General features: G+C 31.8%; 87 protein-coding genes, 3 long non-coding RNA genes and 7 other non-coding genes across 146 annotated transcripts; 55 read left to right on the plus strand and 42 right to left on the minus strand.

Moving 5' to 3' along the window:
• Nucleotides 1-1,227: 1,227 nt before the first annotated feature.
• mbo (members only) lies at nt 1,228-68,559 on the plus strand. Its single transcript, XM_001809235.4, has 8 exons — nt 1,228-1,497; nt 42,556-42,719; nt 65,360-65,485; nt 65,531-65,785; nt 65,836-66,206; nt 66,258-67,098; nt 67,145-67,207; nt 67,310-68,559. The coding sequence occupies exons 1-8, from the start codon at nt 1,291-1,293 to the stop codon at nt 67,332-67,334; spliced, it is 2,052 nt and encodes a 683-aa protein (XP_001809287.2). The 5' UTR covers nt 1,228-1,290; the 3' UTR covers nt 67,335-68,559.
• Nucleotides 68,560-70,672: 2,113 nt separating this feature from the next.
• CBP (sarcoplasmic calcium-binding protein) lies at nt 70,673-75,070 on the minus strand. Its single transcript, XM_964891.4, has 4 exons — nt 74,865-75,070; nt 71,455-71,613; nt 71,237-71,404; nt 70,673-71,188 (listed from the first exon to the last, which is right to left on the minus strand). The coding sequence occupies exons 1-4, from the start codon at nt 74,937-74,939 to the stop codon at nt 70,817-70,819; spliced, it is 774 nt and encodes a 257-aa protein (XP_969984.1). The 5' UTR covers nt 74,940-75,070; the 3' UTR covers nt 70,673-70,816.
• A 2,324-nt stretch (nt 75,071-77,394) lies between these two features.
• LOC658436 (zinc finger protein OZF) lies at nt 77,395-80,358 on the minus strand. Of its 2 annotated transcripts, none has more exons than XM_008196676.3 (9): nt 80,132-80,358; nt 79,733-80,076; nt 79,540-79,685; nt 78,786-78,891; nt 78,448-78,582; nt 78,092-78,251; nt 77,911-78,040; nt 77,688-77,858; nt 77,395-77,619 (listed from the first exon to the last, which is right to left on the minus strand). In XM_008196676.3, exons 1-9 carry the CDS (start codon nt 80,234-80,236, stop codon nt 77,615-77,617), a joined length of 1,302 nt encoding a protein of 433 aa, XP_008194898.1. In that variant the 5' UTR covers nt 80,237-80,358; the 3' UTR covers nt 77,395-77,614. The 2 variants fall into 2 exon arrangements, with proteins under 2 accessions (XP_008194898.1, XP_008194896.1); XM_008196674.3 differs by having other exon boundaries at nt 77,395-77,636; nt 80,132-80,356.
• A 3,079-nt stretch (nt 80,359-83,437) lies between these two features.
• GABA-B-R2 (metabotropic GABA-B receptor subtype 2) lies at nt 83,438-120,449 on the plus strand. The gene is made up of 11 exons (XM_064358380.1): nt 83,438-83,657; nt 83,704-83,804; nt 87,181-87,318; nt 87,371-87,549; nt 87,628-87,976; nt 94,064-94,446; nt 94,495-95,005; nt 97,376-97,486; nt 97,536-97,940; nt 97,992-98,188; nt 119,530-120,449. The coding sequence occupies exons 1-11, from the start codon at nt 83,522-83,524 to the stop codon at nt 120,251-120,253; spliced, it is 3,234 nt and encodes a 1,077-aa protein (XP_064214450.1). The 5' UTR covers nt 83,438-83,521; the 3' UTR covers nt 120,254-120,449.
• Nucleotides 83,784-83,954, plus strand: Mir3049 (microRNA mir-3049). The gene has a single exon (NR_038696.1). It is a non-coding gene; the product is annotated as a microRNA mir-3049 (primary transcript).
• A 3,448-nt stretch (nt 120,450-123,897) lies between the features above and the next one.
• ND-B17.2 (NADH dehydrogenase (ubiquinone) B17.2 subunit) lies at nt 123,898-124,558 on the minus strand. Its single transcript, XM_964621.4, has 3 exons — nt 124,387-124,558; nt 124,202-124,320; nt 123,898-124,148 (listed from the first exon to the last, which is right to left on the minus strand). Exons 1-3 carry the CDS (start codon nt 124,479-124,481, stop codon nt 123,937-123,939), a joined length of 426 nt encoding a protein of 141 aa, XP_969714.1. The 5' UTR covers nt 124,482-124,558; the 3' UTR covers nt 123,898-123,936.
• Nucleotides 124,559-124,676: 118 nt separating this feature from the next.
• On the plus strand, nt 124,677-139,002 carry LOC657971 (uncharacterized protein). Its single transcript, XM_964390.5, has 3 exons — nt 124,677-124,823; nt 137,181-137,567; nt 137,616-139,002. Exons 2-3 carry the CDS (start codon nt 137,183-137,185, stop codon nt 138,743-138,745), a joined length of 1,515 nt encoding a protein of 504 aa, XP_969483.2. The 5' UTR covers nt 124,677-124,823; nt 137,181-137,182; the 3' UTR covers nt 138,746-139,002.
• On the minus strand, nt 124,880-133,657 carry LOC658131 (uncharacterized). 3 transcript variants are annotated; one of them, XM_008196670.3, is made up of 8 exons: nt 133,485-133,657; nt 130,632-130,723; nt 129,869-130,059; nt 129,586-129,815; nt 129,373-129,530; nt 129,146-129,326; nt 128,953-129,093; nt 124,880-126,056 (listed from the first exon to the last, which is right to left on the minus strand). In XM_008196670.3, coding segments are annotated over exons 2-8 (1,944 nt in total). In that variant the 5' UTR covers nt 130,634-130,723; nt 133,485-133,657; the 3' UTR covers nt 124,880-125,015. The 3 variants fall into 3 exon arrangements, with proteins under 3 accessions (XP_008194892.1, XP_001809098.1, XP_008194893.1); XM_001809046.4 differs by having other exon boundaries at nt 130,632-130,733; XM_008196671.3 differs by lacking the exon at nt 130,632-130,723.
• Nucleotides 133,880-135,289, minus strand: PGRP-LB (Peptidoglycan recognition protein LB). Its single transcript, XM_964463.5, has 2 exons — nt 134,816-135,289; nt 133,880-134,568 (listed from the first exon to the last, which is right to left on the minus strand). The coding sequence occupies exons 1-2, from the start codon at nt 134,856-134,858 to the stop codon at nt 133,988-133,990; spliced, it is 624 nt and encodes a 207-aa protein (XP_969556.1). The 5' UTR covers nt 134,859-135,289; the 3' UTR covers nt 133,880-133,987.
• Nucleotides 139,003-139,821: 819 nt separating the features above from the next.
• Nucleotides 139,822-146,059, minus strand: LOC657890 (calcium release-activated calcium channel protein 1). 3 transcript variants are annotated; one of them, XM_008196665.3, is made up of 4 exons: nt 145,795-146,059; nt 142,128-142,241; nt 140,176-140,791; nt 139,822-140,124 (listed from the first exon to the last, which is right to left on the minus strand). In XM_008196665.3, exons 1-4 carry the CDS (start codon nt 145,795-145,797, stop codon nt 139,886-139,888), a joined length of 972 nt encoding a protein of 323 aa, XP_008194887.1. In that variant the 5' UTR covers nt 145,798-146,059; the 3' UTR covers nt 139,822-139,885. The 3 variants fall into 3 exon arrangements, with proteins under 3 accessions (XP_008194887.1, XP_969411.1, XP_064214446.1); XM_964318.4 differs by having other exon boundaries at nt 145,886-146,056; XM_064358376.1 differs by lacking the exon at nt 145,795-146,059 and having other exon boundaries at nt 142,128-142,447.
• Ald1 (Aldolase 1) lies at nt 143,205-155,982 on the plus strand. 3 transcript variants are annotated; one of them, XM_064358374.1, is made up of 3 exons: nt 143,205-143,378; nt 152,229-153,113; nt 155,522-155,982. In XM_064358374.1, the coding sequence occupies exons 1-3, from the start codon at nt 143,260-143,262 to the stop codon at nt 155,748-155,750; spliced, it is 1,233 nt and encodes a 410-aa protein (XP_064214444.1). In that variant the 5' UTR covers nt 143,205-143,259; the 3' UTR covers nt 155,751-155,982. The 3 variants fall into 3 exon arrangements, with proteins under 3 accessions (XP_064214444.1, XP_008194890.1, XP_008194891.1); XM_008196668.3 differs by lacking the exon at nt 143,205-143,378 and adding an exon at nt 149,219-149,393; XM_008196669.3 differs by lacking the exon at nt 143,205-143,378 and adding an exon at nt 149,947-150,081.
• Nucleotides 155,983-156,860: 878 nt separating this feature from the next.
• On the plus strand, nt 156,861-167,402 carry LOC657732 (citron Rho-interacting kinase). The gene is made up of 5 exons (XM_015980999.2): nt 156,861-158,555; nt 160,959-162,962; nt 163,015-163,502; nt 163,552-163,835; nt 166,173-167,402. The coding sequence occupies exons 1-5, from the start codon at nt 157,107-157,109 to the stop codon at nt 167,300-167,302; spliced, it is 5,355 nt and encodes a 1,784-aa protein (XP_015836485.1). The 5' UTR covers nt 156,861-157,106; the 3' UTR covers nt 167,303-167,402.
• Nucleotides 167,403-167,530: 128 nt separating this feature from the next.
• LOC107398900 (uncharacterized) lies at nt 167,531-169,462 on the plus strand. The gene is made up of 2 exons (XM_015984459.2): nt 167,531-168,289; nt 168,336-169,462. Exons 1-2 carry the CDS (start codon nt 167,531-167,533, stop codon nt 168,606-168,608), a joined length of 1,032 nt encoding a protein of 343 aa, XP_015839945.1. The 3' UTR covers nt 168,609-169,462.
• Nucleotides 169,463-170,841: 1,379 nt separating this feature from the next.
• Vps29 (Vacuolar protein sorting 29) lies at nt 170,842-172,288 on the minus strand. Its single transcript, XM_964028.5, has 4 exons — nt 172,136-172,288; nt 171,872-172,063; nt 171,586-171,821; nt 170,842-171,170 (listed from the first exon to the last, which is right to left on the minus strand). The coding sequence occupies exons 1-4, from the start codon at nt 172,136-172,138 to the stop codon at nt 171,053-171,055; spliced, it is 549 nt and encodes a 182-aa protein (XP_969121.2). The 5' UTR covers nt 172,139-172,288; the 3' UTR covers nt 170,842-171,052.
• Nucleotides 172,289-172,422: 134 nt separating this feature from the next.
• On the plus strand, nt 172,423-178,838 carry Rad9. The gene is made up of 6 exons (XM_064358189.1): nt 172,423-172,606; nt 172,648-172,889; nt 172,938-173,208; nt 175,552-175,732; nt 175,785-176,133; nt 178,306-178,838. Exons 1-6 carry the CDS (start codon nt 172,573-172,575, stop codon nt 178,516-178,518), a joined length of 1,290 nt encoding a protein of 429 aa, XP_064214259.1. The 5' UTR covers nt 172,423-172,572; the 3' UTR covers nt 178,519-178,838.
• Nucleotides 176,149-177,210, minus strand: LOC135266911 (uncharacterized). The gene is made up of 2 exons (XR_010335117.1): nt 176,915-177,210; nt 176,149-176,869 (listed from the first exon to the last, which is right to left on the minus strand). It is a non-coding gene; the product is annotated as an uncharacterized LOC135266911 (long non-coding RNA).
• On the minus strand, nt 178,531-193,373 carry LOC657420 (small G protein signaling modulator 1). Its single transcript, XM_008196664.3, has 10 exons — nt 193,217-193,373; nt 193,020-193,166; nt 192,532-192,968; nt 187,794-188,134; nt 187,405-187,745; nt 183,298-183,944; nt 182,911-183,252; nt 179,803-179,927; nt 179,297-179,754; nt 178,531-179,252 (listed from the first exon to the last, which is right to left on the minus strand). Exons 1-10 carry the CDS (start codon nt 193,230-193,232, stop codon nt 179,164-179,166), a joined length of 2,943 nt encoding a protein of 980 aa, XP_008194886.1. The 5' UTR covers nt 193,233-193,373; the 3' UTR covers nt 178,531-179,163.
• Nucleotides 193,374-196,003: 2,630 nt separating this feature from the next.
• On the plus strand, nt 196,004-196,803 carry PrBP (Prenyl-binding protein). Its single transcript, XM_008196660.3, has 4 exons — nt 196,004-196,162; nt 196,208-196,391; nt 196,435-196,571; nt 196,622-196,803. The coding sequence occupies exons 1-4, from the start codon at nt 196,116-196,118 to the stop codon at nt 196,701-196,703; spliced, it is 450 nt and encodes a 149-aa protein (XP_008194882.2). The 5' UTR covers nt 196,004-196,115; the 3' UTR covers nt 196,704-196,803.
• Nucleotides 196,804-199,963: 3,160 nt separating this feature from the next.
• On the plus strand, nt 199,964-210,887 carry LOC657271 (RING finger protein 207). 3 transcript variants are annotated; one of them, XM_008196658.3, is made up of 9 exons: nt 199,964-200,117; nt 200,157-200,342; nt 200,387-200,535; nt 200,643-200,746; nt 200,797-200,976; nt 203,231-203,435; nt 203,488-203,742; nt 203,786-204,316; nt 209,790-210,887. In XM_008196658.3, the coding sequence occupies exons 2-9, from the start codon at nt 200,173-200,175 to the stop codon at nt 210,704-210,706; spliced, it is 2,511 nt and encodes an 836-aa protein (XP_008194880.1). In that variant the 5' UTR covers nt 199,964-200,117; nt 200,157-200,172; the 3' UTR covers nt 210,707-210,887. The 3 variants fall into 3 exon arrangements, with proteins under 3 accessions (XP_008194880.1, XP_968832.2, XP_064214512.1); XM_963739.4 differs by having other exon boundaries at nt 199,981-200,117; nt 200,186-200,342; XM_064358442.1 differs by lacking the exons at nt 200,157-200,342; nt 200,387-200,535 and having other exon boundaries at nt 199,982-200,117.
• Nucleotides 210,888-212,681: 1,794 nt separating this feature from the next.
• LOC657193 (uncharacterized protein) lies at nt 212,682-282,530 on the minus strand. Of its 5 annotated transcripts, none has more exons than XM_008196652.3 (6): nt 282,379-282,530; nt 244,227-244,530; nt 219,589-220,135; nt 216,533-216,879; nt 213,265-213,522; nt 212,682-213,213 (listed from the first exon to the last, which is right to left on the minus strand). In XM_008196652.3, the coding sequence occupies exons 2-6, from the start codon at nt 244,440-244,442 to the stop codon at nt 213,082-213,084; spliced, it is 1,500 nt and encodes a 499-aa protein (XP_008194874.1). In that variant the 5' UTR covers nt 244,443-244,530; nt 282,379-282,530; the 3' UTR covers nt 212,682-213,081. The 5 variants fall into 5 exon arrangements, with proteins under 5 accessions (XP_008194874.1, XP_008194875.1, XP_968757.2 ...); XM_008196653.3 differs by lacking the exon at nt 282,379-282,530 and adding an exon at nt 247,824-247,972 and having other exon boundaries at nt 216,533-216,852; XM_963664.5 differs by lacking the exon at nt 282,379-282,530 and adding an exon at nt 247,824-247,972 and having other exon boundaries at nt 216,533-216,855.
• Nucleotides 236,138-237,062, plus strand: LOC103313425 (hypothetical protein). The gene is made up of 2 exons (XM_008196650.3): nt 236,138-236,321; nt 236,491-237,062. Exons 1-2 carry the CDS (start codon nt 236,183-236,185, stop codon nt 237,000-237,002), a joined length of 651 nt encoding a protein of 216 aa, XP_008194872.1. The 5' UTR covers nt 236,138-236,182; the 3' UTR covers nt 237,003-237,062.
• Ccdc114 (Coiled-coil domain containing protein 114) lies at nt 248,049-251,473 on the plus strand. Its single transcript, XM_015980994.2, has 3 exons — nt 248,049-248,208; nt 250,040-250,672; nt 250,720-251,473. The coding sequence occupies exons 1-3, from the start codon at nt 248,122-248,124 to the stop codon at nt 251,401-251,403; spliced, it is 1,404 nt and encodes a 467-aa protein (XP_015836480.1). The 5' UTR covers nt 248,049-248,121; the 3' UTR covers nt 251,404-251,473.
• On the plus strand, nt 251,247-264,881 carry LOC656607 (centromere-associated protein E). The gene is made up of 10 exons (XM_064358190.1): nt 251,247-251,370; nt 253,241-253,429; nt 253,473-254,753; nt 254,800-254,903; nt 254,953-255,135; nt 259,609-259,685; nt 262,968-263,113; nt 263,158-263,973; nt 264,017-264,582; nt 264,632-264,881. The coding sequence occupies exons 2-10, from the start codon at nt 253,331-253,333 to the stop codon at nt 264,813-264,815; spliced, it is 3,456 nt and encodes a 1,151-aa protein (XP_064214260.1). The 5' UTR covers nt 251,247-251,370; nt 253,241-253,330; the 3' UTR covers nt 264,816-264,881.
• LOC135266952 (uncharacterized) lies at nt 255,769-256,964 on the plus strand. The gene is made up of 3 exons (XM_064358444.1): nt 255,769-256,537; nt 256,581-256,684; nt 256,735-256,964. The coding sequence occupies exons 1-3, from the start codon at nt 255,887-255,889 to the stop codon at nt 256,916-256,918; spliced, it is 939 nt and encodes a 312-aa protein (XP_064214514.1). The 5' UTR covers nt 255,769-255,886; the 3' UTR covers nt 256,919-256,964.
• Nucleotides 257,645-258,695, plus strand: LOC107398091 (uncharacterized). Its single transcript, XM_015980996.2, has 3 exons — nt 257,645-258,255; nt 258,302-258,405; nt 258,455-258,695. The coding sequence occupies exons 1-3, from the start codon at nt 257,683-257,685 to the stop codon at nt 258,636-258,638; spliced, it is 861 nt and encodes a 286-aa protein (XP_015836482.1). The 5' UTR covers nt 257,645-257,682; the 3' UTR covers nt 258,639-258,695.
• Nucleotides 258,686-260,500, minus strand: LOC656860 (centrosomal protein of 120 kDa). The gene has a single exon (XM_008196655.3). It carries the CDS (start codon nt 260,444-260,446, stop codon nt 258,713-258,715), a length of 1,734 nt encoding a protein of 577 aa, XP_008194877.1. The 5' UTR covers nt 260,447-260,500; the 3' UTR covers nt 258,686-258,712.
• LOC656523 (uncharacterized) lies at nt 266,974-272,477 on the plus strand. Its single transcript, XM_963049.4, has 3 exons — nt 266,974-267,963; nt 271,638-272,203; nt 272,255-272,477. The coding sequence occupies exons 1-3, from the start codon at nt 267,061-267,063 to the stop codon at nt 272,436-272,438; spliced, it is 1,653 nt and encodes a 550-aa protein (XP_968142.1). The 5' UTR covers nt 266,974-267,060; the 3' UTR covers nt 272,439-272,477.
• LOC103313427 (coiled-coil domain-containing protein 42 homolog) lies at nt 274,938-276,288 on the plus strand. The gene is made up of 5 exons (XM_008196656.3): nt 274,938-275,122; nt 275,177-275,378; nt 275,444-275,617; nt 275,665-275,817; nt 275,870-276,288. Exons 1-5 carry the CDS (start codon nt 275,010-275,012, stop codon nt 276,239-276,241), a joined length of 1,014 nt encoding a protein of 337 aa, XP_008194878.2. The 5' UTR covers nt 274,938-275,009; the 3' UTR covers nt 276,242-276,288.
• RpLP2 (Ribosomal protein LP2) lies at nt 280,340-281,372 on the plus strand. Its single transcript, XM_962817.5, has 4 exons — nt 280,340-280,481; nt 280,647-280,818; nt 280,981-281,073; nt 281,243-281,372. Exons 2-4 carry the CDS (start codon nt 280,647-280,649, stop codon nt 281,314-281,316), a joined length of 339 nt encoding a protein of 112 aa, XP_967910.1. The 5' UTR covers nt 280,340-280,481; the 3' UTR covers nt 281,317-281,372.
• Nucleotides 282,531-282,892: 362 nt separating the features above from the next.
• Nucleotides 282,893-307,645, plus strand: Chc (Clathrin heavy chain). Its single transcript, NM_001293583.1, is given in 11 exon segments — nt 282,893-283,085; nt 283,358-283,764; nt 286,990-287,254; nt 289,271-289,860; nt 292,747-293,878; nt 297,335-298,630; nt 302,447-303,166; nt 306,069-306,350; nt 306,407-306,632; nt 307,473-307,562; nt 307,565-307,645. Coding segments are annotated over 10 exon segments (5,053 nt in total). The 5' UTR covers nt 282,893-283,040; the 3' UTR covers nt 307,565-307,645.
• Nucleotides 307,646-308,420: 775 nt separating this feature from the next.
• LOC656108 (uridine diphosphate glucose pyrophosphatase NUDT14) lies at nt 308,421-309,140 on the plus strand. Its single transcript, XM_015980997.2, has one exon. It carries the CDS (start codon nt 308,421-308,423, stop codon nt 309,051-309,053), a length of 633 nt encoding a protein of 210 aa, XP_015836483.1. The 3' UTR covers nt 309,054-309,140.
• A 276-nt stretch (nt 309,141-309,416) lies between these two features.
• yrt (yurt) lies at nt 309,417-322,220 on the plus strand. 2 transcript variants are annotated; one of them, XM_008196649.3, is made up of 8 exons: nt 309,418-309,726; nt 309,849-309,996; nt 310,049-310,225; nt 316,404-317,220; nt 317,267-317,514; nt 321,094-321,200; nt 321,281-321,646; nt 321,733-322,220. In XM_008196649.3, exons 1-8 carry the CDS (start codon nt 309,577-309,579, stop codon nt 321,898-321,900), a joined length of 2,181 nt encoding a protein of 726 aa, XP_008194871.1. In that variant the 5' UTR covers nt 309,418-309,576; the 3' UTR covers nt 321,901-322,220. The 2 variants fall into 2 exon arrangements, with proteins under 2 accessions (XP_015836478.1, XP_008194871.1); XM_015980992.2 differs by lacking the exon at nt 321,281-321,646 and having other exon boundaries at nt 309,417-309,726.
• Nucleotides 322,221-325,784: 3,564 nt separating this feature from the next.
• LOC655944 (serine/threonine-protein phosphatase 6 regulatory ankyrin repeat subunit A) lies at nt 325,785-336,064 on the minus strand. Its single transcript, XM_015981001.2, has 9 exons — nt 335,890-336,064; nt 334,621-335,843; nt 331,245-331,641; nt 329,251-329,658; nt 328,983-329,196; nt 326,855-326,942; nt 326,576-326,805; nt 326,363-326,525; nt 325,785-326,318 (listed from the first exon to the last, which is right to left on the minus strand). Exons 1-9 carry the CDS (start codon nt 335,914-335,916, stop codon nt 326,063-326,065), a joined length of 3,006 nt encoding a protein of 1,001 aa, XP_015836487.1. The 5' UTR covers nt 335,917-336,064; the 3' UTR covers nt 325,785-326,062.
• A 504-nt stretch (nt 336,065-336,568) lies between these two features.
• Nucleotides 336,569-424,480, plus strand: LOC103313422 (GDNF-inducible zinc finger protein 1). Its single transcript, XM_015981004.2, has 6 exons — nt 336,569-336,591; nt 418,668-418,788; nt 418,839-419,275; nt 421,162-421,929; nt 423,655-424,272; nt 424,322-424,480. Exons 2-6 carry the CDS (start codon nt 418,684-418,686, stop codon nt 424,446-424,448), a joined length of 2,055 nt encoding a protein of 684 aa, XP_015836490.1. The 5' UTR covers nt 336,569-336,591; nt 418,668-418,683; the 3' UTR covers nt 424,449-424,480.
• On the minus strand, nt 337,268-338,964 carry LOC103313423 (spindle assembly abnormal protein 6 homolog). Its single transcript, XM_008196648.3, has 6 exons — nt 338,773-338,964; nt 338,566-338,729; nt 337,898-338,516; nt 337,709-337,852; nt 337,458-337,659; nt 337,268-337,412 (listed from the first exon to the last, which is right to left on the minus strand). Exons 1-6 carry the CDS (start codon nt 338,893-338,895, stop codon nt 337,348-337,350), a joined length of 1,317 nt encoding a protein of 438 aa, XP_008194870.1. The 5' UTR covers nt 338,896-338,964; the 3' UTR covers nt 337,268-337,347.
• On the minus strand, nt 340,714-411,174 carry Cngl (Cyclic nucleotide-gated ion channel-like). Of its 7 annotated transcripts, none has more exons than XM_015981006.1 (17): nt 411,019-411,174; nt 400,037-400,268; nt 362,049-362,230; nt 358,429-358,548; nt 358,033-358,099; nt 357,310-357,984; nt 353,302-353,432; nt 353,163-353,246; nt 352,833-352,891; nt 352,678-352,772; nt 349,624-349,785; nt 349,327-349,565; nt 348,798-349,274; nt 345,497-345,808; nt 345,194-345,448; nt 344,327-345,146; nt 340,714-341,586 (listed from the first exon to the last, which is right to left on the minus strand). In XM_015981006.1, the coding sequence occupies exons 2-17, from the start codon at nt 400,184-400,186 to the stop codon at nt 341,245-341,247; spliced, it is 4,170 nt and encodes a 1,389-aa protein (XP_015836492.1). In that variant the 5' UTR covers nt 400,187-400,268; nt 411,019-411,174; the 3' UTR covers nt 340,714-341,244. The 7 variants fall into 7 exon arrangements, with proteins under 7 accessions (XP_015836492.1, XP_015836491.1, XP_015836496.1 ...); XM_015981005.1 differs by having other exon boundaries at nt 344,276-345,146; XM_015981010.1 differs by lacking the exon at nt 358,429-358,548 and having other exon boundaries at nt 344,276-345,146.
• Nucleotides 392,702-393,783, minus strand: LOC655688 (sodium/potassium-transporting ATPase subunit beta-1). The gene has a single exon (XM_962249.4). The coding sequence runs from the start codon at nt 393,701-393,703 to the stop codon at nt 392,759-392,761; it is 945 nt and encodes a 314-aa protein (XP_967342.1). The 5' UTR covers nt 393,704-393,783; the 3' UTR covers nt 392,702-392,758.
• On the plus strand, nt 416,643-417,417 carry LOC107398086 (uncharacterized). The gene is made up of 4 exons (XR_010335239.1): nt 416,643-416,913; nt 416,960-417,031; nt 417,084-417,173; nt 417,222-417,417. It is a non-coding gene; the product is annotated as an uncharacterized LOC107398086 (transcript).
• Nucleotides 424,481-426,629: 2,149 nt separating the features above from the next.
• Alg3 (ALG3, alpha-1,3- mannosyltransferase) lies at nt 426,630-428,160 on the minus strand. Its single transcript, XM_961995.4, has 2 exons — nt 427,820-428,160; nt 426,630-427,773 (listed from the first exon to the last, which is right to left on the minus strand). The coding sequence occupies exons 1-2, from the start codon at nt 428,067-428,069 to the stop codon at nt 426,647-426,649; spliced, it is 1,377 nt and encodes a 458-aa protein (XP_967088.1). The 5' UTR covers nt 428,070-428,160; the 3' UTR covers nt 426,630-426,646.
• A 2,308-nt stretch (nt 428,161-430,468) lies between these two features.
• Nucleotides 430,469-442,454, minus strand: LOC655371 (two pore calcium channel protein 1). 3 transcript variants are annotated; one of them, XM_961911.4, is made up of 11 exons: nt 442,299-442,454; nt 439,302-439,406; nt 438,944-439,047; nt 434,616-435,220; nt 434,469-434,568; nt 434,238-434,418; nt 431,958-432,176; nt 431,783-431,902; nt 431,397-431,736; nt 430,937-431,345; nt 430,469-430,883 (listed from the first exon to the last, which is right to left on the minus strand). In XM_961911.4, exons 1-11 carry the CDS (start codon nt 442,327-442,329, stop codon nt 430,707-430,709), a joined length of 2,391 nt encoding a protein of 796 aa, XP_967004.2. In that variant the 5' UTR covers nt 442,330-442,454; the 3' UTR covers nt 430,469-430,706. The 3 variants fall into 3 exon arrangements, with proteins under 3 accessions (XP_967004.2, XP_015836474.1, XP_008194865.1); XM_015980988.2 differs by lacking the exon at nt 439,302-439,406; XM_008196643.3 differs by lacking the exons at nt 439,302-439,406; nt 442,299-442,454 and adding an exon at nt 439,097-439,248.
• A 251-nt stretch (nt 442,455-442,705) lies between these two features.
• LOC100141952 (uncharacterized) lies at nt 442,706-447,887 on the plus strand. Of its 2 annotated transcripts, none has more exons than XM_001807238.4 (2): nt 442,706-442,795; nt 447,081-447,887. In XM_001807238.4, exon 2 carries the CDS (start codon nt 447,109-447,111, stop codon nt 447,844-447,846), a length of 738 nt encoding a protein of 245 aa, XP_001807290.1. In that variant the 5' UTR covers nt 442,706-442,795; nt 447,081-447,108; the 3' UTR covers nt 447,847-447,887. The 2 variants fall into 2 exon arrangements, with proteins under 2 accessions (XP_001807290.1, XP_008194866.1); XM_008196644.3 differs by lacking the exon at nt 442,706-442,795 and adding an exon at nt 443,011-443,148.
• LOC655284 (uncharacterized protein) lies at nt 442,797-452,278 on the minus strand. Its single transcript, XM_961813.5, has 2 exons — nt 450,996-452,278; nt 442,797-443,886 (listed from the first exon to the last, which is right to left on the minus strand). Exons 1-2 carry the CDS (start codon nt 452,080-452,082, stop codon nt 443,171-443,173), a joined length of 1,803 nt encoding a protein of 600 aa, XP_966906.2. The 5' UTR covers nt 452,083-452,278; the 3' UTR covers nt 442,797-443,170.
• A 2,616-nt stretch (nt 452,279-454,894) lies between these two features.
• On the plus strand, nt 454,895-459,474 carry Golgin245 (Golgin-245). The gene is made up of 3 exons (XM_008196642.3): nt 454,895-455,122; nt 455,175-459,238; nt 459,286-459,474. Exons 1-3 carry the CDS (start codon nt 454,981-454,983, stop codon nt 459,307-459,309), a joined length of 4,230 nt encoding a protein of 1,409 aa, XP_008194864.1. The 5' UTR covers nt 454,895-454,980; the 3' UTR covers nt 459,310-459,474.
• Nucleotides 459,475-461,963: 2,489 nt separating this feature from the next.
• Nucleotides 461,964-462,470, minus strand: Arpc4 (Actin-related protein 2/3 complex, subunit 4). The gene has a single exon (XM_961644.5). The coding sequence runs from the start codon at nt 462,468-462,470 to the stop codon at nt 461,964-461,966; it is 507 nt and encodes a 168-aa protein (XP_966737.1).
• Nucleotides 462,471-462,588: 118 nt separating this feature from the next.
• On the plus strand, nt 462,589-465,504 carry ND-23 (NADH dehydrogenase (ubiquinone) 23 kDa subunit). The gene is made up of 4 exons (NM_001170844.1): nt 462,589-462,691; nt 462,783-462,905; nt 464,923-465,137; nt 465,198-465,504. The coding sequence occupies exons 1-4, from the start codon at nt 462,652-462,654 to the stop codon at nt 465,456-465,458; spliced, it is 639 nt and encodes a 212-aa protein (NP_001164315.1). The 5' UTR covers nt 462,589-462,651; the 3' UTR covers nt 465,459-465,504.
• Nucleotides 465,505-466,674: 1,170 nt separating this feature from the next.
• LOC654999 (proteoglycan 4) lies at nt 466,675-482,477 on the minus strand. Its single transcript, XM_015980980.2, has 6 exons — nt 482,350-482,477; nt 475,277-475,956; nt 469,442-471,804; nt 468,947-469,215; nt 467,098-467,249; nt 466,675-467,047 (listed from the first exon to the last, which is right to left on the minus strand). Exons 2-6 carry the CDS (start codon nt 475,946-475,948, stop codon nt 466,865-466,867), a joined length of 3,639 nt encoding a protein of 1,212 aa, XP_015836466.2. The 5' UTR covers nt 475,949-475,956; nt 482,350-482,477; the 3' UTR covers nt 466,675-466,864.
• Nucleotides 482,478-499,120: 16,643 nt separating this feature from the next.
• On the plus strand, nt 499,121-523,984 carry LOC654936 (uncharacterized). Its single transcript, XM_064358191.1, has 12 exons — nt 499,121-499,395; nt 499,457-499,512; nt 502,855-502,945; nt 502,993-503,099; nt 509,811-510,327; nt 512,508-512,641; nt 512,696-513,674; nt 513,723-513,885; nt 513,938-517,491; nt 518,463-518,910; nt 523,205-523,479; nt 523,534-523,984. The coding sequence occupies exons 1-12, from the start codon at nt 499,372-499,374 to the stop codon at nt 523,621-523,623; spliced, it is 6,438 nt and encodes a 2,145-aa protein (XP_064214261.1). The 5' UTR covers nt 499,121-499,371; the 3' UTR covers nt 523,624-523,984.
• TRNAC-GCA (transfer RNA cysteine (anticodon GCA)) lies at nt 502,621-502,692 on the plus strand. Its single transcript has one exon. It is a non-coding gene; the product is annotated as a tRNA-Cys (tRNA).
• LOC654879 (alpha-tocopherol transfer protein) lies at nt 523,846-536,561 on the minus strand. The gene is made up of 6 exons (XM_064358235.1): nt 536,430-536,561; nt 532,041-532,372; nt 531,833-531,992; nt 528,467-528,588; nt 524,285-524,526; nt 523,846-524,243 (listed from the first exon to the last, which is right to left on the minus strand). Exons 2-6 carry the CDS (start codon nt 532,198-532,200, stop codon nt 523,998-524,000), a joined length of 930 nt encoding a protein of 309 aa, XP_064214305.1. The 5' UTR covers nt 532,201-532,372; nt 536,430-536,561; the 3' UTR covers nt 523,846-523,997.
• A 4,260-nt stretch (nt 536,562-540,821) lies between these two features.
• Nucleotides 540,822-540,916, minus strand: Mir980 (microRNA mir-980). Its single transcript, NR_038740.1, has one exon. It is a non-coding gene; the product is annotated as a microRNA mir-980 (primary transcript).
• Nucleotides 540,917-547,829: 6,913 nt separating this feature from the next.
• Nucleotides 547,830-555,108, plus strand: Pgm1 (Phosphoglucose mutase 1). Of its 2 annotated transcripts, XM_064358232.1 has the most exons (7): nt 547,830-547,983; nt 548,039-548,291; nt 548,343-548,781; nt 550,882-551,078; nt 552,597-552,862; nt 552,920-553,373; nt 554,855-555,108. In XM_064358232.1, exons 2-7 carry the CDS (start codon nt 548,049-548,051, stop codon nt 554,942-554,944), a joined length of 1,689 nt encoding a protein of 562 aa, XP_064214302.1. In that variant the 5' UTR covers nt 547,830-547,983; nt 548,039-548,048; the 3' UTR covers nt 554,945-555,108. The 2 variants fall into 2 exon arrangements, with proteins under 2 accessions (XP_064214302.1, XP_064214303.1); XM_064358233.1 differs by lacking the exon at nt 547,830-547,983 and having other exon boundaries at nt 547,992-548,291.
• On the minus strand, nt 554,975-566,002 carry LOC663404 (uncharacterized protein). Of its 6 annotated transcripts, XM_008196634.3 has the most exons (5): nt 565,867-566,002; nt 565,759-565,817; nt 563,763-564,000; nt 555,563-555,814; nt 554,975-555,509 (listed from the first exon to the last, which is right to left on the minus strand). In XM_008196634.3, exons 3-5 carry the CDS (start codon nt 563,997-563,999, stop codon nt 555,093-555,095), a joined length of 906 nt encoding a protein of 301 aa, XP_008194856.2. In that variant the 5' UTR covers nt 564,000; nt 565,759-565,817; nt 565,867-566,002; the 3' UTR covers nt 554,975-555,092. The 6 variants fall into 6 exon arrangements, with proteins under 6 accessions (XP_008194856.2, XP_064214307.1, XP_064214306.1 ...); XM_064358237.1 differs by lacking the exons at nt 563,763-564,000; nt 565,759-565,817; nt 565,867-566,002 and adding exons at nt 559,188-559,646; nt 563,491-563,640; XM_064358236.1 differs by lacking the exons at nt 563,763-564,000; nt 565,759-565,817; nt 565,867-566,002 and adding exons at nt 559,188-559,646; nt 563,436-563,588.
• A 134-nt stretch (nt 566,003-566,136) lies between these two features.
• On the plus strand, nt 566,137-567,619 carry LOC103313420 (hypothetical protein). 2 transcript variants are annotated; one of them, XM_008196636.3, is made up of 4 exons: nt 566,137-566,290; nt 566,398-566,550; nt 566,597-566,720; nt 567,036-567,619. In XM_008196636.3, the coding sequence occupies exons 2-4, from the start codon at nt 566,405-566,407 to the stop codon at nt 567,165-567,167; spliced, it is 402 nt and encodes a 133-aa protein (XP_008194858.1). In that variant the 5' UTR covers nt 566,137-566,290; nt 566,398-566,404; the 3' UTR covers nt 567,168-567,619. The 2 variants fall into 2 exon arrangements, with proteins under 2 accessions (XP_008194858.1, XP_008194860.1); XM_008196638.3 differs by having other exon boundaries at nt 566,138-566,290; nt 566,797-567,619.
• A 2,611-nt stretch (nt 567,620-570,230) lies between these two features.
• Nucleotides 570,231-596,509, minus strand: LOC663368 (tyrosine-protein kinase transmembrane receptor Ror). The gene is made up of 10 exons (XM_008196640.3): nt 596,134-596,509; nt 595,970-596,080; nt 581,019-581,697; nt 580,606-580,970; nt 575,825-575,969; nt 575,688-575,773; nt 575,516-575,634; nt 575,057-575,467; nt 574,774-575,006; nt 570,231-570,998 (listed from the first exon to the last, which is right to left on the minus strand). Exons 2-10 carry the CDS (start codon nt 596,016-596,018, stop codon nt 570,383-570,385), a joined length of 2,703 nt encoding a protein of 900 aa, XP_008194862.1. The 5' UTR covers nt 596,019-596,080; nt 596,134-596,509; the 3' UTR covers nt 570,231-570,382.
• On the plus strand, nt 584,932-596,451 carry LOC103313421 (uncharacterized protein). Of its 2 annotated transcripts, XM_064358230.1 has the most exons (6): nt 584,932-585,299; nt 585,407-585,424; nt 585,560-585,648; nt 591,800-591,954; nt 592,006-593,140; nt 595,690-596,451. In XM_064358230.1, the coding sequence occupies exons 1-6, from the start codon at nt 585,235-585,237 to the stop codon at nt 595,959-595,961; spliced, it is 1,734 nt and encodes a 577-aa protein (XP_064214300.1). In that variant the 5' UTR covers nt 584,932-585,234; the 3' UTR covers nt 595,962-596,451. The 2 variants fall into 2 exon arrangements, with proteins under 2 accessions (XP_064214300.1, XP_064214301.1); XM_064358231.1 differs by lacking the exon at nt 585,407-585,424.
• Nucleotides 596,510-601,306: 4,797 nt separating the features above from the next.
• Nucleotides 601,307-602,079, minus strand: LOC658291 (uncharacterized protein). Of its 2 annotated transcripts, none has more exons than XM_064358182.1 (2): nt 601,769-602,079; nt 601,307-601,725 (listed from the first exon to the last, which is right to left on the minus strand). In XM_064358182.1, exon 2 carries the CDS (start codon nt 601,680-601,682, stop codon nt 601,356-601,358), a length of 327 nt encoding a protein of 108 aa, XP_064214252.1. In that variant the 5' UTR covers nt 601,683-601,725; nt 601,769-602,079; the 3' UTR covers nt 601,307-601,355.
• A 360-nt stretch (nt 602,080-602,439) lies between these two features.
• LOC663313 (chitinase-3-like protein 2) lies at nt 602,440-605,936 on the minus strand. The gene is made up of 5 exons (XM_064358234.1): nt 605,796-605,936; nt 605,616-605,749; nt 604,710-605,571; nt 602,781-602,938; nt 602,440-602,577 (listed from the first exon to the last, which is right to left on the minus strand). The coding sequence occupies exons 1-4, from the start codon at nt 605,846-605,848 to the stop codon at nt 602,881-602,883; spliced, it is 1,107 nt and encodes a 368-aa protein (XP_064214304.1). The 5' UTR covers nt 605,849-605,936; the 3' UTR covers nt 602,440-602,577; nt 602,781-602,880.
• Nucleotides 605,937-605,984: 48 nt separating this feature from the next.
• LOC103313405 (uncharacterized) lies at nt 605,985-606,633 on the plus strand. Its single transcript, XM_015980973.2, has 3 exons — nt 605,985-606,119; nt 606,167-606,366; nt 606,419-606,633. Exons 1-3 carry the CDS (start codon nt 606,081-606,083, stop codon nt 606,612-606,614), a joined length of 435 nt encoding a protein of 144 aa, XP_015836459.1. The 5' UTR covers nt 605,985-606,080; the 3' UTR covers nt 606,615-606,633.
• A 1,162-nt stretch (nt 606,634-607,795) lies between these two features.
• Nucleotides 607,796-612,407, plus strand: LOC100142506 (hypothetical protein). Of its 3 annotated transcripts, none has more exons than XM_008196632.3 (3): nt 607,796-608,122; nt 608,208-608,482; nt 611,659-612,407. In XM_008196632.3, the coding sequence occupies exons 2-3, from the start codon at nt 608,303-608,305 to the stop codon at nt 612,397-612,399; spliced, it is 921 nt and encodes a 306-aa protein (XP_008194854.1). In that variant the 5' UTR covers nt 607,796-608,122; nt 608,208-608,302; the 3' UTR covers nt 612,400-612,407. The 3 variants fall into 3 exon arrangements, with proteins under 3 accessions (XP_008194854.1, XP_008194852.1, XP_008194853.1); XM_008196631.3 differs by having other exon boundaries at nt 607,797-608,122; nt 608,190-608,482; XM_008196630.3 differs by having other exon boundaries at nt 607,796-608,482.
• On the plus strand, nt 608,490-610,277 carry LOC135266865 (uncharacterized). The gene is made up of 2 exons (XR_010335068.1): nt 608,490-608,680; nt 608,734-610,277. It is a non-coding gene; the product is annotated as an uncharacterized LOC135266865 (long non-coding RNA).
• Nucleotides 612,408-614,857: 2,450 nt separating the features above from the next.
• LOC103313419 (uncharacterized) lies at nt 614,858-615,657 on the minus strand. Its single transcript, XM_008196628.3, has 3 exons — nt 615,517-615,657; nt 615,138-615,470; nt 614,858-615,089 (listed from the first exon to the last, which is right to left on the minus strand). The coding sequence occupies exons 1-3, from the start codon at nt 615,577-615,579 to the stop codon at nt 614,931-614,933; spliced, it is 555 nt and encodes a 184-aa protein (XP_008194850.1). The 5' UTR covers nt 615,580-615,657; the 3' UTR covers nt 614,858-614,930.
• Nucleotides 615,658-615,725: 68 nt separating this feature from the next.
• LOC663231 (lysine-specific demethylase 4A) lies at nt 615,726-625,431 on the minus strand. Its single transcript, XM_969288.5, has 6 exons — nt 625,064-625,431; nt 624,911-625,010; nt 624,167-624,866; nt 620,990-621,329; nt 619,052-620,936; nt 615,726-616,187 (listed from the first exon to the last, which is right to left on the minus strand). Exons 1-6 carry the CDS (start codon nt 625,093-625,095, stop codon nt 616,092-616,094), a joined length of 3,153 nt encoding a protein of 1,050 aa, XP_974381.2. The 5' UTR covers nt 625,096-625,431; the 3' UTR covers nt 615,726-616,091.
• A 1,058-nt stretch (nt 625,432-626,489) lies between these two features.
• Nucleotides 626,490-633,928, minus strand: Rad23. Its single transcript, XM_969264.5, has 5 exons — nt 633,685-633,928; nt 633,557-633,635; nt 633,372-633,510; nt 628,599-629,119; nt 626,490-626,953 (listed from the first exon to the last, which is right to left on the minus strand). The coding sequence occupies exons 1-5, from the start codon at nt 633,748-633,750 to the stop codon at nt 626,754-626,756; spliced, it is 1,005 nt and encodes a 334-aa protein (XP_974357.1). The 5' UTR covers nt 633,751-633,928; the 3' UTR covers nt 626,490-626,753.
• A 9,670-nt stretch (nt 633,929-643,598) lies between these two features.
• apolpp (apolipophorin) lies at nt 643,599-671,169 on the plus strand. The gene is made up of 13 exons (XM_064358229.1): nt 643,599-643,755; nt 643,954-643,980; nt 644,031-644,227; nt 644,273-644,989; nt 648,570-649,251; nt 653,880-655,178; nt 657,404-657,709; nt 657,756-662,807; nt 666,276-666,494; nt 666,541-667,050; nt 669,248-669,765; nt 669,812-670,234; nt 670,291-671,169. The coding sequence occupies exons 1-13, from the start codon at nt 643,680-643,682 to the stop codon at nt 670,312-670,314; spliced, it is 10,050 nt and encodes a 3,349-aa protein (XP_064214299.1). The 5' UTR covers nt 643,599-643,679; the 3' UTR covers nt 670,315-671,169.
• Nucleotides 671,170-681,580: 10,411 nt separating this feature from the next.
• On the plus strand, nt 681,581-685,543 carry LOC103313418 (zinc finger protein GLIS1). Its single transcript, XM_008196627.3, has 4 exons — nt 681,581-681,730; nt 681,784-682,512; nt 682,634-682,795; nt 685,164-685,543. The coding sequence occupies exons 2-4, from the start codon at nt 681,784-681,786 to the stop codon at nt 685,476-685,478; spliced, it is 1,206 nt and encodes a 401-aa protein (XP_008194849.1). The 5' UTR covers nt 681,581-681,730; the 3' UTR covers nt 685,479-685,543.
• A 7,629-nt stretch (nt 685,544-693,172) lies between these two features.
• LOC663127 (cytochrome P450 307B1) lies at nt 693,173-695,816 on the plus strand. Its single transcript, XM_969187.4, has 3 exons — nt 693,173-694,334; nt 694,382-695,161; nt 695,217-695,816. The coding sequence occupies exons 1-3, from the start codon at nt 693,977-693,979 to the stop codon at nt 695,540-695,542; spliced, it is 1,464 nt and encodes a 487-aa protein (XP_974280.1). The 5' UTR covers nt 693,173-693,976; the 3' UTR covers nt 695,543-695,816.
• Nucleotides 695,817-698,495: 2,679 nt separating this feature from the next.
• Sirc (Sid-1-related C) lies at nt 698,496-711,305 on the plus strand. Its single transcript, NM_001105658.1, is given in 10 exon segments — nt 698,496-698,723; nt 698,774-698,972; nt 699,016-699,284; nt 699,334-699,417; nt 705,406-706,116; nt 708,547-708,664; nt 708,709-708,948; nt 709,003-709,241; nt 709,305-709,415; nt 711,080-711,305. Coding segments are annotated over 10 exon segments (2,307 nt in total). The 5' UTR covers nt 698,496-698,564; the 3' UTR covers nt 711,257-711,305.
• Nucleotides 711,306-716,779, minus strand: Fancl (fancl). The gene is made up of 5 exons (XM_001813649.4): nt 716,479-716,779; nt 715,864-716,428; nt 711,546-711,883; nt 711,423-711,491; nt 711,306-711,373 (listed from the first exon to the last, which is right to left on the minus strand). The coding sequence occupies exons 1-5, from the start codon at nt 716,629-716,631 to the stop codon at nt 711,332-711,334; spliced, it is 1,167 nt and encodes a 388-aa protein (XP_001813701.2). The 5' UTR covers nt 716,632-716,779; the 3' UTR covers nt 711,306-711,331.
• Nucleotides 716,708-716,784, minus strand: Mir125 (microRNA mir-125). The gene has a single exon (NR_036293.1). It is a non-coding gene; the product is annotated as a microRNA mir-125 (primary transcript).
• A 111-nt stretch (nt 716,785-716,895) lies between these two features.
• On the minus strand, nt 716,896-716,973 carry Mirlet7 (microRNA let-7). Its single transcript, NR_036276.1, has one exon. It is a non-coding gene; the product is annotated as a microRNA let-7 (primary transcript).
• A 58-nt stretch (nt 716,974-717,031) lies between these two features.
• Mir100 (microRNA mir-100) lies at nt 717,032-717,107 on the minus strand. Its single transcript, NR_036291.1, has one exon. It is a non-coding gene; the product is annotated as a microRNA mir-100 (primary transcript).
• Nucleotides 717,108-749,927: 32,820 nt separating this feature from the next.
• LOC100142105 (membrane protein BRI3) lies at nt 749,928-813,944 on the plus strand. Of its 2 annotated transcripts, none has more exons than XM_064358578.1 (3): nt 749,928-749,938; nt 810,829-810,942; nt 813,689-813,944. In XM_064358578.1, exons 2-3 carry the CDS (start codon nt 810,849-810,851, stop codon nt 813,874-813,876), a joined length of 282 nt encoding a protein of 93 aa, XP_064214648.1. In that variant the 5' UTR covers nt 749,928-749,938; nt 810,829-810,848; the 3' UTR covers nt 813,877-813,944. The 2 variants fall into 2 exon arrangements, with proteins under 2 accessions (XP_064214648.1, XP_001813407.1); XM_001813355.4 differs by lacking the exon at nt 749,928-749,938 and adding an exon at nt 798,464-798,591.
• LOC103313417 (UPF0669 protein v1g209471) lies at nt 760,655-761,655 on the plus strand. Its single transcript, XM_008196626.3, has 4 exons — nt 760,655-760,908; nt 760,960-761,084; nt 761,138-761,254; nt 761,307-761,655. The coding sequence occupies exons 1-4, from the start codon at nt 760,882-760,884 to the stop codon at nt 761,569-761,571; spliced, it is 534 nt and encodes a 177-aa protein (XP_008194848.1). The 5' UTR covers nt 760,655-760,881; the 3' UTR covers nt 761,572-761,655.
• Nucleotides 763,748-775,784, plus strand: LOC662966 (uncharacterized protein). 2 transcript variants are annotated; one of them, XM_008196624.2, is made up of 6 exons: nt 763,748-763,806; nt 763,858-764,058; nt 767,300-767,396; nt 767,441-767,901; nt 772,516-773,387; nt 775,212-775,784. In XM_008196624.2, exons 2-6 carry the CDS (start codon nt 763,867-763,869, stop codon nt 775,420-775,422), a joined length of 1,833 nt encoding a protein of 610 aa, XP_008194846.1. In that variant the 5' UTR covers nt 763,748-763,806; nt 763,858-763,866; the 3' UTR covers nt 775,423-775,784. The 2 variants fall into 2 exon arrangements, with proteins under 2 accessions (XP_008194846.1, XP_015836464.1); XM_015980978.2 differs by lacking the exons at nt 763,748-763,806; nt 767,300-767,396 and having other exon boundaries at nt 763,923-764,058.
• On the minus strand, nt 775,891-778,494 carry Phb2 (Prohibitin 2). Of its 3 annotated transcripts, none has more exons than XR_511508.3 (6): nt 778,269-778,493; nt 778,104-778,224; nt 777,596-778,055; nt 776,358-776,435; nt 776,102-776,306; nt 775,891-776,054 (listed from the first exon to the last, which is right to left on the minus strand). XR_511508.3 is itself a non-coding variant. In XM_969008.5 (6 exons), exons 1-6 carry the CDS (start codon nt 778,399-778,401, stop codon nt 775,969-775,971), a joined length of 975 nt encoding a protein of 324 aa, XP_974101.1. In that variant the 5' UTR covers nt 778,402-778,494; the 3' UTR covers nt 775,891-775,968. The 3 variants fall into 3 exon arrangements, 2 of the variants coding, with proteins under 2 accessions (XP_974101.1, XP_008194845.1); XM_969008.5 differs by having other exon boundaries at nt 776,210-776,306; nt 778,269-778,494; XM_008196623.3 differs by having other exon boundaries at nt 776,176-776,306; nt 778,269-778,494.
• LOC107398083 (uncharacterized) lies at nt 779,657-780,367 on the plus strand. The gene is made up of 2 exons (XR_001575045.2): nt 779,657-780,061; nt 780,104-780,367. It is a non-coding gene; the product is annotated as an uncharacterized LOC107398083 (long non-coding RNA).
• On the minus strand, nt 780,664-784,472 carry Gmppb (GDP-mannose pyrophosphorylase B). Its single transcript, XM_968980.5, has 2 exons — nt 783,826-784,472; nt 780,664-781,325 (listed from the first exon to the last, which is right to left on the minus strand). Exons 1-2 carry the CDS (start codon nt 784,355-784,357, stop codon nt 780,763-780,765), a joined length of 1,095 nt encoding a protein of 364 aa, XP_974073.3. The 5' UTR covers nt 784,358-784,472; the 3' UTR covers nt 780,664-780,762.
• Nucleotides 787,813-796,181, minus strand: LOC662823 (uncharacterized). Its single transcript, XM_008196621.3, has 9 exons — nt 796,050-796,181; nt 795,813-796,003; nt 795,648-795,767; nt 795,368-795,610; nt 795,136-795,300; nt 788,581-788,775; nt 788,397-788,528; nt 788,117-788,353; nt 787,813-788,057 (listed from the first exon to the last, which is right to left on the minus strand). The coding sequence occupies exons 1-9, from the start codon at nt 796,093-796,095 to the stop codon at nt 787,893-787,895; spliced, it is 1,494 nt and encodes a 497-aa protein (XP_008194843.2). The 5' UTR covers nt 796,096-796,181; the 3' UTR covers nt 787,813-787,892.
• On the minus strand, nt 805,802-807,079 carry LOC135266852 (uncharacterized). Its single transcript, XM_064358192.1, has one exon. The coding sequence runs from the start codon at nt 807,077-807,079 to the stop codon at nt 805,802-805,804; it is 1,278 nt and encodes a 425-aa protein (XP_064214262.1).
• A 2,378-nt stretch (nt 813,945-816,322) lies between the features above and the next one.
• Nucleotides 816,323-818,196, plus strand: LOC662772 (thiamine transporter 1). 4 transcript variants are annotated; one of them, XM_015980968.2, is made up of 4 exons: nt 816,323-816,675; nt 816,725-817,100; nt 817,146-817,350; nt 817,399-818,196. In XM_015980968.2, exons 2-4 carry the CDS (start codon nt 816,795-816,797, stop codon nt 818,169-818,171), a joined length of 1,284 nt encoding a protein of 427 aa, XP_015836454.1. In that variant the 5' UTR covers nt 816,323-816,675; nt 816,725-816,794; the 3' UTR covers nt 818,172-818,196. The 4 variants fall into 4 exon arrangements, with proteins under 4 accessions (XP_015836454.1, XP_008194841.1, XP_973943.1 ...); XM_008196619.3 differs by having other exon boundaries at nt 816,323-816,671; XM_968850.5 differs by having other exon boundaries at nt 816,323-816,671; nt 816,762-817,100.
• Nucleotides 818,197-820,469: 2,273 nt separating this feature from the next.
• On the plus strand, nt 820,470-820,975 carry LOC100142306 (odorant binding protein 3). The gene is made up of 2 exons (XM_001813324.3): nt 820,470-820,584; nt 820,627-820,975. Exons 1-2 carry the CDS (start codon nt 820,531-820,533, stop codon nt 820,945-820,947), a joined length of 375 nt encoding a protein of 124 aa, XP_001813376.1. The 5' UTR covers nt 820,470-820,530; the 3' UTR covers nt 820,948-820,975.
• Nucleotides 820,976-821,143: 168 nt separating this feature from the next.
• LOC103313402 (uncharacterized) lies at nt 821,144-821,619 on the plus strand. Its single transcript, XM_015980965.2, has 2 exons — nt 821,144-821,218; nt 821,284-821,619. Exons 1-2 carry the CDS (start codon nt 821,144-821,146, stop codon nt 821,617-821,619), a joined length of 411 nt encoding a protein of 136 aa, XP_015836451.1.
• A 3,879-nt stretch (nt 821,620-825,498) lies between these two features.
• Nucleotides 825,499-825,940, plus strand: Obp56b (Odorant-binding protein 56b). Its single transcript, XM_001813173.4, has 2 exons — nt 825,499-825,561; nt 825,620-825,940. Exons 1-2 carry the CDS (start codon nt 825,499-825,501, stop codon nt 825,938-825,940), a joined length of 384 nt encoding a protein of 127 aa, XP_001813225.1.
• Nucleotides 825,941-831,558: 5,618 nt separating this feature from the next.
• Nucleotides 831,559-832,705, plus strand: LOC100142238 (uncharacterized). Its single transcript, XM_001814349.3, has 3 exons — nt 831,559-831,767; nt 831,817-832,048; nt 832,094-832,705. The coding sequence occupies exons 1-3, from the start codon at nt 831,603-831,605 to the stop codon at nt 832,687-832,689; spliced, it is 993 nt and encodes a 330-aa protein (XP_001814401.1). The 5' UTR covers nt 831,559-831,602; the 3' UTR covers nt 832,690-832,705.
• Nucleotides 832,706-832,842: 137 nt separating this feature from the next.
• LOC662549 (mitochondrial-processing peptidase subunit beta) lies at nt 832,843-835,872 on the plus strand. The gene is made up of 6 exons (XM_968639.5): nt 832,843-833,000; nt 833,124-833,217; nt 833,264-833,394; nt 833,441-833,903; nt 835,048-835,331; nt 835,386-835,872. The coding sequence occupies exons 1-6, from the start codon at nt 832,935-832,937 to the stop codon at nt 835,779-835,781; spliced, it is 1,434 nt and encodes a 477-aa protein (XP_973732.1). The 5' UTR covers nt 832,843-832,934; the 3' UTR covers nt 835,782-835,872.
• A 240-nt stretch (nt 835,873-836,112) lies between these two features.
• LOC662515 (clavesin-1) lies at nt 836,113-838,317 on the plus strand. Its single transcript, XM_968606.4, has 4 exons — nt 836,113-836,438; nt 837,649-837,835; nt 837,885-838,061; nt 838,110-838,317. The coding sequence occupies exons 1-4, from the start codon at nt 836,164-836,166 to the stop codon at nt 838,305-838,307; spliced, it is 837 nt and encodes a 278-aa protein (XP_973699.1). The 5' UTR covers nt 836,113-836,163; the 3' UTR covers nt 838,308-838,317.
• Nucleotides 838,318-840,284: 1,967 nt separating this feature from the next.
• On the minus strand, nt 840,285-849,379 carry Pur-alpha (Purine-rich binding protein-alpha). Of its 3 annotated transcripts, XM_968574.4 has the most exons (6): nt 849,239-849,374; nt 848,848-848,892; nt 848,467-848,582; nt 848,239-848,341; nt 844,689-845,221; nt 840,285-841,414 (listed from the first exon to the last, which is right to left on the minus strand). In XM_968574.4, exons 1-6 carry the CDS (start codon nt 849,279-849,281, stop codon nt 841,370-841,372), a joined length of 885 nt encoding a protein of 294 aa, XP_973667.2. In that variant the 5' UTR covers nt 849,282-849,374; the 3' UTR covers nt 840,285-841,369. The 3 variants fall into 3 exon arrangements, with proteins under 3 accessions (XP_973667.2, XP_008194839.1, XP_064214415.1); XM_008196617.3 differs by lacking the exon at nt 848,848-848,892 and having other exon boundaries at nt 849,239-849,379; XM_064358345.1 differs by lacking the exons at nt 848,848-848,892; nt 849,239-849,374 and adding an exon at nt 848,652-848,768.
• Nucleotides 849,380-851,994: 2,615 nt separating this feature from the next.
• LOC662411 (transcription factor Clamp) lies at nt 851,995-858,460 on the plus strand. The gene is made up of 4 exons (XM_968508.5): nt 851,995-852,261; nt 854,956-855,919; nt 857,360-857,795; nt 857,936-858,460. The coding sequence occupies exons 2-4, from the start codon at nt 854,980-854,982 to the stop codon at nt 858,207-858,209; spliced, it is 1,650 nt and encodes a 549-aa protein (XP_973601.1). The 5' UTR covers nt 851,995-852,261; nt 854,956-854,979; the 3' UTR covers nt 858,210-858,460.
• Nucleotides 858,461-858,733: 273 nt separating this feature from the next.
• Nucleotides 858,734-863,191, plus strand: LOC662377 (uncharacterized protein). The gene is made up of 2 exons (XM_968476.5): nt 858,734-859,530; nt 860,434-863,191. The coding sequence occupies exons 1-2, from the start codon at nt 858,944-858,946 to the stop codon at nt 863,102-863,104; spliced, it is 3,258 nt and encodes a 1,085-aa protein (XP_973569.2). The 5' UTR covers nt 858,734-858,943; the 3' UTR covers nt 863,105-863,191.
• A 1,037-nt stretch (nt 863,192-864,228) lies between these two features.
• Nucleotides 864,229-865,521, plus strand: Mdh2 (Malate dehydrogenase 2). Its single transcript, XM_968440.5, has 3 exons — nt 864,229-864,451; nt 864,503-864,672; nt 864,719-865,521. The coding sequence occupies exons 1-3, from the start codon at nt 864,389-864,391 to the stop codon at nt 865,494-865,496; spliced, it is 1,011 nt and encodes a 336-aa protein (XP_973533.1). The 5' UTR covers nt 864,229-864,388; the 3' UTR covers nt 865,497-865,521.
• A 477-nt stretch (nt 865,522-865,998) lies between these two features.
• On the minus strand, nt 865,999-867,012 carry LOC662302 (large ribosomal subunit protein eL22). The gene is made up of 3 exons (XM_008196614.3): nt 866,867-867,012; nt 866,384-866,530; nt 865,999-866,330 (listed from the first exon to the last, which is right to left on the minus strand). The coding sequence occupies exons 1-3, from the start codon at nt 866,873-866,875 to the stop codon at nt 866,040-866,042; spliced, it is 447 nt and encodes a 148-aa protein (XP_008194836.1). The 5' UTR covers nt 866,876-867,012; the 3' UTR covers nt 865,999-866,039.
• A 91-nt stretch (nt 867,013-867,103) lies between these two features.
• Nucleotides 867,104-871,372, plus strand: LOC662263 (uncharacterized protein). The gene is made up of 5 exons (XM_968374.5): nt 867,104-867,254; nt 868,053-868,759; nt 868,811-869,243; nt 870,883-871,140; nt 871,199-871,372. Exons 2-5 carry the CDS (start codon nt 868,054-868,056, stop codon nt 871,335-871,337), a joined length of 1,536 nt encoding a protein of 511 aa, XP_973467.1. The 5' UTR covers nt 867,104-867,254; nt 868,053; the 3' UTR covers nt 871,338-871,372.
• Nucleotides 871,373-872,110: 738 nt separating this feature from the next.
• LOC662226 (putative fatty acyl-CoA reductase CG5065) lies at nt 872,111-883,032 on the plus strand. Of its 5 annotated transcripts, none has more exons than XM_008196612.3 (6): nt 872,111-872,246; nt 875,836-876,206; nt 876,368-876,622; nt 879,484-879,961; nt 881,626-881,830; nt 882,036-883,032. In XM_008196612.3, exons 2-6 carry the CDS (start codon nt 875,964-875,966, stop codon nt 882,439-882,441), a joined length of 1,587 nt encoding a protein of 528 aa, XP_008194834.1. In that variant the 5' UTR covers nt 872,111-872,246; nt 875,836-875,963; the 3' UTR covers nt 882,442-883,032. The 5 variants fall into 5 exon arrangements, with proteins under 5 accessions (XP_008194834.1, XP_973431.2, XP_008194832.1 ...); XM_968338.5 differs by lacking the exon at nt 872,111-872,246 and adding an exon at nt 872,253-872,423 and having other exon boundaries at nt 875,782-876,206; XM_008196610.3 differs by lacking the exon at nt 872,111-872,246 and adding an exon at nt 872,253-872,423.
• A 1,760-nt stretch (nt 883,033-884,792) lies between these two features.
• LOC662158 (regulator of microtubule dynamics protein 2) lies at nt 884,793-889,743 on the plus strand. Its single transcript, XM_968275.5, has 5 exons — nt 884,793-884,927; nt 884,972-885,053; nt 885,104-885,612; nt 885,670-885,817; nt 888,883-889,743. Exons 3-5 carry the CDS (start codon nt 885,413-885,415, stop codon nt 889,555-889,557), a joined length of 1,023 nt encoding a protein of 340 aa, XP_973368.1. The 5' UTR covers nt 884,793-884,927; nt 884,972-885,053; nt 885,104-885,412; the 3' UTR covers nt 889,558-889,743.
• Nucleotides 889,744-892,326: 2,583 nt separating this feature from the next.
• On the minus strand, nt 892,327-913,092 carry Rph (Rabphilin). 2 transcript variants are annotated; one of them, XM_064358450.1, is made up of 7 exons: nt 912,908-913,092; nt 905,125-905,269; nt 900,337-900,748; nt 896,276-896,321; nt 895,984-896,215; nt 892,890-893,494; nt 892,327-892,713 (listed from the first exon to the last, which is right to left on the minus strand). In XM_064358450.1, exons 1-7 carry the CDS (start codon nt 912,982-912,984, stop codon nt 892,413-892,415), a joined length of 1,818 nt encoding a protein of 605 aa, XP_064214520.1. In that variant the 5' UTR covers nt 912,985-913,092; the 3' UTR covers nt 892,327-892,412. The 2 variants fall into 2 exon arrangements, with proteins under 2 accessions (XP_064214520.1, XP_064214519.1); XM_064358449.1 differs by having other exon boundaries at nt 900,319-900,748.
• Nucleotides 913,093-916,126: 3,034 nt separating this feature from the next.
• Nucleotides 916,127-952,047, minus strand: LOC662086 (uncharacterized protein). 2 transcript variants are annotated; one of them, XM_008196608.3, is made up of 6 exons: nt 951,723-952,047; nt 936,317-937,057; nt 932,248-932,473; nt 931,823-932,190; nt 920,592-921,565; nt 916,127-916,694 (listed from the first exon to the last, which is right to left on the minus strand). In XM_008196608.3, the coding sequence occupies exons 2-6, from the start codon at nt 937,036-937,038 to the stop codon at nt 916,294-916,296; spliced, it is 2,691 nt and encodes an 896-aa protein (XP_008194830.2). In that variant the 5' UTR covers nt 937,039-937,057; nt 951,723-952,047; the 3' UTR covers nt 916,127-916,293. The 2 variants fall into 2 exon arrangements, with proteins under 2 accessions (XP_008194830.2, XP_008194829.2); XM_008196607.3 differs by having other exon boundaries at nt 920,592-921,568.
• A 3,941-nt stretch (nt 952,048-955,988) lies between these two features.
• On the minus strand, nt 955,989-966,815 carry Glys (Glycogen synthase). The gene is made up of 5 exons (XM_968173.5): nt 966,379-966,815; nt 964,379-964,824; nt 964,219-964,327; nt 960,643-961,661; nt 955,989-956,353 (listed from the first exon to the last, which is right to left on the minus strand). The coding sequence occupies exons 1-5, from the start codon at nt 966,647-966,649 to the stop codon at nt 956,123-956,125; spliced, it is 2,076 nt and encodes a 691-aa protein (XP_973266.2). The 5' UTR covers nt 966,650-966,815; the 3' UTR covers nt 955,989-956,122.
• Nucleotides 966,816-967,885: the final 1,070 nt, after the last annotated feature.

The raw sequence follows: 967,885 nt of genomic DNA on the forward strand, positions 1-967,885 counted from the left end.
CTACTTGATTTACTATGAAAATTACCAAATAAAATCAGTTTTTGTGATTTTTTTCAAAAACTGTAAGAGATAGTTATAGGACCTATTTATAAAAGTGACCATAAATATCGATATATTTTCGATTGCCTTAAGAAAATAGGGTCGTTCCATTTGAAAAAACTGAGTTAGAGCAGTTTTTTGATAACCATTTTCAAAAAATCATACTAGCCATGAACTTTAAAAGTCAACAATTTTGAAAAATATAGAAAACTTTTCAAACCTTCGGTTATCGAATGCAAAAAAAAATAGTCACTTATCGCAAAGGGTTCAAGGACTATGATATCTTAGATAAACCATTTCAAAAAAAAAAAACAAAAAAATTGACATATGTCAAAAACTTAACAGATAAGTACCAACAACTAGGGTAAATTTTACTCAACTTGAAAAGGTGAATTCAAATATGCAATAAAATCTGTAGTTACTACTTAAAATTTCAAACTTGACGCCATTTTTTTGTAGTTTCGAAAGCTCAGTTATTTTGAAAATAATTTAGTTGAACTTAGACTGGTCGATTTGGGTCGTATACAAAATTTTAAAGCCCCAGCTATTCTAATGTAAGCCTTAAAGAATCACCCTGTATAGAAAAGTTGTTATGAGTTTTATGTGGAGAAATGAACACCCGTATTTCTGATACATCCTGTATATGCATTTTGCATATTTTCCGAGCTGTACTAGTGATACTTTTTTTTGTAACCCTCGTAATAAAATTGTGGATGAGCCGCCCGGCCCCCGCCGCCTATATTGAAAAATCCATCTCTTTGAGAAAGGGCGCCCCAATTTGGATGTTTAATATTTAAATAGGAGTTATCGAAGAATAGATATCGCCTCAAATGTTCGTTTATAATACATGGGGAAGTATTCAATTTGTATACGCGAGCGGATGGAACCTTACTCGATTCATAAATATGCGAAAATACCAATAAGGTGCCGTCTCCCCGCGCAAATTACCTCTTCAATAATACAAGAAAAAGCCCCCACACTTCGCGACACAATAATTTTATCAGAACTTTGCATAATTCCCGACAACTCTTAGAACAACAGAGCCCGTACACCAAAACCCAGACATATTTACCGTCCAAGATAAGGCTTCATTCATTATTAAACTTATTATCGTGCTTATTATTATGCTATTATCTTCGAACTCGCTTCCAACTCCGGCACAAAAACGTTCAAACTAGGCGCTATTTACGGCGGGCGGTTGGCACCACTGTGGCACGTGGTTCGCTCCAAACAAGCCCGTTGCCGGTAATCATGGATTCTACCGATTATTTAGGGCTAAGTAAAATCAAAATTTTAAAAAATGTGCGTGAAGCAGTGCCGGAAAAGTTAAAAAAGTCAATCAACTTGCTTGCGGTCAAATACGGCGTGCTTTTCACCTGGGATTTTGCCAACAATTGTGTCCTAACCTTAAATATTAAAGCTGCAAGAAGCAACGATGGGGATAATGTTACGCACCAAGTAAGTAAACATCGCTTACCTGCATGCTTTACCCGCATTTACCCTTTTTGCGTGATAAATCGGCGAAATCGACGAAAAAAAACTAGAAAACAGTAAACATAACCTCAAAATGTCACTGCTTTTTACCGGTTTTTTTTCGGTCAAAAAAGCGTTTTTCGTGGTGTTTTTCTCAAATCAAGGTAAATTTTTTGGTTAAGAGGGGTAATAATCTGTAATTATAATTACATCAAAGTGGCCTTGACTTTAATATCTTGTTTCTAATTTCGTCACAGCTCACTTTGATCAGAAATCAGGGTACGTGGTGTATTAGAAGGGGTAGAAATTAAATGTACAGTAAAAATAATAAATGAGGATTTGAGTTTTTAAGGTGTAGAAAAATTGCATTCTCCTTTTTTTATGTTACTGTGCTTTTTATTATAAACAAAAAATCTAGTTTTGTGGCTAAAAAAATGGGCCACAAAAAGGGTCTGTAAGGTATTTTGTTTAAAAATTGTTTCTCGAGTATAAGGGAAGATTTTTTTTTAATAAAATAAAACATAAAATTTTGTTTCTACAGTCGAAAACTAACGGGCTGCGGTTTTGGACAATGCCACTTTTTAAACTTGCACTTTTAGAGCCACAATTAGAGGAGATAAAAGTCTGAAACCTCTAATTTTTACATTTTTTTGCTGAATTGTTTTAATTTATTTGAATATTTTTTTTGCATAATAGATCAGGTGTTGCTATTGGTGGGACATTTAAATGATATTTAGCTCTTTGAGCTGTTTCTTAATAAATAAATAATTAATAAAAATTAATTGTTTGCACTTTTGGTTGGAATTGTTTGGAAGTATTTAAAATTTTTAAAATTGTTTTTGTAATTTATGGAATTTTTTTTTATTACTGTAATTTTTTTTGGATTTTCCTGCGTTTATTTAATTGTACACCATATTGATAACGCAGTTATTCAATTTTTTTGGAACTACAAAATTTAAGTTGGAATTTCGCGAATTTGGAATTTTGGTGGATTTTTTTGGAATTACTGGATTTTTGGGGAATTTTTTGGGATGTAAATAATTGTACATATTATTTTAAGTTAACAGTTTTTCGAGGATTTTTTTTATTTTTGAAATAGGAAAAAAGTGATACATTTATCACTTTTGCCTTTAAGTGACTTAATTTTTAAATATGGCGCAATATTTGATAATAGAATTAAAATATGAGAAACGTAGGGCCTGTTTACAGAAAGCGAAATTAAGATTTAACTTAGTATTAAAGTAATTAATTAAGTTGCTATTTAAAATGCATTAACAAATGTTAAGTTAATGTAGAATTAAAATTTTGATTGTAATTAAAATGTTCTGTAAACCGGCTCTTTAATGTCCCAACTCGATGTGATTTAAGCTTAATCACTTTTTCCGAGTTTTTTTTTTTCTGAAATGAAGGGTTCTGTGGTACAATAATCTTTAGTTATAATTAGTAATTAATTTTTGAAAAAAAAAACAGATTGGAGTTTTTAATATTTTTTTTAACAACGGGTATTATGTTACTGTGATTTTTTTTGTTGCTGTTGGTGGGACATTTAAATATGACATATGTAATAAAATGTGGTGGTATCATTACCCTCTTTTGGGTATCGAGGAAAGTATTTAAAATTACTAAAATTATTTTAGTAATTTATGGATTTTTTTGTTGGATTTATCCAAGATTATTTAAATGACTATAATGATACGCAGTTATTCGATTATTTTGGAATTACAAAAGCTAAACTGGAATTACACGAATTGATTTGAGATTTTGATGTATTTTTTGGGATTACTGGATATTTCGTGGATTTTTTTTGGAATTACATGTATCTATTATTTTACGTTAATGGTTTCTCGGGAAATATATTTTTATTTTTAAAAACCAAGTAATAAATTTATTTTTTTTTGTAAAATTTTGCAGCAGGTAAAAAATCACGGATTCAAAATATGTTTCTTGCGTAAATGTATTTTTTATAGGTGAAAAGTAATAAATTAATTGACTTTAATTGTCCTTTTAATTTTTAAATGAACAAAATCTGGAAAAATTTGTTTCCATTTCTTTAAAAAAATAATCATTTTTAAAGTTGTCGCCAAAGGTTGCTAAAATCCTGTTATTCATATTTTTTGGTGGCACTTTTTATTGTGGCTTTTCAGGCATTTAGTTGTTTCATAATATACTATAAAAATTTTAATTCGACTTGTTATTTTTTGTCCTTGTATCCTGAAGAAAATATAACAATGATCCTATCCTACAATACCTGCCTTCAACAAATCCTCAATAAAATTTTTAGTAATTTGATATTACCTGATTATTTAACAATTATTGTCACGGTGTTAGAACGTAAAAAATAGTTTTTTCTTTCTAAATTTTGGCTTCTATAAAAAATCACAGGTAAATAGTTATAAAAAATCGAAGTAAAATTATTATTACTTTGTGTATATTTTGGAGACTGGGTTTAAAAATGTGTTCCGTCCGTATAAAGCTTTTCCCGTCCATTTGTCCGCCATTAAAATTTTCCACGACAATAATATCATCGTCTTGTTGGTAGTTAAGCCCGTCCCTTTTCTGAAGTTGGTCTCATAAAATAAAGTCTCTCGGATAAGTATCTCAAAACTCATATAACTAATAATTATTTCCTGGTGTCTTGTCTCGTTAGTAGCGCCACCTTCCAACAATCTTAGCTCTCTCGCAATAAATACAATAACAATGGAGGTCCGCAATAAAATACAACCGAGTGCCGTTTGCTTGTCTACAACTCTGTAGGACGTAAATTATAATCATAATACGGTCCCGCCGGTATATTAGGACCATCTCCCGGTGGCGGCGGATGCCCCAAGTATAAAAGCGGAGATCTCCTCGAGCGGAACCTGTCGGGAAGTCGACTCCCGAGTTTCTGAATCCAGATACTACACTTATTACCGAAATGTGACAAGAACTGGGAGTTTATCACGAGTTGAAAAAGAGAGGCACACGCCGCCGCCGCCGCCGCCTCCCACCTGCCGTCAAGCCATTCACATTTAAATTCCACCGAAAACACTAAATCAAAAATACAACGACGAAAGAAAGAAAGAAATAACCCCAATTCCGAACAATATAGCACTCAAATGTTGTATTTGTCACCTTTCAGATGCAAAACTGTCGAGGGGCAGGCGACTTGCTGATATTTTTCGCATATACACTCGTCAAGGGTGCAATTCGGGGTAATTTATTGCTAAATAATGTCAATTCCGAGACGCCAACGCGAAAACGGCTTTCAACAGCGCGCAGACATTCGCCAAATCGGTCGCTTGTTCTCCACGACCCTTCGAGACATTATTTTGGATTTTTTTAATTAATTCCATGTCCGGCATTGGAGCATAACACGGAGTAGGCCGGGACAATTCGATTGTTTTAACCAAGGGATAAATGCAAATCAGCCATTGTTAAGTTCTTTCAATTGTATTACTTAAAACGGTGTAACGCCGTTCTGATTTTTTTGTATGAAAGAATTGTATTAAGGGCTCTATTGTTTTACTTCGTTACGGTGACTCGATTTAAGCTCTATTATGTCCCGTTCGGAAACGGCTCAAAAATTTATCGTTTTTTATTATATGAGGCCGCAGTCGGATAATTTCCGAGAGAGGAGGATCTCCACGGCGATATTGAATCGGATGGCAAAAGCGTGTGAGAAGAATAATTATTATTATTTCCGGGTTTTTATACCCGAGACATTAGAATAACCCCACGATATTCTTTTAATAACGCCAAAAATGGATTAGGGGGGGGAGTTTAAGGCATATTTAAAAAAACGGTTAACCCGTTGGTCAAGTTGACCGGCAAATTAACCCGGGTTAAAGCACCAAAATGCATCAAACCAACAATTATGTATTTGAATATTTATTTTAGTTTGGTTAAGTCTAAATCAGAGTTTATTCTTACGTCCGGTATTTCAGTTGACAGTTAAACCAAAAATATTTTGGTTACCAATATTTTTCCTGGTTTGACTATGATTTAACCTAGTTTATAATCTTTACCGTAGGAAATATGTCGGATTACCAACTTTTTCAGGGTTACTCATATACTCATGCGCAGTGTCCCTATTTTTTCGCGAGATATCAGGCAATTTAACCCAATTTTTACTAAAGCACTGAAATACACATTCAAGGTTAAAAATTTTTTCAAACACTGAAATACCAAGAATTAGACTTTGGAATCGATCCAGTCAGGTCAAGTTAGCAGCTTAACTCTGGTTAAGAAAATTAAAATTAAATTAGGAAATGGAACAAACAATAACAATATGATTTTTGACAAAATTACTTACTATTTATCAAAGTATCATGAACGGCAAACAACAAGATTTACCAAACTTTACCAAAAATATATATTTTTGACAAACAAATTTTTCATTAATTTAAAAAAAATATTATTTGTAGACATTAAAACAGATTCTGAATTATTTTCCATATGAAAATTTTTAGTATCAATTGCCTGAATTTTATAACATCAATAAAAAATTAAAAGTATACCTACCTGATCTTTTACTTTAACTAATACTCTCGAGTAACATCTAAAACTAAACTTCGCACAAATGCATAGGGATATTCTGATTAATTTAACCGTTAGTTAAAATTAAGCTTCTATTTGTTATTTAAAGAATAAATTGCATTTAAGCATTATAGTTGAATGCATTTTGCAACCAATAAAAAAATATAATGTATAAAAAAATAAATTCTTGAATATGTTCAGCTTTTTTTTAACCATCCCTATTCATTTGTACACAGTTTGTTAGCTGTAGATTAGAAATACAAACAGTTTCAAAATTTGGGCATCTCTTTATAAGGAAAATTTACTTTTGAATTCGTTTGATTTTTCACATTGCTAGAAAAAATTTAGGAGTTCGAAAGTTTTTTGTTTTTGAGAAATTGATTTTTAAAGAATCTCTCAAACTTTAATAGAACTATCGATCATAGACAAAAAAAATTAAAACAGATTCAGAATCTTTGAATAATTTTGCATATGAAAGCTGAAGTATTAATAATTGACTGAACTGTCTAACTTAAGTAAAAAGAGTTAACGTACTGAACTCTTACTTCTTTGATTGATTGATTAATATCTCAAAAAATGTAAGCTGTGGGTCAAAAATAACAACATTATTGGAATTCTTACAGAATTCTCTATTAGAAAAGAAAGTCTTAGATTTGGGACGTCTTGGTTCTTTACTTTAACCGAAAAAATCTATGTTTAGAAGTATTTTTAATTTTCACTATTTCATCAAACTTCGACTGATAGTTTAGAAACTAAAACTCGAACGAAAACAGATCCAAATTTTTGAATAATTTTTCATATGAAGACTGGAGTATTAATTGTCAGAACTGTCTAATTTTGACTAAAAAACTAAAATTACGTGTATATATCTTCTAATCTCGAGGAACTAAATTTGCCTGATATCTAAATAAAAAACTGTTGGCTGTAGATAAAAACAACGACAGTTTTGGAATTTTCAGACATTTTTTTATAAAAAAAACTTAAACATAAAAAAGATTTGAGTCTCCTTTTTGTTAGAAAAAATTATATGTTCCGATGTGTTTTTTTACAATGTGAATTTTAACCAGCTCTTCAGACTTTAACTGATATCTTAAAAACTATCGCTCATTCTTAAATAATTTTTTTATGAAAGTTGAAGTATTTATTGCCTGAACTTTCTACGTTTAATTAGAAAAAATATCAAATACCAGATTTTTTACTCCAACTAATACTGAAAGCATCTTGAGGAACCAAAGTTTCACCTATATCTCAAAAACTGTTAGCCGTAGACTAAACATTACGACAGTTTTGAAATTCTCAGACACTCGTCGATAAGAAAAATTTACATTTGAGTTGATTTCATGCTTCACTTTGTCATAAAAAATATATGTTTAGAAGTGTTTGTTTTTTTAGTTCCTGAAACTTTAACTCATGATATCTTGAGAACTACCGCTCGTAGACAAAAAATAAAAACAGATTTCCAATAAAAACTGGAAAGTCTTAATTGTCTGAACTGTCTAACTTCAATAAAACCAATTTTATGAGCACTCATCTCTTGCTCTAAACTTTGACCTATATATCACAAACTATTGGCAGTGGACCAGCCATACCGACAGTTTCGTAATTTTCAGACAATTTTCTATAAGAAAAACTCACGTTTAGAGTGGTTTGATTTTTCATTTGCCAAAAAGAAAAGAAAGAAAATAAAAAATACGCATTTATTACATTAACAAATACTAAGTATCTTCAGAAACCATACAGTTCAGACAATTTTCTATAAGAAAAACTCACGTTTAGAGTGGTTTGATTTTTCATTTGCCAAAAAGAAAAGAAAGAAAATAAAAAAATACGCATTTATTACATTAACAAATACTAAGTATCTTCAGAAACCACACTTTGACCGATATCTCAAAAACTAGTAGTTATATTTTCGGAATTTTCTGACAGTTTTTCTTAAGTCTAAGTTAATTTGACTCTAGATTGTACTAAAAATTGCTTATCAATTGACATCTAAATTATTTCTTACTTATTTTGAATAAAACGTTCTATGGGTCAAAAAGCCCTCTCTTTTGACTGGAACAGCAACACACACTTTGTCCTAAAATATTGTCTGTAATAATAATAATAATAATAATAGTAATAGGTTTATTGATCCAACAGAATTACAGTAATTCCAATTACAGGATCACAATGAATATAAAGATTTACAAAGTACATCACTCATTACAAAAATTACTTATTGGCATAATGAATTTGTGTAACAAATTATAATTTGAGCACATTAACATTACGAAAGAATACATATGTTGTCTTGATTTCGATAAAGGATTTTTGAAGCATACAGAAATTTTGCATTTGACACGTTGGACATTAAAACACAAACACGAGAGCAAGAAAGAACAGTTAATAACATTATTAACAAGCTTACACAAAAACACTGACCATGAACAATTCTACAAAGACTAAGGCGTTCTAATTCAAATTTATCTAAGAGCTGATTATAAGGATAATGCCTTGGTTTGAGTCCTGGAATATCTCCCTTCCAGCTTTTTTTTAAGTAGCATTCGGGTCACTTATTGATAAATGCAATTCCGGCTCGGCTTGTTTGAAAAACTCTCTTTTGCGTCTCTCGGGAGCGGCGATCTAATTTTTTCTTCTGTTTATCCATCTTAATCCCGTCGTCGTTTATAAATATTCCTTCGGCGTGTGAATCCCCTCGAAAGCATATAGAGATATATCTGTCCCTTCCGCGTTTCCTCCCGTGTATCATTCATTCCCGTGACGGAAAGCTTCGCCTTCCACAATAAACAATGTATCGAAATTTGTCTTGATCAGAGCTGAAAGTAAGCCATTTTTATAATGCAATTTTCTTTTCGCCGTACGTGCGCCACGAGACCGGTAAAAAATTACCAATTTGTGTGTGGCAATAACAGAGTAGGTTCTTGCCGGCGGTTTCGTCGATATCGCCTTACAGAGTTATGGGACACAACAGCAAACTCGCCGAGAACGGTTTTAAGCAAGAAAAAGCGGTATCGGGATACGACGCCGTGTTTGCAAACAACAAGATTTATTCTCATTTTTATTGACGGTTGTAGAAAAAGTTTAGTATGCGCCGTGTCACGTCCTAACCGCCACGTCCTTGTCCCTGTCAGCCCTTCCGGCTAATCTCATTTGTTGATTATCCAGCAGAATTAATTCCAATCATCGCGATATCTCGCATTATTCGATTTGAAAAGACTGTCTGGTGTCGTGACTTATGCACGTCACGTCTCCCCCGCTCGTTCGAAGTCTCTCCGGTCATTTCTCTGGTACAGAGTCGTAATGACGTTGTCCTGGGGGATGCTATGATGGAGATGGCCAGCCTCCGTCCATTTTTCTGCCGTCCGACTTTTCCTCCGCCCCATTTCCTCCGTTGTGTTTTTCTTCTTATCACTATTTTATTGGCTTATTTATATTTGAAATGGTGTTCTTCAATCAAACGCTGGCCGGGGTGTTGAGGGGCACCTGTTGCTCACGGACGACCACCGGTCATTTACACCCCCGACGAAAGGGCGGCCTTTCGGCCCCAAGACCTCGCCGAATCTTAATCATTCGAGGGTCGGACCCGAAAACGCCTGTAATTTCCACGCGCTACAACGAAATCTTTGTTTATAAGTGGCGGGACGGCGGTATTAATTTTCTTACTTGGGTTTGCCGAAATCACCTGTGCAGGGCTTTGTCGAAAACGGTTTTAATTAAAATCTTACGAAAATCATTGTCGGGACGGCTGTTGTGCGATTGTCATTTGTTAACAAGATCGTGATTGTGTATTGTTTCGGTTTTGATGGAATTCGCGGGATTTTGGGACGCACGCAACGGCCATTGTACAGATTAAATGATTTACTTTATCAATTATTTCGACGATTATAAATTTAAACGATTGTTTTTATTTTCTTACTACCCCCATCTCTACCGTACTCAAGGTTGCCAAGTTCATACTGAAAATCTGGTATCTTTAAGTATTAAGTTTATTGGCACCGTAGTAACTTTTAATTAGCAGTTGTTACAAAAAGCTAATGAGTTGTATGATTAAAAAAATATATTTGTTTTTATTTGAAGTACAAGCAAAAAATTTAACAACTTGAAATTTGGTTATATTCGGATAGTCATAAGGATTTTTTTGTGTGAGACTTATTTCTGAAGTTATTGACTTCTAAAAAATTGACGAAATTTTGAGACACAGTTTTTGGAAACAAAGACCAAATTTTTTAAATGGTATTTTATACATGTGTTCGCGAAGTCGAAGCCTTTTGTTTCTTAATTTTAATTTTATTGTTTATTTGTGTGTAACATTTTAAGCCTTTTTTTATCTAGGATTGCTATGGAAACGTGTTTTAAATCTAGGAATCTAGGATTGCTATTGGAAACGTGTTTTAAAATAATCATAAACACTATTTTAAAACACGTTTCCGATATTAAATTGTGAATTATTTTTTATTAACGCTAATGGCTTTTTGATTTCTTGTCAGACTTTAAAAAGTTATAAAAATAAAGTAATTGTATCTTCGTTTATTAAGGTGTTTTAGGCTAAAATTCTTAAGGACAATGCGTGCTATTACCTGTTAAGAAGGAAGTCTCAACGTCGTGAACACGCTGTATAGAAAATTCTCTGTTTTTTTTTTAATTCTGACATTAGATTCGAAGTTTGAAATTTTTTTCGTATAAAAAATTGGAACTAAAATTTCAAACTTCGACCAGTTTATTTATTTTTTTTTCAAAAAATAGTTTACAGGATGTCTAGATTTTACACTAATTAATTTTTTAGAAGTCAATAACACGTATTTACATTCATACCTTTTAGTAGAACCAATAGAAGCAAATTTAGACTATCGCATTTTTTTGTTATTTTTTTTACTTGAAATGCCTCAGCTTTGATTTCGTGACTTCGTCAAAAAACTGTTTAAAATTGATATTTTTATCAATTATAATATAATTAAGCATAAGCAAATATACTAAGATGAAGGAGAATTTTTCTTGCTTTAATGTAGACATTGTTGAATGGATGAGGATAACTAACAAGTTCTTAGAAAATCAAATTAAGATTAGAAAATGTATCAAAAATGAAAATATTTTTTAGAAGTCTCGGTTATCTTGGTTTTCAAGGAAGTGTTAAATATTTAAAAAATTAAAAAAATTGTAAAAAGGTATAAGAGGGATGTAATAATTAATAATTAAAATACTCAAACAGCGTCATTCTTCTGCATTTGCTTTTCTAGACTATTTTTACTCTCACTCAAGGTAATAATGTTGACTAGATATTAACTATTTTTACTTTATACGGGAAATAAAAAAATAATTTTCCTGAAATTTTTATTTATGTAAAAGTTAATGCTCAGTGATTACTACAGAGTAAATGCTTCTACTTTATGTAATTTTTTCGTAGTTTTTTGTCAGATGTTTGAATTAGCTTTTTATGTTTATCCATTTTTCTGCAAAATTGTTTCATTCGTATTGTTTGTTTTGGTTTGAGTTTTATATTTGCGCGATTTTTCTTGTGTATTTTTTCGTTTATGGATTCGAAGCCTTTTTGCATTATTTTGACGAATCTGCCACTATGACGGCATTTACAATTTAAATTAAGCGGCACTTTCCGATCAAATTTCATTTGATGGACTTGATTGACAATCATTTTTTAACACATTGTATATAACACAAAAACATACAATGATGAAGAGAATACATCTATGTTTTTAAATTGTCTAGGTACTATTTTTCAATAGTGATTAAATCGTATAACTATAGATTTTCATATTATTAAAAAAAAATTTTTTTGTTTTTTTTTAACTAGGAGATTTTGGAGAATAAAATAATGAGAAGTGATTTATAGTCTTACGTATGTGTAAATCACATGCTTTAAATACACCTGAAAAGAAAAGGACCACGTTTTCAGACTTTTTAACTTGTGTTTGAAAAATGGTGGAGGCGCCGGGTTAGAGGCCCTTACTACTACAAAGTGGAATAAGCAACTTTTCCTTATTTTGTCGTTTATTTCTTATTGTTTTCCAATGTCTTTTAAGTAGATTAAGTAAAAATCTTCCTTTAAGTTAATAAAAAACACGTGAGGGGATGGAATTGGAACACTTGCGTAAATCCGTTTCTTTCGCCTAGCCGTCAATCGCGGCTTCATTTATCCTTTTTTGTCAACATGGGCGTACCTCATCAATTACATAATTGTGTAGCCATCGGTCTCGTGTCGATCCACATGGCGTCGTTGATAACATCTGGCATGCCACCTATCATCCTCACACCTCACCTAATTATAAAAATTGCATACACGACCGGTACCTGTGTTTACACGATAATAAACCGTCGCAACAAAAAATAATTTTCCTCATGACTGTACTGGCGGCTAAGAGAATTTCAAAGTAAATTCTATTCTCGAAAGGTGAATGATTATAAAAATGGTGCACAATTTTTCTCGAGTTTTAAGTTGAGCTCCGTAATTATTTCGAGATCCCTGGGGGTAAGTACGGCAGTTCGGCAGTTCTTCCCTCGATAAAATTCGCCGAGAGTCATACTCCACCTCTCTGTTCTCGGCTAAAACGCGCTATTTGGGGGAAAAGGAAGGAAAAGGGAGGACGCCGCAGTTTATCCGACTCTTCGCTGTTTTACATAGCTAATGGTAATGTGTCCCAGTAGATGTATCGGGGCGGAATTATATTTTAGCAGTACTTTGTATTTGTATTTACTAATTTTTCTTTGCCGTTTTGTCTCTCTCCTCCCCGCTCTTCTATCAAGTTTTTATTTTGGAACGTCGCTATTAGTATGCAAGACGAGCGGAAATATAATTGATACGCGCTCGAACGAAACGGAAACGGTAATTATCATTGATGAGGAAAAATCTTAATAGATTATCGATTCCGGACCCCTAACGGGCAATAGCGCGATAATCGGCCTGTCATTGTGGCGTTTTTGTATTTTATTGTTTTTATTAACTTTTTTATTTTCTTGCGTTATTAATTGCATCGAGTCAAATAATTAATACAGGTTTAAATTTAAATTTTCTTTTTTATGAACGTTCTGTTTAGTTTTATTTAGTATTGGTTTTAATTTTATTTTTGTCCCGGCGCATCCACCATTTTTGCCAGAAATAACAAGTGTTCAATAATTGTTCTGGTCGTGGTTTGCTGTGGTTTTCTCTTTCTAGCATGAATGTAGGTTGCGGGATAAGTTCATATGGTTTGCTGTCAACTGTTTAAACGTTGTCTTATTTTTGCACTTAGGAGTTTTGATAAAAATCACATTGAAAATTATGATAATTGAATGCAGACGTTCAAGAATTTACTCTGCAAGCTCAGTTAAACGTCTGAATTTTTGGCCTGACACTGACAGCTGTCATCTGTCATAGTTTTGTAATGTTAACCGAGACATACGTTTTTTGTGACAATTGCCACACATAGGCGATCTGACTAGAACAATTATTGAACACTTGTTCAGTTATTGTTTTGGGGTGTGTTTGCATGCGAATTTTCTCTTTAGGAACGTACTGTTTTACTTTATTTTGTATTGGTTTTAATTTTACCTCTTCTTAAAATAAGATTTATATCTGTCCCGGCGCCTCCACCATTTTTACCGGAGAAATTTTCTGGAAATTGTGACTGCGAGCGGTTGATTATTGTTTTTGGGGTGTGTTTGCACGCGAATTTCCTTTTTAAGAACGTTTTATTTTAGATTGTATGGTTTTAATTCTACGTGTTTTTAATATAAATTTTGTTTCTGTACCGGCGCTTCCACCATTTTTGGCGGAGGAAAATTTTTGGAAATTTGTACCGCGAGTGGTTGATTAATATTTTTGGGGTGTGTTTGCATGCGAATTTTCTCTTTAAGAACGTTCTGTTTTTATTTTGTATTGGTTTTAATTTTACGTTGTCTTAAAATAAGATTTATATCTGTCCCGGCGCTTCCACCATTTTTGCAGGAGAAAATTTTTTGGAAATTGTTACTGCGAGCGGTTGATTATTGTTTTTGGGGTGTGTTTGCATGCGAATTTTCATGTCAAGAACGTTTTATTTTATATTGTATAGTTTTAATTCTACGTTTTTTTAATATAAGTTTTGTTTTTATTCCGGCGCCTTCACCATTTTTGGCGGAGGGAAATTTTTGGAAATTTTTACCGTGAGCGGTTGATTAATGTTTTTGGGCTGTGTTTGCATGCGAATTTCCTCTTTAAGAACGTTTTGTTTGATTTTATTTTGTATTGGTTTTAATTTTACGTTTTTTAAAAAAAGATTTAAAGCTGTCCTGGCGCTTCCACCATTTATGTCTTAAAATATTTTAGTAAATTGTTACTGCTAGCGGTTAATTATTGTTTTTGGGGTGTGTTTGCATGCGAATTTCTTCTTTAAGAACGTTCTGTTTTGTATTGGTTTTAATTTTACGTTTTTTAAAAATTAGTTATATTTTTATCTTAGCGTCTCCACCATTTTTGCTCGAAAATATTTTTGGAAATTTTTACCTTGAGCGGCTGATTATTGTTTTTGGGGTGTGTTTGCATGCGAATTTTCTTTTTAAGAACATTCTGCTTTATTTTATTTTGTATTGGTTTTAATTTTATGTTTTTTTAAATAAATTTATTCTTGTCTCGACGCCTCCACCATTTTTACCTAAAATATGCTTTGGAAATTTTTACCGCGAGTGGTTGATTATTGTTTTTGAGGTGTGTTTGCATGCGAATTTCGTCTTTAAGAACATTTTGTTTTATTTTGTATTGGTTTTATTTACATTTAAAAAAAATATAAGAATTTTCGGTCCCGGCGCCTCCACCATTTTTGACCAAAAATATTTTTTGGTATTTTTCTGCGAGCGCTTGATTATTGTTTTTGGGTTGTGTTTGCATGCGAATTAAGATTGATTGTGGACAATTTGGGGCACAAAATGGCCCCCAAGCTGTTAATTCCCCCAAGTCTTGTGTTTTCGGACAATGGCCGAATATTGTAAAATCCTTGTCGTGTCCGTGGACAATATCCACGTGCCTCTCACATACATAACGTCGCCAATACGCTTCGAGTACAAAAGATGACAAATTTCGTCATTAGAGAAGTGTCGCTTGTGTGCGATATCGCGTTTTGTGAGGACCCGACCACTTTGTCATCGCCGGAATGTGTCCGGGTAATTTCCCTCATTTTTATTTCGGCTCCGTGCATATAACATCTGATTACCTTACATTAGTTTGGCTAATTTGCCTCCTTCAGTGGTAAAAATTGACGGACGCCACTGGCGATCTGGTTTTTCTGTAATTATCAAGCGGAAAATGCGGCGATCGGGGAAAGTCGGGAAATCCGCTTATTAAGTGGAACATAAAACAAAAGTATGCATCGATAATAAGATCCTCCTGACAATTTTCCGCGAGACTGACTCGTTTCGTATTGGATTTTCTTTTTTCAATCAAGCCGCCGGTACAAGTTGCCTGCTTCGCTTGTTTTTATTGAAAAATTATTCAATTATAAAAGTTTTTAAACAGATTGGAAATCATACGGTTCGCTGAGGGGATGAATTTTGAGGTTACGATTATGGATATCCTCGAGGTAGGGATTTTTATTATTTCGTTTGAGGGTCAAAAATTAAAGGAATTGGCGAATTTTTCGTGGTTTGCGGTGGTGTGACAGTTCTATCCAAACAGGAAACTGAGACAAACCGAAGTCGAGATAAAGAAAAACGAGTTCGTCGTTTGGTCCGTCATTAATTCTACTCGGTTCTTTATTAAAGCAATCCGTCTCTGTAGGTAAAAATCCAAATCAAAAGCCAAACTTTGTTATTTCATCAATCATTACTAAATCTCTTAATCTCTTCGCCCTTCTTACCCATCATATCCAGAAGAAAAATCGATGCCGACATTACGCTAAATTCGATTCGGGAAACTTCGTCCGAGCGAAATTAATGTCGCATTAGATAAAAACGAGCGCTCTTCTGAACCAATGATCTATTACGGAATCGTTGGATATTTTTTTTGCAAATTGCCGTTTAGTTCTGACAAACGATTAATAACGGGAATAAATGGGTCATAAAAAGCTGATTTATGGATGTGGGCAATCTGGATATTCCGCGAAGCGAACGCGATTTGCCGATACCCGAAAGTCTTATACAACATTAAAATTAACTCAGCGAAGGGGAGAAATATCGAAATTATCCTGATTGCGGTCCCGCGCATACCTAATGTCTTCTTTTTATGGGCGTGTTTTTGTTCGGCCGGAAAATTGAATGGGTTTCCTTTCCAGATTAAATTTTCGTTAAGTACGCAGATGTATGAAGATGATCGCAGATTGCTGCGAAAAACAAAAACGACCGAATTCAATTAACTAAGGCGATAAGGGAAACTCTTCCACAAAAATATACACCCTACGAATATTTCAAAGCACTCGATACGTTTTTTCTCATAAAAAATACATTGATTAATGATGAATGATCAGTATGTAGTTATTTTTTGCATGCTATTGCTTCTTTTTTCGTATCCGTGTTTCAAAAATTTAAGAGTGAAGTGCGAACATTTCTAATTGATGTAGAATTATGTATTCTTCAAGTACGTAATATCTTGTAAGTTAGACATAATTACATTACTTTTGTTATATAATTATATTTATCTGTATATTCTAGTGATAGTAAAGAGTAATCTACTCTATTTTGAAAAGCTTTTATTTACCTTGCTTTATTGTCTGTCTGTCTCTTTCATTTTTTTCTAGCCAAATGTGAGAGAATTTCTGTTGTCCGAATGAACTGAAATCTTGCATGCTTACGTAATCTACGTGATAAAAAAATGTAAGAATATGTTTAAAATCGCTTTTATTTAAAAATGCACTAATAAAGAAAAATTAATGTTTTTCTATGAAACGAGAATATTTTTGCTTACAGCTTTCTTTGATAGAAAAGCATTACTTTTTTTAGTGCATCTTTTAAATAAAAGCTTTTTTATGTTTTTTTATTTGTATATACGTTTTAGTGATGGTAAAGTGTAATGTACTCTATTTTTAAAAGCTTTTTATTTTTCTTGCTTTATTGTCTGTCTGTCTCTTTCATTTTTTCCTAGCCAAATGTGAGAGGGTTTCTGTTGTGCAAATGAACTGAAATCTTGCATACTTACGTAATCTACGTCACAATGCATTTCTATAATACTTAATTACCCGCTTACAACGCAGTGAAATTGTAACTCTAAGAAAAAGCCGATTAGAAGAAATAAGTGATAAAAAAATATAAGAATATGTTTAAAATCGTTTTTATTTAAAAATGCAGTAAAAAAAGAAAAGTTAATGTTTTTCTATAAATGAGAATATTTTTGCTTACAGGTTCCTCTGATAGAAAAGCATTTTTTTTTAGTGTATTTTTTAAATAAAAGCTTTTTTATGTTTTTTTATTTGTATATACGTTTTAGTGATGGTAAAGTGTAATGTACTCTATTTTTAAAAGCTTTTTATTTTTCTTGCTTTATTGTCTGTCTGTCTCTTTCATTTTTTCCTAGCCAAATGTGAGAGGGTTTCTGTTGTCCGAATGAACTGAAATCTTGCATACTTACGTAATCTATGTCACAATGCATTTCTATAATAGTTAATTACCCGCTTACAACGCAGTGAAATTGCAACTCTAAGAAAAAGCCGATTAGAAGAAATAAATGATAAAAAAATATAAGAATATGTTTAAAATCGTTTTTATTTAAAAATGCAGTAAAAAAAAGAAAAGTTAATGTTTTTCTATAAAATGAGAGTATTTTTGCTTACAGGTTCCTCTGATAGAAAAGCATTTTTTTTAGTGTATCTTTTAAATAAAAGCTTTTTTATGTTTTTTTATTTGTATATACGTTTTAGTGATGGTAAAGAGTAATGTACTCTATTTTTAAAAGCTCTTTATTTTTCTTGCTTTATTGTCTGTCTGTCTCTTTCACTTTTTCCTAGCCAAATGTGAGAGGGTTTCTGTTGTCCAAATGAACTGAAATCTTGCATACTTACGTAATCTACGTCACAATGCATTTCTGTAATAGTTAATTACCCGCTTACAACGCAGTGGAATTGCAAATCTAAGAAAAAGCCGATTAGAAGAAATAAATGATAAAAAAATATAAGAATATGTTTAAAATCGTTTTTATTTAAAAATGCAGTATAAAAAGAAAAGTTAATGTTTTTCTATAAAATGAGAATATTTTTGCTTACAGGTTCCTCTGATAGAAAAGCATTTTTTTTTAGTGTATGTTTTAAATAAAAGCTTTTTTATGTTTTTTTATTTGTATATACGTTTTAGTGATGGTAAAGAGTAATGTACTCTATTTTTAAAAGCTTTTTATTTTTCTTGCTTTATTGTCTGTCTGTCTCTTTCATTTTTTCCTAGCAAAATGTGAGAGGGTTTCTGTTGTCCGAATGAACTGAAATCTTGCATACTTACGTAATCTATGTCACAATGCATTTCTATAATAGTTAATTACCCGCTTACAACGCAGTGGAATTGCAAATCTAAGAAAAAGCCGATTAGAAGAAATAAATGATAAAAAAATATAAGAATATGTTTAAAATCGTTTTTATTTAAAAATGCAGTATAAAAAGAAAAGTTAATGTTTTTCTATAAAATGAGAATATTTTTGCTTACAGGTTCCTCTGATAGAAAAGCATTTTTTTTTAGTGTATGTTTTAAATAAAAGCTTTTTTATGTTTTTTTATTTGTATATACGTTTTAGTGATGGTAAAGAGTAATGTACTCTATTTTTAAAAGCTTTTTATTTTTCTTGTTTTATTGTCTGTCTGTCTCTTTCATTTTTTCCTAGCCAAATGTGAGAGGGTTTCTGTTGTCCAAATGAACTGAAATCTTGCATACTTACGTAATCTACGTCACAATGCATTTCTATAATAGTTAATTACCCGCTTACAACGCAATGAAATTACAACTCTAAGAAAAATCCGATTGGAAGAAGTAAATGATAAAAAAATAAAAGAATATGTATAAAATCGCTTTTATTTAAAAATGCACTAAAAAAGAAAAATTAATGTTTTTCTATGAAAGAAGAATATTTTTGCTTATATTTTTTTCCTCTGAAAAAAAGCATAACTTTTTAGTGCATTTTTTTGCGTTTTGTGTAAATTATTTCCATAGTTTGCAATTATTTTCCGTGGTAATTTTTGTATTTTTAATGTGGTGTGTTTGTCGAAACGAAATAAACCCTAAACGGTGTCATAAACACTTTAATTTTATTACCAGCACCATCAATAAACCTCTCCCTGTATGTGCCATCCTTTTCGAATGATTCAATTTTTAATTAACGATAAATAGTCAGTTTGTTTGTTGTGTTGGTGATAAAATGTTCGATAAACTCGTAATTACCATTCCGCCTAATGAAAAAGCAAATTATAGACTATCCACTATTGTTTGATAAATACATAAAAACTCTCGGGTGGCCAACCTCACCCCCTTTCGCATTTAATTTACGACTGATAATAATTAAAATTGAAACCGTGCATCTAGGCAAGGTCACGAAAAAATCCCTCGATTAACGAAGGAAAAAACACAAAAACTCAACAAGACAAACAACGGGCAATTAAAACACGACAACCCTTTTTCTGAAGATAATATACAGATAACAAGAGAGCATCGGGATAAATTCGAGCCATTTGCGAAGCAAGCCATGAAAAAGAGCCCCATTAAAAAGTTAATTTAATTAGCAGTTATTGGTGTAAGTCGGTTTAGTTTTTTTTTATCTCTCGAACACGTGATGGGACCGGAATTAATCTGAAGATAGGGGAGAAGGGGCTAATTATATTTCGCGGGGACGTTTATGAAAGGGGTGTCTTACGAGCTAGACTGAAAAAGGAACGCTCAAGTTTTTTTTTATTGATGTAAAGTGAAATTAAGCGCGCCGTTTAGTTTAAAAGTTTTTAATGTCGGCGGAATTCTATTTCGAATTATTTTTTCGCTTTGATGATGTAATCTAAAGGAAATTAAAGTCGTAATGAAAATATGCACGTTCGGGTAAATGAAATGTATGGGCGGGTGGGGCGTTTTGTTTCCGAACGCTTGGTGAGATTCTTTGCCATTTTTGACGCCACAAGTTTTTCATGCCAAAAAAAATAAACAGCAATTGATGCTCATATGTGTTTCGAAGCAAAAAATAGTTAAAACAAGGTGGACTCTAATCAAAATTATAGAAGAATTTTGAAGAAGTGTTTAGAAGAAAGCATGGACTTGGATTTATAAAATAATCCAAAGAAAAGTTTAGTTGTTTCAAATCTATAGACTTATAAAATAATAGAGCAGAACTTAAAAAACAATTACAGAAGGATACGGAAATAAAAGAATAATGTGGAAAATTTTTAAAGAAGTATACAAAAGAAGTTTGAAAAAACAAAGTGTTTGAAGAATATAGACGTTTCTATAAAATAATTTTAGGTAGAATTAAGAAAATAAGTCAAAGAATCATTTGGAAAAGAATTTATTAAAGACAGTAAAGATGGATTTATAAAATAATGTACAGGAGTCCTCATTTCAGATCTATAGACGGTTTTAGAAAACAAACGAAGGACTTAAGAAAAATTTAGAGGAGAGTACAGAAAAAATGCTATAACATTTTTTTCAAACTATTAAAAAAAAATTATAAGCCTCACAGAGTATACGTTAATACAGAATTTAGAAATTTGAAGAATATTGATGTAGTGTTTGTAAAATTTAATCTAGAAGATAATTTAAAGAACCGTTTGTAAAAAAAATATAAAGGAATCTAAGGATGGATTTATAAAATAGTCTAAAGCTTTAAAGGCTCGTTGGCTTATTTTTCAGTTAAAAACGCAATTATTTCGCAAAATTTCGTTCACAACAAAGCAAATTAATAATTTAATAATGCAAATTAATTTATTAATAATGTGTATTAAATATCTTGCTTTTTTGAGGTTTTTTTTCAAAAATATATTAAAAACCACAAAATCCTATCGAAAAAAACTTATTTTTTGTGAAATTTTGCTAAAACAAACTGAAGGATATCGAAAATAAGTCGAAAATTGCAATACCTTTTTTATTTATCAAGTTGAAAATTATCATTACTCTTTTCATAAGTATATCTAAAGTCGGCAGTTAGTCAGGGACGAATCTTTAAAAAAATAAGGAGAAAAACAGTGCTAAAGAATAATCTGGAAAAATTCTAAACGAAACTTTGAACGAATTTTGAAAAAACACAGAGTATATGTTAAAAGATAATTTAGAGAATGTAGATGAAGTGTACATAAAATAATTTTGAGTAGATTCTAGAGAATAATTTAAGGAGGCAGTTTTGAATGAATTTATGGAAGAATCTAAAGATAAATTTATAAAAAAAAATCTAAAGTTTTTATTTCATAGTTAGGGAGGGCTTTAGAACAAAGTCAAAATAAAGAGAAGAAACCATGCTAAAGAATAACCTGTAAAAATTCTAAATAAGACAATAAAAGTATTTTGAAACGACAATGGAAAGAAAATCTGTTTGGAGTTTGGAGAGCATGGTTTAAAATAATTCTAAAGAAGAATCAAGACAAGAAATTATATAATAATCTTAATAAAGATTAATGAAACTATAAAAGAATTTTCAAAAAACAGCGTATAATTTAGAGAAAAATGGGAAGAAAGTAGAATTGTTTATAAAATAATTTTGAAAGTGGCGTCTAGAAAATAATTATAAAGAAGATCAGGAGAAGAATTTACGAGTATAAGAAAATCTAAAGATAAATTTATAAATTAATCAAAAATTTAATATCTTAAAATCAAAATTTTTTACTTTATTTTTTTTGGATGTTTTTACCGCATGTGGTACTTTATTGAGAAGTATAAGTGCAGATTACGGGAAAAATTTTGAAAACATTTCTAAGGTATTATAAAAAATCTAGAGCTAGAAACTTATAGAGTTAACTTCTTGAGTTTTCATTATTGTTTAATGCTTTTATGTTTCACACTAAGTAAATCGTTTTCTAACAAAACAATGAATAATTATTTTTATGTTTTCTGAGACTTTAGCAGTTTTTTTAATTTAAAAAAATAATATTTATCAAAAAAATCACAATGTGTAGTTGTGCCAACACTGGGAATTATTTTTTATTTCCTTCCAGTAATAAATTATTTTTAGTGTTGATCAAATTTTATTGCAATTACGACTATCAGACAACGTTGCCATATATCATTTATCTAAAATTCGTTACTTATCAATAACTTTAATAAAAAAATGTTTTTGCTATTTTTATTTTTATATGTAAGTAGTTCTCTACCACACACCATTGAGTTAGTGCGCCAATTTTGAGCACCCTGTAGAGTGAAATGGGTCAGGTCAGGTCAGGTCAGAAGCTGGATAGAAATGTTTGTACATAACTTGCTTAGCACTCTGTTAAAAAACTTCATAAAGAACTGACAAGACTACTTAGAAAAGTAGTTTAAAAGTGGAGAATTTGGTATTTTTTTCACCAAATTGTTAGTGTTACGAATCAAAGTGATTACAAGTTGCTTGAGCTTGTATCATAAATTGATTGACTTTTTTATGCTGTTTCACCAGCCAGTGGCCCTTTCACCCCTATGTGTCCACTTCCTTCTTAATTTTTTCTTGACCACCGGTCGAGCTCGCCTTGGTCATTATTCAGCTAATAGACATTATGGATTATTATCGTATAGGGGCAGATGATTAATTTTCATAAAGTCATTACAGGGTTGATGTCATTTATTCATGGCACACCCTGATCGCGTGTTCGGAATCAATGGCAGCTAATATTGTCTCCCCAATTATCTTACCGAGCCCGTTTGTTATTAGAATTTAAGATTTCTGTCAATATTTGAGTCCAATTCCGGTAATGGAAGTTTGAAAATCGTCAATTGAAAGAAATTGTCGCGTCATCAATCCACGTCTCGCCAAACATATTTAATTAAGAGATAAAGGACGCACGATATATCACGTGGAATCGCGAGATTAACAACGAAAATAAATAAATACGAGCTTTATAGATGTCTGGTAATTCCTCGGGGGACTTTTATTGGCCGTGCAGACGCGCTTAATTGTGATTCTGAGAAAGAAATTCGGAAATTTTTCAAGAGCCACCGGCATGATGTATACAAAACAGTAGTTTACACTCAATTATGGAACAATTAGAGCCGAATACAATTAATGGCCGGGACACGCCTCTCGTGTTCTTTTAATTACATCGAAAATTGCTCTTTTTGAACCGCAACGTCCTTTCATTTTTCGAGTGCGAGCTGAAAGAGGAGCGTTCGAATACGACGTGACGGACGAATTTTCATTGCCCGACGACTATTTATGGTTTATTCGAGAGGCCCGCATCATTAAAGCGACTTGTCAATTATATCATTAGTAAGTCGTAATTATGCGCACGAGTGTATAATGGGCCCTTGGAACGGGAGCTGACAGGAAGTGGGCGAGATTTTCACCGAACGCTTTAAAAAAAGATTTTGTAAAATTGGTCATTTGGGACGATTATGTCCGTTTTTTTGAGAAAATCATTTTGGCCAAAACTGCATCACGCTATCTTTTTTTGTTGACATTTTAGTGGAATCTTAAAAAAATCATATCTTCCTTAGTATAAAAGATTCACTTTTGAAACACAGGCACTTTTTACAGAGAATTTATTAATGTTCAGCGATTTTTTTTAAATGGGAATCGTAGATGGCTATGACATTTTCGAAAAGCTTATTTTTTTTCTAAACTGAACATAATACAAATACAGTTTGATATTTTAATATACTTTTGATGAAAAATATATTTAAAATATTTGAAATTAGTTGGCCATGGAAAAATTATTTCACATAGAAGGAGTGAATGATCTAGAATTTTTGTGAGCGGTAATTAAAGTAAAAAATGTGAAGTTGTCAAAATAAGCTATGTTAAAGTTATTAAAAGTTTTTATTTAACATGCTTTGTTGTCTGTCTGTCTGTTTCACATTTTTGGAGCCAAATTTGAAAGGATTCCCGTTGTTCCAATGCATTGAAATTTTGCATAATTACTTAGTCTGATTGACAATGCAATACTATATGGCTAAAGACCCTCTAAAGGGGTTTTGCAGTTTAAGGTTATGTTTACAAATAGGTTTTCAATGTGTACAGGGTGCTACATTTTGGATGTTCGAATACGGGATTTCCGAAATTTAGAGGTTTAGAGAAAAACGAGTAACACATTCTCGGGTTCGTTTTTTGAGAAAATATTTTTGATCAAAACCGCATCACGCTATCGTCTTTTGTTTTCGATTTATAAACAGAAGTTGATGTTTTAGCGAAATCTTAAAAAAATCATATCTTTCTTATTATAAAAGATACACATTTGAAATAAAGACATTATACAGGCACTTTTTTTCAGAGAATCTAATAACGTTATCAGTGATTTTTTTCAACCATTTGTTTAACTGTAATAACATAAACTTGTATTTTTTTAAATAGGAATCATAGTTGGCTATGACATTTTCGAAAAGCTTACTTTTTCCTGATTTGATATGTCTATTTGTGTAATACATTAATTTTAAATATTTAAGAAAAAACAAAACATTTCGCTTTTTCTTTATAGTAGGCCATGAAAATTTTTTGGATTTTTAATTAAAACTATGAAAATTGTATTACCCAACAAGTATTTATAATTTAATGATTTTTTAATCCCTAATTAATTCAAAAACAGATAATAAATTTTTATTAGATCATATTTTTGTCATTAATAAAAATTATTTGCTTTTAAATTTAAAATGGCAAGCTTACGTTGTCATTCTATTTTTCAATTTTAAACAAGAATTGTCGGAAGAAGATAAATTATAGTAATTGTATTATTCCGTATCAATAAAATTTTATTTTACAAATAAATGTGAATTCAAACACCAAAATCAAATTCCATCTGCGGTAAAACAATACACAACATTATCATAAAATACTGAATCATAAAAAAAGTGGCATCAAATGATAGTGACCCATCGTTTAGCTTATTTTTATAATTTCACATTTTTTACTTTAATAACCGTTTACAAAATTTCTAGGTTATTCACACCTTTTATGTGAAATAATTTTTCCATGGCCAACTACTTTCAAATACTTTAAATATATTTTTATCAAAAGTATATAAAAATACCAAACTATATTTATATCGTTTTCAATTCAGAAAAAAATAAGCGTTTCGAAAATGTCATAGTCAACTATGATTCCTATTTAAAAAAATACAACTTCATCTTATTACAGTTAGACGAATGGTTGAAAAAAATCGCTGAAAACATTATTAAATTCTCTGTAAAAAAGTATCTGTATAATGTCTGTGTTTCAAATGTGTATCTTTTATAATAAGGAAGATATAAATTTTTAAAGATTTCACTAAAATGTCAACTTTTGTTTATAAGTCTAAAACAAAAGACGATAGCGAGATGCGGTTTTAACCAAGATTATTCTCTCAAAAAACGGACCCGAGAATGTGTCACTCGTTTTTCTCTAAACCTCTTAGTTTTGGAGATCGCCTGTTCGGACATCCAAAATGCCTCACCCTGTACATACCGTAACTTTTACCAAGATTAACGGTATGTTGGTCATTTGGAAATATATTAGTACCTAACAAATAGTTAGGTAAAAATTTATTATGTCTCGTTACAAACAAATGTCGTAATTTTTTTTAAATCCATTTATTTTGGACGATAGAGACTGGTGTGTAAAATTACAGGATTTTCGTTTTATTGGAAGTCGCGATTTTCTTGGGTGCGCGATAAGGTTGCCTCACCCGGTATATTTTTCTTGGAAATCTTCCTTTCTTTACAAAATATTTGGGCGCAAACGTTTCGCATAAACAGTATAAGATTTCACCAAATGAATCTAAATCAGAAATAATGTTATCACTTTCATTGTGTGTGTTTCAATCGGTCATAGATCGCCGAATCCACCCTCGAAAGAACGGCGTGAAATCATGGTTTATGACCGCACATCGTCAAATAAATGTCACACATCCCGAATTTTTCCCGTTCTAAATGTCACCATTGAAAAAAGCCGAAAGGTTTCGAGGTCGATACCTCACATCTCGGCTGAAAGGTCCATTTCTTCATTAATGAAACGCGACCTGCTCTCGCTGCAATTCCGGCATTCCGTGCCGCCGTTTACAGGATAATCAGGGGGCGAAGATGGTCGTCCATAAACATGCCGTTTTGGTCGTTTCGTAATTACGTAATTCGGGTGTCGGAATTATAAAAATCAATCCCAGGTGAGGTGCCGACGGCCCGTCGTTGCGCAGAGTTTAAAGGCGGGTTGGCTGTGTGTCGCCGCCTCCTGGACGAGGCTTACGATGGACGTTGGGGGTGTCTCGAGGGGGTCGAAACGTCGTGTCGAAGACGGCACGCCGCTGACTAATACGTCACCGCGGTCAGGCAGTTACGACGTGTGGAAACGGCGTCGGGACGGTCGCATTGAGGATGGTAGTTAACGGCGGCGAGAGCTTGTAATTGTTGCCGATTCTCTGGAGATGGACGCTTTACAGAGAGCACTGTGCTAAAGGATGATTGGATCATAAAGGAGGAAATGGGAATTATGGGTTGGAACGAGTTATGGGACACCGATGGCGATTTGTTGACTTTTCAGGAAAACGGAAGCACTTCCGGGACGGTTGTAAATATTCCGACAAGATTTTTAAGAAATTTTCACCGTTGGTTTTGTCACGCATCTAGCATACATTTTTAAACGTCGAAGACTTAATTAACATTAAATTATTTTTAAGTTAATTACACAGCTTTGCGATGTTTGTGTTTTATTTTTAATTTTATTATGGAATAAATAGTGAAAAAATTTCAGCACATGCTAGTTTTTTATCCGTTCAGATGACTAAAATGCAAAATGAATCGTGGAATTTACCTGCTTTCCTCTAGTAGTATCGTAGCAACGTTTTCTTTGTACACCATACAGTTTTACAACAGATAATGGTGTTTAAAATAGCAACTATAAATCACACAGCAAGTTTGCCTGAGTAATTAGCTTCGGTTTGGGGTAATCATAATAAAAATTTAATGGTGTACAAAGAAAACATTGCTACAATAGAGGATACGATTTTAGGTTGTTCTTCACCTATCAGTTTATCGGATGAAACTTATGTTTTATCAAATACAGAGTGTTTCAAAATTGGCGAATTTAGAGTTCAGAGCATTTTAGAGAGTCACTTCAGTAGTCTAAATACAAAAACAAAATGAAGATTTAGGGCTTGTTTGCGAAGATACATTGGTTTGAAGATCATTCATTGAATAGTGTTTTCTTCAAATGCAGACTAAAAATTTCAATGTATTGTTATTTATGGTGTACGCTTGTGGAGAATATTAATATAAAACAATGGAAAAAGAGTAAAATAAATCTTGGATTTCTAGTTTGCCGTTTCACTTTAAAAAAAATACAAAAATTCAATTTTTTTGCACCTGAAGTGCACCTTAAAACCAGTGTATCTTTGTGGGAAAGCATCGAATCTTTATCGTGTTTTTATGTTTGGAGTAGTGAAGTGATTCTCTAACTTATTCTGAACTGGGAAATCGACAATTTTGAGACACCTTGTGTAACACTTCAAGAAAAAAAAATGCGGCTTTAATTAATTCACAAAAAAAAATTAAAATTAAAAATGAAAATTATTTCTCATAAATGTCCCGTAGTAGACTGACTCTACAGGATGTATCCTGTAAATCATTTTAAAAAATGTTACTTAAGACGGCTATAAACCTTTAGTTTTTTAAGTTTTTAGTGTTCTTTTCTGAATTAAATAAAGCATTGACTGGATTTTAAAAGACTTTTTTCCCATAGCTTGAGCAAAAGAACGGATTCTTTAACTAAATTTCAAAAATATTACTAAAAACGGCTGTAAGTCACTGAGGAAAATCGCTTTTTTATGCAACCCATCCGCTATACACTCTTTTTCATATCATATTTGATAAAAAATAAGTTTCGTTTAGTAAGCAGGTGGGTGAAGGACGGCCTTAATTCAGGTCTTAAACTATTGGACTTTTGGTTTTCGAATTACGATTTTATTTGTGAAAAACTAAAATTGTCTTTGTAATCAGACCGTTGTTCGGAGCAGCTCCGAGCTTTTACGAGAAGATTGATAAACTAAGTCGCATTTTGATTTTTTTTTGGTTTTTGCTTTAAGTTTTATTTTTATTATCCGAGCAAAACGCCAAAAATTGTTGAAATTGTTATTTTTTTATTTTTTTCAATTACTGATTACGGAGAAACTATTGGAGCTGGCGAAAAATGTCAAGGTCCCTTAAAACCTGTCTAAAAGTTTCTACATAATAGCATATGTTTTAAGGGAATATCTCGGAAAAAATTAAGTTGGCAAACGCGGATTACTCGAAACTAAAAGGGCACATCAAAGTTTTTCTAGGGACCCATTTCTTAAACTTACGGAAAATATTCTCGTGGGAAAATGAGAGGTTTTTCCTTGGGAAAACAAAATTGCTATTCTCAAGAGTTCCTATAGTATAATATATTTGTGGAAATTATGAATTTTGAATGCTAACTCTTTGTTCATGTGTATTTAAAATCGGTCAATTACTGTTTCTTTTTTTTAATTTTATGGTTTATCGAGTTTTTTATATTTTATTTTGAAATTTTTGTTTGTTTGTTTTGTTCAAAAACTTTGCTGTGGCGAATTTTGAAGACACTTTAAAACGTAATAGCATTAGTCCTTCTAGAACTCATTTTCAATCAGCTGATACATTTGTAATTGACTCGTAAAGAACTCATTGTTTATTAGATTTTTTCGCATAATAAGATATTTGGTTCATAAAGGAATAACATATGTGACTGTTCTTTAAATAAGTAATATCCTGCAAGTTGAATAAAAAGTGCTACTAGTCTTTAAATTTTAGTCATTAGCGGTTACCAGGCTTTGACATCTCGAGCAATAGATGAATTAAGTAATGCTCCGAATCGGCCGTAAATTTTAAATAACTTTGTCAAGTTTTTACATACGTTGGAAAGACTTAAAGCAACATGCCAGCAATTTTTTGTTTCTTATGGTACACCGAGAATTATCAAGTCTTGTAGCAATTTTTTTACTTTTTTATTGACCTGAGTGAATTGTACAAATTCATAAATACATACTTTTCTTAAAAATATTTTCTAATTAATATTGGGTTTCGAAAATCTTATGGGAGTTTGTATGGGATTTTTACCATGGGAAAAAAGTCTTATTGAAAAATTTATTCATAAGTTTGAGAATCTGGTTCCAGATAGGATTTCAAAATCAGCCATGGATATGGAAACGAAATTTTTAATATTTTTTAAATTTTCTTAATGTCGGCAAAACTATTTACAAATATGGAACTCTTTTGATATAAACTTACGTAGAATTATCCAGGGAATCGACCGGCGTCGAGAAAATTGCAAAATTCATAATACTTTTTAAGTTATTGTCCGATAAATGCTTAGGGTACCAGAAATAGATCAAAATCTCGACAAAAATCAGAAAAATCAAAAATTTTAATATCGATTTATTTGACGTTTTCTTGCACTTTAAAGGCTTTTAGACAGTTATAAAGGTACAGAAAAGGAGACGGAACATTTTTGGAGAGTGTTTTTAAAAAAACGTGAATTTTCGAATAAGAAACCTTGAACAACTTTCTAAAACGTTCACATATAGTTTACGAATTTTCGAGAAGTCGTTCAATGTTAAACTTTTAAACAGCTTTTTACACTAGTTTGTACGTATTTAGTTGAAAACTAATAGTAAATAAACAATAATAATAATAATAATGTTATCGTATTTGAAGGATTTTTTTCAGTATTTTTGGTATTGTCTTTAATTAATAGAATTTCGTTTTCGTTAATGTGTTTGAAATTTTTCGCCAACTTGGAAAGAACTAAAACTGAAAACTCTTGCTTTGCCAGCATTTAATCGAATAACTATCCACTCTGCAAAACTTCCATATTTTAAGTTTTTCTTATTATTTCCCTCCTAAATCTTGGCCGAATCCCAACTTTCTTTCTTTTCCAAAGTGAACTTTTTTAATTGTTCGGCGCGAATGCAGTTAGCAAATTGCTCGTTTCGTCTAGTTGGAACTTATGTTAACACAGCAGTTCGATATCTGACAGTAATTAAGTATATTTATGCATGCGATGGCGCTGTGCCCACTAAAAATTAAATATGGTAACTGATTAGTATTGCCACTAATGGCTCCGGCACACCCTCGATTAATACTACATGCCACCGTGACAAATTTTACATGTTTTATTCATACCGATCGAAAAATGAAACGTAAAAAGTGCCATCGGCTTTTATCTCCTTCCCACTGCATGCAGCAGAAAAGGAGGCCAAAGGCGAGGTGGAGCATTTTCACGGCAGATGGAGGGCTAGTGTGAATGATACCTTGTATTTATGAGTTATTAGAGATATTAAAAAATAACTGGTCGAGTCGCTTTTATCAACGAGTTTGATCTGCGTCTAGATAACGTCACTCTTTCATTTTCGAGAGTCGCTGCCGGTGAATTGCACAAATCAACAGCACGAGTCTTTAATGATTATTATTTTTGGTGTGAAAAAGTGTGGATTTTTAATTATTTTCGCTGATTGGAGCTAGATAGGAGCGTCGCTGCATAATTTGGCCCTGGCATGAGATGGCATCGCTGCATTTCCGTCCGCCGTTAAATTAATCATTTGATTTTAATTTAGCCGGACTATTACTAGAGTAATTTACACGTAGTTAACTGGAGAAAAACGCTCGACTCGAAACGAGCAAACGACAATTTTTTTCCCGACTTCGGCAATTAAATATCTAATTAAAATCATCCACTATCTTTACGGTTGCGTCGTTCGCGCGCGAATTAAAACCGTCGCGAAAAAACGCCTCCTTCGACGTGTACGTACGAAGATGCAATTAATAAATTAATTAACGGTGGAATTGTTGCACGGCAAACATTTTTATAATTAAGTTCGTTTCCGGGCGTGTATACTAGCGAGATGAATTATTAAAAATGCGCGCCTTTTCCCGGACTCGGAAAATTAACCGAACGTCATTTAATATTTCATAAATTCAGTATTTGTTCTTTCATTTAAGAAAACCCGGGAAAAATACAAATTGACATCGCTAAAGAACAAGCTAATTTTTATTTATTTTTAATTGAATAGCTAATAAGGCGATTTTCCCTCGACGAGATGCCGTCGTCGCCGACGAAAAGGAGATATTTTTAAATATCGCGACTTCACAACTTAATTTTCTCATTGAAAATTGAAATGAGAAAAAATAAGCTGGATTTCCTACGAACAAATGTTTGTTAATAAAACACAGACGGCGAAAATGAACATTATTAATTCAAAAATATGATGCGAACCTAATTACGAGAGAAAAAATCGAGAACCATCGCGGAAAAAACACACCCACGGAATATCGCAATTTGCGCCTCTTTGTCGGCTTCAACACTCGTAAAAAATAACTCATTGCCTAATTTGGGAAAATTAAACTACTTTACTGACACTTAAACACTGCAGTTCCAGCCACTAAAATCACCTCTAACGCATCATTTCGTGTCAAATTAATTGCCATCAAGCGATTATTTTTTAAGGATACAACAATTCTTAATTTTTCTAAAAAAAAATCTTTTTTGTTCCATCTATAAAAGGCAAAAATATACCTTTTTTATATTTGTCATTAGATATTTTTACTAATTATTTCTGCCGGTCTTTGCTGGATTTTAAGATTTTTTTGTCGAAAAATTTGGGGAAAATTATACAAGGGCGGATAACTCTCTGAATTTTTGGAAGAATATTATTTATTTTACCAAAATTCTCTTATTGGCATTGTCTAGTCTCTTCTCATTTGAACCGTTCCTGAACTGTATTCTTATGATTTAGTGTTTTTTTTTGTTGAAAACTAGGACACCCTGTACAATTTCTTTGAAGGATAGTTTTTACTTTATTAATTGTTTTATTTGTTTATGTTTTTTATGTTTTATTTATCTTTTGTTATGTTATGTTTGTTTTCGTTATTTTTTTTTCTCCGAATAACCTGAACAAAAAGGATAATAACATTTAACTGAGTGGTTTAAAAAAAATATTTTTTCTATAGTATTTATCTATAGTTCAACTATTTCTTTATTATCTTTTTTAGGTAAAAGATATAGCATTTTAACCGGAAGGGTGGATAAAATGTTTTTCTCTTATTATTTTAGTTATTTTTTTTATCTTGCTATTAGAATAAAGTGGCCTTTCGGTGATTTTTTTTATTTTATTGGTGAAAAAATTTTACAATGTACCTTCAAGAGAAAACGTATTATACACGTAAGAAAAAGTTGGCAGGTAATTAACAACTTTTCTTTACTTGTATAATAAACTACTATAAATTCATTTATTCAGTTAAATTTACAAATTTGTACATTACTAATTTGTGGGTTTAACGGATTAACTACAACTTTTTTTTATTATATAAACAATAGATTTTTTTATATTTTTTTTGTAAGTGTTGTATTATTACACCTGACAATAGATTGTTTATGAAATAAGTTTAATCGTAACTTTTTCACTTTTTAACTTAACTTTTTCACTCGGAAATAAACAATCTCTTTATTGTCTTGTAACGTGAGATCGAAAATATTCTAAATTAGAGCAAGCTGTGCCTGCGGAACTTTAGCCACATTTTAGACGTTTATTTACGACCGCACTTTTGAGGTTATATTGTCTTATGGTGATTTTTACACACCATAAAATGTGACTAAGGTTACACTTCACTTTCAATGCTTGCTCTAATTCAGTAAAATTTCATTCGCATATTATATTAAATGACTATTATTTCTGTGTTTTTTGCTCGTTTTTTTCTCCTCTCTACAGCAGATGTATTATTTTTTGGTTATTGTATTCGATAATTTTAGCGTTTTTTTATAGAAAATTTATCCTAAATGGATACAAAAAATCTGATTTTTTAAATATTTTTTTATTATTATTATTTTACCAATCATTTCTGCAACTTTGTTTTTCGGTATATACCAGTTTTTTTATTTTTTTTTGTTGGATAATCTGTTACCTGCTTCGGTTAAGTAGTTTTTTGTTTTTTTTAATAATTTGTTTTCTTTACTTATTCTTTTTGTTTATGAAGTTTTTTCCCTGTGACGTGTCGTTTTATTATTAGCTATTTTTTACTAAAAAATCGAAGAAAGAAGAATAAAACTCACTGAATGTTTTTGAAAAATATTTTATTGTTTTTTATTGCTGAAAAATTTATATGATACATATTTTTACCACTCATTTCTGGTTTTCCTCGATTTTGCTGGGATTTAATAGTATTTTTGCTGAAAAATTTGCCAGCTTTGCATCGTCTCTAGAGCAGGTCAGGTAGCTTTTTTTAGTTTTTCTGCTGTGTTTGGTCATTTTAGTAATTTTTTACTAGAAATTTGCTAAATGGATACAATAATTATAAATCTTAGAGATTTTTTTGCTCGGCTTTGTCTCATTTCTAGTGAAATTTTATCGCTTTTTTTTTAATTTTTTATTTAACCATTTTTTTGCTCGGCTTTGCCTTGCCTTGATAGCAGATGTGTTTCAATTCTTCTCTGTTTCTGTGTTGTATTTTCTCTTGTTACCTTCTGTTTTTTTCATATTTGTGTTACTTTTATCTATTCGTTTTGTTCGACTATGCCTCAGTCTTTCCAGTGGATGTGTTTCTTATTTTTTTTGTCAGTTGGTGTGCTGTCGTGTGTCGCTTTAATAATTTTTTGCTGAAAAATTCGTCTCAGGAGGTGTCAAATTGGCACGTAGCAATATTAAAAATCGTGAGTAAATTCCTTAATAAAAAAATCGTCCACGTAGCACCTACTTAAAATTTTCCACCTTGTTCATCTCAAATATCTGCAAATAGCTTGTGTAACGTCGTCCGCCCCTCCCCGTTCTTAATAACCTCCCTTTATTTTTAATTCTCGCCGAAAGCAGACATCACATTTCAAGCCTTATTAATCTCCGCGGAATATTTTCAAGAATAAAAAATTAAAACCCAAAGCATAATGTTTTGTGTTAACGGGGGGTAGTCGAGGGAGCGCGGCCCCGGTCGGCCACCCCCTGAATATATTAATTGAACGACTGTGCATTTTTCTTTAAAGCGCGACAACAGTTTTTATTGTTAATCTCACTTAATAACTCACGGAGCGGCAGTTTTCCTCTTTTTCTCTCTCAGCGTTTTAGAGGTGGCGAAGACGAAAGAGAGGGCGAGTCCGGAACGTTTGGGGTTTTTTCCGGAGCGCGGCGAAATAAGTTGGTATGAATTAGTCAACAACTTTTAAAGTCGGCAAATGTAAACTGCCACTTTTTATTTGGCATGCTCGAATTATTTGCATAATATTGTTCGCAATCCTCTTTTAAACTCGGGGAGTGACCGTTTTTACCCATTCGACGTCTTTGTTTATTCGAGCAATGAAAGAAATCGGTACGAGAGGGAACGACGATCTTTCGGATGCAGTATTTATTAATGACGCCGTGTTTTACAATTGCAAACAATGTTTTTTTACGAAACGAGGGCCCTCGCTCCCGTATAAGGCTTTGTTTTTTACCAAAGTACGAACGCTCACTTTTTGAGGATTGAAACGCTTTTTGCCACACTCACACGACTTTTGCCATTTCAATGAATAAAACCAAGCAATTAAAAATTGCATTCTAGACGATTTCTTAAAAATGGTGGATGCGCCGGGCTAAAATATTCCTTGTATTTTTTATCAAAATACGTTTTAATGTTGAAGTTATGCTCTTATGATATTAGTAGCGAATGTAAAAACTACATATTGTATGTATAATATTTACAAGAGTGTCAAAAATAGAAAAGTTACAATTTGAGTCTCTTCTAATTTACAACAGTTAACAATCTTTGTTTTTGAAGACTGAAATTTTTTTAACTACGCTCGTACGTATACCTTTTGCAATTGCAGTGAGTAAAACCATTTATGTAATAGGTTAGTGTTTGACTGAAAATGGTGGATGCGCCGGGTAATTTTTTTTTTTAATATTTTTTGCTGAATTAAGTGTTAATGTTGAAGTTATGTTCTTGTGATATTAGTAGCAGATGTAAAAACTACATTTGACACAAGAGTGTCAAAAATAGAAAAGTTACAATTTGAGTCTCTTCTAATTTACAACAGTTAACAATCTTTGTTTTTGAAGACTGAAATTTTTTTAACTACGCTTGTACGTATACCTTTTGAAATTTCAATAAGTAAAACCATTTATGTAATAGGTTAGTGTTTGACTGAAAATGGTGGATGCGCCGGGTAATTTTTTTTTTTTAATATTTTTTGCTGAAATAAGTGTTAATGTTGAAGTTATGTTCTTGTGATATTAGTAGCAGATGTAAAAACCACATATTGTGTGTGTAGTATTTACAAGAGTGTCAAAAATAGAAAAGTTACAATTTGAGTCTCTTCTAATTTACAACAGTTAACAATCTTTGTTTTTAAAGACTGAAATTTTTTTAACTACGCTCGTACGTATCCCTTTTGCAATTTTAGTGAGTAAAACCATTTATGTAATTGGTTAGTGTTTGACTGAAAATGGTGGATGCGCTGGATAATTTTTTTTTAAATATTTTTTGCTAAAATAAGTATTAATGTTGAAGTTATGTTTTTGTGATATTAGTAGCGGATGTAAAAACCACATATTGTGTGTGTAGTATTTACAAGAGTGTCAAAAATAGAAAAGTTACAATTTGAGTCTCTTCTAATTTACAACAGTTAACAATCTTTGTTTTTGAAGACTGAAATTTTTTTAACTACGCTCGTACGTATACCTCTTGCAATTTCAATGAGTAAAACCATTTATGTAATAGGGTACTGTTTGACTGAAAATGGTGGATGCGCTGGGTAATTTTTTTTTATGTTTTTTGCTGAAATAAGTGTTAATGTTGAAGTTATGTTCTTGTGATATTAGTAGCAGATGTAAGATCCACATATTGTGTGTGTAGTATTTACAAGAGTCTCAAAAATAAAAAAAGTTACAATTTGAGTCTCTTTTAATTTACAACATTTAACAATCTTTGTTTTTGAAGACTAAAATTTTTTTAACTACGCTCGTACGTATACCTTTTGCAATTTCAATGAATAAAACCATTTATGTAATAGGTTAGTGTTTGACTGAAAATGGTGGATGCGCCGGGTAATTTTTTTTTTAAATATTTTTTGCTGAATTAAGTGTTAATGTTGAAGTTATGTTCTTGTGATATTAGTAGCAGATGTAAAAACTACATATTGTGTGTGTAATATTTACGAGAGTGTCAAAAATGAAAAAGTTACAATTATAGTATCTTCTAATTTATCAGTTAATAATCTTTGTTTTTGAAGATTGAAATGTTTTTAACTACGCTCGTACGTATACCTTTTGCAATTTCAGTGAATAAAACCGAACCAAACAATTAAGAAATAGCATTTAGGTGAATAGATTATTTTTTGGCTAAAATGGTGGATGCGCCGGGTTAAACATTTTGAAATATTTTTTGCTGAAATGCATGTTAGTGGTGAAGTTATGTTTTTGCGATATGAGTAACAGATGTAAGAACTACATATTATGTATGTAGTATTTACCAGAGTGGCAAAAATAAAGAAGTTGCAATTTGCATGTCTCTTAATTTACAACTGATTATGGGCTTAAGATCTGCATTTATCTAACGGAATTTGCGAAGACAGTGCTACTGCTTGAAGAAAATAGCAACTACTTGGATGCTATTTAAATTCATTTAATTAATTGTCAACTGATGGATTGTGAGGATGGAACAAAGAAGCATGAAAATCTGGAGAAAAAGGCTTTGGCAGCAATTGTGTTTGATGTCAAATAACATATTTTATGGAAATTACAGAATTGAAAACTGGTAAAGAAGTTCAGGATAAACTACGGGATTGAGTGAAAAAAAATTATAAATTCCAAGCTTTGTCTAGAGTTGCATCTTTAATACAAAAGTTTATTTTTTATAGTGATATCTGCGGTCCAGTGAAAGTGAATTGGCGTATTTTTTTTACTTCGACCGACGATCTTACAAGAAAAACATTTATTTTTTAAAAATATGTTGAAGTTTTTGAAAAATGCATGAATTTCAGTTGAAATAAATCTTAAAATAAAATGTCTACGCACAGATAACTCTAAAGAACAGGTAAATTCTTCGATGAAGGAATTTTTGAAAATGTTCTGAATTCATCTTCAAAGAAGAGTTGAGGGCACCAGAATTTAGTTGAAAAAGCGAGAACTATGCTACAGGATACAAATTTAATTCAAAATGTTTGCAAAGAAGCTATTAATACAGCTTGTTATTTGAAAAATAGAAGTTTACTGTAACAATAAATAATTTGGCTCCAGAAAAAGATACGACAGGATGGAAACCAGATTTAAGTGGATTAAGATTTTTTGGATGTGAAACATTCAACCATATATCAAAAGAAAAAGGAACTAAGTGGGATTCTTAATCAAAAAAATTAAATTTTGTTGGATATTATGAAAATTCTAAGGCCTACGGATTAATTGAGGAAAAAAGTAAAACTGTGAAGAAATCAAGATATGTTATGCTTGCAAAATTGACAACATTGAAGAAAATAAAACCAGATACAGAAGATCTACTTTACGAAGATGAAGAAATTTCTGGCTCTTTTCTTGAAATTTAAGAAGCAATGCCCGAAGAAAAAGTGCCAGAAGATTCAGGACAAGAAAATTTTGAAATTTAAGAAGTTATGCATAAAGATGACAATGCAAGACAAGAAAGAAGATATTCAAAACTTAAACATCAAAAACTTGTACGATTTAAAGATTCTATTTTTATGATCAATCGATGAAACTGAATCTTTAGAAGATAAAAAATCAGTATCTGAAACTTTACCCAACGGTGAACAGTGGAGAAAAGCTAGAATTGTGCAATAAAAATTACAAGAAACAAAGTTTGAACACCTATACAAGCTGTAGACAGATAGAGTTGAAGTTATCTTGTCATAACCTGAAGAACCAGCCCCAACAAGTTGGGGTGTTAAAGTTTGTTCTATTTGTTAAAAATGGTGGATGCGCCGGGCTAAAATATTTTTCGTATTTTTTGTCAAAATATATGTTAACGTTGAAGTTACGTTGTTGTTTTATTAGTAGCCGATGTAAAAACAACATAATAGTATGTGTGTAGTAATTACGTGAGTGTCAAAAATAAAGAAGTTACAATTTGAGTCTCTTCTAATTCACAACTGTTTTCAACGTTTGTTTTTGAAAATTGTAATGCTTTTAGCCAAGGTCATAACATCTTTTACGATTTCAGTGAATAAAACTGAACCAAACAATTAAAAAATTGCATTTATGTAAATAGATTAATTTTGACTAAAAATGGTGGATGCGCCGGGTAAAAATATTTCTTATATTTTTTTGTTAATAACTTATCAACCTTTGTTTTTGCTTGACCACCTGAACCAAGCAATTAAATAGTTGTTTATTTGAAAAATGGTGGATGCGCCGGGTGAAATATTTGCTTATCGAGTCCCGCCTTGTTAAAATTGTGATTACGAAGTTGCGAATCGAATTTTCCTCCTCCTGAAGTTCGTCCAAGTTATTTAAAACAGCATGCATGTTATCATTTACCAAAGATAATAATAAGAAAAGTTAGCGACGTTATTATCGACATGAAACCGGAATTTTTTCGGCAAATAAATTGCACCCTCCGGGCAAAAATCCTGGCAATTTGCACGTTATTACGAATGCAACGTGCCTTGAGAGTCCGTTCTGCACATACACCGACACCTGTTCGCTATTGCTCAAATTTACAAATAAATTGAGCTAATCATATCAAAATTTACAGTGAATTTCTCCAATTTGTGAGTAATTTATTCGAACGTAGCCGCTGCGAGTGACTGTGTCACGTTTACGTTGATTGCACGAAAGAATGGCCGCCATTTTTGGCGAATTGCATTTTTTTTCGCGATAAATTTGCACTATCGTTAATTTATGTGCAACGGTGGGACTGTTTCACGATATAATTTTCTCTGTCTACCCCTTCGTTAATACTATTGCAATAAATTTACGAAGACACTTTCACCGTGCTACATGTATTCAGTATGTACAAAAGATTGCTGGTGGAGTCGCACCACGCGTTGCATCTCTCTGTCCTTCTCCCTCTCCATTTGAAAGTGTGTGCGGGAGAGAGATGGGTGATGGGGGGCGTCGTGCGGTCGACGCACCGATCGTGTATAGGTTGTATGTTATCGTGTGTATGGAATTTGTAATTCTGCACGGTGGTGTTAATTTTCACGGCCTTATTAAATACTATATTATGTTTTGATGCTACCTTGTGGTATGCGCTTTCAAAAATTCCATAATTTATGGTAGTTCGCTCCTGAATTAATAACTTAATAGAGAGCACACGAGTTAATTCCGTTTTCCGGTGTTTGGTAAAAGGGGTGATTATTGCTTTTGTGTGGCAAAAATTTATTTTAAGAGCGAAGAAACGCAGTGATGGGTTAGGTGATAGGACAGTTCGAACGATTAAAACCGGGGGCCAATCAACGTCCTGATAACGGGCGAGTGTCGCAAGGGTTGTCGTTATCTCAGATGTGATTCCTATGCAAATCATTCCGAGGCACTTTTGATTATTCCGCTACTGATGGGCTCTATCAGTTTCCTGGAAGGGTTAAGGAGCCGAAGGGAGGTTGCAGACAATTAACGCATTTGCGAGCAAAGACTGTCTTAAAAAAAAGCATTTTATTCCCAAATGCCTGGAATGCAGTTTTTTTCAGTTGTTGAAATTATCACGATTGAAAACTGTGCAAATGTTTTTTATTTTTTTCATGTACATTTTTTTATATTTTAACTGGACTTTAAACATTAAATTATTATTTCATTATTGTAAACCATAATTAATATGCACGTATCTGTTACATACAATTGTCGCTCCAAAACTTAAAAAAATATAGTAGTAAATTTTGTGTTTTCTTAGATGAATCACCTGGTATATCCAACGTTCAAAGTAATTTTACTAAGTCTGTTTCTGTATATACAAAGTGGCACACATTATTTTACATTTAAACTTATAATATCATGTTTAAGCAACACGTATTAATATTGCAATCTGATGAAAATTTAATAAAAAATCGAAACGTCGTGAAAAATATAAATACTTATTACTGCCTTTCTAAACATCCAACAGATCTTTTCCGGTCAAATTGTCAAATTTTCAAGGGCATAATTGTATTTCAAAATTTCAAATTACTTATTTTGCTTTTTTACTGCTTTTTCCTTTATTTTATTTTTTTTACGTAATTCTTTCTTTATTCTTTCTTCAGTCTTAAATTTCTGGTGTTTCTAATAGTAGCAGCAATCGTTCTATTTGTGTTTAAAACAGAGCTTTGTAACCCAAATCAATAAAATAAAAAACAAACCAAAAATAAAACATACAGCGAAAATATTTCCATACATTTTTATTTAAATTTCTATCGTATAAATTTATAATATAAATAATATATTTATAATATAAATATAAATCTTCGAATTTTTTTGCATTTGCTTTGTTTTTAGTTGTTTGGCTTAATTTGTTCTGTTTTTTTTTATTGCTAATTATTTTTTTGTTGTATATTTGCTTTTTCTTGAATAAATTGGAATTGAAAAAACAATAAATTTGAGTTTTTCTTGGATAGTGAGGTCATTTAGAGTCTACCTATTTATAAAGCAAAACAAAATTTCTAATTGCTTGTTTTTTTTCGAAATAGAGTTACCTAATATCATTCTCTTGATTGTAAAACGATTTGTTTATTTAATTGGACCAATAAAGCAATAACAGCAAAATTTTTATATTGTCTGCTTCTCTACGAACAAAACGAAAACTTCGTTTCTGATTGGCTAAAGCATTGAGTTATTAGTCGTTCATAATATCATTTAAAAACTTTGTTTTTTTTTATTTTCATACACAAACGGTGTATAATTTTATGCGCTCTAATTTTAGAGTTTTAGTGTTTGGAATTCTTTGAATTTTTTTTTTATTTTTGATTTTTATCTTCAATTTTTTTTGGTTACTTTTGGTTCATTATAAAAATTTTGATTGTGTTTTGTATTCGCTGTAGTACTTTTTTACTTTTTTATTTTGTTTTTGTTACAAAGGTTTTCTTTTTTCTTTTTGGATACTTTGGTATTTTTGTGGCTTCTGAACAAGAACAAAAAATTTGGGATTTTTTTTAATATGTGCTAAAGTAAAGTTGTTGAAATGCTGCAAAACCAAAGCATAATTTATGAAATTCCATTTGATTCTATTGATGGAAACCAATTTGGTTTTTAATTAGACCTAAGGCAACAAATGCAAAGTTTTTATATTGACTGCTTCTCTAAGAATAAAACGAAAACTAGCTCCAAATTTGCGTTATTAGTCTTTAAAAATTTCCGTTAAAAACTTTTTTTCTTTGCTTTTTTTTACACAAAGGGTGTATAATTTTATACTCTCTGTATTTTATTTTCGTGTTTTAATTTTTTTTTAATTTTTTTATTTTTTTTCTACTTGTTTTTCTTTTTTACCATTTTTAATTTCTAGTGCTAGATTTATTTATCCTCAATTTCTTTTGGTTACTTTTGGTTATAGTAATGTGTCTTTCGTCAGTGAAGTGTTTCTTATTTCTACACTGTTCAGTATCTTTCTGAATTTCCTTTGAACAAGGACAAAAAATTCGGGATTTTTTTTGATTATGTGCTAAAGTAGAGTTATTGAAATGCTGCAGAACCAAAGCATAATTTTTGGAATTTTGTTTGATTTTTTTGATTGAAAACAATTTGGATTTAGTTAGACTGTTTATCATTTATTAATTTAACAAAGCAAAATTGACAGTTTATTTAGGTACTTTATTCTCGTTAGTGGTTAAGTTTGTTAAAATATTATTTCAATAAAAGATTCTAACCGGCGCAAAAATGGATTTATCTATCATTGTAATAATTTTATTTATTTTTTATTTATATTTTTTTTACTTTTTTTTTGCATTTGTTTTACATTTGTGTGTTTTCGTCTTAGTTTTTAGTTCTTTACACTTTTTTACTTATTGTTAATTTCCTGACTTTTGCCAGAAATTTTTGCCCGAATTTTATTTTTTAATGTCTTAAGCAATGTCAATCCGATAACTGTTCTTTCGATTGAAAAGGATTTATTGCTTTAATTATGATTTTTCTTATTGTTGGAGATCTTCATCTGGATAAGATCCCCCATTAGCGTAAAATTTCCATTCCGTTGTCCTCTCCGATACACACAGGGGGCGTTTTTCCTCCTCTTTCCTCGTCGTGGATCGGAGGGTGTGTGCAAGTCGTTCGTTAATTTTAAATCTATTTTTACGAGACCGAAAAAGCCTCCGGCCGTGGAAAAATAGCTCTTAGTTAACGGCAAAACGGTCGTGGATAATAGCTTCTTTGACTTCTTAGATGGATTTTTTAATATAATAATTTCAATAATTTATACGCTCGCTTTTCCCGGGCCCGATTTAAATTAGGCAATAACCGGGATTAGTACGGGGCGATCTCCTTATTTTTTATGCATCAATATCAGGATATAAAACGATGCGGTCGCGCCACCCGAATTTTTCCACTTAATTGCACCTCGTTTATCAAACGAGCGCAAAAAATAATAAATAATTTTCTTCTTCTTCTTTCACAGAATCTCTTCCCCGTACTTCCGGTCATGTTCCAACCGGAGTTATTGCTGGTCAACGATACCGGAACATTGCTGCTGGTGGCCGGCCCGTCCGGAATCATAGTGATGGAGCTGCCGGCCATGCACCTGCTCTATGGGGCCGATAGCAGAGATGTGGTGTTCTGCAGGTGACTAGTTTAAATTTTTACGAGAGAGAATAATCATCGCGAAATCTGGCCGGAATTGAAGCGGCGCGGAAGGAACGGCTCTCACACGCCATTAAACAAACTGCTACTATATTTCTAATTACTTTCCGTGGGATTTTTTAATTTTTTATCGCCGGTCTCGGTTAGTTTTACTATTGGACGGGGAATGAATTATTTTTGGGGATGGAAGAAATGCACTCTAAATTAAATAGGTGTGGGAAAAAGTGAGTCGTTACTGCGAAAAATTAAAAAGATAACTAATCAAAAAGTTTGGCATGTAATACGACGCCGTTATTTACATAATAACAGCTGTGCGTTATGGCCTTTTTAACATGATTAGGTGTCTCTTTATCGTTTCTTGCGGGCCAGTCAGCGGTCCCCAAACGCTTTGATCTCGCTGTGGTTCGATCAATTCGCTCGTAAACATTCAAGGGTCGTATTGATGGCGCGAACGCAGCCAAAGGGTGACGACGCTTCGAGTGTGTTTTATTGTGACTATTATGCAGATTAGCGAAATTGTTGAGGCACTGTATATATTTGGTACTGCTGTTAATCCGGTGTTATATTAGCGAAGTTTGTTGGGAATACATTACGTGGCCTATCCGCGCGCTTCCAAAGTGGCATTATTTAAAGTTCCCTCGTATAGAAATATTTTATAATTTATTGTAACTAAACGTTTGCTCCTAATTGCAGTTTGGGAAGTTGTGCGAGTGCGGATGCCACCGCCGTCTGCTTCAAGGTGCTCATCCCTTTATGCCACCTTACAGCTCAACGAATAATTACTTCCGATACGATATAAAAACACACTTTGCTGCTACTTTTACATAATTACGGTTCTCAGGGACGCTACACCGGCATAAACTATTCTTAAATCCTCAAAATTGATAGTAAAATGCTCCACGACCAGTACTTTTCGAGTTATTTTGCTGGTTTGAGCAAATATTTCTGATCGATGGTTTACCCAAAATTTTTCTTTATTATTTTAACAAGTCGAAATTTTTAGCTGAAGCTTTAACTTTGGTCGACTCAGGGTTTTCACCAGTCGATGGATAATTGTAAAGAGATTTTTTTACAACAAAATTATTGTAACGTGAGATCGAAAATAAAATGAATTAGAGCAGGCAGTGTGCGGAATTTTAGCCACATGTCAAAAATTAACAGATCAAAATTTTTTTAAAACTGATTTCTTGTTTAATATAAATTATTCCGAAATGGTGACTTCCACCACATAAAATGCCTACATTGCAGAATGCTATTTTTACAAGTAAAAAAAATTGCGGAGGAATTTTCTGTAATAATTTTTCAACTGGTTATTTGCTAACATGGAAACAGTACTTTTATTTCTTCTTTTTTTCTTTCTTCTATTTTTGTAAGTTATAATATTTGTTTGCAAAACGTTTCGAAAAATCTGTTGATGTGCAGGAAATCCGGAAATTCTAAATGACAACTTAATTGGAATTAGTTTAAATCTGAATAAAATTTTAATTTCGCTTTCTTTCTAACGACAATAAACTTAATAAAGTTATCTCCGTTAGTTCCGGAGTTATTGCCCGATAAATCGCAAAAACATGTGGAAATATTCACATACTCACATTTCAAATGTCGATTGCGGCAAAATTATTTGAAGATGTGAAACAATTTTAATGTAAATATATGTAGAATGATCTTAGGAATCGACTGGCGTTTAGAAAATCGCCAGTTCTCAAAAGTTTTTAAGTTAGAAATTTTTGTTCAGTTTTTGCTTTTGTGTGTTATTTTTCAAAAACTATTATTCGGAGAAATAGATTGTTTAACAAGTAAAGAAAACTCACTTTAATACGAAATACGAAAAAATTTACCAACAGTTTTGTAAGTGGAGAAATGAAAAGAATGTGGAGGGAGCAAATGAAAATATTCTAATTATTGAAAAAAAAAGTTGCTAACAAGAAGTCTCAGTTTTTTTAATTATTTTTGGTTAAATAATGTAATCATTTTCTATTATAAAAAAATGGCATTTTGGAAAAAAACTTACTAAAAAGCTTTCTAATGATAATAAACTTTATGGAGTTACGTTTAATAGTTTCGTAGTTACTGCCCGATGTCAAAAATGTCAAAAACATGGTGAATTATTCACAGACTTTTTGAAAAAGTGAAATTATTTTGATCCAGATTTTTGTAAAATGATCTGGGGAATCGCCTGGCGTCAAAAAAATCGCCAAATTTTCAATGATTTTTGACTTATTTTTTTTATTTGTGATTTTTGTTTGCATTTTTCTTGAAAACTATTATTTACATTTATAGTTATTGCCGAATTTTGGCTCCGGATTCAGCAAATTGACGATAAATTTGAAAAAATCGATAACTCTATAATGCGACCCTTTTTATAGTTCTATAGTTTTTAAATCAAGTTTTAAAAAATCGCTTTTTAAGTTATGAAAGTTGTTTTTCTACGTTAAAAATTTCGTGACTCGCTTGCTTAAAATGCTCAACGACCAGTATTTTTCAAAATGTGAAGCTAATTTGAGCATTTCCGTAAACTGGTCGTAAATAATAAAAAAAACTAAAAGAACAGATCGATTTTTAGGTAATTATAATTACAAATAACTTCGATGATTTTTACTTTTTTGTCCACAACAGTGATTAGTTGTCGAGTTTTGTTTAAAAAAAAATTGTTTTTAACAATGTTTTCTTTGTACACCATAATGTTTTATGACAGATAATGGTGTTTTAAGATAAGGAACTCTTACAATAAGATGTTTTGACAAGGGTGACCTGAAAATATTTACGATGTCGATCGGTTCGTCTGAAAAACTACAGCTTGTCTGCGATATATCACACAAATTCTTGCGGTTTGGAGAAATTATAATAAAAATTTAATGGTGTACAAAGAAAACATTGCTACAATACATATGCTGGTTTCTGTGTATTTTTTTTGGGTTATCTGATATTTACAAATCATTTTAAGCAAATAGTTCTTTTGATATACATTTTTAAAATTAAGCAGGACTTAACAAGGTCCGGAAATTTTTGTAATATTTTGATTTTGCTTGTAGCTCTGGTTATTTTTTCTATCTGTATTTTTTAACTACGCCCGTGCGTCTTCTAATATTTATCCCAATCAATTTTCGTGCGCCATGAACTTCATTACTGTTAATAATAAACTTATATGATTGGTGACATTTTGCCATATACCAAGGATCAAATGACTACAACTTTTTATTAAAAAAAATGTAAAAAGTGTTTTGTAAGTCAGGTTTGTGTGGCGTACAAACCGCATAACTTTTGTTTAATATGAAATTTGATTAATGCACAGTTGCAATGTGGAAACTAGTTTGGTTTGAAAACTTTAACAAAATAATTGACCTGACCTGATCTGATGTAATTTGCCTTGGTCGTCTAGTATTTTTATTGCAGTTTGTGACTGTATTCAAATGTGATTTTTCGGCGATTTTTCATTAAAAAATGGCAGAAATCTCGCGCGCCCGTTGTAACACGATGCCGCTTTTAATAAAGTTGTCGGAAAGTGTCGACGTAATTTTAAAGTATATAGCAACACCTGTATCTAAATTTTCAAAGAGCCATTAGCAGTGTCATAGAAACGACACAGTGTATTATAGCCCTCGTGATATATTCCGGAGACAATTTAAACTTTGCGTAATTTCTAGCGTATTTATGCGGCGTTATTTCATTTCGTCTTCGAAAAGTGCATAGGCTCGGCGGGAAATATTGTTCGTCCGGTCGTTAACCGCAAGTTATCAAAAATTCAACTCAATCCAACAAAAGGCGTTAAACAAACATTTAATGAAGGCCAATCTGAAGTTTGCGCCATAAAAATAGGCCAATAAAAGTTGGGGAGGATTTTAATACTTCGACGCGGGCGTGTGATTGCCCACCGAATTTTTCATTAGGACGGACTTTTTACAGCGCTTGTGTCGTACATCAAATGAATTCCTCAGGTGTTTTGGCGCACTTTACTGCCAAAGACGACACGAACGAAGAATTAATTTTTGCATTAAGCTTTACGAGGTCCGAGGCGAATTAAAAGTCGCTTTTTCGCACCCCCTGCATCGATATGTGGCGCCCCAAGAGGGCCGTTTAGCCACCGATATGTGCCTCAACCCTTTTAGAGAACAACCTTTTCGTTTCAGGTCTTAGAACCTGACTGTTTTACACTCGGAGGCACAAATCGTGCGATTGGCGTGAGTTTGTGAGCGATCGGGACGATCGAAGTGGGCGGGGCCGGGCGCCGGGCGCGGTGATTGGTTCACGTGACCGATCGCTCGCCGATCGCTTGTCCCACGTGACTGGGGCGCGATTCGCGTTTGCGGCGCGACTTTTGGCACGGAGTGTACACTCGACGATGACATCTCTCGGCGTGCACTAAATAATCATTTCTGCGGTGTTAATTCTAATGCCCGTCTCCTGTTCGCATCTTTCCATTAGCCTTGCCACGGCCGCCTAACTTTTTAATGTCCCAGTCACTTAACCGACGACGCTGTGCGCGCGTTTTGGCTCCTTTACAGGGCCGGCTTGGCGGAAATCAGCGCGGTTTAAAAATTCGGTTTTAATAAAGGGGAGGAGCGGTAAGTCCGACCGGACGCTTAGTATTCATGAAGGTGGGATAATACAGCATTATACACAATGTAGAAGTTAATATTTCACACAGATGTGTTCTGGAAATAAAATGAATTATAACTTTAATGGCCTGATGGAGATACGAACTAATGGCGTGTGCATGTTTGATGCTTAAAAATTCACGTTCGAGAGGAATAAAATTACGAAAAATGTCACCGATACGATTTCGGTAAAGTGTTTCATGTCGAGTAGTCGTTCGTTCGTTCGACCATGTTGGACGACTTTACGAGCCGCCCCCTCCGCCAATTGCGAACGTGAAGAATTACGACGTGAATATTTCAATATCAGGAGAGACGTGCGCTCATCATTGAATAAAAGACCATATGAGAAAATTTTCTTTTTGCCAAGACAGACTCTTCATTGATGTCAAACACTCGACGCTGAATTATTTAAAAAGAGCAACGAAAATATTCAAGCTATTGCTCAAGTTCTTGTGCGAGACGAAACAGATTAGGAGAACCCTTTCATGTACTGGATTATATTCGCAAATGAGTATGCAAGGAGTTGACTGTTTACTTACATCTCGTTGTACATGCGATGCTAAAAGCACAGGAGATAATTTTACGTTAGACAACATCGGTTTGACGCTTGTATTACTTGACAATCGGACGAATTACAAACAATTCACGCGGTTCGAATCGGGTGAAATCTGCTCGAAACGCCAAGGTATTTTAATCAACTCACCCTTTTGTGACTGGGTGCACGAACAACCAACGAAGTTCTAAGCAAAGTATTTTTTGGGTTTTCATCACTTTTTTTATTAAATCAGTGCTAATATATCAGTCGATTTCCTTGTCGATGCAGAAATTACAAAGCAAGTTTCAAGTTTGTATTTTTTTAGCATATTTAGTACGTTATTTTAGTTGAAAAAGATGAATTAAACTTTTGCAAAAACTTTTGAGGTGGGCCATTTTTAATGTTTTGTTCACTCTGTTTTTTTCGAAAGAATTGTTCAAATTTTGCCAGAAATTTTAAGATTGTTTAGTAAAAACTCTTACTACTTTAAGTGATACAGAAAGTTGCAAAAACATATGTTAAAAATTTAGTTTTCTAACCTACTTATTTGTTTGGTTTAATTTATTTTTTAATAATCCGCTTTTATTAAAAAAATAGATTCTCTACACAACAATCTGACCTTTTTTTCGTTCAATTAGTGCGAAATATTGCATGTCGAATTGTTTGAAAAAAATATCTTATTTCGAAGATTCTTTTTCTTGTCACATGAAAAAAGTCAGTTCAATTTATACAAAAATAAACATTCAAGTGGGTTTTTTTGGCTTGATTTTTCCAAATTTTTCTTGAAAAAAAATTGTTTTTATTTTATTGAATGACACTGCAAGAGGGTTTAATAAAAACGCCTTTTATTTTAAATGATGCAAAAGTTACACGTTACACAAAAGTAAACTTCGCCCATACAAGGAGAGTCAATAGTCGACTATTTCTATATTTTTAATATGCAACTAATCTTTAAAACAATTTCAAAATTTATCCACGATTACGATAAAGATAGTATTTTGGTTATATCGTAGGACAGAAATAACCCACTATTGACTCACCCTGTGTAAGAAACTAAGATTAGTTAGTCACAGAAAACCATAAAACGAGTTCTAAGTTGATATTTTTCAACAAGTGTTTGTTCAACGCATCTTATTTTTACGTGAATTGTTGGCTTTAATAAAAAAATTGCACAATTTATGCATAAATAAACCTTGAAAGTCAATGCATTTGTTTGTTTTTTTTTTGTTGAATACCAGAAATTGACGAACTTTTCCACTTAGAATTTTGCTTGTTTTGACATATTTTTTTAATCTAACCAGAAAATCTCATAAAACTTATATGTTTCTGCAAGATAGGAACTTGCCATGTCAGGTCAGGTCTGGTCAGGTCATGGAAAGCTATGAATCACTAGTTTAGACAATATAAATTCTTGAGTGGTCCAATTAGCAAAACAAAAAATACGAATATACAGAGAAAATATATAAAATGAGAAAAAACTTGCAAAGAAATAAGAAATACAGTGGAACTCGGTTATAAAGAACACCCAAGGACTTAAATAAATATCGTAAAATTAGTTAGTCACAGAAAATCACAAAACGAGTTCTAAGTTGATATTTTTCAATAAGTGTTTGTTCATCGCATCTTATTTTTACGTGAATTGTTGGCTTTAATAAAAAAATTGCACAATTTATGCATAAATAAGCCTCGAAAGTCAATGCATTTGTTTGTTTTTTTTTTGTTGAATACCAGAAATTGACGAACTTTTCCACTTAGAATTTTGCTTGTTTTGACATATTTTTTTAATCTAACCAGAAAATCTCATAAAACTTATATGTTTCTGCAAGATAGGAACTTGCCATGTCAGGTCAGGTCTGGTCAGGTCATGGAAAGCTATGAATCACTAGTTTAGACAATATAAATTCTTGAGTGGTCCAATTAGCAAAACAAAAAATACGAATATACAGAGAAAATATATAAAATGCGAAAAAACTTGCAAAGAAATAAGAAATACAGTGGAACTCGGTTATAAAGAACACCCAAGGACTTAAATAAATATCGTAAAATTAGTTAGTCACAGAAAATCACAAAACGAGTTCTAAGTTGATATTTTTCAACAAGTGTTTGTTCAATGCATCTTATTTTTACGTGAATTGTTGGCTTTAATAAAAAAATTGCACAATTTATGCATAAATAAGCCTCGAAAGTCAATGCATTTGTTTGTTTTTTTTTTGTTGAATACCAGAAATTGACGAACTTTTCCACTTAGAATTTTGCTTGTTTTGACATATTTTTTTAATCTAACCAGAAAATCTCATAAAACTTATATGTTTCTGCAAGATAGGAACTTGCCATGTCAGGTCAGGTCTGGTCAGGTCATGGAAAGCTATGAATCACTAGTTTAGACAATATAAATTCTTGAGTGGTCCAATTAGCAAAACAAAAAATACGAATATACAGAGAAAATATATAAAATGAGAAAAAACTTGCAAAGAAATAAGAAATACAGTGGAACTCGGTTATAAAGAACACCCAAGGACTTAAATAAATATCGTAAAATTAGTTAGTCACAGAAAATCACAAAACGAGTTCTAAGTTGATATTTTTCAATAAGTGTTTGTTCATCGCATCTTATTTTTACGTGAATTGTTGGCTTTAATAAAAAAATTGCACAATTTATGCATAAATAAGCCTCGAAAGTCAATGCATTTGTTTGTTTTTTTTTTGTTGAATACCAGAAATTGACGAACTTTTCCACTTAGAATTTTGCTTGTTTTGACATATTTTTTTAATCTAACCAGAAAATCTCATAAAACTTATATGTTTCTGCAAGATAGGAACTTGCCATGTCAGGTCAGGTCTGGTCAGGTCATGGAAAGCTATGAATCACTAGTTTAGACAATATAAATTCTTGAGTGGTCCAATTAGCAAAACAAAAAATACGAATATACAGAGAAAATATATAAAATGCGAAAAAACTTGCAAAGAAATAAGAAATACAGTGGAACTCGGTTATAAAGAACACCCAAGGACTTAAATAAATATCGTAAAATTAGTTAGTCACAGAAAATCACAAAACGAGTTCTAAGTTGATATTTTTCAACAAGTGTTTGTTCAATGCATCTTATTTTTACGTGAATTGTTGGCTTTAATAAAAAAATTGCACAATTTATGCATAAATAAGCCTCGAAAGTCAATGCATTTGTTTGTTTTTTTTTTGTTGAATACCAGAAATTGACGAACTTTTCCACTTAGAATTTTGCTTGTTTTGACATATTTTTTTAATCTAACCAGAAAATCTCATAAAACTTATATGTTTCTGCAAGATAGGAACTTGCCATGTCAGGTCAGGTCTGGTCAGGTAGAGAAAGCTATGAATCACTAGTTTAGACAATATAAATTCTTGAGTGGTCCAATTAGCAAAACAAAAAATACGAATATACAGAGAAAATATATAAAATGAGAAAAAACTTGCAAAGAAATAAGAAATACAGTGGAACTCTGTTATAAAGAACACCCAAGGACTTAAATAAATATCGTAAAATTAGTTAGTCACAGAAAATCACAAAACGAGTTCTAAGTTATTTTTACGTGAATTGTTGGCTTTAATAAAAAAATTGCACAATTTATGCATAAATAAGCCTCGAAAGTCAATGCATTTGTTTGTTTTTTTTTTGTTAAATACCAGAAATTGACGAACTTTTGCACTTAAAATTTTGGTTGTTTTGACATATTTTTTTAATCTAACCAGAAAATCTCATAAAACTTATATGTTTCAGCAAGATAGAAACTTGCCATGTCAGGTCAGGTAAGAAAAGCTATGAATCACTAGTTTAGACAATATAAATTTTCGAATGGTTCAATTAATAGAACAAAAAAACAGAAATATAGAGAAAATAGATCTAAAATGTGAAAAAAACTTGAAAGAAAATAAGAAAGGAAAAAAGAATACAGTGGTTTTCAAGTTAAATGTTTAAGTTTGAAATAAATTCAGGAAATAAAGTATTAGGTAATCTATTTCACTATTCTATTCATTTGCTTACTTTATTTTACTTTTTTATTTTTTGATTATTGTTCAAACGACGAAGAGCTAACGATAGATAAAGACTACATTTCCGATGCAAACAAAATGTAATTTTTTTTGAAATTATAGTAACTCTACATTTTTTATAAGTTTCGATTAAAGTAAAATATGCACCTGTTACACTAACTCTTTTAAATCTTAAATTTGACTTTTCTTGTCTTTTAAAAAAATCAAGTTTGCTTTGTATCTTACGAACAAATGAAAATAGAAATTTGATAAACGTCTGAAACGTATGCAAGGTTCGTTTGTTGGTTAAAAATAAACCGATTTGTTACTATTCTGCAGGACATTAAAACGAGGCTTTCAGTTTTATTCGTCATATCCGAAAGCCGGGTTCGTTATACCGGAGTTCCACTGTATTTTATTCATATAAAAATAAGGAAATCATTATGTGTAAACAATTTACTCGGAACATTGCATTGTTTTTTAGTAAAAAAAAAGTCAAAGAAAGGAAAGGAATCTTGTAAATTTTCATAAAAAAATATAATTTCAATAAATGAAGCAAGATTTGTTGTGCGATATTTTTAGAATAAATTGTGTTAATTCTACTCATTTTCCTTCAAATCTAAAGACTTTTGTCTATTAAAGTTCTTTGACTTGATTTTTAGAAGTGTTAGTTTTTAATTTTTTTCTTTTTTTTTCTCGGGCAATTGTTTTTTTTAATTGCTCTGATTCTTGTCGATTTTCATGGGATGAAATCGGCTAAATGTTTAATGTTTAATGATTTCGCACACATAGCCGCACGCAGATCAGCATAAGTGATCAGTTATTCCGTCGCATCCGCAACGTATATCAACAACCGGCTGAGGGCAATAAAGCTCGCCATCAAAGGTGGATGTGCCTGATACATAATAAAGTAAGTTAAAATACGCCCCCTATCTGCGGCAGCCGCAACCAACTATATCTTATAATCAAACCTAGCCGCACACTTTATTATTTATTCATTAATTAATCTATACGTACCCTCGGTCGGTGATGTGTTTTCGCGTCGTGTTTTATCTCTCGCTCTCTTTATTATCCGCACAGAAGCGCGTGTATCTTTGAAATGTACTTATTTTAAGGTGTCGTTATTTGTGTAGCAAGGAGGGATTAGGTGCATGGTCGAGAGATGGACGGCTAATCCGTTTGTTTGTTTTAATATTCGGATGTTTTAACGTATGCACAGCCGCACATTCATATAGACGTTAATACATCTTTTATTCGTGTGTCCCGTCAGACGCGAGAAAAGGGTTGGAAATTGTATAAAAGTTACCCGGCGAGAAATAATTGTGACGTGCCAACTAAAAGGCTATGTGGGATGTAATTTTACCTCATGCCTAATGTTCTTTGCTGTCTGTTATAAAAGGAAAACGAATACCTCCGCCGGGGCGTAATCCCCTTTGCATTTTTCCTTGAAAAAAATCATTATATCGATGGTCGAATTTAACGCAAAAGTGAAAAATCCGGTCGGCATAAATCACTCGGGTCGTAAAAATGGATATCGCAACGACCGACCCGAAAACAAATACCGAAAAATTAAAACTGTTATCGACCACGTATCCAAATATAATAATTCAAAGGAGTGTATCGCCATTCCCGATGGACCACTAAAACGTGGAAAGACGGAAAAATACACATTCAGCACGACCGCTGCTCGGACCTGATAAAAAATCGACGCTTCAACGTTTGCACATCCGCACACGCATACATCCGCAATTAGCGAAAAGAGGGATAGATGTGTGTGGATGTGTTCGAATTATCATCGGCAGGTCGGAAAGTCGATCCAAAAAACATTTGGTTGATGGACGCTGATTCAATTAACAGCAAAACGAGATTCTTTCAGTCCCCCTTCGGAAAGTAACTTACACAATTAACACAAGAGGGATTTGTTTTACTCGAATTATGTAGGAAACTAGCAGTCACTTGTGACTTCGTCCGCGTAAATTTTAATATAGACTGATTATAAATGTTTTTTTTTCATGGAATTTTTTGTTTTATTGCTTATTGTAGTTTCTGAATATTGAAACCTCTATCAACTAATAATATGATTAATAATGAAGCTTTTTTTTCTTTGTGTATGTCTTTGTAAAGTTGTTTTTTTTTAACGACAGAAAAGCTCAACAATCTAGGGCACAAAATAACAAGCAATAAATTTTTCAAATATGGTTTTAAAATTTTTGGTCAGGTCAGGTCAACTAATAATATGATTAATAATGAAGCTTTTTTTTCTTTGTGTATGTCTTTGTAAAGTTGTTTTTTTTTAACGACAGAAAAGCTCAACAATCTAGGGCACAAAATAACAAGCAATAAATTTTTCAAATATGGTTTTAAAATTTTTGGTCAGGTCAGGTCAACTAATAATATGATTAATAATGAAGCTTTTTTTTCTTTGTGTATGTCTTTGTAAAGTTGTTTTTTTTAACGACAGAAAAGCTCAACAATCTAGGGCACAAAATAACAAGCAATAAATTTTTCAAATATGGTTTTAAAATTTTTGGTCAGGTCAGGTCAACTAATAATATGATTAATAATGAAGCTTTTTGTTCTTTGTGTATATCTTTGTAAAGTTGTTTTTTTTTCGACAGAAAAGCTCAACAATCTAGGGCACAAAATAACAAGCAATAAATTTTTCAAATATGGTTTTAAAATTTTTGGTCAGGTCAGGTCAACTAATAATATGATTAATAATGAAGCTTTTTTTTCTTTGTGTATGTCTTTGTAAAGTTGTTTTTTTTTTAACGACAGAAAAGCTCAACAATCTAGGGCACAAAATAACAAGCAATAAATTTTTCAAATATGGTTTTAAAATTTTTGGTCAGGTCAGATCAGGTCACGTCACTGACATGGGATATACAGTAATTTGGACAAAGGGGCACAGCTCATTTTTGAGCAAAGAGTGTGTTTGAAATTTTCGTACAATAATTTTTTATTTTGACAGTTTCAGAAGTTTCAAAATAAACACCCTGTAGTAATTCAGATCAATCAAACTTAATTAATAAGTCTGTTAGACTTTGTTCAAGACGTACGTACTAATAATGTCATCAAAAAGGCACATTTTCTATTTTTTATTAATCTTTAAAACGTAGGTGTTAAGTCGATATTTTTTGTTTTTATTTTTTTAAAGAATAATTCCTACACCGATTAAAAAAGAACTTCAGTGACATGTAAGAAACTATAAAGTCATGCTAATGAAAACTAAAAAATAATGGCAAGACATTAAAAAAGTATTATTATAACGTCATACTTTTTTTGAAACACTTTGTATGATCAAGAATATTTTTCTGAAATACGTCCTACCGAATCAACTACAAAATATCAAAAGTTCACCTTTACTAATAACTGAGCTACAGAAGACGGGAGCTGAGCTGGGCCACCCTGTATATCTATCTTTGAGTTTTATGATTTTGCGATCTTTTTTTAAGTGGAATTAAATAATAATGCACTTTTTTTAAGGTTACATTGCTGTAAATTTCAGACATACTTATTATCAAAAATTGAATATTGTGTAACATCTGTCTTCTGATTTTTTTCTTTAAATTTGCAAATTTGATTAACGACGGTTTTAATAATTAAAAAAACAAATTATTCTCTTTTCTTTATATTCTGCCTTGTACTAAAGTGCTTGAGGTTAAAACTTTTAAGAAAAATGTATACCATCATATTTTAAAAGTAATGTCTCAACTTGGCGAACACCCTGTATGACTTCTACTTAGCCTCATTGCGATCCAATTTCCAAAAACCTTAGAAATATGATACAAATATAACTTGATAAATGGTATTTTTATATTTAACTTTTTTGGGGATAGAATTTCCAAAAATTCTAAAACACTTGTCTATTTTTTTTTTGAGCCGAAAATTCAAATAATGGATTTTTATCAAATTTTGACACGTTATTTAACCAGAAATCCTGATATCAAATGTTTCTCCATTTTAAATCGAAAATACAAATACAAATTTTTATGAAAATAACTTAAAAATTGACGGATTTAATTAACTCACTTGGAAGTGGTAATTCTAGAAATCCTGAAATACACGTTTCTTCTTTTTTGCCTGAATGTTCAGTTTTTCTTATCATTAGTATTATTACTTTAGCAAATGAAAGATTTAACCTTTTTATCGGTGGAATTTCCAACAAACGTACAAAAAATTACATTTTTTATGGTTAGAAATTACGGGTTTTTATATTTAACTCCTTTAATAAAAATAGACCTGTTTCAGGATTTTTTAATTTTTTGCTTATTTTCGAAGATATTCAGGGTGGCTTGTTTTTAAAAAATCACCCTGTATGTACATTATTAATTTATCATATACACCAATTATGCTACCGATATCTTTGTTTTTTTTGGATTAAGTATAACTATATTATATGTATAGTAAATAAAAAATTAAAATCCAGGAACGCAGTTTTTTTTATTTTTACGCAGTAATTTTTAACCCAGCTACGGGCCTGAATGCACTTTATCACCAACAAACTGGAGAATTTTCAACCATATAGCCAAAAACTTCTTAGATCACTTAATTTGTTTTGTTATTATGTAACATAACCATACTTAGATCACCGATATATAAACTAAATCCAGCATACGCTATATTGCATCACATACATAACCGTCATATAACCTTTGCTGTATACGCTAGACACAACTATGGTTAGATAACTGATACATAACGGTTACCTAACCATAATATAACCATGGTTACATACGCTAAACATAACCATGGTTAGATAACCGTTACATAAGCTGGGTCTAACATAACCAATGGTTAGATTTGTGTGTTGCGGTTATATAACGTTATATAACCGAAAGATAACTCAGTAAAATTGTGCTACTAGGGTTGGGTTAATCTAGAAACACGCTTGTCTTCATTTTTAAATGAAAGCTTAAAATATCAATTTTCATCTTATATTTAACCTTCTTGCTTCTAAAAATATAATTTCTTGATTTTTCGCCGAAATCCCAAAAGACAATTTTCATGAACAAAATTCAAAAATGACGGAATTTTAATAATATATCCTCTTTAGGGGTGGAATTTCCAAAACTTAAGACACCCGTTTTTTATCTTTAATCGACCGATACGTCTTTTTTTCTTGTTTTTATTAAACCAGAACGCAAGAATCACTAAATTTGGTCGAAAATGACCAAAAATTTATCTTTTCTAAGAGTTTGTTATAAATAAATCACAGAATTATGTCAAAAATGACATTATTTTTGCTAGATCTGTGGATTCAAACACGTATTAGGTCAAAAATCAAGTTTTTTTCTGTTTTTAATTAACCTTGAACGAAAAAAAATCACTAATTGTGGTCAAAAATTATCAAAAATTGACTTTCTATGCATTTATTAGAAAACTTAAAACTTGATTTTTTTTTAATTTTTTTTTTTTTTTGATTTTCATTAAAAATTCAACACTTTATTTAAACTCCTTTGGAGTTGATTTTTCGAAGATCAAAGACACGTGTTGCTCCATTTTTAACACAAAGCCCAAATACAATTTTCATGGACATTGCTTAGTAGGTAGTTCTGTTAAAATGGGGGATTTTTATTCAAATTTTAACACCCCATTTCATCTCTTTAGAGACTGATTTTCTTAGAGGAATTCTACACCATCTAGGGAACGTATTTTTTAAATCCCATGTTTCTAGATTTAGTAGTTTAAGCTGTAAGTTGTCTGTCAGTCAATCAGTCACGGAACTGTTTTATATTAGAGTTTATGAAGCTTGTAAAGAACTATTTAAGTAAAGTTGTGTTCGATCGTTGCCCCGAAGTGGGTCCGTCCGGTATTTAAAAGTCTTTTATTGCCGGTAAATCTGCACCGCAAAAATTAAAATTCATTGTGCGCCCTCGTACGTCATGATATATGACTTGAAAGGGGTAGGAAAATATACGGTAATTAAGAATCCTCCCTGTATGCTCTCGAAAAAATACTAATATATTTCGGCTGTATCACTTTTATTTGCGTTATCTTCGTGCACGCCACTCTTCTCGTCTCTTTCTTTTGCCCGTTCGGCTCGGAGGCGACGTAGGCGTCGTGACGGTCGCCGTCGAAAATTACGTTTAAAATTGTAATTTTTATCATTTTGTGTGTTCTTCGGGTCCCAACGGAGACGTGCTTCATATATTTTTTAAAAAGGTCGAATTAATATGATGCCGTGGTTTTTTCACGTTTATGTATGAGTTTGTGTGTAATAATTTTTCGAGGCGGTTGTGTGTATGTGTGTGAGGAGAGCCGGAGGGCGATGAATATTCAAACTTGCCTCGGGTAATTAAGAACACATAGGTTATAATGCGGAATTATGTGATTCCGCAAGCGAGCTTTAAGATTTTACCGAATTTGCATAAAAAAGCAATAAAATTATTGCCGGATTAAGTTTTGGCAGTGCGAGCGAGAATCCACGTATCTCGACGGTTTACCGGAATAATGCCGGAGGAAAACTCAGACGGTTATGTGTTTAGTTCGCGAGGAGGTCGCAAAACTGCCATGTCCACCTAAAGCGTCAAAAAACTATAACTTGATCAAAATCTGCAAGCTCAAACTAGAATGGCCCAAAAAATGGATAATACGCTCTGTATCCTAAATTTATTTTGTCGAAATAAAATGATTTCAAAAAAGAAATTTTATATTTACGAGTAGGTGACACATTTTTTTATGTTTTACATAAAAATTTGTTACAATGCTTATAATAAAAATTTTGAGAAAAATTTACATAATGAATGACACAAAAAAGGATTTGTTTAAAAAAAGGGAAAGACGGTTAAATTAATTCGGTTAAAAATGGAAGGCAAGAAAAGAGGAATGCTGAAAAGAAAAAATATTTTATTATGAAAAAAAATGAAGAAAGATGTTAAAGAAAAAAATCAGAGTTAAAAAGGACAAAGAATAAATCCGATTATCTATTCCTTCTGATGAAATAGTCGCTGAGCAAAAATGACAATAACTAAAATAACAGTACCGATAGATATATTGAATAATATAACTCATTTTTTGTATAAAAGTTAAAAGGCTGACAATTGTACAGGGTGATTTTTTTAAGTCCTACATTAGAAACTTTTTTACTTCTAATAGAGCAAGGGTTGGTTTATAAAAAGTTTCATTAAATCTTAATTCGTTGTTAGAAGTTAACTACGCGAATGTACCAACCAAATTGTTTCAATTTGGTCACGTGATCAGTTAATCATGCATTTAATCGAGGATTAAATTAATGACGCTTCTATAAACCGGCCGCTAGAGCTTTAAAATTTTGTATACGATACAAATCGACCATTCTAAATTCAAATAAGTTATTTTCAAAATCGCTGGGCGTGTGGAACTACAACAAATTGGCGCCAACTTTGAAATTTTAAATAGTAATCCAACATTTTTATTGCATTTGTGAATTCTTCTTCTCAAACTGAGTAAAATTTACCCAAGTTGTTGGTACGTATCTGTCATACTTTTTGACACATGTCACTTTTTTTGTTAAGGGTTTATTTAATAAAATATCACATCCTTTGAATTCTTTGCGGTAAATAAATAATTGTTTTTGCATTTGATAACCGAAGAATCAAAGACTTCTATCGGCAATTGTCGGTCTTGTCAAATAGTCAAATTGCTATGATTTTTTGAAGATGATCATAAAAAAAAATCTTAGGGTACATTTTAGTCAGGTTAAAAGGCATTAAAAATTGTTTTACTATTTAAAATTTTCAATTTGTCATCGTTCCGAGAGTTCAGTCATTTAAAAGTAATTTAGTTGAACTTAGAATTGTTGATTTAAATCATATACACAATTTTAAAGCTCTAGCCATATTAGAAGTAAAAAAATTCTAATGTAGGCTCTAAAAAAATGCTGACTGTATAATTAGGCGAAAGAAGGCCTGAAAATATGTGAATGCTTAGGCCAAATATAAAAACCGTATTGGTGGGTTTTCTAGTGGAAGAAAAGATATAGAAAGTTGAAGAAAGTGATAAAAAAGATAAAAGTGTCGAAGCTTGATAGTAAAGTTAGAAAAAATGAAAGAAGAAGAAAAAATTAGTTAATAAGCATGAAACCAAAAATAATTAGTAAGCAGAAAAGACATACTATGTATTAAAATAACTGTTTTTTTTTGTTTTTTTTTTGTACACATAAGTATACAGTATGTGGTGTTGCATTCTACAGGGTGATTTAAAAGTGTCAGACAACCTCTCGGGAAGTGTTAAAGAACATCAAATTAAAAGTACCTATTACATAAATTTTTTGAGCTTTCTTTCACAAGATCTAGCTCAAGTTTTTGGTGTTTTAGATAATATTTTTTTGACTTTTGTTAGACAGCTCCTACAACATTTAACAGATACCAGCTGAAAAAATAAACCAATAAACCAATAAACGTCATATGATGTGAAAAACACTTAAAAAAACTTGCAAATTCAACAATAAATTAAATTCTACACCATAGGAAACAAAAGGACAACCATCGATATCGTTGCTAAGGAAAACAAATTAAAAAATATATAAAAATTAAGTTGATTGAAAAAAAATTGTGCTTAGCTGAACGTCTTCTATCACCATTCGAGAGTTTTGAATAACCCCGTATTTTCCCACTAAAACTCGTATGATAATAAATGTAATAAAGCTCCAATCGTTAAAGAAATTGTCATTATTGGTATTTTCATTTTTTTTGCGTCTATTTTTTTACAATGATCGTACTTTTAATAAAAGTAGAAGTTGGCAAAATTTTTGTAAATTCGCTTAATTGGGGCTTCCTTGAATATGCATCTGTTTGAGTTGGGCCTTTTCTCCCCTCAAGCACGCCGGCAAAGAACCCGAATCGATCAGCCCTCCTAACAAAAAACCCTCGGACACAACCCTTCCATTCCATACTGACCGCCGTTGTCAAAGTCAATAAATCTTTTCCGTATTCGGCGCGCCGTCGAAAATTCCCCAATCAAAAATCAGCCCCCCGATCCTCCTTAAAAGGGTGAATAATGGTACATTAAATTTGCATCTAGGATTCTACGTGATTTTTCACGAGGGAGAGATATTAAGCCGCTTCGAAAACACAACAAAATACCGACATCAGGTATAAAAATTTTCGGGGGATGAGTGAAGGGGGCGGCGTCCAAGAGGGAGGCCGAAAGGGTTCGGAATCGGCAAAATGCAAACGACACTCGTGGCCTCGCTCGCTCTAATAAAGCCAAAAGATAATGTCTCGCCTGTAGGAATTATTAAAAGTCCGGCAACCCTTCACTCTTTCCCTATAATTCTTCCAGCGCTCGAACCCTTACGGTCACTTATTATTCAACGTGTGCGAGCCGGTCTTCGAATAAATAAAACGCACCACGGAATTATTGTCTACCTTCAAACTACCAGACGTTTCTTTTAATGGCGCATTAAAACAAATATTATAATCCCAATAATTGCACTTGAAGCGCTGTACTTCTAATCCCGAACAACTTTAACCATTTCAGTTCAACTCCCTTAACCCATCCACAATCGTTAACTTTATCACCTGATATACAACCGACTTTTTGACTGCTACCGTAAATTTTTATCACACAAATACACACGCCCGCGCCCAATGCGACATAAATCACAACAAGGGCGTAAAATGCTTTATTAAGCCACTGGTACAATTATTATCCCTCTTTCGAGCAATAAATTCTTTAAATTAACCTTATAATGTAAAATGTAGGTTTTTCGAAACGAAGCTTTTGCCAAGTTGGTGAATTTTAAGAATATTTGGTGAACTTTTAGACTCGTATTCGAAAACATATACCAGCAGAATTTTGATAGAATATTATTCCAATATTTTGTTGATAACTGTAAGGATACTGTGGGAGAAAGTACATTTTTGGAATGAGTCAACTATATTTATTTAAACAATGCTAAAGAATAATCTAGAAGAATTCTAAATGAAGCCATTAATAATTGAGTTTGGAAAAATAGCAGCTACAATCTAGAAGAATATGAAATATTTTTCTATACAGTTCACAAAATAATTCCAGAGAAGAATCTAAGGAAAAATTTGTAAAAAAATCGAAAGATGGATTTAGATAATCTTAAAAAAATTAGTAAAGTGTACAAAAATAATCTGGAAAAATAAACGAATCTATGGAAGAATTTTGAGAAGACGCAGAGTGGAATCTAAAAGAAAATTTGGAGAATATGTAGAAGAAATATTTATAAAATAATTTTGTGTACCATCCAGAATCTTTCTGGAAGAAGAATCTATAAGCGAATAGATTTATCAATTATTATTTCAAAATGTGTCTAAATTTGAGATCTCAAAACGGTTTTAGAAAAAAATCAAGGAAGAATTTAATTAATAATCTAAAAAAAAGTAGAAAAACAATCCGGAAAATTTTTAAACGAAACTATCTAAGAACTTTGTAAAGACGTAAAAGTAAGTTTTCGATAATGTAGAAAGTGTTTATAATAATAATTTTTTGTAGAAAATAAAATATGTCAAATGAAAAATTTAAAGAATTAATAAACCAATCTAATAAAATACTTTATAAAGTGAAGTCCAGACTTCACATTTTGAAATGGCTTTAGAAAAGAATCATAAGAAAAATCTAAAAATGTGTACAGAAACAATGCTAAAAATAATCTGGAAAAATAAACGAATTATGGAATAATTTCGAGAAGACATAGAGTGGAATCTAAAAGAGAATTTGGAGAATATGTAGAAGTGTTTGTCTACAATCTTTCTAGGAGAAGAATTTGTTAACGAATCTAAAGCTAGATTTATCAGTTAATCTAGAGGTGAATTTATAAATTATTCCAAAGAAGAGTTTAGACTTTTTATCTAGAAAAGAAAAATTTAGGGAAGAATTTATAAATAAATCTACAGGTAAATTTATAAAATTCTATCAAGAAGAGTCCAGATTTCACATCTAGAAATGACTTTTGAATAGAATTTTGGAAAAATCTATAGAAGAACACGGAAATAATGCTAAAATATAGTCTACAAATTATTTTCAAAAAAAATTTAGGGAAGAATTTATAAATGAATCTAGAGATAAATTTATAAGATTCTATAAAGAAGAGTCCAGATTTCACATCTAGAAATGACTTTTGAATAGAATTTAGGAAAAATCTATAGAAGAACACGGAAATAATGCTAAAATATAGTCTACAAATTATTTTCAAAAAAAATTTAGGGAAGAATTTATAAATGAATCTAGAGATAAATTTATAAGATTCTATAAAGAAGAGTCCAGATTTCACATCTAGAAATGACTTTTGAATAGAATTTAGGAAAAATCTATAGAAGAACACGGAAATAATGCTAAAATATAGTCTACAAATTATTTTCAAAAAAAATTTAGGGAAGAATTTATAAATGAATCTAGAGATAAATTTATAAGATTCTATAAAGAAGAGTCCAGATTTCACATCTAGAAATGACTTTTGAATAGAATTTAGGAAAAATCTATAGAAGAACACGGAAATAATGCTAAAATATAGTCTACAAATTATTTTCAAAAAAAATTTAGGGAAGAATTTATAAATGAATCTAGAGATAAATTTATAAGATTCTATAAAGAAGAGTCCAGATTTCACATCTAGAAATGACTTTTGAATAGAATTTAGGAAAAATCTATAGAAGAACACGGAAATAATGCTAAAATATAGTCTACAAATTATTTTCAAAAAAAATTTAGGGAAGAATTTATAAATGAATCTAGAGATAAATTTATAAGATTCTATAAAGAAGAGTCCAGATTTCACATCTAGAAATGACTTTTGAATAGAATTTAGGAAAAATCTATAGAAGAACACGGAAATAATGCTAAAATATAGTCTACAAATTATTTTCAAAAAAAATTTAGGGAAGAATTTATAAATGAATCTAGAGATAAATTTATAAGATTCTATAAAGAAGAGTTCAGATTTCACATCTAGAAATGACTTTTGAATAGAATTTAGGAAAATTCTATAGAAGAACACGGAAATAATGCTAAAATATAGTCTACAAATTATTTTCAAAAAAAATTTAGGGAAGAATTTATAAATGAATCTAGAGATAAATTTATAAGATTCTATAAAGAAGAGTCCAGATTTCACATCTAGAAATGACTTTTGAATAGAATTTAGGAAAAATCTATAGAAGAACACGGAAATAATGCTAAAATATAGTCTACAAATTATTTTCAAAAAAAATTTAGGGAAGAATTTATAAATGAATCTAGAGATAAATATATGAAATTCTATAAAGAAGAGTCTGGATTTTAAATCTAGAACTGACTTTTGAATAGAATTTAGGAAAAATCTATAGAAGAACACGGAAATAATGCTAAAATATAGTCTACAAATTATTTTCAAAAAAAATTTAGGGAAGAATTTATAAATGAATCTAGAGATAAATATATGAAATTCTATAAAGAAGAGTCTGGATTTTAAATCTAGAACTGACTTTTGAATAGAATTTAGGAAAAATCTATAGAAGAACACGGAAATAATGCTAAAATATAGTCTACAAATTATTTTCAAAAAAAATTTAGGGAAGAATTTATAAATGAATCTAGAGATAAATATATGAAATTCTATAAAGAAGAGTCTGGATTTTACATCTAGAACTGACTTTTAATTTTAAGAATAATCTATAGAAGAACACGGAAATAATACTAAAATATAGTCTACAAATTATTTTCAAAGAAACATTTAGGGAAGAATTTATAAATAAATCTAGAGGTAAATTTATAAAATTCTATTAAGAAGAGTCCAGATTTCACATCTAGAACTGACTTTTGAATAGAATTTAAAAAAATCTGTAGAAGAACACGAAAATAATCCTAAAAAATAGTCTACAAATTATTTTCAAAGAAAAATTTACAGAAGAATTTATAAATGAATCTAGAGATAAATTTATAAAATTCTATAAAAGAGTCCAGATTTCACATCTAAAAATAACTTTTGAAAAGAATTTTAGGAAAAATATAGAAGAACACGGAAATAATGCTAAAATTTAGTCTACAAATTATTTTCAAAAAAAAAAATTTAGGGAAGAATTTACTCGTACAAATGAATCTAGAGATAAATTTATAAAATTCCCTAAAGAAGAGTCCAGATTTCACATCTAGAAACGGCTTTAGAAAGGAATCTTAAGAAAAAATCTATAAAAAATCACAGAAATAATGCTAGAAAATAATCTGTAAAAATCAAGTGTCACAGTTGATCTTTTGTTCTTTCTCGTCGAAATCCGTCCCTGTCCCGCGCTCGAAACCGTATTTATATCGGCACAAAATCTGAGAAGTTTTCTCCGACACTTAACCCAACTTATCCATTACCGCTGATGTAAAAACATGTCGCATTACCATTTCGAGCGAACGGCGGGAATAAAAATCATAAATCCTCTAGTTTAACCACCGTCGACTCTTATTTTCCTAATTAGAATTTCTTTTCATTACCGTCCGGACATTTATTAGAAGCTTACGGTCGCATAATTAATATGCGACTTTTGTTACGACGAATTTTCTTTTGCAGAACGCACACGCTCGACGAACGCCTACTTATCTGCAGCGACGTCGTCCAAGTCCGACAAGTCCGCTTCCATCCGGGGAGTCCCCGGAACACGCACATCGTGGCCCTCACCTCCGACAACACACTTCGGTACAAAAAACCGTAAAAACCACACAAACCAATTGAATTTTTCAGGCTCTATAACATTGAGAACCGGAGTGCGGTAAGTGTGTCGAAGGTCACAATCGGGGAAACACCGATTGGGGTTTTCCCCGGAACGAAAACGTCGTTCTTGGCCGCGTTCGGCGAAGTCGGCGTTGATTTCGATTTCGGCCAACCGGAAATCACGAAATCACCGACCAATGACGAAACACAGGAGTTACAATGGCCGGTTTTTGTTTTAAGAGGGGATGGAAGTGTCTACAGTGTCACCGTCCCGCTCGAGCCAAAGTAAGTGACTTGACCTGACCTCCCCACAATCAGTCAAGTCACCTTTTTAGGGCCAAATGGGCGGTTAAAGGCCCGCTTCCGCAAAACACCCCCGAGGGGAATCCCCGGATGGAAGCATGCGCTATCATTTGTTTGAACACCAATCCGGAAGTGGTCTGCATAGCCAACTCGAACGGTACAATCCTCCATTCGATTGTGCTACCACTAGACCACGAAACTAGAGAATTGCTTTGTTTTGAAAGTATTGAACTCGAGCTGGGACTTTCGACCACAACCGATGACAATAGCTACACTTGTCCGATTTTTTTGCACAAAGATGAGTCGAAATCTGGGCGCTTTTGCGCCACACACTCGGCCGGTGTCCATTTGGTCACAGTTGGCTGTGTTAAAGACCTCCAAGAGTACGTAAATGGGCAAAATGGTGAGTGACCTTGAGCGGTATCCTTGCCCCTATCTAACGTAAAATTCGTAGAGGAGCAAGCGCTCGATGAAATTTTCAATTGCGAAAGCAAGGCCGAATATCTAGTTTGTACCAAAACTTCAAATTCGGAAAAAACGAACCCGGTTATAGGTTTTTCCCTGTATTACGAGCCCACTTCCTTGATTGCGATTTTAGCCGATGGGAATTTGGTCACGCTGGGGATTTTAACGGCCGAAGTGTTGCCCCAAATCGGGGATTTACCCCGTGAGGGTGTCAAGGACGAGGCGACTTCTCCTTTAAAAAAAATGTTGCGTGAGCCGGTCGATGTCGTTGTTGAAAGATTGTTGAAACGGAGCTCAAATCAGCCGATTTTGAAGCTGGGAGGTGACGGCAAACACAGCCAAAAGGACTGTCACGAGTTGCTTCAAAGAGCGTCCAAATTCTTCCGCGAGTCGTTCGAGAACCACACCCGCGCTCGGGAGGAAATCGAAAAAAGGGCCAAAGTGCTCCAAGTGATGATGGAGTTCCAGTTGAAGCAAATCCAGCGAATGAACAACGAGAAACACCAAGTTCAGGCGAAGGCTGAGAGTTTGGCCGAGAAGTACGAAGATATCAAGGACAAGCATGACGTGATTATGAAGAGGTGTGAGAAGATGCTGGTTTTGGTGAGTCAGAAGAAGGCCGAGCCGTCCGATGCCGAGAAGGAGTACTTGAAGGAGCTGGAGCAGTACATGGAGAAGATCGAGAAGTACAAGAAGTCAATCGAGAAGTTGAAGATGAAGATGAACTACCAGAAGATACAAATCGCGAATTGGAAGGCACAGGAGGAGAAGAAGGTGCCGGCTTTGAGCGAGACGCACTCACTCACGATTAAGGATAACTTGAAGAAAACGTAAGTGCTGGATTTTGTGGGGCGAACTTAATTTTTGGGGTTTCAGGAGCGAAAAAATCGCGGAAATGGTCAAGGAGATAAACGAGTACAAGGAGCGGCTCAATTTGAAGTAATTTTGTTTTGTGTGGGAATTTTTTAATTAAATTTTGCTAATATTTTGTCGTTTTATTCACATTTTTCTAGGTTTTATTTAACTTGTTTTGTTATCAAGTTTCAGAGTTATCCGAACGAACTGAAATCTTGCATACTTACGTTACAATAATATTAAGGTTAAACAATTATTATCAATGTCTGGGCTCCTATCTGAAATACGAAGATGAAACAAACGCCAGTGGTTAAAACAACAAATCTACAGGGTGTTTGTGGAGCAAACTCAATTTTTGGGATTTCAGGAGTGGTCAAGCACAAGGAACGGCTCAATTTGAAGTAATCATGTTTTGTATGAAATTTTTTTAATAAAATTTTGCGAATATTTCCTGGTTTATTCACATTTTTTTGTTTTATTTAACTTGTTTTGTAGTCAAATTTCAGAGTTATCCGAACGAACTGAAATTTTGCATACCTACGTAATTTTCGCAACATTTCAATAATATTAAGGTTAAACTATTATTATGAATATCTCGGCTCCTAACTGAAATACGAAGAAACAAACGCCACTAGTTAGAGGAAAAAAATCTACTGGGTGTTTGTGGAGCAAACTCGATTTTTGGAGTTTCCGGAGTGCTCAAGTACAAGAAACGACTCAATTTGAAGTAATCATGTTTTGTATGAAAATTGTCTAATAAAATTTTGCAATTATTTCGTGGTTTTATTCACTTTTTTGAAGTTTTATTTAACTTGTTTTGTTGTCAAATTTCAGAGTTATCCGAACGAACTGAAATTTTGCATACCTACGTAATTTTCGCAACATTTCAATAATATTAAGGTTAAACTATTATTATGAATATCTCGGCTCCTAACTGAAATACGAAGATGAAACAAACGCCACTAGTTAGTGGAAAAAAATCTACTGGGTGTTTGTGGAGCAAACTCGATTTTTGGAGTTTCAGGTGTGGTCAAGTACAAGGAAAGGCTCAATTTGAAGTAATCATGTTTTGTATGAAAATTTTCTAATAAAATTTTGCAATTATTTCGTGGTTTTATTCACTTTTTTTGAAGTTTTATTTAACTTGTTTTGTTGTCAAATTTCAGAGTTATCCGAACGAAGTGAAATTTTGCATACCTACGTAATTTTCGCAACATTACAATAATATTAAGGTTAAACAATTATTATTAATATCTCGGCTCCTAACTGAAATACGAAGATGAAACAAACGCCACTAGTTAGAGGAAAAAAATCTACTGGGTGTTTGTGGAGCAAACTCGATTTTTGGAGTTTCCGGAGTGGTCAAGTACAAGGAAAGGCTCAATTTGAAGTAATCATGTTTTGTATGAAAATTTTCTAATAAAATTTTGCAATTATTTCGTGGTTTTATTCACTTTTTTTGAAGTTTTATTTAACTTGTTTTGTTGTCAAATTTCAGAGTTATCCGAACGAAGTGAAATTTTGCATACCTACGTAATTTTTGCAACATTACCCTAATATTAAGGTTAAACTATTATTATGAATATCTCGGCTCCTAACTGAAATACAAAGACACCATTGGTTAGAGCAAAAAAAAATTTACAGGGTGTTTGTGGAGCAAACTCGATTTTTAGAGTTTCAGGAGTGATCAAGAAGGTACACGTACAAGGAACGGCTCAATTTGAACTAGTCATGTTTTGGTTGGGAATTTTTTAGGGAAATTTTGTGGTTTTATCACAGTTTTTTTAAGTTTTATTTAACTTGTTTTGTTGTCAAATTTCAGAGTTATCCGGATGAATTGAAATTTTGCATACCTACGTAATTTTTGCAACATTACAATAACTAACTGAAATACGAATATGAAATCAACACCAAAAAAATCTACTGGGTGTTGTAAGAGTTAAACGACTCCCACAGTGACAAAGATAAATGTTTTAATCTCCGAGATGAAATTTATTGACTAAAATTAAACGAAAACTACAAAATGTACTACAGAACGAAAGAGACTTAGTTTTTTGAGTATAGCGATAATTTTTGGACAGCATCGTTTCTTTCAGTGAGAATAGAATAATAAAAAAAATATTTATTTCAGTGAAAAAAAATTCTCCTGAGAAAATAGAATAAAGAAATTAATAGCAAACGCTCATTTTTGTATAATTATTAATTTTTAAGATCCTGTAAAAATATACTTTTAGTAAACTCTCCCTGTATTTTTTTGAGTCTTTTAGTAAAATTTGGTGGAAAAGTGGATTTCTCTGGTTCAGAAATGACTTTGGTTGAACATGCGGAAGTAGGCTATGAAGAAATAAATAAAGAATATATGGATGAATAAAATATTGTTTTATTCTTGTGTTTACATTACCTTTCCTTTTTCCCATTTTAAATACTTTTCGACTTGCAAAAAACTGAATTTTTTGTTCGAAAAAAATTATTTGACAAGAAATTGGGTGAAATAACGTAATTTAGGCGTAATTTGGTGACTTCTAAGTTCGTCTGACAAAATTTCATAAACGCGTTTTTGAGTAAATTGGTGGTTTTATTCAGTGTTTTAACTTTTATTTAACTTGCTGTTTTCTCAATTTTGAGAGCTATCCGAATATGCTGAAATTTTGCATACACACGTAATTTCCGCGACATAGCGGAAATTTGACATTAAACAATTAACCTTTGTTGAAGCAATTATCAATAACTCGGCGCCCGACTGAAATACACCGATTGGTTAGAGCAGAAAAAATTTCATAAGCAATTAAAATTTGTTTTAAACAGTAGTAATTAATACAGTAAAAATAAACTAATAGCAGACTCTTCCTGTATTTTTTATTTGAGTCTTTTGGCAAAATCTGGCGAAGAAAGTTAGTTTCTGGATTAGGTTGAATTCTTGAAAGTAGATAATAACAAATTATTTGTTTCTACTTTGATATGTTTTTTATTTTTTTGTGTTACCTGCCCTTTTTAAATGCTTTTCGACTTGTTTCATCAAAATTTTCCAAAAAAGGTTTAAATCACTCAAAACTGGGTGAAATAACACTATTTTACGCTTAGTTTAGTGATTTTTGATATTGTTAAGACAACATTTTATAAATGCATTTTAGTGAATATTTGGTGGTTTAATTGGTAGTTTTGGGACTAAATTTGGTATTTTTTTCATTAAAGCTGCTTAAAGATTTTATGTAACTTGCTGTTTGTTTAATATTTTGCAAAAGGTCCAGTTATCCGAACTACCTGAAATTTTGCACACATACGTAATCTTCGAGACGTTACAGTAATACATGGTTTAAATAATAATTTATAAGCAATTTACTATTAAAAGACACCGATAATTTTTATTTAAGTCTTTTGGCATAATTTTGTGAAAATAGGTAGTTATCATAGGTGATAACGTATTTGTCTGTACTTTGTTATATTTTTCGTTTATGTTATCTGTACTTTTTAAATACTTTTCAACGTGTAACGTGGTTTTTGCGCTCGTTTCGACAAAATTTAGCATAAATACGAATGAAACAAGACGACAAAATAAAAAATTGTTTTATTACGTATTTATTGTTACATTCCTAATAAGTTTTAAAATATTGATTTCGGCCCTCTGGCGGCCCCCTTGTCAACTCTCCCGTTCCGAGCATCGTCTCGAGATCGCGCCACTTGTCTCGTTTCAAATCAGTGCTCCATCAAAGGCCCGAAAAAGTATTTGCTGATTTTATTCTCATCTTCCGTAATTAAAAACTCGCGTCCATGTTTGACAAACTCCTTCATCGTCACCACTCCGTCGCCATCTTCGTCCATGCTGCGAAAAGCCAAAATGGCATCCTCCTCCTGAAGACCCAAACATTGGAAAAATAATTTAAACTCGTCTTCGGAGATCTCGCCCGACTGGTCTTTATCAAGGGCGCGGAAGAGATAGGGCAGGAAGGAGTGCGCCCTCCGCACCAGGTGCTTATCGTTGATCACGTGGTGCATGTCCTCGAGGAACTGCTCGACGGTGACGAGGTTGTAGGGGTTGATGGGCCCCCAGCGCTTCTCCCACAAGTCCTGCAAATTGGGTTATCGCGAGTTGCATACTTATTTTTTTCTACAAACTTTAAGCAAATTGCGGAACTCGTGAGTGTGTTTCTCGCTCAAGTGGCCCAGTTCGATGAATCTTTCAGCGAGTAGTTTGAAATCGTCGTAGGAGATGACGCCGTCTTTGTTCACGTCGAGGATTCCGTGGAAAGTGCGGATTTTGCGGCGCCAGAATTGTGTTTCTCCCTGTGATATAAAGTTAATATAATTTTTTTGCGGGTTGGGAAAAAAATTACTCGGTGTCCTGGCGGTTCTAAATCGCTGTCGGATTCCGATGAGCTGTATATGTTTTTACTTTTGATTTTTTGGGCATGGTCCACCCCTGCGGGCGCTTGGAGGTTCGAGTGGAGGCGGATGGTGGCGGCTAAGGGGGTGGCACATCGGCAAATATTAGCCTACAAAAGAATAAAGGAATAAACACAATCTATACGCTTTCGGGCTAAAATCTTCGGAAATTAGTTTATTTGAAGAAAATCGTTTATTTTTTGTAAAATAAGGCAATTCTAGCCATTTCACAACTGTGTAGTGCTTTTTTGTTTTAAGAGGAATTATTAAAGAGGTTATTATTTTTTTAATAAATCGTTGGAAATGAAGGGTTTCAACAAAACTGGTGCGTATAAGTTGTAATTTTTTGGTCAAAATAAGTATTTTTCAAAGCAACTTGACGTCTTTTGAACTGATGAAATGTTGGAAATCAACTTATTTTAACTCCATTTGTAAAAAAAATTATAAACCGACAATCATTTTTATTTTTTTATATATTTTTTTTCATTTCTTATTTTCATTTTTTAGCGAATCATCTGATTTTTACAAAAAGCATAGATTCTGTAAAAGGTACTGGATTGCGAAAAAATAATTAACCAACAATGGCTCTTAGGACGTTCATGAATTTTTTTTTGAAAATATTTTGACATTGGCTTGTGTCTAGACCAATTATTTTTTGGAGATTCTTCCCGAAAACAAAGCTTATCCAAAGGGCTTTTGATCTCGAAAAAATGGTTGACAATAACTTCTTAAGGCCTTAATCAATTTTTTTTTTTTTTAACATATTTTGTCATAGGCTCTTTTCTAGACAAATTATTTTTTGGCGAATCGTCTGAAGGATTTTCCTGATTTTTTCGAAAAACGAATACTTTTCAAAGAGATTTCGACTGGGAAAAATAGTGAATTGACAGTGACTTCTAACAATCCTAATAAATTTTTTGGTTTTCTGAAAATATTTTGTCATTGGCTTATTTCATATCTTTTTTTTTTTGAATCATACATCAACTTTTACTGATTTTTGCCGAAAACAAAGCTTAAGCCTTCGAAAGGGCTTTCCATTTCAAAGGAATAGTAAATGGAAAATAACTCCGTAAGGCCTTAATCAATTTTTTTTGGTCTTCTTAAAATATTTTCTCATAGGCTTGTTTCTAGACGAATTGTTTTTTGACAAATCATTCGTACTTTTTTTCTGATTTTTGCCAGAAATAATGATTGTCAAAAAGGCCCTATAATGTTTTCTTAAACCATTAATGAATTTTCTAGTTTTCCCAAAATATTTTGGCTTTGGCTCGTTTCTAAACGAATTATTTTTCAGCGAATTTCCCTGAATTTTGCAGAAAACAAAGTTTACTTAAAGGGCCTTCGATTGATCAAAAATAATGAATTGACAATAGCTCTTAAAGGCCTTAATACATTTTTCGCTTTACTCAAAATAGTTTGTCATTGGCTCATTTTAGACGAATTTTTTTTAGCGAATCATCCGTCAAGTTTTACTGATTTTCCCCAAAAACAAAGCTTATCCAAAGGGCTTTCAATCTCAAAAAATTGGTGAATTGACATAACTTCTTAAGGCCTTAATCTTTTTTTTGTTGGTCTTTTTAGCATATTTTATGATAGGCTCGTTTCTAAACAAATTATTTTTTGGCGAAACATTCGTACAATTTTTATTATTTTTGCAGAAAACAAAGGGCTTTCGACTGCAAATAGTGAACCACAAATCAATTTATAAAGTTTTAATAATTTTTTTGTTTTCTCAAACTATTTTAGCACTGGCTTGTTTCTAGCGAATTATTTTTCAGAGAATCATTCGTAGAATTTTACTGATTTTTTCGGAGAACAAAGCTTTTTTAAAGAGCTTTCGTTTGCGAAAAATGGTGAATTGACAATAACTCCCAAAAGACTAAGTATATTTTTTGGTTTTCTAAAAATATTTTGTCATTGTCTTACTTCAGAGCTTTTTTTTTCATATCATACGTAAGTTTTACTGTTTTTTGCCAAAAACAAAGCTTAAGCCTTCCAAAGGGCTTTCGATTTCAAAATAATAGTGAATCGACAATAACTCTGTAAAGCCTTAATCAATTTTTTGGTCTTCTTAAAATATTTTGTCAAAGGTTCGTTTCTAGACGAATTATTTTTTAACGAATCATCTGTAGAATTTTACTGATTTTTTTTGGAAAACAAAGCTTTTTTAAAGAGCTTTCGTTTGCGAAAAAAGAGTGAATTGACAAAAATTCCTAAAAATCTTAATATTTTTTTGTTTCCTCAAAGTATTTTGTGTTTGGCTCATCTCACTTTTTTTATTCAGCTTAAGCTTTCCAAAGGGCTTTCGATTTAAAAATAACAGTGAAACGAAATTAACTCCGTAAGATTTTAATCAATTTTTTGGTCTTCTTGAAATATTTTGTCAGATGCTCATTTCTAGCTTGTTATTCGACGAATCATTTGTACAGTTATTCTGCTTTTTATCAGAAATAGTGATTGTCAAAAGGGCCTTGAGTTGTAAAAAAAATAGTGAACCAATAATCTTTTCTCAAACCTTTAATGAATTTTCTAGTTTTTCCAAAATATTTTGGCATTGGTTCGTTTTTATTTAGGTGAATAATTTTGAGCAGACCAACGAACTGGTTTAATAAAAAAAAACAAATCTTATCAAAAAAACTTTTGTCTGTGGGAAAAAATAGTGAACCGGCAATCATTTCTTAAAATCAATTTTTTGATTTCTCCAAGAGGGAAAAATTATTTTTCTTGTTTTTCCCAAAGTTTCCTCCGGTTCTCTTTATTTTGTACACTGATTTCCTCAAAAATATTAATATTGTAAGACTTAAAGGTCAACACTCGACCAAACCACTTCAATAATTTCAAAAACACTCGTGCATGCGTTACTTCTCGTAACATAAAAATCAACATAACGCTACTTGTACTTGTGGCGAGAATAAATTCTATTTTCATGTATTAATTAATGAAAATAATATATAAACTCAAACGAATCCAAGTGTATCACCTGCTTCCGGTGCCACTTCCTCCCAAATTTATCTAAACGCATTTGGGAAAATGACCCATTTAAATAACAATAAATGCAGGCATCAGTCCAGGAGAGCCTTGACCTCGAAACCATCCAAATATTTACCTGTTTGTGGTAGTTTGTACTTTCCCTTTTTCCCCAAAAGTGGGCACGTGCCCACCAACGATCAATATTGAATCATTGACACCAAAAAACCCGATAAAAATTGATAAACACGCCGAATCGTGCGTTGTTTGTAAATACAACAATGCAGCGAGATGCACGCGAGTGACCCCAACTTGCAGGCCAGTAATTAAAACCGTTTCGAAAATGGAAATAAAACAGCCTGTAACTAATTACCCGTTAATTGCCCCAACTTACCACATTTTTGGGCGGCTTTAGGGCACACACACTCCTGGTGCACTTTACAACACTTCTTAGCACGGAGAACGCCATCACTGTTAGTTATCTGGAAGTCAATTTGGTTCTGGTTCGGGTCAAACTATGGGCCGTATCATCAACAAGTTGGCTTTTTTACATCGAGACGACTGTCTCTGTCCTTCCTATCACTTCTTTTATTTTCTTTTATGGGTACCCTCATGCGACCAATGGGAGCGTGGAAGTGGTGTTTGGTACCGAGTCGAAGGCAATATTGTCGAAGATTTGGTCAAAACATTATTATTTATGTTTGGTTTTGCTGGGTTATCTGATCGTGATAAGGTGGTCAATTAGTGTGTTTTGAAGTTTGAGGATAAGGAAGTTTTAGACGATTGAGGGAAAAATGCACCAAATGCAAGCAAAGCTATTTTTAGTGCACGAAAAATACCTTATCGCTCCGATATTATTTATAAAAATTTTGCTCAACGCAGTAATTTGTGATAGAGTTAATTACAAAATAAACGAAAAAATAGGAAAAATTTGGCTTTATTAATAATTTATTTAAAAATACCAAAATTAAATTCGTCGAACTTGTGCAACAGTTAATACAAAAAAATTGAAAAATACAATGTGTGCAAAAATGATTGTTCGTCAAGTCACCTTTGAAATTTGAACGTGATGTGCCGCTTAATTTCAATTGTGAATGCACAACAAAAATGACGGAAATATAAAACCCTACACTTGAAACAACTTTTTCGAAAAATGCCAAAAAGCCAAAAGCTAATTTGTCTGATAAATTACAAAAATCATTTGGACGAAGTGGCACATTGAATTTGAGTAGCATAGTCAATTTGATAAACAATCATTTTCAAACACTTTGTACTAAGCCGTACTGCACTCTGTTTTATTTTGATGACGAAAAAAAACACAAAATTTCTTGTTTTTACTTTTATTATGGTTATATTAGCTGTTTCAAAACTATAAAACTATAGATTTGTTGTTTTTGTTTTTTTTTTTGGAAAATTAAAATCCAAAATGATTGCTTGTTTATCTTTTCAGTAATTTAAAAAAAAGACCAAGAGTTGCCATATTAAGGTTTCAAATTGGGAACACCCAACGTAATTACAAAAATCACAAGTGACCAAAAATACATTGTGTTTTTAAATGATTCTCATCTAGTCGACTGTGAATTTCTCATGAAAAAAACAGAAATGCCGCTTTGTAGAACTAATGACATGCATTTAGACACCAAAAATTTATTAAGTCTTCGATAATAAAAGTGTTTTCTTGCGAAGTCTAACAATTTAATTGCATTACAACGGAATTATTAAATTTAATTAATTGACACTTTTTTAATTGTACAAGTGACAGTTTGAAGACTTATTAAACAATTGAACAGAGCAGCACAATTTTATTTAAATGTAAACTAATTTCCAAGTTAACTAGATGAGAATCATTTAAAAACACATTGTACAATAAAAAATATTTATATATATTTTTTGAATCTACTATACTCTCTGTTTCAAAACTACGCAACTACGGAAATGGCTATTAGCTGTTTCAAAGCTATAAAAACACCAACCTCGCAATTTAAAACTGCTAATTTGAGAGCAAATGCGACGTTGGCATTTTTATAGTTTTGAAACTGCTAACACGTTGTATTTTACCGAATGATTTTTTTAAATAAGATTGATAAAAGTCAAAAATAATTATTAATGATTAGAACTCTTATTGAAACTATAATTACATTAGCTATTAATTTTTTGAAGTGTTTGATTAGTTTATTATAACTCAGTTTGAGAGAAAATGCGTCATTGTTTTGAAACAGAGAATATCTCTTATTAAATAAAGTTTATTTTTTATAATCAAATTCCAAAGAGCCGTCATGTTGGCATTACCGTAAATAGTATTTTTTTTTTAATGGAGAGGTTGGTACCAATTTTTATCTGGTAAATTGATATAAAAAAATTATTAAATCTAAATTTTCAAAAGTTCAAGAAAATCGGTTTTCTTCAAACTTAATCTAAGAAAATTTTATGAACTTTCCTGTCTCTAAGTTCCAGAGTGTCGTCGGTGTGCAAAATCTCCAATAATAACAAACTTTTCGGGTGAACAATCAGAATTTTGAATTTGTCATTTGGTAATAAAAAATGATCCATAGTAAATATACATCTTTATTTTGTTTGTTTGAATACAAAAATTGTTAAATACAGACATTGGAAAATTTGTAACAACTATTTATGTCATTTGCTATTTTTTATGTAATAAAAAAAACTATTGACAGTACTGATTTATTGGAAATTCTTTTACTAATGACAGACAAAATATAAAAAAAACTTGCCACGACTTATTTCAAATTTGTAACCATCATGAAAAAATATAAAATATGTAGTCTCTGTTTCAAAACTATGGAAATGCCAACGTCGCAAACGCGTACCAAATTTTTTTTTTTAATGAGGTTGACAAAAATGATTAGATCTCTCAATGAAACAATAAATTATTCATGATTTGGGAGAAAATCAAACTACAATTATTATTTTCAAGGTTTATTTGTTTAAATACAAAAATATATCTTATTATATTACAATATGGCGTTATGTGCTGACGTCACATGCGTATTAAACATGGCTTGGCTGCTAAAGCCCTTCTCACACACTGGACACACATATCCTATTTCTCTTTTTACTTCCTTGTTATGTTGCTTCATGTGTTGTTGCAATCTGTATTGTGTAAAACAGGCATAAGAGCACGACTCACACTGAAACGGTTTATAACCTACAACGTAAATTTTTTTCATGAAAAAAAAAACACAGTGACTTAATTAACCAGAATGCCTTTGTAGATGCGAAGTTAGCAACGATTTTAACTTAAACGCCTTGTGACAGTAATGACATTCAAAAGGCCTGACGTCACTATGCGCAGCATTCATATGTTCCGTCAGATGGCTCTTCTGCTTGAACGCTTTACCGCACTCGGTGCACAAAAACGGCTTTTCGCCTTCAATAAAAAACACAAAAAATAAACTTTACGTTGTTAACCTAATAACCACCTGCATGTTTTCGCAAATGTAACTTAAGCTCTGACGGCCTACAAAATCGCTTCTCGCAAATATGGCACGCCTCTGGACGCCCTGTATGCAACTTCATGTGGGTGTTTAAGCCACTGCTTTGGGCAAAACCCTAAACAACTTTTCAAATTATTCGAAAATTCACACAATACGGAAACATTACTTTTCCGCACACGGAACAAATGAACGGTTTTTCGCCCGTATGTGTCCGCTCGTGTTGGATCATAGTAGCCCTGTCTCTGTGGGGCTTCCCACAGTAGCTACATGTATGGCGGCCGTCCGATTTGTGCAGTTTCAAGTGGGTTTTCAGCCCTGATTCAGTCCTATAATAATTATTTTGCGAAATATGTTAAAACTCAAAACTATAAAAACGGCAACGTCGCATTTAACCCAATTATTTTTTTTTTTAATAAAGTTTATAAAAATATAAAATAATGCATGAACACTTTATAACAACTAACTTTTACAAAAAATGCGACCTGGGCATGTCTATAGTTTTGAAACAGTTAATATACTCACTTTAATTCTTTTGTACAAAAATGACAAATGTGGGTTTTGGGGGCACTGGTTTTTTCGTGTAATTGGCTGTTATGTCTCGGGAGACTTCTCACTCTTTTATTACATATTTGGCAAAATTTTCGCTTAGTTGTGGCTCTAAAACAAGCCATTTATAATTTGACAGGTACAGTCACGACTAAAAAGAATGCGAGCCCTACCAACCAGGCCGTATAGTAAAAGCTACTAAGACCTTTTAGGTCAAATTTTAAACAAACTCCCTAGTTAGCTTAGACAATATTAAAATATTGTTTTAGGGGTGTCATTCTTTTTTGATGTCACTGTACTCACAGCCAACTTACATGTCATTTTTCATTTCATCCGAGTGTTTTGTGCTATAATGCCACTGCAAGGCTGAATATGTGGCAAATTTATTGGTACAAAAACAACACTGAATCGTTCTAATCCCTAAAAAAATACAAAACATGAAAAACAAACAAACGATGGTGTAATAACATTATTAGCTGTTTCAAAACTATGAAAACGCCAACGTCACATTTTCTCTAATAAAATAATGGCTAATGTAAATTACACTTTCAATGAGAGATCTAATTATTAATAGCAATTTTTTGTTGCTAACATTTTAAGCCTTCTTGTTAATATCTAAATCCTAGATTATAGCACCCATAGCAACGTGATTTAAATTAAAATGTTCCAACAAAAAAAAAATTGAATAACATTTATGTGAACACGCTTAAAGTTCTCGGGTGTCTAGATATGCAACTCGCTTACGCTCGTTGCATAACGACAGCCCTCAAACTTTTTTTTCGTACTCGAATTATTAATAACTATTTTAAAATTGAATCAATCTTACTTAAAAAATAATTGAAAAAAATTAATTCTTAAAAAAATAAAAAATTACAAAAAAATAAAAAATTAAATAATTAAAATTAATTATTAATTAAAAAAATTGAATAACATTTATGTGAAAACGTTTAAAATTCTCGGGTGTCTACATATGCAACTCGCTTACGCTCGTTGCATAATTTTTAATAAATAATTTGGTGAAATGCGACGTTGCCATTTTTTATAGTTTTGAAAGTAATAATAACCCACCAGCGTGTGCTTTCAAGTGCTCTACGAAATATTTTTTTGCAATTGTTTTCTCACAAAATGGACACGATTCAAGTAGTCTATGGTTATGTTCCGCCAAATTGTCAAATGTTTGGTTACAGATATGACACCAATTAGCGCGCACATCTCTACAATTTTTTAATAAAATTGCGATAATAAATTGATACAAAAATACTTGTGTTTCATTGACATGTGGCCTGAAAGAGCCCTAAGCGAGATTAAGACATAGTTGCAAACAATGCACGTATAAGTGCCCCCTTTCTGTCTCTCCTGGTACTCGAAAATCGCTTTTTCGACCTCTTCCACCGAAATTTGTTCGAGGTGTGATTTGTTTTTGCCCTCACTTTCACTCTCATCATCAAAATCGTTCTCTTCTTCTTTAATTTCACTTTTTTCTTCAATTTCTTTCAATAAAATCGCATGGCTTTTTTTGCATTTTTCCAAAAAAGTGTGACACTTTTCCAGAGTGGTTTCGCATTCGGGGCACAAACTAGACGCGATGTTTTCATCCCTAATCCACTGAAAGCCCAACTTGTAGGTTTTAATTCATCATTTTGCCAAAAACCATGCTAACCTCAAACTTCGTTAGAGATGTGTACATTGTCGCCAAGGGATCTCCGTGTGTTACATGTTTCATGTTCTCGCTAAAACCTAAACACACCCTACATTTGTTTAACATATTTAAAAGATAAAAAAAGCAAAAATAGAAATTATATAACTGATGACCTTGATAAAGTACAACCAAACGTAAACAGTAAAATTGCCAGGTGTGTACACCAGGTGGTGCCCCAGTCGGATTATTGACTTCTTTTGAAAATAGAAATTTTAATTGAAACAACAATCGATTCTTATTTGTAATCAAGGAAATTGTATTCATATGTGATTGCAGCATTAAAATTTACGTCAAATTGGAACTTAAAAGTGGCGTGAAGGTGCTTACAAGATGGCGCTTTTTAATTTAAATGAGTGAAGATTCCTGCAATTGATCGGCTTTTCAAAAGTTTAGATAACAATTTTATCTGTTATTATTAAAATAGATGAACTAAATTTTTAAACGATCGATTCACTAATAAATGTCTCGTGTCCGGTCTATTTTAAGTTTTGAATAGTCAAAGCTTTGATTACGTCACAATTATTCATTATTGAGAGAAGGCATCAAGAATTTACTTTGTTGGACGCTTTAACAAAATAAAAGTAAACTATGTGACAAATCTGGGCCTAAAAACAAACATTTAAAAGAGAAAAATAATATAAAACAAAATTTTTATTTAATTCTTAAATTTGCCAAAATTGCACTAACTGTGAAAAAATTTACAGTAGTAAAATCTTTTTGAATCACCCTGTATTACGCTTCATTTAACAATCTTCCAATAAAAAGTGCACATTAGAGCATTTTTTGAGTAAGTTGGCAACTCTACATATCGTTCATACCTACATTTTAAAAGTAATGTTGCCAATCTAATTTGAAAAAATTTTATAAAACTTTTTTTTATAAAGGTCAAAGTATGTCAAAACTTGTTGCAGTTGTATTATTATTTATTTATAATTTGACACTTTTAAAATGCCAGAATAGCAAGTTGTTATGTTATTTTCTTATATACTTCTGTGACGTTAGAAAACAGATTTTTTTATTTTAAACTATACAGGCTGATTCAAAAGTACCGGATAATCTTTCGGGTGCTGATAAAGGACATCAAACTGAATTGAAAGTTCCTCTGACAAAAATATATTTGAGCCTTTTTGCAGGAGATACAGCTCTTCAAAATTAAATTTTTTAAGTTAAGTTTTTGGTGCTTCAGATAATATTTTTTGACTTTAGTTTGCAAAAAAATCTGACTTTATTTTTTTGTGCTTAACTCAACGTTTTTTATCACCATAGGAAAGTTTGTTCGTCACTTTTGAATCAATGTTTTAATTGGTTTATAAACCTGACTGGGTTATCATGTAATCAAAAATAAAAATATTTTGCGTTACGAGAAAGAATAGTTAAGTAACATTTTTGAAACCGATTTACATTTCTGCATACATTCTTCTACTCTGACTGAAAAGGAGAAAATCTTTTAAAATGCGGTCACTGTTTTATTTAATTCTGAAAAAAATCTGAAAACTGAAAAAAAAAATCTAGTAATTTTTGACCTGACTTGACCTGACCTGGCCTGACCTGACCTGACTTGACTTGACCACCAGTAAAATAACTCGAATCCTTCGTTGCGTCTTAGAACTCTGAAGAGTTTTAAACAGTTTTTTAAAACAATTTAATTCTCTAGAATTTTTTTTCTAACGTTTTTCTTGGATTTTTAACCGTATACGCAACATTTTGAAAAATATAGGAATGCGCAAATTTTAAATTTCAAGTAATTTTTTCATGTTTTTTATAAAAATTTTAGCCGTTAATTTTTTTGGATACTGAAAATTTAGCTATTTTGTATTTCGTTTCGTTTCCTAACTCATAGTTCTCCGTAGTCGCAACAACATGGGCGAAATAATTGACAAATTGTACTAAAAAATAACTTCGAAGGGAAATAACCCGGCGCAAAACTGAAAATTTATAACTTTTTGACCTGGCCTGACCTGACCTGACCTGACCTGGTCACCGGTAAAATAATTCGAATCCTTCGTTGCGTCTTAGAACTCTGAAGGATTTAAACCGTTTTTTAAGACAATTTAATTCTCTAGAAATTTTTTTATAACGTTTTTCTTGGATTTTTAACCGTATTTGCAACATTTTGAAAAATATAGGAATGCGCAAATTTTAAATTTTTAATAATTTTTTTTATGTTTTTTATTAAAATTTTAGTCGTTAGTTTTATAGGTTCAGAAAATCCTGCGATTTTGTATTTCGTTTCGTCTCCTAACCCATAGTTCTCCGTAGACGCAACAACACAGGCGAAATAATCAACAAATTGTACTAAACAATAACTTCGGAGTTAAATAACCCGGCGCATCCACCAAAACTGAAAAATAAGAACTTTTGACCTGACCTGACCACCGGTAAAATAACTCAAATCCTTCGTTGCGTCTTAGAACTCTGAAGGGTCTAAACCGTTTTTTAAAACAATTTATTTCTCTAGAATTTTTTTTAATGTTGTTCTTGGATCTTTAACCGTATTTGCAACATTTTGAAAAATACATAGGAAGGCGCAAATTTTAAATTTTTAATAATTTTTTTCATGTATGTTTTTTATTTATAAAATTTTAGTCGTTAGTTTTTTGAGTTCAGAAAATCCTGCGATTTTGTATTTCGTTTCGTCTCCTAACTCATGGTCCTCCGTAGTCGCAACAACACGGGCGAAATAATTGACAAATTGTACTAAAAAATAATTTCGAAGGGAAATAACCCGGCGCACCCACCAAAACTAAAAAATTAGAACTTTTTGACCTGACTTATTCACCGGTAAATTAACTCGAATTCTTCGCTGCGTCTTAGAACTCTGAAGGGTCTAAACTGTTTTTTAAAAATATTTATTTTTCTAGAATTTTTTTAACGTTTTTCTTGGATCTTTAACCTTATTCGCAAGATTTTGAAAAATATAGTTATGCGCAAATTTTAATAATTTTTTTTCATGTTTTTTATTTATAAAATTTTAGTTGTTAGATTTTTGGGTTCAGAAAGTCCTGCGAATTTGTATTTCGTTTCGTCTCCTAACTCATAGTTCTCCGTAGTCGCAACAACACGGGCTAAATAATCGACAAATTGTACTAAAAAATGACTTCGAAAGGAAATAACCCGGCGCATCCACCAAAATTGCGTTAGCATTTTTAGCAATATTTTGATTTTTTTGGTTTTCTTTCTCGTTATTATCGCCTCTACCTGTGGGTGCTTGCCCCTTAACGCCTCCCCACTAAATAAATCAGTCGGCGTTGCGCCGTAGCGCACCCAGCACCAAAATCAATACAGCCCCAGTGTAAGCGTGCACTCGAAAATGTCCCAGCGCGTCGGAGCCCGGGCCTCGGCCCCCTAGTGATGCTTGTTTGCGTGCGAGTGCTAGCGCTGCTGTGCCTCGTGGGGGCGCAGCGGCCCAACCTGGACGCCCGCCGCCACGACGTCTACATCGCCGGCTTTTTCCCCTTCGGCAAGGGCGTCGAGAACTCGGAGACAGGTAGCGCAGCCCCTACAGCCCCCATTTTCTAGCCCCAGTGTTGTAGGGCGCGGGGTGATGCCGAGCGTCAAGCTGGCCTTGGACCACGTCAACGACCACTCGATCCTCAGCAATTACCGCCTGCACATGTGGTGGAACGATACGATGGTGAGTGGGGGCGCAGGGACATGGGGGCGCCACATGGGGTCGGGAAGACAGTTGCGGCGGATTTCGTTTTTTCAAGTCCGTTCGCTGCATTCCCAGCCCGGTGTCGTGCCGAGGCAGCAAGGGGGCGCTCAGGCTAGGAGGTTGTTTACACCGGAAGTTGAAATTGCGCAAACAGGAAGGTTGTTGGCGATTTTTTGAGGTTTAAAAAAGTTGTGCTCGATTTGGAGTAGGGCAAGGTCAAAGGTTTATAAATTGATAACAAGGGTTGGCTTCAGTCTTTCATTTATTTTATCAATAATGAAAAGGACATGGTATTTTCACCTGTAATTTGTACCTAATTTTAGGCACAGTTAAAGGCGGAATTCAAAAACAGTTTTTTTAAAACTGTTTCCGATTTTACATTATATTCAGTTGTGATATTTTTCAAAATTTTCCCGGCGCATCCACCAAAAAACGCGATCTATTTTAATATTGAAATATTTGATGTTAATTGTAACAATTTTTGTCTATCGCTAGAATTTTCTACCAAAAAAAAAACTAACAAATTAATGCACGTTTTAACCAAAAAAAAAAAACTAACAAATTAATGCACGTTTTAACCAAAAAATTATATTCACATGTTATACGCTTTTCTATATTTAATCTAATTCTACTATAACATGTAACGTCTTTGATTAATCTTCGACTTGAAGGTATTTTTGCAATACATTCCCTATTTTCTCAACAACCAATCCTAGAAAATATCGTTTTTTCGATTCCTTTTTGCGTACTTTACATTTTATTTTTACTTTACATCTTAAGAGTTTACAGTTTTCTTCACCGAACAAAATCTTAAAAAAAAGTGAGTTATTTTCCCGGCGCATCCACCAAAATTGAATATGGTATATTATTTTTTTAACATTTGTTTGAACAAATAAATCTGGAACGTTTTAAGAAAATTGTTTATTAAAGGCTGAGATAGAAGACAAAAAATCTTCAAGGCTTTCTGGCACTTTTTTACCTTTTTGAGGTATTTGTAATTTAGCTATGTATAATTAACAATTTGTTTTGGCGAAAATTTTAACGTGATGGAGATTATAAACTGTCGTTATTTTCATAGAAAGACAATTAGTTTAGTAATAAACTTCTTTCTTCCAAATTGTGAAATTTGCAGACCTGGGTAATTACTGTTTAATTAAATATTATAATTATCATTCTAATTACCCTACGCATTCATCAAAGTTAATGAAGAGGCTTTTTTAATTAATTTGTGTTTAATTATATTGATCATTTTGTAGAAAAAGCGCTGTAATATTTAAATGTACAACTAAACTGACGATTTTATATAAATATTCTAACTAAAATTGCGCAAGTTTCAGATTGATTTTTTTGTAGCAAGAATCTTCGGTAAAATGTTAAGTAAAAAGCTCAATTTTTTTATTGTATTTTGTTCTTATATTTTGAAACATTTCATTCTTTCTGTCCCAGTAATAATATTCTACTTTCTAACTAGATCAAGGAGGAATAATAAAAATTATTATCGTATCAATAAACTTTGCGGTGATTTTTTATATTAGTGATGAATTACGATACAAATTTTTATTTGCTTGCACTTTTAGAGCTCGTATGAATCGTAGGTAACAAATTACTTTTCAATTTTTTTTCTTTCTCTTATTTCATTTGAAAAGTTATTTTTTTTTACAAATCTGTTACCAACTTTCTTTCATTGTAATGTTTTTTTCTTGTGTATTTAAAATGAGAATTGATTAATAATATTTATTTTTTTATCTTCGCAAATTTTGTTGTCCCATCCGTTCTTGAAAACATTTAAATGTTGCTCTTATTTGTACGTCATTAAACGAGACCAAGAAATTTTAATTTCCATGATCTAATTTTGATATTTTTTAAGTCTTTTATAACTAAACCCTGTCTGAATAAATTTTTTAGAGTTATTTTCTTACACAGAATTTCTTGTCCCGTCCGTCGTGTGTAAAAGTAAATTAATCGGAAGAACAAAGTCCACCTTTTACTCCAAAAATAATTGTTGGATTTAAAGTTTTTTTTAATTAACAGAATTTTATAACGATTGAAATGTTGAAATTTTTTTGTGTCCTGTCCGTCATCAATTTGTATTTCGTTTTCTTGCTCGTATTTTTAATTTTAGATATAGGTTCCAATTGTGGGTTGCAAACAGTTTGACTTGTACTAAGTTTCTTTAAAGAAAAATTGACTTCTACTAATATTGTTCATAAAAATTGAAAATAAAATCAAGAAATTTGTGCAAAGTGTCGTGTCCCGTCCGTTATAATGGAATGGCGATGTTTTATTATTTTTTACTTGAAATTTTTAAATAACCACTCAAACTAAGTTGTAATTTTTATAATTTTTGTTTTTATATGTAGTCTATTTATTATTTTCATTGTTTCAATTTCATCGGTAGGGAATTTTCTAACTTTTCTGTACTCAAATAAATACCGACAATTCTTTATCAAATCTTACAAAATCTTTTTATAATTCTTTAGAAAACTGTTTTTTTATTTACGATTTTATTTCGAGATTTTATCTCATTACACAAATACCTTTTTACTGCAAGCATAATTTTTTTAGTTTCTATATTTATTAAATTTTGGTTTTTGTTTGGTTCACCTCTTTCATAAGCTTTATAGTTTTTTCTACTATTAGGCTATGTTGAATAAATTTTAATTTAATTCTTACACGTTTTCTTTTAAATTTGTGTTACTTTTTTAGGGCTCATTTGGAGAAAAATTAATTAAGACAGACAAGTGATTTTTATAGTTTTTTTACGTGTCTATTTCATTTGTAGGTGAATACCTACTTATTAAAACATTGAACTTTTCTTTAAATTCGTCGTAAGAAATTATTTTTTAAAATCAACAATGTTTTTAATTTTGGTGGATGCGCCGGGGAAAAATTATTCGATCATTCCAATTGTAAAACTAGATAAAGCAAAGGAAGATAAAACATTAATTTATTTTATCTTTATTTGCTTTATCTAGTCTTACAATTGGAAAGATCGAATTCTTTTCCCGGCGCATCCACCAAAATTGAATACTACACAAAATTTAGAAAATGAAGTTTTCCGATGAATTTAAACGAAAGTTGGATATTTCGCTTAACAAAAGTGCTGATTAATATTATTTCCTTGCCGCCTTTCGCCCCCAATCTACGTCACTCGTCCATTAAACCGAATTTGAAAGAATCCGCTCACATAACCCGATTACGCCTCGAATTCGAGGCACCGCCTTCACCAAAATTATTTTTGGCAATAAGCCCAATCTTTGTTTGTCACAAAACAACCTTCCTGTTTACGTTCCATTTTTGGCGTCACTCGAATCGATTTCTCTCTCAATCTCTCCCTAACTGTCCACTTTTCCAGTGCAATGCCGCCGTGGGGGTCAAAGCCTTCTTCGACATGATGCACAGCGGCCCCCACAAACTCATGCTGTTCGGGGCTGCCTGTACACACGTCACCGACCCCATCGCCAAAGCGTCCAAACACTGGCATCTGACACAAGTAATGAACTAACTAATCCCCAAAAAATCAAAATTCACGAAAGATTTTGCAGCTGTCGTATGCCGACACGCATCCTATGTTCACTAAAGACAATTTCCCGAATTTTTTCCGAATTGTTCCGTCGGAAAACGCCTTCAATTCGCCAAGACTGTCACTTTTGAAAGAATTTAACTGGACCAGGGTTGGCACCATCTACCAGAACGAGCCCAGATATTCGCTCGCGCATAACAGGTACAAGTGGGCTCTGATTTTGAAATTAAGTTGGCACTTCGATGTAATCAGTGTCACCAACTTGATTTTTTCTTACAGATTAGTGGCCGAGTTGGACACTTTGTCCTATTCGGTGGCCGAGACTCAGAGTTTTACAAATGAAGTCACCACAGCGCTGAGTAAACTCAAGGAGAAGGATACGCGAATTATTTTAGGGAATTTTAACGAAAGGTGGGCGCGTATGATTTTTTGTGAGGCCTACAAGTTGGAAATGTATGGGCGGAAGTACCAGTGGATTATTATGGGGACTTATGGGCATTATTGGTGGCGGAAAAATGACAGTGATAGTAATTGTACGTTGGAAGAGATCGAGACGGCCTTGGAACAGACTCTCCTTACGGATTTGCTCCCTCTGTCGACGAGTGGCGAAATCACAATTTCGGGCATTGTGAGTAATCGATGAATACTTGTTGTCAAAATTGTCAATGATTTTATTATTTTATAAAGTACAATACAAAAAAAACTTGGTTCCAAAAAATAATTAATAAAAAAAACTTGTTTATTTTAAATGTGAGAATTCGGGAATGATTTTACCGAAGACTGAATAAACGGATGTCTGATCATCACATTAAATCTTTGTCAAATTTTGAAATTTTTGCACTTAGTCTCAAAAGTGTGAATCATATAACGATTGTTTAACGATAAAAATGTTGAAATGTTGAAATTTTGTTTGTGTCCGCCCGTCATCAATTTGTATTTTATTTTTGCTGCTTGTATTTTAAATACACAAATACTTATTTTCTGTAAGCATTATTTTTTTAGTTTCTATTTTCATTAAATTTTTGTTGTTGTTTAATTTACCACTGCAATAAGCAGTACAGTTCGTTTTACTATTATCTTATGTTGATTAGATACTAATTTAGTTCTAACACGTTTTTTTTTATTTGTGTTACTTTTTTTGGGCTCATTTGGAAAAAAAAATAATTAAGACGGACAAGTGATTTTTATAGGAATTTTGACGTGTCTATTTTATTTGTAGGTGAATAACCTAACTATTGAAATATAGAACTTTCGTTTAAATTTGTCTTAAAACTTTATTTAAATTAACTTTGTTTTTATTTTTGGTGGATGCGCCGGGAAAAAGAATTCGATCATTTCAATTGTTAAACGAGATAAAGCAAAGAAAATAAAATAAACTATTGAATTAATGTTTTATCTTCTTTTGCTTTATCTTGTTTTACAATTGGAATGATCGAATTCTTTTTCCAGGCGCATCCACCAAAATTTAATATTACACTGAATTTATAAAATAAAGTTTTCGATGAATACTTAATGTCAAAATTGCTAATGATTTTATAAATTTATAAAGTAAAATACAAAAAAAACTTGGTTCCAAAAAATAATTAATACAAAAAACTTGTTTATTTTAAATGTGAGAATTCGGGAATGATTTTACCGAAGACTGAATAAACGGATGTCTGATCATCACATTAAATCTTTGTCAAATTTTGAAATTTTTGCACTTAGTCTCAAAAGTGTGAATCATATAACGATTGTTTAACGATAAAAATGTTGAAATGTTGAAATTTTGTTTGTGTCCGCCCGTCATCAATTTGTATTTTATTTTTGCTGCTTGTATTTTAAATACACAAATACTTATTTTCTGTAAGCATTATTTTTTTAGTTTCTATTTTCATTAAATTTTTGTTTTTGTTTAATTTACCACTGCAATAAGCAGTACAGTTCTTTTTACTATTATCTTATGTTGATTAGATACTAATTTAGTTCTAACACGTTTTTTTTATTTGTGTTACTTTTTTTTAGGGCTCATTTGGAAAAAAAAATTAAGACGGACAAGTGATTTTTATAGGATTTTTTACGTGTCTATTTTATTTGTAGGTGAATAACCTAACTATTGAAATATAGAACTTTCGTTTAAATTCGTCTTAAAACTTTATTTAAATTAACATTGTTTTTATTTTTGGTGGATGCGCCGGGAAAAAGAATTCGATCATTTCAATTGTAAAACGAGATAAAGCAAAGAAAATAAAATAAACTATTGAATTAATGTTTTATCTTCTTTTGCTTTATCTTGTTTTACAATTGGAATGATCGAATTCTTTTCCCGGCGCATCCACCAAAATTTAATATTACACTGAATTTATAAAATAAAGTTTTCGATGAATACTTGATGTCAAAATTGTTAATGATTTTATAAATTTATAAAGTACAATACAAAAAACTAAGTTTCAAAAAATAATTAATACAAAAAACCTGTTTATTTTAAATGTGAGAATTCGGGAATGATTTTATGTTGGTAACAGAAAACCACGGAAAACTGAATAAATGGATGTCTGATCATCAGATTAAATCATCGGCAAATTTTAAAATTTTTGCACTTAATTTTCTAAGTCTCAAAAGTTTGAATCATATAACGATTATTTAACGATAAAAATGATGGAATGTTGAAATTTTGTTTGTGTCCCGTCCGTCATCAATTTCGTTTTTGCTGCTCGTATTTTAAATACAGGAAAAATACCTATTTCCTGTAAGCATTATTTTTTAGTTTCTATTTTCATTAATTTTTTGTTTTTGTTTGTTTTACCACTTTAATAAGCAGTACAGTTCTTTTTACTATTATCTTATGTTGATTAGATACTAATTTAGGTCTAACACGTTTTTTTTGTTGTTTTTTTTTTTGGTGGATGCGCCGGGAAAAAATGAAAAAATTATTTGATCATTCCAATTGTAAAAGTAGATAAAGTAAAAGAAGATAAAATAAACTATTGAATTAATGTTTTATTTTGTTTGCTTTATCTTGTTTTACAATTGGAATGATCGAATTCTTTTTCCCGGCGCATCCACCAAAATTTAATAAATAAAATTTTCGATGAATACTTGTCAAAATTGCCAATGATTTTATAAATTTATAAAGTACAATACAAAAAAACTAAGTTCCAAAAAATTATTAATACAAAAAACCTGTTTATTTTAAATGTAAGAATTCGGAAATGATTTTATGTTGGTAATAGAAAACCAATCCGGAAGATTGAATAAACGGATGTCTGATCATCAGATTCAAATCTTCCTCAAGTTTTAAAATTTTTGCATTTGGTTTTCTCAAAATTTGGAATGAAATAGCTAAATATCTCATAGTAATTCACTTTTAAGTCAAGTAAAGTGTGTTCTTTTTATCGACAGACTTTCTCAAGTCAAAATTCTCGTGAAAAAATTGGCACATGTCTACAAATTTGATTTGTTTTTGGTTTTGTCAAAATTTTGTGAATTTTGGATTTCTGTCCAGTAAACGCGTTGAAATTCTCTGCTTTTTAATACAGACGGACAGACTGCACGTTAGTAGGTGCAGTCACGAGCAAAAAGAATGACACCTTTACCAAGCTGGCTGGTAGCAAAAGTCCGACAAAAATCTTTTAGGTCATAAATTTCAACAAACAGGGTAGTTTATTAACTGTAACACATCGAAAAGATTTGTAGGGGTGTCATTCTTTTTGAATGTGACTGTACAGTGTTATGGGAAAAGCTTTTCGTAAAAATTTTATTAAAAAAAACGTTTATATCAACGTTTATATCAAAAATAGTTATTCGCTGAAGGATCCAAAGAGGTGATAGGAAGATTGAGTTTAAATTTTCTATTACTTTGTTTGTCAGCTTAGTGTTGGAGGTCTTTCAAAATTTTTTTTCAGCTATAGTTTCTAAATTAGCACTTTGTTTATTCTTTCGTAAAATGCAACAAGACGTCCTTATATACTACTTTATGAAAATTTGTATTTTTGTCACTTTTTACTATATTAAAGAAACCTGTACGTATTTAATACTCTAAATTCTATATTTTCAAAAACTATTACCGGAATATATTTCTGTATTTTTTGTTTTTAGATTTTATTGAACAAATAAAACTTTGTCATTTTCCCTCATTAATAAATGAATTAGTAATTATTGTTGTTAAAGCAGAAAATTTTATTTTGCTGCTTTGAAAACAAGTATGTGGTTTGTTGCTTTATAATCCCGATTATAAGAGTAATAAAAAACCAAACAAAATATTATTATGTGCTCTGTTAAATAACTAATAAAAACCGTATAAAAGTTGCTAGAGTACTAACAGGAAATGAAATAAAAATGAAAGTTTCATTTTATTCACACCCCAAGTTTTTAATTACTGATTTAATCTTAGAATTTAAAGTTTTAAATTAAGAGTAATATTTAACTCGCAAATAATATGAATTTAAGTGCAGCCAAGCAGTGAGCTTAGAGCATATATTTGTTTTTAACGTAAAATGAAGCGTAGAATTTGCTGGAAGAAACCGTTGTGTTCTAAGCCTTTTAGTTTGTGAGTTATAAATTTTTTTAATGAAGAACTAAAAATGTCTCTGTAATCGGAACGGTTGGCTGGCGCAGGTTTTTACGTGGAGATAGATAATTTATTACGCATTTTCATACTTTTTTGGTTTTTGCTCTAAGTCTTATACCTACCCTGTATATCCTACAGTTGTAGAATATACAGTTGTACACGTATGACCATATTTTTATTTGAGAACTTATAAAATGCTGTAATATTGTTGATGAGAATAAATCATAATTATTATTATTATTATTAAAAAATTTCAAAAATTCATAGGTAAAAAATCAGTATAGTACGTAAAATGAAGCATAGAATTTGGTGGAAAAAACCGTTTTGGCCTTTTAGTTTGTGAGTTATAAATTTTTTTAATAAAGAACTAAAAATGTCTCTGTAATCGGAGCGGTTGGCTGGCGCAGGTTTTTACGTGGAGATAGATAATTTATTACGCATTTTCATACTTTTTTGGTTTTTGCTCTAAGTCTTATACCTACCCTGTATGTCCTACAGTTGTAGAATATACAGTTGTACACGTATGACCATATTTTTATTTGAGAACTTATAAAATGCTGTAATATTGTTGATGAGAATAAATCATAATTATTATTATTATTATTATTAAAAAATTTCAAAAATTCAAAGGTAAAAAATCAGTATAGTATGTAAAATGAAGCGTAGAATTTGCTGGAACAAACCGTTTTGTTCTAAGCCTTTTAGTTTTTGAGTTATAAATTTTTTTAATGAAGAACTAAAAATGCCTCTGTAATCGGAACGGTTGGCTGGCGCAGGTTTTTACGTGGAGATAGATAATTTATTACGCATTTTCATACTTTTTTGGTTTTTGCTCTAAGTCTTATACCTACCCTGTATGTCCTACAGTTGTAGAATATACAGTTGTACACGTATGACCATATTTTTATTTGAGAACTTATAAAATGCTGTAATATTGTTGATGAGAATAAATCATAATTATTATTATTATTAAAAAATTTCAAAAATTCAAAGGTAAAAAATCAGTATAGTATGTAAAATGAAGCGTAGAATTTGCTGGAACAAACCGTTTTGTTCTAAGCCTTTTAGTTTTTGAGTTATAAATTTTTTTAATGAAGAACTAAAAATGCCTCTGTAATCGGAACGGTTGGCTGGCGCAGGTTTTTACGTGGAGATAGATAATTTATTACGCATTTTCATACTTTTTTGGTTTTTGCTCTAAGTCTTATACCTACCCTGTATATCCTACAGTTGTAGAATATACAGTTGTACACGTATGACCATATTTTTATTTGAGAACTTATAAAATACTGCAATATTGTTGATGAGAATAAATCATAATTATTATTATTGTTATTATTATTAAAAAATTTCAAAAATTCAAAGGTAAAAAATCAGTATAGTACGTACAATGAAGCGTAGAATTTGCTGGAACAAACCGTTTTGTTCTAAGCCTTTTAGTTTTTGAGTTATATATTTTTTTAATGAAGAACTAAAAATGCCTCTGTAATCGGAACGGTTGGCTGGAGCAGGTTTTTACGTGGAGATAGATAATTTATTACGCATTTTCATACTTTTTTGGTTTTTGCTCTAAGTCTTATACCTACCCTGTATATCCTACAGTTGTAGAATATACAGTTGTACACGTATGACCATATTTTTATTTGAGAACTTATAAAATAGTGTAATTTTGTTGATGAGAATAAATCATAATTATTACTATTATTATTTAAAAATTTCAAAAATTCAAAGGTAAAAAATCAGTATATTACGTAAAATGAAGCGTAGAATTTGCTGGAACAAACCGTTTTGTTCTAAGCCTTTTAGTTTTCGAGTTATAAATTATTTAATGAAGAACTAGAAATGCCTCTGTAATCGGAACCGTTGCCCGGGGCAAGTTTTTACGTGGAGATGGATAATTGCGTATTTTGGTGCTTTTTTGGTTTTTGCTGGAAATCTTATACATAGTTTCGCGAAAAACGCAAAAAATATATCAAAATTTTCACTTTGGCCAATTGCCGATTACGGCGAAGCTGTTGGAGCTGGCGCAAAATTTAATATCAAAAACTAATATAAAACTTTTAACAGATCTAGTATCAAATGACGAAAAATATTATATTTAAAAAATATAAAAATTTATATTTTTTTTAATTAAATCAACGTTTCGGTAATTGTGTGGTTCCCCAGACGGCCGACGAGTACAACATGGAGTACGACTCTCGCCGTGGCAACGAATACTCGCGTTTCCACGGCTACACCTACGACGGCATCTGGGCTGTAGCCCTGGCCATCAAGAACGTAGCCCACCGGATACGCGTCATCAAGCGCAATCTAACAGTTAGCGACTTCCGCTACCATGACCCCATCTGGGAGAAGCTCTTCCTGGACGCTCTACGCAACACAAGCTTCGAAGGAGTGACAGGTCCAGTCCGTTTTTACAACAACGAACGCAAAGCCAGCATTTTACTCAAACAGTTCCAAGAGGGCCAAGAGGTCAAAGTTGGCGAGTACAGTGCTGCCACCCAACATCTCGACTTGACACTTGGCGCGCCTCTTAAATGGATCGGAAAGTAAACGTGGTTTTGGCACTTGGCGCAAATTTACGATTTTTTTTGTAGACACCCACCCAAAGACCGAACGTTGCTCATTATTGAGCACACGAGGGTCAACAAAACCGTCTATGCCATTTTGGCCACGTTGGCCGTGTGCGGTATTATCATGGCCACCGTTTTCCTCGCCTTCAATATAAAGTACCGCAATCAGCGCTATATCAAAATGTCAAGTCCGCAGCTCAATAACTTGATTATCATTGGATGTATCCTCACTTATACGAGTATTGTGTTTTTGGGATTGGACTCGGGTCTGTCGAGTATCGAGGCCTTTCCGTATATTTGTACAGCGAGGGTTTGGACGCTGATGGCGGGGTTTTCGCTCGCTTTTGGTGCAATGTTTAGTAAAACGTGGCGAGTTCATTCGATTTTTACCGATGTTAAGCTCAATAAGAAGATTATTAAAGATTATAAACTGTTTATGGTGGTTGGTGTGTTGCTGTTTATTGATTTGGTGATTATGACCACGTGGCAGTTTGCCGATCCGTTCTACAGGGAGACCAAGCAGCTGGAACCTTACGTGAGTAGCCCACGAGCACAATTTATATTTTTTCTACCACTTCTTTTAAGTTTAAACTTTAAAAAGGCCAAACACAAGGCGACTAAAATTTGTTTGAGCGTAGGACCTCTGATCACTGTTTTATTGAATCTTTTATTTACTTGATGTAGCAAATTTATTTGACCGGAGAACTTCTGGCTATTGCCTTAATACAGCTTTTCGTGCATTTTTGTTAATTTTAAACGGTAGAGCTTTTATGTAATACCACAAATTACCGGATTTTTTGAAATTACCTTTATTTTATAACTGTTTACTGCTTGATTATTTGTTACGACAAAATAAACAGTCTTGCAATCGTGTAATTTTATAGTGTTGTATTTTTGCTTTTCTCAAGTCTATGCTTTAGTTATGCTAGTTAACGTACACCTTACAATAAACCTGCAGAAATCTAAGCTCATTTCTACTAAGAGACGAATAAAATTTATTTGATCGTAGGACCTCTGGCCACTGTTTTATTACAGCACTTACTTCATTCGACGAATAACGATTATTTTTGCATAATTGGATTTTACACAAAAAAATAATGTAACTTTATATAAACTATCATGGATCTATGTCTTTTCGTTTCGGAATTATTCAACTTTTTCTTATAAAAAAGACCAATTTTAGTGAAATCTTAAAAAATTCGTATCTTCGTTATTATAAAAGATACATAGTTGGCTATGACATTTTCGAAAAGCTGATTTTTTTCTGAACTCAAAACAATATAAATATAGTTTGATATATTTATATATTTTTGATAAAAATATATTTAAAATATTTAAAAGTAGTTGGCCATGGAAAAATTATTTCACATAAAAGGTGTGAATAACCTAGAAATTTTGTGAATGGGGTTATTAACGTAATGTGAAATTATAAAATAAGCTGTCTTAAAGTTATTTTCAATTGAACAAATATACGAGCGTCGCAGATTTTAATTACATAAAAAATGTGCAGAAAATTGCAAACGATGTGTCACTACCATTTGATGACACTTTTTTATGATTTACTGAAGTGCAATGGAGGTGACGTTGATAATGTTGTGTATTTTTTTACCGCAGATGGAATTTCATTTTGGTGTTTGGATTGACATTTTTTTGTAAAATAAAATTTTAATGATACGCAATCATACAATTAATAAAATTTTTCTTCTTCCGACATTTCATGTTTAAAGATGGAAAATAGAATGACAACGTAAGCTTGCCATTTTAAATATAAAAACAAATAATTTTTATTAATTGCAAAAATTTGATCTAATAAAAATTTATTATGCTGTTTTTGAATTAATTAGGCTTTAAAAAATCGTCAAATTATAAATACTTGTTGGGTAATACAATTTTCATAGTTTTAATTAAAAATCCAAAATTTGGCCTTTATAAAGAAAAAATTTTCATGGCCTACTATAAAGAAAAAGCGAAATGTTTTGTTTTTTCTTAAATATTTAAAATTCATGTATTACACAAATAAACATATCAAATCAAGAAAACAATAAGCTTTTCGAAAATGTTATAGCCAACTATGATTCCTATTTAAAAAAATACAACTTTATGTTATTACAGTTAAACGAATGGTTGAAAAAAATCGCTGATAACATTATTAGATTCTCTGAAAAAAAGTGCCTGTATAATGTCCTTGTTTCAAATGTGTATCTTTTATATTAAGGAAGTTATGATTTTTTTAAGTTAAAATGTCAACTTTTGTTTATAAGTCGAAAACAAAAGACGATAGCGAGATGCAGGTTTGACCAAAATTATTCCCTCAAAAAACGGACCCAAGAATTGTTTTTCTCTAAGCCTCTTAATTTTGAAGATCCCGTATTCGGACATCCAAAATGCAGCACCGTGTACAGAGTGTGCCAAAACGCAAAAAGTTGAAGAACTCATTTTTTTCAAATAGAACACCATGTATTTCTTTACACGATGTAATGCTTTAATTTTTTTGATTTATTTATTTTTCGAAACTGGGCGCCACCAACTTTTTCCAAAAAGTTGGAAAAGAACTTATTTACCGCTTTTATCCTCGTTTACACTACGTAAGAGTGCCTTTTCGACTGCTTTTATATAGTGGGAGTGGGGAGGTTCGATTTCAATTAAACACAGTTGATTGAAAAGATAAATTTTATTCAATAACCATAACTATAGTAACAAGAGATAAAACAAGTAACTTTTACAAAAAATTGAACTTTGGTTCACCACCCTGTATACAACACCCTGTGCTTAATAAATATATTTTTAGTTTGTAGATTTCTTGCATTTCTATTGAGCGTAGGATCTCAAAGCTATTACCTTAACAAAGCTCTTTGCATTTCTGGTTAATTATAATTATTTAATTCTTCCAATCTTTTTTCTTTAGCCCCACCCTTCCAGCGAAGACATCTTCATCATCCCCGAGAACGAATACTGCGCCTCGCAGCACATGACCATCTTCGTCGGCTTAATCTACGTCTACAAGGGCATCCTCATGGTAGCCCCCTCTCCTCTTAAATTCCCACACAAACTCTCATTTTTCCTAGATTTTTGGGGCCTTTCTGGCTTGGGAGACCCGGCACGTGTCCATCCCGGCCCTGAACGACAGCCGTCACGTGGGCCTCTCCGTCTACAACGTCGCCATAATGTGCATATGTGGCGCCGCCGTCGCTCTGGTGCTCGACCACCAGGACGCCCTCTTCTTAATCATAGGAGTTTTCGTACTGTTTTGCACCACTGCCACTTTATGGTTAGTTTTCGTACCGAAAATGGTCGAGTTGAAGCGAAACCCGGGAGGTTCGATCGACAAAAGGATTCGAGCCACGCTGAGACCGATGTCCAAGACTCGGAGAGACTCCAGCGTCTCGGAACTCGAGACGAAGCTCAAGGATGTTAAGGCGCTGAATTCGAAATATAGAAAGACTTTGCTTGATAAGGAATCGGAGCTTCAGGTGATGATTGAATCGATTTGGTTGTGAATTAATGTTATTTTCTGTTGGTAGATGTTGATAAGGAGGCTGGGGAACGAAGCCAAGGAGATCCTAGACTCCAGGACCGACTCGATGAGTGATACGAACAGACTTTCGGTGCCTCTGTTACGGAAGGAAGCACCCAGTGCGACCGAAACTAGCGACATCACCTCGCTTTGCAGTCTCAGTTCGCAAGACTTTGCCTCGTTGCATCGAGCAGACAGCCAGAAGTGAGTACATGTGAAAATTTCACAAAAAAATCTTGATTTGTGCTCTTTTGCTTCTTTTTCTGACTTTTTTCTGATTTATTTCTTCTTCTGACTTTTTTTTTCACTTTTTTCGAATAGTATATCGCAGCCATTTTATGAAGTCGGACATTTTATGAAATGTCTGGACTTTGTCACTAATTATTGAGGCGGAGCAGCAATTTGAAGCTAAATAAACGCTGGCTTTAATGCTTTTCTTATAGTGTTTACGGAAAAATTAAATACAGCCAGAAGTGAGTACATGTGAAAATTTCACAAAAAAATCTAGAATTTATGCTCTTTTGCTTCTTTTTCTGACTTTTCTGGCTTCTTTCTACTTCTGACTTTTTTTTCACTTTTTTCGAATAGTATACCGCAGCCATTTTATGAAGTCGGACATTTTATGAAATGTCTGGACTTTGTCATTAATTATTGAGGCGGAGCAGCAGTTTGAAGCTAAATAAACGCTGGCTTTAATGCTTTTTTTTTATATATAGTGTGTTTACGGAAAAATTGAATTCCATTATATTTCGTCCAATATCTCCGAAACTACGAATCGTGGAACAAAAACGAGGACAGATTTGGAATTCTAAGACAATTCTGTGTCAGAGAGTCGTAGCTTTGACATAAATTCTCGGTTATTGTGGCCTTGATGATTTTTTATTGCTGTATTTTGGTAAATAAAAATTTTGTCAGTGTTTTTTTTTCGGATTATTTGAAGAATTTTGACTATATTGCCACAAAACTTTGCTCAAAAATAGATAATTAAGTGGTAAAAGAGGCTACAAGTCGCTTTAGATCAATTTCTTTTTTATTAATTTTTTATTTATTTTTAATAGAAAATCCTTTCACATACATTTCGGTTATTGATGTGATCTTTGATTTTTTATTGCTGGACAGATAATAAAAATTTTGACCAAGTTGTTTTATTCGGATCATTTGAAGAATTGTGACTCGATTGCCACAAAATTTTGCTCAAAAACTTGATATTTCCCTAGTAAAAGGGTTTACAAGTTTCTTCGATTTAGTTTAATTTTGAATGCTTTCTGTAAACCGACCCTAAATATTTAAGGATTGCTCTAATTAGTCAAATTAATAATTAATTTGTCCAGCAAGAACCACGTGGAGGTTTAGAGCATTCTTGCCAGGAAAAAAGGAAATAAGGATGAGGTAGCAAGACATTAAAAAACAACATCAGTAAAAAATCTTTATTTGCAGAAAATTACAATAAGCGATTTTTATCAGTATTATACAAAATAAAGAATACACAATAGGTTATATTATATGGCACTCAAATTATTAAATTCAACACCGCACAAGATAAATAGAAAAAAAATTAATCTACCTTCATATCGCTTTTACGTTGGCTACTGTTTGTAGCAAGACATTAAAAAGAAATAAAACAACACCAATAAAAAAATCTTTATTTGCATGAAAGTTACAATAAGCGGCTTTTATCAATATTTTAGAAAATAAAGAATACGCATTAGGTTGCAATAGACGGCACACAAATTATTAAATTCAACACATCACAAGATAAATGGAAAAAAAAAGAACCTACCTTTGTATCGCTTCCACGTTGGCTACCGTTTGTAGCATTTAAAAAAAATTAAAAACAACGCCAAAAAAGCTTTATTTGCATTAAATTTAGAGCAAGCCACTTTGATTCATTGAAATTAAAGAGAAAATTATTAAGTGGCATTAAATTGTTTGAGTGTTTTATTTTATTTAAGTTACTGAATTTAAAACGCGTCACTCAAACTATGACTTTTCAACACCGTATTTAGAGCCGTTGTACACAACATTGTAATTGCAATTAAATTTTATGGAATTATTCGTTTGTGAAATAAATAAAACGCAACACACAAATAAAATGGTCCTACCTTTCGTATCGCTTCCACGTTGGCTACCGTTTGTAGCATTAAATAAAATTAAAAACAACGCCAAAAAAGCTTTATTTGCATTAAATTTTGAGCAAGCCACTTTGATTCATTGAAATTAAAGAGAAAATTATTAAGTGGCATTAAATTGTTTGAGTGTTTGATTTTATTTTAGTTACTGTATTTAATTAAAATGAGTCACTCAAACTATGACTTTTCAACACCGTATTTAGAGCCGCTGTACACAACATTGTAATTGCAATTAAATTTTATGGAATTATTCGTTTGTGAAATAAATAAAACGCAACACACAAATAAAATGGTCCTACCTTTCGTATCGCTTCCACGTTGGCTACCGTTTGTAGCATTAAATAAAATTAAAAACAACGCCAAAAAAGCTTCATTTGCATTAAATTTAGAGCAAGCCACTTTGATTCATTGAAATTAAAGAGAAAATTATTAAGTGGCATTAAATTGTTTGAGTGTTTGATATTATTTAAGTTACTGTATTTAAAATGAGTCACTCAAACTATGACTTTTCAACACCGTATTTAGAGCCGTTGTACACAACATTGTAATTCCAATTAAATTTTATGGAATTATTCGTTTGTGAAATAAATAAAACGCAAAACAAAAATAAAATGGTCCTACCTTTCGTATCGCTTCCACGTTGGCTACCGTTTGTAGCATTAAATAAAATTAAAAACAACGCCAAAAAAGCTTTATTTGCATTAAATTTTGAGCAAGCCACTTTGATTCATTGAAATTAAAGAGAAAATTATTAAGTGGCATTAAATTGTTTGAGTGTTTTATTTTATTTAAGTTACTGAATTTAAAACGCGTCACTCAAACTATGACTTTTCAACACCGTATTTAGAGCCGTTGTACACAACATTATAATTGCAATTAAATTTTATGGAATTATTCGTTTGAGAAATAAAAAACAACAACACACAAATAAAATGGTCCTACCTTTCGTATCGCTTCCACGTTGGCTACCGTTTGTAGCATTAAATAAAATTAAAAACAACGCCAAAAAAGCTTTATTTGCATTAAATTTTGAGCAAGCCACTTTGATTCATTGAAATTAAAGAGAAAATTATTAAGTGGCATTAAATTGTTTGAGTGTTTTATTTTATTTAAGTTACTGAATTTAAAACGCGTCACTCAAACTATGACTTTTCAACACCGTATTTAGAGCCGTTGTACACAACATTGTAATTGCAATTAAATTTTATGGAATTATTCGTTTGTGAAATAAATAAAACGCAACACACAAATAAAATGGTCCTACCTTTCGTATCGCTTCCACGTTGGCTACCGTTTGTAGCATTAAATAAAATTAAAAACAACGCCAAAAAAGCTTTATTTGCATTAAATTTTGAGCAAGCCACTTTGATTCATTGAAATTAAAGAGAAAATTATTAAGTGGCATTAAATTGTTTGAGTGTTTTATTTTATTTAAGTTACTGAATTTAAAACGCGTCACTCAAACTATGACTTTTCAACACCGTATTTAGAGCCGTTGTACACAACATTGTAATTGCAATTAAATTTTATGGAATTATTCGTTTGTGAAATAAATAAAACGCAACACACAAATAAAATGGTCCTACCTTTCGTATCGCTTCCACGTTGGCTACCGTTTGTAGCATTAAATAAAATTAAAAACAACGCCAAAAAAGCTTTATTTGCATTAAATTTTGAGCAAGCCACTTTGATTCATTGAAATTAAAGAGAAAATTATTAAGTGGCATTAAATTGTTTGAGTGTTTGATTTTATTTAAGTTACTGAATTTAAAACGCGTCACTCAAACTATGACTTTTCAACACCGTATTTAGAGCCGCTGTACACAACATTGTAATTGCAATTAAATTTTATGGAATTATTCGTTTGTGAAATAAATAAAACGCAACACACAAATAAAATGGTCCTACCTTTCGTATCGCTTCCACGTTGGCTACCGTTTGTAGCATTAAATAAAATTAAAAACAACGCCAAAAAAGCTTTATTTGCATTAAATTTTGAGCAAGCCACTTTGATTCATTGAAATTAAAGAGAAAATTATTAAGTGGCATTAAATTGTTTGAGTGTTTTATTTTATTTAAGTTACTGAATTTAAAACGCGTCACTCAAACTATGACTTTTCAACACCGTATTTAGAGCCGTTGTACACAACATTATAATTGCAATTAAATTTTATGGAATTATTCGTTTGAGAAATAAAAAACAACAACACACAAATAAAATGGTCCTACCTTTCGTATCGCTTCCACGTTGGCTACCGTTTGTAGCATTAAATAAAATTAAAAACAACGCCAAAAAAGCTTTATTTGCATTAAATTTTGAGCAAGCCACTTTGATTCATTGAAATTAAAGAGAAAATTATTAAGTGGCATTAAATTGTTTGAGTGTTTTATTTTATTTAAGTTACTGAATTTAAAACGCGTCACTCAAACTATGACTTTTCAACACCGTATTTAGAGCCGTTGTACACAACATTGTAATTGCAATTAAATTTTATGGAATTATTCGTTTGTGAAATAAATAAAACGCAACACACAAATAAAATGGTCCTACCTTTCGTATCGCTTCCACGTTGGCTACCGTTTGTAGCATTAAATAAAATTAAAAACAACGCCAAAAAAGCTTTATTTGCATTAAATTTTGAGCAAGCCACTTTGATTCATTGAAATTAAAGAGAAAATTATTAAGTGGCATTAAATTGTTTGAGTGTTTTATTTTATTTAAGTTACTGAATTTAAAACGCGTCACTCAAACTATGACTTTTCAACACCGTATTTAGAGCCGTTGTACACAACATTGTAATTGCAATTAAATTTTATGGAATTATTCGTTTGTGAAATAAATAAAACGCAACACACAAATAAAATGGTCCTACCTTTCGTATCGCTTCCACGTTGGCTACCGTTTGTAGCATTAAATAAAATTAAAAACAACGCCAAAAAAGCTTTATTTGCATTAAATTTTGAGCAAGCCACTTTGATTCATTGAAATTAAAGAGAAAATTATTAAGTGGCATTAAATTGTTTGAGTGTTTTATTTTATTTAAGTTACTGAATTTAAAACGCGTCACTCAAACTATGACTTTTCAACACCGTATTTAGAGCCGTTGTACACAACATTATAATTGCAATTAAATTTTATGGAATTATTCGTTTGAGAAATAAAAAACAACAACACACAAATAAAATGGTCCTACCTTTCGTATCGCTTCCACGTTGGCTACCGTTTGTAGCATTAAATAAAATTAAAAACAACGCCAAAAAAGCTTTATTTGCATTAAATTTTGAGCAAGCCACTTTGATTCATTGAAATTAAAGAGAAAATTATTAAGTGGCATTAAATTGTTTGAGTGTTTTATTTTATTTAAGTTACTGAATTTAAAACGCGTCACTCAAACTATGACTTTTCAACACCGTATTTAGAGCCGTTGTACACAACATTATAATTGCAATTAAATTTTATGGAATTATTCGTTTGAGAAATAAAAAACAACAACACACAAATAAAATGGTCCTACCTTTCGTATCGCTTCCACGTTGGCTACCGTTTGTAGCATTAAATAAAATTAAAAACAACGCCAAAAAAGCTTTATTTGCATTAAATTTTGAGCAAGCCACTTTGATTCATTGAAATTAAAGAGAAAATTATTAAGTGGCATTAAATTGTTTGAGTGTTTTATTTTATTTAAGTTACTGAATTTAAAACGCGTCACTCAAACTATGACTTTTCAACACCGTATTTAGAGCCGTTGTACACAACATTATAATTGCAATTAAATTTTATGGAATTATTCGTTTGAGAAATAAAAAACAACAACACACAAATAAAATGGTCCTACCTTTCGTATCGCTTCCACGTTGGCTACCGTTTGTAGCATTAAATAAAATTAAAAACAACGCCAAAAAAGCTTTATTTGCATTAAATTTTGAGCAAGCCACTTTGATTCATTGAAATTAAAGAGAAAATTATTAAGTGGCATTAAATTGTTTGAGTGTTTTATTTTATTTAAGTTACTGAATTTAAAACGCGTCACTCAAACTATGACTTTTCAACACCGTATTTAGAGCCGTTGTACACAACATTGTAATTGCAATTAAATTTTATGGAATTATTCGTTTGTGAAATAAATAAAACGCAACACACAAATAAAATGGTCCTACCTTTCGTATCGCTTCCACGTTGGCTACCGTTTGTAGCATTAAATAAAATTAAAAACAACGCCAAAAAAGCTTTATTTGCATTAAATTTAGAGCAAGCCACTTTGATTCATTGAAATTAAAGAGAAAATTATTAAGTGGCATTAAATTGTTTGAGTGTTTTATTTTATTTAAGTTACTGAATTTAAAACGCGTCACTCAAACTATGACTTTTCAACACCGTATTTAGAGCCGTTGTACACAACATTGTAATTGCAATTAAATTTTATGGAATTATTCGTTTGTGAAATAAATAAAACGCAACACACAAATAAAATGGTCCTACCTTTCGTATCGCTTCCACGTTGGCTACCGTTTGTAGCATTAAATAAAATTAAAAACAACGCCAAAAAAGCTTTATTTGCATTAAATTTTGAGCAAGCCACTTTGATTCATTGAAATTAAAGAGAAAATTATTAAGTGGCATTAAATTGTTTGAGTGTTTGATTTTATTTTAGTTACTGTATTTAATTAAAATGAGTCACTCAAACTATGACTTTTCAACACCGTATTTAGAGCCGCTGTACACAACATTGTAATTGCAATTAAATTTTATGGAATTATTCGTTTGTGAAATAAATAAAACGCAACACACAAATAAAATGGTCCTACCTTTCGTATCGCTTCCACGTTGGCTACCGTTTGTAGCATTAAATAAAATTAAAAACAACGCCAAAAAAGCTTCATTTGCATTAAATTTAGAGCAAGCCACTTTGATTCATTGAAATTAAAGAGAAAATTATTAAGTGGCATTAAATTGTTTGAGTGTTTGATATTATTTAAGTTACTGTATTTAAAATGAGTCACTCAAACTATGACTTTTCAACACCGTATTTAGAGCCGTTGTACACAACATTGTAATTCCAATTAAATTTTATGGAATTATTCGTTTGTGAAATAAATAAAACGCAAAACAAAAATAAAATGGTCCTACCTTTCGTATCGCTTCCACGTTGGCTACCGTTTGTAGCATTAAATAAAATTAAAAACAACGCCAAAAAAGCTTTATTTGCATTAAATTTTGAGCAAGCCACTTTGATTCATTGAAATTAAAGAGAAAATTATTAAGTGGCATTAAATTGTTTGAGTGTTTGATTTTATTTAAGTTACTGAATTTAAAACGCGTCACTCAAACTATGACTTTTCAACACCGTATTTAGAGCCGCTGTACACAACATTGTAATTGCAATTAAATTTTATGGAATTATTCGTTTGTGAAATAAATAAAACGCAACACACAAATAAAATGGTCCTACCTTTCGTATCGCTTCCACGTTGGCTACCGTTTGTAGCATTAAATAAAATTAAAAACAACGCCAAAAAAGCTTTATTTGCATTAAATTTTGAGCAAGCCACTTTGATTCATTGAAATTAAAGAGAAAATTATTAAGTGGCATTAAATTGTTTGAGTGTTTTATTTTATTTAAGTTACTGAATTTAAAACGCGTCACTCAAACTATGACTTTTCAACACCGTATTTAGAGCCGTTGTACACAACATTATAATTGCAATTAAATTTTATGGAATTATTCGTTTGAGAAATAAAAAACAACAACACACAAATAAAATGGTCCTACCTTTCGTATCGCTTCCACGTTGGCTACCGTTTGTAGCATTAAATAAAATTAAAAACAACGCCAAAAAAGCTTTATTTGCATTAAATTTTGAGCAAGCCACTTTGATTCATTGAAATTAAAGAGAAAATTATTAAGTGGCATTAAATTGTTTGAGTGTTTTATTTTATTTAAGTTACTGAATTTAAAACGCGTCACTCAAACTATGACTTTTCAACACCGTATTTAGAGCCGTTGTACACAACATTGTAATTGCAATTAAATTTTATGGAATTATTCGTTTGTGAAATAAATAAAACGCAACACACAAATAAAATGGTCCTACCTTTCGTATCGCTTCCACGTTGGCTACCGTTTGTAGCATTAAATAAAATTAAAAACAACGCCAAAAAAGCTTTATTTGCATTAAATTTTGAGCAAGCCACTTTGATTCATTGAAATTAAAGAGAAAATTATTAAGTGGCATTAAATTGTTTGAGTGTTTTATTTTATTTAAGTTACTGAATTTAAAACGCGTCACTCAAACTATGACTTTTCAACACCGTATTTAGAGCCGTTGTACACAACATTGTAATTGCAATTAAATTTTATGGAATTATTCGTTTGTGAAATAAATAAAACGCAACACACAAATAAAATGGTCCTACCTTTCGTATCGCTTCCACGTTGGCTACCGTTTGTAGCATTAAATAAAATTAAAAACAACGCCAAAAAAGCTTTATTTGCATTAAATTTTGAGCAAGCCACTTTGATTCATTGAAATTAAAGAGAAAATTATTAAGTGGCATTAAATTGTTTGAGTGTTTTATTTTATTTAAGTTACTGAATTTAAAACGCGTCACTCAAACTATGACTTTTCAACACCGTATTTAGAGCCGTTGTACACAACATTATAATTGCAATTAAATTTTATGGAATTATTCGTTTGAGAAATAAAAAACAACAACACACAAATAAAATGGTCCTACCTTTCGTATCGCTTCCACGTTGGCTACCGTTTGTAGCATTAAATAAAATTAAAAACAACGCCAAAAAAGCTTTATTTGCATTAAATTTTGAGCAAGCCACTTTGATTCATTGAAATTAAAGAGAAAATTATTAAGTGGCATTAAATTGTTTGAGTGTTTTATTTTATTTAAGTTACTGAATTTAAAACGCGTCACTCAAACTATGACTTTTCAACACCGTATTTAGAGCCGTTGTACACAACATTATAATTGCAATTAAATTTTATGGAATTATTCGTTTGAGAAATAAAAAACAACAACACACAAATAAAATGGTCCTACCTTTCGTATCGCTTCCACGTTGGCTACCGTTTGTAGCATTAAATAAAATTAAAAACAACGCCAAAAAAGCTTTATTTGCATTAAATTTTGAGCAAGCCACTTTGATTCATTGAAATTAAAGAGAAAATTATTAAGTGGCATTAAATTGTTTGAGTGTTTTATTTTATTTAAGTTACTGAATTTAAAACGCGTCACTCAAACTATGACTTTTCAACACCGTATTTAGAGCCGTTGTACACAACATTGTAATTGCAATTAAATTTTATGGAATTATTCGTTTGTGAAATAAATAAAACGCAACACACAAATAAAATGGTCCTACCTTTCGTATCGCTTCCACGTTGGCTACCGTTTGTAGCATTAAATAAAATTAAAAACAACGCCAAAAAAGCTTTATTTGCATTAAATTTTGAGCAAGCCACTTTGATTCATTGAAATTAAAGAGAAAATTATTAAGTGGCATTAAATTGTTTGAGTGTTTTATTTTATTTAAGTTACTGAATTTAAAACGCGTCACTCAAACTATGACTTTTCAACACCGTATTTAGAGCCGTTGTACACAACATTGTAATTGCAATTAAATTTTATGGAATTATTCGTTTGTGAAATAAATAAAACGCAACACACAAATAAAATGGTCCTACCTTTCGTATCGCTTCCACGTTGGCTACCGTTTGTAGCATTAAATAAAATTAAAAACAACGCCAAAAAAGCTTTATTTGCATTAAATTTTGAGCAAGCCACTTTGATTCATTGAAATTAAAGAGAAAATTATTAAGTGGCATTAAATTGTTTGAGTGTTTTATTTTATTTAAGTTACTGAATTTAAAACGCGTCACTCAAACTATGACTTTTCAACACCGTATTTAGAGCCGTTGTACACAACATTGTAATTGCAATTAAATTTTATGGAATTATTCGTTTGTGAAATAAATAAAACGCAACACACAAATAAAATGGTCCTACCTTTCGTATCGCTTCCACGTTGGCTACCGTTTGTAGCATTAAATAAAATTAAAAACAACGCCAAAAAAGCTTTATTTGCATTAAATTTTGAGCAAGCCACTTTGATTCATTGAAATTAAAGAGAAAATTATTAAGTGGCATTAAATTGTTTGAGTGTTTTATTTTATTTAAGTTACTGAATTTAAAACGCGTCACTCAAACTATGACTTTTCAACACCGTATTTAGAGCCGTTGTACACAACATTATAATTGCAATTAAATTTTATGGAATTATTCGTTTGAGAAATAAAAAACAACAACACACAAATAAAATGGTCCTACCTTTCGTATCGCTTCCACGTTGGCTACCGTTTGTAGCATTAAATAAAATTAAAAACAACGCCAAAAAAGCTTTATTTGCATTAAATTTTGAGCAAGCCACTTTGATTCATTGAAATTAAAGAGAAAATTATTAAGTGGCATTAAATTGTTTGAGTGTTTTATTTTATTTAAGTTACTGAATTTAAAACGCGTCACTCAAACTATGACTTTTCAACACCGTATTTAGAGCCGTTGTACACAACATTATAATTGCAATTAAATTTTATGGAATTATTCGTTTGAGAAATAAAAAACAACAACACACAAATAAAATGGTCCTACCTTTCGTATCGCTTCCACGTTGGCTACCGTTTGTAGCATTAAATAAAATTAAAAACAACGCCAAAAAAGCTTTATTTGCATTAAATTTTGAGCAAGCCACTTTGATTCATTGAAATTAAAGAGAAAATTATTAAGTGGCATTAAATTGTTTGAGTGTTTTATTTTATTTAAGTTACTGAATTTAAAACGCGTCACTCAAACTATGACTTTTCAACACCGTATTTAGAGCCGTTGTACACAACATTGTAATTGCAATTAAATTTTATGGAATTATTCGTTTGTGAAATAAATAAAACGCAACACACAAATAAAATGGTCCTACCTTTCGTATCGCTTCCACGTTGGCTACCGTTTGTAGCATTAAATAAAATTAAAAACAACGCCAAAAAAGCTTTATTTGCATTAAATTTTGAGCAAGCCACTTTGATTCATTGAAATTAAAGAGAAAATTATTAAGTGGCATTAAATTGTTTGAGTGTTTTATTTTATTTAAGTTACTGAATTTAAAACGCGTCACTCAAACTATGACTTTTCAACACCGTATTTAGAGCCGTTGTACACAACATTATAATTGCAATTAAATTTTATGGAATTATTCGTTTGAGAAATAAAAAACAACAACACACAAATAAAATGGTCCTACCTTTCGTATCGCTTCCACGTTGGCTACCGTTTGTAGCATTAAATAAAATTAAAAACAACGCCAAAAAAGCTTTATTTGCATTAAATTTTGAGCAAGCCACTTTGATTCATTGAAATTAAAGAGAAAATTATTAAGTGGCATTAAATTGTTTGAGTGTTTTATTTTATTTAAGTTACTGAATTTAAAACGCGTCACTCAAACTATGACTTTTCAACACCGTATTTAGAGCCGTTGTACACAACATTATAATTGCAATTAAATTTTATGGAATTATTCGTTTGAGAAATAAAAAACAACAACACACAAATAAAATGGTCCTACCTTTCGTATCGCTTCCACGTTGGCTACCGTTTGTAGCATTAAATAAAATTAAAAACAACGCCAAAAAAGCTTTATTTGCATTAAATTTTGAGCAAGCCACTTTGATTCATTGAAATTAAAGAGAAAATTATTAAGTGGCATTAAATTGTTTGAGTGTTTTATTTTATTTAAGTTACTGAATTTAAAACGCGTCACTCAAACTATGACTTTTCAACACCGTATTTAGAGCCGTTGTACACAACATTGTAATTGCAATTAAATTTTATGGAATTATTCGTTTGTGAAATAAATAAAACGCAACACACAAATAAAATGGTCCTACCTTTCGTATCGCTTCCACGTTGGCTACCGTTTGTAGCATTAAATAAAATTAAAAACAACGCCAAAAAAGCTTTATTTGCATTAAATTTTGAGCAAGCCACTTTGATTCATTGAAATTAAAGAGAAAATTATTAAGTGGCATTAAATTGTTTGAGTGTTTTATTTTATTTAAGTTACTGAATTTAAAACGCGTCACTCAAACTATGACTTTTCAACACCGTATTTAGAGCCGTTGTACACAACATTGTAATTGCAATTAAATTTTATGGAATTATTCGTTTGTGAAATAAATAAAACGCAACACACAAATAAAATGGTCCTACCTTTCGTATCGCTTCCACGTTGGCTACCGTTTGTAGCATTAAATAAAATTAAAAACAACGCCAAAAAAGCTTTATTTGCATTAAATTTTGAGCAAGCCACTTTGATTCATTGAAATTAAAGAGAAAATTATTAAGTGGCATTAAATTGTTTGAGTGTTTTATTTTATTTAAGTTACTGAATTTAAAACGCGTCACTCAAACTATGACTTTTCAACACCGTATTTAGAGCCGTTGTACACAACATTATAATTGCAATTAAATTTTATGGAATTATTCGTTTGAGAAATAAAAAACAACAACACACAAATAAAATGGTCCTACCTTTCGTATCGCTTCCACGTTGGCTACCGTTTGTAGCATTAAATAAAATTAAAAACAACGCCAAAAAAGCTTTATTTGCATTAAATTTTGAGCAAGCCACTTTGATTCATTGAAATTAAAGAGAAAATTATTAAGTGGCATTATATTGTTTGAGTGTTTTATTTTATTTAAGTTACTGAATTTAAAACGCGCCACTCAAACTATGACTTTTCAACACCGTATTTAGAGCCGGTGTACACAACATTGTAATTGCAATTAAATTTTATGGAATTATTCGTTTGTAAAATAAATAAAACGCAACACACAAATAAAATGGTCCTACCTTTCGTATCGCTTCCACGTTGGCTACCGTTTGTAGCATTAAATAAAATTAAAAACAACGCCAAAAAAGCTTTATTTGCATTAAATTTTGAGCAAGCCACTTTGATTCATTGAAATTAAAGAGAAAATTATTAAGTGGCATTAAATTGTTTGAGTGTTTTATTTTATTTAAGTTACTGAATTTAAAACGCGTCACTCAAACTATGACTTTTCAACACCGTATTTAGAGCCGTTGTACACAACATTGTAATTGCAATTAAATTTTATGGAATTATTCGTTTGTGAAATAAATAAAACGCAACACACAAATAAAATGGTCCTACCTTTCGTATCGCTTCCACGTTGGCTACCGTTTGTAGCATTAAATAAAATTAAAAACAACGCCAAAAAAGCTTTATTTGCATTAAATTTTGAGCAAGCCACTTTGATTCATTGAAATTAAAGAGAAAATTATTAAGTGGCATTAAATTGTTTGAGTGTTTTATTTTATTTAAGTTACTGAATTTAAAACGCGTCACTCAAACTATGACTTTTCAACACCGTATTTAGAGCCGGTGTACACAACATTATAATTGCAATTAAATTTTATGGAATTATTCGTTTGAGAAATAAAAAACAACAACACACAAATAAAATGGTCCTACCTTTCGTATCGCTTCCACGTTGGCTACCGTTTGTAGCATTAAATAAAATTAAAAACAACGCCAAAAAAGCTTTATTTGCATTAAATTTTGAGCAAGCCACTTTGATTCATTGAAATTAAAGAGAAAATTATTAAGTGGCATTATATTGTTTGAGTGTTTTATTTTATTTAAGTTACTGAATTTAAAACGCGCCACTCAAACTATGACTTTTCAACACCGTATTTAGAGCCGGTGTACACAACATTATAATTGCAATTAAATTTTATGGAATTATTCGTTTGAGAAATAAAAAACAACAACACACAAATAAAATGGTCCTACCTTTCGTATCGCTTCCACGTTGGCTACCGTTTGTAGCATTAAATAAAATTAAAAACAACGCCAAAAAAGCTTTATTTGCATTAAATTTTGAGCAAGCCACTTTGATTCATTGAAATTAAAGAGAAAATTATTAAGTGGCATTATATTGTTTGAGTGTTTTATTTTATTTAAGTTACTGAATTTAAAACGCGCCACTCAAACTATGACTTTTCAACACCGTATTTAGAGCCGGTGTACACAACATTGTAATTGCAATTAAATTTTATGGAATTATTCGTTTGTGAAATAAATAAAACGCAACACACAAATAAAATGGTCCTACCTTTCGTATCGCTTCCACGTTGGCTACCGTTTGTAGCATTAAATAAAATTAAAAACAACGCCAAAAAAGCTTTATTTGCATTAAATTTTGAGCAAGCCACTTTGATTCATTGAAATTAAAGAGAAAATTATTAAGTGGCATTATATTGTTTGAGTGTTTTATTTTATTTAAGTTACTGAATTTAAAACGCGTCACTCAAACTATGACTTTTCAACACCGTATTTAGAGCCGTTGTACACAACATTGTAATTGCAATTAAATTTTATGGAATTATTCGTTTGTGAAATAAATAAAACGCAACACACAAATAAAATGGTCCTACCTTTCGTATCGCTTCCACGTTGGCTACCGTTTGTAGCATTAAATAAAATTAAAAACAACGCCAAAAAAGCTTTATTTGCATTAAATTTTGAGCAAGCCACTTTGATTCATTGAAATTAAAGAGAAAATTATTAAGTGGCATTAAATTGTTTGAGTGTTTTATTTTATTTAAGTTACTGAATTTAAAACGCGTCACTCAAACTATGACTTTTCAACACCGTATTTAGAGCCGGTGTACACAACATTATAATTGCAATTAAATTTTATGGAATTATTCGTTTGAGAAATAAAAAACAACAACACACAAATAAAATGGTCCTACCTTTCGTATCGCTTCCACGTTGGCTACCGTTTGTAGCATTAAATAAAATTAAAAACAACGCCAAAAAAGCTTTATTTGCATTAAATTTTGAGCAAGCCACTTTGATTCATTGAAATTAAAGAGAAAATTATTAAGTGGCATTATATTGTTTGAGTGTTTTATTTTATTTAAGTTACTGAATTTAAAACGCGCCACTCAAACTATGACTTTTCAACACCGTATTTAGAGCCGGTGTACACAACATTGTAATTGCAATTAAATTTTATGGAATTATTCGTTTGTGAAATAAATAAAACGCAACACACAAATAAAATGGTCCTACCTTTCGTATCGCTTCCACGTTGGCTACCGTTTGTAGCATTAAATAAAATTAAAAACAACGCCAAAAAAGCTTTATTTGCATTAAATTTTGAGCAAGCCACTTTGATTCATTGAAATTAAAGAGAAAATTATTAAGTGGCATTAAATTGTTTGAGTGTTTTATTTTATTTAAGTTACTGAATTTAAAACGCGTCACTCAAACTATGACTTTTCAACACCGTATTTAGAGCCGGTGTACACAACATTGTAATTGCAATTAAATTTTATGGAATTATTCGTTTGTGAAATAAATAAAACGCAACACACAAATAAAATGGTCCTACCTTTCGTATCGCTTCCACGTTGGCTACCGTTTGTAGCATTAAATAAAATTAAAAACAACGCCAAAAAAGCTTTATTTGCATTAAATTTTGAGCAAGCCACTTTGATTCATTGAAATTAAAGAGAAAATTATTAAGTGGCATTATATTGTTTGAGTGTTTTATTTTATTTAAGTTACTGAATTTAAAACGCGCCACTCAAACTATGACTTTTCAACACCGTATTTAGAGCCGGTGTACACAACATTGTAATTGCAATTAAATTTTATGGAATTATTCGTTTGTGAAATAAATAAAACGCAACACACAAATAAAATGGTCCTACCTTTCGTATCGCTTCCACGTTGGCTACCGTTTGTAGCATTAAATAAAATTAAAAACAACGCCAAAAAAGCTTTATTTGCATTAAATTTTGAGCAAGCCACTTTGATTCATTGAAATTAAAGAGAAAATTATTAAGTGGCATTAAATTGTTTGAGTGTTTTATTTTATTTAAGTTACTGAATTTAAAACGCGTCACTCAAACTATGACTTTTCAACACCGTATTTAGAGCCGTTGTACACAACATTGTAATTGCAATTAAATTTTATGGAATTATTCGTTTGTGAAATAAATAAAACGCAACACACAAATAAAATGGTCCTACCTTTCGTATCGCTTCCACGTTGGCTACCGTTTGTAGCATTAAATAAAATTAAAAACAACGCCAAAAAAGCTTTATTTGCATTAAATTTTGAGCAAGCCACTTTGATTCATTGAAATTAAAGAGAAAATTATTAAGTGGCATTAAATTGTTTGAGTGTTTTATTTTATTTAAGTTACTGAATTTAAAACGCGTCACTCAAACTATGACTTTTCAACACCGTATTTAGAGCCGGTGTACACAACATTATAATTGCAATTAAATTTTATGGAATTATTCGTTTGAGAAATAAAAAACAACAACACACAAATAAAATGGTCCTACCTTTCGTATCGCTTCCACGTTGGCTACCGTTTGTAGCATTAAATAAAATTAAAAACAACGCCAAAAAAGCTTTATTTGCATTAAATTTTGAGCAAGCCACTTTGATTCATTGAAATTAAAGAGAAAATTATTAAGTGGCATTATATTGTTTGAGTGTTTTATTTTATTTAAGTTACTGAATTTAAAACGCGCCACTCAAACTATGACTTTTCAACACCGTATTTAGAGCCGGTGTACACAACATTGTAATTGCAATTAAATTTTATGGAATTATTCGTTTGTGAAATAAATAAAACGCAACACACAAATAAAATGGTCCTACCTTTCGTATCGCTTCCACGTTGGCTACCGTTTGTAGCATTAAATAAAATTAAAAACAACGCCAAAAAAGCTTTATTTGCATTAAATTTTGAGCAAGCCACTTTGATTCATTGAAATTAAAGAGAAAATTATTAAGTGGCATTATATTGTTTGAGTGTTTTATTTTATTTAAGTTACTGAATTTAAAACGCGTCACTCAAACTATGACTTTTTAACACCGTATTTAGAGCCGGTGTACACAACATTATAATTGCAATTAAATTTTATGGAATTATTCGTTTGAGAAATAAAAAACAACAACACACAAATAAAATGGTCCTACCTTTCGTATCGCTTCCACGTTGGCTACCGTTTGTAGCATTAAATAAAATTAAAAACAACGCCAAAAAAGCTTTATTTGCATTAAATTTTGAGCAAGCCACTTTGATTCATTGAAATTAAAGAGAAAATTATTAAGTGGCATTATATTGTTTGAGTGTTTTATTTTATTTAAGTTACTGAATTTAAAACGCGCCACTCAAACTATGACTTTTCAACACCGTATTTAGAGCCGGTGTACACAACATTATAATTGCAATTAAATTTTATGGAATTATTCGTTTGAGAAATAAAAAACAACAACACACAAATAAAATGGTCCTACCTTTCGTATCGCTTCCACGTTGGCTACCGTTTGTAGCATTAAATAAAATTAAAAACAACGCCAAAAAAGCTTTATTTGCATTAAATTTTGAGCAAGCCACTTTGATTCATTGAAATTAAAGAGAAAATTATTAAGTGGCATTATATTGTTTGAGTGTTTTATTTTATTTAAGTTACTGAATTTAAAACGCGCCACTCAAACTATGACTTTTCAACACCGTATTTAGAGCCGTTGTACACAACATTATAATTGCAATTAAATTTTATGGAATTATTCGTTTGAGAAATAAAAAACAACAACACACAAATAAAATGGTCCTACCTTTCGTATCGCTTCCACGTTGGCTACCGTTTGTAGCATTAAATAAAATTAAAAACAACGCCAAAAAAGCTTTATTTGCATTAAATTTTGAGCAAGCCACTTTGATTCATTGAAATTAAAGAGAAAATTATTAAGTGGCAATAAATTGTTTGAGTGTTTTATTTTATTTAAGTTACTGAATTTAAAATGAGTCACTCAAACTATGACTTTTCAACACCGTATTTAGAGCCGGTGTACACAACATTGTAATTGCAATTAAATTTTATGGAATTATTCGTTTGTGAAATAAAAAAACAACAACACACAAATAAAATGGTCCTACCTTTCGTATCGCTTCCACGTTGGCTACCGTTTGTAGCATTAAATAAAATTAAAAACAACGCCAAAAAAGCTTTATTTGCATTAAATTTTGAGCAAGCCACTTTGATTCATTGAAATTAAAGAGAAAATTATTAAGTGGCAATAAATTGTTTGAGTGTTTTATTTTATTTAAGTTACTGAATTTAAAATGAGTCACTCAAACTATGACTTTCAACACCGTATTTAGAGCCGGTGTACACAACATTGTAATTGCAATTAAATTTTATGAAATTATTCGTTTGTGAAATAAAAAATACACACAAAAATAAAATGGTCCTACCTTGGTATCGCTTCCACGTTGGCTACCGTTTGTAGACTTCTTGAAGACCGTTCCATTGGCACTAGCACACACTACACTAACCGCGATCACCGAATTTAAAATTTAAACCGAAAAATTTAGATTTGCTCGAGCACACGTCCGTTCGCGACAACGGCAAGTGACAAACTGAATAATTTAAACGAAACGGCACAATAATTTAAATATACCGCCTCTCGCGCTCCCGAAGTGACCCGTGCCACTGCTCGATGCCGACTGAAGCGCTCTCGCCTACTGCGACGCACACCTAACCTCGGGACACGTCACGGACGTGACGTCATTATATGTCTAAAACAGTTCATCACCAGAAACATACTTTCACATAATTCGTCGAAATTAGAAACATTCATACACAGAATTATTCAAAATAGAACAGTATTAACCTAGAAAAATTAATTATCACAAATGTATTTGTCTAGAAAAGTATGAAATTATAAAAGTTTCGCATGCAGTTAATGGAAAAATGAAAATGAATGTTGTTATTTAAACAGAACCTGGCAATGTGAATTTTGGTGCGAAAATTAGTGGTATCGCAATGCGTATATCCACAAATTGTTTGTTTGGTTTGTTTTGTTGAAAATTCGGTAGGTTCGAAAAGTAGGGTTATGGTGTTACCTGGAAATGACAAAATTTACACTTTTATCAATTTCTGCCCTTTCAGAGCGTTATGATAGGATATTTAGTGCAGAAATAACTACCTTGCGTCAAAAATTTATGTGCTATTGCTAGACAGAGACATAAGTTGAGAAAGTAGGGTTATGCTCTCTTCTGAAGTGTTAAATTTTAACTTTAATAGATTTTGTGTGCTTTTCTGCTCTTTTAGAGCGTTATTAATTGTTATTGAATATGTTTAAGGGCAGATAAATCTACCTTGAGTTAACTACATAAACTTTAGTGAAATTTATTAAAATGTGTAGGGCAAAAATGAACTTCTCGTGTTAAACATTTTGATGCAAAAGGGCATTTAATCGTTTATAAATGGCGTGTTAACGTGTGTTGTTAAGTTTACCACGTAATAAAACATAAAGTACAACAACTTTTCTATAAGAGCATTTTGCAAAATTCTTATTTATTATTTTCACTATTTTCCTCATTTTATTTTTGCAAACGAGCTGCTGATGTGAAATTTTGGTGTGTAAATTAGTGGTATCGACACAAATTTGTTAGTTTTAAGTCTCCAGAAAATTCGATTTTAAAAGTAGGGTTATGTTATCATTTGGAAATGTGAAAACTTTAACTTTTATGGATTTTGTGTCCGTTTCCGCTCTTCTAGAGCGTTAATAATTATTATTGATTATGTTTAAGGGCAGACAAATCTACCTTTAAGTCAACGATATAAACTTCAGTGTGATTTATTGAAATATGGCAAAAATGAACTTCTCGTGTTAAACATTTTGATGAAAAAGGGTGTTTCATCGTTTATAAAGGGCATGTTATACCGTTTGTTAAGTTTACCACGTAATAAAACATAAAGTATAACAACTTTTCTATAAAAGCATTTTGCAAAATTCTTATTAATTATTTTCACTATTTTCCTCATTTCATTTTTGCAAACGAGCTGCTGATGTGAAATTTTGGTGTGTAAATTAGTGGTATTGCCACAAATTGTGTTAGTTTTAGTTCTCCAGAAAATTCGGTTTTAAAAGTAGGGTTATGTTATCATTTGGAAATGTAAAAACTTTAACTTTTATAGATTTTGTGTCCGTTTCCGCTCTTTCAGAGCGATATTAATCATTATTGAATATGTTTAAGGGCAGACAAATCTACCTTGAGTCAACGACATAAATTTCAGTGCGATTTATTGAAATGTATAAAGGGCAAAAATTAACTTCTTGTGTCAAACATTTTCATTAAAAAGGGCATTTAATCGTTTATAAAGGCCGTGTTAACGTGTGTTAAGTTTACCACGTAATAAAACATGAAAGTACAACAACTTCTCTATAAAAGCGTTTTGCAAAACTTTTATTCATCATTTTCACTATTTTCCTTCTTTTCTTTGTGCAAACGAGCCGGTGATGTGAAATTTTGCTGCAAAAATAAGTGGTATCGCCACAAATTTTCTTAGTTTTAAGTCTCCAGAAAATTCGGTTTTAAAAGTAGGTTTATGTTATCATTTGCAATTGAAATTTTTACTTCTATAGCTTTTGTGTCCGTTTTTGCCCATTCAGAGCGTTGTGGTAGGATATTTAATATATTATTATGGGTACAAATTAAATTAAAATAGGCTGAAGGTCGTTTTAAATCAATTTCTATTTTATTGTTTTTTTTTGCAAATATTAAGCACATATTATTTTTAATTAAAAACTCAAATAGACCGTAAAACGAAAATGGCACTATTATAGCATTATTGTAGAAATTTTTAAAAGTTTTCAGGGTAATCATTGTCTTTTTTTAATGTGATAAAACTGATAAATAATAAACCTGGCATGACGTCAAAAGCAGCCAATCAGGCGAAGAACATGTTACACCACATGCAAAAAAACTCTAATACCAACATTTTCAATTATATTGTTTGTAGTGAAATCTCCAATAAGCGGACACCGGCCGTGACACGTTTATGTCCGGTTAATGGAGGTGTCCTCTTAATAGATACAATAGACACAGACTAAAAATAATGTATTAAAGGGTTAGTACATGATACTATTTAGTACAATATCGGCTATTTTTTGAAAAAGGAAATTTTTCTTCAAAACTTGTTACATCTTGTTGGTAAAAATTCGCAGATTCGCCAGAAATGTAGGTATTTAGAATTTTTTTTTCATTTAACAATAACCCAAAACTTTAACCTATGTACCCACTTATGTTATTCCCTGAATTTTCTGCAGGTTTGTTATAATAACACATACTGTCCGCTTAATGGAGAGATTTTGCATTGTCTGCGTCCGTTTATTGGAGGGTCCCAAACCGGGGCTAACAAAAATGTCCGTTGGTCGGAGGTGTCCGTTAAGAGAAATTTCACTGTACACACTATTAGATAATTACATAAAATTCGTTTTTCCAGACGTAAGAAAAGCCCCGTCTGTGAATCCCCCAACCTCGAACCCAACGCACAACCCCCCGACCCCAAGCCCACCCAGAACGGCGACGTCCCCCCTCAGCCCGACCCCCAGCCCCGGCTGGAGTCCCCCGAGCCCAAGCGCCCCCCCAACCGAACCCCCGAGAAGCGTCGCATGAGCATGCGCACGGAGATCCCCGAACACGACGAAATCTGCCACCGGCGCGTCAGCGTCCCCAGCAACCGCACCACCCCCAAGAAGAAGCCCGAGTGCGGGACGCACGTCGTCGCCAAGAGCGAGCTCTGGGACACCGGCAGCCAGCACCGCTGCATGAAGAGCCACCAGAAGAACCGCGTCAGCATCTCGCAGGAGGAGGAGGACGCGCACATGCACCGGTCCGTCTCGGAGCGCAACCGGCACTCGCAGAAGCGCGAAAAGTCGCCGGTCGCCAAAAAGGACGTCAACATCTGCAACCAGCAGTGCAACAAATTGGGGTACTTCCAGTCCACGCCCAACGTGGCGGCGTTGAAGACCGCGGCCTGCCCGCCCAAGCGGGACAAGTCCATGTACAATGCCACCTCCGAGAGCGAGCTGCTAGATCGGGAGATTCTGCCCATCTTTCAGAAACTGCTCACGGAGAGGAACAAAAGCCAGCATAATATTGATTACTCGTTCGGACGGTCGTGTCCGAATATCTCGATCAAGTGCGACATCGTTGAGTATTTGTAAGTGTCGGCCAGCCTAAGGACTAGTTCCGCTTTTTATACTAGGTGTTTGAACTAAGGAACACTTGGTGTTATACGACAGACTTACTACAGTCGATAAGATCTCCTCATGGTTGTGTTAACGTTAGTGCTCTATGTTGTACAATTCTAAATCTTAGATTATTAATGTTAACTATAATTAATAAAGAATTAAAACACTGCGGGTTGTGCATTTTTATCATTATTTTTTTAAGTTTTTCACCTGTCATATTATCCAAAAAAACTGAAAATTTGCAGATACACAATCGTTTTAAGAAATTAAACTAAATTCTCATTTTTTTTGTACTTTTCCAGCGTTCTAGCACGAAAAGGACAAAGTCGTAACATTTAAGTTTTGTCCTAATTAGTCAAATTGATAATAATAACTATTTCGTCCAATAAGAACCGTCTGGAGATTTAGAGAATTTTTGACAGGAAAAAGGCAGTGAGGTTGAAGTAAACAAGATTATAAAGGAATTCGGAAATAAAATTAACTAGACGCCCTCTGGTGATGACTTTTGAACTATGTCGAAAACAGTAAAGAAATTTTCGTAATGCCACATTTAATTGACATCTAATAAATTGTTTAACAATTTTGCGTGTATAGTGTTAATTGCTTACATTGGAGAGAATCACTTTAAAAGTACGTGGTGGTAAATACTAGCTGTGACTTTAGTTCTGTAGTTTTTCGTGGTATAAAGTGTTTATTGTTGGAATATGAAAGTGGATAAAAAATGAAAAATATTTAAATTTTGATTACAAAGTGTTAATCAAACAGTTGTCTACTTAAAGACCATAAGTAATGGATCACAGCGAACACAAAGTTTGGCTCAAGAAACCAATAAATTAGTGAAGTGTTATGAATTTTAGGTTAGAATTTTCCACTGAAAAAATCATGAAATGCTGCGGTAAATCTACAAAACTACAATAAAGATTAACAACTGCTGATACATTTAAACGTAAATTATGCCAAAAGGTAGGCTTTTCAATGTCTTTGTAATAATTTTCTAATAAAGAAAGTGAACCAATCAGTCATTCGTTATTCTTTTCCTCGTTTTCCTCGTCATCTCTCATTTGTCAACATAAGTTTCTTGTATCAAAGATACAATAATCATTCCGCATAGGCAATGTAATAATTGTGAAGCCCCAAAATTCGTATAACGCTCAAAATATCCGAATAAACATTTTCCCGCCATTTATGGTTACTGTTTTTGACCTAGCTCAGTGGCGCCCCCAACGGTAATTTTACTTCCGAATTAGTGGTATTGGTTTGTGAAATGAAAGTAAAAATTTATGAAATAAGTCCACAAGAAAAAACTTCATTCCGAAAAAAATTGCCCACTTAGAAAAAATTCCACAATGGAAAAAAGTCTATCCAGAAAAGCCCACGGAAAAAATCTCAGAGAAAATTAAATCACAGGGAAAAAACAATCTGTGCTGTCGTGGATGAATCTATTAATCGATAACTTGAAGACTAAACGAAGTTTGGTGAAACAATTTTTTATTTAATAACGTAAATAAATAGGAAATATTGATCATATAACTAATATTTAACGATTTATTTATCGTTGGTGAATCCGAAAGTAAATAATGTATCTATCTATTTTTTTGAAAAAAAATTATTACCTAAACATCTCAGAAACTGTACAACATATCTATCAAAAATAAAAATGAAGTAGTTAAAGGACTCCACTTCTGTATTTTTTTTTAATTCTTATCACTTGTCAATCCGAAGCCGCCACCCCGCTGTTAAATATTTGGAAATTTTTTGATTTGGTGCAATTTTTTTTTGGGCAATCTCAACTCAGTTTTATTTATGACATGGATAATAATAACTACGATGATTCAACCGGGGTAAAAAAATTAAAATGTGGACTAGTTTCGGTTTAATTAATTAAACCATCTCCAGTAACAGGTGATAAAATGGCTAAAAAGTCATAAACTAAAATTTAATTATATTTTAAAATTTAAAAACTGGCTTCAAAGTTAAGAGAATCGCAGACAGAGGGTAATAATACTACGGTGGTGTTAGTTTTGGTAAATTGAAAATGGGTATAAATTAAATACACAGTATTTTATTTAAACGACAAGAATTTTTGCTAAGTAAAAATAATAAATGCACAATAAAAATGATAGATGCAAAGTACAAATAATAAATGCACAGTAAATAATAGCATCTCAAAACTAGAGAGTGTAGAATTCCATACTTCGAGTTTAATCATTCGAGGGGTATATTTCCTTTTAGGTCGCTGCAAGCTAGCTACTGAGCGTTTATTATTTAAACTGTGCAAACTACTGGGCAAATTTTAATAAAATACTGTGCGTGGTTTACTTGTCATTTAAATTTTTTACTGTGCAAAATGAATTAAATACTGATCATTTATTATTTTTTATTGATCAAAATCGAATTTATTACTGATCGCTTTATTAGTACACATTGTAAATTGACAGGAAATGTTATCTTTAAAGTAGAGGAGGAAAAAAGAAAGACTTTAATATTGATTAGAAACTAAAGGGGAAAAGGAAATTAAAATTAGTTATACATTAAAAAACTTATACTGAGTTTCTTTCACTGTGGGTTCTTTGTATTGTGTTTTTTGGTAAGTGGGTATTTTTCTATGTGAGCTTTTTTTTCTTTGTTAGCATTATTCCGTGTGAGCTTTATTGGTCACCGAAAAAACAACTCAATAATTAACTTTTCTCACTCTTTAATCCGTATTGTTTCCTTCATTTTCTCCTTGAAAATCCATTCCAGTAGGACACGATTTTAACACTTTTAAACCGCAAAATTATGATTTAATTTATGAGACATCCGTTTACGACAACAAAAAGTCACAAACTGAATTAAATTAGACGGCGTAACAATAATTGTATAAGATTATGGATAAGACATCAACAAAAAAAAAATTCAGGGATAAATAATAATCGTTGCAACGTAGAATACAGAGGTTTGTGTGATTCATTGATTTTGTTACAAATTCGTCACTTTATTTTTTTTAATACAGGATGATAGTATTTTTGTCTTGTTTGACGTTTATAGCACCTTTTTGAGTTAAAAGCCCAGTTTATATTTTGTAAATTATTTGAACGCTTCAATACTTTTCATGGAGAAAATGCAATCAGGCCCTAAATTAGGTGATACTTTCGACTTTTTACGGCATTTGTGTACTTTTTTTATACGTTTAACAGGTTTTACATCTAGAAAACAGTTGTTTCTGCACTTTGAGAATTAAAAATATTCATATGGCACAAAATTCGTAGCAACTGAGACGAGCTGTTGCCAATTTTTTCGTTAAAATTAATTAATTAAACTAACCATTCACGTGAAATTATTGAATGAGTTCAAAAATTCAAATTCATTGGTTTCTCACATTATTATAATGGACCAATCACATCCAAAAATGCAATTTCTCAATGAACCAAAAAATCTAGAGTGATTGGTTTTCTCCGTAATTCTAATGGCCGACCTCAAACGGCCCAATCAAATTGCTACAAATTTTACACACTCATTACGCCCTTTACGTTAACACACAACATTAATGGACAGTGTCTATCCGAATTATTGTGTTTCCAACTTTTTTTTAATATTTAATAACTTCCAGTTGTGCACAACTGATTGCATAAGCAATGTAACAGCTAATTACACACTTTATTACACAATTTTACAAATTAACATCTTTTTGTTGGAATCCAAGGCTCGATCTTGGGCCTGGTCGTCGAATACGGCATATACTGGCCCGGAGTGCCACTCAAATTCTCTGTATGGTCTAGCATCCACTTGTACTTAGGTCTGAAAGGTTCCTGGTCTGGTGGCAAGTCGGTTTTGTAATGCAACCAACCAAACCACTCAGCTGGTACTTGACTACCGTCATAGTCCAAATCTACGAAAAAAATTTGTTAGGACGCAAAGGGGGCCAGTTTGGGGCTCCGTTACGGTAATATGGTGCGTACTCGATCCAGCGGTTCCTGCCATAGAAAAACCGCTTGTTTTCGTAATATTTATTCCCGTACTTGTCGGTTCCCACCAAAGTGCCTACTTTTAATTCGTCCATTCTGGAAAAAAACGGGAAAATTGGAAGACATTTTGAGGTTATGTTACATAACTGTCAGGTCACCTACCTGAACATTTTGTACAGGGAGGCTCTAAGGCCCCCATTCTCTTTAACTATATTAAGGACCGAGAGAACCTTGTCAATTCCGAGGAATTTTGCCATTTTTTGGCTTTTTTATTTGGGTACAAGACACAAATGTCAAATTGTAGGGCCGCCAACCGTCACCAATCGCTTGATATTTTTCCAAATCCCGGGAATAATACCAAAAATATTATAAAACCAATCGATTCGTAACGATATTTAATAACAAATAAAAAACTAATTGTATTATTTCCATAAATTTGAGTCGAAACTGTTCTTAAAACAGTAATAAAATATTATTGGTTGGCACCTCTGTCCTGTTAAATGTTTGTGTTGTGTTTTGATTTGATTTCTAAAAATAGTGAAAAACGGGGTATTTTCCAAGATTGTGAGTCGTTGTGAGTGAAATTGGCCCACAATTAGGTAAGAAACCGATTATTCAACCCGCCTGTAACATTCCCAACAGTAAAAAAGTGAGGTTATTTAAGCGATCACACTTTATTCTCATGAGTAATACATCGTCCATGAATAATATAAAAATTTCAATTTCGCCTAAACTAAGCACGTTAAAAACATCGTCGTTTTGTCCCAGGCCCTGCGGGCCCCCCGGCCCCCTTACCCCAGTTCCGCCAGGACCGAGTCCAAGTCCTCCTGCAAGCCCGCAGTCAACTCCTTCTGCTTGTTCAAATCGTCCTGCAGCCGCTCCGCGTTGGTTTTCATCATCAGGTTGCCTTTCTTCAAGGCTGCGAGTATTTTTTCATGCCGGGTGACCCTAACCGAGAGATTTTCGCGTTTCTTCTCAATTGGGGCGTCTTCAGGCTCGCTCTGGCTGCGTTCGGAGTCGCTATCATCCTCGCTTTCCTCCGTCTCGGACTCCTCGCTGCTCTCTTCCTCTTCTTCCACCTCCTCTTCGCTTTCCTCCTCTTCCTCTTCTTCCTCGTCGTCGCTCACGTCTTTCATCAAGGCGGCCATCTTGTCCACTTCCTTCTGGAGCGCTTTGTATTTCTTCTTTTCCTCCTTGATGGCGATCTGGTGCTTCTTCATGATTTCCCGCAAGGCGACGCGTTCTTTCTTCGCGTTGTCTTCCTTGTTCTTGAAATTGCGCAGTTTGTTTCGCAGTTGCTTCAGTTCGCGTTGGGCGCGTTTCTCGCGTTTTTCTTCAGTGTCTTCGCCGTCGCTCTCTTCGCTCTCTTCGTCGGCGAAGCATTCGTCTTCGCTTTCTTCGCCGTTGACCATGTCTTTGCTGATTGATGTTCGTTTTCCCTGAAGGGCCTCTTGCAACTTCTTCTCCAGGATTTGGTTCTGTTTCTTCTGTTCTTCTAATTGGAATCGCGTGTTGTCTAACTGTTCGGTCGCTTCGGCGAATTTCTTCTCGACTTCCTCGGAGGTTTTTCGCGCCTGTTCTGATTCTTTTCGAAGCGATTGGATTAGTTTTTCGTCGCTTGATTTATCACTGGTGTTTGTGGATTTATCACGGTTTCGTTCTTTTTCTAACTCAGCTTCTAGATTTTGTATTCTGGCAAGTAAACGTTTGTTTTCTCGGATTTGGGCTTCCTTGTTTCGTAACTCGAGGGCTAGCATTTGTTTGGTGCTTTGTAAGTCGTCACGGACTTTATCAATGTCGTCCATTTCGTCAACTTCATCTTCGATTTCTTCCTATGGAAAGAAATTTCTGGAGTGCGTGATAATGTACACAAAAAAACGTTATAGGAAACGTTTCAGGAAATACTCTAAAATATGTAATAAAAAATGCATCGTTATACCTCTATTTCAATTCTTGTGGAGTAGTTACATTAAACAGTTAAATTCATAACTCGAAAACTAAAAGTCTTAGAGCAATGCGGTTTGTTCCATTGAATTCAGCGGCTCATTTTCTGTATTATACCAACTTTCAACGAGATCTGACATTTTAAAATTTTTTGCTAAAAATTAAGATAGGTATTTTTTATAGTAGAAAATTTTATTTAACAAAAAAATTCATAACTCGAAAACTAAAAATCGTAGAGCAATGCGGTTTGTTCCATTGAATTCAGCGGCTCATTTTCTGTATTAAACCAACTTTTAACGAGATCTAAAGTTTTACAATTTTTTGCTAAAAATTAAGATAGGTATTTTCATAGTGGAAAATTTTATTCAACAAAAAAATTTCATAACTCGAAAACTAAAAGTCGTAGAGCAATGCGGTTGGTTCCATTGAATTCAGCGGCTCATTTTCTGTATTACACCAACTTTCGACCAGATCTGACATTTTAAAATTTTTTGCTAAAAATTAAGATAGGCATTTTCTATAGTGTAAAATTTTATTCAACGAAAAAAATCATAACTCGAAATCCAAAAGTCTTAGAGCAATGCGGTTTGTTCCATTGAATTCATCGGCTCATTTTCTGTATTATACCAACTTTTCACGAGATTTAAAATTTTCAATTTTTTTGCTCAAATCATAAATTAATAAAAATTTCCCTAAAACCGCAGTGGTTACTCTGGTCTTTGTTAGAGACGTTAAACAGATGAAGAACCTCTTGTAGGTGCTGAGATCTGTTTAAGATTCCTTACTGCAAACATCAACATGACCAAAATAATGACTACGGATTTGGGGAGGTTTTTATTGGTTTATGGGAGACATAGCAAGTTATGTAAAACTACAACTATGAATTTTTTTCTAAGTTGACATATAAATGTTTTTGCTTTTTGGACAATTTTGAAAATTTAATGTTGATAGTTATTATCAGTAATTTTTAGTTTCGTTGACGTGTAAGAGCAGAGGAACTCTTTTTTTGGTTCTTATAACCGATTTAAAATGTTTCAAGAAATTAAGAAAAAAATTTCTACTTCTTATATGCATCTTAATATGCTAAGAATAATTGAGAGGGATTTTTTTTTATTATTTTTCTGGAACGTGTTCTACAGGCTGATTCTTTAGGGCCTACATTTTTAACTACTAATATAACTAATGTAGTCTCAAAAATTAAATAATTAAAATATATAATCATCTACTAAAGAACTGTTTAACGAGAATTTTAAAACAGTAAAGTTGAAATTAAAAAAATATTTTTAGTGAAAAATGTTTTTATATCATGTCAGAATTTTTTTCTACAAACAGTGTGATATAAAGATATTCTAAACTAAAAAAAAACAAAAAAAATATTTTTACAGATAACGTTTTTATTTTTTGTCTTTTATTGTGTGTTTATATTGTGATTTTAGAGTGTACCGAATTTAATATTAACATGTTATAATCATTTAACATGTTTTAATCTTATTCTTAAGTAAATCTACTTGTATCTATAATATTTTTGTATTCTTGTATTTTTTGTGACATGTTCTTTGCCTAATGGATTTTTGTTCTGAATAAATCATATTATTATTGTTATTATTATTATTAGAGCTTTAAAGTTTTGCATTCGATCAAAGTCGACGATCCTGAGTTCAACTAAATTATTTTCAAAATGGTTGAACTTTTGGGTCTATAAGAAATTGGCGCCAACTTTAAAGTTTTATTTAATATAACCAACTATTTTAATTACATTTTTGAAACTGAGTCAAATGTACTCAGTTGTTAGTACTTGTCTGTTATAGTTTTTGACGTATCCCAGTTTTTTTATGCAATTTTTTGGATTTGCAGGGGTTTATTATAATATCAAAGCTTTTGAGCTTTTTCCAGTAATTGAATTTATTATAATTATTTTATCAACTGTTAAATTGCAATGCTATTATGATTTTTTGAAAATGATGATCAAAGAAATGATTAAAACACAGGTTTTTGAACTGATCTTAATTTTAGCTCATTATTTTCATTTTATTTTTAATCGAGGTGACTTTTAAAAAATACGATAAAGTTTTGCTGTTAATTAAAAAAATGTTCGATTTGTCCACCATTTCTTTCGAGAAATTCAAAATTCAGTGGCAGACTGATTGAGTTACTTTACATTATTCACTAAGTTATAATAAACCATAATTAAATATTATTGTTCTAGTGCTTATTCGATAATCAACGAGCTAAAAATTAAAAAAATATTGTAGTTTAACAATTGTTGACCATTTTGCAAGGTCTACTTGATTAACTATGAAAATTGCAATGTAAAATCTATTTTTTGTGATTTTTTTCAAAAACTGTGGGAGATAGGTATAGGACGTATTGATAAAAGTCACCGTATCGATGTTCTTTTTCGATTGCCGTTAAGAAAATAGGGTTGTTCTATTTGAAAAAACTGAGTTATAGCAGTTTTTTGGTAACCATTTTGAAAAAATCATTCTAGCCATGAATTTTGACAGTTGACAATTTTGAAAATTTTAGAAGACTCTTCGAACCTTTGGTTATCGAATACCACAAAAAATTTCTTTTTTTATTTTTTTATTGTTGTTCTGGAAGATCAACCATTTTGAAAGTAATTTAGTTTACCTCAAAATGGTCGATTTGGATCGTATAAAATTTTCAAAACTCTAGCTTTATTAGAAACGTTAAAAAGTTTCTAATGTAGGCCCTGAAAAAATCACTCTGTATAGCGTACTGAAGAGCTTTGGGCCAGTTTGTCGCCACCCTGTATAAACTTACCGGTGGCATACTAGCCATTGAGACCGATTTCTGAATCTGCTCTTCTATAGTCATCTGTCTTCTAAATTTCCTCAAACCCTCCAACATTGGTTTACTCCTATCATTCGTCTTGACTTTCTTCAAACGGATACCGTCTTGGATCTGAAACACGAAATCAAAAATTGCCAATTTCTGATCAGAAAGCACGACTCACTTGTTTCAAAAGTTCATTATGGACGTTATCTTTCTCACTTTCGAAGACAAAATGTTCAGTAGCTTTAGTTTTGGGTAGGAGAGGTTGTGACCGATCGTTGCATTCTACATGTTTCAATTTTTTATTACTTTCGATTTCTTTTAACATGGCGGTCCAATCGGGTCTCACTTTTGGCCGTGATCTAGAAGAAAGTTCTAGTGATTGTATTTTTTTGGGAAAACACTCACTTGAGCTGTTCCAATTGTTCCTTCTGTTTAGAAGTTAGATTTTTCTTCGCTCCGGGCATTGCAGGCGCTGGGGGTGGCATAGGGGGCGGCGCAGGCGTTTGCGAAAGCTTCCTCATGCTCTGTTCTCTCACTAACGCGTTTCTTGTCACTGGTGTAACCTAAAACCGGCCCAAAATAGCACAGTTTTGGCCCCAAGTCACTAGATGGACTTACTCGATCTATTTCTTCATCTCTCGAAGGTGATTTTTGCAGGGGTTTTTTGGCTTCGTTCTTTTGTCGTTCAGTGACACTGTTGAGTTTGACAGGCGGTAGGGTTTCTTTTGGCGGTTTCGTTTCTTCTTTTGGTGGCACTGGACGCAGTTGTGGTCGTTTGAAAGTGTTTTCTTTGCCGTTTTCTTGCGGCTCTTTGGTGGTGACTGAGGTTTTGCGTAGCTGGACTCCGGCTGGAATTCGAGGGTGGAAATGAGTGTTTTAGTGAGTGAGGGGGCGAGTGTACCTAAGGGGTTTTCACTGGGTGTTTCTTTGGTGCTGTCGCGGCGCGTGTTTTTGAGCGTCCAGGGGGCTGGGGGGACCGGTAAGGGGTTGGGGCCCTCCTTCACCCACGGGGGGCGGAAGGTTTTACGGGCGGCGGGGTTCGAACCGCTCGCTTCGCTGTCGTTGCCGGAAGGCATGGCTTTTGTGAACACCCTGAGTGGAAGAGAAAGAGATAGAGCAAGAAAGAAGGCGAAGAATCAGGAAATTTTTAGCTTTTTTATGGTGTTCAAAGTAACAAGACTTTTAATAGAGTCGTGTGGAATTTTTAGCTTTTTTATGGTGTTCAAAGTAACAAAACTTTTAATAGAGTCGTGTGGGTGGTTTTATGGTTTTGGAATAAAGTCTACATTGTCGTGTGGTTGATTTTCACGAAAAGCTAAAATTTTCCGCTCCGTTTTGCAACAATTGGTTAGTTTCGTTCGGTTGTTGTCTGTACACAAGTGTGGCCGGATGCTGGCCGCCCCCGCGTCCTTTTCGCGTTTTCTTCTATTTTTATCGTGCGTCGTCCTTGCCGTTCGATGTTAATCGTGGGCTCATGTCGATCGTGATCCTGATTCTGCGTGGAATATCGCCGAAACGTCATGTTGATTATTGGCACGAGGCGTTGCGATGACCCAATTGCTTTTATAATTAGACGATTTTGTGCATGGTGCATGTTTGTGTGTGTGTGTGTGATGCGTGCGGAATGAGCTAAGACACATGCTTTAGGAACAAAGATGACTTACATGATTCCCTATTTTTGATCTCTACGTGGCACTATCACACTACTAGAGCGGGTTTAGGGATTTTTTGAGGGTTAATGGATGCCACTAAGAGCCTGAAAAATGCTGAAAGAGATTAAGTGAAGCGTCTTTCAGGGGGGGTTTAAGCGAGAGATGAAAATGAGAGAATTTGTGAAAAGTGGGACGAAAATGTTTTTTTTTATTGTTTTTGCCGTTGTATTTTATTTCGACTATTGATGAAAAGTTTTTGGCACTTATGCCAACCTTGCCTCAAGTGCGATGGTTAAAATAAAATTGGTTTCACAAAATCTGTTTAAAATTTTAGCGCAAAATGAATTATTTTTCTACAATGTGGCTCGCTAGCTGATGGAAATAAGTAAAATTTATATTTATCTAAAGCAATATTATCTAATGTTATCTTAAAAAAATACGGTGCGTTGAAAAAATCTTTAGGTCAACTCTTGCTGTGGAATTTAGATCGACAGATTTTTGTTGTCTTTGATAGATTATCGTTTTATTCTGTTTAAGTGTTAACGCGTTACTTGCGATTTTCTCCAACGCCAGTATTTTCATATGTAGTAATCAAAAGAAATCAAAATACGTTCAAAATTTCACAGCAAGAGTTGATCTAAAGACGTTTTGCTGTGAAAAAATATTCTACTTATTATTTAAACTTATTTTTAAATATAACTTAAGGCCGATTCAATCTTGTTTGGATTTTTTTTTACGTATTTCACCGAAAAAGTGAGTTTTTTATATGAAATTTTGAGTTTTCGACTTTTTTCAGATTCGGAGTGTAATTTTTTGTTAAATTCTATCTAATGTGGTCATTTTTAGACAAAACTTTGCAAAATAAATGGAACTCTCTCTTAAAAAAGTTTCATGAAAAGCTAGAATTCACGTAATATAAATTTTTCGATCTTGATTTGTGATTTTTTTAGTCTGCTCTAGCGATTTTATGCAAAATAACTGAAACGACGTCATAAAACGCTTGAAAAGGCAAAAATAATGTAATTCACGACTTTTATTTAAGACCTTTCGGCTTATTTGAGCAAAATTTGCGACTTAAAGAAGTCAAAAGAACGTCATTTGGTCATTTTTGACGAAATTTCTTACAATAGCACGAAATAATGTCATTTTCAACTTTTCTTTTGTGGTTTCATTTTATCTTACTTTATGAATTTGTGTGAAATAAATAGTCTTTTGGGCAAAAATACTGTAATTTATGACTTTTATCTAAGATTTTTCGGCTTATTTGAGCAAAATTTGTGAACTAAATATCATTCTGGAGAAGGGAAATGAAATTAATTTGGTCATTTTTGACGAGATTTTTTACAATAGCCAATTTCTTATTGCAAAAGAAAATAAATTTAACGCAAAAGTCGAAATAATGTCATTTTCAACCTTCTGTAATTTCTTTTTATCTTGCTCTATGAATTTGTGTGAAATAGTCTTGGCTGAAAATTTTTCGATCTATTTGAACAAAATTTTGCACGATCTGTGCGTTGTCAGCTTTAAAATGTCCTTAAAATTTTGAAATAAATTGGAAGAAATTTTACTAGAAAGTTACTGTCATTTTGCAAAGTAAGTTAGTTTTTAGCTCAAAATTTTATTACAATTTTGAAAGTATGTAATTAGGTTTATATTTTGGCGAATTTTGACAACATCACTCTAAAGAGGCAAAAAGTGATCGTCATTTTCGATCTAATTTAGTCACTTATGATAAAATTTCACAAAAAAATGTTACTTTCAACCTTTATTTTTCGGCCTGCTCTAGCAATTTGTATGAAAAATGTGCTAAAAGTTACAAACGAACAAAAGTTGAATTTTAAGTTTTATACATAATTTTTCAGATATGTGAGTTTTTTCGTAAAAAAGGCAAAAAATAACGATTTACTCTCGTGGGTCTTTGTCAAAAATGTCTCGAAATTTCGAATAATATAAGTGAGATTTTAATAACTAATACGGTATTTTTCAACGTGAGTTTTCGGCTTGTTTTAAGAAAATTTCGTTTTATGTTTCTGCGTTTTATTAGAACAATAATTTGTCATTTGGGTTTGAGCCATCATAGCTCAAAAATAAACATAAAACTGGTTCTGTAAATGTATTAGCTATTTACCTACCTAGAAAATTGTATCTTCAGTTTTAATTTTTTAAAATTACAATCGAAATTGCTTTAGACAGTTAAATTTATTTATTTTTTTTTATTTTGTTGAGAGAATTAAATTATTTCGAATTTGTTTTTGATATTTGATTTTACAAAATTTTGTTCACATTCACATTAATTTTGGTTTTTATACATTTTTATACTTTCTTCATTTTATATGCGACCCATTTTTTGGTTTTGATTGACAATAGTGTCCTATTTATAGTCCAGCAAGCTGCATCAAATAGTGCCAAGTTTGAGTGAAATCAATCAATCAGACTTTACTTTCACTATTTGTGTTTTTAATCAAAATTTTAAATTTTATTTGTAAAAAAAATTAGGAAAAATAGAAATTTACTCAATTTCGATCGTGTCTTGCTTTAATCGTAGTTAAAAAATCAATCATCACTGGAAATCATCGAAAATTGTTTTCGCTTCCCAATCTATTTATAAGTGATGGGCAAAGAGCGTCGTAAATTGTCCGATGGACCCCTCCTAAAAATAGCTTTTGATTGGTCTACGATAAAAAATCTTGTAAATAAACCTCGAATTGCAACAATAATATCACGCGCGGGGCTGTGAGGGGTCCTCTTCGCTGTAAATTCCCCGGATTTTGCAAGTCACCGACAAATAATCGCACCGTCAAGGGGCAGAGGGGGACAAGCCCCCCCATCGTGTGTCTTTTGTTCTCGTGTTATGCAACGACTTACCTCAAAAAATCACTGAAAAACACTCACTCTAACACGGAAAAACACTATTGCGAAAATTTTTCGCCGATTTCGGTTGTTTTTCAGTGCAACACGCACACGTTTCCAGTGTGGCATTCGCGTTCGAAATAGCTGATGGCTATTTCAGGCGTCGTGACGTTTCACGACGCCCAACCGATTCGAAATATTTCGGCGATTTTGTAAGAAAACGACGAAAAACGCGCCGACGTCTCGACAAAAGTCGGGATTTTATTTTGATTTTTGATTGAAAAAAAATTGGGTGGTTCTCCTCAAAGGACCACTTTGGTACCTATTCTGTTCATACTTTTTATACGAAAACCAAATGGTAAATGGTAAAAAAGTGATGGTTTTTCAGGAGTTTTCAGGAAAAATAAAAATTCATTCAAAGCTATCTTTATTGAACACATTTTCTTCGACCACTTGTATTTATTTTGCCCAACCAGTGCTACCAACCGTTCACCAAACCAAAATCAGAACGACCCCAATCAAGACTTGTGTTTGAAAAAAAAAAGTTTATTGTCTTCAACCCCATTGTTCTCTTGCCTCCTCTCTCCCTTGACCCCAAAGTGCTCCCACGTGGAGATCTCCTCAAATAATCTATCCCCCGGACACTCCGTGTCTCTCACTTGTCTGTGCCCCAATAACTTGTAATCCTCCCTAATGTACCCCTTTTCAACCCCAAACGCGATCAACTTATGTACAGTGTTTAGTTGATTTTCGGGGGGTAGTTCTTTCGTCCAATCGCCGATAACACAGATTCCTATACTTATATTGTTGTATTTGGGGGCGTGTGCGCCCACTTTTGACCACCCCCGCCCTTCGTAGGCGTTTCCATCACCCCCTACCCCAAAACTGTAACCAATATCGTTCCAGCCGTTTTGTAATTGGTGCATATCTTGCATGGTTTGCATTGATTGGACGCATGCTTCGGGGGTGTGGCACGCGGGCGGGATGTAGCTGTGGTGGGTGATGACGAAGGGGACGGGATTGGCCATTGGCTCGGTGGCGGTAGGGGGGCGGGCGTGCCAACCCTCACGGGGGACCACCACCAACTCGCTCATTTGTCCTAAAAAACCACGTTAATTTTGTCAGCAACTGTACTTTTTTGTATGTTGGAAGTATTAAAAAATAAGTTATTTATTCCTGATAACTGCTATCGAAACAATTCGAAACAGTCATGTCGCCACTTAAATTTCCCGAATTTTTCAAAATTGTCGTCACAAAATTGTGATAATTGCTCGATTTTTGTCCAAAACCTTGACAAAAAATCTAGACACTTGTTTATCACACAAAATCACAGGTTTTTGACTTACCTGTGGCCAAAAAAGCTGCAAAACAGAATAGAAAAGTGTACATTTTTGTGGCCGATTTTTTCGTGGAAAAATCACGCTTCTAAATGAAAGCCATCACGATAAAGTTGTGATTATAAATCTAATTTTTCGATAAAATTTTTATCATTGTTGGCACAGTTGCCACTGATGCGCCACGCTGACTTGATTATATACATAATTCATAATTGACCGGTGAAAAAAACTAATCGGTTCACACAAAATACATTAGTGGCTATGGGCCGGTCCGGAAATAACACTCACTTAACACTAGTAGTCGAATTTTGACACTTTTTGATTATAGTTTTTTTTGACTAATTTTTTTGGGACTAAACTAAAATTTTGAGTTGTGTTTCGTTTGGTTGTTATTGATTTGAATAGTGGTTACTGTTTGGACCACTCTGTGGCTAGTGAGTGGCTTGTTAGCAGTGTCAACTTGTTTTGAAGCGGATGTTCTTCGGAAGTATTGTGATTCCCCTTTCGCTGCGTTTCACTGACGCAATAGGTGTTTATGGGGGCAAAATGGAGCCAGTTTTATTTTTTTTTTATAATTTGAGACATAACTACATTTTTAGTCACTCACTTTTAGTCAGCAAATTTTTCCGGAAATGAGATCATTTATGACAAAAATTGTTGTATAATAGTTGTCTTTTTTACCCCCAATAATAATTATGTAATTAAATTTTTTGTCAGATTGTGTCCGACCTTAAGATGGGCATGACAACAGCTTTTAGTCTTACTTTTATGTTTTTTCTGTCAGATTTTCTAGATTACAATCACGATTGTGCTTTTTTCTTTATTTCTTTTTTTCTTTCTTTGTGTTGTGTTGTATTTTTATTTATTAATTTTTCTGTTTTTTTAAGTTTATTTATATAAAGTTTATATATATTTTTTTATTTATTATTTATATATTTATATTTTATGTTTATATATATTTATCTATAAATATATATGTCTGATATGTTTTAGTCACTCTGTATATACTTCAAAACTTTTTATTTTTAAGGACATTTTTTTTTCACATGCTCATTAACTTGTTTTTATTTATTTTATATATTTTTATGATATTTTGAAGGTCCTGTCTGTTTTTTGTTCTTATTTTCTTCTTTTTTGATTTTTTTACCGAATATGTTGGTACAGTTTTTAGTTTGTGGAATTTCTTCGGTATTTTTATGTTTTTTTGTAGTAAATATGAATCAGTAGTACAATATAATAAGTAATAACTTGCTTATTATACTTATAACTTCAACAAAAAACATGGAATAGCTGTCTAGATAAGATAAATCATTGTGAAATATAGGCATCAGATGGAAAAACAAAAAGAATCGAAATTATGTTTTGATCTTGAGATTAACTTGATTCTTGTGCTTTTTGCTTTCTTTAGTTTTTTTCTTTTTTGGTGTTGTATTTATGTATTTTTATTTATTCATTTTTTTATTTTTCTTTAATTTAATTATATTTGTATAAAGTTTATATATATATATTTTTATTTATTTACTATTTATCTATATTTTAACAATCATGGTATATATTTTCTTACACTTCTAATTTTTTTTATTTATTTATTTTATACGGGGCTCCGACATGTTTTAGTCACTCTGTATATACTTCAAAACTCTTTATTTTTAAGAACATTTTTTTTCATATACTCATCAACTTGTTTTTATTTATTTTATATATTTTTTTTTGTTTGTTGTTCTTATTTTCTTTTTTTTGACTATTTTACCGAATATGATGGTACAGTTTTTAGTTTCTGGAATTTCTTCGATATTTTTATGTTTTTTTGTAGCAAATATGAAGTTAACACTGTATAATAAGTAATAACTTACTTATTATATTTACAACTTCAACGAAAAACATGGAAAAGCTGTCTAGATAAGATAAATAATTGTGAAATGTAGGCATTAGATTGAAAAACAAAAAGAATGGAAATTATGTTTTGATCTTGAGATTAACTTGATTCTTGTGTGTTTAGTGCGATAAAAATCTTGAAATGCGATGGTATCGCATTTACGTTAAAACGATGCTTTTATTGATTTCTATTACCTTTCTATTTTATGAGGGAAAAACCTTTATACCCACCAAGCTGTGATTCCTGTTTTATAATTCTGGTAAAAATGATTCGTAATCACAATTTAAACAAACACAAACCACTTATACCTTATTATTTCTGAACAAACACTTGACACCAACTGCGTACATATGTTTCTTAAAATTACAACCACTTACTTTACATTTGCAATGTTTATAATACGCCGGAATTCCCAATTATCTTTATCAAAAAAATAACAAGACAAAAAATTTGTTTGTGTTTGGTGGACTTTTTCTATTGAAGATGAATTTGTTCAAGTTATGGCACGAAGGCCACCCCCTAGCCACCGAATCCGCGTGGAAAATGAGATGATCAGACGGCGGGAAAAAGAGTTTTGTCACGACCGTCTATGGAACGGTCAAAGACGTTACTACGAAGATTTTGAAAGGAAGAATACAAAATATGATGAATGGACGTCACCCCGATATTACGAAAATCAGCAAAAACTTATGGAAAAAACGAAGAAAGAACGCGAACATGAGGAAAATCTTGAGCGGAGGAGAGCAAAATTGAAGAAATTGCTTTATGACGAAGAAAAGTTACAAGAAGCTGAATTGCAGATTCGCAAGGTCAGAAATATGACCTCTGTTAGGTCGCCACGACCTAACGAGATACCAACTGAAATTTTGAAGGAGCTCAATAATGGTAGTTTGGTGGTTTGCAGTTTGAAGATTTATTGTTTAATTTTTGTAGGTTTGAAATTGGAGGAAGAAGAAAGAAGAAGACACCAAGCGGAACTCAAGTTGTATCACCAATGGAGGAGTAGTAACCCCTTCTTAAATCATTACGAAAGGATGCAAGCCAGTCGGGATTTAAAATTGTCTTGGTTGGACCAACAAATCGAAAATCGGATGAAGAAGGAGAAGGAAGAGGAAGAATGTCGCAAGTTGCTAAAAGAACGCGAGAAAATCATGAAAGAAGAACAGGAGAAGTTTGATCAAGAACAGAAAAGGTTACAATTGAAGAAGGAAGAATTAAAAGCGAGTCTGGAACAACAAATTGACGAGATGCGTCTAAAGACGCAAATTAGTGAAGATCTGAAACGAAAAGAAGATGAAGAAAGGAGGAAGAAAGCCGAATTGGATGAAATCGCACTGAAGCGGATTGAGGAAGAGAAGAAGCGACTTGAAAGAGAGTGCGCTCTTGATAACATCAAGCAACACAAACTGAAATTAAAGAAGAAAGCCGAAGATGTGGTGAAGACTTTGGATGAAGAGCGTTACTTGATTATGAAATTAAAAGAATTGGAAATCGCCGAGAGACTTGAAGATGAAATGAAGAAGATTGAAGTTAAAGCCGCACTAGACCAGTTTTTGGCCTTGAATGAAGAACAGAAGAAACTTGAGAAGATTCGCCAAAAGAATTTGGATTTTTTGTTCGATTCAGAGGCCAAGACAATGTACGAGCAACAGGAGAAATTCTGGAAGGAAGAGGAAGCTTCCAGGGCGAAGTTATTGAAAGATGTTATTGATACGATTCAAGGACAGATTCAAAGTAACATTGAGAAGAATAGGAGAAGACAGTTGGAGGTGATTCAAGAACGGGAAGAAATGCTCAAGAAGATTGAGGAGCACAACCAGGAAATGGCGCGTTTGAAGGAAGAAGAGGAAACGAAGAAACGGAAAATGATGTCGATGCTTAAAAATGATCTCGAAATGAAGAATTTGAAGAAGAAGGCGAAGGAAAATGCCGAATTGAGACGAATAGATGAAGAATTGGAACGAGTTCGCAAGGAGGAAGAACGTCTCAAACAAGAAATACTAAACATACAACGGAGGCAAGGACCTATAAAGTCCACAAGAAGTAAGTCTTTTTTCTGCTAAACTAATTACAAATAATAACAAGGTTGCTGAACTGTGAAAAACCGTTTTACATTTGCCGAAAAAATGCTCGGAATGTTGGTATTTCCTCCGTCATTGTTTTTAATAATTGTAGGTTTCAATATTTGGTTGCATAATTTTTGTAATATTAGTTGGTTCTATTTTGAGCCAAGGTTCTTTCTTTTGTTTTTTTTTTTTTGTTTTTATGGTTGAAATGCTAAAATGTGATTTTACTTTAATACAAATACTCGACGAAACCATATTGTGGTTTTATTTCACACATTTTTCAACACTTTTCTTAAAATCCCAAATTTTGACGTGACGAAGAACAGAAGAAACTGGTGACGAATTGTTAGAAGAAAAGGAAGATTTTTTTGAAGATTAAAATAATATCTACAAGATTAAGAAGTAATTCAAGAAGAGGAAAAAAATTTTTTTGTCTTTGAGTTGGTTCTATTTTCACTCAATGTTTTTTTTTGTTTTTTATTCTTATTGCTGAAAGGATTTATCGCAAATTTTTGCTTTGCTTGAATTCAAAAATAAATTTAACCATTTTGTCTCTTTAATTCTTTGACTATCTTTTACTATTTTCTTAAAAATCCAAATTTTAACTTGACGAAGACCAGAAGAAACTGGTGACGAATTCCTAAAAGAAAATGAAGAGTTTTTTGGAAGATTGAAAATAATATCGCCAAGATTAAGAAGTAATTCAAGAAAAGGAATAACATTTTTTGGTATTTGTTTAGTTGGTTTTTGATTTGTCTTTGACTTGACAATGTTTTTTTTATTTTTTTTATCCTAATATTTTTTTATTGCCGAAAGAAATTATCTTAAATACTTTCTTTGAATCCAAAAATTAATTAAACCATTTTGTCGCTTAATTTCTTTCACAATCTTTTACTACTTCCTTAAAAATCCAAATTTTTTATTTTTAATAAACAACAACAGAAGAAGATGAAATAAATCTAACTTTTCAAGAAAGCCTGGAAAATAGCATTTTGAAAAAAAAAGAAAGGGAAAAAAGTCGACTTGTGAGGATTGATAAACTGGAAATAGTTTTAAAAGAAGAGCGTCTTACGTACAAAGGAAGCATTTTTTATTATAATTTAATTAATTTTAAATTACAAGAAATACTGGTTATAATCACACAGGACTGGTAACTTCGTCAAGATGTTTTTTCATATTTTCTAACTTTTCCATGTCGTTTACTGAAGCATTGCATTTGTACACAACAAGTGAATGGTAGAAATGAACAGCAAACAAGACGAAAGTTATCAATACTGGAATAACAATAACAGTGGCGGCCGTCGCTGCCGTAAACGAGTAGTCCCAAAATTTGACCCAGCAAAGAATGGCTACTTCCACCAAAAACAGGAATAGACCTGAAAAAATTTACTTAAAACCAAAAAATTCAAATTTCGCCGCCAAACTACCTAATACTGTTGAAAAAGCCCACGCCAACTCGATAAACCCCCGCATGCGTTCATGCGGACTCTCAGCCACCATTTCACATATTTCTAACTTAGCAACAGCGTCAATGTTTGGCAAAATATACGTCGAAATCATAAGTGCAAAAATATGCACTGCTACTAACACAGTGGTACAAACAGCGAAAATCACAAATAACCATTCGGGAACCGCCGTGTCGTCATTTATCTGCAATTCGACCATTGCGACCATCGCAAAGCCCGAAAGAAGTTCGCTGGTGGTAGCGGTGGCTTTGAGTTTGGCACGTGACATGTGTAGGCGGCGCCATGACAATCCTTGCGTGCTATTGGCGGGGATACGCCGGCAGTAGATGCTGTCATTGGAGCATTGACACGAAGGGTCGGGCTTGTAGGTGGGGGAAGAGGTGGAGGCAACGCTCGAACTGCAGGAAAAGGGCGGAGTCCGCTCGCGCGAGATGGAGCCCAAGTGGAGATCGCTCACGGGGAGGGGCAGGCGCGACAAGGGGCTGTCCGAGTAGTAGATGATTTTGGTGCGATTGGTCAGCGGGTCGGGGAAGTTGAGGGATTTGGGGCGGGGCATCGACACCTTATTCGAATTATTCTGAAAAGAAAAAACAACAAATAACGCAAGAAAATATTTTTCAAACGTAGTCGTGATGATGATAATTGATAAGGAGTAAAAATATTTGTTCGTAATGTTCGCAATAATACAAATCCTTTTGACAAACAAATAATAAACTTAAGCGCTTTTTCAGGGAATGATAGTGTGAGTAATTTTGATTTGCATAACTAAAATAAAATAATAACAAGGTTTCTGAACTGTGAAAAACCGTTGGGAGAAATGCTCGGAATTTTGGTAATTCCCTGTCATTGTTTAAATAATAGGTTTCAGTCTGTGGTTACATAATTTTTGCAATATATTTATTTATCTATCAGTTCTATTTTGAATCAAGGTCAATGCTCATTATTTTAATTTTCTATTTACATACAAAACTCGATTGATAAAAAATCGACTCAAATCTCAATTCTGTTCTTCAAGAAAAATATTTAAATAAATTTTTGAAAAACTTGAATCAAAGAATAAATACAATGTTAGTAATTCGAAGAATCATTTTTCTTCAAAATTGGCTTAATCTGAGATTTTTTAATTTTGTTATGAAACAAGTGGGAAAAATTCCTTTGGAACCTCGTGGATTATTTATAAACTATTATATCACAAATCGTTCTATTGAATCAAAAAACACATTGATGTTTACTGAGGAATTACCTTTAAAGCAATTTATTAGTTTCAATTAGCTTAATTTGCGGCTGTAAAAGCGAGTGGAGAATAAATACATTTTAAGAGGAATTTTTAAATATCAAAGTTTGTTTAAATTCGAAGGATTTTGTAACTCGCTTTCCACAGAACTGAAATGTTTTTCTTGTGAAAATATTTATTTACTATTACATCACACGTGAGTATAATCAAACCACAGAACCGCCCACATATTTTTTAACAATAGTGATTTTAATAACTGCCATTCATTCATCAGTTCTCAAAATTGAACCCATCTGTTCATAATTAAAAACTGGTTTGGAGTTCTCTGAAAAAATCCGCCAAACAATTAGCACTCAACCACCAGCAATTTACCAACCTTCACTTATAATAATTTCCTAATTTAAATTTTTTATTTGAAAATTTCGACCGAAATCATCTTTGAAACAGTCAGAAAAAAATCGCATTTGAAGTGTCTCAAGGCCTCCACGACCATTTCCTTTCACTTTCGAGGCCCTTTATCCGTCTCCCATCGAAAAATCAAATAAAATCTATTGTAGGACGATTTAAATGTCAAGTCAATGAGGAACAAACATTCCACGCAATGCCAATGAACTCTTTCAAGTTCCGGAAAAAAATTCAAACACCTGTCTAACTACTCCGTGCTCTTTTCTATACTCACCCAAGTATTGCTATGTCCTTTGTTTGTTGCGTACAAATCGGCCGAAGTGTTGTGTCTTCGCATTTTTCGGACAACTATAGGAAAGTCGACTTGGGTTGATTGGTCCATTTTCGACTGAAAAATTGCGTTGTTATTAACTATTCGTCATTTCCTATTGACAATTATTTGAGGTAATTTATGGTTGCGTTTCCTATAGCGGGGGTCACATAAAAAACAATGCGATAATTAAAAAATACGATGGATTAAGGACAAATTATTGCTCCGACAATTTTAGGCGAAATTTTTCAAATTATTCTTAAAGCAGTAGCTGGAAACTTATCGCTGCTTGAATGCATAATTAATTAATTACTCAAAAAGCGAATTTTTGGTCGAGTTTTTTCATCATCTTGTGATGTAATAATCAATTGTTAAATTTTTTAACATGTTACTGTTAGTAGATCACTCTGTATGTGATAAATTTGTAAAACTAGCCGGATAACAAAAAAAAATAAAATTTTAATAAACAAAGGTTTTATTAAAAAAAACTTAGAATTTTAAGAAAAAAAGACCAAACTTCCTTCTTTCTATTCAGTTTTTTTTTGGTTTTGTAGTTTAAACCCTTCAAGACATTATTTCACTATTAATTTTTTATGTAATTATCTTCTCAAGACCATTTTTTTCCTTTCCTTGACTAACACAAGTACTTTTCTAGGCTCGACCTCCACTTACAACCTCTCTTATCTGATTAAACCCATAATTTTTTCAGCCCTTTTTAAATATGATTTATTAAGGTTTTTTTCATCGCCGAATATTTTGAAAATTTTGGTGGAAAAAATGGGGGTTAGAAATAAATACTTGACGGTGGAAGAAGAATGGGCCAAGTCCGGCCCTGGGTCAAGGTAAGTCCAGGAAAAATTTATTACACTCATATTATTACCATTATTATTATTAGCGATTTCACGGTCATGGTTGTCAAATTACACGCGAAATTTCTTCGCTTTTTGTGTCAAACCGGAAACAGTGATTGAAATTCCGTGTCATTAAAAAATAATTAAGTCGTCCAATTGTGTATGATTTTTGACAGACAGTCGCCGCCGCATGTCTGTCACACAATTTTCGAAAACTGTCAAAATTTTGTGAGTGCCTTTGAAAAATGGAAGAAGAAGCGCCCGAAGAAAGAATTGCGAAGATCGAGAGATGTCAAGCCAAGTTGGCGGCGGCGAAGGCGGGCCTGCAGGCGAGACAAGGGGGACCGCCGCCGGGGGCCGTATCGTATGTCTTTTTATTTACTTTCTAGAGAAAACGCCACTTTTTGCAAAAATTTTGTCCCTTTCGGGCGCCGTAAATTAATGCTCGATTTTTGGTAAAGCTCAAAATTTTGAGACTTTATTTTTTGTATTTTTTAAATTCGGAAAATTCGTAACAGCGGGAAAATAGTTATTAATTCTTCGAATCTTTGCGTAATTGTGGTATTTTTTTGGAAACTTTCGATTGTTATTATTTGGACTTTTTTTCGAAAAATGTTTTTTTATTGCTTTAGTTAGTGTACTAAAGTTACAAAATTTTTATTTTCACGAAAAAATGCTTTCCTGAATCACCAGCTATAGTTAGCAGTAGTTTATTTCATATAATGTTTGGTAAAGAAGTTGAAATAAGCTACTTCTTTTTGTCATTGAAAACTCAAAATTTTGGGACTTTGTTTTTCGTATTTTTTAAATTAAGGAAATTTTGAAAAAAGTAAAAGTAATAATTAATTTTAATTCTTCGAATCTTCTTTCTTTTTCTGCAAACTTTTGATTGTTTTTGGGACTTTTTTTCAAAAAATATTGTTATAGTCTACTAAGGCTACAAAATATTTATTTTCCCCGAAAAAATATCTTCTTGATTTGTTCTCTTTATCACCAGACGTAGTAATGTAGTTTATTTTGTTATTTCGAATGAAACTTTTTTTGCCAAAAAAAGGTAACTTTGGGCGACTTTTAAAATATGTTTAATCTTTAACCCACAAACTTGTGTGCTCCATTTTTTTTGTAAAAATCAAAATTTTTGGACTATATTTTTCATATTTTTTAAATTAAGAAAATTCTGAAAAAGGTAAAAGTAATAATTATTTTAACCTTTGCGTAATTGTAATAGTATTTTTTTGCAAACTTTTGATTATTATTGGGCCTTTTTTTTGAAAAATATTGTTATTTTATTGTTAAAATCTGCTAAGGCCACAAAATTTGTATTTTCACTGAAAAATGGCCTTTTGTATCACCAGCTGTAGTAACAGTAGTTTATTTCATATAATATTTGGTAAAGAAGTTCAAACAAGTCACTTCATTTTGTCATTTCGTTTGAAACTTTTTTTACCAAAAAAGGTAACTTTAGGCAACTTTTGAAATACATTTAATCTCTAACTCATGAAAGGCTATAAGTTCTATGTGCTCCATTTTTTTTTTGTAAATATCATAATTTTGGACTTTATTTTAGGTATTTTTAAATTAAGAAAATTTTGAAAAGGGTAAAAGTAATAATTATTTTTAATTCTGCGAACTTTTGCGTAGTTGCGATAGTATTTTTTTTACAAACTTTTGATTATTATTGGGACTTTTTTTCGAAAAATATTGTTATTTCATTGTTATGGTCTAATAAGGCCACAAATGTTGTATTTGCACTAAAAAATGCCCCCCTGAATCACCAGCTGTAGTAACAGTAGATTATTTCGTATAATATTTGGTAAAGAAGTTTAAATAAGCTACTTCATTTTGTCATTTTGATTGAAGCTTTTTTACCAAAAAAAGGTAACTTTTTGGAGACTTTTGAAATATGTTTAATCTTTAACTCACAAAAGGCTAAACTCTATTTGCTTAATTTTTTTTATCAAAATTTTGGGACTTTATTTTTCGTATTTTTAAAATTTTGAATATTTTGAAAAGGCTAAAAGTAATAATTATTTTTCATTCTCCGAACCTTTGCGTAATTGTGATAGTGTTTTTTTGCAAACATTTGATTATTGTTGGGACTTTTTTTTGAAAAATATTGTTATTTCATTGTTATAGTCTACTGAGGCTACAAAATTTTTATTTTCACCGAAAAAAGACCCTTTAGGGTGTTCCATTTATCAACAGATGTTTATAATAATAGCAGTAATTTATTTTATTTAATATTTGGTGCCATTTTGTTGTTTCTCAATTATTTTCTAATGCAGCAAGCACCGAAGTTTTGAAAAAAATGGCACTTTTTTAACTTAGCGTGGAGTCAAAGTTGGTTGTTTGATCAAGTAAAAAAAAAACGGTGAAGTGCCATCTCACTGGGTCCGGTACACTGAATAATTACTTCTAGTTCAGGGCCATTTTTTACCAAAAACCAATACATTATTTAGGAAAACACTTCAGTTTTCGCGTAGTCGGTACTCGAGTATAGCACAAAAAGTAGTTTTTTTTTAATTGGAGATGAATAATAATTTTTTCTTCGAACTGAAGCTGGGTTTACATAACACCGTACTTAAAATAAAATCAAGAAGTGACGCTTAAACCGGACTTAATTGATTTTTTTTACCAAAAAAGAAAAAAATCTAAAATGGTAAGGTATGTCAGTCCATATTTGTCTCTAATGGCTCTATTACGACGAGTTTAATTTGGTCGTTTTATGGCGAAATGTGGTACCGCCAAAAAATAAAATTCTTGGTTCCCGTGGTACCTACCATGTCTTTGTTAAACTTTTTAACCGGATCAATCCGATTCGAACTCTCGCATAACTCGCCCACCTTGTTCCCAAATCGCAAAATCACTCACCGAAATCTCTTTGGTACTTGAAAAAATGGCACTTGGAACACAAACCGAAAACCAAACGAACTAGACGGTACCGCGGCAGTACCGCGAGTGAATTCACGGTCTCACCTGTCGGTACTGACCTACAGTGGTTTTTTAAAGTCGGTCATCATCCAAACCGTCGTTCGCACGAACTTTGGATCTTTTTCCTCTCTTCGTGTGTTCTTCGGATAGGAAATTTGTGGTCTTTGGACTTTGGACTCGTAAAACGATGATTTATTATTGTCTCATCGATGAAGGACGATGAGGAAAATTGGAAAATTAGGGAAAGTGGGACGATTGTGAAAAGGAGAGGGCGTCAAGTGGCGCTCTGTGGCACGCCTTACATATTCAATTTTTTGTCAGTTTTTAACGAAAAATCGGTAAAAACCGAGTTTGCTCACTGGATAAAATCGATGAAGGTTGTTTCGGTCGTAAGAGCTATTGTTTTGGACTGATTCAACGAATTTTTTTTATTTTGAATGCGGAACTTACAATTGTGTGTTTTTTCATCTTTCATTGGAAATATCAAAACTAATAAAAAAAAAGGTTACAAATTTGTGACAGTTTTGCCCCTAATTTAAGAATTTTGAAAGTTTGGCGGAACTGCGCAGTGGCTCTATTTTTTTTTGCCGGAAAATTTGAATTTGACAAAATCTTGTCTCTTAAATCTTAAGAGTAGGCTCTAGATTAAGCTTCAATTTTATGAAACAACAAAATATATAAAACTTTAAATAAATAAAATAATGTAATTTAAACCACTAAAAAATTTGGTCGAAAAAAGGTTTACAAAAGTGCCACTTTTAAATAATTTTAAATACAGGGTGTGTCCACTAAAAGTATATTTTGTGTGTTCGCACAGAATTCAGCGTGTGCTATTAAATACTTTGTATTTTTTTCTATGACTGTAATTTTTTTCAGAATTTTTGAACAATTTCTTTTAATTAAAATTAATTCATTAATGTATTAATTAATTACGATTACGTAGCTGCAAAAAATTATTACCAGTGTCATCTGAGAACAGGCAATGCTTAAATCTTGTTTTGTGATAAAAATCCGTAAAAAATGTTAGTAGCTCCAAAAAATAATTACTTAAGTAAAAATAAAAAATTAAAAGTTTATAATAATTTTTTTATGAATGTTTAAGTTTTGTTATTTTTGATTAACTCTTGATATCATAAAATTTCGATTAAGTGATACTATTTTTATATTTTTATTTATATTAATATTTGTAGGACTGAAGACAGAAGCGCCATTAATTTAAGGATAATTTAAGGATAGAAAAATCATGAAAAAAAGATTACGTACAGAGCGAAAAACATTTGAAACACTTTGTAAAGTAATCTTTTTATATTTTTTTTATTTTATTTTTTTTAATTATTTTTTTTATTTTTATAGTATAACAATAAGGCACTAAAGGTAAATTTTTTATTACGAAATTATTACTTCGGCTCCATTCGGATCACATAGGGTTTATTCGGGTGTATTTGGGTCTAGCCGAATCTATAGTTTGTTCTCCAGTATCAAACGAGTAGAATAATAGTACGAGTACTGAGAAGTACTATTTTATGAAGAAACTATTTCAAAATAGTTTTTTGCGTATAATTTTACTTTTAATTTTGAAGTAGCATGAGATTTTGCCAAAAAAAACTGATTTTAAGGTACATTTTTGTAATTATTTTTTCATGTTTTATTGGATACCTAATCACAATATTTATTAAAATATAAGTTAATCGCAGAAACATCTTAAATGATTTAGGAAAGAATAGTTCTTTTTTTTACTAAAAAGCAGTTAAATTATGGGATGTAAGTATATTTGAATTTTTTGCTCTTCTTTCAGGAGTCCTAAATTTTGGTCTTTGAAAAATTAAATACAAGCAAAGTGATATATTATTAATAATAAAAATTTTATAAAAAATTATGTTATAATAATAAAAAAATAATAGTAAAATATTAATTAATATATTTATTATTATTATTATTATTATTATTATTATTATTATTATTCTTATTATTATTAATTTTTATTATATCTTAGAAAGCGGGAAATTTGAATTGATTTTTTATGGTAATACGATGGTCTCTACAACTGCCAAAGAAAATTGTATTCTAGTTAACAAAATTCGAAGTTTTCGGGATTGAGTACCTCCTTAAAAACGAAAATAGCGAAAATGAGTCACGACGCCGATAAAACTGAAATAATGGAAACATGTTCCAAACAAAATAGAAACAATGATAAAAATCACGTTTTACGTAAAAAATAATTAGATGCGTTATTTACGTGAAACACAATTTTTATCGCCAGCATTTTGATACTAAAATTAAACACACACACGCTGTTATCTAATCTATTTATTTATTTATTAGCCATAGTCTCGTGTATAAAAAATGCAAAATTGATAAGTGATTTTTCAAGGGCGTGCAATTAATGCCTCGGGGTCGTAAAATCCCAATTTGAAAATTCCGTTCCTTGCAGGATTCCCTCCGTGGCCAGCTTTGACCCGGAACCAGGACTAAGCGCCCAACCACCAAGGAGGAGTTTTAGATTTGCGCACAACAGGTATTTTCGAGAGGCATTCTTTGTACGTCCATCCATTCTGCGAATATTTCTAAGCCGAACTGTATTATCTAAGAGAAAAAAATTATAAAACGTGAGCTGACGTCAACTGTAATTGCGCTGTCGTAAATAGAGAGAGACTCGTGGCGAAATAAAGTCCCTAAATTTTGATTTGAGGCCTTGTGGGGTTTTCCCCCAACCTAGATTTAGTGTAAAAATGTGGTATCAATGCCTAGGTTAATAATGATAATGATGGTTGCCCTTCAAGTGCGGACATCAATCTAGGAAAATTAAAGGGTCGGGTGTTTCTATTGCCTTGTCATAGATACTTTTTGTTATTAAATTACCGTTACTTCGAACAGGCAACGTACTCGTAAAATACTACAAGCAATTAACATATTAATTTGACAACAAAAGAAAAAACAAAAGTGGAGCACTATTTTAAGAATCAAATCAGTTATGGTAATTATTTTATTTGTGAAACAATTACAGTTGATTAAGTTGTAAGCTGAGGAATGTAAACTAATTAAACATTTTATAAATAATTGAAATAACATGCATCAGAGTTGGCGCCGCAGAACGCGCGTCCTGTGGCGCCACCACTTCTCCAACACTCATACTAGCCCACTTCCAACACAGTTTTCTGTAACCATACAGTAATTTTCACAATGTTGCATCAAGTAGCCTAATGTGGTCTTTATGATACTGTAATGTAAAGGCTAAAGTCCGGACGTGATCACAGAATTGTAAAAATTCCCTCACGTCGTTACATCACTCGTACCACGGCTCGTGCTATAAAAGAAAAGGACGCACGATATTGTGACGTTTTCGACGTACTTTTCGACTTAGTCGACCTTCACCGTCCTCTGTGTGAATTTTTCAGTTACACCCCGACGTTGTTGCTGACAACAGTTATCGATAGTCGTTTGTTTATCAGTGAGTATTTGATACTTTCACTTGTTTTCTTTGAAAAATATTTGATTTGTTGTGAGGGCGAAGTATTATTGATCGTTTGTCAATTTTTTCCCAATTTTTGTGACCAATTTTTTGAGTATATTGTTTTGTTATTTGATGTGTATTTTGAGTTTATTTAAAGGTCACATTTTCGAAAAATTCGCGCTTGTTTACAAAAGGTCACGCTCAATGTCACTTGGTTTAAATTGACACATATTGCATCCAATTCATGATTAAAAAACGCAATTTTAATTGATAATAATCTCAAGATGTGTCACGAATTTTTCGAATTTTATTTAGATAAAAATAAGTTTTTGGCGATTTGAAATTGGGGTCAAAGTCAATGACACCGCATCTACTGTCTTACTTTTTACTTAATATCTATACATAATTAATAATAATTATTATTATCTCAATTAGAAAATAACAGTTTTTATCAATATTGAAAGGTCTCTTTTGTTTTTTTTAATATTGCTTATATCACAAGTTTATTATTATATTTTATCGCTTTATTTTTCTGGAAATTGTTTTTTTGATCAGGGGACGAGCCTCCCAAGATCCAAGTCCAAAGTGTAGAGATAAAAGCCGGAATAACATTGATTGCGGTTTATTTCAGTCTATTCAATCAAAACTGATAGAGTGACTTAAAAATAAGTTGCGAAGAATTAAGGTAGGCTATGAATTTTCTTGGCGTTATCGCATTCAAAGCTTGCCCTGATCTGTGTTTTTTTTTAATTTGTGTTTCCTGCTTTTACACTGATACTATAAATACCGGTATTTTTATTACAGGAATGTGAAAGTGTCTTTATAAATAAATTAAGCGTTCAGGTTATATGAATGGTCTAGTACCAAAAAAGTTTTTTTTTTGAGAGATTGGCTTAAAAAAACATTTTTCTGTTGTTTTTCATAGCTGTGCAGTTAATTACGTTGGTAAAATTCAAACGCTGAATTTCTTTAGTCATTTGTTATTCATTTCCAAAGCTGACTCAGTTTAATATCGCCAATAATTCGGGTTGCCATTTTAAAGTTACAGATTATTTAATCAGAAAAATCATTTGAATTTATAATTAGAGTAGGCTTTATTAGTTTTTTAACATGTATGAAAACGCTGATTATCAAGCTGAAGAATCAAATACAGTGGAACTCGGTTATAACGAACCCAGCCTTTAAAAAATGCTCGGATATAACGAATAAAATTGAAACAATTCGCTTTTAACGAACAAACGAACCACGCTTACAACGAACACTCAATTTAACGATCATTTTTTTGAAATACTCTATAAGAACATATTCTCTTATAGTTATAAACAAATTCTGAAGTCTCTTGGGTGTTCGTTATACCCTAGTTCCACTGTAAAAAAGTTTCGAAAAGTAATGCTATTTAATTGTTTCCCTCAGTTTGTACTAGTTTATCAAATAAACAGAAAAAAACCGCCTACTCTAATTATAAATTCAAATTATTATGCTTACCTATTTTGGCCCACTGACGCCATTTTTTCTCTTTTTTATTATAAAATGCAATTTTCAAACATTTTTTATGTTATCTTTAGAACAATTAATTGTTATGGCATTTAGATCTTTTCATGGCAAATGTTATTAAAAATAAAATTTATTTATGCTTTCGTTGAGATATTAATAATAACAGTCTATTTATTCTGGCGTAGAACACCTCAAAAATATAATAATATATAAACAATATAACAAATAAATATAAACTAATGACGTCCATAAAAAACACGCCTACTGTGCATTTTTTCATTTATTTTACAAGATTTGATCAAAAAACGTCTAAAACCCACCAAATAAGTCCAAATGGGTGGTGTTTCCGTGTTTCCACAAAATAGACCTCAAATCACAAGAGTAAAATAAAACTGATGTTACTTTTATTCGTTTGTTTTTGGGTCAAATTTCGTCAAGAATAGGCTGGAAAATGACAACATTTGCTCAAAAAATGTGTTTTTTAAAGCTTTTAGACACGTTTTTTATTTTATTACCATTAATAAAGTGCTTTCTAAAATAGGTATTCAATAAATAACTATAACCATTTTGTTAAACCGAAAAGAGAAAAAATCCTCTATCTTTTCAAAGGATTTTTTCTGAAAACTAGGTTACGCGTCGTGGACGCGTCATTTTCATTGTGGGTAACTGTACATACATACAATATTTAATAAAAGAAAACAATTTTCTCAAAGTTTATTTGCGAAGAATTTTTTAGGGTTATATTGCTCTTCTTTAATAATATTTCTTTGAGTTTTGATTTAAAATCTTATTTGAACATATTTTTTCAATAAAAACTATAAATACAAATATACAATTATTACTTTCAAAGACTCTTCGGTTTTTATTGTTTTGCATGATTTAAATGAAGGTCAGAAAACATAATCTCGACACCCGTTATAATTTTATTTTATGAAAATTTCAAATATCACAGCTAATTAATATCTGTTTTTAATTAAAAATTGCAACAATTGCATAATTAACACTGTCGGGTTGCAAAATTATAGTTTTTGAAGCGCAGTTAGTTTTGTTATAAATAAAAAACCGGTTTTATCAGATCTTCTATTGCATAAAATCGATGCTATTACATATCCTTTAATCAGAAAAAACATCAATTAGAGAAAATTACATCCGTCACGTGTACTTTGATAAAAATAAGCCACAGCATCTCATCATCATCATCGTGATTAAAAATGATCCTTGACTTTGAAGTCTCCTTGACATTGTCAAAATGCCTTCTCTAGCATTCTGCCTCGATTTCAAGTACTTTCCCTTATTCCACCATCCCGAGGAAATTGTAAAATGTCTCCTTTTTTATAGAAGCGATAAAGTATTCAAAATGGCCACCCACTTCAACTACCCCGACCCCGCCCTTCAGGACGAACTCCGCAAAATTGCCAACGCGATCGTCGCCCCCGGAAAGGGCATCCTCGCGGCCGACGAATCCGTCGGTACGATGGGAAAGCGCTTGGCCGACATTGGCCTGGAAAACACCGAAGAAAACCGACGGAAATACCGCCAGTTGCTCTTCACCAGCGACAAAACAATCGGTGATTACATCTCCGGCGTAATCCTCTTCCATGAGACTCTCTACCAGAAGGCCGACGATGGCACCCCATTCCCTGAACTCCTCAAACAAAGAGGGATTATTCCCGGGATTAAAGTGGACACTGGCGTTGTCCCACTCTTCGGCACGCAAGACGAGTGCACCACTCAGGGATTAGACGATTTGGGCAAACGCTGCGCCCAGTACAAGAAGGACGGGTGCCATTTTGCAAAATGGCGGTGCGTCCTTAAAATCAAGGACCACACTCCCAGCTATCAGGCGTGTCTCGAGAATGCAAATGTTCTAGCAAGATATGCTTCGATTTGTCAGGAGAATCGTATTGTGCCCATTGTGGAGCCAGAGATACTCCCTGATGGTACACACGATATTGAACGTTGCCAGAAAGTCACAGAGACGGTCCTGGCGTTCGTCTACAAGGCGTTGAATGACCACAATGTCTTCCTTGAAGGCACACTTCTTAAGCCTAATATGGTCACGGGGGGGATGAGCCACCCTGTTAAGTTCTCCCCCGAACAGATTGGGAGGGCCACAGTGACGGCGCTTTCGCGCACTGTGCCCCCAGCTGTCCCCGGAATTGTGTTCTTGTCAGGGGGGCAGTCCGAGGAGGAGGCCACTGTTAACCTCGACGCCATTAACAAGTATTTATATTATTTATTTATATTTATTTATTTATATTATCCGTTCACGATTGTTTTAAATTCTCAGCAGGCGAAGATATATTTTTGTTAGGTTGGCCTCAGGTCCTGTCAGGTACTGTCTTTATGACATTATCTTGTCAAAAATTCGCTGTGTTGTCAGTTCTACTGCTTATTAATTTAAAATGTCGAAAATAATTTTTGTTGATAAGAAAGTGTGTATCAAAAGATGCTTTGAAGGATGCAAAAAAAACAGACCCGACTTTTTTAACTAATAATAATGAGTAGAATAACAATAAAAACGTATTCAATTATTTATTTAAAAAACGAAGCAAACTGACAACAGTCCTTGGTTGTCATTAATTATAACCCAAAATAAATTTCTTATGACAACTCACAGTACTGCCAAATAAAATGTCAGATTTTCATAGATAGTCCGAATTTAAAACAATCGTGGACGGTGAATACAGTGTTGATGAAAATAAATTCGTCAAATTAGTATCAAAGTCACCAGATCTGGTAACTGTTTTTATGCAGCAGAGGCCATTTTTTTGTTTTACAGGCGTTTTAAGTAACGTTTTTCAAAGTTATTTACAGGATACATTCTTCTATTTGGGCTGTAGGGGTGAAAGTGTTTTAAAATGATATTAATGCTTTATTTAATTCAGAAAAAAATCCTGAAAATTGAAAAAAAAATGTGTTTTCTTGTTGAACATTTTTTCCCTTTAATAATGAGTGTTAAAGAGAAAATGAAATACTTTTGGCCTTGTTGTGGGCTCTTAGGAATAAAGTAGATTTTGTTTTAACTTGAAATTATCAATCGTTAACTTGTAAGACTCTTAAACTAAACTTACGGTTGTTTGGCGGTTGGTATCAACGATTCACATTCGCACTTATTCTTATGAAAAATTTTCCGCTGAATTTGAATTTTAAGTTAGTTTTTTGATTTGGAATTCACTTCATCATGAAAAGGACGTTTTGTCGAAATTTTTGAAAAACTTAAAATTGCTCAAATTTTGTGTTTATATCGTCATATCTTCCTTCTGGGTAAAGCTACAATCTTCATTTTTTTTGCAAAAGATTGCTCAACGAATGTAGTTTTTAACGCAAATACACAACTTTTAGTTTTGAGAAAAGAAAACTGGGAAAATTGGGCAAAACTACGAGTACAAATGGAACTTTAACTTGATGGATATCCAAATGATTCTTAAAATAATAATTAAAAAAATGATTATAAAACAGTTTTTTTAATGGAGTGACCCTGTTTTTTCAATGACAGTCAACCTAAATTAATTTATATGTAGACTTTTATTAACACCTATCTCTTAGAGTTTTTGAAATAATCGCAAAAACAGAACTTTAGCTCATTATTTTCATTTTTAATCAAGTAAACTTTCGAAAAATATGATAAAATGATAAAAAATATCTTATTTGTTCACCAATTTGGTCAAGAACTTCAAAATTTGATGGCAGACTAAATGAGTTACTTTACGTAATTCACAAAGTCATAATAAAGTATAATTAAATATTATTGTTTTGCTGCTTAATCGATAATGAATCAGCTAAAAACTAAATGAAATATTGAAGTTTTACAATTGTTAACCATTTTGCAAGGTCTACTTGATTAAATATGAAAATTACAAAGTAAATTCTGTTTTTTGGATTTTTTTCAAAAACTGTAAGAGATAGGTATAGGACGTATTGATAAAAGTTACCATAAATATCGATATTCTTTTGATTGCCGTTAAGAAAATAGGGTCGTTCTATTTGAAAAAACTGAGTTATAGCAGTTTTTTGATAACCATTTTGGGAAAATCATACTAGCCATGAATTTTGACAGTTGATAATTTCAAAAATTCTGGAAAACTTCTCAAATCTTCGGTTATCAAATGCAGAAAAAATTATTCACTTATCGCAAACGGTTCAAGGGCTGTAATACATTAGATAAGCCCATGCAAATGAAAATTTTAACTAAAAAATTGACATTTGTCAAAAACTATGACAGATAGGTACCAACAACTTGGGTAAGTTTTACTCAGCTTGAGAAGGTCAGTTCAAATATGTAATAAAAATGTGGTTACTATTTAAAATTTCAAACTTGACGCCAATTTTTTGTAGTTCCGGAAACTCAGCCTTTTCAAAAATAATTTAGTTGAACTTAAAATGGTCGATTTGGATCCTATACAAAATTTTAAAGCTCTAGCTGTATTAGAAGTTTAAAAGTTTCTTAAAAGAATCAGCCTGTATAGGTAAAAAATTCTCGCATTTCGAAAATTTCACTAAACGTTCAAGAAAACTGCAATTTTCTGAGTTTTCTTTTGTTAGTCATAAAACTTTTGACTATTCGTTAGAATCCATTCATTGAAAAAAAAATTCCAAAAAAGGAACACAATTATGACGATTTTTGGTAGGTTTCAGGGCAAGAAGCCGTGGGTTTTGAGCTTCAGTTACGGACGGGCCCTCCAGGCGTCCGTTTTGAGGGCCTGGGGCGGTAAAGACGCCAATGTGCCAGCTGGACAAGCCGAGTTGATGAAGAGGGCCAAGGCGAATAGTGAGGCGTCTTTGGGGAAATATGTGGCAGGGAGTGTGCAAGGACAAGCCGCCGATCAAGGGCTGTTTGTCAAGAATCATGCTTATTAAGGGGGCTGTCTCGTTTTATTACACACATGATATATTTATATAGAAATAAAAATGTTAGATATTGTTGTCGATTTATATACTGTCATTTTTTATTTATATCGTGGTTGTAGATTTTAAAGGACTGAAGTCATCGCCATGTTTTGATTTTAGCGTCATGTAGCGGTTTACTATGGAAATGTACAAGTCGGTGGATATTTTATGTAACAATGTGTACAATAAAAATTTATAGTAACTTGCTGTTGTGCAAACACTGCGTACAGGGTACATTACGTGGTAGTTGTTGTGTAACATGTTTCTAATAAATTAACACAAACGATAAGTCAGCCATTACATTTTAAGGGACGGGACACTGCAAATTTTCAATTTTATTTTCCTTTTTTTACGAACAGTATCAGTAGTCAAATTTTTTGCAAGCTACAATTAGAGCCACATTTTTAAAATTTGAAATACGAGCAGGACAAATAAATGCAAATTAATGACGGACGGGACACAACAAAGATCTCACATTTTTTTCGTTGAACAATCGCTTCTGATTAATTTACTTTTTGCTTACACATGACGGATGGGACAAAAAAAAATTTGTGTGTGAAAATTGCTCTAAAAAATTTATTCAGACAATATTAAAATTGGACAGTGGAAATCACAAATTTTTGGTTTTGTTTAACAACGTAAATAAGAACAACATTCGATGATTCTGATAAGTGATAACGGACGGGACAGCAGAAGTTATAAAGATAAAAAGTAATACATATTACTAGTCAATTTACTTCTTCCCGACGTCCATTTTTTAAACTATAAAAAACTAGAAAAATATTCTTCAAAAAATATTCATCAGTTGTAGTATGTCAATATTTTACTGAAATATTTTTTTAAATAAGTTTCATATAATTGTAAAATAGTTTTTAACGATTAGATTGAAAGTATAAATTACATTCATTAGTTATTATTTTTTTGAAGTGCATGAAAAATTTATAACAGCTAATTTTGATAGGAAATGTGGCGGCGTTTTTATAATTTTGAAACAGCTTATACAAACTGAATCCAGTATTTTGAAATGCATGGTGGGTTGCATACCCCACATTAAACTGTATTTTCTTGCAAAATGTTCCAAACATGATTTTTATACGCAATAAACACCAAAATCGTTATTTGAAGTCTACAATTTTGCAAAAATAATGCAACTTTGTTAAATAGTGCCCTTTTCGCACCGAAATTCTGGTGATTTTGTCGCTTGTGATGGCACCACTTTCGCAAACCTAGTGTCAAGAGTGTAACGGTTTTTTCAAATTTCAATCAAACCCGTGTTTACTTTCCACTTTTCCGTGTTTAAAATGTGTGTATGAGTGTGTTTTTGTCATGGAAGCGTCCCAAGAGTCCATCAGTTCCCGAAGGGACAAACTCAACACTCAAATAATCGGCGACCAAAAACTCACCCTCATCAACCGAGAATGCCTCCTGGACGCCCTTCAGGCCCTTTACGACGAATGCAGTCTGGACGCTTTGCAAAAATACGACAAACAAATCGCCCAATTTGTGAGCAAGTACAAAAACACGCTCCTTGAGGTGAAAAAACTGCGTGTGAATGAGACCGATTTCGAGATAAAGGATGTGATAGGACGGGGGCACTTTGGGGAGGTGCATGTCGTGAAGGAGAAGCAAACTGGGGATATTTACGCCATGAAGACGATACGAAAGTGTGACAGTTTCGAGAAAACTAACTTTGATGTTGAGCGAGATATAATGGCCTTTGCGGCTTCGCCCTGGATCACAAGTCTCCAGTACGCGTTCCAGGACAGTGTCTACTTGTACTACGTGATGGAGTACCACCCTGGGGGCGACTTGCTGGGGCTCTTGTACCGCCAAGGGGGCACCTTGCCCGAAAGCGCCGCCACCTTCTACCTCGCCGAAATTGTCCTCGCTCTGGAAGACCTGCACTCGATGGGGTTCGTCCACCGGGACATCAAACCCGACAACATCCTCCTCGACCGCTGCGGCCACCTAAAGTTGGTCGACTTCGGCTCAGCCGCCAAACTCAACCAGCAGGGGGCCGTGGACAAGGGGCTTCCGGTGGGCACCCCCGACTACATCGCCCCCGAGGTGCTCCAGTCCCTCGAGCGCAACTCCAAGTCGCACTACGGCGTGTCGTGCGATTTCTGGTCGTTGGGGGCCCTCGCCTTCGAGCTGGTCGTGGGCAAGCCCCCGTTTTCGGGGCAAAACACCTCAGTCACCTACTCGCGGATAATCAACCACTCGAACAATTTGAAATTCCCCCAGGATGTGTGCTTGACACAAGCCTACGTCTCCCTGGTTCGGGGTCTCCTGACTGAGGCGAAGGCCCGCCTGAGGGGGCCCCAGATCAAGAAACACCCCCTTTTCAAGCACATTCATTTCGATTCGTTGCGCGATCAAGTGCCCCCCTATGTCCCCAAAATCAGCTCGATGGAGGATACGAGTAATTTTGCAGACGTGGGGGCGAAGAAAACCACCCCAAGTATGGAGAACTTCAAGAAGAAGACGCAGTTTTCCGGGAGGAATTTGCCCTTTATTGGGTTTACGTTCACCCCAGGGGCGAGCTCTTGTGGGAGGGAGTTTGATCGGAATTCGAGGGCCAAGGACGAGATTATTAGGAATATGAGGGAAGAGTTGGAGGTGGTGAGGAGGGATTTGATGAAACGGGAGGATTTTGAGGAGGTCAAGTTGGTTTTGGAGAAAAAGATTCTCGAGAAAAACCAGAAGTTGGAGAATATTGAAAGTGTGAGGGAGAAGTTGGAGAGGGATTTGGCTGCAAGCATGGCCGAGAGTACGGTAAGGATTTTTTTTTTCAATAATATTTTATTGCATTTTTTGTTCTAATATGACAAGAATGGGATTTTTTTAAGGTTTAGTTTTCACTTTCTTCATTTTTTTGCATGTTATATAACATGAGATCGAAAATATACTGAATTAGAGCAAGCTATGTCTGGAACTTGTAGTCAAAGTTACACATCACTGTCAAGGCTTGCTCTAATTGAGTACATTTTCGGTCTCATGTTATTTTCTTTCTTAATTTTTATTTGTTTTCAATAAGTAATTATAAACTTGCTATAAAGGCAACTTATTTTTATCATCACGGTTACACAAGGTAAAAAGTTGTTTCAGTATTCGTCCACTTATAATTTTGTATTAAATATATTTTTTATTTAAGCGAAATTTTATGATTTATAGTGTTATCCTATATTTTCCTAATTTCTTGATAAAATTGTTGCTTGCTTTAGAATTACGTTTATTTGAATTTGAAATTTTTACTTCTTTTATTTGTTCTTTTTTTCTCATAACAACACTTAAATATCGCTTGTCTCTACAATGACACTGATTTTTTGCAGCGATTTAACATTAATTACTCAATAATTACTGATTTTAATTATAGAAAAATTCTGAAAAAAATCATGTCCATAGAAAAAAATATTAGGTATTTTATTGCAAACACTGAATTCTGTGTCTGTTAATTTTTGAGATATATAGTAGGTAAAAATATTCTTTTAGCCTAATCAGGTTGTATTAATAACCGTTGAAATCACTTTAATAATTCGTTTAATTTCTTTATTATTTTGTAATGTTTTTCTTCTGTTTAACTTCTGTTTGAAATAGAAATTGGCAAGATATGGTTATTTTTTTCAGTGTAACAATAGCCTTCTTGATATTAAAAACAATTTCAAGTAAACCGTTTAATTTAGGTTTCAGTTTTAATTTATTTTATTTTTTATCTTCTCATTTTTGTTTCTAATAAAGTTTGCAGTTCTTTCCGTTTTTTATTTTCGTACTAACCTTCTGACTGGCATACCTAGGGATTAAGTAATTCGTTCACTTTTTTTGTTTATTATTGTTTTATACTTTTACATTACTTTTATCTGATTTTTTCATCATTTTATTTTTAAATAATACAAGTTTTGCATTGTTTCTCTTTTTTTTTTATTAATAATAACCTTGTTGGCATACAAGCGTGTAATGATTGCTTATCGTTTTTTATTTTTTTGTATTTTTTATCATTCTTTCTTTCTAATAAAGTTTTTATACTCCTTTTCTATGACTCTAGTAATATCATATTCCCCGTATCATTGAATACCTAGTTATTTATTTTAAGAGTTTTATGTAAATCGGGTGCTTTATTTCACTAGTTCAAATAAATAAATGAACCAATATACACGAAAACGAGTTGAATACAACATTTTATTCGTCGAATTAGATTCAACAAGACTTAAAATTGCTATAAATTTGTTCAAAATAATGTGACATTTCGTGTTGAGACTGCCAAACACTTCTCAAAACTTTCTTACACAAAAGAAAAACCGTAAATGCCAAAGAATATAAGGAAGTGCTGAAAAATTATGAAAAAAGTTCATGTTCTTAGAAAAAAATATAAGGTATTTTATTCCAAACGCTAAATTCTGTGTGATTATTAGTTTTTAAAATATAGTAGATAAAAGTATACTTTTATCATAATCAGCTTGTATTAATAACCACTGAAAATTTTTAATAATAATTCACTTAATTTGTTTATTGTTTAGTAACGTTTTTCTTGTTTGAAGTACAAATTTGGCGTTATTTGCAATATTTTTTTCAACGTAACAAACGCCTTGTTGAAATTTTACTTTTTTTTACTTCTTTTACTTTTTGCCTAGTCATTTTTGTTTGAAACAAAGATTGTAGTTTTTTTCTGATTTTTATTATCAGTATTATTTAATGTTCTAAAACCTCGTATTATCCTTCTGGTTGGCATGTCTAGAGATTAAAAAATTCTTTAATTTTTTTAGTGTTTTATACTTTCCCATTATTTTTATCTGAAGTTTTTATCATTTATGTGTTAAATACAAATTTTGCATTGTTTCGTTTTTTTTAATAATAGTAATTAACTTATTGGCTCACAAATACTACAATAACCGTGTAATAATTATTGGTTATCGTTCTTTATTTATATATTCTTTATTATTGTTGGTAATACAGTTTTCTATTTTTTTTTACGTGTTATTAATCTACTCGTATTTCTCGTGGTATTGAAAACTATTCTAAATATGGAATTCGTTTAATTTTTCATCACTTACACTTTTTTAGTATGTTGTTCAATTTTGTTTCTTTTTTTTTCACTACCCAACGATTATAACGATTAGTTTAATTAATGTGTTGCGTATTTATTATTTCATTTATTATTATTTTTGTTTACTCCCTTGTTAGGCATTGAAAAGAACTCTCGAAATCGAGCGAAAAGACCGCGCCGAACTCGAACGCAAAGCCCTCGACTTAATAAAATCGGCAAAAATCAAATGGGAAACATCCGAACGCAACAAAATCGAATCATTAAAACTAGAAATTGAGCAACAAAAAGAAAAAATCGCCCAACTTGGAACCACCAACAAAATGCTAAACGAACAATTACAAAAAGCTTTCAAAATGGAAAACAAACATAAAGAATCGATAGAAGCAGTCGAACACTTAAATCGGCGAAGCGTAATAGGACTTGAGTCACGAATTGAAAAAGTCGCCTTAGATTCGAAACAAAAGATTATGAGTCTTCAAGCCACCTTAGACGAAACAATTAAACAAAAGAAGGAGTTAGAGTTTGAAATTGAGAAATTAAAAGACAGTGAGGACGAATTGAGGAAAAAACTGTCGAAATCTTGTGATGATTATACTGTTCTGAATGGAGCGGCTCTCGAGGCCGAAAAACTCGTTAAAGAACTTGGGCAGAAAGTGGGCGATTTTGAGCGTGAATTTGAAAAGGCGGAAAGCTACAAAGCGAAGATCAAGACTTTAAGTCGGGAAATTGACGATTTTAAGGCGAAAATTCGTGATTTGGAAAATGCGAATTTGTTACTCAAAGAGGAAAATAAGAGTATTGAAGAGTTTAAGAATCAGATAAATTCACTAAAAGACACTAAGGTACAAAATGAGCGAAAAATCAACGAACTGGAGAGCAAGTTACAAGAAGAGGAGCAAAAATGTGTCACACTGAAGAAAGAATTGGACAATTCGCAAAATCTAATCAACGAGAGTCAACAGTTGAAGGAATTGAGGGTAAAAATGTGGAAAATGGAGAAGGAGTTAGGTAATGCAAAGATCGACAAACGAATAGTTGAGCGTGAACTTAAAGATGCAGAAAATGAAATAAAAAATCTCAATGAAGAAATAAAAAATTTGAAAGATAAGATAGAAGAGAATCGGAAAATTCACTCCGCCGCCTTGTTAGAATTGAACAATATTAACGAAAACCTGTCTTTGGAAATGGTCAAAGTCAGGGAATCCCACAAAAACTTGGAAGAAAACCTCGAAAGTGAGAAGAACCGAAACGGTGAAGAGAAACAACTAATCGTCCAACTCAGAGACACTATCAGCGAAAAGAACAAAACAATTTCCACAATCCAGTCCCAACTGCAATCTTCCAGACACGAACTCGCAACCCTTGAAGAGAAAAACCAGAAATTGCTCGAATCAAACCTGAAAAAGTCCAAACAATTTGAAGAAATCTCGAACGAAAAAGAGAAATTATCAAGGGAAGTGAACGAAACGAAGAGACAATTAGAAAACGCCCAAACGAATCTAGAAGCCTTGCGTGAGGCTTGCCTCATCATCGAAAATCAAGTGATCGAGTACGAAAAAATCAACTCTTCGATCCAGGCCGAAAAATCGAGTCTTGCCGAAAACACCGAGAAACTGATCAAGGATTTGTGCAAAGCCAAGGAGGAAATCCAGGAGGCGAAGAAGGCCACCAATGAGGAGAAATCGCTGCGGCTATTGGCCGAAACTAAGGCGAAACGATTGGCGGAGGATGTGGAGTTGTTGCAGAATGAGTGTGAGGCTTACAAAGATCAGTGTTTTAAATTTAAAGAGTGTTCGAATAATTTGAGTGAAGAGCTGACGCTTTCGGAGGAGAGGGTCTCCGATTTGGAGGTTACCCTCAAATCGTACGAGAGGCAAATTGAGGATTTCGTCTCCGAAAGTAACATCTTGAAAGAGGAGATTTCGCAATATTTGACTCAAATGGCCGCCCTCAAAGAGTCGAATTTCAAACTCAAACAGCAAATTCAGGACTTGAAGGAGGCGCGGAATGTACTAGTGGAGAAGGTTGAGGAGTTGGAGAGGGTCCTCAATGGTAAAGTCAACTATTACGAAGAACGGGAGATGAAGAACGAGTCGATTATTAAGCAACAAACCAAGCTGATTGAGTATCTCCAAGTTAAGGTAAGTAGTGTTATTAAGACACTCGTTTGAGTGCTGAAATAAATTTTATCAGATTGACGAACACAACAGTAAAAAACGAACACTGACTGATAAATTGTTCGGTTCGAAGAAAGAAAATGTGCAACCTTTGGTCCTTCCGGTCAATAAAGACCTGGAAGGACAATTGGCGAAACAAAAACAAATCAACAAAAACCTACAAGAGGAAATATACAAATTGAAGGCGGAGCTTAACTGTCGCACACCAATCACAAAAGTGCAACGTCACAAATCGGAAATCGTGTCACCTAAGACCAGATCGCCTCAAATAATATCACACAAATTTATACTAAAGCTTTGTAAAAACTTGACACGTTGTGACCACTGCGCCAAACAAATCATGGTGGGCCGTGACGTCAACACATGTACGAAATGTCACGTCAACGTGCATCAAAATTGTGTCAGTTCTGTCAAAAGTACTTGCGGCTTGCCTAACACATGTGTCAAAAACCGTAAAAGCGAATCAAATGTCGTAATTTACGAAGGTTGGATTAAATTACTTACGTGAGTGTGATAGTAGTGGTAATAATTATTTGATGGTGTTTTGTTTTAGTAAAAACAACACTTGGGACAAAAAATACGCTTGTTTGACTGATTCCAAATTGAATGTTTATTTAACTAAAGATAAGAAAAGTCTGACGGAATCGTTTGATTTGAAATTGCCAAATTCGAGGAAGAAAGTTGTTTTGGAACCGCTGCCGTCTGAAATCGGGGTGAATGTTGCCAGTACGGACCTGCCGTTTGTGATGAAAGTGGAGGTTTTGGTACAGGGTGGGCCGATGGTTTCGATGGTTTTTATGGCCTTGTCGGTGGAGGAGAGGAATCAGTGGTATAAAGGTAGGTTTTTCATGGCCCACGGGGGCAACAAATTTCTTTTCTAAACCATTACATTAATAATAATATTTAATATAAAGGAAATTTCGAAAAAGGCATTCTTTGGCAAAAGTAATAATTAATATTATTCGCACACCATTCGCATACTATTTGCGTTTTTTTGCAAACTTTTTTTAATTTTTGAAGAAGTGAAAAATGTATGCTAAAATGTTAAAATATGTTCAATTGCCTGCAGACTTTTTATTGATTTAATTAATACAGGTATTCACAGTCTTACTTGAAACAGTCTGCAGATTAAAGTTTCGATGTGTTTGAAATTTAAAAAAAAATAAATCACAAATAACAAAATTTAGAAAAGTTACAAAAGGTATTCTTTACCTTTGAATAAAGGTGCTATTTTTTATAAATAGGTACACTTTTTTATTTTTTATAAAGGGTGTATGCGCAATTTTTTAATAAACCAATTAATCATCAGTTTTGCACTCAGCTTTTCGGACTATAATAAATAAAAATAAGAAAATAATAATAATAATAATAACACTTTATTTGCACATGCGAAGTTCAGATGAACAGCAAGCTGCTGTTTTCTGCTCTTCCCCTCCTCAAACCTTACAAAAAAGAAGAAAAATATATCAAATAAATAAAAGAAAATAAACAAACATAACGAAGAAGTACAAAATAACTAGTAGATTTCTATGCCCCTGTTGTTCAGTTTTTTATATTATGTTTCGCTTATTAGATAACGCAAGGCAACAATAAAAATGTTTCGGATTCAAAAACATCTATTTCCGAAATATTTTGACTAACATAAAAAGTTTTAATTAGCTCCTATTTTCAAGGTACAGAACTTATTTAAATAATTAAAACTCTTCTATGACTGGTTTTTGGGAAATTTATTCTCAAATTAATTCTATGATTGACCTTTTAAGTTAAGTTTCAAAAAATTTAACATTTAATTTTGCATTTAATAATAATAATAATAGTCCGTCTTTATTAGAATTGTAAATACAACTCGGGAGACGAAGTCTAACATTTAGACTAGAACTTAATCCCCTTAACAATTAAGAACTAAATGAACAGAAAAATATATAAATAAATAAAAGAAATGAAAATTACAAAAATTGACTGTTCAAGACTAAAAAAAATTAAAGGAACATAAGAGAAAATAAAATAAGCAGAAAATAACAAAAAGCAAAAGGAATTCCGGAGAAAAAATTGAAGATTACAGAAATATGCTTTTATTTTATTGCGAAAATTGCACATCGAGAGTTTTTCTTAAAACAAATGACATTTATTGTATTGTAAGAAAGTGATCTTTCAAATATTGTTGTTTTGAAAATTTGTTTTTAATCATTTTTTTAAGCCGTACTTTTATAAAAAATATTACACAAATTATTGTCTTCTTAAATTTACGAGCTGTTGTCTTTCTAGAAAACAAGAGCTAATCAAAAATTTTCATGGCCATATATTTTTTTATTTTTTCTCGACCCAAAATTATTGAGATTTAGCTATTTAGAACCAGATAGCAATTCTCTGCTTCTAGGATTCGGTTTTTAGGCTAATATGCCGTTCTTATTTTATTTTACATAAAAAATTAAACATGTGATAATAGGGAAATATGTGTTAAATTTTTTACCGATTTTTAAACTAATTTCATGCGTCTATTAGCATGTTTTGAAATAAAAAAATAATAGTATGAAAACGATACAATCCGAAAATTATCAAATTATCTCGAAAAAAAACCATACTTTATTGCAGATTTTTTTTTAGATAAGGACGCAATTATTAGTCAATAAATTATTTCTGATTTTTTCGAGTAAAAACTTATGTTTAACGCAAAACAGGCAGAAAATTCACAACAAACTCAGGTTGTTTTTTTAAGCGAAAATAACAGTTTTTTCGTTAGATGGTTCAATTTTCAGATTTTTTTAACTTTATCAAATTAAACTGAAAAAAGTTTTTACATTTTTTAACGTTAAATTACATTTCTGAGCTAAAACTGGCCGCAAATTGCAGAATCATACCAAAGTAGGCATTTTTTAAAAAAGTTTTGAGCTAGATTTTAGCAAAATAAGCTGAAGAATTACCATTTTAGGTTGCAATAACATTCTTTTGACTTCATCGAGCGTTTTAATAATTGGTCTATCAGCATAAAAACATAAAATGTGGTCAAAGTGTTGTGAAAATTATAGTTTTTTAGTCATTAATTACGTGTTGTCGAAATTTTGTTAAATCAAACAAGTTGTAGGTGCTGAACATTTTTTTGATAATTTAGATTGTGTTTACTTAAAAATAAGTTCTACGTGTTTTTTCAACGCAAATCGAAATAATGTCTCTCAGCATTTCAAGAGCTCTTCGACGAAGCCGCCGGCCAACACCTGGAGGCCATCTTCACCCTCCCTGACCAAATTTACGCCAACTGCGTCCTGGATCTCACCAAAAACATCAAAGTTTTAGGCACCGACCAAGGTCTATTTTCCTACCACAACGATCAACTTGTACATATCGAGGGCCCCACCGACATACATCACATATCAATAATCCCCAACTCTAACACCGTGGTCATGATCTCAGACCTAACTAGCATTTTAATCTCATGTGACTTAAACCACCTCATTAATTTAACCCAATGCGCACCTTGTACTAAACCAGTCCTTAATTATCGCACAATCAATATCAAAGAAATGGACGGTTTTCACTACTTGCAAACGTCGAAATTCCCCAAACACCAATTATTTTGTGCCGCGACTTGTCGCCAGTTGGTAATCGTGAAATACGACTGCGAAAATTACGAATTCGTTCCGTTGCGGATTATGGACACGGCCGAACCGCTGGGGTGTGCGTTATTTACGGAACACTCGCTGATTGTGGGCGCTGATAAATTTTTCGAAATCGATTTAGCCACTTTCAAGGCCGAGGAATTCCTCGATGGGTCAGACGCGAGGTTGAAATTCGCAGTCAAGTGTCACAAAATGCAGTCGTTTCCGGTCGCAATTTTGGAAATTTCGCAAAATCCGAAGGAGTTTTTGGTCTGTTTTAACGAATTTTCGGTGTTTGTGGACGAGTATGGGCGGAGTTCGCGCGAGGAGGAGTTGAAAACGAGTTATCTGCCAATTGGGTTCCACTTTGTGGCGCCTTTTTTGTATATTATTCAGTACAGTGGAGTGGAAGTTTTGAAAGTTGGTGGAAACGTGGCGAATGTGACGGTTGATTTGAAAAACATGCGGTTTTTGGGGGAAAGCCCGAACGGGATTTATCTCTATCATGACGGAAGAGTTAAGTTGTTGGAGGGGCGCAGAGTGGTTGATTGTGACGATGTCAGTTCGGTCAGCCAATCGGAGGCCGGGGATGAGGATAGGTTTAGTTTTACGAGCTCGATGGTGCAAAGTCTCGATGGGAATTCCAGCGATTTGGAGAACAGTAGCGAGGAGAATGTGAGACGGGTTAAGTTTTCACAAACTAATTTATAAGTTGCACTGTACTTAAGTCTTGCCCTGTTTTATGTAGTATTTATTTTATTTTTCGTCACGTTTTGTACGGTTTTTATTAAATAAAGTGTCATTTATCAAGTGTTTTTGTACGGTCATCAAAATTAAATATTAATACGGAAATGGTTTATTATTATAAACCCATTTCCGCTACTCTTGAAACAAAAAAAGCACTGATCACATCTTTCCGTTACGGTAAAGTGTGTCAGTATGTCCAACTTGAAGAAGCTCAAGTTCTTGTTGAAACTGGGCCAATTGTTAGGGTTGGCACCTGTCAAGTTTTACGTTCAAAAATTCTACGTTGTGATTTTGGCGTTTTTGCTAACAGCAGGTGCTATAATTTCGCTGGTGTACCAAGCACCGGTTTACAAAGAATTGACGGACATTAAACTTGTCCTAAATATTTTATCAGACGTGACGTTATGGTTGTCAAATGTCAATTCTTTGACACTGACCTTGAAACGTAAAAAATGGAACTTACTTTTCAAAACTTTGACTCACGATGAACCTCGCAAGTCAAGTTTGGTGCAATTAATTCTGACACAGGCCATTTTTCTGATGTTTGTGTCATACAACATTTACGTGTGTCAAACCGTGTCAAATTTCGAATACTTTCAAAGAAAAATTCTCCTAATGATACAACTGTACTACCTGTATTTCGACGTAATTGTCATTTCTACGTTCCTCCAGTTGTTTTTGGAACATTACGAAGTCATAAATAGACAAACGCTTGACACTGCAGATGTCAAAACTTTGACAACAGTCGTCGAGAAAGAGTGTTACAAAATGAAAGTCACCATTGATGCGTTTAATGATATTTTCGGCTGGTCTTTCCTACTTTTTACGCTATATTCCAGCCTTTTACTTCTCGACTACGTCAGTTGTGTGGTAAGGAATGAATATAAGTACAAATCGGACAAAATGGCCGAAATCATATCATCAGATTTGCTACAACTTTGCATTTTTTTCGTAATTTTTTTACCCAATTTTTTCAAATTTTCACAATGTGTTTCAGGTCGCCCTGATTATTTTGATATTGCAATGCGGGAGAGTACGATCAGAAGTCGTAAAAATCTTAAATGTGCTTAAGAAAATTGCTTTAAGGCGCCAAACAACTAATGGCGACTTGGACGAACTTATCGTCACGCTTTCAGCTCATTATTTTCCGGTTTTCAGCGCTTGTGATTATTTCACGATTGAAACTAAGACCGTGTTGGATGTTTTGGGGGTCACTGTGACCTACCTCATCGTTATTATACAATTTGACGATAAAATAGTGCAAGTTTAGGCAAAAAATATTATTCTTACTAGTTCTACGCTCAAATAATTTTATTTGATTTGTTTTGACTGTTTAAAACTTGCCACAATTATCAAAAATAAATAAATGACGTTATTATGCAATTTAGTGGTGATATAGTACACAGATATGGTGGAGATTCGGGCAATTGACAAAAACAAAATAATTACGATTTTCAGTGCTTTTACATAAACTGTGGTGCCCAAGTTCAGTGTTTACACGGTTTAATTAAATTCAAGGAGGCGGATATTTTGACATTGACACGGGCTATTTTAAAAATTTCGCAAAATCCGAAGGAGTTTTTGGTTTGTTTTAACGAATTTTCGGTGTTCGTGGACGAGTATGGGCGGAGTTCGCGCGAGGAGGAGTTGAAAACGAGTTATCTGCCAATTGGGTTCCACTTTGTGGCGCCTTTTTTGTATATTATTCAGTACAGTGGAGTGGAAGTTTTGAAAGTTGGTGGAAACGTGGCGAATGTGACGGTTGATTTGAAAAACATGCGGTTTTGGGGGAAAGCCCGAACGGGATTTATCTCTATCATGACGGAAGAGTTAAGTTGTTGGAGGGGCGCAGAGTGGTTGATTGTGACGATGTCAGTTCGGTCAGCCAATCGGAGGCCGGGGATGAGGATAGGTTTAGTTTTACGAGCTCGATGGTGCAAAGTCTCGATGGGAATTCCAGCGATTTGGAGAACAGTAGCGAGGAGAATGTGAGACGGGTTAAGTTTTCACAAACTAATTTATAAGTTGCACTGTACTTAAGTCTTGCCCTGTTTTATGTAGTATTTATTTTATTTTTCGTCACGTTTTGTACGGTTTTTATTAAATAAAGTGTCATTTATCAAGTGTTTTTGTACGGTCATCAAAATTAAATATTAATACGGAAATGGTTTATTATTATAAACCCATTTCCGCTACTCTTGAAACAAAAAAAGCACTGATCACATCTTTCCGTTACGGTAAAGTGTGTCAGTATGTCCAACTTGAAGAAGCTCAAGTTCTTGTTGAAACTGGGCCAATTGTTAGGGTTGGCACCTGTCAAGTTTTACGTTCAAAAATTCTACGTTGTGATTTTGGCGTTTTTGCTAACAGCAGGTGCTATAATTTCGCTGGTGTACCAAGCACCGGTTTACAAAGAATTGACGGACATTAAACTTGTCCTAAATATTTTATCAGACGTGACGTTATGGTTGTCAAATGTCAATTCTTTGACACTGACCTTGAAACGTAAAAAATGGAACTTACTTTTCAAAACTTTGACTCACGATGAACCTCGCAAGTCAAGTTTGGTGCAATTAATTCTGACACAGGCCATTTTTCTGATGTTTGTGTCATACAACATTTACGTGTGTCAAACCGTGTCAAATTTCGAATACTTTCAAAGAAAAATTCTCCTAATGATACAACTGTACTACCTGTATTTCGACGTAATTGTCATTTCTACGTTCCTCCAGTTGTTTTTGGAACATTACGAAGTCATAAATAGACAAACGCTTGACACTGCAGATGTCAAAACTTTGACAACAGTCGTCGAGAAAGAGTGTTACAAAATGAAAGTCACCATTGATGCGTTTAATGATATTTTCGGCTGGTCTTTCCTACTTTTTACGCTATATTCCAGCCTTTTACTTCTCGACTACGTCAGTTGTGTGGTAAGGAATGAATATAAGTACAAATCGGACAAAATGGCCGAAATCATATCATCAGATTTGCTACAACTTTGCATTTTTTTCGTAATTTTTTTTACCCAATTTTTTCAAATTTTCACAATGTGTTTCAGGTCGCCCTGATTATTTTGATATTGCAATGCGGGAGAGTACGATCAGAAGTCGTAAAAATCTTAAATGTGCTTAAGAAAATTGCCTTAAGGCGCCAAACAACCAATGGCGACTTGGACGAACTTATCGTCACGCTTTCAACTCATTATTTTCCGGTTTTCAGCGCTTGTGATTATTTCACTATTGAAACTAAGACCGTGTTGGATGTTTTGGGGGTCACTGTGACCTACCTGATCGTTATTATACAATTTGACGATAAAATAGTGCAAGTTTAGGCAAAAAATATTCTTACTGGTCCTACGCTCAAATAATTTTATTCGCTCGCTTGTTGATTTGTTTTAACTGTTTAAAACTTGCCACAATTGTCAAGAATAAATAAATGACGTTACTATGCAATTTAGTGATGATATAGGGCGGAAATTTCGGGCAATTGATAAAAACAAAACGTAGCATTAACAAATGGTTTTATTCAAATTTCTGTGTATAAAATAATAGATTCCAAAAATTAATATAATTAATACACCTTGATGAATTTCGCAAATTGCAAAAAAAATATTCTTTTTTCTAAATTTACAAATAATTATTTGATGTATAATGAGTTTATAAGAAAAATTGTACTTATAAATAACAAAATTTACACATAAATATAAAATCCGGTTTAGTTCTTTTTAAATTCAATCCTTTCTACTTTAACTTCGTCACCGACAAGCTGGTAAACGTACGTCACAACAGTGGTATTCTGTATATCCATTAGGACAAAAGACGGCGTTACAGTTCTAAAAATACATCCTGTAATAGTTTTTTATTACCGGGGAATAACTTAGGAGACAAAACGAGATTCAAATTCGCAAAATTTTCTGAAAAAATTGTACGACTAATTACTTGGAAAAAAATGCAGGATATTGTGCTTTGAAATTTTTTTAAATACAGTATACGACACAATTTTTACATTATTGAGAATTTAAAGCTCTGCCTGCCTATTTTTTGAAAACTTAGACGGTAATGGAACAAGTGCGCGCTCTGGCGACATTAACGGAACTATCGAGAACGGGAACGTTTTATTTGTATGACGTTTCATCTCCTAACCTTTAGACATCCGTATTTTTTACTTTAAAATCAAGTAAGGAAGTATTAAAGACAAAATGATTGTTTTATCGCTTACAGTTGATTGTAAAACCAAAAATTACTTACATATCAAGTGCATTGTAAGCCCCCGTAGCCGACCCGGGGTTTATGTAAAATTTACTCTCATGTTCGTACGCTTCAAACTTATGAGTATGTCCCGAAATAAGGATATCCACATCTAGCTGTCGCTGAATCAGCGCTAGTGACTCAGGGTCCCCCCATGGCACCACTTGATGTCCATGCAACAACCCAATTCGAAACTGTCCCACAGTCACAACTTTCTGTTCAGGATAATTCAAATTCTGAAAAATCAAGCATAATTTTCGCCAAATGCACAAAACCACGAATGTACATCATCAAAATCGCCCCTCACAACGTGCACATCACTGGCTAAAGTTTTGAGATAATCGTACGACTCCTTCGTACATAAATTCCCCGTACAGAGTATGTGTTGTATGCGGCCGGGGAGTAGCAGTTTTTTAAACTTAGGGGGTAAAGTGCTACATCTATGAGGAATGTGTAAATCGCCCAAAACAAGGACCAACTACAAAAGTTAGGTTAAGTGGAAATTCGCACAAAGTGGGCCCAAACTATGGCCTGGCGTTTAAATAATTACCATTTTTAGTGCTTTTACATAAATTGGGGCACCCCAAGTTCAGTGTTTACACGTTTTAATTAAATTCAAGGGGGCGGATATTCTGACATTGACACGGGCCATGCCGGTAAAGCAGAAATCGTGCAGAAATTCGTAACTTTGTTTAGAAACAAATTGAATAGAATTGGAACGATGGGCTTGAACTTGCCCAAAATGCTTTACTATCATCTTTCGACGTTGAATTTTAATTAGTTTAATTAATTTCGGCTACGTCTTTCACCAATAATGATAATACAATAAAAATGTTACATGCCGGTAAAGAAGGAATTCGTAATTGTCAAACACCCGGCTTGTCAATTTGAAAAGTTGGGGCTTCAGATTAAATGTTCATTTTGATAAAAACACTTATTAGCTTCCAATTTATTGACTAATGTGCGGTTATTTGGCTCGAAACAATTATGGACTGCATAATTCCGGGGACAAACATGAAAGGTAAAAAAATGTGAGGTTATTTTTTACTTATTTTATTACAGTTTTAGCCAAGGCCCTTCAGGCCCTTTCTAAAATCGGCGACGAATTGTTCATAGAAGCAAAAACTGATGGTTTGGCTTTCATAACTTTAAATTCGAGCAAGACAGTTTGCTCCCGCTTTACGTTCCAAGAGGCGTTTTTCAGTAGTTATGAAGTGAACCAAAATGATTCAACTGAAGACATCAGTTGTAAGATACACATGAAGATATTCCTGCCCCTTTTTAAGGGAAATCTAGAGAAAAAAGTGAGACGTATAAAACAAAAAAAAGTATATTTACGGTTTTTTTTTTAGCTTGAATATTTCAAAGTTGAATATTTGGTAGATAGCGATTTTATCATTTTTAAAATGAAGTACAAATGTGACGATATTGTGATGGTGCACAAGTTACGTCTGATGGACACTGAAACGTTATCAATTGGTGTTACCACCAACTCAGGGTGCAATAACGTATCAGCTTCCAGCTCGTTTTATAATCAACTGCTTTCAATGTTTAATCTCACAGACGATGAAGTTACGTTTGAAATCACAAAAGCCAAGGTTGTGGCGCGAAATTATTGCTTAGGTGAGTACACATTTTTTATAAAAAAATCGTGGGCTACAAAGTCAAAAAAATTTTTGACTTTAACTTGAAGTTTAAGTTAATTTAAAATTTCGCAAAATTATTCACCAGAGGGCGCCTTTGATTGAACCACAGCCACAGCTTTCTTGATCAATGAATTTGAATGAACAGAATGGATTTTTATTATACAGATTGAACCAAAACTAACGTACAAAATTTATATCTTTGTTAATGGTTGTGGTTAATAGTGACTTCCAAAAAATTTTTTTTCGAACAGGTCGATTTTAGTTTTAAGTAGTACAGTCACGATCAAAAAGAATGTCATTCCTATAAGCCTGGCCTACTAGCATGGAACAAACTTAAACTGCAGCAGTAAATCTTTTCATCAGCTTGGAAGCATAATTTTGTGGTGTTATCTTTGTAACATCAACGATATTTTAATCGTGTTAATTACTGAATGTATTTAATTTATACAAAATTATTTAAACCGTATTAACGCAAATTAGACGAGGAACTATTTGATATCCGTTTTAATTTTCTAATTAATTTAAATACTTTCTTTAGATTTTTAACGCAACAAAGTGATTATCTAAATTGTTCTTGAAATTAGTTACAAATTAAAATTTGTTTAAGACTATAAATGTTGTGTAATCGGGTTCTGGATTTTAATTTTGATTAAAAAAATAACATTGTCCTTGACATCGCATTTTTGCACTTTTCTTCGTCCTGCTTTGTTATTATCATAATCAGCATAGCTGTTTTAACCAAAAATCTGGCAGTAGCGGGCGCTGTTGGTAGTTTATGCACCCTTGAATGAGTGGTGGAAAATGGGATAAAAATGACGAATTTCTGTGAATTACACAGATTTTGATATGTTATTTAAAAATTGTATGTAATGTTATAATAATATATTATTATACGAGTTTTATATAACGTTGTGTTGTGGCACGAATGGTTTTGGAGCACAACAAAGGAGTGTAAAAAATTAAACAAAAAAAAAATTAAAAAATATTAGGAATAAATTGGTGATTAAATTTTTCGATTTTTTATTATTTCACTGTTTTCTTCCCTTTCTTTCCAATATTATTCCATTTACCTTAACCTCCAATTTAAAAATAGTTATTTGTTTTTAATTTTTAAATTTTCAAGATAGTGTTTTACGTTAAACTTTAACTAAACAGCAACGAAATAAATGCATACATAAATGTAAAACAGGTTTAAATTAAATTGTTGAAGTATAGTAACGAGAATTATTTTTCAAACACTTTTTTGGATTAAAAACTAAATAACTAAATAATACTAAACAATATTTTTTCTTTTTTTTAAGCATTTTGGGACGTTATTCAGTCAGAAATCACAGTATGGCAATTATTTCGCCAAATTTCTAAATTTAGCCAATAATTTCCCTTTTTTCAACCTTTCTAGCACCTTAATTTCGATCAAAATAACTCCAAAGGTCGAAAAGACACGCAATGTTGCCTGTTTTAAGCGTTGTTTTTTTTTGTATTTCACAAAATTTTTCGAAATGCAGCAAAAAAATAACTAAATTGCATCGAAAATTATATTATTTTGCCCTTTTCGGGTATTTTAACTCAGTTGCGTGGATAAATTTTCACCGAAAATTAACAGAAAAACCTAAAGATTAGTGCAAGAATACAACAGTTTTTGGATTTTTGTTCGTTTGAGGACATTATTGAAAAAAAATTCGCAATTTTGATAAACCACGCTCAAAAATTAATAAATGGGATCGTAAATGATATGGTTTTACCAGTTCTGCACGTTTTTAATAAAAATTATTCAGCTAATATTAACCCAAAAATCACTGAATCAAGACATCTTGCGCTTAAACTCGATTTGTGCGAAAAATTCACAAAACTGCACAAAAAAAATGACATTATTATAAAGTGTTTCATCCAGGAACGCAATTCTTTTGCGAAATTTCGATAACAGTATATTATTATACGAGTTTTATAAGACGTTCTATTGTGGCACGAATGGTTTTGGAGCACAACAAAGGAGTGTAAAAAATTAAACAAAAGTAAAAAATTAAAAATCATTAGGAATAAATTGATTAAATGGCTTTATGGTTTTCTTCCCTTTTTTTCCAATATTATTCCATTTACCTTAACCTCCGATTTAAAAATAGTTATTTGTTTTTAATTTTTAAGTTTTCAAGATAGTTTTTTACGTTAAACTTTAACTAAACAGCGACGAAATAAATACATACATAAATATAAAACAGGTTTAAATCATTTTACTTGAATTATGAATTAAATTTTAATAATCACATTGTTGCGTTGGACATCTAAAAAAATTAGAAAAACTAGGAAAGATAAATATTTTCAGGCACGCCGTGTCGTCCAAAAATGATGCGAACTCAAATCAATTTAAACTCAACCGAATTTCTGACGTACTTCATTACGAAAACCTCATCAATTAATTTCTCTTTGAAACCATTTCGTACTCTAGTCCATTTTGCCGAAACTTTTAACCTCAACGTGGATTTAAATTTTGAAATCGGAGGAAAGTACGTCAATTTATCAATCAATTTAGCACAAATAAGTCAATTTGATTTGTAGACCGTTATCTATGGTTTTAAAAAACCCAACTTTCGAAGTCAGTTTCATCGTTGCAACGCTTGATCCATATTCCGACACAAATTCCTCAATTGCAACTGTGAGTTCGCCTAAAATTGCCACGAAAAAACCGCCTAAAATTACCGACGAAGCGGACGATTTAACGAGTAAAGAGAGTAGTTTTCTCGAGTTGATGAAACAAAGCGAGAATGTGAACGACATTGACGTCATACCAAAATCACCCGAATCTCCCCGAAGTAAGAAAGCGAAAACAGTATTCGGTCGTTGCTACGACCCGACGTTTCACGAAACAGTGTTAGGGGAAGTCCTGGCCGCCAATAGCGATTCCGAGTGAAACACACAGTAGTATATTAAATAATTACTATATTTGGTACAACATGAGATAAGAAGATTGATATGTTCTATTTACATTTCGTTAAATCATCAGATAAAAAAGCTAAGCGGGCCTGCTTTGGCACTGTTCGCAATAAAGTCCCGCTTGAACTTTGTTACGTCTTGATACGGATAAAATACTGGTGAAAGATGCTTAAAAAAGGCACATTTAAACATTCATACATGAAAATAGTGGTAAGTTAAGACGTTGTAATATTTGTATTTGGTAATAGTTGTTTGTTGTTAAGTGTATAAACTACAGAATATAGAATTGAATTCCACCTTCCCTAACTTTTTATAAAATATATATTCATATGTATATTAATATTTTACACAAACTATCTTTTTTAACAAAATAAATATCGTATCTTACAAACTGTTAACACTTTAGAATCCAAACGTTGCGAAAAAAACGCCAATGCAACAACAATAATATAAAAATATGAAGCACATTTAACCAATTATTTCCAAAAACTGAAACATTTGGCACGCTTTGTTGGGTTAATGAAACAATCACCTCGCCCGAGACCTAACATTTTAAAAATAATGAGGTATTTTTGATTTCTCCTCCATCTAGTACGTAAAATAGTGACACTACATCGAGTTCTACTTGTTTTCAATCAACAGTTGCAGTTGGAGCACCAAATCTCTGGCCAGAGACAGAACGGCTGAAGCGTTGTGTCGTTCAGCCATTTCTGTAAAAACTCTCATTTTTCGTGCAATTGATTGAATAAACTTACCGTTAAAAAACTTGATTATGTCGGTGAAGTCCATACAGTTGGACAGGATAATATCTCGGTACGTTCAGAAGTTTAGAGAAAAACGAGTAAGACATTTTCGGGTCCGTTTTTTAAAAGAATAATTTTGGTCAAAACCGCATCTCGCTATCGTCTTTTGTTTTCGACTTATAAACAGAAGTTGAGATTTTAGCGAAATCTTAAACAATTCATATCTTCCTTATTAAAAACGATACACATTTGAAACAAAGACATTATAGGCACTTTTTTCAGAGAATCTAATAATGTTATTAGCGATTTTTTTCAACCATTTGTTTAACTGTAATAACATAAACTTGTATTTTTTTAAATAGGAATCATAGTTGGCTATGACATTTTCGAAAAGCTTACTTTTTCCTGATTTGATATGTCTATTTGTGTAATACATTAATTTTAAATATTTAAGAAAAAACAAAACATTTCGCTTTTTATTTATAGTAGGCCATGAAAAATTTTTGGATTTTTAATTAAAACTATGAAAATTGTATTCCCCAACAAGTATTTATAATTTAATGATTTTTTAAACCCTAATTAATTCAAAAAGCATAATAAATTTTTATTAGATCAAATTTTTGCAATTAATAAAAATTATTTATTCTTATATTTAAAATGGCAAGCTTACGTTGTCATTCTATTTTTCAGTTTTAAACAAGAAATGTCGGAAGAAAAAAAATCTTATTAATTGTATGATTGTGTATCAATAAAATTTTATTTTACAAAAAAAATCTATCCAAACACCAAAATCAAATTCCATCTGCGGTAAAAAAATACGCCACATTATCAACGTCACCTCCATTGCAATTAAATCGTAAAAAAGTGACAATAAATTGTAGTGACACATCGTTTGCAATTTTCTGCACATTTTTTATGTAATTAAAATCTTCCACGATCGTATATTTGTTCAATTGAAAATAACTTTACACGACTTATTTTTATAGTTTCTAATTTTTTACTTTAATAACCGTTCACAAAATTTCTAGATTATTCACACGTTTTATGTGAAATAATTTTTCCATGGCCAACGGCTTTCAAATATTTTAAATATATTTCTTATCAAAAGTATTAAAAATATCAAACTGTATTCATATTTTTTTAAGTTCAGAAAAAAATAAGTTTTTCGAAAATGTCGTAGCCAACTATGATTCTCATTTTAAAAAAATACAACTTTATGTTATTACAGCTAAACGAATGATTAAAAAAAATTGCTGATAACATTATTAAATTCTCTGTAAAAAAGTGCATGTATAATGTTTATGTTTCAAATGTGTATTTTTTATAATAAGAAAGATATGAATTTTTTAAGATTTCGCTAAAATGTCAACTTTTGTTTATAAGTCGAAAACAAAAGACGATAGCGGAATACGGTTTTCACCAAACTTATTTTTTCAAAAAACGGACCCGAGTTGATGAAACAAAGCGAGCATGTGAAAGACATTGACGTCATACCAAAATCACCCGAATCTCCCCGAAGTAAGAAAGCGAAAACAGTATTCGGTCGTTGCTACGACCCGACGTTTCACGAAACGGTGTTAGGGGAAGTCCTGGCCGCCAATAGCGATTCCGAGTGAAACACACAGTAGTATATTAAATAATTACTATATTTGGTACAACATGAGATAAGAAGATTGATATGTTCTATTTACATTTCGTTAAATCATCAGATAAGAAAGCTAAGCGGGCCTGCTTTGGCACTGTTTGCAATAAAGTCCCGCTTGAACTTTGTTACGTCTTGATACGGATAAAATACTGTGTGAAAGATGCTTAAAAAAGGCACATTTAAACATTCATACATGAAAATAGTGGTAAGTTAAGACGTTGTAATATTTGTATTTGGTAATAGTTGTTTGTTGTTAAGTGTATAAACTACAGAATATAGAATTGAATTCCACCTTCCCTAACTTTTTATAAAATATATATTCATATGTATATTAATATTTTACACAAACTATCTTTTTTAACAAAATAAATATCGTATCTTACAAACCGTTAACACTTTAGAATCCAAACGTTGCGAAAAAAACGCCAATGCAACAACAATAATATAAAAATATGAAGCACATTTAACCAATTATTTCCAAAAACTGAAACATTTGGCACACTTTGTTGGGTTAATGAAACAATCACCTCGCCCGAGACCTAACATTTTAAAAATAGTGAGGTATTTTTGATTTCTCCTCCATCTAGTACGTAAAATAGAGACACTACATCGAGTTCTACTTGTTTTCAATCAACAGTTGCAGTTGGAGCACCAAATCTCTGGCCAGAGACAGAACGGCTGAAGCGTTGTGTCGTTCAGCCATTTCTGTAAAAACTCTCATTTTCGTGCAATTTATTGAATAAACTTACCGTTAAAAAACTTGATTATGTCTGTGAAGTCCATACAGTTGGACAGGATAATATCTCGGTACGTTTCCAAAAGGGCCAAGGCCAAAAACAGGACAAAATGACTTGAGGCAACGTGTTGTGCGGCCCAAATCACCTCCCAAGTCGCGTAAACATCCGAATAAACCAGCTCTCTTTTAAAGTCGAGCAAAAACCAGCGGTAGCAGAAATAAAAGTGTGTGTAATCGCCGTGTGAGTGCATCAGCTCGTACATTTCTGAGTCGAGGATTTGGATCAGAGAGCGCATGTTGGCAAAGTGGCAGTCCATGGCATTGCCGTTTGGGAAATTTTCAACCATTCGTTCCATCAAATGGCAAAAGCAGGCGTAAGTTAATGATTCGTCGTTGAAAATTACTAGTAAAGGGGCGACCAAGTCACACATTCCTTGCATGTAGCCAATGTCCAAGTGTTCCCAGACGTACCTAGAAATTTGAATTGAAAAATTCGGTTTTGGGTGAGGTGGGGCTTACGTGCACATGACGTTGCGTAGTTTTTCGAGATTGTCGACTGTGAAATACCAATAGTTGCGGTCGCATCGCTGCACGTCTTTTTCGATTCGGTGCAGGTTCAGGCCGAAAGTCTCGAGCAGTTCTTGCTGAAAGCGGTATTATTTGTGTTATGTAATAGATGATTTGTGTCCTACGCTCAAATAAATTTATTCGCTCTCTTGTTGATTTGTTTTGAGTGCGTAAATCCGTCACAATTATCAACAATAAACAAAAGTAACGTATATGAGAAATACAGAGTGTCTCTCCTAAGAATTTCAAGCTTCAATCTCAGTTATTTGTCAAGGGATATTTGTGAAATTCAAAATCTAGATTACAAAATTTGGATCAAGTTTTTAGCAACAATATCTAATTCTTTCGTTTGATTTTACAAACGATTTGGTTAATTTTTTGTGTGGACATCTATTTTTCAGAATTTAATTATCTAATAGTAAAACGTGTTAAACTTTTAACTTGTGGTCATTTTTTTGTTCGTAATTGAAAAACCACCTCCCAAATATGTATATTCTGAATTTCATAACAATCCGTTTTAGATGAGGCACCCGAAATTAAGAAGTTTAGAGAAAAACGAGTGACACATTTTCGGGTCTGTTTTTTGAGAAAATAATTTTGGTCAAAACCGCATCTTGCTGTCGTCTTTTGTTTTCGATTTATAAACAGAAGTTGACATTTTAGCGAAATCTTAAAAAAATCATATCTTCCTTATTAAAAACGATACACATTTGAAACAAAGGCATTATAGGCACTTTTTTCAGAGAATCTAATAATGTTATTTTTTTCAACCATTCGTTTAACTGTAATAACATAAAGTTGTATTTTTTTAAGTAGGAATCATAGTCGGCTATGACATTTTCGGAAAGCTTATTTTTTCTGATTTATGTCTATTTGTGTAATATATTAATTTTAAATATTTAAGGTAAAACAAAACATTTCGCTTTTTCTTTATAGTAGGCCATGAAAAAATTTTGGATTTTTAATTAAAACTAAGAAAATTGTATTCCCCAACAAGTATTTATAATTTAATGATTTTTTAAACCCTAATTAATTCAAAAACAGCATAATAAATTTTTATTAGATCAAATTTTTGCAATTAATAGAAATTATTTGTTTTTATATTTAAAATGGCAAGCTGACGTTGTCATTCTATTTTTCAATTTTAAACAAGAAATGTCGGAAGAAGAAAAATCTTATTAATTGTATGATTGCGTATCAATAAAATTTTATTTTACAAAAAATGACAATCCAAACACCAAAAGCAAATTCCATCTGCGGTAAAAAATACAGAACATTATCAACGTCACCTCCATTGCACTTTACTAAATCATAAAAAGGTGGCATCAAATGGTAGTGACACATCGTTTGCAATTTTCTGCACGTTTTTTATCTGGTTAAAATCTGCGACTCTCGTATATTTGTCCAATTGAAAATAACTTTAACAGAGCTTATTTTTATAATTTCACATTTTTTACTTTAATAATCGTTCACAAAATTTCTAGATTATTCACACGTTTTATGTGAAATAATTTTTCCATGGCCAACGACTTTCAGATATTTTAAATATATTTTTTATCAAAAATATTAAAATTATCAAACTGTATTTATGTTGTTTTGAGTTCAGAAAAAAATAAGTTTTTCGAAAATGTCGTAGCCAACTATGATTCTCATTTAAAAAAATAGTACTTTATGTTATTCCAGCTAAACGAATGATTAAAAAAAATTGCTGATAACATTATTAAATTCTCTGTAGAAAAGTGCATGTATAATGTTTATGTTTCAACTGTGTATTTTTTATAATAAGAAAGATATGAAATTTTTAAGATCTCGCTAAAATGTCAACTTTTGTTTATAAGTCGAAAACAAAAGACGATAGCGGATTACGGTTTTCACCAAACTTATTTTCTCAAAAAACGGACCCGAGAATGTCTCACTCATTTTTCTTTAAATTCTTTTTTAATTTGAATTTTAATTTTTTAAATTTATTTGCTCTTTTGTTGATTGGTCGTGACTGTTTATAATCCCTCACTAGTCACTATTATTAAGAATAATAAAACAAACGTAAATGACAACATTTTCCAATATTGCAATAAGTTTTGTCGTCATAATAATGCAAAATGATTGAAGACACCATCAATTTATTTACGGACTTAATTTTTTTTTTGAATCAATTGTTAAAATGTTAATTGTGGGAGAGCCTACGTTCAAATAAATTGATTCGCTCTAAATAAATTAGAGTCAAATAACTCCTGAGTAAACACTTCTACCGCTCCTTTGAGCTAAATTAAAAAAAAATCTAAACTAACTCAAGAGTCAGGTTATTTTTCGAGATTTATTCATTTGTTTTGACTGTTTATAACCCGCTGTAATTATCAATAATAAACAAAACAAATGTAAATGACAACATTTTTCAATATTGCAACAATATTTTGTCGGCTTAAGCCAATTATACAATGTGATCCTTAAACATACGGACAAAATTCTACCCATGGTAGTATCAAATAAGTACTTTCTGAAAACAAAAATTGTAAAAAATTCTTCCTTTAAAGTTATATTGGTTATAATGCGTACGCCACTGATGCGTTTGTAGGTAGTATTATGCAGTGTATTATCAATTTTCTTGATAAAATGGGGCACTTTTTTTTCAATACCACAAGTTTGAAGTCATTCAAAATAAAAACGTACTTTCGGTTTACTTTCATAAAAACCATTATGGTGCAAATGACTAATCTGTCACCATGACAACTCATATAAAAGTTAATGCCAAGAGAACGCAATTTGCACCACAATGGTTGTTATGAAAGTGAACCGAATGTAAATATGGTACAGATCATTTTTACTTAATCCTTGGAAAGCTGTGATAAAATTTTGTCGGTTTGTTTAGTATCATGCTGTACATAAATGAAATTTATTAGTTACGTTAAATGATAACCCTCCTATAATAAATAATAAATAGTTAAAAATCGCACCTTGGCATAGGTCCTACGTTCAAATAAATGTATGAGATGTTTGGACGGTTTAAACCCGCCACAAGTATTAGGGATCTACAAAATACGACATTTACACATTATTACTTACACTGTACACCCCTCCATTGGAGCTAGCCGGGGAAACACAGGCCGACCTAGCCGGTGATGCCAACCCATGCGCTTCAATACAGGCATCAAGTGACGAATTTTCTTCAGCAACCGCATCCAAGTTATTTTTATGACTTACATCGTTATCATTACCCAAATTCCCCATATCCACGCTAGCGTTAGTCACAATAACATTATGTATAAAATCTTTCAACTCCTCATGTGTATTAACTTGTACTTCATCTTCTGCCACTTCCCCATCGCTCTCATACCTAATAGTGTTCCGTCGTGTTTGTGGCGGTTTTTCCTCCGAATCCTCATCACTTAACATATCTTCGAAAACCTGGAATTGCTCATTAGATGGGTCACTTAATCGCCAAAGCACTACTTCATTGCTTAGGTCGCGCTGGATCTGAGCTGGCACTTGCTCTCCACTCATACTTTCACTGCTCAGTTTTGCGATAGCATTGGCTTGCGTTTCTTTATCCCGTTGTCGCACGATTGCCTCCACTGCCAGCCACTCGGACATGGTGTTTTCGTACGCTTGTTTGGTCTCTTCGCTTAGTTCTAGTCGTTGCTGGGCTGTACTGCCGAATTTGTAGTGGCCCAGGAGGTAGGGCCAGAGCTCTTTGCGGAGGTCGTGGGCTACGCCCCCGAAGTAAGTGAGACGGTAAACTTCCTCATAGTCACTCACTACACCGTCGATGCACAGTTCGTTCCATTTCTCTACGGTGATGCCGTCACTGGCACCCTCTCCGTTGACGATTTTCGAATTAACTAATCCGCTAAGGTGGGTCCTGACGGTGGATAAATGGCGGCAGTAAGCCAGCCAGCCGTAGAAAGCCCTAGAGATGATTTGGCGTTTCATGGAATCACAGACTGCTTGAATACAAATACTTGGCGGACTGTCGGGCGCGTTTTGGTCTATACTAAAGCTCTTGGTTGAGCTTTCGGAACTTGTACTTGTGCTGGGGAGTTGGACGCGGGCTTTAGGCGGCAAGGAAATGTGCGTGTCCATTAGTTCGTTTCGTTTAACTGAAAAAATTGGAAGGTTTTTAAGGACGAATTTTGAAAAAATGCTAAGAAAAATAGCACAGGAATAAGAGTATTCAAATCAAGTAGAAATAGAAGAGAAGGCTATGAAGATAAAAACGAGAAAGCAAAGAAATTAAGAATTGACAGATAAATAGTTCTAGGACAGTGGAGGTTACGTAAAAATTTATACAAGTGAAGAATAAGTTTTTAAATTTAAAGTATCGAAAATTATTGTAAAAGATAAAAAAAATCGCTTTGACGAAAACGAAATGAAACAAAGCAATCGAGGTATAAAGATGGTACCTATCCCCAAGATTTGCTAAAAAAGATTTTTTTTTATATGAATAGAGACTTCAGAATATTGATGCGCAAAAGATATTTGGGAAATTTTGAAGAAGAAATGTCAGAGGAAGCTTCTTAAAATATGGAGTTGTTAAATTAAATTGAGTTGATAAAAGAAATATATTTCTAACTGGTCTTATAGCAACCATGTAAACTCTGGAAGAAGGATATGGATAAAAGAAGGATTAATAAAATGAGAGAAATTAAGTGAGAAAGTAGGGTGAAAATAGAAAAAAAAAGAAATTCACAACAAGAAACAGAGGAAAAAAGAAAAGAATCAGAAGAAACACAACTTTTTGGCATAAAAATATAAATGACAGAGGAAAACATTGAAATAAATGAATATTTTAAGAAAAATAGATACTACTACTACCTGTGTTGTAATATGCTAATGCAGAAACACGGACTTAAAAAATCTTCTCTAGACTCCAAACAAAAGTTAAGAAGTTTTAAAAAAGAAATCAAGTGTGGATTTGCAAAAAACAGTTGAACAAATTAAAGATATATTCTTTTTCTTAAAGTTTTCTAACTGATTTTCCACAATAATTTAAACTGAGAAAGGCAAATGATAATGAAGAAAGAGAAACAAAATTAGAATTTTATTTTATTAAAAATCGGAGAGGAAACAGTGGAATAAGGAAGTTAAAATCAAGGAAAAATGAAAAAAAAAAGGTCCAGGTTTTTTTTAAGTTGGGTAAGAAGGAAAATAATGAAAACAGGAGAAATGAGAGCAAAAGAGGTAGAAAAGAGTAGAAAACAGTGAAAGAAAGAAATTTAGACCACAAAGAAATGGGAAAAAAAGACCAGAAACACAAAATTTTGATTTAAAAAAGTCGATAATTTAGAAGATAAATAATAATAGTTAAAGGAAAATAAATACTACTTCCTTAGATGTAATAATATACTAATATAGAAATATCGACTTAAAAGAAATCTTTAGACTTAAAATAAAAAATAAGAAATTCTGAGAAAGAAAACTTTTTAATAATGTGTTAGTTATTCTAAAATATAGTTGCAAAAGACAGCTGAAGAGATAAAAGAAATATTCCTATTCTTAAAGTTGTTTTACTGGATTTACACAATGATTTAAATTGAGAAAGAAGGATTATAATAAAAAGAGGAAAAATAAAATGAGAATAAAAGAGTAGAAAGTAGGGAGAAAACAGTGGAAGAAAAAAAATTAGACTACGAAGAAATGGAAAAAAGGACCAGAAAGATAAAATTTGAGCGTAAAAACGTCATTGAGTTAAAAAATAAATAATATTTAAAGAAAAATATATACTACTGTCTCAGTTGCAATATGCTAAAGCAGAAACATTGATTTCAAGAAAATCTCTAGACTTTAAACAATAGATAATTTTGTGGAAAAAATTCTAGAGTAGATAACATTGAGGAAACAGTGGAATAAAGAAATTTGGATTACGAAGAAATAAAAAAAAGATCAGAAAGATATAATTTTATCCTAAAAAAGTCGACAAGTTAAAAAATCAGTAATAATTAAACGAAAATAAATACTACTTCCTTAGCTGTAATAAATATTGTTATCGAAATATCGACTTAAAAGAAATCATCTTTAGATTCGAAATAGAAAATATGAACTTCTAAGGAAGAAATCTTGGAGTTTTAATAATGTGTTAGTAGAACTATTTTAAAATAGTTTCAAAAGACAGCTGAGGAAATAAAAGAAATATTCCTATTCTTATAATTTTTTACTGGTTTTACACAATGATTTAAATTGAGAAAGAAGGATAATAATAAAAAGAGGAAAAATAAAATTAGAACAAAAGAATAGAAAGTAGGGAGAAAACAGTAAAAGAAAGAAACTTAGTCCACAAAGAAATGGAAAAAAGGACTAGATAGATAAATTTTAGCTTTTTTAAGCTAAAGTTTTTACTTGATGAGTTAAAAAATAATTTTAGCTTAAAAAAGTCGACGAGTTAAAAATATTTATTTTAAATATTTAGTTAAAGGAAATTAAATATTATTTCCTTAGCTGAAATAAAATTGGAGCTGGGGAGATAAAAGAAATATTCTTATACTTAAAGTTTTTTTACTGATTTTACACAATTTAAATTGAGGAAGAAGGATAATAAAAAAAGTAGGAAAAATAAAATGGGAACAAAAGAGTAGAAAGAAGGAAGAAACAGTGGAAGAAAGAAATGTAGAGCACGAAGAAATGGAAAAAAGAACCAGAAAGATAAAATTTTAAGTTAAAAACGTCGATGAGTTAAAAGATAATAGTTATTTATTTAATGAGTTTGAGTGTAAATCGGACGCTTTATTTCACGAGTGGATTTTTAAACCACGAGTGAAAACGAGTGGTTTATCATCCACGAGGCGAAATAAATGAACCGATTTACACAAAAACGAGTTGAATACAACATTTTATTCTTCGAAATGGACTCAGCAAGGCTTAAAATTGCTTTAAATTTTTTAAAAATAATCTGACGTTTCGTACTGAGAAATGCCAAACAGTTGCCAAAACTTCCTTACACAGGAGAAAAACCGCAAATTTTGACAGTGTCGAAGAATAAATAATATTTAAACGAAAATATATACTACGACCTTAGTTTTAAAGAAAATCTTTAGACTTCAAACAACAAAAATTTTGTGGAAAAAATTCTAGAGTAGAAAGCATTGAGGAAACAGTGGAATAAAAAAAATTGGATTACGAAGAAATGGAAAAAAGGATCAGAATGACATAATTGTAGCTTAAAAAAGTCGACGAGTTAAAAAATAAGTAGTAATTAAAGGAAAATATACACTACTTCCTTAGCTGAAATAAAATTGGAGCTGAGGAGATGAAAGAAATATTCTCATTTTTTAAGTTTTTTCAATGGTTTTACACAATTCTTTAAATTGAGGAAGAAGGATAATAAAAAAATGAGGAAAAATAAAATGAGAACAAAAGAGTGAAAAGGAGGAAGAAACAGTGGAATAAAGAAATATTCTCTTTGAATAAATTGAAAAAGAATCTGAAAGACAAAATTTTTGTCTAGTAGATGCGAGAGGAATAAATATTGAATTAAAAGATAAATAATTAAAGGGAAATAGAATTATATACTACCTCGATTATATAATTCCAACAATTTTTATAAGTTTACATTTTGTTACTTACGCATGTCTTTATGGGTGCTGTTATCAGCAATCCGAAAAACGTAATCTTTGGTGGTCTCCTCCGTCTCGGAAAGAGCCGGAAGAGGCCTTCGGCGTTTATTGGAATTAGTCCCCGACCTCTGCGACCACAAGGGCGGATCCAGACGCCCCCTTGGCAACAACCCCGTCTCAATACAACTGAGAAAGGCCAACATGTGCCCCCCTTTCGGGAAATGAATCGGTGGTCTTTGCACCCCATCCTGGCCCACTAGAATAACAGTGCCTCCAGTTTCACTGTCCTGGTGACAGTGCACGTAGACAATCTCATCGAGGCGCACTTGCAAAGCATAATCCCAGTACACACTGTTTGGAAAATAATGAGGATAAAATTATCTGGTTTATTTTTTCTACCTTTTATCCTGGACTTCGTCAGTGAAGCCGTTCATTAATTGATTAGGCGTCCATTTGATCGTTAAACCGCTTGCGGTTTGGTGCAGACTGAGGTAGCCGGGCATAGGTTGGGAAACATCGGCGTTTACAGGCAATACTAGAACGTTGTTTTTGCCGAATAGTAAAGTGGCTCGAGAGTTTTGGTGCAGACTTTCGACGTAGTCTTTAGCCAAGTGCTGGGTGTTGGTTCGATTTGTTATCGAATCGTCGGAACTGGCGTTGAGGGAACGCCGGAAATTGAGGATTGGGCGACGGACTGATGGCGGGGTTGAGTGCCCACTTGAAATTCGATGTCTTTGAACCTAAGGGTTTTTTCAATTTTTTTTAAATCGCTTTATTTATTTAATTTTTCGCAAACCATACACCGTTCTAACTTAACTTCTCTCAAATCACAACTAAAAAAATGAAATATAAACTCAAAAATAACTAAAACTAGAATAAATGCAATAAATATATAATAATAAATAATAAATAAGTAATAAATTTGAAAAAAAGTATAGGAGTCCTTGTAGTAATAGAAATAATAATACAAAAATGCAAAACAAGATTGCAAAAGAACAGTTACTGAATTAATAAATATTCCAACTTTATCTGTTTTTTATACAGGGTCGCTAAAAAGTATGGATACAGTTAAATATTATAAAAACTATTCATCAAAACTTATTAAAATTTGGTATATGCGTAAGAGTATATAAATTGTATCGTTTCAGATGTTTATTAAATTTCTATCTCCATTTGTTCTTCAGATACAAGGCTAACTTGATTTTTTTAAATAGCAACAAGGGTTAAATTTAATATTTTTGAGAAGAGCATTTTTTTCTGAGTTCTATGGTATCACACATGCATACCTTAATTTAATCGAAAAAATTAAGAATTTTGAAAAATGTAAAATTTTGTTGGCCTTGGAAATGTTGTCTTTGCCTATCGTTAGCTCATTAACCAAAAAATAAGTAAAAGTTAAAAATAATTGTTAAAATAACACTTTTAACTAAAAAAGAACACGTTTTAATTAAGGAATTTTAAACACGGAATACTTGATTTTTATGCTACAAACGATGTTCAAACTGATTTCCACTAACTTCTTGGCTTTCTGCCTCCATGATAAACCAACATGAGAATTTTTTTCGCTCAGTTTTACTTAAATGTGCCATTATTAAACTAATTATTGCACCCAAGTTTAATTTTTGGCTAAAATACAAGTGACGGATATCGCTAACAGTATTTTCAAAACTAACTTAGTTTTACTATTCCAGAAAATTTTTGAATTTTTATTTTTTTACATTTTAATTAAAGTAAAGGTGGGTATCATGTTACATCATTGAATTAAAAAAAATGCTCTTTTAAAAATGTTAAATTCGACCCTTCGTCCCATTAAAAAAAATCAAGTTAGCCTTGAATTTTCAAAATAAATGACGATAAAAATTTGAGAAAGCTCTCAGATGATAGAATTTAAACACTTTTAACTGTTCCCCAAATTTCAAGGTTTTCTGTTAAACCGTTCTGAAAATATTTAACTGTATCCATACTTTTTAGCGACTCTGTATAAGTTTACTGGCTGTAATACAGTGTTTGACAGAGTTTTTTTTTAATTTGAAATTTTTACTAAAAGAGGGACATGGCTTTTGAAACGCAATTCTTGATCAAAGGCAACGCCCAGTAGTTTTATACTTTTGATAATTTTTAATTTAGGTTCGAAAACTATCATCGAGCACTTTTCTGTGATATCGATTGTGTCTTCTCATCTTTTATTATTTTTATTTTTTTTTATTTTTTTTTTATTTTTTTTTATTATATATTATTATATACAGGGTGCTCAAAAAATGGCGCACCAACTCAGTGGTACGTTGTTGAGAAGCATGTGTAGATCACGGGAAAAATCTTGAAAAAATTCCTAAAGTCATATTTAAAAAAATCTGGAGCTACAAACTTATTTTGTTAACTTCTTCAGTTTTCATTATTTTTTAATGTTTCTATGTTTCACACTAAGTAATCGTTCCCTAACACAACGATGAATAACTATTTTTAAATTTCCCATAAGACTTTAGCAGTTTTTTTAATTTAAAAAATTAAAATTCATCAAAAAAATCACAGTTTGTAGATGTGCCAACGCTGGGAGTTATTTCCTAGGAAACCGTTTCAAAAATAATTTATTTTTATTGTTGATCAAATTTTATTGCGATCACGACTGTTAGACAATGTTGCCACATATCATTTATTTAAAATTCGTTGTTTATCAATAACTTTAATGCAAAGAATTTTTTTACTATTTTTACCTTTATATGTAAGCAATTCTTTACCACACTCCATTGAGTTGGTGCGCCATTTTTTGAGCACCCTGTATTATTATATAATATTATTACATATTATTATTATATATTATTTTATTATTATTATTTTAGTCGAAAACGGTTCATTTTCGAAAAAAAAATAAAAATACGGGAGACAAAACACTTCTAGAAACATCAAGACCAATAAGTCAAACAAAGTTTTAAAACAATTCTATTTTAACAAAAAATTTGATAAGTATTTTTATACATAATTTTTAATCTACGGTTAAGATATTTACACTTTTTCGCAGGACAACTGCTCTGTAAAATATGATAAATTATTATCTTTATTATCCAACAAAAACACGATCAAGGGTAGTCAGCAGACGTTGAATACAAGGGAGAATTTTTAAAATTACATAACCAATTATGAGAGAAATTTTTACACAGACGCTAATTCTTTAAACAAAAAAAAATTGTAAATTGCAATCATTGTTGTGTAAAAAATGAGTCGCATACATAAAGTATCAGTATCAGTTTTGTAATTTAACTAAAACGATCGATTATTCAGAAATAAAGTCGCAGTATATCATAAAAGGGTGTGTTATTGTTTGGGATCTTTTAATAGTGTCACAAATTATTAGGTTTATATCAAATAAATGTCTCTTATTTTATATAAAGATTGATTAATCTAACGTAACTAAGTAAAAAAGTAAAAAATTTAAAAAAAATTAGAAATGAATTGATTAAATTGTCCGATGTTTTATTATTTTACTGTATTCTTCCCTTTCTTTCCAATATTATTTCATTTACCTTCAGTTTAAAAATAGTTATTTGTTTTTAATTTTTAATTTTCAAGATAGCGTTTTACGTTTTAAACTTTAACTAAACGGCAACAACATAAATGATTACACCTAAATGTAAACAGGTTTAAATTACGCAGTAATAGTATAGTAACGAGAATTGTTCAGTCAGTTATTTGAAAATATTTGTTTGGATTAAAAATGGTTTAACTTGTGTCTTTTTTCGACTATTTAAACACTTCAGAACCAATTTTTTTGTGAAATTTTGTTAGAAAGAAGTGTGAAATCACTAAATTATGTACTCAACTACATTTTTTCTCATTTTTTAAGCATTTTAGAACGTTGCTCACCCAGAAATTAGAAACGCAATTAGAAGTATTTTGCCAAAGTATTATAAGCTGAGTCAAAAACTTAATAATTTTTTTCTTTTTTCAACGGCTCTAACACGTTCAGAAACTTTTTTATTTCAAAAAAATTCTCAAAACACAACAGAAAAATCACTAAATTGATAGAAAAAAAGAAAAAAAAATATTTAGTCGTTTTCGGAAGTTTCAGCACAGTTGTTTAGTGAAATTTCACCAAAAATTAACAGATAAGTCTCAAAATTCATAAAAAATGGACCAGTTTTTACCGTTTTGATCGTTTAAGCACATTGTTGAGAGAAAAACGTAGTTTCCTACGCAATTTTGCTAAACTGAGCTTAATAAATTGGATAGAAATTATTTTTAATCAAAAATTGCAATTGTTCAGCAAAATTTCGTCAAAAATTATCCAAAAAATACCAGAATCAGGTCGAAAATCGTATTATTTCGACTCTTTTCTTGGCGTTTAAACATGCTTTGGTTAACGTACCTTTTGTTCACATGAATAAAAAAATAACATTATTATAAAGTTTCATCCAGGAACGCAATTATTTTGCAAAATTTCGTTAAAAATGAACCCAAAAATTCACAAAAATCCGCGAATTCCATTGAAAATGATGTAACTTTTGCTTCTTGAAGCGCTTATTAAGCACGCATTTGAAACAAAAACTCGTTATTTTAGCAAGATTTTCTTAAACCAAGAAAGCAGTAAATTGATAAATAGTAGTTTATTATACAAGTAAAGAAAAAGAAAAAAATTTTTGTTAAATTGTTTAATTTATTTAAATTTTTCACCGATAGAATAAAAAATCACCAATAGAATAAAAAAATCAAAAATCAAAAAATTATTAAAAATAAATAAATTAATTAATTTCTCAATTTGCCCTTTTAAGGCGATATGAACTACTTTTATACTCGATTTTGACACTGACAATCGTTTATAAAAAAAGACCATAAGAGAATGAAATAATATACCATAGTAACCAGTTGTAGAAAAAAAATGTACTACCTGTACTCGTATCTATGGAAAAAGCAATCACATTATTAATCCCTATAAGAGAAACGATATTATTATGAAGTATATCATCCAGGAATGCAAGTATTTTGCGAAATTTCGATAAAAATAAATTAAAAAAATGTTGCTTTTACGAGCGATCATCATATTTTTCATTCATATAAGCGATAACTTCAACTTGGATTGATTTTAAAATACTAGTTTTATTTTGATGATATAAAAAATAACCGATAAAAAAATTTGATTTCTTACCAACTCGTCAGCTGGTGGATCCGTCCAGAAATGGTCCGGTGTCTTAGTCCTGGAATAATCCAGAGCACAGGGCCCCACTAGCAGCGAGCTTAATATACTCCCATAATCTGGATCAGCCACGAGCGCATCCTTATCGTAATACTTATTAGCATTCGAAACCAAATAATCTATAATTTTCGCCAACTGTTTCTCGAACAAAGCCAGCCGAATCCACAAATACTTCGGCAGCGGGTTCGAGGGCAAAGAAGCATTTTTCTTCAAAGTTGGCTTATTCATACTCTCGCTACTACTCGACGACCTTCTAGTCGGATCCGCATTTTCAATTTCCTGCACCCTTTTGGAAATAATCGCCGCTTCCTTGCAATGCTTTGCGATTTTGTGCAAGAGGGCCGTCGTTGACGAGGTTTTAAAAAGCCCCAAAGCGCGGCGTCTCAACCCTTAAAAAATAATTTTCATATAAATGGGGAAATAATTTTTTTCAATCCCACCCTGGGACAAACACGCCTCCACGGCCGCACACAGCGACGTCACAGAGCCACTTTCTTCGTGGACGAATTTTCGAGTCACCGACTCCTCCATCACTTGTTTGACTTCCTTTTTAACGGCGGCAATGAGACGCCCTTTGAATTCGTTTTCTGGAATTCGAGTAAAATTAGGGAAAAAAATGCGTTTGGAAGATTTGTACCATTGTTTGGAGCCATTTCACTGATTGCAGCTCACTGATTAAACCGAAAGGAAATTGTGCGATAACCGATTAGGGTTTTATTGTGGCTAAATGCGCCACGTCCGTGCGAACCCATCAAATTTTTTGACTACCTTGAAGGAAAATCGATGCGGAAATTGCCACTTTTGCGCAAGTTCGTCGGGGATTTACACCTGGTGCGCCACTGGGCGCGATTACAGGGTTCTGTAATCCAAAGACGAAAACAAATTTTGATTCACTAATTACTTGGAATAACATACAGAATTGTTGAGGTTTGCTTTCTTAAAATCTCCCGGGTGCTGATAAAGGACATTAAACTGAATTAAAAGTTCCTATGACAAAAAATTTTTTGAGCCTTTTTTCACGAGATACACCTCTAGAAAGTTACATTTTTAAGTTAGGTTTTTGGTGCTTCAGTTCATATTTTTTTGACTTTAGTTAGCGGAAATGACAGCAACTTATTGAAAAAATCAACAATTAGTGTCTTGTATTGCGCAAAACAATTAAAAAAAATGCAAATTCGACAATAAATTAAATTTATATATATATATATATATATAATATATATAATTAATATAATTAATTTACCTAATAATTGTACCTAAACCGATGAAGATAAAAATATGGTCTCGGACCTTTTTACATTACATTTTTTTTATATTATTTTCGACAGTGTTTGCATTATATCTTTATGTCTGATTATATATTAAGTTTTTTTTCCAATTAGTTGCTAAGGTAGTGCGTATCTGATTAGCGTTGCTATGTTTTAACTGACGTTTAAATTTAACTCTCCGTTAAATATGTTTCCAGAAGCTTTTACTTTCGATTTTTTTAAATATTTAAATAAATAAAAAAAAAATTAAGAATCTTTATTTTTTCACCCTTTTTATATCCGTCCATTTTTTTTATTTTTGCAGGAAATTAAGCCCTTTGATAGTCTTCGACTATAAAAAAATCACATTTGGACAAACACCCTTTGAGACCTTAATGAATTTTTAAAGGTTCTTTAAGATTTCCCAATTTCGCAAACTTTATTTTTTTCACTTTCTTTATATCCTTCATTTTTTTTTATTTTTGCAAGAGATTATGCTCTTTGATAGGGCCTTTGATTGTAAAAAAATCATGTTCTGACAAACACCCTTTGGGACCTTAATGAATTTTTAAAGGTTCTTTAAGATTTCCCGATTTCGCAAATTAATTTTTTTTCACGTTTTTTATATGCTTCAATTTTTCTTATTTTTGCAGGAAATTAAGCCCTTTGATAGGGCTTGTGACTGTACAAAAATCATGTTCCGACAAACACCCCTTGGGACCTTAATGAATTTTTAAATATTCTTTAAGATTTCCCGATTTTGCTAACTTTATTTTTTTTCACCTTCTTTATATCCCTCAATTTTTTTTATTTTTGCATAAGATTAAGCCCTTTGGTAGGGCCTTTCATTGTAAAAAAATCATGTTTGAGCAAACACCCCTTGGGATCTTCATGAATTTTTAAAGATTCTTTAAGATTTCTCGATTTCGCAAAGTTTATTTTTTTCATCCTTTACATATCCTTCAATTTTTTTTATTTGTGCAGGAGATTAAGCCCTTTGATAGGGCCTTCGACTGTAAAAAAATCATTTTCCGACAAACATCCCTTGGGACCTTAATGAATTTTTTAAAATTCTTTAAGATTTCCCGATTTCTCAAACTTTATTTTTTTCACTCTCTTTATATCCTTAAATTTTTCTTATTTTTGCAGAAGAGTAAGCCCTTTGATATGGCTTTCGACTGTAAAACAAATCATTTTCGGACAAACACCCCTTGGGACTTTAATGAATTTTTAAATTTTTTTATGATTTCCCGATTTCGCAAACTTAATTTTTTTCACTTTCTTTATACCCTTCAATATTTTTTATTTTTGCAGGAGATTAAGCCCTTTGATAGAGCCTTCGACTGTAAAAAAATCATGTTCCGACAATCACCCTTTGGGACTTTAATGAATTTTTAAAGATTCTTTAAGATTTTCCGATTTCTCAAACTTTATTTTTTTCACCCTCTTTATATCCTTCAATTTTTCTTATTTTTGCAGGAGAGTAAGCCCTTTGATATGGCTTTTGACTGTAAAACAAATCATTTTCGGACAAACACCCCTTGGGACTTTAATGAATTTTTATTTTTTTTTTATGATTTCCCGATTTCGCAAACTTAATTTTTTTTCACCCCCTTTGTACCCTTCAATATTTTTTATTTTTGCAGGAGATTAAGCCCTTTGATAGAGCCTTCGACTGTGAAAAAATCATGTTCGGACAAATACTCCTTGGGACCTTTATGAATTTTTGAAAATTCTTTAAGATTTTCCGATTTCGCAAACTTTATTTTTTTCACTCTCTTTATATCCTTCAATTTTTTTATTTTTGCAGGAGATTAAGCCCTTTGATAGGGCCTTTGACTGTGAAAAAATCATGTTCGGACAAACACCCATTGGGACCTTAATGAATTTTTAAAGATTCTTTAAGATTTCCCGATTTTGCAAACTTTATTTTTTTTACCCTTTTTATATCCTTCATTTTTTTTTATTTTTGCAGGATATTATGCTCTTCGATAGGGCATTCGACTGTGTTTTTTTTTCTTCTTTAATTCATTGCCCAGTTTTTTTGTATGTCGTTTCATATTCTAATCTTTAGTAATGCGTAAAATAAAAAAAACATTATTATCATTAATTTAGCACTTTTTTCAAATTGAATTAATAATAGTTACGGAAAAATTCGAAAAAGTAGAGGACGCGCTGATCGTGTCATCACTGTCAGCTGTCAAAACTTTGCTTTTTTGAGGTTAGTTTCTATGTTTGCCTCAAAATCGCATCCAAACAACGAATTCGCCCCTTGCCTTCTTCGGGAGAATGTCCGAGAGCACTCGCGCCGAAGAGATACTTAAGGGTTTTCAAGTGTGAGTATCGTTTTTTTTTGGGGGCAAATTTGAAAAATCGCGTAGGAATTGGGTTTGTTTGCGTGACGCCGACGGTGGGACCGTTTTCTGGCAAGGTTGCGAGGACTTGAGCTTTCCGGACGTGGAACATGAAGCTCACGTACCTAAAAACATCCTCAAATGTCGTGCAGTATCTCGAGAGTTTAATTTTAGTTCCAAAGAACAAATCGAAAAATTTCGTCTGGAGCAGGTAACATGTGCAAAATAGCGGTGTTTTATTGGCTTGTGTGCAGAAAGTATTGTTTAAGGGACGGTGTCTTGAAGAGTGGTACTTCGAATTTGGTTTTGTTATGCCAGAATCGACAAATACATGGCAATCGATCATGGAGGCAGCACCTGAGTCTGAAATGATGCCCGCGTCCGTCCTCAAGTATAAATTGCCGCAAATCAATCGAGTTTAATCAATAATTTCATTTCCAGCGGCAATGTTGTCATTGAAACGAAATTCTATGACGACGACTTGCTAATTTCCACATCGAGAGTGCGTTTATTCTACGTTTGAATCAAAAGACACCAACGGGGCCACTGTTGCGTTTTGTTACCTTTGTGTGTGATAATAACAATGTGTGCATTTACTTTATTAAATTTTTCAATAATAAAAATTGTTTTATTTCGCAAACCCTAACACCAGCAATAATGGGAACACAGAGTATATAATTTTATATACTCTGTATAATGGGAGATTGTCCGGTAACAGTATCGGTAATGTAGAGCGCTGCAAGCGTGACGTCACTCAGTATGCTGTTTTAGCCGTCTAACAAGTTACGAACATAAAAATAATGAAATATGCTCGTATACAGACACAAAAATTCATTTATTACTCATTAAAAAATGGTTTTTTATTGCTACATTTTGTAATCATACTGACATTTGTCAGTCTTAATTTTTTTAAATAACCGACATTTATGTTGAATGTCTTATCTTACTTGTAATTAGAAAAAAAATGAAATTAGAAATTAAAAAAATAAATCTAGTAATAAAAATAAAAAAATACTGACAGTTAATGATAATTGGCTTTATCTTTTTGTTTTTTATTTATTTTATTTTCGGTACTAAACATTTATATTTACAAGATTTAACAGTTAATACATTTTTTACAGAACGTTTGTAAAACACTATAATATCTTTCTCATATTTCTTAATACAGACAAGAACTCTATTAGCTTTTGCGATAGCATTTTCATTGTGATAGTTGAATAAGAATTTATTATCATAAAAAAATGCATCAAGATTTTTTACTACTAAATTATTATTATTATTATTGGCAACACTTTCGAATTAAGTTTGTAATTTGGAGTTGAAGGTACTATTTTTTCACGAAGGTCATCATTTGGCATTTCTCAGTATTTAGAAGCGTTATTTTATAAGTGTCAATTGTTCTTTAAAGTTTTTTTCGAAAATTATCATGAAAACATTTAACATGACAACTAAACACAAAAATATAAACAAAAATAAAACATCATCTTTTATAAAATAAAGTACAAACGAAGAAATAAAGCTTTGTGTCATATTCTTAATAACCTACCTATCTTTTTTGTTTTATTTTCTCATTTTTGAATTTTTTTTGTCGAGTTTTTTTTACTTTTTTTGAAAATTATCATAAAAACATTTAACATGACAACTAAACACAAAAATACACAAATAATTTTGTATAAACAAAAAATCATCCTTTTTAAAATAAAGTAAAAACGAAGAAATAAAGCTTTGTGTCATATTCTCAATAACTTATTACGTATCTTTTTTATTTTATTTTCTTATTTTTGAGATTTTTTTTGTTTTATTTTTTAATTTTTTTATACTTATCAGAAAGATAAAATTGTGTACTGTCTAAAACACTAACGAAAAATGAATGACGTCAGAATTAAAAAAAAAATAAATTGACTTTCTCGATGGCATTTTTTACAATATATTAAAAACTAATAACTAGTTGTACAGAAATCAGCATGTTTTTTTATTATTTTCTCTCTATGCGTGCGAACTTTTTAAAAAAATTTCTACAGTTTCTTAAAATAAATATACGTTCGGTTCATTTTCATAAAAATCATTATGGTGCAAATGACTAGCCTGTTACCATGACAACTCTAAAAAAAATAATGCCAAACAAATGTACGCTATTTGCACCACAATGATTTTTATGAAAGTGAACTCTGTATAAATTTATTACTTAGTTAAGTAAAAAAGTTTCTACAAAAAATACGTAAAAAACTGTCTTTAACCCCTAAAATTCAAGCATTTAATCATCGTTTGTTTTAAAATAAATAAATAAATAATAATAGTAATTATTATTATTATTATTATTATTATAAAGAACACAAGAAAGGGAAAAAAATGATTAATCAATATTTCAGTATTTTTAATTAATTAATTAATTCTGCTTAGGAGTAGGTGTTTTTTTTCTTTGATTCTTTTTTCTTTTTTTTTCTTTGTTGATAATTTAGTGCAAACTGAGAGAAAAACTGTCTTCTGAATTCTAAATAAATAATTGTCGTTTGAAATTTGATTATTTATTTCCTCAACTTGGTTAATTATTATAAATTGACGTTTTCATACAAATTAAAAACTATTAAAGACTATTTAAGTACTCTAATTAGAAATTCCAATTATTACATACTCTAAATACAGGCTGAACCAAAAGTATCGCGCAAAATTAATAACCTTGTTATGAGTTATTATTATTATTATAATTTTTTTTAACAAGTCGATTTTATGTTTTAAATGCTACATTTTGACACCATTATGACATCATTTTTAATTTAAATAATTTAAATAAAGCGAAATAAAAATAAAAAAACAAAATAAAATAAAACATTTATAAAAGTTATTCAAAGTATTACACAAAAAGCTTTATCTTTTCGTTTATGCGTTATTTTATAAGGGGTGATGGTTTTTTGCTTATTTGTTCGTTTATTTCTTTATTTATTTGTATATTTTATTGTGTTTTCAAGCTAATAACACAGAAATAAATATTAAAAAATCAACTGTCGCTTATAAAATTTTATAACTTTATTTTGTTTAATTGTTTATCAATATTTTTTATTTTATTTTTTGTTTGTTACCAAAAAGATAAAAATAAAACAATAAACAAATGACATCATAAATGTCACCATAATGTGTAATTTAAAAAAAATGGCCTGTTCGAGGATTTTTTGATTTTTTTTGTTTTTGTTTACCTTACTTTTGGTTTAGTCTGTAATATTGTATTTGCATCATAACTGATAATTATATTTTGAATAAAAAATATTTATAAAATAAATAATTGTTTATCAAGCTTGTAAAGTTTCGGAAAGTTGTGTTGACAAAAAACGGGTCAAATAAATGCAAAAATTTTACAAATGGAATAAATGTTCATATTTGTAAATATTTTTTATCGACCAATAAAAGATTAATTCAATGCTTATATTTGTTTAATAATTAATTTTTAATTAGAAAAATTTAATTACTGCATGTATTAGCTGTTTCAAAACTATAGTAATGCCAACGTCGGATTTTCCCGAATATTTTTTTATTCATGAATTATAAATTATTTATAACAACTATGTACTGTTAGAGAAAATACGACGCTTTAAACGAGCATTCCGAATGACGTAATTCGCGCTATGTGCTCCTATTGGCTAAGCCTTATCAGACAACCTTCCATCTTGTTAGAGGTTTATGCGATAATAAAATATTAATTAAACTATATCGTTTTTTAATAATAATAATTTATTTCTCAATTAACCCCTAGGATGATAATCGTAACGCCACTAAAATCCCCAAATTCTTTGGGGGTTGGGGGTGGTTTCCTAAACCGAAAGTAGGTCAAATGCGGCGCCTGCGCCCCGCTTGGGTGGGGATGGAAATAAAAAACATTAATGGCAACCCTCTTGTAGCTCCAAGGGGTTGAAATTGCACTTTTCGGGATTATTTACTTCGTCAGGTGAGTGTTTGTACTCTGAACCAGCAAAACCCCTTCTAGTCACTGTAATTTCGAAATGGAACCACCAGGGATGGAGACTATAGACTTCCCCAAAAACCCCCTCTTGTGCCCCATTTGCCACGACTATTTCACAGAGCCGTGCATTCTGAGCTGTTACCACACGTTCTGTGCGCGCTGTTTGCGGGGGCGCGAGCAGGACCGGCGCCTCGTGTGCCCCTTTTGCAGGTGAGTGGCGCGCCCCCGAGCCCCCCTACAGCCCCCAATTGCAGGCAACCGACGCTGCTCAAGGACGGCTCCATGCTGCCGCCCCCCGACAGCCTCATGCGGCAGCTCATTGATATTGCGAATAGTGAGAACCCCCCGTGTTCAAATTGCGATAAAAGGGACAGGGCCAACATGTACTACTGCAATACGTGCGGTATTTTTCCATCCAAGCAAGTGTTCAATTAAATTTTTTATCAAAAAAAAAATTAATTGAATGATTGCTTGATGCTTGTGGAAAAGTGTTAAGGGTGAGGGTTTTAGGGCAAGCGCTGTGTTCCCACTGCCGTGACAATACACACCGTGCGAAAATGTTCTCAAGTCATGATATCGTGCATATGACGAAGTGCACCAAAGAGCCGAAACGGGTGAGTTGGGTGTTTTGGTGATTTTGGTTTTAGTAAGTTGGTGAGTTTAGTGTCCGCAACATGGAGAACAGTACATTATGTATTCGCCGCTTCAGAACAATATGCTGTGTGTTAATTGTTTCCGGGATTTACCGAATGAAATAAGAGCACAGTGTGTTGATATTGACACTGCCCATAGTCAAGCTGCGAAGCGATTGGAGCGCGGGCAAAATGCCATCATGGATTTGCAGGTAAATCCCCGAATGCGATTTTTTGGTGACTTCCTGCATTATTTTTTATCATTACGTGTTTTTTTATTTGAATACGCAAACATTCAGTAGATAAGTGTTAATATTTGAAAGATTTCTTCAGTTTATTGTGTGGTAAAAATGGTGGATGCGCCGGGCTAACCTTAAAATAAAACCAGTTTTTAAATGGAAATGAGTTAAATCGAAAAATGCACAGTTAAAAGAACAAAGTAAAATTAATTTGAACGAATTTATGACCTAGGATAGGAAAAAAATCAACAGAAAAATAATACAGTGCAGATTTTTGGGTATAAACTACGCTAAAAATGGCTAAATTTTAGACTTTTTGGCTAAAATAAACTGCACCGTATTTAAGCGTTTAAAGTTTATTAAATAATGCTAAAAACATATCTACAAACTCAATTATTTCGATCAATTTTAGCAAAAATTTGCAGAACTACCAAATTACGTCGAAAATAATGAACTTCTTTATTAATTATTTTTGCATTATTTTTTATTACTATGTTTTTTTATTTGAATACGCAAAAATTGTGTACATATGTGTTAAGATTTGTTTAGTTTATTGTGTGATAAAAGTGGTGGATGCGCCGGGATAACTTTAAAATAAAACAGTTTTTAATTGGAGATGAGTTAAATTGAGAAATGCACAGTTAAAAGAACAAGGGAAAATTAATTTGAACGAATTTATGACGTAGGATAGGAAAAAAATCAGCAGAAAATTAATACAGTGCAGATTTTTGAGTATAAATTACGCTAAAAATGGCTAAATTTTAGACTTTTTGGCTAAAATAAACTGCACCGTATTTAAGCGTTTAAAGTTTATTAAATAATGCTAAAAACATGTCTACAAATTCGATTATTTAGATCAGTTTTAGCAAAAATTTGCAGAACTACCAAATTACGTCGAAAATAATGTACTTCTTTGTTAGTTATTTTTGCATTATTTTTTATTACTAGGTTTTTTTATTTGAATACGCAAAAATTATGTACATATGTGTTAAGATTTGTTTAGTTTATTGTGTGATAAAAATGGTGGATGCGCCGAGATAACTTTAAAATAAAACCAGTTTTTAATTGGAAATGAGTTAAATCGAAAAATGCACAGTTAAAAGAACAAAGTAAAATTAATTTGAACGAATTTATGACCTAGGATAGGAAAAAAATCAGCAGAAAATTAATACAGTGCAGATTTTTGACTACAAATTACGCAAAAAATGGCTAAATTTTAGACTTTTTGGCTAAAATAAACTGCGCCGTATTTAAGCGTTCAAAGTTTATTAATTAATGCTAAAAACAAAAAAAAAAACTCTACAAATTCGATTATTTGGATCAGTTTTAGCAAAAATTTGCAGAACTACCAAATTACGTCGAAAATAATGTACTTCTTTATTAATTATTTTTCCATTATTTTTTATTACTATGTTTTTTTATTTGAATACGCAAAAATTATTGTGTGATAAAAATGGTGGATGCGCCGGGATAACCTTAAAATAAATCCAGTTTTTAATTGGAGGTAAGTTAAATCGAAAAATGCACGGTTAGAAGAACATGGCAAGATTATTTTGAACGAACTTATGACCTATAGGACAGGAAAAAACCAGCAGAAAAACAATAGAGAGCAAATTTTAGACTTTTTGGCTGAAATAAACTGCGCCGTATTTAAGCGTTTAAAGTTTATTAAATAATGCTAAAAACATATCTACAAACTCAATTATTTCGATCAATTTTAGCAAAAATTTGCATTATGTTTTACATTAAAATGTCCCAACAAAAAAAATTGAATAACACTTATGCGAAAACGTTTACAGTTCTCGGGTGTCTAGGTATGCAACTCGCTGGCGCTCGTTGCATAAACACTTGAAACACTTTTTTGACTTTTTTCATACATTATTTTTTATTTATTTTGTAAATACTGTACGATTTTATTTAATTGTTTATTAATTTAAGAATTTTTTTGTTGCTAACATTTCTTTTTAATATCTCCTAGATTATATAAACACTTTTTAAAACACGCTTCCCATAGCAACGTGTTTTAAATAATGTTTTCACTATTTTAAAACTTGTTTTAAATTAAAACGTCCCAACAAAAAGAATAACACTTATGCGAAAACGCTTAAAGTTGTCGGGTGTCTAGTTATGCAACTCGCTGGCGCTCGTTGCATAACGACAGCCCTCGAACTTTTTTTTTTGTTAATTAATAGTTTTTGCAGTATAGTTTTGTAAATAAATTTATTAGACCTCAGTCCGCGACGGCATAATCGCCCTCAAAAGCATGATGGACGAATTACGCCGTAACATGGACAGCGAAAAGCACACAATTAACACATTCTGCCAAGGAATGCAAGAAGCAATGGCCAAAACGCACGCCGCCATGATAATGGAAGTGCAACGACAATACGAAAGCAAAGACCGAATCTACCGCAGCCAACTTCTAGTCTTAGGTCCCTTACCCCCCTCAAACCCCCTTCACAATAACTTCCACCTTAATTCCAGGCACCGTGATGCCCGTTTTACAACTCCACCTCGTTCTGTGCACAACTTTCACTGCCGCCGCCAACAAGTACCAGTTCCTCGAGCTGTGCCCTTCGCTCCTCGAGCGCCTCTCGGCCGTCGGCCAGCTAAGCCAGCCGGTGCGTTCGCTGCAAAGCTCCACCATCAAGACCAACTACCGCAGCGAGTTCGCCCAATGCCTGGAGCCCTGGATCGGCCCCGCGGCCGTCACCCAGCACCAGTCCGAAGTGGCCGCAGGTGAGCCCCCGGCGCATCCGCCAAAAATAACCCCACGTTTCAGCCTCGCGCATGTACGACAGCGCGCCCCCTGCCACCAAAAAGCAGCAAACGGCGCTCAAGAACAAGGTGCTGGAGGGCGACAGCTCGTTTTCGGCGCATTGTCGCTCGTTCGAGTCGCAAATCCGCGACCTGAACCAGCAGTTCAACGTGGTTAAGGAGAAGGTGAGCGATTTGCATCGGGACATAACGGCGCTGAGGAAGGCGCAGGCGCCGCCGCTGGCCGCGCGGTACGATATGCTCATGAGGGAGTGTCTGCATCTGGAGCAGAATCTGGAGCGGCAGCAGCAGGAGCTGGACAGGATGGCGGAGAATTTCGACGCTAGTTGGGAGGAGCAGCTGTGGAGGTTGAGGGTGGAGCAGGAGGTGTTCAGTTGTCAGAGGGCCGATGTTATGACGTTGAGGAACGAGTTGAAACATATAAGTCAACTGGTGGGGCAACTTGAGCCCTATATTAGGAGTCTTACGCCAGCACAGCAGAGTGAGAGTGCGGCTGAACATAGTCAACAGATGCAAACGCTTCTTGACCATTTTAGTGAGTATTGGGTTGATTTGAAAGTATTATTTGGTTGGAATTGGATTAAATTGGGTTTTATTTTTACTATTTTGAGTGTTTTTCAGTCGAAAACTTGTTTTCTCAGTCTAGAGTACTTAATTCTTTTACAAAATATTCATAACTCGAAAACCAAAAAATTGTTTGTTTCAGTGGATTCTACGGCTCATTTTGCGTATTATACCAATTTTTTACAACAATAGTTTATTTGAGAATAGGATTATAAAATTATATTTATTTAAAAAATGGTTGAGGCGCCGGGTTATTTATTAAAATTTATATCTCAAAAATTAAAAGTCTCAGGGTAAAACGGTTTGTTCCAGTGAATTCTGCGGCTCATTTTGCGTGTTGCCCAAATTTTTTTACAACAATGGTTTATTTGAGATCAGGATTTAAAAAAATTATTTTTATTTAAAAAATGGTGGATGCGCCGGTTATTTATTAAAATTTATAACTCAAAAACTAAAAGTCTTAGAGTAAAACGGTTGGTTCCAGTAAATTCTACAGCTCATTTTACGTATTATACCAATTTTTTTACAATAGTTTATTTGAGTACAGGTTTAAAAAATATTTTTAAAATAATGGTGTTTGTGTCGGGTTATTTATTAAGAAATTCATAACTCAAAAACTAAAAGTCGCAGGGTCAAACGGTTTGTTCCAGTGAATTTATCAGCTTATTTTGCGTGTTATACCAATTTTTTACAACAATAGTTTATTTGAGAACAGGTTTAAAAAGATATTTTAAAAAAATAGTGGATGCGCCGCTATTCATTAAAAATTCTTAACTCAAAAACTAAGTCTTAGAGCAATGCGGTTTGTTCCATTGAATTCAGCGGCTCATTTTCTGTATTATACCAACTTTTAACGAGATCCAACATTTTAAAATTTTTTGATAAAAATTAAAATAAACATTTTCTATAGTGGAAAATTTTATTCAACAAAAAAATTCATAACTCGAAAACTAAAAGTCGTAGAGCAATGCGGTTTGTTCCATTGAATTCAGCGGCTCATTTTGCGTATAAAACCATCTTTTAACAAAATGTCAACTTTTAAAGTTTTTTGCTAAAAATTAAGATAGGCAATATCTAGAGTGAATAATTTTATTCAACAAAAAAATCCATAACTCAAAAACTAAAAGTCTTAGAGCAATGCGGTTTGTTCCATTGAATTCAGCGGCTCATTTTCTGTATTATACCAACTTTTAACGAGATCCAACATTTTAAAATTTTTTGCTAAAAATTAAAATAAACATTTTCTATAGTGGAAAATTTTTTTGTTGGTAACATTTCTTTTTAATATCTCCTAGATTATATAAACACTACTTTAAAACACGCTCCTCATAGCAACGTGTTTTAAATTAATGTTTTCACTATTTTAAAACATGTTTTACATTAAAATGTCCCAACAAAAAAAATTGAATAACACTTATGCGAAAACGCTTAAAGTTCTCGGGTGTCTAGGTATGCAACTCGCTAGCGCTCGTTGCAGAAACACTTGAAACACTTTTTTGACTTTTTTCATACATTATTTTTTATTTATTTTGTAGATACTGTACGATTTTATTTAATTGTTTATTAATTTAAGAATTTTTTTGTTGGTAACATTTTTTTTTTAATATCTCCTAGATTATATAAACACTACTTTAAAACACGCTCCTCATAGCAACGTGTTTTAAATTAATGTTTTCACTATTTTAAAACATGTTTTACATTAAAATGTCCCAACAAAAAAAATTGAATAACACTTATGCGAAAACGCTTAAAGTTCTCGGGTGTCTAGGTATGCAACTCGCTAGCGCTCGTTGCAGAAACACTTGAAACACTTTTTTGACTTTTTTCATACATTATTTTTTATTTATTTTGTAGATACTGTACGATTTTATTTAATTGTTTATTAATTTAAGAATTTTTTTGTTGGTAACATTTTTTTTTTAATATCTCCTAGATTATATAAACACTACTTTAAAACACGCTCCTCATAGCAACGTGTTTTAAATTAATGTTTTCACTATTTTAAAACATGTTTTACATTAAAATGTCTCAACAAAAAAAATTGAATAACACTTATGCGAAAACGTTTAAAGTTCTCGGGTGTCTAGGTATGCAACTCGCTGGCGCTCGTTGCATAAACACTTGAAACACTTTTTTGACTTTTTTCATACATTATTTTTTATTTATTTTGTAGATACTGTACGATTTTATTTAATTGTTTATTAATTTAAGAATTTTTTTGTTGGTAACATTTTTTTTTTAATATCTCCTAGATTATATAAACACTACTTTAAAACACGCTCCTCATAGCAACGTGTTTTAAATTAATGTTTTCACTATTTTAAAACATGTTTTACATTAAAATGTCCCAACAAAAAAAATTGAATAACACTTATGCGAAAACGCTTAAAGTTCTCGGGTGTCTAGGTATGCAACTCGCTAGCGCTCGTTGCAGAAACACTTGAAACACTTTTTTGACTTTTTTCATACATTATTTTTTATTTATTTTGTAGATACTGTACGATTTTATTTAATTGTTTATTAATTTAAGAATTTTTTTGTTGGTAACATTTTTTTTTTAATATCTCCTAGATTATATAAACACTACTTTAAAACACGCTCCTCATAGCAACGTGTTTTAAATTAATGTTTTCACTATTTTAAAACATGTTTTACATTAAAATGTCTCAACAAAAAAAATTGAATAACACTTATGCGAAAACGTTTAAAGTTCTCGGGTGTCTAGGTATGCAACTCGCTGGCGCTCGTTGCATAAACACTTGAAACACTTTTTTGACTTTTTTCATACATTATTTTTTATTTATTTTGTAAATACTGTACGATTTTATTTAATTGTTTATTAATTTTAAAAAAATAGTGGATGCGCCGCTATTCATTAAAAATTCTTAACTCAAAAACTAAGTCTTAGAGCAATGCGGTTTGTTCCATTGAATTCAGCGGCTCATTTTCTGTATTATACCAACTTTTAACGAGATCCAACATTTTAAAATTTTTTGCTAAAAATTAAAATAAACATTTTCTATAGTGGAAAATTTTATTCAACAAAAAAATTCATAACTCAAAAACTAAAAGTCGTAGAGCAATGCGGTTTGCTCCATTGAATTCAGCGGCTCATTTTGCGTATAAAACCATCTTTTAACAAAATGTCAACTTTTAAAGTTTTTTGCTAAAAATTAAGATAGGCAATATCTAGAGTGAATAATTTTATTCAACAAAAAAATTCATAACTCAAAAACTAAAAGTCTTAGAGCAATGCGGTTTGTTCCATTGAATTCAGCGGCTCATTTTCTATATTATACCAACTTTTAACGAGATCCAACATTTTAAAATTTTTTGCTAAAAATTAAAATAAACATTTTCTATAGTGGAAAATTTTATTCAACAAAAAAATTCATAACTCGAAAACTAAAAGTCGTAGAGCAATGCGATTTGTTTCATTGAATTCAGCGGCTCATTTTCTGTATTAGACCAACTTTCACCAGATCCAACATTTTAAAATTTTTTGTTAAAAATTAAGATAGGCAATTTTTATAGTGTAAAATTTTATTTAACAAAAAAAAAATCATAACTCGAAAACTAAAAGTCGTAGAGCAATGCGGTTTGTTCCATTGAATTCAGCGGCTCATTTTGCGTATAAAACCATCTTTTAACAAAATGTCAACTTTTAAAGTTTTTTGCTAAAAATTAAGATAGGCAATATCTAGAGTGAATAATTTTATTCAACAAAAAAATTCATAACTCAAAAACTAAAAGTCTTAGAGCAATGCGGTTTGTTCCATTGAATTCAGCGGCTCATTTTCTATATTATACCAACTTTTAACGAGATCCAACATTTTAAAATTTTTTGCTAAAAATTAAAATAAACATTTTCTATAGTGGAAAATTTTATTCAACAAAAAAATTCATAACTCGAAAACTAAAAGTCGTAGAGCAATGCGGTTTGTTTCATTGAATTCAGCGGCTCATTTTCTGTATTAGACCGACTTTCAACCAGATCCAACATTTTAAAATTTTTTGTTAAAAATTAAGATAGGCAATTTCTATAGTGGAAAATTTTATTTAACAAAAAAAATTCATAACTCGAAAACTAAAAGTCGTAGAGTAATGCGGTTTGTTTCATTGAATTCAGCGGCTCATTTTCTGTATTAGACCAACTTTCAACCAGATCCAACATTTTAAAATTTTTTGTTAAAAATTAAGATAGGCAATTTTTAGAGTGGAAAATTTTATTCAACAAAAAAAAATCATAACTCGAAAACTAAAAGTCGTAGAGCAATGCGGTTTGTTTCATTGAATTCAGCGGCTCATTTTCTGTATTAGACCGACTTTCAACCAGATCCAACATTTTAAAATTTTTTGTTAAAAATTAAGATAGGCAATTTCTATAGTGGAAAATTTTATTCAACAAAAAAAATTCATAACTCGAAAACTAAAAGTCGTAGAGCATTGCGGTTTGTTCGATTGAATTCTACGGCTCATTTTACATATTATATCAATTTTTCACAAGAATTAAAAATTTAAAATTTTTTGCCTAAATTTAGGGTAGCCATTTGTCATAGTGGAAAATTTTATCCAACAAAAAAATTCATAACTCGAAAACTAAAAGTCGTAGAGCAATGCGGTTTGTTCCATTGAATTCAGCGACTCATTTTCTGTATTAGACCAACTTTCAACCAGATCCAACATTTTAAAATTTTTTGTTAAAAATTAAGATAGGCAATTTCTATAGTGGAAAATTTTATTCAACAAAAAAAATTCATAACTTGAAAACTAAAAGTCGTAGAGCAATGCGGTTTGTTTCATTGAATTCAGCGGCTCATTTTCTGTATTAGACCGACTTTCAACCAGATCCACCAGTTTAAAATTTTTTGTTAAAAATTAAGATAGGCAATTTCTATAGTGGAAAATTTTATTCAACAAAAAAAATTCATAACTTGAAAACTAAAAGTCGTAGAGCAATGCGGTTTGTTCCATTGAATTCAGCGGCTCATTTTCTGTATTAGACCAACTTTCAACCAGATCCAACATTTTAAAATTTTTTGTTAAAAATTAAGATTAAAAATTCATAACCCAAGAACTAAAAGTTATATTGGAAGGTTACTTAACGGTTATACAAGTGTGCTCCTACTGCAGCAGTCGGATGAATGGTGTTATTTTAACATGTTTTTTTAGATCTCGATTACAAATCATTGTTAATTGTGTATTTTATAGAAAAAAGTTGTGGCCCCGTGATAGCTTAGCTTATAATGAATTTGACACTTTATTTAAACACTGGCCAAGTTTCAGGAACTTTTCCATGCCTTGTAGTTAAGCCAAAATAAAAAAAATCTTCTTCACTCTTAAATTTGTGATTTGAGATATAATTTAGTGGCTTCCGAAGAAATGATGTTTCTCTAGTTCGCCAATTGTCCAAATCGCAAAAAGCTCGATGTAGACATTTTCAGATGTTTTACAACAATCCGACGCTAGTTTGGGCAAAATCCCGCGCTCGCGGTCGCGCGTTTTAGGCCAACTCTTCGAAAAAGTCCGTCCAAATATCCAGGAACGCGAACGGAGCAAATCCGCCGGCCAGACGGACAAGCCCTTAAGCACCCCACTCAAGCCGAAGAAGCCCTTCATCCCCTCCACCCACCAGATGAACATCGAGCGTCTGGAGGCGCACCTGAAGGAGAAAATCCACGAAATGGTGTGCCGCCGCCAGTCGTCCTCCACCCCCCAGTCCAAGTCCGACCCCGAGACCGAGCGCAAGCTCAGCAAAACCGACCTGGACTCCATCAGCAAGCTCGGCACCAAGCAGCGCATCATGTACAAGAAAATCGGCAAAAGCTGCGACAAAATCAACACCTGCAGCAAGTCGGACGGCGACGTCAAGAAGCGCGCGGAGTCGGACTACCAGCGCATCTCCGAGGCCACCAGCCAGAGCGTCAAGGCGCTGGTGCACAAGGAGACGCGCTCCAGCCCCAGCAGCCCCAAGTGCAAGGGCAAGCCGAAGCCGCCGCCCAAGCAGCGGAAAACCCCCAAGGTTTATCCGTACAGTGATGGCGAGGACAACGTTTTCTACTCCCTGCACGACTCCGCCGACTCCATGAGCACGTCCAGCCGGAGGTCGAGCTTCGAAGGGCCGGACAAGACCCTGGTGGTGGTGATCAACAAGCGGAGCAATAACATGACGATGGCCCAGAAGCAGCGCAGTTGGGAGACGTTTCCGCCGAAGCGGCGCCACCACATGTGCCACAAGCTCTCGGCGCCCAACCCCATGCCCTTGCGGAAGGCGGACAGTTTCGAGGGGCACGAGGAGGCGGTTAAGAGTTTGGTGGCGGCGGTGCAAGAGACTAGACGGAAGCCGAAAGGGGGGAATTAACCCGAGTTTGTTTACGAGGGGTTTTTGTTGTATTATGTTGGAAAGTGATCGTTGGCCTAATTTATTATTAATGTTGCTACTGTTCGACTAGCTTAGAATTGTGTATCAAGTGACTAGATTAGGAATTTCGAGTTTGTGACGAATTTGGAAATATATTGGGCGAAATAAACGTTGAATTATTTGGGGTTGGTTTGATTTTTTCCTCCTGGGTTTCAAAATAGCAATACGTAACTGTTTAAATTAAAAATATCGTAATGTTTGACGAATCAGGTTGTTGAAATTAAAATTTTCAATATTCGAAAGATCAGTTTCCTGCAATTGGATTTCAAAACAGATTTCTGTTAATGTATTAAGGTATTACAGTTTTCTGTAGTTTTCTTGAATACAGATTTCTGTAATTGAATTTTAAAACAGATTTCTGTTAACGTTACAGTTTCCTGTACTTTTCTATAATTACAGTTTTCTGTAATTGGATTATAAAATAGATTTCTGTTAACGTACTAGGGTGTTACAGTTTTCTATATTTTTCTATGAGTACAGATTTCTGTAATTGAATTTTAAAACAGATTTCTGTTAGTGTATTTGAACGTTATAGTTTTTTGTACTTTTCTATAAATTACAGTTTTCTATAATTGGATTTTAAAATAGATTTCTGTTAAGGTATTAGGCTCACATGAATATGAGGAAGTTTGAGATACTTTTAAAAATTAAATTTTACCGATTCTAAGGAATCAGGAATTAGTATCAGAATCATATGAACACGAAGAGGACTCGAACAGTTGAAAAGACTTGATGTCTTGAAAAGACAGGATTTGGTATTAGGATCATATGAGTGTGAGGAGGTCTTAAAGAGTTTAAAATTCAAAATTTTTATATATTTGAAATATCAGGAGTTGGTATTAGGATCACATGAACGCGAGGAGGTCTTGGAGAGTTTTAAATTTTAAAAAATAAAATTATTTGAAAATCAGGAGTAGGTATTAGGATCACATGAACGCGAGGAGGTCTTGAAGAGTTTAAAATTTAAAATTTTAAAAAATTTGAAATATCAGGATTTGGTATTAGGATCACATGAACGCGAGGAGGTCTTGGAGAGTTTTAAATTTTAAAAAATAAAATTATTTGAAAATCAGGAGTAGGTATTAGGATCACATGAACGCGAGGAGGTCTTGAAGAGTTTAAAATTTAAAATTTTAAAAAATTTGAAATATCAGGATTTGGTATTAGGATCACATGAACGCAAGGAAGTCTTGGAGAGTTTTAAATTTTAAAAAATAAAAGTATTTGAAAATCAGGAGTTAATATTAGGATCATATGAGTGCGAGGAGGTCTTAAAGAGTTTAAAATTTAAAATTTTTAAATATTTGAAATATCAGGATTTGGTATTAGGATTACATGAATGCGAGGAGGTCTTGGAGAGTTTTAAATTTTAATAAATAAAAGTATTTGAAAATCAGGAGTTCGTATTAGGATCATATGAGTGCGAGGAGGTCTTGAAGAGTTTAAAATTTAAAATTTTTAAATATTTGAAATATCAGGATTTGGTATTAAGATCACATGAATGCGAGGAGGTCTTGGAGAGTTTTAAATTTTAAAAAATAAAAGTATTTGAAAATCAGGAGTTGGTATTAGAATCACATGAACGCGAGGAGGTCTTGAAGAGTTTAAAAATTAAAATTTTTAAATATTCGAAATATCAGGATTTGGTATTAGGATCAAATGAATGCGAAGAGGTTTTAATTTAAAAAAATGTAATTTTTAGTTCAAACTTACAAATTTCTGTATTTATCCAAATTACAGATTCCTGCACTGATTTGACTTACAGGTTGCTGTAAAGATGTCGATAAAACAGGTTTAATTTGGGAGTATGTTTACCCCCTTCGGATAGATAGCAAAAATTAAACATTGGTAGGTAATGTTTCATTTTGCGAAATTACTGTTTGGGGATTATCGGGTTGAATAAATAAAGACACTCTTTGATAAAATAGTCTATTTACAATTTATTAAATCAAGGTAACAGCATTAATTAGCATCGGACGGATTAAATGCACTTGAGATTGACTTTTAAAGACCAAAACGTGTTTTGGTAACTAAGTTAGATCTAAAAATAATTAAAAATCTCTATGTAAATAACTACAATACTTAAAAAACTCTTTAAATCACAGGATCTTGCTTAAAATTATTCGGTGGAGAATTTGCAGAAATCAAAGTGCGATTCGACAGATCACAACGAAAAAAAGCAACATTTTAAAACTACAAAGAAAAATCACAAACGCAATCCAAAATAAAACGAAAATGTAGAACTGCACCACGTTGCAAAAAAACTCAGATCCGTGCAAAGTGAATTCGGCAAAATTCTCCCACTTGTTGGAATGCTATCGAAGGAAGAAACTCAGGAGTTTTCTTCGAGGGGGCGCCACTGGCGTGTGCACGATTTGCTTCATGCTGACTTCCTGCGAAGTGAGTTTGGTGCGCAACTGTTCGTCCAGTAGCTCCTGCATGTCCATCTACGCAAAAAAAAATCAAATAAAAAGTTTGAGATAAAATTAAAAACAGACCTGCCACTGCTCGAGTTGTTGACTTAATTCCACTTTTTGCTGGATGGCTTCCAGTAACTGGCTGTTGGCTTGCATCAACTCGACTCTGGTCTTAGCCAACTCGACTTCAGCCTTTGTTTTTCGTTGGACGGCCAAATCCCGGTCTTCTCTCGCTTTAATCACGACATCTTCTTGAGCCAGCGAAGAATTTGAAGCGTCGTTTCTCGCCCTATCTCGTTCCTCCATCGCTGCTTGCAATTCCACTTCACAGACTGAAACCTAAAAAAAAATATTTGAACGGCCCCTTAGCGAGTGCTGCATGAAGTGCGAATATGGGAAATTGCTTCATAAACAAGTTAGGTACCATATTTTTTGTAACAAATCTCAAAAAAAAATATTTTTTATAACATTTTTTAATTTTTAGAAAAAAAATTTAAAAGTTTACATCTTGTTAAAAGATGGTTTTATACGCAAAATGAGCCGTTGAATTCAACGGAACAAACCGCATTGCTCTACGACTTTTAGTTTTCGAGTTATGAATTTTTAAAAAAATAACTCGGCGCATCCACCATTTTTCAAATTAAAATAAAATAAATTATAGCTAAACTATTCGAAAAAGTGAAACTATTTTAGTTCATATCTATGCAAAATGATCCGGGGAATCGATTGGCATCGAGAAAATTGCCAAATTCCCAATAGTTTTTTGGTTATGAATTTTTTAAAATTTTACCAATTTTTGCTTTTATTTGCAATTTGCTAGAAAACTGTTAGTCGGAGAACAATAATCTTTTTTGAAAAAAATAGATAATTGAAAGAGCTTTCCAACGATAATACACTTCATGGGGTTATCTCTAATAGTTGCGAAGCTATTGCTCGAGAAATGTCACGGGTACCCAAAATCGACAAAATTTTCGACGAAAATTGAAAAACTCAAACATCAAAAAATCAATAAAATGAATTTTTTGTGGACTTTTAACAACTTTAGTGGGTTGTTAAGACCTATAGAAGTCCTTAAAAATTTGCTGGAGTGAGTTTAAAAAAAAATTTTTTTTCATCACTTTGAAGGTAAGTGTATTACTCAGGAAATTTTAGCAAAAAAATTGAAAATTTTAAATCTCGTAAAAAGTTGGTATAATACAGAAAATGAGCCGCTGAATTCAATGGAACAAACCGCATTGCTCTACGACTTTTAGTTTTCGAGTTATGAATTTTTTTGTTGAATAAAACTGTTCACCATAAATAGCTACGCAAAATTTAGGAAAAAAATTTTAAATTTTTTATTCTTGTGAAAAATTGATATAATATGTAAAATGAGCCGCTGAATTCAATGGAACCAGCCGCAGTGCTCTACGACTTTTAGTTTTTTTTTATGAATTTTTTTGGTGAAAAACTTTGATCGCCTCTGTAGCCGGAACCGTTGCCCGGAGCGGCTCCGGGTTTAATCGAAAAAATAGAGAAAATTAAGCGCTATCAGATGATTTTTTGCTCGTTGCTCTAAGTCTTACAGTTTCCGAGAAAAACGCAAAAAAAGGTTTCCATTTTCGCTTTTTTTCAATTTTCAACCGCCAATTACGGCCAAACTATTAGAGTTATCGAAAAACGGAAAAATCGAGGACAACCGGAATAAAAAGCTCTACAAAATAGCATAGGACTCAAGGCGATATCTCGCAAAAAAATTTTCAATTTTCAAACGCCGATTACGGCCAAACTAAAAGAGCTAGAAGAAAACGCTTTTTTAGATTGGAAAGAGCACATCAAAATCTATAAGATAGAATCGGTTTCATTTGATTTTGAGACACTTTAAAAATTGACCGATTTCTGACGGGGGGGTGTTAACTTTTTTTTATTTTTTTTAATTTTATCATTTACGGCTAAACTATTCTAAAAAGTGGAACTATTTTGATTCATACCTATGCAAAATGATCCGGGGAATCGATTGGCATCAAGAAAATTGCCAAATTCCCAATAGTTTTTTAGTTATGAATTTTTGAGTATATGATCTAATTTTTGCTTTTATTTGCATTTTCTCGAAAACTATAAGTCGGACAACAACATTTTGTTTTGAAAAAGATAGATAATTTAAGGAGCTTTCCAACGATAGTACACTTCATGGGGTTATCTCTAATAGTTCCGGAGCTATTGCTCGAGAAATGTTCCGGGTACCCAAAATCGACAAAAACTGCGACGAAAATTGAAAAAATCAAACATCTAAAAATCGAAAATATGGACTTTTTGTGGACTTTTAACAACTTTTGTGTGTTGTTAAAACATAAAGAAGTCTATAAAAATTTGCTGAAGTGAATTTAAAAAAATTTTTTTTCATCACTTTCAAGGTAAGTAAGTGTATTTACTCAGGAAATTTGAGCAAAAAAATTAAAACTTTTAAATCTCGTGAAAAGCTGGTATAATACAGAAAATAAACCGCTGAATTCAATGGAACAAACCGCATTGCTCTACGACTTTTAGTTTGCGAGTTATGAATTTTTTTGTCGAATAAAATTTTCCACTATAAAAAATACCTATCTTAATTTTTAGTAAAAAATTTTAAAACTTTAGATCTCGTTGAAAGTTGGTATAATACAGAAAATGAACCGCTAAATTCAATGGAACAAACCGCATTGGTCTACGACTTTTAGTTTTTGAGTTATGAATTTTTTTGTTGAATAAAATTTTCCACTATAAAAAATACCTATCTTAATTTTTAGCAAAAAATTTTAAAATGTTGGATCTCGTCGAAAGTTCGTGTAATACAGAAAATGAGCCGCTGAATTCAATGGAACAAACCGCATTGCTCTACGACTTTTAGTTTTCGAGTTATGAATTTTTTTGTTGAATAAAATTTTTCACTATAGGAAATACCTATCTTAATTTTTATCAAAAAACTTCAACATTTTAACTCTCGTTAAATGTCGGTATAATACAGAAAATGAGCCGCTGAATTCACTGGAACAAACCGTTTTGCTCTACAACTTTTAGTTTTTGAGTTATGATTTTTTTAGTGAAAAATTTTAATTGCCTCTGTAACCGGAACCGTTGCCCGGAGCGGCTCCGGGTTTAGACGAAAAAATAGATAATTTTAGTCGCTATCAGATGATTTTTTGTTTGTTGCTCTAGGTCTTTTAGTTTCCGAGAAAAACGCAAAAATTTTCCATTTTTACTTTTTTTCAATTTTTAACTATTAGAGCTAGCGAAAATCGAAAAAATCGAGATAAATATGGTTCACAACCTTTGTTTGTTTGTTTTTAGTAATTACCTCATTTTAACTTAAAAAAAAAACTCGGACCCTTACTTTAGTGCTCAGCTCCATAATTTTCTCGCTCCTCCTTGCCAGCTCCGCATCCCTTTCTTGTATTTCCCTTCTCGCTTGTTCAAGCCTCTCAAGCAACCGCACAACATCAGTATCTAAAACTAAGCCGACTAGTTCTTGGGCAACTTCGCTCAAAAGTCCCGCTGAAAATTGGGCGTTTTCTTCAAACGATGTGGTGGAACAGTCGGAGTGTAATCCGCTGTCATCGTCGTTGTGCGATTTGAGTTGTTGGACCAAAGATCTCAACTGGCGGTAGACGGACATACATTCTTGCGATAAAGTCGGTTCGCTTATATCCATTTCTGCTAAGAGAGATCGTTGTTCACCGGCTGTCATAATCATACACAAAACGGTTAGTTCAGTTAGTAGATGAGTTTTTTCGAGAGATTTTTTGTTAGTACGGTAATTTACGTAAGGAGGTATTTACAATCTTTAGGAACAATTGACTTGTGGGCGAGAAACAAACTATTAAATTAACTGGGGGCAGGAACGTATTTATAATTCAATTCCAAGTCATAAAATTATACAAATACTTATTAATAAACTAATACGTGTTTCAAGTTGAGATTACACTAGTCTACAACGAAATCCTCCCCTAAAAAAACTTGTATGAAAATACTGAATCTATATAATTTTTTTTAATAATCTAGTTGATGGCAAAATAAAAAAACGAGAACTACCAGGAAATCATTCGAGATTTTTTTTTATGAAAGTCTGAAATATGCAACATTTTTTTAAGTTTCACTTCTATAACCTTGTCCTTATTAATCTTAGGGCAGTATCGATAAATACGAAAAAAGGTGTCATCAAGACATACAGGGTGTCCCAGCGAATTGAAAAAGTCTAAATAATGATTGATAAATAAAAAAATAATTCATAATCAACATTTCCCTTGGCCGCCAAATTTTTTTTCAATTTTGACTGATTCAAGTAATAAAGTGTTATTTTCGAGATGAAATTTTTATTTTTTTTTAAGTGCCGACGGTGTTTTCTGTAAATTATTTCCTGACTTGAAAGAAATAGATGATGAATTCTAAAGACAAAAGAAAAAAAGTCAACAAAAAAGTATAGCGCTTTCGCTATACAGGGTCGCTAATAAGTATATGGACACAGCTACTCGTATATATTTTTTTTTATTAAAATGTATTCGTTTAACAATAATTATTACTAACTTTAACATATTTTTGATCAAAGTTCAGGCGGCAAAGAACTTAGATAAAGGTAACATTTCTAAAGCTATCAAAATTTTATTAGTACGATATATATTTATTTAAATAACACAGCACTAAACTCAGAAAAAAATGTTCTTCTTAAAAGTATTAAATTTGACCCTTCTTGCCATTAAAAAAAATCAAGTCAGTCTTTTAGGGCCTACATTAGAAACTTTTCAACTTCTAATACAGCTAGAGCTTTAAAATTTTGTATACGATCCAAATCGAACATTTTGAGTTCAACTAAATAATTTTCAAAATAGCTGAGCTTCTGAAACTACAAAAAATTGGCGCCAAGTTTAAATTTTAAATAGTAACCACACATTTTTATTGCATATACGAATTCATCTTCTCAAAGTGAGTAAAATTTATCCAAGTTGTTGGTACTTATCTGTCATAGTTTTTGACATGTGTCAATTTTTTTGTTAAAATTTTGATTTGCAAGAGTTTATCTAAAATATCACAGCCCTTGAACCCTTTGTAATAAGAGAATAAATTTTTTTGTGTTCAATAACCGAAGGTTTCAAGAGTTTTCTATAATTCTCGAAATTGTCAACCGTCAAAATTCATGGCTAGTCTGATTTTTTCAAAATGGTTATCAAAAAAACAAGTGACACATTCTCGGGTCCGTTTTTTGAGAAAATAATTTTGGTCAAAACCTATCTCGCTATCGTCTTTTGTTTTCGACAACAAAAGTTGACATTTTAGTGAAATATTAAAAAATTCATATCTTCCTTATTATAAAAGATACACATTTGAAACAAAGACATTATAAGGCACTTTTTTACAGAGAATTTAATTATGTTATCAGCGATTTTTTTTAATCATTCGTTTAGCTGTAATAACATAAAGTTGTATTTTCTTAAATGAGAATCATAGTTGGCTATGACATTTTCGAAAAGCTGATTTTTTCTGAACTCAAAACAATATAAATATAGTTTGATATTTTTACATATTTTTGATAAAAAATATATTTAAAATATTTGAAAGTAGTTGGCCATGGAAAAATTATTTCACATAAAAGGTGTGAATAATCTAGAAATTTTGTGAACGGTTATTAAAGTAAAAAATGTGAAATTATAAAAATAAGCTATGTTAAAGTTATTTTCAATTGAACAAATATACGATGGTCGCAGATTTTAAATACATAAAAATGTGCAGAAAATTGCAAACGATGTGTCACTACCATTTGATGAGACTTTTTTATGATTTAGTGAAGTACAATGGAGGTGACGTTGATAATGTTGTGTATTTTTTTACCGCAGATGGAATTTGATTTTGGTGTTTGGATTGACATTTTTTTGTAAAATAAAATTTTATTGATACGCAATCATACAATTAATAAGATTTTTCTTCTTCCGACATTTCATGTTTAAAATTAGAAAATAGAATGACAACATAAGCTTGCCATTTTAAATATAAAAACAAATAATTTTTATTAATTGCAAAAATTCGATCTAATAAAACTTCATTATGCTGTTTTTGAATTAATTAGGGTTTAAAAAATCATTAAATTATAAATACTTGTTGGGTAATACAATTTTCATAGTTCTAATTAAAAATCCAAAATTTTTTCATGGCCTACTATAAAGAAAAAGCAAAATGTTTTGTTTTGTTTAATGTATTACACAAATAGACATATCAAATCAAAAAAAAAAAAAAGCTTTTCGAAAATGTCATAGCCAACTATAATTCCTGTACATATACTGACTTGGAAGAAACAAAACAAAGAAAAGTTATCGAAAAAATATAGCGCATTCGTTTGAGTCACTCGCTTCGTTTGTACAATTATACACAAAACCACCACAATTAACTTAAGCAACTTACCATTCAGTCTATCTTCAACGGATAATTTCTCCTGTGGCAAGGAATAGTCTTTCAGCGAGTGCTGGTACCTTAAGTCTTGCTCCCTGGCATGTCTCTCCAACAGCAAAATTCTATCAGAAGCTTCTTCTAAGGCATTGGCTAAACTATCTCGTTCCGCCGCAGCCATGTGCAGTCTCCTCTCCAGTTCTTTATTTTTTTCCGTAACCAAATCTAACTCATCTCTTAGAGTGTCAACACTGCTCATATGTTCGTGGAGATTCGTTTTGCCAACGGCACACTCTTGTTTTAAACATTCGATTTGTTGTTGCAATTGGCTTTCAACAGCTGCTGCTTCTTTCAGTTGGGATGTAAGACGGGCGTTTTGAGCGTTCAGTTCCGCCACGAGATTGCTTTTGTCTCTGTCCCATTGTTTAAGTACAGATTCTTTCGTTGCTAATTTATTCGATAGTTCGGTTATGTCGTTTTGTAATTCGAGAATGCGCCCTTCGAATTCCGATTCTTTATTGGCTAGTTTACGTTTTAGGAGATGACGGTCTTGCTCGACAGCCTGAAAGGGAACATCGATATTTTTCACAAAATTTTAAATTCAATTAAATAATAAAAAAAAATTAAATAGTCCCTGATAATGTTCCAATTAATAAGGAACGAAACTAGTTCAAGGTTCACCTCCACAGTGTTAATTATAATCCATCAATAAACTCAATGAATAAATAATACGAAAAAATAGGTACATAAATACATGTACAGTCGAAATCAAAAAGAATGACATCCCTAAAATTTATGGCCTAAAAGGGTATCATTCTTTTTGTTCGTGACTGTACCTCGTCTCGTCACAATACCTGATAAAATTTTATCTTACTATTATTATTATTTGTTCCGTTCAATCCAAGTTTAAAAATATTGTTTTCAAATTTAATAAATCGTTTTTCTTTTAGCCTATTTTGTTTAGTCAAATTAACTTTAAAAAAAATGGCATTATTTGACAATTTTTTTTTGTTAAAAAGAAACGTTTCAAGTTTTCGTGAAAATTTACGAATCTATAATTAGTTTTCCGTTTTATAAAAACATATTTAAAAACAAAGTATGTAACAAACATTTTAGCTAAAGATAGAAAACTGATAAAAGCTGACGATAAGCGAGTAATGTATTATTGTGTTATTTAGTTGTTAAGGTTACATTTCGAATTCTGAATTTTTACCTAAGCAAAAATACTAATAAGTGATAAGTTAAGAAACAATAACAAACAAATTAAGAAATTTCTTATTTATTCTCCATTTAGTTTTTACTTTTTAACTCTAGATTAAACTATTTAATTATTAATATTTTTTACCAAACAACAGATTATTTAAATTTACAAAAATTGTAGAAAACAATTTAAAATGTATACAACTTTTTCCAGCTAATACCTTCGTTATAAACAGACTTCTTTACTGAATGATGAAATAACAGTGACAAATAACAAGAAAAACAAAAAACGCAAAAAATGAAGGAACCCTGTTTTGATTTAAAATATTTGTTAGTGACTCAAACGGTATAATATCAATACATACTTTAGAATAATACTGTAGAACAGAAACTTAAAACGAACCTCAAAATATTATAAATTTATTTGTATAATAACATTCATAATTTTTATCGAAAAATATTTATTTTTATTAAACTCTTTGACGTTTTTTTGGCTTATCCTTGACAATTTTTGCGAAACAATAAATTACTTCTGCATCATAAACTTGAATAACTGAATAATGTTATGTTAGACCCAATTATTAGGTCATTTTTTAAAAGTTGTAAAAACTCAAAAAAGTGTTTAGAAGCTTGAAAAAGTTAAAAATAACTCCTTTTTCCCCTTTTTCAAATTATTTTCGACGAGTTTTTTCAAGTGAAACCAGTAAAGTAACATCAGTTTTATTTTATTTTTGTAATTTTGAGGCATGTTTTTGACTAAATCGTACAAAACGAAATTCAGGTTCAAAAACAAACTCAATTGATCGAAATAACATAATATTAATATGAATTTCGATCAAATTTGGTGATTTTTTAGCCAGTCTTGACAATTTTTTTTGAGAAAAAAATTTAGTCATTCAAAAAAATATTTTAGTATAATTTGATTTAAATTAAATTTTGCGAATATTTCCATTTCTGGACAAAAAAAAGGTGATGAACACCCAAAAATGACAAAAATTGTGTAGTTTCCGAGTTAATTTGCTGATTTTTCACCATCATCTCTAAACTTAAAATTTTAACTCAAAAACAGAATATAATTTTAGACTTATTTTGACAAAGTTTTGCTTAAAAACAAACTAAATTGAAGAGAACTAACATCAAATTTCATCTTTTTTTGGTTGTATTTTGACAAGTTTTTGCAAAATAAATCAGTCTAGACCTAAAAAATAAAGATTGCATCAATTTCGATCTAATAAATCAGTATTTTTGATCCAATTTTAGATAAATCTTTCGAAAAAAATATAGTTTTTATATCAACAAGCCTCAAAAAATGCTAAAATGATATCCATTTTGCAAAAATTTTCATTTCTGACTGAAAAACGTGCCCAAAAAAGGCACAACTCGAATTTAAATTGGTGATTTTTTGCTTTTTTTTACTAAATCACGAAAAAAAAAACAGAGACTTTAGCTCTAAAACCTGCTTAAAAGCTTAATTACTTTTGACCAAAATCTATTAAAGTAATTCTTATAATTACAATAAATAAATCTCTGGTTGAAAGCTGGTTGAAATAATCAATATTTACCAACTTTCAGTGAAGTTTTTCTTTAAAAAGAAAGAGTTTTGATAAAAACGTGTTAAAAACTTGGTAAAATTTCAGTTTTTTTTAATAAAATTCAGAGAGATAATTCCTTTACTCGCTGTAAACTTTATCAAAATATTCAAAAAAAAAGAAAAAAAAATATCCGTCTAAATTTAGTAATTTTTCAGTGCGTTTTTCACAAAAAATGAGAATATAACTTCAACACGACGTGTTTACTTACTAAAAAAATATAAAAAGAACACTTTTTCGACCAAAGTTAATAGTTTTGTGGCTTATTTTTTCATAAACTTCGCTCAAAAACAAGCCAAACCGAGTGAAACAATCAAATAAAGCTCAATCATGATCTAGCAAAATAAAGTTCAAACGCACAAAATCGCGTAAAATAACATCAATTTAGAACCAAATTTCGCAATTTTCCCATCCAGTATTAGCAAAATTAATCGGATAAAACATCGTAAAAACAAAATTTTGGGCGCATTTCGTAAAATAAAAAGGTTTCCGGCTGGAAATTTTCCAATTACGATACAATACATCTGAACAGTTTTGTTTCATTGAAAGTACACACAATCCCTTTCTCTCAATGGAAGGAAGAGGATGCCAAGGGAGCGGCAAGGGCCAGGTGCGTGGGTGTGCACACTTCCGCTTTCGAAACCACCCCGAAACCGGAAACCGATTGGACGAAAAGTGCTCGAGAAAATTTCACGCTGGTTATCACAAGGCCGGCTGTGGTAGCAGTTCCAAGTATTTTTTCTAGCATCAAACATTGCAAAAAACTTAACAATGGAGCAGCAAATTCTGACCCGTGTTTACACGAAAATGACAAGGTCTTTGACTATCTTCGTTTCGGTTGGTTTCCGTTATTTCGCGTGATTTTTAAAGCGTGGAGGCGTTCGTAAATTAGTTTATACAGCAGCTACTGGCGAAGGTGTGCGTGTCCTTCGCTTTTTATTTGGCTCAAGTTGGCGACCTTAAGTGGTGATTTCACCAGCCAACGAGATCTAATCGCAAAGGAAGCCCATTTTGAAATTACGAACAAAAGCAGTAAAATAGAAATTAATCGAGGCAAAAATTTGGCCCACTTGATGTAGGCGTTCAGTGATATGAGATCAGCATAGCTATGACAAGACAAGTTTATTTCAAATTCACTTTTTTCGCAACGACTTAGTCATTTCGTGCCAATGACTGACAAAGAGGACACTTTCTGAGACTGTGTAATTGTTTTATTTCAAACAGTGTCATTTTCTACAGGGTGTTCCAGCCCAGCTCTCGTCTTCTGTAGCTCAGTTATTATTAAAATTGAATTTTTAATATTTTTTAGATGTTATTTATACTCTAGGACACATTTCAGGAAAAAATTTTTGATTATAAAGAATGTCTCAAAAAAGGTAGGTATGACGTCATAATAATAATTTTTTTTGTACGGCATACTATAATTTTTTTGTGGTCATTATGATACCGCTCAGTTATTATTAAAATTGAATTTTTAATATTTTTTAGATGTTATTTATACTCTAGGACACATTTCAGGAAAAAATTTTTGATTATAAAGAATGTCTCAAAAAAGGTAGGTATGACGTCATAATAATAAATTTTTTTGTACGGCATGCTATTATTTTTTTGTGGTCATTATGATACCGCTTTAGCTTCTTACATGTCCCTAACATTTCTTTTCAAATTGGTTCTAGGATTAGTGTTAAAAAAAAATAAAAACCAAAAAAATAGGTTTTACACGTTTAGTTTTAAAAATCATTAAACAGTAGAAACAGTGCTTTTTTGACGACGTTATTACCACGTAAGTGTTAGGCAAGGTTTACCAGATTTATTAAGTAAGTTTGATTGATTTGAATTATTACAGGGTGTTTACAATTTATTGCCAAACTTTTTAAACTTTAGAGCTTTTTATTTTGCTTATTTCAAATGGCAACCCCTGTATATTTTTATACCATTCGATGCAAAATTAAAAAACTAACAACTTTTTATATTACAACCCTAACGTAAATTCTAACACATTCGGAGTTATTTACAAAAAACTTGTTTTTGTCTGCTATTTTATTAACGTATTTAATGAATAAAAATCGAAGGTGGCTCCGACCCTGTTTATTTTTGCATCATTCGGTGCGGAATTAAAAAGGCAACAATTTTTATTATCACAACCATTTTGCAGATCTTAACACTTTCGGAGTTATTTCCCAAAAACATGTTCGACTTTTGTCATTGACTAAACAAGTTTTTATCAAATAACTCTGAATCTGTTAGGATTTACGTTAGGGTTGTAATATAAAAAGTTGTTCGTTTTTTAATTCTGCGCCGAATGGTATAAAAATAAATAGGGGTTGCCATTTAAAATAAGCAAAATAAAAAGCACTAAATTTTTAAAAGTTTGGGAATAAATTGTAAACACTCTGTAGTAATTCAGTTCAATCAAACTTAACTAATAAGTCTTGTTCAACAGGTATCTAGTAATAATGTCGTCAAAAAAACACTGTTTCGATTTTTTAGTAATCTTTAAACCTAAAGGTGTAAAATTTTTTTTTTGATTTTATTTTTTTTAACAATAAGTAAAAAGTTTTTGCAAAATAAGATCTTATAGTTTTCGAGAAAATTGGAAAAAGCTAGAAGCAACCGTAATTTTTTTATTTTAAAATTTTTCTAATTTGTTAACAAAAAAATTTTTGAAAAAATTGTATAATAGGTAAAATGAAGCAAAAAATTTGCCTAAATAAACCGTTTTGTTCTAGGAGCTTTCGTTTTTGTGTTACAATTTTTTTAATAGAAAAACTTCAAAAAAAAATTCCGAATTTCTAAATAAAAAACATGATGATAAAACAAAAAAACGCTAAAATAAAACTCATTTCGGATTTTTCAGCTTTGATTTACCAATGTTTTCAGCTTTTGGCAACCGTTACGGCTACACAAACATTTAAAGTTTTTCTATCAAAAAATTTATAACTCAAAAACGAAAAGTCCTACAATAAAACTGTTTCTTTAGGCACATTTTACGCTTCGTTTTACATGTTATACATTTTTTTAACATTTAACGGTAAAAAAAATCTAATATTGACTTAATAACTTGGTGATTACTGAGCTTAAATTTGACGTATGAGAAAAATAAAACTTATGTTAGTGATTTTTTGATTTTGTTCAAACTTTCGCTCAATATAATTTATTATTTTATTGATTTTTTGGCGTATTTTTAACAAATTTTGTCGAAAATATTGTATTGGTAGCTGAAAAACTTGTTAAACTGCTAAAGCACATTACAAAAGTTAAGAAATTATATCTTTTTGACCTAATTTAGTTAAGCAAAATATCCTGAAAAAACCTAATTTCTAGTTCAAAAACATTGTCAAATTGTTTAAAAAAAATAATTGATTTTTTGTTTTCTTTCAAAGAAAATCGTCAAAGTATTTGATTTTTGCGCCCTAAAGCACTCAAAAAAAGTAATGTTCAAGTAATTTCTCCAGTTAATACTCGATATTGTTGGAATTTGCTCGTATTTTAAAATATATTTAAAGCGAATGCATAATTCCATTGTCGTGGCACTCGTGTCAGCTGATTAACAATTAAAATTAGTAAAATTGAGTATGCATTCAAGCACAAAGGACTTAAGGTCGAGGACTAGCCAATTTAAAAGAACCTAATTGCTTTGTGCCCATTATTGTTATAACTCGGAACACAATGAATACAACAAGTGTAATTTTCTAGTTTCGTTAACACAGAAAATGACGAAATTTTCAACCAACTGACGTCCATTTCTTTGACAATACTCTAAACAATTAAATGCCAATTACGCTGTGAACTAGTTAAATTCAATTACAACAACTGGTAGATGAGCCGAAAATAACAAAAATCGATACAATTTCCGGTGAAAGCTAAAACTTATGAACAATTCCCAAGCTGTGACCTTTGGTTTCGGCTATTGAACAGTCTTCAACTTTGCGGTCACAAAACCCTCTCCATACGTAAAAAATCGTCGCTCTAATTACTCGAAAAATTACGAAATTTAATGTAATTACTTCCTACTAGCTGTACTCGTGTTTGAGCTTCAGTAATTCCCACCCAACCGGAAGTTTTCGTTTTTATGTTTTTACTTATTCTTGAAGAATCAGTTCTTAAATATCAGTTTAGAAACGATTTGTTACAAAACAACTGGAATGGCATGAGTCAGATGGAAAGGTGGTATTATAGTCGTAACAGGGGATTTTTAACTTTACGTCCGTTAACCTTGGTTGAAAACTTATGGTAAAATCCGGTACCGACAGTTTCACATTTTCTTCGTTTGCCTAATCATTATACAGGGTGTCCAGCTCAGCTCCCGTTTTCTGTATCTCAGTTACTATTAAAGTATTTTGTAAATGTTATTTATATTCTAGGACACATTTCAGAAAAATATTTTGGACTATACAGTGTTCCAAAAAGGTATGACGTCATAATAATCATTTTTTGTATAGCATGCTATTATTTTTTGTGCTTATTATGGTACATTTTTAGCTTCTTACATGTCCCTAGAGACTTGTTTAAATCGGTTCAGGAATTGTTGTCAAAAAATAAAAACCAAAAAAAATATGTTACACCTTTAGGTTTAAAAATTACTAAAGAATAGAAACGTTTGAAAAGAAATAAAAAAGTGCAATTTTTCGACTTAAGTTTGACGAAATTTTCGACATTATTAGTCAAAATTTTGCAAAAAACATGCATTTTTGTTATCTAACACGCTAAAGTTGCTTCAATTTGACGATTTTTTAGAGAAATCTTCCGCAATAATTGTGATTGTGGCTGAAAAATTTTCAGCCGATTAACATATCCGTTTCCAGCTGAAAAACATACTGAAAGACTCTTAAAGGTAAGACTTGTTCAAAACTTCGCTGAAACTTTTCGGAAAAACAAAAATAACACCATATTTGGCATCACTTTAGTAATTTTTCAGCTTTTTTTAAAGAAACTTCATAAAAAATGTGATTTTCTGGCTGAAAAACATCCTCGAAAAGTGAAATAACAACAATTACGAAACAATTCGGCGATTTTTGTGCTATTTTGTCAAAATTTCTTCAAGTTTCTAAATAAAAAACATGATAAAAAACACAAAAATGGTAAAATAAAACCCATTTCCGATTTTTCACTTTTTATTTAGCAAAGTTTTCAGCTTTTGGCAACCGTTGGCTACAGAAACATTTGAAGTTCGTTTTATAAAAAAAATTATAACACAAAAACGAAAGGTCCTAGAACAAAACGGTTTATTTGGGCAAATTTTCCGCTTCATTTTACATAATATACATTTTTTTAAAATTTTTTGTTTGTTTGTTAACAAATTAGAAAAATTTTAAAATAAAAAGATGACAATTGCATCTAGTTTTTTGCAATTTTCTAGAAAACTATAAGACCTTATTTTGCAAAAGCTTGCCAAAGGACAGAATACAGGAATTATACTATACTACAAGGTGTTTTTTCGTTTCTTCTCTCTTCTCCTCTTTCGTTATTTTTCTGTTTTTTTTTTACAAAAACATAAAAAAAAGAAAAAATATTTTGTATTCTCTTCTCCTTCATCGTGCTCCAAAACCATTAGTGCCACAATAAAACGTCTTATAAAAGTCATATAACAATATACTATTTTAAACATTATTGCGTTCTCATATTATTTTTATTAGTCCTTTCATAAAATAAAAAATTATAAGCAAGCCCTTTTCTCGTGACCCTGAATAAAAGAATTTAAGGCAATTTTTTTCATTTGGAAAAAATATATTTCCATTTTATTTTTATCGTGTGTTTTTTAATACTTATCCTGTAGTTCCTCTATCATTTTCTAGTAAGACCACAGTGTTTTCAAATTAACTTACGTCATAACACTAAAATATTTGAAGGACATAACTTTAATTTTTAACCTTTTGTCTCCATCCGGTATTTTTTTTGGTACATCATTTCCTTTTTCTTTTCTTGTATCTTCCCCTTTTTCGTTGTTTTTCCGGTTTAAAACATCCAACAAGCATAATTATTTGTGTTTCCTTCTCTTCGTGGTGATTTCGATGCTTTAAAAAAGCCCAATCTACAGTCCGGGACATTTCTATTTGGACACAAAAAATTTGAATTTTCTGACATTTATACGTATATTCAGCGTCTATGTGAACAAAAAATGTTCTCTCTCTCATTCTATGGTCCTTGAGCTTTAATAACAGGGACATTTTTTAAATTGGTAGCATTAGAAAATGACAGTAAACAGCTGACTGATGTAAACAATAACACAATAACAAAGGAAATGTTATAATTTTAATCTATATAACCAGTGGCTGCTGTAAAAGTGTGTACTAATGGGATAATAAAATATTTACGCAAGTATTTTTGAAGGTAGAAACATTATTTGTCATATAACAATTATAGATTATATGATGAGACGGGAATGGCACAACACAGAATTGCAGTCAGTGATTGTGCTGGAGAAAGCTGCTGTGACGTACTGACAGTAGCGACTCTTGTTTCAAGCAGAATGGGTGTAAAGTTAAAAATAATCCCATAAAATTGTTAATATAACTCCGTTGCACTGGCATGGGGTATTTGAAAACTTACGTTTAACAAATACGTCACAAAGTCTCATTCATCGTTGAAAAACATAATAAGGGCTTTATAACAACAAGCGCTTTCTGATTTTACTGTGGACGTGTGGAAGAATAGTGTGAAATATTGCGAAAAACCAACTTTTACTCTTGTTTACATTTTTGTAAGTCTCTATCTGAGCGTAGTCGTCTTTTATAAAAAATATAGCCTACTAATAAAGGAAATTAAAGTGTTTTTATTTCTGGGTTGCCTCCAATTCCACTTTGCCCTTGCCTGATAATCAAGTCACTGATAATGAAATTGGTGTAAGTGCATCAAATACAAACGTGTTGAATAGATGAATAAAAGAGAGACAACTGCTTTTTTCAAAAAGGCCATTTCAAATTTATTCAAAAAGCACACCCCCATTGAAAAGGGTCCATTCACGATGAAGTTTGGCTTCCTGCATAGGTCTCGGGCACCAATCTCACTGTAAATGGTCTAAATTGGTCTTGCATCTCTAAGACATGGACTCACTGAGAGCGACTTCTGCAGTAGGCTTGAGACCTGCCTGCCTGTCTCGCAAAAATCTCTGCATTATGATTCCAAATCATTTTATAAAAAGCCATGATATGAGGCATGAGGCCGTCTCAGTGTATGTCTTGTGGTGTACATTGAAACTGTTTCTTAAAGAACCCATTCACAATGAGATCTGCTTCGCTACATGCGGCGCGACAGGACTCAAAGACTAATCCCAAAAGACACAAAAAAACTGACACAGTTTCATCATTTTAAGCCATTGACAGCGTTTTCGAATGTTGGTGCAAAGACTTGTCGCGAGGCAAGTTTCAGCCTTCCGCCAACGTCAGTCTCAGTGAAACCCTCTCAAAGTGATCTCAGCGAAAACCATTCACAATGAGATTGGTCTATGAGGCCTATGTCGTGCCGCATGCAGCGAGATATGTCTCATTGTTAATGAAAATAGGGCCTTTTTTGTTGTTTAAAGTCGTTTTTTAAAACTTTTGTGGCAAATTTTACTGATGTGGCAGAGAGGGGGCATGCAATTGGAACATGAGGATGACTACCCTAAAAGGCACTTCGAGGCTTTTATGGCCTTTTTAATGCAAATTTCAACTTTAAACCTGACAGTCATACCAAGGTCAAACATAACCTCAACAGTACTCCAGCAACGGTACTTCAAAGCATTTGAAAGTTTCTCCATTTGTTTTTAAGTGTTCTAGTTGGTACATTTTGCTGTACTTTACTACAATAAAGAAATATTTAAATTTTTATTATTGTTTACATTTGTCATCTATCAAACACATCAAACAACCAAGTTCCCTAAATTTGAGCTCTTATCTAGTTTTTGTGCTCTATATAGTCTCGCGTCAAGGTATGCGGTATGACGTATCTCATATTGAAATGTCCCGGACTATATCTCACCTACTGATTACAGTATTCTTCTTGTTATTGCTAAGATTACTAATACATCTGAGGAAAGTTAATCAGTGCTTTCCACGACTGTACGGTATTATGTGTTTTGTTAGTAGTAATTTGTGTAATTCTATCGCAATACGTCGTTCCACTCGATTCCACTCATTACACTAAGCCTGTTATTGTTCCTGCTTCGTTACAAATCAAAATTAAGTTGGAGAAAAACTCTCTATTGTTCACGTTTATTCCCGTTTATAAAAAAATGTTCCACAAAAACTTATTTATTCATACCATAAATAATAGATTTTTTCGTTGGGATTCCTTTCGTCTGAACTAGATCTTTGAGCCGGAATTTAGGTAAATTTTGTTTTGTTGCTTCTTTCCCACAGTCTACTCCCACGCTTAAAGCCACACATGATCATTATGTGTAGGTGATTAGCAGGCTATTTCCTATTTTTAACGCTTCATCATTAACTCGAAATTAAATTGTTTAAAAGATTAAAAAAAAATTTAAAACGAAAAATTCACCCAATTTTCGATCTATTTTGGTAAAAAATCGAAGAATTCTTGACAAAATTTTGAGACATAATTTCATTACTGGTTGTAAACCATATCAAAACACTTTTTTCGACTAGATTTTGTAATTTTTTAATCTGTTGTTAATTTTTTTTTATTTAACTTGCTTTGATGTCTGTCTGTCTGTTTCATATTTTTGGAGCCAAACTTAAAAGGGTTCCCGTTGTCCCAATGAACTGAAATTTTGCACACTTACGTAATCTGTGTGACAATGCAATCCTATGTAGTTAAATACCCCCTAAAAAGGTTAAATGGGGTTTTAAAATTTTAAGTTATGTTTACAAACGGGTTTCCGATGTGCACATACCGTAACTTATACCAACATTAACGGTATGTTGGTCATTTGAAAATATATTAATACCTAATAATTTTCATTACATTTCGTTACAAACAAATGTCGCTATGTTTTTTAATTTATTTATCTTGGACGATAGAGTGTAGACACAGAACAGAGGTTAGAGTGTGCTTTCAGTGCTAACAGCTGTTTTCTATCACATACCACTAAACAAGAATGCACAAATCAGCAAAATAATGGTTTTATAATAAAACGGCGAGACTAAATCTCAGAGAAAAAGACGTTTAGAATAAGTAAAGACTAAAAAGCAATAAATAAAAAAAAGCTTTTATTTAAAAAATGGTACTAAAAAGTAAAAAATGTTTTTCTATCACAAAAGAAAATTTTTATATTATATTATACATTATATATTATATATTATATATTATATATTATATATTATATATTATATATTATATATTATATATTATATATTATATATTATATATTATATATTATATGTTATAACAAGTGCTCAATAATTGTTCTGGTCATATCGCCTATGTGTGGCAATTGTTATAAAAAACGTATGTCTTGGTTAACATTACAAAACAATGACAGATGACAGCTGTCAGTGCTGTTAGTGTCCGGCCAAAAATTCACACGTTCAACTGAGCTTGCAGAGTAAATTCTTGAACGTCTGCATACAATTGTCATGATTTTCAATGTTATTTTTATCAAAAACTCCTAAATGCAAAAATAAGACAACATTTAAACAGTTGACAGCAAACCATATGAACTTATCACGCAACCTACGTTCATGCTAGAAAGAGAAAACCACAGCAAACCATGACCAGAACAATAATATATAATATATAATATATAATATATAATATATAATATATAATATATAATATATAATATATAATATATAATATATAATATATAATATATAATATATAATATATTATATATTATAACAATACGGCATTACAAAATTACTTTCTTAAATTGAGCACTGTTCCCAAAGCTTTTATACATTTGTAAGCAAAAATATTCACTTCTGATAGAAAAACATAATTTTTTATTTTTTAGGGCATCTTTTAACATTTTTTTTTATTTTTTATTTTCTTATTGCATCAAGTTCAGCTTCAGTTTCAAACATTTCACAGCTTTTTCATCAAGGAATCGATTTTGCAACCCGCAATGATTCATTAACATTTGCCACTTGCAATCCTCGTTAAAGTCCTCCAAGCGTATCAAATCCTCCAGGCAATAACGTAACGATTCCACCGCAAAAAATCACTTTCCCATTGCATTACAGCAAGAAATCAGACCAGATTAAAAGGACGAATGAAGCGAAAAAAAAACTCCAATTACAAATAATAATCTATTAAAAAATTCTACCAACAAATTGGAGCAATGCCGCGATGATAAAGGTCAAGGTGTGGAAAATCATACTCGAGCCATAAAGGTTACCGAAATGATAATCAGAACGCGCTGTGTGCTACTTGTTCTCCTTTTGGAAGATCTTGGACCGTTAGCAATGAAAACAGCACCCACATGAAGAAAACGCGACCTACAATCAAGTGAGTCATTTTATTGAATTTGCTTGGATTTTTATCGCTGCTGATAAGCTTTATTTGCCCAGCGATGGGTTCGCATTTTCGGATTTGTTGGTGCGTTAATTGGATAATGCACAGTTATTGTCATGCTTTCGCTTTCCATGTTGTGTCATTCAGAATTTTTTAAATGCCTTAATTTGCCGTTAAATTTTATGCGATTAGGACCAACAGTTGTGAGAAATATTGGTAGTTTAATCAATTTATTTATTTTCATGCTGTTTACATTTTTCCGCCTCCTGATCGAGGTTAATTACGATTTATTGTAAATGGTGTAAAAGCATATCGGATTGTTGCACACTTTTAGGAAATCACTGTCTAACAGATATCATCATCTCGGAGATTTTCACATTTCTATCACGTCTTCAATTAAGTGACCAAACTGGCCTCTGAATTTGAAATTATTTGGCAAGATTGAAAAACTTTTCTCGAGTGATTTGAAAATAAAAAAAATTAAAAAAAACAGCAAGCTGGACTGAAATTTATGTAATTTTCTGTTTCACAAAATTAAACAATGCCTAAAGAAAATTTTGTCCGAAATAAAGCAAAAAAATTCAAATTCTAGTTGAAGGGCGTGTTATTTTCTACTCTTTCAAGGTCATAAGTACGTTTTTGTATTAACATTTTTATAAGATTTTGATAAAACAGACCAAAAAAGCAGCAAAGTAAACTGATAATTTACTATATTTTTTTCAAGAGTTTTAGCTGCTTTTTTTAACTAAAAACACCAAATTTCTTTAAAAACAAGTTCACAAATCACCAAAAATAATATTAAATATGCTTTTCTCGAATGTTTAGCCCCTTTTTGAGAATAAGTATTTTTTTAATTCTAAAATTTGCAAAAAAACACCAACTGTTTCATTAGACTTGATCCGTTTTTTTAGAAAAATATTTAATTTTCTAAGATTTTGTTAAACCTTGCCTAAAAATCACAAAAAGAAGAAAAAATTTAAGTTTCGTTTATTCTAGTTGTTTCTGGAGAAAAATCTCTCCAAAATAAACAAAAAAAATCAAATTTTGGATGAAAGTACTGTTATTGAGTAAAAAATTGACCGAACAAATCACTAATTAAGTCGCTAATTAATTATTACTATTGTTTTTCGAACATTTTAGCTATTTTTTTTAAATAGAAACACAACATTTCGTTAAAAACAAGTCGAAAAATCACTAAAAAAAAGATAAATGTACGTTTCTCGAGTGATTAAAACTCTTTTTGAAGATAGATTTTTTTAAACTAGACCAAAGTTTATGTAATTTTCTGTTTCACTAAATCTGACAATACCTAAAAATCACTGATTAGCGCAAAATTTTGTCCAAAATAAAACAAAAAATGCAAATTTTAGTGGAATAAAGTGTAATTTTTTACTCTTTCAAGGCTTTAAGTATGTTTTTGGAATTATTGCTATTGTTTTTCGAATATATTAGCTAATTTTTTAGGTAAAACACATCAAAAAGTCGAAAAAAAATCACTAAAAACGATATCGAATGTGCCTTTGTCATCAAACTCCTTTTTGAGGATTTATTTTTAATTCTGTTAACACTAAGAAAAAACACCAAGACAGCCTAAAATTGTTGAAATTTTGACCTGTTACATTCATTTTTTTTTCGCAAGATCTTGTTAAGCAATGCCTAAAAATTAAGAAATTAAATCAAAATTCATGTTTTACTCAATTTTGTCCAAAATAAACTAAAACAAACTAAAATTTTGGTTAAAAGTGGTGTTATTTTTAACCCTTTCAAACCCTTGAGCACGTTTTTGAATCCATATTTCAGGGCTAAAAAAAACCAAAAAGACAGCAAATTAAGACGATACTAACTTTTTTTTTCGAGCATTTTCCTACTTTTTTTAAGTAAAAACACAAAAATTTGCTAGAAACAAGTCGAAAAATCACAAAAAACTATGTCAAAAAACCTGTCTCAAGTGCTTTAACACTTTTATGAGAAAAAACTTTTTTTTTAATTGCTAAAATTGTCAAAAAAATATCAAACTAGACCGAAATTAATATTTTAACCTGTTTCACTAGATTTGATTTGTTTTTTAAAGAAAGTCATTTAATTTCGCAAGATATTAAACAAAATATCACAAAAACAAATCGAAATTCTCCAAAATAAACCAAAAAAAATTTGAATTTTAATTGAAGTCAGTGTTATTTTTAACTTTTTGAAACTTAAAGCACGTTTTTTAAATAAAATTACAGGGTTATTTTCACTATTTTGCTCAAATATACCGAAAAATCAACAAATTAAGCCGTAATAACTCTATTTTTGTTTTTATGTGTATTTTAGCTACTTTAAAAACACAAAATTTCGTTAAAAATGACTGAAAAAATGAGCAAAAATGTTAAATGTGCCTTTCATTCATGTTAAATAATGTCTAAAAAAAACAGAAATAAATCACAATCGTTGTGTCACTCGATATGAGTCATTTCTGAGCACAATTCTATCTAAAATTAACCAAAAAAAACATTAAATTTTGATTAAAAATAATGTTATTTTTTAATTTTTCAAACACATATTTGAATTAAAATTTTCGAGTTTTTGTAAGACTTTGCCAAAATTGGCCGAAAGGTCGACACAAAAGTTAAAAACAAGTTGAAAAAACCACAAAAAACCACAAAATTCAACCAAAATTAATGGTATTTTAATTTGTTTATAAACTTATTTATATTATTAATCAAAAATAAGTCAAAATTCACTCAATTTCAGTCATTTCTCGAGCAGTTTTATTCAGAAAAACCTCAAATTTTCTGGATCGCAGTTTCAATTTTAATTAAAAAAAAGATTATTTTTTCTTTTCGAACGTTTTAGTTGTTCTTTTTAACTAAAAACATCACCAATTTGATAAAAAAATCAAAAACTATATTTAACTCACAATGAGCCGTTTCCGAACGAAATTTTCTCCAAAATCAATAGATTGAATAATTAATGGAATAGTGACAGGAAAACAAAATACGTACATAGTAGAAACAATCACATTATTCTTCTTTATTTTCAATTATTATACAAGTTATTAAATTTCAACATTCTTTTAATTAAATTACATCACATTTGTTGTTCAAACAACCAACCATTTGAATAAATTAAAATTATTATTTAACAACTTTTACTCTTTGTTTGTCGTGGTTCATACCAATCTCCAATCTGTAAATTGTTTATTTTTGTAATTTTCCTTCCACTAATTTATTTCCTTCAATTCAATTTCTAATAGTGTTACAAATTTTTTCTCACCTTCAACTAAGTATACATAATTCAGTCGCTTTCTCTGCTTGTTGCATTAATGTATTCGTCAAATTGCTCCTCAGAGTATTCAAAATCGATATTTTCCCTATTTTATTTTATAAACAAACAAGTTAGTATCACACTATCTTCGCTTTCCTTGACATTAATGCTGTCACGCAATGGCGGCAAAAAATCTCCGCAAAATTCAAAGTCTCTTAAGTCGAAATTATTGCAAAAAAAGCGACACATCCTCAATTTGGAACTACTTCAAAAAAGGAGACAAAAAACCGGCTTTGGAACGGTGCAGAAAGAGACAAGGTGAGGTCAATTACCAACAGCATCACCGCGGAGGCAAAAGATGTCACGAGAAGACTTCCGTCCACCAAACACATCCAGCACATTCATTCCGTTCCACTCTCACTAATTAGCCGGTCACGCACACACTGGCCCATAACTAACCCAAAAAATCAACAATTCCCACTTCCAGTGCGTCGGCAAGACCCCGACTTGAGCGCGTTCGGAGGCCAGGCCTTCAGGACCTGCGGGAAAGCCTACGTGGTCCAGAGGGACGTCATTCCCCCAGGAGGCGGTGAGCACAGCGAAGAAGACAGAGTTCTGATGAAGATTGAGGCCGATCTGAGCAACAAAGACAATGTTTGCGACCCCATGCCGCCGTTCAAAAGTGTGGAACAACGAATGATTGATTTATCAGAACGGAAACTGCACCCGTTTTACAAAAGATTCATGTCTTTGCCGAACAAAAATTTCGTCGGCGAGGAAACTCCGACTGGTTTTGCGCCGTATAAGTGTAAATCAGGGCCGGTGAAACCTGAAGAAATACCGGAAAATTTGCAGTTCAATAAACAGCTGTTGGAGAGGAAGAATATTTTTGCGGATTTCAAGCGCGTGGAACTGCCAAAGCAAATGGTTGTGAGGATTGTGGAAATGGAGCAAAATCGGAAACCCACACTGGAGAAGAAGGGCAAAAAAAGCGATTAAATCCATGTCGAAATCTGGTTTGTTTATTAATAAAGCACTCCGGAACCGGAACAAGCACCATTGTGGTGGATTTTTTGTAAAGTGTGTCGGACGATTTCGTAAGATTTTCGGTGCGTTGAACAATGAAGTTTTCTTTTTATGACTTGAAGCGTTGCGTGTGCAAGTGCAATCAAAGCAACTGGATGGAAAAATTCACGATTGTTTGCAGTAAAATCGGCTTTTTGGTGGTTCAAAAACAGTAGGCTTGGAGCTCCTTAACTGATAATGATAAGACGCAAGTAGTTTTCGTAACGTTTGCAGGAAAATTTATTATTATTATTAACACTTGGCGCACGTAGATTTTGTAAACAGTCCCATTTCCACAACTTTTTCCCAGTCGTTGCGTTAAATGTTTGATTATAGCTCTTTCATAACAATAAACACAATTGTGTTTCATTATCATATGGGCGTTGATTTTTCGTTATACACAATTTGAGATAAAATTACACTTGATAATAATACAGTAGAATGCTGTACGATAATAAACCACACTACAAACTATGGTCCTTCGAGCCGGATATGTTCCATTAAATTGAATTTAATTAAGAAGAAATGTGTTTAACCCCATGGTTATATAATAACTAAAAACCCTTTAAAATTACACCCGATAATAATATGGTAGAACGCTGGACGATAATAAACCACACACTACAAACTATGGTCCTTCGAGCCGGATATGTTCCATTAAATTGAATTTAATTAAGAAGAAATGTGTTTAACCCCATGGTTATATAATAACTAAAAACCCTTTAAAATTACACCCGATAATAATATGGTAGAACGCTGGACGATAATAAACCACACACTACAAACTATGGTCCTTCGAGCCGGATATGTTCCATTAAATTGAATTTAATTAAGAAAAAATGTGTTTAACCCCCCATGGTTACCCTTTTGTTGAGTTTACGTTGAATGATATGTTTTGAGAGTGTTCAGTTCCGTGAACAATTTAATGATTATTTTCAGACAATTAGACAATTGGCTAACAGACCACACTTTCCTTAATTACTCAATTTAACCTGCAGATAGGTTTTTGCGGTGTGCTTGGCTTTTAAATTAACAGAATGACTCAAAATGAGTTAAAATTTCTGTGGAACTCATAGAGAATTTAATTAAAAGCATTGGCAACTTAAAATAACTTATTCTGCTATCAAGGATAAAATCGTATTTTATCCACAGTTTAATTCATGGTAAAACGGAATTTGGTCGTCTAGAATATGGATATCTAAAGGTTAGGATATGAAACTAAGCATAAATAAAATGTTCTCGTCGTGATAATTCCGTTAATGTCGCCAGAGAGCGCAGTTATTCTATTACTCTGTAAGTTTGCAATGAATTAAAAAAATCTTGTATGTGTATAACAGTTAACACATAGCAAACAAAAACAAAACAAAATGCAAAAATTTTATCGTGAACTATATTGTAAAAAAAATTCAAACTTTTACCAATTTGCTCTCTGCCTCATATTTTTCAAAACGCTGCGAATACAGTTACAGATGCAAGAACAATGTTATTAAGAAAGTTGTAGAGAATTAAATTTCCTACAAAAAAGTCCGCGAGACCATATCCCTATTTCCAACCATTTAGGCCCTAAAGTCGTTCAAAGATGCTTAAACGACGGATTTGCTTCATTTTGCCGGTGGTCAAGTATTGGAAAGTTAATTTATACTTAAACCGTTGTAGATAGAAATATGGTGTCGCGGACTTTTTTGTAGAAAATTTAATTCTCTACAACTTTGTTATTAACACTTTTTTTGTATCTTCAACCGTATTCGCAGCGTTCACAAAAATATGAGGTGGAACGTAAATTGATAATTAGAAGCAATAATACTTTGCTCACCGTCGCATATTTATCAAAACGCTGGGAATACGGTTAAAGATATAAAAAAAATTGTTGGAATAAAGTTGTAGAGGATTAAATTTTCCACAAAAAAATCCGCGACACCACATTTCTATCTTCTATAGTTTAGGTATAAATTAATTTTCCGTAACTTGATCACCGGTAAAATAGAGTAAATCCGTCACTTCAGCGTCTTTGGGGCCTAAACCGTTAATGATAGAGATATGGTCTCGCGGAAAATTTATTTCTCTACAAATTTCTCCTTAACATTTTTCTTGTATCTTCAACCGTATTCGCAGCGTCTTGAAAAATACGAAAAGAAGCACAAATTTTAAGTTATATATTTTTTTTTCATGTTTCTTATGCAAATTTTAGTCGTCAGTTTTTCTCAGTCTGTTAAGAACATAAAGCTCAACATTTCTGCATTTTTTTCCAAGTAATTAGTGAATTGGTTGGATTTAAATTAATTTAAAATTTTCGAAGCGCCCTCATTTTTTTTGGGTTCAGAAAATCCTGCATCAGATGCATCGTTTCGTCTCCTAACTCATAGTCCTCCGTAGTCTAGAGAAATGTGGTTCACAACCATTGTTGTTTTTTTAATCTTTTTTTGTAGAATTCTTTGACGTTTATAATTTTATCGTTTCGTAAAATCACAGTGCTTTACAAAAGTGAAAACCGTTTTTCTGTAGCTGCTCTCTAACTCCAGTTACCAGAATCAGAGACTTAAACTTAATATTTTTACAGTTATTAATCAAAAAATCAACTAAAATTATTAAAAATGCTGTAGATCTAACATACATACATAAAAGAAAGTGAGAACATTTCCAGTGAAATCGGAAATTCAATAAACAATTAAAGTTTAGTCCAACAATTTAACCTAACAAGCTTAATTATCTGAGAAACTCGACCATAATTATTTTCATTCATGGGGAAAATATATCAACGAGTTGTTCATTATTCCTTTACTCAGACTCACTTCCATAAAAAGTGAGTGAATCGAGGAGGAGGAAATACGGACCTGACATTTACTTTGTTATTATTAGTCATAGTTATAAAATAAAATTTATTGTTGCGATTAATAGTTTAATGGAAAGATTATAGTCATTACGAACTTTCAAGGACACTCTGTCTTGATTTATTGCCAACTATTGTCTCATGCCTTTTTCGTAACTTTAGTCCGTATCACATTTTGTAATGTTTGCCTTATTCATTCAACTTTCCTGAGGTCACGAAGCCTCAGTGCCACTGAATTTTGCAATCCACCAAAGTAAAGGTTACAATTAAAACGTGAATTTTCCAAAAAGCGACTTTCACCGAGGGATGCATTTACAAAAACCAGAAATTACGTCACGGTACACATGATAAACGATGCTGAAAAACAAAGAAAATGCGTTCCAACGACCCCGCAGTACTACTAAAGCAGTCTTGGGTATCTGAGCTGACATGATAATATTTATAATGGATGTCATTTGCATTGTAAGCAGGCATAAGTTTCTCTTTGCTGTTAAAAAGTCGACGAAACACGTTGGGGTCTCCTTATCGTACAAACAAGCCTGATTCACACTAGCCCAAGGCCTACTCAGCATCAAAAAGAGGATATCCCATTTTTTAATTGGCTGACGCAACCTCAATCTTTAATCGATTTTCTCGCATGATAATTTAATATTAGTTGGACTGAAGGTCATTATTCTCTAAACAATACACATTTTTGTGCGTTCATTTAATTAATTGGCTTTCCCTGAAATTGGATTATAGTTTTATGGCTACGAGGACATCTCTAATAGGGAAACAATGGCGGAAACTTTTAATAATCAACTCTTACACTTTCTATAAATCGTGACCAATTTACAAATCGTTGGTGAAATAAGGAAAATGCGAAATAAAACTTGGAGAGATGACGCTCGATCGTTTTGAAAATTTTTCAAAGCGAAATTTCATGATTTATGTGCAGTTATTTGCGTCATTGATAACAGCTATGCATCGGTTGTGCCAAACAATTCGCACGTGTGGACGTGCCATAAAACTGTGGTATTATTATTGCGATCGTATTTCCATTTTCTTAACCTTAACTGAGGTTAGTTGATGCTATTTTAGCCAATTCCACACGGTTTCAATAAATTTTTTTATGAGATTTCATCAAAAATATGGCGAATTTGTTGGTTTTTATGCAAAAGTGCGTCAAAAATAAACCAAAAAACACAAAATTTTCTTATCAGAGATTGTGTTCCCTTACCTTTTTAGCCTCCAATCTGAAAAATCACGGAAATAGACCGAAATTATTTTAACTTAAGTTTGTTAAACTTGTACAACTCGTACAAAAAACAATGAAAATTTCGTCAAAAATGTTGTTAAACCCAGTTTTTTGCAAAATTTCGCTAAAAGAAACAGCAAGTAACTCTAGGATTACAGGATTCTTTTTTTTGAGTGTTTTAGCACATTTTTTGGGGTAAAAAAGTCAAAAACTGATAAAATTTAGTGGAAAATTTGTTATTTATTTGTTATCTATTTGAGAGAAGCAGTAAAAAATCACTAAATTTAAACGAATTTTTCCTTTTACGAATATTTTGACAGTTTTTGAGTCAAAAACGAAGTTTTTTTTTACGAAAAATTCCCTAAAGGTAGGTAAGAAGTAGATTATAGATAGCAGCAAGCTTTCAACCAGAGATTTATTTATTGTACAAGAACTTTTTACAACAATTAATTTTAGGCTAAAGTAATGTTATTTCTGCCTTTCTTGGGCATTTAAAAGCTTGAAAATTACATTTTAGAGTGCTTTAGGGCAAAAAAATCAAATACTTTCAGTACTTTCTTTAAAATAAGACAAAAATCACTAAAATTATTTGTCGGGAATTTAAAAATAATGCTTTTGAACTACAAGTTCAGTTTTATCGAGAAATTTTGCTTAATCGGGCTAAAAAAAACCAAATTAGGTCAAAAACGATGTAATTTCTTACCTTTTTAGCAGTTTAGCATATTTTTCAGCTATGAGTTTTTTCAAAAATAAGCCGAAAAATCAAATTAAATTAACAAAGTTTTGTCATGTTCATTCATCAAAATTAAGCTAAATAATCACCAAATTAAGTCAACATGAAAGCAATTTGTAAATTTTTATAACGTCCAAACTGATTTTAAAAAGTTTATTTTGAGAAACTTCGGTAAACCAAACTTCAAAAATCAAAAAATGGGTTTTATTTGGCAATTTTTGCGTTCTATTGTAATGTTTTTTTTTATATAAAAACTCAATTATTTTGAAAAAAATTGTCAAAAATATAACACAAACGTCACCAAATTTGGGCGCACCTGATGTTTCTGCGTTTTATTTTTGTATGATACAGAAATTTTTTTCAGCTTTAAAGCTAAATCCTAGTTTTTCTCAGAGATTTTGTTAGAAAAACTCAAAAAATGACAAATTTAAGTACGAAATTATTTTACTTTTGTCTTTTCGAGCATGTTTTTCGTCAGAAACGCATTTTTTTCACAAAATCTCGTTAAAAATACTAATAATACTAATCTTGGATAACTTTTCGGTATATTTTTAACGAAATTTTGCGAAAAAATTGCGTTTCTGACTGAAAAACATGCTCAAAAAAAATGCCCAAAGTATTATTTTAGCCTTTTCCGGGTCTTGTTGAGGCAAAAACTAAGTATTTTTTGAAAATTTTACCTAAAATTGGACGAAAAATCACCGAATTATATAAAAATTGATCTTAATTTATCTACTTTTAAGTAGAAGCTGATTTACTTTGCCAGTACTTGTCATACACAAATAAAAAAAATCATAAAATAAATGTAATGTTTTTGAGTGAAATTATTTGAGTTTTTTATATAAAAACCCAATTATTTTGGAAAATTATGTTAAAAATAACAGAAACGTCGCCGAATTTGAGCTAACTTGATGATAAATCAATTTTTGTATAAAAATACTTTAAAATAAGCTGAAAAATTACTAAAATTATATTAATAGCTTGAAAAAATCACTGTCATAAATAAGTCATATTCAAGACCACTAATAAAATTTACCAAAAAATTACGTATCATTTTTTAATAAAACTCATTTTAAGAAATTAAAAAATGAGGTTTATTTCGTTTTATTTTTGAATGATACAGAAATTTTTTTCAGAAAGTTCAACTTTAAAGCTAAATCCTAGTTTTTCTCAGAAATTTCACTAGAAAAGCTCAAAAAATGGCAAATTTAAGTATGAAATTATTTTCATTTTCGTTAAAAATACAAACAATACTAATCTTGGATAACTTTTCTATATTTTTACCGAAATTTTGCGAAAAAATTGCGTTTCTGACTTAAAAACATGCCCAATGTGTTATTTTAACCTTTTCCGGGTCTTGTTGAAGTAAAAACTAAGAATTTTTCGAAAATTTTACCTAAAAATGGACGAAAAATCACCGAATTATATTGAAATTGATGTTAACTTAAATATAGGCAGATTTACTTTGCCAATACTTGTCATAACACAGATAAAAAATCACAAAATAAATGTAATGTTTTTGAGTAAAATTTCGTCAAAATAAGCCAAAAACCAAAACATTTGGTCGAAAATCAGTCGAGTTAAAACTTTAAATTTAGAAATGTCGCTAAAACAAGCTGAAAAATCACCAAATTAAGTCGAAATTTTGGACGTTTTTTGGCCAAAAAACTAAATATTTTGCAAATTTTATTCAAACCAAGGCCGAAATAAAATGTTTAACGCACAAAGTATTCATCTCTCAACCTTCCAGTAATTGCCCAAGGAGCTTCATTTTACTCTCTTGAGGTACACAGACAGGTTCGTATACCTGTTCATCCATTCTATTCAAAAGTTCATGCAAATCAGTCCTCACCAACACACTCGAACGCCAAACCAACAGAAACCGCAAATAAACGTTGTTTTTCATTACCATGAAAGTAAATAGTAATACATGTTCCACGACTGAGTCATTTTTTACATAATTATTCCGCTTTCAACCTATTAGGAAGAGCTGAATCACATTTTTATTTTAGACATGATAATCGAACACCGTCAAATCCGGATGCTGTTTTATTGATTTTATGAGTAAGAAAAACCGATATAAATAAATATTGTAACACAATCATCGCGTTTTTTATTGATCCAATTTGCCCGCCCATATGTTACTTCCTTTTGGCAACACTTAATTGCGTTACGAAATTTCCTACCTCATTAAGAACAATTAGAATTCGGCCCCATTTTTCGTAAAAATCTCCCAATTGTTTATGTAACCACTGTTCCGCAATACGCGATTTAATCTAGCACCACTTGATATTATTATTACAGGAGAATTAATCGTCCGTAACTGAATAATTTGTCACCTTTCACTGAAACATAACATACCTCCAACTTTTTCGAATAGTCCTCAATGACGGCGTCGTGCTGCTTTTTCAGTTCTTCGTTTTTCTCCAAAAGGGCTTTGCCGAGTTCGGCGGCTAGTAAGAGATCGTTTTCCTTTTGCTGTAATTGGGTCCAGACGTCTTCTGTGGGGGGTTGGGAGTGGTCCATGGCACTACGATTTTCCATATCTACTATGTAATCTTCTAGGGATTTCAGCATTGCTGAAATTACAGGGTTCGAAGCCGGTCGATCATCCTGGGACGGTAGGGATAAGGCACCATTTTGATACTCATTTTTCAGGACACATCTGGAACAAAACCGGAAGCTCCGAAGTTGCATCAGATGAATTTTAAGAACAATGTTAATTAAAATACGTAATTTAATGCAAAGTAGCCAGGAAGAAATGAACCGAGTTTAATATTAAATATGTTGCTTTTACCCACATTTTTCGGTGCTTGAATAATTCTTGCTCTTGTTTCATTAAAATATAACGTTTTAATGAGAAGCAAGCATAAATCAGAATCTTTTTATCGAGAATATAGACAGAGTCGTATGGTCATTTCCGGCCATACTTGTTTGATAACTGTAACTTTTGACATGTTTCCTTGGTCCAGCATTTACAATAACAGTAAATAAATTGAAATAAAATAAATAAACACGTTTCCTACAACTAATTGTTTTTCGAGATTCAATTATTAAAAAAAAAAACGAAAAGTGAGATTGTTTTAATTTCTAATCCAATCAAAATTGCATTTGTTATTTTCATTACTGACCCAATTAGTACCAACTTAATTAAAGAATTTCTCAACAATACCGAGAAGTAAAAAACGGTGTTTTTTTTCGTTTTTCCAAAAGATGGTCAAATTATCAGTGTTTGGTAAATACTGGTAAAAATATATTTAAAAATCAAGTACGTAATTAAAATATTCGAAAAATTGGTTTATAAAGCTTACTTGATTTATTATCTTCAAACTAATTGGCAAGGAAAATCAAAGTTATTCACTGGGTTTTTCTGAGTTTACATAATTTTGGTAATTTTTAATCAAAAAAGGCTCAACTCTGTTGAATTTTTGAGCGTAAAATTGACTCTTTTAAGGACACTAATCTTCAAAAATAAAAAATACTTAGACCTATAACCAGCTAGAACAACATTGTTCTTTAGGAATATTAAACGTAGATAAACATAAATTTGAAAACAAAAAAACAGTTCTTTGTTTCATTTTTGAATTCTTAATCTTGCAGAACAATAAATTATTGTTATACATTACATGAATAAAAGGAATTGTTACATGGAACTCTTCTTTTTTTTACAAGAGTATAAAACTTACACTGAGAGCATTATTTTTTCGTTTCTTTGTGTTTCCAAGACAAAAGCTAAAAAGCGATTATATATTTTACATACATTTATAAATACTTATAGTTTTTAGATTACGAAAACAACTTCAAAATTAAAAGATATTTTTATACAAACTGTTCAAAAATGATTGTTCAACAAATCACTTTTGAAATTTGAACGTAATGTAACGCTTAATTTAAATTGTGAATGGCATCAAGATGATGCAAAATAAGGCTACCAATTTAAAAACGAAAGAATACATAACAAAAATAAAAGAAAATATAAAAAACAAATAAAGACAAATAACTTTTCTGAAAAATGCAAAAAAGTGAGTAGAAAGCTATTCAACGATTTGACAGAGATGACAGTAATAAAAACTACAATAGTCATTCAAACAAAGCGGCACATTGAATTTGAATTCCATAGCCGACTTGATAAACAATCATTTTTGAACACAGTAGATTGTGTATACAGGGTGCGTTTGAATCCATAAGATTCGTATCTTTGGGTAATTTTAGTATTTATTAATGACAACCAAAATTTTCAAAATAAATTAAAAATAAATAAATAATGAAAATAATTTTTTTTACAATTTCACGCAAAAAGCTTTATCTTTTTGTTATCACCATGTTTTATAAAGGGTGGGTGTTTTTTAATAATTAACATAAAAACACGAAATCTAAACACAAAAAAATAAATAACAACATTTATTCGTTTCCGATAAGTAAGTTATAATCCATAAAATTCGTTCTTTGTTATGGGTCAAATTTTTAAAAAATCTCTGAAAAGGTCAATTTTATTTTTATAACGCTAGGTTTTGACACTATAGCAACATGTAACAATGATGTCATTTTTATTTTTTTTTCCAATTAATAATAAATTAAAACTTAAAAAACAATGTAACTAAAAAATGTGAAAATTTTACGCAAAAGGCTTTATCCCTCTGTTATTACCTTATTTCATATGGGGCGAGTGTTTTTTCATAATTATCAAAAACTTGAACCTAAACACTATATTTGATGCTATATTTTGACACTGTAGCAACATGTGAGATTTCACTTTTTTTAATGACAATCAAAATTTTTAAAATAATAAAATTAAATAAAAAAAAGCAATACAATTTAAAAAATTGATAATTTCACGCAAATTTTTTTATCTTTTTATTATCGCTTTATTTTATAAAAAGCAAGTGTTTTTTTAATAACGAGCATGAAAACACGAAACCTAAAAAAATAAATGAAAAACATTTATTCATATTTTATAAAATAAATCCAGAACAAAAAAATAAAACTTGAACTGGAAAATTATGTCTGTTTTTGGTTTATTCTTTTTCCAATGTTCTTAGTTAATTTTTTTATTATTTTACGGATACCAGAAAGACAAAGCAGAGTACTACTAAAAACAGTAAACAGAAATGTCGGTTGTCACTTACAAAAATACAAAAAAAGATGTCATGTCTCAAAATAAATTTTGAAATAATATCTGTTTCAAGATTTTTTGAATAAGTCATAGCTTATATCAAAGATATCAATTTTATGCGTTACTTTAAATTCAGTATGTATAAACAGTGTTGCCAAATTTTCTTCAAAAAAAAAACGGAAAATGAATATCGTTCTATGGATATGACATTTTATTTTATATATCTAGAAGCCTGATTATATTATAGTGCAAAAAAACCTTAAGAATCAATGACATTTGATCGATTTTTGATTTGAACAGTGTTGCCAGATTTCCTCTTTTTTCTCTTGTCCGAATACAGTTTGTATATGCATTTTTTCTTTTTTCTCTTATAGTACTTCTGGCCAAAAAAAACCTAAATTTGTTTCCGCAATCTTTTGTTTCCAGTATGTAATAGAGAGAAAATCTTGAAAGAAAAACATGATTAGTGATTTATACACGCTGTGGCGATTTTAATTGCAATGAAATTAGCGAAACGACTTGTCGGTAACAACAAAGAATGCCGCTACCTCGAAACCAAACCACCATTCTGTTACAACACTTGATTTTGACAAGCCATTGCAGTGTTTAAATGCCACAGTAACCATGGCGACTGGTTTGTTTGCCCTTCGTTTAGCGAAATTCCTCCGATTTTCCTTCACAATATGCGTTTTTAAACCGTTACAAAACTTCAAAAACAAACAGAACGTGGCTTTTATCAGATGAATCAAGTGACCTGGTGCATGCCATGCCGTCTTGAAACATTTAAATGACGAAATTTCGACAAGGCCTTGACTCAAAATACCGTTATCTTCACGCCCACCAACCTTTTGCAAAATCCAAAAATTTCCAAAATTTTGACAACACAAGCGCACAAGAATTTTTAACACAACACCAAACAACGAACGTAAAAATAAAACAAATGAACGGAGGTACTACACTGACACCACCTGTCACGCAGCCGACGAGGAACGAAACGAACTGGCGTTTGGTTTTCAAAGGCACCGCGATTCGCACCTGGAGCATGCGCAAAAGGGTGGTATCTATGGTTTTCGGTAAAAATATTGATTGTGACGTCATTAATTTACGACTATTGATACGGTGGTGGTGGTGATAAGAATTGAAATGGACAAAATGAGGAATCCGATGCCTGCTGACCAGCTGGATATGGAGATGATGGCCGAGGCGGAGTTGGCCAGACTGCAAAGGCAGGTCAGTATAAATTTGAAAAAAAATAAATAAATAAAATCAATTACGACATCAGCACGGACATCCCAGTGTTTTCTTAATGAAAAAAATGGTTCAATTTCTTCGTTAGTAAAATTATTTAAATGACAAGCGACATTTTTGTTTATAATAAGAAAAAAAATAAAAAAATGACAAAATAAATTTAATAAAATAAAAAATATACCAATTAAACAACGTCAATTAAACACATATTTTATAAGCGGTAATTGTTTTTTGTAATTTTTTTGTAAAATTAACATAGAAATATTCAATATCACATCTAAATACCAAAAAATAAACAAAAAACCATAACCCTGTATAAAATATAAAGCAAGAACGAAAAAATAAGACTCTTTGTGTAATATTCTAAATACAATGTGTTCAAAAATGGTTGTTTTTATATACTTTTATAACTTTTTTTATTATATTTTGTTTTTTCTTGTTTTTTTTTGCTTTATTTTTTTGATTTTTTTTTACTTATCAGGAAGATAAAAATGTGTACTATCTAAAACACAACTGAAAAATGTCAGTCGCCATTAAAAAAAAATTCAAAATAACATCATTACTCAAAAACGCATGACGTCAAAAATATCATTATGGTGTCAAAATGTAGCATTAAAAAAAACTACTTTTTTGAAAAATGACTCATAAGAAAGATAAGAATTTTGTAAGTTATTTTTGATTCAATCTGTATATTTCTCAAAATAAGCAAATTTTTAGTTCAAAATATTGTAATTTTGGAGGTAATTAGATATTTTTTCAGCGCGTTTTTAAGGAAATTTTGCAAAATAACTGAATTTTTCGCTTTAAAACAATATAAATTAAATGAAAAAGACTCTTATAGTGGTATTTTTGACTTTTATTTGTGTTTTTTGTCAAATTCTAGCAAATTTATGCAAAAAAACATATAAAGAAAAAAGGCAAAAAGTCTGCAGTTACTGTTCATTAATAATTTCTCGGTTTGTTTGTTGAAAAATTTCGCGAGAAATTTTAACTAAGAAACATGCTTATATAATCATTTGAAAAATCACACTTTTAAAGTAATTATACGATTTTCGACGTAATAATACGATTTTTCAGTGTGTTTTTACGCTAGTTTGGTGATATTTTCACTCAAAAACGAGTCAAATTACGCTTAAATGATATTTTCCACCTTTTAATTTTGCCAATTACAACAATTCTATTTAACAATACAAAACTATTTTGAAATAAAATTATGTAAAATGATCCGGGGAACAGATTGGCGTTGAGCAAATTACAAAACTCATAATTTTATTTTTGCTGTGAAGAGCAATTTTTCCAAAAAAAAAAAAATCGTTGAAAAAATTCTTAATTGTTATCAACTAAAAGTTTTTTTTCAAGGAAGGTTCAACGTCACTGTTCCTCTCGCTTATCTTTTATATCAATTTTTATAGATATATCAATTTTATTTTATTTATTTTATTTATTCCATTTATTTTATTTATTTTATTTATTTTATTTATTTTATTTATTTTATTTATTTTATTTATTTTATTTATTTTATTTATTTTATTTATTTTATTTATTTTATTTATTTTATTTATTTTATTTATTTTATTTATTTTATTTATTTTATTTATTTTATTTATTTTATTCATTTTATTTATTTTATCTATTTTATTTATTTTATTTATTTTTTTATTTTTTATTTATTTAATTTTTATTTTTATTTTTTTATTGTATATTTATTTTATATAATTTTTTTAATAAATTCTATTCCTGTACTTGTTTTTTATTGGTCCCACAAACCAATTTAAAAAAATAAAAATTTCCCAATTTTAACCATTTTCTCTAGTACCGCATCATGGAAGGCGACCGCAAAGCCTTCCTGGACGAAGTGAGCAACAAACTGAAAAAACAACGAAAAATCATAACTCGTTTACGCAAGGAAAGAGACGATTTAATGGCCGATATCAAAGTTGCGACTTGCGACGGCCAAAAACGCAAAGACTCAAAAATATCAGCAAAGCTCGAACTTCTCCTTCAAAAGCACGAAGAAATCGTTGCTCAAGTCCAGAAAGAAAAATTTCGACTTGAAGAGCTTGAGCAACAAATACGAAAAACGGAAAAACAAGTCAGAAAATTGCGACTTAAAGACGTCACTGAAGGTGAATACCAAGAACGCATCAAATCTGGTCAAAAATCGGTCAAAATGCTGGAAAATAAGCTTGAGACCACGCATAAACGATTTTGCAGCGTGCTGACGGAAAATAAGCAGATGAGAGATGAAATTGATCATTTGTTGAAAGAAAGAACTCGGTTTAATGCCATTTGGGAAAAACTCGTTTTTGATCTAAATATGGGTAAGAAATACATGTTGGATTTGATAGAACAGGCGACTTTGGCGTATGACCAAAGGGAGGAATGGTGTTCAAAATTGCAAGCTTTGAAGATTCGAGCTCACAACGATGTCATAACACACACTCAGGTATTTACGGTAGGTTAAGACAGTGAAAACAGTCAAAAAATTCGTAGGAAATGAGGGAAATGCAACGACAGTTGGACCACGATGGAAATCTAAGAGAATTCCTGACAATCAAAGGCCAAAAACGCGTCATGAAAGACTTGGAAGAAAAGGAAATGAAGAAAAAAGAACAGGAACGGGAGAATTTGCAAAAACAAATCAAAATCTACCAAGAGACACTTGACAAAATCAAAACCTTTTGTGAGGAGGAAGACGTTGAGAGGATCGCAGCCAAGTATTTGAAACAAGAAGAGGAGAACTTTGCTCTATTTAATTACGTCAACGAACTCAATCACGAATTAGAGACTTTGAGTGACTCTATTGAGGAGCTTGAAGGGAAAATCAACGAACAGAAGCAGATTTGCGAACAGAAAGCCCAAAAAGAGAAGGATTCTTTGGAAAGTTTGAAGCGAGCTTTGGAGGAAGCCACCCAACAAGCAAACCAAGATGAGGCCAACTTGGCACAAACTGAAGAAGACTTGAGGTTGATACTGAAGGGAATTAAAGACGTGTTTGAGCTGGTGGAGTGCGATTGTGCGCCGATTCTTGACCTTTTGGGCGAAAATCCCGACGTTAATGAAGACAACGCGTTAATTTATTTGGGGCTAATTGAAAAAAAAGTATCGAGTTTGATCACCACAGCCTACTTTAAGGAAAAATCGGTACCACTCATTTTTATCGACTCATTCTTTTAGGGCCTACATTAGAAATTTTTTATACGATCAAAATCAACCCTTATGGGTTCAATTAAATTATTATCAAAGTGGCTGGGATCCAAAAATACAAAAAATTGGCGCCAAGTTCGAAATTTTCAATAGTAACCACACATTTATATTTTACGATATTTACAATATTTATATATTTATTTACAATATTATATTTATATTTATATTTATATTTATATTTATATTTATATTTATATTTATGTTTATGTTTATGTTTATATTTACATTTACATTTACATTTACATTTATATTTATATTTAAACTTATACTTGTATTTGTATTTTTATTTTTATTTTCCTTCTCAAGCTGAGTAAAATTTACCCAAGTTAGCGGTCATAGTTTTTGACAAATGTCAATTTTTTTGTTAAAATTTTAATTCAATTAAATTATTATCAAAGTGGCTGAGATCCGGAAATACAAAAAATTAGCGCCAAGTTTGAAATTTTCAATAGTAACCACACATTTATACTTTACAATATTTACAATATACCTATTTTTATTCATTTATTTATATTTATATTTATATTTATATTTATATTTATATTTATATTTATATTTATATTTATATTTATATTTATATTTATATTTATATTTATATTTATATTTATATTTATATTTATATTTATATTTATATTTTGATTTTTTATTTTTATTTTTATTTTCCTTCTCAAGCTGAGTAAAGTTTGACGGTTCTTATCAGTCATAGTTTTTGCCATACGTCAATTTTTTGTTAAAATTTTCATTTGCAAGAGTTTATCTAAAATATCACAGCCTTTGAACCCTTTGCGACAAGTGAATAATTTTTTTTGCGTTCGATAATCGAAGCTTTCAAAAATTTTTTAATATTTTTGAAATTGTCAACCGTCAAAATTCATGGCTAGTATGATTTTTTCAAAATGGTTATCAAAAAACTGCTATAACTCAGTTTTTTCAAATGGGACCACCCTATTTTCTTAACGGCAATCGAAAGTATCGATATTTACAGTGACTTTTATAAATACATCCTATACCTATCTGTTACAGTTTTTGAAAAAAATCACAAAAAACGGAATTTACTTCGTAATTTTCATAGTTAATCAAGTAGACCTTGCAAAATGGTCAACAATTGTTAAACTACAGTTTTTTTTTAATGTTTAGCTCGTTTATTATCGAATAAGCAGAGAACAATATGAAAATGGTGAACAAATGAACATTTCTTTTAATTAATAGCACATTTTTATCGCATTTTTCGAAAGTTTACTTGGTTAAAAATGAAAATAATAAGCTAAAATTTTGTTTTTTGTGATTATTTCAGATACTGTAAGAGATGGATATAGAAGATGTTAATAAAAGTCTGCATAAAAATTGATGTTTTTTTGATTTACATTGAAAAAACAGGGTCATTCCATTCGAAAAAACTATTTTATAATTATTTTTTTATCATTTTAAAAAAATCATAGTAGCCTTGCAGTTTGTCAGTTGATAATCCTGAACATTTTGGGAAGACCCTTCGAACCTCTGGCTATCAAGTGCAAAAAAAATTATTTACTTATTGTAAAGGCTTCACGAGCAAATAAAAATTTGTATAAAAAAAATTGACATACGTCAAAAACTATGACAGATACACAATTAGGGTACAAGTTGGCGCAAATTTCTCGTAGTTCCTGAAATTCAGCCATCTTGAAAAGAATTAAGTTGAACTTAAAATGGTCGATTTAGATTGTTTACAAAATCCTAAAGCTCAAGCTACATTATAAGTTAAAAAGTTTCTAATGTAGGCCCTAAAAGAATCACCCTGTACAGTGTATATTAACAATTTTACTTTCAGCTTTTAAAGAAGAAAGCTCGCACTTAATCCGATAGTTTCTGGCCAATTGTCATTTTTGTCATTTTTGTTAATCACGTTTTTTTTTGTACCATGTCTTCCGGCTACAAAATGCGCAAACTTTCAGACGAAGATAAGTACCAACAACAGCAAAAACAGCTGGAACGCGAGTTGGTTTCGCTACGTCGAGAGGTCCTCTAACTAACTTATTGTCAAAAATAACGTAAAATTCCAGTTTGCCACCTTAGAACGCGACAGTTCGCAATTCAACAGCTTGAAAAAACTAAAAAAGTACACGAAAGTGTTCAACATTTTTAAGAATGAGTACGAGAACATTGTCACGAATTTGGAAGTGGCCGCAGCACCTGGTTACGAACGCAGGGACAAAATCATGTACGAGGAATTATCCCAGCGTTTGCACGACTACAACTGCTATCACGACGGTGAAATCCTCAAAAAAACTCAAATGAAGGAGCTGGAAGGCCAGATTCGGAACGTGTCAAAAGCGGTCCAGTGTTTGCGGAACCAACAAATCACTGATCGGCAATTCGAAGAACGAGTCCACAACGCTCGCCAAACTTTGGAAACTTTGGAGAACAAACTTGAAACACAAATGACCACGTTTAACCTAATAGTGGCCAAAAATGGGAAATTGAGGGAAGAGATCGACCATCTCCTGTGGGACAGACGCAACTTTTTGACCATCTGGAACCGATTTATCAGAAAGTTGAACACTGGTAAGAGAATTTTGATCGACTTGATCGAGCAAGCGACCATTGCCTACGACCAGAGGGAGGAATGGTGCAACAAACTGCAGTTGTTGCGAAGTAGTGCCCATCGGGACCTTTTGGCAAACATTGACCAGATGAGAAGTTTGAAGCAAAAAGTGGACAATGCCAAAAAACTCGAAGAGTTTTTCACCACAAAAGGCCAAAAGCGAGTCATGAAAGACCTGATGAAGAAGGAGAGAGAAAAACGGGAAGAGCGCAAAAAGAAGCTTGGAACAAAATTGCAACATTATGAGAGTCTAATGAACGAAATATTGGATTTTTCCCAACATGCTGAAATCAAGGACATTGCCCGGAAGTACTACAACCGGGAGGCCCAGAACTTTAGCGCATTTAAATTCATCGCAGACACGATCAACAACATGGAAATGATCAACGACCAGCTTGGTATTTTGCACTTGGAAATCGATGAGTTGAAAGCTGTGCACGATCTGAGGGCCGAAACCCAGCACGAGACAATCGATAATTTGGAAACAGACCTGGTTCAGGCGAGTGAAGAGACGAAAAACGCACAACAAGACTTGGAAGATTTAAACTTGCATTTAAAATCCGTGATGCAAGGAGTCACCGAACTGTTCAGAATGTGCAAATGTGACAAAGATCCGCTTTTGAAGCTTTTGGGTGACAATGCCACCATTCACGAATACAACGTTTTGCTTTTTCTACAACTTCTGGAGAAGACGATTCAGATCTATCTCATCACAGCTGGTTACAAAGATAAAGTTCAGGTTCGTGTTTAGATTTTTTGTTTACATTTTGACCATTTATTCGCAGGCTGAGAAACGGTCGTCAGGGAAGGCAAAAATTTTGGCTACGGTTGACACCACCACGTTTATTTACCCAATTGAGAGGATTGTGAGAGCTGATCCTTGCTCTTTGTATATTTTGGAAACTGATTGGTTAGTAGATTTTCAGTTTTGGTTTCAGGTGTATTGAGCATGAGATGGTTTCTGATGTTATCGATGTTGTACAACGTCCTTGGACTAGGAAAGAAGCCAAAGAAATGCTTCAACAACGGTTGGATTTGCCAGGTGCTTCAACCAAATTGCACACGGTTTCCAAGTGCTTTTTACCGCAAGCTCGACACATCAAGCAAAAGAAATACTGTTAGCCGGATTGACAATTGTAGATTCCAAGTTGTTTAAGAATAAAGAAAAATAAATTTAAACATGATCCCCTTTATTTTCAAAATGACACAAGTTCAGTTGGTTCGTCTAGAATACAAAGATGATCCAACTCTTCCCTACGTTCCCGCAACTGATTTTGGAGTTGTTTGTAGTCTTCGGTTTTCAAATTGTAAATTTCTTGACACGCTCTCTGCCACTGTTCCTTGAAATAGGTTTTTGTCTGCTGTGCCACTTCGAATTTTTCTTCCAAACCTTTCAATTCCTGCAAAAGGTTGGTTGTTTGTTCTTTGGTTAAAGCAGTCTTCTCGATATTCTCCAATTCTTGCTTCTGTTCGCTGATAATTTGCTTCAAATTTTTGTTATCACTTTGTAACGTGCTGATGTAATCAACCAACAATTCTTTATCACAGTCGGCAAATTTCTTTTAATTTTCGGCAATCACCAAAACTAGGCTTGTTGACGATTGACGTTTTTTCTTCAATGTTTTTGACAGTATCAATTTATCAAGTTTCTCCTGAAGCTCCCCTTGTAGTTCCTTGTATTTTATTATGTTTTCGTTTAGTTCAGATTTTTTCCTTTCTATCCCCTCACGATCTTTTTCCAATTCACTTTTTTTCAGGATTTGTAGTTGTTCCCCAAACTCTACTTGCTGTCTTTTTTTCCATTCTTCCAGCACTTTCATATGCTCCTCAGTAAAAAATAACAACTGTTGCTATATTTGTTGCATTGACCAGATGAGAAGCTTGAAGCAAAAAGTGGAGCATGCCAAAAAACTCGAAGAGTTTTTCACCACAAAAGGCCAAAAGCGAGTCATGAAAGACCTGATGAAGAAGGAGAAAGAAAAACGGGAAGAGCGCAAAAAGAAGCTTGGAACAAAATTGCAACATTATGAGAGTCTAATGAACGAAATATTGGATTTTTCCCAACATGCTGAAATCAAGGACATCGCCCGGAAGTACTACAACCGGGAGGCCCAGAACTTTAGCGCATTTAAATTCATCGCAGACACGATCAACAACATGGAAATGATCAACGACCAGCTTGGTCTTTTGCACTTGGAGATCGATGAGTTGAAAGCAGTGCACGATCTGAGGGCGGAAACCCAGCACGAGACAATCGATAATTTGGAAACAGACCTGGTTCAGGCGAGTGAAGAGACGAAAAACGCACAACAAGACTTGGAAGATTTAAACTTGCATTTAAAATCCGTGATGCAAGGAGTCACCGAACTGTTCAGAATGTGCAAATGTGACAAAGACCCGCTTTTGAAGCTTTTGGGTGACAATGCCACCATTCACGAATACAACGTTTTGCTTTTTCTACAACTTTTGGAGAAAACGATTCAAATCTATCTCATCACAGCTGGTTACAAGGATAAAGTTCAGGTTCGTGATTAAATTTTTTGACATTTTGACTATTTATTCGCAGGCTGAGAAACGGTCATCAGGGAAGACGAAAATTTTGGCTACGGTTGACACCACCACGTTTATTTACCCAATTGAGAGGATTGTGAGAGCGGATCCTTGCTCATTGTATTTTTTGGAAATTGATTGGTTGTCTAGATTTTCAGTTTTGGTTTCAGATGTATTGAGCATGAGATGGTTTCGGATGTTATCGATGTTGTACAACGTCCTTGGAGTAGGAAAGAAGCCAAAGAAATGCTTCAACAACGGTTGGACTTGCCAGGTGCTTCAACCAAATTGCACACAGTTTCCAAGTGCTTTTTACCGCAAGCTCGACACATCAAGCAAAAGAAATACTGTTAGCCGGATTGACAATTGTAGATTCCAAGTTGTTTAAGAATAAAGAAAAATAAATTTAAACATGATCCCCTTTATTTTCAAAATGACACAAGTTCAGTTGGTTCGTCTAGAATACAAAGATGATCCAACTCTTCCCTGCGTTCCTGCAACTGATTTTGGAGTTGTTTGTAGTCTTCTGTCTTCAAATTGTGAATTTCTTGGCAAGCTCTCTGCCACTGTTCCTTGAAATAGGTTTTTGTCTGCTGTGCCACTTCGAATTTTTCTTCCAAACCTTTCAATTCTTGCAAAAGGTTGGTTGTTTGTTCTTTGGTTAAAGCAGTCTTCTCGATATTCTCCAATTCTTGCTTCTGTTCGCTGATAATTTGCTTCAAATTTTCGTTATCACTTTGTAACGTGCTGATGTAATCAATCAACAATTCTTTATCACAGTCGGCAAATTTCTTTTGATTTTCGGCGATCACCGAAACTAGGCTTGTTGACGACTTGCGTTTTTTCTTCAATGTTTTTGACAGTTTCAATTCATCGAGTGTCTCCTGAAGCTCCTCTTGTAGTTCCTTGCATTTTATCATGTTTTCGTTTAGTTCAGATTTTTTCCTTTCTATCTCCTTACAATCTTTTTCCAATTCACTTTCTTTCAGGTTTTGTAGTTGTTTCTTAAACTCAAGTATCTGTCTTTTTTTTTATTCCTCCAGCTCCTTCATATGCTCCTCAGTAATAAGTAACAAAAAACTCGAAGAGTTTTCACTACAAAAAGCCAAAAGCGAGTCATGAAAGACCTGATGAAGAAGGAGCGAGAAAAACGGGAAGAGCGCAAAAAGAAGCTTGGAACAAAATTGCAACATTATGAAAGTCTAATGAACGAAATATTGGATTTTTCCCAACGTGCTGAAATCAAGGACATTGCCCGGAAGTACTACAACCGGGAGGCCCAGAACTTTAGCGCATTTAAATTCATCGCAGACACGATCAACAACATGGAAATGATCAACGACCAGCTTGGTATTTTGCACTTGGAGATCGATGAGTTGAAAGCAGTGCACGATCTGAGGGCGGAAACCCAGCACGAGACAATCGATAATTTGGAAACAGACCTGGTTCAGGCGAGTGAAGAGACGAAAAACGCACAACAAGACTTGGAAGATTTAAACTTGCATTTAAAATCCGTGATGCAAGGAGTCACCGAACTGTTCAGAATGTGCAAATGTGACAAAGACCCGCTTTTGAAGCTTTTGGGTGACAATGCCACCATTCACGAATACAACGTTTTGCTTTTTCTACAACTTTTGGAGAAGACGATTCAAATCTATCTCATCACAGTTGGTTACAAGGATAAAGTTCAGGTTCGTGATTAGATTTTTTGTTTGCATTTTGACTATTTATTCGCAGGCTGAGAAACGGTCATCAGGGAAGACGAAAATTTTGGCTACGGTTGACACCACCACGTTTATTTATCCAATTGAGAGGATTGTGAGAGCTGATCCTTGCTCATTGTATATTTTGGAAACTGATTGGTTAGTAGATTTTCAGTTTTGGTTTCAGATGTATTGAGCATGAGATGGTTTCGGATGTTATCGATGTTGTACAACGTCCTTGGAGTAGGAAAGAAGCCAAAGAAATGCTTCAACAACGGTTGGACTTGCCAGGTGCTTCAACCAAATTGCACACAGTTTCCAAGTGCTTTTTACCGCAAGCTCGACACATCAAGCAAAAGAAATACTGTTAGCCGGATTGACAATTGTAGATTTCAAGTTGTTTAAGAATAAAGAAAAATAAATTTAAACATGATCCCCTTTATTTTCAAAATGACACGAGTTCAGTTGGTTCGTCTAGAATACAAAGATGATCCAACTCTTCCCTGCGTTCCCGCAACTGATTTTGGAGTTGTTTGTAGTCTTCTGTCTTCAAATTGTGAATTTCTTGGCAAGCTCTCTGCCACTGTTCCTTGAAATAGGTTTTTGTCTGTTGTGCCACTTCGAATTTTTCTTCCAAACCTTTCAATTCTTGCAAAAGGTTGGTTGTTTGTTCTTTGGTTAAAGCAGTCTTCTCGATATTCTCCAATTCTTGCTTCTGTTCGCTGATAATTTGCTTCAAATTTTCGTTATCACTTTGTAATGTGCTGATGTAATCAATCAACAATTCTTTATCACAGTCGGCAAATTTCTTTTGATTTTCGGCGATCACCGAAACTAGGCTTGTTGACGACTTGCGTTTTTTCTTCAATGTTTTTGACAGTTTCAATTCATCGAGTTTCTCCTGAAGCTCCTCTTGTAGTTCCTTGCATTTTATTATGTTTTCGTTTAGTTCGGCCTTTTTACGTTCTATCTCCTCACGATCTTTTTCCAACTCACTTTCTTTCAAATTCTGGAGTTGTTCCTCAAACTCAACTTTCTGTCTTTCTTTCCATTCCTCCAGTTCTTTCATATGCTCCTCAGTAATAAGCAACAACTGTTGACTTATTTGTTGTTTGGCTTCTTCCGTGTAATCACCACAAGCCTTCGAAACATCCGGCTCTAAATTAGAAACCAAAGCAGGTACCTCTTCTCGGTTTTTTACCAGATAAATTTCAAGCGAGAGAAAGGGTTTTCGACCGTCATTACCAACAGGTACGATACCATTAGGTGACGGAAGTCTGAAGAAACATGCAGGCAAAAGTAGCTTTTCGTTCAAATTACTCAAATCATCAAAGCTAACAGTTGTCAAACCAAGAAGATCATTGCCGCAGTTGAAACCCACCTCAAACTTTTCCTCACTAAAGAATTGTCTCAGCACCGTGATATTTGAAAGCAACCTCACAACAATTCTCTCCTCAAAAATGATTTTGTCGTGTAAATCTTTCGAAAACTGTTTGGTTTTGATCGGAATGCCAAAAATTTTAAAACACATGCAGTACTTGTTATTATTTTGGTGGAAAACTAAAACTTCCGGTAGCAACAAATCGAGACTTGACGCCGATTTAATGTGGATATTAAGCGAGTAATCTTCGGTACATTTCAATGGGTCCCCCACCACAATGTACCCATCTTCCAGATATTTGATAGGAATTGAACCTTCAGCTCTGGGTTCAGGTTCCCAGATATCGTCAGACGACTCCTGTGGTTGTACCTCCAAGTGGTTACGTATTGTAAGAGACACGTACAGCTCGGGGACACAGTTTCGTTTTTTGTTGCGAACTCCTAGCAGTTTGTGCCACCTGAAGGACACCTGCCGGTCTGGCTCTTCGACAATTTGGGCGCTGCGTAGATCGAGCAAAACGTGGCCGAATTTCTCTCGGCGATTTTGATTATCAACGCTCAAACATTCGACTCGGAGAGGCTGATTCGAGCTGCGGATTTTTCTCAAGTCTTTCTTCTCAATTTCCCAAATTAAGTTTGTGTTGAAAGCAGGACAGTCTTCAGCGTTGACTGGATCCGATTCTAGGATTCTTCCGTTAAAGTTTGCAGAAATCAACGTTAAATTTTTAATGGAATCCATCCCTTTTCCCTCCTGAATTGTGAGGACCACATTTACTACTTTTCCTTTAAGTTGATCCATCTTTTAAAATCTTGTCAAAATTTTGACACAAAAACAACAACTTTGATTTATTGAAGTTTATCACCAAACAACAGAGTCACTATTACAGATAATACAGGGTGTCTGAAAATTAGCAAGCCTTGTAGAAAATCACTTCAGTAGTCCAAATATAAAAAAATTGCTTTATTTTGAAGTAAAAAAATCTTAAATTTTTGTAATTTCTCTTAAAAACGAAACGGCAAATTACAAAAATTTAAGATTTTTGTGTAAAATAAAGTTAATTTTTCTGAGAAATTGTTCTAAATTCTCGAGAGACTTTGACCTAAAGCACCGAAAACCTACTTACTTATTTCAAAAATTACGTAATTTTTGTATTTTCGAGCGTTCTATCACCTTTTTTTTAGCTGAAACGTCACTTATTTATTGATATTTTCACCAAAGAATTCCTATTCGGTCCACAATCATAGCTATTTATGCGTTTTTACAAAACTGAACCACGCTTTTGAGCTAAAAACTCACTTTTTACATAAAATTTGACGAGAAAAGTCCAAAAATTATGTTTGTGTTTTTTGGTAACGTTTTTTATCAACTAAAATTCAAAACACTTTGATCTAAATCATCAAAAATTTACTTTTTTAGATTCAATTCACATCGAAGAAAACTCTTCTTTTGTTGTTAAAAACTCACTTTTTGTGCTAGATTTTACTTCTACTTTTGTATACATTTTATTTTCCTAAGCCGTAGATACTAACCCTCTACCTCACCAAAATTATTTTCAAATACAGAGGGTCTTTCTGAAATGAGCTATAATACAAATTTATGTTCAACTTAAACTTAAGTTTGTTTTTTTGCTATTTTAAAAAACGTTTTTCACCCAAATTCTCGGGAGTCTTTGACCTAAAGCACCAAAAACCTACTTACTTATTTCGAAAATAACGTAATTTTTGTATTTTCGAGCGTTCTATCACCTTTTTTTTTAGCTGAAACGTCACTTATTTAATGAAATTTCCATCATAAAATTCCTATTTTGGTCCAAAATGGTAGAAATTTATGCGTTTTTCGAAAACTGAACCACGCTTTTGAGTTAAAAACTCACTTTTTACATAAAATTTGACGAAAAAAGTCAAAAAAATTTAATGTTTATGTATTTTTTGGTAACGTTTTTCATCAACTAAAATTCAAAAGACTGATCTAAATCATCGAAAATTTCCATCAAAGAAATCTCTTCTTTTTTTTGCAAAAAACTCACTTTTTTGTGCTAGATTTTACCACAACTATTGTATACAGGGTGTCCCAGCGAGTAGGTAAAGTCCATTATTCACTTCTAACCCTCTGTCAAAATTATTTTCAAAGATACAGAGTGTTTCTGAAATGAGCTATATTATAAACTTATATTTTTTTAAATGTAACACCCTATAATTTTTGCATTTTTTAATGTAGCTTTTAAAACTAATCATCTTGACTTAAACTTTTATTGGTCGATTTTGCTTGGTTTTTGAAAGATTTTATTTTCTATAAAAGTTTATTACTCAAAAACTAAAACCTCTAGAAAAATAGGACTTTCACCACTTTAAAGTAAAACGTTCAAACATTAAAAATGTGTCTTTTTCTTAGCTCACTTCGATCAAGAAAATAAAAAAATTTGAGGTTTGTTAAAATTTAAACAACTTTAAAATTTCAAATGCAACACCCTATTTTTTATTTTTGTATCTAAAAGTCCACTAAATTGTCAATCTAACAGTTAAGTGTCCCTTGTTGATTACTTCAAAGATATTTAATTATAAACATTATAAAAAATCATTAAAAATTATTAAGTATTGTTTCAATAGTCGAAAAGTGAAATTTTCAGCTAGTAATAACACTTTTTACAGTGAAATAATAAAAATTTAAATATTTACGGCGAATTTTTAAATCTTCGTATGAAGAATTTTAAACTCAATTTAAAACTCATTAACTTTTTTGAAACTTTATGTTTTTAGATAAACAATTTAATAATCTTTGAGAAGCAAAAACAAAAAATGGGGCGTTCCATTTAACTTTTTTGAGTTACTCAACTTTTAACAAACTTCTCAAATTATTTACGTTCCTTATTGCATTGCGCCAATCAATTTATACAGGATTTAAGTTTGAACCCTTTTCTTTAAAGTAGTGAAAGTCCGAGTCTTAGTCTAGGAGTCTTAGTTCCTGAGTTACACATTTTTAAAAAAAGCTTGTTTTTTTTAAAAAAATAAAAAATCAACCAATAAAATTTAGGTCAAAATCATTAATTTTAAAATTTTAAAAGCTTCATCAGAAAATGCAAAAAATATAGGGTGTTCCATTTAAAAAAAACGTAAGTTTGTATTGTAGTTCATTTCCGAAACACTCTGTATATTTGAAAATAATTTTAGGTGCAGAAAGGGATTAGTATCTATGGCTTAGGAAGAAAAAGTTATTCCTTTTCTAACATTTAGAGATGACTAATCGACCAATTCGGAACACCCTGTATAAAATACCGAACAGTTTTACACCTGAGATGATTTCTGAGTTGTCTGTCAATTTTAAACAAACGTCAGTTATTATTTTACTTCCACATTTTACAAACATATTTTTGTGCTTAAAATGTATCGAAAAAAAGTTTCTGATGACGAAAAAAACTTCCAAAACCAACTACACCTCGAAAAAGAATTAAACGCCTTGACACGCCAGGTAACACCAATTCCCAAACTTCCCAACTCATTTTTCTCTTCTAGTATCTAGTTCTAGACCGGGATTGTACCCATAGTCAATTTTCTAAAGGCAGTTCTTTAATCAAAGGCGACAAGGTGATTGCAATTTTCCAAAAGGAGCATGTGAACGTTCTGACTGACTTAATGAGGGCTGCAGCCCCTGGTCGCGAGAAAGAAGACGAAAAACTCTTCGACGAATTATCCAAACTCATGTACGAAAACCGCTTTTACGCCGACCAAGTCGATAAACACAAAATCTATTTACGAGAAATTGAAGGCGAGATAAAAATCTTCCAAAAATCGGTTCACCAACTTCGCGAACAGCAAACCAGCGACAAACAGTGCGAAGAACGCGTCTGGCATGCCATGAAAACAGTCGAGGCTTTGGAAAACAAACTAGAAACGCAAATGAAACAATTCGGCACACTTTGCAGCAAAAACAAGGAATTGAGATACGAAATCGACCACTTACTGTGGCAAAGACGCATTTTTCTAAACCAATGGCAAGGCCTCATTGACAAATTATCAGACGGTAAAAAAATAATGCTGGATTTGATCGAACAAGCAACGATTGCCTACAACCAGAGGGAAGAGTGGTGCAACAAGTTGCAGATTTTGCGCACCAAGGCACACCACGATTTGCGCAACAACATCCAAGAAATGCGCGAAATCAGGCAAAAATACGACCAAAGTATGAAACTTCGCGACTTTTTCGAGACCAAAGGCCAGCGTCGAGTCATGAAAGACCTGGCGGCCAAAGAACGGGAAAAGCGGCGGCGCATGTACGAAATCCTCGAGGAAAAAGTCACCAAATACCACAACATGTTGACCAACATCCAGGTTTGGTAACGAATCAAACGCAACGAAATAAAGCCAGTTTTAGAATTTTTGCCGCGAGAAAAACCTCAAAAACATTGCGGAAAAATTCGCAAAACAGGAAGAGTTCAATTTATCCAAATTCAAGTTCGTTATTGAAAGGATCCAAGAAATGGAGTCGGTGAATGATAGACTGGGCTTCCTGTATCTGGAAATCGACGAAGGTTTTGCCCTTCATTCCGAACGTGACGAACAACAAAAAAATAAGTTATTGGAACTTGAAACCAGCTTGGAGGAAATGCAAACTGCGGCTCAAGAATCCCAAGAGAAGTTGGACGAGACTGACAGTTTTTTCCAATCACTTTTGCAAGGAATTTCGGGTCTTTTTCAGTTGTGCAAGTGTGTGAAGGACCCGCTGTTTCGCCTCCTGGGGGACAATACCACCGTCCAGTTCTACAACGTTCAGCTCTACACCCAGATTTTGGAAACACGGGTGCAGGAGATGCTGATCATTGCTGGTTATAGGGACAAGAACAGGAAGCCGGGCGATAGGAAAAAAATCATCGATGATCGAAATTACAATAATAAAATTTATGATATCGATCAGATTGTTCAAACTACGCCGTGTTCTTTGTTAGTGGAGAGGAAGGCCGAGGAATGGTTTGTTAAAAGTGTTTTTTAGATGTGTTGAACATGAGATGGTGTCGGATGTTATGGACGTGTTACAACATGTGTTGTCACGTGATGAAGCTAAGGCGAAACTTTGTGAAAGACTGCAATTGCCTGGGGGGACAGTGAGGCTTCATACGATTTCGCATTGTCAGTTGCCCAAAGCCAGGGAACTTATTCAGAGAAGATACGAATAGTTTTATTTTTTTACTGTATATTATTTTATTAAGTTTTTTAAATAAAGAAAAGAAAGTCTGTGGAAAGTCGTTTTTCAACATTTTTTTAACCTGAAACCTGAAATCAAAAATAAGCTGAAAAAATTAGTCAAAAAAAAGTTGTTTCTACTTTTTGCAAGCTTTTAAATACGTTTGTCAGTTTGTTTTTTTAAGAAAGAAAATAAAGTCGTCAGTATAAAGTCGATTTTAAAAAAAAATCGTCGTACAAAAATTTTTCAAAACAATTTTTGAAAAATTTTGCTACAAAAAAGATCGAAAAGACTAAATTTAGCACTACATAATTCTTGTTTCCCGAGTGTTTGATCGAAATTAATATTAATTGTATCTTATTTCAGTCAATTTAGTTTTTTTTAAACCTGAAACATCTATTTTGTAAAATCTTGTCAAAACACGCCTGAAAATCACAAAAAAAATAAAAAAAACAAGTGAAAATGATGTTATTTTGCCTTTTGTTTGTTTTTTGAGAAATTTCGTCAAGAATAAGTCGAAAAAAATTGGTCGAAAAAAGAATTTTTTGAGCTTTGAGTTTTTTTTTGGCGTTTTTGAGTTTCATACCCGGTTTCTTACCTGAGAAGTCATAAAAAATCACTTAATAATAATTGGGTCAAAACTCAAAAATAACATTTTTTGATTTATTTTCTTAATACAGAAAACAAAGTCAAGGTAAAATCGTTTTTCAACAAGAAATTCATTTTTTTCAAAATCACAAAAATAAAATAAAAATGATATTTATTTTGCCTTTTTTACTCAATTTTGTTTGTTTTTTGAAAAATTTCGTCGAAAATAAGTCGAAAAAACTGGTCGAAAAATGAGTTATTTTTACTTTTTGCAAGCTTTAAATACGTTTTTCAGTTTATTTTTTTAATGAAGAAAATAAAGTCATCAGTCTAAAGTCGATTTTAGAGAAAAAATCACCGTACAAAAATTTTTGAAAACAATTTTTGAGAGATTTTGCTACAAAAAAATAGGAAAAGGCTAAATATAGCACTACATAATTCTTGTTTCCCAAGTGTTTGATCGAAATTAATATTAAATGTATCTTATTTCAGTCAGTTTGGTTCAAGTGATTGATCGAAATTAATATTAAATGTATCTTATTTCAGTCAGTTTAGTTCTTTTTTGAACCTGAAACATATTTATTTTGTAAAAACTTGTCAAAACACGCCTCAAAGTCACAAAAATAAAATGAAAGTGATGTTATTTTGCCTTTTTCACTCGATTTTATTTGTTTTTGAAAAATTTCGTCCAGAATAAGCCAAAAAAATTGTTTAAAAAGAAATTATTTCTTTATTACTTAAACTTTTAACCAAGTTTTTCAGTTTCTTACTTAGATAAATCGACTTAAAAAGTCACCTACAGTAAAACCTCTCAACAACGGACACCGATGGGCAATCTTTAAGTGTCCGTTGTAGGTAGGTGTCCACTTATAGGAGCTGGGAAATTTTAATATACAGGGTAATTTAAAAGTGGCGGACAAACTCTCGTAGGATGATAAAAATGTTCAGTTAAGCACAAAAATGAAGTCAGATTTTTTTTCAAGCTACTTAATTTTGATATATTTTTTAATTTGTTTTCCTTAGCAACGGTATCAATTTTTGCTCTTTTGTCTTTAGATCATAGGACATTAATTATTGATTTTTTTCAACATGTATGTGTTTAATGTTCCGCTAACTACAGTCAAAAAAATATGACTGAAGCACCAAAAACTTAACCAAAAAATTAAATTTTGAAAAGCTATAACTCGTGAAAAAAGGTTCAAACAATTTTTTGTCATAAAACCTTTTCAATTTGATGTCCTTTATCAGCACCCGAAAAATTGTCCAGTGTTTTTGAATCACACTGTATAGATTTGTTACATTCCTACAAAAATGTCCGTTGTGAAGAGGTGTCCGTTATTCAGAGATGTCGATTAAGGGAGGTTTCACTGTAATACCCAATTGAGTCAAAGCTCAAAAATATTTAATTATTTTGGAAAAATTGTTCAAAATAAACCAAAAATTCGTTGAAAAATCAGGTAATCTTCTATTTTGTTTAAGAATCCGTGTTTTTTATTTCCTACATTACATTATTTGACCTTCTCTCAAATAATCGAAACTTTTTTATGCAAAAAATCCTCTCATTATTGCGACAGGATCGACTTGTCATTTTGTGATGTAACTGACATTGTATTAATTCCGCGTTTCGAGTTAGGGATAATTTTTAAGCCATGCCTCGCCAACCACTGGCTCCTCTCACCGAGGAGGAAAAATTCAAATTACACGAACAACAAGAACAAGAACTTGGTTGTTTACAGCGCCAATACACCCTTCTGGAAAAAGACCGCGACCAAATCGCCTGTGGCGCCAAACTGATGCGCTTTGATCGAGTTCTCTCAATTTACCAAAAAGAGCACGCAAACATTGAAACCGATCTAGAAGTAGCAAGTGCTCCTGCCAAGAAAAACCAAGACCTCAAAGACTCCAACAACCTATCACAGCTGATCGTAGACCACGAATTTTACGCAGACGAAGTCAAAAAAGAACGGAAATACATACAAGAAATTGAGGGTCAAATCAAAAACGTTGAAAAGCAAGTGACGCAACTGCGATCGCAACAAATCACAGACAAACAACACGAGGAGCGAGTCTGGGCCGCAATTACCACAATCGACCAACTGATGAACAAACTGGACGTTCAGAACAAAAAATTCGGGGTACTTTGTGCCAAAAACCGCGACATGAAGCTGGAAATTGACCGAATGTTGTGGGAACGAGACGTTTTCATGGGCATTTGGAACAAGATGATTGATAAGTTGGTGATGGGGAAAAAATTTATGATGGATTTGATTGAACAAGCGACCATTGCTTACGATCAGAGGGAAGAGTGGTGTTCCAAGTTGCAAGCCTTGAGGCTTAAAGCACACCACGATTTTATTCTTCACGTCCAGGAAATGCGAGAATTGAAACGAAAACAAGACAATGATAAAAAATTGGAGGAGTTTTTTTATGTCAAAGGACAAAAGCGGATCATGAGGGATCTGATGAGGAAGGAACAGTTCAAGAGGATGCAGAACAAAATCAAGCTCAAAGACCGGCTGAACGAATACAAAAAATACATGAACGAGATTTTGGTATTTTCATTTATATACTCAGGGTCATAGAAATTGCAACACCAAGAAGGAATAGGATTTTTTTGACGAAACTTGGCACAAAACCAAACTTTCTTCATTATTTTCCAACTTTTCATAGTTATTCCCTTAGAATTGAGTGTTTCTAACGTAGAATGAACGGCGAAATCCAAATTTGCAAGAACCAAGTCGCTGCAACTAACCGTTCTGAAAATATCGTCAAAAATTTAGCCTCGGCAAAATTTGTCGAAATCAAACTTTCTTCATTATTTCCCAACTTTTCATCGTTATTCCTTTAGAATTGAGTGTTCCTAACGTAGAATGAACGGCGGAATCCAAATTTGTAAGAATCAAGTCGCTACGACTAACCGTTCAGAAAAAATCGTCAAAAATTTAGCCTCGTCAAAATTTGTCGAAATCAAAGTTTCTTCATTATTTCCCAACTTTTCATAGTTATTCCCTTAGAATTGAGTGTTCCTAACGTAGAATGACCGGCGGAATCCAAATTTGCAAGAATCGAGTCGCTACAGCTAACCGTTCTGAAAATATCGTCAAAAATTTAGCCTCGTCAAAATTTGTCGAAACCAAACTTTCTTTATTATTTTCCAACTTTTCATAGTTATTCCCTTAGAATTGAGTGCTTCTAACGTAGAATGACCGGCGGAATCCAAATTTGCAAGAATCAAGTCGCTACGACTAACGGTTCTAAAAATATCGTCAAAAATTTAGCCTCGTCAAAATTTGTCGAAACCAAATTTTCTTCATTATTTCCCAACTTTTCATAGTTATTCCCTTAGAATTAATTGAAAGTTTCTAACGTAGAATGACCGGCGAAATCTAAATTTTCAAGAATCAAGTCGCTACGACTAACCGTTCGGAAAATATCGTCAAAAATTTAGCTTCGTCAAAATTTGTCGAAACCAAAGTTTCTTCATTATTTTTCAACTTTTCATAGTTATTCCCTTAGAATTGAGTGTTCCTAACGTAGAATGACTGGCGGAATCCAAATGTGCAAGAATCAAGTCGCTACGACTAACCGTTCAAAAAAAATCGTCAAAAATTTAGCCTCGTCAAAATTTGTCGAAATCAAAGTTTCTTCATTATTTCCCAACTTTTCATAGTTATTCCCTTAGAATTGAGTGTTCCTAACGTAGAATGACCGGCGGAATCCAAATTTGCAAGAATCGAGTCGCTACAGCTAACCGTTCTGAAAATATCGTCAAAAATTTAGCCTCGTCAAAATTTGTCGAAACCAAACTTTCTTTATTATTTTCCAACTTTTCATAGTTATTCCCTTAGAATTGAGTGCTTCTAACGTAGAATGACCGGCGGAATCCAAATTTGCAAGAATCAAGTCGCTACGACTAACGGTTCTAAAAATATCGTCAAAAATTTAGCCTCGTCAAAATTTGTCGAAACCAAATTTTCTTCATTATTTCCCAACTTTTCATAGTTATTCCCTTAGAATTAATTGAAAGTTTCTAACGTAGAATGACCGGCGAAATCTAAATTTTCAAGAATCAAGTCGCTACGACTAACCGTTCGGAAAATATCGTCAAAAATTTAGCTTCGTCAAAATTTGTCGAAACCAAAGTTTCTTCATTATTTTTCAACTTTTCATAGTTATTCCCTTAGAATTGAGTGTTCCTAACGTAGAATGACCGGCGGAATCCAAATTTGCAAGAATCGAGTCGCTACAGCTAACCGTTCTGAAAATATCGTCAAAAATTTAGCCTCGTCAAAATTTGTCGAAATCAAAGTTTCTTCATTATTTCCCAACTTTTCATAGTTATTCCCTTAGAATTGAGTGTTCCTAACGTAGAATGACCGGCGGAATCCAAATTTGCAAGAATCGAGTCGCTACAGCTAACCGTTCTGAAAATATCGTCAAAAATTTAGCCTCGTCAAAATTTGTCGAAACCAAACTTTCTTTATTATTTTCCAACTTTTCATAGTTATTCCCTTAGAATTGAGTGCTTCTAACGTAGAATGACCGGCGGAATCCAAATTTGCAAGAATCAAGTCGCTACGACTAACGGTTCTAAAAATATCGTCAAAAATTTAGCCTCGTCAAAATTTGTCGAAACCAAATTTTCTTCATTATTTCCCAACTTTTCATAGTTATTCCCTTAGAATTAATTGAAAGTTTCTAACGTAGAATGACCGGCGAAATCTAAATTTTCAAGAATCAAGTCGCTACGACTAACCGTTCGGAAAATATCGTCAAAAATTTAGCTTCGTCAAAATTTGTCGAAACCAAAGTTTCTTCATTATTTTTCAACTTTTCATAGTTATTCCCTTAGAATTGAGTGTTCCTAACGTAGAATGACCGGCGGAATCCAAATTTGCAAGAATCGAGTCGCTACAGCTAACCGTTCTGAAAATATCGTCAAAAATTTAGCTTCGTCAAAATTTGTCGAAACCAAAGTTTCTTCATTATTTTCCAACTTTTCATAGTTATTCCCTTAGAATTGAGTGTTCCTAACGTAAAATGACTGACCGGCGGAATCCAAATTTGCAAGAATCAAGTCGCTGTGACTAACCGTTCGGAAAATATCGTCAAAAATTTAGCCACGTCAAAATTTTTGGAAACCAAACTTTCTTCATTATTTCCCAACTTTTCATAGTTATTCCCTTAGAACTGAGTGTTTCTAATGTAAAATGACCGGCGAAATCCAAATTTACAAAAATCAAGTCGCTACAATTAACCGTTCGGAAAATATCGTCAAAAATTTAGCCTCGTCAAAATTTGTCGAAACCAAACTTTCTTCATTATTTCCCAACTTTTCATAGTTATTCCCTTAGAACTGAGTGTTTCTAACGTAAAATGACCGGCGAAATCCAAATTTACAAAAATCAAGTCGCTACAATTAACCGTTCGGAAAATATCGTCAAAAATTTAGCCTCGTCAAAATTTGTCGAAACCAAACTTTCTACATTATTTCCCAACATTTCATAGTTATTCCCTTAGAACTAAGTGTTCCTAACGTAAAATGACTGGCGGAATCCAAATTTATAAGAATCAAGTCGCTACAACTAACCGTTCGAAAAATATCGTCAAAAATTTAGCCTTGTCAAAATTTATGGAAACCATACTTTCTTCATTATTTTCCAACTTTTCATAGTTATTCCCATAGTTATTTCATAGTCGAAACGTGTTGTGTTTCAAAATAAAAGTTTGATGAGTCAGGCATTTTGGACTTCATTTGTTTTTTTAATGTATATTTTCTTTTTCGCGCTGTCTTAGGCCTTCTCTAGTCTATGACTGATAACATTGTTTAATGGTACTTCGAATTCTATCCAAACGACTAGCAATTTCTCTAATTGAAAAAACCCTATTTGAAGTCCAAAAATCATGCCTCTTTCAAAACTGCTTAATTGTTAGTAATTCTGATTTTGTCGTCTCCAGACCTAACTTCGCTTTAAGAACACTTAAACCCAAACGAATTAAAAAAAACACAAAAAAATAGTCAGAAGAGAAAAAAATTGGAAGAATAACACTTGCTGGTAAAAGAACTCAAATGTCAAAAACTCCCTTACCACTTGATTAAAATCGTTCAAACTTTAATCATTTATTACTCGCTAATAGTCGACCATTTGTGCCAAGTTTCGTAAAAAAATGCAATTTCTATGAGATTGAGTATATTTTGCGTAATTATTGTTACGTATTTTGTTAGGAGTTTGCCAACGAGCAGCAAGTTCAAGAAATCGCACGAAAATACTACGCACAAGAGGCCGAAAATTTCAGTTTGTTCAAACGCCTCAACAATCTCATCCAAGAACTGGAGTTTCTTGGTGACGAACTAGACACAGCTCAGACAAGCATTGACCAAGAGAGAGAACTGCATAATGCGAGAGCCCAACAACAAAAAAATAATTTGCAAAGTTTGGAAAACACCTTACAATTGGCCACTCAAGAAGTAGAAGCAGCCGAGCAAGAACTCAAAGGTGTTGAAGGCTATATTAACCAAATGTTAACCGGGATTGAGACGCTTTTCAAAATCTGCCGCTGTAATAACGATCCTGTTTTGCAACTTCTGGGCAACAATGCAACCATCAACGTTTACAACGCGTTTTTCTACCTGGAACAGGTCGAAAAAGCCGTTCATGAAGCCCTGATTGCGGTTTATTCCAACGAAACTAAAAAGAAACTTCCAGGAGCGCAGAGAACCGTCAAGGATAACAGGACTAAAGGAGAGCTGCGAAATGTCGAACAGTTTGGAGTGTCAAATCCTTGTCCTTTGTACCAGTGTTTTTCTTTTATAGTTGTTTTACTAATTTTTTTCATTGCTAGGTGCATTGAATACGAAATGGTGGGTGATGTAATTGACTCCTTACAGCACGTTTTGACGAGAGATCAAGCCAAAGCAGCTCTAGCCGAGCGTTTGAAATCGCCGGAAATGGCCGAAAAATTGCACAATGTTTCCGCTTGTTATTTACCCAAATCGCGAGAAATTATCCAGAAACGGTACCAGTGACTGCGAGCTGGCTTTAGTTAATAAATTTTGATCAAAGTTGTTGGTTTTTGTGTTCAAATTTAAATTATTTTCGCAAAGCAAATCGAACTTTTTTCGATAATAATAATAATAATAATAATAATAATAATAATTTATTTGTGGCAGTAAAATAGTGACAATTAAATTAGTTACAAAAAAAAAATACGATAACAAAATTAAAATTTTCTAGAAGTTGTTGCTACCACAAATTGGACCAAAAGACAGCAAGGGTTTGGCCCAGACAATAAGTAGGAAATAATAAAAAATAAAAATAAATAATGTGATTGAAGAAAAATAAAAAAAATATAAAAACATTTCTAATTTTATATAACAAAATTATAGAGAGAAAAAATAAGAAAATAAAAAAAATTATGTTGTGAGAAACATTTTATATTTGTGTTTAAAATTGCTGATAGTTTATTTGTGGCAGTAAAATAGTGACAATTTAATTAGTTACAAAAAGAAAAAAAATACGATAACAAAATTAAAATTTTCTAGAAGTTGTTCCTACCACAAATTGGACCAAAAGACAGCAAGGGTTTGGCCTAGACAATAAATAGGAAATAATAAAAAATAAAAAAAATATAAAAAAAAAATTCTAATTCTATATAACAAAATTATAGAGAGAAATAATAAGAAAATAAAAAAAATATGTGTTGTGTTGTAATAAAAAAATATCTAATTCTATTTAACAAAATTAAAGAGAGGAAAAATAAGAAAAAAATAAAAAAAATCATATTGGGAGAAACATTTTATATTTGTGTTTAAAATTGCTGATTTTAGAATTTTTAATGCCAGAGAAAATTCATTGTAGAATAAGAAGATATTATAAAAAACCTGGCTCAAAAATGCAAAAATTTCGTTATTGTCGATATAAATAAATAGGTTTTCGCTATTTCGGTGCTTTAAGTCAAAGTTTCTCGAAAAGTTTGACAAAAAAACGTTTTTCAAAATTGTAAAAAATTAAACTATTTTCGACAACAAAATTATTTTTTTTCAACTTTCTCGCTGAGAATTTTAAAGAAAATTTTTTTGGCTCAAACGCATTGTGAAATTTTGGAAACACTATTTTATTAAACCCAAAGAGCAATTTTATGGTTTGCTATTTGTAAATCTGGATAAAAAAGTAAGTTTTTAACAAAAAACAATTTTTACGAGAAAAGATGCTAAGACACTCGAAAATACAAAAATTAATTTATTTTCACTAGAAAGAGATAGATTTTTGAAAAAAAAACTGTGTTTTTAGCTCAAAAGCATGGTGAATTTACATGGAGTGCCAAAATAACAGCAGGGATTTAATAATCGTTTGGTATGACAAAAGCTCACTAAATACGTAAGATTTTAACACAAAACGGAAAAGACCTTAACAAAAAAAGTATTAAGACGCTAGAAAATGCAAAAAATATAATATTATCAATATACAGGGTGTTTCAAGTTTTAGCGCCAAAAAAAAATACTTCTAGTTGCCCATAAGACAAAAAAAAAACTATCGCAAACGATAGAGTTTCTAACAAGCTATAGTTTGATGCTTTAACGTTTTCCAAAATTTTCATGGTATAAATGTATAAAAACATTTTTTTTTTCAAATTATTGCAATCGTGCTTTCGTAATAAAATTCCTACCTCCTACTATTTTTTAAGTGAGAATTCCGAAACAGAAATAGTAAAAAAACTTCCATGCATCATGGCAAAAAGGCAATTTGTGCCCGAAAAGAAATTTTCTACAAACTAAATAATAACTAAGTACTGGCTAATAGACGGCAATGACAAAAAAATCATAAATAAAATTGTTAATTAAAGCTCTACAGAGGATAAAACATTCATAGTTGGAGCTCAAAAAATAAAGGTCTTCAGATTTCTACAACAATATGAACACTAGTTTATTAGCTGTCAAAAACTGTCAATAGCTTCGGTCTCATTTAATTTGACAGATTATTTAACAATAATAAATTTACTAATAAATAATAACTTAAATAAGTAGATTATCGGCTATTTAAAAAGTAAGTAAAAAATATAACAATTTTGGACCTAAAATAAGTAAGTTTTTAACAAAAAACAAGTTTTATAACTCGAAAACGTGTTAAAACTCTCGAAATATATGTTTTTTACAATCTTATAAAAACGTGATTTTACTAATTTCGAAAAAAACGCGTTTTCCAACCTTTTTCGAAAAAACTCAAGAGCGTGGCAAGATTTTCACGAATAATAAAAATAATATTATCTTAGACCTAGATATAAAATTTATAATTTAATGTGTCGAAATCTCGATAAATAAAACAAAAAAGAATTTTTGAACTCAAAAAAATAGGTAGGTTTTCGTTGATGTTAAAAACTTTTTGTGAAGAAACAAAATTGCATTATACTAACAAAAAATTAGATTTTAGGACCTTTTTCCTTGAAAACTTTTGGCAAAAATAAGACCTAAAGTTGTCAGCAACTCAAACAATTAAACCGAGAATCAATAATCACATAGTAACCCTAGTAACCTTATTTACATGTCATTTTAATCTGTTAGCTTTTTTAACTCGCGTCCGCGTTTTTTTTTCTCGATTCGATGGCGAAAACTGAAATTAAAAAAACGTTAAACTTGACTTTTCCGCGTCTTGAACCATACCGTGTCGTAGGAGATTTTTTAAAATCGAAAGATGAACTGCATTCAGTTCAATTGTACCTAAACCACAAATCCAAATTTTACAAAATTTAAGTTATTGTAACTTTAAGGCCTGCTTTTCAATGGGATAAACCTCGACAAGACCCGGATTTATATTTAACAGAAGCTCGTCGGGAATACGTGTCGTTTGTGGAAGCTTTAGGACGGAAGAGAGAGTTTTATAAGGAAGAGAGGAAATCACTCGACCGACAATGGGATCATTTGCTGCAACAGGAAAAAGATTTGCAGGAGAATTTTGTTAAATTAAGTTCGGTAAGTTTGCAAAAATGTTCTTCAAAATGTTGCCTAAAGTATTGTTAACATTTGGTTTATAATAGTTTATAAAAAGCAATGAAGAAAAGCGCGCAAGAGCTATTCAAAGATGTAAAGAGGATCGAAAATTGTGTGAAGAACGTGACAAAGACATCGCAAAAATGAGAGAAAACATAGATTTGTTAGAACACGTCAAGGAAGAAATGGATAGGGAGATACGCCACCATATTTTATACGAAGTTCCTCAAAACATAATTCCATAATTTTGTCTAAAAATTTTTTTCAGAAATATTTAAATTTCGTTGTTGGCGAAACTGTAGATTTTCGGAACGCCGCCGACGTGATAGACCGATTCGAATCGCTAATGACTACGAAAAACGAGTTAGGACTCCGCCAACAAAATTACTTCAACCTACTTGAAACCGCTAAAAGCCAAACTGTACAAAAACCAAAAAATTTCCCCAACTTTTCGCTAAATTCTGCAATTTCAGGCAAAGATGGCCGATGAAAACACGTTCAGAATTTTGGGACTGAACACAATAGCGGCTGGTTTACGCACCCGATACAAAACCGCAGCTAGCAATAGCATGGCTTGGGAAAAAATTGTTTGGAGTATTAAGAAAAATGCTCTGCAAAAATACAAGGAAATCACCGAAGTGAAACTGGGCTGCAGGAACACGTATTTGTTGATGTGCAAGCGGAAAAACGAAACGCCGAAAATATCAGACGGTGATTTTGAAAGTCAGCTGAATTATATTAAGAAGACGCTTCAGGAGCTGAAAACTGTGAAAGGGGAGGCTGAAACCACGAACAAAAAGACTTTCAGCTCCATGAAAGGAGAGGTTTCGAAAGGGTCGAAATAACTTATGTAATTTAATTAATTATTTAAATAATATATCAGTACTTATAGCGTGGTGTTTTTGAATTTTTGAAAACCGAAAATAATTTTTGGTAGCTATGCCTTATCTTAGGAAGAGAAGTGAAAAAAATTGAAAAAAAATGCGTTAGATAGAGCATTAAATTCTTAATACTAACACATAAACATCGTGCCAAAATTTTATCGTTATTCAAAAAAAAAATCAAACTTTTACCACCCTGTCCTATATTTTTCAAAACGTTGAGAATACGGTTACAGATGCAAAAAAAATGTTAGGAAGAAAGTTGTAGCGAATTTAATTTCCTACAAAAAAGTCCGCAGAACCATATCTCTATCTTCAACCATTTAGGCCCCAAAGTCGTTCAAAGACGCTTACGCGATGAATTTGCTTCATTTTGCCGGTAGTTAAGTATTTGAAAGTTAATTTATGCCTAAACTGTTGAAGATAGAAACAAGGTGTCGCAGACTTTTTTATAGAAAATTTAATTCTCTACAACTTTGTTCCCTAAACTTTTTTTGTATCTTTAACCGTATTCGCAGCGTTCGCAAAAATATAAGATGGAACGTAAAATGATAATTTTTCGCGCACCGTCGCATATTTATCAAAACGCTGAGAATACGGTTAAAGATACAAAAAAAGTGTAAGGAACAAAGTTGTAGAGAATTTAATTTCCTATAAAAAAGTCCGCGTGACTATATTCTTATCTTGAACCATTTAGGCCCCAAAGTCGTTCAAAGACGCTCAAGCGACGGATTTGCTTCATTTTGCCGGTGGTCATTAGAAAGTTAATATATACCCAAACCGTTGAAGATAGAAACATAGTGTCGGGGACTTTTTTGTAGAAAATTTAATTCTCTACAGCTCTGTTCCTTACAGTTTTTTCGTATCTTCAACCGTATTCTCAGCGTTCGCAAAAATAGGTATAAGATGAAACGTAAAATGATAATTCTTTGCGCACCGTCGCATATTTATCAAAACGCTGAAAATACGGTTAAAGATACAAAAAAGTCTAAGGAACAAAGTTGTAGAGAATTAAATTTACTATAAAAAAGTCCGCGTGACTATATTCTTATCTTGAACCATTTAGGCCCCAAAGTCGTTCAAAGACGCTCAAGCGACGGATTTGCTTCATTTTGCCGGTGGTCATTAGAAAGTTAATATATACCCAAACCGTTGAAGATAGAAACATAGTGTCGGGGACTTTTTTGTAGAAAATTTAATTCTCTACAGCTCTGTTCCTTACAGTTTTTTCGTATCTTCAACCGTATTCTCAGCGTTCGCAAAAATAGGTATAAGATGAAACGTAAAATGATAATTCTTTGCGCACCGTCGCATATTTATCAAAACGCTGAAAATACGGTTAAAGATACAAAAAAGTCTAAGGAACAAAGTTGTAGAGAATTAAATTTACTATAAAAAAGTCCGCGTGACTATATTCTTATCTTGAACCATTTAGGCCCCAAAGTCGTTCAAAGACGCTCAAGCGACGGATTTGCTTCATTTTGCCGATGGTCAAGTATTGCAAAGTTAATTTACACCTAAACCGTTGAAGATAGAAACATGGTGTCGCAGACTTTTTTGTAGTAAATTTAATTCTCTACAACTTTGTTCCTTACACTTTTTTCGTATCTTCAACCGTATTCGCAGCGTTCGCAAAAATATAAGGTGGAACGCGAATGCATCATTCTAAGCGATAATTCTTTGCGCACCGTCGCATATTTATCAAAACGCTGGAAATACGGTTGAAGATACGAAAAAAGTGTAAAGAACAAAGTTGTAGAAAATTAAATTTCCTATAAAAAGTCCGCGACACCATATTTCTATCTCCTACAGTTTAGGCATAAATTAACTTTACCTTCCCTAATCACCAAAAAAATTGAACGAATCCGTCAATTTAAACTTCTTTTAGGCCTAAACTGTTGACGATAGAGATATGGTCTCGCGGACTTTTTTAAAGAAAATTTAATTCTCTACAAATTTCTTCCTAACATTCTTCTTGTATCTTTAACTGTATTCGCAGCCTTTTGAAAATTACAAAACGAAGCGCAAATTCTAAATTTTAAATAAGTTTTTCTTATGTTTCTTATGGAAATTTTAGTCGTCAGTTTTTCTCTAACATTTCTGCATTTTTTTCCAAGTTACGTTTAAATTAATTTAGAACGATTAGGCGCCAAAACGGTACAACGTTCAAAGCGCCCTCAGTTTTACTCAACGGTACTGTGTTTTTGGGTTCAAGAAATACTGCGATTTTATATCTCGCTTGTCTCCTAAGTTATAGTCCTCCGTAGTTTAAATATAATGGATATTCTGTTAAAATAATCAGATACCAACATGACAAACATAAATCCCAACTCTAGGACACAAATAGCGACTTGCTACTGTATATGTATAATATGTATAATAACTGCATAATAAAAAAAAATAAAAAAATTGGTGCTATGAAATTTAAGTGGGTTATTAAAAAATGTCTTTTACATTTTTGCTTTTATTTATTAGAAGCATATATGAATACACCTTTGGAGATTTTTTTCTTATAATGATGTTTCTTATCTTGTGTGTATTTAAATGTAATTTTTTTTATTCTCTTTTCTTTCTTTTTTTACGAGCTATACAGTGTTTTTATATATTTTATACTTTAGCAAATAAAGTATACTATTATTATTATGTTTTTAATTTTTGAATATCTGAAACAATCTTCTGATTTTTATGCCTTCCTTCTTAACAATTGTGCTAACCCCACCTTAAAGAAATAAATTATCCCTTTATATGCAACCCCTGTTGCTAGGGTGGTTTGTCTCATTGATCCGCCGATGTCAAACGTGGTTAAAAGTTAAAAAAAGTATTAAAACATTTTTTTTACGTGGGACACTCTGTAGTGAACAAATAGGAGGTTTACAAAATTTGCTTGATTTTCAGTACGAAAATCAGCTTATTTTCCCCAATTATTACTCCATCAACATTCCATCACCGTACGAAAAAATGGCTGTCATTGCCAACATTGTACAACCATCAAGTAACCAGACAAGAATGTATAATGTATTGGTATTTTCTGGCTACTAGATGCGGAATGTTGGCAACGATCGCCTCCTTCCCTTAAAAGTGGAAAAGTTGCAAGTTTATCTCTGGATTATTGAAATTATTGTTTACCATGTGAGTTAATGGGGGATGGGCTTCAGGTAGAACTGTTGTTTTGTTGGCTTGGTTTCACCCTCTACGAATGGACCCCTTACTTGCTGAATATCCGAATCTTGTAAATTGTAAGTATATGTTTTATAGTTTTTTAGCATTGTCTCGCTTTTTACTAACCCCTGACTTGTTGTCAGGTTGGCAATTGCAAATTTTAGCGATTAAAATAACCAAACTGGTGAAAAACACAAAGTTGATCAAATAATAGGTTAGCCATTTCTCTAGGAGCTGAAGAGGTTGCAAAATCTTTTAATTGCGCTAACTATATACCTAATAATAGTAATTCCTTCAAACCGAATAAAGCTTAGTAGAAAAATTATTTGTTTTTTTGTCAGTAAATTTTGACTAATTTTTTTTTCTTTCTAGGTGAGTATCCCTTTTTCGTAAAATGTGCCAGGGCGGAGAACAAAACCGATGCTTATTACGCATTTCTGCGAACTTGTCATGCCTCATCATTGGTTCTCAGTGTTGAAAATTACAGTTCGGTTACAAATCAGCCGTACTGTCGATGGCGCGTTTGTTACGTAATTATGAGCAATGCTAGTGCTAGTCGCCGTCTTTCAAGAGGAAAAGGAAACCCAGATCAACTTCCAAAAATTTGTGGTGCCAAGCCAATTAATACTAGAATTTTGAGCAAATATTTTCGGGAGCGAAATGTAGCAGTTGTTGAATATGGAGTTGAAGCTGGGTGTAATTGCCCAAAACAGGGCTTTTGCTGGACGATGGAAACACCAACGAACCCCCAAGACCTCGCCCAGCTACTGAGCAGTATGAAGATTGAAGAAAACGACTAAAGAGCAAATGTGTTCCTATATGATGTATATTTAACGAATTAAACGATTTATTAATTTATAATTTTATGTATTATTGATGGAAATTACTCGACACAGAAAAAAAACCGAACGAGTTTGAGAAAAAAAAATTAAAACGATTCAAATTGCCCACCCATTGCACGTGGCGCCACCACTCTTCCACAGCGTTCTTCGCAATTTTACATTTTCACAGTCAGCACACGTTTCGTGTCGTCAAGACTTAAAAAGTAAGTAAAAAGTGTGATTTTTGTACAAAATATTACGTAAAACACAACCAAAATTACGAGTTTTTGCGTTTTTGGTAAAAAAAATTCGGGAAAAAATCGTGATTAGTGAAATAATCGCCGATTCAAGTTTTGAGGTTATGTCATTGTCACCCCAAACAATTTCAGATGCGTTACGTGGCTGCTTATCTTTTGGCCGTCCTTGGCGGAAAAGCGTCCCCAGCTTCTGGAGACATCGAAAAGATCCTCAGTTCGGTGGGTATCGAAGTCGATGGCGAAAAACTCAAGAAAGTCCTAGGGGAACTCAATGGCAAGTCCATTGAAGACCTCATCAGCCAAGGTGAGTCTCCCGGGGATTAACACGATTTAAGCGAGTCAAGTGATGATTTAATAACCATCTTTCGCATGAATCCGTGTGATTAAAACATCAGAGTCTGATTTTTTTAACAATCAGACGAGATTGCAAGTTTTTGGCGCAATTTCCACGTGTTTTTTGCTCCAGGTCGTGAGAAACTCAGCTCGATGCCTGTAGGAGGCGCCGCCGCTGCGCCTGCGGCTGCTGCAGCTGCCCCAGCCGCCGCGGAGGAAAAGAAAGGTTTGTATAATTAAAAAAAAATCTTTTTTTAATAAACCGAAGTGATGATTACAATCAAACACCATCTTTCGCCTGAGAAAATCATGCTGTTAGCTTAATATCTGAATGGCAAAATCATCCACAATAATTTTTTTGGCAAGAGTTTTTTTTAATCGGTGTGTTTTTGTAGAATCGAAGAAAGAAGAGAAGAAGCAAGAGTCAGACTCAGAGGATGATGACATGGGCTTTGGTCTTTTCGACTGAGGGGATTATAAATATAAGTTCAAACTTTGTTTTATAATAAAGACCTTTTGACACAATTCTATTTTTTTTTTCACTCACATTCCACAATACAATAGAACATGGCCTCCTTGATGTATGGAGACAACTTCGTTGTCTCTGTACATCAAGGAGGCCATGCCAAAGAACAATAACCCGCTAAAAAACAAGATAAATTTAACTTCCATTTGTTTTCCGTTGGTCTATCTTTCAGGAATTTACTACAACGCGTCTAAAAATTGGTGAATTCCGAAAAATAATGAGAATCAATTGATTAAAAAATTAGCTTTATTTTGGAGTATTGTTTATGTAATTTTTCTTAAACATGGAACGGCAAATTACAAAAAATTAAGATATTTTTACTCCAAAATAAAACTAAAGGTATAGATTTTCCGAATTTATCACTTAAACGAAAAAAAAGAAGCTACTCTGAAAATATACAGGGGTTTCCACTTTTAAGCAAAATAAAAAGAAAATTGTGAACAGCCTGAAGTATAATTCATAATTCAGATTGTTTAGACTTCGTTAACAAGTCTGTTAGACCTTATTTAAGACGTACTTACTAATATGTCATCAAGAAAGTATCGTTTGTATTTTTTATTGATTTTTAAAACTAGTAATAAAAGTATAAAAAAGTTTTTTTGTTTTTATTTTTTTAATAGTAATCCCTGAACCGATTAAAAAACCATTAGGAACAAGTAAGATGCTAAAAAGGTATCCTAATAAGGACAAGCCATTAAAAAAATATTATGACGTCATACTTTTTTTGCAACACTGTGTATAATTAAAAAAATTTCTAGACTTCGTCTAGAGTGTAAGTAACATCTATAAAATACTAAAAGTCCAATTTAATAATATTTGAGCTACAGAAGAAGAGAGCTGGGCAGGACCAGTGACCACCCTGTATATTTTTGTTAAAACCACAGTCTTTTAGTGAATTCTTCAAAAATTCACATTTTCCTTCACTATTATAAAGCATACAGGGGTTCGGCATTCACTGCATATTTTGAATTCGTTTGAAATGGAGACTTAACAAAAATTACTAACCTTAAAATCCAAGACCGGCCCCCACTACGGTGACTGCTGCGAGTGTGTGATTACCACATTTTTGATAAAGTTTTGGTTTCCGCCCTTTTGGCACTTAACACACGATAACATTTTTTAGGACCGGCAAAAACGAAACGACGCTCTTTGACACATGAACACATGACGTCATGTCAACGATTATCCATTGGTTTGTTTGAAGGCGGTCGATTTGAAATATGCAAAAATCGTTCCATTTTCTCAAAGTCCAGCACGGTTTGACAATCATACACATATCACAGAGCAATTTTTTAGGAAAAAACAATATCTTTGTAATTTTTGGCTAGTAATTTGCGCTGTAGTGAGTGATTTTTTGGCCTGTTTTACGAAATTCCACTTTTATGGCCGTGTTCACGCATTGTGGGCGTTTTTTCGGCCAGTGGCAAAGCTAAATGCGCCAGATAAGATAAGAGAGGGATTAGGAGTAATGGGATTTCGGTGTGGTGAGAGTTCCAACGTCTACAAGCAACTCGGCGCCATCTTGGGTGTCGCAGTTTGACTATCTGTCAGTGTCAGTGTAGCTTTGTAATTAGTCATTCTGCGAAAAAAACGGTGAAAATTCAGAAAAAGACTGAAGAGTGTTTTAAGTTTAGTTCCGTGCTTGCTGTTGTAAAAATTTCGGCAGCATGACGCAACAATTACTCCCGATAAAGTTCCAGGAGCACTTGCAGGTAAAATACACCGCTTGGAAAATACGCCCCTTACTCGTTCCGGCTCCAAAACGACGAGAACATGACCCGGTTTCGTGCCCACGGTGCCTCACTCACTCCCTATCGGGTCGATCGATTCGACCGGTTTTTTCCCCGAGTGTCGATTTTTCGCTGTATCAAAAATGGAGGCGTTTTTCCCCATTTATTTTTAGACGTTATTGTGCCGAATCGATCCGAAAACTGCGCATTTTGTTATTTCGGCCGCAAAATAACGATTTTGTCTGTTACCACAGCTCACAAATGTCGGGATTAACGTGGCCAACATCTCCTTCGCCACTCTCACCATGGAGAGCGACAAGTTCATCTGCGTGCGGGAGAAGGTCGGGGACACGTCCCAGGTGGTCATCATCGACATGGGGGACACCGCCAACCCCATCAGACGCCCCATCACCGCCGAGAGCGCGATCATGAACCCCGCCTCCAAAGTGATAGCCCTCAAGGGCAAAGCGGGCGTCGAGGCCCAAAAGACCTTGCAGATTTTCAACATCGAGATGAAGTCCAAAATGAAAGCACACACCATGTCAGAGGACGTCATCTTCTGGAAGTGGATCTCGCTAAACACCTTGGCTTTGGTCACCGAAACCTCGGTGTATCATTGGTCCATGGAGGGTGACTCTACACCTGTTAAAATGTTTGATCGGTAGGAGTCTTATCAGCGTTCATTGTTGCCTGGCTTTGTTATCTATTTTGGGATCAGCATACATGAGGGTGGTCAACCGCGGAGCATTCAAATTTAAATGAGAGTGACTCACGATTCTCGTACATTTTTCAATTATTATCGATAGTTTTTTAAACTTGTAGTCATTAACCAAACATTGTAATTAAAATGCAATGAAAGTTATTCCCACATGACGTAATTACGCGGTTTGGTGTTATGTTAATAGATACAGGAAATTTGTCCGTTAATTATTTGAAGGAAAATGAATGAAGGAGACGTAACAGTCTACAATAATTTATTTTGATGTCTGGGTGGTGAAAACCATTCAAAAATGATGAACTGCTTGTTTTTTTACATTTTATCTTGTGTTCAGTTACATTTACCGATAATGACAAATTTAAATACGTTTGATTATGATAATAAAGACAATTTAATCCAAGCAAAATATTCCATTTATAAAATAACTTTTTTATTTTTTTGGACGAAGTTAAATACACCCCCAAAAAGCGAGAACAATTTTTATAGTTTTTGTCTTCGTCGAATCACTGAGCGGGCAACGAAATATTTTTACGACTTTAAGCCCTTCTAACCCTAAATTGTATTGAATACTTATTAATTTGTTTATTGAATTCTCAATTAAATAACATAGGGATCAGATGAATCACTCGTTCTTTAAACTGTTTCTAGTTTTGAATGTGTATTATTGAGAAATATTGTTGAAAAATAACTTTTCAGTTAGGTTTAATCGTGGTTTATAATAATTTAAATAAAAACAGTATTTTTTCCAATTCTAAGCCTTTGATTTGTGAAGATAAATGATTTGGATTGTGAGAGAAGATTGAGAACAGTTAGAGTGAAATTTTTATGTTGTTTTATTTTTTACTGTTCGGCTAATTGAATTTTTTTTAACTAGAGAAGAACAGAATAGAATGAAACATTATTAAAAAAAATACTCTACAATGGCGCCGAACAAGTCAAAAATAAAAAATAATACTGGGAAATAAATAAATAAAACAATACATTTAAAAAATTAAATACTATATCTAGAATATAAAACTAATGATAAAAAACCTAATACTACATAAACTATTTGAAAGACACACTTACAAGTATTTAAAACATCAATTGTTTCATTATAAAATTCACTTAGAGTAAAAATATTTGCTTCGTAAATAAATCTTGAGACGTTTTTTAAACTTTAAACTACTATTCATAGTTCTCTTTATTTATTTATCAGAGGAATAGTTTTAGTTGAGTTGAGTTATAAATAAAAATTGTTGATTTTAAATTTTTTTTTGATGATAATTTAACCAAATAGTATTTAAATTTTGAATAGAAAATTGTAAATGAAGAAAGGTTTTCGTGTTTCGTGGAAAATGATTAAACCTGGATATTGTATTCTCTGGAAATAGATCCCTCATATTCTTATTAGGCTAATTTATTCATTGAAATCTTATACAGTAATATCTGAAATGTTGAAATGTTTTCTACATTTGAACATTGGCTTTAATCGATTGTTTAAATAAAAACAAACAAGCCAACAATTTTCTTTACAATTAAACTAAAAGTATGACGTGGATTATTTATTTAAGTAATCATATTTGACTTTGTTATTAAAAAAAATACACCAGCTGGATTGACTTCTTTGTAATAATTGTAAGAATTGCATTTGAAGCTGTAGTTTAAAATTATTTAATTTTTTTGGAAAGAAGTTACACATAGTGAAAGTTCGATTGAATTCTTAAGTTCTGTGTTTTATTTTTCAAAATACATTATTTATTATTTTGTTTATTGAAATCTTAATAAAATAATTTACGAAAAATTTGGAATGACTTACATTTTGAAATGTTTCTACTTGTATGTGTATTTATGAAAAAAAAATTTAATATTATAACCATTTTTGTTGGGTTTAATCATAGTTTATGGTATTTTAAATAAAAATTATATTTTTTATCTTTAAGCTACTCTGACTTTAAATTACATTTATTAGAAAAGAATAAATGGTTGGGATTGTGAGGGAAGATTAAGAAAAAGTAGAGTGAAATGTTGCTCATTTTTTGTTGTTTTTTTGAACTATAATTCTGTTCTCTTTATTTATTAGAAAAACAGTTTTAGTGGAGCTGAGTTATAAATCATTTATAAATGAATAATTAAATACTGCAGTATTCAAAAAATCCTTTTTTTTTAATTTATAAAATTTTCTTAGATGATAATACTACATACAACCAAATAGTGTTTAAATTTTGAATAATAAATTTAAACAAATGAGTGGTTTTTCTTGTTTTCTGGAAAATGATTAAACCTGGATATTGTACTTTCTGGAAATAGAATCCTCATATTCTTATGTCAATTTATTTATTGAAATCTTAATAAAATAATAAAAGAATCAATCTATTCCTTGAAATGTTTTCTACTTTTGAACTAAAAATATGTCGTGGATTATTAAAATAACAATTTCTGGATTTCTCATTAAAACTGAATACACAAGGATTTTCTTCACCTTGCCGTAAATTATTTACATTTTTTTGAAAAGAAGCAAAAGTTCGGTTATCCATTTTATAAACACGTTCTTTATTAGTTTGTTTATTGCAATCTCAGTAAAATAATATAGGAAATATATGAATCACGCATCTTTTGAAATGTTTTCACTTTTGAATGTGTAAAAATAACAAGATAGCTCTAATGAAAAATATTGTTCAATATTCGATATTAACATTTCTGTTGCATTTAATCATAGTTTATAGTATTTTAAATAAAAACAAACATTATCTTACAGAATGTTTACTTGAATTAGTGTTAACAAGTTGGTGATATAATTTATCAATATTACAGCACAATTGAATTTTGTGTTAAATATCTACTATTACTTTAATTGATTGTACAACTATCTACTGCTATAATTTCCGTCCAACAATTTAAAAAAATTAAATGTAAAAACAAGTGTAATATGAACCATAGAATCGGCTGAAACAAAATGTTTTGCCCTAAGACTTTTAGTTTTCGATATTATGAGTTAGTAATTTTAGTGATGACCACGACAATTTTTCAAGAACCTCAAAAGAAATTCAGGTTGCAATTTTGAGCAATATAATTCAACTTATCTTTATACCAAGTTGACCGTTTAAAAAAGTTAGAGGGTGCCAAATTTTTAAAGTAATTTTCGATTTTTTTTGGAATAATTCTAATGGTTTTTGTATTATATTACAGTCACTCATCTCTGAATGGCTGCCAAATTATAAACTATCGCACTGATCCCAAACAAAACTGGTTACTATTGGTGGGCATTAGTGCCCAACAGTCTCGTGTTGTGGGCGCAATGCAACTTTATTCCGTCGAAAGAAAATGTTCACAACCGATCGAAGGTCATGCTGCCTCTTTTGCCACATTCAAAATGGAAGGCAATCCTGAACCATCGACACTTTTCTGCTTTGCCGTAAGAACAGTACAAGGAGGCAAACTCCACATCATCGAAGTAAGTTCTTCAGTTTTTTTACTGTAGATACACTAGTTCACAGTATATCTGTTACCTAAATTTTTTTCTATCAGCTCTGGTTTTTGGGATATAGGTAACTCAAGTTAGCATTTCTTTAAAAAAAAGAACACAACTTTATACACAGTGTGGTGAATCAAAGTTATATTTTTTTAAATGGAACTTCCTGTATATTTTTGCATACTTGGATTCTACGCAAAAAAATAATGTATCTTTATAAAAGCTATTATGGGTCTAACTCTTTTCGTTTCTGAATTATTCTACTTTTCGTTATAAAAAAGACCAATTTTTGAAAAATTATGCGAAGTCGCCTATGAATATATAAACAAAAGTTGACATTTTAGTGAAATATTAAAAAATTCATATCTTCTTTGTTATAAAAGATACACATTTGAAACAAAGACATAATAAAGGCACTTTCTTACGGAGAATTTAATATTGTTATCAGCGATTTTTTTAATCATTCGTTTAGCTGTAATAACATGAAGTTTTATTTTTTTAAATGAGAATCATAGTTGGCTATGACATTTTCGAAAAGCTTATTTTTTTCTGAACTCAAAAGAATATAAATATAGTTTGATATTTTTATATATTTTGATAAAAAAATATTTGAAAGTAGTTGGCCATGGAAAAATTATTTCACATAAAAGGTGTGAATAATCTAGAAATTTTGTGAACGGTTATTAAAGTAAAAAATGTGAAATTATAAAAATAAGCTAAGTTAAAGTTATTTTCAATTGAACAAATATACGAGCGTCGCAGATTTTAATTACATAAAAAATCTGCACAAAATTGCAAACGATGTGTCACTACCACTTGATGACACTTTTTTATGATTTAGTGAAGTGCAATGGAGGTGACGTTGATAATGTTGTGTATGTTTTTACCGCAGATGGAATTTGATTTTGGTGTTTGGATTGACTTTTTTTTGTAAAATAAAATTTTATTGATACGCAATCATACAATTAATAAGATTTTTCTTCTTCCGACATTTCATGTTTAAAATTGGAAACTAGAATGACAACGTGAGCTTGCCATTTTAAATATAAAAACAAAAAAATATTATTAATTGCAAAAATTTGATCTAATGAAAATTTATTATGCTGTTTTTGAATTAATTAGGGTTTAAAAAATCATAAAATTATAAATACTTGTTGCGTAATACAATTTTCATAGTTTTAATTAAAAATCCAAAAATTTTTCATGGCCTACTATAAAGAAAAATCGAAATGTTTCGTTTTTTCTTAAATATTTAAAATTAATGTTTTACACAAATAGACATATCAAATCAGAAAAAAAATAAGCTTTTAGAAAATGTCATAGCCAACTATGAATCCTATTTAAAAAAATACAACTTTATGTTATTACAGTTAAACGAATGGTTGAAAAAAATCGCTGATAACATTATTAGATTCTCTGAAAAAAGTGCCTGTATAATGTCTTTGTTTTAAAGGTGTATCTTTTATATTAAGGAAGATATGATTTTTTTAAGATTTCGCTAAAATGTCAACTTCTGTTTTCAAGTCAAAACGCAAAACTTGAAAAATTAGTTTTTTTATTGGAACTTAATGTATTTCCTTACACGTATCGATAGCACTTTTCATAAGCTTTCTAATGATATGCGGTTTGTATAACAAATTTGAAATATTTCTTTTTTTATTTATTTTCTTATTATATTTCTTGATGAGTAAAATTCATTTATGTATCAAGTAATAATTAGATTACTTATGTAATGAAGCACATTAGTACATATCAAAAAAATAATTACTATTTGACTTTCAGATATTAAGCTAACAAATTTTCTTGTAATAAAACATATAAATAATATATTTATATATAAAATAATATATTAAAAATATATATTTTTATATTTTGGACGTCAGATTTGAAATTTACACTTCAAAAATCAACTGTTATACAGTGTGAGTCAGTGTTATTTTATTATTTATTTTTATATTTTTTGTTATTTGTTACAATATTGTTGGATAATTTTGAAAGGTGGGGCAAAGTCCGGCCGGCAACCAACCATTCCCCAAGAAAACCGTCGACGTGTTCTTCCCCCCTGAGGCCCAAAACGACTTTCCCGTAGCGATGCAAGTCTCGGCAAAATACGACGTCATCTACTTAATCACAAAATACGGCTACATTCACATGTACGACATCGAAAGCGCCATCTGTATCTACATGAATCGTATCTCAAGCGAGACAATTTTCGTAACAGCTCCGCACGAATCCACCGGTGGTATTATCGGTGTGAATCGTCGCGGACAAGTATTGTCTGTTTCTGTCGACGAAGACAGTATTATTCGATATGTGAATCAAGTTTTGCACAATCCTGATCTGGCTTTACGTATCGCCACTAGAAATAATCTCGCAGGCGCTGAAGAGCTGTTTGTGAACAAGTTCCAAATGTTGTTCACGAATGGACAGTATGCTGAAGCGGCCAAAGTGGCAGCCAATGCGCCGAAAGGGATTTTGAGAACACCAGCTACGATTCAAATGTTCCAACAAGTGCCCACGCAGCCGGGACAGAACAGTCCACTGTTGCAGTATTTCGGGATTTTGTTAGATCAAGGGCAGCTAAACAGGTAAATAATTATCTTGAACAAAAATTAATCAAAAAAATAAAAAAATGTTTAATGGTGTTGGTTTTCTTCTTTTTTTTAACTCTGTTCTGTTACTTTATGTTTACCTAAACTTTTCGATACTAATCTAACAACCATGCTTACTATTACTATTGCAATAAATTTTATAATATGTTGCCAACTAGTTTTTGTAATTTACCTTTATCTATTTTTAAGGGGAATCTTAAAAAGTTTTTAATTGTGAATTGTCCTTATGATTTTGAAGAAAATTTTTGTTGCAGTTTCAGTAACTGGCAAGTTTTATTTTTAGTATTTTTCTTATTTCTTACAACTTATTGCAAAGAAATTTCCTACTTTATTTTATTTTTCTTCAATTCTTTTTCGTGTTTTTTCCACTTCTTTTCTTAGGAAAAGAAAAGGCTAATATAACAATAACATACAATTTTATGACAATGAAATAAAAAATGTAATTAAATTATTTGTTTTCTTTCTTTTTTTACTCTGGTTCGCTGTTTTAAATTTTTGATTGGGGGATTAAAAAAGTACTTATGATTTTTTCATTGGGTTTTTACAATATTGTGAATTAATTTCCAATGAAATATGACAGCTCACTGATCAAAAACTATTTTTAACCAATTTTGTTGTTCTTTAATTTTTGTAGCTCTTTTCTGCTATTTTTTCGACTAATTTTCTATTCTTTCTTTTTTCTTTGAAAATATTTCTCTACTAATATTACTTTTATTTTACTTATTTTATTTTTGTGTATTTTGTTTTTTTTTCTATAACTTGTTTCATTGCTTTTCTGGAAGTTTTCTACTGATATTTTATTTTCCGTTCTTGACAGAAATGAAAAACTAATACTAATCTAATCACTGATAAAATTCAACAATTTGTTGATCACAAGTTACGTGGCCAGTTATTAATTTCTGTATTTTTTTTTCAGAAGAGCTTAAAAAGACTTGATTGTTTAATTGGGTTTTCAAATATTTTTTCAGTCTAATTTTGCAATGTAGAGAATAATTTATGGAATGAAAAAATGTTTAATTTCGTTTAACTAACCTTGTTTTACTTCATATTTAATTTATTTTGTTGCTTTTCTTCTAAATTTTTATGTATTTTATAAAATTGTGCTTCCTCTATTCTTTTTTTTTGTTTGAATTCATTCAATTTTTTTTTAAATTATTACTAAATCAATTTTCTCATTACTTTATTTTATTTTTGGCATTTTTTTTTCTTATTTCTATTTTTATTTAATTTACCTTCAATTTTTTTAAACAAAACTGAAACCATAAGTATTATAATGATAATAATATACAATTTTAGGATAATAAGATAATAATGATAATAAAGTTTCTGAAGTTCTTCTCTTCTAAATTTTGTATTTTTCACTGTCATATTTAGTTTTTCATCAGAATTTAAAAAAGTACCCTTGATTCGTCATTTTTTTAGTTCTTTACGTAACATAAACTTGACTTACTTAGAAAAGGTGGAAATGTTAAGAACAACCTAATAGAGAACTACAGTTCGGTGTTTAAAAAATATTAATTTTTTTCTTTTTAACCAGATTTTTTTAATTATTTGTTTTAATTTTTTTCTCACTCTTTTTGTTATCTTTTCGATTTTTTCTATTGTTTTTTTTAATTGTGTTCCTTTCATTTTTATTTCTTGTTTTTAGTTCTTTAATTTAATTAATTAAAATTTTTACTTTCTTTTTTTCTTCTACAACATCTTGCAAAATCAATTGTTTCTTTATTTACCTGCAAGTTTTTTTCTTTTTAACTGTCATCTTTATTTTTTATCAGAAAAATTTAAAAAATATTTGTTTTTTTTTTTTGATTTTTTATTAATACTGTGATTTGATTTGTGAAGAAAAATTGGAATATTTGGGAACAGCTTAGTAAAGAACTACAGTTCTATGTTCAAAAAATATTTCCTTCTTTTTATTTCTATTCGAGGTCTTTAATTTTTCATCAGAAAAAATAAAAAATTACACATAATTCTCGATTTTTTTTATTTTTCATATAGTAAAGATATACAGTTCGATGTTCGAAAAATATTTTATCTACTTTTAACTATTTTTATTTTTTCTTATTAATTATTTGTTCTTTTAATGTCGTCACTCTTTTTTGCTATTTTTCCCATTTTTTTGTATTCTGTTTTGTTTTTTGAAATTGTTTCTTTACTATTACTTTAATTTTTGTGTTTCTTGTCTTCTTATTTTCTACTCTAAATCTTTATTTTCTTCTTTCTTCTACAACATTTTGTAAAATCACTAGTCTTTTTGATTACCTACCATACTTCTGTTCATATTTAAATTTTTTTTAATTTCTTAAACAAAATTGCAAAGATTAATGAAATAAAAAGTACAACAATTCTGTGACAATAAATAATTGGTTTCTGGGCTTCTTCTGTTTCTGCTTTCTTTTCTTCTCCGTTCTCTGCAATTTTTAATATGAAGCATTAAAAAAAGAACTCTTGATTCTTCTATTATGTTTTCACACCATTTTTTCTCGACAATTTTAAGTACAAGCCCGTTTTCCCACCTCATTTTTTACTGAATGTTTTTAAATTTTCTCGCCTAATTTTTTCCGAATCTTTTTTTACCTAATTCTGTTCGCTTACAAAACATAAACGAAACAGAAGTATATTAATAGTCTAATTAAATACTACGAGTACTTGATACAATAATTCATGATTAAGTGGACAGTAATTTGTTTTTTTTTGTTTTTCTTTATTTGTTGTTTGTGTTGTTTTATTTATTCTTTTCGTACTATTTTTAAATCTAGTTTTTTTCGAAATACATTGGCTTTAAAAGACAATAACTAATCAAAACACACTCTACTATTCATTTTTATGTAAGCAATGCTTAGAGAAGGCTCTTTTTTCCAGATACGAATCGCTGGAATTGTGCAAACCAGTCCTCTTGCAAGGCCGTAAACAACTTCTCGAAAAATGGCTAAAAGAAGACAAACTCGAATGTTCGGAAGAATTGGGCGATCTCGTAAAACAAGCCGACTCAACTCTCGCCCTTTCTGTCTATCTCCGAGCTAACGTCCCCGCCAAAGTCATTCAAAGTTTTGCCGAAACCGGTCAGTTCCAAAAAATCGTCCTCTACGCCAAAAAAGTCAACTACACACCCGACTACATTTACTTGCTGCGCTCCGTCATGCGGACAAACCCCGACCAGGGGGCGGCTTTCGCAAGCATGCTGGTTGCCGACGAGGAACCACTAGCCGACATCAACCAAATTGTCGATATTTTCATGGAACAAAACATGGTGCAACAGTGCACGGCCTTCTTGCTGGACGCTTTGAAGCACAATAGGCCGACCGAAGGCCACCTCCAGACGCGCCTCCTGGAGATGAACTTAATGTCGGCGCCGCAGGTCGCCGACGCAATCCTGGGCAACAACATGTTTACGCATTATGACAGAGCCCATATTGCGCAGCTTTGCGAGAAAGCCGGGCTTTTGCAGAGGGCGCTGGAGCACTACACCGACTTGTACGACATCAAGCGGGCTGTGGTCCACACCCACTTGCTGCCAATGGATTGGCTGGTGAATTTCTTCGGGACTTTGAGCGTTGAGGACAGTTTGGAGTGTCTCAAGGCTATGTTGACGGCCAATATAAGGCAAAACTTGCAGATTTGTGTACAAATTGCGACCAAATATCACGAACAACTTACAACGAAAGCGCTGATTGATTTGTTTGAGAGTTTTAAGAGTTATGAAGGGCTTTTCTATTTTCTGGGTTCGATTGTGAATTTTTCACAGGATCCGGATGTGCATTTCAAGTATATTCAGGCGGCGTGTAAGACCGGACAAATCAAGGAAGTTGAACGGATTTGTCGAGAGTCGAATTGTTATAATCCGGAGAGTGTGAAGAATTTCCTCAAGGAAGCGAAACTGACCGATCAATTGCCGTTGATTATTGTGTGCGATCGCTTCGATTTCGTGCACGATTTGGTGCTGTATTTGTACAGGAATTCGCTGCAAAAGTACATCGAGATCTACGTACAAAAGGTAAAATAATTATTTAAGTTGAGTCGGTTCACTGAAAAACTATTTTTAAAATTTGCGCTTCGTCCCATATTTTTTAAATTGAAAAATGTTGGAAAGTTTATAAATTTTTTTTTTGGTGAGTTTTTAAAACTGTATTATAGAAATAAGGTTTTTACTACTGTAGAGAAAAAAGTTCAAACTTGAAGCAATTAACAACGAAACCAAATTAAGAAATTTATTAAACATTAACTAACTTAAAAAAAATACTGGGGAACACTCGAATACCTTATTTGCTTTTCTACTTCGAAGTTTTTTTCCTGATCTTAGAAAAGTCCATAAAACTTTGCTACAGTGCATTAAAAAATGATGGTGTTTTTTTTACTTTTTAAGTCCCGACTACGACGAAAAAACTTACACAATGGCATTTCTATCAAAAGATAAGGACAAATTTAAATATGTTTGATTAGAATAATAAATAAAATTGATATTAAGTAAAATATTCCATTTATGAAATACAATTTTTATTCTTATTCTTATTCGCAGCCCCTCAAAGTCTAAATTGTTTTATATTGATTAGAAAAGATAAGTGATGTAGATTGTGACGGAAGATTGAGAACAATTGGAGTGAAATGTTTCTCATTTTTTGTTGTTTAATTTTTTGCTGTTTAAGCTAATTGCGATATTTTTTAAAAAAAGCAGTTTTAGTTGAGTTGATTTTATTTAGTTTTACTTGAATTTTGAAACAAACTATTCAATCTTGACTCATAATGTCTTCAATTTTAAATACTGCAGTATTTTAATTTGTAAAATTTTCTAAGATAAAAGTGTCACAACAACGAAATAGTAATTAAATTTTGAATAAGAATTCTAAAGGAGGAGAGGTTTTTCTGGAAATGTTTAAACCTGGATATTCTACTCTATGGAAATAGATTAATAATAATAATAATAAGAATAATAATAATAAATAGTCTTTATTATGGGCGAAGTTTAGCTGAAGCTACTCCAACTTAACCCAAACAAAAAAATACAGGAAAATAAAATAATTATAGTTATGCTTAAACAATAAAAATTGAATGTAATAATAAACAAAATCAAAACAAGAAAGGAATATGAGAATATGAGAATAATAATATCAGAATCCTTGTATATTATTCTTATTAAGTCAGTTTATTCATTGAAATTTTAATAAAAATAGTATAAGAATCAATCAGTTTATTGAAATGTTTTCTGCTTTTGAATGTTAGGTTTAATTGTTTAAATAAAAACAATACAACAAATTTTTACAAGTAAAGTAAAAATTGTCATGGATTATTTGTTAAAATAATAATTTGTAATAATTTTCTTATTGAAACAGGATACAGGAGATTTAAGATCTCTTCAGCTTGCAGTAAATTATTTTTTTATTCGTAAAAACTGTAATTGTAATGTAATTTAAAATTATTTACATTATTTTGGATAGAAGTCACAAACAGGCAAACTTTGATTGAATGCGTAAGTTTGTTTATCTATTTTTAAACACGTTCTTTACCAATTTATTTATTGAATAAAATAATAACATATGAATCACTTATCCTTCGAACTCATATTTTTTCACTTTTGAATGTGTAAAAACTAAGATAACACCAATGAAAAATATTGTTCAATCTGCGAGATAAACACTTGTGTTAAGTTCATAGTTTAAAACAAACATCTTACAAAATGTTTGGAAATGGAATTTGTATTAACAAGTTGGTGACATAATTTATCATTATTACAGCACAATTGAAAAAATATAATAAAAAAATTGCGATTACTTCAATTGATTTTACAATTAGACAAAAAGATTAAAAATTTATACGTTGAAATAAAAATAAACCGTAGAATGCACTTGAATAACCGTTTTGTTCTAATGTTTTTAGTTTTTGAACTATGAATTTTTTTGTTGAGATTTCACATTTTTTTAACTTTTCATTACCTGTTGTTAATTTCAGGATGGTTTGATTATTTTCAGTTTCACAAAATTTCATGCGATCATTTTCAAAATTTTTGTTTACTTATTTTTATCTACACTTTTTGAAATAACAATCGAAATAAATACTTATATTAATATTATTTGTGTATGATTTAGTTAATTTTTGGGATAGCAAACAAGATGCGATTTATTAATTTTTTTTTTATTTATTACTACAAACGTTTCGTTATCTTTTTTTGGGGCTTCTTCAGGACGACCAATAATAAGAAATTATTTTGTTAAACAGATACCAAACACAAACATGAAACAGACCTTAATATAATTATATTATTCTTAAAAAAAATTTCTTTACTTATAATTATAACTTAAATAACAAGATACGCATTGATAAAGAAATCGATTTAAAATTAAATTTAAGCCGATAATAAATTCTGTTTAACTTTTTTTTTATAAAAGTAGAACATCATGTAACTTAAACTTGATTTGTGAAGAAAATTTGGAAATGTTAAGGACAACCTAATAAAGAAAAAAAAATAATTTCTTTGTATCTAGACTTTCTTAATTATCTGTTTTTATTTTTTTTTTCACTCTTTGCTATCTTTTCGATTTATTGTATTTTTTTAATTATTTCTCTACTATTCCTCCTATTTTTGTGTTTCTTGTTTTCAGTTTTTTTTTTCAATTGAAATCTTTACTTTCATTTTTTTTTTACAACATTTTGCAAAATCAGTTGTTTTGGTTGTACAAGTTTTCTATGTACATACATTGTAATAAAATACAATTTTATGATTATAAGTAAATAAGTACCGTTAACAATTGGCTTCTGAGTTTCTTTTCTTTTCATTTTTTTTTATCTATTTTTTTTTGTTTTTTATTAACATTGTGATTTGATTTGTGAAGAAAAGTTGAAATTGTTTCAAATAACTTAGTAAAGAACGATCTTCGAAAAATAATTAATCAACTTTTAACTAGCTTTGTTTTTTTTAATGTTCTCACTCTTTTTAATATCTTTCTGATTTTTTTTTTAATTATTTCTTTACTATTACTCTGATTATTGTCTTCTTATTTTTTACTTGAAATCTTTATTTTATATTTTCTTCTACATTTCTGTTTATATTTTATTTTCTTTAACTTTTTTCCAAAAAGCCGATAATAAATTCTGTTTTATGTTTTTTATAAAAGTAGAACTTTAAAAATTAATACAATTTAAGTGAATTAAAGAAATAATTTCAAATTTAAATATTAATACAATACATTACTTCATGTTTTAAACGAAGCTGTCAACATTAACACACTTTAACACAAAAATTTTAAGTTGCCATTATTTTTACAAACGTCAAATTAATCCCGAATTAAAATTTAATTGCGCTTATAATGTTCTGTAAACTTGCCCTAAATGTCTATCAAACTAATAAATTCCGCACAAACCTTAAAGCGTCTCTACAACTTTCTTTCCAACATTTTTGCATCTTTAGCGCAAATTGCTCCAAGTTTGCGCTTTGTTATAAAAAACCTGTTTCCTTCAGGTAAATCCCAGCCGTCTCCCCGTGGTCGTCGGCGGCCTCCTGGACGTAGACTGCGCCGAAGACATCATCAAAAACCTGATCCTCGTCGTCCGTGGCCAATTCTCCACCGACGAACTGGTCGAAGAAGTGGAGAAACGCAACCGCTTGAAACTCCTCCTACCATGGCTGGAGAGTCGCGTCCACGAGGGCTGTGTCGAACCGGCCACCCACAACGCCCTGGCCAAAATCTACATCGATTCAAACAACAACGCCGAACGTTTCCTCAAAGAAAACCAATGGTACGACTCACGCGTCGTTGGCCGCTACTGCGAAAAACGCGACCCCCATCTCGCCTGCGTCGCCTACGAGCGCGGCCAATGCGACCGCGAACTAATCGCAGTCTGTAACGAAAACTCGCTTTTCAAATCCGAGGCGAGATATTTAGTCAGACGGCGGGACCCGGAATTATGGGCCGAAGTCTTGCAGGAAAGTAACCCGTACAGGAGACAATTGATCGATCAAGTGGTCCAGACAGCGCTGAGCGAAACGCAAGACCCGGAGGACATCTCCGTGACTGTCAAAGCCTTCATGACTGCTGACCTTCCAAATGAATTGATCGAGTTGCTTGAGAAAATCGTCCTGGACAGTTCGGTTTTCTCCGATCACCGAAACTTGCAAAACCTCCTGATCCTAACGGCGATCAAAGCCGATGCCACCCGAGTCATGGACTACATCAACCGTCTAGATAATTACGACGCTCCTGATATCGCAAATATCGCAATAAATAACCATTTATACGAGGAGGCGTTTGCAATTTTCAAGAAATTCGACGTTAACACTTCAGCCATTCAGGTTCTGATCGAGCAGGTGAACAATTTGGATCGTGCGTATGAGTTTGCGGAGCGTTGTAATGAGCCGGCGGTTTGGAGTCAGTTGGCCAAGGCACAGTTGAATCAAGGGTTGGTCAAGGAGGCGATCGATTCGTACATTAAGGCCGATGATCCGTCGGCCTATATGGCCGTGGTGGAGACGGCGTCCAAGAATAACTCGTGGGAGGATTTGGTGCGGTATTTGCAAATGGCGAGGAAGAAGTCACGGGAGAGTTATATCGAGTCGGAGTTGATTTATTCGTATGCCAAGACGGGACGGCTTGCCGATTTGGAGGAGTTTATAAGTGGGCCGAATCATGCCGATATACAGAAGATCGGCGATCGATGTTTTGATGATAAAATGTACGATGCGGCCAAGTTGTTGTATAATAATGTCTCGAATTTTGCGAGGTTGGCGATTACTTTGGTGCATTTGAAGGAGTTTCAGGTGAGTGGGGTGGGTTAGTTCATTTAAAAATAATCTTATTTGAGAGCTCAAGTTCAGCTTAGTATGAAATTATAAAAAAATAGTATATTATTATACGAGTTTTATTGTGGCACGAATGGTTTTGGGGCACGACGAAGGAGTGCAACAATTATTTGTGATACCAAAGAAGAAAAAATAACACTTTGAGACTCGATTTTTAAAACAGACAATTGATATTAGTAAATGTTAAAAATAATTTATTTAATTTAATAATCGGTTGGTCGAATTCTGAATCTTTTCTGGACTGTAATTAACGATTTTGAAAGAATTTTTTTCGATTTTTTAAACATCGTTATAGTTCGCAAATATTGTTACTTCAAGAGTTATTTTTTTGCGTTTACATTTCTATATTTCATCAAATCATTACTTTCGTATTTACATTATTTTTTAAAACTCTGGTCGAAAATTTAAAAATTAAATAAAAAGTGTTATAATTAACTTGTAACTTGCAATAATTTGCAAACTTAATGTGTAATTTATTGTTTTTTTTTGTCTAAAGCAGTTGGTTTATAATTATAAACGAAAACCTTCTGTATCGCAAATTTAAAATTGTATTTCTTAAATATTAATATTAAAAAAATAGACATCTAGTCTGGATCAGAATAAATTCTGATTTGTTAAATTAATTAAATTTTAATTGAATCATCCTATTTATTTTTGTTGGCAAATTTATTTCTACATAAAAATTTCAAACGAAATCATTTTAATTTAACAGACAGATTTAACTTCACTCTCTTTAAAAGTTTTAAATAATTTTCGAGAAGAGTTGTCGATTTAAATATTACATAACTAGAAAAAATTTTTTCAAAAATGTTTATTATTTTATTCTGTTACTTCTTTTTTCTGTCTTTTTTCTGTTTTATAATCTTTTGTTCTTGTTTTTTTTACTTAATAAATTGTCTTAAAAATAACGTAATTTCGTGCTCCCTTGGAGTTTATTTAGCATATTTCAACAAAATCTTCTAAAGTCATTGAGTAAGTTTTTGTCTTATTTGGGTTTTCTCTTGGACAAAAAGCTAAGTTACACAGAATCGACCGAAGTGACGTGAAATGCAGGTCTACTTTAAATGAATCAAAGGTTTTTTTTCTTTTTACATTGTTTTAATGAATTTTTTCGAAATGGTTTCAAATAATGTACTAATTTACTCAAAATTCTTTCATGAATTTTACAATACGAAGATTTTTTTAAACAGATCTAAACATCCAGACAAATTGTTCATTTTATTTTGATATTTGGCTATTTCTTTAAAAATGTCATATTTCCATTTTTCTTTTCTTCTTTATTTTATATTTTTTTTCTCAACTCAGAATTGACTAGAATTACATGGTTTCACAATACAATAAAAATTGCTGATGTACAGAGTGAGTCTGCTAAAGTATATTTTACAGAATCATACAGAAATTAACGTTTGCTATTAAATTATATTATTAATTTATTCTCTAATCATTTGAATTTTACAGAATTTTTGTGCAATTCCTCATAATTAAAATTAATTACCTAATTAAGTATTTGAAAAAATAGTTTTATTGACATTCTAAAACAAACAATGCAAAAATTACTTTAAGTAAACAAAGTTTATTCATTGTGCAGCTCGTCACAGGATTTTAATCGTTATAGAATTTTAAACTTTATTAATTAATTTGCAAAAATTCTTAATTAATTTGAGTTTTGCAAAGTGAATGACAAAATTATTTCCTTGTTTAAAGTTAATTAATCACGAATTAGAATTTGACTTTCGATTTGACTTTTTCAATGTCCCAAATTTTTTGGGCAGGTTATCTCAGGACCACTCTGTTTAGAAATTACTATTTGCTGTTAATACTTAAATACTTAATTTTTTTCTCTGTGCATGTGAATTTTAACAGAATTATTCTACAGTTCCTTATATTTAAAATTAATTACTTAATTAAGTCACTGAAAAAAAATTCTAATGATATTCTAATACAAAAGATGCAAAAATTACTTAAAAAAACATTGTCCCTCTAATTCCAAATAAATGAATATTAAAAACAAAGATTATTTATCGTCTTATTATTACTGTTTATTTATTCGCAATTACTTTATGTTTTTTAAAGTGAATATTAACAAAATTCCATTGAACACTATAATTACAATTAATTAATTACTAATTAAATCAATTTGAATTAAGTTGCCATTTACTTGATTAAGATTAAATTTACCACGAATTAAAAATAATTAAAAATTGTTTACAATTAAATTTAATTGTTTTTTCAGCGATTCAATATTTATTAATTAATTTTGTATAAGAAATTTGAAAAAATTCTCATGTATTGACAAATAATTATGCAATTATTAGTGTTTCTAATTTGTTTAATTTTGATATTTGAATGCTTTTTTATGGAAATTATCTTCTCTTTTTTATTTCTTGTATAAATTTTTTGCTTTATTTAAGATTGTTCTCTAAAAAAGAGCTAAACAACTCAGACTTGACTAAATAACGTAATTCAAACCTAATTTGGTATTTTTTTTACCTTGTTTTAACAAAACCTCGCGAAATAAGTGAGTTTCTGGGCCAAGATCGATGTTAATCGCCCAAAATTGTTCAAATTAGTTCGAAATATTGTAATTTGCTCGAAATTCAGAGTGTTTTCGACAAAGAATTCTTTACATACACATTAATACAATAAAAGCTTCTAGAAAAATTGTTTATTTTATTTAGATATTTGGATGTGTTTTCTAATGAGTGTTAACGTTTCTTTTTTTTCTTTTTTAATCTTCTCTTAGTGTTTAGTTTAGTGTTTTTGCCTCAGAACAGAACTAAACAACTCTGAATTGACTTAAATACTTACTTCAGACTAAGTTTTTTTTAGTTAATTCCAACAAAATTTCGCAAAACAAGTGAGTTTCTGGCTCATATAATCAATCTAAATGACTCGAAATTATCTGAAATAATCTAATTACTCGAAATTCAGGGTGTTTTCAACAAAGAATTCTTTAAATACATATTAAAACAATAAGAGCTACTAGAAAAAATGTTTATTTTATTTAGATATTTGGATGTATTTTTAATGAGTGTTGACATTTCTTTTTTTTGTAATCTTTTCTTAGTGTTTAATTTAGTGTATTTGCCTCAGAACAGAACTAAACAACTCTGAGTTGACTTAAATACTTCAGACTAAGTTTTTTATTTTTTTAGCCAATTCCAACAAAATTTCACAAAACAAGTGAGTTTCTGGCTAATATAATCAATCTAAATGACTCGAAATTATCTAAAATAGTCTAATTACTCGAAATTCAGAGTGTTTTCGACAAAAAATTCTTTACATACACATAACTACAATAAAAGCTTCTAAAAAAATTATTTATTTTATTTAGATATTTGGATGTGTTTTTTAATAAGTGTTAACTTTTCCTTTTTTTGCTTTTTTAATCTTTTCGTAGTGTTTAGTTTAATGTTTTTGCCTCAGAACAGAACTAAACAACTCTGAATTGACTAGTTCAGACTAAGTTTTTTATTTTTTTATCTAATTCCAACAAAATCTAACAAAATAAGTGAATTTCTGGCTCATAATCAATCTAAATGGCTGGAAATTATCTGAAATAATCTAATTACTCGAAATTCAAAGTGATTTCGACAAAAATCTTTACAATCACAAAAATATACAGTATCTTGAAAAAAAATTGATATATCTTTTTTCTTTTATAATCTTCTTACCTTGATAAGCATTTGCTTCAGAACAGAGCTGGAGGTCTCAAAATTGCGTGAAATAATGTAATTTAGTGAGTTCCTGTCCCAACTTTCGTCTTTTATTTAGGGAGCTGTCGACAGCGCCCGCAAGGCCAACAGCACCCGCACCTGGAAAGAGGTATGTTTTGCGTGCGTGGACGCCGAAGAGTTCCGTTTGGCGCAAATGTGCGGAATGCACATTGTCGTCCACGCCGACGAACTGCAAGATCTCATCAACTACTACCAAGACCGCGGCTATTTCGAAGAGCTCATCGGTCTGCTGGAGGCCGCCCTAGGTCTCGAGCGCGCCCACATGGGCATGTTCACCGAGCTGGCCATCCTCTATTCGAAATACAAGCCGGCGAAAATGCGCGAACACCTGGAGCTGTTCTGGTCGCGCGTCAACATTCCCAAAGTATTGCGCGCCGCCGAACAGGCGCATCTCTGGGCCGAACTGGTCTTTCTCTACGATAAGTACGAGGAGTACGATAATGCCGTTTTGGCCATGATGGCGCATCCGACGGAGGCATGGCGTGAAGGACACTTTAAAGATATTATCACTAAAGTGGCCAATATTGAGTTGTACTACAAGGCGATTCAGTTTTATTTGGATTATAAGCCGTTGTTGTTGAACGATTTGTTGCTGGTTTTGGCACCGAGAATGGATCATACGAGGGCTGTGGCGTTTTTCACAAAGACGGGACATTTACAACTTGTCAAGTCTTATTTGAGGTCGGTGCAGAATTTGAATAATAAGGCCATTAATGAGGCGCTAAATTCGCTATTGATTGAAGAAGAGGATTTCCAGGTTTGTTCAATTTTTATAAATAATATAATATTTAATGTCTCAGCGATTTGAAAAAGTACAATTGACCTTTAACTGTTTAATGCAAAATAATTCTTAATTTCATAAGGTTCTAAGTGCAATTAATCATTACTGGAGCGACAGTTGCGTATTTCAATCTGTTTTTTGTCAAAAAATAAAGATACAGAGTGTTTCTAGGAAATATACAGTCTTTGGTCACTCATGTGTGCAAGAAGTGGCCAATGTTCATTCGAAAATACGATATTTAAAAAGGTGTGATGTTTTGTCATCGAAATAATTTATGCATTTTACCAAAAAAATGTTGAAAAAATAAAGTCTAAAGAGTTTAGAAACTGCGAAAGCACAGCAAATTGTTTTTTTATTACAATTTTCACAATTAGAATTAATTATTTTAGATTGGTTATAAAATAATCCACGATGAAAGCAAGTAACTATCAAAATCTGTATAAATTCTATAAAAAATATATAAATATTTAAATGTTCCTACCAGCTACCAGACAATAAACTTAAATACAAGAAAAATAAAAAGTATAAAGTTTAGCTTTAAATGGTTCCTTACAGAAGACAAAAAATACATGGAAATTTTTGTTAAAAATAAATTTTGTTACTTTGAACTGTGTAGTCTTATTGACATCGAAATGTTTTTAAAGCCATAAGGTTCTAAATAGAAAATGTGTGAAAAGTTTGCTTTTTTTCTTAATTGTTGAACGGTTTTTCTTGCTCTTGAATTAAATCATTACATTGGTTAGGTATTATTTCAATTTAAATATTTGTAACCAATTGGAAAATTCCATAGTTTTTTTATGAAAAAACCTAATGTTCAAATCACGTGAAAAAAATACAGGAACATGAATACATTATCTACTATCCCCCAATTTTTTTTATAAAAATTGTTAGTTCAGTTTAAAAAAAAATAATAAAAAGGTCGAAAATAGAGTTTTTTTACAGTAACAGTAACATGAATACATTATCTACTATCCCCCATTTTTTTTATAAAAATTGTTACTACAGTTTAAAAAAAATAAAAAGGTCGAAAATAGAGTTTTTTTACAGTAACAGTAACATGAATACATTATCTACTATCCCCCAATTTTTTTTTTATAAAAATTGTTAGTACAGTTTAAAGGAAATAATAAAATGGTCGAAAATAGAGGTTTTTTTTCATAATTTTTAAACTACGAATATTTTTTTCATTGAGTACAGTTCAAACGTAAAAAATATTAGGATTAAATGTAAAATGGATCTTTTGCTTGTTTATAAATTAAGACATAATGATGTGCATGTTGCAGATTATAATATTAATAATAATTAAGAAAACAAAATAATGACAAATTGTGAAAATATCTGTTAGATGGAAACTTATGATTTTCATGTTGCGACAATAAAAATTTTTTTTTGTTTTTTTTTAATGGTATACCCGAAATTTTATACCATTTTTGGATGTAGCTTTCAAGATTGATGCTTCTGTTCAATTTTTTGGAAATAGTTTGATTTTATGACAAAAATTGCTTTTTTGCTTTTTTATAAAATTTATTACATAAAAACTAAGAATCTTAGGAAAGTGCTACTGTAAAGAAGAAAGTTAGAACTTGTTCCAGTTTTAAGAATATACAGGGTACTCAAAAACCGGCGCACTAGTATGTTGTTGAGAAGCATGTGTATATAACAGGAAAAAACTTGAAAAATTCCAAGTCATATTTTAAAAAGTCTGGAGCTACAAATTTATTTTGTTAACTTCGTCAGTTTTCAATATTTTTTATGTTGTTATGTTTTACGTTAAGTAATCGTTTCCTAACACAATGATGAATTTTTAATTTTTAATTATTATTAAATTTACTATTAGACTTTGAGAGTTTTTTGAATAAAAAAAAATTCTCAGATAATTACGATTTACAATTTGTAGGTGTACCAACACTAGGAATTATTTCATAGGAAACCGTTTCAAAAAGAATATTAATTTATTTAAAAATAGTTTTTTTATCAATAACTTAAAGAATTTTTTGACTATTTTTATCTTATAAGCACTTTTCTGTCGCATAACATTGAGTTGGTGCGCCGGTTTTGAGTACCCGCTATTTTTATACCTCACTGCAATCAAGATGATAAAAAAATTTAACAACTTAATAATTGTAAATAAAACACTATTTTTTATTTTCGCATGTAAATTTTTAATGGTTTCTCTAAAAAAATTAACAGTTAGATGTTTATTCAGATTACTCAAAAGATATTTAACTCAAAACATTAAAAAATTATTAATATTTTTTCAGTACTAGTCAAGAAGTGAAATTTTCAGGTAACAATAACTTTACTATAATCAGTATTTCTACTTCAAAAGTTTTTGAAGTTTTATTTTAAAGGAGCATTAAATTAAATGTTGTTTATAATGTGCTAATTACTATGGATTTGTTGACAAAAATTTCACATTCTAAATCACCATTAACTTTAAAGTCCTTTTACATAGTTTCGATTATGAAACTGGCCCTTAATCATTTAATCATCATTTAAGATTTAAGCTTGAACTTTCTTTTTTAAAGGTGGGAAAGCCCTAACTTTCTAGGATTCTTAGTTTTCTTGTAATATATTAAAAAAAGCGTTTTCGTCAAAAAATGAAATTATTTACAAATTTAGAGCAAACTATCAGTATTATTGGCTACGCCCAAAAGTACAATAAAATTTGGAGTTTTCCATTTAAAAACACCATAAGTTTGTATTGTAGCTCATGCAGGAGGTTAGTACCTTTTTGTATTAAAAAAAAAAGATAAATTTTCTAACGTTTAACAGTTAATAATGGACTTTTTAAATCGTTGGGACAACAAATGTCTCAGATTTTAAAGCCTGACACGAACGAGTGCTTTAAAATATTTTTATATTATTATTTTGGCAGGGTTTGAGAACATCGATCGACGCATTCGACAATTTCGACAATATCGGCTTGGCCCAAAAACTCGAAAAACACGAACTGACCGAATTCAGACGCATCGCCGCCTATTTATACAAAGGCAACAACAGATGGAAACAGAGCGTGGAATTATGTAAGAAGGATCGCCTTTTCAGAGATGCGATGGAATACACAGCTGAATCCAAAAATCAAGAATTGGCCGAAGAACTACTGGCGTGGTTTTTGGAACGAAAGGCCTATGATTGTTTTGCAGCATGTCTCTACCAAGTACATTAAAAAAATTTTTTTTCGCATATTTTAATTTAATTGTTTATTTTTTGTAGTGCTATGATTTATTAAGGCCTGACGTAATATTGGAACTAGCCTGGAGACATAAAATCATGGATTTGGCGATGCCTTATTTGATTCAAGTAACGAGAGAATTAACCACAAAAGTGGAAAAATTGGAACAATCGGATGCACAAAGGCAGAGCGAGGCCGCCGAAGAAACACACAAGCCGATGATGATCAACGAGCCACAGCTAATGCTAACGGCAGGACCTGGCATGGGTAATTGACAAAAAAAACTGTGATTCTAAAATTATTTTTGCAACACTGGATAATTATCATATATCTTAGACACCAACTTTTCTATTCCGAGTGATATATACAATTTTTTTTAAGCTCAAGCGCACAAAATTCATTTGATCGCTTTATTCGTGACACGAAATAATTTTTATTTGATTGTAATTTATTTATTTTGCGAAATGTGATAAAAAATTATCTTAACCAGTGTTTTCTAGCTTTGTGACCTGACCTGACTTAATCGGAAATATGTTTTGTGGACACTTAAAGGATTTAATTTTTTTGAGAATTTTTAAAAAGTGACATTTAGTACTAATTTTTTACGAAAAAATTACGGCAATTTTGCAATTTCGGACATTCACGAAATCAGAAAATTAAATTCTCTAAAATGGCCAGATTGAATAATGAAACAAGCCAAAATAATTCATTATTAGCATATTTCTGTATAAATTGAACATTTTGTTTCAATGTGGGCTCAAAAAAAATAACTTCAATCGAACAAAATATGAAAAAAAATACAACTTGAGAACTTGCTTTGCGATTTTTTTTAACAAATCGGCCTATTTTGTGATATCTTTTCTGGAAATAATTCCACAGAAAAAGAACAACTTATAAAAAAACATGTCCTACCATCTCTTACAGTTTTTGAAATAATAATTATTGCCTAAACTTGTTTGTATTTTTTATTTTACTTGTATTCAATAAACCAATTAAAATAAAGAATAAACTATTATTACTTTAATTAAATAATTAATTAAATTAATAATTATTAATTATAATTAATAGTAATTAAAGTAAGTGGTATTATTTTTGTGTGAATTGCAGGTATTCCACCGCAGGCGTACGTCCCCCCGCAGGCCTACGCCCAGCCAGGCTACGCCCCCCAGATGCCGTACGGCGCTTACCCGGGCATGTAATATAAGGAGAATTTTAGCCAGCGTTATGATAATTACAAGTTTAGAAGAGGAAATGGTTCAAATGACGCTACTATTAATAAAAATCTTTTTTTATTTTAATCACAAAGTTTACTAAATAAAAAATTAATGTTATGTAATATAATACAAAGAGAGCAGTAACTTTGGTTCAAACAACAGCCATTAACTTTACGAATTAGAACAATTGTTTTTCGTTTGATGTCGCGCTATAAATAGTCACTGTAAAGCTGTACAGTGTAGCAGAATTTGTTGATAATTTTAAACCCATTACACGAAACTGTTGATTGTGGAAATTCGCCGGTCGTAGAGGCTTTAAGGTAATTAGCTAGTTCGTACAAGTTGATTTTGTTGGTCATTATCGTACTATTTTTTTTATTTAACTTCCATTGTAAATGTTAGTGTTTTATGAGTAATTTTGTTATATTATTTGCAAGGTGGGTGCCTTTTGTTACAATGTACATAATTGTAATATGTACCGGGCAAAAGTACACTGTATATACCCTTTCGGAAGTTGCTACTAGACCTCATCCAACACCCACCGCACGTATTTCTACTCTGATTTATCAATGTTTATCATTCCCATTTATAGTGTTATTTAAAATCAAATATATGTATTAAGTATGAGATCGTTTAACTTATATATTGTCGCACCTTTGACTAGGTTTTAGCAGTTATTTTATTATGATTATCAGCTGAAATAAACAAGTACTTGCCCACCAATCTCTCATTCAAAACCTGTTCTACGGGACAATAAAATAAATTAGATAATTATTGATAAATACAGTCCCAAAAAGTGTGACATAACCTCAATTTATAACCAGTGCATTGCGCCCCAAAAATGGAAAACCTCTCCGACGTCCACCTCACAGACTTCATCCCCTCAATCTACACCACCCCCTGCACCCTGCGCTACACCCAAAACGGCAAACCCCTCGAACGTGGCATTTTCGCGGAGCGCAACGGGGTCCTAATCATAGTTTACAACAAAACGCAAAACGCGCTCACTCTCGTGCGCCAGTTCAGGCCCTCGGTCTACCTGAGCCGCATTCCGCAGGGGGACCGCGTCGGCACGATCGACACGGGGAAGTACCCGGCCAGTCTGGGCATAACTTTGGAGTTTTGCGCCGGTTTGGAGGACAAAACCGCCCCAACGGAGCAAATCGCCCGCGAGGAGATCCTAGAGGAGTGCGGGTACGACGTCCCGCTCGAAAAACTGGAAAAAATCGCGACTTTCAAAAACCTGACCGAGACCACGGGGGCCCGCAGCACCATGTACTACTGCGAGGTCACGGACGACATGAGGGTGGCCCAAGGGGGCGGCGTCGATGACGAGATTATCGACGTGGTTGAAATGCCCGTGGAGGAGGTCCTGGAGTATGCCCAGCAAGGTTATGTCAACAGCCCCATGAACTTCATGTTCGGGCTACAGTGGTTCCTGTACCACAAATACAAAAGGCTAGGCCCAGTTTAAACTCTTGACACAGATCTTGATACAAGAAAGTGGTTTATTTATTGATAAATACAGTAAAAAATAATCAAAATAAACATGAGTCATCTATCTATTTTTGTTACTTGGTGGACGATTGCTATCTTTGTCGTACACGTGGCGTTGTTATTGCCACCCTCTCTCGTACGTGTGGTACTTTCTTGGGGGCAAAATCACAAAATAGTTTGCTATAATTGAGTTGATTGAGCCACTGTTGTTTAAACAACGCTAATATTAATAAATTAATTAAAAAGAAATAAACACAGACTATCTATTTTTGTTTCCTTTGGGGCATTTGTCGTCCTTGTCTGACCCACGTCGTGGCGCATTGCCTCTCTCTCTCCACTTGTTGTGTGTCATTTCGTCAAGTTGGTGGTAGCATGGCGGCTGTTTGGTGTGTGTGTGTTGGAGTTAAAACCCGTAATTATTTATTAAATAGCCATTAGTTTGAGCAAATGTTGCTTAAAAGTTGAGTTTGGTCGTTCCAAGTACAAAAATCCAGTGAGAAATGTTCCGCTTCCTCAGCGGCCGAAAAAATCGGACAAACACCCGCACAAACGGAGCCTCCGAAATAAAACCGACGAAACTAATAAGCAAGAATTTGATTTTGTGCCGTGTTATCCTCCTGGATGGCACCGACCTGTCGGTGGAGTTATCGGTAAGTTTGCGTGGGCGTGGGCACACTGGTGCCCTAAATTGAGACAATGCTGGGAAGTGTTGATTAGATCTCGACTTTCCAATTTCCCGTGTGAGCAAGTGGCGATTAATCGCTTGTTGCAGAAAAAGGCCGAAGCCAGGGATCTCTACGAGCAGGTCTTCTACTCCCTGGACCTGATCGAGAAGGACTACTTCGGGCTGCAGTACACGGACGTGAACCATGTTAAGCATTGGCTGGACCCCACCAAGTCCATCAAAAAACAAATCAAAAGTAGTAATGTTCGAAGGTTTTATTCATGTTGAAGCTACAATTTTACTTGTAGTTGGGCCCCCTTATACTTTGAGATTGAAAGTCAAGTTTTACTCCTCTGAGCCGAACAATTTAAGGGAGGAGTTGACGCGGTACCAGTTCTTCCTGCAGCTTAAGCAGGATATTTTAGAGGGGAAGTTGGAGTGCCCCCATCAGACTGATGTTGAACTGGCGGCCTTAGCGCTACAGTGTAAGTAAAATCGATTTTTGTTATCACCTGTACTTCCGTTTACCGGTGAATGACCTGAATTCAATTTTTTGAAAAATGGAAGGAAAATTAAATTGCTCTTATTTTTTCTTACGCGCGATTGAAGGTTTGGAGCTAAAGTTCAAGGGTTATTAAAACGATCGAGGTCATAAAATCTATTCTTTGAAATGTAAATTACGTTAGGAGAGTAATGTTAAAGGTTTTTGTCCTTATTTATTTTATAAATATGGAAAGTAGTGTAAGTTGAGTAAGGTTATAAATATTTTAAAATATTCCAATACTAATATTTCATGTCAGTTTATTAATGGGAACAGCTGAAGGTGTTTTACTTTTATGTACAGATTTATTTGGATTTTTTATTGGAGTTACTGAATAATTTGAGAATTTTGAGTTCTTTTGTGTTTTATAAATCAATTTTGGGATTTTGGGTCGTCTTTCTTTAAAGGATAATAACTGATTTCATTAACGTGTTTAATATTTCACAATTTTTTAAAAAATAAATATGTATTTCATTTTAAGTAATCAAATAATATTTTTATGTTTTGCCACCTAGTAAGCAATTTATAATATTAATCACACTCATAATTATTATAACATTATAAAAGTAAGACTTTAATGCTTCATTAGTAGAATAACAGAAAATTGACTTTGCAAATAAAACTATTTCCAGCCAGAAACTTTATTATTTCGCAAAATTTGCTTAATAGCAAGCTTTAAAATTACCAAAATAGGCGAAATTGGTATTATTTTTTTCTTTTTGAGGTCAATGATTTTTTTATTAATTTTGCAAGCACTGGTTGGAAAGTCACGAAATTTGATCGTAATAACTTGCTGTTATTTTGAGTATTTATTATTTTATTATTTTGCAAGATCATGTAAAAGCTTTGTTTGATTTGTTTCACTCGATTTAGGTCGTTTTTAAGCGAAATTTCTTCAAAAATAAGCAGAAAAAGTATTAAGTTTGGTCGAAAAATGTTGACTTTAATACTTTTCAAGAAAGTAAACAGGCGTTTGAAGTTATACGTTTCTTATGAGAAACCGACTGAAAAATCGTTAAATTTAGACGAATAAAATATTATTTCTTCTTCTCCGAATGTTGTGATACGTTTTACAGTCTTTATAAAGAAATTATCGCTCTAAATATGTAAAAATCAAACCGAAATTTTACCTAGTTAAGCATAAAATTGTGTGAATCCTACGTTTCTTAAACCTTTTTTTTAGTAAAAACAATTTTTTTTAATTAGAAAAACTTTAAAAGTTGGTGAAAATTATATGATTTCAACCAGAGATTCATTTTTTTTAAAGAAATATGAACAATAACCAATTTTGCTCAAAAGTATTGTTTTTCCTGCCTTTCTTGCGCATTTAAGCACGTTTTAGAGCTAAGATCTCAGTTTTTTTTTCTGAGATTTTGCAGAAAAAAACCGAAAAATCACGAATTTAAATCCAAAATTATCTAATTTTTGCTTTTTGAACACGTTTTTCCACCAGAGACGCAATTATTTCGTTAAAAACAGACAGAAAATTCATCCAATTATTCCAAAATGGATCTTAAATTATTTTTTGTTGGGTCCTAATTTTGCTAGAAGAGACCAGAAAATTACTAATTTAAAATCAAAATTATCTTACTTTTGGCGTTTTGAGCCAGAAACGCAATTATTTCACAAAATCTTGTTAAAAATAGACCCGAAAAGCCGTTTTTATACTAAAATGGGTGTTATTTTAGTCCTGTTGTGGTTATTACTGAGTTATTTTCGAAAATTTAACTAAAACTTGTCACAACACTCCTAAAAATACAAAATAAATGGAAATTGATGTTAGATTTCCTCGATTTAGCTCGTTTTTAAGCGAAATTTTATCAAAATAATCAGAAAAATCTTAACGTTTGGTCGAAAATTATGTTCTGTTTCTGAATTAAAATTTATAATCTGGTTTAAAAAAAAAGTGTACTAACCGTTTAATCCGTATCTTTGTAGAAGTGATTTCCTCCATTTCTTCCCACATTTGGCACACAATAATCACTCAAAATTTAAAAAAACACTCAATAGTAAATGTTTAATTAGGCACCGGAAAATTTACAACACTGTTTTGACAATTTAAATTAGCAAAATGCTGATTTTTATTTTATTGGATAAATGTGTACGGTGTTTTCGCTAAAGTAACAAGTGACGAACTGAATAAAATTAAACGACACATCAATAATTATGTAAGGATAATTTATCATTAACAAAAAAAAATATAATCTGTTGCGAACAAAGAGGTCTGATTCTCGTAAAAAAACTCATGTACTTAACATAAAATAAAGAAAATGAATGAATTAACAAAGAATTTATTACAATAATATTCGCCAAAGTAATTATGCTAATTTAACAAAAAATGTTAAAATTACTCGACCCACAAAATTACACACTAACATTTGATTTTATTTCCTCTACAAAGAAAATGAAATAATTTTGATTAAAATAAATTTGAAACAAGCAACAAGATTCGAAATTAATTCTAATTTTAGAAATATAATTTCAACGTTGTAATATTTGTGAAAAGTAGAAATTATACGTCGTAAATTGTAATAATTATTTATTCTATAATTTTCATCTAGTTCAAAACTAAAAATACCGTATTTTCTATTTCCCTAAATCCGCTTCAGAATAGAAATAAAATTCTTAGGAGTTGTAAAAATGAAATCTGAATTGAAACACACGTTATTGTACAATTTCTTAATACATACAATGGTTTATTGAGAAAACTATTTTCACTTCTGCGTTTATGTGTAAATATATCACAAATTATGTATTTAAGATTACTACACTATTGAAGCAGCTGTTTTGAAATCCTTTGGTCTAAAGTACAACGTTAGTCAAAATTAAGAAGTAAAAACCTATGTTGCAAGCTTGCAGTTAATAAATTTGTTATTTTTTTAACGGACGGGACACTGCACACATTTTTAGATCTTATTTCTATTTTATTTTATGAACACTCAAGCTGTTTTCAACCTACAATTGGAGCCACATTTGTAAAATTTGAAATCATGATTACAAACGGGACACAAAAAAAGACCTGACATTTTTATCGTTGAACACATGACGGATGGGACAAAAAAATCTTGTTTGTGAAAATAACTCTAAAAAATGTATTCAGACAGGTTTAAAATATTAAATACTTTAACAGTATCAAAATTGGACTTGTTTAATGACGTAAAAATAAGAGCAACGTTTATATGTTTGCAATAACGGACGGGACAACAAAATTTACGAACAAAAAAGTAATACTACTGATCAATTTATTTACCGATTTTTATTTTCTAAACAACCAGAAATTAAAAAACACTCCTCAAAAATTATTCAACACTTGTAGTACGTCAGCTGTTATCGCCGGCAAGGCAGTATAATCTAAATTTTCGAATCCAATGAATTACTTCAATTTAAATCCACAACAAAAAACTCTTTTTTGCAAAATTCCTTTCACATACATACTAAAATTAGGAGACATTTACAAAACTATTAAAAAAAGCAAAGTTTAATGTTCAAGACTTGTAACAAAAAAATGTTCTGAGGAGGAATTCTTTTGCTTAAAAAAATATTTATGGAGTGACTACTTATAAAATCGAGAAACAAAAGTTTAAACAACTTTACTAATTTCGGTGAAAATAAATCGAAATGTTAGTTTGAAAGTGGTTTTTGACTGTTTTTTTGCAGATTGTAGTTAAATCGACCAGACCGATGGTCGAAAACATAACTAAATTATGTTAAAAATTACATAATGTTTGTTACTTTTTGGGTTTTAATACATTTTTCAGCTAGAAATGCTATTCTGGCGAAGAATTTTGTTAAAATGACACTGAAAAATCTACAAATTCTTTCATAACGTAGAAAGTGACATTAACTTTTCTATTTTCGAGCATTATAATGCTTTCAGCCAGAAACGCAAAAGATTTTCAAAATTCCAAAAAACTTATCAAAAGTGGCGTTATTTTTGCCTTTTATCTATGTTTTTGTACGTTTTTTAATTCTTTGCAAAATTCGTCGAAAATAAAACTGGAATGTAAGTCCGGAAAAAAAGTAATATTACTGATCAATTTATTTACCGATTTTCGAGTCCAATGAATTACTTCAATTTAAATCCACAACAAAAAAAATTTTTTTTTTGCAAAATACCTTTCACACTAAAATTATTTGAAATTTCGCTGACGGGTTGCATTATCCTTGCATGGTATTTTTGGGATTTTGGGTCGTCTTTCTTTAAAGGATAATAACTGATTTCATTAACGTGTTTAATATTTCACAATTTCTTAAAAAATAAATATGTATTTCATTTTAAGTAATCAAATAATATTTTTATGTTTTGCCACCTAGTAAACAATTTATAATATTAATCACACTCATAATTATTATAACATTATAAAAGTAAGACTTTAATGCTTCATTAGTAGAATAACAGAAAATTGACTTTGCAAATAAAACTATTTCCAGCCAGAAACTTTATTATTTCGCAAAATTTGCTTAATAGCAAGCTTTAAAATTACCAAAATAGGCGAAATTGGTATTATTTTTTTCTTTTTGAGGTCAATGATTTTTTTTATTAATTTTGCAAGCACTGGTTGGAAAGTCACGAAATTTGATCGTAATAACTTGCTGTTATTTTGAGTATTTATTATTTTATTATTTTGCAAGATCATGTAAAAGCTTTGTTTGATTTGTTTCACTCGATTTAGGTCGTTTTTAAGCGAAATTTCTTCAAAAATAAGCAGAAAAAGTATTAAGTTTGGTCGAAAAATGTTGACTTTAATACTTTTCAAGAAAATAAACAGGCGTTTGAAGTTATACCTTTCTTATGAGAAACCGACTGAAAAATCGTTAAATTTAGACGAATAAAATATTATTTCTTCTTCTCCGAATGTTGTGATACGTTTTACAGTCTTTATAAAGAAATTATCGCTCAAAATATGTTCAGCTAGAAATGCTATTCTGGCGAAGAATTTTGTTAAAATGACACTGAAAAATCTACAAATTCTTTCATAACGTAGAAAGTGACATTAACTTTTCTATTTTCGAGCATTATAATGCTTTCAGCCAGAAACGCAATAGATTTTCAAAATTCCTAAAAACTTATCAAAAGTGGCGTTATTTTTGCCTTTTATCTAATCTATGTTTTTGTACGTTTTTTAATTCTTTGCAAAATTCGTCGAAAATAAAACTGGAATGTAAGTCCGGAAAAAAAGTAATATTACTGATCAATTTATTTACCCATTTTCGAATCCAATGAATTACTTCAATTTAAATCCACAACAACAAAATTTTTTTTTTGCAAAATACCTTTCACACTAAAATTATTTGAAATTTCGCTGACGGGTTGCATTATCCTTGCATGGTATTTATTTGTTATTCGGAAGTAAAATTACCGTTGGGGGCGCCACTGAGCTAGGTCGAAAACAGTAACCATAAATGGCGGGAAAATGTTTATTCGGATATTTTGAGCGTTGTACGAATTTTGGGGCTTCACAATTATTACATTGCCTATGCGGAATGATTATTGCATCTTTGATGCAAGAAACTTATGTTGACAAATGAGAGATGACGAGGAAAACACGAATAACGAATGACTGTTTGGATCACTTTCTTTATTGGAAAATTATTACAAAGACATTGAAAAGCCTACCTTTTGGCATAATTTACGTTTAAATGTAGCAGCAGTTGTTAATCTTTATTGTAGTTTTGTAGATTTACCGCAGCATTTCATGATTTTTTCAGTGGAAAATTCTAACCTAAAATACACACACTTCACTAATTTATTGGTTTCTTGAGCCAAACTATGTGTTCACTGTGATCCATTACTTATAATCTTTAATTAGACAACTGCTTGATATCACTTTGTAATCAAAATTTAAATATTTTTCACTTTTTATCCACTTTCAAGTTCCAACAATAAACACTTTATACTACAGAACCAAAGTCAACGCTAGTATTTACCACCACGTACTTTTAAAGTGATTCTTTCTATTGTAAGTAATTAACACTATACACGCAAAATTGTTGAACAATTCATTAAATGTCAGTTAAATGTGGAATTACGAAAATTTCTTTACTGTTTTCGACATAGTTCAAAAGTCATCACCAGAGGGCGTCTAGTTAATTTTATTTCCGAATTTTCCTTGATTTTGTAGCGGAGTTGGGCGACTACGATGAATCCCAACACTCTGCAGCAACCGTTTCGGAATTCCGTTTCGTTCCGAACCAAACGGAAGAAATGGAAATAGAAATTTTGGAAGAATTCAAAAAACTTCGCGGTTTAACTCCAGCTCAAGCCGAACTGAGCTACTTAAACAAAGCCAAATGGCTCGAAATGTACGGTGTCGACATGCACACCGTTTTAGGAAAAGACGGAATGGAATACCGCCTTGGTTTAACACCAACCGGTATTTTAGTATTCGAAGGCAGCCAAAAAATCGGTCTCTTCTTCTGGCCCAAAATCGGAAAACTCAACTTCAAGAAAAAGAAACTAACTCTCGTGGTCGTCGAAGACGACGACCAAGGTCGGGAACAAGAACACACTTTCGTTTTTCGTTTGCACAACGAAAAGGCGTGTAAACACCTATGGAAGTGTGCTGTTGAACACCACGCATTTTTCCGGTTACGAGCACCGGTTAAGGGACCTTCAGCTCGACAGAATTTCTTCAGAATGGGGTCGAGGTTTCGGTATTCGGGACGAACCGAATACCAGAGCACACATCATAACAAGCCGAGACGAAGCGTCCAATTGGAGCGAAGACCGAGTCAGAGGTACGGACGGAGACAGAGCCATGTGTTGAGAGAGAAACAGAAGCAGGAACAGGCCAATGAGACGACGGAAAAAACCGCCGAAAATAACGAACCGAGTTCGAGTAGGTGCAGTGTGAGGTCCAATGGGCCAGAGTCCTTTGGGAAGGAGTCAGTGGGGCAAAATTCCTTCGGGAAGGGGTCCATAGGGTGCAATTCCTACAGGTGGGTTTGGTAATTTTTGTAATAGAAATTCAAGGAAAAATTTCAGTCCTGTTTTGTCTACTGGTAGTAAAAATGGGACCTTGAAGAGAAATTCGACACCGACAAGTCCAACGACTCCAAGTAACGACATTCAGCTTGATTTTCTGCTGAAAAGTTTGGCGAAAGAAACGTTCAGTGGAATGCAACGAGATGAGGCGAGGAATGAAATTAATAATAAAGATGTGAAGGATGACGAACCGAAGAATGTGGCGAAGCCTTTGCCTCCAGGACAACTCAAGTGTAACGTGCTCAAAGGTAATTATATGGCTTTTTTCTTAACAATGTCCTAAATAACATAGAAATACAAAATAATACATTAGGAGACATTTATAAAACTATTAAAAAAAGGAAAGTTAAATGTTCAAGACTTGCAACAAAAAAACGTTCTGAGGAGGAATTCTTTTGTCTAAAAAATATTTATGGAGTGACTACTTATAAAATCGAGAAACAAAAGTTTAAACAACTTTTCTAATTTCGGTGGAAATAAACCGAAATATTAGTAGTGTTAGGTTTTATTTTTTCCAATCGTTTTTACTAAATTACGTTAAAATTTTGATACATTTTTCAGCTAGGAATGCTATTCTGTCGAAGAATTTCGTCAAAATGAAGCTGAAAAATCTACAAATTTAGTCAAAAACAGTGTGGTCTTTGCCTTTTCCAACATTTAACTACGTTGTAGTGTTTTGGTTATTTTAAAGTAAAAGAAATTTTGAATAACCAGCTAAAAAATCACCAGATTCTTTCATAACGTAGAAAGTGACATTAATTTTTCTATTTTCGTGCATTATAATACACCTTTCAGCCGGAAATGCAAGGGATTTTCAATATTTCAAAAAAAACTTATCAAAAGTGACATTATATTTGCCTTTTATCTTTGTTTTTGTACGTTTTTCAATTCTTTGCAAAATTTCGTCAAAAATAAGACCGAAATGTAAGTTCGAAAAAAAATTTTTGCAGAATTTCCCTAAAATTTCTTTAAAATTAGACGGAAAAATCCACAAATTTGGTCAAAAATAGTGTAGTCTTTACCTTTTCTAAAATTTAACTACGTTGTAGTGTTTTGGTTATTTTAAAGTGAAAACTCAAATTTTTGTAAAATTTTGAATAACCAGCTAAAAAATCACCAGATTCTTTCATAACGTAGAAAGTGATATTAATTTTTCTATTTTCGTGCATTATAATACACCTTTCAGCCGGAAATGCAAGGGATTTTCAATATTTCAAAAAAAACTTATCAAAAGTGACGTTATATTTGCCTTTTATCTTTGTTTTTGTACGTTTTTCAATTCTTTGCAAAATTTCGTCAAAAATAAGACCGAAATGTAATTTCGAAAAAAAATTTTACAGAATTTCCCCAAAATTTCTTTGAAATTAGACGGAAAAATCCACAAATTTGGTCAAAAATAGTGTGGTCTTTGCCTTTTCTAAAATTTAACTACGTAAGCCAAACTCACATTTTTTGCGAGAATGTGTTAAACTGGACTAGAAATGCCTTTCTTTTTGTATTTTTTTTGCTTATTATTTTAAAGTAAAAAGTTTTTGCAAAATTTTGAATAACCAGACGAGAAATCGTTTTTCTTTGCAAAATGTCGTGAAAAGTAAAACCAAAATGTTCGAAAATGGTGTTTTGATGCATTTTTGTGTTAAAATTTTTTTTGTAAAAGATCACTAAATCGAACCAAACTTTTCTGAATTGTATATGTTTCGGCTAATGTGTAAATTTGGCTAGTTTGTAAACTGGCTGGTTAGTTTGTAAACTAAACTAGCCAATGCATTGGCTATTTTAATAGAAAACTAACTAAGAATCTTGGCTAGTTTACGAACTAACCAAGAATCTTGGCTAATTTACTAATAGTTGGATAGTTTATAAATTTTCCAAGACGTTCTCTTTTTAATATTTTGCTTTCTGCAAAATTTTGAATAACTAGTGGAAAAACCATCAGACTTTTCCTTTTTCCATTTGTTTTAGCGTAAAATGAGTTTATTTTTTTTGTATTTTTCAAACATTTTAACACATCTTTCAGCCAAGAACGCAAATGATTTTCAAAACAACATATTAAAAGGGGGTTATTTTTCTCTTTTATTTATATTTTTGCACGTTTTTCAGACAGAGTCCAATTTTTGCAAAATTCCGTTGAAAATAACCGAAATGTATGTTCGCAAATAGTGTTAAATGTTTACTTTTTCGGGCATTTTTGAGTTAAAGACCGAGTTTGTTTCACAGAATTTCGCTAAATCTGTCCAATCATTACTGAATTAATTTGTTCTTGAGAATGCGTTTAACCGAAACAAACAACTGGACCAGAAATGCCATTATTTAATTTTTTTTATTATCTGGAATTAAAAACTCAAGTTTTGTTGCAAAATTTTGAATAACTAGTGAAAAAATCACCAGACTATTCCCTTTTCCATTTGTTTTAGCGTAAAATGAGTTTATTTTTTTGTATTTTTCAAACTTTCTAAGACATCTTTCAGACAAAAACGTAAGTGACTTTCAAAATTTCATTAAAGTAAATGACGAAATTTGGTCAACAACATATTAAAAGTGACGTTATTTTTTCCTTTTATCTTACCTATATTTTTGCACATTTTTCAGACAGTCTAATTTTTCCAAAATTTACTTTTTTCGAGCATTCTTTATTTGAAGACCCAGTTTTTTTCACAAAATTTCGCTAAACCTGACCAAAACATTACTAAATTAATTTGTTCGTGCGAATTCGTTTAACCGAAACAAACAACTGGACCAGAAATGCCATTATTTTTGTCTTTTTTTACATCATTTTGAGATGATTAATACTAATCTAGTCGAAACATGATCAGGTTAACTTTAATATGACTTAATTTTTCCAATTTTAAGCAAATATTTGAGCTTAGAGTAACAATTTTTTGCAAGATTGACGCTGTTTTTCCTTTCTTCCGAGCGAGTTTTAGCATGTAGTTGAGCCATAAACACAATTATTTGCTGTTTTTTGTTAGAAGATCGTCTTATTTTTGCATTTTTTCTGTTTTTTTTTGCATAATTTTATTCGTTTTTCAGACAAAACTCAATTATTTGTGTAAATTTCCTTCAAAATAAGCGAAATGGTGTTATTGTTTCGGTGGTTTTTGCAGTTTTTTTTTGTAGAATTCACTGAAACCATCACAAAATATTACTAAATGTTAAAAATAAATTAATTTTTGCTTTTTTGAACTTTTTAACACGTTTTTCAAACAGAAACACAATTTCCTCGACGAATGTATTTAAGACCAAGTTATCAAACCTATAAATTTGATCGAAAAAAAAACACCAACCTGATTGAAAATTATTTGTTTATTTTTATAATAATTTTAGTTTCACTTTCAGTTAATTTAATATTTGCAATGTTCTAGTCTTTAAGCACGTTTTTAATCTAAAAGCGCAAAATTTTTTGAAATATTGATACTTTTCTGTTGTTCTTATTGTGTTGTGCAAAGTTTTTGATCATTCACTACAATTTTTGTCTTTAGTTTTCTTTTTTTCTCTAAATATCACGCTGGGAAAGAAAACCAGTAGGCGAGACATTAAATAATATTTAAAAAAAATACAGGTTTGAAACGACACCAACCTTGCAACAAAATAATAAAAAATAATAGAAGAATAAAAAATTGAAAACAGCCTAAAATTTTACCAGTGCTGTTCAAGACAGAAATCAAGAACATAGTCGGAAATAAAAGATTCAAGTTTCTCTAACCTTGTAAAAAGTAAGGAATTTTTAAATTAGAAATAATGCAAAAAAATTATCTAATTAAAGAAAATACAACAGACAGTCGCAATAAGTAGAAAAATAGAAAATTTTCAGTAATATTTCTTTTCAGCAAAACTGGAAGAAGGAACGAAACTGACAAATCAAATGTTTGTGGCAGCTGTGAACAACGACGAGGCGAATTTAAATTCCTTGAACGCCGCAACCTTCGTATCGGTGGTGAGCTAAATTCTGATTAATTTACTTATTATTGCTTGATGTGTCGTCCGCTTCTAATGCCGATTTTATTCGTAAAACAGGGAGGCGATAAATTAACATTATCGGTAACAGGTCCCGCCAGTAACCCTATCCTAAACAACGACGACAAAAAACGATGCGCAACCCCTGTAACTGTAACATTTTTCGGCCATAACGACAGCGGTAAATTAGAAAAAGTCATGTTAAACAATCACGAAAAACAGCCATTGAGTCTATTAAGCACCGATTCGCAAGTTAGTGATAGCGAATCGACCGCTTCCACAAACAATTCCAATCCTTTCGCGACTTACTTGACCGACAACAGCACCAATCCTTTCCAAGGTCTTAATCCTTTCCTTACTAACAATCCCTTCAGGAACGAGGACGAGAAAGACGAGGAAAAATCCGAAGTGGATGAGTCGATTAAGGTCAGTGTGCTTTTGCATGTTTTTGGCTAGAAGGCAGTGTTTTTTTTCTGAAAGTCCTCAATTTTTATTTGGGTAAATAATTTTAGAGCGTCGATGAGGATAATAATGTGAAAACACCAACAACTGTGACACCGCCTTTGAGTAAATTATCACCGTGGCTTGTGTCCCAGGAGGTCGTGTCTTCACCCGTTTCTAAAGTAAACACCACTGAGACGACAATTATCCGAAAATCGGTCATCACAACACAGTTATAAACAAATTGGTGCTTTGTTTTCTCTACAATGTGATAAAATCTCCTCTCGCAATATTTTAAGTACTTAATGTTTTTTATTTTGTATATTTTTGTAGGTTTAAATTTTTTTATCATTCACTTCCATTTCTTAGACTGTGCCTTTCAGTATTTCATCAATACTTCCATTACTAACAACACGAGGACCAATTGTGTGATTTTTAAAACGGTAATTGTAAAGTGCCATTATTTTATGAAAGTTTGTATTCAATTTTATGAACCGATCCGTCCTTTCGATGAAATTATAGATTCTTTATGATACAAATAAATATTTATATAATGTTAGACGCCTTCAATCATACAGCCACCCGTACCATTTGTCAGTGCCTTTATTTTACATTTTTTAGCCAAAGATTTCAAAACAAAACGTCGAAAAATCAACAAATTATAACGCAATGTTTTCAACTACAAGTGTAAAAAGTAGCCAAATACAGTCAAACTTTTATCTATCTCACGAAATTTCGTTGAAATAAGTTGAAAAATTAGTTCGAAAATTGTTTCAATTTTCCGAACCTGAGGCAACATTTTAGCAGGTTTTTCAACCAGAAATGCATTTTCTTGAGCGAAAAATCACCAAGCTAAGTCTAAGTGACACCTTTTTAGCTTTTTCGTGTCTCTTGGCATGTTTTCCGGCCAGAAATGAATTTATTTAATCAAAAAGTAGTCAAAAAACCTCTACATCAAGTAGAAAATGATTACTTTCTGGCCTATTGTAAGTTTTTCAGTCATAAACGCAATTATTTCTCGGAAAAAGTATTAAATAGATAAAAAATGGTAAGTGAAATCTCCCTTAACGGACACCTCTTCAGAACGGACATTTTCGCAAAACCTATATATTCCACCTCCCATTAGCGGACACCTCTCCACAACGGACACTTAAAGGTTCTTTTACGAGAGTTTGATACGTTTTTCTGTTAGAGCTAATTAATTCTAAGTGGTGTTGTTTAACTTCTTTGAGCGTTTTTGAGGTGAAAATTACTTGTTTGTATAAAAATTCCTTTTTTTGTTGTTTTCCGAATAACAAAAAATTACCAAAGCATATTTAAACGACCGTGCTTTTGTGTTTCTCAGTCAGATACTTAATTGTTTCGCATTATTTTATGAAAAACTCGTCAAAAATGACTAAATTAATAGAAAATTATATTATATCTTGCCTTTTATGAGCATTTTCCCAAGTTTTTTGGAGCAATTATTTCTCGAAAATTCAGCTAAAAAGCGTTAAATTGGATAAAGACGAGGAAAAATCCGAAGTGAATGAGTCGATTAAGGTCAGTGTGCTTTTGCATGTTTTTGGCTAGAAGGCAGTGTTTTTTTTTCTGAAAGTCCTCAATTTTTATTTGGGTAAATAATTTTAGAGCGTCGATGAGGATAATAATGTGAAAACACCAACAACTGTGACACCGCCTTTGAGTAAATTATCACCGTGGCTTGTGTCCCAGGAGGTCGTGTCTTCACCCGTGTCTAAAGTAAACACCACTGAGACGACAATTATCCGAAAATCGGTCATCACAACACAGTTATAAACAAATTGGTGCTTTGTTTTCTCTACAATGTGATAAAATCTCCTCTCGCAATATTTTAAGTACTTAATGTTTTTTATTTTGTATATTTTTGTAGGTTTAAATTTTTTTATCATTCACTTCCATTTTTTAGACTGTGCCTTTCAGTATTTCATCAATACTTCCATTACTAACAACACGAGGACCAATTGTGTGATTTTTAAAACGGTAATTGTAAAGTGCCATTATTTTATGAAAGTTTGTATTCAATTTTATGAACCGATCCGTCCTTTCGATGAAATTATAGATTCTTTATGATACAAATAAATATTTATATAATGTTAGACGCCTTCAATCATACAACCACCCGTACCATTTCTCAGTGCCTTTATTTTACATTTTTTGACCAAAGATTCCAAGACAAAACGTCGAAAAATCAACAAATTATAACGCAATGTTTTCAACTACAAGTGTAAAAAGTAGCCAAATACAGTCAAACTTTTATCTATCTCACGAAATTTCGTTGAAAAATTAGTTCGAAAATTGTTTCAACCTGAGGCAACATTTTAGCAGGTTTTTTAACTAGAAATGCATTTCTCTTGTGGGATTTCTCAAAACTGAGCGAAAAATCATGACACCTTTTTAGCTTTTTCCTTTCTCTTAATGTTTTCCGGCCAGAAACGAATTTATTCAATTGTAAAGTAGTCAAAAAATCTCTATATCAAGTAGAAAATGATTACTTTCTGGCCTATTGTAAGTTTTTCAGTCATAAACGCAATTATTTCTCGGAAAAAGTATTAAATAGATAAAAAATGGTAAGTGAAACCTCCCTTAACGGACACCTCTTCAGAACGGACATTTTCGCAAAACCTATGTATTCCACCTCCCATTAGCGGACACCTCTCCACAACGGACACTTAAAGGTTCTTTTACGAGAGTTTGATATGTTTTCCTGATAGAACTAATTAATTCTAAGTGGTGTTTCGAGCGTTTTTGAGGTGAAAATTACTTATTTGTATAAAAATTCCTTTTTTTTGTTGTTGTTTTCCGAATAACCAAAAATTACCAAAGTATATCTAAACGACCGTGCTTTTGTGTTTCTCACTCAGAAACTTAATTGTTTCGCATTATTTTATCAAAAACTCGTCAAAAATGACTAAATTAATAGAAAATTACATTGTCTTGCCTCCTTCGAGCATTTTTTCAAGTTTTTTAGGAGCAATTATTTCGCTAAAAAAACATTAAATTGTATAAATAATCGTTTTGGTTTTGCATCTTTTAAGTTTTCGTCTTGAGATTTTACTAAACCAGGTCAGAAATAACTAAATCAGATGAAACATTTTCCTATCAAAAAAAAAATAAGCTGGCAAATTAGTTCGAATATTGTGTAGTATTTTAACCTATTCGAGCCAGAAAATTAATAAACTATGTCAAAAATTACACATTATTTTGCTGTTTTGACCATTTTAGCACGTTTTTCAACCAGAACTGACAGAAAAAAGTAATTATTTCATCGAAAAGTAAGTAGCTACAAAATCTGTACATCAAGTAGAAAATGATTAGTTTTTTTGGCATTTTCAAGCAGAGACGCAGTTATTTCTCGAATCGAAAAAAGCGTAAAATGGAATGAAAATCGATATTATTTTTTAATTTTGCCACGTTTTCGCGAAATTTCGTTGAAAATAAGCCGAAAAATTAATATTGCTTTACTTTTTGTAGCGTTTTTGAGTTGAAGACCCAATTTTTCTGGCGATTTGGCCGAAAAATTACTCATTTGTATAAAAAACTACACTTATTTTTTTGTGGTTTTGAGCCTTTTTCGCACGAAAAACGACATTATATCTCAATGGCAATGTTTTTCAACCATAAATGCAATTATTTCTTGACTATTTTTGACTCAAAACACGTTTTTGAGCTAGGAAGTTGAAATTTTTTGCATAATTCTAGCAAAAAAGTCAGCAGCATTTTATCTAAGACATTATCTTCCCTTTTCTCGTGGGAGTTAACACATTTTTCAGCAAGAAAACTCGCCAAAAGATATATTTTTCTCCGTGTGTTTTAGCACGTTTTCAGTCAGTGACTTAATTATTTCGCATTATTTTTGGAGCTTCGACACGTTTTTCTGCCAGAAACTATTATTTTGCGGCATTTTCGTGAAAATAAACCGAAAAATTTGTAAAAAAATCGTGAAGACAAGAATTAAAATTAAGCGGAAAAATCACTAAACAAGTGTAAATGTGCGTTGCCTTGTATGTTATTTAATCAGAAGTAAAGTATGAATACTTCAGAACCAACCGTTCCTTTGCTGAAATTGATTTTTTCTATGAGGAATGTTTTTCAAATAATACAACCCGTTTGAGATGATTTTATTAAAAACTGTAAAATGCAATAAATACTACAAGTCATACCAAAATTGTTATTTGAACACTTTGTTTCTTATAACAAAGAAAAAAGCGACTAGTTGAGTTATAAAACGAGTTAAAATAAGTACACAAACTGGCCACTGGTTCCAACTGGTTGTAAAAAATAGCACCTCACCAGCAGCTAATTGGTAGTGACATTAAGAGGTAAAATACGATATAAAAAGCAACTTGTGATAAATGTGTAAAGATCATCGATCACAAACCCTCATTGTTCATAATGTATATGAAAATCTAAGGCTGTACTATGACCATTGTACTGGCGTCTGAAACCGTCTTTGGATAACTGAAATTCGGGCAAATTCTCAAGAATTAAAGCTAGACATTGAGCCACGTTCATGTTGGGGGCACAGCACAAGGCCGGTGTCAAGCCCTCGTTGTCAACGGCCGACACGGAAGCCCCTTTTTGGAGCAGTTCTCTAGTCACGTCCACCAAGCCATTGCGGGACGACAAATGAAGCGCCCTAAACAATTTTTCACAAAAAATCAAATTTAATTTTCCACTTACGTTTTCCCATCATTATTTGCAAGATTAACAAACCCAACATCATCATTCTCGAGCAACAACAACGCTATGTTGTTATATTTGCGATAGCAGGCCCAATGCAGCGCCGTATTGCCCTGCTTGTCACTGGCCGTCCTGTCAATCCCCGAGCAACCCAATAAATATTCTTAAATTTTTTTATTAGTTAACAAAATTACGAAACAATCGTCCAATTACCAACGAAAGCCACTTGTCCGTATTGCGCGGCTGCGATTAGCGGCGTCCTTCCGTCCTCATCGCAGCTCTTAACATCGCCCCCTTTTTCCACGATTAATTTCGCGCACTCGACGTGTCCGTGCAAGGCGGCGATGTGCAAAGGGGTGCGGTCTCGGGTGTCCCGCAATTGCGTTATTTCCGGTCCGAATTTGTGCAATAATAGTTCTAAACAACGCTCCGAACCTGCGAATCTGGAAAAAAATATTCAGACGGGTTCGAGTTTAAGAGGCGGTGGTTTACGCTGCACAATGAGCGGCTGAGAATGGGTTGCCTTCCATTTTCTCGCAAACGTTGTTTTCCAGCAGGAATTCGAGGCAGTTTGCGTTGCCTGTAATAAGAAGTGTCAGTTGTTGACTAATTTATAATAATAACTAATAAAACGTAATTATTTCGCGTCAAAAATCTGCAAATTAAGTCGAAAATGACAAAAAAAAATTTTTTGTTGGGCGAGAGTTTGTTCATTCTGCGCTGAAAAATTAGCAAATTAGACCAAAAGTTACATTATTTTACTCTGAAATTATTAATTCGCCAAATTTCGCTGAAAATAAGCCGGAAAATTTGTTAAATAAAAAAAGTGTTTTACCTTTTGGAGCAGGATTATGTTGAAAATTACAGCTTTTTTTGCTTTTTTTGGACATTTTAATATATTTTTTATCTAGAAAAAATGGTGTGATCTTTGTCCATGTTTAAGCACGAGTAGGAACTCGGTATTTTTCCAGTTTGTACTAATAAATTTTGACAAAACAAGTCCAAAAATCATACAATTAAGTAGAAAATTACCTTTCGTTCGAACATTTCACGACATCTTTCACTCCGAAATGTAATTATTTTGCATTATCTCCTCAGAAACTAGCCAAATAATTTACCAAAATAGACATTATTTCTTTAGTTTTTCAGCATTTCAGTACGTTTTTCAACCACAAACGCAATTATTTCACGAAAATTCGTTAAAAGTAAGGTGAAAAAGCACTAAATTAATTCAAGAATTGTGTTATTTTTGCATTTTAAGTTTTCATCGTCAGATTTTGCTAAGCCTGGCTAAAGTGATAAAATTACGTCAAAAATTGGCGTTATTTTTGTATTTCTCTGTAATTTTAACCGAGAGAAAATTATTTCAGAAAATGTTTTTAAAAATAATAACGTTTTTGAGTTGAAAGTCTCGGTTTTTGCACGATAATTATATTAAAAATTACATTATTTTTATTTTTTGCAGCCTCTTACCAAAATTTTTTATCAGAAACGCAGTTCTCGTAAGGAATTTTTGTCAAAAAAAGCAAATTATACCTCTCTTTTCCTTTAGCGCATTTTTTGCCAGAAACGTAATTAGTTTGCATTTTTTCGGTGAAAAATTCACAAAATTATGTATTTTGTTTTTCGGTTTCGAGCATTTTAGCTCGTTTTTCAGCCATGAACAATTTTTTTCTTGGAATTTTGTTAAAAGCACAAAACTAGGTTAAAAACCATGCTATTTTGGCGATTTTTTTAAGTTTCTTGCGCCAAATTTGCCCTCGAAATTGCTTTAAAAGTATAATTTTGTACGTTTTTTTGAATGGAAGTTTCATTATTTCGCAATTTTTTTTTTTTTGAAAATGAGTTCGAATCTGGTGTTTTATTTTTTCGAGCGTATTTGAGCTGAAGGCTACACTTTGCTAAACAGCCACTCCTCGGTAATTAGCAACATTCGCATAAATTTTGATCTGAATTATTTTAAAAAATTTCTTAATGTTCCAAAATATCATTAAAAATACGTACTTCGCTTAGCTTTTGCCTGCACTAAAAAGATTCATTGGTACAAAGTTCGTTCAAATAAAATAATAATAAATAATGCTAAAGTATTTCTTCTTATTTTTGTTAAAATTTTCGTGTTATAATAAAACTGTTACTTAGCATAAATTTTTGTGTCTCGTCCGTAATCTCACTAATTTTTGTTTTTATCACACATTTCCGCTGTATTACCTACTTTCATGAAAAAATATTCACCATCTTTCTTATTTAAACATATCTAACATATTTGCATTATTTTAAAAATATTCGCAGATTTTTTTTACTTATTCTAGACTCAATTTTTATTAGCCAAACAGTTGACGGCATGTTAAATTTTTAATCATGCCTGCTTAGTGGATGTTTAAATTAATATCATTACTTTAACTATTACTATCATTAGATAGGTCATTTTGAAAATAACAGTTGACAACATTGTGTCCCGTCCGTAATCACAGAATGGCTGTAAACCAAGTCAAAACAAAATTATGTGAAAATAAGTTACATTATTTTTTTAACCAGAAGAAACATTGATTTAAGTCGAAAATCGTCTAATTCCTGTTTAAAAAAATATCTTGACTTGTTGATTTGTCGAAGCAGTCTTTACCGTTATAGCACGCCCAATGCAACGCTGAACACTGCTGATTATCCAAGACCGCTGTATCTTTTTCGGTCAGATAACCAACAATGGTTTGTAAGCAAACAAGATGACCACAAGCAGCCGCCAGATGTAGCACACTTTTCCCATAAATATCCAAACTATCTGCTTTCGCATTATTTGATAATAACAATTGCACCATACTGTTCTGCCCTGTAACTACCTGAAATATTACAATAGAAATAATTCCGTTCGTTTGAATAAAATAACTACTCACAGCCCTAAACAAACAGGAATGTTTATCATCATCGACAATATTCGGATCGGCTCCACACTTCAACAGAGTCTGAACGCACTCGATGTGATTCCCCGAAACCGCCAACATTAGAGCGGTTCGTTTGAACCCATCGTGCATATCAATCACGTTTTTATCTTCGCTGTTGTGTAACAGCAAAGTGAGAGATTGCGAATGGCCATTTTTGGCACTGTAATGCACTGCCGTCATGCCGTTAACGTTATCACAGAGAGCCACTTTGGCACCGAATCTGAGCAGGATATTAACGCACTGCACGTGACCCTCCCTCGCTGCGAGGATCAAAGGCGTCAAGCCCTGCTCAGTTTGCAAATTCACGTCGTGGTAGTAACTCAAAATTGCACGCATTACGTTAATATTGCCCAGTTTTGCCTAAAAATAACACAATTCAGAAATAAAATTAACTAGACGCCCTCTGGTGATGACATTTGAACTATGCCGAAAACAGTAACGAAATTTACGTAATGCCACATTTAACTGACATTTAATGAATTGTTCAACAATTTTGCGTGTATAGTGTTAATTACTTACAATAGAAAGAATCACTTTAAAAGTACGTGGTGGTAAATACTAGCGTTGACTTTGGTTCTGTAGTTTTTCGAAGTATAAAGTGTTTATTGTTGGAACTTGAAAGTGGATAAAAAGTGAAAAATATTTAAATTTTGATTACAAAGTGTTATTAAACAATTGTCTAATTAAAGATTATAAGTAATGGATCACAGCGAACATAAAGTTTGGCTCAAGAAACCAATAAATTAGTGAAGTGTGTGAATTTTAGGTTAGAATTTTCCACTGAATAAATCATGAAATGCTGCGGTAAATCTACAAAACTACAATAAAGATTAACAACTGCTGATACATTTAAACGTAAATTATGCCAAAAGGTAGGCTTTTCAATGTCTTTGTAATAATTTTCCAATAAAGAAAGTGAACAAAACAGTCATTCGTTATTCGTGTTTTCCTCGTCATCTCTCATTTGTCAACATAAGTTTCTTGCATCAAAGATACGATAATCATTCCGCATAGGCAATGCAATAATTGTGAAGCCCCAAAAATCGTACAACGCTCAAAATATCCGAATAAACATTTTCCCGCCATCTATGGTTACTGTTTTCGACCTAGCTCAGTGGCACCCCCAACGGTAATTTTACTTCCGAATTCGGAAATAAAATTAACTAGACGCCCTCTGGTGATGACTTTTGAACTATGTCGAAAACAGTAAAGAAATTTTTGTAATGCCACATTTAACTGACATTTAATGAATTGTTCAACAATTTTGCGTGTATAGTGTTAATTACTTACAATAGAAAGAATTACTTTAAAAGTACGTGGTGGTAAATACTAGCGTTGACTTTGGTTCTGTAGTTTTTCGTGGTATAAAGTGTTTATTGTTGGAACTTGAAAGTGGATAAAAAGTGAAAAATATTTAAATTTTTATTACGAATTGTTATCAAACAGTTGTCTAATTAAAGATTATAAGTAATGGATCACAGCGAACATAAAGTTTGGCTCAAGAAACCAATAAATTAGTGAAGTGTGTGAATTTTAGGTTAGAATTTTCCACTGAATAAATCATGAAATGCTGCGGTAAATCTACAAAACTACAATAAAGATTAACAACTGCTGATACATTTAAACGTAAATTATGCCAAAAGGTGGCTTTTCAATGTCTTTGTAATAATTTTCCAATAAAGAAAGTGAACCAAACAGTCATTCGTTATTCGTGTTTTCCTCGTCATCTCTCATTTGTCAACATAAGTTTCTTGCATCAAAGATGCAATCATTCCGCATAGGCAATGTAATAATTGTGAAGCCCCAAAATTCGTACAACGCTCAAAATATCCGAATAAACATTTTCCCGCCATCTATGGTTACTGTTTTCGACCTAGCTCAGTGGCGCCCCCAACGGTAATTTTACTTCCGAATACTGGAAGGGTTCATATGGTTCATAAACCCACCGCTAGATGGAGTGGAGTCACATCGGGCATGTCTGGCTCTTGGAAAATCATCGAATTGTTAATCACTCCCAACAGGCGGCTAACTCCAGCTATGTTGCCTCCAGCCAAGGCATAATGAATTGGGGTGAAACCACGCCGATCCTTGACGAAAGGATCGGATTTGTGTTCTAGGAGGTATTCAATGCATTTGCCTTCGGTGTCGTAACCACAGGCTAAGTGTAGGGGAGTACAGCCCTCCATGTCAACAGCATTTGTCGAACTTCCGATACCAACAAGTGTGAAAACACACTGGTAGTGGCCTTGGGAAGCGGCATAGTGCAAGGGAAGACGGCCGATGTTGTCTTTTAGTTGAAACTTGGCACCGTTGCTCACAAGCAAATCCAAACATTCCACCGAACTGGAATTTGAATACACATTTTTGGAAGGACTAAAGTTAATAACTAATTCTGTATTGAAACAAATAGTGTTTTCTGGGAATGTTAAAAAAATAATCGAAAGGAATCTTAAAAAAAAAATCAAGTAATAAATATACTGAAGCTCCGGTTTCTTCAATGAAAGTTGAATTTATTTCCACAGAAACGATTGTTATAATCATAATAACTGTTCCTTTTTAAAAACAAATAATTTTCAAAGAAATACATTTTGAAGAATGAACAAATACAGGAGATCTGTAAAAAAAGTTAAAAATTTTGAGGAGTGATTTTGTCTTTACAGAGTCTTAGGTTAAAATAAGAAAAAAAAGTTTCTATAGACCTATGGTCGGAAATGTTTTCTGATTTTCTTTGACTGAGAGAACAAAGAAAGAAAGGAGACATGAAAGATAGCAGAAGTGGGATTTAAGGAAGAAAAGAAAACGGAAGAAGAAGAGTAGAAAACAGCGATGCACAAATCAAGAACATTAGAAATAAGAAAAAAATTTCTACAGACGAATGTCCATAAAAACTTCGTGATTTTCTGTGACTGAGAAAACAGAGAAAGGAAAACAGTAAACAGAAAAAAGACAGTAAGTAAAGAAGCCGTGAAAGATAACACAACTGGAGTTTAAGAAACGAGACAATGGAAGATAAAAAAATTGAAAAAGAAGAAAAAAGTGTAGAGAACAGTGGCATGCAAATCAAGAACACAATCAATAAGAAAAAAAGTTCCTCTAGATCTACGTCCACAATTATTGCTTCCTGATTTTCTTTGAAAACCGAGAAAGGAAGGCAGTGAATAGAAAGAAGTAAGTAAATAAAACAGGAGAGATAACAGAAGTGCAAGTTAAAAAAGAAGAGAGAATTGAAGATAAGATTGAACAAAGAAAGAAGGAAGGGGAAGAAAGAGAGAGAAAGTGGAACGCAAACCAAGAACATAAAAAAATAAGTAAAAAAGTCAAAGAAAATCAGAAACCAGAAACCAGAAAAATCTGGATATGGGTCTATAGATCTATGTCCGGAAATGATTTCTGATTGTCTTTGACTGAGAAAACAGAGAAAGGAAGACAGTAAACAGAAAAAAATAAGTAGTGAAAAAGACAGGAATTATAACAGAAGTGATTTAAGAAAGAAGAAAGAAGGAATAGGAAGAAAGGAAGAGTAGAGAACAGCGATACGCAAACCAAGGACATAAGATATAAGAAAAAATCTTCTATAGACCTATGATCAAGAATGATTCTTGACTTTCTCTAACTGAGAACAGAGAAAGGAAGACAGTAAAGAAAAAAAAATAATGAATGAAAAACCGAAGAAATAACAACTGGGATTTAAGAAAGAAGAGAGAAGGAAGAGGAAGAAAGGAAGGTAGAGAACAGCTATATGCAAACCATGAACATAAAAAAATAAGAAAAAAAAAAGATTCTATAAACCTATGTCTAGAAATGCTGCATGATTTATTTTGACTAAGAGAACAGAGAAAGGACAATAAAAGAAAAAAATTATAAGTAAAAAAAGACAGGAGGAATAACGGAAGCGGGAATTAAGAAAGAAGAGAGAAGGAAGAGGAACATAAAAATGAAAAAAAGTTCCTATAGACCTATGTCCAGAAATTCTCCTTGACTTCCTTTGACTGGGAAAAGAGGGAAGGGAAGACAGAAAAACATAAAAAAATAGTAAATAAAAAAAGACCGGAATGACAACAGCAGTGGGATTTGAGAAAGAAGATGAAGGAAGGAAGAGTAGAGAATAGCGATATGCAAACCAAGAATACAAAAAAATAAGAAAAAAGATTCTATAACCTATGTTCAAAAATGCTCTCTGATTTACTTTGACTGAGAGAACCGGGAAAGGAGGACAGTAAATAGAAAAAAAAATAAAAAAGACAGGAGGAATAACAGAAGTGGGAATTAAAAAAGAAGAGGGAAGGAAGAGGAAGGAAGAAAGGGTAGAGAACAACAATACGCAAACCAAGAACATAAGATATAAGAAAAAAGTTTCTACAGACCTATGCCCAGAAATGATTCCTGAATTTCTTTGGCTGAGAGAACATAGAAAGAAAGAGGGTAAATAGAGAAAAAAATAAGTAAAAAAGACAGGAGGGATAACAGAAATGGGATTTAACAAAGATGAGAGAAGGAAGAGCCGACTACAGCGATACATAAACCAAGAACAGGAAAGATAAAAGTCTGATAGAGAATTGAACATGGAAATATAAAGAAAAAATTAAAAAGATCAACAAAAAATAAGTGAGGGTAGGAAGTAACCTATAGACGAAAGAAAAGAGAAAAACAGCAAATCAGAAGAAAAAACCCGTTTTTGTATAAAATAGTGCGTCGTACAGATAATAACAAAAACAACATTTTGTAAAGAAAATTACCCAATAAATCTAAAGCTGCCACAAAAATTTACAAAAAGTTTCTTCCAAAACAAAATTTTACGCCTCTTGAAAAAGGACCCTTGTCCGCAATCTTCAGGAGGCTTTACCCCTCTCAAGAATATTTCAGTTCTTAACAAAAAATGGCAATAACGTATTTGTATTCTTTGGAATAATATAAAGCACAAATTCAGAGTTTCTGTATAAGAAAAGAATTCTCTGTTAAACAGAATCCCAACAACAAATTTAAAGCTAAAAGAATTCGAAGAGAAAAATAATTTTGATAATAACATTTGTTGCTTAAGATTAGAAACAGTCTATTTGTTTTTTTTTCCTTTTCTTTTTTCTCATTTTCACATAAAGAATCTCCATAGCATCATCCTCCATAGTATAATAATTTTAATTTAATTTTTTAATCAGACTCGTCAAATCTTGAAGTTTTCTTTTCTCGATATTTTTTATTTAATTTTCATATTTTATGTATTCGTTAATTATATTTAAAATTTTTACCTTTTGAAATACATATTAATAATTACTCGTATTACTCGTAAGTTAAAATCAATCCATTATTTTTTTCGACTATTCTTACCCTTTATACGCTGCGCAATGAGTTGGCGTTTTCCCCGAATCATCCACAGCGTTTAAATCCACCCCAGCTTGCAGTAACTTCCTGCAACACTCTACATAACCGGCCAAACAGCACATATGAAGGGGCTGCCTCCCTTCGTAGCCCCTCTGTGAGGGATTAGCCCCATAAGACAACAATGTATTGGTCAACAAATCGTGCCCATACCTCGCCGCAATATGCAAGGGGGTACAATCATTCTTATCGGGACAATCAATCGTCGCCCCCTTGTCAATCAAAATCTTACTCCTCGTAAACCTCCCATGTATTGCCGTCATATGTAGCGGAGTCCTACCATCGAGACTCTGCCTATTAATATCAACCTTTTGCGTCAATAACAACATCATGCAATCAACCCCATTCGTGCTAACCGCAGCGATATGCAGGGGCGTCTGCCCCCGATAATTCACCGCTTCGATATCAGCCCCCGAGTTGATCAACTCCTGGCAGACCAAATGGTGTCCGTTGAGACACGCAATATGCAAGGGGGTGTTCCCGAAGACATTCTGCGCGTTCACGTCAGCCCCGTGACTGATCAAAAGGCGGCACACGGCGTCTGTGCCCCCGGCCGCCGCCACATGCAAGGGGGTGTACTGGTTCCTGTCTTTAGCGTTAATCTCAGCTTTGTATTTTAACAACAGCTCGATTATGCTCAAGCTGCCCACCTGCACCGCCCGGTGCAGGGGGCGGCAGTCCTTCTTGTCGTACGCGTTGACAATACAGCCCCCCGAAATGAGGAGTTCCACGCAATCGGCCATTTCGCTGTAGGCGGCGAGGTGCAGGGCCGTGCGCCCCCCTCTGTCGGTGACGTTGGGGTTGGGCACGTGGTTGAGCAACTGCTCGATGCATTTGTACGCCCCGTTGGCCGCCGCCACGTGCAGGGGCGTCTGCCAGAGCTTGTCTCGCGCGTTGACGTCGGCGTTATTGTTCAACAGAATGGACACTGTCTCGCTTGAGCGGATGTAGCAGGCTTGGTGGAGCGGCGTCAGCCACTTGGTGTCTTTCGCGTTGACTCGGGCCCCGTTCGAGAGCAAGACGGAGGCGATTGCGGCGTCGCCGGTGAACGCGGCCGCGTGCAGAGGAGTGCGCTTTTTGCTATCAAGGCAGTTTACGTCCTGTTTCGATTTAATCAGTTCTTTGTATTTCTCGGGCTCGCAGCCCGCGAAGATGGCCTTGACGATGGGGGGCTGACAACATGGTTAACATAACCTCACTTGGGGGGACTTCGCTTACCTGTTCCTCCAACTGGTACAGTCCCATTGTTAGTTACTTGCAACTTAAGGCGAAACATGAAATAAGGGGGAAGTGGTTAAACCATTGCGGAATAAATTAAAATTATCTACGTAAACTTAAATGTCAAAATAATGTCAGACGTCAAATGGTTGGTGGGACTGTACTGGGGTAAAATATTAACAAATTAATTAATTTTTCTGCAATTATTGTTTAAATTAAACTGCTTGCTTAATGTGGTTTTGTTCCAAAAATTTCATCAAACAGTAACAAGTTGGTCGATTAAAAGTAACCACCACTTTTTAGTTTTTTTTTTAGAATAATGTCCAATATTCATTCAAAATTCATTAGTGGTTTAGATTTTCCATCAGTTGGGCCTTTTTAAATACCTCAGATAATTAAAACATTCACAAACATTCAAATTGTTTAGTGTTTTTTGCAACTTGCACTGTCATGTTGGTACGTGATATTGTAATCATCCGCCGATTGTGCGCCGCGTCTGTTTTGTGATTCTAGAAAAATTTGAATTCAAAAGTTGTGTAAGAGATTTAGGTTTGTTTTTAAAGCGTTAATAATCGCTGTTAGTTTGTGTGTGAATAATTATTATTGACTATTGTGGCAGTGTAAGTGAATATGACCATAATATGACCGTCTCCTGGAAATTTGAAGACGCCAGGATGCCGAACATGTTACAACAATCCTCAGGTAAATGTCCTGTATATTTTTATTTGTTAATTAACGAAACTTTAAACCTAAACACTTGACCGGCTCAAAATGCGAAATAAAAAACGTAAAACTTTCAATTTTGTGGCGTACTACTTGTCAGCGCGCAATATCGTCGTAAGTTTTATTTTACCAATTAATTACTCGCGAAATAATCGTGTACAACTCTAATTACAAACACACAATACAGTTTTATTTTCGCTGTAATGGTATCTGAAAATCCAGCTATATAAACATATATTGCATCCTTTGCTTCAATTTTGTAAAAGCATGATCAAAGCATGGCCAACTAATCAAATGTAAGTTAGCGGTGGCAAAAGATGGCTTTGAAATCAAGAAAAACAGTGTGGCCAACATGAAGCTGAACAAAACAAATCTTAATGTTAACTTCAAATTATGAAAAAATTAAAGTCGACAAAATGAGCACTTTACTAATAGAAAACGGTTCAGTAAAAAAATTGTGCAAACTCAATATCTCCAAAACTATAAATTGTGGAAGAAAAATGATGACATATTTGGAATCCTCAGACAATTTTACGCCAAAAAGGCGCACTTTTGATATTGTCCTCTTGTTGATTTTTTTATTGGGATATCATATTGACTTAGTTTTATTGAGATTATTATAGTACCAAAAATAGATAATTAACGAGGTACTAAGTACTTTCAATTAATTTAATTTATTACCACACATTTGTAACATTTTTTATTTGTATCAAAAATTAATAACAAAATACAGTACTACGAGAGAAAATTCCTTCGTGGAAAATCAACTGACGCCAGTTTTCTCGTCAGCAGCTCATTCACTGAAACCACTGTTTAAAATCGTAATAGTACCAGAAAAAACTTACATTTTGCAGTTTCCCGGTTAACTTTTTCCACGTCTTCGACCTTTTTATTGGCAGTAAACAATTCATGCGACAATTTATTGATTCTTTCCGCATTAAATTCGGCTTTATAATCCTCAAATTCTTTACACAATTCGTGAAACCGGTGGTTTTGTTCTTGCATAATTTTTTCCTGACGACTGATTGAATTTTTTAATTCGTCAATCTGCAAGCAAGACACAACTGAATCACAAAAATTGATACGTTATTAGTACCTCTTGATTTTTCGTGTCCAATAAATGATTGAAATTTACAAGCATTTGATTGGCTTTGACAACGTCCCTTGCCAGTTCTTCATTGGCTGTGGTTTTTTGTGCAATTATCAGCGTGGCTTGTTTTACATCTTTTTCAAATTCGTCCTGAAACATTGATTATTAAACGCCTCCTGAAATCAAAATTATTACTCTTTGTTTCTTCAATTCCCTGAATTCAGCTTCCCGGTTTTGCAGCGTGTTGTTCAAATCTGCGATCATTTTTTCATTGCTGAGCTGTGTTGATTTTAAATTACAATTTTCCCGTTTTAATTCGTTCACAATTTTCGATGTTTCAATCGATTCAAGCCTCAAATTTTCCATGCTTTGCAATAAACGCGCACTTGAGTCCGATTTGAGTAGAGATTCAGCTTTGACTATCTCAACATCTTGGTATAATTTTAGTAACTTTTGAGTTAACGCTAGGATTTTAGTGATCAGAAGAGACGAACATTCTTGCAATTTTGTGTTGAAAACACAATTCAAATGTTGCAAGTCTTTAAGGAAACGCTTTTCCAGCTGTTTATTGATCAGAATGAATTTCTCAATCTCACTGTCTTTGTCTCTTAGCCGGGTTTTGGACAGTTGTAGTTGCGAAGTTAGATTTTTGTTGGCTGTTTGCAGCTCTAAAATGTTGTTGTTCATTTCGTTAAAAATCTCCTTCTGGTTTGTTATTTGTAAATCAATCGTTAAGAACACAATTGACTTGATCTTAGATTTGCCATAAAAAACTAATTTACCCTGATTGTGATCAATTTCACATTTCAAAAACCTGGAATTACGTAAATTGTCTTGTCAGCTAACACACAAAAAAAACTTACATATCGTGAGTGTGCACCTGTTGGAACATATCAATTAAATTCGACCTGAACTCATTGAAATCAATATCTAGACATTGCTCACTTCTCATCAGCTCAAAGTGTCGTAAATCAATGTGAGACGTGTAGTTAAAAACAAAATCGGAGATGTCACGCACTTTCATATGCTAGAAAACACATTTAACGGGGAAATTGGGGCACAAAACTTACAATATATTCGGCCGATTCTGTCACGTTTATATTCAAGCATCTGTTCTCGATAAAACCATTTTTATTAAAAATTTGCAAATTGTGGTTGTGGTCGTATAAACAATGACCATTTCTGTGTGCCATTACACATAAAAAACACAAAAAACATTCGGCATTTGAGGTTATGTCGAGTTTTTGAAACTGACATGGGGTATAGTGCTACCAACCGTGCAAACTCCCAAATTTTAACCAACTAATTTCAAAAATTTAAATGAAAAAATATGTGGCTCAAGGTTTTTCTTACAAAGAATTTAATAACGTTATGAAGGTTTTTTTAATCATTTGTTTAGCTGTAATAATATAAAGTTTTATTTTTTGAAATAGGTGTCGTAGGCGGCTGTGATATTTTTGAAAAGCTTATTTTTTTCTAATTTGATATGTCTATTTGTGTAATACATTATTTTTAGAAATCTTAAAAAAATATAACATTTTGCTTTTTCTTTACAGTAGGCCATGAAAAAATTTTGAATTTTTAATTAAAACTGAAAAATACATTACCCAACAAGTATTTATAATTTAATGATTTTTTAAACACTAATCAATGCAAAAACGGCATAATAAATTATTATTAGACCAAATTTTTGCTATTAATAAAAATTGTTTGTTTTTAGAGCTATAATGGCAAGCTTACATTGTCATTCTATTTTCTAATTAATCATGAAATGTCGAGAAAAAATCTGTCAAAAAGTGAAAAAATAAAAATTATTACCCTTTCAGCCTTGAATCCTTAGATGACTTACTTCTTAAGTTAGAAGAAAAATTAAACGAAAATATTTAATTTATCTCTAAAAAATTTGAGTTAACTGAGTTTGTTTAGTGAAGTTCCGAAAAGCGTTGTCTAGAAAATACACAAGTTTGGTGATTTTCGGTCAAAAACGAGCTGAAAGTCGCAAAAAAGGTAAAAACAATTTTAAAATTGTAGAATCAACTTATACGCGCGTTATTTTTTGATGAAATCTGGTGAAAAATTAGAGAATTAGATTGAAAAAAAGTGGAAGAAAATGCTTTCTCGAGCTAATTCGCCGCCTTTTGAACTGAATGTATTTGCGTTTTAGGTGAATTATTGCAATTATATAGTTTGTTTTATTTAAAAAGTTTGTGTTAAAATATCTGCAAAAGACGGTCAGTACCTGGGGCCCGGTGGCCCAGTGGTATAAACGCCACTTACGACGGGGGAGGTCGCGGGTTCGAACCCGGATCAGGGCAACAATTTTTCTATGAAAAAAAGTGTAGAAAAGGTAAGTAAAACAACACGTAAACAAAAATAATAGATTGAAAGAACACATAGACATATAAACGTAAAGCGGAGCATAAAACTGACAGAAATAAGAAAATAATGCGGCAAAAGGTAAAAGTACGTAAAGGCGCCAAATTGTAAACGTAAGAGCACATCCTAATCAAGGGAAAATACCTTTTGTTTTGAGACCGTAAAGGTGAAACATTACTTCAAACTTTAGCGTTGAATCCTTAGACAACTTTTTTCTTGAATTATAAAAAAATTAAACGAAAATATTTAATTTATATTTAAAAGTTTTTAGTTAACTGAGTTTGTTTAGTAAAGTTTCGAAAAATATTGTTAATAAAAATCATGGCCATAAAAATATAAATTATTGCCAAAAATAGAGATGAAGGCGGAAAAGATTTTAGATTATATGATGGCGTGAGTGACTGTTAAGAGTGCAAAGCTCAATATTTCTGCGTTTGTTTCCACGTAATTAGTGAATTAAAACGAGTTGGCGCCAAGACGGTTTAACGCTTTAAGCGCCCTCATTTTTTCTCTGACGTACTATATCCTTGGGTTCAGAAAATCCTGCGATTTTCTCTCCTAACTTACAGTACTCCGTAAGTTTGTCAATTGGCAATCGTCGAGATATACGGGGTGGTTCAAGAAAAGGACATTGGTGTTTTCAGTTTTTGATTTATTTTTAATTTGTTATATTTTATTTTACAATTTTATTACTAGTTCATATCATCATTCGTATCTACATAAATTTCTTTTAGTACTTTCTAAAATGGTCAATCTCTATTTTAAATTATTGAGTGTAGTGAAAGTGGTATTGCATTTTTCTAAGATTATTAAGCGCACAGCTCCACATTTTTGTCTAAAACATGTGCAACTATGGCCATATCTCGTTAAGTGTTGTGTACATATTAGTTGTCAAAAATAGTCGCCTTTTTCATTGGCACGTTATAATACTTTTCGATACATCTTAGATCAATTTTGAGCATTTACTTGGCACAATTCTGTTCGCACTCCACTGTCAATAGCCTCGCCCAACGCCTCGGTTAGTTTGGAGAGATATGTAATTCGTTACGATTAAAACTTCATTTTTTGTGTATACAAAGGTTAATAAAAATGTCTCTGGGCGAGGGTATTGAGTTGTTTTTCTTTCACTAATAGACGTCTATAATGACGCGAAAAATTCGTATATATCAGTCATTTCTTGCATCGGCACTTCCTCCTCTTGTGAATCTTTTTCGCAAAGGTCTTGCTGTGTTATAGTCCAGACTTGCTGATCGTTTTTCGCGCATTTGAGCGGCCAACATTTCGATTTCCCAGTTGTTGCTGTAGTTTTCGTAGTCGCCGGATTGTTCCGACGAATCGCCTTCAGTGTCGGTGGTTGAGTCGATGTCCAAGACGGTGTTTTGGGGAGGGCGCCAGCTGTGCATTGGAGTCAAGGGGTGTTGGGGTAACTCTTGCAACTCTTCGGCTTCTTCGTTCGTTGGCTCTTCCCACGACTGGTGCTCTCGACTAATAACGGTCTCGAAGGAATCCTAAATTTAATTGAAACGCACGATAAATTACTAAACTATTTTAATTTATCTTGTTTAAAATTGGCGAAAAAATTCTTACGCATTTAACATTTGCCGAAGCAATCCTAAAAATAGTTGTTTCAAGTTTGAATAGTGCCATTTTAGCAAAATTTGTCCGGTTTTTCTCATTTTTAGCTTTTTCAGGGTTCGTTGAAAAAATTATATTTTTACCTAAGCAAGCGTCATTTTCAGTCTGAATTACCTTATTTTACTCAATTTCCAAAAATTTCAATTCACTTATTTAAAAAATAGGGAGATATTTAGCATACTTTAGCATACTTTTTTAATTTTAAAATTAATTTTTTTAAGAGATTTTGTGGAATGAATAGTCTGAAAATCGTCGCTTTAAATGTAAATTAATTTGTTTCTTTATCCAAAAACCAAAATTCAGTTTCTGGCTAGAAAACCTTTTACAAAACTAAATTATTTATTAAATTATTTTTTGAGTCAGGATTTTTTTTTGTCGAAACTTGTATAAAAATTGTCGTTTTTAAGAGATAGTTAGCTAGCTTTTGATTGAAAAGCTTATTTGTTTGATGGGATTTTTCCAAAATTTGCTTACAAATCTTTGCTTTAGGTTTAAATTATCCTGTTTTTGGTTAGTTCTGAGTGACTTAATTCATTTGGTTTATAGCAAAAACTTCCATAATTGAACAGGTTTTTTTTAACTGGCTAAGCATTTGTTGTCTCAAGTTAAATTTAACTTGTTTTTGAGCTAGAACATCACAAAAAACTTCAAAAACCTAGTTAATAAAGATTGAACTCGTATTCGAGACAAAAATCCATGGCTTCAGGTCCATTTATTATGTTTAACAAAATTCTGAGTAATTTAGCTTGTTTTTCTAACTAGAGACTTATTTATTTCAAGAGATTTTGGGTAGAAAATCGTTATTACAGATAACTGAAAACAAAATATTATTTTTTTAAGTAAGAAGTTTCCTAGAAAATCGTCATTTTTGGTTTGAATTAATATTTTTCATCCAGTTTGTCTTATTTTTTACACATTTCAAAAGATTTTGCCAAAATATTAATAAAAATAACGAGAGATACAAATGAAATACAAATATAAAAGAGACAAAGATACAGATTTTTAGCTAGTTTTTAAATGAAAAATTTATTTCTTTGAAGAGGTTTGAGTAATTTTACACGTTTTATAATTTTATTTTTTGATGAGCTTTTTTATTATTGCTTAAAATTGGATGAATGGGAAAGATTGAGTGTGTTTTTGGGTTAAAAACTAATGTATTTGAAGAGATTTTGTCGCAACAGGTTCCAAAAACACCGCTTTAAACCTGAGTTATATTATATTTTATTTAATTCTGAGCCTGTGTTTAGAAAAAATTCACATATTTGAATAATTTTTTTGTAAAAACAAGCTAAAAAATATTCGGTTTGGTCTGAAAGATTACGCTGTCTAAGCAATTAAAAACGTTTCAATTTTTTTATGAAAAAACTAAGTTAGTCCTTCTCAATAATTCGTATTTGTGCCAGAAGCTTATTGGTTGGAAGGGATTTTTTCGAGACAAGTGCAAAAGTTAATTTCAAACGATTTCGTTCGTTTTTGACTCTGAAATTCACTTTTTTAAATAGATTTTGCATTAACAAGTTTGAAGATTATCATTTTGACTCTGAATTATATTATTTTAGCTAAATATGATTGTTTCTGCTTGTTATTAACGGTTTTTCAGAACACAAAATTAAGATTTAGCTTAATTTTGTGCCAGAAACGAAACTTATTTATTTCATAAGATGTTGCCTAAGTTGCTTAAAAAGCCAACAAATTGTCGCTTATTTTTTAACCAAAAATTCACTTATTTCAAACCGAAACATGTGCAAAAATAGTTATTTTATAGAGATTTTTAGCTGATTTTTTAATGAAAAATTCATTTCACTGAAAGAGATCGTGCCCAAGTATAAAAGTCGTCGTTTTAGAGTGATATTTACTAGCATGCTTTATTGCTTCGAACAAATTTTACCAAAATTTTAGTGTTTTTTTTATAAGAACATAATTGATATTTTTTTGTCAAAACAGGCTGGAAAATTGTCGATTTTAAGACAGGAACTCATTTATTTGAAGCACTTTTGCCGAAACGGGTTTGGACTTCGTCGTTTTATGTGAAAATTCTCCTGTTTTAGTCACTGCTGTGTGATTTAGTTTTCAATCAAAAATATTTGTGGCAATTTCTCGTAGAAAAACAATGTTTTGTCATTAAATTATTAAGAGCGATTCAGTTTTTTTGAACCACAAACTCACTTGTTTCAAAAGCTTTTGCCGAGTATCCGAGATAGACGCAAAAATCTAGTTAAAAAAGGAAATATTTGAAGACAATTTGGCGAGACAGGTCCGAAAATCATCCCAACTTAGCTTTTTTTGTGTAAAATTACTACCATATTTAAATTATATTATTAGTGTCTTTCAAATAATTAAATGCGATTTATTAATTTTTTGAGTTGGAAAAATTTGAGTTAAAAGATTTCGCCCAAAAAATATGGTTTTACGTTCAATAGCATTGTTTTTATTTTCGCCAACTCCGAGCGATTGAGTTCGTTTTGGAGAAGAAAATCGAATTAAATTCAAATAAATTTCTAATTACTCTAGTTTATTTTTTTTAATCAGAACTTGAAGGTTGAAGTAATAAATCGAACATACAGGGTGAACACAAAAGGCATGCAAGTACTCATCGGATTTCCGTTCACTCACTCCGATCGATTCTTCTGCACTTTTTTCCAATTCCCAAATATGTGCCTTGAGTTGGTTTATAATTTCGTCTTTACTTCGAACTTCCTCCTCCAACCGTTCAAACCGCTGGTAAAACTTCTCTTGCAGTTCCTGCAGATGTGCACTCATCACTTGCTTAATCGCCAATAGAATATCGGCGAAATACTGCTGTTCATCGTCTAACGTATTTTTAATTAATTTGACTTGATTATTCGGTTTATTAACAATCTGAACGCCGTTTTTATGATCCACTGCAGTTTCATTCTTCTCCGAAGGTGAATTGACAAAAGTAAAAAGATTTGGTGATCCGATCATCACAGCACTGTTTGGGGGACTTTGCAACGTGTCTCGATTAAAAGTAACACTTTTGGCTAATTTGCTGTGTCGCGCGGCATAGCCCTCGATTGTGGGGGCCCTCATCAGTTTCCTAAACTCGGTCGAGTCGATTTTCTTCGGCATTGTTGCGACTTGCGACTCCAGTTGTGTTTCTTCGGATAGTTTTTTGAGAATCGAGCGAAGGTTTCGACGTTCGGGCGTTTCGTTCGATTCGTTACTCGAGTTGAGCTCACTTAGGGGCGTAGCCAGGAGGTTCTTGTCGTGGTGCATGGTCGACCCTTCGGACTGCGAGCGCGTCAAAGTGTCCATTTCCATGGGCGTTTGGCTCGAATCGGGAATATCTAAACTAAAACTACGCGTTTTCATCACAGTTTCCAGCTCTTCGAGCTTCTGTCGTTCGTTTAAAATCTTCAGTTTCTTGACGAAGGGCAGACCGCCGTATTCCGGTGACAGATCGTCAATCGACCTGAAATAGTAAATAAAAACACGGGGAAAAATTATTTACTTGTCCACCTGTAGTGTTTGGTTCGTCCGGTGAGGACTAGTTTGGGTTTGGGGTTTTGTTGCACTTGTTCGGTGAGAGTGGCGGTGTCTTTGGAGGGCGGAGCACTGGTGGATGGATCGGAGGGGTCGCGCGAAATCGCCGCTTTCTTCAGTTTGCTCCAAGGGGGCTCACTTTTGTCCGCGTCACTAACACTATCACTTGCACTAATGGACGGTTCTTTGACGTCGTCTTTTGGGGCACTCGAGTGGAATTTGAGGCGCTCCCTGTTAATGTTAAGAAATTAGTAATAATATTTGTAATAGAGTGCTTACCGGAACGATAATTTGTTGCTTGTAATTTTCGAGGAGAAGGAGCCTCTGGAGACTGAGGTTTGAGGTGTGGGGCTTGTGGGATTACTGGCGACTGAGCTGGCTCGTGACAACTTTGGTTTTTCTTCTTTAATCGTTCCCTCTTTTCCCTTAAGCATGAGGATTCGCTGTAGTAATGGCAGACCAGCTCCTATGGGCTCATTAGTGTCCTCTGGGATCGGTGGAGGACTTTTAATACTGGAAGACGAAGGTGACAGGATCGGGGGGGTGGCGCTTTTGGCACGTTCTTCATTCTCTTGTTTCTCTTTCAATAACCTGTGAAAGTTACAGGTGTACAGATTCTGTCCTTGCAAAAGTCTTTGTTTACCTCAAGGGAGTCTTAAACGTACGTTTTCAAGATTTGCTTTAAGTACGTAACTGTACTATTGACAAATTTCAGTAGGCACTGTTTTATACTACAGTATGTTTCAAAACGAAAAACAGTTTTTTAATATACTTTGCTTTTTTTTCTTGTCAAAACTTAGTTTTCAAGAGCAGTTCAACATTTTCATACTTACCATCTTTCAATTACATTAGATTGAAACTGATAAGTTTTTAGCATGTTCCAATCGGTGTTGGAATTCGATATTCATATATTTTACAATATTTGGTCAAAAAATATCTAAAATCTATAAAAATAACTCGATATTGATTGTTTTAATCAAAATAAACCAAAATAAACACGGTGCTTTTTTATTGTCAAAAATTATTTTTCCCTTACTTTTTCAAATTTCCTAGCTGAAAACTAATGAAATTAGATCGAAATTGGTTTCATTTGTTTTATTTTGCTCGATTTATATTGTTTTTCAACAAGAAATTCATCATGCAATAATTAAAAACATGTTGTTAAACTTAGTTTTTTTGTGATTATTCGCTAGAAGAGAACGAAAATGCAGCAAGTAAAGTAAGTAATTCTTGTCTTTGAAAATGTTTTAGCACATTTTCCAGTCAGAAACATAATTATTTCGCAAAATTTTATTATGCTACAAATTTAGCCGAAAATTATCTTTTTCAAAAACAGTTGAATCACATTTTTTGAAGTCAAAACAATACTTTTTCTATAAGTTTCGCTTACGCTAGCTGAAAGATCACGAAATTTGATACAAATTGATGTTTTTTTAGCTTATTTTACGCGATTTGGTGCTTTTGAACTTTATTTTGCAAGATCTTACCAAAGCGTTCTTTGATTTGTTTTACTCGATTTAAAATAAACCGAAATACTATAAAGTTTGTTCGAAAAATGTCTTATTCTTTTTTGTTTCAAGTAAATAAACACGTGTTTGAAGTTATATTCTGTTTCTTGTAAGTGTAAAGTAACTAAGTTTAGCCGAATACTTAATTTTTTTTCCTTTTTCGAGTATTTTGATAGGGTTTATAGGCAGTAAAGAAATTATCTCTCAAAATTTTGTAAAAAATCAAGACGAAATTTTACGAAGTTAGACTAAAAGTTGTGGGAATTCTGCGTTTTTCGAATTTTAAAACACGTCTTTGAGAAAAATTTCGCTAAAAGTAGTTGAAGGGTGGATTATTTTAACGTGTATCTTTAAAACTGAGATTTGTTCACAGAACAAGAACTTATTGCCCTTTTTGAGCGTATTTATTTTACAAAATTTTGGAAAAAACAGACCGAACTCACCCAGTTATACTAAAATGAGTGTTATGTTTTCCTTGTTTGAATCTTGTTTTTTTTCGAAAAATTGTTTAATGAAATATTACAGAATAGCATCGAAATTGATGTTATCTATTTTTTTTAGATGAAGACTGAGGGACTTGTCGCATAAACCTGTTAAAACACACTAAAAAATCACATATTAAATAGAAATTGATGTTAGCTTTTTTTGACTTGGTGTAATTTTGAGCGGAATTTCGTCAAAATACGCGAAAAAATCACATTTGGATCTAAAATTATGTTGTTTTTCAGCAAAATTTTTTTAGAACTGTAGCTTAAATAAATCGAAAAACCACCATATTAAGTGTAAAATTACATAATTTTTGCTTTTTAGTGTGTTTCATTCGTTTTTCAGCCAGAAACTGAAATATTTTGAAAAATTCTATTCAAATAAAACCAAAGAGTTGACTAAATCATTAAGCCGATGTCAATTGGAATTTTTGCTTTTTTCAAATCATTAACACATGAAACTTTCTCTCTCGAATAATTTCGCTAAAATTGGCAGAAAAATCACCAAATTTGATGAGAATTGATATTAATAATCTTATATCAGTCAATTTAGTTCGTTTTTGAACCTGAAAATCATTTATTTTGTAAGATTTTGTCAAAACACATCTCAAAAATTAAAAAAATAAAATGACACTGATGCTACTTTGTTTGTTTCACTCGGTTTAGTTTGTTTCTTAAGAAACATTTTTTTCAGGAATAAGCTGAAAAAACAAAACTCACAAATACCATTTTTCAATTTTTTTTTTAATTTGTAAACTATTTTGCTTATTTAAAATATCAGTATTTCTGATTTCAAAATGTTTAAATAAAAAAAATAACTTAATGTATTTGTGGATAACTGGTTTTTGCAACACTTGCTCTATTTTAAGCACTCCGGCTATGCAGTCGTGCTCGAAAAATTGCACGTATTTTAAAGATCTCAATATTCACTTATACTTTAATATACTATTCTTTTTTTTTCTGTGTAAGAAAGTTTTGACAACTGTTTATCATTATTTTTTCAATAGAAAACGTCAGATTATTTTAAACAAATTTAAAGCAATTTTAAACCTTGTTGACTCAAATACGAAGAAAAAAATGTTGTATTGGGCTCATTTTCGTGTAAATCGGTTATTTATTTTACCTCGTAGATGATAAATACTTGCTTTATTTCGAGCACTCCGGCTCGTCGTGTCCGAAAAATCGCGCGTGTTTTAAAGACCTCAATTTCTACTTATACTTTAATATACTATTTTAATTAACTTAGAAAAACACTGCGACTACTTGTGATCGAGACAGTTGACAACAGTTTTAAACAATTTGAATTTATTTTGAGTGAAAGCGTTGTAAAGTCCATTTTTTGTCTGGAGAGTTGAAATTCACTTCTCCTAGGGACATGATCACAAACTGTTGGGTTTTGAATTTGAAAAAGTGGACAAACTTATTGTTTCACAATTTTTTTTCAAATTAGGCAATTTTTTAAGTACCAACATGAAATAAGTCTGTTATATTTTTTATATATTAATTAGAAAAAAAAGCAAGCTTTAGATATTTAAATTAAAAATTAATGTTTTGAAGCAGCGGAAAAGATTTTTTGGGGCATTTTACCTTAATCTGTGGAGGAGGGGCAAACCTGCACCTAGCGGCGAGGTCACCGGTTCGGCGCTCACTTCCTTCTTTTCGTTCTCCTCCTGGCTCAAATCGTGCGACTTGACCCTCGACATCCTCTTCAGCGTGCCTTTATTATTGTTATTCGTGGGTGTATGCAAGGGTTGTAGTTCAAGCGATTCATCCGATTTTCGATGCGTCCTCGATTTCTTAAGCGCATTTCTAAGTCCCTTAGCTTCATTCTTAATTTTATCGACGAGACCTTTGGGGTCAGGCACGTGGGGAATTCCATGATGATGATGTTCCTTATGATGTGGTGGATTTCTCGCCGAGGCTTTAACTTCCATCAGGCGTTTGCGACCCAACGCTTGAAGGATTTCTTGAGCTTCTGGATAGTCTTTCATCGCGGCTAAAACATCTTCGCGAGATAAAGAAAACAGTTCGGAGTAGCCGACCGAACGGACGTCAGCTGTCCTTCTATCGATTGAAAGAGAATCAAAGTTAGGCTTTGAGGGGTGAATTTACTTACTTATTGAGACCGTCCAGATTTAGGATCCCGATTTCGCCGAAAAAATCGCCCGCTTTCATCGTGGTTAAAACTTTGCCATTTTCGCTAATCACTTCGAGGATTCCGTCAGCGATTATGAACATTTCGCGGGCGACTTCGCCCTTGCGACATATCGAGTCGCCGGGGGTGAAGATGTAGGCTTTCATTTTGAGCACGAGGTCGCGGAGGAACTCGGGTTGGCACTCTTGGAAGATCGTTACCTTTGTTTTTTTAAATCAGACGTTTAGTTTTATTATTTTGGTTTTGAGTAATTTGTACCTTTTTCAAAACGCTGAGATTGACGTGGAGGGCGAGCTCCGTTTTGAGCTTATCGGGGAGAAGGCCTAGGGCCGTATTGATATCACCACCCCCTTGTATGCGCCCCCTAGACCAGGAATAGTCGTACCATCGCAATACGCGACGTTTCATTCCACCTGGGACCTGGACGGAAATAGACGTTAGGAGATGAGGCGATCGATAAAGGATGCGGAATTTCGACTAAATGTAAATGGTTAAATTGGAGCACAGAGGACACATTGTGGCCATTGTGGTTAAAATGTGGGGTCAGCTGAACGCTCTTTCAATTAATAAACGATAACATACGTAAAAGTGTGAAAATTTATGGCATTCGCTTAAAAACAAGGATTACAGGAATAATTTCAAAATGGAATTTTAAATTGATAGTTTACACGGACGTTTACGTCTCCTAATTAAAAAACTTTCTTAAGACCAAAATAATCAAACAACTGAAGTTTATAAAACTCATAAAACTCCGGGGAACATTACCTATCAATCATATTTTTTCTAGATGTGTTTTAGTGTGTTACAGTAGCTTTTTCATATGGTTGTTGTTATAACAGACCTTTTGCCAGCTGACACCAAGAGCTAAAGGTTGTCTGAAGGGGGTTAACCCTTATAAGGTTGAGGAGATCTAAAGAGATACGAACTAGTGACGAAGAGAAATTATGACCCTCTGCGCTTTTTTATTGGTTTTCTTTTCTACAATACACTGCGATCTCGATAATGTGAATTAAATGTTTATTCTAAGAAACCATATAACCAAAACATTTGGTAACATCGTAAACATTAGTTGAAATTGCTTTAATGTGGTCTTTTTTACTATATTTGATAAATTTATAAAGATTTGTTTGTGGGCAAAACACACTTTGATTTTGTTCTAGAATTTATTAAGCAGATTAGGTTTTACGACTGTTTTGAAAAATGGTGGATGCGCCGGGTTAGACATCACTTGGTTTCTCAAGAATATGTTTGTGAAAAGTGCTGTAAGCATATCAGTTAATTTAGCTAAGACATTATAAAATACTACTTGTTTTTGCAACAACTAAATATCAAAAATATTGTACATCTGCAAACAGATTGCTTTATTTTATTATTAGGTGACTTTCAAAGAAATGCCACAATTGAAGACTAATTTTGTGACGAGCGGGGAACACAACTTTAATGATATACTAAAAATTACTTTAGAACTTAAAAATTAAACGGATTTCTAAAAAATTTTAAAATAAAACGGATTTTCTAAAATATTTGTTTTTTTTTCGTATTTCGTTGATATTGCGATGTAATCTTTGAAGCAAATTTATGAAATATTTTATTTGCCGTTTTTCAATTCAAATGGTTTCTCCTAAATGTTAGAGCTAGTTTTCCAAATTCTGAGAGTTCTATAATACATAAAATAAAAATTTTCGTATTCGACATTAATAGGAGTATCATTTAATAAAACAAAGTTCTCGTTTATATTTTTACATTTAAAATGATACAAAAATTGGAAACTTTATCAGGAAATATTAAAAATGGTGGATGCGCCGGTTTAGATAATCTTATTTTCACTTCAAACAACATGCACTATTTTATTCGGAAACGTAATTATTCACATAAGTTGATATAAAATGTATAAAGATAAAAAACTAGAGTGAATTTTAGATATGTTGTGCTCTTGCTTTAGCTATATTCACAAGAGTACGCACATTTCAGTTTGGTATTTTACAAGAGATCGCTGTTCTTCAAAACCTTGAAGAATTTTTAAATTTTTTTTTCTACAGGGTGTTTCATATCATTTTACTAGGTCTGGGCCTTTTATGATTTACTAAAAGAATAATAAACATTTTGTCATTTGCCATTCTTCCAACCCTTCAGGTCTAAAAGAAATTTTGTTAAATATTTTTAATTGTCTTTTTGTAGAGAGTGTTTCATATCATCTTACTAGGCCTGCGCCTTTAATAATTACTAAACAAATAACAAACATTTTTACGCACAAACTAAATGGATTTATGAAAATTTAATTCTTCAAAAATAATCTCACATCTATTGGATATTATTAATTATTTTCTGAAATTATTAAGGCAAAAAATGCTTGCTTGATACTTTTGCCGGGCCATGTACGTATTTCATAAGTGACGAATTTTAAATTTTTGATATTTTCTCTTTATTTCGTTGATATTGCAATATTTCGTTTTTCAAATCAAATAGTTTCACGTAAATTTCAGATTTAGTTTTCCAAGTTATAGCAATTCGAATATACATAAAACAAAAGTGTTCTAATAAGACATTAATAAGAGCAATATCTCATAAAACAAGGTGTTTGTTTAATTTAAAATCAAATTGGAAATTGGAAACTTTATTGAAAAAATGGTGGATGCGCCGGGTTAGTGAATAATATTTTCACTTCAAACAACATGGTTTGAACATAAATGGTTTAATGCGGTTTAACTAGGCTTGCGCCTTAAAATGCCATCAAAAATAGGTACATAATGCGATACCAACTCAATTATAAATTTTGAAAAATTGTATAGTCTTCTGTAGTTTGTTTACTTCTTCAAAAAATCGCAACGTTTTTAGTTAATTGGTGATTAAGATAGATATATTATACGTACATTAGGCTCGGGCTTTGTAAAGTTAGGTGAGACATTTATTTTACATTTCTTTTTAGTCTGTTTTTCGTGGTTAAAATTGATAAAAGCAATATTTATTAGGCACAAAAGTACAACTTTTACCTGTGACATTCTAATATTATTTTTAATTAATTAATTTTAATTAGAAAAAATTGTAGAAAAAAATTGAACAAATTTTACATGCATAGAGAAAAAATGAAATAACAATCGCTGACTTATATCGTGTGATTGGTAGTAAAAATACTTGTAGCTGATTTACTTTTTATAATATCTTTTTGATAGATAGTGAAAAATTTTCTGCAAGTTTTTCAAATGCAAAATGGAAACTAAGTTTCTTAAAGAGACTCGCATGTGTTTAAATTGATGCAAAATACGTTTGGAAAAGTTTTCTCGTTATCTGGTTCTTCTCATTTTAAAACTGTACCTTATGGTGTCTCATGTAGGTCTTTGCTCCGTCTAGAAGCCGTTCGAATTCCAGACGGTTCGCATTGCGATTCGTTATCACGTTACCAACTTGCCCTGTAAAAAGTCGAGTAAATTCGAATGTTAGAAAGTATTAGGCGTCGAAACTCGACTCACCAACGATAGTGGCGAAAATGAACACTCCGATGAGATAACTGACTATCGTGAAAATGTATCTGGAAACGGACGTTTAAAGCAAATTTAAACAACAACAAAAAAAAACACTAGGGAAGACACTCATAGTTTTCGAACAGACAAACACCTTGTTCACGTAAAAATCGATGGGAGACGACGGGCCGCGGCAGGACTGGGCTGTTCGAGAACTGTGAGCGTTTGTTTGTTGCATTGGTGGCGTAAAAACACGTCTCGGAGGGTGAACAGCCCTCCAGTCCTGCCGCGGGGTGCCGGCAGACATACACATACACGTATGTGGTGGGTGGGACGTACCCATTGTTTGTGTTGAACTGCAACAGGCGGGACTTGACACCTCTGCGCGGCAGAGACCGAGGGCCGTCCACCGAGTCCGTCTTCCTGCACCGGGGAATTACTCAAAACGAACGAAACAAGTACTAAAATGATAACTCACTCGGCATTGGTTTCGGGAGTCGGGAGATCCCCGATGGTGGTGAGGGTCAGAGTTGACCAATACAACGAACCTAAATATTTGCGGGTCAAGGTAGCGTAATCGCCAGGACGGTACGGATACACCCAATCACCCTGAAAACCACAATCATCGTAATGGCGGAGCGTTTTTGAACTTTCGGAAGTCCACAAGTCACAATTTTGGTGTTTTATTAAGTTGAAATTTCGTCAAAATTCAGTTTTTTGTTCCTTTGAACGAGTTATTGTCGAATAGCTGAGGATAAATTGATATTTAATGAAGTACTTTGTGTCTAAAGATGAAGACTATAACATATCTATACAAAATTTAGTAATAGATAAGGAAGAAACTAAAAAAGGATTGTTTAAAAAATGAAAATCTTAATAAATGATTTAGACAAGAATTTAAGGAAGTTATTTAGAAAAAGAACAAAGAGGCTTAAGATCTAGATAATGTCTTGACGGAAGAGTAGCTAATGAAGAATCTAAAGAATCATGTAGAGAAATGTAGGGAAAAAAATCTAAAGAAGAAGTTACAAAATAATCAAAGAAGAATCAAAAGAAGAGTTTATAAAAGAATCTATAGATGGATTTAGAAAAGAATGAGAGAAGAAAAGAATGTAAAAGAAAGTATAGAAACAATACCATAGAATAATCTACAAGAATTTCAAACGAAACTATAAAGAATTCAAAAAAGAAGCAGAGTGCTTATAGTTCAAAAGTGATTATAAATAAACTTTGAGTAAAGTCTAGAAAATAATTCTAGAAAAGAATTTATAAAAGAATCTAAAAGTAGCTTTACGAACTAATTTTAAAGTGTTCAGAAGGTAGACTTCTGGATTGTATAAAAAATGAAAATCTTAATAAATGATTTAGACAAGAATTTAAGGAAGTTATTTAGAAAAAGAACAAAGAGGCTTAAGATCTAGATAATGTCTTGACGGAAGAGTAGCTAATGAAGAATCTAAAGAATCATGTAGAGAAATGTAGGGAAAAAAATCTAAAGAAGAAGTTACAAAATAATCAAAGAAGAATCAAAAGAAGAGTTTATAAAAGAATCTATAGATGGATTTAGAAAAGAATGAGAGAAGAAAAGGATGTAAAAGAAAGTATAGAAACAATACCATAGAATAATCTACAAGAATTTCAAACGAAACTATAAAGAATTCAAAAAAGAAGCAGAGTGCTTATAGTTCAAAAGTGATTATAAATAAACTTTGAGTAAAGTCTAGAAAATAATTCTAGAAAAGAATTTATAAAAGAATCTAAAAGTAGCTTTACGAACTAATTTTAAAGTGTTCAGAAGGTACACTTCTGGATTGTATAAAAAATGAAAATCTTAATAAATGATTTAGACAAGAATTTAAGAAAATTATTTAGGAAAAGAACAAAGAGGAATAATTAAAAAAATAGTTTAGACAAACTACAAGAAAAAAACTTCTTGAAAAAAACTGCGTAAGAAGTTAATGAAAAAATTTTAAAGGGATTAGAAGGAGGTTTAGAAAACAGCTGTATATACGAAAAATATACAAAAAATAGGAAGAAATATACGGAAGAATCTTCAGAATAGTTTGGAAAAGATTCTAATGAATTTTAAGAAGAGTTGACAAGATAAGTTTAGAGATGAATTTAAAAAAGACATTGGATAAACGTAAAGAAATAATAGCAAAGATTTTTATATAAAAGCAGTATACCTTGACTTATCTAGATTTTTTTTTAAATTAATAAAATCTAAAGGAATGTGGATAAGAATTTAAAGAAGAAATTTGGGAAAAACTACAAAAAAGTTTCGAGAAGAGCTTAGAGAAGAAACTAAAAATTATAGAAAAACTTAACGCTAACATTTGGGGAAGAAGAAAAATGAAAAATCTTCAGAAGAATCTAAAAAAGGCTAGATGGACCAGTAACTAATGAAAAATCTAAAAAATAATCCCGAGAAAAGTAAGTTAGAAAATAAAGAAAGAAGAGATGAAGATTTAATAAAAGAATCTAAAGATGTATTTCGAAACGAATCTGGGAACTTCTTATTCCTTGATTCTACGGGAGAAACAATAAAATAAACTACGAAAATTTCTAATGAAACTGTAATGAATTTAAAAAGGAATCAGTGTTTATAAGTTTATTTATAAAAGAATTTTGAGTAAAGGTTAAGAATTATTCTTGAGAGTCTGGTAGACTGTAAAGAAGAAGTTAGAAAATAATTCAAGAAGAATCAAGTGGCTTTACGAAATAATTTTAAAGAGTCCGGATGGAGAACTTTACTAATAACTCACAGAAGTTATTTTTAAGGAAAAACCTGATTTAGAAAAGAATTAATGATTATAATAATTTATTGGTGTTACACGTTAAGAATTAGATCAAACTAAAAAATAATTTAGAGAAAAAGTTAAATTCAACATTAGAACTAATAAAAAATCAAGAGAAGATTTTGTACAAGAATCTAAAAATGTATTTTGAAAAGAATCAAGAAATTTTCTGGTTCTACAATGCTTTAGAATAATAACCTACAAGAATTCAAACGTAGCTTTAGAGATTTTAAAAAATATAAAATAGAATTCGTGTTTATAATTTTTTTTATAAAAGAATTTTGAGTAAAGGCTTAAGATCTAGAAAATGTCTCGTCGAAACAGTAGCTAATGAAGAATCTAAAGAGTCATGCAAAGAAATGTAGAGAAGAAGTTAGAAAATAATTAAAGAAAAATGAAAAGAAGGGTTTATAAAAGAATCTATAGGTAGATTTAGAAAAGAATGAGAGAAGAAAAGAAACCAAAAGAAAGTATAGAAACAATACCATGGAATAATCTACAAGAATTCCAAACGAAATTATAAAGAATTTAAAAAAGAAGCAAAGTGCTAATAAGTTCAAAAGTGATTATAAATCAGCTTTGAGTAAAATATAGCAAATAAATCTAGAAAAGAATTTATAAAAGAATCTAAAAGTAGGAAGGAGGACTTTACTAATGAATCAGAGAAGTTTATTTTAAACAAATATCTAAATTTAGAAAAGAATTTGATCAAACTAAAAAAAAATTAGAGGAAAAGTTACAGTAAACATTTGGAGAAGAACATAGAAAAAAGTCTAATCGGAACAGTAACTGCTGAAGAATATAGAGAAAACAATAAACAAGAGAAAAGTTTGTAAAACACAGAGAGAGTACGAAAATAATCAAAGAAGAAACAAAAAATATTTTAGAGAAAAGTCTTGGTGAAAAGCTTTTTGATTCGAGCCTATGAAATAATTCTAAGGGAGAATTAAAAAAAGAGTTTATAAAAGAATCTAAAGATGGATTTAGACAAAATCAGAAAAAAATATAGAAGAGATTGTTAAAAGAACGCAAAAGAATATTTTAAAAGTATTTCACACAAAACTATAAAGAACACAAAAAAGAAACAGATTGTTTCTAAGTTTAAAATTTTAAATAAAGACAAAAAATTAAGTTTGGGGAAGACTTTATTAATAAATCAGAGAAGATTAAGACAAATTTATAAAAGAGTGTAGCATGCTATAAGGACTAATCTTAGAAGAATGTCGCAAACTAAAAGAGAATTTAGAGAATCTGCAGGTGAACTGATTGTTAGCAAGTAAATGTTAGCTCCTCTCACAAAAAATTTAATGAATAAAGGCGTCCATACCGAAAAACTTATTCGGCGAAAGAATAAACAGGTGTTATAAAGACCGAGTTTAAATTCCCTGTAATTTATTGAAAATAAGCTCACAGTTAAAGCAAGTTATATTTTTCTTCAGCTTTAGTTTCAAAATTGACACATTTTAGTCACTTTCTTTCTAAATATTGGAGAGTTATCTACATGCTTAACATAGTTGCGTCTACATTTCGACGGTGATTTCTAAATTTAGAATTTAGAAAAATTGTTATCACTACGTAATTTGTCGGAAATTCAGAAAAAGTTCTGTCTTTTCCGCGAGGGTTTTTGCTGCCAACATTTTTTATTAAAATTGCTGGTCCGTTTGAAAAAATAATTAGGTGTTAATTACCTGGAAGCCTTCGGCTTCGGAGAGTAGAAAATAAAAACACCCAAACCAGTGCGCTAAAATAAGAAGAATGTGTATCAAGTTGACGACCCGCCAGAGGTTCGGCCAGACCGTCCTCGACTCGACCATGTAATAGTAATTAACGGCACGGTAGACTTTGAGGAATCTCGGACACCTGAGCAGCGGTTGTGGTCCGAGCCTGATCTGGAGCAGATCGAGAGGACAAAGAGCAGCCAGGTCTAGGAGAAAGGCACGTGAGCGCAAATAGTGGCACGCCAACTTCTTGGAGTCGTAAACCATAAGGCCTTGCTCCAAGTAGCCGGTCCTCAGTTGCACTATCAGATCCAAAATAAACACCAGATCACTTAGAGAATCACAGCTCAGCCAAAAGTTCGAGACCATACTCTGGAGCTCGGGAAAACTTTGGCGAACGATTAGAGTCCACATGTTGTAAAGCACACAAACGGTCAGCACCAACAGCCAGTAGAAGTAGAAGTTTTCGTCGGGGTTGACGACAGAACGCGGTTGCTTGCGTGGACGTCGTCGCCGGCGGGGCGCCGAGTGGCTGTCGCCACCAGGTCCCTCGCTTCCGGTGTCTTCGACGGTCTCCTGGGTCTCGGGGATCTGACGCGATGAGAAGCGCTTCAGAAAGGAGTCTTCACGTTTCAGGGGCGGTTTCTGGGAAAAAAGTGAAATAAACGGAACGTTAAAAGTCATAGGGAGTACCTTCTGCATTGCAGACGAAATTTGTACCGTCGTCCTCAATTTCATCCATCGTTGGTTGGATTTCGTCCTGGAAGGGAGAACAGGATTAGCATTCGATGCGAGGAAAAATTCCAGCACAATGCTCAAAACCGTCTCGAAAAAACATCAATTAGAACAGAAATGAAGTGAACAACTAAGTTGTATTTTGACGGTGATTCTACCAAAACATGCAAAATACAACTTCTAAAAATTCTACGACAACTTGAACGGTTGTCACACCAATTATGATAAATAACACAGAGATAGTCTAGAGAATTACAGCTCCTACAGAGTCTGCAAAGGAGATGAGACCACCAAACATTGAATAGAATCAACTGTAGGAAAGAATTACAAAATTGCACAGTGTTAGGAATGAACCTCTTGATTTTGCGCAGCGAGTGGTAGTACGCCATAACGGCTTTGAGGTTCTTCCAGCTCTGCGATGCCGCTTTGCCGCCCTCTTTCTGATGCTGATGGTCGTCTTTGCCTTTCTTGCTTCTGCAAACATCATCGTCTACTCTAGTTTCTAATGGTCACATTCAGTGCACAGTGCAAAAGGACACAGCGACAATTAAACACATTGCCTATCATTTATACAAAAACAATTTCAAAAATAAAATTCTACCACCATAAAAATTACCTTCCGTGTTCAGTCAAAATTTGGGGCTTCGTCATTTTTACTAGATCTCAAAAACTAATGAATTGAACAGAATTTAGCGTTTCTATTAAATATTTTATATTTTTCTTTATGCTTGTGATTTTTTGCAGAATTTTTTTACAGTCGCTGCAAAAATTATTATTTCTTGTGTCATTTTAGAACGAGCGGTGTTTTGTGCAAAACAAAAATTAAAAAATGTTGCTAGCCACAAGAATAATTAAATACAATGTTTTTCTCTTGGTTTTCCATTTTTTGTTATTTTCACAATTTCTCAAAACTATTATCTATATTTTATATTGTTTCAAAACTGTAGAAATGCCGACGTCGACCAAATAATTTTTTTTAAATAAGGTTGCTAAAGAGCTATTCCATTTTGACGGACAAATTTTTAGATTTTATTTTCAGTTTTTACGAACAGTATCAGTAGAAGTGAATTTTTCTTTGTAGGAACTTAGTACCAGTCAAATTGTTTGCAACTTACAGTTATAGCCGCATTTTTAGAATTTGAAATTTGAGCAGAAAAAATAAATACAAATTGATGACGGACGGGACATGGCGGACGGGACAAAAAAATCTTGTGTGTGAAAATAGCACTAAAAAATTTATTCAGACAGGTTTTAATTATAAATGACTTTGACAATAATAAAATTCAACAGTGGAAATTTGGAAATTAAAATTTTTTGATTTTGTTTAATAACGTAAGAAATAAAAACAACATTTGATGTTTGCGATTACGGACGGGACAACAAAAGTTTTAAATTCTATTTTCATTTTCTAAACTGCGAGAAACTAGAAAAATATTCTTCAAAAAATATTAATATACCAGTTGTAGTAAGTCAGTATTTTAAGTTATCGCCTACAAGGCAATGTTTGAAAATTTTAGAATACAAAGAATTACTCCAATTTAAATGATATTTTTTTCCAAAAACTTTTTTCTCGCAAAATACGTATAAACATTTGGCATTTTTGCTGAAATAGCTATAAAACTAAAAAATAGTTATGTTTCTTAATGAGTATATCACTCGTTGAAACTATAAATTACATTAGCTTATTAACTTTTTAAAGTGCACGAATAATTTATTACTAAATTTTAGAGAAATTGAGGAGAACCTTCAGAAAAATTAAATTAAAATTTTAAATAAACGTAATTTTTGAAGCTGGTGACAAGAATTTTATTAAGAATTTTATACGTAAAACATCATTTAAGCATCGTTGTTTTAGAGTAGAAATCATAAAATTTTGATTAATAATTAAAATTTTCATATTTTCTTGATGTTAATATTTATAATTAATTAATTTTAATTATGAGTAGTTGTTGCAAAATTGTGAAAAAATTCTGATTTCTGGGCTGCTATTAGTTTTTGAGATATTCTAGTAGAAAATACTTTTAATATTGACCATCCTGTATACTGGTTCTGATAAGAAAATTAAAAAAAATGCTATTTTGACTCATGAAGTAGGTCTTTATTTGTTATTTTATATTAAGGGTGATGGCATTACCACCATACACATATTTTTATTTAATTTTTTTATATTAGGGAGCGTCTTTTTTTAACATAACAATTAATTGAACATATGTAATTCGTTCTCTTTTTGAGATATCAGCTTAAAAACACCTAACAAGACCTGACGGCATTAAGAAATAATTTTTTTGGCAGACTATTAGATAACATTTGTGTACACGTAACATTTTTTGAGCTTTAAAACGTTTAGCACTGTTGAGAAAATAAAACAGAGTTTAAAGAAATTTTACTCTTAATTCATAGTTTTTATTTTTTCACTACATTATTGGAACATTGTCTTCTATAAACTCTCAAAAAATGAGAACACGTAATTTCTTTGGTTGAATTTCTCGTCTTAAAAGGATATTACATTTTTGAAAAAATAACATAGTCTGAAAAACATGCCATTTTTAACTGGTTGTTTGAAACAATAGTATTTCTTCAATACATTATTCTTAAAAATATTGTTCTTTAACATGTTAACAAGTTGCGATGTAATTATTTTTTTCTTTTTTCTTTCATATTCTTGAAAAAATTAAACAAAGTCTGAAAGAATGACCATTGCTCACTTGACCATATTAAGTAGAAATCTTTTTTCTTCAGAAAATTATTATATTTTTTTTTTCGCATTTTTTATCCACACATTTAACATTTTTGACAAAAAAGTTTGATAAAAATTCGATTTTACACCTCATGGCATTTTTAGTACATTAACAACAATTTTTTTTCAAATATCAATAAATTGAAGATCCAGAATTTTTTCTTTTTTTAACATGATGGTTGTGGAACATTTAACATTCAGGGGAATTTGGAATAATATTGTACTTAACGCAATTCTTTACTGGAAACATTCTTCTTTAACATGAAGATATCAAAATATAGCTAGATGCTAAAAAATATTTGTTTGTCGCCTTAATTAATTTCGTAATACATTGCGTAAATAAATTTGATGCGGGTCAAAGTTACCGAAAGTTGATAACCCAGAGTTATTCAGCCCACAATACGTGGTAAAAAGTATTAGTAGGATCCCTGGCTCGGAGAGACATTTATCTCTTGTGTTGGAAGCCTAGCCTGCGCTCCCGAGATAATTACGTTCAAGGTGGGTAATATTTTCCAGTACTTATTGATTTTCTTACCAAATTACCACATACTTGCCGTAAATGAAACCTACAGTGAGGATTTATGACGGCAATTGATCAAGTTGACGATGAGGTTTTACACGAAATTTTCATAATCCCCTGTGACAATAAAATAGAAGCGGAAACGCGTTTTGTTTATGTTGTGGCACCTAGTCGCCCGATTTAACAAAAGGATCAAAGGGAGTCGACTTCAATCAAAGAGGAAACGGTGAAAGCTCCAATCAGGAGTGGAGTCGAGTGCCTGCCAGATTGCAGAAGCATTTAAACACACGCTGCAATTTAGCCAACACGCAACAATTTTCATGTTTTTTAAGTTGTAAATTTGCTAAAACAAATTGTCGTATTTATGGTACGAGCGGTAATTGTGTTAGTGGAAAATTGCTCTATTGTATATTTAGTTCTCCAACCCACAATGTTTAAAACTACACCATTTAACCCTGCAAGAACAGAACATGATGAAAGGGCAGAATTCCGTAATAAAATCGCGAAGAGTTTGATGCAAGCGCTCGGGGAAGTACTTACTGTGTGATTATAATTTACTATCTACTGTCACCACTTTTATGACTGTCGTTAAAATGTCGTGATTTTGTGGCGCTCTAATTTAGTTTTATTGTTTTATTATAAGGGTTTTATTTGGTAATGGGTGGAAAAGCACGTCCTGAAGTAGTGATTTTTTTTCCCGCTCTGCTAATTATTTACCTTTGGCTCGGACTCTTGCATTCTGATTCGTTTGCGTTGGAACTGTCGTCTTCTTCTCGGCTGGTGTTTTGTGAACGAGGTGACTGTAGAGGTGTATTGGCATCGTCTGAACTTCCATCGTCTGCCATCAGTCGATTGTTGGAATTACGAGCATTGTGACCACTGTTTGGTGGTGGGTCAATCTGTAATAAAACCACAATAATATAATGATGGTTCAGGTGATTTAGGGGTTGATACAGGGCAAGACGGCCGGCCGGCGCCTCCGAACAACCCCTATCGGAATTAACTTATCTTTGGAGTCATTTGTTTCCGGTTTAAACATCGATCCATGTCGTACCGTGCCATCAATTATTAAGGTTTCCCAACGTAAATAGCGCTGTTTATTAGCGTCAAATTGTGATCATTAGCTATTATGAGAGATGTGGTTTGGTGATAACGTAACATATGGGGTTTAACCGACTGTTAAAAGTTATTGTTATGGGATACTACCACTACATTAGGCGTGATTGTTATTGGCCACCTACTAATGGACTGTGCAAATAAAAGTTTGCCAGGGCAGTGCGACATCTGACTACACAAAATAGTATATAAAGTGCAGTATTTAATTATGTTATATTTTAGAATATTTTAAATTTTTTGCTCTAAATGAATTTTCTAGGTAATAAATGACTTACTTTAGTCTCTGTAGACAGAAAATAAAATATCTATTTTAGTCTCGGAAAAATAGCGTATACCTCGGGACCAAAATGCCTAAATCCCTTGAATGGTTGTTAAATGCTGCACTTTAGACCCTCTATATATAATATACTATTTTTTAAATGGCACTCTAGTATGGGGATTTTTTCAAAAAGATTATGCTCCAAAAATGAATTCTAATTCAATAATTTTGTTTTAAAATGAGTGTTTTTTAATAAATTATTAATAAATAATTAACTAATTTTTTTTTCAACTGTTACCATTTTTGGTGGATGCGCCGGGCTAGTATTAATTTATATATTTTTATAAATAAAAAAATACAGCTTGTCAGCTGATAAATCACGAAATTAGGTCAAAATTAGATGTAATTTAGCTTATTTGAAGCGAGAGTAATGATTTTTACCGTTATTATTTTTGGTGGATGCGCCGGGTTAGTATTAACTTATATATTTTATAAATGCCTAATTTCCCCTCTCAATACATATCAAATATTTATATTCGTAATATAATCAGGTTTAGGGCACCGATATAGAATCTGAATCTAGCATACGCTATATTGCATTACAAACGTAGCAGTTATATAACCGTTATATAACCTTTCCTGTATACGCCAGACATAACTGTGGTTACACAACTGATATACAGACATAAACTAGCATGCACCGTATTCCATCCAAGACTCAACTGTTATTTAACCGTAATACAACTATAGTAAGACAACCAATAACCAATAGTTAAGTTACTGCAATATATACCTCAATCAAATTGTGCTACTAGAGAAAATTTTATTTTAATTTTTCATTGATAACTCAAACACTTTTCAAATTTAATAAATAAAAAAATACAGCCTATCAACTGAAAAATCACGAAATTATACTAAAATTAGATGTAATTAAAAGCGTATTTAAAGAGAGAGTTACGATTTTTACCATTACCATTTTTGGTGGATGCGCCGGGTTAGTAATAATTTTTATATTTTTTGTTAAGATTTATATTTAAACAATTGTCTATTTAGCTTGAAATAAAATTATTATAGCTTTTTATTTAAACCATCTTTTAGAAATGCCTAATTTCCACTCTCAATACATATCAAATATATCCGTAACATAACCAGGTTTAGAGCACCGATATATAAAATGAATCTAGCATACGCTAGATCGCATCACAAACATAGCACTTATATAACCGTCATATAACTTTTGCTGTATACGCCAGACCAAACTATGGTTACATAACCGATGTACAGACAAAATCTAGCATGCGGCATATTGTATCCAAGACATGACTGTTAAATAACCGTAATATAACCATAGTTAGATAACCGTTATATTAACTTGGTGAAATATAACGAATGGTTAGGTTAGTATAATAATTATACTTCAGTTAAATTGTGCTACTAGAGAAAATTTGAATTTAGCTTTTCAACGATAAGTAAAACATTTTTCAAGTTTAATAAACAAAAAAATATAGCCCTCTAGCTGATAAATCACGAAGTTAGATCAAAATTAAACGTAATTTAGCTTATTTGAAGTGAGAGAAACGATTTTTACCATTATCATTTTTGGTGGATGCGCTGGGTTAGTATTAATTTTTATATTTTTTGTTAAGATTAATATTTAAACATTGTTGATTTGGTTTGAAATCAAATTATTATAGGTTTTTTATTTAAACCATGTTCCAGAAATGCCTAATTTCCACTCAATACATATCAAATATATCTGTAACATAACCAGGTTTAATTGTCATATAACGATTACGAAATTAGATCAAAATTAGATGTAATTTAGCTTATTTGAAGCCAGAGTTAGTATTTTCATTATTACTATTTTTGGTGGATGCGCCAGGCTAGTATTAATTTTTATATTTTTTTGTTAAGATTATTTTAATTATTTTTTAAATGATTTAAATAATTGTTTATTTAGTTTGAAATAAAAACATTATAGCTTTTTATTTAAACCATGTTCCAGAAATGCCTAATTCCCACTCTAAATCTATACGTAACATAACCACGTTTAGAGCATCAATATATAAACTGAATCTAGCATACGCTAGAATGGATCACAAACGTAACAGTTATACAACCGTCTTATAACCTTTGCTGTATACGCCAGACATAACTATGGTTACATAACCGATGTACAGACATAAACTAGCATGTGCCAAATTGCATCCAAGACATGACTGTTATCTAACCGTAATATAACCATAGTTAGACAACTAATAACCAGTAGTTAAGTTAGTGCAATATACCTCAGTCAAATTGTGCTACTAGAGAAAATTCGATTTTAACTTCTCAATGATAAGTAAAACACTTTTCAAGTTTAATAAGCAAAAAATTTAGCCCATCAGCTGAAAAATCACAAAATTAGATCAAAATTAGATGTAGTTTGTCTTATTTGAAGCCAGAGTAATGATTTTTACCATTACCATTTTTGGTGGATGCGCCGGGTTAGTAATAATTTTTATATTTTTTGTTAAGATTAATATTTACATATTTGTCTATTTAGTTTGAAATGAAATCATTATAGCCTTTTATTTAAACCATGTTCCAGAAATGCCTAATTTCCAGTCTATATATATACGTACCATAACCACGTTTAGAGCATCAATGTATAAACTGAATGTAGCATACGCTATAATGGATTACAAACGTAACAGTTATATAACCGTCATATAACCTTTGCTGTATATGCCAGACATAACTATGGTTACATAACCGATGTACAGAGACAGAAACTAGCATGACTGTTATCTAACCGTAATATAACCATAATTAGACAACTAATAACCAGTAGTTAAGTTAGTGCAATATACCTCTGTCAAATTGTGTGACTAGAGAAAATTTTATTTTAACTTCTCAATGATAAGTAAAACACTTTTCAAGTTTAATAAACAAAAAAATACAGCCCATCAGCTGAAAAATCACAAAATCAGATCAAAATTAGTTGTAATTTGTCTTATTTGAAGCCAGAGTAACGATTTTTACTTCTGCCATTTTTGGTGGATGCGCCGGGCTTGTATTAATTTTTATATTTTTTTTGTTGAGATTAATATTTAAATGATTGTCTATTCAGTTTAAAATGAAATCATTATAGCCTTTTATTTAAACCATGTTCCAGAAATGCCTAATTCCCACTCTCAATACATTTGCGAAATTGGAGTGAATAATGTTCCCTGAAGTGCAATTTGGTAAACTCTTGCGGCTACGCCTGAGACGGAAAACTCGTAATCGTTTTCTTCACGCACAACTTTTTACGATAAAATCGTCCAGTTTAAACGAAACAGCAAAATAACGTGAAAACTGCTGAGCTCAATGGAAATTGTCATTAATTCTTCATGTTTCATAAATTTATAATTAAAATAAATTTGGAATCACTGAATCGATGTTTAAAAACTATCCATTATTAATACTTTTTGTTAAAGATAAATGAAGGAGGGACACTTACAAGTTTTTCCTTGTTTTTTGCGTCAAACATTTTTGGACATAAAATTATGTAAAAATGCGCCACCATTGAGGGTTTGAGGGCTGAATCTGTTTTGTTTTAATACACTCACATTAAGTATGTAAACATTTAATGCAGCATTAATTTTAAAATCACCATTCGCTCAAATAAACCCACCTACGTTTTATCGGGATTGTATCAATATTCCATGTTTGCAGTAACGATTTTAAAATTGTTAATAAATTGTTTGTTTGCGCGTCCTTTGTGCAAATTGATACTTATTAACACCATGCATTGTTAAAATTAATCCGACAATATCGAATTTATGAAATGGACAATAGTTGGCACAACATTTTGAGTAAAATATTCCTTCGGCTTTTGCATCGTGATTTATAAAGTGCGAGTATTCGCGCCGTCAATTTGTGTCTGATCCCGTTTTGCTCGCTCGAGAGATTTATGACGGAGACGCAGTACAAGATCGTGTGCGTGAATGTTTTTCGAGAGGGAAAAAAAATACAACTCACCAAGGGTTTGGCAAATGTGACTTTGAGATAAGCCATGATGTGGAACAACACCAAGACTGAAACGAATTTTCGGGTCGGACCCCATTGTCCATTCGTTCAATATCCGATCGGGTGTTTTATTTAGAACCAATTTCTTGCAGTAAACCAAAATTAAATTTTAAAATTTGATTATTCTGTGGCTATAAATCTTCGGACATGAAACTGCTATTAAATGTTTCGCCCAGTTTTATGTACTCTGATGGGCCAATTTTACAGGAGTGGAAAGAAAGTGGTTTGGTTTTATTGTCATTACAATATACATAAATTTGTTTCGCTCGATCCGGTCTCGTATTGGATTTCTTGCGCGTTGTAAACCCTTTGCTGCACGTTTCGTTGAAGCTTAAATTGAAAATCTAACATTTTGCATCGAACAACCCAATAATTCCAGTCGGTTATTTAATATCACCTCTGAAAAAACCGTATTTGCATCCTTATAACTCTGGAATTGGTTTCGTTATATTTCCACTCGATTTTGAATTTAAGTGAGGGATTATTAAATTTAATGGAAGTCATTTGTGGCCGGAATAAAAGAATCAGGTTCAATTTTTGTGGCACTTAATGCGAATTTATCGTCAGAAGCGTCACGAGGCGGGATGGAAATTAGTCCACAAATCAACTTGGCCATTTACATATTAATTGTCTTTTGGATAATAATAGAATGCTGGTAATTATCGAATTGGTTGCTAAAAGATTAAAACAGTTAGTGTTTACTGGGTCTAAGAATTTGCCGAGGACGTGAGATCGATTCTGATGGGAAGTAGGGAAACTGGATAGAATGTCGAGGGAGTCTTTTTATTTCAACTCTGTTAAAGTTAATTTTATGTATGTTTACTCAAGTGTCTTTTTTGTTGCCTTGATGAGACCGTTTACTCGTCGAGAAGTAACTGATGAGGTTACAAGGCTTTGCTTTTTGCAATATTTATTCTTTCGTTTCTTGGCCTACATACGTAGCAAGGCTACAGGCGAGGAATGAAATTTTAACAGAGAGATTTTTTGTATCGTCACAGGAAATATGATAACAATAATAAAATTATAGACATTTTTTTGGTAATTTCTGTCATTAATCTTAATAATATTTGGCATAAAAAAATGAAAAAATTAATAACTGAAGGTTATTTCTTTATTATTTCATTTACTGAGAAATTTTTTTTACCAAAGACTTTTTTCACCAAACAGCACGTTTATTTTGAACAATAACAAAATTTTGGCTTCAAATTACAATTTTTAGACTAGTTTAGAGGCGATTATTACGGTTTTCCAACGATTTAAAATAAAGTCTATTGGCTCAAATTGCTTTATTTTTGCAAGTAACCACGATTTTCTACCTGGTTTTGTCAACTTTCAATAATTCTTCACTTAAAAACCAAAAAAATTGTCTTGAAATATTTTATTTTGACAAAAAAAAACTAATTTTTAGACTGTTTATTTAGAAATTCGCAATGACATTTTGCTTATTATAACTTGCCCAATAATTATCAAAAATAACCGTTTTTTTACTTTTGATATTTGAAATGAATATCAATCGTAATTGGTTTTCTAAAACTGCGTTTGAAATCATCTTTTTTGACAAAAAAATCTCAAATTATTAGCGAGATTTTTGGAATCTTTGCAAAAGAAAGACTGAATGGCAGGGATGGTACAGTGGTGAAGACGAAATTTTGGACACCTTTGACATTTTCCATACATAAGATATATGGAATACTCCAAAAATGACAAAAGTGTCCGAAATTTTGTGCTCGCCATAGTAATTTACGCGTAAAAAACGCTTTTATTTAACCTGCTTTGTTGTTTGTCTGTCTGTTTCATATTTTTGGAGCCAAATTTGAAAGGGTTCCCGTTGTTCCAATGAATTGAAATTTTGCATACTTACGTAATCTGCGTGACAATGCAATCCTATGTGGTTAAATACCCCCTAAAGGGGTAATTTGTACGCAAAAATATTTTCCTTTGATAGAAAAACATTATTTTTTACTTTTTACTACATCTTTTAAATAAACGCTTTTTTCTAAAAAAAAAAAATTTTTTTTAATTTTTAACGTGTAAATTGCGTATTTTTTACATGAGTTAATTTACTCGCTCATTCCTACTGAAGATACAGTCACGATCAAAAATAATGACATCCTTTACATCACAGCTACAAATCTTTTCGCTATGATACGGTTAATGTGTATATTTGACCAATTTATAAATCAGCTAGATATTATGTAAACTAGTTATCCGGCTCGGTTAATAAAGTTGTAATTTTTTTTGACTGTATATACTCGTACTTTACAGTTCTCGAAATTGCAGGAATTATGTAAAAGATAATTGTCAAAGAATAATGCAGTGGTTTTAAAGGATTCTCATCTAGTTAACTTTGAAATTGGGTTACATGTATAAAAATATGTGCCGCTCTGCTCAATTGAATTCTCAATCAATAAATAATTTAATTATATTCGGTGTCTAAAGGCCTGTCATTGGTTTGATAAAGCGGCAATTCTGATTTTACATGAGAAATTCACAAATGACTAGGTGAAAATCATTCTAACACACATTGTACGTTGTTCCTTGTGTTTACATTATTTTGCCGGGCTTTAAAAATAATAATAATTTATAATAGGCCCTCTTTATTACTTAAAATAATTAAAACAATGGTTTAGATTTGAAATGTTGCTCATAAAAACATTAAAACTGGGTAATAATTCTGTATGAAAACAGCGAAATATATCAAGTTTTAACTGAAATATTAGAATAGATGAAGATAAACTACGTAGTGTGTATTTTTCCGCGAGCTTTGTTAAGCAAAGCAAAGTTCAGGCATATTAGAAAAGTTTGTTGTAAACAAAAATATTTTTTCTCTTATGTGTAAAATAATCAATTTTTTTCGTCACTCGAGTTCAATAGTAACATAAAGGTGTTTCAGAAATGACTACAATACTACTTATGTTTATTTTTTGCTATTGTTAGGTAATTGTTATTGGTAATTTGGGAGAGGGAAAAGGGAAAATTAACTGTAACTCGTAAATGAATTTCGTTGTTAATTTTATTGCATTGTTAACTTTTTTCAATTCAATTATGCCTCTACAGATTGGGAACAGAATGGCAGTGTGCGTTTATGGCCCATTTTCATCAGCTCGCTTAGTATTTTCCACATTATCTATGCTCATTCTCCCGAATCCGGTGGTCGTCCATCCACTTGACAATTTCATTGCGTAAAATTCCTCGCAATCGCTTATGTAACCCGTTTTCAAAAGCACGTGTTTCCACTAGCGCACAACTAATCCTAAAGGCTGGCATGTGAACAAAAGCGTGGCATTACCTTGATAATTACCCGACCCTTGTCCAGCATATTATCTCGTTATAGTGACTCTTATCCCGTTTGGACGTCACCGTTGAGACGGCTTTAGCTAAACCCTATAAAACTTGCAATAGTTTGGTATCGATTGATCGAGAACTAAGAGGGGATGAAGTGCTATTTTTGAGCATGCAACCACCACCGTCAACACACAGACAGTCATCATCATCACTACCTTCAGACGAAATCCGAGAATGTTGCTGATCATTATTATTTCACCGCGAGGTGATGATTTTAAACGAAATGCGATACCTTTGGATAGCGAGCGAAAAAGACGCCAGATACATATCGAACGGGCGTCGCGACGCTTGGGATGTTTTCTCGTTCAGGTGCGAAGGCAGACTGATGGAATTCGGTCGGAGGACATAGGCGGTACTGATTAAATTAGCGATTCCACGTGATGCTTTGTATCGATTTCGAATCATCTGGCTCAAAGTGTGACCTCACTCCCATTTGGTTTTACGTACAACAAGGGTTTTTTCATTTTTTTGGAACACGCGGTAGAAATTTTTATTTTGGTAAAAACAAAAGCAACATAAACGCTCCGTAACCATGCTTTCTGTAGTTTTTCCAAGACTTTTAAATCAGCAATAATGTAATAAATAATAATTTAATTAACTGTTTTAATAAATATCATGTATTTGCTAACTGATAACATGGGTATATTAACGGTAGATCAACAGAAAGAGCTATATTTAACTTTATCCAACATATAATTAACTTATTTGAAAAGAAAAATATTCTGATATTATGCTTTGCAGTTTTGTCTAATACTTTCGACTTATTAGACATCGAAATTTTATTGAATAAATTTCAATTACTGTTTAAATTAGAAACTAAAACAGGGGTCTCTCAAGGCAGTGTAATTGGCCCTTTCCTTTTAATTATATACAATGTGTTTTTAACTGATTCTCATCTAGTCGCTTGTGAATTTAATATGTTGCACTTGTGTAGAAAAATGCAAATTTAAGTTGGAAATGCGTGACTTGTGCGGAAAATTCTAATAAAACAATGTGAGATAATTATTCGTTTCTTTCGACAGTTCAACCGATTTTGCCAAAATGTGTTAGAAAATCGCTAATTTTAGTAAAAAAATGTATCACTTTTTATTTATTTAAGAACATATTTCAACAATAAACTTACAAACTTTGAAAGGTTCCTAAGACGAGCGGAAAATTGTTAAAGTAGGTTCAAAATGTATTATTTACTATAAATTTGTTAGTTTTTCTTCAATTATGATCCATTATGACTAATTGTCGGTCTAATTGATTTAACAGATTTAGATTTTTCGATCTGCAATTAAATTAACTAGGTACACTTTAAGGAAAACTGATCTAATAAGAACAAAGTGAAATAACTCATTTTGTTTTTGTTCGAATCTAGTTAGCTTAATAATTTTAGACCGATTCCGAAAATTATGTGAATAACCCTGTATAAATCGTGGAAAATGGCACAATTTAACAAGCTCGCTTCGCTCGCATTTTTATAGTTCTCTATTAACGAAAGACAGTTTGATTTATAGATTTCCGTAAAAAATAGCTCGCCCAGCCCTGTGCTGAAAACATATTTTAGAGGCATTGGCAACTTATTCTATATATTTTGTGTTTTAACGGAAATTGAAAATATCGTTCGTTGTATACCATTAGATTTTTTTCAAAATTTGCAATGAGAAATAAGCGAAATAATCTCTTCAAAAGGAAGAAACCGTGATGTAACAACCAGTTAGCTTACTAATCTTAGTCAGGTTTGGAGACTTATGTGAATAACCCTGTATAAATCATGGAAAATAGTGGAATTTAACGAGCTCGCTTCGCTCGCATTTTAAATTTTTTCTGCTAACGAAAATATTTTTATTTATAGATTTCCGTAAAAAATTAAATATTTTAATCAAATTGTTTTAGGCTAAATAACGACGAAAATCTACGGGAAAGTAGTTCAAAAATTCGTTTACTGTATAGTACATAACAAGTAAAAATCAATAATTAATTGCTGTTATTATTTTAATTTGAAATAACAAAATTGTATTTTTTTTTTCATTTACTATTCAGTTTTACTGCAAACTGTTTATTTTTAATTATTTTAATAACATTTTATTAACATAACTGAAAAAACAGTTGTAGCAAATAGGGAAAGCAAAATTTAAATTTTATTAGGGTGGAATAGTAAAAGCTAAAGCAAAAAATGTAATATTTGTAAAAGTCGTTTTATTTCCGTCTCTTCTACCAAACAGCCTACAGCTTTTATTGTATATTATGAATATGATTCAGCCCAACATTGGATATTTTTCATCGAAATATTGTGCTCCCAATTTATTTTTTTTTAATTAAATTGAATAAATATAGTAATTTTTACAAGGTTAATATTTTGCATTGAAAATTCAATAAACCGTTAATCGAACAGCTGCAATGTTTGCAAAAGCCGACAATTGGAAATTTTAAAGAGCAATAGTTGCCGCAAAAATGTTTCAAAGTATTGTTAAAATCGTGGCACAGTTTTGTTCCTACGTCAGATCAATTTTCCTCGCTTCAATATTTGATGCAAGCTCTCCACCTGCATGTGACATTTGGTATGAAATACAAAAGGTCGAACGATAGTCACAAATGATCAGAAGCCGCCACGTCCTAACTTATTTAGTAAAGGGGGAAATTTCCCTTGTAGGACACGTCTTGTGTCACCTTTCATTTCCACTTCAATTAATATCGAGGGTATGAAAGGAGTTTGCCATTAATCTCTAGGACAAACACGATTTCCACTATAAAACCAGCCTTAAAGGAAAAATAGGTCCTGTGTTCATTTACGTTTGAAATGCGATTGATTCGCTGGAGATTGTAAAATTCAATTTGAATTATTTGTAGCGTCAAGCTATGCAGAAAAGAGTGTAAACAAAGCATCTATTTGACAAGTGCCAGAGGCACAACAATTTGCCGATATTTATTTTTCAAGCGATTTTCGTTGTTCTGCTAACAACTAGATTATTAATTTGAAATTGGAATCAACAATTGCTCGCCTGTTTTATAATTTTTAGTAAACTTTAAAATTGCTTTTTTCGTTCGTTTTTGCCGCCAAAACGATTAGAACCCTCTGGCTTTAGAAACATTCCCTCGTAGTGCAAATGCACTACTGTTACACCGGTCGGTATTATGTCGAATCAGTTACCTCAGCCTCCTGGGGTTTATAATTCCCTAAAGTTGGAAAGAAAATCGATAGGTCTCGAATCGAGCACGGATTGATGCAGGATCTTGCAGGCTTACAAAAGGATAAATCTCCCGGCGTCAAGAAAATACATCATTGAGATTAATAGCAATTTTGTATTGGAAAGTTGTTCGATTTTAATCCCTGTCATAATCCTTCCATTTGGTTGAATAAAGTCATTAAATTTACATATGTGCGTTGGTTCGGTTTATAATTGGAAAATGTAAATCATGACCGTTCAACACCTTTGTTCCGCGGGGTGAACCGGCCTAAGCCTCCAATTTATACAATTTTGATATATCGCTGCATCGTATTGGTGAAAAGTAATAAAACAAATATTTTTTATTACATCAAGTCTTCCAAGCAACTAATTGACCAGGGAATTTGGATCAACTGGGCTTAATCCCTTTGGATTTCCCTGTGGGGAGTTTATGAACGAGGGTTTTCCCAACGGAAACCAAACGAAAAAGTATAAGGAAATCATGACAAGTTAAGGTGAAAAACAGAGGAAAAACAAGACATGAATTGATTTTTACGATAGATTAGCGAACGAGTTTTTTAACTAATTTCTCATAAATTTTCGTTGTTATTTACCCTGAAACAGTAAAATTATGCGTTTTCGCACAGGATTGGACGAGCTACTGTTTCAAATGTTTTTTACGTTTGAAACACTTTTCAAAAACCAATTTAATTAAGACATAAACATCTTGAAAATAATGGGAAAATGTTTTTATGTTAAAAGAGAACAGAAAATGCGAGCGCAGCGAGCTTGTTTAATTGTACTATTTTACACGATTTATACAGGGTTATTCACATAAGACTCTAAACCTGATTTGAATTTTTTTATTATGATGTAATAATTAATTAATATTTACTTGAATTTATTATTTTATTTTCAGATTTAGAATCTGAACGTTTCTTTTGTAAAATGTATGTGGCATTGGTTTTTTACTTGTCATTCTCAGAGTTCTATTGAAATAACCCTGTACTATTATGTCACGTTTAAGAAATCTGTAACTATTAATAAAAAACTATAAGAAATGATTAAAAGATGATTTTATTAAAAAAAAATGCTCAAAAAAGGTAAAATTAAGTTTTTCTATTAAAGAATACTTTGGTTTACAGTAATTTTGTAATGGCGTGTTGTTATATACTTATGACAATTCACAAAGTTTTTATAAATTCTATAATCTTAACGTGTAAGCAAAAATATTTTTTGACCCAAACATATTATTTTTTTAATGCATTTTTAAATAAAAGCTTTCTTTAAGACATTTTTTTTTCTTTTATTTTTTTTTTATTCTAATCGTTTTTTTTTTTTCACTTTTACTGTCCTGTAACACCAATATTTAATTTAAATTTAAACGTAATGGAAATGATTAGGTATTAATATGTAATAAGTGAGTGAACAGTGCACCTTTTATACACATACCGTAACGTCATAATGTCCAACATACAGTGTACACTCAGCGTGTACAAATTGGACATCCCTTTTTAATCTAACCTAGAACTCTAACACACTATTTAACCCTTTTAGGGGGTAATTAATTATATAGAATTTCATTGTCTTGCATATTACGTAAGTATGCAAAATTTCAGTTCATTCGGACAACAGCAATTCTTTCTTGCATATTACTTAAGTATGCAAAATTTCAGTTCATTCGGACAACAGCAACTCTTTCAGATTTGTTCCGGAAAATATTAAACAGACAGACAGGCAACAAAGTAAGTTAAACTAAAGCTTTAAAAAAATACGAAAGTATCAAAGTATCAATGAATTACTTTACTTTGTTTTTTTAGATTAATCTTTTATAATAGTGAATATCTTGTATAAAAATTTAAATATGTTAAAACAACTAAATTTAATGGATTTATTGTTGAAAGTTTCTTCTAATTTGTGAGTTTTTAATTAATAAACACCCAAAGTCATATAGGAAATAATACACTTCGGACCTACTTTAACAAAAAAATTTGTAACGAAGCGTCTGAAGATGGTTTCAATCGTCTTATTTTGATCCTTCGTTTTCTGCACCAAGCATTTACCGGATTTTAATTTTTTCCATCAGACCATTAAATTTTGAAAATGGGTTACAATTACAGTTACAATTTCTAAATTCCTTGTTGAAAATAGAGTTAAACTGGCGAATTTTATTTGCAAGAAAAGTGGTGGATGCGCCGGGATATTTTTTCCGCGAAAAGTCCGTATTTTTATTGTACTAAACTAAACAAAACAAATCACGACAGCACATCCGCAAAACAATCGCATGAAACAAGGAACTTGGAACGTTTTTTAAGGTATTTTGAAAATCTCCTATCATTTTGGCATTAATTCGCTTAAAAGATTCTCGCTGATCTCTTATCATCATTTTTTGCATTTCGTGACGACGGTTGCGGTTAAATAATAACGGCCCAACTTTTTCCCCCCGATGCTTTAGAATATCCACAATTTGAATACCAAATTCTATCGATCGTGTTTATCCCCTCATCTGGACCTCCCTTTTGTTGGAAAATAGGTCACCGTTTTGGTGTCCATCCGGTGTTGAAAAAAAATGCGCCCCTACGTCCACTAATTAGACTTCCTTCAAATCAAATTAACTCCAACGCGGAAAAACTTTCGTGTGACTAAATCCAATCGGAAAAAACAATACAATCAGCGAGATGCTTTTAAATAAATGCCCTCTTCCTCGTTAAAATTGTTTCCAAACTCGCTTTATCTTAACATCATTAAAACAAGCAGCCACTCTTATTTGCTTGCACACACTTGCCGGCCGGAAATGTCCATTTCACACCCGATAGCCGAGTGCAGGTCGAGTGGCGTTAAAATTTTATTTCATCAGGTTTCAATTGGCAGATGCCACACAAAGCGCATCTTAGATTCGAGTAATGTAATAACTAGGAGAAGAAAGGTAGGATTCTCAAGGGGTTCGTGTTTGTTCACGGAGATGACCTAAAACAAAAGTTGTACTTTGATAGAATCCTTTGCTTGACCTGAAACTTCAGCAAATCTCGTGATTACTTTTTCAATAATCCGGTGCAACACAACGAAAGCCCGGGACAAAATTTATGAGCAGTGCAATTAAAAGCCTTATTGCATCGACGATGGGAGTTTTAACACTTGATTTTCATCTCATGAGTGATTTTTTTTCTCTAATTTATTAAAGAGGTCTCGGTATCGGTGCATCCGATCGTTTCCTCAGGTGGACTTGGTGATAAAATCAACCCTTTGGAGGAATATTCCTAGACCAGGCGCCACCGAATGGAGGGAGCCCGGCCGTTGTCATGGAGACATTCATCGGCTCGGCGGTTTCCTCTGATTTTCCTTGCACCAGGAGCTGATGCACCTTCGAAAACCACCACTTTGGAAAAACTTTCTCGTGATGTACTATTTGCTATTACGTGTGTAAGAAATGGATGAGATAAATTCGCACGACAGCGACGTGAAATATGTCACTTTCACATCGTCTGTTCTTCGCATTTCTTTCATTTTTCTGTCCTACGTTGGATGGCTTCTACAGAAAAAACGACCTGACGTCGCACGACTAGATGAAAGTCCGAGGTCCAAGAGAGGGTTATCAAACAAATGGGGGGGTGATAAAAACTTGGATTTTTCATAAAATACTACAGAAGTGGAAAGTCAAGGGAAAACTAAGTGTTTTCGGTGGTGTTTTTGTTCTTCCAAAAGTAGATTTTTTTTTAATTTTAGAAAACCTATTATGGGGTAATTAACTATCTAGAGTTGCATTGTCACGCAGATTACGTAAGTGTGCAAAATTTCAGTTCATTCGGACAACAGCAACTCTTTCAAATTTGGCTTCGAAAATATGAAACAGACAGACAGACAACAAAGCAAGTTAAATAATAGTTATTTAGTTATTTATTCATCGAGTAAATTTTTAAAGTGTCAAAGAATAATAGAATATTAAAGTATAAGTGGATAATAAGGTCTTTAAAACACGCGCGATTCTTCGAGCACGACGGCGCTGCCGGAGTGCTCGAAATAGTCTACGAATATTTTACGTTATTTTTTTATTGGTACACTTTGATATTATAAATACTGATATTATTATTACAAAAAGTGGAAATAATGTAATGTAAGATCTTTGTCATCGAATTGATTGCCATTATAATTAAAAATCATTAAAAAGTTGCCAATTATCTTCACGTTTCTTTGGTTGTAGTTAAATAAGCAAAATAGATGACCGATGACCAATAAAAAAGCTTTTAAAAACCTTTTAAAAAGCATTAGCAGTGTATATTCAACTTGTTTTAATAGAAAATACAGAAAAATACAGAACCGAGTTTGTTTTATAATTTTCATAAAATTGTTAGTTTGTGGTTGGCTTTTCAAAACAATGAGCGGGCAAGAGTTTTCAACTAGAAGTTTGCATTTATTGATTTTTCATTTGATTATCTTTTTATCATCATGATACCTTTTACCTTTTTTTTACTTTTTGTTTATTAATTTATTTTTTGACTAGCGCTTAAACGTGAAATGCGTGCCAACGCCATTGGATTAAATTAAACTGTTCATTAAACTTGAACAGTTATTATCGTGGTAATTTATGTAAGGTAGTTTTATACGTGTTAATTAGGATTAAACTTAGATAAACTAACTTTGAAGAACCACTGAATTATGGAAGATATAAGCGCTTTCGAGATGGAGACGCTCTTTGTTTCAACGTGATTGACTTTGTATGCCACGTCGTTACTTGGTTGCTTGTTAATTATTTTAATTAAGATTTAATACTTGCGCTGCTTTTGTAAAGGACAGCAGAATACTAAGTTTCAAAGACAAATTTATTTGAAATGAAACGAAGCGAACAACAATTTTTTGAAAAATGCGTTAACACAATAATTATAATACATTTTTTGAGGTATCAATTTCAGGCATATCGGGACAATTTAATCGCAAAGTAGTGTAAACTCTGCTTGAACTACTTAGAGTTGTGTGACACTTTAGCTAATCTGTGAATGCATTAAATTAGTGACTAAACTTACGCAAATAGCTGTGTTTGTGATAGAGGTGTCCACTGTAATTAATGCATTTGAACTCCAAAGTTTAAGATTTGTTTTTGCTACAGTGTAATGTTTGTGTGCTAATTTCCACTTTTACTTTTATAAAAAATGCTTCAGAAGAAACTTTTTCGAAAAAACTCTTTCTTTGCTAATTGACTGTTTCTAGTTCTTTGGAATTTTTTTAAAATTATGTTATTAACGTCAAGTGTCATTTGTACGTAGAAAATTCCTATTTCTTCTTCATAGCAAGTTATATAATTTCTCCTGACAACCTGGTCGATATAGGAATAACCGGAACTTCTCTTTTTCTGAGAAAAGTCGGATAAATTTGTTATCGCCTCAGATAATCCGGACTAATTAAAATTGGTCGTTAGCTTTGGGATAACACAGAATAACGAATGATGAGGAATCGGATAATCGAAGTTCCAAGACAATCGCAGTGATTATTACAAAAGAGTGCTGATTAATTAGCAACAACCTCAAAAAGACAGATTTGTTACTTATTGAACGATTTAATTGTTGGTTTGCTCTGTTGTCTCCTCACAATATACCGTCATACATCCCCTAATCGGGCATCTCCATTCAAACAATCCCGCCTTTAGTGAATAACAATCTCGCCAGGAGGGAACAATTAGTACAACGCGCTCTTACACGGTTGAGGTAATTGGAAGGCATCGCCTCAGAAAATGCCCTCAGAAGTTTCCCTGTCATTTAATTACTATCAACACTCAACAGCAAACAACTACGACTGTGTCTTGCATGCAAGTTCTGCATTTCAAACGAACTTGCGCCAGTGTGAAGTTAGATGGTATCGACAAGCAAGGAGATGTTTATAAAGTGGGAATACCGAAGCATTGATCGTTGCTATTTACTTAATCAGTTGATTCACATTTGAATTACCAAACAATTAAAGTTTCTGACTGCACGAGATATTGGCACAATATTTTAAAATCACTGTTTAGGAATTAAACAGAAACTAAACCCATCTTCCGGTTTTTCACCTTTCTGGGAACGCAGACAAGCTCCGGTCGATTACTTCCTCATCTAATTAAGACTCAGAGAGGGACGGTCTATTTTTTTATGACAGTGGCAGATGATAATAAATCTTCGTTAGGGTTTTTTCGCTGGTGCAGACATGTAATTTGACGAGGGTGCACTGAACACGTGAAGTGAATGAACTAAACCGTCGACCCATGAATCCGGAGATCTTAGATCTCAAAATTGTTTACAAAAATTTGTATCGTTCTACGAAAATCTATGCTCAGTTCGAGTTTTTAAGCTTTTGCTTACGTAAACTCGGGTTAAATTTAAACTAAGTTTAAACCGTAGTTATGTTGCTCAGTGGAAAGTTTAGCTAAGATGCGCTGAAGTTGTCACTTATGCGGTATAAAAAATACACATTTGAAACACAGACATTATGCACTTTTTTTCAGAGAATCTAATAATGGTACCAGCGATTTTTTTTAACCATTCGTTTAACATAAAGTTAATTTTTTAAATACGAATCATAGTTGGCTATGACATTTTCGAAAACCTTTTTTTTTCTGATTTGATATGTCTATTTGTGTAATACATTACTTTTAAATATTTAAGAAAAAACAAAACATTTCGCTTTTTCTTTATAGTAGGCTATGAAAAAATTTTGGATTTTTAATTAAAACTATGAAAGTTGTATTAACCAACAAGTATTTATAATTTAATGATTTTTTAAACCCTAATTAATTCAAAAACAGCATAATAAATTATTATTAGATGAAATTTTTGCACTTAATAAAAATTATTTGTTTTTATATTTAAAATGGCAAGCTTACGTTGTCATTCTATTTTCCGATTTTAAACATGAAATGTCGGAAGAAGAAAAATCTTATTAATTGTATGATTGCGTATCAATAAAATTTTGTTTTACAAAAAAATGTTAATCTGAACACCAAAATCAAATTCCATCTGCGGTAAAAAAATACACAGCATTATCAACGTCACCTCCATTGAACTTCACTAAATCATAAAAAAGTGTCATCGAATGGTAGTGACACATCGTTTGCAATTTTCTGCACATTTTTTATTTAATTAAAATCTGCGACGCTCGTATATTTGTTCAATTGAAAATAACTTTAACATAGCTTATTTTTATAATTTCACATTTTTTACTTTAATAACCGTTCACAAAATTTCTAGATTATTCACACCTTTTATGCGAAATAATATTTCCATGGCCAACTACATTCAAGTATTTTAAATATATTTTTTATCAAAAATATATAAAAATATCAAACTATATTTATATTGTTTTGAGTTCAGAAAAAAATAAGCTTTTCGAAAACATCTTAGCCAACTATGATTCTCGTTTGAAAAAATACAACTTTATGTTATTGTTATTATAGCTAAACGAATGATTAAAAAAAATCGCTGATAACATTATTAAATTCTCTGTAAAAAAGTGCCTGCATAATGTTTTTGTTTCAAATGTGTATCTTTTACAATAAGGAAGATATGAATTTTTTAATATTTCACTACAATGTCAACTTTTGTTTATAAGTTGAAAACAAAAGACGATAGGGAAATGCGGTTTTGACCAAAATTATTCTCTCAAGAAACGGACCCGAGAATGTGTCACTCGTTTTTCTCTAAAGCTCTTAGTTTTGGAGATCGCTTATTACGACATAACAGTTTTGACAGTTCTGATTTTGAAAAGTTATGTTAAGATGGAATAATATTATCATTTATTAATATTTATACATTAAAGGAATAATATCGCTATAACAAGAATTTTAAGGTTTGTAGCAGCTTCTCTACATCTGTCTGGTGTTGCATTAAATCTTAGTGCAATTTGGGCTTATGTTTTATTTTTTAAACGAACTAATCAAGTATCTTTTTTACAATCCATTGTTAGTTAATAATTTTGAAAAAAAATTCTTTGCTCTTAAAATTACTACTTCGGTTTTTTATTCATCTGTTAACGATTTCAATGAAATTATAGAGTTATGTATATTAATAACGTTAATATTAAAAACGTTTAGCGATAAGCCAATGCCAACATCGACCGCTTAGTTAAACCAATACTAAGCTTTAGCTTAGTCGATATATCGTAACTGAGCAGCACTCGGTGTCGGCTTAAACTTAGTTTATAGTTAAACTCGGTTTAAGCTCGAATTGAGCTTTTTTGTATCGATGTGCACTTTTTCAAGGCCTGAAAAAGTTTGTGAGTAGGAAAGTGACTTTTAATAGAAAGCATTAAGCTAAATACATATTTGAAGAGGCTCGATTAGGGCGGTTGATTAAATATTTGGGAGACACTCTGAGGTAATTAGGTCGAAAGGAATAGTGTTCAGATGTTGGGCATTCATTCGACATGCGTTCAAGTTAATTGCTTTGAGTTGGTTCAACACAACTTTAAATTTACAGATTTTAAACTTTTCTCCCGGCGCATCCACCAAAATTGTCTCCTATTAAATTTTTTATTTATCCACTTTTTCTTTCTTTAAAAACGAATTTCGCATCTGGATCATTAATATCCTCGTTTCCCAATAAAAAATGTAGCCGTCTGTACTTGTCGTAAATGGGCAAGATAGGGAACACTTGTGCAATATGTCAATGCGACTCTCCCGCTATAAATTTTCGTTAAAATCATGTTTCTCCGACTATTCCCTCTTTGTTTGAGCGTGTAAATCCTTCAGTTGGGATCTCATAAACCTTAGTCTTTACCTCGTCCCATCTGTGCCATCGAGAGTGGAACATAAAATGAAATAATGTCGGATCCGTTAGGAAAATTTCATGAATTTTTTAATAAACTCTCATATTGTTATTGATATGAGTCGGAGATTTTCGTGTTTGCATATTTTCTTATATGGCTGCTTGGGCTCGGATCGTTGAAAATCTTTGCTGGAAATGAGGATTCGACCGCTGGCTTGGAAAATTTACGCGAGATCTTCACTTTAATTGGGCATAGGGTACGGCAGGGCAAGTGGGGACACGGGACTTATTAACACACTTGAAATGTCATTAATTTTTACCTAGTTTTTAAATACTTTTAAATACTTTTTTTTCTCTACACATTTAAATTTTTCTATCCTCACTTTTAATTAAAATTAACTAATTAAAAAAATATTAAAATATTAGTTAATTAATATTTTAGGATTTCTGGTGTTACACTGAAACAACGATGTTTTCAGCACACAATTTTTTAAAAAGTAAATGTATTTAATAGGAAACACTGAATTTTTGAATTATTTTGTTTTTGACATATAGTAAAAATTGACTTTTAGTAAACTTACTTTGTATTTTATTTAAAAAAAAATTTGATTAAGTAATCTAATTCACGAACAAAAAATTATTTCGTATTTCATTTTTTGGTGGTTATGACGAAAAACCCCGCGGCTTTGCTTACCTGGACTGACCCTATACTGTGCATTTCGCCGGCTCGAAGCAATTTGCGATCACTTTAAAGCATTATTTACACAGGAAATTTTCATTTTACACTACTTTAAGCAGGTAGACTGGCTTGAAATGCCTCAAGGATTGCGGGCTAATGAATAAACAGCAGGTTTAGCGTGTTCAAAATAATTAAGAAATTTAATCAAAGCTAGTAGATTGAAGGCGAATTATCTAAACGTTTCAATATTATTATAGACGGATCGATAAGGTCCGTTTTAATTAATGAACTACTTCCACTAATTAAACTGTTTAATTTAACTTCCCCAAATTATTGTTATTAGAAAAGTGAACGAGATTTATATGTTTTTTTCTTAGCTTGTCACCACATAGTTAATTATATGGAAAAGTTGGGCACGTTTTACTTAAAACGTTTGCAAATTTATGAGCACTCTTCTCCTTTCTGTCGTAAATTCTCCTAAAGCCTCGTTTGAGATAGTATCATGGGGGCGGTGTCTAATTTCTCAGGCCCAAGTTTGCAACGTTGACACTTTCATTTTTCCTTTGCCTCAATTAGAAAACCCTGAATTACGATACGAACTCATCTCCAATTCGCTCATAATCACCGGTTTTTTACCGCAAATGTAACACTTGGGTTAGTTGGAGTTGTCCGATAATAAATAAACTTGCAACTTGTGAAGTTAAGAGAAAGTTACTTTTTTATTTACTTGTAAATACTTCAACTGCTGTGCTATTGACACGTCGTAAATTTTCTCGAGTTTCGGATTTATTTCAGCATACATTTAAAAGGCCTTAGCGATTCGTTATATATACTGAGTGTCATAAAAATTGCAACACTAAGAAAGAATAGGAATTTTTTGATAAAACCAAGTTTCGTCAAAAAATTCAAATTAATTCTTGGTGTTGCAATTTTAATGACATTGAGTATATTTAGGTCTGGCTGTTGGCCAGCATTTAACTGATTTATAATTTATTTCGTCCAAATCAATAGTCTAGTTTGGGCAATAAAATAACCATGATCGGCGCTCCCGTTTTTTTTATTTTATTTTTAGAATTAATTCAAACACCTGTATTAATGCGATGCCACTCAAAATTGGCATGACGTTAAGCACCCTATCAGCAGCTATTATCTATTCTAGCAGCCCATAACTAGCAACAAGCTTTATACGCCTTGTACTAAATGAATCACTCTATCAGACACGACGATCCGTCATTTTGACGTTTTATACCGTATGTGCAAATATTCGCTTAAGCCGCTATCTATCAACAAGCACTTTGCGAACAGCCATAACTACCCTAAATAATGTTTCATCAAAACCGCATCAGACACACCTCTAAGTAACCGTGTTTAATTAATTACCAGCCGATTTAACACCGCCTGGTACACATCTTCGAGGCGGTTAAACTATCACTCGCATTAACTAAAAGTGGGGCGGCGTTTTTATTTTCCTAAAGGAAATGAGTTTAATTATTGGGACGGGCGTTCCAGAAAATCCGACGGATAACGGAAGTGGAAACCGACAGCGCCCAACGGGATTTCGCGGCCGAATGAAATCCCACATTGTTATCTTCGAGGCGGTTAAACTATCACTCACATTAACTAAAAGTGGGGCGGCGTTTTTATTTTCCTAAAGGAAATGAGTTTAATTATTGGGACGGGCGTTCCAGAAAATCCGACGGATAACGGAAGTGGAAACCGACAGCGCCCAACGGGATTTCGCGGCCGAATGAAATCCCACATTGTTACACTCTAATTATTAATTGAATCCCGAAAAGCTCAAAGGTTTGATGAATTCTACAAAAAGGAGTCGCAGTGATTTTTTATTAATTACGTGCATTATTTTATTTAATTGATTCGGAGCTGGCGCTAAATCTAAGATGCACTGATTGAATTTAAATGGAAATGAAATCTTTTTAAATCCTGAGAGTTGACTATTCATCGACTTCTATTTTATTACTTCGACGGCAGATTTATTACTCTTTTTTTAACGGGGGCCTGGCTAAAAAACTAAAATGTTTGCAAAAATCTAACTGAAATATGACACAATTTCGTGATCATTTTTGAAAGCTTTTATTTGACTTGCTTTGTTGTCTGTCTGTCTGTCTGCGAAATAATTCCGTTTCTGACTAAAAAACGTGTTTTACACTCCACAAAAATCAAATTTATAAAATTTTTGACTTAATTTAGTGGTTTTTCGGTTTATTTTAGCGACATTGGCCCGAATTCTTATCTCATCATTAAGGATGTTATTAGCTAAATACGCTATGAAACTAAACATAAAACGATATAGATTTATGTAAATCTAATGCTGTAGAAAGAGATGCAAACGTTGCCATGGAAGTTAGAGACGTTATTAAATTTAATAATGGGATAAGAATTCGGGCCATTATCTCTAAACTTATATTTTTTAACTCAAAAACGATACATACTTTTCGTCTAAATGTTGTAGTTTATCGGCTTATTTTGACGAAAATATTTTCAAAAACAATTTATGTCGAGAGAAAGTTACATCTACTTTTATTTATTTTGTCATTTTAGGTGTGTCTTGACAATTTGTTATGAAATAAATCAATCTTGACTTACAAAAGATAAGATAACATCAATTTCGATCTAATTCGGTGGTTTTTCATCTAATTTTAGAAAAATTTGATTTTTTTATTTGAGTTTTTTTGGTCTGTTTTTAACAAAATTTTGCAAATTATAACGTTTCTGGTTAAAAAACTTGCCCCAAAAAGCAAAAATGAAAGAATTTTGGATATCTATTAAACTGTCGGAAAAAATCTTAGATACTTTTGAGCAAAATTTATTAACGTAAAAAATTCTTGTACAACAAGTGAATCTTTTGTTGAAATAATCTAATTTTCACCTACTATTAACGAATTAAAAAAGACTAGCTTTTAACTTGAAAACTTAATTCTGAAAAGGTAGGATTTACCCAATTAACTTAAAAATTAAAATTTCGTTGTATTTTTGACAAAATTTTGAGAGATAATTCTATTACTGGTTGTAAACCATATCAAAACATTCTGGAAAGGAAAATGAATATTTTTTGACTAGATTTTGTAATTTTTCAGTCTGTTTTTAAAAGCTTTTATTTGACTTGCTTTGTTGTCTGTCTGTCTGTTTCATATTTTTGGAGCCAAATTTGAAAGGATTTCCGTTGTCCCAATGAATTGAAATTTTGCATACATACGTATTCTTCCTGACAATGCAATGCTATGTGGTTAAATATCCCCTAAAGGGGTAAATGGGGTTTTGAAATTTTAGATTATGTTTACAAATGGCTTTTCGATGTGTACATACCGTAATTTATACCAACATTAACGGTATGTTGGTCATTGGGAAATTATTTTTATTACGTTTCGTTACAAACAAATGTCGCTATTTTTTTAAATTTATTTATCTTGGACGATATGGTACAGACACAAAATAGAGGTTTAGATGTGATTTCAATGCAAACAGCTGTTTTCTATCACATACCACTAAACAAGTTTGCACAAATCAGCAAAATAATGGTGTTATAATAAAACGGCGAAACTAAATCTCAGAGAAAAAAACGTTAAGAATAAGTGAAGACTAAAAAGCAATAAATAAAAAAAATGTTTTATTAGAAAAACGCTTTTATTTAAAAGATGCACTAAAAAGGAAGAAATAAAGTTTTTCTACAATTTGGATTTTAACATTTATAAAAGCTTTACTTTCTTAAATTGAGCACTGTTTCCAAAATTTTTAGAATTTTTAAAATGTTAATTTGTAAGCAAAAAAATTCTCTGATAGAAAAAAATTATTTTTTACTTTTTTCAAAAAATATTTTTTTATTTTTTTATTTGATAGTTTATTGTTCGTTGGCGAGAAAAGTCTCAATATGTAACTTTTTTATTGACGCTCTCGTAACTAATTAGTAATTACACACATATTTCTTTACAGGCAGTAAAATGAATCAACTAACTTTTCTATTAAGTTTAAATTAAAATTTTCAATTCTTCAAGTTTTCAATTCTTCAATTTCTGTGAATATTATGTGATTTCCCACCAGACCCAATTATCACAATTGATTATAACATTAATTAGTTCCGGTTCGTATGAAAAAATTGGAATCCGGGTCCCAAATTTGCAGTAAATTGACGTTACAATCAAGTTTGTCGTCTCGCTTTTCCAGTCGATTCTCTAATTAATTCGCTGTTTGTGCCCGTTGATCTCGTGCAAATTGAAATTTATTAAGTGGAAAAGTTTGGTGACTTTTCAGAAGCATAAAACCGTCCTAATCTCTTCACGTCGACTTCACAAATACACAACCGAGAGAGGAATATTACGAGCGATCAATCGATGATGCTGCTGCTAAAAAACATCTCACTTTTTGGACGTCTTACGGAAAAAATAAGGTTAACGACATCATATCCTCCCGGATTGATCCGGAAAGTAACAAAAGGATTAATACAGCCGGAGGAAACGTCAGACTCGATGAAACAAAAGGAAATTCGGAGGGTTGTGAGTGGTGGAGAATTGACGAGTGACGGAATGAAATGTCGAATGATTTTTTTTTTGAATGAAATACCTATTCATTTATTTTACGAAAAAATTTACAAAAATAACTCCAAATTTTTGTGCTAGAAATAAACCACAAGAAAACATTGTTAACAAGCCTCCAAGCTGAAACATTACTTAATTTAGCTCGTTTTTGAAGAAGAAATTCTTTGGTCTAACATTTTCCTAAACAAATTTTGGTTAAAAATTTTATAAAACACAGTTTTTTTACATAAAAAACTGCATTATCCTTGTTTTTTTTTGGATGTTTTTTCCAGCCAGAAACCTAATTATTTCGCAAAATTTCGTTAAGAGTAAGCCGAAAAAAAGACAAAATTTGGTCTAAACAGGAGTCATTTCTGCTTTTTTTATTTATTTTCTTTTTATTCAGTGTTGCAAAAGACTTGGAAAAATGTTAACGTCAACGTTAACCTCTCGAAATCTGTTCTAAGTGTTTTCTTTTCTTTATTCAAATTTATGTGATCTTTCTATATTGCCGATCCTTGGCACGAAAGCATCATTTTTTCGCATCATTTCCTCCCCAATTGCGACTTTATGGCCAATTTGAAATTTAGAGTTTTTTAATAATAGAGTTTCCACAATGCCTGTGATGATAAAAATATAAAAGTTGAACTAATTTCCCAATCGGGTGGCGTATCTGTTCCCAAATCCCTCTTATTTATTTTTACTGCTTCTGGAACCGTCGAAATATACATCACAACAGCGAAATAAGCGCAATTGCTCAAGTATTTGTATTCACATATCATCCTGTCCCCGCTTTCGATAGAGTTTCCAACTTACGCCGAGCTTTTTACACGACGGAGACGCTGTTATCGCAAATGCTTCTCTCGTGCTTTACTCAAATTTCAGCAGTAAACATTGTTATCTACTTTTTAAAACATTTTCTTCACGATGCATTCTGCTACTTGACACTCAAATAATAATAACTGTTTTAAGAGAGAAACAAGGAGTTTTAGTAACAAAAACGGCGATTTTCGCTCTTGTTTGGGTAAATCTACGGATATCTAAAGGTTAGGATACGATATGACCTTCAAATAAAACGGTCCCGTTCTCGATTGTTCCGTTAATGTCGCCAGAGAGCGCAGTTATTCCATTACAGACGCAAGAAAAATGTGGCAAGGAATTTAATTTAATAAAAATTTGAAAAACATAAATTTGCGAATTTGTGCATAAAAAAATCGGTGATTATTAAAAGTTTCCGTTAATATCCTGTCACCATTCCCATGTCTCATGTTAACATGGCGGAAAAGTTGCATCGTAAAACAAGTGAATTATTTCAGGTACGTGACCTGGCGAAAATCGGGCAACTCCCTTGAAATTTACGACACGTTTTATGCAACGTCCAAAGTGAACATGGCTTCGTCTTAAATCATATCGGGAAGAGGGGGCGGATTAAAATTTTACGAAGAATGTCGCAAGAATGTGTCAGAATAGATAAGTTCTTATGTGCAATTACAAGTTTCTTATTGGCGTTCAGGTGGTCGATAAAGTTAAACTTTAATTAGATGCAAGATGTTATGAGACAAGTAATAGCTTCTATTAAAACTTTATAACTGCGAGTTTTTGCTTCAACAAAATTGATCACAACGCTGAACTTGTCACGAATTAATGAAATGCTGTTAATATTGTAATCAAATCGGTTTATCACCGCCCGCTTTCGAACTTATTTAATTCAGTTTATTGCACATAAAGCTCAGATTTGAGCCCTTATTGCACACTTTAATACAGATTTGACATTTACGTTTTGTACTAAATTTCAAATTTATTCAACGCGACTTTATTTTTAAAAGCTTTTATTTCACTTGCTTTGTTGTCTGTCTGTCTGTTTCATATTTTTGGAGACAAATTTGAAAGGGTTCCCGGTGTCCCAATGAACTGAAATTTTGCATACTTACGTAATCTGCGTGACAATGAAATACAATGTGGTTAAATACTATAAAAGTTACTAAGCACTAATTTATCTGATAGAAAAACAATATTTTTTACTTTTTAATGCATCTTTTAAATAAAAACTTCTAAAAAACATTTTTTTTATTTTTTTACTATGTTGAGACGCATTAAAATTCCAGACTAGTTCGTAGCTGGATTACCTAATTATTTTACCCCTCTATTCTTATCTCAGAACCAGCCTCGCATATTCAAAGTAGCAAGAGTTTGCGAAACTGGCGAAATAAGACGGATTAAAGAAAGGAGAAGCGAATTTCGAGCACATACCGAATGTCAATTCGTTACATTCGGCAGTGTTGTATTGACCGAGTCGATATGAAGGAGAAAGACTTATTGTGAATGAAAAGTAAAGCTCCCACCGTGATGATACTTTTTCGATCCTGCTTTTGTGCAGAAAAAATCCGCAACTAAAGGCACGATATTCTGATTAAAATGATTAATGCTTCTCGGCCACTTTGTCAGAGTTTGAATTTTAATTGAGTTATTAATGAATTTTTTCTAAAATCTCGACTCGAAATTAAACTCAAGTGGAAGTTACTAACGAAAAATGATGTTGATTTATGCACATAAAGAAATAACTGCGGGGGTTATGATGCTCAAAAATCGCTTTTTTATTCTTGTTATCGGATATGAGCACCTTGGGTGATAGCTTCGCGGAACAGGAAAATAAAATTTTACGAGCCTTCCAAACAGGAAGTTGACATTTTTCCCAAATTAAACAAAATAAACAAAGACTTGGCTCGTGCTAAATTGGCCAAAAACTCACTGGAAAATGAGACGTTAACAAAAATTCCATCTATTTTGTATTGGCTTGAAACGTGCAAGCTGTCGGTTGAAATTTCAAGCAGAAATGGCGTGTTATTTACGCTCATCCGGATTAATTGTGTTCTGAGAGACTTCTGTGCAAGCGAGGCAGATGTTGAATGTTCAGCTTTATGGTAACAAGTAAGTGGTGCGTTAATTAAAGCTAGTAGGGCCCATAGTAATTTAATACCTAATGTTGCAATCAAAAAACTGAAGAATTAGTTTATTCCATCAAATTCAAATTAATACAAAAAGTCTTTGTAACAGGAGTTCGGTTCAATTTTAGTTACAAACTAAAAGTAGTTAAATTTACTATTTTGTATTTCAATTAAATTCAATTTAGCATGCGGATATTAGCACTCACTCATTTGTCACATTATTAGACACGTGAGCCAAGATATGAAAGGAGATATTCTGGGAATAAACACCACAAAAATTAGGCGTTTCAAAAAAAAATTGCAGCTTTAAAACGAGTGAATTAAATTATAATCAAAGGCTTTTTGAGTTTGACAAAGTGCCAGTAATTTAAAATCTGAATGATTTCTTAATGCAAAAAAAAATCCAGTAAAGCAAATGTTATACAAGACGATAGAGAAATTGTTGATAAACAGTCTTTTTCGTCGTGTATAATGTATAATACATTTTTTCTATAGCAGGAATTAATAGCTCTACACTTGTGGTTAAAGAGTTATTTTAAATCTGGATGATTTCTTGATTCATGGAATAAAAAACCAGTGGAGGAAATATTATACAAGGATAAACAGTCTTTATCGTCGTGTATAATGTATAATACATTTTCTTCTATAGCAGGAATTAATAGCTATTTTAAATCTGAATGATTTCTTGATGCAAGAAATAAGAAACCAGTAGAACAAATATTATATGATACGATAAAGAAATTGTTAATAAAGTCTTTATCGTTGTGTATAATGTATAATACATTTTTTTCTATAGCACGAATTAATAGCTCTATTCTTGCGGTTAAAGAGCTGTTTTAAATCTAGATGATTTCTTGATGCGAGAAAGAAGAAAACTAGTAGAGGAAATATTATACAAGACGATAAAGAAATTGGTAATAAACAGTCTTTATCGTCGTGTATAATGTATAATATATTTTTTTCTATAGCAGGCTTTTATAGCTTTACCCTTGCGGGGTAGAGGACTTGATAAAAAATAGTTCAACACCAGCTATAGAAATAAGATTTATTGTTACCTTGACTCGAAAAATTAACTATTTCCTCATAAATAAGCTGAAAAACTTTAGCAGGAAAAGAGTAGTCTTCAGATACGCTAAGAATTAATTAGATTTGAAAGCGATTTTTAATACTAATTGTAATTAATGGCCAGTTTTATAATCATTTTAAAGTAACTTTAACTTTTGAAAGTGACTTTAATTTATAAAGTGCGTTTCAAAATACTTTTTTAAAATTAAGAAACGACTTAAAGTACCTTTACTTTTTTACCCTGGAATTTTAATTCGATAAATATATAAATATATTCTCAGAGTTATTTGAATTTTTCAAAATGAAAGTTTTCTAGATCGCTTTCTTCGTCTCTTGAAGAATATGTATCGCGAAGACGAAAAATTTATAGGAAAATAATAGTTATTTTATATGCCGTGTGCATAGAATGGATTTTTGAGCTTGAGCTTGAGAGAGTTCAAAGAAACAGCTTTGCGAACGTAATACAGTGTGTGCAAAAATGGTTGTTCATCAAGTTGACTATGGAATTCTAATTCGTCCAAATGACCATTAGTTTCTCTGTAAAATCTTTGAATCGGCTGTCTTGATTTGTGTTTTACTTTTCCGTGATTTTTGTTGTGTATTTTTTGGTTTTTGGATTCAAAGCCCTTGTGCATTATTTTGACGGATTTGTTACTTTGACGGTAATCACAATTTATATTAAGCGTCACATTACGTTCAAATTTCATAGGTCACTTGATGAACAATCATTTTTGAACACATTGTATTAACAATGTTTTTTCTACAATTGCAGTGTTTTAAACTGCAAATTAATTAAATATTTATTCTGGCGTTTATTAATTTAATAATTTCAAAATTTGGACGTTTTGTTTTCCTTAAAATACTTATTGGGTGTTGCTCAATGTTGATTTAGTTTTTTACGAAAATCTTAAGAAGGGATTCAAAAACTTTGATTTTGCACATTTTGATAAGGAATTTTTTGAACAACAGTCTTTTGTCATAATTTCTTTTATGATGATATTGTTCCTGCACGTCTCTTTGTTTCCTTATACAGCTTTTCTCTACCAAGGTTTTATCCAATAAATCAATAGAAATTTTCTTTTGTTTTGATTCTGTCGGAATTTCTTCTTTGGATTAAGTTTGAATTTTTTTGGAGTACTATATTAATTCGAATTTGAAAATTTTGAGGCTTTATGTTTATCACATTTTTGATGAAAGAAACTTTTTGGGCTGGGAAACTTTATTTTAGGAGTAGTTGTTTTACATTCAGCAACATGTTTGTATTTTTCTCTCTTCTAACAAACAGATTTCGTCTTCTTTTGAAAAATTTGCTGATCTATCGCGCTTTTGGTTGTCTATTTCAAGTTGTCAAGAATATAGAGCGTAATTTTTTATTTTACCAAATGGAATAACTTTAAAGTTGCTTTAAACCAACTTTAATTTTTAAATATCCTTTAACTTAAAGGAAACTGGGCGTAATTATCGGTGAAACTTAAAAAATTCAATAGATTTCAACCTGTACTCAAATTACTGTCTCTTTATTTTGTGCAAAAAATAACAAATAAATTACACGTTTCTATCAATTTTTGGAGTCCACCAAAATCTCAAAATGAACGGATCCCTCTCGATGGTTGTTCCCGCCATCATAGGCGATGTTTCTAGCCCAAGCCCTACATTCGATATTGACAATCACATTCGTTTTAACATTTATTTGTACAGCGATAAGTGGACTGAGATAATTATCGTTATTAGTGTAAGGGAAATAGTATCCGGGAAACCCCCTACTTGGAAAGTAATCGAACCCAATTACATGTTCTCGATCAAACGGATTTTCTCCCGCACAACTTATCCACACTTGGCTCTTATTATTCGAAGTGGCGTACGTAATAATCTCTTTTAAATCATCAGGCATTTCACTTTCTGGCTGCGTTACGTAATCGGGAACCCATCCAAAAATCCGGTTCAATTTTAGAAAAACACAAGGCGAAGTTGAATTGAACCCGTAGTTGTTTTCAGCAGTGCATGGTCCGAATTTGTCCACTTCTACCGCACACACGTGCCCCTCTTTGACCGCAATTTCGTAGTCGCATTGTTGGTAGTTTTTGCCGATTTGTTGCACTTTGTAGGGTTGTAAGAACTGGTCCACAAGTCGTACCCACTTTTGTGTTGTTTGCACGTCTTTTAAGTTGTACCAAATGAGGGAACCTTCTTGCGTGTTGTTGGAAATTGGCCGAAAACCCAGTCCTGGACTCGTCCCAATTAGGCTTTCCTCAAGCTTCCATTTCGGTTCTTTGTCGCTTAAGGTCGCAGTCAAGCCTTTCATGCAAATTGCGAAAAGGGCGGCAAGGCATATGTAGAAAATCGAGTAGAAAACTAGCAATTGGTACCAACTTTTCTTCGTTCTTCCGAAAATTTCGTGTGTTGAAGGGTCGTAAATTACTTTCTGGAAACTCTCCCATTTGGTGGTTTTCGGGATCGAATGGAACTGAAATTCCTGGACTTTTGGGTTTAACTTTTCGGTCATGGTTGTGACTGGGTTTATGATAACAGGGAGATAAGCACAATATGTGCTAGATTTTTACTTTAATCCATTATTAGATACTTGTAAAGTAAATAATATTATCTACGTTTACTTGCGTCACCCAAAAACGTAAGTCATTGGTTGGATAAGTTGTGCACAAATTATGATAAAACATGCTAAAACTGTCTTTGATAATGATAATTAAAACGACAGCAGAATTGTATCAAATTAGAAATATTTATATGTGTTGATAAGAATAGTTATGGCTTGTTAATAAATTTTGTGTTACACAGTGCAAGCATATTCCAGTTTGAATTATACAATGTTTTAAAAAATTATTGACCAATAATAGATAAAATATCAATTTTTATCTGTTGCCGCAATTTAATAATAATACTATATACAATGTGTTTTTAAATCATTCTCTCTCATCTAGTCGTCTATGGATTTCTCATGTAAAATCAGAAAACGCCGCTTCATATAACTAATAATAGGCATTTAGTCATAATTTTCGATAATAAGTTATTTTTTGCACAGTCTAACAATTTGGCTGCGTTTTAACGAAATTTAAAAAAAAATTAATCTAATTTCCCAACTGACAGATTTGACATTTATTGACAGAGGATTCAATTGAGCAGAGCGGCACAATTTTTTTTACATGTAAGTCAGTTCCAAAGGACACTAGATAAGAATCATTTAAAAACACTTTGTAAAATTATATTAATTAATTTTATTTTGAAAAAAAAATAAAAATTAGAAAATTTTTAAGGTAAAAATGATTTATTTTTAATACATAATTTCTTTTAAAAAATGGTTTATTTTTATCAAAAAAATTCAGACATTCTCTTTTAATTAACTTGAAGTTTATCAAAATGCAAAATTGCAAAATGAATGGCAAACTTAATTCGAATTAGTTTAATTCTGAAGTAAATATTTCGCTTTTTCCAAGCCGGGTAAAATTATCTCCGAACTACGTCAAGTTTGCAATCCGTTAAGCAGGCGCTGGTTTATTAAGGAGTGATTTTCACTTTGTTTGACTGTACCTAGATCTCACAAACTTGACGAAAAAATCTTTTGGCTGTTTTGAAATCAGCATCCAACAACCATTCAACAACTTACTTTTTAATGCTTATTTGAGTTACTTATATCTCAAAAACTAGAGCTGATAGAAAAAATCTGTTTGCAGTTTTTAAATCAGCTCCGACAATTACAAAACAACAGCAAAAATATCTGAGGCAGCAGATATACTGTAAATTAGTGTAACAGTACAAATTTTTTTTTAATGTAACACTCTATACTTTTTTATTTGCATTTTTTGGTGTAGTTTTTATTACTTATGTTTTTCAGCTAAACTGTTATTGGCCGATTTTGCTTAGTTTTTGAAATAGATAGTTTTTTTTAAGGAAACATGCTTTTTTTAATTATTTTATAAAAACTGAGACTAGTAGAAAAAAAGTATTTTTACTCCTTTACAGAAGACAGTTCAAACTCAAAGGACATAATTTTTTAATTCATTGAAGTTAAGAAGATAAAAAGAGGTTTCTTGCAAGATGAGTAACATAAATTTTTTAAATGGCACACCTTTTTTATTTCACACCAAAAAGCCTTTAAATTATTTTTGTAAAAACATTATCAGTTAGTGTTAGTTAGTGTTTTTTGTTGATTACTTGAAAGATATTAAACTTTAAACATAAAAAAAATTAATAACTATTTTTTCAATAGTCGAAAAGTGAAATTTTCAGCTAATAATGCTTGACCATTGTCATTTATTACAGTGAATTAACTAACATTTTATTATCTGTGGCAAATCTATAAATCTCCGTATAAATTAAAAAAAAATGTGCATTGTGGCTCAAATTAAATTTTAACGTCCAATATTTTTTTACTTAGAAATATAAAAAAAGATAAACAATTTAATAATGTCTGAGAAGCGAAAACAAAAATTAGGTGGTTTTCTTTCTCAAGTTATTCAACTGTTAAGAAAGTTTTTAATTCCTTTACGTGTCCTAATTGCAATACGCTAAACAATTGGTACAGATTTAAGTTTGAACTTTCCACTTTAAAGTGGTGAAAGTTTTACTTTTCTACATTCTTAGTTTTGGAGTAATAAATTCAAAAACTAAGCAAAATCGACTAATACAAGTCTACTAGTTGTATTGTAGTTTATTTCTGAAACCCTTTGTATATTTTAGATGATTATTTTTCAATTATTTAAGCCCATGAACTCGCTATGTTGATCGATGTTTCATCTCTAGCAATTTAAATTTTTTCACGTTTAATTATCTCCTTTTTGATATAAACGTTGCCGAATCATCTTAAACTCTTCATTAAGTTTCACAAAAGTGTGGTGTAAAAACGCGGTGATAAATGAACCTTATCGTTCCGGGCTGGTTTTCCAGTAACCCTTCGACGACAGTTAATTAATTTCTTGCTCCAAAAGCTAACAAAACACAACATCGAGTCACCTACAGTTTCGTGTTTGGTCTGTTTCCAATTTTTACTCAGCGGCGAGTTTGTGGAGTCTTTAGTCCAAACAATGTCGAACGATTCTACCGAAAACGTTCAAACAAATTCCGAAACTTGCTAACAAATGGGCTCGTCTAGGCGGCGCTTTCGCAAACAGGGGGAAAACAACGGGTTTTTATTTTTTAAACACGTTTAAAATCATTCATTTTTCAAATTGATTGCTTTTTTCCCATTTCTGTTTTATGTTGAAATTCGTTTGAGCCTTTTATGTGTCTACGTCCATAAATACAAACATAAGAATTAGAATGACACGAGTTTTTATTTAGTTGTGGTGTCTCAACTTGCATCGTAAAATCTAAATCAATATTCCAGCATGTTTGTCAAACTTTTTTTCGAGTTTTTTACACGACTGGCATTCTTAAACTATTTGAAATTGAAAAAGTTAAAATAAAAATCTGTTTTCGTTTAGAAATGCCTTTTTGGGCAAATTGGCCCACTTCCAGCAGTTGCCATTAAAACACATTATACCGGAACTAGTCTTTTCGGGATAAAGCGGTCGCGAGTGTGGCATCAGTCTTTTTTTGCGGCCTCGGAACGTTAAAAGCGCATTTTTGACAGTTTGCAAAGAGGATTTAACGTCAACAACATTTACATAAACTAAACTGGTGCCTCCGTCATCCGATATCTGAGATTAGTTCGCCAGCTGGGAACTTGGCCAAAGCTCGAAATTATACAATACAACAATAACGGGATGATAATGTCGGAAATTTCCGCCCGGCGTTTAAATCTCGCAGTTAACGGATACTTTTTTGGGGGATTAAGCGACAAGGGTGGATATTTCCTTGTTCCGGGTTTTTGTTAGTATCGAAAAAATGAGCGACGACTTGTTAAAGCATCACAAACACGACATTTGTTTGTAATTGCACGCGAGAATGATAATAAAGGCGCAAGATGTTACCAACCCTTCAACGAATTCGCTAATTGTCAATTTTCCAAGTTTGAAACTGTTTAAAAAAACGTGAAAGTGAAAATCGTGAGATTATCGAAGTCGGAATTGTAAATTAAAATTTGTCGAAGTAGTGCATCCATCATTTCCAGCAAGTTGTCAATAACTCAGCAACTCAATCAATCATAATCACGATCGGGGGAAAAAGATGTTACGAAATGATTTACTTCTTGAGCTGGCAACTCGAGTAGATATGAAAGGTGGATTATAACAAAAATGTTTTCATATTAAAATTTTAAGAAAAATGATAAGCCAAGAATTGTATGGTTGTGAGATATTTAACTGGCTGCTTCGTACAAAAAAGAACGCTGAGTAATGCTCAAGATGAATAAGGGGAATAATAAATTCATAAAAGTTTTAACAAGGGTTTCTCCCAATGACTTCTTTTTCTCTTTTCTTGTCACAACTAAAAGTATTTCAATTAGAGCGCGTTCTAATTTTCACACGGCTCCTGAAAACTATCAACTATCTTCATAGATCAGGAGAAAAAAAATGATTTATGGACAACTTCATTGTAAATATGCATCCAAAAACTGAACCCGATACTCCTTTAGAATTTTTTTTCTGAATGACAATTTTCAAATTTACCGCTTTCAAAATTTAATTGGTGGCAACTGCCACCAATAGTTTTGGAGGCGCCACAATCGTTTCCGGTTGAAAGTGTCGACAACTTGTCAAATTTCTTGTTAATCTATAAAACTATTTAAATAACTTTCAAGTTATGTAAATTAACGTGGGAAAAAGTTCATTAGTTGAGGATTTTCCAGAGTAAAATAATGTTTAATTTTGAATCTTTTCCTGAAAGCGATTTTTCATCATTAAGTTTTTGAGCTATGAGTGAAAATATTATATAATAAAATAAATATATAAACAATTATGGGTCTATTTTTTTTCGTTTCGGAATTATTCAACTTTTCGTTATGAAAATAACCAATTATTGAAAAATAACTGCAAAGCCGCCTATGAGTATTTTCCGAAAAATTTACAACAGAAAAACTAAGACTACTTTGTAGTTTTAACAATAGTCGACTTTTACTTGAAACACGCAGATAGTATACAGAGTGTGCCAAAACGCAAAATATTGAATAACTCATTTTTTTTAAACGGAACACCATGTATTTCTTTATATGTATCGCTAGCACTTTTTATAAGTTTTCTAATGATATGTGGTTTGTATAGCAAATTTGAAATATTTCTTAAAGTGTTCAAAAAATTTTTTTCTTTTTTTATTTATTTTATTATTAATTTTTTATGAGCAAAATTCATTTATGTATCAAGTAGTAAGTAGATTACTAATATAATTACTCATATTAGTACATATCAAAAAATAAATTACATTTGACTTATCAGATTCTAGGATAACAAATTTTCTTGTAATAAATTTTTTTTTTAAATCCTCGAAAAATATTTTAAATTTGCTATGCAAATTCTATACAGTTAGAAAGCTTATCAAAAACGCTATTGATACATGAAAAAAAAACAGGGTGTTCCATTTGAACAAAATGGCTTATCCAACTTTTTACGTTTTGGCACACTTTATATATTATCTGCGTGCTTTAACTAAAAGTCGTCTATTTGCTAAAAGTATCAGGATTCTGAATTTTTTTGTTACAAATTTGCCGGAAAATAATCATAGACAACTTTGCAGTGATTTTTCAAAAATTGGTCTTTTTTATAACGAAAAGTTGAATACTTCTAAAACGAGAAAAGATAGATCTATGATAGTTTATATAAAGCTACATTATTTTTTTGCGTAGATTTCAATTATGCAAAAATATATAGGTTGTTCCATTTAAAAAAATATAACTTTGGATCAGCACGCTGTATACAACACCCTGTGCATAATAAAAAAATATTTTTAGTTTACGTCGATCTATCGTGTAATAAAAACAGCATTGCAATATTTTACGATTATTTATTATCTTTGAATAATTGCGTTCAAAGTCTCGATGTCGATTTCAGCATTCTCACGCCACCTAGCGGTGAAAAAATTATTAAATGCTTCTATAACAACCGTTTAGTTCGAATTATGAAAACTCACAGCCTGAGTCATCTCCTTATTTAATAGAAAAATTTGGTGATGCCAAACTGGAACTAGGTCGTTTTATTCATAAATCGATAACTTGTGGGGCATTCAAATTAAAGATAATCAGACCAAAACGATTTATGTGTGCAAAGCCTCAAGTTCCTTTAAAATCCAAATAAATTCATCTCTTCAAAGTTTACAATCGGAAACTTAACCAAAGATTAAGCGAGGCAACAACCCCATAAACATGGTTACAAATTAAAATTTGCAAAAGCAAACGTTTGACAAAAAAGAAACGTTTGATTTTTTGCTCAAATCTTTCGTCTTTCTTATTACACCCTTCTCTTGTTTGTTCGTGTAAATAATTTAGCGTTTTTCTTTGGAAAAATACCTCCATTCACGTAATTAAAGAGTGCATTCTCTTTCCAGCGTTTCCTTTGTTTTGCAACAATCTCGATTGATTGATCTGAGTTCAGACACGTGCCTGATCGTCTAACTCCGGCTACAATTCTTCGGATATTAAGACGATAAAACAGCGATTTTACGACAAGATGGATCGCGATCATTATTCTTAATTATTTGGCACAAAAGACTGATAAAAAATTTGACTTGATTCCAAAACATTTGTTTAATATTATATAAAGCGCAAAAATAACCGTTCTGGTTGGTTGGTTGGTTGGAAAGCGAGGGTCAAGGCATTAGGATTTTTATTGCCATCACTTTGGCGAAAAGGGGCTGTCGGGGATAAAATATCGTCGCGAGTCGTCATAACTGTTGCTTATCTTTTCAATTTGTTGGCGCTGTGTTGACGTAACTGTTTTACAATAATTTATGTTACCTGAAAAGCTGAACTTGTGGGTAACGCCAGTGGAGGCGCGTGCTGATGTGACGAAGCCGACGTTGACCCATAATTAAGCTGATAAGCAGTGTCCAATATCTTCTTATGGGCGGAAGCGTGGGCTCTATACGCCGAAACGCTTAGCTTCATACTTTGCTCACACAATGCTCCCACTAGCTCGCTGGTGGCGGCAGAAACCGCCTCTCGACGTTGGCCCGCCCACCCGAGTTGCCTTTCAAAAAGGAAGAACAAATAATGGTGATTTTTTTACATTTGTAAAAATATCTTTTAAAATCTCGACGAACAAAGCCTGGGGCCGTGTCTTTTATCGCAATCAAGAGTTAATTTTATTGTACAAACATGCATAATCAGCTCATGAAAAATATTTTTAAATTTTGTCGTAACTTTGCTTTATTGTCCCGGCGCATCCACCAAAAGTATTAGAGCCTTATGCTCAATATTTGTTATTTACGTATTTATTTGCGCCCTAAGTGAGCTTTTGCTTTAATATTTTATTTGTGAAATATGTGAAATTGTTCTAGCGATCAGTCAACATTTTTTTTAAAGAGGTAACTGTGAAGCTGTAGTTAAAAAATAGGAAAAACCGTTCTTTGAAAGGGCAAAGGTTTTTTTAACTACAAGATTACAATAATGTTTAATATATGGCTTTAGACGCGGTGTAGGCGATATATATATAAAGGGCGTTTGCCAAAAAAGTATTCTAATGGCGGAATTTTATAAAATGGCTAACGTAAAAAAATTACAAAATAATAAATTTAGATAAATTTAACACACAAAATTGGCAACAGCTCATTGTCTCTGTGAACTAAAATTGTTTTTGTTTAGTGTTTTTCTTTAAAACATGAATTATGTTTTCTATCGAACACCTGAAGATAGGCATTATCGCTTTGTGTCTATGAAAACAGAACTCAATGCTTAATAGTAGGAACAGACATAATATTGTATTAAAACATTATGGACAAAAAACATGTTTTCGTACAAAAATTTTAATGAAAAAGCACGCTTCTACTGCAAAAAAACTCATTTGTCATAGGAAACTATAATTATATGTTATGAAGATTGGCTATCAGTTTTCAGTAATTTATTTGAACTGTAATGGGCTCGAAGTTAGAGCCAGTTCTAAATTCGTCTTTAGACTTAGTTAAAAAATATAATTGGCACTTTTTTATTCTTTCGTATCATTTAATTGTTTTCTGTCTCATGTGATTATTTTGTAATTTTTTGTAAAGAATAGGAAATTGCAGTAATAAGTAAGCACTTTTTGTATTTACATTTGCATCAAAAACTGTTATCTGATACGTAATTTGACCCTATTTTTGTGTTTATCTATCGACATTTTCATAGAGAATTTTTTTGCTAATACTGATGACATTTTTTCAAAATAAATCAAACGCTGGACCTAACTTATTTTACTAAAATTATTCCGGATGAGTTGGTTATAGGACTAACGTTAAAACTATTTAACAAAACCTTCCTTTGCAAAAGTATTTACTATAATCTATTCCCAAGTTTAAAATAAAAAAATAAAAAATAAGTATTAAATTATCCGTTTTTTATTAATTCGAATTCATTAACATTCATTCAGTTCAAAAATTTAAATTTAATTCGACATTAAATTACTTTAATATCAATAATTATTATACTAAAGTAGCTAATATACCGGCGCATCCACCATTTTTCGTACATGCGTTTGAAATAAACACCCTCGGATCTTTCTCAATTGCATAAAAATTACCCATTTATTTTGCGATATCAAGTATTAAGCACTTTTTTTGTTATCTATGTAATTCAATCGAGTTATTTATTAAACTAACCAAAAACAAAACATTATGAAAACATTTGGTGAAAGAAGCTTTGATTATTCTTCAGAATGTCTTACAATTAAGTTCAAAAATTTTAACCTTAGTTTAAGCATTAGAAATAAATGTTTTTTTCTAAAAAAGTGCGAAAACTGATTATTCAGAGCCATAAGATGATTGCTTCAAAGGATGTTTCCCAGATGTTGTAAAAAATATGTAGAAAATATTTAGCGCACTCAACATTTTTATATCATATTTACTTTATATTTATCCTATTTTAAAGATTTGTGTCCGAGTTTTAACGATTTCTAGAACGATTTGTCGTTAAAATTTATCTAACAATAACTCGTTTTAGAAACCGGAGGTAAAACGATTATTCATTTTAATGCCTTTATGAAAAAAACAACATTTAAATATTATTGAAAAAATACAACAGTATCAAAAACTTGGGTGATGGCCAAAATGGTTTTACTTTATTTTTAAATAATGCAATTTTTTCTTAATGTTAACGTATTGTTGCTAACGCCATCAGCAAGGTTACAGTAATTTTTATGCAATTTGAACGTAAGTTTCTTATTTAGAATAATAAATCAATCGTGTTTTTATCGCATTCTGTTCTGAAAACCGGCTCTTAAACTCGGTTACAAAAATTTGATTAATTAGGATTTAGGATCAACATCCAGTTGTAAGAAAAAACATTTTGTTTATTACTTTTCTAAAAAAATCAGTTTCAAATTTCACGTTTACACGTTTGTTTGAACAGTTCTCCTTCAAACATTCTCACTATATTTCAACCTGGTTAACTTAAACAGAAAACTCTTTAAAGTCACAGATTTTTCCTCGGAAATGTTGCAAAAAATGTGGAAAATTTCTGGCGCATCCACCATTTTTGTAGTTATTTAAAAATGTATTTTTTAACGTTTAAGTTATTATTATCAATCAACTATCGGTGTAAAATTTAAACAAAACAAACGCATTGTTATTTATTAACCGTCAAAACCAAAATTTTGAAAAAACTTAACACAGCTCGAGTTAATCAATTTTTATTTTCAATTAAACCTTGGCAAAAAAAAACAATTCGAGGTGTTTTGGACACTTACTTGAAACAATATAGATATCAACATTTTATTTTGCTCTTTAGTACACCATTCAATCGAATGTTTTTAAGCAAATCAAAACAAGTTATTGTGAGAAAAAAATTGACAAAAAAATACAAAATGACGAAAGATTCTTGCTAGGTTTTATCAAAAAGTAATTATTTTTGGATACAACATTATAAAGTAATAACATAGAGGCATAAGAATTTTGAGCATACAAACATTTGTCGGTAATATCCCGGCGCATCCACCATTTTTGCATGAAAATTTATTTTGTAATTTGAAATATGATAACTTTTTTACTGTTGCTTAAGAGAATTATCAAATCATTAAAACACTAAAAATCGATTCACACCGTTGCTCTAAATTGCGAAATACTTTCAAAGCCAAATAGGCAAGATACCTTGCTAGAGGAGGAAAACTAATAATTGGCCTTACACACGCTTAAATTCTTATATGTTAAGACTTTTCCTGACATTAACAACATTCCACTAACCTGATTGTTACCATAAACTTTTGTACATGAAGCCTTGAGTTTCAACACGTTTTAGCTTGATTTTTTGTATTCCTTTGAGATTTGGTCAAACACACATCAAATTAATGGTATATTTAGTGTTGTTGATAATAAAAAAAGCGTATTCTGTGAGACGTAATAATAAGGCGAGTCGTAAAAGTCCGAACTCTTATCGACCATTATTGGTGTTTAATTTATTACGTGACATGGATGCTTAGTTTGGCCCCACGTTCGCATCGCAGGCCTCGGGCTGGGATTTTCGTGTCAGAAATTGGATATCGACGTGGCAACAAATTTGCAATTATTATTGCAAGAAATAAAAGTTTAGTGAAATGTGGGTCATTGCTAAAATTGAAAAAACAGCCATTGTTGTCAGGATAATAGAGCTAATGGAATGTACTTTTTCAACTTTGCTGAAAGTATGTCGCGAAATGTTCAAGTTTGGAGGTTTGTTCTGGAAGGAAGATTGATTTTTAGTCATACTGTTATTGTGTCAGTGGTTTCTTTTATTGTATTCTTGCATTTTGTAAAACTTGGATTTTCTACGGTGGTGGGACGAAATTTATTGTATTAACTTTCATTACTTTATGTTCTACGAAGTTAGCAAGATATATCGTTTCAGGCACTTTTCGAATTAGTGTAATAGGATTTATTAAGAGGAAATTTTGCTGCCGTGTAATTAAGTTTCGATAATTTTCCTCCTTCCTTACCGACATAATATTCGGCGGAAGTTTCGTTTAGTTTCGTCAGCGGTGTGAAACAAATAAATTAAAAAATTATTGGTTTAGATAAAGATTGGAAAAGTAGTGGTAAACATCGAATGTAGTAGATGGAGAAAAAATGCGATTTGGCTGAAACGAGATTAGCGTCTTTGCGAAAAAACAACAGCGTCGATAAGGGGTAGGGGCGAATAAATTTTCGACGAATTTATTCAGGATGAAATTTTTAAAAGTTGGGTTTGAGTTGAGGATTTAAATTTACATAAAGTCTGATGATAGGTACAGTCGCTCGAAATGAAAATGTCGTCTCCATAAACACACGCCTACTGAGATCGTAAACTAGTTTTGAGTGAAGTTTGACATTTCACGAATAATTGAGGATTTTTTGTTAGGAAACAAATTTATATTTGTAACGAAAATTAGCGAATGTATATTTTAAAAAACGAGTATATTTTGAAGACATACGTTTGTTTTGTAACTGTTTTTTTTTTGTTTTGCTATTTTTTTTTGGTCCAAACATTCAATTGTTAGTCAAATTAGTGAACAAAATTGAACATTAATTAAATCCTTCGACGCTTTTTCAGCTTATTCTTGATATTTTTTGCGAAATAGGTACGTCTCTGTATTAAAAACCTGCTAATACTCGTAAAACTAAAAAATTGAAAAATATTACGTTTATAAGTTTTGACACAATTACTACTATTTTTCAACTCGATTTATTTAGACAAGAAACTCAAAAACTTGTCCAAAAGTTTAAAACTAAATGGGAATATCATTTTTTTCGACCACATAGTGTTATTTTTTAGTCTACTCTTGACTAAATTTTACTTAAAATTAAAAAGTAACATCATTTTAATTATTTTTTTTGTGATTTTGAGACGTGTTTTAACAAAATAAATGAATTGTAGATTAAAAACGAACTCAACTAACTGAAATAAGATAAAAATTCGATCACATTTGGTGATTTTTCAGTCACTTTAGAGAAATTTTTGGAGACAACTTGATGTGTTAATCACTCGAATAAAATCAAAAAATTAGAGTTGGTTTTATTGGTGCAATTTTGTCTATTCTTCGATTTAATTTGAATAACGTTTTGCGAAATAATTCTGTTTCTGACTAAAATACGTATTTTACTCTTTCAAAAGATCAAATTTATGAAATTTCTGACTTAATTTGGTGGTTTTTCGGTATATTTTAGCGCCATTATCTCTAAACTTAAATTTTTTAACCCAAAAACAGTGCATACTTTTCGTCTAAATACTGTACTTTTTCGATTTATTTTGCCAAAATTATGTTCAAAAACAATTTAAGTCGAGAGAAACTTACATCTATTTTTATTTATTTTGTCATTTTTGGGTGTGTCTTGACAATTTGTTATGAAATAAATCAATCTTAACTTAAAAAAGATAAGATAACATCAATTTCGATCTAATTTGGTGGTTTTTCATCTAATTTTAGAAACATTTGATAACTCTTTTTTAATTTTTTTGGTCTGTTTTTAACAAAATTTTGCAAATTATAACGTTTCTGGTTAAAAAACTTGCCCCAAAAAACAAAAATAAAAGAATTTTGGATACCTATTAAATTGTCGGAAAAAATCTTAGATACTTTTGAGCAAAATTTATTAACGTAAAAAGTTCTTGTACAAGTGAATCTCTTGTTGAAATAATCTAATTTTTACCTATTTTTAACGAATTTAAAAAAAAACTAGCTTTTATCTTGAAAACTTAATTTTGAAAACGCAGGATTTACCCAATTTTCGATCTAACTTGATAAAATTTCGTTGTATTTTTGATAAAATTTTGTAGGATAATTGTATTACTGTTTGTAAACCATATCTAAACATTCTGGGATGGAAAAAGAATATTTTTCAACTAGATTTTGTAATTTTTCAGTCTGTTTTTTAAAGCTTTTATGTAACTTGCTTTGTTGTCTGTCTGTCTGTTTCATATTTTTGGAGCCAAATTTGAAAGGGTTCCCGTTGTCCCAATGAATTGAAATTTTGCATACTTACGTAATCTGCATGACGATGTAATCCTATGTGGTTAAATACTCCCTAAAGGGGTTAAATGGGGTTTTGAAGTTATGGGTTATGTTTACAAATGGGTTTTCGATGTGTACATACTGTAACTTATACCAACATTAACGGTATATATTTTTATTTCGTTTCGTTACAAACAAATGTCGCTAGTTTTTTTAAATTCATTTATCTTGGACGATAGAATATAGACAGAGAACAGAGGTTAGGATATTGTTTCAATGCTAAGAGCTGTTTTCTATCACATATCACTAAACAAGTTTGCACAAATCAGCAAAATAACAGTATTACAAAGCTTTTTTCTTAAAAAAAAGTTTTTTTAATTTTTTTATTCAAAAGAAACTGAGAATATAATTTCAAAATCATTTTGATTTGCTTATAAAAATATAAAAACAACACATTTTCGACCAAACTTTATAGTTTTCTGTCTTATTTTTAAAAATATTTTTAAAAAATATGCTTAAAATCTCGAAAAACACCCAAGTATTGCTATTTTTGGCCTATTTCGGTTATCATCAGCTCTGAAAAAAACCTGGAATTCCACAACCAACAAACAAGCTGCCTTCGTGACTTATGCAAACCTTTGTCTGAAGCAGCCGACATCCACCCCAACAGTTGTAAGCACGCTTTGGCCTCACACAAATTCCCGATAAACCCTTGATAACGATGTCATTTGAAATGTAATACGACAATGCCTCGATCTGATGCGCCTTCCAAAAGCGGACATCATTAAAATTTAACAATTTATTTCGGAGAAAAACACAACGCGCCAGCTTTTATTAGCTCCGACAAACATCATTAGTATACTCTGTTTGGATGGAAAATGATTTGTTTGTTTAGAGAGCACTCTAAACTTTATTGCATATAATTCAGCGAATTCTATCGACAAAAACCCTCGCCCTGTGTGAAAAATTGACTGTCACGTCTTCTTGTAACAAACTGTGCTCCCTTTCGGGAAGTTAAAAATTGCTTCGTTGTGCAAATAAGGACATTTCTATTTAGGACAAGCATTTATTTTTATAGTTTCACAAATATTATTCTATCAAGAGTGTGTTGCTACACGATATTGGCTTCCTATAACGTAATCTCATTATAAAGGTGGCTGAAATCGTGTTAATTAGCTTATTAACAGCTCACACTATTTCTAAATAATACAATATCACTTTTTCTCTAAAAGAAATTTGAAATCTGGAAATTTAAATTAATGAGTCAGGTAGAACCCTTCGAATCGTTATTCCGAAAACAATTAATTAGACTAAGTTGCAGGACCCAGTTTCTTTCCCGTGTTTTGTTTGAACGTTTAATGCCCGTTGGGATTTGCCACTCAAGGCTTCCTTTAGTCTCTTCTGTTACATTGTCTTTCACAATAAAAATACTTTGATGTTAAGTTTCAGGGCGCGAATTGCACGCTCGTATGCTTTACAAGTAAATAATTAAATTGCTTTTTTGCGAGACTTCCAAGTTTGAAACTCATAAATCTCAATACTAACCCAATTACGTCCGTGTAATTTAATTAACGAATTTATAATTGTCATAATTGGGCGTTAATTAAGGTGCGTGTTCATTAAACTTTAATCAACGCGAAACTAAACACATTAACATCCTTTAGTCTAATCAGCTTCCGCTAACAATGTCCAATCTCTTTGCAAATGTGTTTAAATTATCTTTGACTTGTTTCTTCAGTTTGCACAGTTATGTATTTTTAATCTCTCCCTGAAGCTTGCAAAGTTTGCTACAATTTTGTTACGATAAGATTTGGTTTGGAAATGACGAAGTAGGTATATCGTGAGTTCATTTAACAATTATATGCAACTTTATTCAGAATTTTTTTATTCCTTCAGTTAAGACAAAAGTATTAGATAAGATCAGTGTGATCTGTCAACAGCGTCAAATCGTTTAATGACAATGCCTGAATAATTAACAAAATTAAGAGGAACAGATTTTGAAAATTTAAAACAAAAACAAGCAAAAAGAGAAAGTAGAAAAAAATAGTATATTACATTCGTTAATTGTGGCACTCCTTCGTCGTGCTCCAAATCATTCGTGCCACAGTGGAGCGTCTTATAAAACTCGCATAATTATATACGATGTGTTCAAAAATGGTTGTTCATCAAGTCGACTATGGAATTCAAATTCTTTGTGCCGCTTCATTCCTATGACTAGTGCTGTCATCTCTGTCAAATTTTTGAAGAAGCTTTTTACTCTCTTTTCTGCATTTTTCGGCGAAGTTGTTTTAAGTGTAGCGTCTTGATTTATTTTTTATATTTCCGTAATTTTGTTGTTGTGTTGTCTTTTGTTTTTAATTTGGATCCTTTTTGCATTACTTTGACCGTTCTGTCACTTTCACAACATAAATTAAGCGGTATATTATGTTCAAATTTCATACGTAATTTGATGAACAAACATTTCTGAACACTGTGTACTGTTATATAGATTATAAAAAACTTCAGATATTTTCGCATATTTTTTAATTGATTGTTATACCAATTTATTTTATTATTGAATTTTTTTTGCTGCTACAGGGCTAGGGAATGCATTCATTAATAATTTTCGATACTGGTATATTTATAAAATTAGAAAACTCTCCAGAAATTGACAAAAATCTCGTCAAAAATAGAAAAAATTAAACATATATCTTAAAATCGAGCTTATTAACGTTTTCTTGTCCTTTTAAGAACAAAACTCCAGAGGGTTCTGTGACGTTTAGAAAAAAAAATTAAAGCATCAGTTTACACTTATACATTAAAAATAATTTAGTTATTTTTTTAATCACTGAAATTGTGTCATAAATCAGAATTTTGCAGCGCCTGCTATTTTTTAAAGAGTACTGTCTTTTATGTTTTATTTTTAGAATAAACAACGTTGAAAAACGATCCTAAAACACCAGAAATTCTGAAAATTATTTATTATAGTTTTTGCGTTTTCTTTTCTTGTTTTTTCGAATTCTTTTTCTACAGGAATATAGATAAAATTATCATCAAATCAACCAAGGTTTTTTCATTTTTGTGTCCAGAAAACTAGCAGAGTTTTGTTAAAAAATTCGAGATTATTTTATTCAAATTTTTTCAAAAATACGTTCAAAATTGAAAAGTGCACAAATCTTTGTTTAGTTTCGGATTCTCCAGTTTAAAAAAAATCAAAATACCAAAAATCTTGCGAAAAAATGCGAAGTTTTGCGTATTTTGCTTCGTTTTGTCAAATTAATTTTCTCTAACAATATAAAATTTAATATTTAAATTAAATAATTTCATATAAAATTTTCGAATTTTTTGTCGTTATTTTACCGTCAAACTTACAGTTACAGCTTTACATAAAATTAAGTTGAAATTACATAATTTCTGGTAACGAAATAGCTGGTGTAGACAAGAAATTAATTAATCTTGTTTGATCAAAAAATCTCCGGAAAGCAATTTATTTGAGTGGGAAAATGAGAAAACATTGTATTGAATTATTGACCTCTTCTTACTTTTTAATTGGAGTCTCAGAGTATGTCTATTGATCAAATTTCTCTTTTAAGTGTTTGCGAAAAAGTAAATAAAACTCACATGATGTAAGGAAAACACTTGAAAAGCTTTTGAATAAATTAGGTCATTGTTACGTTGCTAATCAGGATATTTTTTATGTGACAAAAAAACCTTAATAATTTTTTTGGCAATTATTAGAATTTTTTTTCAAATTTTCAAACTTTATACTTGTTAACTATGGTTATTGACAATGAAATTAGACCAAAGAAAAAATATTTACTTATTATACAAGACAATACAGACATTTTTTAACTACGAGAGAAAAGATTTTATTCAAAGGTGGCGAAGTTACGAGTAAATAAACAATCTTTGTCGTCGTGTATAATACATTTTTTTCTAAAACTAGCAGGACTTCAAAAAATTAATAACAAATTGTTAATTTGTTAATACTTCAAATTAATGTATTGGAATTTGTAAATTTAATTGAATACAACATTTTTTGTGGGTAACATTTGAAGCTTTCTGAAGTCTAGATTTTAAACACTATTTTAAAACACGTTTCCGATAGCAACGTGTTCTAACTATTTTAAAACAACTTGTGTTTTTGCACTCGTATTATTAATAGCTATACAACATTTTATGTACCCTTGCGGTTAAAGTGCTATTTTATCTTCTCAAAAGAGTTGATGAAAAAATAGTTTAACACCTGCTATTGAAAAAAGTTTTTCAGTTGTTTATTTTTTATTGATTGAAATGTCCCACAACATTGAAACCCTCATTTTACATAAAATGCAACAAATTTCATCTGCGTTCGCGTTCAGACTTCTCAAAAAACTCAAAGGGATTACGATTTCAAACCCAATTTATTCAAAGTAGAAGCCTCAAGAAAGTGATCGCATCACATAAAAGTGCTCGTAGAAGCGTACCTATTTCAAAATCACTCTAACAACTGTCAAAACAAAATCGTAAAACATTTCAATTTTTGCCCACGAAACACAAAATGGCGGCCGCATTGATTCCGAAAAAAAAGCCATCTGTTCATCTTCTCATATTTCCACCACAATAATTCATAATTCAAATGAATAATAAAAATGACTCGACGATGTGAACTGTTACCATGGCGATCCAAAAAATGCCGACACGTGTGGTAAACGCGTTTGCCTTGCAAATGAAAGCCTCGGCCTTGATTTGATCGAAACATCGCATAAATTTTGTTAATTAAGTTGGCGTGGAAGAATGGCGGATGCGCCGGGGAAACACCGAAGCACCCTCAAGGTCGCAGCGCGCGAACTTCAACATCCACTCGACCTAAAGAAATAAAAAACGGTACCTTGGGGGTGAGAAATATCCATTTATTGGCACACGTTTCACTCACAGCCACCCCCGAGTGTGAATTTTTGGAAAAAATTAGTTGTGATTTTTATTGATGTCTCATCGCGTTCGATTTTTGTAGCGCAAAACGCGTACCCCCGTTCGAACGGTCGCTGCCACTGAAAGGGTTTCGCGTTTTCATCCCTCTTACGCAATAGGAAATCGGAGAGCGCATGCGTCCGTGCCTGATGACATTGTTTCCGTTGAGAAAAATCGCCGAGAAAATAAGAGGGAAGAAGTGTGATGTATGTTGCTTGAAATCGGCGGGGGTTTACCGCCCTCGGGGGCGTTTAAACTTGGATTTCGGCTCGGAAAGAAACTGAGTTATGTGGACGCTGGATTTTTATTTATAACCAGTTTTTCCAGCCTTTTTCTACTTGAAGACAAGGCGAATTACAAAAGGATTTTTTTCTCTTAAAGTATCTATAAGCACATTTATCGTCGCTAACGCTACACTTTCACTCAATGATGCATAAAACTTAAAACAATTGGTCGAAAAATCATTTTTCAAATGTAAAACTAAAACTAGATTATTAATTTTTTGAGCTAATTTTTTGAAATCTTGTCATTATTTTAATTGAAACTGCGTTTTCTGTTGAAATAGCCAATGGTCTGACTAGCTTAGAAACTAGCCAAGTTTATACAATAGAGGTGACATATCTACAAGGTGTTCCGTCTAAACTCCACATTAGAAATATTGAAAGTTTTAATAAAGATATTTATTTGAAAGCCATAATCCGATAAGTTCTACTCAATGAAAATATTTTCAAGATAGTGGCACTTCCGGTTATATCGGAAGTCGCTAGCAACTTTCTTAATTTAAATGGAAAGCTATGTTTTTCACTGCGTTTTTGGATTAGTTAAGTTATTTTAAGGGTGTTTTTATTAGCTTTTCCTATACCTACGTTTTACCGTTTTTGAGATATTTAAGATTTTTTGAAAATTTTTGGATTTGCACCTATCATTTAAAAAATCGGTAACTCCTTTAGTTTTAGAGATTTTTAAATCATATTTGGAGAATTAAAAGAGAAAGCCTATATCTCTTCTCCAGTGTGTTCAAAATTGGAAAAAAAGTTAACAAACCCAAAAATTTCAAGGTTAAGTTTGGACAACTTCAAGAACCCATAACTTAATTTTTTCAAATGGGATGTCCCAATTTTTATTTTACTAGATGAAGGAGAATTTTTTTCTGCATCGATCTGTATTAGCATTCCCTATACCTATCTGTGATAATTTTCAAGTTATGTTTGTTTTTTTGACTTGTAGAAAATTTCTTACTAACCACAGCTATTTTTGCATAGTTTGTCATAAAAACAGTTCTGATTAAACAAACGACAAACTCAGTTCAAAATTGTGTTGTCCTTTCTGTAAAAACAGAATAAATTCATTAAATGTTGGTTTAAAAACTTTAATTTCTCACATTTTTTCTTTCGATTCCATGGCAATCTATGAGAAAAAGCCTATGGCTTATGAATTTCTCAATCCTAACAAAAAGTTATTGTAACTTGAAAACTAATAAACATAAGTATAGGGAATAGTAACACAGATCAATGTAGAATTAAATTCTCTACCATCTAATGAAATAAAAGTTGTGGCATTTCATTTGAAAAAATTGAGTTATGGGTGCTTAAAGTTCTGAAAACTTAACTTTAAATATTTAGAGTTTGTTATTCTTTTTTAGAAATTTAAAAACACCAAAGGAAAAATCTAGGCTTTCTCTTTCAAATGAACTAAAAAATATTTACAAATTTTAAAAAACGGCAGAGTTATCGATTTTTGAACTGGAAGGTGCAAATTCAAAAAATAATTAAAAACCCTAAATATTTCGTAAACGGTTTAATTTGGGTTTAGAGAAAGCTTATAAAAACCACCTGAAAATAACTGTAGGATTTTAAAAACCCATTAAAATTATAGCTTTCCATTTAAACTAAGAATGTTGAAACCGACTTCCGGTATAACCGGACGTGTCACCATCTTGGAAATATTTTTATTGAGCAGGACCTGAGAGATTATGGTTGTATACAAATTTTCAGATGACTATCATTTTTAAAACTACCAATACTTCTAATGTGGAGTTTAGACGGAACACTCTGTATAACAATGTTTACTGTTTAAATATTCGAATTTTTATTTTAAAAATAGGAGGAGTTTTATTAGAAAAAAACCTATTACAATAATTTGAAAACAAAATTTTTTTAAAGTGATTTTTTGCATTTCATGCTCGTAGCAATTTTTTAGGAGTCTTATGTGAATAACCCTGTAGATAGGTATTTAGCTTATTTTTGCCTACGGCTAAATAATCAAATATGTGTCTGTTTTTGTAAATAATAACACCTATTTTTTATTTAGCTGCATTTATATTAATAAATAATTATATAAAAGGACCCAGTTGAAGTCCAGCTATGACACAACAAGCTTTAATGATCTTTGATTTTTTTTAACCGTAATTTTTTTAGTTTTAAATTTATCCTAGTTTGTTTGTGTGCCTTTTGGTAGGCTTTTCACTGCAATTACCAAAACAAACATTTTGAAAAACCAGAAACACAAAATAAATAGTATCAGTTATTTAAAACAAAAGTACTAAACTATTCGTAACTTGTTTATTATTTGGTTACATTATCACATAAGTGCATAAAACCGAATAATTGCTATTTTTCCATCTTCCGGTGTGTTTTAATAGCGATAATGATAAAGAATGTCCAAATGCCGTGTCTGCAATTACTGAATATTTAACAATACAATTATTTCCAATTTGTTTTTCGCTTTTGACATAATATTTTTCTCAATCAATACTCAGTCATCCAAAAACAATCATGACCAGTAGTAAACCATTGTTAATAAACCCCAATCTGTTTAAAACGTTGCGACCTCTAATCAAACTATCGCGTATTTTCGGCCTGTGCCCCATAACGTACAAAAACTCCGACAAATGCCTCAATTTACGAATAAAATGGTCGTGGAGTTTGTACATCCTGCAACTAATTGCAGTCACTGTGATAAGTATAATTAATCAACGGGTCGAGTTTGTGTAAAATTGCTTAATTTCGCAGCAAGTTGGGCCATTTGGGGCTTCATCAGAGACATGCAAATCGCCGAATTCCTAAATCTGGGATTCACAAGCGCGATTGATTTATACATTGCGATTTTCGACGTCAACGAAATCATTATCACCGGATTTATTTTCGTGGCAATCATTCCATCAACCTTCAAACACTTGCCAGAAATCATCGACAATTTCAACAAAATCGACGACACGAATCCGCAACTCCCAACGAACAAAATTCACCGCAAAATATTGTTTCTTTTAAGTTTTGTGCTCGTTTATATGACGGTGGCCTACACTTGCGATTTAATTATGTGGAGCCAGGATTTATTGGTCGGATTCATTCACGATCTTCCCTATTATATTTTGTACAGTGTTGTGGTAATTCACGAGGTGCAGTATTGGTTTTTGGTGACTTTAATTCGACTCAGAATGAGCGCAATGAATGGACTTGTTGCGGAAACTTTGAACAGAAACACAGGTTTTGGGCAAAATTATCAAAAATCACTTGAAAATTTTTTTTCAGATATAAGCTCACAAGAAGTGTGTTTGTTGGTAGAAACGCACTCAAACATCCTAGAGGCCGTTAGCACAGTTAATAGGTGCTTTAGTGGCCCCACTGCGGTTAGTGTACAGGGTGCGGCATTTTTGATGTCCGAATAGGGAATCTTCGAAACTAAGAGGTTTAGAGAAAAACGAGTGAGACATTCTCGGGTCCGTTTTTTGAGAGAATAATTTTGGTCAAAACTGCATTTCGCTATCGTCTTTTGTTTTCGACTTATAAACAAAAGTTGACATTTTAGTGAAATATTAAAAAATTCATATCTTCCTTATCGTAAAAGATACACATTTGAAACAAAGACATTATGCAGGCACTTTTTTTCAGAAAATCTAATAATGTTATCAGCGATTTTTTTCAACCATTCGTTTAACTGTAATAACATAAAGTTTTATTTTTTTAAATAGAAATCATAGTTGGCTATGACATTTTCGAAAAGCTTATTTTTTTCTGATTTGACATGTCTATTTGTGTAATACATTAATTTTAAATATTAAAAAAAACAAAACATTTTGCTTTTTCTTTATAGTAGGCCATGAAAAAATTTTGGATTTTTAATTAAAACTATGAAAGTTGTATTAACCAACAAGTATTTATAATTTAATGATTTTTTAAACCCTAATTAATTCAAAAACAGCATAATAAAGTTTTATTAAATCAAATTTTTGCAAATAATAAAAATTATTTGTTTTTATATTTAAAATGGCAAGCTCATGTCATTCTATTTTCCAATTCTAAACATGAAATGCCGGAAGAAGAAAAATCTTATTAATTGTATGATTGCGTATCAATAAAATTTTATTTCACAAAAAAATGTCAATCCAAACACCAAAATCAAATTCCATCGGCGGTAAAAAAATACACAACATTATCAGCGTGCAACTCTATTGCACTTCACTAAATCATAAAAAAGTGTCATTAAATAGTAGTGACACATCGTTTGCAATTTTCTGCACATTTTTTATGTAATTAAAATCTGCGACGCTCGTATATTTGTTCAATTGAAAATAACTTTAACATAGCTTATTTTTATAATTTCACATTTTTTACTTTAATAACCGTTCACAAAATTTCTAGATTATTCACACCTTTTATGTGAAATAATTTTTCCATGGCCAACTACTTTCAAATATTTTAAATATATTTTTATCAAAAATATAAAAAATATCAAACTATATTTATATTGTTTTGAGTTTAGAAAAAATAAGCTTTTCGAAAATGTCATAGCCAACTATGATTCCTATTTAAAAAAAATACAACTTTATGTTATTACAGTTAAACAAATGGTTGAAGAAAATCGCTGATAACATTATAAGATTCTCCTGAAAAAAAGTGCCTCTATAATGTCTTTGTTTTAAATGTGTATCTTTTATAATAAGAAAGATATGAATTTTTTAAGATTTCACTAAAATTTCAACTTTTGTTTATAAGTCGAAAACAAAAGACAACAGCGAGATGCGGTTTTGACCAAAATTATTTTCTCAAAAAACGGACCCGAGAATGTGTTACTCGTTTTTCTCTAAACCTATTAGTTTTGGAGATCGCCTATTCGGACATCCAAAATGCAGCACCCTGTACAGGGTGCCTAACTAGTGTGGATACAGTTAAATATTATAAAAACTATTCATCAAAACTTATTGAAATTTGGTATTTGCTTAAAAGTATTTAAATTCTATTGTCTGACATGTTCATCAAGTTTCTAGCTCTTATTATTCTGGAGATACAAGGCTAACTTGATTTTTTTAAATGGCTAGAAGGGTCAAATTTAATATTTTTAAAAAGAGCATTTTTTTCTGAGTTCTATTATTTTAATCGAAACTTTAATAAAAATTGTTGATCTAATCAAAAAAAAATCTTGTTAGCCTTGAAAATGTTTTCTCTATCTATCGTTAGCTCTTTGTCGCTTGAACTTTGACCATAAAATAAGTAAAAGCTAATATTAATTGTTAAATTAACACTGAAATAACACATTTTAATAGAAAAAAGTTTAAACGCGACATACTTGATTTTTTAGCTGTATCCATACTTTTCAGCGACCTTGTACTCGCATACCAATTATTTTTAAATTGTTTGCTTCCCAGATAATTCTTTTGAGCTGTTACTTGCACCTGGTGGTGTGCCCTTACATTCTTTACGTGGTGGCAAGTAGCGATAATGGCCTATTTTGCAACACGGTCTATTTTTTGTGGATTTCGGTCCACTTTTCGCGCCTATTGGTAATAATAGAAGTTTGCAACAATTGTGAGAATGAGGTTTGTAGTCATTTCGTAGTTTGTAAACCACAAATTGGGTTTTTAGTGTCACAAAACTCGCAATTTAATTTTTAAATTGTTGGCTAACACTAGTAAGAAAGGGGACGTTCGTAGAGAAGTATATTGAGATGAGTTTGCTTCAAACAGTTAACGAAAATTATTAATTACAGTTGAAACTGTTTGCATATAAAAACGTGGGGAAAAAAGTGAGATTTTCATCGTATGCTGTTCCTAAAATTAATCGGAAACTACTCATTTCGGTATTTTTTTCGTGTTTTTTTTGCTTCATGATTGATTGTTGGTTGTAGATTGCCACCTCAATTAGTTCCTATTGGATGATTTTGTACCAATTTGGGGCTAGTACAACTGGATTGTAAATTATTAAAAATACTGATATCTAAGTGTTAGGATAAGAAAGGAAGTACAAATAAAACATTCCCGTTAATGGCGCCAGATGGCGCTGTTGTTCCATTACCCTCTAAGTTTATAGTGACTTTGAAAAAATGGTTGTATTTAAATACAGGCAGATAGAGCATTGAATTCTAAATAGTACGACATAAACCTAATGCAAAAATTTTATTGTAAACCATATTTAAAAAAAATCAAAGTTATGCCAGTTTAGATTAAAAACTCGATTGATTTTTCTCTATATCTATTGAAAGTGAAAAAAAATTTCGAAAAAAATATGATTTACTCGTAAAAATAAAATGAAAAAAAATTTTTTTGGTCATTTTATTTTTTATTAAAAATTGGATCGTAGTTTTTGATAAACGTGTACAAGTATATGATTTACGAGTAAAAAAAATGAAAAAAACTTTCAAGCAAGCATACCGTAACTGCTAAGACAAGTTTTTTTCGAACTGATGAATAATCTACATTATCATAATGTTTTCATTATCAGCATTTTGGTTAAACAGCTCTTCCAAGTTCTCCATTTTTTATAAGTATGCACTTTAAGGGTCAGTTTATAGAAGCATCATTAAGTTAATCTGCAATTATATAAATCCGTGATTAACTGATCACGTGACTAAATTGAACAAATTTGATTGGTCCATTCGCGTTGTTAACTTTAACAACGAATTAAATTTTAACAAAGCAATTGGTGAAACTACTTAAACTTAGCTTAAAATTTAAGAACTGGTTTAATTGTCCAGCCGTAGATAAGAGCTGGTCTGTGACTTCTGTGAGGTAATGATTTCAAATTCAAAAAAAAGATTTTTTATAAACTTGTCGGTAATGTAGTTATCTGTTAGCCCGGTACTTTAGAATATTAAATAAATAATATTAATAAATAAATAATTGGAATCGTGGCAAGTTTATTTAACAATGTAATAAGAATTTTAATGTATTGTTTATTCCTGAATTATTCACGTCGGTAACGGGAATACAGTTCCCTGTACGCAACTAACGTCACTTGTCATTTACAATTTCGGAAAAACTTCCACAAACACGTTTGCGCCCTAATTTAATTAAAAAACCCATCGCCCAAAACCCAAAAAAGGGCCCAATTGTCTATTCAAACATTAAATAATGTGAAACTTTCAAATTTGCGATTACGTATCAATCGGTAACGCCATTTTGTTTTTATACCGACAGTTCAGCAAGTGGTAAGTTTATTTATTTTATTACCGATTGTACCAAGATTTTCAATTTCGGCAAAATTCGAATGTTTTCCCGTCCAAACTTGCGAAATTGTGCTCCAAATGCGCCCCAACGCGCCGAAAAACCGCTTAAGTACCCTCCCTGATTTGCAGAAATACGATACGAAAAATGTCGGAAAGTAACCTACAATTGGACGAAAACAGCACACATTTTATTTACGGGGACCAAGAGTATATCCTGGACCAGGGCGCGGTCAATCCGGAGCTTCGAGACGTGCGTTTTTCCCAAAATTTAGTTTTTTTTGCCTAATTTTTGAGTTTTAGTTGATTTGCAATGAGGGCCCCAAAGCTATACTGGTGGACGGTCAGTACATTTTGACCGACAGTAGCACGATTCTTCTCCAAGGGGGCGACACGAATTTGACCCAGTTTTACATCAATGATGAAAGTGAGGCTGGGTTTGTGGTCGAGGGGGAGAATAGTTCCGTTAATAATTTGTTTGAAAATGCGGAATGTGTGCAATTGGTTGAAGAGGACACGAATGATGTGCAACAAATTATTTACTACACGAATGAGGAGTTGAGTAATGAGGCGTTTACGTCCGTCCAGGATCTGACTGAAGAAAGCGATATTCAAGGGATTCAGGATGAAGACGGGAATATTTATCCCTTTAAGAGGATTAAATTGGAAGGACAAATGTTGAATTTTGACGAGTTTGTCGATAAACAAACGAATAATGGGGAGGAAAGTGCGGACGAACAGTAAGTTTGGTAATAATAGTATATTATTATACGTGTTCTATTGTGGCACGAATCGTTTTTGGAGCACGACGAAGGAGTGCCACAATTAAGTCTTATAAAACGAGTGTAATATACAATTTTTTCTTCTTTCTATTTTATTGTTTGTTGTTTAGTTTAACTTATCAAAATTTGTTCAAACTATTTTCTCTTAATTTTGTTAATTATTCGGGCTTTAACAACTTGACGCTATTGACACCCAGCCCACTGCCAATACAACTCCTAAAAAATTATTTAAAGAAGTTGGACTAAAGTTTTCTTTGTGAAACTACTCTTAGTTTCACAATGAACAAAATAGGAAATAATAATTTTATTCATGCTAAAATACAACAAAGCCATTTACACAAGTCAGATATAAGTATAGTGACTGATTAATCTAAAATTATTCAAAGTGGAAATTTATAACACGGAAAAATAAAAATTAAAATATTTCTGAAAAATGGGATTTTTACTAAAATTTTATGACAAAGTTTTAAAATAATTATAAGGTAAGGTTTAAATATGAAGAATTTAAACCATAATAATTAATGTAATAAGTCTTTATGGCAGTATAATGTTCGTGATCTAGAATTGAAAATTAAATAAAGTTATTATTTATTAAGTAATTATTATTAAGTAAAGTGTCCTGACTTCCAAATTTGCGAAACTTTTGCAGAAACACCCTCAATAATTATTTATAATGTTGATATTTTTACGTTGGAAGGTAAATAAAATTTTCGTATTAACAAAGTCGTGATAATTATTTTTTTAGATGAAACTTTTTTGAGTTGTCTTAATAAATAATTTGTTTTAAAATTTTATTTGTTATATGTTATATGATTTTCCCAAGTAAGTTTATTATCAACATAAAGACCAAATAATTTATTAGCTTTTGAAGATTCATCCATGTTTCGTACTGAAAATGTAATTAATTGTGTTTTGTCTTCATTAAGTCTGTTTAATTCAAACAATTCAAACTATGTTATGATATCTTTGCCCGAAGATAAGACATTATTATGTAATGATGTAACATTATTGTGACTATCTACAGTTGTGGTATCGTCTATGAATATTATTATATTAGAACCTGTCGCTCTAGGAAGACCATTAATATAAATGAAAAACAGTAAAGGTCCCAAAACAGTTCCTTGAGGAACACTAAATCTTTGTACAGGATGAACCAACAGTGGGTAGTTTCTGATTTTTTTTAATATGCAACTAATAATAATGATTCCAGTTGACCAGATCGGTATTCATTAAAAAATTTCAAAAATAAAACACGATTACATTGCATTGTTCTGAGTATTTTCAAGTCTGTCTTGACAGTTTTGCTAAAATTTCATTTTGCCCTGCTACTGACATGCAATTTTGTGGATATCTTTTTAATTAAAGTATTTTTCGATAAACGACAATTGAAATAAAAATTTTCTTGAAATTACTTAGCAAAAGCTACAAAAAAACATTATTAACGAAATTTGAACAATTGAAAGCTAGGTATTAAAGAAATAAATTATTGAAAAAGCAATGTAAAAGAACAATAATGAATACTTAATCAAATATACATTTTATATGCTTTGAAGAGTTCCTGTTTTTTTTACAATAAAACCTACCATTCTGTCTGTTTTGCGAGCAAAAAATTAATTTTTTGGAATTTAATTTGATAAATTTTTGTCGAATCCACTCGATATAAGGACAGGGGCTAATTTTTGTTAATTTAACTGTCTAAGTTGGAAATTAGTTTTTCTTAGAGTTTAATGTCTGCGGAGTTCGAAAAAAAAATTGAAAAAATCCTTGACGTCATATTTCCGAAATATTTAATTAACAATACCTACCTCATAACTTATTTCTACAATTTTTATTATTTTTTTAAGTGTCCAATTTGCGGTATTAGAGGACCAATCTGAGCTGAACAATGTCGAAGGCACGTCTGATAACGATTCTAATGCCAAAACGTCCGAGAATGAGATTTTTGATTTGTCAAAAATCACCGGTCGAAATCTCATAACCGGTCAAACTGTAACCCTTCACACTTACATGGAGAAGTTGAAAAAACGTCTAAATAAAAACAACACGTTGCGTAAAACCCCTGGTCGCAAAATCTACAACGACGAAGTGCGCAAACCCGAATTTACCGACCTTGTTGATAAAAAAATCATGATTGGAAAAACGAAAACTGGGAAGAAAATCGTCGGAAAAATAATTAGTATTGATCGAAAGTCCTCATCACCCACTCCGGAGCCGCCTGAGGCCGATTGTGAAATTAATGAAAAAGAAGACACTGTTGAAGAATCGCCCCCTGAAACTGCTGATACCACTACCACTCAAGTGATAATTAAAAAGAGTGTCGTGGCAAAGGAGAGTTTCGAGCAAATTTGTAAAACTTTGAGCGGGGTTATGGAAATGGAGTCGGTTAGGAAAAAATTGGAGAATAAAAATCTTGTTGTCAAGCTGGTGGAGAAGAAGTATGTGAATGAAAGTGCGTCGTATGTGAAGAATACGTCGCATAGTTATGGGTTTATGGAGAAGGAGGTGGAGGACGGGGAGGAGAAGTGGAGGTTTGTGCCGGATTTGGAGACGCAGGAGGTGCTCCTGGGGGAGAATGAGACAGGGGATGGGGAAGACGAGGAGAAAAAAATGCCGTAAGTGTCTAAAAATATATTTTTTATTGCACACAAACGTCAAAGTTATAAAAAAACATTTTTTGAATTAAAAAGATTTCCTTGTTTGTGTAGTTTTTTCTACTAAGGACTTAGTAGAGCGTAATGTGTAAAATAAAATAACATTTACTGCAATACAAAACCAAACAGTTATACCAGAAATAAATATTCAGATAATAAACTTCTTTACATTTTCAATAATCAGTTACAAAATTCAGAGGTAAATTTCAAATTAAATAAAAAAAATCTAATTTTTCACCCGAGATGTATTACTTTAGCTGTGAAAATATACAACTTTTTTCTATTGCCTATTGATAAAAAGTCCAAAGTTCTACTCATACAAATCAAATGAATTATTAAATTTCTAATATCTACAACAATAGTTTTTCTTTGCAAAAAAAAATAACTTTGGCGTGGAAATCACGCTGGAAAACTGAGTTTTTAACTCAAAAATGTGTCTAAATTAATTTGGTGACTTTCTGTATGTTTTAATGTAAAAATCGTAAGATTTTATTACGAAAAACGTTAACGCACACTACCTTTACCTACATTTTAAATTTTTTTGACTTAATTTTGATGAAGTTTCGTTCAAAAAAGAATCAAATCACTTGGATTTGCAGCCTGTTTTAGCGAAATTTTTCGAAAATTTTGGCATTAGGTCTAATTGGTTAATTTTCTTCGACTAGTTTTGTAACGAATTTTTAATAAACAATTGCGTTTCTGATTAAAAAGACTTACAATGCTTGAAAAGGGGCAAAAAATGTAAACGTAGAATAAATTCCATGACGTTTAATATCTGTTAATGTTAATTTTAATGTTAATGTTAATGTTAATGTTAATGTTAATGTTAATGTTAATGTTAATGTTAATGTTAATGTTAATGTTAATGTTAATGTTAATGTTAATGTTGAAGTTAAAGTTAAAGTTAAAGTTAAAGTTAAAGTTAAAGTTAAAGTTAAAGTTAAAGTTAAAGTTAAAGTTAAAGTTAAAGTTAAAATTAATGTTAATGTTAATGTTAATGTTGATGTTAATATCTCAAAAAAACCTTCGGATTCTAGTTAAAAAGGGCAAATTTTATCCCATTTTTGCTCTAATTTCATAAATTTTCGGTTAGATTTTAAGGAAATTTTGTGAAATACATAGTTTGGATTATGTATAACTGAAAAACTGGCTAAGACACATGAAAAAACAAAAATTATGTAATTTTATTTAGTGATTTTTCAAATAGTTTGCTGACTTTTCGGCTTATTATTAAGGGAACTTTGTGAAATAATTGAGTTTTTAGTGAAAACCGTGCAAAAATGTTGCCAAAATGACTGAAATTTTGCTAAAATACCAGAAGAGGCAAAATAATGTGTTTTTTCGATCCAATTTAGTTCAGGAATGTATTTGTTTATTTGTGATTCTGATTAAATTAGCGAAAATAAGTGCGTTCTACAACAGTAGAACTACTCTAAAAGTTATTCCAAAAATTCAGATTATATTTTTATCGTAAGAAACGTACACAATTTTTATCAAAATTGGCATGCAGTCGTTGTTTTATCATTTAACAGCGCAAATTTTAAGGTGTTTGCTAAAGCCTGGTTATTGTTAAGCGTATTCGCAGCATTTCTAATATTTTTTTCTCATGTTAGTCGGGAAAATTTTTGTTAAAATTAAAATAAAAAAATTATTAAAAAAATTAAATATGTTTTTATTATTTTGCAGCCGCTTCTCCATCACCACCAGCTTAACAATCCTCGTAACGTACGAAAAAGGCGGTGCTAAAACAGTCCGTGTGAACCTAAACCCGGCCCCTGGTAATTTATGCACAGTTTGTGCCCAATATTTCAAAACAAAACTCCAACTTCGCCAACACATGAACAACGTCCACAACACCTACGGGAACAACAGTACATGCAAAGCCTGCGGTCAGTCCTTTGACGATCCTCGAACATTTCAAGAACATTGTGAAATGCACGTTGAAGAGGGCAAACTATTCAATTGTTCCGAATGTGACCAGTATTTTCCAACAGTCACCAAACTAAAAAAACACTTTGCCGTCCACGACGTCTACTTACGACCTTTGGAGTGTTCCGTTTGCGAAATGCGGTGTTCGAACGAAACGGCCTTAAAAAAACATTTAGTGACACATACTGGAGTCAAGCCTTATACGTGCGATGTTTGCAGCAAACAGTTTATGACACAGTATGATGTGAATTTTCATCGGAAAATTCATTTCCCGGACAAGCATTTTGCGTGCAATGTTTGCTTTCGCACCTTTTCGCGGCATTCGAATCTTTTGAGGCATGCGGAGATACATAAAGGGACGGGAGCGTTGTATAAGTAAGTTTTAAATTTTTTGTAAGTGTGTTTGTTTTATTGGTTGTTTCAGGTGTGATATTTGTTATTGTTCGTTTAATTATATTTCTTCGTTGACGAGGCACGTGGTGCAGAATCACATCGATGCTGATAAGCTGAAGGAGAGTGATAATGATAAAGGTGAGGAGGCGGAGAAATAAAACTTTGTTTATATTGAAAAAAATTATTTTCTCATGGTCCTATAAACACCAAATAACACAGGTCCGTTCCAACAATAATCCAAAATCCCTAAAAATAAAATCATAAACCCCGTACAAAAATCTGAATTCAACAAACTGAAAATACTAGTAATAATATTAAAAAATTACATTTTTGTAATGAGTGAGATCTTACTACAAAAAAGTCCAAAGCACATCTTCAACAAAATGTTTTTTTGACTTAATTTTGACGATATTTGTAGACAGTTTTATCGAAATTTTTCTGAAAACCTGCGCAAAAGGATTTTTTTTGCTTATTTTGATTTTTCGACTTAATATTTTGTAACAAAATTTTACCAAATAATGTACAGGAGTGTGTAATCGGTCTATAACTTTTTTGCTATTTGAAATATTGCCACGTCGATAAATTTACTTAAAGCTCACAAATTAAAAATATTTTTATTATGCACAGGCTGGTGAACGAAAGTTATAATTTTTTTAAATGGAACACCCTATATTTTGCATAATTAAATTGTAAGACCTAAAATGCTAGATTTGGGCAAAACAATGTCGTAGAATTAATTGGATGACTTTATAAATCGTGTTTTTTTATTAAAATTTCACAAAAACCTTTGGGTTCTATTTGAACACGGCACATATATTTTCCACCGTTTTTGGTCTAGTTTAACAAAATTGTGACTAGTTTTTAAGGAAATTTTACGAAATAAAACGACAGAAAAACATGCTAAGACGCAGAAAAAGACAAAAATTAAGTTATTTATAGCGAATTAATTGAATTTCTGGGTGAAAACCGTACAAAATTGTTTGAAAAATGGAAACATTAAGTAATTTTTTACATGATTTAGTCAACAGCAAGAGATGAAAGTACAAATAAACAATTAAAATTACTGAATTTATCCTCAATCTTTCATTCATTATTTACGAAAATATTTTTCATTGTTTTTCGGAACTTAAAAAGGTAATTATCGATTAATTTTTTTTAAAAGAATCGTAGGATTTTCCTACAAAAAAACGTTAAAGAAGGTCACTTTCACCTAAATTTTGTGTTTTTTTTTATGAAATTTCGATCAAAAACTGATTTCTTCGCTGAGTTTGTAGCCAATTTAGGGAAATTTTTCGACAAACCTTTGCAAAAAGAAAATTTTTTGGTCAAATTTGGTTAATTTTTGACTTGTTTTATAACTACATTTTACCAAATTATTGCGTTTCTGCCTGAAAAGGCCCAAAATTATGCTCAAAATGGGCAAAAATAATGTAGTTATTTGATGACTTTTCTAGTCGATTTTATCAAAATCTCACAAAAATCCTTTGATTCCATTTAAAGGCAAATTTTTTTCGACTGATTTTTAAGAAAATTTTTCGGAATAGTTTGTTTTTTGACTGAAAACGTTCTAAGACACTGAATTTGTGAAAACTATGCAAAATTATTCGAAAAAAATGCAAATATTAAGTAATTTTTGACCTGATTTTGGTCAACGGCAAAAAATGAAAGTACAAACAATTTGAGTCACTTATTATTAAACTTTATCTCAAATTTTGATTCAATGTTTTTGAAAATATCCTCACTTGTTATCGCTGAATTTGCTGCTGGTTTTATGGAAATTTTGAAATTTTTAGAAAAACCTTTGCAAGAGAAAAAATTTTTGAGCTAATTTGGTAAATCTTCGACTTGTTTTGTAACGAAATTTTAACAAATAATTGCATTTCTGTCTGAAAAGTTTCGCTCGAAATGGCCAAAAATGATATAATCATAGAATTAATTTGAAGACTTTTCAAGACTGTTTTATAAAAATCTCACAAAAACCTTCAGATTCAAATTATTTTCCACCATTTTAGTCTAATTTGATAAATTTTCGACTAGTTTCTAAAGAAATTTTGCGAAATATTTTGGCTTATAACTAAAAAAATTTGTGATTTTTCATAGTTCTGTGAATTTTCATCTTATTTTTAAGGGAATTAGCATATTAATTAAATTTTTGGGTGAAAACTGTCCAAAATCTTGCAAAAACTAAGTCTTTTTTAGACTTGATGTTGTTAAGAGCAAAAGATAAAAGTAGTTTTGTAAGTAATTTGTCGAAAACTACAGAGTCTGTTAAATTATTTTTTACTGAAAGAGAGTGATAATAATGATAATGATAAAGGTGAGAGCGGAGAAATAAAACCTTTGTTTAACGAAAAATTTATTGTCTCATGGTCCTATAAACACCAAATAACAGAACAAAATGGCATAAATGTAACGAGGCACTTGACAGGTCCGTACTGGGATAAACATTCCAACAATACTCCAAAACCCCCAACAATAGAAACATAACAGGGCGCCTAAACCCCGTACAAAAAACCAAATACAACAAACTATGAAAATACCAACAATAAAACTGATAATGTAGCGACCGTGCAAAAACAATCCCAATCAAATTCGTAACAAAAAACGGTAAAACGAACAGTTGGGTAACTTTACTCAACTTATCCTCCAACTTTGATTCATTATCTTCCCTTGTTTTCCCACCTTTGATTTGTTTCTCAAAACTTGCCAAAAACGCCCGTTGTTCCTGACTCATTTGTTCGTCCTCTTTTTGCCTTTTGAGTTTTTCGTCAATAAGTTGCGTCCTAACTTGATCTGTTACTATTTTTAATTTCGCGTAACTGCTCAGATAGCGTTTCAAAAGGGGGGCAAAGGCCAGGAGGAGTAAAACATGACACGATAAAAGCCCCAAATGTAGCAAACGATTTTCGAAAATTTCGCGCGGTAGGAAACGGTAATTGACGGTCCACGTGTGCTCGAACACGCGGCCTAGATCGAAACTGCCCTTAATGTACGAAAAAGGGTTGGTGTATAAAAAGGGGGCCCCCAGTATTACTTGTACCAAAGCGCAAATTGATAAATTTAAAATTGTTTCCATTAATGTAAGGTTGGTTAAATACGCAATTAGGAGACAAGGGGCGTACAGTAGGATGTTCATTTTGATTGAGACGGCTAGGGAGTAGAAAAAACTGCCTATAAGCCACCGGTTTGAAATAAATAGATTCAGACTGATGTAAAAGAGGAGCACAGCAATTGGGTCGTTGAAAAGGCGCAAAACGTAAATCGAGTGAATCCGGTATGAGGTCAAAGTGGTCAAAACGAGTGCATAAGGGGGGATTTTGGCCGTTTTTAGGAAAATTCGGTACGTTAGGAGCGTTTGCCCCAAATATAACACGAGGAAAATGTATTGGGCCAAATAAATGTTGCGCCCTTGTGACGTAACGGCGTATAAAAGTGAGTACACGTAGACGAAACCGGCCGGGTAAACAAGGGGGCCCGTGTCACCTGAAAAAAACAGTATTTTTCAATAGTTTTTTTATTTTTTTAGTACCTTTCAACTCCTTGTAGTCCCAAGTCCCGTTCATAAACCCCTCAACCTCTTGCATGTACGCTTTCCAGTCAATTTCCGTGTAGTTCACTCTTTCAATAATGAAAATGTTCAGAATGATTTCGAACAGGAAGAGGAGGAAACACGTCGGTTTCAAGTAATGGGGGTCGTAGATGAATTTTTTTAAATTTTCCATTGTGAAAAATCCGGGGTTTAGCCCGGATTTGGGCGGCTTATTTTTAGTCGGAGCCATCGTGAGCTGATTTTGGGGATACACATTTTTGAGGTTAACAGCAATGCGGCCAATTTCGAGAAATTAAATTCACTAGATTGCTACATTTTTCCAAACCAAGGGCATAGTTAGAAAGGTTGTGCCGTAACGGTGTGAGGAGTGGGGAAACCGCCATATTGACACGTCATCCAGATTGCCAACGTGATGTGAAATGCCTTGTTTACATCGTGTTTTGAACATTTTTTTATGAGAAAATATTGTAAAACAGTGTTGGTGACTTTTATGAAGATTTCAGTGTTGTTTAACGATTTAAACACATAAGGGAAAGGTCATAGAGACTATAATAATCATTAAAAACTGGCCAAAAAATCGCAAAACTGCAACTTAAGTTTACAGTAATTTTTTTTCCATTTTTTTTTATCTTTCAAAAATTTTAAATGCATCTTTATGATACTTAAATGAAATGTATTTAGACCAGAAATCCAGCTGTGTGCTTTTGTGAGTTTCCATAATTTTTTATAAGGTTACATGGTGTTCAATTACTTGCTAATCTACACTGTACAAATCTGGTTCTCCAAATAAGCCGAATATGGGAATTTAAATTGGATTGTTTTCTCATTTTTTGAGAATGTTTTTTCAGTTGTAGGGTTTGTCTTGATTTTTGTTTTATATTTTCGTGCTTTTTTGAGTTGTGTATGGTTTGTCGTTTTTAAGTTTGAAGCCCTTCTGCACTCACAGCATACACATATTTTGATTTAACGGCGTTTTTAAATCTTTTAAATGACTTTTATAATATAATTTGTCCTGCTGTTCTGCTAGATCTTGTTCTGCATAACGTAAATAAAAATACTTATTAAAATATGAAAAGAATCACAATAATTGCAATTACAATAATTTTCAAAAGTACACTAAAAGGTGTCCGACCTGACTTGAGATTTAAAATTTTTTTTCTTTTTTTTCTGACATAGGTATCCAGGGTGGCTCGTTTTAAAAAATCACCCTGTGTATTGATTTAAAAAGGGGAAAGTTCAAAACCAACAGTCGTTATATTGAGATTTTGTTCCCTGGTCGCCAGTCATCCCTTTTTCAAATTTTAAATAATACCATTTACTTTTTGAAAAAATTTTTGGAAAAGAGCAAAAATTGTGTCGATGCGTTTTTAAGTCAAGGGTGGTTCTATTTTTTGAGGAGTCAATAATAGTAGCCTTTGTTTTAAGCCCATTTGATTTAAACAAACAATATTTCAATTTGGATTGCTTACGTTTAGACTTCATTCACCAATTGTCCTTTTTGTCCAGTTTTGTAAAAATTTGCTGATTTTTTTAACTTTTTTTGAACAAATATTTAGAGAAAATCGCATTTCAGAATAAGTGAAATTGTGTTAAAACACTTGAAAAGCGTCAAATTCAGTTAGTCAGTTCTAACCGAATTTCACCATAAAATAAATAATTAACTAGAAAACAGAATAATTAATCAAACGCTGAAAATGGTAAAAAATAACACCAAATGCGTATTTTAAGATAAAAAAAGGAAATAAGTTATTAATAATACGAGTGCGAAAACAGAAGCTTAAAGTTCGAGGGCTGTCGTTGTGCAACGAGCATATGCAAGTGTTATTCAAATTTTTTTTTGTTAGAACATTTTAATTTAAAACACGTTGCTATGGGAAGCGTGTTTTAAAATAGTGAAGACACGGTGCTATTGGAAACGTGTTCCAAATTGTGTTTATAATCTAAAAAGAAGGGTTAAAATGTTACCAAAATGCAATCATTAATGTCTGTTGTAGTAATCTCACAAAAAATAATTTTAAAAATGCTTAGGGGTTTGATAAATTTAAAGTTATAACAAATTTATTGACATTTAATCGGAATTGCTTGGAATTATTCCAATTTTTTGGAATTCGGACTTTTTTATTGGAATATTAAACTGGAACTACTTTGGATTATTAGAATTACAAGTTTTTTGGAATCACTAGAATCTGGAATTGTCTTTGGAATTTATTATTATGTAATTTTTACCATATTGATGCCGCAATTAAGTTGGAATTAGTTGTTCTATCATGTGGTCATTTGAATTTATAATTAATTACAATAGGCTTTATTAATTTTTTTAACTTGTAAGAAAACGCTGATTGTTATAATTAATCAAGTTTCGAAGGGTAATACAGAAAAACTTCTCAACAACTGACACCAATTGGGAATCTTTAATTGTCCGGTGTAGAGAGGTGTCCACTAATGGGAGGTTGGAAATTTTAATATAGATTTTGTTACATTAATTAGAAATTATTTTCTACCGCAGTTTGCACTAGTTTATCAATCATAAAGAAAAAAATGCTTACTCTAATTATAAATTCAAATAATTACATGGTAGTTGGAAACTAATTATCACTATTGTGCTCAGGATTAAAAAAACGCCACGACTTAAATAAATACTCTATATTTAGACAACAATAAATTAATCAGTTAATAAAAATCTGTAAAAATAACGGATACGGTGTTACGACTAGCTACATACTGTTATATCACATCGGTTTGTGTTACGTTTGGGTTAAGTACCGCTAAAAAGAAACGAAACGGCACTTGGATCAACTCAAGACCACTTATTGTCTCGAAACAATCAAAATTTGGTCCTAACATTTGTTCTACACTAATTCTAAATCTACGCTTCTGAATGCATCAAACGCGTATTAATCTGCGACTCATCAACAAGATTAATCCCAGTGATCCTTTCTTGTTCCTCGGCGTCTTGCAGCCACTGCGCAATCTCAGAAATGTACATATGACGTTGAAGAACGTCCCTTGTACGCCTCCTACGACCAATATAAAACGACACTCCCTGGAGGCAAAACAAAGGAAGTTATGGAGACAAAACCACAGAATTGGACTTACTCCAGGCACGAAGTCCAGCTGGAGGGCTTCCAGGATTTTGGGGTCCTGGACTTGCCGCTGGAGCGAGTTCCAATCAACAGCGACTTCCTCGTGAAGCATTTGCTCCTCGTCTCGTTTCGACGTTTGTTTTTTGTACTGTATTCGAAACCTGAAAGCTTCAAGGACTGAAGCCACGACAATGGTTAGCACAACCATCGTAAATAAGTAAAACAACATGAAAAAAATACGAGAGTATGAATGGGCCACATTGGCATACGCATCCATGACAATAAACCAGTTGTTTACAACTGTTAGTTCGAATAAAGTCACGCCGGAAATTAACAAGTTCGAAAAATTGTTCAGATAGTAGTAGCCAATGCCACTGCTACTGTTGGTACTGTATTTGTAGAAGTCCTCGACGGTGGTACCACTGGAAACAGGCGTGAATATGATTGGTTACGAGTGGTCACGTGTCACATACTTGCAACAATTCCGCAAATCATATTGCGAGAATAATTCCATTCCAATGATTGCGAAAAAGTAGTACATGACCATCATGACAATGGCCGTTGACCACATCAAAGGTGACAGGAGCACCAACGTACCGAAAATATCCCTATACCGTTTTTTCAATTTAAAGAGACGTAAAAGTCTCAGTGGGCGTAGGATCACAACGACTGTCAATTTCGGACGCACCAATAGGATCAACGAACCAATCAGGGCCACCAACGTGACAGTCAAGTCGAAAAAATTCCAACCTGACGAAATATACTCGCCCCAGCCCAAACCCACAATGCGCAAGAGCGCCTCAATTAAAAAAACTACAATTTTTAAGTTAGACAAGGACCAAAACCCTATCTTTCTTACGTGTGAGAAAGAGATAAGTGTCCCACGAGGCACAGAAATTCTTCGCGCCTTCCTCAAGCGAGACTGATGATTCGAGGACACGTATGAACATAGCGAGTCCATTTCCGATTATTAAAACATCTATCAAGTATTATTAAATGAGTTTGAAATTTTCCCGCAATGTTTTGTTACCTACATACAATATGTTCGAAATACTCCCATGTGACCACGGTACGTGCGGCCCGACAGAAAATACGTAAGGGGGGCCAAGCGGCCGAGAACCAGGGATCAGGGGGGTCTTTCAAGCGCCATTTTAGGGTCCCGGCGTCGTAAATACCCAAAAATTCGTCTTCAGTTAAAGCTCCAGTTCCCGAAGTGTTCAATTGGCGGAAAATTAGGATGATGTCACGTTGGGCTGGAACAATTGTCTTTGCCAACGTTGGAAACAAATTTTTCATTTCATATTTCAGAAAATTTGGTTCCACAGTTGGCACAGGAAGCAGATGGTGCTTGTTCATGTTAATTGAACTGTGCTATTATAATGCTTTTGCGGCCCAACGTATCTATTTTAAAATTATGTTTTTTTTATAAATGAATTCCGATTTATTCACTATAATTATTATAAACAAGAAATATGTCACTTTTTCGTTCGTTTCAATTTTTGTCACAAAAAAAAATCATTATATAACATCTTTTATGCGCATTGAAAATTACCAATGTTACAATTTGTTCAAAATACGAAATATGGTTACAAAAAGGCATAATCAATGTCATTTTTTATCAGATTTGGTGATTTTTCGGTCTGTTTTAATACAATTTCGCCATAAAAATATAAGAAATAATAAAATTTACAACAATTTTTTCTTAATTTCTAACGTTTTCGCCTTATTTTTAATGAAATTTTGGGAAACAATAATTGTATCGTGTGATCATTTGAAGTTAGTTACTTATTAGAGTAGGCGTTTTCTTTCTTTGTTATGGATAAACTTAAAAAAATTTAGGGAAAAAATGTATTTTAATTAAATATTACTGTTCGAAATTTTATTATTTTACTCTTCAGCTTTATTAATTATGATAATCTTCATTTTCGTACAAGTTAAAAATGTATTAAAGCCTAGTCTAGTAAGTTACAAATTCAAATGATCACACGGTATTTCTTACTGATGACAAAAGTGCTAAAACACAAAAAAAAACAAAATTATGTAATTTTCATGTGAATTAAGGTATTATTTAAATCACAACCACTATTTCGTAGTAATATACTGATTTTTGTAACTTATTTTTAAGTTTTAAGTGAGTTCCCAGTCAGATTTTTAGTCTGTTTTAGCAAAATCTCATTCAAAAAATAAGATTTTTTACTTGTTTTTGAAAATTTTGTGATTTATTTTGCGTAGTTTAACTTAAAATAAATGACTTTTTAATTTCTGACTAAACAAAATTATGTTAAAATGAATAATTACCTCGAAAACATAATAATTAATTAAACGCTGGATAAGGTAAAAAAAAATAACACCACTAATGTAATTATTATTACATTAATCTAATGATTTTTCATTGTTTTAGTAATATCTACAAATAAGAAAAGAAAATTTAATTGTAAAACATATACTTAAGGGTTTGAAAAACGTAAAAATAACATAATTTTAATTCAAATTTCATGATTTCCGGTATATTTTTTGATGGAATTGCAATAAAAATTAACGTCGAATGGAAACAAACAAAATATTAACTTTTAATTGATTCTTGTAATTTTTTATAGCCTCTTTTTGGTTCAAAAATAGGCAAAATAAGCTTAAAATAATATCAGTTTTGATGTAATTTCGTGATTTTTCGGTCACTTTCGGCACTACTTTTAGTTTTCATCTCAAAAACTTAGTACAAAAACTTCAAAAAAAGCCAAAATACCATGTTCCTTTAATCATGTTCAGTTTGTTTTGAACAAAATTTTGCTAAATAATTGCGCTCTCGCTTGTAGAACGCACTAAAAGGCTGAAAGAAGTTTAAAAATAACGTGATTACTGTCTTAATTTTGGTGACTTTCGGTGTGACTTAACTAAGTTTTCCTGAAAAACTGAGAATTTTTGCTTTTTTGGAGATATTCTTGCCACAAAGTAATAGTTATTAATGATACTAGTGCGAAAACATAAGCTTAAATTTCGTGGGCTATCGTTAGGCAACGAGCGTATGCGAGTTGCATACTTAGACACCTAAGAACTTTAAGGGTTTCCGCATTTTATTCAATTTTTTTTTGTTGAAACATTTTAATTTAAAACACGTTGCTATCGGAAACGTGTTTTAAAATAGTGTTTATAATCTAGGATTCTGAAGCCTTAAAATGTTACCAAAAAAATATACAGTGATTGTATTTAATTAACTGTGGAAACAGATGACTTATCACAAAATTTGTTTACCCAGTTGGCTCAAAAAAATTAATTTCGGAAAATTTAGCCACACAATTGGCACAAAAAATACTTACAAGTGCGAGGCGAGTAATAGCGCATCAAGCCATGAAACTGCTTAAACCTGACCATATTTGGCGTTTGTTTACTGACCAATAGTCTAAAAGCCAACTGACAGGCTTTTCTTTTATGCAACAGCAACTTGCGGAATTTATCTTTTTCAATTCCTGTGAAAGTTTCATACACTACGGCCAACATCTGAAAAAACAAATCACTAAAAAAAATTCCCCTTTATTTAAATTCCTCACGAGATTCATTAGCACGTAAAGGACTATAGAAATGTACGAAATGAAAAAAATCGCATTCCATTTTGAGATTGCATACGACGGCATCATAACATCGGGAAAACTACAAAAAATTAATTAGAAAAAAAAATTAACAATCACTTGACTCACTTCGCCGTAGTCAGGAGCACAAACATACTGACAAAACTGTCCCCCAAGGTCCGAAAATACAAATTCGTTTGGTGATTGCTGAACAAAAAATATCCCAAAAGTGCGTAACTGCACACGAAGAACATTAAAAGCACCAACATGTCCAAAATCGGAGGCAACGATTGCAAAATCTGCCTAATAAACCTCCTCACAGCCCCGCAAGCCCTCGTATCGACGAGGAAAATGGGCCGTAAGGCCCTCGTTACCCGAAAATGCGATTCTTGCCGCACCAGGACTATAATCGCCTCCAGCACCATAATGAAGAGGGTGATTCCCTTCACCATCGTCCTTTTGTGCTTAAGGATCATCGTCCATCCGATCCAGCGCAGTTTCAGCGCCAACTCCACCCCGATAACCCCCAAGGAGACAAGTTCAAGAGTGGTGTGAATACCGACAGGTAACTGGAATTTGTCAACGGACGGGTTTTCGGCAAGGGCTAGTAGAAGAAGGACAATGGAAAAGGTCAAGTCGAGACCGTAGTACCAGGAGTTGTGGACTAGGAGGTAGGCGGGGAGGGCTGAGGGGTGGCGGGGGTGCGAGTCAAATTTTTCGTTATTTTCGCCTTCCTAAAATTATTTTTATTATTATATTTTTGAATTATGTAGAAACGTTGAATTCAAAATAGGTAAAAATAGTTCTCACAATTAAATTGGAAAGCTCCAAATTTTACGTTATTTTGACTTATTTTTCGTTATTTTTGCCTTCCTAGAATTATTCTTGTTATTACATTTTTGAATTATGTCGAAACGTTGAATTCAAAATAGGTAAAAATTGTTCTCACAATTAAATTGGAAAGCTCCAAATTTTACGTAAAAATTTTTACGTTATTTTGACTTATTTTTCGTTATTTTCGCCTTCCTAGAATTATTCTTATTATTATATTTTTGAATTATGTAGAAACGTTGAATTCAAAATAGGTAAAAATAGTTCTCAATCAAATTGGAAAGCTCCAAATTTTACGTAAAATTTTTTACGTTATTTTGACTTATTTTTCGTTATTTTCGCCTTCCTAGAATTATTTTTGTTATTATATTTTTGAATTATGTAGAAACGTTGAATTCAAAATAGGTAAAAATAGTTCTCACAATTAAATTGGAAAGCTCCAAATTTTACGTTATTTTGACTTATTTTTCGTTATTTTTGCCTTCCTAGAATTATTTTTGTTATTATATTTTTGAATTATGTAGAAACGTTGAATTCAAAATAGGTAAAAATAGTTCTCAATCAAATTGGAAAGCTTCAAATTTTACGTAAAAAATTTTACGTTATTTTGACTTATTTTTCGTTATTTTCGCCTTCCTAGAATTATTTTTATTATTATATTTTTGAATTATGTCGAAACGTTGAATTCAAAATAGGTAAAAATAGTTCTCAATTAAATTGGAAAGCTCCAAATTTTACGTTATTTTGACTTATTTTTCGTTATTTTTGCCTTCCTAGTATTATTTTTATTATTATATTTTTGAATTATGTAGAAACGTTGAATTCAAAATAGGTAAAAATAATTCTCAATCAAATTGTGAAGCTCCAAATTGTACGTAAAAATGTTATTTTGACTTTTTCGGACTTTTTTTACTGAAAAATTGAAATGCCTCTCCGGTTCCGGGTTTTACAAGAAGATAGATAATTTCAAGGGCATTTTAATGATTTTTTGGTTTTTGCTCAAAAACTACAAAAATATGTTCAAATTTTAATTTTTTTCAATTTTCAAGCGCCGATTACGTCGAAACTATTGGAGCTAGCGAAATATATTAAGTACTTAAAAAAATAATTCGATTTCCAAAACCGATTACGGCGAAACTAAGGCTTATTTATTGAACTCGAAAATCTTAAAATCGGACCAATTGACTTTTTGGCCCTTTTAAGGGCTCTATAAGCAAAAAAGACATAAAAAAGTGCATAGAACTTTGCCAGCACTATACCTAGAACCAAAAAAACACCACCTTAAGTGTAAAGGATTTTGACCTTCGACGGTATTAGTAATTTAAAAATATTCTCTCTGCAAGTGTGACTAATAAACTTTTTATCAATTGTGCCGTTTTTTGCGACCAGAGATAAGTCTATTAGTTGCGTGTTTTAGTCTTTTGGTCGCGTCCGAATTGTGATGATCGGTGTCTGTGTTTTCATTAATTATTATTAATCATTTAAAAACTTTAATTCAATTTAAAATTCGGGTTGTTTAAACAAAAGTGAGTTTGTGTATGGCAGCGTTAGCGACGTCTCAAAAGGTAGGAAATTAATAATTTCTCAACAACGAAACGGCTAACAATTCGGCTAATTTACTTTAATTTTGGATTAAATGATTTTTTCTTGGGAAAAAGGTAAAAGTAGAACATAATTAAATATACCGGGTGTGTCAAAATTTGCGGACAGGCTCTTGAGAGTGGTCTTAGTGACCACTAAAAAAATAATAAAAAAATTATTGCACCTTAATTAAGATGCAGAAGCTCGTAAATGTTGCAACAAATACATACATATTTTTAATTTTGTTTTTAATGATTTATTTGATTGATTTATCATCTAATTTTCCAAAAAGAAAACATTTTCTTTGGTTTTTGAAATGTTTAAAAGTGCAGCAACATTTAGTAATGTTACCATGGTAATTCTTTTGGTTAATATTTTTCTAAACGTATAAAAATAGGTGTACTTGTACGGCGTTGCCATTTTTTGTTTTTGATTTCAGTCGATATATTTGTTAAACAAGAAAATAGCCATATTCAGTTAGGAATAAGTTAAATGTATGTAACTATTTTATCCATAAATAATACTTTTCGCAATGAAAAAAACATACAAAAAGTTAACTTATTTTTAGGCTATGCGGGTATGGTCGTAAGTCGACTAATGTGCAATGAATAGTACTTTTAAATAAGTTTTTATTATCATGCAATACAAATTAATTGGGTATAACTTGAAATTTTACAGAAAAATACGAATGTCTTAAGCATATTTTAATAAACGTTACAAATTTGTAAAAAAGTCAATTTAAAAAATTGTTACATAGCTCCTTGATCCAAAAAGCCCTTCAACTGTCAATGCTAAAATCGTTTTGACTTTGAATAAAATTTGCACTTTTGGTTAACAAATAAGCCTTATTCGCTAAATATTAATATTTTCTGAATTCTTGTTAAAGCGAATTAATTTTAATACTACTTTTGTTCGTTGTTCGTTTTTTTTTCCTTGTGTAACACAAACCTCGAGAGATTTTTGTATCAGCAGAGATAAGACATTATGATGAACGAAAAAGTGGCGGATAAAAGTGGCCTTGTACTGTGTTAATTAATTTTAAACATTTTAATAATTTAGACCTACGGTGGCCTAGCCAAGACCAAGACACACTACGATCTCCGTAATTTTTAGACGCTTGTTATAATTTTATTTTAATCTTATTTTATTATAATGACGATTTATCGATATACATAATTTTAATGTGTTAATGTGCTTTAATTATTTAATTATTTTGAGTGCCTATATTCCAACATAAATTATAATTTTTTTTCGTTTTAAATAAGTGATCAGTGCGTGTTGTGGTTTTCAAACACCTAAGAGAGATTTTGTAGCAGAAATAGATCTCCTAAACTAAAGGTAAGTGCAATTTTATTTTGTTTATTTTAATTTTATTTTAATTTTTGGCGTTTTTTTTTCCAAAGCACTCTTTGTAAAAACGCTTTTCTCTTAATTTAATTCAATTTTCAGCAGCATGTAATATTCGATTATATCATGTAATACACCATTGTAATCAGGAACATAAAGGCTTTTCAAAAATACAAATGTCACATATGATGTCCATAAGAAAAACCAAAGTTGAGGGTTGACATCAAGATCGCCTTGGAAAAGGCACTCTTTGCAAAAACGCTTTTTTCTTAATTTAATTTAATTTTAATCAGCATGTAAGATTCGGTCATATCATGTAATACATCATTGTAATCAAAAACGAAAAGACTTTTCAAAAATACAAATGTCAGATATGGCGTCCATAAGAAAAACCAAAGTTGAGGGTTGTAATTCTGACATCAAGATCGCCTTGGAAAAGGCAATAAGAGATTTAGATTTCTTGAAAAAAAGTACCTGAAAAAATACGTCGTTCTTTTGGTTTTCGCTTAAAAAAATAAAAACGAAAATTACAAAATTTTGATTTTTCTCAATAATTCAAAAACTAAAAATGCCACATTACATTTTTTGTTTCAGATAATTGTTCAGACCTCCCATCTCTTATAATAACTGATATCCCCATGGTGGAGCTTGAAGAACGGACACCCTGTATACTTTTTTTAAATTAATGGGTGAATTACCTCAAGAAAAATAGCAGCCTCGTGATAATTCATCTCCCAGTGGTCCACAGTCTCTGTGGTCTCTCGGCTGAGACTTGAACGGCTCCCCATTTCATCAATGGGATCTACAATAATTAACCAATTAGCGTTAATTAACTGCAATAAAATACGCACGTAGAAACATTTTTTTTCGCTTTAAATCGGACCATCACCACTTACTAATCGTTTCGAAAACACACTTTTGGCTTTAGCTCTGTTATAAATTAAATAAATTCGGGGCATGCAAATTTCGATCTTAAGTACAGTCGGGGTAAGGGTTATGTGTTATTGACCCAATTGTCTTTGCATTTAGTGATAAGATAAGGTTTTGTGTACATACTTGTGCTGTTGGAGCCGTAGGAGACATTATGGGAGTCTTCAGTGAATCGTTTATAGCCATCGTCATCTGGCGACTCTCTTGGGGCCGCCATTGGAAGACGAAGAACTGTCAATATGTGGGCGAAGGTAGGCAACACAATATACCCCGGATGGGTTAATTATGTTAATTGGTGGGAAAAATGAAATAATTGTGGGTCATTGCGATAAAAAGTACCGCAAGCTATTGTTTGAATGTTAATAGCGAGGCAAATGGAATGTTTTTTGCGTGGGTATGACATGGGTTTAAAAATAAAAATCCATAAAAGCAGCACTCTTTTTAATACAATAGTTAAATGGAAAAAATATTTTTTACAAATTACAAATTTTTTTCAAAATTAGATATTGTGATTTTTGTCCATGTTGATTAAATTTGAAATTGTATGTTGGTAATAAGTTACATATAAAGTCCACCCATATCTTAATTTTACAAAAACAATTATGGTTCAGGCGTTGTGTCGAACACAGCTTGTCAATTATTGATAAAAAAAATTATGAACAATTTTAACAAAAATAAAATGATGTTTCCATAGATTCTTATTATATTTTAGTAGCGCTAAGACACTTATTATTTTTGAGACATCCTGGTATTTTGTAATAAATTTTTAAATGAAAAAAAAAACAATTATTGTGCATTCGCACAATTAATGCATTTGCTACAAACTTGCTTGTTTTTTTTAAGCAAAAACTATGAATTCAAGTCAGATAAATCATTTGACAAGAAGGAAATGTTGATAAAAAAAATGGTTTATATTTTTTTCTGAAATTTTCAGAATCAACTTGTATTTCCTGACGTATTTTTTAATATCTCAGTGTGTATGTTTTTTATATCAGGCCACTGCGAATTATTGTTAATTTCTAAACTAAAAAACTGTGATTAAAGCCAGACTTGAATCATATAAAAAATAATCAAGTGTTAACTCTAAACAATTCGATAGTATGTACACAAAAAAAATAATTTTAGGAAAACTAAATACAAGTTTTTGTTTTATTAAAGATATGGATGAAGTGATAAAATGGAGCCAAGATTATTTCAAAGTTTTTGCAATTTTTAAAAAATTCTAACTCAAAAACGTAATAATAATTAATATCTACATTATTTAATTTTTAATTAATCTCAATAGCAACAACAATAGCTTGTAATAAATACGGTTCAAGTGATTAAAAAATAGTGAAAAATAAATAAATAAATAAATTTCATAAATTTTTATATCTTTTGGTAGCGCTGAAACTAAGGGTTTTCCTCGACAATAATTATTTCTGGGATATCTTGAATTTTGTATTGAATTTTTAAATTAAAAAAACAATTAAGCATTTATGCACAAATTAATTTTACATTATTAATTTTTCAAAAACTATTAATTCAAAACACACGAATTGTATGAAAAGAACGAATAATGTTACAGAAACAAATTGTTCATAGTTTCGTATTTCCTAACGTATTTTTTCATTAAAAAAATTAAAATATCTCAATTCTATTACAATATTAATTTTTTTCTTACAATCAACGCCACTGCGAAATAATGTTAATTTTTTATTTAAAAACTGTTAAATTAAGTCTAAAGAAAGATGTTTTAACTATAAATAACTTAATATTAATAACACGATATGGCTGAACTGATAAAATGTAGGTAACGTGACTTCAGAATTGTTGCAATTTTTCACTATGTTTGTATGTACAGATTACTTATTTTTCGCTTAAAAAAGTCATTAACAAATATCATGCAATTAGTTACATTTGTGATTAAAGTGAAATTAAGTTGGCAGTTACATTTGAATCCGATAATCAAAGTTGCCAACTTAATTTCAGTCACAGGTCACTCTGACCAAAAATTTTTAATTAAAACATCGTAGGCGAGTATTAGCTGTTTCAAAACTATGTAAACGCCAACGTGGTATTTTACCTATATTTTTTTTAATAAGATTAAAAAAAATCAATAGATCATTGAAACTATAAATTACATTAGCTATTAATTTTTTGTAGTGCATAAATAATTTTTTCTACTTTGATTACACAAATTGTTCATTGTGAAGCCGAATCTAGTGTATGATCTGTCTGTCAACAGCGTCAAGTCATTTATTAACAAAGCCCTTATAATTAACAAATTAACAAATTTGATAAATTAAACTAATCAAAAACAAACAACAAAAATAGAAAGTAGAAAAAAATAGTATATTACTGCCGTTTTGTAAGACTTAATTGTGGCACTCCTTCGTCGTGCTCCAAAACCATTCGTGCCACAATAGAACGTAAAATAATATACTATATAACTAATTTTGAGAGAAAATGCGACGTTTAGATAGTTTCGAATTAGCTAATAGTTACATATTTTCAATTTGTTTGCTACTTTTTTGTAATAAATATTTACGAACACCTCAGTACGATATTTGATATTTTTTGTATACAGCGTGCTCAAAAACTGGCGCACCAACTCAATGGTGTGTGGTAGAGAAGTGGTTACATATAAAGGTAAAAATAGTAAAAAAATTCTTTGTATTAAAGTTATTGATAAATAATGGATTTTATATAAATGATATGTGGCAACGTTGTCTAACAGTCATGATCGCAATAGAATTTGATCAAAAATAAAAATAAATTATTTTTGAAACGGTTTCCTAGGATATAATTCCCAGTGTTGGCACATCTACACATTGTGATTTTTTTGGATGAATTTTAATTTTTTTAAATTAAAAAAACTGCTAAAATCTGATAGTAAATTTAAAAATAATTATTCATCGTTTTGTTACGGAACGATTACCTGGTATGAAACATAAAAACATAAAAAAATAATGAAAACTAAAGAAGTTAACACAATAAGTTTGTAGCTCCAGATTTTTTAAAATATAACTTTAGGAATTTTTTCAACATTTTTCCCGTAATCTGCACTTGCTTCTCAATAACGTACCACTGAATTGGTGCGCCAGTTTTTGAGCACCCTGTATAATAACAATGAGTACTTACCTGTCCAATTGTTTTTAATTAGGATAGACATAATTGAAAATAATTGATAACGAAAAAGTTTAAGTACATGGAGAATACTTTCATGTGTTTACATTTACAATTAACTTATTGTCACCAACACTTTCCACTTTAATCGAACCTATTTTTCAGACTTCAATTTATGTCTACTGTTGATAAGAAACATAATCGTAAAGCCTTTATCTTTATCAAAAGTAATGTCGCTTCTATTCGTTAGCTGCACATTTAAAAAACTTAAAAAATGAAAATAATTTCGATTTTTTATCTTACTCATTTCGTAAATTATTGAAAAATAAAATTAAAAAATTTTGATCGAAATCGTAGAATTAATTTTTCATAAAAATAAATAACATTAATTTGTACTTTATCTCGGCTTTATTATTTATTATCTCTCATTGACATTGTACCTGATTAGTAATTAGTGGTAACAACCAAACCGAAACATTTTTTTATTCTGGAAAAAATTAAGGAAACATAAGGTTAGTTTATAATAAAAATATTTATTTGTACTTTTTATTACTTTCAATCCAAAATCTTCCAAAGTTTTTACGTTGTTAATTAGCACTTTTAGTACAGTCACTATTTTAAAAATATTACAAACACTTGAGTCCAACCTACGAAAGTCCAAAGGTGCGTCCAGTCAGATTTAGACTCGCATCATATTCCTTTAATTACCTTTTATTCGCTAATTACTAAAATTATATACACAGAGATAAAACCGTTCAAGGATACCCAATCCACAACAGTTTTATCAAAAAATGAGTCACTTGTTAAAATAACTGGAGTGGTCGCTATCACAAAAAACAGTGCTGCGCCCAGCGTGATTTCCCAGGTAAAGTAACAATAAAAATTAACTATTTCACCGTAACCGACACAATCCTTATATCATCGTACGGCTTATCCGTCTTCGCGTTAGTTTTCACATTACTGATATTCTGCACGACTTCCATCCCCTTAACCACGCGCCCGAACACCGTGTGCTTGTTATCAAGCCACGGCGTCGGCGTCAAGGTGATAAAAAACTGGCTCCCGTTGGTGTTCGGGCCCGCGTTGGCCATGGACACGGTGTAGGGCCGATCGTGCCTCAGATTGGGCCGAATTTCGTCCTCGAACTCGCCGCCCCAGATGCTCTCGCCGCCGGTGCCGTTGCCCGTGGGGTCGCCCGTCTGTATCATGAACCCCTTGATCACCCGGTGGAAGATGTGGCCGTTGAAGTAGCCGTTCTTCGCGTGCACGCAGAAATTCTCGACGGTTTTGGGCGTCTCTTTCATGAACAGCTTGATGTGGATGTCGCCGAAGACGGTGTGGATGACGGCGTTCTCGTAGAGGCGCTGCACGGCCGGGTTGTCGGTGGCGGCGAACGTGTCCTCTTTCGACGGCTTTTCGTTGAAGACGTCGCGGTCTTGGTCGCCTTGGAGCTCGTCGGGCTCGCGACGGCTGAAGAGGTAGAAACGGGACTTTTTGTACGCGGTGCAGATGAGGGTGGGGTCCGGCTGGATGGCGTCCAGGGTGGGGTTGGTCGAGGCTTCGATTTCCAGGGTTACGGCGGCTTTCGACTTCTTGGCCGAACCTGGAAATTTCATTCATTAACTATTTATATACAGGCTGGCTCAAAATTGACGCCAGTGATGTTAGGATTTGTTCCAGGAGACTAAAATAAAGCGAAAGTTAAGAGTGGAAAATTGTCCGATTGTCCTTCGTTATCGAGTTACTGATAATATTTAAATTTTAAATTTAAAAATTAAATTTTATTTAAAGCGAATTTACAATATTTGTACACATAATAGTACTCAAATGCAAAAAAAATAATTCGATAGCTTTAAAAATAACAAAAATATAAGCGTTTTTGTCTGCAGGTTTGACAGCCTGATGACGTCACGCGGCATAAACTGTTCACAAGCCGCTGAATTCAATGCAAACCGCATTGCTCTACGACTTTTAGTTTTTGAGTTATGAATTTTTTTTGGTAAATTAAATCTTTCACTATAAATATTGCTTATCTTATTTTTTAGTAAAAAACTTTAAAAGTTTACATCTTGTTAAAAGATGGTTTCATACGCAAAATGAGCCGCTGAATTCAATGGAACAAACCGCATTGCTCTACGACTTTTAGTTTTCGAGTTATGAATTTTTTTGTTGAATAAAATTTTTCACTATAGAAATTGCCTATCTTAATTTTTAGCAAAAAATTTTAAAATGTCAGATCTGGTTGAAAGTTGGTGTAATACGCAAAATGAGCCGCTGAATTCAATGGAACAAACCGCATTCCTCTACGACTTTTAGTTTTCGAGTTATGAATTTTTTTTTTTTTTTGAATAAAATTTTCCACTATGACACATGGCTACCCTAAATTTAGGCAAAAAATTTTAAATTTTTAATTCTTGTGAAAAATTGATATAATATGTAAAATGAGCCGTAGAGTTCAATGGAACAAACCGCATTGCTCTACGATTTTTAGTTTTTGAGTTATGAATTTTTTTTGGTAAATTAAATTTTTCACTATAAATATTGCTTATCTTAATTTTTAGCAAAAAACTTTAAAAGTTTACATCTTGTTAAAAAATGGTTTTATACGCAAAATGAGCCGCTGAATTCAATGGAACAAACCGCATTCCTCTACGACTTTTAGTTTTCGAGTTATGAATTTTTTTTTTGAATAACATTTTCCACTATGACAAATGGCTACCCTAAATTTAGACAAAAAATTTTAAATTTGTAATTCTTGTGAAAAATTGATATAATATGTAAAATGAGCCGTAGAGTTCAATGGAACAAACCGCATTGCTCTACGACTTTTAGTTTTTGAGTTATGAATTGTTTTGGTAAATAAAATTTTTCACTATAGATATTGCCTATCTTAATTTTTAGCAAAAAACTTTAAAAGTTTACATCTTGTTAAAAAATGGTTTTATACGCAAAATGAGCCGTTGAATTCAATGGAACAAACCGCATACCTCTACGACTTTTAGTTTTCGAGTTATGAATTTTTTTTTGAATAAAATTTTCCACTATGACACATGGCTACCCTTTTAGGCAACAAATTTTAAATTTTTAATTCTTGTGAAAAATCGATATAATATGTAAAATGAGCCGTAGAATTCAATGGAACAAACCGCAATGCTCTACAACTTTTAGTTTTTTTTTTTATGAATTTTTTTAGTGAAACACTTTGATCGCCTCTGTAGCCGGAACCGTTGCCCGGAGCGGCTCCGGGTTTAATCGAAAAAATAGAGAAAATTAAGCGCTATCAGATGGTTTTTTGTTCGTTGCTCTAAGTCTTATAGTTCCCGAGAAAAACGCAAAAAAGGGTTTCCATTTTCACTTTTTTTCAATTTTCAACCGCCAATTACGGCGAAACTATTAGAGTTATCGAGAAACGGAAAAATGGAGGATAACCGGAATAAAAAACTCTACAAAATGACATAGGACTCAAGGCGATATCTCGCAAAAAAAATTTCAATTTTCAAACGCCGATTACGGCCAAACTAAAAGAGCTAGGAGAAAACGCTTTTTTAGATCGGAAAAAGCACATCAAAATCTATAAGATAGAATCGGTTTTATTTGATTTTGAGACACTTTAAAAACTGACCGATTTCTAACGGGGGGGTGTTAACTTTTTTTAATTTTTTTTATTTTATCATTTACGGCTAAACTATTCTAAAAAGTGGAACTATTTTGATTCATGCCTATGCAAAATGATCCGGGGAATCGATTGGCATCAAGAAAATTGCCAAATTCCCAATAGTTTTTTAGTTATGAATTTTTGAGTATTTGATCTAATTTTTGCTTTTATTTGCATTTTCTCGAAAACTATAAGTCGGACAACAATATTTTTTTTTGGAAAAGATAGATAATTTAAAGAGCTTTCCAACGATAATACACTTCATGGGGTTATCTCTAATAGTTCCGGCGCTATTGCTCGACAAAAGTTCCGGGTACCCAAAATCGACAAAAACTGCGACGAAAATTGAAAAAATCAAACATCAAAATATCGAACATATGGACTTTTTGTGGACTTTTAACAACATTTGAGGCTTGTTAAGACATGTAGAAGTCCATAAAAATTTACTGGAGTGAGTTTAAAAAAAAATTTTTTTCACCTCTTTGAAGGTAAGAAAATTTTAGCAAAAAAATTGAAAATTTTAAATCTCGTGAAAAGATGGTATAATACAGAAAATGAGCCGCTGAATTCAATGGAACAAACCGCATTGCTCTACGACATTTAGTTTTTGAGTTATGAATTTTTTTTGGTAAATAAAATTTTTCACTATAGATATTGCCTATCTTAATTTTTAGCAAAAAACTTTAAAAGTTTACATCTTGTTAATAGATGGTTTTATACGCAAAATGAGCCGCTGAATTCACTTGAACAAACCGCATTGCTCTACGACTTTTAGTTTTTGAGTTATGAATTTTTTTGTTGAATAAAATTATTCACTATAGAAAGTGCATATTTTAATTTTTTGCAAAAAATTTTAAAACGTTAGATCTCGTTAAAAATTGGTATAACACAGAAAATGAGCCGCTGAATTCACTTGAACAAACCGCATTGCTCTACGACTTTTAGTTTTTGAGTTTTTGAGTACCGGAAATCGACAAAAATTTTGACGAAAATCGGAAAAATCAAACATTTTAAAATCGAACCAACTAACTTTTTGCACTTTAAGAAGAGATGTAGTGGGTTATAAAGACATAAAAAACACATAAATAAATATAAAACAGCGAATTTAAAAAAGTAGTTTTTTTTACTGATTTTTTTTTTAGGTTTATAAGATAAATAATCTTCAGAAACATGGTGGACGAAAGTGTCATTTTCGAAATCCAAGTCGAGAAAAAAGTCCTCGAGCAAGTCTTCCACGAAAACAAGCACCTGAAAGACAGTTACGACAAACTCATAAAAAATGAAGACGTCATCAAGTCGTACAAAGACGAGATCAAAAATTTAACCAACAAAACACAAACTTTGCAACAAACTAATCAAACATTGAGTGAAGAAAATGCCAAATTGAAGACGAAAATTGAAGAGTTATTAAAAACAGATAACACGAAACAATTAAAAGAGCGCCTAATGAAGACACAAGAAGAAAACAGAAAGCTCGACCAAGATAAACTCGATCTAGAATTTCAGGTGAAAAACTTGACTAGAAAACTACGTTTGGAAGAAGAAAAAGAAAAGTCAAACGACTTGGCCCAAGTCGAGTGCAAACTCCTCAAATTAAAATTACATGCGATCGAAAACGAGAAAAATTACCTCATATCGGACTTTGAACGCGAACGCAAAATTATAACAAAACAGAACAAGCCACGAGTGCAAAAACTGGAGGAAAACTTACGTCATTTACGCAAGTGGATTGAAAAAGAGTCGCGCGAACGACGTCCGAGAGACACCGATCAAGTTAAGGCCCTTAAAGCCCAAATTGCGACCTTGGAGAATGACAAAATTGACTTGATTGAAGGTTTCGAGCTTGAACGTAAGGTCTTCAGGAAGATTCTCAAGGACAACGGACACACCAATAACCATCTATCGTGATTTTCTGGACAATATTTTACAATAAAGTATCAAAAATGAAAGCCCGATTTTTTCCCATTTTCTACCCAAATTGGTTACTTTTCGGCTCATTTTTGACAAAATATCAGAATTTTTTTCCCCATTTTTGACCCAAATTGTTTATTTTTCGGTTCATTTTTGACGAAATTTTGCAGAAATAATTGCATTTTTAAATAAGAAACGTGCTAATAAATCCCAAATTAAGCACTTTTTCGACTCAACTGAACAATTTTACGATCCGATTTAAAAAAAATCTGAAAAACTGCGCTTTTTAATCATAAAATCGTGCTTAAGTAATCGGAAAATGTTAAAATTGCCTCATTTTCAAATTCACTTGGTGACGTTTTGATGAATAAATGTACTAAACAATTGCGTTTCTGATTGAAAAATTTGGTAAAATGTACGAATAAAAAAGCAAAAATATGTTATTTTCGACTTAGCGGTTTTTTGCTAAAGTTTAGTGAGTTTCTATTTCAAATAAAGTACTTAAACACACAAAAAAAATTCTAAAACAATAGCAATTTTATTGTCAAAATTTTAGAGCAAATAATCAATAACTTGAACAAAATAATATTTTACAATAATATTTCTCAAACCTACTGCATAGCAAGGTTCAAATTTTAAACGCTTTTAAGACACATATAGTAACTTTCAAAAAAATTACGCGTAACTTTTAACGTTTTTAAAAACTTTGTAAAACAGACCGATAATTTACAAAATCGGAACACAATACGCAAGTTTTGAGCAGTTAACTTTCAAAGAATTGCAGGTAACTCTCAAACTTTAAATAACCGGATATTAATATTCAAAGGTATTCTTTAAACACGTATTAACTTGTAAATTTACGGCTTTTCACCTGAGTTGTTAACTCAAAGTAACTTAAAAGTACAGTAGGTTGAAAAATCAAGCTGTAACTTAAAAAAAAATGACAACAATAGCCTTTAAAACAGTTTAAAATTATTGTAGTAACAGTCAATTAGAAAAAAAAAAAGATTTTGGCAACTTTCAAACTGTAAAGTCTTAACCTTCAAACGTGCTTTTAGTCAATTTCATTTTAAGGCTATAACTTTTAAATAATAGTCAGATTGTATGAATTTAATAAACAACTCAGAGTTTACACTGAAAATTGTCAATTTATTTTGTAACACTGCCATAACTTAAATATACGCTTTTCGGTGTTAAAATTAACATTTAACGACATTTTTCTAATGGTAATGTGTGTTTCGAACCCTCAGAACTGCCCGCTTAGTTACAAAGCTGCATTAACTTTCAAATTCACTTTCACTACAAGTTTAAAGTTCATATTTTCAATGACAGTTTACTTACAACACAGGTATAACTTTTAAAAAGGCCAACATTTTCCTAGTAACTCCCAAAACTTAAAATAACGCACTACTTTTATCACTCAGAACGGTTAGTTCCGTTAGAAAACTATAACTTTCAAACTTTAAGTATTAAATTAAAATTAAATGTATCAAAAAAAAAACACAGAAAATATGAAACTAGTGTTAATTTATTGTTTTTTGTGCTATTTATTTTAGTATATTTTAGCTCAAAAACGTGCAAATTATGTCCGTATTTTAACTTTTAAAAGATATTCCTTTGAACTCTAAATAACCTATTGTTAACGATCACACCTAGGCTATCAACTTTTATTAACTTTTAAAAGGTTTATTCATATTTTGAACGTCTCTCAGTTGCAGTTAACTTTCAAAAAATTTCCGAAAACTCTCAAACTTTAAATATGTTATATTTTGAGGGTTACCAATTTTTTTGGAAGTTACCTTTGACTTAAATATACAACAACTATAAATTCTTTAAAAACTGTTGCTACGAAACTGTTAACTTTTTTTAATAAAGTTACAGACCGATATGTTTCAAATTTTTGAGTATAGAATTTTTAAAAGTTATTAGTATTAAGTCTTAAATTTATTGTTCTACAGTCAAAAGTTGGTATTCTTTTTATTTTTTGTTTTGTTTTGTTACAAAAGTCCTTAAAGGATTCTAAGCTATTGCATATTTATGCCAGTCAACTTTCAAAAAATATCGTGTAACTGTGAAATAACCTTTAGACACGCAAAACAATTTCGTTATAAAACTGTAACCTTCAAATAAAAAATTGTACAAATTATTTGCAAAACTGCTAAACAATATCTTTTAGAAATGGTGCATAATTTTAATAAATAACTCAAAGTAACCTTCAAATATATTCAGGGCTGAGAATTTAATTCTTACTTAATTACGTATTTCAATTAAATTTATACTTAAAGTAATTTCTGCTTTTCAAACTAGGTTTATGCAACACGACATATAATTCGGAAGTAAAATTACCGTTGGGGGCGCCACTGAGCTAGGTCGAAAACAGTAACCATAAATGGCGGGAAAATGTTTATTCGGATATTTTGAGCGTTGTACGAATTTTGGGGCTTCACAATTATTACATTACCTATGCGGAATGATTATTGCATCTTTGAAGCAAGAAACTTATGTTGACAAATGAGAGATGACGAGGAAAACACGAATAACGAATGACTGTTTGGTTCACTTTCTTTATTGGAAAATTATTACAGACATTGAAAAGCCTACCTTTTGGCATAATTTACGTTTAAATGTATCAGCAGTTGTTAATCTTTATTGTAGTTTTGTAGATTTACCGCAGCATTTCATGATTTTTTCAGTGGAAAATTCTAACCTAAAATTCATAACACTTCACTAATTTATTGGTTTCTTGAGCCAAACTTTGTGTTCGCTGTGATCCATTACTTATAATCTTTAATTAGACAACTGTTTGATAACACTTTGTAATCAAAATTTAAATATTTATCACTTTTTATCCACTTTCAAGTTCCAACAATAAACACATTATACCATGAAAAACTACAGAACCAAAGTCAACGCTAGTATTTACCACCACGTACTTTTAAAGTAATTCTTTCTATTGTAAGTAATTAACACTATACATGCAAAATTGTTGAATAATTCATTAAATGTCAGTTAAATGTGGCATTACGAAAATTTCTTTACTGTTTTCGACATAGTTCAAAAGTCATCACCAGAGGGCGTCTAGTTAATTTTATTTCCAAATAAATCACATTTATCAGTGTTGCCAACCTAATTTCACAGCCACCTACCTTGATACAGTGCGATATTCAAAAGCCTCAAATTCTCATTCTTGCCAATAATCCTCACACACTTATTCGTATACAAATTAACCAACTTAATCCCCAAAAGTGTGGCATACATTATAAAATGCCCACTGTAATCAAACACAATATTGGCCAAAACCACCGCTTCTGACTTTTCCAAATCGCGCTCAACGGCCATCCTCCGCCCAAACTCCATATTGGGCAACTGCTGAGTCGCTTGCTGTAATTCGGTAAACCGGGGCAACGTCTCGTCCAAAACCCGCACAAGCTTCCCGGTCACAAAATTAAAAACGCGCACTTTGCGGTCAGTACTCAAAGTCGCAAACCTCGCCCCATCCGGCGCAAAGGCAAGCCCTGTAACCGTGGTCTTGTGTTTGGCAAACTCGAACAAATCGGTGTCCAATTTCGAGTCGAATTTCACATTTTTGGGGAAAGTACAGTCCTGCTTAAGCCCGGACCAGTATTCCAAAATCCCTGTTTTATCGACCGAGACCGCAACGTCGTACTTCGGGTTGTACTTGACGAGGACCACCGGCTGCGTGTGAATTTTCTCCAAGACTTTCAGCGGCTTGTTATCCGAGCGGCCGTCGAAGACGTGGATTTTGGGCGAGTCGCTGTCAGTGACGGCGAGACTGTGCACGGGATCCCCCGGGCCGTGCACCCACTCGACCTGATTGGGCGCGAAGTCGAGCTTCATCATGTTGATCATGTCGAAGTTGACGACGTCGAAGATCTTCAACGATTTGTCGGACGAGGCCGAGCAGAAGAGCGTGCCCTCCACGTTGCAGGCGATGCTGGTTATGGGGCCCAGATGGCTGCGGAAATGCTTGACGAACTCGATCCCGGTCTCGACCTTCTTCCAGAATTTTATGTGGCCGTCGCAACTTGCCGTTATTAGGAAGTCGGTGGCGGAGACCACGACGTGCGTTATGGTGTCGCGGTGCATGTAGCTTTTTTCGTACGATTCGGCGCTGGGGAGGTTGTCCAAGTAGAGGTTTTCGTGGGATAGGCGGCGCCGTTTTTTTGGTTGGGGGGCCGCGCTGGCCGTGGGGCCCACTTCTGAGTCCGACATAACCAAAAATTTTGGACAAGTTGGACAAACTACGGGTTGCGTGACGCACAAAATAGCTTCCGAATGTTTTATGTAATGTTTGTGGGGGTTTTGGCGAGAAATATGTGCAAATTTAGCGATTTTTTAACGGTTTTTTTGGGTTGACATAACCTCATAAATTTACTGGAGTAGGTCTGTTACACGCTTGGGTAGGTCAAATGGCCAAAGCAATTAATTTCAAAATTAAATTTTTTTGTTTAATATGTTATTTAGAAATAAAATTAACTAGACGCCCTCTGGTGATGACTTTTGAACTATGACGAAAACAGTAAAGAAATTTTCGTAATTCCACATTTAACTGACATTTAATGAATTGTTCAACAATTTTGCGTGTATAGTGTTAATTACTTACAATAGAAAGAATTACTTTAAAAGTACGTGGTGGTAAATACTAGTGTTGACTTTGGTTCTGTAGTTTTTCGTGGTATAAAGTGTTTATTCTTGGAACTTGAAAGTGGATAAAAAGTGAAAAATATTTAAATTTTGATTACAAAGTGTTATCAAACAGCTTTCTAATTAAAGATTATAAGCAATGGATCACAGCAAACACAAAGTTTGGCTCAAGAAACCAATAAATTAGTGAAGTGTGTGAATTTTAGGTTAGAATTTTATACTGAAAAAATCATGAAATGCTGCGGTAAATCTACAAAACTACAATAAAGATTAGCAACTGCTGATACATTTAAATGTAAATTATGCCAAAAGGTAGGCTTTTCAATGTCTTTGTAATAATTTTCCAATAAAGAAAGTGAACCAAACAGTCATTCGTTATTCGTGTTTTCCTCGTCATCTCTCATTTGTCAACATAAGTTTCTTGCATCAAATATACAATAATTATTCCGCATAGGCAATGCAATAATTGTGAAGCCCCAAAATTCGTACAACGCTCAAAATATCCGAATAAACATTTTCCCGCCATTTATGGTTACTGTTTTCGACCTAGCTCAGTGGCGCCCCCAACGGTAATTTTATTTCCGAATATTAAGTAAAAAGAAGTGTGTTTCCAGTTGGATTTTTACTTTGTTTTTCCCTAAACCAAAACATACTTTAATTACTCAAAGCCCTATTTATCAAGTAATTTATTCATAAAATAGAAAAATTGATAATTTAACAACAAACTGTTGAGTGTTGACTCTAGTTGGTAGAGAAGAAAAAATTGAGCAATAGGATAGTTTAAGTATTCGAAGTAGCTATAATGTTATTGTAGTTCTTTTGACCGTTCAACTGAGGACTTCCCCGAACATTTATGACATTTAGCGCATTTCAAATGGCAGTTTTTTTTTAAATTGTGTAAAAAACAAGCTTAAAATTTATCAAATTTAATCAACAATACCGAGACGTTTTTGCCCTTTTCGAGTTCCTACTGTTTTTTAAGCTGAAACTGACTAAAAATCACCAAATGTTCATTGAAAATGTCATATTTTGTATAGTCTCAAGTTCGTATTTGAACAGAGATTTATTTATTTTGCAAGATCTTGTCAAAATACGCCAATAAAAACCAAGGAAAATTACTCAATTTTAATTGTCTTTGGATAAAAATCGTCAAAATAACTTGAGAAACAGACTTTGTAGAAGCAAATTAATATGCTAGTTTTTTTTAAGACCTATATTTATTATTATTATTTTCAGTTTTTGTGATAATAAACTAAAAAATCAGCAAAATAATCTTAAAAACTTGCTTTACAAAAATGTAATTTTTATCGTGTTAAAAATAATTCCCAAGTTTTGTCGAAAATTTTCGCTAGAAATGGCTGAACAAACGCCAAATTAGACCGTAAATTTCGCTAAAACTGGGTGAATAAACACCAAATTACTAAATTGAAAATTCATTTTACTTAAGTTTTTTTGTTTCACTCAATTAGTTCGTCAAAATTAAATATTAAAAAAAAGTCGAAAAAAAAATGTTAAATTATTTTTTATCAAGCTTTTTAGATAAGCTTTTGAACTAAAATTTAATATTTTACTGAACATTTTTTTGTAAATTTTTGTTAAAATGAACATAAAAATCGCCAAAGTTAATTCAAAACTATATTATTTTGTAAAATTTCGTCAAATACAAACCACAAATTTACCAAATTATACCAAAGTGATGTTATTATTATGTTTAAGCATGTTTTTGAGGTCACAAGGCTAAATAAACACCAATTTAGGTCCAAAATTTCGTCAAAAATGAATAAATAAAATGAAAAAAATGGTGTTATTTTTATTTTTATCAAACTTTAAGGCACATTTATAAGCCGAAAACTTAATGTTTTTATTAAAATGGATGTTTTATTAAATCATTAAAGAAATTTTAGCAAAACTATGAAAATAAGCCTAAAATAATCAAAAGTAAACTTACTTTACCTTTAATTAATGCATTTAAACAAGATATCCTCCAAAACCAAAAAGTTTTCAGCTCGGATCTGGTGATTTTTATTTAAATAGGGTGGTGACCTTTATTAAATAAAACGCTAGAGTAGGCTGAACTGTTTAGATGAGTAGATAAAATGGCTAAATAAAATTATTAAAACACCAAACAAACTGTTTTGATTTTATTTAACAAAACGCATCAATGATGTGATAAAATCCCAATAAAATTTCCTTTTTTTTCCTTAAAATTACGAAAAAGACGGTGGATCCATTACCCCCATAGAGTGATAGGCGCGGTTTTGACATATTTATAACACGCAAATCTAACTCTTCTGGCCCAAATCGTGTGCATTTGCCCCCAAAATTAATTTATTACTAATAATAAATTTTTAAAGTAGGTTACTTTGCCCAGTCCCCTTGACCTACTGTCAAAACTTTGACACGTCATTGTAAGGTTATAGGAGTGTTTGTTTATTTTGTTAAAATTCTCGCTTGCCCCGTTTCACAATGTTCAAAAAACTCAAGGAGAAGATAACTGAAGAGGTAAAAAGCTCTCCTCAAAGATTCCAGCAATTGACACAGTCTGTAAGTGACCGGTTACAAAATTCCTCAACTTCAGACGAAAACTTCTTCTCGATAGCAGAAGACGGTATGAAATCGCCCCCTTTCCTTATCACTTTTCTCGAGAAAACGGTTTTTAGATGCCACACCGTCAAACTCAAGCTTCGAATCAGGTTTTACCAATGTGTCTTTAGTGTCACCTCAGGAAAATAAAATGCGGCGTAACTCCAACTCTTCGATCGCTAGCGACGTCTCGTTTTTACCGCGATACGAGTCTTTCGCCAACATGTATCATCTCCAGTCCGACTTGGACATCTCAGCTAGCGAAATTGAAGACAACGCCTCAAATTCCTCACAGTTGGGACATTTGAGCAAGGAGCAGATTTACTCAGCCTTTCAGAAAGCGCAAATGCGCTACCACAAGTACAGGGGGCGCTACACAGACCTGGCCAAACACTATAAAGACCTAGAGCGGGAAAACGCCAAAATGAAATCAGTATTAGTGGAAACACAGGACAAGGCAATAAGACGGGTAACTGAACTCAAGGAACAGTGTGCCTTGGAACAGAAGGCCAAAGCACACTTGGAAAGCGCACTAAGGGACGAAATCGACGAAAAACAGTTCAAAATAGAGTCACTCCAAACGAAAATCGAACTTCTCCAAACGCCTGAAACCGAAAATCCCGACACTTTAAACAAGTACTTAACGGACGCGAGAGTCGAAATCGAAAATCTGAACCAACGAATCCAGGAAATGAAAGCCAACTCGATCATCTTCCAAACCAAGGAGCAAGAATACAAAGCGAAAATCACGAATTTGGAGAAGGAAATCGCCCTTTTTTCCGAACGCGAGAAGGAGAATAATTTAAGCCTCGCTCAGAATAAAATGGAGTTGCACAACGAACTGCTCAGTAAAGACGCAGAAATCAGCAATTTGAAGAAAAGTCTCGAAGCCCTAACTGGGGGCACCGGAAAGTTCGAAAATCTTCAAACCCAAAATACGAAACTCATCGAAAAACTTGAAGCCCTAACCCAGAAGTGCAACAACTACGAAAATAAATTGTTAAAAATGGAACAACTCCGACGCGAAAATGAGGAAAATTCGAGACTGAAGAAAGAGATACAAGACATTCAAGGACAATTGGAGGGAGTGAGAGAAGAAGCGAAGAAGAGCCTCCTAAGTCTCGAAACAAAAATCCGGGAGAAACTTGCCAAAGAATTTGAGGAAAAGGAAGAAAGGCTGAGGAGCGACTTTAGGAAGAAAATTGAAGAAGTGTCGTCAAGTTCAAGTAACGAGTTCAATCTTCTTGAAATGGAGGAAGAAATTCGCAAGTTGAGGCAAGTTAATGACGGGATTTTGGAACAACTGACCTCAAAAACAACGAAATATGACGATTTGGAGCGAAATCATCTCGAATTGATTGAGGAAAGTGGGCGGTTGAGGAGCCAAATCGGGGGTTTGGAAAAGGAGTTGGCAACACTGCAGAATACAAATCAGGCGGCAAATTTAAAATTGGGCCATTTGGAGGCAAATGCTAGGGTTCTGGAACGTACCGTGGAGGAGTACAAACGATTGGAGGCCGAACGTGATGATTTACTCCAAGAAAAGAAGAATTTCATGGAGGATTTGGAGGAGGAAAGGAGGATTAACGAGAGATTGAATTTGGAGGTGGAGCAGTTGAGGGACGAAATGGTGAAGAAGAGTGATCTTGAACATAGTTTGGAGGAAGAAAGGAAAGTTACGCAGAAATTAAACACGGAATTGGAGAACGTCAAATGTCACATTGAAGAAAAGAAGAAAGATCTAGAATTGACTCTGGATGAAGAAAAAGGCAAGTTGCTTCAAAAACTTGAAGAAAGTTCGGTGAATATGAAGCATTTGGAAGATACGGGTTTGGCACTTAGTGAAGAACTCAACTCTTTGAAGCTGAAGAACGAAGAACTTGCAAAACTGGCTGAAGAAAGGGATACGTTACTGAAGAAACTTACCGAAAGTGAAGAAACCAATTCGTTACAAACGCGGAAAATCCAGAATTTGGAGGAAGAAATGGCGAAGAAAGCCGTGTCTTTGGAAGAAGCGAAAAGGAAGATTCTAGAATTGGGGGAACAGAACAATAGTCTTGGACACAACTTGGAGGAAGAAAGAAACGTAAACCAGAAATTACATTCGGACTTGGAACACATGAAACGTCACATTGAAGAAAAGAAGAAACATTTGGAATTGTCTTTGGATGAAGAAAGGGCCAAGTTGCTTCAAAACCTTGAAGAAAGTTCGAAAACTATGAAGCATTTGGAAGAAACGAGTTTGGCACTTACTGAAGAACTCAACGAATTGAAGATAAGAAACGAAGAACTTGCAAAAGTGGCCGAAGAAAGGGATACGTTATTGAAGAAACTTACCGAAAGTGAAGAAAACAATTCATTACAGGCGTTGCAAATTCAGAATTTGGAGGAAGAAATGGTGAAGACAGTGCAAACTTTGGAAGAAACAAAAAGGAAGATTCAAGAATTGGAGGAGAAGAACAATAGTCTTCAACATAGCTTGGAGGAAGAAAGAAACGTAAACCAGAAATTAACTACGGAATTGGAGCACGTAAAACGTCACATTGAAGAAAAGAAGAAAGATTTAGAATCGACTCTGGACGAAGAAAGGGCGAAATTGCTTCAAAAACTTGAAGAAAGTTCGAAGACTATGAAGCATTTGGAAGAAACGGGTTTTGCACTTACTGAAGAACTCAACGAATTGAAGATAAATAATGCTAAAGTGGCCGAAGAAAGGGATACCTTAGTGAAGAAACTCACCGACAGTGAAGAAACCAATTCGTTACAAACGCTCAAAATACAGAATTTGGAAGAAGAAATGAGGAATTTGTTTGCCAGTTTGGAAAACGAACGGAAGAATAGTATTAAGGCGGGCGAAGAACTGGAAGAAAAGGAAGCAAATTTGAAGAAACTGAAGATGCTCCTTGAAGATAAGGAAAACGATTTTGTTAGACAACTGGACGAAAAGGAGTCGCGTCTTAAGAAAATTGAAGAAATGGAGGAAGAAATTTCTTCATTGAAGAAACTTCTAGACGAAGCGAATAATAATTTGGCGGTAAAAAACCACCAAATTGAGATTTATGAAGCCGATCTGAAGACTAAAAACGGCCAGATTGAAGCACTGTCGAGGAAAATTGAAGAATATAACGACCTAATTGAAGAACGGAACGAAGGTTTCTTCAAAATCTTGAGCAACTTTTCCGAGCCTCTTAATAATGTTAGGCGTAACAAAGACAATAAACACTTGTATAATCTTGAACAGAAGCTGCAAAATTTCGAGCAAACATTCTCCCTTGAGCGCGAAAATCTCGCCAAGATTTTAATTTATTTGAAGCAATTTGAAGAAAAACATTCGGCTTTGGAGGAAGAAAAGGAAGAATTGTTGAGGCAAATAACCGAATTGAGGAAACAAATCGTTGAAGTAAATTCGGCTCAAAGTTATGTGAAGCAATTCGAGGAAGAAATTCTTCGATTGCGGGAAGAAAATGTGCGATTGATGGAAGAACAGGAGAAGTTTAAGCAAAATGTGCTCGAACTCGAGTCGAGAAATACGCAAGTTGTGTCTGACAGTAATTTTCTTTCGGAAGAAAATCACGGTTTGCTCACCGAAATCGAAGAATTGAAATTGAAGAATGAAGAATACGAAACGAAGCATAAAAATTTGCTATCGCAGATTGAAAATCTCGAACGTGAGAGTAACCAAAGCCAGTTGGCAGAACTGGAAAAACACTTAACAGAGTTACAGCACGAGAAACAACTCCTATTGGAGGAAATCGACGAATTGAAGACCACGCCCATTAATGCGGCCAACAAATCAGAAGATTACGTCAAAGAAATTGAGAATTTGCGGACGAAAATCGTCCAATACAAATCTCTCGATTTGACGAATCGAAGTTCGATTGAATTTTACGAAAACGAATTACAAAAATTGAAAAACCAGAACGAGAAATTGAACCGAAAGCTGGACGAGACTCTAGTCACTTTAAATCATTGTTCGGAGCTTTCGAATTCGACCGAAATCGAGTATTTGAAGAACGTTTTGTATAATTATATGCTAGGGAAGGAGAGTATGGTGTTGGCAAGGGTTATTGCAGCTGTGTGTAAGTTTGATCCGCAACAAACCGAATTAATTCTAGCGAAAGAGCAGCAAAAGCAAACTTTGGTAAGTGGTGATTTGGTGGTTTTGCGTTCGTAATGTTGGTGTTTCAGTTGGGCCAATTGGGGATTCTCTAACAGTAGGTCCACGTTTTAACTTAGGTGCATTCCGTTTACTCATTACGTACGATTTATTAAGCGATTTTGTCAGTACTAACGCACTTTTTATCGGTTGTGTACATATTTCGTTGTATCTTATAATATTTATGTAAATTGTTAAATAAACTAAACTTTCGTAATAAATTGTGATAACTTACCGTGGCACACATTGCGAAATTTTTTGGAAAGTTTTTGGAAACTGTTATTGAAATAATTTATTAACAAAATATTTCAAATGGTACTTTATATAGAAAATTTACTGTTTTTTTTTTCAATTCTGAAATCATATTAGAAATTTGAAATTTCTTTCGTATAGAAAACCGAAAGTGAAGTTTCATATCCGATTTTTATTAACTTGGACCATTTTTTTTCAATATTTTTTTCTGTACTTATTGTACAGTCGAACAAAGTGAAAATGACGCCTCAATAAACCAGTCATTTTTTAACCAGTTATTTTTTTAATGAAAACTTTAACAATCATGAAAAGTCAGCAATTTTCTTTGTCTATGTTTGTTCATCAATGTTTGAAAAACATAATTTCCACATAAGAGTGACAGATCTAACATAAAACTGATTCAAATCTAATTTGTTTCGATGTCAAAGCTAAAAAAATCATTTGAATTGTTACTACATAAACGTAAATAACTCGGAATTATTTAATAACGATTAGTTCTAAATAATAACATTTTAAAAATTTCGCAAAAGAAAAATAGGTAAGTTATTAATTTTTCTAAATCATTTAGGACCGGTTTCTGGTACTACCTTAATTGACACCTCCGAATACCGGACACCTCTTCACAACGGACATTTTTGTAGGAACGTAACAAAACCTATATTAATATTTCCAACCTACCAGTGGTGGCGTTGCTATATGTTTTAACAGAGATTTAAATCACCGTTTAAATTTGTCTCTCCGTTAAATATGCTTCCAGAAACTGGGCGTTACAATATTATTGTTTTACATAAAATTAAGTTTAAAATAAAGAAAGCTTATTATCTTAATTTTGGAAAACAATTTATTAAAAAAAGAAATTTTTTCTATCATGTTTTTTTTTAACTCGAAATTAATTTGTTTTCTTAAAAATGGAAATATTTGACACCCTTTTTATTATTTTATTTTGTAATAAGTTTTAAACACGCCATAGTTGTGTTTAATCTTCCTAATTTAATTTTTCCTATTTTTTTTTCAATTTTTTAATAGTATTCAGCTTAAAATCATTTCATGGAATTTTTCAATTTCATAGTTATTTTATTTTACATCTACAGATTTTTTGCTTCCCAGACTTTCAGTATTTCAGCTTTCTAGTTTTTTAATTTACCCATAGTCTTTAATGTTATTTATTCTTCGACACTATCAAAATTTACGGTTTTTCTCCTGTGTAAGGAAGTTTTGACAACTGTGTGGCATTTCTCAGTACGAAACGTCAGATTATTTTTAACAAATTTAAAGCAATTTTAAGCCGTGCTGAGTCTATTTCGAAGAATAAAATGTTGTATTCAACTCGTTTTTGTGTAAATCGGTTCATTTATTACGCCTCGTGGATGATAAACCACTCGTTTTCACTCGTGGTTTAAAAATCCACTCGTGAAATAAAGCGTCCGATTTACACTCAAACTCATTAAATAAATAACTATTATTTCCTCAATTTTTACTATCTTATATCCTATTAATGTTCTTACTTTGCAGTTTCATAACCTTTTTTAATCTCAATAATATACATAATATATAATAATATAATATAATTGTAATTTTATTATTTTCTGTGAAAATGACCGGCCCTAAAACCGGTTTACAGGTGTCTCATTTGTCCCAGGAATGAGTAATTAACCAATAAAAATATAAAAATCACATCCTATTAGTCTGAACAAAAAACTTTTGTTTGATTATTTTCTAAATGTCGGTCAAACCACCTGGAATTCCGCTGAATTCTAAGAAAATTTCAAATTTTCTATTACATTTAGGTGAAAAAATCGTATGAATTAAATTTTTATTTCGCTTTTTATAAACCGGCTTCTAAGAAAATTTATCTTAAAACTACGTCAAGTTTGCATCTACAGTAGGGACTGGTGTATTGATTAAGGCGTCATTTTCACTTTGTTCGACTGTACGTGATCGGACGGTTTTCGCGAGAAATAACGCGCTTTTGTGAACATTACGTACTCCTAAAGGAATAGAGATCCTATTTTGCCACTTATGTGTTTAATCTATTTACTTTCAGCTATTTTTTTTGAAAAAAAAGTCCAAGTTACTGAAATTCTGATTTGAAATTTCACTTCCGGCTTTCTACACTAAAAAATCAAATTTTGAATCCGATTTCAGAGTTAAAAAGAACAGTGAATTTTTCATAAGTATATAAAGCTTCATTTTATATATTTTATTATTTATTGCTTAATTGGACGCTTTATCTGAAATGCCCCCAAATTGGCTTTGGTGTTTTTCGTGTTCGAGGTTGGTAGTACCAGTGACCCAGTGGTCCAAACAACAAAAAAACATTTTTCTTAATAAAATGATCGATTTATTGGCGAAACAATATAATAAGTAAAAATAGAATTCGTATTTGAAATTAGGAATAAATAAATCTTCCTGCTGGATAAACCTAGAACTTATGTACACATGTCCACTCTCGCTCTCCTCAAAACCTCTTCAAAAACTCCTCCGAAACTATTCGAGCCCTCGCATTCACCGCCAACTTCATTTCCGACACTTCTTTATCAATTTCCTCCATGAAATGAATCACAAAATCGACCAACTTATGTTTGTACATCTGCTCCGTGTGGAAATTCGTAATCAGGAAGCTAATATCGTAGCCCTCGATGGGCTTCCGCCGCAAAACCACGAAATTCTCCGCCCTCATCATCATAAACCGCATGAACTTCTTGCAGAGGATTTTCTCGATTTCGTCCGCTTGTTTCACGGCTATACTGATACGGACCGAGTTCACTGACGTCTCTATGAACACCTTTTCCTTCTCGTTGCGCGAGATCACGACGGGAGTCAACAGCAGCTCCTTACTGGACCTAACCTCAACCTCCGGCTTGTTGTGCCTTTCCACCACCTGGGAGGAGAAGTTCTCCAGGCACATGGCGGCCGTTAAGGTGTGCCGCACCGCCGTTAAGTAGGGCCGTAGCGTCGCCGACATTACCGCTTTTTTGAGCAAAATTACGACTGATAACAGTGATAACACCACACCTCTCTGACATACAATTGTCAATTTGTCAACACAAATTATTATCCGCCAGATGGCGCAGCGATTTTGACATTGACGTAAGGTGCGTAATGTCAAAAAAGTTGCTTTAATTTCGAAAAAAACAATCAAAAACATGTCCGGGGCCCTTAAATTGTACAGTCTGAGTAGATCAGGTACGTAGCTACTGCCGGGTTTGTGTTTTCGTTGTTTTGCGTTCGGTTTTTTTGTGTCGAACGACATAACCTCAATTTGGTTTCATAACAGTCTCAGGTCGCCCCTCGATTTTCCTGCGAGCATGTGGGCAAAACCGCTTAAAAAGCACGTCGAAAGGCGACTACATCAACGTAAATCCGGGCGAGCCTGGCATGAGTTTGAACGAAGTAACCGGTAAGTGAAACTTTAATTGGGGGGAAAAACATAATTTTTGGATGTTTGGTATTGAATTGTTTTCGGTATTGTAGTCATAATGTTCGTTTTTCGACATTAAATAAGTTTTTAGTAGTAGTGGACTAGTGGCGTTTGTATTGTTGGTTGCATAATTCACAGGCGTTTTGATTTTTGATAATAATAAACTGCTAGGTAAATAATAGTCATCTTTTAAATAAAATATTATAAATGCTAAGCAGAGATGCTTGGTATTAAGGATAAACTGTACTGAGATCTCTGAACGCGTGAACGCAAAATTTGAAATTTTTTCCTTAAAAAGTTTTAAATAAATCAACGAGTTGCAACGTTTCGTTTATATAATAAACATCATTAGGCTAAAAAATAAAAAAAAAAAAACAATATAACAGCAATTAATTACTAACTCTGTTATCTTTCTGCCTTGACATTTTTACGGATGTCGTAGTACAATTTTTCCATTATATTGTTGGTTGCCTACTAAACCAGCTCAATAGAATTTATAACCCAAGATTCATAAATAGTCTTCAAAGGCTATGTGTTATGTTTTGAACAACAAAAAAGACATTTCCGACATTTTTTATGAATAATATTAACTTTTATGAACATCTGTTATATTTTTAATTTCCAAAAAGTAAGTTTATGGGAGAATGAATTAATCACAAAACAATTATTTTTTAATTTCACAGCACTCTAGTTTTTTTTTTGTAATGAACATTTGTTATATATTGATACTTTACTTACAATTATTAATAAAAAATCAAAATACTGACATGGCAATTAGGTACGATTAAGGTTAAAAAGGTTATAAGTTATAACTTATAATTAATATCCTAGTCACAAAACTGTTAAACATCAAGACAAAACATGTTAAAAATATGTTGACCATAATTATATAATGTTATTACTTTTTCATAATAAGGAATTTGTCAATTTTACTAAGTTTTTCAGTAAACTTTTGATTCTAGTTTTACTTGATTTAATGTTTTTTTTTTGTTTTATAGAAGATTAATTTAGGAATTATTACTATTTAACATATTTGGTTGGTCATTATTATCATTATAATAAAATTTTCTTGACTAAATTAAGTGGATAAGTATTATTAACTATTAATTTTTGCAAAACTATTAAATATATTGTACTATATTATTAATACTCACATAAATATTTACATATCAATAATTGTAACAATAATTCTTTTCTTGACTGTGGGATTCCAATGCAGCAATTAAAAAATATTGCTTAATGTAATGGAAGAATAAGTAAATTTTTATTATTATTATCATTTTTCTAGTTTATTTTAATAGAATAACTTATATGTTGATGGCATGGCCCTCGATTCATTACTGTTTTTGTTCAAGTTCAGTTTGTTCATCACAAACTGATCGGAAATTTATTAAAAAAAATAATAATAAATTAATAATCCGGTAATTTACTGGTTCTCTATCATTAAAAACAATTTTTTCCCAAATTTGTGAAAGCAGTTTTTTTTCCACCAGTTATAGCATTGTTGGTCTGCATACTCGTATTTTTTTGTTTTTTTTTTATTTTTTTCATCGAACGTAAGCAAGCAACTTTTTTACACTCTAGTGTTAATTTAAAATATGGAATAAAATTGACCAATTTTTTTTCTTTGCACGTAAAATTGCTACTTCGATTTCTTTTATTCATCTGTTAACGATTTTAATAAAATTATAAAGATATGTATATTAATAACGCTAATATTTAGCGATAAGCCAAGGCTTAAGCGTCCAAAATCGGCCACTTAGTTAAACCAATGCTAAGCTCAGGCTTAGTTGATATTTCGTAACTGAGCACTCGGTGCCGGCCGAAGCTTAGAAGTTAAGCTCGGCTTAAGCTCGAAGTCTACTATTTTCACCTAGATTTTATTTTATTTTGTTTACGATTTATTCTTAGCGTTTATTGAAATAACTAATAATAATTTTAATAATTATTTTTAATAATACTTTTCATTAATAATAAATAATAATAATAATTTTAGATAGGGCTGCTGAGAAGGTGTTTTTCACTGAGCTGGTCCGCGGGTTTGCGGTCACTCTGGCCCACATTTTCAAAGAACCGGCGACCATTAATTACCCCTTTGAGAAGGGCCCCCTGAGCCCCCGTTTTCGGGGGGAGCACGCCCTAAGGCGGTATCCATCAGGTGAGGAAAGATGTATTGCTTGTAAGTTGTGCGAAGCGATTTGTCCGGCTCAGGTAGGACATTTAATATTTTTTCCATTGTTTTTTTTCTTACAAAAAAAAAATTAATTGAAGGCCATCACAATTGAAGCAGAAGAACGTGCTGATGGTTCAAGACGAACCACTCGGTATGATATCGATATGACTAAGTGTATTTATTGCGGATTTTGCCAAGAAGCGTGTCCGGTGGATGCTATTGTTGAAGGCCCCAATTTTGAGTTCTCAACTGAGACGCATGAGGAGTTGTTGTATAATAAGGAGAAGTTGTTGAATAATGGGGACAAGTGGGAGTCGGAGATTGCGGCGAATATTCACGCCGATCATTTGTATCGTTGAGATTGCAAAAATATTAGTTGGAATAAATTAGTTAAATAAAAAAAAACTGTTTTATTTCAAATCTAGGCGGCCCTGATTTTTTTCCTTTCCTTTTTTCCTTGGTGTTTTTTTTCCTTGTTGTTTTACAGCCGTTATAGGTAACTTTTTTGAAAGTTATTTACAAGATACATTCTTCTATTCGGACTGTAGGGGGGAAAGTCTTTTAAAATGCGGTCAGTGCTTTATTTAATTCAGAAAAAATTTTTGAAAACTGAAAAAAATTGATGTTTTTTTTAACATTATTTTGTTTCAAAAGTGAGTGTTTAAAAAAAATGAAATACTTTTGGCCCTGTAGTGGGCTCTTGGGAATAAGGTTGTTTTTTGTTTTAACTTGAAATTTGGAAATAAAATTAACTAGACGCCCTCTGGTGATGACTTTTGAACTATGTCGAAAACAGTAAAGAAATTTTCGTAATGCCACATTTAACTGACATTTAATGAATTGTTCAACAATTTTGCGTGTATAGTGTTAATTACTTACAATAGAAAGAATTACTTTAAAAGTACGTACTAGCGTTGACTTTGGTTCTGTAGTTTTTCGTGGTATAAAGTGTTTATTGTTGAAACTTGAAAGTGGATAAAAAGTGAAAAATATTTAAATTTTGATTACAAATTGTTATCAAACAGTTGTCTAATTAAAGATTATAAGTAATGGATCACAGCGAACACAAAGTTTGGCTCAAGAAACCAATAAATTAGTGAAGTGTTATCAATTTTAGGTTAGAATTTTCCACTGAAAAAATTATAAAATGCTGCGGTAAATCTACAAAACTACAATAAAGATTAACAACTGCTGATACATTTAAACGTAAATTATGCCAAAAGGTAGGCTTTTCAATGTCTTTGTAATAATTTTCCAATAAAGAAAGTGAACCAAACAGTCATTCGTTATTCGTGTTTTCCTCGTCATCTCTCATTTGTCAACATAAGTTTCTTGCATCAAAGATGCAATAATCATTCCGCATAGGCAATGTAATAATTGTGAAGCCCTAAAATTCGTACAACGCTCAAAATATCCGAATAAACATTTTCCCGCCATTTATGGTTACTGTTTTCGATCTAGCTCAGTGGCGCCCCCAACGGTAATTTTACTTCCGAATTATTAATCGTTAACTCGTAAAACTCTTAAAACGAACTTGCGGTATTTATCGGTGAGTTGTGATAATTCAATAAATGCTTTTATATTAAAATAATTTTATTTACCAAGTCGGTTATAAATAATATCTAACCTAGTACAGTATTACACTTAAATAAAAAATCAAATAATTACAATTAGATTTATATTACACGGTCCAATATGGCAGTTTTCGATACTTTAACCCTCGCAACACATCCCTGATTAATTCACCTCGTCTTATTAAATCTCACTAATGTTCGAGTTTTTTGAGCTCTGTGATTGGCTTAGCTAACGTCGATTCGATCCAATCAACGTCGGGGGCCACATAACCACCGATTTGCCCCTCTTGTTTACACCCAGTGTCCCACGCGTAAATCCCCGAGAGGGTGTAGCCACCGTCCTTGTAGCAAGCCATTGCACTACCATAGTCCACCTAAAAAACAAAGTTGGCAACACTGAAAACAATCAGACAGTTGTACCAACCTTGCACTGGTCGATGTCCGAGTAGCCACACAGCGTATTCGGGCTGTGATTCCCAACAGCGTGTTGGAATTTGCTCTTTAGAGTCTCTTGACATTGCTGATTATCCATAACATTGACGTTTATCGAATGCATAATCGCACCTTTGGCGTGAACTGAAATTCAATCAAGTCACGTGACTTGTTTTTGTGGCTATACTACGGAGGACTATAAGTTAGGAGACAAAACGATTTCTGTACCCAAAAAAGATAGTACGTCAGAAAAAAAAATGAGGGTGCTTTCAGCGTTATATCCAACTAATTCCTTAATTACTTGGAAAAAATGCAGAATTGTTAAGTTTTTCACTCTTAACAGACTGAGAAAACCTGACGAGTAAAATTTAGATTTAAAAAATTGTTTCAAAATTAAAATTTGCGACAGAGTTAAACCAAGTCAACCAAAGACAAACATAATGAAAATAATTTTTCCATTTTTAGCGATATTTATAATCAAATTAAAGAAATAAAATTGAGTCTTTTAAACAAATATGATTTATAAATATAAATCAAAAATTTATAATTATAAATTGAAGCATCAGTGATGTTTTTTCTTTTTGAAGTAATGTTTATTTGTTACTTTTGTTAGTGCTTTTTATGTGTTCCTTTTCATTGCTCAAAAATCGAAAAATGGTCAACTGATAAAAAGTTTGGAATACGTCAAAATCTACTTTTTATTTTGGAAAACAAGACTTAATTTAATTTGATTATTTTCGGTAAAAAATCAATTTGTAATGAAGATTTCTTCATTTCATTGATAATAGTTAGTATATAAGAAATTGTAGGAAAAAAAATCGGGTGTATAGAGATACAGAAAAAAAAACGTAGGTATAAAAATTTTACATAGCAACTGAAGGGAAACGTATAAAAGACAGAGAAAACCAATCCTTTACTGAATGACTTGTAGATATTGGGGTCAATTTTTTAACTAATAGATTTACAAAAATTAATGTAAGTACTAAGGACTTTTTTGTAATGTTTATTAAATGCTTCTCTGTCCAAATAACAATTTTTGTGTTCGTTACATGAAATAGAATTTTTTCTATACCACTGAAAATATCCTGCTGGCTAACCATAAAATGATTAAGGCAGTGCAAAACATTTTACAAAATGTGCGTTTTGATAACTTTACCATCATCGAATTTTGAAAACAAAAATACAACGGCAAGAAATACAAATATTTTTAATTTAAAAAAAATTTTTTTTTTCAAAAGTAACTAAAAAAAGTGTTACGTAGGCGCAAATTTAATTATATTCTATGATCAAAACTTTTCTTCGTTTCCATAAAAATTAATAAAAGAAAAATAAATTCCGCGCCATCTGACGGTTTAGAAATACAGTAAAACGTATTCCCCTTTAACCTTAACTTCCTAATATCTGACCACAGGCAAAATGGTTGAAGATAGGCATATGGTCTCGCGGACTTTTTTGTAGGAAATTTAATTCTCTACAACTTTCTTCTTAACATTTTTCTTGCATTTTTTACCGTATTCACAGCGTTTTGAAAAATATGGAGCAGAGCGCAAATTGGTAAAAGTTAAAAATTTTTTTTTAATAATTTAAGATAAAATTTTTGCGTTATATTTCTGTCTTACTATTGAGAATTTAATCCTCTATCTGCCTGATTTTTTTTGTTTGCTGTATTAACCGTTATACAAATACAACCATTTTTTTAAATTTATTGCTCTATAAACTTAGACGGTGATGGAACACTTGCGCTCTCTGGCGACAATGACGGAACTATCAATGACGGAACGTTTTATTTGACGTTTCGTATCCTAACATTTAAACATCCGTAGACTATACTCAGTACTCACGTTGTAAGATTCTTTTGCCCCAACCGGTGGCTATGCAATTTTCGGTCGGAATTTGATTAGGCGGAGGAAGGCACAAAGTTCCGATATTTTTCGACGGTCTTAGTTTCTCCTCCAAAACCAAAAGGGCTAAATCATTGACGAAGGAACCAGGTTGGTACTGTGGATGACGCACCACCACTGCCACCTTAACAATTTGGAAAGGTAGAGGCTCTTCGTCAATACCGAGCTTCCATTCGCCCCCTTTCACCAAAATATCGCTCGTTTCAAGCCTGCAAATTCAAATTTTTGCGTTACACGGTTGGCAATAGCTGGTTCAAATCTTAGTTGGCTTAGTGGCCAGTGACAGATAAATGTAATTGTCAAAAAACGAAATTTTAGGTTATTTTTGGTTCAAATCTTAGTTGGCTAGGTTGGCGGTAGTGGCCAAAGTGACAGATAAGGTAATTGTCAAAAATCGAATTTTTTTGTTATTTTTGAGTCAAAATTTGCACTTACCCTTCAACGCAGTGTGCGGCGGTGATGACAGCATTGCGCCTGATTATCGCCCCCCCGCACAAAAGACTGCGATTGGAGTCGCGCAAAACCATGGCCTGCCATGGTATTTCGGCGAAATTGACATCAAGGGGGCCCGGGCCCTTCGGGCTGGTATTTGGGTGCCTTTCCCCACATTTTGGTTGGGGCTGTTGTACATTTACGTTGATATTTGAGGCATCCTGTCGTGGGCCCCCTGTCTCCGATCGTACGTTTCTTTGTAAATCGGGTGAATATTGCCCGATACTGTCGTCTTCTTTGTATTGTCCGTCGTCTACCCCATTTACGAGATTCGCAGACGGCCATGGATCTTTATAATTGGGGTCGCGACAACACTTCCCGATGATACCCGATTCGGTGTCTTGACACACCGTCGTCGGTACTCGGCTCAATTCTTGTTCTTTTGTTAGTACTACTGGTACTGGAGAAATGACCCCTTCTGCTGTACAGTAAATTTCTTGTACACATTTAAGAGCAGCTGCACATCCTGGTGGTGGGGCTGTGTTGAGTTCGCCTTGGAATTGGGCTCGGGGGGTCGTTGGACGTAAAATAGTACCATCAAGGTTGGCAGCATCGGAACTTTGGTCACCTTCTGTGGGTTTTTTGGGAGGGGGTACATACTGATTATTGACGTTGCTGCTGGAACCGCCCGGTCGTGGTGTGGGGTACCCGAAAGTTGGGGTCGGTTTAGGGTACTCGTAACCGCCGGTTGGTTGTTGAGGTTGCGGTGGCGCTGGTGTGTATTGTGGAGTTGAGGGTGATGGGAATTGGGGTATGGAGGGAGTTGGGCGGAATGGGGGAGAGGTCGGACGTGGGCGTGGCTGGGGACTTGGTTGAGGAATTGAAGGACTTGGTCGGTATGGGGGTTGGGGGCTAGGACTGGGGTATTGATATCCGGGGGTGGAGCTTGGTTGGGGACTTGGTCTGTAGGGAGGTGGCGTTGGACGCGGTTGGGGTACACTAGGGATGGGCTGGGGTTGATACGTGGGCCTGGGGGTTGTTTGTTGGGGTACGAATGGACTTGGAGGTCTTGGAGATGATGGCTGGGGGGGTAAATACTCCCGACTTGTGGTTGGTCTTGAAGTTGATGGTTGATAAGGGGGTTGATAAGGCCGTTGGGTCGTTTGTGGAGGTTGGTATGGGGGTTGATACGGTCTTGGCGTTGTTTGAGGAGGTTGATAAGGGGGTTGATATGGTCGTGGTGTTGTTTGAGGAGGTTGATATGGGGGTTGATACGGTCTTGGTGTTGTTTGAGGAGGTTGATATGGAGGTTGATACGGTTTTGGAGTTGTTTGAGGAGGTTGATACGGTCTTGGCGTGGTCTGGGGAGGTTGATAAGGTGGTTGATATGGTTTTGGTGTTGTTTGAGGAGGTTGGTACGGTCTTGGCGTTGTTTGTGGGGGTTGATAAGGCGGTTGATACGGTCTTTGCGTTGTTTGAGGAGGTTGATATGGTGGTTGATACGGCCGTTGAGTAGTTTGAGGAGGTTGATAATGTGTTATCGCAGTGCTTGGTCTCGAAGTTGGGGAAACTGGTGGCAGATACTCCCTACTTGTAGATGGGGCAGGTCTGTAGGTTGGAGATGGGGTCGGTCTGTATGTTGGAGACGGTGCCGGTGCAAATGTCGGAGATGGGGCAGGCCTGTAAGTTGGAGATGGGGCAGGCCTATAAGAAGGAGATGGGGCAGGTGCATATGTCGGAGATGGGGCAGGCCTGTAGGTTGGAGATGGGGCTGGTTTATAAGTTGGAGATGGGGCAGGTGCATATGTTGGAGATGGGGCAGGCCTGTAGGTCGGAGATGGGGTCGGTCTATAAGTCGGGGATGGGGTCGGCCTGTAGGTCGGAGAAGGGGTCGGCCTGTAGGTCGGAGAAGGGGTCGGAACCGTCGGACTTGGCGGCACGTATTTCGGTGGGGTCGGGCGTGTGACGTACTGGTTGTCGATGCTCGACTGTTCGAAGGGTTTGGGTTTAGGGGTAGTTGGGGCGACTGGGGGTAGATAAGCCGGTCCTTGGAAAGTCGAAGCGAATCTTACATCGCTATCAAACTTCGTGTCGCTATAATCGACTGTGCTTGAGAACACTGAATTGGGGCTCAATGAGGTATCTCTGATCGATTTTGAGGTACTTGAGCTTGAGTGGTGTCCATGTTCTCCTGCGAAAACAATATCTGGTTGGACGTTCAATGGTTGAACGTGGATGAATCCGGGACTGAATCCGGCGCCTCCGGCGAATTTAATCGTTGAGCCCGGAACTGAGCTCTTTCCTTGCGTGATTTCGTTCAGGTTGTTGAGTTGGCAGCAGACTTCCTCGTCGGTACAGTAATGCACCTGGAAGTAAAGCGGTCGAATTTCTATCACGAAGTCGTGTGTGAGGGATTTCCGCGAGATGAGTGGGTGTATGGAGGAGTGAAATCAGCGTAGTTATGTAAGAAGACGAGGGACTAGAGCCCTGTCGATCAGTTTTTTCGTTAGATAACGCCGGTTACAAAAGTATTGGGCCATCTCAGCATGTCGTCTTATTTATGTCGGTGCGTGCTTGAACTGGCCGACCTCTCGAGATCAAGAGGTGGCACATTTGCGCCGTTTTGAAATGAATCGAAAATCCTAATTGTGCAATTATTTGCGGGAGTAATTAGTCGCGCGTCGTTAAGGTAATTAATTAAGAGCAGTGGCGTCCCGACTTGTTTACAGTCCTTCGCTGCGATCCTTGCGCAATCGAGTACAAGAAAAGTGATTGATTTTTTGACGCGCCGCGGCTACTCTACTCGTCAATTACGTCACCTCAAATACCAACGTGTTAATTTATCTCATCTCGAAAAAATTATTTCTAATTACCCAATTCGAATTCCATGGGGTTATATCAGAGTATTGTGAATTTCATTTACTTCTGACATTTCGAAGTGATTTCGTCACGAGACATCAACATTCAAGGATGATTTTCAGAAGTGTTTTGTACTTTTTTTTTACTGACCGAAATTCGTAGCCTAGATCAGTGACCATTTTTCCTGCCCGGCTATTTATTTGAACGAAATTGCGACATTTCAGTGGGTGGCAACCCTGCGCAACCTTGCGCCTACTGCTATTGTAGGTATGACTCAAATAGAAAACGGATCCAAGGTGGCCTGGAAATGTCCAAAATCGGACCGTTTTATGGGGATTTTCGCATGAAATATTTGCGAAAGTGATGCTGAGTTTATTTTTGCCTTATGGTGTAATTATAGTTTGTGTCATTTCGGTTTTAACGTGAAATTATCTGATCAATGATTGGGTAAGTTATCTTAATGCGAGTGTAAGACATGGGCCGAAATTGTTATTGGGGTAATTAAGATAAAAGACGAAGTTCGCGTGTTCGAATTCATCAGCGGTTTATTGCAAAAATTTGGTATTTGATGCATCTAAACTGGAACATAGTGACCTATGATTAGAGAATGTTTTCCCATAAATGAGCCGTGGTGGAATCATTTTGACATTTAGTGACTGATTTGAACGGAGCGATCTTATTTTCAAGGTCATATTGCCGACAAAATTAACTTTTGGATTAGATAACTGTTTTTTTATTACTTAATTAATGTCAGTATTTATGATTTTAAAGTGTACAAATAAAAAAATTAACTTGCTCTATTTCGAGCACTCCGGTTACGCTGTCGTGCTCGAAAAATCGCGTGTTTTAAAGACTTTATTATCCACTTTTTATTATACTATTTTATTAATGGTGGAGTGAAACTTAGAAACTTAGATTAACATAAAGTGTTTTTTTTAACAAATTTTTGCGGTTTGATGGTTTGGCAAAAAATTGACACGTGAAATATTTTATTTACGCATATTTTTAAATGTTAATTTATGAATGAAGAGACTGTCGGAATTTTAATGACCTAAACGTAAACAAAGGAAATAAATATGTCGTGGTGGAATTTCAAGGGTTTTTCCTATTTACGTTTTTTAAACTGAAATTGGATAGTTTCATTGACAGTGAAATAAATTAAATAAAAAGTTATTGACTTTAGTCAATTTCCTGATTTTGTTATTGATTATTATTAATGTTATAATTTTTTTTTAATTTTTTGAGCGTTTTTTTTGCCTGTTACTTTGGCGAGTGTCGAACAATGAAGTGAAAAAGTCTTGGTGCAAATTGCTGGTAATAAATTCCGAAATATTTATATAACCACATAATAATTTTTTCCTCTTTAACGACAATGAAACAACTCTCTTCGCAAACAAAACCGTTACAAACCCAAAGTTCAAGTGACATTACCGGCGATAATTTCAAACAAAACCTCATAATACGTAAAAATAATAAATCTCTTAAATGTTAAATCGATTTCTTCACTTCACTTAAGACATTTTTAACAACCTTGTCGTTCATAAGCCTCACATTAGCACGTTCTTTGCAAACATCTGCCGATTTCAACCTCGCTTATTCAAATATTGAAAATTTTTAAAACTCTCTTAACAGCCCTTAATACAGGGTGACCGAGTTATCGGTCTGTAACTTTTTTATTATTTGAAATATTACCATGCCGTTTTTACTATCCGATAGATCGACTTAAAGTTCACAAACTTAAAATATTTTTGTTGTACTCAAGGTGTTGTATACAGGGTCATAAACCAAAGTTAAATTTTTTTTAATGGAACACCTTATATATTTTTGCATAATTGGTTTCTACGCAAAAAAATAATGTAACTTTATATAAATTATTATGGGTCTATTTCTTTTCGTTTCGGAATTATTCAACTTTTTGTTATAAAAAAGACTAATTTTTGAAAAATCATTGCGAAGTCGCCTATGAATATTTTTCAAAAAATTTGCAACAGAAAAACTCAAAATACCCTGTAGTTTTAGCAATAGTCGACTGTTACTTGAAACAAGCAGATAATGTACAGGGTGTGCCAAAACGCAAAAAGTTGAATAACGCATTTTTTTAACGGAACACCCTGTATTTCTTTACACGTATCAATAGCATTTTTCATAAACTTTCGAATGATATGCGATTTGTGTAACAAATTTGAAATATTTTTTTAGGGTGTTTAAATTTTTTTCTATTTCTTATTTATTTTATTATTAATTCTTTATGAGCAAAATTCATTAATTTATCAAGTAATAATTAGATTACTAATATAATTAGTCACATTAAGACATACCAAAAAATAAATTACCATTTGACTTATTAGATTTTTCGATAAAAAATTTCTTGTGATAAAATAATTTTTTTGAAAAATTTCGAAAAATATTTTAAATTTGCTAGGCAAATTTTATATCGTTAGGAAGCTTATCAAAAACTCTATCGATACATGAAAAAAATACAGACTGTACCGTTTGAAAAAAATGAGTTATTCAACTTTTTGCGTTTTGGAACACTCGGTATATTATATGCGTGCTTTAACTAAAAGTCGTTTACTTGCTAAAACTACAAGGTATTCTGAATTTTTTTGTTACAAATTTGTTGAAAAATAATCATAGGCGACTTTACAGTGATTTTTCAAAAATTGGTCTTTTTTATAACGAAAAGTTAAATAATTCCAAAACGAGAAAAGATAGACCCATAGTAGTTTATATAAAGTTACATTATTTTTTCGCGTAGAATCCAATTATGCAAAAATATATGGGGTGTTCCATTTAAAAAAATATAACTTTGGTTCACCACTCTGTATACAACACCCTGTGCATAATAAAAATATTTTTAGTTTGTGTATTTTAAGTCGATCTATCGGATAATAAAAACAGGATTGCAATATTTTAATTACCAAAAAAGTTATAGACCGATTACACACCTCTGGGCCACCCTGTATATAAACAACTTACATCACTCCTCGTCTGCAACAATCCTTCTCCATTTTTATTCACCACTCCATTAACGCACAACTTTTTTTCGACGCAACCAAAACCCGCCCCCTTGCACTCCACCCCTGTTTTCTTGGACGTCTTCTCCAAGGGGTGAGTTGTAGCAAATCCAGGTTTTTTCTTCGCATCCAAAGGATGTGTGGTTGCAAATCCCGGTTTTTTGAAGGGCTGTGCCGGTTGCACCCCCAGGAAACCATCCTGTCCTTTGACGACTGCGTCGCCGCCGCCACTGGTCACAACTTTCCCGCTCAAAAACGGGTTTTTCGCAATGTCAATGTTACCGCCTTCGTTTAATTTGGCGGTGTTTTCCTGGGGGTTGTATTTACCGTTGAGGAAGGGGTTGTGTTTGACGTCGAGCGGCTGGGGGTGGGGCTGGGGTTGGAAGGGTTGTGGGGCGGCGTCTGGGTTTATGGGCGTGATGCAGTTGCCTTTGGCGTTGCATTTTTTGTAGTAGTCGTAGGCGGCTTTGAGGGGTGAGTTTGAGTTCATCCACCAGTACTGTTCAGGGGTGGCGAGATGGTTGACGGCTTGGGGGTCAGGGGGGTGGGCTGAGCCGTCCAGGACGTGGGAGACGTCCGCCAGGGAGGGGGAGAGGGTGACTAGGATTATCCCCACTAGGGATAGTGGAGACATTTTGCTTCCTGAAATTAAAAAAATATATATTTTTTACTAGATTTTTTAAATACTAGATGATTCTATATGTTAAAAACTATAGTCGCACAGAAATCAGATTTTTTTGCTTTTTTTTTATTAAAATTATTTAATTACAAATAGTAATCAATCGAAATTTTATTATAGAAGACGATAAAATTTGATTTTATCTTCTGTGACGCTTGGGAAGATAAAGGTGAATTTTATCGTCGTTGACAATGCAAAGTTTGATTCTTTCATTATTTTGATTGACAATTGCAAATGTCAAAAAATTTATTATAAAAACAACAATGGTTGTAGGCTATATTTTTCTGGATGATAAAATTTTGCTTTATCATAAAGTAAAAAGTGGATAAAATAGCATTTTATTGTTTATTTAAATTTTATTTTAAATATTTAATTGTAATCTCTGAATTCTTTCTTATATCTCTGATATAATAATAAAAATTTAATATATTATACAGGGTGAGTCAATTGTGGGTTATTTCTGACATGTCCTAAAATGCAACCAAAAATACTAATTGCACTTATTACTTGATTTTTAAAAACATTAATTGAATCAACACTGGTTTTTTATTTTTTAAATAATAATAATTTATAATGAAATTTTAGCAAAATTGCCAAGACACACTTGACACTGTCTACAACAATGTATTAAATTTATTTTTTAAATAATTATTACCGATCTAGTCAGCTGGAACCAGTATTATTTTAGTATTATTGGTTGCATATTTATACAAATTCAGAAATAACCTACTATAGACTCACCCTGTATGCTCGTATTATCTTTGAATTTATTTTTTATTTTTTTGATTCAGATTTAAAATTCAGTCTGATCAAGTTTTTAAGTTGAAATTTGTTTAAATTATTGCCAAATTAGCGCAGAAATTTGAAACAGCGAATTTTTTATGTAATAGAATCTGTGGAATTCAATTTAGTTTGGAGGTTAATAGCAGTGTCATAAATCTCGTAAAAGTTGAATAGAGAATGATGAATATATAAATGTCAAAGTAAGCAGAAATATAAAACTGGTTTTGAATCTACATTTTTTTCTATAGGATAATAAAAATAAATTTTGACAGCGATCACCACCAAATCATATTTATACGTAAAATTATTACATTGTTAACAATTGCTTTGATTTCTTAATGGTTTAAAAAAAAAAAATTAAAGGATAAGAACCATGAATTAAAATAAGACAAGGATAGAATTTTCAAAATTTTGCGAAAATTTTTAGAAATGTACTTTTTTATATTATTGCTGCCATTTAATAAATGAAATAATATCGAAAAAAAACAAAATTCGTGTTTTAACTGTTTTTAATTTTTTTTTGTTTATATTAAAAATAAGCGACGAGTTTAATAGTTTTTTATCGTATATCCTGTAAAACCATTTTTTACGTAATTAACCTTTCAGCCACTCTACTTTAAATTACTTTAAATATACACGGAGGGGCAGTAAAAGCGTTTCAATTAACGTTTCAGACAAGTTTTTGATCAGTTCAAACATTGGAAGAATTTTTTTTCGCGATTTTTTTGCGGAGATACCAACAGTGGATCAAGCGACGAACCCACACTTACTTGTACGTCTCGGCTCTAAATATACACGGTGGGACAACAAAAACCCTCCAACCAACGTTTTAGTCACGTTTTGATTAAATCCAGACAATGGAATTTTTTTTCGCGTTTTTTGCGGAGATACTACAATCACTTGCACGTTTCGGGCCTAAATATACACGGTGGGGCAATAAAAACGTTTTAATTAACGTTTCAGACAAGTTTTTGATCAAATTCACACGTTTTAACTGTTTTTAATTTTTTTCTTGTTTCGTTTATATTAAAAATAAGCGACGAGTTTAATAGTTTTTTATCCTATGTTCTGTAAAACCATTTTTTACGTAATTAACCTTTCAGCCACTCTACTTTAACGAAGATTCAAAGATAATATCTAAATAAATTTAGAAAATTGTCTGAATACTTTTTTTTATTAGTTTTTTTCTATAAATTGTATTGAGGATGGTATAGGATTTTAAATGTTGCTAACCTGGTTTTATACTATCATTTGATATAATTTTGACGTCTTTTACGTAACTAAAAATTTTTATTTCTTCATTTTTTTTTATAATATATCACACAGAAAAGATCAGCAACAATAGATCACATTTACAAGGAAACTGGTAAAAGATATGAAGCTTTTAAATTTACAATACAAATTTCTACAGTTTAAATACCAAAGTTTGAAATTTATGACAAATATTATTTGAAATACTAAAATGCCAATTAATATTTTTGAGGTATTTATTTTTACGTAAGATTTACTAACTCAGTTGTCGTCATTATTCTTTATTTATTTTTTTTTTTTTCAAAAATTAATTCACCATCTTATTGTATTCCAACAAGTGAACAAGTTTTCGTTCAACGAGTGTCTTTTAATTAATTGACAGTGTTAGTAAAAATTTTGTGTTTATTGTTTTTTAAATCTCCAAAAGAATAAACATGCGATAAATCGCCTTTAGGGAAAATTCAAAAAAGAAACGATTAAAGTAAAAATCAACTTATTATAACGAAAAAAATGCCAAATTAACACGGTTTGAGTTTTTTCAGGCGCTTCGTTGAAAATTGACGTATTTAAACGTACAAAGGTTTTTTTTCATAAACTAAGTATAATTTTTTCAGGGTCTAATTAAAAATAAATAAATTGAAAATGCTAAGCATGTGAATAGAATAAATTTTATGGGAAAAGTTAAATTAAAAAGGGTATTCGCAGTCAATTTGTAAAATTAATTTTTTTAATACGAACAAGACAAGGTTAAATTAAAATTACTCATCGGAGTGTAAAATTTCATTCATCGTTTTTTGCGCTCAGCTTGGCAAAATGTTTGAATAATTCCTGAAATAGCAACGAGATGCGGAATAATAAAGAGTCTGATTGAGCGGTAGAGAAAGTTCATCTCGAAGTTCGCATTCTGTGGGAAAATGCGATTTTATCGCAAAGCCACAGGAATCAACAATTATTCAATTTCTTATGTAACGAGAGTATGATTTTGGGATTTTGCCTCGTCGTTTGAAAAGACAAGCAAATACCTTTCCAATAATCCAACAATTTACGATTACATTCTATCATTACAAGAGAAATTCATGTAAATATTTAATCTTGATAAATAAATTTTCCTTGGCTCTATTATTTATTATCCGAAAAGGTCAATACGAGTCGCCATTTACATAACACCACTCTTATTAGCACCACCAAAAACCAACAAAACGAACCGAAATTTTATTTTATAGGACGTGACATTTAAATCTTCGCCGCATCCACATGTTACTCGAATCAGATATCTCGCATTCCATTGTCTATTATTCGCTAAGTTTCTGCAAAATGACCATCCTGCGCACGCCAAACAATAGAACAATCACCATTTTCGGCAAAGAAAACGAAAACAAGTTATTTTTTTCTCAATTGCAAAATACACTCGACCAATAAATCCACACACTGCATATCCGAAGATGAGAACAAGTTGTTATAAAACACGTCTAATGCAAGACGACCTTCGCAAAGTGGCCTACTCTCCCATTTGAATTTTTTCTTTCGAACAAATGGAGCATCTTTGACATTTCAAACGAAAAAATACAACATCCGGCTCAAGTGTCAAGGCCTGGCGCGAAAAAACCGGAGATACCAACACGTCCCGGGCCTAAATATACACGGTGGGCCAAGAAAAACCCACCAATCAACTTTCAGACAAGTTCCGAACAAATTCACACGTTGGAATAATTTTTTTCGCGGTTTTTTTGCGGAGATACCAACAGTGGATGAGGCGACGAACCCACAATCACTTGCACGTCCCGGCTTTAAATATACACGGTGGGATAATAAAAACCCTTCAACTAACGTTTTAGACAAGCTTTGATCAAATTCACACGTTGAAATAAATTTTTTGAGTTTTTTTGCGGAGATACCAACGTTGGATCAAGCGACGAACCCACACTTACTTGCACGTCTCGGCTTTAAATATACACGGTGGGACAACAAAAATCCTCCAACCAACGTTTTAGACACGTTTTGATCAAATCCAGACGTTGGAATTATTTTTTTCGCGTTTTTTGCGGAGATACTACAATAACTTGCACGTTTCGGGCCTAAATATACACGGTGGGGCAATAAAACATTTCAGTTAACGTTATAGACAAGTTTTTGATCAAATCCACACGTTGGAGTTATTTTTTTTGCGTTTTTTTGCGAAGATACCAACAGTGGATCAAGCGACGAACCCACACTTAAATGCACGTTCCGGCTCTAAATATACTCAGTGGGACAACAAAAACCCTCCAACTAACGTTTTAGACACGTTTTGATCAAATCCAGACGTTGGAATTATTTTTTCGCGTTTTTTGCGGAGATACTACAATCACTTGCACGTTTCGGGCCTAAATATACACGGTGGGACAATAAAAACGCTTCAATTAACGTTTCAGACAAGTTTTTGATCAAATTCAAACGTTAGAATAATTTTTTTCGCGTTTTTTTGCGGAGATACCAACAGTGGATGAGGCGACGAACCCACAATCACTTGCTCGCTTCGGGCTTAAATATACACGGTAGGATAATAAAAACGTTTTGATTAACGTTTTAAACAAGTTTTTGATCAAATTCAGGCATGGAATAATTTTTTTCACGTTTTTTTGCGGAGATACCAACAGTGGATCAAGCGACGAACCCACACTTACATGCACGTCCTGGCTCTAAATATACACGGTGGGACAACAAAAACTTTCCAACCAACGTTTTAGACACGTTTTGATCAAATCCAGACGTTGAAATTATTTTTTTCGCGTTTTTTGCGGAGATACTACAATCACTTGCACGTTTCGGGCCTAAATATACACGGTGGGGCAATAAAACATTTCAGTTAACGTTATAGACAAGTTTTTGATCAAATCCACACGTTGGAGTTATTTTTTTTGCGTTTTTTTGCGAAGATACCAACAGTGGATCAAGCGACGAACCCACACTTAAATGCACGTTCCGGCTCTAAATATACTCAGTGGGACAACAAAAACCCTCCAACTAACGTTTTAGACACGTTTTGATCAAATCCAGACGTTGGAATTATTTTTTCGCGTTTTTTGCGGAGATACTACAATCACTTGCACGTTTCGGGCCTAAATATACACGGTGGGACAATAAAAACGCTTCAATTAACGTTTCAGACAAGTTTTTGATCAAATTCAAACGTTAGAATAATTTTTTTCGCGTTTTTTTGCGGAGATACCAACAGTGGATGAGGCGACGAACCCACAATCACTTGCCCGCTTCGGGCTTAAATATACACGGTAGGATAATAAAAACGTTTTGATTAACGTTTTAAACAAGTTTTTGATCAAATTCAGGCATGGAATAATTTTTTTCACGTTTTTTTGCGGAGATACCAACAGTGGATCAAGCGACGAACCCACACTTACATGCACGTCCTGGCTCTAAATATACACGGTGGGACAACAAAAACTTTCCAACCAACGTTTTAGACACGTTTTGATCAAATCCAGACGTTGAAATTATTTTTTTCGCGTTTTTTGCTGAGATACTACAATCATTTGCACGTTTTGGGCCTAAATATACACAGTGAGGCAATAAAAACGTTTCAGTTAACGATTCAGACAAGTTTTTGATCAAATCCAATCGTTGGAATAGTTTTTTTCTCGTTTTTTTGCGGAGATACCAACAGTGGATGAGGCGACGAACCCACAGTCATTTGCACGTTCCGGCTTTAAATATACACGGTGGGCAATAAAAACCCTTCAACTAACGTTTTAGGCAAACTTTGATCAAATTCACACGTTTGAATAATATTTTTCGCGTTTTTTTGCGGAGATACCAAGAGTGGATAAGGCGACAAACCCACAATCACTTGCACGTCTCGGCTCTAAATATACACGGTGGGGCAATAAAAACGTTTCAGTCAACGTTTTAGACAAGTTTTTGATTAAATCCAGGCGTTGGAATTATTTTTTTCGCGTTTTTTTGCGGCGATACCAACAGTGGATGAGGCGACGAACCCACACTCACTTGCACGTTCCGGCCTAAATATACAGGGTGAGGCAACAAAAAACCCTTAACTAACGTTTTAGACCGATTTTGATTAAATCCAGACGTTAGAATAATTTTTTCGCGTTTTTTTGCCGAGATTCCGACAGTGGTTGAGGCGACGAACCCAGTCACTAATACGTCCCGGTCCGTTATTTACAGGGTTGTGCCATTAAAAATGCTCAATTTAGCGTTATTTACAAGTTTTTGATCAAATCCGGTTGTTGTAATGATTTTTTTTTGGCGTTTTTTGCGGAGATGCCAACAGTGGATGAGACGACGAACCCAAAGTCACTACTTACGTAATTCCACAGCACACTTCGCGATCACAATCACACGGCGAAGAGTGACACTGATCCGAGGCGGCTGTGGCTCATCACCTTTATACCTTGCGCATCTTCGTCCCACCACATGTGGGTCAGTTTCAAGGTCGTTGTGATAAGGTGGCGTCGAAAGTAAAAGTGTGATCGACCGGATTATTCAACCGTTTTGAAAGTGTTAGAGTATGACGTCACTGGTGCAATGCGCCCCCCGACCTTGGGCAAGTCCGGCTCTGTTCTGGCCGTTTTTTCCTATTAGTCAGGTGTCAAATGGCGTTTTTTTATGGGGTTAAGGTCGGGAATTTTTGCGATTTTTTTACCTTCGACGCTCTTCCGTGTGAAGGCGTCTTTTGTGGCATTCGATGCGAGTCGTAACGATTTGTTACGCCACTGGTGAGATGCGCTGGAAATGGGGCGATTCCACCACGGTTATGTAAAAATGGGTAATTAAATGCTCATTTTGTGGCTTATTTCGTGACTGACGTTTGCGGAACTCTGCTAATTGAATCGATTAAGTCTTTAAGTGAGGAATTATCGATTTATTAATTTTATTATTTTTATCTCTGAAAGGTTTCGTTAATAATTGTGATTTTAATTACTCATATGTCATAAAGTCTATTATAAATTTTCTTCTAATTGGTAAAAATTTCTAGAAGGTTAATTGCAAGTGTGGGAAATTTACAAATAAGCTTTGACGGTTATGTTTGGAGTCCTTGTTTATCCAATTGTGGTCCATTTGTTAGAGAATTGTGTCATAGAAATGATTTATTCGGTATCATGACGGTTGGACAATTGGCGCAATTAGGAAAAACTTTCTTTTAAATTGGGATTAATTTGGAATTGTCGGAGTTTTTTCGCAAAATAACACTCAGTAGCGTGTTTTTGTTAATTTCAGATTCGTAATAGGAAAGTTCAATTAAGTCTGTTTGTAATAGGTATTAATCTTTTTGACACCAAATGTTTGTCAAGCTCAACATTTCAGAAACTTGAAAATGTTTCAATAGAAAGGTGTTTGCTTTTTAAACATGTATCTAACTATTTAATGTTTAATTATTGTTGATTTTTGATTACAAAAATAAAAATATTAGATCGTATGTTTATTGTTATCAGAAGTTTTGCTTAGAATGTCGTAAAACAGATTTATAAAATAAATCATGATTTTATGCATTATTGTTGTAATTTTTTTAATTTCTGGGATTTCTTTCGTGACAGGAAAATATCAATGGAATTAAGATGTGTTTTAGAATTAATGATTGTTTTAATTAAAATTATCTAAAAGCCACAAATGATTAACAAACAGGAAGTGGGTTTTTTTATACATAAAACAGAAAAATAAATTTAGATAAAGCATGCTAAAGCTTGTTCTTTTTAAAGAAAATAAATCTTTCTTGGTTTATTGTTATTTTTTATTGTTAATTTTTTTAGAGTTTAAGTACATTTTTTTGAGTTTAAGACGAAACTTTTTCGATTAATTTTGCTAAAATTAACTGGAAAATGACGAAAATTTGTTCCAAATTGATGTGATTTTAATAACTTAGTTCGCCTGATTTATTAGTTTTTATTAGTGTGTCCGAATTTTATTTTGCAAGATTCAAGACTTCATTGTTTCATTCAACTTAGATCGTTTTTCAGCGAAACTTTTTTTAAAAATTGACTGAAAAACTATAAAATTTGGTCGAAAAATGTGTCACTTTTATATTTTTTAGCAAATAAACATGTGTTTAAAATTATATTCAGTGTTTCTCGTGAGAAACAGACTAAAAAGCGATTAAGTTTAGTCAAATAAGACAATCTATCTGTCAAAATTTTGCGAAAAAAAAAATTTATTAAGTTAAATTAAAAATTGTGTGAATTCTGCGCTTTTGGAATTTTTAAACTTGTTTTTGAGGTAAAAACTATTTTTTTTTTCGATTTTTTTAACAAAAATAGGTGATAATTAGAAAATTTCAGTTTTTTTTATAGTTTTAGAGTACAAGATTTTGGTCTAAATTTGTCAACATTGATGTTTTTTCCGATAGATTTTACAAGATTAGATTGAAAAATCACGAATTTAAATACAAAACTTTTACTTTTTTGAGCAACTTGTTCCTCCAGAAAATATATTATTATAAATTATTATATTATTATATTATTATAAAGTTTTATTAAAAAAAAACTGCAAAGTTACCTAATTGTACTAAAATGGGTGTTATTTCAGCTTTCTTGGAGTCTTGTTGAGGTAAAAACTAGGTCTTTTTTCAAAAATCTTATTAAACTTGTATGAAAAATCACACACATCAAACACACTTAAAAATCAAAACTAAATGGAAAGTGATCTTTGTTTCTCGCAATTTAGCTTTTTTGAGCGAAAATTTGCATAAATAAACCGAAAAACTACCAATTTTTTTTGAAAATTATGTTCTGTTTTTTTGAGTTAAAGCTTTAAGTTTAGAGATTTCTTTAAAACAAATAAAAAAATTACCAAATTAAGTCGAAAATAACATAATTTTAGTTTTTTTTTGAGCATTTGGCATGTTTTTTAACCATAAGCGCGAGTATTCACAAAATTTTGTTCAAACTAAATCAAAGAATCAAGAAAATTTCGAGTCCTTCGAAAAATGTTGTTTTAACTCGCTGGGAATTTATAAATTTGCTCAAAAATATAATTTTTTTTTCTTGAACTTGAATCCCATTTGTTTTATTTGTCAAAAGAGACCTAAAAATTTTAAAAATAGAATGAAATTGATCTTTGTCTATTGGCTATTTCAAGTGATTTTTTTGTTTTTGAGCGAAATTTTGTCAAGTTTTTTACAGAACTTTTAAACGAAACACAAGAGTAATTTGTAGAAAAATCTATACTATTACAATAAAGATTACATGTTACAAGTATTAATAAAAAAGAAGAAGGTTTTACGAACAGAATAATGAGGAACACAAAATTTTAGCAAAATAAGCTGCAAAATAATAAAATTTGGTCAAGAAAGAAGTTATTTCTACTTTCTTAAGCTCTTAAAACACGTTCTCTTCTAAATAAATCGACTGAAAAATTACCTAATTAAGTCAAAACTAATATTTTTTTGTATTCTATTAACACATTATTAATGCAAAAAAAAATTCACAAAATTGACAAAAATATTAATTAATTAATTAATTAATTAAGTCTTCAAATATTTTAATTAATCTTCAATATTAATTACGGACGTATCATTTTCATTTTTGGTAACTGTACACTGAATAATTGTTTTATTCAACAAAATTTTTCCTATTTGGGTTCGAAAACACTTTTTTGGATTATAAAACAAATCGAAAAATCACCAAATTAAGTCAAAAATCACATAATGTTTTCTTTTTTTTTGAGTGTTTAACTTGTTTTTTATTCAGAAACGGAAGTATTTGCAAATATTTAATTAAACCAAACCGTAGAATCAATAAAACTGGGCCGAAATAAATTGCAGTATTTCAAGTGGTTAACGCACTAAGTTTTTTATTTCGAAAAATTTTGCTAAAACTCGCTGAAAAATCTTCAAATGTGCTCAAAAATGATATCAATAGGCATTTTTGAGTGAAATTTTCTCAAGAATATAATCTGAAAAATAATAAAATTTGGTCGAAAATGAAGTTACTTCTACTTTTTTAAGCTTTTAATCATGTTTTTTCCAAAATAAATCTATTGAAAAATTACAATTTTTGGCGTTCTATTAACACGTTTTTAATGCAGAAACGTAATTATTTTCCAAAAATTGTCAATAATAAATCAAACAATAATTATTACAATTTATTACATGCGCGTCATTTTCATTTTGGGTGACTGTACATTGGCTAAATTGTATTCAATACAAAAAATCACTATACCTGGGTTCGAACATAGGTACTTTTTTGGGTTTTAATTTTTTTATTAACAACCGACAAAGACAGGACTGAATTAAAAGTATATTATAATATTATATTAATAAGTTCATTATCAGATAATTAAATCTCTGAAAAGTAGCAACAAAAATTGTTAAATTGAGCATAATTGTCGCTCCACCCACGCGTCTCGTTATTTAACCAATCAAAATTCAGGGAAATGCAATCAAGTGTTTTAATGCCATTATCAAAGGGAGTGTCATTCTATTGGTAGCCGGGAAAATGTGATAGGCGGGGCTATGGAAAGTAGCACAATAACCAATCACTTTTGTAGTGTAATGTCACACACATTAGAGTACAATCGGTGACAAAATTAATGACGTCCGCTTTGAACCGATTTGAAAAAACCGAAAATAAAAAAAAAAACAAAAAAAATTTGTGGGTGTTGCGAATTATAATATTCGTCTTGACCTAACCTAACCGCCACTTTTCGCCAATTTAAAAAACTTTCAAATTCATTTACATTTAACTGTTTCCAATAAGGAATTCATTTTCGACCTGAACCAACTCCTTATTCGTTCCAAGAGGTTGTTTACATCGCTGTTTATAGATAAATAGTTACGTCACTCACATAACAAAAATCATTTTACTCATCACATCAGAAACGTGACTGATAATCACCGACAGCAGGATCTCCCTGTATAATTGCGCCATAATTGGACAATTCATTTGGAAAAAGTAAAAATCCCCAATGATAAATTTCCAAATTTGTCGTAATTTTTTTTGCAAGTTTGAAATTCGATCCAATGATTCACAATTCGGTGTCAAAGGTGGCGGGATTCAAGGCCGGCCTCATCCGCGTTGGCTTTTAATGAGGGGAAAAAGTTCAAGTTCACGACGATTTCGGTGGAGATTTGCGCTTTGTGTTCGATAATTTATTGAAAAGTGGGCTGGGGTTTCGCCCGTTGAATATTTCATTGTGTCATCGTGTTATGCAACGGTGAAATTTCGAACGATTTTATGGACTCGGTGGAATTTTTTCCCGAGTGATAAATTCGGGGGAATGGCGGTATTGTGACTTGTTTCCATATTGATGCTCGATTGATTGCCTTGGAGGAGATGAGGCTCTTAATTTACTTTGGTTTCGGACACACCTTGAAGGTTCCGTTCGACTTGTTTTTCAACATGGTCGCAGACGGCGATGCTTATTTTTACTTTTATAGGCGGCCATTATCGTATTTTTTGTTTTTTATATTCATGCTGATTTTTTCGTTTTTGAAACACATGTCTGGTGGATGAATTAATGGCAACAACAAATTTTCTTTTATTCTTGAATTTTTTTTTCGAATTATTTGACGTAATTTGTTTTAAGCGAATGACATTGTATTTTTTTATCAAAAATAACGTCAATAGTAGTATTTTTTTATTGTTGTTTATAAAGAATTGGTTTGATTTATAAATGTTCTATGTTATAATACAGCCAATCCATTTTAAGAACGGGACAAATTTTTGGATTTTATTTTCAGTTTTTATGAATAGTATCAATAGAAGTGAATTTTTTTTATAGGAACTTAGTAACAGTCGAATTGTTGGCAACCTACAATTGGTGCCACATTTGTAAAATCTGAAATAAGAGCAGGAAAAAGAAATATACACTGATGACGGACGGGACATATTTTTATCGTTGAACAGTCGTTATATAAAATTCTATTAATTTAATTTTAAAGTTTTATTTAATCTTTATAATTTAATTATAAGTATTATTAGTACATAGGTATTTATAGTTAAAAAAAAACTATGCATTTGATTTTTTTAATTTATTTACTTGTTTTTTTAATCACGTCTACCTTTGGGATTTTAGTCTTTCAGATTGATACGTTTTTATTCTTATGTACTTACTTTATTGAATCAATAATTATACATAATTATTTCAGCACATCTATTAGCTGTTTCAAAACTATAAAAACGCAAACGTCGCAGTTTTTTTCAAAATTAGCTGTTCTAAATTGTAACTGTAAATATAATTTTTCCTGAGCCAGAGATCTAATCATTAATAATTATTTTACAATTTTTTCAATCTTATTTAAGAAATAATTAAGTAAAATGCGACGTTGGCGTTTTTATAGTTTTGAAACAGCTAATACATACTTTTAATACCAATAATGTTTCAATGACATAGTTTTTTATTTTTTTATTATTTCTGCTATTTTGTTTCTCACTTTTTTCATATTTTATATTTACTTTGGTTTTGGACATACCTTGAAGGTTCCGTTCGACTTGTTTTTCAACATGGTCGCAGACGGCGATGCTTATTTTTACTTTTATAGGCGGCCATTATCGTATTTTTTGTTTTTTATATTCATGCTGATTTTTTCGTTTTTGAAACACATGTCTGGTGGATGAATTAATTGCAACAACAAATTTTCTTTTATTCTTGAATTTTTTTTTCGAATTATTTGACGTAATTTGTTTTAAGCGAATGACATTGTATTTTTTTATCAAAAATAACGCCAATAGTAGTACGTTTTCATTATTGTTTGTAAAGAATTGTTATAATACAGCCGTTCCATTTTAAGGACGGGACAAATTTTTGGATTTTATTTTCAGTTTTTATGAATAGTATCAATAGAAGTGATTTTTTTTTATAGGAACTTAGTAACAGTCGAATTGTTGGCAACCTACAATTGGTGCCACTTTTGTAAAATCTAAAGTAAGAGCAGGAAACAGAAATACAAACTGATGACGGACGGGACATATTTTTATCGTTGAACAATCGTTATATAAAATTCTATTAATTTAATTTTAAAGTTGTATTTAATCTTTATAATTTAATTATTAGTAATATTAGTAGGTATTTAGTGTTTAAAAAAACTATACATTAGATTTTTCAATTTATTTACTTGTTTTTTTAATGACGTCTACTTTCGGGCTTTCAGTCTTCCAGATTGATACGTTTTTATTCTTATGTACTTACTTTATTGAATCAAAAATTATACACAATTATTTCAGCACATCTATTAGCTGTTTCAAAACTATAAAAACGCAAACGTCGCAGTTTTTTTCAAAATTAGCTGTTCTAAATTGTAACTGTAAATATAATTTTTTCTGAGCCAGACATCTAATCATTAATAATTATTTTACAATTTTTTAAATCTTATTGAAAAAATAATTAAGTAAAATGCGACGTTGGCGTTTTTATAGTTTTGAAACAGCTAATACATACTTTTAATAATAATAGTGTTTCAATAACATAGTTTTTTAGTTTTTTTATTATTTCATTTTTTTAATTTCTTAGTTTTTTTTATATTTTGTAACCATTTTACCAAATTTTTCGTTTTACGACGTGGTTTCACTATCTTATAATTTCAGTTTTCCAATTTCAGTATTCTTATTTTGTACTTTATTAGTTTTTTAATTGCTCACTTTTTTAGTCACTTTAGTTTTTTTATTTTTTTTTTCAGTTTTTAAGTTTTTTAGCATTTCAGTCGCTTATATGTAGTGTGTTGTTTTTTATAGTTTTTTTTTAGTTTCTCAGTTCTTCAATCAGTTTTTCCGAATTTTACTCACTGTTTTTTAGTTTTTTTTGTGTTTTAGCTTTTTAGTTTCTCAGCGTTAAAATTACTTATTTTGAATGTCACTTTCTAGATTTATAATTTTTCTATTTTTCAGTTAGAAATATAGGTACTACAGTTTTTATTACATTATTTTTTAAGGTTACACTGTCGTTAATTTTGAAAATTCACAAATCTTTGTAAAAGTACAGCTTTATTTTAGTCAATCCATTTAAAAAAAATATTAAATAGATAATAAATTGTCTAACAAAATTAACATTGTAACTTCTTGAAGTTACTGAACTCGTAATTAAAGTGTAGATTTTTGTAAAAAGTAGTTATTCCAGAAGTTGTGGAAAAAATAGTTAGTGACAAAGTGTAGAAAAAGAATCTGGATATAAAAATTTACTAAAAATAAAACTGTTAATTGAATAAAAAAAAATAATGCAGATTTGCTTGATTTTAGTATTATATTTTATTTCCATACAGTAAGTTCACTTTCTAGATAAGTTACTACAGGAAAACGAAGTAATTTTACAGCAACAAATCTAGAACAATTAAGTTCTTTAAACGATTAAGTTCTTTATAGCTTTCTTTTGTCTAGTAAAAAATTTTAAGTTTTTATTTTTTTTAGGTAACAATAAAAATTATCTTATTTTTTCCGTTGTAGGAATTAATAATATCCTACATTACCTGATTTTAATACCTAATTTCAGTTCCTTACAATCTTTTTGGACACCTAAATTAAACTTTTAATCACAAAATCTCTATAAATCTGTAGTTAAAACAATTTTCTAAAAATAATAAACTTGATGGGCTTATATCTATGCTCCTGATAGCAGAAATCTACTAAATAGGAAGAAACAAACATCCTAAAATTAAACTTTTTCGCGTTGCTGTGGAACGTAGAACGTCTAAAGACATAGAAAAGTGCATAGAACTTTGCTTAAGCGAGTTTTCAAAAGAAAATGTAATTTTTTTATTTTTTGAAGGTCAAACTTAATTTTCGGAAATTTCGAAAATTTAAATATTGTAAAAAACTATTATACAGGATAATTCAAAATCTCTCGGGAGGTGATAAATGACATCAAACTGAATTAAACTTTCTACGACAAAAAATGGTTAGAACTTGTTTTTACGAGATATAGCTCTTTAAAGTTAAATTTTTTTGGTGCTTCAGAACCTATTTTTTTTACTTTAGTTAGCGGAAACCACAGTTCTTGCATCATTAAACAGATAGCTGGTAACAAAAATTACAAAACAATTAAAAACTTGCATAATAAAAAAATTAAGTTGCTTGAAAAAGAATCTGACTTTTTTAATCACCCTGTATAATACGTAAAATAAACTATGGAATTTTCTAAACCAAACTCTCTTGCTCTGGGACTTTTAGTTGAATTATGAATTTTTTTTGTGAAAAATTTAAAATGTCTCTGTAACCGGAACCGTGGCGGAGCAGCTCCGGGTTTTTACCATTCGATAGATAAAACTTACTTACTGCAAACAACCATAGTTTATTTTGAGCAAAAGAAATCCGAAGTTTAACTTTTTTATGTCACTCTTCATGGTAACATCAAGACTATTAAGAAAATCATGTTAGCCTTGATAACAACGTTTACATGTTTATGTTAGAAATTATCTAATTTTTTATTATTATTAAAACGAAATGGATATTTTTTCACACTATTAGTTGATTTTTGTAGCTACAATTTTTTTTAGTGTGAAAACATTCTTTTTGTTGGCGACTGTACGTTCAAGTGGGTGTCAACAAAATTAGTGAATGAATATGAGGAAAATCCTAGTGATTCCTCCACGGTTTGTCATCGCATCTATTTATACAAACAATAAAAATCCACACTTCTATTTTTACATTAAATAGGAAATTTATAGCTCGCCAATTGAACGATTGGAATTTGTAAAATAAATATTTCTGTTATGACGAAACCGAATTGTCAATTTGTTGTTAGTCATAATTTTGATAAATTTTCCTTCCAGGATCATTGAACAAAACATCGTTTTACAAAAATAACACGAGGAAAAAAAACAAATGTCAAGGATCATAATAACAGACATAATAACCTCAAGAGCAAAAAAGAAACATAATTTTTGTAAAAACCAATTAGCGATGAACTGATGATGGAGTCACGTAACGTCATATTTACTATTATTACAATTTATGTACAATTGAGTCGGTTTCTCTTCAATTAAAATTTAATTTGACAGCTGTCAAATTCCATTACGACACTCGATTTGACGTGTTTTTCTTGAAAATGCGCCCCAGCCCACTTGATCGCCGGCACCTTAAAGGTCAGAAGATGTCCGAAAATATGTTGGTTTCGGAAAAAATGGTAATGAATTGTTTAGAAAGGCAGCACGTGTGAATTATCGCCGATTTCCTGATTCTTGTGCGATGTTCCATCTTTTACAAGATGGCATAATTATCAACCAAGGCCTTTGAATTTTGACGACCCAATACTTATGTATCTGGGGGAAAGCGGCGTTGTCAAGGCGACCGACTCATCCTCTGGACATCCTTGCAAGGCTACCAACTCGATCGCACCAAATATTCTTGCCGGATCTGGATTTTGTTTATGAGGAAATTCCGGAAAATTTATTACAATAATCCGAGATTATTTAACTTCTTTGAATTATATCACGAGTAAACACGAACCGGATCCGCCATTTTCGTCCACGAAGAGTGACCTATGGATTATTGATGAGTTTAAATTTCCTGTTTTTTGGACAGGTGGCGCCCCACAAAAAAATCGCTTGTGAAATCGAACGTTTCGTAATTAGATATATACCTACAATAAACAAATTTCTTTTATTTTATCGTAAAAATAAAATTACGTCGTGTATTATGTTAAATGGTCGAGAGAGATGTGATTTATTGGAATGCGTTGCATAATCGAGTGAAAATTGTAGTGTGCTATGGAATTTGGGAGAATTGCAGTTGGCGGGGGCTGATGTGTCAATCGAGATTTGTCACGTGGGCCAAACCGTGGCCGAGGTGATTTTTTAATTGTGTCTCGGTGACTTTATCTTTGGCGGTGGTTGTACAGTCACCCAGAATGAAAATGATGCGCCGTTTTTAATTTTTTCAATATTTGGTATTTTTTTCGTGACAGGATTTTTTTTTAATTTCAAATACAAAAATAAACTTTGATAAAGCTTATCAAAGAGAACAGTTGCGAATTTTTGTTTTTTTTATTTATAAATAAAGAAAAATTTTGCTAGACTGACTGGAATATCATGAAATTTGATTCAAGTTGATGTTATTTTAGTTTATCTCTTGCAATTTAGTGTTTTATTTGAATTGCTTCAGTCGATTACAGTAAAACCTCTCAACAACGGACACCCCCTTTAATTGTCCGTTGTCGAGAAGTGTCCGTTAATGGGAGGTGGAAATTTTGATATAGGTTTTGTTACGTTTCTACAAAAATGTCTGTTGTGAAGAGGTGTCCGTTATTCGGAGGTGTCCGTTATGGGAGATTTTACTATATCTTATTTTTTGAGCGGATTTTTTTTAAAATTAAGGTAAAAAGCTTTAACCTTTGGCCGAAAAAATTATTATTTTGTTATTTTATTCACCCAACTTAGTCGAATAAAACTTTTTTTTTCGAATATTTTGATACTGTTTACGTCAATAAATAATTATTTCTTAAAGTTTTGTAAAAATAATTCTTCGGTTTTTGAATTTTTGATTACTTAGTCGACAACTTAGTCGAATAAAACTTTTTTTTCGAATATTTTGATACTGTTTACGTCAATAAATAATTATTTCTTAAAGTTTTGTAAAAATAATTCTTCGGTTTTTGAATTTTTGATTACGTTTTTGAGATAGAATTTTTTTTTTAAATTTGCAAAAGTTAGATGAGAATTAGATTATTTCAATCAGCTTTCAACCAGAGGTTTAACTTCAAGGAATCAAAAGTAATGTTATTTATGCTTTTCGTGAGCATTTATGCAGTTTTTCTCGAAATTTTGTTAAAACAAAATATATTTTAAATGCAAAATTATTTAATTTTTTTATTTTTTTTTTGGACTTTTTCAGCCAGAAACGCAATTATTTTGCAAAATTTTGTTAAAAATTAACCGAAAAGTCACTAATTTTATGCTAAAATTTATGTTATTTTAGACTATTTTGGGTCCTGTTGTGGATAAAACTATTTTTTTTTTCGAAAATTGTACTTCAGTTTTGATAAAAAATTACCAAATCAGATCGAAATTTAAATTATCTTAGCTCGATTATCTTGATTTATCTTTCAAGACACACCACATCCTTAAAAATAAAAAAATAAATAGAAATTTTTGTTAGTGTTTTTTCATTTAGCTTGTTTTTCATCAAAATTTTGTCAAAATAACCTCACAAAAAAACATTCTTTTGCTGAAAAATAACCAAATTAAACCAAAATGAATAGAAATTTTTTGTTTTTTTTTTGAGTGTTTAGCACGTTTTTCAATATTCAACAAGAATCAACAAAATAAGACTGAAATAAATTAGATAACCTAGTTTTTTTCCAGAAAAATTTTGCTAAAACCAACTGAAAAATCACCATATTGAGCGAAATCGCTTTTACTTTTATATGTAGCCGATTTCAGTCCATTTAGCTCTTTTTTGAAGCTTAAAACTAATTTATTTGTTGAGATTTTTTCAAAACATGCTTCAAAATCACAAAACTGATTTTATTTTGTCAGTTTCACTGGATTTTGTTTTTTTTTTGGCGAAATTTTTTATAAAGTAAGGTGAAAAATGACAAAATTTGGTCGAAAAACGAGTTATTTCTTCTTTTTTCAAACTCTTAAACACGTTTTGCCTTTTTTACCTAAACAAACTGAGCTGAAAAATTACTTAATTGTATCAATTGTAATTGGATCAAAACTCAAAAATAACATTGTTTTAATTAATATTTTGTAAAAATTGCCAAAAATATGCCAAAAAATTGTCAAAAAAAATCTTTAGAAGTCAGGAATAACACAATTTGAATTTCATAAAATCGTAGTAGGCTTTCTGTCATTAATGCTGGCATTGACAGCACATTCTTACTTCGAAATAAACATTACTCACGCTTCGTTTGTTTTTATTGGTTAAACAGAACCAAATTCGTCATCAAATCTGAAGAACCGTTTAACGAAATAACATTGAAAAAAATGGAAATCGATGAAAACTAATGGGTTATTGATCGTTAATTACCTGATTTATTTGTTTTTTATGAAAATCTCAAGGATGCCGAATTTTTTTGAATTTCCCAGTGGCGTAGCCACAAATATTGACACGCCATGTGCTGTTTTTCGAAACGCTGACACGTCTAATTGAAAAAATCCAAGGAATCTTGTTTTAGTAGACGATACAATGAGATAATATTGAATTGTTTGCATAATCAAGGATAGATAAAACAATGATTTTATGACGGTAATTTGCGTAACTAATAAGCCAACTAAAGAGCAAATTCTGAACATTGTAAAAATTGTACACACACCTATGGTAAACAAACTGTCTTAAAAACATTTTTCTCATCGAATTTTGTTTTTTTATCTGCACTCAAACTTATTCATTTATTTACCAAGTATTTATTCCAAAGCGGTGTGAATAAAATTACAATAATTATTCAAATATGGCCATTGTATTTTAATCCACTCGTGCCTCCGTTAAAATAGGTTGCATTACAACCTGGCAATTTTTCTCCTGATTTATTCCAAACGAAAAATCTCGTTAATTGGCTGACAAATCAATTGAGAGTTTACAAGACGTCACGCTGACTCTCATCGTAATTAAAAGCTTGTAAAACCCAAAAACAGCCATTAAGTAAATTAAGTCTTACGCAACGCCGAATTTTAAGTCAACTCAATCTGAATAACTTAAACAACGACTTTTTTTGGTGCATTTTTTGGTTTCATTGCGCAAATTTCAATTTCCACAGATTTAGGGGTTAATTAATTCCAGCCGTGATCTTTCTTACGCAACGTCTGGCTACTTGTCGTTTGTTTATTTAAAAAATTCGTGAAACTTATCCGCATGTGTAATTTATTGACCAATAAATAAAAATAGATAGGTATTGTAAAAAATTTACCAAATAAGGACGCAATAAGGCGACATTTTTATATAATAGCCGAATTGGGAAACAAGGTGTTAGGAAACACGAAAATTAAGTTATTTAACCCCACGTTGGCCAGTAATTTACATTTTTATGATTTAAATAAAATGCCTGGTTAGTCAACCAGTGCCACGGCTGCGTATTACTAGTTGCCTGACCTTGAAGACTAAATTATCCAGAAATAAGTCAATTATGATAAAATGTTAATTTTAATTGATTTACAGTACTTTTTACCGTTTTATTATTTATCGGGTGCAATTTTATTAAATTATATAAGTGATTATAATGGTAATAATTATTACAATTTTTAACTTTGTCTAGTTCGGTTTTAAATTAGACCGTGACGCCTAGGCTTGGGACAAATTGCGTCAATTGACGTTGATAAGGCTCAATAAATTGATAAAAGTGGCGTAAAATTCGAATTAGGCGCCCTTGGGTTAATTTCAGTGTGGCTTAATCTAGCCGTTACGTCTCGTCAAGTTTTGCGTATGTCAGACGATGAGGTTTGGTCGCTTCATGTCGTAGCTTAGTTCATCGAAAATGTAAACACAACAAACCATCAACGCACCAGTGATTTGAAAGTGGTGTAAAAAATCGTGAAATTCGTGTGCAAAAAGGGCCAATTTCCGGCGGAAATGTTTGTTTTCGTCTAGTCCGATGTTCGTTTGTTTGTGTTTGACGGTGTAAACATTGTGTTTGATTGATTTTTGGTTAGTTTTGTTGTCATGTGCCCGCCGTGTAGGTATTGAATGTTCGATTAAAAAGCGATTATTCGTAGGTGTTAGCCTATTTATGATGAATTTATTAATTGTTGCAGCAATGGCAAGATTTCGTGCGAGTTTGTGGACATGTGGTCGGGATTTCTGGCAGGGATTTAGGACGAATTGAGGATGCATGTGAGTATACAGTCCTGTGGGAACATTAACGACCCCAGATTAACCCCAATTAGGGATAAATTGGCTTCGGGGTCAGTGGCGGGGACGGTTTTTTTTCGAATCGAGTCGGCGGGTGACGTTTGATATGTCGTTTTTTAATGGGCCAATGGGGGTTAGAAAAGTGGTCACTGGGACGGGGAAAATTGTCAGTGGCGGGTCACAATTAATTAAATTAAAAATAATTCAAAATTAAATAATTAACCATTTTGATAGAGAAGTACGGAGGACTATAACTTAGGAGACGAAACAATTTTCTGTACCCAGAAAAGATAGTACGGTGGAATAAAAATGAGGGCGCTTTAAGCGTTATACCGTCTCAGCGCCATATCGTTTTAATTGGAAAAAAATGCAAATATGTTGAGCTTTGCACTCTTAACAGCTTGAGAAAAACTGATGATTAATATTTTCATCAGAAATATGAGAAAAAAATTAATTAAAATTTAAATTTTGCAATTTTAAAATTGTTTTTTTTTGTGACTTTCAGCACGTTTTTGACCGAAAATCGACATAATTTCTTAAAAAATCACCATTTTTTTAGACATAAATTAAATATTTTTGTTTATTTTTTTGTAATTTAAGAAAAAAGTTATCTAAGGATTCAACACTAAAGTTATGTTTCACCTTTACGTTCATCACTTTTTCTCTCAAAACAAAAAGTATTTTCTACCTTGATTAGGATGTGCTCTTACGTTTACAATTTTACGTACTTTTACCTTTTGTCGCATTATCTTCTTATTTTTGTCAGTTTCATGCTCTTAATATTAATTTAAAATAAATTGAATAAAAAATGATTTGAAACAACGTTTTATTATGTACATAAAATAACGAGGCCACTTCTCACTCTGATAATGAAATTATAATTTCTAAGAGGAAATTGCAAATTTTAGTATATTTATCTACTGTACACACTCACAGAGATTGGCAAAAGTATGGAATCATGAGGTAGAATGCATGTCATCAATTTTTAAGATTTTTTTCGATTTTTTTTGAATTTTTGAGTTTTTTAAAATAGTATATTAAAGTATAAGTGGATGTTGAGGTCTTTAAAACGCGTGATTTTTCGAGCACGACGTCGTAACCGGAGTGCTCGAAATAGAGCAATACTAAAAAAAAACAAAAAAAAAATATTTTTGAGAAATGATCGCATTCTTGAAGTACATGATGTACTAATTAGTTTTTTTCGTAAAATACATAGTTTGCGCACAAAACGCTTAGTTGCGTAACTCTCCATGTAGATAATAAGTATTACAATTTTTTAATTTGGGAATGAAGTAATAATATTCACTGAAATAAAATTACAACTGCTGTACTCTATATAGAAATTTTAGAGATAAGCGATAACAATCTAATATGAGTTGTTTTTGGTTTGATATAAGTAGATACTTTTTTGTTCTTTTTTTACACTGTTAAGAAACACTCTAAGTTTTTAGTAACACAAAGTAATCTAGAAGTCTGTTATTTATTATCAACAAAACATTTTTAACATATTTATATTTTCACCGTTTTCAAAACTTTTAGGTTATTCATTCCTTTTACGTCGATTAGTTTTTCCTTGGCCAACTACTATCAAACATTGAATAAATTTTTTATCAAAAGTATACAAAACTATCGAATTGATGTAATCTTTATCAGATCAGGAAAAAATAAGCTTTTCGAAAAAGATTTTTATTAAAAAAAAAATACAAGTTGTTACTGCTATACCAAATTATCTTTTTATCTCTTATAATAAGAAAGATATACTATTTTTATATTTCACTTGACCAACTATAGCCCCTAAATAATTGGACAAAACCCATTTTGGACGCCACTGTCGTCAAATGTATGTTAAAACGAAAAAGTCAGTAGCGTACCAGTTTTTTTTCTCGTACCGAAATCTATTTTTTCCTCCGACCCCTTCGTTACGGTCTCTTTGGCACGCCTCTCCACATCAAACGCATGCGTCCCACATTCCCACATGCCGGGAATCTCTTCGCATCATCATCATAGTAGGTGCCGCGCCGTCGTGATGTTTTTGTTTTGATTATAATAGTGTCGTCTTAACAACCCTCAAATATTTACGAAAAAATCGAGCGAATCGAGTGACCATTGCGCCAATCCAACCCTCTTCTGTTTCAAACGTAAGTACCACGGCACACTCGATCACAACAACAACACCACCGAAAAATCAATATACCAGGCCAGGGGTGGTTGCTGCGATTTTCGCTAATTAGTGCCGGTGATTTATTTTAGCGGAAATGATTGTGTGCCCCAGTTGCCCACTTTGTGGCCGTTCTTATGTGAAAATAATTTAGGTAGCGGAAAAAATGGATTATTTTTCATGGCCAACGCAGTCACGCGAGATGCTTTTTACGCGTATCACTTTCTTCCGTTCTGTGACAGGGTGTACGCCCCTGAACGCGACCTTGTGATTACGTAACGGCGGCGCCTAACACGATTATTCGCTTTTTCCGGCTTCCGCTAAGGTGAACGCACTTTTCGAATTTGGCGCCGTCACGGCCGCCTTATCAAAAGATAAATAAACGCGATAAGAAAACAAAACAGTTAGTTTTGGGAAAAATGTTAACACGAGCGCACTTTACAATCATTTGAGGCGAAAAAATGTTTAATTTATTCAAAAATAAGGTAGAAAAGTAGGCGTTTCGTGTTAAATTAATTGATTGTGTTTTGTTTATTTTTTTTACAGAAAGATCCAGGCAAGCCGTCGACCAAGCCGCCGAAGAGGGTCCAGACTCCACACAGGTAGGGATAACATACTTATATTTTTTTTGCTGCCGAGTTACGCCCCATTGTGAGTCACATGTGTTACCGGAAATCGGGGTTCCTCGGGGGCGGAAGTTTATAACCCGTCGTCATGCTAATGCGAACACGGGCCCGTTACATAATAATTAACGCAACGGTTTGTAAACAAAACGGGAATTTAAATTACGGGAAGTGTGAATTTAGGCAATTGCAAATGCGGGAGTGTATTGTGGGTTGCGGTAATTTGTTGCAAATTAAATATTTGAAGCGTGAATCATTATTATTTAAGTGGCCTAGTTTTTGGAGGTTTTGTTTTGTTTGACTTGTTGTTATCAATTGGAGCGATTTGGTTCCTCGGTTCGGCTGGAAAAATTAAAGTTGGTGGATGCGCCAGTAGGTGGCACTGTGACAATTTAGAAGAATGTAACATTATAATTACTTCCATACTTAATTTTTTGTATGGGTACGTTTTTTATATCAAATACGTTGAAAATATTTATTGTGGGCAAGATTTTTGTCGTACAACATATTATAAAAAAAGTAAAAAAAAAAACAAATTTTGTTACAGGTACCCATTTGTTTTCTGCTATCGATAAATTGTTATCGTTTGGCAGAGTTCACTTGACGTTTTTATCCGATAAGTACAAATAAAAATGTAGGAATGTGTGGTAATAAGTTTTTTTAAGTTTTACTGGCTCAAAAAAAAACACTAGATTCAGGCTGTAATAGTTGTCCACCTTTCACCAAATTATTAGATTTTAATTAATTTTTTTAGTAACAATACAGGATTATTTTTTTTATATATACGTGAACAGAGGGGTTATGATTTAATAATATAATAATTTCGTAATTTTTCTGCTCGCTGAAAAAACTGAGTTTTTAGCTGAAAAGCGTGCGTAATTGTTTCTATTGATATTATTGTGTTTTTGACTGAAAAACGAGTTAAATCACTCGATGATGTAAAAAATAATTTAATTATTGTTTTAAAACGGTAGTTTTTTTGCTTGTTTTAGCGGAATTTTGCAAATAATCCATAGATTTTAATTCACAAATGTGCTAAAAAACTTGAAAATGATAAAACTTACACCATTTTCGAACAAATTTTTTTGCTTACTTTTTGACTAACGAACTTAATTGAGCAAAATCATGTTAAAATAACATTCACTTTAATGTAATTTGGTGAGATGTCTCACTTTCAAGAAGTTGTCTCAAAAAAAAAAGATTTTTAGCTCAAAAAAACACAACATTGAAAAAGGCTAATGCCGAATTTTGCGAATTTTTGGATTGTGTTTAACGAATTTTGCTCATAAACGTTTGAAAAAGCCAAAAGTCATTTTTCAGGACGTTAAAATATCACCGCTTTAAGTAGATGTTGTGCTTTTTTAGCTTACTTTTGACTAAATTTCACTCAAAAACTAGGTAAACCAAGTGAAATAAAATAAAATAATCTAATTTTGTGATATTTCAATTACATCAATTTTCCTTTTAATTTTCATTTTGTTTTAAATTATATCTTTTTTGTAACATGTAAATTTTTTTTTTAATTTTTTATAACTTGATATTTGACATAGTGATATTTGGGATTGTTTGTAACGAAATTATTGAGTTTTTGACCGAAAAACGAGTTAAATCGCTCGAAAAAGGTAAAAAATAAATTAATTATGGTCTTAAAACAGTAATTTTTTTGTCTTGTTTTAGTGTAATTTCGCAAATAATCCATAGATTTATGTTTAGAAATGTACTAAAAGACTTGAAAATGATAAAACTAACACCATTTTCGAACAAAGTTGTCGATTTTTTTGCTTACTTCGTGACTAAATGGACTGAATTAAGTAAAAACTGGTTAAAATAATATTCATTTTGATGTAATTTGGTGTAAAGTCTTAGTTTTAAGAACTTAAAAATATGGTTTTTATCTCAAAAATTGCTTAAACATTATCGAAAACGGCTACTTTAACAGTGTTTTTGATCAATTTTGTGAATCTTTGATTTGCTTTTGACAAATTTTAGTGAAAAATAAGATAAAAACGTTTGAGACCGTCAAAAGTCATGTAATTATTAGTTATCAACTTTGGTCATTTCTCATTTCGTTAAAATAGCACTTTTTTAGCACATTTTGTACTTTTTCAGCGTACAACGAGTTAAATCGCTTGAAAAAGTCAAAAAATAAATTAATTATCGACTGAAAAAGTTTTTTTTTTGGCTTGTTTTAGCGAAATATTGCAAAAACATGTTAAAATAACAATAATTTCGACGTAAAACATTGCTTTTTGCTTCAAAAATTGCATAAACACTCGAAAAAGGCATCGTTTTTGCACAATTTTGTGAATTCTTGGATTGTTTTTAATGAAATTTTGGAGCTAAAACGTCAGAAAATGCCAAAATTACCTTATAAATATTAATGATTTTGGTGGTTTTTTAACCTGTTTAACTAACAACATCGTTAAGCAAATTTTATGTCTTACTTTTGATGAAATTTTGCTCAAAAACGAGTGAAACAGGCTCAAATAACATCATTTTTGATCCAATTTTGAGATATTTTATTTATTTTTGGCGAAATTTATTTTTTATTTTTACCTCAGTTTTTTCAAATTTTTCGATTCTTAACTGACATGTAGGTATTTCGAGGTTATTTTCTCGTAAAGACATTGACATTGAAAAGAAGTAGGCTTGTAAGCATGATTGATGTTTCAATTAACTTGAAATAGTTAATTGGTTCCAAAAATAAATTGACATTTTGTACCTTTTTGGCCATCTTGTGGTGGAGTTCAGAATTATTTTCCAAGTCCTACTTAGGAACCAAATTTAATGTTGTCCGTTGCATTGACCGTTAAATTTCAACTTTGTAATAATAATTTAATAAAACAAAACATAATTATTTATGAATTCGAACGGAACTTTAAAAGTGATTTAGATAAGCAAAATTGTGTTATTTTTATTTGGCGAAAAATCATTTGCTGGGCCATAAATAGCTGTCTTGCTTCCCACAATCGCTCACCTCTTATATAATCGTATAATTTATGCAACAATTTCCGGTATAATCGTAAAAGGAAATGTGTAGGTGCACATTGTAGCATTACAATGTCTGTGAACATCAAGCCTCGCAACGGGGGTATAGCTCAGTGGTAGAGCATTCGACTGCAGATCGAGAGGTCCCCGGTTCAAACCCGGGTGCCCCCTCACTTTTTTTTCAATTTTTTTTGATTCATTATTTAAAAAGCAATCAAAATTCATATCACGGTCGTCGACCAGACATCTTCGGTCACCGTATCACTTGTTTAAGGTCAATCGGTCATCACTGATTGTCATTCACAATGCGTCTCATTGTTGAATTAATTTCAGAACCGGAGTCAGGACACCGAACGGTGAAACGAAATCTCCCTGGTTCAGGTCACCGAAACCAAGCAAAAATAATAACATAAGGGACGTTCAGGTGGGTTTTTCATTTTTTTGCAAATTTTATTCAGAAATTGCCTATAGATCAGGTCGATTTCGGCTTCAGCGCCTTCTTTGAATAACAATAATGAAAATAAGAAAAGCAGCAAAAGGCCATTGACGTTCGCCGAAGGGAACGTTACGTTAAGGCGGTGAGTGTGAATTTTGAAAAACAATTGACGGTTTTATTGGCTTTGATACGAAATAAAACAGAGTTGGCTTGGGGCGAATTATGTGACAAGTTTGACAGAAGAATGCGATTTACAATAATACAGAATGTAATGTAAGAATGCCGTCACGTGTTCTGAAAATCAGGTGTCTTGATCTAACTTTCAAGGTTGCGTAAATACGCGTTTTATCTCAAATAAGGACAAAATCGCACTTTTTTTTGTACCGAAATAAAGGCGGCTGTGACGAATATTTATTTCACCGAATCGTTGAATCACGGAATGTGGACGAAAACGAATTTCCGGTGAAGTTTTAAAAATATGAAACGGTGACGACATATGTCGGCCCTTTTTATCCAGTCGGCGTGGGAACACAGGGCCGTATTTGTTATCAGTGGCGTAGTTGTGTTTCCTTGACTCGGTTTGTCAAAGTAAATAATGATCTCATAAAGACAACAACATTGTTTTTGTTTAAAGTAAATTTACGCTAATTTGCGTAAAATTTTTACCACATGGGTTTTTGTAATAAAATCAATTCAAATTGAATTCGTCCATTAGTTTTGGCGAAATTCCAAACAACCAGTTTACAAGCAGTTTCCATTTCTGTCGAGTAATAAAATCGAGAAAAGCGTCGAGTTTCAGTTAACATAAATTATAAAATTCACTTATTCGGAGTTTATGGGTGGCAATAAGACCGATGTTTGGTTGGACAGTTGTCAAGAATTCGAATAATATTAACAATAATTCAAGTCCCAGTTGGCCATGAATAAGTATGATATTTTGATTTTCGTGTCAAAAATCTAAAAAAATAAACACATTATACTCACTCATGTGTTTAGTTGGCCATGAATTCTTTCTTTATTTTGATGTTTAGAACTTATTGTTCTTTTTAAATGACAATTGAAAGTGTTATTTGGACAATCTAGTGTCTAGTGAGCAAGAAATAACTCCAGCATTTTTTTATAAATATAAATACAAAATAAATATTTATTAAATTTGACAGATGAGAAGAATTTTTTGTCAAAAATGTGACAGTTATTTTGACATATATTTTAATTTTTGTGGTCAAAGTGTCAAAAATTTAACAAAACAAACACATCTAAGTCGGCCATGTGTTTAGTTGGCCATGAATACATTATTATTTTGATATCTAACGCTTATAATTGTCACTTGAAAAGTTAAGTCAGTCAAGTTACCTTACCTAACCTATTGTTTTTTTTTCAAATGACAATTAAAAGTTTCATTTCATTGTTTAAAAACAACAATCTAGTGTTCAGTGAGCAATGAATAACTACAATATCTTTTTATAAATACATAATAAATATCTACTAAATTTGACAGTTTTGAAAAAAAATGCGGTCTTAGTAATTTAGTTGGGAAAAAGGTGACAGTTTTTTTGACAGATAATTTGATTTTTGTGGTAAAAGTATCAAAAACTAAACGAAATAAACACAACATAGTTGGTCATGATTTAGTTTGCCATAAATACATTTTTTATTTTGACAATTTAAACTAATTGCAGTTGAAAAGTTGTCTGTACATTTGAAAATGTTTAAAATGCAACAATCTAGTGTCTAGTGACAGTTGTTTTGACAGATATTTTATTTTTGTGGTAAAGGTGTCCAACATTTAACAAAATAAACACATCATAGTCAGCCATGAATAGATTATTAGTTTGATGTCTAAACTGTTATAATTGTCAGTTGTCTAGATTAAATCAAATTACCTTACCTAACCTATTGTTTTTTTTAGATAACAATTGAAAGTAGTGTCATTTTAGTGTTTAAAAAAATAATCTAGTGTCTAGTGACAATATTTTGTATATATCCCATAAAAAATAAATAATAGAATTTGACAGTTGAACAAAAAAAGACTAACTTTTTAATAATTTATTTGGTAAAAATGTGACAGTTTATAAACATTAATTTACAATTTAAAAATGATTAAGGTGGCTATGAATACACATTATATTATATTTTTAGGATAAAATAACATTATCAAAAATTTTACCACATTTGTAGACCAGAATCAACTACTATTTTTATGACATTTCTCAGTGTCTTTAAAATTTAAAAATGACTTAGTTGTGGTCATGGCTAGCCATTGATAATTTTGATTTTTGGACCTTTTATTAGAAAAAAGTTGGTGTCGTAGTTGGCCGTGGACAGTCATGGTATGTTGATTGTTGTTCTATAAATGTACAAATGTCAAAAATGTCAATGGTTTAGTTGCCATTGACAGTGAAATATTATTTCCGTTTTTTTTTCACGGCCAACTCAGATAATTCAATTTTTTATTTTAGAAATATTTTTATCGATTAATTTCGATTCTAATCTTTGGTTAAAAATGTCTAATCTCGGACTTAACAAGTATTTTAAGTGCGTATCGTTAAATATCATCAAAACCTGCTGGAGGTTTCTTTATAGCTCGTTTTATGTGTCATATTAATTTTCGTGTTGAAAAATGGATGGACTTATTTCATCCGGACGTGACGTCACCATAAATCTCGCAAGAAAATTGTTATATAATAATTGGTGGTGGACTTTTCGTGTTGAGGCAGTGGCGTAGGAAAACAATTTGGCATTTGAATAATGGGCCTAGTAGGCGATGTTTTCTCCTGTCCTTGAACCCGTCCAAGTGTCACTTTGCCAAATTCGGTCGTAAAACCTTGAAATGTCGGCCTCGGGTGAAAAAAATCATAATAATCTTTCAATAAAAATAAATAAAACGAGTTAATTTCCAAATACGGGATTACGGCCCTGCTGAAAGCGGTCTACCTCAATCCCCCCCTTCGACAACCGATCAGCAACGGTCGCCTTCTTGATAGTCGTTCGAAACGAAGCATCGAGTTTACGTGTTGTCAAGGTGGTCGTGCGTGTTTTGTTTTCGTACACAAAAATAATAACACAAATCGGAGTGAATTTCGTTAATTGTTATGTGATTTTAAAGTGTGTCGGGTGATGGTGGAAAAAAGTAGCATCGTGGTGATGGTGCAACGCCGCCTTTCTAACGGCTCGCTATTGTTATTGCAATAGGAAGATTGCAGTGTGCGTTGGTTTTTTCCCCTTTTGTTTGTTTTTTCGTTCACCTACTTGATTTAAACCGAAATTTCGGGCGCCTGCTTGATTTCGAGACCTCGTTTGGTGGTCGTCCAGACTTGACCGGATGGAGGTCGATGGAAATGGTCAATTTTCTCAAATGACCCACATACCTTGATCTAGGTAAATGCGACAGCTGCACATCGGCTCGGGATGGGTTTAATTAATTTTTTTCGTGATTAATTGGAGCGTGACAGAAATTTATTGTCTACGTGGTCGTATGGGTGGTTCTCACGGTGATAATGGGACCGTCTTTAATTCCATACCAAGGTCGCGACGTGTTGGAAATTTATAATCGAGACGACGATTTGGTAATTGGATGGGAATGGGATACGGAAACAAATTTTTTTGCACGATATGGGTCAATTAATGGTCATGGTCGGTGGTTTTTATTGTGATGTAATTTTGAGACGATTTGTCATGGGTTGAGATAGTGTCGTGGCTATCTTGGATGGGTTTAGTTTAGATTATCTGTTCACAGAAACAAATGATTCATTTGTATTGACTGAATTTACTCATTTTTGTGCCACGACTACTGTACCGAGAAGGTTGTTTTTTGCCACAATAAATGGAAAATAAATATGAGAAAAAAATTGGAAAATTTTACAAGTTTGGAATAACATTCACTTTTTTGGGTAAAATACCTGATATTGTCAAAAAATTTTTGAGCTGTCACTGTCAACATGAAAGTTTGACAATATGCCTACTAGACAATTCACATAAAAATTTAATGATAGAAAAATACTCTTGCACCTGAATAATAATAATAACAACGTAATGAGGGTATCTGTAAGACTTGTTTTTTAATATAAAATTTGATAATCAGTTTTCCGTAACATATTTTTTGTAATAATAATTTTAATAAAAGTAGATATATTTCTACTGTCTTTAAAAGATTATGAATTGTAAATGAATATGGTGTTAAAAGTTAATTCGCGAATAGCTCGTGAACGCGAGCATTTGATTGGTTCAATTTGGTCACGTGATTAGTTAATCCGACATTTGATTGGCGCTTCTGTAAATTGGTGCTAATTCTGAAGAACAAGTGAAGCGAATGGTGTAATTCGTGCAAATAGTTGCTAATACACGTTTTATCTAACTGTTAACAGTAACTTTTTCTAATTTATATATCACGTGTTCCAATTTCACTACACTCATTTCTACACATTTTAAGTGAAATAATTATTTAATTACATGTTTCTATTTCCACGATTTTTAATTAAACGGAATTGAACTTACTTTAGATAAACAAATCTGTTATTCAGAGAAGACTCGTTCTCGGTATTGATAAGTATGGTTACAGTGTATGTTTTACGTAAAAGCAAATTTATATTTTTTGTACAAAAAACTTAGTATTTTCAGAACGGTTTAACAGAGCACCTTGAAATTTGAGCAACTGATCATCTGAGATCTTTTTCAGTTTCCTGTATTCATTTATTTTGAGAATACAAGGCTAACTTGATATTTTTTTAATGGCAAGTGGAGACAGAAATTTGCTAAACATCTGAAGCATGTACTAAATTTCAATAAGCTTTGATGAATAGTTTTTATAATATTTAACTGTATATCAGAACAAGCACTGTTTTGTTTGAAAAATAATAAATACTTGTAATATTAACAAAAAGTTCTGGAGGTGACCAAATATTTTGGAAACTTACCCTATGAATATATCATAGGCCACTTTAATCAGAAATTTTATTGGTCGCACGGTATAAATTTTTTTATTCATCTTATTTTAGTGAAAATTTTAAATCGTAAAAAGTTAACAACGCGAATGGACCAATGGAATTGGGCCAATTTGGTCACGTGATCAGTTAATCACGCATTTAATAGCTGATTAATTTAATGACGCTTCTATAAACCGGCTCTAAAAGTTTATAAGCCGATGTATAAAACGCTCAGTTGAAATTTAATACGCTGTTAAAATTAATTTTGTGAATAAACTAATCAAATTGGTTCAGTTGGTCACGTTACTTATTTGACAGCCAGACACCTAGATTTGTCATCTAAAATTGGTGCCAACTTTAATTCAAAAAAAGTACTAAAAAGTGCCAACCTGACGGCTCTTTAACAGTTGATTATAAAAAAAATGGACTGTACTTATCGAAAACGATTTCATAAAACTTACTTATTCCAGAAAATAAAGACATGTCGAAAAACAAAATTAGTTATTTATTTGTTATTTTTGTAATTTTATCTACAAATTAGCCGGAAAACTAACTAACATTACAAGGAACTTATTGTTATTATCACTTTATTATTTTTGAAACTGGTTGAAAAGTGATTTTGAGGAGACCTGACCTCACCTGACCTGACCACTTCTCTCTGTTGTTTTTTACGATTTTTTTATTTATTTATTATTAAGTTACTTCACCCTTAATTTATTTTATCCGTAAAAGTAACAGGAATTAAGTAACAGGGAATTTATTGTTATTATCACTTACTAGGAAAATTAGGACTAATTATAAATTACTTACTAATTTTTTTATATTGACATTTGAAATACAATGGAACGTATTTTTTATGGAAACATGAACCAAGCAATTAGTTTTTCAATAATTAAAAAAAAACAAGAAAAAAATTAATTAGCAGATTTTAAAGAGTCGTACGTCTCCTGAAAATTTCGGGGGCCTAAAAAATTTCTTAATTTTATTTCTTTAATAAATTATTTTTTATAACTTAAGTACTAAAAGTAAACATGATGCATTAATGCAATAAAAATGAAATTTATCGCTCTGGCAATAAATCCGTTTAAAATTCCTTAATTACACCACGATTAGTTTTGGTATCTACATTATTTAAGTTATTGCCGGGAAAACATAGTAAAAATGCAGCAATTTGTTTTCCCAACACGTCGATAAAACCATTCGACATTTTTCCCGAGTCGTTAAACCGTCTACGCCACTGATAAACCCGTTACAAATCCATACAATTCCACCACTGTACGTTTTACAAGATTTACGACACTTGAAACCGTTTTGAAGTGAAAATAATTCGTTTAAAATTGAATTAATTAAACGCTTGAGGCAATTATACAAATTGGAGTAGAGAATAATTACGCGCTATTAGATCAAGACAAAATTTATCATTAGTCAGTCATTCAAGGCCATTATCTAATTATGAACACAGTTATGGAAATGTCACAATTTTGCAAAAATAACAAACTGTGACTGACATTAAACAGACAATAAAGTTTTATTGATCCAACCTCAATATTTACAAATTGCGTTTACATGAAATTAGCAAGGTGTAGCTGCAATTTGCATAATTGTGGCCTTTTGAGGGAAATGCAAAGGTTTTCTTTGTGTGTGTGAGGGAAAAACGAGTGAAAAATCAAGCAGGCATTCACGGAATTTTTGTTTCGTGTCATTTATTATTAAAAAAAGTCCACTGACCGTCTCGTAATTTATTTATAAAATGCAATTCCATAAATAGCCGGTTTAACCTTCAGTCCAGATAAATGGTTTCATTCATAATAACAGTAAATCGGGGAAAAAACCGCTCACTGGATCAATCAAATTGTAGAAAGACTCCCGCCATTAAAACCGTCAATAGTTGTTATGGTGAAAATGAAAAGCATCAAAGCGATATTCCGCAGAGGACAGCAAACGTCCAAAATCGAGACGGCGGCGACGACGCCCGACGACCTCTCAAGGTCATCGTCGATCACCAACCTAAATGCCGATCCCAAGGCCAAAGGGGCCAAACCGAAAAAGGCCGAATCGAAGGACAAGCTAGACAAGGTCGCCGATAAGAAAAATGATAAGAAGGCCGTGAATAAAAACAATAATAAGGAGTCGGAAGGGTCGACCGATTCCGAAGTGGAAACTCTTCAGAAACAGTTGGCGCAAATGGCCAATGATAAAACGAATCTCGCGCTGCAATTGGGCGAACAAAACGGACACATTCACAAGTTGCAAGAAGAGGTCAAGCAGCTGAAGATGATGCACCAGGAGGCCGAGATCAAGGTCGAGCAGCTGATGGACGAGAATAGCGTCTTGAGGAAGCAGCTGAGGGATGTGGCGAATTCGCCGCTTTCGGATAATGAAAAGCAACAGATTTTGTATGAGACGCATAGGCAGCACAGCTCGGCTCCCGCCTCGATCGCCACCAATGTAAGTATATGGTTTTTTATAGCAAGAAAATGATAAAAATAATGCAACTTTTGACTCAATTTAACGATTTTTTATTTTTTTCGTCGAAAAAGTGAGTTCTTATTGGCTCAGAGATCACTTGATAATTCTTCTTGTTTTTATCTGTTTATTTCTTTTATATGCTTATGTTACATTTTTTATTTTATTTTCTTCTTTTGTTGTTTCCAAGAAACCTTTTGAAATAAGTAAGTTTCTGGCTAAAAATAAATTCCTCAAAATTGTCTTGTAATCTCGTAATTTTGCGACTTTTCGTCTAGAACTCGTCACCAACAGAAAATTAAGTGAAAATTAAAACAGAACAGTGTTGCTACAGAAAAAATTATTATCAGAAACGTATTTGTCTAAAAACGTACATCATCAAAAACGTACAACGTCAGACACCGCAGAACCGTCCAAAACAGAATTCGAAGCTTACTCAACAGAGGGCGCTGTTATTGGTGGACATGGCTTCCTAGATATTCAGATTTTAGGTGGCCATGGTACAGATTTAGCTTTAGCTTTTAAATATCAGATAAATTGTTTTTTACGTTATGTCTTCGACAAATCTACATTTTATAAGTTCTCCGTAATATAAAAGGTGTTTCAAAAACAATCAACAACACTATTACAAATTCAATACCTAAGATAAATAGAAGGAAAAAAATTCACCTACCTTTAATGGCTTCTGCGTTGGCTACTGTTTGTAGCTAGACATTAAAAAGAAATTAAAAACAACACCATTAAAAAATCTTTATTTGTACGAAAATTACAATAAGGACTTTTATCAATATTATACAAAATAAAATATACACAATAGGTTACAATATATGGCACTCAAACTATTAAATTCAACACCTCTTAGAATAAATTTTGGGAAAATTGTCACTTTTTTACAGAGAATTTAATAATGTTATCAGCGATTTTTTTAATCATTCGTTTAGCTGTAATAACATAAAGTTGTATTTTTTTAAATGAGAGTCATAGTTGACTATGACATTCTCGAAAACTTATTTTTTTCTGATCTCAAAACAATATGAATATAGTTTGATATTTTTATATATTTTTGATAAAAAATATATTTAAAATATTTGAAAGTAGTTGGCCATGGAAAAATTATTTCACATAAAAGGTGTGAATAATCTAGAAATTTTGTGAACGGTTATTAAAGTAAAAAATGTGAAATTATAAAAATAAGCTATGTTAAAGTTATTTTCAATTGAACAAATATACGAACGTCGCTGATTTTAGTTACAAAAAAATGTGCAGAAAATTGAAAACGATGTGTCACTACCATTTGATGACACTTTTTTATGATTTAGTAAAGTGCAATGGAGTTGGCGTTGATAATGTTATGTATTTTTTTACCACAGATGATTTGATTTTGGTGTTTGAATTGGCATTTTTTGTAAAACAAAATTTTACTAATACGCAATCATACAATTAATATGATTTTTCTTTTTCCGACATTTCATGTTTAAAATTGGAAAATAGAGTGACAACGTAAGCTGCCATTTTTGATATAAAAACAAATAATTTTTATTAATTGCAAAAATTTGATCTAATAATAATTTATTATGCTGTTTTTGAATTAATTAGGGTTTAAAAAATCATCAAATTATAAATACTTGTTGGGTAATATAATTTTCATAGTTCTAATTAAAAATCCAAAAATTTTTCATGGCCTACTATAAAGAAAAAGCGAAATGTTTTGTTTTTTCTTAAATATTTAAAATTAATGTATTACACAAATAGACATATCAAATCAGAAAAAAATAAGCTTTTCGAAAATGTCATAGTCAACTATGATTCCTATTTAAAAAAATACAACTTTATGTTATTACAGTTAAACGAATGGTTGAAAAAAATCGCTGATAACTTTATTAGATTCTCTGAAAAAAAGTGCCTGTGTAATGTCTTTGTTTCAAATGTGTATCTTTTATAATAAAGAAGATATGGATTTTTTAATATTTCACTAAAATGTCAATTTTTGTTTATAAGTCGAAATCAAAAGACGATAGCGAGATACGGTTTAGACCAAAATTATAGGACATATTGTCGTTTAAATTTGATAGTCAAAAGTTGCCAAACTAACATTTAAAATTTTTTACCAACCTTTTAACAAAAAATAATATATTTTTTTGACATAATTGTCCAATTGTTAGTTACTGGACGACGGTGGTGACATTACTGCATGTCCAACCCCCGAATGGGACAAACACTCAAGCAGTAACGTCAGCGAAGTCTCCGTAGCCTGTCTCCAAGACAAAATCCACCAAATGCAAGAAACCCACTACAGGTAATTGTTACCCAATTCTGTACACACAAAAAAATAACAAAAAATGTCACACAGTACGAATGAAGAATTACAAGCCACACTCCAAGAACTGACAGACCTCCAAAAACAACTCACCGAACTTCAGCAAGAAAACCTACGACTCAGCGATGAGAAAAATCTCATGTTTGAGTCACTTTGTCGCCAAACTGAGCGTTTAAACGATTCTAGAAACGAAGTAGAGTCACTTAAACAACTCTTATACAACGACGAAAACGGCCAATTTGAAACAGCAGCCGAACGTGAACAGAAATTGGTCGATTTGTTGAAGAAAGCACAAGAGGAAAGAGAAGCTTTGCTAGTGAAGCAGGAACAGCTGGGCAATGAATTGGAAGATGCAAGGTCGGGCAATTTAATCCAAAACAAAGAGATTGGACAATTGAGTGAAAGAGTTAAGACTTTGGAAAGCACACTGGATGCCAAACACGCCGAACACAAACAACTGGACCAAGAGTTGGCACAAGCCAAAGATCAGAGTAGCAGTAGACAGATTGAAATCAACCGCCTTAAAGACCTACTCGAAAATGCCCGAACCAAAATCAACGAACTCGAGCAAGATCGCGCCCTGAGCGATAAAAGCGAACTGGACGAGCTTCTGGACAACGCTCGCAAAGAAAAAGACGCACTGGAGTCAGAAGTCGCCCATTTGAAAGAACAACTCGCTTTGAGCAAAAACGAAACCGAGAAACTCAAAGAACAAGTCTCAATCCTCCAAGAAGAGTGCAAAGTTACACGAAACAACGCCAAAACCACACAAAGCGACTTGGAATACAAACTGGAAAAACTCCAAGCTGAGAAAATCGCTCTCACTCAACAACTGCAAGAGTTTCAGGACGCCGTCAACGAACTCCAAGTCCAAGCCCAATGTCAGGCCGAAGACAAGCGCCAACTCTCGGCCGTTTTATCCGAAACCCAGCGAAATCTAAACGAAAGCGAGCGAAAAATCGCCGACTTGGAGAGCGAATTGGCCGAACTGAAGCGAATCAAAGCCGATCAGGTGAGTGGTAAAAGTCCGGTAAGTCGAGTCTCGATTTTGGACTTCCAGGAGGAGGAGTGGGAGAAGTTCCAGAAGGATCTCCTAACGTCGGTTCGTGTCGCGAACGATTTCAAAACCGAAGCCCAACAAGACTTGGAGAAGCTTGTCATGGAGAACAAAGCAGGCCGTGACCGCATCAAACAACTCGAAGCCCAAATCGAGAAACTCAAAGGTAAGTCGAGTGGTTTGTGGTTCGGTGCGTTGTTATCTCCGACTGACGTCAGGTTCGAGACGGAAGTCCAATCAATTTGAGGATAAAATCGCTTCGCTTAATCGGCGTTACAAACAAATTGAGGGTTTAACCGATGAGCAATTAACCGAAGAACAGCGAGCGGTTAAAGATTTGAAACGACATTACGAACGGGATTTACCGAGGCGTAAGCCAATCGCGAATAAGCCGAAAGATAAGTTGGCGATTAGTAAGCCGTGCTTGGGGTCGGTCGTTGCGAACCCAAAGTTACAAAAATTCGTTCAGGATTCCACGTTACGGGAAGTCCAATTCGAACCGGAAGTCCAATTTGAGTCGAAAGTTCAATTCGAGTCGAAAACCCAATACAAATCGGAAGTCCAATTTGGTCCGGAAGTCCAAAAAGAGTCGGAAGTCCAAAATCGGATTTTCGAGCGCGACGTTCAGAGTGAGATTTTCGAGGCGTGTGAGCCGATTTACGAGGGGCATGTGCGTAGTAAAAGTCTAACGGACTTACCGGAAGTCGAGCCAAGGCTTCGCCGTTACGGAAGCATTGAGAATTTGCTCGACTTAACTAAACCAAGGGTAAAGAAGCCGCGTAAAAAAAGTACAGTCACGTTTGATACTTTGGATAAAATTTGTCGTGACATTGATACAAATACGCCCGAAGATGAGTTGAGTAACGAGCAAAAATTTGCTTTGCGTCTTCGCGAAGTCCTAAATAAAGAACCGAAGAAAATTCCGGTGAGGAAGCTTTCGAAGTCCGGGCGTAAAAAATTGGTGATTAGTCGACCGACTGAAGAATCGGTTAAGAAAAATGAGAAATTGCGTCGGATTATTAACGATCCGGTTATAAAAAATGTTGGTCCGGAAAATCGCGTGGTTAGAAGGAGTAAAGCTGTGAGGAGAGATAAGGGGAGGTATAGTGCACCGGTGGCGCCACCTAGACCAGGCGGTTCGTTGAAAATGACGAAAAGTAAGAGTCATAACGATATTCATTTCAAGTTTCAAGTACCGGATATGTATTCCGGGAAGGAAGAAAGTGTAAAGTTTCCGGTTTTACCACCGGAAGAATTCCGGGATCCGGTTCCGTCAACGGCCGCTGATAATTCGGCTTTTCGCACTTTTCACGTCGAAAAAAATATGTTTAAAAGAGAAGATAATTATCTGGATGAAGATTTAAGAAAAGCATTCACTGAAGAAAGAATTCCCAATGAAGATCAAATGAAAAATGAAGAACTAGATGATCAAGTTGCGGGAAATAACACGTTCAAAAGAGAACATATTTTCTTGGATGAAGAAAATTCTTATTGTAAAAGTGAAAAATCAAAGGAAGAAAATGAACCAATTGAAGAAAGAATTTCCAATAAAGTTCAAATGAAAGAACTAGATGATCAAGTTGCGGGAAATAACACGTTCAAAAGGGAACATATTTTTTTGGATGAGGAAAATTCCTATTGTAAAAATGAAGAATCAAAGGAAGAAAGCGAACCAATTGAAGAAAAAATTTCCAACAAAGTTCAAATGAACAATGAACAGTTAGATGCTCAGGTTTCGGAAGATGCGCAGGAGAATTTTATATTGTCCACAAATGTGGAAAATGAAGAAACAAACGAAGAAAGAACTTCCAGCAAAGTTCACGTGATAATTGACGAGTTAGGTGGTCAAGTTTCGGAAAGTAATACATTTAAAAGGGAAGATGTAGAGAAGAATTTTAAGCCTGTAAGTGAAGAAAGGGAAAAATCAAATGAAGAAAACGAAGCAATTCAAACAATTTTCATCAAAGATCAGTTGAAAAATGAAGAAATAAATGACCAAGCTGTGGAAAAGATCCACGAGCTTGATGAAGAAAAAGAAGAATTTGAAGATGTTGATAAAGTGAAGATCACATCGTGTGAAGCGCCTCGTCATAATATAGAACATAAAGAGGGAAAGTTGCTAGATGAAGATTTGGACTTGGATTTATATGAAAATCAAGTTCAAAACGAAGATGTGATAATGGGACGTTTCTACGAAGAAGATCTTCTCAATGATGATCTAAATGAAGAAGATATAAAAGTGCGACGTGGCAGTCGAAAGCGATATACTCATGTGATTCAAGAAATGAAAAAAATGTTTGACACAAATAACGAAGAAAAGGAAGAAACTGAAGAAAATAAATTTCAAGCGGTTCCAGCGATCACAGTTAACGATTCCGATTCTGACGAAATTCTTCTCGATGAAGAATTGGTCAGAAAGAAGAAAATGATAGAAGTAGCCGATCTAAATGTTGAAGAACCTCCAAAATCACTACTTGAATTTCTAGAACCCGAGAAAATCCCTAAAGAAAATCGGGGAAGTTTCGAATTTGAAGAAATTGAGTTTGACGATGAAGAAATAGAGCGAATTAAAGCCAACTATGAAGAAATACCAAAAGAGGTTTACAAAGGTATATATTTTGAAGATGAAGATATACAACATGGCGATTTGGTCGAAGTTATGATTACGGAACCAAAAACAGGAACTCCTAAAGAAGAAATTACAGTAGTTATGACGCTTGAACCCGAGTCTAGCGTAGTAATTGAAGAAATAACCGAAGAAGAAGAGATGAAGATTGAACCGAGTTCGTGTTTGATTGTCGAGACTCACAATTTCATATTAACGGAAAAGACAACAAGTGAAGAATCGGGTGAAGAAAACGGACCAACTGAAGAAATAGTTAAGATTGAAGAGTTAGGTGATCAAGGGGTAGTTGAGTTTTGTGAAGATAAAGATGAGAAAGAAGATAAAGTGAGGAAACAATCGTGTGAAGAAATTGATTTTGTGCCTTGTGTTCCAAAAGTTCCAAATGAAGATCTTGACGAGAGAAACCACCAAAAAATTGAAGATGAAGAAAGAGCTGAGCTTGTTGAAGAAATAGATGAGGAGGAACAAGAAATATTTGAAGATGTTGATAAAGTGAAGAACCACCAAAAAAGTGAAGATGAAGAAAGAGTCAACAATGAAGATAAAGAAGAACGTAATAGCAATAATTTGCAAGAAAACGACTCGTTTGGAGCAACATCGCCCGACCAAACAAAAAATGAAGAAAAAAGCGGCGTTTTTTCGAAATTTCTTCCCGAAGAACTGAGCCCCGAAGAGTTGGAAATCTTGCACCAACTGACTAAACGTCGCATTTCGCGCCCTTTGTCCGACCTAAAGGACGAAGATCTCGATCTGATCGAAAAACTAAAAGAGCAATACGTTGAAGAAATTGAAGAAAATGCGAAGAAACGGCCACCACCTCGAATCCTATCACCGACAAAACTCAACGAAAAACCCTCATATGAACCGGTTTACGCCAATTATTCGTTCACATCGAACAATCGAACTTCGACACAACTTCAAGCTTCCATTTCTGGCAAGAAACCAGTAGCGTTGCCTCGAGTGACTTCATTGGATACAAGCACCGAAGACCAAGACTTGTACCGCGAATTCAGCGGTCAAGTGAGGAAAACACGGTTTAGTATAACGTACGAACGGAAAAAAGGCGACTCTTTTAAAGAACAAAACCAGGAAAAGTCGGCCAAAGTGAGCGATTTGCGCGAGATGTTTGAGCGTAGGTCGAAAATTGATTGACGCACGATTTTGTTATTTTCTTTAACCCGCAATAAATAGTCTAGTTTGTTTATTTTTTTTTTGTACAAACACCATAGCAATTTTTATTGAAGTACACACACAAGGTAACTATTGTGATCGTCAAATGTTTGTCCCGTTTTTCCATGTTTTGTGCTTCAATTCGGAAATAAAATTAACTTGACGCCCTCTGGTGATGACTTTTGAACTATGTCGAAAACAGTAACGAAATTTTCGTAATTCCACATTTAATTGACATTTAATGAATTATTCAACAATTTTGCGTGTATAGTGTTAATTACTTACAATAGAAAGAATTACTTTAAAAGTACGTGGTGGTAAATACTAGCGTTGACTTTGGTTCTGTAGTTTTTCGTGGTATAAAGTGTTTATTGTTGGAACTTGAAAGTGGATAAAAAGTGAAAAATATTTAAATTTTGATTACAAAGTGTTATCAAACAGTTGTCTAATTAAAGATTATAAGTAATGGATCACAGCGAACACAAAGTTTGGCTCAAGAAACCAATAAATTCGTGAAGTGTTATGAATTTTAGGTTAGAATTTTCCACTGAAAAAATCATGAAATGCTGCGGTAAATCTACAAAACTGCAATAAAGATTAACAACTGCTGATACATTTAAACGTAAATTATGCCAAAAGGTAGGCTTTTCAATGTCTTTGTAATAATTTTCCAATAAAGAAAGTGAACCAAACAGTCATTCGTTATTCGTGTTTTCCTCGTCATCTCTAATTTGTCAACATTCGTTTCTTGCACCAAACATACAATAGTCATTCCGCATAGGCATTGTAATAATTGTGAAGCCCCAAAATTCGTACAACGCTCAAAACATCCGAATAAACATTTTCCCGCCATTTATGGTTACTGTTTTCGACCTAGCTCAGTGGCGCCCCCAACGTTAATTTTACTTCCGAATAACAATTGGCGCTTTTGTCCCGTGTGACGTAAGTGTTGTTTTGCAGCCGCTGAGCCTCTGCCCATTCGTCCAACGAGTTTCCAAATGGACGACTTGGCGTCGCGACGCCCTAAAGTCGTCCTGAGTCGGCAGAACAGTCGTCAGTCGGTGAAGTCGCTGATTGAAAGCATTGAAAATGCGGGAAAGCCGACGAAAACATCGTCCGTTGTCTCACGAAGTAGTTCGGCGTCGTCGATCAGTTCGATGGCTTCGGATGTCAAGATTCCCAGTCCGATTGAGACGCTGCGGACGCCGACGGAATGGGCCGAGCCCAAGACGCCGCTCAAGGAACAACAGCCGAATAAGTTGAATCGGGATTGGAGCAAGGCTGTGATTGCGGATAGTTTGAAGGGGGAAAAGGGGAAGAATGAGGAAGGGTTCAGGGAGACGATTTTGCAGAAAGGGTTGGATTATTCGAGGAGGAATAGCTACTCGGATATAAGTAAGTTGGTTGAGTAAATGTTTGGTCTTTGCATAATTGATTGCACAAACGAATGAGTTAACACTTTCATTACCATTTGTATGACATTTGATGTTTACTCTCTAAATATCGCTTTATAGCGGAGTGTTTTTAATTTTATTTTCAGTGTTTTTGGTAATTTTTTTCCAGTTCTTTGTATTTGTTAGTTGTTTTCTTTTTTTTACTTTTTTTGATCATTTTTCTTTATATTCTTATTCACTTTTATCTGGATTATAATAATTGTAATTATTCTAAAACCAGGCGTATTTTGGCCGTAGTAGGCCTCATCTAATTCTTGATTATTTGACTTTTTGATAATTTATTGTTTCATTTTTTCTCTTTTCATTTATTTCTAATTGATATATAAGTGTCATAATAAGGCGATTTGAGGAGTTCTCAGGTAATTTGATTTGTTTTTATGCGAGAAATGTTTTGTGTCAAAGAAAATTATTTTTTCAGAAGTGTTTTCTTTTTGACAGACATATTAAATTTTATTAAAATTTTCAAACTTTGATTCATGTCTCAAAGGTTGTTAGTTGTCGATAAAAAAATTAAGACAGAATACTTAGAATTTTTAACGTAAAAAAAACATTTAATCTCCATTCAACAAAAAAAAGTATGTTCAGAAGTGTTTGGTTTTTGACTAATGTTTAACCAATTTTTCAAACTTTAACTGATATCTTAAAAACCATCGTTCGTAGGCAAAAAATAAAAACAGTTTTATAATCCTTGAGTAATTTTGCTTATGAAAGCCGGAGTATCAATTCTTTAAATTGTCTAACTTTAATAAAAAAATAATTAAAAGTATTAAGTTCAAGAAAACACTTTCTTGAGGAACCAAACTTTGATTGATATCTTAAAAACTGGTGGCTGTAGATAAAAAACAAAGACAGTTTTGGAATCCTCGGACTATTTTACGTTAGAAAAACTTACTTTTGAGTTGATTTGATTCTCCGTTTTCCCAAAAAAAAATGTTATCTAAAAATGTTTGATTTTTGACTAACTTGATTTTCAGAAATTTTTTAAACATTGATATCTTACTAAACATCGCTCGTGGACAAAAAATAAAAACAGACTTATAATCTTAGAGTAATTTTGCTTATAAAAAGCTGGAGTATCAGTTTTTTGAATTGTCTAACTCCAATAAAAAATAATTAAAAATATTAAGTTCAAGAAAATTTTATCTTAAGAAAGTAAACTTAGACTGATACCTTAAAAACTGTTGGCTGTAGATAAAAAATAGAGACAGTTTTGTAATCCTCACACTATTTTGCGTTAGAAAAACTTACTTTTGAGTTGATTTAATTCTCTATTTTGCTAAAAAAATCGTATGTTCAAAAGTGTTTGTTTTTTGAGAAACTAAATTTTAACAAATTTTTCAAATTTTGACTGATATCTTTAAAACTGTGGGGTGTAGATAAAAAATAATGACAGTTTCGGGATCCTCAGACTGCCCTACGTTAGAAAAACTTATTTTTCTGTTGATTTGATTCTCCGTTTTGCCAAAAAAAAATATCTAAAAATGTTTGATTTTTGACTAACTTGGTTTTAAGAATTTTTTTAAACATTGATATCTTACTAAACATCGCTCGTGGACAAAAAATAAAAACAGATTTATAATCCTTGAGTAATTTTGCTTATAAAAAGCTGGAGTATCAGTTTTTTTGAGCTGCCTAACTCCAATAAAAAATAATTAAAAATATTAAGTTCAAGAAAATTTTATCTTGAGGAAGTAAACTTTGACTGATACCTTAAAAACTGTTGGCTGAAGATAAAAAATAGAGACAGTTTTGTAATTCTCACACTATTTTGCGTTAGAAAAACCTACTTTTGAGTTGATTTAATTCTCTATTTTGCCAAAAAAATCGTATGCTCAAAAGTGTTTGTTTTTTGAGAAACTAAATTTTTTCAAATTTTGACTGATATCTTTAAAACTGTTGGGTGTAGATAAAAAATAATGACAGTTTCGGAATCCTCAGACCGTCCTACGTTAGAAAAACTTATTTTTCTGTTGATATGATTCTCCATTTTGCCAAAAAAATATCTAAAAATGTTTGATTTTTGACTAACTTGGTTTTAAGAAATTTTTTAAACATTGATATCTTACTAAACATCGCTCGTGGACAAAAAATAAAAACAGATTTATAATCCTTGAGTAATTTTGCTTACGAAAAGCTGGAGAATCAGTTTTTCTGAATTGTCTTAACTCCAATAAAAAATAATTAAAAATATTAAGTTCAAGAAAATTTTATCTTGAGAAAGTAAACTTTGACTGATACCTTAAAAACTGTTGGCTGTAGATAAAAAATAGAGACAGTTTTGTAATCCTCAGACTATTTTGCGTTAGAAAAACTTACTTTTGAGTTGATTTAATTCTCTATTTTGCCAAAAAAATCTTATGTTCAAAAGTGTTTGTTTTTTGAGAAATTAAATTCTAACAAATTTCTCAAATTTTGACTGATATCTTTAAAACTGTTGGGTGTAGATAAAAAATAATGACAGTTTCGGAATCCTCAGACTGTCCTACGTTAGAAAAACTTATTTTTCAGTTGATTTGATTCTCCATTTTGCCAAAAAAAATATTATCTAAAAATGTTTGATTTTTGACTAACTTGGTTTTAAAAATTTTTTTAAACATTGATATCTTACTAAACATCGCTCGTGGACAAAAAATAAATACAGATTTATAATCCTAGAGTAATTTTACTTATAAAAAGCTGGAGTATCAGTTTTTTTGAGCTGCCTAACTCCAATAAAAAATAATTAAAAATATTAAGTTCAAGAAAATTTTATCTTGAGGAAGTAAACTTTGACTGATACCTTAAAAAACTGTTGGCTGAAGATAAAAAATAGAGACAGTTTTGTAATCCTCACACTATTTTGCGTTAGAAAAACTTACTTTTGAGTTGATTTAATTCTTTATTTTGCCAAAAAAATTATATGTTCAAAAGTGTTTAGTTTTTTGAGAAACTAAATTTTAACAAATTTTTTAAACTTTGATATCTTAAAAACTGTCATTCGTGGACAAAAAATTAAACCTGATTCATAATCCTTGCGTAATTTTGATTATGAAAAGTTGGAGAATCAATCATTCAAACTAACTTCAATAAAAAAAAATAAGTAAACTAAACTTACCTTGGGAAGCTAACTTTGACTAATATCTTAAAAACTGTTGGCTATAGATAAAAAACAATGACAGTTTTAGAATCCTCAGACTGTTTTACGTTAGAAAAACTTATTTCTCTGTTGATTTGATTCTCCGTTTTGCCAAAAAAATGTTATCTAAAAATGTTTGTTTTTTGACTAACTTGATTTTTAGCAATTTTTTAAACATTGATACCTTACTAAACATCGCTCGTGGACAAAAAATAAAAACAGATTTATAATCCTTGAGTAATGTTGATTATAAAAAGCTGGAGTATCAATTTTTTGAACTGCCTGACTCCAATAAAAAAAATAATTAAAAGTATTAAGTTCAAGAAAACTTTATCTTGAGGAAGTAAATTTTGACTGATACCTTAAAAACTGTTGGCTGAAGATAAAAAATAGAGACAGTTTTGTAATCCTCACACTATTTCGCGTTAGAAAAACTTACTTTTGAGTTGATTTAATTCTTTATTTTGCCAAAAAAATTATATGTTCAAAAGTGTTTGGTTTTTTGAGAAACTAAATTTTAACAAATTTTTCAAACTTTGACTGATATCTTAAGAAACATCATTCGTGGACAAAAAATTAAACCAGATTCAGAATCCTTGCGTAATTTTGATTATGAAAAGTTGGAGAATCAATCATTCAAACTAACTTCAATAAAAAAAAATAAGTAAACTAAACTTACCTTGGGAAGCTAACTTTGACTAATATCTTAAAAACTGTTGGCTATAGAGAAAAAACAATGACAGTTTTGGAATCCTCAGACTGTTTTACGTTAGAAAAACTTATTTCTCTGTTGATTTGATTCTCCGTTTTGCCAAAAAAAATATCTAAAAATGTTTGATTTTTGACTAATTTGATTTTCAGCAATTTTTTAAACATTGGCTGATATCTTAAAAACTGTTGGCTGTAGATAAAAAATAAATACAGTTTCGGAATCCTCAGCAAATTTTGCGTTAGAAAAACTTACTTTTGAGTTGATTTAATTCTCTATTTTGCCAAAAAAATGGTATTTTCAAAACTAAATTTTAACCAATTTTTCAAACTTGAATATTTTAAAAACCGTAACTCCTAACCAAAAACCGAAAACATCCTCGCACTTGAAAATGTGTTTTGTTAATTCCAGGCGAGCGCAAGGACCCCCTTAACGGCCTGGTGAAAAACGGCGGCTCAAAACGCAACGCCCTCCTCAAGTGGTGCCAGAACAAAACCGTCGGTTACCGAAACATCGACATAACAAATTTCAGCAGTTCATGGAACGACGGTTTGGCCCTTTGTGCCCTCCTTCACACCTATCTCCCCGATCGCATCCCTTACGACAATCTCACCCCGCAAGAAAAACGAAGAAACTTCTCGCTTGCCTTTAGTGCAGCTGAAAGCGTGGGCATACCCACCTCATTGGTGAGTTCGCAAGCACGTGAGTAATTGACGCGTTGTGATTGGTTGCTATTCTAGAATATCAACGACATGATCCAATTAGAACGTCCCGATTGGCAACAAGTGATGGGGTACGTGACTGCGATTTATAGACATTTCGAGACTTAATTCTGTGATAGGAACGGATTGTGTCTTAATTTTGTTACCAAAGACTTGGGTTTTTGTGACGATTCGCTTTTTTACATGAGAACTAAAGTATTTTATATAATATTTACTCAAAGGTTTTTACGTCTAGTCAGGATTTTTGGCCCACTTACTGTCCAACAACAAAAAAAAAATTCGGGGGGCAGTGCATAAGTATTGGACTAATAATAAAATAAAACAAGACTGTCTTAATTAAGGAAGAACATCTATTTTTCCGATGACTTAATTCTAGGTTAGGGTTTTAGTTGCCAAGTGTTGTTGTTTTTTTTTGTAAGAGTTATTTTGTATTGTTTGTGGAAAATAAAAATGAAATGAAATAATCACAGTCGAGCCTTAAACTAATCGATATTCAACTGTCTAAAACTACCCTCAAGGCCATTATCAAACTTGTTAATCCCGCGTGGGGGCGTTCCTGTGATAGTCACGCCCTCTTGTCCCTCAAACCAATCCGCATTCGCCACGAGTATCTCCTGCCATGACCTACTATAATCCCTGATACTTTCCAGATGTCCCCCGTATTCGGCCGGTAGCACTTTCGGTTGCAAGTGATTAAGCAGCGATTCCACACCTTTATGAACAATAAACTGGACACAGAATTTAAGCGACTTGATTGTTTTAAACTCACCCTTTTTTTGACTTTTTCGTGGATGAGGGGCCGAACGGCGGCGATCACTTTCTCGGCCATTGTCGGACAATTGACGACGTGTAGTTGACTAACGCGGGCCGCGTACGCGTCTTGAAGAATCGAGACCGAATTTTTGAACGAACTGCTGAGGAATTTCACCAAATGTTCGGGTTTGGCGGACGCACAGTCGAAGATGAATATTTCGCTGGTGATGGGAAGGTCGCACGTGAGGGTCAAGTCGTCTGCGGAAGGTACAAGGTGAGTGGGGGAACGGTGGTGGAATGGCACGGGTTTGCCGTTGCCGTGGTGGAATTGCACGGTTTACGCGCCAGTGGCGGAGGTTTTCGGGGGCAAATGTTTAAATAAATTGCAAATGAACGTTTTGTGCGTGCTGTGAATAAATTTATCGAGTGACGGTAATTTACTGTCCGAGATTTAATACAGGAAGACTTTACATCTTGTTTAATGTTTTTTTTTCAAGTATGACATGAATCTTAAGTGGTTGGAACGTACATATTTTAGAAGGTTACGACGAGTAAATAATTCATAATTGGTGTGTTTGTACACGTTTTATGAGCGTTTCGGGTTGAATTTCTAATAAAATCAAATTGAGCTTTGTACCGTTGATTCCCAAAAATGTTAGACGAGGGATTTTTTTTATTTTAATGTTAAATTTGCAAATACAAGTTTTTTAAATTAGAGAATTATTTAAATTGACATTTCTGGTGGAAACACGGGCAGTTAAAAACCAAGAGGTCAAATAACTTATCTGCTTAATTTTTTTTGAACGTTAGACAGTCTTAGAGTTCCAAATTTTTTCTAAAAATTATCAAAATTTTTACATCAAATAGGAGGAAAAATATTAAATTAATCTTTCCTTTTCGTCTTATATTTTCCAAAACGCTGCGAATACAGTTGAAGAAACAAGAATGATGTAAAAAAGAAAGGTGTAGAGAATTAATTTTTTTTACTAAAAAGAATGGAAATCATAACTCTATTTTTTCAATAGTTTAGGCCCCAAAAATGTTCAAATCCGTTGGGTTCGTTTAATTTTTAACGCCTGATTTTTTTGTTTATACTTTTTTGTATTTTCAAAAAATTTGAAATACTACTTTTTACTCTATTAAAAGAATAATTTTTATTATATTTAAAAAAATCGCCCAAAATTTAACGTTTGTTATTAAATATTTTATATTTTTCTCTAGGTCTCTGAATTTTTCTAGAATTTTTATACAAATTCTAATTAAAATTAATTAGTGAATTAATTTGCTACTATTAACTGGCTGCAAAAAATTGTTAGTTCTTATGTCATCCGAGAACAGGCAATGCTTGAATGTCATTTTGTGATAAAAACTAAAAAAATCGCTAGCTAAAAAAATTAATTAAATAAAAATTAAAAATTCAAATGAACGTAATTTAATTAAGCACAGATGTCTTTTAGAATAACCTTAGAATTAAAAAAAATTACTAATTAAGTTTTTCGTATTTATAATTTTATTGATATTAATTTTAATTATATTGGAGGGTAGAAAAATTCTGAAAAAAATCATATACAGGGTATTCCAAGGATGTACCAAGTTTTATGACCGAAGCAAAAATAAAATATTTCTACTCCAGTAAAAAAAATAATAGTCTTAGGACCGAAATCTCAGTTAAAGTTAATTGCGCTGTTAAGTTAACAACGCTATTAGACCAATCAGACTGGTTCAGTTTGGTCACGTGATCAGTTAATCACGCATTTAACTGCGGATTAAATTATTGACGCTTCTATAGACCGGTCGATAATAATAAAAAAAATAATTACGCTTCTATTTTAAAAATTTTAAAGTATTACTGTGCGACATTAAAAACCAATTTTGTAAAAATATTTTTCAAGTGATTCCGTCAATTTTTAGAGAGGTAACTGTTAAACAGCCATTCCAGGAAAAGTGCAACCTGACACTGAAATTTCCAAAATAATGTTATTATGTAAAGTTTTTTTCAAAATACATGATTTTTTTTTGGTTGTGGATTTAAAATATTAGGGAATTATCATTTAAATTGAAGTAATTATACTAACACTGTTCATAAAAACTGAAAATAAATTTTAAAACTTCGAGCAGAATTAATAATTGTCTTTTTGCAAATTTTAATTTCAGTTTTAAATTATGGTCAACATTTTTCCTAAACAGACTGTTATTTATTGTGATTTATTATTTTATTTGTGTAAAGCCTTTAGGTTTTACGTTTCCTAATTATTTCATATTTGTTTATCATTTTTTTTTTAAATGGGTTTTTTTATTCTTGGATGTTATTTCTTCTTCAATTGTTCTCGTTTCATCTGTTTTGTTTTTTTTTTACATCGGTGTTAAATATTTTTTATTCTAATTTTTTTCCATTCGTATTTTTCAGTTACCTATTCTTATTTTTTAATAGTTTACATTTATTTGATTTCAATCTGATATTGACCTATTTCCTGTTTGATTTTAAAGCTAAGACTTTGCGCACTTAAAATTGAGGTATTTTTTCTCAAATATTGGTTTTTCCTATTACATTTTAGTATTTTTTTTTAATTTTTTTGATTCATTTTTTTTACCTGGTTTTCAAATCTGATAAAGACTTCAAAAGTGATTAGAATAAATTTTCAAAATAATGCTTGTATGTAAAGTTTTTTTTCAAAAACACGATTCGGTTTATATTTGTTCAAAAAAAACGTTTTTTTAATTCTTGGACGTTATTTTTTCACGTTTCATCTATTTTGTTTTTTAGATATTTTCAATTCTAATTTTGTCCCATTCGTATTCTTATTTAATTTTTTATAGTTTTTGTTTATTTTTGTATGTTTGTTATTTATTTATTTCGTTTCATTTAAATCTGAAATTGATCTATTTCCTGTGACATAACATTTGAATTTTTTATTTTCAATTCGATTAAAAAAAAAGATTTTGAATTAATCCTTTGCGCACTTAAAATATTTGTTTTTCCCATTAGATTTTAGTATATTTTTTTTTAATTTTCTTGTTTTATTTTTTATCTGCTTTTAAAATCTCATAAAGACTTCAAAAATCATTAAAATAGACAAATTATAAATTTAAATTAAATTATACGGGTTGTCTGGCGACGAAGTGCAAATGTTTTAACCATAGATTTGCATTAACAATAAATTCTTGTGTTTTAAATTATTTGCCGTTTTATTTTATCCAAGGTCAAACATTAACCCAAAATGTCAACTTAATTTCAATCATATTTTTTTTATCATGTTTTATTGTTTTTAAAAAGGGCTGAAGATGAACCAATTGGTTCGAAACACGTCCCATCATTAATCTCTCTTTTTAAACTCTCTGGCAATAAATTGTGGTCCTTTTATCCAATTTTGAACCCATTATTCAAACTCATTTGTAATATGTAAAAAATCTTAGTTATTTTAAAAGCAACTTCCAACGTCACTCGTTATTCAATAATACCTAATTAATAATGCAATGTTTCATTTAAACAAAACGTACACAAAAACTGTTTGTTCGATAAAAATAATTCAAAAGCTGACAAACACGTATTTGAACAGCTTTTTAAGTTATTGAAATAAGAAACTGCCGGACACACACGTGTTTAAACAATTGGGTTTTTCTAAATTCATACTTTTGTTGCGCCTGAACTTTGTACTCAATCAAGTGCAATTATCACTAAAATGAACAATTAATATTTCAATTGAATAATCGCAATCATTTTTAAAATAATACAATAACATGAGACCGAAAATATACCCAATTGGAGCAAGTCTTAAAAGTGAAGTGTAACCTTAACCACATCACATAACTCCAAAAGTGCGACCGTAAATAAACGGCCAAAATGTGGCCAAAGTTCCGCAGGCACAGCCTGCTCCGATCGAGTATATTTTCGCTCTCATGTTACTTACAACAGAAAATGCAACGGTGGCTTAATTTTTTATTTTATTAAAAGCTACTAAGAAAAATATTCAAATAATAATCAAACACTAAAATGAAATTGACTTTGATTTAATTGCCAAAAACAATGTCAATTTCAATGCCGAAACCCTTGGACTAAATTTCTAATAAATTCGGAAATGTCATTGACAAACCACCGGATGCTAATAAAACACTCGCCACTATTTTACTGCAACAAGAAACCCGTTTGAAAAATAAACTTGAACTTGTCTTTAATTGGAAAAATCAAACTTGTACTTACACAGCATCCAGAACAGCTTCAAAACATCCAACATTATAAAATTATCGGGGTTTGAATCAGCCAGTGACAAAATACAAACGCGTTCGCCATCTTGCGTCAATTTCGGCATACGTGCGATGTTCCTAAACGATAAAATAATCAAATAAATAAAAAAATAAATAATAAATAAAAAAAATTATAAAATAATAGTTATTTATTTAATGAGTTGAGTGTAAATCGGACGCTTTATTTCACGAGTGGATTTTTAAACCACGAGTCGAAATAAATGAACCGATTTACACAAAAACGAGTTGAATACAACATTTTATTCTTCGAAATAGACTCAGCAAGGCTTAAAATTGCGTTAAATTTGTTAAAAATAATCTGACGTTTCGTACTGAGAAATGTCAAACAGTTGTCAAAACTTCCTTACACAGGAGAAAAACCGTAAATTTTGACAGTGTCGAAGAATAAAAAAATTATGAAATAAAAAAAATTAAAAAAATTTGAAAATGTCACTTAAAGATAAAATAATAATAGTTATTTATTTAATGAGTTTGAGTGTAAATCGGACGCTTTATTTCACGAGTGGATTTTTAAACCACGAGTGAAAACGAGTGGTTTATCATCCACGAGGCGAAATAAATGAACCGATTTACACAAAAACGAGTTGAATACAACATTTTATTCTTCGAAATAGACTCAGCAAGGCTTAAAATTGCGTTAAATTTGTTAAAAATAATCTGACGTTTCGTACTGAGAAATGTCAAACAGTTGTCAAAACTTCCTTACACAGGAGAAAAACCGTAAATTTTGACAGTGTCGAAGAATAAAAAAATTATAGAATAAAAAAATATTAAAAAAATTTGAAAATGTCACTTAAAGATAAAATAATAATAGTTATTTATTTAATGAGTTTGAGTGTAAATCGGACGCTTTATTTCACGAGTGAAAACGAGTGGTTTGTCATCCACGAGGCGAAATAAATGAACCGATTTACACAAAAACGAGTTGAATACAACATTTTATTCTTCTAAATAGACTCAGCAAGGCTTAAAATTGCGTTAAATTTGTTAAAAATAATCTGACGTTTCGTACTGAGAAACGTCAAACAGTTGTCAAAACTTCCTTACACAGGAGAAAAACCGTAAATTTTGACAGTGTCGAAGAATAAAAAAATTATAAAATAAAAAAAAATAAAAACATTTGAAAATGTCACTTAAAGATAAAATAATAATAGTTATTTATTTAATGAGTTTGAGTGTAAATCGGACGCTTTATTTCACGAGTGGATTTTTAAACCACGAGTGAAAACGAGTGGTTTATCATCCACGAGGCGAAATAAATGAACCTATTTACACAAAAACGAGTTGAATACAACATTTTATTCTTCGAAATAGACTCAGCAAGGCTTAAAATTGCTTTAAATTTGTTAAAAATAATCTGACGTTTCGTACTGAGAAATGTCAAACAGTTGTCAAAACTTCCTTACACAGGAGAAAAACCGTAAATTTTGACAGTGTCGAAGAATAAAAAAATTATAAAATAAAAAAAAATAAAAACATTTGAAAATGTCACTTAAAGATAAAATAATAATAGTTATTTATTTAATGAGTTTGAGTGTAAATCGGACGCTTTATTTCACGAGTGGATTTTTAAACCACGAGTGAAAACGAGTGGTTTATCATCCACGAGGCGAAATAAATGAACCTATTTACACAAAAACGAGTTGAATACAACATTTTATTCTTCGAAATAGACTCAGCAAGGCTTAAAATTGCTTTAAATTTGTTAAAAATAATCTGACGTTTCGTACTGAGAAATGTCAAACAGTTGTCAAAACTTCCTTACACAGGAGAAAAACCGTAAATTTTGACAGTGTCGAAGAATAAAAAAATTATAAAATAAAAAAAAATAAAAACATTTGAAAATGTCACTTAAAGATAAAATAATAATAGTTATTTATTTAATGAGTTTGAGTGTAAATCGGACGCTTTATTTCACGAGTGCATTTTTAAACCACGAGTGAAAACGAGTGGTTTATCATCCACGAGGCGAAATAAATGAACCGATTTACACAAAAACGAGTTGAATACAACATTTTATTCTTCGAAATAGACTCAGCAAGGCTTAAAATTGCTTTAAATTTGTTAAAAATAATCTGACGTTTCGAACTGAGAAATGTCAAACAGTTGTCAAAACTTCCTTACACAGGAGAAAAACCGTAAATTTTGACAGTGTCGAAGAATAAAAAAATTATAAAATAAAAAAAAATAAAAACATTTGAAAATGTCACTTAAAGATAAAATAATAATAGTTATTTATTTAATGAGTTTGAGTGTAAATCGGACGCTTTATTTCACGAGTGGATTTTTAAACCACGAGTGAAAACGAGTGGTTTATCATCCACGAGGCGAAATAAATGAACCTATTTACACAAAAACGAGTTGAATACAACATTTTATTCTTCGAAATAGACTCAGCAAGGCTTAAAATTGCTTTAAATTTGTTAAAAATAATCTGACGTTTCGTACTGAGAAATGTCAAACAGTTGTCAAAACTTCCTTACACAGGAGAAAAACCGTAAATTTTGACAGTGTCGAAGAATAAAAAAATTATAAAATAAAAAAAAATAAAAACATTTGAAAATGTCACTTAAAGATAAAATAATAATAGTTATTTATTTAATGAGTTTGAGTGTAAATCGGACGCTTTATTTCACGAGTGGATTTTTAAACCACGAGTGAAAACGAGTGGTTTATCATCCACGAGGCGAAATAAATGAACCTATTTACACAAAAACGAGTTGAATACAACATTTTATTCTTCGAAATAGACTCAGCAAGGCTTAAAATTGCTTTAAATTTGTTAAAAATAATCTGACGTTTCGTACTGAGAAATGTCAAACAGTTGTCAAAACTTCCTTACACAGGAGAAAAACCGTAAATTTTGACAGTGTCGAAGAATAAAAAAATTATAGAATAAAAAAATATTAAAAAAATTTGAAAATGTCACTTAAAGATAAAATAATAATAGTTATTTATTTAATGAGTTTGAGTGTAAATCGGACGCTTTATTTCACGAGTGCATTTTTAAACCACGAGTGAAAACGAGTGGTTTATCATCCACGAGGCGAAATAAATGAACCGATTTACACAAAAACGAGTTGAATACAACATTTTATTCTTCGAAATAGACTCAGCAAGGCTTAAAATTGCTTTAAATTTGTTAAAAATAATCTGACGTTTCGAACTGAGAAATGTCAAACAGTTGTCAAAACTTCCTTACACAGGAGAAAAACCGTAAATTTTGACAGTGTCGAAGAATAAAAAAATTATAAAATAAAAAAAAAATATAAAATAAAAAAAAATTGAAAATGTCACTTACACCGTATCGAAGGCCCGCAGCAAGTCCTTGCAGTTGGGGTTCCTGTTGTGGTAGAACATGGGGAAGGCCTTCTTGGCCAAAAAGTATCCCTCCAGCTTCCTGCGGGTGATCTCCAGGTTGAATTTGGCCCCGCGTATGAAATTGCGCGCCATGGCTTTGTCTACAATCGATTTTTCTTCACAAAAATTTTAAAATTTGGGCAAAATACCGTAGTTTTTGGGCATGTGTTTGTCGAAGTGCACCCTCTGCTGGAGTAAATCCTCCACGTGTTTGATCCGGTCGTCATCTTCGCCGATCTCGCGTTTGATGAACTCCACGAGTTCGTTGGGTGCCTCGAAGAAGGCGTCCACTTTCCGCTTTTGCACCATTGTCGACTGAAGTCAGGCAAGAGGTCGCATGCTTCTATTTATAAGCGCGGATGGGGCCGACCTCCACGCCGGTTCTCTTCACGGCTAAGGCAGAGCTTTGATCTGGTGGCCTTCTTCGGAGAGGGCGGGTGCGAATTTCGGGTGTTTTGGTGGATTTCCTGACTCTTTAAGACTGTCGTTTGGTTGAACATTTGATCGGTTTTTAATTGAGTCAATTAAGAGTGAATGCGGAAATGGTGCAAACGTTTTTTGGGTCGGAAAAAATCGGGAAAATGTTACGGCAAGGTTGGGTGCAAATAATTATAGGGTTTAATGGAAATTAATGTAAAACAATTTTTTTATATAAAAACGTTAAATAGGGAAAGTTGTTGTGTTTTATGGAAGCATATTTTTATTCATTTATTTGAAACTAACTTTGTTGTTACTTTCATTTTTGTTTTTTCGCTTAAAAACAACACTTAAAATTTCGACCGGAAATTGGAAATTAATAGAACAAAAAATAACACAATTCTTTCATGCTTAAATGAATACCTGTTATTATTGTTATTTGTTTTGACTGATAGACTGCTGGATTTTCCAAAAACATAAAATAAGGTTATCTGCTAACTTGGTTTTCTTCCCCAAACTATTATTTAATTGCCTAGGAAGATTTAGATTTTTGGTCATTTTCTGCCAAAATAACGGAATTTTTGACGTAATTAAATACTTAAATTAAATTTTCTCGCTCATAAAGTGTGATGAATTACAAAAAAAGTCGATTTTGGTTTAATTTTTCGACAAAATTGTTCAAAAAAGTAAATCTTTGGCACAAAATAACGCAAGTGGTTTTTTTAACAAAATTTTTAGTATAGGTATTACGTGATTTTTCGGCCCACTTTAAGAAAATTTTGCGGAAAAACGTGTATTTCTCACTAAAAGAAGTTGACTTCTTTTTGGATATAACATTTTTTGACGTAATTTCTAAAATAAATGAGTTTTTAGCTTGAAACAGCGCAATTTTTGAACGTAATTAACTGATTTTTGGCCTTATTTATGGAAATCTTCCAGGAAAAAGTGTTTTCTGCTTATACATTGATCTCTTAAATGTGCCAAAAGAACATCAATTTCGATCTAATTTGGTCATTTTTTGTTTTTGGTTAAGTAATTTCGTGGCTGATTTCTAAACAGATTTAAAAAAGTGTAGTATTGTGCCTAATTTTGGGCCATTTTTTGTGGAAATTCTTCAAAATAAATGGATTTTTGGATTTTTCGATTTCAAAATAATTGATTTTTTGACGTAATTATATACTTTTTCGGCCGAAATGCAAATTTTCAAAAAAAATGTATTTCTCGCTCATAAAGTGAGGTAAATTGAATGCCCAAAAAAGTAAATTTTTGGCTGAAAATAACGGAAATGATTTTTCGGCTGAAACGGAATTTTACCACAAAAAAAGTGTCCCCCACTTCATAAGTGAGCTAAATCACTTAAAAAATGCTAAGAGAATATCAGATTGTCATTTTTTAACAAAATTTTCCAAAATAACTGAGTTTTTGGATATTTCAAAAATTGGAATTTTCAATGAAGTTATTACATGATTTTTCGGTCTATTTTAAGAAAATTTCTCGGAAAAACATGAAATTTTCCGAAAGAAATGTATATCTCGCTCTAAAGTGAGGTAAACTGAATGACCAAAACAGTAAATTTTTGGCTCAAAATACCGGAAGTAATTTTTCGGATGAAACGAAATTTTGTGAGAAAATTTGTACATAACTGAGCTAAATCACTCTAAGCATGTCAAAAGAATGTCGATGTTCTTCATATTTAGTGATTTTTCAAAAAAAATCCAAAATTTTGGTTAAACTAACGGAATTTTGTTACGTGATTTTTCGGCCGATTTCAAGAAAATTTTGCGGAAAAAAGTGTCTCGCTTTTAAATTAAAAACTAAATCACGCTAAAGGAACTTCAATTTCTATCTGAATTTTTTCATTTTTTGACGTAATTTCTGATATAAATAAGTTTTTAGCTTGAAATATCGGAATTTACAACGTAATTAAGTGATATTTTCGGCCAGTTTTTTAATGAAATTTCTCGAAAAAAAGTGTTTTTCACTTATGAACTTTAAGTAGGTCAAAATATTTCGGTCTAAATTAGTCATTTTTTGTTTTTGGTTTAAATTAACGGAATATTTGAATTAGTTAAGTAATTTTTTGGTCTGTTTCTAGACAGATCAAAACATTGTTGATTTCTGTCTAATTTAAGTCATTTCTTGAGGAAATTATACAAAATAAGTGAATTTTTGGTTCAAAATTACGGGTTTTCCCACTTCGTAAAGTGATCTTTTTATCTGTGTTAACGAAATTTCCAGGAAAAATTATTGTGTTTCTTTATTGTAAGTTAAATCGCTCAACGTAAGTTAAAAAAACGTCGGTTTCGAGCTAATTTGTTCATTTTTTGGCAAAATTCCCCGAATTTTTTAGCTTAAATTAACAGAATGTGTAATGTATTACGTAATTTTTCGGCCTGTTTTAAAGAAATTTTCCAGGAAATCTCACAAAGTAAATAAAGTCACTTTAAAATAACGTCGATTTTGATCCATTGTGGTCATATTTTGACAAAATTATCCAAAATTAGTAAATTTTCAGCTCAAAATAATATTACTGTAAATGATTTTTTAGTCTGTTTTAACAAATTTGGGTCATTTTTAACGAAATTCTGCAAAATAAATGAACTTTTAACCCAAAATAATGTTTTTTTTTGACTTGGTAAAGTGATTTTTCCGTCTGTTTTGACGAAAGTTGTTGACGATTTTTTATATAAAAAAAATAAAGCACAAAATAATATTGCTGTAAATGATTTCTGAGAAATCATTTTAAACACAATTCAAAAAAATATCGATTTCGATCAAATTTGGGTCATTTTTGACCAAATTCTGAAAAATAATTGAATTTTTAACCTAAAATAATGTTTTTTTGACTTGGTAAAGTGATTTTTCGGTCAGTTTTAACGAAATTTGTTGACGATTTTCTATATAAAAAAATAAATCACAAAATAATATTGCTGTGAATGATTTTTTAGTCTGTTTTAACAAAATTTCTGGGAAATCATTTTAAACACAATGCAAAAAATATCGATTTTGATCAAATTTGGGTCATTTTTGACTAAATTCTGCAAAATAAATGAACTTTTAACCCAAAATAATGTTTTTTTTTGACTTGGTAAAGTGATTTTTCCGTCTGTTTTGACGAAAGTTGTTGACGATTTTTTATATAAAAAAAAATAAAGCACAAAATAATATTGCTGTAAATGATTTTTTAGTCTGTTTTAACAAGATTTCTGAGAAATCATTTTAAACACAATTCAAAAAAATATCGATTTCGATCAAATTTGGGTCTTTTTTGACGAAATTCTGAAAAATTATTGAATTTTTAACCCAAAATAATGTTTTTTGACTTGGTAAAGTGATTTTGTCGTCTGTTTTAACGAAAGTTGTTGACGATTTTTTATATAAAAAAAATAAAACACAAAATAATATTGCTGTAAATGATTTTTTAGTCTGTTTTAACAAAATTTCTGAGAAATTATTTTAAACACAATTCAAAAAAATATCTATTTCGATCAAATTTGGGTCATTTTTGGCGAAATTCTGCAAAATAAATGAATTTTTAACCCAAAATAATGTTTTTTTGACTTGCTAAAGTGATTTTTCCGTCTGTTTTGACGAAAGTTGTGGACAATTTTTTTTATATAAATAAAAATAAAACACAAAATATCAATAAAAAGTCAAAATTTTGAATAGTACATCAATGTTGGAAACAAAAAAAACGTTCGTAATTTACCCAAAATTATTGGATTATTCACAAAACACATTTAAACGAAGATGAATTTAGCCAATTTTCACTCATTTCCACTAAGCGAAATCACTCTCTATATATAAATGAAAGCGACCTTAGAACAGTTATTTGATTTAAAACTGACCTATAACCATCAAATTTTGCATATAAATATTGCTTCAATTACCATATTAACCCAATTACCTTAAAGTTATTGTGAATAAAATTATATCTCTATCAAGGTCCAAAACCACGCGATAGATTACATAATTGCAATGCATTCAAACCAAAACAAATATTTACTAATATTTCTACTTCCCCGTTTTTTTTCCACAATCACACGACTTGTTTGACCACTTAATTAATTATTCAACTAATTCACACTTTTTCAATCTCACTGAATTTTTAAATATCTTACCCTCATAGTAACAGGACCGGACTTTTGTACCGCATCCACCACTGAATTAACTGAATACCTTGATCGTCAATGAAATATCATTGACTTAGAACTGGACGATTCGGACGTCCTCAAACAATTCCGAATTTGTTTATTTTGATTGTGCAAAAGTGCAAACTTGCACAAAGTGTTTAGAATTGTGTAATAATAATGAATTGGTTTAGCTGTAATTTTTTTCAAGTTATTGTGTTTGTGTCTTTTGATCTCGCTGATTTAATGCATGATTGTAGTGATTTTGAGGAATTTTCAAGCGACAATAATGTAGTTTCAAGGTTTTCACTTATCATTGAGTGAATCAGAGGAAGTTTGTTACAAAGTTCGCGGGCTTGATTTATCTCTTTTACGATTTTTGAGGTTTTGTGGCACAAAATTAACGAGTGAAAAAATGGTGTCAAGCTAATAAGGACCTCCATTTCTTATTGTTTTTCTAAAAAGAATAATTAATTAATTATTTTGTGTCTATTTATAAATATATCAAATATTATTAGTTATATTTAAAAATAATCACCAATTAGAAAGAAACAATAGTGCACACCTCTTAACAAAAGAATATAAAACGAGGAAAGGAAACATGAATTTTATTATACAGGGTTAGTCTCGTAAAAGTTATTTTTTTCATAATTTTTGTACATTTTTTTAGTAAATATTAACTAATAGAACAAAAATTAAATAATTTTTGAGCAAAACATTCCCAAAAAAATTTTGCTAGTCCTGAAAATTACGTTTGTCTGAATTCTTAATTTATACTTCAACTATTTTTAGGGCCTAGTGACTTTTTTCACAAGACAATATTTCAGCACCGCTTATCGTAAGATGAAAAAACATTTTTTTCTGTGATTTATTATTAATTAATTGATTAACTAATCAATTGACTTGTTGAGATATCGTGAATCATTCCTTTTGTAGACTCACCCTGTACGGTTTATTCATTATTTTTTATGTTATTATGTTTCATACAAAGTAATTACTTCCGAACACAATGATGGATAATTATTTTTAAATTTACTATTAGTCTTTAAAATTTCTGAGATTTTTGCAAAATAAAAAATATTATTGATGTTTTTTTTTTTTAAAAAGAATCGAGTAGTCCGTTGTTATAAAATTTAAATTTTCCATGCGATTTTGAAAAGAATATCTTCTAAGTCTAAGAAACTCGGGTACGTTATATCGATTTCAAAAATTTTACAAATAGTTGGGGTTTTTATTTAAAAAAACTGAACTTAGTTGGGTATTTTATTTTGGAACACACTGTACAATGAATTGAAAAATTTTTAGAATGTGTCTTATTCTAAGAGCTAGCGTTTTACAAATAAATTCAAATCGATTGTTTGCGTAGAAAAAAATATGGAACTTTCACGCATCTCTGGATCACCCTGTATGTAAGCATTTTTGAGCAGTTTTTTAGATTTTTTTTTTAAATATGTCTAGATAGGTTTTTCACAACGAGTTTTCATATTTTTGAGTAAGGAATATTTTTTTTGTTTCTGTGATATTTCTTAGATTTTTAAGAAAAACTAATTTTATTTTAAATTTTAAAGAAATCAAAAAATATTGATTTCGGTTTAATTTAGTAATTTTTTTTCAAGATCGGTGGGTTTTTAGCTTAAAATAACAAACTTATTGACGTATCAAGAGATTTTTTGGTATATTTTAAGGAATTTTCTCGGAAAAATGTGTGTTCATTGTTCATAAAGTGAGCTAAATAACTCTAAACAGGTCAATATAATGTCGGTTTCGATCTAATTTGATCGCTTTTTAACGAAATTTTCCAAAATAAGTGAGTTTTTAGCCTAAAATAATGGAATTTTATAAATTTTAAGTGATTTTTCAGCCTGTTTTCAGGAAATTTTTCACGAAAAAGTGTATTTCTCGCTTAAAAAGTGAGCTAAATCACTCTAAACAAGACAAAATAACGACTAATTTGATCGAATTTTAGTATTTCTTTATTCAGTTTTCCCAAACAAGGGAGTTTTTAGCGCCTGTTTTTGAGCAACCTGTATATATTTTTTTTAGAAAAATTTCTAAAATATGTTTAGATAGGTTTTCCACAGCAAGTTTTGAATTTTTGAGTAAGGAATTATTTTTTGTTTTATGTTATTTCTTAGATTCTTTAGAAAAACTAATTTTACTTGAAAAATTGCGTTTTAGTAGATTTTTTATAATGATTTTTTTTAATCATTCTAAAGAAATAATAATGTTAATAATAATTATTTTCTTAAAACAAGTAATTTTTAGCTTAAAATTACAAAATTTTAAAGGCATGAAGTGATTTTTTGGCAAATTTTAAGAAACTTTCTCGGAAAAAATGTGTTTTTATTGCTCATAAAGTGAGCTAAATCACTCTGAACAGGTCAATAGTATGTCAGTTTCGATCTAATTTGGTCGTTTTTTAACGAAATTTTCCAAAATAAGTGAGTTTTTAGCCTAAAATAATGGAATTTTATAAGTTTTAAGTGATTTTTCAGCCTGTTTTCAGGAAATTTTTCACGAAAAAGTGTATTTCTCGCTTAAAAAGTGAGCTAAATCACTCTAAACAAGACAAAATATCGTCTAATTTGATCGAATTTTAGTATTTCTTTATTCAGTTTTCCCACACAAGGGAGTTTTTAGCGCCTGTTTTTGAGCAACCTGTATATATTTTTTTTTAGAAAAATTTCTAAAATATGTTTAGATAGGTTTTCCACAGCAAGTTTTGAATTTTTGAGTAAGGAATTATTTTTTGTTTTATGTTATTTCTTAGATTCTTTAGAAAAACTAATTTTACTTGAAAAATTGCGTTTTAGTAGATTTTTTATAATGATTTTTTTTAATCATTCTAAAGAAATAATAATGTTAATAATAATTATTTTCTTAAAACAAGTAATTTTTAGCTTAAAATTACAAAATTTTAAAGGCATGAAGTGATTTTTTGGCAAATTTTAAGAAACTTTCTCGGAAAAAATGTGTTTTTATTGCTCATAAAGTGAGCTAAATCACTCTGAACAGGTCAATAGTATGTCAGTTTCGATCTAATTTGGTCGTTTTTTAACGAAATTTTCCAAAATAAGTGAGTTTTTAGCCTAAAATAATGGAATTTTATAAGTTTTAAGTGATTTTTCAGCCTGTTTTCAGGAAATTTTTCACGAAAAAGTGTATTTCTCGCTTAAAAAGTGAGCTAAATCACTCTAAACAAGACAAAATAACGTCTAATTTGATCGAATTTTAGTATTTCTTTATTCAGTTTTCCCACACAAGGGAGTTTTTAGCGCCTGTTTTTGAGCAACCTGTATATATTTTTTTTTAGAAAAATTTCTAAAATATGTTTAGATAGGTTTTCCACAGCAAGTTTTGAATTTTTGAGTAAGGAATTATTTTTTGTTTTGTGTTATTTCTTAGATTTTTTAGAAAAACTAATTTTACTTGAAAAATTGCGTTTTAGTAGATTTTTTATAATGATTTTTTTAATCATTCTAAAGAAATAATAATGTTAATAATAATTTTTTTCTTAAAACAAGTAATTTTTAGCTTAAAATTACAAAATTTTAAAGGTATCAAGTGATTTTTCGGCAAATTTTAAGAAACTTTCTCGGGAAAAATGTGTTTTTATTGCTCATAAAGTGAGCTAAATCACTCTGAACAGGTCAATAGTATGTCAGTTTCGATCTAATTTGGTCGTGTTTTAACGAAATTTTCCAAAATAAGTGAGTTTTTAGCCTGTTTTAAGGAAAATTTTTTCACATAAAGTGTATTTGTCGCTTATAAAGTGAGCTAAATCACTCTAAACAGAACAAAAGAACGTCGAATTCGATTTTTTTAACTCAATTTTCCTAAATAAGGTAGTTTTTGAGGAGCCTGTATATATTTTTTTTTTCAGAAAATTTTCTAAAATATGTTTAGATAGGTTTTCTACAGCGAGTTTTGACATTTTTGAATAAGGAATTATTTTTTGTTAGTAAATTTACTTGAAAAAGTGTGTTTGAATAGATTTTTGGTGTTTCTTTGAAACGCTACATTTCTTTTTCTCCTTTTTATTTTCTGAATATCCTGAGGTGCAAACCGACAGAGTATAAAAAAATAAAAAATAATAACAAAATTTAATTCTCTAACTTATAAAAATTAACACAACATACAATTTTTTTGTGAAAAATAAAAAAAATTCAGCTTGAATGTAACAATTCTTTGTTCTCGCACTAATTTTTTTTTAAATTTTCGAAAAAACATCCGTGCCACATTTTACCCCTTTTTATTGAAATTGCAACGTTATTTATTTACTTATTTGGGAGATTTATTGACGCAAAATTTTTTACTTGAATTAATTTTGTTGTGAAAAGACTTACAAAATGTTTGCAAAAACCACTAAAAACACACTTGAAGTAAAAAACCAATGCCATATAGCCCTTCAAAAGGCAGCTGGCTGTTAATCACACGCTAGCTACCCCATGACGAGCCCTGCGGCACCCAGTTGTCAAAAAAACCACCACAACTCAAATAAACACAAACAAAAATCACATTTCCCTTTTATATGGACGGACAAGGAGGGGCCTTTTCCTGACCACCATTACAATTGATAACTCTTATCGCAACTTCTAGTGCAGACCACAAGAATTTCCACTTTTCCGAAACAAAACAAAAAAAATTTTAAATTAATTTTTATAATCATATCATCGTAAATTAACTTATAATGTTTCCTATAATTGTATAAATAAAACGCTGATTTTTTCGGGACATTTCGATTTGAAAATTGAAACAAAAGCGCATCGGCTCCTTATCACCAAACCGCGCTTCCACCACAGGAAACGTTCTCTTGTTTTATCACGTGATAACGCGCCACTCTTGTTTGGTTATCATTACACATAGAAAAAAAAACACAACACAAATTAACCACAACTTTCCCGACTTCCTTTTTCACGACGATCGTCGTTTGTTTTACCATCATCACACTCTTTGATATTAACTGAAAAATTTCTGTTTGCTTTGAAGTCGCGCTAAAAAAATCGAATTTCATTAAACGACGTTAAAACGCGTGGAAATAGGGGCGAAATTCGGGCGCTTATGAGCACAGTAACGTGAGAATTCCGGCTCAAAAGTGAGACGGAATGATTGGGCTTGGGTGGGTGCAAGTGAGAGGGAAGAGACCACATGTGAAAAGCAGAATCAACATGTGGTTTTCGATTGAAATTGAACAAAAAAAATTTGATGACGTGGTATGGGGGGACAGAGGGGGTCTAGGAAGCGAAATGTGGATTTTTGGTTTGGTTTATTATTTTGTCAAGTCTTCGGTTTTTAGTGAATTGAAAATGTTCCACTATAGAAACTGCCTATCTTAATTTTTAGCAAAAAATTTTAAAATGTCAGATCTCGTCGAAAGTTGGTATAATACAGAAAATGAGCCGATGAATTCAATGGAACAAACCGCATTACTCTAGGACTTTTAGTTTTTGAGTTATGAATTTTTTTGTTGAATAAAATTTTTCACTATTGAAATTGCCTATCTTAATTTTTAGCAAAAAATTTTAAAATGTCAGATCTCGTTGAAAGTTGGTACAATACAGAAAATGAGCCGCTGAATCCAATGGAACAAACCGCATTGCTCTACGACTTTTAGTTTTTGAGTTATGAATTTTTTTGTTGAATAAAATTTTCCTCTATAGAAATTGCCTATCTTAATTTTTAGCAAAAAATTTTAAAATGTCAGATCTCGTTGAAAATTGGTCTAATACAGAAAATGAGCCGCTGAATTCAATGGAATAAACCGCATTGCTCTAAGACTTTTAGTTTTTGAGTTATGAATTTTTTTGTTGAATAAAATTTTCCTCTATAGAAATTGCCTATCTTAATTTTTAGCAAAAAATTTTAAAATGTCAGATCTCGTTGAAAGCTGGTATAATACAGAAAATGAGCCGCTGAATTCAATGGAACAAACCGCATTGCCCTACAACTTTTAGTTTTTGAGTTATGAATTTTTTTGTTGAATAAAATTTTCCTCTATAGAAATTGCCTATCTTAATTTTTAGCAAAAAATTTTCAAATGTCAGATCTGGTTGAAAGTTGGTGTAATACAGAAAATGAGCCGCTGAATCCAATGGAACAAACCGCATTGCTCTAAGACTTTTAGATTTTGAGTTATGAATTTTTTTGTTGAATAAAATTTTTCTCTATAGAAATTGCCTATCTTAATTTTTAGCAAAAAATCTTAAAATGTCAGATCTCGTTGAAAGTTGGTATAATACAGAAAATGAGTCGCTGAATTCAATGGAACAAACCGCATTGCTCTACGACTTTTAGTTTTTGAGTTATGAATTTTTTTGTTGAATAAAATTTTCCACTATAGAAATTGCCTATCTTAATTTTTAGCAAAAAATTTAAAAATGTCAGATCTCGTTAAAAGTTGGTATAATACAGAAAATGAGCCGCTGAATTTAATGGAACGAACCGCATTGCTCTAAGACTTTTAGTTTTTGAGTTATGAATTTTTTTTTTGAATTAAATTTTTCACTATAGAAATTGCGTATCTTAATTTTTAGCAAAAAATTTTAAAATGTCAGATCTGGTCGAAAGTTGGTGTAATACAGAAAATGAGCCGCTGAATTCAATAGAACAAACCGCATTGCTCTAAGACTTTTAATTTTTAAGTTATGAATTTTTTTGTTGAATAAAATTTTTCACTATAGAAATTGCCTATTTTAATTTTTAGCAAAAAATTTTAAAATGTCGTATTTCGTTGAAAGTTGGTATAATACAGAAAATGAGCCGCTGAATCCAATGGAACAAACCGCATTGCTCTACGACTTTTAGTTTTTGAGTTATGAATTTTTTTGTTGAATAAAATTTTTCACTATAGAAATTGCCTATTTTAATTTTTAGCAAAAAATTTTAAAATGTCGTATTTCGTTGAAAGTTGATATAATACAGAAAATGAGCCGCTGAATTCAATAGAACAAACCGCATTGCTCTACGACTTTTAGTTTTTGAGTTATGAATTTTTTTGTTGAATAAAATTTTTCACTATAGAAATTGCTTATTTTAATTTTTAGCAAAAAATTTTAAAATGTCGTATTTCGTTGAAAGTTAGTATAATACAAAAAATGAGCCGCTGAATTCAATAGAACAAACCGCATTGCTCTACGACTTTTAGTTTTTGAGTTATGAATTTTTTTGTTGAATAAAATTTTTCACTATAGAAATTGCCTATTTTAATTTTTAGCAAAAAATTTTAAAATGTCGTATTTCGTTGAAAGTTGGTATAATACAGAAAATGAGCCGCTGAATTCAATAGAACAAACCGCATTGCTCTACGACTTTTAGTTTTTGAGTTATGAATTTTTTTGTTGAATAAAATTTTTCACTATAGAAATTGCCTATTTTAATTTTTAGCAAAAAATTTTAAAATGTCGTATTTCGTTGAAAGTTGGTATAATACAGAAAATGAGCCGCTGAATTCAATAGAACAAACCGCATTGCTCTACGACTTTTAGTTTTTGAGTTATGAATTTTTTTGTTGAATAAAATTTTTCACTATAGAAATTGCCTATTTTAATTTTTAGCAAAAAATCTTAAAATGTCAGATCTCGTTGAAAGTTGGTATAATACAGAAAATGAGCCGCTGAATTCAATAGAACAAACCGCATTGCCCTACGACTTTTAGTTTTTGAGTTATGAATTTTTTTGTTGAATAAAATTTTTCACTATAGAAATTGCCTATTTTAATTTTTAGCAAAAAATTTTAAAATGTCGTATTTCGTTGAAAGTTGGTATAATACAGAAAATGAGCCGCTGAATTCAATAGAACAAACCGCATTGCCCTACGACTTTTAGTTTTTGAGTTATGAATTTTTTTGTTGAATAAAATTTTTCACTATAGAAATTGCTTATTTTAATTTTTAGCAAAAAATTTTAAAATGTCGTATTTCGTTGAAAGTTGGTATAATACAGAAAATGAGCCGCTAAATTCAATAGAACAAACCGCATTGCTCTACGACTTTTAGTTTTTGAGTTATGAATTTTTTTGTTGAATAAAATTTTTCACTATAGAAATTGCCTATTTTAATTTTTAGCAAAAAATCTTAAAATGTCAGATCTCGTTGAAAGTTGGTATAATACAGAAAATGAGCCGCTGAATTCAATAGAACAAACCGCATTGCCCTACGACTTTTAGTTTTTGAGTTATGAATTTTTTTGTTGAATAAAATTTTTCACTATAGAAATTGCCTATTTTAATTTTTAGCAAAAAATTTTAAAATGTCGTATTTCGTTGAAAGTTGGTATAATACAGAAAATGAGCCGCTAAATTCAATAGAACAAACCGCATTGCTCTACGACTTTTAGTTTTTGAGTTATGAATTTTTTTGTTGAATAAAATTTTTCACTATAGAAATTGCCTATCTTAATTTTTAGCAAAAAATTTTAAAATGTCAGATCTGGTCGAAAGTTGGTGTAATACAGAAAATGAGCCGCTGAATTCAATAGAACAAACCGCATTGCTCTAAGACCTTTAATTTTTAAGTTATGAATTTTTTTGTTGAATAAAATTTTTCACTATAGAAATTGCCTATCTTAATTTTTAGCAAAAAATTTTAAAATGTCAGATCTGGTCGAAAGTTGGTGTAATACAGAAAATGAGCCGCTGAATTCAATAGAACAAACCGCATTGCTCTAAGACCTTTAATTTTTAAGTTATGAATTTTTTTGTTGAATAAAATTTTTCACTATAGAAATTGCCTATTTTAATTTTTAGCAAAAAATTTTAAAATGTCGTATTTCGTTGAAAGTTGGTATAATACAGAAAATGAGCCGCTGAATTCAATAGAACAAACCGCATTGCTCTACGACTTTTAGTTTTTGAGTTATGAATTTTTTTGTTGAATAAAATTTTCCTCTATAGAAATTGCCTATTTTAATTTTTAGCAAAAAATTTTAAAATGTCGTATTTCGTTGAAAGTTGGTATAATACAGAAAATGAGCCGCTGAATTCAATAGAACAAACCGCATTGCTCTAAGACCTTTAATTTTTAAGTTATGAATTTTTTTGTTGAATAAAATTTTTCACTATAGAAATTGCCTATCTTAATTTTTAGCAAAAAATTTTAAAATGTCAGATCTGGTCGAAAGTTGGTGTAATACAGAAAATGAGCCGCTGAATTCAATGGAACAAACCGCATTGCTCTAAGACCTTTAATTTTTAAGTTATGAATTTTTTTGTTGAATAAAATTTTTCACTATAGAAATTGCCTATTTTAATTTTTAGCAAAAAATTTTAAAATGTCGTATTTCGTTGAAAGTTGGTATAATACAGAAAATGAGCCGCTGAATTCAATAGAACAAACCGCATTGCTCTACGACTTTTAGTTTTTGAGTTATGAATTTTTTTGTTGAATAAAATTTTCCTCTATAGAAATTGCCTATCTTAATTTTTAGCAAAAAAAATTAAAATGTCAGATCTCGTTGAAAGTTGGTATAATACAGAAAATGAGCCGCTGAATTCAATGGAACAAACCGCATTGCTCTACGACTTTTAGTTTTTGAGTTATGAATTTTTTTGTTGAATAAAATTTTTCTCTATAGAAATTGCCTATCTTAATTTTTAGCAAAAAATTAAAAAATGTCAGATCTCGTTAAAAGTTGGTATAATACAGAAAATGAGCCGCTGAATTCAATGGAACAAACCGCATTGCTCTACGACTTTTAGTTTTTGAGTTATGAATTTTTTTGTTGAATAAAATTTTCCACTATAGAAATTGCTTATCTTAATTTTTAGCAAAAAATTTTAAAATGTCAGATCTTGTTGAAAGTTGGTATAATACAGAAAATGAGCCGCTGAATTCAATAGAACAAACCGCATTGCTCTAAGACTTTTAATTTTTAAGTTATGAACTTTTTTGTTGAATAAAATTTTTCACTATAGAAATTGCCTATTTTAATTTTTAGCAAAAAATTTTAAAATGTCGTATTTCGTTGAAAGTTGGTATAATACAGAAAATGAGCCGCTGAATCCAATGGAACAAACCGCATTGCTCTACGACTTTTAGTTTTTGAGTTATGAATTTTTTTGTTGAATAAAATTTTCCTCTATAGAAATTGCCTATCTTAATTTTTAGCAAAAAAAATTAAAATGTCAGATCTCGTTGAAAGTTGGTATAATACAGAAAATGAGCCGCTGAATTCAATCGAACAAACCGCATTGCTCTACGACTTTTAGTTTTTAAGTTATGAATTTTTTTGTTGAATAAAATTTTTCTCTATGGAAATTGCCTATCTTAATTTTTAGCAAAAAATTAAAAAATGTCAGATCTCGTTAAAAGTTGGTATAATACAGAAAATGACCCGCTGAATTCAATGGAACAAACCGCATTGCTCTAGGACTTTTAGTTTTTGAGTTATGAATTTTTTTGTTAAATAAAATTTTTCATTATAGAAATTGTCTATCTTAATTCTTAGCAAAAAATCTTAAAATGTCAGATCTCGTTGAAAGTTGGTATAATACAGAAAATGAGCCGCTGAATCCAATGGAACAAACCGCATTGCTCTACGACTTTTAGTTTTCGAGTTATAAATTTTTTTGTTGACTCTTTGACGGATTAAATTTTCGATTTGTGTTTTTTATTTAAATCACTCTGTATATTATTTTATCAACGAACAGTTGGTTTTACATAAAGTAAGCAAACTGTACGTCCTTGCATTTATTCAGATATTTCATTCGGAAGTCTGATAAATATTCACACTTGTCTCATATCCGGAACAGTTCTCATTTTATTTAAATTGAAAAAAAAAATCAAACAAACGTCTCACATTAAACTATTACGAAAAGGAACATTTTTTTATATAAGTTATTAAAAATTTCGTAATAAAAATTATCTTGTACAAGTTTTGATCAATTACATTGTTATCTTTGTTAGCTTTAGTCTAGTGTCTGGAATGTTACAATTTGTTTGTTATCTTATCAGGAAGTTAAACGATGTACAAAAGTTATAATTTGTCGCTTTTATCACAATGGCAATTAATAAATTCGTAGCTATTAAGTTGCAAAACTACGTTACGCCACTGGATACCAAAAACAAATAAATCAAAACAATTTTTACCTTTTTATCCAAGTCATGAAACAGCAATTTGCATTATAATAATAAATGTAATTTAACTGTTGTTGCGGAGAACAAAGCTACAATTTGTCACGTTTCATTAGAATTCATGAAAAAATTTAAATTGTCACAATAACTATAAACAACCAAAGGGTTGTCAGCCCTGACCTGCCCATTTGTTTACATAACCCCAGGTTACTAAACCTCACAAAATAAAAAACACACGTCAAAACATGCAATTTATTAAACAACACGACCTTGTACAGATTTTTCACCAAACCTTAAAAAACCGGTCAAAGTCAAGTGACAAGGCCACCGTTCAAACCCCGCGCCATTGCACTGTGGCCGCGCACGCGCAGCTCACTTGACCGCATTGACATTGAGCGTTCAAATTTCAAGAAAACGCAAAGATTAGAGAGCGATTAGGACGTTAAAAGCCGATTACGAGAGTTGTGTTTCAAAAGGTGTGCGTTTGTGTACGTCGGTCGTTGATTAGCGTCCCTAACCTCACATTTCCAGCCGACCGAAAATGAGCCTCTCTTCGACCGTGGTGGCCACAGCCCCCTTCGAGGGCCAGAAGCCGGGCACGAGCGGCCTCCGGAAGAAAGTCAAAGTTTTCATGGAGAAAAACTACACGGAGAATTTCGTGCAGTGCATTTTGGACGCTTTGGGGCCCAAGCTCAAGGGGGCGACGTTGGTGGTGGGCGGCGACGGCCGGTATTTCTCCAAACAGGCGATCAATATTATCATTCGGATTGCGGCAGCTAATCAGGTTGCTTTGTTCACTAGTTTAGTGATTTTTTTATTCAATTTTTTTGGACAGGTGGCTAGACTGATAATTGGGGAACGGGGGATTTTGTCAACCCCGGCGGTTTCGACGCTCATTCGCACGCATAAAGTCTTGGGCGGGATTGTCTTAACTGCCTCACATAATCCGGGCGGAATTAGGCACGATTTTGGTATTAAATTTAATATAGAAAATGGGGGCCCTGCCCCGGATTCGTTCACGAACGCTGTGTACGAATTGACGAAGAAAATCACGGAGTATAAGTTCACCCCCGACTTGGATTGCGAATTTGATAAAAAGGGGGTGCAGAAGTTTACCGTTGATGGGAGGGAGTTTGTGGTGGAAGTTGTGGATTCGTCCGATGATTATGTGGCGTTAATGAAGGAGATTTTCGATTTTGGGAAATTGAAAGATTTGATTCGGGGGAATGGGAAAAGGCCGCCGTTCCAGGTTTTGATTGATTCAATGAATGGGGGTGAGTTAGGCAACCAATTATACACTTGATTAATAATACGGAAATTGGTGCACAATTAATTATTATTCACTTGATTATCGATTAAAATAACAGGATGGGTTCGTGTTTGCTGATTGTATCCTTGAACCGGATAATTCCGGTTTAATTGAATGCTTTCCGTAATAAAGTTCAAAAAATTATCGCATACATGTGATAAAGTCGTGTCTTTTTGGACTGTTTTATGTTTTTAGTGCCTTACTTAATTTAACTGCGTTGTTGTTGTCACAGTTAAATGTGTTTTTTTATGGAAATAAATTAATGATAACCACAAAGTTAAAAATACATAAATTAATGACACGATTTTTCGTTTGAACTAGGCGTCTAAATGTGTTGCTAGTAATAAGAAAACTACATTTAAAATAAATAATAAAGTTTATTAAAAAATTAGTTCGGTTTTTAAGATTAAAAATCAATGACGTGTTTCGTTATCAAAGTTGAACTACATTTTTGTGCGATAGATTATGAACCTTGTATAGTTATTGCCAACGTATATTTTGTACATTATCTCATTCTTTTTGCCCAAAAATTTTGAGGAAGCAAATAATAAAAGTGAAAAAAATTAATAAAAATTGTGGTATTTTACCAAAAAATCTAAAAATCATATTAGCCTTGATTATCAAATACAAAAAATATACAGGGTGTTTAACATAACTTCACAAAGCCTCCGCCTATGTAAAAGTCACAAAACACTAGATACAAAAAATTACATTTAATTATTTAATTTTTGGAAACCCGTGACAGTGGTTATCAACTTAATCACAGTCTCATTAATTTTTACCAAAAATTGTTATGTGTTCTATTAAAAGATAAAATAAATTTGATTCTAATCTATTTTATTACTAACTACCAAAAAAGCAGTATTTTTTTGAAGGGGTGAACAAACTAGAGAAAACTACTTAATTTTTCAAAATTTTTGGTCGAGTTTGTATGGGAATATGTATTCTTGGTTGCATTTTACAGGCGGAAAATTATGTGAAACACCTTGTACTCCTTCTGTTCGAAAATATGGAATTTATTTTTGTTGGAATTTAAGGTTCACGTTTTTAATTATTTTAATAAAATAATTGTTAATTATTTAAGTATCTTTAGTAGTAACAAAGATAATTACGAATAAAATTAATAAAATGGAACTTTTATCTCGAACCTTTTCACAATTTCTTGCGATAATTTTTTTACGTATTTTTGTCACTAAACAATGTTTAAGAATGTACTACAATGACATAAGGAAATAATAAAAAATAAAATAAAAATATATAAAAAAATTATAAATAATATTTTTACTATATGTAATATGTAATTACTTTTGTTAATGTAAAATGTGTATTTTTTGCATACTTATTTTTAAAACATACTATTAACTTACCATTTGCATTTAAATCTTGAGTTTCTTTTTTTTTTAATTATTTTTTATAATAGGAAGTCTCGATACTTCAAAGTTTTTGCTGCCAACTATATTTTTTATACTTCTCATAGAAAAATTAAGTCAAAACATTTAATAAACTTACAAAAGTGCTTTATTAAGCCAGTCATCAAGTCTTTTAAGTTTATTTCTGTATCAGTCTGTACTTCAATTTTTACTTTTTCTTTCTTATTTTTCCCAAATAAATATAAAAACACGTAGTAGGACTAGGAATTTTTTTGTTGGGTTGTATTAAAAACACAATAAATAAATTACAATTTATTTAATACTTGCAAAATTACAAAACGACGACAAAAAAACAGAATAAGAGATAATACTATCTAAAACAAAATTATACTAATGATCCCAATATGACATTAGTTTAATTCTGAATTAAATCTTAATTGTGCTTTCTGTAAACCGGCCCTAAAACATGTCATTCGGTGTTATAATGAACAATTATCAGAAAATATATTCCTCGTTCTTATAATTGGGTCGTTATTTTTAACTGCGTGCCAAGAAGAAATCGTTACACAATGCACACAACAATCCTGTTGTGGCTTTTATGCAATTGGCAATAAAAAACCAGTACTTATTTAAATAATTACCGCACAATTAACCCAAACTACACATGACTCAACAATAAAATCTCAACTACGCAGTGACTGGAGTTTACGTCAGCCGGATTTTCGTCGAAGAACTCGGTGCCAGCCCTGATAACAACGTCCGTCGAATCATCCCACTAGATAATTTCGGGGAAATACATCCCGACCCTAATCTCACCTATGCCAAAGACTTGGTCGACAAGGTCAAAGAGGACACCACGTACGACCTTGGCGCCGCCTTCGATGGCGATGGGGTAAAAAATTATTTGAAAACACGTTTCCCGTAGCTACGTGTTTTTAAAACACGCTTCCGTAGCAACGTGTTTTAAATTCTAACAACAACAAAATTTGAGTAACACTCATACGAAAACGCTTAAAGTTCTCGGGTGGCTAGGTATGCGCAATTCGCTTACGCTCGTGGCATAACGACAGCCCTCGAACTTTTCCGCTCTACAGCGTGCTCAAAAACTGGCGCACCAACTCAATGGTGTGTGGTAGAGAACTGGTTACATATACAGGTAAAAATAGTAAAAAAATTCTTTGTATTAAAGTTATTGATAAATAACGGATTTTAGATAAATGATATGTGGCAACGTTGTCTAACAGTCATGATCGCAATAGAATTCGGAAGTAAAATTACCGCTGGGGGTGCCACTGAGTTAGGTCGAAAACAGTAACCATAAATGGCGGGAAAATGTTTATTCGGATATTTTGAGCGTTGTACGAATTTTGGGGCTTCACAATTATTACATTGCCTATGCGGAATGATTATTGCATCTTTGATGCAAGAAACTTATGTTGACAAATGAGAGATGACGAGGAAAACACGAATAACGAATGAGTGTTTGGTTCACTTTTTATTGGAAAATTATTACAAACACATTGGAAAGCCTACCTTTTGGCATAATTTACGTTTAAATGTATCAGGAGTTGTTAATCTTTATTGTAGTTTTGTAGATTTACCGAAACATTTCATGATTTTTTCTGTGGAAAATTCTAACCTAAAATTCACACACTTCACTAATTTATTGGTTTCTTGAGCCAAACTTTGTGTTCGCTGTGATCCATTACTTATAATCTTTAATTAGACAACTGTTTGATAACACTTTGTAATCAAAATTTAAATATTTTTCACTTTTTATCCACTTTCAAGTTCCAACAATAAACACTTTATACCACGAAAAACTACAGAACCAAAGTCAACGCTAGTATTTACCACCACGTACTTTTAAAGTAATTCTTTCTATTGTAAGTAATTAACACTATACACGCAAAATTGTTGAACAATTCATTAAATGTCAGTTAAATGTGGCATTACGAAAATTTCTTTACTGTTTTCGACATAGTTCAAAAGTCATCACCAGAGGGCGTCTAGTTAATTTTATTTCCGAATAAAAATAAATTATTTTTGAAACGGTTTCCTAGGAAATAATTCCCAGTGTTGGCACATCTACACATTGTGATTTTTTGGATGAATTTTAATTTTTTTAAATTAAAAAAACTGCAAAGATCTGATAGTAAATTTAAAAATTTTAAATGTTACGGAACGATTACTTGGTATGAAACATAAAACCATACAAAAATAATGAAAACTAAAGAAGTTAACACAATAATTTTGGAGCTCCAGATTTTTTTAAATATGACTTTGGGAATTTTTTCAACATTTTTCCCGTAATCTGCACTTGCTTCTCAATAACGTACCACTGAGTTGGTGCGCCAGTTTTTGAGCACCCTGTATAAAAAATAATCTATTAATAAAAAAAATCATTCAGGACCGTAACATGATAATTGGGAAGAACGCCTTTTTCGTGACGCCTAGCGACAGCTTAGCTGTCATTGCCAATAACCTCGAGTGCATCCCCTATTTCCAAAAACGAGGCGTGCACGGATTTGCCCGATCGATGCCGACCGCGGCCGCCGTTGACCGAGTGGCTGCGAAATTGGGGAAGGAAATGTTCGAGGTTCCCACGGGTTGGAAGTATTTCGGGAATTTGATGGATGCGGGGCGCCTGTCTCTATGTGGGGAGGAAAGTTTCGGGTACGGTCCTGTTTTTTTTTTAAATAAATTTTTTGCTATTTACTTGTGTGTCAACAGGACCGGCTCTGACCATATAAGGGAGAAAGACGGGATTTGGGCCGTTCTGGCGTGGTTGTCCATCATTGCACATAAGAATATGAGTGTTGAAGATATTTTGACCGAACATTGGAAAATCTACGGTCGGAATTATTTCACGCGTTACGATTACGAGGAGTGCAATACTGACGATGCGAACAAAATGATGGAACATTTGGAAAAAACAATCGCCGATTCGGGTTTTGTTGGGAAGGTGTTTACGGCGGGTGGAAAGTCGTATAAAGTTAAAATTGCCGATAATTTTTCGTATATTGATCCGATCGATAAAAGTTGTGCCAAAAATCAGGGAATTAGGGTTTTGTTTGAAGACGGTTCCAGGGTGATTTATCGGTTGTCGGGGACTGGGAGTACAGGCGCCACGATTAGACTGTATATTGACAGTTATGAGAAGGATAACGTCACTTCCGATGCACAAGTAAGTAAAAATGTGTTAGAATTTAAATTTTGGCACGTTTGGAGTGTTAAATTGTATTATTAAACACATGAAAAATGCGCATTTCCACTGGGATGAATTACGGCACTCGCCTTCGGCTCGTGGAGTACATTTCTCACAACTATACACTATTCATTAGTTCTGACTGCGGCTTTGCTGAATTTCACCTAAATCATTTTTTGCTCCCTTAGAAATTTTTTGTGCTATTTTTTGCTCCTTCAGAATTTTTTTGTGCCATTTTTTGCTCCCCCAAAAATTTTTTGTGCCATTTTTTGCTCCCTCAAAAATTTTTTGTGCCATTTTTTGCTCCCTCAGAAATTTTTTGTGCCATTTTTTGCACCCCCAAAAATTTTTTGTGCCATTTTTTGCTCCCCCAAAAATTTTTTGTGCCATTTTTTTCTACCCCAAAAATTTTTTGTGCCATTTTTTGCTCCCCCAAAAATTTTTTGTGCCATTTTTTGCTCCCCCAAAAATTTTTTGTGCCATTTTTTGCTCCTTCAAAAATTTTTTGTGCGATTTTTTGCTCCCCCGAAAATTTTTTGTGCCATTTTTTGCACTTTTGTGCCATTTTTTGCTCCCCCAAAATTTTTTTGTGCCATTTTTTGCTCCCCCGAAAATTTTTTGTGCCATTTTTTGCACTTTTGTGCCATTTTTTGCTCCCCCAAAAATTTTTTGTGCCATTTTTTGCTCCCCCGAAAATTTTTTGTGCCATTTTTTGCACTTTTTGTGCCATTTTTTGCTTCCCCAAAAATTTTTTGTGCCATTTTTTGCTCCTTCATAAATTTTTTGTGCCATTTTTTGCTCCCCCAAAAATTTTTAAAAATTTTCAAAATTTTTCAAAAAGTCCAAAAAATTTTGGGGGAGCAAAAAATGGCACAAAAAATTTTCGGGGTAGCAAAAAATGGCACAAAAAGTGCAAAAAATGCAACAAAAAATTTTTAGGGGAGCAAAAAATGGCACAAAAAGTGCAAAAAATAAAATTCGAAAATTTTTTAAAATTTTCAAAATTTTTCAAAAAGTGCAAAAAATTTTTGGGGGAGCAAAAAATGGCACAAAAAGTGCAAAAAATAGCACAAAAAATTTTCGGGGGAGCAAAAAATGGCACAAAAAGTGCAAAAAATAAAATTCGAAAATTTTTAAAAATTTTCAAAATTCTTCAAAAAGTGCAAAAAATTTTTGGGGGAGCAAAAAATGGCACAAAAAGTGCAAAAAATAGCACAAAAAATTTTCGGGGGAGCAAAAAATGACACAAAAAGTGCAAAAAATTAAATTCGAAAATTTTTAAAAATTCTCAAAATTTTTCAAAAAGTGCAAAAAAATTTTGGGGGAGCAAAAAATGGCACAAAAAGTGCAAAAAATAGCACAAAAAATTCAACAAAAAAATTTACACTACATTGAAGAAATTTTAAAACCTTCTCCACCGTTGTTGGTAGTTTTACTCATATATACAATACCTATTTCAGGTCATGTTGAAACCTCTAATCGACGTCGGTTTGGAAATCTCCCAGTTGAAGAAGTTCACAGGTCGCGACCAACCCACCGTCATCACATAAAACCCTATGTGTGTGTCAAAATCTAGGATGTCATGGAGTAGTAACCGTTGTGGCATTTATTGTGATCATTCGTTGCGTAACAATTTTTTTTAAATGTTTTATTTGTCTACCTATATTTCTATTTGTACAAATTCTTATCGGAAATAAATTAAGGTAAATCAAAACCTAACAAGTCTTCTAAATTATACCCAAACAATTTAAAATCATACTCGTATTGCTTATACAAACGTTGAATATCACTCATTGACAGTTGCTGGAAATATCGTTTCAACTTATACGCCGTATTTGACGGTTTCGTGTACGGAAACGTCAAAGACGGCGCCCCGATCATATCGAGAAGAGCCCTAGAATCCTCCCCGAGTGTCTCGTAGCGCCCGATAAACGTATAGTTCAGAGAGCAAGGCTGACACAGGTCATAGATGGGGGCCCAATGTTCGTTAGCTGCAGCCCCCCCGTCCAAAATATACAACACGAACTCACGGAACGAAACATTGCGCCCCGTCTCCAGATCTGTCTTTGTGGCGTTTTTGCGGTACTTACGTATTATGTCTTTGCCATAACGCACCTGTTAAAATACACAGTTGCCAACACGACAATTAACACCAAAAAAATACAGACCCGAAAATACTGAGTATATGTTGTTTCAAATTTGTTGCGATAGGCCGATAGGAGGCGCTCAAACGGGTGCCGCACCATAATAAACGTCGTGTAAGTGTTGACACAGTTGGCAATACTGTCATTTCGAAGCTGAGACAACTTCAAGGTAGAATTCTCCGCATGTGCCACCGATCCAGGGATGTCCACCACGTTCGTGGCCGAGGTCACGCCTGTCAAAACCATCAAAATCCGCTTCCAGTTCGTGCACGCCACCTACCGACAAAATTACGACATTGCAAAAAAAACAGATTGAACATTAAATTCTCAACAGAAATTTTATTGTTAACTATACAGGGTGTTTCACATAAATTTACGACGCCTGCGAACTCCATTACAAATTTTGAAAAATTGGATAGTCTTCTCTAGTTTGTTCACCCCTTCGAAAAATTACAGCGTTTTGGTTAGTTAGTGATTGCGATAAATAGATTAGAATCATTAGAACACATGATAACTGTTTGTGAAAAACATAAATTTCTAAATATCAATGAAACAACAGTAGTTTGACAACTACTGTCATGGGTGTCCAAACACTAAATAATTAAATGTGTATGTTTTGATCTAGTGTCTTGTGACTTTTGTATATTTGGGTGCGAACTTTAGGCGCAAGCCTCGTAAAGTTATGTGAGGCATTCTGTATTTAAAAAAAATTGATTCTATAAAGCACAAGCAATTTACCCTCAATATCTGTTTTCCCTATTTCATGTTATTTATGATACAAGACGATAAAATTTTATTTGATCTTTGAGAGCGGTTGAGAAGATAATGGTGAATTTTATGGTCGTGTACAAAAAAAAATTCGATCCTCCATTATTTCGATTGAATTACCAGAGTAACAGAACTAACAGAAAAACAAAAATAGTACATAAAAACGATAAAAATGAAATAATAAGAATATTCAACCATCTTCCTAAAATATGTCACTCATATTGTCTTAAGAAGCTTAAAAAAACGTCTCAAGATTTATTTATTAAGCAATCTTTTTTTACTCTTTAGGTGAATTTTATAATAAAACCATTGATAGGCTGTGATAAATCAACCTGTATTGTGTTTTAAATATTTTTTTAAGTATTTTTCAAATAGTTTATGTAGTGTTAGGTTTTATATCTTTAGTTTTATATTTTAGATATAGTAGGATTTAATTTTTTAAATGTATTATTTTATATTTTTGTTCTGTTTCTTTGTGGAGTATTTTTTTTTGAATAATGTTTTATTCTATTGTAAAAATCCTTGTGAATATTTCTCTAGACAATAAAATTTCGTTTTGTCATGAAGTAACCAGTAGATAAAATACCATTTTACCGTTTACGATGGAATAAAATCACTTAACTACTTCCAAAATTTCTTACTTTGATTTAAAAATTCAATTATTCCTGTCAATTTAATATAAAAATGACAAATTTAGATCGAAATCGACATATTTTTAGACGATTAAGTCACTTTATGTAAACGAAAAACATTTTTTCCGCGAAATTTTCTCAAATACGCCCAACAAAAATCACTTAATTTGTCACAAATTTCGTTATTTTAAGCTAAAAACTTACTTATTTTGGAAAATTTCGTCGAAAAATGACCAAATTAGTTCAAAATCGACGTTCGAAGAGAGACTTTGTTCATTTTAAAAACTTAATTATGTCGAAAATTTCTTATTTTGAGCTAAAAATTCACTGGTTTTAAACTCAATTAGATTGAAATCGACTTTCTTTTGGCTTTCTTTGGAAAATTTCGTCAAAAAAAACGATTTTTTTTTACTTTTCCTAATTCCCCGAAAATCAAACTGGTATTTTAGGAAACGAAACCAAATAGCAGATGATTATTTAACATTTTTTGCCCCCGTTTCTATTTTTTGTGCCATTTTTTGCCCCCTCAGAAATTTTTTGTGCCATTTTTTGCTACTGCTTCAATTTTTTTGTGCCATTTTTTGCTCCCCCAGAAATTTTTTGTGCCATTTTTTGCTCCCTCAGAAATTTTTTGTGCCATTTTTTGCTCCCCCAAAAATTTTTTGTGCCATTTTTTGCTCCCTCAGAAATTTTTTGTGCCATTTTTTGCTCCCGCTACTATTTTTTGTACAATTTTTTGCTACCGCTTCAATTTTTTTGTGCCATTTTTTGCTCCCCCAGAAATTTTTTGTGCCATTTTTTGCTCCCTCAGAAATTTTTTGTGCCATTTTTTGCTCCCCCAGAAATTTTTTGTGCCATTTTTTGCTCCCCCAAAAATTTTTTGTGCCATTTTTTGCTCCCTCAGAAATTTTTTGCGCCATTTTTTGCTCCCGCTACTATTTTTTGTACAATTTTTTGCTACCGCTTCAATTTTTTTGTGCCATTTTTTGCTCCCCCAGAAATTTTTTGTGCCATTTTTTGCTCCCCCAAAAATTTTTTGTGCCATTTTTTGCTCCCTCAGAAATTTTTTGCGCCATTTTTTGCTGCCGCTACTAATTTTTGTGCCATTTTTTGCTACCGCTATTATTTTTTGTGTCATTTTTTGCTCCATCTTGGAATTTTTTGCGCCATTTTTTGCCCTCAGGAGCAATTTTTTGTGCCATTTTTTATAAACTAAATATTTGTTTGAACTATTTATTTTGCCTAATTCCGCGAAAATCAAACTTTTATTTCAGGAAACGAAACCAAATAGCAGATGATATCAAATTTTTTTATAAGAAATATTCTTGGGGAATCTAACAGTCTGTCAGTCATTTAATAATAGAATACATCAATTTTGTTAGTAAACAGGAGATAATTATAATTTAAATTTAAATTTAAATCTCAAAATTGAAGTGTTTTTATGCGGAAAACAGAAGAAATGAAAAAAAATATAAAAAATTGTAAAAAATAAAAAAATAAAAGCATCCAAAAATTTAAAAACATTTGATTTACACAAGAAAACTACTTTCAATTTCTGTTCTACATTATGTATTTTTATAATAAATTAATTTAAGGTAAAACTACGGACATCTAAAGGTTAGGATATGAAACGACAAATAAACGTTCTCCTCCTCGATAGTTCCGTTAATGTCGCCAGAGAGCGCAGTTGTTCGCAGCGTCTCGAAAAATACGAGAGGTAGCGCAAATTTTTATTTTTTAGTTATTAATAATACGAGAGCAAAAACACAAGCGAGATTATGCAACGAGCGTATGCGAGTTGCATATCAAAACACTCGAAAAATTTAAGCGTTTTCACATGAGTGTTACGGCAACTTTTTAATGATTTTTTATTATAATAATAATCAATTCCATGACAACGAAAGGTAGGTCTACTGATCTCATATTACATTATTTCAATTTTTTGTAATATTGATTTGAATATTTATGATTTCTAAGTGTACCAATAGAAAAAATAACGCAAAGTATTCATAGATAACACTTACTGTATTTCGGGCACTCCGGCTATACCGTCGTGCCTCAATATTCACTTATACTTTATTAATATATTAATATACAATTTTTTCTCATGTTTTGTATAAAAATTTAAGAGTGCAACGGACGCTCGAAGCGCCCTCATTGTTACTCCACCGTACTATATCATTATGGGCGATTTTTTATCTCGTTTCGTTTCCTAACACACACTTCTCCCTATTCCCCCAAAAACCTACCTTTGGCACATAACAGTACAACAACCGGTGTTTGTGATCAACCAACACGTGATCCAATTGCAACCAATTGAGACTTTTCCTCACTCGTAGTCTATCACACCCCGCTGTCAATTGTTCCTGTCTTATCACTTGCTCCAACCATGGATATCTTGCATTTACGATCAAGACCAACAACTGTCCGAAAATGATTTGTTCCAACGCAACCATTCCAAGTTAACATGTCTCGACTTTACCGCGTAGTTTTTTCGCGAATCGAATTTCAGATTTATTGACAACGCCGTAATTGCTGACCAGTTCGCCGTCTTTCAGCATTGGTTTGCCCCAATGGAGGAGGTCGTAAGTGCGCCAAATGTAACGCCAGGATATTTTCGTTTTGCTGCGAAGACGCTGCTGGCGAAGGGTGAAGTTGCGTTGGATGGCACGTTTTAAGTCACGAACTGTTGTTCCAATCTGAGGAATCTGGAATCGAGAATGAATTTTGTTTGTAACTATGTGATAACGCGATATTGACTTAAATGCCACTTAAGAAATACGTAGAACACTATTGATTTATTGTACAATTTGCTCTTGCTGATAACTATCACTACTATTGTTGTTGACATGTTTTGTTTACATAAACTAGTTTCGATTTTTATTTTATTAAAATGCAAAAATCCTTCGCATCCCCTTGTTTCAGTTACAAGAAACAATTCAATAAAAATTAATTTGCCCCAATTTTTGACATTTTAAAAATGCGTTCATTCGATATTTTCACTTTTCAGCCGAATAGTTAAATACAGGGTGATTCAAAAGTTCGGACTAACTTTGCCATGATGATAAAAGACGTTCAGATCAGATTTGTGTTTTAAGCAACATTTTCTTTAATTTTGGGAATTTTTTTATTTTTTTTTCTTTTCTTTCTCATGTTATCAGATTTTATTCATTGTCGAATTTACTGATTTGGTAAATGTGTTATACACCATAAAAAACAATATACAAATACTCTAGTTTTCGTTCCCGAAAGCTATTTTTTGTGCCATTTTTTGTGTCATTTTTTGTTCCCGCTACTATTTTTTGTGTCATTTTTTGCTCCCGCTACTATATTTTTTGCCATTTTTTTGCTCCCTCAGAAATTTTTTGTACCATTTTTTTGATTCGGCTACTATTTTTTGTGTCATTTTTTGTTCCCGCTACTATTTTTTTGTGCCATTTTTTGCTCCCTCAGAAATTTTTTGTGCCATTTTTTGCTTCCGCTACTATTTTTTGTACCATTTGTCGGATAAGAAGTTTTAACTTTTAATGTCAGCCATCTGTAGCCTAGAGATGGTCCGCGTCTTTTTAATCACCCTGTACAAATCATGAATTTTTAACGCAAAGACTGTTTAAAAACCGATTTTTGGTTGAATTTTTGGCAAATTCAAATTTTTTACGTTTACAAGTAAAATGAGCTCATTGGATAGTTATACTTTTTATTCAGTTTTTTATAATTAATCTGGAAGAATATGCATAGCCAGCTTGATAGCGAAACATTTTCACCTGTTTTTTTTTCATTTGATTTAATTTATGATGTAGAAAAATGCGTTTATTGATTATTTTCTCTTTTTATTCATTATTCTTTTATCTTTTTATTACTATTTTATTCATTTTTTTAATTATTCTATTGTTTTTTAAAATTTTTTTAGACAAATTCAAATTTTTGACGTTTACGAGTAAAATGAGCTCATTGGATAGTTATACTTTTTATTCAGTTTTTTACAATTAATCTGGAAGAATATGCATAGCCAGCTTGATAGCGAAACATTTTCACCTGTTTTTTTTCATTTGATTTAATTTATGATGTAAAAAAATGCGTTTATTGATTATTTTCTCTTTTTATTCATTATTCTTTTATCTTTTGATTACTATTTTATTCATTTTTTTTAATTATTCTATTGTTTTTTTTAAATTCTTTTAGACAAATTCAAATTTTTGACGTTTACGAGTAAAATGAGCTCATTGGATAGTTATAATTTTTATTCAGTTTTTTACAATTAATCTGGAAGAATATGCATAGCCAGCTTGATTGCGAAACATTTTCACCTGTTTTTTTTTCCATTTGATTTAATTTATGATGTTGAAAAATGCGTTTATTGATTATTTTCTCTTTTTATTCATTATTCTTTTATCTTTTTATTACTATTTTGTTCATTTTTTAAATTATTTTATTGTTTCTTTAAATTTTTTTTAGACAAATTCAAATTATTGACGTTTACGAGTAAAATGAGCTCATTGGATAGTTATACTTTTTATTCAGTTTTTACAATTAATCTGGAAGAATATGCATAGCCAGCTTGATTGCGAAACATTTTCACCTGTTTTTTTTCCATTTGATTTAATTTATGATGTTGAAAAATGCGTTTATTGATTATTTTCTCTTTTTATTCATTATTCTTTTATCTTTTTATTACTATTTTATTCATTTTTTTAATTATTTTATTGCTTTTTTTAATTTCTTTTAGACAAATTCAAATTTATGAGATCTGGAAGAATATGCATAGCGAGCTTAATTGCGTAACATTTTTACCAGTTTATTTACATTTGCTTTAATTTATGATGTTGAAAAATGCGTTTATTGAATATTTCCTCTTTTCATTCAATATTCTTTTAGTTTTTTATTATTTTTTTATTCACTTTTTCATTGTTTATTAATGTTTTTTTTAATTTTTTTTTAGACAAATTCAAATTTATGACGAGAAAAAAGTGTATTCATTTCATACTTTTACATTTTCATTTGGTTTCTCAATATTTTTAACCAAATAATCATAAAAAAAACAAGGCAAGCTTGATTGCGATACATATTTACTGATTTGATATAGCAACTTGATTTTTAGTAGCACGATTGATATTTGTGTCAATTTTTTGACATTTCAAGTGTAATGGGTTACTTTTACGTGTCAAGTTATTTTTTAAATTTATTTTAATTTAATGAAAATATATCCTACATTTTTTGCCAAATGACAAATAAATGTTTATTTCTTACACGAAAATAGCTAAAACATGGCAAACTTGATTGTGAAAATTTGTTTCAGTTTTTTTGACAATGTTTTAGTTCAAAAATTGTACAAAAACAGAAATTTCATCAATTTTCATGGATTTTCAACAAATTTTGACGTTCAAAAATACGTTTATTAGACATTAATATACTTTTTAATTCATCCCTAACAAAGTTAACAAATTTGAATGTAAAACATTTTGACTTTTGACTCAATTTTTCACGATTTATCTCCAATTTTCTGTTCGTTTTTTTTTAATTTTACTTTCTTATTTTCTCAATAACTTTAGCCAAATAATAACTACAGGGTGTTTCAAGTTTTTCAAAGGTGACTTAGATAAAACACTTGTTTATTAAAAAATAGGAGAAATTTTATTTTGAGAAAACGATTGCAATAGTTTGAAAACAAACAAATTTTAATGTAGTTTTCACTTCACGCCCATACCATGAAAATTTGGAATAAGATTAAAACATCAAATTGAAGCGTGTTAAAAACTCTATCGTTTAAAATATATTTTTTTCCTTTAGTAGAAGTATTTATTTTTTCACTGGAACTAAAACTTAAAACACTCTGTACATTTCCAATTTTTACTGAAGGAAAACATGACAAGCTTGTTTTAGATACAAAATACAAGAATATTTTTGAATAAATTCTTCCACAAACCTTGAAACGACTTCATTGTGTTGAGAAGGAAACGTCACACAATTGTGTCATTTTATTCGTTTTTAAGCTTAGACTTACTGTCGAAAAATAACAGACTATGACGAAATACAGTTTTAAATAGTCTTGGCGTAACTGATGACCTGGTAAATACTTATTGTTGAATGTTAAATTAATGAGCCATTAAAACATTATCTAGTAATATTGCAATATAGCAAAGATGTGATAATTATGTTTTATTATTATTTTTATTACTAATTGTCAGTGTAAATACATAAATGTTTGACATTAAAGAAACGATCCGAAAAAAAAATCAATGAAATCCAAAGGTTAAACGAAAACAGTAATTAAAACAACTTACATAATTTCCAATGCAAACTCGACTAAAAATAATGCGCTGTTTCAGCAAAAACCAGAAACATGTCTCACATTTTCCGACAACGTCTACACTAACCTTGCATTAAACTATGTATTTATTTCCAATATCTCTATTATTCGTAGCACGCGATAATTTAATTATGATCACAAATGGGGCCATTAGATAGTTTTATATTAAATTTGTTTTTAAAAATCTTACTTGGCTTTGAAACTAACAGGTGTACCAACCCCTCAAAACAAATAAAACTGCTCACCACATTAACAATAAAAAACACCCGATATTTCTCGCGTTATTTCTCTCAATGAAAACCAATTAATTGTCTCATTGTCCACATGATCTATTTTGATCAAATTAAACTGACTCAAGAGCCCCCTCCCCGCCCCATCAAGGCGGCCGCGGCCAAACAAACCCAATCAAAACCAATTTCAGGGGTTATCACATCAAAACAAACAAATTGATAGTGATAACACTTACAACCGAATTAGTTGCAACCACCTGTAAAAAAACAAACATAACCTCACTTACCACCACACTGAGTGGAGTCTCAAAATGCCGCAAAACCACCACCGTGATGGACTTCCCCTGGGCGACGGCGATCTGTGACACCACCTCCTCGGTGGTCACATCCCCCGGCAGGTCCTGGAGGAGCGGATCCGCAGCTATTAACCTCCTCAAACTGCTTTGCGTGATTTCGCACAAATCTTCGTGGCTCAGATTGTCAAGTTCTTGCTCCAGATCTAAATTCTGTTTCTCTTCATCCATTCTAAATACGAAAATAAACGCACGGCGTGTAATAACAAATAAATCACTGGTTTTTATTGTTGTAAACCGAACACGTGTGCGAGTAAATGTTACGTCATGTCACGTGACCGCAGGGTTAATCAAGTGGCATGGAGGAACGCTTATTACATCATGCAACCAAGAGGTGACGCCACGTGGGCTATTGTTACAGATTTCTGTAAATTTACGTTTCGAAGGCTGGAATCTTAGTCGGGAATTTTTTCCAACTAAAATTTCGGGTGTTAATTATTAAAAAAAACTCGCAGCATGCCCTGATATTTTTACGGATGTCGAAAAACAATTTTTGTCATTGTGTATTGTTGGTTGCCTACTAAACCAGTTCCAAGTGAATTGAACAAGAAAATCATTTCCAACAGTTGTTATAAATAATAAATGAATATTTATATAAAAATTTGTTATCTTTTTAATTGTCAAAAAGTAAGGTTATAAGAGAACGAATCGATCAGACATAAAAAAATAATTATTATTTAATTTCAAAGCACTCTGAGTTTTTTTTTATGAACACTTGTTATCTTCAGCTCTGGTATGGAATATGGATTTTTACACTTAAAAGGCAATCTACAGTGTTTATTAAACAACTTCTGAGTGGCTAGAACACTTTTTGTTCATTATTCTTTTAATTTTTTATTATTTTTTATTCATTTTTTTCATTGATTTTACTTTTTTTATTTTTTTAGACAAATTCAAATTATGATCTGGAAGAATAGCCATAGCCAGCTTAATTGCGAAACATTTTTACCAGTTTATTTACATTTGATTTAATTTATGATGTTGAAAAATGCGTTTAATGACTATTTCCTCTTTTTATTCATTATTCTTTTATCTTTTTATTAATTTATTTCATTGGTTTCTTATTTTTTTTATTTTTTATTTATTTTTACATTATTTTATTATTAATTTTTTATTTTTTTAGACAAATTCAAATTTATGTCAAGAAAAATTTTATTTTATTCATTTTTATTCATGTCTCTGACGAATCACTACATAAATCATCAATTTTTTACCGCTAAACTGTTCAAGTCATTACTATCAAATATATGCATAAAATATAGCTACTACTTATTAGTAAACACTAAAAAAACCCTTTAAAAAACCGCATTTGTTAAGCCTTTGCTTAATTTTCCAGCAAAATCTTAAATAAAAATGCATAAAAGTAAGGATTTACTAGTAATTTTTATTAAATACTTCAATTTTTATAAGCGACTTAAATTTCACTTGTATTACAATAGAAAAAATCAGTATTTACTGAAAAATCTCTCAGTAAATACTTGATAGTAAAAGTAAAAAATTATACATCCAAAATTAAGTAAATACTGTATTTATTTATATTAATAAATAGTTATTATTGAATAGATTTCTCATTCAAACATTCAAAAATTGAAAAATAAACTTGTATAAATAATAAAGCATTTAAATTCACCGCCAATTTTACTTCTACATACAGCCAACACATGGCGCCACCATCGAAACTTTGATGACCAGTGTCACTCGATTTTTTATTCAATGCGTGACCGTTTTTATGCGCATGTCGTGTAATTAATTTTTTATAAATCGAAAGTTACGCCAATTTATTGGGACTTTAGCACTACAATAATGAATTAAAAAGGGGCTAAAACTTTAGCCCCGACCAATTTTTTAGGGATTTTTCGATTTGGGATGACAGTTGTTGGGGGGAACCAGCGTAACCACTTGATTCAAATAAAAAAATAAAAAAACTCACCAATTTTTCCCAATTAAAACCGCAATCATCCAAGCGTAGCGTATTAATTGTGCGACCTTCTGTTGATTAAATTTGAATGTTTATGATCTAACAGTGAAAAATACTTACAAGGCAACAAGTCGCCCAATTCACCAATTACGATAATTATCACTAAAACCGTCCAGTCTTCACATGACTCACTGTAAACCCACCTGTGACTTCTTCTTACGGTTTACCTGACGGGCACCCACTTTGAGTCATAAACTCGCAGTCATAAAATTCGGACTTGTGGCTAAATTTTACTGTTTGATCGAGTGGCCCTTGATAGTAAAAAAACAACAAGCGATTGGTCGAACAAATTGACACGTGACCATAAGTTTTTCAAAATTGCAATTTTATGACTGGTTTATGACAAAGCTCGATGTTCGCTTGTCCTTTCACGCGTCGCGGCCAACGCGATTTCTTCATCTGGTAAGTTGAGGGCCGCTTTGTGTCTTTATCGAGTGACTAAGTGCGAATCTAGTCGTCGGGGTGCAAAGAAATTTTGAAACAAGTGAGTGCCGATTAATTAATTAATTTAAAATTGCAACAATAATTAATAATTATGCACAAAAGAAGTGAAAGTCGATGATTTCACCGCGCCTTTTTTGGTGCTTTCAGCGCAAAAATGCAAACGTCACTCTTGATCCTGTCTTTGGTTGTCTTCGTGGGGGCCAAAGACATGATGCGGAGCATAGTCTTCGACAAGAACACCCCCGACGTGTTTTACTGCCCCATTCAGAAGCCCACAGGTTTCGACAAAATGATAGTCAAGTGGGTACTTTACCCTTTTGAAAATGTGTCAAAGGTTACATTTTAGGGCGCGCCCTTTGAAAAAACTGTGCGAGTTCGAGGGGGAGCCCCTGCCTGACGACTACAAAAGCGACTGTTACCAGGACATGGACGAGACGAAATACGCATGCAAGGAAAAATACCGAATTATGGTAATTTTTTTCCTTGTTTTTTTTGTTGTGACACCGGATTGGTTGTAACACGTGTAAAATAACGGATTTTTTTCAGAAACGGCTCAAAAAGGCTTCAGAGGAATAACACGGCTTTGATTAACCCCCTCCCCTTCCTTTGCTTAATTAACTTAATTTATTGTAGTGGTGGGTGTTAGGTTTTCCTCTCCCTTTTTCCCGTTTTTAATGGACGTTCTGAAGATGGGTACGTAACAAAGTGTAACAAGAGAGGGCGCGCGCGCTTGCTTGAGGGTGGTGACTGATTTTGTGACGTCATCTCACTGTGATTTTTGACAGATGCGGATGCATCCGCCTGGCACTGATGAGCCGTTCGATGGTAAAAGACTCGCGAGATTTATCGATGTTGATAAGGAATTTTACGTTATGAAGATTGATAAGAAGACCCATTTGAAGAACAGGCTGGGGTGACGTAGCTCTAGACACTACACTAATGCGCTAATTGTTGCCTTGTACACGGCCAACTTGATTTAAACGTTTCCGCGATAAATTATTGTGCTCAGATGGCGCCTATTTTTTTTTTTTTTTTGTAAATAAAATAACGCATCTAATTACACAATATTTTTTCCGTTAACTGCACAATAATGTCAATATTAATCAATGATTTTGTCTAACAAAAAGTTAAAGTTTAAGTTGAGGTACAATTACCGTGGCTCCTGGCGGCCCATTTTACGGAAAACACCACCATTACTTACAAAGATGCAAAAAATATGTCTTACAAATTGCACTTATCACTTTTGGATCACCTAATGATTATTGTCAAATTTCAGTCGTTTTTTTTTGCTTTTAATTTCAATTTTGTCGCGTGATTTAAAGAGTAATAATGTTGTAATCCACTCATTTTTTAATGGGCCATTGATAATCTATATTGTTTAAAGCACAAACGTGCGATAGGGAGTGCCTTGAAATAAGTATTAAACATTTCTGCATGAAAATATTCTTATTTCCAGTTCTGCTTAAAATTGATTTTCTCTTAGGTTTGATTTGACGTCATTAAATGATTGTACTAACGTGCTCAGGGTTCAGAAAAAGTATGGAATTAAGCATTTTTTGCCTAAACTATTTACTTTACGAAAAAAATAATATTTAGTACTTCATCAAGTGTATTAAAAATGTAATAATAATAGTTATTTATTATACAAGACGATAAAGAGATTGTTTATCTATGAGTGAAAAGGTTAAGTTCAAAAAATGACGAAGTCATAAGTGAACTTAATTTACGAGTAGAATCACATTTTTTCTATAACAGGACTTGAAGTTCAAGAAAAAAAAGTTAGTGTTAACCCTTTAAATTATTATATTGGAATTTGAAAACTTAATTGAATAAAATAAATTTAAGACATTTTATCTAACCTTGCGATTAAAGTGATAATTGATAAAGAAATAGCTTAACTGTTTAACATTTGTTATAATACAACAATTTTTCTATAGCAGGACTTTAATTTATTACAGAAAAAAGTCATTGTTAATCCTTCAAATTGTAATTTGTAAATTGAATAAAATAAATTTAAATCTACCGTTGCGGTTAAAGTGCTATTTTATTTATTGAAAAGAGTTGATAAAGAAGTAATTTAATTGTTTAACATCTGCTACATAAAAATATGTATTTATTATACAAGACAATAAAGACATTGTTTATCTACGAGTGAAAAGGTTAAATTCAAGAGTGAAGAATTCACAAGTGGACTTATTTCAAAAGCATTTAAACAATTTTTATTGTTGTGTATAATACAACATTTTTTTCTATAGCAGGACTTCAATTTATTAGAGAAAAAAGTTATTGTTAATCCTTAAATTATAATTTGTAAATTGAATAAAATAAATTTAAATCTACCGTTGCGGTTAAAGTGCTATTTTATTTATTGAAAAGAGTTGATAAAGAAGTAATTTAATTGTTTAACATCTGCTACATAAAAGTATTTATTTATTATACAAGACGATAAAGACATTGTTTATCTACAAGTAAAAAGGTTAAGTTGTGAAGAATTCACAAGTGGACTTATTTCACGAGTATTTTAACAATTTTTATTGTTGTGTATAATACAACATTTTTTCTATAACAGGACTTCAATTTATTAGAGAAAAAAGTTACTGTTAATCCTTCAAATTGGAATTTGTAAATTAAATTAAATAAATTTAAATCGACCGTTGCGGTTAAAGTGCTATTTTTTCTATTGAAAAGAGTTGATAAAGAAGTAGTTTAATTGTTTAACATCTGCTACATAAAAGTATTTATTTATTATACAGGACGATAAAAACATTGTTTATCTACAAGTGAAAAAATTAAGTTCAGAGTGAAGAATTCACAAGTGGACTTATTTCACGTTATTTAACAATTTTTATTGTTGTGTATAATACAACATTTTTTCTATAGCAGGACTTCAATTTATTAGAGAAAAAAGTTATGTTAATCCTTAAATTGGAATTTGTAAATTAAATAAAATAAATTTAAATCTACTGTTGCGGTTAAAGTGCTATTTTATCTATTCAAAAGAGTTGATAAAGAAGTAGTTTAATTGTTTAACATCTGCTACATAAAAGTAGTTATTTGTTATACAAGACGATAAAGACATTGTTTATCTACAAGTAAAGAGGTTAAGTTCAAGAGTGACGAATTCACAAGTGGACTTATTTCACGAGTATTTTAACAATTTTTATTGTAGTTCATAATGCAACATTTTTTCTATAGCAGGACTTAAATATATTAGAGAAAAAAGTTATATTAATCCTTCAAATTGAAATTTGTAAATTAAATAAAATAAATTTAAATATACTGTAGCGGTTAAAGTGCTGTTTTATCTATTGAAAAGAGTTGATAAAGAAGTAGTTTAATTGTTTAACATCTGCTACATAAAAGTAGCTATTTATTATACAAGACGATAAAGACATTGTTTAAAAGGTTAAGTTCAAGACTGAAGAATTCACAAGTGGACTTATTTCACGAACATTTTAACAATTTTTATTGTTGTGTATAATACAACATTTTTTCTATAGCAGGACCTTAATTTATCAGAGAAAAAAGTTCTTGTTAAATTGACTTAAAAAAATATTCTTCAAAAATAATGTCGTTTAAAAGCAAAAAAAGAATTATTAAAGGTTAAGACAACTTCTATCAGAACAAATTTTATCATATTTTAAATAGTTCAGTACAAAAACCGAATAGTTTGTAAAAATGCCGCTTCTGTGAAAACGAAATAAAATAAAAAGTACTTACGTAGCTCCCTTGAAAAGTGTGCTTAGACCACTTGTTCAAAGCCAGCTTGATAGTAGTTCATTTACAATCATCCTGTATGAAACAATAATGAGTTGACGGAAAAGAAGCGCGTAACCACTTACAGTTTCCTAACTTATCAACGAATTCACCGTGGCGCCATCTGAACAAGGATACAATCAATCGGGAAAAAGTGAGAGGGATAGCATGGGTAATTAATTGTTCAAATGGAGTTGGCCGTCTCATCTGTGTAAATACTAAAATTGTTAATAAAGATTTAATTAAAAAAACTTGGATATATTTTATAAACACACACTGACGTACACGACACACCATAGAAAAAGACATAAAAAACGGATAAATACTCAACGTAAAAATTTGGTATAAATTGACCAGGAACAAAAAAATCAATCAATCAATGTGTAATCCTTATCTCGAAATTATCCCCGTTTGAATTAACAATCGTGTTTTTGGGGCTCATCGCCCGGTCCAGCGAATCCTCCTTCCTCCTGTGGCTCCGCCGATTCCTCGACTGCTCGTTGCTCAAGCTCGTGCTTTGCGTTTTGTTGCCAAGACTCGAGGAGCGACTCGTGAGACTGCTCTGACTCTCGTGGAGCCGTTTGCGCTCCCAGGTGGCGCTGTCCTCCTCCGACTTGGAGCTGTGGCCGCCTTTATGGCTGTCCGTCGTTTTGAAATAGGCACCGTTCAAGTTGCCGTTTTGCTTCCAAACGCGTAATCTGTGGCTGATTTCGCCGAAGCTGGGCCGTCGGACGGCAAGTTCGGCCCAGCATTCGACCATCAGCGCGTAACAGTAGCTGGGGCAAGCGTCGGGGCATGGAAGGAGTTTGCGGGAGCGGATCATGTTGATCACCTCCTGGTTGTTGTAGCCGTAGTAGGGCTGGAGGCCGTAGCTGTAGATCTCCCAGAGGACGACGCCGTACGACCAGACGTCGCTTTCGGTCGTGAATTTGCCGTAGAGGATGGATTCGGGGGGCATCCAGCGGACGGGCAACAGGGATTTTGACTGGACCCTGTTTTGAGTTCGATTTTTTTTTAATTACGGCAAAACTATTCAAAAATATGTAATAATTTTGATGGTGGCTTATGTAGAATTGTCCGAGGCAGCGACTGGCGTTGAGTAATTTACAAAATTCGTTATAGTTTTCAAGTTATCAACACATAAATTTTAACTTGTTTTTTTTTTGGTTTTATTAGCAATTTTCTCGAAATCTATTAACCGGAGACAAACGAACTTTTTTTCAAAAGATGGATAATTAAAACAGCTTTCCAACGATAATAAACTTAACGAGTTATCTCTAATAGTTCCGGAGTTATTGCCCGATAAATGCTCCGGGTACCGGAATCGTCCAAACTCACGCCAAAAATCAGAAAAATCAAACATCTTCAAATCGAACCTATTAACTTTTTTTGCTCTTTTAAAGGATATAAACGGTTCTTAAGACAGAAAAGTGCATAAAACTTTGCAAGAGTGAGTTAAAAAAATTATTTTTTTTATGTTTTTTTGTAGATAAAATGTTTAGAAAATTTTCAGTTGTTCTCAATTACCTACGGCTAAACTATCGAAAAAAACGTCACTATTTTGATGTAAACTTGTGTAAAATGATCCGAGGAATCGACTGACGTTGAGCAAATTGCAAAATTCATAATAGTTTTCCAGTTATCAACACAAATATTTTACCTTGTTTTTTTTGGATTTATTAGCAATTTTTTCGAAAACTATTAGCCGGAGGCCAACGAACTTTTTTTTAAAAGATGGATAATTAAAAGAGCTTTCCAATGATAATAAACTTAACGGGTTATGTCCAATAGTTCCGGAGTTATTGCCCGATAAACGCTCCGGGTACCGGAATCGTCCAAACTCTCGACAAAAATAAAAAAATCAAACGTCTTCAAATCAAACCTATTAACTTTTTTTGCACTTTTAAGGGACGTAGAGGGTTGTAAAGACAGAAAAGTACATAAAACTTGGCTAGAGTGACTTGAAAAAATATTTTTTTGTTTTTTGTAGATAAAATGTTTAGAAAATTTTCAATTGTTCTCAATTACACCTACGGCTAAACTATCGACAAAAACGTCACTATTTTGATGTAAACTTGTGTAAAATGATCCGAGGAATCGACTGACGTTGAGCAAATTGCAAAATTCATAATAGTTTTCCAGTTATCACACAAATATTTTACCTTGTTTTTTTTTGGATTTATTAGCAATTTTTTCGAAAACTATTAGCCGGAGGCCAACGAACTTTTTTTTAAAAGATGGATAATTAAAAGAGCTTTCCAATGATAATAAACTTAACGGGTTATGTCCAATAGTTCCGGAGTTATTGCCCGATAAACGCTCCGGGTACCGGAATCGTCCAAACTCTCGACAAAAATCAAAAAAACAAACGTCTTCAAGTCAAACCTATTAACTTTTTTTGCACTTTTAAGGGATGTAGAGGGTTGTAAAGACAGAAAAGTACATAAAACTTGGCTAGAGTGACTTAAAAAAATATTTTTTTGTTTTTTGTAGATAAAATGTTTAGAAAATTTTCAGTTGTTCTCAATTACCTACGGCTAAACTATCGAAAAAAACGTCACTATTTTAATGTAAACCTATGTAAAATGATCCGAGGAATCGACTGACGTTAAGCAAATTGCAAAATTCCTAATAGTTTTCAAGTTATCAACACATAACTTTTATCTTGTTTTTTTTTGTTTTATTAGCAATTTTCTCGAAAACTATTAGCCGGAGACAAACGAACTTTTTTTCAAAAGATGGATAATTAAAAGAGCTTTCCAATGATAATAAACTTTACGGGTTACGTTTAACAGTTCCGGAGTTATTGCCCGATAAACGCTCCGGATACCGGAATCGTCCAAACTCTCGACAAAAATCAAAAAAACAAACGTCTTCAAATCAAACCTATTAACTTTTTTTGCACTTTTAAGGGACGTAGAGGGTTGTAAAGACAGAAAAGTACATAAAACTTGGCTAGAGTGACTTAAAAAAATATTTTTTTGTTTTTTGTAGATAAAATGTTTAGAAAATTTTCAATTGTTCTCAATTACACCTACGGCTAAACTATCGACAAAAACGTCACTATTTTGATGTAAACTTGTGTAAAATGATCCGAGGAATCGACTGACGTTGAGCAAATTGCAAAATTCATAATAGTTTTCCAGTTATCACACAAATATTTTACCTTGTTTTTTTTTGGATTTATTAGCAATTTTTTCGAAAACTATTAGCCGGAGGCCAACGAACTTTTTTTTAAAAGATGGATAATTAAAAGAGCTTTCCAATGATAATAAACTTAACGGGTTATGTCCAATAGTTCCGGAGTTATTGCCCGATAAACGCTCCGGGTACCGGAATCGTCCAAACTCTCGACAAAAATCAAAAAAACAAACGTCTTCAAGTCAAACCTATTAACTTTTTTTGCACTTTTAAGGGATGTAGAGGGTTGTAAAGACAGAAAAGTACATAAAACTTGGCTAGAGTGACTTAAAAAAATATTTTTTTGTTTTTTGTAGATAAAATGTTTAGAAAATTTTCAGTTGTTCTCAATTACCTACGGCTAAACTATCGAAAAAAACGTCACTATTTTAATGTAAACCTATGTAAAATGATCCGAGGAATCGACTGACGTTAAGCAAATTGCAAAATTCCTAATAGTTTTCAAGTTATCAACACATAACTTTTATCTTGTTTTTTTTTGTTTTATTAGCAATTTTCTCGAAAACTATTAGCCGGAGACAAACGAACTTTTTTTCAAAAGATGGATAATTAAAAGAGCTTTCCAATGATAATAAACTTTACGGGTTACGTTTAACAGTTCCGGAGTTATTGCCCGATAAACGCTCCGGATACCGGAATCGTCCAAACTCTCGACAAAAATCAAAAAAACAAACGTCTTCAAATCAAACCTATTAACTTTTTTTGCACTTTTAAGGGACGTAGAGGGTTGTAAAGACAGAAAAGTACATAAAACTTGGCTAGAGTGACTTAAAAAAATATTTTTTTGTTTTTTGTAGATAAAATGTTTAGAAAATTTTCAATTGTTCTCAATTACACCTACGGCTAAACTATCGACAAAAACGTCACTATTTTGATGCAAACTGATGTAAAATGATCCGAGGAATCGACTGACGTTGAGCAAATTGCAAAATTCGCAATAGTTTTCAAGTTATCAACACATAAATTTTACCTCGTTTTTTTTGGTATTATTATCAATTTTCTCGAAAACTATTAGCCGGAGACCAACGAATTTTTTTTCAAAAAATGGATAATCAAAAGAGCTTTCCAATGATAATAAATTTAATGGGGTTATATCTAATAGTTCCGGAATTATTGACCGATAAACACGATTCGGGGCGTTTAGGAAAAATTGACATTTAAAAGTTAAAATAAACATTTAATTATGTAAATTATAAAAAAAACTAAATCAAGGCTAGAGTTTCTAAGCAAGAAAAAGAATGATTTAGAGATAAATAAAAGTTGAAGATACTCAAGAAACAACAGAGTCTAAAAATAAAGATCAATAGGAAAATAAAAGCAAGACATTAACCGAAAACTAACACACGAAAGCAATGAGAAACAGAAATAAAAAAAATAGAAGTGGTAATTTAAATTATTATTAAATTATTAAATTTTTCAGTAGGAGATAGATAATTTAAAGCGCACTCTGATGTTTTTTTAACATTTGCTCTAAGTCTATAGTTTTCGAAAAAAACGCAAAAACCACCTTTCAAGAGCCGATTTCGGCGAAAATGTCAAGTATTTGAGAAAATACAAATAACTTACCGGTAGTAGTCACAACTGTACATATCTCTACTGAGTCCAAAATCGCTAATTTTAACAACCAAATCTTTGGAAACTAAACAATTCCTCGCCGCCAAATCCCTATGAACATAATGATTATCGGACAGATATTCCATTCCTTGTGCGATCTGTATGGCGATATGTAAAAATTGGTTCTGTGTCAAACTTTTGCCTTCACTTGGCGAATTTGAGATCAAAAATTCATGCAAATCACCCTAAAAACATTGTAACAATTTCTAACTTCAAAAAATTGATTCCAACTCACTTCTGACATGAATTCAAACAACATACACATAGGTTCCTGTTTTACCACAACTCCCAACAAACAAATAATATTCGGATGTTTCAACTCCGAAATCAGTTCAATCTCGCGCTGAAAATCAGCCTGAGTTTTGGCACTCGCATTTTCTTTCAACGACTTGACAGCAACAAAAATTTTCCCATTTTTTGTTTTCAATTCGCCTTTGTACACTTTACCGAACGCACCCTCGCCCAACTCCTCCACAAAAGCAACTTCTTTGTAAGTATATTGGGGGACGTTCTGATAACCGTTTTTGGTCGAATGGGAGTTGCGTTGTGGAGGAATATTTGGTGGGAGGAGACTGTTTAGTTCCATGGGCGGGGCTGTGGGACTCCCACTACCGTAAATATTCTTATCAGCGACAGGAACATTCATCTAAAATTGAATAAATAAAAGTGTACAACAACTAAACAAATGTCTAACATTTTGTAAGTTGCGCGCAAGTTTGTTTCTTCGTCGGCAACAAAAAACCCCAAATAAAACCACACTAAAAACAGAGATGGCTATGAAAATACCAATGACATACATCCAAACAACGTAGGCTGTGAAATAACGATAATTAATTAAAACAAAAATGCACAAATTGCAAACTTACTGCACTTAGTGACGTCACAAGTTTCACGCCGAATCGGGTCACCATCGACGTAACAAAATGGCTGCGATTCAACGCCACCTGGATTACTACAATTCGAGCGTTTAAAATTTATTTGATATTGTAATTATTAAACTAACCGACAATAATTATGACCTGTCAGTTCCGGGTGTTCGGATAAATGGATGTGGAATTGGTGGGCCCACCTTAAACATTTGTTACCAAGTTCGCTCATATTTTGAACACCCCTGTATAGTTCGCCGTTGTCCCAATAACACGTATCCTCTAAAAATTTGTTCAATACAGGAGGTGATCAAATGACTGAAGTTACAATATTTTTTACCTTCAGGGTACAAAAAAATTTCATGCAAAAATTTCACTGTTCACCGGATCTTTTCCTCAGACATGCATTTTCTAACAAAAGGACGCGATCCAATAACCATGCAAAAGCACGAATCTTTAAATTTTGTAAAAAAATTTAGGTATATAACGCTGATTTTTGAAAAAAGTCAGGCGCTGTAAAATTTTTTAGTCAAAATATTGACGTTAATCTTGTTATTTAATATCTTACCATACAACTAGATTTTATTAACTTTCATAATTTTTTTTCTTTGGTAATTTTTTTAATAAAAGTAGAACATATTGCACCTGTTGGTATTTTCCAAATATGTAAAAAAAAATAGGGGTTCCAATTTACAGTAAAAAAGTGGAATGTTGCCCAAAATAAATAAATATATAGAAAAAAATTAAAAGCATCAGCTTGTAGTACATTAAAAGCACAACAAATAAATTTTTTGAATTTTTGAAATGGGGCCATAAATAAAAATTATACAAAGCCAGTCGTTTTAAAAAAATCACGTTGTATATTGATATATTTTTAGTAATGCCAATTAATTTCTAAAATATTCAACAAAAAAAAAGGTTTTTTTTGGAAAACGCTTTATTATTTTTTCTTTATTAATTTTTCATTAAAAGTAGCACAGCAGAGAATTAATTTTTTTATTTGAATTTCCCGCACGTTCAAAATGACACGTCCCGTTCATTTTTTTAAAGCATTTATTTAACTGGCTTTTTTAATTTGCTCTGATATCAGAACGATGATTCAGTCACAGTTATTTTAATAAAAATTACAGATTTATTACGGACTGAGAAAAAATAACTGAGTTTGAAACGAAATTAAATGCATTTTTTTGGTTGGTAGACCTGTAACCGTTACTTAAGAGATTTTAAACGTTACAAAATTGCTATCAAATAAACGATTTGTTAAAAAACAATACACATTTGATGCAAGATGTGTTTATTTTTTTGTTCTTTGATTACACAAGGTTTGTTAAAATGATTCTGCCTAAAAAAATTGTACTGCTTTATCCATATAAGTTCGTTGTCAAAATATGTCAAAACTGTCATAAATTGTCAGTCAATTACGTTAAAAAGCAACTAAAATGTTATAATGTGAAAAAAACACTTTTATTATCGAAGCTTAATTCCAAATTGGAGAGAATATTCGATGTATAAGTGCTTGTAAGTAGTTCTATAAAGCGGCACTTCTGACTTTACATGAGAAACTCATAAATGACAATCATTTTAACACACCTTGTACTTTTTTAGCTCACATTAAAGACTAGCAAAAAACGATCTTGTGGTTACTAATAAAGAATTTGAGAGAATTATTAATTTTAAAATTTGTTCCTCATTTCAAAATATGAAAAAATTGTGGCGATTTCTTAATTTATTTCCTTATGATGAATAAAAATTTCTGGAAAATTAATAAAAAAATATAATTAGATTAATCCAAACAAATTAATATATAGTGGCGGTCAGCTCGATTTGCGTGTGCGTCATCAATTTAATTTTTTCATTGCCAACACAAAGCTGTAAAAAAATATCAAAAACATTGCAAATTTAAACAACTACAGGGTATCTAAGGGTGATATCCTTGACTTTAATTTACATGTGCACTTCGACAACACCGTCAAGTGTCACGAATTTGTCAACCTGACATTGACAGTAAATTATAGACGTCGTCGCATGGTTGTCGAAAGTGTTATCGGTGTTAATCGCAAGTATTTTCTGTTCGTTTATTGTGTTTTGTGATTTGCGTTTCGTTAGGTTTTTGATTCTGCGTTTATTAGTTCTTGTTTTGTGAATCTGTATTTTTTGTAACAACTCATAATTTAAACACTTCGTAACCTCAAAAAATATTTGACAGTTTTTGACTGCTATGCCCCTGCTATGTAAACGTAGTGACAAAAATGTCAGATGACGCACACGCAAACGGAGCTGAGCGCTACCATAGTAATAAGTAATTTTTGTTTAACCCTTGTTTTAACTTCTTCTTTAACAATATTATGAATATACCGGGTGTTTGAGTGTGGTGTTCGCCCCCTTGTAACTTATTTTTAAGTATAATCCTAAATGGATACAATATTTAATATTATTTTGTCACATCTATAATTATCTAACGATGCAAAAAAATATACAGAGTGTTACAGAGAGTTACACAGCTCAACTGAGTGAATTTTTTTATTTTTTTTTATTAAAAAATTGTCACTTTTATTAAATTATTGATAATATATACGACCTACCTGACCTGACCTGACCTAACCTGACCTGACTTATCAATCATACTGCATTTTTTCATGTCATTTGAACTTTTAAGTTTTTTCATAAAAACATTAAAACAGTATAACAAAAAAAGATGACGTCATAAATATTATAAAAAAACGGCTTGTCAGTGAATCGAAATATGATTAAAAAATGGCCAATTATTCGAATCAATAAAAGTTAAATATAATTTGAATCTACAGGCTGTGCAAAAAATAGTGTTTTTCCTTAAATTAGTCAATAAATTTCTAATAATTGTTTCCGTTATCATCTATTTTTTTATCTAATCTTTTTTATCTTTGTGATTGTTTAATATTATTTTGTCATATCTATCATTATCAACCAATCGATGCAAAAAATATAAATAGGTTAAAAAGGTCAAATGTTTTACTTTCTATGAAAAAATAACAAGCGACAAAAATATATATTAATTTGAAAAAAAATGTGTTATTTAAAAATAAAAAAAAAATAAACCTTTCCTCGGCTATTTTATTTTTTTTAAATTATTGTTAGGGTACTGTACACGACCTACCTGACCTGACCTGACTTTACTGCATTTTTTATGTCATTTGCACTTAAATTTTTTTCATAAAAACAGTATTACAAAAATTAGCAAATTATTCGAATCAATAAAAGTTAAAACATGATTTGAATCTACAGAGCGTGCAAAAAATAGTATTTTTCCTTAAACTAGTCAATAAATTTCTAATTATTGTTTACGTTATCATTTATTTTTTTACCTAATCTTTTTTCTTTGTGATTGTTTAATATTATTTTGTCATATCTATCTCTACCAAAAACAGTGCAAAAAATATACAGGGTATAGAGAGTTTAAACCAACTTTAAACGGGTTAAAAAGCACAGCTCCTTTATTTTCTATTAAAAAACAACAATCTACAACTTAAAAAAAAAATTTTTCATTTAAAAATGGTAATTTTTTTGTTGGGGCATTGTATACGACTTACCTGACCTGACCTGACCTGACCTGCCTATAATACTGCATTTTTTCATGTCATTTGAACGATAAGTCATTTATAAGAACAATAAAACAGTATAACAAAAAATGATGTCATAAATATTGAAATAATACCAAAAAAATTATAAAAATTAAATTGATCGATTCATTTTTTTTTAAATTTCATGTCATTTGAACGATAAGTCATTTATAAGAACAATAAAACAGAATAACAAAAAAAGATAATGACATAAATATTGAAATAATACCAAAAAATTTATAAAAATTGAATTGATCGATTCATTTTTTTTTTAATTTCATGACATTTGAGCGATAAGTCATTTATAAGAACAACAAAACAGTATAACAAAAAAAGATAATGTCATAAATATTGAAATAATACCAAAAAATTTACAAAAATTAAATTGATATTTTCTTTTTTTTTTTGAAAAAATGTCATTTGAACGATAAGTCATTTATAAGAACAATAAAACAGTATGACAAAAAATGATTTCATAAATATTGAAATAATACCAAAAAAATTATAAAAATTAAATTGATCGATTCATTTTTTTTTAATTTCATGTCATTTGAGCGATAAGTCATTTATAAGAACAACAAAACAGTATAACAAAAAAAGATAATGTCATAAATATTGAAATAATACCAAAAAATTTACAAAAATTAAATTGATATATTCTTTTTTTTTTGAAAAAATGTCATTTGAACGATAAGTCATTTATAAGAACAATAAAACAGTATGACAAAAAAAGATAATGTCATAAATATTGAAATAATACCAAAAAATTTACAAAAATTAAATTGATATATTCTTTTTTTTTGAAAAAATGTCATTTGAACGATAAGTCATTTATAAGAACAATAAAACAGTATGACAAAAAATGATGTCATAAATATTGAAATAATACCAAAAAAATTTATAAAAATTGAATTGATCGATTCATTTTTTTTTAATTTCATGTCATTTGAGCGATAAGTCATTTATAAGAACAACAAAACAGTATAACAAAAAAAGATAATGTCATAAATATTGAAATAATACCAAAAAATTTACAAAAATTAAATTGATATATTCTTTTTTTTTGAAAAAATGTCATTTGAACGATAAGTCATTTATAAGAACAATAAAACAGTATGACAAAAAATGATGTCATAAATATTGAAATAATACCAAAAAATTTATAAAAATTAAATTGATCGATTAATTTTTTTTAATTTCATGTCATTTGAACGATAAGTTATTTATAAGAACAACAAAACAGTATAACAAAAAAAATAATGCCAAAAAAATGTATTAAAATAAAATTGATCGATGCATTTTTTTTTTTGAAAAAATCTTACCTTTATTAACACTTTCATGATCGACACCCAACTCGAGACAATTTCTCGAACTGACTTCGGTCTCATTCGGCAAAAACTGACACTCTTCCAATTCCAAAGTCTTTCCAATAACTGGATGTCGTTTCGCAATCGCATATTCCTTACTACACAACTCAGTCTCTAACAAAAGACAATCCTCTTTACAAATCCTCCTCAACGAACTCCCCAATTTATTCCTCAAATTCTTAAAACCGACATTATCTAACTTAAACCGATCCATTTTCGTCGTCTGATACATATTTATTTGTTTCGGATCGGTACACAAAGGAAACGCCGAATAACACAAACTTGGACGTGCGAATTTATTACAACTCGATGAAATATCGCTGAAAAAACAGTTAAGCTTTACAAAAAAAAAAAAAAAACCGACATACTTTGACTGCGAAATGACCAAAAAAGCATCACTTAGCATTTGTTCGATGTCCTTTTGACTATACGGGGGCTGCACAAAAACATACTGATTATCCAAGTAGTCTTTGCACGTCTCCCCTAGATACACTTGACAGAACGGCTCACTGAGATTGTAAGGCCGTTGCGATTGCATTTGAAAAGTGTTGGTGATTTTTTCGTGTGGCAGTTCCGGCAACTTGGCGTCAAAAACAGTCCCTGCCGGTATTGTGGTGATTTCGCCGTCGAATTTCAGCGCCACGGTGCTGTCGACGCGTCCCGAGTCCGTCGCGACGTCCACAAGCGCCTGCGATCGGATTTTATCGACGCCATTCGACGCCGTACAATCGTAGAAACCACGATCGAAGAACTCAATTTCGTTGATACGTAGTGTGGAACGATGTTTGTTGTCTTTGCTTGATTTTCGAATAATTATGCGATCGCTACGTTCGATCGGGACGTAGTTTTTGCGCCATGTGATGGTGACACGGTTTGTGTTGTTTAGGTCCAGGTTTTGTACTTCGCATGTTAGACGAATGGTTTTGGTGGCGGTGTCGATTGATAGGTTGGCAAGGGGGCGGATGAAGACAAGGGTGGAGTTTGAGGAGGCGTTGTGGGGGGTTAGGTCCTCTTCATAGTCGTCGTAGTCATTGTCGTTGCCAAAAACTGGGAAAACAACAAATTCGTCCAAAAAAAAAGTTGATTTTTCAATGGTTTTTTTTAACAACCGAACGTGATGAAATTTTGCATACATACGCAATCGACTTAAAATTACAATAATATTCAGTTTAAATAATTATTTTCACAAAATTATAAGTGAAAAATGGTGTTTTTTTATCACTTTACTTTATTTTTGTGCAAAATTGCATAAAAATTAAACAAAGAACAAAATTTTGTTATTATTTATAATAGTGTTAACCGTAGCGTTTTGTAGCTGAAAATCACAAAATCAAATCGAAATTGGTTTAATTTAGCTTATATTGTTTAATTTAGCTTATATTGTTTAATTTAGCTCGTTTTTTAACAAGAAATTTATTGTACAAATTTTAGTCAAAAATGTTAAACTTCTTGTTTTTTTTTTGAGTGTTTTAGCAGATTTTACAACAAAATTTCGTTAAAAGTAAGTTGAAAAATGACCAGAATAAGCGGAAGATTTAACTTGGTCTTTTTCAAGAGTTTAAGCACATTTTTTTAAGTGTAAACGGTGGTCTTTTTTATTAATTTCGCTAACATTGGCTGAAAAATTATAAAATTTGATAAAAATTGATGGTTTTTAAGTTATTTTGCGTAATTTTGTGTTTTATTTGAATTGTTTCAATTGATTTATTTCGTTTTTGAGCGAAATTTCTTCAAAAAAATTATAGAGTTTGGTAGAAAATGTGTTCTTTTTATTTTTTTTAGCAAAAACTTTAAATGTCAAACTTCTAAGAGTATTTTTCCTCGTAATTTATGTTTTGTATAAATGTCTTGTGTTAATTATCTGTGGGTTGTTTCTTTTTTGGTGTTTTTTTCTTATATTTTTTATCTGTATTGTTTCTACAGCGTGTCTCAAAATTGGAGAATTTCTGTTTATTTACGACCGCACTGTAGAGATTATGTTGCCTTATGCTGTAGCTAAAGTTATACTTCACTTTCACGGCTTGCTCTGATTCAGGTCATTTTTGATCGCATAGTATTATAATATTTGTCCAAAACTGAATAATAAAATTTAAAAAAAAACAAAATTTTGGTATTGTTATAAGTGGTGTCATCCTTACCTTTTCCTAGCTGAAAAATCACAAAATTCGATCGAATTTGATTTAATTTAGCATATTTTTACTTTTTTATTTATATATCTTTTTTTATTTTTCAAAATAAATTTTGATCAAACTTTTTTAGCGAAAGTTCTATCACATCATAATTCTTGTGTTTTTTTTTTCGAGTATGTTAGCATATTTTTCGGCCAAAAATCTAATTATTTCGAAAAATTTCGTTACGAGTAAGCTGAAAAATCACCAAAATTTGCCGAAAATGGTCTTTTTTGAAGGTTTTTGAGTACTTTTTTGAGAGTTTTAAGTACATTTTTGGAGATCAAAACCAAATTTTTTCGATTGTTTTCGCTAAATTTGCCCAAAATTTTTCAAAATTTAACACAAATTAATGTTATTTTAGCTTATTTCGGGCAATTTAGTGCGTTTGAATTTATTTATTCCAAACCATATTTGATTTGTTTCACTCGATTTAGCCAAATTTCTTCAAGAAAAGCCAAAAAACTAAAAAGTTTGGTCGAAAAATGTGTAATTTTTATATTTTTCGAGCAAGTAAACACGCATTTTGAGTCATATTCTCGGTTTCTTGTAGAAAAAAAAAGAGTCAAAAATCACTAAATCAATAGAAATTGATGTTAGTTTCTCTTGTTTTAACTCCTTTTGAGCAAAATTTCGTCAAAATAAGCCGAAAAACCACAACATTTGATCAAAAATTAGGTTTTCTTTTAAGTTAAAATTTTAGGCTCAGAGATTTCGCTCAAACAAACCGAAAAATTATCAAAATAAGTTAAAAATCACATAGTTTTTGCTTTTTTGAATGTTTAGCACGTTTTTCAGCCAGAAACAAAAAAACTTACTCGATTCAGCTCGTTTTTAAGCCAAATTTCTAAAAAAAAAAAAAAACGAAAAACTGAAAAGTTTGGCCGAAAAATCTCATATTTCTATAATTTTCGAGCAAATAAACAAGTATTTGGAGTTATATTCTCAGTTTCTTGTGGAAAACAAGAGTCAAAAATCACTAAATAAATAGAAATTGATGTTAGTTTCTCTTGTTTTAAGTCTTTCTAGTCGAAATTTCGCTAAAATAACCCAAAAAACCAAAACATTTGGTAGAAAATTATGTTTTCATTTGAGTTAAAATTTTAAGTTTAAAGATCGCGCTAAAAAAAACAAAAAATTATCAAATTAAGTTAAAAAAATCACATATTTTTTGCCTTTTTTTGAGTGCTTAGCACGTTATTTAGCCAAAAAAACGTAAAAACTAGTCAAACCAAACCAAAGAATCAACAAAACTATTCTAAAATAAAGTCTAATTTGTTTTTTTTTTAATTTTTTCTCTCCAAAAATTTCGCTAAAACTGATTAAAAAATCACCAAATTTTATGGAATTGATATTCATTCTCTCTTGCTTCAAACCATTTGGGTTATTTTTGAACGTTAAACTTATTTATTTTGTAAGATTTCATCAAAAAAGGCCTCACAATCACAAAAACAAAATGAATAAACTAATGTTACTATGCAAATTCGTTTATTTTTGAGCGAAATTTCATTAAAAGTAAACTGAAAAATAATATAATTTGGTTGAACAAGAAATTATTTCAATTTTTTCAACCACTTAAACACATTTTTAATCCAGAAACGTAATTATTTCGCAAAAATTATCCAAAAAAAAAAGCAAAAAAAAATCATTTTCTAATTTTTTTATGTGATTCCAGCTCAAACAATATTTATGAGGCACCGAAAAATAGGTAACCCAGTTGGCAGAAAAATCCCCAATTGCCTAATCCCCGCTTTCTAATCGAATAAATCAAAAAATCAAAACAAACCTTGAATAGGCATTAGACAATTAAACCAAAAAAATATTTATAATTCATCCACTTTTGTTTACACAAGTTGTGATTTATCGACTGACGTAACCCTAATTTGTAAAATATCAACAAAACACACTGTATATTTATTTTCGCGCAAATTCATCAAATTTTTCCCTCCTTGACCCTTCGCCACCTAAATCCCATCACAAAAAAAATTAAAATCAAAAATCCAATTTTCCAAACCACGCCTACAGTCGCACACACAACACATCGACATTCTCGAAATAAGTCTCTGATAAATTTAGATCTCCTCCGATTATAAACAGTTAAGAGCGTCGCGACGCCCCACAAACGCGCGAGAGCGAGAGGCGGCGTCCCGACGTGCGTTGCTTCGCTCACTTTTCGAAACAAATTCGAATCGGATCCGACTCAAAGTTAGTCATGTTAGCGGGGTCGAAAGCTGCGCTCTGTGATTGGTCAAATTGCCAAAAACCAACCACCTTGGAGCGAAAATGGTGATTTTCAACGGTGTAAACAGTTAAAATCAGTGACAAATTTAAATAAACGTGAAATGGTTGTGTGTGAAGTGTTTATTTACGGATTTCGACGTTTCGTGTTTTTGAACGATTAACAGAAAAGCGAGTTATGTCGAAATCGATGAACATGCTGAGAACCAGAAGACGGGATAATAACGTTAAACCGAACCGAAGGTAACATGTCATAAACAAACGAAATAAAAAAACTAGAAAAAAAGCACTGCAAAGCTCGAAAACACGATTTTTTTTCAACTCAAATCAATTTTTTTTCAATTTTCCAGGGATACACGTGTTCGCAGGTCAGTTATTGGTTTGGTAATTTTGGTTTACACTGATCTAACACCGATTTTGGTTGAGACGGCTTTGTATTTAACTGATTTTTTTTTTTTTTTTGGGAAACATTTCAGTAAAAATTCTAAATTTTTTTTCTTTAGGTTGGATCGGAAATCCTCCAGAGGAATGATCTACGAAAACGAAGAACTTAGGTTAAGGACCATCAATATCAATGCCGAAATTGAAAGAGGTACAAAATTCGATAAAGCAATAATCTCCAAATTATTCAACAGTTCATAAAATTTTGACGTTATTTCAACGAAAATATTTATTTTTACCAAAACACTGAAGTAATAAAATATAAATATTCTATTCGTCATTTTATAGCCACGTGTAAATTTTTAAAAAATTGTAAATAAAACATATTTTTAGCAATGTTTCTATTGCTAATGGTTGTGATTGATTTTTATCAAGTTGGCAGTATGTAATTTTAAATTTTGGTACCATTGGCTATAAAAACCGAATTATCATCAAGTGCCACATGAAATAGCCTGATATAACAAACAAATTAGAGATTGTCAACAAGAACAGTGTTGCCAATAGATTTTTTGTCTCAACCATTATGAAAATATACCAAATAGGATGTTATTTCCTTGTTTTAGACTTGTTGAAAACATTGCTTAATATATTTTTAAAAATATTTACTGATCAAGTGATCAATTATTGAAAGAGATATTGGAAAAATTTCATATGTCATAACAGAAGAAATCAATTTCCAATTCATAGTCAAAATAAAGAACTGAAGAAGATAAAATACAATGAAAAAAATTACTATAATAAATAAAAAATGAAAAATCAACAAAAAGTAAGCAAAAGAAACAAATTTAAAGATATACAGGGTGATTCATAAGTCTCGGATCAACTCATGGGTAGCGTGATAAAGAACATCAAAGTGGGTTAAAAGTTCCTATATCAAAAAATTGTTTGACATATTTTTTATTTTTATTTAACAAAAAAGACAAATATTGCAACATTAAACAGATATCTGAAAAAATAACACTTGCAAATTATATAATAAAGAAAAACAATTAAATCGGTTACTAAAAAAAACTAATAAAAAAAATATAAAAAATTAAAAATCAAGTTGCTTGGGAAAAAATTTGACTTCATTTTTAAGTTTCACTGAACCTTATCATCATACCAGGGATGGTCTGACACTTTTGAATCACCCTGTATACATTCAAAAATATGTATTATAAAATAGTATCTGTACCAAGTTAAATGTCCAAAAATATAGATAATAACAACAAACAACAAAAAAAGAAAAGATAGGTAATAAGATAACAAACAAAAAATAAACTAAGTTTTGATTTAAAAGATTTAAAAAAGTTAAGTACCCTCCTGACATGCTTAGACCTTTTATCAGATAGTGAATAAGAATAAGATAGTGAATAATATAAAAACTTAAAAAAAGAAAGAAAAATAAAATAAAGATATAAAGAAAGAAAATATAAAGTATACAATGCAATAAGTGAATACTTTTTTTTATTTGTTAACCAAAAGATCGAAGAGTTCTAAAATCTTAAGAGTTGTCAACTGGCAAATTGCAAGGCTACTATGATTTTTTGAAAATGATTATCACTAAGTTATAATAAACCATAATTAAATATTATTGACCTGACCTGACCTGACATTATTAGACTTCTTATTAGATAGTCAATAAGCCATAATAACGCAAACATCAGAAAGAAAAGAAAGAAAAAGAAAGAAAAAAAAGAAAAAAAAAGAAAGAAAAAAAAGAAAAAAAAAAAAGAAAAACAAAGTATACAATACAATAAGTATACAATAAGTGAATAATTGTTTTTGCATTTTGTACCCAAAAGATCGAAATCTTCTAAAATCTTCAGGGTTGTCAACTGTCAAATTGCAAGGCTACTATGATTTTTTTAAAATGATATTCAAAAAAATAATTATAACAGTTTTTTTCAAATGGAATGATACTGTTTTTTCAAGAGCATCAAAAGAACATCAATTTTTATGGAGACTTTAGTCAACATCTTCTATATCTATCTCTTAGTTTTTGAAATAATTGCAAAAAATAAAATTTTAACTCATTATTTTCTTTTTTAATCCAAAAAACTTTCGAAAAAAAAGATAAAGTTGTGCTCTTAACTAAAAAAACGTTCGATTTATCCAACATTTTCATTCAAAAACTTTAAAATTCGATGGCAGACTGAGTAATTCACTAATTCACATAATTCACAAAAATTTATAATAAACCATAATTAAATATTATTGACCTGACCTGACCTGACATTACTAGACTTTTTATTACATAGTTAATAATAATAAGCCATAATAACGCAAACTTCAGAAAAGAAAGAAAGAAAAAAAAGACAAAAAAGAAGGGAAAAAAAAAGAAAAACATATAAATTCTATAGTTAAAACATAAATCTGTTTTCTTTATATTGAGTGATAAAATTAAATTTGGAATATTGCCAAAATATTGTTGTCGAATTTTTCATCAAACATTAAAAAATCATAAACCAAAACACCAGTCAAAAACCAACAATTTTTTTTAATACATACATAATTCATCCGTATTTTAAAAACGTAACAAATGAGCGTTAGAACTTAAAAACTGTTACAAACCATAAAAACTGAACTACTTACACGTAATAAACATGCTATAAAGTGTCCATAAAAAATAAGGAAGCAAAATATATGTAGAACAAGTAAATAAATATTAAAAAAACACGAAAAAACAGTCAACCAAAAATACATTTTTTTTGTAATTAGTGTGCTATTTCTACACTTTGGTAGAAAATACTCCAGGAATTCGCGTTAACACGACATAAAAATTACAAAATATAATAATCCACGAGCCTTGGCCTCGTGCCATTGCGTCTAAACAGGAAGAAATCAAATTCAACTTTCCAAAAAAAAATTTTCTCCACTTCATGTTCAATGAGTTGTCAAATATTTGCGGTTTCTCGAGCAATAAAACGTTCTCAATATAACAGCAATTTCAGAAATAATTAGCGTGCTGACACACGCAGAAAATAAACCGAACCTTGAAAACCAAAGACTTCTACAAATAGACGCGCGAACACACAAAAAATAGAAAATTTTCAATCGATTTACTTAATTCACTCGTTGATTAAGTGGAACTTCAAACATTTTTTTGCCGAATGTTTATGTCTCAATAAATAATTGCTCCGCCACTGGCAAAGTAATAAAGATACTAAAATTATCTTCAATTTCTCTTATTTAATCCTTTGTTCTTTAATTAATTGGGCTAAACACTAATTAAGTCGAGAATTTTACGACACTACATTCGAAACAAGGAGAAACGGATGAGAATCATTTGTCTAAAAATACACAATTCTAGTGAAGAGATATGAGATTAAATTAAAAAAAACACACACACAAATGACATTCTAATCATTTTCAACAAACAAAATCATGCGTCAATCAATAACCCGAGAAATATTAGTTTAGATAAGCGATCCAAGCATAATAAATAGGCAAATATGATTGAAGCTCTCAAATTTTTAAACGTCCTATAAATAACGAATCAAAGAAAAAATTATTTGCATAACAATCGAATAATCACTGAGCTTTCTTTTGTGTATTTTTACGCGAAAAGTAGGCCATGAAAATTTGACGTTTCAAAGCCCAACTTTCATTTTATTCAATTAGGCACAAACCTGCGCAAAAATAATTATGATTAATTACACAGCCAGCTGAGGCATATTTACACCAACGCTGGCTTAAATTAGATGTTTAAAATTGTCATTCTGGGTTCAAAGATGTGCTAAAAATTTACAGTGTTGAAAATGAAATTGAAACCCAAAATACCAGTATTTAAAAAACAGTGAAACAAATAAAAAATTCCAACAACCAAGTTTATGTAATTTATAATTTTCTACTACGCCACTGGAACAGTTGGCAAAAAACTAAAACCCTAAATTAAAGGGAAAAAAGGCTCAAAATGTATGAAACGAATAAACGAATGCAAGAAACGACAAAACGTTAAAAAAATAAAAAAACTAGTGAAACAAATCAATTAAGTCCAACTTCACATTATACAGGCTGATTCTTTTTTAGGGCCTACATTGGAAACTCTTTAACTTCAAATATAGCTAGAGCTTTAAAATTTTGTATAAGATGTAAATCGACCATTCTGAGATCAAATACATTATTTTCAAAATGGCTGAACTTCCATAACAATGAGAAATTGGCGCCAACTTTGAAATTTTAAATAGTAACCACACATTTTATTGCATTTTTGAATTCGCCTTTTGAGACTGAATAAGATGTATTTTTATTGTCAGATAAGTATCTGTCACACTTTTTGACATATGTCAATTTTATATGCAAATTTTTATTTGCAAGAGATCATTCAAATATCACAACTTTTAAACCCTTTACAATAAGTGATTTTTTTAAATTTGATAATCAAAAAAACGAAAGATTTTCTGAAATCTTCAAGATTGTCAACTGTCAAATTGCAGGGCTACTATGATTTTTTGAAAATGATGATCAAAAAATAATAATAACATAAAGAACAAAACAAATAACTATAAATTTTGCAAAATTCTGAGTACCTTTAAGATTTTTACTACGCCACTGGAACAGTTGGCCAAAAATTAAAACCCTAAATTAAAAGGAAAAAAAAAGTTTCAATATGTATGAAACGAATAAAGGAATGAAAAAAACGACAAAACGTTAAAAAAAAAAGAAAAAACTAGTGAAACAAATAAATTAAGTCTAACTTCACATTATACAGGCTGATTCTTTTTTAGGGCCTACATTAGAAACTCTAACTTCAAATATAGCTAGAGCTTTAAAATTTTGTATAAGATGTAAATCGACCATTCTGAGTTCAAATACATTATTTTCAAAATGGCTGAACTTCCATAACAATGAGAAATTGGCGCCAAATTTGATTTTTAAATAGTAACCACATATTTTTATAGCATTTTTGAATTCGCTTTTTGAAACTGAATAAAATGTATTTTTATTGTCAGTACTTATCTGTCATACTTTTTGACATATGTAAATTTTTTATGCAAATTTTTATTTGCAAGAGATCATTCAAAATATCACAACTTTTAAACCCTTTACAATAAGTGATTTTTTTTTAATTTGGTAGCCAAAAGAACAAAAGATTTTCTGAAATCTTCAAGATTGCCAATTGTCAAATTGCAAGGCTACTATGATTTTTTTGAAAATGATCAAAAAATAATTAAAACACAAAGAACAAAACAAATAATTATGGACTTTGCAAGTTTTTAAGTACCTTTAAGATTTTTACTACGCCACTGGAACAGTTGTTCAAAAATTAAAACCCTAAATTAAAGAGAAAAAAGTTTCGAAAATGTGAAACGAATAAAGAAGTCCAAGTGTTAATGAAAAACACAAATTACAAAAAATCAAAACATTAAAAAAAGACAAGAAAAAAACTAGTGAAACAAAGTCCAACTTCACATTATACAGACTGATTCTATTTTAGGGCCTACATTAGAAGATTTTTAGCTTCTAATATAGCTAGAACTTTAAAACTTTGTATAAGATCGAAATCGACCATTCTGAGTTCAAATTAACTGTTTTCAAAATGGCTGAACTTCCATAACACTGAGAAATTGGCGCCAACTTTGAAATTTTAAATAGTAACCATACATATTTTTGCATTTTTGAATCCGCTTTTTGAGTCTGAATAAAATGTATTTTTATTGTCAGTACTTATCTGTCATAGTTTTTGACGTTAAGTCAATCTTTTTTGCAAATTTATATTTGCAAGGGTTCATTTAAAAATATCACAACTTTTTAACCCTTTATAATAAATAAATATTTTTTTTGCATTTGATAGCCAAAAAAATAAAGAGTCTTCTGAAATCGTCAAGACCGTCAACTGGCACATTGCAAGGCTACCATGATGTTTTTAAATAAAAAATGCAATAAAAATGTGTGGTTACCATATAAAATTTGAAAGTTGGCGCTAAAATCTCGTGGTTCTGGAAGCTTAACAATTTTGTAAATAATTTAGTTAAACTTCTAAAGTTCTAGCTATATAAGAAGTTAAAAAGTTTCTAATGTAGGCCATAAAAGAATAACCCTGTATAGTCCCAAGATTATTTACTACGCCACTGGAACAGTTGGCAAAAAATTAAAACCCTAAATTTATGAGACATAGTTTTAAAAACTGTGAAACGAACAAATTAAAATTGTGATTTATAGGTTTCTGGTTACAAAACCGATTTCTAGTTACGTAAATAATTGTTTTTCCACTCAGAAATCATGACCACCTTCGACATGTTTACGTTCTAATTTTGAACAATAACACACTTTACGACTGAATTTTAAAATTTTGGTTTCATTCGTCCCATTTTTTTAAGGTCAGTACGACATAAAAAAATTAAAACGTGAAAATGAAATGCTCAAAAAAGAAATCTGGTGTTTGCGTGACGAATACGACAAACTCGACAAACTCCTCAAGGAAAAAGAATACGAATTTTCCTCCTCCTCAACCACCTGTAGTACCAGCGATTCTGTAAGTACTTTATCCGAAAAAAAAAAAAAACGCTCTAGAACGTATTTTTAGGAAAGTTGTAGCACATGCAGTGAAGAATCGGAAGAAGTTGAAACGTCGCAAAACCTCGAAAACGTCCAAAAAACCAACATGAAAAACCTCCACTCGGAATTCGACCATTTATCGGTCGTTCCGGAAGAAAACAGTACCGAAAATTCCGACAAAAGCTCGCTTCAAGAAAATATTATTAAACCAGACCAGACTTACGAAAAATCAAACACTTTACCGAACCTCCAACCGAAAAATTTTTTCTCGCCCATTACGATAAGTAAAAGTGATGATGAATTTTACACCGAGAAAGTGGTGACCACTAATGCGAGCAATTTTTACCAGAACATGGTTCTAGTGCCGAAAAGTGAACCATCGGTGGTACCATCAATGGGCAAAACCACGACTGATTTATTGGTAAAAACTGACAATCACCCCTTTGATGGTACCCCCAGTAGGAGCACTTTCAGCAATGGAGGGAATTTAGAAGAACTACTTAATGATATTGAATCAATTTCTCAGGATATTTTAAAAATTACCAACGACCAAGCTGCCGAAAATAGCACTCAAAAACCGTACAAAAGTGAACTAAACGTTGTCCTAATGCCAAACCCGATGCCACTGCTCGGTTTCGAAAAATACAAAAACTTACAAAACAGTTTCGAAAGTTTACACTCGAAATCGGCGGAAAAACTCAACAATTGTGATCAAACAAATCCATTTTTCGCCGAACAAAATTCGGATTTTTTCAATTCGCGTTACAACCCTGACAATTTTCAAAAAGGCTCAAAAACTAATCTTCTAGAACTGACCAACTCGTCCGATTTGATTTCGAGCGAAAATGAGGAAAATCTTAAATTTCAAACGTCAAAGACCGAAAACACTGAGGAGAAAAAATCACCGAAAGAGAGTTTTCGTAGGAAGGTTTCCATCCATTTTAAGGGTAAAAAAGAAAAGAAAAACTCAATTTTTGATATAAAATTTGGTGCTTCTGAACCGAAACATCAAAAAACGCCAAGTGTGGAGTCCCGGAAAACACCGGAACCTAAAACTTCCAGTTCCGGATCTGAGAAAAAGAAACCGGAGGAGAAAAAGGCGCGGAAAAGTGTGTCGGTGAGCCCGGATAGAAAACACGTCCATGTCAAAGATGAGAAAAAAGGTAGGTTTTCAGGTGACATATGCACCAGTGTGTCACTCAAAAGTGTTGTAAAAATCATTAAACAAGAATATATTTTAGGAATGTTTATTTATAGTACCAGTAAGAAAAAAACAACATAAATAAAATAAATACCTAAAGATTTTTCTCAGTGAAACTGTGTTCTCTTTCAGATTTCATCTGCGTATTTTCAAAATTGTTCCAAAATTAAAATTTTTCCATACGTTTTTTTTGTTTCTTTACTTTTTTTCAGATTTTTCATTGGTACTTTTCTAGGTTAATTTTTTTTATAGATTCTTCTTCAGACGCTTCAGACTACTCAAAATTATTTTACAAATTCTCCTTCTACCTACATTTTTTTCTAAATTTTTTCTGTGTCCATTTAAAATTCTTCAATAATTTCGTTTAAAATTTTCCAAAATTATTGAAGAATTCACCCTTTAGATTATTGTATAAACTTCTTTACTTTCATTTTTTTACAGTTTTTTCTACATTCTTAAAATTCTCTTGTAGATTCTACTCAGTTTTTTTTAAATTCTTCAATAATTTCATTTAGAGTTTTTCCAGATTCTATGTATTTTTTAACTTTCTCTAGATTTTTTTTAAAAATCTTTTCCAATTCTTGTCTAAAGCCCTTTCTAAATCTGAAATCTAAACTCTTTTTTAGATTGTGTAATAAAAAAAATATTTTATAAATAATTTTATAAAATTTTATTTTATATTTTTTTTTAAATACTTCTTTACAGTGTTATTTTCTAGATTTTATTCAAAACACTTTTTATTTTTTTTTTTTCTACACTCTTCAAATTCTCTTGATTGTACTCTGACTTTTCAAAACTCTTCATTAGTTTCGGTTAGAATTTTTCCAAATTATATGTATTTTCTAGTTTTCTCCAGATTTTTTTAAATTCTCGTTTAATTAATGTCTAAAGTCCTGAAATCTGAACTCTTCTTTCTTTAGATCCTCTTATAAATTCTTTTCCAGACACTTATTTAAAATAATTTTCTAGATTTTATTCAAAATTATTTATTAAACACTTATTTTACATCTTTTTCTACATTCGCCAAAATTCTCTTTTCGATTCTACTCTGCCTTTTCAGAATTCTTTAATAGTTTCGTTTAGAATTTTCTTAGATTATATTTTTTAGCTTTTCTTAGATTTTTTTTAATTCTCTTCAATTTTTTGTCTACAACACTTTCTAGATCTGAAATCTGATCTCTTTTTTAGATTATTTTATAAATTCAAAATTCTTTTATAAATTTAGATACTTCTTTACAGTTGTTTTCTAGATTATATTCTCCAAAATTTTTTTTAGATCCCATTATGCATTTTTTTTTAATTCTTCCGTAGTTTCGTTTTCAATTTTAAAAGATTTGTACTTTTCTCAAAATTTGTCTTAAGGTTTTTCTATGATTCAATAAAAGCTCTCTCTAAGATCTTTTTTTTACAAATTCTTTATTTTACAAACCCATCTTTACATTTTTTTTTATAAATTCGTCTTTACAACTATTTTCTAGACTTTACTCAAAATTATTTTATACTGCTCTTCTTCTACTTTTTTTCTATATTTTCTACATTCTCTAATAGATTTTACTTGTGTTTCGTTTAGAATTTTTTACAGATTATTTGAAAATTTTACCAAGTTGACAACACTGATATGCAACCTTAAACCGATAGTTACTTTTGAACAGACAGTAAAGCATATCCTGTATTTTTTTTAACGGGCAGTCAGAATTAAACACACGTTAAAATCGCAAATCTAGCGATTTTATTGGTTATTGCTATGGCAACAGTAATTAACGGCTTTAAACCTTTAAACATCCTTTAAATTTTTAAGGGTTTTACCACAGAAACATTTTTCATTAATTTAATTAAGAACACGATTGGAGAAGATAAAAACGTAAATTAAAACAAAAAAAAACATGAATTTAGTTTAGAATTTATTTTTTCGTAATGTGTTTGACAAGCAGAAATATTTTGACTGAATAACATCTATTTTCCCTACTTTCTACTAATAACTAAGAACTAATAAAAAATATTTTATTAGTATTTTGTCTTTTAAAATTTTCCTAGATTCGACATACGGAATTGTGTTATTTTTAATCACATTTAATAAATTGCAATCAAATTTTAAATCCAGATTAACTTAACATTTTCAGTGCATTTTAAATGGGAATTAGTTTAATTCCGCATTAAATTAAAGCTTCGTTAAAATTTATTCGTTGTTAAAAGTCAACAATCCGAATGGACCAATCACATTTGTTCAATTTGGTCACGTGACCACGTAATCACGCATTTAATTGCGAATTAAGGTAATAATGACGCTTTGTTAAACTTAAATTCCCTAGTTTGTTAAACTTGATTTTTATGATCTCTCATCCTATTCAAGTTTTCTATATTACTAAATTGTTTATGTTGTTTGTATTGCCTACAAAAAGAGTTGTCTTTAAAAAAAATTTTGTCCTAATTTTTGTGAAAAAGTGACACGAAGAGTGCGTATGTCACCGCCACCGCCTACTTGAATGTAATAATTAATTGATTAAAAACCAGATAACGACCAGAAACGGCACCGCAAGCACCGAAAGAGCCGCCGGGGGACCCTCACCAGCGTGGAGCGCCCCCACCGCGAGCGCTCCTTCTCGGTGTGCACCGACCGGTCGGAGCACCGCTTCGGGGCCCCCTTCGAGGACTCGGAGCGCGAACGCACCAACAGCCTCAGCAGTTGCGAGACAGTCAAGACGCGCAAAATGTCCAACATTTCCAACATTCCGCTCAATGGAAAAGTGCCGTGGTGTGCGTGCTGGGGCAATGGGTGCATTTAGACACTTACCAAGAATCGTCGATGTTGCGAGCAGGAAGACACAGAGGTGTTTGTTCATGATTAGGTCAGCGACATTGTTTGGCACCGGGTCTGGGTCAAGGGGGCAAAGGGTCGATGCACCTGCAGGAGCCACAAATAAAGCAAGGTGCTAACGGGGCGCTTTTATTACTTACGGTTGATAAACAAATAAATTGCACTGGAAATAACGCCGATTTGTGTAAATATACACAAAGAATGTTTTGGGATGGTTTGACAGATGAAAAGTTACTAAAAATAGAAACGCACCAAAAAAATGTTGGCAACGCCACGCGACGGAATTTTGCAGTGGACCAGTGGACTACTCACCCAAACAAATCATTCGAGAAAAAATACATGTTCTTTTACTTAAATTAAATTGTTGTGATACCAATACGAAAGAATCTATACTGTTTTGTCCTTTATTGTATGATAATTTATAATAAATAAATTGATATCTCGTTTTCTACAGCCAAGTTCACACCAGGAAAATTATGAAAATAATCGTAAATCATTGTAAAAACATAAATAAGCTGTTACGCTGACTTGCATATCACTTTTGTAGAACATCTACTGACCATTCTAGTATGTTTCCATTACAAATTAAAACTTAACTGTATTTAATTTCTGCATTTTTATTCTCATATTCAAGCAATGCAACTGATTTTTTTTCACCCCCTTTATATCCTGATTTTTTTTTATTTTTGCAGAAGATTAAGCCCTTCGATTGTAAAAAAAACCATGTTCGGGCAAACACCCCTTGGGACCTTAACGAATTTTTTTAATATTTATAAAATTTCACGATATTGCAAAAAATTCGTATTTAAGGATTGCTCTAATTGGTCAAATTACTAAGTAATTTGTCCAGCAAGAACCACGTGAAGGTTTAGAGCATTCTTGCCAGGAAAAAGGGATATAGGGATCAGGTAAACAATGATTATTGGAACATAAAAAAGAATTATTGGTTTGTGAAATAACAAAACTACAAAATAGGTTACAATATGTGGCACTCAAAACTATTAAATTCAACACCCCACAAAATAAGGTAAACAATGATTATTAGAAAACAAAAGAATTATTGGTTTGTGAAATAAAAAAATGCGACACAAAAATTAAAATCACCTACCTTCATATCGCTTCTACGTTGGCTACTGTTTGTAGCAAGACATTAAAAAATTAAAACAACACCAATAAAAAATCTTTATTTGCATGAAGGTTACAACAATTATACAAACATATATCAATTTTACACAAAACAAAGAATACCCAATACGTTATAATATATGGCAGTCATCTATTAAATTCAACACATCACTAGATAAATGCACCTACCTTCATATCGCATCCACGTTGGCTACCGTTTGTAGCATTAAAAAAAATAATAATAAAAATGAAACCAAAAAAAAAATGTTTATTTGCTTTAAATTTAGAGCAAGCCACTCTCATTCATTGAAATTAAAAGAGAAAATTATTAAGTGGCATTAAATTGTTTGAGTGTTTGATTTTATTTAAGTTACTGTATTTAAAATGAGTCACTCAAACTATGATTTTTCAACACCGTATTTAGAGCCGGTGTACACAACATTTTATTTGCAATTAAATTTTAAGGAAATATTTGTGAAATAACGCAACACAAAAATAAAATGGTCCTACCTTTCGTATCGCTTCCACGTTGGCTACCGTTTGTAGCATTAAAAAAAAATAATAATAAAAATGAAACCAAAAAAAATGTTTATTTGCTTTAAATTTAGAGCAAGCCACTTTCATTCATTGAAATTAAAAGAAAAAATTATTAAGTGGCATTAAATTGTTTGAGTGTTTGATTTTATTTTAGTTACTGTATTTAAAATAAGTCACTCAAACTATGACTTTTCAACACCGTATTTAGAGCCGGTGTACACAACATTTTATTTGCAATTAAATTTTAAGGAAATATTTGTGAAATAAATAAAACGCAACACAAAAATAAAATGGTCCTACCTTTCGTATCGCTTCCACGTTGGCTACCGTTTGTAGCATTAAAAAAAAATAATAATAAAAATGAAACCAAAAAAAAAAAAATGTTTATTTGCTTTAAATTTAGAGCAAGCCACTTTCATTCATTGAAATTAAAAGAGAAAATTATTAAGTGGCATTAAATTGTTTGAGTGTTTGATTTTATTTTAGTTACTGTATTTAAAATAAGTTACTCAAACTATGACTTTTCAACACCGTATTTAGCGCCGGTGTACACAACATTTTATTTGCAATTAAATTTTAAGGAAATATTTGTGAAATAAATAAAACGCAACACAAAAATAAAATGGTCCTACCTTTCGTATCGCTTCCACGTTGGCTACCGTTTGTAGCATTAAAAAAAATAATAATAAAAATGAAACCAAAAAAAAAAAAATGTTTATTTGCTTTAAATTTAGAGCAAGCCACTTTCATTCATTGAAATTAAAAGAGAAAATTATTAAGTGGCATTAAATTGTTTGAGTGTTTGATTTTATTTTAGTTACTGTATTTAAAATAAGTCACTCAAACTATGACTTTTCAACACCGTATTTAGAGCCGGTGTACACAACATTTTATTTGCAATTAAATTTTAAGGAAATATTTGTGAAATAAATAAAACGCAACACAAAAATAAAATGGTCCTACCTTTCGTATCGCTTCCACGTTGGCTACCGTTTGTAGCATTAAAAAAAAATAATAATAAAAATGAAACCAAAAAAAAATGTTTATTTGTTTTAAATTTAGAGCAAGCCACTTTCATTCATTGAAATTAAAAGAGAAAATTATTAAGTGGCATTAAATTGTTTGAGTGTTTGATTTTATTTTAGTTACTGAATTTAAAATAAGTCACTCAAACTATGACTTTTCAACATCGTATTTAGAGCCGGTGTACACAACATTTTATTTGCAATTAAATTTTAAGGAAATATTTGTGAAATAACGCAACACAAAAATAAAATGGTCCTACCTTTCGTATCGCTTCCACGTTGGCTACCGTTTGTAGCATTAAAAACAAATAATAATAAAAATGAAACCAAAAAAAAATGTTTATTTGCTTTAAATTTAGAGCAAGCCACTTTCATTCATTGAAATTAAAAGAGAAAATTATTAAGTGGCATTAAATTGTTTGAGTGTTTGATTTTATTTTAGTTACTGAATTTAAAATAAGTCACTCAAACTATGACTTTTCAACATCGTATTTAGAGCCGGTGTACACAACATTTTATTTGCAATTAAATTTTAAGGAAATATTTGTGAAATAACGCAACACAAAAATAAAATGGTCCTACCTTTCGTATCGCTTCCACGTTGGCTACCGTTTGTAGCATTAAAAAAAAATAATAATAAAAATGAAACCAAAAAAAAATGTTTATTTGCTTTAAATTTAGAGCAAGCCACTTTCATTCATTGAAATTAAAAGAGAAAATTATTAAGTGGCATTAAATTGTTTGAGTGTTTGATTTTATTTATAGTTACTGTATTTAAAACGCGTCACTCAAACTATGACTTTTCAACACCGCATTTAAAAAATTAAAACGCACGACTGCTACCGTTTGTAGCAAGATAATGAAAATAAATTAACCGCAAATGAAAAAAAAAATGCACTGACCTTTTTAATCCGGATTGTTGTTTCCTTCTTGAAGACCATTCCATTGGCACTAACACACACTACACTAACCGCGATCACCGAATTTAAAATTTAAACCGAAAAATTTAGATTTGCTTGAGCACACGTCCGTTCGCGACAACGGCAAGTAACAAACTGAATAATTTAAACGAAACGGCACAATAATTTAAATACACCGTTCGTCTCGAGCTCCCGAAGTGACCCCTACCACTGCTCGATGCCGACTGAAGCGCTCTCGCCTACTGCGACGCACACCTAACCTCGGGACACGTCACGGATGTGACGTCACATTGTGTGTAAAACAGGTCATCACCAGAAACATACACTCACATAATTCGTCAAATTTAGAAACATTCATACACAGAATTATTCAAAATAGAACAGTATTAACCTAGAAAAATTAATTATAACAAATGTTTTTGTCTATAAACGTTTGAAATTATAAAAGTTTCGCATGCAATTATTGGAAAAATAAAAATGAATGTTGTTATTTAAACAGAACCTGGCAATGTGAATTTTGATGCGAAAATTAGTGGTATCGCAATGCGTATAGCCACAAATTGCTTGTTTGGTTTGTTTTGTTGAAAATTTGGTAGGTTCGAAAAGTAGGGTTATGGTGCCACCTGGAAATGACAAAATTTACACTTTTATCCATTTCTGCCCTTTCAGAGCGTTATGATAGGATATTTAGGGCAGAAATGTCTACCTTGCGTCAAAAATTTATGTGTTATTGCCAGACAGAGACAAAAGTTCAGAAAGTAGGGTTATACTCTCTTCTGAAGTGTTAAATTTTAATTTTAATAGATTTTGTGTGCTTTTCGGCTCTTTTAGGACGTTATTAATCATTGTTGAATATGTTTAAGGGCAGACAAATCTACCTTTGGGTCAACGACATAAACTTCAGTGTGATTTATTGAAATAGGGCAAATATAAACTTCTCGTGTTTCATTTTGATGAAAAAGGAGTTTAATCGTTTATAAAGAGCGTGTTAACGTGTGTTAAGTTTGCCACGTAATAAAACATAAAGTACAACAACTTTTCTATAAAAGCATTTTGCAAAATTCTTATTCATTATTTTCACTATTTTCCTGATTTAATATTTGCAAACGAGCTGGTGATGTGAAATTTTGGTGCAAAAATTACTGGTATTGCTACAAATTGTGTTAGTTTTAAGTCTCCAAAAAATTCGGTTTTAAAAGTAGGGTTATGTTATCATTTGGAAATGTGAAAACTTTAACTGTTATGGATTTTGTGTCCGTTTCCGCTCTTTTAAAGCGTTATTAATTATTATTGAATATGTTTAAGGGTAGATAAATCTACCTTGAGTCAACGACATAAACTTCAGTGTGATTTATTGAAATGTATATAGGGCAAAAATTAACTTCTCGTGTTAAATAAACATTTTGATGAAAAAGGGCGTTTAACTGTTTATAAAGGGTGTGTTAACATGTGTTGTTAAGTTTAAATGCAAAAATTAAATGCAGTTAAGTTTTAATTTGTAATGGAAACACATGTTCTACAAATGCGATATGCAAGTCAGCGTAACAGCTTATTGATGTTTTTATAATGATTTACGATTATTTTGATAATTTTCCTGGTGTGAACTTGGCTGTAGAAAAGTCTGGTCGACTGTAATCAGCACCAAATTTTGTACGAATGGTTGCTTATCACCTGCATTCAAAATCCATCACAAAAATAAAAAACGATTTCCTAATTCTAACCATTTATTCTACCAAAAAAAAAACAATTCAGAATTCAGGTTTTCGACTTTTGGGCACACTCATTAAAGGGCACATTCTCCAACCTTGGAATTTCCTCCCTCAACCTAACCTCGTATTGCCCAGGCTGTATTTCCCTAGCCTGGATAACAGTAACCCTTAATTCAGTTTCTACAGCCTTTGAATAATTCACTAGTTCCTCTATGGCGTGTTTATCGGTCACGTTTTTACATTTTTTGTACTCTTCATTAATTTTGGAACGTGCTTTGGTCAAGGCATTATTATCTCCTTGAAAAACATGTTTTCGCGCCTTGTGGAGTGACTTGAAAGCAGCTAAGACCTCACGACGTAGATTTTGGGCCATTTTTATTGAACCCCTTTTTGTTACATAACCTCAAAAAAAATTACTATCCAATAAAAAAATCAATTATTGTGTTACGTAAGTCTTACCGGATTATTTTGTAGGATGTTTTTAACTTGAATTTAGTATTTAATTGAAAATTTGGCCGAAATTGTGTTTATTTGTGTGTACAAGGTTGCCAACACAAAAATGACATTTTGACAATTAATCTCACTTTTTAATAATTAAATATTTATTTTTAACGCCACGATTGGAGGAAAAAACAATTGTTTTAAATGAGAGAAATGCCCTTGAAATTAATACCAGAATATTTGGTATCAGGAAAATACAGTAAGGGTCGCCAACATGAAATTTGTCAAACTTTGCGCATTACTTTTATTACAAAAATTATAATACTTGCATTATCACCGCGCTTAACAGCCTCAGGTCACACAGTCGTCAGGACGCGTTAAAATATTGAATAATTCCTGTCCAGAATCTCTTTAACTTTGTTAATAAGTGGAAACTGCCGACTTTGCACTTTTGGATCGACTTTACAAACCCCCAAATAATCATCAGCGTTTAGGGAATAGACCATAACGCCCCCAAACTGATTATCTCGCACAAACTCGGCCTAAAAACCCAAACTGTACCAACATCCCAACTCAAAAATCACTATAAAATCGGTAAACCCCCTAGCCAACTCACCTTAAAGGAGAGACTTTGTTCGTTGTCAAAAGAAACCCACTCTGTCCCTTTGGTCGCATAGGGACTTTTCGAATCCAAATCAAAAATTGGCGAGATCTGATTCATGTTTAAAAATTTACAAACTTGGGTATAATCCACAAAACCGCCACTTCCCAGCTTGCCGTAGCCACGGGCTGGGGCGTAGAACCCACTGTTGTGAATATTCGTCAATCTACGAACAGTTTCTAGTTTGTAACTGATTCGGTGAAATTTTACTTAGGCACACTCGCATAAAAATGTGTAAATTCCCCAGATTTATTCATCTCATTAGAAACGACTAACGATTAAAAAAAACAATTCAAATTGTAGTGAAAAAATAGGTGACCAGAAAAAAGCCCATAGGAAAAAAGCTCACACAGAAAAATACCTACTTACCAAAAAACTGAAGAAGCCCACTATAAGCTGCGTTTAAATTAATGGTTATTACGTTTCCTCTCTAGTTCCAATTCATTAATAAACTATTTTTTGTCCTCTTCTATTTTAAAGATGCATTTGCCCATTCTTTTTCAAATTTACTACCAACATTCAAACACCTGCAAAATGGTCTTGTTGGCAACACTTTTAACGATTCTATTCGGAAATAAAATTAACTAGACGCCCTCTGGTGATGACTTTTGAATTATGTCGAAAACAGTAAAGAAATTTTCGTAATGCCACATTTAACTGACATCAACTGACATTTAATGAATTGTTCAACAATTTTGCGTGTATAGTGTTAATTACTTACAATAGAAAGAATTCCTTTAAAAGTACGTGGTGGTAAATACTAGCGTTGACTTTGGTTCTGTAGTTTTTTGTGGTATAAAGTGTTTATTGTTGGAACTTGAAAGTGGATAAAAAGTGAAAAATATTTAAATTTTGATTACAAAGTGTTATCAAACAGTTGTCTAATTAAAGATTATAAGTAATGGATCACAGCGAACACAAAGTTTGGCTCAAAAAACCAATAAAATAGTGAAGTGTTATGAATTTTAGGTTAGAATTTTCCACTGAAAAAATTATGAAATGCTGCGGTAAATCTACAAAACTACAATAAAGATTAACAACTGCTGATACATTTAAACGTAAATTATGCCAAAAGGTAGGCTTTTCAATGTCTTTGTAATAATTTTCCAATAAAGAAAGTGAACCAAACAGTCCTTCGTTATTCGTGTTTTCCTCGTCATCTCTCATTTGTCAACATAAGTTTCTTGCATCAAAGATGCAATAATCATTCCGCATAGGCAATGTAATAATTGTGAAGCCTCAAAATTCGTACAACGCTCAAAATATCCGAATAAACATTTTCCCGCCATTTATGGTTACTGTTTTCAACCTAGCTCAGTGGCGCTCCCAACGGTAATTTTACTTCCGAATAATTTTCTAATGTCTATCTTTTTTGAACAAAATGTGGACATTTCTGATAAGAGTGATGGTTTTTAAAATAATTTCAATTATGGACTTTTATGAAAAAATACAGGGTGTTAGGGTAATATGTTGCAATATTTTGAATGTGAATTAATGCCGATGACAGACGACTCAAAAACCCGACATTTTTTCCCAAAACTGCATAATTTTAAACAACTGCGTGGTTTAAGGTAGTTTTTTTTTAGTAAAGTGAAATAAGTGGCCCATGGACGTTTTAAAAATTTTTTAAACAATGTTGCTATTGATTGCTTGCATGTTCATTTGTGTGGGAGGTTCGAACCCAAGTTCTGGCATTTTTTTTTTGAGTGAACCAAAAATTTAATTAACGCTGCTGTTTTGTCAATAATTTTACGCTAATTTTTATCACTCTAGTTCAGCGATTCTCAAAACCGTTCAGAACGGTTTTTTTTTTTGGAAAAAATCTACCTTCAAATTTTTGCTAAAACATTCCCAAACACGCTGTATAATTTTTTGAATTTCATAATTTATGAGAAGAACAGAGCGAACAGATCAAGCAGTCTAGATTTAAGCTATACGTAGAAAAACCGTAACCAATTTCCAAAATTTTGAAATTTTTAAGTAAAATAAAAAATTACAACAAAAAAATTTAATGGTCTTTACCTAAAAACATTTTACACGGTTACACTTTTGATTATTACTAGTTTTTCTAAGAGCATTTTTCCGTGTGGGCATTTATCTAGTAGGTTTATTGCATGGTCATTTCGAAGTCATTTGATTGGTTGCTTTATCGAAAAGAGCCGACCTGATCCGATCAAGTCAGCCGGCTACTATATGTCAGAAAATTGACATTTGACAGTCAAATGTCAATTTTGTATTTAAAAAAATTATGATAAAAGTGTTATTATGCAGTCGAATGTGCCTAAAGTAAAATTTTACCATTGATTTTGAGCTATGTACCGAAAAGTGTGTCCATAAGCAGGCAAACCAATCACAATTTTCTCCCTTGCCATCCCTTTGGAAACCCAATAGTGTGCCGTGAAATTAATATTAAGCGTTGAAAAGTACCCCTTATCCTCCATGGCGGGGTACAGGGGCGAATTGAGCCCCGTAAAGGGGGTCAATTTGGTATAAAAATGATAATCATACGACATAACATTAACAAAATCAACAAACTCGTTCAAATAAGGCACATCATAGCAATTATCCACCAGAAAAATGGGGGCTGCCACAGCCACCGTCACAATAAACTTATGCCTCGCCTGCTTATTAATCGCCATTCGAAACTCCTCCAAAAGCTGCACGAAATGCACCTTCTGGTTCCGGTCCTTCCCCGGACTTTCATTCGGAAACTCCCAATCGAGATCAACCCCATCCACGCTATAATTCCGCACTAAGTCGATCACCGATCGAATAAAAACTTTCCGACTCGCGTGATTTAACACCATGCCACTGTAGCCCCCATCATTCCCAGCCCCGCCCACGGACACCAACACCTTCAAATCCCCATTGACTTGCTTCAACCCCACCACGGTTTGGAGCACCCTCAGCTCGTCCCGAGTCAGCTGTACCCCATTGGGGCCCACACGGGCGAACGCCACGTTGATATGCGTGCACAGGAAGGGGTCCAGGCTCTCGGGCTGCAGCCCCCCGTCCGCGCTTGGAAAATTATAGTAACAAACTAGCCTAAAATCGGCGATTTTTGGCACGTCCTCTTCGATCAGCAGCAGCCCCCTGTCGTCGGGCTTGCGCAGCCGGGAGCTGTACATTTTGGCACGGTGGGCGCCCCGACCTGGCCCCACTAAACAACAAATGAGTGATAGCCCCCTTGGTACTTTTGCCTACCTTCGGTGGGGCTTCGGGGGTACAAGAGACTTTCGTTGCTTCTAAGTATAATCGTGTAAATACCACAGAATATTATGACAGGGACGGTGATAACGGTGATTATGAAGAGGGTGCGCCCGTCGAACCATCGTCTCCTAAAGGGGGCACACTAATCAATTGCTCAAAACCAACAATAATCACCTGTTATTTCCCAATAAAACGAACTGAGAATGGCCAGAATAAATATCAGTCATAATTTGTGGTTAGGTTTTTGTTGACTGACAAATCGGGTCACGTGACCGGAAACACTTCCCCAAATTTGAATAATTGATAAGGATTATTGATAAAATTCGAATTGTGACGTGCCGTTGGGGTTTTGCAATAAACTAAAAAAAAAATGATGAGTAAAATGTCATTGTTCGGGGATCAACTGTGATAAGATAAAATCCTAACACTTTAATACCCACCATTGCATTGTTTGGCAAAATGAGGCTGTTATTTGCGTTGGTTTTTACAATTCTGGCTGTAATTACGCTATTTTGTTTAAATATAAGTCCCTGTGTGGTTTTTAGGTGCGAGCCGATGTCCGAGTGTGTGACATCAAGTGCGAACCTGAAGATGAGTTTCTCGACGCCGAAACGGGCGAATGGGACGATTTTATGGACGAATTGGTTGCAAAAACCTTCGAAGAAGGACGAATGCTCCCCTGTAGTAAAGATCCTACCCAACTTATCACAGTAGACCCTGGTGATGACATTGTTTGGGACTTGCGGTTAGTTTTTGTGTTTTTTGATTGTAAATAATGATGGTATCATTGATTTCAGTTTTAAAATCTATAGCGAACGCAAAATTATAGGAGAGAAGACGTTAAACGATTGTTATTGTGATTTTACCGATTGTAAGAGTGAGGAGTTTAGGCAGTGTTTGGCATCGGCCCGGATTGCAATGAAAAATGATATAAATACGGTTTTAGTGCGTGGTATTGGTCAATATTTATTGTTAGAATCGTTAAAATGTTAAATAAATGGTTAAAAAATAATATAGTTTGTTTAAATCGTCTGTCTGCTGGGGCGCGACGAGTCCGCGTACAATGGAATCTGTATTTTGGTTTGAAACTTTGCTAAATTTTCCGGGCGATTATTTAAACTAATAATAATAATAATTCGAGTAGGCTTTGGTAATTTTTTAATGTGTATGAAAACGCTGATAAGCATAATAAAAACTGAAGAGTTATATAATAATGTAAGGATTAAAATACATTGTTTATTTCAGTTTGCCTAGTTTATCAAAGCCGCCTAAATTTAAATTTACAAATTTACAAGAGTGTAATCAAATGTCCCAATAATAGTCCACTAGGTTACTATATGAAACCTGTCTTAATGGACACCTCCGAATAACGGACACCTCTTCACAACGGACATTTTTGTAGCAATTAACAGAATTGGAAAATAATGTAAAAAACGGACTATTTATAAAAATAACATAAACTAGTTAATTACTAATTATTAATTGTGTTATTAAACACTGACCGGTTCGTTTGCACAAAGGAAAGGAGGAAAACAGTGAAAATAACAAAGAATTTTGCTAAATGTTTTTATAGAAAAAGTTGGACTTTATGACTTTTATTACGTACTTAATGTGTTCATACTATTACATATCTCAAAAAAATAAACCACGGAGCAGTACCAAACAAAAAGCAAAATGATAAAAAATTAATTCTCCACAAAACTACACATTTTTTATTTCGTCTGATGATCTGAGTCTTGGGTGCCAAAAAAAATACACCATTTATGCACAACATCATTGTAAATATGTGTGCAAAAATTGAACCCAATACTAGCAATAGCAAGGAAAAAATACCCTTTAGAAAAATTTCTTTGCGAAAAAATTTCAAAATTTATTTGCCAGTTGGAGGCCATTTGCCACAGTAGTTGGAAATCCGGTTGAAAATATGTATAAAAGTAAAGGGTAAAAACACGTATTTTTTGATTTGACAGTTTGATTTTGATAGTTCTCGGGGGCCGCCTTAAGACGTATCCTAACCTTTAGATCTCCGTAGTCATAGAAATTTGTAAAAAAATCAATTATTGTCCAGGTGATTTAAACAAGCAATAAGCCGATTTTGCTCGTTATTTTCGCTCAGAACCTCAGATATTGATTTATTTTTCGATTGTTACCAGACGTTGGCAATCGAGATGTCACTAGAAAGCGTGAAAATTATTAACAAAACCTCACGTAAAATTATTAAAAATTGCAGTCACAGGTGTGGATTTTTCCATCTAATGTAACAAAAGCCTACGACTTTTGTACCAATTCTCTGTGATTGTTTTTAAACGGTGGCGACACCTTCGGTCGGTAAAACCAACCTACCGCCCTGCAGTAAAAATGTCACGCTCGCAATAACAACACACTTACGACAGCGGAAGTGCAATCAGCCCCCTTCTGCTCGTCGTCAAGTTGTGTAATTTGTTTATTTACAAACAAAACTGATCGTGTGCTTGTGCGCAAAAATGGAAGACGAAGTTCTCGTAAGTTCGCCTTTAATTCCTGAAAAGTCGAAGAAACGCTACGAATCGGCCTATAAATTTTTCAAAGATTGGTGTTTCGCGAAAGACAACGGCCCCATTTCGGAGGCGTTGCTTTTGGCGTACTTTCAGGAAAAACGTGCAATTCTGAAATCGCCGTCGAGTCTGTGGTGCGAGTATTCCATGCTGAAAACAACGATTTTTGTCAATGAAAATATTGATATTTCCAAGTTTGTCAAACTTAGAGCTTTCCTGAAGCGACAAAACGCCGGATACAAACCCAAAAAATCAAACACTTTCAGCAGGGAACGAATCAACCAGTTCCTCGAAGAGGCTCCAGACGAGAAATATCTTCTCATGAAGGTAAACAAATGATCAATTAAGTTGGTAGCGAATGACTCCTTCAATTTCCGAAAATACCCGAACACAAACAAAAAAAATGAGCTTCAATATTGTAAGTGTATGTTTGGTTGCCTACTTTAGAGATGTTTAATCAAGTGGAATACAGAAAAACCACTAAACGTCCACTCAAATATGGCATTTCAAGAGAGGTAGGAATTGGTTAGTGATAAAAGATTTTATTATTTACGAAAAATTGTGTTTTTTTTTCAAAGAAAGCAACTTTTATACTATGGTGATGATGGTAGTAGGTAGGATGGTGTCTTAAACTAGTGATGTGAAATGAAAGCCTTACGTCCTCTTGTCACTATTTGTCAGGAGATGGCGTTACGTTTGCACTTATATATTATAATTTTTACCACGTTTTTACTTTTTTACAATTATTTTAAGAGGTTTAGATGTACAGGCTGGTACATTAGAAACTTTTAATATAGCTAGAGCTTCAAGATTTTGTATACAATCTAAGTCGACCATTCTGAGTTCAACAAAATTATTTTCAAAATGGCTGAATTTTTGGAACTACGGGAAATTGGCCCCAACTTTAAAATTTTAAATAGTAACTATTTATTTTTATTGCATTATTAAACTGAGTAAAATGTATTTTAATTGCCAAAACTTATCTATCATAGTTTTTGACGTATGTCAATTTTTTTCATTGTAAGGGTCCATTTAAAATATTACATCGCGTGAACTCTTTATAATAAGTTAATAATTCTTTTTGCATTTGATAGCCAAAGGTTCAAGAGGTCTTCTCAAATTTTCAGGATTGTCAACTATCAATTTGCAAGGCTACTCTGATTAAAAAGAAAATGTTGGTTAAAAAATTATTACAAAACAGTTTTTCCAAATGGAATGACCCTGTCTTTTCAATGGCAATCAATTTTTATGCAAACTTTTATTAACATCTTCTATATCTATCTCCTACAGTTTTTTAAATAATCGCAAAAAACAAAAATTTGCTCATTATTTTCATTTTTAATCAAGTAAACTTTCGAAAAATACGATAAAATTGTGCTATTAATTAAAAAAATGTCGTATTTGTTCATCATTTTCATTCAAGAAGTTCAAAATTCGATGACAGACTGATTGAATTACTTTACATAATTCACTAAGTTATAATAAACTATAATTAAATATTTTTGTTTTATTGCTTATTTGATAATGAACCAGCTAAAAACTAAATAAAATATTGAAGATTCACAATTGTTGATGTATTTTACAAGGTCTACTTGATTAACCATGAAAATTACGAAGTAAAATCCGTTTTTTGTGATTTTTTTCAAAAACTGTAAGAGATATGTATAGGACGTATTGTTAAAAGTCACCATAAATATAGATATTCTTTCGATTGCCGTTAAGAAAATAGGGTCTTCCATTTGAATAAACTGAGTTATAGCCGATTTTTGATAACCATTTTGAAAAAATCACACTAGCCATGAATTTTGACACTTGACAATTTCGAAAATTCTAGAAAATTCTTCAAACCTTCAGTTATCTTATACAAAAAAAAAATATTCACTTGTCGCAAAGGGTTTAGTGGATGTGATCTCTTAGATAAACGCTTGCAAATGAAAATTTTTACAAAAAAATTGACGTATGTCAAAAAGTATGACAGATAAGTACCAACAACATGGGTAAATTTTACTCAGCTTGAAAAGGGGAATTCAAATATGTAATAAAAATGTGTGGTTACTATTTAAAATTTCAAACTTGGCGCCATTTTTTTGTAGTTTCGGAAGTTCAACCATTTTGAAAATAATTTAATTGAAATCAGAATGGTCGATTTGGATCGTATACAAAATTTTAAAGCTCTAGTTATATTAGAAGTTAAAAAGTTTCTAATGTAGGCTTTAAAAAATTCACCCTGTATATTAGCTGTTTTTTTTTATTTTCTCTCTGTTATTTATAAAATATCATGGACTTCAAATAGCCAATAGGGTTTTAATTAAAAAAAAAAAAACAGAACACTTAGTTGGGTTTTTATTTTGGAAGACGCTGTATTTTTAAATAAAAATTTTCGAAAGTTTTTAAGTTTAGATTTTTCTTTTTAACTCCATTTACTTTGTTTAATAGGAATAATTATTCGGAAATAAAATTAACTAGACGCCCTCTGGTGATGACTTTTAAACTATGTCGAAAACAGTAAAGAAATTTTCGTAATGCCACATTTAACTGACATTTAATGAATTGTTCAACAATTTTGCGTGTATAGTGTTAATTACTTACAATAGAAAGAATTACTTTAAAAGTACGTGGTGGTAAATACTAGCGTTGACTTTGGTTCTGTAGTTTTTCGTGGTATAAAGTGTTTATTGTTGGAACTTGAAAGTGGATAAAAAGTGAAAAATATTTAAATTTTGATTACAAAGTGTTATCAAACAGTTGTCTAATTAAAGATTATAAGTAATGGATCACAGCGAACACAAAGTTTGGCTCAAGAAACCAATAAATTAGTGAAGTGTTATGAATTTTAGGTTAGAATTATCCACTGAAAAAAACATGAAATGCTGCGGTAAATCTACAAAACTACAATAAAAATTAACAACTGCTGATACATTTAAACGTAAATTATGGCAAAAGGTAGGCTTTTCAATGTCTTTGTAATAATTTTCCAATAAAGAAAGTGAATCAATCAGTCATTCGTTATTCGTGTTTTCCTCGTCATCTTTCATTTGTCAACATAAGTTTCTTGCATCAAAGATGCAATAATCATTCCGCATAGGCAATGTAATAATTGTGAAGCCCCAAAATTCGTACAACGCTCAAAATATCCGAATAAACATTTTCCCGCCATTTATGGTTACTGTTTTCGACCTAGCTCAGTGGCGCCCCCAACGGTAATTTTACTTCCGAATTCTTATAATAAATTGTAACGTACGTTCTTTTGTTATGAATTTTTTTATTTTTATAAAAGATGTTTTCTTTTAAAAAAGAAAGACAATTTGTGGTAAATAATGGATTTTTTAAAAGTGGACAACCAAACATACACTTACAAAATTGATGCTTATTTTAGTATGAAAGTGGCTCGATTCGGATATTTTCGGAAATTGAGGTCGCGCTGTCAGTGATGCCAACTTAAATCAAATCACAACTCTTATGGTGTTTTTGGATTTTTTTCAAAAAACTAGTAAAAATTTCAGGTTGTGATGTTGATGGGAATCACCGGAGCGTGCCGCAGCCATGAACTGTGCGCCATGAAGTTGGAAAACGTGAAAGAAACCGGCGATTTATTCATCGTCACAATCCCCGATTCGAAATCGGGGATGTCCCGAATGTTCATAATCACGGAACATTTGGCGAAAGTGAAACGCTACATCGAGTTGCGTTCGAAACTGACAATCGAAAGTCCCCGATTTTTCATGCGGTATCAAGACGGCCGCTGTTTCAACCAACCAGTTGGTCGAAACACCTTCATTGAAATACCGTGTCGTATCGCAAAGTATTTGAATCTGGAAAATCCGGAGAGTTACACCGGACGCGCGTTCCGGCGGACTTCGACAATGCTCGCCGCGAACGCGAGTTTCCCCGAGAGTTTTGTGGGGGTTCCCCCGCGTAGTCAGATCCAGCAGGTTGATGTTCCGATGATTGTCAAGGATGAGGTGATGAGTGATAATGAGGCTTCGAGTGTTGAGGATAACGCGAGCGAAGCGAGTTGCGCGCCGAATCGGGTTTCGTACAATATTAATGATAATGAAGTTGTTGGTTTGTCGACGAGTCGGTGCAAAGACGAAATTGTTATCAATGGAAGTGAGTTTTCTAGTTCCGCCGATCAAAATATTAATATCACCAAAACGGATCAAGCCAGCGGGGGGAAACCCTCGTTTGTTATCAATGTGAGTAATTGTAGCAATTGTAATCTCACCATAAATATAAATTATTAATTTATTGATTGCTGGTTTTATTTATTCCCGTCTTTCACTATACAGGGTGAAACTTTTAACTTCTAATGTTTGTAGCTAGGGCTTTAAGTTCAACAAAATTATTTTTAAAATGGCTGAGCATACAGTGAGACACCTCTCCACAACGGACAATTAAAGATTCCCCATAGGTGTCCGTTGTTGAGAGGTTTTACTGTAAAATGACCAAATCGTGGTGGAATACACACGGATATTACGCATTATTTCGCTAAATATGGAAACACAAATTAAACGACTTTTTACTAGTTATAATTATCTGATTCTGAGCAAAATGTGCTGACAATTTAGTCAAAATTGCGCAAATAACTTTGTCAAAATTTTTACTTAGTTACCTATTAATAAAAAAATGCCAAAACCACAATAACTAAAAATTTATGTCAAATCTATGGCTGTCTAACGTAGAATTGTCTGAGGATTTCAAATATCTCATTATTTTTGTTCTAGGATTTGTAGTTTTGGAGTTATTAGTAATTTTAATTTTTTCAGTGTAGAAAGACGCTTGTAAATCGATGTAAAACGATTTTTTGGTTAATTTTGGTTAATTATCTATTTCTGACCAAAATTTTGCCGCAATTGGGTCAAAATTGTGCAAATAATCCGAATAAAACAAATTTTTATTTACCTACTTAATCGATAAAAAATCACAATAACAAAATCCTAAAAACTGAAAATTTACGTCACGAGTGACGTAAATTTATTTGAGGATTTTAAATCTGTCTTTATTTTTGTTCTGCGATTCATAGTTTTGGAGATATTAGAAGAAAAATGCCCGATTTAAATTTTTCCAATCTTGTAAAAAAAATTATAAATAAAAATAAAAAAAATTGAAATTGGCCTAAAACGACATTTAGCACTCGAGTCCACATTGTGTAAAAAAAATCTGAATAAACCACATGGTGTAAAATTTATTACTTACTTATTAGCTGTTTCAAAACTATAAAAACGTCAAGGTCGCATTTTCTCTCAAAATAGCTTTTATAAATTATTTATGCACTTCAAAAAATTGTAGCTAATACAATTTATATTTTCAATGGAAGATCTACCAAGCGATTTTCTAAAATTTTGATCTAGTTATCCATGACAGCTACGCCAGCAATGATTTTTTTTGCAATTAATAATCAAAGGTTCAGAGGATTTTCTAAAATCTTCAGAATTTTCAACTGTCAAATTGCAAGACTGCTATGATTTCTTGAAAAAGATCAAATAAATTATACTAAGCGATTTTTTGAAGTTATGATCGAGTTATCCATGACAGTTACGTCAGCAGTGGAACGTATGGCGTAAATAACTTCAGCATCGCTTCATCTGTCAAATATGTGTTCAAAATGTTCACAAAATTATGTTGGAATTTTATTTCCGTAATGAACATCGAGTTAAAGTAACTGTCATGGATAACTAGATCAAAATTTAAGAAAATCGCACGGCAATTTTATCAATCCTATTTAAAAAAATAATTTGGTAAAATGCGACGTTGGCGTTTTTATAGTTTTGAAACAGCTAATACACATCAATAAAAAAATTCAATGTCAAAAACAGAAAATTGCTGTCAAAAGCATTCCCGTCTGACGTAAATTGTTTCAGGATTTCAAATCTGTTCTAATTGTTACTGTAAAATTCGTAGTTTTGGATGTATTTAATGAAATATAGTTCATTTTAATTTTTCTAATCTTCCAAAAATAATGAAAAAAAATATAAATAAAAAAAAAACAAAACGATCTAAAACGACCTGTAATCCGTTTTCTTACTTCATTATCTATATCTGAGCAAAATTTTGTGGCTTTCGAGTCAAAATTGTACAAATAATACGAATAAAACAACTTGATCAAAATTATTACGGGCAATCACCAAAAATTTAAGTCAAGAGTAAGGCTAAGTGAGGAGAAATTTTCTGAAAATTTCAAATCTGTGGTTAGTTGTTGTTCTATGATTCGTAGTTTTAGAAATATTTGTCTTCCATTCTACAAAAAAATATAAATTCAAACACAAATTAATTATCTTTTAAAAAAACAAAAAGAAGATTTCTACACTTCTAGCTAAACGCCCATAAGGATTACTAGTGGCATAACAAATTTTTTTAATCAAACACGTGGCTACTAAATGTTAATTGGACATGATAATGTAACCACATGTCCCAGATTTCGATCAATTTGAAATAATGTAACCACATTAAGAGTGATTTTCGAGGTAACGAGGCGAAACAAATGCACCGAATTAAACAAACAATAAAATAAATATTTGTATGAACGATATCTATATTTTTGAAAGTTAATTGAAAGAAAAATGAATTAATGCTTTAATGGACAGCTCCGAATAGCGGACACCTCTCCACAACGGACAATTTTAAATTCCCCATCGGTGTCCGTTGTTAGAAGTTTGACTGTATATTAAAAAATTGTGGGTACAACAAGAAATGTTCTATAGGTGTTCAGTAAGAAATGTAATTTAAATACAAAATCAAATCATTGCGACACAGTTTGGTAGTTTTTTTGTTCCCCTCAAAAAACCTCAGTTATTTTAATGATGTAGATAAGACAATAAATCGTACGCCTCGTATCAACATCCTGAAACGTGGTCGTAAACTTGAACCTGCCGCTCCAAAACGGCACCGAAATCTCACTGGCATCGATCACAAAATCCTTAACCGAGTAATTCCCCTAAAAATCGCCCACTGTACCCACCCTCAACTGCCCAAAAATACCAACCGCAGGGATGGGGCACTTATCCGGGTGCTTAATCCCGATACTCCGGTGGAACTGCACCCACACGCTCCCGAAAAATCGCAAAACATAGGAGCAAATATTCGGCTGGAAACCCATGAAGGGTATACCGATCCAGCCCCCATCGCCCCATCTCTCCACAGTGACGCTGCCGCCGATTTTCTCATCAAGGAGGCGACTGTACGTAAAATCGTAAGTGAGGGACTTGTGCGTGCGGTTGTAGCGCAAGAACTTGATGTTCCGGATGGGGCTCCCGATTTGCTTGTTGTTGGGGCAAGCTAGCACGTTCTCCACCTCCACCACATACCGGTTTTTCATCTGAAATTTTCGCGTAAATTCGACAGAACGGGGAATGAAAACTTACGAAAGCTGGGAAAGCCAAATGGGAGAAATAGACAACGCACAGGATGACCACCGCTTTGGGCATTTTTCCGGCTAATGGGTTTCCGATGAGTGGCTCTTGTTACAGTCCAAACGAGATTATAATTACGATTTACAATCAAAAATATCTAAAATCAGTGGAACTCAACGTTAATTTTGGGGTTAAAAAGCGTTGCCTGATTTATGGATGTATTACAATAAACGTGAAGAAATTTTATTCAACACTTCTTGCAACTACTCCTTTACAATGTTTCGAAAAAATCTAGAGAATATAGAATTCTGTATGTACACGTACTCGTTAAATAAATACAAATGTTTGTATCACACTTAAACTTAAACCTTACGTACATAATTAAATCAAACAATCACAATGCAATCAAAGAAAGAAAGAAAAAAAAAGTCCAAAATACTCGAAATAATGATGCCTCAACGCAAAAATTCAGTCTTTACAACAAATTATAAACAACCTATCGTTGTGTACAAAATGCTCGCATTCATGCATTTTATTACACACACTTTTTATTTATCAAACTGTTGCCTCTCCATTTCATTCCTAACCTATTTCAAACTTGCGATTTTCTTCGATATCGATTCAGACGCTGCAACAATTGAGTCCCTGTGCAATTCCAAACGAGACTCATCTTCAAACATAACCTGGAACAAATTTTCAGTCAGTTTGTGTCAGCAAGTCCACTACGCACATTTACATATTTTTTTTGTTATTATTTTGTAGAGGATAATTGTTTTATAGCACGAGCCCAGCGAGTGCTGCATGGATTGTGAATCAAGTTAATAACCCAAAAAAATCAAAAACATTGGACTTATTAGGGTTCTGTAATAGTTATTAATAATACGAGACCGAAAACACAAGTTCGTTATGCAACGAGCGTATGCGAGTTGCTATGCGTGTCTTAAAATAGTGTTTATAATCTAGGATTCAAATATTAAAAATACCCAGAGCACTCTTTAAAACTAAATAATAAAGCTTTAATATTTAAAAATTTAATAATAATAATAAATTATTTGTGGCAGTAAACAGTTACGATATAATTAGTTACAACAAGAAGAAACATAAGATAACAAAATTAATATTTTCTACAAGTTGTTTCTGCCACAAATTGGACCAAAAGGCAGCAAAGCTGATCAAGGTTTTGGCCCAGAGAATAAATGAGAAATAACAAAAAATAAAAATAAACAATGTAAAACATAAAAATAGAAAAATCATTTTGTAAGAAACATTTTGTATTTATGTTTAAAATTGCTGATTTTAGAATCTTTTAATGTCAGAGGAACTTCATTGTAGAATAAGAATCTTGTCTGGTCAGTAGATATAATAAAAATAATAATAAATAAAACTTGTTTGTTGTAAAAATACGCATATTTTCTTCACCAAAATTCACTGCTATCAGTGTTGCGTTGCATTTTTTTAAAAGACATTCTTTGACAAATAAAAACGACCACTCTAAGTACCTGAGCTTATACTTTCCTTTAAATAAAAATTAAACCAACTTTGCTTTGAATTACGAGATTGTAAGGTTTACAACTCCTAGGGAGAAACATTTAGGTAAATAATACACTTATAAAACCATCTTAAAAGTAAAAGGTTCTGTATAGAACTTATTTTGTTTTATCTAAATACTTAAAGTCAATTTTTAGAAAGCTCTGATAAAATTTAATTCGTTGCTAAAAGTTAACAACGCGAATGAACCAACCAGTTAATCACGCGTTTAATTGCGGATTAAATTAATGACGCTTCTATAAACCGGTCCTTAGTAATGTAAATATGTTTCTTAAATTATTTATCAACACACTGATCGAAATTTAAGTAAAAAGTAACAAATGAAAATTTGGTGGATGCGCCGGTTTTTTTTTTAAACTTACCTAAAACTTATTGTTATTGACTTTTATTGGGTGTTAATATTCTTATAATAATTTAAATAGAACATATAAGTATTATCCACTCAACAGTCGCATATTGCTGATGTTTGACTTTGAATTAAAAAATATCCACTTTAACATTAAAGAAATGGTGAAATTTTTGTTTGTTTTTGTTTTGCAATAAAACCTAGTATTACGAATCAAAAAATCTGCTAGAATGCTAGAATCAATTTAAAGAAATTTTAACCCAGTTTTTTTATGTCTAGAATTTAATACCATGAGATCGAAAATATTCTGTATCAGGATAATTTCGATACCATAGTATAAATTTGTATAATTTCCATATTTATGAAGAGCTTAAAATGTTACAAGTTTCTTAATAAAGAGTAAAAAACTGCTAACTTTAAATTCATAAAAACAAGCTGTTGTATTTTTGAGTTATAAAATTAAGAAAGTAATAATGAAATAGTAATTATTAAGAGTGTAAAAAAAAACAATTTCTCAAGGAAAAGTACTGCTGGATACAAGTCATATCTAAGAAAAACTTTCAAATAAAATTGATGTGCACTTTGTAAAAAAAATCAAACAGTTCATTTGAATAACAAATAAAAATATTTTAAAGAGTCATTTTTTGTCATTTTGAGAAATTTGAAATTAACAGTGTATTGTACGAGTTTGTAAATGGTTTAATGAAATAAAATTTACAAAAAGAGTCAGAGGTTAAAACATGTTTTTTTAGTAAACAAGTGTTTGAAGAATAAATAATAATTAACATAAACTTAGCGGCGATGATTGAAGTAATTTGTTTAAGTAGATACTGTAATAAATCACTAATAACTAATAATAATCCATTCTAATAATCACACAAAAATCAGCGTTTGCGATTTTTTTTGCTTTATTTCTTTCTGTATGCCTTCGAATTTTTTCAGATTTTTTCGACAATTTCTTATAAATAATAAATATAAATTAATGAGAAATATTTATATTAATAAAATACTATTTTATTTAAAAAAATAAAAACATTAACTAATGAAAATTTTTATGATTTCTAGAACAAGCGATGCTTGCAAAATGTTTTGTACAAAAAATATGTAAAAAATAAGTGTTCTACAAACGACTTCTTATTAAAGATATCGACTCTTGCATAACCAGAAATATAATTTCTTTATTTGTCAATGCTTTTGAAGATACGTTCCATGAATAAGTAGATGTGGTTTATAATTATAAACCTAGAGTTTTCAAAGATATGAAATTAGGATTTTCTTGTTTTTTAAAGTTGTAACGTTCTCATTTTTTGATATCAAACGGTTTTATAACGTGAGATTTCTGAATTTTATTTATTTTATTTAGGGCTAACAGTTCATTAAACATTCATAAAAGATATAGGAGTGCAATAGCAATAGCATGTTAATTTTAACCAGATACAGCCAAAGAATCGAATTTTCGACTTTGAGGTCTCATAACTTTTTTATTTTTGCGAATATAAAAAAATTAAAAGTACCATTAGTTTTACAATTATTAAGACTATTAATGGTATTAATTTCAAAAAAAAAAAAATGGTAACTTGTAGATGTAAAGAGCCATCTTAAAAATTAGGACACTCGCCTACGGCTCGTGACTTGCACCAAAAAACCACTCACCGTAAATATGCTACTGTTGTTTTTTCCTAAAAACTCAGCCACACAAATCGTGCCATCTTTCCACCTGACTCTCAACTTCTGTCCTACGATTGGTACTTTCTTCAGATCCCAACCAACCAAATCCGCCAATTCAACGTCTTTGCAAAAACTTTGATCAAGCGGGAAGTAAACACAAAAATAAGTCACTATTTTTATATCAACAATCTTCGCCTTGTAAAAGCGCCCGTTCAAATGTTTGGCCCAAACAAACTCATTTAATTTAACAGGAAACCGTTCACTGGTCTCATCATTCGGTGGTGGCTCATCCAACGACAATGCACTAACATTAGCTAGTGGTAACCCAGCCTTGAGATAATTCTGCACATCGTTGGTGAAATTATTTAAAACATCGACTAATTTAACTTTCGCTTCGAGCGGCGTCAGTTTGGCAATTTTCTCTAAAAGTTTGCAATTGTACGAGTGGAAATCGGTCATTGTGTTGTTGTTATTCCTCTTCTCGAGTGAGTTGTTTTTCGGCGGTCGTCCACGCCGTCGCATCGTCAACATCTTCTTCAAAGCGACGATTTTATCATTGTAGAACTTCGTCCCGTTCTCCACGCCCAACACGCGCTGTGTCAACTGTTTCAATTGCTCCAAATTGAGCTTTTTATTTTGCGGCACCACGTTAATACTGTTTGACGAGTTCTCCACCTGTTCATCACATTCGCTGCACGAACACGACTCGCACGAACAATCGGAGCCCGAATCCGAATCGGGCGTTTTCGGCGTCGCCTTCTCCAATAGCACGATCGGGTTGTTTGTCATTGGGTAAAAGCGGTCGTTGTTTAGGTACGTGGTGGTCGTGCAATGATTGACGGTGTAGTACTTGTGATTGCTCCAAATGAGATTGGGTTTACGTTGGTAGTAGGTTGGAGGCACTGGATTCGGGTTGACTTGCACGGTTGGCGCCTCCTCGACTGGGACCGGCTCCAGCTTGGGCATTTGTTCGCTGCGTTCGATAAGCACCGGCTCGGGTTCGCTTAAATTCGGCATCGAACCGCCGGCTAGATCAGGTACGGGTTTGTCGGTTTTGGCCGTTAGGAAATTGAGGAACGCGTCTTCGTAGAGGGATTTGCGTTCGGGTGGTTTCGTTTCGGGCGGTGGGGGAACCACCGGTCGTGATTCCAACACGGTGATCGTTCCTTTCGACGTATGGATGGTTTGCACCTTCGGCTCCATTCGGAACTGGTCGGTCGGGTCTTTCACCTTGCGGTAGGCTTTGAGTTCGCTCAAGAGGCTGGGTTTCACCGGTGGTTTTTCCTCTTGTTGCATGATTGTTTGTTCATGTTCTTCGTGTGCTTTGCGGATGATGTCGTCGATTTCTTTCTTGACTTCGCTGTTTGCAGTGTCAGGGCTGGTCTGTGTTGCGGTTTTTTGGTGGTGTTTGCACTTCTTATGCTTGTGTTTGTGTTTTTTGTGGTGGAGGAGTTTGTTGGTTTCTTGCGCCACGAGTGACTTGACGAGTTCGGATGTGTCAACAGGTGCGACAATTTGACCGCAGACTTTCTTACTTTGGCTGTTACACGGGGCGTAAATGCCGGTCAGTTCGTTCGATTCGGGTTCTTCTTCGCCGTCTTTGGTGCGTTTTTTCGGTGGGCGACCGCGCGGACGCGGTTCCTTTGGTTTGCGTTTTTTCGCTAGGAATTTTCGACGATTAGTGACACGATAACCGGCATCACAGATTGACGCATCTTCGGCTTCGATTTCGCCAGCTTTCAGCCAAATATCTTCCAAAACTTCCAATTGTTGTTCATCGGGGGGGAACTCCCCGTTAACGTAACCCATATCGTCCTCTTCCATCAGTTGGAGCTGTAGTTCAGCCGGGAAATCAACCATTGAATAATCCCTAGAATTTCGTTTTAAAGAAACAACACAAAAATAAAATTACACAAGACTTACTGAGAATAATTCATCATCCTGCCGGCTTTTTTGGCCTTTTTCAATTGGCCTTCGATCAGTCCTGCCGGCAAAGAATCATTATTTTTATTACAGAGGATGTCTTGTGGGAGGGGTAAAGGTGCGGCAACTTGTTTGTTTGGTTCTTCCGGATGGGGGCCGATGTCTTCGCCTTTTAGCCACATTTCGTAACGATCGGCTTGGAAGCGCTTGACGAAAGTGTCCATTGAAATTTTTACCATGTCTTTACTGCAAGTGCATTGGGAGGCTCTTTTGCCATATTCGATCCAACGTTCGCAGGCAAAGTTTGTCGATTCGGCACAGTTAAAACCATGGTTGAAACCTTCAACAAATTAAATAAAATTAAAAAAAATAATAATAAAAATATTGTGACTTTTTTTATTTTCTTTTATCTTTTTTTTTCCACAATACTGTAAATTGAAAATTGCTACACGTTTTGGTCAACTTTTGTCTAATAAAACAAGAAAACATCGCTAACTTATGCCAAATATTGGCTTATTAAATGTCAAGTTTGTATTTTGGTTACGGGTAAATTATGGTGGATGCGCCGGGAAAGTGAGTTCGATTCCAATTATTTAAAAAAATAGTATTAATTAATTGTAGGTTTTTTCTTAATCAAATAAATACCTTTCAGGGAGCAAAAAAAGTTAACCAAAAAATTTAGTTAATTAGTTTATTATTTACTATTAAATCACTCAGAAATTTGATAAAATCACGCAAATAAATGTAAAATCTCTTGCTTTTGACTTTCTTGCTCAAAAATAACCCAGATCGCTTGAAATTATTCGATTTAAGATTTAAGGCCAGAAAGCGACAGTTAAAAAAATGTAAGTAGAAAAAATTCAAATCAAATCAATTCCCCAGTTAAATAAATGAAAAATTTTTGTTCTCACTTAATTGAGACTTTTTAGTCGTCATTCAATTAATGATTTTAACAAAACATTTTTGTGTTAAAGATAAATTCATATAATACGTTCCCAGTTTTTTTTCACAAAAATTTTCAGAGACAAACAAAACTTTAACTTGGTAGTTTCGACTAAAAAATTTTTTTGACTTTTCTTAATTTACTTGAGGTAATATTTCGACAGTAATTCAAACAAAAACTAACTTTTTTTCAACGTTCCATTAAAAAAATTAATCATATCTTGGTAAAAAGTTTGAAGTCAATTACTTAAGACACTGTAATGTCAGTAAGAAATAACAGTCGCACTTTTTATTTATTTACTTTTTTATAAAAACTGTTGCTTTCCCAGATCTCTCTGAACAATGTACATAATAATAGTTATTTATTCGACGAGTTCGAGTGTAAATCCGACGCTTTAATTCACAAGCAGTTTTTTGATCCATGAGATGAATTAAATGAAAGGATATACAAGGAGACGAGTTGAATACAACATTTTATTCTTCAACTTAAGACGCAACAATACTTTAAATTAAATTTATCTCTAATTCTGTGATTATTAGTTTTTAAGTAAAAAATACTTTCATTGTAGAAAACCATGCACACAAAAATTATTTATTTTACTTTCTGTTTCTATTTATGTATTTATTTGTTTCGTATCAAAAAATCGATTAAAGTAAGAGAATTTCTGACTCCAAAAAAAAGAGTAATTCAGTCTCAATTTGATAATATTTTATCTTGTGCTGACAAAATCTAGCAAAATTAGTTTCTTCGTTGCACAAAAATAATAATAATGTTAATAATTAATTGAAATTGTCTGAAGTAAGGTAATTTCCTTAAAATTCGCAAATTTTCGGTTTGTTTTAAAATCGAAATAAATTAAAATAAATATTCATTTTAAGCAACTTGTGAAGTCTTCAAATCGATTGTTTGTGATTATTACTATTATTTTCATATTTTCTATTTACTGTCTTCACTGTTTCGACAAAACGAAAAAAATTCGAACAATTCTTCTTTGAATTACTCCATTATTTCTGGAATGGCTGGCTGTTTACCGGTTTATATATTTAGAAAAAAAATTCTCCAGTTAAAACTTTAGTTTCGAGACAATAGAGAGTATTTATTAATCATTGAACTTATTGTACTAATGATTTATCAAAACATTTTTGTGCTAAAGAATTCATGAATAATACAACATTCCAGGTTTCTTTCACAGAAAATTTTCAAAGGCAAAAACAAGAGCAAACAAAATTTTAATTTTGTAATTTCCATAAAAAAATATATTGCCAATAAATATATTCACAATTACTGATCGGTCATGAACATCCTGTTAAATTTTATGACTGAATCATACTTCTGATTAATTTTTGTTCCCTCATTAAGCAATGTTTTATTATGCATAAGCGAGATATAAGTTTGAAAATAATTAATAATTAAAAAAAAATGTGCTTTAACAGAAAATGTCTTGTGATTTAAAATACACCAAATTTATTGGGTCCAACACTTTATTAGAGGAGAAAGGAGGAGACAGAAGTCACTGAAATCTTCAGAGTCGTCTTTAGATGCTGCATTTTCGTCTTCATCTCAAACATTGAAAACTGAATTACATTTTTGTTCAGTAACAGTTACAGTTTTCTTTTTGGTTTTTTGCTTATATCTCGAAAACAGTTACTCCTATCAATTTTTATCTTTCTACCAAAATTAAAGCTGATAAAATTTCCTACAAAATAGTTATTTGCATTTTTCTTGTAAGACTAACCATAAGCGAGTTATAGGGTTGGATATAAATAATCTTTAAAAAAAATTTGCTTTAAAATAAAATGTTTGAAAAACTGAAATTGAACTAAATAAATTGGGTCTAACACTATTAGAGGAGAAAGGAGGAGACATGAATTTTATGAGACAAACAATAATAAAGTAAAATCTGAAAACAACAGCAAATTTTCGTCAAAATAACAATATAACTTCACATTAGTAGTTAGCTTCTTAAAAACTCGACTCTTATCATTACAAGTATGTGATAATAGGTTAGTGTCATAAACAAAATCGACAAAAATCAAACAAGAACTTTATATTTAAATGTCACAGTTTCCGGTAGTTTTGCGCATTTTGACCTTCGAAAGTAATGTTTTAATGCCTCGTACTTGTAACAGTTTCAACAAATTTTGAACCATACAATTGCATATTAACTTAAACTATTTTATAGCTTTGCCCATTGTTTCGCCAAATTGTTCAAACATTACGCCACACTTACTCACCGGCATGATATCCGTACGGAAAAGTGATCATAATCTCGCCCGCCTCTTGCGTAATCTTATTATACGGAATCGAGTACTGTTTCAAGATTTGGGGCGAAATCAGCGTCATCTTATGCCGTAAAAACGCCTGACACGTCTTGTAACTGCTCGGGAAAAAACCATTAGCTAGACGCTCCAATCGTCGTCCATGTTCCGGCGGAATAGAATACCAAGTTTTCGGGGCCCCAAAGTGTAGATAATTGATTGAGTACAAGTCCATATCTTCCGTGTGCCATGCAAATGTTGTTTTCCACATCCCGAAATATAAATAGGCCGTATTGACGCCTTCTATCGAAATCCCATAATCCTCATTAACGTAGTCAAGGATTGTCCCCAGACGGTTGATATTCCACTCGTTGACCGTATCATCGGTGAGACTCCCCGAGACATCGGCCCCGTAAATGGGGGCCACGTACGTGATATTCTTCCAGTATTTGCGCTCCAAGTCCTCGTAGTCGAAGTGTCTCGGCGTGGCATAGCGTTCCGAGTTGGCCAACTCGCAGTATTGCTGGACGGTCATTGATTTTTTCTGGATGTTGATTTGCTGGTAAAGCCCCTGTTTTCCGGTAACCACCTGGCAAATGGGGGCCGGAATCGTGACGTCGAGCGTGTCAATGGCATACCCCGACTTGCGGGGGACCCACTCGGGGGGCGGAATCACCTAAAGGCAAAGTGAGGTTATGTCACCACACACCTTCAACTCACTTTCGCCAAGCCGGCCTTGTGCGCCCCCTTGGACTCCATGTGCTGGATATACTGACTGAAGTCCTTAAACTCGTCCCAAGTGGGCCGAAAGACCATAATCCTGAAAAACGACGACAAAATCGTCCGGGTTTTTTTCCCTTGCTGGGGACTTACTTGGGACAGCGTTGTTGCGAGTCTGTGGCCATTTTTTCGCCTTAATTCACACGAAAATCATCACTTTTTGCCGAATTTGTGATTTGTTGACGGCGTGAGGAAATGTCAAGCCGCCATCATTGACACAGTGGACTGCACGTATGCGAAAAAACGGCCGTTTGGCGAAAAAAACGCGCAATTTTCGACTAGAGACCAAAAGGGCGAAGCGTGTGATTGGGGTTTGGGGCAGTTTTAGTGATTTTTGGCATTTTTTCGCGACTTTTTCACGGGAAAAAAACACACGGATGAGACACAACACTACCGAGGTGGCGCATGCGCACGAGGGGAAGGGTCACGTTGCGGGGGAGCGAGAGGGAGTGATGGGCAATGAGTGAGTTGGAGAGAGACGGCCGATGGTGCTGTAACACAGGATTAAATCACCCCCAAAACAATAAATTATGGAATTATGAGTTTGTTTGGAGGCTTTTTTTAGAATCCCTTGTGTTTTTCTGGCAAAATTAAATTATATTATAAAATTGATTAACTTTTTGACAGTGACAAATATTTTTTTCCGGCGAAATTTTCGTTAACGCTAAATTATTTGCTTTATTAAAGTGCGGTTCATTTGAAAATTATTAAAACCTTTTACACGCATTTGGATATTGTTTGTAAATATTGACAAAAAACCGAAATAGTTACAACGCATACTACGGAGGACTATAGGTTAGGAGACGAATCGCAAGATTTTCTGAACCCGAAAGAATAGTACAGCAGCGTAACAAAGAGGGCGCTCGAGCGTTAAACTGTCTCGACGCCAATTATTTTAAATTCAACCAATTCACTAGTAAATTGGAAAAAAGGGGTTAGAACCATCCTCACCTTTAATTCATTAAAATACTTGAGAAAACAAGTTTTTATCAAATAACTCAGAATGTGTTAAAATTTCCGTAGGGTTGTTGTAAGAAAAATCGTTCATTTTCTGTTTCCCCATCGAATGGTATATAAATTTACAGGGGTTACCATTTAAAATAAGCAAAATAAAAGGGTAATTTTTTTATCAATTTTCGGTACTATGTGGAAAACCGATTTCTTTGGTTTTTATTTCTTTAACAGTAATCCCTAAACCAATTTAAAAATAATTTTAGAAATAAATAAATAAAAATAAATAAATTTAAAAATAATAGCTTGTCATTAACAAATATATTATTATGGCGTCATACTTTTTTGGATACTTAGTAAATTTTTCTAAAATGCGTCCTAGAGTATAAATAATGTCTACAATATATCAAAGGCCCATCTTTACTAATAACTGAGCTACAGAAGACGGGAGCTGAGCTGGGCCACCCTGTATAAATTAGTTCAATAATTTTTTAAAATTCATTGCTCTGAAAACCTAAGACGGTTCGTTTAAACGTCGCTAAACCCGACGAAAAATGGAAAAACTACAAAACATTGCACTGTTTTTTTTATTAATTATCGTACTTCTAATTATTACATGAGATAAGCTTGTAAAAAATGCGAATCAGAATAAATAAATCAATTCCATTACTGCCAAGTATATTACAAAATAATCCAAAAAAACTTGTTTTTTTATACCAACAGCCTATTTACAAGCGAAATACGTACAATAAACACATCGTTTATTTAGAAAGTACAATTTTTAAAAATAATGACAAAATTAGGCGAAACATAACTTGAAAAAAAAAGCGTGTTAGTCATCGAAATTCTGCGACAGGAGAAAATTCGCCGCAAGATTTTCATTTTTTTCACACGCGAAGTACGCCTGGACTACTAGATGTTCGGGAAAACCCAAAGCCTTCAATCTCTCAATAGCGTCTTTGTCTTGTGGGGTGAACTGAATCGTCGTTCCCTGGGGCGGAGTACCACCGCCTCCTTGCGCGACAACGGGGGCTAAAACCGTCGTTAGCTTTCAAATACATGTATACAGGGTTCTCCGAAACTAAGAGGTTTAGAGAAAATCGAGTCCATTTTTTGAGAAAATAATTTTGGTCAAAACCGCATTTCGCTATCGTTTTTTGTTTTCGACTTATAAACAAAAGTTGGCATTTTAGCGAAATTTAAAAAAATCATATCTTTCTTATTATAAAAGATACACTTTTGAAACAAAAATATTTTAACTATTCGTTTAGCTGAAATAACGTAAATTTTAATTTTTTAAATGGGGATCATAGCCGGCTGTGATATTTTTGAAAAGCTTATTTTTTTCTGATTTGACATGCCTATTTGTGTAATACATTAATTTTAAATATTTAAGAAAAAAAAATAAAACATTCGCTTTTTCTTTATGGTAGGCCATGAAAAAAATTTTTGGATTTTTAATTAAAACTATGAAAATTGTATTACCCAACAAGTATTTATAATTTAATGATTTTTTAAACCCTAATTAATTCAAAAACAGCATAATAAATTTTCATTAGATCAAATTTTTGCAATTTTGCAAATTATTTGTTTTTATATTCAAAATGGCAAGCTCACGTTGTCATTCTATTTTCCAATTTTAAACAAGAAATGTCGGAAGAAGAAAAATCTTATTAATTGTATGATTGCGTATCAATAAAATTTTATTTTACAAAAAAATGTTAATCCAAACACCAAAATCAAATTCCATCTGCGTTAAAAAATACACAATCAAGTCACCTCCATTGCACTTCATTAAATCATAAAAAAGTGTCATCAAGTGGTAGTGACACATCGTTTGCAATTTTCTGCACATTTTTTATGTAATTAAAATCTGCGACGCTCGTATATTTGTTCAATTGAAAATAACTTTAACATAGCTTATTTTTATAATTTCACATTTTTTATTTTAATAACCGTTCACAAAATTTCTAGATTATTCACACCTTTTATGTGAAATAATTTTTCCATGGCCAACTACTTTCAAATATTTTAAATATATTTTTTATCAAAAATATACAAAAATATCAAACTATATTTATACTGTTTTTAGTTCAGAAAAAATAAGCTTTTCGAAAATGTCATAGCCAACTATGATGCTCATTTAAAAAATAAAACTTTGTTATTACAGCTAAACGAATGATTAAAAAAAATTGCTGACAACATTATTAAATTCTTTGTAAAAAGTGCCTGTATAACGTCTTTGTTTCAAAAGTGTATCATTTCTAATAAGGAAGATATAATTTTTTTAAGATTTCACTAAAATGTCAACTTCTGTTTATAAGTTGAAAACAAAAAACGATAGCGGGATGAGGTTTTGACCAAAATTATTTTTTCAAAAAACTCTAAACCTCTTAATTTCGGAGATCCAAAGTGTGGCACCCTGTACAGGGTGTAAGGGTGTATACAAAACAGCGCATATAATACCACATTCTTTCAAATAACTCGTGGCTGACGCCACGCATCTTTGCTTCAAGACTGGTCTTATAAAACTTATTTTTTAATATACTACTAAAAACCAGGGTTTAAAAATTTAATGAAATTGCCAACCTAATAAAAAAATGTCAGTATCAACCGGCCCCTGCACCGAAGACCTTATCCGCCAATGAGTATACACCCTGTAGAAAAAATGTCCCACCTGGGGGCGCATTGCCCGTGGCGGCGGGGGCTGCCCCCGCCGACGGTTCGTTGAGCAGTCTGACGAAAGATTCCTGATTTTGTGAAATCAAATTCAAGAGTGCGGGATTCGTCTGTCCCAATTGTTGCAAAACGGCGTTCAAAAGCTGCGGATTTTGTTGGACAACCTGTTTCATTTGCTGGAACTGCGGTTGGCTGCGCAGGAAGGCAAGGGGGTCACTGGCGTCGGATTGCCGTTCGTCGATGCCCGACATGCTGGGGGCCGCCTCCTGGTCCTCGCCCATGGCCGGGATGCCGTTGATGAGGTACTCCACTGCCCGGTCGGGGTTGTTGTAGCTGGCGCGCAGGGCTTGCTCCACTTGGTCGCGGGGGTAGCCCATGTCGACGATGTTCTGGACCATGTTTTCGTACTCCTCGCCCATGAGGAGGGCCGATTCCGCTTCGCTGCTCAGATTAGAGGCCGGGGCCACGGGGGCTGGGGCTGCGGGGGCCGCCGGGGCGGGGGCTGCCGCAGGTGTCGCGCTATTACAACAAATTTAAAGAATAAAATCAAGACAAAAAATAATCATAAGATTCATAGCAAACTCTTATGGATTAGGTACAGTCAACCAAAATGAAAATGGGGAGTCCGTAACCAGCGTCGACATGAAAAAGAGTTGAATACAACATTTTATTCGTCAAATTAAACTCAACCAGGCTTAAAATTGCTCTAAATCTGTTAAAAATAATATGACTTTTCGTATTGAGAAATGCCAACAGTTGGCACAACTTACTTACATATAAGTAATATATAATACTAAGTAATATACTTAGTATTATGAATAAATAAGTAAGATTTTTCTTTAGCCCTAAGCCTTTGACTAAAAACTATCATTCACACGAAACGATTTAAAAAGCGTAAGAATCTGCAATAAATGAAAATCGAGAGGCTGCAGGCAAAAAAATATAAAAAAAATATTTTCGTCATTTGAAATAACTCTGAAAACTATTGGTCTTAGCCCCGTATGTTTGGTACCACTAGAAAGTACGTTTAATTTTGCAACAATTAAAATAAAACTCATCTTGTTGTGACTAGTAATTATCGAGAAAATTGCAGATTTTGCTAAAAATCTGCCCATAACATAGAAAATATCCACAAATTTGCACTTTTCTCTACACAACTCTACAGCTCGTTCGTGTTTTAAACAATTCTGGAGTTATATGTTCATTTAATATTATACACCGTTCACGATTGTTTTAAATTCGGACTATCTATGAAAATCTGACATTTTATTTGGCAGTACTGTGAGTTGTCATAAGAAATTTATTTTGGGTTATAATTGATGACAACCAAGGACTGTTGTCAGTTTGCTTCGTTTTTTAAATAAATAATTGAATACGTTTTTATTGCTATTCTACTCATTATCATTAGGTAAAAAAGTCGGGTCTGTCTTTTTTGCATCCTTCAAAGCATTTTTTGATACGCACTTTCTTATCAACAGAAATTATTTTCGACATTATAAATTAATAAGCAGTAGAACTGACAACACAGCGAATTTTTGACAAGACAACGTCATAAAGACAGTACCTGAGGCCAACCTAACAAAAATATATCTACGCCTGCTGAGAATTTAAAACAATCGTGAACCGATTGGAGAAAAGTCGTAAAGTTTGACAGTGTCAAAGAATAAAATAATAATAAAAAAATGAAAGTGAAAAAAAATCACAAACTTTTTTGTGGGAGTAGGTACAGTCACCCAAAATGAAAATGACGCGTGCATAAACTAATTTAGAGAAGTACGACATTTCGTTAAGATTCATTGAAATAAATGTATTTTTTTTGTTGGAAATGGTTGATTAGGACAAAAGACAAATAAAACAAATGTCATCGCCACGTTTCGACACTTTAAGAAATGATTAAAAAAAATTTGTTTGAAAATTTCCACTCGGTTTAATTCATTTTTAAATCACATAGTCATTTATTTTATAAGATTTGGCAAAAAACGTCGATAAACCTAGAAAAAGTTCATTTTTGTGCAAATTCAAAAAATTGTTTTTGTTAAAAAAATAAAAATAAATTCATATCTTTTCCAACCTCTTAGCTGAAAAATCACGAAATTAAATCGAAAACTTAATTTAGCTTATGATTAAACTCGATATATATAAACGAAAAACTTTTGACAAAGAAATGACAAAAGTGTGCCACATTTTTTGTTCGCAATTGTACATTTTTTTTTAAATTTTGGTCAAAATGTTTATAAAACTCAACTTTTATGCAAGATTTCGCCAGAAATTACCAAAAAACGCCAACTCAAGTCCAACACTACATACTCATAATTTTTGTTTTTTTTTCAGTGTTTAGCCCATTTTTTCTAGCTTAATTATTTCGACAAATCTCGTTAAGAGTAGGTGTATTATCACTAAAACAGGTCGAAAATTATATTATTTTTGTCTTTTACGAGAGTTTAAGCACATTTTTTTAAGGACAAAACAAAACTTTTTCGATTAATTTCGCTTTAAATCACAAAATTTGATTCAAATTGATGCTATTTTAGCTTATTTCATACGATTTAGTGCATCTGAACTTCATTTTACAAAATCATAGTAAAGTTTTATTTGATTGTATCACTAGAATTAGCTCGTTATTACGCAAAATTTCTTCAAAAATAAGCCCAAAAACTAAAATTTTGTAAAAAAAATGTTATTTTTATATTTTTCGAGCAAATAAGCATGTGTTTGAATTTATATTCTTTATATTTATATCTATAATGAGAAAACAACTCTCAAAATTAAAAAAAAAAACACCGAAATTTCACAAAGTTACACCGAAAAGTAAATAAATTCTACGATTTTCGAATTTTTAAATACATTCCTAAAACAAAAACAAAGTTCTTTCTTAAAAAAAATGCTGAAAGTAAATTAAAAATCAGATAATTTCAACCACAGATTAATTTATTGCGCAAGAACTTTTTCAACAATCAATTTTAAAGAAAAATAATGTTATTTACGTCTTTCTTGAACGTTTAAGTACGTTTTAGAGGTAAAATCACAGTTTTTTTTCGGAGACTTCGCTACAAAAGTACGAAAAATCACTAATTTAGATTCAAAATAATCTTATTTGTGCCATTTTGAGCACATTTTTCATTCAAAAATGCAGTTATTTTGCAAAATTTCATTAATAACACACCGAAAAGTGACCAAATGGGTGTTATTTTAACCTTCCCCAAGTCTGGTTGAGGTAAAAACTAGATTTTTTTTAAATTCACCTAAAACTGAATGAAAAATCGTATCTTTTTCCAAGTCAAGATTAATTTATTTTACAAGAACTTGCCAAAACACACCTAAAAATCACAAAATAAATAAAAACAGGTGTTAGTTTCTCTCGATTTAGCTCATTTTTGAGCTAAATTTCGTTAAACAAATCGAAAATCATGTTCTGCTTCTGGGTTAAAATTTTAGGTTTAAAAACTCGAATTTTTAAATACATTCCTAAAACAAAAACAAAGTTCTTTCTTAAAAAAAAATGCTGAAAGTAGATTAAAAATCAGATAATTTCAACCACAGATTAATTTATTGCGCAAGAACTTTTTCAACAATCAATTTTAAAGAAAAATAATGTTATTTACGTCTTTCTTGAACGTTTAAGTACGTTTTAGAGGTAAAATCTCAGTTTTTTTTTTCGGAGACTTCGCTACAAAAGTACGAAAAATCACTAATTTAGATTCAAAATAATCTTATTTGTGCCATTTTGAGCACATTTTTCATTCAAAAATGCAGTTATTTTGCAAAATTTTATTAATAACACACCGAAAAGTGACCAAATGGGTGTTATTTTAACCTTCCCCAAGTCTGGTTGAGGTAAAAACTAGATTTTTTTTAAATTCACCTAAAACTGAATGAAAAATCGTATCTTTTTCCAAGTCAAGATAATTTATTTTACAAGAACTTGCCAAAACACACCTAAAAATCACAAAATAAATAAAAACAGGTGTTAGTTCCTCTCGATTTAGCTCATTTTTGAGCTAAATTTCGTTAAACAAATCGAAAATCATCTTCTGCTTTTGGGTTAAAATTTTAGGTTTAAAAACTCAATTGCTAAAGCAAACCGAAAATTAATGTTTGGTAAATTTTTCAACAAAAAACGAAAATACTCGTATTTTTTTTTTTAAACCAAACCGAAGAATCAACAAAATTTGACGAAAATTAAACGTAATTTTTGCGATTTTCACTCGAAAAATTTCGTCCATTCAATTCTGTAAAATGCACTGTTTTCAAGCATTAACCACGCAGTGTTTAAAAAAAAGATTTTCCAAAAATATTTGCGTCAATTTCTGCGAAAGAATAATTTTCTTCCACAGAAGAAATGTTTTTTGAGTAAGATCTTAATGGTTTTACGCCTAGGGCATTATTACAGTAAAAAGTTCAATATGTATTTATGAATAATATGCATTGTGGCTAAAATTAACATTTAAATTTAAATTCCTTTTTATACACTTTATTGTTTATCAATTTAACAAGAATTTACGAAGCTTTAAATTCTTTAAATTGGCGTTATTTCGCTAGTTGTCGTAGTTTTTGTGAGACACATTTGATAAAAAAAATGTAGTATTTCAAAAGCTGGCAAAAATTTAGGCCAGAATCATTAATATTAAAAGTTGCGTCCAAAAATGCAATAAAACAGAGGTTTTTCTATTAAAAAAAGTTTGAATTCTAACTCATTTCTAAAACACCGCTCCTTTGATTGATTTTATGACAAAGTTTTAACATCTAAAGGCCCCTCAAAGGGGGCACAAACCTGGGTTGAGTGGCGGAGTTGTCGCCACTGTTGGCCACTTCGGTGGTGCCAGAGTCGGGTTTTGAGACCATAATTACGATAAATTTGTCCTCGTCGATGTTGTATTCCGATAGTGGTGCCTCATCTTTTAGGATTTTGCCTAAAAAGGAGGCTGTTTACGAGGGATTTGGTGCCGGTGTGCTCACCTCTGTAGATTAGTCTCTGGTAGTCCCATCGGTAATCTTTGCCCTTTTCGGCTTCGATTTGTTGTTTTAAGTCTTTGACCTGGAAAGGAATTTGATTAAAAGGAATTTTCGGGGGGGAAAATGCCTACCGTTTTAGACGGCTCAATGTGAATAATGAAATTTTTTTGATAGAGATTTCGCACTGTTATCTTCATCCTCGGCCGGATTTTTTACACCGATAGGTCCAAATTCACTAAATTCGCAATTATCACTGCTGTGGTGTAAACACTTTACGGTATTTTTGGCTAAATTATTTGCCTCAATGATGTAGCAGAACTGCTACTTTTGACGGCCATATTACGTTGGTTTGAAACCACAAACCCGACAACACCAAAGTTACTAGAATCATTTTTCAAAAAAAAAAGGATCAAAAAACCAGTCTGCAATAAAACTCATTAACTAATCAATTAACGGCCAACAGATAAGTTCCTTATGCAATGGAATTATCCCAGTTTTTTTAATTTGAGAGGCTCTTAAACTCAATGATGGTTGCGGCACCTGTGCTCAGTTGGTAAACTAAATCCACCATATTGGAACAACCGCGTATTTGAATATTTAAATAGTTTAAACAAGTGTTATAAGTCTTGGAACAGATTTAAGATTAAACTTTTTCCATTCACCAGTAAAGGTCCTACCTTTCTATACATTTTTAATTTTTTTCAAAAACAAAGCAGAATCGATAATTTAAAAATTTAAAATGTCCCTTAAAAAAAACATAAGTCTGTGTTTTGCAAAAAATAATTATTTTTCAATTATATAAAGATCAATAATAAACTTTTCCAACTCGCTGGGACATCCTGTACAAAACATCTAAAATTAATATCTTTTTATAAAATTTTGATTTTACTACAAATACACATAAATTTTCTCGAAAACTATAAGTCGGAGAACAATGATCTTTTTTGAGAAAGATAGATAATTAAAAGAGCTTTTCAACGATAATACACTTCATAGGGTTATCTCTAATAGTTCCGGAGTTATTGCTCGATAAATGAGCCAGGTACCCGAAATCGACCTGAATCCCGAAAAAAATTGAAAAAATCAAAAAATCGAACAAATGGACTTTTTTGAGTTTTTCTCAACTCTAGAGGGATGTAAAGGCATATAAAAGTCAAAAAAACTATGATAAAAAAAGTTAAAAAATTTTTTTTCACCTTTTTGAAAATAAAAAAATTTTAAGCAAAAAAATTCAAAATTTTAAATCTTGTAAAAGTTGATATAATACAGAAAATGAGCCGCTGAATTCAATAGAACAAACTGCATTGCTCTACAACTTTTAGTTTTTGAGTTATGAATTGTTTTGTTGAATAAAATTTTCCACTATATAGAAAATGCCTATCTTAATTTTTAGCAAAAAATTTTAAAATGTTAGATCTCGTTAAAAGTTGGTGTAATAGAGAAAATGAGCCGCTGAATTCAATGGAACAAACCGCATTGCTCTACGACTTTTAGTTTTTGAGTTATTGATTTTTTTGTTGAATAAAATTTTCCATTATAAAAAATACCTATCTTAATTTTTAGCAAAAAATTTTAAAATTTTAGATCTCGGTGAAAGTTGGTATAATACTGAAAATGAACCGCTGAATTCAGTGGAACAAACCGCATTGCTCTACGACTTTTAGTTTTTGAGTTATGAATTTTTTAACATTTTTTTAATTTTTTTATTTTCTCAATTACAGCTAAACTATTCGAAAAAATTGAACTATTTTGATCCTTACCCATCCAAATGATTTAAATTATTTGAATTATTTTCAATAAATGAATCCCCAAAAAAATAAAAACAAATTTAAAAAATACCCAAAAATACACAAATATAATAATAAAAAATCGGAAAAAAATAGTGATTACTATTAATCGCGAAAGCATCACAATAATTAAATACTGTAGCAAGTGACAGACATAAATGTGTCAAAATTCTTAGAACATGAGGTTACTAGGAAAGTTTTAATCTAAATAATAGTGTATTTGAAGGTAAACACTATATTTGTTTTCTAAATTTTTTTTGTGTATTTTTTTTATTCAAATTATTTTAAAAACTAAGCAAAATCGACCAATCCAATTTTAGTTCAAAATCTTCAGTATTAAAAACTACGGCTAAAAATTCAATAAAATTTAAAATTTTCCATTAAAAAAGCATAAGTTATTATTAAAGCTCATTTCTGACAGACCAATAATGGACTCGCTTCGACACCCGGTATAAAACCTGTAAAATTAATATTTGAATTGTTTTAGAAATTTTTGTTTTACTACATAAAATACAACATATGTAATAAATTCCTTCATAAATTATTAATTATTTCAGGGAAATACATTTTTAACGAAAAATAAAAAAAAAATGTGTTTTTCATTACCTTTTATGTAATTTAGCACAAAAATAAACTACAGCGAGTGAAAATTTTTGATCATATAAAGTATAAATTGTTACTTCTGGGCCAGGACATTTGGCGTCTTAAAAATCAAGGTAGAATCTTACAAATTTGACTGTTTTCCTAAAAGTCAACAACTAAAAAAGGCCCAAGATCACTCAAAAAAACAACTATTTGTTTGACCATACTAGAATGCAACCCAAAATACACGTCTGCATCGTATGGAGTCGCCTTACCATACAAGTCAACTAGCGCTAGTTGATTTTTTTGTTTTTATCAGTTCAATGAAATTGTTTAATTTGGCTGATTATTTGACAATTTCGTCTGCTTTTCTGTGTCACACAAATACGAATATTTTGTAAACAAAATTAAATTTATGACGGAAAAGTGATAACTTTCCACTACAAATTCAAAGAATTAATTTATTGATCCCAGATTTTATCTCTTGTTTACGTTAAGCATTTCACACAAACTGAAGCGACTTGTACCTTGTTCCTGCAATTAGTTATCGAATAATAATAATTTCCACTGTTATTATTTACGCGAAATGAATTCCACTTCTGGATTTTTCTTTTCAAAGTTGTGATCAACGTGATAAACAATAAAAACAGATCATTCTAAAATTTGCGCTAAAATTTGCAAATGACGCAACAGTTGCAAAAAAATAAAACTTTGGTTTTGTTTTTTCAATCTTATCACTTTACGTAAACTACTTTTTGCATTATGGTAAAGTTCACGACACTTGTATCGCATTTTTCAAGGCCGATTGATTTTCTCCAGTGACTCCGGCTTAATTATAGGAAAAATCATCGACCTTCGTTCAGTGATCAAGCGCTCAAATATTTAAACAGTCGTTTGGAATTTAAATCATTTTCCCTATTTACTCAAATAAATAATTTCCGATCGTTCTCTCTGGTTCAAGGACCACCGATCAACAATAAAACAATAAATAAGATAAGCGTGTTTGCTTGCAACCTGAATTTTCTCGACAAGTTTCCTTTTTCCATTTGACCCCTGCTATCGCCGCGCGATAAAAACCACAAAATAATCGTCCCAAGCCGGATTCGATGGCAATCGAGATGTAATACAACAACAGCGAAAAATGTAATTCATAATTCGAGTGACCCCTGATCATTTATTAATAAATCGGTATAAATAAAGCCGTTCTGATTTATTTTTAGTTGTTTCAAGAGCACCTCTTCCGCATTAGCAACAACAATGTGCCACTTTTTATGGCTTTTCAAATCACAACAACAACAATAAAGCTGCTATCGCCTCTTTATTACCACATAATTCATTTGTGTTTTTCTCTAATTTGATAAGACTGTGAAATTGTCGCAGCGTTTGTCCAATTAAACAAATTTCCTGTCCATATGAGAAAACAAAGGGACGCTAATTGGAAGATTACTTGTCGGCCCTTCCGATGGAATTTTCCCCAAGCTGTTATCATCAGGCAGAAATTTACATAATTTCGCGATAAGGCGTTGAAAACTTTCTTCAAAGATAAAACGCGGATTCAAATTAGTCACGAAACGGCTCCATCGGCCAGATTACTTTATCCGAGTCAATATTTTCGATCTTAAAGTCCACCTGAACAGAGTCATTGTTTCATCCGTTGTAAATAATTCTTACTGACAAACAAGAATCATATCGTTATCGAGGGTCGAGTAAATGATCTCTTAACTGCCTCTCTTCTTGTATTCGCAAGATAAATAAACCATTTTCCGAATTTCTTGCGTACAATGACCCAAATTTCACGTTTTCCGTATTTTGTAATTTGTTTTTTCAAATCCTTACTAATATAATTGTGTTATCAACAATTCGCTATGAAATTAATCACACGAATCAACCTCCAACCTGTGTCTTGAAGATTAATAACAATGACCTTAACCTTACGTTCTTATCGCACAATTCGTAGAAATATTTTATATAATATGCGAAATCAATATCGGGCTTAATAATAAACTGAAAAGCCCGAAAAATGTGTGAATTACGTCCAAGACCAATTAAAATACAACAAAATATGAAATAAAAAAGCACATATGTAACAGTAAAAAGTAAAGAAGAATTGAAAAAAAATCTTAAAATACAACAAATCCAGAAGGAATCAAAGGAAATCGTAAAAATAATATTACAAATAAAAACACTAAATAATTTCTGAAAAAATCAAAAAAAATCAAAGCAAAATAAAATCTGGATTGCGGTAAAAATACGAACAAGAAATTGAAAACAAATTAAAAAATTCAATTTTTCAAAGAAAACACAAAAATTCAATTGCTTTAAAACCAAGCACAAAAGTGGTAAAAATTATGTAAGACCCTCCAGCTGCCTCCAATTAATTTCATATTAATTAATTCTGATAATATTCGTGATATCAACTTTGTTTTTTGTTTTATAATAGGAAAAGCATCATAATAATTAAATACTGTAGCAAGTGACAGACAGAAATGTGTCGAAATGTTAAATATGACGTTAATAAAAACGTTTTACTCTAAATAATAAAAGTATCTGAAGGTACACTTTATGTTAATTTAAAAATTTGGTGAGATTAGGGAAAAACATGTGTAGTTAATAAAAAAAATCAAACAAAAATTAAATAAATAAGTAATAAGTCAATTTTATTTTTGAAAATGCTACATTTTGACGTCATGTTTTTTTCTTTTATCAAATGCCAAGCAAGATTTGTATTTACCGTGTCTGATACTTATTTGGTATTCATTTTTATTCTTCTGTCAAGTTTAAGAAACATAAAGGTTTTATCTCTCTATTAATGCCTTATTTTGAATGCGATGATTATTTTTTATTATTTTTTTGTGTTTAGATATTATATTTTTAAGTATCTTCCGAGATGTTTTCATAGAAATGATTTAAAAATATATAAACTATAGCCTCTTGTAGTAAAATAAAGCAAGAACTTTGGCAAGAACAAAAAAGTTTAATAAAAAAAATATAAATTAATTGTGAAAAATATATCAGAAAAATAAAAAATATTCAAAAAACTTTTGCGTCATAAATAGTGTTATGGTAAAAATGTAACATTTTCAAAAAAGACATGTAAGTGGCAAATTTTGGAATAAAAAGCTTCCCAAACTTTCAGAAATGTGAATATTAATATTATTTTAGTTTTGTTATGTATTTGTGTTTTCTTTTATTAATATCGCACATACAGACATGTAATACATTTTTATTTTACTTCAAAGATAAAGAAATATTTATAATTATAATAATATATTATATAATTATAAAGTAAAAAATAAATAAAACAAAATTGAAAGAAATAAAATAAAATAAACACAAAATAATAAAATTAAATCACAGAAAATGTATGAAAGGAATTTGACATAATAGACGGTGAGATTCGCTGTATTATTATTATTATTATTTAGTTTCCATATTAGAATTATTATTTAAAAACTCATCAAATTTTTTTCAAATTTCTTTAAAATTAATAAATGTTGAAAAAAATGTTTTATACACCTTTACGTAACATAGCAATTACTTTCTTATAAATCCCAAAAAAATCAAAATTTGTGAAAAATATTGTAGTATATAATAACATAATGAGGCATTATATACTATATATTATATTATACGTATGCTAAGTTAAATCAGAATTTTCCGAATTTTTTAAGACGTATTATACTAATTAATGAATGAATATTAATTATCTCCAAAGATTGTATTTTATTAATATATTTTTTCAATATAAGAAACAGAAATATTAAAAAATAAAAAAAGTAGGTAGTGATTAAAAAATTATGTAAGACCCACTAGAAGGCAAAATTGCTTCACTTTAATTTCATAGTGATTAATTTATGATAAGATGTATTTAATTTTGTTTTTTGTTTTTAATAGGAAAAGCATCATAATAATATTAGCAATTATACATTTTGGCAAGTAACAAATTTAGAAAAAAACTGTAAAATTAGAGAAAAGAAAAAGACAATTACTGCTCAATCAAAATCTAAATGCTCTAATAAATGTAACTAGGAAATAATTAATTAAACTCTTGTAGATATTATTCATCAACGTCAGTTAAAAACACTTATCAAAATAATTGTTTCTGGAAATTTAAAATGAAGTATCGTAGCCACAATAATTTGGCTATAAAGAATCGAAATAATTCAGTAGACAACTCACCAATTTTTTTTTAATAAAATTTATTATAAAAACCACTGTATTTTTTATTAAACCCTCTTCCCTAAATGTGTGTACATATAAAGTAAAAATTTCGCTTAAGTAATCCAATAATAATCCCCACCACTTTCGAAAATCCGAATCAAAAACCAAATGTAATACATTTTTATTTTACTTCAAAGATCAAGAAATATTTATAATTATAATAATATATTATATAATTATAAAGTAAAAAAATAAATAAAACAAAATTGAAAGAAATGAAATAAAATAAACACAAAATAATTAAATTAAATCACAGAAAATGTAAGAAAGGAATTTGACATAATAGACGGTGAGATTCGCTGTATTATTATTATTATTTAGTTTCCATATTAGAATTATTATTTAAAAACTCATCAAATTTTTTTCAAATTTCTTTAAAATTTATAAATGTTGAAAAAAATGTTTTATACACCTTTACGTAACATAGCAATTACTTTCTTATAAATCCCAAAAAAATCAAAATTTGTGAAAAATATTGTAGTATATAATAACATAATGAGGCATTATATACTATATATTATATTATACGTATGCTAAGTTAAATCAGAATTTTCCGAATTTTTTAAGACGTATTATATTAATTAATGAATGAATATTAATTATCTCCAAAAAATAGTATTTTTTTAATATTTCTTTTCAATATAAGAAACAGAAATATTAGAAAATAAAAAAGTAGATACCAATAAATAACAATTTTAAATCCAAATTGCTTTCAGTAATGATTAAAAAATTATGTAAGACCTACTAGAAGGCAAAATTGCTTCACTTTAATTTCATAGTGATTAATTTGTGATAAGATGTATTTAATTCTGTTTTTTGTTTTTAATCGGAAAAGCATCATAATAATATTAGCAATTATACATTTTGGCAAGTAACACACATTATTATTAATATTTTGTTCAAATTTAGAAAAAAATTGTAAAATTAGAGAAAAGAAAAAGACAATTACTATTCAATAAAAATCTAAATGCTCTAATAAATGTAACTAGGAAATAATTAATTAAACTCTTCTAGATATTATTCATCAACGTCAGTTAAAAACACTTATCAAAATAATTGTTTCTGGAAATTTAAAATGAAGTGTCGTAGCCAAAATAATTTGGCTATAAATAATCGAAATAATTCAGTAGACAACTCACCAATTTTTTTTAATAAAATTTATTATAAAAAACCACTGTATTTTTTATTAAACCCTCTTCCCTAAATGTGTGTACATATAAAGTAAAAATTTCGCTTAAGTAATCCAATAATAATCCCCACCACTTTCGAAAATCCGAGTCAAAAACCAAATGTAATACATTTTTATTTTACTTCAAAGATCAAGAAATATTTATAATTATAATAATATATTATATAATTATAAAGTAAAAAAATAAATAAAACAAAATTGAAAGAAATGAAATAAAATAAACACAAAATAATTAAATTAAATCACAGAAAATGTAAGAAAGGAATTTGACATAATAGACGGTGAGATTCGCTGTATTATTATTATTATTTAGTTTCCATATTAGAATTATTATTTAAAAACTCATCAAATTTTTTTCAAATTTCTTTAAAATTTATAAATGTTGAAAAAAATGTTTTATACACATTCACGTAACATAGCAATTACTTTCTTATAAATCCCAAAAAAATCAAAATTTGTGAAAAATATTGTAGTATATAATAACATAATGAGGCATTATATACTATATATTATATTATACGTATGCTAAGTTAAATCAGAATTTTCCGAATTTTTTAAGACGTATTATATTAATTAATGAATGAATATTAATTATCTCCAAAAAATAGTATTTTTTTAATATTTTTTTTCAATATAAGAAACAGAAATATTAGAAAATAAAAAAAGTAGATACCAATAAATAATAATTTTAATTATTATTAATATTTTGTTCAAATTTAGAAAAAAATTGTAAAATTAGAGAAAAGAAAAAGACAATTACTATTCAATCAAAATCTAAATGCTCTAATAAATGTAACTAGGAAATAATTAATTAAACTCTTGTAGATATTATTCATCAACGTCAGTTAAAAACACATATCAAAATAATTGTTTCTGGAAATTTAAAATGAAGTATCGTAGCCAAAATAATTTGGCTATAAATAATCGAAATAATTCAGTAGACAACTCACCAATTTTTTTTAATAAAATTTATTATAAAATCCACTGTATTTTTTATTAAACCCTCTTCCCTAAATGTGTGTAAATATAAAGTAAAAATTTCGCTTAAATAATCCAATAATAATCCCCACCACTTTCGAAAATCCGAATTAAAAACCAAATGTAATACATTTTTATTTTACTTCAAAGATCAAGAAATATTTATAATTATAATAATATATTATATAGTTATAAAGTAAAAAAATAAATAAAACAAAATTGAAAGAAATGAAATAAAATAAACACAAAATAGTAAAATTAAAATAGACGGTGAGATTCGCTGTATTATTATTATTATTATTATTATTATTATTATTTAGTTTCCATATTAGAATTATTATTTAAAAACTCATCAAATTTTTTTCAAATTTCTTTAAAATTAATAAATGTTGAAAAAAATGTTTTATACACCTTTACGTAACATAGCAATTACTTTCTTATAAATCCCAAAAAAATCAAAATTTGTGAAAAATATTGTAGTATATAATAACATAATGAGGCATTATATACTATAAATTATATTATACGTATGCTAAGTTAAATCAGAATTTTCCGAATTTTTTAAGACGTATTATATTAATTAATGAATCAATATTAATTATCTCCAAAAAATAGTATTTTTTTAATATTTCTTTTCAATATAAGAAACAGAAATATTAGAAAATAAAAAAGTAGGTAGTGATTAAAAAATTATGTAAGACCTACTAGAAGGCAAAATTGCTTCACTTTAATTTCATAGTGATTAATTTGTGATAAGATGTATTTAATTTTGTTTTTTGTTTTTAATAGGAAAAGCATCATAATAATATTAGCAATTATACATTTTGGCAAGTAATAAATTTAGAAAAAAACTGTAAAATTAGAGAAAAGAAAAAGACAATTACTATTCAATCAAAATCTAAATGCTCTAATAAATGTAACTAGGAAATAATTAATTAAACTCTTCTAGATATTATTCATCAACGTCAGTTAAAAACACTTATCAAAATAATTGTTTCTGGAAATTTAAAATGAAGTATCGTAGCCAAAATAATTTGGCTATAAATAATCGAAATTATTCAGTAGACAACTCACCAATTTTTTTTTAATAAAATTTATTATAAAAACCACTGTATTTTTTATTAAACCCTCTTCCCTAAATGTGTGTAAATATAAAGTAAAAATTTCGCTTAAATAATCCAATAATAATCCCCACCACTTTCGAAAATCCGAATCAAAAACCAAAATCGTCGAAAAAAAAAGAAGTTCGCAACAGATAGATTCTTAAGAGCCGAGTCAGCATCGAGCATCGTTATCAGTGCTGGACCTTGGGTCAGAGGGGACCATATAAAAGCATTGTTGGGGGTAAATCGGTCAGTTGGAGTGCGCTATGGCTCGACGAAGCCCCTCTAGAGTGGGCCTAGCCCTGGCACTTATCTGCCTCATAAGCCACGGACAGGCCGAAGGTAAGCAACATTTGCCCCAATTGTCCGCCAATTAGCCACAAATCCGCTTTGAAAAGAAAGCACCAAGCGACCTTTATCCCTCATTCAATCCAAACAATTTACTCATTATTTCAAGTGAATAATCGCCCTATTTAAATTTGTTTGTCGCGGCTTTTCAACTCTCAACCGTGACCTTCTTATCTTATCAATTTTTTCCAGAGACTTGCCGGACAGGATGTCGCGGAGGTAACCCCCAACCCACCCCCAATGCCACCTAACTAACCCCCAAATTTCAGCTGCTCAAACTTTCAAATACAAGGAAGGCACCACGTACAAGTACAACTACGACAGCAAAATCGAAGTGAGTCTTTCGGGGGCCGACGGCCAGAAGAGCGTCACCGAAGTCAAGGCCACAGTATTACTTACCCAACAGCCCCAATGCAACCAAATCTTGCGCCTCCAAAACGTCCAAATCGTGGGCAACGATGGCAAAGTAAAAAACCCCAAGTCAAAGACACCCCCTAACTATGCCTTCCAGAAACACACCAACCTCCCCGACACCGACAAACCCATCAGTATCAACTACCACGACGGCCACCTGGAGGACAGCATCTGCATCACACCTGGTGACAGCCAGAACTCGCTCAATCTCAAGCGCGCCATCGCGTCCATCCTCCAGGCGAACCTGAAGTCGGGCCACGAGACCGACGTGTTCGGGCTCTGCCCCACGGAGGTGACCCACCACAAGGAGGGCAACATGGTCGTGGTGCAGAAGGCGCGCAACCTGAACCGGTGCGCCTTCCGCGAGAACATCAAGCAGGACTTCATCGCGACGGCGTTCAATCTCAACAGCGAGATTAAATCGAGTCCGATTTTAAACGGGGATTATGACGCCACGCTCCGCATCAAAAACGGGATCCTGGACCAGGCCACCGTCCACGAACACTACCTCTACGTCCCCTTCTCCGTGGGCACGAACGGGGCCAAAGCCGCGATCGAAACCAACCTGAAATACGTCGGGACGGCGAAAGACAACTCGCAGGTTAAAGGCGGGCATCCTAGGTCCATCATCTTCGAGGACCCGCACCCGGTGCATTCGCCGCACACCAACGTCAACAGCATCCTCAACGCTGTCAAACAAACCGCCAAGACGATTGATGTCGTCGTGGGCGAACACACAGCCAAGGAGTTTACCAACTTGGTGAAAATACTACGTGTTAGTAAAAAAGATGATCTTTTGGCCGTCTACAACCAGGTGTGTATACAGGAAAAATCCATTATTAACCTTTCAGTGTTAGATACGTTACTAAATTCCTGACTCTCCTAATAATAATTACAATGGCTTACAAAATTTCAGCAAATGTAACCGTTCAGATCTGACGTCCAAATTTAGCCATGAAAAGTGAAAATATGAGTACCTATATCTCAAAAACTAGAGCAAAAAAATTGTTGGAATTGTTGGAAAAAAAATTGAGGCAACAGAGAAATAAATGACTAGAAAGAAAAAATCAGATGCTGTTTTTAAATCATCAGCATCTAATAATCATTCAATAACAACAAAAAAATCTGAGGCAACTGATGAGTAAATGAGTAAAAGTTTCGTCCTTTTGTTAGAGAAATGCTAACTCAGGTTATCAAGTTATCAGGTTATGCGAAAAACTAGAGCTAGTTTGCAGTTTTAAAATGAACGTCCAATAGTTACTTTAGATTAAAAAAATTTCAGGCACCAGTGTTATTATTTTCAGAGTGTTTCCAAAATTAGCTATGTTTTTTAGTAAAATGAACACTCTTTTGCGTTTTTGCTTTTTTATTGGTGGAATTTGCTTAGTTTTTGAAATTCCCATGGTGGAGTGAGTTATTTAAATTATACAGCGTGCTCAAAAACTGGCGCACCAACTCAATGGTGTGTGGTTACATATAATGGTAAAAATAGTAAAAAAATTCTTTGTATTAAAGTTATTGATAAATAACTAATTTTAGGTAAATGATATGTGGCAACGTTGTCTAACAGTCATGATCGCAATAGAATTTGAGCAACAATAAAAGTAAATTATTTTTGAAATGGTTTCCTAGGAAATAATTCCCAGTGTTGGCACATCTACATATTGTGATTTTTTGGATGAGTTTTAATTTTTTTAAATTAAAAAAACTGCTAAAATCTGATAGTAAATTTTAAAATAATTTTTCATGGTTTTATTACAGAACGATTACCTGGTATGAAACAGAAAAATATAAAAAATAATGAAAACTAAAGAAGTTAACACAATAAGTTTGTAGCTCCAGATTTTTTAAAATATAACTTTAGGAATTTTTTCAACATTTTTCCCGTAATCTGCACTTGCTTCTCAATAACGTACCACTAAGTTGGTGCGCCAGTTTTTGAGCACTCTGTAGTTATGGTATGGTATACCATTGTAAAAACAATGCTCATAATTCAAAAATAATGAGCATTGTTGCTGGAACTAACATTTAAAGTTAAATATCTTTTTAATTATTAACTTTAGACATTTGAAACTTTGTTTAAATAAAAAATAAGGTGTTCTATTTAACTTTTTTAAGTTATTCAACTTTTAACAAAGTTCTTATTTTTTTACGTTCCTAATTGCAACGCGCTAAACAATTACACGTAATAGATACAGATTTAAATTAAATTTTCTCTTTACAGTCGCAAAATAATACATAAAGAGCATTTTTTCCTTAAATTATTAAATTAATCAGTACTAAAACTACGTCCAAAAATGCAATAAAACTAGGGTGTTCCTTTTAAAAAACAGCGATTTAAAAAAATCTTTTATAGATCTTTAAATGTTAGAAAATTAATTAATTAGCATAGTTGTAGACTCACCTAAAATTATTTTAAATTTAAATTATACAAAGTGTTTCCGAAATCAGCTACAGTCGAAACTTGTGTTATATACCTTATATTCTTTGCATTTTTGGATGTAGCTTTTAACACTCATGTTTTTAAGATCATTATTGGTCAATTTTGTTTAATTTTTAGAATATTTTTTGGCGAAAACAAGCTTTTTTTAAAAAAAAATATAAGTAAAGAAGAAAGAAAAAAGTTCAAACTTTAAAGATATTTTTCTTAGCTCAGTGTATTCATAGTTATTTATTTAATGAGTTTGAGTGTAAATCGGACGCTTTATTTCACGAGTGGATTTTTAAACCACGAGTAAAAACGAGTGGCTTATCATCCACGAGGCGAAATAAATGAACCGATTTACACAAAAACGAGTTGAATACAACATTTTATTCTTCGAAATAGACTCAGAAAGGCTTAAAATTGCCTTAAATTTGTTAAAAATAATCTGACGTTTCGTACTGAGAAATGCCAAATAGTTGTCAAAACTTCCTTACACAGGAGAAAAACCATAAATTTTGAGTGTCGAAGAATAAAAAAAATAAAAATTTTTAATTTTCGCATCTAAATTGTTAGAATTGTTTCTCTAAAAACAGTTACATTTCTCTTCTGAATACTCAAAAAATTAAAAAAAAATTGTTTAAGTAGTCAAAAAGTGAAATTTTTAACTCATATTTCAGCTAATTTGATCTTACCCTTAGTGCCCTTAGTTCGTCATTTATTACAGCAAACTTTAGGTATTTAAAACTTTATGTCTTTAGACAAACAATTGGATTATCTTTGAAAAGCAAAACAAAAAATAGGGTGTTTCATTTAAAATTTTTCAAGTTGTTCAATTTTTAACAAATTTCTTAATTTTTGTCGTTCTTAATTACAATCCGATGAGTAATTTGTACATATTTATGCTTGAACTTTCAACTTTAAAGTAGTGAAAGTCCTACTTTTTTAAGATTCTAAGTTTTGTGTTCGCCAAAAAAATCAAGTTATTTCAAAAATTATAAAATGCTGTGTTAAAATTTAATTCGGTGTTAAAAGTTGTCAACAATGCGAATAAACCAATCAAATTGCACGGATTTGGTCACGTGATGTTTAGTTAATCACGCATTTTTTTAAAGAGCAAAAAAGACAATAACATACATAATACCGCACAAGGCCACTTTATATTGCCTTAATTTACGAACTACGAAAAAGAACGATTTTTAGTGATAAGAAGACGTGAAAACATTTTTTGTCGTACTTCGAAAATTTGTAACCCATTTATAAATAACATAAATCATCTAAAAAAATCGAATTATTCTAACATCAAATAAATTCTTTCAATGATCGAGCATTGGAATCTAATAAAATCAAAACAGTAAATATGTATCTGCTTTTCACGTCAGTCTTTTCATCAGTTGATTTTTTCTAAATTTATTATTTTCCTTAATTTTTTAATCAGTTTATATGACTGAAATAGCAATAACTTAAAAGAGATAGTTCCAAATATTACTAGATTTTTAAATGTCTCCTCTATTTTCTACAATATCTGTTAAAAAAATCACCCTGAACCTATTTAAGAAGTATTTGTTTTTCAAAAAACGTAGCCATTTTTACACATTTTTCTGACTTTTTTCAAAGACATTTCTCTGTATTGCCAGGCTTTTTCTTTTATCATTATTATTACTCATCATAAAATTTTCTATAATAATAAAATGAAACCTATACCAATACCTCAATACCCAAGCAATTAAGAAAAAAACACGACAAAACTAAAAATCTGATCAACTTATTAAAAAAATATATAATTCATCTAAATATAAATATTAAGTAATAATATATATATATATATATTCGTATGACAATTAATAATTAAATAATTATTAATAAGTAATAATTAAAAATAATAATAAAAAAATGATATTTAAAATAATTAAATAAATTAATAATTAATAAATAATTAAATAATTAATAATTAAAATAACAATAACACCAGGTGCGCGCTGGCGTGGGATTCCCCGACAAAGTCGCCGGTAAGAAAATCTTCCTGGACGCCCTCCTCAGAGCCGGTAACGGCGACAACATCGAAGTCGCCATCGAACTGCTCAAAAACAAAGAACTGACCCCAGTTGAACAAAACTTGGTTTTCTTGGGATTATCGACAGTGCGTCACCCGACTGAAAATTCCCTTGCGACAGCTGCGGCCCTTCTAGACCAACCCAACCTTCCTCGAAACGCCTATCTAGGAGTTGGAAACCTAGCCGGAAGGTTTTGCCGCCAACATCGGTGCGAACACGCCGAAGGACTTAAAAAATTGACGCAGAAATTGGTTCAGAAGTTGGGCAAACAGCCGACGAATCGACACGATGAGAACGATTTGATCTATGTGTTGAAGGCGTTGGGTAACTTCCATCATTTGTGCGATGAGGTTTTGGAGAAGGTTACCGGTTTGGCACAGAATAGGAAAAATTCGAATAGGGTGAGGGTTACAGCGTTGGAGACGTATCTGGCTGATCCTTGCAAGGATAAGTTGAGGGATAGTGCGATTGGTATCCTGAAGGATGTTCAACAGGATTCCGAAGTTAGGATTAAGGCCTATCTAGCACTTGCACAATGTCCGAACAGTAAGGTGGCAAGTGCCGTTAAGGCCGTTTTGGAGAAGGAACCCAGTTATCAAGGTGCGTCTAATTTTTTTTACACAATCAATCCTTGTTTTTATTTTTTAATCATAGAATTGCTAACTAGGAAAAAAATTAATTACGCTTGTTAAAAAAATAATTAATAATTGCCAACATTCCAATTAAAGCAATAATATTAAATCTATAAGCATAGGTATTCCTATAAAATCAAAAAAAAATTTTACTTAAAAAAATAATAATAATACTATACTCAAGTAAAGATCACAATCAACTAAAAAATATCTACTTTAAATATTTGCTAAAAGAACTTTGATATATTCAGTCCTATGTAGTTTTATGCACATAAAAATCAAAAATTTTATTCAAAGTTTACAGAAAACAAAAAAAATTCGATTTTCTCAAACGTAAAAACTAAAAAAAAAACTGAATTTTTCTAAATGGTCCCAAACAAAAATATGAATTTTGTGCGCTACTTCTGAAAATTTCATAAAATAGCATTATAAATAAATAATGGTTTTAGTTTTTTTTAAGGCAAATATGAATTCTATGACGTAAACTTGGCCAAAGCTACTATGTACAAGATTTTCACATAACTTAATTAAAAAGATATTTTAATTTATTTTTTTAAAACATTTCTTAATTTCTGAATTCTAGATTATAAACACTATTTTAAAACGTGCTTCCACTAGCAACGTGTTTTAAATTAATGTTCACATGGCAACGTGTTTTAAATGTTTTTCAAATGTTCCAACAACAAAAAATTTATAACACTCATACGAAAACGCTTAAAGTTCTCGGGTGTCTTGGTATGCAACTCGCATACGCTCGTATGTAACATAAGTTGTTTTTCTGTACTTATATTGCTTTGAAATTCTCAATCGAGTATTGAAAAGATTATAATTAAAGCACTTTTTTTTTAAATAAGTTTTATTACTTAAAGACCTTTTTGGCATTTAGAATATTTGTAGTTTGTATTTTTTTGAATATTTGTCAGCATTAGTTTTTACAATATTTTGTGTTTTTACAGTTAAATTATAAAAAAAATACTAAGCGAAATAATCAGATGAATAAAAATAAAAAAATATTATGATCTTAAGCTCTGACCTGATGGCTTTTTAGGTAAATTAAAAAAATCATTTCATACGTTGTTTTGTTCAAAATAAATTAATCATTAATAAAAATCTAAATCAGAACGTAGTCATAAGTACGGTAAAAATTAATTGGATTTAGAAGAAAGTTTGTTCAAGGAAAAAACTGATTTTAATCAATATTTAAAATAAAAGACGTTTAAAAATTTGACATAATTGACGTTATTATGGCGTTTTCAGAGCACACTTGACCACGAATTTATTTAGAGATACTTTGTGTTGTAGATATATTTTTTCTACAACTGCTTAAAATTAAAAATCAATTAAATTGAAAACAAAAACAAATCTTTATTGACAGTTACGTACTTAGAAAGTTTTCGTATAAGTTAATTAAAAACTATCTTAAAATTTTCAAAAACAATTAAATAAAAAATTTTTAAAAAATTATTCAGTAAAAATAAAAAAATACGATTTTAAATTCTGTTATTGATAAATACAGTCCTCAATTGAGTATTTAAATGACCATTAAAACTTACTTTTTGTACAGAGTGGTTCAAATTTTTTTACTTAATTATTTTTTGACATACAGTCAGACCTTTTGCAGTTATCTTGGAACAATTTTTAGTAAAGATTATTAGTTTTTTACATTTTGCATGTTTTTTCACCAGAAAATTAATTAAATTAAATCTAAAATTAAGCTTCTTGAACGGCTTTCTAGTGACAAACTTATCAGATGATTGATTTAAAAAGTTCCGACTCATAAAATAAAATAAAAACTAAGTCCACACATTTCTTTGCTTCCAATACTGTTTTTTTTCCTTTTTATAAGCAGGTAAATTATAATTAACAATTTATTCAGACTCATCAATTGCAAATGATAAGTTCAGTTTGTTTTTTCAATTTTTATAAACAAATAAAATAAAACAGGCACTTACAATAGTTTTTCTCAAAAATTCACCTTCTTTATTATAATAAATAAATTAGCAATTGGAGCAAAGTTCTAACTGAACAGTATTTAAATGACATTAAAACACTGTTTTTTATACAGTGTGGTTCAAGTGTTTTTTACTTAATAGTTTTATGAATACCTATATTTTATTAGATGTTATAGTGTCAGAATAAATATTTTCTGTTAAAAAAAGACATATTCCCTATTATTTTATGATTATAAAACAGATAGTTCTTCAAAAGTAATAATAAATTAATTCTTTCGTCATTCGAAAGCCTTTTGCTGTTGAAAAAATTCAAAAAATAAATTAAAATAATAAAAAAACTGATCTTATCAAAAATTCATCTCATTATCAATAAATTTTTGGCAAAAAATAAATAACTATTGTATCTCAAACCTTTTTTCTGTAAGATAATAATTTTTCCCATTACGCAATTGAAAAATAAATATAACATAAGTTGTTTTTCTGTACTTATATTGCTTTGAAATTCTCAATCGAGTATTGAAAAGATTATAATTAAAGCACTTTTTTTTTAAGTAAGTTTTATTACTTAAAGACCTTTTTGGCATTTAGAATATTTGTAGTTTGTATTTTTTTGAATATTTGTCAGCATTAGTTTATACAATATTTTGTGTTTTTACAGTTAAATTATAAAAAAATACTAAGCGAAATAATCAGATGAATAAAAATAAAAAATATTATGATCTTAAGCTCTGACCTGATGGCTTTTTAGGTAAATTAAAAAAATCATTTCATACGTTGTCTTGTTCAAAAAAAATAATCATTAATAAAAATCTAAATCAGAACGTAGTCATAAGTACGGTAAAAATTAATTGGATTTAGAAGAAAGTTTGTTCAAGGAAAAAACTGATTTTAATCAATATTTAAAATAAAAGACGTTTAAAAATTTGACATAATTGACGTTATTATGGCGTTTTCAGAGCACACTTGACCACGAATTTATTTAGAGATACTTTGTGTTGTAGATATATTTTTTCTACAACTGCTTAAAATTAAATCAATTAAATTGAAAACAAAAACAAATCTTTATTGACGTACTTAGAAAGTTTTCGTATAAGTTAATTAAAAAATATCTTAAAATTTTCAAAAACAATTAAATAAAAAATTTTTAAAAAATTATTCAGTAAAAATAAAAAAATACGATTTTAAATTCTGTTATTGATAAATACAGTCCTCAATTGAGTATTTAAATGACCATCAAAACTTACTTTTTTGTACAGAGTGGTTCAAATTTTTTTACTTAATTATTTTTTGACATACAGTCAGACCTTTTGCAGTTATCTTGGAACAATTTTTAGTAAAGATTATTAGTTTTTTACATTGTGCATGTTTTTTCACCAGAAAATTAATTAAATTAAATATAAAATTAAGCTTCTTGAACGGCATTCTAGTGACAAACTTATCAGATGATTGATTTAAAAAGTTCCGACTCATAAAATAAAATAAAAACTAAGTCCACACATTTCTTTGCTTCCAATACTGTTTTTTTTCCTTTTTATAAGCAGGTAAATTATAATTAACAATTTATTCAGACTCATCAATTGCTAATGATAAGCTCAGTTTGTTTTTTCAATTTTTATAAACAAATAAAATAAAACAAGTACTTAAATAGTTTTTCTTAAAAATTCACTTTCTTTATTATAATAAATAAATTTATTATAATATAAGGTAATTTTTTTTCAAAATTTTGCCCTTCGTCAAAAAAAAGTTTGAAATTTTTATGCAAAATTGCGTCAAAAATAATTTAAAAATAAAAAAAATGGAAATGTTAAGGCAAAATTAGATAAAAATTAATTTCATTTAGCTTATTTTTCTCGTTATTCAAAACAAATTTTGATCAATTTTTTTGAAAAAAAAGTACCAAGTCAAGTCTAGACTACGGAGAACTATGAGTTAGGAGACTAAACAAGAGAACCCAAAAATAGTACGGTAGTATAAAAACGAGAGCGCTTCGACCGTTAAACCGTCTCGGCGCCAAATCATTTTAAATCCAACCAATTCACTAATTAATTGGCAAAAAATGCAGAAACGTTGAGCTTTGCACTCTTAACAGACTGACTTATGTAAAGGCAATTTAATTCTCAATTTAATTATATTTGATATATTTCAAGCAAACAAACACATGCTTGAAATTATATTCCAAGTTTCTTGTAAAAAAAACAAAGTGAAAAAAAAGTAAAAAAAAATAAAAGTTAATTAACAATTTATTCAGACTCATCAATTGCAAATGATAAGTTCAGTTTGTTTTTTCAATTTTTATAAACAAATAAAATAAAACAAGTACTTACAATAGTTTTTCTCAAAAATTTACTTTCTTTATTATAATAAATAAATTAGCAATTGGAGCAAAGTTCTAACTGAGCAGTATTTAAATGACATTAAAACACTGTTTTTTTTATACAGTGTGGTTCAAGTGTTTTTTACTTAATAGTTTTATGAATACTTATATTTTATTAGATGTTATAGTGTCAGAATAAATATTTTCTGTTAAAAAAAGACATATTCCTTATTATTTTATGATTATAAAACAGAGAGTTCTTCAAAAGTAATTTCATCATTATTAAAGCCTTTTGCTGTTGAAAAAATTCCAAAAAAATGTTTTTTCCAGTTGGTGGTTTCATCCAAACCCACATCCGCAACATCCGCGCCTCAGCCAACCCCGACAAAGAACTCGCCAAACAACACTTGGGCCAAATCACCGTTCCCAAAAAATACCCCTTCGACCTTCGCAAATACTCAGCAAACGGCGAATTCTCCTACACTTTCGACACTTTAGGAATCGCCAATTCGATCGAAAGCAACATCATCTACTCGCAAACCTCTTTCCTACCACGGTCCACTAGCCTAAACCTGACTGCCGAAATTTTCGGACACACCTTAAACTTCCTGGACATTCAAACGCGTCAAGAGAACTTGGACCGCTTGGTTGAACACTACTTGGGCCCCAAAGGACTGCTCCGCTCCAAAACGTTGCAACAACTCTGGGATGGAACTGGACCACGTGTCAAAAAACTGACCGAGGAGTTGGACAGCAGGTTGAGGGAGTTGTTGAGAGCACGTCGCGATTTATCAAAGGCCGAGATTGAATCGGTGGGGAAACAAGTCGAGATTAAGACCAACGAACTGAATAGGGACCTGGACTTGGATTTGAGCGTCAAAGCGTTCGGTTCCGAAGTTTTGTTCTTGAATTTGAACGACGATGTTCGGAAATACACTCCCGAGGCTGTGATTGATCAGATTTTGGCTGGGTTTAAGCAAGGGCTTGATAGAATCAAACACTTCGACGAAACCCTGCGAAGTAACCTTTTGTTCCTCGACGCGGAACTTTCCTACCCCACGTCGTCTGGGTTTCCCCTTCGGCTGGGAGTCGAAGGTTCGGCCAATCTCCAGGTGAAGACGGCCGGTTCTTTCGATATGAAACAAGGCCACAAAGTCAAATTCACTCTAATTCCAAGCGCGAATGTTGAAGTTTCCGGGCGGTTGACTGTCGATACTTTGGTTCTTGAAAGTGGGCTTAAGATCATTTCCACTTTGCATACGGCCACTGGCGGTGATCTCACGTACGAAGCGTTGAAAAACGGTGAAGATATCAAATTTTCGTTCCCCGTTGAGAAACAGAATATACTTTCGGCTAGTCATGATATTGTTTTCCATAATCGTGAATGGGGAAGTCCTGAAGTTAATACTCCTTTGAAGTTTGCGCAAAATAAAGATTTCTCGATCTGTTTGGATCAATTGAGTCCGTTTATCGGCTTGACGTTCTGTGGGGAATTCAATGGACCTAATCTACAAGGACAGAAGGTGCCGATTTTGCCGTTCCCCTTGTCTGGGGATGCTAGAGTTGAAGTGACCGTTGAAAAGGAGGACTTGTCCATGTACCATTTCCGCAATGAATACTTCTTGCAAGGTAATTTTTTCCAAAATTTTGCCCTTCGTCAAAAAAAAGTTTGAAATTTTTATGCAAAATTGCGTCCAAAATAATTCAAAAATAAAAAAAATGGAAATGTTAAGGCAAAATTAGATAAAAATTAATTTCATTTAGCTTGTTCTTCTCGTTATTCAAAACAAATTTTGATCAATTTTTTTGAAAAAAAAGTACCAAGTCAAGTCTAGACTACGGAGAACTATGAGTTAGGAGACTAAACAAAATAGTGCGGTAGTATAAAAACGAGGGCGCTTCGACCGTTAAACCGTCTCGGCGCCAAATCATTTTAAATCCAACCAATTCACTAATTAATTGGCAAAAAATGCAGAAACGTTGAGCTTTGCACTCTTAACAGACTGACTTATTTAAAGGCAATTTAATTCTCAATTTAATTATATTTGATATTTTTCAAGCAAACAAACACATGTTTGAAATTATATTCCAAGTTTCTTGTAAAAAAACAAAGTGAATAAAAAGTAAAAAAATTAAAATTTATCGAACAAAATATTTTTTCCTTTCCCAAAGTTTTGGTTAAAACTGAATTTTTTGAGCATTTAAACACATCTTACAGCTGAAATCTCAGTTTTTTTCCTAAGCTTTTGCTAGAAGTGACCGAAGAATCACAAATTTAAATACAAAATTATTTGATTTCTACTTTTCTGAGAACGCTTTTTAGACAGAAACGCAATTATTTCACAAAATTTCGCTAAAAACATACCGAAGTCCTAGTTGAGGTAAAAACTAAGTTTTTTTCGCAAAAATTTACATAAAATTGGATTAAAAATCACCGAACTAGATCGAAACTGATGTTATTTTATAAATATTCAGTTCATAACCAATTTATTTGCAAGTACTTGCCAAAAAAACACACCAAAAATCATAAAATAAATTGAAGTTGATGCTAGTTTCTCTCGATTTAACTCGTTTTTGAGTGAAATTTCGTCAAAATTAGCTAAAAAATACATCTTTTTTTCCGAAAAATTTACCTAAAATTGAATTAAAAATCAACAAACTAGATCGAAGTTTTTGTTGTTTTATATATTATAGTTCGAAACCAATTTATTTAGCAAGTACTTGTCAGTCAAAACAAAAATCAAAAATAAATAAAAGTTGATGTTAGTTTCTCTCGATTTAACTCGTTTTTGAATGAAATTTCGTCAAAATAAGTTAAAAAAAAACATTTTTTTTTGGAAAATTTACCTAAAACTGGATTAAAAATAAACAAACTAGATCAAAATTTATGTTATTTTATATATTTTAGTTCGTAACCAATTTATTTAGCAAGTACTTGTCAGTGAAAACAAAAATCAAAAATAAATAAAAGTTTCTCTCGTTTTAACTCGTTTTTGAATAGAATTTCGTCAAAATAAGCTGAAAAAATACATCATTTGGTCGAAAATCGTATCTGTTTAAGAGTTAAAGAAACATTATTAAATTAAGTCGAATATTTAATGATTTTAACCTTTTGTGTACTTAGACGTTTTTCCACCAGAAACAAAAATATTCGCATAAATTTATTCAAAGTAAACCGAAGAATCAACACAATTAGGTATAAATAAACTATAATTTTTGCTTTTTTCAGATGGTTAAACACACAATTTTTCTCTCGAAAAATTTCGCTAAAAGTGACTAAAAATTCTGCATATTTGATCTTAATTGATATTAGTTTCATATTATTTTAGTCAATTTCATTCGTTTTTGAACCTGAAAATATTTTTAAGATGTTATTTCGCTGCCTGGTTTATTCGGCGTCTTATATTTTTGAGCAAAATTACATTAAAAATAAGCTGAAAAACAACAAAATTTAACCTAAAAAGAATTATTTCTACTTTTTTCAAGCTTGTAAAGACGTTCTTGAGTTTCTTATTAAATATAAACCTCAGTGAGTCAAAAAAACTACGGATACCTAAAAGTTAGGATACAAAACGACGTCCAAATAAAACGCTCCCGTCCTCGATGGTTCCGTTAAGTTCGCTAAAGAGCGCAGTTGTTCCATAACCATCTAAGTTAACATAGCAATTTTTAAAATATAATCTCTGATAATTAGACATAATATTTGCTCCACCGTACTATTTTTTTTTTTTGGTTCAGAAAATACTGCAATTTTTTGCCTTTTCCTAACACGTTTTTATTGAAAAATCGAAATAAATCCACAAAAATTGTCAAGAATGAGCCAAAAATCGTAATTATTACTTTTTCCTCTACAGAGAGTGGTAAAACCGGCCTTGAAGTCGTACTCGAAGCCTTGGGAAAGAGCGGCCAAAAGAAGGTCGCCCTAACACTTGAAGCCTTCCTCCAACCGGAGCGTTACTTCAAGGCTGCTTTAACCTCTCCCGTTACTTCAGCAGTCCTTGAAGGTCGTATAACCTTAACCGACAGCGAAAGATCCCTTTCGTTGCGTTTTGCCCAAGACAAGAACGAATATTTCGGAAAAATTGGAGTCGCAGTCCAAGGCTCGGCCGCAAAAGCCATCTACAAGCCACTAGTCCAATACAAAACACCCCAAGACGGAGGTAAGTCCCTTCCACAAGCTCAAAATCCTTTCTAACTTAAATTCAGCCCTTCAAGTACCACCATACCGAGTCGATGGCCAAGTAATCGTCGAAAACAACGGCCCAGCAACCACTTACACCCTCGACAACGTCAAGTTAATAATCCCCAACCAGAAAACCATCACCTTCAATGGAAAATTCGGCCACGAACCCGAAACGGTTTTCGCCGACTTGACCGTCTCGGACGGCAACAGCAACGCAGCCTTCAAGGGCAAACTCCGCGTCAACGCCAACCTTATCAAGTACAACGCCGAACTCAAAAACTCCCTAAACCCGAGCGCAAACATCCACCTTAAAGGCGAACTCGCAAAATCGGCCGAAGAGTTGAAAAACTTCTTCCAAGTGGCGCACGGTGGCGACTTCAGCGACAAAAACAGCATCCTCACTTTGGAGAACTCGCTCAAACATCGCAACAAAGGCCCGCAGGACTTCCTACTCGACACCAAAAACAAACTCTCGTATCCTGGCCTTGGGGCCAACCTCGAGTTCGAATTCCAACTCAAACCAAAGGCTGTGGAGTACGACCTTGACGTCCAGTACGGCAGTACCAAGTTCGGTTCCGAACTGGAATACGAGCACAACTCCAAGCGCGAAGGCACCGAATTCAAGCTAGACTTCGGTATTTGGGGCCTCAACAACCGGGTCAATATCAAGGGGAAGAGAACAATAAACGGGGAACAATCCCACATTGAAAACTCGTACGAAATCAACGGGAAACGCACCGAAATCAACGGAAAAATCAGGCACCACTTGCGGCCGCAGGACGTTGATTTTGGGGCCGATCTGGAGATCAAAGTACCACAACATAACACCCCGTTCAAGGTTCTGGGCGAGTTTAAACTCAACCCGAACGAAATCGACGCTTCCAATAAAATCACTTCGGGTGGTACCGTCTATCTTGACGCGTTCCTCAAGGCCAACAAGGCCGGGAACGCCAATGGAAGCATCAAAGTTAACTTGAAAGGACAATTGCTGGTGAGTGGTCAAGTCAAGGCGAACAAAGGCAGCGGAACGGGCGATCTAGAAGTCGAGTTACCCTCGCAAGGACGCAAGAGCAAAATCGATACAACCTTTACAGTGCACGAACCCACCTACAACATTGTTGTCAACATCTACCCCGTCTTCGACAAGGACAAGTCGAAGAAAATCACACTTTCGACACAAACTAGCCTCAAACCGCACCAACTCGACTCGAAGAACTTCATCGACTTCTTCGGGAACAAAGTCGAAGGGAATGTGAAAGGGTCGCAACAGGGGGACCTAAGTAATGGGAAAATCACCGGCGAAGCCGAACTTACCCTCCCTAATAATTGCTACTTCGCGGGGAAAATCGACCGGGAGATGAAGACCGTCGAACAAGTTCTTAACGGAAATGCCATCGCCAGTATAGAGTACCGACCAAACAAAAACCAACCAGGGAATAAATTCACCATCAAAGGGCATGCCAAAGATACGAACCCCAGCGAGAAGATCTTCGATCTGAATTACCAAATTACGGCCGAATCTGCCAAAGGCAAGAACCTGAACTTCGATCTTATGGTCAAGAGAGTACCACAAGGCGAACGGTTCAACATCCAAATGCACAACAAGATCTACGGTTCGGAACTACCAAGTCCCATCGAAACCACGTTGAAGGGCACGTGTGATGGGTTCACGGGTTCGTTCGAAGGCGCCTCCACTTACGCACCCTTCGGGAAAATCGCAATTAGGGGCAAACACGACTTTAGTGGTTCTGGGAAACCAGTCAGTGGCGAACTCGATTTAGACGTGACCACGACCAGCCAACACTTGAAAACCATGAAGTTTAGCATCGGAGGTTCCCTCCACAAGAGTGACAATGTTGACGTCAAAGGTCAAGTCAAGTTCTTCGGCGAGAACGCGAAAGGAGTCTTCGCCGAGTTCGACTCAAACGGCGAAGTCAAAGTCAGTGACCGAGAGGCAAGAGCTAGAGGAACCATCAAGACGGGCCAACTGGACCCCATCTCCGTATCAGTCGGAATGAGCCGTTTGGAGGACAAAGAAGTCAAAGGTGACCTTGGTTTCGAATTCGGCAAAGGCCAGAAAGCCAAGGGCGACTTCACCCTAATCCGCCTCCAACCGCACGAATACAAACTCGACCTCAAATTCGACACCCCAGCTGAGAAATTCAAAAGCAACCGAATCCAAGTGCACACCAAGAGCAACGACGCCCGCACCCACCACCAAAGCGAAGTGATCCTGACCTCGGACGGCAAGACCTGGACCGCCAACACCGACCTCGTCCTCTCCGAAATCGCCCCAAGTGTCGACATCAAAGTCAAGTGTCCCGAAGGCAAACTGCGCCAGTTCCTCGCCAAAGTCACCAAAATGAGCGACCGCCAACTCGGCGCCCAACTCAAGATCGTCAACCAAAAAGAGAACTTCCTCCTCGAAGGCACTGTGGACGCCAACGTCGAGAACATCGACGACTTCCACGTGAAAATCACAGCGAACGCGCCGACCTTGAAAATCGACAAGTACGTCATCGAAGCACAGAATAAACCCGCCAAGACCGGACGGCGAATCCAAGTGACGGCGAAATCAGGCAACAAGAATATCCTGGCCGGGAGCACGAGCTACACAGCGCGGGAAGAGCACGGGAAAGTGATCATCGAAGGCTCGGGTTCGTTTAAACTACACGACGAAACGAAATCGGCGAACTTTAAATACATCCGCCAGAATCTGGTCCAGGCCAAGAACGGCGAAACGGGCATCGAGATCTCCTTCGACGCCAGTTTGGGGAACAAAGCAATTGATGCAGAATTGAAAATCACCGACAAACAGTTCAGGATTTTGAACTCCTACTGCGAGGAAAAGAAACAATGTGCACATGTGGAAGTCGATGTTAAGACAACCGTTGACGATGTCAAAGCCTTCAACCAGGAAATCGAAATCGCGATTGACTTACGCAAGCTGGGGTTGTCGCACGAGTTTGGCCTCAAAGCGGTGACCACTCGCAAGGAGTACGTCCTAGACCACACTGTAGATATGCATTTCCAAAGCCAGGAGAACAGCAAGTACCAATACAGTCTCTACGTCCACCCCAACCAGGCTGGAGTTAGCCTAACGACCCCCAAACGAATCATCGCCCTTGAAAGTAAAATCAACGTCCCGTCCAAGTTCCTCCAAGACGGTGGTTCCGTCTCCGGCGAAGTCTTCTTCTACACGGACAAGAAGAACCAACCAAACAAAAAATCCGGACTCATCTCCTACCTCAACCTCAACCCCAAAGGACCAACCCTTGACGGTGAGATCAAATTCACAAACCCGGCCCTAAAACGCCCACTTCTGATCAGCATCAAGTCGAAATACGTGCCAATGTCGCTGGAAAGCGTGGTCACGTTTGACGTTTTCGCCCAACCGGACCAGAAGCTCGTCATCAAACACACGGAGAAGTGGTCCGACCCGAAGGACTACAAGAAGATGGAAGCCAAAGAAGTGGTGGAAATTAAGAGTACAGGCCTCCACATTGATATCCACTACGAGGAGTACGCTTTCGCGTCGGTCGAAGACCACCACTACAAGGCCGAAGTCAAGTTGAGGTACTCCGGACCTGGGTCCAAACACGAATCCGGCGCGCTTTACGAAGTCACCCCCAAGAATCTCGAAGCCGGGATCAAACTCTTCAACCACCAATTGTTCCACCTGACGTCCAAATACCAACTCTCGCAAAACCACCAAGTGTTTGATAGCGAGTTGGGTTGCTACGGCCATAGACCGTTGGTGAGTCACCTGGAGGTGAAGAACCTCAACACTTTGAAGTACTCGATCGCGTGCAAAGACAAGCCAAACGACAAGCTCCTGGTTAATTGTGGCTTCAAGCCGGGGGAGATTGCCGATGTTAGGGCCGAAATCATCAAAGGCGGGCAAACGCACGAGTTGGGGCACGCGACTGTTAAACTAGACGATGCTAATTTCCTCAAGTCCGACTACAAGGTCCAAGCCAAGAACATCGAGGAGTTGCTGTTCAAGCCGATCAAGGACGGGATCCAGCGTGAAGGGGACGAGTTGGCGAAACTCTCGTCGGAGATGATGCAACACGGCCAGAAGGAGTTGCAGAGCTTTGGCGAAGTCGCCAAACGGGCAACGCCCGACATCGCCCCGCTTCGCCAGTACTACACCGGCGAACTCGCCAAAATCAAGGACGAGATCCTGGCCGACAAAACCATCAAGGACTTGAGCGAATTCCTTTACAACATCTTGTCAGTTTTCACACAAACTTTCGGCGATTCGTTCAAACACTTTAGCGAGTTTATTGAGAATATTTACATCAGTTTTGATAAGACTTTCGGGAACATCCTCCAAATTATCGAGAAGGATATTTTACCGCACGCCAAAGTCACGTGTGACAAGTTCCTGAAACTGTTCCTTCACGCTGTTGACATTGCCACCCATGCCGTTTTAACAGTCGGTGTCCAAATTGCCGACATCGCCGAAAAATACCAACCCGAGTTCCAGCAACTTGCCAATGTTTTTGGACAAGTCAGTCAGGACGTTTTACGGGCAAGTCTCAACCTGTACGAGGCCGTAAAAAGTGTGATTATCGACCAATGGCAACAAATTTACAACGAAATTAAGGCAATGCCAGCTGTTGAACAACTCAAAGCCGAGTATGAACAATACGTTAAACATGGATTACCGGCCCGCGAAAACATTGCCAATGCTATCAAAGACTTGCTTTCGACGATTAAAGATTTAGCACCGACTGAAGAACTTAAAGCTTTCATTCAAGCTATTAGTGACTATGTTTGTCCGAAACTCAACAACCAAAAGATTGACGATAAAGTGGCAATTGATCGAATTATTCAATCGGGAATTGCTGGCGGTAAATCAATCATGGCCATTGTGACCGGAAGTCGGCCGGTTCCAGAATTGCACAACTTCCAACTTCCACTTCCTGCAACACTTCTTAACCGACTTCCCAAACTTGCAGCGTTTAGGTTTAGTCCGTTCTCGTTCATTTTGGGCGAGGAATTGTACGTTTCTGAGTTCTTCCTATCGCTTGTGAATAGACCGAGGAACTGGATACCACCATTCCCACGTAAGTTACAATAAATAAGAGACCGATTTAACTTTTTTAAAGGGCTGTCAAAATTTATGTACGATTTTATTTTACTTAAATCTTCCTTACATTTAAAACAAAGACATTATACAGGCACTTTTTAACAGAGAATTTAATATTGTTATCACCGATTTTTTTTAATGAGAATCATAGTTGGCTATGACATTTTCGAAAAGCTTATTTTTTTCTGAACTCAAAACAATATAAATATAGTTTGATAATTTTATATATTTTTGATAAAAATATATTTAAAATATTTGAAAGTAGTTGGCCATGGAAAAATTATTTCACTTAAAAGGTGTGAATAATCTAGAAATTTTGTGAACGGTTATTAAAATAAAAAATGTGAAAGTATAAAAATAAGCTATGTTAAAGTTATTTTCAATTGAACAAATATACGAGCGTCGCAGATTTTAATTACATAAAAATGTGCAGAAAATTGCAAACGATGTGTCACTACCATTTGATGACACTTTTTATGATTTAGTGAAGTGCAATGGAGGTGACGTTGATAATGTTGTATATTTTTTTTACCGCAGATGGAATTTGATTTTGGTGTTTGGATTGACATTTTTTTGTAAAATAAAATTTTATTGATACGCAAAAATACAATTAATAAGATTTTTCTTTTTCCGACATTTTATGTTTAAAATTGGAAAATAGAGTGACAACGTGAGCTTGCCATTTTAAATATAAAAACAAATAATTTTTATTAATTGCAATAATTTGATCTAATAAAAATTTATTATGCTGTTTTTGAATTAATTAAGGCTTAAAAAATTATTAAATTATAAATACTTATTGGGTAATACAATTTTCATAGTTTTAATTAAAAATCCAAATTTTTTCATGGCCTACTATAAAAAAAAGCAAAATTAAATTTTATTGCATTGTTAGACGTAACTTTTATTACTGGTAATTTTGATGTAAACTTGGATTAGTCGATTACGCTTAATTTTTGAAATAATTTGATTTTTTTGACGAATATACGCATTTTTCAAAAATTATTACACAAAAAGTAAAAATCTTACAGGAGAAAGTTTAAACTTAAATCTGTACCAATTGATTAGCGCATTGCAATTAAGAAAAAAAGGAGTTTTTTTTTAAGTTTTTTAGTTTATTTGTTTTTGCTTCTCAAAAATGATTAATTAAATTGTCTATCTAAAAACAAAGTTTCAAATGTCTAAAGTTAACTAAAAAGATATATGACTTTAAAAGTTAATTTCAGCAACAATATTAGCTTGACTACTATAGTAAACCATACCATAATTTGTTGGAGTTAAATTTTTTTACGTTTATAATTGACAATAAAAATATCTCAGTAACTAATTTAACCCAAATGATAGAGAATGGAATAAAATTATGTAGTACACGACGATAAAATTCACTATTATCTTCTCAAGCGCTCTCAAAGATAAAATCTATTTTTTTCGTCTTTTATAGTAAATAACTGTTAACTCTTTCAAACAAAACAAAATGTTATAAATAACAAAATTAAACACTCACCTATGCATTAGAACGGGACAATTTAGGAAACCAAGAGGTGGTACATTTTGGAAATCTGTAAACAAAGAAACAAAAATAAGGTTGCAGAACAAAACAAAAAGTTAAAAATGATTTTGAGTCTGTTTATTAATTTAATCCTCAATTAAATACGTGATTACCTAATCACGTGACCAAATTGAACCAATTTGATTTGTCATTCGCCCTCAATGTTTAAAATTATGAGCAATCAAGAAAAAAAAAATTTTTGAGAACTCAAACACATTTTTGATATCAAAACAAAACTTTTTTTAATAATGTCGCGAAAACTGAACAGAAAATGACAAAATTTGAAAAATGTGTTAAAGATCATACCAAAAATGTATTCGATTTGTTGCACTCGATAGCTCGTTTTGACCGACATTTCTTAAAAAATAAGCTAATAAACTATAAATTTTGGTCAAAAAATGTGTAATTTTCATATTTTTCAAGCAAGTAAACAAAAATTTACAGCTAGAAATTATCTCTCAATTTTTTCAAAGTCAAACCAAAATTTCACCAAGTTATTGTGTGAACTCAGCTTTTTCGAATTTTTGAACACTTTTTGAGATAAAAACTAAGTTATTTCTATCAGTTAGAGATTTATTTATTGCACGAGAACTTCTTACAACAATAAATCTTGGTCAAAAGTAATGATATTTGTGCCTTCTTTGAGCATTTAAGAGCGGAAGTTTCAGTTTTTAACCGCAACAAGACAAGAGTCCAAAAAAATCCCCTATTTCAATCCAAAATTATCTTATTTAGGTGTTTTTTGCGCAAGTTTCTCATCCAGAAACGTAAAAAATTACTTTTGTGGAGACGATTTAAAAGTTTTTTAGGTGCAAAAATAAATTTTTAAGTTATTTAACTTGCAACAAACTTCTAGAATTTTTAGTTTTTCGTGTTTCGTCAAAAAAATGACACATTACTCCAAAAAAAAAAAAGTAAAATCGACCAATAACAATTTAGCTAAAAAACATCAGTGTTAAAAGCTACATCAAAAAATGCGAAAAATATAAGGTGTTCCATTAAAAAAAAACATAAAGTACTGTAGTACTTAAAAATCATTTTAGGTGAGTCAGTTAGTGTCTATGCCTCTGGTAAAAAAAATAATAAGACACCCTGTAAATAAAATAAATAAAATATATATATATATTTTATTTATTATTATTTATTTTATAAAAAATTTATAAATTTTTATATATTTATATAAATATTTTTTTTATATTTTTATATTTATTTATTTATAAAAAAAATTTTATAAATAAAATAGATAATATATATATATTATTATTTATTTTATTTACAGGGTGTACTGTGATTGAAAAAATCATAGGACACCCTGTAAATGTTACTTTACAAGAGCTATGAACCAACGCAGAACAATAACTAATAATAATTGTGAAACTTGTAGAATTTTTAGTTTTTCGTGTTTCGTCAAAAAAATGACACATTACTCCAAAAAAAAAAAAGTAAAATCGACCAATAACAATTTAGCTAAAAAACATCAGTGTTAAAAGCTACATCAAAAAATGCGAAAAATATAAGGTGTTCCATTAAAAAAAAAACATAAAGTACTGTACTACTTGAAAATCATTTTAGGTGAGTCAGTTAGTGTCTATGCCTCTGGTAAAAAAAATAATAAGACACCCTGTAAATAAAATAAATAAAATATATATATATATATATATATATATATATATATATATATTTTATTTATTATTATTTATTTATAAAAAAAAATGTTATAAATAAAATAGATAATACATATGTATATACATATATACATATATTATTATTTATTTTATTTACAGGGTGTCCTGTGATTGAAAAAATCATAGAACACCCTGTAAATGTTGATTTACAAGAGCTATGAACCAACGCAGAACAAAAACTAATAATAATTGTTAAAAATAATTGTTCTAGTGTACGGTGTGATCGCACAAGGCCAGCACATCTTCACGTTCGATGGCAAACATTTGACATTCCCTGGAAAGTGCAACTATCTCCTGGCCCGTGACGCCCTCGATGGTAACTTTAGCGTGATTGGAAGCTACAAGGACGGGTTCCTTGAAGCCATTTCGCTGAACCAAGGATCCGACACCATCACTTTGAAAAAACACCGCCAGGTCTTGCTTAATAATGGTAAGCGGTTAACACCATTACCACTGGTTTTAACCGTTTTTTTCAGCACCAACCGAACTTCCAATCCGCAAACACAACATTGCCGCCTTCACCGACGAAGAAAAAATCGTACTGTTATCAGATTACGGCGTTAAAGTAATCTGTGGGCCTGAACTTTTCGTTTGTTCGGTCACAGCGTCCGGCTTTTATCATGGAAAATTGAGGGGTCTTCTGGGTAATGGTAACAATGAGCCCTATGACGATTTCACACTGCCTGATGGTAAAATTGTCAAGTCGGAGAGCGAGTTTGGCAATAGCTACAAGACAAGTTCTGGATGTGCTGCCGTCCAGACGGTGTCGCATGAAGGACATCATGCTAACCCAGCATGTGATAAACTCTTCGGTTGGGAGTCTAGTCTTAGATATTGTTATCCGTTTGTTCCGGTGGAGAATTTCAAAATGGCGTGCGAACATGGCCTCAGTTCCGGTGTCAAGGATACGGAATATGCCGTTTCGGTGGCGTATGTTGCTGCTTGTAACCAACACGGAATTCCGGTCAGGGTACCAAAACGATTTGGTGAGTTTTTTATTATAAATTATTTCACGTCAAGAATTTTTGTTCAGTAAAAATAAAAATGCACTTTATTAGTCATTTATTTTTAAAAAATTGTTAAAAAAATCCACAAAAAAACGTCAAAATTGATGGTATTTTAATCGCTTTAGTTCATTTTTGAAAAAAATTACGTCAAAAATTAAGCAAACACAAAATGTTATTACTTGTAAAAATAGAGTTACCCTTGACTTTTCAAGCTTCCTAGTTGCAACATTTCGAAATTGATTCAAATCTAGTTTATTTTGCTCGTTTTTGCCAAAAATTTTTTTTTTTTCAAAATAAATTTTGTTCAAAAATTCAATTTTTTTGCGACATTTTGTTAAAGAGAACCGAAAAAAGTCAAGTTATGTCTAGCAATACATAATTCTGTTTTTGTTTTGAGTGTTTTCGCACATTTTTCGTTACAAATTTCGTTAAAAGTAAGCCGTAAAATCATCAAAGTCAAAATAGGGCTAAAATGTTATTATATTTGTCTTTTTTTAAGAATTTGAGCACATTTTTGTTGTCAAAATAAATTTTTTTCTATTAACTTCGCTAATACTGGACAGAAAATGACAAAATTATAAACATTTAATCCATAAATTGATGTTATTTTAGCTTTTTCGAGCAATTTAAAGCATTTAAACTTTATTTTGTAATATTATACCAAAAATGTATTTGATTTGTTGCACTCAATAGCTCATTTTATTATTATTATTATTTATATTTATTATGATTATTATTATTATTATTATTTGTTATTATTATTATTATTATTATTATTATTTATAATTTTCAAACAAGTAAACACAAATATTTACAGCCAATAAAAGAAATATCTCTCAATTTTTTTTAAATCAAACAAAAATTTAATTTTTCAACTTTTTTGAAGTAAAAACTAATTTTTGAAAAATTTGCCAAAAGCTGGTTTCAATTAGAGATTTACTGATTGTACAAGAACGTCTTACAACAATAAATTTTGGTAAAAAGTAATATTTCTGCCTTTTTTGAGCATTTAAGAGCGAAAGTTTCAGTTTTTGATCGTGATATCGCTAGAAGAGTCCAAAAAATCCCCAATTTAAATCCAAAATTATGTTATTTCTGTCTTTATTGATCAAGTTTCTCATCCAGAAACAATTTTTTTTTGAAAAATTTCGTTAAGTAATTACTCAAAATTGAATCAAAAACAACCGAAAAAGTTCGAAATTTAACTAAATCCCCAATTTAAATCCAAAATTATGTTATTTTTGTCTTTTTTGAGCAAGTTTCTCACCCAGAAACGATTTTTTTTTGAAAAACTTCGTTGAAAAAATTACTTAAAATTGAATGAAAAACAACCGAAAAAGATCGAAATTTATCTTTTTTAGGTTGACTGAATTATTTTGCAAATTCTTGTCAAAACAGCAAAAAACACAAAATAGTTTATTAGTTTCATTAACTTAACTGGTTTTTGAGAAAACTTTTGTCAAATATCAGCCGAAAAACTACAACATTTGGTCGAAAATCATGTTCAGTTAAAAGAAAAAAAAAACACCAAATTAATTCAAGAAAATAATATAATTTTATGAAATTTCTGGGTGTTCAGGACATTTTTTGGAAACAAAATTTTATTCCAAACAAACCGGGAGTCACCAAATTTACGCCAAAATAAAAATTTTTCCTTTTTTCTGCGAACTAGCTGCAAAATTTGATCGAAATTTCAATTATTTTTATCTTATTTCAATCAATTTATTTTGCTTTTGAACCAGAACTCATTTATTTTGTAAGATCTTTTCAAAACACGCCAAAAAATCACACAAAAACAAGATAAGACTGATATTACATGCTTGTTGCACTCGTTTTTGATCAAAATATCATCAAAAATAAGCTAAAAAAGAACAAAATTTGGCTTTTAAGCTGGAAAATCACCTAAATTGGCCAAAACTAAAAAATAACTGTTTTTAATTTTGCGTTTGATAAGAAAATTGTCACGAAAATAATTAATTTTCAATTTTGTTCATTTATTCGAAATTTGGTTTGCTAACTTTTTTCAAAAAAATTTCAAAAAACCAAAAGTTTTTTAAGTGATAATTTTTTGACAAAAGAAAATAAAAAACTGCAAGTAGAACTCATTAAAGTGTATTTCTATTGCACCAACAACCAAAAAATGAGGCGCTTTTGACATAATCGGTTTTTCCCCCAGTCAAGTGCTACAACGGTGACAAGCCATCAGTGATCGGCGACGAATTCACGGTAAAAACCCCCGGAAAAGAAGCCGATATTGTCGTTCTCATTGACACCAACAAAGAAAACGAAGCAACTTTCAAAGAATACATCCAACCGCTCATCCAACAACTGACCCAAGAACTGAGCTCGAAAGGCGTCTCCGACGTCGAGTTCCACATTATCGCCTTCGGCGGCGAAAACCAATGGCCATCCCACATCACCACATCCGGTGGCAAACTAACATTCAAAGGCAAGGCGCCAAATTTGAAATTCGGGGAAAACCCGCACGACCACGCCCTCAAAACCGACTGTCCCCACCTCGACAACTTGGTCAAATTCATCAAAACACTCTGTACGGACCTCAAACTAGCCTTCGGACTCGACCTCCAAGCCAAGACCTACAACGAAGGCCTCGAGTATCCCTTCAGAGCCAACGCGATCAAGTCCATCATTGCCGTAACAAGCAGGCCGTGCCAGGTCGGCCACCTTTACCCCGTAAGTCGCAAAAATCCCCCAAAAAACAAACTAAACGCGGTTTTAGTTGCAGCTCCTCCGCACTTTGCTGTACAGAGGCAAGACGATCAACCTCAACTTGATTACGCCAATTGACCGCTCGGGGGCCAAGTCCGAGGCCAAAAATATCGTCGGTTTCAACGCGAAGAACGTCTACGCCATGGGTGCGACCAAAAACAAGATCAAACATTTCGGGGATTTGGGCAAAGAGCTGACTTACAACGACTATTGTGTTGACTTCACGGTGCAAAATGACGGTAATGTCTTCGTCAGCGACCACATCCATTTGCAGCCCAAGGCTTCGCGCAAACAATTCGTCCAGTTGACTTCGCACGGAATCGTCGAACAATTGGTGGGAACTGAGAAGACTTACGATTGTGAATGTAAATTTGTCACGGCGTTCAGTGCCCAAAACGTGTGCACGTTGACTTCGAGCAAAGAAAAAGCAGCCGTAAGTCGCAATTAACTAACCCGTGGCTGATTCTAACTATTTTCCCCCTTTTGCAGAAAAAAACTGGCACCAAGAGTTAAACTGAACTAAGTACGGTATTTATAAAAATTTGTATAAATATGTTGTAATAATTATAACACAGATAAAATAAACGTTTAGAATTATTTCGTGGTTTCAATGTATACCTCTACTCATCGGCGAGTTGCCGATAAAAATATTTTTAGTCACTGTGTTGTATTTTAAAATATTTAGTTAAAATTGTATTGCATTGTTACAGTGTGATAATGGATAATGATAATTTGTTTTTAATGTTTTTTTAACCTTTAAACACATTATTTTTTGTTTAGAAAAAAAAACAAAAAAGTGGGAACAAAACGAGAAAATCAGAACCAGCTTTTTTACAAGAACTGGACCAAAAGTGAAGCATTTTTGTTGAGTCTCAAAAAAAGATCAAACACGTAGATTATATGTTTTTTAAATGCTATACATTATGACAACACATTGACATTTATAGCGACATTCGTTTTTGAGTAATGATGTCATTCTTAATTTTTTTAAAGTCTGACAAATATAAAAAAATTCAAATAAAATAAAGCAAAAAAGTTATTGAAAGTTTTATACAAAGTTTTAAACAGTCGAGAATAATTGATTTGTTTACTCTTAAACAATAAAATTGCGAGAATAAATTTTGAATTTACACCTGAATTCGTATGTAATACGTTTAATAAAAGCATATTATTGTCCGCTGCGCTCACTCGTTTTGGCAAACATTATTCCCGTTAAACCAATCCGTCTTTTCCATGAAGGTTTTTGTAACGTTAATCGTCGAACAATTGGTGGGAACCGAGAAGACTTACGATTGTGAATGTAAATTTGTCACGCCGTTCAGTGCCCAAAACGTGTGCACGCTGACTTCGAGCAAAGAAAAAGCAGCCGTAAGTCGCAATTAACTAACCCGTTGCTGATTCTAACTATTTTTCCCCTTTTGCAGAAAAAAACTGGCACCAAAAGCTAAACTGAACTAAGTACGGTATTTATAAAAATTTGTATAAATATGTTGTAATAATTATAACACAGATAAAATAAACGTTTAGAATTATTTCGTGGTTTCAATGTATACCTCTACTCATCGGCGAGTTGCCGATAAAAATATTTTTAGTCACTGTGTTGTATTTTAAAATATTTAGTTAAAATTGTATTGCATTGTTACAGTGTGATAATGGATAATGATAATTTGTTTTTAATCTTTTTTTAACCTTTAAACACATTATTTTTTGTTTAGAAAAAAAACAAAAAAAGTGGGAACAAAACGAGAAAATCAGAACCAGCTTTTTTACAAGAACTGGACCAAAAGTAAAGCATTTTTGTTGAGTCTCAAAAAAAAGATCAAACACGTAGATTATATGTTTTTTAAATGCTATACGTTTTGACAACACATTGACATTTATAGCGACATTCGTTTTTGAGTAATGATGTCATTCTTAATTTTTTTAAAGTCTGACAAATATAAAAAAATTCAAATAAAATAAAGCAAAAAAGTTATTGAAAGTTTTATACAAAGTTTTAAACAGTCGAGGATAATTGATTTGTTCACTCTTAAACAATAAAATTGCGAGAATAAATTTTGAATTTACACCTGAATTCGTATGTAATATATGTTGTAATAATTATAACACAGATAAAATAAACGTTTAGAATTATTTCGTGGTTTCAATGTATACCTCTACTCATCGGCGAGTTGCGACATGTGTTGGTTGGGAGAATAAATATGACACCCTATATAATCGAGTGGTAGACGATTTCAAATTTATAGAAACATGTGAAAAGGCGAGGGAAAAAACGAGGATCAGATGTTAGGGTTGTGGGAACGTGAAGAAGGGTTGAAAAAATTTGACGATGCTTATCTGGAAAGTGGCGGGTGATTTATTGACGTGGCGAAGTGGAAGAGAAAATGTGGTAAAAATTAGAATAAGGTTACGAGGCTGTTTTCAATTTCGGAGGCAAAAAATATTAATTATAACACTAAAGTAAACCGATACAATTAAAAAATACAAACAATAGAATACGATTTTTGTCCTAGCTATTCTAGATTCGGTGTAATCAAGGATTATTTTCAGAAATTACAGAAAAATCCTGACGAAACTGGTGGTTCCAGCAATTTTTTTTAAAAACTTGATTTAATCATGATTTATTTCTGTCTTTAGAAACTTCTACATCCCTTGCAAAAAAGTATCTTAAAATGTTCAATTTTTCGATTTTTGTCACAATTTTTGAAGATTTCTGTAACCCGGGCTATAATTCTGAAACTACTAGATGTAATTTTTTTAAATAAAACCTTTTTTTAGAAAATACAGATTAATGTGTTTTTCATTTTTAACCGAAAGCCCAAATACCAATTTTAATAAATATAATTAAAAAAAATACAGATTTTTATAAAAATTTTCACCCCTGTTTAACCCCCTTGAGTGTGGAATTTAAATAAAGCAAAAAACCCATATTTTTTCATTTAGTCATTTTTTATCAAAAGCTCAAATAAAAATTTTCATAAACATAACTTGACGGAAGTCCTAGAACCTAATTTTCGTGAATACTTCAAAAATAATTAGATTTTAATTCAAACCTTAACACCCCATTTAACCTCCTTATGGGATGATTTTTCAAAATAATCTGTTATAATGTGCTTGAATACAAAATAATAATTGATACTATGTAACTTATTACAACTAATAAAAAAACATTAAAACAATTATACAAAGTGCTTTTAAGTGATTGTCATCTAGTTAACTTTGGAATCATTTTACATGTAAAAAAAATGTGCCGCTCTGTTTAATTGAATTCTCTGTCATTTGTGTCAAAACTGTTATTTGTGAAATTAATTAATTAATTTAAAAAAATTCGTTAAAATGCAATTAAATTGTTACTCTGTACATGAAAACACTTATTTCCGTATTGGAGACAATAGTAATATTTGGTGTCTAAATACCTATCATTAATTCTATGAAGCGGCATTTCTAATTTTACAAAAGAAATTCACAGACGACTAGATTAGAATCATTTAAAAACACATTGTACTTAATGTAATAATTAAATAAAAAGTAATCAAATTAATCTGTAGTTATTACATTATTAATTCAATTACAATAAAATCTGATTTTATGTAACTCTGTTTGTCGAGAGACTAATTGTTTTCAAGAAATTTAGAGTCAAACAAATTTAAAATAAATTCAGCAAAATGAAGAATATTTTTAGTTACAGTGTTGTATTTTAAAATATTTAATTAAAAGTGTATTGCAATATTACAGTGTGGTAATGGATAATGATTATACAGCAGATAATATGTTTATAATCTTTTTTTAACCTTTAAACATATTATTTTTTTTGTAATTTTTTATTTAGAAAAAAAAAACAATGATAATTAATTCAATTATAATAAAATCTAATTTTATGCAACTCTGTTTGTCGAGAGACTAATTGTTTTCAAGAAATTTAGAGTCAAACAAATTTAAAATAAATTCAGCAAAATAAAGAATATTTTTAGTTACAGTGTTGTATTTTAAAATATTTAATTAAAAGTATATTGCAATGTTACAGTATTGTAATGGATAATGATTATACAGCAGGTAATATGTTTTTAATCTTTTTTAACCTTTTAATACATTATTTTTTGAAAATTTTTTGTTTAGAAAAAAAAAACAAAAAAGTGGGAACAAAACAAGAAAATCACAACCAGCTTTTTTACAAAAACTGAACCAAAAGTGAAGCATTTTTGTTGAGTCATTTTTCAAAAAAAACATTAAACACGTAGATTATATATTTTTTAAATGCTATACATTTTGACAACACATTGACATTTATAGCGACATTCGTTTTTGAGTAATGATGTCATTCTTAATTTTTTTAAAGTCTGGCAAATATAAAAAATTCAAATAAAATAAAGCAAAATAAAGTTATTGAAAGTTTTATACAAAGTTTTAAACAGTCGAGGATAATTGATTTGTTTACTCTTAAACAATAAAATTGCGAGACTAAATTTTGAATATACACCTGAATTCGTATGATAAAAGCCTATTATTGTCCGCTGCGCTCACTCGTTTTGGCAAACATTATTCCCGTTAAACAAATCCGTCTTTTCCGTGAAGGTTTTTGTAACGTTAATAAATTATTATTATAATAATATTGAAAGTTAATTAAGTGAAACAAGATCCCTTCGCATTTTGGTGATAATAACATCCAGGCGTGTTAATGACATTTGTAGTGTTTTTATGTAGTGCCTTCTCATTGGTCGATTGCACGTGGCCATTCATTTTTTATTACCGCGGTAACTCGATATCATCCAACATGCACTTGTCGTTACTCCACCGACTGAAACAGCCTCATCTTTACCATTAACGATCAAAAAAGAGAACGAACTAAGACAAATGAGACGTGTCGTCATGGTTTTTATCCCCGCGTTGATGATTTTCACCCATTTACCAGCGTTTTATTCGTCCCATATGTCGTCGTCAAGGTGATCGTTTTAAACAACAAAATCAAATCAACAGGTGTTTTGTTTTCACAGCCTTCTTTCGATATTATAAATATAGACACAAAGCCTCCTGCTTGCTGTTTATCGTAATTATAAAAGTTTCTTACGGCCCATTTTTGTAGAGTGGCTCGTTCCGAACACGTGTGGTGCAAGAAAGATGGGGCAAAAAACGAGAAAAAAATAAAAATACCACACTAGAAACGTAAAAAAATCGTTGTTGAGTTTATAATGCGAGCACAGCCATCTTCTTCATGTACATATTATATTTATATGAATCGTGGAGGGGACGTGAAGGGGATTAATATACAGCTGGTCCAAGTTCTATTGTTTTTTGTAGCGCGCGACTGTTTTAGAATTTCAACGAGCCGGGGGATGGCACGATGTACAACCAAAAAATTACAAAGAAAAACAAAATATCACAGATGGGTTATGAATGAATGCCAGTCCATTCTGAAGTGCAATTTTAAGATTCTGCCAAACAATGAATTAATGATATATCTACCTACTGAAATTAAATATTCATTTTTCATAACAGAATTGAATTTTTGGCCATTTCCGTGAGCTTTGAGTCCAAAGGTAAAAATTCTGAGAGAAAAAACTTTGATTGTTTCTCTAATTAAACGAACCCAAAACATTTAAGAAAAAACACTATTTGAACACCTTTCAAGTAGGTAATTAAAAAACAATGCAATTATTATAAACAGACAAAATCAACACAAAAAAAATTCAGATGTTGAGCAAAGAATTTTAAATTGACAGTGGTTTCTCGGAAACAGTAAATGTGATAAAAAAATCAAAATTTTCAAAATTTACCTAAAGACAGATGATTCACTAGTTTAATAAAATTATGAAATTAGAAATATCGAAAAAAACGGTCATTTTTTTGTAATTGGGACATTAGAAAACAATCTTTTTCACAATAACTAGCAGATAAATCGTATAAAAAAATAACAGCAAATGTGTTGTTTTTCTTACCATCCTACAGTACACAAATTTGTACACAAATTTTCAAATTTTCTCCTGACAAATAATTTTTCATGAAACATGTTTTTCTGTACCTTTTACGAAATTAGACTAAGATCCACATTCCTTTTAAATTAAAAAAAAAATAAATAAAAAAAACACCAAACAATTTAATATAAGTGCAACAGCAAAAATATAATTTTTTGTGTAATAAAAAAAAGCACCACGAAAGCTTTTTCAGAAACTGAAAACACTTCATAAGCATTTATTAAAAAAAAAATTTTGCAAAATTCTTAATTAAAATTGAAACAATAACTCTCTAGAAAACCATATTGAAAAAACAGACTTTTTTGGTAACCATCGATTTTTAACAAACTCTACGGGTAAATCGTGTCAAAAACAAGAGCAAAAAATAGTCAAAAAAACAATTTCAAAACATTTTTAAAACTACACATCTTACGATCTTTTCCTCGATCTTTCCAAAATTTCAAAAAAATATTGTTACCAAGTTTGAAACTATCCGTTTTGTGTCTGAACTATTTATCTTTCGAAAAAACTAATTAGAACATCATCAGGTAATGTGGTCAATTTTCAAGAATTTTTTTCGAAATGCCTTTTTAATTTCGGTTTATTAAAAAAAGTTTTTTGAATGGCACTCCACTACGGCAATTTTTTTGATAAAACATTATGCTCTAAAATTGACTTCTCTAATTTAATAATATTATTTTTAAATCAATGTTTTTTTGAATAAATGCCTAAATTTGGGTTCCGAGCTCATTAAAAAAATTTTTCAAACGTGATCCAAGTGGATGTTTTTATTCGTCAATTTTTTGCAAATATACATAAAAAAAACATCCATAGATAACAACCACTTCAGAAAAGTTTGTAAAAAACTGGTTTAAAAACTATGTAATTAAATAAGAAGGCATTTTTAGAGCACAATCCAAAAAAAAACGACCAATCAAATTTGTTCACGTGATCAGTTAATCACGCATTTAATTGCATATTAACTTAATGTCCCTAAGAACCGGTTTATAGAAGCGTCATTAATTTAATTCGCAATTAAATGCGTGATTAACTGAGTAGGTGACTAAATTGAAGCAATCGCGTTGTTAACCTTTAACAACGAATTAAATTTTAACAAAGCTTTCTATAAACCGGCCCTTAATGTCTTATGATGTACAAAACAATTAAAAAATTTGCAAATTCAACAACAAATAAAATTCGACATCATAGGAAACAAAAGAGCAAAAATCAATTCCGTTGCTAAAGAAAACAAATTAAAAAATATATAAAAATTAAGTTACTTGAAAAACAATTGACAGCAACTGTTTTGAAATATGTCATCGTAAAATTGATGATTTGCTCAATAAATTTTATCAATTCTTTTATGAATATTTGGTTTGTTATACTTTAAAAAAAATACAAGGAGGCGAATACAAATCTGAAACACCCACTATTGGGAAACAGAGCGTTTTATTTTGTATTTTCGAAATCATTGAACAATTTTTTAGTGTCACAAGACAAGAAAAATGCCATCACATACACTTTCAGATTTTCTTATCATATCATTCTCACCGTAACCAAGAAAAATTAATATTTCCAAATAGTTTTAACATTCTTTCATAAAAAGTCTAGAGTGCACATTTTCTCCAAATATTTATACAAAAAATATTTTCTCTATATTCAAAAAATATTCAAAACAAAAAAGTATCGAAAGCCGAATTGATTTTCTAAATATTTGAAATAAATAGTAGAAGTTTTGAAATAATTTAACGAAAGATAAAAAGTAACATTGTGTTTTTAACAACGAATTAAATTTTATCAAATCTTAGTGATCTTAGTATCGGTTTACAGAAAGCAAAATTAAAATTTAATTCAAGATTAAACTAATTCGAATTAAGCTGCCATTGACAAATGTCAAGTTAATCTCGGATTAAATTTTAATTGCGATAAAATATTCTGTAAACCGGTCCTTAAGCTTGGTTTACGAAAAGCGAAATTACGAAAATGGTTTTAACATTTTTACATAAAAAGTCTAGAGTGTACATTTTTTGCAAAAATATTTTCTCAATATTCAAAAAATATTCAAAACAAAAAAGTATCGAAAGCCACAGCTTTTAATTATTTTTCTAAATATTTGAAATAAGTAGTAGAAGTTTTGAAATAATTTAACGAAAGATAAAAATTAACATTGTGCTTTTAACAACGAATTAAATTTTATCAAATCTTAGTGATCTTAGCTCGGTTTACAAAAAGCAAAATTAAAATTTAATTCAAGATTAAACTAATTGGAATTAAGCTGCCATTGACAAATGTCAAGTTAATCTCGGATTAAATTTTAATTGCGATAAAATATTCTGTAAACCGGTCCTTAAGCTTGGTTTACGAAAAGCGAAATTACGAAAATGGTTTTAACATTTTTACATAAAAAGTCTAGAGTGTACATTTTTTGCAAAAATATTTTCTCAATATTCAAAAAATATTCAAAACAAAAAAGTATCGAAAGCCACAGCTTTTAATTATTTTTCTAAATATTTGAAATAAGTAGTAGAAGTTTTGAAATAATTTAACGAAAGATAAAAATTAACATTGTGCTTTTAACAACGAATTAAATTTTATCAAATCTTAGTGATCTTAGCTCGGTTTACAAAAAGCAAAATTAAAATTTAATTCAAGATTAAACTAATTGGAATTAAGCTGCCATTGACAAATGTCAAGTTAATCTCGGATTAAATTTTAATTGCGATAAAATATTCTGTAAACCGGTCCTTAAGCTTGGTTTACGAAAAGCGAAATTACGAAAATGGTTTTAACATTTTTACATAAAAAGTCTAGAGTGTACATTTTTTCCAAAAATATTTTCTCAATATTCAAAAAATATTCAAAACAAAAAAGTATCGAAAGCCACAGCTTTTAATTAATTTTCTAAATATTTGAAATAAGTAGTAGAAGTTTTGAAATAATTTAACGAAAGATAAAAATTAACATTGTGTTTTTAACAACGAATTAAATTTTATCAAATCTTAGTGATCTTAGCGTCGGTTTACAAAAAGCAAAATTAAAATTTAATCCAAGATTAAACTAATTCGAATTAAGCTGCCATTGACAAATGTCAAGTTAATCTCGGATTAAATTTTAATTGCGATAAAATATTCTGTAAACCGGTCCTTAAGCTTGGTTTACGAAAAGCGAAATTACGAAAATGGTTTTAACATTTTTACATAAAAAGTCTAGAGTGCACATTTTTTCCGAAAATATTTTCTCAATATTCAAAAAATATTCAAAACAAAAAAGTATCGAAAGCCACAGCTTTTAATAATTTTTCTAAATATTTGAAATAAGTAGTAGAAGTTTTAAAATAATTTAACGAAAGATAAAAATTAACATTGTGTTTTTAACAACGAATTAAATTTTATCAAATCTTAGTGATCTTAGCGTCGGTTTACAAAAAGCAAAATTAAAATTTAATTCAAGATTAAACTAATTCGAATTAAGCTGCCATTGACAAATGTCAAGTTAATCTCGGATTAAATTTTAATTGCGTTAAAATATTCTGTAAACCGGTCCTTAAGCTTGGTTTACGAAATGCGAAATTACGAAAATGGTTTTAACATTTTTACATAAAAAGTCTAGAGTGCACATTTTTTCCAAAAATATTTTCTCAATATTCAAAAAAATATATTAAAAACAAAAAAGTATCGAAAGCCGCAGCTTCTAATTAATTTTCTAAATACATATTTAAAATAAAAAATATTAGTTTTGAGATAATTTAACGAAAAATAAAAATTAACATTGTGTTTTTAACAACGAATCAAATTTTAACAAATCTTAGTGATCTTAGCGTCGGTTTACAAAAAGCAAAATTAAAATTTAATCCAAGATTAAACTAATTCGAATTAAGCTGCCATTGACAAATGTCAAGTTAATCTCGGATTAAATTTTAATTGCGATAAAATATTCTGTAAACCGGTCCTTAAGCTTGGTTTACGAAAAGCGAAATTACGAAAATGGTTTTAACATTTTTACATAAAAAGTCTAGAGTGCACATTTTTTCCGAAAATATTTTCTCAATATTCAAAAAATATTCAAAACAAAAAAGTATCGAAAGCCACAGCTTTTAATAATTTTTCTAAATATTTGAAATAAGTAGTAGAAGTTTTAAAATAATTTAACGAAAGATAAAAATTAACATTGTGTTTTTAACAACGAATTAAATTTTATCAAATCTTAGTGATCTTAGCGTCGGTTTACAAAAAGCAAAATTAAAATTTAATTCAAGATTAAACTAATTCGAATTAAGCTGCCATTGACAAATGTCAAGTTAATCTCGGATTAAATTTTAATTGCGTTAAAATATTCTGTAAACCGGTCCTTAAGCTTGGTTTACGAAAAGCGAAATTACGAAAATGGTTTTAACATTTTTACATAAAAAGTCTTGAGTGTACATTTTTTCCAAAAATATTTTCTCAATATTCAAAAAATATTCAAAACAAAAAAGTATCGAAAGCCACAGCTTTTAATTAATTTTCTAAATATTTGAAATAAGTAGTAGAAGTTTTAAAATAATTTAACGAAAGATAAAAATTAACATTGTGTTTTTAACAACGAATTAAATTTTATCAAATCTTAGTGATCTTAGCGTCGGTTTACAAAAAGCAAAATTAAAATTTAATTCAAGATTAAACTAATTCGAATTAAGCTGCCATTGACAAATGTCAAGTTAATCTCGGATTAAATTTTAATTGCGATAAAATATTCTGTAAACCGGTCCTTAAGCTTGGTTTACGAAAAGCGAAATTACGAAAATGGTTTTAACATTTTTACATAAAAAGTCTAGAGTGTACATTTTTTCCAAAAATATTTTCTCAATATTCAAAAAATATTCAAAACAAAAAAGTATCGAAAGCCACAGTTTTTAATTAATTTTCTAAATATTTGAAATAAGTAGTAGAAGTTTTGAAATAATTTAACGAAAGATAAAAATTAACATTGTGTTTTTAACAACGAATTAAATTTTATCAAATCTTAGTGATCTTAGCGTCGGTTTACAAAAAGCAAAATTAAAATTTAATTCAAGATTAAACTAATTCGAATTAAGCTGCCATTGACAAATGTCAAGTTAATCTCGGATTAAATTTTAATTGCGATAAAATATTCTGTAAACCGGTCCTTAAGCTTGGTTTACGAAAAGCGAAATTACCAAAATAGTTTTAACATTTTTACATAAAAAGTCTAGAGTGCACATTTTTTCCAAAAATATTTTCTCAATATTCAAAAAATATTTAAAACAAAAAAGTATCGAAAGCTACAGCTTTTAATTATTTTTCTAAATATTTGAAATAAGTAGTAGAAGTTTTGAAATAATTTAACGAAAGATAAAAATTAACATTGTGTTTTTAACAACGAATTAAATTTTATCAAAGCTTAGTGATCTTAGCTCGGTTTACAAAAAGCAAAATTAAAATTTAATTCAAGATTAAACTAATTCGAATTAAGCTGCCATTGACAAATGTCAAGTTAATCTCGGATTAAATTTTAATTGCGATAAAATATTCTGTAAACCGGTCCTTAAGCTTGGTTTACGAAAAGCGAAATTACGAAAATGGTTTTAACATTTTTACATAAAAAGTCTAGAGTGCACATTTTTTCCAAAAATATTTTCTCAATATTCAAAAAAAATATATTAAAAACAAAAAAGTATCGAAAGCCGCAGCTTCTAATTAATTTTCTAAATACATATTTAAAATAAAAAATATTAGTTTTGAGATAATTTAACGAAAGATAAAAATAAACAGTGTTTACCAATTTATACCAAATTAATTTAACGTTAACGCTGTTCGTGTCCCGAACACTCCGAAAGCAACCGATTAGCGTTTTTTTGCCGCCTCCGAATAACCGCTTAAGACCATTAAGCCCGAAGTTGTCATCTCAATTTATAAATAGCGTTTAAAAAGGCAACACACACTCGAGCCGAGCGCGCGTCATTTCAACCCTGACATGTAACAGTAAGTACAATCATCAACACTTATCTCAATTTCTACCACACCTCCAATTCCAGATGTTAAACACAAACGAAATGATCTACGACCCACCTCCAGTGGCTCACCTGAGCCAAGCCGAACTAATGGAAAAATTCAATCTCGCATTTTACGAAGGCCAGAACATGAAAACTTTCGAAGAACCCGAAATCAAAGACGACTATCTCATCGACTACTTGATTTCAAACGCACCCGAAAGCGACTTTGACTTGAACGAATTCGTGCAAACTTTCGACGAGAATCTATCACGCACCGAAAGCACAATCTCGGAAACATTCTCCGATATTTTTGGGCCTCCCAGTATGGACTTGGACGATATTGACTTGGATTTTCAAGACTTGGATCTTCTGCCTCCTGTTAACTCCTTCGGGACGTACCTTCGGAACCTCCCCGAGGACAGTTTAATTGAAACAAATGAAGACACAAGGGCCGAATTCGGGCACTTGATTGGGGCCCCAATCGAGGAACCCCTTCCCGAAAACCAAATTATCCTGAACCAGGACGAAGCGCTCCTTCAGGACGCTGTGACCACAACCCTGCAATGCCAATGGGAGAACTGCTACCAGATCTACGACCATCAGACCGCTCTGGTCAAGCACATCGAAAAGTGTCACGTTGAAGTAAAACGCGGGGAGGAATTTGCCTGTTTTTGGGCGAACTGTCCGCGAAAAATCAAGCCGTTTAACGCCAGATACAAGCTCCTGATCCATATGAGAGTACACAGTGGCGAAAAACCGAACAAATGCCCGGTAAGTAGTTCAAACACACATGTTTTCGGCACCACCTGGGCCAACTTAAAGTTCAGTGAGCTTCGGAAAATAAACAATGTTGAAAAAACGAGCGTCGGTTACATCATCGCCTTTTTTACAGTTCGAGGGTTGTAATAAGGCATTTTCACGCTTGGAAAATTTGAAAATACACCAAAGGAGTCACACGGGGGAAAGGCCCTACCTGTGCCAATTTCCCACCTGTACCAAGAGCTTTTCCAACAGTTCGGACAGAGCCAAGCACCAAAGAACACACTTTGATACAGTAAGTGAACAAAAAAAATTATTTTGCGAAAGGAAACCACCAGATTTCCGCTAATTTTTCAAAATTATTTCCCGTGAATTCACTGTATTTTTTTATTCTTTCACAATTATCTAGTTAAATCACAGTACAGGCTGAACCAAAAGTAACGTATTTTGTTATGAGTCATTTGCAAAAAAAATTTTGTTTCATTAGTTTTGACATCATTTTTGTTTCTTTTTAATGACCGATATTTTTAATCACCATTTTATATAGTACACATCGTTATCTTTCAGGTAAGTATAGAAAAAAAAAATCTGAAACAAAAAACTGCAATAAAAATAAAAAAGTTAAAAGATTTATAAAAAGCTTGACCTTTTTGTTCATTGTTTATTCATGAAATAAATGTTTTTTTTGTAATTTGTTTTTTGTTCATTTTTTTGGGTTTGAATTTCATATTAAATGCTTTTATGCTATTTATTAAAACAAAAGATATAAAAAAACAATTGTTCATTATAAAATAAAGCACAAATATACAGATATAGCCTTTTGTGATTAAGTGTCATTTTTTTTTTCATTACATTCATTTTTTTTTTATTCTTATTACCAGAAAGGTATACGTGTGTACTGTCTGAAACACGTCGGTTCTGTAGAATTTTTATTCATGGCCCGATTTAAAAAATTAGATATTGTAATTAATTTTTTTTTTCTAAATGCCATAGTATTTTGGGGTATTTTCAACATTCTTATTTTAAATTATAACTTACATTTTTCGTTTTATAATTTAGAAGATATTACCTTTTTTACCAACATGTGCAACATGATCTACTTTTACTAAAAAAACTACTAACATGATTAAAAAAATAAATAAAAGACAACTAAACTAAGTTGTATGATACAAATAAGACACTGGCATTAATATGTCAAGAAACACAAATTACAGTAATGCTACATTTTTTTAAATACTTGCAATATATCTGTTAAGTGATTATAATCATTTAATTTAAACAAAAAGTTAAAATATCACAAATGTTTGTACCAAAAAAATCATACAATTGATGAAAAAATATAGTTGAGGTCAGGTCAGGTCAGGTCAAATTAATTAAATATCCAAGTCTTTTAATGGCGTTTTACATTACTGACGAAGATTTATTTGCAAAGTTTTCTTTTACCATCCTAAAGTTTGACATCTTTTTGAACCACCCTATATAAAAAAATATGTAATTTCATGTATTTCTGGAGTTTGTAATAAATTGGCATCTTTTCGAAATCAAAAAAGTCAAATAAATGTTTTTCTTGTTTAATAATTACTTAGTAAAAATAGAAAATATCACAAATATTCGTACCAAAAAAATTTTACGATTGATAAAAAAATATGGTTGAGGTCAGGTCAGGTCAGGTCAAATTAATTAAATATCCAAGTCTTTTAATGTGAACAAAATAGCGTTACGTTACTGACGAAGGTTTATTTGGAAAGTTTTCTTTTACCATCCTAAAGTTTGACATCTTTTTGAACCACCCTATATAAAAAAATATGTAATTTCATGTATTTCTGGAGTTTGTAATAAATTGGCATCTTTTCGAAATCAAAAAAGGCAAATAAATGCTTTTCTTGTTTAATAATTACTTAGTAAAAGTAGAAAATATCACAAATATTCGTACCAAAAAAATTTTACGATTGATAAAAAAATATGGTTGAGGTCAGGTCAGGTCAGGTCAAATAAATTAAATATCCAAATCTTTTAATGTGAACAAGATAGCATTTTACATTACTGACGAAGGTTTATTTGCAAAGTTTTTCTTTTAACATCCTAAAGTTTGACATTTTTTGAACCACCCTTTATAAAAAAATATGTAATTTCCTGTATTTCTGGAGTTTGTTTCCACTGCGTTTTTAATTTAATAAACAGAGTTATTAAAAATTAAACGTCAGGCGCCTTAGGATTTTTATTTATGGCCCGATTTCAAAAATTAAACAATGTAATTAAATGGCTATTAATGTAAATAGAACAAGTTTTACATTGTTTTAATTTATATCCTATTTTGTTTTATAATTTAGAAGACATTACATGTGCAACATATTTTACTCTTACTAAAAATATTGTTTAAAACATTGTTAAAAAAATAATAAAAGATAATAAAATCTAGTTGTGTGGGATGAAATAAGACACTACAGTAAAACCTCCCTTAATGACAATTAAAAATTAAAATTAAAAATTCCCCATCAGTGTTCTTTGTTGAGAGGTTATACTGTACCATTATTGCTATGTCAAAAAACAGCAAATTTTGCTATTTCTTCTCAGCAACTTCAAAAATGCAAATAAAGATTTTTTAATTGATAAAAAAATAACTTTCTTTATAATTAAATAATTCACTAATTAATTGATTGCAGAAACCATACGCGTGTCAAGTGGTCGGTTGCACAAAAAAATACACCGACCCGAGCAGTCTGCGAAAACACGTCAAGAACCACACAAGTGAAGAACAAATGTTGGTGAAGAAGAAGGGTCAAGATGAGTGCTTTGATTCGAGTTATGTGCGAAAATTCTTCGATCCGAATCGGCAAAAAGCAGTCAAAATAAGCGACAAAAACCAACTTTACACTGACCATAATTATTCGTCCGAAGAACGAAAATACGATTCGGTCAATATTAGGCAAGACTTGAAGAACAAGATCTCCGAAAAACGCTTGCGGAAGTTGTACTGAAGCATTGTGATAGAATTTTGTTATTATATTTTTGTATTTTTTTCTATTAAAATTTTATAAATATTTTTTTCGGCTCCTATGATAAAAAGTACCACATTGGAGTTATTATTCCTATTATTCTAGGCTAAAAAAATTAGGTGGCCACCCTAGCCTTGGTACATGACCTTGACATTTACCCGCATTATCATACTCTGGCCGATTTAACCTGAAAAGTAAATTTATGAATTGTTTCGTCCAGAATTCATCGATTATAAATGCCGGATTTTTCCGTACAAGCTGTTCCGGTAGTTTACAGTAATCTGTTCCAGTGTCCCAAAAACGCAGACAAAATAAACAGAAAAGAAAAAATTAAAGTTCAAGTTGAAGTTTAAACTAACTAAAACTAAAAATATGCTAGAAAACAGATGAGAATAAAAAGTGACTTTAAAAATAAAAAAAAATATTTTTTTAATTTTTAAAAATTAAAAAAAATAAGACCCTTATAATTTTTTGTAATTTGCCGCCATTTTGAAATTTTTCGACCAAACAGCGTCTGAAAATTGTATTAAAGCACTCAGCTTCGCGTCGTGCTGTAAAAATTTAAACCTGGTGCATAAAAGTATAGAATTCGAAATACAGGGTGATTCAAAAATAGCGGTTAATTTCTTGGAAGCTGATAAAAAACATCAAACTGTATTAAAAGTTCCTATGACAAAAAATTGTTTGAGCCTTTTTTCAAAAGATATAGCTTTTTAAAGTTAAATTTTTAAGTTAAGTTTTTGGGACTTCAAAACATATTTTTTTATTTTAGTTAACTTAATTAAACGTCTTTTATCACTAGGAAAATATGTCGGTCATTTTTGAATCACCCTGTATAAATAAAAAAAAATTGATTCAATAAATCGAGAAAAAAAAATAACTGCTATGCAAGTTTTCTATTAACTCAGAACATCAGAACACTTGTTTTTTCAAATGGAAACTTTTATATATCCTTGTTTGTTTTGCCAAATGTCATTAAATGTTTTTTTTGGGTGGTTCTATTAATTCAGAACCGTACTCATAGTTTTTTCAAATAGAAACCTAGAATGATTTTGTATTGATGTTTGTTTTGCTAAATGCTTTAATATTAAACATTTTGGAAATTTAAAACACAAGTGTCATTTATTTATTTAACGTAACCTGGGGGCTTTCCAGCAGAACTTAAGTTAATTACGTGAGATTAACAGACCACGATACAAAAATGAACTTAAATACACGTGCATTAAAACTTTCATCTGTTCTTTGATCTGAATTGTTTCCATTTAGTTTTTACATAATTTTAATATAATAAATTGGGATGGGGTCCACGAAAAACCCGTAAACAAAACGAATAAACTTGAAGGTTAATAAATTCTGTCGCAACTTTAAAGACAGCAGATTTTGAGATGCAATCCCTAAATTAACGGTAATTCGTGCAAAATTCAGGGGATCCGAAATAAAAAAATTAACAATTACAATTCACAGGTAGGAACTTGAATGAAAAATGGTGACGCATATCACTAAATAGAATTTATCACATCAGCGACCATCAGTGTCATGTCATCAAGTTCTTTATCGACATCAATTTAAAAATGAAATAAATGCCGCATCATGTAATAATAATAGAAGCGGATGAATAAATATTTAAAAAAATTGAAAAAATTACCCTAATTCTGCATCTAAAACAGCGTTACGTCACTCAAAATCTGAGAAAATTTAAATTGACGTCGTTTCCGCTCAGCAACGGTACACCCAAGACGTAATCTCCATCACAAAAAGAAAATGCTTGGAGTATTAAAATGATCTTACAATACAAATAATACAAAATCCAAACAATACAAAATAATCAAGAATAAAGCTTACAGTTGGTATCAGATTTGAAATAATTTTTTAGCAATTTGCAACACTGTAACCATTTCATGTGTTTGTTTGAAATGTATTTTTCTTCATTACTTTTACGTTTATAAAATGTTTTATATTTTTTCTATTTGAGAGTACTTAACTAGTTAGATTTTTCAATTTTTAATACTTATTTTTGTAGATTTTTTGTTTAACATTTAGTGCATTTGTATTAGTAATTATAGTTGACCGTTTATTTAATTGTTTAAGATGCAACAATACCTCACAATCATTATTATTAATTTATTAAAAATTATAGATACAAATAGAAAACAAATTTATTGTTTATATCTAGCGATATTCTAATAAAACAAACGATACTCAAATGATATATCTTGAACAAAAAAATATAAAAAATCGGCCTAAAAGCCAAAAATAACGTTTATTTAAATTTTTATTTTAAAATTTCGATAAAAACACGACAATAATTACAACTTCTAGTTTAAGAAAATCGATAAATCACGTAGGATATAGCAGGCCGTTCCACAGTAGTAAAAAATATAGACTGGACCAAAAGTAACTCACAAAATCCACATCTTTATCATTTTTCAAAAAACTCCTCAAACAAGTCGTTTTTATTTTTTAAATGCTACATTTTGACATCATAGTGACATTTACGTCATTCGTTGTTAAGTTGTGACGCCATTCTTGAATTTTTAATTGACAACCGACATTAATTTAGTTCACTATTTTAAATAGTCACATCTTTATCTTTCTAGTAGAAAAAATAAATTTAAAATTAAAAAAATATTAACTATTAACATAATGAAATTTATCTTTTTTTGTCTTTTTTTTATAAGAGGCAATTGTTTCTTACATTTTTTGTATAATTAACATTAAAAACACATAATACACCTAAACTTAAAAAATCATCCTTTATAAAATACAGTAAGAACACAAAAGGAATATTTTTCGTGTAATACTCTCAATAATAACTTTTCATACTCTATAATTTTATTTTCTTCTTTTTTTTTATTTTTTTGCTTAATTAAAAAAAAAATTTTATTTACCAGAAAAATAAAAATATATACGTAGTATCTAAAACTCTAATCAGAAATATTAGTTGTCATTAAACAAATGAAATTCGGACAACTTCCTAAAATCTTAGTAATAATCTCGGAACGCAAATTTAATAATTTAATTTAAAAAAAAAGCACGGATCTAAAAAAGTATTATTTTTGAAAGAATTTCGAAAAAATGTACCTAGGTAATCTTTTTTTTAATTATACTTGGTAATTTTCTAATTATTTTTTTCATAAAGGTTTGTTTTTGTCAAAATTTCGATAAATAAATTTTGTTTTGAATAGTGCTGAAGATTTCTTGAAAAAAGTTTTAAGTATAATTTTAGGCTTATTTTCAGTCTGAGCATTTTTTATGCATATTTTGCTTAAATCTCTATCATTTTTGTGCTAAAAAGTTCAAACTCTAATCAATATAGTGTAAAAATGTAGCATTTAAAAAAAATAAAATCGACCTCTTTGGAAATTATTTTTGAGCATTATTTTTGTATACCTAAAACCAATTTGAATACGAAAGCCAAAAAAGAATTCTCTGTGAATGCATAAACCATAAAAAGTGAAGTAAAAATAAGAAAAAAAATCGGATAAAGGTGCACATTTTTTGCACTTTTACTACAAATGTAATTTTACATTCACGTGCACTTTTCTCACACTACCGACGTTAAAGTGTAGATTTAGGTGCGACAAACACATTTACCCTTACCTTACCTTGAAGGTAACCTTACATAATGCATGTAAATTTGCCTAGACAACTTTTAAAGGAAGTAGGAAAAGGGACATATTTTCAAAAATTAAAATAGCACTAAATTTTTGGTTTTAAATTAAAAATTGTCTTGTAGGAGTTAGGGATTTGATGATTTTATGCTAATCAAGTTCGAACATGACTAAACTTTGATTCGGACGTTTTGAATTTTAAGCGTTGTTTTGCATTCCTAACCTATAACTATTTATGCACGAATCGATTAAATTTGTAATTGGAAAAAAATTCGTAATGAAATGTAGCATCCAAAGGAAGTCTCTTTTACATAATAAATGTTCATTTATTCACAGCGATTGAATAATGTTGTCAGGATATTTTAGGCGCTACTCAATGTCTGATTTGGTGAAATTTACAAAGAGAGTTATTTATACGAGAAAAAATGAATAAAACATAATTTAGTCCGTCCGGTAAGTTTTCCTGATCGCCTCAAAATCGGAAAATAATCGCTCGAATGTGAAAAGCTCAATGAAAAAAGGTCAGCGCATCCGAATCGTGCAAAATTTGAGAGGTCAACAACCACGCTCCAAACAACAAAAACAGATGAATAAAACAGTAAACAAACGAAATAGGCGCGAATTAATTTCCGCGCTGCAAAGAAAACACAATTTTCAACAGAGTACTACATTATAAATAAATCAATGAGTGTCGTGAATATTTCCTGTTGTGTCTCTCATTCAAATCGCCGATGAATGAAACGAAAAAAAAATGTACGCAAGTGACGCGTCATGAACGTCAGAGGTTTTGTTGACTAAGGCCCGGTCCATCAATGGTGGTTAAAAATTCGTCTGGACCGGCCAATTACATAAATCTCCAATTTAAAACTCAATCATAACCAAGGTGAAGGTGACAGCAAGGTGACTGAAATTTAAGTGAAAAATTCACACGTGTTGCGTGACCTTGGACGCTTTTCCGCCCTCTATCGGCGAACGTTGACATGACTTGACACGAACTGAATATGCATGCTCGTGTCATATATGCCGATTATGTATTTTGATTGTTTACGCCGGATTCGGTCTTATGTATGAATTTCGTATGCAAATACGTTTTGGTGGACCTGTGACCATCTGACCTAATGCAAAAAAGATCAGCTGAATTATTACTACCGACATATTAATATTAATAATGGGCGAATTATGTCAAATTGATGACTGAAACTGACAATTAGCGTGGAGAAATAGGGCCCACTGCGTTTTTTTTGCAGCTTTTGATAACCTTGATTGAGCAGTGTTGTGTTGACAAACGCTCTCATTAAAATTTCGGACAGACGAAAAGATTAATGGCAATTATGTAACGAGACGACAGACGGAACATCCAAAACTGTCATTTTTCACTCCTACATGGCCTTATTTTAAAACCAGAAACAGGTACCTAAAACCCGATTTTGCAAAAATATACAGCACAAGCTGTATATTTTTTAATACTTTAAGCTCGTTTCCTAAAAATTATGCTTTCGACAATCTCATATTCGATGTTTTTCACCCTTAATACACACCTGTAAACAACGATCAATGACATTTGCCGAAATTGTGAAAAAAACTAAAGACATTATACAGGCACTTTTTTGTTATGTTATCAGCGATTTTTTTCAAACATTCGTTTAATTGTAATAATATAAAGTTGTATTTTTTAAGTAGGAATCATAGTTGGCTATGACATTTTCGAAAAGCTTATTTTTTTCTGATTCGATATGTCTATTTGTGTAATATATTAATTTTAAATATTTAAGAAAAAACAAAACATTTTGCTTTTTCTTTATAGTAGGCCATGAAAAAATTTTGGATTTTTAATTAAAACTATGAAAATTGTATTACCCAATAAGTATTTATAATTTAATGATTTTTTAAACCCTAATTAATTCAAGAACAGCATAATAAATTTTTATTGGATCAAATTTTTGCAATTAATAAAAATTATTTGTTTTTATATTTCAAATGGCAAGCTTACGTTGTCCTTCTATTTTCCAATTTTAAACAAGAAATGTCGGAAGAAGAAAAATCTTATTAATTGGATGATTGCGTATCAATAAAATTTAATTTTACAAAAAAAAGTCAATCCAAACACCAAAATCAAATTCCATCTGCGGTAAAAAAATACACAACATTATCAACGTCACCTCCATTTCACTTCACTACATCATAAAAAAGTGTCATCAAATGGTAGTGACACATCGTTTGCAATTTTCTGCACATTTTCTATGTTTTGTTCACAAAATTTCTAGATTATTCACACCTTTTATGTGAAATAATTTTTCCAAGGCCAACTACTTTCAAATATTTTAAATATATTTTTTATCAAAAATATACAAAAATATCAAACTATATTTATATTGTTTTTAGTTCAGAAAAAAATAAGCTTTTCGAAAATGTCATAGCCAACTATGATGCACATTTAAAAAATAAAACTTTGTTATTACAACGAATGATTAAAAAAAATCGCTGATAGCATTATTAAATTCTCTGTAAAAAAGTGCCTTTTTTATATTTACGCTGAATTTAAAATTTAAAAATGCAAACAGTACTTTTTTACTTCAAAATTTTCAATGTATAGTACGTTAGTTTTAATAGAATAACCCTGTATAATCGAAATAATTTCAACTCTCTCCTATAAAGATCTACAAAATTTAGAATTGAAAGTAAATTGAAAAAATATTTTGACCTTATACACAAATTGTTTTAAATATGTAACATTTAAATTTTTCTATGTCGGTATAACTGAATTAATAATTTTTTGATCTATTTGAACTCGTCTTGCTAGTTTTTACTAATAAAATGCGTTTTAAACACATGAAATGGCCACAACTGGTAAAAAAAATAATAACATATTCTTATAAACGCGAAAGTAAGAAAAAAAATCATTTGGACAATTATTTTTTCGGGTAATTAATAAAAAAATTACATAAGAAAAGACACAAAGCTAACAAAACAGATTTCCAAGCGTTCCGAAACAATAACAGTTCAATAATTTTGCTTGGGTGTACCTGTTACCGAATAAAGCCATCATTCTTGATTTGATTTCATATTTTATTATTTGAGTGTACTACGTTATTTTTATAATAAAACTGATTTATTTTTATTATTATGTCAATATAACCGAGTTAATAACATTATTTCAACCCTTGTTTCAACTTGGAACTTCCGTAAAAAAAATAAGAAATGATAATTAATGTCACTTAATAATTAAAAAATAATCATTAAACTACAGGGTGTATCTTATCTTAGTTCTGCTATTAGAATTCGCTCAGAATTCAGCGTTTGCTATTGCTATTGTGTATAAAAACCTCGAAAAAAAACTGTAAAATAAATGTCACTATCCCTGCAATAATTAAGAAAACATTCGATTAAACGTGCATTTTGGTACTACTAACAATTTTGTTAAAAAAAAAATATTAAAATATTATTTAAGCATAGGTGTTTTAGAATAGCACAAGAAGTCAATATTTTCAAAATTTTAATTTAATTCATAGGTGTTAATTAATTATAAAATTATATTATATTATAATTATTATAATATAAAAAATATTGATTTATAATTTTTTTGAGAGAGTCGTTACTCGCTACGCTCGTGCAGCAAACAAAGTGCTAACGTAGGAAATTGTACTTTCCAAACTCGTTAAGTAAATAACTATTTCAAACCCACTGTCTTTAAACATAAAATGAAAAATAATAGACAAATTATAAATTAATAATAGTAATATTTCTACGTATTTTCGTCCTCAAATTTTATTAATAATTTAATAATTTTAGAAAAAAAATGCACGCCCATGTATTTTATTATCTTAATTTCAAAAGTCTTTTATATTACTGTCAGCATATTTATGGCAAGATATTACATTATAAAAAATGTTTTAAAATAAAAACTTCAAGAAGTGGAATATATAAAGTACATTGATATTTTAATATTTCCCAAGTAATAACTTGAATGAGTGCTCCAAGATCGATGCAAGTATTAAAAAAAACCTGATAAGAAACTGAGTACAAAAAACAAAAGTAATAAAATGACTGGTATTAAGCAAACCTACATCTTACAAACTGTCAGAAAAACAAAAAGAACGCCAAAGAGTTAACACAAAAGAAACGACAGAAACATAGTCGAAAAAAATAGAGAATAAACTCGAGAAGAAAGCATAAAGACAAAAAACCACAAGTAAAGATATCCTCCTTCGTAAAAGAAACAAGTCGTAGACGTAAAAAAATGAAGACAATTCGACAGACGATTGTATTTTTCTTTCGACACAACCGACAAATTTGGTTTAAAAAAATCTTCATACCGAGGAAACAAAACCCCCAATCAGCATTTTTTCACTACTTAAATATTTATAATACAAAACCTGTCAACAGTGGAACCATCAAGTGTCATTTACTTGTTTACAAGTACCGGAAATATGCTAAATAATGTAGAAGGTCTAACACTGCAGCTAAACACCCTGTATATAAAAACTACCCTTAAGACACCTGTTTCTCACTTCCCAAAACTCCCCGAAATCGTCAACCCCTCCCGAAAATCCCATCAAATTACTCCAAATAAATAAACATGCCAGTTGTAAAAACTAATTTCGATTCGAGCAGCCAACACATCCGCATCATCCACACACTCGCCTCCATCTCTCTCCCACCCACACATCTCTCCAATCTGCGACAGAGACGCACTTTCTAAACCTAGCACAACCACCACCGTCGATATTCAAAACCTGCCGAATAAATGAATGGCATTATTGAAATCATCCGTATAAAACGAGATTAGATCAATCGTCAAACTCAGACGACGTCTCCACACCGTACCGACACGTTGTTCTCTGGTGGATTTGTCCGCGGTGCATCTTCGCAATGTTCTTCACACAGTTCACACTCTATCTGATCGCTTTCGTGGTCCTCGCCACCGTCTTCGCCATCGCCGAGGCCATGCGAACGCGCCAGGGGAAGTACCGACCACCAAGTCCGTTGAAACTGCCCATCATCGGGCACCTGCACCTCATGTCCGGATACCAAGTACCTTATCAGGCCTTCACGTCGCTTTCCAAGAAGTTCGGGAGTGTGTTTGGTCTCCAGTTGGGGTACGTCAAGTGTGTGGTGATCAACGGACAGAAGAACATAAGGGAGGCGCTGGTCACCAAGGGACACCATTTCGACTCGAGGCCCAATTTCGAGCGCTACCAGCAGCTCTTCTCCGGGAATAAGGAAAACTGTAAGTGTTTGCACTTCGCCAACGGCACCAATAACGCATTTCCACAGCTTTGGCGTTCTGTAATTGGTCCACGACCCAGAAGACGCGCCGCGACATGCTGAAAGCTTACACGTTTCCGCGCGCTTTCACCAACCGATTCTACACTTTGGAGGAGTTGGTTTCGAGCGGGACCAGGTCGGTGGTTGCGGCCCTTTCGACCAACACGACTTCGACGAAATCGGTCATTTCGCGCCACTGTGCCAACATTTTCACGCGGCACTTTTGCTCGAAGAGCTTCGACGTTGACGAAGCGACTTTCGTCGAAATGGTCGACAACTACGACGAGATCTTCTACGAGGTCAACCAAGGCTACGCGGCTGATTTTTTGCCCTTTTTGTTGCCCTTCCACGAGAAGAATTTGAAACGTGTCAACGGCCTCACGCACAAAATCCGTGACTTCGTCCTGGACCACATCATCGAAGGGCGGTTCGACAGTTTCGACGTCCAGGCGGAACCAGACGATTACGTCGAAAGCCTGATCAAGTATGTCAAAAGTGGGGAATCCCCCCAACTATCGTGGGACTCCGCCCTTTTCGCCCTGGAAGACATCATCGGAGGGCACTCCGCCGTTGCCAACTTCCTAGTCAAACTCTTCGCCTTCCTGGCGAAGGAGCCCCAAGTCCAGGAGAACATCCACAAGGAGATCGACCGCGTGTTGGGCACCAAGGAGGTCTCAATCTCCCACAGGACTCTCCTTCCATACACCGAGGCCACAATCTTCGAAGCCATCCGTTTGATAGCTTCGCCGATTGTCCCAAGAGTCGCCAACCGCGACAGTTCAATCAACGGTAAACCCACTCACTTTTAACCAACTCTCCCGACTAATTATTATTCACCCTCCAGGTTTAGAGATCGAAAAAGGGACCGTGATTTTTTTGAACAACTACGACCTGAGCATGTCCCCGCAACTGTGGGACGAGCCGGAAAAGTTCAAGCCGGAGAGATTCATCAGAGAAGAGCGTCTAGTCAAACCTGAGCATTTCCTACCGTTCGGTGGTGGTAGGCGGAGTTGTATGGGTTATAAGATGGTACAGTTGGTCAGCTTTGGGATTCTGGGTGGGATTATGCAGAATTTTACCATCGGAGCGGACGATACGAGCTATACTGTTCCAGTGGGGTCGTTGGCTTTGCCCAAAGACACCTTCACGTTCAAGTTTGTTAGGCGATAAAATGTCACCGCAAGTATTTCCAATTGACAAAAGTACAAAAGTCTGTGCCGGATTTTGGGCACGCCCAAGTGATATGTTACGAATAATGAAATTTGTATTTTTCAGTAAATCCTATTGTAACGTGTTGTTTTGTATTACTAGCTTAAGTATTTTATAAATATTTAATTAATTAATATATACATAAGTGGCCATCATAAAGCATTATTTATAAAACCAGCCCAGCTCCAGGAACGAATGTAGTGCCAAAGATTATTAATAAATTCATTTAATCCAATGTTTGTTTTTGTTTGTTCACGCGCATTAACTTTGACACATATCGGTATGTAATTTAGTCAATTTCTCTTTGATTAGAATAAAGATTTGGTAAACTAAATTGGGATACGGGTTAGTGGATCGTCTTAGAATTATTACGCAAACTATTTTCACTTTTACGTGGAACTAACGCAAAGAACGTCCTTAATGATTATGTAATTTTGAAAAAACAATACGTAAGTAGACAGTGATGTTGTTTTTCCGCTACTTATTGCTGAATATTTATGCATCAAATTCAGGGAAAAAAGAATAAAAAGTGGTAAAAATTTAGTCAGTTACGAAAACCATCAAATTTCACTTACAATTCAATAAGGTTTTTAACTTATTGTTCTATAAATGGTGGTGGGTTATTGCCGCCTATTGGCAAATTGTGTCCAAAATCAATTATCGATAACGTAAAATTGTTACGGTTTATCAAAATTTCATGTAAGACGTATGAGTTAAAAATTAGTTCTTCATTTATTAAAATTTTCAGTTCCACACGCATAAGTTTTCCTAAAATGATATTAAAATTATTCTTTTTTAGCACAAGTCGAAAGAATACCTAAAACAAAAACTTCGTAGAATATTACAAAAGTGTACACCTATAATAAATATGTAGAAAAAAAATACAAACTTAAACAAAAAAAAACGTTACAATGAAGTATCTTGTTGCAATTATTAACTCCAGTCCCAAAAAAATCCAGTAATTACAATAATCAATAGTTTATACGTTACAGTCGTAATTCCAAAATAAATGCGGGTCATCAATAATTCCAAACAAAAACCTAGTAATTCCATAAAAAATCCAATAATTCTAGTAATTCCATAAATTTCTAATTTTCATAATCCCAAACTCCTCGGAGTGAAGTGATTCTAAAATATTCCAAAATTATAATTTACTCATAATTCTAAATAATTCCAAACAATTTTAATTAAATTTCAAAAATTTGTGCAACCAATTCTAAAACAATTCCGAAAAAAACTTCAGTTATTCCAAAAACAGACACCAAAATTCTAGTAATATACTCCAAATTCCAAATTAATTCTTATAATTCCAACTTATTATTCGTAATTCCAAACTAATTGTAGGCATTTCCAAATCATCTCAAAAACAGAAAAAAAACAGTAATTCCAGAAAAAATCCAGATATTTTATAAATTCCAAATAGTAATTACCAATAATTCCGAAAAAAATCCAAAAATGTTTACAACTAATTCCAGAGATAACAGCCCCTCGTAATATTCACAAATTATTCATATCTTTTCCAAATTACTATCATACTATCGCTATATACATTTTAATACCTATTAATACACCTATATATATATATATATATATATATATATATATATATATATATATATATATATTTTAATATAATATATATTATATTTTAATATAATATAATTAATTATATTATATTATATATTATTATATTATTATAATTATTATTATTATATTATATTATATTATATAATATTATATTATATAATTATTATAATTATATATAATTAAATTAATAATTATTAATTTAATTAATATATATTATATTTTAATATAATTAAAAAAATCTGAAAAAACTTATATACATAAAGAAAAAAAACAAACTTATACTTATTTAAAAGCAAAACGCTGATTTCAGTGCGATTCTATTAGTTTTTTTACACAATTTTACACAATGCCATCATTTGAATTTATAAGAAGAGTAGGCTTTATCAGTTTTTTTTAACTTGAATATAAAACAATTAAATAATATTTTAAAGAATAAACCGTTGGTAAATCTTCCGTTATTGCGACTAAATGTCGTAAAATTATGCTTTAAATTGGAAACATTTTTCTCTAATTTAAAAAAAAAGTACATAGCCAGTCTGTTTGGCATTTCCCAGAACAAAACCTCAAATTATTTTTAATGGATTTAAAAAAAAATTAAGCCTTGTTAAGTCTAATTCGAAGAATAAAATGTTGTATTCAACTCGCTTTCGTGTAAATCAGTTCATTTATTTCACCTTGTAGATAATAAACCACTCGTAAAATAAAGCGTGCAATTTACACTCAAACTCGTTAAATAAAAAACTAATGCTTTATTAATAAAAATATTAAATAATCTAACTAAATACCAATAAAAAAATCATTATTATTTATTTTTTTAAGAAAAAAACATTGGTTTCTGGATTTGATTTTTTGCTCCCTTGCTATGTTTAAACTAAGTAAAACGTCTTTTTTTTAAATAAAACGTTAATTCTAGTTTTGTTCAAGTGTTTTGTTAATAAATGCTTCAATGTTTCACAAAAAGTTAGGACAATGTTCCGTAAAAAGGTGAAATTAGAGTATAAATTATTTATCACTTTGACCTCTTTTGAATAAAATTTGACGGTATTTTAACCCTACAAAAGAACGGCATAAGCTTCAAGTTAATTTGAAAATAAATCAATGAATTTTTGTTCCAAAAAACCCTGTTTATTTAATTCCATTTACCAAAAAAACAGTGTAACAATAATGTAATTACATTCACTAAAAAATTTGAAGAAGCGAATAAAACTGAACGGTCCTTAAAAACAATTGATTGAAGTTTCTCATGAAAATTTTTTAATGCTCGTTAAAATCACTACTTTGTTCCCCATGCCCCCTTATGTGCTACGCCACTGGTACGAAACGAACCATCACGTGTGTGTCTTTCAACCGCAAACTCTAACCTTCAAATTTGCACTAAAATGACCGAAAAAAAACAATGACACCAAAAATGTTGCACCTTTTCCTACTAATCAGTGCAGTGACCGTAATTTGTGATAGTTTCAATCCCATTTACTTGAACCTGAGCTACAGCAATTTCTACACATTTTCCATCAACAAATCCGTTGAATACATCCTCGAATTTTCAGCCCCCGAGGTACGTCATCGCTTCACTTAACCGCCCCTTGATACCACCCCCGATTTCAGCTAAAATACCCCCCAAGAGTGACGATAAACAGCAGCGATGCCCAGATCAAAACCCCCCTAATGGTGGTGGCAAGACAGCCCAAAGAACTGCTATCGTGGCAACTGCCCATGGTGCTCGAAAGCGACACCGGCAACCACAACTTCACGAAAATATCGCGCACTTTGTGCCACGACATGTACCGGGACTACGCCCCCCGAGGTGAGTCGCAAAACTTGTAAAAAAACCTAACCGGTGCCCCCAGGAATCAGGGTCGACAGCCCCATCGTGAGCGTGTCGACGGCGGCCCCCCAGAACGTGACCTTCACGGTGCAGGTCGACTACCAGAAGGACTTCTTCATCAAGCCTTCAGTCAAGTACAACTTCAACATAACCCCCAGCGAGCCGCGATTCTACTTTTACAATTTCACCGCAAACATCACCGAAAGCCCCAACTCCAACTACGAGACGGTCATTCTGGAGGTTTTCTCGGACGATTTCGTCTGTATGACCGTCAGTATCCAGAATGCGAGCGTAAGTTTGGGAATTTTCAAACCGGCGCCATTTCACACGAATTTTCAAGTGTCCGGTGTTTGACACCAATCAGGACATCACGTTTCGGGGATTTTACGAGACTGTTAACACGCAAGGGGGAATTACCATACCTGTGAGTATTTTTGGACACTTTTTAGCACTAGAGCAACTTTTCACTGACACTTTTTGAAAAAATGGCGGCGGCGTGGTCACGTGTATGCAACCAGAGGTGACGCGATCGGGGGTGATTCATAAGGTACAGAGTGTTTGAAAGTGGTGGTGGCGGTCACGTGATTTATGCGGTGGAAAAGGCAATGACTCTATGGCATGCATTATTAATTCTGGGCTGAATAAAATTTCCAAATAACCCAAACACAATCATTTTAACGGCAATGTACCTGTGAACTTTATAATGCAAGCAGTTAAACAACCTGTGTCTTCAGATACATAATAAATTTTCGTGGAATTTTCGATTCATGAGATTCGGAGCGATTTGTGTGTCGCATGTTTTTGAAAGAAAAAAAATTGAATGTAATTAACACCAACTTACGTAATATATAAATAAGTAAGTTATCGGAAAATGCAAAGGTGAGGCGATTAAATCACGATTATTAAATGATAATCAAGTCACATTATTACAAACCATTGACCAGTTAATAATATTATAAAATATTTATATTTTATGTAATATGAGCAGGTTGTCGCCCCTGCATTTTTATTTCGGGTCGAACCATTTCTTTAGAAAGTTCATCAATGGAAAAAATAGCCAGCCACAGCAGTGTAATTCAAATTTGACTAATAATTGATAGTTTTTTATACTGCTCAAGTTATTCCTTTGTGATTTTTTTCTTTTGACTATCTATCTAATTAAACTTGTATTCATTACTCTAAATGTTAAGTCACAATTACCGTGGCTCCTGGCGGCCCGCCCTTGGGCATAATTTCCAGAAAACACCGCCGGCACTTAAAAAACTGCACTATGTCTCACAAACTAAACTTAATTATTTTTGGATCGCTTACAACTGACTATTACCGGATTTCTATCGCTTTTCATGTAAATAATTCACAGTAAATCTTCATGACAGCTATCAAAGGTAAAAACAGATTGAGTGTTATCAGTCAACGAAAAAACGTTGCAATGAAGCCGTTTCTTAGGTAATGGGTGATTAATATTCTCAACTTTGAACAGTACACTGATCTGTAAAGAAATCCTCCTTTAATTAATATGAATATAAAGGTTTAAACGTCCTCAATCTATTTTTCTGCTTCCAGTTTTTTGCTATCACATAGATTTTTTTAATCCACTTAAATTGTATCTGTACGTAACAACGAATTAAATTTTAACAGAGCTTTCTATAAACCGGCCTTTAATGTCTTATGATGTACAAAAAAAATAAAATTTGTAAATTCAACAACAAATTAAATTCGACACCATAGGAAACAAAAAAGCAAAAATCAATTCCGTTGCTAAAGAAAACAAATTAAAAAATATATAAAAATTAAGTTACTTGAAAAACAATTGGCAGCAACTGTTTTGAAATATGTCATCGTAAAATTGATGATTTGTCCAATAAATTTTAGCAATTCTTTTAGGAAAATTTGAGGTTTATTATACTTTAAAAAAATTACAAGGGGCAAATACAAATCTGAAACACCCGCTATATTGAAAAAAAGAGCGGTTTTTTGTATTTTCGAAATTATTAAGCAATTTTTTAGTGTCACAAGACAAGAAAAATGCCTTCACATACACTTTCAGATTTTCTTATCATTATCACCGTAACCAAGAAAAGTTAATATTTCCAAATAGTTTTAACATTTTTACATAAAAAATCTAGAGTGCACATTTTCTACAAAAAATATTTTCTCAATATTCAAAACAAAAAAGTATCGGAAGCCACAGCTTATAATAAATTTTCTAAATATTTGAAATAAAAAGTAGGAGTTTTGAAATAATTTAACGAAAGATAAAAATTAACATTGTGTTTTTAACAACGAATTAAATTTTAACAAATCTTAGTGACTTTAGTATCGGTTTACAGAAAGCAAAATTAAAATTTAATTCAAGATTAAACTAATTCGAATTAAGCTGCCATTGACAAATGTCAAGTTAATCTCGGATTAAATTTTAATTGCGATAAAATATTCTGTAAACCGGTCCTTAAGCTCGGTTTACGGAAAGCGAAATTAAAATTGAACTACGAATTAAATTGCCATTTAAATTGCATTGTCAAACGTCAAGTTAATCCCGAATTAAAAGTTAATTGTCATTAAAATGTTCTGTAAACCGGCCCTAAATTTTTCATATCACAACTTGATAAATTAGAAGCCCTTTTCAAGATTCGGGGACTGTTTATTAGTATCTGGTTAAAATTAACATGTTTCCAAAATTACTTCGCTGTTCCTCAATTTTTCCCATTTAACTATTGCACTCCTATATCTTTTGTAATTGTTTAATGAACTATTAGCCCTAAATAAAATAAATAAAATTTGGAAATCTCACGTTATAAAACCGTTTGATATCAAAAAATGGGAAAATTACAACTTTAAAAAACAAGAAAATCGTAATTTCATATCTTTGAAAACTCTAGGCTTATAATTATAAACCACATCTACTTATTCATCGAACGTATCTTCAAAAGCATTGACAAATAAAGAAATTGTATTTCTGTTTATGCAAGAGTCGATATCTTTAATAAGAAGTCGTTTGTAGAACACTTATTTTTTTTACATATTTTTTGTACAAAACATTTTGCAAGCATCGCTTGTTCTAGAAATCATAAAAATTTCCATTAGTTAATATTTTTAATTTTTTTTAATAAAATAATATTTTATTTACATAAATATTTCTCATTAAATGTATAAGAAATTGTAGAAAAAATCTGAAAAAATTTGAAGGCAAACAGAAAGAAATAAAGCAAAAAAAATCGCAAACGCTGATTTTTGTGTGATTATTAAAATGGATTATTATTAGTTATTAGTGATTTATTACAGTATCTACTTAAACAAATTACTTCAATCATCACAAATAACACTTGCTTGTTCTAGAAATCATAAAAATTTCCATTAGTTAATATTTTTAATTTTTTTTAATAAAATAATATTTTATTTACATAAATATTTCTCATTAAATGTATAAGAAATTGTAGAAAAAATCTGAAAAAATTTGAAGGCAAACAGAAAGAAATAAAGCAAAAAAAATCGCAAACGCTGATTTTTGTGTGATTATTAAAATGGATTATTATTAGTTATTAGTGATTTATTACAGTATCTACTTAAACAAATTACTTCAATCATCACAAATAACACTTTCTTTCAATATTTATTTCTTTTAAGTCAATAAAATTATCCAGAGATTTCAATACAATGCCGAAAGGAACAGTAGTGTGTAAATCGCAGCCACCTTGTGAACAGTTTATGCCGCGTGACGTCATCAAGCTGTCAAACCAGCAGACAAAAAAGCTTATATATATTTTTTTAAAGCTATCCAATTAATTTTTTTTTTGCATTCAATACTTATTCATCGAACGTATCTTCAAAAGCATTGACAAATAAAGAAATTGTATTTCTGTTTATGCAAGAGTCGATATCTTTAATAAGAAGTCGTTTGTAGAACACTTATTTTTTTACATATTTTTTGTACAAAACATTTTGCAAGCATCGCTTGTTCTAGAAATCATAAAAATTTCCATTAGTTGATATTTTTAATTTGTTTAAATAAAATAATATTTTATTAATATAAATATTTCTCATTAATTAATATTTATTATTTATAAGAAATTGTAGAAAAAATCTGAAAAAATTCGAAGGCAAACAGAAAGAAATAAAGCAAAAAAAATCGCAAACGCTGATTTTTATGTGATTATTAGAATGGATTATTATTAGTTATTAGTGATTTATTACAGTATCTACTTAAAAAAAATACTTCAATTATCACAAATTACACTCTCTTTCAATATTTATTTCTTTTAAGTCAATAAAATTATCCAGAGATCTCAATACAATGCCGAAAGGAACAGTAGTGTGTAAATCGCAGCCACCTTGTGAACAGTTTATGCCGCGTGACGTCATCAAGCTGTCAAACCAGCAGACAAAAAAGCTTATATTTTTGTTATTTTTAAAGCTATCGAATTATTTTTTTTTTGCATTCAATACTTATTCATCTAACGTATCTTCAAAAGCATTGACAAATAAAGAAATTGTATTTCTGTTTATGCAAGAGTCGATATCTTTAATAAAAAGTCGTTTGTAGAACACTTATTTTTTTACATATTTTTTGTACAAAACCTTATGCAAGTATCGCTTGTTCTAGAAATCATAAAAATTTCCATTAGTTAATATTTTTAATTTTGTTAAATAAAATAATATTTTATTAACATAAATATTTCTCATTAAATGTATAAGAAATTGTAGAAAAAATCTGAAAAAATTTGAAGGCAAACAGAAAGAAATAAAGCAAAAAAAATCGCAAACGCTGATTTTTATGTGATTATTAGAATGGATTATTATTAGTTATTAGTGATTTATTACAGTATCTACCTAAACAAATTACTTCAATCATCACAAATTACACTCTCTTTCAATATTTATTTCTTTTAAGTCAATAAAATTATCCAGAGATCTCAATTCAATGCCGAAAGGAACAGTAGTGTGTCAATCGCAGCCACCTTGTGAACAGTTTATGCCGCGTGACGTCATCAAGCTGTCAAACCGGCAGACAAAAAAGATTATATTTTTGTTATTTTTAAAGCTATCGAATTAATTTTTTTTTTGTATTCAATACTTATTCATCGAACGTTTCTTCAAAAGCATTAACAAATAAAGAAATTGTATTTCTGTTTATGCAAGAGTCGATATCTTTAATAAAAAGTCGTTTGTAGAACACTTATTTTTTTACATATTTTTTGTACAAAACCTTTTGCAAGTATCGCTTGTTCTAGAAATCATAAAAATTGCCATTAGTTAATATTTTTAATTTTTTTAAATAAAATAATATTTTATTAACATAAATATTTCTCATTAAATGTATAAGAAATTGTAGAAAAAATCTGAAAAAATTTGAAGGCAAACAGAAAGAAATAAAGCAAAAAAAAAATCGCAAACCCTGATTTTTGTGTGATTATTAAAATGAATTATTATTAGTTATTAGTGATTTATTACGGTACCTACTTAAACAAATTACTTCAATCATCACAAATAACACTTTCTTTCAATATGTATTTCTTTTAAGTCAATAAAATTATCCAGAGATCTCAATACAATGCCGAAAGGAACAGTAGTGTGTAAATCGCAGCAACCTTGTGAACAGTTTATGCCGCGTGACGTCATCAAGCTGTCAAACCGGCAGACAAAAAAGCTTATATTTTTGTTATTTTTAAAGCTATCGAATTAATTTTTTTTGCATTCAATACTCATTCATCGAACGTACTTTCAAAAGCATTGACAAATAAAGAAATTGTATTTCTGTTTATGCAAGAGTCGATATATCTTTAATAAAAAGTCGTTTGTAGAACACTTATTTTTTTACATATTTTTCGTACAAAACATTTTGCAAGCATCGCTTGTTCTAGAAATCATAAAAATTTCCATTAGGTAATATTTTTAATTTTTTAAAAATAATATTTTATTAATATAAATATTTCTCATTAATTAATATTTATTATTTATAAGAAATTGTAGAAAAAATCTGAAAAAATTCGAAGGCATACAGAAAGAAATAAAGCAAAAAAAAAATCGCAAACGGGATTTTTGTGTGATTATTAAAATGGATTATTATTTGTTATTAGTGATTTGTTACAGTATCTACTTAAACAAATTACTTCAATCATCACAAATAACACTTTCTTTCAATATTTATTTCTTTTAAGTCAATAAAATTATCCAGAGATTTCAATACAATGCCGAAAGGAACAGTAGTGTGTAAATCGCAGCCACCTTGTGAACAGTTTATGCCGCGTGACGTCATCAAGCTGTCAAACCAGCAGACAAAAAAGCTTATATTTTTGTTATTTTTACAGCTATAGAATTATTTTTTTTTTGCATTCAATATGTTGAAAATAAATAATGAGATTTTGAAAACACGGAGGAAAATGGTTGCAAATAATTATTTTGAAAATTATTATAGAAATACAAATTTCCGTACGGCTTTTTCGCCGTGTTCGTGGCAAAACCGGACGACTCCGACTGCACCGGCATCCCATCCCTTTACTACGACACCAACCGCACCAAGACCATCACCCTCATCGTGAAGCCGAGCATCTCGTACCAGGACTACGTCAACGCCGTCATCGCCACCCTCTCCTCCATCGGCATCTTCTACTTCGTCTTCATCGCCGGTTTCATCTTCTGCTCGAAACGCGGCTACGTCCCGCGCCAGATGGAGTACGTGAGCAGCGAGCCGGCGACTCCTAGCACGTGCCTCGGCGAAGAGGTCGACGAAATCTCGCTCGATGAGACGGAGTACGACGTCGTCTCCGAAGCCGATCAGGATAAGTCGATCCGGTTGGGGAAATCTGTGGTCTATTTGAGCGATCTGGCGCGGAAAGACCCACGAGTGCATAAATACAAGTCGTATCTGTACTTGTATAATGTCCTGACCGTTGCTCTGTTCTATGGCTTGCCGGTTATACAGCTGGTGGTGACCTATCAGAGGGTTTTGAACGAGACGGGACAGCAGGATCTGTGCTACTATAATTTTCTGTGTGCACATCCTTTGGGGGTTATCAGTGATTTTAATCATGTCTTCTCGAATAGTGGGTACGTTCTCCTGGGGTTGCTGTTTCTCGGGATTACGTACAGGAGGGAAATTACGCACAAGGATCTCAATTTTGAACGGGTGAGGAAAATTAACCAAATGCTATGTTTTACTTTGTCTTTCGGCAAAAATTTTTTTTTTCTAGGATTGTCACAAAAATTATTGTAAAAACGGCTACCATTTGAAAATTTAAATAAAATTGTAGCCACGTAACAAAATTTTTAAAATCAAATACGCTGAGTAATTAATAAAATATTATCTAGTCTTTAGCTTCGTATATATACAAGGCTAACTTGATTTTTTTTTAAATAGCCAACAAGGGTCAAATTTGATATTTTTGAGAAGAGAATTTTTTTCTGAGTTCTATGGTATAACACATGCATACCTTAATTTAACCTAAACTCAAAAAAAAATCGAAAATTTTGAAAAATCTAAAATCTTGTTAGCCTTGGAAATGTTGTCTTTATCTATCGTTAGCTCATTAACCAAAAAATAAGTAAAAGTTAAAAATAATTGTTAAAATAACACTTTTAACTGAAAAAAACACGTTTTAATTAAGAAATTTTAAACACGGAATACTTGATTTTTATGCTACAAACGATGTTCAAACTGATTTCCACTAACTTCTTGGCTTTCTGTCTCCATTATAAACCAACATGAGATTTTTTTTCGCTCAGTTTTACTTAAATGTATCATTATTAAACTAATTATTGCACCCAAGTTTAATTTTTATCTAATATACAAGTGACAGATATCGCTAATGACAGTGTTTTCAAAGCTAACTTAGTTTTACTATTCCAGAAAATTTTTGAATTTTTATTTTTTTACATTGTAATAAAAGTAAAGGTGGGTATTATGTTACATCATTGGATTCAGAAAAAAATTCTTTTAAAAATGATTAAATTTGACCCTTCGTGCCAGTAAAAAAAATCAAGTTAGCCTTGTATTTTCAAAATAGATGGCGATAAAAATTTGAAAAAGTTCTCAGATGATAAAATTTAAACACTTTTAACTGTTTCCCAAATTTCAAGGTTTTCTGTTAAACCGTTCTTAAAATATTTAACTGTATCCATACTTTTTAGCGGCCCTGTATTAAAAATATTAAATAAATCAAATAAAAAAGCAAAAGCAAAATATACTGAAAATACTAAAAGTAGTCCAATAAACTGAAGTTTTAAATACTGAAAAATGCACCAAAAGGTCAAAAAAAAGCTTAGATAAAAAAGATAAATAAATAAATAAATAATAAAGAGAATGACCAAGGAACAAATAGGGCAAAAACTTTAATAAAATTTAAGAAATCACCGAAAAAGATATTTCGGTTTTTTTTTTTAGAAAATAATGTGAAAACATACGTAACAGAGATACATAACAATAAAAAAAGCTAAGTCAAAGTGCAAAAATGTACCGAAAATATGACTTTTAAAATAAATAATATTAATGAGAAAAAAGCAAAAAACTTTGGAAAAATGTAAAAAAGAAAAAGGTAAGTTTCATTCCAGTGTTGGAAGTAAAAATTGTTTAATCAAATTGACTAAAATGTTAAAATTATAAAAATAGGAAATAGGAAAGAAAATGGGTTAGAACTATATAATTTTGAACGTTTTTTCGCAAGTTTTTGTGCAAGAAACTCAATTTTATCGTATAATTTTTAGTTACAATTGACATTACTTTTGTCTTTCCCAACTACTTATTACGTTTTACAGCGAAAAACGCAATTGTTTCGAAAAAATTTTTGTTACAATGAGCCTAAAATTCACCAGATGAGCATTATTTTAGACCTAGATTTTTTTACCAAATCTTGCTTAATTCCGACCAAAAAATCGATAAAAATAGTTCCATTCCCAAACTTTTCAAACAGAAGGGCAATTATTTGAAGAAATCTCGTCCAAATAGACCGAAAAATCATCACATCAGTTCTAAATTAGCGTCATTTTTGTAGTTTTATTGAGTGTTTAAGTGCGTTTTTGACCTCTTAATATTCAGATTTTACGCGAAATTTCCTTAAACAATTCATTCATTCATCTACTTAAAAAGTTATAATTATAATTATGATCTACTTTCAGCTTAAAAAATAAAAAAAACAATAAAATGAATAAGAGAGCAACAAATAAAGGAAAAACTTTAACAAAATTGACAAAATAAACCGAAAAAGCTAAAATCTTTGAGCAAATATTGTTGAAAATATTAAGAAAATAAAAATAAAAAAGTCAATCAGCTGTTTTAAAAGAAAAACAAACTAGAGTTCTGAAAAAATAATTGTGATTAATAAATAAAAAACATCGTCTAGCTTTTATCTTTAAAAATCACTAATGTAAAATAAAAAAATACGAAAGCATCTTTGTTGTCACATTTTAGAAACAGTATTGAAAATAAAAAGTAAAAACAGTTAATCAAGCAAAATTTTAAGCTGGGAATATAGAAAGAGTAAAAAATAAAAAAATAAAAAAACATTAACATGAACACGAAAGAATAAATAAGAAACAAAAATCTAACGTAACATTTTTTTAGCAATATGGTATTCCGCAACATTATGGCATGTTCTACGCCATGGGCGTGGCCCTGATCATGGAAGGCGTGCTTTCGGGGAGTTACCACGTGTGCCCCAACACAGCCAACTTCCAATTCGGTAATTCCCCGACTTCTACCAACGCCAACTAACCAAACCCCCAGATTCTAGTTTCATGTACGTGATGGCCGTCCTTTGCATGGTCAAACTCTACCAAAACCGTCATCCGGACATAAACGCCACAGCTTATGCCACTTTTGGGGTGTTGGCGGTGGCGATTCTTTTAGGGATGATCGGGATTTTGGAAGGGAATCTCTACTTCTGGATCGTCTTCACCATTATTTATTTATTGTCCTGTTTTTATCTCAGTATTCAAATCTACTACATGGGGTGTTGGAAATTGGGTAAATTATCACAATTAAAAAAAACAACAACATTTCATTGATTTTGTTTTTCAGACGCGGGTTTGGCGATGAGAGTGTGGCGAATTTGCGTTTACGAATTTTGGTCCGGGCCTCTAAATGTGATCAAACCCATTCATAAAGCGAGAATGTGTCTCTTGATTATCGCAAATTTGTGTAATTGGGGGATGGCGTTTTGGGGGGTTTACAAGCACCAAAAGGATTTTGCTCTTTTCCTATTGGCTATCTTCATGGGCAACACTTTGTTGTATTTCAGCTTCTATATTGTTATGAAGGTGAATTTTAAATTTTTTGTTAAGTTAAACGTATTTTTATTTATTTATTTTTTTTGTTCCTAGATTATTAACAAGGAAAGAGTCAACAAATTGTCTCTGTTCTTCCTGTCCCTGTCTGTACTATGTGCCATTTCTGCCATGTATTTTTTCCTAAACAAAAGTATTTCCTGGTCGGTAAGTAGCAACAATTTACTAAGGTTACACAATTTTTGCTAAAGCAAGCCGAATTTTGGACGTTTTTGAGGCAAAAACTAATTTATTCTAAGAGATTTCAATGCAAGATTTTGAAAATTTTCAAAAAAAATTTGAAGATTTTGTTGAAACAAATAGAAAATTAACTATAAATACGTTGTAAAAAACATCTTTCAACTTTTATCTTCAAATATCAACAATAAAAAAATGAAACAAAAGCAAAAACTGGTAAAATTTAGTAAAACAAACAAAAAAGTTTTTTTATCTTTCAACGAAAAGTGTTGAAAATAGGAGAAAATGATTAATAAATAAAAACATGAAATAACTTCTAGCCTCAAAAATAATAATGAATGTATGACAAAAAAATAAATAAAAGCAACTTATAAAAATATGGGAGGTTCAAACTCATGATCTAATTAGGTCTAAATTATGCAATGTAATTTCGAACGTTTTTGAGGCAAAAACCAATTTATTTTAAATTTCAACGCAAGAAATTGAATTATTTTGCTCATTTTTTAGCAAATTCTCTCTTCGTTCTATGTATTTTGTTAAAATAAATGGAAAATTGCCAAATTAAATATAAATTATGTTGTAATATAAAATAAATGAAAAAGAAACAAAAGTAAAAAGATCTACGTATTTTCTTTCAACAAACTATTGAAAAAATGAGAAAATACTGAAAAATGTACAGAAAGAACAAACGCAAATTTACCGATTAATACATAAAAACATGATGTAACCTTTAGTCTCAAAAATAACAAATAAATGAGAAAAATAAATAAAAGCAAAATTTTGCAAAACAAGCCAAAAAAGCAAAGTTGGGCAAAATGTTTAAAATAAAAAATTGTTAATAGTAAATTAACTAAAATGTTAAAGTCGGAAAAATAGGAAATAGGAAAGAAAAAAGGTTAAAATTATGAACGTTTTTGAACCAAAAACTATTTTAAGAGATTTCAAGGCAAAAAATTCTGCTCATTTTAAAGCAGACTCTCACTCTTTTCAAAAGACGTTGTTAAAACTAGCGGAAAAATCATAAAAACAAGTGCAATTTAAGATATTTCAGTGGAACAAATGAAAATATAAAAGAATGAAAAAGGAACAAAAGCAATAACTTTGGTAAAAAATAGTAAAAACAAAAAAAATGTAATTTTTTACATCTTTTAGAAAACATCAGTGTTGAAAATAAAAAAATTAAAAACATTAAAATACAATAAAACAAATCAAAAAAAAATCTCTCAGCAAACAGAGTTGTAAATTAAATAAAAATAAAATCCGTCTGTGAAAATATTGTTTAAAAAACGAAACAACAAAATTTTTGAACTCCAATATGCCGAATAATAAATAAAAACAAATCACAAATAATAAACACATATTACATTAAAAAAATAATTGAATGAGAAAGCAACAAATAAAGCAAAAAATAGTATTGAAAATTACAAAAACCACTTAATCAACTGAAAATATGGAAGAATACTTTAATACTTTACAACAAAACTGTTAATTATATAAATTAGTCTAAATGATTAATGTAATTTTGAACATTTTTTTAGGCAAAATCTCGCTCATTTTTTGAGCTTGTGAATTATAATTTTACTTTGGTACTTGAACGTTTTTAGTACTAGAATAAAGTTTTATTATTTTTTTAGCGAACTCCAGCGCAATCGCGACAGTTTAACCAAGAGTGCAAACTGTTGCGATTTTACGACTTCCACGACATTTGGCACTTTTTGAGCGCCATTGGTATGTTTTTCACATTTATGGTTCTTTTGACATTGGACGATGACTTGTCCCACACCCATCGGAACAAAATTGTGGTATTTTAAATTATTTTGTATAAATAAATACGTTAAGGTAATAAAAATTAAACCAGAATTCGTTTGTTTCATTTTTATTCCGACTTACGTAACTGCGTTATCGTCAGGCAATGGACAGGAAATTTCCTAAAAAAAAACGCATAAAAAAACCGTTTACAAACACCAGAGAAAAAACCTTTTCACAATTGGGACACTGGCCGTGGATTTGATTTAAAATTCGTTTCGAGTTGACTGAACTTAGCCACTGCAAAAAAACCATTTAGTGATGTTCTACTAAAGTGGGGGAAAAGTTAATTACCTCGTATAAACACTGGACGTGGAAAAAATTCTCGCATGATTTATTTCCACAGATTATTTCCGGCATTTTCTCGTCGAGACGGAGGGAAAAACAGATGCAACACTCGCCAACGTCCATTAGCACGTCTCGGTCCGTTTTCGGTTTTTGGGGGAACTTTTCCAGACTTAAAATTTTTAATAATTCCTCCAAAAAATCGCCACGATCGTTCCATTCTTCCAACTTTTCGTTCAATTCGTCCAAGTGCTGATGCACGAGACGTTCAGGCCCGAAAAACCTCAATTCCGGTCTTGCTCTCACGTTCAGAGGGTCAATGGTCACAATCACTGACAAGTTCTGGTCTAGCAAAATGATTTGTTACAATTGGAATTATTTCAAGGGGTTACACCACCTTGGAATTGAAAAATTGTGTTTTTGGAACAATTAACAACAAGATAACTAACAATGTGTGAATTTTGGCTCATTTTTGACGAATTAAAAAAAAATCGTTTCTGGTGAATAACTAACTCGTTTTTTTAAATTAATCACTGGAAATCTGAAGGTCCTAGAGAAAAACAGTTTGTTGCAATGAATTCTACGGTTCATTTTACATATTATACCACGTTTTTCATAACAGAATTTTTGAAATTTTTTGCCTAAAATTGGCGAATTTCGAGTTAGAAAAAAATCATTCAAATTGTCTTGTGTTAAAAAAATCCATTTTGTAAAAAAATAAAAGAAAGAAACTAAATTAAAAAAAAGAAAGAAACAAACTATTGAAAAAATGAGAAAATACTGAAAAGTGTCCAGAAAAAACAAACGCAAATTTACCGATTAATAAATAAAAACATGAGGTAACTTTTTAAAAAAAACCAAATGTTTACAAAACAAACTGAAAAAGCAAAGTTGGGCAAAATTGTTAATAGTAAATTAACTAAAATGTTAAAGTCGGAAAAATAGGAAATAGGAAAGAAAAAAGGTTAAAATTATGAACGTTTTTGAACCAAAAACTATTTTAAGAGATTTCAAGGCAAGAAATTCTGATCAATTTAGCTCATGTGCTATGTGCTATTTCTGCCATGTATTTTTTCCTAAACAAAAGTATTTCCTGGTCGGTAAGTAGCAACAATTTACTAAGTTTACACAATTTTTGCTAAAACAAGCCGAATTTTGGACGTTTTTGAGGCAAAAACTAATTTATTCTAAGAGATCTCAATGCAAGATTTTGAAAATTTTCAAAAAAAATTAAAGATTTTGTTAAAACAAATAGAAAATTAAGTATAAATACGTTGTAAAAAACATCTTTCAACTTTTATCTTCAAATATCAACAATAAAAAAATGAAACAAAAGCAAAAACTGGTAAAATTTAGTAAAACAAACAAAAAAGTATTTTTATCTTTCAACGAAAAGTGTTGAAAATAGGAGAAAATGATTAATAAATAAAAACATGAAATAACTTCTAGCCTCAAAAATAATAATGAATGTATGACAAAAAAATAAATAAAAGCAACTTATAAAAATATGGGAGGTTCAAACTCATGATCTAATTAGGTCTAAATTATGCAATGTAATTTCGAACGTTTTTGAGGCAAAAACCAATTTATTTTAAATTTCAACGCAAGAAATTGAATTATTTTGCTCATTTTTTAGCAAATTCTCTCTTCGTTCTATATATTTTGTTAAAATAAATGGAAAATTGCCAAATTAAATATAAATTACGTTGTAATATAAAATAAATGAAAAAGAAACAAAAGTAAAAAGATCTACGTATTTTCTTTCAACAAACTATTGAAAAAATGAGAAAATACTGAGAAATGTACAGAAAGAACAAACGCAAATTTACCGGTTAATACATAAAAACATGATGTAACCTTTAGTCTCAAAAATAACAAATAAATGAGAAAAATAAATAAAAGCAAAATTTTGCAAAACAAGCCGAAAAAGCAAAGTTGGGCAAAATGTTCGAAGTAAAAAATTGTTAATAGTAAATTAACTAAAATGTTAAAGACGGAAAAATAGGAAATGGGAACGAAAAAAGGTCAAAATTATGAACGTTTTTGAACCAAAAACTATTTTAAGAAATTTCAAGGCAAAAAAATCTGATCAGTTTAGCTCATTTTAAGGCAGACTCTCACTCTTTTCAAAAGATGTTGTTAAAACTAGCGAAAAAATCATAAAATCAAGTGCAAATTCAGATATTTCAGTGGAACAAATCAAAATATAATAGAATGAAAAAGAAACAAAAGCAATAACTTTGGTAAAAACTAGTAAAAACAAAACAAAAAATGTAATTTTTTACATCTTTTAGAAAACATCAGTGTTGAAAATAAAAAAAACAGTAAAATACAATAAAACAAATGAAAAAAATCAACAGCAAAAAAATTTTGGTCAACTCCAGAACTAATAGACTTATAACACCATTAACTTTACTATTGTTGGAAAACTCTTATGATCTTATAATTTTCGAGAAAATTGCTAACAAAAGAAAAAATAGGTAAAATTTCTGTTGATAACTTGAAAATAATTAGGAATTTTGCAATTTGCTGGACGCCAGTCGATTTCCCGGATAATTTTACATGGATTTACATTAAATTATTGCATCTTTTCGAACAGTTTTGCTGTAATTGAGAAAATAAAAAAAAATCCGAACATATAAACCGATTTCGAATGTCTCTCGAAATCGATTCAAATTTGATAATTTCATCGTAATCAGCGTTTGAATTTTTTTCTGTATGCTATTTTATAGTTTCGCCGTAATCGGCGCTTGAAAAGTGAAAATTTTAACAAATTTTTCGCGTTCAACTATAAACTTAGAGCAAAAACCAAAAAAGCATCATAATATAACAAAACAAAAATAAAAATGTAAATATAAAAAATAAAGAAGAAACAAAAGCAATAACACTGGTGAAAATAATATGTAAAAAAAATTAAAAAACCTATTTATTTGTACCTTTCAGCAAACGGTGATAAAAGTAAAAGTCGTCAATCAACTGATAATTTTAAAATGAAGAAAATAGGAAAAAACACTGAGAAACAACAAAATGTGCCGATTAATAACTAAAAAAAAACACATTATGTAACTTTTAACTTCAAAAATTAAAACAACAAAATGATTGAGAAAGGAACAAATAAAGCAAAAACTTCGCCAAAATGTAACAAAGCAAACTGAAAAAGCTAATCTTTCAAGCACGGTGTTGAAAATAACGAAAAACAATCAACTGAAATTTTGGGAAAATAGTAAAAATTTTTTAGGAAATTATGTAATTTTGGTCGTTTTTGAGGAAAGATTTGGCTCATTTTTGAGCAAAATCTCACTTATTTTAAAAGATTTTGAGGAAAGAAACGTTGTTTTTTACTCTAAGCTCTTTAGTTTTGCCGTAATCAGCGTTTAAAAACTTTTTTTCTATTTGCTTTTTTATAGTTTCTTTTTAGGGATTTTAAGGTTTTATTGGTATTCGTCATTTTTTTGCTAGCCCTAAAAGCTTCGCCGTTATCGGCGCTTAAAAAGTGAAAGTATTAACAGGTTTTTCGCGTTTAACTAGAAACAGAACAAAAACCAAAAACGCATCAGAATATAGAGCGTTTTTTGGTAAAAAAAATATCTTTTAGGATATTTCAAAGTAAGAAATCAAAAATATAAATATAAATGGATAAAAATAAACAAATGCAATAATAAAATATGCAAAAAAAAACAAAAAAAATATTTGTACGTTTTAGCAAACGGTGTTGAAAATAAAAAACTAAAAGCAGTCAATCAACTGATATATTAAAATCAAGAAAATATGAGAAATCAGAAAAAATGTTGCAAAACAACAAAATTTTTAAACCCAAATATGCCGATTAATAAATAAAAAAACATTATGTAACTTTTAACTTCAAAAATTAAAATAACAAAATGCTTGAGAAAGGCAAAAACTTCGCCAAAATGTAACAAAACAAACCGAAAAAGCCAATCTTTCAAGCAGAAGTGTTAAAAATAATGAAAAACAATCAACTGAAATTTTAGGAAAAAATACTTAAAAAAATCCTTAGAAACACAACATTTTTAAATGGAGCTAAATTATGTAATTTCGGACGTTTTTAAAGAAAAATTTTAGCAGACTTAGTTTTATGCGTTTTTCTCAGAAACTATAAGACTGAAAATAAAAACCAAAAAAGCATCAGAATGAGTCTTGATTTATCTATCTCTTCAGAGATTGCCGTTCTGGGCTGTTTCCGGTCACAGAGGCAAAAAAAAATCATAATCCCAAAAAAGGCGCAAATCACACCGTTTTGACCCAAATGGTTGTAGTGATTGGATTTGATTGAAACAGGTGGTGCCCCCTTAAAAAGCGGCCTTACCGAGCCAAATCCGCCGATGGCAGTGCCCCCGTGTCGGTGTCTCCGGGTCCAAAACGCCACAATTCCCGTCCACCTCGTCCATAACATCGAAAAAGGGCTGCAACTCCTCAAGCACCCCCAGAAACCTCCTGTAGATTTCGGTCAAATTTGAGAATTTCCCCCCGAGTGCTTTCACAAAATGTTCGGGAAGTTCAACATTCAATGGCTGGAAAACGTCTCTAACTTCGTCCAAATCGACGGAAATTTCGAGGCGGTGCTCCCGGCGCCCCTCGTCCACAGTTGTGACTTTGATCAGTTGTAGATCGCTGGAAATGTGGCTATTTCTTATATTTAGGTGGAACCGTGTAAATTCAAAATATTCGTGAAGGACCCGCTTGTACGAGTTGGCGTGGTTTTGGGGGGTTCGTGCCAAAAGTGTGACAATATTGTCGAGGAAATCAACGATGTTTTGTGACTCACTTTTGGCGATTTTTTCGTTAATTTCGGGCCCGAACGTTGTTTTGAGTGTGAAAGTCACGTTTCCGTTGATTTTTTCCTCGATTACGTGCAAATCGGTGTCGTGGGACTGAAAGATGGGAAAGTCTGAGTGAGTTGGGGCGACATAACCTCACTTACCCCACACATGACGCGACCGTTATAATGGATGCGTCCATTACGATTCTTTGTGGAAATTAATGGATATTTAATTAGGAGACTTAAATTACCATCAATCATTGTGTTAAAGACTGTGCTTTTTTCTAGGTTAGGGTAAATAAAAATGACAGTCATCAATTATTACCAACGTGATCAATACCAACTTCGTGTAACTAAAAAACCAGTTTTAGTTACTCGTTGATGTATTGCCATCCGCCAATACCCGAGTCGCTAGCTTGTGAGAGTCCATTTAACATCACAAGTTAGGGTCTCAGGGAATAGGCAAATTAAGCCTCAGTCACAAACAATCGTGAGGCGTTGCCTTTTACACAAAAAAAATTAAAAAAAAAAATACAACCCACAACTCCTCCGTGCGTCTTCTCAGATGAAAGGGCTCGGGTCTGGGAAAGTTAGCAGGCTGTACAGCACTCCCAATAGGTGTAATACTTACTATACAACCTACTACCTCAAACAGACCCTGCCACAAATCTAGTACTTTTTCATTTTCAAAATGGCGCCTGGTCCTGGTCGTTTTTTCTACCAGTAGGTACCCATAAACAAGAACTTGTGACCACAGCCCCACAAGTTCGGATCTACGGGTTCCACCGGATAGAACAAGCCCTGGTGGCGTCCCCTTCCATCTGGAACGAAAAAAAGCCGTCAGTCCAGGAGATATATATTTTTAGCATGGCGACACACTTTCAGGTCGAAAAAATTGCATAATCGCGATGCTCTTTTTTCAGCTCCTCCCCTATCGAGCTTGCATAACACGCTCGCAAAAAGCGGCGAACTTTCTCTCCCAGTCTGGCCAGACATTGCAAAAAACGCACAGACCGAAAGGTCAATGACCCCACCGCGAACGCGCCAACGATCCCGGACGACATCTTGCTCCGACGGCGCGTAATTTGATTTTTCGCTAAGGCCACGCCCTTCAAGGTCACCAATTTTTATCACACAGGGTGATTCCGATTTAGTTAAACCGACGCCCCACCGAAGAATTATTTACAAATAGTTGCGAGCCGTCTAGACACAGACCTACGCAACATGGATCGTAGTGTGCTACGGCTAGACGCGTGTATAGATCGTCACTTGTTGAACCAGCCGCCTTTGCAACGGTGCGTGCCGCGGAAATCACGACGGAACGAACGCTTCACATCGACGCGCGAATGCGGAAAATCGCATCTTTGACGTTTGTCCAACGATCAAAGGCCACTATGGCAAAAAATACACCAACCAAATTGAACCTCAATTATGCAATAATTGCGGATTTTTCGCGTCTATTTTTAGCAGCAAAGGAGATATAAATCAAAATGTCCACATTTATTTATCGCCTCTATTTTATTACTTGCACATAATAAAAGTTAAGTTAGTTATAAGTTACATAAAATGATCTATTTTTGTCTTATAGACACAACAGTAAAACTCATTAGTGGGCATAAAAATTAAACGGCAATTTAAACATAAACTCAGATTCAGCTCAACGCGGACACTCAAGGACGGTTACCGACCTATTTTTCAGTTCTTTAAAACAAATATATATTTTCGTGATAATTTTGAAATTTCGCTATAATCATTGTTTACATAATTGTATAGAGTTAATGGTTTTTTTGAAAGAAAGAAAAAATTTCGGGCTACGAAGTGAAGAAACCGCATCATAAAAACCGCCAACTTGACTATTATTAGGTACATTTAATCAGTCTTCAAACAGTTATTATTTATTTATTTACTATTTTGAATTAATGTTGTTGGGAAATGGAAAAATGCTGAAAGAAATTAGAAAAAAGTAACATGCTATTTTTATTGTATTTTTGTATTCGCCTTATCTGTCATAGTTTTGACGTATATCAATATTTTACGCAATTTTTTTTTAATAGCACAGCTCTTTTAAATAAGTAAATATTTTTTTTGGATTTGATAACCAAAAGTTCGAAGGATCTTCTAAAATCTCCAAAATTTTGAATTTTTAAATTGCAAGGCTACTAGGATTTTTTGAAAATCATGATAAAAAACTTTTTTTTAATGAAATAATCTTGATTTTTCAATAGCAATCCAAAAAACATCGACATTTATGGAAACTTTTATCAACATCTTCTATATCTATCTCTTGCATTTTTTGAAATAATCGTAAAAAATGGAATATAACCTCATTATTTTCATTTTTAATCGAGAAAACGTCGATAAAACTAAATAGCATGTTAAAGATTGACAATTGTTGACCATTATGCAAAGCCTACTTGATTAACGATGAAAATTACAAAGTAAAATCGGTTTTTTGTGATTATTTCAAAAACTATAAGAGATAGGTATAGGACATGCTTATAAAAGTCACCATAAATGTTGATGTTCTTTCGATTGCTGTTAAGAAAATAGGGTCGTTCCATTTGAAAAAACTGAGTTTCAGCAGTTTTTTGATAACTTTTTTGAAAAAATCATACTAGCCTTGAATTTTGACAGTTGACAATTTTGAAAATTCTAGAAGACCCTCCGAACCTTAGGTTATCGAATGCAAAAAAATATTCACTCAACACAAAGGGTTTTTTTAAATAAAAAAAAATTAACAAAAAAATACATAATTCGAAAACTATGACAGATAAGTACCAACAACTTGGGTAAATTTTACTCAGCTTCGAAAGGCGAATTCAAAAGGGCAATAAAAATAGGTGGTTACAGCTTCAAATTTCAAACTTGACGCCAATTTCTCGTAATCCGGAAGCTCAACCATTTTGAAAAGAATTTAGTTGAACTCAGAATGATCGATTTGGATCGTATACAAAATTTTAAAGCTTTAGCTATATTAGAAGTAAAGTTTATAATGTAGGGTCTAAAAGAATCACCCTGTATTTTAATGTTAACCTGACTTATTAAATTATACAATTTTTCGAAAAGAATTGTAGGAAAACACTTTATTTGACCTTAGTCTTAGGTTTTGTCATGGTACGTATTTTGTACACCCCTATCTAGCTGCCGTCCGCGACTTTTGACACTCCTGATATAAGGCGATATAATTTAACTTTATCTTCGAGAAATTAAAACAACTGGGCGTTTTTTTGAAGCCCAGTAAGAAAGCAGAGACTAGTTTTTGTTTGAACAACAACGACCTCAAAAAATAAATAAACAGTTCAGTTTTTGACCTGAGTTGATCGGAATCAATAAATCAGTGACCTTAGCAAATAAAAAACCCACCCATTCCACTGGTAACCTGTCAGAATATGAAAAACCTTTACAATTCCACCAAAGATTAATAATCAAAATTTATTTATGCGCTACTTGTCACAAATGTAACAATTTATCATCTGTCACCAACAGTTAAAAATCACTCGAACAATGACAGTTTTACCAACTTTTCCGTCTAACACATGTTTGGGACATATGCCAGTCAATAGTACAATAATACCCCCAATTACCTAAACGACTTTTTTCTAATAACTTTATTCGAGTTAACGACCGGTTAAAAAATCGGGAACATCCTGTGTAATAAAATCGTACATAATATACACCGAGTGTCTGTAGACCGGTCGATATCTAGTCGTCTCAAAGAAGAACAATCATGACAAGTTCGCATCGGCAAGGTTCACAATCTCACCTACTACACCATATGATCGTTGTTGCGACGTTGCCATACCGTCGTCACGTCTCCACTTTTCGATACGTATACGACGACGACAATTCGGCAACGTCGCGTCTGGACATCCACGAACGCCCTTGGAATCTCAGTCGGCGCGGGTTAACAACCCGATGTTGCTGCTGCCGGTGCACAACCGAAAACCCTCCCCCTCCTCCGCCCCCCTCCACTTTCAAGCAGCCACAGCCACCTTCGCGATAGTGAAAACTTCTTTCCTGAGAGGAAAAAAACCTATGGGGTGGAGACGCGGTTATGTCATATGGTTTTATGACCTGAGAAAGTAACTCAGAACGTGACCTGAGCCGAAAAAAAAAACAGGCAATTCGGACCGGTTCCTTGATTCCTGAACTGAGTTGCGCTGTACTTCCTACCCAATTAATGTTTTTCGCAGATTGATTCGAGTAATTTGTCTCAATTGATTCGAATTCGAGTTAATTGAGTTGTCACCTGAGTAGGCACTGACCTGAATAAATCTGGTTCAAATCGAGTTGCACCGACTGTATTAATTTTCATTTAAGGAAATTTGCTCAGAAAAGTCGGCTAGTGCAAGTAATTACGCACATTGAAGCCAGAACTTTGATTTTAGATTCAAAATAAGTAAAAAAATTGTAATTACGAGGTTATTTCTGTAAACAATGGTTTTCATATATTTTTTTAATACACATAGGGAATGTTATTGTTATAGAAAATTCCATTTATAAATGTTCGAATTATGGAAATTGACAACATATGTATAGTTTTCTATGGCCTTTGTCATTTGACAGATCATTTATTCAAATCAAACAAATACTAATGGACTTACAGCTTGAAGCAGCAATTATAAGACACCCGGTATAATAGTATAGTAGCAAAAATACAAAAAAATATATACAGTATATTTATCAGAAAAACTATACTTCTAGATTTGATTTTTAATAAACAAAAAAACAATTATGATTCAAGATCTAGTATGTGTTGAAAAAATATGAAAAATAAGGTCAATTTAAAAAACTAAAAACCAAACTCAAATACGAAAAGTATCTTCGTTCAATTACAATTTTTGACTCCCTGATTTTTCTTTTATTTCCTTTATAATATACAAGGTGAGTCTGCTAAAAGTATTTTTTGAAATTACTTAATCAAAAATGGCACCCTTTACGGATTTTTTGCAAAAAACAGCTTTTAAGTATCTCTTTTTTAGAATGACACATAAGAAATAACTTTTTGCATTTAATAATATAATATATAATATATATTATATAATACATAATATATAATAATAACAAAAGTCGCGGACCATCTCGTAAGTTAAAAGTTCCTATGACCTCAAAAAGTTATTTGACCCTTTTTCACGAGATATAGCTCTTTAAAATTAAATTTTTATGTTAAGTTTTATGTTTTCAGACTATATTTTCTCTAATTTAGTTAACAGAAATGGCACTTCTTGCAACATTAAAGATATACCTATCGACCATGTATAAAGAATTGTAGAAAAAAAAAACGTTTAAAAAAAAAAACAAAAACTACAGATACATTTATTGTTAATGCTTAATTTTTGGTTAAATTATTTGAACTACCTTGCTAGACACCTGTATTCTGAGTGAATATTATTTTTTTAAATATTATAGTAAAAAACTTTTTTCTACTTTGGTTTCATAAATCGTTCATTGTAAAACTGAATGTAGTTTCACAAAGAGAACTTTTGTTGTATTGGCAGTGCTGAGTTGGGTGTCATCAGTCATCAGTCATCATCACTGTTTATTGATAAACCCAAAATAATTTAAAAAATTAAGAGGAAATAGCTTAAACAGATTTTAGTAAGTTAAACTAAACAAAAATAGAAAGTAAAAAAGTTGTATATTACACTCATACTATTGAAGCACTCCTTTGTCGTGCTCCAAAACCAAAACTCGTGTAATAATATACTATTACGTGTGAACAAAACCGATTACGAAAGACATAAATCCAACCCTAAAATACAAATAAACCCCAATCAAAAAAAATTGCTATCTAGTTTTATTATTAATATCCAACAACAAAGCTAAGATTCATTCTAACAAAATTTCCCTTTTTTTCTTGCTAAAACGGACAAAAATTTAAAAAAGTCCTAAGCAAATTAACAAATAGACTAATTGTGCTCATAGAAAGTGGTTAAAATTCTGAAAACCACGGAATATGTGGGTCAAGTTTCAAGTAAACGTGGCAAAAACTTTCGATCTACATTAACGCGAACTTTAAACTTGGCCTAAATATAGATTTATGACCTGAATAGTTCGCAGATTCCCTCGGTTTGAACACAAGTTAAAAAATTACGTCCACACCTGTGTAAATAAGTCGCGTTATAACACTATCTTGCAGGCGTTGGAGTACGTTCAAGTTATTATTTTCAGCATTCAAATTAAAAAAAACAACTAAAACTTGGATACATTGTTAAAAAAATCTATTTCAAATTCAAATCACGCCCTCGATAAATTATTCCTGTCCTGACCTGACCTGTACCAAATTTTTTCCAAGCCAAGACTACTCTCAACATACGCCCACTAGTTTGGCAAAATTACACAAAAATTAAACGTGATGGCCATTTAACAGCAAATAAATCTGCTTTTAATCCTTCGGCAGGATAAAATTATTAAAAGATTCAAATATAGATTAAAATTGCAAAAATTATCGTTTTAACGTAGTTGGCGCAAAATAACCCTAATTTTTCAAACGTCAACAATATGTGAGAAAACAAGCGAGTGAAAGAAATAAATGTGGACATTTAGTGAGGTCAATAAATGCAATTTTATTGGACGTTTGCCAAACGAATTTCGTGACTCACGACTTCCAACATCTTCATTTCATGACTAAACAATCGAAAAAATCGGATTAAAGTACGCCACTGGAAAAACTACGGAAATCCGATCGATTCCACCAAAGCCCAACATAAATGTGGCTTTATTGTCTAGACACTCCTATTTTGCCTCTTTGCTTGTTTGCGCGGTTTTTCAAGAAGCTAGATAAAGATCAAGACGTCTATGCATTTTCATAATTTAATTTAATGAAGGTCAACGTTTCCGAAATTTACTTCTGAATATTAAAATACAAAATGTGAAATTTTCTATAAATAGCACCAAAGTTTATTTACATTATCCATGTATTATTTTTTTTTTAATTTGATAAGAGGATATCTTGAAATGCAAGTGATAAAAATGTTTTGTTTTCAACACGACACCAGACGAACTTCATTTAAATTTAGCTCGGCGATAATTACTATACAGGGTGATTGACACTGTAAAAAATCGCGATCGTTCTATTTTTACTCACATTTTTTTCCATTACAAAGTAGGAGAGCAAACTGTTTAGATTTAATTACTCGAACCGTCTGGCCAGGCATACCAACACTGGAAGTTAAAAAATGTGGGCGATACAACAATTCGTAAACATTTCACAACATTTGGACTTTTTTTCGTCAATTATTAACAGTTCGTATTGTTGTCGTTTCTAGTCAAACAGGAAACGACTCAATCGACCACTTTTAGAAAAATCACCCCAAAAACCGACACGTCTGGCGTCTGCAGTGCGTGATAATGACCACCTGTGGATGCGTATGCAGTGGCGTAGTCAATTTTTTTGATTTATTAAAATGATAGGTATTTATTTTATAACTTAAATATTCAACGGCAGATTGCGAGGCGAAGCCGAGCTCGTTTCGTTTTTAAAAAATATACAGGATGTTCCGTCAAAACCCCAGATTAAATATTAAATATTACAAGTTTTGATATTGATATCTATCTGAAAATTGATATACAGTCATAATTCGTTGGGCCCACATGAATAAAAATATGTATTTTCAACATGGCGGCACGTCCGGATATACCGGAAATCGCTATCTACCTTCTTATTTTCAAAAGAAAGATGTTTTTAACTGCGTTTTTGGATTTCTTAAAATATTTCAAAGGGATTTTCAGTTCCTATATTTGAATTTAGCCGTTTTCGAAATATTCAGGATTTTTTGAAAATTTTTGGTTTTGCACCTTTCACTTCAAAAATCAGTAATTCGGTCATTTTTATAGTTTTAGAAATGGTATTTCGACAATCAAAAAAGAAAGCCTGTATCTTTCCTTCAGTGTATTCAAAAATTGGAAAAAAGTTTACTTTTACTCCAAAATATTAACTTTATTTTTGGATAACTTCTACAAGCTATAAGTAATTTTTTTTTAATGGAATTTTTACTTCACTTGTGAAATTACACTAAATTCATTGAATTTAGATTTGAAAAACTTTAGTTTCTCTTTTACCCACGACGTTTCCATGGCAACTTATCGCTAATGAATTTCTCAAGACCAACAAAAAGTTCATATAACTTAAAAACCTTTTAAATAAGCCAAAAAAGATTTCAAAATTTTTAAAAACGGCAATGTTATCGATTTTAGAAATCAAAAATGCAAATCCAAAAATCTTCAAAAAAAAATATTTCGAAAACCATTGAAATAAGGTATAATATAGGTTTAGACGGAACAGCCTATATAAGCATTTCTCTGCCACATACCACAGAGTTAGTGCGTCAATTTTTAAATATCATATATTTAGACTTTTTGAAAATACTATACAGGATGACAGTACCAAAATATATTTCAACGAGCCGTAGACGAGTGAGTAAATAGTGGACAATAATAATATTTGATCACTCATTTTTCGGATTAGAGGAGGTTCGGATAGAAAGGTTTAACTGTACCCCACGTGACTTTTTTTTATACAACCCGTCCAAAAATAAATTCTTTATTTTATAACAGTTCAGCTGTTGAGTAAATTATATTTTATAGCCGTGGTGTCTATTTTTAGTTTTATTCACTGGCGACTGGTATTAATAGATTTCTAGCTAAATTAATTGGACACCACGTTATCTTTTTTAAAATGAAATAGCAAATAGACCGCGCCCACGTGACATTTTTGAAAAAAATCAAATAAAAATAATCACCTTAATGATCGTTATCCAAAAATTCCAATTGTTTCACACACTCACACACAAACGCACTGAAAATTAGCCACGTGACGTCACAATACCTGCGTTTTACTACACGTTTAATGTTTCTAATAGGAGGCCGTGACATTGAACGGAACTAACCTTACCTAACGCTGGCGCGTTAGACCCGTCGAAGAAAACGTTAAAAAAACGTACGCAATAATCAAGACGGCTCGGTGCACGATCGTCATTTGTCTTTCACGGCCACCTCGGGACACCAACCCGATTTTTTCTACCTGTCCACAATGACATAACAGTTCTTTTACCTGTCACACCCACGCCACTGGATCAATTATTTTGATTAAACGTCAAATCGATCGTTTTTTGTTATGTTTTTCAAAGCCTACCGCAATACAACCACCCGACGTACGCCGGATACTGAAATTTGATAGAAGCAAATGCATTCGAAAAGTGTGCGTGCGAGATGCGTTTGTTTTTCTCGGTGCGCATGCGTCGCGTTGCAACGACCGCGTGCACTATCTGTACTGCAGCGCCTCTGGCGGTCGTTTTGGCAAAATGCGTGACGGTTCGAAGCCCGGCTTAGAGGAGGGGTGTTTGGCCACGCCTACCGTGTAGACTGGCTGTTGCTATGCAACACCCTTTTTAATGGCACACTTTATTTAGACGGTTGTCAAGGTTACGCACACTGCCTGGAAGAAAAGCGGCGGGTCGTAGCATGCCGTGACTGATATGCGTCGTTGGAAAACGAAACGTGCCGCCGAATGGCGGTGGCGGCAAAAATTATCACCGCCTCGTGCGATTATGGAAGGGCTTCGGCTTCTTCCACCGGATTATTTACGATTTTTACTGTTAGGTCGCGATTGAAACGTTCGCGTTTTTTGCGATTTATGTGCCGTTATAGTTGGCGGGATTTGAAACAAAAAATGATGCAACCTCGACAAGCACTCTTGATCGCCAGTTTACTATCATGCGAGTGCCATAAAAATGTCTCTGTTGACATTTGTTATTACAACGTCTCAGAAAACGGTAGCTTATAAACCTGTCAAAATTATCAACTGTCAAAATGTCACGGCCACCTTGGTAAATTGATGAAAAGACAAAAGATAATATTTCTGGTTTACATAATTAATGTTATTTTTTGACATCGACTATAAGTTATTGTGACAACATTCCATAAATTGTATTCAATGTGTAATACACTGCATATTTGTGTGCGCACATAAATGCGGTTTAAATAATGTATAAGTGTGGTATTAACTGATTATGAGTTATGGTCATAATTGCAACAATTAGAAAGGTGTCTATTAAAATTTCTTAATATTATGAAAGCGGCAAAAACTATTTCAATAATTTTGCATATCAGAAACAAAAAAATTTAAAATGTGTTTCCAAAAAATAGTATACAGGGCGCGTCAACACTTTAGTCTAAATATTCCTAGTCATATTTTAAACAATTGTAGCTACAAATTTATTATCAATATCTATTAGCTGTTTCAAAACTATAAAAACGCCAACGTCCCAATTTACCAAATTATTTTTTTTAATACGGTTGATAAAAATGTAAAACAGTTATAAATGAATAAATTACATTAGCTATTATTTTCTTGAAGTGCATAAATAATAAGAGAAAATGCGACGTTTTTATAGTTTTGAAACAAGTAATAGTTTTTGAATTTGCCATATTTGTCAAATATTACCTATTAATTCTAAAGGATTTTTCCCAAATTTTTTGCTCTGTTCAGCAAAGTTGTTCTAAAGTTGGTCTTTATAGTTCCGTGCTTTCTGTTATAAATTTCATAGAGATAACTTGATAAACAGCCATTCAAAAACAGACGCCTAATGCCTATTTATAATTTGCCAAAAAAATTGGAAAAAACATACCTAATAAAGAATTTTATTTTATGCAACCTTTTGACTAGTTGGTGTAGGATTTTTTTTGTTATGTACTTTTCATATTTTTATTTTATTTTAAGAGACTTTAAAGTAGCTACGAATAAAAATACACCTGGTATACTGCTGCAAAACTAGTGCTTTTTTTTTCTTATTGATTTTTTTCAAGTATTGCGTACTTGTATTATAGAAAAAAAGTATAAAACGTGAATTTCCAGAAATTATCTACACCATAAAGATAAAAAATAGGTAGCAATAAAAAAGAGAAAAATAATAAAAAAAATTCTTAAAAATATTTTTTTTGACAAAAGGGCCAATAAGGAGTATTAAGTAATTATTTTTATGGTTTTCGAGCCGATTATGAGGGATGGGAGCATCCGAGAAACCCATACAGAATTTTTTCTCTTGTTTGATGGAGATTAGAATTAGGTATTCCTCTCTATTGTCCCTATTGTTCGAATAATAATCAATTGCATAAGTCAATATTCGTATCTTACGAGTATTTGCAACGAGTATACAAAATCATTGCTGCCTTGATGTGTACCTAATACAGTAATACAAAATGAAAATATTTCCAACAGGTTGCAAAAACTAATTTCCATCAATATATTTATATCTGCAAATTTCACTACAAAAATTATTGGATGGAATGCGCTTAAAATAGCGAAAATGCGTAGCGAATGTATAGCCGTAACTAGGTAGAGGATTGCATTTAGAGAGTAAAAAATTCAATTTTAAAACTTCAAACTCATAATTAATTTGCATTCCGATTATTTTTAAAACTCTCATTAAAAGTATTCCATACCTTTCCCAATTCATGCAATGACATTTATCCAAACAAAATAATCACTTCTCTTTGCTAATGATTAAAAAATCTAATTAAATAATTCAAAAATATAGTTTGAAACATACCTAGCCTGCGAATTGAAAAAATTAGATCAAAATTAAAACATAGCCCTGATTTATATATCATTGTGCTATTTTGGGACAAAATAAAATGTTATCTTCGAAATCTTTCTTAGTGGTCATTAAAAGATTTAAAAGAAAATGCATATTAGGAACAATGACAGCCAAAAAAGATGTCACAAATTATACTAAAAAGTTTTTCTTTTTTTGTCCAACCAATTAGTTGTTAGATATTATTTCTGCATTTAATGTTTTAATTTTATGTTAAATATCAAGTGCTCAATATTTAGTTATTATGAAACTTGGAAACATAAGAAACTAAAAGACGCTCTTTCGTGTGATGTAAACGGAAGTGCTGCAAAAGTTGAACATTTCCTGTTGCAATGAACCCCATTCATAACTTTTTTCTGCCGCATTAACACCGATTTTTGAAGCCAAATATTGAAAACGCATTCATTCAAAAAAAAGTATTCTTATTTATCATTGCGTTAAAATAAACCTACAATTCGCAAGTTATTTGCAAAATTGGAAATTAGTACAGGGTGCTGCATTTTGGATGTCCGAATAGGAGGCGATCTCCAAAACTACGAGGTTTAGAGAAAAACGAGTGACACATTCTCGGGTCCGTTTTTTGAGAAAATAATTTTGGTCAAAACCGCATCTCGCTATCGTCTTTTGTTTTCGACTTATAAACAAAAGTTGACATTTTAGTGAAATATTAAAAAATTCATATCTTCCTTATTATAAAAGACACACATTTGAAACAAAGACATTATACAAGCACTTTTTTACAGAGAATTTTGTAATGTTATCAGCGATTTTTTTCAGCCATTCGTTTAGCTGTAATAACATGAAGTTTTATTTTTTTAAATAGGAATCATAGTTGGCTATGACATTTTCGAAAAGCTTATTTTTTTCTGAACTCAAAACAATATAAATATAGTTTGATATTTTTATATTATTTTTGATAAAAAATATATTTAAAATATTTGAAAGTAGTTGGCCATGGAAAAATTATTTCACATAAAAGGTGTGAATAACCTAGAAATTTTGTGAACGGTTAATAAAGTAAAAAATGTGAAATTATAAAAAAAAGATATGTTGAAGTTATTTTCAATTGAACAAATATACGAGCGTCGCAGATTTTAATTACATAAAAAATGTGCAGAAAATTGCAAACGATGTGACACTACCATTTGACGCCACCTTTTTATGATTTAGTGTTCAATGGAGGTGACGTTGATAATGTTGTGTATTTTTTTACCGCAGATGGAATTTGATTTTGGTGTTTGGATTGACATTTTTTTGTAAAATAAAATTTTATTGATACGCAATCGTACAATTAATAAGATTTTTCTTCTTCCGACATTTCTTGTTTAAAATTGGAAAATAAAATGACAACGTGAGCTTGCCATTTTAAATATAAAAACAAATAATTTTTATTGATTGCAAAAATTTGATCTAATAAAAATTTATTATGCTGTTTTTGAATTAATTAGGGTTTATAAAATCATTAAATTATAAATACTTGTTGGGTAATACAATTTTCATAGTTTTAACTAAAAATCCAAAATTTTTTCATGGCCTACTATAAAGAAAAAGCGAAATGTTTTGTTTTTTCTTAAATATTTAAAATTAATGTATTACACAAACAGACATATCAAAATGATTCTCATTTAAAAAAATACAACTTTATGTTATTACAGCTAAACAAATCGCTGAAAAAAATCGCTGATAACATTGTTAGATTCTCTGAAAAAAAGTGCCTGTATAATGTCTTTGTTTCAAATGTGTATCTTTTATAATAGGGAAGATATGATTTTTTTTAAGATTTCACTAAAATGTCAACTTTTGTTTATAAGTCGAAAACAAAAGACGACATTCAAAATGCAGCACCCTGTATATTTGATTATTTCTTGATGTTTTTTTATTACCTCGGCTTTAAGTTAAAGAATAAAAATTTTAAATAAATAAATAAATTAAATAAACAATAATACGAGAATAAGGACAACCCACTGATTGGGCACAAAAATAAATCCTGATAATAAGTAATCCAAGAAATAAATTGTTAAAATTCTCGCAACTCAGTGACAATTTATTTGCATACCCGAAGTCTACGACACATTTTTCGGTAAAAAATGTAAATTTATTACACTTTCGAAAACCAATGAATAAATCGCGAATATTTCCTACATGTTTTAAATATCTTTCAAAAGCATCAACAATAGACGGCGAAAAATTAATAACTTTTTTATTCACTTCTTACATTCCACTTAATTATTTGCGAATTAAGTCTTAAACCCGTCCTTATGTTAATAGCAACCACCTGGCCACCGAAGCGGCCACATGTGGGCATTATCAGCAAACAATTGAGTAATTTATACCATGCTCTCGGGACAAGTTACAAGATCTTCGATTTCGCATTTATCAGGCATTGGCCATCTCGCGCGCGACTTGCATTCTCACCATCCATCGACATTACCACCAACGCACTAATTTTGAGCAAAGTTATTGATATCAGCAAGGCGTGGAAAATCAATTCGACTGCGATAATAAAAATGTGATAGAGAGAAAATGGGAGGAGTCAAATCTTATCCGTTCGAAATTTTTTAAACGATTTGTTGCTAAGAGACGAATTTGAAGTGAGTCGAAGTAGGTCATGGGATTATTTTAAATTAGTTTTTTTGATAATTTGAATAATTTATTTCCAAGTATACGAGATAACGTAATTTTTGACGGATGTCCGAGATTAAGTCACTTTGTAACGAAAATAAACACCAGATAAAGTGTGTACAGATATGGGCGGAGCCAACTTTAATTTGGATGCAGAACGATAATTTGGTGCTTTTTTCATAAAATTCATAAAACACCAATTAGCCAGAAACTATCACATTTCAGCGAGTGGACGCTTTCCTCACATTATCACTGTAAACAATCACATGGAAAAGTGCGGATTTGCAGAAATTATGCATAAAAATATCAAACAGAATGTAGGTTAAACGAGAGTGAGACTTGCATGTGAGGTGTATTTTGCACGTTATTGTAAGGTGTTTCCGTTTATAGACACGCTACTGATCGAAGTCGGGTTATCTAAACTTTACTGAATTAAAAGCCGCATAATTTAAAAATTTGCGTCGATTCTGAACAGAAATTTAAATTTAGTAAAAAATATGAAAGGTTTTTCAAGAATTACAACTTGTTTTGTCCACTCCAACGATTTTATATGTTGTAACATTATTGAAGCATACGATGCGTTTAAAAAGTCTTTAGATCAACTCTTGCTGTGGAATTTAGATTGCTAGATTTTTATTGTCTTTGATAGATAGCCAGTATTTTCGTATGAAATCAACATACCTACGTTCAAAATTTCACAGCAAGGGTTGATCAAAAGACTTTTTGAACGCAAAACTGAGAATCTCAGTTACCTTACGTATTTTTTACGCACTCTCTTCATTACAAACAAAAAATTTTCTTAGTCCGGAACAGTAGGTAATTTTGTTCCGAAAATTAGATTTTTCACGTTTTCGCACTTTTACGAGTATTATGAATTATTATCTTATGAATAATAATTTATGGTAAAAAACAATTTATCATATTTTAAAAGTGGTTTTCAGTTCTAAATCCTGAAAAACTTGAAAAAAATGTGTAACTAATTCCAATTCAAAAAATTCCAGTAATTCCAATAACAGTTTCGATTAATTTCTATAGGTAATTCCAAATTAATAGATAAAATATCTGTAATTCCGAAATAATTCCGGTAACTCCAAGTAATTTTGAAGAAATCTAGCAACCATTTCCCAGTAATAAAAAATCTAAAAATCTCTTCTAATTCCAATGAAGTAAAAATTACAATAATTCACATATAACTCAAATAACACGATATAGTTTTAAGTGGAAAAATAAAATACTAGGTTATTTCAGTACTTAATTAATTCATTGCTAGATTTACACGATTATTCTGTAAATAAGAGATGGTTTTAAGTATTGTACATTTATAAATAAAAAAATAACCTCAGAATAGTGCATTATTTTGTAAATTTTGCTGGTAAAGAATTTTTTTAAGTACTTAGACTTGCAAATTAAACCACAGTTTTGAATTTGTTTTTATTTCTTGTTTTATTTGCTGCACTATGTGTATTAATTATGAAATAAAGTTGATCTACTTCCTAAGTATGAAACGTAAACGCTAGGTTAAAAAAAGTATATCAGATACAGTAAATAAAACCTTACTTAATGAACACCTCCGAATAACGGACATTTCTTCACAACGGACATTTTTGTAGGAGCGTAACAAAAACATTGAAAAATAATGTACGAAAATCTCTTTACAACGGACCCTCTGTATAGCGGACACGGACAAAAAAATTCCCCACCTCTTACAACGGACAGACCGAAAGAATGGTGGTTTAAAAAACGAACAATTATTTCAAGGACCTTGTAAAAATGGATGAAAAATTCTGTACAGAATTAATATCAATAAGTGTATGATTTTTTTTTAATTAAAAATACATAACCTACCACTAAGCCTTGATATTAGCACTAACAAAATTATTACAAAAGCATTTATTTCCTAGCATTTCCAATAATTTACTTAGAAAATAACTATTATTTACCTAACAGTAATACAAAGCAAAACATGTTTTGTGCAACTAATTTCAAAATTCAGAACCCCTTGCAAAATAATAAGAAAAAAGACCACTATCAAAAATAAAAAATCGCTCATAAAAGTGGAAAAAATAGAAAATTAGTTGAACTTGAGCTGTGTAAATTCTCGATTTTCTGATTTTTGAAGGGAATGAACAATCATCACAACAATACGACACAATACGTTTAAATAAATAAAGTAACAAAAAATCTTTATTCATTTTCATGAAAGGTGATTTGGTGGTTCTTTTATGCATTGTTGTAATTTTTTAAAAAAATTTGGAAGCAGAGACAAAATGAAATAACAATGACGCGCTTTGTGTTTGGTATTTAATACAAAACGTTAGTTATAGTGAATAGGAATCAGGTATTGTCTGGACTAAAATTCAAAACAAAAACACATGCGGAATCTCTCCACACGGCTCATATAGATAGGTAATAATTCAATTAAAATTGAATATTATATTATCATACAAATAATTCAGATATAATGATCGATTCTGCAGAATATCTCTGGAAAACTGGAGAGAACGTAATATATAGCAAATTTCTCTTAACGGACACCTCTCCGACAAACGGACAATTTTGCTGACCCCGTTTTAGGCTAAGGAATTTTAAGCGGACTCTCCTATAAACGAACGCAGACAATGCAAATCTCTCCTTTAAGCGGACCACATATCACACACGTGTGTTATCAATAGTTATTATGTTTATGCCAATCCGTCAGAAAATTCGGGGAATCACGTAGAAGTAGATGTTTTATTTCATTGTTAAACTGATTCATCGTTATCGTACAGCAATTAAAACTACGAAGGCGTATATTAACATTAAAAAAAAATCATAAATTCTGGGTTGGTTTACCAAATTTTAGCAAGAAAAGAATTATTGTTAAAAATGAAGATGAATTGGCCTGGAAGTGGAAACGTTTGTGAAAATCTTGTCAGAAAATTAAAGAGTTTGCGAAGATATTAGAAAATCAAATTTTTAAACTTTCCCCAAATGACTTGGGAGTTCGAGATATTTTTTTAATTTATACTGGCTTTTAAATTCTGACTCCTAAACATATATTTTAGGCATTGATTTCTTCGATATTTGGAAAATTGAGAAATATTTTCAGAACGGTTTAACAGAAACCCTTGAAATTTGGGGAACAGTTAAAAGTGTTTAAATTCTATCATCTGAGACCTTTTTCAAATTTTTATCGTCATTTATTTTGAAAATTCAAGGCTAACTTGATTTTTTTAAATGTCACGAAGGGTCAAATTTAATCATTTTTAAAAGAGCATTTTTTTCTGAATTCAATGATGTAACATGCTACCCACCTTTACTTTTATTAAAATGTAAAAAAATAAAAATTCAAAAATTTTCTGGAATAGTAAAACTAAGTTAGCTTTGAAAATACTGTTATTACCGATATCTGCCACTTGTATATTAGCCAAAATTTAAACTTGGGTGCAATAATTAGTTTAATAATGGCACATTTAAGTAAAACTGAGCGAAAAAAAATCTCATGTTGGTTTATCATGAAGACAGAAAGGCAAGAAGTTAGTGGAAATCAGTTTGAACATCGTTTGTAGCGTAAAAATCAAGTATTCCGTGTTTAAAATTTCTTAATTAAAACGTGTTTTTTTCAGTTAAAAGTGTTATTTTAACAATTATTTTTAACTTTTACTTATTTTTTGGTTAATGAGCTAACGATAGATAAAGACAACATTTCCAAGGCTAATAAGATTTTACATTTTTCAAAATTTTCGTTTTTATTTTAAGTTTTGATGAAATTAAGGTATGCATATGTTGTACCATAAAACTCAGAAAAAAATGCTTTTCTCAAAAATATTAAATTTGACCCTTGTTGCTATTAAAAAAAAATCAAGTTAGCCTTGTATCCGAAGAACAAATGGCGATAGAAATTTAATAAACATCTGAAACGATACAATTTAATACTCTTACGCATATACCAAATTTCAATAAGTTTTGATGAATTGATTTTATAATATTTAACTGTTTCCATACTTTTTAGCGACCTTGTATTTATAACAAAAAATTTAATCGTATCCCCAGATTTTTTCCAGTACTTGAAATTTTGTAAATAAAAACCAAAAAATTGTGGTGAAACCTTACAGCTTGTGAAACGTTCCCACAAACCAAATGATTCACAATAACATTTATAAAACAAAACCCACACATGGCAAATTAAAATTTCATTGTTGTGACTTGGCACTCATGCAACTTTATCCAACGATAAATAAAGATACGAAAACATTATTAAAGTGAGTGTTATAATAATTTTTATAATTTGACATTACGCCGCACTTTTCCCCAAAAAATAATTTTGGCCCGTGTCTGAAAGCGTCGAATTCCGATCCCTACACTTCGATGATCCCGTCCACTTGGCAACACCGCTAAAAACGAGTGCAATGCACCACAAAGCAATGCACTTTGTTGCAGGTTTGCAACGACTCGACCAGAGATCAATTTTTGGCCCCACTTTTGTTATTTTTAAAATACCGTTGATCCTCTCCCGAGTCTTTGCACTTGCAAATATGCATCTCGTTGCGTATTTTTAGAGCTGGACTTTTTTCGAAATGTCACCACGGACAAAGACTTTTTATCTTATCGAAACTGTGTTAAATTAAATGGAGTTGTGATAAATGTTGTGTTTTTTGACTTGACCTCGATAAATGCGAATTGTGTTAAACCCAGACTGGCTTATCCTTAATTCTTAATATAATTAAAACTGTAGTTATAATACCAAAATTTCTGTTAGCCAGTCAATGATTGAGAAACAGAAAAACAGTTTGATTGGTTGTTGCACAATTCGAAGCGTTCAAATTACCAGAAAAAACCCACTATCACTTGATATTGCAGTTATTTCTTACACAATAGTGAGGAAAATTATATTTAAATAATTTGGACCAATTCCTTGGCAAAAAATACTAAACAACAGTAAGAGACAAGAAAAATCCGAAAGCATAAAATATTGTTACATTTCTTGCTAGACAGTTTGAGAAAATGATTAAACTGTGTTTATTTAAACATTATTTTTAGTTGAACTTACAATAATAAACATTTAACTTGTCCATAAATTAATAATAATAAATTATACTGTTGATGTATTAAATTGCTTATATTAATTAATATGATTTATCATTTTGTCATGTGCTGGTTTCCGGCTGAAAGATTTTTCTTTCACAAAAGTGATTTAAACAATTTTTTCACAATTTTTATCTGTTTCTCTTAATTAATTTTAACACAATAAAATTTAACATTCCTTGAAAATGTTCATTAAGAAGCAAAATATGTTTAATAAGAGAAGTCATTTATGCAACCACAAAGGAAATGTCCAATTTTGTGTAACAAGTGAATTACGAGTTGCACCAAATAGCATTTGTTAACAAGCTGATAAACGAGATTTCGTTAATTACGTAAAAACTGTTGAGTTTTTGGTCTAGGTTTTATATTTATTACTTTTTAGGTAAATAAATGTAATTTTTTTTATATTTCCATCCAAATTTCACTAGAAATAGAGGCATTAAATAGTCTACAACCGTTTATATCGAATATTTTTAAGTACAGTATAGGCATTACAGGAAAAACGCGCATATTTTGTTAATGAATCAGAATTTGGCCCTCAACCAAAGGAAAACTGTTAAGATAAATTTGTTAGTATTTATACTTCATACTGCATTAATAAATTACATTTGAGAAAATGTCAATTATCATCGACAAACTCCAGAAAAAATCAATCTTTGTTTTTAATAGCACTGCATTTTTATACACAAAACTACGCGTTTTTTTCCAAGATCTAAAAGATTTTCTGGAAATTTTTTCTATCAAAATCAAATTCTAGGTTTCTGATAATACCTATGTAGGGAGGTATAAAATTTTACATTACCGGATGGATTAAAAATATAGGTATAATATAATAGGTATCCATCAGGAAATTTTTATATACCGAGCGATCATTTAAACTTATAATAATTAAAGTAAGCCCTGACTTTAATTTTTCTATTGGTAATAAACAAGTGAATTGATGTAAGTTTCAATTTGCATTAGTTCACCAATTAGTACATGGAAAAAACCGCCTACTCTAATTACAAATTTAAATAATCACCTCGTATTTAATGCTGTTATTTTTAATGTTAAATGACATTCTCACTGACATTATTATAATTATTAATTAAATATAAGAAAAATTTCCAACATAAAAATTATAGTCGTTTGATTTTCTCGGAAAAACAATAAAAAAATAGGAACATGACAATTTTACAACATTATAATTCGAAAGAAAACTGTATTCAATATAGTCCAATAAGTAACAAAAAAGAAGTAGAAACCAAAAAATAGAAAAATTCCATGAACTTACAAATTATAGAATAAACGTTATGATCAAAATTAAAAATCTTATGAAAAGAGTTATACCAAGGTTTTTATGATAAACATATGTTAGCCTGGTTATAAGAAGAAAAAACTGACACTAATTAGTGCAAAAAAAAAGAAACAATCTGTGTAATTTTTAATTTTTCAAAAGATCTGAATCAATCTTTTTTGTGTTGTCTTTGGCTTTGATTAACAAATTGTTAAATATTTGATTTGCTTTAAAATATCATCAGGTGAATGCAAATTAAGCTCAAACAACTTTTTCCAGGTTTTTGTTTAAATTATACAAAGAAAAACCTAGGAAACTTACTCACTATCAAGATTTAGTTTTATGAAGAAAGTTATTATGGTTTTTGAGATAAAAGTATGTTAATTTTGATTACTACTAGTCTACAATAAGATAAACTGCCCCTGATAGTCTCAGTCTGTAACATTTTTGATGTTGCAAAAATTGTCAAATACTGATAAATAATTTATAATAAATATTTGAAAAAATTCACGTCCTAATTTTTTTCGGCTTCAGTATCAGACTTTTAGGGTTAATTATTCTACCGACACACACTGGTTCCATCTATTGGTAAAAAACACTAACCTAGTGTTATTTGAACTGAAGAATAATTCAATTTACGACCGATTTAAAAAAATTTAAAGTAAACTTAAGGGAAAAAAAATATCAAGTAGCAGAACTGTAAACCAAATAGATAGAGAAAAGATTAAACAATGAGGAATTTTTTAAATTCATTTTAGATTATGTGAAAGAACAGAAATATCTACTTATGAAAACCTCCAGACAATTTTTGCTTACTTCAGTTCTCTTCAGTTTAGAATTTTAGTGAAATATTAAAAAATTCATATCTTCCCTGTTGAAAAAGATACACATTTGAAACACAGACATTATAGAGGCACTTTTTTACAGAGAATTTGATAATATTATCAGCGATTTTTTTTAATCATTCGTTTAGCTGTACATAAAGTTGTATTTTTTCAAATGAGAATCATAGTCGGCTATGACATTTTCGAAAAGCTTATTTTTTTCTGAACTCAAAACAATATAAATATAGTTTGATATTTTTATATATTTTTGATAAAAAATATATTTAAAATATTTGAAAGTAGTTGGCCATGGAAAAATTATTTCACATAAAAGGTGTGAATAATCTAGAAATTTTGTGAGCGGTTATTAAAGTAAAAAATGTGAAATTATAAAAATAAGCTATGTTAAAGTTATTTTCAATTGAACAAATATACTAGCGTCGCAGATTTTAATTACATAAAAAATGTGCAGAAAATTGCAAACGATGTGTCACTACCACTTGATGACACTTTTTTATGATTTAGTGAAGTGCAATGAAGGTGGCGTTGATAATGTTGTGTATTTTTTTACCGCAGATGGAATTTGATTTTGGTGTTTGGATTGACATTTTTTTGTAAAATAAAATTTTATTGATACGCAATCGTACAATTAATAAGATTTTTCTTCTTCCGACATTTCTTGTTTAAAATTGGAAAATAGAATGACAACGTGAGCTTGCCATTTTAAATATGAAAACAAATAATTTTTATTAATTGCAAAAATTTGATCTAATAATAATTTATTATACTGTTTATGAATTAATTGGGGTTTAAAAAATCATTAAATTATAAATACTTGTTGAAAAATACAATTTTCATAGTTTTAATTAAAAATCCAAAATTTTTTCATGGCCTACTATAACGAAAAAGCGAAATGTTTTGTTTTTTCCTAAATATTTAAAATTATGTATTACACAAATAGACATGTCAAATCAGAAAAAAATAAGCTTTTCGAAAATGTCATAGCCAACTATGATTCCTATTTAAAAAAATACAACTTTATGTTATTACAGTTAAACGAATGGTTGAAAAAAATCGCTGATGACATTATTAAATTCTCTGTAAAAAAGTGTAAAGAAACACATTTCGTTCATGTCCTACTAAAAATTGAAAACAAATTTACTAAAAAAAAATCCAAAAACACAGAAATTACGTAATATTCTAATTAACCTTGTCGCTCGATCGATTCAACAATTATTGGTATTAGGTATAAAAATTTGTAAAAATTCAATAAAACCAATTTAAACTCATCCGCATTGTACACAAAATACCCAAACCCACACAAACGTTCAATCCATCATTCCACCCTTTATGCTATAATCACTCGTACCCCCATCAAGAAACCTATTTATCGTCAGTCAGCAAACCGGTCATTCTCCAATTTCTTTCGCAACTTCCGCCCCTTTTGACCCTTTCATTCGAAAATCGTCATTTCTGGAAATCTCCAGCAGCGAGCCGGTGCCGCTATTGGTCCCCAAAATCGTTGGGCCGTTCTATCGTTCTAGAACCGTTAGCACCAATAGAACACTCGCTCGCACCCTCCTAGCTACTTTTCTAGGCGTGCAATTAGGACACGAAAGTCCCTCTCGAAATGTCCGAATGAGAGGGGAGATTTACCGATTCGTCACAATACACACACAGTGAATTTTTTTTTATTGAAGGGTGCAAAAGAACCAACTCATCCCCTCTTCGAAAAATTCGTGTTGGTGTTGCTCTACCACGAATAACTGTTTTCGGACGGACGGAACGAAGAGGTGATGATATTCGGCGAAGGTCGTTGCCGATGAGGGGTGGAAATTTAGGGGACGGTGGCTTTGTTGGGGCGCAATGAGGATGGGGCGTGCAAGCGGCGCTGGAAGGGTTGTACGAAATTTTGACCCAGTTATTTATTTTTCGAAAAAGCGAGATAACTGAGACAATTTTTCGTCTAGCGAGCGGTTGTTGTGACTGCTCTATTAAGACCAAATTGACCAAATGTCAAGTTCGCCAATAAATTAATTAATTTGTCTATAGGTCTCAAAAAATAGACTTGTTATGACTGCGGCATGCATACAGGGAGATTCTTTTAACTTCTAATACAGCTAGAGCTTTAAAATTTTGTATACGATCCAAATCGATCATCCTGATTTCAACTAAATTATTTTCAAAATGGCTGAATTTCCGGAACTAGCGGAAACTAGCGCCAACTTAAAATGTTAAATAGTTACCACCAATTTTTATTACATTTTTGAATTCGCCTCTTGAAACTGAGTAAAATGTGCTCTAGTTGTTAGAACTTATCAGTCATAGTTTTTGACGTATGTCAATTTTTTTATACAAATTTTTATTTGCAGGGGTTTATTTAAAATATCACATAGGTGATTATTTTTTTTTGTATTTGATAATTAAAGGATCGAAGAGTCTTCTGAAATCTTTAAAACTGTCAACTGTCAAATTGCAAGGCTACTATGATTTTTTGAAAATGATGATAAAAAATAATTATAAAACAGTTTTTCCAAATAGAATGACCCTGTTTTTTCAATGGCAATCAAAAGAACATCAATTTTTATGCAAACTTTTATTAACATCTTCTATATCTATCTCCTACAGTTTTTTAAATAATCGCAAAAAACAAAAATTTGCTCATTATTTTCATTTTTAATCAAGTAAACTTTCAACAAATACGAAAAAATTATGCAATTAATTGAAAAAATGTCTTATTTGTTCACCATTTTCATTCAAGAAGTTCAAAATTCGATGACAGACTGACTGAGTTACTTTACATAATTCACCAAGTTATAATAAACCATAATTAAATATTATTGTTCTACTGCTTTTTCGATAATCAACGAGCTAAAAATAAAAAAAATATTGTAGTTTAACAATTGTTAACCATTTTGCAAGGTCTACTTGATTAACTATGAAAATTACGAAGTAAAATCCGTTTTTTGTGATCTGTCATAGTTTTTGACGTATGTCAATTTTTTTCATACAAATTTTTATTTGCAGGAGTTTATTTAAAATATCACAGCTCGTGAACCGTTTACAATAGGTGATAAATTTTTTGTATTTGATAATTAAAAGATCGAAGGTTCTTGGACTGCCAACTGTCAAATTGCAAGGCTACTATGATTTTTTGAAAATGATGATAAAAAATGATTATAAAACAGTTTTTCCAAATGGAATGACCCTGTTTTTTCAATGGCAATCAAAAGAACATCGATTTTTATGCAAACTTTTATTAACATCTTCTATATCTATCTCCTACAGTTTTTTAAATAATCGCAAAAAACAAAAATTTGCTCATTATTTTCATTTTTAATCAAGCAAACTTTCAAAAAATACGAAAAAATTGTGCAATTAATTAGAAAAAATGTCCCATTTGTTCACCAATTTCATTCAAGAAGTTCAAAATTCGATGACAGACTGAGTTACTTTACATAATTCACATTTAATAAACCATAATTAAATATTATTGTTCTACTGCTTTTTCGATAATCAACGAGCTAAAAATTAAAAAAAATGTTGTAGTTTAACAATTGTTGACCATTTTGCAAGGTCTACTTGATTAACTGAAAATTACGAAGTAAAATCCGTTTTTGTGATTTTTTTCAAAAACTGTAAGAGATAGGACGTATTGATAAAAGTCATCGTAAATATCGATGTTCTTTCGATTGCCGTTAAGAAAATAGGGTCGTTCCATTTGAAAAAACTGAGTTATAGCAGTTTTTTGAAAACCATTTTGAAAAAATCATACTAGCCATGAATTTTGATGGTTGACAATTTCGAAAATTTTAAAAAACTCTTGGAACCTTCAGTTATCGAACGCAAAAAAAATATTCACTTATCGCAAAGAGTTCAAAAGCTGTGATATTTTAGATAAGCCCTTGCAAATAAAAATTTTAACAAAAAAATTGACATATGACAAAAACTATAACAGATAAGTACCAACAACTTGGGTAAATTTTACTCACCTTGAGAAGGTGAATATAAAAATGTTTGATTAATATTTAAACTTTTAAACTTAACGCCCATTTTGTGTAGTTTCGAAAGCTCAGCCATTTTGAAAATAATTTAGGTGAACTCATTTTAAAGCTCTAGCTATATTAGAAGTTAAAAAGTTTTTAATGTAGGCCGTAAAAAAATCACCCTGTATGCCATTATTATACACCACACAATATCTTAATATTGGCATAACAATAAAATTTTAATAAAGAATGGAAAAATGACCAAAAAGTTACAATACAACAGTAAACAGTGCATTAATTTTCAAACATCGTGCAGATCGATATTTTTTTGATTTGTGATGCATATCGAGCGTGCAATCAATCACCATAATATGCCACCATTTCAAGCCGAACCAAAAATTACCAAAATTACGGAAAACCATTTCCTCAAATTACACGAAACTTATTGTCAGATTCATGCCGCGTTATCAGTCTATTTATCAGAGTAAACAATCTTACTACAATGAGTAAAGCAAATAGTTTGGTGAAATAATTGGTCGTTAATTACGTTTTTCAAATGAATCATGTTCTAGCATTTTTTGATAAGAAAAAAAGGCCGTTCATTCTTCACGCTGTAATTATTTCTCGAGTCAGGTGCAGTTTTTCAAACGGCAATTAAATCGAAATCATCATAATTGAGTTTCGAAAACGTGAAATTCTCCCCACGTAAAAAATATATTTTCATTGCGAACCGTTGATGGAAGTTTTACAGGAATTAATGACAATTTCTGCTTAATATAGAGCTTGTCCATTTATTGCGGTTTTCGTAGCGGTTAATAATTTGAAAAAAGCCATTTGTGTGTGTGTTAAAATAATTGGTTGATATTTTCGTCGAATAACTCAATTTTGTGACCATCTGTACCTTTTGTAACAAAAAATTTCTTACGCAAAGATTGTTTTGATAAATGTCTATAAAGCAATAATAAATCAACGTGGAACGTGATCGGATGAATAAATTGATATGTGAGTACGATTATTTCTCAACGTTACGTCGAAACGAAATGAATTACAAAATTACATCGAAATATTCCAAGAATTAGGAGTTGAGAGAAAACTTCTACAATATGATTGCTTTAAATGCTCAAAAGACAAGAGACCACCCGGTAAATTCTCACCGCAAAAAAAACATGACGTATGTAGAAAGATAATTGAATTTATTAGACTAGCACAAAGCCATTAACACGGCAAGGAACATACTGTCTTGTTAGTTCCTTTTTTCCTAAGGTGGAATAAAATTTATTTAATTGATGCAAGACAACAGAATCTTATTTTACGAGTAGATAATGTGGAATTTTATTAACATCCGGTTTATTATTATTGCGTTCTAATTGAGCAATAAATTTGAACAAGTAAAATACCGATTTTGCTGTTTAATAGTACGGGAAGAATCGGCTACTTTAAAGTCGAAATTTTGGTTTTTATCAACATTTTTATTCACTACATGCCCGCTTTTCTATCAGTTTGGAATAAAATTTGCTTGTTTTCCAAAGATTACAAAATATTATTACAGGGTTGCTAAAAATACAGTTAAATATTATAAAAAGTGTTCATCAAAACTTATTGAAATTTGGTATATGCGTAAGAGTATATAAATTGGTATATAAATTGTAACGTTTCAGATGTTTATTAAATTTTTATCTCCATTTGTTCTTCAGATACAAGGCTAACTTGATTTTTTTAAATAGCAACAAGGGTCAAATTTAATATTTTTGAGAAGAGCATTTTTTTCTGAGTTCTATGGTACAACATATGCATACCTTAATTTCATCAAAACTTAAAAAAAAAATCGAAAATTTTGAAAAATGTAAAATCTTATTAGCCTTGGAAATGTTGTCTTTATCTATCATTAGCTCATTAACCAAAAAATAAGTAAAAGTTAAAAATAATTGTTAAAATAACACTTTTAACTGAAAAAGGACACGTTTTAAATAAGAAATTTTAAACACGGAATACTTGATTTTTATGCTACAAACGATGTTCAAACTAATTTCCACTAACTTCTTGCCTTTCTGTCTTCATGATAAACCAACATGAGATTTTTTTTCGCCCAGTTTTACTTAAATGTGCCATTATTAAACTAATTATTGCACCCAAGTTTAATTTTTGGCTAATATACAAGTGACAGATATCGGTAATAACAGTATTTTCAAAGCTAACTTAGTTTTACTATTCCAGAAAATTTTTGAATTTTTATTTTTTTACATTTTAATAAAAGTAAAAGTGGGTATCATGTTACATCATTGAATTCAGAAAAAAATGCTTTTTTAAAAATGATTAAATTTGAACCTTCGTGCCACTTTAAAAAATCAAGTTAGCCTTGAATTTTCAAAATAAATGACGATAAAAATTTGAAAAAGCTCTCATATGATAGAATTTAAACACTTTTAATTTTTCCCCAAATTTCAAGGTTTTCTGTTAAACCGTTCTGAAAATATTTAATTAACTATATCCATACTTTTTAGCGGCTGTATAATTACTTTATTCTTCATCTATTATTAAGTTTATTTAAATGAAGAAAATGGTCTTCTGGAGGAAATGAAAACGTACTTTCAAAAGACTAAGTTCCATTTAAAAAATAGATTTAGAATCATAATTCAGCCCTTTGTGAATAAAAAAATATAATAAAATGCAAAGAAGCTCAAACGACGTCCCCTATTTTTTTAAATAAATGACTTGCAAAAAAATGAGCACTGTACCAATTACATTACTTGAAACTGGCTGAAAATTACACAATAGATGTGTATTAGGTGTTTCAAAACTATAAAAACGCCAACGTCGCATTTTACTGAATAATTTTTTTAAATAAAAATATAAAATAGTTATTGTATAAATTACATTGGTTAATATTTTGTTGAAATGCGTGAATAATTTGTAAGAGTTAATTTTGAGAGAAAATGCGACGTTGGCGTTTTTATAGTTTTGAAACAGCTAATAACTAAAAAGAAAATTTTGCTTTTCATGACTGTTACATCTTTTTCAGTAGAAATTTCTTATCTAGGTGAATTTTTGTGTCTGCTATCAATGAATAAAAAACAACAAAACAATTTTCAATAAAATTCATTGAAAAATTTGGTTTATTAAAAAATATTCAAATGGAAATGATTTGTTCCGATTTTTGCTAATACTTTATATTTTCTAATAATTGAAAATAACACTGCAAGTAGCCAAATTTCTTCAAGACAAAGTGTATAAGAACAAGCAACAGTTTTTATAAAACATTAAAACAACAAACTTTAAGACGAACATTTTTCAGAAACAAAAAATTGCTCTCACAAAAACGGTGCGTTCTGAGAAAACCAAGCGTTTTTTGAGTTAAACTACGACAAATATTTTTATTTTTTAATTAATTGGAGAAAGACCAAGCGCTACAGAAATGTAAAGGTTTTTCGAGAATAACATTTTTGAAAAATGCTTTCCACTTATGTGAGTTCCGAATTCAGTTCTAATTTTTTTTAAAAAACATTTAATTTTATCTTTTGCAAAAAAAATCGTAACTATTGTAGATGGAATTCCAAAAAAAATTCTCTTGATAAAAAATCATTAAATATGTATTTGTTATCATACTTTATCACTTAATAGAACTGAAGCAGATTCTCAGGTCCGGTTTCACCAATAAAACAATTTACTGATTGTTATGAATTAATGTCACAGTAACGATTGTTTTCAACCAAGTTAGTAAAACTAGACCTAAGTTTAGTTAATCAGATAGTAGATAACTCAATTATTACTATTTAAAGGTGAAAATGTTTAAAAAAAACAACACAAATGTTTCGGTTCATCCTGCCAAGTTTTTGTTTTTTTAATTACCTACTAGATGTTTCGATCAAAAAGTAAAAACATGAGAGGAAAGACCGAAACAACTGTGTTTTTTTAATATTTAAAAACAACTAAAAACAGATTATCTCTTCTAAATAAAAACAGCCCAATTTTTTCGCAACAATAATAAAGTTTCTAACCAAATTCTGCAAACTGTTGCAGAAATATTATCCCAGTTTTTTAAATTAAAATTATTTTTTGTACAAATCGTAAATAATGCGGAAACATAATATGACACATGGGTACCTCATTTTTGCTATTTTTATCACAATCATTCGATTTTTGATTTCAGTGTTCCCATAAAACAACGATCTTTTTCAAAAAATTCATTTAAAAAACTAAGTTAGTCTTACATCTTAAAATTCAATCGAAAAAATAGAGAATGCAAAAATGCAACTAATTATTTTAAAACTTGTAACCTTGACGTAATCCTCTCCTGTTCTATATAAAACAATGAAAAAAATATTTTCTGCGCGTAATAAAACAATAGCATCAGCGTTTATTTTTCCGCAAAGATAAGAACTAACTTTAGGTTTTCCCCGTTCTTCGGCAATTAAACATACTGTAAATAAAACTATGACACTTGTTATCTCGAACTTTTATTCCCAAAAGCCAGGAATAGGAATAGGTAGAAATATTTATCTCTTTCAAACGCTGAAAATGCAAACGAATTGTTGCTATTTTTTCCAAACACTTTTCTCAAAAAATGAGTGAGACGAAATTGTTTTAAAAACAACGTTGAAAATAATAATAAGTATCAGTCACACACTTATTGCCGTATTGATTACCAATGGTCAACAATAAATTCCCTGGTGTTTAAAAAAAACTGACGGTTGTAAATTTCCGAAAAAGTTTTCCCACCGTTTACAAAACGCCTTGGTAAATAAACATGTAAATCACATTTTAATACAGTCTTTGTGTCACAGCTTAACACCACTTGAACACCTATAGCCCTCCCCTTGTCCGCTCCAAAGCCGTCTTTAATAGCCGCAAGTAGAAAATTTGTATTTTCCTCAAAAACCTCGCAACCAATTACACCATCATTACAGTCATTACCTTCCTCTATAATTATCCATAAAAATCTCATTTTGCGTCTTTTTCCCCATTTCGTGGAACGTCCGTTGCCTCAATTGCGTTGTAAGCAATTCCCTCCCCTTACCTTTCTCAACCTCCTCGAAAAACCTCACCAAAATCACAGCACACTAGCACGGCACTGTTTCGGCGACGCAACGGCCGTCCGAACCCGACATTTTGTAATGTTTTTCGTCGAACGAACCAATCAAAATGAGTCGAGCGCGTGCATTCCGAACGGTGCAGTTGAATATAACAACGAGGAGACGTGGATCGACGATGGCCATGGCGTTGCAGCCAGCGACCCCTGCACTGTCTACACGGAATTTCCTGGGGGCCTTCAGCATGGGGGCGCCGAGACACCGCACCACCTCGAGGGTGCAACTGCGAATATGGCCGAGCCGGAGGACGCTCGTGCACTAAATATTGATCTAGATTCGGGGGGAAAACTGCAGCGACGACGCCGATGCAAGCGTCTCTACAACTGCACCCGACAGGGGAGGAAGTTTTTCCGGTGGCGGCGGCGGCGGCGGCGGCGGCGGCAGCGTCGCCACGGTGACGGATTCGGATAGGAATCAAATGCTGGAGACGAGGTGGACCCAGGATTATATGGGTTAGTGGATTTTTACAAAAAAAATAATTAATTGAAACAAAACCAAACGTTTTAATTAAACGCAAGTATGTCTTGCTCGAGTAGTAAATAAAAATATTTTTGTAATTATTGTGGACGTAAAGTCTTTACAACAAAGACGCAGATTAATAAAACTAATACATCACTAATGAAAACGTTCCTTGCAAGTTTTCCACGAACAAAAACAAAAAACCATAAATACGTCTGAATTCAGGATTGAAAAATAAAAATTAAGGCATAAAAAGGCCACGGCAACCCATCGCAAGGTGCATAACACTGTTGCCAACTTGGTGAAGTTTTCGCAAACTTTGAGACAATTCGAAATCATGTACAAAATTTTTACAAAATACTAGTATTCATATAATCCACAGATATAGAATAATTTTGAATACAATCTGCAAAACAGTTCCAAAGAAGGATCTAGAGAAACATGAACGAATCTAAATATGGGTGAAGAATCCAGGTTTCAGAAAAGAACCAGAAATAAAATAAATAATATTGCAGGAATAAGTTTAATTTCACCGAAATTCTTTATCACTAAAATAACCTCTTATCAACAAAGGCAAAAAGAAAACCAAACGGACTGAATTTTTTTCTCTATTTTAATTCGATTAAATTTACTAGATTTATTATAATATGTCTTTTGCTGTACAGTGAACCCTTCCTTAATAGATAACCTCTGTATAACGGACACCTCTTCAATACGGACATTTATGTAAGAACGTAACAAAACCTATATTAAAAAACACCTCCTATTAGTGGACACTTCTGCTCAACGGACATTTAAAGATTCCCTATCAGTGTCCGTTGTTGAGAGGTTTTACTGTATTTTAGTTCAATAAATCGACTTTTTCTAAAAGTTTCAAGTCTGCAAATTTTAAAATTAAGTATAACTCTATACAGAGTGTCCGTTTTTCGAGCTCCACCATTGGGTTCTGAGTTAGGTACTAGAAATAATACGAGGTCGTTTAAATTGGGGCAAAGTTGTAAATCTATGCTAAAAATTTAATGCAAAAAAAATTATGTCATTCTTTGTCTTTAAATTATTGAACAAAAAAAACGAAAAAAAAACGAAAACAAAAAAATGACGTTTTGAACAAGGACATCATATACACACGCCTTTAGAAAAGAACCAGAGAAAAACTCTTAAGAAAAACTATAGGAGAGTATAACGGCAATGATGCTCAAAAATAATCTGAGAGAATACTAAAGAAAACCAGATTTTTTTAAGAAACACGAAGTAGAATTTAAGAGATCTCATTTAATAAAATTTGGAGAAAGTACAAGACGTAGATATTTATAAAATTATTTTGAATACAGTTTACAAAACAAATCCAAAAAATAAATAATAAGAAATTTATGAAATGATTTAAAAAAGAGATTTCGAGTCTACAAACTGCTTTAGGAAAGAATCAGAGGAAAAATCTTAAGAAAATCTTTAGAAAAAATACTAGTAGAAACCAGTTTTTTAAAAGACATATTGTAGAATCTAAGAGATATTATTTTAAAAAAAAAGCAGAGTTAAATTTAGGAGAGGATTTTTAAAGAATTAAAAGAACTGTAAAAAATCTATAGAAAAAAAAACTGAAAACAATCTAAAAAAATTTAAAACAAACCATAATGGTTATTTACATCATAAATGCGTTTGGTATAATTTAACAAAGAAAGTTTTAATATTTAAGCCCGAAACGAAGTTGAGAGCTTTAATAAATCTGAACATTGTAAAATACCAGATGCACAAAAAATGTACAAAACTTTTTGATCGAAGAAATGTGTAAAAATGTCAATTGCCGATACATTTTTTTTTCAATTGTAGAATCTACGAAAATTTGGGAAATGTAACATTGTTAAGATTTTTAGTGAAGTCTAGAAAATAAATGTAAAAAAGCACCTGAAAAAGTATTCATAAAAGTAGCAAAAAATGGATTAACAAAATAATCTAAAGAAGAGTACAAAAAAAAATGCTAGAAATATTCGAAATAAAACTAGAAAAGAATTTTGAAAAAACGCAGAAGAGTCAAAAAAATTGGAGAAAGTAGAAAAAATGTAGAAGAATTGACTCTACAAGGGTTTTTAGTAGAGTTTTGGAAATAACTGTATTCAGGAGCATCTGAAAAAAAATTCATAAAAGAATCTAAAGATAGGTTTATAATAGAATACTTAAAAAAAACACTAGAATAAAAATTTAGAAACGGCTTTATAAAAGAATCAGAAAATAATCTTTGCAAAAAAATAATCCGAAAAAAGTGTAAAATACAGAAGAGAGAATTTTTAAAAAGAGGCACATTAGAAAAAGATAAGCTTTCCCAAAATGCCATAGCCAACTATGAAACAATAATTAATAATTATTATCATATTGTGTTCTATCAAGAGGTGGAACAAATGTTATTCTAAACTAATCATTAACTAACTAAAAACGTTGCAATTTTTGAAGAGATACAAACAAATTTTAAATTTGTAATCGAATTTTTATCAGACTGTTGACTGCATTTTACAAGTGCAGGCCTCATAGAATTAAGTGAAACACCCTGTACTTAAAAAATTATTAAATTTTCCCCAAAAAAGTGCAAAAATGTCTTTGTTCCAAATGTGTATATTTTATAGTGAAGAAGATATGAAGTTTTAAAATTGCGGTAAAACTATTTCCATACCTACTACGATGATTTTTTTGGTCGTGTTTGAAAAATCTTCGTGATAAACTCAGAACGCAATTTTAATAAATTATTATAAAATAATTTCAAGCATAAAAAATCGTCCTGCAATAAAATAATGTGTTCAAAGATGATTGTTCATCAAGTCACCTATAAAAGAGTCATTTGAATTCTAATGACAACCATTTTTGAACACATTGTAGGTATTTATCATACAGAACGATAAAATTTTATTTTATCATCGAGAGCGGTTTCTGATGAAATGTTTGAGCAGATAATGGTAAATTTTATCGAAGTGTACAAAAAACCATTATTTAAATTACAAAGTTATTTTGAATAACTATTGTAAACTTAAAAAAATTCAATAATAATCAAAATGCAAAAACAGAAAAACAACATTGGTTGTGAACCATTCACTCAAGACGATAAAATTTTATTTTAACATGAAGTAAACAGTGAATAAAACAACGTTTTATCGTTTACGATAGTCTAAAATAAAATTTTAAGTACAAACTCAAGAATTAAAAAAAACAAAAAAATTTTTTGTGGTTTTGCGATTTTAGCTAATAATTTGTAACTTAAAATTATCGTAAAACAGTTCCTGTTGTCCCTCCCCAAAAAAAATTATCTATAGGTACATATCTCGATTTTAGTGATTTTAACGCTTGAGAAACCAGCTATACCAAAGCTTCAAAATTACTCCTATTACAAAAAATATTGTCAAAGTTACAAAGTTAACAAAGTTTTACATTTTGAAAATTCTCTACAAAGCCACCTTAAATCAATTTCAGAAACAAAAATTTTGCTCTGATGAACCTAAATTAATTTTTTATAGAAATAAAGTATGTTCATGCATAGTTTCCGCCATACATGAGTGATCTATTTAGCGACGTAATTTTACCACAAACAAGAAACGAAAACAACAAAATATAAAAGCCTCCCGTATACGCCATTTACTGTTTGCTTATTAGTTGACTCTGCAGGTAATAAATTGCGAAATTGAATTTCTCGAGCATTTGTGATCGACTACTAAAACTAATGGAAACACAAGGAATTTTGCACAAAGCTAATTATTAACTACATTAACGGTTATTATTTTTTACACATGATGCGATTAGCTAAGAGATAAATTTCACTTTGTAATTTTACTTCCATATATCACACAAATTGCCTTGATAAATAAAATAATGAATAATTAATTCCACGTGATTTTTCCCAGCAATATAAAGTCCAGTCAATAAACAAAAAATCACGTACCTAGACCAATTAACGCGACAATTAGCAAAGGCAAATGTAGACGTCACGTTTTTCCCCAAATCGTTCGAATATCTATTCAAATTTTTATCCAAACCAAACGACCATAACCCGTCAAGATTTATATCTGGTGAACTTGCAAGGTCAGACTGAATAAATTAATAAATCCCAGACATTTAACAGACAATTCTAACTTTTTCGCACATTTTTTCAACGAAAGATCATTGTACCACGCCTATCAGATAAGATAAGTCACCTGTCGATAACACGTCTTACGTAATCACACTGATAAAAATTCCAAATGGGGGAATTTTACGTGCTACCTGAAAACCGCACTAGGAGAAAAAAATAAAAGGTATAGTGTAGTAAATTAGTAGTTATTTGACAGGTGTTGCATCTGGTTCGAATTATTATATCACATTTTGTGGAATAATTGGGTGGCTATTTATCATACACGTCTGACTTTGATTTATACGGAATTTTAAATAAATTCCGACACCTTGATATGAAAAATTTGGGCTAAAAAATTAATTGTTGGTAATCACAATTTGGAATGCTTCTGATTAGGTCCCTGTTATCACAACCACACCATACAATTTGTTATCACGTTTATCATTAATTTGTATAATGTAATTACAAGTGAATCGCAAATAATGAAATTTCAGTGCACTAAAAAAATAACAAACTGATCTCCATGTTGTGTCTACCTCTATTGGATGAAGTCGAGCCCTATTTATTACACTCTCTGGTATTAGTGTTACTAATCATATCTCTTATGAAAGTCAAAGGCTCCGTTTCACTCACAGATATCATGTTGGTTATATTACGTAATAAATGAAATTTCAATTAAAAAAGTTTGATCTTAGAACAAACTAATGTGTATTTATAAATGTTTTTTAATAATAATTAAACAAAATGACAAAATAGAGACTAAAAAACCACGCATCGCCATTATCTTTCTTTGGAAAATGGTTGTTATCAGTCAATTTATTCGAATAAACAATTTTTATTGCAGAAAGTAAATCAAATTGTTTTGTAAAACAATAGCCAGGTTTAAAGACAACGTGGCATTTAATAAACACGTGCTATAAATACAATACTAAATGACTCACTTTTACTTACTCATTGACAAAGGAAAACTAGTTAACTACTTCAAAATTCTAAAACAACAAACTAGTGCCTAGTGAAAAATTCTCATTAATTTATTCTTCAGTTATTTTGAAAAAATTATATAAAGAATATTTGGTTTACGACTTTTTTACTGGTACCATATACAATCTGTTTTTAAATGATTCTTATCTAGTTAACTTTGAAATGCAACTAAATTGTTACTCTGTGCAAGTAAACACTTTTATTGTCGAATAAATAAAGAATGGTAATATTTGGTGTCTAAATGCCTGTCATTGATAACAGCAGACGACTAGATGAGAATCATTTAGAAACACATTGTACTTCAAATAGATTACAAGATGATTCAAAAGTGGCAAAAGTGTCAAACAATTTTTTGTCATAGGAACTTTTAATTCAGTTTCAGCCTCTCAAGAGATTATCTGACATTTTTTAATCACCCTGTATATAATAGCAGATATAAACTTAAAAACCTAAATGACTCACCAGAATCTCCCAAAATCACTGAATTCAAAGAAAAAAATTAATAATTCTTATTCACTAAAAAAACTACTTATACTTATTTAGGCAGGTTTACAATTCTGCACAAAAAAGAGACAAAAAAAAACATGAAATTTGAAACTTATCAGTGTAGCCAACTTTCAAAGTTACAGACAAAAATTAAAGTCTTGAGGCTGAAATTTTATAATGCAAAATAATGTACAGTCAGGAACAAGTTTAGTGTCCGAAATTCTTTAACACTAAAATAACCTCTTATCAACAAAGGCAAAAAAACCAAACGGACTAAATTTTTTTCTCTACTTCAATTCGATTATATTTACTAGATTTATTATATGTCTTTTGGTGTATAGTGAAACCTCCGAATAACGGACACCTCTGCACAACGGACAACTCAAGATTTCCCATCGGTGTCCGTTGTTGAGAGGTTTTTCTATATTTTCCTTCAATAAAACTACTTTTTTTTCTAAAAGTTTCAAGTTTACGAATTTTTAAAGTTAGGTATAACTGTATACAGAGTGTACGTTTTTTGTCTTTCGGTGTATAGTGAAACCTCCCTTAATGGACACCTCCGAATAACGGACACCTCTGCACAACGGACAACTCAAGATTTCCCATCGGTGTCCGTTGTTGAGAGGTTTTACTATATTTTCCTTCAATAAAACTACTTTTTTTTCTAAAAGTTTCAAGTTTACGAATTTTTAAAGTTAGGTATAACTGTATACAGAGTGTTCGTTTTTTGTCTTTTGGTGTATAGTGAAACCTGCCTTAATGGACACCTCCGAATAACGGACACCTCTGCACAACGGACAACTCAAGATTTCCCATCGGTGTCCGTTGTTGAGAGGTTTTACTATATTTTCCTTCAATAAAACTACTTTTTTTTCTAAAAGTTTCAAGTTTACGAATTTTTAAAGTTAGGTATAACTGTATACAGAGTGTTCGTTTTTTGTCTTTTGGTGTATAGTGAAACCTGCCTTAATGGACACCTCCGAATAACGGACACCTCTGCACAACGAACAACTCAAGATTTCCCATCGGTGTCCGTTGTTGAGAGGTTTTACTATATTTTCCTTCGATAAAACTACTTTTTTTTCTAAAAGTTTCAAGTTTACGAATTTTTAAAGTTAGGTATAACTGTATACAGAGTGTTCGTTTTTTGTCTTTCGGTGTATAGTGAAACCTCCCTTAATGGACACCTCCAAATAACGGACACCTCTGCACAACGGACAACTCAAGATTTCGCATCGGTGTCCGTTGTTGAAAGGTTTTACTATATTTTCCTTCGATAAAACTACTTTTTTTTCTAAAAGTTTCAAGTTTACGAATTTTTAAAGTTAGGTATAACTGTATACAGAGTGTTCGTTTTTTGTCTTTCAGTGTATAGTGAAACCTCCCTTAATGGACACCTCCAAATAACGGACACCTCTGCACAACGGACAACTCAAGATTTCCCATCGGTGTCCGTTGTTGAGAGGTTTTACTATATTTTCCTTCAATAAAACTACTTTTTTTTCTAAAAGTTTCAAGTTTACGAATTTTTAAAGTTAGGTATAACTGTATACAGAGTGTTCGTTTTTTGTCTTTCGGTGTATAGTGAAACCTCCCTTAATAGACACCTCCGAATAACGGACACCTCTGCACAACGGACAACTCAATATTTCCCATCGGTGTCCGTTGTTGAGAGGTTTTTCTATATTTTCCTTCGATAAAACTACTTTTTTTTCTAAAAGTTTCAAGTTTACGAATTTTTAAAGTTAGGTATAACTGTATACAGAGTGTTCGTTTTTTGAGTTCCACCATTAGGATCTCAATTAAATACTAGAAATAGTACTAGCTCGGTTAAATTAGGGCAAAGTTGTAAACCTAGGCTGAACATTTATCTCAAAAAAAAAATTGATGGCATTTTTTAGTTTTTGAATTATTGGAGAAAAAAACGGAAAAAAAAACGGAAACAAAAAAGATGACGTTTTAAACAAGGACATCCTTCAAGTACCTTTTTACAAGGACTTTAAATCTGTTATCGCCTTTTCCAAGGCGTTCTTGATGTCAGAGTTACAACACTCAACTTTGGTTTTTCTTATGACCACCATATTCAATATTTGTATGTTTGAAAAAACTTTTCGTTCCGGGTTACTACGATGTAGCTATCATATAATATGATCTAATCTCACATGGTGATTAAAATTAAAAAGGGTTTTTATAAAGAGTGCGTTGAAAAAAACGGCCAAAAAATTTTTTTAACAAACTAAATTTTGTCAATTTTTATTTAACTTGCTTTGTTGTCTGCCTGTCTGTTTCATATTTTCCGAGCCAAATTTGAGAGAATTCCTGTTGTCCAAATGAACTGAAATTTTGCATACTTACGTAATCTACTTGACAATGTAATTCTGTATAGTTAATTACTATCTAAAAAGGTTAAATAGAGTATTAAAGTTTTAGGTTAGGTTAAAAATCGAAAAAAGTGCCTAAAAACACTTTAGTTAAAAACGTCTAGTTCTTTTGGTTTTCGCTTAAAAAAATTCAAAAACTAAAAACAGCTCGTAAAATGCTCAAAAACGGACTGTATAAAAAACAATAAAGAATGTTACATAGCTGAAAGTATATTTTGATTGGGTGACAGAAGGTTCGGAATACCAAGGTTTAACTGTAATAAAAAAATGTGCTATAGATAGTGGCACAAAATGTGGCGTTTAGCAAAACCAAATAAATAAATTCGGTGAAGGTCATCCGTGACCAAATAAAAACCATGGTCATAAAATTTCTCCGCCTTCGTAAATTCAAACCGAGTCATTGGTCGAAATGGGATCATCGACTGCATAACAACATTGCATTCAAAAATATCCTCTCTCAAAAAAAATCACGAGGTTTTTTACAATATTTACTCTCGCCGATGTTTGCTTTAGCGCAACATATCGTAAATGATCACTTGGTGAAATTTTTACGAAACTGTTCTCTCCTCTCTCATCCCATCCGCCATTTTTTCCCGTTTACCACGAGGGCGTTTCGCTTCATCCCCAGCCAGTCATTCAATCGTTGATAAAATTCCTTTTCGTCCCTCGTGTGAAGTGAAATTTTTGTTGTTTTAGTAAAAAAATCACTTCCAGTTCGTTATAGTCTTGAGACCGCGTCACACACAGCATGTGAATTCCATAGTACGTATGAAGGGGTCGAGAGGTAAAAATATAATGCATTATGCAGGCCGGTCTGGATAATGTGCAACGGTCATTTCGTTTAAAGTTTTATGCAGATATCGGCCGGTTCTATTCAGACTGAAGACGATTTTAACTTATTTTCGACTAGACTAAAAATCAGACAGTGGCCAGGTGATGGCCTGAGGGTCATTGACGTGACGGTTCCGTTCCCCCTAAGGATGATGATTTGCTTTATTAAACTGCATTATATTCAATCTTATCGCAGGTTTTTCTTTTTTTTTTTTTAATCATCGACAATGGCTCGAGACGGAAGGATTGACTCTTTTGTGCGCGGATGCGGAATCGAAATCGGAAAGATTTTATTAGAGATGAGAGTGACGAGGACTGAAGACTGTAGAAAATTGCAATTTATTGAAACACACTACAATGGTTTGTTACTATACAAGAACGACGAGCGAAGCGAAGAGTGCCTCGACACGAATTAATTCCAACTTTTTTAATTAAAATTTTGCAAATTGTCCGCTTTTCGAGCTCCACCATAGTAAAACCTCTCAACAGCGGACACCAATGGCAAATCTTAAATTGTCCGTTCTAAAGAGGTGTCCACTAATAGGGTGGAAATTTTAATATAAATTTTGTTACGTTCCTACAAAATGTCCGTTGTAAAGAGGTGTCCGTTATTCGGAGATGTCCATTGAGAGAGGTTTCCCTGTATTATAATAAGAGATGCGAGGTCGGGTAAATTAGGGCAAAGTTGTGCATTTTTATGCTGAACAATTATCTCAAAAAAAAGAAGTCGTTTATAGTTTTTGAATTATTAGAAAAAAAAACGGAAATATGTATTTTCCAAGGCGTTCTTGATGTCAGAGTTACAACACTCAATTTTGGTTTTTCTTATGAATGCCATATTCGCTTTTTTATTCCTGATTAGAACGATGTATCACATGATATGATCGAGTCCTACCTCTGATAAAAATAGAGAAAAAAACATTTGTGCCAAGGGTGCTTTGGAAAAAACACCAACAGTTTTGTTTATTAACAAACTAGATTTTGGAAGTTTAGTTAAATTTGGATCTTGAATAAATAAAAAAAATTATAAAAATTCTGTCCGCATATTTAATAGAACTGTCAAAATTTTTGCCGTTTTTTCCAAAGCACTCTTTGCAAAAACGTTTTTTTCTTAATTTTGATCAGCATGTAACATTCGCTCATAAAATGTGATACATTGTTGTAATCAGAAACAAAAAAACTTTTCAAAAATATAATTATCAAATATGGCTTCCATAAGAAAAACGAAAGTAGGCTGTTGTAACTCTGACATTAAAAACGCAATGGAAAAGGCAATGACTGATTTAGAATTTTTGTATAAAAGAATGTTATACTTAAAAACTTCTACTTCTTTTGGTTTTAGTTAAAAAAAAAAACGAAAATTACAAATTTTCGTTGTTTTTTTTTCAATAATTCAAAAACTAAAAATTACATCATTTTTTTTAGATAATTGTTCAGCATTGGCCCCAATTTAAACGACTTCGTATCTTTTACGATAACTGAGACTATTTTTCTGAGACAAATCAACTGACGTATTTTTTTCGAAAATTATATGATACATTATTTATTAAAATTGCAATGGTACAAAATAGTACCACTTTAAGGTGATAAAAACCTTATTTTTCTATTATTCTTAGATTTTGTGTTCCTAATACATTAGAAAAACTGTGTATATAAACTTGCTATTTTAATATCTCAGCAATACTCGCTAGGACAGCCTGTATAAAGTTCATCAAATAATCCAAAAGCAACCTAATAATCACTATAAATTATTTCAATTTTAATTTTTTTTAGTTAGTAAATACGAGGTATACAGGGTGAGACTGCTAGTTTATATTATTATTATACCCTATCTAAAAAACTATACTAATCATACACTATACTACTATAAACACTTTATATTTTTTTCTCAACGCATGCTATTTTTTTGACAGTTTTTCTACCAAATTAAAATTAATTATTTAAGTAGAGGTAATCATAATTATTATTAAAGCATTAAAGCCCTGCACAAAAATAGTATATTATTTATATATTTATTATATTATATAATATTTAATTAATATATTATTAAGTATATAGTATACTTAGTATATTAAGTATAAGTATATTATTTATATTATTTCTTATGTCAGTCTAAAACAAGCAATACCTAAGTTTTTTTTTGTGCAAAAAAATACATTAAAAAAATTTAGCTAGCCTCAAAAATAATAATTAGAAATTATTAGGAACTACAATCATAAAACTTAAAAAATGAAATAAGCATAATTTTGGGAACACTGACATTTTATTACATTTTTTGCAATGACAATAAATTTCGATCAACTAATATTTTTAATTAATTTAAATATGGAAAAATTCTGAAAAAAATTGCATGTACAGAGAAAATAGAAAATAATAATAAACGCTGATTTCTGTGTGACTATTAGTTTTTGAAATATAAAACAATGTTTGAAAAAATGACGATTTCAAGATTTTTCAAAGAGAGGTTGAAAATGTGTCATAATCCATAATTATTGACAAAACAATATTTCGTAAACATTAAATGACAGGTTTTACTAAAATATAAGCTACTACTAAAACCTCTTACCACCATTAAGTAAATGTGACTCATTTAAATATTTATTGAACGTGTTAACTAAATGTTGCTTGTCTTAAAGACTGGCTATTGTTTTACGAAACAATCTGATTTACTCACTGCAATAAAATTTTTGCATTTAGATAAACGGCAATTAAGTACTAATTTTAGAATGTAATTCTGAAAAATTTCACCACCACCCCACGTCAAAACTTTTGTAGCAAAAACGTCGCAATTTTTCGCCACTTATTTAGGAATAACTCAAACAAAAAAAAATCACGTGATTGGTCAAATTTATGTAAAGCTAATCTGAAGAATAGGAATAATAAATTATGTTAATAAAATCTTTCCACGCCTACTTATTTCGAAGTAGTGATATAAGTTGAACGGCCATGTTTGTAATTTACATGATGACATAAACGTACTTGATCTTTTTTAAAAATTAATTGTGTTAATGATTTTACCGTTTTTAGAATTGTGCGAAAGAAATAAGGACAAGTGAGAGAATTTCTAAGAATATGTCGGGGATTAATCATAGGCCTGATTTTATTACGAATTGATAATTATCTTTTTCAGTCGGTAGAAAATCAACAAACTACAAAACAATCAATTGTGTTGAGAATAGCTTCCACTTTTAGACGCAGTAGTTTTGTGATAAATATTTAAAAACCAAAATAGCCATAAATAGAAAAAACTGACCATCGTCGCCATAGCTACGTTGATAGTACTATCGATCTAGTCAACTATCCTTTTTCAAGCTTTTTGATTGTAGACTCAATCTAATTTGCTACTCGACATCCGATCCAAATCTTATTAAGTCTAACCGATAAATTACATAAAAAAGCAAGTAGTAGGCTTTGTCTGAACATTAGCCTATCGCGCGCCGCCTTGATTGGAACAGAAAATATCGAAAAATCAGTTGAGAAAAAAGCGCCCCCCAATCGGCGTGAAAGGGGTCGCGTTTTTGTGATGCAAATGAGTCGGCTATGAAAACATCCCCCACGCATGCTCCACGTGTCCAATTGCCCCAAATAGTCCCAAATAACCCCAAAGAAGCATTCCGCAAGTGAGCCCTCGAGTCGGTGGCGGCGTTTCCGTATTATTGATCCGAATCTACTAGTCTAGACGTCGTGGTAGACACTTACCCCCTCGCCGCCTCCCGCAACCCCCGAAGGGGGCCGACGACCCCAAACAATCCGCCGCTCCGCGTCGGCGTTACGTAAGGGGGCCCATTTCCCCGGAAAGCGGCCCCGTCCGAAGTAACCTCAAAGGGGGCCCACACCAGCGCCGGCGCCCGCCGAAGCGCCCCACGGCCCCAAGACACCCAACAGCACCAACACACCCGGAAAAACTGCCGCCGGACCGAGTTTTCAGCGAAAAAATTGAAATTAGGTCAAGCCGAAGCCTACCTTTACCCACGGAAACAGTCGCGAATCGGGCACGGACTACCGCGATCTGCACGGCTTATGGGGGCGGTCGCACGCCGCCACCGACCCTCACACACCGCCACCACGCAAACGACGCCGGAATCGAGAGATAAACGAGAAAAAAACGTTGGATCAGACCGATTATTTCAATATCAACTACAAGTTATTCGCGAATTTAATTACAGAGACATCTGGCGGGCTTTATTCACACCAAAATTCGCGAATCGAAGGCGCCATTTTTCAAATTTTCAAACCGAATCGAAACCAAACTCGAAAAAGCGACAAGACGAGCGCAAAAATCGGATTACGACAAAAAGGGTCCCAGTTAATTCACTAGAATTAACCCTCACCACCCGGGAAAAACAAACAAAGGGGCCTAATCCACCCCAACCCCTGCGAAACTATCAACTGATACCCTTGGAGAATAGAGAATGGGAAGAGGGTTCGAATTCGATTCGTACGTCCTACGACCATCTATTATTACAATACAATAGAAAAGTCGGCCATTTTGTGGCCGCCATTTTACTAACAATTCCGACAAACTTGGGCCAAACCTGCGTCAAATAATTCTAATTTTACGTGGATTCAAGGAACAGATTTGAACCAAATCCAATTCTTTGGACCAACTTTTAGAAAAAAATTAGTCGGGACCACAACCCGCCCTGCATTGCCCACCCTTTAGTACCAAATTTTCACAAAACGTAGGTGGCGCTCCCACCATTAATTTTTCATAGGTTATTTATTTATAAACAGAAAATACACGTAATCGTGGTTTTTCAAACGTCGCCTCTTACATAAAAAGCACCAAAATTAACTCAAGGGCCACTTAACCGAATCAAGGTAACAATTTTGGGACAATTTCAGGCTAGAAAAATTTTTTTGAAAACAATTGGGTTATGTCCAAAAATGCACCCCCAAGTGGCCATCCTTCTGGTGGGAAGTCTTTTAATTTTGGTGAACCATTGACCTAACCTCACTTTCCAGTCATGGCTTGCCTACGCCGCTGCCAAGGTCTCCCTGTTTAAATTGGAGGGCGAAGTCAACGGCCAGGAATTCGTCTATTACAAAATAATGCATCCTGGAAATTTACTGCTCGTTTTGGAGAGCTTGTAATCAGTTTGACAATTGGTTTGCGTCTCCGCTATTTCATTTTTTGTTTAAGGGAAGGGGACGCAGACGTGTACGTTTCGGAAAAGACACCCTCCCCAACATACCACCCCGATGCTTACGATTTTCATTCAGCGACGTGCGGGACCGATTCGGTTACAATTCCCCGAACGTACAGGAAACTGTACCTAGGTTTGCGCCTTGGCTAATTTGAAAAATTTCAGTATGAGGAGGCCCATGGCTGTGGGTATTTACGGGTATTCGGCGTCGAGTAAATACACTTTGGAGGTTTTTCAACTGCCATCAGACGGTGACAACAATTTATTTGAAGAGGATGATCCGTTTAAAGCACAAGTTGAGAATAATGTTGAATACACAACTAACGAGAAAAAAGAAGTTAGGAAAGTCCCCAAAGTGAAAAAGAAGTTGAGGAATATTCCCAACGGTTTGTGGCCCTTTTTGGAGCTGTTCGAAATGCTTTTCTTGTAATATCCTAGTCGGTTATTTTAAGGATTTTTTACCAAAACAAGTCGGTGATGTACATAGGCTGTGTTAATAAATGAATTAACTTAGTCGATTTTTATTTATTAGACTTTTACTAATTACCAAATTAACACAATTTAAAATTTTATACAGATGTCCCAGTGAGTAGGTCACCTTTAAATACTAGAAAAGAGCAAACTAGACCAAGCATCAGTTTTATTTTTTTTTATAAATAATATGTATAAAAGCCTAATGAACAAATGTTTTTTTGCCATTTTAAATATAAAAACAAATATTTTTTATTAAATGCAAAAATTTGATCTAATATGCTGTTTTTGAATTAATTAGCGTTTAAAAAATCATTAAATCATAAATACTTGTTGGCTAATACAATTTTCATAGTTTTAATTAAAAATCCAAAATTTTTTCATGGCCTACTATAAAAAAAAAAATGTTTTGTTTTTTCTTAAATATTTAAAATTAATGTATTACACAAATAGACACATCAAATCAGAAAAAGATTAGCTTTTCGAAAATGTCATAGCCAACTATGATTCGTATTTAAAAAAATACAACTTTATGTTATTACAGTTAAACGAAGGGTTGAAAAAAATCGCTGATAACATTATTAGATTTTCTGAAAAAAAGTGTCTCTATAATGTCTTTGTTTCAAATGTGTATCTTTTATAATAAGGAAGATATGATTTTTTTAAGATTTCGCTAAAATGTCAACTTTTGTTTATAAGTCAAAAACAAAAGACGATAGCGAGATCCGGTTTTAATCAAAAGTATTTTCTCAAAAAACGGACCCAAGAATGTGTCACTCGTTTTCCTATAAATCTCTTAATTTCGGAGATCCTGTATGCGGACATCCAAAATGCCGCACCCTGTACATAAAAAAAATTCACAAAATATAGGGTATTTTATTATAAAATATAAATTTGCATGTTTTATGTTTCTAGATGGACAATTTAATAATCTTTGAGAAGCAAAAACAAAAAATTGGGTGTTCCATTTAACTTTTTTATATTATTCAACTTATAATACCAAAAAACATAAGAATTTTTCTATTCCTAAGTGCAATGAGTCACTTAGTACAGATTTAAGTTTAAACTTTCCACTCAAAGTGGTGAAAGTTCCACTTGGCTAGGATTCTAAGTTTTTATGAAATTTAAAGCTTTTTTAAATTTTTTTAATAAAAGCGTGTTTTAATTAAAAAAAATAAGCAAAAAACTAGGCAAAACCGACCAACAAAAGTTGAGGTCAAAACCATTACTTTTGAAAGCTGCATCCAAAAATGCAAAAAAATATGGGGTGTTCCATATGAAAAAACATAAGTTTTTGTTGTAGGTAATATTGGAAACAGCCTGTATGTGAAAATAATTTCAGGTGGAGCAGGGGGTTAGTATCAACGACTTGGAAAAAAAATACTTTTCTAACATTTAAGTTATCATAGACTTTACCCTCTCTGGAACATAGGCGTAGGCAACCAATTATACACATGATTCAATCAATGCTTTATTAATAAAAAATAATTACTTAAACATTCTTAAGTTTAGTAAAAGTTGTGTTTAAATCATTTTGCCCCCCAACAAATTGCCACAACAGATATTACGTTTCTGTGTACATTAAAAAACCATAAAAGTGGTCTGACGCACCAATAACAGAACAAATTTGTATACTTTGAAGTAATTGTTATTCTTGTATCAGTTTTAATTAAAATAGGTCAAGTATTCGGTAATTCCAAAGAAACTTCCTTATTGTAAAACTATTTTTGCCGATTTTTGTTTTATGGGCTTGGCAAAATAAACCAAAAAAAACGCGTATTTTTTTATTTTTTTATATCTATTAATAATATAATAATTGATTATTTTAATCATGCACACGGTTTTTACTCGTAATTAAAAACTAATTAAATAAAGTATTGAAAAAAATATAAGGCGGCGGCACCGCCCATAAAATAATTTATGGTTGTTTTATTACCCCCATTGACCTTTTCCCCAAAATCGATCCTGAAACATTTCCGCTCTGTTATGCAACAAGCAAAACAGAAGTGTCATAAAGTTGGCACCCCTAGCAGGGGCAACGACCACGACGCCTCTAATCACCAACGTCGCCACGCGCCGTCCTTGTCGCACCCACTGTTCCGCTATCTCCATCTCGCACTTTAGGCCTATAAAAGCGACGCGCGATGAATTTTATTGACTGACTTTTAAATAATGGTGCGGTGTTAGCACGGGGGTAAGTTTGAGCGTAATTTGTGAATGAAAGTGCGAGTTTTTGGCCGTTTAGAGCGGGAAAATGAGTTGCGACAACGACGAGGCGTCTCGCGGATGCAGCCCCCCGAATGTGGTGTTCGAGGCGTCGACGCAAACCCCCACGAATGAGGACTGCGAGTCGCCGCTGTTCACCCCCAAGGGGTACTGTCTCAAGACGGTGGAGCATAGCAGTTTGGCGCTGGGAAATATCCAAAAAATGAAACAGCAAGGACAGGTTTGTTAAATAAATGGATGGCTTTGACCTTAGTGGGCGTCGGGGCGCCCTTAGAGATAGATTCGGTTTAAATCGAATTAGTTTCAAGGCGAAAAAAATTATTATGTGAATAAAATTACGTTTGTTGGAAAAATCTAGGCATCTCGCTGTCGTCTTTTGTTTTCGATTTATAAACAAAAATTGACATTTTAGCGAAATCTTCAAAAATTCATATCTTCCTTATTATAAAAGATACACATTGTAAAGACATTTTTTTACGGAGAATTTAGTAATGTTATCAGCGATTTTTTTCAACCGTTCGTTTAAGTGTAATAACATAAATAGTATTTTTTGAATTAGAAATCATAGTTGGCTATATTATATATTGCATATTATATATTACATATTATATATTATATATTATATATTATATATTATATATTATATATTATATATTATATATTATATATTATATATTATATATTATATATTATATATTATATATTATATATTATATATTATATATTATATACAGCGTGCTCAAAAACTGGCGCACCAACTCAATGGTGTGTGGTAGAGAACTGGTTACATATAAAGGTAAAAATAGTAAAAAAATTCTTTGTATTAAAGTTATTGATAAATAACGTATTTTAGATAAATGATATGTGGCAACGTTGTCTAACAGTCATGATCACAATAGAATTTGAGCAACAATAAAAATAAATTATTTTTGAAACGGTTTCCTAGGAAATAATTCCCAGTGTTGACACATCTACACATTGTGATTTTTTGGATGAATTTATTTTTTTTTTAAATTAAAAAAACTGCTAAAATCTGATAGTAAATTTAAAAATAATTATTCATCGTTTTGTTACGGAACGATTACCTGGTATGAAACATAAAAACATAAAAAAATAATGAAAACTAAAGAAGTTAACACAATAAGTTTGTAGCTCCAGATTCTTTAAGACATGACATTAGGAATTTTTTCAACATTTTTTCCGTAATCTGCACTTGCTTCTCAATAACGTACCACTGAGTTGGTGCGCCAGTTTTTAAGCACCCTGTATTATATATTATATATTATATATTATATATTATATATTATATATTATATATTATATATTATATATTATATATTATATATTATATATTATATATTATATATTATATATTATATATTATATATTATATATTATATATTATATATTATATATTATGTATTATGTATTATATATAATTTATATAATCTATTAAGTAAGCTTAGAAATTAAAGGACGTATGTCTGCGGAACTAAAGCCAAATGTCAAAGGAAAAAAATGTCAAAAACAATTTGCAAAAAAATTTTTTGTTGGAATCCAGTTTTGCCCCACAGACATGTGTTAGGGATTCACGGCATCTTAACTTTACGATTCAGATAATTTCAGATTAAATTTTGACAATAGGCTGAACTAATACACGACACCGGGCACACGTTCTCAAGTGATACGCCTACTTGATAGAAGGACTTTCTGAACGCTTTATATTTTATATTATATATATTATACATTATATATTATATATTATTATATAATAATATAATATTATATTATATTATAATTTTAATAATTTTATAGAATAATTTTTCACAAAAATAATTTACTGAAATACTTGGTAAGTCTCCTAAACATATATACTTTTAACTGTAATTCAAAAATTAGTATTTAATCACACAGAAATATTTCCTATTGTTGTTCTCTATCTTTATGCTTTTTTTCAGAAATTTTCTATCATTTTTTTATCTGAATTCATATTTTTTTTATTAATTATTTTTTGAGGCTGGTGACTTTTTTGGACAAAAAAACATTTAAATATCGATTGTTTAAAAATGACATTAGAACTTTTTATGGGACGCCTAATTTTGATTAATTAATTAATACTGATTACAAAAAATTACATAAAATTATTTAAAAAATTACATGCATTATTATTTTCTGAGATACAGCAACAATAACTTTTAACAGACTCACACTGTTTATTGCGCAATAAAAAAATATCTAATTTATTTAAAAACAGATTTTTTGAGAAATTGGGAATACCTGCACTGTTGGGTTTAACTTTTACTTCTTTAATTTTTTTCTCTATATTTTTTTATATCCCTATTTCTTTACCGAAGCAAGGACCATTTTTGTGATATATTTTTTTTTATATTAAGGTGCGTCAAGTAGGTTGCGGAAATCAAAATTATTTATTTTTTATTCAAGACGATAAAATTTGACTGTATCTTCGAGATCGGCACTGAAACACCTGAGAAGATCATGGTGAATTTTATCGTCGGGCACAACACAAAATTCTATTACATCCTCCATTATTTCAAATAAATTATACAAAATTATTTTGATTGGCAATTATAAACGTCAAAAAATTTAAAAATGAAAAAAAACAGAAAAACAACAATGTTTGTGAACTATGTTTCTCTAGACAACAAAATTACGTCATCAGTGAATAAAATGCCATTTTACCAGAGAAATTAACGTCAGCAACTTATTATAAACAATTTTCTTTCATTACCTTAGAAACAGAAGTAATTCGTTTTTTTTTCCTAAAAATTAAATAATAAAATAAATATAGATCGTATTTTCGCATGGTTGTCATCTTAAAATGATCGTTTTCAACGCCTGCTTGAATACACATTTTAATATAAAAAATTTGTATGTTCAGCAGTTTTTTTCTCCTTTTTCGTTTATAAATTCTCATTTCATTAACTGTATATTTCACAAAAGTGTGGCACAAATTCACATTTAACTTTAATTTCATTCGGAAACTTATAGTTTTTTCCATAAAGTCAGCTTCTCAAAATAAAAAATAAAAACAGGACGATACCGAATTTATTGTTGATAAAGTTTTAGTAAAAAATACAATCAATTTTTATTGTGTGGTGTTGTATAATTTATGCAGAATTCAAAATAAAACCAAAAATATTCAAAATCGTAATTATTCAAACTTTAAAGTTGTTTGTTCGTCACTTGTTAATTCTTTCGAAAACTAAATCACACGACTTTTTTTACTTATTTATTTATTCTTTTGCTATTTTGTTTAACATTTTTCGAAAAATCAAAAACCAACTCGAAAGTCGTGGGTTCGATCCCCGACCCGGCCCATTTTTTTTTGTTTCATTTATGATCTTAACTAATACGAACAACAACTTTTCGCCTTGAAACTGCAACCCCGTAGTTTATTTAAATGAATTATCCACGTATTGCACGTTTTATTCTTGTTGTAGCTCTGTGACATAACGTTAAAAATAGGCTTAGAGCGATTTAGAGCCCATAAGGTGATCTTAGCCTCAGTTAGTCCCTACTTTTACGCCATGTTCAACGGTACGTACCCTCCGCCCCCACCCCTCACTAACCCCCCTTTGCAGGCGATATGAAAGAGCAACACCAGAGCGAAATCACAATCCATGACCTGGACCCCACCGCCATCGACCTCCTCATCGAGTACTCCTACACGGGGCAGATCCTCATCACGCCCGACAACGTCCAGGTGCTCCTCCCCGCCAGCAGCGTCCTCCAAATCCAGGAAGTCCGGGAGGCTTGTTGCAAATTCCTCCTGAGACAGCTCCATCCAACTAATTGTCTGGGAATACGGAGCTTCGCCGACACGCATTGCTGCAAAGAGTTGCATCTCAAGTCGCACGTCTACGCCTTGCAGAACTTCCAGCAGGTGGTGGGCACCGAGGAGTTTCTCCTGCTGCCGGTTGAGGAGGTCAAGGAGTTGATTTCCAACAGTCAGTTGAATATTTCGTCAGAGGAGGATGTTTTTACAGCGGTTTTGAATTGGGTGAAGCATGACTTGGGGGAGAGGAGTCGGTTTATCTCGCAGGTGGGGGTCACTTATATTTTTTGGTCAAAATCACGATAATTTTCCAATCAACAAATAAGAAAAAACAATGTACATAAAATAAATTCTCTTATATTATACTCTGCGTCTTTCCAAAACTCATATGCAACGAGCGTATGCGAGTTGCATACTTAGACCCGAGAACTGTAAGCGTTTTCGTATGAGTGTTATTCAAATTTTTTTTGTTGGAATATTTTACTGGAAAGCGTGTTTTAAAATAGTGAAAACATTTGCTATTGGAAACGTGTTCTAAAATAGTGACTATAATCTAGGATTCAGATATTAAAAAAATGGCTTAAAATATTACCAACAAAAAAAATTATTCTTATCCATATCAGATGTTAAACTATTTCTTTATCAACTCTTTTGAGTAGATAAAATAGCACTTTAACCGCGAGGATATGTAAAATGTTTTAGGTTTATTTTATTCAATTAAATTTACAAATTCCAATAACATACTCATTTGATGGGTTAAGAGACTAATAATTATTTTTTCGTAAATTTGAAGTCCTGCTGTAGAAAAAATGTTGTATTATACACGCAATATCTATTCGCGAAATAAGTTCACTCGTGACTTCGTCTGTCTTGAACGCAACCTTTTTACTCGTAGGTAAGCAATGTCATTATCGTCTTGTATAATAATAATTAACTATTATCAACATTTCTTCATTCTCCAAATTTTCTTTTAGATTTTGTTTTGATTTTTTTCAAAATTCAATTTTTTTAGATTATTCTAGTGGTTGTAGACGCCAAAAGTTAAGGTGATTTGCTGGTTGCATAACAGACAGGAAAAAATAAAATTGTTATTTTGGTTGTTAAATGGATGACAAGATTTCTAACCAACGATTTAGATATTTATGCATAAAATATTGCATTAAATTAGTTTTCTTTTTTACCAGTGCAATAATGATTGCATAGTTTTTAATATTTTATCCTACGATTTAATAACAAATTATTTAAAAAAAATCTAATCTGTGGAAACAATTCTCTTGTTTATTTTTAGCCGGAAGGGGTTACTTTGGGTCAACTTCGATCGTTACTTGTAATTTATGAATTTACAATAGAGTTCATTTCAGGACATTAGGAAACATCATTAACCTATGAAAAAGTTGAACTTTTTTGGCATTTTTTATTTTATGTCAATTACGAGTAACAGTGATATAACTGATAAGTGTGTTAAAAATAAAAATGGCCAGCAATTCGGATGAAATGTCAAACTAACTGATCACGTGGCCACACTGTGAGCCAATCAGATGCTCCAATTCATGGACTAACTGCGGATTAACTTATTAACAGCCAATTAATTACATTATGCTTAATTTCACTAGAAAAAAAAGGGAAGTAGCTAAACTTTCGATTACCCAATAAGTTTTACTATTAAATATTTATTTAGTGACTTTCTCCGGAAGTAATAACTTATAAAAAATATTACTTATCTAAAAAAAGAATTGAATTATTTTCTTACTTAAAATCTGCTTTGTTACGAAGTCAGGTTTCGATTTTTACTTGTTGCTTCAAAAAATTGATTTCACTTCCACACAAACGACAAGGTCACGCGATAAAAAACAATCGATTGTAATAATTGTCTACTGAGAACTAAAGACAAAGTCTCTTTAAATGGGAATTTTATTTTTTCTATTCGCTAACACAAGTGTTAAAAGTCTTTACTTTCCTTGTTATTACTTAAATAACTTTTTTTCTATGTATAGTAGATGCGTAGATAAAGTAGCACTTTAACTGCAAGGGTGGATAAAATTTCAACAAATTAATTTGAAATTTTAACGGATTAACAATAACTTTTTTCTCTTAAACTCGAAGTGCTGCTATAGAAAAACGATAAAGAATGTTTATTTACTTGTGAAATAAGTCTACTCCTAAACTTAACCTTTTTACTGATCTCTTTACAATCTCTTTAGCGTCTTGTATAAGAAATATCAATTAATTGTGACATATAACAAAGGTTTAAGTGTGTCGATTCATATATTTTTTAAATAACAGGTAAAAAAAATCGTAGTTGATAATTACTTTTTTGCCGACCCCATCAGAAAATATCATTTCCCACCTTCCAAATAGGCCATAAAAATACGTCATTTCCCCCCTAGAAAGGTAAAAAACTTTTTTTCCCTTATTATCTTTATTTTTATCTTTTTGTATTATCTATGCTTTTAAATTGATATTAATTTTTTTATTTGTGTTATATCTTGTATCACGTGAAATTATTTTAATTATGAATTATACAGGGTTATTCATATTTGTGCGACAAAAAATGAACCTCAAAAAGGACCTATAAAATGATGCTAATTGAGATTATAAGTCGTGTCCTATCGAAACTGATAAGAATTTTACAGCCCTGGGAAGTAGGGGTATGGAAACACGTTTTTGCACCATAACTTTGGAATCATTTGACCAAATATTACAAAACTTGGTAGACTTACTAAAGAGAACATGCCTTTTAATCTGGTAATTATGAAAACCGGATACATCCATCCAGTTTCCGGTTGCAGCATTTCCGGGTCACATTTTTTGTGTTTTTCTAATTTTTTGCCCTCTTAATACTACTTTTTTTGTGCCTAAATCGATAGAGTAATCAATTGCGAATAAAAAAGGTATAACCTTTTACACCGCTAAAATGCACCATTTAATAGTTATTTTAATTTAAACAGAGGCATGCACTTGACCAAAATCAAAAAAGTATAAATTTTGAGCAGACGATATCCGTAGCAACGAAAGTGCATCTGCACTCAAAGCGCTGTCAAGTCCTGTCAGACACTTGTCAACTTTAACTTTGGACAATTTGGGGCTCTAAATTGAAAATATTTAATAAAAGGGTTTAGTTCCGTCTCTTAATCTAACCTACAAAAAAATTAAACCAATCTGGTAGCATTTTTCATTGATTAATTCACCGAAAATTCACTAAAAAAGTCTTAGTTGGTACCTGATTATTTGTTCTATTCGGTACGTTTATTACACCAAATTCCGAATAAAGACATTAAGATTCTTAAAAATCTACTCGCTTGTCTTCCAGACACTACAATATCGCTAAATGAACCACTCAGTTCACATTATTTTGTAAAAAAGCACCGTTATTTTTGACTGGATTGTTTGCATTTTGTATTGTTTTTTTCTAAAATTTCGGCGTTGTCTTCAAACACCTGCGCTGGTCGTACGTACATACAAAATAACCTGTAAAAATGATCAAGATCAAGCTTGAGTTTTTACAGGTTATGTCGTCCGTAAGACCGGCGCAGGCGTCCGTAGACATCGTTAGCTGAATTTCTAGAAGAAAACAATACAAATTCAGTCAAAAATACCGTTGCTTTTATTACAAAATAATGCAAATTAGTAGTGAACTGAGTGTTATTCATTTAGTGTCTGGAAGACAAGCGAGTAGATGCACCCACTTAGTAGGGGTACACTTTTAAGAGTTTTAATGTCTTTATTCGGAATTTAGTGTATTAAACGTACAGAATGGAACAAATAATCAGGTACCGACTAAAACTTTTTTTGTGAATTTTCGGTGAATTAATCAATGAAAAATGCTACCAGATTGGTTTATTTTTTTTGTAGGTTAGATTAAGAGACGGAACTAAACCCTTTTATTAAATATTTTCAATTTAGAGCCCCAAATTGTCCAAAGTTAAAGTTGACAAGTGTCTGACAGGACTTGACAGCGCTTTGAGTGCAGATGCACTTTCGTTGCTACGGATATCGTCTGCTCAAAATTTATACTTTTTTGATTTTGGTCAAGTGCATGCCTCTGTTTAAATTAAAATAACTATTAAATGGTGCATTTTAGCGGTGTAAAAGGTTATACCTTTTTTATTCGCAATTGATTACTCTATCGATTTAGGCAATAAAAAAGTAGTATTAAGAGGGCAAAAAATTAGAAAAACACAAAAAATGTGACCCGGAAATGCTGCAACCGGAAACTGGATGGATGTATCCGGTTTTCATAATTACCAGATTAAAAGGCATGTTCTCTTTAGTAAGTCTACCAAGTTTTGTAATATTTGGTCAAATGATTCCAAAGTTATGGTGCAAAAACGTCTTTCCATACCCCTACTTCCCAGGGCTGTAAAATTCTTACCAGTTTCGATAGGACACGACTTATAATCTCAATTAGCATCATTTTATAGGTCCTTTTTGAGGTTCATTTTTTGTCGCACAAATATGAATAACCCTGTATAGACACTTAATTAATTAATAATATATATATATATAATAATATCTATAATATAAATATATATTATATATATAAATAATTATATTAATTTAATTAACTACATTAATTATATAGATTTTTTTTCTGTTGGAATTTTACCATTATTACTATTATTATTTTATAAAATCAATATCTGTCTTTGTCGCACCTTAACAAAACACAATGAGTCTATCTTTGTCGGTGTCACAAATTCGGCGCTGTGATTAGAAACAAAAACTTGGAGAAAAATTATCGCTAATTTACAGAAGTAATCTCATAACTACCTTTAAACATTGTATTTAATTGTTCAATAACTTTAAACCGTTTTTTTCGGAAAAATTTGAAATTGTGTATTGTTGGTTGCCTACACCTGGAATAAAAACCCAAAATTTCAGTTAATGGTCCACGTGCGTCTGCCCCTCGTCAACCGCGAGTTCCTCATGACGCGCGTGGACAACGAGCGCCTCATCCGCGACGACAGCGAGTGCCGGGAGCTCCTCCTCGAAGCCATGCGCTACCACCTGGCCCCCGAGCGGCGCTGCGCCTTGTCCACCTCCCGCACCATCGAGCGCAAACCGAAGGGTGCCGACCCGTACCTCTTCGCCGTCGGCGGCGGCTCCCTCTTCGCCATCCACTCCGAATGCGAGGTGTACAACCCCAAAAGCGACACCTGGTCCGTGATAGCCCCCATGCTGTGGCGGCGCTCGCGCTCGGGCGTCACCGGCCTGCGCCGCCTCCTCTACGTGGTGGGCGGCTACGACGGCAACTCGGACCTCGCCACCGCCGAGTGCTACAACCCCCTGGTCAACGCCTGGACCCCCATCACGCCCATGGGCACGAAGCGGTCCTGTCTGGGGATTTGCTCCTTCGATGGGCTGATTTACGTGTGTGGGGGCTATGATGGGGCGTCGTGTTTGAGTTCGATGGAACGGTACGACCCCCTGACGGGGGTGTGGTGCAGTTGTCCGGCGATGAACACCAGGAGGCGGTATTGCAGGATCGCGGTGGTGGAGAATTGTATTTATGCCTTGGGGGGGTTTGACTCCACGAATTATCAGGCGTCGGTGGAGAGGTTTGATCCGAGGGAGGGCACATGGGCGCCCATCCCCTCCATGTCCAGTAGGCGGAGCAGCTGTGGGGTGGTGGCCTATGATGGGCATTTGTACTGCATTGGGGGCAACGATGGGACGACGTGTATGTCGAGTGGGGAGAAGTTTAATGTGAGGAGAAATGCATGGGAGCCAATCGCTGCGATGCATAATCGGAGGTATTTCCCCCACCACTTTCACATTAGCTTTGCTTAGTACTGTACGTTCATTAAAAAAATTTGGATACTAATAGTATTCGGCACAAGTGAGCGATTTTGACTATTGAATAATCTGTTACTTATCGAATTTTTGATATATTGAATGAATCATTCATTTATTTTTTCCTACAAACGTCACTTTAAGGGTGGCATTTTGTAGAAAAAGAACAAAATAAGCGAATGAAAATGTGCTATACCTATATTTAGACTGACAATAGCACCGTTTTCTTTGTACACAATAAAATTTTATGGTGTACAAGCAAAACGTTGCAACATTATTTCTAAAATTGCGTTACTAAAAAGACATTACACAGGCACTTTTTTTCAGAGAATCTAATAATGTTATCAGCGATTTTTTCAACCATTCGTTTAACTGTAATAACATAAAGTTGTGCTTTTTTAAATAGGTATCATAGTTGGCTGACATTTTCGAAAAGCTTATTTTTTTCTGATTTGATATGTCTATTTGTGTAACACATTAATTTTAAATATTTAAGAAAAAACAAAACATTTCGATTTTTCCTTATAGTAGGTCATGAAACATTTTTGGATTTTTAATTAAAACTATGAAAATTGTATTACACAACAAGTATTTATAATTTAATGATTTTTTAAACCCTAATTAATTCAAAAACAGCGTAATAAATTTTTATTAGATCAAATTTTTGCAATTAATAAAAATTATTTGTTTTTATATTTAAAATGGCAAGCTTACGTTGTCATTCCATTTTTCAATTTTAAACATGAAATGTCGGAAGAAGAAAAATCTTATTAATTGTATGATTGCGTATCAATAAAATTTTATTTTACAAAAAAATGTCAATACAAACACCAAAATCAAATTCCATCTGCGGTAAAAAAATACACAACATTATCAACACCACCTTCATTGCACTTCACTAAATCATAAAAAAGTGTCATCAAATGGTAGTGACACATCGTTTGCAATTTTCTGCACATTTTTTATGTAATTAAAATATGCGACGATCGTATATTTGTTCAATTGAAAATAACTTTAACATAGCTTATTTTTATAATTTCACATTTTACTTTAATAACCGTTCACAAAATTTCTAGATTATTCACACCTTTTATGTGAAATAATTTTTCCATGGCCAACTACTTTCAAATATTTTAAATATATTTTTTATCAAAAATATATAAAAATATCAAACTGTATTTATATTGTTTTGAGTTCAGAAAAAAATAAGCTTTTCGAAAATGTCATAGCCAACTGTGATTCTCATTAAAAAAAATACAACTTTATGTTATTACAGCTAAACGAATGATTAAAAAAAATCGCTAATAACATTATTAAATTCTCTGTAAAAATTATATAATTATAATTATAAATTATATATTATTAAAAAAAACAAATACCAAAAGTAGAAGTCATCGCATTCTGAATAATCTAAAAGATTTTAGTTTAATCAAAGTGCTAAGTAGTAATTATTTATATACAGGGTGTTCCAAGTTTTATGGCCGAGGCAAAAATAAATATTTCTAGTCGAGTAAAAAAAAATTAATAATTAACAAAACGATTGGGAATTGATTAAAGTACCATTTGATACTTTGATATTGTTTAAAATTTTTAAGTTATTACCGTGGGATATTAAAAACAAAGTTTTTTTTTTTTCTTATATCAATAGTATATTTTCTACATTAGTTTTTTGAGCCGTAATTGTTAAAATAGAAATTATTCTATTTTAGCAAACCCCAAAACCGGTTTTCAATGTCTCACAACAATATCTTGAAAACTATGTTCATTTAGTTCAATTTTTTCAGGTCCACTCATGAAATCGTGGCTATGGACGGTTTTATTTACGCTTTGGGGGGCAACGACGGCTCTTCTAGCCTCAACTCTGTTGAAAAATACGACCCGAAGTTGAACAAATGGACCGTGGTCGCGTCCATGTCCATTCGCCGAAGCTCCGTAGGAGGCGCTGTTCTCGACTGCATTAACTTAGAGTACGTTTTAAAGCAAACAATGAGTTGAATCAACTCCTTCATGGTACAAAAATTCTTTCCGTGCAATTATACGACGTTCTGTGATAACTAAAGAACCAAAACTTGTTTCAGGCAAATTTATATATTTATATGACGCGGTACGTGTCCAATTTCTGGTTATTTGAGCTTTTACATGTACGAAATCATCGACTTATAGAGGATTTGATTTTGAAAATGGCGCCATTGGAAGTGGCGCCAAATTTGAATTTTTCTATTAGAATTATGCAACGATGTAGTTTATTGTGCACAGGTTTAAATGTTTGATTGAACGAACAATGCGTAGCTTGGCCTAGCTTTATTTAAACACTGCCATTGTTGTGTAGCTTGATGTCAGAATAAAACCGGTTCGAAGACTGTGCTTGAATGCTGGTAACCCTTGCGCATAAAAATCACCAAATATTGGTGATTTTTTTTATAAACATTAAGGATAGGAACAAACAAAAGAAGAGAAATGCAGTTTTAATAAAGGTGTTAAAAACGTTTATTAAGCAACAATAACCAAAATATAAAATCTACATGCGTGAAAATTCCGCCCTTATCCAGCAATCCTTGTTGCCATTTTCCGTGCTGTCCTGAGCACATTTTTATCAGCACTTCGCGTCGTGTCATCATATTCATTACCTACAAAAGGGGTAAACAAAATCAAACAAGACTTCGTAACAACTTACGCATTTATTTGAGACTTAGGAATATTTTTACAAATAGTAACAAAGAAATATTCTTATAAAAGTTTTTCACTCACTCACTACGAACTTAAACCTAGACTCAATCCTTACGTTTGAGCTTATCAGACTGGTCATCAAACTCCTTATCAGAGATATTCAACATTAGACTGTTACCACTGAGGTACACTTTATTTTGCGAGTTGGCAATCTAGAAAAATATTTTTCCAATTAAAGAAGAAATCAAGTAAACAAAACTCACGGTTCGTGAAATATTCTGAGCCGCGCGGATTTTCCTCAATTTCAAATAGCCCGGATTTTTGGAAATTGCTTCACCTAAGTAAACTCAAGTTAAGAAAAAATTTTAAACACAAACTAACTACACGAACGACACTCTACGTCTGGCTCGTCGGCTATGACTACTCTAGTTTTAGCTACGGTTCACTATAGCTTAGGTTACGAAACGAACTAATAAAACGTCCCGTTCTCGCTAGTTACGTTGGTGTCGCCAGAGGGCGCTGAGCAACAAATTTTAAAGAACGCTTGAAACATCTTTGGGACCTAAACGGTTGAAGATCTCGTGGACTTTTTTAACGAAATTTTAATTGGCTACAACTTTCTTCCCAACGGGAAACGTGTTTTAAAATTGTGATTATAATCTAGGATTCAGATATTAAAAAGAAGGCTTAAAATATTGCCAACAAACAAATATTCTTATCTATAGCAGATGTTAAACTATTTCTTTATCAACTCTTTTGAGTAGATAAAATAGCACTTTAACCGCGAAGATATATAGAATGTTTTAGATTTATTTTATTCAATTAAATTTACAAATTCCAATAACATACTCATTTGATGGGTTAAGAGACTAATAATTATTTTTTCGTAAACTTGAAGTCCAGCTGTAGAAAAAATGTTGTATTATACACGTAATATCTATTCGCGAAATAAGTTCACTCGTGACTTCGTCTCTCTTGAACTCAACCTTTTTACTCGTAGGTAAGCAATGTCATCGTCTTGTGTAATAATAATTAACTATTATCAACATTTCTTCATTCTCCAAATTTTCTTGTAGATTTTATTTTGATCTTTTTCAAAATTCAAATTTTCTAAATTATTTTTTAGTACTCTTATAACATTCTAAAAACTAATTAGAGAGAAGCATTTCTCCGTAGTATTTGGAATAATATACTTTAAAAATTCATTACATAACTGTGTAATTTAGTCAATTTTTCTCAATTCAGTAAACAACATTTTTGTATCTTTTCCCCACAATTAATAAATTGGTTGAATTTAAATTAATTATAACGATCGAAGTGCCCTCTGACGTGTTACTTCTGTGGTACGATTTTATGTCTCGTTTCGTCTCCTAATCTATAGTTTTCCGTAATTTTAGCTAAGTTAGTCAGAAGCGTCTTACCAGCAATTTTCCAAAATTACTCAAAAATTAAGGAGAAATAAACAAATAAAACTAAAAAAATCAAAAAATAAAAAGGATATCATTTTTGCGGCTTCGGCTTCGCCCTCCGCTTGGACAATCTTTTGCTGCCTTTCCTGCTTGGCTTTCTCGACAATAAACGCAGCCCTTTGGGCTTCCTGTTGCGCCACCTGTTTGGCTTCAACCGCAGCCGTGTATTCCTTCCCGAAGGAAAGCTCAGTAATGGAAACATCGTCCAGAATTATATTAAAATCGCGCGCCCTTTCAGTCAATTCCCTCCTAACCAAAAGCGAAACTTGCTGTCTTTGTGTAATCAACTGAGCTGCGTTAAACTTCGCAACAACCGACTTCAGCACCTCGTTGCAAATCGAAGGCAAAACCTTCTCATCATAATCCAGCCCCAACTGTCTATAAACAATCGGCAGTTGGCTGGCATTCGGCCTTGAGAGCACCCTCAGCGAAATATTCACCATCTGCAAGTCTTTCGACCCCGTTGGCGAGGAGATCTTACGCGGCCTTGACCTAAAACAGCCCCCTTACAAACCCCGCTACACTCATTCGTCCAAATACCGAATGTCGTAAATGATGGGGTACTGGAACCACGGCACGCGGAAATGCAGCCCCTCAGTGTAAATGTCCTTCTGGACGCCCCCAATGCGGTTGAACATGATGGCCCGGTGGCCCCCTTCGACTAGACACGGGCGTAAAAACCGCAAAAAATTTGAAAGGGCTTACCGGTGTACATGGCTTGCGAGATACCGTAAGCTGCGGCGCCACCAACGGCCAGAAGTTTGAGTCCGAGCCCCAGGCCGGGCGGGCCCCCTTTGCCGAACTTGCCGGCCAGGTCGTTCAACTTGCTTTGAGCCATTTATGGGGGCTATTAGTTACACAACGCGCGATTGAAAAAACGTGATTGCGGAAAATGGCGCCGGTGACAAGCAGGGACGCCAGAAAATACCAAAATTACTAAACGCAGCGCGGGATTTTTAATCCTTTTACAACAATTTTTATTTTATTTTCTTCTTCATCGGTTGTTTCGAAGAAACTTTTTGAAATAAGTAAGTTTCTGGTGAAACTTAAATAAATTCCTCAAAATTACCCAGATTCTAAATCGACAAAAAGTCTCCGGGGTCTCCGAAATTAAGAAGTTTAGAGAAAAACAAATGGCACATTTTCGGGTCCGTTTTTTGAGAGAATAATTTTGGTCAAAACCGCACTTCGCTATCGTCTTTTGTTTTCGACTTATAAACAAAAATTGACACTTCAGTGAAATATTAAAAAATTCATATCTTCCTTATTATAAAAGATACACATTTGAAACAAAGACCTTAAAGGCACTTTTTTACAGAGAATTTAATAATGTTATCAGCGATTTTTTTAATCATTCGTTACCTGTAATAACATAAAGTTGTATTTTTTTAAATGAGAATCATAGTTGGCTATGACATTTTTGAAAAGCTTACTTTTTTCTGAACTCAAAACAATATAAATATAGTTTGATATTTTTATATATTTTTGCTAGAAAATATATTTAAAATATTTGAAAGTAGTTGGCCATGGAAAAATTATTTCACATAAAAGGTGTGAATAATCTAGAAATTTTGTGAGCGGTTATTAAAGTAAAAAATGTGAAATTATAAAAATAAGCTATGTTAAAGTTATTTTCAATTGAACAAATATACGAGCGTCGCAGATTTTAATTACATAAAAAATGTGCAGAAAATTGCAAACGATGTGTCACTACTATTTGATGCCACTTTTTTATGATTTAGTAAAGTTCAATGGAGGTGACGTTGATAATGTTGTATAAATTTTTACCGCAGATGGAATTTGATTTTGGTGTTTGGATTGACATTTTTTTGTAAAATAAAATTTTATTGATACGCAATCATACAATTAATAAGATTTTTCTTCTTCCGACATTTCATGTTTAAAATTGGAAAATAAAATGACAACATAAGCTTGCCATTTTAAATATAAAAACAAATAATTTTTATTAATTGCAAAAATTTAATCTAATAAAAATTTATTATGCTGTTTTTGAATTAATTAGGTTTAAAAATTCGTTAAACTATAAATACTTGGTGGGTAATACAATTTTCATAGCTTTAATTAAAAATCCAAAATTTTTTCATGGCCTACTATAAAGAAAAAACGAAATGTTTCGTATTTCTTAAATATTTAAAATTAACGTATTACACAAATAGACATATCAAATCAGAAAAAAATAATCTTTTCGAAAATGTCATAGCCAACTATGATTCCTATTTAAAAAAATACAACTTTATGTTATTACAGTTAAACGAATGGTTGAAAAAAATCGCTGATAACATTAAATTCTCTGAAAAAAAGTGAAAAAATGACATCTGTCACACTTAAAATAATTTTAATTATTTCGGCAATTTGCGCTTTATCCTCCGGTAAAACGGACAAGTTACACTGTTGGTCGTGTAAAGGTAAATGCGCAAAACCGGTAGAACAAAAATGTACTAGTAAGGAAGTATTGTGTTATTTCATTACGAACGCTGGTAAGTTAAATTTTTTTTAGCATTACCAAAATTAATTTCTAGAACACGGACGCGAATATCGGGGATGTACGGGAGAAAAAAGTTGTAATAAAATGAAACGCAAGCTAAACGCAACTTTTTGCATTATGTGTTGGGCTGATATGTGTAATTCCCCGGCAAGGGATGTGTTGAAGTCGGTGTGGTGGCTAGTACTGGTCCCAATCCCGCTTCTAGTTTGAAGAATTGTGACCAAATACATGGTCCAGGCAAATAAGACTTTAATAAATCGAAAAGTTAAGGAAAATAAAAATGTTTAGTCAAAGAAAAGTTTGTTTGGACCCCGACAAGGGGCGAAAAGTATATTATTATACGAGTTTTATAAGACGTTATATTGTGGCACAAAGGGATTTGGAGCACGCCGAAGGAGTGCCACAATTAAGGCTTATAAAACGAGTGTGATATACTATTTTTTCTACTTTCAATTTCACAATGAAAAATTTGTACAACCAAAGTACAAAAAATAACATATCATAGCACGTGTATTATTAATAATTATACATACTTTTCCACAACATTTTGACTGAACTATACAGGTCACTGCAATTAACTGTGGTGTTCCAAGATGATTTGAAAAAATCATTTATTACAAACAAATAAATGGCATCAATTATCGCACATTACAGAGTATATGAAAAAATATATAAAACAAAATATAACAACAACTACATGATAATCTGGGGCTCGGGCACCGAGACGGTGATGTTTTTATGCGGCAACACTTGTCCCCCATTGATATACGTTTCGTCCTTGACGATAACATCCTCCCCTAGAACCGTCGTCCCCTCCATCCGCACCCACTTCCCCACCGAACACCTCCAGCCCACTATGCAGTTTTCCAGCCAGGAGTTTGACTTAATTACTGCATCCCTCAAAATCGTCGATCGCTTCACACAAACCCCTTCCTCAATCACAACTCCGGGCCCTATCGTCACATTGGGCCCGATCTGGCAGTTGGGGCCGATCTTCGCCGAAGGGTCCACCAGGACATTGCCTACAACGCCTGGCCCTTTGTACAACTTATCGGCGTTTTTCGTACGCAAATCTTTCAAATAGAGACACATTCCGGTGAGGAAGTCTTTCGGTTGGCCGACGTCCATCCAGAAACCCTGGAGTTCGAAGGCGTACAGTTGCTGGTCGGAGACCATGTCAGGGAAGACCTCTTTTTCGATGGAGGTGGGACGGAGTTGGATGCGGTTTACGACGCTGGGGTTTAGGATGTAGAGGCCTGGAATTATTGGGTGTCAAGAATGACTCGCCTGCGCCTCGGCTCAAAAAACTATTTTTTGAATTTTCTTATTTCAATTATACAGGGTCGCTAAAAAGTATGGATACAGCAATTTTCTACCATCACTTATTTAAAATTACAAGGCTAACTTGATTAATATGGTCAAATTTAATATTTTAAGAGCATTTTTTATAAATTCACACCGTATTTCGTGTATATTTTTTTTATTAAAATGTGTTCTTTTTCAGCTAACAGTGTTATTTTAACAAAATAATATTATAAACTTTTTACATTTTACAAAATTATATTAGTTCAAATTGTTTTTTGAGTTTCGATTAAAATAGGGTATGCATGTGTTATACCACAGAACTCAGAAAAAAATACTGTTCTAAAAAATATATAATTTAACCCTATTTGTCATTAAAAAAAAATCAAGTTAGCTTTGTATCTTCAGAACAAATCGAGATAGAAATTTGGTAAACATCTGAAACGGTGGAATTTATTTACGCTTAAGCATATATCAGATTTCAATAAGTTTTGATGAATAGTTTTTATAATATTTAACTGTATTTATACTTTTTAGTGACCCTGTATGCTTGAAACATTGTCTCAAAAAACTACGGACGTAATTAATAACGTAATGATTTTTTGTGTTTTGGAAGAAAACAATAGAATAACCTTGACTTTTAATTATGGAAAATATACAACGTAGGTACAGTTTTTTGTACTATACTGTACCATGTACCATTGCGTCTCAAAAAACCGGACAGTAGAGTCATTTCATGTAAAACACACTTAATTATGTTCTGGCATTTTGACGTTAGAATTGTTACAATTTTCAGGAAATGTCAAAATAATTTGTCCGCCATTGTTTACTCACTTTAAAACAAATAAAATTTGACGTCATAGCTTACTTTCTCATATTTCTTTGCATTTTTAAAGTATAAATCAGTTTATCTACGGGTTTATTACCAAAGTAATCAATAAAACATAATGAAAAACAGTACGAATTTATCAATAAAAATCCAAAAAATCACGGCTGTACTGAATCATGTAGAGACAGACGATATCAGATATAGTGTCAATTTAAATATCTTCTGCTACATTATTCAGTGTGGCCATTGTTCAGTATTTTTGAAAAATCTCCACGTGACTTCTTTTAATTAATTAATTTTCGCATGTGAATTATTTCAGATTTTTTTTCTAATGATTCTAGCTCGAAATAAATTAAGTATATTTTTTTGTATAATTCATAAAATGTTTTTAACAACAAAATAAAATTTTTTCGTTAGATCAGACGAGCGACTTTGTATGGCCATCTATTTTTCAGTGTTAAATAATCTAATAGCAATTGGGGTTAATTTTAAATAAGAGAAACGTGTGTTAACATTACATTTTTTAACTTGAGGCAATTTTTTTGCCCCTAATTGAAGAACCACCTCCTAAAATATGTGCATTCTAAATTTTATAACAATCCGTTGAGAAATAACTGAGATATTAAGCTCAAAAGTTTTAGGTGGGACACCCTGTATAACGAACAAAGCGGAATAAACTTACTTTTTTATAGACAGAATGTTAGATATAATAAAAAAAGTAAATTTTTGTGCAGTGATAGACTAATTAATTAATAAATTAATTAATAACAGTTGTAAAGAATTATAAAAAATCTGAAAAAAATCAAATGCAAAGACAGAAGAATATTATGTTTAACGGCAAACAAACGCAGATTTATGTGATACTTTTACTTTTGAAATATAGTAGAAAATAATTTTAGAAATCACCCAGTCTTTTAATTTAATTTTCAATTCAACAAATTCAGTTGGCTATACTGACTTCCTAGAAAATTGTTAATTACCACAGCCGACCTTGACCAAAAATTTAATTGAAGGCATGACTTATGATTATGAATTATGTACAACAAACAAAAACACCATGTCGTAATTATCGAATATTCACCTGCGGGTTAAACTGCATACAATGGGAATTTTAATTAGAATAAAAAAACTTAATTTCTTCACGTCATTCACTAGTTAAAATCATTTAATACAATAAGTAGGAAGTTATTATAATTTACGTCAGAGTAAATCTTATTTTTTTTGCGAATCTTTACGTCAGCGCCCAACTCAGTGCAAAAATCTGATAATCATTTCGTAATTTTTTTGTTGGTAGCACTTCATTCTTATTTTTAATATCTAAATACTAGATTATAAACACTATTTTAAAACACTTCTCCCATAGCAACGTGTTTTAAATTACAAGGTTCCAAGAAAAAAAATATGAATAACACTCGCATACGCTCGTTGCATAACGACAGTCCTCCAACTTTAAGATTTTTGCACTCGTATTATTATATATATTCGTATGACAAAAAAGGGACATAATACATAATAATAATAATATACCCGTAATTATTAATAATAATAATACTCGTATTATTAATAACTATAATGTTGGTATGCCACACGTCAGCTGTCAATCCCTCCTAACCCCACTTTCCTACCTGCATTGATTTTATTCGAAATAAACTCCTGTGGCTTCTCCACGAAGCTCTCAATGCAGTGCTTCTCATCATAGACCACAACCCCATACTTGGAGGGCTCCTCCACCTTGGTCACCACAATGGTGCCCTCCTGCCCATGATCCCTATGAAACTTAGCCAACTCTTTGAAGGGAAAATCGCAAATAATATCAGAATTAAGGACAAAAAACGGCTTCGTGCTCTTCAGCAGATGCTCCCGCGCCAGTGCGATGGGCCCCGCAGTGCCCAGGGGCTCGCTTTCATGGGAAAAAATCAAACTTATGCCTAGCTTGACAGCCTCCGCTTTCAGCTCCTGTTCCATTTGCTCGGCCCTGTAGGACACGGCCAGGATGACTTCGGTGACGCCGGCCTCCACAAGGGCCTCCATCTGGTGGAGGAGGATGGGCTTGTTGGCGAACTCCACCAAGGGCTTGGGCCGGCTCAGGGTCAGGGGGCGGAGGCGCGTGCCGTAGCCCCCCACAAGGATCAAAGCCCGCATCTGCTCTTTCGTCATCTTCGTTGGCAAGACACGTCAACAAGTTTAATATCATCTAACTGATAACACCATCAATTAACCTCAACGGGCTTGACAGGTGACGTGTAAACAAACAACGAGGTGTGGCAACGTTACGACAACAAAAACACTGACTTGATTTTGAATTTACAAAATAAACTAGAGAAAACGAGTTTTTGGTCGAAAATATGGCATTTTTGGCGTAATTAGGTGATTTTTGGTCAGTTTTAGGGAAAATTTAGGTGTTTTGCGGTTAAAAATGGTGCCCAAATACACTGGTGTGCAGAAATAACATTTTAACAAACTAAAAAAATTCATTTTTTTTACCCCAACCCTAGTAGCACAATTGGACCGAGTTATATTGCCGTTATATAACGTTATATAACCGCAATACCCAAATCTAACCATTGGTTATGTTAGTACCAATTTATATAACGGTTATATAACCACGGTTAGATAACTGGTGTATACAGTGAAGGTTAGATGACAGTTATGTAACTGTTATGTTTGTGATGCAATATAGCGCATGGTAGATTCAGTTTATATACATTACATTACGGTTATATTTGATTTATCGCCGGTTTTTATAATAACAAAACAATATAGGTATGTGTTATAAGCAGTTTTTGGTTATAACCGCGCATAGATAACAGTTAGATGAGACGGTTATGTAACAGTTACCTTAAAAAATGTCACATTTAAGAGCGTGCAGTTAATTGAATGGTTATATCTCGTGTGCTATTAGGGAAAGTAAAGCAATTTTTGAGAAAATGTTTTACATTAATATTCTCCATACTTATATAAATATAAATAACAATAACACTGAAAATTTTCGAAGAAAAGTCACCTATAAGTGCACGTTGAAACCAATGTATCTTTGTAGGAAAACCCCGAATCTTATTATTCTGTTTCTACTGAACTACTGAAGCATGAACTGAAGTGATTCTTTAAAATTTATACCGCTCTGAGCTTGGAATTCGCCAATTTTGAGAAATTTTTTTGTAATAATTTTTTTAAATCGTTGATTTTACGTAAAACCATAACTGCAAATTTAATGATTGCGATAATACTTTACAACAAATATTATAATTCGTCCTTAAACACAAAAAATCATTAAAAAAATTTATCTAGTTGCATTTTTTTGTAGTTTTTTCATTTCATATTTTCTTTTTAACAAAAAAATCTGCTATCATTATTTCTGATGATCTTCTGACTATTTCCCGTTATTTCATCTCTCATCTAGTTGTAATATATCCTAATAACATTTTTTCTTACGTTTATCGAATTGCCCTATAAATTGTTCAAAGATAACTTGTTTTTTTCAGCAAATACGTGCTTTAACACTTAAAAAAACCAATTTTAACACTATTTTTTGATTAACTTTATACATTTTCGGTGCGTTTTTAAAGAAACGCTGAAAAATACCTAATTGTATTTCTAACGTGTTGAAGAATACGAAAAAAACAACAATAATGAAATTTTCAACCGAATTTAGTGACTTCCTAAGACAAAACAACAGAAAATTTCATGGCTAACTTTTTATACCAAACTTCGATTAAGTAAATTTATACTAAAACGCTTGATAAATACAAAATGAACATCATTTTTGATCTGACTTAGTAATTTCTCCAAAATAAACTACGTTATTTAGTTTTAAAACGTGCTTAAACCCTAATAGCACAGTTTGACTGAGGTATATTGCGGTTATTTGACCGCAATACACAAACCTAACCATTGGTTAAGTTAAACAAAGTTTATATAACGGTTACTTAACCAAGGTTCTATTTGGCACAAATAACCCTGGTTTATTTCGGTTATATAATATCAAATCAGGTTTCTGATGCAATATAGCGTATGCTAGATTTAGTGCATATATTGGTTATGTAACCATGGCAATATCTCGCGTATGTAGCAAAGGTTATATGACGGTTACATAACTGCTATGTTTGCGATGCACAATATAACGCTATTACGGTTATATTTAAGTAAGAATTTGTTTTTTTTAATGAGTTTTATTAGTATAATTTGAGATACAAAATGAAATTTAATTTTAACAAATTTTTTATTTGAGCAAACTTAAAAAATCCAGAGAGTAGGTAAATATTCCTATCATTTATCGTGGTCTGACCAGTCTGATCACTGATCAGATTACCTAATAAAACAATTAAAAAAGTAGTTTTCTATTCCATATTAATTTACCCAAATTAGAACAAAAGCTACAACAAAAAAATAGAAGCTAGCATAAGTATTTTCAGATGTAAGCAGTTTTTTGTTATATGATTGAAAATTTTCAACCACGTGCATAATGTCAGCCATATTTTATTATTTATCTATAAGTATTAGTTATTTATTGTTTAAGTGTTTTCAGAAATCCACGTATGAATGTTTAAACACGAGAGCGTAAAAAAGGCTCAAACATTTTTTTTGTCATAGGACAGATTGTCCGACACTTTTGAATCATCCTGTATAACAGTTATCCTAAAAAAACGTCACATTTCTGTCAAAAATAAATGACATGTGGCACATTTAAGACCTTTAAAAAAATTCACAAATGATTTCCTGGTAGTTCTCAATTTTTTTCTTCCCATTAACTGAAATCGACAAAAATCAAAAACCAATTGACTTTTTGCACTTTTATGGGATGTAGAGGAGGGTTGATTCTAAGTCATAGAAAAGCAAATTAAAAAAAAGGTTAGTCATATCTTTTTTGATTTTTGAATGCAAGTGGTATGACCACTATTACTTTAGGCAAAAATTTTCAAAAATTTAAATGTAAAAAAAACTACTATAATACGTAAAATAAACCGTAGATATCGCATAATTTGCACTAGGACTTTTAGTTTTCGAGTTATGATTTTTTTAATGAAAATCATAAAATGTCTCCGTCATTGGAATCGTCTGTTTTTTTTCACAACAGCAAATAAAAAAAAACGACTTACAACAAAAACAGGCCGTAATACCTTGTGATTATTTATTTATAAATCATGAGACTTTAATGTTAGAAAGTAAAAAAAAATAGTATATTACACTCTTGGCACTCCTTCGTCGTGCTCCAAAACCATTCGCGCCTTATAAAACTCGTATAATAATATACTATTTCTTAACTTGTATTCTTAACTTTCGAACGGTAATATTTAATTAAAAGACATTTTTTCCCTCAGTTTGCAACAATTTATCAATCTGAAAGAAAAAAAGGCCTACTCTAATTATAAATTTAAATGATTGCATGGTATTGTTATACGTAATAGTAATCAGTTTTTCGAAACGTCGAAAAATCACCGCCTTAGATAAAATTTTGGACCAAAATTAGAGGTCAAAATGGCAGAAAAAACTACTTTTGAATCCACGTGGTGCCGCCTCAGTCACGATTTGAACCGGTTATGAGCTTGTTTTTGTGAAAGGTTAATGAGGAATTAAAATTTAATCAGATACCTTCTACAATTATGTAAACCGTGTGTGTGAAACCATATAATAATTTATTAACCCAGATTTGTACAATTTACAAAAATATAAACACACACGACTCTCAACCACACTATTGCCTCTTTTTGTCCAAATACGTGTTTTTGTAAAACTTTCCGAACAGATAAATAATGAAGAGGACGTTGATCGAGAACAGACCCATCCAAAATTTCGGGTACGAACAGTTCGGGTTCACCACGGAGGGAAAAACGCACAAAAACACGAGACAGTGTTGCACCTTCAAAAAAAAAAAACAAACACCCTAGATTTCAATCACCCAAATTGCCGCCTACTTACGATTTGCAACAGCGTGACGTATTTTTTCCACCACAGAGTTTCACTCGATTTGTACGAACTTAACAAATAGTAACAGTACATAACAAGGTGCACAAAAGTGTTGTAAAGCCCCACAAAGGTGGCCTGTCCTCCGGGGAAGTACTTGCCCGAAACCCAGGCCGCCAGCAGGATGCCAACGTGATGGTAAACGTGCAAGAAGGACACTTGGCGCTCTTTTTTCCTCAAAACGAAAAACATCTACGCAAACTTGATTTTCTGCAATCGCAACACTTGTACTTACAGTTTCAATTAAATCGAAGTGTTTTAGAAGAATGTACCGGTAGTGCAATTCTATCATTTGTAACACTTCTTGTCGGTTGGATTTTTCATAAGGTGTGCAAACGATGCTTAAATTATTGGAAAGTCCTACAAACTATTCAGAAAATTACACGATAATTGTTTGATTTTTAAAACTGTTCAGGTACCCCTAAAAATAGGTAAAGGTTCCAACAAATTTGTATGACATTGTACGCAACTATTGTGCCTTTTAGTGAAAAGGGTTTCCGATTTCGCATAAGTCTCGGGCCGATAAGTAGAACAGTGGCGAGATAAAGTCCCAAAGTTGTGATTAGTTGAAGCGGTGATTTCATCAAAAATCGGTTCATGCGTACATCTAAAAACTTGAATGAAAAACGTGCAAAAATGCAAAAACTCAATCATACCCGAAATTTGTGGCGAATCCGTTAACACATCTAGGAATTTTTGCACGGACGTAGTCATGTTGTTTGTTGTGTCTTTTCTAGCAGAGGAAATACTGAAGTGTTGTGAAAACTAACAATCATGGTCAGCCACCTTATGGAATTTACCATAATTTATCTAACCTTCTACCGCTGACTAATGAAAACGATGATTGGCTTATTAATAATTGATGCCAATTGTGCGTCAAATGCATTTTGTGTTTTTTAGACAAGAAGTAAAAAATCACATCTTGGCCGAAATTAATGATTGTGTAGTACGAGGAAGTAAAAAACGTAAACAAAACATTCAAATCGCCAAGGCTGGGTGTACACATTAACCTCGACCGTGGAGGTGTTGGCTAGATTTATGGTAGCGTCAGTGGCGGACAATTTTTTTTCGGCAATGTTGTTAACAAAAATGGTGTTTTTTCAAACAAATGTATGTAAAATAATCCTGGGAATCGAGTGGTTTTGAGAAAACAGCAAAATTCTGAACAATCAAAATTTTGTAAATTTTTCTTCCAAAAATGTAAAAAACTTGTATAATACGTAAGGTGAACCGTAGAAGGCGCTGGAATAAACTGTTTTGCTCTAGGACTTTTGTTTTCGAATTATGAATTTTTTGAGTGAAAAACTAAAATCCAGGATTTTTTTTTAGTTTATTTCCACAAATATGACAAAAGCAAGTTGCAAAATTTTCTAAAGTTTTTTAGTTATGATTTTTTTTTATTTTACTTATTTTTGCTACACACTTATTTATTATTTTTTTTGAAAAGAATTAAGGCCGATTTCATAAATACACCGCTAATGCCACATTAACTAATTGGAGACATTAAAACGTTCGTTAATTTATTGCATTTCGTCTTAACAAAAAATTTTGCAAATCATTAACTAACGGCCCTTATTAGATATCAGGGGCGGATCCAGAAATTAATTTTTGGGGGGGGGGCTTTCAAAAATTTTTATAATGGTGAATTTTTTATTGTCGGTATGTTTAAATATTTACATAAATTTGTACAAAATTTAAGCCCAAAAAATTTTGCAATACAAATAATATAGAATATCCTATATTTTGTGCATATTTTGGCCTGATATAATTTAAAAAATTCATGCCATCGAAATTTCGAGCAAATTAAAACCAAATTCGACAATTTTAAAACAAAGCCAGAAAAATAGATGCAAGCAATGGGATTCTGGGATTGCAGCTATTAAGAAATAAAAAAAATACAGAAAAACCGGCGGTTATATAGAAAGAACTAAAAAAAAATAAGTTAGAACAGTGTTATCTTAAATTATTGGATATTGAAAACTTCAAAAAAATAAAGCCTCTGGCATTGAAAATGAAATTTAAAGAACAAATCTTCATAGCAAAGTGCTCTGTAATTAAAATTTTTCAAAACATTAGCATTTGTATTTTCCTTCAAAAAAAATCTTTGTACTCTAAATTATCCTCATTGTCATTTTGCAGTTCTAAATCTTTGAAAAAATCAAACTCTTATTAAATTTAGAAGTAATTTCTTCTCATCTCATCTTCACTATTTTTTTTTTGTTTTTTACGTTTATATTGATTTGACAATTTTTGACATAAATTAATTCATAAATTAAATACGTTAATGGGTAAAAATAAAAAAGTCGACGTTAAATTTTAATAGACAATTAAATTTGTTTATGAAATCGGCCCTTAGTCTCAGGACTACGGAGGACTATAACTTAGGAGACGAAACAAGCTAGAAAATCGCAAGATTTTCTCAACCCGAAATTCACTAATTATTTGGAAAAAAAACAGAAATGTTCAACTTTGCACTCTTAACAGACTAAAAAAACGGACGACTAAAATTTTCATAAGCAAAAAAAAAACATCTGGCAATTTCCCATTACCCTGAAATTGCTAACATAGAATTCATTGTTTTTATTTCTCTTTTTGAAAAATTACTTCTAGAAGAACGACATAATAAAACTCTAACTGATAAGCTTTAAATTGTAGCAAACTTTTCTTTGTACACTATAAAGTTTTACAACAGATAATGGTGTTTAAGATAAACAACCCTCACAATAAGATGTTTTGACAAGGGTGGCCCAAAAATATTTACAATACCGATTGGTTCGTCTGAAAGACTACAGCCTGACTGCAATAAATCACACAATAAGCCTAAAGGGTCATAATAAAAATTTAATGGTGTACAAAAAAAACGTTGCTACAATATATTAACTTCTGAAAACAGTAAACTCGTATTGCGACATTATTTCCTAATCTACATATAACGATTTCGACAGATAAATTGATAATAATGTCAAAAAATGACACCTACATTGTTATTGTTGATAAAGAAACTAATTTACATTTTATTAATTTTTAAAATATAGCAAATCATATACAAAAAGGACCTTAACTGTGTACATAATGTTATGATAATGATAATGACACTATAGCAACATTTACGACGTCATTAGTTTTTGAATGATGACGTAATTTTAAATTTTTGTAAATAACAACTGACATTTTTGGTTACTGCTTTACATAGTACACTATTTATCCTCTTGGTAGTAACAAAAAGAATTAAAAACAAGTAAAATTAAAAAAATTTGGTATTTAGAGTATTATTGGTCATTATACCTGTGGTGTTTTTTTTAAAAAAAATATATATTTTTTTAGATATTTTTTTTGTAAATTAATACAAATAATAACAATGTACGTTATTAACTATGGGATTAAAAATTCTAGATTAAATTCCACCTTGGAGGTTAGAGCAGGTGATTTTAATTTTAGAATGGACCCCGTATATAAACCCAAATTAGTGCGCGTACACAATTTCTTTAATTAAATAATTAAATAATCAAGGCCGGCTTATTAACAAAATCTCGAAAATAACAAAAAATAAACCCAATTTTACCGAGTGGGGGAAATGTCCCCCCCTCCACTCTCCACTCCCACATTCACTTAGCCTTGAACCATGACACAAGCAACCCCTAGCACGTTCGAGGCAACCTTGATGGATCTAGCCCATCACATATTAACCCCAAAAAAACGTCTCAAATACACACCAGAGCAGATCTCCCTTTTGGAATCTGCGTTCGCAGAGAACGCTTATATTTTGGGCAATCGGCGAAAAGAACTGGCCAAATCGACCGCTCTTTCCGAACGACAAGTCACATTCTGGTTCCAGAATCGACGTTCGAAGATGAGACGAGAAATCAAAAAACAAGAAGAACTTGAACGATGTATCAATGATTATCTTTTGCGTTTGCTAGAGGTTGACTCAAGTGAACCAGCGGTTGAGGTGCAAGTGACTGATGAAGCGAGTCAGGTGCAGGATGTTGCTTTGGTGGATTGTCCCCATCAAGATTATCATCAAGGGTTGAAGATATGTCCTTGCGATTTTAATTTTACGATGGATACTAATGTTTAAAGTATTCATACGAAAAAGTTTTTTATTTATTTATTTGAAAGTTTTATCGTTTGATTTTTATTTTAGTTATTGAATTGTTACGTTTATTTGTTTTCTAATAAAGACAATTTTATTTTTGTTTTAATTATGTGTTAAAATACTATGTTATAAACCCCACATACAAGACCTGCCAGAAATAAATTAATAAAAATTAAAAAATAGGTACATTATTTTGCGTTGAGTTTTTGATGAAAAACTATGTTTTTTAATTTAAACCAGTCAAAGTAAACAGATAAGAATTGTAGAAAAAATAGAGTTTACAACCCGGGTTTACAGACGTGGTAAATATCTAAATTAACGATTTTTTGTTACCGCAAACTATTTTTTGTGTCCTTTTTTTGCTCATACAAGATCTTTCTTCTTGCAAGCTAGTTTTTGCTCCCGCAAGCTATTTTTGTGCCATTTTTTGCACTCACAAGCTACTTTTTGCTCTATTTCTTGTTCCTGCAAGCTACTTTCTGCTTCGTTTTTTAGTTCCCACAAGCTATTTCTTGCTTTTTTCTTCTTGCAAGCTACTTTTTGCCATTTTTTGCTCCCACAGGCCATTTTTTGCTACCGCAAGCTATTTTTTGTGCCATTTTTCGCTCCTATAAGCAGTTTTTAGCTCTATTTTTTGTTCCCGCTGGCCCGCTGGCTATTTTTTGCTTCCGCTAGCTATTTTTTTACTCAGTTTCTGCTAGCTTAACCTATTTTTTGATATAATATTCTTGCTATCATAAGCTATTTTTTATTCTAACGAACTGTAGGTACCATTTATTGCTCCATTCTTTTGTTCCCGCAAGCTATTTTTGCCCAATTTTTTGTTCCCGCAAGCTAATTTTTGTTCGATTTATTGTTCCCGCAAGCTATTTTCTGCTCCATTTTTTGCTCCCGTAAGTTGTTTTTTGTACAATTTTTTGCTCAAATTTTCCTACCACAAACTATTTTCCTCCATTCTTGCTACTGCAAGCTATTTTTTTGCTTTATTTCTTGTTCTTATGAGCTAGTGCTACATTTTTGATCCCGTAAGCTACTTTCTGCTCAATTATTTGTTCCCGCAAGCTATTTTTTGTGCCATTTTTCGCTTCCATAAAATATTTCGTGCTTTATTTTTTGTTCTCGGTAGCTATTTTTTGCTCCCGCTAGCAATTTTTTGCTTAAGGTAGCTAATTTTTGCTCAATTTCTGCTACCGTAACCTATTTTTTATATATTCTTGCTATCACAAGCTATTTTTTATTCTCACGAGCTATAGGTACCATTTATTGCTCCATTTTTTGTTCCCGTAAGCTATTTTTGCTCTATTTTTCTTCTTGCAAGCTATTTTTTGCTCCAACAAGCTATTTTTTTGCTTTTGCAAGCTATTTTTGTGCCATTTTTTGCTCCCGCAAGCTATTTTTTGTTCAATTTTTTGCTTCATTCTTGCTACCACAAACTACTTTCTTTATTCTTGCTACTGCAAGCTATTTTCTCTATTCTTCCTACTGTAAGCTATTTTTTGTTCTCTTGAGCTATACCATTTAGTGCTCCTTTTTTTCCCGCAAGCTATTTTTTCCTCTATTTTTTGCTATCGCAAGTTATTTTTTGATCTGTTTTTGATACTGCAAGCTATTTTGTTTTGCCAAATTTTTACTTATTTACTTAGTAATTTTTGCCCTATCTTTGTAATTCAGTATTTCTACAAAAAATTCAAAAGAATAACTGTTTATTTTAGGGTATTTAAATTAAACTCCTTACGAATTACTTTCAGCCGTGTTTTTTTGTGAAGGCAATATTTCCACAATAAATCAACAAAAAAACAAATCTCACATTTTTCCATTGCAAAATTTAGGTCAGGTCAGGTCAGGTTTTATTGCAAAAGAAGAGAATCCTAGAAATCTACTAATAAATTTGACCTACACGTTAATGTAAAATGTCAAATGCCGCCTAAGACGCAATAATCCATCAAAAGAAAATTTCAGCTAATATTTTTTGGGTTTGAGTTTTTCAGGGTTGGCAAAAAAACTAGACGCACATCTAAAAGAATGCTACTCATTTATTTTACAGAAACATTGAACTTTCAAGGTTACATTAATTTGAGTTTTGCATTTTACTGAATTAAATCGTAAAAACATAAATTTCAAATTAGAAAAAACTAACCTACGAAATTATGCTGCATCATTTTTGAAATTAAAATTTTTACTATGTTGCGGAAGAATCGTAGGACTGTCAAGGTGAGATTATTTAAAAATTGTAATCAATAAATGTTAAATTATGCGACCGGATAAAATGAAAAAAAACTACAAGTTGTAGAAAAAATTTAGCGCATAACTCGGGTGATTTTGACAGGATGAAGGCCTGAAGTGAGCTGTTCGAGGCAATTGTTTCAATTTTTGATTTTGAAGATGTGAAACGTCACAAATTAGGCAAAAACAATGCAAATATTCCATCGGTTTAAAGTCCAGATACTGTCTCAAAGTCGGATGAAAAACTTCCAAATTAGTTTTTTTGCATAATTTTGGATTTCATGACGACTCAGTTATCAGGTAATAAAAAAACATCTTTTGCACAACACAGCAAAGTTATGTAAGTTTTATTTTTAGATTTTTTCTGTTTCAAATTGCATGTTTTTACTAAAGTTCACCTGTTTTGCATTTACCTTGGCCCGTCTATACATTCCATTGCACAAAATGTGAAAAGTGCATCGATGATTTGTGAATGAGAAGAATTATGTGGTCAACCTTGATTCCTCATTACGCAAGAAATAATTTTTTTGTTCCCTCATCATTATTTTAAAGAAATCCCAAAGGTTACACAGTCGATCACAATTGTGATTTTTTTACGAAATAAAACCAGTGGCGTAACAAACAAAATTTATTTCAAAGCACAGTCTCATTTAACTTTGTCACTTGTTGCCTTCCCGTAATTATCTCGATAGAACTTTGTAAAAAGAAAAATCATCAACACATTTGTACTCAAAAACACAGCCGTCCAAAATTTGGGATACGAACAGTCCTGGTTTACCAACTGTACAAAAAACGTGAAAAAAACCACATAGTGTTGCACCTAAAACACGTTTGTTTAACAAGCGTAATGTTTGCCATAACGAGTGAGCGCATTATTCAACACTTACAATCTGCACTTGCGTCAAATGCTTCTTCCACCACACACTTTTCCCATACTCGGGACAACACACCGTCATGAGATAATATCCATACATTATAGTATGGACAAAAGTGTTATAAAAACCCAAGTAGAGGGCGTGCCCGCCCGGGAAGTACTTCCCCGAGATCCAGGCTGACGCCAGCATGCCAACATGGTGGTGCACGTGCAAGTACGACACCTGGCGCCATCTTTTCCTCAAAACGAAAAAAACCTACTTTTTTATAAGTAATATATCCATAATACAGTACCGTATCCAAAAGATCAAGAAACTTCAAAAGCGTGTAACAATGGTGGGCCGCCAACATGGCGGGCGTGGAATTATCAGCCGGTGAGCACAAAAAATTCAGGTTAGGGACGATTTTAGCAAACTAAAAACTTAGTTAACGCCCTCTATTGTCAATCACCCAACCTACCATCACAAAAACCACCAAGTTGGCCACGATTTGGACGATATTGTACGCAATCATCACATATTTCAAGTTCAAGGGCTCGCGATGTTTCATCAAAGTAGGCCCGATTTTTAAAATGAACAGCATATACAACGTTGATATGACGATTGGTTGGAGAGGCGTCTGCATTAAAGTGTAGTTTTTGACTCGGGGATCTAGTTACAATCATTATAATAACAATAAATGGAAAAATCAAGTTACCTCCGAGTTTTTCAAAATCGGTAAAAAGTCGCACCGAGACGTCCATTTTGGCACAAAGATGGAACGAAACTGTGACGACTTTAGTGAATTTTGAGTTAAATTTTGTCCAAATTAAAAATAATTCAAGTAATCAGGGCCAACTACGATACCACTTTCGAATCACAGCCGGTATGATTTTTAAGCGCATCAAGGATAATGATAATTCACCAATTTATTTATCAAGGTTGGTCTCACTTATACCTCTTCCTTAAAATAAAATTAAGGAAAAAATTATTGCTTTTTCCGCAACATTTACATCATTGTCAAACACATATTTCAAGTTTTTTGAGCGCATAATTACCTGGAGCTAAATGAAGACAACGTCGTTTAACGAGTGAATTATGGACGTTTCTTTTAATTTACAAAAAATTAATTGATGATTAGGTAATGAAACGTGGTGGAATTGTTTTTGCAGCGTGACGTTGTGGTGGAATTGCACCGTTTTTGCGCCAGTGACGTAGCATTTTTTTGGAATTGTTAAAAATCAAAATCAATTTTTTACCTGAAAGGGGATAGTTTATATAACCCTTTTTCTGTACTTCTTCGTAAGGGCTCACCCCAGAAAGCACACTAACGTAAAAATAACGTAAAAAAATTACGTTGCAAAAACGTTATTTTTATTGTTGAATTAACGTCCGGAAATAACGTTATTTGTAACGTAAAACAACGGTTTTTTTTCGAAACTAAATAAATGATTCTGTAAGAATATAACGTAAAATTATAGTAAACATAAAACCAGTAATCAACGCCAATAAGTAACGTTTTAAAAAATGACAACACTGCACTTTTTTCTATTTTCCTAAAAATTAAAAAGGCTGTTTTTAATTGCCTTTTTTATGATTTTTTAAATTTCAGTTTTTATGTTTTATACGTTTTATTATACGTTTAAAACAAACGTTAATAAATACGATTATTAATAAAATTAAGTTCTTCTAAGACGTACTTTAACGTTAAAAATTGGTTAAAAGGATAAAGATGGTTGTTAAATTACGTAACATAAACGTTAAAGGAAAATGTAATCATACAACCAAATAACAACGTTGTAAATTTACCAATAACGTTATAACAACCGTTGTAACGTTAAAAAAACGTCTTCAAATAGCCAAAAACAAATCCAATAAATTCACCACCAAAAATAAATATTTTCTAGTAAAATGTTTGTCTTTGTTCTTACCTTCTTGCCACCAAATTCGAACTAAATTGAAAAATTGAATACCATTTTATTGAAGTTACTCGTCTTTTCCTGTAGTTTTTTGTTTTGTTTAAAAATAACGATTTCTAGCGTAAAAATTATTAATACAGTGCTTATATATATTGAAATTTGCTTTATTCTGGCATTTGATTTGTTTAAATATCTTAATTTTCACCGATTTCTTGTTTAAAAACATGCCAAATTGCCTATGAAAACCTAAAATTGCCTTAATTTGCCATTTATTTCGTTTAAATAAGTTAAGTTTCTTCAGATTTTCGCCTTAAAATTAACCAAATCGTGTGAGAATGGCAAAAATCGTATTTTTTATTTAAAAACTAGCCAAATCGTGTAAGAGTACGTTTAATAAATAAATAAATAAATAAATAAATAAATAAATAAATAAATAAATAAATAAATAAATAAATAAATAAATAAATAAATAAATAAATAATAATAAATAATAAATAAATAAAAATAATAAATAAAAAAGTATTTGGTTATTGTTAAAGTATTTTTTTGGAATAAAACCGAGCCATAAAACCGAGCCAAATTGCATGAGAACAGTTAATTTTTATTTAAAAAAAAAACAAAAAATAAATAAATAAATGGCAAATTAAGTGCGTCAAACAAACACACAAATAATTGAATTGTACATCTTTTTATTTCACAAAAAAAGAAAATATTGCAAAAACTCACATTTCAAGTTTTTAAACTCGTCGAGACAGGACAACAACATCGTAACGAGTGAATTATGGTTATTTCCTTTTTAATTAAAAAAAAATGTTAACTAAGTAATCTGATTTAATTGGTGGTGGAATTGCACGGTTTTTGACTTTTATACCAGTGGCGTAGCAATTTTTTTGTTTGAAAAAAAAAATGAAAAAAGTTTTTAGGTTCCTAGACATAGTTTTAATTTCCTCCATTTTTTAAATGGCGCTTCATAAAATAAGGTAAATTTGCGTCAAAGTAAATATTTGATGTTTTGGTTTCACTTTTTTGCAAGACTCGTGATACAGTGGTGCACAATATGACAGGTAATTTCAGTGTTCTTACTTAATACAATAATCAATCATTCATAAACAATTATTCAGTCGTATACATAGTGTGGAACAAATGGGCGCATTTGGGCCCAGAAATCCGAAAATCTGGGGATTCCCGCGCCTTATCGATATATCAGTAGCTGTTTTTTTTATCATTGTTAGCGATAACAATAAGTAGAAATGCAGTGATAGTCTTGTAATACGCATAGCGCATGTGTGACTTATCGGGCGTTAACAGTAACCAGTTGAATTAAGTGCAAGTCGTGATAAAAGTACTGTAGTGAGACCGTGATTGATGATGGTTGATCGATGTTTAAATGATTTACAACTTATTTTAATTGATTTATTTAATTAATCTTGAATTTTACTTTTGTTTTCTTTTTTTGAAATGGTTTGGCTCGTCTAGTTAATTGATACGCTACATGATCATTTCACTTACCTACGTTGTGTTGTTTTGATGTACGAAGTCACTCTTATAATGATATCGTAATTTGATCTTAATTCTTATCAGAAAGGGTTCCGGATTTATCCGTAACGCAAGTCCGGATTCAAAGTAGTGTCAAAACGCATGGGAGAAGAAATTTAAACCACAAGTTTCCTCCAAAGTTATTTATTACAAGAATAATGAATATTCCGTTGGATGGATTACAATAATCAATGGTTATGAAAGTTTGATCAAATTTGGCCAATTGTTATTTGTTTTTGTATAGTAATGTCGTCAAAACATATCTCAGAGTCGTAACCACAATTCGTTTGAAATTCCAAGTAAATAGTTTCGAAGTTGCTGAGTGATACGAAAAAGTTTTATTGATATGATATGACGTTAATATTTAACATGAATTAATTTAATTCGATAATGTCCAAATAAATTAACCTACGTTTCAGATGATATTGCTCGAACTCATAGGATCCAGGCAATTGACAACGCGTTTCTAAATTACTTGTACCAAAGGCGGATTATAACATGCTCGCGGAATCTTTGATACGTGCATCGCATTGAATTTTGCGCCCTAGTGCCGAAATTCCGTCTCCGGTAAAAGTCAGGTGATCAACACCTAGAATGAATTACGAATAAAACCCGGACATACAAGCTTTTACAAATCAATCTGAATAAATGTAGAAGTAATTTCTCTCTAAAGTTTTCCGTCCACGAGCTTTGACAAAGACTTGTGCAGAACTTTGCCATGTCGCGATATCAGTTTATTACAGATAATCACGGATGATTATGTCTGCTCGATCGTCCGTAGTAGCCTGCAAGTACGTGGAAGTACTTGCCGTTGGGACGGGAATTACAACGTCCATTCTAAGTACAACGGGCGGAAACTACGACCTGCCACCGCGTCTTAGACCTTGTTAAAGTTGGGGAAGAGCGTCCCCGGGGACTACGACTCTTCCCATGAAGATGGCCAACTCACGAGCCTGTAATTTCTGATCTGGACGCAAAAGAGAAACACTCTTTTGCTTTATCGCCTAACGCGTTGCGGAAGAGAAATCGTTCTACTCTAAACCTATCCTTAACTAGCAACAAATCCTTCTATTTCGTAATATTTTGGTGTATGCAACCTTAAATTATCTGTGTACAACAGTTTGAATAGCACCGTGGGTTTTGGATTTAGACTTTTGTTGTAGTTGAATATTTGTTTGATGCCGTTTCACTCAAATTTGTCGTAACAGATTTAGAAGTTAGAAGCAAAGAATATAAAGAACTTTTAATATTGTAATTTAAAGGTGGGATGGTTGAATTGAAAAATATGAAATTGTTTGTTGCGAGTTATTTTAAGTTGAAAATGATTTATTTAAAATTTATATAGCTGACGTAGTACGAAGCACAAGAATTTAAATAATTACTGGTCTTTTCGGCATTTCCGATGCTTAATAACTTGGTGGTTACGAGAGAATTTATGAAATGAATGATAATGATCACTATTTCGAAATGACTTAAATGATTTAATATTATAATATTAAATGAATAAAAAATTAATTAATCCTTTTGAGGGCCTACCTAGAAATTTTAATCCTCCTAACGCAGGGGGTTAGCTGCTTCCCAGGTGTTGTAGTTCGCAGCACTACCTAATCGAACGAACACTAAACTTGTCTCGTTTTTAACTTACTCACTAATCACTAACGCTATCACTTAATTCAAGAATTTAAATTAATTTAATTTAAAATTACGCTTAAATGCACTTAGTACAATTTAGACGCACTAAAAGGTAAACGAAGATGTTTTTAAATTTATAAAAATTTAAAGGGCAACACGACAATCGACTACCTCGAAAGACCGTCAAAAATCGAATCCTTCCTAAAGTCAAGGGCTCATCTTGCGTAAGCTACACTCACTCGCTTACCCCACTACCCTTGTTAAGTAGTTTCCACATATGCGAAATTTTGCAAATCTGACTCTTATGATGTCTTGGCATTTGATCAAACCTTGTTTAACTTTCTAAATATTATTATTAATTAACAGCTGGGGTGTTTTCCGATTAACAATTTCATTATAATTAAACATTAAATTTGGTAATCGTCGATCTGAACTGAATACAATACAAGAACGCTATGGAATTTCCCCAAATATCCTGAAAGAGAAATTAAACTCCAAAATTGGTTGTTGTCAGGTCTGAAGTTGTTTTTGGGAACACAATGAAATGAATTTTGTGTAACAACAAATTTTGTTTGTTTAAATAACACAGAAAATATAAGGAAGAACCCCGTGAGGAAACTGTAATTTTGGTCGTACTACCCGTTGTTAGATGTCGCCCCCAGTACTACACCGGTACTATTTTAACATTTCCGCGTTTTTCTCCAATTTCCTTAGGGATTTTCCTGTCTACTTTCCTCTTAGGATTATGTTAGTAACGGGCAGCAATCGTGTCATGCAATTTTTTTGCTTACAATAATTTAATTAAATAGAATGATTTATACATCCAGAATTTCGACGGCTGCCCCTTAAATATTAGGGTTAAATTTTACATCAAAATGTTCAGAAAAATTTCGCGTGTTTTTCTAAACTACTGGTTTCGTGATCTGATGTTGATTTAACAAAGAAAACGTTAATTTCGCTGCAATTTCTTATAAGGAATGCACATGTGTGCTTGTAATTTGATATTCTTTTAAAAAGCTCTGTTCTGTAACGAATTTGTCAACACCCCCTATTCAAGCGGCACTTGACCAACGTCGTTTTGGCTATACTAATCTAGTTAACAGACATGAATTTCAATCGACCAATTCGTTCTTGAAGTTTTGCAACAATTTGTTAACAATTACGCCGAATAAAATAAATTATTCAATTTTATTTGATGACTGGAGTACACTGCATAAAGACTCAACTTTTTGGTACGAAACGTTACGGGAATTTTTGAATAAGATGAAATTTTGATTCTTTCTCGAGTTGTTTACTGATCATCAACGTGCCTTAAATTGGCTCATAAATTCCTTTCTTTTTGAAACGTGACTAGTTAATTTCTAAACAAAATTTTGGATTTAATTTTAGGTTTATCAATAAATTTTGGCTATTTTAAACGAAAGTAAATTAATTATGCTTTTGTGAGAAAATCATTGGATTAGCTGGGCGACTGTGGTGCAGAGCCAGGCCGTCGCCAACCCCCATATCTTTGCATATCCACTTGTTAAAACACATGGCCTTTCGACCACCCAATTTGGCGATTTATAACGTTTTTAACAGTTCTTGGAAAGTTTCGTGGGAACGATAATTTTCTAAACATTTTAATGCTAACAAAGGAATAAATAAGTTAAATTAAAATTTGTTGCAACTTTTGAATTGAAGTTGAATTAATATTGTCAAAGAACTAAACGTTTAAACTGACTCCGAATATTTTGCGCTGGTTAATAAAATAAAATTTTAAATACCGCGATCATCACATTCGCCCCCTGTCTTGCGTTGCTTCGTAGATGCAGCGTAAGACACCGCGTGTAGGTTTGCTGTCCTCTGGTTGGTGGTCGGAATGGTGGAATCACCAGATGGTGGATGCGCCCATAATGTCAGAAACGCTCGAATTGGTAGATACGCCTCGAGATTGGCCCTCATGAACTTCTTGCGGTTTTATTTTAGTCGTCTCGTCGGTGGTAGAATTTCAAATTTGTCATGTTGTATACACCTTTAATTTCGTTCGTCACTGGGTCGGCGATTTGGTATGTGTTTGGATGAGGCTTGGCGATTATTTTGTACGGAACACTGTACAAAGGCATGAACTTGGCGAATTGGTGGGTTCTGGTATCGGAAGTCACTTTGTTCTTCAGTAGGACCCAATCTTCAATTTCCAGTACGGTAACTTCACCCTTTTGGTTTTTCTGCCGTAAGTTCGCGTGATGTCTCAAGTATTCGCGAGCCTTTTCATGAATTTCTTCTCTCGTGAGTGGCGGACGTACAGGCAGTAAACCCGATGTGACTGCATCTAGTGGGTTTGGTGGTGTTCTGCCGTACAGGATTTCATATGGAGAAAATCCGGTACTGATGTGTGGCACGTAGTTCAAACAATCTTCGATGTTGCTCAAATGGTTGACCCAACTGGTGTGGTTTTCTCTACAATACGCTCGGAAAATTCTCCCCAGCTCCCGCATTACGCGCTCGCTAGGGTTCGATTCTGGGTGACGAATCGACGAGAGCGTTGGTTGAATGTCGGCAGCTCTCAAACTATTCTGCCAAGTGTTCGAAATAAATTGTGTCCCGTGGTCGCTTAACACACATTTGGGTTTGATGTACCCAGAGAAATCCTCTATGAGACGTTTGGCAGCGATTTTGGCGGTGGCTTTTCTCAGTGGGTAAAGTTTGAGAAACTTGCTGAAGACGTCAATGACCACAAATACATAGGACGCCCCCAATCGACCTGTTGGTAAAGGCCCATAGAAATCGACGCAAACTAGGTCTCCAATGTGGTCGTAAAGGATTGGCGTTAATGGACCCTGATGTGGACGGTTGGAACTTTTTGTCTTCTGACAAAGGTCACAACTTCGTAGACGTTTCTTAATTGTACGATACATGTTCGGCCAGTAGTACTCGCGCTTCATGGAATTGTACACTTTGGTTGCCCCGAAATGGCCCAGGAGTTGGTGATGGTAATCCACGAGCTTAATTACCAAACTCTCAGGTATGGCCAGGCAAACGTCGTTTGAATTTTGAGATCTGTGAACTAACACATTATTTGTGAAATTATATTGGGACCAAACCCGTTGAGTTCTCGCATCTGGAGCAGCTGCACCGGATTGTTTGTTGGCAATTATTTGACTCAAAACAGGATCATCTGATTGGTGTTGTTTGAGATCGGACATCAGTTGGAGAATTTCAGGTGTGTTGTTGACTTCAAACATTGCAACTATTGGTTGTTCACGTGGATATTCATAACTGGCTTCACCGTCGGACGGGTATCGTGACAGGATGTCGGCAACTACATTATCCTTTCCTTTTACCAACTCGATTTCGTAGTCGTACTGTCCTAGTATCAAAGTCCATCGAGTTAGGCGTTCACTGAGCAAACGACAACGGCTCAGAAATTTCAAAGCTTGGTGGTCGGTTCGGATGATGATTTTTGTGACTTGGATGTAGATTCGAAATTTGTGTAAGGCAAAAATGACGCCGAGTAATTCCTTTTCTGTAGTCGTGTAGTTGAGTTCGGGTCCTTTCAAAGAGCGACTTGCAAAAGCGATCACACCTCGCGAACCGTCTTCCTGAATTTGATACAATTCCGCCCCCAATCCGTAACCAGAACTGTCAGTTTGGACGTAGAATATTTTATTCAGGTCGGGGTAACGTAACAACACAGCTTCGAGGAACAGCTCTTTCACACGATCGAAAGCTTCTTGTTCATTTCGTCCCCATCTCCATTTTTCACCCTTTCGAAGTAGTTTGTTTAAGTCTTGTGTGGCTGCACTGTATCGAGCACAAAATTTTCGATAAAAATTACAAAGTCCCAGGAAGGCTCGAACGTGTTTAGTTTTCTGGGGAACCGGAAAATTTCGGATGGCGCTGATTTTTTCCGGGTCGGCTTTGATACCGTTGATTGTGAGAATGTGCCCCAGAAATTTCACTTCCTTTTGTATGAAATTGGATTTTTCGAGATTTATCGTCATTCTAGCTTGCTTCAATTTTTCGAAAACTTGTCGGAGATGTTCCAAATGTTCGTTTAGCGTTTCGGAAGCCACTAACAAATCGTCGATATAATTCACGACGAATTCGCGAACTTCTGTTCCTAACACTACGTCCATTGCACGACTGAATGAACCCACAGCAGTTTTTAACCCGAAAGGTAGGACTTGGTATGTGTAACTGCGACCGTTGTACAGAAAGGCGGTGTACTGTCTGCTTTCTGGCGAAAGTGGGATTTGCCAGTACGACGATCTCAAATCAATGGTGGACATGTAGCGAATTTCGTGAAATCGACGTAATAATTCGTCAGCAGCGGGTGGTGACTCACAATCGGCGATCATTTTGGAATTGATCATTCGGGCGTCGAGGCAAATTCTCACCGTTCCATCTTTCTTTTTCACTACCGTCATGGGACTTGCGTAAGGTGACGCCTCACGTTTTATCACCCCCAAGTCTAACATTTCCTGAATTGTGGCGTCGACGGCAGGACGTAGAGCAAAAGGTACTGGGTACGGTCGTTTCAAGAAGGGAGTCTTGTCGTGTAGTTTTATTTCGTGAGTGTATTTGTGTGTTAGCCCTGGACGCAAACTAAAGATACATCTGTACTCTTGCAGCAGGTGTATTAATTTCCGTTTCTCGGCCTCAGGAATTTTTAATGGGTCCACCTTGGCTTGTAGGGCACTGGGTGACTCTAAGTGTTGCTTTTTGTTACAAGTCGTGATCGGCGCCGAATGATTGACTTCGATGTGACCAACAAGATCTTCCACATAATCCTCCGGTTCCGGTGGTATCTCCGTGGTTTTTCTAAACGGAAAACTGTGGTGCTTCTCCCCGTTTCTCAAAAGGATTTCGTTGTTATCGAAATCGATGACCGCGCGTTGTTCATTTAGCCAGTCTGCTCCCAAAATGGTTGGCTTGATTAAATTTTTAACGACAAGCGCCACGACGGGGTAGAGATGTTCGTCGATTTTGATTTCCAGGTAACACTGAATAACAACCTGGCAACTTCGCTGGCCGATGGCTCCACGAAGATGGATTGAGGTAACCGGTAATGTGGGCGGTTTGTTTCCGGTCTCGATCAACTTGGACCAAACTTCTTCGGAAATACAGCTGACTTCACTTCCGGTGTCCAAAAGCGCGGTGACTGATTGTTGTTGAGAGATTTGGATCTTAATCTCCGGCACGACCCTTTGTATGTTGTTGTTACCTGCGGCAGCGGATTTAATTATAGAAAAAACATTTAACTTAACCTGGGATGCTCGCGGTCGAGCATCGTTTTCCCCTTCTGTTGACTGTGACGAAGTTGAACGTTTACGTTTCTCTCCCGTCCTCAATTGTTGGTTCCTGCTGTCGCTTTGTGGGCCGTGCTGCTGGCCGGAGTACTTTAGGCCCCGTCCTGTACTCCGCCCCCGTTTCCCGAATTCTTGGAGTTTCGTGATGTTTCACCCTGCGCTCTCGAACTTGTGTTGTTGCGGTTGTCGTTGGGGTTGTTTTTGCGCCAGTGATTGTTGCTGTTGTTTCCGTTGTTATTGTGCCAACGGTTGTTGCTGGTGCTGGGTTGGTTGTTGCGCCATTGTTGTTCGTCACTTGAGCGTTTTGGGAAACCATTTCCACGATTTGCAGGAGCCGCAGGACGAGTTACTTCGTGGCGGTCAATGTTTGGCCGCGGGCGCTTTGGCTCGTTACGCCGCTGGTGGTCTGTTGCGCGGGGTCGTTCCCTGGGAGCGATGTTGGTTTTCTCTCCCGGATTTTGTCCCGGAATTTCTTGAGCTGCCAGGAATTCGGCGGCATCCGTGGTGGTACAGATTTTCTCTAATACCCACAACGACTGTATTCTTTCGGGGAAGTGACGCAGTAATTCATCCAGCAACACTTCCTCCGATAAAGGTGTTGTTAACATGTTCGCCATGTCGACGTAATAAGCAAAATGCGACAGCATCGTGCCCCTGGTTTCGTCATAGCGGCCTGTAGCGATTTGAAATCTGATGTCCCGTTGACGCTTGGCCGACCAGTAGGTCCGGAGAAAGTCCCGTCGAAAGTCCTCGTAACCACGCCACTTCTTCTGGAATATTCCCGTCCAATGTTTGGCATTGCCTTTCAAGCAATCCATGGCGACTCCCAAAAGACGCTGCGAGTCGAGCCCGAAAAAACGTCCATATTCTTCAATGGCTCGTAAGAATTTCACCGGATTTTGCCTTTTCAGGCCTTCGAAAGATGGTCGTTCAGGAGCTGGGAGTGGGCGATCCAGCAAGCTCCGGAGTACTCCGGAAATTGCGGCCACATTGTCTGTTGTGATTGGCATAGGTGGTGAGGCCATCACTGCTCCCGAAGTCGCTGATGTGGTCGAACTTCCCGGCTCTTGCACAAGAGGGCTCGCAAGAGGGGCTGGTTCCGGAGCTACCGGAATTTCCGGGTCGGGTTCTGGCGAAGTCGTCCCGTCGCTAGGTAGTGGAGTGACTTGCCAACCATCGACATCAGCGGCGGCGCTGGTACTTGGACGTACCTGAAGGATGGCTTGCGGTCTTTGAACCGCTGTCGACGTCGATGGCGCCGCGAAGTTTGGCACATTCCTTGGTTGTTGGGAGTTTAACCAACGAACGAACCACGTCGGCATTTCTTGCGGTGGGGCTCCGGCGTTTCCGGTGTTCCTGTTGTTTTCCATGTCGACAACCTTCAATCTCGGGTATCGAACGATCAAATAAATTGGAGTCCTAGAAATTTTAATAACACAGCAGTATCTTATTTACGGCAATTTTCCCCTCGGAAATGACACTTTATGACTTTGAATCCTGGTCACGGCACCAATAAAAATGTAGTGAGACCGTGATTGATGATGGTTGATCGATGTTTAAATGATTTACAACTTATTTTAATTGATTTATTTAATTAATCTTGAATTTTACTTTTGTTTTCTTTTTTTGAAATGGTTTGGCTCGTCTAGTTAATTGATACGCTACATGATCATTTCACTTACCTACGTTGTGTTGTTTTGATGTACGAAGTCACTCTTATAATGATATCGTAATTTGATCTTAATTCTTATCAGAAAGGGTTCCGGATTTATCCGTAACGCAAGTCCGGATTCAAAGTAGTGTCAAAACGCATGGGAGAAGAAATTTAAACCACAAGTTTCCTCCAAAGTTATTTATTACAAGAATAATGAATATTCCGTTGGATGGATTACAATAATCAATGGTTATGAAAGTTTGATCAAATTTGGCCAATTGTTATTTGTTTTTGTATAGTAATGTCGTCAAAACATATCTCAGAGTCGTAACCACAATTCGTTTGAAATTCCAAGTAAATAGTTTCGAAGTTGCTGAGTGATACGAAAAAGTTTTATTGATATGATATGACGTTAATATTTAACATGAATTAATTTAATTCGATAATGTCCAAATAAATTAACCTACGTTTCAGATGATATTGCTCGAACTCATAGGATCCAGGCAATTGACAACGCGTTTCTAAATTACTTGTACCAAAGGCGGATTATAACATGCTCGCGGAATCTTTGATACGTGCATCGCATTGAATTTTGCGCCCTAGTGCCGAAATTCCGTCTCCGGTAAAAGTCAGGTGATCAACACCTAGAATGAATTACGAATAAAACCCGGACATACAAGCTTTTACAAATCAATCTGAATAAATGTAGAAGTAATTTCTCTCTAAAGTTTTCCGTCCACGAGCTTTGACAAAGACTTGTGCAGAACTTTGCCATGTCGCGATATCAGTTTATTACAGATAATCACGGATGATTATGTCTGCTCGATCGTCCGTAGTAGCCTGCAAGTACGTGGAAGTACTTGCCGTTGGGACGGGAATTACAACGTCCATTCTAAGTACAACGGGCGGAAACTACGACCTGCCACCGCGTCTTAGACCTTGTTAAAGTTGGGGAAGAGCGTCCCCGGGGACTACGACTCTTCCCATGAAGATGGCCAACTCACGAGCCTGTAATTTCTGATCTGGACGCAAAAGAGAAACACTCTTTTGCTTTATCGCCTAACGCGTTGCGGAAGAGAAATCGTTCTACTCTAAACCTATCCTTAACTAGCAACAAATCCTTCTATTTCGTAATATTTTGGTGTATGCAACCTTAAATTATCTGTGTACAACAGTTTGAATAGCACCGTGGGTTTTGGATTTAGACTTTTGTTGTAGTTGAATATTTGTTTGATGCCGTTTCACTCAAATTTGTCGTAACAGATTTAGAAGTTAGAAGCAAAGAATATAAAGAACTTTTAATATTGTAATTTAAAGGTGGGATGGTTGAATTGAAAAATATGAAATTGTTTGTTGCGAGTTATTTTAAGTTGAAAATGATTTATTTAAAATTTATATAGCTGACGTAGTACGAAGCACAAGAATTTAAATAATTACTGGTCTTTTCGGCATTTCCGATGCTTAATAACTTGGTGGTTACGAGAGAATTTATGAAATGAATGATAATGATCACTATTTCGAAATGACTTAAATGATTTAATATTATAATATTAAATGAATAAAAAATTAATTAATCCTTTTGAGGGCCTACCTAGAAATTTTAATCCTCCTAACGCAGGGGGTTAGCTGCTTCCCAGGTGTTGTAGTTCGCAGCACTACCTAATCGAACGAACACTAAACTTGTCTCGTTTTTAACTTACTCACTAATCACTAACGCTATCACTTAATTCAAGAATTTAAATTAATTTAATTTAAAATTACGCTTAAATGCACTTAGTACAATTTAGACGCACTAAAAGGTAAACGAAGATGTTTTTAAATTTATAAAAATTAAAAGGGCAACACGACAATCGACTACCTCGAAAGACCGTCAAAAATCGAATCCTTCCTAAAGTCAAGGGCTCATCTTGCGTAAGCTACACTCACTCGCTTACCCCACTACCCTTGTTAAGTAGTTTCCACATATGCGAAATTTTGCAAATCTGACTCTTATGATGTCTTGGCATTTGATCAAACCTTGTTTAACTTTCTAAATATTATTATTAATTAACAGCTGGGGTGTTTTCCGATTAACAATTTCATTATAATTAAACATTAAATTTGGTAATCGTCGATCTGAACTGAATACAATACAAGAACGCTATGGAATTTCCCCAAATATCCTGAAAGAGAAATTAAACTCCAAAATTGGTTGTTGTCAGGTCTGAAGTTGTTTTTGGGAACACAATGAAATGAATTTTGTGTAACAACAAATTTTGTTTGTTTAAATAACACAGAAAATATAAGGAAGAACCCCGTGAGGAAACTGTAATTTTGGTCGTACTACCCGTTGTTAGATGTCGCCCCCAGTACTACACCGGTACTATTTTAACATTTCCGCGTTTTTCTCCAATTTCCTTAGGGATTTTCCTGTCTACTTTCCTCTTAGGATTATGTTAGTAACGGGCAGCAATCGTGTCATGCAATTTTTTTGCTTACAATAATTTAATTAAATAGAATGATTTATACATCCAGAATTTCGACGGCTGCCCCTTAAATATTAGGGTTAAATTTTACATCAAAATGTTCAGAAAAATTTCGCGTGTTTTTCTAAACTACTGGTTTCGTGATCTGATGTTGATTTAACAAAGAAAACGTTAATTTCGCTGCAATTTCTTATAAGGAATGCACATGTGTGCTTGTAATTTGATATTCTTTTAAAAAGCTCTGTTCTGTAACGAATTTGTCAACACCCCCTATTCAAGCGGCACTTGACCAACGTCGTTTTGGCTATACTAATCTAGTTAACAGACATGAATTTCAATCGACCAATTCGTTCTTGAAGTTTTGCAACAATTTGTTAACAATTACGCCGAATAAAATAAATTATTCAATTTTATTTGATGACTGGAGTACACTGCATAAAGACTCAACTTTTTGGTACGAAACGTTACGGGAATTTTTGAATAAGATGAAATTTTGATTCTTTCTCGAGTTGTTTACTGATCATCAACGTGCCTTAAATTGGCTCATAAATTCCTTTCTTTTTGAAACGTGACTAGTTAATTTCTAAACAAAATTTTGGATTTAATTTTAGGTTTATCAATAAATTTTGGCTATTTTAAACGAAAGTAAATTAATTATGCTTTTGTGAGAAAATCATTGGATTAGCTGGGCGACTGTGGTGCAGAGCCAGGCCGTCGCCAACCCCCATATCTTTGCATATCCACTTGTTAAAACACATGGCCTTTCGACCACCCAATTTGGCGATTTATAACGTTTTTAACAGTTCTTGGAAAGTTTCGTGGGAACGATAATTTTCTAAACATTTTAATGCTAACAAAGGAATAAATAAGTTAAATTAAAATTTGTTGCAACTTTTGAATTGAAGTTGAATTAATATTGTCAAAGAACTAAACGTTTAAACTGACTCCGAATATTTTGCGCTGGTTAATAAAATAAAATTTTAAATACCGCGATCATCACAGTACCATTCTTGCCCAAAAATGGACAAAAACCAGGCGCCACCACCGTACCATGAATCGCACCACGTGCAACCACCCTACAACCCCCAGCCCGTGGCGGCAGCGCCACAAACCCGTAAGTCGGTGACACCGAGTTTTTGTTTGCCAAAATTGCAATAAGACTTGAGCTAATATTGATGATTTTATTTGATTTTGTTACGGATTTTTAGGTGAATTTTGAATTTTTTCATAATAAAGCTCTACGTCAGCGTTCCTGATCAGTTTATCACTAAGAATATGTGCATAACTGCAATGCAATTCTTGGCGTACAGTTACCATAAAAGATAAGCAATGCAAATAGTTCTGGAAACAGTCCCATGGCATTTGTTACTCAAGATAAATACGTGATTAAGTACAAATATTATTCATGGTTGACGCCTAGGTCACATTTCTATAATTTTTTCCCAATTGAAAAATGGAGAAGAAAAATATTAGTTTAGATCAGTAGTCTTAATCATGGCCCCCAAAATTTGTTAAAAATCAGGCTCATTTTTTATTGCTTTAAAAACAGAAAAAAAGTTCTTTATTTAGCAGAATTTCAATAAAATAATGAGCAACATTTTGTTCAAATTAGCCTATTTTTTTAAATGAGTTGGTTCAATCGACTTGTTTTAATAACTGGCTTTTTTTGTTTCAAAAACCCTTAAAAAAATAAAATTTAAACTTATATTTTTTAATCATAAGTTCAAATTTTACCTAATCATAACATCACAAAATAGGTTCTAAAATTTGCAATTTTTGGTTTAATTTGTTTTTATTTTCTCAATTACGCCAAAACTATTAAAAAAAATAAACTATTTTAATAGAAACCTATGTAAAATAATCCCGGAAATTGACTGGCGATGAGCAAATTGTAAAAATTTCCAAGTATTATAAGTCTCGCAAGAATAATCTTTTTTGAAGAAGATAAATAATTAAAAGAACTTCCTAATATTAATAAACTTAATGGGTTAACGTGTAATAGTTATTGGTGGATAAACATTCCGGAAATCGACCAAAATCTCGCCAAAACAGAAAAAATCAAACATATTAAAGTCAGACTAATTTTATTTTTTGCACTTTTAATAGTCGTAAAGACATAGAAAAGTGTATAAAACTTTGCTAGAACAAGAATTATTTTTTTTTCTTTAAAGTAAGTGATCTAATCACTATACATACAGACTGAACCAAAAGTAATAATGCACAAAATTCATATTTTTATTGGTATTGGTCATTTAAAAAAAAAAACTTGAACAGATCGATTTAATTTTTTTAAATGCTTCACTTTAACATCATAGTGACATTTATAAAGTCATTTGTTTATGAGTTCTGACGTCATTCTTAATTTTTTTTATGAAATCTGATTTTTTTACTATCTTAGATAATACACATCTTTATCTTTATGGTAATAAGAAATAAAAAATAAAAAAATAAATTAAAAGTTAAAAAGATAAAAAAAATGTTGACAATAATAATAATAATATAAGTTTATTGGTGGCAAAAATATACATCTAATAAAAGTCAAAAAAAAATATAAAAATTAAAAATCAAACATAAAGGGTTTCATTTTTTCGTTCTTGACTTCTTTTGTAAGCAGCAATTGTTTTTTTTTGTATAATTTGCATGATAGTACTTAGGGCTGGTTTACAGGACCTTTTAATTGCTATTAAATTTTAATTCGAAATTAACTATTGACATTTGTCATGCATTTTAAAACGAATTAGTTTAATTCCCAATTAAATTTTAATTTCGCTTTCTGTAAACTGACCTTTAATATAACAAATATAAACATAAAAAAAATCAAAAAACAATCACCCTTTGTAGAGTAAGAATAAAAAGAAAACGCCTTTTGTATAATACTTTCAATAACTTTAATAACGTTCTTTTATTCTATTTCCTTCTTTTTTATTTTTTTGGTTTATTTTGTTATACTGCTTTCTAGAAAGATACCAATGGATATACTGTGTAAAACACTCAAAAAAATTAAAAATGGTGTCATGACTTAAAAACGAATGACGTCATAAATGTCAATATGATGTCAAAATGTAGCATTTAAAAATGTTTTTAAACCTGTTTGAATTTTTTTTTGTAAAATGATCACAACAAAGACATAAATTACTTTTAACTTACTTACTTTTAGTTCAGTCAATATATCGGAGTTGTGTAAATTGCAAAATTCGTAATAGTTTTTAAGATATGATTTTTTTTCATTTTACCTATTTTTGCTTATACGAGTATGAACTATTTTCTCGAAAACTATTGAGGTTTTAAGTACGGTACGTTCAAAAATCTCTAGATCAACTCTTGCTGTGGAATTTATATTGACAGATTTTTATTGTCTTTGATAGATTATCGTTTTATTCTGTTGAAATGTCAAACGCGCTTCTTGCGATTTTCGTATGTCGTAATCATAAGAAATCAACATACCTTCGAAATTTCACAGCAAGAGTTGATGCAAAGTCTTTTTGAATGCACTGTATGTTAGTTTCGGAGTTATTGCTAGATAACAAGAACATTAAAATCAAAGCAAGTGATTTTTTGCACTTGATATGGAAGTAAAGGCTTTTAAAGACAAAGAATATTGAATAAAATCCAGAAAATAGTAATTAAAAAAATTTAAAAAAAAAACGTTTTGTAGTACATTCAGCTTGATTTATGATTTTTTCCTGGATTGATCCTCCGTCTCCTCCGCACGTCCTCAAACCCGGCAAATAGCCTTGGCTTTGACTCCTCAAGTTCCTTACCATCTGCACATTTTGGTAGACTAGTCTCTTACGCATTATGGAATGTTTCCAAACTTGTTTACGGATGTCAAATTATTAGTTATGTTAATTCTTTTCCAGATGTTACCGTCGTCACGGCCCAACCATCGCATGGGGGCACCTGCCCCATTTGTCATGCCGGCCAATTCGAAGGCTCTTTCACGTTGTGTGGTTGGCTATGCTGCCTGTTTTGCTTCCCTTGCGGCATCATTTGTTGTTTCTGCATGCGCAAGAAGAAGTGCAACCACTGCGGGTTCTCACCCTCGTAAAATACTTATCCCTCTAATTTGTGTACTGTTTTATGAACAAATTTATTAAATAAACGTGTTTTAATCTCCATGTGTTTTTTGTGGATACCTATTTATATTAAAATATCAAAACAATAAAAAAATATAATTTCGAAGTTATAAATCATAATTCTTGTTTACGGAACGTTGCTTTAATAAATAATAAATTCAAACCAAATTTTCCTTAATTTTTATATTACGCATTTTCTGATGTTGTCCTTAAAATACGCCACTGTTGCACAATCCCATGCTTTCATACGCACTTTTAATTTATTTTTAAATCGAAACTGGCTGAGTTTTTAATAAAAGTACAGGAAAACAGTTCAATGGCCGTGACCTTGATCTTGCCCAAAATTATCATAAATTCTTAACTCAAATCATGTTATGTAAGCTATTTTATTAATTAGTTCAGTTTTCTTATGCATTCTATTTAGATATTAAAATTCAAAAGCTGTTCAGTAAGGTTCAAAACCTTACATTAGTTCTAACAATTAAATACGTCTGAAATTAAGCACACAGTCAAAATTCCTTACGTTCGTGGAAATATTTAAAGATAACGGCACATCCGGTTAAGATATGATTTTTATTGTTTTTTTAGAGTTTATTCTAAGAAACTTTTCAAAAATAATAATTTGCATTTGTTCTTTCCAATTAAAAAATTGCTAACTCTGCCATTTTTCTGGATTTTAAAATCATTTTCGAGGCATTTAAAAGAAAAAGTTTTGATTTTTCGTTTGGTGTTTTCAAATTTCTTAAAAAAGTTACCTAACCACATATTTTTAAGGTTAATTTTACAGAACTTCAAACACCCTATAAATAAAATGCCCTAATTGTTATTTCACAAAATAATACATAATTTAATGCTGCATCACTTTGTACGTATTAACTTTCCCTAAGTATGCTTATGTACAATATTTTTCAAGTTATACTAACTTTTTGTTGGCATTGAGAAATAAATATTATAAAAAATCAGTTTTTCAAAACTAAAGTCAATGAACTTATTGTGTTTTAGCGGAATTGTTAACAAAATTCGTCGTTTATTCATTGATAAAAATGTTTGTTAGCAAACTAAGCGAAAATATAATTGTGGTTACTAAAAAATTTCGCCCAATGTCAAAAAAAAACAAAATAATTCGAAAATTATCACACACAGGTATACAGGAAATTAATACAGAAATAAGTTCTCTTCGATCTAATAATAAAATAAAAATTGGGACAATTTTTTTGGAAAAATTGAGTTATGGTTACTTAAAGTTAACCTTAAAATTTTGGAATTTGTTAACTTTTTCGCAATTTTGGACACACTAAAGAAAAAATATGGCCTTTCTCTTTTGATTACTCAAATACGATTTCAAATTCTTTAAAAATAACGGAGTTACCGATTTTTGAAGTAAAAGGTGCGAATCCAAAAAATTTCAAAAAAAACCTAATTATTTCGAAAACGTCTAAATTTAACTAAAAGAAAGACTGATGAAAACTTTCTTAAAAACCTTGAGTAATTCAAAAATGTAGAAAAAAACAATAAAATAAGAAAATTCATAACGACTTCAATACTTCTAATGTGATATTTAAAACGGAAGCTTGTATACGGGGTGAGCCCTAAAAGTATCTTAATGTTAATAATAATAATAATAATAATAATAATAATAATAATAATAACAATAATAATAATAAGAAGAAGAAGAAGAAGAAGAAGAAGAAGAAGAAGAAAAAAAAGAAGAAGAAAAAGAAGAAGAAGAAGAAGAAGAAGAAGAATAAGCAAAAAATTTAAAATTAATTATTTTTTGGGGCTAGCAAAATTTTTTTACGAATTTTTATCACAAAATATCATTTAAGCATCGCTTGTTCTAAGATCAGCAGATGACACAACAATTTTTTGCAGTTATCAGCTGTTTCAAAACGATAAAAACGCCAACGTAGCATTTTCTTTCAAAAATATCTATTATAAAATATTGAAGAACTTTAAAAAATTAATAGCTAATGTAATTTATACTTTTAATGAGAAATGTAATCATTAGTAACTATTTTACAATTTTATCAATCTTATTCAAAAAAATAATTCGATAAAAAGCGACGTTGGCGCGTTTTTATAGTTTTGAAACAGCTAATACTTAACAGTAATTAATTAATTAATTATTTTAATTAGAAGAAATTGTAGAAAAAAATTGAAAAAATTCACAGGCATACAGAAAAAAACAAAGTATTTAACACCAAAAGCTGACTTCTGTGCGACTATTAGTTTACGAGATATAGTAAAAATACTGAATCGGATAACACACGCAATTTGAAGTTTTTGAAGGAGCTGAAAAATACCAGAAAAAGCAACACATACTTTTGCCATATATTGTGGACTGCATATCTTACAACTTGCCATCTAACAATTAAATTAGTCTATAATTGTTGGCAACAAAATCTGTTTTATCTAATTGTTACGCAAACACAATCATGTATAATCGTGATCATTAATCAAATAATCAATTAAAAAGCGTCATGTTTCTGGCCCTCTAGAAACCACAATAAAACCGCATTTTACGATTTTTTTATCGAAACATTTAATTTTTAAAACCTCGACACTGTTCCAAACCGATCGAACAAAGTGAAAAAATCACAGTGACCTTGACATTGAAAATTTCGGCTAAAAATCGCCACCAGAATCGGGAAATTTGCACCTCTCAAAGAATTTGATGTCACGTAATCTCTAGACGGTGTAATTAAGTCTAGTCGACCTTCATACACATATCTGTGCACAATAATAATTATTATCACTCCATACAATTGTGAGTATGTATTTAAAAAAAAACATCCTCTCGAGATTATTTTTTCTAAATAGGAATAATTTTTTTCGGGTTTGCCAAACCCCTATTTAGGCCTCCATTTCGTGCCAACTCTCCAGTGACAAAATGGAGCCATGGATGAAAATCTCTCTCCATTTGTGCGTTTTTGGTTTCTTGAAAGAAATCCGCCCTTCGGAGCCCTTCATTTACGACTACTTGATCGGCCCTTGGCGCAACCTCACTGAAGATGAAGTGACGAAACAGGTCTATCCTGTGGGAACCTACGCCAACATGATCCTCCTAGTCCTGGTGTTCCTCATCACTGATATCTGCCGCTACAAGCCACTGATTGTAGTCTTGGGCCTTTCGGGAATCGCCGTTTGGGCAATGCTTATCTGGACTACAAGTCTTTTCAGTCTACAAGTCCTTGAAGTAAGTCCAAACAAGTCCAAAACACGGCATTTAACCCACTTGTAGGTAATTTATGGCATGTTTTGTGCCTCCGAAGTGGCATACTATACTTATATTTATGCAAAAGTCGACAAAGAGCACTACCAGAAAGTGACGTCACACACCAGAGGCGCCATCTTAGCCGGACGCGCCATTTCAGGGATCAGTTCCCAGGTTTTAGTCTCGACAAAATGGATGGACTTCAAAGAATTGAACTACATCACGTTTGCTGGTAATAATTTGTGATAGTAATTTATGCCACTGTTTTTTTTCATTTTAGCGGTGAGTTTGGCAACCCTGTGGGCTCTGTTTCTCCCCAGCGTTGACCGAAGTCTGTACTTTCACTCCGACGCTCAGAATCGGAAGTTTTCGGCAAAAGTCGGCTCGGCTTTTACCCTAATGCGGAGCCATTTTATGGACGCTTTTACCAACAGTCACGTGGTTAAATGGTCGGCTTGGTGGGCACTTTCCACCTGTGGTTACGTGCAAATTGAAACCTACATGCAACCACTTTACTCCGCCGTGCAACATTCCAACGAAACGGCCTACAATGGCGCCGTGGAGGCCATTTTGACGCTGTCCGGCTTCCTGGTCGCGCTTCTGGCGGGCTATTTGAAATTTAATTGGGAAGTTAAAGGAGAGTTAACTCTCGGTGTATTTTCCTTGGTTCAGGGCGTTCTAATGGTTGTGATTTCGCAAACTGATTACATTTTTTTGTGTTATGCGTTTTATATCGTGTTCGGGATTTTGTATCATTTTATGGTGACGATAGCAAGTGCGCAAATTGCTAAAGTTATCGATGAGGATAGTTATGGTTTGATTTTTGGGCTAAATACGTTTTTTGCTCTAGTTTGTAATTCGATTTTGACGGTGTTGGTGGCCACTGAAGGGGTCGGGTTTGCGTTGGATGCGAGGGGGCAGTATGTGGTGTATGGGGGCTATCATTTGGCCATTGCGCTCGTTTTTGTGATCATGGGGCTAAGGACGTGTTTTGGGAGTCGCGGGGTGGGGGAAAGTTGTGATAATATTGTCGATAAAGCGCCAGACGCTTAATAATTAATAAAGCATATAAAAATTATTTGGTTTTTATTTTTTCCGAATTGCGCAAATTAAGTGGGTTTTTGACCGCCATAAATATCGAATCCAAAAAAACGACTCAAAAAGTTGAGGTTCGATCCCTGGTGCGGGACATCTTTTTTTCTTTTATTTTTTGAACTAAGCAAAAGAAATAACAAAATTATCCTTGCTTACAGTACAGTTTGCATAAAAAGTATTTGATATACTATATTTTTATTTTTATAACAAAGTATTTTTTAAGTGCTCTTATTAGATATTTCGTAAAATCGGAAAATTTAAAGCAGTGATAAAACTGATAATAAACAAGTTAGAGATTTTTTCGAAAACTGTTTGCAACACAGTGACCTTGAAAAATTAAAAAAGCTTTTCAAAGATAGGTAAATATATTTTTTAAATGAGATACGTACTTCAATCAATTTATTTTTAATACACAATTATTGTCTTTTTTGTCGAATTAGAGCTAAATGTTGACAAAACTTCGCAGGAATAGATTTTATATTTATATATTTTTACTTATTTTGTCGATTTAGCCTATTTTTTAATAAGACCCGAATTTTTTTTTAAGACTTTTAAAAGATTTTTTAAGTAAATTGGTTTAGTCTGATTTTTCATAATAATTGTTCTAATAAGCCAATGACAAATTTTGAAAAAACTTTGCAAAATACACCCTAAAATTTGTAATTTTTGGTTTAATTTGTTTGATTTAGTTTACTTTTCAACCAGAGAATCGATTTTATTAAAAATATCCATTTTTTTATGACTGAAAAAGTTACCTGAACTTTTGTATTTAGTTACAATAAAAAACATAGGACGTTGCGACATAAAAATGTCATTTTTGAAAAATTAAAAAAAAATGTCATTACATTTTTTAAAAAAAATAAGTAAATCAATTTGTTTTTTTAATAATTGATTTTTTTGCACTGTTCAGGACTGTAGAGGCTTCTAAAGACATAGAAAAGTTCATAAAAATTTGCTACAGCATGTTTAAAAAAACTATATTTTTTGGATTTTTTTTTATTTTGTCAATTACGGCAAAACTATTCGAAAAAGTGGAACTACTCTAATGTAAACCTATGTAAATTGATCCGGGGAATCGACTGGCGTCGAGCAAATTGTAAAATTCATAATAATTTTTAAGTTACCAATACATAAAAATTTTAGTTATATTTTTCCATTTATTAGCAATTTTCTCAAAAACTGTTAGTCAGAGAGATAATAAAAAAAGCTTTCCAAGTAGAATAATAATAGGATTAGGTAGTCTAATATAGTTAATATATAGTCCGATAAAAATTTTGAGAAAAATTGAAATTATTATTAACCAATTCATCTTTTTTGCGCTTTTAAGGAATGTATTAGCTGTTTCAAAACCATAAAAACACCAACGCCACATTTTTTTCGCATTTTTTTTTAAATTTTTAAAGCTTATTTAAAAAAGATATTCGGTAAAATGCGACGTTGGCGTTTTTATAGTTTTGAAACAGGTGATAGAGGTTTTTAAAGTCATAGAAAAGTGCTATTCAAAACCGAATTTTCAAAAAAATATTTTTTCCGAAGATACTCGTAAGTATAAAAAGTAGACCACCATAATTTTAGGCAAAAAATCTCAAAAATTCAATCATCTTTAGCTGATTTGGGGAAAGCAGTGAGAAAATCATTGATAACAAATAAAGTTTAATTACATTAAACTGTTTCACTTTGAATCATTTTTTACAAAACATTCTTCAACCGCTGCCATGTCCCGACAGTTGGTTATTTTACCAACTCCCCTCAAACATTCGTAGATCTTTTCCTCATTTTCCTCATTAATAACATCCATAATGTAATTTTTTTTCTTCATCGTATCAACACAAAAACTTCCATCGTCTTTCAAACAGCCAATTTTTTCAAAAATACATTTTACCATACACAAAATTTCTTCACTTGCTGGATCTTCGGCCGGTTTATAATTTCTGGCAGTTTCTTCAGAAACTCCAGTTTCGTTCATACAAAGAGCCCGTACTTCCAGAATTTCATGCTCATTTTCTGCAAACTGAAAAAACGAAAATTCGAATTGTGGTCAAGTTCTGAAAAATACCACTAGAACTGTTCCAACGAACAAAATTAATAAACCGAAGCAAAATCTAGTTGCCATTTTAAGAGTATTGGAGTTTCGCACTTTTATACCAATAAAAATAATTGCGGAAGCAATTAATTGTTTCCGGGTGATTTTTTTGGATTAATTCGATTAATTTATGCATTTATACAGTGTTGTCAATTACCATCAGTGACCTTGACTGTGAGAACAATATAAAAAGCCCAATAATTTCAAAAAAGTATCATTTGAAGAACAATAACAATGTGGTCATTTGTCACTCTATTGTTTTCGTTTTTGGTCCTGGCTTCGGCCCAAGTAAGTTGCAACACTTGAAAAAAATCACTAAATAGTTTGCAGAAAAAGGGGAAGTACTGGACAACAATCAGCGAATGTTTGACTGAACATTCAATGGGTGTGGAAGATATGAAGAAATTCGATTTACCGGCTGAGAAAATGAGCGAAGAAATGTTATGTTTCAATAAATGCTTTTACGATAAACTTCTGATCACGGACGAAAATGGCGAAATCAATACTGACAACCTAATGTCGATTCCCCTAGTGAACGCCATCGACGCGTCCAAACACGACGATTTGGTGACTTGTTTGAAGAAAGTTGGCAAGATTGAAGAATGCGACGGTGTGAAGAAAATCGAGCAGTGTTTTGTTGAATTCATTTAAATTTAAATAAAGCAAAATAATATAACAATCTGGTATTTTTTCATTAAATAAATCCGGACGAAATCATAAAAAATATAACAAAAGTAATAACACTAAATTACGTTTAATCGTTTCGAAAAATTGTATTAACCTTCAGTTTGACTATAAATGTGTGTCACCACTGTAACTAACTTCATACAAGTGTTACCAACCCAAGATGAACCCAATTACCAGCGTTATCCTCACATTTCTCTTCGTTTTCTCATTTGGGGAAAAAGAATCTGAAGAAGCTGTTAGTCGCTAAAGAAAAATTTCTAAATTATTGTTATCATTATTAATTATTATAATCAGTTGCAGCAAATCTTCACCGAATTGGATGGTCCAGCTGCCGAATTGCGAGACCAATGTTTGGAAAAAAATTCGATGAAAGTCACTGATTTGAAAACTTACAACACATCTAACGATATTCCCGAAAAAGAGTTATGTTTTTATAAATGTTTCTACGAAGGTGTTGAGTTTATTGATGCAAATGGAAACCTCAACGTGAATAATATGAAAGAAATTCCCGCCATTTCTGAGCTAGGCGATGAAGTTTTGAACGAAATAACTGCCTGTGTCGAGAAAATTGGGAAAATTAGGTGCTGTGGCGATTTGAGGAAAATCGAACAGTGTTATCAAAATATAACGATGTAAACCATTTGAAAGATAATAAATAATTCAAAAATTACTATTGCATTTTCTTGGTAAAGTTTGGAATTTTTTTATTTTTTTTATTTTCTCAATTACCGTAAAACCATGTTTTTGAAAAAATGGAACTATTTATTTTGATGTCGACTTACGTAAAATAATCCGGGAAATCGATTGGCGTTGAAAAAATTGCAAAACTTCCGGTAGCTATTTAGTTACGATTTTTTTTATTTTATCAGCTATTTTAATTTATTAACAAATTCCTCAAAAAATATTAGTCTCACGACAATAGTATTTTTTAAAAAAGATAGATAATTAAAAGAGCTTTCAAATGATGGTAAACTTAATAGGGTTACGTCTAATGGTTGCGGAGATATTTCAACAAAAATAAAAAAACAAAACATCAAAAAAATCGAACAACTTTTAAAAGATGTACAGTGAAATCTCTCTTAAAGGACAACTTCTATAAGCGGACACCTCTGTCAAGCGGACATTTTTGTTGGTCCAACTTTGAGCTAATGTATTTTAAACGGTATTCATTCTCCAATAAACGGACGCGGACAATGCAATTCGTATCCTTTGAAACAAAATCTCTCCTTTGAGCGGACAGTATGTCATAATCATAAGCGCGTGTGATATTAAGTAGGCAGGAAGTTCGGGGAATCACATAAGCGGGTACATGTTTTATTTCAGTGTTAAATTCACAAGCAGCAAATACTGTTAAAAATGAAGATAAGTTGGCAGTGGAAACGCTTGGGAAAAGCAAAGTTTTTGCTTTACTAACTCAAGTATTGAAAATATTAATCAATTAACTGATAATTTGTTTATAAAACTTTTAAAAAAATATTTTACTTTCTGAATAATACAAGTTTTAAGTATATTTCTGACGAATTTTTGAGTATTAAAGAACAATATGTAGTGAATTTTGAAGAATTCTACTAATAATAATAATACTAATAACCATGCTGTTACTGCTTTTATAATATAGTTTTATTATATAAGAGAACACCTCCACTAACCGGACAAAAAGCATGTCATCGTCGCGTCGGTGTCCGCTTATAGGAGGTTGAAAGATTTTATAGGTATTGTTGTACGTCTTTAAAAATATATTTTTTTAGTTTGATTCCATATAAAAATTATTAATTCTCGTAAGAGGACACCTCCATTAAGCGGACAAAAATCATCATGTCACCGTCAGTGTCCGCTTATAGGAGATTTTACTGTAAATGGTTCTAAAGACGTAGAAAAAATAATAAAACTTTGCTAGACCGACAAGTTTTTAAATATTTAAAAAAAAATCGCTGTCTTTGTTATTCCTCAACGTTTATGAAACAACACACTTGTGTGTATATTTTGGGTAAAAAATAAAAATAGAGTTTTAGAATTATGTCATTTATTGCCTTTTACCCTAAATTCCCACATTTGTATTAGTTTATAAACTACAGAAAAAATCAGACATATTTGTGAATGCAATCTCTCTGTTTCCCAAAGTCTTGACAAGTCTCAATTTTTCCAATCTCCTTCAAACACTCCATAATGTTGTTCTTGGTGTCATCGCTCACACGTGACAAAAACGGCATTGTTTCAATCTTTTTTTCCAATTTTTCCTCGTTGAGATTACCTTCGGAATCGAGCAAACCGTCCTCTTCCTGAATACATTTTCCAAAACACATCAAATCTTCCGAAACATCGCCATCAAATTTCAAATCCCTTAAATCCTCTTCCTTTAAGCCCAATTTATCCAAACACTTGTTTCGCAATTCGACAAAATTTTTATCGGCCATTAACTCATTGCGAATTTTCTAACAATTACCAAATTAAAAAAAATAATAAAAAAATATAAAACACTCACTTCAACATCCAAAGCCTGACTTGCCACAAAAAGACTGAGAACAACAAACAAACGACACATTTTTGCCATTTTTTGGTGCCAACATTGTTGTGGCGGGTTTTATATTAGGTGTGAAGGTTGCCTAAGGTGTCATTAAATTAATTAGAAACGAAATAAAGTAGTTAGACGCAAATTGGGCGTAATTATTGAAGCAACACTGTGAAAATAAGTGGCAACAGGGCGTGGATTTAGGGTGTTTTTGTAATTACGAACCTTGACAAGCCTAATTAAGTTACGCATGAAATACACCATTTTGTATAAAAGTACACAAAACGCAAACATTTTGAAACACAATTTTATAACATGGCGAAAAAACAACTTGTTTTATTTTTCTTGGCGTTTATTTTCCTCCAAGTTTGTTTCAGTTTCGCGTTTTTGTATTTTTTCCTATTTATTGTTATTTCAGTCAAGTTGGGCTTATTTCTTCATGAGTCAGAAATTTGCTGAAGTTAGGGAGGAATGTCTCAGTGAAAATTCAATGACAATGGATGAGCTTCACGAAGGTTGGAAAATGGAAAATCTTCCGGAAAGTCATCTATGTTTCTTGAAATGTCTCTTAGAGAAAAGGGAAGTTATTGATGAGAATGGCGTTCCCCAGAAAGAGAAAATCGACGAAATTTTAACCGTCAAGCAATTGAGTGATGAAAAACGAGAGGAAATTTCCACTTGCATCACAAATGTGGAAAAAATTGAAAATTGCGAAACTATGAGTGAAATAATGCGGTGCTTCCCCAAAAAAAGAAGGGATTGATTTTGACTTGTGGTTGGTTGTTTATGATGCAAATACAAAAAAAAACAATAAACAAAATAAATTTTGCTGAACAATTATCTGAAACAACATTTGGTGTATAATTTTTAGTTTTTGAAAAAAAAAATGTAATTTTCGTTTTTATTTTTTTAAGCGAAAACCAAAGGAACTAGACATTTTTAAGTAGCACGTTCTTCAGGCACTTTTTTACAAGGAATCTAAATCTGTCATCGGATTTTCCAAGGCGTTCTTGATGTCAGAGATACAACACTCAACTTTTGTTTTTCTTACGAAAGCCATATTCGCTTATTGTATTTTTGAAAAGTGTTTTTGTTCCTGATTACAACGATATATCACATGATGTGATTGAATCTTAACATGTTGATCAATATAGAGAAAAAACATATTTGCGAAGAGTGCTGTGGAAAAAACGCCAACAATTTTGTTTTTAAACAAACTAGATTTTCGAAGTTTGATTAAATTTAAATCGGGAAGGTTCACATTTTCGTCAAGCGTACAAAATGAGACAAAATTCTGGTTGCACATTTAATAGAACTGTCAAAATTTAGTTAGTTAAACAACATTCATGACGTTTTTTCCAAAGCACTCTTTGCAAAAACGCTTTTTTCTTAATTTTTATCAAGATCAAGTGATATATCATTGAAATCACTAACAAAAGACATTTCAAAAAAACAAGTAGCAAATGACGTTCATAAAAAAAAAACGAAATTGAGTGTTGTAAGTTTAACATCAAGAATGCCTTGAAAAAGGAGATGACATATTTAAATTTTGTCTTGTAAAAAAGTGGCTGAAGAATGTCCTACTTAAAAACGTCTAGTTCTTTTGGTTTTCGTTTAAAAAATAAAAAAAAATTGTTTTTTTTTCAATAATTTAAAAACAAAAAAATTACATAAAATTTTCTTTCAGATAATCGTTCAGCATAAAAATGCGCAACTTTGCCTTAATTTAACCGACCTAGAATCTTTTATAACAACTAAGATCCCCATGGTGGAGCTCGAAAAATGGACACCCTGTATATTTTTTTAGAATGTGATCACTGCTTATAACGCAAACAGATATAATAATTAATCAAAAAATCGGCAAAATTATTACTTGCATTAACCTCGAAAATAATAGAAAATATCTCGAGCCCAGCTGATGTGTGAAAAATTAATTGAGCAATTGTCGCATTTCCTGTTTTTCGGTTATAAATTTGCAATAACTGAATTAAAAATGTATTTCAACAATGATCCTAAAAGCATCAATTTTCCTAATCCTTGCGGTTGCCACATTCGGTGCCATTTTGGAAGTAAGTCTATAGTCTATACAAACGTATAAATTTAATTCTTATCACTATCATTTTGAAGGACTCAGAATTGATGAAAGTGGTCGAAAATTGTGTCAAAAAAACCAACGCAAATGAATCGGAATTTTCCAGCCCAAATTTCCTCGAAACAACGCCGTCTCAACCAGCTTTGTGCACAGCTAAATGTCTTTTAGAATCTCTCGAAATCGTAAATTCCGAAGGCAATATTAACATGGAGACTTTAAAAGAATACGCCCAACCTTTTGAGAGCCCAGCTCGCGAGGCTGTAGCCACATGTGGCGAAGAAATCAAGAGTGTTACCACCTGTGACGACATGGAAAAGTACAGGAAATGCGTGGAACCACTCATCAAAAACTCTTAATTTTGTAATTGGCGCCATTTTCAAATAAATGAAACAACTAATCGTATTTCGCTTAATAAATAACTTTTCAGAAAAAAAAATTAAAAATTAAAATTTAGGCACTTTATTTACATGGTGCAACTGCAAAGTATAGCTGCGGTTACTGGTTAGTAGGAAACTTCCTACAATGTAAAAAAGAAACATAACTTGAAAATCATCAAAGTTAGAATTTAATTCAGTTTTTGCTGAATAAACGCTCGGAAAAGATAAATTTTTGTCCAAATTTGGTCATTTTTTTATTCCAGTTTATAAAAACAGAAAGAAAAACTTTATTTTTGGTCTAAGAACGTGTTAAAATTCTCAGTAAAATAATGTAATTTTTTACAAAATTATGTGAATTATTGGCCTTTTTTAAGAATTTTTGCGCAATAACTTTGTTTTTGCTGAATAAACTTTTAAGAAAGGTAAATATTTGGTCATTTTGGACCAAATTTGGTAACTTTTTCGTTCTAGTTTAAAAAAAACTTAATTTTTGGTCTAAAAACGCGTTTAAATTGTCAGAACTGTCAAAAATAATATGATTTTTGACATAATCTGTAATTTATTGGCTTACTTTATAAGTAATTTATCGAAATAATTGACTTTCTGCTGAATAAATGCTTAGAAAACGTAAATTTTTGGTCATTTTGGACCAAATTTGGTAATTTTTTCGTTCTAGTTTAATAAAAACAGAAAGAAAAGCTTGAGTTCTGGTCTAAAAACATGTTTATATTGTCAGAACTTTCAAAAATAATGTGATTTTTGACATAATATGTTATTTATTAGCTTACTTTTTAAGAAATGTAGCAAAATAATTGAGTTTTTGCTGAATAAACGCTAAAAAAGGTAAAAATTTGGTCATTTTGGACCAAATTTAGTAATTTTCTCGTTCTAGTTTAAAAAAAATTAAAAAAAAACTTAATTTTTGGTCTAAAAACGTGTTTAAATTGTCAGAACTGTCAAAAATAATGTGATTTTTGACATAATCTTTGATTTATTGGCTTACTTTATAAGAAATTTATCGAAATAATTGAGTTTCTGCTGAATAAATGCTTAGAAAACGTAAATTTTTGGTCATTTTGGACCAATTTTGGTGATTTTTTCGTTCTAGTTTAATAAAAACAGAAAGAAAAGCTTGATTTCTGGTCTAAAAACATGTTTATATTGTCAGAACTTTCAAAAATAATGTGATTTTTGACATAATATGTTATTTATTAGCTTACTTTTTAAGAAATGTAGCAAAATAATTGAGTTTTTGCTGAATAAACGCTAAAAAGGGTAAAAATTTGGTCATTTTGGACCAAATTTGGTAATTTTCTCGTTCTAGTTTAAAAAAAATAAGAAAAAAAACTTAATTTTTGGTCTAAAAACGTGTTTAAATTGTCAGAACTGTCAAAAATAATGTGATTTTTGACATAATTCTGTGATTTATTGGCTTACCTTATAAGAAATTTAGCAAAATAATTGAATCTTTCCTGAATAAACGCTTAGAAAACGTAAATTTTTGGTCAATTTTGACCAAATTTGGTGTTTTTTTCGTTCTAGTCGCAAGTAAGCGCTTGACATTTCAAACGTCAAAATGACAGAAGAGAGAATTTTATTGGCTTACTTTATAAGAAATTTATCGAAATAATTGAGTTTCTGCTGAATAAACGCTTAGAAAACGACGTAAATTTTTGGTCATTTTGGACCAAATTTAATGATTTTTTCGATCTAGTTTAATAAAAACAGGATAAAAGCTTGATTTTTGGTTTAAAAACGTGTTTATATTGTCAAAACATTCAAAAATAATGTAATTTTTAACATAATATGTTATTTATTACCTTACTTTTTAAGAAATGTAGCAAAATAATTGAGTTTTTGCTGAATAAACGCTTAAAAAAGATAAAAATTTGGTCATTTTGGATCAAATTTGGTAATTTTCTCGTTCTAGTTTAAAAAAAATAAGAAAAAAACTTAATTTTTGGTCTAAAAACGTGTTTAAATTGTCAGAACTGTCAAAAATAATGTGATTTTTGACACAATCTGTGATTTATTGGCTTACTTTATAAGAAATTTAGCGAAATAATTGAATCATTGCTGAATAAACGCTTCGAAAAGGTAAATTTTTGGTCATTTTTGACCAAAATTGCAATTTTTTCGTTCTAGTTTAATAAAAACAGGAAGAAAAGCTTAATTTTTGGTTTAAAAACGTTTATGTACGACTGAGTTATAAAGTAATGTTTATAATATAATTATGCGGCCATAAAGTACTTCTTTATGGTACTAGTAAAATAAAGTAGCTTTATTTTCAGAAATGTCAAAATTTATTTGAAGTTATAATAATACATACATATCAACTTTGTAACATTGTAACCATATAAACATACTATTGCTTGTTGTAATAATGATTTACATTTATAACACTATTATTGTTGCCACAGAAATTCATTCCTACAACTTCGTTGTTTTTTGCTTCACTCTCGGTTCCACGCAAACTTGTAAATTTTTCGTGATTTTCCGAAGAGATGCTATTGCAGGCCAATGGTTCTTCACCCAAGATCAACCTCCGTGTCTTTTTATCCTTTCCATAGTGGCCCCTGCATTTGCCAGAAGAGAAGCTGAGCTACGTCTGAAGCAGTGACCTGTATATGAAGAAGCATTTTCAAGACCCAAATACTTGGCCACTATAGCAGGCACACCCCCAATTTTGTGGATTCCAACTGGTTGAATGGTACATTTTTCCTTGGTGTAGTTGATAAAAAATCTGTTGTGCGGTGTCTTGGTGGGTCGAATTTCCATATATCTTCTGACAAGTTCAAGTAGATTAACATTTTCGAGTTTACCTGCTGTTATTATAAAACATCGATCCACTTTGGTTTTGGTGTCTTCCAGCTTAATTAAAAAATGGGTTTTGCAGTCTTGAACACATGTTGTCGTTAATGTCACTAGCTCTTGACGTCTACATGCACCGGCTACTCCAAATATGAGAACAACCTACGAGAAATTATGTTTTTAAAATAAATACTCGAAACAAAACCTTAAAAACGTCTTACCTTATTAAATAAATGTTCCTTGGTGTCAGCTTTTCTCAAAAATTCGTCTATATGGTCTTTACTCAATATAAGAGATTTTTTTGGTTTGTGTCCTTCACCTTTTCGTTTCAAATAAGGTATGACGCTTGGAAATTTATTAATGTCAATTCCCTCTCGTAGATTGATGGTTGATCTTAGCATAGAATATTTGCTCCATAATGATGAACTTTTATACCGGGACAGCTCGCTGCTGAAGTACGCTAGAATGGTATCTTCGCAAGTTGTATCAATTTTCTTATTAGAACGCCATTTCCGATACGCATTATATGTTTCTTCGTACAAATGCTTGGATTTTGATGGTAACAGAGAATCTTTCGCATCAGCAGCAATATTTGATATTTCGCTGCAAGTTTCTTCTTTATTTGAACTGCACGTTTGCATTTTGCTTTCAAACACAATTTTCACATCACAAAAATAATAAACAATTCCGTAACCAAACAACCGAAAAAGCACACTTGGTGCGTTTCATTAAAATTTATTAATTTATTGAAGTTTATTAAATTCATTAATAAACCAATTTCGGCAGTCGAACATAAAGCTTTGTATGCAATTCGTACATAATTAGGCTTTTTGGACTTGTCCTATTTATGAGACTCGCTCGCAAGCTCGCTCGTCCATAAACTTAGGGCTCGTCCAATAAAGACCTGCATTATGTACTTATTACATAAATAGCTATTTTAAATTGTCAGAACTTTCAAAAATAATATGATTTTTGACATAATCTGTGATTTATTGGATTACTTTTTAAGAAATTTAGCGAAATAATTGAGTTTTTGCTGAATAAACGCTTAGAAAAAGTAAATTTTTGGTCATTCTGGACCAAATTTGGTAATGTTTTCGTTTTTGTTTAATAGAAACAGGAAGAAAAGCTTGATTTCTAGTCTAAAAACGTGTTTAAATTATCAGAACTTTCAAAAATAATATGATTTTTGACATAATATGTTATTTATTAGCTTACTTTTTAAGAAATGTAGCAAAATAATTGAGTTTTTGCTGAATAAACGCTAAAAAGGGTAAAAATTTGGTCATTTTGGACCAAATTTGGTAATTTTCTCGTTCTAGTTTAAAAAAAATAAGAAAAAAAACTTAATTTTTGGTCTAAAAACGTGTTTAAATTGTCAGAACTGTCAAAAATAATGTGATTTTTGACATAATTCTGTGATTTATTGGCTTACCTTATAAGAAATTTAGCAAAATAATTGAATATTTCCTGAATAAACGCTTAGAAAACGTAAATTTTTGGTCAATTTTGACCAAATTTGGTGTTTTTTTCGTTCTAGTCGCAAGTAAGCGCTTGACATTTCAAACGTCAAAATGACAGAAGAGAGAATTTTATTGGCTTACTTTATAAGAAATTTATCGAAATAATTGAGTTTCTGCTGAATAAACGCTTAGAAAACGACGTAAATTTTTGGTCATTTTGGACCAAATTTAATGATTTTTTCGATCTAGTTTAATAAAAACAGGATAAAAGCTTGATTTTTGGTTTAAAAACGTGTTTATATTGTCAAAACATTCAAAAATAATGTAATTTTTAACATAATATGTTATTTATTACCTTACTTTTTAAGAAATGTAGCAAAATAATTGAGTTTTTGCTGAATAAACGCTTAAAAAAGATAAAAATTTGGTCATTTTGGATCAAATTTGGTAATTTTCTCGTTCTAGTTTAAAAAAAATAAGAAAAAAAACTTAATTTTTGGTCTAAAAACGTGTTTAAATTGTCAGAACTGTCAAAAATAATGTGATTTTTGACACAATCTGTGATTTATTGGCTTACTTTATAAGAAATTTAGCGAAATAATTGAATCATTGCTGAATAAACGCTTCGAAAAGGTAAATTTTTGGTCATTTTTGACCAAAATTGCAATTTTTTCGTTCTAGTTTAATAAAAACAGGAAGAAAAGCTTAATTTTTGGTTTAAAAACGTTTTTAAATTGTCAGAACTTTCAAAAATAATATGATTTTTGACATAATCTGTGATTTATTGGATTACTTTTTAAGAAATTTAGCGAAATAATTGAGTTTTTGCTGAATAAACGCTTAGAAAAAGTAAATTTTTGGTCATTCTGGACCAAATTTGGTAATGTTTTCGTTTTTGTTTAATAGAAACAGGAAGAAAAGCTTGATTTCTAGTCTAAAAACGTGTTTAAATTATCAGAACTTTCAAAAATAATATGATTTTTGACATAATATGTTATTTATTAGCTTACTTTTTAAGATATGTTGCGCAATAATTGCGTTTTTGCTGAATAAACACTTAAAAAAGGTAAAAATTTGGTCATTTTGGGCCAAATGTGGTGATTTTTTCGTTCTAGTTTAACAAAAATAAGGAGAAAAACTTAATTTTTGGTCTAAAAACGTGTTTAAATTCTCAAAACTTGCAAAAATAATGTCATTTTTGACATAATTCTGTGATTTATTGGCTTACCTTATAAGAAATTTAGCAAAATAATTGAATCTTTCCTGAATAAACGCTTAGAAAACGTAAATTTTTGGTCAATTTTGACCAAATTTGGTGTTTTTTTCGTTCTAGTCGCAAGTAAGCGCTTGACATTTCAAACGTCAAAATGACAGAAGAGAGAATTTTTGAATTTTTGCTCCCAAAACACCACGATTACCCCAAACTCCACTGCGAAGCAGCCGAAACCATTGCCAAGAGCTTCACGGATGTTATTTACGACACTTTGAGGCTCAAATCGGCGATTCCGGCCAATAAACGCCTCAACGTTCTTGTACTAGTTTTACCAATTTCTAGCCCTTTATTTTGATCCAAATTTCCAGAAATTCATTAAAACACTTGCGTCCGCTCCAGACAATCATGTAACAGTGGACGAAAGCAATTGTGCAACGTTTATTAAATCACTTGAGGGGCAATTCAGTGACACAAGTGATGATTACTTAAACCGGGTTGAGAGCGATTTAAGGGCACAATTACCAAAAGATTTGTCCGAAGAAGTGTTACAGTTTTACAAGAGACGCAAACAAGCCCACGAGGAGAAAATCAAACGGCTTGGTATTGTCACAAATTGAGTTGGCCTCACCTAACCCCACTTTCCAGAACTGATCAAAAAACACGACCAGGAAGCGCTAGACAACGACAATTTTTTGCACAGAGTCACACGAAGCATCACGTATTACGAAACGAGCGAAAACGTTATTAAACAATTATTGGGAAACGAATCAAAGAACCAAAATTCGCCCAACACAACCGACTTCAATTCACCCGACTATAGGGCAAAACAAGTGCAATTTGCATACGGGTTACTGCACCTGAAACACTGGGAGACCTTACTGAAGGTTTTAGAACGGTTCAAAAAATACGAGACTTTGTCAAACACCGAACAAAACTTCTTGTGTTACTTGAGCACGAATTTAAGCCCCGACTGTGACCACTTAGGGCCGATTTTAGTCAACGATTTCATTTTCGTGTACGAGAGCATTGTCTTGACCTTTTGTACACAAATAATTCAACTACCAGACGCCCAAATACCCCAATTTTTTGAAACCTTGCCAAGTGACAAAAATTACCAAACCCTTAAAAATTTAAGCACAAATCGCGAATTTGGGCTAAAATTGAAGAATTTATTGTTCGAGTTGTACAGTTTTAGTTATTGTAATGCCAATTTACTGAAATTTGCTAATTTATTTGAATAAATAAGTTTAAAAAGCGTGTCGCCCTCTATTATTTACCACTATAAGCTGCGTTACCAACGTTCCCCTTAATTTGACCAAAAAAAACGATAAAAATTGTCCACAGATAATATTTGGTATTTTGTGGCTCAAAATCGATTTTTTTTATTGTTTATAGTAAAAATTTAGCGTCTGAAATGAAAATTTAAGCTGTTAATTTGTGGTGTGTGAAGGGTTGGCAATGCTGAACCACTCCAGTCATTTGCAAGATGGCGTCGATTCTAAAATTGTCCAAATCCGTGGCAAAATTATCAAAAAATGGGCCAATAATTCAGGTAAATGCCTATTTTTTGTGACAATTGCGAAATTTGCGTTTTTTTTGCACCTAATTGGTGCCAATCTGGCGTCCGGTCGTGTTAAATAACAATTACGTAATGACATAACCTTAATTTTTTCAGACGGCTAAAACCCTCCGAAATGCCTCAACGGCCGCTGAACAAAAACAGGTCGTCTTGAACGTGCCTCCCACAAACGTGACGACACTAAATTCAGGTCGGTTGCGCAATTTTTGGGTTTTTCCCTGACTTTGGGTTTGCAGGTATAAGGGTGGCGACTGAGGACTGGGGCTCGCACACAGCCACGGTAGGTATCTGGATCGACGCCGGCAGCCGCTATGAGAACTCGAAAAACAACGGAGTCGCCCATTTCATGGAACACATGGCTTTTAAGGTAAGTCGTAGGCCCCCTGAACCCCAATTGATGGTTTCGTGATTAGGGGACGGGTAAGAGGAGCCAGACCCAGCTCGAGGTCGAGATCGAGGACATGGGGGCCCACTTGAACGCCTACACGAGCCGCGAACAGACTGTTTACTATTCGAAATGTTTGGCCAAAGACGTGCCCAAAGCCATTGAGATTTTGGGCGATATTGTGCAAAATGCCAAACTGGGCGAAGCGGAAATCGAGCGCGAACGCGGGGTTATTTTGCGTGAAATGCAAGAGATTGAGTCTAATCTCCAGGAGGTTGTTTTCGATCATTTGCACGCGATTGCGTATCAAGGGACGCCTTTGGCTAACACGATTCTGGGGCCCACCGCCAACATTAGGGCTATCAATGCCAATGATTTGCGCTGCTATTTGGATAATCACTACAAGGCGAGCCGGATTGTGGTGGCCGGTGCTGGGGGTGTTAATCACGATGAGTTGGTCAAACTGTGTGAGCAACATCTGACCAAATTGAGTGAGTATTTTTTACAGTTGTTGTGTTGGCATGAGCCACTAGGTATTTGGTGGTTCAATTCCTAAACCTGTTTAACTGTACAGGGTGAGTCTGTTAAGTGTATTTTTTTGTAGCTCAAAAAATGAAAATTACACAAATCAGCTTAATTGGTTATTTAAGCACAGATTTATTTTTTGTGAAGTTTCAGAATTTTTCAACAAAAAATAATTAATTGCTGACCAAACATTTTTTTTATCATTCGTTAACAAAATATATTTATTTAATACTGCAAAAGAAATTAAATAAATTAAAAGGAATTGCGGAATTAGCGACAATTTTTTTACTTATTTTTTCATTAAGGATTCGGAAATACGACAAAATGATTGTAAAAATTTATAGCAAATAGACTCGTACTGGCTACTACACTCGTCTAAGGCTCGTGTGCATCCATAAAGAAATATATTAAGAAAAATATTATTGTATAAAAAATATACAATGATATACTATGATACAATGCCTTTTTTAACAGTATCCCTCTTCATTTGTGCGTAGTTTATATTTTTTTAATTTTAATTTTACCAATATACACCCTGAACCAGAAGTAAGGCATAAAATTCTTATCATTAGTTTTAGAAATTTGCAAAAAAATTCTCGAAAACTTGCCGTTTTTATTTCTTTAAATGCTATATGCCATTTGTTTTTGAGTTTTGACATCATTCTTAATTTTTTTTTATGAGAACCGACATTTTTGTTCACTGTTTTAAAAAGTGCACATCTTTATCTTTCATGTAATAAGAAAAAACATGAAATTAAAACTTGAAAAAATTAAGAAAAAGATTTTAAAAAATAGACAAAATGCTAGAAATTCTTATCAATAGTATTAGAAATTTTCAAAAAAACTATCGAAAACTTGTCGATTTTTTTTCTTTGAATGCTATATGTTATTTGTTTTTGAGTTCTAACATCATTCTTTTTTTTTAATGACAACCGGCATTTTTGTTCATTGTTTTGAAAAGTACTTATCTTTATTTTTCATGTAGTAAGAAAAAAAACTACTTCTAGGAGATTCACCTTGTATGTTTAGTTGCATTTTTCCGTGTCTTGGTATAAAATTTACAATATTGACAATAGTTTAAAAAAGCTTGTAATCCCAAAACTTTGACAGATAACAACTATCCTGACGAAATCCCGATTTTGAGTCCTTGCCGTTTCACCGGCTCTGAGATTCGCGTCCGTGACGATTCCCTGCCTTTGGCCCACATCGCCATAGCTGTGGAAGGTACCGGATGGACCGACCCAGACACCTTGACCTTGATGGTGGCTTCCACCTTGTTGGGTGCATGGGATAGGTCCCAAGCGTCGGCAAAACAGAACGCTACAACTCTGGCACGTGCCAGTGGCGAAGGCGAGTTGTGTCACTCGTACCAAAGTTTCAACACGTGCTATAAAGTATTATAACTCGCGGCTGCGTCCTGTGTGAATTAATACATTTTAATGTTTCAGGATACGGGTTTGTGGGGCATTTACTTCGTCTCAGACCCGCTCAAAATCGAAGATATGGTCTTTAATATCCAACAGGAGTTTATGAGGTTGGCTACGAGTGTTACTGAGGGTGAAGTCGAGAGGGCTAAGGCTCTCCTCACGGCCAATACTTTGCTCCAATTGGATACTTCCACTGCTGTGTGTGAGGATATTGGGCGCCAGTTGTTGTGTTATGGAAGGAGGCTGCCCCCTCATGAATTGACCCATAGGATTAATTCCATAACAGCGCAAAATGTACGAGATGTGTGCTACAAATATTTGTACGATCGGTGTCCCGCTATTGCCGCAGTGGGGCCAGTTGAGCAACTGCCAGACTACAACAGGATCCGTAGCTCAATGTATTGGTTACGTGTCTAAGTGTTTAAAAAATAGTCTTTAAATTCAACAATGTAAATAATTTTTTGTTCCAACTTGGTTAATTTTATTAATAAAGGTACGTGTCACAGTTGCTTGGGTTTTATTTCTATCGCACGCGCGAAATTCAAAACATAATGAACGGGCTGGTATTTTGATGAGGCCAAAACAATGGCTTAATTATGAACCAAATCCTTAACATGCAATTGCAAAAAAGGAAATGACGTTGTAAAAACAGTAATTAATTCTTAATTTTTGAGTTCATGCATCATTACGTACGAAACTTGTTTCGTACGACTTACTATCCTTCAATTTGTTAAAAATCGTCTCTTGTTTTGTTAGTCTGTGTTTAAGGCAGCAAACAATTTGGAAATTTTGAGTGAAGATGGTTTTACCCTACGAATACAAAGCTCAAACAATCGTAGACGAGGGAAGAACAAGTCATGCTCTAATTCAAGAAGTGAAAAATTGGCTCTCGACAACTGATTTTCCGCAACTTCAGGACGAATCAATTGTGCTGTTTCTCCTATCGTGTCAGAACAACGTCGAAGAGACTCAGAAGACAATTCGGGCGTTTTTTAAAATAAAAAGTGAGTCTCCGGATATTTTTCAAAACCGGGACATGGACGACGAAGTTTTGCAAAGAGCAATGAAAGTTGTGTAAGTGTTTTCCTTTATACAGGGTGTGCAATCGCAATCAAGTTTCTTATTTTAAGCGGAAGCTATTTTTTTTACTGAGTTTTTGGATTAGTCGTGTTATTTTAAGAAAGTTTTTATCAGTTTTCCCTATACCCAAGTTTAACCGTTTTCGAGATAATTAGGATTTTTTGAAAATTTTTGGATTTGCTCCTATCATTTAAAAAATCGGTAACTCTCTTAGTTTTAAAGATTTCGAAATCATATTTGGAGAATTGAAAGACAAAGCCTATATCTGTTCTCCAGTGTGTTCAAAATTGGAAAAGAAGGTAATAAACCCAAAAATTTTAAGGTTAAGTTTGGACAACTTCAAGTACCCATAACTTAATTTTTTCAAATAGGATGTCCCAATTTTTATTTTACTAGATGGAGAATTTTTTTCTGCATCGATCTGTATTAGCATTCCCTATACATATCTGTTATAATTTTCAAGTTACGTTAGTTTTTTGACATTGTAGAAAATTTCTTACTAACCACAGCTATTTTTGCATAGTTGGCCGTAAAAACATTTCTGATTAAACAAACGACAAACTCTGTTTAAAATTGTGTTGTCCGTCCTGTGAAAACAATAAATTCATTAAATATTGGTCTAAAAAACTTTAATCTCTCACATTTTTTCCACGTTTCCATGGCAACCTATGACAAAAAGCCAATGGCTAATGAATTTCTCAATCCCCACAAAAATTTATGTTAACTTAAAAACTATTAAACATAAGTATAGGGAATGCTAATACAGATCGATGCAGAATTAAATTCCCTACGATTTAATGAAATAAAACTTGTGTCATCTCATTTGAAAAAATTGAGTTATGGGTGCTTAAAGTTCTGAAAACTTAACTTCAAACATTTGGAGTTTGTTATTCTTTTTTAGAAATTTGAAAACAGCAAAGGAAAGATCTAGGCTTCTTCTTTCAAATGAGCTAAAAAATATTTCCAAATTTTAAAAAATGGCAGAGTTATCGATTTTTGAACTGCAAGATGCAAATCCAAAAAAAAATTAAAAACCCTAAATATTTCGTAAACGGTTAAATTTTGATAAAAACTAACTTAAAATAACTCTAGGAATCCAAACACGCATTAAAAAACATAGCTTTCCATTTGAAATAAGCAAGTTTTTTGTCCAATTTTTTTAGTTTTCGAGTTCTATTCCATTTTAATAATTTTTTTGCGTTAGAACATGTGTCAGCATCCCCACACGTCTCAGCAACAACCAAACTGTGATCCATTTCTTCAAACTGAACGACACAAACTACCGAAATTTTGATTTGATCACCAGCATGAAATTAGCTTTCATGGTCATAGACATAAGTCAAAGACGCAATCCTCCGAGCGATTTAATTGTAGTAATCGACATGAAAGGGGTAATTTAAGCAACTTGACCACACTTAATTACACTTAATTATCCCCCAGGCCACTCTAATGCACCTCACGTGCATCAAATTAGGAGCAATTAAAAAATTCATCGATTTTTTGCAAGAAGCAATGCCTCTCCGAATCCAACAAATTCACGTCTTGAACGCAAATTACATTTTTGATAAGGCTCTAGCCATCGGGCGCGTGTTTATGAAGAATGAATTAATGGAAATGGTAATTTTTTGTTACCATTAGTTATTTTTACGTGATATAATGTTTCAGATTCACGCACATTCACCAAAATTAAGTATGGACGAAATTTATGAAAAGTGTGTTCCCGCCGCCTGTTTACCCAAAGAATACGGCGGGGAATTACCCACGTGTGAGGAATTGAACCGACGAACGGTCGAGCAGTTTCGCGAGCTGAAGAAATTCTTCGAAGCGGAAGAAATGCTAATCTCGTCTTTTAAATCAAGTTGAAAAATTGTAATGACATGTAAAAAAGGTTGGCAACAAGCTAGACAAATAAAATAACTTAACAATTTTCTGACGCTTAGTTATCAGTGTTATCACCCAATTGGCTTATTGTTGACGCAATTCCGCAAAATAATTATAATTACGTTCCTTACATAAAAACGCGTTAGCAGTATCTACTTTAGCAAAAAAAATCTTACGAAAAAGTGAATAATGGTCTTAAAAATATGTTAAAACGTTCGAAACAAGAATATTGTAATGATTTTTCGCCTTAATTTTAACGGCATTTTGGCTAAAAACATGCCAAAACACTATATTTTTCTTAAATAAATGTCAACTTGATCCCATTTAAATTTCCCGCCAATCGCAGGAGGGCGATTTCAGCTTAAAAGCGCAACGGGCGTAATTTTAAACGCGACTAATAAACAAATCTAAATAGAGAAGTCCAAAAACAGTCACTATTTAAATTTTTTGGAGAAAATCACCAAAAATTAAAAACAATAACCCCCTCCATTACTACGTCACAAAATTTGCAACCAAAGCCACCTACAATCACCGCGATTTAATTTGAACTGCAGACGATTAGAGGTCAATGACCTTTGGGGGTTATTGTTAAAAACACGAAAATGGATTAAAAAGGCATGAAAATGGGTCCAAATACCTGATCGGGGTCACTTTTCCCTCCTGTTGGCGCCCACAACACCGAATGCGAAAATTTGTGAACACTTTAATCACCTCCGACTAAACTTCACTTGAAAAATTTCACTCACTTTGTAAATTAATTGACTTGGACTGTGGTTTTAACACTGGAAAACGGTTCAAAAGTCTTAAATTTGCATTTTTTTCGCGAATTTAAAAACGACGCCATCACTAACGCGCATCTACCATTTTAAGACCGACTGTGGTTGGCACTCCCGCACGCGCGAAATTCACAATTCCTTGCATTTGCAGCCGAAAAACGCGCTAAAACACGCAGAAAAGTTGAAAGTGGTCATTTTTCCCACAGTTTAGTGAGTCCTTGTCGCGGTAAAACCCAGCTAATTGTGAAAAAGGCAAGATTTTAATTTTCGCTTCTGGTGATTTGTGATTGGCACCGCTGTCGCGCATGAATGAGGCTACGGAGGACTATGAGTTAGGAGACGAAACCCGAAAAAATAGAAATAAGAGGCGTGTTTTTTTATAAATGTTTTATTTTTTTGTAACTGAAGTTTTTAAAATAACATTTCAATATAAATTATACGTGTGTTATGGCGTCCGAAATTGGACCGCAATCGGTTGTGATCCGTGAATCATTTTTTGTTTTTTTACCAAACTATTCCTTCTATTTTATTAAAACACCTTAAATGGGACATAAGAATAATATCTATAACCACGACTAATCAAGTAATTGTTCAGCGTGTGATAAATCTGAGTCGCGATAATACTGATATGAGAAATAAAAGAACGAATTTTGAAGAGCGCCAACCAATCGACCATTATTCATAGTTACAGATAGAATTTTACGCGGTAGCCTACTTAATAACATCTATTTTTTACCAATGAATTTTATAGAACACATTACCTTACCTAATATTATAATGTATGGAATACATCAGCTGCCGGTTTGTCCCCTCTTGTAGCCTAATTGACTCATCGAAACACAATCTTTGGTATTTGTTCGCAAGATTCCTAATTTCTATCACAAAAAACGTCGCAAAGGCAGTTGATATAATCAATACACGAACAGCCAGATTCTCGTCATGTTTGCCTCAAAACAAACATAAAAAGAATACACACAATCTAGGTATATAAAGTTGTTTTTTTTTTCATCAATTTATAAAACTTTAAAAAGTACAAACATGACAAAACAAGGGGAAATAAAGCTAAGAACTGGATGGCAGATTTTCGTACTTTCAAAAGTTTTAACTTTCGTCGAAATAAAGACACGCTGAATTTTTTTGAAATGTTCCTTTTCAAAAAAACCCAGCCAAAAAGACGCAATAGTTATAGTAATAATGTCCAGCATTTTTTTTTAATTTAAAAATCTCCAATACATACATAAAATTTTTCGCAACATTAATTTTTCTTTTTTCATCATTATATCATTTATAGTATCACTAAAAAGCTAGTTCTGAGTTTTAATACAATTCTTGGGAAAGTTTGGGACAGAGAATGGACGATTACGCGTCAAACTAGCACGATGCGAAACAGCGCCATCTGTCGACCCCGCACTTAATTAACCACAAAACTGGCAGTTTCTCATTGGATAAAATTGTAGGAAAAGGGGCGCAGACAGCGCCACCTCCGCATCAAACAACAAACGAGGTTCTTGTTGCGTAATCTAACAAAACATTAGCTTTAATCCAAAAATACCGCTTTTTTAATCCTACAGCAACTACGCAATTTTTTCCATAATCATCCAAACTCCACGACACGTCCCACCAAAATCAATTGTTTGACTAGTTATCTACAAAAATAAAAAATCTAAAATAAAAACATATCGTGGCAGATGAGATAAAACTGTCAATATTTATATATCATTTATACATATAAAATTTTGATGCAAAAACTTCCTCAAACGAATCATAAAAAAATAATTTAAAACTTTTCTAATCACAATATTTTGTAAGAATGTTATGCTGAGCTAAGACCCGTTCTGAGACGCCACAACCGGAAACGAAAAGTAGCCATCTTGACAATCGTTTTCTAATATAGAAATTGTACAAGAACTTGTTTTTTTTTTGGGTCGAAACGAAATCCAGAACAAAACAACACCCAAAAAATACAGTGGCGCCTCCTTTCTTCTTTTCTTACCTTTCCGTCGCTTCAACCAACAACTTAAAAACGAGCTAAATAAATAATTTAGTAATATTTCGTAACATATAATAGAGAATCTAACATTTATAGTGTTTGCAACACTGCACAGAAACCCAACTCACAACTTATCGTACGGCGATGGCGACGTCTCGCCTTTGGAAAAATAAGCGCATGCGTGTTTAAAAAAACAAAGTGAGACGTTGACATCGCGCCTATCCAATTTTATAATTTGTTATTATAATAAATCTAATAGTCTAAAATGGCCGACTAGCCTACTTTAAACTTGTCCCGGTGTCCTGTTGGGTGTTGTTGCCAACCTGCAACAAGAAAAGTTACCAAATCATCCACGCACAAGGCGTTTGGATAAGACTTGGCTGTGGGATGCGTTAAATAATTATTAATAACAATAATAATCTTTATTACGAAATGAATAAAAAAAATACAAAAAGAAAATAAATTAACGTAAAAATGTACAAAATAATCAGTAGATTTCTAAGACTTTCCCTATTATTCAGAAAATAGGTTCTCAAACATGGCAAAATATATTAAATTCGACTCCAAAAACTGTCGAAAAAAACAAAATTTTCGATCGAATTTTGAAATCTCGCAAAAACAATTACATCTTCAATTTAATCTAGCACCCTATTTTGTTGAAATTTGCCCAAATAATTGTGTTTTCAACAGAAACAGTTACTGTTTAATTTTTTTTTTTAAATTTTTGACTCAGTTTAGCAAAATATAGGGCAGTTTCCAGTTCAAAAATGTGAATTAAACAGCTTTAAAACGCGAAAATAGTGTTATTATGTAACAAATTTAGTGACTTTTTAGTCCAGGTTAAAAAAAATCTTAAGAAAATCTCCCTTGAATTTTTGCAGAAAAAGACCTTATTAAAGCATTCGAAAAAAATGACAATATGACGTTCGAGTAAGAAAAAAAATAGTGGGATTTAGTTTATTCTTTGTCCTCGTTTAAAAAAATTTCTAACCGTACTTTTTAAAGCACGAAAAAGCCAAATAAACTTGTATTTTGAATAATTTAGTGAATTTTGGATTCGGTTTCCGTTCCAGTGAAACAAAAATAATATAAATTCTGAGCTAAATCGGTAATTTTTGGACTTATTTTAACAAAACTCCACATAAAATGAAAAATTTTAGCTCAAGAATGTATGTAAACCCTCTAAAAAAGCAAAATTTTAACAAAATCACGCCAAAAAAACTAAATCTGGAGCTCGAAAGAAAAGATTTTTAATGTAACATATCGATTTTTCGACGTATTTTTGATAGAATACAATAAAATAACTGTGTATCAGTAAAAAAACACCAAAAAAACAAAAAATAAACAATTTAAGTGTTTTTAGCTCAAAATGCTGGAAAAACGCAAGAATGCTGTTATTTTTAATATTAATCAATATTTTTTGAGTTTGGTTGTCTGTTTTAGCAAAATTTGGAGATAAAAATTAAGTTTTTAACTGAAAAAAGTGTTCAAGTGTCTAAAAAAAAACAAAAATTACACCATTTTATAATATAAAACGACAATTTTTCGGTTTATTTTTGACGAAATACATTGAAATAATTTCGTTTCAATGATTTTTATTCAGTCCAGTTTAGCAAAAAACTGACTTTTTAACTCAAAAATGTAATAAAAAAGGCTCAAAAAACGCAAAAATCATGTTATTTTTTACATTAATAAAATAGCAATTTTCGTCCCAATTTGGATGCAATTTTAACGAATTCAATTACGTTTCTAGGAAAAAAAACACAAAACTGCAAAAATAATATTAATTTTGATCAAACACAGTAATTTTTATTTGGTTTCAAGCTCAAAAATATATTCAGATGCTCGAAAAATGTAAAATCATGTTAATTTTAACATATGTAATTATTATTTTTTTAGTTTGGTTAAGTAAAATTTTACAAAAAAACTTAAGAGTCGGCTTATTAGAAGCGGCATTAAATCTTCAATTAAATGCGTGAACTCAAAAAATATAAACAATATAAACATAAATATAAATTGACCCAGTTCAGTTAAATCTTGCAAAAAAAATTAGTTTTTAGTTTAAAAATGTATTTTAATACTCAAAAAAAGAGAAAAAAAAATCAAAAAACACAAAAGTTTCCAGTTTTTTTTTTTTAGGAAAAAGTGTCTAAACTCTATTTTACTTAAAACAATTCAGCTATGTTTCGCCCCAGATTAACAAAATCTCTCGAAAAATAGAGAAATTTTACTTGAAAACTGCCCAAACGATCGACAAAATGTGAAAAACATCACCATTTTCGTCTTTTATTTTTCGTCTTTTTTCTTTTTCTTTTTAATTTTTCGCCTTAGCTCACTTTTTGTTTGATGATTCCATGTTTATTGTTATAATAATATAATAATATATGTTTATTGGTGGCAAAAATATACATTTCATACACAAGTCAAAAAAAAATTGTATATAAACATAGAAAACATATAAGCAATTACAGAAAATAAGTACTGTTTATATCAGTATAATTATAAAAGGCGTTATGAATTGATATTTAGATCCTTTATTTCATTAGGCAAAAGGTTATAAAATTTTATAGATGCTGTCAAAGTTTTTTCAACAAATTAACATAAAAATTACTAGACAGTTACGATAATTGGGAAATAAAATTAACTAGACGCCCTCTGGTGATGACTTTTGAACTATGTCGAAAACAGTAAAGAAATTTTCGTAATGCCACACTTAACTGACATTTAATGAATTGTTCAACAATTTTGCGTGTACAGTGTTAATTACTTACAATAGAAAGAATTACTTTAAAAGTACGTGGTGGTAAATACTAGCGTTGACTTTGGTTCTGTAGTTTTTCGTGGTATAAAGTGTTTATTGTTGGAACTTGAAAGTGGATAAAAAGTGAAAAATATTTAAATTTTGATTACAAAGTGTTATCAAACAGTTGTCTAATTAAAGATTATAAGTAATGGATCACAGCGAACACAAACTTTGGCTCAAGAAACCAATAAATTAGTGAAGTGTTATGAATTTTAGGTTAGAATTTTCCACTGAAAAAATCATGAAATGCTGCGGTAAATCTACAAAACTACAATAAAGATTAACAACTGCTGATACATTTAAACGTAAATTATGCCAAAAGGTAGGCTTTTCAATGTCTTTGTAATAATTTTCCAATAAAGAAAGTGAACCAAACAGTCATTCGTTATTCGTGTTTTCCTCGTCATCTCTCATTTGTCAACATAAGTTTCTTGCATCAAAGATGCAATAATCATTCCGCATAGGCAATGTAATAATTGTGAAGCCCCAAAATTCGTACAACGCTCAAAACATCCGAATAAACATTTTCCCGCCATTTATGGTTACTGTTTTCGACCTAGCTCAGTGGCGCCCCCAACGGTAATTTTGCTTCCGAATTACAGATCTTTTCTTAAAAAATCTTGAAAATTTCTCTCGAAACTACGTCAAGTTTGTAGTCCGGTAATTTATTACTTTATAAGTTTATAGCGGCGTCATTTTTCGACTGTACCTAATAAAAACCACAGCCACCCTTGATCCAAAACCATCCTTACCTCCAGCTCACTTGATTTTTTTGGGATTTTTTTCCAACTTACCAACGGATGCGGTTGATCCGACGAAATCCCACCGCCGCCGACATTCGCTTGTCCAGTACCAGTTCCCGGCACCGTTCCCGTCGTCGACGGCTGCTTGATCTTATCGCAATAATCGGCCAGAATGTCCCTGAATCGAGGCCAGCTCTTCTCTGGAACGGTGATGGCCGTACGAAAGTTCGTCTTAACTTCCGATATACGCATATAGACACCGCGATTGTTTTGTCCGATGTCGAAATAGAAATTTTTATTATCGACGTGCATATGTCTACCTTCGGGTAGATCAGGTTTGTACGCGTGCTCGTCGGTGCTGAACTCGTCGAGTAGGTCGGTGAGGGCGTCACGAAATTCGATCATACCTTGGGCGGGAATCGCCACTTGCGAACGCGGACCACCACGTGTTATCGTTTGCGATACGCGCAAGAAACGACCGCGTGAATTCTCCTTCAAATCGAGGTAATAACGACGGTTGTCCTTAATCATCATCTCGCTCTTCAGTTTGCCATCTTCGGGTACGTTGTCCGGATTCGGAGGTCCTGAAACAACATACCAAAAAAACGGTTATTCGGAGGAGGCGACGCGCCATGGCCAACTGACGAAGCAACGAGTGCCTTAACGCTATATACTATTTTTATTTTTTTCAGGAAGGGAAATTTCGGTGAAATACTTTGATTGAAACACTTTATTTGTCCAAGAATTTATATACAATTTCCACTAATTGCATAAAACAGTGGATAATGCTTACAAAAAAAATGGTTTAATAAAAACCGTCTTTATTGTAAATTATGTTACACGTAAAAGTGTGAACAAAATTACACACATTTTTCAACATAACTTGTCGATTTTTCGTCCACTTTCAATATTGCAGCCTGATGAAGTTTTAATAAAGATCGAAACGTCGCAGAAAATATAAACTTTAATTATTTAATTATTTTATTTATCATAAAATTCAATGGGAAAATACGTTTCTGGAAAGAAAATTCCCAAAAAAGTGGATTTTTTTATTAAGTTTCATCGAAATAATTGCATTTCTAAGAGAAATTTTAATGTTTTTCCCCCATTTTAGCAAAATCTACCATAAAAACTGAGTTTTTAGCTAAAAAATGTATGAAAAAAATGGTGAAAAATGTAGAAGAATAATTTTTAAGTCCGTTTTAACAAAAAAACTGAGTCTGTAGCTCGGAAAAGAGCTTATTTATAAATAACATCTAAAAAGGCAAAAATCATAAATTTTGATAAAATTCAAGAATTTTTTGCCCAGTTCAACATAAACTCTCAAAAAATTTAGTTTTTAACTCAAAAATCTATTAAAAGCTCAAACAATGCACAAATAATTGTTTTTTACGTTTAAGTCCAATTAAAGAAAATATCGTGGAAAATCTTAATGTTTATCTTGAAAAAGTGCTCAACTCATCGGAAAAGGCAAAAATTCGTCTTATTTCTGATGAAATTCAGTGAAAAAATACGTTTCTAAAAAAAATAATTCCAAAAAATGGAAAAATCAATCGAAAAAACTGAGTTAGCTCAAAAATGTATTTAAAAAAGTTTCAAAAGTGTAAAAAAATATGATTTTAAACACAAATCATTCATTTCTAAGTTCGAGTTAAAGAAATCTCACGAAAAAAGGTTTGAGCTCAAAAAAATGTTTAATTGAGCGAAAAAAGCAAAAATTCTTCTTATTTTTGACAAAATTCATCGAAATAAATGCATTTCTTTAAGAAAGCATCTAAAAATTCAGAGATTTTTTGCCCATTTTGGCAAAGTCTAAAGAAAAAAGTGAGTTTTTAGCGAAAAATGTATTGAAAAAAATCTCAAAATTTTTACATAAACTACTAATTTTTAAGTCCGTTTTAACGAAAGAACTGTCTATAGCTCGAAAAAGCGCCCAATTAATCGAAAGGGACACAAAATTCGTTTATTGTTAATGAAACAATTGTGTTTCTGAAAAAAAAAATAACACAAAAATAATATATTTTTTATATGAAATACAACCATTTTTTGTCCAGTTTTACAAAATCTTACGATAAAAATCGAGTTTTTTTTAACTCAAAAACCTACTAAACGCTCGAACAATGCACAAATAAAGATTTTTTGCATAAATTACTGATTTCTGAGTCCGATTTAAGAAAATTTCGTAAAAAATTTTCGTGTTTACCGTGAAAAAGTGTTCAACTGATCGAAAAAAGCGAAAATTTATCTTATATTTGCGACAAAATTCATCGAAACAATTGCGGTACCAGAAGAAAACATTTAAAAAAAGCAGAAATAAAAAAATCATAAGCTGAAAGTGTTTCATTGATTAAAAAACACTAAAATTACACCATTATCAATATAATGTGGCAATATTTCCTCTTATTTTAGATAAAATTCATCTAACAATTGCCGCTTCTAGAAAAAAAAACACCCAAAAACAGCAAAAATAATTAAAATTCTTTGTTTTTTATTTTTCGTAAACTAGGTTTATATCTCAGTAACAGTATTTTTACTCCTTTTTTTAACTTTTTACTAAAAGTTAAATATTTGGTTAAATTAGCATAAGCCAACAAACTGCCATGTTTCGCCTTATTTTTGTCGAAAAGATGCTTCAACACTCGAAAAAACAAACCAAACAACCAAGAACACTAAAATTTTGATCTAATTCACTTTTTTTTAGCCAGATTTAGCAAAATTTTCCCAAAAAAAAAAACTCAAAAATGTGTTAAAATTCTCAAAAAGGACCAAATTTCTGTCATTTTCGATTTTATTCTAGTGATCTTGGACTGAGCTATGAGCTCAAAATGTGTGTATAAATGCTCAAACCAAGCAAAAATAATGAGTAGTATGAATAAAATGTAGCAAAAGCTTTTACTATGGATTTATCTCTTTATTCTTTCTCATAAAATACAAATTCCTTATATCTTTTACATATTACAAGTAGTAATTAATTTTATTCATAATTTTATTCACAAGGCCCATTTTTACGTAATTTTTTTTTTACAAAACTATTTTATATTTAAATTCTGAACCAAAAATAGCACCAGACCCGCCACCTATCTATTTCTCACAAAAACAAAAATTAATTCTATGGCCAAATGTGTAGACAAATTTATTTCGTTGCAACAATTTCTGGTAAATTCGTATAAATTAACAATAATAATGTTCGCGTCAGTAGTTCAACAATGCGGAAAAAAAATTGTTTCCTTTGTTAACCTTGAGGAATAAAAGTTCCAAATAAATTTAAATATTTTTAGATCCATATAAAAATCATTAAAAATGTAGAACACTTTCAAAACTAGCTCTTCAGTGGGCGATTGCGTAAATAAATTTTCGCACCGAATTATCATCGATGACTAATTTCGGTAAAAAAATCTAATGAATCAATCACAAAAAAAATTGGTTCTTTCACTGGCTATTGCACTACTTGTTACTTATTATGTAAAATAGATTAAATGACTCACTGATAAAACAAATGACAAATTATGATAACTCTTGTTTATTTATGAAAAAATTTGTTTACGGCGTTGGCACTTGTTAAAACGTCATAATTAGTTGTAAAAAAATCAATCAGGCTTACCCAACGAGGAATAAAAGTCACTAAAGGCAGAGAGGTGATCTCTAAATTCGGCAGCAGTGGAAAGGGCCAGGAAAATCTGTGAACGCCTGCCATCTGCTCCGATCTAAATAAAACAACAGGAAAACTGTAAAAATACAATTCAACCAACTAATAACTGAACTCTAAAAAATGACTAAACAAAAAATGTTCAAAGAAAAAAATTATTTAAGTTAGGTTAAGGTCGCTTACCTCGGCAACTTTGATAAACCTTCCTCTCCGATTTTGTTTAACGTCTAAATAGAATCGTTTACTTTGAATTTGTAACATTTTTGTGGCCAACTCTTGCTCCACCTGACCCTGTTGACCTGTAAAACAGAAAAAAATGATTAGAAACGTGGTAAAAAACGAGTGAAATAAAATAAACCAAACTGTACTTGGGTCATGCCAATATTGTATGGAAGAAGCCCAATCAAAATCCATCCCGAGCGCCCTGAAAACATGAATGAAACGCGACTTTGGGGCACCGAGCCATCAATGAATCACCAACCGCCAAGTCTCTAGTAATGTCTTAGTAGAGATTTCCCGGAATGTGCAATGAGTCACTCATTCATAAACCGGTGGGGGGCTTACCTGGGTCGTATTCGCTGCTCCCCTGTTCCATCCCTTGGTGATACTCTAAAAAAGGCTCCGTTAGTACCGTTAGTACGACAGCCCCCCGATCCTCATTGATCAGAAGGTCCAAGTTGGCGAGTTTTCACGTTTGCCAACGCAATAACGTCAACCTAGCCAACGTTGGCCAAGGTCATCGCGCGACTAGGGCAACCTTCCAGGGCCGGCGCCGGCCCCCGAGGGCCCCCGCCGGAGACCCCAACGGAAAAAATCGCCATTTTGGTTCGCTTGTCAGATTTCGACGAGGATTTGCGGGGTTCGGGATGGCACAGGAGAGGGAATCTCGCGAGGGGCGGAGGGATGCCACTGCCTGAAAGCGGGAGGGGCGCGCATATGGGGGCTGTCTACTCACTTTGCGAACTTGAACCCTCATCTCCGCTTCCTAAATCCGACATCGCAAACCCGACACACACACAACCTTCACTGGTTAGGGGAAACGCGAAAAGTCACCAACTTACTCACCAACTTGATCGACGCGAACATCGAAACTCGACGAAAACATCGAGCTTTGTTGACCCACGCAAGGTTTTGCGAGTTGGTCGGGGGCTGCCGACGAATCGGCGGGCTTTCACGCCAATTTTTGACCAAAATTGGACAAAAACCGATCGTTTCAACGTGAAATAATCAACAATTGACGTTTAATCTTGTAATTAACATAAAAAAAGTTCCATTAAAGTATTATTGTTAAGTAATTTGAAAAAAAAAACGAATCGATTTAGTGAAATTTGGACGAAATAAAGGTGGATTCAAAAAACCAGGGCCTCCCCAAACTTTGATTTTTATTTTTATTGTTTTTTAAACAATAACATTACTTAACAATTTTTCGAAAAAAAAAACAAATAGGCAAAAAACAAGCAATTAAGAAAATTATCATATAAAAAAATTAACATTTTTCAAAACTGAAATGGAAATAATATTGGCCCCATTGGTAATGGTGGTAAAAAATGCTTTTTTATTATTATTATTGTATTATAACTTATAAGATTATTAGTATTATAAGTGTACAATGTGCTTTTAAATGATTCTCATCTAGTCGTCTGTGAATTTCCCATGTAACATTAAGTCTCCAATTCAGAAAAAAGCTTTGACAACAAAAATGTTTTCTTGCACAGTATAATAATTTAGTTGAATTTTTACGAAATTTTTAAAATTAATTAATTGACAATTTGTAAATTTCACAACTGACAGTTTTGACATTTATTGACAGAGAATTCAAGTGAGCAGAACGACACAATTTTTTTACATGTAAACCAATTTCAAAGTTAACTAGATGAAAATAATTTAAAAACTTAAATAACTCCAAATGTTTTCGAATCTTGCTTAACAATAGTTGAGCAAAAAGAGCAAAAAAAAGACCGAGTTCATCTTTTTTTTGGGTGAAACTATGGCTGATAATCCCAAGAAAAAGAAATTGTGTATAAGACCTTCTCAAAAAAATTATTTTCACTTAAGTAAGTTAACGCTATTAAAATTAAAATTCATTTACACTGAAAAATATTCAACTCTTCCAAATTTTTAGGGAATTTAACCCACTCGTTAAAAATTTTTTAAGAGAAATTTGTCGCATACAAATGGCAAGAATACAAAAATTAATAGCTCTTTGTGCGAGAATTACATTAATATATATATTAAAATTGTATTGAAATTTTTTAAAACAATTTAAATAGTACAGTAGTGCGTTCAAAAAGTCTTTAGATCAACTCTTGCTGTAAAATTTTAAACGATAAAAGACCATAAAAATCTGTTAATCTAAATTCCACAGCAAGAGTTGACCTAAAGACTTTTTGAACGCACCATATATTTATTAAGAAGAAATTCTTAACATATTTATATTTATATTTATATTTATATTTATATTTATATTTATATTTATATTTATATATTTATATTTATATTTATATTTATATTTATATTTATATTTATATTTATATTTATATTTATATTTATATTTATATTTATATTTATATTTATATTTATATTTATATTTATATTTATATTTATATTTATATTTATATTTATATTTATATTTATATTTATATTTATATTTATAATTATAATTATATTTATTTACTTATATATTTATGTCCAAACCAAGATATTTTTTCGAAGTCCTTTCTCTCAAATAATGAGTCTTTAAGCATGATAACTATTTACGATGTATTACATTATCCAGGATTTTATTTATGCGAATTTTTTTACTCACTGGTCAGCTATAGTTTAATTTGCAGACCCACTTTTAGCACATTAATTTGGAAATAAAAGTTGTTATGTATAATTTTTTAACATGATTTTAAATTTTGACTTAAATTTTATCACAGCCTGTGCCAGATTATAATTTTTTGAACAATTGCTAAAATAAACTGCCTTTTGCAATCCTAAGAAAAAAAACCTTAAAAATTTGTTGGCGTTGCTCTTTTATGGTTTTATTATTGTTTTTGCTTCCACAATATATTTTTTTTAGTTTTATATGTTTTATAAATAATTATTGGACTTAACACTGTGTCACTCTAAAATTACGCTCAACTGTATCTGTAATTTTTGTAAATAATATCGTTTGCAAGACTTTATCCTTTGTTTGAAACTATTTATTTTCTGAGTTACGCTGTTGTCGCTATAAGGTTTAGAATTATCAATAAATTTTACTGAAAAAAATTCTTATTATGGTTAAGTAATTTAAAAACAGTAATCGATTTGTTGAAATAGAGACGTAACCATGGTTACAAAAAAACAAGTGTCATCGGAACAATAGACAATCATTGTTGCTAATTCGATAAAAATAAATATTATTATTTATTACGTCACGCATCATACGACATGAAAATGACGGCATCGTTCACTAATAACAATAAATGACGTGGCACTTCCTTATTTGCAAAAATCACCCGATTTGAGTGATTTTTCCCCCGAATGATAATACGTCAATGACGCAAAATTTATTAATAGCCCGAAAATCGGTGCGAATTTCGATCGATTGCAGCAATTGCTATTTATAGCGCAATTATGCAACAAAAATAATAACTCAGATAAGATGACCGATGACATAATATCGATAAATCGTCGTCATTGTTTCGATGTTCGTGCCATTTCATCGAATTTCCGCCGCATGCGTATGTCATTCGGTGTCGCGTCCGAGCGAGGGGAACAAAGATGGCTATGGCTCTATCCGCCATTTTCTAAAGTGAGATAGACTAAAGTGTTTTTCGTGAAAATAGCATGTTTGAGGCGGAAAAGCGCAATATTTCCGTGGAAAAGTGTTAAAATCCGGTCGAAGAACATAGTTTTGGGGCTGTGGCGATGCGTCGCATTGAAAATTAGTGTTTTTTCCGGTGTTGAAAATCGGCGTCTCTGTGGAAACAGCGCCGTGTGAGAGTAAAGGTAAATGGTTTTCTTTGTTACTTCTACACTTATTTCATTTCAACTTTATCAGCGTCTTTGTTGTAAAAAGAGATAAATTTGAGCGAGATGTGAGAGTTTTGAAATGCGACTGATTGACGGCGCTCTATGGCTAAATAGACATGTGGGGGGCGCATGCCGCGCCCAAGGGAACGGTTTGGGGGGTTTACCGGCATGGGGGGGTTCGGTTTTGCCGGTGTGGGCACTTTTCTGCACGAATTTAGGGGGTTTTGGTAGCGATGCCGGTATAGAATTTTGATTAATTTCAATTAATTTAATTAATCGAAACGTCGTTTTTTTGATTTATTGTAGTTATTTAGTCAGTCCAGTGCTAAAAAAACGGCCGGTGGGGGAGCTACGGGTCCGCGCTCCGAAGAAATCTACATATTTTGGTTTGAAACTTTGCTAAATTTTGTTTTTTCTTTAGTCTTTTTCACACCAAGAAATATTTTATACGCATAATAATAGTTATTTATTTTTTAATATAAAAATTTACTTGTGGATTATACAGGGTGTAACGAAAAGATGGGGATAATAGCTCAAAATTCAAAAATTATTTTCGATTTTCTTTAACAATTCTTAATGGAATTATGGTTTTAGATAAAATTTGGTATAAGTAATTTGCTATCAATACCAAAAAAAAAACAAAAAAGTCATTTTTTCACAAAGTTGTGAATTCTTAAAAGTCGTTCGATTTTTACCAAACACAAGTAATTAAAATAATGATTAAATAATCAAAAGAATTTTTAACGCTTCTACTATATATTTTTTATACGAAAAATAAGGCCGATATAAAAATTAATTATTTAAAATTAATGGGTCTTCGAATAAAAAATAATAATTACAATTACAACAATAATTTACAAACTACAGGGTGTTTCAAGTTTTATGGCAGAGGCAATAATAAATATTTCTAGTCTAGTAAAAAATTATTTTTCTAGTAAAAAAATATGTTTATAGTCTAAACGATAGGGTATCTTGGTTACGCTACTATTTTATACTTTGATTATGTTCAAAATTTTTAAGGTATTGCTGTAAACAAGTTTAAAAGAATATTTTTTCAGTTATTGGCGTATTTTCTGTATGATAATATTCCTTTAATTTTTATAACCGTAATTTTATCCGTACATTTTAATATTGGAAATTGGAAATTCTGACCTGATCACCAATTGCTACAAAGCCTGCCCATAAATTTTTCTACAGTCTGTTCCATCTAAACCCACATTAGAAATATTGAAAGTTTTAAAAGAGATATTTATTTGAAAGTTGGTACTCAGCTATAATCCGTTGAGTTCTGCTCAATGAAAATATTTTCAAGATGGTGGCACTTCCGGTTATACCGGAAGTCGCTATCAACTTTCTTATTTTAAATGGAAAGCTATGTTTTTCACTGCGTTTTTGGATTTGCTGAGTTATTTTAAGGCCGTTTTTATCAGCTTTCCCTATACCTAAGTTTAACCGTTTTCGAGATATTTAAGATTTTTGAAAAGTTTTGGATTTGCACCTGTCACTTAAAAAATCGGCAACTCTCTTAATTTTAGAGATTTCGAAATCATATTTGGAGAATTTAAAGAGAAAGCCCAAATCTGTTCTTCAGTGTGTTCAAAATTGGTAAAGAAGTTAATAAACCCAAAACTTCAAGTACCCATAACATAATTTTTTCAAATGGGATGCCCCAATTTTTATTTTACTAGATGGAGGAGAATTTTTTTCTGCATCGATCTGTATTAGCATTCCCTATACCTATGTGTGATAATTTTCAAGTTATGTCTGTTTTTTTGACATTGTAGAAATTTTCTTACTAACCACAGCTATTTTTGCATAGTTGACCGTAAAAATATTTCTGATTAAACAAACGACAAACTCTGTTCAAAATTGTGTTGTCCGTCCTGTAAGAACAAAATAAATTCATTGAATGTTGGTTTAAAAAACTTTAATTTCTCACATTTTTTCTCTCGTTTCCATGGCTACCTACGAGAAAAAGCCTACTGCTAATGAATTTCTCAATCCCAACAAAAAGTTATCGCAAGTTGAAAACTATTAAACATAAGTATAGGGAATGCTAATACAGATCGATGCAGAATTAAATTCTCTACGATTTAATGAAATAAAACGTGTGGCATTTCATTTGAAAAAATTGAGTTATGGGTGCTTAAAGTTCTGAAAACATAACTTTAAATATTTGGGGTTTGTTATTCTTTTTTAGAAATTTGAAAACGCCAAAGGAAAGATCTAGGCTTCCCCTTCCAAATGAGCTAAAAAATATTTCCAAATTTTTAAAAATGGCGAAGTTATCGATTTTTGAACTGGAAGGTGCAAATCCAAAAAAAAATTAAAAACCCGAAATATTTCGTAAACGGCTAAATTTAGGTATAGGGAAAGCTTATGAAAACTACCTTAAAATAACTCTAGTAATCCAAAAACGCATTAAAAAATATAGCTTTCCATTTAAAATAAGGAAGTTGATAGCGACTTCCGGTATAACCGGAAGTGCCACCATCTTGAAAATATTTTCATAGTGCAGGACCGAAGCGATTATGGTCGTGTACAAATTTTCAGATGACTATCATTAGTAGAACTAACAATACTTCTAATGTGGGGTTTAGACGGAACAATATACAGGGTGATCAAGAGTCGTTGTTTAAGTTTTAAGTAAACTTAACTTTTTTTTCCCAGTTACGTCACCACTCAACCGTCACAATGTTCGACCCCAACGCCATCACCACCCAGCAGTCGCAAATCCAATACCAACAGCCCCAACCCACCGACAAGGACAAGACCCAGGAGACCCAAAAGGACACTTTCCCGTCATTTTGCTACGCCAACGTCAACATGATCCACAAAATCACCCCAAACACCACCCAACCGCACAACTCCACCGTCAACATGTCCCAACTTTCCGACGACAAATGCTACATCACCCAACCCTTCTCCTACAACTACGCCCTGGTCAACCAAATGTCCCTCACTCAGAACACCATCTCGAATATAACGTTCAAATGCGACGTCTGCGGCCTGATGTTCGCGCACTTGTCGCTCCTCAACCACCACAAGCGCGTGCACCAGACCCAGGGCGACCAACCCCAGCAGCAGATCACCGTCCAGGTCCAGCAACCCCAACAGCCAACCCAGATCCAGATCGTGTCGGCCGATCGCATCCGATTTCCATGCGAGGAGTGCGGACTCACTTTCAACACTCAAAACGATCTCAAATCACACAAAATCCAGACGCATCAGCCGCAGCCCCAGCCTCAAAACACCCTCAAAATTAAAAATTGCGAATCGTGCGGAGCCCCCCTACCACAAGACAATAACAAAAAACGAGCTGTTATGAAAGTTAAATGCGAGAATTGTCTCTCGGCCGAAGCAATACAGCCCCAGATTTTCGTCGTCGCGACAGCGAGTGACTCAAACGTCAAGTTTGAGGAGTCGACAGGGACACAAACAACCAATCAGAGTAATCTAGGCACGCAAAACTCGATTCCCATTGGTGTTAAAAATAATCATCCGGTGAAGAGGCGGGGCGTTGCGAGTGTCACAAAATGTACCAAATGTAACGGAAGTGGTATTATTTTCATCGGCGGGTCCAAAAACCAACAAAACAATGTCGATAAACCGTTTCATTGCAACATCTGCAATGGTGAGTTGAGCACGAGCCGAAGGCGAGTGCGTCAAATAATTAAACCTATATTATTAGCTGTTTTAAAACTATACAAAGTTATTAATTTTTTATGAACTTCAAAAAAATAATAGCTAATACAGCCTCTTCCGTCTAAATCCCAATGAAAGTTGTAATAAAGATATTTATTTGTAAGTTGGTACACAGCCATTTTAAATGCAAAGCTATGTTTTTCACTGCGTTTTTGGATTAGTTGAGTTATTTTAAGGCCGTTTTTATCAGCTTTCCCTATACCTAAGTTTGACCATTTTCGAGATATTTAAGATTTTTTGAAAATTTTTGGATTTGCACCTGTCAGTTAAAAAATCGGTAACTCTCTTAGTTTTAGAGATTTCCAAATCAAATTTGGAGAAATAAAAGAGGAAGCCTTTATCTGTTCTCCGGTGTGTTTAAAATTGGGAAAGAAGTTAACAAACCCAAAAATTTTAAGGTTAAGTTTGGACAACTTCAAGTACTCATAAGTTAATTTTTTCAAATGGGATGTCCCAATTTTTATTTTACTAGATGGAGGAGAATTTTTTTCTGCATCGATCTGTATTAGCATTCCCTATACCTATCTGTGATAATTTTCAAGTTATGTTGTTTTTTTTGACATTGTAGAAAATTTCTTACTAACCACAGCTATTTTTGCATAGTTGGTCGTAAAAACATTTCTGATTAAACAAACGACAAACTCTGTTCAAAATTGTGTTGTTCGTTCTGTAAAAACAAAATAAATTCATTGAATGTTGGTTTAAAAAACTTTAATTTCTCACATTTTTTCCCTTGTTTCCATGGCTACCTACGAGAAAAAGCCTACGGTTAATGAATTTCTCAATCCCAACAAAAAGTTATTGTAACTTGAAAACTATTAAACATAAGTATAGGGAATGCTAATACAGATCGATCCAGAATTAAATTCTTTACGATTTAATGAAATAAAACTTGTGGCATTTCATTTGAAAAAATTGAGTTATGGGTGCTTAAAGTTCTGAAAACTTAACTTTAAACATTTGGAGTTTGCTATTCTTTTTTAGAAATTTGAAAACACTAAAGGAAAAATCTAGGCTTCCTCTTTCAAATGAGCTAAAAAATATTTCCAAATTTTTAAAAATGGCAGAGTTATCGATTTTTGAACTGGAAGGTGCAAATCCAAAAAAAAAAAAATTAAAAAATCTAAATATTTCGTAAACGGCTAAATTTGGAAAAAAACTAACTTAAAATAACTCTAGTAATCTAAAATCCATCTTGAAAATATTTTTATTGAACAGGACCTAAGAGATTAAGGTTGTATACAAATTTTCAGATGACTATAATTATTAGACCTACAAATACTTCTTATGTAGAGTTTAGACGGAACCTCCTGTATAATTTATACTTTGAACCATTTAAATACTAATTAAACTTATATATAAATTTAAGGCTCCTTCAGTCGTTACTCTTCCCTTTGGTCGCACAAACGCCTCCACACCGGCGAAAAAAACTTCAAATGTAACATTTGTGGTTTGGCGTTCGCCAAAGCCGCCTATCTCAAAAACCATTCACGCATCCATACCGGGGAAAAACCGTACCGGTGCAATGTTTGCGGTATGCAATTTTCACAATCCCCGCATTTGAAAAACCACGAACGGATACATTCGGGGGAACGACCGTATGTGTGTGAAGTGTGCGAAAAATCGTTCGCACGTCATTCTACGTTATGGAACCATCGGAGGATTCACACGGGGGAAAAACCCTACCGATGCGACATCTGTGGCTCGTGTTTCAACCAAGCCACGCATTTGAAAAACCACGCCAAGGTGCATTCGGGCGAAAAGCCGTTCAAGTGTGATATTTGCTCTGTGGGGTTCTCAGACAGGTGGGGATTTTTTTATTTCTCATTTAATTATTTAATATTAAAAATTGAAAAGAGAATTTCTTTATCTTTTTGTTATTTTCTTCTTTAGTGACGGACTTTTAATTTATTCTCACATTAATTTTTAATGTTTTTTTGGGCAGATTTGCGCTCAAGCGGCATAGGAACATCCATGAGAAATACGGCAGGACCAAGCCTAACCCCCCTCCAGCTTCCACAACCGATGATACTCAGACAAATAATACGACAACTGACTCTTCGAATACTACGACTGTTACGACAGTCGCAACAGCGACGCAAGACGCAAACGAACACGAAGAACTTTTAGAAACGAAATATGAGGAAAAATTCGTGCCCTCTGATGAAATCACTGAAGAAATGACCGACATCTCCGAACTACAAGTCCAATTATCCTAAATGATTAAGTATTATTACTTGGCTTTTTGTATATATTCTTCCGTTTAGTATAGAGTTTACGCAATTAATTTTTATTTGATATTTTTATGACATCAGCTTCGTTATCATGAAATAGGATGCTATAGGTAGGACTAGAATAACAAGAGAAAAATAATTTTATTGCCATTTTGTTGTTACGATGATTTTTTGACTGCGCTTTGCCCTCCATTATTTGTTAGTGGTTACTTTACAGTAATAAATGCTCAAAGTATCTCAGTTTCTGCTTTATACACGTGCAATTTAACTGCGCCCTCAGGCAACGTTACCGGAACTAACAAGGACGGGAACGTTTTTTTCTACGTCGTTTCACCTCCTAGCCTTTAGATATCCGTAGTCGCGGGAGACTTTAACCACTTCCATGGAAATCACCACGAAATATTTATAAAAGACAACCGCGAAGTCACCAACTAGCCCTTATCTAATCACCACTAAGATAATTATCACTATTACGTGATAGAGATAATTTTAATCAGTAAAATGACCAAGCTTTGCGTCAGACGTGAACCACTTCCAGCCCTAACCTTAAACTTTCCCACTAACAATTACACTGTTTTAAGCCCAAAAATGTACTTAAAAGTACAGTTTTACGCGAAAATGTGTGATAAGGGCCCATAATATTGCGTCACTAATCCTTATCATTAAATTTATCACCATTACGTGAACCTAACCCAAAAGTTCAGAGTTTACAATAAACAATGTCGCGCAAACGGCGCCACTCGCCCCCACGACCCCTCTCGTCCTACGCCACTGAGTTGGCCCCCTTCCTGGACCACCACGCCAACATCCGTAACCCGCACGATTTCTGGAAATTCCACGAAAAGTACACCACATTGGGTAAAACCGACCGAAGCAAAATCCTCAATTTGCAATTCACATCCAACGACCTCTACGACAAACTCCCAGTGCTCGACCGGAAGGGGGCCCGCATCCGGATATCACGTGACGACTTCCACCATTTCCTCACCTCAGTTCGAGTGTACCAAGACTTCCAACAGAAGAGCAAATTTGCGAAGTTGCGCAAACTGAGACGGGGGCAAAGCGAGCTCCCCATCGCGGGGTACCGCCAAGAGATTTTGGACAAGTTGGGGGGCTGTCGGGTTATGTTGATCGCGGGGGACACCGGGTGTGGGAAAAGTACGCAAGTGCCACAGTTTGTGTACCAAGGGGGCTATAAAAAGATTGTGTGTACGCAACCGAGGCGGATCGCGTGTGTGTCGTTAGCGAAGCGAGTGGCTCATGAGACTCTGACGGACTTTAAGAGCACGGTGGGGTACCAGATTAGGTCAGTGCTGGGGGGCAAAATGTAGTCTTGTTAATAACACTACACAACAAATTTAAAAAAAAATTTTTCCTCTAATAAGTGAAATATAAGTGGTGTTTTTAAACATTATGCAACGAGCATATGCGAGTTGCATACCTAGACACCTGAGAACTTTAAGCATTTTTACATAATTTTTTTGTTGGAATATTTTGCTAAGGGAAGCGTGTTTTAAACAAGTGAAAACACGTTGCCATGGGAAACGTGTTTTAAAATAGTATTTATAATCTATGATTTAGATGTTAACAAGAAGGCTTAAAGTGATACCAACAAAAAAAATGTATCATATTCGTGAACTTTAGGCCAAGAAGTGTGAAGTTTTACTTAAATTGTTCAAAGGACAGACTTTGTTGAGTAGTGTAATTAATAATTACAATTAACCATGTAATCTGTAATTCCAATACTTTGTAACAGGTTACTAAAGTTACTCAATGTAATCGACTAGTGTTAATGTGTAACTAATTGCAGGTTAATCTATTACTTTGTATTCAGTTACATTGTAATTGTAATTAATTATTTTTATTCTTAATTTTTTATTTTTATTTTTTTTATTTTATTTTTAAAATTATACAATGATAATTGGTATTTAGACTTTCGGTTTATTTTTGGAAGGATTTTTGTAAGTTTAATCTCCAAGAAGGTTAATAGTTATTTCCTATAACCCCTTGGAGGTGGAAACACGAAACTAATATGATTTGATACGATTTTCGAAAATAATCTATTATAATGTATGTAACTACAAAGTAATTGATTACTTTTCAGTTTAATTAATATGTAACTTCTTATGTAACTGGGTAATCAGATTACATGGTAATTAGATTAATCTATATCTACATTATAATCTGATTATGCCTAACTTTGGATTAGGTTCGAGAAGAGCAAGAGAGCTGATACTTCTATAGTCTTCATGACCGAAGGGCTATTATTAAGACAAGCGCAAGAAGAAGACACTTTGAATTCATACGACGTTATTATTTTGGACGAAGTGCATGAGAGGCATCTCCATGGGGATTTCCTAGTCGGGATCATGAAGTGCCTCCTGTACAAAAGACAAGACTTTAAATTAATCTTAATGTCTGCAACAATAAATCTCGACTTGTTTACAAACTACTTCAAGCGAGAGAAGCTCGAAGTTGTCCGAGTGCCCGGTCGGCTATTTCCGATCGAAATCGTCTATAGACCTATAATCCGAGACCCCTACGAACGAAAAAGGGAAAAACTTGACTGTACCCCTTATTTGCAAATAATCCAAATGATTGATGAGAAATACCAACCGAGCCAAAAAGGCGACTTGTTGATTTTCCTAAATGGGTATAGTGAAATATCAACACTAGCAGATGCTGTTAGTGAATATAGCCAAGTTAAGAAGAACTGGATTGTGCTCCAACTCCACTCAAGTCTGAGTCTTGAGGAACAGGACAAAGTCTTCGATTATCCACCAGAGGGCGTCCGCAAGTGCATCATAAGCACGAACATTGCCGAAACTTCGGTCACAATCGACGGAATCCGATTCGTTATAGACTCGGGGAAAGTCAACCGTATGACATACCACACCTCTGGTGGTGTTAACAAATTGACCGAAACAACAATATCACAAGACAGCGCTAAACAACGTTCGGGAAGAGCCGGCCGGACAGGCCCTGGCATTTGCTACCGCCTCTACTCTGAGGAAGATTTCAAAAACTTCGAAATTTTCACTCCTGCCGAAATCCATCTCGTACCCTTAGACACCCTCTTATTACATATGATTTCGTTGGGGTTAACCGACTTGAACCACTTCCCCTTCCTCGAAAAACCCAGCGAGAAAAGCATCGAAGAAGGCGTGGAGAAATTGAAATTCACAGGCGCCTTAGAACTCAAAATCAACTGTCTTGCCTTAACCCCGCTAGGGGACGCTTTGAGCCAACTACCGGTCGATCTAAGCATCGGCAAAATGCTAGTCTTGAGCACAGTTTTCGGTAATGTTAACGCCGTCCTTGCGGTGGCGGCACTGCTCAGCATCCAGTCACCTCTGACGCAAAACGCTTACCGAAACACTGAAGCGCAAGACTTGCGCCGAGTATTGGATTCGAACCATGGTGACCCGATCTCGATGCTTAACTACTACAAAGAGTGGCTGTCGGTAAAACAGAGCTCTGTACCCGTGAAATCACGGTACGAGAAAGGCGAGTCGTCCAAAGTTTGGGCGCGGAAGCGGTGTCTCGAGGAACAAAGGTTTTACGAAGCGACCAAGCTATTGGAACAGTTTAGGGATATCCTGAACGAAGCGAATCTCCTATCAAAGGTGGCGGCGCACGGATTGTCAAGCGAGCAGCGTGCTATGAGACACGGGGAGCTCAAACAGTTGAAATCGCTGAGATATAAGCTCAAGAATGAGAAAAAGTCGGAGAGGAAGCAACTCAAGTATGAGATTTTTAGTGGGGATAAGGAGGAAGATGAAACTACGGATTTACGGGATGTGGAGTTTCGCATAACTAATGATTTTACCCGACTCCAGAAACTACTAAATGAGGCTTCGGCTGATAGTTACAAAGATTTGGTTTTATTGAAATTGATACTAACAAGTGGGTTGTACCCTCAAATTGCGGTTGAGGATGAGTTTAATTCGAGTAAAACTGTGTCGGAACGCTTGTACCACACTAAAAACAAAAACTACGTTTTCTTGCGTCCTTTGAGTTATTTTGCAACGAATCCGGAGGTTCTAGAGTTGCATAATGATGATATAGAGGTGCCCCCTCCTGGCTACTTCAGTAAGCGACCAATCAGTAAAAAACACCAATTGTTAATCTACCAGACGATCCTTGAGACAAAAAAGGTCTATCTTGTTAATACCATGCGAATGCCTGCCATCCAAACTCTGATGCTTTTCAGCAAAACTATAGCCAGTAACAAGACTTTGACAAAGTTTGTTTTTGACGATTTCTTGCTCCTTGATGTCCCTTTTTACGGCCAGGGTAAAACACTGTTAATGCGAGCGTTGAAACTGAGACACAAGTGGAAACACGAACTTGAGTCCAAATTGAAGGACCCGTCGCGCGATTTTAACAAAAAAGAGATTTTCTATTTTATCGACGATTTGGTCAATTTTGTCAACACTGATGTTAATTATAACATAAAACGGCTACTACCGGCCGATTTGAAGGAAATCTACACGGGGGAACCGGGAGGGGTCGGAGTCAACGAAAAAAATCCCTTTGAGGAGTCTTTCAAAATTATGCAAAATAATGAGTTAGGAGGGGTTCAAATGACTGAAAATTTCACATACGGGTGTTTGCTGCAAGAAGAGTGGGCCTGTAGTATTGAGGAAAGGGTTGAAACGACCCCTTTCGAATGCCAGTATTGCAAGGAAACTAAATTGGGGCTGTCGGTGTTTAAAATAATACAGCATGAGGAGTTCTGTCGCCCGGAGATAGACAAGCCTGAGGTGGAAACTGTTGTTGTTAAGGCGAATTCTAAAGTTTTTCGTTGTGATAAGTGCGGAAAAGACCTGGTTTTGACCCCCGTTGAGATTTTGAAGCACAAAAAGGCGTGTAATTAGGGAGCGGTGCTTCTTGTGTTGTAAATATTTCTTGTTTAAATAAATAAGATCAACAGATAATTAATAAAGTGAAAAAATGTTTTTTTATAGTGATTTTTTAGAAATAGCAACACATTCCCTTTATTTTTTATTTTAAGATCATTTTTTCATATTGTCTGCGCATAAGTTAAAGATTGTAATGTTTTTCATGTCAAGGTCATTGACATTAACTCAAGGACTTTCATAAATAATGCCAGCTATATTGTTTCTATACTTATCTTATTTCATGTACTGAAATGTTAATTAGCATATTCAAGGTCGCAAAACAAAAACTACGGACATCTAAAGGTTAGGAGATATGAAACATATGCCACATATTTTTTAAAATTCTGAGAATACGGTTAAAGGTACAAAAAAAGTGTAAGGAACAAAGTTGTAGAGAATTAAATTTGCTATAAAAAAGTCCCCGACACCATACTTCTAACTTCTACAGTTTGGGTATAAATTAACTTTCCGTTACTGGACATGAATTTGTCGGTTGAGTGTCTTTAGGGCCTAAACCGTGGACTATAGGGATATGATCTCGCGGACTTTTTTAGAAGAAATTTAATTTTCTTCAAATTTCTTCGTAACAAATTCTTCCTGCGTAAACAAATCTAAGACTTAGAAGCTTCATAAGCAAAAAAGTATGTTTGCATAAGGAAATTGGCTTGGTATTTAGACAGATCTTTAAAAGAATTAGTCAAAACAATTGAAAAAATCCAAAACCCCAATTGTTTTATAAAACCACGAGCTCAAAAATTGATAGGGGCTAGAGAGGTTCGCAGTGAAGAGGTTTCACTGTACTAACAAATTATCCAAAAATGCGCACTTTCAATCGTAATTTTTTTCCGATAAGTTTTAGTGACCGCGCAATTACCCAGTGATAAACAAGACGCAACAATTACGTAATTAATCGATATTTTTAATTACCGGGATCAGAGTCAACGAAACCGGCACTTGGTCCGGCTTTGAGGTTATGTAAGGGCCGGTAAAACAGAAACCTTGAAAACGTAACCGCCAATTATCAATTTTACGTAATTTTATTACGTAACGTCTGATTAATTTAATCTTTCCCAAGTCAGTTTTGATAAGATTTATGCGTTTATCGCCCGATTAGAGGCATTTATCAATAATTTGGCGAGTCGGTAAAACAGATAGCTGAATTTTTCTGGAACGTGACATAAGGTTGCGGAAAGGTCAAGAGGTTTAAATTGCGATAAGCGCAGTCTTTTCGTCTGGAAATTGTCCCCAGAAGCCTTAAAAATGTTCTCGCGAGTGGTGCGTCCAAGCCTTGCCAGTGCCCGCAGTTTTAGCACGTCCAAACAGGTCAGTAAACAAGTGTGATTTGGGGCCAAATAACCCCTTACATAACTCCAGAACAATGTGAAAGTGGCCGTTGCCGGCGCCTCCGGGGGCATCGGCCAGCCCCTGTCGCTCCTCCTCAAACAGAGCCCCCTAGTCACCGAACTGTCCCTCTACGATATCGTCCATACCCCAGGAGTCGCCGCCGACCTGTCCCACATTGAGACCCCCGCCAAAGTCAAAGGGTAGGTTTGCGACCCCCCGAAACGCCCCGCTTAACCCCAATTTCAGCTTCAACGGCCCCGAAAACCTCAAAAAGGCCTTCGAGGGGGCCGAAGTGATCATAATCCCGGCGGGGGTTCCCCGAAAGCCTGGCATGACTCGCGACGACTTGTTCAACACAAACGCCTCGATCGTGCAAACTCTGGCCGAAGCCGCCGCCGAGAGCGCCCCCAAAGCCCTAATCGGCATCATCTCGAACCCCGTCAACTCCACCGTCCCCATCGCGGCCGAGGTTTTGAAAAAAGCGGGGAAGTACGACCCCAAGCGCCTCTTCGGGGTCTCAACCCTCGACGTGGTGCGCGCCAACACCTTCGTGGCCGAGCTCAAAGGGCTGAACCCCTTGGAGGTCAAAGTGCCAGTGATTGGGGGGCACTCGGGGGTTACCATAATCCCACTCATTTCGCAAGCCACCCCTTCGGTGACCTTCCCCCCAGATCAGCTCAAAGCGTTAACGGAGCGGATCCAGGAGGCTGGCACGGAAGTTGTCAAGGCCAAGGCAGGAGCGGGCTCAGCCACCCTGTCAATGGCGTACGCCGGGGCCCGATTTGCAATCTCCCTAATCCGGGCCCTCAAGGGCGAACAAAACATCATCGAGTGTGCCTACGTTGAATCTAACTTAACCGAAGCCAAATATTTCTCGACTCCGTTGCTTTTGGGCAAAAACGGGCTCGAGAAGAACTTGGGATTGGGAAAATTGAGCGATTTTGAGCAAGACTTGCTCAAAAAGGCCATCCCAGAGTTGAAGAAAAATATCCAAAAGGGCGAAGATTTTGTTAATAAGAAGTAAGGAAATAAAAAAATATTCTTACCAACTTGCGTTTTATTTAATAAAAAATTCTACTATTCATTATCCTGAAAATTCAGTAAGAAAAGTACATTTCTAGAAATATACATTCGTATAATCGGTTAAATCTAAAAACATTGATCGTCAGAAAGGTATTTGTTTAGTATACGGAGGACTAAAGTTAGGAGACGAAACGCCATAAAAAATCTTAGGATTTTTTTAACCTAAAAGAATAGTACGGTAGAGTAAAAATGAGGGCGCTTCGAGCAATATATCGTTTTAAATTAAATTAAATCCAGCCAAAAAATGCAGAAACCTAAATAGATTGAGAAAAACTAACGACTAAAATTTTCACAAGGAACATAAGAAAAAATTAATTAAGTGAATCAACTTTTTATAATCTCGCGTTGTCATTGTCACCGTTCCATGGAAGAACATTTCTGACAATGACCAACTTTGTAAAGGTACGTTTCTGGGTAAAAACATTGTAAATAAAAAACAATAATTACGAGTCAATTGTTTTATTCAATAAAAAATTCTATTTTATTACTCATTATCCTCCTCATCGTCATCCTCTTGACTATTAATCTGGAAGTACCTCAACTCATAACTGTCCTTCCCAGAGGCAACAACTCGCAACCAATCCCTCAAATTATTCTTCTTGAGGTACTTTTTAGTGAGATACTTCAAGTACCTCTTCGAGAAGGGAATTTCCGAATTCAACACGACTTTCGTGTTCTTCTCGCGCCCCAAAGTGACCGCATGTTGGCTCCCTTTCCCCGAGGCGAAATTCCCGGTTTTCCCGTTGATTTTAATCTTGCTCTTCAAGTATTGCTCCTGTAACTGGCATTTCCACACCCTGTTTATTACCACAAAAGGGCCAAACTTACAAAGCTCCCCACATCCAGAATGCTGTCTTCCACAGGGTGGGTACAATCGATAACGAATCGCAACGCCACCTTCTTCTTCTTGAGCCCTTTACCCCTGATTTGCTGCTTCTTGGGCTGGGGCTTGCCTCCGGCGGGCGCAGGTTTTGTCTGGAATCCACAACAAGTGAGTTGTGTTTCGACCAGACATTAAAGTGGGGTTAGGTCGAATCTGGACACGAAAATGCCCACTTACACACAGAATTCACCACAGGGACACAATTTTTAAACACAGGGGACGCCAAATTTGGGATTTTAACACGATTTTTGCCCATTTCAAGTGTGTAAACGTATAAATTAAATCCGCCAACATCCCTCAATTTGGGGCAAATTTACACACAAATTGTACACAAATCAATTAAATAACATGTTAGGACACACGTTTGAGAGATATTGCGGCAAATTTTTCAATTTTTCACGTTTTTTTCCCAAATTTTTATGACTTACCGGAGCCATGGCACGCGTTCACGTCAGCGTCTAACACAGAAAGAATGTGGCAGGTTGGCCAATCCACCACAGAAATTCCCCAAATTCTGTGGCACTCAATTTTGAAAAACAAATAATTGAAAGCAATTACAAGTGTAATTGTTATATTTTTCCGTCAATTACCGATAATTTACTAGACTAGGGCATTTTTAAGCCCATTTTCTGATCTGGTGGCAATTAATTATTCATTTGTTTACATTGCCAAAACTAACTTCTTCGCATGTGAGAGTCAAAACTTGCATGTGGAAAAACGAGTTAATATACAGGTTGGAGTGTTTTTCTTGTTTCGTCTTCGTTAAGTGAATGTGCTACGTGTTATTATCACAAATTTTCCGATTTTGGTTGAAAGGTAAGTGAGAAAATTGGGAAAATGTGACACTTGAAACGTCAGTTTTGACAAGGACAGGGGTGGATTGGGGTTAATTTGCGAATGGTCAGTGATAAAGGAAGTGATAATGACCTTCCGAGGCCACGTAGGCCATTATTAATTAAAATTCCTCGATTTACTCAATAGTTACGGTAATTAAATTGCCCAACTGAATAGGTAATTAATTATTAATTAATAACTCGAGTAGGTGGCTATGCCCCATATAAAAATGGCCTCGATTACCGACATGTTCTTTTATTTAAAAAAGTACTAAAATGGCAGTAAAATACTACGATAATGGGCCATAAAGTTACGCCTCATTTTTATTCTTATCTAGTGTGCGTCAAAAGAGAAAGCGCAATATATTTTAATAATTTCCAACTGTAACTCGATGCAAAAAGTGCATTTGTTATTATGACGTTTGTAATTTGTAACTTTCTTCTGATTTGAGACCGAAAATGTCACGTGACACGTCACCTGACCCTAATTTGTTTACCACAAATCTGGGATTAAATTCGGTTTTATTCCCAACCTTGTCAATTTTTTTTACTCAAAGTACAAGCTTCAAGGCTTTTGTCGTATTTTTTGTTATTTGAGGTCGTTCGGTTTATTAAAAAAATGCAAGCTGCAAAAATCAACATGTAATCAATTATATCAGCACTTTGTTCGCGGAAGAACGAAACAATGTCGATTTTTCTTGCACTTTGAGTGTAATTACTTAACGCGTTGTAGTGAGCCTTGATAAACAAATTAATTGGCGCGCAATTCGAATTTTTCCAGAATGTCGAGCAGCGAAATCGTGTCATTTTACACCGGAAAAAACTTCTTCATAACTGGGGCCAGCGGTTTCGTTGGTATTTGTCTTTTGGAGAAGATTCTCCGCGTGATTCCCAACCATGGTCAGATCTACCTTCTCCTGCGCCCCAAGAAGGGGAAAGCCATAAACGAGCGACTTGAAGAAATCAAAAAGAACCAAATTTTTGAAAAATTACTCGCTAATCGAAGCGTCGAGGACGTGTTTCGCGGCGTCCAAGCAATCGCTGGTGACGTAGGCCAGGACAATTTGGGGATTTCCCCCGAAGATCGTCGCCTACTTGTCGAGAATGTCAATGTTATAATCCACTCAGCTGCGACTTTAGATTTCGGTGATACGTTGAAAACTACAGTAAATATTAATCTTTTGGGGACACGTCGCATCACCCAGTTGGCTAAGGAGTGTCGACAATTGAAGGTTCTGACACATGTTAGCAGCGCCTACGTGAATTCGTATCGCCTGGAGTGTGAAGAAATCATCTATGACAAGCCATGTGACAGCGAGGAGCTGATCTCATTGGTGGAGAAGCTAAGCGAGGCGGAGCTTGAGAAGCAAACACCGGAAATACTCAAAGATCACCCAAACACCTACACCATAACCAAACATTTGGCCGAACATGAAATAAAAAACTGCGAAACGATTTTTCCCTGCACTATTGTACGGCCTAGCATGAGTAAGTCACTTAAATTGTGACTTATCACATTACAGTTTCCTGTAATTGTAGTTATTGGGGCGTGGAAGGAACCCATCCCTGGATGGACAATCAGTAAAAATGGGCCTCAGGGCTTCCTCATGGGGGCTGCCAAAGGGGTGATTCGCCGACTTCCGGTCGGTAAAAGCCTAATTTATGACTACATCCCTGTTGATGTAGTTGTTAATAATTTACTGGCGGCTGGGTACAGTGCTGCCACCCATAACGCCAAACAAGTGGAAGTGTATCACTGCACGTCTAGCACTCGTAACCCGTTCTCTTGGATTTTAATCGAGGATCGGGTTAATAGTTTTTTGCACGAATATCCGTTAAAGTCAGCCGTTTGGTATCCGTATTTGAAGTTTTTGCCCTCTGTTACGTGGTACAAAATTTCCGCCTTTTTCGTACACATTCTGCCAGCGATACTTCTCGATTTTGTCACTAGAGTCGCTGGGGGGCGCCCTATGTAAGTTACACTACTTAGGGGAAAGTCACTACTTAGATAACTTGATATAAATTAATTTAAAATACTATTAAGCTTATTAAGATTTCTATAGTGGAAAATTTTTTACACAAAAAAATTCATAACTCGAAAACTAAAAGTCGTAGAGCAATGCGGTTTGTTCCACTGAATTCAGCGGCTCATTTTCTGTATTATACCAACTTTTAACGAGATCTGACATTTTAAAATTTTTTGCTAAAAATTAAGATTGGCAATTTCTATAGTAAAAAATTTTATTCAACAAAAAAATTCATAACTCAAAAACTAAAAGTCGTAGAGCAATGCGGTTTGTTCCATTGAATTCAGCGGCCCATTTTCTGTATTATACCAACTTTCAACAAGATTTAAAATTTTAATTTTTTTGCTCAAATTTCCTGAGTAATAACTGACCTTCAAAGAGGTAAAATTTTTATTTTTTTTAAACTCATTCCAGCAAATTTTTATGGACTTCAATATGTCTTAACAATCCACAAAAGTTGTTAAAAGTCCACAAAAAGTCCAAATGTTCGATTTTTTGATGTTTGATTTTTTCAATTTTCGTTGCAATTTTTGTCGATTTTGGGTACCCGGAACTTTTGTCGAGCAATAGCTCCGGAACTATTAGAGATAACCCCATGAAGTGTATTATCGTTGGAAAGCTCTTTAGATTATCTATTTTTTTCAAAAAAAATAATTGTTCTCCGACTAATAGTTTTCGAGCAAATTGCAGATAAAAGCAAAATTTGGTAAAATTTAAAAAAATTCATAACTAAAAAACTATTGGGAATTTGGCAATTTTCTCGATGCCAATCGATTCCCCGGATCATTTTGCATAGGCATGGATAAAAATACTTCCACTTTTTCGAATAGTATTGCCGTAATTTATTTTATTTTAATTTGAAAAATGGTGGATGCGCCGAATTATTTTTCAAAAAATTTATAACTCAAAAACTAAAAGTCTTAGAGCAATGCGGTTTGTTTCATTGAATTCAGCGGCCTATTTTCTGTATTCTACTAACTTTCAACGAGATATGACATTTTAAAATTTTTTGCTAAAAATTAAGATAGGCAATTTCTATAGTAAAAAATTTTATTCAACAAAAAAATTCATAACTCAAAAACTAAAAGTCGTAGAGCACTGCGGTTTGTTCCATTGAATTCAGCGGCTCATTTTTTTAAATATATATTTTTTTAAATATATAGGTTATTCCATTTAAAAAAATATAACTTTGGTTCACCACCCTGTATACAAGACCCTATGTATAATAAAAATATTTTTAGTTTGTGGACTTTAAGTCGATTTATCGGATAATGAAAACGCCATGGTAATATTTCAAGTAACAAAAAAGTAATAGACCGATTACGCTCTCTTGGGTCACCTTGTATGAATGGGAAGGTCAAAAAGTTTCGAAATAGTAATAGTTACCGAAGTTCAACTGTTTAAGTTATCGAAGTCGACTTATCAAAGTTCGACTGTATCTAATAAATAGTAATGAATACAATATTTTTTCTATAGAAGTAAATTTTAATTATTTGAGAAAGATAATTTAAATATTTATTTATTTATTTATTTACGAGTGACTTTCCCCTTGCTCAGGTCACTCTTTCACCAACTGTTTTCCAGCTTAATGAAATTACACCGAAACGTCAACACGTCACTAGATCGTTTGGAAAAATTCATTTTCACCGAATGGAAATTCCACGCAACTAAAACCACACAACTGCACAAATCGTTATCAAAAACGGACCAAGAATTATTTATTTTGGACATAACAACGCTGGTTTGGTTGGATTATTTCAAAGATCTAGCAGTCGGGGCCCGAGTCTACTTAAACCGCGAACCTTTGAAAAATCTAGCCGGCGCCAAAACCAAAGATAATATGTAAGTAGAAATGTCAAAAAAATGACAAGTCACATGTGACTTGATTTTGTTTTTCCAGCTTGATGATTCTGCATCTAGCCATGCAGGCGGCGCTTTTTTCACTCATTTGGTATTTGTTTGCGTGCATTTTCGGCATGAAAATGTCGTCGTCAGCGTTCGTTGTCCCGATTGGTTATTTTGTATTCAGTTTGTTGTAATTTTTGTATTAATTTGAATATATGGTTGAAATGAAGTGAGTGTTTTAGTGACAAGTGACGAAGCGGCGAGCGAGGTAAGAGAATGTCTCGTGTCGTCAAAAAAAAATTATAATTTTTATATTGATTTAAAAAATTAATTAAAAAAATAGACTTGAGAGGCCACGAAAAAATATATTTTATTCTATTTTGTTCATTTGAGAACTTTTTCAATTTTATCGCCATTTATTTTGAAAATACAAGGCTAACTTGATTTTTTTTATTGTTTTGTATCCTGAGAACAAATGATGATAGAAATTTGTAAAACATCTGAAACGATAGATTTTATACCCAAATTTCAATAAGTTTTGATATAATATTTAACTGTATCCATCCTTTTTAGCGACCCTGTATATTGTAAATAACCATTTCCATTTACAATGAACAATGTTTATGTATTTTCATGCTCTTATTAATTATTTTTTATTGGACGTGGGCTTCATGCGCATTTACAAGTCATTGATTTTATTGCAATTATTTGTCATTGTTTGTAAACCGGCCATTGTTTGGTTAAAACAACAAAGTTATAAATTTTAAGACATTTGTTTCGATTGTATAATAATTTTAAATCCAAAATAAACTGTTACTTAATATTTGCTAAGCTTGGTTGAAAAAAACACGCTTGCCAACTATCATTTTCCCGGTACTTGTGTTGTTAAATTTTTAATACTTTAAATATTGACATAAACCAATGATAAGGTGCGACAATAGCAAGAACAAGATTCATTTCGTGGAAGATTATTGCAAAAAATTATTACATAACGCAAAGCTCGAAAGCTCCCTACTTTACCTTCAAAGCTCTTCGTTTGCCCACCGCGGGATGTCGCGCCGCTCGCCCGCCTTTCCATGGTACTCGCCCAATTTCAAAGGCTGGTATGTGTCATATTATATTGATTTTTTCCTCAAACAAGTGAAATTTTTCATTAACACGTCCCTTTGAATTGGAAAGCAGCCCCCTTTTGCCCCTTGGTGTTAAATCGACGTGTTAATGAATATTCGTGTTGGCTTTTTGGAAAAATCGCGTCGCCCGTGCCGGCCTTCCATCGTTAGGTAAGAAATGTGCGCTAAAAGTGGGGGCGCCGGTGAATGAAAACCGGACTTTGCCCCCCATTCACCAATTAATCAATTACGGGCCTGGCAGACGCCCAATTATCGCATAATCGGGCGCTGAACCGAACCTAACCTACAAACGTCAATCCCCACCGCGGGAGGCGTCGCGACGCCTAAAAAGGCACTCGGCCTTTTTTCCCAAGGAGGCTGCGGCGCGATTTGTCGACGAAACGTCAGTGGGGTTTTTGCAAGTTTTGACTTTTTTTAAGGGGGCGCACTGCAATTAGCCGGCCTTGTAAGTAATTAAATTGGCGATTTTTCACTTTGAATGCAATTAAAGGCGCTAATTAATCGATTATTGCATCATGTCCTTCGCAAGAACGTGCGGAATGCTTGAATTGTTGTCCTGTTCACGTGTAAAGATAATTATAATCACAGTTCCAGACTCTAATTACAAGTAAACAGTCTTTCTATTAAAAAAATGATAGAGATTTGCGTCCGTTTGACGTATTGTTTAACAGACAAAGTTGCAAATTCCGCGAATTTGCGTCGGTTTTTTTTAAACAATTTGATAAGATATTTTATTTATTGGAGGGAAAGTACTTGGAAGTGAAAACGGAACAAATGGTCATGAATGCTTGCAAGGAAAATGACACACTCAAGTGTATACTTACTTACTGGCTTCTCTATTCTTATTTTACTAAATAAGCGAAACAAATCGATGCGATCGCAATACTTAATTGAAAAAATGTGTACTTAATGATATCGAAAGAAGTTTCACCTTTATTTGCATTAGTTTTGAAAACTTGAACGCAAGTAATGTCGTCGTTTGTTTGATAAATTAATAACAATAAAATATCAAATTAAGTGAAGTGTTAAAACCAGTTAAAACCGTATTGTTTTATTCGTATTTTTAATTTTTGTTTACTTTGTTCTAACATGTAAGTAGTTAAAGTCAAAGAAAATATTCATTGAAAATTTAAACCAGTTTTTTTGTTTTTTGAACATAAAACTTATTAACTTAATTTTTTTAAGAAGAGCATTTGTTTATAATTTTTGTGATGCATACTTTATTTTAATCTAAACTTAAAAAAATATCGAACTAATAAAATTTAGTTAGCCTTGGAAGTGTTGTTTTATCTATTGTTAGCTTTTTGCCGCCGTAACTTGACGAAAAAATAACTCAAAATCAATAATAATTGTTAAAATAATACATTTTACTGCTTAACCGTTCTGAAAATATTTAACTGTATGCATACTTTTTAACGACCCTGTGTATCTTTTTGATACAAAGGCACCTATTTTTTCATGAATTATGGTACAGATGTAAGGTTTTTCCGTAAAATCGGTTCGGGTTTGTAGATTTATTAGAAAATATGTCAGTAGTTTAATTTTTTTTATATAAAATTTATTCGTTTAAATCTTATTAAAAAAAATGTGTAAATTGTTCTTAATAAAAGTCAATAAAATGGACAGAAATTAAATTTGCTTTTAAACAATACATAATTCTTGTTTGAAATTTATTGTACAGGGTGGCCTGATAAAAGTGTTCTTGCGATATCTTAAAAACTAATACTCGTACAGAAATCAGCGTTTGCTATTAAATGCGTTATATTTTCCTGTATGTGTGTGATTTTTTTCAGAATTTTGCCATCTTTCCTTATAATGAAAATTAATTAATAAAAAATATTAAATAAAATAAAATTTGTGTTATTCTGAAACACCGCCCTTTAACTGATTTTTTGAGCAAGAGGTTCTTAATAAAATTGTTGCTAGCACCAAATTTATGCTTATTTTAAGTTTTGATGACATTTTTTACGAATGATTTCCACATTTAAACATAGATGTTTATCAAATTTTTATCTCCACAAAAACTTTTTTTTTGAAATGACAGGAAGGATCAAATTTAATATTTTTAGGAAGAGCATTTTTTCTAAGTTTTGTGGTGCATACTTTATTTTAGTGAAAACTTAAAAAAATTATTGAACTTATAAAATTTTGAAAAATGTAAAATCTTGTTAGCCTTGAAAATGTTGTCTTAATCTTTTGTTAGCTCTTTTCTCTCTGAACTTGATGAAAAAGTAAGAAAAAGTTAATAACAATAAAAATATTTTGCTGTATCTATACTTTTTGGCGACCCTGTATATCATTTTGATATAAAGGCGCCTATTTTTTCATGAATTGTGGTAGTCGTAAGGTTCTTCCATAAAATCGGTGCAAGTTTGTAGATTTATTAGAAAATATTTCAATAGTTTATTTTTTTATGAAAAACTGAATGTTAAAAACTTGTTAAAAATATACATTATGCCAAAAAAGTTTGTATATTGTTTTTAACGAAAATAAATAAAATGGACAGAAATTAGTTTTGCTTTTAGACGACACACAATTTTTATTCGAAATTTATATCATACAGGGTGGGTCAGATAAATGTGTTTTTGCTATATCCTAAAAACTAATAGTTCGACAGAAATTACTTTTTGCTATTAAATACTCCATATTTTTCTACATACGTGTGAATTTTTTCAGATTTTTTTATTCTTTCTTATAATTAAAATTAATTAATTATTCTAAAACAACGATGTTGAACTGACTTTTTTGAGCAAAAGATTCTTAACAAAATTATTGCTCGCACTAAATTTATGCTTATTTGAATTTTAGTCACATTATTAGTTCTTGAGATTTAGCAAAAATATAGTTTTTGGTTTTTAATATTTTTTATGCAACTTAACGCGTTAAGTTTTTATCATAAAAAAAAATGTCTTGAAGTTTTTAAACCGTTACAAATGGTTGGATATCAAATATTATAATTGTATTGTTAATAAATGCAACAAATTGCTCAAATGTCAAGTCTACATAACAATTAATAACGAAGTGTAATAAAAAACCGACACTTTTCGCTGTCTTATCAGTTACGTTAAATATTTGTTTATTATTATTTTCGAGTTTTGCTTTCCACAGTGAAACCGCCTTTTCACTGCATCTAGTAGGCCAGTGCATCGTCAACCGGTTTGAAAAACTTAAAATTCGTAGCTCAAATCGTCGAAAAAAATCGACTTTTACTTATTACGTGAAAATGCATCTTTTGTATGAAGTTTTAATCAAATGAAGCGCATAATAAGAGTGGGAGTGTCGCGCGTATAACACCTCCAAGCGAATTCAATGCGGTTCAGTTCTGGTGCGGTTTGCGTCCGTATCGCAATATCCACATTTTTTCTCGTTGTTTCGGTTTAGTGGGCCATGCACGCGACCGTCATCCGAGTGCAGCGACTCTAACGGAAGACATTGACCTTCTAGAAGATGTTGTGATTCACTCGACCCACTTCCGTAGCCCACTAACCCGCCACTTTTCTCTCTTTAGAATTTAGAGACGAGAAGAAGAAGAGTGTCTTAGTCGTGCTCTTGTCGTTTGCAGAATCACAGCGAAGAAGAAAGAAATGAACTGAAGACGACAGAAACCGCTACTCTCTTCCAAAAAAAGCACAAATTTTTCACCCGACTTCCTGTTAGATGTTGGACGTTGTTTTTTCGAATTTTTATTAAATGGTGTCCGTAAGAAACGAAATGGCCGCCATTCAAAACGGAGTTTGTTCGTCGCACACAGGCGTTGCCGAGTTCTACAACGGCAAAACTGTTTTCATCACAGGCGGCACCGGCTTCATGGGTAAAGTACTGCTCGAAAAGTTGCTCAGGGCGTGTCCAGGAGTGGCCAAAATCTACCTTCTCATCAGGCCCAAGAAGGGCCAAGACGCGCACGAACGCCTAAAACTGCTACTGTGTTCACCGGTAAGACCTATAGGTTTTTTGCACAAAAACGCCCATAACTTTTTCAAAACCCAAAATCGGACCCTGGTCCATAGAAAGTTTTTTGCTTGTCTTTGATCACTTGACACACTAGTGAAGTTTCGGCATACTTTTTTGAATCACCCTGTATATTATTTTTACAGCTGTTTGATCCGATTCGGAAGAGTCGTCCGTCGGATCTGCACAAGGTGTTACCCATCGAAGGCGATATAACACAGCCTGAATTGGCGATAAGTTCAAATGATAGATTAACATTGGCTAGAACCGTCAACATTGTTTTTCATAGCGCAGCAACGATAAAATTCGACGAAAAATTGAAATTATCGGTGACTATTAATATGCTAGGGACGCAAAGATTGGTCGAATTGTGCAAAAGAATGACGAATTTGGAGGCTTTGGTAAGTGATTTTTTTTAATAAATCGGTTATACAGGGTCGCTATTATACCAGGTGTTGCCGTTTGGTATCGCCCCCTTGGTAACTTTTTGTTTTCTGAAAAAAATTGGAAATTTTTGGATTAAAAAAATCACCTAATTCAGCAAAAGATTTGCATATATATTATATATACTATGTTATATATATATTATATACTATATATACTATATATTTTGCTATATATTTTTCTAGAAAATAGTAGGAAATGGTTAAATTAGGCCTGAAGTGTATTATTTTCTATGAATTCAGTACCGTTTTTCAATTAGAAACTCATTAAATTAGAAGTATATCATGCGATTTTTTTTTAAATTTTGATCTAGTTATCCATGACAGTTTCGCCAGCAGTGAAAAACGTAATGGACGTAACTGTCATGGATAACTAGATCAAAATTTTAGAAAATCGCATGGTAATTTACCAAAAATAACAAAATTAAATCCATCATTATAAATACAGATTGAACCAAGAGTAACGCACAAAATTCATAACTTTGTTACTAGTCATTTAAAAAAAATTCTCAAACAGGTCGATTTTATTTTTTTTAATGCTATATTTGACATCATAATGACGTTTATAATGTCATTCGTTTTTGAATTGTGACGTCATTCTTATTTTTTTTTAATCATAACCAACATTTTTGTTTACTGTTTTAGATAGTATACATTTTTATCTTTTTGGTATGTAATAAGAAAAATAAATATAAAAAAATGAAAATGCACACAAAAATAATAAATTAAAAAAAATATTGTCAATTAAATACTTATAGTGGGCTTTATTTCATTGTTTTTTTTTACCTGTTAAGCAGCAATTGTCTTTTATAATCTCTTGTATAATTAAAAACGGACAATGACACCTAAACGTAAAAAAATAACAAAAAATAATCACCTCGTATAAAAAAAGCAAGAACAAAAAGATAAAGGTCTTTGTCTAATACTCTCATTGAGTTTAACAACTTTTTTTATTTTATGTTCTTCTTTTTTGAATTTTTTTTTCTTTTTTTGAATTTCATTTATTTTATTTTATTTGAATTTTTTTTATTTTATTTTTTTGAATTGTTTATTTTGTTTTTTGATTTTTTATAATTGAAAGAAAGATAAAAATGTGTACTATTTGAAACACCAATCAAAAAAAATAAAAATTGACGTCATTATTCAAAAACTCTTGCTGAAGCAATGCAGAAAATTCATTAAATTCAACCGATTTTGAAATGTAGTAGAATGACTTTTTTCTAGAAACATAATTCAACGTTAATACCGCAACATTTGTAAGATTTTTCTAAACAAAGTAAAAACTTGTAAAAATAGGATGTGAGTTCTATGATTAATATTATTATTATTTTGAGAATTTGAGAGTATTTTTCAATAGAAAACTTACTCATTAGAATTATCAAACAAGTGAAAACACTGAAATATATACATTGCTTTAATAATAATGTCATAATAATAATTAAAACAGCGAGAATTAAATAACATGAGATCAAAAGTGTACTCAATTAGAGCAAGCCTTGAAAGTGAAGTGTAACTTTAGCCACGTCTCATACTGTGTAAAAGCAGAATAACAATTTCGACCTCATTTTAATTATTTTTGGGATAATCCGTGGAAATAGTTTTAGAAAAAACTTAGTTACCTATGAAAATAATTTCATTTCACTTACAAATGTCAAAAAACATCGTGACTTAGATCTACAGGGAGTGTCAAAAAAATTGTATTTTTTCTTAAATTAGTAAATAAAAAGTTTCTAATAAATGTTTTCGTTGTAATCGTCGATTTTTTTATCTAAAACGGTCGATTTGTAGAATTGCTTACTATTATTTTGACACAAAAAAGAATCTATTTTCCCATTAAAAAAATTGTCTTGTATTTCAAAAACATAATAGCAACCCTGTATAATCAAATTTTTATTAAAATTCAACAACTTAATTATTTACTATGCGATAAAATGCAATGTCACGTGGCAAATTAGTTTTTTTTTTCGTGTAAATGCTTGTTTTGTACGTAATTTATTTAATTTTTTGTTGTAAATCATGTTTTCATCAACCGTATTATTTATTATTCATTGTAGTGTTTTTCACTGTCATTAATTCAAGATAAAGAACAAACATAAAATACCATTTTGTGTCGTTGCTCCCCTGTGACAATATGACACGCATTATATGTAAAAGTACGATTCAAGGTTAACATTTTCGTGGTTGTTTTTCATTGAATTTAAACTTATTTTGTTTTTTGCATTCACTTTCTAGAAGTGACACACAAAACGAGTAAAAAAAGTTCTTATTTTATTGTCTGTGTCTCTTTATTTAAGTTGTAATAAATTTGTAATCTTTAATATTTGTTGTGAATCATGTGATTCTGCTAACAGTATTTTCTAGACTGACCTTGTATTTGTGCAAAATGTCAGAAAATATTCGTCATTTGTTAATTTAATTTTAAATTCTTCTGTTATTCAATCTTGTTTTTTGTATTTGTTGTTGCATAATGAACTGTTAAATTACTCATCCCGCGGCTCAAAATACTCACAATAACAAAACACCATCAATTTTGCGCAAACACGTATCGGAACAATTGCCAATTAAAACGTTTTTTTTTTTTTTAATTTAAAGTTGAGCACTATTTATTTCACCCAAAGGCTACGGTTTTTTGATGTTTCGTCATTTGTTAATTTATTTAATTTCTGTCTTCATTTGTTTTTTTTTGTTAGTTGCATAATCAAGTGTTAAATTACTCATCCTGTGACTAAAAACATACAATCCGGTCTTAACTAGAATCAGAAAACATCATTATACAGAAACGAATCGACAATACCTAGCATTTGTCATTTGTTTAATAGGTGCACGTGTCCACCGCCTACTGCAATTGCGACCGTAGCGAAGTAAAAGAGACCATTTACCCGCCACCTATGGGTCCCGATCAAGTCACCTCATTGGTGGATTGTTTAGATGAAAGCCTTCTCGATTCGTTAACGTCACGTCTTGTGGGAAATCGGCCCAATACTTATACGTTTACGAAAGCATTGGCCGAATGCTGGTTAAAAGAAAACAAAGGCGATTTACCATTGGTTATCGTACGACCAAGTATAGTCTTGTGCAGTTTTGGTGGACCTTTAAAAGGCTGGGTTGATAATTGGAACGGTCCAACGGGTATTATCGCGGCGGCTGGGAAAGGACTCTTCCGGACGATGTTATGCGATCCGGAAAAAATCGCCGATCTAGTGCCCGTTGACATGGTCATTAATTTAATGCTGGTGGCGGCGTGGCGAATCGGAACGACCAAAACCAAAGACATGCCCATTTATAATTGTAGCACAGGTGAGATATTTTTTTTTGCATAGTGTGTTAAAATGATTTTCATCATCATTTTCATACACCTTGTACATAACTTCATCTAAAATTGTGGTGCTTTTGAACAATTTTAATGCATTTTAAGTCACCCTGCATATATTTTGTAGGTCAAAGTGAGAATTTTTTGCGTACAAAGTGTGTTAAACTAATTTTCATCATTATTTTAATACACCTTGTACTTCACTTCACCTAAAATTGTGGTGCTTTTGAACAATTTTAGTGCATTTTTAAGTCACCCTGCATATATTTTGTAAGTCATAGTGAGATTTTTTTGCATACAAAGTGTGTTAAAATGATTTTCATCATCATTTTAATACACCTTGTACTTCACTTCACATAAAATTGTGGTGCTTTTGAACAATTTTAGTGCATTTTTAAGTCACCCTGCATATATTTTGTAGGTCAAAGTTAGAATTTTTTCCATACCAAGTGTGTTAAAATGATTTTCATCATCATTTTAATACACCTTGTACTTCACTTCACTTAAAATTGTGGTGCTTTTGAACAATTTTAGTGCATTTTTGAGTCACCCTGTATATATTTTGTAGGTCAAAGTAATTTTTTTTTGCATACAAAATGTGTTTAAAATAATTGTCATCATCATTTTAATACACCTTGTACTTCAGTTCACTTAAAATTGTGGTGCTTTTGAATAATTTTAGTGCATTTTTAAGTCACTCTGCATATATTTTGTAGGTCAAAGTGAGATTTTTTTGCATACAAAGTGTGTTTAAAATAATTGTCATCATCATTTTAATACACCTTGTACTTCACTTCACTTAAAATTGTGGTGCTTTTGAATAATTTTAGTGCATTTTTAAGTCACCCTGCATATATTTTGTAGGTCAAAGTGAGAATTTTTTTGCATACAAAGTGTGTTAAAATGATTTTTATCATCATTTTAATACACCTTGTACTTCACTTCACATAAAATTGTGGTGCTTTTGAACAATTTTAGTGCATTTTTAAGTCACCCTGTATATATTTTGTAGGTCTAAGTGAGAATTTTTTTGCATACAAAGTGTGTTAACATGATTTTCATCATCATTTTAATACACCTTGTACTTCACTTCACCTAAAATTGTGGAGCTTTTGAACAATTTTAGTGCATTTTTAACTCACCCTGCATATATTTTGTAAGTCAAAGTGAGAATTTTTTTGCATACAAAGTGTGTTAAAATGATTTTTATCATCATTTTAATACACCTTGTACTTCACTTCACATAAAATTGTGGTGCTTTTGAACAATTTTAGTGCATTTTTAAGTCACCCTGTATATATTTTGTAGGTCTAAGTGAGAATTTTTTTGCATACAAAGTGTGTTAACATGATTTTCATCATCATTTTAATACACCTTGTACTTCACTTCACCTAAAATTGTGGAGCTTTTGAACAATTTTAGTGCATTTTTAACTCACCCTGCATATATTTTGTAAGTCAAAGTGAGAATTTTTTTGCATACAAAGTGTGTTAAAATGATTTTCATCTAGTCAACTTACAATTTGAGAATTTTACAACTGATGTTATTGGCATTATCTATTGCCACTTAAGCAGAGCGGCACAATTTTTTCACATTAAACTGATTTCAAAGCTAACTAGATGCAAATAAGTCACCCTGTATGTATTTTTAGGTCAAAGGAGGCCAATAACGTGGAAACATTTTGTCGGTTTGTGCTTCAAATACATGAGGAAACACCCATTTTCGGATGTCACGTGGTATCCGGATGGGACGGTGACGGCGTCCCGAACTTTGAATATAATTAATAAGTATTTGTTGCATTGGTTACCGGCGTATATTATGGATGGGTTGGTTTGGATGGCTGGGGGGAAGCCCATGTAAGTAAAAAAATATTGCTCACAATTAATAGTGTTTTGAGTGTTAAAATACTTTTTTGATTTCGAGCACTCCGGCTACGCGGTCGTGCTCCAAAAGTCGCGCGTGTTTTAAAACCGCAATATACTTTAATATACTATTAAAACGTTACTCTGGCGTGTTATTTTTTTTAGTTTGGAAAATCTTATCAAGATATATTTTTTACAGAATGGTTCGTATCCAGGATAAGCTGTGCAAGGCGGCCACGTGCCTGGAGTACTTCACGATGAACGAGTGGCATTTCGACGACGAGAACGTGCGCATTTTGAGCCAACAGTTGAACGAGAAAGATCGCGAAGAGTTTTGTTTTGACGTGGCAAAGATCGATTGGGAACAGTACGTGGAGGACTATGTTCTCGGCATCCGACGTTTCATTTTCAAGGAGGAGTCATCATCAATACCACACGCGCGCCGCCAAGTGTCGCGTCTCTATTGGTTGTACAGATGTTTGCAGGTGGCGTCGGTGATGTGCATGTGGCATTTTCTAACGTTACGTTACGCCCCCTTGCGGCAGTTGTGGGGCAACGCCCTCAGACTGCTCATTCACTTAGCCCGAATGCTGCCATTTGTATAGATAATAATTAGGTAGGGCGTCGCGACGCTTTTCCTCTTCGCCAATTGGTCCCACTTTCCCCTATTTTATCGTGTGTCGTGAGTGTATTGTAGATAATTGTATGTTACGTCATAAGTGGGTGAAGGGGAAAAGCATCGATTGATTGATTGATTGATTCGTTTGTGGTTTTTTGCTTTTGAAGCTCATTCCAGCTGTGTAAGTGAAACCGTTCTTAGGGAATTTTCATTTTTCACCAGGGGAATGTTACTATTCCTGGTTTTAAGCGAAAATGTTGCGTCGTTTATTTATTTGTTATTTTTACCATTGTACTAGTCTTATAGCAAACTAAAGGGATCGCTTAGTTGATAAATAAAATTATTTATTATTTATATTTGTCGTTCTTGAATAACAGGTTAAAGTTTTGCCAACTTAAAAAACTTAAAGATTATTTAGATATATCTAGTGAGTGTAGGGCGAAATTGTACGACTTTTGACCATCATTTGCTTGTTTTCCACTGAAATTGTTTCTACATGATGTAATTGTTAATTTTTATTATGAAATAAAACAAATCTCTGTTTAAGCGAATTGAATTAAAATAATAGACTTGTTTACTGGGTGCCTCATTTATTTCAAACTACGGAGATCTAAAGGCTAGGATGCGAAACAACGTACAAAGAAAACGTTTTTTATATGACGTCTCCTAACTCATAGTCTTCCGTATTCAAAACTAGAGATAACGATATTAAATTAGAAAAATAAAATTACCAACATGTTTGCTGTTATTGAACTCAAATCTATCAGATTTCCAATTTTGCAGGGTGGTGTTAATCGTCGTTTTCAAATAAATGGTGTTAAACCTGATGGCGCAAAAATCCCTAATTTAATGCAAAGGCGCCTAATTTTTTAAAATCAATGACATTGTGCCAGGGTTAGTCAAGCGGCATAGGAGAAACGGTTTATTAAATCATACTACCAACATACGGCGCCACGTGCGTTATCTATGCAGATTTCTGTAAATTTGGGGTACGTGACACGGTCGTTAATAGAAACAACTTATGCCATCTTTTGGTAGTGTGATTTCAAATTAAATCCACGAATTTATCCAAAAATCCAAAATATTAAGCAACCTTTGGCGCGCAATGTCACACTACATTCAACAGTGTGAAAAAGTTTTTTCAATTTTAAATGTTTCAATTTCAAATTTGAATTATTCTGCTACGTGTTGTGTTCGTGGTTTTCTCTTTTTATTCTTATTTGAATTCGTTTGTTGGTGTTATCTACTCCTAAAGTAATCTCAAAAACATTTAAGTTTTGAACTTTTGAAGGCTAAAATTTGGTAAGTCGGGATTTTTTTGCCACCAAAAATACTATGTAATACATATCTCCAGCTCTGGTGTGGACCTATTATACACTTAAAAGACTACCTACAACGTTTATTAAACAACTTCTGGCTGGGTGGAACACATGATTCTGGAAACAGTGCATCTCTTTACTTGTGAGAGCTATCCAGAAACATATCGACTTTGGCACCAAAAATAACTTCGAGAATTCAAACCAAATTGCATTTTTTGAGTGGACATCTATGATGGACACCGTTTAAGACTTCTACCTTGCATATAGTGTTTTTTATTTAATACACGTGTTCATTCATCCATTTGTACAAAATCCACAAAAACGTATCTTAAACTCCCTCCTTTTTACCGTTAAGTTTCAAGACTGGTGAATCCACCAAAGAGGAGTCCTTACATTAAAATCAGAAATACCTCTTACTCATAATAAGTTCATATAAGTAAATTTGTTGTAAAGTCATCAACGTGAGTCTACAACCAACACGAAAACATACAAGAAATGTTTGCACAAACTATTAAAAGCACTATTTTTCTGTGAAAATTGAATTGGGCACATGTCTAAAACTCCAATGGTACCTTATTACAGTCCGTATATACTTATTTAGTTCTTTAATTTTTTTCCAAGTTTCAAAATAATGTTAAATAACCGGTTTTTGAGGGTGAGGAAGTCGCCAAATTAATATGTGGAAGCCAAACACGACATTTATTTCTTATAATTGATGTTTTCATAATTTGTGAAATGTTAATTCATTAATAAATTATTTTCATTCATTGTATTTATTTTTTCTTTATATTTATAATACTAACAAAATTTTGCAATTAAACACATTTAACCGATTTTCAATAAAATCGGTTATGTGTGTTTAAATTGTAAAAAAATAAAAAAAATAAATTGTATAAATAATAAAATATTTAAATTTGCCGCCAATTTTAGTTCCTCATACTACCAAGATATGGCGCTATTATCGAAATTTTGACGACCAGTGAATTACGTGTTACTTGATTTTCTATAACTACTATATTCTATGCATTGTGCCAAACCCAAACAGAAATAGAATTTGTTCTTGAACGTACTTGAATTACAACAAACGCAATTACCGACGATGGGAAAAGGCCCCAAAGGCGGAAAAGGAGCCCCACCAAGTGGCCAAACTGACGTAAGCCATTATTGTACTCAGTACCCAAATAATTGTAATTTTAGCAAAAAAAGGGGACCCAGACCACGAAAGCCGGTGACCAAAAGACCGCAAGTAAAGAAAGCACCCAAAAAGGGGGCAAGAAAGGTAAAAAGAAAAAAAATCACCAGACAAATGGCAAAATTAAATAATTTCAGGTGGCAAGAAATGAACCTTCGTTTTGACGATTTTTAATGTATTCGTATTTTCACATGTAATAAATAAATAATAAAGATTGTTAATCGTTATTTAATTATTCAAAAAAATTAATGAACCCCGTTTTGACATTTGACATTTCGCCTGTCATTTCGTGCAAACGTCAGCTTCAGGTGCCCCTTTCCGGGCATTTTCTCGCATTTTAGGTGCTTTAAACCGATGCGTGTGGCTTGAGTCGCCCCCATGATGGGTCTAAACCATGTTGGAACGAAATTGTGAAACCTAACCTCACTTTCGGTCGCCCCCTTAAAATGCCTCTACCGCAGAATCTGAACGTGGTTTTGGGCGCCGGTGTGTTTGGGATCGTGTGTGCGGCCACACTGTACGTGGTCGAGCGGTTTAAGCAGGACCGGCGGCGGCATGCCATGGCCAAAGACCTCGCCCGTTTGGACACTGAACTCTCAGTCCTTCGTCGCGAGTTAGACACCCTTTTGGCGACGCAACGACAAAAGTATTTCTACAATTTAACGACTAACAGTCAGAGTGAGTTTTCGGGTGTGTTTATTAGGGGGCTGAAACGGGCCAAAAAGACCAAGAAGTCGGAGAGTTTCGCCTCGTCGGAGGATTACTCGTCGGCGGTGGACGCGGACAGCTCCGATTTGGAGTTCTACGACCTGAGTGACGACGAGGGGGGCGCTAGCGCGACGGAGGAGACGGTAAGGGCAGGGGGCTCACAGTGGGACAGTGGCATGGAGCCCTCGGACATTACTTGTAATTATGTAATTATTGTATTAAGCTGAAGTTTTATAGCAAAATCAATTTTTTCTCGTACCAAAGAGAATTTGATTCAGTGCAAAAAATATGTTTTTCTACGACCTTTGACCTTCTGTAACAAGTTGTAGGGTAAAGTACACAGTTAGTGGACAGTTATGCAAAAATCTCAAGTGGAAAAATTATTACCATTTTCAGAATAAAGATACAGTAATTGTATGATTCCCAACTTGAAGAAAGTGCCAATTTATTGTACGATATTACAAACTGCATTTAGTTTTTTTCATCAGCATTTTTATTCATTAAGTGCAAAAAACTATAGTTATTGGATAGGGATTTTCATGGCCAAAATTGTTTTAGTAAAATCAAAGTTATTTCTTTTTTAATTTTTAACATAATTTTAAATGTATTCTAATGCTTAATTACTATCTCTATAGTCATTTTGTTCTTCATTAATTTTTTCCTTATAGTGTTCGGGTTCTTTATCAGTTTTTTCTCGTCTTCTTCGTAAGTTACAGTTTTGTTACTTTCTGCTTCTATTTCTTCCTTTTTTTATTTTTATTTGCGCCTTTTCCTTGGTTATCGAGAGCTTTACAATTTTTAAATATTTGAAATTATATCTGAATAAGAAATCTCAAAATCTTTGTTTTTATTTTATTGTTTCAAATTTAAAGGTAACCTCAAATTTTTAAACTTTTCTTTGCAGAGCTTCAAGTATTTGTAACCTATGTACAGGGTGTTTCAAGTTTTAGTGCCAGTCAAAAAAATAAATACTTCTACTTGTTCAAAAGAAAAAAAATATATCACAAACGATGGAGTTTCTAATAGGCTTCAGTTTGATATTTTAACGTTATTACAAATGAAATAAAGGATCTAAATATCAATTCATATAAAAAAACAATAAAAAACATTTTTAATTATAATTACTTTTATAATTACACTCATATATACAGTGATTGTTTTTTGTAAAATATTTGAAAAAACATTATTATTATTATTATATTATTATAATATTATTATATAAAAAAATACTTTTGGAAGTGACTATACATTAAAATATATATAATACTAATTCATCCTGTATAAACGATTATGTTTTCAATAAAGATTATTATTATTATTAAAATTTCACGATGTGAACGTGAAGTGCAAAAAACTACAGTAAAAAAGTTTTATTTTCAAATTATTGCAATCGTTTTTTTATAATAAAATACCTCATATTTTTAAGAGAAAATTCCTAAATTGAAAAAACAGAGCTCCTGTCTGCTTGATTTATAATTTTTCTAAATCAAATATCCCATTTTTTATTTAAATAAATATAAGAGAATTTAATTCAGTATTTATTTATACTAACATTCTTATACTCATGTTTAATAAATTTTGACTTTTGAAATTGGGAAAATATGGAAAATTAAAGTTTTTCCAACCTGATTTTTGATTATGATTTATGGGAAGTATTATAACAAAATTTTGAATAAGAAATTTTTTTTCTACGTATGAAAACAATTATGGTGTAGTAAATTAAAAAAAAATCAAAATAACTTGAAAAATATCAATGCAAAATTAAATATTCCTTCGTCTAGTAAAGAAAAGAATGAAAAGAAGAAAGTAAAGAATTTTTCTTCAAGTATACTTCAAATGTTACCTTCAAAATTTAATATTTGTTAACTTTTTTTTAATTGTCAAGAGGCCACAGACAGGTTCTAAGCCTTCTTTTTCAAATGCTTAAATATAATATTTAAAAATATTTAAAAATAAAAATAACCGGTTTTTCAAGAGAAGGTGGAAAACTTCCTTAAAATAGCTTAAGTAATACAAAAACTTTTTGTATTACTGTAAAAAAAATTGGGGATTATAGTAGTGTACAAATTTCTGATAAATATTATAATTAGAACTCAACAGTGCTTCTAATTTAGGCTTTCTATGGAACAGCCTCTTCTTCTTCAATAATTGTCATTATTTATAAAAAAAAGCACCTAACAGCCGAATCCGATTAATGAAAAATAAACTGCAAACATTCGGGTGATTTTGAGCGATTTTTGTATTTTTTTTGTGAATTTCTTTCACATTTTTTTTGCACAAAATATCATTTAAGCATCGTTTGCTTTCGAACGATAGTTTGGTTGATTAATGTTTTCATATTTTTAATTTTATTAATATTTTCAATTAATTGATAATAATTATTATAAGGAATTGTAGAAAAAAATCGCGTGCATACAGACACAGAAAAAAATACACATATAAAAGAGAGAAAAATACAATCTTTTACTAAATGACTTCTAGATATTGGGGTAAATTTTTTAACTAATAGAAAAAAAATCTAATATAGGTTCTAATATTTTTTTACAAAATTTGCGTTTTGATAAATTTTCCGTTATCGAATTTTGAAAACAAAAATACTTTTTTGATCAGCAAGAAATGGAGATTCGTCGCTTTACCTTAGTTTTCCAAAATATTTTTTATTTAAAAAATTTTTATTTTTTTTTTCCAAAAATAAGTCAAAAAATAAAAAAGTGTTACGTTATCGCAAATTTAATTACGATTCTATAATCAAAACTTTTTTTCGTTTCCGAAAAAAATGAATGGATAAAAAGATAATTGAAAAATAAAATGCGCGCCATCTGACGGCTTAGAAACACACTAAAACGTGTTTTCCTTTAACCTTGAACCTTTTTTTAAACTGACTTTGATAGTAAATAAAGCACTTTGTATTTTTTTTTGATTTTGCAAAAATTATCAAACACTAATACTTTATACTGAGTATTTAAAAACTTGACGCCCTATTTTTTTTTCGACTTCAGCGCCATCTGTAATTAAATGCGTGATTAACTGATCACGTGATCGAATTGAAGCAATTTCATTGGTTCATTGGCGTTGTTAACTTTAACAACGAATTAAATTTTAACAAAGCTTTCTATAAACCGGCCATTAGTGGTAAAATTGTTAAAAAAATGTTAAATGAATTATTAAAAACTGTGTGTCTCAATCAATTCGCCCTTAATTTTTCCAGGATTTGGTCAAAATTGACGCAATCCTGGAGACAGGTGGTGTAAGCGAGCTGGAGGAGTGCCTCCAGCAGCTGCAAACCCTGTGTCTGGAAGCCCCCGAGAACCCCGAACTGCTGTGGCGACTAGGCAAAGCCCACTACCGCCTATTTGAGAAGACTGACGAGAAGCAGCACCTAGATAAGGGCATTGAGGCGTGCAGTGGGGCCCTGGGGCTGCGCCCCGAGCTCGCCAACGTGCACAAATGGCTGGCGGTGCTGTTGGGCTCCCGCACAAAATTCCAGCCGCTCAAGGAGAAAATCCTCGACGGCTTGAAGGTGAAGGAGCATGTGGAGGCAGCACTGCGCCTGAGCCCCCTTGACCCGGTGCTGCACCACATGCTGGGGCGGTTCTGCTACGACATGGCCGAGCTGAAGTGGTACGAGCGCAAGGTGGCGGCGGCGCTGGCGGCGGAGCTGCCCCCGGCCACCTACGAGGAGGCGCTGGGGCACTTCGAGCAGGCGCAGAGGCTTAATGAGAGCGAGTGGAAGAAGAATTTGCTGTTTGTCGCCAAGTGTAAACTTAATTTGGGGCTGGTGGAGGAGGGGGTTAGGGTTTTGCGAGCTGTGAAGACTGATAATGGGGCCGATGATGAGGATGATCGGGAGGTCAAAGAGTTGCTTAAAAAACATAGCCGATAATTTTAGGGATTTTTAACTTGTCTAGTTGGTTTTGTTGTGAGATTTTAACGGGGGGTTTTATGTTTTTTACTACGTTTTTAGCATTCCGAGTACATGTCGCAATGGTTTTGTCAAGTATTGTCTATTTTTGTAGTAACTATGTTGTTAGGTGTACAAATACCGTTGAATAAAATGCAGTTGAGGGAATTTTGGGTTTGCATTATTTAAAGCCCACACCTGGTTATAAATAGCGAAAATAAATGAGAAAAACTTACAGTTTCTGGTCGAAAAGGACGCACAACACAAAACACTACTTTTGGCCGGGATTAAAATTTTCCACTATATCTTAATTTTTTGCAAAAAACTTTAAAAGTTTAGATCTCGTTAAAAAATGGTTTTATACGCAAAATGAGCCGCTAAATTCAATGGAACAAACCGCATTGCTCTATGACTTTTAGTTTTCAAGTTATGAATTTTTTGAAAAATAGTTTGGTGCATCCACCATTTTTCAAATTAAAATAAAATAAATTACGGCAATACTATTCGAAAAAGTGGTAGTATTTTTATCCATGCCTATGCAAAATGATCCGGGGAATCGATTGGCATCGAGAAAATTGCCAAATTTCCAATAATTTTTTAGTTATGAATTTTTTTTAAATTTTACCAATTTTTGCTTTTATCTGCAATTTGCTCGAAAACTATTAGTCAGAGAACAATAACCTTTTTTGAAAAAAATAGATAATGGAAAGAGCTTTCCAACGATAATTTACTTCATGGGGCTATTTCTAATAGTTCCGGAGCTATTGCTCGAGAAATGTTCCGGGTACCCAAAATCGACAAAAACTGCGACGAAAGTTGAAAAAATCAAACATCAAAAAATCGAACATTTGGATTTCTTGTGGACTTTTAACAACTTTTGTGGGTTGTTAAGACATAAAGAAGTTCATAAAAATTTGCTGAAGTGAGTATAAAAAAAAAAAATTTTTTCATCACTTTGAAGGTACAAGTGTATTATTACTCAGGAAATTTCAGCAAGAAAATTGAAAATTTTTTATCTCGTGAAAAGTTGGAATAATACAGAAAAAAAGCTGCTGAATCCAATGGAACAAACCGCGTTGCCCTATGACTTTTAGTTTTCGAGTTATGAATTTTTTTATTGAATAAAATTTTCCACTATGACAAATGGCTACCCTAAATTTAGGAAAAAAAAATTAAATTTTTAATTCCTGTGAAAAATTGGTATAATATGTAAAATGAGCCGTAGAATTCAATGGAACAAACCGCATTGCTCTACGACTTTTAGTTTTTTTTTAATGAATTTTTTTATTGAAAAACTTTGATCGCCTCTGTAGCCGGAACCGTTGCCCGGGGCGGCTCCGGGTTTAGACGAAAAACTAGCTAAAATTTAGCGCTATCAGATGGTTTTTTGCTCGTTGCTCTAAGTCTTACAGTTTCCGAGAAAAACGTAAAAAAAGCTTTTCATTTTCACTTTTTTTCAATTTTCAACCGCCAATTACGGCGAAACTATTAGAGTTATCGAGAAACGGAAAAATAGAGGACAACCGGAATAAATAACTCTACAAAATGGCATAGGACTCAAGACGATATCTCGCAAAAAAAATTTCAATTTTCAAACGCCGATTACGGCCAAACTAAAAGAGCTAGGAGAAAACGCTTTTTTAGATCGCAAAGAGCACATCAAAATCTATAAGATAGGATCGGTTTTATTTGATTTTGAGACATTTTAAAAATTGACCGATTTCTAAGGGGGGGGTGTTAACTTTTTTTATTTTTTTTTTATTTTTTCATTTACCCCTAGACTATTCGAAAAAGTGGAACTGTTTTGATCTATACCTATGCAAAATGATCCGGGGAATCGATTGGCATCGAGAAAATTGCCAAATTCCCAATAGTTTTTTAGTTATGAATTTTTTAAAATTTTACCAATTTTTGCATTTGTCGCCAATTTGCTCGAAAACTATTAGCAGGAGAACAATAATTTTTTTTAAAAAACATAGATAATTTAAAGAGCTTTCCAACGATAGTACACTTCAGGGGGTTATCTCTGATAGTTCCGGAGCTATTGCTCGACAAAAGTTCCGGGTACCCAAAATCGACAAAAACTGCGACGAAAATTGAAAAAATCAAACATCAAAAAATCAAACATATGGACTTTTTGTGGACTTTTAACAACTTTTGTGGGTTGTTAAGACATAAAGAAGTCCATAAAAATTTGCTGGAGTGAGTTTAAAAAAAATAAAAATTAAACCTTTTTGAAGGTAAGTAAGGAAATTTGAGCACAAAAAATAAAATTTTAAATTTCGTTGAAAGTTGGTATAATACAGAAAATGAGCCGCTGAATTCAATGGAACAAACCGCATTGCTCTACGACTTTTAGTTTTCAAGTTATGAATTTTTTTTTAGTAAATAAAATTTTTCACTATAGTTATTGCGTATCTTAATTTTTAGCAAAAAACTTTAAAAGTTTACATCTTGTTAAAAGATGGTTTTATACGCAAAATGAGCCGCTAAATTCAATGGAAAAAACCGCATTGCTCTACGACTTTTAGTTTTTTAGTTATGAATTTTTTGAAAAATAATTCGGCGCATCCACCATTTTTCAAATTAAAATAAAATAACTTACGGCAATACTATTCGAAAAAGTGGAAGTATTTTTATCCATGCTTATGCAAAATGATCCGGGGAATCGATTAGCGTCGAAAAAATTGCCAAATTCAGAATAGTTTTTGAGTTATGAATTTTTAAAAAAATTAAAAATGAAATACGGAATAACGATTAAATTGTTTTATTCTCTTCTTACAATTTCCCACAAGTGGAAAGCTTTGATTAAATTTATTACAATTTGGTCCAATAATTCAATCTAGAATTTCTTCGGTTAAGTTATGCCAGGCTTCATGTCTATGATCCGGATATCTAATCATATCCAACCATTGTTTCAACCTCAGTCCCTTCGATCCGGTGCCTCCTAGGATCAAACCCCCCAAATAATCGTTACTTTTGCCATAGTCCTTATCATAGACTGTGATATAGAGACTTTGCGTGGCCAACTCTGTGGGACGTGTCTCAAACGCAAACTCCTCGTTATAAACCGGGTTAAGATTTTTCCATTTAATGGAAGTCTTGTGCTTGCGGTGGCAAGGATCTGGTCGTAATTGCCTAAAAAAAATTTTTCGTACAACGGTGTACAGTCACCCAAAATGAAAATGATGCGTTCATAAACGAAGCTTAAGGTTCGCGGTCTGTCTTTATGCAACGAGCGTATGCGAGTGCCGTATTTTACAACTTATTTCGTTTATGGATGCGTCATTTTCACTTTTGGCGACTGTACTTACAGTTTAACAAACGGGTCGGAGAACCCGTTATTGTCCATTGGCAGTAAGTTGGCACACCTGCACACCATCACCAGCAACGCCCTCCTCTTGGTGCTGTAGCACAGCGATAGGAGGATTTGTCCACGTGACCACAAATCGTCGAACCATTGGTTCAATTCGGGTGCTGGGAGTGGCCCCTTTTGCTCGTGTCGCATCTCCTCCAGAGAGGCGGCCACGTAGATGGTGTTTTGTTGTTTGAGTTTGGCCAGTCCGATCCTGGTCTCGCCCATGTAGTCGTGTCCGAACTTATCGTCGTCCACCACCAGGACGTGGAGGGCCTTCTTCGAGAGGTCGCTCTCGGAGATGTCGTAGAAAGTTAGGTTTTCGTTGAATTCGGGATTGCGTGTTTTGTGGACGGTCTTGGTGCGGAGGCGGGTCGAGGGCTTGGCGTTGGGGAGGATGTTCAGTTTGCAGAAGGGGTCCGAGAGGCCGTTGATGTCCATGGGGATGAGGTTTTTGGCACGGTAGACGGTGCAATGGAGGGTGGAGGTGATGGGGTCGTAGGTGAGGGAGAGCTCGATGGTGCCGAGGGAGTGGTCGGAGGGTTTGTGCTCCTCCAGGTTGCTCTACGGGAGAAAAATTTAAATTGGCAATGTTGCCAACTTATTTTCACTAACTGGTCACTAAAGCAGTACAAAAACTACGATTTTTTAATTTTTAAATTTATTTTCCTTTTTTTGATCAAATCATTAGATATTGCCAATGTTGCCAACTTAAAATCACTGGCCACTAAAGCATTAAGAAGTCGACAATATAATATAAAAAAACAGTTTCGTGTGAAGTTTAAAACACTTCTCTCTATTTTTGACAAAATTGATAAATTTTGACAATGTTGCCAACTCAATTTCAATGTCTCTTGCCACTAAAGCAATATAGAAATCTACAAAATAATTAAAAAATGAGTTTGCAGTTACGTTTTAAAATTTTTTTTCTTTTTTTGACAAAACGAATAATTAGTGACAAAGTTGCCAACTTAATTTTTAAACTTCTGGCCTCTAAAGCGGTACGAAAATCATCAATATATTTAAGAAAATAAGTTTGGGGTCAAGTTTAAAATAAATTCATTCTTTGTGATAAAATTAATAAATATTGCCAATATTGCCAACTCAATTTCAATGTCACTGGCCACTAAAACAGTATAGAAATCTAATTAAAATGTGAATTAGGAGTTAGGTTTTAAATATGCCTCACATTTTTTTTATAAAATTAATAAATAATGACAATGTTGCCAACTTAATTTCAAAATCACTGGCCACTAAAGCGGAACAAAAATTAACAATATATTAAGAAAATGAGTTTGGGGTCAAATTTAAAATAAATTCACTCTTTGTGAAAAAATTTTTAAATATTGCCAATGTTGCCAACTCAATTTTAACGTCACTGGCTACTAAAACAGTATAGAAATCTAATTAAAGGTGAGTTGAAAGTGAGGTTTTAAATATGTCACACTTTTTTTACAAAATTAATAAAACATGACAATGTTGCCAACTTAATTTCTAAACCACTGACCACTAAAGCGGTACAAAAATTAAGATTATTTTAAAAAAATGAGTTTTGAGTTAAGTTTTAAATAAATTCACTTTTTGTGACAAAATTTATAAATATTGCCAATGTTGCCAACTCAATTTCAATGTCACTGGCCACTAAAACAGTATAGAAATCTAATTAAAATGTGAATTAGGAGTTAGGTTTTAAATATGCCTCACATTTTTTTTATAAAATTAATAAATAATGACAATGTTGCCAACTTAATTTCAAAACCACTGGTCTCTAAAGCGGTACAAAAATTAACAATATATTAAGATAATAAGTTTAGGGTTCAGTTTAAAATAAATTTATTCTTTGTGACAAAATTTATAAATATTGCCAATGTTGCCAACTCAATTTCAATGTCACTGGACACTAAAACAGTATAGAAATCTAATTAAAATGTGAGTTGAGAGTTGGGGTTAAATATGTCTCACTTTTTTTACAAAATTAATAGATAATGACAATGTTGCCAACTTAATTTCAAAACCACTGATCACTAAAGCGGTACAAAAATTAAGATTATATTAAAAAAATGAGTTTTGAGTTAAGTTTTAAATAAATTCATTTTTTGTGACAAAATTTATAAATATTGCCAATGTTGCCAACTCAATTTCAATGTCACTGGCCACTAAAACAGTATAGAAATGAGTTGGGAGTTAGGTTTTAAATATGTTTCACTTATTTTACAAAATTAATAAATAATGACAATGTTGCCAACTTAATTTCAAAACCACTGGCCACTAAAGCGGTACAAAAATCAACTATAATTAAGAAAATAAATTTGAGGTCAAGTTTAAAATAAATTCACTCTTTGTGACAAAATTTATGAATATTGCCAATGTTGCCAACTCAATTTCAATGTCACTGGCCACTAAAGCAGTATAGAAATCTACAGTATAACTAAAAAATGAGTTTAGAATTAAATTTTATTTTTTTTCTTTTCTTTTTAACAAAATTAATAAATATTTCAATGTTGCCAACTTAATTTTTAAGCTACTGGACACTAGAACGTTAAAAATATTTAAAAAAAATTAGTTTGGAGTTAAGTTTAAACACATTATTTCCATTATTTTTTTGACAAAATGTATGAATATTGTCGAAGTTGCCAACCTAATTGCAATGTCACTAAATCAATATTGGAATCTACAATATAATATAAAATGAGGTCTTTGGTCACTAAAGCAGTATAGAAGTTTCGAATATAATTAAAAAATGAGTTAAAAATCAGGTTTTAAATTTTTTTTTTCTTTTTTGTCAAAGTTAAGGAATATTGACAATGCTGCCAACTTAATTTCGAAGTCATTGGTCACTAGAGCGCTACAAAAATCCACAAGATAATAAAAAAATGAGTTTAGAGTTATGTTTTAAACAAAAGTGAGTTTGAGTTAAATTTTAAATTTTATCTCTCTTTTTTTGGCAAAATTAATGAATTATTCAACCCTCTCGTTCTAAATATAGATAAAAAATTGATTCGTCCTCTCGATAAACCCAATTAAATCAATACTTGGTTTCGTTTCGTACTCACTTTAAATATGCTGCTGCTCACACTTGAAGTACTCGGCGAAACTCGATCCTCGCTCCTGCTGTCGCTCCAATTCCACTCTGATAAGGATCTGCTAACTGTGGATTCCCTCCGGGATAGCTCGGATCCCTCAGCCTGATCCCAAACCTTCGTTTCGCTTAAATTCAGCGAACCTAAGCCTTTTAATGATTCCATCTCTTTGCTTTGTTGCGACTCGCTAGCGCTGGATTGTCTCCTATTATTGTTACTCACATATCAAAGGACTAATTTTTTTTTTATTAAATTTATTACTTACTTGTGTGTCGACATCGTGGCGACGTCTTGGACGGACTCGTGGCCATCTGTGGGAAAACCAATTGTTTTATTAAAAGATGGTACAGTCCGATGTAATTATAGAGGGTGCGTTTAGTGTTTTCAATTTTTAATAAGGCGCTATTACGGGTTTTTGAATAATCGATGGGGTAGGAGGGAGAAATGGGACACACGTGCTGTTTGTTTTTTTTTCTCTTGATTCACAACAAAGTTTCTAAACTGAAATTACAATACACTTTCACAAAAATAAATTAAAAAAAATCTTAACTTGAAATCCATAACGGCCAGGTCAGAATAGTTTGCACAGGTGAATTTTTTGAGTTATTTTACCTGAAATTTTGTCGTGTTTCGGGTAATTTTTAGATCAAAAAATTTGATTTTGAGACACTTTAAAAATTGACCGATTTCTAAGTTAACTTTTTTTTAATTTGTTTTATTTTTTCATTCGCGGCTAAACTATTCCAAAAAGTGGAACTATTTTGATCCACACCTATGCAAAATGATCCGGGGAATTGATTGGCATGGAGAAAATTGCCAAATTCCCAATAGTTTTTTGGTTATGAATTTTTTTAGATTTTACCAATTTTTGCTTTTATCTGCAATTTGCTCGAAAACTATTAGTCGGAGAACAATAATCTTTTTTGAAAAAAATAGATTATGCAAAGAGCTTTCCAACGATAATACACTTCGTGGGGTTTTCTCTAACAGCTATTGCTCGACAAATGTTCCGGGTACTCAAAATCGACCAAAACTGCGACAAAAATTGCAAAAATCAAAACATCAAAAATCGAAGCAATTAATTTTTTTTCTACTTTTACCAACTGTAGGGGGTTGTTAAGGCATATAGAAGTCCGAAAAACTATGATAGAACGAGTTTAAAAAAAAATATTTTTTTCACTTTCTTGAAGGTGAGTGCACTCAGGAAATTTTAGCAAAAAAAATTAAAATTTTAAATTACGTGAAAAGTTGGTATAACACAGAAAATGAACAGCTGAATTCAATGGAACAAACCGCATTGCTCTACGACTTTTAGTTTTTAAGTTATGAATTTTTTGAAAAATAATTCTGCGCATCCACCATTTTTCAAATTAAAATAAAATAAATTACGGCAATACTATTCGAAAAAGTGGAAGTATTTTTATCCATGCCTATGCAAAATGATCCGGGGAATTGATTGGCATGGAGAAAATTGCCAAATTCCCAATAGTTTTTTGGTTATGAATTTTTTTAGATTTTACCATTTTTTGCTTTTATCTGCAATTTGCTCGAAAACTATTAGTCGGAGAACAATAATCTTTTTTGAAAAAAATTGATTATGCAAAGAGCTTTCCAACGATAATACACTTCGTGGGGTTTTCTCTAACAGTTCCGGAGCTATTGCTCGACAAATGTTCCGGGTACCCAGAATCGACCAAAACTGCGACAAAAATTGCAAAAATCAAAACATTAAAAATCGAAGCAATTAATTTTTTTTCTACTTTTATCAACTGTAGGGGGTTGTTAAGGCATATAGAAGTCCGAAAAACTATGATAGAACGAGTTTTAAAAAAAAATATTTTTTTCACTTTCTTGAAAGTAAGTGCACTCAGGAAATTTTAGCAAAAAAAAATTAAAATTTTAAATTACGTGAAAAGTTGGTGTAATACAGAAAATGAGCCGCTGAATTCAATGGAACAAACCGCATTGCTCTACGACTTTTAGTTTTTTAGTTATGAATTTTTTGAAAAATAATTCGGCGCATCCACCATTTTTCAAATTAAAATAAAATAAATTACGGCAATACTATTCGGAAAAGTGGAAGTATTTTTATCCATGCCTATGCAAAATGATCCGGGGAATTGATTGGCGTGAAGAAAATTGCCAAATTCCCAATAGTTTTTTGGTTATGAATTTTTTTAGATTTTACCAATTTTTGCATTTATCTGCAATTTGCTCGAAAACTATTAGTTGGAGAACAATAATCTTTTTTGAAAAAAATAGATTATGCAAAGAGCTTTCCAACGATAATACACTTCGTGGGGTTTTCTCTAACAATTCCGGAGCTATTGCTCGACAAAAGTTCCGGGTACCCAAAATCGACCAAAACTGCGACAAAAATTGCAAAAATCAAAACATTAAAAATCGAAGCAATACTTGAAATCCATAACGGCCAGGTCAGAATAGTGTGCACAGGTGAATTTTTTGAGTTATTTTACCTGAAATTTTGTCGTGTTTCGGGTAATTTTTAGATCAAAAAAAAATGACTAGTTAAAAAAATTGACTTTTAAAAATTAAAAAAATCACGACTTGGAAACTATCAGTTTTAGGCGAAAACGACTTACGTAGTCGCATTCCTTGAATGATTTTATACACGATGTTGTCGATTTCGGAGCGTTCCGGGTGATTTTTAAAATAAATAAAAAATAAAAAAATCAGATTGACTACAAAAAATTTAATTTTTAAATTAAAAAATAACTATGAGTTTTGGGCTACAACGGTTTACGTGACCGCATTCCTCGGATAATTTTACACAAGATATCGTCGAGCCCGGGTGTTTCGGAAGGTTCTTAAATTTAAAAAAATTTAAAAAATTTGTTGGTCTAGAAAAAATCGATTTTTTGAAATTGAAAATAGTTTGGAAACTATGGTTTTTAGGCTAAAACGGTTTGCATGGTCGCATTTTGCGGACGATTTTCCACATGATGACGTTTATTTCGGAGACTTTTCGGGTGATTTGTAAATTAAAAAAAAAGGGAAAAAATCTTATTGACTACAAAAATTCGTTTTTTTTTTAATATCATAATTTGGGAGTTAAGAGTTTTAAGGTGTTTCCCTGGATGATAATATGCATGATATCGTCGATTCCTGAGTTTCAGAGTGCTGTTTTTTTAAGTAAAAAAAAAAAATAGAAAAAATCAGATTTTTTGAAAAAAGATTTTTTAAAATAAAAAATTTCTAACTTGGAATCCATTAGTTTTAGGCTAAAACCGTTTACGTGGTTGCTTTTCCCGAATGACTTTATACAAGATGTCGGCGATTACGGGGGTTTCGTGTGATTTTTAGAATAAAAAAAAAATAAAAAATTAGACTGTCTACAAAAAAAAACGTTTTTTAAAATAAAAAAAATCATAACTTGGGAACTAACAATTTTAGGTTAAAACGAATTGGGTGGCCGTATTATCCGGATGATTTTACTCATGACAGCGTAGTTTCCGGTGTTTCTGGGTGATTTTTAATTAAATAATAAAAGGAAAGAAAAATGTGACTTGAAAAAATCGACTTAAAAAATTCATAACTTTGAAACTTTTAGTTTTAGGTCAAAACGAATTGCCTAGTCGCATTCCCCGGACGATTTTACACACGATGTCGTCGATTTCGGGACATTTCGGATGCTTTTGAAATGAAAAAAAATTTAAATATTTAATTGGCCCAAAAAATTTGATTTCGAAAATAGAAAAATTCATAACTTTGAAACCATCAGTTTTCGGCCAAATCTGTTTACATGGTGACATTCCCTGGATAATTTTACACATGATTTGGTCAAATCCGGGATGTTTCGAGTGATTTTGTAATTAATAAAAAGCAAAAATTTGAAGGCTACAAAAAAAAAACGATTTTTTCAAATAAAGAAAAAATCATAACTTGGAAACTATATCTTTTAGGCAAAAATGGTTTACGTGGCCGCTTTCCCCGGACGATTTTACATATGATTTACTCAAATCCGGAGTGTTTTGGGTAATTTTGTAATTAATAAAATGAAAAAAATTAAAGGCTACAAAAATCGACTTTTTAAAATAAGAAAAAATCATAACTTTGAAACTATATTTTTTAGGCCAAAACGGTTTGCGTGGCCGTTTTCCCCGGACGATTTTACATCCGACATTGACAATTCCGGGGCGCTCCGGGTGATTTCCGGGCACCCAAAAATTCGCAAATATCGCAAAAAATTCACTCGTCATAGAGCATTTTAGGCCATTACATGGTGTTTTATTTGAAAAAAAAAGTAAAAAAAAATAAAAAACAAATAGAAATAGACATAAGAAATACCATGAGTGCTTTCCGTACTAGAATTCCTCCTCTGTATCCTCGTCCAAATTTTCCTCTCCTCATCCGACGAGCTGTCTTCATCCCGGTAATTCCCCTTCGAATTTCGACCAATTTTCCCCAGACTGTGTCTGTAATTTTGGTTTTTTTCCGCCGGAAGTATATATTTGGGGATGCTTTTGAAAAACCAAGCGCCTGATTTTTTCCAAATTTCGCGCGTTTCGGCACAAATCATACACAACCAATAGTTACGTGCTGCTTTAGTATACGTTTCAATGGCACATTTTTGGCACACTAGACGGCGACAGTCGATACAGAGCACTTTCTGGGCCCCCAACATTCCAAAACCATCGCCGCAGAGGAGACACTGAGAGGGGCTGCGCCCCAGGGCGTTGCGACGCATGTTTTCCAGACGCTCGACCAGACGCCCAACCTGTTTTCATTTATTTTTAATAATAATAAAAATAATAATAATAATAATAATAATAATAATAATTTTAAAAAATAGTGAACAAAAATATTATAAATCTCTAGAAAAATGAATATAAAAATATAAAAAAATATAAAAACTACTGAAGAAAAATAACAAAAAACAAAACAAGACGAAAAAAACAAAAAGCAAAAGAAATTTTGAAAAAAAACTAGAAATTAGCAAAATATGCTTTTATTTGTTTACCGAAAGTTTTTCTTTAAGCAAATGACAGAAATTCTGCATATAGGGTGATTCTTTTAGGACCTATACACTAGAAACTTTTTAATAATAGCTCAAATTCCGCGTGTTTTTTTTATTTTAAAAACTGTGATAGATCCAAAAGGCTTTGATAAAAGTCTCCAGAAAAATCAATGTTTTTTTGATTGCCATTAAAAAATTTAATTTAAAATTCTATTTGAAAAACATGTCTTATAATCATTTCTTGATCACCATTTTCAAAAAATCATGGTAGCCTTGCAATTTGACAGTTGATAATTTTGAAGATTTCAGAAGATTTGTCATTTGGTTGTCAGTTATTCAAAAGATTTCAATCTCTGCAAATAAAAATTTTGACAAAAAAATTGATAAAAGAACGTAAGCTTTCGCGGTTAGAGACAAATGATGACTAGGTTATTTTGACATGTATGTCAATGTTTTTTAAAACAATTGACTTACATGTCAGAAACTATGACAGATAAGTACCAACAACTTAGGTTAAAATTTACTCAGTTCTTAAGACAAATTCAAAAAAAATTAAAGATGGCGCCACTTTTTTTACCGTTGCGAAAGTTCAGCCATTTTAAAAATATTTTAATTGAATTAAAGTGGTCGAAAATTTTGACAAAAAAATTGATAAAAGAACGAAAGCTTTCGCGGTTAGAGTCAAATGAAGACTAGGTTATTTTGACATGTATGTCAATGTTTTTTAAAACAATTGACATACATGTCAGAAACTATGACAGATAAGTACCAACAACTTAGGTAAAAATTTACTCAGTTCTCAAGACAAATTCAAAAAAAAATTAAAGATGGCGCCACTTTTTTTACCGTTGCGAAAGTTCAGCCATTTTAAAAATATTTTAATTGAACTAAAGTGGTCGATTTGGATTGTGTACAAAATTTTAAGGTTCTAGCTAGCTATATTAGAAGTTAATACAGAAGTTAAAATGTTTCTAACGTATTTCCTAATAGAATCACCCTGTATAACTTATTGATCGTATTGTGGGAGGGAGATCTTTCAAATATTACTGTTTTAAACTTAGGTAATGAGAGATCAGTCAAGACCAGATTATCGGAAACTTTTTAACCTGCAATTTTTAAAAAACTTCATAAAACTTGAATTGAATCTGTTTGTTAAAAATGTAAATATTTGAGACAATTTTTTTATTTTTTATTCCTAAATGGCTTGTCTCCCAAATGTGTTTTGAACATTCTGAAGTTGTGTTTAACCTTCCTAATTTAAAATAGGATATTTTTTCGACTCTTTTATTAGTTTTTTGCTAAAAAAATAATACAACATTATATAGTTTTTTAATGTTTCTCTCTCACAGTTTTTAAGTTTCTCAGTATTTTTTAGTTTTCAAATTTTTTAATGTATTTACTTCCCAGTTAGTTTATTACCTTTTCAGGCACTGACAGAATTTTATTTTCTCAGTTTTTTAGTTTTTTTTTTGTATTTAAGTTTTTTATCTTTTTACTTTCTTAGTGTGTTGATTTTTTATTTAATGTAATGTTTCCATTTATTAGTGTTTCTTTTTTTTAGTTTTTTTTTTCAGTTTCTCTTTCTTTTAGTCACTTTGTTCTTCGGAATTTCAATCTCACTCTTTTTTGGTTTTTTTATTTCAGCTTTTGAGTTTCTCAGTGTCAAAGTTATTTTTCTTAATTTATTAATTCACTATCTACTATTTGTTCCTAAATTATTTTGTAAGGTTGTATTGTCTTTTAAGGCTGAGGATTCACGAGCTCTTTGTAAAATAGTTATGATTTGATATTTTTTAACAAAATCTCACAAAAAAAACTAAGTTAAGTAAGTTAATAAAGTTGATTAAAAAAAATAATGGTGTTGTTACAAAAACTCACAATGAAATGAAATTAACAAATATTTGTCTGTTTGTGGGCGAAATTTTAATTAGATAAAAGGAATAAAAACGTGTTTGAATTATTTGCTACAAATCGCAGAACGTAAATAATTTGAAAATCTCGTTAAAAGTTAGTTTTAAATTATGTTTTGCCCAATTTTTGCAGTCAAAGAGAGCAGAGCTCTATTTCCCTAGCTAGAAAAGTGGAATCATTAAATCAATAAATCATTCGTCATCCTTTAACAATCCCCAATTACCATCACAACAAACACAAAAAAACAAACAATTTCTTCCGTTAATTCGTAAACAAAGTGTAAATTTTTGTATAAAGTATTCCAGTTGTGGAAAAATTCGTTAGTGACAAATTTTACAAAAAAAATTGAGTATAAAATTCCATGGAAAATAAAAATGTTATTTGAATGAAAAAATTTAGGTGTCTATAAAAATAGGAGCGGTCCCAAAATTGGGCCTTGTGGAACACCGGCTAGACTTCGCCCCATAGAGTTGTATATTTATTTATTTATTTTTTTATAAAAGCTTATTATTATTATTATTATTATTATTATTATTATTATTATTATTATTATTATTATTATTATTATTATTATTATTATGTAACAATTAAATATTAAAAAATTGTTGAAAGATAATTTTGCACAAGAATTGTTCCCAAAGGTTTATTTTGCTATATTTTTTTATTTTTGTTTTTTGTTTTATTTTTTCCCGTTCTACAGAAAATAAAAATGTTATTTGAATGAAAAAATTTCGGTGTCTATAAAAAAGGAGCGGTCCCAAAGTTGTGCCTTGTGGAACACCGGCTAGACTTCGCCCCATAGAGTTGTATATTTATTTATTTATTTTTTTATAAAAGCCTATTATTATTATTATTATTATTATTATTATTATTATTATTATTATTATTATTATGTAACAATTTAATATTAAAAAATTTTTAAAAAATATTTTTGCACAAGAATTGTTCCAAGGGCTTCAATTTAGCTATATTTTTTTATTTTTGTTTTTTGTTTTATTTTTACCCGTTCTACGGAAAATAAAAATGTTAATTGATTGAAAAAATTTAGGTGTCTATAAAAAAAGGAGCGGTCTCAAAATTGTGCCTTGTGGAACACCGGCTAGACTTCGCCCCACAGAGTTGTATATTTATTTATTTATTTTTTTTATAAAGGCCTATTATTATTATTATTATTATTATTATTATTATTATTATTAACAATTTAATAATAAAAAATTGTTGAAAGATAATTTTGCACAAGAATTATTCCCAGGGCTTTAATTTTGCTATATTTTTTATTTTTGTTTTTTGTTTTATTTTTACTTGTTCTACGGAAAATAAAAATGTTATTTGAATGAAAAAAATTAGGTGTCTATAAAAATAGGAGCGGTCCCAAAATTGTGCCTTGTGGAACACCGGCTAGACTTCGCCCCACAGAGTTGTATATTTATTTATTTATTTTTTTATAAAGGCCTATTATTATTATTATTATTATTATTATTATTATTATTACAATTTAATAATAAAAAATTGTTGAAAGATAATTTTGCACAAGAATTATTCCCAGGGCTTTAATATTGCTATATTTTTTATTTTTGTTTTTTGTTTTATTTTTACTTGTTCTACGGAAAATAAAAATGTTATTTGAATGAAAAAAATTTAGGTGTCTATAAAAATAGGAGCGGTCCCAAAATTGTGCCTTGTGGAACACCGGCTAGACTTCGCCCCACAGAGTTGTATATTTATTTATTTATTTTTTTATAAAGGCCTATTATTATTATTATTATTATTGTTATTATTATTATTATTATTATTGTTATTATTATTATTATTATTATTATTATTATTATTATTATTATTATTATTATTATTATTATTATTATTATTATTACAATTTAATAATAAAAAATTGTTGAAAGATAATTTTGCACAAGAATTATTCCCAGGGCTTTAATTTTGCTATATTTTTTATTTTTGTTTTTTGTTTTATTTTTACCCGTTCTACGGAAAATAAAAATGTTATTTGAATGAAAAAATTTCGGTGTCTATAAAAATAGGAGCGGTCCCAAAATTGTGCCTTGTGGAACACCGACTTCGCCCCACAGAGTTGTATATTTATTTTTTTATTTATTTTATAAATTCCTATTATTATTATTATTATTATTATATCAATTTAATAATAAAAATTGTTGAAAGATAATTTTGGGCTTTAATTTTTTAATTTTTGTTTTTTGTTTTGTTTTTACCCGTTCTTGTTCAGTGAGGTCGATTTCCTCGGCCCGCTTGATGACGCTGACGATGGCTTCTTGCTCCTCTGGCCCTAAGGGCTGGTTTGTTGTGGTTCCGTGTGTGTTTAAGGTGGCCGTTTTGACACTCCATCCCGCTTTGAGTCTGTAATAATATGTTTGAAAAATTGTTTCGTCCGAAAACAACATCTGTTGGTGATGATAAGGGAGATTAGTTGTAATAACGGTGATAAACAATGTAAAGAGCAAAGTTGGCGAAAGCCATTTGCGTCTCGAAATAAAATTTGCGTTTCGTAATTTTGTTAGAGATTATCCTTTGAAGTGTAACTGCTCGCCGACGACGAGACTGACACACTTTGAGATTTAATTCTGATTTAATCAAAATGCACTTTGTTGCTGTACAACTGCGTACGACTAGAAAATTTCACTGATGGTTTTATTGATTTGAGGCTGGAATGCCGTAAAGTGCCAGGTTTGTGTTGGATGAATGGTGAAAGTAATGCCTAATGGACGCAATTAAATCAATCGGGGCTTGGGGCTTGTCGTGAGGAGCTTATTTATCGGGAAAAGTGGTCACCAGGAGGCAAAATAACCCGACTTTCTGTACACAAAAAATTCAACTTAAATAGAAAACTACCACTTGTAAAAAAAAAACAAGAAGAAAATAATAGATGAATTAAATTAAAGTTAGTTGAGCTTGAAAGTAAAAAACTGAAGCTTTAATGCCTTAACGTGTGAGGTCAAGATTTAAAAAAATGAGAAAGCTTCTTAAAAGTTGAATAACTTAACATTTTTTAAATGTTTTTACAAACATTTAAACGTCTCTCACTGATTAATGATTATAGTGCTTTATTACAAAAAATTACTTAACCAAAAAAAATTAAAAACAGTTTTAGTAAAACAAAAGCAAAATTTTTGTAATAAGATTTATGTTATTTAGGTCGCTACTAGACGTTTGTTACAGTGAAATAAATTAAATTTTAATATTTTCCGGAAAAGTGTTGTAAAATAATTTGAAAAATGAAAAATAATGTTTTTTTCGGCCTAATTTGGCATTGTTTTATTGAGTGACTTTTGATAAAATTTGATAAAATGAAAAAATGAGTAACAAATGTTTTTGCAAAATGCGACAAAGGGCTTGAAAAAAGCAAAAATTTGGCGATATTTTGTGTTTCTGACTTAAAACCCCTCTAAAACTAATTTTTTTTTGTAAATTTTGTGTTTTTTATTTTTTTAAGTAAATTTGACAGATCAAAACTGAGTTTCTAGCTTGAAAGTGCTTGAAAACTATACAGAAATATTATCATTCTTTACCCAAAGTTAATAATTTTTCTTATTACTTAAAAAAACGCACACGACGGCTCAAAAAATTTAAAAATAACTCACTTTTGTACCTGGTATATTGATTATATTTTTATTTATTTATTTATTTATTATTTATTTGTCAAAATGCGCAAAAAAGGTGTTTTTTCCATAATTTTTGGACGAAAATTGGCGAAATATTTGCGTTTCTAGCTGAAAAGGTGTTGGGAAATAATGTACTTACTTTTTTACCTTTTTTTTTACAATTTTTTTTTCAACTTGTGACGCAATTTTACGAATTAATTGTGTTTCTGATTTAAAATCACATCAAAACGTTAATAAAACAAAAAAAGGAAAGTTGTAATTTTTTGAGGAAACAACATTACGGAAAGAAATATAAACTAAAAACCTAGTCGAAGAAATCAAAAATAATACAATTTTAACATACTTTTGGTAATAATTGTGTTCAAAAAGCGAAAAAATAAGAGTTTTTTACTTTGAACGGGTAAAAATTTGGTGATATTTTGTGTTTCTGATTTAAATTCACACTAAAACGCTGATTTTTTTTTGTAAATTTATTAATTTTTTAATTACAATATAAAAAACTAAACAAAATTTTTATCTTAAAAGTTAGTTATTTTTACGATTATTTTTGGCAAAAGTGAATTTCTAGCTGATAGACGAACGAAAATGTATGCAAAAGACAAGAAAAAGATGAATTTAAAGTCATTTTTTTACATAATTTGGTGATTTTTGACGAAATATTTGCGTTTCACGCAGAAAAACGTGCTGAAATAATGCTTTAAAAAAATATCCTGTTTGATGTAGTTTTTGGACAGATTTTTGAATAAACATTGTCAAAAAACACTCCAAAACAAAAAATAAATAATTATTTTGGAGTGAATTTTCCAAAATCTTTAACAAAATCTTACGGCAAAACTAAACTTTCAAAAACGGTCGGAGAATTGTAAAAAAGATTTTTTTAAAATTAAAAAAAGCTTGCAAAACAGCTTTCCAAAGTCAAAACGTGGTTTAGTGATTATTATTTAGTGAGTTATTTTTCATAAACTACGTGAAACATTAGTGTTTTTGGCTAAAAAAAGCTGTTTTTTCGACTATTTTTGGCAAAATTCGGGAAAAAAGTCAATTTCTAGCTAAAAACGAACAAAAACACATGCAAAAGAAAAAATAAGTTGTGTGGTTTTTGACCAAGTTTCATAATTTTTGAGCTAATTTTGGACGAAATTTGACAAAATATTCGCGTTTTAGATTCAAAAAATAATGTTGAATGTTTTGTTTGACATGTTTGGTGTTATTGAGTTAATTTTTGGTAAAACTTTGTTAATAAACAATCTTTCTGAAGTAAGTTGTCATTTTCAGCTTAGATTATAATGTTTTTAAAATAATTTTTAATAATTAACTATGAAATTTTCGACCTTTTCGGCATCATTTTTTCTGTAGTTTTTGACGAAATTTTGCGAAACAATATGATACAAATTACTACATTATTACCAAGTTGGTGATATTTTTAACAAAATTTCGCAAAATAATTACTTGTATCCTTATTCTAACAAAAACCACTTCTAAACGCCAAAAAAACAATGAAAAATAGTTGTTTTTGTGCAAATTTTGCTGGGAATTTCGTGATTTTGTATTTTTTTAAATCTAATAGTTAATAAGAATATTGATTATATAAGAATAATGGTGTTTTTTTAAAAACATATACAATGAAATGAAATTAACAAATATTTGCCTGTTTTTGGGCGGAATTTTAATTAGACATAAGGAATAAAACTTGATTTAATGATTACTGGAGTTATTTTTGCTAAAATACGCGAAATAAAAGTGTTTTTGTCTGAAAAAAATACCAAAAAAAAGTAATTTTTGCGGTTATTTTTGACAAAATCTCCGACAAAAATGAATTTTTAGCTAAAAAACTAACGAAAATACATGAAAAAGAACAGATAAGTGTCATTTTTAACCAAGTTTTGTAATTTTTGAGCTGATTTTAGACGAATTTTGTAAAATATTTACGTTTCAGAGTGGAAAAATGTTGGACATTTTTGGTGTTTTTGAGTTAATTTTTCTAAAACTTTACAAAAAAAAATTTTTTTTAAAGATATCACTAAAATAAGTTGTTATTTTCTGGTTAGATTTTAGTGTTTTTCCTGATAATTTTCAATAATGAACAATGCCTTCTTGGCATTATTTTTTGGGTAGTTTTTTACGAAGTTTTGCAAAACAATGATAAAAATTAGTAAATTGGTAATATTTGGGTTTGTTTTTAGCAAAATCTTGCAAAATAACAATCACAATAAATTCTCTCTTAGTGGACATCTCCGAATAACGGACACCTCTTCACAACGGACATTTTTGTAGGAAAGTAACAAAACCTATATTAAAATTTCTCACCTCCAATTAAAGGACACCTCTCTAAAACGGACAATTAAAAATTCCCTACCTGTGTCCGTTGTTGAGAAGTTTTACTATATGCATATTTTAACGAAAACCACTCCAAAATTATTATTTTAGAGCGAATTTCGCTAGGAATTTCGTGATTTTGTATCTATTTTAAATCTTAAACTTAGCTAAGTTAATAAAAATTAATTATAAAAATAATGATTTTGTTTCACTCACAGTGAGATGAAACTGACAAATATTTGTCAGTTTGTGGGCGGAATTTTAATTAGATAAAAGGAATAAAATTTGGTTTAGTGATTATTGGAGTTATTTTTGCTAAAATACGCGAAATAATAGTGTTTTTGTCTGAAAGAAATTCCTAAAAAAAGTAATTTTTGCGATTATTTTTGACAGAATCTCCGACAAAAGTGAATTTTTAGCTAAAAACCGAACGAAAATACATGAAAAAGAAAAGATAAGTGTCATTTTTAACCAAGTTTCGTAATTTTTGAGCTGATTCTGGACGAATTTTTTAAAATATTTATCTTTTAGAGTGGAAAAATGTTGAACGTTTTTGCTGTTTTTTGAGTTAATTTTTGTAAAACTTAACAAAAGAAACAATTTTTCTAAAGATTGCACCAAAATAACTTATTTTCAGCTTAGATTTTAGTGTTTTTTTTCTGATAATTTTCAATAATTAACAACGTCATTTTCGATCTTTTTGACATTATTTTTTGGGTAGTTTTTCACGAAATTTTGCAAAACAATGGTAAAAATTAGGGTGATATTTGGGTTTGTTTTTAGCAAAATCTTGCAAAATAATAATCACAATAAATTCTCTCTTAGTGGACATCTCCGAATAACGGACACCTCTTCACAACGGACATTTTTGTAGAAAAGTAACAAAACCTCTTTAAAACGGACAATTAAAAATTCCCTACCTGTGTCCGTTGTTGAGAGGTTTTACTATATGCATATTTTAACGAAAACCACTCCAAAGTTATTATTTTAGAGCGAATTTCGCTAGGAATTTCGTGATTTTGTATCAATTTTAAATCTTAAACTTAGCTAAGTTAATAAAAATTAATTATAAAAATAATGATTTTGTTTCACTCACAGTGAGATAAAACTGACAAATATTTGTCAGTTTGTGGGCGGAATTTTAATTAGATAAAAGGAATAAAATTTGGTTTAGTGATTATTGGAGTTATTTTTGCTAAAATACGCGAAATAATAGTGTTTTTGTCTGAAAAAAATTCCTAAAAAAAGTAATTTTTGCGATTATTTTTGACAGAATCTCCGACAAAAGTGAAATTTTAGCTAAAAACCGAACGAAAATACATGAAAAAGAAAAGATAAGTGTCATTTTTAACCAAGTTTCGTAATTTTTGAGCTGATTTTGGACGAATTTTTTAAAATATTTATCTTTTAGAGTGGAAAAATGTTGAACGTTTTTGCTGTTTCTTGAGTTAATTTTTGTAAAACTTAACAAAAAAAACAATTTTTCTAAAGATTGCACCAAAATAACTTATTTTCAGCTTAGATTTTAGTGTTTTTTTTCTGATAATTTTCAATAATTAACAACGTCATTTTCGATCTTTTTGACATTATTTTTTGGGTAGTTTTTCACGAAATTTTGCAAAACAATGGTAAAAATTAGTAAATTGGTGATATTTGGGTTTGTTTTTAGCAAAATCTTGCAAAATAATAATCACAATAAATTCTCTCTTAGTGGACATCTCCGAATAACGGACACCTCTTCACAACGGACATTTTTGTAGAAAAGTAACAAAACCTCTCTAAAACGGACAATTAAAAATTCCCTACCTGTGTCCGTTGTTGAGAGGTTTTACTATATGCATATTTTAACGAAAACCACTCCAAAATTATTATTTTAGAGCGAATTTCGCTAGGAATTTCGTGATTTTGTATCTATTTTAAATCTTAAACTTAGCTAAGTTAATAAAAATTAATTAAAAAAATTAATGATTTTGTTTCACTCACAGTGAGATGAAACTGACAAATATTTGTCCGTTTGTGGGCGGAATTTTAATTAGATAAAAGGAATAAAATTTGGTTTAGTGATTATTGGAGTTATTTTTGCTAAAACACGCGAAATAATAGTGTTTTTGTCTGAAAAAAATACCAAAAAAAAGTAATTTTTGCGGTTATTTTTGACAAAATCTCCGACAAAAATGAATTTTTAGCTAAAAAACTAACGAAAATACATGAAAAAGAACAGATAAGTGTCATTTTTAACCAAGTTTTGTAATTTTTGAGCTGATTTTAGACGAATTTTGTAAAATATTTACGTTTCAGAGTGGAAAAATGTTGGACATTTTTGGTGTTTTTGAGTTAATTTTTCTAAAACTTTACAAAAAAAAATTTTTTTTAAAGATATCACTAAAATAAGTTGTTATTTTCTGGTTAGATTTTAGTGTTTTTCCTGATAATTTTCAATAATGAACAATGCCTTTTTGGCATTATTTTTTGGGTAGTTTTTTACGAAGTTTTGCAAAACAATGATAAAAATTAGTAAATTGGTAATATTTGGGTTTGTTTTTAGCAAAATCTTGCAAAATAACAATCACAATAAATTCTCTCTTAGTGGACATCTCCGAATAACGGACACCTCTTCACAACGGACATTTTTGTAGGAAAGTAACAAAACCTATATTAAAATTTCTCACCTCCAATTAAAGGACACCTCTCTAAAACGGACAATTAAAAATTCCCTACCTGTGTCCGTTGTTGAGAAGTTTTACTATATGCATATTTTAACGAAAACCCCTCCAAAATTATTATTTTAGAGCGAATTTCGCTAGGAATTTCGTGATTTTGTATCTTTTTTAAATCTTAAACTTAGCTAAGTTAATAAAAATTAATTATAAAAATAATGATTTTGTTTCACTCACAGTGAGATGAAACTGACAAATATTTGTCAGTTTGTGGGCGGAATTTTAATTAGATAAAAGGAATAAAATTTGGTTTAGTGATTATTGGAGTTATTTTTGCTAAAATACGCGAAATAATAGTGTTTTTGTCTGAAAAAAATTTCTAAAAAAAGTAATTTTTGCGATTATTTTTGACAGAATCTCCGACAAAAGTGAATTTTTAGCTAAAAACCGAACGAAAATACATGAAAAAGAAAAGATAAGTGTCATTTTTAACCAAGTTTCGTAATTTTTGAGCTGATTTTAGACGAATTTTTTAAAATATTTATCTTTTAGAGTGGAAAAATGTTGAACGTTTTTGCTGTTTTTTGAGTTAATTTTTGTAAAACTTAACAAAAGAAACAATTTTTCTAAAGATTGCACCAAAATAACTTATTTTCAGCTTAGATTTTAGTGTTTTTTTTCTGATAATTTTCAATAATTAACAACGTCATTTTCGATCTTTTTGACATTATTTTTTGGGTAGTTTTTCACGAAATTTTGCAAAACAATGGTAAAAATTAGTAAATTGGTGATATTTGGGTTTGTTTTTAGCAAAATCTTGCAAAATAATAATCACAATAAATTCTCTCTTAGTGGACATCTCCGAATAACGGACACCTCTTCACAACGGACATTTTTGTAGAAAAGTAACAAAACCTCTCTAAAACGGACAATTAAAAATTCCCTACCTGTGTCCGTTGTTGAGAGGTTTTACTATATGCACATTTTAACGAAAACCCCTCCAAAATTATTATTTTAGAGCGAATTTCGCTAGGAATTTCGTGATTTTGTATCTTTTTTAAATCTTAAACTTAAGCTAAGTTAATAAAAATTAATTATAAAAATAATGATTTTGTTTCACTCACAGTGAGATGAAACTGACAAATATTTGTCAGTTTGTGGGCGAAATTTTAATTAGCTAAAAGGAATAAAACCGTGTTTTAATTATTTGCTCCGAAAAGTTGGCTTTTTAAAAAATATTTTGCCCAATTTTCGCAGTCATCAAAGAGCCCCGAGCTCTATTATCCTAGCTAGAAAAGTGGAAGCATTAAATCAATAAAACATCCGTCATCCTTTAACAATCCCCAATTACCATCACAACAAACACGAAAAAACAAACAATTCCCTCCGTTTAGTTTACTCACTTGGCTCGAAGCGCCAATTGCCGATCATTGGGACAAACAAATCTGTTGGTAGCATCGTTGGCTCCACAATCGACCATTGTTTACCATGGACAAAAAGGGTGAAATAAATCACGTTGGTCGTTGCTTGAGAGTGGCCGTCGACGTCCGTCGCGACGCCTGCCAACGCGACAACTGTTGATATCACAGCCTGTTGCTCGCGTCGCGACGGCCGGCGCGCGTGACGTCACATCCGATCGATAAATTATTTCGAATAGACACGCGTTCCGGACGTTTGTTTTCGTGATTTGTGGCGTCGCGACGCCGGGTCTTAATTATGAGCACCGAAAAATTGCAAAAATTTCAAACTTGATGACAAAAAATATAAAAAGGAAGGGACGGGAAATTGTTTTAGTTATTACGTTATTAACTTGATTGGGTTTAGGGTCGAAAGGTTGTTTAATGAAATACTCAGATTACATTCTGGTCATTATTGTTGTGGTTCAGATTAATTTTGGTTTAATTGAGGTTTGAAGAAATTCGATCATTTTCAAAAGATTGTTGCAAGAGATGTTCTTTATTAATTTAATCTACAATTAAATGCGTGATTAACTGATCACGTGACCAAATTGAACTAATTTGATTGGTTTAATCGCGTTGTTAAGTTTTAACAACTAATTAAAATTTAAAGAAACTTTCTATAAACCTGCCTTAACTTTATTAAATTAAGTAACAGTAATAATGTTTTTTTAAGATTTTAAACATCATTGAACTAAAAAACTTTTAGCAATTTTAATATAAATTTTGACTAAATAAATCGAAAAACAAACTTCAATTTGAAAAAAAAATCATCCTAAACGTTAGATCGTAAAAAACAGGTTAAACTGCTCTACGACGAGTGGTTTTTTTTTTCAAAATTTATTAAAAAAGTTGCATTAGTAGTAAATACAAATGTTAATTCTTACGTCACAACAAATTAAATAAAAAAATCAGACATGTTGGATTTAATCAAATAATTAATTAGAATATGTAAATAATAAAATAAAACAAAAAAACAGTGTTGAGTTTGAAAAAAAAATCAAAAATAATCCATAAATTTTTAAAAACATGTTAAATTGCTTCCAAAAATATTAATTAAAAAAGTATGATTTTTTCCTGTTAAGTTGTTATTTCTTTCACTTCAATTTATATAAAAAATCAGGTAAATCCTATATAATTTTAGATTAAATTTTAAAAAAGAAAGCAAAAGACTGTCTTGAATTAAAAGAAATAAACAAATTTTTGCATTTTTAAAGGTGAATTTTATCGTAAAAACAAGTTAAAATGCTCTAGGACGAGTAGTTTTCAACTAACTTTAATTTTGTTTGACGATTTTAGATTAAATTTTGTCAAAATAGAGCAACTGACAATTTTTTTTGAATTCTCGGGAGATCTGAAAAATTCTAAAAAAGAGTGAACAATAAATTGTAAAAACCTGATAAAATGTTCAACATTATAGTGAAAAACAGTTTAATATGCTCTATAACGTGCACTTAACTTTGTGCCATATTTTTTACGTTATTGCATTAAATTGAATTACCAAAAAAATATAAACTTGACGATTTTTGATAAAAATTTGATAAAATAAACCAAAAAACTGTTTTGGGTTTTCAAAGAATCGATCGGTAAAACAGGTTAAAATGCTCTAAGACAAGTAGTTTTCAAAATTAATTTAAAAAATAACTTTCTGAGTTAGACATATAATTGTTGTAAATTTAAATAAAGATACAATTGTAGGATTTTGTTTAAATTTTTCAGTAAATAAAAAAAGACGGTATTAAATTTGAAAAATAATTGAGTTTTTTGATTTTTCAAAGGTGAATCTCTGAAATTCTTAAAAGATCATTAAAAAATATGTTAAAATAACCCACAAGTAAAAAAATTAAGTAGCAAATTAAATAAAAAATAAATTAATTTGACGATTTTGGATTAACTAAAATTTAACTAAAATAAATAACACAAAATAAAACATAAAACGGTCTTTAAAAAAATAATCATTAGAATCAATAGACCGTAAAAAATTCTTAAAATGCCTCACAATAAGTGTTTTTCATTTTTTTACAATTGTTATTTTTTTATTTTTTTTTTTGTTTATATTTTGAATTGAATTTTCAGAAAATACTTTCAACAAATGAAATTGTCGTTTTTTTTAATGTAAATCCGTGAATATTCCTAAAAATAGATCAAGCAACTGGATAAAATTTTTATTGATTTTTATTTGTTTTACTACTGGTCACTATTTATTATTTAAGTTAATTAAGTTAAAGAAACGATATAACGTTTTTTTGGTACAGAAACGTTTATTAAAGTAACTTTTAAACATCGATGAAAATAATAATTTCGAAAAATTTTAGTTAAATTTCGACAAAACGAAAAAATGGTCTTCAATTTGAAGAAATAAAAAAAATCTATAAACTTTTATAACTTTAGATTGTAAAAACACGTTAAAATGCTCTACCACGTGTGGTTATTTGAACTACTTAAAAAAAGATGCATTTTGGGGCAGAACAACAAACTAAATTTGAAAAAAAAAATTGCAAATTTTGGACTAAATAAATATTTAAAAACTAAAAGAAAATTTATAAACTTGTTAAAATGTTCCACGATTGGAGCATATGCATATTTTACGATAACATTTTTATTTGTGACAGCCTGAGGAATTAAAGAAAAAAAATAAATAAACTCGAACGAAATTTTTATAAGATAAAGAAAAAAATATCGTATTTTTTGACTTTTTTAGTGTAAATCTCTGAAAAATCTTAAAAAAGAGTCAATCAATTTTAAATCGTTGAAACAGGTTAAAATGCTCCACAAGCAATGATCAAAATTAAAAAAAAATAACTTTGTATACTTTTTACGGTACTGTAACAAAGTAATTTAATAAAAAAATTATGAACTTGACGATTTTGGACTAAAATTTGTTAAAATATACCAAAATACTAGCTTGAACGGTTAAAATGTTCTACGACGTGTAGTTTTCAAAATTAATTTAAAATTACGTAGGTACAGTCACGATCAAAAAGAATGACCGTATTGTAAGTTTTGTGGCTGCAGTTTTAGGGGTGTCATTCTTTTTGATCACGACTGTACCTAACCCATTCCTTGCACCAGTTTCGTGAATTTTGTATTAAATTTTGCCAAAATAAGCAAAAACAATCAGAATTTGACGATTTTTTTAAAGGTAAACAAGTAAATAAAGCCACATTCTGAGATAAAATCTTTATTCCTTAACGATAAATTATTGCACATAAATAACAATATTGCACATATTATTGCACTTAATTAAAATTTCTCCCCTCTAACAACCCTACCTCAACTCAAACCCCCCAAAACGAAAGAAATGGCATTTTATCCCTCACTGTACACATCATTTAGGGCAAATACCCCAAGGAATTCTCCAAATTACTGCTATTTTTCTTCGTCAAATCAAAATAATTCTTCTCCTCACTCAAACTCGAGCGTCTGGATTCATCCGATTGGCTCTGAATAGTGTAGAGTCCGTTCCTCGCACTGTACATTTTCGGATTATTTCTCACATAAAGGCCGTTCTGTATGATTTTTTTGGCCTCGTGTTGCGATTTCAGTTTATTGTACGCATTTCGTGAGGAAATAATCGTGTCCATGTCGCAAGTTCGGGGCGTCAAGTGGGCGATGTCTGTCGTTTGACTTAGTTTAATGTCGGCGAAAAGGGCGGCAATTTCGGCGGATTTTTTCACAGAGAGGGCTTCGGTGCAGGCGCCGGAAATGGCAGTCGATTGCAATGTCCGGTCATCTAAGGGGGAGAGGAAAAAAATTACTGGGTTAAATTGCGCATTGTTCTAGATTCTGATGTTGGAATTAATTCGATTCGACCCTGTGCTATTTTCCAGGGTTGAGTGCGGGGGTATGTGGCCTCGAAACCGGGGCGAAAAGATTGAATTGAAAGGGTGGGAAGGGCAGAATAAGCCAACTCGAAAATCCGTAAATAAATTTTGAGATTAATGAAATTTTTGTTAATATGTCAGGAGATAAAAAATTCCAGTGAAAATAATGTGGAAAGTGTAAATTAAATGTAAACAATTATTTATAATATTGTTGTCGTTAATAATAAAATTTTAAAAAATTGAAAAACAATTCTAAATTGTTATTATTAAATGCTTTTAGATAATACTTTTTGCTTTTCTGGTGAATTCAGAATTTTTTTGGCAAATCTTGGTAGTGAAAACTGAATTAATAATAATAATAAACAAAAAATGCAGGAAAATAAAATAATTATAATCGTGCCTAAACAAAAAATAAATGTGATAAACAAAATAAAAATAAAACAAGAAAAGAAAATGGGAACAAAAAAAAGAAAGTAAATAATAGTAAAAAAACTTCTTAACTTAAAAAAAATTAATTCTACTCTACGTGACAATATTTATTATTAGCTTCAATACGTATTTTGTATTTTTTGGAGTCTGTTATTATTTTATGATTTTGATTTTAAATTTTTATTCTTTGTTCAATGGTCTAATTTTGTACTGTGTATGACGTATGTATGTTTTATTGTTATTATGTTGTACAATTTTAAACGCTAAGCATTATCTTTACCTAACTACAATTTTTTATAAATTCAATAACTATATCGAAAACTTGACCTGACCTGACCTGAGCACTCAATTTGTGACAAAAAAATATCAAAATTTTACTTGTCAGGCACTTCCCTTTATAAAAATCAAGAAAAATTTTTTTTAACTCGTTTGAATAAAGTTTTATGAACTTTTCCATGTCTTTACAACTCTCTCGAGTTGTTAAAGTGCAAAAAAAATCAACTGATTCAATTTTTTGATGTTTATTTTTCGTTGTTTTTGTCGATTTTTGATATTTATCGAGAAATAATAATAATTAGAAATACAGACTGAACCAAAAATAACGCAGAAAATTCATATCTTTATTGTTTCAAATAATTTTCCTACATTTTGACGTTTGTTACATCATTTATTTTTAAGTAATTATGTCATTTGAATTTTTTTTTTAATAATAACTGATATTTTTGATCAGTGTCTTAGTTAGTACATATTTTTATTTTTCTGGTTAGTATGAAATATAAAAAAAGCAAAAAAATTGAAAAAAATGAATAAAATAAAATTAAAAAAAAGTTATAAAAATATTATTCGAAAAGTTTTACCTTTTTGTTCTTGCTTTATTTTATGCGAAATGATTGTTTTTAGGTTATTTTTTTTGTGTGTATGTTTCATATTAGGTGTTTTCATGCTAACTATACAAAAAAAACAAAAAAAACAATTGCCTGTTATGAAATAAGTAATAAGGACAAAAACTTGATGTTTATGTGCCGATATTTTTTTATTTAATAAAATAATTTATTTTTTAATTTTTATTTAATTTTGTTACATTTTCATTAAAAAAATTAAGAATGGCGTCACAACTCAAAAACAAATGACGTCATCACTGTCCTTATGACGTCAAAATGTAGCATTTAAAACAATAAAATTACCTGTTCGGGGATTTTTTACTTTTGGTTCAGTTTGTATGTAAAAATTATTAAAAATTAATTTTGATTTAATTTTAGAAATTTTGGAATCACTGATTTTAGGAAATTCAAACAGACTTACAAAATTTTTATTTCAATAAAAGAAAGAATTAGTTCTCGTGAGGTGTTTTCAAAACTATTAAAAAGAACATAAAAAATTAATAAAAACAAATTATAACGAGTCATTAGCCCGGCGCATCCACCATTTTTTAAATACGTAACTTTAAACAATAAACGGCAAGAAAAATAGAAAATAACTGCTGTTATTAAACATAAAAAAAATATTTAAACAGTTGACAAAGTAATTAAAAACGATCGAACCTCAAATTTAGAAACTAATAATAATAATAATAATAATAATTTTAGAAAAAATCAGCTTTATTATTAAATGCTATATTTCTTCTCTGTGTACTAGAAAGAGTTAGGAAACAAAAATTTTCAGTAAAAGTAGGTCTAGAAATTATAAACAACTCTTGATGAGCTGTAAATTAATTCTCTAATTGTCTAATTGTTCATATTTTTATTTATTTAATTTCTCCATTATGGCAAAACTATTTAAAAAAAATAGAATTTTCTGTCAACATGTTTTAGAAAGAATAGAGTTGGGAGATAAATAATTCCAGTAAAAATAATTCTAATCATTTTTATTTAATTGTGAATTAAATGTAAACAATTTATTTTGAATTATTTTCAATAATAAAAATAAAAAACAGTGTTAACAAAGAAATTAAAAGGTTGTTTTTACGGCATTTCAGTTAAGAAGTGTCGATGGAATATTAAACAATTTCAGTGATTAGTGGAATTATTGCTGCTTTAATTCCAATAAAAAATAAAAAACATAATAAAAAATGTTACTGGCTGTATATTTGCAGAAAAGTGGAGTAATTTCTCATACAATTAGTTTTCATACAATTATTCAAAAAGAAACTAAAAGAGCGTAAAAAATTCAGTAAAAACAAACAATAAACCAGTCATTAGCCCGGCGCATCCACCATTTTTGTAACTTGCAATAATTCAAATAACCAGCATGAAAAGTAGGAAACAATTGCAAGATATATTTTTTAATTGCAATATTTGTTTAATTAATAGGTATTATAGTTAAAAATGTTCGAAATGAGAGTTTAAAAACTAATAATCATATAGAAAACAGCTACGTTATTAAAGTGGAATTATTCTAAAAATTAAATACATTACTTTTGTCAAACTGTAAATTACTTCTGCAATAAAAAAGTTCGGTATCTTTAAGAAACACTCGAAAAAAAATTCTAACGCAGCACAAAAATTACCAGAACCAAAAATTTTTAAAAAATATATATTTAACGAAATTTGGAAAAAACTGAGGTTTTGGGCTGGTTTTTAGGTACAAAACCAAAAATTTCAACAAAATCAAAGCGCAAATAATGCGATTTAAAGATTTGGAAGTATTCCCCAATGATTTAGCCCTTTTCTAAACAAAAAATCGTCACTAAAAAAGTACCAAAATCAAGGAAAAAAATTATTCTCAAACGATTTTATTTATTTTCTAGCGAGAATTTGGTAAAAATCAGTTTACTTCAACTTATTAAACCTCAAGATAACATAATTTATCAAACTATTCCCAGGCGATTTGAACTGATTTTGCTTCAAAGTGATGACTCAAAAAAATTCAATTTTCAAACATTGATTATGGCGAAACTATAATATATAAATATATATAAATAAAATATATAAATATTATATATAAACTATATAAAAATATATAAAAAACAAAATCAACATATTTATAACATAATTTTTCAAACTATTCCCAGGCGATTTGATTTGATTTGCTTCAAGGTGATAACCCGAAAAAAATTCAATTTTCAAACGCTGAAATGGCGAAACTAAAATATTTTTTTTTATTTTTAGCGAAACTTTGAAAGAGGATACAATTTTGCTAAAGCGAAAATTCAAATATATAAAAATATATAAACATTATATAAAAATATATAAAAAAAATCAACAAATTTAATCATCAAAAACCTTTGAGCGTCGTTAAAATTGCTTATTTCTGTTTAATTATTTGCGTCTGACGTCAATTCCACCCCAACTATCTCCCAAGCCCATAATTTTCATTTCCCTCCCTTGTCATATTTCACCTAATAACCCCTTTATTACTTTATCAACCCCAATACTCACTCCTCCCTCTCCCGCTCCTCACACTGAACAGCTCATAATCCACCGCCACCCCGTTATAATTCTTCCTTTTCGAGCCCAACTTCTCATAATACGGCCCAATGTACTCCAAACTCTTCGTACTCCTCGAATTCGACGCCCTCCTGCACAACTTCCTGTCTTTCTTCAAACTGCGCCGCTTCAACTCCTGAATCGTCCGACTCCTGGCCGGGTTCTGACAGTAACATTTATTGCTTTCGGTGCATGAGTCGGTATCACACCCGCAGAACGTCACCGGACCGTCCAGATTGCAATCACATTGATTTTTCCTCGCGTTTTGTTTATTTCCCAGCGAGCAGTAGCACTTATCGGCCGAGACGCAAGTGCACGTGTCGCTGTCGTAGGAGCATTCCGAGCACGAGACGTAGCCGCTCGAAGAGTTCCGATTCTGGTGGTGGTTGTGATTCCCCGCCATTTTCCTGCGCCGCAGGCTGAAAAAGTCGCTCTCTTCGGAGGTGGAGACGCGGTCGCGCTTCTTCGGCTTGGGCTCGTGGCGCGGCGAAAACTGGCGAGTGTCGTAGCTCGACGTCGAGATGCTGCTCTCGGGGGATTTCCCGGGGCCGGGGTCGGACTCGGACTTGTTGCGGCCCAGCTTGAGTTTGAGGTTTTTGCGGAAGATGTGCTTGAGACGCTTGAATTTGCTGCCGACGAGGATGTGGTGGGTGGGCTTTGTTTGGAGGCTGTTTCGGCGGAGGAGTTTCTTTTTTTGGCGGCGCATTATCGATTTGGAGCGCTGGTAGAGTTCGTCTTTTGTGAGGGTGACGGAGAGCTTGAGGAGGAACTCCTTGTAGATGGGTTTGAGGTCGTTGAAGGACATTCCTTCGGGGTCGATTATTACGCCGAGGATTTCGTCCATGGAGTGGAGGCCCTCCTGGAGGCGGAATTCGTTGAAGAGTTCGTTGAAGCCGAGAGGGGAACCGCCGGTTGCTTGGCCGTTGCTTCTGGAACAAAGGGCAATAACAGAAAAAACAAAAAAAAATAAAAAAGAAACAAAATACAATTAAAAAAATGTAAGAAAGTTGAACAAAAAAACACAGAAAAGTATAAAAAATAAATACAATTCCCGTTAAAAAATAACTTAATCGTCGAAAAAACAGAAATAGATAAAATAACACTCAAAGAAGGCAAATAAAAAAAAAATCACAAATAACAAACCAAAAAAATAACACCAAAATAATACAGAAACTATCAGAAATGGAAGAAAATGATGAAAATCAGAAGAAGAAAAAACATGTAAATAAGACGAAATTGGAGAAATAGAAATTAAAAGAAGAAATTCTAATACAACAAAAGCAATAAAAATACCCGAACTAAGCAGGAAAAACATATAAAAAAGCAAGAATAACAAAAAAAAAACAAAATACAATAAAAGAAAATGTAAGGAAGTTGAACTAAACAAAAAAAAACACACAAAAGTAGAAGAAATAAATGAAATTCTTGTGAAAAAAATAACTTAATCGTCGAAAAAAACAGAAATAGATAAAATAACACCCGAAGAAAAATGCCGAAGTAGTACTGAAATGAACACAAAAAACTGGAGAATAAACAATAAACAAAGAAAGCAAATAATAATTAAAAAGAAGAATAAGCAAACATTTAAGACAGAAGAATAATAAAAAACAAGCAAATAAAAAGACAAATAGAAAACAAAATTCAAAAATATCAATTAAAAAGAACAACACTAAAAAATACAGAAACTAATATCAGAAATGCAAGAAAATGATGAAAATCAGAAGAAGAAAAAACAAGTACAAAGACGAAATTGAAGGAATAGAAATTAAAAGAAGAAATTCTAATGCAACAAAAGCAATAAAAATACCCGAATTAAGCAGGAAAAACATAATAAAAAAGCAAGAATAACAAAACAAAATACAATAAAAGAAAATGTAAGGAAGTTGAACTAAACAAAAAAAAACACACAAAAGTAGAAGAAATAAATGCAATTCTTGTGAAAAAATAACTTAATCGTCGAAAAAAAAACAGAAATAGATAAAATAACACTCGAAGAAAAATGCCAAAATAGTACTGAAATGAACACAAAAAACTGGAGGATAAACAATAAACAAAGAAAGCAAATAGTAATTAAAAAGAAGAATAGGCAAACATTTAAGACAGAAGAATAATAAACAACAAGCAAATAAGAAGGCAAATGGAAAACAAAATTCACAAATATCAAGTCAAAAAAATAATACTAAAAAAATACAGAAACTATCAGAAATGGAAGAAAATGATGAAAATCAGAAGAAGAAAAAACAAGTAGATAAGACAAAATTGGAGGAATAAAAATTAAAAGAAGAAATTCTAATACAACAAAAGCAATAAAAATACCCGAACTAAGCAGGAAAAACATATAAAAAAGCAAGAATAACAAAAAAAAACAAAATACAATAAAATAAAATGTAAGGAAGTTGAACTAAACAAAAAAAACACACAAAAGTAGAAGAAATAAATGCAATTTTTGTGAAAAAATAACTTAATCGTCGAAAAAAACAGAAATAGATAAAATAACACTCGCAGAAAAATGCCAAAATAGTACTGAAATGAACACAAAAAACTGGAGGATAAACAATAAACAAAGAAAGCAAATAGTAATTAAAAAGAAGAGTAAGCAAACATTTAAGACAGAAGAATAATAAAAAACAAGCAAATAAGAAGGCAAATAGAAAACAAAATTCAAAAAAATAACACTAAAAAATACAGAAACTATCAGAAATGGAAGAAAATGATGAAAATTAGAAGAAGAAAAAACAAGTACAAAGACGAAATTGGAGGAATAGAAATTAAAAGAAGATATTCTAATGCAACAAATGCAATAAAAATACCCGAACTAAGCAGGAAAAACATATAAAAAAGCAAGAATAACAAAAAAAAAACAAAATACAATAAAAGAAAATGTAAGGAAGTTGAACTAAACAAAAAAAACACACAAAAGTAGAAGAAATAAATGAAATTCTTGTGAAAAAAATAACTTAATCGTCGAAAAAAACAGAAATAGATAAAATAACACTCGAAGAAAAATGCCGAAATAGTACTGAAATGAACACAAAAAACTGGAGGATAAACAATAAACAAAGAAGGCAAATAATAATTAAAACGAAGAATAGGCAAAGAATTAAGACAGAAGAATAATAAAAAAACAAGCAAATAAGAAGGCAAATAGAAAACAAAATTCAAAAAAATAACACTAAAAAATACAGAAACTATCAGAAATGGAAGAAAATGATGAAAATTAGAAGAAGAAAAAACAAGTACAAAGACGAAATTGGAGGAATAGAAATTAAAAGAAGATATTCTAATGCAACAAATGCAATAAAAATACCCGAACTAAGCAGGAAAAACATATAAAAAAGCAAGAATAACAAAAAAAAAACAAAATACAATAAAAGAAAATGTAAGGAAGTTGAACTAAACAAAAAAAACACACAAAAGTAGAAGAAATAAATGAAATTCTTGTGAAAAAAATAACTTAATCGTCGAAAAAAACAGAAATAGATAAAATAACACTCGAAGAAAAATGCCGAAATAGTACTGAAATGAACACAAAAAACTGGAGGATAAACAATAAACAAAGAAGGCAAATAATAATTAAAACGAAGAATAGGCAAAGAATTAAGACAGAAGAATAATAAAAAAACAAGCAAATAAGAAGGCAAATAGAAAACAAAATTCAAAAAAATAACACTAAAAAATACAGAAACTATCAGAAATGGAAGAAAATGATGAAAATTAGAAGAAGAAAAAACAAGTACAAAGACGAAATTGGAGGAATAGAAATTAAAAGAAGATATTCTAATGCAACAAATGCAATAAAAATACCCGAACTAAGCAGGAAAAACATATAAAAAAGCAAGAATAACAAAAAAAAAACAAAATACAATAAAAGAAAATGTAAGGAAGTTGAACTAAACAAAAAAAACACACAAAAGTAGAAGAAATAAATGCAATTCTTGTGAAAAAAATAACTTAATCGTCGAAAAAAACAGAAATAGATAAAATAACACTCGAAGAAAAATGTCAAAATAGTACTGAAATGAACACAAAAAAACTGGAGGATAAACAATAAACAAAGAAAGCAAATAGTAATTAAAAAGAAGAATAAGCAAACATTTAAGACAGAAGAATAATAAAAAACAAGCAAATAAGGAGACAAATAGAAAACAAAATTCACAAATATCAAATCAAAAAAATAACACTAAAAAAATACAGAAACTATCAGAAATGGAAGAAAATGATGAAAATCAGAAGAAGAAAAAACAAGTAGATAAGACAAAATTGGAGGAATAAAAATTAAAAGAAGAAATTCTAATACAACAAAAGCAATAAAAATACCCGAACTAAGCAGGAAAAACATATAAAAAAGCAAGAATAACAAAAAAAAACAAAATACAATAAAATAAAATGTAAGGAAGTTGAACTAAACAAAAAAAAACACACAAAAGTAGAAGAAATAAATGCAATTTTTGTGAAAAAATAACTTAATCGTCGAAAAAAACAGAAATAGATAAAATAACACTCGCAGAAAAATGCCAAAATAGTACTGAAATGAACACAAAAAACTGGAGGATAAACAATAAACAAAGAAAGCAAATAGTAATTAAAAAGAAGAGTAAGCAAACATTTAAGACAGAAGAATAATAAACAACAAGCAAATAAGAAGGCAAATGGAAAACAAAATTCACAAATATCAAATCAAAAAAATAACACTAAAAAATACAGAAACTATCAGAAATGGAAGAAAATGATGAAAATCAGAAGAAGAAAAGACATGTAGATAAGACGAAATTGGAGGAATAGAAATTAAAAGAAGAAATTCTAATACAACAAAAGCAATAAAAATACCCGAACTAAGCAGGAAAAACATATAAAAAAGCAAGAATAACAAAAAAAAACAAAATACAATAAAAGAAAATGTAAGAAAGTTGAACTAAACAAAAAAAAACACACAAAAGTAGAAGAAATAAATGCAATTCTTGTGAAAAAAACAACTTAATCGTCGAAAAAAACAGAAATAGATAAAATAACATCCGAAGAAAAATGCCGAAGTAGTACTGAAATGAACACAAAAAACTGGAGGATAAACAATAAACAAAGAAGGCAAATAATAATTAAAACGAAGAATAGGCAAAGAATTAAGACAGAAGAATAATAAAAAAACAAGCAAATAAGAAGGCAAATAGAAAACAAAATTCAAAAAAATAACACTAAAAAATACAGAAACTATCAGAAATGGAAGAAAATGATGAAAATTAGAAGAAGAAAAAACAAGTACAAAGACGAAATTGGAGGAATAGAAATTAAAAGAAGATATTCTAATGCAACAAATGCAATAAAAATACCCGAACTAAGCAGGAAAAACATATAAAAAAGCAAGAATAACAAAAAAAAAACAAAATACAATAAAAGAAAATGTAAGGAAGTTGAACTAAACAAAAAAAACACACAAAAGTAGAAGAAATAAATGAAATTCTTGTGAAAAAAATAACTTAATCGTCGAAAAAAACAGAAATAGATAAAATAACACTCGAAGAAAAATGCCGAAATAGTACTGAAATGAACACAAAAAACTGGAGGATAAACAATAAACAAAGAAGGCAAATAATAATTAAAACGAAGAATAGGCAAAGAATTAAGACAGAAGAATAATAAAAAAACAAGCAAATAAGAAGGCAAATAGAAAACAAAATTCAAAAAAATAACACTAAAAAATACAGAAACTATCAGAAATGGAAGAAAATGATGAAAATTAGAAGAAGAAAAAACAAGTACAAAGACGAAATTGGAGGAATAGAAATTAAAAGAAGATATTCTAATGCAACAAATGCAATAAAAATACCCGAACTAAGCAGGAAAAACATATAAAAAAGCAAGAATAACAAAAAAAAAACAAAATACAATAAAAGAAAATGTAAGGAAGTTGAACTAAACAAAAAAAACACACAAAAGTAGAAGAAATAAATGCAATTCTTGTGAAAAAAATAACTTAATCGTCGAAAAAAACAGAAATAGATAAAATAACACTCGAAGAAAAATGTCAAAATAGTACTGAAATGAACACAAAAAAACTGGAGGATAAACAATAAACAAAGAAAGCAAATAGTAATTAAAAAGAAGAATAAGCAAACATTTAAGACAGAAGAATAATAAAAAACAAGCAAATAAGGAGACAAATAGAAAACAAAATTCACAAATATCAAATCAAAAAAATAACACTAAAAAAATACAGAAACTATCAGAAATGGAAGAAAATGATGAAAATCAGAAGAAGAAAAAACAAGTAGATAAGACAAAATTGGAGGAATAAAAATTAAAAGAAGAAATTCTAATACAACAAAAGCAATAAAAATACCCGAACTAAGCAGGAAAAACATATAAAAAAGCAAGAATAACAAAAAAAAACAAAATACAATAAAATAAAATGTAAGGAAGTTGAACTAAACAAAAAAAAACACACAAAAGTAGAAGAAATAAATGCAATTTTTGTGAAAAAATAACTTAATCGTCGAAAAAAACAGAAATAGATAAAATAACACTCGCAGAAAAATGCCAAAATAGTACTGAAATGAACACAAAAAACTGGAGGATAAACAATAAACAAAGAAAGCAAATAGTAATTAAAAAGAAGAGTAAGCAAACATTTAAGACAGAAGAATAATAAACAACAAGCAAATAAGAAGGCAAATGGAAAACAAAATTCACAAATATCAAATCAAAAAAATAACACTAAAAAATACAGAAACTATCAGAAATGGAAGAAAATGATGAAAATCAGAAGAAGAAAAGACATGTAGATAAGACGAAATTGGAGGAATAGAAATTAAAAGAAGAAATTCTAATACAACAAAAGCAATAAAAATACCCGAACTAAGCAGGAAAAACATATAAAAAAGCAAGAATAACAAAAAAAAACAAAATACAATAAAAGAAAATGTAAGAAAGTTGAACTAAACAAAAAAAAACACACAAAAGTAGAAGAAATAAATAAAATTCTTGTGAAAAAAATAACTTAATCGTCGAAAAAAACAGAAATAGATAAAATAACACCCGAAGAAAAATGCCGAAGTAGTACTAAAATGAACACAAAAAACTGGAGGATAAACAATAAACAAAGAAAGCAAATAATAATTAAAAAGAAGAATAAGCAAACATTTAAGACAGAAGAATAATAAAAAACAAGCAAATAAAAAGACAAATAGAAAACAAAATTCAAAAATATCAATTAAAAAGAACAACACTAAAAAAATACAGAAACTATCAGAAATGGAAGAAAATGATGAAAATCAGAAGAAGAAAAAACAAGTACAAAGACGAAATTGGAGGAATAGAAATTAAAAGAAGAAATTCTAATGCAACAAAAGCAATAAAAATACCCGAACTAAGCAGGAAAAACATGTAAAAAAGCAAGAATAACAAAAAAAATACAATAAAATAAAATGTAAGGAAGTTGAACTAAACAAAAAAAACACACAAAAGTAGAAGAAATAAATGAAATTCTTGTGAAAAGAATAACTTAATCGTCGAAAAAAACAGAAATAGATAAAATAACACTCGAAGAAAAATGCCAAAATAGTACTGAAATGAACACAAAAAACTGGAGAATAAACAATAAACAAAGAAAGCAAATAGTAATTAAAAAGAAGAATAGGCAAACATTTAAGACAGAAGAATAATAAAAAACAAGCAAATAAGAAGGCAAATAGAAAACAAAATTCAAAAAAATAACACTAAAAAAATACAGAACATAAAAAAAAGAAAAATAGTCAAATTAATACCCAATGAATAAGACAGAAGAAGCACTAAAACAAACAAAAAAAAGGAAGAAAACATAATTAAAGAAATTAATTAATTGTTAAATGAAAAATAGGCAAACATCTAAGAAAAAAAAATATGAAAAAATTATAAACGTATACAATAATCAAAGAAAAAAAGACATAAAACAAAATTTACAAATATCAAACCCAAAAAAAAATATTGCAATGAAATATAACATGACAAAATGTAACAAAACAGAATTAAACAAAAATAAGACACTTCTGTAATTCTGAAAGAAAATAACAGAAAAATAGACAAAGTAACACTTAAAGGAATGTACGGAAACAACACGAAAACTGGTAAAAAATAAAACAGATAAGAAAAAAGAACAAACAAACATAGATAGAAGAAAAGGACAAAAATTAGAAGAACAAAAAGCAAGTAAAGAAGGTGAAATTGTGAAGAAAATAATTAAAAGAAGAAACTTAAATGTAACGAAATTAATAAAATAGAAGAAATTGGAAAAAAAGAACACAAAATAAGCATAATTTTCAAAATAATAATTGAAAAAAAGAAAAAACAAAAAAAACGACATTTGAACAAAAAAGCAGAAAATTTAACGAAAGCAATAAAAAAGAGGACTACAGAAAAAAACACAGAAGAAGCAAAAATTATTTAAACGAAAGAAAACTTGAAGAAAAAATGATAAATAACTACTTTTTGTTCACTTTCATAAAAACCTTTGTGGTGCAAATGACTAGCCTGTTACCATGACAACTCATATAAAAGTTAATGCCAGATGTACGCTATTTGCACCACAGTGGTTTTTATGAAAGTGAACCTCGTATAACACCCGAAGAATAAGTTAGAAGCAGCATTAAAATAAAATAAAAAAAATGAAAAAATAAGAATAAATAAAAATAAATTATATCCCAGATGGTTTAATTTATTTAGTTTAATCGAACGAAATATGCTAAAAACAAATAGACAAAGGATTAACAATAACAATTAACAAACATAAAATGGAAGACAAACAGTAAACAAATAAATTAAATAATAATTAAATTAACTAGTAACTATATGAAAAATTTAGTACCAAAAAAATACAATAAAAAATCAAATAGATAACAAAAAAATAAATAAAAAAGAAACAAAACATAATAAAATGTAAAATAAACATACAAAAGTAGAGAAAATAAATGCAATTTTCGTTAAAAAGTTAGTTTAATCGAACGAAATAAGTCCAAAAAAAGTAAAAAGAAAAATGGGGAAAGAGAAAAAGAAGAAAAATGCCGAAGTAGTACTAAAATGAACACAAAAAACTGGGGGATAAACAATAAACACAGAAAGCAAAAAGAAAACAAAATTTACAAATATCAACCTAAAAAATACTTAATAAAAAATTGTATTGCAACTGTATTTATAAGACAAAACGTAACAACAAGTAGGTAAGACATAATTAGAGAAATAGAAATTAAAAAAAGAAACTCTAATGTATCAAAAGCAATGAAACAAACGAAATAAGCAATAAAAACATACTGAAGAAGCAAAAATAATTAAATTAAATTAAATAATATGAAGGAGAAATACCCACAGAATAAGACAGAAGCAACACAAAAATAAATGGAGGAAAAACATAAATAAAGAAAATGATTAACTATTAAGTGAAAAATAAGCAAACATTTAAGATAGATAAGAATATAAAAAAAATTAGAAACATAGAAAATAATCAAAGAAGCAAACAGAGAACAAAATTTCCAAATACGAAACCGAAAAAAATATTGCAGCGAAATATAATATTACAAAATGTAACAAAACTGAACTAAACAAAAATAAAACATAGAAGAAAATAACAAAAATTATTAGAATTAAAAACATGTAGAGAAGGTAAAATTGTGGGGTAAATAATTAAAAATAGAAACTTCAATATAACGAATTCAATAAAATAGTAGAAATTAGGAAAAAAGAACATAAAATAAGCATGAATAAAAAAAATAGATAAACCAACATACGAAGAAAAAGGCGAAAGCAGCATCAAAATAATCAATAATAAAAAATGAACGCATAAATAGAAATATGGAACATCAGAGATAGAAGAATGTGAAAAAAATGAGAACAGAAAACACATGGAAAAATCAAAATTCTGAAAAAAAAATAATAAATTATTGTAATAAAAGCAATAAAATGGAGAAACTTATTAAAAAACACACAAAAGACGCATAAATAATAATTAAAAAAAAGAAGAATACAAAAAAATATGGAACAATTAACTAGCAAAGTTGAAATTGAACACAAAACAAAAATAGGGATAGTAACACACAAAGAAAATAAGCAGAAATAAAAGGAAGAAATATAATACACGTAAATAAAGAATAAACGATAAAAACTATAAAAGAAGAATGCAAAAATAAAGTAAGCATCAGTAAAAGAAAAAAAAAGCAAAAAATAAAAGACAAAAATAAATATTGGAAAATCAAAGAAAGAGAAAGAATAATGAAATAATCACAAAAGACATACACAAAGGAAGTATAAAAAATTAAAAAAACACAAATCTCATTTAAAACCTGTTTTGTCAACGTATGTTATTAAGAAAAAAAATTATAAAAATGTATTTATTTAAATAGGAGAATAAAGAAAAACTGAAACGAAAAGAGAAATAAATATTCGGGTAAATAACATATTTTTAGAAATTAAGTTTGAAAAGAAGGAATTAATAAAAGAGTTGGAGAAACAAAAAAAACAAAAAAATGTAATTATAATAAAAAATAAATAAATTGAACAAATACAGAAAAAATGTAAGAAAACAAAGAATCAGATAGAGAAAATGCGAAAAACTGAACAAACATGCGTAGAATAAATTTAAGTAAATCTTAAGAGCAAAAATAAATAATAGAGAGTAAACAAAATAAAATAAATACGAAAACAAGGAAAAAAGTGAAAGAATAATTTTGAGCAAAAAATAACAAAATTTTAGTGAAAACGTCTAAATAATGATAATGATAATGATAATGATAATGTTTTATTAATGTTATAAATACAAAGTATCTTACATACGTCACCAAGAAAAGAAGAGAAAACAAGAAAATACACTTTAACCGTTTACAAAAGCAGATAATAATAATTATATAAGAAAACTTAGTTAAGATGACATTTTACAAAAATAATTACTGAATTCATCAACAGAGTAAAATGCCTCTTGTAGCAGGAAAGATTTAACACAGTTTTTAAAAGCCTTGAACTCGAGGTTTTTATAGGTGTCAGGTAACATGTTAAATAATTTAATACAGTAATAACTTGTGCTGTTTCTAGTACGTGATAAATAAGAAAAAACCGAAAACCAGAAATAAAAAAAGCAGTCAAAACATATTTACAGGAAAAAAAACAAAAAAAATTATACCTAAATAAATGAAAAAAAATAGAAAAACGAACACGTAATAATTTCTTACCTTGAAACTTTCGATTTATACCGCGTCAGACCCCCAGCATTGAGAAAACTCCCCGACCTGGGTATCGTCACCTTCGTCAGGATATCACCCGAATTATCCTTCTTCCTCAAACTATTCCCTTCGCCACTTTCCGCCGGCTTGATCACTTTCTCGTTCATCATTTGCTTAATTTCCGCCGTGATTTGTTTCTGTTCCCGACTCATAAACGTATTGATCTGATCGGAAAACGTCTTCGGTTTGATTTCCTCCGGTTTAACCGGCTCTTCATACGGCAAAATTGCATCAAAGTCCGGGGTTTTGGGCGCCGGCCGCGACTTTATACTCTTCCGGACGTTCTTTTTCTGAATCAGGGGTTGAGTATCAGACACCTAAGAGAAAAAAAAATAATAACAAAAAAAAATAAAAATTGTGACAAAAATTCTCACGTCAAGCTGTTCATTTTCGCTAATTATGGACGAAGTCGTGCTTCGTTTTTTGCGCGGTGGTCGGACTGGGACCGATTTTTCGTTAAAAGTGCTCGAAGTTGTTGAAATACAAGTGATTCCGTTGCGGTTTTTCGGCCGTTTCTCTTTTGCTTTCATGTGGGCCATTAATGACTTGTAGAGAGTTGCAGCGATGACGATCGCGTCTTCGGATGTTTGACAGACGAAACTAAAAATTAATTTAAAGGCCTAAAAATGTGTACAACTCTAAAAATGTTAAAAAAATTGAAATTAACAAAAATTGTTTTGGTTAAAGCAAGAGAAATGAAGTTGAAGTGCAAAAAATAAGTGAATTGGGACTAGAAGTATGTTTTATAAGGGAAATGTTTGTGAAATGAAGAAAGGGAGCAGAATAACTGCTATTCAAATTTGCATTAAATACTGCACATTTTAATGAAAATTTGAAAATACTTCAGGTTGTTATCATTTATAATATAAAGAAAACATAAGAAGAAGAAGAAAGAAACATAACAAATGTAAAAAAATAAATAAAAACAAAAAAATTATATTAAAATAAAAATAATGAAAGGACAACCAGAAATTATAAGTATACATAATAAAAAACGAAAGAAACAATAAGATAAAAAAATGTATGCAAGAAGACACAAAAACAAAAACAAAGAAAGAGAATGACAAATAAAAACCGCAAAAAGTGCTGACTTTTAAGAATTATGTTAAAACGTATCAGAGTAATAAAGGAATAAAGTGTCAATTAACTAAAAACTTGAAATTTTGAATTAGAAATAATACTAAAGCTGTGACAATTCAAAGAAAATGAAGATGATATAAAATCGGGTGGAAAATAAATAACAAAGAAAATACAAAAACTAAGACAAAGAAAGAAGAAATATAAATAAAAAAACAGAAGAAAATAATACAAAAATAAAAAGAAAGAAACACAAAAGTTGAAAATATTTAAAAAAAAACAGAAAAACCAACACAACAAATTAAAAAAAACTATTTATACAACAGAATTTCTTCAAAAGCATAAAATAATACTTCATTTGAAATATGGCATAGCAGAAAGCTAAATATGATTCCGATGAAATATTTGGCAGTGCAGCTTATACGTGGATTCCAAAAAAAAGAAAAAAATTGGATAAAAGACACTGAAATTAGTCAAGAAAATTTAAATTGGAAAAATGAGAAGAAATTGGAAATAATACATTGGTCGGTTATTCTGAAGTAAAGACAAAACAAGCAGAAAATCAAACACTGGGTATTTGTTTAAATATAGATCGAACATACAGAGTGTTCCAGCCATTTGAAGAAGTCCATTATTGACGTTTATATGTTAGAAAATTAATCTTTTTTTACAAAATTTTTAAATATAAACCCTTTATTATTTTTTTTAAATATATAGGCTGTTAATTAGCTATAATACAAACTTTTTTTTTTCTTTATTACTTATACTTTTTTGCATTTGTGGTCGTAGTTTTTAACATTGATGTTTTTAAGGTAAATTATTATTGATCAATTTTGCTTAGTTTCTGAAATAAATTTTTTTTTTTTGACAAAACGCTTTTTTTTAATTATTACATAAAAACTAATAATCCTAGAAACATAAAACTTTCACCACTTTAAAGAAAAAAGCGTGTTTAAAAAAATTCTTTAAAGAAAAACTTAAAGGCTATATTTTTTATTAGTTCACCGTAATTAAGAAGATAAAAAAATGAAGAAGTTTGTCATAAGTTGAATAATTTAAAAGTTTTAAATGAAACATTATATTTTTTATTTTTGCATATAAAAGATTTTTAAATTGTCTCTCTAAAAACATTAAAAAATGACTAACTATTGTTTCAGTAATCGAGTTTTCAGTTAATAATAACTTTATTATTCGTCATGAAATAACTAAAATTTTAATATTTATGCTGAATCTTTAAATCCTTGTATAATCTCTAACGAATAATGATCCGTGGTGGAAGTACAGTCACACTCAAATAGAATGACACCCCTACCAGCCGGGTAGGTGTGTCATTCTTTTTGATCGTGACTGTACCATGTAGTATTGTTGCTGAAATTTTTAAAACTTTTAAAATTTCTAAAAGCAAATATTATCTTTAACACAAATACAAACTCAAATTGACTAAAAATGAAAATTTTTGTTAAAAAATGATGGTAAGGATAGTTTGAACTAAAACAGTCTACAATGGTGACAATTAAATAATACTAAAGATAATATAAAATCAAGTCTGAATTGAATATTAAACAAGATACAAAAACGAAGACAATAATGAAAAATATATATATATATATATTTATATATATTTATATATAATATATAATATATATATATATATAATATATAATATATATATATATATATATATATATATATATATATATATATATATATACACAGGGTGCTCAAAAACTGGCGCACCAACTCAGTGGTACGTTATTGAGAAGCAAGTGCAGATTACGGGAAAAATGTTGAAAAAATTCCTAAAGTTATATTTTAAAAAATCTGGAGCTACAAACTTATTGTGTTAACTTCTTTAGTTTTCATTATTTTTTTATGTTTTTATGTTTCATACCAGGTAATCGTTCCGTAACAAAACGATGAATAATTATTTTTAAATTTACTATCAGATTTTAGCAGTTTTTTTTAATTTAAAAAAATTAAATTTTATTAAAAAAATCTCAATGTGTAGATGTGCCAACACTGGGAATTATTTCCTAGGAAACCGTTTCAAAAATAATTTATTTTTATTGTTGCTTAAATTCTATTGCGATCATGACTGTTAGACAACGTTGCCACATATCATTTATCTAAAATTAGTTATTTATCAATGATCTTAATACAAAGAATTTTTTTACTATTTTTACCTTTATATGTAACCACTTCTCTACCACACACCATTGAGTTGGTGCGCCAGTTTTTGAGCACGCTGTATATATATATATATATATATATATATATATATATATATATATATATATATATATATATATATATATATATATATATATATATATATATATATATATATATATTATATATATATATAAAAAAAACGACAAGAAAAAAATTACTCTAAATTCGAAGGCGAGAGTAAGTTGAACTTTTAAATAATGTGTTTAAAAATAGCAAAATTATGCAAGCATATAAAAAAATAGCACAAAAGTGAAAAATATTAAAAGAAACCAAAATTAAATTGACAAAAGAATTGAAATTTTTGTTAAAAAATAATGGGAAACAAAGATTTAAACTTAAACATTCTGAAATGGTGACAATTAAATAATACTAAAAAATTGAATATTAAAAAAGATACAAAAACAAAGACAATAAAGGAAAAATATATACACATATTTATAAAAAATGACAAGAAAAAAATTACTCTTAATTTGAAGGCGAGAGTAAGTTGAACTTCTAAATAATATGTTGAAAAATAGCAAAATTATGCAAACATATAATAAAGAAGCACGAAAGTGGGAAATATTAAAAGAAACAAAAATTTAAATTGATTAAAAAATTGAAATTTTTGTTAAAAATTAATAGTAAACAATACTAAAGATAATATAAAATCGAGTGTGAATTGAACATTAAAAAAGACAGAGAAATGAAGACAAAGAACAAAGAAAGGAAAATATAAATAAAAAAGCACAAAAAAATACTTTTAATTTAAAGGCGCGAATAATATGAACTTCTAGGAAATATAGTTAAATATGTTACATTTATTACTTTTTTTATTATTTATTTATTTATTACTACTTTATTTTTTTTATATATTACTACTTTTCAGAGATTTTTAGCTTTTGTGTAATAAACAAAAAACAACTAAAACTAAGCAGAAACGGCTAATATAAGATTAGATCAAAATTATGAGTATTGAAAGCTACGTCCAAAAATGAAAGAAACATAAATTTGCATTGTTGTCCAGTTTTTAAACACTCTGTACATTTGACAATAATAATTTTAGATGACGCAGGAAGTTATAGTATGTAAAATTTTAGTAAAAAAATATTTTTTTTAATTTGTATTTTCCACAAATTTACAAAAAAATCTCACCCGTGGCACTCTAGTTGCTTCTGAAGCCCGATTTTTCTCATCACGACTGCAAAAAGTGGCGAATGCGTCTCCCCATTGATAAACTTCTTCTCCCCATCGCTCAACTCCCGAAACAATGCTTTCTTATCAATATTATCAGGATCGGTAATCAGTGGCAAAAAAGCATAACTCGTCTTATGTATCACAAACTTGACCGCCGACCACACAGCAATGGTCGGAAACGAATTCATTTGCTCCAAGTCGCCCTTTTCGCCTTGGTATTGCACTTTGAGCCCTTGGCCGGAAATCTCCAACTTCCCGGTGAGTGTCTTGGCCCTTGTCGTCCTTTTGTAGGCGAAATAGAGGTCTTTGAGCGGCCCTTGGAGGCCTGCGAGACTTGTGACTTTGTCGGTTAGACCGACCGAGCCCAGGTAGTCCACAGAGAAGCGATGGGTTGTCCCATCGCTCAGAATAATACCATTGTCTTGGGCGACGTCGCTGAACATTTTCTCGATGCGCGCTTGGACGCTGTTTTTTGTGTTCGTGCTCGAATCGGACTCGAACATTGCGTCGATTTTTTGCTTGTAGATGGAATAGACGCTTCCGGTGTCGCCTTGGTCCTCCATTAGGCGAAAACCGGATGTTGTGCTCGTTAGACTGGGGGGTTTGGGGGTTGGGGGGGCGAGGGGGACTGGAGGGAGGGCGGGGGGACGGGGGATGACGACGCTGTCCATGATTATCATCGTGGGTGGGTATCGGCAGCTGCAAACAAAATTTATACTGAATAAAAATAAAATAAATAAAACAAAAGAAATCTAACAAGTATAAGAAAAAGGGAAAAATAAGAAGAATAAAAAATAAACAACACAGTAACTGTAAGAAAAAAAGGGTTTTAAAGGTAACAAATTAAAAAAATTGAAGAAATCAAGCAAAATCAAGTTGAGAAAATAATTAATTATAAAAGAAAACTCATAAAAATATCAGTTAAAAAAGAAACGAAAGTGTTAATAATAAATCTAGAAACTAATATATATCAAAAATAAGGTAAATAAGTAAATAAACAAGAAATAAAATGGACAAAGACTGACAAAAAAAAGTTAATGAGACTGTAATAGATAAAGCAGATAATGGTAGATAGTTAAGATAATAAAAATATTAATATAAAATCGAGTGTGAATTGAGTATTAAAAAAAACACAAAAACAAAGACAAATAAGAAAGAAAGAAAAATATACAAATAAAAAAACACAAAAAAATTACTTTTAACTTGAAGGCGAAACTTAAATATACCAAAATAATACAAAAATATAGAGAAAAAATCACAATAATAGAAAGAAAGATTTAATTAAAATAATCTGAAATGGTGATATTTAAAGGATAATGAAAATAATATTTAAATAGTGTGTGAATTGAATATTAAAAAAGACTTAAAAACAGAGGAAAAACAGGAAGAAAAAAAAATATGAATGAAAAAGCACAAGAAAAAAATACTTTTTACCTAAAGGCGAAAATAAGATAAACTTCTAAGAGAAATGCTTGAAAAACATCAAAATAATGCAAAAATATAGAGAAAGTACCACGAAAGAGAAAAATATTAAAAGAAACACAAACTTAAATTGACTAAAAATGGAAATTTTTGTTAAAAAATAATGGTAAAGAGAGTTTGAACTAAAACAGTCTGAAATGGTGACAGTTAAAGGATAAAAAAGATAATACAAAATCGAGTGTGAATTGAATATTAAAGAAGATAAAAAAATATATATATAAATAAATAAATAAAAATAAAAAAATTACTTTTAATTTGAAGATAATGTAAATGTAATGTAAAATCGAGTGTAAATTGAACATTGAAAAAGTCAGAAAATTAAAGACGAAGAACGAAGAAAGAAAAATATAAATAAAAAAGCACCAAAAATACAGCAAAATAATACAAAAATATAAAGAAAGAAGCACGAAAGTATGAAATATTAACAAAAACAAAAACTTGACTAAAAATGAAAATTGTGGTTAAAAAGTAGTGGGAAAAAAATTGAACTAAAACAGCCTATAATAGTGACACAAAATAGTAACCTAAAATATGAACTTCTAAGAAATATGGTTAAATAAACAAAAATAATACAAAAATAAAAAGAAAGAAACAAAAAAGTATAAAAGGGTAAAAGAACCTCAACTTAAATCGACAAAAAAATGGAAATTTTTAATTAATTATTAAAAGAGACACAAAATCTAAAACAAAGAAGAAAAAAAGAAAAATTAAAATAAAAAAGTGCTTAATTTGAAGGCGAGAATAAGATGAACTTTGAAGAAATATGCATGAAAAACATCAAAATAATGCAAAAATATAGAGAAAGAACCACAAAAGACAAAAATATTAAAAGAAACACAAACTTAAATTGACTAAAAATGGAAATTTCTGTTAAACAATAATTATAAAGACAGTTTGAACTAAAACAGTCTGAAGTGGTGACAGTTAAAAGGTAATGAAGATTATATAAAATCGAGTGTGAATTGAATATTAAAGAAGATACAAAAACAAAGACAATATAGAAAGGAAAATATATAAATAAAAATGAACAAGAAAAAAATTACTTTTAACTTGAAGACGCGAATTAGATGAATTCTTAAAAATACCAAAATAATACAAATAATACAAAATAAATAATAATAATAAATAATATATAATAATAATAATAAAATAAAAAAAAATAATAATAATACAATAATACAAAAATTTAGAGAAAGAACCAGAAAGAGGAAGATATCAAAAGAAACACAAACATAAATTGACTAAAAAATAAAAATTTGTTTAAAAAAAATAATGGAAAAGAAAGATTTATCTAAAACAATCAGAAATGATGACAATTAATGAGATATTGAAGATAATATATAATCGTGCGCGAATTTAATATTGAAAAAGACAGAGAAACGAAGACAAAGAACAAAAGAAAAAAAAGCACAAAAAAATACTTGTAATTTAAAGTCGAGAAGAATATGAATTTCTAAGAAGTATGCTTAAAAAACATCAAAATTATACAAAAATATAGAGAAAGAAGCTCGAAAGTAAAAAATATTAACAGAAATACAAACTGAAATTGACTAAAAATGGAAATTTTTAATAAAAAGTAATGGTAAAGACAGTTTGAATCAAAATAGTTTGAAATAGAAACAATTAAAGTATAATACAAAATCGAGTGCGAATTGAATATTAAAAAAAATTCAAAAACAAATACTATAAAGAAGGAAAAAAATATAAATAAAAAAGCATAAGAGAAAAAGTACTTTTAACTTGAAGGCGAGAATAAGATAAACTTCTTAAAGACACCAAAATAATACAAAAATATGGAGAAAAAAGCACAAAAGTAGAAGATATTAAAAAAGCACAAGTTTAAATTGATTGAAAAAGAATAATTTGAAAGGAATAGCGAAAATTACTCAAAAACAAAAAAAAAAATAAGAAGGCAAACCAAATATACAACCGCAGGAAAAAACTTGCTCTTTAATTGTAGTATTAATACAAAAATATAGAGAAAGAAGCTTGAACTTGAATTTTTTTTGACTAAAACTGGCGAGTGTAAGAATCAAAGGCTTTAAAAGTGATAATGAAGATAGTAATATGAAATGAAAAATTCATATTATTTATATTGAAATAAAGTAACAATAAGCATCAGAACTGGGAACACAGAACGAAGCAAAGTAATAAAAAAAATAAGAAAAAAACAAAAATGCGAAAACATAATATTAAGAATAAAGATTAAAAATTTAATCAAGAAAAAATTTTATAAGAAACAGCTGGAAATTAAAATAGAGAAAAAAGTACAAATAATACATCCTAAAAGAAAAAAACAAGCAACAAGGTATCAATTTTTGGAAAAGTTAGAAAGAAAACTATAGAGAAGATAAATGTACAAAAATAGTTAGAAAATAATAATTTAAATATAAAAATAAAAATATATAAAATAGCTGCAGTCAAAAAAGAATGAAAGGAGGGAAAGAAGAGTGTTGATAAAAAAGTAGGAAACTAAGAACAAACTAAAAAAATGATAAAACAATTTTTTAAACTTTTTGAAACATGAGAATTGTTTTATGTACTTGATTTCTGAAAAGTTTGGTAGTTGTGCAATAATAATTAATTACTGCCTTGCTAAATATAACCATGTCTAGCACGTTTCCAGCGCAAAAATCCCCAATGAATTCGCGCAATTACCCTGCTCTAAATCAATTCACTTTTACTCGATCGATAAATTAAGCGGTCGTTTATCTCGGGCTCGAACAGCGGTCGACCTTTATTTTGAAAAATCTGAGGCCGTTTACCGTGTAAATAACACGTAGGTAGCTAGGAATCGATTGAGCTTAAGTAAACATTTGCGCGAAAAAATTAACTCCTGATTCGAAAATTGCAGATAAATTACCTTTCACACTATTTGCATTTCCAAGGAAAATTCTTTACGACATAGCGAAAGGTTTGAGGAAAATCGCGTTGGACTTTCTTTAATTGCGATGACCCGATTTGTTTCCGAAAATGCGATCAAAAATCACCACATGGCGGGTTTACAGTAACTGAACGGTTACGCAACGAAATAATGACTTAACTGTAACCCATCTGTTCCATTGAAATTATTTGTTTTATGTCAGTTAGCCTCAAATCGAATTTAAACGAAAACAATCAATTAGAATAAAACTTGCAATTTAAAAATAATAATAATAGTAATAAATAGAAAGCGTTATGTCAACAACTAAACGTAATATTTGAAGCTTCCGTTTCCTCATCGTCTAACTTTCGGGAAACTGTTCATTGTTTCACGAAACGCATCATCAATCAAAATCGTGTGATATCGCACGATTCCAGTTTTTATAATGAAGTGAAACTAGAAAGATTTTCTGGGTTATGTACGACTTGTTTCTTCTTTGCTCACGTAATGAATTAAGGGGCTTTGCCCCCCTTTGTACGATTAATTAAACAAATCCAAATTATTTGGCCCGAGTTTTATTACCATTTGATTTAATAGGTCTACGGAGAACTATGAGTTAGGAGACGAAACGATATATAAAATCGTTCAAAAAAAAATAGTACAGTGGAGTAAAAATTCACTAAATACTTGGAAAAAATGCGAAAATGTTAAGCTTTGTACTCTTAACAGACTGTGAAATTTTTATAAAAAACTTGAGAAAAAAATTATTGAAAATTAGCGCTTCGAGTCGTATTTTTCAAGATGCTGCGAATACGGTTAAAGATACAAAAAAAATGTTGGGAAAAAATTTGTAGAGAATTAAATTCGCTTTAAAAAAGTCTGCAAGACCAAATCTCTATCGTCAACGGTTTAGGCCCCAAAGACGCTCAAAGACGCCAAAGCAACGGATTTGTTTCATTTTACCGGTGTCAAGTAACACAAAATTTATTTACACCTAAACCGTTGAAGATAGAAATATGGTGTCGCGGACTTTTTTATAGGAAATTTAATTCTCTACAACTTTGTTTCTTGCACTTTTTTTGTATTTTCAACCGTATTCCCAGCGTTTTGATAAATATGCGACGGTGCGCAAAGAATTATCAATCAGCGTTCCACCTTATATTTTTGCAAGAGCTGCGAATACGGTTGAAGATACAAAAAAAGTGTAAGAAACAAAGTTGTAGAAAATTAAATTTTCTACAAAAAAGTCCGCGACACCACATTTCTATCTTCAACGGTTTTGGTATAAATTAACTTTCCAATACTTGACCACCGGCAAAATAAAGCAAAACCGCGCTTGAGTGTCTTTAAGCGACCTTAGAGCCTAAATGGTTAAAATATGGGATATAGTCTCGCAGACTTTTTTGTAGGAAATTCAATTCTCTACAACTTTGTTCCTTACACTTTTTTTGTATCTTCAACCGTATTCTCAACGTTTTGATAAATATGCGACGGTGCGCAAAAAATTATCGATCAGCGTTCCACCTTATATTTTTGCAAACGTTGCGAATACGGTTGAAGTTACAAAAAAAATCTAAGGAACAAAGTTGTAGAGAATTAAATTTTCTACATAAAAGTCCGCGACACCATATTTCTATCTTTAACGGTTTAGGTATAAATTAACTCTCCAATACTTGACCACCGGTAAAATGAAACGAATCCGACGCTTCAGCGTCTTTGAACGTCTTTAGGGCCTAAACCGTTAACGATAGAAATATGGTCCCGCTAACTTTTTTATAGGAAATTTTATTCTCTACAACTTTGTTCCTTATACTTTTTTTGTATCTTTAACCGTATTCCCAGCGTTTTGATAAATATGCGACGGTGGGTAAAGAATTATTAATCAGCGGTCCATCTTATATTTTTGCAAACGCTGCGAATACAGTTGAAGTTACAAAAAAAAGTCTAAGGAACAAAGTTGTAGAGAATTAAATTTTCGACAAAAAAGTCCGCGACACCATATTTCTATCTTCACCGGTTTAGGCATAAATTAACTTTCCAATACTTGACCACCGGTAAAATGAAACGAATCCGTCGCTTCAACGTCTTTGAACTTCTTTAGGGCTTAAACCGTTAACGATAGAGATATGGCCTTAATGACTTTTTTGTAGGAAATTTAATTCTCTACAACTTTGTTCCTTACACTTTTTTTGTATCTTCAACCGTATTTCCAGCGTTTTGAAAAATATGAGACAGAGCGCAAATTGGTAAGAGCTTGAAACTTTTTTTAATATAGTTTACGATAAATTTTTTGCATTATGTTTATATCTTACTATTGTCTGAATTTTTCTTGTTTGCCTTGTGCTAACAATTTTTTTAAATTAATTGCGCTCTCTGGCGACATCGAGGACGGAACCATTTTTTTGTACGTCGTTTCATCCTAATCTTTAGCTAACCGTAGCCAGACCAATAAAACTTTCTTGTCGTTTCATCTCAACATTATTAGTTCATAAGCCGCTCCGACAGCAATAAATAAAAGAAAATGAACGAAATCGGATTTATTAGGATTTCATTTCGACAAATGATTGAGGCAGTTTTAATTTCTCTTCCATGCTCTCGTAATAAATAACCGAACCGAAAGACAAGTTGGTCACTTTCATCCCATCAATTAAATTTTATAATCCCATTGTTATCTCGGAACGCTTTACTTTTCCTGAAACGTTTACCGAGGTATGCGTGCACCAACGACTTAACTGTTGTTAACACGCATCGGTCAATTAAAGGCAATACCTGATTCCTAACTGTACGCGAAAAGAGCAGGAAGTGCTTGGTTTCAAGAAACGATTCGTTCCTTGCAAAATTCGCACCCCTTTCATCTCAAACTACAGTTAGATGCCGCACAATTAGCCGAAACAAAAGCTGGCTAACGGCTCTCCAATTATGCAAAAATTGTGCTGAAGAGGTGCCATCAGACACATGTCGTGGTCCGCAAGTGGTACCGCAAGAAGTGCGCTTTGATATCGCTTCAAATCTGTGCTAAATGGACAATTTTGAGTGTGTTTTGTGTCGCCTTCGGCTCGTGCTCGCATTAAATCATCCATTACATTGCATTACTTTCACTTGTTGTGTATGGATATGAGTTTATTAGGTCCCCGGAGGCGCTTTTATGACTTAATAACACACTTGCTAACGTCAGGTACCTGTTACTCGTTTTTGCGGTCGAGTTTGACGCACGAGCCGTTTGCTGCTGCTGTGAAATTAGATGGAAATCCAGTGTCGTTAAATCTGTTTGCTGGGAATAGAAAAGCATTTAACAGTTTAGTGGGAGAATGTTAGAATAATAGCCGAGATAATGGACAAATTATAGCGCTTATGCTTGTTATTGTAATGGAGTTGAGAGCAAAAAGTTTTATTCAAACGGAACGGTTTGCAAATAACCCTCAAGTCGATAAAATATAAAAGCAATGAAGAGTTAAAAGCACGCAAACAGAAATAAATCAATAAAAAATAAAAATAAATCAACTAAATTAAAGGCGAGAGTGTTAAATAGAATGTGGAAGTAAACCCATTTTCCTATTTGTATATACAGGGTTAGTCACTTAAACGTTCGAACCGACCGAGTAAAAACTAATACTCTATGTATATATTCCTGTACAATTGTCAATTATACAAAGATATTTTTTTAACTGTAAACATAGTCCAATGTTCTATTCGAAAAAATATTGATCTAATTTAGGTTACTAATGACACCCAAAAATAACTACCTGAAGTAATGTCGAATATTTGTTAAATATTAATTTAATTTCATTTACTTTATTAATTTAATTTAATTAATTTGTTAATTTATCATTCTTTACCTCTTACTCTTAACCGATGATTACATCGAATTGTTTTTTTAAATTAAACATAGGAAATAATGAGGATGTTCAAAGATAAAAAAGTTTCTGTAAACTTATTGTTTTTTTTAGTTGTTTATTCATCCTTTTATTTGTATTTTTAGATTTATTTCATGTTTATTAGTTTTTTGCGATTTTTGCTTTAAATTTTTTGTTTCGTATTGCAATTTCTTCTATTTCCATCTTTTTTTATAATTAATTTTTTATATTCTACAGTGTTAGTTTTTTTTATTTAGTTTATTTAAAGCTTTTATTTGTTTACTTTGTCATTTATTTGACAGGATACATTCTCAACCTCTAAAATTTGTTTAATTTCTATTGTATTATTTTCGGTTTTCATGATCTTTTCTCTTTTCTTGTTCGTGCTTTTATTACTAATTTTTTCATTAATTCTACAGTAATAAAAACTATATATTTGAAAACCACTAACAACAATAAATAACACTACGAAGAAAGAAAGTTTAAAATATAATAATAATGATATAATAATAATAATAATAATAATAATAATAATAATAATAATAATAATAATAATAATAATAATAATAATAATAATAATTACCTCTTACTCTTAACCGATGATTACATTGATATGAATTTTTTCAAATTAAACATAGGAAATAATGGGTATGTTCAAAGATAAAAAAGTTTCTGTAAACTTATTATTTTTTTTTAGTTGTTTATTCATCTTTTTATTTGTATTTTCATTTTTATTTCATGTTTATTCATTATCTGCAATTTTTACTTAAAATTTTTTGTTTTGTATTACCATTTCTTGTACTTTCTTCTTCTTTTTACAATTATTTTTTTATATTCTACAGTGTTAGTCTTTTTTATTTAATGTATTTAAAGCTTTTATCTGTTTACTTTGTTATTTATTTGACCGGATACATTCTTAATCTCTAAAATTTGTCTATTTTCTATTGTATTATTTTCGGTTTTCATGTTCTTTTCTCTTTTCTTGTTCGTGCTTTTATTACTAATTTTTTTCATTAAATTTACAGTAATAAAAACTATATATTTGAAAACCACTAACAACAATAAATAACACTAAGAAATAACACTACGAAGAAAGAAAGTTTAAAATATAATAATAATGATATAATAATAATAATAATAATAATAATAATAATAATAATAATGATTGATTATTATTATTATACATAATTATTATTATTATTTATTTACGATAGTAAACCTTTACATTTACATACTGTTTACAACACAATTTAACAATTTAGTGCATTTTTAAAGAACGTTTAAACGAAGCAATGCAGCAATTTGTAAAAATATATACAGGATGTTAGGGAATATCTTAGCAATATTTTTTGTGTGAATTTGTAATGATCAGACGAGTTAAAAACCCTCATATCATTTTTCCAAAAAGTGCGTATTTTCTTCAAAAATTTTTCTTAACCCACCTGTTGAGAGCCACTGTGAGGCCTATAGTAGTTTATTAGCAGTTAATTTTTTCATTAAACAAAATGGAGATGGTGGCGTGTAGGCGGTTGGAAAATTTTTCAAAATTGAAGCTAACATGTTCATTTGAGTGGGACGTTCTAATCCCGGTCCTGGCAAAAAACATTTTTGTTTTTTTTTCGTAAAATTTTATAATAAAACACAAATTGAAATTGTAGAATAACGTGTTAGTGAACTAAAAAAAATTCATCTCTACTGTTTTGTCAATAGTATTAAAATTTACGCTAATTTTTATAATTCTAGTTCAGCGGTTCTCAAAATTTGGGACTTTAATTTCAGGACGATTTTTTGATTTATATAAATTTTACTTGATCGATTTGTCTTGCTTTTCTCTATCTACCTTTAAATTTTTGCGAAACATAAAAAACATTATTAAAAAAAAAAGGAAAAATTATACGTAGAGCATCAATGACAAACAAAAAAACACAGAATTTGATAAAAGGTTAAAAATATTGGGGTACATTAGTATGAATAAAGAACTTTCAAGTCCTTCTAAATAAAATAAGAAGCGAATAAAAAATATATAAAAACCTTGATCTGTTTACTTTGTTATTTAATTGGCAGGTCATCTTCAACTTTTGAAATTTTTGTATTTTGTTTTGTGTTATTTTCGGTTTTTTATGTTCTTTTATTTTTTTTGTTCGTGTCTTTGTTACAGATTTTTATTGAAAATAACTTAGAACAACGAGTTTAAAATTTATTTTGTAAATTTTTGACCTGAGACTTAAAACAAGGTGCTAAACATAACAGAAAGAAAAACAAACTAACTGATTGAAAAAGCCATAAAATTTACAAAAATATATTCAAAAAACTGGATTTGAAAATCACTAACAAAAAAATAAGCAGGAGAATGCAGAAAGAGATATAAAAAATATAAACCAAAAAATAAAAAAAAAACAGAGAACTAGAAAAAAGTTAACACAAGTTGGCGGACATTAGTATGAATAAAGAATAAAGCCAAGTTGGTTAATTTTTTTCGATTTCTCCTTGTGACAATTTTTTACTCATTTACTTTATCATTTTAATCTTTTTTATCCCATCTGTTGCAAAACCGGTTCATTTGGTCCAAAAATCCGTAAGTTGAAAAGTGAATGTGCAAAAATGAACTTTTCGCAAACAATTCCCATTTTACTAATTGCTTATTCATCACATTCCTGTTTACAAAGTTCGCCATTAAATTACTTTCGTTCTAAGCTATTACCATAAATGAATATCATTAGTAAAATAGAATATTCAAATTTGTGATTATCTCAAATGCCATACAAATAATTATTGTGTTACGTACGACGTTACGAAGAGAATTAACAAAACTGCAGCCTGATTGCGGTTTTTTGGCATTTTCCAATTCTCCAAATAAAATAATAATTAGAGAGGCGACTAAATCAACTCATTTGAGATAATTATCGCCATTCACTGTCCTTTCAAGCCGGCTGTTACGCAACACGTCGGAATAAATCACAATTTTTCACAAAAATTCATTAGCCAACGTTTCGAAACCAACTTTTCGAAAAGTACGGTCTTTTGAGGCCGACCATATCTCTTCTCCGGAAACGTGAGAAAGTGTGCGACATTGTCGGCAGATGGTCGTTGCAAAATTTTCTTCTTCTACAAGTTAGAAATGACGGATAAAACGTCACATGTTCCAACGTAACGGCGAATCAAGTTAACAATTTTTTCCATGTCTGTCATAATTCGTTTATCGCTTGTTTCGTCACGCCATGACAATTTTTCGGTCGTTTCACGAGCAATTGCCCACGGCACGCGATCTGCAAGTTTCGTCAAGTTGGCAGCGGGGTCAACGGCCGCCAAGTGTCAAATTTCATGGCCGATCTTGATCGCAAAGCGGGCCAAGGATGCGACTTCCTTCCGTCTCTCAGGCGATGAGATAAGAATTATGGTTGAAACGAGGCCGTTTTTTGATAATTGCTATTACGTGCGGGTGCCCATGTGGGCCAGTGCTCGCGCCGTTAAAGGATTTGGCAAGAAAGCAAAAGTATCGGAAAAAATGTTGGAACGGTTTTTCGATTTTGTTAAGTAGAAAGCGTGTGGACTACTTCTTTGCGAGAATTGTTTAATTTCAAATGCTTGTGTACTGTTAGGATTGAAAAAAGTGGATTGATGGCGGCATGTGGGATATATGAGACGAGAACGGGGACTGGAAGGAATTTTGCAATTTCTGTATGGCTTTATTCGGAGGCCTAACTGTTGCATTTAATTGTCGCTTGTTTGAAAATTATTCAAATAAAACTATTTCAAGCTTGGCGGATGATTTGCTTAGTTGTTTATGCTGCCATAAACCTATTTTTTTATTATCCATTTCGGTGTTTTATTAAGAAATAAACAACAAACAACAACACGCGTGTTTACAAGAAAACTACTAATTAAAATTTTTGTTGTGTTATTGTGTGAGTTGTACCTTATCAAGTAACTAGATCAAGATCTTCAAGAAAGACAAGTACCAAATTTTGAGAACCGCTGAACTAGAATTATAAAAATTTGCGTATATTTAAATATTATTGACAAAACAAAAGAAGTGTATTAACTTTTTGGTCCATTATGTTGTTCTTCTATTTCAATTTGTATTTTATCATTAAATTTTACGAAAAAAAAAACAAAAGTTTTCATGGCCAGGACAAGGATTTGAACCTCCCACACAAATGAGCACTTTAGCTACGATTTTGAAAAATTCTCAAAACACCCACAGGCTACCATCTTCATTTAGTTTTATAAAAAAATTAACTGTTAACAAACAACGATAAACCACACAGTGGCTCTCAACAGGTGGGTTAATAAAAATTTCTGAAGAAAGTACGGACTGATACAAGGGTTTTTATTTCGTCTGGTCATGACAAATTCAAATTCATCACAAATTCACCCTGTATAAAGTGAGTTTACTAAAAATATACTTTTACTACTCATACAGGGTGTATACAAATTGGCGCTTAAGCTCTTCAGTGCGTTATATAAATTCCAACAAACTTTAGAAAAAAATAATGAATTTATAATAATAGTAACAATAATAATTTAATTATTATTTATCTCCAACAGACTTAAAGTTTATAGTGGACAATATAACAAAAAGACGAGTAGTTCTTACAATATATAAACAATACAAAAAAATATATAAAAAGAAATTCCAAAAAAAAAAAAAATCCTGACAAAATTGAAACAATCATAACATTTATTCAAAACATTACAAATTACGAAGAAAAATATTCCAAAAATTTGACCTTTACAGACTTAGAATTATACTTAGAATTATATATTATTATACAATTATATAATTTACAACATTCAAAAAAGTGAAGAATTCTGATGATGTAATGTATTAGGGGTAAAGAATAAAGTGTAAGAGGTATGTTATTTAGAGAAGTATTAAGAAAAAAAGTGGAGATTTTACCTCTTAATGTATACATTTATAAATAGTATATTAAATAACACGAATTCAAGTTTAAAAAACGAATGGCTTGCCACGAGTAATTTATTTATTTATTTTTTTATTTTGAAGAATGAGTGCTGTAGGGTCTTACAAAAAGAATTTTTTCTACATTTTTTTTGGAACTTGCCTTTTTTAAACAAAAATTTTTACTTTAGTCGGTTAGAGATTTTTGTGACGATTGGTAATGTCTTAATTTTGAAAGTAAAAAATTGATCTAAAATTTTTGTCTAATTTAAATTTTGTTTAAAAAAAAACGAGTATGAGTGATAATCTTGCATGAACGTTCCCTGAAATTTATGACATTTGCAAATATTTTCGTAAAAGTTTCATCAAATAATGACATCGCACATGATGACGTTATGAGTTCGTTAATATGTCTATTAAACCATCAAAATAATAATCTAGATTAAATTTTAAAGGTCGTCTTTTTTATGTATAGAAATCTAAAAAAATTGATTTGGCAACAAACAGAAAACATAGAAATGTAACTATTCCACAATTAAAATAGCAAGTTTGGCGAAAATTACTTAAGTACTGACGATGTTACCAGTTTCTTTGATTGTTTTGTTCAAAACTTTGCTTGATTTTACGATTTTCTTCCTTGTTTTAGTCAAAAAAGTGAATTTTCAAGAAAATTTCTTGAAAATAAAATACATTTGTGAATTAAAATTTGAAATTTTAATTTGTGAAAAACAGAATTTTTTGTTCCACTGTACAAAAATCAACCGTTTCACCACAAAATCTTCATTCTTCCTTTGATTTTGAACAATTTTCATTTGAACTTTAACACATAGAAAACTTAAACGAACAAAACAGCAAAAATAAATAAAAAATAATAATAAAACAATGAAATAATTAAATAAAAAAAACACTCTCTCTGTGTAAAGAAGCTTTAAATTGAACAAAAAAGGCAAAAATTAGGCATTTCGGGCTTAATTATGCATATTTCTGTTTTGTTTTTTTTTTTAACAACTTTGTCTTAAATTATAGTACTTACTACTGAAAACGCTTATTAAAGTAGTGAAAATCGTTCTCTGTACCTACTATCAAATTATTTCGATTTAAAGTTGAAATTATTTGGTCCAGTTTTAAGACCAAATAGTTTTCGATTTCCACGGATGTTTTGCGAAGTTCAAGACAAAAATTAGAACAAAAAGAAGTCGAGAAAGTGGTTAATTGTGATTTTGTGAAAAATGTTAGAAAAATGTTCAAATATCTGTCAGGTTTTTGGTGACTGGAAAGGTTCTTTCTTTCAGAGTGATTATTTGGCTTATTTGTTATCGCAGAAAATTTTCAAAAAAGTCTACTACCATAAAACAAACGAAATTTTTAATTTCCGTTAAAACATAAAACAGGTAAATAAGTCGGCAATCAAAAAATAAAAATAAAAACATTAGACTTGTGATTTCCTGCTTTGTTTTAAGAAAAATCTCTCGAATTGGAGCTTGAGGAAAATGAGTCAAACTTTCGAGGTCCAATTTTCATTATTTTTATTTTACTTTGACGAAATTTCAAATTTTTTTTTCACTTTTTTTTTCAGAGTTTTGCATTACATTTGGCAATTTCTTGTCTAGTTTTGGTTAGAAAAAGTCAAATCAAATTCTCGCAAAAATTTTCATTTGGTTTCTATTTGTCTAATGAAATTCTTGTGCGTTATGATTTTGTAAGGTTTCCTAGTATTTTTTGTTACATAACACAAAATCAACAGTTTTTGGCTAAACTTTTAAGATTTGTTTCGAGATAGTGCAAAATAAATGTTTCATTGATTGTTTCCGCTTTTAGCTCTGCACTTGTTTAAATTTCATTAAGAATAATTAAAACGTTGACCGGGAAAGTTGGAACAGCTCGGTGCACAACCTATTTTATTTTTTCGTTTGAATAATAAACAATTCCTTTATTTTCCAAAGGCCGTATGACGCAACACCACCAACTTGCAATCACCGATACTTTTCACACTTTTCTACCCGTACCTACCATCAACTAACGCAATTTCTTTTCGAATCAATTAGAGCATTTAATTGTGTATAGTTTTTGCGAACGAAAAGTCGGAACGAACGCATCACGCATCTCATTCACACCGAGAAGATTTGTTTATGCGTTTAGAAATCGTCTTCCTAATTAATTAGAGGAACAATTGACCGAAATTAAAAGTGTGGGAACAACACCAGACACTTGCGAGTGAAAAGTGCCAAAAATTGCCTTTCACTCAAAAATCGTCCAACCGACCTTTGAGATAATCCCGCATCTGGTAGCCCAAAGGGTCACATAATTTCACAAAAGCACAGCTCAGCGTCTCATCGCGCGTTCAACTCACTCGGTATAGCACGGGAGCACTCAGCGCCGATTCTTGCAAGTGACTGACTTTTGGCGTGGAGTGAGTGAATTTCAGTCACGGTGCTGTGGAGGAAAACGGTTGTGTTTGCTGGTGTGGTTTTTTAAATGGTTGGGATTTGGTCACTTTCGATGAGATTTGATTTGGGATGGTTGGAGATGGGTCTGTTGCGGTTGGGACTGATAATGGGTGCCGACCGCAAGTTTGATTGATTGGGTTTTGGCAATTTGAGCGAGTGAGTGAAGCAATTTAGTTGGGGTTTTTGAAATGGGAGGTCTACGGCTTTCTAGACTCGGTGGAAGGTTGGTTTGCATAACTTTTAGCGAAAAAGATGAAGGAAAAAGACAAGAGGTCTTGCGTAAAAGTATTTTCAGAGAGTTTATTAATACAGGTATAACTTTTTTTTGGGATTAATTGACCATTATATGTACGTATCTATTTTTTTATTTCTTGTTTCATTGTGTGAATATTGATTTAAAATAAATTAAATAAATAATTAATTAATAATTGATATTAATTTCAGTCATTTCAAAAAAAAACTGAAGAATTAAAACGAAGAAACTCTAAGTCAATGCTTTCAAAAAAACACAAAAATATCAAGTTTCCCAAGTCCGTGCTGGAAATAACTGAGACAGAAAAATAACCTAATTTCAGAGCTTCCTATAAAATACAAAAAAAAATAAAAATTATAAATAGTTGAGACGAAAAAAAAAACTTTAATTTTTGTGACTTCACAAAATATTTAAAAAATCTCCCTAAATCCGCGCCTGGATAACTTGAGACGAACAAAAAATACTACTATGAAGAAACAAAACCTTCCTAAATCCGCGCCTGTAAATAATTGAGATAGAAAAATTCCTTATCTCAAAAATTCCCCCCAAAAAAAAAACAAAATACAATCTACGGTCTACGGCTTTCTAGACTCGGTGGAAGGTTGGTTTGCATAACTTTTAGCGAAAATGAATGATGAAGGAAAAAGACAAGAGGTCTTGCGTAAAATTATTTTTTAAGATATGGAGTTTATTAATACTATAACCGTTTTTTTTTGGAATTAATTGCCCATTATATGTACATATCTATTTTTTTATTTCTAGTTTCATTGTGTGAATATTGATTTTTGGAGCTGTTATGATAATTTAACCTTTTTAAGTTAATTAGATAATTAATTAATAGTTGTAACAAAATTTCAGTCATTCCAAAAAAAAACTGAACAATTCAAACGAAGAAACTCTAAGTCAATGCTTTCAAAAAAACACAAAAATATCAAGTTTGCCCAAGTCCGTGCTGGAAATAACTGAGACAGAAAAATAACCTAATTTCAAAGCTTTCTACAAAACACAAAAAAAATAAAAATTATAAATAGTTGAGACGAAAAAAAAAACTTTAATTTTTGTGACTTCACAAAATATTTTAAAAAATCTCCCTAAATCCGCGCCTGGATACCTTGAGACGAACAAAAAATACCACTATGAAGAAACAAAACCTTCCTAAATCCGCGCCTGTAAATAATTGAGATAGAAAAATTCCTTATCTCAAAAATTCCCCAAAAAAAAAAACAAAGTACAATCTACGGTCTACGGCTTTCTAGACTCGGTGGAAGGTTGGTTTGCATAACTTTTAGCGAAAATGAATGATGAAGGAAAAAGACAAAAGGTCTTGCGTAAAATTATTTTTTAAGATATGGAGTTTATTAATACTATAACAGTTTTTTTTGGAATTAATTACCCATTATATGTACACATCTATTTTTTTATTTCTTGTTTCATTGTGTGAATATTGATTTTTTGAAGCTGAGGGTTGATAACTTCATTTTTTTTAATTAATTAAATAATTAATTAATAATTGAAATTAATTTCACTCTAAGTCAATGCTTTTAAAAAAACACAAAAATATCAAGTTTGCCCAAGTCGGTTCTGGAAATAACTGAGACAGAAAAATAACCTAATTTCAGAGCTTTCTACAAAACACAAAAATAATAAAAAATTTAAATAGCTGAGACGAAAAAAATTTTAATTTTTGTGACTTCACAAAAATATTTTTAAAAATTCCCTAAATCCGCGCCTGGATAAATCGGAACGAATAAAACTCTAATTCTAGAGCTTCCAAAAAAATACTATTAAAAAAGACAAAATCTTCCTAAATCCATGACAAAACAAAATACAATCTCCCTAAGTTCATACTAAAAATAACAAAATGCGACAAAAAAATCTAATCACAGTTTTAAAAAACTAAAAAATTAATATCTCCCTACATCCGGAACTTTACGTTTTCCCAAAAGCAATTAATAATCAAAAAAATCTCCCTAAATCCGCATTTCTATTTAATTGAAACACAAAAAAATCACTTCGGAGCCAAAAAGAACACACAAAAATCTAAATCTTCCTAAATCCGCGTCTGGAAAATATTCAGACGTAAAATTTTTAATTTACGAATTGAGACATAAAAAAATTTAATTTCAGAGCTATTCCAAAAAAACATAAAAAACACAATCTCCCTAAAAGAAAAAACTTTAATTCCAGAGTTTCCCAAAATTTGTACTAAAAATAATTGTGACAGGAAATAGAAATACAATGTGTTCAAAAATGGTTATTCATCAAGTCGACTATGGAATTCAAAAATTCTTAACTTTAGAAATTTTACAAAAGCAAATCTCCCTAAATAATTGAGACAGAAAAAATCTAACTTCGGAGCCAAAAAAACACAAAAATTAAGTTCTTCCTAAATCCGCGTCTGGAAAAAACTCAGACGAAAAATCTTTAATTTAGTACTTAATTCCATAAAAGCACAAAAAAACAAAATCTACCTAAATTCGAACCTAAAAGTAATTGAGACAAAAAAAAAACTTAATTTCAAAGCTTCAGAAAAATAAAAAAAAAATCCCTAAATCCGCTCCTGGAAATAATTGAGACAGAAGGTAACCTAATTTCAGAGATTTCAAAAAAAATAAATAAAAAATTAAACATCTTCTTAAATCCGCACCTGTAAATAATTGAGACAGAAAAAAAACCTTATTTCAAAAATTACAAAAAAACACTTGCAAATTAAAACTCCTTGAACTTGCACTAAAAATGATTGAGACAGAAAATCACCTGATTCCAGACAAGAATTTTCTCAGAGCTTCCAAAAAAAAAAAAAAATCTCGATAAATCCGCGTCTGGAAATACTAATTCAGGCGAAAAATGGTTAATTTTAGGGACTTCACATAAAAACATGAATGAAACTGTCCTTAAATTCGAAATAAAAATAACTAAAACAAAAAATAAGTTAATTTTCGAACTTTCAAAAAAACTAAAAAACCAAAAATCTCCCTGGGAATAATTAAATTAAAAAATCAAAATCTCCTTAAATCCGCATCTGTAAGCAATTATGACAAAAAAATAATTTTGGATTCAAAAAAATAAAAATAAAAAATAAAAATAAAAAAAATCAAAAATCTTTATAGATCCGCGCCTATAAATAATTGAGACAGAAAATAACCATTATTTAAAAAAACACATTAAAATTTCACTAAATTCGTGACAAAAAAATACCTAGGAATATCAAAAAAACTAAAAATTCATAAATCTTCCTAGATACGCGTCTGGAAATAATTTAGAAAAAAATACTTAGCTTTAGGAATTTTACACTTACAAGCACTTTACAAGCACTTAAAAAATAAATGTGTCAAAATATTGCGTTCAAATATTGTGTTAAAACGTTCCACATTGTAACTTTTGACTTTGACCCAAAAATTTATTTTTGACGAACTGGTACGAGATAATTGTTGTTTTTTTTTCGGCTAAAGTGCGTATACATTTTTCTCTGTCATCAAAATTTACGTAATTAATTTTTCAACGTAAAATTTTCTTTTTTTTATATCATCTCGAAGTACGTATTTTATTATACATATTCGTATTTAGTTTTTGTAATTACAATTTTGAATTTCACTCAAAAAAATAATCAAAAAACCTACACGTGTAAATTCTGCTTAAAACTGACTGTTTTTCATTTATTTATCTTTTTAAAAATTGTGGTCACTCTTTTTCGCTATGTCATTTAGCTCTCTCTCTCTCTCTCCCTATCACTGATTAAATAAATATTGACGTAAATAAAAAAAACAGTACTTACCTGATGTTTCGTCAAAATTAATAAAAAAACAGGTTTAAAAAAAAACACGCAAGTTTCAATAAATCGTTTATTATTTTGCCTTGATCTTAACAAACAATAAAACTACAAAAATAGCAACAATTCGTTTAAAAAATACAATTTAGAGAGTATTTTCGCAAAGTCTTATCCTCTTCTAACAGTCACTACATCAGTGATGATTTATTTTCAATTCTTCCAATTCCCGTTCTTCATCAACCGAATCGCTTTCATCATCACTGCCATGAAGGGACGCCGCTGGCGTAGTCACCCGACTTGAACTAGGAGAAGGAGGCTCTGAAATAGGCCTCGGATATTTCAAAGTCGCGATACCATTGTCCATCTCCTCCTTATAGTCCGGGAAAACGCTGTGGAGGGCCTTCATACGCGCCTGCCGGTAGTACTAACACAAAAAAAAATAAAATAAAATAATTATTAAGCAGCTGCCACCAAAAATTTTCAGTTCATAAATAAAAGAGGGTATCAGATCTAGAAACTATTTTTGACATAAAAAGATGTAATTTTGTATTAAAAAAGTACAGAGAATCAACGTTTTTTTCTATCGAGACTGACAAATGAAAATATCTCTAGAAGATCACAGTAAGAAATACTTCCAATCAATTTTATACGTTGAGTATTTTAACAAACGTTTCTGTATTTTCACTTAGTTTTTGTGAATTTTTCATTCTAGGAGATAAAATACCACAGGCAAAGTCCAATTTAGAACGAAAAAGGCAAAGTAATATTTTTTTTTTATATTTATACTTATATTCAATTTTTTCCGTTTCTTATAATGAACCCCAAGGATCTTAATGATGCAAATAAAATAGAATCGATATGAGATCTAAATGTTGTCAGCTTGCCCAAATTTTTATAACATTCAGTATTTTTCCATAGAAAAATTGTTAATAGTTTAAAATTAATGTGGCTATAATTAAGTCATTTGAAAAGATATCAACGCCGTTTCAAAACTCAATGTATCCTAGAAATGATATTTACAAAATAGCCATTAGAAAATTTTCAAAAATCTAGTGCTCCGTAAATTATGACTACTTAAATAAACATGTTATTGGACAAAAATTACAAATGCTTCAAAATGAAAAAAAAAACTCTCCAGCCAATCGATAGAGATTTTTATTTCAAACAGTTTGGTATTTTTAATTTTTTTCTTTTGAATCACTCTGTATAACGTTAACCGTCCGGTTTGGAAGACAGGTTTTTTAAACTGATTCTTATGCAAAATTTTCTACTGATTTCGAGTCAGAACTTCGATTTTCTGTTTGGAATTTGCGAAAAATTTTTAAAAACATAAAATTAGTCAAATTTTGTATTTACATCGTCATATCTTTGTTCTGAATAAAGCTAGAAACTTCATTTTTTTGCAAAAGATTCCTGAATGAACGTAGATTCTAACGAATGAACACAAGTTTTAGTTTGGACAAAAGAAAACCGAGAAAAATGCATTTTTCTTGTAAAATTTCATATTTGGGTAGAGAAATTTTTGAAATAATTTTTTCAATTTTTTTCAAAATTGTTATTAAAAAACTCATTTTTTCAAATAAAACGACCTTATTTTCCTAACGTCAATTGAAAAAACATCGACATTTATGGTGACTTTTATTAATACAGTTTTTGAAAAAAATCACAAAAAACGGTTTTCACTTTGTAATTTTCATAGTTGGTAACGTAGGCCTGGCAAAATAGTCCACAATTTTGTGAAACTTTAACATTTTATTTCGTTTTTAGCTGATTTATTATCGAATAAGCAGTAAAACAATAATATTTAATTATAGTTTATTATAACTTAGTGAATTATGTAAAGTAACTAAGTCAGTCTGTCATCAAATTTTGAACTTCTTGAATGAAAATGGTCAACAAATAGGACATTTTTTAAAATTAATTGCACAATTTTAACGTATTTTTCCAAAGTTTAGTTGATTAAAAATGAGAATAATGAACAAAAATTCTGTTTTTTGCAATTATTTCGAAAACTGTAAGAGTTAGATATAGAATATGTTAATAAAAGTCTCCATAAAAATCGATATTTCTTTATTGCCATTGAAAAAAACAAGGATTCCATTCGAAAAAACTGTGTTACAGTCATTTTTAATCATGATTTTCGAAAATCATAGTAGCCTTGAAATTTAACAATTGACAATCGTGAATATTTCAGAGACCCTTCGAATCTTTGGTTATAAAACGCAAAAAAATATTTATTTATTGTAAAGAATTCAAGAGCTGTGACAGTTTAATGAAAATTTGCATGAAAAAATTGACATATGTCAAAAACTATGACAGATGAGTACTAACAACTAGAATACGTTTTACTCAGTTTTTTAAAATTGCACAATTTTAACGTATTTTTCCACAGTTTACTTGATTAAAAATGAAAATAATGAACAAAAATTCTGTTTTTTGCAATTATTTCGGAAACTGCAAGAGTTAGATATAGAAGATGTTAATAAAAGTCTACATAAAAATCAATATTCTTTTGATTCCCATTGAAAAAAAACAGAGATTCCATTCGAAAAAACTGTGTTACAATCATTTTTTAATTATTATTTTCGAAAATCATAGTAGCCATGAAATTTGACAATTGACAATATTGAATATTTAAAAAAAAACCTTCGAACCTTTGGTTATCAAATGCAAAAAGAATTATTTATTTATTGTAAAAGATTCAAGAGCTGTGACAGTTTAATGAAAATTTGCATGAAAAAATTGACATACGTCAAAAACTATGACAGGTGAGTACTAACAACTAGAATACGTTTTACTCAGTTTTTTAAAATTGCACAATTTTAACGTATTTTTCCACAGTTTACTTGATTAAAAATGAAAATAATGAACAAAAATTCTGTTTTTTGCAATTATTTCGGAAACTGCAAGAGTTAGATATAGAAGATGTTAATAAAAGTCTACATAAAAATCAATATTCTTTTGATTCCCATTGAAAAAAAACAGAGATTCCATTCGAAAAAACTGTGTTACAATCATTTTTTAATTATTATTTTCGAAAATCATAGTAGCCATGAAATTTGACAATTGACAATATTGAATATTTAAAAAAAAACCTTCGAACCTTTGGTTATCAAATGCAAAAAGAATTATTTATTTATTGTAAAAGATTCAAGAGCTGTGACAGTTTAATGAAAATTTGCATGAAAAAATTGACATACGTCAAAAACTATGACAGGTGAGTACTAACAACTAGAATACGTTTTACTCAGTTTTTTAAAATTGCACAATTTTAACGTATTTTTCCACAGTTTACTTGATTAAAAATGAAAATAATGAACAAAAATTCTGTTTTTTGCAATTATTTCGGAAACTGCAAGAGTTAGATATAGAAGATGTTAATAAAAGTCTACATAAAAATCAATATTCTTTTGATTCCCATTGAAAAAAAAAACAGAGATTCCATTTTAAAAAAACTGTGTTACAATCATTTTTTAATTATTATTTTCGAAAATCATAGTAGCCATGAAATTTGACAATTGACAATATTGAATATTTAAAAAAACCCTTCGAACCTTTGGTTATCAAATGCAAAAAGAATTATTTATTTATTGTAAAAGATTCAAGAGCTGTGACAGTTTAATGAAAATTTGCATGAAAAAATTGACATATGTCAAAAACTATGACAGATGAGTACTAACAACTAGAATACGTTTTACTCAGTTTTTTAAAATTGCACAATTTTAACGTATTTTTCCACAGTTTACTTGATTAAAAATGAAAATAATGAACAAAAATTCTGTTTTTTGCAATTATTTCGGAAACTGCAAGAGTTAGATATAGAAAATGTTAATAAAAGTCTACATAAAAATCAATATTCTTTTGATTCCCATTGAAAAAAAAAACAGAGATCCCATTCGAAAAAACTGTGTTACAATCATTTTTTAATTATTATTTTCGAAAATCATAGTAGCCATGAAATTTGACAATTGACAATATTGAATATTTCAGAGACCCTTCGAATCTTTGGTTATCAAATGCAAAAAGAATTATTTATTTATTGTAAAAGATTCAACAGCTGACAGTTTAATGAAAATTTGCATGAAAAAATTGACATATGTCAAAAACTATGACAGATAGATACTAACAACTAGAATACATTTTACTCAGTTTTAAGAGACGAATTCAAAAATGCAATAAAAATAGGTGGTTACAATTTAGAATTTGAAAGTTGGCACTAATTTCTCGTAGTTTCGGAAGTTCAGCCATTTTGAAAATAATTTAGTTGAACTCAAAATGGTCGATTTGGATTGTATACAAAATTTTAAAGCTCTAGTTTTACTAGAAGTTAAAAAAATCAGGATTACTGATATCGTAGGCCAGTACCTCAAGTTCATTTAAGAGTTTTACGACTTAACGATTGAAAATTTCAAGTTAAAACAAAATCCACCTTATTCCTAAGATTCCACTACAGGACCGAAAGTATTTAAGTTTTTCTTTAATACACATAACTGAACGGAAAAAATGTTAAAAAAAAACACTTCTTTTTTCAGTTTTCAGGTTTTTTTTTAAAAGACTTTCGTCCCTGCAGCCCAAATTGGTGAATCTATCCTGTAAATAACTTTCAAAAACGTTACTCACAACGGCTGTAAAACACCAAGTAAAATTTTTTTTCGTGTTTTTGTAAAAATTAAGATAAAATCCCAATTTTTGTGCAATATTTTGCAAACTTACCACTCCTAGACTCCTCCAATCCAGCATATCGCTCAACCTCTCCGTCCTATTCCTCTGAATGATCCTCTGCCTTCGATTCAATCGTGCAAAATCGTACATATACTGCGCCAATTGTTGCACCGAAGCCTCCAACGAAATATACCGACGATCCACGACATAAATCCCGTAGGACATCGGATCGGCGATATGCTCCTGCATGAAGCACCCGAACCCTGACAAATTCGTCGTAATACTGGGGATTCCCATAACCGTGCACTCAGCCGGCGTGTACCCCCACGGCTCGTAGTAGCTCGGGAAAACCCCCAAATGGCACCCACGCACGAACTCCTCGTAATCCAGCCCGAAAAGCGGGTTCGTCGAGGAGAGAAACTCCGGGTGAAAAACAATCTTAACCCTATCATACTTGGTGTTGAATAAATTACACCGCCGGACACTCGCCAGCACCGGGTCGTTCCAGTCGTCCACGATGTTGTGCGTGGTGACCGGCGGCAGACCGTCCCTCTGGAGGGAGAAAATGCACCGCTTCAGGCGCACCAGCTCCTCCTTTTTGAGCAGATCGTCCCCGGGGAGGTGGCCGCTGAGGCAGACCTCGTACATGCGCCTGCCGATGCGGGTCTGGATGTCGCTGATGGTGTCCCGGAGGCTCTTGGTGACGGCGTGCCCGCGCAGCGACTCCACGTTGAAGTTGTTGGTGCGCGTGGGGAAGATGAGGAAGGCGACGACGGTGATGTCCGGGTGCGTGGACTTGAGGTAGTGGTTGAGGCGGGCCAAGGCCTCGATGAAGATGTCGGCGCCCTTGTTGGAAAACTCGTAACGGCCGGCGATGAAAAAATACAAGGTTTTGTCGAGGTCGAAGTCGTAGTGGCCGTAGAAATGGCCGCGGATGAATTCGTGAATTTTCTCCTTGGAGATGGCGTGCAGGTTCTGGAATTCGTGCAAGGCGGAGAATTTTTTCACGTTGAGGCCGTTCGGAGTGATCACGTCCGGTTTGCGTTTGAGTAAATGCTCGGCCTCAAAGCCTGGCAATATAAAGTAATTATATACAGTGTGTTCCGTCGAAACCCCGCATTGGTTCTAATAATGATAGTCATGTGAAAATTTGTATACGATCATAATCTCGTAGGTCCTGCTTAATGAAAATATTTTCAAGATGGTGGCACTTCCGGTTATACCGGAAGTCGCAATCAACTTTCTTATTTTAAAGGGAAAGCTATATTTTTTATTGCGTTTTTGGATTACTGGTGTTATTTTAAGGTAGTTTTCATAAGCTTTCCCTATACCTAAATTTAGCCGTTTACGAAATATTTAGGGTTTTTAATTTTTTCTTGGATTTGCACCTCCTAGTTTAAAAATCGATAACTCTGCCATTTTTGAAAATTTGGAAATATTTTTTAGCTCATTTGAAAGAGGAAGCCTAGATCTTTCCTTTGGTGTTTTCAAATTTCTCAAAAAGAATAACAAACCCCAATTGTTTAAAGTTAAGTTTTCAGAACTTTAAGCACCCATAAGTCAATTTTTTCAAATGAAATGCCACAAGTTTTATTTCAATAAATCGTAGAGAATTTAATTCTGCATCGATCTGTATTAGCATTCCCTATACTTATGTTTAATAGTTTTCAAGTTACAATAACTTTTTGTTGGGATTGAGAAATTCATTAGCCATAGACCTTTTATCATAGGTTGCCATGGAAAAATGTGGGAAAATAAAGTTTTTAAACCAACATTTAATGAATTTATTTTGTTTTCACAAGACGGACAACACAATTTTGAACAGAATTTGTCGTTTGTTTAATCAGAAACGTTTTTACGGCCAACTATGCAAAAATAGCTGTGGTTAGTAAGAAATTTTCTACAATGTCACAAAAACCAACATAACTTGAAAATTATCACAGATAGGTATAGGGAATGCTAATACCGATCGATGCAGAAAAAAATTCTCCTCCATCTAGTAAAAAAAAATTGGGACATCCCACTTAAAAAAATTAAGTTACGGGTACTTGAAGTTGTCCAAACTTAACCTTAAAATTTTTGGGTTTATTAACTTCTTTTCCAATTTTGAACACACCGGAGAACAGATATGGGCCTTGTCTTTCAATTCTCTAAATATGATTTCGAAATCTTTAAAACCAAGAGAGTTATCGATTTTTTAAGTGACAGGTGCAAATCCAAAAATTTTCAAAAAATCTTAAATATCTCGAAAACGGTTAAACTTAGGTATAGAGAAAGCTGATAAAAACGGCCTTAGAATAACTCAACTAATCCAAAAACGCAGTGAAAAACATAGCTTTCCATTTAAAATAACAAAGTTGATAGCGACTTCCGGTAAAACCGGAAGTGCCACTATTTTGAAAATATTTTCATTGAGCAGAACTCAACGGATTATGGCTGAGCACCAACTTTCAAATAAATATCTTTATTAGAACTTGCAATACTTTTTATGTGTGGTTTAGACGGCACACCCTGTATAAAAAAAACACATATAGCAAATTCGACTAATTTAAAAAAGATGAGTGTTGTTTTGTTCCTTTTCTGTACTTATAGCCCAATATGAAAAAACACAATATAGTAGGGTAAGTCCGGTAGAGTTAGGCCAGCGGGTAAGATGACCCATTGAAATTATTCTGTTACAATCATTTGAATTAATTATAGTAGGCGATTTTATGCCTTTGTCATTGAAAAACTATAACAAACTAAAGAAAAAAATGTGTTCTAAATGAATATTTCTGTTCAAGATATTATTATATGACTAAAGTGTGATTAGCTTATTTTTTGGTTGAAGATTTATTGTCTACGTTTCGCCACCTTTTTTGGGGTTTCTTCAGGACTCTATAGCTTGATTAATTTTAATTATCACAATCGGCGTTTTCATCCAAGTTAAAAACTTAAAAGTTAAAAAGTCGACTCTAATTATAAATTCAAATTTACACATTATACAAATTTTCATCCATGCTTTAAATTTATCGTTATACAACACACAAAACTTAATTATTTTCAGTGATTTATAACTGTTTCGTCATAGTTTGAAGGGTATATTTAAGTTATGAAGTTATTTAACACCCGGAAAAAGAAGAAAGAAGAATTTTTTTAAAAGCAAACACAAAAAAAAGACAAAAAGTGAATGACGTAAAACAAAAAAAATCGAGAAAGATAGATGATTCATAGTCAAAAAAAATTTTATTTAAGATTAAGACTAAACACCGTTTAATAAACGTCCTTGTGAGAAAAAAAAATTTTTTTCAAAATGTTACGGTGTGCTATGTAGGCTCAACTGAAAACGAACACTTCTCCTATATTTTTAAGAAAGTAAAAAAAATAATAAAATTATGACATGTGATTTGGTTATTTTATAAAATTTCATAATATTATATAATATATAATATATAATATATAATATATAATATATAATATATAATATATAATATATAATATATAATATATAATATATAATATATAATATATAATATATAATATTATATATAATATATAATATACAATATTTAATATATAATATTTTATATTTTATAAAATTGCCATTTGAGTTCGAAAAATCAAGCCGCCTAGCGTAAATCCAGTTACCTGTAATATCCGACACTGTGGTAAAAACATGTGCGAGGTGCGTGGCGGCCCTCTCGATGCAATACCTATGATAAATTTGCCTTTTCCCCGCCTCTTCATCCACAACAAACTACAACAAACCTAATAATAACCGCCCGCACACCCCCAAAACCGTCCCTACCTTATCCAAATTATTATAGAAATCTGTATTACCGGCACACAGATACCGACCCAGTAAAGTCGCATGTGTGGTAAACACTGTTGCCACCTTAACCAGTCGTGTCCGTAAAGTTATAAGCCCGACCCCGGCTTGCCATTCGTGAAAATGCGTAACAATTCGGGCCGGTATGCCGTCACCATAGCGATCAGCGCAATTTTTAAAGTTGGCAATGAAATCGGCCACCATATTGCCGAGGATAATGGCGTCGTTGGCTTCGACGTCCAGATGGGGGACTCCCACATTGCATTTTTCCCACAATTCCGTTTTGTATTCGTCGAGTTTCCACGCCGCTGAGCCGATATCCATGAGAATTATTTGGGGATTCCCATCGACAAGCCAACGGCCGGTGTGCACTTTAAAGCCCTTGTCGCGTAAAGCTTGCACGGCTTCGTTGAGCGGGTCCGACCCTGTACATACCCCGCAAACACCAAAGAAAAATTAAACATGAAATTTTGGCACGAATGGTTTTGGAGCACGACGAAGGAGTGCCTCAATTAAGGCTTATAAACCGAATAATATACTATTTTTTCAATTTTTTTTTTTGTTGTTTGTTTTTGTTTGGTTAAAATAAATTCTCTATGACATAAAATTAACAAGATCGACGCCACCCTCGACTTTTTTTCATAATTTTACATTTTTGAATAGTTACAGCTTTTATTAATTTTTGCATCACTCTGTATAGTTAAACTCGAAATTAAACTTAACGTCGAAAAACTTGTCATAATAAAGCAATAAAATGATAAAATTTAACGTATTTTTGTGTTTAATTTAGATAAATGTTAAAACTTGGTATAATAAAGTAATAAAATTACAAAATCTAACGTGTTTTTGGGTTTAATTTAGACACATGTTGCACAAATACGTACAATGAAACCTCCCTTAATGGACATCCCCGAACAACGGACACCTCTTCACAACGGACATTTTTGTAGAAACGTAACAAAACGTATATTAAAATTGCCACCTCTCATTAGTGGACACCTCTCAACAACGGACAATTAAAAATTCCCCATCGGTGTCCGTTGTTGAGAGCTTTTACTGTATTAATATCAGCTTTTTTTTCTAAGTCAAATTTTTAAGTTATTTTTTTATGCTTCAGTACATATTTTTTTGACTTTACACCGTATGTGGGAAATTTAGGTTTTTATAATAGTACGGGTGAATGTACATTTTATACAGGGTGATTTTAAAAAACAGAAGGCACTGTAGAATTTTTGTTTATAGGCAGATTTTAAAAAATTTAATCAAAAAATTAATTAAATGGCTCTTAGTATAAACTGACGCTTTTAAGAGTTTTTTAAATGTCACAGTATATTTATCTTTTCATAATTTAAAAGATATATATTTTTTATATTTTTTTATTTTATTTTTAACAAAAATATTGTTTCAAAAATTAACATATTTGAAAGAATTAATAAAAGTTACTACTGTTCCGCTCCCCTCTTACATTTATGCGCGATTAGGCTCCGCCCAGGTGTGTACTTACAGCAGTTGACAGACTCTATTAACTACTAATATTTTCTTGCTAACTTTATTAATTTTTTTAAAGTAAAATTTTTTGTAAAAGAACAAATTGCACATGTTTGCAATAAAAAAAAACAAAAATCTTTCAGATTGTGAAAAAAAATATGGGCCTTACTTAAAAAAAAAGTTGAACGAATATAGACCAAAAAATACTAAGACATTTAGAAAAATAAATTAAAACACTAACTTATACTACGTCAAAAGCGATTTTATTTCTAGTTTATTATTTATTCAAATTAAGAGGAAATAATTTGAGCAGATTTTAATAACTTAAACTAAACAAAAACAAACAACAAAAATAGAAGGTAGAAAAAATAGTATACTACACTCGTTCTATAAGACATAATTGTGGCACTCCTTCGTCGTGCTCCAAAACCATTCAATGGTAAAGTGGGTAAAAAAGAAAACTGTAATTTATCAACGGGGGAAAACCGTACCTAGGGGCCCCTCTTCGACTTCAGTCCGTGCATGAAACTCCTTATAGGGGCCAATGAGACAGTACTGGTCCCCCATTTCTTCAGTCGAGACGTACGATTTTGACCGAATTACTGTGTAAATCCCCCCAACTTTATTGGCCGCCTCCCAGGCGATTTCAAAAGTCCATCGGTTCTCCTCCTCGGCTTGGGTGCCCCTGTCCATACAGGCCATAAGGTTGAAGTAGGACTCGGAGCGGTAAAACCTCCTCGAAGATGCTCTTTCACGCGACATTTTCACTAGCCGAGGGCAAAAAACCGAACTTTTGCGTCCACTGGACTCGGGAATGAGCACAACGGGTGACTTACCGACGATTTTCAGTCAACTTTTTTCGAAAATAAATCAGCGATCGAGATGCATACTTTGAATTTACGGTACAGAGGGAGAGACAAAGACGGGATATGGGCGGTTGGGAGAGAGGGACAGTGATGGAGAGGGATTATCTGAATGGGAAAAGTCAGAGGGGGGGTTGTAGAGGTGACCTTGGCGCCTATGAGTGGAAAAGAGACGAAAACACACAGATTTTTGTTTTCGTTTATTATCGATAATTCTGATAAGAAATTGTTTAAAACGCAATTGATTTGTTACGAAAGGGCACTATGACCGTTATTGTGGTGTTTGAGGGCTTTTTGTGACGGTTTGAAGGTTATGTCATATGTTTTTTTTTTATTTCAGGACGCACAAGCGCACGTGCAGTTTATTTATAAATAAATAACAATTAAATATTGACCTGTGTGACCGTTTCATTCATTAATTTAGAAATGTTGGGCGTGGGTCCAAACAAATTACAGGAAACTGTAATCCAAATTGGTTGAATTTAAGGAAAAAACTATTTTTATAGACGCTATAAACAAAGGAAAAGCTATATATTTGCTATTTCAAAACCATAAAAACCCTAACGTTGTATTTTATCGTATTACTTAAAACTTAAAACTACGGTGGACTATGAGTTAGGAAACAAAACGAAATAAAAAATGGCGGGACGGAAAGGTTTTTTTTTAACGTCGTTACAATAATACAGTTGTGGGTAAAGTATAGTATTTAATTCGTGCATAGACGTAGACATTTTTTTAAATAAAAATTTTGATAAAAATTCGTTTATGGATGTAAAAAAACATGCTCAAATCCTCGAAAAAATCAAAATAAAGTCAGTGGTAATGAAACATCGCAAAAATCTTTAATCTCTAGCTTAAAAATTCTTTTTTTTTTGGCTAAGTTTTTACAAAATTTCGAAAAATCATTGCTTGTCTAGCCGGAAAATACAAAAATTACGCCTTACTTTGTGTTTTTTTGGCGTTTTTGGTTCACACACATTATAAAATCCTCAAAAATACAAAGGTGATGCCTTGTTTGATCAAATTTTTAGTTAAAAAACGTTCTTCCATGCCCGAAAAACGCAAAGTTAACATTTTACGTTAACCAGATTTGGTGATTTTCAGTCCAGTTTTTGCAAAATTTCACGAAAATATA

This window comes from Tribolium castaneum, chromosome 8 (assembly GCF_031307605.1).
Source record: "Tribolium castaneum strain GA2 chromosome 8, icTriCast1.1, whole genome shotgun sequence".
In the NCBI taxonomy this organism is placed as follows: domain Eukaryota; kingdom Metazoa; phylum Arthropoda; class Insecta; order Coleoptera; family Tenebrionidae; genus Tribolium; species Tribolium castaneum.

Coding starts and splice junctions, on each gene's coding strand:
- mbo (XM_001809235.4), top strand. CDS start 1,291: ATGGATTCTACCGATTATTTAGGGCTAAGTAAAATCAAAATTTTAAAA. Junction 66,207..66,257: donor GTACGTAAATGGGCAAAATG/GTGAGTGACCTT, acceptor TAAAATTCGTAG/AGGAGCAAGCGCTCGATGAA. Junction 67,099..67,144: donor AAGGATAACTTGAAGAAAAC/GTAAGTGCTGGA, acceptor TTGGGGTTTCAG/GAGCGAAAAAATCGCGGAAA.
- CBP (XM_964891.4), bottom strand. CDS start 74,939: ATGGCGTTCTCCGTGCTAAGAAGTGTTGTAAAGTGCACCAGGAGTGTG. Junction 71,614..74,864: donor TAAAGCCGCCCAAAAATGTG/GTAAGTTGGGGC, acceptor ATTCTTTTGTAG/GCTAATATTTGCCGATGTGC. Junction 71,405..71,454: donor TAGAACCGCCAGGACACCGA/GTAATTTTTTTC, acceptor TTTATATCACAG/GGAGAAACACAATTCTGGCG.
- LOC658436 (XM_008196674.3), bottom strand. CDS start 80,236: ATGTTAAACAAATGTAGGGTGTGTTTAGGTTTTAGCGAGAACATGAAA. Junction 79,686..79,732: donor CACATGTCAATGAAACACAA/GTATTTTTGTAT, acceptor AAAAAATTGTAG/AGATGTGCGCGCTAATTGGT. Junction 77,637..77,687: donor GCATCTACAAAGGCATTCTG/GTTAATTAAGTC, acceptor TTTACGTTGTAG/GTTATAAACCGTTTCAGTGT.
- GABA-B-R2 (XM_064358380.1), top strand. CDS start 83,522: ATGCTTGTTTGCGTGCGAGTGCTAGCGCTGCTGTGCCTCGTGGGGGCG. Junction 94,447..94,494: donor CCTCTTAAATGGATCGGAAA/GTAAACGTGGTT, acceptor TTTTTTTTGTAG/ACACCCACCCAAAGACCGAA. Junction 97,941..97,991: donor ATAAGGAATCGGAGCTTCAG/GTGATGATTGAA, acceptor TTCTGTTGGTAG/ATGTTGATAAGGAGGCTGGG.
- ND-B17.2 (XM_964621.4), bottom strand. CDS start 124,481: ATGGCAAAATTCCTCGGAATTGACAAGGTTCTCTCGGTCCTTAATATA. Junction 124,321..124,386: donor TCCCTGTACAAAATGTTCAG/GTAGGTGACCTG, acceptor GTTTTTTTCCAG/AATGGACGAATTAAAAGTAG. Junction 124,149..124,201: donor CGAGTACGCACCATATTACC/GTAACGGAGCCC, acceptor TTTTTTTCGTAG/ATTTGGACTATGACGGTAGT.
- LOC658131 (XM_008196670.3), bottom strand. Junction 129,327..129,372: donor GAACAATTGGAACAGCTCAA/GTGAGTGTTTTC, acceptor ACTTTCTTCTAG/ATCACGGCCAAAAGTGAGAC. Junction 126,057..128,952: donor CAATGGCTAGTATGCCACCG/GTAAGTTTATAC, acceptor TTCTTTCCATAG/GAAGAAATCGAAGATGAAGT.
- PGRP-LB (XM_964463.5), bottom strand. CDS start 134,858: ATGTACACTTTTCTATTCTGTTTTGCAGCTTTTTTGGCCACAG. Junction 134,569..134,815: donor TGCAGCTTTTTTGGCCACAG/GTAAGTCAAAAA, acceptor GTGGTTTTTTAG/GACAAATGAGCGAGTTGGTG.
- LOC657971 (XM_964390.5), top strand. CDS start 137,183: ATGGCACGAAGGCCACCCCCTAGCCACCGAATCCGCGTGGAAAATGAG. Junction 137,568..137,615: donor TTTGAAGGAGCTCAATAATG/GTAGTTTGGTGG, acceptor TAATTTTTGTAG/GTTTGAAATTGGAGGAAGAA.
- Ald1 (XM_064358374.1), top strand. CDS start 143,260: ATGGAAGAAGAAGCGCCCGAAGAAAGAATTGCGAAGATCGAGAGATGT. Junction 143,379..152,228: donor CCGCCGCCGGGGGCCGTATC/GTATGTCTTTTT, acceptor CCTTTTTTATAG/AAGCGATAAAGTATTCAAAA. Junction 153,114..155,521: donor AACCTCGACGCCATTAACAA/GTATTTATATTA, acceptor GATTTTTGGTAG/GTTTCAGGGCAAGAAGCCGT.
- LOC657890 (XM_008196665.3), bottom strand. Junction 140,792..142,127: donor AAGGACATAGCAATACTTGG/GTGAGTATAGAA, acceptor TTTTCTTTTCAG/AATAATTCGAATAAGGTGTC. Junction 140,125..140,175: donor GGCTTTTTCAACAGTATTAG/GTAGTTTGGCGG, acceptor AAATTTTTTCAG/GTCTATTCCTGTTTTTGGTG.
- LOC657732 (XM_015980999.2), top strand. CDS start 157,107: ATGGAAGCGTCCCAAGAGTCCATCAGTTCCCGAAGGGACAAACTCAAC. Junction 158,556..160,958: donor CAAGCATGGCCGAGAGTACG/GTAAGGATTTTT, acceptor CTCCCTTGTTAG/GCATTGAAAAGAACTCTCGA. Junction 163,503..163,551: donor GGTTGGATTAAATTACTTAC/GTGAGTGTGATA, acceptor GTTTTGTTTTAG/TAAAAACAACACTTGGGACA.
- LOC107398900 (XM_015984459.2), top strand. CDS start 167,531: ATGTCCAACTTGAAGAAGCTCAAGTTCTTGTTGAAACTGGGCCAATTG. Junction 168,290..168,335: donor TACAACTTTGCATTTTTTTC/GTAATTTTTTTA, acceptor AATGTGTTTCAG/GTCGCCCTGATTATTTTGAT.
- Vps29 (XM_964028.5), bottom strand. Junction 171,822..171,871: donor TGAGGGGCGATTTTGATGAT/GTACATTCGTGG, acceptor TTGATTTTTCAG/AATTTGAATTATCCTGAACA. Junction 171,171..171,585: donor GCTTACAATGCACTTGATAT/GTAAGTAATTTT, acceptor ATGTATTTTTAG/AACTGTAACGCCGTCTTTTG.
- Rad9 (XM_064358189.1), top strand. CDS start 172,573: ATGGACTGCATAATTCCGGGGACAAACATGAAAG. Junction 172,890..172,937: donor AGGGAAATCTAGAGAAAAAA/GTGAGACGTATA, acceptor TTTTTTTTTTAG/CTTGAATATTTCAAAGTTGA. Junction 175,733..175,784: donor AATTTTGAAATCGGAGGAAA/GTACGTCAATTT, acceptor TTTGATTTGTAG/ACCGTTATCTATGGTTTTAA.
- LOC657420 (XM_008196664.3), bottom strand. Junction 192,969..193,019: donor GGAGGCGTGTTTGTCCCAGG/GTGGGATTGAAA, acceptor TTATTTTTTAAG/GGTTGAGACGCCGCGCTTTG. Junction 183,945..187,404: donor CAGCACCCATAAAGACATGC/GTAAGTAACAAA, acceptor CAATTTTTTCAG/TTAAACGAAACGAACTAATG.
- PrBP (XM_008196660.3), top strand. CDS start 196,116: ATGTCCGAGAGCACTCGCGCCGAAGAGATACTTAAGGGTTTTCAAGT. Junction 196,163..196,207: donor ATACTTAAGGGTTTTCAAGT/GTGAGTATCGTT, acceptor AAAATCGCGTAG/GAATTGGGTTTGTTTGCGTG. Junction 196,572..196,621: donor ATGCCCGCGTCCGTCCTCAA/GTATAAATTGCC, acceptor TTTCATTTCCAG/CGGCAATGTTGTCATTGAAA.
- LOC657271 (XM_008196658.3), top strand. CDS start 200,173: ATGGAACCACCAGGGATGGAGACTATAGACTTCCCCAAAAACCCCCTC. Junction 200,536..200,642: donor GTACTACTGCAATACGTGCG/GTATTTTTCCAT, acceptor TGAGGGTTTTAG/GGCAAGCGCTGTGTTCCCAC. Junction 200,977..203,230: donor ATGCCATCATGGATTTGCAG/GTAAATCCCCGA, acceptor TAAATTTATTAG/ACCTCAGTCCGCGACGGCAT.
- LOC103313425 (XM_008196650.3), top strand. CDS start 236,183: ATGGCGGCAAAAAATCTCCGCAAAATTCAAAGTCTCTTAAGTCGAAAT. Junction 236,322..236,490: donor ACGGTGCAGAAAGAGACAAG/GTGAGGTCAATT, acceptor TCCCACTTCCAG/TGCGTCGGCAAGACCCCGAC.
- LOC657193 (XM_008196652.3), bottom strand. CDS start 244,442: ATGCTGAAATCCCTAGAAGATTACATAGTAGATATGGAAAATCGTAGT. Junction 213,523..216,532: donor TTATGGAGCTGAGCACTAAA/GTAAGGGTCCGA, acceptor ATTTTTTTTTAG/GTTTCAGTCTGTGAAGTGGA. Junction 213,214..213,264: donor AACAACTCGAGCAGTGGCAG/GTCTGTTTTTAA, acceptor TTTTTTGCGTAG/ATGGACATGCAGGAGCTACT.
- Ccdc114 (XM_015980994.2), top strand. CDS start 248,122: ATGGACAAAATGAGGAATCCGATGCCTGCTGACCAGCTGGATATGGAG. Junction 248,209..250,039: donor TGGCCAGACTGCAAAGGCAG/GTCAGTATAAAT, acceptor CATTTTCTCTAG/TACCGCATCATGGAAGGCGA. Junction 250,673..250,719: donor ATGTCATAACACACACTCAG/GTATTTACGGTA, acceptor AAAAATTCGTAG/GAAATGAGGGAAATGCAACG.
- LOC656607 (XM_064358190.1), top strand. CDS start 253,331: ATGTCTTCCGGCTACAAAATGCGCAAACTTTCAGACGAAGATAAGTAC. Junction 253,430..253,472: donor TGGTTTCGCTACGTCGAGAG/GTCCTCTAACTA, acceptor GTAAAATTCCAG/TTTGCCACCTTAGAACGCGA. Junction 263,974..264,016: donor ACATGTTGACCAACATCCAG/GTTTGGTAACGA, acceptor AGCCAGTTTTAG/AATTTTTGCCGCGAGAAAAA.
- LOC135266952 (XM_064358444.1), top strand. CDS start 255,887: ATGAGAAGCTTGAAGCAAAAAGTGGAGCATGCCAAAAAACTCGAAGAG. Junction 256,538..256,580: donor GTTACAAGGATAAAGTTCAG/GTTCGTGATTAA, acceptor ATTTATTCGCAG/GCTGAGAAACGGTCATCAGG. Junction 256,685..256,734: donor AGAGCGGATCCTTGCTCATT/GTATTTTTTGGA, acceptor TTTTGGTTTCAG/ATGTATTGAGCATGAGATGG.
- LOC107398091 (XM_015980996.2), top strand. CDS start 257,683: ATGAAAGACCTGATGAAGAAGGAGCGAGAAAAACGGGAAGAGCGCAAA. Junction 258,256..258,301: donor GTTACAAGGATAAAGTTCAG/GTTCGTGATTAG, acceptor ATTTATTCGCAG/GCTGAGAAACGGTCATCAGG. Junction 258,406..258,454: donor AGAGCTGATCCTTGCTCATT/GTATATTTTGGA, acceptor TTTTGGTTTCAG/ATGTATTGAGCATGAGATGG.
- LOC656860 (XM_008196655.3), bottom strand. CDS start 260,446: ATGGATCAACTTAAAGGAAAAGTAGTAAATGTGGTCCTCACAATTCAG.
- LOC656523 (XM_963049.4), top strand. CDS start 267,061: ATGCCTCGCCAACCACTGGCTCCTCTCACCGAGGAGGAAAAATTCAAA. Junction 267,964..271,637: donor AATACATGAACGAGATTTTG/GTATTTTCATTT, acceptor GTATTTTGTTAG/GAGTTTGCCAACGAGCAGCA. Junction 272,204..272,254: donor GTGTCAAATCCTTGTCCTTT/GTACCAGTGTTT, acceptor TTTCATTGCTAG/GTGCATTGAATACGAAATGG.
- LOC103313427 (XM_008196656.3), top strand. CDS start 275,010: ATGGCGAAAACTGAAATTAAAAAAACGTTAAACTTGACTTTTCCGCGT. Junction 275,379..275,443: donor ATTTTGTTAAATTAAGTTCG/GTAAGTTTGCAA, acceptor GGTTTATAATAG/TTTATAAAAAGCAATGAAGA. Junction 275,818..275,869: donor AAACCGCTAAAAGCCAAACT/GTACAAAAACCA, acceptor CTGCAATTTCAG/GCAAAGATGGCCGATGAAAA.
- RpLP2 (XM_962817.5), top strand. CDS start 280,647: ATGCGTTACGTGGCTGCTTATCTTTTGGCCGTCCTTGGCGGAAAAGCG. Junction 280,819..280,980: donor TGAAGACCTCATCAGCCAAG/GTGAGTCTCCCG, acceptor TTTTTGCTCCAG/GTCGTGAGAAACTCAGCTCG. Junction 281,074..281,242: donor CGCCGCGGAGGAAAAGAAAG/GTTTGTATAATT, acceptor GTGTTTTTGTAG/AATCGAAGAAAGAAGAGAAG.
- LOC656108 (XM_015980997.2), top strand. CDS start 308,421: ATGGAAAACCTCTCCGACGTCCACCTCACAGACTTCATCCCCTCAATC.
- yrt (XM_008196649.3), top strand. CDS start 309,577: ATGTTCCGCTTCCTCAGCGGCCGAAAAAATCGGACAAACACCCGCACA. Junction 309,997..310,048: donor CATCAAAAAACAAATCAAAA/GTAGTAATGTTC, acceptor TTTTACTTGTAG/TTGGGCCCCCTTATACTTTG. Junction 317,515..321,093: donor CAAGTGTAACGTGCTCAAAG/GTAATTATATGG, acceptor ATTTCTTTTCAG/CAAAACTGGAAGAAGGAACG.
- LOC655944 (XM_015981001.2), bottom strand. CDS start 335,916: ATGGGACTGTACCAGTTGGAGGAACAG. Junction 329,197..329,250: donor ATTCCTGTTTGTTTAGGGCT/GTGAGTAGTTAT, acceptor GTAATATTTCAG/GTAGTTACAGGGCAGAACAG. Junction 326,319..326,362: donor GCAAATAATGATGGGAAAAC/GTAAGTGGAAAA, acceptor AAAATTGTTTAG/GGCGCTTCATTTGTCGTCCC.
- LOC103313423 (XM_008196648.3), bottom strand. CDS start 338,895: ATGGCACACAGAAATGGTCATTGTTTATACGACCACAACCACAATTTG. Junction 338,517..338,565: donor CAGGTGCACACTCACGATAT/GTAAGTTTTTTT, acceptor ACGTAATTCCAG/GTTTTTGAAATGTGAAATTG. Junction 337,413..337,457: donor TAACCGGGAAACTGCAAAAT/GTAAGTTTTTTC, acceptor CAGTGGTTTCAG/TGAATGAGCTGCTGACGAGA.
- LOC655688 (XM_962249.4), bottom strand. CDS start 393,703: ATGACCGAAAAGTTAAACCCAAAAGTCCAGGAATTTCAGTTCCATTCG.
- Cngl (XM_015981005.1), bottom strand. CDS start 400,186: ATGAAGCTAAGCGTTTCGGCGTATAGAGCCCACGCTTCCGCCCATAAG. Junction 349,566..349,623: donor ATCTCAGCGTTTTGAAAAAG/GTACAAATTACT, acceptor AAAAAAACAAAG/GTAACGATCTTCCAAGAGTG. Junction 349,275..349,326: donor AATCTGGACGGTCTCAATAA/GTAAGTAAATTC, acceptor TTCAATCGATAG/AAGGACAGCTGACGTCCGTT.
- LOC103313422 (XM_015981004.2), top strand. CDS start 418,684: ATGTCGGAAAGTAACCTACAATTGGACGAAAACAGCACACATTTTATT. Junction 418,789..418,838: donor TCAATCCGGAGCTTCGAGAC/GTGCGTTTTTCC, acceptor TTTGAGTTTTAG/TTGATTTGCAATGAGGGCCC. Junction 421,930..423,654: donor GACGAGGAGAAAAAAATGCC/GTAAGTGTCTAA, acceptor ATTATTTTGCAG/CCGCTTCTCCATCACCACCA.
- Alg3 (XM_961995.4), bottom strand. CDS start 428,069: ATGGCTCCGACTAAAAATAAGCCGCCCAAATCCGGGCTAAACCCCGGA. Junction 427,774..427,819: donor GGACTACAAGGAGTTGAAAG/GTACTAAAAAAA, acceptor TGTTTTTTTCAG/GTGACACGGGCCCCCTTGTT.
- LOC655371 (XM_961911.4), bottom strand. CDS start 442,329: ATGTCTATCCTAATTAAAAACAATTGGACAG. Junction 435,221..438,943: donor AGGCTGCTATTTTTCTTGAG/GTAATTCACCCA, acceptor AAATAATTTTAG/GAAGGCGAAAATAACGAAAA. Junction 430,884..430,936: donor AGCTGGACTTCGTGCCTGGA/GTAAGTCCAATT, acceptor TTTTGCCTCCAG/GGAGTGTCGTTTTATATTGG.
- LOC100141952 (XM_001807238.4), top strand. CDS start 447,109: ATGGTGGACGAAAGTGTCATTTTCGAAATCCAAGTCGAGAAAAAAGTC.
- LOC655284 (XM_961813.5), bottom strand. CDS start 452,082: ATGTCGGACTCAGAAGTGGGCCCCACGGCCAGCGCGGCCCCCCAACCA. Junction 443,887..450,995: donor GAATATCGCACTGTATCAAG/GTAGGTGGCTGT, acceptor TGAAATTTCCAG/GTTCGGCCAAGAAGTCGAAA.
- Golgin245 (XM_008196642.3), top strand. CDS start 454,981: ATGTTCAAAAAACTCAAGGAGAAGATAACTGAAGAGGTAAAAAGCTCT. Junction 455,123..455,174: donor CTTCTCGATAGCAGAAGACG/GTATGAAATCGC, acceptor AACGGTTTTTAG/ATGCCACACCGTCAAACTCA. Junction 459,239..459,285: donor AGCAGCAAAAGCAAACTTTG/GTAAGTGGTGAT, acceptor TTGGTGTTTCAG/TTGGGCCAATTGGGGATTCT.
- Arpc4 (XM_961644.5), bottom strand. CDS start 462,470: ATGTCGGCGACGCTACGGCCCTACTTAACGGCGGTGCGGCACACCTTA.
- ND-23 (NM_001170844.1), top strand. CDS start 462,652: ATGTCCGGGGCCCTTAAATTGTACAGTCTGAGTAGATCAG. Junction 462,906..464,922: donor GAGTTTGAACGAAGTAACCG/GTAAGTGAAACT, acceptor TAATAATTTTAG/ATAGGGCTGCTGAGAAGGTG. Junction 465,138..465,197: donor AAGCGATTTGTCCGGCTCAG/GTAGGACATTTA, acceptor AATTAATTGAAG/GCCATCACAATTGAAGCAGA.
- LOC654999 (XM_015980980.2), bottom strand. CDS start 475,948: ATGTCTCCACTATCCCTAGTGGGGATAATCCTAGTCACCCTCTCCCCC. Junction 471,805..475,276: donor TGTTGCAGACGAGGAGTGAT/GTAAGTTGTTTA, acceptor CTTTACTTCCAG/GTGCATTACTGTACCGACGA. Junction 469,216..469,441: donor GCCGCACACTGCGTTGAAGG/GTAAGTGCAAAT, acceptor TTGAATTTGCAG/GCTTGAAACGAGCGATATTT.
- LOC654936 (XM_064358191.1), top strand. CDS start 499,372: ATGTTTAATTTATTCAAAAATAAG. Junction 513,886..513,937: donor CCAAATCGAGAAACTCAAAG/GTAAGTCGAGTG, acceptor GACTGACGTCAG/GTTCGAGACGGAAGTCCAAT. Junction 517,492..518,462: donor TTGAGCGTAGGTCGAAAATT/GATTGACGCACG, acceptor GTGTGACGTAAG/TGTTGTTTTGCAGCCGCTGA.
- LOC654879 (XM_064358235.1), bottom strand. CDS start 532,200: ATGGTGCAAAAGCGGAAAGTGGACGCCTTCTTCGAGGCACCCAACGAA. Junction 528,589..531,832: donor CTGCGGGCCTTCGATACGGT/GTAAGTGACATT, acceptor TTTATCGTTTAG/GAACATCGCACGTATGCCGA. Junction 524,244..524,284: donor ACGAAAAAGTCAAAAAAAGG/GTGAGTTTAAAA, acceptor TTCTGTGTCCAG/TTTATTGTTCATAAAGGTGT.
- Pgm1 (XM_064358232.1), top strand. CDS start 548,049: ATGAGCCTCTCTTCGACCGTGGTGGCCACAGCCCCCTTCGAGGGCCAG. Junction 548,782..550,881: donor GATTGATTCAATGAATGGGG/GTGAGTTAGGCA, acceptor TCAACTACGCAG/TGACTGGAGTTTACGTCAGC. Junction 553,374..554,854: donor ACGTCACTTCCGATGCACAA/GTAAGTAAAAAT, acceptor TACCTATTTCAG/GTCATGTTGAAACCTCTAAT.
- LOC663404 (XM_008196634.3), bottom strand. CDS start 563,999: ATGGATGAAGAGAAACAGAATTTAGATCTGGAGCAAGAACTTGACAAT. Junction 555,815..563,762: donor AGACTCCACTCAGTGTGGTG/GTAAGTGAGGTT, acceptor TTTTGTCGGTAG/GTGGCGTGCACGAACTGGAA. Junction 555,510..555,562: donor CATATACTCAGTATTTTCGG/GTCTGTATTTTT, acceptor GTATTTTAACAG/GTGCGTTATGGCAAAGACAT.
- LOC103313420 (XM_008196636.3), top strand. CDS start 566,405: ATGCAAACGTCACTCTTGATCCTGTCTTTGGTTGTCTTCGTGGGGGCC. Junction 566,551..566,596: donor TTCGACAAAATGATAGTCAA/GTGGGTACTTTA, acceptor GTTACATTTTAG/GGCGCGCCCTTTGAAAAAAC. Junction 566,721..567,035: donor AGGAAAAATACCGAATTATG/GTAATTTTTTTC, acceptor GATTTTTGACAG/ATGCGGATGCATCCGCCTGG.
- LOC103313421 (XM_064358230.1), top strand. CDS start 585,235: ATGTCGAAATCGATGAACATGCTGAGAACCAGAAGACGGGATAATAAC. Junction 585,649..591,799: donor CAATGCCGAAATTGAAAGAG/GTACAAAATTCG, acceptor CATTTTTTTAAG/GTCAGTACGACATAAAAAAA. Junction 591,955..592,005: donor CCTGTAGTACCAGCGATTCT/GTAAGTACTTTA, acceptor ACGTATTTTTAG/GAAAGTTGTAGCACATGCAG.
- LOC663368 (XM_008196640.3), bottom strand. CDS start 596,018: ATGAACAAACACCTCTGTGTCTTCCTGCTCGCAACATCGACGATTCTT. Junction 581,698..595,969: donor CGCAACATCGACGATTCTTG/GTAAGTGTCTAA, acceptor TTGTTTTCCCAG/TTTTTGGCAACGACAATGAC. Junction 570,999..574,773: donor TACAGTTGTGACTACTACCG/GTAAGTTATTTG, acceptor AACTCAAAACAG/GGTCCAGTCAAAATCCCTGT.
- LOC658291 (XM_064358182.1), bottom strand. CDS start 601,682: ATGGCCCAAAATCTACGTCGTGAGGTCTTAGCTGCTTTCAAGTCACTC.
- LOC663313 (XM_064358234.1), bottom strand. CDS start 605,848: ATGACTGATATTTATTCTGGCCATTCTCAGTTCGTTTTATTGGGAAAT. Junction 605,750..605,795: donor GTTTTATTGGGAAATAACAG/GTGATTATTGTT, acceptor TGCCCCCTTTAG/GAGACGATGGTTCGACGGGC. Junction 602,939..604,709: donor TACATAGCTCAAAATCAATG/GTAAAATTTTAC, acceptor ACCATTTTGCAG/GTGTTTGAATGTTGGTAGTA.
- LOC103313405 (XM_015980973.2), top strand. CDS start 606,081: ATGAGGCTGTTATTTGCGTTGGTTTTTACAATTCTGGCT. Junction 606,120..606,166: donor TGGTTTTTACAATTCTGGCT/GTAATTACGCTA, acceptor TGTGGTTTTTAG/GTGCGAGCCGATGTCCGAGT. Junction 606,367..606,418: donor GACATTGTTTGGGACTTGCG/GTTAGTTTTTGT, acceptor CATTGATTTCAG/TTTTAAAATCTATAGCGAAC.
- LOC100142506 (XM_008196630.3), top strand. CDS start 608,105: ATGGAAGACGAAGTTCTCGTAAGTTCGCCTTTAATTCCTGAAAAGTCG. Junction 608,483..611,658: donor AGAAATATCTTCTCATGAAG/GTAAACAAATGA, acceptor TAAAAATTTCAG/GTTGTGATGTTGATGGGAAT.
- LOC103313419 (XM_008196628.3), bottom strand. CDS start 615,579: ATGCCCAAAGCGGTGGTCATCCTGTGCGTTGTCTATTTCTCCCATTTG. Junction 615,471..615,516: donor ATTTGGCTTTCCCAGCTTTC/GTAAGTTTTCAT, acceptor CGAAAATTTCAG/ATGAAAAACCGGTATGTGGT. Junction 615,090..615,137: donor ATAAGTGCCCCATCCCTGCG/GTTGGTATTTTT, acceptor GGCGATTTTTAG/GGGAATTACTCGGTTAAGGA.
- LOC663231 (XM_969288.5), bottom strand. CDS start 625,095: ATGGCCACAGACTCGCAACAACGCTGTCCCAA. Junction 624,867..624,910: donor ACAAGGCCGGCTTGGCGAAA/GTGAGTTGAAGG, acceptor CTTTGCCTTTAG/GTGATTCCGCCCCCCGAGTG. Junction 616,188..619,051: donor ACAACAGTAGCATATTTACG/GTGAGTGGTTTT, acceptor AATTTGTTCCAG/GTTATGTTTGAAGATGAGTC.
- Rad23 (XM_969264.5), bottom strand. CDS start 633,750: ATGAAGATAACAGTGCGAAATCTCTATCAAAAAAATTTCATTATTCAC. Junction 633,636..633,684: donor ACATTGAGCCGTCTAAAACG/GTAGGCATTTTC, acceptor ATTCCTTTCCAG/GTCAAAGACTTAAAACAACA. Junction 626,954..628,598: donor CACGGGCAATGCGCCCCCAG/GTGGGACATTTT, acceptor CGACGGTTTTAG/CCCCCGTTGTCGCGCAAGGA.
- apolpp (XM_064358229.1), top strand. CDS start 643,680: ATGGCTCGACGAAGCCCCTCTAGAGTGGGCCTAGCCCTGGCACTTATC. Junction 643,981..644,030: donor CCGGACAGGATGTCGCGGAG/GTAACCCCCAAC, acceptor CCCAAATTTCAG/CTGCTCAAACTTTCAAATAC. Junction 667,051..669,247: donor CAGGGTACCAAAACGATTTG/GTGAGTTTTTTA, acceptor TTTTTCCCCCAG/TCAAGTGCTACAACGGTGAC.
- LOC103313418 (XM_008196627.3), top strand. CDS start 681,784: ATGTTAAACACAAACGAAATGATCTACGACCCACCTCCAGTGGCTCAC. Junction 682,513..682,633: donor AAAAACCGAACAAATGCCCG/GTAAGTAGTTCA, acceptor CCTTTTTTACAG/TTCGAGGGTTGTAATAAGGC. Junction 682,796..685,163: donor AAAGAACACACTTTGATACA/GTAAGTGAACAA, acceptor AATTGATTGCAG/AAACCATACGCGTGTCAAGT.
- LOC663127 (XM_969187.4), top strand. CDS start 693,977: ATGTTCTTCACACAGTTCACACTCTATCTGATCGCTTTCGTGGTCCTC. Junction 694,335..694,381: donor CTCCGGGAATAAGGAAAACT/GTAAGTGTTTGC, acceptor GCATTTCCACAG/CTTTGGCGTTCTGTAATTGG. Junction 695,162..695,216: donor CCGCGACAGTTCAATCAACG/GTAAACCCACTC, acceptor TTCACCCTCCAG/GTTTAGAGATCGAAAAAGGG.
- Fancl (XM_001813649.4), bottom strand. CDS start 716,631: ATGACTGTCATTTTTATTTACCCTAACCTAGAAAAAAGCACAGTCTTT. Junction 711,492..711,545: donor ACGTCCAGTGTTTATACGAG/GTAATTAACTTT, acceptor GTTTTTTTGCAG/TGGCTAAGTTCAGTCAACTC. Junction 711,374..711,422: donor AGTGTCCCAATTGTGAAAAG/GTTTTTTCTCTG, acceptor GTTTTTTTTTAG/GAAATTTCCTGTCCATTGCC.
- LOC103313417 (XM_008196626.3), top strand. CDS start 760,882: ATGCACCCCCAAGTGGCCATCCTTCTG. Junction 760,909..760,959: donor CCCAAGTGGCCATCCTTCTG/GTGGGAAGTCTT, acceptor CTCACTTTCCAG/TCATGGCTTGCCTACGCCGC. Junction 761,085..761,137: donor CTGCTCGTTTTGGAGAGCTT/GTAATCAGTTTG, acceptor TTTTTGTTTAAG/GGAAGGGGACGCAGACGTGT.
- LOC662966 (XM_008196624.2), top strand. CDS start 763,867: ATGAGTTGCGACAACGACGAGGCGTCTCGCGGATGCAGCCCCCCGAAT. Junction 767,397..767,440: donor CTTTTACGCCATGTTCAACG/GTACGTACCCTC, acceptor CCCCCTTTGCAG/GCGATATGAAAGAGCAACAC. Junction 767,902..772,515: donor GGAGTCGGTTTATCTCGCAG/GTGGGGGTCACT, acceptor CCAAAATTTCAG/TTAATGGTCCACGTGCGTCT.
- Phb2 (XM_969008.5), bottom strand. CDS start 778,401: ATGGCTCAAAGCAAGTTGAACGACCTGGCCGGCAAGTTCGGCAAAGGG. Junction 776,436..777,595: donor AAGCCGAAGCCGCAAAAATG/ATATCCTTTTTA, acceptor ACTTGAGTTTAC/TTAGGTGAAGCAATTTCCAA. Junction 776,055..776,209: donor CCAGTCTGATAAGCTCAAAC/GTAAGGATTGAG, acceptor CCCCTTTTGTAG/GTAATGAATATGATGACACG.
- Gmppb (XM_968980.5), bottom strand. CDS start 784,357: ATGACGAAAGAGCAGATGCGGGCTTTGATCCTTGTGGGGGGCTACGGC. Junction 781,326..783,825: donor TTCGAATAAAATCAATGCAG/GTAGGAAAGTGG, acceptor CAATAATTCCAG/GCCTCTACATCCTAAACCCC.
- LOC662823 (XM_008196621.3), bottom strand. CDS start 796,095: ATGGACGTCTCGGTGCGACTTTTTACCGATTTTGAAAAACTCGGAG. Junction 788,529..788,580: donor ACCTTTACCTATTTTTAGGG/GTACCTGAACAG, acceptor TTTTCTGAATAG/TTTGTAGGACTTTCCAATAA. Junction 788,354..788,396: donor ACTTCGATTTAATTGAAACT/GTAAGTACAAGT, acceptor AAGTTTGCGTAG/ATGTTTTTCGTTTTGAGGAA.
- LOC135266852 (XM_064358192.1), bottom strand. CDS start 807,079: ATGGAAAACAACAGGAACACCGGAAACGCCGGAGCCCCACCGCAAGAA.
- LOC100142105 (XM_064358578.1), top strand. CDS start 810,849: ATGGACAAAAACCAGGCGCCACCACCGTACCATGAATCGCACCACGTG. Junction 810,943..813,688: donor GGCGGCAGCGCCACAAACCC/GTAAGTCGGTGA, acceptor ATTCTTTTCCAG/ATGTTACCGTCGTCACGGCC.
- LOC662772 (XM_015980968.2), top strand. CDS start 816,795: ATGGAGCCATGGATGAAAATCTCTCTCCATTTGTGCGTTTTTGGTTTC. Junction 817,101..817,145: donor TCAGTCTACAAGTCCTTGAA/GTAAGTCCAAAC, acceptor ACCCACTTGTAG/GTAATTTATGGCATGTTTTG. Junction 817,351..817,398: donor GAACTACATCACGTTTGCTG/GTAATAATTTGT, acceptor TTTTCATTTTAG/CGGTGAGTTTGGCAACCCTG.
- LOC100142306 (XM_001813324.3), top strand. CDS start 820,531: ATGTGGTCATTTGTCACTCTATTGTTTTCGTTTTTGGTCCTGGCTTCG. Junction 820,585..820,626: donor TGGTCCTGGCTTCGGCCCAA/GTAAGTTGCAAC, acceptor AATAGTTTGCAG/AAAAAGGGGAAGTACTGGAC.
- LOC103313402 (XM_015980965.2), top strand. CDS start 821,144: ATGAACCCAATTACCAGCGTTATCCTCACATTTCTCTTCGTTTTCTCA. Junction 821,219..821,283: donor AAAAAGAATCTGAAGAAGCT/GTTAGTCGCTAA, acceptor AATCAGTTGCAG/CAAATCTTCACCGAATTGGA.
- Obp56b (XM_001813173.4), top strand. CDS start 825,499: ATGATCCTAAAAGCATCAATTTTCCTAATCCTTGCGGTTGCCACATTC. Junction 825,562..825,619: donor CATTCGGTGCCATTTTGGAA/GTAAGTCTATAG, acceptor ATCATTTTGAAG/GACTCAGAATTGATGAAAGT.
- LOC100142238 (XM_001814349.3), top strand. CDS start 831,603: ATGACAGAAGAGAGAATTTTTGAATTTTTGCTCCCAAAACACCACGAT. Junction 831,768..831,816: donor ATAAACGCCTCAACGTTCTT/GTACTAGTTTTA, acceptor CCAAATTTCCAG/AAATTCATTAAAACACTTGC. Junction 832,049..832,093: donor GGAGAAAATCAAACGGCTTG/GTATTGTCACAA, acceptor CCCACTTTCCAG/AACTGATCAAAAAACACGAC.
- LOC662549 (XM_968639.5), top strand. CDS start 832,935: ATGGCGTCGATTCTAAAATTGTCCAAATCCGTGGCAAAATTATCAAAA. Junction 833,218..833,263: donor CGTGACGACACTAAATTCAG/GTCGGTTGCGCA, acceptor TTGGGTTTGCAG/GTATAAGGGTGGCGACTGAG. Junction 835,332..835,385: donor GTTTCAACACGTGCTATAAA/GTATTATAACTC, acceptor TTAATGTTTCAG/GATACGGGTTTGTGGGGCAT.
- LOC662515 (XM_968606.4), top strand. CDS start 836,164: ATGGTTTTACCCTACGAATACAAAGCTCAAACAATCGTAGACGAGGGA. Junction 836,439..837,648: donor CAAAGAGCAATGAAAGTTGT/GTAAGTGTTTTC, acceptor TTTTTGCGTTAG/AACATGTGTCAGCATCCCCA. Junction 837,836..837,884: donor TAGTAATCGACATGAAAGGG/GTAATTTAAGCA, acceptor ATTATCCCCCAG/GCCACTCTAATGCACCTCAC.
- Pur-alpha (XM_968574.4), bottom strand. CDS start 849,281: ATGTCGGATTTAGGAAGCGGAGATGAGGGTTCAAGTTCGCAAA. Junction 845,222..848,238: donor TGACTTTTATTCCTCGTTGG/GTAAGCCTGATT, acceptor ATGTTGTTTCAG/GACCTCCGAATCCGGACAAC. Junction 841,415..844,688: donor CGGATCAACCGCATCCGTTG/GTAAGTTGGAAA, acceptor TTCTTGTTGCAG/GTTGGCAACAACACCCAACA.
- LOC662411 (XM_968508.5), top strand. CDS start 854,980: ATGTTCGACCCCAACGCCATCACCACCCAGCAGTCGCAAATCCAATAC. Junction 855,920..857,359: donor TCATTGCAACATCTGCAATG/GTGAGTTGAGCA, acceptor TATAAATTTAAG/GCTCCTTCAGTCGTTACTCT. Junction 857,796..857,935: donor TCTGTGGGGTTCTCAGACAG/GTGGGGATTTTT, acceptor TTTTTTGGGCAG/ATTTGCGCTCAAGCGGCATA.
- LOC662377 (XM_968476.5), top strand. CDS start 858,944: ATGTCGCGCAAACGGCGCCACTCGCCCCCACGACCCCTCTCGTCCTAC. Junction 859,531..860,433: donor ACGGTGGGGTACCAGATTAG/GTCAGTGCTGGG, acceptor ACTTTGGATTAG/GTTCGAGAAGAGCAAGAGAG.
- Mdh2 (XM_968440.5), top strand. CDS start 864,389: ATGTTCTCGCGAGTGGTGCGTCCAAGCCTTGCCAGTGCCCGCAGTTTT. Junction 864,452..864,502: donor GTTTTAGCACGTCCAAACAG/GTCAGTAAACAA, acceptor ACATAACTCCAG/AACAATGTGAAAGTGGCCGT. Junction 864,673..864,718: donor ACCCCCGCCAAAGTCAAAGG/GTAGGTTTGCGA, acceptor CCCCAATTTCAG/CTTCAACGGCCCCGAAAACC.
- LOC662302 (XM_008196614.3), bottom strand. Junction 866,331..866,383: donor TTCTGGATGTGGGGAGCTTT/GTAAGTTTGGCC, acceptor TGCCAGTTACAG/GAGCAATACTTGAAGAGCAA.
- LOC662263 (XM_968374.5), top strand. CDS start 868,054: ATGTCGAGCAGCGAAATCGTGTCATTTTACACCGGAAAAAACTTCTTC. Junction 868,760..868,810: donor TATTGTACGGCCTAGCATGA/GTAAGTCACTTA, acceptor CTGTAATTGTAG/TTATTGGGGCGTGGAAGGAA. Junction 869,244..870,882: donor GTCGCTGGGGGGCGCCCTAT/GTAAGTTACACT, acceptor ACTGTTTTCCAG/CTTAATGAAATTACACCGAA.
- LOC662226 (XM_008196612.3), top strand. CDS start 875,964: ATGGTGTCCGTAAGAAACGAAATGGCCGCCATTCAAAACGGAGTTTGT. Junction 876,207..876,367: donor AACTGCTACTGTGTTCACCG/GTAAGACCTATA, acceptor TTATTTTTACAG/CTGTTTGATCCGATTCGGAA. Junction 881,831..882,035: donor ATGGCTGGGGGGAAGCCCAT/GTAAGTAAAAAA, acceptor TATTTTTTACAG/AATGGTTCGTATCCAGGATA.
- LOC662158 (XM_968275.5), top strand. CDS start 885,413: ATGCCTCTACCGCAGAATCTGAACGTGGTTTTGGGCGCCGGTGTGTTT. Junction 885,613..885,669: donor TTGGCGACGCAACGACAAAA/GTATTTCTACAA, acceptor TGTGTTTATTAG/GGGGCTGAAACGGGCCAAAA. Junction 885,818..888,882: donor CTAGCGCGACGGAGGAGACG/GTAAGGGCAGGG, acceptor TAATTTTTCCAG/GATTTGGTCAAAATTGACGC.
- Rph (XM_064358449.1), bottom strand. CDS start 912,984: ATGGTCGATTGTGGAGCCAACGATGCTACCAACAGATTTGTTTGTCCC. Junction 905,270..912,907: donor CAATTGGCGCTTCGAGCCAA/GTGAGTAAACTA, acceptor ATATTATTACAG/ACTCAAAGCGGGATGGAGTG. Junction 896,322..900,318: donor TAGTACGGAAAGCACTCATG/GTATTTCTTATG, acceptor GTTTTCCCACAG/ATGGCCACGAGTCCGTCCAA.
- LOC662086 (XM_008196607.3), bottom strand. CDS start 937,038: ATGATAATCATGGACAGCGTCGTCATCCCCCGTCCCCCCGCCCTCCCT. Junction 932,474..936,316: donor AAGCAACTAGAGTGCCACGG/GTGAGATTTTTT, acceptor ATTAATTTTTAG/TTTCGTCTGTCAAACATCCG. Junction 916,695..920,591: donor GAGGAGCGGGAGAGGGAGGA/GTGAGTATTGGG, acceptor TCTCCCCCTTAG/ATGACCGGACATTGCAATCG.
- Glys (XM_968173.5), bottom strand. CDS start 966,649: ATGTCGCGTGAAAGAGCATCTTCGAGGAGGTTTTACCGCTCCGAGTCC. Junction 964,825..966,378: donor AGTCGAAGAGGGGCCCCTAG/GTACGGTTTTCC, acceptor GGGTATGTACAG/GGTCGGACCCGCTCAACGAA. Junction 956,354..960,642: donor ATTGGAGGAGTCTAGGAGTG/GTAAGTTTGCAA, acceptor TTTTTGTGTTAG/TACTACCGGCAGGCGCGTAT.